Raw genomic sequence first — 1,153,433 nt, 5'->3', positions numbered from 1 at the left:
TTGAATAGGTGCTAGTTGTGTATTGGTTATCTGTCTCTGTGTGTCTACAAAATAAATCACTTGTGAGCTACTTGCATATTGATACTAGTTACCCATTTTAGAATTGAAATTATCTGTTTTCTTAAATGTATGCTAAATACAGTGCTAAAAATAATACACTACATTATTAAAATTATAATTAATGCTAAGTTTCATGATTTTAAATTGGTTTAGTATATTTTAGCCTGTCTGCTTAGTTCATAGTTTTGTTGTAGTGAGTTTACGAAACTGTAGAACAAAGTAGGCACTAAAAATTTGCATTGTTCTAAGAAATTTTAAATGAAGCCCTTTATAATGTCAGCCTATGACACGTTTATTATGACACAATTCCAAAATTTCCTGATTTTTTAATGTATGGATATATTGCTAACACATTTATCATAGCATTATTATTATGTTGCATGATTTTTCTTTTCAGAATTACAAAATGGTGCGTACCTACAAACGCAAAACTACTCGCCAAAGCTGGGGAAGTGAAAACATGTCAAGTGCCATTGAAGCTGTACAAAATGGCATGGCTGTAAAGACAGCGAGCAGGAGATATGGTGTCCCAAGAATGTTGCTTAAGCGCCGAATCACAGGTAAAAACATTGATGCAAAATCAAATAAATAATGGTTAGGTAGGTTTAGACAAGTTTTTAACGAAGAACAAGAACAAGAGTTGGTAAGTCACATACTTCAGATGGAAAACAGAATGTATGGTCTGACTACTCGTGATGTGCGCAAGTTAGCATTTCAGTTGGCAGAAAGGAATTGCATTGCACACCCTTTCAACCATGAAGAGGGCCTTGCAGGTTACTTGGTTTCTGACGTCATCATTAAAGGTTCCTGAATCTACATCTGCTGCAAGAGCACGTGCTTACAATCGGCCAGTTGTGGAGAAATTCTTTAAACTTCTTGGGGATGTGAACTCAGAAAAACCTTTTCCGCCACATAGAATTCTCAACGTTGATGAAACTTCTATTGGTACTGTTCCAAGTAGAAATTCTGCAGTATTGGCTAAGAAAGGGAGGTGTCAAGTTGGTAGGATTGTATCTGCTGAGAGAGGCGAGTCGTCTGCAGCTGTTATGTGTGTGTCTGCTAGCGGTGCTCATATTCCCCACATATCATATTCCCTCGCAAACGAATGAAGGCGGAGCTGACTGATTTAGCTCCTCCAGGTTCAGTATTTGCATGTAACAGCTCTGGGTGGATGAATTTGGACGTGTTTTATTCTTGGTTTGATCATTTTGTTCACCATACAAAACCAACCTGTGATGATCCCGTTTTTTGATTCTGGATGGCCATTTGAGTCACACAAAGAACATGGATGTCATAGAACTAGCGAGGAAATGTTATGTCACAATCATTTGCTTACCACCTCACTGTACACACAGGCTCCAACCCCTGGATGTTGCAGTAATGTTTCCACTGAGTGAGTACTACAATGTAGCCCTTCAGAAATGGCTGAACAATCATCCAGACCGAGTTGTCACCCTATACCAGATAAGTAAATTGTTCGGCGAGGCATTTTTGAGAGCATGTACTCCTGTCTATATTATAAACAGTTTTCAGAAGTGTGGAATTTACCCATTTGACCCTGATGTGATCCAAGACTGTGACTTTACACCTGCAGAAACAACAGATCAAACTGAACTTCAAACCTGTAATTCTATGTCTACTTTACCTGTTGCTCGCCCTGAGACCTTTTCTGCAGGTTGTTAACAAGATCACGACACTGCAAGTGCAAATACAGTAGCTGATGGGCTGCCTCATAATGTGGTTGATGTTCCTTCAAGTAGGCCTACTGTAGGGTTAAGTGAAGATTGTGCTTATGTGTCAAAAGTATCTTCTATTGTTGACAAAGGTCAGCCAGGTTTAAGTAGGTGTCAGAATCCTTCAGCATTTACAAATTCACCTCCAGGGGAAATCTGCCCAGTTCCCAAAATCAGCGGCCCAAGGTGTAACATCACAATAAGACGAAAACGCGGAGCTACAGCAATACTGACAAGCAGTCCCTAAAAAAATATGTTAGTGGAAGAAAAGAAGAAAAAAGAAGACGAACAAATCCGAATACTAAAAGAGGGCAGGCCTACTAGGTTCAGATCAAATCAGTTCTCAAGTATAATGAAAATATTTTTTTTTCTTGATGTTTATCCACATAATTACAAATGTTGTAATATTACTTCATGTGTTTGTTAATTTGTTTTGGTTGAAATTCACCTTTGTAAATGTAAATTAATTTAGGGATCATTTTGCCCCATATTCCGTGGCAAATGAGCTTTTGGCATACTAAGAATCAATCACTCTCAAAGATTTTAGTTTTCATGTCATAAATATTTTTAAAAATTGTAAGTGTTCATTGATTATGTCTTAATACACAAACAAATCCTCGCATTATTTCATGTAATGATATATTAGGAATAATGCTTCAACGCTTAAGGGGATCATATTGCCCTGGTCTCCCCTATATGAGCTGTAGGAGAACAATAAAAAAAAAGTTTAAATTTTTCCTACCTTAAACCCTATAAATGCTGTTGCCTGCCGATCCAAAGTCCTCTTCAGGAAGTGACGAAGAATACTTGTTTTGGATGATAGTGTTTGATTATTATTATTATTATTATTTGTATTAAGTATCAGTGTTTATATTAACTGTATCTTTTTCTTTTTTTTTGTTCCATGTACCTACTTTGTGACTGCAATAACATGTTCATCTATCCATCTATTATTCATAAGGCAAAAACCATATTGTACAGTGATTAAAAAAGGAATGCACGAGTGTGATTATCAATATTTGTTTTATTTTTTCTACAAATTTGTTCCTTTTTTTTATACATGTGTAAATTGTGTTTAGGTGATCAATTGTCATATATACACTATACTATACTATTTTAATTCTTTTTCATTAAGACTTTTTTTGTATAAAAAACATTTTAGTCATAAATAAAATTGGTTTGGCTTGGTAACATTTTTTACAAACAAAACAAACACTTTATTAATAATTTTGGCCGCTCAGATAGTTGAAATAACCCTAGTGCGCCGTCCATCCTGGACGATCTGTGCCGGCAGCCCTGGAGCTCCGCTGATCAACCACATGGGCGATGAAGGTGAGCACAACTTCTCCACATGGTTCCGGGACATCTGTCCAGACGGACAAGTGCACATTGTTCAACATCGGCGAGGAGACCGCAGTGTGTATAGTTTCAAGGATGGTTTACACCACCACGTCCGACCACGTGTTCGCTACCTCCGATGTGCCAAGACAGTACGTATTTACAATTTAAATGGGACCCCAAAGATTCGTACAGGTTAGTGAAACCAGTGTCTGTCTTTTGACTGCGAGGACCCTAATTGTGTTGTCAAACTGTGTTACCTGAGCGAGTTTCCCTATTGCGGGAAGCAGACTTTTCCACAGCAAATTATGTTAAAAAAACAGCATAGACTAAAGTAAAAAACAATGTAACCGAAAGTGTATTTATTATAAATGTTCCATTTAATTTGTATGTGTGTTCAAAAACTTTTACGTCAAATAAAAAGCAAACTATATTAATTTTTATGTCTATCCTTGAATAACTTGTACTGAGCCGCAGAGAATGGGGCAAACTTTAGTGAACATAAAAGATCCTAATGTATTATGTATGTGTATTGTTAAACCCTACCACTTCACTGACTGGAAGTTTTAAAAAAAATTTCTATGATATAATATTCGACTAAAAATATTTTATTCATAAATATTATAAGTTACTTAAAAAATCTCAACTTACTTATATAAGAAATGTTATAAAGTGGAAGAGTAAGGGCGCGCGTTGCCCAGCACACATCAGGACGACGCAGTCAGCCGGCCGCTGCCCCGGGCACTCGCTCCAACGACGGGAGGGAGGAAGATTGTCACATTCGCTCGCCTCTCTGCCTCTCTGCCTCTCTGCGGCGGGGCCTCACGGCAGACAAGCAGTGCATAGAGTTTTACAGAAAATAAAACTCCTTTCAATTAATAACACATAAATTTTTATTTACATAAGGGAAAGGTGGCTAAGAGTACGCATCATTTAAGAGTATGCAGTGCCATTACATCAAAATTGGCAACATGTGGCGAAAAACTAGTGTCGGCCAGCCATTGTGTTCTTAAATGTTGTTCCAGTCGTAGTTGGAAAGTGTAGTGCGTGATTTGTAGAGTGTACAGGTAAGAACATATTTTCTGCTTGTTTACTGTAATAGTTATACCTTATTAATAAGAAATGTTATAATGCTGGTAAGGTGGATGTGCATTGTTAAACATATAAAGGCATACATATATATAATAAACGTAGTTTAGAATATGGCTTCATGTTCCAAACTTATCTCGACTTGTCTCGACTGGTTACACATTGCAAACACTTGTAGGTTTTTAAATTCAAACTTGGCATCATCCGGCGACAATGCCTTGAATTAAATATGGCCGACAGTGGCGCCATCTGGTAGCGACTTTATGAATTAAAGATGGCGGCAACGGAGAACTTGGTGAATACAGGCTACCGACTTGTCTCGTCTTGTCCCCCCCGACTTGTCTCGACTGTCTAGACTTGTCTCGACTCGTTCCCGACTTGTCTCGACTCGTTCCCGACTTGTCTCGACTGACTACATAACCCTTTGCGCCATCCGGCAGTAACTTTAAGAATTAAATATGGCGACGGTGGTGCGCTCCGGCGGTAACTTTAAGAATTAAAGATGGCGACAGTGGTGCGCTCCGGCGGTAACTTTAAGAATTAAAGATGGCGGTGGTGGCACACTCTGGTAGCAACACTAGGAACTAAAGATGGCGGCGGTTGCACACTCTGGTAGCAACACTAGGAACTAAAGATGGCGGCTGTGGCACACTCTGGTAGCAACACTAGGAACTAAATATGGCGACGGTGGCGTCATCTGGTATCGATTATATGAACTAAAATTTGGCGACGGTGGCGCCATCTACCAGCCAACTTAAGAACCAAGATGGCGGCGCCTCTGACAACAATTTTTTGAATACGGCGCGCGATAATAGCGACATCTACCAGTCAACTTGAGAACCAAGATGGCGGCGCCTCTGGCAACTAATTTTTGAATTTGGCGCGTGATACTAGCGACATCTACCAGCCAACTTGAGAACCAAGATGGCGGCGCCTCTGGCAACTAATTTTTGAATTTAGCGCCATCTGGTAGTCTGTGCTGGAATTAAAGATGGCGGCTGTATAATAATTTTAATTTCATACGTGGCGCCTTATGTATGCATTAAGGAAGGCAAAAGATGGCGGCCTATGTTTACATCAAATTTCGAAAAGTTGAAGTTGGAAAAAAAATTCGAATCCAAGATGGCGGCCGTGACGAAAAGTGCGACGGTGACGTAACGATTCGAAGTTGGTGGAAATTTCTAGAAATACAAAATGGTGGATGGATTAGCATGGATTAACATGTGGATTAGCATAGATTGGCATATGGATTAGCATAGATTGGCATACAGATTAGCATAGATTGGTAAACGAATTAGCATAGATTGGCATACGGATTGGCATAGATTGACATGGATTAGCATAGATTGGCATGGGTTAGGTTAGGTTAGGTTAGCATAGATTAGCATATGGATTAGGTTAGGTTAGGTTAGGTTAGCATTTGGATTAGCATACAGATTAGATGACGTCATCAGGTTGGCAACATCGAGGGTCGCAAGGCTAAAGGTTAGGGTCGAATTTCAATGTCAGGGTCAAATTTCAAGGTCAAGGTCAAATTTCAAGGTCAAGGTCAAATTTCAAGGTCAATGTCATAGTTCAAGGTAAAGGTCAAAGTTAAAGGTCAATGTCAAGGTTCAAGGTCAATGTTCAAGTTCATAGTTAAAGGTCAAGGGTCGAATTTCAATGTCAGGATCAAAGTTCAAGGTCAAAGGTCAAGGACTCGGTTTAAGGTCAAGGTCAAAGTTCAGGGTTCAAGGTAGGTCAAAGTTCAGGGTTCAATGTCAAGGTCAAAGGTCAAGGTCGGATACTGGATCCTGCGCCTGTCCTTGAATCGGCTATATCCTACTACTGTAACGGGACATTTTTTCTTGCGTACATGGCTGATGAACGTAACGGGACACTTTTTCGTGTGTGCATGGTCGAAGGAAGTGACATAATCCCTGAATCCCCCTCCCTCCTCCGGTGTCCCAGAACGAACCAAATACATCTACTAATATGAACAAAATTTCCTATATAAATTGAAGAGAAAACACATTCTCGCTACTGAAAACACTTCTGCTTATAACGTAATTCATTAATGCAATATATTTAATTGTGAAAACAAACAAAACTAGTGTTAATTAAAATTAACTATATGCCAAAATATATGTATGGAATATATGTTTATGGCAGCAGATAAAAAAATACACACAAATTCTTAAAAAAAATCATAATTAATGTACCATGTACTCTGTTAAATCCTCTCTGTTTTAGTGCGAAACCGTAAATTATTATGTACATGTTTCGTCTGAAATAATTTTTTATACGACCAACTGCAACTGCAAGGGGTTGAAAAAACAAGGGTTGGCGAACAAAAAAAATCACAACTTCCTTCGAAGTCACAACATCGAATTCGTAAATACTGTATAATAATTTTATAATTTTTACCTAAAACTTTTGTGTGAAACATTTTTCGATCATATGAAGCATTGCTGCAAGCGGTTGAAAAGAAGGGGAAGAATTAAAAAAAAAATTCGTAACTCTCTCAGTAGATACACTATTACATCCATTCAATGAGTTTATAGAAGTTAAAAAAAAATATTTACAGAAGTAATAGTTACTTTGACATCTACCTATGCCTGTAGGCTGTGCCAAAATGAATTTTTTGTTCTTCAACCCCTGATATTTTCATCCTTTGCAATTATAGTTGGCTGTATAAAATATTAGTTTAGACCAAACAAAAAAAATCATATTTTCACTACAATTTATTAGACGCTCTAGCGGATGTGATATTCATCATATTATGGGAGTTATTGCGGTTTTTCTGTTTTTCGGAAAACCTTCCCCATTTCTACCCATTGGGTTGGATTTTACCCATTAACTATATTTTATGTATCATTTTAGAAGTTATTTGTAAAAAATTGTGGCTGTTATCGTGTTCATAAAAATTTGATGTGTGTGTGTGTATATATATATATATATATATATATATATATATATATATATATATATATATAAATTTTCCGGAAGTCGCACCGTGAGAACGGCTACAATAGGTAGCCTTTATTCGAAATCTATCTAATCAGGGCAGGCGGGTAATATCAATGATACAATGTCATACTAAGTAATATGGACAAATGTTAAATAATGACTTAAAAATATATATTTGAAATATTATTATACAATTTAAGGCAATGTTATATATATGTTTGTTTATTTTGAGAAAATAATTTATTATATTGTGAAACTTTGTGCGTTGAGTTTTTTGGAGACTCGTAAAAAGCACTTGGCAATAAGGCTTGACACTATGAATGTATTCAGAGCAGGAACTTGATGCTATAGTATTTCTATACTTCTAAATACAGTCCCAGTTATATGATTTATAATTTTACTCACGCTGTGAATGAGAGAAAAAAAATTAATTAAGTTAAATGTACTGCTCAAAAGCTACAAAAACAGTATAGAAAATTTCCCGCGATATGTACTAACATAAATAGCCAGATTGTTTAAGCATAACTGAAATCAAGATTCACCTGACCTTTACATTTTCTATCTGTAATACTTGGGTTTATAAGCTGCATTGCTAATGGGAACGGCTAAAGTAACTTAAATTAATGACCACAAAGAACTAAACCTGGCCGTTGTTCAAACCCGCAACTTCTTGCACCATTAGCTGGCAATCTACTGAGTATGCAATGATAGCTAGTTTCAGTACCTATGTTTAAAAAATTGCGTTTATTAAATGTAAAACTGAACATACATAACTACCACAAAAAACAAAGTAAAATACCAATTAAAAATTAGAATTGAACACTTTTTAAAATCCGTATGGGAAAATAGGTTTCCACCTTTAAGTTTGAAGCAACATATTGCAATACTCAATTTGCAAAAATATGCGCTTAATTTTACATTTTCAAATTAAATTCGCAATGGGGCTGACATTAACTTTAATATATTTCCAATTCTAAATTTCGACACAACTCTATTCAATAGAAATGTATTTATTACTTCGAATATGTAACTATATTGTTTCATGTTAAAGTAATTGTTATTCTATTCCGATTAAACTCAGATTATTAATATCTTTATATATATTTCTTGTGTGCGTGTGTATGTCACTGAACTCCTCCTAGACGGCTGGACCGATTTTGATGAAATTTTTTGTGTGAGTTCACGGGGATTCGAGGATGGTTTAGATTCACAATTTGGTCCACTGGAAAATGTTTACTTAATTAATTTTTTATTTATAAATTGTTGTTGATCTTTAAATGGTTTAGGGTTACAGTATATAGGCCTATGTGTGTGTTGTGTATTTATTTATGTGTTGTTGTTAATCTTTGGATGGATTTTATGAATTGTTGTTATTACATTAATAATTAAAATAGAATTGGTTATTGAGATTATTATATTATTATTTATTGAAATAACATTTTAAAGTGTAATTAAAAATATAGGTGCAAATTTGTGAGGTGCAGTATTGAAGTGAGTATTTTACATGATTTTCGTGATTTTAATCATGTATACACGTGAATTCAATACCAATCAACTTAACCTCCAAATTTAAATTGTCAGTTCTCATTTTATTCTACATATTAAAATGTAATAAAAAATATACATTGTGCAAAATATGTAAGGTGCAGTATCAAAGTGAGTATTTAACACGATTTTTCATTACTTTTAATTATGTATAGACGTGCATTCAATAACAATCAACTTAACCTACAATTTTAAATTGTTAGTTCTCATTTTATTCTATGCAACTTATGACGTATTGATGTCTCTTTGAAAATAAAAATATAAGTTTGTAAAATAAATGATAACATTATAACATTTATAGTATCTTATAGTAATTATAGTAATTTCAGTTTGACCCGGCAGATGACGCTGCGATTAGATTCAGGGAAATTTCCTGTAAATTTTCCAATTTAAAACATTTGAACAGAACAACGTCGGTTGGGTCCGCTATATATGTAGAAAGATATAAATAGAAAGATAGAGAGAGTTATAGAGATATACATAGAGAGATAGAGAATTAGAGAGATAAAGAGAGATGCTTAGTATACGTTTAAAAAATTACATTATTAATAAATTAAAAAAAATTGATTGAGGCATTGCAACGCATGCCGGGCATTATCTAGTATATATATATTTGCTTGCCCCTCTTCCTCATTATCATTGTTACTTGCTTTTCTTCTTTTCCTCCATATCTCGTTCGCAGCTTTCGCGTGTTTATTTCGTTTCCGTGGACGAGAAGCCCGAGGTTTGCCCGGAATTTTTTTGCCCATCAATATTAGCATTTTAAAAAAACTCGATGAGCAAGTTTAATACATAAAGCTAAAATAGTATTTATTTCCACAAAGTTCACTTCACTTTACGTCTTCCAGCTGATGCTCACTCTGCCAGTTGAATCTTGGAAAGTGTGTTTGTTTGTGTGACTAATCTTCAAGGTCAAAGACCAGCCTACTGCTGCCCGAGGGGGGCAGACAGTTCCGCGCGCCATGGGTGTCAGCGGGTGGCCGGGTGCGTGCAACACAGGCTCAACTACTGTACAGTCCAAGAGAAGAGTGTTGAAGACAACTGACTTATAACAAATGCAGTGTTGCAAAACGGGATGTTTTTTGGGAGCTACAAATTACTAAGAAATTCGAAACAGAATTTATTTCACAGATTAAGTTTCAAACTATCGATTAACAAAATCTGAAAATTTTCCGATGAGAGATAAATGGTGATTTTTACCAAAATATTTGCGCTTATTTAAGCATCACTTATGACTACAACACACATTCGGCAACTTGCTTTATCGCTTTCATAATATGTTATTTTGTTGTGCAGATGGTACGGATCACATCAAATACAATTTAGTAGGGAAAAATGGATAGTCAATTAAAAAAAACGGTACACAAAAACCCTAAATTATCAACTTAGAAGTGAAATATATTGAAAATTATAGTTCTTAAACAAAAAACGACTACAGTTTTGAAGTATCCATGCACAACTCTTTTACATAGAAAAATAAAAAAAATCTGTGAAATATGGCCTTAAAGTGTGTGATCCATGGAGGAAGAATGGCATGTTCTACTGTTCTATGATTCTATGAATCGTTGATAAAGTGTTTGTTTACGTTTTATACTTGTTAACGATTCTTGAAAGTGATATTAAAGAACTCCTGTGCTAACACAGTAAGTATTATGTAAAAATTCTTCCTGATAACTGTAAAAGAATGGTCGTATTGAAAGGTAGGATACGTTTTTAATGTTAAAGTGAAATATTTTTACATTGTTTACACTGGTGTTTTGAATGGGAATTTAAAATCATACGTTGAACTGAAAGATACGTTATTCTGAGTACGTTGTAATGGAATTTCACTGTATATAAAATATTATGAGATTGTTATGATAATTCTTGATGTTCTTTTGTACACAGTAAGTACCTGAGTAGTGTTTTAATTTTCATCGTGTGTCTGTTTTCATTTAGATTGGTAAACACCATAATGTATTTTTTTTTTTTTTAGATTGTCTGTGGTGATCTGAACAATCTGAATCAGTCGACTGCGAGCAGAATCGTGAAGGTAAGATAAACTTAAGAAATTGCATTCAGTGAATACTTGTGAATATGTTGCCCAGTTGCACATCATAATGTGACATATCACGCTGGATGGCATTCAACAAATTGGCTTTGCTGTATCACAGTTGAGCAATAAATTATCGCTAGCAGTGAGTGACACATTAGGGTTACTCACTTGAGTTTTGTCCTTTCACCATATGTACAAAAATATTGACAAAGGAATAAAATATGCGTAAGTTTTTAAATAAACTTATGCTTCATTATTTAATTCACTCATACGAGAATGACTGTGCAAAACAGTTGTACTGTATTTGGTTTTAAATATAAAGGATTAACCTCATCTATTTGCGTGCTTTTTTTTGGTTCAATTGTGGTTAGGTATGGTTAAAGTCACACTATTGCAGTGATTGGTAATTGAAATAGACAAGTGGTTTTTGTACCAAAGACTTGTTGAGAGCTTAATATAGCTGCATTATAAGTACAACATGTTTGTGTGAATAACTTTTTGTATGAGGTTAGTAACATGGAAAATAAGGTCAGTAGTTGGTTAGGCTAGGTTAGCTGTATTCATAATACAGTATAATCGGGAGAATGTGTCGTTAGGTTAACCGTATTAAATATACTAATACCGACTGTTCACATAATTTTACAGTAATTCATGTATGTCTGTAGAAGAAAACTACAAAAAAACACAAATGATTAAAAACACAAATTATGCAAAAAATTGCTGTTGTCAGGATTTAACGCCACACAATACTCCACAACAGGAATATGGACAACAAACAAAGGGGAGAAAAAAACAAAGAAAAATGGACTAGCAGAATGAAAAAACCCCCACAAATGATGACAGCACAAAAATACCAAACCCCAAAAAAAAAATTCAGCACAACCGTTGAAACGAGACAAAAACACAGCAAAACGAAAAGACGAAACAAACAAAATAGTTTTCCAAAAAATAGAAACAAAAAAGAAACGAAATAACCCCCACAAATGATGACAGCACAAAAATATTGAACCCAAAAGAATTCAAGCACTACAGTCAAAATGAGACAAAAACACGACCAAACGAAAAGACGAAACAAAACACAACAGTTTTCTAAAACAGAAACAAGCGACGTTTCGGGAACTGATATCTGCTCCCGTCCTCAGGCAGGGGCGCACATGGTACGGAAACACAGGTGCGACTATTTTTTTGGGGTTCGGTATTTTTGTGCTGTGATCATTTGTGGGGGTTTTTTCGTTCTGCTAGTCCATTTTTTTTTGTTTGTTGACCATATTTCTGTTATGTAATATTATGTGGTGTATATATCCTGACAACAGGAATTTTTTGCTTAATTTGTGTTTTTTTTTTGTAGTTTTCTTCTACAGACATACATGTGCTAAGCAATGGCGTAGGGGAGACCGGGGCACGTTGGTACAGCTGGTGCTGAGCGGAAACGCGCATGCGCACATGTGTCTCCTTGGAAGGGGAGACTCATCCCGTGGAGCCTTCAGTCCGAGCGTACGCTTGGTGGTATGGGTGTAACGGTATAAAAGTTATTCAAGAAAGTTGTTTTTTAAAGTGAAAAGTAAATTTTATGGTTGTTGTTTGAAGTTACATAACGTGCACGGATAAACACTTTTATTTCTGTCTTGATTCATATGTCTTTCAGCCTCTAAAAGGTAAGTTGATTCCATTATTGATAATTGTTTAGTGGGTCCTCTCTTTCCATGTACCGGTGTTGAAATGAAATGGCGTCGTATGGGGCAAGTTGATACATTTGAAAAAGGGCAAATTGATACGGTGTATCAACTTGCCCCGCTTGTTTTTTTTTCGAAATAAATTATAGTATTTGTAACGTTTCCGTAATGTCACAACACTTGACGTTTCCGATTAAGCTTACTAGATCTTTTTGTTTCGAAAAGATATAAATAACAGCTGTTATACTTTAAAAATAAAGATGCTTTTGTTTAATTGTGTAAACAAATAAATAGCGACAGTTTTGTGTACAGCAGATAAAGCTCATAGCTATTGTTCTAGCCTAAGAAAATATTAGTACTTTACATGCCATCTGTAGAGTAAAGATAAAACTACGCACATGTATGAGGAAACGCATAAGATGGCTCACTCAACACAGTGTCTGCAATTATATCAACATTTTTTGGCTACTTAGTGTATGATTACGTATCTTTAGGTATTGCTTTTAATATATAGCCATGCCTACTCTTTTTTAAAAAAAAAACATCACGTACAGATTTGCATCTGTATACATATATAGTTTAGCTGGTGAACTGAGGAGGATCAGCTGACTTTGCAAAGATAAGGTTTTTTTTTTTTACTTGCATAACATTATCTATTTTCAAGCAGTGTTTGTTATTGTCTGTTTACAGAATATGGTTTGGAGGTATGTCAAGAAACACCACGAGCTTCGTTTGAAAGGGCTTATGCAGACATTGAAACAGGGATGACATCACTAAGAGGAGCTTCAAAAAAATATGGAATTGATAAAATGACCCTGTCGAGATATTGCAAGAAAAAAGGACAGCAACCTGACGTTGAAGTGGGGTATGCAAAACACAGGCAGGTGTTAAGTAAAGATTTAGAACTACAGCTGAAAGAATATATTCTTCACTGCTCAAAAATATATTATGAGTTGACTCCTAGAGATGTGCGAGTATTGGCTTATGACTTAGCTTTGGCTAACAACGTCGCAATTCCTGAGACTTGGACTGCATCGAAACTTGCATCAGCAGAATGGTTCACCGGGTATATGAAGAGGCATCCTATACTTTCAATCAGATATCCTGAATCAACAAGTTTGAGCCGCGCCACTAGCTTCAACAAGCACAATGTTGGAATGTTTTTCACAAACTTAAAGGTTGTATTAGATAAATACTCTCCCCTAAGGACGTATGGAATTCTGATGAAACCGGTATCCAGACTGTGCAGCGACCATCGAAAATTGTTGCAGAGAAAGGTATGCGCCAAGTGGGAAAGGCGACATCGGCTGAAAGGGGAACCACGGTTACCATGACAGTTGCTGTAAATGCTGTTGGTAATTCAGTTCCGCCACTATTTATATTCCCCCGGGTCCATTTTAAAGACTATTTCATCAAAGGCGGACCTCCTGGTTGTGTGGGTACGGCATATCCGTCTGGCTGGATGACCGGACCTTCATTTTTACTTTTCATCAAGCACTTCCATAGCCATGTCAAGTCGACCAAAGAGCAGCCTTGTCTACTTATACTAGACAATCATGAATCTCATTTGTTTTTACCTGTCTTGAAATTCTGCAAAGACAATGGCATAATTCTTTTGTCTTTCCCACCTCATACATCTCACCATCTTCAGCCACTAGACAAGTAAGTTTTTGGACCATTTAAGAGATATTTTTTTTCTGGAGTTGACAACTGGATGACTAGCAACCCTGGGAAAACGTTAACAATATACGACATTCCTTCCATTGTCACACGTGCTCTATCCCATGCATTAACTCAAACAAATATATTATCAGGGTTTCAAAGCACTGGTATCATGCCTTACAATCCAGATATTTTTACAGATGCAGACGTTTTGCCATCGTCGGTGACAGATCGTCCTTTGAGAGAATAAAGACCTACAGAAGTTGGGAACAACACATCTATTCCTCCTGAATCTCCATCTACCTCAACGAGGCCTGCATTAAGTGAAAAAAATGCTGAAAATGCGCCGTCCTCAAGCAGTGTTTACCAAGAAATGCCTCGTACAGTGGTCAGTCCCGAGGTAGTATGTCCATATCCCAGAGCTGGTGAACGAAAACAGACTAGGCCTACAAACAGAAGACAAATGACATCATCAATTCTTACAGACACTACAGTGAAAGAGAGACTGGAAAATGAAGCACGGATAAAAGAAATAAAACTGCGAGAAAAAGAAATAAGAGCATCAGTGAGAAAAGAAAGCCTGATGAGAAAGCAAAATAAAAACCTTCATGACGAAAAAACAGGAAAAAGTTTAAAAAGGTCTAAAAAGGAATCCAAAGAAAACCAGAAAAATATTCTGAGGCGCCGGGACGAGGAAGATGATAGTTCATCAAATACAGAATCAGAAGATGATGAAGATGCCCTATATTTAATTTGCTTCAAACTATATTCATCATCCAAACAAGGCGAGGAATGGATTCAGTGCATTTCCTGCAAAAAATGGGCTCACCTTAAATGTGGAAAGGACATTATTGAATACACATGCATTCATTGCCAATCGGACACTTGTGTTTTGTCCGAAGACAGTGAAAGTGATTGAGTTAAATTAGTTAAATGACAGTGAAGTGATTAAATGTTTTGATAAATATTTTATTATCATTAATTATTTCTTAGTCAATATGTTTTTTCGAAAGCAACAAAAAATATGGTGAATAATTCGCAGCGCATTGCCAACATGTACAATTTGTATTATTTATAAAAATTCAGAACAGTAATTTTTCATTTATAGTTATGTGAACAATCATGAATCATCATTTGAATAGTTTGGCTGTGGTTGTATCAATATGCCCCAATGATAGTATCAACTTACCCCAGTGTGGGTCAAATTGAGACACTACGCATTTGCTAACTAAATGAATTTTTATTAAGTTTGTTATCATATTTATTAACTTGTAATATGCTAAATGTGTAAAGGAACAACTGCTTGTACATTGATATTTTTTTCTAATTTTCGTGTTCACAAAAAAAAATTATAAAAATTAAAAACAAAAAAATGTATCAACTTACCCCGGTCTCCCCTATGTCCAAAAACTTACATCAAGTCATGCACTCCCATTGCACAAATCTTTCAAAGATAACAGTCATTGATAGTTTAATTTGAACATTATTTTTGTGGAAATTGTTTTTCCACACATGGTTTTTGTAAATGTCTTCCAACTGATAAACTGTTTCAGGTTGTTAGTGGACCAAATATGGAGATCCTGGACATAGTTACAAGATGGCCTGGTAGTACCCATGACTCTCGTATATTCAATAACAGTAGAGTCATGGTTCGCTGGGAGATAATGGATATCCTCAGTTGGAATGTTTGTACACTCCATCATTGGCACCTGTAACTCCTGCAGATATCCAGTACAACACTGCACACAAGAAAACGAGTAACCTGGTGGAACGATTGTTTGGTGTTTGGAAGCGGAGATTCGCATGCCTCGGGCATCGGCTGCGAACAAAGCTTCCAACATCAAGCACAGTAATTCTTGCTTGTGCTGTGCTGCACAACGTGGCAGTGCGACGTGGAGAACCTGTGCCACCTCCAGGTGATGAGAAGCATCTGCCTGAAGTGCCTGTGGCAACAACCGCGGAGCCGCAATCCGAAGACGGTTTATAGAGCGTCATTTCAATTAGCATTATTAAACAAATAAGAATTATATTTCTTGTAGTTCTTTAAATACTTAATTACCTTCTCTGCATAAACTTTTAATTAAATTCAGTTTTGTGATTCCGTAAAGTGTAGGGGTGGGCAAAGCTTCAAAAGTTCGAATTCGAGTCGAATATTTGTTATATGAGCATTCGTACTCGAAAAAATGAAATTATTCGAAGTTCGAAACATATAAAAAAACATTTCAATAGTTTTTAAGCTCGGCACTATCACTAAATATGACTGAACATACAAAATATTTTGGCCTAGTGAGAATTTTTCGTCGAATTTAGTGGTCGCCGCCACTAAATTATTCTGTGTATACGAATTATTTAGACTAGTCAAGATTTCTCGTCGAATCTAGTGGTCGCGAACACTAAATTGTTCTCTGCATACGGCCCTTAGTACGACTACTTATCAAAAAAGTGTAATTTTATCCTTAACACTTATCTACATTAATTTACAGATTTTTTCCTTAACATTTCAATGGATCTTCCAAGGCTTAAGTAGTGACACATGCCAATTTACACCATTAACCGTATAAACATTATGGCCTATAGTAGATTCTAATGCAAAAGGTCCATCATACCAGTGAAAAAACTTATGAATTTTTTGTTCATACAGTGAAGACAATTTATGGGATGCTATAAGTACTTCGTCCCCCACTTTAAAAACACTAGGTTTAACTCCTTTATCGAACCTACTTTTCCTTTCCTCTGCCTTTGACAACAGTCTTTTCCCTCCCTTTTCAAATTTGTCTTTTAACCCTACAGTACCACTGTCTGGATAATCGATTAGTTCTTGTAGTTTAGAAGTAGGTAAAATTTGTTGCATCAACTCTATTGGTGAAAAACATTGTTTATAAAACATTGTTTATAATCACTTCCACTTCACTCACAAGGTTAGCCCATTGGCTATGGTTTGCACTGCAATACAATCGAAATAATCTCCCTAGTTCCCTCATCACTCTTTTCACTGGATTAGCAGCTGGATGGTACACTGCTGTATGGCCTAGTTCAATACCATGGATACCAGTTAATGTTTTTCATACCACTCCCCGAAACTGAGGCCCATTATCTGAAATAATATTTTGTGGTACACCTATTTACTTTACATACACATCCAGAATTTTCTCTGTTACCACTTTAGCTGTTGCTCGTTTGATCGGGTATAATTTAAGAAATTTTGTGAACACAGCAAGAACAACAACAAGGTATTTTACATTTTACTCCACTCCTTCCCTGTGGCAGTGGACCAAACAAATCGACACATACTACCTCTAAGGGCTTGGTTGCCAACACATGTTGCATGACTCCTTTGCACTTATATACATTACTATTGTCTGTGCACATGGCAAACACTGTATGACTACCTTAGCCACAGTTCGGTACATGTCTCGAAATATACAAAACCCTTTTACATACTGTACAGGTTTTCTTACACCAAAATGTCCACACTCTGCATGCATAAGTTTACAAATTTCAGTACTTAAATTATTTGGTATACATAAAACCCATCGTGACAACTTATTATTTCCATTCTTAAAAAAATGGCCTTAATAATATCTCTACAATGAGTAGATTCCAATTCTTTAATTACAATTTGTAATCTTCATTAACTTCATCCTTAAATTCCCCTGAAAATTCCTTCAGTCCTTTATTTACTTCCTGCATTTGTTTACAAATTTTCCGAATCTGAAATTCCTGTGCCTGAGTGGCCTCCATGTCAGCAATTCCCCTTGACAGTGCATCAGCTACTACCTGAGTTTTCCCTGGAACATGTTGTATGTCTAAAGAGTATTCCTGTAATGCTAAAATCCACCTGGTGATTCTACCATGTAACAATTTACATGAATTTATATGGTACAAAGCCTTGTGATCTGTCTACTGTTTCCCTGCCATAAATGTAAGTGCGAAATTTAGAACATGAAAACACAATACTAAGCAATTCCTTTTCTGTGGTGGTGTAGTTTATTTCTGTGGTGTTGAGTGCCCTGCTTGCAAAACTGATGGGTACCTGCTGCTCCTCCTCATTCGCTTGAAATAACATAGCCCCTACAGTGTGTGGTGTAACAACACTTCCTTCTCTAACTCTTGCTTGAGTCTTTCTACTGCTTCCTCCTGTTCAGGTCCTAACTCCCAACTCTGCCCCTTCTGCATATGCTTTCTCAACGGCCCACAGATCCCACTGAAATTTTGTATATAAATCAGAAAAAAATTGAAAAAGCCAATGAAACGTTGTAACTGTTTACGGTTTTTAGGGGAGGGATATTCCCTTACTGATTTCAGTTTCTCAGGGTCAATATGAATGCCCTCTGCATTAACTACATTACCCAAAAATGTTATCTCTTCTTTTAAGAATTCAGATTTTTGCAAATTAGCAGTCATTTCCCCTTCTTGTAGCTTTCTCAAAACGCTTTCTACATTTTGGCAGTGTTCCTCAAAACTTGCAGTAGCAATCATGATGTCATCTACATAAATCGTTACCATATTAAAAATTTCAGGTCCTAAAACTGCCTCGAGCCCCCGAATGAAATGACTGACCAAAACATTTAATTCAAACGGTAGCCTTTTAAAACAATAGGTTTTTCCTTGATAGGGAAATGCAGTACAAAGCCTAGATTCAAGTGCTAAAGGAATTTGCCAGTATGATACAACCAAATCGATTTTTGAAAAATATGCACAACCCTCAAATTTTTGTTCTGGTGCTTCTCTGTCTGGGATTATAATTTGATTTACTTTCCTAGCATCCAAACACAATCTCACCCCCCCCCCCCCCCATTTTTCTTTTTGACCACTACCATAGGATTCAAGTATTCGGAACTGCGTCGCTCGATAATGTCTGTATCAATCATATTTTGAATTTCTTGCTCCACAGCAGGTGTCAAATGATAAGCTACCGGATACGGTTTTTGAACAAACGGTTGGTGCTCTTTTAAATTTAATTTACATTCATACTTATTATTTAATCCTGGAAAATTTGTAAAAGCTTTGTTTTCTAAATGTAAAATTCCCCTTAATCTTTCCTGTTGCTCTACAGTAACACTCTGCAACGTTATCCGATCTATATAGTTTTTGTAATGTATTGTTTTTCTAACAAATTACATTTCAGCTCTGATTCTTTTAATTTTTCCCCTTGTATTATCCTTAAACTAAATGATTTTGCCTTTATTTCTGTTTCAAAATTAATTAGGGTTCCTGCCACATGTATCCACTGCATAGAATAGTCTATTATAACATAATTTCCTTGCAGGCAGTCTGCCCCCAAAACAATATCAATACTGAGCCCTTTAACAATTAGGAACACTACCCACATTGCTACCTCTCCAAATTTTACCTCCAATAGTACCTGTTTTTTGACATTTTTATTCCTAATACCGGTGGCTCCAATTATGGTTACATTTGAAACTGGAAACACTGCTGCTGATTTCGAAATTTCATTACCTAGTGACATACAAAAAAAAATTCTTCTGACATGGCAGTCACTTCACTACCTGAATCAACTAACATATTTGCTTCCTTACTGGCAAAGACAATTTTACCTTTAATGTATGGGCATATACCTATTTTACCTTGAACAATGTTTGTAGGTCCCTCTGTTTCTGTTAATAGCTCTTCCAATTCATATGTTATGCTAGGTTCATTTACCTGTATCGTGTGACATTGTGATTCAAACCCTAGCCTACACCCCTAGGATGGATTTGGGGCTCTATCCTCCCCGCTTACCCGCTTACCCGTTTAAGTTACGGTTTTCTTGCCTTCTCGGTCCATTCCCTTGTCTGTCCTCACCTTGCCTTGGCCCTTGCTGACGCGGCTCCGGTCTCCACCTGCGCAGCTGATGGTTCCCCAGCCGTTCCTGTACTTGCAGTGGTCTTACCTCCTGCTGTTGATCCTCAGGATGGTGACCTCTATCTCTGGGTGGTCCTCGCTGGTCCCGATGGTCTGGATCTCTGCCCCTCAGTCCTTCTACCCTTTCATTTCTCCTGTCCAACGTTTCCAGCAAATCGATGACCTCGTCCACAGTTCTTGCCCTGGCCCCTAGAATGCAGTTCTGTACTTGCTGGTAAAAATAGTGAACAATATGCAAGATAAAATGTTCATCGGTTACAGGGTTGTTGAAAAATCATGTACACCAATGAGTTCATTATGATCCCTACCCAAACTGTTTTGAATCTGATTGAGATTATCCTGTACCATAGATATTTTTTCCCTATTTTCCTGAATCTCGTTTCCCTGAATTGCAATATTTTCCTTCAAAATGCTCATTTCTTCAACACATGTTCCCATCGCGGCTTGCATTTCTGCAATATATTTGCACATTCATCTACTTTGTTTGTACATTTTAAAGTCACCAATTTCGTTTTCAACCCTGTCAATTTCCTGTCGCAAATGTGTAGTTATTTCGCTCCTAACCTTCGCAATCTCTTGTGAATTTACTCAATTTTGTGAGTTGCCTGATCTATTTTGTTGTTGGTTTCTTTTGACCCTGAGCCATGTGAGTTCCCGTTGTCCCTGTTCAATTTTCTGTGCCATGTCCCGCATCATTGCTCTCATCATATTCAATATCAACTGATAATTTGAAACTGACCCCCAAATAACCTCAACTTGGCTGCTAATTGTAAGGGATTCCATGATCTGACCTGGTTCGGAAGTTTACAGGTTTTTCCTGCCGACATGAAAAATCTTGCTCTATTATTTCAACATCAAGGTTGGGATCTGAATTATTTGAATTTTCAGGATTTTCTAAAAATCCTACGAAATCGGTAGTTTCACTTCTTGGTGGGGAATCACCGTTTCTATCTCACTCGCACTCATAGGTCTCATATACACCTGTCTCTTTCTAATACATCCCACACCAAGTCCATTGTTCTAGAACATTACTTAACAGACGTTCTGAATAAAAACGTAACATATCACTAGAGTACCATATTAAAATCAAAATAAGTATCGTAGAAAACATTCATACACAGTGTTAGACAAATATAATTAGTAAGGTAAAGGCACCAGTAGCTGACATGTATCCAGTAGCTGTCATTTAATTATAATAATGTATTTATTAAGGTCTGAAGCAAACATTAGAGAATTTTCTAATGATCTTCCGAAAGGGATTTTTGTGAAAGAAGATTGTCAGACCTGATACATTCCAGTATTACCTGTTTTGGCAGGAAAAAATTACCTATGTGAGAGGGTGTAATTTTTTGTGTTGTTATCACCGATCCCAGTGCAGCATTGTTGAGGTAAGCAGTATTTAAAAGTATCATAGATTTATTATGGTTTTAATAAAAACAATGAAATTTGTACATTATACAATTTTGATGTAAACTTAAATGTTGTGTATATTGCAAGTACTTTGATTCCTGAATATATAATTAATGGAACTTCAGAAGTTGACTTTTCTGACTGAAACAATTCAAACTGAAATAGCACCTGATCATGATTATATATTCTGTTCTGGTACGCTCAGTAAAGTCACTGAAAATGTCGTTTATTACATTGCTGGTTTTGTAATGAGAAAACTAAGTTTAAAACTGAAGTGTGAGCAGTGTGTTACTGCCATGGGGGTGCAACTTATATAGAGGGACGAGGACCTGCTTTTAGTTTTCAGAACATTGCCGTAGCTACAATACAGCAGCACAGGCGAGAGTAGCTTTGTTTACTTTTTTTTTTTCACAAAGTGGCAATTGTATGATTTTAATAGCGGCTAATGTTAGGAAATCGATAATGTTATTCACGTAGAACTTGCATTTTAAGATGTCTATCCCATCTCCTCAATATTTATGGGGAGCAAAGTGTGTGGCGAGAGGCTGTTGCTCAGTTCCGTCGAAAAGAAGGTTTTTTTTGTTTTCCACAAGGCAACACGAAACCTGCAAAAAGTAGGTACCAAGTATGGGTAGATTTCGCTCAGAATCCTGCGGTTTGCAGTTATGGAAAAAGAAACCTTTTCTTGTGCGAGCTGCATTTTGCTAACGACCAGTTTAGGGATACTGACAGGTATATGCTGATGTATGGAGCATTACCAACTATTAAGGTGAAAGAATGTCCGGTACCTGTTGATTCTCAAGTGGTAACTTCTGTGATGGAAGTCGTTAGCAGTGACAGTTTTTGTAAAGTTTCTTCCGAACATTATCTTGCAGAAAAACATACCAGTATTAAGCCTGGGACACACATGTCCACCCCGAGTCGTCTCCGCACCACGGCCGAGTGGCGGTGACGGAGATGGGAGGCCACACTGTTCCGAGTGCTGGCCGTGCAGATGGGTCAGTATTCGTTTTGCATTCAAGACGTTAGTCATGTTGAGAAGTTTTACAAATAGTGAGTTAGGAATGGTGGCATTGGAGGAAGAAGATATTCATTGGAGACGAAATCGTCGCCGAAGAAGAATGTGGGTCCACAATGCGTGGAAAAAAAAGGGGCGTTGAAGGGGAATTTGTCTCGCTGCTTCCTCATCTGAAGTGTGATGACACATTCAACCAACTGGAACTGGAACTGCAGGAGAAACTGAGGAAACAAGACACATTTTGGAGACAATAATGCCTAGAGAACGTTTGGCGGTATGTTGCATATCCGTACTTGGATTTAAATGCTAATTTTAATAGTGGTTTGTTCCTAATGGCGTATCAAATGTATTCGAGATTCCAACAAGCTTATTTTGGTCGGCAAGCTTCTGCTACACTCGACCCGGAAAAATATAAGTCCATGGCACCTCTTCTCGTTTTTGATGTTTCGGCACAAGACGATCGCATTAACTCAAATATAATCGACTGTAGGATTGAAATTACAGCCTCTGAAAATATGCCAAAAGACACAAAAGCGTACGCTCTCATAATCCATGACCGCTTAGCAACTTTCAATTCTAGGGACAAAATGGTTAAGATATTAATGTAATCATGACAGTCGTGTCTTAGCCTTCGAGCTAACATGTACTGTAACATTCAAGCCTTCCGGTCCCAGTTTGGTACTGTAGTGAAAGAACTTAACGTAACTTACAACGATGGAAAATCAATTACTTATGTATTCAGGCCTCCATTTGCATGGAATGACTTGGACAAAAAATCAAAGTCTACAAACAAATGGTTAACGAATAATTTACATGGCCTCAGGTGGGATGATGGTAATATTTCACATAAAGAAATTGAAAAGTTTGTTAATGAGATATTACATGGTGATGTGTATGTGTTGGGAATCGAACAAAAACGTCTGTTAAATAAGTACTGTAAACCGGAAATTAATGTAATAGATATTCAGAAGGAGTATGACTGTCCCTCGCTTACGCAACTTCGAAAAGAATACTATGGTCCAGTCGAAACAAGCTCGCGGATGAATACATGGCTTATGTGGAAATGGGGGCAAAAAAAGTCCCCGAAGCTATATAAGGAAGCGAATTCAGCGTAGATGAGTCAGTATCAGAATGACGTGTAACGTGCAAGGATTAAACTCGCAAAATGGGTTCGTTGTTAAAGAACTTGCATTTACTGGTAAAGGTTGAGTAACAATAGTAAAAACATTCAAACCACCATACGACTGGAATTACCTACAGCAGCGATGTAAGAAAACCAACATTCGACTAGCCTGCACTCAACATGGGCTTCGATGGCATCAAGGCGAACTTCCATTCCACAAGATCGGCAGTACCATTAAAGAACTACTGACTGGAACAATCTATGTCGCCGACTGTCAGCAGAAGTTGTGGTTGCAGAAAATTTGCAGAGGTACTGTAAATAGTGTTAATATTGTCGACCTACAAAGCGAGTTTTGCTGCCCGCCAATTGCATACCTTGTTGTGAAGTATGCGGATAAATTACATGAATGCCAGCGACGTAAAAGGAGGTTGCAGTGTGCAGAGTGTAACTCGAAAGCTTTGGACGAATGGTTGGCTGATAAGCCGAGCTGGGCTGTCTCCAGTGATGACGACGACGAGGACGATACCAGTTCCTGCAGTTCCATGGGTGTGTCGGACTAATCTGATGCAAAAAATGAGTCATGAAAAAACAATGTGTGCTATTTTAGCATTTGGAAAGTGTGGTGTGCTCACTGAACTTGATAAGACAGAAGAACTACCCTTCTTACCTAAAGAATTTTTGCTGGTGTATGCAGGCAATCAAATAAAGTGGGTATTCGAATACTTACCTGCCAACCTGAAAAATGATCCGGACATAGTGGATTGTCTGCCGTGCACCGAGTGTTACGCGAATTTCGGACAAAATGAAGACATGCCTTCAACACCACACAGTCGTAGCTGGTGCAAGAAACTTCACGGACATGATTAAATAATGTGTGTTAACGAATAATGTCTCAGTCTGTAAAATGTTACGCTACAGCGAGGACGCAAAATATGTTACTTTATTAAAGGGATGTAAAACTGTTACTTATAGTTCGGACGGATATGTTGTGTTCTCCGAACAGTGTAAAGATGGCTGTCATGTTGGTTATTTACATGGAGAGAAATCAGTAATAAAAATATTTGAAACTAAAACGTGTGATTCTTCAAAATGTCCTGTTTTTAATATTAATACTTTAGATAATGTACCTAATACAGAAACAAGTTCTACAGAAATTAATTGTGATTGTAACTGTCATCACCACTATCATGGTTTCTGTGAATGCATTCACCGACTGTTTGCATATATTTTTAAACGCTGAGTCATACAGACAGGTTTTAACCGGTTATATGTTAAACTGATCAGTAGTATATGAAAAAACTGATCAGTACGAGTTTGGAAGCCTCAGCATGCAGACGTTTCATCCTGCTAATCCGTACGTCAGTGTGAAACAAGCTTTATCCCAGGTAAGCTATTCTTACTGGAATGGCGGTGATTTAAAAAGCTATACGGAAACATGTGACGGACTATTTCATACTATAGTTTCCGATGACTTGACTTCATACGAACATTGTCAAAATATTGTTAGCTGTCAAATTTACGGACAGTGCCCTGTGTTTTACATGAGGGAAAAAACTGTACTACCGAGTTCTATCGATCAAGTAATTGAGTTCGCCAAGAATCACGAAAGACTACCTCTTCATTCGCCTGAATGTGCTACTATACAATTATACAATCCTGCAAAAAACTGTATTACTACGAGTGAAATTGGTATTCAAACCATGAAAGAACAAATTTCCAACGTGCGAAAAGTGTACCAGAAAGAAAAAACATCCTCGCAAGCCTGCTAAAAACAATTTGAAAACTACAAGTACTTTCTTCGAACCAGCGATCTTGCATACTGTGGATGTTCAACTGATTGTACGTAATGAAATGCAAAAGATTTTAAAAAGTATGTCGGAGATAATAAATGTATAATAAATTTTAATTGTTTTAGTTTTGTAATGTGTTCTTACTTTTAATAAATGTATTAAACTTACCTGATTTATTTTTTATTTATTTCCTTACATATCTATAATGAGTATTTAGCTGTATGTTCCTCGAACGCAGCTTGACTTCTCGAAGTCACAGACCTTTTGTAACAAGTGCGTCATGACTGCAGCTCGAGTGCTTGGACTGTTGACGAGCTGTTTATGGCAGGCTTAGACATTCCTGAGCACCTCATGGCGCCACAAAGTCGCGGACTAATGGACCTGTTACGACATGCATGGTCAAGTATATTGTTCGGACCTCCCTCAGCACTGCGAGACGACATTCCTGAGTGATGAGTCACGATGCAGGCAGTGCCTCGCGACCTAATCTCTAATCACCTAGATCATTAGTGGTTTTACCCGACTCGCGAGTGGTAGGGCATCTGCTCCACACCTCTCATAGACATGCCACGACCTGCGTATGAGTCATGCTGGGTTTTTCCGAAGACAATGGTACTTCCATGTACTACATTCCTATTGGTAGGTTCGGTAGAAATACTCTGTTCCTATTGGTTACATTAAAAAAGGAGTTCCGAGGCTATAAAAGGCCGGGATTAGCTGTCTGAGCTTCAGTGTGTTTTTAGAGTTTGAGTGAGCTAGTTCGTGTGTGAGTTTCGCTGCTACCACGATTCCTACCGCCAACGCTACATCATCTTCTACAGCTCCACTTCGTCGTTTTCTGAGGTATGCTACATGTTTCGCTAATATTTTTATGTTTCTCAGCTTTTTTTGTAGCTAGCTAGTTTTTTCTCTGTACACTTATGTGCGGGTAACCAGGAATTGTTTAGCTTAAACTTTCAACAGTACTTTTAATATTCTAGCATTTTTAGGATTGTACATGAAGGAGTAGCTTTGAGGTTATCTTTGTAACTTTTTATTTAGTAACATTGCTAACAGTTTAGGTTAGTAAGCTTGAGGAATAGAGTTTTGAGGTTATGTTTGCAACTTTTTTTATTTAGTTACATTGCTATCAGTTTAGGTTAGAAAGCTTGAGGGCTAGAGTTTTGAGGTTATGTTTGCAACTTTTTTATTTAGTAACATTGCTAGCAGTTTAGGTTAGAAAGCTTGAGGCTAGAGTTTTGAGGTTATGTTTGTTTTCATGTAACATCTAGCTACATTGTTTTCTTTATTCTTTTGTTATAGTTCTCCGTACGTCGAGCTTCCTTCGCGTGTTCCGTACGTTGAGACCAGTCTACCGATTGTCGAGATGTCGTCTACCGTTCAGAAATGCCGTTTCTGCTCTGCCTCCTTCACGGCAGCTAAGAATTGCTACCGGCACAAGCGACAGTGTGCTGACAACCAGCATCGCGACTTCCAGCAGTGCCACCTGTGCGGGAAGACGGTCGCACGCAGCGACAAGATGCAGCAGCACCTTGCATCATGTACTGGAGCTGTCGCCACGACATCAGGCATGCGGTGTAGCTTCTGCTACAAGGCCTTCGCCCGTGCAGATTTTGCTAGGCGACATGAGAAGTCGGCTTGTGGCCTCAACCCTAACCGCATAGTGCATTCCTGCGAGAACTGCGCTAAGGAGTTCGCCAGGGCTGACACTCTTCGCAACCACATTAAGGTATGCAAGGGGTCTGCTCCACCTCCGACAAAGAAGCAGAGGATGGCAGCAGTTAAGCCTGCAGTTATGCCCAAGCCTTCAACCAGCCGAACAAAGGTGGTGACCGGCATGGGTTTGGCCAATACCCATGGCTTCATCACCGCCGAAGTAGGTTTCAAGGGTAACTTGAAGACGTACGTGGCAGAAAACACGTCAAGTTCTGCCAAGGATATATGCGGATATCTCAACTCCATCAAGAACAAAATAATAAGCCAGCTCATAGAGGAGATTGAAGAGAATGGGCCGCTGAAGTTTAACATAATGCTGGAGTGCGACTACGAAAAACCTATGGATGTCAGCGAAGACAAGAGAGCATTCAAAACCATGAATGTCCCCCTCTACGCAGTTCACGAGGTGGAGGAAGCGGTAACTGAATCCATCTCTAAGATCTGCAAGGAGGAGGAAGACTACATGGGTAAGGGGTCCGGATGGACTTTGTCGGCTGTTAAGCGACTACAGTTGAGAATCAACAAGCTTGATCCACTCCGTGCCAGCTCCTACATCGAACTGCCTACCACCATCGAGTCAAAACATGCAGTGATAAATCCGCAGAACCTCGAAGATCATATGTGCTTTAAGTGGTCGATTCTTGTGAAGTACGTTGAAGGCGAGCACCCAGAACGTGTCAACCAGCGCTACCGTGACCTGGAGGGGAAGTTCAACTTCAACAACATTGAGTTCCCTACTCCAATCAAGCAAATACCTCTGTTTGAAAAACATAATCCTGGAGTCTCCATCAACATTTATAGTATCGTCGAGAATCTGAATGTTGTTCCTGCACGAGTCGCTCCCGAAGAGAAAGAACATCATTTTGATCTGCTGCTCTTGGTCAATGACAATTCGTCCCATTTCACCTACATCACTAATTTTTCTGCCCTGGTTCGGTCCCAGCTTACTACACACGAGCAACGAATTCATGTTTGCAAAAGATGCTTCAAGCATTATGATGATCGGGATAGGGTTAGTGGGCTCACTGGTCTTCAGTGTTTGGAAAAACACAGTGAGCTCTGCAAACAGCATGCTGCTGTTCGAATGGAAATGCCACAGCTTGATGAAAATGGCCAGCCACCTGTTCTGCAGTTTAAAAACTTCCATCACAGTGATAAGATGCCTATTGTTGTATATTGCGACTTTGAAGCTATTCTGGAGAAAATCCATACGTGTCACCCGAATCCTGATGAAGCATACACACTGCAGTATCAAAAGCATAAAGCATACAGCTACTGCATTTATGTGAAAGCTGATAAAACCATCATTCCTGTACACCTCACTTCAGCACTTCCATCAAGGCCTGAAGTGTATCGTGGTTGTGAGGCAGAAGATAAGTTTATTTCTCGCATTGTGGAGATTGGACATGATGTACAGAAAATTTTTTCTACGTCTGTTCCTATGACTCCGCTCACACATGCACAGAACACTGCTTTTCTGCAAGCAAGTGTGTGTTGCTACTGTGGAGGAAAGTTCGGAGGGGTCGCAAAGAAAGTCCGTGATCATAATCACTTCACCGGCGAATTTATTGGACCTGCATGTAATGACTGCAACCTTCTCAGGCGCAGACCAAAAAAGTTGATTGTGTTCTTCCACAACCTGGCGTATGACCAGAACTTCATTATCAGGAAGTTGGGGTACGACACTAAAGACATCTTCATAATTCCGAATTCGGAAGAGAAGCTGATAACTTTTTCCAAGAAGTTATGCGATAAGTTCAGCATTCAGTTTGTAGATACGTTCCGCTTTATGAGTCGGGGTCTTGCTTCGCTCGCTGAGTTCTTGCCTGCATACAAGTTTGTCAGTACTGCAGAGTTTTTCGCTCCTGATGAGCTGGAATTGGTTACCCGCAAAGGAGTATTCCCATACGATTTTGTAGATTCTTTTGTTCGACTAGACGATACTTGTCTTCCACCTATCGATGATTTCTACAATAGTCTGACTGATTCAGGGATTTCAGAGATGGAGTATGCTCATGCAGGGAAAGTCTGGGACAAGTTTCAGTGTGCTACTTTGGGGGAGTACGCTGACTTGTACCTGAAGACAGATGTCCTGATCCTGGCGGATGTGTTCGAGAATTTCCGTTCAATATGTTTGGAGACGTACAGTCTAGATCCCTCGCACTACATTTCTTGTCCAGGATTCGCTTTCGACGCGATGCTTCGTACCACAGGTGTAAAACTCGATCTTCTTACCGATTATGATATGTACATGTTTGTGGAAGCAGGTATTCGCGGTGGTGTAGCACAAAGCATCAAACGTCATTGTGTGGCTAATAACACCTACGTGCCTGAGACATATGATGCATCCAAGCCATCCACCTATCTGGAGTACATTGATGCCAATAATTTGTATGGGTGGGCAATGTCTCTGCCGCTCCCCATTCGTCATTTCAAATGGTCGGATACGTCCATTGATGTTATGTCTATTCCGGAAAATTCACCTACTGGGTACATTATCGAGTGTGACGTGGAGTACCCTCACGAGCTCCACGAAAGTCACAAAGACCTTCCGTTTCTCCCCGTGAATCAATGTCCGCCTGGCTCAAAGAAATCGAAACTCATGACAACGCTGGAAAATAAGGAACATTACATTGTACACTACAGAAACCTCCAGCAAGCAGTATCGCATGGGCTGAGAGTGACTAAGATACACAGAGTCCTTCAGTTTGAGCAGTCGGCATGGTTGGAGCCATATATTCAGCTCAACACCAACAAGCGTAAAGCAGCAGCCAACGAGTTCGAGAAGGAGTTCTTTAAGTTGGCTGTGAACTCTACGTTCGGGAAACTTATGGAGAACAAGAGGCGGAGGCTCAAAATGGAGCTGGTGTGCTCCGAGAAGAGATTTAAGAAACTGGTGTGTCGCCCATCCTTCAAGGACCGCACGATGTACGAACCGAATTTAACGCTTGTTCACCTGAACCATGAGACCATCATTTTTGACAAACCGATCTATGCCGGACTAGCAGTACTCGACCTTTCCAAAACACTCATGTACGACTTCCACTACAATACTATGAAACCTCGATACAATGATAATATTCATCTAGCATACATGGACACTGATAGTTTTGTCTACGAGATCCATACACAGAACTTCTACCATGACCTCAAAGCCGACCCTATACTGATGGGGAAGTTCGACACCAGCTGCTACCCGCCCGACCACCCTTGCTTCTCCCCAGTCAACAAAAAGGTTGTTGGCAAATTCAAGGACGAGTGTGGGGGCGAAGTAATGAGCGAGTTTGTCAGTCTGCGGGCCAAACTCTATGCCTACAAGTGCGGTGGCATGGTCGAGAAAAAGGCCAAGGGCATCCAGCGTTGTGTGGTCAAAAACCGCATCACATTCGGTGACTACCTGGATGCCCTGCAAGACCACCGTACTAGGAGGGCAGGCGTTAGGGCCATACGCTCAAGGCAGCATGTGTTGTACAGTGAATACAGTAATAAGCTGGCCATAACATGGGAGGACGATAAGCGTCGAATATGTGAAGACGGTATCCGCACGGTCCCCCACGGGTATGTCGGTGATGACATGTAAATATTTTTCTGCGAATAGTTTGGGTGTTGCTGTTTCAATTTGTTGTATAGTTTCAGTTTTTTTGTTGTATAGTTTCAATTTTTTGTATAGTCTCAATTTTTGTTGTATAGTTTTCGTTTTTTGTTTTATAGTTTCCGTTTTTTGTTTTATAGTTTCCGTTTTTTGTTTTATAGTTTCCATTTTCGTTGTATAGTTTCCATTTTTGCTATATGGTTTCATTTTTTGTTGTATAGATTCGTTTGATGTGTATGTATTTTTCTTTAATCCAGAATTTGTTTTTGTAGCGTTCGAGGTTATTTAAATAAATATGATAATACCTACATACTGCTTATTATTTTAAATATAGAACCTTTATTCAAGTTAATTAAAATTTAAAAAATGTGAAATTGTACGCAAACATTAAAATATCTGCTTCCATGCAGCTTTTAAACACGAGTACGCAAACATGGACTTGGTTTGAAAAGTGAAATGATATTATACTCAGACATTAAAAATATCTGCTTCCATGCAGCTTTTAAACACGAGTATGCAAACATGGTCTTGGTTTTGAAAAGTGAAATTGAACGCAGACATTAAAAGCTGCATGGAAGCAGATATTTTTAAACACGAGTACACAAACATGTACTTGGTTTGAAAAGTGAAATGATATTATACTCAGACATTAAAAATATCTGCTTCCATGCAGCTTTTAAACACGAGTATGCAAACATAGACTTGGTTTGAAAAGTGAAATGATATTAAACGCAGACATTAAAAATATCTGCTTCCATGCAGCTTTTAAACACGAGTACGCAAACATGGGAAGAGAATATTACTTGTGAGTTAGGACTCTGAAAAATTTCTGGCCCCCGCTAAGATGGAGTAATAAATGTTTTTTTAAAATTATCATTACTTTAACTATCACATCCACAACGATAGTATTGATAACATACATTTTATTTAAAACCTATAAGTGATAAGGCTTTAAGAAAAAATAATGGTTACAACAACGAAATGACTATGGATTTTTGTGGATTTTGTGGATTTTTGTCTATAAGGATCATAATAATGCTGGTAGAGAATTGTAACTCGACCTTACATACACTAACATACTTTAGAAACCTAAACCCGATGACGACACCCATCAGATGAAATCAAGATGGCAGTCTCCACTAAATAAGATGGCTGCCTCCAGCAGACAACGATGGTACTATATATTTTTTTCCTGATTTTCTAAGTTAATAATTATAATTTTCCAAGATGGTGGATGTAACGAAAAATTGTAACAGGAATGAGTGGGGTGTTCGATGACGATGTCATTGAAACAGAGGAGTGGGGTACTCGTTGTATAGGTTTTTTAATTAAAATTTTATTAAATAATATATTTTTAAATTTAATTTAAAATTTTGACTATTTAATTTGTTATAAATTTTAATTTTTTTCCATTAAAATAGGATTATAAAGATTTCCAAGATGGCGGACGAAACTCAAAATGGTGGAATGTTCTAGAAAACAAAATGGCGGATAAAAACAAAATGGCCGCTGGGGTCAAAGGTCAAGGTCAAATCCAAGATGGCCGCCGGAAGTGGCGTAATCCCAGATGGCCGCCGGAAGTGACGTAATCCAAGATGGCCGCCGGAAGTGACGTAATCCAAGATGGCTGCCGTGGCTCCCCGGCTCCCCCTCCTGCCTCCGGTGTCCCAGGACCTACCAAATACACTTACTATCAAACCTTTTTAGATTTTGTGTCTTAAAAAAGCAAATTAAAATAGGTCTCATCAGATCCAATAAGATTGTTATTGTGTTCCTTTTGGTTTATAAAGTGGTGTTATATCAGTTGGAACAGTTTCCCAGTGTGTTAATCTGTTTGATGTTTGGTATTTCTGGATATTTCCGGTGTATAAAATTTAGCAAGTCCCTATAATAGGACATGCAATCACAATATTGTAAAACACAGGTCATGTTTTTGTTATTGTATAAAACTGTAGTGTGAATATCAGTAATAGTGTGGTAAAATGCAATGTATATGTTTCTACATGTTTAATCACTTCTGTACATTCTTGTTGTAACACATTTAGGAGAGTAATTTAACAAACCAGTGTTTTGTTTTGCACTGCTTATGTTATATGTATTTGCTTTAGAGAAAAATTAATACACTCACAAGTTTGAAAGAACTGTTATTAGATGAGTTCCATGAGTCAGTTACCAATGTTAATAGGAAAGACTAAGTGATACACAATGCAAAAAAAAGTGTCTTCTATAAATATAATGATAAAGACTAATGATAATTGTATTTACTATTATCTTATGATTTAATTGAAACAGTACCATTGTGATGAGTAAGTAGCTATGTGTAAAAGGTGCACTTTAATTAGCACATTCTTTTCAATACAGTAAATGCAGAAACCAGGCGATATGAAACACTGAAGTGTTTTCTTCTGCATTTTTTTTTGTTTGTTTTCTATTGAAGTAATTTCATTGCTGCAGATAGAGTGTGTACATATATTTGCAAGGTGCTTGAAAGATAAGCCTTCTGTTGACAAAGGATTTCCTTGAAATAAATGAAACCTGGTGTGACCATCATAACTAGTGACTGATACTTGCATAAAAATTATTTTGTTACAAATGCAATTATCTTTAAAAAAAATTCAGTTCAGTGCTGCTGAGAAAATGTAAGTGCTGTACATTTTTTCATGAAGCTAAGACTAAAATTTTCACTTAACCAAAAACTGCAAAAATACATCACATACAGGACAGCAATAAGAATTATATGAGAGGTAATAACTATAAAAAATTAACGTCTTATTGAAATAAGGGGACGAGTTAAAATACAAGAGGTTGGTAGTGTAAATAGGGAAGGGTTCAGGGCAGAGAGTGAACGTGGGGAATGCTGCGTCGATGAGGGTAAGGTTTCCTCGGGGGTGCCGCAGGGAAGTGTGTTCGATCCTATATTGTTCACATACCTGCCAACGTTTTAGTTTGGTCATCAAGAAAACTTTTAAATTGGAAAAAAGTATCGTAAATCAAATGCAGCAATTTTTTACATGCTTTATGTGCAATTATTTTCTATTTTTTTATTCCATTTGGTTTCTGCTAATTTACTGATGACATGAAGGGCATATCGATGGCCTAGAATGAAAACCTCATACAGTCAATATTGTAAATGTACTGGGAAACCAAACCTATCCAGAATATGCCAATTTGCACAGCATGCATATGATAAGCAAAATTATCTAGTACAAAACAAAAGCAATAGTATTTACTAAACAAGATTACTTAAAGACATACCTTGCTTTATCACTTGTTACATATTTCAGTCATCTCCTGATTATCATCCTTGATGCAATTTTAAGACTTTGAATGTGCAGCAGTTGCCTTCTTTGCTTTACCTAATAAATCTGAGGTAAACCTTTGTTCATAACAAACAAAATTCCTTGATTTCAACACAGAAATAGACTGCAAAGTTTCAGATGACATGGAGGATCTAAATTGGGTTCTGTTTTTTTTTACCATACTGAAAAGGCGCTCACATTCTGAATTACTGTGGGGGATTGACAGAATTGATAGCATTATCTTTCACAGTCTGTTATACTTCAGGAAGCCATCTACTCCACGAACTCTTGATAATTCAGCCCACTTGAAATCAACAGTGCCTGCTTTCGTCACTTCCAACCCCGTGTGTGCAGTACTGATGAAAAAGCTATCAATCTTATTTTCTTCCTCAGAAAGCACGTTTTTCCTATGCTTAGGACACCGGCACACTGTGCAAAACACAAAAGTTTCTCCTTTTTACGATTTCAGAATACACGGGAATTCGTTGTTATACGCAGCACGGTAAGTCTGAATATATTTCTTGTTGGCTAGCTTACTCATGGTTCCCATCACGTAAATACAAACGAAAAAAAAAACTGTTGTGCAGCACTACATTGGAACTACGAACAATAGTCAACCATTTTGGACATAATATAAGGGACAAGGAACAGACCAAGGAGGTAGGGCTGACGTCTAAATTGTGGTCCATTCCTCCGTTTAAGGAAGCACTTTTTCGTTGCGGTAAGTGGAAAACGACCGTAGACCGTCCAGTCCAAACCATATACAAATAACTATCTCTTGTTTGGTTTTCATTCCGCCTTCCGTCGGTGCGTCGGTAACATGACCGGTACAGTAAAAGTTAGCAGGTATACATGGCCGTACAGTGAACGGTAATAAACCATCACGCAAAAATAAATCCGTAAGATATTAAAGACGTCCGTAAAACCGTAAAATAGTATTAAAATCCGTTAAAAGTTGGCAGGTATGTGTTCACCATAATGTTAAAATTACAAATGTTTGGAGGTAACCAGCAGGACAAGGTTGTTTTATGATGATTGTGTGCTTCATTCAGTGGTTGGAGGGAAGAGAAAGTTGCAGGAAGATATTGAGTGGATAAGGTTTTGGACAGTTGTAAAAGGATGAAGGTAATTTTTTTTGAAAAACTGAAGCGGTACAGTTTTTGAGGAAAAGGTTAAATAGTATGAGGGAGAGGAGAAAATAAGTGAAACATGAGAGTAAAAGTTAGGAGTGGATATGCTGCAGCAGAGTGCAATAGATGGAGTAGGAGGGTTTCTTTTTTATCGTCCTTTGTCCGTTACTCTACCGAATTCGCGCATTTTTTTACCATTTTGCCTCGGGTCGTCATCGATAGCAGACCTGCACTGATCCACGGTTTCCCGCGCGAATATTCTCCGTCGCTGTAGCAGCTGCATCTCCCGAAGGCGTCTTCTTCCTTGAGCCGCTCCTGATGTGAGGGACGTGGGAGGGCTCACTTACGGTAAGTATTAATCACACAGGGATGCAACAGGTGCATGTACATGTGAATCAACAATATGACGTTCTACAGGACACGTCATGGCAGTGGATAGGCGTCCACCTGCGGTGATGACAGCATCCTCGACTACGGCTCTCCCCTAGTTGGCAGCGGACGAGGCGTCGGGACGGCGCCCATCTTCAAAGCGGCCAACAATCCTGGCCTGGTTCACCACGCGTCGGCGACGCAGTACCAGACAGCACGACTCCTGGCTCCGCGGCTGGCTGCGTCTGCATTTGTCGCCAGTAGTATACGAATGTATGTTCTGAAACTGGCTTCTGGCTGTGGATTGTGATTGTCCGCCATCTTAAATTGTGACATCATGGCGGCCATATTGGATGACCTTGACCTTGACCCCGGCGGCCATTTTGGATACGCCATCTTGGACGAGCGTAACGGGACACGGCGTAACGGGACATAACGTAATGGGACAAGTAGATCACAGCGGCCATCTTTGATCCGCCATTTTGGATGACGTCATTTTGTTTTCTAGAAAATTCCGGCATTGTGTTGTCCGCCATATTGGATGATGACGTCACTGTTGCAATTATCGTTATGGTCGCCATCTTGAAATTTAGACGCCATCTTGGAAATCCGCAATTTTTATGTTAGAAAATCGGGATGAATTCCAAAATTCATCAAAAAATTAACTTATTCGAATTCTGATTGATTATATCGATCACCGTCCTCGGTTCGAACCCGGTGAGTGCAAAAAAAACTAAAAATGGCGACAGGCTCCTTCCTCAATGGTGGATGCAGGCAGACTGACTCCTACCACTTTTTTTCAGAGCATATATATCGTCAGCTGGTATGACGACATGTCCGCCATCTTGTCTTCGTCCGCTGGAGATCACCATCTTGTTTTCGTCCGCTAGAGTGTGCTGATACCATGTTAGTATAATTATCTGGTCACCACACCTTTGACCTTGAACTTTGACCTTGACATTGAAATTTGACCTTGACCTTGACCTTGAAAATTGACCTTGATCTTTGACTTTGACCTTGATGTCCATCATGGATCCGACATTTTTTGTTCAGTACATGCTACCAGGAGCTACCACCTGCTAGTGGTCATTGCCACCATCATGTTTTCGTCTGCTGGAGGACACCATATTGTGTGTACTTGTCTTACCATCATGCTAGTTCTATTCTAACATGCTACAGTGCAGTAATCATTTATTATTACTGAAGTGACCACCGTATTGAAATTTGGCCGCCATCTTGAAATCATGTAATTATTTAGCTAGAAATGCGGGAAAAATTCCAATAGTCTCCGAAAAAATCAATTATTAATTTGCAAATTGAATCGATGGATCCCTGTCCATGGTTAGATTCTTTACCAGTGATAGTGTTAACTAATTATAAAATAAATTTTAGATTCTGTTTTCTATTACCTTTCGCGGAGTTTATTAATCATTCACTCTACGAAAAACAACTCATGTCAATGTACCTGACCATCGAATTAATACAGTGCCGATTAGCCTATTATGAAAGTCTAATTTTTCAATAATCTGAATAACATATAAACCGTTCATTTACAAAGCTACATATATAGATCAATTGTCTTCAGTCCATGAGACCGAGTCATGTCATTATCAGACGTATAGGCTAGTCATTTCAGGACCACATGACCTTCGTCGTTAGCTAATTATATTCAATTAATCCATCGTGACATTTTTTATACATACTAAAGGAACAAGTGACCTTGAAAAATATTTTAGTAACACCAAGAGATGATAAACTAGTAAATATTCAGTTACTACATTTTGTACTACGCGCAATCAACAAAAAGGAAGCACCAACAACGAAAAGACAACACCACCAACGAAAAGGCAGCTCCGCCAACGAAAAGGCAGCACATTTGGAAGCACCGACAACGAAAAGGCAGCACATTTGGAAGCACCGACAACGAAAAGGCAGCACCGCCAACGAAAATACAGCACATTTGGAAGCACCGACAACGAAAAGACAGCAGCGATAACGAAAATACAGAACATTTGGAAGCACCGACAACGAAAAGACAGCAGCGATAACGAAAATACAGAACATTTGAAAGCACCGACAACGAAAAGGCACCACATTTGGAAGCACCGACAACGAAAAGTCAGCACCGCCAACGAAAAGGCAGCTCATTTGGAAGCACCGCCAACGAAAAGGCAGTTCATTTGGAAGCACCGCCATCGAAAAGGCAGCACATTTGGAAGCACCGTCAACGAAAAGGTACGTACCGCAAGACCGGGTCATGTCAATATAAGACATATAGACCATAAACTCAGTACACACAGGAAAAAGGAATGTACACGCAGGAAAATGGAATGTACACGCAGGAAAATGGAATTTACACGCAGTAAAACGGAACGTACACGCAGGAAAACGGAACATACATGCAGGAAAACGGAATGATCACAGGCTCCAATATTCATTGGCTCCAATATTCATTGGCTCCAATATTCATTGGCTCCAATATTCATTTACTCCAATATTCATTGGCTCCATCAGTCATTGGCTCCAACAGTCTTTTGGCACCAACAGTCTTTTGGCACCAACAGTCTTTTGGTTCCAAAAGTCTTTTGGCTCTAAATATATTTGCCTAGAATTCTTCGAGTCCAAGAGACTATGAGGCCACATGGCTACGAGTCTAAAATGATCTAGCTGATTACGAGCTATACACGGCTTGCGAGGCTAGAGCTACGAAGCTTCTAGTTCACAAGTTTACGTGACTGCGAGGATACAGGACTACAAGTCTGCATGAGTACTTGACTAAGAAGCTACTCGTCTAAAAGGCTCCAGTTGCCGTATGTCTTCGACGGAATTTTCTCTTTTGTTCCAACTGCTTCATCAGCATTATGCTATAAGATTACAAGGCTACTTGCTTACGTAGCTTCAAGTCTACGAGGCTCCATTACATCATGTCTACGCGACTACGAGCCATGAGGTTACGAGACTACGTGACTACGAATCTTCAAGTTGACGAGACTGCCCAATATTATGATGGTTTTCTCCGTGTGCTCCTGATTATTCTTGTCAATATTTTGATGGTTTTTCCCGTGTTCTTGCAATCATTCCTGTGGTTTCTTCAAGTGTTTCTGACTATTCTGAGAAACGGCTCTCTGCATGGATTTTTTTTGTCTAATGAGACATGTCATTTTATTTGGAGTTACATTTAATTCGATAATTTCTGCTACTAAATCAAAACTTGCAATATTTTTATCAGGTGGAATTAACAAATATAATTACTCAGTCAAATTAATATTACGCCATGAGACATCTGTGGAGCACCAACATGCAAGACGAACTTCCTTTTCCTTGGAGTCTAGCGAAGCCATCCTTCTTTTGCGATCGTTAGTGAGCATCCCGCATCCCGCATAAAAGAACTAAATATTATTTACCTGCAAGCAACATGTGGCGACATCTGTTGTTGAAAAGCAGAACTACATGCATAAAGTACTTTTGCATGAGATATATTAATTCTCGCTGATGAAATATGAAAAAATTTCTATTTAAGTATTGGATCTAATTTAAAACACTCGATTGGTATCTGGCATTAGTCTCAGTAACTAATATGAATTCCGATTTGGGATCTGACGCTGTATCGAAAGAACATAGGTGTAAGTATTGCAGTAAAGAGTTTATCTTGAGAAAGAACAAAAGACAACACGAGAAGAATGACTGTGTTAAAAATCCACTGCGCAATATGATAAGTTGTGTTCGATGTAGCAAGTCGTTTACGCAAAGAGAGAGCCTAAAAAGACATGGCAGAACTTGTAGCACCAAGCCTGCGTACAAGCTAGAGGACAACGATGAATCTACTAGCCTAAGGAAGAGTGATCTGCATTACGACAATATTTTTCTTGGCTCTTCCGATCTCGACAAAGAACTTAAATTGAAGGAGGTTGATGATTTACGGAAGAATGAAAACAATGGAAGAATCCTTAACGTGAAAAGTGAGAATATATTCCAGCCGAATTCAAGTAGATCTTTCCTACTTTGTAAAAATGATGGACTCCTAAAAAGGAAGCATGAAGACGATGAAGACACTTCAACATCATCAACATCGAATTATTACGGTAAATTGGGTGAAGACGATTCCTTCTACGGAGATTGTTACAGTGACTCTGAGGCTGTTGACAAAGACATAGACTATGATGAAGCACCTAAAGCTGCCAAGATCGAAGAATGTGGCGGTGTCCTGAGACCGAAACGGTGGAAACGACGTGATATATTAAATAAATCTGATCAAGCTTGTGATGATCACCGTCTCAAACATGAAAGTTACCCTGAGGTTAGTGGTAAAACGGAAGACACCAGAGATCATAATATTTATTATAAAGGTGCAAGGAAGATGGTGGTAGAAGAGAATGATTACACATCATGGAAAGATCCAAACATATTGGTTGACCGGCTAAGACTTCTACATGGTTCGCTTTGTGCAGGAAACTATTCGTGCATCAAAGAAATATCCTTCATACTCAAGGAACTGAGGAATGCTGGCTACATACAATAATGGCTTGTTTTACTTGCATTTGTATAATGTAAAGCAATAAAATAAATAATTTTAATTATAAGAATTTAATGTTTTTATTTCTTGTATTCTGATTTCTAACTAAGACTTAGATCTCGTAACTTGTGCTTCCTTTTTGCCTTTTTTTGTTGTTGATGGAGCTTCCAAATGTGCTGCCTTTTCGTAGTCGGTGCTTCCAAATGTGCTGCCTTTTCGTAGTCGGTGCTTCCAAATGTGCTGCCTTTTCGTAGTCGGTGCTTCCAAATGTGCTGCCTTTTCGTAGTCGGTGCTTCCAAATGTGCTGCCTTTTCGTAGTCGGTGCTTCCAAATGTGCTGCCTTTTCGTAGTCGGTGCTTCCAAATGTGCTGCCTTTTCGTAGTCGGTGCTTCCAAATGTGCTGCCTTTTCGTAGTCGGTGCTTCCAAATGTGCTGCCTTTTCGTAGTCGGTGCTTCCAAATGTGCTGCCTTTTCGTAGTCGGTGCTTCCAAATGTGCTGCCTTTTCGTAGTCGGTGCTTCCAAATGTGCTGCCTTTTCGTAGTCGGTGCTTCCAAATGTGCTGCCTTTTCGTAGTCGGTGCTTCCAAATGTGCTGCCTTTTCGTAGTCGGTGCTTCCAAATGTGCTGCCTTTTCGTAGTCGGTGCTTCCAAATGTGCTGCCTTTTCGTAGTCGGTGCTTCCAAATGTGCTGCCTTTTCGTAGTCGGTGCTTCCAAATGTGCTGCCTTTTCGTAGTCGGTGCTTCCAAATGTGCTGCCTTTTCGTTGTCGGTGCTTCCAAATGTGCTGCCTTTTCGTTGTCGGTGCTTCCAAATGTGCTGCCTTTTCGTTGTCGGTGCTTCCAAATGTGCTGCCTTTTCGTTGTCGGTGCTTCCAAATGTGCTGCCTTTTCGTTGTCGGTGCTTCCAAATGTGCTGCCTTTTCGTTGTCGGTGCTTCCAAATGTGCTGCCTTTTCGTTGTCGGTGCTTCCAAATGTGCTGCCTTTTCGTTGTCGGTGCTTCCAAATGTGCTGCCTTTTCGTTGTCGGTGCTTCCAAATGTGCTGCCTTTTCGTTGTCGGTGCTTCCAAATGTGCTGCCTTTTCGTTGTCGGTGCTTCCAAATGTGCTGCCTTTTCGTTGTCGGTGCTTCCAAATGTGCTGCCTTTTCGTTGTCGGTGCTTCCAAATGTGCTGCCTTTTCGTAGTCGGTGCTTCCAAATGTGCTGCCTTTTCGTAGTCGGTGCTTCCAAATGTGCTGCCTTTTCGTAGTCGGTGCTTCCAAATGTGCTGCCTTTTCGTAGTCGGTGCTTCCAAATGTGCTGCCTTTTCGTAGTCGGTGCTTCCAAATGTGCTGCCTTTTCGTAGTCGGTGCTTCCAAATGTGCTGCCTTTTCGTTGTCGGTGCTGCCAAATGTGCTGCCTTTTCGTAGTCGGTGCTTCCAAATGTGCTGCCTTTTCGTTGTCGGTGCTGTCAAATGTGCTGCCTTTTCTTAGTCGGTGCTTCCAAATGTGCTGCCTTTTCGTTGTCGGTGCTGCCAAATGTGCTGCCTTTTCGTTGCCGGTGCTGCCAAATGTGCTGCCTTTTCGTAGTCGGTGCTTCCAAATGTGCTGCCTTTTCGTTGTCGGTGCTGCCAAATGTGCTGCCTTTTCGTAGTCGGTGCTGCCAAATGTGCTGCCTTTTCGTAGTCGGTGCTTCCAAATGTGCTGCCTTTTCGTTGTCGGTGCTGTCAAATGTGCTGCCTTTTCGTTGTCGGTGCTGTCAAATGTGCTGCCTTTTCGTAGTCGGTGCTTCCAAAAGTGCTGCCAAATGTGCTGCCTTTTCGTAGTCGGTGCTTCCAAATGTGCTGCCTTTTCGTTGCCGGTGCTGCCTAATGTGCTGCCTTTTCGTTGCCGGTGCTGCCAAATGTGCTGCCTTTTCGTAGTCGGTGCTTCCAAATGTGCTGCCATTTCGTTGTCGGTGCTTCCAAATGTGCTGCCTTTTCGTTGTCGGGGCTTTAAATGTGCTGCCTTTTCGTAGTCGGTGCTTCCAAATGTGCTGCCTTTTCGTAGTCAGTGCTTCCAAATGTGCTGCCTTTTCGTTGTCGGTGCTGTCAAATGTGCTGCCTTTTCGTAGTCGGTGCTTCCAAATGTGCTGCCTTTTCGTTGTCGGTGCTGTCAAATGTGCTGCCTTTTCGTAGTCGGTGCTTCCAAATGTGCTGCCTTTTCGTTGCCGGTGCTGCCTAATGTGCTGCCTTTTCGTTGCCGGTGCTGCCAAATGTGCTGCCTTTTCGTAGTCGGTGCTTCCAAATGTGCTGCCATTTCGTTGTCGGTGCTTCCAAATGTGCTGCCTTTTCGTTGTCGGGGCTTTAAATGTGCTGCCTTTTCGTAGTCGGTGCTGTCAAATGTGCTGCCTTTTCGTAGTCGGTGCTTCCAAAAGTGCTGCCAAATGTGCTGCCTTTTCGTAGTCGGTGCTTCCAAATGTGCTGCCTTTTCGTTGCCGGTGCTGCCTAATGTGCTGCCTTTTCGTTGCCGGTGCTGCCAAATGTGCTGCCTTTTCGTAGTCGGTGCTTCCAAATGTGCTGCCATTTCGTTGTCGGTGCTTCCAAATGTGCTGCCTTTTCGTTGTCGGGGCTTTAAATGTGCTGCCTTTTCGTAGTCGGTGCTTCCAAATGTGCTGCCTTTTCGTAGTCAGTGCTTCCAAATGTGCTGCCTTTTCGTTGTCGGTGCTGCCAAATGTGCTGCCTTTTCGTAGTCGGTGCTTCCTATTGTTTTTCCATTTTTGAAGGTGCTTCCAAATGTGCTTCCTTTTTTGTTGATGGTGCTTCTATTTTTTTAATGTTGTTTTGACTATAGTATTTTAGTAAATTGTTCTTGATTTAACTATCGTATTATTCAAACCGGTTAATGTATATAAACGAGTCCTAGACAGCAGGACGCTCAGTTTGTTACTGCCGTCGATGGTGTACGGATCACCTAGTTTGTTTCTTCTGGTGCATAAGTCGTGTAATTGCCTGTTCTTGAGACTTCGATGGCATCTTTACCGACTTTAACGTCGTACTCGATGGAGGATGTACCATCGACTACGGGAACCATGACGTCGGCGCCGACGATGTTGGAGCAGATCCCGTTGGCAACGCCTCTGACAACACTGGAGGAGACTTCGATATGTGCTGTTCCACCATCAGCTGAAGTTTCTTCAGCATTGAATACTTCAATTAATGAAGAGTGTACTTCGCATCAGTGCAAATACTGTGGTGCATCATTTACTATCACATCAAATGCTCGCAGACATGAAAGAAGCGTTTGTTCTAATAATGTTCAAAGAATACAATTTCAGTGCAATAAGTGCAATAAACTAATTTCACGTCACGATAGCTTACATCGTCATTATAAAAAATGCTCCGAGACGTATAATGAACATGGTTATTGATTTGACTCATGTGTTGTACCGGCTAATGAGACTATATAAGTGCTATGAACTTCAGTCCGTCTCTGGCTGTGGTGATGAACGGATACGATAGACATTTAAAGTCATGTAAAAGGCTTAGTCCGTACAATAAGAAGACTGTTTGAATCGAGGAATCCAAAAGGCTTTGGTAATCTGTCAGTGTTTTTTTGTACTTGTAGTAGTGTATTGAATTTATGTAATAAATTTTTTTTAAAAGAACTTGTGGTGTTTTTATTTTCTCAAACCTAACACTTTTTTAGTATTTTTTTAAAATTAAAGTTGTTTTGTATCGGCCAGGGATCGAACCAAGGACCTTAGTCGATCCAATCAATCATTATATGGATTACAAATTTATTTAATGAATTTTGGATTTTTTCCCGCTTTTCTAGCTACATTATTATATGATTTCAAGATGGCGGCCGAATTTCAAGATGGCGGGGGGCACCTCCATAATAAATGATTACTGCACTGTAGCGGGTTAGAATAAAATTATCCAGATGGAAATGTACTCTATAATACAAGTACACACACACAATATGGCGTACTCCAGCAGGTGGTAGCTCCTGGTAGCATGTACTGAACATAAAATGTCGGATACATGATGGTCGACAAGGACAAGGTCAAATTTCAAGGTCAAGGTCAAATTTCAAGGTCAAGGTCAAAATTCAAGGTCAAATTTCAAGGTATAATTTCAAGGTCAAGGTCAAAGGTGTGGTGACCAGATAATTATACTAACATGGTATCAGCACACTCTAGCGGACGAAAACAAGATGGTGATCTCGAGCGGACGAAGACAAGATGGCGGACATGTCGTCATACCAGCTGACGATATATATGCTCTGAAAAAAAGTGGTAGGAGTCAGTCTGCCTGCATCCACATTTGAGGAAGGAGCCTGTCGCCATTTTTAGTTTTTTTTGCACTCACCGGGTTCGAACCGAGGACGGTGATCGATATAATCAATCAGAATTCGAATAAGTTAACTTTTTGATGAATTTTGGAATTCATCCCGATTTTCTAACATAAAAATTGCGGATTTCCAAGATGGCGTCTAAATTTCAAGATGGCGACCATAACGATAATTGCAACGGTGACGTCATCATCCAATATGGCGGACAACACAATGCCGGAATTTTCTAGAAAACAAAATGACATCATCCAAAATGGCGGATCCAAGATGGCCGCCGTGATCTACTTGTCCCATTACATTATGTCGCGTTACGGTGTGTCCCGTTACGCTCGTCCAAGATGGCGGATACAAAATGGCCGCCTGGGTCAAGGTCATCCAAGATGGCCGCCGTGACTACACAATCCAAGATGGCGGACAATCACAATCCACAGCCAGAAGCCAGTTTCAGAACATACATTCGTATACTACTGTCGCCCTACCTCACGACTACGTGCGAGGCGGCGTCGGGATCACCACTTCCCGGTTCCCGTCACTGATAGGTACACAACCGTTGCGAACCGTACTGCGTCTAGTTTAACTCGGTGCAACCTTCGCACCTGATTTAAATTATAGGCATCCGGGTTTTAGTTACAAACTTATTCACTATATGCGTACTTGTACTCTTGCAAATACAAGTGTCTGCAGGCAATTAAACTTGTGTTCTTGCTGTAGTTTAATGGAGTGTCAACAAATTAACTACCTAACTCTAATCAATAAGAAAATAAAATTATTAACTTATTAAACACAAACAAATCAGATAATTATTAATTAACATTGTTTAAATTACAATTTACAATTACTCTGTATTTAATTTGCATAACAATATATGGTCATTAACAACAACAAAAACAAATATTAATATTTTACGACTAACATGTCACATTGTTAGTTTAAATTTTGTCATAATGCATCACAGTGTATTGAATTGTTTATGTTTTCATTTCAATTAACATTTCAGAATATTTACATATCATATAATCAACATGTCATTTTATATATACATCTTTCTTTTATTAGCAGACAAAACTGTAGAAAGAGTTGCTTGTATATTTTCTTACAACTTCTTTTATTTTCATTCGGCTGCGATTTACTGAATCGTACAGCTGTTGAGTCTTATCTTCTCTTCTCATCTTTTATTTTTTTGTGTGGCCTAACCCGCAGCAGGCTCGCTGGTTTGACTAACGCACTCATGTTTCATTTCAACCTTGTTACTTTTATCAGCAACTGGAGTCTTGTCAGCGCTCGAGGCTCCTGGCTTCGGCGTGAATTAAATTCTATTCAATCAGCTGTTCCAAACATGCTTTTTTCAGGATAGCTTTTTAGTGTTTGAAATCATATGTTCAATATTTTTTTTTCTTTCTAAGTAGAATTTTCTCAATTTTAACCCTCTATAATTACAGTTTATTGAAATTGCTTGTGAACACTTGCTTGCCGGAGTGCATTCATTTCTCGTGACAAAGGGCTTAGATACTGTGTTTTTCAGGTCCACAGTCTTCGCTACTCTTCACATTCGTTGACGAATACAATAAAAACAATTATACAAGTGAGTGATCAGTGCAGTGGAATTACACAATTTTCTGTATATGGCCATTTTACTTAATAAATCTTTGAAAATGTCGTTTGCAAATGTCGTTTTCTCATTTCTTAAAATATCAGTGTTTTGGACACCCAATGTCAAAATAAATAAAATTTATTGAGTTAAATTCATAAAAATCTGATTTGATTTGTATGCGAAATGAATGCATACTTTTCTAAATTGGATCCTGGGAAGAATGCAATCCTACAGATAATTCTCATCCCTAATCAATCCCAGAAATGGCAATGCAATATTAAATTTTATCATCAATATTTCTTCTGTTCTTTAAGTATTATTTCAACAAATCAAATATTTATTTTCAATAAAATAAAAATTTGTTTATTTCTTCATGATACTAGTGAAGTGCTTCGCAATTGGATTAACCAGCAACATCAATAATTCAAGGTAACCTTTACAATTTTGCTTGTAGTTGCAAAAGTGATATGTGCCTACACATGTATACACAGCAGGATGGGTTCATACCACATAGGTTCATCGACAACAATAAGCTCAACTTTTCTTCTCGTTACTCAGTACTAGGTATCCACAGCTTCATACAAATAGGCGAGTCTAATTTCCATATTTAGGTATTAGTGATATTGAGTTCACACTCATACGAAGAATTATGCAAGCCAACTGATACATAAATAACATTATAAACATAATACACTAATAGCTTTTCAGGCTACAATATCTTCTGTATAGGTGGCAAACTAGAAAACCAAATTGACCCAACAGAAATCTTTAGCGAGGTGGAAAAAAATCTAATGCTTAGCCGTTTGGAAGAGGATGAAAATTTGTCACTGGCCATCCAATATATTATTCATGAAACTTCAAAAACAGGGAAAAATATCTTACTACTATACTCCAGATACGTCATGGCAAGAAAACTTATCACAGCAGGCCTACCAACCGACACATCAAAACTTACAGAAATTATCAATGAATCAGGAAATGTACGTGGATTAAATCCCATAAATTGGAAAGAAGAAGAATGTCATTTGACCAAACGTTTTGGCAAAATCACACTCAAGTGTAACAAAATGAAGCAAACCTGGCAACAAGAAATTATAAGAATCTAGAACCTAATTTTCCCCTTCGTTTTTGGCACAAGTATGCACCTTGTGGATAGTGACAAAGACTGTCATTAGTTAGAGTAGGGTGTGTAGAGTAGCAATATGAGTGATAAAAAAAACCCAGAAAATCCGAGTCCCTTTGCACGGGGATCAAAAACAGTCCGGACACCTCCCAAAACAAGAAAACAAAGCCGAATCATGGTACCAGTCCCCAGCCGTCCAAACCCCAGAAAATACTCAAACAGAAGGAAGAAAGAAGAGGAGAAGAAGAAAAAGGAAGAAGAGGAGAAAAAAAAGAAAGAAGATGACAAAATGGGATTTCAGGAAGAACCTAAAAGGAAAAGACAATAAGAGGAAGACACAGAAGAATAATTAATTGAAGTAAGAGACAAAAGAGTTAGGTGGATCAGAATCATTCGAACAAAGTTCATCAGGATTTGCTGAGTCTATATCACGAACTTGTCAATATAAGAACCAAATTAAAACAATTGAGAAATCCCTTAAATAATCCAGAGCAACTTTAACAATTAGAGATACAATTTTCGATGTCTTAGATGGTTTACAGGAGATAATTACAGAACAAGAACTTTAAATTATTAATCTCCAAACGCAATTAGAAGAAAAACAAAAATTTCAAAAATTAGGAGCAGCAAAACAACTCACATATGCAAAGGTCACAATGCCAAAAGTACAACAGGAAAAACAAGAATCGATTAAAATTGTCATCGAACCAAAAGAAAAACCAACAGATGGTAGTTCAGAAGTCACGAAAAACATAATTACCTCAAGTATCAACCCATCGGAAGCAAAGATTCAGATCAATAAGATTATCAAAATTAATAACCAAGCAATTATTTTGGAACTGCCTACAAAAGAGCAAGCTGAAAAGATCCAAAAATTAGTAGAAGAAATGACATGTAGAAACATAGTAAAGAAAAATCCAAAAATAATAATATATGAAGTCCCAATAACAGTAAAACAAGATGAAGTAATTAAGAAAATATATGACCAAAATATGACCAGCTATACCACTTTTGATGAATATGTAAAATCACGTAAAATTTGTTTTGAAACTAAACCCAGAGGCTCAACGAAAAATATAATTTTAGAAACAGATCGAAATCTTTTTAATTACTTAAGTAACGGTAGAATTTACATCGGTTATCAATCACACAAAACAAAGGAATTTATAATTGTAATGCAGTGCCTTAAATGTTTCAGATATGGACATACAGATAAAAGATGTAGAGAAAATGTACCCTCGTGTTCTAGATATGCAAAATCCGGTCATACAGAACAGCACTGTAAGGAAAACTTTTTAAAATGTCTAAATTGCGTAAGAGCTAAAAAAACAGAACGGGAATGTAAACATAATTCGAGAGATAAAACCTGCCCTATGTTCATTTTGGCAAGAACAAGGGTCAAAAATACAAAAATAATATTAATTATATTGTTAAATAAAACCTATAAGTTTCTTCAGGCTAACCTCCAAAACTCAAGAGCAGCTACCATAGATATAAATACTAAAGTTATAAACGAGAACTTTGACGTTGCATTTCTACAAGAACCATATCTATACTATAATAAATTCATTAACTTACATTAAGACTGACACACTTAAATGATGAAAAAAAAACTCTAGCGGCAATTCTTACACATAAAGATATAGAAATATTACAAATGAAACATATAAAATTAAAAGGTATAACCTCTATAATAGCAAACCTTAATGGAAAATAAACTGTCTTAATATCTATATATTTACCCCCATTCCAGGACTTTGACAAATTCAAAATATCTCAAAGGAACATAAAGGAAAACCTTATATTCTTGCTGGTGAATTTAATGCAAAATCTTTTTGTTGGCACTCCAAAATTACCGACGAAAGAGGAGAGAATATCCTAACATTTATAGAAGATAATAGATTAACAATATTAAATAAGGAAGGCAATATCTACACATATGATAGCATACATAGACAAGATAACATTGACCTGACTTTAGCATCTGAATATTTTGAAAATCAGATATATAACTGGAATGTTTCAGAAGGTATAAGTGACCACAATATAATAACCTGGATAATAAATAAAAACACACGAAATATAACTAAAGAAGAGAAAAGACTTCATAGATTAGTTAAAAATTGGGATCAAGTAAAACAACAAATTAAATTCTACCTTAATGAATATAAACGTCAAAATTTAGAGGAAAATATAACACAAATCCAAAATCACATAATAAATACATGTAGCCAAAAAAATTAAATATATTAACATAGAACCTAATAAAAAAATTTGGTGGTCGACTATGGAATTAGAACAGGAAAAGTTAATAGTAAAATTTAAAAACCGACAATATAGTCGATGTTGTAAATGCCAAGCGAAAAAAAAATATAAAGAAGAATATAAGAAACTTAGGAAAGATTTTAAAATAAACCAAACCCAACACACAAATAATACTTGGACAAAATTTATAGTAGAAGAATCTAATAAATCAATTTGAAATGTACCAGACAAAACAACTGGAGGAAAAATTAGACGAATGGAACCCATAAATAGTATTTTAATAAATAATAAATATACACTATCTATAGAAGAAACCTATAAAGAATTAATAAATTATTTATTACCATTAGAAGAAGGTACTATACAAACATACATACATCCAACAAACTTAAATCCAAACAATAACAAAACAGAAAATCCGATAACCATAACTGAAATAAGAAATGCAATATACTCATTTAAAAATAAAAAAAGCACCAGGAAATGACAAAATCACTCTAGAAGTAATCAAAAAGCTATTGCCCGAATTAAAAAAAAAACTAGAATTTATATATAATTAATTTCTAAATGAAGGAATTTTTCCTGCACCATGGAAAACAGCAGAACTTATATTACTTTATAAGGGAAACAATGCAAATTAATCTAAACCAAATTCTTACAGACCTATATGTTTATTACCAGTCTTAGGAAAAATTCTTGAAAAAATAATACTTAATAGAATATTCCCAGTAATAAATGAACATTTACATGATAACCAATATCGATTTCGAGAAAAAAGATCAACTGAACAAGCAATTAACAAGTTACTAAACCTAATAAAAGAAATTCCTGATAAAAATATAATAATAATCTTTACAGATATAAGTAATGATTTTTCTAAAATAAACTAGAATAAAATAAAAGAAGTATTAAATAAACTATCATTATCACTAACACTTATGAAAATTCTGTGGAATTACTTAGAAAATAGTAAAATAGAATTTAAATATGGTACAATAAAGATAAAACGAGAAATTAATTGTGGAAGTCCCCGAGGTTCGGTTTTAGCCCCCACATTTTGGAACTTAATAATAAATAATTACTTAACAAACTTTATTGAAATCCATAACATAAATACAATAGCCTTTGCCGACGATATTGCATTAATAATTCCAGGTAAAATAGATTAGAAATAGAACATAAATCTCAAAATATACTTAAATTAACCAAACAATGGATGGAAAATCAAAACCTTAAAATATGAACAGACAAAACTTTAGCACTACAACTAAAAGGAGATCTATAAAAAGACCACCATTGATAAAATATGATAAAAATAAATAAAATTTGTGAAAGAATTTACTTATTTAGGAATAATCATAGACAACAAACTTAACTTTTTACCACATATAAAATATATAACCAATAAAACAAAACAAGTATTCTCCCGTTTAAGACAAAAAATATGGAATATTATAGAATATATTAATAAAAATCAAAAAATTATATACCAATCACTTTTCCTAAACATAAAACAATATTCAGCCTCTTCATTTGAAAATAGATTATTTATTTATTATTTTATTATTTATAAATTGTGACATGCACACCAACACTCTGAAGAGAGATTACAGGGGTGTGCACGATACAAAAAAACACACACAATACACAAGAGAGACCACATACAAAGGACACAAAACAAAACAAACAAAAAAATAATAATAAACAAAAAAAATATTATAAATTCAAATACAGAAAATTAGTGGATTAAGAATACACAGTTGATTTAATTGGCTGCAAGTGCAACTAAAATAATTTACTAATTGGCTAAGCTTGTTACTATTGGGTCTAAACTATTATAATTGCTTATTAATCTAAAAATAACATCTTTATTTCTCTTGATTGTACACAAAGTAGACGTAAGTCGACTATGATACTGGGGGACTCTTAAACCAGTATTATCCAAGATGTATTTGCAATTGATTTTAGAAGAATAACAATTGGAAATAAAAAGATGGTCAAGGAGGGCACGCCGATCAAAAAGTGATGTTAATTTAGGAGGGGGAAATGATTTTTGAGTAATAAGTTTAATACATTTGTTTTGAATATTTTCAATTTTATCAATATCAGATGAATTAATGTTGTTCCATATTACTGAACAATATTCTAGTTTTGACCTAATAAGTGCTAAGAAAAGAGAAATAATGGAATCTGAATTTGAGGCATGGTAAAAAATATATTTAACTAGCTGCCCGACCCGGCTTCGCACGGTTATACCAATTGAAAAAAATTAAGCCACACCTCCCATTTACGGTAATGGTAAATAAAAAAAATTCAGTGAAAATGTATTTCAATGCTGTATAATGTACCGGAGAGAAAATGAATAGCACCGATGGTTTCCCGACTCGTGCACGCAAGGTACAACTGATGTACCCGTACTTCGCTACGGCAGTCTACAGGCAGATCACTCTTGCGCCGCTCATTCTACATGCCCCTCCTTGTGGGTACGCCACTGCCGCGCGATGCCCGTTGCCATGGAGATGCAGAAGGCATGAACAATGCAAAATCCTGTTCTCATGCACACAAAGTACCCACTGTTGCCTTGTTTTAAACACCCATGGGATCTAATTTCGGAAAATGTCATCCTGTGTAACATAAGGAACATTACTGTGAATATACAAATCTGTAAAATATATATACTTGAAAAAAAGGGCAATTTTTGATATTTAAAGTACCCGCAAAATTTCAACGGTGATCAGGACTGCACTAACAATGAAATAGTCGTTGCCATAGAGACAAATGAAGCATCAACAAAGCAACAGCCGTTGCCATGGTGATTTCCTACCAAAAACTGGAAATTTTGATATATTACGCCCCCCAAACTCCCCTTGGGATCGGATTTCCACAGAATCCGTTCTTAGTGAGCGTCTACATCACAAAATGAGTAACTATGCTAAATTTCAAGTCAATCGGGTGTATAGTTTTAGAGATCTCGTGATGAGTTGAATTTTTCCTGAATTTTCTTTGCTATAAACCTCACGGAGCCCGAGACCTTTCCAACGACTGCAAAACCGTGGAAATCGGTTCGTGCGTTCTGGAGTTATAGCGTCAGGAAGGAAAACCCGACTTATTTTTATATAGTAGATTAGGGCAAGTGTTCTTCGAGAACTAGAAATTAAAAAATCTACATGTTGATTAAAAAAAAAAATTTAGAATCAAGAATAATTCCAAGATCTTTTAAAGCAGTCATTATGAAATTAAATTCTCTAATTTGTACTCATAGTTTATAGGAAAATATTTCCTGGTAAAGGAAATTATTTTTGTTTTATCATGATTAAGACGGACAAGATTTGATTTGCACCAAAGATTAACTGCCTTGATGTCGGATTGCAATAAAATGCAATCATTGACTGAGATAATTTTTCTACAGATTTTAAGATCATCTGCAAACAGAACACCAGTAGAGTGGGACAAGAAATGTGTGATATCATCGATATATAGATTAAAAAGTAAAGGAGATAAAGTACCGCCCTGAGGAACACCAGAACAAGCATTGTGAAGAGTTGAAGTACAGTTGTTAATAGAGACAAAGAAACTTCTGTTACTGAGGTAACTCGAAAACCAATTAACAAAGTTGTCAGATAAACGAATATTTGATAGTTTAACAAGTAGAAGTGGAAGACTAACAGAATCGAAAGCTTTGGCTAGATCAAAGTAACAGGCATCAACCTGGCCCCTGTTAGTGACTTCATAGTAGATAAGATTGAGGACGGTAATTAAATTTGTAGCAGTAGACATTCCAATTCTAAAGGATGGTGCTCTCTTCCGCGCCTGTGTGGGGGGTAGGGGGCTGGGTGGCGCTCTTCTCCGCGCCTGCGGCGGGGGGTAGGGGGCTGGGTGGCGCTCTTCTCCGCGCCTGCGGCGGGGGGTAGGGGGCTGGGTGGCGCTCTTTTCCGCGCCTGCGGCGGGGGGTAGGGGGCTGGGTGGCGCTCTTCTCCGCGCCTGCGGCGGGGGGTAGGGGGCTGGGTGGCGCTCTTCTCCGCGCCTGCGGCGGGGGGTAGGGGGCTGGGTGGCGCTCTTCTCCGCGCCTGCGGCGGGGGGTAGGGGGCTGGGTGGCGCTCTTCGCCACGCCTGCGGCGGGGGGTAGGGGGCTGGGTGGCGCTCTTCTCCGCGCCTGTGACGGGGGGTAGGGGGCTGGGTGGCGCTCTTCTCCGCGCCTGCGGCGGGGGGTAGGGGGCTGGGTGGCGCTCTTCTCCGCGCCTGCGGCGGGGGGTAGGGGGCTGGGTGGCGCTCTTCTCCGCGCCTGCGGCGGGGGGTAGGGGGCTGGGTGGCGCTCTTTTCCGCGCCTGCGGCGGGGGGTAGGGGGCTGGGTGGCGCTCTTCTCCGCGCCTGTGGCGGGGGGTAGGGGGCTGGGTGGCGCTCTTCTCCGTGCCTGTAACGGGGGGTAGGGGGCTGGGTGGCGCTCTTCTCCGCGCCTGTGGCGGGGTGTTGGGGGATGGGTGGCGCTCTTCTCCGCGCCTGTGGCGGGGGGTAGGGGGCTGGGTGGCGCTCTTCTCCGCGCCTGTGGCGGGGGGTAGGGGGCTGGGTGGCGCTCTTCTCCGCGCCTGTGGCGGGGGGTAGGGGGCTGGGTGGCGCTCTTCTCCGTGCCTGTAACGGGTGGTAGGGGGCTGGGTGGCGCTCTTCTCCGTGCCTGTAACGGGGGGTAGGGGGCTGGGTGGCGCGCTCTTCCGCGCCTGTGGCGGGGGTAGGGGGCGTGGTGGCGCGCTCTTCTGCGCCTGTGGCAGGGGGTTGGGACTGGGTGGCGCACGTCTCTGCCCCTGTGGCGGGGGGATGGGGGCGGGGTGGCGCACGTCTCTGCGCCTGTGGCGGGGGGTTGGGGGCTGGGTGGCGCACGTCTCCACGCCTGGGGGGCACACGGATGCTGGATAAGGCACGGTATCCGGCCCGCCGCTGAATTGTTGCCTTTCGCCCCTCCCCTGGGTGGGGGGATTTGTCGCTGCTTAACCGCCCTCGGGCGCTCCTCTGCCGTGACCTGACTTGTCCCTGGTCCATTTCGAAAGGATGATCCCAGTAGTATGTAGGCTCCTCCATTCCTGGTTTCCGTGGGTGCGTGGAGGGTGTAGCTGGATTTCCGCTCCCCTGCCCGCATGCTCGGGGCCTGGAATGGAGAGACACACTCTAGAAGCAAACTCAAGCTGTCCTGCCTCAATTTGTGAGGGAACGACTAGCTCAAGTAGCACATAGTTATTCGAGAGTCCAGGCTAACGACCGTCTTCCGTTCTTGTTAGACCTCTTCTTGGGAGCTAACAAGAACGGACCTCCGACCAGGATTTCCATAGCCCGGAACCAAAACAAATTTAAAATAACTCAATAAACAACCTTCTTCCTTTTTCTTTTTTTTTCTTAAATGCAGTGGTTTCAATTTCAGCAAAATTTTAGTTAGGTATCTCTTTTAAAAAATAAATATATTTTATTTTTCAAACTACCACGGTGGGGGAGGCCTCGCATCTTGGGCAGGGTAGCTCAGTGAGTGGGTAGGGCTCTCGAAAAGGAGAGCGCACAGGGGAGGCCCCTCTAGCGTCCGATTTGAGCGGAACTGTAGGGATTGGGGTGCGATGTCTGGTTCACTGTGGGATCTTAACTGTAAAATTAATGTAAAGTAAACTAAAATCCCGGAGGGCCTTCTGGCTAAGAGGGTACTAGGTCATTTCTTTTCTTTTCTTTTCTTGTCCGTTTTTTGTGTGAGTTCCCGTTGTCCCTGTTAAATTTTCTGTGCCATGTCCCGCATCATTGCTCTCATCATATTCAATATCAACTGATCATTTGAAACTGACCCAAAATAACCTCAACTTGGCTGCTAATTCTAAGGGATTCCATGATCTGACCTGGTTCGGCAGTTTACAGGTTTTTCCTGCCGACATGAAAAATCTTGCTCTATTATTTCAACATCAAGGTTGGGATCTGAATTATTTGAATTTTCAGGATTTTCTAAAAATCCTACGAAATCGGTAGTTTCACTTCTATTGGTACTCATGTTTGTACAAATAACCAACAACTCTGGTATCAAACCTACTACACATACAAAACAGTACAACAATTTTCCAAACCTAATTACACAACTCTGTACACCACACTGCTCCTTTCACTTGCTATTTCCGGCAATCCATCCCACGTTGTCCCTCGAAGCTTGGTCCTGAAGTCCCGCGATAAGACAGGCCTGAAGTCCCACGGTGCCTTGGGTCGCTCTGTCCCTCGATGTACTGCTTTCCGCTGTCTCTGGAACTCTTCACTCGCTGAAGCAGCCCATCGACTCTCGCCTCGGAGAGAGCCGCATTCGCCGCTCAGCTACGCCGACAGTTCTGGGAGATCATTGTCATTTTCCGCCGAAAATGTCCGTCTTGCTCTCAGGGTCGTGTAAACGTCCGTGCCAGCCACACGTTGGGCCGCCAAATATAACGGTTCGTTATATAAAAGATAAATCCCTATATAACTTTTACAAGAAAGTTCACGATTTATCCACTTCCGATAACAAATATAACGGAGGTGCAGATCTTGAAGAAGTCTCTGAAATGGATACAAGTACATCAGAAAAACAGCCTACGCTACTTGAAACAAATTTTCCATGCCACATCTCGCTAAGTACGACAAATGAGACTGAAAAAAAAGAGGAGAGTGGTAAAACATGCTCCCATCTACCTTCAAGAGGTCTCTGTTGGCCAGCAGAATCCAAAGAAAAAAAAAAGAAAAAGAGAAAAGATCCCTTATGTTGTCTCCTCTACTGCTTACACGGAATATTATGAAAACAAACTCACTAAAAAAAAAATGAAGAAGAACAACCAAACAAAAGAGAAAACACAAAAAAAGAAGAAATAAAGGAATGTGAAAAAGAAAACCACAAGAAGAAGCATTATATTTCTTCAAGTTCATCAGATCATTCTGAAGATGAAATTTCTTTTTACAGTGATGATGAAAGTGATGACATTGAAGAGAACATGAGGGAGAAAGAAGAGTTACAAAAAGAACTGAAGAAGTGTGCAGAAGACACTGAAGGCCATGGCAATAAAGAAAAGCAAAAACCAATGACATTGCGAAAACACACCAGCTCTTCACAGTGTCAAGTTTTGTAATAGTGAATTATGAAAGGGAAACTTTCCTGGCCAAGTTTTAAAAATCAAAGGTGGCCAATACTACGTTAAGGCAATGAGTATGAGTGGGTAAAACTGGAAATGGCCTGCTTCTGAAGATAAGTGTTGGTATAAACAAGAAGATGTGTTAACTCGAATAAATATGCCACAAAAAGTGAATGATCGTGGGACTTTCCGAGTGCCTGAAATAGAATCTCTGAGAGATATGGACTTGCAGTGAAAATATTCTTGAATGTCTGACGTGGACTCTTTGATAAATATGAACATGCAGTAATGCAATAAGTTACTTAATGCTTCAGCAAGAATTTTATTTGTAGTTTTTTTCATAATCTTTAACTTACATAAATTGAAGTTTTCATAAAACTTTATTGTTGTACTCAACCTCTTAACTTAAATATATATATTATATATATATATTATATATATAAGATGTATATATTTTTACCTAAATTTAAAAACCCGAATATATTCGGGCAGTTGTGCAAAGTTCTAAGAAATACTTAAAATCCCGAACATTTACGTTCGCTGATGTGAATTCGCTTTCTTTCCTGTAGATAGCTGCCTAGAACACACAGTTAACGGCAGTTACATATTTAGCTGATAGATATCACTCTATATATACCACCTGTGCTTGGTGTATCGCTGACGTACTGCGAGCAATCGATTTTACTTTAGTTACGTAATTTCTTCTTAGATAGAGCTGTAGTATATTTTAGACACGGGAGATGTAGGCTACTGTGTACTTCAAACAATCATTCCTTCATTAGTTTTTGTTACTTTATTTTTCCATAGATAGCATTTTAGATATATATATTTTTTATATGTAAGCAAGTAACTGGCGGGAAATAATTTGAAATTAGATGTGGTGAAACATTCCGTATAGTTCTTGTGTGCAAATATTAGTTTCTATGAACTGTACTAAAATATGGCGAGTGATGAAGAGTATAATTTAGAGTTTAGTGAATCTGATACTGAAACTGATAGTGACCAGGAATCATTATCGGTTGAAGATGACGATTCAAGCTCTTCTGAAGATGGCATTAGAAGTGCACGTCAGTGGGTGGAAATTGATCCTAATACATTACCTCCAAATCCATCACGGTTTCCATTTACAGGTAATGCTGGCATTCATTTTGAGCATGATCCTGAACAAGACATAACTCAGTATATACATTATTTTATGGATGACGAACTAGTAGATATTATTGTTACAGAGACAAACAGGTATGCTAGGGAAAAAAATATTAGCCAATGGAAAAAAACAACAAGTGATGAAATACACATGTTTTTGCCATTGTGTTGCTCCAGAGCATTGTGAAAAAACCTACCTACCAAATGTACTGGACAAAAAATCGAATTCTTGCAACGCCAATTTTTCGCCAAGTCCTTAGTTACACAAGGTTTTTGTTGTTGCAGAAATGTCTTCATTTTACAGACAACAATACTTATGATCCGGAAAACCACCCACAACCAAAACTCAATAAAATTTGGCCAGTTTTAGAACACTTGAACAAGATTTTACCATAGACGAAAGTTTGATGCTTTACAAAAGCAGATTGGGGTGGATACAATACTTACCTTTGAAGAGAGCGAGATTTGTAATAAAAAGCTTCATGATTTGCTAGTCACTGAGTGGTTACCTTTGGTCTCTTATAATCTACACAGGGAAAGGAACATCTTTTGATGAAAGCTATAAAGACATGCCCCAGTCAACACAAATTGTAATGACATTGATGAAGCCACTTTTTAACCATGGCTACTGCCTAACAATAGACAACTATTACACCTCTCCACAATTGGCTGATCTGCTCGTTTCAAAACGGACTGACGTTTATGGCACAGTACGGCCATCGAGGAAAGATATGCCATCTTCGTTTCGCAACAAGAAACTGAAGAGAGGAGAGGTTTCTTCTTATCAGAGGGGAAAAATAACGGCGATAAAATGGAAAGATAAAAAAGATGTATGTATGCATGCTCACTTCCATTCACACTGCCCAGATGATGACTACACACAAGAGAAATAACGAGAAAATAAAACCTGTGGCAGTGGTTGCATACAACAAAACAATGGGAGGAGTGGATAAAATTGATCAGCATCTAGCAGACAACCCTGTGACACGTAAAAGAGGGAAGAAGTATTACAAGAAAATTTTTTTTCACCTTCTGGAACTAGCTTTGTGGAACGCATTTGTTCTGTATAAAATGACAGGAGGCCAAAAAAGCGCTCTTGATTTCCGGCTCGATATTATCGATACGATGTTCAAAAAATACAGGAATGATGACAACTCTCCCAAAGCAGTGGGTCGTCCATCTTCAATCACTAGCCCCTTGCGATTGACTGGCAGGCATTTCCCCTCCATTCTACCACCAACCCCGAAGAAACAACACTCCACGAAACTTTGCGGCATCTGCAGTCGTGTACTTGACTGCAAAGGGAAAAATGCAAGAAGGGAGTCCAGGTACTACTGCGAAGACTGTGACGTTGCCTTGTGCATAGTTCCCTGCTTCAAAGCATATCATACAGCGACAAACATTTGAAAACATTCAGAAGTTGTCAGTATGTTTTAGTGAAATGAAAAACACTTGGAATAATTTGTTTTGGTTTTGGGTATGATTATATTATTTTGTGCTATTTCCATGAGACAGTGATTTTATGAGTACAGTATTGATGTATTATGTGTGTTTCTGCGGCATGATCAATTTTGAATTGACATGGACATGAACATTATAGGTTGCTTATGAGTTACCAGTTTTTTATACGCTTCCATGTCCAAACTCATTTTAGGAAAGTAATTTTCAAAAACTAATGGTCTAATTGTATGTCTGCATTTCTAGTAACCATAAACAGAAAATATATTTGAAATATTTTAGAAATACTGGATCTAATATATCAATGCAACATGTGAAACTTAAGTCTCATCTGCATTTTTTTCTTTAGTTTTGTAAGTTATAAACAGTGTTAGCAAAGTAAATTTTTACTTTTTGTTCTAATTTGCTTGACAGGTGGGTATCTATTTTTTTTAACATCAGAAATGTGACTTTCCAATAGGCAAAAAAAATATATATATTTTAACAAAAGTATGTATTCAATATGTTATCGAAAAAAAACATATCTTTAATATGTCTTATTAGCATGTCACTATTTTATATTTTAATATATTTAGTAAGTTATATGTAAAATTAGTTATGTAAATTTTCTCTTTCTTGAGTCAATTTGATTTACAAAAAAAAAATTACATAAATAATGTCATAGAAAATAAAAAATTGTACCTAAACGAGTATACCCGGGCTTTTAAAATATGTCTATTTAAAATGTGCATAGCTGAAGTTCTTAAATGTCAACTATAGGTATCACTTTTTCTCCAGTGAAATTGTTTCATTACATGTTACTTATTTAAGCAATAAAAAATATTATTATTTTTTGACACAATATTTGTAATTTAATGATTAAGCTAAGGGGTTAATATCAATTATTCAGTTAGCATTATTTCAATTTTGTTGATTCTTTTTACTTTTAAACTTGACTGTAGCAGAAAATGCAATTTATGTCAGGTACTGGTTCATGTAATGTCAGCTTCATAGAGTAAATAAAGTACTAGTACAGAGAGGACACTCAATGCTATTGCAGTTCAACGTTTTTTTTATTCAGAAATGCCCTAGTTGCTATACAAAAATGCAAACTTGACAAACATTAATACGAAGTTGCAATGGCTTAAAACCGAGATAAAGTACCTTCTGGAATAAGACTTACATTTCAAATAATAAGTATATTTTAATTTAAATACAAAATTGATTCTAGAAAGTACAATTTGCTGTTAATTGCTGTTAACACTAATTTGTATAGTAGGGAAATTTGCAGCTTCAACTGAATTTTGGCGAGCTTGTGAATTGTTTTGTGCATGCATTAATATTTATAAATATTGATTTTATTTTTTTTCCTTATAAAAAAGGCAAATCATTTAACTAAATATCGGTAAACGTAACACATAATGATTTAGGAGAGCAATATTTTTATAATAATAAGTAAATTTCTTACCTTCGGGACGGTGTTTGCCTTAACCCCATTTCGGTTAAAAATGTTTTTGTTTATGTAGCATAACATTTGTCAAAATGCATAACATGTAACATATTTTCGGATTATAATAAATTGCTGCCCTTTTTTAATGTCCATCTTACTTGTCTCAGCGTTCACACAAGTAATCGTAGTACAACATATAGATCCCTTAACCAACATAAAATACATTCAGATAGGCAAAACATAGCTGTTGGTGTTCCTCTTTGTTCTGTACTAGGACCTTTGCTTTTTCTTATATATGTTAACGATTTGCCTAAAAATGTTAAGAGTGGGAAAATTGTATTATATGCTGACGACACTAATATATCTAAACATGGAGATAAATCTTTAAGTATAATTGCAAATATCAAAATTTTAACTAGGGACATCATAGATTGTTTATGTGTATATGATTGTATATAAAAATATATTCATAATGATTAATATTCTTGACGAGTCCTATACTACATTTACAATAAAATTGCTTATTTTTGTAGTCGACAATAAAACTACTATACTACTAATTTATGTTCTAGCAGAATCATGTTGATTGAGGTTAAGGTTAGGATTGTCGTAGGTACCTACCGAATTGCATTACAAATCGCAAACAAAACTAATGCATAAAAAAACGTGCAGAAGTATTTAATCATTATCACAGTCAATGTGTATTTCTGGCAAATTTAACAGCCAAAGATGTACAATTTTTCCACAAAAACTGAAATGAAGCTGTTACCAATGGCATCTAATTCTTTATGGATTAGGTGAAAGTACAAATCTTTCTCCTATCTTCACTTCTTGAAGACAGGTGTGTAGCAATTGTTAAGGGGAAAAAAACCTTAGTTTCAACATAAAAATTAAAAGACACTTCATTTTATCACAACCCTCACCTCGGTAATTGTTCCGTATCACATATCCAAGTTTATCCCTTGATTCTGTTGGCATGATCATGTATGATTTATCCGGAGGCACATGATGCTTGCTGTTTTAATTCAGTACTTGGAAAGATCTGGACATAACAATGATATTACAATACAAACCATGTTACAAAGTAAAAGAAAGTTTTTTCAGGATTTTTTAAAATCTAAATATATAATCATAATTCATTGTTACATCCAAAAAAAATTATATTCAGGATCTGTCGATATACTAAATAAAACAGCAAGCATCATTACCACAGGATCAATGTATTCAGGATCATGCCATTAGTATCAAGGGATAGACTTGGATACGCAATACAAAATTTATACCCACACCTCCCTCTCGACCTAAAAATAAAATATATACAAAACATTTAGAATAAATAAAGTACATAAGCAGCAAGTTTGAGCAGAATTTGAGACTCATTGACATTTAGAACAGCACCTAAGTATTAATGTCTTGTGTGCTTGTCCTCATGTGCGACTACACACTACCTGAAAAGAGGAAATTCTGTAGGGCATGAAAACAAAATGCTCATCACTATTTAAATTATACAAAACTTTTATTTTGTTTCGTTTTAATAATTTACACATACCTAGTTTCGTCAAGCGGAAACTTAAAGTAAAGTAAATTATTATCTCTTCTCTTGTTGTAGCAGTAGTTAACACAACACGTAGCCGAATCAGGCATGTTTCATAACAGTGATTTATAAAGTAGTTCATGAAATCATTGATAATATTTAACGAGATTACTATTTCAACAAGATTGAAACAAAATTTACTTAGAAATTTTTTACTAAACCTAATATTGCTTAATTCAACGCCAACGCCATTAATTATTGTGTTGATGGATAAACAAGTGGTTCAACATGCCAACGAAAACTTGTTTATTTTCTTTTAAGTAAATATATTACGAGGGTTATTTTTTTTCAACCTCCGATCGGCTGTAATAAAAAAACGGGAATGAATTGGGAGATTATTTTTATGTCAAAAGAAACGTACATCTTTACTCTATTTCTCCACATAATCACTGTGCAGATTGAGGCATTTGTCGTACCGATGCACCAGCTTTCCAATACCCTCTGCATAAAATGATGCCTCCTGCCTATTCAGCCACGTTTTAACACACAACACTCATTCGGCGATGGATTTCTGCTGCAGTGTGCCCTTCTGCCTGTAAGAAACGGATGACTCCACGCAGCTCGCATTTCGCCGTACAGTTTATCGTTGCAGCCATGATGACATTCCCATAACCAAGCTTCAACTGAGGTGTGAGTTGGCCGCTCCACATGGTTGGTGGAAGGGGCTAAACACTAGAGACATGTCGATTCGTGTACGAGCGATTAGGGTATCGATTTATGGGCATGCCATGGAGAAATGAAACTGTAATCACACTGCAGGGCACTGTTAAAACGTGGCTGAATAGGCAGGAGGCATCATTTTATGCAGAGGGTATTGGAAAGCTGGTGCATCGGTACGACAAATGCCTCAATCTGCACGGTCATTATGTGGAGAAATAAAGATGTACGTTTCTTTTGACATAAAAATAATTACCCAATTCATTCCCGTTTTTTTATTACAGCCGATCGGAGGTTGAAAAAAAAATAACCCTCGTATTTTCATTTCAACAATACCAATTTATGCCAGAAATTTGATAAAATGTTAAAACAAATGTAATATATATTTAATCAACGTGGTATTTTGATTATAATTTTCGTGCTCAGATGTTAGATTAAAATGTATAGCAACTAGAAAAATGCGATTGCCATGCCCTATGAAGTGTCTCCCCCCCCCCCCCCCCCAGTCAGCTCCTGGTATGTTTCAAACCCAAGAAAAAATATTTTTTGTTATTTTTCTAAACACTACAAAATAATATTTCACTGTTCAATAGCTTAAGTATACCTCTAACACAACTGAAGAATTGTTTCATTTCTTACTTTAGAGAAAGAATAAATTTCATGATGAAATATGTGTGTAAAGTAGTTTTAATGTGTCAGCTACTGGTGCCTTTACCTTAAACAAAGTTTAAAAGCTTTCTTGAAAACCCTAAATAAGTGATTATCAGACAATTATATAACACGTTAATGAAAGTTAAAAACAGCAATCCTAATATAAATTACTTGACAAAATTAAACTTATCTAGAAAAAAAAACTAAAAAAGTAGGCCAAAACAAGCAAAAATCCAGTACAAGGACGTATTTTTGACAATTACATAAAAAATAGTAATGTTTTAAAATGTCTGTTAAAATACAAAGTACATTCTTAAAACACACAGCAAGTGCAACTATCATCCCTAAAATACATAAAAACTGTAAAATATTCTTAGCGAGACTTTTTAAGAAATGTAAACACCCACTAACCATCGTTTACAAAACATATTAATAATGATAAATACACATTAACGTCTGACTATACTATCTCAAAATGTAAACACAGCTTAAAACATAGACTTATTAAGAAATATTTACATGCATGAAAAAAGTTTAAAAGAAAAATATTTAGCTAGGAGGGCAGGGGTCTTGCAATTTAAGAGTTTAGCAGTAATACCATATATGCAATTGTTAATTAGTATAAACTACACCTAATAGCCAATTGTTTTATTTTTCAGCCTATGTTTTATGTTGCACAGTTGGTGGGTGCCTCAAATTTTGTTCGCTTGGCGAAGACTTTTGGTTACCATTCTTACAAGATTGGTAGCTAATAATGAATTATTACGTTATATTTCCACTAAATGTTGTAATTTTTTGCTGATTTACAAAGGCTCAGACTTAAGAGATATTTGATGTTTCTCTTACCTTGATTTAAAACGAATTGTTTGAGTGGGAATTAAAATGGATTTATATTGTGGCATGTGTATGTGCAATGCTTAACTTTTTCATTTCTTCAACTTACAACATTTATTATTTGGTGCAAAGTTAATTTTCAAACGATATTCTATAAATAACAATTATTGCAGATGAAAAAATATTACTTATTGTTACAAAGAAACACATATTGCAATGAATATATAGTTACTACAAGTATAAAAGAATTATAGTCTTTCTGAACACACACAAAATAATTACTTAATGTAAAACAATAGCCTGGAATCTTGTTTAACAGGTAAAAATGTGCATTGTTGCATTTTATGTGAAATAGAGCTAAATGTTTTGTATCTTTGTTATTTTGACAACAGGCCTAAGGAACAAAATAGGAAGCTGTGTGGGCAGGCGATACTTAACCATGTAAAGTGGTTAAGCCAAACTGGCCATCTTCACGACAAGATCATTCTGTTAGTGGCGATAAATGATCTGTTGGTAAGTTTGCCCACTGTATTTGATGATCAAATCTGTCATTGATTTGCACATACATTATTATAGCTACAATTTCATTGTCCTTTACAAGAGCGCTAACTTGGTGCACAAACAAGAAAGCTTAACATTCATTCTTGTATGTTTTTGTAATATCATTCATAACATACATTGTTTAATGTAATGAATTTATGTTACTCATATTGACATTATTATTAAATAGAACTTTGATGTAGATTGAATTACATTTTGCTCATGTAAGGATTTCAAAACTAACTCTAGTTAACAAAATAAAAAATTTTGTTTTTGCAATTCTTCTTTCAGATGGGGACACCCCAATTAAAACTCAGGACAGTTCTGAGGAGGCTCCTTCGATTTCTGACGATAAGAAGTAGGAGTGTGCTTATTTGCACGGTTCCCCCCCTTTCCGCGACTGTGGAAGTGCCCAGAGAAAAGGGAAAAAATATTAGATATTAATGAATTCATTAGGAGAGATGTCGTTGCCATCAATGAACAGATCTGCTACGACACATCACAAATGAATTGTGAGTAGTTATTTATTTACTTATTGATTTAGTAGATATCGTTAAACACTGTGTGCCATCGGGTATAACAGCTGACTCATGTAAGCATCAGGCCAATTCCATCCATGTAGAACATGTCTCTAATGGGGAATATATCAATTTTCATTTTTAATACATTCTTTACCAACCTTGTATTTGTAATGAATTTGACAAATTCAAAGAAGGTCAATTTTTTTTTCATAAACAAGTGCTTAACGCTAATTTTTTTATTTCAATTTTTCTTTCTTCAATAATAAAATGTAACAAAAAAAATCGTGCTTATTTATTTTCATTATTTTTAAGAGCTGTACACAATAACTGTATGTAAGTTTGGCACGAGGAAAAATTGTAACAATTAAACCTTCAGTGAATATTATTGCTAGAGAAAAGATTATATGGTTTTATTTTGAACCTGATTTCGTAATTTAAAACCACAAATTTCGTCGTTATTTCGTCTTTTAAAAAAATATGGGTTTATTAAGCTATTCATGGTACTTACACAATATATTTAAGGATTGTGACATAAAAAATAGCAGTTGGGCCTTGTTGTTTAGAATCACATGTAATCAACATTTCAATGTTCTGGTTAAACATTTTCTCTTAAAAAGTACCATGCATTCTCAGGAACCGTCAAAAAATCTGATATTTTGGCACCAAAACAAAAATAATTGGGGAAAAATGGTAAAACTCACAATAGAAGCATATAAAAAGCCATTATTTAACACGCAGCATATATTTTGTGTGGGTTTATAATAATTGTACTAATGTTCGTATAAGAGAAAAAAAAATCGGACATTCTGCTTAAAAATACGGCAGCAGTAGTTGTGCAACGTAAGTGGGAGCACAGGAATCCGTCTAGACAGGCTGGCGGCAGCACAGGCGGCGGATGCAAGACGTCATACGGCTTACCTCTCCTTCCCTTGCGACTTCAAGGTTCATCCCTCCCAGGAATACAAACCATCGTGTCTCTCTCCCCCTCCTCTCTCAACGTCCTTTCACATGTGAAACTGTCAACAACCTCCCTCCCCTTCTCCAAACTGCGTGCAACGAAAGCCATGTTTGTATAGTTCATTTCTGGTAAAATGAAAATTTTTTAAGGGCCTCCGCGACAGCCATTTACCGTTAATTGTTTTGATACAATTTGTTTGTTAGTTACACAACATTATTTCTGCTGGAAAATCACTGAAACTTCAAAATTTCTTTAATGGAAAAATTTAGCAGGGCCGTAAAAGTATTCATTTTTACCGCAAATGAACTATACTCGCCCTTCCTGCCGGACAACATTCTCGGCGCGTGACGCATGGCAACTACAGTCGTGTGCCGCGCACAGCCACGAAAAAAACCTACGTGATTTCCAAACCACACCGGGATCGTCTGTGTTCCTGATATCGTGACGGCCCTGTCATGAGTATCAGGTTCTGGGGGCGGTTCCACCACTCGTGTTGTTCCTTAAACAGTCCTTAAGGTAGGGTGAAAGGTCCCTATTTGCAAAACATTTTAAATAAAGAGGTTAAGGGTGAACGTTTCCACAAGAACATGTTTATTTCCGCAGTTTCAACTAACATTTTATTCAGCACATATATAATACTCTACTTTCTGTGTCTTTATAATTACAATTTATAACATTCTATTTATCACACATAAATTACACATAATTACTGAACCATAGTCGTGCCTATCAGGGATACTGTCGTTAATAAATAAACCGTGCTGTCGGCCATTTCCTATAGCTTATTCTTGACCTCATTTGTCTCTTAGTTGTTTGTGCAGTTACCAACTGTTGCAGACTAATTTCTCCCAAGTTACGTGACGGTTTTAAATTAATTTATTACTCTTTATTCATAATGTCTACCGAGTGATTGTTAAACTGCGTATTCTTAGTTTTTGAAATGAGAGAGAGAGATATCGAATATTACCAGCTACATGGGCATAAGGCCGTTGTGCTGCTGTCTAGTGTTGAACCATCGTCGCATCGTGACTGATCACTCACCAATCGTCGTCTCGGCGGCGGAGTAGCGTGGCTTCCAACTGACTCTGTTTAAGAAGCCCGTCATGACCCTGTTCGCGTCTGTTAATAACAAAACAGTTCCGCTTCGGCGCCGCTTCTGACGTCATTACACACTCCACCTCCTTCCCTGTGCCTATGACCGAGTTTCGCTGCGCTGTGACCAAGGTCACGCCAGCTGAGCGCGCGGCAATCCCCCTGTTTGTTTCCGCGGCTGTGTTATGCTATCGTTAGCAAACATTCCCCCCAACTCCCGCTTCACCTGTCCTTCAATATTTCCTGCTGCGTTTATCATTTCCTCATCGTGTCCCGCTGTTCCTGATCGTCTGGCTAGCTATTAAAAAACAAAAAAGCTTTCCCTGGTTTCCAACAGTATTTTCGGCCGTTACATTATAAAGCTGAAGAGTTTGTTTGTTTTAACGCGCTAATCTCAGGAACCACTGGTCCGATTTGAAAAATTCTTTCAGTGTTGGATAGTACATTTATCGAGGAAGGCTATAGGCTATATTATATTATCAATAACAGTAGGGATCCTTACTAAAAGTCCAATTTAGAATCAAATGCGTTGGAGGGGGTTAGACGTACACGTACGAAGTGTGTGTTGACAATGCCGCAGGCGCTAGAAGTTTATTTCCTATTGCCTATTAACATTTTTGCCACGCACTAGATGCCTTATCATTCTTAATTTTCCCATACAAGTAAAAAAAACACCTGTGTGTTATTAACAACGAAGCAATCAGTACCCTCATAAGAGTTCAATTAGTATTTAAATACTTTTTATCACTTTATATCACAAACCTAAACTATTGTTTTTTTCCTCTCTCTGTGTTTAATTTGTTTTATTGCCCTTTTTTTCAAGTATATATATTTTACAGACTTGAAACTTCACAGTAATGTTACTTATGTTACGCAGGATGACATTTTCCGAAAATTAGATCCCACCAAAAACATTCTGTAAAAAAATTAGCCAAGTCTCGATGGAGCTGCTTGTTTATCTCTACAAAGTAATGAAATCTAGACAAAGTCATGCCAAGTCTAAGGTTCCTTACTGCGATTTCTTTATTATTATGGTTAATGTTGTGTGACTTGGCCGTTGAACATTCTTTATACGTTAGTGGGTACAAGTCAATTTTGTTTACACGTAATGTTATATCTGTTTGTTAAGCGAGATAATAGCCCATACTGGTATTGGTAATTGGACGATAGTGTCTCATTTTAGGCTGTTGTTGATTGTGCAACACATGCATTCAGCACTGGCAATGCTGACTTCTGCTCTCTTCTTTTTGGAGCGTCAAATCGACCACCGATCTAACATAAAATAGACGTACAGACGGACTTCTATCAATGATTAGAAGTCTGTATGTACTGGAAATAATTTTTTATACTGTTTGTTTCAGGCTCGCCTACACATAAGTATTATTGAAATACGCAGCTTTATCAAGTCTACAATTGACTGGTTACTGATCAACGTTTTCCAAGTGGCAATTTTCCATCATCAATGGGTAGCGGTTCTGGTGACAGATTGGTGCAATTGTGTCATGGGGCACCTGGTTTTGTACCCTTGTGTACCCTTCAACGGCCAAGTCACACAACATTAACTATAATAATAAAGAAATCGCAGTAAGGAACCTTAGACTTGGCACGACTTTGTCTAGATTTCATTACTTTTTTAGAGATAAACAAGCAGCTCCATTGAGACTTGGCTAATTTTTTTACAGAAATTTTTTGGTGGGATTTACCTTATTTTTGTAGAAACGTGGGCATATTTATTTATTTTATTAGATTTTCTTATTTGATAAAGTTTTTTTAAGAGATTTTTTTTATTATTACAAATCTTTCTTTTCTTTTTTTCCCGTTCTGATTCTTGTACAGTAGCAACAGTTTTTCGTATTGCCCTTTCACGTTCATTATTTATTCTTTTAGACGGTTTAATTTCTGAAAGATCGGCGCAGTATTTACGCCTAGTGGCCGCTTAAGTAACTACCAGTAAAATGTAAACTATTTTTTTTGGCCAGCATCGCCAAAGGAACCTCTTAGTATACCCTTCTCATACACTTCAAAAGTGAAGGGAAATATTTTTCCAGCAGCCATAAGCTCAGAAGCTGAGCCGTAGGTAGTGGGTTTCATCATATCGCTCGTGTAGGATTGCGCGCTCGTGTATACGTCACCATCAGCATCACACGTGTACACTTGCATTTCGTCCCAATGTTCAGCAACGTATGCAACTATAGCAGATATGATACTGCAAGTTGAGTCAGTTCTACCATACACCAAGAAAGATATTGAATGGAAGAGACAAGACCCGTCTTTGGGCATACCAACTACTTGGTAGCCACTAAGTTCATCGTCGTATTTTAATATTATCGAAATTTTTTACGATATTATCTTGCGAAATCAAACACACAAATAAACTCACCTGAGCATCAGCGTAATGCTATTAGGGATTTGTGTGAAAAATTTCCCAAAGTTCTCACTTCTGATTTAGGACTTACAAAACTTCTCGAGTATGAAATAAAACTCCATGAGAATGGATACGTTAGAAGTCACCCTTATCGTCTAGCACCTCCCCAGACGAATCTTCTAAGAAAAGAGATACAACAATTATTAGATAAAGGAGTAATTGAACAGTCTACATCTCAGTATGCAAGCCCTGAGTTTTTAGTACCAAAACCCAAAGGTAAACAACGCATGGTAGTTGATTTCCGCCGTGTGAACCAAAAGATTGAAATAGAATCAGTTCCATTACCAGATTTGCATTCAGCCTTTCACTGGTTTTCAAAGGCCAAATTCTTTACTACTATCGATTTAAACTCAGCTTACCACCTTACAAATACCTTTAAAACATGAATCTACACCAATTACAAGTTTCTGTGTACCATGGAATCTCTATCAATTCACTCTAGTGCCCTTTGGTCTTGCAACAGGTGCACAAGTTCTCACACGTTTATTAGACCAAATTTTCCACGATGTCAAATTTAAGTTTGTGTACAATTATTTAGATGATCTTGTCATATACTCTGAGAATTTTGATGACCATCTCCAACACATAAAGGAAGTTTTGTCTCGCCTTGAAAAGGCTGGTCTGATGGTTAATCCGGAAAAGGTTAAGTTTGTGGTACAGGAAATCACATTTTTAGGACATAACATTTCTTCACGTGGAATATCCATTGATCCCGAACGAACGAAAGCTATCAGAGAGTTCCCTCCACCACGAGATGTAAAAGGTGTTGCCTGATTTATTGGTATGATAGAATTATTTGGCAAATTATTCCTAATCTGGCTCAAAAAGCAGTTCCACTTAATAAATTATGCGAGAAAAACACTAAGTTTGAATGGGGTCATGAGCAACAAAAGGCTTTTGAATCATTAAAGCACTATATAATCAGTCCTCGGGTTCTTCGTATGGCTGATTTTTCTAAACCTTTAATTTTACAAACAGATGCATCTGGTTCAGCCATAGGAGCAGTTTTGGCATAAGAATTTGATGGTGTTAGACAGCCGATAGCCTTCGTGTCTGGAACTCTCACTCAACAGGAACAGAAATCATCGATTTATGACTTAGAATGTTTGGCAGTGGTTTTCGGTATTTACAAATTAAGGCCCTATCTAGAACATGTTGAATTTTTACTAAAAACTGATAATCAGGCATTATCATGGCTTCTTGCACATCCCCGGCAGTTAGGAAAAATTGGTCGTTGGGTAATGAGGATTTCATCTCTAAAATTTAAGGTGCAACATATACGAGGATCTCAAAATGTTGTTGCTGATGCTCTTTCACGTATGTTTGATAAGATCCAACCTAAACCCTCATTAGATAAAAACAGATGTAATGTTCTTCTAACAAAAATAATTACAAAAGAAAGAGCAATTATGTAAAATTTTAATATATGTAATGTTCTTCTAACAAAAATAATTACAAAAGAAAGAGCAATTATGTAAAATTTTAATATGTATGATTTTTTTTAAAAAAAAAAGCATGTATCAAAATGTTTCGTTAAATACCTTGTGTGATAGCAGGGCCCTTGCTAAAGAAATATTATATATGAGTCGTATAGTTCCAAAACCTGCCTTCTCCCCAAAAATCACAAAATGAGTTGGTGGTACTGGCACCTTCTGTTTTTGAATTCGCATCCTTTGATGTTGTCATATTATACCAAAAAAAATCTATTCCTATTTTAAACACCATAGCAAATCTAAGTTTTTTTTCCAAAAACTGCCTTCTCCTTTCTAAATTAGTTCCAATACATGCTTACTTCAATTTATTCCAAATGCTGCATTAACCTCATTTTTAGAAGTCTGCCATATCTATTTCTGTTCCAAAACATGCCTATTTAAAGATTATTATTATGAAACTACCAATGGTTCAGAACAATTGTATTTTTAATAATTTTTCTTTTCTAGGCTGTACATTCTGGCTGTATTCGAATTTATCACATTCATTTGTTGCAGAAAAGAAATAGTGTGTTCCTGTGCTCCTGAGTTATATCTGAAAGAAGTTTGTGCTGTGATGTAGATTAAATAGTGTTTTTCTTCATAAATCTCACATAATGGACACACATTCTGAACTAGATGTTTCTGTCATCAAAACTACAGAACGGGGGAGGAAGAGAACAAGAGATCCTGATCATCCCTGATGGTTTTCTCTGAGTGCTTCTATTTTATTTTTATTAAATGGAATTTTAAAAAAATCATTATTCAGTCAAATAATAATATATACCCTGAGAAATCTGAGAAACACTAACTGGGAGAACAAACTACCTTCTCCTTGGAGTCTAGCTATGTCATCCCTCTATTGCGATCGTTAGTGAGAATCCTGCATCCCGCATGAAAGAAAGAAATATTATTTACCTGCAAGCAATACGTGGTGTCATCAGCAGAACTACTTACAACAAGTACCTTTGCATGAGATAACTTAACTCTCGCTTAAGAAATATTTAAAAAAATTATATTTAAGTAATGGTTCCAATTGGAAAACTGTCTGTTTGTATCTAACATTTAGTCACAGTAACTAATATGAATCCTGATTCGGTGTCTGTCGCTGTATCGAAAGGACACAGGTGTAAGTTTTGCAGCAAAGAATTTATCTTGAGAAACAATGGAAGACAACACCAGAAGAATGACTGTGTTAAAAATCCACTACGCAATATGATAAGTTGCGTTCGATGTAACAAGTCGTTTACGCGGGGAGAGAGCTTAAAAAGACAAGACAGAAATTGTAACGTTAAGCCTGCGTACAAGCCAGAGTACAACGATGGATCTACTAGACTAAGGAATAGTGATCTGCATTACGACAATAATTTTCCTTGTCTTGAGAGAGATTATGTTCGTGGCTCTTCCGATCTCGACGAAAACCTTAAATTGAAGGTCGATGATGATTTATGGAAGAATGAAGACAATGGAAGAATCCTTAACGTGAAAAGTGAGAATACATTCCAGCCGAATTCAAGTAGATCTTTCTTACTTTGTAAAAATGATGATGGACTCCTAAAAAGGAAGCATGAAGACGATAATGGCACTTCGACATCATCGATATCGAATTCATATGGTAATCTGGGTGAAGAGGATGCCTTCTACAGTGATTGTTACAGTGACTCTGAGGCTGTTGACAAAAGCATAGACTGTGATGAAGCACCTAAAGCTGACAAGATCGAAGAATGTAACGGTGTCCTGAGACCGAAACGATGGAAACGACGTGTTATAATAATAAAATCTGATAACGCTTATTATGATCACTGGGACGATTGTGATATTAAAAGTATTTATAATAAACAAGCAAGTGAGATGGTAGTAGAAGAGATTGGTTACACATCGTGGAAAGATCCAAACTTATTGGTTGACCGGCTAAGACTTCTACATGGCTCACTTTGTGCAGGAAACTATTCGTGCATAAAAGAAATATCCTTCATACTCGAAGAACTGAGGAAAGCTGGCTACATACAATAATGGCTTATTTTACTTCTATTTGTATAATCTTAAGAAATAAATTAAATATTAAAAGTAAAAATTAAATGTTTTTATTTCTTGCATTCTGATTTCTAACTAAGACTTAGTTCTCGTAACTTGTGTTACCAAATGTGCTGCCTATTTGATGGTGCTTCCAAAATGTGCTTCCTTTTTGTTGATGGTGCTTCCAAATGTGCTGCCTTTATTGATTGTGCTTCCCAAATGTGCTGCCTTTTTGATGGTGCTTCCAAAATGTGCTTCCTTTTTGTTGATGGTGCTTCCAAATGTGCTGCCTTTTTGATGGTGCTTCCAAAATGTGCTTCCTTTTTTGATGGTGCTTCCAAATGTGCTGCCTTTACGTTGATGGTGCTTCCAAAATGTGCTTCCTTTTTGTTGATGGTGCTTCCAAATGTGCTGCCTTTTTGTTGATGGTGCTTCCAAATGTGCTGCCTTTTTTGATTGTGCTTCCAAAATGTACTGCCTTTACGTTGATGGTGCTTCCAAAATGTGCTTCCTTTTTGTTGATGGTGTTTACAAATGTGCTGACTTTTTTGATTGTGCTGCCTTTTCGTTGATGGTGCTTCCGTTTTGTTGATTGCGCGTAGTAAAATATGTAGTGACTGAATATTTACTAGTTAAAAACCTCTTGGTGTTACTAAAATATTTTTCAAGGTCGCTTGGTCCTTTAGTATGTATAAAAATTTCATGATGGTCTAAATGACTGTAATTATCTAAAGACGAAGAAGGTCCTGCGGTCCTGAAATGACTAGCCTATACTTCTGATATTGTCATGACTCGGTCTCATGGTCCACAGAAAAAATTGGCCTGTATGTGTGGCTTTGTACATGAACGATTTATAGGTTATTTAGATTATCGAATAATTAGACTTTCATGTAAGGCATAGCGGTACTGTATTTAATTCGTTGGTCAGGTATATTGTCTTGAGTTGTTTTTCGTAGAGTGAATGATTAATAAATTCCACGAAAGGTAATGGAAAATAAAATATATTTAATATTTAGTTACACCAGTCACTGGTCAAGCAGTGCGTTCATTACTTCTGGAACTATTAAGCAAAGTATAATGTTATTTATATCAATTTTCTCTTTATTATGTATTTCAGAGTATATTGTACTCTATGTAACTTGGATGTCCAGGTCCGATCTCAAGACACAATGCTAGCATGCTTAGGGCTTGGATGGTTGATCACCGTGTTGGAATGTTGGAGGTCGCCAGCAAGGCGGGGGACAACAACGGAAGCAACGGTACATGTGACTGGACTGGAGGGTGGTCCTAGCGGAACAAATTGAGGACAACACCCTAGACACAGCAGTCAACACATAGTCGTGTGGGTATAGTGCTGCTGCTACAAATTCAAGCAAATCCCGTTCGATCCGTCTGCAAAGTACGCGGAAGTAACGCCGGATTCCGCCGTGTGCACGTCACCCAGGATGGTTACTTCCAACTAGAGGTCTGCAACTTCGGTCATCACTGGACCAGTGATTGTGACGAGGAGGCTCCGGACATAATCGAGACATCCTGCAAAAAGGTAGATTGTGTCGTCTATTATCTAAGACCTGACAGTACATTACCGGCTTAGTCTCGTCTCGACCACCATGACGAAATGTGTAAACCTCCAAGGCTTCTCTAGTCAGTATGGATTTATTATCAAGGAACTTAGCATTGCAGATGAAGAAGGAAATGTAATAACACACTATGTGTGGTAATTATTTTTAGCCGAAGTGATAATTTAATAAAACACGTAAAAATTAACTTTAAGGTTTTTTTCTAATGTGTCAACAAATCAATGATAGGATAGATTTGTATGTAGAACTAGAAGTATACCACATCTCTTGAAGAACACTACATGGTATATATTGAAAGACTCTTGGGCTCAAGAAACTATACTATAGGTGGAAAGGATGATGTGGTTCCTAAGATTAAATGAAAAGAACTTTGTTGATTTTTTTTTCTGTATACTACGATGATTTAATTGTGTTTGGGATGATGGGATGAAGGATTAAATAATAAAACTGGACACACAGGCTTTTAAAGAAAACGAGAATGTAACTAACCATGTCTACAAAACAATAGAGAATAATGTGAAGCTCACAAGATCATAGATTGTGGTAAATCTCTGACAACTGAAATGCGGAAACGACATCATAAAATGAGTGATATTGTAGCACCTCATGATAATATTGATGACAGCTACGATGATGATGATGATGATAACTTTGCGTCTGTGATAGTGACACGGATGCGTGGATTTTAAGACTAATAATAACAAATATGTAAAGAAGATGGAAGCCGTAGCACATGAGACCAATTGTTCATCGAGAGACAATCCAAATGATTGAAGAATAGGTTAAAACTTCTACTTGGTTCGCGAAATGCTGAAATTTATACGTCCTCAATGAAACATGAACTAAGAAATGCGAGGTTTATATAATAAAACCTACTTTTTTTGATCTGATGTGTATTAATGGGAATAAATATACAATTTAATATGAGTTTTATTAAATATCTTTCTTACATATGTACTTTCAAGCTCTTGGCGTCTACAGTGTGCATAAAGTATATAAAATATTTACGTACCTGGTTCTTCGTTTACCATGTATATTTTGCATTTTAAAATATGAATTTATTAAAGAAAAATGACTGATTTGTTGTGTGTTAGAAACCATAAGTCCGTATATAACTGGTGTGATTTATAATACTGTGAAATTTTGAGGATAGTATGACCAATAGGATGTTAATATGATGATGTGACATTGGCTTGCTATTTCGCTTGAATGAAATTTAAATGTTAACTTTGTGATGAAATCTGCAGGTGCGTGCATTGCATGTCCATTTCATATGTCGAATTTGCTTCCAAATATGCTGCCTTTTTCGTTGAGTGGGCTTCTATTTTTAAAGTAGTTTTGACTCGAGTATTATTGTTGATGGTTCTTGATTTGACTAGCGTATTATTCCATCCTGTGCATGTATATAAGCGAGTCCTTGACAGCAGGATGCTCAGTTTGTTACTGACGTTATCGGTGTAAGGATCACCTAGTTTGTTTCTTCTGGTGCATAAGTCGCGTAATTACCTGTTCTTGTGAAATCGATGGCATCTTTACCGACTTTAATGTCGAACTTGATGGAGGATGTACCATCGTCTATAGAAACTCTAACGTCAGCGCCGACGATGTTAGAGCAGATCCCGACGGCAACGCCTCTGACAACACTGGAGGAGACTTCAACAGTCGTGGTACCACCAGCAGAAGAGAATTTAATGCCGGTGGTGCTGGCTTCACAGGAAAACACGACGAACTTCGTTTCAGCCTCGATGGAGACTTCAATGGCTGGTGATTCAACAACTAACGGACATCGGTGTTGTTACTGTGACAAGATTTTCACAAACAACAGCAATGCTCGACGACACGAAAAGAGAGAATGTGTCAAGAACCTTTATCGTAAAATGATTGTTTGTGAGAAATGCCATAAGCAGTTTGCCAGAAAAGATAATATGAAAACGCACATGAAGACATGCAAAGGTCCTGCTGTTCGGCAGAAAGTAAAGGTTTCTATTCAACAACGATGCATTGATGTTCATAAGAGTATGCCTGGAGATGGCGCAACTGCGGCAACGTCAGTATCTGGATCGGGTCTGAAAGGCTTGTCTTCATCAGCAAGGTATCCTTGCAGCTACTGCGATATGTCGTTCACTTTTTCTCATGTAGCACGAAGACATGAGAGGAGTAAATGCAAGAAGAATCCATCTCGCATAAAGTTCCGCTCTGATGAGTGTCATGAATGGTTTACACGTATTGATAGTTTGCGACGGCATGTGAAAAAATGCAACGGTAAAGTCCGTGTGTCTACTGAAGAACTACCTGTAGAAATTTCGACTCCTCGCTTTAGATTGGAGACTCGTAAGCGTACAAGCAAGAAAACCAATGTGCAGCAACCGATTGCTATAACGTCTGGACATGAAAATAAACCTAATACTGTGCTCGGTGCATTACAAGTGAATGATAATGGGTTATACTTGGCGCAGTCTGCATTTCGTGGAACGTTGAAAGACTACTATTATCTAAATACATTCGGTGAGTTGAAGGACATTTGCACTTTTCTTGATGATATCAGAGAGGACATAATCAATCAGCTTACTGATGATGTAGCAACAAACGGTCCATCAAAATATAACTTGTGGTTGGACTGTATATATGGAAAGCCGTATCCATTCGAAGACGAAGTGAGGAAGTGTGCATTCAAGACATCGGCTGCAGTAATTTACAATTCTGACGATGTGAAGCAAACTGTTAAAAACGGTATCCAGAAACTCTGTCAAGAAGAGGAGGACTATGTCTGTAAAGGTTCTGGTTGGACTCTATCTAGTATAAACCGATTGGAGCTGAGAATTAGTCATTTCACACCGATGCGGAACTAAGTGATTGATTATAAATTTGCTAGCTTTCGTAAGTGATCGATCCTGTAGTAGAATAGAAATTATGTAATAAATATTATGTTTGTAAAAGAACTTGCGGTGTTTAATTCCTGGAACCTGCCACTATTATGTTGAATTGTTGTTATATTTAATTTTTTTTGCATCATCCTAAATCGAACCAAGGACCTTAGTCGATCTAATTAATCAGTATATTGATTGTATTTTATTAACTTAATTTTGAACTTTTTCACGAGTTATAGCTAAATAATTACGAATTTCCAAGACGGCGGACATGATGGTTTATAGGATTTAAAGTCTCTTTAAGAATGTTGAACATGGTTTATTGAAATTATTATTTTTTTACATAAAATTAAACTATATTGAATCGATCAAGTATCGAACCAGGGACAGCAACTGACCGAATCAATATGTAAATTGATGAGTGGTTTATTTAATGAATTTTGGAATTTTTCCCGAATTTCTAGCTAAATAATTACACAATTCCAAGATGGCGGCCAAATGACAAGATGGCGGGTGACACATCAATAATAAATGATTACTGCACTCTAGCGGGTGAGAATTCAACTAACATGGCGTCAGCGCACTCTAGCAGACGATAACAAGATGATGGCTTCCAGCAGACGAAGACAAGATGGCGGACATGACATCATACTAGTTGACCTTGTTATTGGTGGTGGTAGGTTAGTCTGTAGGTGACTTCCGTGGAGGAAGGATCGGTCGCCAATTTTTTTTTGGCCCTCACCGGGTTCGAACCGAGGACTCCGAGCTCCGTGTCGTAAATGTATGTTTTTTTTAAATATTTTTAATTAAAATTTTATTAATTGAATTTTAAATTTTTTTTTATTAAAATCGGATAATAAATTTAAAGATGGCGACCGTAACGGAAATTGCAACGGTGACGTCATCATCCATGATGACGTCAGAGGCTTATCTGAGGCTGTAGACATGGATGCTTAAGCCTACATATGGACATTTCTAGCTGCTGGTATTTTTAAGGAATAAAACGGGAAATTTTCCCTCGAAACAGAAATTTTTCTCTCGAAACGGGAATTTTTCCCTCGAAAACGGGAATTTTTGAGTCATTTTGAGTCATTTTTAAGGAATTTTAGGGAATTTTTGAGTCCAAGATGGTCGCCGATGATGTCATCCAAGATTCCCGCCGGATCCTGCGCCTGTCCCAGAAACGGCTATATCCTACTACTGTAACGGGACATTTTTTCGTGCGTACATGGCTGATGAACGTAACGGGACAATTTTTCGTGTGTGCATGGTCGAAGGAAGTGACATAATCCAACATGGCTGATGAAGCGAAGCCTTAAGGTAGCTGCCGCGGATCCCCGATCCCCAGCCCCCAGCCCCTGTCCTCATATGAACTATACTTATCTACTAGTAACTTTTTTAATATTGATTACGATGTACTAGAAGAGGAGGATAGAAACAGAAGGTAACCGACAATGCTGCACAAGACATAGAATATCTTAGTCAGTGTGTGAAAGAGAGAAAAAAAGTTTGTACTTCAAATGAAAAAAAAATTAAAGTGATAAGTGTAGTCCCGCATAGTTGGACAATCAGGAAAACAGTAGAGGAACTGGGTGTAAGTGAATACCTAGTAAAAAAACCAGAACACTTTTTGAGAAACATGGCATCATCCCTGAAGTAAATTTGCAAAAAATAGAAAGGAAAACTAGTCAAGAAATTAAATACCTCGTTGTGAAGTTCTATGAAAGTGAAGATGTAAGTAGGATGTGTCCTGGGATGAAAGAAACCAAATCAGTACATATTGAAAATGGAATGAAAGAATTAAAGCAGAAAAGAATGATACTTTGTAGTTTAAAAGAGCTGTACCAACAATTCAAACAGGAGCACCCATTGGCAAAAGTAGGTTTTTATAGCTTCTGTGCCCTTAGGCCTCAGTGGTGTATTCTAGCTGGTGCTAGTGGATCACACACAGTATGTGTTTGCTGCATACATCAGAATGTGAAACAGCTCTAGGCCTTTCCGATTGTAAATCTCTGCTTTCTACAATAGTGCGCAACATCAATGAAGAAAATTGCATGATTGGTCAGTGCTCACAATGTCCTGGTGTTGATGCACTGGACTTCAATGAACTGTGCCATGAAAGTATAGATGATGATGAAAATACAATATTTTATCGACAGTGGGTTGCTACTGATCGATGTAAGTTGGTCACCATTTTGGAACCATTCTCTGAATTCAAAGAAAATTTTACTATGAAGTTAACTGATTTAAATGTCATCATTTTATTGCCAAGAATCAATCACAGTTTCTCAAGGACACAAAACGGAATTTGCCAGAAAATGAATGTGTTGTCATTGCGGATTTCTCTGAAAATTACACATTCGTGTTGCAAGATGAAATTCAAAGTTACCGCTGGGCCAATGTCCAAGCCACTGTCCACACAGTTTATTTCAAGAAGGAATCAGGAGAAGACACATGCCACAGGAGCCTATGTGTAATAAGTGATTGCATGGAGCAAACAACCACTGCTGTCTATGCATTTCAGAAGCAACTGGTACTCTTTATAAAATCATTTATTTCTAAGCTGAAGAAGATCTTGTACTTTTCTGATGGATGTGCAGGTCACTATAAAAATAGAAAAAACTTTTCTAACCTCTGTAAACATTACTATGATTTTGGTGTGCATGTGGAATGGCATTTTTTTGCCACCAGCCATGGAAAAGGCCCAAGTGACGGGATAGGCGGAACAGTAAAGAGGCTTGTAACAAAGGCGAGTCTACAACGGCCAACTGAGGGCCACATAAACACACACAAAACAATGTTTGATTTTTGTGTTCAGAATATTAAAGGCATAGACATTGTACTGGTTACTGCAGAAGATGTACAAAAAGAGCATGAAACTCGTTAAAAACACCGCTTTGAAGAAGCAAAAACATTTGATGGAACTAGAGATCATCATTGCTACATCCCATTGGATAGATCAACTCTTCGCGTCAGTAAGATTTCTGCATCTGTTTTTTCGAAACACATTGAATTCAAGACTGACATAACTTCACAATTATCGAGTTTCAAGGACATAAACGAAAATGGATATGTTGAATGCGTGTATGACAAAAAGTGGTTTATCGGAAAAGTTACTAATGTGTCCGAAGCAAATGATGATGCGAAAGTAATGTTCTTCAAACCTGCTGGACCCACAACATTCAGCAAGACAAACCATGATGTTGTTTGGGTGAAGAGTGCTAATATCATTGACATTGTCACCACTAGTCTTCACCATGGCCACAGGGAGAACATACAACATTTCTCAAGAGAAAAGTACAGAACTTTGTCATAAGTTAAACTCGTTTTTTAAAATACAGTGAAAGCTGCGGAAAGTTCGTAGGCTGCGGCATGTTGTCAACACATTTGTTTCTGCTAAACTGCAAACAGACTTGGCCTTAACAATGTTTATATCGTGTGACAATTAATGTAAGGTAAACTATTTTACAAAACTCTCTCATTTTATCATTTTAGTGTTTTAAAGACAGAGTTAAAATATTTATTAGTAAGATATTGCTTTCACAAATAGTCATATTTACAGTTAAATTTTCCATTTAATGCAACAATTCAGGCCACATTTCTGTACAAATTTGGGAGCTTGTAGCTAAGTAATATCAAAATGAAACTTGCAGATTGTGTTAAGTACCAGTAGGGGTATGCCATCCCAAAGTGTGTAATTTATGGCAGGTTAACAGTTATTTGACCTTGAAATTCCGATATATTTTTTTTAATGTTGCAACTTTAACATAAAAAAAGCAAGAAAAGCTTACAATCCAGTCTTTGCTTCTCCATGGATGTGACCCCTATTAGTCATAGTTCTTGAAGAAAAATTGCCAGTCAGCGGTTCATAGCCCTTCACCATCGGTATGATCTTGAATTTGGTCATTTTGCTCATTTTAAATGCTTGTTTACATGTATATACCTTAAACGATACCTTAGAATACCTTCTTTCAACCAGTCAAAACCAGAATGTTCTAATTGTAATAAACACATACAGCATTAATTTTTCGAAACCCTAAAATACACACATTTTCATACGTTTTCGTGTAGAAAAATTAGCCTAATTTTAATATAGCTGCCAATAAAAAATTTTAAAAATTTGTTTTGTACTGTTCAATAGTTGGTACATCTATGGTATAAATATAAAAATTAAATAAAATAGCCGTGCCACCCCACTTAGGTGATTTCACATGGAATGACCCTTTTATCAATTGCATTATCAACTGAACTTATGAAGTACGAGATAACAGTTATTGTTTTATTTATTTTTTTATAACTACATTGATGGCCGCTATATATTGAAATATTTTTTTGAAAATAATGGTAAAGTCTTCAAAATATTTTTGCCACCATAGGTAATAAAATTTAAGGTATTTTTTTTGGGTTATCCTTTTAAAGAATTTTTTTTATATTTACCATTTTTAGACAAACTGACACCAATACTTTCTATAAATGACAGTGTTTAACCCGGAAAAGGGGGGGGGGGCTGATATCGCCACAGCGCGATAAAAAATATAAAAACAACTTGGTAAATATTAATTTAACTTAGTGATAAAACATTTAATATTAAAAATTTTCTTGTGTTCAAATTATCTTCGCCTTAGCGTACGGCTTAAAGCCATGTTGTTTTCATTAATAATTAATAAATAAAATTTATTTTTAATAACGATACCACGTTTGTCTTTGTTTCACCCCGTATCTCGGTGATACAGTTTATAATTCCAACTGAACTAGCATGATATAGCACAAAATTATTTGGGACCAATATCGCATTAAGCTACTCTGTGAAATATTCAGGATGCACTTAAAGGGCTGAAGTAATGACACTACCACGCACTTTCATTGTATTACGAAACACTTTCTCAAGTGAAATCTGACACGGCTAGTTTGATTATTGTTAAGCTCGCGGCCGGATGGAACTTCCACAGTAAAACCACAGAGGGAACAATTGCGAGATGAACACGGGGCCACACTTTAGTTTGGGCGCTCGTTAAGGGTGTGCGTTAGCTGTTGAGGGCGGCTACTGATGAGGTGCTTAGAACCACCAGGAGACACGTCAATCTCAGCTGATACGTATAGACATTTGGATAAACACATATTTTATGTAATTGAAGTTAATATAAAGTGAGATATGTATGTAATGCTTGCCAAATCTATGATTGTCAAATGCAAATCCTAATTTATTGAAGTTTAAGAATGTATCTGTAAGTAGCATCATTTTGCATACTCAAAATATCTCCATAATATTATCATCTTATTTTTGTCTGGATTATTTGAACCTAATTAATATACAATGACATGCTCGCTTGTGAAACCAAGCAAACTATATTTATAATTGTTTTAATGTGAAGGGAAAAAAAATATTAGTTATATTAATATTAACAACACTAATATAAAAATATCTTGCATACCATACAAAAATTGTTCTAGCACAAGTTTGAAATATTGCAGTGCTTAATGTGTTGTATTGTCTTCTGTGATTCACTGTACCTAACATACACAGATATAAGCACTGAAATTTGTGTGAACGGCTGTTGTTTTCAAAATGACCATGCAATTATAAAATTATAATGAATTACATTACATCACATAACGTACATTGCATGCTTCCACTGACACTAGACATACAGCCGGTGAACAAAATAAAAGATGTTCTAAACCTGTAATATTTACAATGACAATATGAAATTGGAAGCCATGTTTTTTTTAGCCAAACATCATAAACATCATTTAATTATGATAGAGAATGAAGGTGATGATATAAGATATCATGAGGCGATTAAACGGAATTAAATGCTAACAAAATTAAATAGTTGACAGTTGGCTGGGATGTTGTAAACAATGGGAATAATTAAAGAGTTCAAATTCAAAAGGAATTGAGTGAAAACCCCAGATCTTCACGATATTTATATCAAAATATCCTATGCGCCATGCCTAGTGCCTAGCCATATTTTAAATAACTATTGCCAAACCTTAATTGCTATTGTATTTCATTTAGAAGATCAGGCATGGTTTATATGTTATATTGATGGATTAATCATGACCATTTGAGCTTTAGCACTTAGTCCCTCTTAAATTTAAAAGGATACGAAAAATTTATGTTATGTTGTTTATATTAAACAAAGTTAAAGTGTAGCAAAAAAAGTGCAAACAACTCAACCTGATTTAAAACATCCTTAAATCCTAAAGCGTCCCCCTTTTTTTTTTTACTTATATAAAACATTGAAGTTATATATGTATATGTGTGTGTGTTCATTTTTCTGCACTACTAAAAGAAATACATTTTGTAGCAATCAAGTTTCTGCATGTACTTTTCAGCTGCAGTGACATGGGTGAATAACATGATAAGTTTAACATACTTAATGAACATATACTGTGAAATAAGTTTTAAAAGTATTTTTAAAATTCATCTAATTATTAAGTTATAAAATTGTAAGCTTAATATCTGGAATGTTATATGAATTAATTATAAAGTTATATAAAACATAATTATGATGTAAACATTGGAATATTTTTGAGAAAAATGTGGTGTTTTGAGTAAGGAACACGTAAAGTTAGTCATTTTATCATAGAAATAGGGTAATAGTTTTGCTCAATACAGGGTGTCCACAAATGATTGGAGCAATTTCATGATGTTGCTGTGGGTGCATTTGTCAACATATCGCGATGAAACTTGGTGGTCATCTGTAGAAACTCAACAAGTTTTATTCTGTGTTGCAGATTCCCGCCTTCCTCGGCACATAGAACAGCATTAGAGAGATGGAGGCAAACGACAATAAAGCATACGCCGTCCTTGAATTTCATGCAAGTCGTTCAGTCAAAACAGTTCAACGACGATTCAGGACGAAGTTCAATGCAGAACCACTGTCTGCGAATTCCATACGGCGATGGTACGAACACTTCAAAGCTACAGGATGTCTTTGTAAGGGAAAGTCAACGGGTCGTCCACCAGTGGCTGATCAAACAGTTGAGCGTGTGCAGGCTAGTTTTCTGCATAGCCCTAAAAAGTCTACGCGGAAAGCTAGCAGAGAATTGGATATTCCACGATCAACTGTATGGAAGATCCTAAGGAAACGTTTGAAGCAGACGCCATACCGCATGCAGTTGCTGCAAGCGCTAAAACCTGCGGACAAAGCCATCCGGCTTCAGTGGTGCACTCGATTGCAAGAACTGATGGAGGAGCAGGATGACTTTTGCGATCGACTTGTGTTTAGTGATGAAGCATCATTTTCCCTTAGTGGCACAGTGAACAGACACAATGTGCGTATCTGGGGAACAGAGAATCCCCATGCCATCATTGAGCATATTTGGGACGCCCCAAAACTCATTTTCTGCGCCATCTCCAGATCGAATATTTATGGGCTCTTCTTCTTCTGTGAAAAAAACAATAACAGGACACATTTCTCTGGGCATGTTAGAACAGTGGCTCATGCCTCAACTTGAGACAGACAGTGACGACTTTATCTACCAATTGGATGGAGCTCCACCCCACTTCCATCGCAATGTCCGCGAATTTCTGAATCACAGATTGCCAAACAGATGGATAGGCCGTGGTGAGATTGATTATCAATTCCTTGCATGGCCTCCGCACTCCCCAGATCTAACCCCGTGTGATATTTTTGTGTGGGGCTGTGTGAAAGATCTGGTGTTTGTGCCTACTTTACCGGTTGATTTAGCGGATATGAGAGCTCGCATCAGGAATGCTTTTGATCGCATTGACACGGACATGCTTCATTATGTTTGGGAAGAGCTTGATTTTAGGGTTGATGTGTGCAGGATCGCAAAGGGTCAACATATTGAACACTTGTAAAGTCCCAATAAAACTTGTTGAGTTTGTGCACATGATCACCAAGTTTCATCCCGATGTATTGATAAATGCATCCACAGCAACCTCATGAAATCCTTCCAACAGCAAGAAAGCTTTCCGTGTGGAAATTCCTGTTCTCTCGGGTGACCGCAGCCAGTCCCGCTAGAACAATAGCCAGAACAATAGCCAGAACAGCCAGAACAGTGACCTACTTCCAACTCAGCGGGATTCTCGTGACGGCACGGGGTCTAGCAAAAACTTGCCACCTGTGGACAATGACGGCTTTACAGTGATGCAACATAGGCGCAAGGCTAACGGGAACACCGTCGGTAAACAAGATCACGACCGGAAGAAAACGCCGTCACAAGTGGGGATAAGGAATGTGTCTACACTTAAAACTGTATCTAAACCAACATTCAGAAGAACAAAAGCATTATTTGTTACAAGGTTTGATCCATCTGTGAATGAACAGGAAATTACCGATTACATTCCCAATGAACTGAATCTATCCCAAGTGAAGGTAACCAAACTAAGAACAAAATTTAATTCCTATGCATCCCTTAATATTTCTGTTTTGGAGGAAGACTTTTTAAGGATCAATAATATCATTTTTTGGCCAAGTGGGTGCTTAATTAGCCCTTTATACGGGAAGTTGCACCCAGATCAAATAATTAACGTCTCTGAATCAGCGAATCCGACTGAAGTCAGTAAATCCAGCCCACAACCCTTAATTGCGTTTGTGCCTGCATCCACATCTACCTTATCTACATCAGCTTCTAATTCATACCGGGTGTCTGGAGGAACACCTCTACCTTAATATTTCTCCTGCATTCAGTTTCTAAGGAGTGTGTCATTTTTGTATCAAAATGTCAGAGGACTAAGAACCAAATGAACAGTCTTTTCTGACAACCTTCTTACTTCTGATTATAATATAATTTGTTAAACTGAAATCTGGTTCCACGAAACGAGTATAAATTCACATTATTTCTCGGACAAATATATTATGTATATTTAGAAAGGAAAGAGATTCTCTACTGACATTGAAAAAACGTGGTGGTAGTGTTCTAATAGCGGTAAATAAACTTAAATTTGCTTCAGTTGAGCTAATTAATAGGGTAAAACCGGGTGTGATGGCGCACCGGGGGAGACGGCGCAGTGGCTGTAGTTGGCACGGTGCCCGCTAGATCGCAGCTCTAGGTACCTTGGATTGTTCTTGCGTAACGCAGTTGTAATGTGCGCTTGTTTAAGCTGCGGCAGACTGTTCGATTTCGTTGAAATCTAAGGATTTTCTTAGTGAGTACTTAGTTTTAGCGTTGAATTTTCGTGTCATGTGAGATTAAAATCATAATTGATGAAATGGTTTTAATATTTGTTCTTAAACGCAACAACGTATATGTTCATTTATACCTCAGTGGATAGTTATGTACGTTTTCAGACATATTGGTTTCCTGGTTCTCTAAGTGCCTCACTGCGCCATCTCACCTTGAGTTTTGGTACAGATGGCTCACTCAGTTTGCGGGTGAGATGGTGCATATTGTATTAAACCATGAAAATTTTCTTTTTGTTTATTTGAGCACGCATGCTTTGTTGTTTGACGAGTTGACCATTCATCGTAAAATTGGCTTAAATATTATACATATATTCGTATATTGTATGTAAAAAAACTCATAAAAATATATTCGAATGTTTAATTGTTACATGTTTAGCATGAAAAATTCTTGTAAATAAATTTTCTCAGATAAAAAAGTGGCATAAAGTTGTGATAGTCAACATTTAAGAAAGTGTATATTAAAACCAAAGTTTTCGTGTTCACGCCATTCTTTAGTTAAAATTTTAGAGAGTAGTGTGCACATTCATGTGCTGTAGTTTTTAACAAAATGGCATATTTGTTCTTTCAGGAATGAAATGGGCAGAATATACATAAGAAAAGTTGGAACACATTCTAGAGGGCAGTGGTCAGAAGAAAATCTCTGCGAAGCAGTGGCTCGTATCAAGGCTGGAGACATTAGAATAAGAGAAGCGGCGAGGTACTACAACATCCCAGAGAGCACTTTACGTCGAAGAAAAAGTTCTGGTAACGTAAAAAAACTTTCTCTCGGTCCACAAGCTAGTTTGGGAGCTGAAAATGAAAGGCGTTTGGTATCACACATTAAACGACTTGCCTCATTGGGTTTTGGACCTACCCAACGTACAGTCCGTCAGTTAGCATTTAACTTTGCTGAAAGGCTTAACGTTAACCACCGTTTCAACAAGGTAAAAGCAGAAGCTGGTTATGATTGGTTCCAATCATTTATGGAGCGAAACCCAGACATCAGTTTAAGGCAATCACAGGGCTTGTCTGTAGCACGGGCGCACGGGTTGTGCCGGGAGGAAGTTGACGAGTATTTTGCATTGTTGGAGGAAATAACGATAACGCACAGTTTATTTGACAAGCCAGGTAACATCTTCAACGTAGATGAATCAGGCATTCAACTGATCAATAAACCGGGCAAAGTTTTGGCTGCTAAAGGTTCAAAAGATGTTTTTAGTCTGACGTCTGGTGAGAAGGGGGAGACTATCACAGTGGTTGCTTGCGTTAATGCAGAAGGTAGGTTTTTGCCGCCTACAATCATTGTCAAAGGGGTTTACAAGAAGAGAGAATTTAGTGATGGGCTTCCTCCAGGTTCAGAGGTTTATATGAATTCAAAAAAAGCCTATATGAATTCGGAGTTGTTCTTGAAATGGTTCAGAGAAATGTTTTGTTCCAAGAAACCTCCTGGCACTAATTTGTTGATTTTGGATGGGCATGCCTCACACTGTAATTCAGTAGAACTGTTAGAGCTGGCTGATGAAAATAATGTAGTGTTGCTATGTCTGCCAAGTCATACTACACATGCCTTGCAGCCACTTGACAGGTCTTTTTTTGGCCCACTTAAAAAATATTATAACCGAGAAACACAGGCTGCTATGAAGTCAAAAGGTAAAGAGGGTCTCACCAAATCAAGAGTAGGCCATTTACTAGGAACAGCATGGAAAAAAGCAGCATCGGTAGAAAATGCAGTTAGTGGATTTAAGGCATGTGGCATATATCCATTTAACCCAAATGCAATACCAGACTACATGTTTTCCATTTCAGATGCTGCTCAAAATGTAGAGCTTCCCAAGACAAATCTGCCTGATTCCCTTCCTACGACTTCGACTCAATTAACATCAGACAATGTTGCGCCAGCTCAGCCAGGCCCCTCTTCTCTTCCATGTGTCTCATGCCCTCTTTCAAAATGTGACAAAGCTTTAAGTAACCACTCTACACCCACTAAAATTTTGAATGATATCAGTCCATTACCCCAGATGGTAAAGCCAAAACAAATTAGAAGAAAACAATCTGCTGTGGAGCTCACCGCTCGGAAAAACATTGAAAAGAAGAAGAAGGCAACAAGACAGAAAATGAAGAATGAAACTGTGGATCAAAAAAGAAAAAAATCAGTGAACCGTAAGAGTATTCCTAAACCAAGAGACAATGTTCCTACCTACAGCGACGAATCAAGCGAAGTTGATGATCCTGTTTCAGATGATACAAATCGTTGTGCGGAGTGTTGGGAAAACTATTTTGTTACTCAAAAAAATGTAGACTGGATCAAATGCTGTAAGTGCGGGAATTGGTTGCATGAAACATGCTCAGTTTACAAAAATTTGTGCAACGATTGTGGAAGGGCTTCGGCAAGGAAGACAAATCTCAAGAAACAGAAGTAGATAGATAAGAATTCTGTGCTTCAATTTCAAAAGAAGTGATAACTTCAAAACGAACTGATCACTTATTTTTTTGAATTCAATATCTTTAATTTTACATAAATGAATGCCTGAGAATAAGTTTAAAGGTATATAAGGAATATATTCTTTCAAAATTATTAGCATAGGTCTACTTAACTACCACTACAAATTATAGGAAACTTGACTTGCATGTTATGTCATTTTAAAGTGGATAATTTTTGCAGCATTAATAATGTTAGTAAGTGTTGTTAAGGGATGTGTTTTAAATAGTACTTTGTCTACATAAAATTATTTGGATACTTTTGTTACTACTTTTAATGTCTGCGCCATCTGTCCCGCACTGCGTCAACTGTCCCATACTCCTGCGCCATCTCACCTTGATGTTCAAGGAGAGATGGCGCAAAGCAACACTTAGAAAAATGGGGCCATTTTTATAAAAAAAAATATATTTTATTAGTATCGAGGTTTTGAAGCAAAAATTAAGAGTTAGAGTTAATATATATCCATTAACATACAGTGTATTATCAAAAATAAAATTTCTATAGCATTTACTACGAAATGTGCGCCAACTAACCCTGTTTTACCCTACACTTGATTATCCTGGTGTGGAAGCCTTATGGATTAGAATTAAAAGTAATTCTTCTAAACAAGTTATTATTCGTACTATCTACTTACCGCCTAACACATCGTTAACTACGTATTTATCGTATTTTGAAGACAAACTGTCGTCCCTTCAAAATGAAATTCTGATCTTTGGTGACTTCAACATTCCTGGTATCGATTGGTCCAATTATAACTTACAAGTGAACACTAATCGTAAGGCACAGAGTCTTCTCAATTTCGCTTCTAGCCTCTGCCTTATCCAATACAACGACACTCAGCCTCCCCATAATCTTTTAGATTTAATTTTTTCTAACTCATCAATCTGTTAAGTGTCTCAAGCAACTTATCCACTCGTGAAAGAAGACTTCTATCATTCAGCATTATTTATAAAATTAATTATAGACTCTTTACCATATGTCTAATTCTTCAACTAATTTCAAAAGTTATAAAAATGGGGACTATCTTGGTCTCTTTAAATCCATAAAAAAATTTGATTGGTCTTTATTCTATAAATCTACAGATGTTAATTTTTTAGTGGATCAACTCTCTAACTGCATATGTAACAGTATGAATGAATTTATTCCTATTATTTCTAAAAAAAAAAAAAAGCTACTAAAAGCTAAAAATCAAATAAATTACGGAAAAGAAACATGACCTACTATTCCCAATTTTCATTCTACAGGAAGCAAGTTAAATATCTAATTAAACGTGACATAATCAATTGGACCCGACATATTAATAAACCTAAAAAGTTCTAGCGCTATGTAAAAATAATGAAAAATGGTTAACGTGAAGAGTTGTTGAGTCTTCTGACCCTGTTTTGATATCTAATACCTTTGCTGAATATCTACTAATCACAATCATAATGTTAATGTATCAACGCCAAATCATGATACCATTTTGGTCCCCGTATATCTGAAAGTCTTGTGCTTTGGGGTATTAAATCCCTAATATCTTCTATGTCATGTGGTCCTGATGGAATACCTAACTTTGTTCTTAAAGGCTGTTCATACATATTAACACCACTTCTTAAACATTTATTTAATGTAGGTTTGAAAAGTCAAACGTTTCCCACCAAATGGAAAATAGCAAGGGTAATTCCCATTCTCAAAAGTGGTTCTAAACTAAAGGTATCTAACTACCATCCTATTTCTATCCTTAATGGTTTGTTTAAAATATTTGAAAAAATTATCTTTAAATTTCTAAATTTCCCAATTAAAAACTGACTGTCTCCTTCATAACTTGGTTTTAGAACTGGTATGACCACAGCAACCAACCTTGTGACCTTTCTAAATCCTATCTACTATGATGTAACGAATAGGGGTCAGATAGATGCCTGCTACTTTGACCTTGCGAAAGCATTCGACACTGTTAACCATGATATTTTACTCAGTAAACTTGCTAAATTTGGTTTATGTGGCAATTTTGTAACCTGGTTTTCCGACTACCTTCATAATAGATGCTTTTTTGTTTCCATCAACAACAGTTATTCTTCATATTTTAAAGTTCCATCTGGGGTCCCGCAGGGTGGCACTCTCTCTCCATTACTTTTCAATATTTTCATTGATGATATTACATTTGTACCTAAACATTCGAGTGGTGTATTGTTTGCCGATGATTTTAAAATTTCTAGAAGGATTAACTCTATCAATGACTGCTCGTTACTTGAAATTGATATACATGAAATTAATAATTGGTGCTTATTAAATTTAGTAACTCTTAACACAAGTAGAACAAATATTATTTCCTTCATAAGGAAATATCATCCTGTAAAATATGATTATGTTCTTAACAATAAAATAATCCCAATCACTTCTTCTATAAAAGATTTAGGTATACTATTTGACTCAAAATTATATTTTCACTTGCATGTAAATTACTTAGTTACTGTCATGGGAGCAAGTGGGAACTGCAATGTGCGGAGGTTGGCAAGGACCGGAAGTGGGGAAGTGGTTGTTGTTGTTGTGATGCGGTATGGCAGAGAATGGTGAGAAAGAGAGAATAAAGGAATCTTACAATCATAATGAAGCTGTTATTATAAAATACTATAACATGGCGCAGTCGGTAAATTAACATCATCATGGACACGTTGGTGAAGCCTATCAAGAAGCTTCGACGTGACGGGGATGTTGCCAGCAACTGGCTACAATGGAAGAAGAAATTCAATACTACCACGAGGCAATCGGCGGGGAGAATCTTTCGGCAAACAGACAAATAGCTCTTTTGATCAATTCCATGGGCTATGATGCTGACGATATTTATGAAAGTTTTCAATTTGTCGACGGTGAAGTATGTGATTTACTGAAGTTCGATACTTATTTTCTACCTAGACGTAACCTCACGTTTGAGCGTCATGTTTTCTTTACGTGCTCGCAACAAGAAGGCCAGTCATTTGATGGTTATGTTGCGGAGTTGCGGAAGAAATCTGCAACTTGTGAGTTTGGCACAATGCAAGATGATCTCATAAAGGACCGTATTGTGTGCGGCATTCGGGATAACAATTTGCGTCAGCGTCTACTGAAAGAACACAACCTCACACTGGTTCAAGCAATTGATGCGGGCAGAACTACAGAAGTGACAACGAAGCGCCTTGCGAAGTTTCAAGATGAGCCAGCAGCAGTACAAGAAGTCACGCTTCATCGGAAAACGTCATATACACTCCAGCGTGGTAAGAAGGATGATTCAGCACGTCAAAATGCTAACAACGATCAGTGGCGATTTCAGTGCGACCGGTGTGGTAAAAAACATGAGCGTCGGGCATGTCCAGCTTATGGTGTAAAGTGTGATTCATGCGGCGGCAATAATCACTTTGCTAGGATGTGCCGCTCGAAGAAAAAGGTGAGGTAAATGCTTCGTGTAAGTTCTGCATCATCCTCATCATCATCGGAAGACGATATGATTGTTGCTGAGGTTAAGTGTACAAAACCGGTATCCTCTACATCTTCAACACGTCAGTCAGTGGATTTGTGTGTTGAGTCTGTATCCCATGCCAGATCTGAATCGGAATGGACAGCAAAGGTGGAGGTAACGAATAACCATTTCATTAACTTTAAGTTGGACACTGGTGCCCAGACCAATTTAATTCCGCAGGACATGTTCGAACGGTTGAGAATTAGTCATAAACATTTGCTTTCCTCAAATGTGAGATTGGTTAACTATCTAGGAGATAAGATACCTTTTCATGGCAGGTGTTATCTGAAGTGTACCTATAATGGTAGGGTTAGGGTGTTGGAATTTTATGTGGTTGAAAAAAAAAAACATACATCTCCCATTCTAGGATTATCAGCATGTGTTATGTTAGACTTGGTACGGAAAGTTGATTCTGTTGAAGCAAAAGCTAAGGATGCAGGGCTCACAGACCTAGTTGCTAACTATCCTCAGTGTTTTCGAGGCATAGGAGTACTACCTGGAGCTTACAAGATGGTGCTAAAAAGTGATGCAACACCTGTCATCCATGCACCTCGTAAAGTTCCAGTAGCACTGAGAGAACCCCTAAAGAAAGAATTGGATAGATTAGTCAAGGAAAATATTGTTTCTAAAGTCGATGGGCCCACAGAATGGGTCAATTCTCTTGTTATTGTGCACAAACGTGACAATAGTATTCGAATTTGTTTGGACCCACAGGATTTGAATAAGGTTTTGATGAGGGAACATTTCCCTTTACCGACGCTGGAGCAGGTTACATCCCAGATGGCAGGCGCAAGGTTTTTTAGTGTTCTGGATGCCTCACAGGGATTTTGGCAAGTGCAGCTGAGTCAGGACAGCACAGACTACTGCACTTTTAATACACCATGGGGCAGGTACAAATTTTTGCGCATGCCTTATGGTATATGTTCTGCTCCAGAGGTCTTTCATCGCAGGTTTGGGGAAGTCTTTGAAGGGCTGCCTGGGGTACTCACATATGTTGACGATATTATATGTTGGGGCAGTACGGAACAGGAGCACCATCAGAGACTTACTGCACTGATGGAAAGAGCATCCAAATGTGGGGTAAAGTTCAACAGTAATAAATGTAAAATAGGGGTAAAACAGGTTCATTACATGGGACATGTGCTTACAGAGAAAGGTATTCTGATCATAACAAAATATCAGCTGTTAAAAACATTGATATCCCATCCTGCAGTAAAGATGTGGAACGATTTCTAGGAATGGTAACCTACCTTTCAAAATTTGTTCCCAATCTTTCCGAAGTCACAGCTCCTCTCAGGGTTCTGTTAAAAAAGGACGTGCAGTGGCATTGGGAACAGGAACAGGTTGTCGCTTTTGAAAAACTCAAAGAGCTGTTGTGCAACAGTCCTGTTTTAGCATATTATGATGTTAGTAAGCCAGTTATATTGTCAGTTGATGCATCTCAAAGTGGGTTGGGTGCAGTTTTACTTCAGGAGGGTCATCCCATTGCATATGCATCTAAGTCTCTTACTGTCACTGAAAGACGATATGCTCAAATAGAAAAAGAAATGTTTGCAATAGTTTTCGGAGCAGAGCATTTCCATCACTATATTTATAACAGGCAGGTCACTGTTGAAACAGATCATAAGCCACTGGCAACCATTTTTAAGAAACATTTGGTAGACTGTCCTGCTAGGTTACAAAGAATGCGACTTCGATTGCAACGGTATACCTTAAATGTTGAGTACAAACCAGGTTTACAGATGTTCATACCAGATACCTTATCTCGTGCATGTCAAACTTGTCCAAGCTCGACAGTACGCACAGACTTTGAGCAAGATGTAGAGTTACAAGTTTGCTCTGTGGTTGTGTCTACCAAGATAACAGATGCCAAGTTGTTAGAAATACAGGAGCATACTGGTAAAGACGCTGAACTTCAGACTTTGTCTCGCATCATATCTGAGGGCTGGCCTAGTAGGTATCATCAGGTGCCCCCAGACCTGAAAAAGTTCTGGACGTACAAAGAAGATCTCAGCTGTGCTTATGGTCTTGTTTTAAAAGGCAATGCTATCGTTATTCCAAAGTGTATGAGACAAGAGCTCCTTCATTGTATTCATGCAGCTCATCAAGGTACAGAGAAATGCATACAGCGGGCACGGGGTACTGTTTTCTGGCCGGGTATGACATCCGAGATTGTCCATCTCGTGACCAATTGTGATGTGTGCAATAAATACCAAAAATCTAAGCGGAAGCAGCCACTTCTTCCTCACCCAGTGCCTGATCATCCATGGCAAAAAGTAGGAATTGATGTCTTTTTTTTACATGATAAGCCATATTTGCTGGTAGTGGATTACTATTCCAAATGGGTCGAGCTGAAAAAACTTCGGAGACAAACCAGTAGCTGTATTATCAAATATTTGAAAACCCTGTTTGCGAGATTTGGTATTCCAGCAGTGGTCATGTCCGATGGTGGCAGTAATTTCACCTCTGGAGAATTTCAAACGTTTGCTAGGGACTGGAACTTCCAACATGTCACTTCTAGTCCCCATTACCCACAATCTAATGGCATGTCAGAGCGCTACATCCAAACTATGAAAAAAACCCTTAAGAAGGCCACAGAGGTTAAGAAGGATTTCGAGTTGGTTCTTCTAGAGATTCGTAACACTCCAACTGCAAGTGGGTTTTCTCCAGCTCAGTTGCTGATGGGGAGGCGGCTTAGGTCAATCATTCCGGTTGTACCAGCTCTCTTGAACCCCTTGCTACCTGATCACACTGCTGTTCGTAAGGCTTTAATTGATAATCAGACACAACAGAAACATTACTATGATAGACAGGCAAGTAGCCAAGAAGACAAACCAATGTCAGGTGCTGTTAGAGTACAAACATCCAAAGGGTGGGTACAGGGTGCCACAATTATCAGACCAGCTGATCGTCCAAGATCATACGTGGTCAAAATGCCCACTGGTAAAATTGTGGAGCGGTCAGCAAATGTGCTGCGCCCCGATAGGTCCAATGGTCAGCAAGGTGTGTTAAATGACGATTCAGATATAGGATATCTTGAGGAAAAAAAGTCACAGGTTACTAACACCACTAGCCATGATAACAATGACTCTAGCGTGACTGAGAATTTGTTCACAGATGGTTTTCGAGGTTTTACCAAACAGGAGTGTCAGGGGAATGTGAGGGTTAACAATGCGGCTACAATAGAAAAGGGAGACAGCTTAGGGAGCAACATGCTTACCAGTGAGAATGAACCCATACTAAAAACAAGATATGGCAGATCCATTAGACCATCCAAGTGGTATAGCAGTGCTGATTTTGTGCAATGTTAATTGGTAATTCTGTTTTGTTTTGATAATGAAACAGTTACTGTTGTATAAATACTTGACTATGCAAAATGACAGAAATTATAACTTGTATTTTAATTAAATGATATTGTTTGGACATTGTCAACAAGTGATGCAGTGTATTTTATTGTTAATGAAAAAAGGAGATGTCATGGGAGCAAGTGGGAACTGCAATGTGCGGAGGTTGGCAAGGACCGGAAGTGGGGAAGTGGTTTTTTGTTGTTGTGATGCGGTATGGCAGAGAATGGTGAGAAAGAGAGAATAAAGGAATCTTACAATCATAATGAAGCTGTTATTATAAAATACTATAACAGTTACTAGTTCAAATGGAACATTAGCATTAAGAAAATATATTTCTTTCTAAGCTACAAACAGTGACTCTCTTCTTTGTCTTTATTTATCACTTGTTAGATCTAAGTTAGAATATTGTTCAGTTATTTGGAATTCAATTAATGCTTCCAATAGCAATAAATTAGAATCTATTCAGAATAAATTTTAATTAAACTTAAAAACTTCTCTCAGCTTACTATAGATTCCTTTCTGAACGCTGTACCTATCTGGATTATGTATTTATTAAGAACTGTTACTGTTCAAAATTGAATTGTAAGTTCATTCTTGATAATACTGGCATTAGAATTCCCCAATATAACAGCCGTTTAACATCTACCCTATGTACATACCATAAAGAGAATGATATAATTTTTTGACTCATTTGTAATTTCAATAAAATTGATCATCTCAATCTGTAAAAGTGTAGCTATATAATGTATTTTTTTATATGTTTTACATAAGCCTGCAATTAGTACTTTCATTATAATGTCTATGTTTTGTATTTATTTTTATGCATTTTATATTTTGATGTTTATTTTTAATAGCTATATTTTAAACTTTATTTGTTTGTTTGTATTGTTTGTATTGTTTATATGTTGTCCTTGTATATATGTGTTGTGCCCACCGCTAAAGCCCTCAGCTGTTGGTGGGCATGTTACAATATAAATAAATAAATAATCAGCAACGGTCTTAAAAAAACTGATGCCAACACAAATGTTTTATATCAAATAAACTATTTTCATTCAAAACAAACCCAGTAATAGAACACAACACACTACATCACATTAAAAGCTACAACTAAGAATAAAGAAGGTCGGTAAAATGAAATTAAAAATTAATCAACTAAAACATTTAGATAGTAAAGCAAATGTAATAAACAGAAATGACACCACAACATAATTTGCATGGACCTTTACAGAAATTAGATGATTATCGGTGTTGCCAAAAGAATATACAGAAATACGGAAAGCGTCGTTCGATAAAGAAGCTTAAGATATTGCTGAGTTTAGGTGTGATGTTTATTTGATATGTAGTTTGATTCCTATTTACCTATATCTATATTTTGTTGTGTATTGCATCAAGGTTATTGTTTCTTATTTGTTAGGGGCTGAAAAAACAATTTTATAATAATTTATCTCTAACCGAACGCCCGCCCGGACAGAGTCGCAGGCACAGCTAGCATAAATTTTGTTACGAGTTCGTGGGGAAACTGGGTTCGTGAAGGATAGCCAAATTAATTATTTTATAGTTATCTTTATTTACTACTATTTACAGAACTGATTAAATATCCACACTTGATATCTGTCCACAAGTCACTAATTGCTCTTCAAGTCTGCAGTTCACCTCTTCACTGGAGCAAGGCTCAACAGCGATTCGCACCTGTCCACTCGCACAGGGGTCCCGCCGCGCACAGGGGTCCCGTCACTCTCTTCGCACATTCTTCGTCACTGGAACGCCTCTTCAAAATATTTCACTTTAAAGCTTAATAAATATGCAACAACTTTTGTACAAGTGATAATTACATCGGACCAATTATTTTTATGTGAATCCGGTTTTACAGCATTCTCTGAGATAAAAAACTTATGTTATTACTTAATCAATTAATGTCTTACCTTTAATATAAACACTTGGGCATTTTTGAATAATAATGTGTGTAATACCATTTCTAGATTACTGCGATGCATTTATGGAGAATATACGTACGTTAAATAATGCATTTATGGAAAGCATTTGATGGACTGCTGTAAGTCGCTGTCATGTAGGACCTAACTGCATGTTTTCGGTTATACGCACAAGATCTACAGAAGTGCAAAAATTCAGCATTGACAAATTTTTCACAAGTTCAAACCTTTGTTTCCCGTGCAGGTGTCGGCTCTCTAGCTCAGATGAGTGCAAGATTATTGTATTGTCATGAGTGCAAACAGTTTATAGATTTTTTTTAGGACAATGCCGAGTTTTAGTGCATTCAGATGTAGTAATTCTTCTGGGAACCCAGGAAATAGAAGTAAAGGTATATTTTTCCATGTGTTTCCGGACTGTTCAAAATTTCCTAAAGTGTTTTCGAAATGGGTATCATTTTGTAAACGAAAAAATTTTACGCCCGGACGTGGTGAATGTTTATGTTCCCAACATTGTCTACACACAGATTTCTATGAAACCCAGTTAATGAAATTGAAATTAATGCAAGATGAAAAGTTGATTGGTCCTAAAAAAGTCCGGCGCGATACCTTCAGTGAGGAAATTAAACTTGCTGAATAGTGAAAGAGTAGACGCAGAATCCCCATGTACTAGTACAAGTAATACGCCTGCAGTGCGATACGAATGAAAAAAGCAGAAAATGTTAGTACAGGAAATGCTGTCATCGGAGAATCAACCTCAAACTAAACGCGAAGCTACGGTAACCTCTAGAACAGAACTTCCTGAAGTTTCGCACAACAATAAAAATAATATAAAAATACAGCGTGAATTAGGGTGTGAGTGTTTTAGGCAATATCCTGCTGTGTTTGGTGGCATGCAGCTTGACTTGACTGTAACAGATAAATGTGATTTGAATAAAAGTTTTCTCGAACCAGATGAGTCTGAAGCAGAATCTGAGTGAGAACGGTGACACAGACGAAGGGGAAATGTACAAGCCATTCTGTTCTCAAGCAGAAAAAAGCCACAAAGATTTTTCATTGTTGCGTGGACGCGGTTACTGGTCTTTTTTAAAAGTGTAGTGACTGAAGGAATGAAATACGAAACATATCTTATTACTGCAAGGGCGCTATGGTTTCTATAAAAAATGTGTGCGCTTGTGGAAAGATATTTTCATGGCATTCTCAACCTGTTATTGGTAAAAGACCAGAGGGGAATGTGGAAATTGCTTCATCACTTTATTTGTCAGGAATTTTATTCAAATCTTTAAAATCTTTTTGTAGTTGTATGGGTATTGCCATATTTTCAAGAACAACATATGATAAGATTATCAACGAAATAATTAATTCGGTTTCAAACTCCGTCTGGAAAAACGAGAGAGACACAAACATTAAAAAAGAATGAAAATGTTTGGCTAGCAGGTGACAAACAGTATGACTCTCCCGGGTTTTGCACAAAATATGTAGTATACTCTCTAATGAATTTGCATAAAGGGGTTATCGTAGATTTTCAGCTTTTGCAAAAAGGTATGGTGAAGAAAAAAATGCTCGTGAAAAATTAATGTCAAAAATAATTGAGTAGGAAAAATGCAAAATAAAAACTGTTTTTGAGTGACAGGCATGTTAGAGTTTGCCATTACATGAGAACACAACATCCTACCATCGAGCATGAATTTGATGTATGACACATGTCAAAAACATTAATGAAAAAATAAAAAAAATTGAACAACAGTACCCCGAAATTCATGCTTGGAAAGCAAGTATAAACAATCATCTCTGGTGGGCGGCTCAGTCATGTGGCAGAGACAGCGAACACTTGATTGAAAATTTTCTCTCTCTTCTATACCATATAAATAATCAGCACGAATGGTAAGAAGGTGTAAAAAAATGTTGTGAGCATGAACTTATCAGTGAGAATGGAAACTCAAAGAAACTGTGGCTTAGTGGTTCATCTGAAATTATTATGCTCTAAAGAAAATTGTATTAGATAAATTATTCTTAAAGGGCCTAAAGCATGTAAAGCATTATGTACACACTGGTAATTTGGAAAATTACCATAACGCTCGTTTGAAATATGCATCAAAAAGAGTTCACTTCTATTTCTGCAGTTTATATCGGCGGGCAATTTTAGCTATATTGGACTACAACTGGAATGCAAATAAACAGAAAGTGGGATGTAGAAACTAGTATTCAAAGGCATCTGGTGACTGGGTTCTAAAAAATAAGTGTGCAGTCCACTGACGGGTGGAAAGAAGAAATAATGAAGCAAATATTAGGACGTTTGAGATTATAACTTACCAGAAGAGGAGCCTGGAGACGCAGTAGACCTATCGGTGCCGGAAAACATCGCTCCAGTACCTCGTCCTTCTATTGACGCCTTGAAGAATAAACGCTTCTCCCGCTTTCATCATGCTTTTCAGTAAACAGGTACGTTTTATTGGAATTGCTAATATACTAATTTAATTTACACCTTATGTATTTGTATCAAATAATCAAACTATGTAACATTCAACAGAATATAACAGGCCGGTTACATAAAATAAATTTATGATTTGATATATATAAAGAATGGCGAATGCTGAAAAATTATTTCATGGCTGATAAAAGGTAGCCCTAATTAGGCCATCTATCACTGTTGTTATGTTTAAAACCTGCGTATATTCCATTACGTTCAGGAAAAGTTAATCTGATTCTGTTAACAACACACGAAGGAATTACCACTCTGTTGTAGCATTGAATATATAAAATGTATAGAAGTCGCGAGCCCAGGTTAAATTTTCTGGCCGGTTTAGCAGAAGAATTGTGTTAGTAGGAAGCTCCGTCGCAGCGATCGCTTCAATCGCTGGGTATCGACAGCGCACGCCCCTAGCGGTCTTAGGGCGTACTACGTTAACCAGCCAGTCATGCCACCTCCCTTCACCCTCCCATGTACGGGAAGCTGGTATCAGCACCGCTCGGCGACCTTGACGATAAGTATTCCTTACCACTGCCTTTGAGAGCCACGAAACCCCGGGAGAAGACAGTTACTGAGATCACTGTATGGAGGGATTGTGTACCCTAGTAACGTGAAAATTAGCTCCTAATAACTTTGTACCAGGCCTGCAGTCAGTGTTGAGTTTAAAATATGATTTAATTTAAAAGTTAAATACCTACTTATTTTAACTTTATTTCGCATTGATAATTTTATAATTTCAGACATGCTGAAGGGTAATAAATGTGTGTACACGGGTTGTCAGAATACGAGGATCATTTCACGATGCACATCAATGTTCCGTTTTCCAGTTAAAAACAATGACAGGGAAGTTGTTAATTATAACTTGCCAATTTTGTTTTACATTATTTATCAGTCAGATGCTGTGTAAAAAAGGTTTACGCGAGTATGCGAGAAAAGTCCTAATTATTTAATATGAATTAGCAAATAATTATTTTCTTTTATATTTAAAATATCCACGTTTTAATTACTTTAAAAACTAACTAGATTACAACCACATATTTTTAATTTCATCATTTTGACAGAAACCGAGTGAACACTAGTTAATTTTCAATGTAAATTCTAATAAACGCAAAGTTTTAGCCAAGTATTACCCACGTCGTCTGTTTCACATAAAATGCATTTGTTTGGCAAGTGTTTCAACAAATATTTTAAGATCGATTGCAAAATGTGCTTAAGAAATAACTAAACAATTAATTATTTGTGAGTAGATTGACTGCAACTGCATTAATATTTTTTTTTGTTTATTACTTTTCAATATTAAGATGTTAGTAGCTTAATGATCGCTGTCAAAAAACGTAATGTGATAAATTTTGCGTTTATTTACCAGAGAACATACTTTGTAATTGGATTAGTGTAAGAGAAACATACTTTCAAACTTTAGTTTTATACAAAAAAAAAGGTAAAAATTGGTCCACACAACCACCTCAGTACTTTTTTTAAGTAGATAAAGCTGTTCAAAATGCATGGAATTCTACCATTATCACCTAAGTTATTAACAATTTGAATTCCAAAATATTTTATTATGTATCCAGAAAAAAAAAATTACCTAGAAGACACTTATATTGAGATTCTAAAAATTAGGTACTCATTTAAACACGAGGTGTTATAGACTTCTAGCCCAGTCAAAGTATTTTATGTGCTCAAATTAAATCCGATGTTTATGATTTTTTGTTTCAATTGTTCAGTGGTCTGCACGGAATGTCACATCAACAGTCATGATAAATAGGAAATGATAATGTAATTGACACATTTTGGGCAAATAGATGAATCAGTACCACTTGTCGGCTATATGACTGTGTAGTAATAATTCACCATTAAGAACAAATACAGCGTTCTCCAAGTCCAAATTCTCCCTTGTCACCTAAAACATGTACAGGGTTGCTTTCTTGGTTTTGCGTATCCCAACTTCGTCAAAGAGAGCTAAATGAAATTGAGCCAACTCATATTGGATATACATGATCATGTCATACTATTTTTCTTCACTTATCGTTATCCTCTGGAAAACTAACAAATAATAAATAATTGAGCTATTACAATTGAAAGTAATAGTGTAGCTAATATTCGCCAGAGGGAGAGCTTGATCTTTTCGTGAGAATGTTTGATCAGGGTGGCCACAGAAATGTAGAAATGAAATTCCCTGACCTTTCCAGGTTTTCCCTGACTGTGCAAAAAAAATTCCCTGACAATTTTTTTTAATTTGTTCAACCGTGATTGCGATTTTATAAATATATTTTAAAACGAGAAATATGGGATCTCTGTTGTTAGCAGTTTTGTTAAGATTCTTTGGCATAACAATTTCAACAGTAATAAAAACAATAAAAAATTAATAAGACCATGCAGTATCTAAAAGTATTAAACATTTTAAAAGTAAAAATTGTTACAGCCAAGCGATGCAAATATTTAGGCCTGACAAAGAAGCACAGAGATCACGGTGAAACTTTAGGTTGACACTGGGACCATCCATAGAGATTTGCAGAATTTTGCACAAATCTATTTCTGACAGTGTCTCAGTGAATGCTTTCAGCAGATCTTCAGCTGTGGCATAGTTAAAAAATGCTGAGTTGAAGTACCTAGTTGAAACCTGGCAGCTCTGTTCTCTCCAAAATCTCACCACTATATCCATTTGTCCAAGTTCGGAAGTCTTATTTAGTGATTCATCAAACCCCACAACTATTTCAGTACACTGGAATATGTCTTTCACTAATTCATTATGGAAATAAGGAGCTATGCAAAGTAATATAATGTACCCAATTTTTGTTCTTTGCAGTTTCAGTTTTTTGGCAACTGATGAGTCTGGGAACATCATTTGCATCACAGTCACATCACTTGCTGCACAACGCAAAGACTTATGTGATAAAACTGTTTGCATGCACCACAAAACTTCAGCCTTAGTCACCTCCTCATTTAAAACAAACGTGTTTATCCCAGACAGTGGCATTTTGCAAAGAGCTGTAGATTTCACAACTGACTGTTCACAATTTTTCTCAGGTTGCATTTTACTGACAACCCCCGACTGGTCACCAAGAACAGTACCATCAGAAACAACAGTAGTAGTATACAACATGGAGGATGACTGTGAATCAGAATTACCACTGGCACTAGTAGAAGGCTTTGGCTTATAAGAAAAGTACATACCCAAGTTACAACTGCTACGTTTGGAATATTCTTCTGCTTGCCTGTGTTTTTCACCATTCATGTGACTTGTGAGTGCACGTTTTCCCATGTTGCTGAGGGAGAATATTTTCTGACACAGCGAACAACGAGCATGATTACTTCCGGTTTTAGGTCGTTCCAACCACAAACAAAATCTCTCATCTAGAAGCCAATCATCTTTGAAATTTGAAGTCTTTCTTGGAAATACCATGTTTTAGGGTCTCAAATTATTCGCAACTTACCATGAAACTGTTAACAAACTTTCCTTAAATTGTCATTTCTAAACTATGAAAATTTCGTCACACTTTAAATACTTAAACACGAAATTTTACGCAATATTTCACGTGTAAAAAAACAAATCGAACGTCTGTCACGTCTGTATAAAAATAGGTTAGCTAACTCTCTGAACAGCTAGCCAGCCATGTTAGACGTTTCATAATCCCCATTTACGATTCCGAAGAAGTAGCTCACTGCAGTAATAATCACTTCAAACACTACGTCTAACGAACATTACCCCTACAACTCCATCGTAATAATTTCCGCAACACCAGCAATAGGTACTTTACAAGTGTACACAAAGGCAAATAAGCCAATATGGCGATCCCAGCCGAAACCGAAAGAAATAATGTTTAAATTAACCCAACCACCTGCTTTTCATTTCCTTTTGATTTTCATTGCAATGTTTTAACACGTCAATTATTAAACCTTTTATTTTAGAAAAATCCCTACGAAATAAAATGCATAATATAAGCGAAAATAAGAACTGAAAATATGCTGCCAAACAAGTAGCAATTTGATTTTGTAGATTTCTTAGAACGTGCTCAAAAACAAGTACATTTGTTGGCAAAACCGAGAGCAGAAAAAACATACACACCAAATTATCATGGTACTGGTGTGCGACATTTAGCATGTAAAAAGATATATACGATAGTTATTCATGTTGCACGCAAGCCATTGTTTTCGTACTGTTGAACGAGAACAGCATGTAAGAACTGGTTTACCGGTACGCATTACATTTGTTGGCAACACCGAGAGCATAAAAACCATACACACCAAATTATTATGGTACTGGTGTGCGACATTTAGCATGTAAAAAGAGATATACGATAGTTATTCATGTTGCACGCAAGCCATTGTTTTCGTACTGTCGAACGAGAACAGCACGTAAGAACTGGTTTACGGTACAGATTCTAACATAACATGGCATATTCGAAGTTAATAATGCACGGTAGAAGAGAAAATTTTCCCTGACCAATCAGGCAATTCCCTGACTTTTCCCGATTTTCCCTGACCATTTCTAAAATCCCTGACTTTTCCCGGTTTTCCCGGTCTGTGGCCACCCTGTTGATTAGAATTTTTCCCACATTATTCTGTATTGATTGCTTGCCAATTACTAAAGCATTGAAAAAGGTAACTGTGGCATCCCCTACTAGTCCAGTTGCTATAGACATGATTTGTTGTGATCCAGGAAATGGTAGGTGATAATTTAGCTAAGCAGAGATCTTATATTAATCTGTGGCATCCCTACTTCTTCGAGATTGTCAGAAATCAAGTTGTTGAAATATATAAAATGAATACAGCATAACTCTTAAATGATGGGCAGATACAGTTGCAGTCATCCCCAAGGTCCACTCGCTCAAGAAATTATCAGTGAATCCTCGTCCTGGTGTGAGGCTCACAACAATTTTCATGTTACGCATTTAAGTCTGTTCGGTGGCCTGTCTGACCAAACGCTATCAGTTTTTTTCTTTGAGAAGTAACCCTGATATGCAAAAATGTTGAATTCTGGGGTCATCCTGGACTCTAGCTTAAACATTTCTTGTAGAGTCAAGTGACAGAATTTGGCATACGAGAGGCACTGTTCACAAATATATTGGTCTCGTGCTATAGGAAAAAGGTTTGAGATAAAATAAAAATAAAAACTAATTTTTAAGTGAGACTATCTCAAACAATATTGGAGATACGAAAAAAGTGAAAAGAATTTTTTATAGGATTTTTAATGATATTTCATTTTTTATTAAAAACGTTTTCTTTTAAGGTTAATCATTTACGAGATATTTCTTTAAAAATAAAAAACAAATGCCTTATTTTATAATTTTTTCTAGTTTCTGACTCTACCTTACTTCCTATTCATCAGGACTTTTAATTTTAATTCCCCTGGACACTATTAAATATGTGTAAAGTGTAACAAAAATGTCGGATTTAATTCGACTACGAGCGAAATTTTAGCATATTTAGACTGGGCTATTCCTTCAATAGAACTATTCATAGTTTGAAAGCTTTCAACAAACGTTTCTGACAAATAATCTCAGTCCTGACATATGGCAGTTGATTATTCCTCTGCTTTTTAAACAATCATATTTTTACATATTTCACAGATGATGAAACAAACACGTACATTTTCTAACAAGTCATTGATTTATAAACCTCCCTCTATACGTGTTAGTGATTGCACGTGTGTAAGTCGTTTGCTAAAGCTCGACAATGAAATATTTTGCATTAGTTAATGTTTTAAAAAATAGTACTTAATAGTGAAATTATTTTGCTCAACGCATAAAACGTATACGTAACGTATAACTAAGGACAATAACATAATAGTTTTGTTAAATGTCATTAGATGGCATTGTGCATGTTTCATATCGTTAAGAATGTACGGAAGTAAAAGTTACAAAATTTTTATACGCAATGGAAGTTTTATATATTGATATTTAGAATGAAATAATTCTTTGAAATATATTTAGTACCATGTTTTCTTATTGTTTTTTAAGTTGTTAAGTGATATTGAAATTTATTGTGCATATACAAATACCTAATATAAGGTAAATACAGCTGTGGTACATGGGAACTTGCACGATTACAATTTCGCTCAAAATTACTGGCCTCATTAAGCCACAGTCTATTTCACTTAAGGTGGCTTTAAATTACATTTATTGTGACGGCTTAAGTCTTTGGCCGCTGAATATTTTACTGTAAAATAAACAAAAATTATAAATACATTATTAGCTAGTCTTGCACTACATGAATATGTGTTAGTTTTGTTTATTGCTTCTCAAATTTCGTTGTACGATCTGTAAAAAATGTCACCTACTATGATAGGATGATTATGTGACTTATTTTAAATTGAAAGTTTTTGTTCATGTAAATAAACTCTTCAAACAACTCAAAAATACAGAGAAATGTTTTTCGCAAAAGTTTTATACACAAACTTAACTCAAAGTTAATGGGCCCTTATTATTTGGAAATTATAAAGATGATAAACTAGTACGTATAATCAATTGTTTGTGGTATTTAAATTTTACTTCCACCTATTTTTAATTTTTTTTTTATGTGACTTGTAATGCAATTTGATGCACTGTGTTGTATAATTCTCATGAAAGAGAATTTACAAACCAACCTTACTTCTGAAAAGTATAGGTAGTAAATATTTTTAAAATTTTCTATAAACTTTTTTTAGACCTAGACATGGTAATAAAAAATTAATTTATCACTGCAAAATAATATTCACTGCACGTATGCAAACATAAATAATATGTATGTACATGTTTACTGTTTAGTTATTTCTTTAATATACAATTTTTCTCCCCGATAAAAACGAGTTTCTTGTGTTATAGCTTACTAAAGTTTTTATGAATGTATGACTAAGTTCGTGTACACTGATCAACTGATTATATAACAGTGTCCAGTACTTTATAATTTCCGCTTTGCATACATTTGGTGAATAAAAGATTTATTTTATATCCAATTGGACCTATTTTTATATAAATAGAACAATTATTACAGCATCTGGAATCAAACACCAATGAATTACTGATTTATGTGGCTTTTTTTTAATAATTGTGTAATATTTAAAGGATTTTTTTTTTTGCTCTCGGTTCTTTAAACAAAATACATCTGTGTTAAATATATTTACGCATCTTTTTGACGAGCATAACCTCCCGCCTTGTCAATGCGCTGGCCCTCCACACATACGGAAACAAAATACAAAAGAGAGAGAGAGAGAGAGAGAGAGAGAGAGATAATACGCACGCGACCTTGAGACAAGCGATAGTATAGCGCTCTAGCGTGGGAGATACTAACCACGAGTGCCTTCTTTTCGAAAGCAGAGTGTCTGGCGGGGGAGCTTCCAACTACCTCAGTTTGGATTCCAAAACTGGCAGAATAAATCGTATCCCCTCACGACTTCTATACGTTATATATATTCAATGGTTGTAGTGTCTTATAGCTGTCCATGAGTTTATCCACAAGGTGAATTGTTTGTTTGCAGTATATCTCCACGTCCTATTTGTAGGATTTTATGCTTTTAAATGTCGCTTTTTTACGTGACTATTTGTTTTTATGCTTAAATTATGGTGAGTTATGGTTAACACTTCCCTATCTAGTACTAAATTATTAAATGAAGGGTTTTCTGATACACAGTGATACACTGTGGTTTTCTATTTCACAACACACACTCTCTTCATCTGTGTTCATTACAACACATTTAGCACACGAGCACCATGAATGATTGTGTGCCCTACCCACGGTATTTACTTCATTGGTGTTGCTTTCATCTTGACACTCGAGATCAGGCCAGTCTTCTCGCTGCGGCTCAAACTGAAATAGTAAATGCATACATGTAACAAAAGAACAGGAAGGTGAACGCGCGTGACTGCGAGCCACTGTCCTATAGTCCCCGAGCTCGGGCAGCCGGCTATGAGCGAGATGACGTCACAGCGCGCTTCATATTTATCTTCCTCGCGGCATAGCTCTGGTTTGCCGCTACGTATTCACGCCAGGTTTGTTGCATTCGTTTTGTAACTTTTTCCGCTTTCTTTTACAACAAAAACCTGAAAATCGAGATTTGTGTTGTGTGCCCCTTTAAACATTTGCACAAAGCCGAATGTTGCACCATTGTCTAGTTTATTTTTTATTGATGTTTTTATTGACAAGTCTGATCAAAATACACACAGTTACCAAATGGAGGGCTCGTGGTAAAAAATGGTGCCATATCGCCTAATTCTGAAGGTTGTGTGGTGTAACCAAGTTTTAGGTGATTTTCGAGCCCTATTTAAAATAGTGTGTTTATTCCTCTGGTTAAAATATTACAATATTTGATATTTAGACTTTTCAATGCATTAACAATAAGAAGCAACTTTACTTAATGGCTAGTAATAATTATATTTTGACAAAAAAAACATAATCTGCGATAAAGTAACATGTATTCTAAAAATTAATATATAATAAACATATATGTATATAATTTATCGTATAGAAAGCATGGTTTTAAATCCTTGGATTTGAATACTTTATTTTGTTTTGATCAGCAATGAAATAAAACCAAAATATTTTGCAAATATTTCTATTAAATTTTTATTAACTATCGTCACTTCAAAGTGAATTGATAGATTATTGTAAAATCTGCTTTACAACTGAACCAGTGAACTAGTAATCGCTTCTTTAGAGAAGAATTTATAAAGGTAGGTTTTATATTATATCGATTTAAAATAATTTCATATGGATTTCAACTAATAAACATTTAAAATTAAGTTCATAATTTGAAAGGTTGCATTGTTTTCATTTTAAACATTTTTAGTCTTACTATAAACATACCGATAAACTGAAATAATTACAATTTATAGCATGCACAAAGTAGCCAGACAGAACCCGCCCAATGACATCTATAAATATAATCACCATCAAAACGCACCTAATATAATTACTGAATTGATTAGATGCGTACTACATCGCGCACATCATTTCATTATAATCGCAAAACAATACCAGTGGGGACGTTGCCTGAACTGTGGACGTATAAAACTAATGTAACAGTTGTTTACCACAACAAACAAATAATATTGATTTTTAATAATCCAAAACTAGCTTCATGTTAGGAAGATTATGTCATGGCACACAACATGCGTAGGTATATAATTAAAGAAATATAATTATCATTGTTGCTGCCTGCCTATCAAACTATTGCAGAGCTTCGTAGGAAATTATGTAATTAAAAAAGAAAAATTAAACTATATATTTTTTAAGGTGTCCAACTTCAACATAAAAATATAAGTAATTTATGGCCTTTGTGCAATGATTTGTGTTATTTACATAGTTATTTTTATGACAATGTAAAAAGGCTCAGAAATTATTTGGTAATAATAGAAAATAAAATTTAAAAAAAAATCAAGCATACAATGGTTTTTACATCACCAAATAAAAAAAAAGAAGTGCGTTTTTATATTAACTGTTATGCCACAATATGAACATTTAATTAGTTCGCTATGTATGGAAATCAGAAGAATATAAATTCATTAATTTTGTTGAAAATAGACTGAAACATCTCCCAAAACTCAATGCTTATGATTTTATATTTTTTTCCACTGGTTTATGCTGACTGCTATGTTATTACATTCACACTATGAAAGGTTTTGAATGTTCAGGGGGAAAAATACTACATTTTAATTTGTAGTTTTTAGTAATTACTTTGTACATAAATTGAAAACATGGATACACTCAAATTACCGAGAGCAGAGGCTGTACCGGTACTTATGGTTTTTGAATATAAGATTCTTTTTACAATCAGGAAATTAGATATCTCAAACTTATTTCACAGAGATATAAAACCAAAGTTCTCTTTCATCACGCCTTGTGACTTACAAATACTTTGAAACAATGATGTATAAGGCATATCGTACAAAAAATTCATACAAATGCTTGTGACGAAATTGTGTTGGTTTTTGCTGGAAATAAAAATATTACTTTGCAAAGCCACTCATATAAATACCCGATGGTGTTAAACTTAAGTTTTATCGCAACTGAAACTTTATAAACAGCAATTTCGAAAGACATTTACATTCTGCATGTGCAAGAGCAAGTGGAATCTGAATAAATACAAGGCGATTGTGAGACAGTAGTTATATTTATCAATATTTAGTAACTTCGATTTGATATTTGACTCTTGAAGCACATTAGACTAATCACAGACCTTAAAAACACTTTGCCATGTATTAATTTTTTTTTACCGTTGTATTAAAGTTTTTGATGTGGTAACAACTGAACTATTGGCTGCTGTGTATATAAGAAATATGAACTAAAAATCTTGTGCAGTAGAAATTATTATTTTCTTCACAATGACGAGTTAAATTTGCCACTATGTACGTACGGCTTAGCAAGCATCAAGCTAGGCCAGAATCCTCCACGTGACGTCAGTAGCGCACGAGGGTGGAGGGGGAAAAACGAGCGCAATCGGGGAAGAGGCCCGCCTGGTTTTAGTGTTACTTGCGCGCCCAGGGAGGAAAGCTGTTCTTCAGAAGGCAGCGTTACTTGCGCGCCCAGGGAGGAAAGCTGTTCTTCATAAGGCAGCGTTACTTGCGCGCCCAGGGAGGAAAGCTGTTCTTCATAAGGCAGCGTTACTTGCGCGCCCAGGGAGGAAAGCTGTTCTTCATAAGGCAGCGTTACTTGCGCGCCCAGGGAGGAAAGCTGTTCTTCAGAAGGCAGCGTTACTTGCGCGCCCAGGGAGGAAAGCTGTTCTTCAGAAGGCAGCGTTACTTGCGCGCCCAGGGAGGAAAGCTGTTCTTCAGAAGGCAGCGTTTCTTGCGCGCCCAGGGAGGAAAGCTGTTCTTCAGAAGGCAGCGTTACTTGCGCGCCCAGGGAGGAAAGCTGTTCTTCAGAAGGCAGCGTTACTTGCGCGCCCAGGGAGGAAAGCTGTTCTTCAGAAGGCAGCGTTACTTGCGCGCCCAGGGAGGAAAGCTGTTCTTCAGAAGGCAGCGTTACTTGCGCGCCCAGGGAGGAAAGCTGTTCTTCAGAAGGCAGCGTTACTTGCGCGCCCAGGGAGGAAAGCTGTTCTTCAGAAGGCAGCGTTACTTGCGCGCCCAGGGAGGAAAGCTGTTCTTCAGAAGGCAGCGTTACTTGCGCGCCCAGGGAGGAAAGCTGTTCTTCAGAAGGCAGCGTTACTTGCGCGCCCAGGGAGTAAAGCTGTTCTTCAGAAGGCAGCGTTACTTGCGCGCCCAGGGAGGAAAGCTGTTCTTCATAAGGCAGCGTTACTTGCGCGCCCAGGGAGGAAAGCTGTTCTTCTGAAGGCAGCGTTACTTGCGCGCCCAGGGAGGAAAGCTGTTCTTCAGAAGGCAGCGTTACTTGCGCGCCCAGGGAGGAAAGCTGTTCTTCAGAAGGCAGCGTTACTTGCGCGCCCAGGGAGGAAAGCTGTTCTTCAGAAGGCAGCGTTACTTGCGCGCCCAGGGAGGAAAGCTGTTCTTCATAAGGCAGCGTTACTTGCGCGCCCAGGGAGGAAAGCTGTTCTTCAGAAGGCAGCGTTACTTGCGCGCCCAGGGAGGAAAGCTGTTCTTCATAAGGCAGCGTTACTTGCGCGCCCAGGGAGGAAAGCTGTTCTTCAGAAGGCAGCGTTACTTGCGCGCCCAGGGAGGAAAGCTGTTCTTCAGAAGGCAGCGTTACTTGCGCGCCCAGGGAGGAAAGCTGTTCTTCAGAAGGCAGCGTTACTTGCGCGCCCAGGGAGGAAAGCTGTTCTTCAGAAGGCAGCGTTACTTGCGCGCCCAGGGAGGAAAGCTGTTCTTCAGAAGGCAGCGTTACTTGCGCGCCCAGGGAGGAAAGCTGTTCTTCATAAGGCAGCGTTACTTGCGCGCCCAGGGAGGAAAGCTGTTCTTCAGAAGGCAGCGTTACTTGCGCGCCCAGGGAGGAAAGCTGTTCTTCAGAAGGCAGCGTTACTTGCGCGCCCAGGGAGGAAAGCTGTTCTTCAGAAGGCAGCGTTACTTGCGCGCCCAGGGAGGAAAGCTGTTCTTCAGAAGGCAGCGTTACTTGCGCGCCCAGGGAGGAAAGCTGTTCTTCAGAAGGCAGCGTTACTTGCGCGCCCAGGGAGGAAAGCTGTTCTTCAGAAGGCAGCGTTACTTGCGCGCCCAGGGAGGAAAGCTGTTCTTCATAAGGCAGCGTTACTTGCGCGCCCAGGGAGGAAAGCTGTTCTTCATAAGGCAGCGTTACTTGCGCGCCCAGGGAGGAAAGCTGTTCTTCAGAAGGCAGCGTTACTTGCGCGCCCAGGGAGGAAAGCTGTTCTTCAGAAGGCAGCGTTACTTGCGCGCCCAGGGAGGAAAGCTGTTCTTCAGAAGGCAGCGCTACTTGCGCGCCCAGGGAGGAAAGCTGTTCTTCAGAAGGCAGCGTTACTTGCGCGCCCAGGGAGGAAAGCTGTTCTTCAGAAGGCAGCGTTACTTGCGCGCCCAGGGAGGAAAGCTGTTCTTCAGAAGGCAGCGTTACTTGCGCGCCCAGGGAGGAAAGCTGTTCTTCATAAGGCAGCGTTACTTGCGCGCCCAGGGAGGAAAGCTGTTCTTCATAAGGCAGCGTTACTTGCGCGCCCAGGGAGGAAAGCTGTTCTTCAGAAGGCAGCGTTACTTGCGCGCCCAGGGAGGAAAGCTGTTCTTCAGAAGGCAGCGTTACTTGCGCGCCCAGGGAGGAAAGCTGTTCTTCAGAAGGCAGCGTTACTTGCGCGCCCAGGGAGGAAAGCTGTTCTTCAGAAGGCAGCGTTACTTGCGCGCCCAGGGAGGAAAGCTGTTCTTCAAAAGGCAGCGTTACTTGCGCGCCCAGGGAGGAAAGCTGTTCTTCAGAAGGCAGCTGCATGGAGACGGTCAAAGGATGATGTATATTTGTTTCAGGTATTTTAAATTGTATTAGAAAGTTTTCTATTGTCCTTTTTTAATAGGTGACGTCTCTTTAAGGCTATACAAATGTTTAATAATTAAAGTTAACGAGTTAGTACTTTTGCAGTCTCATGGGTGAATGTAACAGCTTCAAACCTTTCAAAGCTCCTTACATGTTCGTAATTTAGCACTTTAAGAATTATACATTAACGGCATTTGCTGTAGAAGCCAGGCAGCAATTTGTTCGTATTGTATTTAGTACGAAATAACGTGTACAGCCGAGTTTAAACATGGGTATTGACCTTCAGACTTATCGTTCTAGAATAGGCTGTAATTTTCATTCAGGTTTCAGCAGGGAAGTTGTATATCACAGTGATGTTGGCAATGTTCACGACTTCAACTTAAGAAGAGGTTGCTATTGCATTGGTATTTTAATAGAAATTGCTTTGTTGGCATCTGGGATCCAGTCAAACCCAGGTCCTGATAACATCATAACTGTTCATGATTAGGCTAAATTTTTGTCTGGACAGCATGTAATAATAAGCCTGTGTTTGCTTTGGCTGCAGCACATTTTTCGAAGAAACCATTAGGTAAATCAAGAAAGTTGTATAAGATTCTGTACATGAGATGGAAACGTAATACGAGAACTGTTCGGGATATATATTTGTGGCTATCTGCAAGGGAGATAACGAGCCACATAATGATAATATTTCTATGTTAGTGTTAACACTTTTTCGATATGCAAGTAGTGTCACAGAGATTGACGAGTACAGGACTGACAAGAATTCAGGCTGGTACATAGTTTGCAAAACAGTGGGGTTGAAACCATCTGAATGTAATGTACTGAAATTGTATAGGAATTAGAGAAGGAATGCAAAGGCAATAAAAGATAAAGTGTTAGCATTTTTTATGAGGAACATTATTTTTCGTAGCAAAAACCTGACAGAGCATAACAATGACATGGTAGACTCATTAGAAGCAATTTCTTTCACCCAACCTTCTGAAAGATTGTAGTTCTCCTGGTTAATTCATGATCATATTGGTGAAAATGTTGGGGAGACATCAAAATTGACAAATCAACAGATCATTGCGGAAGTAAAAGCGACATGGGCACATTCTTGCGAGGAACCATTAGGCAACAATGATCACATGATGCCTACAGAAAGGCAAAAGCGTAAACATAAAGTACATTACAGTATTTTCGTTGGGGAAGCAGTAAATGATGACGCGGTTTTCCCGAAACTCATGGGCAATGATTATCCGTCAAGCACAGACATCGAAAAATTGCATGCCATATTGCGAAACATATTGTTAGACAAATTGCATATAAGGTGTGTTTTCAAGTTCTATGGATTACAAAAAAAAAAGGACTTGCCATTGTTTGTGGACTACATTCAGTGTAAAGACACAGGATGTGACAGATCTTTCAGAGTTGATCTCGTGTGTTACGATTCTTCGTATCCAATTGTTACTGTAAAAACATGGCCAGTAAAAGAAGGGCACGACCAGCACAATCAGCGTAGAACAAGTCAGGTTCGAGGTTGGCAACGCGAAACATGGAGGAGAGAATTAGAGTATAAGCCACCAAATACAATAAGATATGAGAAAATTCGAGAAATGGATGCAGTCCTAATGAAAGAGGGAAATCTGCAGGAAGTGAAAATTGTAAGCGTAGTTCAGAAGATTAGTTCGGAGTCTCTTGCTATAAATGACATGGATAGTGACAACATCGTAGATTTAGTGAAGAGGCACTTCAGTGAGGTTAACACAAAGGAACAGTACTTGCGTACTGTGTCCTCTCCGTTGGGTAAACTGCAGCTCTCTATTTTGCTTAAGTTTAAGAATGCTGTTAACTCAATGCATATCGATGCTACCCGCTCTTTGATACGATCTCCACCAGGAAATGCCCGCATATTTTACTATGCTTGTGTGGTAACAGTCAACTTATATGTAGTACCAGTTTTTGAGTTTGTATCTTCACAACAAGGTGCAGGAAAATTTTCTTGCCACATGATTCAATACAGTTTGTTCAGAAAAAAATGGAAATGGCCTCTGCTTCCTAGAATTGTAATAGATTTCAGTTTTGCGCTAATGAAAAGCGTTTTGATTGCATTCAACACAATGACTGTTGTAGCATATCTGACTTGGTGGTACAAACTTTGTTGTGAGAAATGTAACGCCCAATGTCACTATTAATTTATAACACTCCACATTTGCTGCAGTCATTTCATCAATCGTTTGGCTTACAACTTGAAAAAAGGTGACATTAAAGGAAGGTTACGATCATTCGTAATGGAAAGTGTATGTGTAATGATGGCTTCTCAGAATCTTGACACAATGATGTTTGTTTTACTATCTCGGAAGAGTACACCCAAAGTTCAGAGTGCGAAACAATATCTCAGTGCCACAGGAATGGAAAATGTATGTGAGATTATTTCAAAAGTGGATGAATTGCAATACTCGGAAGACTGCAACGATCTTGGTGATCAAGGCGCAAAAGTATATTCATACAGTCTTTTCTACAAAATTTTCCATTCCAAATATGATGAAATTGTTTCCGTTTGTCTTTCCGTGTGTGTCGCAGGACGAGATTCAGAGTGCACACTGGAGCTACATTCAAGTAACCATATTTACATGTGTTGCATGGTTAAGTGATGGATCAAAAAAGTGCTATGCAATTGTAAGTGATGATTTAACCCACGACAAATTTTGCGTATGGGTGTTCCTCAAAGCAATTCTAAATGACTTGACGACAAAATACTCTATTGAAGAAGTTATATTTTTTTTCTGATGGTGCTGCCAGCCAGTTTAAAAATAAGTATACATTGTCAAACCTGTGCTTTTTGGTAGAAGATTATGGAGTGGATGGAGAGTGGTGCTTTTTTGCAACCTCTCATGGGAAAGGGGCTGTAGATGGTGTTGGGGGTACAGTGAAAAGGATGGTGTGGGAGAGAGCAAAAACAAGGAAAGCTCTTGTTTCATCTGCAGAAGAATTTTACACAACTTGTTCTGGTGTTGTACAAGGTATTGAGATTATGTTTATTCCCAGGGCTGAGATTGACCATAACAGAATTTTCTTAGAAGAGCGATGGAAAAACATCTCTCCAATTCCAAAAGTCCGTTCAAGTCATTACTTCCGTGCTTCTTTTTTATACCCGGGATATATTGTAAGCGGTAGAACCAAGACTTCTCAACTACAGATGAATAAAGTATTTTGATGGGAATGCCAGTGATTCTGAATTTGAAGTTTCTGATGATAACAACATATTGAAGCCAAGGAACATAATTCCATACTACCGTAAAGTGTACACTGATTCGGAGACAGATGAAGAGTGTGTTGTGCAGAAACTTACCAAGAACAATGTCAAAGGAGGGCAGTACCTACTCACTGAGCAAGTAGGGCAGAGTAAACAGCAGAAAAAACATAAATATGTGGTGGTGAGCCAGGGAGGAGTAGAAGATGATGGCAGCATTGAGATTTCCTACATGGAGCAGGTTGTACGCGTTGGATGCCAGGACATTCTTTTTAAAACTGATACAAGGAAGAAATGTGTTGTTAACTTTTCAGAAGTGATAGGTTTACTGCCAGAACCTGAATTAAAACAGCTTGGAGATAGGATTTTTTTACAAATTTGAAAAGATAATTCCTGGGATTATGTAGAATCTTCTTTTATTAACTTAAAAAAATATTTATGATACTGAAATGACTGGTAATGTTATAATTTTTGCTGTTTTGTTCATTAAGGAGTAACTTTTAAACCAAATTGTTATGTTCAGTAAGGTGGTATTGTAAATTATATTTTGTGTCAGGTCATGTCCCGTTCATAACAGGTCACTCACTAACAAACATTTTATCTTTTGCTTAAAACTTAATATTTTGTCAGTATATAGCACACTTTTAACTTCTCATTATCTAGTTAATAAATAGTAAATTAACTGGATAAAAACCACTTAATTATTTTCAAAAAATATTAAGTATTCATTTTTGATTCAAAGGCCAATAATAACTTTAAAATAGACAATTAATAGCATTATATATGCTGATATTACTTAATTCCATTATGTTCTGTTTATTAAGATAATTATTTAAGCCAGAGTACTAAATTAAAAGTACTAAATTAAATTCAGACTTTTGTCCCATCCGTAACGTCCCGTCCGTAACCTGTCACTTTCTCAAAAACATTTTATTGACGGTTATAAAAACTAAATTCTGATTTCAGGAGGTTATGCATGTTTGAACTAACTACTACTATACCATGTATTGTAATAACTGGATGTAAATCACTTCATAATTCACAGAAAATATTCGGTGAAAAACTCACCTTTGCCATCCTGTCCAAACTGTGTCCCGTCCGTAACAATACCAAAAAGATGTATAATTCAAGAATCAAAATTAATAATTATCTCGTACATCAACAATTGGTTGTTGTATAATACGTACTAAGGGTGAGTAACTGCAGATATTGATAAAATAGTTAAATAATATATTTGAGACAGTGTGCAACATTATTATTAAGGTCTAACTGTCCCGTCCGTAACAATGGAATGACCCACTACGTTATCCATTACATTAACCTCAAACAAGCAATTTCCCATGGTCTCCGCCTAACTCATGTTCATAGAGTCCTACATTTTCGTCAGTCAGCATGGTTGCAGCCATACATAGCATTGAACACTGGAAAACGACAAGTCGCACAGAACGACTTTGAGAAAGACTTTTTCAAACTAGCTAATAATGCTACTTTTGGGAAATTGATGGAGGCGAAACGTAGGAGGCAAGCAATGGAACTAGTGTGTTGTGAAGAGCACCTCCGCAAGCTTGTGGCTCGCCCCACCTTCAAGGACTACACAGTCTATGATCATAGTCTGGCACTGGTGCACCTTCGACACGAGAAAATAATGTTCGACAAGCCAATATATGTTGGATTTGCCGTTCTTGACCTCTCCAAGACTTTGATGTACCACTTCCATTATGATGTGATGAAACCCAGGTATAATGATAGGCTTGAGCTAGCCTACATGGATACAGACAGCTTTATTTATCAGATTGATACTCATGATTTCTACTCTGATTTGCAGTCTGACCATGCACTGTTAGACCACTTTGACATGAGTGGTTACCCTACCAACCATGTCCTGCACTCTGCAACCAATTCTAAAGTAATCGGGAAATTCAAAGATGAGTGCTGTGGTCGACCCATGACAGAATTTATCGGCTTGAGGGCTAAGCTGTACGCCCTAAAGTGCAGTGACATTGTAACCAAGAAGGCCAAAGGTGTGCAAAGGTCTGTGATTAACAACCGAATCACTTTTGAGGACTACCTGCGTACACTACACCAGGAGTCTACATTGCGCGTAAAAGTGCGATCTATACGCTCCTACCACCATGATATCTATTCCGAGTGCACCAACAAACTAGCACTTACTTGGACAGATAACAAAAGAGTTATCCAGGATGATGGTATACATACACTACCCCATGGCTACGTTGGGTAATGGAGGCTTACCACATGTATTTATACATTTTTTATTTAGGCCTTCTCTTCCCCGACCTCTTTGCTGTCATCTTTTGTTGTTGTAATTAATGCTTGGAAGTATGTTTCAGCGATGGTTATTTTTCCCTCAATGTTTGCACATATTTACCCTCCCCTTGTGTTCTTATGGGAATTGTTTTCATTTTTCAGCTTCATGGGGGGGGGGGGGGGTAAAACAGCCAGGCACTGCACTTGGGATAATGTAATCGGATGGATGGTTTGTTTGTTACAAACAAATGAAAAGCCATTCCCTTGCATTACTCTTCTGGTTCCATGCTTGCCCGGTGCCAAGTCCGGGTAAAATAGTGGAGGCATAATTTCTAAGTAGTGTCGAGATGTAGTGTAGTGGTTCCAAACTGACTACAATTGCTCCAATTGCTCCAACTGTCTGCCGCTACGAGAAGAAGAGAGAGTCTCTACACAACACCAATATTTTATAAATACTCTATCATATTTAATAAACATACATTATTAATTAATAATAATATGGCTACAGGTTCCAAACTTATCCCGACTTGTCTAGACTGACTACATAACACTTGGTGCCATCCGGCAGTAACTTTAAGAATTAAAGATGGCGACGGTAGCAACACTAGGAACTAAAGATGGCGACGGTGGCGTCATCTGGAATCGATTATATTAACTAAAATATGGCGACGGTGGCGCCATCTACCAACCAACTTGAGAACCAAGATGGCGGCGCCTCTGGCAACTAATTTTGAATTTGGCGCGCGATACTAGCGACATCTACCAGCTAACTTGAGAACCAAGATGGCGGCACCTCTGGCAACTAATTTTGAATTTGGCGCGCGATACTAGCGACATCTACCAGCCAACTTGAGAACCAAGATGGCGGCGCCTCTGGCAACTAATTTTTTGAATTTAGCGCCATCTGGTAGTCTGTGCTGGAATTAAAGATGGCGGCTGTATAATAATTTTAATTTCAAATGTGGCGCCTTAGGTATGCATTAAGGAAGGCAAAAAACACCCTCCCCCATTTATCATAAACTTGCCGTCAGTACGTAGCATATATAGATTATTTATTCCACCATATTCCAATTGGTCTCGTGGTCTAGTGGTCAAGGCGTCCGCCTCGTAACCACGACATCCTGGACGTTTTCACGTCCCATGGATCGAATCCTAGCCTCGGCACTGAAAATATTTTAGTTAAAATAAAATAATCCCTGCTGCTATCTGGTGGCGACCAACAGAACTATATGACGTCACAAGATGGCTGCCACCAGCAGACGAAAACAAGATGGCGGCCACCAGCAGACGAAACAAGATGGCGGCCACCAGCAGACGAAACAAGATGGCGGCCACCAGCAGACGAAACAAGATGGCGGCCACCAGCAGACGAAACAAGATGGCGGCCACCAGCAGACGAAACAAGATGGCGGCTGATGATTACATTGAATTTCAAAGTTCGAAAGAAAAAATTCGAATCCAAGATAGCGTCCGTGACAAAAAGTGCAACGGTGACGTCACGATTCGAAGTTGGTGGAAATTTCTAGAAATACTAAATTGCGGATGGATTAGCATGGATTAGCATGGATTAACATATGGATTAGCATAGATTGGCATATGGATTAGCATAGATTGGCATAGATTGGCATACGAATTGGCATAGATTGGCATACGAATTGGCATAGATTGGCATAGATTAGCATTGATTGGCATAGATTAGCATGGATTAGCATACGGATTAGATGACGTCATCCAAGATGGCCGCCGGATCCTCGATCCTCCGCCTGGCCTTGAACCCCCTATTTCCAACAACTCGTAGGATCATTTTTTTTATAATAAGCATTTGTAATATCTAGTAAATGTCCGTATTGTTTTAAGGCAGACTCGGAGTACGTGTGCGGCACACGGCGGAACAATAATTCGAATAAGCCGAGAGCAGGCTGTATCAATTATTCGTTGACGCGAATTAAATTACTATCGTGAAAAAATACTTCCGTATCCCCTAAGAACCAATAGTTGTTGCGTTTATAGAGACCGTAGGTCCCATTACCCGAGCGAAGGTTGTAGCTCCGTAAGTAAGACTGTAATTCACCCAATGAATCATTCATAACATTGCGACGTATACTAGTGTCAGAATCATAACCATCACTCATTACCAGTTCTGGCTTCACCTCCGAAGACTCTTGTTTCGGAACAATATGATGTTGCGGGATAGACTGCACGAACGACTGTCCAAGCTTATCCAAACGCGAATTAACAGACTTGAACATTTCCTGATTAATCGCATCCTTCTCCATTCGCGCTCGCTTAGCCAAAATATATTTGGCACGTATGTTCGGTATGACATGATCTAAAGTGTTTGCCTCGGCAGACATGACTAAGATAACCATACAGCATAAAGCCTTTTTATATACAAAATGTCTAGAGCTATATATTTTTTAGAGTCGGTCTCTGAGGTGTGGGTCGCTTAGCAACAGTCTTCGCAGTCGATGCAGAAACCAATCCATCAACACCAATCTTAACAACACCAATAGTACGAGCCAATTGAGACACACGTTGCGAAATGTCAGCGCCACTAGCGGTAAGTTTCAATACCAATTCCGCCAAGATACTGTTTACCTTTTCTATAATCGTATTCTCAAATAGATCGAGTTTATTCTCCAACAAATTAACATACATATCACCCAACTTTGTTGTCAGTACCGACAGACGAAAACTGATTTGATCCACAGACCTCTGCTCCTTCACCTCTATATTACGTAAAAGCTCGATAATACCAACCTGCACATTCCGTACATTGACTAACGATGAATTGAACTCCGTAAACCGACGCAACAGCTCCTCAGTCACTGTGCGAGTGATTACACTCGCGACCGAGTCGATATAATGTTTACTCGCGCCATCCCCAGCATCCTTAAGCATACCCGCACGCTTTAAAAGTTTTCCGCCCTAATCGCAATTCCCATCAAGATCGCGAGATATACACGAGTCAAGCTGACGTTTCAGAGGACCACCTCCAAACTTGGATACGCTGTAGGACATCATTCAATGACTCCCTACAATAAAATGATCAAAACCACAGCGATACCTGCCATTAAGTAAAGGATAATCCTTTACGATAACAAGAAAAACATGTTCATTTATCCAACACAAGAAACACATATCCTTAAATGTGCGAAACTCCATATCACTGTTTACATGATCATCGTAGGCATGTCGCAAATTAAGCATATCCATGCGGAAAAGCACGATAACATTCGCATTATCACGAAGCAAATGTTAAGGTATTCTGCCATAAGTTTGACCTAGGTAAAAACAATCAACATGTGTGTGTCGACCCATAGAAAAATACTACTGTATGATTCCTTGTTTCTCACACATTATATCGTCAAACACAAACACTGAATTGGCCCTGGCCTCGCTAGGAGGTATCACATCAGCATTTTCCGTACACGGGAAAAATCCCAAACCTTCTACCGCTCTAAGAACCGTAGCCAACCGTTTATACTTTGGTTGTTGCAGCGATTTTGAATATAGATAAACATTCTCGAACCGAAGACAGTTCGGTTCCTCGAGTAAACTAAGTAGGACACACGCTTTTCCGCATTCGGACGGACCAACAATCAAACATCTTATTGTCGAAGGTAATAAAGAACCATGCCGCGACTCGCGAGCACTGGCTTCATCAGACTGTGTAATCCGCACAGGCAGCGACATGCGCTGTGGCACTACTTCCATTACGCAACTAAACAGAAAACTATAAAAACAGCATACTTATACCAACTCGAATCAGTATAGTGTTATGCGTTGTACACGAAAGAAGGTACAAAGAGGTGGAGGAATAATAAACTCTGTTATTAACAAGCTGCCAGTAGAAGTACATCTGCCAGGATATAATTTCTGCGGTCCGGGAACGAAACTCGCCAAGAGGCTAGCACACGGAGATGTAGCAGTCAATTCCCTTGACGAGGCGTGTCGTCTCCACGATATTAGCTATTCTAAAAGTAATAACCTAAGTGACAGACATATAGCCGACAGTATATTAGCGAACCAAGCCGCACAAATAGCAAAGAACCCCGCAGCGAAATTCGGTGAAAAGATTGCAGTGTGAGGAGTCAATAAGATAATGAGAGTAAAACGTAAGATTGGCGACGGTGTCTCAACAAAGAAAAACCGTGCGAAAAAAGGCGGGGTATTACCTTTCATTTTCCCAGCGCTGGCAGCACTAGGCAGTTTGATTGGCGGAGCGGCGGGTATAGCCAAGACCGTGAACAACGCACAGCACAATAGTAAATTGCGGGCGCTTGCAAAAAACGGTTCGGGCCTATCCCTGCGGCCCTACCCAAAGTCAGGGGGAGGGGTCAAGCGGAAAAGAAGAGGGGCGGGAAAACGAAATGAGGATACTGAGTAACCTGCCAAAGCGAGCTCTTACCCCCACAGACTTAAAGACAGAAATTAGGAAATTAAAAATCCCACATTTTAGAAATGTGTTTATGAAGGATAAATTACTCACAAAACCATATCACAACGAGAGCGGTATTGTTAATTTAGATACGAGTAAGGGGCCCGGAACGCATTGGGTAGCTTATGCCAAGACCGGTCGTACGGCTCGGTATTACGATAGTTTTGGAGACCTGCCGCCCCCTTTAGAAATGCAGCGATACCTGAGAGGCTGCAAAATAACATATAATTACGCTAGACAGCAAAAGTTAAACTCATTCAACTGCGGTCACTTATGCATAAAGTTTCTCATCTCGGTATATAAGAGAAACTGCTTCGAAAAAAACATGTCCATCACGCTAATACTAAGTGGAAACACATCGGAACTGTGTTCAACACACTTCCCACCGATCGACGTGACGGGTTATGGCAGCTCGCTCTCGTGGATTTTACCGTATACAATTCCATCCCGGACGTGGACGAAAACAAACGGACGTTTAGGTACAAGCTGAAGAACGAAGAGATGGTGCAAGAGGTTAAATTACCTATAGGTTCCTACGAAGTCTTAGACATTGAAACGTATATTAAACAACACCTACCCACAGACTTAATGTTTTCGTTGAAAGGTAATCCAAACACTCTACAATGTGTATTGCACAGCAATGCACAAATCGACTGCACCGGCGACTGTTCCCTAGCCCCGATGCTTGGATTCGAACCGAAAGTCTACGAGGCGAATAAAATTCACGAGTCGACCCAGTCCGTAAACGTGATGCCGGTAAATGTGATTAGAATCACTGCGAAAATTATTGCCCACAGCTTCCTTAATGGAAAACCAAACAGCACGATACACGAATTTTCCTCGAACGTTCCTCCAGGATATAAGCTCAGTGATACGCCTCAAACACTCATTTACAGTCCGGTTACCGTGCAACAAATACGAGAGTTGGTTATTAGAGTGGTAGACCAGAACGGTAAATTAATCAACTTTAGAAACGAGGTGATTACACTACAAGATACTTTGGTTTGCATAAAGGGGCGGGGGTGAGCAAGCATAGTGCCAGTACAAAAGCAAACATCAAGTGGTCGCCGGACGGCGATTACAGTTTACCACTTACAGCGCAAGGCGAGTTTGAAATATGTGTCCCGTTGAACCAGTTGCTAGGCTTTGCAGAAGACTACAAACAAATATTAATAAATTGTAAACAAACGCTCATTATAATAACCGCAAACAGCTATATTAATGCTATAATGGACACAAGCGATCAGCCACAGCAAGTGACATTAAGTTTGCAATCTATCGACTGGCTTGTTCCGCATGTAACGGTAAGCCCCGCCCAACGCACACGGCTGTTGAAAATGATTGAAAAAGGCCGCGACATAGATATGGCTTTCAGATCGTGGGGAGTAGAAGTTTACCCGAGTTTACCACCATCACAGAGCGTCAGTTGGGCTGTAAAATCTAGCTTCTCCAGTGAACGCCCTTGTTATATAATAGTGGCATTTCAAACCGGTAGGCATAATGTTCTAGCCGCAAACAAATCTAAATTCGATCATTGTAATTTACAAAATATTAAGGTCTATCTTAATTCCGAGGCGTATCCATATTCGGACCTAGCAATAAACTTAACGAATGGTTACTACCTACTTGCATATAATATGTACTCGGACTTTCAAGCGAGCTACTATGGTAGACTAAATACGCCTCTACTTGACCCAGGGGGATTTAAAGATAAGGCCCCTCTCTTTGTATTTGATGTGTCACGTCAAAACTAAAACTAACCTCAACCATCATAGATTGTAAAATAGACATTACCGCAGCAAACAATATACCGCTGCTAACACAGGCATACGCAATTATTCTACACGATAGATTAGTATCGTACAGCCCGAGGGATCAAATTATTAAAATAATGAGCTAAACGTGATGTATGTTCAGTCGTGTCTCAGCTGCCATGGCGAAGTGTGTTAACCTCCAAGGCTTCTTCTCACAGCACGGGTTTAGTTAGCATTGCAGACTCTGAAGGGAACGTGATTACGCGCTCGTTTCAACCACCATTTGCGTGGGAACATTTAATTAGAAAGCATCAACAAATACGTGGCTCACCAACAACTTCCACAATCTGAAATGGGAAGACGGAATATTTCCCTACACAAGTCTGCCAAACATATTGGCGGCGCACCTGAGTGGAACTATAATGGTCGCCGGGGCCGAACAGAAACGTTGGCTAGCTAAACACTGTCGCAAACATGTTCGCATAGTGGACGTTCAAAGTGAGTATGGCTGCCCATCATTAAAGATATTAGATAAATCGTACAGCAACAACCGCAGAGCCACACGACCGGTATCGTCGCGACACAATGCAGCGCTGCTCAGAGCATGGATGATTTCAAACATTGCCGGGAGCAATGAGAAAGCGGAAATGTCAGAGGAGGAGGTCGAGACGCTGGTATAAATACCATCATGTGTGTCTAGGATATCTAGTAGACCTGCAACGGCTCAGGCATACACCATGGAGTTCAACCCGGCCACTCATTACGTCGATGTAACGGTTGGGTACCGGCGGGTCAACTTCACACATAGTGATGGACGTGAGTAAATGGAGGTATGTACAGAGCTAGGCCATTGGGCTAGCGGCCAACTTATAGACGGAAACCCGGACTATTTCGACATACCCTGCACCAACCAAGATTGCCCTGTCAGGCTACTACGCCCCGACAGCTAGCTACCATGCTCGCTAGAGGAGCTAAGTAGCGCTGCAGCGGCAGAGCATATCGTCATCACCAGGCAGGGTCATGGATCCATTTCCTACGAGTTATGCAGACCCAATAATATAGTGACACGGTGGGGTTAGGAGTGTGACAGCTTCCACCACCTCACTTATTTTGAAGAGGGTAACCATTCATGGTTGGAAGACTGCCACTCGAGCGTGTGCGAGGTATGCATAAACGAGCCCATCAACGATAGTGATATGGAGGAGGAGGAGAAGGAGGTGGAGATGCGGATTCGACGTCACGGCTAGACTTCAAGACTGCAGCAAGCAGTGAGATGTATGTATAAATATAGCTCGGTGGTCCAGAGTAAACAACATCTCAATGCCTTCGTATCTAAATACCCAAGTAACAGGTCGTGCACCGAAACGTTGCCGTTCAGAGTGCTGGGATTGCATAATACATTTAATTATTCATTTGGTAAATATTGTTTTAAATAGACACGCAGGTCCGTGCGTGAGCGGTCGTGCGGAAACAGTGACGGTGTAAAGATGGCTAGCTTTAATCCCCGGAACATGTATCCAGATGTAAATCCAGGCGTAGGCAGTGTAGAGTACAGCGAGTGGAGTCAGGGCGCGTTGAGACATATTACGGAAGAATGTGACTCTACCGTGCACTCGAAACATATACACAACCTAAGACCGGAAGACTTCCCCTTGTAAGTGATTCCTTACCCCGGCTTCGGCGAGTGCTGCGTTAGTATGCTACGCAACGATACAACTCTACCCGCAACAAGTGAAGAGGTCTACGCACACGCCTTCGAGACGCAGCCGCCATTGCCCACCTGCAGCCAGACTTCACCGCCGCTGCCGCCGCCGCCGGTAGAGCCGAGACGCCCTTCCTTCCGCAGAGCGTGGGGCCTTGAGGGCGACCTGGGTCCAGCGGTGAGCAATGACCACTACCAAGCATTGGACGAAAGAGTGTTAGACATTGCCAGAACCGCACTGCGCAAATTACTTACAGACCTTATAAAGAAAATATAATTTATTTTATACGTAAAAATTAATTACAATGTAATATCATTTAAACGTAAAAATTAATTACAATGTAATATCATTTAAACGTAAAACTTAATTACAATGTAATATCATTTAAACGTAAAACTTAATTACAATGTAATATCATTTAAACGTAAAACTTAATTTCAATGTAATATCATTTATACGTAAAAATTTATTATACGTAGTTAAATGTAAAAATTGTTTATACGCATTATTGATTTCAGTATAATGTAACTTTTATACGTAAAAATTGTTTTCAGTGCAACTTTTATTTTATTAATTTCAATGTAATGTAACTTTTATTTTATACGTACATTGTTTATACGTAAATTGATTTCAATGTAATGTATCATCATTTATACGTAACTTGATTTCAGTGCAACTTTTATTTTCAATGTAATATCTTTATACGTTAATTGATTTCAGTGTAATGTAACTTTTAATTTCAGTGTAATATCATTTATACGTAAAATTGTTTTCACGTTTTGTAATATCTTATACGTAAATATTGTTTATATGTAAAAAATCATTTGTACGTAAAAATTGTAACTTTTATTGTATACATAAAAATTGTTTGTATGTAAAATTAATGTCAATGTAACTTTTATACGTAAATTGTTTTCAATGTAATACGTTTAAAAAAAATACTTGGTTTGTAACTCTATTCCAACAGGTGTGGGCTAATAAAAACAGAAAAAATGTCTCCATGTATTTTTCTTTCTACTTGACCCTGACAACCACATAAATATTTTCTAAAATGTGTTCACACTTGATCTTGCAAACCACATAAATATTTTCTAAAATGTGTTCACACTAAATTTTGTCTTAAGACGGAAAACGTCCGTGTGACGTACATGTTTACCGATGTGTGGTGAAAATGTGTCCAAACCGGACTGACCTAGCTGGGCATGCATAAATACCGCCGGCGGGAGGTGAATGCTTGCATTTGATGTCCACGCATGCTACGTGAGGTAATCTCATCCGCTTGATTATACTTTTGTTAATTGTATTACACATTTTCTATTAATCACGTCTCTACGACTCTACGCGGTCCCCTCCCCGACTGCTGGCTGGGCGGGCTCCCCTCCTCGACTGCGGGGCGGGGAAAGGCTTGTTGCCATGACAACACAGCGCGGAGCGGAGGGGAGTGCGCTCAGTCGCGTTTACGGCGTTCAGAGTGCTGCGATTGCATAATACATTTAATTATTCATTTGGTAAATATTGTTTTAAATAGACACGCAGGTCCGTGCGTGAACAGTCGTGCGGAAACAGAGTAACATGTTCACGTAGCTTGCGCTCAGTCACGCTTACAATGTTACATCTACAAATAGCTTGGGCTTCACTCAGTATAGACAAGACCATTTCCTTTAATATTTACGAATGATGTTTATTTTATGTTTCCAGAACGTTATTTGTACCGCTGAACGTAACTTCCCGTCTATCCCCTCCTCGCCATGTCGACTCCCCCGAGGCGAAGCGACCCCGTCCCAGTGAGGCTTCCACGTCGGACACTCGCGACAGCATGCGGGCGTCCGGGGTGGAGCCGCATGAAGCTGGCGACTTGCCTCCCCTGCAGAGTGTTATCTTGGACTCCGCTTTTGCTAACCGAATAGTGGACTTTCGGACCGGTAATGATGTTGAGTCTATTGATCCCGATTTGAACCGGTTTCTACACAGATGTAGGGTTCCCTTTCTGGTCTTAACTTCCGTCTTGGTACGCCCCTTTTAAGTCTACATTTCACTCTCGGCTTCACTTGTTAAGGAATCTGTGGAGGGAGACAAGAGTGAGACATTTCATTTTACAACCCACTCAGCCGCGTTATTGCTCTCTGATGAGGTAGGGGAAATTTATGATTCAGTATTCATTCCGGAAATCAATAGGAATGTTAGCGATTTCGCTGCTCGTGGCAGTGGGTGGGCTCTACAGCAATTGATTAACATGGATGTACATGTTTCAAGCTATAGGGCTTTCACTGTTGGCGCGCCGCACACGAAATTACCGACGTTTTTGTCCAATAGGAAAGCTTGTGTCAATATTGAATGTCCCGAGCAGCATTGCTTTCTGTACGCCGTTATGGCAGGTGTGATGCCGGCAGAAGCCCATGTTAACCGAGCCAGGTCGTATACGGATCCACTTGTGGCTTTCAATACGTCTGGTTTGAGTTTCCCGTATACTCTCCATCAGATTAAGACATTCGAGAGGAACAATAATATTTCCGTTAACGTTTATGCTTGCATAGACAGTAAGGGGAATATAGTTAATGAATGTTTTAGTGGCAAATATGAATTCTCTATCCAGCCTCTTCACGTATCCTCTGAGCGAAGAGTGATGCAAGTAAATATTTAAGCGATTCGTTCTAGTGGCGCGGCAGAGCACCTACACTTTGTAACAATTAAGAGTCTGTCCAGATTATTAAATTTACAACTGTCAAGGTCTAATCGAAAGAAATGGATTTGCGAGCGCTGTCTTCAATACTTTACAAGTGAAGACAGGTTAACTTCACACACTGTTCTCTGCAGCCAGCATCAAACAGTGTGTTCCTGTTTCCCTACAGAGGAGAACAAATATTTACAGTTTACAAATATTGCAAAACAGGATCGCCTCGGCTTTATTGCGTACTGTGACACCGAGTCATACCTTAAGCCGATATCCACCAGTTTACCTGGTGATGAGACATCTAATACTACACGGGTAAACGAACATGTACCATACGCATGCAGCATTGTGTTAGTGTGTGGATACAATAGCTCTTTGACCAGGTATGTGCAATTCGAGGGTGATAATTGTATTGCTGAAATGGTCGCAGAATTAGTTTCAATGACAAAGTGGGTATGTGATATTTATTCAAAGACGAATCATATTAAGAAGCCGACTCCAGCCGTCTCTGTAAGGCTTGCGAGTCAAACACATTGCCATATCTGTACGAAGGTATTGGCTGGGCAGAAGGTGCTCGATCACTGCCATTTGACTGGTGAAATATACGTGGTTATGCCCATTCGAAATGCAACCTGTGTTTTAGGATGCAAAAGAAACAGCTTGTCATGGTTTTCCATAATTTGCAAAATCTTGATGCCCACTTTTTAATGAATTGCACAGCCGGACGGCTCCTTTGTTGTGGAGAATCCCGGCGAGGTCAAAGTATTAGGCGTAACTCTAGAGAGTTAAAAATGTATTACTAAATACATACATGTCTCAGGTAATGCGCAAGGAGGCGTGCGCGCTGTGCGTCTTCGATTTATTGATTCACTTAACTTTTTAAATTCATCTCTGGAAACTCTCGCTGGCAATCTCATGCCGGATCAGTTGAAACTCACCCGTTCAATGTTTCCGGATGTCGCACAGTTTCAGTTAGCTACGCGTAAGTGTGTGTTTTCCTATAACTTTGTTAAGTCTAGTGAACGTTTGCAGACTGCCTCGCTACCACCAAAGGAAGTGTTCCATAACGTAATGAGTGGCACGGACGTGAGTGATCTGGACTATACTCACACTCAAAAGGCTTGGGACGTCTTCCATTGTGCCACATTGAAAGAGTACGCACTTAGTTACCTTACGGTGGATACTTGTATGCTGGCCGATATATTCGAATCTTTTCGTTTCGTTTGCCTACAGCATTATTCATTAGATCCCGCACATTACATTACCGCTCCCTCGCTCGCATGGGATGCACTTTTAATTAAAACCGGTGTGCGTCTTGAACTTGTGACCGAACCGGACATATACCTCTTCCTAGAGTCTGCCGTTCGTGGAGGTATTACAAATGTAAGTCGACGTCACGCGAAAGCTAACAATGTGTACATGTCCAATCACGACCCGAGCCTTCCGTCTTCGTACATCTGTTATTTCGATGTTAACGCACTGTATGCTCACACAATGTTAGATAAGCTTCCTGTGGGTAATTTCCGATGGGTTCCCAGGGATGAGTATACGAGTTGGGATTTCAACACCATTGACATCGATGGTGATACATCATTTTTCGCGGAAGTAGATTTGACCTTTCCCGATGATTGTCACGATCGCCTATCAGATCTGCCTCTGGCCCCTGTGAATGGCGTATGAGTAAATTACTGCTAACTCTCGCGCCGCGTACTAAATATGTTGTCCATGCTAAATCACTGCGGCACTACGTTCAGCATGGGGCGGTCATCGGCCAGGTTCACCGCGTGCGCAGGCGGCCTGGATGAGGGACTATATCGCCTTTAATGCTGAGCGTCGTGCCCAGGCTGCGAACCCCTTCGAGAAATCGTTTTTTAAATTACTGTCGAACTCGGTTTACGGGAAGAGCTTGGAAAATACGCGAAAGCATACGGATATACGCATCGCTTCACGATACGATTCCATTTATGGGGCGGCTGAGCTGATTGGTCGTCCGACATTCAAGGCTCGGCGAATCATCGATGAGGGTTTAGTCCTCATAGAGATGCAAAAAGGGACGATTACCTTTGATAGACCATTGTACACAGGTGTCGCCATTTTAGATTTATCAAAATTAGTTCTCTATAATTTTCACTATAATTACATGCAAAAGAAATTCCCTCCACAGTCTCTGCATCTCTTGTACACGGATACGGATTCTTTAATTTACCACGTTGTGTGTGACAACATTTACGATTCGATTCGCCCCGATTTAGCTTCCCGTTTTGACACTTCCAATTATGCGCCAGGTAATGAGCAATGCTTCCCCTTGGTTAATAAGGGTGTAACGGGGGTGATGAAGGATGAGGCCGCTGGCAATATCATCACGGAGTTTGTTGGTCTTCGCCCGAAGCTTTACGCGTTTAAGATGGAGGACGGTTCTTCGACGCGTAAGGCCAAGGGAATCAAGGCCAGCGCACTGTGTTCACTCCTGTTTCCTCAATACCTGGATTGCTTGCTTCAAAATTGACGGGTTCTCGCAACCCAACATCATTTCCGATCGCGAGGCCACACTGTGTTTACGGAGCGTGTGACCAAGGTAGCATTGTCTTCAAGAGATGATAAGCGTTGGCTTTCTGAAGACGGTGTCAGCACTCTACCTTGGGGACATAAGAACCTACGCCTTTCCCCGGACAACGATTAGCCCTTTCCCTTGTTACGTTCAGCTATGCTGTCGTCCCCGAGTGAGGGGTGGCCTAGCGCTCCGATCCTCCCACCCCCTCGAACCACGCACCATTACACGTGGAGAATAACCTATTGGTATGTCACTGTACACAAGTAATTTAATTTTCTCTTTTTACAAAGGCTAATTTATTTTTCTTTTACACACGTAATTTATTTTACATATGTTTCTTTAAAAAGAAATGTTAGCATTATTTATATAATTGTTTACGTGTTTAAATTATCTTTTAAAGCTAGAATGATTTTAACGTAATTTATACACGTTTATATATTTGTTTTAATTTAAAGTTAGAATGGTCTTAACGTAATTTATACACGAGTTATTTATTTTAAACATGAAATTTATTTTCTACACGTTTATATATAATTTATTTTCTACACATGTTTATATAATTTAATTTTACACATGTGAACATAATTTAATTTTCTCTTTTAAAAATAAAGAAAATTGTTATCTCTTTTACAAAGGCTAATGTAATTTATTTTACACAAGTATTTTATTTTACACATGTAATTTATTTTACATATGTTTCTTTAAAAAGAAATGTTAACATAATTTATACATATGTTTACGTGTTTTTTTATTTAAAGCTACAATGATCTTAATGTAATTTATACAAACGTTAATGATTTTTTTTAAATTTAAAGCTAGAATGTTCTTAACATAATTTATACACACGTAATTTATTTTACACACGTAACTTATTTTACCCATATTTATTTTCTCTTTACAAATCTTAACGTAATTGTTTTACACACTTGGGTTATGCTGTAGCTACTGCGTATGTATTGTTCTGCAGATCTCCCCAACACAAGATGGCTGTATCCACACGTGATGATTTGTCAACCCACATACCGAGAGAGATAGCCAAGCTGTTTTTTATGGAGGAGGTGTTGGAGGGTGAACCACATCCACCGCGGGAGCTTCGGGAACATGAGCCTGAAGTTGGTCGCAGCGATGGCTCGACGACGCGTTTTCTGCGGCCGAGGGAGTTGAAGAGTTGAAGAGTTGACAGGGCCTTCGGGGACGTGTTCCTGGGGTCGTCCGCCACACATGATTTATACCCCAAAATTAAATAAAACCAACATTCTTTTTTTTACCTGTGTGTTGTCTACATTATTTCTTTTTCCACCTCTGTATGTTCCTTGTGCTTGCTTCTTTCCTGTACGCAGCGATGGCCTGACCTTGTTTCTCTGTGGTAAACACTTTCACTGTCACCCAGCAGGTAAACACATTCCTGGTCGCCGGCGCACGAGCGAGGCTTCCAGCACGGCGTTTGTACTCGACGTAAAATAATAGTCACTATGCTTAATACTTAACTATCTTTACAATATTATAAATTTTAACTATGCTTAATACTTAACACATTGTTTGCACAATATTATCAATTTTTACTATGCTTATTACTATTTGAACGTGATCTACCACAATAGAGGTCCTACATTTTTTTAACTATGCTTATTACTTGGTGTGTTGCACAAGTACTGCCGCTAAAGACATTATTATGCCTATAATATGATGTGGGGATTATAATTGCGCAGTTTATGAGTGACGCTCCAGCGGGCAACATCTCACTCTCTGTGTGCGAGGTTTTGAGGTTATGTTTATTTAGTCATAGCTAGTATGGTGGTGTTTGTTTTAAACATACTCTGGGGGCTTATATTATAAGCATAGCGGTTGGAAATTAAACATGGCGGTTTGCTTTTCGAAATTTAAAGACATGGCGGTTGGACAATAAACAAAGGGACTTAATCATAGGTTTTTTTTTTTTTTTCAAAATTAGACATGGCAGTACCCATACAACACACATGGTTTCAGAAACGTTGCTACAACGTCGCATAGTTGCATTTTGGTTGCAGGTACTTCTGCAACGTTGTGGCAACGTTCTAAATGTTACAAATGTTTCATCCTAGCAGCAACGTTGTGGAAACGTTTCAGCAACTTCCCTTTTATAACGTTCAATTTGGCTGTTACTTTAATATCTAGCGTTAGAAAAATCCACACTGAAAACACTTTTAGTGGTACTATACACCTTTTTAAATATTACAGAATGACAATAAAATAGCTTTGAATAATTTCAGTAAACGTAAATTTTTCATATAAAATTACTTTTGGTGCTGCCAGTATAAAAAGCTGGAACACAAAATGGGAATTGTGGGTATGCAACGTTGTGAAAACGTTTTGGCAACGTCGGAATGTAAAAGAGAATTTTATCTTTGTGTTTTTCCACGTGTTTGAATGGTGTATTGTCCAACTAGCATAGGTATTGTCTGTTATAATACAAGTTTAGCTTTTGTGCTAAGGTATTTATGTTTTATGTATTTTTCTTTTTACTTTGCATTTCTCTATCTACTTCTTGTGTTTTTAGTACGAAAGTTATGTAGTGTATATAGTGTGTTCGGTAAATTGCGCTGTATTACTTTTGTTAGGTTAGAAATTTACTGTCGGAACAGTTTGTTTTGTAATGCGATTAATAATTTCTTAAGATTTTATTCTGTAAAGAGTTTGTTACTTCACGAATAATACGAAATATATTCACGGTTTCGTTAATACAAACCATTTATAGCAGGGTTATCATAAACAAGCTATTGGCGTGGAAAGCAAAACTGCTACAACTTCGTTTTAAAAGTAAAATATGATGACATTATCCTTTGTATTGGACCTTTGTTTTAATTATGTTTTGTCTTCGAGTACTATTCTCCAAAATTATTATTTTTTCTTTGAGTCTACATAAAATTTGTTTATGTAATATATTCAAACTTTTAAATATGGCTTATTGAAAATTACAATATTTCTATTGTAACTTGAAGTCAAAGCTAACTTCACTTTCGTTGTAGGTAAATATGCAGCACGGGGGCTTCTCCGAAAAAAAAAATTAAAAACATGATTTTACCGTTTTTCGCAACTACGGACGTTCCTTTATTTATTATGCAAATGGTGTAAACATGCCTTCAATAGTTTTCAAAAAATCGGCGTTTATAGTTACCGTTGTATACCTTATGTGCTAATGCAGGCAGCGCCATTATTTTTTAACACGTTCGCGACTGTGCCCGTTTCTTCGAAATATTTTCAGTCAAATATTCAAATTAATAATAATAATTTGTACTCTTGCAATTGGGCTTCCACCCGGTGGCAAGGATAATTTCTTCTCAACTTTCACTTCTCAACTCCCTGAGCCTCCTCCTGAAGTCCCTCCCTCCCTCCCTTCCCCTTTATTGCTCTCTCCTCAAGCTCATTCCAATCCCGTGCTGTTCTCACCAAAAATGCCTGTTTTCCCCTTTCTGTGTGTCTCCACTCCCTATGTACAGTGCGTGACTGATGGGAAGATCCCTAGACACGGTTGTGGTGGATATGGGGGGAACTGTAATCTTACCCGCAAAGAAGGCGGGTGGGCGTCAGTTATCGCTTGTCGCCTGAGCAGTGTATAGCTCTGCGCGCAAACATCGTATCTTGTTTAAAGTGGAGGTGCAACGCGTGGTTCGCTCGTATTTTTACTAAATGTACCTATATATTTGTAAACGCAAGAAATTATAGGTTATTTTATTCGCAATTATTATACTTCTACTATTTACGTAACAATAGCCCAGGTCGCTCTGCAGGGTTACTCCCAGGTACTTGTACTCCTCTGCTACCTTCAACTCCTGCCCCTTCCATGAATACTCTCTCTTCTCCACTATCCTCCTCCTCGTGAATCTGATCAACTTTGATTTTTTTACGTTAATCTCCATGCCATTTTCCCTTGACCAAATTGGTCGATTAGGTTAGCTTAGCAACATAAAAATTAATTTAAAACCACTCAAACGGTTTGTTGGGTTAGTATAGCTTCATTGAAAATACTGTACAATATTTGTATTGTCTGATTCGAATTCACCATTCAACATGTAGCTATGCCGACGCAACCAACCGTTCACGCGTTTTTGTAGTATTTTTATTGTAGCTTTACTAACCCAATCAACCAATTACATGGTTTTACAGAATTTTTGATGTTGCTATATTAACCAAACAACATTTTAATTACTTAATTATGTAGGGCTGTAGGAGGCGGGTACAATTTCGAAGCCGTGAGCAGAAAACGTAGCCTTCCGCCATTCCATGCTCGTTTGCCTTATAGTGCAAATTTTAAAATTATAAAAACCATACTAGTAATGTATCATTAAACAATTACCTAATGATAATAACAAGCAACAAAAATTAATGAAATCTTTAGCCTTATAATATCAAAAATTCTTTATTTAACAAAATTACATTATGAAAAAGTAGTTTTGTGGACTTTTCCGCCAAAACAAAAAAACATACACATAATGAACATGGCGGATTGCATGATCTTACAGGCTTTATAACGTCATTAGAAATTTGATTTCTCAATAACTATTGAATGTAAATACCATTTGCAATGTAGGTAAACGGACGTCTCTAAAGTCAAAAAAAAGTATAGGCGTATTTTTAAAACTTTTTTAACACCCACACAGTCCCGCACGTCTAACAAACATCATGGCATATTGCATTATCACATACGCTATTTAACGTAATTTGAAAATTCAATTTCTCAAAAACTATTGGAGGTATATCAACACCATTTGCAAGGTAGGTAAAGAGACGTCTCTAAAGCCCAAAAAAGGTATAGGCGTATTTTTAAAAAAAAAATTTTGGAGAAGCCCCCGTGCTGCATATTTATCCTGTTTTAGTATAGGCCCCCTAATTACTTTTTGTTTAGGTTTGAAACCCATATTCTTTTGAGGTTATGTATATCGTACCTGGGATTCGATGCGATTATATTTTTGTAAATAATTTTTATTGTGTGCTGTTTGCATATTCAAGCAAAATGTAGTCTTTACTATTTGATATAATTACCAAAGTGTTATCCACATTTATCATACCTTGTACCCTTTAATGTATAATCTTACACAGTTTCCAGAGCTAGCAAGTGTACAAACCAAACCTGCCTAACTTGTGTTTTTGTTTTAATCACTAGTGTTGAAGATACCATTGGAATCAAATGAATTTGTAGACAAGATTTAACGACAATGTATGGTGCTGGCAAAAGAAAGCGGAAATCAATAGCATGCATTTCAAAAAGACATTTCAACCGATTAATTTACAATGCTACAGAGAATGAAACAGAACATGCAGTGTATGTACATCATAATGACATCAGTACATTACCTCAAGAAAATGATAGTGGTAATTGTATTTCTCACGAAATATTGAACTCCCGCATTGCTCATAGTTCAGATTTTCTCCAAACAACAAGTAGGGCTACATACAATAATGATGCAGACAGTTCAGTGATACATGGCACGGAACAAGAACAAACATCACAATCACGAATTACAAACAATGATGATAAATTTTGTGATGGCAGGAGTACAGACGTTGTATTCAGCAGTGATTCAGATAATAACGTTGAGGAAGTAGTATGTCGACCATGTAATTTGGACAGTGTCCCTGTTGATTTAAATTTGAGAAAACATGTGGCATTATGGGCAACTGAGTACAATATTCCTCAAAATGCTGTCTCTTCTCTATTAAAAATAATTAAACCACATTTACCTATACATGAAATACCTAAAGATGCTCGTACCTTGTTGAACACGCCTCGAAGTATCTTCATTCATGACATGCCACCTGGGAAGTACTGTCACTTTGGGCTGGAAAAAGCTTGCAGGGAAATAATTTGTGATTTGAAGAAGTACAACATTGATAATACATATTTGCAGCTACTGGTAAACATAGATGGTTTACCATTGTCTAAATCATCCTCTAGTTGCATTTGGCCAATATTATGCTCTTTACCTGCATTGAACAAAGTATGTGTTGTGGGTGTGTATCATGGTTATGAAAAACCGAGAAGTGCCAATGATTTTCTACAAAAATTTGTTACTGAGGCTTCACATTTAGTTCACAATGGTATTATTGTAGAAAACGAAACAACAGCAGTAAAAATTCATGCATTGATCTGTGATGCACCAGCTAAAGCATTTGTATTGTACATTAAAGGTCATAGTGGATATAACAGCTGTGTTAAGTGTACTGTTCAAGGGCAGTACAAAGAAAGAAGAGTTTGTTTTCCTGGGATAAATTTTAACAAAAGGTGCGATGAAGATTTCGTCAGCAACACTGATGAAGATTTTCATATGGGTGCAACAATATTGACACAGATTCCACATTTTGGTCCTGTTTCCAGTGTTCCTTTTGATTACATGCACCTAGTATGTTTAGGTGTAATGAAAAAAATGTTAATATTGTGGATGAAAGGTTCTTTGTCAGTACGTTTATCTTCAAAAATGGTTTCTGAAGTTTCAAAAGCACTTTTAGAAATAAAGGGCAGCATTCCCAATGATTTCAGCAGGTCACCAAGATCACTAGCAGAAATTAATAACTGGAAGGCCACAGAGTTCCGCCAGTTTCTTTTATATACTGGTCCTGTTGTTATGAAAGAATACCTAACCAAGGATGTATATACACATTTTCTTACCCTGCATGTTGCAGTATCACTTCTCATAAGTCCTCGAGTTTCAGAATGTAGTGTACAGTATGCTAGCAAGTTACTGAAACATTTTGTGCAGTCTTTTGGGATCTTGTATGGAAATGAAAACATATCCCATAATGTTCATGGACTTCTGCATCTGAGTGAGGATGTTCTGAAGTATGGCCCACTAGATTTGTTTAGTGCTTTTCGGTTTGAAAGTTATATGCAAACATTAAAAAAATTGATCCGTAAAAATGAGAAACCATTAGAGCAATTATCTCGAAGATACATAGAACAGAACATAAGTCTATCATCTTCACCAGTAGAGAAGATATGTGAATTTTATCATCCACACACAGATGGTCCTGTACCACCTGATTTGCAGCCAAAGGAGCAATACAGATGTTACAAGAATAATTTATTTAGTATTGATATTATTAGTAGTGAAAAAAATAATTGCTGTTTCCTGTATAATGGAACAACAGTGTCAGTACAAAACATTATATATTGTCAAAGAGATGGGTATTTCATTGTGGGCTATGAAAATTTGTCTCAGAGAAGCCTTTATGTTAAGCCATGTGATTTAAATTTGTTAGGTATTAACATTGTCAACAAAATGCATGTGCTCAAATCATGGCCAGTAGACATGATTTGTTGCAAAATGTGGAATATATACTACAAAGGTAAACATATTGTATTACCTTTAATACATTCTCGGAAAAACTAGTCTTCTGCTCATTTTGCATGGTATCAAACATGAACTTTAAATATTTCAAATCTGTGTAATGAGTTGTACATAATTTGATATTGTGAAAAATTCATACGAATCATTGATAAGACAAAGAATATTCTTGTGGCTATTTGCCATTAAGTGTTTACTGTTTGGAGGCATTGCCTGTTATACAAATTTCTACATGCGGTCCCCAGTAAGGGCCTGTAACAAACTATTTAGGTAGTTATAGCTCAACAGGTACGCAAAGTGAGAACCCTACATAGAATTGCAGACTTAATGTACAAGAGGTGTAAAATGTCTTCAGCAGAATGCAACTGGGGACCCACACATGTTTCACATATAGCCTGTGTACGCAGAGACAGGACATTCTCAGGGATGAAGTGGACCTTCTGACCTTAAATTCCTCTGCAGTCTACTGGATTGAGAACCTGGATATATTACTGTGACACATATTTGCGTGTGCTGTATATTATCTAAACATATATATATATACTTTTTTTAATGCAGTATTGTATTGTGACTGTCAGTCATAAGTATCTGAATTGCCATATAATATATAAATGATGTGTGTGCGTAAAAGTGTGGTGTATTGAATCAGTTTCTCAAAAATATGAGATGAATAAATTTCACGTAGTGCAATTTGAAGATGGGCTGCAAGTAGTGCCTGGAATTTGGCTGCAAGAAGGAGAATTATGCTATTGGCCAGATACTGAATCTCAGACAAAACTGATGAAGGCCATTTGCAATGCAGAACCACCATCACCTGAATGGTTATCTCTAAACATTCTGAGAATATTTGGAGAATCAGGTAAGATTTTTTGTAAGGTATAAGGCTTGATGTACTAACTGTTGTGTCTGTGCATTATAGTATGTTTAAGTACTGCAGCAAAAAATATTTTCCAAGTGTTAATATTTTCAGATACCTACGAGAATGCAGTTCACAAATTAAAATTGTGTGAACGGTTTTCTGATGTTGAAAGTGGACCAGACAGCTTGAATAAAAGGAAAAAAAGGCAAATGAGAGCAAAAAGAGTTCCAGAGACAGAAGACTCTGAAACAGAATTGGAGGAAGAAACTAGTCAGTCACTGCTGCCACCGTTGCCCAAATGCCCGAACTCATTCAGACCACAATGTGCATCAACACAAAAAGAGTGGATGAGCACTAAGTTTAGAAGTAATGAGCCTACTATGAAACAAACTTCTGGGGTAAATAATTCTGTTGGTAGCGCTTCGCCCATGGAGGTCACTGTACAGCGTAAAGAAGCTGGAGTGTCAACAGGTAAATGGTTATTTTCTAATTTTGTATAGCCTAGTTTTTTCAAGTTCATTTGAGAACTTCTGACAGCCCTACTCCTATTATTCTTTTGCCTGTTATATACAAAAATTTAGTCTTGTTTACATTTGATTTGGACCCAAAATATTCCATAATTATCTGCATATATAAACATAAAAAGCAGCAAAGAATGTTTGTGTACACTTATATTTAAGTACCAGTATTTCAAGTTTCTATTATAATTCTAGATGCTTAGGATATGATATAGTTAAGGTAAACAAGGCGATACTATATAATTCATATGATTCTTCACGTAATAAAAACACTGAAGTGTATTCATGTGATCTATGCAATACATTTTGAAAACTCTCATTAAAATATTGATTAAGTGGTAATTGCCAACACCAAATCAGAAGAGTGTAATTTTTCTGTAGTAGCATTTTGGTTACTTGCGTATAAACAACTCTGCAAGTTGAGTAGAATGTTCAATGCATTTATATGTAGAAATTTTTTACTACTTTTTTCCTACTTTGCTGTATTTACATTGGTCACTATTTGATAACAACAGAAAGGTTGTACGAACTGGGTATTTGTTTCAACTGTTGATTTAAAGATTGTGAAAAGTAGCCTGAATTAACTATAGACTATTACTTTCTTGATGACAAATTATGTTCTTCCTGAAAACGAAGTTTGTTTTGATGTTTCCAGAATTTGAGAAGTTGGTACTCAAAAAGCTGAACATAATAACATATAAACTTGAGTCATTGGAAGAAAAACTTAGAAATCTGGAAAGCGCTAAACTGACTACAGTTTGTGAACAACCATCAGAGCGGATTCCAAGCAATATGTTTCCGCTAGCATCATTGACAGCTGTAGAAGAACTTGAGTTGCTGCTGCAAAACCCTTCTTATTTTGATTCAGTGGTAAAGTATAATTTGAATCATACCACTATAATCTTTCTAATTATATACTTGTTTGCATAACAAAACTAAATAATAAAACTTCTGTTCTAGGTATTCTACTTGAAAACTATAGGTGGAGTAAATATCACAGATGTAACATTTTCAGTAATGAAAAAGATTTTATCTAATGAAGTCGCTATGGAATACAGCTATTTCGGTTTCAAAGGGAAGAAAACATTTAAAAACCTAAAATTATCTGAAGTGGTTATAAGTAAGTACACATTAAATTTTATTTTTGTCAGTTATATTGGTTCTTTAATAAGCTTATTTTGATACATACTCGAAATTGTCATGTCTATTAATGTGCTGTTACTTCAGAAAACACAGAATATCAATAACTAGCTGTTTCCCATAACTTTTTCAGCATTGAGTTTTTTTATTTACAAACAATTCTAAATGAAAAGGATTTTAAGTATAATATTGTGACAAGGGCTACTCACAGCTAGATTCCTATTAACCTCCCCCCCCCCCCCCCCCCCAAATTCCATGCTTAACTATATCTAAGAGAGCTTCCGTCAGGTAGTACTGTCCCAGAGTCTGATTGTAAATAGCTTACAATCCACTGTGGCTGATCACCTCTAATCTCTTCCGAGTGACAATAGTAAGCAAGGGTTTTGATAATGGGGGGCGTAGGTGCAAGCTTCATTTCGAGATTCAAAATGGCGAATAACATCTCAGAAAGAATCGAAGTTAACAGAGATAAGTTTTTTCAGTTGTCTGTCATACTTTTCAGATAAACTTAAAAAAAAAATGCCCTCTCTGAATGCACAAATGATACAATCATCAACACTAACACTGATTGGTACAGTTACTATTTAGTCAACAGTATATTACAGAAAATGTTTCCTATTTTTTTCTATCTGTTTTAAATAAAGAGTTGCTGAAGGCTAGTGTTTAATTTTTGTTCTGTGTTGAAAAAAATACAAAGTATGTATTTTAAATGTGTCTTGAAATATTTATGTAATTATGAACCAGCTTTATCAGGCTTCACATTAAATGCTTAATGCTTCATATTTAGTAACCGACTGACCAGAACTGTCAGTCTAATTCTAAAACTTACTTCAAAGTAGAAGATAAATGCAACATTTATAACATTATAGATCTTCACACGTAGGTGTTAGAGTGGGAAAGGGGGAAAGATGTGGGTGGGTAGTGGAAAGAGGTGGAAAGTTGGGTGGGTAGTGGAAATAGGTATAGAGGTAGGTGGGTAGTGGAAAGGGGGAAGGAGTTTGTTGGATAGGGGGACAGGGATAAAGAGGTGTGTGGGTGTGTTAGGGGACAATTAGGAAAATAGGTGGATGGGTGGGCAGGCAAATAAGTGGAAAATGGGCATTGCAGCGCATGCCGGGTACATCTAGTGAAATAATAAAGGTTAGTAAAAAATCATAAGTACTTATTATGTATTTTCACTTTTCAGGTTTCTTGAAATAGCATGTTAATTACATTTGACGTAATATTAATTTTATCACACCTTCGGTGTTAGGTAGCCAAGTTTTGTGTTGTGATCCAACTATGTAGCCCTCAACAGATATTTTGCTTGGGAGGCCAAACACCTGCTGTTTCATTTGTTTTGTGTATGTTTATTCTATAACAAAGTAACTATAAATAGTTCATGTTTTTGTATTGAAAATAAATTTTGGTAGTTTGTGATACAGAACTAATAGATATCCACATGTTGAGATATCCACATACATAGTTTCTTACAATTTTGGTATTATTTACTGAATCCTTAACAAGTTACTGTGTTAATGTGACACAAGTTTATTTACGTAAACTTTTTCTTAGGTGTTGTACGCTGTCATGTTCGTGATGCTACTGAGAAAGCAGTAGGCGACAAGAGTCGCTGCATGGCTGAAGCATGCAAGGACAAGATTGTCAAGGAGCATTCAGTATGTGAAATATTGATTATTATATTTACTGTTCCAGTGTTTGTGCAACAATTGATTTTATGTAGTCATCAATATACTACTCTCCTCTAAGGACAAAAAAGTATAAAGTGTAAAAAAAGATGTAATACAGAGCTGATTTTGCCACCTAAGGAAGTTAGTGTAAAATGCACAATGTGTAACATGGGGGTTGTACTATAAATACCTAACTGTATATCCTTGAAATTCTTGCGTGAATGTGTTAAGTAGGAGTGAGTTGTAAAATTTTATTTTCAGTGAAACAAAAAGTTAACTATTTATTTGGAAGACACCTATTTACTTATGTATATGAGATTGAATTGTGAGAATAGATACCAGTACTCAAGTGTTGCTTAATTCAAAGTTGTTGGTTCTTTGTCAGTGGGAAGAGGAAAATGGGCCTTGAATTCACATGATTGTTAATATTTTATTATGATGTTTCACCTCTCGTCCCTTTAATAAGAAATTTTAGAACTAGTGTGCTCTAGCCTAAGGCTAAAAAATGTAAGAACTAATTACTTACCATTTTCGAGATAGGAATTTTTCGGTGTTTTTAAGAGGCAATATGTCGTTTCAAATATAAAAGTCAGCACTTTTGAGACACAAAGATCCGTGTTCACAAAATGGTCATTACAAACTGCACTCAACTTTTAGTATCATGTTTGGTGGGAATGTAAAATATTATTAGAAAATAATGTAAATTTGGCGTGTAACAGTTTTCTGCTATGCAGTTATACTCTATATACTACACGATGAAAAAGTAATGCGAAGCAAACACTGCACATGCACAACGAAAACATAATTGCATTTATTTTTATCTCTATCTGGAGAGATAAAAATAAATTTTAGTTTTATATTTTATCTGTGCAGAACAGAGAAAATGTGAGACTAAAAATGTCCTACTGTGTATTGATTGATCCTGTATGTTATCACAATGGAAGAAAGGCATTGGCTGTAAAACATCACCTGCTGTTGGTTATCACTGCTACTATATGCTACCCTGCACCCATTGCAAGCACCGTGAACGTATAATCTGTGCTTAGCTTGCTATGCCTATGCTCCTATCTGCTACTATAGTAATATAGGCATAGCAAGCTAAGCACAGATTAGACGTTCACGGTGCTTGGAATGGGTGTAGGGTAGCATGTGTTAATTTTGTGATCTGCAGTGCCAAAACGCCCGGTGCACGTGGACTTATTCACCCTACGTGCTTTATTCATTTTCATCCTTAAGATTTTACTTCTGTGCTCAGTCAATTCACACATTTAAATACTCTTAGTTTGTTTGCTTACCAAATGAATAGAGAGAGGGCTGAAATGCCATTTTGTCTTTACTCACGTAAATTGTAATATTATGGATTACTCTTGTTAGTAAAATTATATCAAAAATACAATTATGGGAAATATAAATGATTTTGTATGTTTCAATATTTTCTCATGCTAAAATTTAAAAAATCCGACCTCCAAAAATTCCTATCCATATGTATTATTAATGCACTAAGTCAATAGGAAACTCAGTAAACATGTAGAAATAATTTTAGACTAAATTAATTTGAAGCGGGTGTATCTTCAGAGTTCGTACATGCGCCTTCCTTCCACCCCTCTCCTCACGTCATTATACTCCTCTCCTACCCCCTCCCTCTCGCCATTAATTTTTTACAGGTGAATTCTTATGTGTCTGGTGTGCGGTGCGCCATTTCCCCTCCGCGCTTGCGCAATCGTGTTAGGCTCTATTATTTAAGGGCTCGCAGAGCTCATTGGAGCCTCTTCTTTTCAACTGAGTTTTAGTAGAAACAACAAGTATTGTTGTTGCCGTTCTGTCAGATTTAATCACGTCATTGCTGTTGGTCGTCATAATGTTTTGTAAATTTGTATCTGTTAAATTTTCGTTCGGGCATGTCTGACAGAACTTTACTTAAATTCACTTTGGGAAATAAACGTGCTGGTGTAGCGGGGTTGAGAACTCATGTCTAAAGGATCATAACCTTTAATAATTTTGAATTTATGCTAGCCAGCTTATAACCTTCTGCAACGACGACCACGGTGAATAATACGCGTGTACGGCCATGCAATCTCTAGTCCGCCGCGTCGAATGAAGTACTGTCAGGTTTGGTAGAGTAATAAACCATCGTGTAACTTGTACTTTGTCTCGGTTTGTATGTCAATGCTTGAATTTTTGAGAGTCATTGTTTGTAACTGAATTTGTTGGGCTTGCGCGCTTTGTAGGGTGCGCAGTTTTTTGGGGCGTTTAGTCCTTTTACCTTGATCGTGGTGAATTGCTTTGAACTAGACCAGGGATTGCATGTGTCATAACGATTTTTTTGTTGTATATTTGGCGTAGGTAAATTGATCATTGTTGTGTTACGTATCTAATCAGTTTATTGTTAATCGCTTGTTCGAATACGTATAGAGTTTACTAAACTATATATGGTTTTGCTATTTTGGTTATATTTATTTGTTTTTCTCTCATACCACGTAAGGGTTTCCTCCACAGTGTAGCTACTCATTTCCTATCCAGCTAGGAACTTCGCATTAACGTGAGGTGTTATACACCAAGTTTGTAGTCTCTTGCGAATTCCGTATCCCAAGGGGCTGCAAATAAACTGCGCTACTATGCTTGCGTAGCTTCTGTGCTGTGTTGTTCCCTGTTACAGTATCACTACCATCATGGCTGCTCCGTCCGTGGGCTGGGTGTATAAATGTTCTAAGAGCGAGCTGCTGCAGCACTTTGAGGACAACGGCCTTGTCTACGAGCCTTCCGAGACCGTGGCGGACTTGCGCGCCAGGCTCGTAAAGTTCGTCCGGACGTCATGGGACGCGGCGAGTGCGGACTCTCCTCTGCCCGCTCCCGTTAGCGTGAGCTCGTCGTTTAATTTGAAACTTTTTTTTTCAACTTTGAAATCTCTGCCTTCCTTGGACGATGCCGAGCCCAAGGCGGCTTTGACATTTCTGTTAGAAGCACATAGGATCAATGAGCTTAATCTTGTTTCTGAAACTGACTTTCTAAAGGCTCTGCTTAGTAAGTGCGGAAGCCACTATCAGGAATTGTTAACGAACGCGATTCGCAATAGGTCTACCTTTTCAGATTTTAAGTCACAAGTTCTACGTCTAGCATGTCCTCCACGGGTCCTTGACACCTGTAAAAGAGATTTAGTTTACAGGTTTCAGTTTCCTAACGAGTCAGTTGTAACATTTATAAACTCGGTTTTGTCTTACGTTGAAGTGTTAGAATTGACTCTGCTTGAGGCTGAAGTGGTAGACATTATATTAGGAAACATCTCACCTCTGTGCCTTCAGCACTCAGCTGAAATTCGCTTGAAGGTTTTTTCTATGCCAAGGTGGCCACCTATCAAGGACGCATGGTAATAACTCAATACCATGGGACGTAATTTAGCCGGCACCAGGGCCTTGCGGGCATGGCCAGATTTGCCAGTAAAGAAAATTACGCCATTTTCCTTAACGTACGGAACATTTACATTAGCCGCCAAGTCGTTTTTGACTCCTTCACAAAAGGGATCCTGTGCCTGGCAATCACGTATACTGAAATAAGATTCAGGGAACACTTTAACGACATTAACGTGAACAGGCTCAGGCTCAAGCGTGGCCCGAGTTAAAGGCCGACGTAAGAAATTTTATCCGCTCCTGTCACGACTGTCAGGTGTCAAAGCCCCCTCAGAACACCAGAGTGGGGCTGTATGGTGCAGACGCCCCCGTCGCCCCCTGGCATGTAGTACATATGGACATTTTCGGCCCCCTCACCCGGTCCCGCAAGGGTAATAATTGTATTTTGGTTCTCCTAGACATATTCACTAAATTTGTCATTTTGATACCTTTAAAGAACATGAAGGCCACCACGATAGTCAAATCACTGAGGGATTGTGTTTGGAAACTGTTCGGCGCTCCCGCCATGTTAGTGACCGATAATGCTAAATATTTTCAGTCCACGGTCTATAAAAACATGTGTCTGGAATGGGCTGTGAAACCGATTTTCAGCAGTGCTTACTATTCTAAGGGTAACCAATCTGAACGCCTAAATAAGGTCCTTAAGGCCACTCTCATTTCCTTTTACCGTGATGATCAAACGTTGTGGGACACAGATTTAGATTTTATTAACGTTGGATTAAATTCTGCTCATCACTCGGCCTCTGGATTTCCGCCCTCGATTCCTTTCTTAGGTAGGGAAATTACCCACCCGCTTCTTAATCAGTGGGGCCTCCCTTCTTGTGAGACCGTACTCGACAGCGCCTCCCTAGACGCCGTTCTCGATACTGTGTCGTGTAACTTGCGTAAGGCCCGCGAGGCTGTGGCAGCTACGTTTAATAAGACGCGCACTGAGCATGGTTTTAGTGTAGGTAACAAGGTTTTATGCCGGAGCTTTGTTCTCCCCTCCCGCATTGATAACCTTAATGTAAAATTGTTACCGCCGTATTATGGCCCCTTTGAGATCATAAGATTTCTGGGTCCTAATACGGCGTTGCTCAGATGTTCTTCGAATAAGAAGAAATACAAAAAATGCCACGTTAGTCATTTGAAATTGTACTGCTCTGCATAGCATCCTTTAGTATAGTTTATGTGGTGGCTGTAAATTTTCTTTTTACCTTTAGAAACTGGTACGTTGAAGCACTGTTGTCTTTCGTCATAGTAACATGATTTAGTTTGAAAGTTTGTTATTGTATATTTAAATTAATATTTGTATATATTCAGCTGTCTAACGTTTTTATATTCTAAAATTGGTTTGTTTGTTTCTGCCTATGATGTAATTTAATGTTATTATTACCTTTTTCCCCACTTTTGTATAGCCTTATCCAAAAAAAAAAAAAAAAAAATATACTGCCTGGGTTCGGTTGTTTCCTCGTTGTTTTTCGTGTGTTTTAGCCATACTGCATTGACACCGGCATCCCTTCCCTCCTTGCCCGTCCTCTGGCGTGCGTGCGAGCTTCAGTGCGAGTCAAGCCGTCGTCGCCTACAGCTTAAATTCACTTTGGGAAATAAACGTGCTGGTGTAGCGGGGTTGAGAACTCATGTCTAAAGGATCATAACCTTTAATAATTTTGAATTTATTTGACGTCAGGTGGAGGGGGGTTGTTGACGTCAGGTGGAGGGGGGTTGTTGACGTCACGTGGAGGGGGGTTGTTGACGTCACGTGGAGGGGGGTTGTTGACGTCACGTGGAGGGGGGTTGTTGACGTCACGTGGAGGGGGGTTGTTGACGTCACGTGGAGGGGGTCCGCAGGGGGGTTGTTGACGTCACGTGGAGGGGGTCCGCAGGGGGGTTGTTGACGTCACGTGGAGGGGGTCCGCAGGGGGGTTGTTGACGTCACGTGGAGGGGGTCCGCAGGGGGGTTGTTGACGTCACGTGGAGGGGGTCCGCAGGGGGGTTGTTGACGTCACGTGGAGGGGGTCCGCAGGGGGGTTGTTGACGTCACGTGGAGGGGGTCCGCAGGGGGGTTGTTGACGTCACGTGGAGGGGGTCCGCAGGGGGGTTGTTGACGTCACGTGGAGGGGGTCCGCAGGGGGGTTGTTGACGTCACGTGGAGGGGGTCCGCAGGGGGGTTGTTGACGTCACGTGGAGGGGGTCCGCAGGGGGGTTGTTGACGTCACGTGGAGGGGATCCGCAGGGGGGTTGTTGACGTCACGTGGAGGGGGTCCGCAGGGGGGTTGTTGACGTCACGTGGAGGGGGTCCGCAGGGGGGTTGTTGACGTCACGTGGAGGGGGTCCGCAGGGGGGTTGTTGACGTCACGTGGAGGGGGTCCGCAGGGGGGTTGTTGACGTCACGTGGAGGGGGTCCGCAGGGGGGTTGTTGACGTCACGTGGAGGGGGTCCGCAGGGGGGTTGTTGACGTCACGTGGAGGGGGTCCGCAGGGGGGTTGTTGACGTCACGTGGAGGGGGTCCGCAGGGGGGTTGTTGACGTCACGTGGAGGGGGTCCGCAGGGGGGTTGTTGACGTCACGTGGAGGGGGTCCGCAGGGGGGTTGTTGACGTCACGTGGAGGGGGTCCGCAGGGGGGGTTGTTGACGTCACGTGGAGGGGGTCCGCAGGGGGGTTGTTGACGTCACGTGGAGGGGGTCCGCAGGGGGGTTGTTGACGTCACGTGGAGGGGGTCCGCAGGGGGGTTGTTGACGTCACGTGGAGGGGGTCCGCAGGGGGGTTGTTGACGTCACGTGGAGGGGGTCCGCAGGGGGGTTGTTGACGTCACGTGGAGGGGGTCCGCAGGGGGGTTGTTGACGTCACGTGGAGGGGGTCCGCAGGGGGGTTGTTGACGTCACGTGGAGGGGGTCCGCAGGGGGGTTGTTGACGTCACGTGGAGGGGTGTGTGTATGTTTGTAAATGAGGAAGGCAGGTAGCGCTCGTGACGCGCGCGCCGGAATTATTTTTACAAGTATAAAAATGTGAGGGAGGACGACGGTTGGATTCGAACCTTCGTTTCTGGAACGTTAGTCCGTCACGCTAACCACAGGACCACGAGACCATGTTGGAGAAAATAATTTCAGATGTTGTATATACGCTTATAAATTATTTTTTAAAGAAAAGGTATATTTTTATAGTGCTAAGCGGGAAATTTAAAAAAAATATATAGTGTCGGCTGCTAGTTGGCCGCCATGTTTATTTTTTTTATAGTGGTAAGCGGTAAATTTAAACGATGCGTGTCGGCTGCTAGTCGACCATCATGTATATTTTTATGGATTCAAGCATTCTTCAAGTAGACCAGCCAATTCAATTTGAAAATGATATCACGAAAACGGTAATACATAGCTACCGCCCATTCATTTCGGATCCTTATGATTTAAATTCCGAGGTACGTATCGCAATCCAGAATTCTGATATTTATTGTCTGCCTTGCAAAAGTCTCTTAAGAATCCGCGGAAAATTCGTCAAACCGGATGGCCAGGCCGCTAGATACGCAAAAATTGTCAGAAATGGAATTTTACACATGTTTAACAGAAATGCGTACGAGGTAAATAATTTACAGATAGATGAATGTCGCGACGTTGGATTAGTGACTACGATTAAAAACTATCTATCGCTAACGCCCAGTGAAAAAGCCGTTTCCAAGATGGCCGGCTTAGGCTTGTCTGAAGACTATAGTGTACCCATTAATGCAAACTGCGAGTTTGAAATATGCATGCCTTTGAGTCATCTCATGGGATTTTTCGAAGATTATAAGCACGTTTTAGTTAACGTTCGACAAGAATTAGTGTTACTGGTTTCAAACTCTCAGAACAACGCGGTGTTAGACACGGCAGCGCAACCGTTGCCTGTGAAACTAACACTCACGAGCATCGATTGGCTAATGCCTCATGTAACCGTTTCTACCGCACAGAGGATTCGTTTGCTTAAAATGGTTGAAAAAGGAAAAAACATAGACATTGCTTTCCGATCCTGGAGCCTCGAAACATATCCGGCCCTGCCGTAATCTCAATCGGTACATTGGTCCGTGAAAACATCATTTAATACGGAAAAGCCTAGATATATAATAGTCACATTTCAAACGGGTAGGCAAAACAACGTCGCCGGTGATAAATCAAAGTTTGATCATGTTGACATTAAGAATGTGAAAGTTTTTTTGATTCGGAATCCTATCCGTACACAAACCTGGATAGTAATTTTCCTAATGATGTATAACATGTACACGGAATTTCAAGACTTATATTACGGTCGTCAATCATCACCACTTCTCGACCCGGAGAAATTTAAAGATATGGCTCCTCTCTTTGTGTTTGATGTGTCTAAACAGAACGATAAGATGATTGGAGGAGTCGTGGATTGTAGAATAGAAATTACCACAACGAGAAATATTCCCGTCGGCACTCAAGCATTCACACTAATTCTGCACGATCAATTGGTTTCGTATAACCCGAGAGACAAATCTATTAAAATTCTAATGTAATGTAAGTGATAACGCAGTCTTCCCTGGGACGTCATGCTGCATGCCAACCTCCTGGGATGCTATTCTCAGCATGGTTTCGTCTTAAAAGAGATAAGCCTGGCTAATGACGAAGGGGAGATAATTACGAGAACATTTCAGCTGCCATACTCGTGGAAATACCTCCACAGAAATTACCAGAGAACAAATTCTTGGTTAACTAGACATTTCCACGGCATCCATTGGGATGACGGCCTGTTTCCATATACTTCGTTGCAAAACATCCTGTCAGGACATATCAGCGGAACCGTAATGGTGGCAGGCGTAGAGCAAAAAAAGGTGGCTTGCAAAGTTGTGTAAAAAATATGTTAATATTCAAAATGCTCAGACCGAGCTCGGATGTCCGTCACTGAAAGAATTGAATAAAATGTATACCCAAGATAATAGCTGTGCACGGCCCGTTACGTCACGACATAACGCCACGCTGCTTAGGGCTTGGGCATTGGAGCATTGCCAAGCGACGCCAGACCCTGGTTGCTCCCCCGATGCTATAAATGGAACGCGTCGCTCGTAGGGAGGGGGAGCCTGGTGGGTTGCCACCCTCTGTGCTATAAATGGAACGCGTCGTTCGTAGGGGAGCCTAGTCACTCTCCAAGCCACTCTTCGTGCTGATGCAGTTCAATCCGGCAACTTTGTATCGGGATGTGTCGCTCGGCTACGGTCGGGTGATATTCGAGACGGCGGACGGTCGGCAATGGTTGCACGTGTGCACAACGTTGGGACACCTGGTTCGCGACGACGCACACGACGATCTGATAGAGCTGCCTTGCACTCAGCAAAACTGCAGCGTAAGCTTCCTACGGCCGGACACACACCTCCCATGATCTCCGGAAGCTCTGCTCGTCGAGGCCGCAGATGAGGTGGTGCAGGTGTGGCCCGGCCAGGAGGAAGGTTTTGTTGAGTGCGAGCTGCATCGTCCCAACGGCACGGTGGTTGCCTGAAGTGAATTGTGTGTTTCGTTCACACATTCAACATTCCTCGAGGGGGGCAACCACTCGTGGAGTATGCCGTGCAACCCGGACATGTGCGACCTCCAAACAGCGGTCGGCTCCGACGAGGAGGAGGAGGACGCCGACCTGTGGTCCCGCCAGCCCGCCACCCGCCCGTCTTCGCCAGTAACAGCTCCGGTGAGTGACGTCCGCCATGTTTCCACTCGTCTGGGGTCGAGACCCCATCAAGACCAAGAGGGAAAAGTCTAGACACATCCGCGGGCTGTATCCCGCAGGCTTAAGACTAGCTTCCGGTGAACATCTGGACGTTCCCATGCCGCTGTTCGAGGATGTTCATTATTTAGATACGAACCCAGAACAATTTTCAGATGATGGTTTTAGTGATAATCAAAGTGACTGAAACTTCTATGACATTCCTATTTCTTTGGCTTTGCGCCGATGGCGAGAAAAAGCGAAGAAACACAGAATAACAGATCCTAGGTTAACTGACACTTTACCGCAGATAATGTACGACTGTCAAGAAACTAGATATCTTTACGTGCATTCTAGCCTGCACTGTGTTGAATACCGTGTTAGATATTACGACATTGAGAAAGATTGTGAACGACTGCCTGTATACTTTGAATCGTGTCGCGATAATATCCATTATCGCATGTGTTGGGATAAATCATTCCCATATACTACCATGTGACTGTTAACATAGTTTCACTGTGAAGATAAGAACTGTTACGTGCACTTATGCCATCCGCTGGCTAAACATCCAACATCCGTTGATGAACTCAGGACCTCTAGAGTTAAAAATGATGAAACTTTCATAGAGCGATGTACCGGAACCTATCATTGTCGGAAGAAAACGTACAATGTTTTGTTGGGAGACGAGACGACTTGAACACACCGTGTGTAGGACACCTATGTCCTATTTACCGTGCAAAAGTAATAAAAAAGTCAAACTTTTCAGTGTCTAAATCATTACCTCTTGCGCCATATGTCGGATTCAAGCTATCGACGAAACGTAAACTTTTCTAAAAATAAAAAAAAACCATGAACTGTTGTGAGTCAGCGTGTTGTAACACCCTCTGTGAATACATTGCAAGTTTATTTATGGAAGTCATACGTATAATTGCTAAAAGACAATCAGAGTCTCAGCTCAGTGTGGAGTGAGCCTCGGTTGAGTAAACATGTCGTTTAATCCGGGTAACCATTATGAAATCCTGTCTCGTGGTTTATCTATGGTGGAGTACTCAATCTGGAATAATGGCATCCTGAAGAACTATGTAGAGAGTGGTGACGGTCACTTTCACACTGTTCAGATTATAAACCCGGACACTAACGATCTACCACTGGAAGTTAATCAGTGTAATTCGTACGGACGTTGTGCAGTTAATTACATGCGAAAAGACACGCCATTGCCTTGCACTGCATTCACCCGATTGTGCATCAGCAATCATCGAGCCTGCGAAACCAGCGTGCAAGAAATGTCAGCGAAGAGTGCCCGCAACGTATGCACCGCGCAAGACTCGAGCCCGAGACCTCAGCCATCTGGGACCCGACAGTCAAGATGGTGATCACAACGTTCAGCAGAAGCAGCACGAAAGAGACCTAAGCAATGCCAAAATAGCCCAACGTACTGTACTAATAGAAATGTATAACAAACTGTAAGTTTCATGACTTGTGTTTTATTCATGTAATACGTCGTTTTGTGAAAAAAAGTCTTCATGTAATTTTTTTTGTTGTAATTTAAAACACACATAAGTGTGGTCTAATATGAAAAGTAATCTACGTAATTATGTAATTTTGGACTCTGATTAAAGAGTCATAATTTTTTTTTAATTTAATACGTCGTTTTTGTGAAAAAACGTCTTAATGTAATTTTTTTGGTTGTAATTTAAAACACACTTAAGTGTGGTCTAATATGAAAAGTAATCTAAGTAATAATGTAATTTTGGACTCTGATTAAAGATTCATAATTTTTTTTGTGTGTAATTTATTTATTGTATGAGGAGTGGTTTGAAGAGTGACTTTTGAATAAAAACTGTAAATATTATTACTTGTTAGATTATTTGAATACTAGCCTGTTCTGGGGTGACTTCCGTCTGGGGTGAGATCCGTCTAGATGGAAGGGTGGTAAGTTGTAAAAAAAATAACCAGACGCAACGCGCTGCGGCATGAGCGCTCCCGGAGTAAAAAAAAAATTTAAAAATACGCTGGCAGCCGTTTTGAAACATTCATGTGATATATAAATGGCACAGACTGTGAGGGAACACAGTCTCTGATCAGTCGCCGCACTGCTGCTGCCTCACTGCTACCTCGACGAGCAGAGCTGCGCCTCCAGTTTTTTCCAGCAAAGGTAAGATAGATAGATTGTTAGGATGATATTATTATAATTTTGAATGGAAATATTCTTTTTTTCATTTAACATGAAAATAATATTAAACTTAAACTTTCTTCACCTTTTACTACCACACAATGTTTTCGCATTTACCATCTATAATTTATTATCGTTTCCTATTCATTAATACGTAAATGTATTTTTAGAAAATATTTCCATCTAGAGATATTCTCTAAAAAAAATTTTTTTTTTCATATCTTGAAAACGGATGGGAGATAACGTGTACAATCTAACATTGTTTTTTGAAACAAATAAAAAAATTAATTTTAAAATATTATGGCAAACCCATACTCCATAAATACGTCTACTAAATTTTATTCTTTTCTTTTTGTTTTAGCTTTGTGCTCACTGTTGAACGTAATTTTCCAGTCTCTCTTTTTTTCTCTTCTCTCTCTTCTCTCTTACTATGTCTTCCCGTTCTTCTTCCCCCGAGGCAAAGCGACTCCGTCTTAATGAAGCTGAGCCTTCTATCTCTGCCTCTCGCGATCGTGGGCGGGGGTCAGGGGATAAGTTGGCACAGGGTCCCGACGTCTTGCCTCGCCTGGAGGGTGTTACCTTGAACACTGCATTTGCTAACAAGAAAGTGGACTTTCGAATTGGAAATGATATTGACAATGTCAATCCGGACTTGGACCGGTTTCTACAGAGATGTAGGGTTCCCTTTCTGGACTTAACTAACAAATTAATTCACCCCTTTAAAGTTTACGTTTCACTCTCGGCTTCATTTGTTAAGGAATCTGCGGAGGGAAACGAGAGTGAAACTTTTCATTTCAGAACTCATGCAACTGCGATACTGCACTCTGATGAGGTACAGGAAAAGTTTAGAGGATTCTAGAAAACACAGAGACATTCGCATCGCTTCGTGTTACGATTCTCTTTATGGGGCAGTCGAGCTGATTGGTTGTCCGACATTCAAGGCTCGGCAAATCGTCGATGAAAATTTAGTTCTCATATAGTGTCAGAAAGGTTTGGTAACCTTCGATAAACCTTTGTACATGGGTGTCACCATTTTAGATTTGTCAAAATTGGTTTTCCACGACTTTCATTATAACTATATGCAAAAAAAATTCCCTCCCCAGTCTCTGCATCTCTTGTACTCGGACACTGATTCGTTGATTTACCACGTTCAGTGTGATAACATTTATGATTCCATTCGACCCGACTTAGCTTCACGTTTCGACACATCAAATTATGCGCCAGGTAATGATCAACGCTTCCCCTTAGTCAACAAGGGTGTAACAGGGGTGATGAAAGATGAGGCCGCTGGCAAGATCATTACGGAATACGTGGGTCTTCGCCCGAAACTCTACGCATACAAGATGGAGTATGGTTCTTGTATGCATAAAGCGAAAGGAGTTAAGGCCAACGTAATCCAATCACTTCTGTTCCCTCAATACCGGGATTGCTTGCTTAAAAATTCCCGGATTATAGGCAGTCAATACCATTTCCGTTCGCGAGGCCACGCCGTGTTTACGGAGCGAGTGAACAAGGTAGCACTGTCTTCAGGAGACGATAAGCGTTGGCTTTCTGAAGACGGTGTCAGAACATTACCTTGGGGGCATAATAATCTGTGTCCTTCTAAAACTCGTGCCTCGCCCGATCCCTCCTAATAATTGTACATATTTCCATTTTTTTTCCTCTGATTACGTTCACCAGTGAGACGAACACTGCTGACGTAACCTCCGAGTAGTAGTTGCAGGAACACAACAGCGCTCACCACTCCTCCCCTGCTTGGAGGGGCTTCAAGTGTATATATATATGTGTGTGTGTGGGGGGGTTGAAGGCAAACAAAAGCGCTTCTCTCGCCTCCCCACACACAAAAGAAAAAAAATATCCCGAGAGGGGTGTGTCCACCGCGCCGCGCCATGTCATGCCAACTGATCCTTTCCATTATGTATGTGGAGAGAAAAACCGTCGCTATGTTAAAGAAAATGTGTAGAGACGTTTGAAAAATATTCCCCTGTTACCATAATAGTCTGCATATTCATTCTATCCTGATTTAATGTAAAAAATATTCCCCCGTTACCATGATAGCTTGCATATACATTCTATCCTGATTTAATGTAAAAATATTCCCCCGTTACCGTGATAGCTTGCATATACATTCTATCGTGATTTAACGTAAAAAAATACTATCGTGTTTCAAGTTGCCTCTCGAATTATATACATTCTATCCTGATTTAAAGTAAAACAAATACTAGCTTGTTTCAAGTTGCCTCTTGAATTATATACATTCTTTCCTGATTTAAAGTAAAAAAAATACTAGCTTGTTTCAAGTTGCCTCTCGAATTATATACATTCTATCCTGATTTAAAGTAAAAAAATACTAGCTTGTTTCAAGTTGCCTCTCGAATTATATACATTCTATTCTTATTTAAAGTAAAAAAAAAATATTCCCCTGTTTCTTTTTTTAATATACATAAATCGTCCTCTTGATAGGATGCCTGAAATTTGTGTGATGTTCTACAGGTCTCCCCACCCAGCATGGAGAGGATCCCGTCAGCATTGGCGGCCTCTTTCTTCGAGGAAGAGGAGGGGGCGGGTATTCCACCCGGCATTGCGGTGGCCTTCTTCGCCGAAGACCTTCAGTAAGGGCCGTCGTCTCCCCCTCCTTCACCGCCGGCCAAGACTTCGCTGCTGCTGTTGATGGCCGGCCCCTCTAGGACATGTCCCTGGGGTCGGCCGCTAACAGCCGACGAAAAAAGAGGGTACCGGCTACTTGCTACATAGCAGCAGCAGGTGCCGGCTACTTGCTACATAGCAGCAGCAGGTGCCGGCTACTTGCTACATAGCAGCAGCAGCTGCCGGCTACTTGCTACATAGCAGCAGCAAGTGCCGGCTCTGCCTAGCGGCAAAGTCATGTAACACACCCGGTACACGTAATATTTTTTAAGTGTTGGGGAAATATATATTTTAACTTGGGAAGAAATTACATTTGTATACAGCTCTCTTTGACTGCATCCCCCCTCTGCGAGCGCTTCCCTATGCGGGAGGCAGTCTGGGTTATTATTAAATCAGGAGGGGTGGCTGGAGTCGCGAGGGAGTACGCTCCGTCGCGACACGTCTGCGATGCTCTCTCGCGGATATAGTACTTGGAAAAAAATATATTAAAAATTTTTAATATTATGACTATAAGACTATCTATAAATGCACAATACATTCTTTTAAATGACAAGTGTGTGTGACATAATAAGAATACTTTTTAATAAAATTGGTGATATATTATAAATAATTTTACTTTTTTTTTAAGTAATTGCCACTGTATATTTAACTACCCCAATACACACTACAAGCGAACAATATGTCTTTAACACATAAAAAAAAAGGTGTTTGAATTCGCCGAAATACGTAAAAAAAATTTTTTATTAACATGCTATAAGCATAAGTAATGCCTATAGCTTTTTTTATTATAGACAGATGACAGACATGCTACACAACAAATTAAGCATATTATGACTATACTGGTCTAGTACTATAAGAAAACATGGCTACACTCCAGTGTGTGTGTGTTTTGAATTTGGCATCTAGTACTACTACTATAGTCATAGAGTAGTGGCTGCCGAAATAATACTTTTATTTTAAAATAAATTCAAACTTGAGAAAAGAACAAACAATGACTATAATGGGGAACAAAAAAAGATGGCTGCCTGGTATGCTGTGCTACAAGATGGCGACTTACAGCAATTGATTGTCATGCATATAACACCTCCTGCCACGCGGCGTTACGCCCACCTCCTGCCACGCGGCGCCACGCCCACCTCCTGCCACGCGGCGCCACGCCCACCTCCTGCCACGCGGCGCCACGCCCACCTCCTGCCACGCGGCGCCACGCCCACCTCCTGCCACGCGGCGCCACGCCCACCTCCTGCCACGCGGCGCCACGCCCACCTCCTGCCACGCGGCGCCACGCCCACCTCCTGCCACGCGGCGCCACGCCCACCTCCTGCCACGCGGCGCCACGCCCACCTCCTGCCACGCGGCGCCACGCCCACCTCCTGCCACGCGGCGCCACGCCCACCTGTTTGATTGTTGACACGGTCCCAGGACCGGCACCCTCTCCCTACTACTAGTATTCTTCATTTACTATATTTTAGCAATTCAGAAACATTTTTTTGGTGTGTATGTCATAATGCTATCTTTAGGTTTCCTGGAATGATTCCAATTTCAGGTTTTTTATTCTATAGCTGTACTGATACCAATCGGCAGATACATATTTTTTGCCGATATTCTGTTATGCTTCTTAATCTACTGCCACAGCATAAATATCCACAGAAAGTCGGCCTGTCAGAAATTATCTTGCAGAACATATTCCACCCTCATTGTGTCAGAATGTCTTTCAGCCGAATATTCTTAAGGGAAAGTCGAATGGAGCCAAGATATTTATTGGCTTGTGTTTGAGACTGGAAAAATGAAAATATTGTCAAAGCTAGAGCAATATAATAATTTAGTACACAAAAAGGAATCCATATTAATATTTCCCAAATTAATGTTTCTGGGGCGGCAACAAGCCGGGTGCCACCTAGGTATGAATAACTTTTTTTGATAGATGTTACATTTATAAAAATTTGTGTGACATGTTGGAATTTGATGTAGAATGTTAATGTTGAAATAAACTGTGAATTGCTATGTTCCAGGGCCCTCACAAGGTGGAAGGAAGAGGAGGACCATCCACGCTCACAGTCTTACGTCCGACACGCAGGGTGAGCCTAGTTAATAGACGAAGCAATGTACCTGGCGTTGAAGGGGGGAGGGCATGTTTTTAAAGATATAAGGGCTTTTCCAACCCTTCAACTTGGAAATTAAGTGTAGTGGCCGCATCTGTTGTCGAGTATTTGAACTTCATTCAGAACGATTATTTGGGTTGCATTTCGAAAGGCGCTGCGAGCAATTGCAGCATGTGTAGCAATGGCGCGAAATTTAAAATTCCAATTTCAATAAAGTCTTAAATTACATTTGTTACTATAATAAAGTTATTAAATTTTGTGTATTTATACAGCAGTAGCTAACTTATATTTTTGAGTTAAAGCGACATAATTTTAGTTATTCAAATTAGTTCTGAAAACATTTTAAAATTTAAGTTTTTAAATTACGCGCCTTTACTACTTATGCTACAGCTGCAGAACCTATTGTTATGGCGGACGATAATGTCGAGAACATTCTAGAAAGTGTGAGAAAGAAAATATTCTCAAACTTTCTCGAATATCCTAGAGCCTAGCTCTCTGAATATATAAGAGCCCGGTGTCGCCCGCCAGAGTTAGTTCGATTTGAACAGCGAAACAAGCGATTTCGAAACGAAAAGGAAAGAAGTTATCTGTGAGCCTTTATTTTTAAGTATCACGTGTGAGTATTTTTAATAGTGTGTTTAATTAATTCTTAATTTTGAAGCAAAGAAGAAAAAAGTTGTCTGTGAGCCTTTATTGTGAAATATCAAATGTGAGTATTTTTAATAGTGTGTTTAATTAATTCTAATGGTTTTTTTTCTTTTCTTTTAATTGTAATTTCCTTAACCTTCAAGCAGTCGCACGACGTTGAATCAATGCCTTCTATATACTTTTGGCAGTAAACAAAATATCGCACAACCGCTTGAAGGTTAAATAAATTTTCTTTGTCTCAACGTACCCCACGTTTACGTAACAATATATTTGTCTATAAAATGTTTATTTAATTTATATTTTACAGAATACAATGCCTAGACGTAAAAGAGGAGGAAATCTTCCCAGTTCTGCAGCGAAACGGCGGAAACAAAAAGAATATCGAAGAAATGAAACTGAAGAAGAGCACGAAGCACGTTTACAAAATCAACAAACCAGAATGAGCACCCTGAGAAGCAGAAAAAGCGAAGAAAGAAAATAAAAGTATTTTAAAAGATAATCTAATAAAGGAAGCATTCCACTACGAACCGACGAAAAAATATTACAATCATAAACATGTTGTAATCGTAAAAATGAATAACATTTGCCAATTTTACCACGCGAAAAAATTCAGTAAAGAAACACCAGGTCTCTGTTGCATGAATGGAAAAATTCGATTACCACCACTGGAAGCACCTCCGCAGGAATTTCTACATTACATGACCGGGGAAACACTTTCTTCAAAATATAAGATAATACAACTCCTGCTTTCAAATGACTTCTTTCGGTGTTACTTTGATTAACACTAATAGAAATGAATTTGAATATGTATTTTCAATTCAAGGGCAAATTTATCACAAAATAGGATCGTTACTACCAATGCCTAACGAAGACTATAAATTTCTGCAAGTATATTTCATCGGAAATGAAGAACAAGAAATTGATCAACGATGTACAAATTTTAATGGATTGAGACGCAAAATAATCCAAGATGTACAGAGGATCTTACACAAATACAATCAACTGATTTACATATTCAAAACAACATTAGACCGCATGATTTCTGATGACTATAAAATTGTAGTTCGAGCCGATAAAAGACCACGTGGAGAACACGAACGTAGATTTAATGCACCTCAGATAGATGAAGTCGCCATCGTAATTGTGGACAATGAAAATACAAGCAGTGACATAATTGTACAACGAAGAAGAAAAGGACTACAACGCATTGCAGACACACACCGTTCATATGATGCTCTTCAATATCCGTTAATATTTCTGCACGGAGAGGACAGATATCATTTCAATATAAAACAAATTCATCCTGAAACAGGTAAGGAAACAAACCAAAAAGTCACTTCCAAGGAGTTCTATGCTTACCGCTTAATGATCAGAGACAATGAAATATACAATCACATACTCAACACTCACTCGCCGTTTATTCCAACAATTTCTGGTAAGATATTTACGCAAAAATAGAAGCAGAACGAATGCTTTACATAAGACTGAATCAGAAGAAACTACGCACAGAATACATCCACCTTCGAGACGCGATCATAAATGACGGCAATATTGACGATATTGGAACAATGGTAATCTTACCCTCATCATACATAGGAAGTCCAAGACATATGCACGAATATACTCAAGATGCCATGACCTACGTAAGAAAATATGGACGACCTGATCTCTTCATAACATTTACATGCAACTCATCATGGCCAGACATCAAAGAACAACTAAAATATGGACAAACCTCCATGGATCAACACCATATAATAGCCTGAGTTTTTCGACAAAAACAAATAATATTTATTGAAGTCATCACAAAATACCACATCTTTGGAACCGTTAGATGCTGGATGTATACAATCGAGTGGCAAAAACGAAGATTACCCCACTCTCACAATCTCATATGGCTACACGATAAAATTTATACCACGGATATCGACAAAATCATCCAAGCTGAATTTCCCAATCCACAAAAATATCCGGAACTATACAACATAGTAGTGAAAAACATGATTCATGGACCATGTGAACCATTAAACTTCAATGCGCCATGCATGAGTGATGGAAAATGTACAAAAAATATTCAAAACCATACTTGGATGATACAAAAACTGAAGATGACGGCTATCCCAAATATGGAAGACGATCACCAAAAAACGGTGGCTTCACAGCAAAAATTTGAATACAAGGCAGAGACCAACTGGAAAAAGATAATCAATGGGTAGTACCATATAACCCACTACTTTCCAAAATGTTCCAAGCACACATAAACATTGAATACTGCAATTCAGTAAAATCCATTAAATATATATGTAAGTATGTAAACAAAGGTAGTGATATGGCAGTATTTCAAATAGTCCAAAATAGCGAACAAAATAACAGAAATGATGAGATTCTCGTGTACCAAATGGGAAGATATATCAACAGTAACGAAGCAGCGTGGAAGATTTTTAGTTTTCGCATACACGATCGCGAACCAGCTGTGCAACATCTAGCAGTACATTTGGAGAATGGACAGAGAGTTTACTTCACAAAAGACTCGGCTAGAAAAATTGCAAGCGAACCACCTCAGAACACAACATTAACAGCTTTTTTCCAACTGTGCCAAACGGATCCATTCGCAAATACATTACTGTATGTCGACGTCCCTATTTATTATACGTGGGACAAAACAAGGAAAATTTTTCAACGACGAAAACAAGGAATGCCAGAGGAGGGTCATCCAGAAATCATGAAAACTAACGCAATAGGTCGAGTATACACTGTACATCCAAACAATGCCGAATGTTTCTATCTCCGGATGTTGTTACACAAAATACGGGACCAACAAGTTTTACAGATCTCAGGACCATTGACGGCTACCTATGCCAGACATACAGAGAAGCATGTCAACGCTTAGGATTATTGGAAAACGATAACCACTGGGAATTAACACTACAAGAAGCCACACTCACAGCTTCAGCTGAACAAATTCGAGTTATTCGCCATAATTCTAACAACATGTAACCCATCAAACCCAAAACAGCTATAGGACTCTTTCAAAAGGAGTATGAGTGATGATATATTGTACCAAATACGACAAACTAATCCAGAACTGACTATAGAATTCAATGACGACATCTTCAGTGAAACACTCATTCGCTTAGAAGATAAATGTTTAGCAATAAATAACCAGGCCTTAGTAGAACTTGGAATGCCAGCACCACAAAGAAATGCTTTCAGTGTGCTAAACTACGAAATTACAAAGGAAAAAAGCTACAATGTCAATGAACTACTTGAATACATTGCTCACAACAAACCACTCCTCAATGACAATCAAAAAAAAGTTTACAAAATTATAATGAACCGGATAAATAACAACACTGGTGGAATTATTTACTTGGACACACCAGGAGGCACGGGTAAAACGTTTCTAATAAATCTAATACTGGCGAAAATACATGCTAAAAAACACATCGCACTGGCACTAACATCATCCGGCATTGCAGCCACACTTATGGAAGGAGGACGAACTGCCCATTCTGCCTTAAACTACCATTGAATATAGCCGAACAACAATTCCCGGTATGTAAAATCTCAGGAAAATCTGGACGGGGTCAACTTCTAAAACAAGCTAAAATTATCTTCTGGGATGAATGCACCATGGCCCATAAAAAATCACTAGAAGCCATGGACAGAACATTACAATAATTGCAAAAAAAACTCTCAAATAATGGGAGGAGCTCTACTCATACTCTTAGGAGATTTGACAAACACTTCCAGTTATTCCCAAGTCAACACCAGCAGACGAGATCAATGCATGCTTAAAAAAGTCACATCTCTGGCCACAAGTACAAATACTGCAATTAACCAAAAACATGAGAATTGAATTATCAAAAGATGAAACAACAGCACATTTTACTAAAATACTTTTACAAATAGACAAAGGTATATATCCTACTGACCAAACGACCGGCCTCATTGAACTCAATAGTGATTTCTGTAACATAGCCACTACTGAAAACGAACTAATCGACAAAATTTATCCAAATATTATTCAGAACTATACCAACGTAGAGTGGTTATTTAAAAAGCATTTTTGGCCACTAAAAATAATATTGTTGACGATATCAATTTTAATATTCTAAAGAAAATACCTGGTGATGAGAAAATATATAAATCGATTGACACGATGGTATCCATTGAAGAAAGTGTCAACTTCCCTACTGAATTTATAAACTCTTTACAAGTACCAGGAATGCCATTACACTGCCTTCGTCTGAAAATTGGATCTCCAATCATACTACTCAGAAATCTCAACTCCCCAAAACTATGATATGGAACGAGGATGATCGTAAAACAGCTATCGAATAATATCATTGAAGCTGAACTTATTTCTGGAAAGAACAAAGGACACACAGTATTTATACCTAGAATACCACTGATCTCTTCTGAATTGCCATTTCAATTTAAAAGATTGCAGTTTCCAATTAAATTAGCCTTTAGTTTTACAATTAACAAAGCGCAAGGGCAAACTTTATAATATTGTGGCATCAACCTCAAAGAATCCTGCTTCTCTCACGGTCAGCTCTCTCTCTTTCTCACACACACACACAGGACAATAAAATGAAAAATGTTGTTTATAAACAAGTAGTGTAAATAATGAGAAAATGTTTTCAATAAATTTTTTTACTTTTTACATCATAATTTATTTTTTTATTTCAACTACCACGTAATCTCATATCAACTCCCGAGCGAAGCCGGGTGTCATAGCTAGTTTTAAATAAATAAAATATGTTTACATTTATATACGAATATATTAAAAAATATGTAATACTATATAACATATTCATATTATATAATTTATACATTCATTCATATATATTTTTACTAGTTTTGTGAATAAAAAAACAATTTTTGTTTACATGAACAATAAATAACGTGTTCCATAGAGTTAAAGCCCTTGAAAACGGAAATTAAAAAATGCACAGTTAAGTAGCGGAAACACGAAATATACCCCTAAACTTCAAAACGGTCTAACTTTTCAATAATTGTAGATAATTTAGTAAATTCTACATATTATTGAAGGGAATTTAATGTTCTACAACTTATTTTCAGACGAATTTCCTGTAACATTGAATGGAAAATAACTGTGTGGGAAACTTTGACGAAAAACGTGAGGCACTACAAAATTTTCAGAATATTTTGCATTTTCGCCTGCTCATTGCTCCGAAACGGTAACACACAGAGATAAACATGATATACCATTATGTAGGTAATTTAATAAGCTTTAAGTTGGATAACTATAATATTTTCTGTGCGACTCACCGTTTGAGATATCCGCAAAAAACTGAAAAAAAGGACCTTTAACCCCCCCCTGGCGGCACCGGAAATCGGTGGGACTTTATTAGGTGTTGTTCACGTTACCTCCCTCTACACATTGCTGAAACTTTTGGAACTACATGATTTAATGCAGGAAAAAAAACTAATTTGACTGGGCTACTAGATGAAGCTGCTTGTAAAGTACTCTTAACCGATTTTCCTTTGGCTTTCAAAAATATTCAGGCTCATCAGGAAGAGGATGAAGAGCTCCAGAAAATGGTTACGGGTTTAAGATCTGGCATTTCCCAGGGTCCATATTTTTTATCTAAAGGTATCTTGTATTCAAGAATTCGAAATAACCAGAAATGTATTGTGCTAACTAAAATTCTGAAACCAGTTGTATTAGAATATTTTCATTCCTCACCTATTGGTGGACATCTTGGCATTTATAGAACTATTGAGGCTATAAGGAAACATTCTGTGTGGAAAGGTATGCAGAGTGAAATTTCAGAACTAGATAATAAATGTTACCTGTGTGCTTTTAGCAAACCTGCTCAAAATACCAATTTGGGTTTAATGGCATCTGAGGTCACTGAACGGCCGATGCAGAAATTATTCATAGATTTTGTTGGCCCTTTGCCAAGGAGTAAGCAAGGGCATAATATGTTGTTAGTTTGTGTTGACGCCTTTTCCAAATTTGTTTGGCTTATTCCACTTAGAAAAACTGATGCACCTTCCACTATCAAAGCTCTTCAAGCTCAGATTTGTCAAAATTTTGGTATTCCATCTACTATAGTTTCAGACAACGGATCTCAGTTTACTTCCAAATTATTTAAGAATATGTGTTTCACCCACGGCATACTCCACATTACCTTGTCTCCATACTATCCTCCGCCTTCGCATGCGGAAAGATTCAATCGTAATCTCCGTTCAGCATTAATTGCTTTCCATGCAAAAGACCAGTCTAGTTGGGACAAGAATTTAGTTTGACTACAAATGGCTTTCAGTTATGCCTGCCATGAATCCCATAAATCTACACCATTTAATTTAATGTTTACTTTTTCACCTGTTACACTCCAAAGACCGCCGGACTAGCTCAGATATTTTACGTTTTGGTCTTCGAAAGGTAACTCACAAGGTACACTTGCATATTCGGATGCTGAAAAAGTGAGGTAATGTTTCACTCAGGAAAATAGTTACAGGCGATTGTTGAATTTCAATTATGTCTCTCGTACACAAAATGTTTTTCACTGATTATTTATTTATACCTTACTAATTCACGAGACATTTGCCGCCATCTTGCGACCACACCATTTACAAATTGAAAGCAGTATTCTCCTTTCTTACAACAAACAAGCTTCATTAATTTGGTTCACATGCTGACTGGCAGAAAATTGAATTAATAAAACAGTTCGAAATCAAGTCCCGCAGTTGCACTCAACTTTCGGTACAATGCCGAAGGACAATGTCCTCAGAAACAGTGACAAACCTTGGTAAGTCCTGTTTTGGGTGATTACCGACGACTGTAGTCACCAAATTCTAATTGTGTCCGAAAAAAAACGAAAATAAGGTTGATTGTAAACCGGTGACGCCCGGACCACAGCCGCGAAATTTACTCGTTAAAACTTCATAGTTAAGTTGTGAGCCACCTACTAAACTAACCACCTCCTCAGTCGCTGTTCAGTAGATGACTAAAGAACCAAAACAATACACTGGTCTCAGGAGAGACCAAGGATTGCACCATGACGTAACTTTCGGCCAATCACAGCACAGTATCAAACACTCCCTCCAACACCAGCCAATCACAGAACAAATTACAACACATGAAAAAACCCTGTACACACATAACTCGGGGCTTCCCTTGATCTGTCTCTTTTCAATTTCCCATCAAAATCGGGGACTCCCAGAATATTTTCTCACGCTAGTTGCTCTGTCTCTCTCTTACACAGGATGCATCATTATCGTTTTATCGCCTCGGCGTCACTGTGTTGACGCACGTCTTTCTTTCTCACTCTAACTGACACGCAACTGGCTCACATGATTTCATCATCCCATGGACAAAATTACAAAAGAAAAATATGTTACAGTGTATTTGCGCATATAAACAAAATATTTAAAGCTTAAAAAAAAAACATTTTAAAACACATAAAAACGTAATTATTTAGGTAGAATTCTGTAAATTTACAGTTACATGGCTGTTTCATAACAAAGCAAATAGGCTTAAACAATACACAAATATTAGAAACTGTAATTAAATGAGAGTACATTAATAAAACATAAGGAAATATAAATATTAACATGGAAAACAATTATAAACGGTAAAATATTATCATGAAAGTTATTTCAAAAGATTCATTGTAAGTTCCAATGATTTACTACATGTACCACAGTTAGGTTATGCCTGAAAATTATTTAAACAACTTATATATAGTATTACTGTTAAAACATATTATTCATAAAAACTTAAAGAAAAATTGGGGAAGGCAATGTCCTGCAATGCTACACACCGAATAACCCTTTGTCAAATCTTTGGTGTCTAAATGATTTGTTACCACAGGATCCACAAGGAGTTAAGGAAGTTTGGGCAGCTGCCCTCAAGAATCTGAAGAGGTCTCATGATAAAAGTCTTATTAAGTATAACAAGAATCGTATTGCAAATCCCTTTCGGCCAGGTGATCTGGTTTTGTGCAAAGCACACCTACCAGCAAAGCAGTTGATAAGAGAATGGCTAAATTGTCTTTTCGTTGGTCAAGTCCATACCAGATCCAGCGCTTTCTTACGCCTGTTACAGCTAGCTTAGTAAACCCTGACACGTGAGTTTATGTGACGAGAGCTCACATTTTCCATTTGAAAAAGTATTATTCCCAGCCTTCAGTTTAAGTGTGTATTGTCTAGGAACTGCAGCCAAACTTTGTGTCCTATTGTTGGCATGTTTTGTTATTTTGGTCTTTGACTCAGTTGATCGTGGACTGATCACCCACGTGTCCTAGTCTTGGAGTCCCTCGTAACTTTTGTACTCGAGTCATTAATAAATAAATTAAAAACCATGATACTAGTTTTTTTAAGTTTTGTTACAACAATTTTTTATTTATTTTTTTTAATGTTATTTCATGGGAACAAGTTTGGGTGTATAATGTAGTATGTTCTTGAATTTAAATGTCTGGGTAAATTAATTCTTTTTTTATTTCTGGGTTATTATTTTCCAGTTGTTTTTGTGGGATCTCGGGTCAACATGTATTCGACCAGATTTTTTTTTTCTGGTTATGTGTTTTAGTGTATTTTTTCAGTCTGCTCCGGGATTTTGGCATCTTCGCCATGTTCGGGGCGGGGAGTCTTCTTTCGTGTCTCTTCTATTTGGTTCTCAGCAATGTTACGGCAAACCCTCTCAACTCTGGTATTATATTTGAAAAGGAAGACCCACTGTTGTTCTTGGACAATTCCTATTCCGTCGTGTTGAATTTTGACTTGATACAATTGGAAAATCAAAGTAATCAATTGGAGGTGGCATCAAATGACATTATTAAAGTGAACAATGTGCACCGTATGGGAAACGATTCATGGAATGAAAACTTTGCTTTTGTGATCCACCAACTTGAAGATAATTTTAATGCATATAAATCGGAGACCAGTGCAATGACTTCTTTGTTGCTTCAAAAACATTCTCGCACTAAACGCTGTTTGCTTGATTTTGGTGGGAAAATTTTGAAAACAGTGTTTGGATAAACAATGACGACTTAATTAGTTTGGAAAATCGTCTCAAGGAAGTATCACTTAAGTCAGGATGAAATTTCGGCCAGTGTTTTGAATCATAGGATTGTTGTGCAACATTTAGAAGAAAGAGTGATTAATAACACGAGACTTGTGATTAATAACACGAGACTTGTGAGAAATCTAGCAGATGATAGCCACAAAGCATTTTTTAAGCTTTTTAATAATTCAATTTACGAGATTTGGGACAAAATTATGTTAGTGAATAGACGAGTTGACTTGAATACTCTTTTATTTAGAATTAGCGAAGCCCTATATCCACTGCACGAGTTGAACTTTCTGATCTGAGGCAAGCCATTGAAAGTAGTGTACATGGCAAATTAAGCTCAGTTTTGTTGCAAACAAAGGTTTTTATCAACATTCTAGAAAAGGTTCAACATTTAATTTCTTTACCCTTACACATGTTTTCTCCAGTCTCTTTTGATAATCTATATATGTTTAATGGTCTTAGTTCGGTCCAAGCAGTAATTTTTAATTGTTCATTGAATGTTGTTATTAACATACCTCTTGCCAATAAGGACAGCAGTTTTGAGTCATACCGTGTTTTTGCTTTTCCATTTTTCTTTCACAAACTTAACCATTACCTGTTTCTAAAGGTTCACGATATCCTGTTAGTCCTGACAGAATACGTTTTGCTACTGTTAAATTTAATGTTCTGTCTGATTGTAAGAAACATGGCATAACCTTATGTCCCTCTGTTTTTCCTTTTTTGATTCCCATGTCAATAACTACTACCAACTCTTTCACTATTTACCATACCAATAATCGGTAGTGGTTTTATCAGTAACGCCTCACATTGTGATATTGTAAGCCCTTTTTTTAAAACTTTTGGTTCTGTTAGTTCATCCTTAACTTTCAATTTAACCTTGCCTACTATACATATTCCTAAAGTAGATTTTAATGTAAGTTGACATTCGCACCATTCACTAATTTAACTTTAAATAACTCCATCGTTAAATATATCAGTAATCTTTTAATATCACAACCCAGTGGCGCGCCTTTTCATGATGTGATTAAGCTTCTAAGACCTTACCAGCAAGTTGAATCCAGTTCCTACCTTAACATTGTTGCTGTATCCTTATCCTCTCTTGTTGGCTTTGCCATTTTTATTTTCAGCCTTACTCTTTGGTTCAAGTTACGGTCTCAAATGACCACCCCTCGTAACTCTTCCTCTGCTATACCTGCAGGTACTATCTTGATTCCCTTAGCATCATCCTCCACCGTGAGTAATTGTTTCTTGTGTGATCGTTTTAATGTTTGGGTGTTACCATTTCCATGGGCATTTTAGTTTTAGTTTGTGCAGTATTGCCATCTGCCAGCTGTGGTGTGCTTTGAGGGGGGGAGTGTGAGCATGCGCCCATTGTTGCTTGTATATGTTTTGTTTAATTTTAAATGCAAACAGGGAGGCTACTTTTTTACTATATTGCTTTACAAAACCTAATTGTTCTTACCTTTTAGATTATTTAAAGTATAACGAAATTAAGATTACATTGAAGTATCAATATGTAAGGAATTATTTTTTGTATAAAAATCTTTATTTTTTATATATTTATGTCTTCGTTAAGCTTTGTGTATTTAAAATAAATACATATGGACTCAAAAAGACTTAAACACTATAAATTTATTTTTCCTTTCTTTTGTTTATTAAATATTGTGATTAAGATTTATTTATTGAGCTATCACACTTAAGTTCAGGAAAGTGTAACCAATGTTAAGATTCTCATCTCTACGTATTGTCTTATCTATGGTCATCTTCCTCTTGGAAAAGACAAGGTAGTACTTTTTTTTCTACCTTTTTCAGCCATGATGTAACCTACTAAATTTTGTGCTCTACAAGTATCTTTCGACATCAATGTCGAAAGAAGTGTGTTTATTACCGCTTTAAAGCGACCTCTCGCTGCCCCCATGCCTGAGGCGTGATCCATAAGCTTGGCCCATAACATCTGGGCATCCCAGGGCTTGCCCCGTGGTTCTACGGCGATAGGAGCCGCCAACGAAAATCCCAGGAAAGTTTTCCACAACTAATCCTTCTAAGCACGCAGCATGGGTAGTTAACCTGTTTCGGCCACCTGTACCTCCATACAATTTTATCGAACTACCCCATTTTGGCATTTAAATCAAAATTTAATTAAAGTATAACTTTTTTTAATACTTACTGTATTTTTGCTGAATTTCCTTTAATAATTCAAAATGTAATATGTTGTAAATAATTTTTTTTTTGCAAGAGGCCCCCTTTTTGTGTTGACTGTAAGAATACTCAACGAATATTTTTATTTTCTTGTTATAATAAATATGTTCTGTTATGGCTGACCCGAAATCAGTGTGTATTTTATGTTACAGTTTCCTAGTCTTTTATTTATTTTCTTTTTAATATAAATACTTAATAGGTTATCAACTTTTGTTCTGTAGTTTTCCCAGTCAGCATATTTCTACTGTACTCTTTATTTATTTCAATACGACAATATGCAGAGTCATTGAACCTAAGGTCGCAGAGTCTTCCGTCGTGTTTTTTCTTGGTGAGGTTTAGTAAACCGAACCAAGACTAAACATAACAGCAGAGTGTAAATGATAAGGTGACGTGTTTGTGCAGTAGTATTAAAAAGTAACACAGAGTGCTAAGGTGAGTTTGGTATGTATCATATCTCTGAGTTTGGCCATGTTTATATTTTGTTACACAATAAAACAAAGCAGTAGGGCAGTAAATGCAGTTAATATTGTAGTCAACCAACAATCAAAAGTATCTTATTGGGTTTAAAAAGTTGTGAATTGAGAAATATTTTGTAAAATATCAGGAATTTTGATTGTGATCTCAGAAGAATCCTATCATTCATAGTCAGTCGACTTGTTAGATATAAATTCTTCCTTAATTATTTTGATTAACAGTTACATAATTCTGTCAAAAGTGGAGCAATGTTCCATTGGGAGTTTTTGTAATGAATTGTGTCACAAAAGTTGTTATGGACAAGTTTCCCAAACCATCAAAGATGTTCATGGTTATGATGTAGAAAAACAAAGATTGATCAAGTCAAGGGTGTGCCGTAGTATTTCAACAATTTGTGAGTACCATGAAAAAAAGTTCCTATACAAATACCATCATATTTTTGGCAAATCTTGTAGTGACCAATTTCAAAAACATTAGAAATAAGTTACGAAAGGTTTGAGAGAAATACAGATCAAACACATTGACATGCCTAAAAATGTTTCTGTTGACCTTACTCCATGCAAATCTCTTTGCTGCAATTATTATTCAAAAATATTTGTTTTGAAGGAAACAAAGATGTGGATGCAGAGTTCTCACAGGATGATTTCAATGACCCTGCAAAAATATTAGACCAGGTAGATTCTGCATGTTCCGCCTTAGGCTTATCTCCTGTTTCAAAAATACGCAAGTTAAGTAGTGATAAAAGGGAACATGCTATGACATCTAAAATACATAAAGTATCAAAAACATTAAGAAAGAGCCTTGAAACCTGTTTTGATCAATCGATTATGGATGATGCATGAATGGAGAAGCACATACAAGTAGAATATCAAGATTTAATTGGTAAATTGAAAAAATTAAAATAATTAGTTTACTTCCCCCTTTTTGGTCGAGAAAAAAAATCACAACTGAGTTCAATGTATCTGAACGATTAGTAAGACTTACCAAGGAACTTGTTAAAGAGCAGGTTATCTTACCAGACATAACCAAAAGAAAAGGTTTAGGAATCAGTGAAGACATAATTCATAAAGTCATTGACTTTTACAAAGATGATGACAATAGTCGACTTTGTGCTGGCAAAAAGGAATGCATAAAAGTCATAATAAATTGCCAAAAAGTTGAAAAACAAAAAAGATTGGTGTTAACAAACTTAAATGAATTGTTTGTGGCTTTCAAACAGACCCACCCTGAATGCAAAATTGGAAGGTCAATATTTTCTGAATTGCTGCCTAGATGGTGCATAATCGCTGGGGCATCTGGGACCCATTCTGTATGGAAAAATTTGGATTAAAAAAATGTGTAGCATGGGAAATTAATTTAATTGTACTTCAAACATATATGACTGGAAAAACTCCGTGATTAACTTCAATACTCAAACCGAGTATATAAAAAGGTCATCATTAGGGCTGGGCGATTCCACAGATTTCATTTCGATTCCGATTCGAATTACTGTAAAAAAATTGAAATTTCAATTTCGATTTGATTCCTTAGTTCTAGAACAAATGCATAAGGTACAAAAGTGTAAAAAAGTTAATAACAATGTAGGCAAAAATGGATCATTGGATCATTGGATCATTAGCATATTTTTATTGCCTAGAAAATGCAGTTTGCAATGTCTGCTGGACAATTTTATGTTTGGGTACAGAATTAGGCCCATCAGAATGATAGTGGTGTCACATTTACACTGTTTAGAGATAATGAAGGTTTTGCATAAGCTTCTATTTCTAAATCTAGTGGTACCCTAATGATGTTTACAAGTAAAACTAGTGTTTAAAACAGGTTGAAATTTCATCATAAGTAGTTGGTAAAAGGTAATAACTAACAAGAAAATTTTTATAATAATTAATACATACATACACCACTGTCATTTTGAACTTTCTATTGGAATAAAGGTAAATAATGACTTACTTCAGTATTTGCTATGTAATTATTATGACACTGTACACCAGTTTTTCAAAAAGATGTAAAAATTTCATTATAAACAGCTGTTATAACATTATAATAAAGAAGAACATAGGTCAATGCACATACACTACTGTCATTCTGAACTTTTTTTAAAAGGCATTGACTTTAATGACTTAACTCCACATTTACCTATATCATTAATATGAAATACGGACAATGACAATGTATGAGACATTGCAAATTAATGATTTATAGACTACATAATTTTATTTTAGTATTAACAGTTTCCTCTTGTTTAATTATACTGGGGTAGTCTTTTTACACCAAAAGGTATCTCCTATTCAAAATCTGGCATATTTCTTTCTGCTTCTAGTACTTTTAAGTTCAGGAAGAAGGCATGGTACACTGGTGGTATGAACTGTAAAAGATCAATCATGTCCTTTCTTTTCATCTTAGTGATGACCCTTGGCTCATGGTAAAGTTTAACTTTTGGAATACAGCATAAGTTGCGTATCAATCTTCCTTTTTGTATGGGTCTGATGTCCAAAACTGAGAAGTCTACAAAGTACTGAAGATGCTCTTTATAAAATATCTTGAAGGGGGAACTTCTTTCATATCTGAGCCACTGGAAGTTAAGCCAGTTAACATCTTTATTATCTTCATTTCTTTTTCTTCTAGTGATGTATTTTTCCAGTAGTTGAATTGAGTAAAATTCATCAGCTTGCATTTTGCAAACTATGAATTTCTTATTCCGCCGACAACTTGCCATTATGTCGTACCAGTTTTCAGCAACAATAATAGTTTTACCTTTGCCTGCAAGTTCCACAGATGCAAAATCTGAATCATTAGGTAAAAAAGAATGGCCAGAAGTCAAATATTTCTGATCAATTCTTTCTACCTGTGAGTCAGTTCTCTGAAAAAACTGCATCAAAGACAGTGCCAATTTTATATTTCTGTTCTGTCCGGTACAAGTGTCGCTGTAAATAATAACATTCTTCTTATCATGAGCATTTAATTCAAGGTGTTTAACTATACATGAAGACACTTCTTGTGCACCTCTGGATGCTATTGTTTCGTCCCACACATAGAAATAACCAGTATCTGCTGCAATATCATGCACACCTAAGTTGTAGCAGTACAAGTTTCATTTGTAATATGCATCAGATACCGTCAGAACTGGAAAGGGCAAGACTTTCTGCATGTCAATGGAACAGACATAAGATGCTGCATTATCTTTTGAAGCTTCTTTGTCATCCAACATAGATTTTCGTGCCTTTTCTGCTCTACGAAGATGAAGAGTGTGATCTGTTTCAATGTGTCTCTTGTCTTCATCACTCAAATCTGGGTTGCTGATTTTTATATTGTATATGTCACATTTCTTGCATGTGTCTTTTCTGGGTGGATGGAAACCAAAGTTGTATTGAGTATTAAACACAAATCTGTAATAAGATTCTTTGACGGGTATTCTATGCTCTTTTTCACAAAATTCAACATAGAGTGTGTACATTTTTCGTATATCCAATAACTCACTTAGGTATGTTTTTGGCCCCTGGCTGTGATGACCGCGTATCATGACTTTCAGTATGAGGGAAAGATTCAATGTGTTTCCGAACAAAGACAATGTCTTCTTTTGGTATTTTTCGAGATGGACATCCAGCTGCTCCTCTCAAGTCTTCTCCTGCTTCATGGCCCTGCTGCACCTGCAACAATGCTCTTGTTATCTGTCCATCAGAAATTGAAAAGTGTCCAAAAAGTATTTCTTACACACTTGTAGGGTTAACCCATCCCGTGCCTTTAAATATAATTTATTGGACCCAGTACGAGCAACAGAATTATCTGTACGAGGTCGTCTTTGCTTCACTGAACACCTTTGGATAAGGCCACACAAAAAGGTATTCTGTTGTTTGAAGTCTGCCATAGAATAGAAATTGTCGAACAAGTTTTTTCTTTAAAGTAGACTTCATTTTTCATCACACTTACATCTACACACACAACTTATTTTTAAATATCTTCGCTGGAACATGATTTCCTTTCTTGTTAGTGTAGCTCTTTCCTGAGTTACGTAATTTTTTTGCAGTGTTCCCTTTATGCTTTTTGGGAACTCTTAACCTTTTTCTGGATTTCGTTTTTCCCTCAGGATTTTCTGATTCCTGAACAAGTCCAACTTCACCAGATTCTATATCAACAATATTGTCACAATAAGGCCTATCAGCATTTTTACCTTTGTCAACATAACCAGCTTCTTCAAAATAACCTCTATCAACCACATCAAAATTCCCATCTTTACAACCTGCTTCAACATTACCAGTTTCTTCAACAAAAGACACTTCTTCAACAAAAACTGATTCTTCAACATTGCCCACTTCTTGAACAATAGCTGCTTGTTCAGCATTACTCACTTCTTCAACAGATCCTTGAACAAAATCATTATCAGCAGCCCTAGGTTTTTCTACATCAGGTCTCATACGTTTGTGGACGTTATGAATTTCAGGAAGTTTTTTACAGTAGGTGTGTTCTTTGTTAATGTACTAGATATCATTAACTCCTCTTCGGAAGCTTCATTGAAACTAATTTCAAACTCTTCTTCTGAGGTCTCGCTGCTGAAGACAGTTCAGATTCACTCTTCATTGCGTGTTAAAATGTGTTTCCTTGTTATTTTATCAGTCAGTTACTATTTCTATGAAAATAAAACTTACCAAGCACAATATGACAATAATAACACATTTATATCAATAGAAAACCATTCATACATTAACCAAAACGAACTGTAAATAACACTGCCACTGTCAACAATGACTTACACCACTTTCAATACAAACATAACACCAGTTTCTCTTAGAATGATGATAAAGCGCTGCTCCCTGTGGCTATTCTTTGCATTATTGACTTACTTCACTGTCATTCTACATACAATAGAAGTTTACCAATTTATCTATGGTGTAAAGTCACTTCTTAACAAAAATTGACTTACACCACTATCATTCTCATCGACTCAGATGAAGATGGAAGTACCACAGATTTCATTTGAGATTGCAATTTTAAAAGTTCTGAATATACGTCTGTGTGTTTTCCATGCTGTTTGTGCTCCCGTGAACTTGTTTAAGTTTGTTGCCGCATGTTTTGCACTTTGAATGAGTTTCGGACACTTTTTCGTAAAATTTCCAAACTGCACTTTGAGGTTTAGATACACCTTTCACGTTTTCACTCATTTCTGCAATCAAAACAAAGATTGTTTTCACGCTAGAAACTTAAAACGGTATTGTACGTGTTAAAAGAAAAAAAATGGGTCATTTCTCATTGCTACAGAACTATCACACTTGCATTTTCCATTAATGTCGCCGTCGATATGCGTGATACTGCAGTCGAGGAATATATGTAAAGACAAAGAACACAATTACCACATATGTAGCAATCAAACTTACGTCCTTTAAATACATAAACAAAATACACAGTACCGGATCCCCGAAACAAAAAAAAAAGTGGTTATCACAGATACAGTGCAACGACTACTGTTGTATGCACAGCTTTGATGTCGGACGTTTTATATGTCCAAGCCATGGTACTAAAGTCTGCCACCATTAGCGCTTAAGTTGCAGGCACTCAATTCGGAAGCCATTTTGTGGGAAGTGTTGCATGCACGTCGTTATAGTATCTATGAAGCTAATGTACTTAGAGCTTATTTATTTACTGCTTTCGGTGATCGAGGTTATAATCACATCCCAGAAATGAAAACGTATTTTATGATTGGTTCGAGGACTTTCCAATTGCATAATTAATGTGTATGTCGGCCGTTTGTAGTAAAGTTTTGAACAAAATGAGTGTTGTTATTTACAGGATGAGAGGTAAAAATTGCATTATGTATCATGATTGCTTGGCAGTACCAAAGTTCGTAGTACATAGGAAGAACGTCGCTAAATGGAATATTCGTTGAGGTTTTACGTACATACATAGTTATATTCCACACCTTTATGTGCAAAATAAACTGAATGTTGGGAAATTGTCATCATGCAAATGACCTAGCCAAAATTCAAATTTTTCTAATCTTTATTTAAACGAAAGATACGATTTCAATTATTTATGGAATTGAATCGAAACTGTAATTTTCGATTAATCGCCCAGCCATAGTTATCATTGAATAAAATATTTGAAACAATTAATTTTAACGGTTTTGTAAACGATTGCAACCGTTCATCAAAAATAAGGTAGTCGTTGGCATTCCTGCTAACTATATTCGTTTGGAAATGGCGTCGTGTTTCGTGTTTACGTTTACCGTCTGGCTTTTGAAACAAGTTGGTTTAATGTAGGATGATTTTGGTTTGGTTTTTTTCTTGAATTGAACCTTTTAAAAATACATTGCGGTTATGTTAGTAAGAATGTATAAATACTTTGGAAATTACATTAGAAGCTGGTGAAAACCGAAGCCCTTGGAACCACCACGAGAAATAAAACACAGCCATGTAAATACTGTATTGGTCCGAATATAAGGCGCCCATTTTTACATAAACGAGAAATGAGAAAATTGGAAGTCGCCTTATTTTCGCACCCAAGACGTCAGTACCACAAACATATTTGTTCCAAGCTGAAAGCTATAGTAGAAACTTTGTTAAACAAAATGTTCACGATTTCACGATTTTTTATATTAACTAAAACTTCATTACCTCACACGGTGAAAACGATAAATCCACCCAATATTGCAGTACTTCACAATTGTTTAAAGTTGAAAATTAAAATATTTGTTCTTGAGTAAAAATGTGAATGTTGAAGCATCTCAAAATGGCAACCTTTTATAACACAATTCATATTTGTACTTTGTGGACAATCACGTGTTAACATTTACGTTAATTTAATTTCAGATTTTTAACGGAAATATTTTTACTAAAATATCACAGCTATTTTCAGAACGATTGTTTACGTTTACAAACAGAAAATGTTAAGAACATTTTGTATGTAATGTTTGGAAATTCATGGCTGCCAACTGTCTTTCCACAATATTTCTTTGTTGTAAAACGAACATTGCCGAACACGCACGAAGACGCCATATTTACAGGAATTTGGTACGTTGCTTCAAAAGCTATTTTAATAATTTCACAGTAATCCACTCTTTATTTATGTAAAAACTTTTTAAACAACATAATTATCATAGATTATTCTTTAAAATTCATAGGACAGAGACTCTCTGTCAGAGAGTAATATGGACAAATATACGCGGTCACGTAACCGAAGTTATTCATGGCCGTATACTTCACCATGGCAGCTAGCCACGTGTTTTGTTTGGGCAAGCTGCATTCTTTGTTTGCTTTGTTATGTTTAACACACTACTAAATAGTAATAAGTAGCTTAAATTAAACAGAAAGTTAAATGCGGTATACATAAATGCAAAAAGGATTTATCAACACAAAATGTATGTGTAATGAATTTTCACATTAATTTCTACCAAAATTATTTTTACATTTGTTTGGCCTCCTGAAACTGCAGGTCGCCTTATTCGGGCCAATACTGTATTCACAATTTTAAATTTTGCTATTTGACTTACGAATGTGAATAGTTCGTCAAGTTACTATTCGCAACTACAGTAGAACCCCTGTCATACACTTTTCAACGGATGGCACAAAAATGGTGTATGATGCGGGAAAGTGTATGAAAAGGGAATGGCAATAATAATTTTTTTTTTTCAATCTAGCATACCAGCACAATGTCAGATTAAACTTAAATAAATAATGTGTAGATAATGGCATTATATGAAAGATATGAATTCATAATTATATATACATGTAATAAAACTACCAGAAATGTAAAATACAGTCCATAATCAAGTAAAGCTGACATGAGAAACAGTGGCCTTACAAAATGTTTTGAAGTCCTTTCTTGGAGATCAGGAAAAGTCACCAAGCCTAAATAGAAATTAAAAAAATTAGGCTATTGTAAAAAGAAAATCAGAAATTTATGCTTGTTTGTTTCGTTTTACAAACAACTTTATGCAACAGAACAATTTTCAATAATATTTTTAACTTGAGAAACGTAAAATACAAAACAATCCGAACGTAAGAAAACAATAACAAACGGGTATATTGAGTTCAAAGATTAATGAATGCACAAAATATGAGATCCGTGCCATGGTAAAGCGCGTGCACCATGTTCATAATCATTGCTAGTTTGCGCCACTAGTCTCGCTTGGTGCTGGCCATAGATGCTACTAGCGAGGTGCACAGTCTTCCTGATACTATCAATATCTATGGTGCGATAAAGTTATTTTCTTACGTTTGCAAATGTAAACAATGAACATTTTTTTAAAATAAAAGCATTAAAACGTAGTTTATCAGGAGGAATATAACAAAAAATTTTGTGAATTTTGGGCTTTTCCGCTTTGTAAAAACGTATGAAACGGGAAATTAATGATTTTATAAGTCTATGTTCCGGGAAAGTAAACCATTGTAAATATAGTACTTTCGGCGGGACCAAAATTAATCGGCGTATGACACGGGAAAATGTATGAAACGGGAACGTATCATCGAGGTTCTACTGTATTCGTGTTTACGAATATTCGCACATCCCTAGTGATAATATACAGTACAAACAGTGGGTCATGACAGACAGAGCAGAAATGATTACTGTTGTGAAGTCCTGTGATAAATATTTTGAATGTCTAGCAGAAAATGTGGACAAACTTAAAGTTCATCATTACATTTCTAAGGTTCAAGGAATAGTACTGAAGAAAAAGAAAGAAGCTCTTACTAGTTCAGAATGCATTGTTCTTTCAGACTTTTCTGAAAACTACACCATCATTCAGGATGAAATCCAAGGATATCATTGGGTAAATGATCAAGCTACAGTACATCCTTTTGTTGCATACTTGAGAGAGGGAGACAAACTTAAAAGCCTTAGCATTTGTGTTTTGAGCGACTGCTTAGATCACAATACAGAAGTAGTTCATGCTTTTCAATCTAAATTAATAAACCACTTAAACCTGACATTGAGACAACTATTTACTTCTCTGATGGTAGCAGCAACCAGTACAAAAAAAAATTTGCTAACATATGTAATCATGAAAAAGATTTTGGTGGTGTTAAAGGAGAGCGGCCTTTTTTCGCATCATGTCATGGTAAAAATGCATGTGATGGAGTAGGGGGAACAACAAAACGTGAGGTCACCAAGACAAGTTTGCAACGAACTGTACAAGACCATATCCTGAATGTAGAGCAAATGTTTTCATTTTGTACTGAACATATCAAAGGTATTAAATATTTTCATGTAAAAAAAGAAGAAATACAACAATATACTGAAAAGCTGCGAGAAAGATATCTGCAGTGTGAAATAATTGTTGGGACACGGAGGTTTCACAATCCAGGCTGTGTCTGAGAACAAGATTAGGTGCTACCTCACTTCAGAATCACAGGAGTACGAAGATCACCAAACTAGCAAGATGTCATCACTTACTCTGCACAGTTGCCAGCATTTATGAAGGACAGTGGTGGATTGGGGAAATAGTAGCTACAAGCATAGAAAATCATGATGTTTATGTCCATTTTTATCACCCAGCAGGCCCTAGAACTTCATTTAAGAAATCATCAAATGACAAAGTGTGGGTGGCATTTGCAAATGTACTTAGAAAAATCTCTGCTATTGAACTTACAACCGTAACAGGTCGATCACACACAATAGCAGATAAATTGTCAGAAGTAATAAGCAGACTTTACAATTCTTATAAAAAAATAAGATTCAACTCTGAGTTACAAGACTGACCTAAAACTTTGTCATTTTTGTAGTCAGTGCAAGTTACTTTAGTATTTCACTTTATACTACAGATATTCACAAAAAAGACATTGTGGTTAACATGCTGATCTACTATCCCACGAGTTGTTAGTTGTGTTGATATACAACATATCAAGTAAGTAAAGTTGGTAAAATGTTATTTTGGTTGATCAGAGAGAATGGTTTTTTAACAATCTGAAAGCAAAAAGTTCGTAGAAAAATATTAACCTATGTTAATTATATAAGTAAGGATATCTTACTATAGAAATTTGTGATTTTGTTTGCTGAAATACAGCCTTTTTCACTAGATTTTTAAAATTCTTCAACTATGTTCAGACTCAAATATCAAAGTTGAAATTTATACTGCAGTTTACTATCATATAGGGGCACTTGCTGTATAAAAATTACATTTTTATCACTTGTCCTACAAGAAATATTAAAATTGCAAAATTTTAAAAATTTCAATTTTTAAACAATTTTATAAATTAAGTGAGGCAAATATCAATGTTCAAAATTTTCACACATATAGTTTAGTATCATGACTACTTGAAATAAAAAAATCATTCATCGAATATAATTCCTTCCATGAAAAAATTTAGTTTAAAAAATGTTTTTTGTGCGCTCAAGACACTAAACTTTAGGAGTTAAATTCACAAGTTAGATGAAATATTATGCTGTCTATGAACAGATAAAACTAAAGAGTGGAATATAAGGTAAACATTGGTTTTTGTTTGAAATGCTTATGTCAAACCACTGTTGAAAAATTACATTTCTCGCAAACGTCTGCAATTGCCAAGACTGCTACTTTTTACATTAACAAAATAGCCACCATTCGCAATAGGTTCAATTAAAAAATTTATCATCACTTGTTTCCAACTACTTGAATGTATGGGAAACAGTATAAATTGAAATTTTTTTGAAGTAGTCAAGTTACTGATAAATTTATTTTTGGAACATTTCATATGGATTGACCCTAATAGATAAAAAAAACAAAAGTGTGTAATATCAGAGTATACCTTGTAATGTACTGTAATGTATCTTGTAAGGATTGTAATGTCAGACTATACCTCCATAAGAGTGTGTAAAGAGAGACGCAGCACTGCGGAGGACAAGGGTCAAACCCCCTCACGAGGCAGGGGAAGGACCAGTGGAACTTGGTGGCAGTTGTTGCACACGAACCCTGGGAAGCGTTGCACACGGCCCTCAAGTAAGGACAAGGGGCACTCCTGTGTCGCCTATATGAGAGAGCTCCGCGGCTAGTTGCGGGAGTTCTCCCGGCAGGGCCGGGAGCAGTAGCCACTAGGGGAATCGTGGTAAGACATACCATGGCTAATAAGCACCTCTTGGAGCATCGTGGTAAGACAGCTCATTAATGGTGCTCTCCGGAAATCGCGGGGACTTAGGGGAATCGCTGTAACGCATCCCAGGCAGTGTGCGACATCTGTACAAGTTCGTGTCAATACGTACCGTGTATTTAAGTGAAGTTGTATAAGAATTGGTTAAAAAAAAGGACAACCTCACTACCAGTATAAATTGTCGTATTGTGTTATTGCACTTAATTATCACACCCCCACACTACCTTCAAACAAGGTGGAACTCTAAGAATATTTCCAGCCGCTCGGGATAGTACATTATTTTGGTGTCAGATGTGGGGTGTGGTAAATACGACAGGATAACGGGTAGAAGCGTGAGTAGATCGTGCAGCATCAGAAGTAATCATACGGAAGCTTAGCAGGCGTCAGAGCGTGAAGAGAACGGGACCAGTACTACGCGGAGACCACACGCAAGTTACGGCGCGAGACAAGATAGAAGAGGTCAGCCGAGGTCAGCCTACTCTTGACCGGGCGTCACCGCCAGCAACTACCAACAGGGCCAGCGCTACCTGAAGGAGCCAGCAGAAGCAACGCATCAAGGCAACACAGCAGCACGGAACTACCACTGCATCACCAACCAAGAATCAAGATGATAAGGTTAGTAGAGCAGTAGGCTCGCTAAGGGATAGCTCATGCTAATTTCGTGAACCCCAGTTGTATAAGGTCAATCATAGGGTGTTGTACCTAATCTCGGTCTCCCCATACAAAGGCACGCCATGATGGATAGTAACGAATCTAGTGAGGCTGGGGACCACTTGAGTTAACCTAGGGGAAACCAAAGACTCCGACAGTCTGGGCAATAAGAGGGTTGGCATGAAAACACACGAGGAGCGTGGTCAGGGAAACAACCGCACATGTTTTACGTGTGGACTCCCGGGACACTATGCCAGATATTGTCGGAACAGATCCAATGCCAACGGCAATGGTAGGTTCCAACGCCCATTCGGGCAAGGTGGGCATCGAGACCAAGGAGACACACTGAACCATCCCCGATATCCCAACAAAGATGCCAACACTGCCTACCAGGGCAAACATTACACTCCTTCCCACAAAAACATAATTAACGGATCGGGAAACGACACCGGGGGCAGGTAGAGCAGCAATACAGTGCCCCCCGACAATGCCGACTAACCAGCTGCAAAACCTTTCAAGATAAGACTACGATAAGGCCACCTAAAACAAAGACGAGTATCGTTTTCTTATTCATAGAAGAAATTGGTAGGAGGGTAGAATGTTTGTTATACACCGGTTCAGACATAACCCTAGTACGAGAGAGCCTCGTGAGTAGCGAAATAATAGGTCTGAAAAACAAGGATAGGGCAACGAAACTGAGTGGGTTAGCCACCGGGCTAATAACCACAGAAGGGACACTGGTCATTAACATTAAAGTACGACAAAAGAACATAAGACAGGACTGTCACTTGTTGAGACGGTGTCCTCATGAATGCATCCTAGGAAAAGACTTTCTGTCCGCCACGAGAACACTTATCGATTACGGTAAGGATGGAGCATGGATCATGGGGCAGTTTGTTCAGTTTGATGTACAGAGGGAAGCCACTAACCTCTCCTTGCCTGCGAGGTGTGAAAAAATTGTACAGATAAACACGACGAATGATGGCGTCGGTTTTATCTCCAGACCAGCACTAGCTAATGGAATCTTTATAGGGGAATGTCTAACGGAAAGTAAGATGGGGAAGAGTATTTGTACAATTATAAATACTAATGAATACGACACCCAGGTCGAGGTGCCACCCCTTACTATAGAAAATTTATCACGAGAGCAAAAGGTACTTGAGGTGACGAAGGGAAGCACAGATAGAAATCAAGCTCTCACTAACATATTAAGGTTAGATCATCTCCATAATACTGAAAAGGAAGGGTTACTGAAATTATGTAGGGAATATAATGATATATTCCACCTACCAGGGGACAAACTAACATTTACCAATGTCACAGAACATAGAATCCCCACAGTAGAAAATTGTGTACCTGTGGCGGTCAGACCTTATCGTATACCAGAAATACACAAAGAAGAGGTAAACCGACAGGTGGAACAGATGCTCGAAGACGATATAATCGTCCCTAATAGAAATCCATGGAATGCTCCCATATTAGTTGTTCCCAAAAAGGCAGACTCAAAGGGTAACCCATTGTGGCGTGTTTGCTTGGATTTGCGCAAGCTTAACTCCTTATCGATAGGGGATTCACACCCCCTTCCTTCCATCGCGGAGATATTAGATAGTCTAGGACAGTCAAAATACTTTTCCACATTGGACTTGTATAGCGGATATTTACAGGTAAAGATAGCCGAAGAAGACTGTCCTAAAACTGCCTTCAGCACACCTAACGGTCACTATGAAATGAAGCAAATGATGTTCGGATTAAAGGGAGCTCCAGCCACATTCGCACGATTAATGAACACAGTATTAGCTGGACTGATAGGTATTAAGTGTCTAGTCTATTTAGATGACGTCATCTACGGACAGTCGGTGGAGATTCACAACTAGAGATGCCAACCCCCAGGTGAGACAATCAGTAATCACAATTTTTTTTACACATGCGTAAATCAGGCGGGACAAAAATTTATGAACACTGAACATTATGAACCTACTGATAGTGAGTATAATCCAATGTTAAAGATAAATCTCATATTGGATGTTACACTATATAAAAACATTTTTTGATAGTTTATACATGATAGTTTTTTCAGTAAACAAAGGTAGGTAGCTTACCCCATATTACTGTCCTTCATCAGACAGGGACAACTTTGTGGCACGTTTTGCTGCAGCCAACTCTTCTTTGCTAAACTTGTTTTGGTGACATATGGTGTTGTGAGTAAATGACTTCACTTTCTGCACAAGCAGTGCATTTAGTGTTTCTGTAGATAAATTGGGTCTAAATACAGTTTGGTTCTTTCGTACTATGCTGAAAATTCTTTCAGATGGTGCATTGCTATGAGGAACTAAAAGAATAGTTAACATTAATTTGCTGAGTTCTCCAAATTTGTACAGCCCACTTTCATCTTGCAATCTGGAAATGTTGTGCCATGCTACATCGATACTAGAGCAGCAAGAACTTCTTCACCAAAATCAGAGAACTGGTAAGCAGCAAATTCAGTTTCCAATAGGCCAATATTAACAGGCAAGTTTTTGAACAAAGTAACCATGTACTGAACAGAAGAAAATGAAACTTTTCTTCTCAAACGAACATCCAATACCTCAGCATGCTTCAGAAACTCATTGTAAATGGGCATTTTCTTGAGAATGTAGTCACAGCCTGCTTTGTAAAATTCCCTAACATTGGAATAAAACTGACTTATCTGTAAAGCTGTAAGATTTTTCCCTTGGATGTAGGCTCTAGTGCTAGCACCAATCACTAGGTCAGGATCATCTTTCTGATTTTTTCTTCTTTGAAAGTCAACATCAAAAATAGATGCATTATCAGTACTATCTTTGAGTGCTGTAGGCTTAACAAATCTTACTAGTAAATCTGTGTAAAGAGCAACAAGTTTCCTCTGTAGAGCATGTATTTGGGGAGCTTCTTGTAGAAGAAAAACATTGGTAGAAACAAAAAGTGGAAGAGTGTTACTGAAAAAGAGACAGTACAGTTTACATAAAGGATTTTCAATCTGAGACTTTATGTCGAGAAACTGTGAATTGGAAACATCAGCATTGTCACCAGAGAAGAAATGTTCCAAAGCTTCAAATTGTTCGATCATCCTGTTAACAGAATCCAACAGAGACAACCATCGAGTGCTCACATGTTTCAAAATTTTGTGGGGTTTGGTGCCACAAACAGCTTGACACAACTTTAGACAGTTCTTACGTTTCGAGCTCTTTTGAAGAAAATAATACAACTGTATCAAAAGCTGTTCAACATTTAAATCCCTGAATTGACTAGAGGCTTTTTGTGCAGCTATATGAAGAAGATGACAAGAACATCCTTGCAGAAGTACAGAAGGTTGAACTTCTCTAATGAAAGCTATAACTCCTTTTAAATTGCCCACCATTGTGTTTGCATTATCACATGCGAAGGAGACACAATTTTTCCAAGGTATAGACTTCTGAGTCAGTTCCTTATTCAATATATCGAAGATTCCTTTCCCTGTACTATCAGTGGATTCCAGCAAAGACAATAGCGAGGTGCATATTCGGCCTTGACAACTATTATAGTATGACACAACAACTGGATACAATTTTACAGAGCTCATATTGTAATCTGAACTACCGTCTGTTGCCAAACCAAACGGCCCATTTTGTAACTGCTGTACAATATGCTTTGTTGTGGAATCAGCCATGCATTTAACTAGAGCAGTAGCTTTAGTCCTTCCACATGCAAATTTTTTTGCAATGGCAGAATCGGGAAACATTGCTCGAAACAAAGAATTCGCATGGTCCGCGCATGCAATTGGAATGTTGTGTTCTATCAGAAATGACGAGAATAAAAGCTCGGCATTTGTAACGGAAGTGTCGTCTTTGTTTGCAAAATATGATGTTACCGGCTTCGATGTACATTTTATTTTCATGTTGTCCTGATGCTTAGTAGAATTCACGTGCCGCCTACAGTCGTCTCTACCTCCATGAGCAACTGAAAAGTCGCAATCGCACACAGAACACCACACGTGATTTTCAGACCGTTTGGACACACGCAAACATGGCCACTCTTCAGTGTAGCTTTGTCTATATTTCTGAAGAACTTTTTGCCGCTTTGAAAACATGGTGAGAACATTTATCACAAAAAATGTTGACTAACACATACTATTATACACACACTATACGGTCGCAACACGTAACACATTAAAATTACAAAAAATTAACAGCACAACACGCCGAGACGCAAGTTCTCACAACTGAATGGCGCACACGCTGAAGTCGATTCGATATATCGCCATGTGACAGCCACAGCCAAGTCAGAGTCGATAACATATATCGACTGTCTCGTCTCTTCTTTTAAGGCATTTTCCGTAGAAATTTTGTCACGTCCGTAACCCCGTAATTATGGTTAAAATCAGTAATAATTACGGAATATCCATAACAGTTGGCATATCTACACAACACACGACTAAGAGATGTCTTCGATCGCTTATGAGAACACAACCTCAAACTACAACCCACTAAATGTGAGTGCTTGAGGACAGAAGTAGCGTATTTAGGACACATTATCAGCGATACAGGCATCCGACCCGACCCTGAAAAAGTGGAAAAGGTTAGAAACTATCCAAGGCCCTCCTCAGCCAAAGAAGTTAAAATGTTTTGTGGACTAGCCTCTTACTACAGACGGTTCATTGCAATCTTCAGTAAAGTGGCAAAGCCGCTGTATATGTTGGTAAAAAAGGAGACACCCTTTGACTGGGGGGATGAACAGGAACGAGCGTTCAAACAACTTAAGAATTACTCACGTCGGAACCTATCCTCCAATATCCCGACTTTAGCAAACCATTCGTTCTAACCACTGACGCAAGTCAGGTGGCCGTAGGAGCCATCCTCTCACAAGGTGAGATTGGTAAAGACAAACCAATGGCATTCGCCAGTAGGACTCTCAACAAGGCGGAGGTTAACTACAACAGAACGCGAAATGTTGGCCATAGTTTGGGCCATAAAATACTTCAGGCCATACTTACTAGGGAGGCAATTTAAGGTGGTAACCGACCACAAACCCCTTCAGTATGTTTTCAATGTAACTGATCCGAGTACACGCCTTATGAAATGGAGGCTAAAACTCGCAGAGTACACTTTCGACATAGTTTACAGAGCAGGAAAGACAATAACCCATGCAGATGCACTTAGTAGAGCATACCACATTGAAGCTGAAAGCACGAATGCAGTGACGCGGTAGAAGTCCTGCCTGCATTAATAGAACAAATAATTAAAGAACAACAGGACACTGCAGTAGGCGGACACCAAGGAATGAACCGTACACACAAGATAAAACAATACGTCACATGGCAAGGGATGAAAAAGGATATAGAATCATACGTTCGCAAGTGTGATTCGTGCCAACGTAACAAAATCGCAAGACCACACACACGGGTACCCTTAGAGATCACGGATACACCCTTGACCGTGTGGGAAAAATGTAGCATGGATGTTGTTGGTCCCTTGACAAAGACAGAAAAGGGAAACAAATATATACTGACGTTCCAAGATGCATTGTCAAAGTACACAGTGGCAGTACTAATGGCGAACCAACTAACAGAGACGGTCGCGGCAGCATTCGTAAATGAAATAATATTCAAGTTTGGTATACCCCAAGTATTGCTAGCGGAACAGGGTAGCAACTTTTGTAGTGAAATGTTTTTACAGGTATGCAAACTCCTAAAAATTAAAAAAATTAAGACTAGTGCGTACCACCCACAAAGCAATGGGGCGATAGAAAGATGGCATAGGTCAATGGCGGAATTTCTACGCCACTACGTAGCTTGCAACAGGTCAATGGCGGAATTTCTACGCCACTACGTAGCTTGCAACCAAAGTGACTGGGACGTTTGGGTAAACAATGCAACCTTTGTGCACAACACCACACCGCACGAAGCAACAGGGTTAACTCCACACGAATTAATGTTTGGGAGGTTACCTAACATTCTGGGAATCCTACAGAAAGATCCCGAGGGTATCCAGTACTGTTATGATGATTATTTGAAAGACTTAAAGTATAAGCTACAGGAAACCTACAAAAATGCTAGGCAACATTTGTTGGCATCCAAAGAAAGCAATAATAAGGTCAAATATGACAAAAGGGTACACCAGCATGTTTTTGAAAAGGGTGATAAAGTGCTATTGTATGATGAGACACTGAGACGAGGCAGATCAAAGAAACTGTGTAGCCAGTATATAGGACCTTATACAGTGGTCGATGTAAATGGGGTTAACGTGACTATCCTAGTAAAAGGAAAGAAATCCGTTAAAGTTCACGCTAACCGATTAAAACCCTACTTTTGATGTTCCATAGTGTTAATTCTCGTTATCGCGAGTGCCAGTGCAAGCGGGCCCGCAGGACATTTAGACATTCAAGTGTCACCCATCCTTGACTCCCCTGGACTGTACTATGATTATCAGGGAGAGGGACAATTATATAACATTGAGTTGCGGTTAGTGACATTTGTAAACATATGCCAAATAGATGTAAATTTTGAGAATGTAAAAAGATATGTATTTATGGTAAACAATCTGTGTAAGAGGGAAGAATATACGCATAACAACAAAACATTGTGTAACCTTAGTATGAGTAGGATTAGGACGACAATTGAATCCCTCACTAAAGCAAGGACAATTATTGCAGAGATGACGGAAAGTAAGGCTAGACGTAAAAGAAGCATATTCCCATTTAACATCATTGGTCAGTTAAGTCGCGTACTATTTGGAATGTTAGATGAGGAGGATGCTGAGTTTTATAGCCAAAAGATCTCTAAATTAGAGGAAGAACAGTTAGACTTCCTAAAACTAGGCAAGGAACAGATGTTGGTTGTCAAGTCTACTATACACTCTGTAAATCAAACTATGAGAAATATGTACAGCAATCAAAAATCCCTCCAACAAGGACTAGAAAAGCTAGTGGCAGAAACTAACAACAACACAAGACAGGTATCATCTGCCATCAATAAACAGGCATTAAAAATCAAGGTAAATGAACACATAAATGCCTTAACATTAGAACTAGAGTCTCTTAGGTTTCAATATGAAGTCTTGATAGACGCGGTAGTTAATGCAGGAAACGGAATCCTAAACCCCCACATTTCACCCCACAACAAATTGCTAAGTACTTTAAATCATTTAAGACAGATCACGCGCAAGGGCTCGAGTTACCAGCCCCGGAAGAAGTAAACCTCGATAGTGTTTTACTCAAGGTGGTTAATTTGGAAGTAGAAACAATATACTATGTTACATCATTAAACTTCCATTAGTTGAACATTTTGTGTTTAAGATTTATAAAGCTGTGCCTTTACCAATACAGAGCAAAAATTCTAAGGACTTGTATATATTCATTAACCCAAGTAAAGATTATATAATGCTAAACAATATTATGTCAAACTAAATGAGAACGAGTTAGACAAATGTCGGGAACTCACACCCAAGTTTATAATTTGTAAGCAACGTTTTCCTTTAATCAATCTGTATACCCCTAAAGAGTGTGAGATTAGATTAATGTTCCCAATAAGTGCAATTCCTGAGGATTGCACAACACATGTTGTAAAAATAATAAATACAGTGTGGATACAACTAAAAGATAATGAGTGGCTCTATGTAGCCCCAAAGGAAGAGAAGATAACCATTGCATGTGAAAACACTGAACCTTACGATGCTGTACTAAAAGGGACGGGAAAGTTGAAGTTCTTTGAGAAATGTAAGGGTATGGTACTAATGTAGTTATTGTGTCACAAGCTCGAATAAGCCATAATGTAACATCTAAAGACATTATTCCAACTTTACCCTTAGATATGGATTGTTGTGAATCCATAGAAGCTATGTCATTAGACGAAATTAAAATAAACACACCCTTTAAAACCATAACACACCAGCTAGATGACCTAAAGATAGCTAGTCATAAGGTTAAAAAGGTGGAAGAACATTTAAAAAATGAAGAATGGAAAATTAAACAGAACACCAGATTGTCAAATTTAACCTGGAGTTCGTATGCAACTTTTATTGTATTCCTTATTGTAATAATTATATTTGTGTGTTGTAAATGTGGATGTGTTAAACATATCAAAGGATGTATAATCAAGAGTAGCAATACTAGTGACTGTTGTAAGGCATTGCGTTTCAAACCTGTAATTGTAAACACATATAGTGCTAGTAATATAGCACAACCTAGAGACAGAAGAATATCAACTACTAGTGCACCCAGTGAGCCAGCCCATGAACTGACCATGCTAGACGTTGCATCTACTAAGACCTATCGATGAAATGACGTAATGGACAGCCCTGTAAAACTGAAAGCAAATTATTGTTACTAATTTGTTTCTTTTTATAGGGGGGGAGGTGTAATATCAGGGTATACCTTGTAATGTACTGTAATGTATCTTGTAAGGATTGTAATGTCAGACTATACCTCCATAAGAGTGTGTAAAGAGAGACGCAGCACTGCGGAGGACAAGGGTCAAACCCCCTCACGAGGCAGGGGAAGGACCAGTGGAACTTGGTGGCAGTTGTTGCACACGAACCCATGGGAAGCGTTGCACACGGCCCTCAAGTAAGGATAAGGGGCACTCCTGTGTCGCCTATATGAGAGAGCTCCGCGGCTAGTTGCGGGAGTTCTCCCGGCAGGGCCGGGAGCAGTAGCCACTAGGGGAATCGTGGTAAGACATACCATGGCTAATAAGCACCTCTTGGAGCATCGTGGTAAGACAGCTCATTAATGGTGCTCTCCGGAAATCGCGGGGACTTAGGGGAATCGCTGTAACGCATCCCAGGCAGTGTGCGACGCTCGGGATAGTACAAGTGTCTACTACATGAAATTACAGTATATCCCTATTCACCAAGGGAATATCTGTTTGGGTGAAGCAAAACAATGGGAATACTTACTCTCCTTGAAAAGAAAGAACTATTGCTAATGCCATACAGTGTTAATAATGTTCACTCGTGTCTCATTGTAGCTAACTTACAAACGTGTGTACTGCACCACTTGGACCCATTACATGGGAATGGAGAGACACAAATATTGCATATATTTTTGAATTTCTTAAGATGTAGAAATAAATTGTCAAAAACGAAAAGTAATGTCAGAGGATGGAAGGCTGAAAAAATTTTTACAGATATTCCAGTTCAAACAGATTTGGTTAGTTGTGGGGTGTATGTGATATTTTATGCATCTGTATTTTTACAACAAAATAACTTTTCTTTTGATTTCAATACTGACTATTTCCATAAAATATTAAAAAATGCACTTTTAGAAGTCATAACCAGTATGGAATTTGTGCCTTGTTTGCGGAAAAGGAAGTGATGGAAAAAATATTTGATGGGTTATGTTCGAGGTATGCTGTAGGTGGATTTATAATGGAAACTGTTAAAATAAACCTGGAAAATCTTTTGATGAAATAAAAAAATCAAATTATAAATTTGTGTGCAAACTATGCCAAATAAGGAAACCATTCTGAACACCAAATAGAACTGGTAAAATTAAGTTCACTGTACAAACTTTACTATAATAACAATAAACTCCATGGTTAGGGAGGTGAATTGTAGCTTATAGTTTTTTAATAACCTTCAGTTCATTTGAGGAATGTAATTATGATAAAAACAAACTCCATGGTTAGGAAGGTGTATCGTAAGTTACTAGGGTCTTGGCACATTCAGTAGTAAATGTAACTAAAATAAAAACAAACTCCATGGTTAGGAAGGTGTATCGTAAGTTACTAGGGTCTTGGCACATTCAGTAGTAAATGTAACTAAAATAAAAACAAACTCCATGGTTAGGGAGGTGTATCGTAAGTTACTAGGGTCTTGGCACATTCAGTAGTGAATGTAACTAAAATAAAAACAAACTCCATGGTTAGGGAGGTGAATTGTGCCTTACAGTCTTTTAATAACCTTCAGTTCATTTGAGGAATGTAATTACGACAAAAACAAACTCCATGGTTAGGGAGGTGTATCGTAAGTTACTAGGGTCTTGGCACATTCAGTAGTAAATGTAACTACAAAAAAAACAAACTCCATGGTTAAGGATGTGTATTGTAGCTTATAGTTTTTAAGAACCTTGTGTTCATTTGAGGAATGTAATTACGATGAAAACAAACTCCATGGTTAGGGAGGTGTATCGTAAGTTACTAGGGTCTTGGCACATTCAGTAGTAAATGTAACTAAAATAAAAACAAACTCCATGGTCAGGGAGGTGTATGTCTATGTATTTAGTAGAGTTTTGTAATGCAAGAATAGTTGTGTAATATAGGTTGAAAGCACAATTTCTAAAATATGGCGTTGCCCGGGCTGAACACAGGGTGTAGTTAGTAAATGTCTTCTTAATTTGAAGGTCAATTTTTAAAATAAATTATATCACTTTCAGATCCCGACAGACGTTCTGCCAGTTTATAGTTATTTACCTGGTCTGTATGTAATTTAGACTTTATAAAGCAATATAGAAAAAAGCTGAAAAATAAGAGATTACTAATATTGAAAAGATTCCATTATCTAGCTAATGCTCAGCCTGCATTGTAATGCCTCATTCAGTTTTGTTTTGTAATATGTTTGAAATAGTTCCACATATACAAAATGATCTATCCATCTCTCTATATATATTTATCTTTATCTACATCTATATACATCTATGTATCTCTCTATCTCTATTTATCTCTTTATATCTACATATATACTTCCCACTATCTCTATATCTTCTATATATGTCTCTATATAGCTCTATACATATATAGGTATATCTCTTTATCTAACCCATTTCATTCTCTATACCTCACTCTATCTCAACTTATCTCTCCAACTCTATCTCACTATATATATATATATATATATATATATATATATATATCACTCTATCTCTGTCTCTCTTTTATATTTAAATTAATTGTGTCATGCGTGCGCACTTTACAACAACAGACGAAGTGCCGCTATTTAAAATGAAATAAACACATTTTTTGACACGATTCGTGCTCCAACTATTGCAAAATAGTTATACAGTCTCAGTAACCTTCATGGGCATGCACATAACAAATCACCAAAATTCCATCGCAATCGGATGAATGGTATAGGATCGCATACAGCACAAACAAACAATAATTAAAGACTCAACAATGGTGCGTTTAAAATTAACTGCAACTCTATCTATTGACGAAGATAAGAACAAAACTGTTATTAGCACCTTTATTTTGCTAGCCGCTGCGAGCTCCACTAAGCGGACTGGTCTCACCAAGGAGAAAAATATTAATTTGCCAGACCTTACTATGTGTATGATCGTGTGTCAGACATAGAGAAATGACACTCACTCACTATTTGTATGTCTATGACCTTTGATTTTTTCTGTTATAAAATGAAATTATTACTTCTTCACTCCATTAGGGATGGAATTTCATATTAATATGGAGTCTATGTGTTAATCCAAGTTATAAGCTAGCTGTAGGCCAAATTTCATTCAAATCCATTCAGTATTTTTTACGTGAAAGAGTAACAAACATCCATCCATACTTACAAACTTTCGCATTTATAATATTAGTAGGATTTATTATTTTTTTGGATTCAGATAGTGATGCTATGTTGTATGGTCTGCAAATTTGTTTCATTTAGAAATGGTTGGCTTTTGTTTTAGATTTTTTGTTTTGAATGTAATCTTTATTACAGTCTCTTGTAATTTGTTTTTGTTTTTAATTGTTACGGTTTTTTTTGTGTGTTAATATATTTCTTATTATTGCGTATATAGGGTGATCATGTTTTGGTTCTAGGTGTTGTTTTAAATAGATTTTTTGAAATCTAATTAATTTAGCAGAATGCATTTTTTTATTCTCTTTGTATAAATAGAAGAAAATTTAGGTTCAAATAATCATTTTGACAAAATATTTATCTGTTTGTATTTAACATAATGATATTTATTATAGTAGAATGACTATAATACAAATTAAATTTCTGTTAAATAAGTTGAAGTGAATACATACATTGAGGGCTGCGCGCACGTTCCCGGTGATTTTATGATGTTAAGCATGGGCGCCACCACGTGTAAGGGCACGTGGACCCGGCGGAGTCTCTCTCTCAGGGCGTGACGTAGCCCAGGTGGGGACGAGTTACCAGCCCTGTCTACCCTACCTATCCAGACCTGGCCCGCTCTAGGCGTAGGGCACGCCACACTCCTAGGCTAAGTAGGCTCACTCACCACGTGGTTAAATAAAATACTCAGTTTATATTTATACCCAGATTTAATTTCACTAACACGTTCCCTCCACGCACGTTACACTTTACACGATTAAAAAGCCTGAGGCACGAATCGACTTAGGTGAAGGCATGGTCCACACACGTGGCCATGCTACAAAGTATGCTTATTACACGATGGTTAAAAAACTCGACTGAGACAATTAATTATTAATGCAGCCCGCTGACCGAGAGCGGCCCCGAGGATAACGAACGAAAGAGATTTAGAGAGAATTAACGATACAGAATTACTTGGTCAGTGGTTCACAACGGTTGAGGTCCCCGGGGTGCTGGCGCGTCTGCTCTCGGTCAGTGATGAAGATGGACTGGGGCGAGAGCTCTGCTCGTCTCGACCAACATGGCGCCTCCGCGCCAACACAATTACCGTTATTACATCCTATGATTCCGTGCCCCGGCGAAAGTTAAATAAATTACAGATTAACATTAAAAAATATATAAAAATTACTGGCAATTTAAAGTTCGTTAATATTTACTTAGTTAATGATAATTTATATAAACATTCCTACTCTCGTCCAAGTCCGTGCCTATTCGGGTCCGCCCGGGCAACGTCTGTGGTTCTTTCAAGTAACATATTTAAATTAAAGAATACACAAGTAAACTGCACAACACTGGGGCAAAGATGAATGAAAACAAACAAAAAGGTTTACAAATAATATTAAAACGTAGCAATTTTAGGGGTCGCCGCACTGCTTCTAAGCGCCCTCTTGTGGTAGTTCGTGGCGCGCAATTCAAACACACGACTACGTACATGGCGGTACAAATGCCAGGGAAGGGGAGGGGAATGTTGAGGAAACGGAGACTGACTAGGCTCATGGGGCGTAGCCCCGGCTGACGTCAACGTATACGTATGATGCGACAGACTGGGCTGGCTCGTCTTATCACTACAAAATAATGTGTGGGTGTTCGGCACATAGATGTGGTTGTGTGGGAGGTACAGGTAGATAACAAGTCTCCTTCACTCAACACCTACCGCTTTCACTGTTAGTCGCGTCCCTTGACTACATAATGTACTGTATTGTTTTGTTCTCTGTGTGTTCTAAAACCTTTTGTTTGTTTACCCGATTGTTTTGTGTCTGTGTTTACTAGTACTTAACATATTTTGTGACACATAAATATTTTTTATTTTTTGCATGTGATTTCGTCAAGTTCTCAGAAAAAGTACACTTTCCCAAACAAACTTTTTTTTATATATTTTTGGAAATATGACATTTTGATAATCCGGACAGCGTCCGGTCTCAATTAATCCGGATTATCGACGCTCTACCGTATTATGATCTGAAATTAGTTTTTTTTTAAATGTTATTTATTTTTTTGTATTTTTTAATCACTTCTCTGATTACAAAAAATATTCTTTAATTATATAATTCAAATAACTATTCCATTTAAACTTGTGAATGTGCATCTTTAAAAGAACCTGTTATTAATGTTTATATCTGAAGGGTTCATATTTTTAGCTTATAATAAAAAATTTTAATAGGTTCATTTTAATGTTAAATGTAGTTTTACTTTGGCAATAAATAGAGGGAACGTTTTTGTAGAAATTTTTTATGGAATTGAAGTATTAGTATATCTGTATGTACTTGCTCTTAAATGTAAGACCAAAATATCACCACTGGGATAACCCATATCAACACCACCATACACACTGTTAACATCACCATGATTTTCTTGTTAAGTACCTGAAATCAAAATCCATATTAAGTTACATGCGAACTATATCTCAGCCATTGCTTTTTAATCCTGAATACTTAAAACTTTAGTACTATTTATTTGAAGAACTGAATTTTAGTTCTTTAATGTTATATAGCTATACCTAGACAAGGAATATTGTGACTGCTGAATGAATTTATAATGTGTTATATATTTTATTGCATTGGATTGTTTTATTAATGGTATTAGGAATTAACTGCTAGTTCATCGTAAAATAAATTGGTGGTGATTTGGTTAAATAATTAATGTGAAAGTAATTCATGTTATGTACTAAATTTTAAGTTTCATTTTAGATGAATGAAATGGTTAATGCTTGTATGTTTCTTATTGTGCTATATAATGTAACTTTTTTTTTTGCAGCCCAATGTCTTGCCCATCCTTTTGTGCATCCTGTGCCTCCTATCCCCTCCTGGTGGAATATCTCAGCACCTACCCGTGGTTCCACTGAGCAGGAAAGTGAAAATAATTATTGGAGTAATTTTTTTCATTTAACTGGCAAATTCTGAGCTAAAAAACTGTTTCGACTCCAAAAAAAAATAATTAGGTACTCCGGCTTAACTACCATTATTATGGCACTACAGAAAACTGACGTAAAATAAAAAATCTAATAAAACCAGGGTGTGTTTTATTATTCCCCCCTGAGGCACCCACCTAGCTGGAAGCGCACCCTTGGCCATGTAGTCTAGGCTGAAACTAGTTCACAGCTATGGTCGCACCGCGGGGTTCCCAGCCAACAATCCCCCCTCCCCTCACAAGAAGTCACAACCCTTCATAGGTTGTTTCTTAACCTCCCACTATACTTCTCAACCTGCAGTCCAGGTCATTCATGTCACTAGGGAACTAATGGACCAATGGAACAAAATGGAAAGCGTTAAGTAAGAAAACCACATACCTGACTTTTAATGTTTGGGCTAGTGTTGCAAATTAAAAAAAAAAAAACCAAGTTTTTTCTTTTCCTTCAAAAATGCATGGGGTTTTTTTTACAAAAAAACTTTGACCCTAGGTTTTTTTTTCACTTTTCAGGTTTTCTTTTTTTTTTAAATAAGTTCCTTTCTTCCTCTCTATTAGTCAACAAGACATTAATTAAATATTTAAACATAAGTTTATGTGTGATATAAAGTTTAGACTAAGTAAGCACATGTTTGTTTTATTTAAAAAAAAATAACAATAAAAGATAAAAGTGTAATTCTTGAGAAAAACACTACTTAATGCATTGTTTGGTATAGTTTCACAGCACAAAGTCCGCAACACAAGACATAAAAGTCCTCTCCATGTCCGAAACACACATTAAATTACAGTAACTTTATTTTTGTTACTGATGAGCCTGTGAATTGCAAATTATCAGGTTATGACTGTAGCCTAGAAGTGAGGTTAAGTGCTGTTAAACATGTAGTTGGCAGTTAAAAAAAAAAAAATTTATTATTAAGTTGTAGCGGTTGGGTGCGCTGCCATTTTCAAACTCCGCGCGTCCCAGTGTGCGTTTGCTTGCTCCTCATCTCCCCTCCTCGGGTTGGCGCATGCGCGCTGTGCCGCATCTAATCTATTTAAACGGCGGTCAAAGTGTAATTCGGTCTTGTCTTGTTAAATTTGTTGGCTGGTCTCTCGGTAGCTCGAGTAGCTGCATTGTCTTTGTAATCCAGCATGTAGTCAGTTAGGCTTAATTTGTACGACGTGCGAGAGCGACCTCGGGGGGGAACATGTAAGTGTTGTTTGGCTTTGCGAGTGAGGCGGTGGCCCTTGCCCTAATGTAAGCTTATGTAAATTCTTGTCTGTTTTGTTTAAATTCCCTTTCAGTCGACACCTAGAAAATTATGTTTGGATTTAATTGAATAATTTAACTTCACTTTCAAAATTTTCTTTGTAACTGTTCTCCCGAGACGTCGACGTACGTAAAACGCCACATTACTTATTTTAGAATGTAACTTAACTTGTGCGCATTATGTATTAGGTTTTCCCTACAAAACGAATTTGTTGTAATCTTGCTGTTTTCTACGCGTCTACCTTGTGGTCCTTAATGGGACCGTTCACTGTTTCGCCAGCTTAACTTGTAACTTGTTCTTTATATTTTGTGGCCTTGATAATGGCTCGTTCACTTGAAATATTTGTTGTGTTCATTGTCAATTTAAATGGATTCTGAATATGAAACGTCATTGTTAACCTAATTGGTTTTCCTGTCTCACTGTTATTGTCCAAGCGTTCATCAGTATTATTCTTTTTTTTGGCCTAATTAAATGCCAACTTAATAATCTGATATTATGTTATTATGTCAATAATACCATTCCTCAATCCTTGCCATGTTGGCCTCCCTCCTCACCTCTAAGCAATTAAGCTTTCAAAATTATAATTAACTATGGTTTGTTCAACAAACATTCGTTTTTACAGTTATTGCTTACTTTAACTGTAGCTCATACTTTGCAGTTAATCTTTATTGTGTCTATGAAAAAACCCATTTTTGGGTTTCTTGTGAAATAAAACATGCTTTGAAAAAAAGAACATATATTAACAACACTAGTTTGGGCACACGTTATGATTATTGTAATTATTTTCTGAAATTTGGCCTCTCATTTCACTAAGAACATATTAAGTCACCAGTATTGAGTACATTATTTTATTAAATTTCAATTTATATTGGTTACTTACCTACCAACAGCCAGTAGGGATGGCAGTTGGCATTGTACTCAACAGACACGTGACAAACACTACAAGAATGATCATCAGTGAAGAGGACACCTGTTGTGTGGTTTAAACTTGGAAAATGATCAATAAATATGTTGAAGAGTAAAGGTGACAATTACCTCCCTGAAGCACATCTGAAGTAGCTTTAATTAGGAGGAAAATTTGTTGTTAATGAAAGGTAATGGTATTTAGTAAATGTTGACTGGCTAAATGTACATGAGGATTTGTTTTAAATATCACAAACAATTGAAAAATACTCAACAAAAACTTTGGATGGAAATACAACATCAATAGAAACATTAATATTCAAGGAACATCTTTATAAGTTAATTCTTTCATCATTAATATTAAATGGAAGCTTATGTTTTAAGTATGATTCCAAGAAATTTTTTTATCCATTATAAATTTAACTTCTGTGTAATAAGAATATACATGTATATAATCCAATATGATATTTCTTTTGCAAAGTCTTTTCCTCTCTATTTACCTTCTGTGTAATAAGCAGAGACATATATTATCAAATATGTTATTTCTTTTGCAAAGTATGTAGCTATGATTGTTAACATGATTTTATTAGCTTTATATGTGTCATGTTAAGAAATATTGTAATTTGATTTCAAACTACGTATACTTTCCATATTGATATAAAATTATTAAAGCATATGCAATCCAGAAGACTACAATAATTTGGTTCCCTTGATATGAAGATCTGAAAACAACAAACTACTTACGAAATATATAAACATAATAACTTGACTTTAACCTACTTTACATTCCAGGATAGATGAGAAAATTTGCAAATATATATGTAACAAAGACAATGCAAACAATAATATAGAGGGAAATTGTGTAAGTGTGGATAGTGTAACACTTACCTAATAGTATAACATTTAACTAATCTCTTCCATTACACTTGGTGACAAGGGTCTAGAAGGCAGAGAAATAACACTTAGTCACAAGCCGTATTACTTGATACACTTGTGAACCATATAGCAAGCTGTTAACCAGCTGTACACAGGTTGAGCAGACAAAAGCAATACAGTGCTGTTGGTTTAATACCTTGAAGCGTCAGGATCGCCGCTTCATTCGAAATCCACGCGTCAGTGCGGGCGTTGGCACGTCGTACCCTCCTTCCTTCCCCCTCCCAGTGTGTGCTTGCTTGCTCCTCGCCTCCCCTCCTGCGGTCGGCGCATGCGCGCTGTGCCGCACCTATGCCTTATAAACGGCTGTAAAGCCTTAATTCGGTCTTCTTTGTCTTGTCTCGTCTAACTTGTCTGGTCTTGTCTTAGTCTCTTTCGAGAGCTCGAGTAGCTTTGTAATCCAGCATGTAGTCAGTTAGGCTTAAATTTGTACGACGTGGGCGAGCGACCTCGGGGGAAAGGAAATGTAAGTTTGGAGTGAGGCGGTGGCCCTTGCCATAATATAAGCTTTTGTAAATTCTTGTCTGGTTTGTTTAAATTCCCTTTCGATAGCCACCTAGAAAATTATGTTTGGATTTAATTGAATAATTTAACTTCACTTTGTTTGTAACAGTTCTCCCCTGAGACGTCGACGTACGTAAAACGTAACATAATTGATCTGTTTTAAAATGTAACTTACGTCTGCAACGCATGTAACGTGCATTATATAGTAGGTTTTCCCTACATATCGACTTTGTTGTAATTTTCCTGTTTTCAATGTGTCTACCTTGTGACGACCCCTTTTGATGGTTCGTAATGGGACCGTGCAATGTTTCGCCGGCGTAACTTGTAAAACTAGACTGTTCTCTATTTTTTGTGGCCTTGATAATGGCTCGTTCACTTGAAATTTTGCTGTGTGTATAATCACTTTAATTGATTTTGAATATATTGTGGACCATATTGGTTGTTGTTAATTAATTAATCAATTTGTTTTTTTTTGGCCTAATTAAAATATGTAATTAATGTTGAATACTGTTGTGTAACAAATACCATTCCTCAATCCTTGCCATGCTATAACCTCCCACCCGCCTCTATGCTTATAGGCATTACAACTGCGCGAATCTGCTGAGGATTGAGAAGTATAACGTGTATTTGTTCTTTTTTTGCATGAACCATGGGGACTCCGGCAACCGGGTGGATATACCGTTTGCGGAGAGACGACCTAATCCAGGTCCTAACCGAGGAAGCTGTTCTGTTCGAGGAGGACGCAACTGTGGCTACCCTTCGTGGGTTGCTCGTTCAACACGTGCGAGGCGCCTGGGAATTATCAGAAGAGGTACCGCCTCGGCAAGTCCCCACCCCCGCTAATCCTGCTTTGTCTAATTCTAAATTTAATGAAAAGGTGTTCTTTGCTAATTTAAAACTTCTCCCTCGTCTTGACTGTTGTGAACCGCGTGCGGTTCTGGATTTTTTGATTGCGGCTGCTCGCTTAGCTGGGTTAAAACTAGTCTGTGAGGCGGAGCTTCTGAAAGCTCTGTTAAGCCTCTGTAGCGCGGCGTTTTTGCGCAGTTCAAGACGTCTGTGTTACAGTTCGCCTGTCCGCCACGTGTTTTGGAAACGTGTAAACGTGAGCTAGTATTCAGGTTTCAGAAGTCTGATGAGCCCTTATTACAGTTTATTAATTCCGTTGCGGCCTATGCCGAGGTGCTGGAGTTGAATCTCCCTGAGGTTGAATTAACTCAAGCTATAGTAGGCAACGTGTCACCCGCTCATTTTAGGATTAGATTTTCTGGGGAAAACGCGATGTTTGTTAGACGTCGCTAATCAGGAACTAGTATTCGGTTTTCATCCTTCAAAGAAAAGTAAACTCATTCATCAGGACTCCACTCCTATCGTCATGTCGTACGCCGACAATTCCGACATCATCAATAGGGACGCGGTTATAGCTGACGTCATGAATATGTATTCTGACGTAATTACCAGCCGGATAGGCAGGTGTGATGTCATGCCCTATAAATTCTATCTTAAGGACACGACTCCCGTCAGGGCAAAGGGACATAAAATTTCACCGCCTAAATTGCAAAAATTGAAAAATATCATCGATCGTCTCTTAGATGCAGGAGTTATTGCTCCCTCTGTTTCCGATTTTAGTTCACCGTCCTTTATAGTTCCTAAGAAGGAGGCTGGTGAATTTAGGCCGGTTCATAACTATAAGGAACTTAATGACAAGATTAAGGAGGACGGCTACGAGTTGCCAACCGTAGAGAGCGCCCTCCAGCATCTAGGGAACAGCGCCATATTTTACGTTATTTATTTAAATGCTAGCTTCCACCTGTGTCTCTTGCATCCTGACTATCGCAAATACACTGCATTTTCTACCCCTTGGGGGCAATTTCAATTCAATCGAATGCCTATGGGTGTGTCTTTTGGTAGCCAGGCGATGAGCCGAGTACTAGATCACATTCTAGGTGACTTGAAATATATATCAGTCTTTAATTACATTGACAATATTATCGTCTACAGTGCTAATATGGAGCAGCACAAACAACATTTGTTTCAGGTGTTTGACCACCTCAGAGCCGCTAATTTAACGGTAAATCCCGATAAGATTCACTTGGGAAAAGATTACGTGAAATTTTTAGGTTACATCATTTCTAAAGGTAAATTGATCATGGATCCCGATAAAGTTTCCCCTATTGTAAATTTCCCTCCTCCTAGGAACATCCGAGGAGTTAAAAGATTTCTTGGCATGACGGGATATTACGCTCGTTTCATTCCCGATTACGCTGCGGTCTGTAGTCCGCTTAATAAGCTGCGTAAAAAGAATGTTGTTTTCGAGTGGGGCGACGCTCAACGGAAAGCCTTTGACAGCCTTAAGGCTTTCGTGTCTTCTCCCCCTGTCTTAGTTCTACCTGATTTTCAACGCAGGTTCGCACTCCAGGTAGGTGCGTCAAGCATTGCGGTAGGTGCCGTCCTTGGGCATATTGAAAACGATAGGTTACGCCCTATCGCCTATGCCAGTAGAACACTCACTGACGGGGAACCATGTCTGGGTACATACGAGAAGGAAGCCTTAGCGTGTTTGTTTGGCGTTGAGAAGTTCGCATCTTATCTTGATTGTCACGAATTTGATTTATTCACGGACAATCAGGCGCTCAGCTAGCTCTTTAACCATCCGAACCAGCTCGGTAAGCTCGGGCGATGGGTGTTGAGGTTGTCTCGCTTTAAATTTAAATTACATCACATTAAGAGTAGTGATAATGTAGTGGCTGATGCGCTTTCGCGAATGTTCTCCCCGGATGAGTTTGACACACGTGTTTCGTCTGCGGCTGAAACAAAGCCGATTTGTGCCGCTGTTTGTAAAGTTTTTCCCCGAATCATTTCTTAGCATTCAGCTATGTCAGCAAGAGGATCCGTTGTGTATTCAAATCCGTAAGGATTTGAGTGCTGGTAAAGCCGTGCCTTACATTGAGTACCAGGGTGTAGTGTATTATACCGGGACATCCGGTAGGCAAAAGAAGGCTGTTGTTGCCGCCTCCCTTCGCCCTATGGTGTTGAAATACTTTCAGACTCCTTGTTGGGTGCGCACTTGGGCATCGACAAAACTTTTCGTCGAATCAGCGCGCACTTAGCCTGGCCAGAATTGCAAGCTGATGTTCAAAAACACGTGCGATCTTGTCGAGATTGTCAAGTCTCGAAGCCCTCACAGTGTGCCAAAGTCGGCTTGTATTGTGCTGATGCTCCTGTTGCCCCCTGGCATGTGCTTCACATTGACATTTATGGTCCTCTAACACGTTCAAAAAAGGGTAATAATTGTATTTTGGTCATTTTGGACATTTTTTTCTAAATTTGTGTTACTCATTCCTTTAAAAAATATGAAAGCCGTTAGTATTGTCAGAGCCTTACGAGACCAGGTATGGAAATTTTTTGGTGCTCCTGCCGTGATAACGTACACTATTTCCGTTCTGTACAGTTTAAAGACATGTGTTTTCAATGGGCCATTAAGCCCATTTACAGCAGTCCTTACTGTCCCCAGGGCAATCAATCTGAGCGCGTAAACAAAGTGCTTAAGGGTATTCTTACAGCTTTCTACAGGGATGATCAGTCGCTATGGGATGGTGATTTGGATTTTATTAATGTGGGGCTTAACTCTGCAGTGCATTCCGCCACCCGATTCCCGCCTTCGATCCCATTCCTAGGTAGAGAGTTGACCCACCCTCTCCTTAACCTGTGGGGACTGCCGCCACTGGAAACTACCTCTGATGACGAGTCACTGGAGGCTGTGCTCGATAGTGTGGCGTGTAACCTCACGAAGGCCCGCCAAGCTGTGGCTAATTTGTATAACGCTTCACGGAGACCTCATGGTTTTGTAATATGAGACCTTGTGTTGGTTAAGATTTTTTTGCTGCCTAAGTTGGCTGATAACATAAATTCTAAATTAATTCCTCCGTACATTGGTCCGTACATAATTAATAGATTCTTAGGTTACAACACTGTTTTGTTGCATAGTGCTGCAGGCTCTAAGAAATTCAAAAAGGCCCATGTTGGGCATTTAAAGAAATTTAATGTGTAGCCTTGATGGTCTGCAGTTGTTTTGGCGTTCGCGTCTGGCCTTGTGTTTTTTTTTGTTTTCAGCTTGTTTGGTTATCGTTTCCCCCTCCCCCCTATCCTCGTCAAGGATGCCACGCCCACAAGAGGATTCGCGCCGCTGTGGACCTGACGCTCCTCTGCCTGCTCGCACCGCCGTGGTTGCTGATGCCCGCCCGTTCGCCGCTGCGTCTACAAGGCCACCCGCCTCTTCTGCCGCCTGAGCCATCTGGAACCCCGTGTACGCATGTTGCTGTGCGGCCCTTCGCAGCCTCTCAGGGCAGGGGCCCGTCCTGAGGAGCCTTCTTCGAGTCGCCACGGTACGCCCGAGGCTGTGCTGGCTGAGTGAGCGGCCGTCTACTCTGCGACTCTGGCGTGCTGGCGTGCGACCCTCATCCCGCTCGTCTAGAGCCGCGATACAGGCCTGAACGAGTCGCAAAGGAAGTCCTCGCCCCTGTGAGCATGCAACACGCTCGACAGGGGTGCGAGGTGAAGAGCCGAGTCAGCCAGGCACCCATTTGCACGCAGTGTTGGGGACGCCTAATGTTTGCTGTGCCCGGAGGCGCGTCGGCTGTCGAACTTTGGTGCTCGAATCTACATTGAACATTAACTTTCCTGGGACGTCCCGCAAAATTCAAGATTAATCTTCAGCCCTAAAGATGCCTATGTAATGCTGAAGAGACCAATGTAATAAACACATTGAACATACCAATGTAATAATGATGAAGATACCAATGTATTGGACTTTGAAAACATTCATTCAAGAAACTTTGGCCTATGTAATTGGCGTATTTAATCACGTGTATTTAGGATTGTATGTGTATGTGTTTGGAAATTATTTTTGGACTGGCAGTCAGACCTTTTCGTGGACACTTCAAGTTTTTTTCTTTTTGCAACCTATATAACTTTGAAATTGACATTGACTTTGTTGCTGACGAGGGCGGCGGGCTCGGTTGTTCCAGGGCAGGGGAGTTGAAGCGTCAGGATCGCCGCTTCATTCGAAATCCGCGCGTCAGTGCGGGCGTTGGCACGTCGTACCCTCCTTCCTTCCCCCTCCCAGTGTGTGCTTGCTTGCTCCTCGCCTCCCCTCCTGCGGTCGGCGCATGCGCGCTGTGCCGCACCTATGCCTTATAAACGGCTGTAAAGCCTTAATTCGGTCTTGTTTATCTTGTCTCGTCTAACTTGTCTGGTCTTGTCTTAGTCTCTTTCGAGAGCTCGAGTAGCTTTGTAATCCAGCATGTAGTCAGTTAGGCTTAAATTTGTACGACGTGGGCGAGCGACCTCGGGGGAAAGAAAATGTAAGTTTGGAGTGAGGCGGTGGCCCTTGCCATAATATAAGCTTTTGTAAATTCTTGTCTGGTTTGTTTAAATTCCCTTTCGATAGCCACCTAGAAAATTATGTTTGGATTTAATTGAATAATTTAACTTCACTTTGTTTGTAACAGTTCTCCCCTGAGACGTCGACGTACGTAAAACGTAACATAATTGATCTGTTTTAAAATGTAACTTACATCTGCAACGCATGTAACGTGCATTATATAGTAGGTTTTCCCTACATATCGACTTTGTTGTAATTTTCCTGTTTTCAATGTGTCTACCTTGTGACGACCCCTTTTGATGGTTCGTAATGGGACCGTGCAATGTTTCGCCGGCGTAACTTGTAAAACTAGACTGTTCTCTATTTTTTGTGGCCTTGATAATGGCTCGTTCACTTGAAATTTTGCTGTGTGTATAATCACTTTAATTGATTTTGAATATATTGTGGACCATATTGGTTGTTGTTAATTAATTAATCAATTTGTTTTTTTTGGCCTAATTAAAATATGTAATTAATGTTGAATACTGTTGTGTAACAAATACCATTCCTCAATCCTTGCCATGCTATGGCCTCCCACCCCACCTCTATGCTTATAGGCATTACACCCTATAGGACCATGTTTAGATAATAGCAGAAATAAAAAAAAATTAGTTATGTTCAATAATTATTTAACATTCTATTAACATTAAAAATACCAATGAACAACCTCAATTGTGAGTGGCATTAAATGTTTATTAATCCGATGCCTCATGCCTAATGCCTATTCCATTGTTCAAGAATTTAGATTATATAGATACTCTCATGTGAAAACCTCGTAACTCTACTTATTTTCGATTTTTATTTTATTGTTTCATTCTAACCAAAAAAAATTAACTCGTCGACTACGAAAACCTAGCATGTCCATGAGTGTTTATACAAATGATAAAAACAAAAACCTGAAATCTCGGAACTCCACTATTAGCTAGTAGCCAGCGAAAATCACGTTAATCCACAATGTGGAAAACCTCACAACTCCACTGTATGATAACACTACAAAGAAAACCTCGTAAGTCCACCGAAGTATTATAATTTTGCGTGTTTATAGCTCGTTCTGATGAGAACATTACAATTTTGTACATGCATTGCAGTCTACCTCTCAAAATCTATGGTTGTTTTTGAGAGCATCTTACTTGTTTATTAATAATATGATAGTTGATGTTTACCAAGCTATTTGTTTGTGTAGTTGATTAACTGAAAGCTGACATAGTAATTAATTATCGTTAACAGTGACTGTGTCTTACAAGAAAATTAACTTGTTTATATTTTGTAAACATTTATAAATAAGTAGGTTAACTTACTATATTTTCTGAAATAATATTTGGGCTGTTAAATGGTCAATCCATTTTGATCTCAACCCATGACATGCGACACTCTTGGGAAGTAGTTTTGTCATTTTTGTAATAATTATCCATCATAAAATAAAATAACTTATAATAATAAATATCACTGAAAATATAGATAAACTACATAAAGAATATAAATACAAAGTACTTTAAAAGCATTAAATATTCCTTTTTGTTAAGAAAATCTAGAAAAGTCATTCAATCTATTAAAAATTATTTTGGTTGCTGTTTTAGGATGTCACGTGCTAAGAGAATCCTTGAAATGGCTCTATAAGCAGACATTCTTGTAGAATTTCCACCTAATGTGGCAATTCCAACTAATGGCATTGTTTCCAGTAAGCCATCTGCAATGAATTCAGTGATGTGCCCAAGAGAGAGTACTACATTAAATGACTGATTCATACAGTGCTGAAGACTTTGATCGTACCTCGAGATAGTGAAGTGTACCACATTGAAACACTTTTACCAGTCAGTGATGTTATAATTGATGTCATAGAAGAAATAAAGCAAGACAGTGTGTTACCAATGGATATCATAGAAGACTGCCATTCAAATCACGAAGATGACCATATTATCAATGTGCTTCTGAAAAATGGACAGGAAGGAACAAAAACTCATTCAAGCCAAAAACAGATGGGTGAAAGTGAAGTTCAACAAGTTGAAACATGTTTGAAGGTCAGCAATGTACAGTTCTCTGATGTTAACAATAAATTAAACAAAATATGCTTGATATGGAATGCACTCGTGACAAATGAGCAAGAAGAAACAAAAACTGTCTCTGAATCAGATAGCTCCACTGACACACGTCATATTAGAAAAAGACGAAAACGTAGACACGTAGATACAAGTAAGTGGTCTTGTCATAGCAACAAATATAAGAAGGAAAAAGGAAAGAAATATTATGGAAGGAAGAAAGTTGATGGCCACTGGAAGTACTATGTTCCTAAGCCAGAAAAACAAATTAAGGAAAGGTGTCATTGCAAGTACTGGGAAGAAGGAAGTAAACAATCTTTACTTGAATGTCACAAATTTACTGAAGAGAACTGAAAACAGCTTTTTACAAACTTTTGGGAACTGGATTCTGGTGAAAAGAAGATGTACATAAATATGCTTATGACTTTAGGTCGTTTAGTAGTATCTGGAGGCAGATAAGATATAAACAAATCAAGACGAGCAGTTTCTTATCACTACTATTTAATGAGAGAAGACCACAGACTGCGTGTGTGCAAGATAATGTTTCTAAACACTTTGGGCATTGGCGAATGGTCAGCCATGTCCTGGAAAAAGAAACAAACACAAAATGAAGACGATGAAACGATGAAACCAGTGTTGATGAGGTCGAAGGAGAAAAAGCAGTTCTATACCTGAAGCAAACTATGTGAATGTTATTTAAGGAGAAGAATGAAAACCTAAAATAATTTCTGCACTAATTGCCAAAGATGGAGTCACATTATTGTAGGTCTAGGACATCAAGACTCTACCTAGAACCTGTGTGGAATTCCAAGACACATGTCTACAATGTTTATTGCAAGGACTGGTGTAAGGGAAGAACATTGAACCAGTGTCCTTGACTCAATTTTTAAATATTTATGAAGATATGAATTTAGGAATCTTTTCACCAAAAAAAGACCAGTGCAGCATCTGTGCTGCAAAAGAAACCGGTAACTTGGATGAAGAAATGTACATGAAACACCAATCAATGAAAGTTGAAGCGCGAGAAGAAAAGGAAAGAGAGAAGACCAGCTTTGTCAACAAAGTCTTTACGGTAGACTTACAGTCAGTTCTGCTGTGCCCTAAGTCCAATGTATCGACATTGTACTATTAGAAAAAACTCGTCGTTCACAATTTCACAATATTCAATATTAAAACCAAGACAGGATATTGTTTCTTATGGAACGAAACGGAAGGAAATAAATTTGCAAACATTTTGACAAACTTCATTCAAACGGAAACAAATGTTCAAGAAAATGAAGTAATCATAATTTATAGTGATGGATGCTGCAGCCAAAACCAAAATACTTGCCTGGCAAATGCTCTTCTAAAATTAGCCATTGAAAAAAATGTAACAATCATTCAAAAGTATTTGGAACGCAGACATACACAGATGGAAGCAGATGCCATGCATGCTGCTATAGAGAGAAATTTTAAGAAGAAAACCATATCTGTACCAGCTGATTATGTGGATGTCTGTGTTAATGCTAGACAAAAACCACAGCCCTACAGCATTAAATATTTAACACTCGTATTTCAGGAACCATGCCAACCTAAAATATGTAAATTCTATTAGGCCAGGGAAAAAAGCGGGTGATCCTACCCCGTGCAAGACAATCTTGCTGTTCGATACAAGCCTAATGGAACAATTGAGTTCAAGCCCAGGGCCAAGTCGCCCCCCCCCCCCCCCCCCCCGCCCTTCGGGGTAAGATACCACAGGCTCATGCCTTTCTCACACCGAGGGGGAGGGTTCAAGAGCAAGCCCCAACCAGGGACAGGTGGCGGTGCGCCACTTTCAGTATACCCTCGAGCAATCCCAGTGGAGAGCGACACTAGTCCCAGCCCCGTGGGTGTACGAGAAGGCCCGAGACCACGCCGCTACAGCGCACTGACAGTGTCGCAGGACCCCGCCAGCCCACGACCTTCTTTCCAGCACCAATCCGGACCAACCCAACCCCAGCCCCTCTCCCTAGCAGGGACAGCCGCATTAATAACCCCCAAACATATATTCAAGCAAGGGAGGACCACTTGCAGGGCATTCCCCAGTGGGCATACCCCCCAGCACTGATTCGCCCTTTTCCGCAGACTCCCCCTAGAAACTGGAACTAGACAGGACCAACCCCCTACCATGTTCCATCGACAACTAACCACACCCAACCAAAAGGCATCAGCAAGGGTCCAGAAGCCAAGCCCCTAAACACAAGCAGAAAGTCCAGTAAAGATCGGACGCAGGGAGGGGATCCGCTCCAGCAGGACACAACCTCATTCCGCGACCTAGGTGTAGTATTCCAGAATAACGTAGCCCGGCTTGTTTTTTAATTATTTGCCCTTAAACTTGGCCTGATGTCTAGTAGAGAAGACTGTTTCTGCCAAGTTTAGGGTTCTGTAATTAAAAAACGATCTTGTCACCCAGAATCTGATAAGGGGTATTACTCTCACATATACATTCTTTAATGTGTAGTATTCCAGAATAAGGTAGCCCGGCTTGTTTTTTTAATTATTCGCCTTAAACTTGGCCTTGTGTATAGAAGTGCATAAATTTTTAAAATGACTTATGCTGTTGATGCTCAAGGTTTTTCGGTGATTTTCTCGTGTGTACCATAATCATGTACAGATTTTGATTTTTACAGCCGTGAGTGAAAAATTGTCAAGTTCAAGTTAAGAGGACTGTGCAGCGAACAGAAACCTTTATCTTATGGAATCTAAAGATATATTTTGTTCTCCAGGTGCGTTTTAAGTTAAAAATTAAATAAGTAGTTATCTTATGTTGTATCAAATAGAATCAACATAGGTAAGTCCTTATCGCACTGAGCCCTGTGTTATTTTCTTTCGTTTTAATCGCGCGGTACCATAATTATGGCATGCGTTTGAAAACGAATCTGATTCGAATCTTAACTTCACCTCAGTGTGATAAAACAATCAGAGAATAAAAATAATTCAGATTGATAGTTCCAACATGAGAAAATTGGCCCTGGAAAATAAGCAGTGATAAAAGAGCCGAGAGATGTCAACGCAAAATCAAACATTGTAGCACTTGGTTATTAGTGGACTCGGCTGTACTGGAATATTCTACGAGACGAAAAAACGTTAAGAAAAGTTGCAGAAGACACCGATGCTAGAACACCGCTGAGACAAACTCCACTTCTCTCTGAAAGGTCTAAATCCTAGAAGATGGAGGCGGATGATACCGCGAGTCTAAAACCCTCCGTAGGTTTGCGAGGCCATTTACGTTGCGTTTAGTTGTGATATGATAGCTCTCAACCACCACAAATAACCATGATGATGGTATAGAACATAGAAACACAAAAGATTTCGTAGACAGGAGAGAAATTGGCGAGAGAAGACCGATACAAACCGGACAAAACAACGAAGTGAGAGCGAAAAGCACACGCTTTATGAAACGATACATCTTCAGGAATCAACAACGATCGTGTAGGCTATCCACCCTTATGTCTTTTTTTGAAGATTTAAGTCCACTAGCGACGACTACGTATTAGGCTAATATCAAAACAAAAGTTTCCTTGCTTCAGAACAAGTTAACGTTTCCGGAAAAGGCTGCGAAGAAAGCTTGTCAGCGAACAGTCTTTGACAGAATAGGCGACAATTTTAACGGTTGCAATAATTACAATCGACAATATCCATAGAGGCAGATTTATATCGATTACAAAACGTGGCCACACAAAAAGAAGAAAAATTTAAAATTAAACCGCTGAGAGAGGTATTAAAGTTCAAATTTACCAATGGTTTTGCAATTAAACTATTAAAATAATAATTTATAATATTGTATAAATGAGTCTAAAACAACGAATAAATAAATAAAAAAATTTAACATTCATTAGAATGTTGACATAGCAAATTTTGGTGATAGTTTCCACATTTCAAAGTAAAGTAAACCAAAAAACTGTTTATATATTGAATAAGAAGATATAAGTGGTGTTTGTTGTTATTAGAAAGAAAGATAGTTGTCGTTTTTACTATTACTATGATTCATAAACTCTCCTACACTCTGTTAAAAGGCTCTTAGTGTAATAAGGTTTAAATAATAAATAGTTCTCTTTGGCTATTTATTGCTCTGTCGAATATATATTCTTTGATTTTTTTTTTTAAATTGATATCTGGGCGCCACCCTTATGTACAACTTAATTTCCTTACTGTAACAAGGCGAATGTAGTGTGGTACATAAGAGAAAGATTAAATATTCTCACACTTTAAATCTTCAAAGGGCATGAGACTAAACAACAGACAAATTGAATTCATAGGGAAAACATACATATGCACTGTAAAATAACCACAGGGTAACATATGGTTAACACAAATATTCTTTAATCAAATAAAATATAATTAATTTATGGTTGGACCAGTGGTATACCATTCATATTTTCCGAAATTACTGGAGTTATGTTGCACACATAATGAAATCATAACAAAAGTTCATACAGTTCAAATTAATTATGCCTGTTGAATCTCAATTTATAATCGGAAATTAGCGTGAGAAAAATAATGTTTATTTATTATGTTCGTGATTAAAGTTAATTTTGATATACCGCGGCTGAACTCAATAGATAATTGCGGTAAAGCATCGTGAGAGCTCTGTCTCAGTTCACCTCTGGGTTTAAGAACTAAATCAAGTGTAAAACAAGATACGTAATTGATTTTAATAAAATGTTTGTGTCAATAGGTTCTTTAACGTGCTCATCAATAAAAGTCAATGTTTATAAGTCCATTGGCAATATTACGATGCTTGTAAGTAGAAATACAGTTAAATTAGGATAGCATCAGGAGTCGGTATTTTACTCACGGTAAATCACTCCTAAATACACGTCATATGGGACGTGCCCTAATTAAACAACATGTAATATATGTTTATACGACGTTTTTAAACATCCTAGTAGTATGATGATCTACCCAGCTAGTAAATTCTGTTGATTTTTGAGGGGATTTAAACCCGGGCTATGTAGCCATCATCGTCGTTGTTCCAAGACTCTTACCGTTAATTTAGTAATGACGCTTATCTTAAGTAACATGGCCTCTGATTGGCCGAGACACTAAGATTGTTGACTTAATTATCACATCAAAATCAAACACAGACAATTAACAATACAAATTAATACGCTAAAATGCCTTAAATTTAAAATATGATTTTTCAACAATGAAAGTTTTGTTATGCAAATTATGTATAAAAAGTTCAATTTGCCATTTAAGTCAATTGCTCCCTAGAGGGGTCTTGCTAATTGAGCTTTGAAGTCACTTAGACTACACCATAGAGTATGGTAGTTGCAGATACGTCCAAACACACAACAATAGAACAAAACATAAAATGTCAACAAATAATAATAATTAAAAATGTTATTTAAATAAAACAAAACACTTTCTGTGCGTGGGACAGTCATGTTTCAGCACAGAATTGCCGCCCTTGATAAGCATAGTGTGTTGCAGTTTTAAAAATTTCAAACAAGACACTGTGTGCTTTTCAGTTGGAAACTCGCTGCTTGAGTTAAATAAAAAAGTTAGTTGCCAGGCAATGACTCGCGCGACGCCACAATACGACGAAAGAAAGAGGGAGAAGGAAAAAACTTTGGCGCGAGAAAGGACACCTGCCCCGCACCCCTTCTCCTGATTCGTGGACTATTCCCTCAGTATGCGGCACTCCGTCACAGAGTTCAGACGTGCGCTGGTCGTCGGTGCATTTTCGCGGGAAAACTTGCAATCTTGTTGAAGTTCTCGGCATCGTCAGTCCTGGAACTAAGTTGGATGCAGTGGCACTCGGAGGACAATACTCACAGTAAGTATTCGTCGCAAACACAAGGGAAATGTGAGGAAATGTACATGTTGCATAACAATGGGACTTTATATAGGTCATCACTGTAGCAGTGGATCGGCCTCCATCCATGGTGCTGGCAGCATCCTGTGGAAGGCGAACCTGGGACCATATCACCGGGTGGTGATTCTACTGCCCTTGGACAGCTCTGCCGACCAAATCAGCGCGGAACGTCGGCTGACGTCACAGGCGCGCGGCGATGACGGACCAGCAGACGGGGTCACCGCCACCTGCTCCCGCCGAGGTAGTTGTCTCGGAGCGACGGAACCTGCCGCCCTGGTCCTGGCCCGGTGCGTGACGCGGCGGAGCACCGCGGCACCAGCACATCGTTTGTAGCACACGTCATTGTTAGTTACCCTTCCGAAGGAATTCGCGTCTCTGTTCGCTCCTATTGTCGAGTGTAATCACTGCACTCACTTAACTTAAACCTCTCGTTCGTAAATCAAAGTTTATCAATTATAACATGTGTGATCATGCACTTGCAAGCACGAGTGTCTGCAGGCCTATCAACTTCTATTCTTAAAGCATGCATACCACTAGCCAACCAAATATACTTAGAATATTTATGCTTATAGGTAACAATAACAGATAAAATTATTTAAATAACTCTCGGTTCGTAACCTATTAACAAGAATAATATATTAGCTTAATCAACAATAAGCTCATTAAACATGAATAACATATTTCTCGAAATGTTTAAATTCAAGTTATTACAACTTTGCATAAATTAATTGGTAGATTAATACATTTCTCATATTGTTAGGATGTGATTTTCCAATGTCCATTTACATGCAGTCTAAGCATAATGCTGCCTATATGCTTCACAATTCACCTAACATATCAACATCATGTATAACTTACATCTACATTTCATCAACAATTCACAAAAATTTACAAATCACAATATCATATCATAACATTTACATTACATTTATATACAGTGTTATAGGCTGTTATGATAGCCTGATTTAAATAAGATTTTAAATGCATTCTTTAAACAAAAAATGTTTTTAGCTAAACTTAGTGTTTTTAGCTAGGGGACAAGGCTGTGTGAAAGAAATCACACTATATGTTTCTTTTCTTGTTTAACTTTCATCCGCCTCTTTTATTACAGCAGCAGGCGAATTCTCTTGTCTTTTCTCTTTTTTTTTTTTTTTTTATCTTTTTCTCAGTCGTCTCGGCGAGTGAGTAACTCGAACACTTTTATCTGACTGGTGGTCTCCGATTTCACTCTGGCGACTATCGGAGCAGATCAGCTGTTCGGTGCTCTTTCATTCCACTTTCATTTTCATCGTGTTTTAACGACCCGCAGCGGGCTTCGCTGGGTCGGAAATTCACGTTCATTTTTCACGAATATATTCCTTATAGGAATTGAGCCTTGTAATGTGTCTGAGGCTCCTAGCCTCGGTGTAGATAGCAACATGCTATCTTATCAATTGTAAACAAAACATGTGTTCTTCAGGATAGCTTGCAACAGTTCCTGCTGAGTAGTAAATTTTAAATTTTCTCTTTTCTCAGAGCTGAATTAGTATTTTTTTTTTTTAAATAATTATATTTTCTTGAAAATTTTTCTCTTTTGCTGGGAGAATTGTGTAGCTTGAAGTTTGTTTATATTGAGGCCTGTGGACACTCACTGCAAGAGCGTGTCATCTTGCGACATAGGATTCTACACAGTGTTTTTCAGGTCAACCTATATCAAGATTCTTCCTCAAGGAAAAAAAAAGTATAATAAACAAACTTCGAAAAATCGAGTGCTTCATATAGTGGAAATTTATAAATTTTCTGTGTAGGGCCCTTTCACAATAAAACTTCTTATAGATGTCTTCTGCAAATTTCTTGTTATCATTTCATAGCAGATCAGCATACCCCTTTTTTTCTTTAATAACAAATATAGGAATAAAACCTAATTAAATTCAACACTACTAACAGATTGGATTTGTATGCGAAATAGATGCATACTTTTGTAATCAGTATCCCCAAGTGATACCAACCTAAAACATCAGAAAAAGGATTACTCCTTCAAATTTCATTAGTTTTCTCATGTCAAACAAAAATATATATATATCTCTTTCATTTTAAATTGTGGTGATCTCTGCAAGAAAAAGTGTCTCAGTGCAACGAAATATCAACTGGAATAACCCATAACAAGGTAACCTAGAATAATTTTGCTTGTAGTTGCAAAGTGTTTTGTGCTTGTAGAACTGCTTTGCATGCCAGTGTTTACACATGTGTACACAGCTAGGTGAAATCACATCACACTTGTATCTTGTCGAACACAGTTACACTCATGTCTTCTTGCTAGATAATTACATAGCTCTTCACAGTAAATAAGGGGAGTCTAGTGCTTCCCAATATGTGTTAGTGTTAGTGGGTCAGTACCCAAATCGAAGAATACATTAGCCGTAAAATACTCAAATACCTCATAAATAATTTATACCCATAATAGCTTCACTGGCTACGCAATATCCCAGTGCGGGTGGCATGTCACTTCACCTCGTCACAGGACACTGGCGGGAATTACACTTCCGCTCTTACGCAAGGGTATACTCAACGGCTATATTACACCTCTCCTGGCTTACCATAAACATAACAACATAACACATCATAAACACAGGGATTACATGGCTCTTGTGCTAGCCATCACATACAGACTGCTCTCAGCTGTTACTCCAGCTTACTCGTTCACATGACAATGAGGTAAACATTAACTAGTGCATCGACAAATATTTATTTTGCAGTGGTAGGATTCTTATATCCCCTCAGCTGTGCAATGCTGTAACGGCCTATTGACTGGCCTGTTGATGGCTCGGCTAAAGCATAGCAATTTTCATGAATGGTTCCAGTTATAACAAATGGACCATCAAACAATAAAAACAATTTCTTGGTAACATTTTCCCAAGCTCTGCTCACTGGATTAGTTTTCCTGAGCACTAGGTCACCAATTTTGAAGGTTGATAATTTTGATGCCGGGTGCCTCCTCTTGCGGACTGCAGCTTCAGCTGTAAGCTTCTTGCTTATAAACTCCTCCACCTCTTCACCGGTGGGTAAATCTTTCTCCTCTTGTCCTTGACTTAGTCGGGGCAGGTAGATAGGGTTGATCGCCTCGGACCTATCCAGACTCATGGCTTCGTGTGGGGTGACTCCTATTGAACTGTGTACCATATGATTTATTACACATTCTACATATGGTAGTTTATCCCTCCAGGATTGCTGTGATTTGTGACACAATATACGTAGTAGGCCTCCAATAGTTTTCATCAATCTCTCGACGGGATTGCTTTGAGGGTGGCGTACAGAAATGGTAGTGGGGATAACGCCTAGCTTGCGTACGCCCTGTTGCCACACTTCACTAGTAAACTGTGTACCCTTATCTGAAAGTACCATCTTTGGCATCCCAATTTCATCAGTAAATAATTTTAATTTACCCATGACTGCTTTTGCAGTGGGATTTACAATAGCATACAGCCTTGTGAATTTTGAGAATATGTCTTGAATCACAAATATATATTTCGCCCCTCCTTTGGACTGGGGTAGTGGGCCAAATAAATCCACTGACAATAACTCTAGTGGTGCCTTGGGGAGAATAGGCTGTATCTCTCCATGCAGGTGTTCTTTAGGTGACTTTGACTTTTGACAAAGATCATATGCTCTTGTGACCTGTATGATGAATCGAGGCATATTGGGCCAATATACTTGCCTCCTTAAAGCTGCAGTCAGATTCTTGCTCCCAGCATGTCCAAGTGCAACATGCACTTCCCATGTGACTTGCTGTCTCATGCTGACTGGAATCACTGGCTTCCATGCATCTTCATACAGATATTTCTTTCTTGAGTGGGCAAATAATATTCCTTCAGGGGATTTACAAAAATATTGGTGGATCTTGTGTTCCGCCGGGTGACTTGTCAGCTGTTTGACAGTGTCTTGGCAGAATTTGTCCTCTTGCTGCTTGGCTTGCAGGTCCTGAAGTAGTTCTTGGAGCTTTGGGTTGGATTGCAAAACATTTGCTGCTGTCAGTGCTACCTGGAATTCCTTCTGGTGGGCTGGGCTGGTGTTGTCTTGAATTTCTTCAAGGCGGCTCAGATAATCAGCTGTTGTGTTGGATGACCCCTTTATATGCTGAATCTGTACATCGTACTCTTGCAGCAATAAAAACCATCTTGTAAGTCTGCTCCCAAACAGATTCCCAGCCTTCAGACAAGTTAAGGCCTGGTGATCAGTTAGCAGCTTAATGGTTTCACCTATTAGTATGTCACGGTACTTCTGTAGGGCCCACACTATAGCTAATGCTTCACGTTCAGTTACAGTGTAGTTCCTTTCAGCTGGACTTAATGTTCTGCTGGCCATGGCCACTGTTTTTTCCACTCCTTGGTGTTCCTGTACAAGTTTGCATCCTAGTGCAGTATTAGATGCATCCGTGTACAGCAAAAATTCTTTTCCCTGAACAGAATGGTATATCACATGCTCTTCCAGGAATAGGTTTTTCAAACTTCTGAAGGCTTGGTCATGCTCTTCAGTCCACTTCCATACATGATCCTTCTTAAGGAGCTGGAAAAATGGTACTGCACACTGGGCTACCTTATTAGAATAATTTCGTTAGAAACCAACTATGCCTAAGAAGGCTCTTAGTTGTCTCACATTCCTGGGTGTGGGGAAATCTTGAATAATCTGGAGTTTCTCTGGAGCTGTTTTAATTCCTTCGGGAGTAAGGATATGCCCTAAGAATGGCAGTTCTTCTCTACAAAATTTTGACTTGCGTATTTTCACTGTCATACCTGCATCTTGTAATTAATGTAACACAGTAGCAATGTGTTGCAGGTGTTCCTCAAAAGTGACAGATGTTATCAAAATATAATCCACATATGCTCTGGCAAATCCTTTGCACTCAGACCCTAGAGTAGTGTCAAGACACCTGGTGAAATCTGCTACAGCATTGCAGAGTCCAAACGGCATCACAGAAAAAACGTACTGTTGATTGTGGAATAGGAAAGCTGTGTATTTACATGAATCAGGCTCAAGTGGAATCTGCCAGTAACCAGATGACAGATCCATGGTGGTTAAATATTTGACACCTTGGTACAGCCTCAGAATTTCTGCTGTCTGTACCGGGCTCTCCCTGTCCTTGATGGTTATCTTGTTTAACTCTCTTGCGTCAAGACAGAGTCTCACTGTCCCATCTTTCTTTCCAACATAAACAATAGGGTTGGCATAAGGGCTAGCCTCCCTTCTCACAACATTCCAGTCTATCATGAGCTGTAAATATGCAGTGGCCTCTTGTACGTATTTAGCTGGAACAGGGTAGGACTTCCGATGAAAAGGTACATTCTCCTGTGTCTTGATTTGTGCCTGATAGAATTTGTTTCTCCCTGGTTTATCCGAAAACACACGCTGGAAATTCCTCAGCACATTGAATAGTTGTTGCAGCTGAATGTGTGTGACAGTTCTGGAATCTGAACTGACTGTCTGATGTCCTCAATGGTAGCTTGCAGCTGTTCGTTGGCTTGGTTGTTACACACTTGCTTGCACATAGGTGTGTTAGTCAAAATGCCTATGAAATTGTTTCGGACATGCCATTTGTCCGTTAATGACACCGGTGTAGGACTGTCACTAGGTTGTATGGTGCTTTTTCTGAAATCTATTACTATGCCGAACTGTGACAGAAAATCAGTTCCAATGATTAGTGGTTTTGCTAATCCCTTTACCACTAGTGCTGTCAACTCCTTGGGTTTTCCAAGTCCATAGACTGTTATGAGCACTTGCCTGTTCACAATAGGACTGGCTGTTGAAGTAACCCCAATAATTTTGATGGCAGGTACTGAAATATTTGGTACCTTCATGCCAATGCGTTCTAGGAAACATACCAGCTCCTCACTTATACAGGTCACCTCTGCTCCACTGTCAATAAGTGAAGCCACTTCTTGCCCATATATATTTAGGTTGATTTGTGGGCAGACCGTGTGGAATTGCGGTGCTACGCCCTCGTCGGTCTCTTTGTACAAGAAATCCCTTTCATTATCTCTCAGCATTATGGTACACATAAACTTGCGGTAGCTTATACAGCTATAAATACACGTCACATTATTCACCCCTGAGTCTGGAGGTCGGGTTTCGGTGCGGGGCGATCCTACAGAAACCCTTTCTAGTTTAACGTGCCCTTTGACACTCGCGCATCCTGCGAGTCTGGCACATTTCTGTTGTTATTGTACCATGTACTGGTACCTGCTGCTTCCTGTACTGCGGACTTAAACTCTGCCGCAACAGGGTTTTCTAGTAGATAGCGTGGACGTGCTCCATGCTGATTGGTCGTTCCAGGTTGTTGGCTCTGGCGAAATGTCCTGTTGGGCGATGCCGGTTGCTCAGACGGGTGGCTGTAGTGGGCCTTGCCTCCACCGCTGTCTGTCGTCTTGGGGCTTCGGTAGTATGGCAGGTGGGAATCTTCGCGTTGGTCGTGGTACTGCCTCTCCTTCATCCTACGATGCTGGTTGTAGTGATACTCTCTCTCGTCATCAGATGAGGCACGACGACCGTAGTTGCGGGACTCCCTGGGTGGCCGTTGCTCCGGCGAGTAGGACCGCCTTCTCTCTTCATCATAACGGGCACTCTTCCTGGCTCGTTCTGCCCCCTCTTCACCACTGTGGTATCCCCTGTTGCTGGGCCACCAGGTACGCTTCCTGTTGTAGGGCGCCCCTCTGTATCGGTTGTGGTAGGGCCCGCCGTTACCACGAGGTGCTTCTCCCCTTGCTTGCCAGCTCATGTAGTTGACTGCGGCCTGGCGTTCTGGTTTCTGTTTCCCCTCACGTCCTTGCCAGTAAGGGTTGACCTGGTGCTGCTTCTGGTGAGGTGGTGCTCGGTCTGCCTCCTCTGTCCTGGGTGCCACTCGATCCAGTTTCTCGAGCTTATCGTAGTTGAGCAGCCGGTCACGGAACTCAGTGACATCACGGTAGTGTAGGCCAGACAACTGCTTCTGGTATTTCAGCGGCAGCTGTGTTAACATGGCTGCCACAAACTCCTCATCGGTCATAGGGAGGTCCAAATACCTGGTCTTGTCGCAAGGTTAGTAGAAGGGGAGGTTGCCTCAGACGGGCGCGCATCTTTCTGCGCAGGCAGCGAAGTGACATCACGTGCAGTCCACCGCCTCGACCTTGCTCCCGTCCCGTCCCCCAGTCAAGACGCGCGCGCTTTCACAAATTTATCTTTCCGTCCCGAAAAAAACTGGACACACTGTCATAGAGGCGATCTCATGACACGCGTACTTCTAGTTTCATCTTTATGTGCACGACGAATTCAGCTACTTTATGTGTACCTCGCCCTCGCGTGTGTGTTTAGAGTTTTATTTCCTAGCCTGATAAACGTCAACTTGTGCAGTGTTCGGCGTTTGAACGAATATTTTTTTAACATTAATGCAGCTTCAATACTAGTTTGCTGTGTGGTAAAATGCCCGGGACTGGGTGTGCTGTAGCTGTTTGTAAAAATCGTCGTGAAAAAACAAAAAACGTCATATAACACAGATTTCCAAGAAAATAATAACCTGAAGAGAAAAAATATAAAAGATTCTAAAGAATCAAAAAAATGTTTCCAAGTGCTGTCGTCGTTGTTTACGAAAAATCAAATAGGGTTGCTTCTTGGAATAAGGAAATATGTGAGGTGGAATAATGAATAAATATCTTTGGCGTTTACATTAAGGTACCTAAGAAAACGTTGCTATCTTTTTCTGAAGAAAAAATGAATATCCCTTTGCCAGGTATATCCACGCTTCAAAGGTGGGCATCATCATTGGAAATGCGCGAGGGCCTACTTCAGCACATGTTTCAGTATCTTGAAGTTGCCGGATCAAAACTGATTGATAAAGAACGCATAGCAGTCCTGCAATTTGGCGAAGTTAAAGTAAAGATCACTCAGGAATACGATGTGAAAAAAGATGAAGTTGTCGGACCTTTTTCATACATGCAAGTTGTAATGGCTCGAGGCTTTTTTTCTAAATGGAAGCAGCCACTTTACATAAATTTTGACACAAAAATGACGAAAGATATTCTTCTGTCAATTATTAATAAGCTTCGTGGTGCAGGATACGTGGTGAAAGCCATAGTAAGTGATCTTGGGGGAGGAAATGTAGGCCTATGGAAGGAAATGGGAATTAGTACAGACAAGACATTTTTTAACCACCCTACTGCAGAAACCGAGAAATTTTATGTGTTTGCTGATCCGCCACATCTTGTGACTCAGATCTCAAAATATGCCACAAACTAACAAAGACACATATATCGGTGGCAAAAACGCAGCGGCAGAATGTAAGGAAAGCAAGTGAATTACTGTCACGAACCACTGCTATCGCTTTGAAAACTAAAATGCCCGGAATGGACAAGAATGTTGCACAAGCAACTGCAGACTTTATTCTCCTGTGTGACCAACGGTTTGACACCATGAACTGTTATACACCCCGTAATATTGGCGAACCATCCCGAAAAGCATACTGCCAAGAATTAACTGCTCAAGACGAAATTTTAAACAAAATGATTGAAACAATAAGTAAATTGCGTTGCTGCGAGAAAAAAACTATGCAACTTTTCCAGAAAGGTGTCATTGTGTCTACGAAATCATTACAGCTTCTTTACAGATATCTAAAACTGACTCATGGTATTAGTTACACATTGACCCATCGTCTTAATCAAGACATTATTGAAAATTTGTTCTCGCAGATTCGCACCCGTGGAGGATTAAACGATCATCCCTCGCCTTTAGACGCACTATACCGCCTGAGGATGATAATTTTAGGAAAAAACCAAGGTGTGCTACGGACGAACACAAATACGACTGCTGATTCAGATGACACGGAATTTGTGGTGCTTAAACTTAGCAGTCTTTTTGATTCAGTAAGTGACACTGAAAAATTAAAAACAAATTTTCTTAAAGAAGAAGGCAAGTCTGTTGGAAACGTTACTGCGGATGATATCATTACAACACAAACAGAATTTAAATTTTCTACCGATTTAGAAGAAAATGCTTTTGAATACCTTTGTGGTTGGGTGGAAAAAAAACTCAAATCAGAGTTCTCATACTTAGAAAGTAGCAATGAGGCGAATACTCTAATACCAACTGCATCATCGTGGGTCAAACATCTGTCTTATGGGGGATTGTGTATACCGTCTGAACTATGGTTACGTCAAGCAAAGCAGCTTGAGTGTGAATTCCAAAATTATCATTGTAAAGAACTTCTAAAAGGCCCAGGCGTCGTGACGAAATTGGTGGATAAGATTGCTCCTTCCTTAAATAATATTCCAAGAAAATTATCAGAGCCTTTGTTCTTCAAAGAACATTCATAAGGATGAAGTGTATTTCAGAAGGATCCCGAAAATCTACCAAGATAATATTCTGGTGCCATATCAGACGACGGGAGGAAAAAAATTAAAAAATACCAAAAAATTGTTACATGAAGTATTTAGGCATTTAAGACCTGCATTAAGGGGCCCGCCTCGTCAGGGGTGTATGTGTGTTAGTGAGGCGGGATGATAAGCGCGACGCTCCATGGTATTTCTAGCGCGGTATCGCCTCTAAGCGCAAGGCTGTGAACTGGCACGCAGTCTTCTCGTCGTCACAGGATAACTGTGAAATTTTTGCGGTAACCGTATTTTTATATTACGGAGAAATGAAGATAAAGGTGTAATGCAAGTCCCTTAAGTTCTTTCAAGAATCTGTACCACTTGTTTTACACTTAAAAATTACTCTGAAAACATGCGTTTCAGCCATTTTAACTCTTCTAGAAATACAGTTTGAAAACATGATCCAAAATTAAAAGTACTTTTCGGGCCTCAGCAAACTCTTAAATGCTTTTCGTAAACATACCCCACTCGGATATCTTGAGTAGTTTTGAAATCGCATTGTTTTTCCTGAAGCTCTGCACACCGTGTATGTGACTAGGTAGGCGGGCCCCTTAAATAGCTGACTTCTAAAGTGACATTCGGAATATTTTATTAGGTCTAGTTTTGATCAAGAAGACCGAATTTTTATTTATATGGTGCAGTATCAACTAAACAATTTTTTTTAAGTTACACGTGTGTTAAAGCAATCTCTCAAAAACTTAATGCTAAATAAATTTTTTTTAAATTTTAATTTTTTTATTTTCCAAGAGTAAAGAAATAATCCAACATCGGAAACTACGGACGATCAATGAGCTAACAAAATATGCAACGGTTGCAATGTTTGGTGAGTACCGAGATATCTTATTGTTTCCACACATGCTTGTTTTTTTGTGTATTTCTTGCAAGGTACTCACAATCATCAGTGATGTGAAATGGTTTTTTATGTACATAATAATTTTTGTGCTTATCATATTAATGGAATCAGTTTTCCGCGTGTTAACTTACTTTATTACGTTTTTTTGGGGGGGGAGGGGGGTAATATTTATAATAATGGCAGCCATATCAGTATTAGACCGAGTATAAATTAATGGAACAATTATGGAAGGGTCGTTGTAATAGTGTTAACAAGGTGTTCGATCTATGAGTTTATTTTAAGATGCGACACTTGCTGCTGTGACCGGACACGGCAGACAGATAACGGGCAGGCAGCTGCGGGACTGCTAGTGACGTCACCCACCCTCGGCCGGCTGGCTACACAGCGCTTACGGGACCGAGGCAACCTCCCTCTACTAACCTTGGTCTTGTACATGGTGGACAAATGTGCCTCCAGAGATGTGCCCTTCCTTGGGTCGTATTTCTCTGTGTGGAGTTGTGCCCTCAGATTACTCTGGATCCTGATGTTCCAGAATTGCAGTCTGAACAGCTCCCTGAACTGGGTGAAACTGTGGGTGTTGGTGCTGGTCAGCTCCCACCAATAGAATGCTTGACCCTTTAACGCGTTTTCCGACATTTCAGAATCTCTCCGTCGGTGAGGTTAAACATGGCCACATATTCCTCGAATTTTCTGAGGAACCTCATAGGACTCTCATTTGCTCTGCCTGCGAAAGTAGGCATGGCCTCGGCCCACGGCTTTGCTGGATGGTGCATAAGAGCTACCGGGTCCAGATGGTGCTCTGTTATTGTGGTAGTTGCTCTAGGCTCAACTGTTGCCCTAGTCTCTACAGACTGCCTGGGTAGTGACCTTGCAGTGTGGGTGTCATAACTGCACTCAGGTGTGGTGTCCAGTGGTCTACCTGTACTTGTAGGTGGCACTTCAGGTGCCTCTCGCTGTGTACTACCAGTTGTGTCAGGTGTACTACTCTGACTTACAGTCAGATTCTGCAGGCAATCTCGTAGGTTAGAGGTCGCCACCTCTATGTCATCCAGCCTGACCTCGAGTCGTCGAGTCTGCCCATGCAGCTCGTCCCTCATGCTGACCTGACTGCGCTGACAAAACTCCCTCAGACCATGTTGTTCTAGGGTCACATTCTCGCGAATGGCTAGTAGTTGTGTTTCTAACTCCCCTACTCGCTCAACTGTCTGAGTCACCTTCTCCACTACCTGATTAATCTTCCTCTGTTGTTGTACTAGCTTCTCCTCTAGGCTATGTTCCAAACTTAGTAAACTAGAGCAAAGGATGTCTAGCTTTGCATCCATCTGTTCCGCCTGCCTGGAGAATTGTTCGGATTGACTGGTCAGTTGAGACCTAATCCTGTTCTCAGATTGCTCGGTTTGTATTGCGAGTTGGGACATTATCCTATTCTCAGATTGCTCTGTTTGCTTTGAGAGTTGTTCAGTGTGTTCTGCCTGCCTGTACAGTTGTTGGAACATCTGCTGTAGCATCTGTGTCAGGTCAGGACTTGATGTGGACGTTCCTAGTGTAGTGGTGGTCATGTCATGTTCTCGTGTTATCTCTCCTGTGGGAAGAGGTGACACTGGCCGCCCTAACCTCTCACTATGCTGCGTGTGTGAGTGTGTAGGTACATCCATTACTCTTGTTTCTGGTGAACTACAGTCCTCCATGGTAGTCGATGTGTCACTGTCAGAGCTGTGAGTCGTGGGACACTCTTCACACATACTGTTGACCCTACTTCTTAGATTGTATGTCTGCTGAGCCATTGTGTAAGACCTATAACAAGACTACAATTAACAATTACAACAAATATCCTGCGCACTTGAAAGTTCAATTAAATACTTGCATGTAAACAAACCTATCAGATTTGACACAAACAAATCGACCCTACTAGTTGGGTTGCTACTCTGAATAAGAAGAATGAATATGGTGTTTGTTGTTATTAGAGAGAAAGATAGTTGTCGTTTTTACTATTACTATGATTCATAAACTCTCCTACACTCTGTTAAAAGGCTCTTAGTGTAATAAGGTTTAAATAATAAATAGTTCTCTTTGGCTATTTATTGCTCTGTCGAATATATATTCTTTGATTTTTTTTTTTAAATTGATATCTGGGCGCCACCCTTATGTACAACTTAATTTCCTTACTGTAACAAGGCGAATGTAGTGTGGTACATAAGAGAAAGATTAAATATTCTCACACTTTAAATCTTCAAAGGGCATGAGACTAAACAACAGACAAATTGAATTCATAGGGAAAACATACATATGCACTGTAAAATAACAACAGGGTAACATATGGTTAACACAAATATTCTTTAATCAAATAAAATATAATTAATTTATGGTTGGACCAGTGGTATACCATTCATATTTTCCGAAATTACTGGAGTTATGTTGCACACATAATGAAATCAAAACAAAAGTTCATACAGTTCAAATTAATTATGCCTGTTGAATCTCAATTTATAATCGGAAATTAGCGTGAGAAAAATAATGTTTATTTATTATGTTCGTGATTAAAGTTAATTTTGATATACCGCGGCTGAACTCAATAGATAATTGCGGTAAAGTATCGTGAGAGCTCTGTCTCAGTTCACCTCTGGGTGTAAGAACTAAATCAAGTGTAAAACAAGATACGTAATTGATTTTAATAAAATGTTTGTGTCAATAGGTTCTTTAATGTGCTCATCAATAAAAGTCAATGTTTATAAGTCCGTTGGCAATATTACGATGCTTGTAAGTAGAAAAACAGTTCAATTAGGATAGCATCAGGAGTCGGTATTTTACTCACGGTAAATCACTCCTAAATACACGTCATATGGGACGTGCCCTAATTAAACAACATGTAATATATGTTTATACGACGTTTTTAAACATCCTAGTAGTATGATGATCTACCCAGCTAGTAAATTCTGTTGATTTTTGAGGGGATTTAAACCCGGGCTATGTAGCCATCATCGTCGTTGTTCCAAGACTCTTACCGTTAATTTAGTAATGACGCTTATCTTAAGTAACATGGCCTCTGATTGGCCGAGACACTAAGATTGTTGACTTAATTATCACATCAAAATCAAACACAGACAATTAACAATACAAATTAATACGCTAAAATGCCTTAAATTTAAAATATGATTTTTCAACAATGAAAGTTTTGTTATGCAAATTATGTATAAAAAGTTCAATTTGCCGTTTAAGTCAATTGCTCCCTAGAGGGGTCTTGCTAATTGAGTTTTGAAGTCACTTAGACTACACCATAGAGTATGGTAGTTGCAGATACGTCCAAACACACAACAATAGAACAAAAAAAAGGGCAACAAATAATAATAATAATTAAAAATGTTATTTAAATAAAACAAAACACTTTCAGTGCGTGGGACAGTCATGTTTCAGCACAATATGAATTTTCAAAAATTGTTTAAAAAAATTCAAAATAACATATTAACACTTAAAAATTAAAATTATCTATTCCATAAAAAATGAACTTACTTTATGGTATCAAATGTAATAATTAGATAGGCCTACAAAATGTTTTAGGTTTAGTAAATATAAATTAGCTCCACAATATTGCAAGATTATTATATTAGATATTTCCAGTCAATTTCTCTGAAATATAGAAAAAAAATATTAGAACTAAATGCAGAATAATAAAAAATTATTGGGTTTAATAATTTCTAAAAAAACAAATGCAATTCTATGGCTGGTAATCATAATCATGTCTTGAGCAATATCTTGTGACTATCCGGGCAAAAACATCTTGTTTTTCAAGACGGGCGATTTCAAAATCCAATTTGCATAGTCCATGAACAAGATTATATTCATGAAGACTGTGTATGCTCAAGCATTAGGTTTATTAATGTACATACTACTTAACGAAGCAATTACTTAAGACAGCCGGAAAGACACAATCACAAGCGAACCTTGCCGACCGGACTCGTTCGTTTACAATTCTGCTACTTATCACACAGAGCACTGAAATCCCAGGATTAGAGACTATTTAGAGTAGCAAGATTTTATGAGTATATATAACTATATAGGTACATTCGAGGTGTGTATGAACATTCAGATGAGGGTCTTTTTTTATTTTTTTAATACTCTTGAATCACACGTTGAAAAATATGTGTTTTGTGACCATAAAAATGCATACATATTCTAGTAGTACATCTTAACATGTGAGACTTGAACTGAATGTTAGTACGATCTTGCTATACTTTTGTCGTCCATCTACAAGTTGAACATTAAGAAATAATATATCAAAGGATTTAATAATATACTATTTTCAAAATAACATGATACAATAGGTTAATCTGTTTGTTAAAAGATTTTTTGTTATTATTGCTAATACGACATAAGAAACAGTTTAACCAATTACATATTATTTATGTTGCTAACCTAAACATTTAAATAATTTTCACTATAATTGTCATGTAGCTAACCTAACTTAATAAATAATTAACTTGGTATTACCATTTTTTTTTTAAGTATAACTACCCTAAAATAATATCAACAGAACTGTTAATAGTTCTTTTAATATAACATGCCTTTACAAAATGATCAAAAATCATTTCAGGCATGGAAAAACTGCTTTGTGTATTTTTTTTTTTTTTGGTGGAAAAGTAACTCTGCCTCAGCTTTAGGATAAGGTACTGTGAATATTAGATCAACAAAAATATAATATTTAGCTAAACAGCAAAATATATTTTATCATTAAGTAAGAAAACATATTGTCGCGGTTCGGGTTTCGAGAGGGTCGCTACGGTGTTGATTGGTAATAGATGTCACCACATGGCAGGGCACGTGTTCGGTGGACCCAGCTAACATCCATCTCAGGGCGTGACGTCGCCGTGTGAGGCAAGACTGGATGCTCGGTTAGCTCCTGTAGTACATTCAGAAATGACCCGCTCTCAGAGTCCGCACGCTTATGGTATAACAAGTAAAAGTGGGCTCTCCAGGCGTCCCAAACGCCTGCTCACGAGGTATAGGTCGCCGCGTGTTCGGTGCAAAAAAATACAAGGAGACTATTAGAATTAAGACATTTAATATGTGTGCGTACTCCCATACACAGTCTAATGAGGTGCGTCTCCAAGGTCCCAGGCACCTAATCGGAACGCAGGAATAAGGGCCACGCACATGGCCTGCACAAGCAATTACTTAGGACATGAAAAGTCTCGTTAAGAGTTGAAAAATGATTACGTTATGAACCCCCCTTTGTGCTTGTGCCATTGGGTAGTACCTTTATTTATAGTCCTGGAAGCCGCTTATAGCCACACAAATGTTCGTTGAAAAATCCAGAGGGCACAAGGGAGAAACGGAATGTCCAAATGGTGTTCCTCAAGTAAACCTTAGAGAACACTGTGGATCGTTAATATTAATAAAAAATTAACAACTAGATAAAAAAAATACAACATGGGTGATTGTGCTATATTCCCTTGTTTATTTGTTAAAGTTAGAATTTTAAAAGAACTATTTCTGTAGTTGGTATTTTCTGAATTTCGAACATATTATAACTTTACAATGTCAATACATAATAATATTAGACAGATTCAATTTACTAATTCAGGGGCCCCTCTAGAAAAAAAACATAGACAGAGGTTAATAATAATTTTTTGCGTAGTCTTTTGTCTTATAATAAAACCTTCGTAAAATCAGTTCTGTTATTTTAACAATATTAAAAGTTCACCGAAGACTGGCCATGACGAGGGAGTCGGGAGAAATAAGAATGTACTGTACCACATCATGATCTGGACTTATTGCCGAAAATGTCGTTGAGATGCAAATAGCTTCCCGGTCACCGGAGAAGGCTGGCGATTTTCAGGGGCTCCGCGAAGTTGGAGCCGAACTCCAAGAGGTTGGGAGGGTGGTACTCCGGAGATTTGGAACCCGGAACTTTGGAACTTGGGACTTTGCACCCTCATTCTGCTGAGGGTGAATTCCGAAGAAAACGGTCCACGGGATGGCACTCGCGGACGCGGGTCGCGTAAGCGAACATAACTAGATTACTACGGTGATGTAAACAATAATAAAAAACCAAACAGCTTACTAGAAAAAAGAGACGGGACTACTCCCGAAACTCTGGTAATCACATGCCTAGACTTTGTTGGAGCTCTCCGACAGCAAAAGAAGAAAAACCGACGAATTGGCGGGAGCCAAGTCTCTAAGACGACCGTTCGCGACGAGAGCTCAAGAAAAACTCTCCTCAATTCCCTAAGTGGCACGAGGTAACATCGGCTAGCCCAGGGAAGCTGGGACTCGAGGGGAAGGGAAAATTAGCTGATTGGCCGAAGACGCCTTGGTGGGGGTCGCTCGAAGGGGCTAAAAGAAATTATAAAAAAAAGGGGGGGGGGGGTAAGTTCTGTTGGTCGGGCGGTGCTGCTCTCTAGGTAGGTGACACGAGAGACTAAGGGTTAGCCGACAGCTCCGGGACGAGTGGGAAGCCTACTTACAGGCGTTCGGGGGTAATTTAGTTCAAAACAGTGCCACTAGATGGCACGGGTGAGTCGTTTGGCACTAGCAAATGGCCCCGGGGCGGGGGCGGGGGCGTGTCCAGGAGAATGCCCGTTCAGAGTCCTCGGGCTGCTTCTGAGAAAACATGAAGGGGGGGGGGGATGGGGAAACTGCACTGTCTGTGAGAAACGACGGCCGTTCGCGACGAGACGTTATGCTAACGTCGGGTGGGACATGAGCCGCGCATGACAAAAGGTGCTCATGTCATGCTGCTACTCGGATCTGAGCGCGCCGTGAGAGATTGTCGATGGCAGCAGTTCCTGTCACGAGAGGGGATCGAAATGACAGACGGGAGGCGTGTGGCTAGGCGAGGAAAATTTGAATCGCCCTGCTGAGTTTAGCAGGCGTCGGCGAGAATTCTGGGGGGGGGGGGGGGGACTTAGGCTTGGGAACTTGGCAGGGCCACTGCTATAACAAACTTTAGGTGAGAGTGTACACTGAGGGGGGAAAAATTAAATTGAGTCGCAAATTTAATACGTAAAATTCAGATTAAAAAAAATTGAAAATTTTTGAAAATAGGGCCGAAGATCTAAATTAGCGGCACAGTTAAACAGTTCCCCAACCGAAGCAGGCCCCGGGGATACATGAAAGAGATTTCAAAGAATTAAGCAGAAAACGGAATTAATACTCAGCGAACAAAGAGTGAAGTCCCTGGGTGCGGAAGGCAGCGTCTTACCTCCGTCATTGGCGGCATGTAACTGGCCGAACGCCGGGCTCCCTCAAAGCAACATGGCACCTTCCCGCCTTGCCAGTTTACCATTACGCCTTTCCGATTAAGTGTCTTGTAATCTTATATAAAGAAAAACAAAAACACTCCTAAAATTAATACCTGTTCTCCCACGGCTCTATTACTATTTAACCTAAAGTTATTAATTAATTAAATTATATATATATGTCAACTTCGTTCGTGTTCGGGTCCGCTCGGGCCCCCCCGGCAACGTCTTTAACCCTTTATAATTTTGTGGTTGCCTCAGCAACCACATAATACTGCTCTGAAAACACCTCCACTTTTTGAGATTAAATTTTTAAGAGGCATTGTGGTTACCTCAGATGACCACATCTAGAATCATTATTTTCTTTCTTGGAAAGTGCAATAGAGTGAATACTCTAGCTGAAAGAGTTTTGTGTTGGCTACTCTGGTAAAAAATTGTGGCTATTAAAATACTAGCACTGATATAAATACAAAAATTCTTCTTTGTGGTTAGCTGGGATGACCACAATGCCCTATTCGCACCACTGTTTTGTTTGCACATTGTACTTTCGTATCACATCAGACGCTCGTTTTTGAGTACTTAATAATTAGGTTACATACCACTCGGTAAGTCGAGGCCGACCACGGAACTGAAAGAAAAGGTTTACGGATAAATAACTATTGAAAACTACATATCGGTGAAAAATAAAAAATGCTGGTCCCGTGTCGCGCGGAGGCTGCCCGCCTCTGTGAGCTCTGGAAGGATACTGCCGCTATCACCGCGCGCGACCCCCCTCCCCGCCAGCCCTCCCGCGGAAATGTGTGATTTTCGCGGGAAACTGAACCAGCCAGGTTCGGGACAAGGCGCACGGTGAATCATAATTTTGGAGAAAATAAAGTGTTAAATAATTAAAATAATGTTTAATAATATCCTGTGGAAAAAATATATAAACATTTGTTGTAGTTCGGCGGAGAGAAATGCCACACCCGGCCGGATCCTTCCGCCGACGTAGCACTTGTTAACTGGCGTTCACCCCGTTGCACTTTCTACACTCCGGTGCGCGCCCGAGCGTGTTCGGTGCACAAGCCTTCGTGAGACGTTGATGAGAAGTAGCCATCTATGTGACATAGAGGAGCATTGGTGGTCGGCGTCAAATGTCCCCCCCCCTTCTCTGAGACCGCTATGTGCATCAACGCCTCACTAAACACACTGTTAAGGAGATGCCAGTACACTGACCTGGTACACCCGGGGCAGCTGTCCATGGGGCGGCGTTGGGTACCTGTGGATCAGCGTCAGCGGCGGCCGAGGAGGGCGGCGGCGGCGTCGCGGTGCCCTCAGTGGCAGGCGGCGGCGCGCCCATGGTGGCGCGCGTGGCGGGCGGTGGCAGCGTGGCGCCTTTAGCGACACGTGTGGCAGGCGGCAGCAGCGCACCCTCAGCGGCAGGCGGTGGTGTGGCGCCTTCAGTGTCACGTATGACGTGCGTAGGTGGTGCGCCCACAGTGGCGTGCGTAGTGGTGGGGCACCCTCGGTGATGTGCACGGTGGGCGGAGTGGCAAGCCCTCAGTGACGTGCTTGGCGGGCGGAAGTGGTAAAACGGGGTGAATTGCAACAGGAGTGTGAATTGCAACAAAACATCGGAGTGTAATAATATCCTTCATGACGAAAAAACATATATCTTATGTGGTTTCTCGAATTCATTTTCATAATATACATAAAACAGGGTACCTAAAAAAATAATTTCCAATATGGCACCCGAATATTCCTTGGCGTGGCATTAACAGAATAAATAAGTAAAAATATATTACTTTTCAAAGAGGAAATAACTTTATCTAGAAAAATATTTTCCTCGTGTTAAGTTTTATATTCAATGGTAAAAAATTATTCTTAGTGGTATCTTGTCATGATATTTAACTTAGGGAAACAACGTTGGAGGCTATTTAAATAGTTGAGAATTTTTTTCTGTAAAGTTAATCAAGCTGTCTAAAAGTGGGGTGAATTGCAACAGCTGTTTGTTGTGTGTGTTTGGCTAGAGGTTATGTCACAGGGTATACAATGTTAGTAATTTGATGTGTATTGACATCATAACAATAGTAAATCAGTGTAACTCGTTTCTCTAGTGTAATTATTGTTAAAATGCCGCGCGTTTATATTCGTGATTCATGCAGCAGACAATATAGAAAACATTCACAGGAAGTGTTGCAATGTGCAATGAGTGACATTGAAAAAGGCCTAGTATGCAGTGTCAGGAAAGCTGCTTTGAAATACAACCTTGACCATACAGTGCTTTCGCGATTCATAAAAAAGAAGAAAAAAGGTGAGACAATACGACAGATTGGAGGACAACAGGTTTTACCTCCTGAAGTGGAGACCCTTATTGTCGACAGGTTAGTACAGGTGAGCGAGTGGGGTTATCCAATGGATGGCTATGATTTACGAATGATAGTAAAACATTATTTAGACAAAAGTGGTCGTCGTGTGAGCAAGTTTGCAAACAACATGCCTGGGAAAGAATTTGCTAGGTTATTTTTGAAACGACATAAGGGTAGACTTTCAGAGCGCATGTGTCAGAACATAAAACGCAGCAGGGCAGGCGTTTCCTATGATGAATTGAAGCTGTATTTTTCCCATCTTGATATATCACTATGTGATGTTCCACCATCCCACATCATAAATTATGATGAATCTAACCTACAAGATGACCCTGGTAGAAAGAAAATCATCGCAAAACGAGGAATTAAATATCCAGAACGTGTTGTCAATCACAGCAAATCTGCAACATCTGTCATGTTTGCAGCAGCAGGTAATGGTGATGGCCTACCACCCTATGTTGTTTACAAGGCACAACATTTATATGAGTCTTGGACAGTAGGTGGACCAAAAGGAGCACGTTACAACAGAACCATCTCTGGCTGGTTTGATGCCTCTTGCTTTGAGGATTGGGTGTCGGAAATTGCAATAAAATATTGTAACAAATTAGGACCTGGGAAAAAAGTCCTAATAGGGGACAATTTGTCATCACATCTCTCTCTTGACACCATTCAGAAATGTACCGAACATGATATTTCATTTGTCTTTCTTCCAGCCAATTCAACTCACTTGACACAACCTTTAGATGTGGCATGTTTTAGACCACTGAAGATGGCTTGGCGTACAATACTAACAGAATGGAAAAAAGGTCCAGGTAGGAAGGAATCATCAGTTCCAAAAACCACTTTTCCACATCTGTTGAAAACACTGATGTCCAAGATCGAACCTAACCAGAAGAAGAATGTAGTATCAGGCTTCAGGAAATGTGGAATTATTCCGATAGATGCTGAGGCAGTTCTTTCTCGTTTGCCTAACCACAGTCTACATTCTAGAGAAACCAATGGTGCTGTTGTTGATGACGTTGTAGTAAACATATTGCAGTCAATGCGGTACAATGACCTACCAAAACAACGTCAACAAAGGAAAAAAGTTCAAGTCGTGCCAGGTCGAAGTGTCAAAGGAATGGATTTTTGTGGTGATTCGGAAGAAACTGATGATCCCGAGGAGTGTGTTGTGCGTGATATATCAGAACCAATCACTGATAGAATAGAAGAGTTGATATCGGAGTCACCATCCACATCCCTAGAGACATTGGCACAACCTCACGTGATGCGAAATGGCAAGACATTTAAAAATGTTTCTAGTGTACAGATTGATTGTGTGAAAGAAGGAGACTGGTTGCTAGTACAATTTCTTAGCCAGTTTTATATTGGTGTGGTGCAAAAATCACCAGAACAAAAAGATGGCATGTTTCAGGGGAGTTTTTTGAGAGAGAAAAAAGTTCATTCTAAAGATCTCATTGGTGGTGGTCTTTTTGTGTACCCTCTAGTCTTAGATATTTGTGCATTTTCTTTTTCTCAAATTATAGGCAGAGTGAAACCTCCTTCTGTCTTAAGAAGAGGAGTGTTGAAATTTTCAACATCATCAGAAAAGTGGAATCAATAAGATGTGGCTTGAAATCTGTGTTAATTTAGATCACAAAATTTGCAGCTATATATAAATGTAAACAAGTGCAATGCGCATTTATTTTGAAATAATATGTTAACTTGTGTAAATTAGGCCCTAATGTTTTGCTTTTTTTTTTAATTCTCTTAAGTTTTAATGATGGTAATGACTTGAAAATAATTTAATAAAAATCTATTCATGAATGTACTGTTGCATTTCACCCTTCCAGATGTCTTACTAGCAACATTCATAACAAAAACACTGTTGTTGCAATTCACCCCATTCGGGAGGTGAATTGCAACAGCAAAAAATTTATTAATTTATAATACTAATGATTTTAATTGCCGCATATACATTATAGATTTAGAAACTACCACCCAAGATAAGACTATAAAAATATATATGTTGGCAACATCATTATATACCAATGAACTTTGAGATTACAAAGTTTAAAATTGTTGCTATTCACCCCGTTTTACTATTAGTACTGTGGATAGATTATTTATGTTATGCACTGCGATTACTATTGAAATTTATTTTATTATGTGTTTTCACTGGATTATATTAGTTAGTTCTAAACACCCGAATGTAATTAGTAAAATGAAGAGGCTAGTTATTTACTCGATACTATGAGCTTGCAATCGATTAGTATTTAAAGTTTACAGGATTTAGATTATTTGTATAGTGAGGTGTCGTTGATACGCGTTTTAAGGTAAATTTTGCCAGGTTGGTGTTACCTGAGCAGCGGTACGACTGTGTAGTGTACTCGTGTTATATAGTTTGTGCAGGCTGAAATAGTCTTGAGTATATTATTATATAAGTAGCCTCGGAATTAGAATGTGAATTTTGGTGTAAAGAACAAAATAATATGTTTATATTTTGAGATATTGAGAGATTATTTAAGTATGATATTATTTAGTAAGCAGTCATAAATATTTCGTTTTTCCTAGTACGTGATTTCTAGCCTATCGCAGATAATGTACGAGTTAACGGAAGGTCAACATGTTGGTTGTTTGTTAAAGATGGGTAGCCAGTGTGACATTCGAGTCCCACGTTGATGACGTAGTTATTAATGTTTTCTTAAATTCTTGATGAATTATAATTTTGATTTGAATAATATGGAAGTTAATACTGATTCATTAGTTGTAGAGATATAACTTGTTTAGGAATTTCGAAGTTTGTGTAAATATGTGTCGATTATGATTTAATTTGATCACCCCCTAGTTGGCGTTTCCCGCCGTGGATTCTTCGGTCCTGCGAGTCTGCCATAAAGCAGCCCTGGTAGGGCAGACGTCATGCCTGTGGTACCCTTCCATCCGGCAGTACTTGCAGCGCGGTTCCCTGTCTCGTTGGCCTTCCGATCTTGCGCTTCTGCGCTCGTCATGCTGGGTCCGCTGGTTGCCCTGGTTCTGACCGCTCGGTGATGGGTTGCCGTGCTCCTGTGCTCCTTCTGTTTGCCTGAGTGGGCCCTGTGACTGTGCCGGCACTACATAGGAGACTACTGCAAGCGCGTCCTCAGGTGTCGTCAGTTCCGCGGTGTACGTCCCACGTCGCTGCGCCGGGGAGCTCCTTGGTCGGCGCAGGCTGCGCAGATCATGATCCACCTCTTTTGCCAGTTGTACGAAGTTATCTAACCCCCATCCGGTGGCGTTCCGCAGGAACGGCCGTAGCTCGGGGACCATTAACTCCACAACTACACCCAAAGCTGCGCCGATGTGGCCCCCTGGGACCAGACGCCTGTGCAACCGGACTTTGTTGCGTATAAACATCTCCATGTCCTCATCGGCGGCCTGGGGATGGCCGAATAGTGTGCGCTGGCACTGCTCGCGTGTATGTGCGCCATCGAAGCGCCCATCGAATCGGACCACGAAGTCGTCCCACTCCATCTCAAATTCACCAATCATTCCCCACCAGTCGAATGCGCTCCCCCGCAACTGCTCGCTGACTTGTTCAGTCCACTCATTGAGCAGCACTGCGAACCGGGTCATACAATCTGGCAAGTCCATGTGAACTTGCCGGGATCCTCGTGCGCTTGTCCTGCGAACTCCGGCAATGTCATGGTTCCGGTATTACTTGTGATGCTCATCGCCTGTACCTGCAGGGGTCTCGTTGCTATGTTCTCGCACGCAGAACATATGAACAGACCGTCTCTGAAGTTAAGAAATACCCCTGCTTCTGTACATCTGCTGTGTTTCATTGCACCTCTATGGTGACAATATGCAACTTCGTCCGGTTGCCTGTGGCATTTTTTCGTGCTGCATTTATGTGCTCCCGTTCTGCCCCTCCCTTCTTCTGGTTCAGTCTTTATGCCCGTGCCAAATGTGTATATCGCGCACGCGCCCACGTTGTTGACCGGTGTACGCGGTCGGGAGGACTTGTCGTACAGATCTCCCATGTCAATAAATTCGTCCGTGTTGGCTTGCATCGCGATCGCGGGTCGTGGCTGTCCGGCCCGTGTGCCGGGTTGAAGTGGTGATACGACACGATGACCCCGCGCACTTGTTCCCTGGCATTCACATGGCCGCTCGGTGTGGCTGACTAATTTGCTTCGGCTAATGTCGGCTCGGCTCGTGAGGTGGCGCTCGGCCGAAGCTGCTATTGGTCGCGCTTGTGTTAAGAAGTTGGTGGGGGGGGGGGTTTCGGTGCGCGCTTGGCTGCTTGGAGTGCATTGCTGGAGGGGTGGGGGTGGTTTGAACTGGTTTAGTTGGCGCGTCCCGTTACCCCGCGCTAGCCCTTCCAATGATGCGCGCCCAAAGTCCTATTTTTCTTTGCGAGTTGACGTCGTCCGACCGAAGGCCACCCTAAAGCCCGACCTGCAACAGCCAGTATTAAACCCCGCTAAAGGAACGCGCCCCTAGCCATGGCCCACCCGAGTCAGGCGAGCCACCAGAAACCAAGGTAGAACCCAGCCCCCTAAAAAACAGACCGACATTACAGCCGACCACGGTGTAAAAACAAACACAGAATATTAAACAATATTATGCATACATTCAAAGTTGATTAACGAAAGGGCGACGTAGGAGTGCCCGGGCACTCACGTGTGTAAATACGACGATATGTGTGTGAGTGTCCCCCTGGCGGCCTTCTGCCTGAATTAGTCAATTAACCCATGTGACAGAATTATTAAACCCTTGTGTTTCGTTATTACCCCCACCAGAGCAGTCCGGCAAGAGACGAACAGTCGCTGGTGTGACGTAAAATTTAAATGAAATAATTCTTAAACATACTAACTTCAATTTGTAGAAGGGACGAGTGACCTTAATCCAGCCTTAATATTTAATGTAAGAATTTAACACCCTTAAATTCTCTTATTAACACGTCACAATAGAAACTATCGTAATGAGGTCAAACCTGGCGCGAGGGACACCGAGCCTCGGCCGGCCGCCAACACATGACGCCAGTACAGCGCGACTCGTGGACCGGGGCGGACGCATGTCCCACGGAGAGACATCATCCATTGTCTGCATTGAACTCACTTCTGGTAATTATTGTCACTTCTTCGAAAACCCTTTTTGATTATCTCTCCGTGCGTACCCAGTACAATTTTCGGTCCAGGACTTAATCCGGCCGCATAACATTTAAAAACCCCTGCACCAAACTTGGTCTGCGGGGTAGTTTCAGCATACGGCACGGGCCGCCTCCCGAAGAACAGAACTTTAATTAAAACCAGTCGCTCCGGCAGTGACCCCAACCCGTAAGGGAACGTTGAGCAAATTTAGCTGCGGTCCGCGCTCCACTTCAGTGGACGCGAACACCGCCTCGAGACGTTGTTATACGGGATTGGCCGCCTCCAATCGCCTTCACCCCTCTTTTGAGCAACCAGGCTCAGAAATGCCTAGTGCCACGCTAATATGTTATAATTATTAACTTTGTGCGACGCCTTGAATCTAAAACGTTTTCTTTTGTGAACTTGTGCGACGCGTCTCTGCGTAAAATTTTTTATGAACTTGTGCCACGTCTTATTACGTAACTTTCAAACTGTCCTTGTGTAATTGTGTAATTTCTGTATTGTGTGACATCACCTGTTGTACGACGTAGCATGTAACCAACGGCGCTACACCTAAACCACAGTCGCAAGAATAAATGACGCACGTCATTTGTTGCATCACTTCAGCGTATGATTACTTATCCCTATGACTCCCAACCACCGCCGAGTAGGAAATTCCTTAAACCCACGCAACATCGCCGACGGTCCTAGTGGGCCACGCAGGGCAGTCGACCCCACGACCCACCTATCGACTAGGAGCTGAGCTAGTCTGGCGCCCACCTGGACACATTACATTCACAACAGCCACTCCCGCTAGGAGCCGCACCGGGACTCGAGCCCGAGACCCCGGACGACAGCATTTGGCGCCTGCTGCGTGGGGCGAAGATAGAAAAAATCAAGATTTCTCCACACAAAATTACAAGAACTCTCACGATAACACGAAAAATTTGAGCCATTATTAAGTCGTATTTTTTTTCTCCAGCCACACCACGCCACAGAATGGACACAGGACAGCCATTTTGCACAGGCAAAAGTAATTAGGGCCAGACAGGCCGGCGCTAGGAAGCAAGCGGACAAAGGGGCTTCAACACCCCCCCACCCTGCTCGACACTCCAGCGCCACCCGCGACGCAGAAGCCTACGTCACAGCACGACCCCCTTCTCCACAGCGGCCATCATCGGCCTCTGCTTTGTGCGAGTGTCCGGGCGCCCTCGCCCGTTGCCTCGCACGCTCATCCGTACCCCCTCCCCAACGCGGACAGTTTTCGACCTCCGCTTTGTACGGCTGTCCGGGCGCTCTCGGCCGTCGCTGCGCACAATGATCTGCGCATCATCTCCGCCGCTGCCATTCTCGGCCTCCGTTTTGTGCGGCTGTCCGGGCACCTGCCCAGTCGGCGAGCGCGACCCCGCGCGCAGACCTGCCCCGCGCACACAGAGCCACGAGCGAGAAGCACGGACCAACACCGCTAAACACGCACCATAACTGGAGCAACATGCAAACCCGGAACTCCGACGTTGTGTGTGCCCAGTGCTTACTGCCTAGGGGAACGGATCTACTGACGGGGTCGAGACCATGGTACATGACCTGTCAATGCATCCCCCACAGTAACGACCCACACGACCACTCATGGGTACAGCTGTGGGACGGACAGTTCCCGGGGAAGAACCACACACAACCCGTAAAGACGGAAACAGAAACTAGCACCACCGTGGTGTGCACTCGCCCGACCACCTGCACGACGTGCACACACGCCACACAAGGGGAACGCCATGCGCAACAGCCAACACCACTCGCCGACCCAAACCTCGTTACATACAACCGCCCCCAAGGTTATCAGGGCAAGTTTACACTACCTGAATTCGTTGGCCTCACACATAAGGACCCACGAAGTTTTGTGGAAAACTGTGAAGTGTGATTGACTCGGGCAGGTATACCCGTAGACGAGTGGTCGGGACAGGCCAGCGGACAGCTGCGAGGCACAGCACACAAATGGTGGGACATATGGGAACGGTTCGGCATGCCGTGGACAGAGTTCGCCGGTGCACTAACCCGCACCTTGGACACCGAACAGGCATTGGTCGACTGCACCTCGCAGTTCTATGTCCAGCGACAGAAAGAAGGCGAAACAACCGAACAATTCGTAGCACGAAACTACGTCTCTTCGTCCGCGTCAATCCGCACGCTCGACCCACGACAGCGCTACCCACCATTACGGCGTTACTCCACACCGGCCTCCAGCCATTCATGCGTTGTTGTCGCCCAGAGTCGGTAGAGGAATACGTGCAACAGGCAGCAGCCATCGAGCAGAACCTACGCGATCTCTGGCAATGGGGCACACCGGGCACGAGTTGGGGACGCCTCAGTCAGACATCACAACAGGGGGGAGCTGATACCCAGCCACCGACCCGATGACGAGCTATCGAGAACGCACCCCAAACCAACGCAACACCCACCAGGGCGGCATCACAGGACGTCCTGGGGCTACCACTGTGCCAGCGAGGTTGCCCAGATGGTACAATCCACTGGCACAAAGACTGCCCATTACCACCTCCTCGCGCGAGTAAACTGCCGGGAAACACCAGCCCGGGGCAGAACATTAGAACCACCGCTCCCGGTTACCACGGGAGGGGAAAAACCACCCCAACTGTACCAGCTGACCCGCCCGCGTGACAGCCTCCTGCGCATCCCCGTGGAGGTCGACGGGCTAGCCGCGGCTGCTCTAGTCGACACGGGGGCGAGTCACGTATTTGTAGCCCCCCACCTGGTACCGCCCGAGAAACTTCAACCGCAACAGACGGAATTACAACTAGCCACAATCACCCGGCCAGGCCTGACCGTAGGGCGAGCAACACTACAGGTTAGCATAAGGGGCTATATCACCACCGTGACCGCCCTCGTAGTCAAGGACCTCCGCGAGGAGATAGTCCTGGGGCAGCCCTGGCTAGCAGAGCAGGATGCCGTAATCGAGACCAAGGCCACTCGGGTACACATCGGCACGCAAGAGAGGCTAGTAGTATATGCAGTTGGGTCACTACCCGCAAGGGCTAATCAAGCCGTAACACTGCACAAGATACGTCACGACGTCCCACTCGAGTACCGCGCCGCCGTAGACCGGGTACTAGCAGAGCGACAGGAGATATTCACGGTGTCTGACCCACTCAGACGAACTACGGTCACCGAGCACCACATACCGACCACCCACAACAAACCGGTGTACGAGCCCCCCAGAGGATACGGTTTCCGGGAGCAACGTGCCATCAGGGAACAGGTCGCAGAGATGCTCCGGGATGGTGTTATTGAACCGTCGAATAGTCGCTACAACGCCTGCATTGTACTCACGCCGAAGAAGAACGGGTCACTGCCGTTCTGCGTGGACTTCCGGCCACTGAACACAATCACGGTTAGCGCCCCGCCACCCCAGATAAGCGTAGAGAACGCGGTAGCAGGACTAGGGCGAGCAACAGTGTTCAGTACCCTCGACCTTAAATCAGGGTACTGGCAGGTTCCCATATGGACCGAGGACCGCGAGAAGACCGCGTTCACCATCCCCGACGGCCGCAAATTCCAATTTCGAACGATGCCATTCAGGCTGAAGTGCGCCCCCGCGACGTTCCAGGGGATGATGACGTGCGTACTAAAGGGCTATGTCGATTGCTTCGCACTGGCTTACCTTGACGACGTAATCGTATTCTTGGAGACCTGGAAGGAACACATCCAGCACCTTACATTAGTCCTAGAATGCCTCGCTACCCACCACTTGACCGTCGCGCACCACAACTGCCACATCGGTACACAGGAGGTCGAGTTCCTGGGGGATGTCGTGAGCGCCGCGGGTAACCGGCCACAAGCGGGCCACCTCACGAAAATCGCCGAAGCCGAGGTACCACGAACGCAGAATCAGCTACAACGCTTCATCGGCCTGATCAACTGTCTCCGGTGCTACGTCCCTAACTTCTCGAGGACAATAGCCCCCTTGACGGACCTCCTGTCACCCCAGTCAAGGTACAGATTGAACGACCATGCCCAGCGCACATTCGAAAAGGTTAAACTTTCCTTCACACAGTGCCACACGCTCACGCGGGTAAACCCGGAACGTCGCCTCTACCTACAGACAGACGCAAGTACCCTCGGAGTGGGCGCGGTACTATACCACGTAGGCCCAGACAGCGAGCGTGAGGTCACAGACTACGCTAGTGCAAAGCTCGGTTCGGCAGAGCGCCGATATCATAGTAACGAGCAGGAGTGCCTAGCCGTAGTCTGGGCCATGAAAAAGTACCGGCCGCACCTCAAGGGAAAAATTTCACACTTAGGATGGATAACCGATGCCTGACGTGGCTGCACACAATGCAGGGCAGGAAGGGCAAGCTGATTCGGTGGGCCTTGTTTCTCCAATCATTTGATTTTGAGGTAGAGCATGTCCCCGGCACCGAAAATCAGCTGCCCGACCTGTTATCACGAGAACCCGACCAGAACACCGAACTGCGGGACGACGACGACTGGGACGCCATGTTACCTCCAGTCACGCCGAACCCACTCGAACACGGCGACACGACGTGTGGCCGTCTCACGGCCGAAGCCAATGTCGAGGAGGGACCACCCAACACACCTGCCGACTTAGATCGACGCGTATGCCAGGCCCAGGAGACATCACCCGACGCCGTTAGCCGGCATCGACAGATCCCCGCGGCTGAGCACGGTACCTGGCGCGTGCAGGACGGCGTAGTAATGACACGGACCCCAGGCAACCACGGCGACTGGCGGACCTACGTCCTTACAGAGGCGCAAGAGGCCACGTTACGATTCTATCACGACCACGACCTCGCCGGGCACCCCAGAACGGACCAGACCAACCGCGAAGTGGGCCGACACTACCACTGGCCAGGCCTGACCCACGACGTCCGTGAATACGTACGCGAGTGCGAGGTCTGTCAGAGACAGAAGGCACATCGACGGGACGGGGAGGAGTAACAACGGCCTAGGGAGCCCACCACCGCCTTCCAGACCATCGCGCTGGACGTGATCGGGCCCTACCCCCGCATGCCCCGCAGGAAACGCTTCCTGCTTGTCGTGACAGACTTGTTCACGCGCTGGACCGAAGCGTACCCGTGCAGCAACATCAGGGCCGCCACTCTGCTTCACATCCTGACCAACGAGTTTCTGTCACATTGGGGCTACACCCATTCCATCCTAACAGACAACGGCAGTCAGTTCCTGGGCCGTCAGTGGAAGACCTGGTGCGCCGACCACGAGGTCGAACACCACACGACGCCGGCCTACCACCCGAGGGCAAACCCCACCGAACGACGAAACCAGGAACTGAAGGCGCAACTGCGCATACGACTGGGGGCGGACCACACTCAGTGGGATATCCACGTACCAGACGCCCTGTTCTGCGTCCAGAGACGCACCAACACCGCCACAGGCCGCACACCGGCAGAGATGGTGCAGGGGCACAACCTGCCACTGCCGGGGGAATGGACCACACACGGACCACCCCACCCAGCTGAAGACGCATCCGACCGCGATCAGCGACGCACCGTCGAACACGGCGAGGCTCGGCAATGTCAGAGACTATATGCCCAGGAGATAACACCCACGACTGAACAACCCCCGCCCGCGGTGCGGGTAAGCGACCAGGTGTTTATCCGCGTGCACCCCCTCTCCAACGCGCCCCTCAACTATTGCGCTGGACTCGCCCCAAGGTGGAGCGGTCCCCACTTCGTACGCTGACGGCTCGGGAGGACCACTTTCCTAATACGAACCAGCGAAAGACGGGACAGAAAGTTGCACTGCGACGATCTGCGGCTGGCCCACCTACCCGGGGAGAACCCCCCCGACGAGGAAGCAGCACTCACACCTGACACCGAGGGAGCACCTGAGGGGTACACGCCCCCCGAGACCACCCCGACACCAAGGCAAACGGGTCAGAGCCGACCACAGACGCTTGTGTACGGAGACACGACAGCCACACCGGCATCAGAGGTAGCCGACGAGCCCAGCGGGACACCTACCCTCGAAGACGAGCACCAAGGACCCCTCATCGAGTGGCCCCCCGACAATGACGAACCCACGATTACCCCGAGACTGCCAGAGGATGGCATCGGGGCACTTTCGATCACCGATCTCTCAGACCCTCTCGGCACCCCGACAGAAGGCGGAGATGCTGATACCATCCCTGTGGTGACAGACCCAGACGACGAGGCCACCGACCTGGGGCCGCCTGGCATCCCAGAGCGAGAGAGATGCCTGTACCACTCTACGCCGCGCCCAGCCCCGGACGATCTACGGCCAGACGCCACCGCGTCTCCCCACGGGCCCCTGGGCCCAGGGGACGCCCCAGGGAACCTCCCCCAGCAGACCCGCCGACCACCCAGTTACCTGGACGACTACGTACGGGAGAAGGCACCACAGGCCCCCACCAACGTCCCACCACCCGGACATTCGACGCGGGACCACCCAGGTCCAGAGCGCAGGCCCTACCAGCTGCCGGACCAACCCGGACATTCGACGCGGGACGACCCAGGTCCAGAGCGCAGGCCCTATCAGCTGCCGGACCAGCCCGGACATTCGACGCGGGACGACCCAGGTCCAGAGCGCAGGCCCTACCAGCTGCCGGACCAAGCCCGACGAACCGACACCCGGCTGTTCGACGTGGGACGACCTGGGGCCAGTACGCAGGCCCTACCAGCTGCGGCCGCCGCGAGTACCACCTGGCTGGAGCTGCTGCCGAAGCTAGGGGCGCCCCAACGTGGCGGGGTCACTAGCGGCGCAAGGTCGGGCTTCTCGAGGGAGGGGGGGGGGGGCATTTGACGTCGTCCGACCGAAGGCCACCCTAACGCCCGACCTGCAACAACCAGTATTAAACCCCGCTAACGGAACGCGCCCCTAGCCATGGCCCACCCGAGTCAGGCGAGCCACCAGAAACCCAGGTAGAACCCGGCCCCCTTAAAAAACAGACCGACATTACAGCCGACCACGGTGTAAAAACAAACACAGAATATTAAACAATATTATGCATACATTCAAAGTTGATTAACGAAAGTGCGACGTAGGAGTGCCTGGGCACTCACGTGTGTAAATACGTTGATATGTGTGTGAGTGTCCCCCTGGCGGCCTTCTGCCTGAATTAGTCAATTAACCCATGTGACAGAATTATTAAACCCTTGTGTTTCGTTATTACCCCCACCAGAGCAGTCCGGCAAGAGACGAACAGTCGCTGGTGTGACGTAAAATTTAAAAGAAATAATTCTTAAACATACTAACTTCAATTTGTAGAAGGGACGAGTGACCTTAATCCAGCCTTAATATTTAATGTAAGAATTTAACACCCTTAAATTCTCTTATTAACACGTCACATTAGAAACTAACGTAATGAGGTCAAACCTGGCGCGAGGGACACCGAGCCTCGGCCGGCCTCCATGACATGACGCCAGTACAGCGCGACTCGTGGACCGGGGCGGACACACGTCCCATGGAGAGACATCATCCATTGTCTGCATTGAACTCACTTCTGGTAATTATAGTCACTTCTTCGAAACCCCTTTTGCATATCTCTCCATGCGTACCCGTTCCAATTTTCGGTCCAGGGCTTAAACCGGCCACATAACTTTTAAAACCCCCTGCACCACACTTGGTCTGCGGGGTAGTTTCAGCATACGGCACGGGCCGCCTCCCGAAGAACAGAACTTTAATTAAAACCAGTCGCTCCGGCGCTGACCCCAACCCGTAAGGGAACTTTGAGCGAATTTAGCTGCGGTCCGCGTTCCACTACAGAGGACGCGTACACCGCCTCGAGACGTTGTTATAAGGGGATTGGCCACCTCCAATCGCCCTCACCCCTCTTTTGAGCAACCAGGCTCAGAAACGCCTAGAGCCACGCTAATACATAATAATTAGTAACTTTGTGCGACGCCTTGAATCTAAAACGTTTTCTTTTGTGAACTTGTCGCCGCGTAACATTTTTTATGAACTTGTGCCACGTCTTATTACGTAACTTTCAAACTGTCCTTGTGTAATTGTGTAGTTTCTGTATTGTGTGACATCACCTGTTGTACGATGTAGCGTGTAACCAACGGCATTACACCTAAACCACAGTCGCAAGAATAAATGACGCACGTCATTTGTTGCATCACTTCAGCGTATGATTACTTAACCCTACGACTCCCAACCACCGCCGAGTAGGAAATTCCTTAAACCCACGCAACATCGCCGACAGTCCTAGTGGGCCACGCAGGGCAGTCGTCCCCACGACCCACCTATCGACTAGGAGCAGAGCTAGTCTGGCGCCCACCCGGACACATTACATTCACAACAGCCACTCCCGCTAGGAGCCGCACCGGGACTCGAGCCCGAGACCCCGGACGACGGCATTGTTATGCCATTCTCGCCCACGTTTTCCTGCAGGTTTGCTTTGTGCGTCTCCCACGGCTGAATTTTTGCTAGATTTTTCCCGTTTCTGATGTCGTTAATTTTGGAAGATTAGTCCGAACTTTGGTCACCCCACTTTGAGCGCCTTTTTACACCGGGCCGGCTGCCTCCCCATCAAAGCTATCAAGTTTTTACGGAATAGGTCTCGGGGTTTGGGTTCAGCCAAGTGGCGGGAGGCAGGGACGTGTCCGTAGAGGTGATTCTTGGGCTGTTTAGGCCACCCAAGACACCTTACACTACAAATGATACACTCCGCCACGTGAAGTGTGGTTTTTATTACATATCAACCTTTACATGGTGCTATCCATCCCCTGGCCACGACTGTTCGGGGCTAGTGAGCTCTGTGCATGTATGGCTGTTCGGTGATGACCCTGTTTATAATGGTGAGAGGGGGAGTTTGAAGAGAACAGTAGCTGCTTTGATGGCGCTAGGCTCGCGACAGCTGCTAAGACCTGCGCGGTGATGCCCTGCCAGTGGTGTTGTAACTCACGCTCTAGATGAGCAGTGGCGTAGCGTGGGTGGGGCGGAGGGGGCGGGTCGCCGGTGAAGTGGGCTGAGATCTGATCTATGATTCATTCATTACATGTGTCAGACACACTATAATGTTACATTTTTATCTACAATTTTGCGCACCAACTATTTTTTAATATTTATTTAAAAGAAAAACTGCAAAATCACTGACAGAGCTCTTTATAACGTTTGTTTGTTTACATACGAACGGCAACATCGCATCACGCCGCGCCGCCCGGCGCGCGCGAGCCGAGTTGAGCGGCACTCCTTATTATGTTAATTACTCATACAAAATATTTTGTTTCACGCGTCGGCCCGTGTCGATGCCTCTCTTTCGCACTCATTGAATTCAGTACTACGCATTGTACTGTAAAGTTTGACCTTAACCCAGGGCAAACCAAACAACTTCCGCAAACCGGGACACAGTAAAACTCCTATATTGCCCCGTACCGCGAGCGCAGGTAAACCCAAAAAAATATTAAAACCCAAACTAATAGCAGGCTTAAAAAATACTAATAAGGTTGCGAACAGTGAGAGGAGGCAGCAAGTTAAAAAGACGCCAAATATATGTGACAACATTTAATATATATATATATATATATATATATATATCATAAAATCGTTTCATCACAAATCGGCGCATCCATCATAAAATACATACCCTATTACTACTTATAAAAAATAGCTATATAATAATACTAAAAAAATACTTTAACAATTCCCCCAAAAAATTATAATTTGATCATATACTTCGGAGCTCCGAAAATTAAATATAATTACCAAAAATGCATCAAAAATATATAAGAACATATTAATACAAATACAAATACAAATATATATACGCACCGGGCGTATCACCGCTGTAAATACCAATTAACATAGGCGAAATCTAGCAAAAAAATTGACACACCTTAACATGCAAATAAATATACCAAATATTTAGCAAATTACAAATTATGGGTTTACAAGCCCTTCTCAGTTAGGTCATTTTCTAACGGTCGACGTCTTTTTTCTTCTAGGTCTGGCAGGGATTAGGTGAAACACGCTGAACGTAAAATTCCAGTTTCAGTTTTATTAGTCCGTTAATTTAAATCCCAAAAATCCACAAATTATAGTTTCGCACCAGGGGTCAAAGGGGTCAACGGGCTGGCACTAACTGAAAATGAGCTGGACATCTTATATGGCTCAGCTCCCACATTTCTAGCAGTCGGCGATATTAATGCCAAGCATAAAGACGAGTCTAACAAAAATTATCAAGTACATGCTCCCTCAGAGCCCACTCATTATAGCGGAGTACTAAGGCACAACCCCGATATTTTAGATATTGCATTAAATAAGAGAGTTCAAACGGGATTCGAACTCAGAGTTTTTCACGAAATGTCGTCTGACCACTTTCCAGTACATCTACTATTCGATGACGTGGACACTGACATCAGTCCTCCGAGAAAAATTAAAGACTACAAGAAAGCTGACTGGAGAGGCTTTCAGACGTATTTAGTCGATAATTTGCCTGCAGCCGATGCTGCCAACTTCGAAACGAAAGATAACATCGAATCAGCAGTCACTGAACTTACAGTTAAAATTCAAACTGCAATTAACTCGTGCATCCCAGAAAAGGTGGTTAGATTTAAGCAAGATGTACTGCCGGTGTATATTAGGGATTTAATTTCTCAGAAAAATAGATTAAGGCGCGAATATACTCGACGTAGGCAGCGCGACATTAAAGCGAGAATTAATGAATTACAGAAAATAATTTCCGATGAAATAACTCTTTGGAGGAGCAGCCAATGGGAGACGAAAGTCTCTCAGCTACAGGTGCAAGATGGTAGCACCTGGAGTATGACAAAGCGATTCCTTCATAAGATAGATAAAATACCTCCACTACAAACTCGCACTGTGTTCGCTTTTACACCGACAGACAATGCACAAACCTTCGCGAATACCCTTGAATTAGCCTTTCAACCTAATATCGAACCCTGTGACCCGCAATTTAATGCCGGAATATACAGAGACCTTACAATTAAACTTAATCAGCCTTTAACTTCAAAACCTTACTTAACTCAATCTCAGGAAGTTAAACAGGCTATCAGGCGTATGAAACCACGTAAGGGACCGGGAAACGATGGCATTCAGGCAGTAGTCCTTAAGAAACTGCCCGACGAAATTTTGGAATACCTAGCTCAATTAATAAATGGAATACTTAAACTACAGTATTTTCCATTGCAGTGGAAAGAAGCGAATGTGATAGTTTTTCATAAATCCGGAAAAGATAAGACACTGCCCCAAAATTATAGGCCCATTAGTCTGCTGAGTACATTGTCAAAAGCAGCCGAATGAATAATTCTGCAGCGACTAAATGCTCACATTAAAGAAAATAATGTACTGCCGGACGAACAATTTGGTTTTCGCAGCGCGCATTCAACAACGCATCAACTGGTCCGTTTGACAGAACAAATAATAACTGCGTTCAATCAGAATAGCTATAATCTCGCAGCGTTTTTGGACATAGAAAAAGCCTTTGATAGAGTACTTCATGAAGGCTTAATTTATAAATGATATAAAACTGGCTTCCCCGATTGTTATATTAAATTACTGGCCTCGTATTTAGAAAATCGATCGTTTAGAGTCACGACAGAAGGAGCACAGTCCGATTTAAAAATAATTAAAGCAGGAGTCCCACAAGGCAGCATTTTGGGGCCGGTTTTATTCAATATTTATATCCATGATATGCCTAAGCCCGCACACCGATCAGTTCAGTTTGGCTTCTACACGGACGATACGGTATTGTTTAGCAGATCTAGTATTCTAGAACTCGCAGCAGACAGATTGCAAACCACGTTAAATTCAATAGAACAGTGGTGCACAAAATGGCGAATTAAGGTAAACCCTACTAAATCAGAAGCTATAGTTATTACGCGTAAACATCTCCCGCCACTCGAAGATAGACCACGACTAACACTTTTCAATGAGCAAATTCCTAACAAAAATGTTGTTGAATATTTAGGCGTGCACATGGATAGGAAACTACTATGGCGCGATCACATAGAGGCGAAAGGAAAAACAGCTTTCACTAGGCTCATGGCCCTCTACCCCGTCATGAGCAGACGTTTAGGTAGCTCTGTTAAAAACGGAATAATAATTTATAACGCACTAATAAAACCAATAATCACGTATGCAGCGCCGGTGTGGGCAACAGCAGCGGAATCTCACTTAATCAAGCTACAGAGAATTTAGAATAAGAGTATTCGTATTGCGACAGATGCGCCTGTGTATTGCCCCGTAATGGCTATGCACAGAGAGCTCAAACTCGAACTTTTAAAACATTATTATTTCCGAACTGCGCAAAAATTCTATGATAAATGTGCCATAAGCAGAAACCCATATATTTCAACACTGGGCGAACAAGATCCAGAGTTGCATGGAAAATATAAAATGCCAAATTCAATCTTGGCTCACAGACCTCCGTAGTGTGCTGTGGCTGGCTGAGCGATCGGCCGATCAGTCTCCCGCGAGTTGAAACTTAAATTATAGACATTAATGAATAATTTGCTTATTCAAAATGGTCCGAAGCACGCAGGTGTAGGTTCGGCTCCCGGGAGTTCACTGCCTGTTGTGTTAGGGCTGACTCCCTATGTCCGATGGGCATGGCCCGCCTGGCAGGCTTCACCTCCAGTGCCGGTTGTGTTTCTGAAAGACATGGGATTTTGAATTACAAGCTTGCAACAAATGCCAGAATGCGAATAGGTCTTGACTTAATTCACCTGTAACTTTATACACCGACAGTTCCTCTATATTTAAGTAGTAGTATAGTAGTAGATATTAGAGATGTGTAAATTAGTAATAAGTCCTAGATACTAAGTAATATTCATCAAAAAATATATTTCTAAAATAATAATAAAAAATCTAAAAATAAAAATAAAAATAAATTAAAAATAAAATAAAAATATTATTAGTTCTTATTTTAGTTTTATCTTAAGCACTGCACGTCCATCCCTGAGTTGGGTGTTTGCATATTTCGTAACGAAATGCCTAGTTTGTAAGTCATTTATCTTTTTCTGTTTTAGTTTCTTAGTTTTTTTAGGTGCTGACTGGCGGCGGAGTGAGTGGTCAGTGCAACCACTCACCACCAGGGGCACTTGCATCCCTGGTCACTAAATCCAGTACTGGACAACTAGAAGAGCGGACTACGAGTCCAAGTGCCCAACCCCCGCATGGTAGATTCTTTTCTACTCTGTCCAACACTTCATCCAGACCATCCTCTGTCTCCTGTAAACTCCTACACGTAATGCATGCCAATTTGCATCCCGCATGAATGTGCCCAGGGTTTTCCCTGTGTCTATGCAGGTTTTACCTGGGCCCAACCTATCTCTAGTTATAGTCTAGATTTAAGAGTGAGGGGAGTTAGTCATGGCGCCAATCGCTGCCATGGCTGGCCAATCCCCTCCTAGCACATGATGCATGCGACCCTCTCCTTGCATGGCTAATCCCAGCATGACTAGGCGTATAGGCTTCGGCCTGAGACGCACCTAGGTCCCTCCCTAACCCGGACCCCTCCAAAATACACTTAGTTTTAGTTAGGTTAGGAAAAAAAAAATCAATCAGGAAATAGCGTTGCTGCCGTCTAATCTTGTGCTGTTTCAACTCAGCTTAGACTGCAACGCATCTTTGTGTACGTGATGCTTGAACAGCATCGTACAAAATCGGTGATATATCCTTTAATTGATTTATGGTCCATGTTTATGTATCAACAAACGGTATGTACTCAACATGGTGTACTGTGCATGTAAATGTTTACTTTGGAAGGGTTTATGTAATTTCTTGATATTCCAAATTCCATTTCCACACATTGATATTGCTTCTTTCCATATTATTTAATATTTATTTGTCATGGATTAACTTAAATTTCTCTGTTGAATGCTATGTTTGATCAATTTAGTGTCAATTTTCAGTTTATTTCTGTACTAACTACAAGCCTATTAGAGTACCCTAGAAAGAAAGAGATTCTGCATTTGTTTTACTTACACTAAGCTTAGAATTGCATTGTTTGAATTTATTATATGTTATACATATACTAACCTACTCACTTACTCACTAACTGAAACTGGCTAATCTCTACCGATGGAAATCGGAATATAAAATTTTATACTAGTGTAATCTTGAAAAGTTACGTAAATAAGTGTTTATGTGTTAAAATATTGGTGACCGACTCTGATGCTTGAAGTAGTATTCATATGTTTGTAATGAAACCTGGCCAGAGAGTAGTGTTATAAATATAGGTTTGACAAAGTTAATATTTAGATTTCATGATAGATTTGGCTGGACAGGTCAGTGATATATAGGTTGCGAAGGTTAGATGGCGCCCTAGAATTCGGAAGTAATTTATTATCCTGTACTCAAATTCTAATATTCAGAGTACATTTAAGTGTTGCGTTAATCCAACGAAATATATCTTAGATGTATTTGATTCTATAGACTTTGACTTTTCAACTTTGGTACAAATAAAGTTATGGAAATCGTCACCATCGTTGTGGGGTTTTAAGTTTAATAATGTGGTGAATAAATTGTAAGTTTGAACATTATTATTTCATGTTAGTTTACTAATTTTGTTTTTACTTTCGCACTTAAGCAAGTATAAAAACAATATTTTATGCGTCTTCGAAATGTGTTGACGCCCTCCCCGCTACCTCCTATGATTTTTACGTGATTTTTGCTTGGGTTCGAGATCTCAGGGAGGGTTCGGCCTTGTGGCTAGAGGTAGAGGTTAACGCAGTAGGGCCCCCCGAGCTGTTATGGCCACTCGGGACGCCTGAAGGACAACACAAAGTTTCTGGAAGATATTTGATGAATTTATTACGGCACAGCCCTATACATGGTGCTGCCCGTTCTGGCCGTAACGGTTTTCCCGACGCGACTAGTCACACGCGCAGCTCTCTTCCTCAGTGGCGGCTCACGATTTTAATGTGCGTGAGGGGCGGACTTGTACTCGTGATGCGGCGGTTACAAAAATACACTCTAACATGACAAACAACATCTTGACGAACAAAACACTTCACTATTACCTAACGCTTAATAAACTGGGCTAGTGGCACGTAGGCCCGTGTCTCCGGCGACTCTACGTGATACCTAGATGTGTCCCAGGGACTGATTCGTTAGTACGTTCGGTGGCACCTGTTGCCTTCTGGCTGCCCCGTGCGGGCCAAAACTAGTTAGCCGGTAAGCTAAGTTGGGGCGTGAAGCGCCGACGTAACGTCTCGTAGACTCCCCACAGTACTCACGTATTATGTAGAACACTCATCTTGGAGCACTGATTTAATTAAGTGAAATACCTCATGGTAGATTGAGGCCGGCCGCGGAACTGTACGTAAACGATTAAGAAAATATTATACTATTGAAACTACATGTCGGTGAAAGCAAGAGTTGATGGTTCCGCGTTGCGCTCAGGCTGCCGGCCTGTCGGAGCTCCTGAAGGACACTGCCTGTGTCGCCGCGCGCGACCCTCTCCCCCGCCAGCCCTCCCGCGGAAACGTGTGAATTTTGCGGGAAACTGAACCGGCCAGATTCGGGACAAAACGTACAGTGAAACATGATTTTGAAAGGACTGAAATATTAATTGATGAAAAATTATGTTTAATAAAAACCTGTGGATAAATATACATAAATTAATTTGTTGTAGTGCGGCGGAGGGATATGCCACACCCGGCCGGATCCTTCCGCCGGCGTAGCACTCGTTGCCTGGTGTTCGCCTCGTCGCACGAACTACACTTTGCTGCGCGCACGAGCGCGTTCGGTGCACACGCCTTTGCGAGACGTTGATGAGGCATAGCGGTCTATGCGACATAGAGGAGCATTGGCGGTCGGCGTCAGTGTAAAGGTGTAGGTTAAAAGATAAGTATATTGTGGAATGTATTTTTTTGTCTTGTGTGGGCTTATTATGCTCAAACATTTCCGTGCCATATTTATATGTGCGCTGTTTTAAGTCTGAATTTTAATTTATGTGATGCATTAACAGGATATTCGTGATTTAATAAATTTTCTAAAGCATCTAACAAGTTTTCTACTTATTGTAGTTATGCCCCTATATGGTCGTTGACTGTAGAACATGAATGCTAATGTATGGGTTAGTCCCTTTAATGTTATCTTTAGTTAAAAATCACACAAATATAGGCTGATAGGTTCCTAAATATTTTGGTTTTAATAGTATTTGCTTAAACCAATTTATTCAGTTTCACCTTCGGGCTTTTATAATATACTTAATTAAATATATTTCATAAGCTATATGTAGTTAAGGGTAATTTATGTTTATTTACTGTGCACAACACATAAATTAATTATGTTGTATTTATTTTAATATAAATATTGAAGTGTTTAATTTGAAATAATTTACAATTCTGCTGGTTAAGCAATAATTTTTATTATTTTCTGCACTCTGTAGTACTTAAATTGTATGTTGTAGGCCTACGTACAACTATTAATGGAAATTTAATAAAGCCTGCTATTATATCTGGCTTGTCATAAATGTAATTTATTGTAATTGAATCCACTAGGCCTACACGTATAATTAGACAGCGTTGTTTCATTAATTGGCATTTTGTTTAACAAAGTTATTTCTGCAATCCGGCCTTCATGTTATTTGTGGGCTGGAATTACAGCGCAAAATAATTGAAATAAATTTTATCCTTTCCCGCAGAGAAGGTACAAGTCTTTGAGTTGTGTTGTACCTTTGAATATATATACTGTATAGAAGTCGCCAGCCCAGGTTAAAATTTCTAACATGGTTTTGAGGTAGTTCGATAATTCACCGCCGCAATCGCCACCATCTCTAGGGCATCGACTTGTGGTGGTCCCTAGCGGACAAGTGTCGAACTCTTCAAACACCCCTTCCCCCTCCTGTTGAACGACCTTGAGCTGCAGTGAATGATAGATGGGGGGTGCGGGGAATGACAGCGGGCGACAGTGCTGCGCTCTAACGTGTAAATAACAACTAAGACGATACAGGGCGTTACGGAAGCGCACTGTAGCGGTGAAGTTCCCAAGCTGCTCATCATACGCTTCTGAAAAACATATAGTAAATCCTATCCACTCGCGACTTCTATACAGTATATATATTCAAAGGTTGTACTAAGCATAAGCATCATTGGTATTTCTATTTAAAATAGTTTTTCTTATGCTAAATTATAGTAGTAACAAATTATGTTTAATTTGGAGAGTTTGACAAAACCTAATTCCATCCATTATATGACAATATTGGAAACACATTTAATGATGATTTATTAGATTACATGTGTATAGTTATGTAGTGGTAGCAATTTAAATAATGAAAATAAACATAAAATGTGCACTACAAAGGGTAATATTGAGAATTTGCTCAAAAAATTACTAGAAATTTTAGAGTATTCTTGCACAAAAACATGGGCTGAATTGTAAATGATGTAACATCACAGGCACAGTCACACAGACATTTATTAGGAAATAATTAGGATTTTAATGATAAATTTAAGTTTTCTTTTAAAACTTTTCTTAAAATGTGTTATTATACAATGTCATGGTGGGCCTCTTTGCATTAACCAAACACCATTAAATTGATTATTAGGAATGTAAATAGCATGTTAAGAAATTCCCAGTGAAGAAGTATTCCTGCTTAATAAGTTTGAAAAAAAAAATGCATTGGTTGCAATACCAATTTGTCCCTTTTAAGATGCTTTCAGTTTTTCAATTTATCATTGGCTTCAGAAACTTTTTAATTTTCTGTTTGCATGCTAATTTAAAAATAAATAATGTAACAACTCAGTGTCTACATGTTTAAATATCTCACATGTCATAATTGACCTGAAACAAGTTAAAAATGATTGTTTTTTTTTTTTTCAGAAAAATCTCAAGAACACCTGCATAGAGAGTCAGTTAAAAATTTCGTGTATTTTATATATATATATATATAGTTTTTTTAAATTAAAGTCTACTTCTCAGACTATGTTGTTATTTGTTATTGAAAATACCCCTTTGCATCTTTGCCTCTATTGCTAAGTATTCAAATGGAAAGAACCTGGTTTGACCTGGTGTGGCTTTCTCATTATGGTTATACATGGTTCTTAACTTACTTCAGGTGCATTCTTTGCTGGTTTCATAACATAGATCATAGAAGTTACAATCCAAAACCCTATTGTCTGTTTGAATACGTTTCTCTATCTCTAATAACTTTATTGTTGACGAGTTAGGCCAAACTAGCTACCTTCTATTTTGTACAAAGTATAACTCGCCATTCATATTATTTTAAAATTTTGTACTACATATTACAAAATTATTTATATTATTTGTTTACAATAAATTTGTGATCTCATTTGAATCTAGTTTGTGTGGAAGTACTGTTGTGTTAATATTATTTTTTTGCTTTTACTTTGAAAAATTTGGATTTTAGAGCCCCTATACACTATTGCCATGTTGTATTTGTTGTTTTATCCTTATTTAGTCAATTTTGAAGTATTAAAATACAAATATAAAACATAGCACAATCCATGAACAATAATATCTATAGAAAAAATTAAGGAAACCAGATTTTTTATGGTCTGTCACTATTGTATCGTCAGCAAGTCACTGGCATGGCTAAGAATTAAGAGTGATTAGATTGACGAGAGTGTAAGTGATTGTGCGAGACTGCCGACGACTACCACATCCTCATCCCGTATGGTGAGTCGCAGCCGCCAACCACCAAGTTGGACTGCAACCTGCTGTCCGTGGGCCGGAACACTGCAGTGGAGTGGTGTTGCCCTCCGCCTAGCAGCCCAGCACACCTCTTAGGCGCTGTCTGGGAACAGTGCGATGCCGAGCAGAGTGGTTCGTGCGACGGCACGATGCCGCCATCCACCGCTGGCGTCCCCTCTGCTAGCCGTAGGTGGTGGTCAGCTGAAAACCGCCATCTGGTGATCCACGGGAATGCAGCCCTCCAGTCTCGCCGCCGTCCGGTCGGTGATGCGCCGAGTCCTGCACAGCACCCCTATTGTTGTAGAGTGCAGCCCATTCCAGTCCGTGCTACATTGTTTCCCTTTCGTCGTTCAACTCACCTGAGTGCCAGTGATTTGCACTTATGTCCCATCCTCTTGTTGCTGAAACGACCAGAACTTCTAGAACGTCTAGACCTTCCAACTATAATGGAAGAAAAATATGCAGGAAAACGCGGAAGACCCGAATGCAGGTCTAGTGCTACGAACAATCTCACCGCGAGTGATAAAAAAACATAACAAGAGTCTAGCGACAGCAATGCTACCTGCCTGCAACTGGCAGCAAATGCCGCACCGCTCACGCTCGTTCCGGGGCCGGCTGCAAATGCCGACGCTTGTTCCGGGGCCGCCGACGGCGTGCTCGGACGTTCAGCGAGCGCAATGTTAATGCAGGATCTGACGCTTTACTAAAGTATTTTCTATTTAGTTTACTAAGCTTCGTCAAAAACCGACCAGTGTGGTGAAAAAACGTTATAAAGCATATTGTTTTCTAAAGTTTTATTTTAATAAATAGAATAATATTTAAAACATTACTTTAAAAGAAAGTTGAAACTTTAAACTATACTGAGAATGACTTACACAATTATGTAATTTTATTTGCACCAATTAACACAGACTTTACACCCTAACAAAAAACAAATTATTTACAAAAACTTTAACTCTATTTTGTCACTTATAAGCACAAAATAAATCAAAAATAATTGTAAGGTCAGGGGGGGTAATAAGGCCCAGCAGGTAATAAGGCCCGAGAGCTGATATCGATAGTAGCGATGAGATATTTAGGTTGCAACGCAAAGCAGTATGTACCTACCCTGGGCTACCATCTAGCGGTGTATACGAGAACCCGGTGGATTTAGTTACGCGTGAAGCACGCACGAAGCAAGGTGAGCAAGGTAAGAACATTGATGTTTTTATAAATTTGTATTAGAATCGTGATATGCTATTTCATTGTAAGTTATGTATTACATTTTTGTGAATTAGTGCAATGTGTTGGGTATTGAATTAACAATAAACTAGATATGATTGTTGTTATAATTTACATAAAGGAAGCGACGGTATAACCGCAAACCAAAATGTCTACGTTACAGGAAATATGGCCCTCATGAAAGAATAAGTGGGCCTTATTTCCTGCAAGGACCAAACACCGTTATTTTTATTTTATTTGTATGAAATCACTGCTGAACTATGGTGCAAGTATGTACTATATATTGTCAGTAGTCAGTCAGGAGTTTATACAATCAGAGAAAGAGGTTTGTTGGTATTTTTACATGTTAATTTATTTTTAAGTAGGTAGATATAATGGTAGCCATGGACTTCTTATGAACTCTGTGTTGAAAGTGAAACACCCGGCACCATATTAGGTGTATGTTGATTGAAAAGTAATAGTTTAAATTATTTGTTTCTAGCTTATAACTTTGAGCTTACCTACCTGAGTTAAATTAACCTTACTTTAATACATAAGAAAACAGTCACCATTACTGGATGATTTTAATCCATTGTTGACATAAGAAATGCGTTTTTATTTTTGTTTCAGATTGTCACAATGGGTAAGAAATGCCGAGGCCTAAGAGGCAACTGGACACGTAGCATGATGGAGGAAGCTTTACAGTTACTTAGGAAAGGAAAATCTCAAAGGTATGTTGAAAATCACTGCGGTATACCTCGCAGAACTTTAAGAAATCATTTAAAGTCTGGGAGCTGTGAAAGAAAATTGGGTTGCCATAAGATTCTCACTGCAGACCAAGAGAAGGATCTGGAAGAGAGGATTGTTCGTTTTGCTGATATAGGATTTCCTTTAACGCCCTTAATCATGCGTAGGTGTGTTTTCAAATTCGTAGAAACACACAGAATCAAACATCCATTTAAAAAAGAAGACAAGTTAGCTGGTAGAGAATGGTTTCGTGGCTTCTTGAAACGCCATCCACGTCTGTGCAGAAGAAAGGCCCAGTCACTGAACCCCGCAAGAGCTCAGAAATTGAACCCATTCATTGTTGATGACTACTTCACTAAACTGGGTGCTGTCATTAACCAACTTAACCTGAACGGACGCCCTCAGAACATATTTAATATGGACGAAAAAGGGATTCGCTTGACATTGCACCACCAACAGAATGTTCTTGCACGCAAGGGAGCCAAACGTGTTCATCTTGTCTCTCATGAACATGCTGAGAATGTGACAGCTGTTGCATGTGTTAGTGCCATGGGAGCTGTGATTCCTCCCATGATATTGTTTAAAGGAAAGAGGTACAGAAAGACTTTCAAACATGGCCTTCCTCCAGGATCAAAAGTGGTTATGACACCTAAGGGGTCAATGACAAGTGAAGTTTTTGTGCAATGGCTGGAACACTTTGCAAAATTCAAACCTGCGGGTGATACTTTACTTGTCATGGATGGAGCAAAACCTCATTTGGACATATCTATTGTAGAGAAAGCTGAAGAACATTCCATAACTCTGCTTTGTTTGCCGAGTAACACTACACACGAATTACAGCCACTAGACAAAGCAGTCTTCCGACCTTTCGAGCATTATTGGGATGCTGAACTGCTATACTGGTGGGACCGAGACCCAGAAGATCCTGACAGGAAATTAACGAAGGATACTTTCTCTGAAGTATTCACTCCTGTGTGGAGCAAATCCATGACTTTGAGCAACATAGCTAATGGCTTTCGTGCGACAGGAATTTATCCATTCGATTATAAAGTGATTCCAGAAGAAGCCTTCGCCCCCAGTACTGTCACATTCAACGAAGAAAAAGAATCTGATGATGATACGCCTCTCTCTGTAAGGTTGGCAAAACTACATGATAAACGCAGACATGAAATGACAAAATCACCATTTCAAGAACTTTTACCAACACCACACAAGAAAGCCAAGAAATCAAGTGGAGTTCCTCGCAAAAAGGCTGTGAACTATAAAGCTCAAAGACTATCAAGGAATTTGTTCGCAGCTGTCCCAGACAACGATGCATGCACAAACCAGTTGGAAGGGGTTACACCACTACATCAACCTGCAACATCTTCGTTAGCTCCAGGAAGATCTACTGCTCGTTCAAAAGCAACTACTCCATTATTACAAGCTGGTACTGCAACTGTACAATCTTCAACATCTGACACCACGACACAAAGTTGGTACTGCACTGCTTGCGGAGAAGACTACCAGGCTGACATGCGGGCTTGCAACAAGTGTGGGGTTTGGGTCCATGAGATATGTGTCGGTCTTACAAAAGACGACAAGGAAGATTTTTTTTGCTGTTAATTTTGTAATTGCTCAGTCAAATTTTTGTTTCACTTATTAGAGAAATGTTTCATTTGGTCCTTACCTTTAGTTTTAACTTTAATAAGGTTACAAACTACATGTATCGCATTTTACAAGACAAAAATGTTCTATTTTTGGTCAATAAAGTATGTATGTAATATGTAGGTATATAAAAAAGTTATTTTAATTACATGTATTAAACTTGTTGATTTTATGTACCTTTCATGTAGTGGGCCTTATTACATGTCAGTGCAGGAAATAAAGCCCATTTGCAGCGATGTCTTCACCTTCATTTCATGTCAACTGTACCTCTCGCTGAAATTAATCTTAATTCCATTTAAGTGCAGTACTTTACAAATGTGAACTTTCATTTATAAGATTTTTTTATAACTTCATTACTTTACGTACAGGTGCTGTTTATTTCGAAAGTGGGCCTTATTACCCCCCCTGACCTTAATATTAATGAAATATAAAGATAAAAATTTGAATTATTATATATATAATATTAGCTATACATGTAAATGCCACCCACTAAACACGTGGCTTCAATCATTAACAAAATATTATTCAACTATGTGCACCAAAATGAAGCTTACTGATGGTTATCCTAAACAAATGGATAGTTATAATTTGAGATATTTCGTCCTTAAAACAATAAGTATAATACTGAATAAGATTAATTCACTGTAAATGCTTAACAGAGTGTATAAATAATATGACAAATACTAACATACCACTGAACATTGTACAATTATTTAACTAAGTAATATAAGTTAAGTTTGACACTTCAAATGAAATATAAATGTTAGTTGTGAAGTAATGATATTGCGATGTCTTGAATTTCTGTTTCATTTGGTTTCACGATTCCAGCGCGATGACTCACTTTTCTTCGTTTTGTAGAAAACAGTCTTCTCTGTGGCAATATATTTCGTTTGAGTTGCTCTCTTCCCGGAACGGCCTGCTGACTGTTTGAAAGGCATCCATTCTGCGAACGAACTGCAGCTAAAGTTGCTTTAATGGCTGCAGTGTGCCGTCTGATTACCTCAACCTCGCTTTGAGTGGAGATGCCTTTAATTATCTCGTGCATATCTTTTTCAAGTTTGAATTGTTCACAACTTATATTAAAGAAAGTACTGCATTTTGTTTTGTTGAGTTCAGCAACTATATCTTCCTTTTCAGTAAATTCTAGTTCATTTTCTAAATGAATACATAAATTGCCATCGCTAGTGGAAGCACTGGCTTGAACATTTTCGGATGCAGTTGTTTCATGTTTTTTTTTCTTTTGACAAATCAGGTGGATATGCTTGCACATGTTCCATTTGATAGTGGAATCCACACACGTGCAAGTATATTTATGGATGCATGTGGCACATTCGGTACATACTAGTTTGCAAGGGCAGTCCAATCTGTTTTCTTTTACGTGATACAATTCTTTTACCTCAGATGTGGATGAAACTTTCCAGCCATTGTCCTCTTCGATAATCAAGTCCATGTTAAGAAGTAGACTCGCTCTATGCCTACTTCTTATATTTACAAGTTTACTGGTCACTTTGCCTTTAGTTAGAACAATTTGCCTGTCAAATAGCTTATCCCTAAGAAAGTTCATAATAGCAAAAATTGCTTTATCCAAACGTCGTCCAGACTTTCCTTGCAAATATATGTATTTTAAAGTTCTATGCATACGTTCTATATGCATGTTTGTATTGATGCCACTATTCAGCCTGAAACAATATGCCCATGACTGAATATTTTTTACGTAGTTCTCACTGAAATATGCCCCAAAATCAGCTGTGTCTGAATCTCTATTCAGTCGGTTTATTACAGCAGGGAGCATCATTTCAAATGCAGCAGGGTCCCTTTCTTGCAACAATGTTCGCAAGAGTTTGTAGACTTCGGCCTGTTTCTCTCTACCGTTAACTTTTGACAAATTTTTCCGCCAGGCTCTGTCCACGTGCCAAGAGCAGTAAAGTCTCACAGTTGGTGGCTCCATTGTTAAAACCCATGCATTGAAGAATGAGTCAGCCATGTCAGACATAAAAACTTTGGGGCATATTATTCCAGCTTCTTTTTTTATGTACTCAAAAAAAATTGATAGTACATGTTGATCAGATCTATTCGATATCAGAAATGCGCAAGGAAAACCCTGCCTCATGTCATCTAAAACGAGTAATGTAATCAGTTCGAACCCGTAATTGTTAAGACCATGGGTACCATCGATACAAATGCAGTCACTGCCATATTTTTTCAATAAGTCACACTGAGCATTGTTCATAATAATTAAGACAAAATCATCATTTTTTAACTCGGGATGCAGTTCAGTGACTGTATTTTGAGGCTTGTAAAACAAAACACATGGCTTATCACTTGCCCTTACCTCGTTAACCCACGCCTCCACGCTAGTCCCATCATCTCTGTGTCTCACAGAATCTGCACATAGGTTATAACACTGCTCGATATTATATAGGTCTTTTCTGGTTAGAAGGTGAATTCTTTCTAGTTTTGAATCAGATACTGAATCGCGTATCTTGTCTAGAATGGCATGGAATGGAATCTTATTGGCAAGGTCTGTTGCTAAATCACATCTTTCCGAATCGGAGAGATTGAGATGGCCTATGTCATTTTGATGACCTACATGTGTTGAAATGTAACTAATTTTACACATTCCACCTTCAGATTCTATTACTCGTATGCTTGCAGGACATGTCCCATTGATTTTATTACTGCCCTGAGTTTTAATGTGCCTCTGACCTGTACTTTTACACATGTAATAGCCCGAACGATGACATACAAAATAATGCCTAGTAGAATTGTCAGCACAATGTATTGAACCACGTTCTTTCACATACCTGGAAAATGTCTCTTTTTCAACATTTTGCTTCCATTTCACAAAATCTTCGAAAGAGGAAAACTCGAGATCTTGGGACTTGACACCAGCACTGTGTTCCGACTCCAGATGATCCAGAAATGACGTTTTCGTATTAGGTCTGAACTCACACAATGAGCACTTGAAACGGTTTGTGGTTTCCGCACTGTGAAATTTCCGTTCATGGTATCTTAAATTTCGAAAAAGATTATATTGCCTATCGCAACTTTTGCACTTGAATTCCAAATTTTTTTTCCGGTTAGAAACTACGTCATCAATTTTACCGGGTTTTTTCGTCAGTTCGTGTGGCTGAAGATTTGTGTGATATTTCCGTTCATGGAAGCTTAGATTTCGGAAATGACTAAATTTTTTATCGCAATTGTTGCACTTAAATTCACAATTATTTTTCTTGTTCTCTGAAAAAGATACGTCGTCAACTTTCCCGGGATGTTTCGTCCGCACGTGTTGGCGAAGACTTTTCTTATATTCATACCCTTGTCCGCATTCTTCGCATACAAATTGATTACAGTTACTCATAGCTTAACATTCACTAAGCACGCACACTAAACAGTCTGTGTGGTTTTTTTATACTGGAGAGAAAAAACGCGCGCGTAAAAATAAAAAAAACATCCACACTAAACAGTCTGTGTGGTTTTTTTTTATACTGGAGAGAAAAAACGCGCGCGTAAAAATAAAAAACATCCACGGGAGTAGTATGTAAATGTATGTCCTAGATCTGGGTTCTGGGTGTGGAGCCGAGAGCCGGCTCCGCCATCTTGGATTGTGACGTCACGGCGGCCATCTTGGACAGGTGTGACTTTGACCTTTGACCTTGACCTTGACCCCGGCGGCCATTTTGGATCCGCCATCTTGGATCCGCCATTTTGGATGACGTCATTGTGTTCTCGAAAATTCCGGCATTGTGTTATCCGCCATATTGGATGATGACGTCACCGTTGCAATTTCCGTTACGGTCGCCATCTTTAACTTTTTTATTTATTATCCGATTTTAATGAAATTTTTTTTAAAAATTATAAAAAAATTCATTTAATAAAATTTTAATAAAATACTTATAAAAAACAAACATTAACGACACGGAGTTCGGAGTCCTCGGTTCGAACCCGGTGAGGGCAAAAAAAATAAAAATGGCGACCGATCCTTCCTCAATGGCGACTGCAGGCAGACTGACTCCCACCACTTTTTTTAAAGCATATATATCGTCACCTAGTATGACGTCATGTCCGCCATCTTGTCTTCGTTGCTGGAGACCACCATCTTGTTTTCGGCCGCTAGAGTGCGCTGACACCATGTTAGTTGAATTCGTGTCCGCTAGAGTGCAGTAATCATTTATTAATACTAAGGTGCCCGCCATATTGTCATTTGGGCACCATTTTGAAAATCCGTAATTATTTAGCTAGAAATTCGGGAAAAGTTCCAAAATTCATTAAATAAATCACTCATTAACTTACATATTGATTCGATGGATTCCTGTCCTCGGTTCGATACCCGATCGATGCAATAATGTTTAATTTTATGTAAAAAATAATTTCAATAAACCATGTTCAAAATTCATTAAATAAATTTGTAATCTATATACTGATTGATTAGATCGACTAAGGTCCTTGGTTCGATCCCAGGATGATACAAAACAACTTTAATTTTAAAAAAGTACCACTAAAGTGTAAGGTTTGAGAAAATAAAAACACCACAAGTTCTATTAAAAAAATTTTTATTACATACATACTACACTACTACAGGTACAAAAAAATACACAGACAAATTACTAAAGCCTTGTGGATTTCTCGACGTCTGCATCTGCCACCCACGAATTAAAGCGAGGTGGAAAGCCCCACCACTTGACGTAGGACAGTCCATTTCTTCGTTTTATAATCTTCTCCACCAAGTACATATCGGGATACAACGTAGGCTGAATCTCTTCGGCATAGAAGCCGCCATGGATAGGTTTGTGGTCCAAATCTTCGAGGTAGTAGGTCCTAGGCTCTGATTCACGAACATGTGTCACACGGAAAAGTTCGGGACTCCAGTTCGCAGTGAAACCTTTCTCGAAGATACCTTTCTGCTTGGAGATTCGCACAATGTCGCCGACGTTAGCTTTATGCTTTCGTGGATCTTTCTTCTTCGTGTTGGAAAACACTGTTTGAAGCAGGCGATTGTCCTTTACGTCCTTTGGCTTCATTTTCGTGGTAGAATGCACAGTGGAATTATACTCGCTTATTAGTTTCAGCAAGATGTCAAGCCACTTGTAATTTCCGTTAGCCGTGAACTGTCGCTACATCTTGGAACGCAAAGTTCTGTTAAACCTTTCGACAACGGAGGCTTTGACGTTACTAAATGTATAGTAGTGTTTGATGCCATACTTCTTCATCAAAGCCTTGAAGGTCGCATTGTAGAATTCTTTCCCGAGGTCCGTTTGCAGGTGCGACGGTACACGTCCATCACGCAAAATATTGTTCATGGCCTTGGCTACGTCAGTTGCAGTCTTTGATTTGACAGGTCTAGCCCAAGCGAACTTGCTATAAACATCGATGACTGTCAACATGTACTTGAAACCTTTATTCAATCGGGAATACGATATCATCTCAACAAGGTCCGCCTGGAATAAATCGTCAATTCCACGAACTATGACTTTGCGACGAAGGTATTTCCGTCTAGCAGGAGCATGAAGTTCGCGAGCTATTCCGGTTCGACTCATTGTATGTAGCCGGCTTCCCTCAGTTCTTCAAGTATGGAGACTATTTCGTTGATGTGCGAATAGTTTCCTACGCTAAGCGAAGCATGTAGAATTCTAAGGCGATCAACTAATTCATTAGGGTCGTCCCAATATACATAGTCAACTATCTGACCACTTTCTAGCTTTTGTAAACCTTCGCCATGTATTGTTAGTTCACTGAAGAGATTAGCGAGAATGTCGATATTTTCATGATCTACGTCTTTATATACACCACTATCTGGATCGTTATCGCGAAAATGTGCATTGGTTAGCTCTAGCAGTTTTTTGTACTCTTGTAAGTCGTTGTGAGAATATCCTTTAGGCTCCCTGCGAAACAGCAATTCGTACAGACCCGGAGTCCCGCGTGTTTTGAACGCTTCTACGCGCACGATATTTCCTGGTAGAAAGTCTATTTCTTTAGCACCGAGGAACCACTTATTATGTTTTCTGTACACTCCGTAGGTCGTGTCATTATTCCGGCTCGTAAACGATATCAGGTATGGTCGGACCATTGCATTAACTTGATGTCCCTTTTTCGGTATTTTCTTCTTGTGCATGGACTCTGTACTTGTTAAGTCCTCTTCTTCTCGATCCGGTTCATACTTTCTCTTCTTTACAGTCGGCATTTCATCTTCAACTTCTGCCTTCACAATGATGGCTGGTTCTTCCTTGTTTTTAAGTTCGTTGAGACGACTAGTGATTGGTTTAAATATCTCCTCATTTTCCATCTCACGTGCAAGTCTGGTTCGTCTAGCAAGTAGATATTTTTCACGAACAGACTGTATAGCTCGATGAAGGTCACCGGCCAGGTTCGACATTGTACTGGCTGAAAACTTATTGCAAGACCTCCTTTTATACTTTTTTTTATTCGTTCGCAGAAACTTCTTTCTTGTGTTTGGCCAAATCTGAATTTGTTGACAAGTGAGATAGTGATGCTTTCAGACTACTTTCAAAAGTCCTCAAATCGTCACGTCTTTGTGCATTCGATACTTCGATCATGTCGCGAATGCGGGAATCCGAGGCTTCCACACGCTGGTCGATGGCAACGAGATACTCAAGTAATTCCTTTTTCACACTGTCTACTTTTTGAGCCAGTAGCGAAATGTATTTGCGGATAACGTCGTCATGAGACTTGAGAGCAGTACGTAAGTCTCGACTGCTACGACCGAATTTCGAAATGCTATGACTCATGTTTGGCGATAAACTGATCGAAACCTCGTCTGTACCTGCCCTTATATAGAGGCCAGTCCTTTACGATGACTAGAAATCCGTGTTCTTCTTTCCAACACAAGGAGCACATGTCTTTGAATTCCTGGAATGTCATGTCGGTGTTTACGTGATCGTCGTAAGCGTGGCGTAAATTAAGTTCGTCCATGCGGAACAAAACTATGACGTTTGCGTTGTCTCGTAGGAGATGTTTTGGAATACGACTGTACGTCTGACACAGGTAAACGCAGTCTACCTTGGCGTGTCTGCCCATGGAAAAGTACTCTTGTATTATGCCTTGTTTCTCGCACATTACATCGTCGAAAACAAACACGGAATTGGCTTTTGCTTCGCTTGGAGGTACAACATCGGTATTATCGCTAAACGGAAAATACTCCAGACCATCCACCGAGCGTAGAACAGCATCCAAGCGCCGGTACTTTGGCTGTTGCAACGACTTGGAATACAAGTAAACGTTCTCGAACCGAAGACCATTTGGTTCCTCCAGTAAACTCAGTAAAACACACGTCTTGCCACAGTTTGACGGACCCGCCATTATGCATTGTACGGCAGAAGGCAACAGTAAGCCATGTCGTGATTCACGTGCACTAAATACATCGTCTTGCGTAATGCGCACGGGCAAACACACGTCTTGCTTGACGACCTGCATTGTACTAAAGTAATTGTATAAAAGAAGCGTATTTATACTTTCTGGTCAGTTGTGCGTAATGACTCGAAGAGGTAAGAACAAAAAACACATCGGCGCGGGACTCGTAAACTCGCTTATAAACAAACTACCATTCCAGCTACACATTCCCGGCTACAGATTTTGCGGCCCCGGCACGAAACTAGCGAAAAGATTAGCTCGCGGTGACGTGGGCATTAATTCTCTCGACGAAAAGTGCAAGCAGCACGATATCGCATATTCATTAAGCAAGGATCTGGAATCTAGGCACAGAGCAGATCAGATACTGGCACAGGAAGCCGAAGATATAAGCAAATCGCCTGACGCGGGACTAGGAGAGAAAATCGCAGCGTGGGGCGTATCTAAAATCATGAAGGCAAAGACGAAATTAGGAATGGGTGCTCGTCGAGCCAGCTCCATCAAGTCAAAGACTAACTCACGCAAGACCAAACGCAAGATCGGTGCAGGCGTGCAAAAAGCCAAGCAAAAATTACAGACTCTCGACAAGAAGATTATAGGAGGATTTCTTCCTCTGCTTTTGCCTGCATTGGGTGCTCTCGGCGGCCTCATCGGTGCAACGAGCGGTATAGTGCGGGCAGTCAACACTTCGAAGAATGAGCGCAAGCAGTTAAAAGAAGCACAGCGACACAACGCCAACATGGAAGCCATTGCCATCGGTAAAAAAAAAAACGGTGCAGGACTGTACTTACAACCTCACAAGACAGGACGAGGCATGAGAAAGAAACGTGTAAAGAGAAAATCCTAAGTTCCCTGCCGAAACGACCGCTCACCAACGTAGATTTAATAAAGTACGCACGCAAACTGCAAATACCAAATTTCCGCGGTGTGTTTATGCGAGACACTCTGCCCAGCAAGCCAAAGACACGCGAGCGCGCCATAATTAATTTAGACTCGTCGTCGGGTCGAGGCACGCACTGGGTGGCCTATGTAAAGTCTGGAAACATGGCCGAGTACTACGACAGTTTCGGTAATTTACGGCCTCCGCCAGAACTGCGACAGTACCTGGGCCGGTCCACTACATTGTTTTACAATTACGAAACGGAACAGAGGCCTAATCAAACAAACTGCGTACACTTGTGTCTTCGCTTTTTAACAAACAAAAATTAGCTGACAAATAAAAAAAATTGCTACTTAAAGGTTGTACATTGATGATAATTTATTAGTCATGTCGATAACACTTACCTTGACAGGTCACGCATCTGAGCTGCGGGCGGTTCATTTCCCGCCTCTGGATTTAGACGGAGAATGGTGTATCGGACTCGTAGATTTTCAAACGTATAATGCCATACCTAATATCGACGAAGAAAATTGCAAGATCTGCTTCCTGAAAAGTGATGGGACCGCTCATGAAATACGGCTACCTGTTGGCTCTTACGAAATTGACGACATTGCAAATTACATCAGGGATATGTTACCACAGGATGTAGACTTTCAACTGCGTGGAAATCCAAACACTCAAAAAAGCATTCTAACATGCAGTGAAAATGTCGACTTTACGAAACCTGGCACCATAGGTACGATGCTCGGATTCGAATCAAAGGTTTATGATACGGGAAGAACGTACGAATCTACACGCGCAGTAAACATTTTGCCTGTGAATGTCATAAGAATAAACTGTAATTTGGCAAGTGGAACGTATCTCAACGGAAGACTAAGCAACATGCTGCACGAGTTTTCGCCGATGGTCCCGCCAGGATATAAACTGGTCGAAGTACCGCAAAGTATCATTTACGTTCCAGTCGTCGTGAAGTGCGCACACGAAGTCGTCGTCCGAATCGTTGACCAGCGAGGACGATTGGTGAATTTTCAAGACGAAGAAATTACATTACGTCTGCACTTGAAGCGATTAAAGTTCGTAACACCGAATAGTTATAAAAGAAATCGTATTGGCATGAACAAGAACAGTTCTCTACCAGACATCGGTGCATTAACACCTGACAACATAAAGTATCTTCTCAGTATTGGACAAGTGCCGAATAAATATGGAAGACGAAATCCTCAACGTGGAAGATCCGGTCATTTTTGATGACAGCATTACGAAAATGGAATTGCACGAGTACCAGCCTTTCCTGCTCGGACCGTACGCACTACCATCGGAAGTACGCATTGCAGTACAGCACCAAGATATTTGTACTTTACCTTCGCAGTCATTTCTACGTATAAGAGGCACGCTTACAAAAGCGGATGGTACACATCCGACAACGACATCAATATCCTGCAATGGTATTCTACACCTAATCGAGCGCATTACTTATGTACTCAATGGCGTCGAGGTAGACCAGACGAGAGATGTAGGCATAACATCTGCTATGAAAAATTACCTTTCGCTCACACCAAATGAACTGTCTGCTGCAAAGATGGCCGGTTGGGCTCTCGAGGATGAATATAAGCTTCCGGTTTATGCCGAAGGGAAGTTCGAAGTTTGTGTTCCTCTGTCCATGCTTCTTGGATTAGCTGAGGACTACAAGCATATAATCATTAATTCGAAACAAGAGCTCGTACTGCTTCTAGCCAACACGCACATTAATGCAATTGTCGCCGCTGCAGAAAACCCTCAAGATGTCTCGCTAACACTACAGTCTATCGAGTGGATGCTGCCCCACATCCAAGTGAGCACCGTTGAACGAGTCAAGATGTTGAAGAACATAGAAAATGGCAAGAACTTCGATGTGCCATTCCGATCCTGGAGCCTGGAAACTTATCCTGGCTTGCCTCATAGTCAGCGTATCAATTGGATAGTAAAGTCCAGCTTCGCTACGGAAAAACCAAGATACATCATCGTCGGGCTTCAGACCGGAAGACAGCTCAATGCAGGAGTAAGTCGCTCCGTATTCGATAACTGTCAAATACGCAATGTAAAAATATTTTTAAACAGCGAAAGTTATCCGTACGTTGACATGAACATGGATTTTGAAAGTGGAAGATTCCTTCTAGCATATCAAATGTATGCCAAGTTTCAGCAAGCTTACTATGGGCGGAGACAGTCACCGATACTGAGTCCCGACAGTTTCAAGAACAAGGCACCGTTAATGGTGTTTGACGTTTCCAAACAGGATGATCGAATAAATTCAAACATCATCGACTGTAGGATCGAGATAACGACTAGCGGAAATATTCCACCAAACACCTATGATTTTTGTCTGATACTTCACGATCGGCTTGCTTCGTACAATTGTCGAGACAAACTTGTGAAAATTCTGACATAAATACTGTTTCGTTTTCGATGATAATTTAGTTACGACCGAGCATTGCTAGCGACAAGATGTACTGCAACCTGCAAGGTTTCCAGAGTCAAAATGGATTCGTGCTCAAGGAAATTAGCGTCACCTCCGGAGACAAGACTCGAACCCGCAGCTTCCGACCTCCGTATCCGTGGAAACTACTAGACGAAAAAAGTAAACGGTCGAACGAATGGCTATGTAAATATTATCACGGACTAGAGTGGGACGAAGGAAAAATTTCGTACCACCAAGTGAAAAACACACTTCAAGATTTACTAGTTCAAAACGAAATAATCTACGTTGCCGGACCTGAACAGAAGAAATGGCTGAGCAAGTTGTGTGACGACGGAGCAGCTGAAATCGTAGATATACAGACCGACTACGGCTGTCCTTCCCTGCGCAAGCTTAGTGCAATATACGACATGCAGCCATGTGACAAGTTTGAACGTGTCTGTGCCTGCACAAACTCGCAGCTAATGCAGAAATGGCACACACAATGTTAGTAGGAGCCTGCATATATAAATGACGTACATACGTACGCGCCTTCAGTTGACGTTCGACCTGCAAGAAGATGTTTACGTTTCATCCTGCTAACGTGTACGTGAGCGCAAGACCTAGCTTCAGCAGTGTCGAGTACAGCTACTGGGATTCCGGGTATCTACGTACATATACAGAAACCTGTGATGGAGGTGCTCAGCATTGGCGGTTTGCGCACTTTTCTGTGTCCTACGAACCGACTCAGCAGCTGGTAGCTTGTTGCGAACCTGGAAACTGTGCCGTCTATCACATGAGACCACACACAATCCTTCCTGCTAGCATCGCTGAGGTAGTCGCCTCGTCTGCATGTGCAACACCAAACATGAGCGTGTTGCAACCTGTTGCGACCTGTGATGCTTCTACGCAGACGCCCAAACGGTGTGTGTCTCGTCGTCGCAGTTCAGGCAGTGAATCTGTCCCAACTAGCACTGAGCCAAAGCCAAGGCATAGACGTGGTCACAGACGTCATCGACCATGTCTTGTTGGAGTTGTCAACGTCGCAGAAGATGACCAGCTGGAATCCAGTGTTCCTGATCCTGTGGCCTGCGAACCAGTTGGAACCGGAGTCAACGAACCAGTTGGAACCGGAGTCAACGAACCAGTTGGGACCGGAGTCGACATGTCAGTTCGTGCGGCATTAAAGACTTTGCTTGTGAAAATGCTTGATTCCTTAACCTAATATGTATTTGTGTAATTTTTATAAATAAATGTGTAAAACTTGAACTCGTATGCTTTTTATTTCTACAATTTTTAGGTACCTAATAGGAAAAAAAAATAATTTTAAATACAGACATTATTTTGACTCATGAGGTATACCAGTAGACCACGGGTATATAAGCGAGGTTCAGACGACTGGACCCGCAGTTAACCTCTGGTCGCGGTGCAGTACGGACGTGCTCTCTCCATTAAGTTTCGTGAGATTTAGTTATGTCGACCGGAATAGAATGTTTACCGACAGCAGCGGGGACCTCGATGGTAGCAACGATGATGGAGTCGGAGATCCCGATACCGACTGCAGAGGAGACCACGGCGGCGGTGGAGATCCCGATACCTGCTGCAGAGGAGACAACGATACGTGCTGTTCCATCATCAGCTGAAGTTTCACCATCTGCATTCCAGACTTCAATTCATGAAGAGCATACATCGCATCAATGCAAATATTGTGACGCATCATTTACTAGAACTTCAAATGCGCGCAGACATGAAAGAAGCAGCTGTAAGAATAATGCTCAAAGAATACTGTTTCAGTGCAAAAAGTGCAATAAAATAATTTCACGTCTCGACAGCTTACATCGTCATTATAAAAAATGCTCCGAGACGTATAATGAACATGGTTATTGATTTGACTCATGTGTTGTACCGGCTAATGAGACTATATAAGTGAGACCCCAGGTGATATGGACTTCAGTCCGTCTCTGGCTGCGGTGATGAACGGCTCGGATAGTTAGACTTGTATAACATAATGGACCAGTATCTATCTATTCTTGAGAACTCGATGGCATCATTACCAGTATCAACACCAACCTGGATCGAAGGTCTACCATCATCAGTGCAGAGCCCGATGACAACGATGTCTACAGCTACACCTGCTCTCTCAGCACAGCGGGAGATTTCGACGCGTGCAACATCTTCTGCAGAGCAGACCTCAACGGCTTCAGAAGTTAACATGTCAGCAGTGTTACAATGGTTGTCAACAGTTCCAGTGGCATTGATGAAGGAAGGTGCATCCAACGGTGTTCCATCATCCGGCTGCACGTACTGCGAGAAGATCAAAAACTTGAAATTACGTGATTATGTAATACACAATTGTAGTAATAACTCTGAACGCATTACATATCAGTGCAACAGATGTTTAAGCAAGTTTGTACAATATGGAAGATTAAAACGGCACCTCAGGAATTGTGATAGACTGGCTGTACATTCATCGGAATCAAGCTGTATATTTTGTAACAAAACATTAGCAAATATTCAAAGTGCACAACGACACGAAATATATCACTGTCCTTTTAATGAAGTCGATAATTCTGCTTTGTGTGCAAATTGTGGTGTACCAATATGTCGACCTGATAAACTGAATAGACATTTAAAGTCATGTAAAGGACTTAGTCCGTATAGTAAGAAGACTGTTTCAATCGAGAAATCCACAAGGCTTTAGTAATTTGTCTGTGTATTTTTTTTGTACCTGTAGTAGTGTAGTATGTATGTAATAAAATTTTTTTTAATAGAACTTGTGGTGTTTTTATTTTCTCAAACCTTACACTTTAGTGGTACTTTTTTAAAATTAAAGTTGTTTTGTATCATCCTGGGATCGAACCAAGGACCTTAGTCGATCTAATCAATCAGTATATAGATTACAAATTTATTTAATGAATTTTGAACATGGTTTATTGAAATTATTTTTTACATAAAATTAAACATTATTGCATCGATCGGGTATCGAACCGAGGACAGGAATCCATCGAATCAATATGTAAGTTAATGAGTGATTTATTTAATGAATTTTGGAACTTTTCCCGAATTTCTAGCTAAATAATTACGGATTTTCAAAATGGTGCCCAAATGACAATATGGCGGGCACCTTAGTATTAATAAATGATTACTGCACTCTAGCGGATACGAATTCAACTAACATGGTGTCAGCGCACTCTAGCGGCCGAAAACAAGATGGTGGTCTCCAGCAACGAAGACAAGATGGCGGACATGACGTCATACTAGGTGACGATATATATGCTTTAAAAAAATTGGTGGGAGTCAGTCTGCCTGCAGTCGCCATTGAGGAAGGATCGGTCGCCATTTTTATTTTTTTTGCCCTCACCGGGTTCGAACCGAGGACTCCGAACTCCGTGTCGTTAATGTTTGTTTTTTATAAGTATTTTATTAAAATTTTATTAAATGAATTTTTTTATAATTTTAAAAAAAATTCATTAAAATCGGATAATAAATAAAAAAGTTAAAGATGGCGACCGTAACGGAAATTGCAACGGTGACGTCATCATCCAATATGGTGGATAACACAATGCCGGAATTTTCGAGAACACAATGACGTCATCCAAAATGGCGGATCCAAGATGGCGGATCCAAAATGGCCGCCGGGGTCAAGGTCAAAGGTCAAAGTCACAACCATCCAAGATGGCCGCCGTGACGTCACAATCCAAGATGGCGGAGCCAGCTCTCGGCTCTACACCCAGAACCCAGATCTAGGACATACATTTACATACTACTCAGGGGGTAGGCGCTCCCGATCGGCCAACTTCGCAAAGGATCGGCATTTGCTGCCAGTTGCAGGCGGGTAGCATTGCTGTCGCTAGACTCTTATAAAAACATACAGTCTGGCCTTTGAATATATATACTGTATAGAAGTCGCCAGCCCAGGTTAAAATTTCTAATACGGTTTTGAGGTAGTTGGTTAATTCACCGCCGCAATCGCCACCATCTCTAGGGCATCGACTCGTGGTGCTCCCTAGCGGACAAGTGTCGAACTCTTGAAACACCCCTTCCCCCTCCTGTTGAACGACGTTGAGCTGCAGTGAATGATGGATTAGGGGTGCGGGGAATGACAGCGGGCGACAGCGCTGCGCTCTAACGTGCAAATAACAACTAAGACGATACAGGGCGTTACGACAGCGCACTGCAGCAGTGAAGTTCCCAAGCTGCTCATCATACGCTTCTGAAACACGTAGAGTAAATCCTATCCACTCGCGACTTCTATACAGTATATATATTCAAAGGTCTGGCGAAGGCTGGCGCGCTTTCTTACCGCCAGTAAAAAAAAAAAAAAAAAGGAGGCAACGATTCTAATTGTAGCAACGCGCAAAGAACTTTTATTGTTCAGTGGCTTGTGAAAACGCGGACACGTGATGCACAGTGGCGCGGTTTTCAAAACCAACTGGGAACGGCTATTCTGTGCCGCAACATAGGCCCAGATTGTTTGTTTATATTTACATTTGCAAACATTTAATTTATTATTGTGAATCATTACAAAACAGTATCGAGTGTCAATGTTATTTGATTATAGACAGAACATCTATTAATGTGAATGCTTTCTATGACTCTGTGGACTGAGTCGTTTGCAACAATACATTAAAAAACTTATTTTTTTATTACAACATTTAATAACACGTATTTTTCCTTGGTTAAGTTTTATTTTGAAAAACATTTAATATTTCAGTTATTGTTGTAATTGTGTGTAATTATTTTGGACTTAAAGCTTAAATCTTACGATTAGTACGGGCCAATAGGAATGCGCCATATGCAGTGGCGTAGGAACCGGGGGGGGGGGGGGAGACAGGGGGGACGTGTCCCCCTGAACTTTTTGGGTGGAGGGGACTGTCCCCCCCCAACTTTCTAGACCGTGATATTTTTATTTTATAATATTATTCCGCATTACTGTTATGCTATTTGATTAAATCAATAATCATCTAAGCAATTTTAAACGAATATGGTACCTTCTATCAAAGGTTCATGTGCAACAAATATGTCCAGCATCGAAATTATAACATTCAAAAACAAATAGTAAAGTGACTTTACTTTAAACTGTCAAAACGTACCGATGTTATTTGAAATAGAGTATACCTGCAGGACTACGCCCCTTCCACTTTGCAACCAGACCTAATGTCTGCTGTCATTAGGCAGCTTAGCTCCCTCCCTCCTCGTGTATCATACACCTATACATATCGTCTGTGAGTGTACTTGCACATTCCTTGAATAACCTTAAGTATTTCGCAATTTTGTTGTGTTGTGTGTAAGGAGTAGTGTTGTAGAAACATGTGTTAAGCAGTAGACCAGAGAGTTGTAGATGTAGAGTCAAACTACTTACGTGTGCATTAGTATTTCATTTTATCGACAATGAAAAGACAAAAAACTGTTTTACTTATCATATTAGTTAGTGGAATGATGGAAACAGTTACTCTGATAGAAGACTCAATCACCAAATGAGATCTGAAGTGAAATTTCAAAGGTATTTACTGAGGTAAACAGTTTTACTACAGAGCACAACTTGAAAGAGTTGCAGTTACCAAGACAAAGGAAACCACCGAAATGTTTCACTGGGCCAGCAGATGTTTTTGAAGCAACAACCGTTGATCAATATTTCCGCAGAGAGTTCTTCATGATGGTCGATTCTGCTGTTAGTGGGCTGCATTGCAGATTCAACCAAGAAGGCATAAAGAAAATGGAGCAGCTGGAAGACTGTTTGCTCAAGGGAGAAATTTGTGACGAGCTAGCAAGTTATCCAAAAGTGAATTCTCAGTTAGGTAGCCTACTGAATACTGAAGTTGAACTATTTTTGAAGAAGCATAAGCCAAAATATGTTAAGGATGTATCAAAAATACTATTGAACTCTATGCTAGGCGTTAGGCAGCTGTTTTCAAATAAGGAAGTGGTTTTGAGATTGCTGCTTGTTGTACCCAGCTCTTCTTGTTCAGCTGAAAGAAGTTTCAGCTCTCTACGAAGGCTTAAAACTTATCTCAGGTAGGTATGTTTGATTTTTAGTAAAACCTCAAAAAAATTATTTGGCTTTAATAAATATTGTTTTTGTACTTTAATGTGTCGGAAAGTAATTACCATTAAATTTAATTTTTCAGATCAACTACATATGACACAGGCAAGACAACCATGTAGCTGTACTACATGCTCATCAACATGAGCTGGACGTACTTGATTTAAACGTCATCGCGTCTCAATTTATAGGTAAGAATGAGAGACGGGGACATATATTTGGTAAACGATAACGAGCTACAGGCAGTCGGGCACTAGTACAGCAGAAAGACTTTAATACAAAACAAATGTGCAATGTTATTTAAGGTATCGAATAGTGACGTGTGCTGGAGATTTTAAATGTGTACGGCAAATGAGTCAAAATAGTCGTGACATAATATGTAGCCTATTATGTGGACAAGAAGGCAAAGTTTATGAATTATAATAATTTTTTTAATGTTTCCAAGTGAAAATGTTTTTTTTAAATTTAGATTGAAAATATTGTAAATTAATTAGTTATAGAAAATAATTTATAAAAATATAATTATAAATGTAAAATAATAATATTTAATTCCATTCGAGTAAAAGAAAAAGAGAGCTTGTGCCCTCCCTGCCTTCTGCCCAACTTTATTTGTAAATTCTTCACTCATCAAATTTTATCTTAAGGAAACAATAATTTTAACATCGATGTATCCAATGGTTGGATACAAAATATGCTTAAAAAGCGCTATTATGCACTTTTAAAATCAAAATTTTCCTGTGGAGGTTCCCCGAACCCTGTCTTAGTAGGAGGGGAATGGGTTTACATGACATCAAAATCATTATTTGTCCCACCCCCCCCAACTTTAAGAACACAGCTACGCCAATGGCCATATGGACGTTTTTGAACGGGCTGGCAACGATCGTAAGAATGTTGGGGACTTTTTGAAGACCGAAGGACGCTCGAAGTTAAAGCCAATATAGTTTGTTAAATAAATATAACAATTGAAATTAAATAGGATTGTGTGTATTTATGACACAGGTAGATGTGCAAAGCTACGTGTGTAGAAAATGTTTTTGGGAAACATGTAAAATTTTATTTAATTGTGGATAGAAATTGCGATTGACGCCGATACCGTAAGTCACGCCATTGTGGCGCTTGTTAATTTCCTTAATTGCCACCGCTACCCAAAAAACACATCTGATTTTTATGACCCTATAGACAAATGAACTTTCATTGCCTAAAGAACTTAATAGAAATTCGTGACATAATTTTTATAAACATTAATTTTTTTTAATATATTACAAACTTCATTATCTCGTCTAACCCCAGGTGTCTTGTTTTTAAAGTTATCTGCTCACCCTGAACTAGCTAGCCGGCGCATTATAAATAGACTAACCAGTTAAAATAAAACTTTCAAGTGGTGAAAATAATTGGTGACTTAAAATCTATCAGGACAAACGAACTTTTGGTTTATGTGTGTGCCCTACATACCTCCGGAAAATACGAATTTAAGGATGATCTGTTAAGCTAATCTACCACTGCCACAGTTTTTATTCTGAAACCCAAACTGCCCGATTTTTGTACTAAAGTTGAATTTATTTATGTGGGATATTTGTCTAACAGTGAGGGATAAAGTTATTGAAATTATTTTCAGTTTTCCAAACATAACTACACAGTGTGTTTTTATTTGTCTACTGCCATTATTGTCCCATGTTTTTATGTGGTTTAAAATTGTCACCAATAACTCATTTGAAAGCAATAATAACATTATATAGTCCAATAATAATGTAAAACTAGATTGTGTATGTGTGGCTTAGTATTTTAATGCACCTTTTGTACAACTACTAAAGGCCTCAATGCTTGTGGCGCCAGATTAATATTTGCAGCTACTAGCTTAACTGTTTTTGCTATTTATTACACTTGGCTTGTGTTGACATATATATGTGTGTGTGTGTGTGTGTGTGTGCACATATGCTTGTGTGTAGCGATACAGTTGATAATAGGTACCTATATTATAATATTACAAAACACAATGCCAATTTTAATCATATATATATGTGTGTGTGTGTGTGTGTTCTGCAGTGCCAACAATTATTAAAATTTTGAAAGCAATGATATTTTTCCTTTTGGTAAAAACCTGAGATAATTCTGACTTTCATTAATAAATGATTAAAATTTCCATTGTGTTTTCCATATATATATATATTGTGTAGGTGATGATGCCTGTCTTGGGCGCCACTTATGTGTAGTAGTATAGTATAGTGTACACACACTACTATGTACAGCCCCAAGTTGTGTCGTCTTTTTTCTGTATAGTAGAAGCAGTAGTGTTAGTCTTGTATGTAATTGGGCGCCGTTGCTATACAGACTCTATGCCTTTTCTATGGGTTTTATGTGGTTGTATATCAAGATAAATAGAGAAAATAAAATAAGAGTTAAATAGAATTATCAGAGGTGATGTATCTTGCAACTGTGACACAACACTGTTTAATAAATAAGAAACATAACATGAACAAGTACACTGAACAATCTTAAATTTACACAAAAACAAAACACAAGACAATAACAATTCCAATTGCAAGACAATGTGGGTATAAATTTTATTAATAATCGGGATGTGGTAGTGCAGGTTGGTAGTGATAGAATTATGAATTAATATGGTTTATTGTGGCTTTCCTGGTTACGTAAAACTGCTTAAAAATTCTGGATATAGGTTGGCACAGATGTGTAAACAATACAAGAGTTCATTAATTTCCAATATCGTTTATAAAAAGTTTGTTGACGAGAAACAACTCTAGGTGGCAAATATTTCAAATTATTAAAATTACCGTCGCTCAGTTGCGGTAAAAATGTATGTAAAATAATTGTTAGCTCAGTTTTTTTCAAATATGTATAATGCTTATGCCTCGGCTATGACTCAGGGTTAGCAGAAGTTCTGACCTCAGACCTCTGAGTGGAATCAAACTATAATCACCGTCGAAATATCAAATTAATTTACTAGAATGTCAGAAAAATGTTTAAAATGTTAAAAAGATATAATAATGGCTTTAGAATCGTTACAAGGTTCACGAGGGCGTTTCAATAAAAAACCGTGTTAAGGATGCTAAAATGCTAAAAATGGCTAACTTTAGCTTATAGCATAGGCCTGAAATATAAGTTGCAAATAACTTTTCTCGTCGTAGCAGGATCCCGTTGTAAACACTCACACTCGTGGTTGCAACAATAAATATTGTTTTAAAGACACTGATATTACTGTATTTTACAATCTTAAATAAAATTAAATGATTTGGCTGAGGCCGGCGTCGGGATAGTCCCTGACGAAGAAACGCCTTTTCAAACTTCCTTTCACATCACTAATTACACGGTTGCACTTCCGCCCACGGCGGCAAGGGCGCCCATATGATAATTTGTAGGGGGGGGCCAGACTTAGGGGTATGAAGTATTTTTAATCTTTTGGAAGACTTAACTGCGGCTTGTTACTAGCCATAAAATAGTTCCAGTTCTGACCCTGTTAAAATTTTTTGTCCTGTTACTAAAATACTAGACCACAGTACTCATTCGCCATAAAAAAAAATCTTTATTGGCTACTTTATTAATTAAATATTAACTATTTTATTGAAACAAATGAATTTTTAGCATTAAAAATGCAGGAATACAGTCCTTAAACTTTTACAGCGTCTCGGGTACACGGATATCAAGAATACAGTCCTTCAACTAATTGCTCTCTTTACCCCTAAATAAATGTCGCGTACAAATTAAATTAAAATAATTATAAAGTTGAAAACGTGTTGGTCAAAAGATTCAACTTTGGGAGAGAAACGATTTAAATATGTTATCACAGTCAGAAAACAGTTGTTTTTAAATGTAACACCTGAAATACGCTTATAATTATAGTCAAAAATTGTTTCACAATCAAATGAATATTACTATGTTTCGATATGAATCATAATTGCTTATCATTTAGAATTAGCACAGATGGATTCAGTAGTCGAGGACTATAAGTTTATTAAGTGATAGTAAAGCGCAGAAAAAATTAGTTTATTATTAAACTAGACAATTTAACCAAACAGTATTTATTTAGAGGTTAAGGAATTAAGTGACACCAAAACCAATGAAAATAATCGAAAATTTCTAAATGCTGACATAACTCATAATCAGCTTTACACAGAAGAGTTTAGTTCAGCGCAATTAATCCACACAAAACAACTGGACAATATGTCGACGCGTATTTTAAGAATATAAGAAGATCCACATCGCAGTATAATTTTTTTTCGTGTCGTGTGGTGCGGGCCCATAGGCTACAGCCTAGATAGCCTGCGCGTAAATACGGCCCTGATAAACCCTTAAATAACATGTTCAGTACTTAACTTCAGAATTAAGAGTACATTAGAACCTCGATTTTACGGAGCCCGGACTCAACGAAGCCGGGTTTTTACGAATACATTTTTCAGGAACCAACTAAAATTCGGAAATTTTGACACCAAAATATATTTAATAAAAATTAAAAAAACACTATGAAAACATATAAAAATATTAATTTTTTATGCACAGCGTATTCATATTTTAAAGCTAATACAACAGCCATTTACCGTTAGTGAATATTGTATAAGTTATTGCGGCATCAAACTCAAAATCGAAAAGAAAAAATGGACTAGTTACACTTTATTTGTCGCAAAGTTTGAAATTTCTTCGATTGAAAAATTATGTCAAGGCCGTAAAAATATATATTTTACCGCAAATGAACTATACTCAACATTACTTACTCATTCCAACATTTCCAGCTCGTGAGCATAGCAACTGAGCTTGAAACCTTGTGAAGCGTGAGAGAAAGAAACGATATTGAGTAGCTACTTCCTCTCCTTTCCGCTAATATTCAACAACCCATGCCATTAGGCATTATCTTGACATGTGTCGCATTCATTACCTTCGCTGCATCGGTTTCCCAGTAAAAAACGCTCAAAAATGGTATAACTGACAGCAAGTAGACGTGACGAGCGAATTTTCAACTAAGTTTTTTTTAACTTACTATACAAACAAATAATTCCCTGTGGCTATCACAAATTCAAGGGCTTCTCGCACTAAAATGTACTGTGTTTTTAATGAATGTCTGTCGTTACAGAGCAGCGTTTTTCTTCACCAAATAAGCCTATGATTAGAGACAGTAAAAATTCGCGGATTCCTTTCAAGACAGGCTGGAATCCAAACTCATTTAGCTTAATGCTGCGTCAGTGATTGGACCGCAATTTACCTGAAGGACTCTAGGCCAATGGCAAAGACTCAACTAAAGAAGTATCGAATCATAAGAATCGCAATAAACAGGTGTCCCGAGTCGGTAGCCAATGACCAGGTGATAGTTGCCCGAGTACATAGAGAATCGTGGAGTCTATCCGAGTGGTCATTGAAACCGCGAATTTTTTCAGTCCCTACCTATGATCACTTTTATGAAACAGTACAGGTGTACACTGAACTGTGTGCTTGATCTCCTCGATTATGTTACTAAAAGTGCGTTCATTCATATTCTTCAAGCCTATCTGTTAAAGATTAACTGATAAATATGATAAGGTGAAGTCCATAAAAATGCAAGGCAGGGAATTCTTCCAGCTCATCAACCTAACCCTGGAAAGTCTCGTCTGTTTTCAGTTGTCTCTGGCAAGGAGTGAACAAGTTTGCAAACTCAAATATAAATTTATTTTAGTAGCACGCGTCTTACGAAAAGGAAAGATATCCAAGAAAGGCATGTCGGACAACCTACTGTCACCACACAAAAGTTAACATGATGCAATGCGTGGTGCAACTGTGTTTAGTCGCTGTGATGTCACTATGCAATGAGGCAAGTTGTGGAATGTTAAAAAAAAATAAGGGGAACGCAAGGGAGGGCAGAGGGCAGATGGCAGTCTTGTTTTTACTATTTAATATTATATATATTCCGTTCAATAAATTATAACATGTATCTTCACGGGGTGGGGTGTTTAAAATTTTATGAAGATAACGATTTTACGAATGCAATCCAAGCGACCGTGAGCGTACGTAAAATCGAGATTCTAGTGTAAATTGCTTACGAGTCTACTGAAGGTAGCGGAATCCTTATCCCTTTAAACACTTTTGAAGGGAAAAAGTGGTTTTCCTCAAATTCAAAATTCCAACATAAATTTTACGTTGTAGACTTTTCTGGACAATAATTCTTATTTGAGTAACTTTAAAGGTGTTAGCTTACCTTAAAAATTGTGAATAATCTGAACGGATGTGACGAATGAGGAAATCTAAGAAACACTACATAATAACACTTTCACTGATTTATTTACACTTAAGTTATTTATACTGACTGAATACACTAAACTAAATCTAGACCAGATGCATAAAACTGTAGACCTAAAGACTATTGAAAAATCTCTGTTTTGAGATGTTATTTGTGAACATACACATTATGACGAAAAAGTAGCAAAACATTTCGCCGTCTACAAGCACGTGTCAACTGTCGCGTCGTCTAAACTCTGACTGTTCTAAATCTGTTGTGTTGTGTTATCGCGTGAGCTTGGGTAGCATTACGAAGGGGAATGACTCGCCACGGGCGTTGCGCTTGAACAGCGTTTTCTCCCTGTACACAACACCTTATATCGCAGCGGCAGAAACTAATGCTTGAACTAACATAAAAAATGAAGCAGACATGTAAAAAACGATATACAATAATATCTTCGTGTTGAACCACTTCTACATAATACCGAATTTAAATAATTTTCTTTAAAGTAAAGCACCTGACTACACTATTTTTTTTCCTTCCCTGAAAGCTAGGGGGGGGCCACGGCCCCCCCCTGCCCCCGGGTATGGGCGCCCTTGCACGGCGGTATGCAGTAATCAAATATAGCCGCGGCTGTAATCACTGCAGCCAAAAACAGGTAAATAATGAAGGTGATTAACAATCACAGAAAACAGTGTGAAAATATTATACATAAAATATCTGTGGCGAGAAAATATTATAAATAACAGGAGTGAAATTACATCAATCACAGAAATATGAAATCAGGTTAGGTTTGATGGTATTATGTTCAGTCCAATGTTTATATATGCTATGCTGTAGCATGACAGTTCCGTAGTTCGATGGTCAAGTAGTTCATTCAGGATGTAACTTATATAAAAGTATTATTTATTTATTTATTTATTTATTATGGCCTTCTATACAACCCAAGCAGATGGGAAGAAGTTGTCAATTTGCAGAACCACATTTCACATACATATATCATTAGAGAACCGCAATAAAATACTACATAAGTATTACATATGAAAACAAATACATATTTAAACAAATTCAAACAGATAGAAGTTGTCAGTTTAAAAGCACAATATATATAACAAACATCATTAAAAAACAACAATGAAACATATATATATATATATATATATATATATATATATATATATATATATATATGTTACACATATGATCATAGACAAATAAACAATTTATAAAAACACATTACATATAGCAAACATCACTAAAATACAACAATACAGAAATACATATTTACATGATACAAAAATAAAATAAAATACTATTTATCAAAGAATTCTTCTAATGAGTAGTAAGCTCAATAACATAATAGCATTACCCTACCAAAAATTTACAACAGAAACCAATAAAATACAACAGGAATTTCAGTGTATCCTGTTGTATGACAGATAAGATTTCAGTGTATTTTATTGGATCCTGTTGGTTTTTGTTGTAAACACACTGACTTCATTGGGTTTCAGTGCATTTTGTTGGGGAAAATTTACACACCAAAAAAAATACATCATTGTATTCTAGTGGGTTCTGTTGTCAAAGCCCACTGAATTCATTGGTTTCTGTTGTGAAAGATATTGGATCAGAAAGTGTTGGGTTTTGTTGTTTTCTGTTGCAAAGAGTTCTGTTGGTTTCTGTTGTATTCCAGTGTTTTTCATTGTATTCTGTTGGGTCTTGTTGTTTTCTGTTGCAAAGAGTTCTGTTGGTTTCTGTTGTATTCCAGTGTTTTTCATTGTATTCTGTTGGGTCTTGTTGTTTTCTGTTGCAAAGAGTTCTGTTGGTTTTGGTTGTATTCCAGTGTTTTTCATTGTAATCTGTTGGGTCTTGTTGTTTTCTGTTGCAAAGAGTTCTGTTGGTTTCTGTTGTATTCCAGTGTTTCTCATTGTAATCTGTTGGGTTTTGTTGTTTTCTGTTGTAAAGATTTCTGTTGGTTTCTGTTGTATTTCAGTGTTTTTCATTGCATTCTGTTGTTTTCTAGTGTTTTTCATTGTATTCTGTTGGGTTGTGTTGTTTTCTGTTGCAAAGAGTTCTGTTGGTTTCTGTTGTATTCCAGTGTTGTTCATTGTATTATGTTGGGTTTTGTTGTTTTCTGTTGCGAAGTGATGTTGTATTCTAGTGTTTTTCACCCATACAGCACAGAATGTTTCAGTTATATTTCAGTTACGTTGCAATGTTTCAAATACATTTCACAATCCAGCTTTCATAAACATGTCAGACATGTTTCTTTGCAACATTTCATATATATGTGTTTTGAAACATGTATGTAATATAACAGTATTTCGAAAATGGAACATATTTCTAGTGATGTAACTGGTACATAGCTGAAATCTAATCTATACAGTGCACTGTGCATTTGTTTCCTGTTGATGAGTTGTTGTCCGCAATGTTCATGTGGTTACGTACCTATGTTTGTAGTGATTTTTGATCTGTAGGTATGATTATGTTCTTTATACATTAATCGTATTAAGCATAGCATTACTAAACGTTGTATAGTAAGTATTTTACATATTACTATATAGAACCTAGACTGTGTGTTAGAAATATCCACTATACTTTTGTTATTGCGTACATAGGATAGGTATTTAAATATTTTCACTCATTGCTGTGAAATAAACCAAGGGTGTCTACCGGTCACGGAAGTCACGCAAAAGTTACGGAATTGAACACATGGTCACGGATGTCACGGATAAGTCACGAAAGTGGCCGTATGGGTCACGTTTTATTTTTTCGTAATATAAATAATAATTTCCAGTCTTCAACTACGGGTGCTTGTATTGTATTTTTTTTCTTTTATCATACTTAAAGCTTAGTTTTATATTAAAATTAGTCATTCTTTTTTTAACTTTTCAGCGAAAACTAACCTACTTTATGCAAACAAATACCGTAATCAAAGAATGTAAACATCAAATATGTTTCGTCATGCAAGTGTCTCGCTTTACGCGGCATGATGGGTAGTGTTGTATCGTTTTGTTGACAATATGGCGCCACGAGCGTGTGTTATACGAGGAGTAATGCTCGTTGGTTTTACGTGATGGCTATGCAGTTAATCGGTAACTTTTTAATGCTTGCAGTAAAAGGATATACGATGTAATGTATTGGTTAATTTAAGTTTTCTGCGTAAAAGATTACCGATAAAAAGTATCAAGTGTTTTTGTAAGATTTAGAAGTATTTTCTGGACGCGTGTTTACAAAAACTGTGTTTTCAACGGTTTTATATTGTTTTTTTACTAACAATGTGAAGTTTTAATAGTTAAAAAAGCTGTGTTAGACGTATTCAGCACACCTATAGCACGCACGCCTTAGCAAGACGGAAGGAAGACCTAATTGATAATTGATAATATTTATTGTCATTAGACACACGGTGCAATAGACATTGTCATTGAAAATAAATAATAATATATACACATTTTTAAGTTTAAAGAAAAACATCTTAACAATAATATAACTTTACACAACCTTAAGGTCATTAAAATTTAAATTGTTCCATTCGTCTAGTGAGTATAAAGGATTGGATATGAGCTATTGTTCTAATATTTGGGTAAATATGTAGTGTACGGATTAGCGCCAAAAAAAATCGTACAAATCTGAAATAACTTTCATTATATGCTCTTTTACGTCCTCTTTTCATAACCGCCTGCGGAGATAAGAAATTCCAATTACTTTTGGAGATATCGCCGTTCTTATTTTGCAATACAAGATCTATGTAATCATTTGACCGCGACAATTTTATAGTTACATGATAAATACTTCAAAATAAACGGAAATTAAAAATAATATCAATTAATTTTACTTGTATAGTTTTAAGTATTTATAATGTAATTGACCTGACCTAACAAAACGGGACAAAGGTAGATTAGGTCAGGTCAGCTACAGTATAAATACTTTGAAACTGAACGGACATTAAAAATAATAAAAATTAATTTTAATGGTTGTTTAGTTTTAAAGTATTTATAATGTAGCTGACCTGACCTAACAAACCGGGAAAAAGGATGAACAGTAGGAACTCACGTAATTTTCTTTTTACGTGATGTAGTCGTTCAACTACGTCGCGAAAAAAAAAAATCATACTTGTAAACAAGCAACAATGGTGAACGCAAACGCGGGAAGCCTACGATTCACTCATCCTTCTGGACATACCCGAATACTCACGTTGGCAAGCCTTCTTTCAACAGACGAGAGGCAAACGCCCGATCGTGCATCTTCGGTTTTTTTTTTTGTTTATTGTAAATAAATATGCAACTAATGAAAACTAATGGTCAATTAGGTTATGTTAGCTACATTATAAATACTTCAAAACATTGTGGATAGTTGATTTGGTTAGGATAGCTACATTAAAAATACTGTGAAATCATGAAAACGGTTTCCTAGCGCTGGATAGCTACATATTAAAAAGTTATTTGCTAAGCAACCATAAAATGATTTTACAGTTTTTTTAATGTAGCTATACTTACCTAATATAACCAACCATCCACAATTTTTTAAAGTATTTTTAATTACTTCTTGCTAATTTTAAGAAAAGAAGGCTTGCCAACGTGAGTATTCGGGTATGTCCAGAAGGATGTGTGAATCGTAGGCTTCCCGCTGAAACGCCGCATCAGTGCACAACATGAAAATTAAAAAATTCCATATCTCCTAAAGTATTTGGAATTTCTGATCTCCGCAGGGTTTAATGAAAAGAGGAAGTTAAAAAGCACAGAATAAAGGTATTTTCGGATTTTTAAATTTTTTTTTTAAAATTGCCAAAAAATGAATATTAAAAAATTCGATATCTCCAAAAGTAATTGGAATTTTTTATCTCCGCAGGCGGTTCTGAAAAGAGGACGTAAGATAGCATATAATGAAAGTTATTTCATATTTGTACGATTTTTTTTGGCGCTAATCCGTACAATACATATTTACCGTTCATTTGAATATTGGCCTATCACAAACTAACACGTGACAACATTATCCAAAAAAAAAAAATGATACTTGTAAACAAAAAAACAATGGTGATAGCCGTGTGAATGTGCAGGTATAGTGATTAAAATTTAAAAATTCGATATCTCTAAAAGTAATTGGAATTTCTTATCGCCGCAGGCTGTAATGAAAAGAGGACATAAAAGAGTATAAAATAAAAGTTATTTCAGATTTTTATAAAAAAATTTTTACAATAATTAAAATTTAAAAATTTTATATCTCCAAAGTAATTGAAATTTCTTATCTCCGCAGGCGGTTATGAAAAGAGGACGTAAAAGAGCATATAATGAAAGTTATTTCAGATTTGTACGATTTTTTTTGGCGCTAATCCGTACACTACATATTTACCTTTTTAAAACTCATATATGATTTACATAGTCGTTTATAACTGACATCAATTAAATATCTATTTCTGGTAAGAAGGAAACATAACGAACAGGATGAGGTGTTAAATGCAAGAAAAAGAGCTGCACATGAAATAAAATTACTCGAAATGAAAAAGGAAAAAATTGCTTGAAGAGAAAAAAGGAGAATTATTAGAAACAGAGAATGAATTGAAAAAACTCCAGAAAAGTGTATAAACTGTTTTTAGTGTCGATAAATAGTCGAATATAGAATATTTAGGTTAGATGATAGTGCATAACTTTGAAAATTTTTTGTGTACTTTGTTTCAAAAGAGTCTAATGCATAATAATATTATATATTAAAATTTTTGGTCATAAAATTTTTTTGAAAGGTCCCAAAAAGTCCCCATAAAGTCACTGATTTTTGCTTTTGGGACTGGTAGACACCCTGATACTACTTGATGATCCCTAAAGTTTAATCCGTATTACTTTTTTGTCCAATATATCCCGGTTATCATTCGCTTTTATGGAAATGAATTAATATTATCCTAAAACACATTCTCCCCCCTCTCCCGAAACAGTACTATCGTCTTGATCTTTATAATCTTGAAATCGGTATGTAACAAACCTATTATTCTAAGAAATACTATTTAAATATGTTGTTTTTAGTTCTGTTTAGCTGCTCTTATACAGAAATTTGTAATAAATACTTTTGCATAATGCAAAGGTTAGATTGTAAACAATATGTTTGTTCCAGTAAAATTTTTTTTTTTTCAGATATTTTCCCAACTATATTGTCATGTCCACCATTTTGGCCTCGGCTGGTATGATAGCACAAGCCCCAAGTGCGCCACCCCTCCTACACAATCTATGGGCAGGAAATTTAGTTCGCCACCCGCCCCTAGATGGCAGACAAAGGGGAATGTAAATTAAGGTAACTTTGTCTACCTGCCCAGCCTAATTCAGGGCAAATATGTAAATATATAGTGTTGTGACAAGATACCTGTTAATGATACAAGTGAATGTAAAGAGTATTGTAATTCGAATATGTATGCACAGGAAGGGTACAGATGTGCCCTCCCTACTGAATATGTACATACATTGTATATTTACCCTGGCTGAGCTAAGCCAGGCAGAAAGCTCTTCCCAGTAATTCTGGGTAAATAAAAGTGGAAAGAATACTTTAGTAGTATTATTTAGGCAGCGACCTCCCTGGAGGACTGCTCCTACCCCCACCCCCTCTGGTAGGTAGCGATCTCTCTGCAGGACCGCTCCTACCCCCTCCCTCCACCGGTAGGCAGCGACCTCTCTGCAGGACCGCTCCTACCTCTCCCTTCTATTGGGCAGCGACCCCTGCTCGGGGACCGCTCCCGCTCCTCCCTGTGCCCCTCCCAGAAGCCCGGGACAAGTCAATATTTATACTTGGTTCGTAATAATTTAATGCATGTTTCAGAGTGGGTTTTATTAATATGTATCTTTAGCCTAAGTAAAAACATATATCTTCTTGACAAAATTAGTTTTTATCCATTTGTCATTCGCAACACTGGACTATGTGCAATTCCATGTAGTTTTCTTGTGTCTATACACTTGTAATTTAACCCTTATGCACAGTTTGTAGGTATTAATGTTTGCAGGTTTGGGTCCTAACATTTAATGAGCATTTCTTTTCCCTTAGTGTTACAATTAATGCTTTGCGTGGCAACATCAGGTATTTTATGGTATGATGATAATTTTTTAATTTGTGTTGGCTTTCTGGTCAGCACATGGAGTTCTTGTAGTTCGCAACATGAAATTTTAAAAGTCACGAGTTTTTAATAAGCACTATAAAAAATAGTATGACTAGTTCAAAAAATAAACATCTCCATGAGCCAACATCAGTTTTTAATGCAGTTTATAGTCGTCGAAGTCGCAAGACATGGATTTTAACCACGTTCTACGACTAGCTTCTTCCAACTGTACAAACAATCTTAAAACTGTTGTTACGACTGTCATTGTAGAACTGGCTTTTACAGATTTTGTGCATAACCTTGAAAATACATAACTTCTTGTGAACTAATTAATGTTGTTAGAGACTTAGTATAATTATTTTTATAGCAGGTTTTTCTTAATTTACATAATATATTTTATTTATCCATAAAAAAAACAAGTATTTAAAACCAAGTATTAAAAGCTTTCTTGTATTTAATGTTAATATTAGAGAATTAGAAGGAGTCTACTTAAAATTAATTTATCTGAAAACAATAATGCACAAAATCTATTGCTTTGCTAAAAAGTTACGACTTACCTATAGAAGACATTCATTTCAAGTATGTTTTATTATAACAGATATATATATATATATATATATATATATATATATATATATATATATATATATATATATATATATACTATATATAAAATCTGTGTGTGTAAAATGTAAAATATGATTCATTAAAGGGGATAGAGAACTTAAGGCTTTATACAACAAAATCATTACAGATTTTAAGCAAGTATACATTATAAACAAGTTACATATTTAAATAAATTGATTTAATTTATTACACTCGGTTACATTTCGTGATTATTGTCTGCATTTGGCAATGATGTTGCCACCTACCACCCACCCATCACCACTTAAAAGTATTAATGCTAAGGCAGGTAGTGGTTTGTTGGAGATTTATTTTTTCAGATGGTCTTTTGGTTCTTTTAAGCCTTCTTCTTTAGGTGACCTTTTACTAATTAATGTTTGCAAATGAAATGGTGTGTTTTGTCTAGAGTTTATTTACTATTTTCATGTTAAAAATAGTGCTTTCACGCTGTTGGTGATATCTGTGTGAAATGTCAGTTTTATTTGTTTTAGGAAAGTGATTGTGACAGATAAAAGGGAGTGAAGAGATTATGCAGTGGATGTCTTCAGGAAATGCGTATGGAACTCACATTGGAGCTCTCTTAATGCTGTGCAAAATTTGAAATTTGTTGAAATCAAACTGAAAATTGTAGTCATTGGTATTAGGTTCCGACAAAATTTTAATTTTCGAAGCTTCAAATGTAAAGAGATTAGGTATTTTTTTCTGAACTGATCTGCAATTAATGCTTGTATTTAGTTGACATTAACTACATACCAGCAATAAAATTTGAACTATTTTAAAGTGAACAAAATCAAGCAAAAATACTACTGTTAATAATGGTTAACAATAAGTCAATAACCAATTAAAATGATTCCACTCCTAATATGTATACAACAGAAAAACTGGTCACTCTAGATGGTGCAGACATTTTACTTCTCACTAAAGGAGGTGTTTAATTGAATTTATCTATCTTTTGGCTTTGGAACTCTTGCCTACATACTTTTCTTTTAATTTATGTATTATAAATGTTTATCACACTATTTATGTACTGTAATTAGTCTCGTGAGCATTTTAAATTCACTACTGTGTATAATTTTATTTTCATGTGTAGTATAAAATGCAATTTAAATAACCTTATTCAATATATCAAATATGACAAATTGAATATTTTGAATACAAATTGAATTTTTCAAGGCCGCTAGGCTACTAATTCCATAACATAGAAGAAAAGTGGTTGCAAGTACTCACAGGATAGCTCTTGTAGGTAGAAACACATACGAGGACGGCACATTTTCACCCGGCTGCGCGATTCACGACATTTCGATGGTTTTAACCATCTTCTTCAGGTGAAGGTAGAAATTGCACGTCGTGCTATCCTGTGATTACGTGCAGTCACCTGTCTTCTATGTGATGGAGGAAGTGAATATTTTAAGTTGTGTACTACTCACAATTATATGAAATTATTCAAACTTAGATTTTAATTTACAAATATTTTCAATGTTTATACTAAGAAGTTCATAAAAGTAGTCAAGCTTCAAGTGGTCTGATTTAGAAATAACTGCCTGCAAGACCCCTCAAGCATTTATTTCAATAATTCTAAATATGTAATTTTAATTCATTATAATAATTTGTTGCAAATAACTGAAATCATTCATTACAAATACACTTAGTCAGATGATGAATTTTTTTTAAAAACTATTTTTGTTAGAAGTTTGTGGTTATTTTAACACATTCGATGAAAGATAGTGTTAAAAAATGTAATACCTACCATCCATTTGTTATAATTGTATGATAGCATTCATTTTTGCTTAGCATACCACTGTTCTTTCTACTAAACTATGTTAATTTAATTACAAGGAGAAAAATATTTAGTTTACAAAGTTTCCTTGGTCATAACAGAAGTTATTCACTAAATACATGATTTTAAGTATAGTGAAGCTCACCTAAGAAATTTTTGTAAGTACTGGCCAATTTCACTTAACTAACTAAAAACTTCATAATATGTCTTGTTTTATTAATAGAGAGTAATTAAATTTTTGGAACCTAATTAATCAGGAAAACTTCTTAAAAGGTTTGCTGTGCTTTAGTAAAGTTATAATGTTCATGAAATTTGCCAATTTCATATTGTAGGCAGATGTTAAACTGCAACTACATATGTATTTACTTAAGCAGATGTTGCTTTAAAATTTAATTAAGATTACTAATTGTGATAATGATAATTGCACACTTTATGATACTAGTAGTAAAATTAGCATAAAAAAGATACAGATATTTGTTTATTTTAATTGTAAATCAATGTAGTTCATGCGCAGTAATTTAACAGATTTCGGTGTTCCGACAATTACAGAATGTGTTTCATCTGTGCATGTTACATTCAGTTAAAATATTATAAAATACAGCATGTAAGTATTCAGATGAAGTCTCCATTAAGTTTTATTGCTTTAATGGAATAGCTATAAATTACCTGTAATTTTGACAGATATTAACCTAATCTTTTAAACTACTGGTATATTGGAAAACTTTGCAACAGCAATGTTTGTATTAAATCTTATACAATCAAAGCAGTATTGACAAATAATTGTGAAATACATATTTTATGTTAACAGTTGCACATGCAATGTCTAAAAACATCATATGCATTTGTTTTTCAAAATATTTTATATTATTATGTTTTTATTTTTTTGTTATAATTATTTGTATAATGCTGTTATTGTAAGAATAAAAATATATATAAAATTGGTTTCTGAATTTTTCTTTCTTAGTTCAGGGAAAATGAGTGTATATATGAAGTGGCAGCTAATATATTTTTGCAATTTTGCTGTGAAAGTCCGCTCAGTCAGTGTGAATATACTTTTGGTGTGCTGTGTAAATTTAAAATGAGTAGGCCTTGTACAAAATATTGGTATGGGTTAATATATTTTATTTATTTAATGTGGATGACATGAATTATGTCATCCAATTGACAATGCATTTGACTTTGCATTGACGCTACTGCATATTCCTGTCATTTTTTTGTTTGATACAGTTAGACCGAGATTGTTAATGGTTCTCTACGGGAGGGAAGGGGAGAGAGAGGAAAAAGCGGTGTTAGAAGGAATATCTGTTCATCTAGGTGTCCGGATAATTTATAGCTAGTAATGGTATATGCTTATCTCTGATGTTACTAGCCAAATTCATAAAAAATAATCTTATCAGCATACATTTACACAAAAAAATTATGTGTAGGTGTTGGTATAGTTTACTTAATGTCACGTATTGTCTAACTGTTAACATTGGAGTTTATAAAACATTTTAAATTTAATGGATGTAATATTTGATGTGTTTTTTCAGTACCTATTTAATGCTCAAGAATTGTGATAAATTTTATTATGGCCCAAAATATTTCAGAAATACCTATAAACTGAAATGTTTTGATGTATTGCAGTGCTATGCTACACAAATAATATACTGATATGTAATATTGAAATATAGTTCTTACATGTTTCTGAGTAATTGCATTTGTATACTACAAATATGTTATTTTATTCTGTCATAAACGTGACTGTAAAATATTACAAGGATAATGCAGTGTTATATCTCATACAGATATCTTGGATATGTTTAGGAGATATTGCAGTGCTATATTTTAAACACACATCTTGTATATATATCGGAGCTGTCGCATTATCATATTTCAGACATGTATATTAGATATGTATCTGGGGTATTTCTGGGGAATGTTTCTGAAATGTAACACTGTTATATCTCTGTCTGCAGACATTTCTACGTATCTGAAACAACCTGAAATATCGACAAAAAGGTAACGATGTTTCAAGAGTTACATTTCTGAAATGTATTTGAAACTTTTTGTGCTGTATGGGCATTGCATCCTGTTGGTTTTTTTTATTTTTCTTGCTGTTTTTAGTAATTTTTGTATAATTTTTTTTTTCCTTGTACGTAACCTGTTTCATGGCGGATGTCTTCGGGGGTAATGCTGATCACAGTGATCACATTTACCACCATAGATCGCCATTACCCACATAATTTTTGGGATTTAAGAAAAGTGTTTCTGTTTTTCTTTTACATATTTTATTTACCGAGTTTGATTAATGTAAAATTACCAATGGATAACAACATTTTTCTAAATACATTATTATATTTAACACATTTTTATGGCTCACTTTCTTTGTACAGGCTGGGACAAACTGGAAGGTTACGAATGTGACATTTGTTTGCTACAAAAGTGAATGAAGAAATTGGCAAGAAATATGATTTCTTTTAATATATATTTTAGGGTTATAGATAAGATTTATTAAACATTAAGGCTTGCGTTAACCTACTACAATAATTGACTATAGCAAACGGGCTTGGATACACCACAAGGTTAAAATGTGATTTTTTTTGCAACAAAAGTGAACGAGGAAACTGTGGAAAATTCTGTGTTTTAATTTTTGATGTATATTTTTGAGTCAGTTATTAAAATTGATTATTAATGAATAATTGTTATTTCAATTTACACTGGAATACAACAGAAACCAACAAAACTATTTGCAACAGAAAACAACAAAACCCAACAGATTACCATGAAAGACACTGGAATACAACCAAAACCAACAGAACTCTTCGCAACAGAAAACAACAAGACCCAATTTAATACAGTGAATAACACTGGAATACAACAATAACCAACAGAACTTTCAGCAACATAAAGCAACAAAACCCAACAGAATACAAGGAGAATAACTAAAATACATCAGAATCAAACAGAAGTCTTTGCAACAGAAAACAACAGAATCAAATGAAAAACACTCAAATACAAGAATCCATCAGAACTCTTTGCAACAGAAAACAACACAACCCAACAGAATACAATGAAAAACACTGGAATACAACCAAAACCAACAGAACTCTTTGCAACAGAAAACAACACAACCCAACAGAATACAATGAAAAACACTGGAATACAACAGAAACCAACAGAACTTTTTGCAACAGAAATCAACAAGACCTAACAGAACACAATGAAAAACACTGGAATACAACAGAAACCAACAGAACTCTTTGCAACAGAAAACAACAAGTCCCAACAGAATACAATGAAAAACACTGGAATACAACCAAAACCAACAGAACTCTTTGCAACAGAAAACAACAAAACCCAACAGAATACAATGAAAAACACTGGAATACAACAGAAACCAACAGAACTCTTTGCAACAGAAAACAACAAGACCCAACAGAATACAATGAAAAACACTGGAATACAACAGAAACAAACAGAACTCTTTGCAAAAGAAAACAACAAGACCCAACAGAATACAATGAAAAACACTGGAATACAACAGAAACCAACAGAACTCTTTGCAACAGAAAACAACAAGACCCAACAGAATACAATGAAAAACACTGGAATACAACAGAACTCTTTGCAACAGAAAACAACAAGACCCAACAGATTACAATGAAAAACACTGGAATACAACCAAAAACAACAGAACTCTTTGCAACAGAAAACAACAAGACCCAACAGAATACAATGAAAAACACTGGAATACAACAGAAACCAACAGAACTCTTTGCAACAGAAAACAACACAACCCAACAGAACACAATGAAAAACACTGGAATACAACAGAAACCAACAGAATTCTTTGCAACAGAAAACAACAAGACCCAACAGAATACAATGAAAAACACTGGAATACAACCAAAACCAACAGAACTCTTTGCAACAGAAAACAACAAGACCCACCAGAATACAATGAAAAACACTGGAATACAACAGAAACCAACAGAACTCTTTGCAACAGAAAACAACAAGACCCAACAGAATACAATGAAAAACACTGGAATACAACAGAAACCAACATAATTCTTTGCAACAGAAAACAACAAGACCCAACAGAATACAATGAAAAACACTGGAATACAACAGAAACCAACAGAACTCTTTGCAACAGAAAACAACACAACCCAACAGAACACAATGAAAAACACTGGAATACAACAGAAACCAACAGAATTCTTTGCAACAGAAAACAACAAGACCCAACAGAATACTATGAAAAACACTGGAATACAACAGAAACCAACAGAACTCTTTGCAACAGAAAACAACAAGACCCAACAGAATACAATGAAAAACACTGGAATACAACACAAACCAACAGAACTCTATGCAACAGAAAACAACAAGACCCAACAGATTACAATGAAAAACACTAGAATACAACCAAAACCAACAGAACTCTTTGCAACATAAACCAACTAAACCCAACAGAATACAATTAAAAACACTGGAATACAACAGAAACCAACAGAACTCTTTACAACAGAAAACAACAAGACCCAACTGTAATACCCCTAGTGTCTTAAAGAATAATTAAATAATAAGGTTAAAAGATTTGGAAGCTTTGATTACTGAGGCCCTTAATTAATAACTAGAAAAGTCAACAACAGAGGCGACACTAGAAGTAAACAAAGAAAATTTAGGGACTCCCTACAAATACTTGGGAGTAAAAGGATCGTTATTATATATTAAATAAATAAAAACAACTGTTACGTCTATAGACTTCCTTATTTTATTAATCATTGTTCTTTTTTTTTTGATAGATTAAATTTTCCTTAGTAAAGACTGTTTTTCATTGATAAGTGATCTTATTTACATAACTCACAATTACACTTATTATATGATATTCCTTAACGTTATTTACGATAGGGCCGGCCCTCAATGTATAACAAAAATTAAAATATTTAAAAACAAGAATGAAATTAACATTAGTAACTTTAAAGATTGTACATATAGTCCTTCCAAAACATAATATAAATTTCTTCTCCTCGAACTGCCTTTTACTGTCCGCTGTCTTAACTGGGTTACACTAATCTTGGGTTCGTGAATAAAAAGATAGATTTATGCGGGTATCACCCGGGGCTGTAGGTAGACGGTGATCAAGGTAGTAGGCCTAATGATGTTGGATTCTGCGCAGGAACCGACTCCAGAGGTTCTGGCAGAGGATTTTGGTTGCCCCAAACTTGGAACCCTGTCTGAAACAAAAGTCCAAATTCCAAAGAATTAGACCTGTTTCCAGACAGTATGCTTAAATGGCGCAAAAGGCCAATAGAAGGAAAATAAAAGGGGGGGATGACGTCAAGACTTACCAAAACAGGGTGTTGGTCCTGGCGCTCAGGAGAGGGCGTCTCGTCTCCGCAAACTCGAACCACGATTCGCGGTAGCCACGGAAGTCATCATGATTAAATAAAAAAAAAATAATTTATATAAAAATACTAAGTTTCTCTACTTTCAACTAAACTACTGACTGGTTAATAATTTTAGCTAGGGACTCCATCCCTTTAGTCTGAGAAGACTACATAATATACGATGTCGATGATTCGCAGAAGATCGCAGATACAAACGGTACCAGTCAGTCAGGAGGCGCGCACCGAAGTAAGTTCAGAGCGCGATATCACCTGAATATCATAAGCGCGGGGTCTCTAGAGAATGGGAGGAGGGGTAGGCTCTGAGCCGAAAATTACCGAGTCCACCCGAAGGTGTCCGGCACAAAAAAATTAGATCTTACTGGAGTGACTGCGCGACTGAGGCGCTATCTTTTGGTGGCGAGAGGAAGTACTAATAAATCGACTAGTGACCGACGAGAGTGTCAAGCTAGGGGGTTAATGGAGTAACCAGTGGTGCCACCTAGCGGCCTGAGACATAAGGAGGGGAGAGGTTGTCGTTACCTCCGCGCGAGCGCGGTAGTGTCGGCGCTGCCGATGCCTCACCCGTGGCATTAGTTACCACAGCCGTCGCTAGGTGTCGTTAAGGTGCAGAATCGTAACTGCGGCTGTGAAGCCTGAGATGGCCTTGAATTCGGTTAACGCACTCGAGCGGTCGTCGCTCCTAGCCACTTCTGAGAAGAGAGGGTGGGTGAGCAGGCGGGGGTGGCTTCAAAAAACGCATGGTCTGTGGGACACAAGGCCCACGGGATCCTCCTGTCGTGTCTTGCTGCTAGTGAACCTTATACCGATTCGTGACAGAGTTAGCAGGGCTCAGCACTGCTTCACAAGCTGCTCTTAGCAAAAGGTGACCCGCGAAGAAATAACGTTACCGGCTCCGACGTGCCTGGAGGCGGGAGAAATGTTAGCCAGAATGCTAGCCTAGCATGAGGCTGGGAAAGAAAATCAGCTCGCCTCTGAGAACAGAGGCTGAGGGCCTGGCCGTAAAGAAAATAAGATGAGAGAAAAAAAATATTTCCAAAAATATTTAAGATTACAAAAATTTTTAAATAAAACGTGCCTAAATACTTAATACACGGCACATACTCCCCCGCGTTAAAGCGGAGCTTAGGGGAAAGCAAAAACAAGAACCCAAAAACTTCATTAGGACGAGTTACCAGGTTCGCCTGTATCCTACTACTTACACGCTAAAACACAAAAAAATATTAAACACTCTTATGAACTAATGTGCACATTCTTAATGACTAACATGATTAAATTCATTATCTTAATTAAAATTATTAACTTAAGTGGCCACTTAAACTAACACCTTATATTAAGTTTTCTTACAAACTAGTACCATGGATTTTTATTGTTACCTAATGTTACTACCTAGGTTTTGTATTCTTCAGTTAAACTCCTTATTGAGTCTTAAATATATATAACTGTATGGCATGCCAAGGCTTAGAGAAAGTAATCGCTCCTATTTTAAATTCGGATGCGCTTTCTTAAGGTGGGAGATGTGCGCTCGTGTCACATACTCTCCGGAACTGGGGTCGGCTAGACTCACAGTCACTGGGGTTAGAAACCGTTGGATCTGTAATGGTCCAGTCCAGCGATACGATAACTTGGCCGATCGCTTATCGATGGCCTTACTCTGCGGGTGTGCTTTGCACATTACCGTGTCACCTACCCTGTAGGGGTTAGGGGAGCGGTACTTATTGTACCTTCTCTGACTTGTTTGGTGAGCTAAATTTAAATTCCTACGCGCTTTTCTCCAAATCTCCGTGATGTCCTTGGGATCATCCGGCAGTAGGTCTTCGAGAGACCAAAGATTGGAAAGGGGTGTGTTGGGCTTATAAGTAAACATAATCTCAAATGGGGTGGATTTGTGTCCTTCATGTCGGGCATAATTAAATGCCATCTGTAACCACACCAAATTACTGTCCCATTTTTCCTGCGCATTCGCGTGGAACGCTATGAGCGCCGAACGAAGATTTCTATTAAATCTCTCCGCGTGCGAGGGTTTAGGGTAGTATGGCGATGTCGTCACATGCTGTATACCATGCGAGAAACACATGTTCTTGAAAGTTCTGGATGTAAACTGTGTTCCGTTGTCGGATACAATTATGTTCGGTAATCCTGAAGTTTTAAAAATATGATTTTGTAATGCACGCACAGTGGTGTCAGCTGTAGCCTTACGGAGTGGAATAAGCCAAACAAATTTCGAAAAGGCATCTATGGCCACAAGAAACATAGAGTGTCCGGATTTGGATCGAGGAAATGGCCCTACAAAATCAATAAAAAGTTTTTGCATAGGTCTTTCGGCTACTTCTGAGGCAAGAAAACCGTACTGTGTATTTTGTGCAGGTTTACTTAATGCACATAGCTTACATAACTTAACTCGCTGTGTAATGTCCCGGTGCATTCCTACCCAAATAAAATGGCGTCGGATACCTTGAATGGTTTTATAAATACCTAAATGGGCACCGAGAGGTGAACTATGGTAATATGTGAAAATCATATCACGCAGATTTTGTGGAAGAACAATTTTAAAGTGCCTTGACTGTTGTGTACGTTTTTGTAGGAGACCTTTAGCTAACTTATAAAATTTCGGAGCTGTACCCGCTTTAACTTGTTCAATTATTTTTGCCAAATATGGGTCGGCTTGTTGATGTGTTTGTATGTCCTGAAAAGCTAAGGGGAAATCGGTTAGGAGTGCCTGACACGAAATCTGAGGTTCCTCCTGAGATATTGTTTCGGAGGGGTTCTCGAACATTCGAGAAAGTGTGTCAGCCACAATGTTTTGAGTACCGCGAATATGTTGAATATTAAATTTGAGAGAAGAAATTTTGGTGATCCACCTTCCAAGTTTTCCTAATTGTTTAGGGTGAGCTAACAGCCAAGCGAGCGCCTGATTATCAGTTTCCAATAGAAATTCCCTATGTTCCAGAAACTGTCGGAATTTATCAATACCAAAAACTACTGCTAAACATTCCAATTCATACACTGAAGATGCTTTCCTTTCCTGAAAAGTTAATGTACGTGAGGCGAAGGCAATGGGTTGCCTGGCGCCATCTATTTCCTGAGACAATACCGCCCCTATAGCAACACTTGAGGCGTCTGTTTGTAAAATAAAGGGTTTACTAAAATCTGCCATGCGCAGAACAGGTGGATTCGCTATGGCTTCTTTCAAGAAATTAAATGCCTTGTCTTGTTTAGACCCCAAATATATTGTGTATTTTTCTTACGTAATGCATTCAAAGGTGCCGCATGCTCGGCGAAATTTGGTATGTATTTGGCATAAAAATTAGCCATGCCAATAAAACGAGCTATGCCCTTTGTGTCTTTAGGTGGTTTGAATTCCCTGATCGCCTGTGTTCGTTCTGGATCAATTGTAACACCTTTGTGTGATACCAAATGTCCAAGAAAAGATATTTCGGAAGCAGCAAATTTTACCTTTTTTGTATTTACAGTGAGGCCTGCCTTGCGCAGTCTTTCAAGGACAAGAGTCAGATGCTGGATGTGTTCCTCAAAACTTTCTGAATAAATTACAAGATCATCCAAATAATTGTAAACAAATTTAAATTTAAAATCTCCTACTACTTGTTCAAGAAGTCGTGTGAGTACTTGAGCACCTGTGGCCAAGCCAAAAGGTACCACATTATACTGGTAAAGATTCCAAGGTACGCAAAATGCGGTAATAGGTTTTGAGTCTTGCGTGAGTGGGATCTGATGGTACGCCGAATTGAGATCGAACACACTGAAATACCTGGCCTTACTAAACCAATGAAAGGCCGAGTTCAAATCTGGGAGGGGTGTTTGCGGTATTTTAATCTGTTTGTTCAGTTTTCGATAATCAGTGACGAAACGTTGTTCCGTGCCCTTGGGTACTAGAAATGCAGGTGAACTGAAAGGAGAATTAGAAGGTTCTATTACCTTATTATCTAACATTTTCTGTACGTGTTTTCTCATAATTTCCATTTTAGGACCTAAAAGTTGATAAGGATGACTTCTGACTGGCGTGGTATCAGTCAATTCAATTTGATATTCAATTAGGTTAGTTAGACCTAATTTCTTAGTTAGCACATCTGAAAATTCATTACACAAACTCGAATAGCAACTTGTTTACTGGGCTCGAGATGATCCAGGGACAAAGAATTTCTCTCGTCAGTGTTGGTAGACACACTAGTAATTTGTCCTGACCTTTTATTTTCAGGTTCCACGAATGATATGACAAGATTTTTATTAAATTTAAATACAAAACTTCCTGCTTGTAGATCAATCAAAATACCTGTTTTAGCGATGAAGTCTGAGCCTAGAATAAGCTGCGTGGCTAAGTTTTCTGCCACAAGAAAAGGGAAATTCCAAGTGAATAATTCTATCCTGATTTTCACTATAGCCACTTTGGATATACTAATTGGCTCGTCCGCTGCAGTAAAACAGCGCACATCCGTGACTTCTGTTTTCAGAACCTGCTTGTTCTTCTGTAATTCCCTAAACAAATCGCCTGAAATAAAACTACGAGTAGCTCCTGTATCAATCAGACCAATAATTTGATTTTTGCCAAACATTGCTTTAGTGTATGGTATTACAGTTCGGACGTGACCGAAAATGTTGTGACACTTACGTTTTCCTTGGTTAGTCAGGCTAACACATGTTTTGCAAATTCTTGTGAATTTCTCAGAATTTTCTTTATGATTAATTTGCTGTGTTATAATCTTCTGTTTGTGTTTTCTGTCTTTTTCTGTGTATTTCTTTCGTTTATTTTTCTTGTGTTTTTGTTTTCCTGCGTTATGCCTTTTTTGATTTTTGTTTTGTTGTTGTGATTCGTTAGTATCCCCATTATGCACTGAAAAATTCCTCTCGGATGAAGTTTTAGGTGGACCAGGTAGAAATTTGCCTGGCCACCGCCTTACGCGTTTTTTGCCTTGTTGAAATTTGGTTTGAAATTTTTGTGTTTACATTGCTCAATGTAATGTCCTGTTTGCTTGCAATAATTACAGAAAGGTGTTTGTTGTTGTATGTTCTTGTTTGAACCATACTTATTATTTCTGTAGTAGTTTGTTTTCTGTTGTGGGTGGCTATTTTGTTGTTTCGTGTATGGAAAACTATTTGCAGTTTCTGCCTGAGAATCATGCTTATCCACGGACTTCGCTGACCTGTTTCTCTGAGTGTCTGCATATTCGTAACTCATGGCCTGTATACAGAGTTGATCTAGTTCTACAAAACTCCGTGGCCTAGCCTGGAAAACAGCGCGTGAGCGCTCTGCCTGATTTAGTCCGTCTACTATGCAACTAACTATTTCGCTCTCTGATACGCCCAATCTGAGAACCGCCGCGGCTTCTCTGATTGATGCTACATAGTGCGGCAAGGCTTCATTACTTCGCTGTAGCCTGTTGTACCATTCCAAACGGTAATTTGTCAAAAGTCTGGCAGGTATAAAAAAATTCAAAATTTCTTCGTGGTATTTGTCAAAAGAGTAACTATTTTCTATATCTTGACTCGTTCTTTCACTCAGTGGTGGTTGGGTGTAGGGAAAAACTATCTCCAACAACTGTTTGTCAGGAATGCCCCCTTTCTGTCTGATTTTAAGTAAGTGCCTTATGAATTCGATTAATTTATCTGGGTCAAGACCACTTGTTTCGGGAAAACCAACAAGTAATCTCTCGACTGGATGGGCAATTTTCCCATAACAGCTATACTCAGCCGCCCTTGGCATAACTGGTAATGTTGTTTCTGGTTGATTCTGCGTTGATGGCGGAGGTGGGGGTGAAGGATGTGCAATTTGCGCGGTGGGGATGGTAGGGATTGGAGTTCCTTGCCCGGATGTCAATAAAGAATGAAACTGGGAATATGGATTAAAATATGGCTGGTTTGTGGCGAATGGGAAAAACAAATTTTGTTGTGTTAAAGGATGTGGATTTGCAGGCAAGTTACCGGAAAATGTGACACTGGTGATGGGAGCTGTAGAAGCATGTATGCCTGAGGGAATTTGAATGGTGGCTGCTGGGATGGGAGGGGTTGAAACCGTGATGAGTGATTGAGATGTTGATGAAATGAAATGGGCGGAACCTGCCTTGTTTGACACAAAGATACTTGTGTGTCGGGTTGCCTTATTTCCTGAGGAAATTCCAGACTTTCGCTCTCTACATTTCCTAGTGTTTCCATTCCTAGGTTTTCTGCCTGGGCATTGTTGGCCCGGAGGTCCTGTTGCGTTTCTAATTGGGCTGCCCTAGCTTTCAATTTAATTTGGAAGGCGTTTGTTTGTTGCAGACAACGATCTAGCTCTGTTCGATAAACACCATTGAGCACATCTGCGGAAAGTACCACAAGATTTTCCAGTCGTCTGGTGACATGCTCTAATCGCATAATGTGTCGCTTTACATTGGGAAAATTCTCTTCCACATCTGAATAACTTACGAAAGCAGCTATGTCGTAAAATTTGGAGCAAGCTATATTGAATTCCTCGAGTATTTCTAAATTTAGATTATGTACTGAGGTAGGTAACTTATCACGTACTGCGGCTCGAAGCCTTTTTCGCAGCTCTTGCGCATTTCCAGTAGTTGGTAAATTACGCAACTGCAACTCGTAACTTAATTCATCTACTAGTAATAGCTCCGGAGTGATCATCCTGTCCGGATTCATAGTATTACACAGAACAAAACAATACCCTCTTAAAATTATCTCTTAAACTTTAAACTTAGGTATATACTTAAATCTAGCTTATTATTAAAACAATTGCTTTTTTGCGTGGGAAGTATGTGCCTTCATAATTTATTATTATTACTACTACGCGCGTCGGGAAATGAACAGTGTACTCGGGGGTAACAAGCTGTCAGGTTAGGTTGCACAACAGGGTACCTACAAGGAACGTCACGTCAGCCGGCAGGACTGACCTTGGCGCGCAGCAAGGTTAGTAGAGGGAGGTTGCCTCGGTCCCGTAAGCGCTGTGTAGCCAGCCGGCCGAGGGTGGGTGACGTCACTAGCAGTCCCGCAGCTGCCTGCCCGTTATCTGTCTGCCGCGTCCGGCCACAGCAGCAAGTGTCGCGTCTTAAAATAAACTCATAGATCGAACACGTTGTTAACACTATTACAACGACCCTTCCATAATTGTTCCATTATATTTATACTCGGTCTAATACTGATATGGCTGCCATTATTATAAATATTATCCCCCCCCCCCCAAAAAAAAAAACGCAATAAAGTAAGTTAACACGCGAAAAACAGATTCCATTATTATGATAAGCACAAAAATTATTATGTACATAGAAAACCATTCCACATCACTGATGATTGTGAGTACCTTGCAAGAAATACACAAAAAAAAAAAACAAGCATATGTGGAAACAATAAAATATCTCGGTACTCACCAAACATTGCAACCGTTGCATATTTGGTTAGCTCATTGATCGTCCGTAGTTTCCGATGTCGGATTATTTCTTTACTCTTGGAAAATAAAAAATTAAAATAAAAAAAATCATTTAGCATTAAGTTTTTGAGAGATTGCTTTAACACACGTGTAACTTAAAAAAATTGTTTAGTTGATAATGCACCATATAAATAAAAATTCGGTCATCCTGATCAAAACTAGACCTAATAAAATATTCCGAATGTCACTTTAGAAGTCAGCTATTTAATGCAGCATACAAATTCAGGTCTTAAATGCCTAAGTACTTCATGTAACAATTCTTTTGTATTTTTTAATTTTTTTCCTCCCGTCGTCTGACATGGCACTAGAAGTTCTCTTGGTAGATTTTCGGGATTCTTCTGAAAGACACTTCATTCTTATGAATGTTCTTTGAAGAACAAAGGCTCTGATAATTTTCTTTGGAATATTATTTAAGGAAGGAGCAATCTTATCCACCAATTTCGTCACGACGCCTGGGCCTTTTAGAAGTTCTTTACCATGATAATTTTGGAATTCACACTCAAGCTGCTTTGCTTGACGTAACCATAGTTCAGACGGTATACACAATCCCCCATAAGACAGATGATTGACCCACGATGATTCAGTTGGTATTAGAGTATTCGCCTCATTGCTACTTTCTAAGTAGGAGAACTCTGATTTGAGTTTTTTTGCCACCCAACCACAAAGGTATTCAAAAGCATTTTCTTCTAAATCGGTAGAAAATTTAAATTCTGTTTGTGTTGTAATGATATCATCCGCAGTTACGTTTCCTTCAGACTTGCCTTCTTCTTTAAGAAAATTTGTTTTTGATTTTTCAGTTTCACTTACTGAATCAAAAAGACCGCTAAGTTTAAGCACTTTGCTTGCCACAAATTCCGTGTCATCTGAAGCAGCGGTCGTATTTGTGTTCGTCCGTAGCACACCTTGGTTTTTTCCTAAAATTATCATCCTCAGGCGGTATAGTGCATCTAAAGGCGTGGGATGATCGTTTAATCCTCCACGGGTGCGAATCTGCGAAAACAAATTTTCAATAATGTCTTGATTAATACGATGGGTCAATATGTAACTAATACTATGTGTCAGTTTTAGATCTCTGTAAAGAAGCTGTAATGATTTCGTAGACACAATGACACCTTTCTGGAAAAGTTGCATAGTTTTTTTCCCGCAGCAACGCAATTTACTTATTGTTTCAATCATTTTGTTTAAAATTTCGTCTTGAGCAGTTAATTCTTGGCCGTATGCTTTTCGGGATGGTTCGCCAATATTACGGGGTATATAACAGTTCATGGTGTCAAACCATTGGTCACACAGGAGAATAAAGTCTGCAGTTGCTTGTGCCACATTCTTGTCCATTCCGGACATTTTAGTTTTCAAAGCGATAGCAGTGGTTCGTGACAATAATTCACTTGCTTTCCTTACATTCTGCCGCTGCGTTTTTTCCACCGATATATGTGTCTTTGTTAGTTTGTGGCATATTTTGAGATCTGAGGATTCTTCTGCATTTATAAGGGCTTCGACTGGTCCTTTATTAATGTGTATGTTACCAGGTAAATTGAACCCTGTATCCAAAAACCAATTCCTGATGAGTTTCAAAAGATGTGGCGGATCAGCAAACACATAAATTTTCTCGGTTTCTGCACTAGGGTGGTTAAAAAATGTCTTGTCTGTACTTATTCCCATTTCCTTCCATAGGCCTACATTTCCTCCCCCAAGATCACTTACTATGGCTTTCACCACGTATCCTGCACCACGAAGCTTATCAATAATTGACAGAAGAATATCTTTCGTCATTTTTGTGTCAAAATTTATGTAAAGTGGCTGCTTCCATTTAGAAAACAAGCCTCTAGCCATTACAACTTGCATGTATGAAAAAGGTCCGACAACTTCATCTTTTTTCACATCGTATTCCAGAGTTCTCTTTACTTTAACTTCGTCAAATTGCAGGACTGCTATGCGTTCTTTATCAATCAGTTTTGATCCGGCAACTTCAAGATACTGAAACATGTGCTGAAGTAGGCCCTCACGCATTTCCAAAGATGATGCCCACCTCTGAAGCGTGGATATACCTGGCAAAGGGATATTCATTTTTTTCTTCAGAAAAAGATAGCAACGTTTACTTAGGTACCTTAATGTGAACGCCAAAGATATTTCTTCATTAGTCCACCTCACATGTTTCCTTATTCCAAGAAGCAACCCTATTTGATTTTTCGTAAACAATGACGACAGCACTTGGAAACATTTTTTTGATTCTTTAGAATCTTTTACATTCTTTCTCTTCAGGTTATTATTTTCTTTCTTTAATTTTTTAATATTTTTGGCGTCTGAGAGAAGTTTATTTTCTAATAGTAATATTTTATGTTTCAGAATTTCATTTTCTTTTTTTAGATTTTCTTCTTTATTTTCTACCTTATTTCTAGCACTGAGGCTGCTAGATTCAATTACACTTATTTCTTGCGGTTCTTTTATCAGCTCTGTTGCAATTTTTTTGTTTTGTCTTGAATTGTACCGAGAATTACGTTCTACAGAATTTGTATCCTCCCGGTGAATATGATCCTTAGACAACAATTTTACAGATGGTACAGCAGATTTCTTCAAAACTTTCTTCGGTTCAGTTTTTAACAGTTCAGCCTGTAGATCTCTTTCATAGTCCTCGACCATAAAATGATCTGAACAAACATAAGACGTATCAGGATTGAATTTATCTTGTCGTTTGCAGCGTTGCACCCATTGGCTTTTGAACACAATTTCTTTTGGAAATCTGTGGTATATGACGTTTTTTGATTTTTCACGACGATTTTTACAAACAGCTACAGCACACCCAGTCCCGGGAATTTTACCACACAGCAAACTAGTATTGAAGCTGCATTAATGTTATAAAATATTCGTTCAAACGCCGAACACTGCACAAGTTGACGTTTATCAGGCTAGGAAATAAAACTCTAAACACACACGCGAGGTACACATAAAGTAGCTGAATTCGTCGTGCACATGAAGATGAAACTAGAAGTACGCGTGTCATGAGATCGCCTCTATGACAGTGCGTCCAGTTTTGTCGGGACGGAAAGATAAATTTGTGAAAGCGCGCGCGTCTTGACTGGGGGACGGGATGGGAGCAAGGTCGAGGCGGTGGACTGCACGTGACGTCACTTCGCTGCCTGCGCAGAAAGATGCGCGCGCGTCTGAGGCAACCTCCCCTTCTACTAACCTTGGGCGCGCAGCGCCTTTAACTAGGGGTGTGGGGGGGAGGGAGTATCTTGTCCAGCGGACACGTCTCTGTTGATAAGCCACGCGCGCGGGCTGAGTCGCGTGGGTGGGGAGCCAGCTGCCTCTCGGCTCGCGCCCAGATGTAAACACACAAAACTTATGATAATTTTAAAATTCAAGGGTCAATTTAGCTACTACGTGTATCAGCGGACAGTTCACAAATTACTTACTACAAAAAGATTCTAAGTGACAAAAAAAATATAAAAAAAAAATTTTTTTTTTCAATTTTTTTTTTTTTAATTTTAATTTTAGGTATGACCTTTCAAATTAGGTATGCCTATAGACGTAACCATGCTCTGCTACCATTTTGTAATACCCCTAGTGTCTTAAAGAATAATTAAATAATAAGGTTAAAAGATTTGGAAGCTTTGATTACTGAGGCCCTTAATTAATAACTAGAAAAGTCAACAACAGAGGCGACACTAGAAGTAAACAAAGAAAATTTAGGGACTCCCTACAAATACTTGGGAGTAAAAGGATCGTTATTATATATTAAATAAATAAAAACAACTGTTACGTCTATAGACTTCCTTATTTTATTAATCATTGTTCTTTTTTATTTTGATAGATTAAATTTTCCTTAGTAAAGACTGTTTTTCATTGATAAGTGATCTTATTTACATAACTCACAATTACACTTATTATATGATATTCCTTAACGTTATTTACGATAGGGCCGGCCCTCAATGTATAACAAAAATTAAAATATTTAAAAACAAGAATGAAATTAACATTAGTAACTTTAAAGATTGTACATATAGTCCTTCCAAAACATAATATAAATTTCTTCTCCTCGAACTGCCTTTTACTGTCCGCTGTCTTAACTGGGTTACACTAATCTTGGGTTCGTGAATAAAAAGATAGATTTATGCGGGTATCACCCGGGGCTGTAGGTAGACGGTGATCAAGGTAGTAGGCCTAATGATGTTGGATTCTGCGCAGGAACCGACTCCAGAGGTTCTGGCAGAGGATTTTGGTTGCCCCAAACTTGGAACCCTGTCTGAAACAAAAGTCCAAATTCCAAAGAATTAGACCTGTTTCCAGACAGTATGCTTAAATGGCGCAAAAGGCCAATAGAAGGAAAATAAAAGGGGGGGATGACGTCAAGACTTACCAAAACAGGGTGTTGGTCCTGGCGCTCAGGAGAGGGCGTCTCGTCTCCGCAAACTCGAACCACGATTCGCGGTAGCCACGGAAGTCATCATGATTAAATAAAAAAAAAATAATTTATATAAAAATACTAAGTTTCTCTACTTTCAACTAAACTACTGACTGGTTAATAATTTTAGCTAGGGACTCCATCCCTTTAGTCTGAGAAGACTACATAATATACGATGTCGATGATTCGCAGAAGATCGCAGATACAAACGGTACCAGTCAGTCAGGAGGCGCGCACCGAAGTAAGTTCAGAGCGCGATATCACCTGAATATCATAAGCGCGGGGTCTCTAGAGAATGGGAGGGGGGGTAGGCTCTGAGCCGAAAATTACCGAGTCCACCCGAAGGTGTCCGGCACAAAAAAATTAGATCTTACTGGAGTGACTGCGCGACTGAGGCGCTATCTTTTGGTGGCGAGAGGAAGTACTAATAAATCGACTAGTGACCGACGAGAGTGTCAAGCTAGGGGGTTAATGGAGTAACCAGTGGTGCCACCTAGCGGCCTGAGACATAAGGAGGGGAGAGGTTGTCGTTACCTCCGCGCGAGCGCGGTAGTGTCGGCGCTGCCGACGCCTCACCCGTGGCATTAGTTACCACAGCCGTCGCTAGGTGTCGTTAAGGTGCAGAATCGTAACTGCGGCTGTGAAGCCTGAGATGGCCTTGAATTCGGTTAACGCACTCGAGCGGTCGTCGCTCCTAGCCACTTCTGAGAAGAGAGGGTGGGTGAGCAGGCGGGGGTGGCTTCAAAAAACGCATGGTCTGTGGGACACAAGGCCCACGGGATCCTCCTGTCGTGTCTTGCTGCTAGTGAACCTTATACCGATTCGTGACAGAGTTAGAAGGGCTCAGCACTGCTTCACAAGCTGCTCTTAGCAAAAGGTGACCCGCGAAGAAATAACGTTACCGGCTCCGACGTGCCTGGAGGCGGGAGAAATGTTAGCCAGAATGCTAGCCTAGCATGAGGCTGGGAAAGAAAATCAGCTCGCCTCTGAGAACAGAGGCTGAGGGCCTGGCCGTAAAGAAAATAAGATGAGAGAAAAAAAATATTTCCAAAAATATTTAAGATTACAAAATTTTTTTAATAAAACGTGCCTAAATACTTAATACACGGCACACAACATAATACAATAAAACCCACAGAAAACAACAGAATCCATTAGAATGTTTTGCAACAAAAACCAATAGAAACACTGAAATACACTAAGATTTACAACAGAAACCAACAGAAAGTGGCCAATTCCCGCATTAAATACAACAGAAAATCCTGTTGTATCCTAATGTATTTGGGGCGACTGAATTGCGCCCCATTGGAAAGGGCGCCTTTCAGGTTTTTTCGAGCACACACACAATTATTTAAATCCTGATAGGCTGCCTTTCCAGAGTTGGCTGTTCGCTTTGCTTTAAGAGAAAGAAAACCCTGAATTGTGCCCCATCGGAAAGGCCGCCTTTCAGGTTTTTTCCTTGTACGCATACAGTCCGTAAAAACCTGATGGGCTGCCTTTCCAGAGTTGGCTGTTCGCCTTGTTTCAAGCGAAAGAAAACCATGAATTGTGCCCCATCGGAAAGGCCGCCTTTCAGGTTTTTTCCTTGTACGCATACAGTTCGTAAAATCCTGATGGGCTGCCTTTCCAGAGTTGGCTGTTCGCCTTGTTTTAAGCGAAAGAAAACCCTGAATTGTGCCCCATCGGAAAGGCTCCCTTTCAGAAATTTTTAGTTTTCGTTAGATCGTTGTGGGCACTGAATTTCGCCCCATCGGAAAGGCCGCCTTTCAGGTTTTTTCCTTGTACGCATACAGTTTGTATAATCCTGATGGGCTGCCTTTCCAGAGTTGGCTGTTCGCTCTGTTTTAAGCGAAAGAAAACCCTGAATTTCGCCCCATCGGAAAGGCCGCCTTTCAGGTTTTTCCTTGTACGCATACAGTTCGTAAAATCCTGATGGGCTGCCTTTCCAGAGTTGGCTGTTCGCTCTGTTTTAAGCGAAAGAAAACCCTGAATTTCGCCCCATCGGAAAGGCCGCCTTTCAGGTTTTTCCTTGTACGCATACAGTTCGTAAAATCCTGATGGGCTGCCTTTCCAGAGTTGGCTGTTCGCTCTGTTTTAAGCGAAAGAAAACCCTGAATTGTGCCCCATCGGAAAGGCTGCCTTTCAGGTTTTTTCTTTGAACGCATACAGTTCGTAAAATTCTGATGGGCTGCCTTTCCAGAGTTGGCTGTTCGCTCTGTTTTAAGCGAAAGAAAACCCTGAATTTCGCCCCATCGGAAAGGCCGCCTTTCAGGTTTTTCCTTGTACGCATACAGTTCGTAAAATCCTGATGGGCTGCCTTTCCAGAGTTGGCTGTTCGCTCTGTTTTAAGCGAAATAAAACCCTGAATTGTGCCCCATCGGAAAGGCCGCCTTTCAGGTTTTTTTCTTGTACGCAATCAGCTCGTAAACTCCTGATGGGCTACTCAGACAGTTTATACTCTTTATTTTATTCCAAGACAATTTTGAATTGTCCCCTATTGTTGAATGATCGGCGCAGATAAAACCCTTTTACGCTCAAAATGCAATCAATGTATGTCTATACAAATTAATATTCAACTTATGGTGTACGACAAAACGAACAATTTTAGTTTCCTTGTAATATTTTATTTAAACATTATAGTTATCTGCTGACTGATGTCTACCATCAGAAACAAAATCGATGCTTATACAATCGCCCAAGAGATCATAAAGCTATACGTGAAGGAAATGCAACGTAAATAAAATTATAATACAACTTATTGCTAGGTACTATTTCAGAATAAGACCACGGGGCGTGAGGACATCCAGTGGGCATTACAGTGACTTGTACGGCCGTTGATGTACACACAGGCACAAGACAGCTTTGTTTTTGACATTCGGTGAGGGATAGTAGAGAGCTTTTATAAAGATTGCCGTGACAACTTGTCTATGTTCTTGCGGGTTTGTGGAAGTAGTGTTGCATTTAGTGGGATTTAAACTGTGTAACGCAGAAGGCCTACTGACCATAGTTCTAATCTACGTTTTTTGCACCCATGAATGTGAAGCCATGTAAAGTTAATGTAATAGAAAAAAGTTTAAAATAATCAAAATTAAAAAGTCTATGTGAAAGCGTCTGAGTGCCTGATTATGGCCAGTAATTATAACATACAAAATGAAGTGTACTCACCGATAAACTAAGCTCTAAGCTCTCTTTTTATGTGTATTATATATATATATATATATATATATATATATATATATATATATATATATATATACACACACACACAAACACACACACACTCCACGGTACCAGGTTTTCGTAAAAGCTGCTGCGTGGACTACTGTAGCTGCTCCCATAACACCTTATATCATAGAAATCGTCAGACCAAGAGCAGATTTCGCAGTGGGTTTGACGATATAGCATGCTTTATTTTCTCTAGGAGGTGAACAGGGTTGAAAAATGTTTACACCATTTTATTTTTAACTCCCTAACCTGTGCAGATATGGTACTGCTATTTGGTTCAATAAAATTGCTAAATTAAAGTACCTATATAATGGTATAGGATTTAGGAAATTATAAAAATAAGGGAGTGAAAAGGGGCGCAAACTGTCTTTGCAATTTCCTTAAAATCTCCCTCTAAATCCCCATAACTTGGGCAGAAATCGCTATGCTTTTTGGTTTCAAACATTGTTGATTTAAATACCCAAAAAAAAAAAGTATTTTCAGGATTTTTCGAAGTTAAAAATTTAGGGGTAGAAAAGTGGTGAAAACTGTTTTCGCCATATACTTAATAGCTCCCTAATTTGAACAAATATACAAATATATTTATACTATTTGGTTTCAAATCACTGCTTACTTAAATACCTACAAACTAATTATTTATTTTTTAGACATTTGGAAATGTAGGGACTGAAATTGGGGTAAACCTGTTTTCGCAATAAACTGGACATATATCTTTATCCTCTCTGGTATAAATCTCAACTGGACATGTATCGTTTTTCCCTTAGTATATTAAACTCAGAGTAAAACATAGACTAAACAATTTTAATGCGGGTAAAGTCGCGTCAGAACAGCGTCAGGACCATTATAATAATGGCGAAAGTTTATATTTTTGTTATTCAATCACGCCTGAACAGGTTTGTATAATATTTGGCATAGAGAAACATTATGTCCAGGAATAGAACATACGCTATTTTTATCCCGAAAAATGGGTTTCTAAGGGAACTAATCAGACATGATCTTTGTTAAGGCTCTACTATACTTTTTGCTAGGTGATATGATATTGTGACCATACATAGGCCTACATAAATAATTTATGCAAAGTTCGTTTGCCTTCCGTTACATAAATGTACGTATATGTTCATCGTTTCTTATGGCCGTAGCAGGTAGTGTTAACATTTTTACAAGCTTTTATTTAACTTGCAATGTTTGTATGTATGTATGTTTGTGTGTGTTCGACACTAATCTTGGAAGCAGAATTAGAACCACTTCCCTATGTCCGATTAAGCTCAAATTTGGTGCACATATGTATCTTCGGTGACAATACAACAATATGGTACCATGAAGTTCTGATAATGAAGCCGGAAGATGGCCATAGTAATTTCTGAACTAAATAAGATAAACCCATCCAGTTTGGGCTCGATAGAATCGTTTTGAGGAGTATGTTTTTAAACCTCAAATCTACACTGAAATAAAACTTAGTTTGTAAAAACAAATTTGAAATATAGCAAATGAATTAGGCGCAATGATTAGGTTTATACTATCTCAACAATAAGCCAAATTGTTTTATTAATAACAAAAAAAAACTAAACATCTATATTATAGTGTTTACATAGAGAAATAATATACACCAAATTTTAGAGTACCACAGGGCAAAAAACACAAAATCTGCTTTCTGTAAAAAAGTTGAAGGTCAAGATGCGAAAGTGGAAGACGTTCATCTACCTTAAGAACTTCAGAGGCTCAGCGGCATATTGGCGTACTGCATTAAACGAACTGTTGGCACAAATTCGGTGTCTAGGACCGCAGACTTACTTTTTGACATTCAGTTGCAATGACATCAATTGGCTAGATATGTTAAAAGCTCTCCTCATCGTCGTTGGACAACCTATGGAATATCCGGATGATTTAGATATGGTAACAACACAGCGGTTAATTGAACAGTATCCCGTAATTGTTCGCAGACATTTCATGTATCGCCACAACGCCCTTATGAAATTTATGTTAAGCAAACATACAATTTTAAATGGTCGTATTAAATATTTCTGGCGGAGAATCGAATTTCATAACCGCGGAAGCCCCCATATTCACAAGGTAGTTTGGGTGTTCACATTATTCAACCTAAATCTGTGCAATTCCCGATAAATTTTTGTCACGGCACTGCAGAACGAAATTATGAATTATATTACGCTAGGCTTGCGCAGTACACAAAATGCAAGGTAGAACTGTCGACCACGCCGTCGTGTACCTACTAAGGTTCAAAGCTCTTCGCAGCTGGTCAAGCCATATGTGGCCCTAAGTAGAGTAAATTCGTAAGAAGGTCTACTTATTGATGAATTAGACTGCACCAAAATTTACTGACAAACAAACAGTCAATATCGACGCTCTAAATGAAATGAACAGCTTAAGAAACATTTCGATATTTACAATGATAAATAAAAATTATGAAATAAATTAACTCTAAAAAAATAAAAGAAACTTTTATTTAAATGCTCTAAAAACAAGAAAATAAATTAAATTGATTCAAAATCATCTTTTTATAACATTACACAACACCACTATTTTTATGAAACTAGCGACGGGTCGCCCCCAGAAGACCGTAGCGACACTAGACTGTACGCTACCTACCTGGCCAATGGTAGTGGGGGGGCGGGTCATGCGGGTGGGGGAAGGCTTTCCTCACGCCAGTTAGCCAGTCATTTAGCTGTTCCTTCAACACGCCTGCGTTCACAGTCCTGACAGAACAACCACGCAAGTCAAAGTTTATGTTTTTAATGAAATTATTGATAGTTTATTATAATTTTTAATTAACTGTTGAAACGCATTTGTTTAGTCACTTAAGCTAATAGTTTAATTAAAGGTTACGGTAAGTGATGGTTTTTTAATATATCGAAATGCGATATAATTTTTATAGCTTAATAGCCCATGAATTTTAGTGTTCTACCTGAAAAAAAATAATGCAGTTTAGAAATTTGGCACAGATGTTCCTTTGGGTGTTAAAAATTGATCCTAAAAAGTCCCCATCTCTCAGATGCTGGCTTCATACATTTTTAAGGCAATAAGGGCGTAAGTGCCGAAATATGCATATCACGACTGTTGCGTGAAAAAAACTCATTCTAATATATCAGAATTTGGTCAAAATTTTAAAGTTAAGGGCCCTTAGTCCTTAATCATTCGTTTTTATTACTTTATACATGGCAAAAATTATCTTATAACCTAATTTATACTCAACTAATGGAAGTAAAATATATCACTGCTCTATACAATCACCAGTTACATCAAATTCACCACTGATAGGCAAAAATATACCTATATAAAAAAAATTCCGTTATTTTATTAGCTTTAAATCGGTTGGTCAAACATGTATATGCGATAATAATTGACTGACGTATTAAGGATTACAATGAACTACTGTACAACAATGGGTTTTTGAGCAATTTAGGTCAATATTGGCTATAGCATATTACCTGAAAAAAAATAATGTAGTCTTGAAATTTGGCACAGATGCTCCTTTGGGTATTAAAAATTGATCCTAAAAAGTCCCCATCTCTCAGATGCCGACTTCATACTTTTTTAAGGCAATAAGGGTGTAAGTGCCGAAATATGCATGTCACGACTGTTGCGCGAAAAATTTTCATTCAGTTGTATCGTAACTTGTATAAGATGTGAAGTAAAAGGCACTTAGTTATTTAACATCCATTATTGTTGCATAGTACACAGCAAAAATAAGAAACCTGATCTAAAATCAATTAATGGAACTACAAAATAAAAAAATAACCAGTCCATTAAAGTCCTCTTCATCAGAACGATCATTGATAAACAACATTAGTGCATGTTGCCCCACGACATTTGGTGCACATAATACCACACTGCAATCCACACTTCATCCGCACACACTCGCATTTGTGGCTGCATTCACTTTTACAGTTACATGATATCAAATTCAGGAGCTGTTCTGGTGCTGTAGGAAGGGATGTTGTTATAGGAACAAGTGTGCCACTCACACTTTTCCATCCCCACTCAACAGGATCTAATGAATGGCCTAGCCACTCTTGCACCTGTAGGTAAACCCGAAGAGAATGCTGTTCACATGCGGCACTGGTTGGTGGAAGAGAGGCTAGCTGGAAAGAAGCACTAACAGGCATCTTTGCTATCTTGCAGGTATACATATATACTCTCATTTCATCCAAAGTGGAATACTTATCATGTCCCTGATACATTGCAATTGCAAACTTTCCTCCAGCTGCAATAACTATCTTCTTGTCCGCATGTGGACATGTAAAAACATGTACTGTTCTCCGAATGGAAACATCGTTCTTGATGATGTTCCATGCTTGCTTCTTTCCCTTACCGAAGAAAGCACTGGTTGTATCTGATCCGGTCATAGCAAAGATCTTAAAAAGGTGTGAGGTAACCAATGAGAGCATTAGTGTAGACTGAAAAGTAGTTATCGATGGAGGATACCTCTTGCATGTACTTGTGTGGCCAAGACCTACTACATTTGGTCAAATATGTGAGGTTTATGTTACATTCGTCCAAAAACATTTTTCTGTGACAGCAACTGTAGTGTTTGATGGTTATGACAAGTTAACCACTAAAGAGGAAGAGCGAAGGCGGCGTTCTGCAGGGAGGTCTTCCACCGATATTTCAATAGCTGCTAACAATGTTGTTACATCGACGCAAATGGACTTTCTGAGGAATGGCCATAACAAAAATGGGCTCATCAAATTATTAGTAACTTATTTTCTAACTTCAGGTCATCACGCAATTCAGTGCTCAGGAGATGCTGATACCACTATAGCAGCTATTGCTCTTCAGTATTCAACAAGCTGTTGTGTAAAAGTAATAGCTACTGATACAGACATCCTTGCGATGTTGACTGCGAGGTTAGAAGATGCACACATTGAAATTGTCCATCCACCCTCAAGCAAGACAACAGGAAAGATTTACAGTATATCAGCTATTCAGCAGGACATTGGTGAAATGAAAAACTATGTTTTGTTTTGTCATGTTATGTCAAGTTACGATACAACTGAATTAATATTTTTCGCACAGCAGTCGTGATATGCAGATTTCGACACTTACGCCCTCATTTCCTTAAAAAAGTATGAAGCCGGCATCTGAGAGATGGGGACTTTTTAGGATCAATTTTTAACACCCAAAGGAACGTCTGTGCCAAATTTAAAACCTGCATTATTTTTATTTCTGGTAAAATGCTATAGTCAATATTAACCTAAATTGCTCAAAAACCCATTGTTGTGCAGTAGTTCCTTGTAATCCCTAATATGTCAGTCAATTATTATCGCATAGGGTAGAGTGGGGGAATTCCGATCACTTAAGCAAGATTGTCCATATTATGACAATTTGTTACGGAATGGAGGTGTAAAACAGAATATATATTCTCCTATATTATGACTTGACTTGTGGGTATTAGAAATAAAGAAATTGTTATTGGTTTGGGAAAAAAAATTTTTTAATAAGTCATATTTTTGGTCGGAATTACCCCGACGTTTGGGTAATTCCGATCATTTATATTCACCAATATATTTAAATTATTTTGGACATATGACTGCCACTTAACTAATACTTAAAGCACAAATAAATGCATAGCACACTACAAGCAAATGAATTAAAATATTTTGTGTGAAAAAAAAATTGTTCAGACAAAATAAAAATTATGTAAATTATAGCTGATAAAATCAACTCTTAAGTGATTGGTATTTATGACTTCCAATAGTCACAAATATAATTGTCTGGTGTATCAAAACCAGTGCACTCTGCATGAGCCCACTCTGAACACGAAGTGCACCTATACCAAAGTTCATTGTCATGTCCTTCATCTCCACAAAGAATGCAAAAGTCTTTGGCATTGCTTATTGTTGGTTCTATGTCATCACAAGGATCAGCAACTGCATCATCTTCTGAGGAACTAACTGGAAGTATCTTTTTATGACTGTTTCTTTTTTGGCCGGGAATCTGGGCCTAATTCTCCATGAAGTCCTTTCTTCTTTCTTATTCGAACTTTTTTTTTTTGCAACAGCCCTTTTTGCCCTAGCATCTTCAAGACATTTATTTTGCGGAGTTGAAGTTAGGATCTGAGAATGCAATTTTTTCTTCTAGGCCTTGTCTTTGAATCTATTGCGACCCGAGAAATTATTTTTGGCACTGGAGCCACATCCTGGAAAGAACACGAAGGACCAGCACAACTGGAATGTGTAAAATCCATATTGGGCGAGACGATTCTGTTCCCAGTAGTTGAACTTGAAATAAAAGGAGAAGTGACAGTGGTAACATTTTCAATTCCTCCTTCTATGATAGACCTATCCACTCTTGCAGGTTACTGGGAAAGAATTCCTCTTCAGAAAAAATATCTGGATCTAGAGGGAAAATTTCAGTTTTCCGAAAACCATTGACTGCCTTCTCAATTGTTGCTACCTTCATAAACGCAATGTTAAAGAGTCCTGAAAGTTCATCTGGACTGAGTTTTTCGTGGGGATGATTTACCATCCATCTTCTGCATGCTTCGTGGTAGGCCTTCTTCAGCGGTGCATAGAAAGCAACATCCAAAGGCTGCATTCAATGGGATGTTTGTGGAGGCAGAGACAGCATGATTATTCCATTGTGATGACAAAATTCATATGACTCGTGAGATATGTGGCTGGAATGGTTGTCCAGAACAAGCAATACTGGATTGTTAGGATCTGGTTTACAAAAGGCACTGAAATGTTTTAGCCATGCTAAAAATAGTTCCTCGTTTATCCAGCCTGACTTCGAACACTGATACAAAGAACCTGGGGGACCATCTGTGATTTCGGCACTTACGCCCTTATTGCCTTAAAAAAGTATGAAGCCGGCATCTGAGAGATGGGGACTTTTTAGGATCAATTTTTAACACCCAAAGGAACGTCTGTGCCAAATTTCAAACTTTTTTTTTTTTTCAGGTTTGCTCGATTTTTCCCCTAAAATGCCTGGGCTATAAGTTTTAAACATTATAATATGGGTGGTAAATAAACCTACACATGTGTAGATCTCATTTACTATTCACTGTTATTTAGAATGCGTTTCTATATTAACTTGCGGTAAATTATACTATCTTGTTTTTACTTGTAAAATTAACTCTGTTTATTTTTGCACCTTACATAATATATCTTTGAAACTTGTAACTTAAGTTACTTTGCCCATACGTTTATTTCAATCAGTTTTCGTGTATTTAATAAAATGTAGAAGTAACTTTTAAATACATCTTTCATTGTGTGAAAAACGCTAGGCGTTAGTTATTCGCGCGACAATTTTTCACCCAGTGTAGGCCGACTTGTTTACTTGGAAAGGAGGGCTCCCTCCCCGGCAGACTTCTCTCTCCTGCCCTGGGGGTGCCGCACAGCTAGTACGACTTTCATGCTCCATATTATGTCTGTTGTACTTTTTAACAGATTAAAGCGGCTTAGCCCACCCATTCACGTTAGTTTATACAGTTTACATTTATTTTTGATAAATGTTTCGTTGGGTGTATGGTTACACGATTTGTTGATTAAGTTCTGTAAAGTTACAATTACGCCTAACAAAAGCTGTATGTAAAAATTTGTTAGAGACTTGACAATGACTGTTATTGTTGTTATTATTATTAGGTACGTATATAGTCTTAATAACATCTTCAAATTATTATTGTTATGATTATGTATATCGTCATAATAACAGCTTCATATTCTAATGTTAAATGCATAATTATTTAAAAAAAAAATCTTTTTGTAACAAACATTCTACAGGCGTAGGTAGTTTCGAAGTAACTATTCTTCTGGAAATATTTTTGAAACTTCTATAAAATCCTAGAGCATTTTAAGAACTTAATGTAGCTGACATAAATACCTATCTGTTCGCCAATCTTCAAAAAGGATTGGTGTAACATATTCTCATATTACATGAAGCGAAAATATTTTGAATGTTTTTAACTTAATGTCTTAAAGATATTCATAATATGTCTACTAAGGTAGTCATTAAATTATTTTTGATTTTCAAACACGGTTTTTTATATCTTACACTAATGTCATATAATTTTTTTTCGGACAAAGGTTTAAGATAATCTTAAGATTGTTATTAATAAATTCCAACGAAATTGATACTAAAAAATTTACTTTCTTTTTAAATTTCGAACCCTGTTTTTATGTTAATAGTTAGTTTCATCAAATATTATTTAAACCAATTGTTTTAGATAAAACTTAGGAATTTTTACAATAAATTATATTTAATTTGATAGTAAAAGTATTTAAAAAAAGTAATGTATTTTTGTTTTTCTACCCTTGTTATTTCCAGCCCTTGAAGTATTGGTTTGTATTATCAAAAATTGTTTCAAACTAAAGTTTTAAGTAAGTTTTAAGTTAAAGTTTTAATTAACAAACAATTTGAACGGATTTGAAAGTGCACCACTAAGGGAGTTATGAATTTTTTTTATTCTGCCCCTTATTTTTTTAACCCCTTGTAGCAATAGTACTTCCAATCAATTTTATTGTTTCAGACAAAGGTTTTTGATAAACATTATAAGGTTTACCAACAACTTGAAGAATGTTATATTGTAACTAATGAGAGTTATGAGTTTTTTTAATTCTACCCCTTATTTTTTCAACCCCTTGCAGTAATGGATGTTCCGATCGAAAATTGTTTAGACAAAAGTTTTAGATAAAAATTATATGATTGATACACAATTCGTACGAATTCTATGTTGTACCTACGAAGGAAGTTATGATTTTTGCCACCAACCCTTGTTTTTTCAACCCCTTGAAGTTGTGGTTGGTCGTATGAAAATTTATTTCAGATGAATGATGTACTGAATACTTTAAGGTTTCACGATAAAGGGATTTATGAGTGTACATGGTACATTATGATTTTTTTTTAATTCAACACCTTTATTTTTTCCACCCCCTGCAACAATGGTTCGACATATAAAAAATAATTTCAGACAAAAGTTTTAGATAAAAATTATAAAATTTACTAACAATTATAACGATTTTGATGGTGTACTTACTGAGGGAGTTATGAAATATATATATTTCTTAATTTTTATCGTTATTTTATTTACTACATTACTGCAATGGTTCGTCTAATCAAAAATTGTTCCAGACAAAAGTTTATATAGAAATTATAAGAAAAATACATAATTAGTACAAATTTGATGCCTTACCTACGAACACAGTTATGATTTTTTTTGTCCGCCAACCCTTGTTTTTTCAACCCCTTGGAGATACCGTCGGTCGTATCAAAAACATATTCAGAGAAAATATTTTGGCATTACTCCTAAGAATTTTAATAAATTCAAAGGATGTGATATTTTCCATATTGCGTGATTTAGAACGATTTTTCTGTTTTTGAAAAAACCTTCCCCATTTCTACCCCTTTCTTCGGATATTGCTCATTAACGAACTCGATCGAGATTTTCCACATTTAGATTTTCTATATTAGTTTGGAATTGATTTGAGAAAAATTAGGACAGTTATCGCGTCCACAAGAAAGTGATATATATATACACATATGTATACATATACAAGCTTTTGAGTTGACGATGGTTTTGGGGTCTATGGACCATGAAACGAAAAACTATGTAAAAAAAATTCTGGAAGTCGCACCTTCGTAACGGCTACAATAGGTAGTAACTATTTCTTTGAAATCTACCTAAAATACGTAGGTATTAAAATTCTTCTATGCTAATGCACAAAGCTGTTTCGAATTGCTGGCTCCCTTGAGTCACGCGAGACAATTCATATGCTCCTGGGGTTCTCCTGAAACAGTAAAATCTGCAGCTGTGTACATCAATTTAATTTTACCAAAAGAAATGCATTTACCAGTGGTGATTGTACTTTGTTTCTAATTTTATTTTTGGTCAATGTTACTGCAGAAAATATTCTTTCAGTTGCTGCGTATGAATGAGGCAAGCATAGCATGGCTTTAATGAACACTGTTATAGAAGGGAACATTTGGTCTCCTACAGCATTTTTCATTCCAAAAACTGTATTCCAAAAATCCATTATATTTCTTCTCTACTGTAACTTATAGGTAGCTATATTGTGTGTAGGTGTTGACACTGCATTAATAATTCAATTATTAAATTAATTTGATTGTTAGGTAAAAATTACTTTACTTAAAAAACACAATAAACATTTATTCAACACAACACAGTACACTATAATGACACAAGGATTTCCAACAATAAAATATTAGAATTTTTCTTCCTAAATTTATATATTAAAATTATTATTTATATGAATATAATATCACGGATGAGTCAGAAGTATATGATGTACACCCAGGACAATACGTTGAGCACTATTAGATAGAACTCCATTCAACAATACAATATATGAAAACAAACAGGAAATCGATTAGGAAATATTCACAACATAAAATTAGTGTTATAAATTAAATTAATCATATATCATTTCCAGAGGTAAATACAATTTTTGGGTTATGTCAAGTGGCTTTAACTTGGTTTGTTCAAATTTCTATTACAGATGTTGTTGACAGCTTTTAAACATGAATGCATGTAGTTAATTGGCATTTAGACTGAGCATAAATAATAACAATCAAACGAAATAGTATGGTAATAAAATAAATAAATAGTACTTAAAATAAAATCTGTGTGGGTCATTGTTACCGCACACCATAAATTCGTCGTCTTTCTTCAGTGCTTCAACAGTCTTTAATAAACGCCATTCCCTATCCAGGTTATCGAAATATTTTTCTTCAATAACATTAAGAAAACATTTGGCAAGTGGCATTATACTGTGATTGTCATCTGATTTATACTTTTCTGGACTCAGCAAGGCTAAACCTTTTAGAACAGAGTCATTAAAATTTATTTGTTTTAAAACTTGGCTCCAAAATACAACATAGAAGGCCAAACAATTAACTTTCAATAGTGTTAACCTACATCACTTGGTCTAACTATGCTCTTATCTAATCCCATCAAAAAGAGCTTCCACTCTCGCTCCTAGATAAACTTTGCTTATGTCTAAAACTGGCCGTTGTCAGCTGTATTTTCTTTTTCAATTGGATTATTTGAAACATATTGATGTTTCATGTAAGATTTCATTGTCAGTTTCATTTTTTCTCCCACCGATGAAACCAGAACATGAAAACGATATTAGTACATTGATAATCTAAATTTAAATTAATTATTACTGTCGACAGAATAAAAGCCAGGAACAAAAAATATGACTTAATTAATGCCGATTGACCGAATTAAGTTCCTGACCTGACTCGTCGTCGTCAACTGAAAAATTAGATTCCCTTCCACTCCTGTGTGTGTTTGAATAACACTTAATAAGAAAACAATTTAGTGTAAACATAATATTATATTCAAGGCAAAAAACTCGAAAAAGTACTAGCTGGGGACACCCTGATTGTGTCTGAGAGTTGGCGTACTTATGTTGTTCTTCTCCTGGTCACGTTCCCTTTCCCCTCTAGCTACCGGCCAATGGCAGCGAGGGGGCGGGGCTAGCAGTGATTCTGACACACTTTTCTCTGATACGGTCTAATGACCATACGGTCAAGCGGTGTCGCCCCACTAGCGACCTTCCCCTACCCTGCTTCGGGTACTGTTGTGTATAGCCTTTTGTAACAAAAAAATAATTAACTGATAATAAATACCACATTAAAATCAGTTGCATTTTTCAGAAGAAGTAAGCGGAAATAAAAACAAACGCGTACAGCGACACTGATTTATAGATATTATATAGAGATAAAAGCTTCCTTGAGTAGATACACAAGAATAAATGGTAAATACACCTACACTACATAATTAAATCACTACACCCGTGCGAAGCAGGGCAGGATAGCTAGTAATTCCACAAAAAACGTTTCAGTAACAGTAAGTAGTAGGTTACTGACGAACAGTAGGTAGTAGGTTACTGAGAGTAACAGTAGGTAAGAAGCAACTTCTGCTGCTGCCCTGAAGATGGAGGCTGCAACGCACTCCGAAACGTCAGAAAGAACTTCCATTGTGACGCGGCTAGAACCCAGAAGACAAGAACATTTATTAAAATGTTTCTAGTTGATTTGATTACTTAATGTATTTAAGTAAATTCTTGCTTATTGCCATAATGTTCCTGATTTGTTATGAAGTCGCTTGAAGTCTCGATTATCAGTGACTCCGACATCTTATCATGTTTATCATCGGCCAAACATAATTACATTTGCAAGAGGAATTACCTCACAAAATGTGCCAGCCAATTTCAAACTTACCATACATAGTTTATCAAATACAGACACAAATGCAGACTTATTAGTACCTATAAATAAACACATGATCTTTATACACGCATTCATTTTTCAATTATTGTTTTTATACATTCTAGATAAGTACTGGTTGAAATACACTCAGCCGAGTTAACACTGATATTGCAATTATCTTTTATTTAAATGTAAATACGAATAATGTTAAAGGAATATATCGCACATATCTATCGAATATTGGATTATTTCATATATACAATTTTGAGACTGAATCTCTCCCCACACAGTGCTGAAATAGCAAGTTAGAACACATCAAACGTATACTTAGTGCAAAATGAAACCTTTCTTACACAGCAGAAACACTTTCCCAAAATGTACATGTTAATAATTTATGCAAAACTTGATACAACGATTTTATCTTTAGTGAAATTCTATCACATGCAATGTAGTAAGCACATAACTAATAAGTTACACTATCGCACTGAAAATGTATGTATGTAGTTAAGAACTGAACAATGCATAAAATGACATACCCAAAAACAATACAGCTATATCATGCGTTTGTACTAAAGAATCAAATCCAAACGTCTTGTAAAGTTCAGGTGAGTGTAACATGTGGTATATTTATAATGACTTACATGAGACGATTTCATTATGAATAGTGATAAATCATATTCAAAAACACAAATTTCTTCTTGTCTTCTTTGATTCGGGTTCATCATTGTTGGCAATAGCTTGTACACTTTTATTTCTTCTGGAATTTGATGGTTTCTTGACACTAAGTTTGTGTTGTCTTGCAGCAAATTCGTTCATAGCCTTCCTTTGTAATATAGTCAGTATCTCGTATGGGCAAACACCGCGGTCGTCGCGGGTCTACAAGTTCTGGCAGCATACAGTTTAAGTAAAACTTTGTCAATTGCTGATCCATTTGATCCTTCCAGAACAGATAATCTCTGTCAATACGTGTGGTTTTAATTCCATTTGGAGTCCAGAGCCCGAAGATGCAGTAATTACGCCTTGTCACATGAAGTTGCCCTTGAACTTGGTAGAAAAAATGGTGATTCTTATTAATGTCTGTAACAGTTTTTTTTGTCTCGAGATATGTTCCAAAATGTGCATTTCCTTTTAAGAATTAACTCGTCAGGACTTAGAACTTCTGGCTTTACTCCAGAAGATGGACATATTACTTCCACGATACGATCTCTTTCAATCAGTCCATCTGGGCTGGCCCCTAGAAATTGTATTTCTTCATCAACAAACAGTCCACATGCCTTTACTTGTACATCACAAGTCTCTTCCAGCTTTTTCACTACCTCTTTTTCGTGATCTCTAACCCATATCATAGCATCTGTATCGAAATCCTCATACAACAATGTAGCCACCAATTTTTGGCATGAAGTATGTGGTTTACGCCTACAAATAGTGCCAAAATTAGAAGCTGTCAACAATTTTCTCCTAGTTTATTTCCACAGGCCGCACTCCCTTTGTAAAAGGGTACCATTCTGCAGTTTTTAACGCTCTTCAAATGTAGAGGGTAAGGATTTAAAAAATCCTTCCTTAGCTAGGTTGTAACCTTCGTAAGTCATGTCTGGTTTTTGAGATTGGGGACTTTCAAAGGGAAACCTTGAGGATTTAGAGCTGTAGGTGGTAATCTTGCGCACATACTGGGTTATTAACATTTTGAGATTACAAGTGAATATAATGTCATATGTTGAGCGGACATAGGACTGAATTGTATATTTAGTTGTGAAGCCCTTTCATAGCAAACATTATATAATAGCTATATTCAAGTTAAAATCTCTTAAATATTGTCGTGACCGAGCGGCTGGTTCCTTATAGGTGAGGCTATGTGGGGCAGCGGAGCGATAAAAAGCAATAACTTAATACTGCAGACAGGACAACTCTTATTATTATTCTTCATTCTTGGCTCGTTACAAGTATTAAACTCTACAAAGCTTTTACCTCCACTTCTTGATACATAGAAATTACAAGTACAAACTTAAGACTCTACAAGTCTGTTCCTTCTGACAAAGCTCTCAGTCCCCATCCTAGGACCTCCTCCTAGGGAGTCTCCCGACACACTCTCCTTCTGTCCGCTTCCTTCTGCCGGGGCAGAGCGCACTCTCTCCCCACCCTTTCTCGTGATTCGTCGTTTTCATTTACACACTCGTTTCATGTTCAGTCCAAGGATTCAGTCATTGTTTAACCTTGTGATGCGTAGTTTCCTCTGCAGGAAACAGTCTGTTTGAACCACCACACATAGCTAACATTTGGTTAGCCAACTGACGTAGAAGGCTTGTAAACCTTCGACAGGCATACTCATCGTTCGATACACAAGACATGAAACACTCTATTGAAACATTACTCATTATTCACCTTATACTTATAATACAATTTAATACCAGAATTATAGTTATAGTATTTTTATATTTCTAATACTAACCCAAAATAACTAAAATAACTAGGTACTTACGACACCTCCCTGGCGGGGGAAAAAGAAACAATTAAAGAAAATACAATTGTTTCTTTACACCTCTCTTAGTTTGAAATGGGACTTAGCCGTCAACGACTAGTCTGAGTTCTCCGTAAACTGTTTCCTCTCAAATCGATCCTTTCCTCTATCTGGCTTTCGTTAACGGAATGGACCAGCTCATTGCTTTCCCTAGGTCTGTATGTGTTTACAATTGTTGGTTTAAAACATTTGGTTTTACAATTACAGCAATCACCGTCCTTACACCTCTTGTAGCAATTACCGACAATAGTTTTACAACATCCACATTTTATACAACAATATATACATAAAATACAACTTAATGATATGATAATGATATAGGACATTACAGATACTCGTGAAATCACGTTTGTGTGTTTTATTTTCCATTCCTCTTCATTTATCATATGTTCTACTTCCTCTATTTTGTGACCGGCAATCTTCAAATCGTCTAACCGAGTTATTGTAGGTTTCAAATGTAACTTTGTTTTTAATTTCTCAAGTGTTACTTTATAGTTTGTTTCATCACAACAATCTATGTCAAGATTTATTTTGGGAATAACATCTTTTGTGCTAGTGTTAGTAGTTAACTCCAGTTGGGAGGATATAAAGATGTTGGTACCGTAACCTTTACATGCACTTATAAACTTAAGTTTGCCAGTGTTTTCCACTGTTGCGTCAAAAGGTCCAGTTTGATCGCAAACTATAGTAATTTTTTCTTTATCTGGCGCAATATATAACCATTCATTGTGCTCTAGCTGAATCCAAAGGGTCTGCTTTAGCTCTACTATTTTCTTAACACAATTGCTAGGTATAGGACCTGTAGTATACAATAATTTGGCTGCACAATCTTCCCGTGCATAAGTATTTATCAATGGAAAGGTTTGTCTACACACTCTAAGAGTTTTAGTTATTACTTTACACTTACTTAATTCATACTTGCTTATTTTTGCGTAGTACTGTTTTGAGTGTTCCATCATAATATAATCCGTTTCCGGATCTATGAAAACATATTTGTTTGTGGCAGTTTTCATTTTTACAGGCAATGGAATGATTCTATATATATCAAAAATTAAATGATCAGTTACTGGTAGTCTAATTACATAACATAAAATGTTCCTTACTCAACTTAAGAAAGTCTAATTGTTCGCTCTCAAGTTTCGTAATTTTATTATTATAAAATTCTGCATCTTCTTCGTCTAGCGTACCAAAAATCACTTTACTCAATTGCCCTATTAGGTTAAATGGAAAGAAACTTCTTTTTACTCTAGGACTAACATGGTCTTTGGTTATACCTCCTATAATTTCTATGGTGCGCGCAGTGGCGTCTAACCTGTTTGATAATTTTGTTATAGTATTAGAACATAGAGTTTTACCCTTATACACCGGAATTTCCTTATTACATAATTCATTTACAACACTTACATATCGTCTTATCGTATTATAATTATTTTCAGGCTGACTTAAATTTAAATAGGAGATTAATCTCCATTCAGTATTATACAATCGTCCATTGCCGTTATGTTCGTAGTACAGTCCCGAAGTTTCTTCAATTTTAGTGATTTGAATGTCTAGTCTTGATGACACTCCACTCACATGTTCAGGGTTCAGCAACAGGGTAAAAATGAGTTGACTGTAACATACCAATTAAAAGTACGGCTTTAACCTATTTGCATGTACCTTTACAAGCTTCTTACGTTTGGTAAGGATGGTTATATTTACTCCTTCTACTTTTACAACATTATAGGGGCCTACATATTGGCTGGACAGTTTCTTGGACCTACCTCTTCTGACAGTCTCGTCATACAGAAGGACTTGATCACCAATATGAAAAATGTGCTGGTTCACATGTTGATCATAATTCCTTTTATTTATTTCTTTAGAGATGATTAAATGTTTTTTTGCTAATTTGAAAGTCTCTTGCAATTTTGTTTTTAAGGTTTTGACATAATCCTCATAATTATAATTCTTTTCTATAAAGTCCTTCTGTAGGATGCCAGGAATATTAGGTAACGTACCAAATAATAATTCATGGGGTGTAAATCCCGTGGACCTATGAGGCGTAGTGTTATGGACAAAAGTGGCATAATTTATCCATTCGTCCCAATCGAGTTGGTTGGTGGCGATGAAGTGTCTTAAAAATTCAGTGAGGGAACGGTGCCATCTCTCTAGACTCCCATTAGATTGAGGGTGATAGGCAGTTGTTTTGATTTTGGCAATTTTTAACAATTTACACACCTTCTTAAACAGATCACTTGTAAAATTGCTTCCTTGATCTGAGATTATCACTTGTGGTATACCAAATCTTAGTATTATTTCGTTCACAAAAGCTCGCGCCACCGATTCGGCTGTTTGGTCGAAAAGGGGTATGGCTACCGTATACTTGGATAATAGATCTTGAAACGTTAGTAAATATTTATGATTATTGGCAGTCTCAACTAGTGGTCCCACAATGTCGAGAGCACATTTTTCCCATACTACATTAGGCGTGTCCGTAATTTCAAGCGGCATTTTTATGTAAGGTCGCGTTAATTTATTCCTTTGGCAAGAGTTGCACCTTCTAATATAGGTTTCTATGTCTGTTTTCATCCCGTTCCACTTATAATATTGTTTTATTCGGTCGTATGTTCGGGCGATCCCTTGATGGCCTCCTATCGGTGTGTTGTGAAATTCCTTAATAATTTCCCGTTTCCTTTCCGTGGATAATTCACCCTCTCGCTTCTCAGTGTTATCCTCTACAGAGTGAGATTCGTCTGTTGTCAATTCCTCCATTTCTTTTACTTCGCAAAGCCTACTCAGCGCATCGGCATGCATGATAGTTTTACCGGCTCTGTGTTTAATCTCATATGAATATTCTTCCAATTTTAACCGCCATCTTAACAACCTGGAACTAGGGTCTTTTACGTTAAAAACATATTGTAGAGGTTTATGGTCGGTTATCACCATGAAATGGCGACCTAATAGATAGGGCCTGAAATATTTTACAGCCCACACTATCGCTAACATTTCGCGCTCAGTCGTCGAGTAATTGACCTCCGCCTTATTCAACGTACGGCTGGCATAGGCGACGGGCTTGTCCTTACCTACTTCTCCTTGGGACAAAATGGCTCCTATAGCTAGTTTGCTAGCGTCTGTCGTCACGATAAACGGTTTATTAAAATCCGGATACTGTAAAATTGGTTCTGAGGTCAGGATTTCTTTTAGGGTGTTAAATGCAGTTTCCTGTTCGTCTCCCCAGATAAAGGGAACGTCACTTTTTACAAGGTTGTAGAGGGGTTTTGCAATTTTGCTGAAGTTCGGTATAAATCTTCGGTAATACGAGGCTAATCCGCAAAACATTTTGATGTCTTTAGCGTTCTTTGGTCTAGGGTATCCCTGTACTTTGATCACTTTCTCCGGATCTGGTTTCACGCCATCGTCGCTAATCATGTGTCCTAAAAACGTTACCTCCATGCGTAAAAACTCGCATTTATCAGGTTGTAGCTTAAGGTTATGCTCTCTCATTCTAGTGAAAACCTCTCTTAACCGGTTGTTATGTATCTCTACTGATTGGCCATGTACTATGATATCATCTAAGTAAACAAGACATTTAATTCCATTTAGTCCTGACAAAACAGTGTTCATTAATCTCGTAAAGGTCGCAGGAGCTCCCTTTAACCCAAACATCATTCTGCACATCTCATAGTGACCCGTCGGGGTACTAAATGCGGTTTTGGGTTGATCTTCCTGTTTCATCCTTACCTGCAAATAACCACTAGCCAAATCTAGGGTCGAGAAATATTTTGCTTGTCCTAATTGATCTAATATTTCTGTAATATTCGGCATCTGATACACCGAGTCCACTGACACAAGATTCAGTTTTCTAAAATCTACAACGACCCTCCATTTCTGTTGATTGGAAGCGTCTCGTTTTTTTGGAATCACTAATATAGGCGCATTCCAAGGGCTCAGACTGGGTTTGATAATACCCTGTTCTAACATCTGTGTCTCTTGTTTTTTAATTTCCTCCTTGTGAATTTCCGGAATACGATATGGTTTTACATTAATGGGCCTCGTCTCAGCACCTGTAGGGATACTATGTTCAATGGTCGGAGTACATGTGAGTGTATCACCGGGCAAGTGAAAAATGTCTACAAACTCTTTGCATAATTTTAGCAATTGCTTTTTTTCTGTGTCGTGTAGATGTTCTACCCTTAACATCGATGCCAATTTCTCTTTCCTTTCCCTATCGGAATTTTGAATACTCAACAATTTCGCTGTAGAGGGTATTTCCTCTAATTCAACGATGGGCATATCTACTTCTACTTCGTGTTCGTTAGTATTTAATATAGAACATAAACATTTGCCATTTATCACTTCCGTCAATCCATCTCCTAGATAAACTCCCTTTTCCATTTCTCGTTTTTCTACTAGTCCTAATCCTTCGTTGCTAGCATTTAATTGCACTATTTTTTCGCACCTAGCTGGTACATGAATTCTCATATTTTTGACAGCATGATCTTCTTCACAAAAGGGTATTTGCTCCTTGTTGATTATCAGTCTATTATATTCGAAATCAACAACAGATTTAGTAAAACTTAGAAAATCTTTGCCCAAAATACATGCATGAGGACAGGATTCTATAATGTGACATTTATATCTTACTGTGGAAGGTATTATAGGCATTACATCGGTGGCTAAACCGCGAATCTTAGTTTTCTCCTTTTTATCACTGGCCGATAGGATACTCTTATTTAGATTATTCTCTCTGATTAGTGTTATGTCGGACCCTGTGTCTATAAGGCAGTCTACTGCTTCACGTATTTCGTCTAGCTTTAAAGAAACTATACTATTCTTTGTACAGATAGCATCGTCGTTACTTTGTTCATACTCTATTCTAGATTTTCTATTGCAGCTGTCTGTATTTGGCTCCTTAGGGTGCATATACCGCTGCTCGTAATGCCCCCCTTTTAGTTTCCCGTGTTTTCCCCATGTTTCCATAATCGCGATTCGGTATAGGAAGGTCCATCCTCTCGCCCTCCTTTGTTAATATATCCTAATTCCTTGTGATTTCTTTGGTCATACTTGTACTGATTTGGATAATCATTTCCTTTGGCAAAATTGGTATTGTTGTATTTTCCGTATTTGTTAAAGCAGTTTCGGGCATAATGTCCCGGTTTACCGCACTCAAAGCATGTGGAGTTTCCCCTGTTTCTCTCCTCTTTGTGGGGCTGAAAAGTCTTTCTGTCATCTCTTTGTTTACGTCGACAATTCGCGTCTGTGTGTCCTGTAGTGTTAGAATTTTTACAAAATAGCTCTCCTACGTGTACATATTTTTTCCATCCTTTATTTTTATCGGGTTTTCGTAAGAAACATTTTTCTAGTGTGTGTCCGCCTTTTCCGCAATTCGAGCAACTGGGCCTTCTTGTTACCGTATCTCCTACTTTTAACATTGGGGGTCTAATTCTCTCCTTAAGAGACAAAAGATTCGACTCCTCCTCTAGTGCCGATTCTACAGCTAACCCTAGAGTCTCAATTTGAGCGCCCTTGCTCCGAATAACTGTTTGAATTCTTTCATCAGATAACCCTTGTACGAAGCAGGCTCTAGCCAAATGTTGTATTAAGGCCATTGCCCCGTTTTCTTGCGGGCGGGTGCATACCTTTAAGGCCGCCTCCTTAAGTTCAGTTACCATTGTATCGACTCGGCTACCCCAGTTTACAACAGGCTCATGTGATCCCTGTCGAGCATTAAATAACCGACAAGCGTAGAAATCTAAAGTTCTGCGAACCGCATAATTCTCCTCTAAAATTTCTTTTACCTCTTCCCAAGTATCAGTATTTTCGCGGACTAAAATTTTGGCTTTCGCGTCCCCAACTATTTTTGATTTTACAAACTTTAACAGCACTCTATGACGTTCTGGGTTCACTAGTTCAAAAGCCGTGTCAACATTATCGCAAAATTCTTTGAGTTTGTTTTTTGTACCATCAAATGGTTCATTTATCAACTTTAACGCCTCTGTTACGGAAATAAAAACTTCCCCAGTTTCACTTTCCTCGTTACTGTCAGCCATAATTGTGGAGTAAACGTAACCCTCCTATTTATACCAAACTGTAGGTATCATGCTTAACATATTAGCCGTACTGACCTTATTATAATAAATTTCGTGAGGGTACCCATGGCCCTTAGCTCTTCACACGTAGCTCCGGTTGGTCGTCTCTCGCGCTGCCGTCTGCAGCTGTCGCATCTTCCTTACTGCGGGGCTATCTTCGGCTGGCGGCGTCGGCTGTTCCTATCTGCTATGTCAACATCCTCTTGGACTCTTGGAGTATGACGAATGGGGCTTCACGTCGTCTTCGTTGTTGATGTTGTTTGGATACGTTGTTGCCTTTTCCTCGCTGATTATCAGTAGTCCAGTCGCTGCCTCGCGGAAGTTGATATCTTCTTCAAACACTCTGACTCGCCGTCGCTCCTGGGATGCGGTGCTCTGATACCAGTGACGGACGATTTTCCTTTCTCTCTTATTCTCTCGTAGATTTGTATTCGACTGTCCTTACGCAGTATTCACTCACAGCAACCCCAACATCTGACACCATAATGTCGTGACCGAGCGGCTGGTTCCTTATAGGTGAGGCTATGTGGGGCAGCGGAGCGATAAAAAGCAATAACTTAATACTGCAGACAGGACAACTCTTATTATTATTCTTCATTCTTGGCTCGTTACAAGTATTAAACTCTACAAAGCTTTTACCTCCACTTCTTGATACATAGAAATTACAAGTACAAACTTAAGACTCTACAAGTCTGTTCCTTCTGACAAAGCTCTCAGTCCCCATCCTAGGACCTCCTCCTAGGGAGTCTCCCGACACACTCTCCTTCTGTCCGCTTCCTTCTGCCGGGGCAGAGCGCACTCTCTCCCCACCCTTTCTCGTGATTCGTCGTTTTCATTTACACACTCGTTTCATGTTCAGTCCAAGGATTCAGTCATTGTTTAACCTTGTGATGCGTAGTTTCCTCTGCAGGAAACAGTCTGTTTGAACCACCACACATAGCTAACATTTGGTTAGCCAACTGACGTAGAAGGCTTGTAAACCTTCGACAGGCATACTCATCGTTCGATACACAAGACATGAAACACTCTATTGAAACATTACTCATTATTCACCTTATACTTATAATACAATTTAATACCAGAATTATAGTTATAGTATTTTTATATTTCTAATACTAACCCAAAATAACTAAAATAACTAGGTACTTACGACAATATGCTTTTATGGTATTAAAATGACATTAATTTGTGTAGCATAGGGTAGTAACATGTTATTATTATTGGTGATTGTAAGATATGGATGGACGCTGTGATAGTGTGAGTATGCGGAATTCCCCCGACCTCATATAAATATTTACTACACCTTCACGGTTGTACTGAAATAAGCTAAATGAGTATAGTTTCAGGTACATTGCGTATATATTACATTTATTTATAAGTTCTTTATTTATATTTAGCTCTCCGACTATTCCACGTTTTCCTTGTTTTTCTCGATGATGGACACAATGATTCAGCCACCTTGAAATAATTTTTTCTGTGTTTTGTTTTCAGGATGAATTCCTGAATAACTTTTCATTGAAAACCAAATTTTTTAACAGCCATTTGCTCTGATTTTTGTAATGACTCCCAACATAGATATTGGTGGAAATTGTGTCTCATATTGTACATGTACACATGAGCATGTGTGTGTTCCCTATCTCTCTCTAAAGCTATCAAGTGTACATAATGGGAGTGCGTCGTTTGCCCTACAGGCGTTTGCCCTAAACGCATTTTCAAAGCATATTCTCGCAGTCCTCATTCCAAACAGGCGTTTGCCCTAAAAGCGTTTGCCCTAAAGGCGTTTGTCCTAAAGTCGTTTGCCCTACAGGTGTTTGCCCTACAGGCGTTTGCCCTACAGGCGTTTGCCCTAAAGGCGTTTGCACAAAATGTTTGATAATCACATTCGGACCAAGCTCCGGCATTTGCCCTAAAGGCGTTTGCCCTAAAATAAGTTTTTCGACAGTCGTTTGCCCTACAGGCGTTTGCCCTACAGGCGTTTGCCCTAAAAGTTTGCGAATTTTCAATAATCCGAAAATAAATGCTTGCCGGCGTTTGCCCTACAGTCGTTTGCCCTAAAGGCATTTACCCTAATGTCGTTTGCCCTACAGGAGTTTGTCCTACGAACCTTTTCGAAGATAGATGTCCTTACGTGGGTCGCCCCTGTTGACAAATGTTGGAACCATTCTCCAAATGAGTACAAAGTACAAAATTTACAAATTAAATGGCAGCACATACGGTTTGCTTTCCCAACGTTGAAGTCTAAGAATGCAGCTGTTAATTAAACCTTACAACAGATGGTGCGCCAATCTCAGTGACTGGATTGTATTTTTTAAATCATTTTTTTAACAGAGAGGTTGATGATGTAATATTTTCCCATGTGTGTGTGTGTGTGTGTGGGGGGGGGGTTGTTAACTAGCGAACGAATTAACTTAATTTAATATTGCTGCTATATATAAAAATAAGCGTTAACAAAAGGAGCTCACAAAATTGTTTTACCCTTGCCTTCTGGAATTTTCACTTAAAGTCATCCTAAAAACGATGACCCTAAAATAATTTAAGGCAGAGGATTATGCATATGCATTTATAAAAACATTTTTAGTGTTTAAAAGTTACTGTTAAAATAGCCTCCGAGACCTTCATGCCTATTTTCAATTTTTATATAACATGTGCCTAACTGAATCTGTCGTTTTATTAATATGTTTGTAGAATGCGGTGAAAATACTTCCATCGAGAGAGTGCATATTCTGCTAATTCGCCCAGATCATCTATAGCTTAACCCCTAATAAGTTTTATGGGAACAAGTGAAGTAGGTATAATAAAAGACTGATTTAATGTGTGACAGCCAATGAAATGTACAACTTTTCAAAATGCATTTAATCATATCATCCATATTGCCACAATATTTGAATGAATGTCATAGGTATGAGTGTAAACTAGGAACGATTTTGATATGTCGTGGAATGTACAATAATGAATTACGTAAAAGTATAATACACAAAGAAAGATCATTAAATATAACTCTGTTTCATATGCTAATGAATCAGCATATTCGCAAAAAAAAAAAAAGTGCAATTTTAGTTAACATATTTTCAAAACAATTAAACAAACAGAATTTACTGGAAAATATGTTATTCATAACTTAGTAGGAGCAAGTGACGTCTATTCACCATCACCTATGTTTAATAAATAAATACGTTATTTGTTATTTTTGTTTTGTCTCATTGCTATGTACATGCTGTGCTGAAAGACTATTACTTCTAGATTTCAATGACAGTTTTTCTTGAGCGCGCGGTGTATCCCATGTCTACGTGTCGTCTTTGAAATCGTACAAATGACTTGTAGTTTTTATTAGTTTAGTTTCATATTTTGACATGGTTAAAGAATCAAAACAAAACATCAATTTGTATACAACCACAGTACACATAACATGGTAATTGTATGGTTTCTCAGCCGTATTTATAGTTATATGCGATTACGTAATGGAAAAGGTGTTTTCGTGTATGCTGCTGAAAGAATTCACTCCTTAAAATTTTATTTATGTGCTATGTGATAAATGCCCCATTGTGATACTTATGTAGGCCCTACCCAGCAGCCTAGTATCGTGAGCTGGGGCGGTTTAGCATTGAGCTTGAAACCATTGTCAACAAATCCCACTCGCAGAACGCAGTTTTTATTTCGTTCTTATTCATGGACACTATTACTAAAATTATTTATTACCGCGAATTGTAATTTTTTTATAAGTATACATAAAGGTTTTTAATTTTTTAATAAGACATTTTTTTGTGACAGATATCTCAAAGAAAACAAAACCAGTAATTCGGTAGAATTCTATACGAGCCTCGTTGCCAAATTTAATGGAGGCAAAATAATAAATTACCTACACATAGACACAGCGTAAATGTTACATGGCAGGACAAGATTCAAGAAAGGTTTAGCTTGGGAGAAGAGTCCTTTAAAAAAAATGTCAGGTAGGAGCCCTGGTTCAATACACAAGAAAGTCATTCGTAAAAAGATTCGACACTGCACAACTCGGCGTAAACTGGCTTACCAAGAAGATAGTCGGATGAAACTAAAACGGCGTGAACTCCAATCGACTAAACCAAATGTTAACTATGGATCCTCATCAGGGCAAGCTACGGATGTACAAGGGTGTGATCTTCCTGAAAATGAACTATTAAGTAAGTGTGAACATTACATCGCGTCACTGCAAGTCACTTTGGAAGAAGGAAGGAATATTGTGTAACAAACAAATATGCATACAATCCCGCAAGGAAAGTCGTTCTGTGTGCGGTGGACTAAAGTCACATTATTATTATTGAGAAATACCATTACATATCTTCATTATTTTATTTTGGGAATATAAGTGGAATCCACTATGGGAATATGGGAAATATTAAGGATAAATTCAGGGTTTTCTTTCGCTTAAAACAGAGCGAACAGCCAACTCTAGAAAGGCAGCCCATCAGGATATTACGAACTGTATGCGTACAAAGAAAAACCTGAAAGGCGGCCTTTCCGATGGGGCACAATTCAGGGTTTTCTTTCGCTTAAAAGAAAGCGAACAGCCAACTCTGGAAAGGCAGCCCATCAGGATTTTACGAACTGTATGCGTACAAAGAAAAAACCTGAAAGGCGGCCTTTCCGATGGGGCACAATTCAGGGTTTTCTTTCGCTTAAAACAGAGTGAACAGCCAACTCTGGAAAGGCAGCCCATCAGGATTTTACGAACTGTATGCGTACAAGGAAAAACCTGAAAGGCGGCCTTTCCGATGGGGCGAAATTCAGGGTTTTCTTTCGCTTAAAACAGAGCGAACAGCCAACTCTGGAAAGGCAGCCCATCAGGATTTTACGAACTGTATGCGTACAAGGAGAAACCTGAAAGGCGGCCTTTCCGATGGGGCGAAATTCAGGGTTTTCTTTCGCTTAAAACAGAGCGAACAGCCAACTCTGGAAAGGCAGCCCATCAGGATTTTACGAACTGTATGCGTACAAAGAAAAAACCTGAAAGGCGGCCTTTCCGATGGGGCACAATTCAGGGTTTTCTTTCGCTTAAAACAGAGCGAACAGCCAACTCTGGAAAGGCAGCCCATCAGGATTTTACGAACTGTATGCGTACAAGGAAAAACCTGAAAGGCGGCCTTTCCGATGGGGCGAAATTCAGGGTTTTCTTTCGCTTAAAACAGAGCGAACAGCCAACTCTGGAAAGGCAGCCCATCAGGATTTTACGAACTGTATGCTTACAAGGAAAAACCTGAAAGGCGGCCTTTCCGATGGGGCGAAATTCAGGATTTTCTTTCGCTTAAAACAGAGCGAACAGCCAACTCTGGAAAGGCAGCCCATCAGGATTATACAAACTGTATGCGTACAAGGAAAAAACCTGAAAGGCGGCCTTTCCGATGGGGCGAAATTCAGTGCCCACAACGATCTAACGAAAACTAAAAATTTCTGAAAGGGAGCCTTTCAGATGGGGCACAATTCAGGGTTTTCTTTCGCTTAAAACAAGGCGAACAGCCAACTCTGGAAAGGCAGCCCATCAGGATTTTACGGACTGTATGCGTACAAGGAAAAAACCTGAAAGGCGGCCTTTCCGATGGGGCACAATTCAGGGTTTTCTTTCGCTTGAAACAAGGCGAACAGCCAACTCTGGAAAGGCAGCCCATCAGGATTTTACGGACTGTATGCGTACAAGGAAAAAACCTGAAAGGCGGCCTTTCCGATGGGGCACAATTCAGGGTTTTCTTTCGCTTAAAGCAAAGCGAACAGCCAACTCTGGAAAGGCAGCCTATCAGGATTTAAATAATTGTGTGTGTGCTCGAAAAAACCTGAAAGGCGCCCTTTCCAATGGGGCGCAATTCAGCGTCCCCAATGTATTTCAGTTGGTTTCTGTTGTAAAGTTCTGTTGTATTTTCTGTTGTTTTCTGTTGTAAATTTTTGGTAGGGTAGTAATAATAAATGATGACATAAATAATAATAATACACTTAATCGATAGTTTATATGTCCTTACGCGGTACAATGTCTGGAGTGACGATGCGCACATTTACTTAGCAATCAAATGTCTCTTTTGTTCGGGTCCAATATCGTATACACAGATTCAGTTTAGAATTATGATTTACATATGTTTTTACCTCGGCTAGATCAAAATAGTTTAAGTCGGTAGAGTTTTGATGCTCTCTCTCCCAGACCACTGGGTAATTAAAGTTGTGTGTTATACGAGTGTCAAATTAAATTCACGTAATTAATATTACAATATTTAAGTTTCTCAATGTCTTTCTTGAAGTTAGGCCACACAATAAATTCGTTATGGGCGTGATACGTGTTTCGTATTAACGAAATGGAGTAAAAAACACAGTCATATATTACCCACGTATTTATGCAATCCTAGAATCTTTATCCTTTTGGATAAAGCCCTATTAATATACAATGACACTTAAACAATCCGTTTCTTTCATCCTTTTGTGCAGATGCCTATTTCTAAATTGCTATTCTTCAAGATAGTTTTGAACGAAGTCAGATACGTGTCGATTCATTGATAAACCATTATATTCACTTTTAAAACCTTCTTAATTTAAGTAGTTTAATAATGCGTGCCACATTTAAAATACAGCTCCTGATTGGCCGAGAAATAAAGATAGTTACAAATCTTTTAAATGAAATACATCAATTCCGCGCACAACAATAGCGCGGAATACAAAATCCTACGTTACATTTAAAATAAAGACATTTAGTTATAAAATTTTACATTAATAAACAAGGGGTCCAATTAGCAATTTACCGTTACATGTTCAATTGTTCCTATAGGGGTCCTTGCAATTGCTAGTTCTCAAACGTTTGTTTCAGTTATAGAGCTTCAATTACATAGATATACATTGACGCCGCCGTCGGTGCTCCCTCTGAGAGCACAGGCCGCTATGTGTCCTCAACACCTGAGCCAGTGCTAATGCGACGAACACGCCCGCGCGTGTGTCATAGTGCAGCGCCCCGAACGGCGTGACGTCAGTCACGGCCATCTAAATGCTCAAAGCGCCCGGCCGGGTGTGGCAATGCGCAACAGGTATTCAGTGCACATGTAAATTATTTAACAAACAGAAACTAAAACTTTTAATAAGCATAAAAATTGTCTTTAATTAATTAATGGTTGTGTCAAATATTTCCACTCACAAAACTGGCCGGCATCGCCTTCCCGCGCTCCGTCGTTTTTCCCGCGGGTTTTCCTCCCCTCCCTGGCCCGGTTGCCAGGGAGAGTCGTGAGTCGCCATCCAGCACTCGCCAGGGCCGGCAGCTCCACGCACAGGGAGCCTCAAATTTTCGCGCCAGTTTCCACGCTTAGCATCAATAGGTAATTATCTTCGAATCCTCTTTCTACAGCTCCCCGGTCGGCTCTACCGGCCGTACGACATATCGTGCGGTCCTTAGATGAAGTGTGCAACCCGACCACGGGTTTTTCAGCGTAATACGTAATTCTGTGTTTTTAGGCGGCCCGCCGAGGCGCTTGCGCCTCACGCTATAAAACCTCCCCACGGAGAATTAGAACTGTGCCCACGCAGGGCGGCATTGTGCCAAATGCGTAACTGAACTTACGAACGCATCAACCCCTGGGACATGCAACGGACGTGCACGAGAGACCACGTTGGGTCCTGTCGCGCCCGTTCCCAGTTTAAACGTGGCCCACGCCACTGCGAGAACCAGTCTCGCATCACGTGATCATTAGACGTCTGGAGACCGTTCCCACCTCGAGTCCGGGATGTACTCATAATTATTCAGTGTTAATTGCCGTGTTCAGATTAGTGTGTGTCGTCATCATCATGTCCATGTATAAGTCAGTATTAATTGTTAACCCGCATAGACAGTAACAGATGCACGTAGTACGTGTATCACGAAATATCACGTGTTATGCACCAGACTTGCCGCGCCACGAATAGTCATCACCGTAGCTCAGGTTAGCCTGCACTCCTCGGTGGAGTAGTCCTTGTAACACCGTGAGACGTAATCAGTGACGCCATTCGAGGGCCGTGTAGGCGGAGTGAAAGTTGACGACGATACGGCCAGTCACGTGACAGTGCATTGTGTAACGTTCTGTAACGTGTGCTACCGGAATAAAACAATCAAAGTTACGTGTTTATTTCACTAATACAGCGTCCTGGGAGGCCATAACAGCCCGGGGGTCCCTTTGTCGACGTGTCCCTGCCTGCAGCCACGAGGCCAGGAACCCCGCCCTTGAGACCAAAATTTCCTTTATATCATTTTAATTAACGTAATTTCAGAACAGGCAGTGGGGATGGCATCAACATTAAAAAATCCAAAGAGTTTTCAAATGATAAAAATATATACAGCACGAAGAAATATAAATTAAAATAAATTATTAAATTAATCTGGGCTAGAAATGTACCCAGTTGCAGTACACTTAAATCGATTATTTATTATAAATGTAAATACAATTTGCATTGTACTTCCACTTTAGAATGCATATTATAACCTTCAAAACCTCATATATATTATATGATTTGTTTAATGTAAGTGTGCAGTTCTCTTTCCATGATAATTGATTGTATTAGGCGATGAAAAACAAAATTAAGTTAAAATTAATTACTATTATTATCTACTATTCGATTGTCAGCATTAATAGTGTACAAACAATGCAGAACATATAACTTACAATGTTAAACTTTCCATTTAAGCCACTTTTGCGCTTTTTTGGAGAAATAGCAACTTATACCATACAATAAATGCATTAGTATAATAATTACATAATTTAATAAATTCTGGGAAATGTACTCAAAATCACCCAGAGTGCATTACCGACAAACGAAAAAACCACAAAACTTCATAAATATCACAGATATCTGAAGATAAGAGGGTGAAGTGAAATGATATGAGACACAACGAAAAATTACGTATCACATAACGTTGGTACCCTTAACGGCTTGTGAGGTGAACGAAGTGGAAGTGATACATAACACATTTTAATCCGAAATTTTGAAGTGCATGAAATGAGATGAGATGCAACACAACAATAGGTGCATGACATGAGACGAGACATAACACATAATACATGTCACATATTACAGCATAGCCTTGACGGATTTTTAGGTTCAATTATGTGAGACATGTAGTAACCATTTTAAGCTCTAAAGTATGAGGTACATGAAATGAGGTGAAACATAACCTATAATATGGAACATTAAGAGAACATGACATGAATGCAGTGAGGATGACACAAAAACATATAACACATAACATTAACCATAAGAGTTATGTCTAAGCACAGTTTAAATATTGGATTCGTATTAAAGTTCCTGATACAATAAAATTAACAAATCCTGATGGGGGTGCTGTATAAATTAAACCTAATGCAGAAAAATAATTTTTTATAAATATTATTTATTTCCACTACAGTTAGTATTCTTGAACTTTCACATGGAGAAACTAACTTTATGTCATACATATAGAATGTAGAACTAAGATAAGTTTATTCAAAACGACACTGCCAAAGGAGAACTATCACCAATCTCGTCAACATCTGAGCCGTCTGACATTTCTTCTTCATCACTGCTGATGTCGCCAGTATTAATAACGAACTGGTCCATAGCAATTTCCATTATGAAATCTTTCTTCCAGTAGTATTCTTCGATGTCGATAACATGCTTCACATAACCTGCCAAATCATCTGTTGTTACCTTCTCTACTGCCTCTGTGGTCAGATTTTGGAGTGCTTGTAATGAGAGTTCTCCAGTGGTGTGTTCACAAATGTATTTTTTTATTTTCGCCCATGCAAGTTCTATTGCATTTAAATCGCACATGTAGGGTGGCAAACGAAGAACTTGATGCCCATGATGCTGCAATAGTTTGTCTACAGCATATTTTTTTTCTATGGGTTTATGTTTTAGCAACAGCTCGATGAGCACATATTTGCGGGATGTAATGTCGCACTCAACACCTTTCCGTTTCAACCAAGCTACGATTTCACCTTTTGTAGCATACTGTGATGGACACTTGTCTTCTTGCTTCGAATGGTACGGAGCATTGTCCATTACAATTACTGAAGAAGGAGGCAAGTTCAGCATTACTCTTTCCCTCAGCCACTTTTCAAAATTTTCCGAATTCATTTGGCCATGGTAATCACCAGTGGAAGTTCCAGCCTCAAACAATAAAATACCGTTTTCTAGGAAACCATTTTCTGACCCAATGTGCACAACTATGAGTCTGTTGGATGCACTACTCCATTTCAAAATACCTTTGACATCCCCTTCTTTTTGCCAACATTTGTCTACAGTTAAATTGGTATCTATCCATGATTCATCCAAATAAAAAATTTCCTTGCCCTCGCACCTTAACTTCCGAACTTCCGTCAAGTAAGTACTTGGAACGCCACATGACAATGTCACTTCTTTCAATAAGGACGTCACGTTTGTTTTTGCATTTTTTCCATACAAACCCCATATTGTGTAGCACTCTTCTGAGCGACCTATCGCTCCACTGCCATTCGATCTTCTCTCTCAATGCAGGAATAAGTTTCCTTATTGTTGGAACACTCTTTTTTGTAACATAAAATTCTTCGATTGTATCGCGTATCACACACTTTTCGAAATCATCAATCAGTATCTTTCCTGTTTTTCTTTCCCTGCGAAAGAACAATAATGTTTTAAGTTAACGATACTGAGAGTACTAATTAAGGGTACATTAAAACAGGCCTGTCAATAGTAAAAGACGGGTAGAGGAATAAGTAGGTACATTATCTTAGGTATTACCACAGTACGTCACTGCTAAAAATATTATAAAAATATAAGTTGCGTGTGTTTCCGTAATCAGTACACCTGTTACGCGTAACAACATTTTCTGGTGAAAATTTACATTTAGAAAAGGGTACATATGTTGAAGATAATTTTATTCACAGGTTTATTCCCTTGCCTTGCATTTGCATCTAGGCAAACCTTAACATGAAATATATTTAGCCTAGTAGGTACTGAATAATATATAATACACTTTGTTGTAATTGTCAAAATAACCACCGCGCCTCTGATATCTGCTTCGAAACACAAATTCAAGATATTGTTGAATTCTTCATCAAAGAGCGGCATAGCGTACAATGAGAAAAATAAATTGTATGATGAAAAAAAAATTTATTTCACTTAAAGAAATAATAAGTTAAAAAGACAGACAAAACCTATTATTGGTGTAACCAAGTAAAATGTATAAACGTGTATGTTTGTGTTACCTACTTTACACGTGTTTGTTAACAAAACAATGTTTATTACATGACGCCATCCCCGCTGCCTGTTCTGAAGTTACGTTAATTAAAATGATATAAAGGAAATTTTGGTCTCAAGGGCGGGGTTCCTGGCCTCGTGGCTGCAGGCAGGGACGCATCGACAAAGGGCCCCCCAGGCTGTTATGACCTCCCAGGACGCCGTATTAGTGAAATAAACACGAAACTTTGATTGTTTTATTCCGGTAGCACACATTACAGAACGTTACACAAGGCACTGGCACGTGACTGACCGTATCGTCGTCAACCTTCACTCCGCCTACACAGCCCTCGAATGGCGGCACTGATTACGTCTCACAGTGTTCCGAGGACTACTCCACCGAGGGGTGCAGGCTAACCTGAGCTAGGGTGAAGACGGTTCGTGGCATGGCAAGTATGGTGCCTAACACGTGATACTCCGTGATACACATACTACGTGAATCTGTTACTGTCTATGCGGGTTAACAATTAATACTGTTTTATACATGGACATGATGATGACACACACTAATCTGAACACGGCAATTAACACTAAATAATTATGAGTACGTCCCGGACTCGAGGTGGGGACGGTCTCCAGACGTCTAATGATCACGTGATGCGAGACTGGTTCTAACAGTGGTGTGGGCCACGTTTAAACTGGGAACAGGTGCGATAGAACCCAACGTGGTCTCTCGTTCACGTCCGTTGCATGTCCCAGGGGTTGATGTGTTCGTAAGTTCAGTTACGCATTTGGCACAATGCCGCCCTGCGTGGGCAAAGTTATAATTCTCCATGGGGAGGTTTTATAGCGTGAGGCGCAGGAGCCTCGGCGGGCCGCCTAAAAACACAGAATTACGTATTACGCTGAAAAACCCGTGATCGGGTTGCACACTTCATCTAAGGACCGCACGATATGTCGTACGGCCGGTTAGAGCTGACCGGGGAGCTGTAGAAAGAGGATTCGAAGATAATTACCTATTGATGCTAAGCGTGGAAACTGGCGCGAAAATTTGAGGCTCCCTGTGCGTGGAGCTGCCGGCCCTGGCGAGTGCTGGATGGCGACTCACGACTCTCCCTGGCAACCGGGCCAGGGAGGGTAGGAAAACCCGCGGGAAAAACGACGGAGCGCGGGAAGGCGATGCCGGCCAGTTTTGTGAGCGGAAATATTTGACACAACCATTAATTAATTAAAGACAATTTTTATGCTTATTAAAATTTTTAGTTTCTGTTTGTTAAATAATTTACATGTGCACTGAATACCTGTTGCGCATTGCCCACCTGGGCGGGCACTTTTAGCATTTAGATAGCTGTAACTGACGTCACGCCTGTCGGGGCGCTGCACTAAGACACACGCGCGGGCGTGTTCGTCGCACTAGCACTGGCTCAGGTGTTGAGGACACATAGCGGCCAGTGCTCTCAGAGGAAGCACCGATGGCGGCGTCATTCATACATAATAATTAGTCGGGTTTGTAAAAAGTACATAATGAAAGTAAATTTCCGTTTATTTACAAAATCTAAAATATGCCTCACATTCCTGTCGGGGCCGCGGTTGTCTACAAGTCGTCAGTTTGACGTCGGCCTACCGAAGGCCACCCTAAAGCCCGACCTGCAACCGCAAGTATACGTTTCCGCTAACGAAACGCACCCCTAGCCACCGCCCACCCGAGTCAGGCGAGCCACCTGCAGACAAGGTAGAACCCGGTCCCATACTAAAAAGACCGACATTACAGTCGACCACTTTGATAAAACACACACAGAATATAAACAACACCTGTGAAAATGTGTCGATACGTGTGTGAGTGTTCCCCTGACAGCCTTCTGCCTAGTTTAGTTAAGTATTTCATGTGACATAATTATTAACCCCTTGTGTATCGTCATTACCCCCCACCGGAGCAGTCCGGAAAGAGACGAACAGTCTCTGGTGTGACTTATAGTTTAAAAAACATAATTCGTAAACATACTAACTCTAAATTGTAGAAGGGATGAGTAATGTTAATTTAGCCTTAATAATTAATGTAGGAATTTAGCACCCTTAAAATCTCTTGTTAACTTGTTAAATTGGAAACTAACGTAATGAGGTCAACCCTGGCGCGAGGGACACCGAGCCTCGGCCGGACGCCATGATACAACGGCAGTATAGCGCGACTCGCGGACCGGGGCGGACGCACGTCCCACGGAGAGACATCATCCATTGTCTGCATTGAACTCACTTCTGGTAATTATGGTCACTTCCTCGAAACCTCTTTTTATTAATCTCTCCGTGCGTACCCGGTCCAAATTTTCGGTCCAGGACTTAATCCGGCCGTGTAAATTTTAAAACTCCCTGCACCACACTTGGTCCGCGGGGTAGTTTTCAGTATACAGCACGGGCCGCCTCCCGAATCACAGAACTTGAATTAAAGCCAGTCTGACAACATCCCGTAAGGGAACTAGGACGAATTTAGCTGTGGTCCGCGCTCCACTACAGTGGATACGAACACCGCCTCGAGACCTAGATATACGGGATTGGCCGCCTCCAATCGTCCTCACCCCCTTTTGTGTAACCATGCTCAGAACCGCCTAGTGCCACGCTAATACGTAACATTTTAGTAATTTTGTGCGACGCCTTGAACCTGGAACATTCTTGAGTACACTTGTGCAACGCGCCACCACGTAACATTTTGTAAACTTGTGCCACGCCTTCAATACGTAATTTTCAGAATAAATTTGTGTAATTGTGTTACTTATGTATTGTGTGACGTCACCCTCTGTACGACGTGGTGTGTAATCCACGGTATTACACCAAGCCCACAGTCGAATGAATAAACGACTCACGTCATTTATCGCATTAATTAAGCACCTAATCAATTAACCATACAACTCCCAACCACCACCAAGTAGGGAATCCTTCATATCCCACACAACACCGCCGACGGTCCTAGTGGGCCACGCAGGGTCAACAGACCCCACGACCCACCTATCGACTAGAAATAGAGCTAGTCTGGCGCCCACCCGGAAACACTACATCGACAACAGTCATTCCCGCTAGGAGCCACACCGGGACTCGAGCTTGAGACCCCGGACGACAGCATTTGGCGCCCGCTGCGTGGGGCGAAGACAGGAAAAATCAAGATTTGTTCACACAAAATTATAATGAACTCTCACGAAAACACGAAAATTTTTATCCATTATCAAGTCAGATTTTTTCCCCCGGCCACACCAAGCCACAACACAGACACGGGTTGGCCATTTTGCGAAGGCAAAGGGAATTAAGGCCAGACAGGCCGGCGCTACGAAGCAAGCGGACAAAGGGGCTCCAACATCATCCCCCCCCCCCCGGCTCGACACCCCAGCGCCAAACGAGACGCAGAAGCCTACGTCACAGCTCAACCCCTCCTCCACAGCGGCCATCCTCGGCCTCCGCTTTGTGCGAATGTCCAGACGCCCTCGCCCGTTGCCTCGCATGCCCATCCGCACCCCCTCCTCCGCCGCGGACAGTTTCGACCTCCGCTTTGTGCGGCGGGCGCTCTCGGCCGTGGCTGCGCACAACGACCTGCGCATCACCTCCGCTGCGACCAGTATCGGCTTCCGCTTTGTGCAGCTATCCGGGCACCTTCCCAGCCGGCAAGCGCGACCCCGCGTGCGGACTAACCCCGTGCCTCGTGTGCATAACACCGCGAGCGAATCAACTAATTGGCACGGCAAGACACGCACCGTAACCGGAACACCATGCAAACCCGGAACACCCACATCTAGTGCACCCAGTGCCTATGGCCTAAGGGAACGGATCTACTAACGGGGTCGAGACCATAGCACATGACCTGTCAGTGCACCACCCACGGTAACGACCCACACGACCACTCATGGGTACAACCGTGGGACGGACAGTTCCCGGGAAAATCACGCACAACCCTTAAAGACGGAAACGGAAACTAGCACCACCATATTGAGCACTCACCCGACCACATGCACGATGTGCACAAACACCACACAAGGAGAACGCCACGCACAACAGCAAATGCCAAGTGCTGACCCAAATCTCGTGATGTACAACCGCCCCCAGGGTTACCAGGGCAAGTTCTCGCTACCCGAATTCGGTGGCCTCACACATGAGGACCCACAGAGTTTAGTGGAGAACTGCGAAGTGCGATTAACCCGGGCAGGTATACCTGTAGACGAGTGGTCGGGACAGGTTAGCGGGCAGCTGCGAGGCGCAGCCCACCAATGGTGGGTTCTGTGGGGAGTTTCGGCATGCCGTGGGGAGAATTCGCCGGCGTACTAACTCGCCGCATCGACACCGACCAGGCATTAGTCGACTGCACTGCGCAATTCTATGGCGAGCTGCAGAAAGACGGCGAAATGGCCGAACAGTTCGTGGCACAAAAACTACGTCTCTTCGCGCGCATCAACCCACACGCTCGACCCACGACAGCGCTACCTACCCTGACGGCTTTACTCCACACCAGCCTCCAGCCATTCATGCGTTGTTGTCGCCCGGAGTCGGTAGAAGAATACGTGCAGCAGGCAGCCGCAATCGAGCAGAACCTGCGCGATCTCTGGCAACGGGGCACACCGGGCACGAGTTGGGGACGCCTCAGTCAGACACCACAACAGAGGGCAGCTGATACCCAGCCATCGACCCGACGACGAGCTATCGAGAACACGCCCAAAACCGACGCAACACCCACCAGGTCGGCACCACAGGATGTCCGGGGGCTACCACTGTGCCAGCGAGGTTGTTCCAATGGTACACGCCACTGGCACAAAGACTGCCCATTGCCACCTCGTCGCACGAATAAACTGCCGGGAAACACCAGCCCGGGGCAGAACATTAGAACCACCACTCCCGGTTACCACGGGAGGGGAAAAACCACCCCAACTGTACCAGCTGACCCGTGCCCGGGACAGTCTCCTGTGCAACCCCGTGGAGGTCGAGGGGTGAGCCGCGGCTGCTCTAGTCTACACGGGGGCGAGTCACGTATTCGTAGTCCCCCACCTGGTACCGCCCGAGAAACTTCAACCGCAACAGACGGAATTACAACTAGCCACAATCACCCGGCCAGGCCTGACCGTAGGGCGAGCAACACTACAGGTCAGCATAACGGGCTATCTCACCACCGTGACCGCCCTCGTGGTGAAGGACCTCCGCGAGGAGATAGTCTTGGGGCAGCCCTGGCTGGCTGTGCAGGATGCCGTAATCGAGACCAAGGCCACCCGGGTACACATCGGCACGCAAGAGAGGCTAGTAGTATATGCAGTCGGGTCACTACACTCAAGGGCTAATCAAGCCGTAACAGTCCACAAGATACGTCACGACGTCCCACTCGAGTACCGTGCCGCCATAGACCGGGTACTAGCAGAGCGACAAGAGATATTCACGGTGTAGTACCCACTCAGACGAACTACGGTCACCGAGCACCACATACCGACCACCCACAACAAACCGGTGTACGAGCCCCCCAGAGGGTATGATTTCCGGGATAACGCGCCATCAGGGAACAGGTCGCAGAGATGCTCCGGGATGGTGTTATCGAACTGTCGAACAGTCGCTACAGCGCCTGCATTGTACTCGTGCCGAAGAAGGACGGGTCACTATGGTTCTGCGTGGACTTCCGGCCATTGAACACAATCACAGTTAGCGCCCCGCCACCCCAGATCAGCGTAGAGAACGCGGTAGCAGGACTAGGGCGAGCAACAGTGTTCAGTACCCTTGACCTTAAATCAGGGTACTGGCATGTCCCCATACGGACCGAGGACCACGAGAAGACCGCGTTCACCATCCCCGACGGCCGCAAATTCCAATTTCGAACGATGCCATTCGGGCTGAAGTGTGCCCCTGCGATGTTCTAGGGGATGATGACGCGCGTACTAGAGGGCTATGTCGATCGCTTCGCGCTGGCTTACCTCGACGACGTAATTATATTCTCGGAGACCTGGGAGGAACACATCCAGCACCTTACATTAGTCCTAGAATGCCTCTCCACCCACCACTTGACTGTGGCACACCACAAGTGCCACCTCGGGACACAGGAGGTCGAGTTCCTGGGACATGTTGTGAGCACCGCGGGTAACCGTCCGCAAGCGGGCCACCTCAAAAAGATCGCCGAAGCCGAGGTACCACGAATGCGGAAACAGCTCCAACGCTTCGTCGGCCTGATCAACTGGCTCCGGTGCTACGTCCTTGACTTCTCAATGACAATAGCCCCCCTGACGGACCTCCTGTCACCCCAGTCACGGTACAGATGGAACGACCATTCCCAACGCGCATTCGAAGAGGTTAAACTCGCCTACACACAGTGCCACACGCTCACACGGGTGAACCCAGAACGTCGCCTCTACCTACAGACGGACGCAAGTACCGTCGGAGTGGGCGCGGTGCTATACCACGTAGGCCCGGGCGGGCGAGAGTGAGGTCACAGACTACGCTAGTGCAAAGCTCAGCTCGGCAGAGCACAGATATCATAGTAACGAAAAGGAGTGCCTAACCGTAGTCTGGGCTATCAAGAAGTACCGGCCACACCTCGAGGGGAAAATCTTCACACTTAGGACGGATAACCGATGCCTGACGTGGCTGCACACAAGGCAGGGCAGGAAGGGCAAGATGATTCGGTGGGCCTTGTTTCTCCAATCATTTGATTTTGAGGTGGAGCATGTCCCCGGCACCGATAATCAGCTGCCCGACCTGTTATCACGAGAACCCAACCAGAACACCGAACTGCGGGACGACGACGACTGGGACGCCATGTTACCACCAGTCACACCGAACCCACCCGAACACGGCGACTCGACGTGTGGCCGCCTCACGGCCGAAGCCAACGACGAGGATGGACAGCCAAACACTGCTGCCGACTTGTACCGACGCATATGCCAAGCCCAAGAGACGTCACCCGACCCCGACCACTGGCGTCGGCAGATCCCCGCGGCTAAGCATGGTACCTGGCGCGTGCAGGACGGCGTGGTGATAACGCGGACCCCGGGCAACCACGGCGACTGGCGAACCTACGTCCCCACAGAGGCGCGAGAGGCCACGTTACAATTTCATCACGACCACGACCTCGCCGGGCACCCCAAGACGGGCCAGACCTGCCGCGAAGTGGGTCGCCACTACCACTAGCCAGGCCTGACCCATGACACCCGGGAATATGTACGAGAGTGCGAGGTCTGTCAGAGACGGAAGGCATGTCGATGGGACGGGGAGGAACAACAACGGGCTAGGGAGCCCACCACCGCCTACCAGACCATCACGCTGGACGTGATGGGCCCCTACCCCCGCACGCCCCACGAGAAAAGCTTCCTGCTAGTCATGACTAACTTGTTCACACTGTGGACCGAAGCATACCCGTGCAGTAACGTCAGGGTTACCACCCTCCTTCACATCCTGGCCAACTAGTTCCTGTCACGTTGGGGCTACACCCAGTCCATCTTAACGGACAACGCCAGTAAGTTCCTGGGCCGCCAGTGGAAGACCTGGTGCGCCGACCACAAGGTCGAGCACCACACGACGCCAGCCTACCACCCGAGGGCAAATCCCACCGAACGGCAAAACCAGGAACTGAAGGCGCAACTGCGCCTACGACTGGGGGCGGACCACACCCAATGGGACATCCACGTACCAGACGCCCTGTTCTGCGTCCGGAGACGCACCAACGCCGCCACAGGCCGCACACCGGCAGAGATGGTGCAGGAGCACAACCTGCTTCTGCCGGGGGAATGGACCGCACACGGACCACCCCACCCGGCCGAAGACGCAGCCGACCGCGATCAGCGACGCACCGTCGAACACGGCGAAGCTCGGCAACTTCAGAGACGATACGCCCAGGAGATAACACCCACGACTGAGCAACCCCCACCCGCGGTGCGGGTAGGTGATCAGGTGTTTATACGCGTGCACCCCCTCTCCAACGCACCCCGCAACTACTGCGCTGGACTCGCCCCAAGGTGGAGCGGTCCCCACCCCGTACGCCGATGGCTGGGTAGGACCACTTTCCTAGTATTAACCAGCGGAAGACGGGACAGGAAGGTGCACCGCGACGATCTGCGGCTGGCCCACCTACCCAGGGAGAACTTCCCCGACGAGGAAGCAACATTCACACCTGTCACCGAGGGAGCACCTGAGATAGACACGCCCCCCAAGACCACCCCGGTACGAAGACGAACTGGACAGAGCCGACCACATACGCCCGTGTACGAAGACACGACGGCCACACCGGCATCGGAGGTAGCCTGCGAGCCCCAAGGACCTCCATTAGAGTGGCCCCCCGACACAGAAACGAACCCACGACAACACAGGGACCGCCAGAGGACAGCGTCGGGGCACTCTCAATCACCAAGCTCTCTGACCGCCCCCCCCTTCTCGGCGCCCCGACAGAAGACTGCGATGCCGAGACCAGTTCTGTGGTGACAGAACCAGATGACGAGAATACCGACCCGGGGCCGCCCGGCATCCAGGAGCGAGAGAGGCGTCCGTACCAATCTTCGCCGCGCCCGGCCCTGGACGATCTACGGCCAAATGTGCCCACATCCCACCATGGGTCCCCGGGCCCAGGAGATGCCCCAGGGAACCTCCCCCAGAGGGCCCGCCGAAACTCCAGGTACCTGTACGACTACGTCCAGGAGAAGGCGCCGCGGGCTCCCACCAATGTCCCACCACCCGGACATTCGACGCGGGACGACCTAGAACCAGAGCGCAGGCCCTACCGGCTGCCGGACCACCCCGACGAGCTGACACCCGGCTGTTCGACGTGGGACGACCTGGGACCAGTACGCAGAGCCTACCAGCTGCAGCCACCGCCAACACCACCCGAATGGAGCTGCTGCCTGAGCTAGGGGTGCCCCCACGTGGCGGGACCATAAGCGGCGCAATGTCGGGCTTCTGGAGGGGGGTGGGGGCGTTTGACGTCGGCCGACCGAAGGCCACCCCAAAGCCCGACCTGCAACCGCCAGTATATGTTCCCGCTAACGAAACTACCCATAGCCACGGCCCACCCGAGTCAGGCGAGCCACCAGCAGACAAGGTAGAACCCGGCCCCATAATAAACAGACCGACATTACAGTCGACCACTTTGATAAAACACACACAGAATATAAACAACATTACATATAAGTTAAACGTTCGCTTAATGAAAGTGCGACGTAGGAGTGCCCGGGCACTCACGTGTGAAAATGTGTCGATACGTGTGTGAGTGTTCCCCTGGCAGCCTTCTGCCTAGATCAGATGAGTATTTCATGTGACATAATTATTAACCCCTTGTGTTTTGTTATTACCCCCCGCCGAAGCAGTCCAGAAAGAGACAAACAGTCTCTGGTGTGACGTATAGTTTAAAAAACATAATTCGTAAACATACTAACTCTAAATTGTAGAAGGGATAAGTAATGTTAATTTAGCCTTAATAATTAATGTAGGAATTTAGCACCCTTAAAATCTCTTGTTAACTTGTTAAATTGGAAACTAACGTAATGAGGTCAACCCTGGCGCGAGGGACACCGAGCCTCGGCCGGACGCCATGATACAACGGCAGTACAGCGCGACTCGCGGACCGGGGCGGACACACGTCCCACGGAGAGACATCATCCATTGTCTGCATTGAACTCACTTCTGGTAATTATGGTCACTTCCTCGAAACCTCTTTTTATTAATCTCTCCGTGCGTACCCGGTCCAAATTTTCGGTACAGGACTTAATCCGGCCGTGTAAATTTTAAAACCCCCTGCACCACACTTGGTCTGCAGGGTAGTTTTCAGTATACAGCACGGGCTGCCTCCCGAATCACAGAACTTGAATTAAAGCCAGTCTGACAACATCCCGTAAGGGAACTAGGATGAATTTAGCTGCGGTCCGCGCTCCACTACAGTGGATACGAACACCGCCTCGAGACATAGATATACGGGATTGGCCGCCGCCAATCGTCCTCACCCCCCTTTCGTGTAACCATGCTCAGAACTGCCTAGTGCCACGCTAATACGTAACATTTTAGTAATTTTGTGCGACGCCTTGAACCTGGAACATTCTTGAGTAAACGTGTGCAACGCGCCACCACGGAAAATTTTTAAACTTGTGCCACGCCTTCAGTACGTAACTTTTCAGAATAACTTTGTGTAATTGTGTAACTTATGTATTGTGTGACGTCACCCTCTGTACGACGTGTTGTGTAATCCACGGTATTACACCAAGCCCACAGTCGCATGAATAAACGACACACGTCATTTGCCGCATTAATTCAGCGCCTAATCAATTTACCATACAACTCCCAACCACCACCAAGTAGGGAATCCCTCATATCCCACGCAACACCGCTGACGGTCCTAGTGGGCCATGCAGGGTCAACCGACCCCACGACCCACCTATCGACTAGAAATAGAGCTAGTCTGGCGCCCACCCGGAAACACTATTTCGACAACAGCCTTTCCCGCTAGGAGCCGCACCTGGACTCGAGCTTGAGACCCCGGACGACGGCATGTTTCGCATCTGGGAATCGTGCCCAGCGATGTCGCTGGTCGACGGGCTTTCTCTAGGTTCTCCTGTTTTCCCCGTTCTGTTATTTCGTCAACGCTTCATACTTATAATCTCTCCACATTAGGCTATCAAGACCTTACTTATTAATAGCCGCCCATCGCACACGCACCCTAACTGCCCAAATATTTTACTCCACTTTACACTACGGAACAGTAACGTAGTAAAGATATATTTCTATTGTTTATTAAATACTTAAAATACCTGTTTTTTCCTGGCGTTGTCTGTGGGTCATGTGGTTGTTCTTTGCTGACTTTACGAATCCTGACTATGGACCGTTAACTCACACCCGTGTACAACGCTGCTCTTGCTGTCGGTCTCTGTAAAGGCTAAAGCAGACATTTATTGATTACTTCTTCATCACAACACTGCATCACGGTTATTATTATTTCCCACTCTCAGCTATGTATAACTTTACCGCGCCTCTGCGAGCTGCCACCTTCACCTTCCATTTTCGGGTAAACACTGAAGGGCGATGTTTTCCTAACAGCCACTACACGGCTCTCGGCTACGTGGCGCCTGCTTAAACCCCTCTTCTTTCTCTGGTCACGCTGTCCCCGCACAGTGCACTGAGACACGCCAAGATAACTGCTGGCCATAGTATCGTCGTCTGGGAACGTATGACTGCGACACAAGAAATATCAATATAAATTGAGACTGTGTCAGTCATTCAGCGTACAGTTTTGTTGGTAAAAGTATATACACAAGATCTCACGGCCAGCTTAAAATTGTGGATGGTACAAATTATAAAGAAAGCCTTGGGCTAACGCTGGAATAATAAGTAATGTGTGGACAATCCTTAGTTTGATCCCTATGAATTAAAATTTATAATAAAAATCTGGCTTCGGTGGTCCATGTTAGTTAGTGTTTTTTTAAGTGATTATTTTTCAAACTTAAATATTTTCTGGTTTATTGCTGAGTAGAAACTTCACTTTTGTATGCTAATTGTAAAATAATTTTTTTTCGATTGAGCATGACGGAAAAAAAAAATTTAATTCAAGCAATTTTCGCGCAGGCTATTTCAGTCATTCTGCGCACATTTTTGTTGGTAAAACGTATATACAGAAGATCTCACGGCCCAGCTTAAAATTGTGGATAGTACAAATTGTAATGAAAGCCTTCGGCTAACGCTGGAATAGTAAGTAATGTATGGACAATCCTTAGTTTGTTCCCTATGAATAAAAATTTATTATAAAAATCTGGCTCCTGTGGTCCATGTTTAATTAGTGTTTTTTTAAGTACTTACTTTTAAAAAATAAATAATTTCTGGTTTATTGCTGAGTAGAACTTTCAAATTTGTATACTTATTGTAACACATTTCTTTTTCAATTGAGAATGAACAAAATTATTCAATTCAAGTATATTTCGCGCAGGCTACTTTAGTCATTCGGCGCACTTTTTTGATGGTAAAAGTATATACAGATGATCTCACTGCCCAGCTTAAAATTGTGGATGGTACAAATTATAAAGAAAGCCTTGGGCTAACGCTGGAATAATAAGTAATGTATGGACAATCCTTAGTTTATCCCTATGAATTAAAATTTATAATAAAAATCTGGCTGCGGTGATCCATGTTAGTTAGTGTTTTTTTAAGTGATTATTTTTCAAACTTAAATATTTTCTGGTTTATTGCTGAGTAGAACCTTCACATTTGTATGCTTTGACGTCGACCCAGAGGCCACCCTAGCTCCTACAGGCCGTTATGGCGCATCACCGCCTTCTTCTGTGCGCGGGCGTGTGCGGGAGCCAGTGGTGCCACCTTCAATAAATCAGTGTCCCTCCGACGTAGTTTTTTATGTATATTTTCCTTTCTTTCAGCAGGACATAATTTTTATTGTAAAAACTATAATATCATCCATCATGTATAATTTAAATTAGAAGGGTAAATAACATGTATTTTAATATGCACGGGGTGAACAAGTCGCGGGTTCCCGTCCACGAGGACGTCAGGTGCTGCATGAGACGCGCGCGGGGAGGGGGTCGGCGCGAGCAGAGGAGGGAGTCGCGTCTGGAGAACCGCGGTGGAGAGACGTGTCGGCCGCGAGCTCTCGCCAAGACGAGTGAAACGGGTGAGCATAGAGGCCTCCGGGCTTAACGTCAGTGACGCGGGGAATAGATCGGCAACAGTCTTCGAGTCGTGTCAGGCAGTTCGAAACTATGGAGATTAGTATGTCAACTATTGCCAAGGGGTCGCCTTATTGTAGATACTTTAGTTTTCTTTTTATTAGCGTTTCATAATTTTTTACTTTCCTCTCGTATGTATGTATATATATATCTTTATTCGCTTGTATAGTCATGCATTGCCTAGGATAAAATAGTATCATTGTGTCATGGACGAGACCTCGCCATTTTAATGGGACATTTCAGAAACTGTGTCCACAGGTAGTGCTTGCCTGAATTCGCTATAGGACAGGAAATCAAAGCCCTGCCGGTTTGGGACAAACGCCATCGGTTAGCGCCGCGACGCCGGCGCCTACTACTTCCCATAGGTGGCCGTGTAAGGGGAAATTCTCGTGTAGTCAGGCCTCACCTAAGAACGGTCGTAGGCGGGAACTGCGATAGCCCCGTGCCAGTGCAAATAATGGCCAATAAAAAGAGTGAGTGCCACGAAACCCTATGTAGTTTCATTTTTAGCAGGCTAGATCCTCTTAACTGCCACGTGGCCCGAAACCCACCCCCAACTGAGCTAGCCCAAGAACCTACCCAACCAATAAGGGGATCAGCCCGCTCGACGACAAGTGGCGCCCAACTAGGTGGCAACGCATTTTCAAACTTTAAAATTTTCAAAACTTTCAAATTTTTCAAAATTTCTAAATTTTTCAAAACTTTCAAACTTTCGAAATTTTGTCTCAAAGGGCGTAATTTGGCAAAGTGCGGGTTGCCAAGAACACGGACAAAGTGGGCGGAAAGGACATCACGGACATTATACGGACTGGAGTAGCGTGCGACGTAGCGCGAGTTACGTCACGCGAACGGCGTGTGAGCTGCCTGGCGCGGCGGAGCGGCGGAAGCAGGCGGAAGGAGCGGCGCGGGAAAGAGATAAGGAGATGCATCCACGCCGGGATCAGGTTCACGCGGGAGAGAGATAAGGCGGCGCGACCCACGCCGGTCTCGAATTCGCGAGGTATCGCGCTGCGGCTTATCGCGCGCCGAGAGGCGAGTTCGCCGACCGAGCCGAGAAGGATCAGATAACCAAGTGAAGCCGTGTGACGACCAGAAAAATGGAGGGATCGGATGAGACAAAGGCAAGGGTGATGGACACGTGTGTGGGGTGTGGACTTCCGTTCAGGGGGAGACACGGACAGGACCTTTCGTGCGAATGCCCATGGGGACTAGCGGACGTGAAGAGTAGCGGGGAGAGTAATGACAGACAACCGGGGAGTCATTTACCGGGTCACCGCGACGAGGGCGTTAGAGAGCCCATAGGTCATGGTCATCCGAGTACAGTGATGCGAGTGGTCGAGGTGGCTAGCCCATTACCGGAGTTTGCGGGAGAACCGCACGAAGATCTAAGTGCGTTTGTAGCCGCGTGTGTGGACAGGCTTAGGGGAGTGCCACGAAGGGACTGGGTGACGAGAGTGTGTGGCCAGTTACGGGGCCGGGCGGCGAAATGGTGGACGGACACGGAGGGACTATCTATCCGAGTGGGGAGAATTCGAGCGAGCACTAGAGAGGCGGTTCAACGGACCACTGGCTCGAGCCGAGTGTCAGCGACAACTTTACAGTGTACCACAGGCCACAGGGGAGAGCGCCGAATCATTTATCTATAGGAAGGTGCGGTTGCACCGGCGAGTGGGGCCAGAGAGAACAGTGAGCGAGGTCATGCCCGTAATATGCGAACAGTTGTTGCCGTCGCTACGCCCTTTTCTGCGACGGGCCGTGGACCTAGAGGTATCCGAGTTCGTGGAGCTGGCCCGGGAGACTGAAATGGACTTGGCAGCAAGTAGGAGGGAACTCTGGGCAAGAGAGTCACGACGGGAGCCGAGGATGACACCAGTGATGTCACAAGAGACTGTGGCACCCGAGGACGCAACGACATTGGTCCGATACAGGGGCGAGGCCACACCACAAGGGCAGAGGACGACAGGGGGACCCACGTGGGAGACCAAAACACGGTCAGAGGAGCAGAGTACGAATCAGCGGACGAGTGACAACCGTCCACCCAGGTGTCAGTATTGCCGCAGCCCGGAGTATCACTGGCACGTGAAGTGCCCAACCAAGGCGGAGTTGTGGAGGAAGATGGAAAGGGAAGGACGCCATCCGGGAAACGGACAATAGGGGGCAGGGACAGAGTCGGCCACTGCCTCCTAGATACAAACCCGGACAACATGACAGAAAAGACCTCACCGAGCCCGAGGACGAGTCAGCCCAACGACGCCCGCCATGACACCAGCCACATGAATGAGAGGAACACAGGGACGTCGCCTGCCAAAAGTGACAGCCCCACTGGGCAGCTCGGAAGAGACACGAGGGATCACAGGAACCGCAGCATGGACGCCACAGCAGACGGGGGAGCCAGTAGCAGTCCAACAGCAGGGGACAGGTCACCACCAGAGGAGCAGGGGGCTCCTCCAGCACAGCTGGGACAGCTGGGCGTGGACCAGGCGGTGCTGCTCCGGGTGCCAGTGCTCCTGAACGGCCGTCCCGTCCACGCGTTGGTGGACATTGCGGCGACCCACTCCTTTGTCGCCGCCCACCTGGTGCCGGACGAGGACTTGGAGCCACACGAGGACGAGGTGCAACTGGCAACAGAGGGGACAAGCGCGTCCACGTCTGGACAAGCACAGGTAACCATCGGTGTTCGTGACTTATTCAGTCGGACTAGCGCCCTGGTGATGTGTGGACTGCGGGAGGAGTTGATCCTGGGCCTGCCTTGGCTGGTCCAGGAGGACGCTGCCATTAACATCAAGGACAGTAAGTTGCACGTGGGCCGTCAGGGGCGCCGAACGCTGTACGGCGTGGGCCGGGCGGGCCCTGTTCCTCCCTCACCACAGGTACAACTGGCAGACCTTACTCACGACGTGCCACCAAATTACACAGGGTTGTTCGAGGGCGTGTTGTCACAGCAGCCGTTAGTGTTCGCGGCCACAGACATGCTGCGGCGGACAACGGTGACGGAACATGCCATCTCTACAAAGCCACACAGTCCCATATACGTAAAGCCGCGTGAGTTTGGACTCAAAGACCGTCAGGTAGTGCAGGAACAGATAACCGAAATGCTCCGGAACGGAGTAATAGAAACTAGTGAATCTCCGTACAATAGCCAAATCGTCATGGCTAAGAAGAAGGACGGGACCTTGAGGTTCTGTGTGAACTTTAAACCCGTGAACTCTGTCACCATACCCGCCCCACCACCACTGATAAACATTGCAGAAGCGTTGGCAGGCTTGGGGGACACCCATATATTTACGTCACTCGATCTAAGGTCCGGGTATTGGCAAGTCCCCGTCAGGCAGGAAGACCGTCCTAAGACCGCGTTCACGGCCCCGGACGGGCGCAGGTTTCAGTTCCGAGCCATGCCGTTCGAGCTGATGGACGCCCCCTCGACGTTCCAGGCCATGATGGTCCGCGTCCTGGATGGGTTCGTGGGCGACTTCGTCACGGCCTATCTGGACGACGTGATCATCTGGTCACGGACGTGGGAGGACCATGCGCATCACCTGGCATTGGTCCTCGAGCGGCTGGCCAGACACGGGCTGACCTGCGCCCCGCACAAGTGCCATATCGGGACAACGGAGATCAGATTCCTGGGACATGTCGTCAGTGAGAAGGGGTGCCGCCCTCTCCCGGAGCACCTGGACCTGATCGCGTCCAAGGTGGCTCCACGGACGAGGAAACAGCTGCAAAGACTCATGGGGCTCCTGAACTGGCTGCGGTCCTTCATACCGGACTTCGCAGCGGTGACGGCCCCCATGACGGACTTGCTATCCCCTAAAACAAAATACAGGTGGACCACGGAGGCTGACCGCGCCCTGGCTGCTGTCAAGCGCTTGTTCAAGGACAGTCACACCCTCGCACGGCTGGTGCCGGGCGAACCCCTGTACCTACAAACGGACGCGAGTCAAGTAGGTATGGGGGCCGTGTTGTACCAGGTCGGACCCAATGGCGAGCGACGCGTGATGGAGTATTCCAGCGCCAAATTCGGGCCGGCCGCCCGGAACTACGATGTGAATGAACAGGAGTGCTTGGCAGTGGTGTGGGCTGTCTAGCGGTACCAACACCATCTGGAAGGGCGGGAGTTTACTTTTAAGACGGACAATCAGTGCTTAAAATGGTTGAACTCGATGCAAGGGAGGAAGAGTAAATTTACCCGGTGGGCTGTGACCCTCCAAAACTTTGCATTCACAGTGGAACACATGCCAGGGAGGACTAACCAACTTGCCGATGAACTGTCACGACATCCTAACCCAGAGAACATCTTTGAGGACGAGGGCACGTGGGACGATCTACTTCCTCCGTCAGGGCGGGCACCCGTCACGGGAGACCATGTGGGGCCCGCGGCATTGTACGTGGTAACACAGGAGGAACCAGTCACTGAACCCGAGGCAGTGGACACTCTCTCCCAGCTGATTAGCGCCGTGCAGCGGGTTCAGCGGGGGGGGGGGGGGGGGACGTCTCGAAGGCCGCCGTGGAGGCGTGCGGGAACCAGGTGGTACCGGACCAGCGCTGCGTGGACGAGGTCCTGCAGACGCGGGTGCCGGGGGGTGGGGACGCTTGGCGGACTCACGCCCCGAAGGGGGCCCGCGCTGCCATACTGGGTTATTTCCATGACCACCAGCTAGCAGGCCACCCCGGGGCCGAACAAACCGCGGAGGCAATCAGGGTCTCCTTCCACTGGCCCGGCATGGGACACGATGTCCGGGAATACGTCCGACGCTGACACACTTGCCAGCAGCGCAAGGCCCGGAGGACAGACGGCGAGGAGCAACAGCGACCTCGCTGCCCGCAGCACCCATTCCACACACTAGCTCTAGATATCATGGGGCCCTATCCCCGCAGCAGCAAAGGCAAGCACTTCCTTGTAGTATTAACAGACCTGTTCACCAGATGGGTCGAGGCCTATCCGGTCTCCAACGTCCGGTCGGGAACGTTGATAGCGCTGATCGACGGAGAGGTAGCCCCTCATTTCGGGTACCGAGCGGTGCTCCTATCGGACAACGGATGTCAGTTCACGGGAGCCCGCTGGAAACAGGCCTGCAGAAGGTGGGGGGTGAGCCACCACACGACGCCGACGTATCACCCGAGGGCCAACCCAACCGAGAGACGGAACCAAGAGATAAAGGCTCAGCTCCGTCTCCGGTTGGGAGAGGACCATTCAAAATGGGATACCCATTTGCCGAACCTCTTATACTGTCTGAGGCGTCGTACGAGTGCCGCCACGGGCTACTCGCCGGCGGAGCTGGTCATGGGGCGGAACCTGGCGCTGCCAGGAGAATGCCAGGTAGAGGCGGCAGCCACAGAAGCCGGGTGGGGCGAATGTCTTAATACCGAGCTGACCAGAATGCAGGAGAGGGCTAGGCGGAGACAGGAGGCATATCTACAGCAGACGACACCACAGTCCACTAGACCTCCCCCTACTCTGAACCCCGGGGACCAAGTGTACGTCCGACAGCATCCTCTTTCGTCAAGGGCAAAGAACTTTTGTGCAGGTCTAGCCCCGAAATGGGCGGGCCCCAGGACCGTTCTGCGACGGGCGGGGGCCACATCGTACTTAATACGTACACCAAGCGGGAGGCCCGCAAAAATTCACAGAGACCAACTGCGCCTAGCCGCGGGAGAGGGACAAGCTCCAAGGGACACGGACAGGGGAGAGGGACCTGCCTCTACACCAGTCACCGACGCAAACCAAGCCAGCCGTGACATGGACGGAAGGTGGGACGAGGACATGGCGGGACAGAAAGAACGAGGAGACGTGACAGAGACGCGACCGGCAGCCGACACAGGGACAGCCATGAAAGGAACGGAGACAGGAGGGACAGAAGAGAGCGTAATGGAACCAGCCAGGACATTTGGGGAACCAGACGAAACGACCGCCGACACAAATGTGATCCAGTTCATCACAGAACCGGACACGGACGGGGAGCACGAGGAGGGGGAAGACCCAGACACCCCTCTCTGGCCCCTCAATATGAGTCTGGCGGACTCGTCGTTCATTATGACTGTCACCGAACCAGACTCAGAGACAGAACGGGGGGACACAGAGGGGAGGGAGGAAAAACTGATGGGGGTCCTGACAGGTGAACCAGGATCTTCGGGGTGGTCTGCCATTCCAACCACGAAGATGGGGGGAAAGGGCAGGACATTAGGCCCCAACCGTTCACTCAGCCCCTCACTTTCCAGAAGCGAATCTGGGGAAAACTCCCGACCTAGAAGGATACGGCGGGTACCCACCTAATTACGGGAATTTCAGTGCAATAACCTACCAAAGGCAAGCCACCACACGAACACAGGATCCCGACTCAGTGTCATGAGTTTACTGCCACCCTTCGCGAGACACCCGCACACGATACACACCAGAGGCCAAGACACTTCCTACTCTCCTGTTTCCACGATCAACGAGTGCAACGGCAGATGCGACTAAGAGACGTTGACGCGCATAATGGCCTTGTGGGAGGGGGGGGGCATTTGACGTCGACCCAGAGGCCACCCTAGCTCCTACAGGCCGTTATGGCGCATCACCGCCTTCTTCTGTGCGCGGGCGTGTGCGGGAGCCAGTGGTGCCACCTTCAATAAATCAGTGTCCCTCCGACGTAGTTTTTTATGTATATTTTCTTTTCTTTCAGCAGGACATAATTTTTATTGTAAAAACTATAATATCATCTATCATGTATAATTTAAATTAGAAGGGTAAATAACATGTATTTTAATATGCACGGGGTGAACAAGTCGCGGGTTCCCGTCCACGAGGACGTCAGGTGCTGCTCGAGACGCGCGCGGGGAGGGGGTCGGCGCGAGCAGAGGAGGGAGTCGCGTCTGGAGAACCGCGGTGGAGAGACGTGTCGGCCGTGAGCTCTCGCCAAGACGAGTGAAACGGGTGAGCATAGAGGCCTCCGGGCTTAACGTCAGTGACGCGGGGAATAGATCGGCAACAGTCTTCGAGTCGTGTCAGGCAGTTCGAAACTATGGAGATTAGTATGTCAACTATTGCCAAGGGGTCGCCTTATTTTAGATAGTTTAGTTTTCTTTTTATTAGCGTTTCATAATTTTTTCCTTTCCTCTCGTATGTATGTATATATATATCTTTATTCGCTTGTATAGTCATGCATTGCCTAGGATAAAATAGTACCATTGTGTCATGGATGAGACCTCGCCATTTTAATGGGACATTTCAGAAACTGTGTCCACAGGTAGTGCTTTCTGAATTCGCTATAGGACAGGAAATCAAAGCCCTGCCGGTTTGGGACAAACGCCATCGGTTAGTGCCGCGATGCCGGCGCCTACTACTTCCCATAGGCGGCCGTGTAAGGGGAAATTCTCGTGTAGTCAGGCCTCACCTAAGAACGGTCGTAAGCGGGAACTGCGATAGCCCCGTGCCAGTGCAAATAATGGCCAATAAAAAGAGTGAGTGCCACGAAACCCTATGTAGTTTCATTTTTAGCAGGCTAGATCCTCTTAACTGCCACGTGGCCCGAAACCCACCCCCAACTGAGCTAGCCCAAGAACCTACCCAACCAATAAGGGGATCAGCCCGCTCGACGACAGCTTATTGTAAAATAATTTTTTTTCGATTGAGCATGACGGAAAAAAAATTCAATTTAAACACTTTTCGCGCAGGCTTCTTCAGTCATTCCGCGCACATTTTTGTTGGTATATACAGAAGATATCAGGGCCCAGCTTAAAATTGTGGATGGTACAAATTGTAAAGAAAGCCTTCGGCTAACGCTGGTTTAGTAAGTAATGTGTGGAGAATCCTTAGTTTGATCCCTATGAATTAAAATTTATAATAAAAATCTGGTTGCAGTGGTCCATGTTTAATTAGTCTTACTTTTAAAACATAAATAATTTTGGTTTATTGCTGAGTAGAACTTTCTATTTTGTATACTTATTGTAACACATTTCTTTTTCGATTGAGAATGAACAAAATTATTCATTTCAAGCATATTTCGCGCAGGCTCCTTCAGTCATTCGGCGCACTTTTTTGATGGTAAAAGTATATACAGAAGATCTCACGGCCCAGCTTAAAATTGTGGATGGTACAAATTGTAAATAAAACAATAAGTTAACCCTGGAATTAAATTTTAATGGAATTATGTTTTAATTTCGGACAATCCTTGGTTTGATCCCTATGAATTAATAAATACTTATTGGTTTATTGAGGTTAATATTTAGTTAGTAATTTTTTTAATGTACGTTTTTTAAAACAAAATTATTTTTTGGTTAAACAATTTTTTGAAATTTTTTTTTTTACTTATTTAAGTTATTATTATTTATTTCTGACTTTTTTAATTTAAAAAGTGTGTCTATTATCTTGGGTTGATGTTTTTAAATAGGGTTTTTAAGTGTAAAACCATCATGGTTTCCTACACTATGTATTTTGTTGTTTTTGGTCACCTTATATACATACGGAACTTGACCAAGGTCAACACTGGCCCTTCTTTTATATTTGTTTTGATTGTGTGTTCCTGTAATAACAATGAGGTGTTTTTTATATTATAATTTTGATTTTTGACAACTTGGCTCTACGTTTCTGTAAAGCTTAAAATCATTTAGAGAACATTATTATGACTTGTCATAGTGTAAATATTTGTTCTTTTAATTTTACATTTATTGTGTAGGCGGCTTATTTGCAATTTAATTGTAATTTTACTGGCGTTACAAACTGTACTAAAATAAATAAATATTCTTTTTGCTTGTCCTTGTTAGCTCTAGCTTTAACTTGAACAATTATTTGATAAGATAAGTACCTCCGTGCTTTATGTAACACATATGAACAATGCAGTTTCGGCGCGCGGGACGTAGACAATAGTCTAGCATAATCATTGTCAATCTCCCAGCAAGGGCAGTGTTCATTAAAACACTAGCACCGTCGGCGATCGTATTCTGAATGGGTACGCCTAGCGTCTCGGTTGGAGTTATTTATTTCAGTGAGCTTCCTTGTTAGCAGTTGTTTCGGTTTCAGACAGGCACCACACACTACGGAGTGTGCCATTGATGTGGCAACTGCGGGTTCATAGCGTAACGGTCATTGGTAAGCTTTTTTGGTTTTCATTTTACACACAATTTTAATGGTATTTTTTTTTATTGTGTATCCAGGTTATATCAAGTTTTATTTTTAAAATTTTCAAAATAAAATATTTTAGTTATTGTACAGTTTTGCATCACGAACACATTAACTTCTTACTTTACTTTAATATTTTACTTTAAAACACAATTTAATATTTTATATGGAACAGTTGTGCCCGGGGACAATATGCCTTATTGTGTATCCAGTTTACATCAAAGGTATAGAATGTATTATACAAAATAGAAAATATTATGGTAGGCTAATTGTACAGTTTCAAATCACAAACAAACATTTTGCTTACTTTATTTTATATTTTAATTTTTAACGCTACCTAAAATACTATTGGAAATGTTACACAGCACAGTTGCTCTTGAGACCAAAATTCCTCAAAAGTTTTACACATATTTTATAAATAATTTATATTTTGGTAATTATACAGCTTTCCATCACAAAACATCCAATTCCTTTCTTAATTTAATTATTTTATGTTAAAATACAACTGGATACGCTACAAGCAACAATAGTTTAAGATTGTTTTCCATTCCTAAAATAATGACAATTTACTATAGCTGAGGTTCATTTAGGCCGGCCATACACGTTACGGTATACTGGAGAGATATACCAGCGCAGGTGACCTCTCCGGTACCTGTGCAGGTATACCTCACCGAGAGCTCACACACGTTACGGTAAACCGAAGAGGTTCTTCACTACAGTAAACCGGAGAGGTGAAGGATTTCTACAGTAGAGAAATGGCGAGTGAACAAGATGACATGATTGCTTTGGTGGGTTTGTTAGTGGTTATGAACAGTAAAAAAAGACGAAAACGCAGTACGTGGTGTAAAAACTGGTTTCAAAAGAGAAGTGAGTATACTCATACAAAGTTATTGAAAGAACTGTGTTCAGATCCTTCGGATTATCGTAACTATTTGCGGATGAGTGAAGAAGTTTACAACAAATTGCTATCACTTGTAACGCCCCTAATTCAAAAGAAAAACACGGCGATGAGAATATCTATCTCACCACATAAGAGACTTACAGCCACTTTAAGGTTCTTAGCAACGGGTCGTTCTTATGAATGCATGAAGTACTCAACAATCATATCACCTCAAGCTCTTGGCAAAATAATTCCTGAGACAAGTGAGGCCATCAACACTGTGCTGAAAAAAGGGTATCTTGAGGTATGTACAGTATAAAGACTTACATGTAATGACCTTTATTTTATTACTAATCATCAAATATCACTGAATTCACTCAAGTAGTTAGCCAAGGAGTGAGGTTCCTCTTGAGTTCCGGGTACTGCAACTCTGACTTGTTGGGAATTGAGGTCGAACAAACTTGCATTTGAAGGACTTGTATTCCTATTAGAGCCTGAACTTGTATAGTCTAATAAGTTGTCCGAGTTAGTTGGGGTATTGAGCATTCCCATTTCTGCTTCAAAAATAATATTGTTTATTCTTTTCTTAACGATGTAACCAGTACAACTGTTTACAGTTATATATTATTATTTTTATTATGATTGTAATATTAATTGTATATTCCATGAGCGAATATTATGTATTTAATTGTTTTGTTTGTAAAGAGGACAACCAAGGCATAACAAATATGACACATCTTATCTTATTATAATAGACGACACACTTTCAACTTCAGGGTCTTCTAAGAATTATATTCCTTGGAAACTTTATTCATTTGGTCTTAGTTCGATTCTTTTACACTCCAACATCCACGTTTTTATTTCACTATGCAGCTTATTCTGTTTGCTGATATCGATAGTTCCTTGGTTGCTAGGGACTGCCAGTAAATAGATATAAGGAGGAAGAAGGGAGACGCCATCGCCATCTTGCGGAAAGAAGACGTTTCTCGGGCTGGGGCGAACCAAAGCCTTGGTTGCCGCCCGAGAAATAGAAGATTTCGCGTCATCCGCGAACGTGTCCTGCTTAGAATTCTCCTCTCTACGAGTTGAGAGAATTGTATCTGGATTAAATAAATCCTAGATTGGGAGTATCGGCGACTTCGAGTGCCAACTTCCGCGTCGGTCCCGTTTTCGTCTCGTAGTGGTTCCAGACATCTGAGGGCAGCGCCAGCTGAGATTCGACCACGAAGATTGGTGAGACCAATCCAGAATTAGACCAGACTTTCCAGGACGAGAGGGATGTCGAGTCTTCAGCTGATACCCGGCGACCTCAGCCCTTCTGTAGTTCGTTAATTACAGAATTACAGCATCCAGAGTTCCAGTGTAGCAGCAGACCACCTGGAGGTCCTGTGAAGAGAGCCTCAAGCCTCCGACAACGTATAGCTAGACCCGGCAGGATATTCAACGTGTTCTAGTGACGTCATTTGCATCTAATTTCCGACACCTAGATTTGACACCTTGGTTGTTTCTCAATTAATCTCATTTTAAACATAACTTCATACCAATATTTAGGAACCATTAAAATCATATGTTTTTCAATTATTATTATTTCATTTATATGCACATTTCCACTATTCACGTAACACCAATAAATTTCCTTTTTATAATTACTCTCCATACAGTAACCCAGGGCAGTGACGTGCTAGCTGGACTATCAGTCTGGGCAGACCATCCAGCAGTAGCGGTCCTGGTATTTGCTGCAACGAGGGTAGGCGCCAAGAACCCCATGAGAACACATCAATACAATAGCAAGGAGGTTTATTACAGTGGCTACCACAAGCTAGGAGTAGCAGCATAAACCGAGAGTTGTTTCAACGATCAGATGCTGACGTTTTTCTAAACCTCTAATCCTCATTGCGAAAGATTTTCCCATGTCATAGCGGTCATCTTGAGGTGGAGGTTTCTTAAAGTGATCTCACTGAAACCAAAACTTCGGTATTCAGTTTCTCAGATTTCCGTTTTTGTGCTATATCCGGACGCAGAGGGGCTTGACGTTTTTCTGTTTGCGGTCGGGTTCCATGATCGGGAGACATTGTGGTTTGCTCAGACGATTCTTCATTGCGAGGGGACTGTTGGACAGTATCTTCAGTTCCCTCCTGAAAGGGAAAAAGTATTATTAGATCTTGATATCAATAAATAGGTATTTGAATTTGTATCAATAGTGAATTTGAATATTACAATATGAAAATTAACAAGATATACTGTTATCTCATGAATAAATTACTGCGCCCCTCTTCCAATCAGGTATTTTTTAAAAGGTAATTAAATGTAGAACATAAATTGTACTAAAACAGAAAATTGAATTTTTTAAACCTAAATGTGGCCGACCACATATATCATATATTTGCTTTTGTTTCAGTTTCCTCATTCTACTGAGAAATGGAGTGACATTTCTAAGTCCTTTGAAGATCGGTGGAATTTTCCTCACTGTTTGGGTGCCATGGATGGCAAGCATATTGACATAGTTCCGCCAGTAAATTCAGGATCATTTTATTTCAATTACAAGGGCAGACACAGTATGGTACTTCTTTCAATAGTAGACGCTAGCTATCAATTCCTCCTAGTGGACTTTGGAACAAATGGGCGCAATTATGATGGCGGCGTTCTTCCGAATACTACATTTTATGAAAAGTTGGAGAACGATGAGCTAACCCTACCAGAGCCGAGTAATGTTACGGAAAATTTCCAAAAAGTGCCTTATGTTTTTGTAGCAGATGACGCCTTTCCTCTCACAACAAACATTTTGAAGCCTTTTCGTCAAGCACAGCTAGATTCAGCTGACAAAGAAATGTACAACTACCGCGTTTCAAGAGCAAGACACGTTGTTGAAAATAGCTTTGGAATACTTGCAGCCAGATTCCGGATCTTCCACTCTCAAATCAATTTGGAACCAGAAAACATAACAACAGTAGTGAAGGCAACTTGTGCATTGAATAATTTTTTGATCGCACGACAACCAACCTCTTACGCCCCTCCAAGTAGTACGTATCAAGAAAATTGTGACGGCACTATTTCTAACCCAGGTTTGGAATCCTCAGAATCAAACACATGATCCCGTTGCAACGTCTTAACCAAGGGCACATAGGTAATGCTAATGCTGCTAAAGAGCTAAGAAATGAGTACACTTCCTACTTCGTGAATGAAGGCAAAGTTTCATGGCAACACACACGGGTGTATAGAAACAAACAGTAGACTGAACTCTTGTGTGGTGTATACACTCGTATTGTGTTTGAAAATCATTTGGTTCTAAACAATTTATTTTCCTTATTAAAAGAGAAGTGTAGTATTGCAAAATGTGTTAATAAATGTTTTCCAATTCTATCAAACTGTGTTGTAATTTATGTGTACTTACTTCATCAATCTCGCTTCCATCTTCATCGTCCAAGTTTGACGAAGAAGTACTGGGCACATCGGTATCTCCTAGGAAGTCGAACAGATCGAGGTACCTACCACAACTTTGGTGAATACACATCGTCCATACCCGCTCCAGATTTCATTGACATATCACGTTTTTTCTTTTCCTTGCGCACATTGCTTCTATAATTGTTTATTTTTTTTACTATTAAACTCTTATTCCCATTAGGCTCAATTTCCTTTAATTTCTTAACAAGTCTGTCATAAGCGGCCTCTCTCACATCACGGTCATGGTATTCCTTGCTCTTAATTTGCCACAAACAGGGTTCTGATCTGTAAATTTCAATGAATTCCTCTAGAATTCGGTTCCCTTTTGGGACAGCAATGATGACGGAAACACTGCAAAACAATTAAGTGTAAACAATAGATGAACAGGCTTGAAGACCAGTGGCGCGCGAATGCAGAGAATAGACAATGGAGTAAGCACAACACGAACACGGAACACAGCAATGCGAAGCTCTCTAGTCGGAGTATTCGTCACAACTGACTCAAGACTGTGCAGGTATACCGGACGGCCCACACACACGCTCAGGTGCTCAGGCGAGCACACCTGTGCAGGTAAAAAGAATTGAAATTTGATTCTTCTCCGGTCGCCTGCGCAGGTCGTTTTACCTGTGCAGGTTTGCCTGAAGTGGCTCGCACACACGCTCCGGTATACCTGTACAGGTCACCTGCTCAGGTATACCTCTCCGGTATACCGTAACGTGTATGGCCGGCCTTAGAAAAAAAGTTGATATTATTAAGTAAGTACAACTAGGCCCAAAAAAACTGAACTGAACTTAGCTCTATCCTGCGGCTCTATACCGGCAGCACGGGGCTGAGTGCTTGGGACAACAACAGCCCAAGTCATTCCACGCAAATAAGGCAATTAGGTACCATCAGAGTTATAATTTTTTTCCAAGAGAATGAGCAGTCATAACGTTGAAGCAGTTAAAAGGTGACCGAAATACATCTGTTTACTATAAATAAAAATTAAATTTACTGTGTAAACCAACGTAGGGTTGTCCCAAGGACTCTGAAAGCCACCAAAGTGTTTTGTTTTGTTGCATATTTCACAAATGAAGGTGACCCAGAAATCTCCACGAGACGTGCAGACAAAAATGATATATAGGGTTGTTCCTTATAGGTGTCCTTAATAAATATAAAAAATAAATTTGGAAGGAATTACAACGTACCCGAGGCCTTGGAGAATCTCTTATGGGGGTTACCTCTGGAAATTAATATTTTTTTGTTAGAAGGATTATAGAGGAAAGGCCCTATGTACCTGCCGTGGTGTTACATTTAGGCCAAAATGTCGAAAAAAAAATAAAGTTTTGTGTTAAATACCTTCTAAACCACACTTTGGACACCCTAAGAGGCCCTGGCACTTGGTTTGACTCCACTGGAAATCCAACCTGTTGTCTTGGAGGGAGGTAAATGATCTCACCCTAGACCACCATGGGCCCATTATATTACAAGTTGTATAATGGGTATGGGGGTAAGGACTTCCATGTTTGTATAATTTTTATCACACAATGCAGATGGTGAGGGCTAAACTGTTTTTCAAACGAAATAGGTACCTATAGAATAAGAAGCGTCGTCTCTGAAAGTGAAGGCAGTTCAGGGTCGCTGCAGTGTGCTCGAATCAGGACCTGCAGGAAGGCTGGTACACCAGTACTTTCTGTTTCCAAGCTCCACTCTTCTCTTTTATCTGGCACTTAGCTGCTTCTTCATTCACAATTTACTTATTCCATCAATAGCAAGGACATTAGTGATGAAAACAACAGAACATCTAAAGAAAATTAGAACAGGAATGAGTTGTGGCTTTTGGTGAATAGCCATTGCGACATTTCCCTGGAATAATTTGAGGAAACATCAGTAATCAAACTCTGTCCTCCCCAATGCATGTACACATGTTTACCAGTGTGGTTACTTGCTCAGTACCTACTTCACTTGTCTGTCCTCTTGTATTGCTTTTTCTTTAAACTTAAAATATTGTTAAGCTTCTGCTTTAATAATCTTGACTCTAATCTTATCTTTTATAGATATGCCACCTTATTCATAATTTGAGTTCTTAGTGCTCTCAACATACCTGTAATGTCCAAGTATTAACTATATAATATGTGGCATGGGAAACACCTGTTTGATTCTCAATGGCATCTTATTTCCCAGTGTCTGTGCCACATATTGGATATGGGTGATAATAATGAGTGGGTTTTGCATAGTGTTTAGGTTCATGCCTATCTTATTTCCTTGTCACTGTTCTCTAAGGTGCCATTTCATTACTGTGTTTCGAGCTGCATTACATTTCCCTGGTCAAAATGTTTGTGTTGGGGGTAAGTCTGTTGCAGTGAGTGTGGCAGCTCCGGACTCAGAATGGCAGATTCAGAAAGGGGTTGTTGTCAGGCTTCACTGTGGTCCTTGCTCGCTCGTGAGTTATGTGACTAGTGTAATTAAACATAGGAAATTAAAATAAAAGGTTAAGCTCTATTGCATACTATGTGCTTTCAAATCATTGTTTTAACTCCCTTGGTTCTGCCGAGGATCATTTTAATAAGCATTTACATGGACTTATCACACTTTGATAAAAATAATGATGCTCACAGCTTCCACTCTCCTCCAAAGTTTTAATTTCTTTGTGATATAAATGAAAATTTTGGAGCATTATTTGTATATAATAACAAAAATGTACATTGTATATTAAAAACACTACCACAACACAATTGCCACAAACATTTGAATAAAAACCTACCAAAACTATGTTTTAGTTTATTTAGCTTGTCTTGTAAGATGAGTGCCAAAAATCGCAGAAACCTCAGGATTGCACTGTATCATAAAAATAGTAAATCAGCATAGATAAGCTGTCATCAAGTATTATGCATACAGAATCACACTGAAGGAATTAAATCTGAGCCACAGAAAGACACAGAAGCAAAAGAGTGAGACGACAAATGGATTAACAATCAAGAATCGTATTCCTATGGGAAAAATAGTTTGGGCAGCACATCTTGTCACAAAGGCTGCTTATTTTTTTTTCTTCCTTTCACTGTTTTTTCTCATACATTTTTAACCAGATGTCCACCATGCAATTTTGTGTTAACATTGTTTTGCTGAACAGCTTTCACTAGGCAGTTTCTCACAGTTTCAAAACCTGTTCTTTTTTCGGTCCTCATCTGTAACCTTGACAATCATGCTGACTTGCATTTCTCAAAGACTTCCCGTTCTTTCTCATAATGCTAGATGATGTAACAACCAGTTCCTGTGCCTAGTCAGTATTATTTGTGTTGACTATGTGGCAGTTGTCATAGCTTCTTTTAGTCAAAGCATCACCAGATTTTTATTAGCTGTCTCTCTTCTAGAATTGTGTACCACAGTCGTGAGTCAAAATTTTTTTTGGTATACTATTAATGTAGTTGTGATTCCGTACATTTTCGTACAGATTTTGAAGCACATTAATGGTGTCCTCTTGACCTGCAAATAATTATTTGATTATTATATTATTCAAATTTTGCTGCAGTTTTCACTCTCTGACTTAGGTCACTACAGGCTGTGGACTGTCTGTGCTGTAATCTCATATATACTTTTCGAATGTATACTAATAAAGTTTTTAACATTTGCTTGGTGTTACGGCTGTATTTCTCTAAGCATGCCCGGTAGCTTAACCAGCACGTTTCATAGTTACTCTTCAAGGTAATCTTCCAGTGTGTTTTACTTTGTGACTGTAAGGAGTATAAATAATAAATTACTAATATGCGTTAAGAATTCTTGTATTTAAGAATGGGTGTCACAGAATCTATATATGAAAGTTTAGATAATATAACCAAACCGACACTAATATGTTAATTCCTTAAACAAACTTAAATCATTAACTATATGTGTTTGTTAGTGAGATTCTTAACAACCCAGTGTTTTGCTAAAACCGGTGAACATCGAAAATATGTTATATTTTAATAGGGTAATTTTCCTAAAGTATATATGAAGTAGACACATCACTCGGGAGGGACATCACACGGTTCTCAGTCGGTAGAAGCTCGGAGTTCTTCTTCAGGACCACTAGGTAGTTCCCTCGTGGACTGCAGCTAGGAGGCGTGTGCTGGAATGGACTACTAGACTACGGCTGGCTATAGTTGTTCTGGAACTAGGCCTCCACCAATCCAGTCGGCTTCTGAAAAGTTGAAGTAATAGGAACGGCCTCACCAAATAGAAGACAGATTAATCATCGGTCTAGACGTTCGCTTGTGGACAATCCATGTTGTAGGTCGCTTCAGCAGGAACAATTCCTCAAGACATCACATGGGCGGGTTGAAATAGATGAAATTTTAATAAATAGAATATCTATCGTCCATGTAGAATGCCGAAATATGTAAGAACACACAAACTAGCACCAGGCCTTAGCTCATTTCACCATGGTCGACTATTACATTCTTTTCCCACCGTACACGGCCATCTTTTCCTCAATCTCCTTGTTGTAGCAACCCAAGGCGAAAAACAAAGAAGACTCGTTAACACAGCAAAGACAGCGAAGTGGATTTGGTTATTTTGTCTATGACATAATGCTTGGTTCATGAACTGTTCATGAACTGTAATAAAACTGAATACTATCCCAAGAAAATGTGTAGATGACCAAATAGAAAGAAGCCTAGGAGTTTGGATTAAATCAAAAAGTGTATCCTAGGTTGTTAGAACTCACTTACATTTAAATTTCAATTAAATAATATGTACATAAACATGAATAATAATAATATGACACAAATAATAAGTGTAAATACTCTGAGTAGTTACAGTGCTTCTGTCATCTTCTGTAGGTGCCAGTGTAGACATGGCTGATGAGGCAGGGCTTTACCCTCGCATCTCCTGTAGGAACACAACACATCAAGTGGTATACTTCACCACAGTCACTATTAGGAACAAGTGCTGTTTGCATTCAGGCGTTGTATGTTTGCTGCTGAAACGTTGCATGCAATGTATGCCGAAATTATACATTGTAGGCAAATGCAATAATGGAAGGCTTAAATTTTGTATACCATATTGTTTTGATTAAAGGGCAAGGGTATTTATTAAAAATCTCATAATAGATGGAAGAACTTTGTAGAATAAAACAGTATTCTCAGAATGAATTGAAGCTAAAGTAGTTTTAAATATTCATCATAGCAAACTTATTCCTAAAACTGTTTTCAGGGGTAAAGGTTACCCTTAGAAATTGAGTTAGGCTGTAAGTGGTTTATATGTGTACCTCAGAACCAAACAGGTGAGTATAAAAACTGCTTTTTCAATGTTACTGTGTTTTCCATCAACCTTCTTGTGCATGTGGCTGGCGAGAAGAAATTTATGATTAAATTTTTCTAACAGCCACAGGTATATAACATAGTAACTGGACTTAACATAAGTCTGGATCTACTAAGCTGGGACTTCGGCTTTTACAACTATCTCATAATATTTCTGAAAATTTTTCGAGTTACATGATGTGTGATGTGGTTCAGTAGTAAACAAAATTTTAAGACAAAATCTGAAATAAAACAAAAAAATGGCATATTTGACTCTTAGCTACAGATATAAACTTCATAAATTCCCATAAGTATTCACTTCTCACAGTACCGTATTTCAGGTTATAAATCTGTGTAGTTGTTTAGTTGGTACAGTTTCATTAATATAAACATGATTGTATTTGTAAGGTTGTGTAGTGGTTGTACCTCTATAGTCTAAAAACAGATATATAGCAGGCCTTTAAATATAATACAGTTTACTACACACCAATCAAACATTATGTATTAAATTATTTTACTATATGTGATTTCTTAGCTCAAAATTTTCTTTTGCAGACTTGAAGAGTATAGAAGATTCTTCATCATGGGAGAGAGTTTCATGGAGTTATTCTGTGGGTCACCATTTCTGGTAAGCACAATCTTATAATTTTCTAGCTTTACTGAGACTTTTTGACTGAATTTTTGTGCTATTTGTTGATAAATAGTCGAATTCAGACACTGATAACAATAGGGGCAAAATGCTCTTCCCTCGAAAAATAACTGAGAAAATATATATTAGCTCAATATAGCTCAAAACGTCTTGATTGTATGTAATTTTAGTTTTACAAGGGGGCAAGGCCTTTTGTAAATAACTTCATGCAGGAGTAATGTAGTGAAATGCACCACTTAGAGATAACATATCATGAGAGAGGTTTTGAATGCACGGCAGGACCTGCCAGTTTCTCTAATAGTTGCATTATGTATCATTAGTAAAGATTGGTGTGAATCACTAGCGCCTGATTTTGGTGGACATGTCTGCTAGGCTGCTTGTGCTGATAGATTGTCAGCTATCGCTGGACGACTGTTATCATGGAGCGTGGTTGCCTGTGGCTCCAGCTGGGTTTGTAAAAGCCATGTCAACAGCTCCTGGCATAGTATGTCAGACTAGTGTATTTGAGTTTCCATCCATTTTCAAATCCTGGGTGAGCCGTGGGTGTGTGTGCCTTTAATGGAAGTATAGTTTTGTTATATTTATGTTAGCAACTCCAAGCAATCATCTGTACAAGCAGGGGTGGTAATATGATTATATTTTACAAAATAAAATGGTTATTAAACCTTTTCGCAAACCAGTGGCACAAATGTAACTTAGAGGTGTAACAGCTGAGATGCCACACTCACATTAAAAGAGTCTTGTGTTCATTCCTAGTTTCACTCAGGACTCAATTCATGATCTCTTAAGTCAATATCCAAGTGGTTCGGAGAACACTATATGTTATCATGGATGTTATCCAACCTTAATCCTCTGAGCTTAACCGTGCAGTTTAAACTTGCAGCCTGTGCAGTGGCGTAGCCAGGATTTGTGTATGGGGGGGGGGGGTGGTGGTTAAGAAGCATGGTCCCCCCCCCCCCCCCCTAAAATAAAGTGGGGGGGTCCGGAAAAATTGGGATTTTAAGGTGTAAAATAGTGCTATTTTAGCAGTTTTCGGTACTTAACTTTAAATATTGTAATGGTAAAAATATTATTAATTTTTTAATAAAAAAAATTGTTTGAGTGATGAAGTAAGAAATTAATTAAATATATTTTTATCAATCCAAGTGCCTTGTTTACGTCCACTCAAAATCATAAATCATGCTCGTAGCTCGACAATACAAAAAAAAAAAAGGAATAAAGAGGTTTGCGTTTTGGCAGAACTGATCTATTCTTGGAAACAATTAGCTTTAGCATGAAGAATTACATGACACCATGTCGTTGTCTTAATTCTATACACACAGCGATCCTTACACTTTTGGAAGCCCAGTCAACACCTGCTTATAATTACCGCGCTGGTTAAATACAGTAGGTGTAAGATATTTGAAAGCTTGGGACCCGTCACGGCGTAACAACCTTATAGCTTCTGCTCACGACAGGGGTAGGGAAAGGGAAGGAGAATCGGTAGGTCTCGCTTACTCTTCCCCTCCAGTGCAGTGGCCGGTGATAGCAGTAAGACACCCGGGCTTTTAGATAACCTGCTTTCAGTTAAGAAAAAATAATTGTGGCTAGGGGGGGGGGGGGGGTTAGAACCCCTAAAACCCCCACCTGGCTACGCCCCTGAGCCTGTGCAAACTAACCAAAATCTGAGTAAATTCTAGCTATAGCCTGTGAAAAGTAGCTTTTCTTAAACTTAACACAGTGGTTTATTAAGGCATCTACTGTTGAAACATAACAGTATTTTACATGCCATGAAGTTTAATGGTTTAATGCTTTAATGGTTGTCTCCCATTGGAGAAGGTACTCTCAAGGACTTGCAGAGCTCATAATTGAAGTAAAATGGATTATTCAACTTAGAAATTGCTATATAATTGTTATATAATGGCTAAATTGTCATTGGATTGATAAAACAATTTTCAGCTTAATGTTAGTAATGAATTAAGGGACTCTTAATAAGCATATATTTATTATTTGAATAGCTGAAGCATTTGCATGTTGTGTATAGTAACTGCTTATCTTCAATGATGTAACTTTTTTTTTTCTGAATCAGAGGCTTGCACTAGTTGGTTTTAGTTGCTGCATTGTGCCAATAATAGTATGTAAAAAAAGTTGAGTGCAATCTCACATTTACTCACTACATACCTATCTATAAATGAAAATTTACATTGCTTGTTATTTTCTTAGATGTGGTGGTAGAGTGATAAAAATAGTAGTTACAGTCTAATGGTTCCTTACATAGGAACACATCTAATAGCATCGTAGGTGCTGGTGGTGGGTTGGTTACCGTGCGAGAGCAGGGATATGAACGAGCCAACACACCGCTGCAGTGCGGAGCTGGCACACTTGAGGGCAGACGGGCTCAGCGTCCAAGCACAGGAGTAATAGAATATTAAATCACTAGGTAACTATTTTAATCAGAGGAGGATTAAATAAAATAGTATGGATAATGGAGTGTTGTAATTGTATTGTAGTTATCTACTATCCACTCCCTGAAATGGTATAACCCTAAATGTTTCTAGCGTGTCTATCTATTTTATGTGTATCTATTGGAATAGACTTTGGACTATTATGTAGTTTAGGTATGTTGTTAGTATGAGAAATGTTGTAAGGAGTATATAAATGTTATGGTTTCATGTTACATTCATTAACTGTGGGGATATTTCTTATTACTGACTTTATAAGATTCAGTATTAAACCTCCAAAGATCAGAAACAACTCTATGGCTTTCACTATTTTTTATTTTCTTTAACAACGTAAAACACATAAACATTACAACAACAAACATGTTATTTTAATGCACTGTTATATTGAATAAAATTATGAGTATTAAAAATAATATTATATATTCTTGTTACCACATTAATAAAATCAAGGAAATATTGATTTCCTAGCTAAGAAATTATGCTGATGCTCTGTATTTCAAAAGTTCAAATATTGGTTAAAATTGTTCATGAATCTATTTAAACAACATCAGGTGCTTGATATCAGTTATTAATTCTCTGGGTTCAAACAAATAGAATTATGAAAATTTAATGCTCAGTCTGTTATAGGTAGTCTTTTGAGTCCCAGTACATTACCTTTGGATTTAGCTTCTAAACTGTTGCAGACTAAATTTCTAATAAAAACTTGCTGATTCATCAATCTAAGTTCAGGCAGTCAAAAATAGTTATAAAATTTCAATTGGTGAACTGTTAACTCACCCAGAAGATACTAAAATGGCTGTGACCATTTACATAATCAGCCACTGATTTTTATATAATTGAATGTCTTTGGAGTTACCTTCTGACGTACAAACTTTATATCAGAAATACTATTAGGCTCTTTTGACTTTAAGTCTAAACAGTCTTCAACTCAGATATATGCCTAATATATCTTTTAAGCCATAAAATAGGCCAAGTCAAATTATATATATCCTTACACCATAATGGGAGAAGAGCCTTCTTTTTAATCTCCACCTCCTGGTTAACTATCACATAATGTTAAAACAATTCCAGCCAGTAACGTGAGCATCTGTACCTAGGTATATAATGGTACAATAATACCTGTATTTTTAGGTAGATTTCAAAGAAATACTACCGATTGTAGCCGTAACCATGGTGTACTTTCGGAAAAAATTATATAGTTTTTCAGTTCATGGTTCATAGACTACCAAAACCATAGTCAACTCAAAAGTTTGTGCATGTATGTATGTATGTGTGTGTGTGTGTGTGTGTGTGTATATATATACATACATACATATATACATACATGCACAGTAAACTCTCGATTATCCGGGCCTGGATTATCCGGTTTTCGGGTTATCCGTGCTTGATTTTTTTATGAAGTTGTAAAAAAAATGACTGGGTGTAGCTACGCCGCGACTGCGCTGCGCTTTTTTTTTTTTTTTTTTTCCTGCTGTGTCTGACCCTTCAGACCCTCGTTCCCCGCCACATTCACCGTCAATTTGTCACACTTTAAACCAAAAAGGAATGCCTTGACTGCTGATTCCGGCTCAACTCCCCCCCCCCCCCCCCTTTTACATTTTCTTTTCAAGCGTTATTTTCACAGCGCCCCGCCACGCTAAAAAAAAAAGGTCCCTCTACCTCTTTTACCTTCCCACACTCCTGACGGCTGGAAGAGGCATTTTTCACGCAGTTATTTACATTAGTTTGTTCTCCCAGGCACATATGTTTTTGTAATCATGTCTGGTAAAAGGAAATGTAAAGTGCTGACAATAGCAGAGAAGATAGAAGAGTTGTGGACAGGTTAAAGAAAGGAGAAACTGCCGCAAAATTAGCACAGGAATGTGAAATTGGAATCCAAACCATGCGAGACATTAATAAAAGTGAAGAAAAACTTTTGCAGTTTGCTAGTAGATCAGACAGTGTGGCAGGGCCTTCTAAACGTAAAAGCATGAAAACATCTACCGGCAGATGTTGACAATGCTTTGTTTGTTTGGTTTAGGTCGTAAAAGGGTGGAGGGAGATGCTGAGTTGGGACTGACGCCGCTCTCCCTCCCGTAGCAATAAAGGGGACAGGAGAAGGATGGCGGCAACACAGTGCCAGTGTTGTTTACGGTCTAATAAGCTGGGACACGGTACACAAAGCCTTTGCTTGTACTCATAGAATTCTACTGAAGATACACTCTTTTGCCAGTAAATACACCATTTTTAAGTGGTGAAACGGATTATCCCGGTTTTTTTATGGGCATTCAATTATCTGGGCATCGGAAGGTCCCAATTAACACGGATAATCGAGAGTTTACTGTATATATAAAAATCACAATTTTCAGGACACAATAACCGTCTCCATTTTTCACAGATCACTTCCAATCTTATAACTTTCAATCTAGTAGTGGAAAATCTCGGTTGAGTTTGTTAATGGGCAATATTCGACCAAAGGGGTAGAAATGGGTAAGGTTTTCCGAAAAACAGAAAAATCGCTTTAACTCCCATAATGTGGAAAATATTACATCTGGTTGAATGTATTATTATAACTTGTAGGAGTAAAATCAAAATCTTTTGTCTGAATAAGTTTTTCATACAATCAATCATAACTGCAAGGGATTGTAAAAACAAAGATTGGAGGACAAAAAAAAAGATAACTCCCTTCATAGGCACAACATCGAATTTGTACAAATTTTGTATTAATCATATAATTTTTATCTAAAAATTTTGTCTGAAACAATTTTTGTTTAGAAGAACCATTGCTGCAAGGAGTTGAAAAAATAAAAGTTAGAATTAAAAAAAAAATTGGTTGTCTGTAAAGTCGGTTTACGGACGATAGTTAAACGTGACAACGTCATAACAAAACATTGATGAAATGATTGATCCAGAAGAAAATGAAATATCATATTCGGCCTGAGACAGCCTTAATAGGTTTTTGCAACCAAACAATTTAGGCATTAAAAATATTATATTCTTTGAGGAAGAATTTTTTTTTAATTTTTCTATCTCTTGTATGATAAAATCAACCTCTGCATACTAATGAAATCTACAATTAAATTGATGAATTTACTTTTATTTGCATTCATTAATTCAAATATATTTATTACTTTTGTAGTGTCGCGCGCGCTATATTTATTTTTACAAGTACAAACATGAAGGTATCGCAGCGGCCGGGATTCAATCCGTATGGTAGTCAGCGATGCTAACCGCACGGCCATGAGGCCATATTGAAAACAATTGTTTCATATGTTATATATATTTTTATAAAAATTTTGTTTTGTGTTGTGGAAGTTTTAAAAACGTATGCAGTCCGCCATGTTTATTTCTTATAGTGGTAGGCGGGAAATTAAAAATATATTGTCGGCTGCTAGTCGGCCGCCATGTTTATACTAACTTCAAGATTGTTGAGAATGTTTTACGCTTTTTCGCAATTACACATTTAACGACGAAGTTTGTTCGTCGTGAAATTAAACGTAGAATTTAATAAAAAATGTATTTGAATATTCAACATTACTTTTAAATAACCGTACCGATTATGCTGAAAATCGGTGGACGATCGTTATAGTACATAATATTAATAATTCAAACAACGAAAATATGATTGAAAAGTCAAATCAATGGTTGTTCCAATCGAGTGGAAGAGAAGCAATGAAAACCAGAGATTAAAATCCGTCGAGAATATTTTTGTTTTTATGTCTTCCAGTGCTCAAAATGATATGCAATTGTGGCCCCGGCCACGAAATTTTATTTATAATTCATTAATAATAACGCCCTTCGCAATAAACAAAGGAAAAAATGTATTAAGGAGTGCCTGGTTCCTGCGATAGCGTATAGATATCGCGATTAATTCTGTTCGCGTTTTTCGCCGTAGATGACAGCCTGGTAGGGGAATAATATTATTTTGTTTTTATAACATGATTTTATAACAAATACGCATCCCAAATCCACCAAACTTATTTATAATGTGTTACAATATTTTTTAAAACATTGTGTAAAAGATCCCGGGTGTAATTTGAATTATTATGTGTAACTGTAAAACACCATTGCTCGTTAAAAACGTATTTGAATATTCAACATTACTTTTAAATAACCGTACCGATTGTGCTGAAAATTGGTGGATGATCGTTAAATTACATAATATTAATCATTCTGACGCCTGCCCGCCCTTCCTATATTAAATATCACGTTACTTTACGTTATAATTAAACCCAAAACGAGTTTTAATAAGTTCAGAAGCAATTCAGGGAAAAATGTTTCGGCAGTAGGCCTACTCACGTAATATGCGGCGATGAATCTGTGCAACGTCGTAGGTTATAAACAAAGCGACGAACAATAGAATAATTCATTAAAGCAACCAACCATCTTCGCCCTTTATTTTGCACGTCGTTATAACCACACATATTAATGCACTTCAGAATATAATAGTAAATATGGACGAGTTATGTAAACAATGTATATTTTTCTCTTGCCACAGCTAAACATGTACATTGTGACGCCATCTTGTGAACTGCGATCTACCAACTGTATTTATATTTTATAATAGTATAAATTTAACTAAGTAAGTGTGAAAGCAAGTTTAAATACTTTTTAATACATAGGATTGAATATATATGTATTTACATATAATTATTTATGCCACGTTTATCTTTTCTTTTTAATTATTAATATATAGTTTATACTTCCACCACCAGGGTAAGGAATTTTCTGCGAGTTTCATGCGCGCGCATCTCATCCCTTCCAAAGAGGAGTTAGTTCGCCCCTCCCTTCTTTTTCTTCGTTCCCGCGCATTTCTCCCTATATAAAGGCGAGGTCATCCACCTGAAGCCAGTTGATCGGCCCGACGGCCAGTGAGGCTGGAATCCGCCCACTGGCCATAGGGCGATCATAGGGGGAGCAGCAGAACGACTGGCTATCCGTTTTCTGCTGCTTGCACCCCTCCATCGCGAGTTAGGCCATCCGAGGACCTATCTCGGCCTAGGGAATTTGTCTCCCTTCCCCCCGCCTTTCTGGACGATTGGGTGTACCGTGTTTCAATCCAGTGTATGTTGTGAAAGCCGACGCAGGCGACCAATTGAACTGTTTGGACAATTCAGGTCAATAAAAGTTCCGTGTAAAATACCGACATTATTTTCAATGAATAGTTTAGTCCCATCCCTCACCTCACTAGCTATTCGCCTTCACCAGCCAACTGCGAATCCTGCCGCAAGACCTGCAGCTTGGACCTTCTCCACCCGATACCTGGCTCTCACCCAAGAGAGACATCGGTGCAAGAGGAGTCAAGAACAATTCAAACAACGAAAATATGATTGAAAAGTCAAATCGATGGTTGTTCCAATCGAGTGGAAGAGAGATGCCACTCATGCGTACAATGAGCATAACAGGACACATCCGTAGTGGGACATCCGTAGTGGGACAATGTGCGTTACGGGACACTTATTTGTGCATGCAGCCGGCGTTTATCGATTTATTAGACGTTGCCACGTCAAAAACATAACTCTTAGTATGTACACTGACAAATCCGTTCAAATTGTTTGTAAATGTTATAATTTTTATCTAAAACTTTTGTTTAAAACAATTTTGATAAGACAAACCAATAAAAAATCATAACAAAAAAATCATAACTCCCGTCATAGGCACAACATCAAATTTGTTCGGATATTTTGTAAATCTTATAATTTTTGTCTAAAACTTTTGTCTGAAATTATTTTTGACTAAACGAACTGAAGAGGGGGCCGGAACAACGTTGTAACCCACAAATTCTAAATTTTACAGGATTGAAAAAAACCTTTATTGAGCAAAATATGTTTGTAAATAATACATTAATGACTATAAAAAGTGTTTACGAATAACCTTAATATATTTAAATATCATAATAATTGGAAGCTATTATAATAGTGTCAGTACAAGCATTTTATATTTTAGTTCCCTGGAACAACGTTGTTTATTAGTTACAACGTTGTTCTTCTAAAATATGTTTGTTATATTGTGTATAAAATTACATTATTGAATAAAGCCATTATTATTATTATTATTATTATTATTATTATTATTATTATTATTATACTTTTCTACACTGCTGGACATTTATATTAATTTAAATATGTCCTGCACAACTATAATTACAGAACACATTGTTATAGTAAGAACATGTCATAAAAATTTAAAATAGTTGTGCGAAATTGTTTAAAATGTTACTGCTTCACTTCAGTAAGTACATATAATGTCTTATCATAGACAAAAAATTTGTTTGCCTTACTCCACTTTGCACATGTCCAAATTTTTATCAATGACTAAAAATATTGTTATTTTGTACTTTTATCAAACCATATAAAATAATACACTATATTCAGTCACACAACAGCAGCAGCAGTTATTGCATTATTGCACATTAAGATCCTTATAAAACTGACGAGCTTCAGCAGGAAGATATTTGCAGATATCCATCAAATCAGCTTTCTTCTCTTTTTTTATCCCAAGTTGTTGAATATACATAGACTTCAAGTCACTTGTTTTCACAGAAACAGCTGCATGTTTTGAACCCTTTCCTTTTTGAACTTTCTTAAAACAGTGACTATGCCATGGTTGAAGAACATTATGACTCTTTCTGACATGAATGGATGTAGTGTCATCAGCAGATGACCGAATGTTATCTTAAGGTTTGGGTCCCTCCACATTGTCTTCGTGAATGGCTGAAAGTTCTTGAAGTCTTCTTGGGACATACACATTGTAGTGAATGGATTGTTTGGCCTAGCAGAAGCAAACACATGGCCCCAATCAAAAGGCACAAATACCTTAGACATTTTCTTCTTCTTCTCAATGAGAGCAAATAGCCTGTCGCAGGGAAGGAAATAGTGGCCGCTTGTTAGAAACTTTTGATCAACTTGTGTGAAGTAGCTTGATGCAATCAATGAGGTCAGACCAGACTACTAATATTCGCTCTTCACCTTCCCTGAGGGGCGTAACATTTCCTTCAATGTATCGCAAGAAGCATGATGCTATTTCTGTGGATCCACGATTACCAATAGCGTTATTGTGGCGTTATTTCCAGCATCTTGTATGCAGTAGTTGTAACTAGATAGCTGTCTTTGATAAAACATGCATGAATGGTGAAGAGTAGGACAGAACAATACTTGCTGTAGATCGGTGCAAAGAACTATAAGATTAGGTGAACATTTTGCTGCTTCTGTATCTTTCTGGAGTTGCCTATAACCTAAAGCAGCTTTCATGTGGTGTATAGTTGTTTCATTGAGTATTCTGTGTTTGTCTTCTTCATTCTCTGCTGCAAACAACTTAATGTAATATGCATCAGAAGTGCTGCATGTATCAGATCTGGGCAGTCTAAATCGAAGTTTAAATTCAGAATAGAATATGTCTGAATAGGTACGTCTGGAAACTGAACTATTGGGATATTGTTCTTGGAAAAGATTATGCATTATTGTGAGGTTCGGATCTTCTGGGAGATATTCTTGTGATGTAGAACTTCTACAGTAATGACTTTCCTGACATGGAAATGATCTGATGTGGTTTCTAATTAGTTTTTTTTTATCATTCTGTATTTTGTGTCCTGTTGTGATGTGTCCCTCTTTTGTCAGTTATGTCATCTCCATTTTTGATTTGGTCGATCAAAACTTGCAATCTCCTTGGAGTTACTTTATAAGTGTCGACTACAGTTTTCTGGCATTCACCTACTCTGCCATTCTCTGAAGGTAGCCAACAGAATACTGAGCACTTGCGCCGAGATGCACCAGGATGAACAGTAGGACGGACAGGATTATGGATTTCAATACACTGGTTTGATAGAAGATGTGACTGCCCGTCATAATCCAGGGATCAAAATTTGTGGAACAGTTTTTTTTTATGTCCTGTTGGTAAACTGGAAGCAAAACAGCCTCCCTTGCATTTGCAAACAGTCTCCTGCAAACAAAAACAATGTCTACATTAACATTTTATTTAACAAAACTGCCACACATCTCATATTAAAAGTAATGCTAGAAATTACTGTGGTTTTAATCAAACCATCTACATAACAATGAAAAGATTTTAGAGCAAAATTTGAAAACATGTTAGCATAAAACTTAGTTACATGACACAGATGTACCTGTAAAAACCTTTACAATGCCAACATATTTTGTGAACGAAGGTGTTGCTCAAAATTGTAATTGACTATACCTTATGAACAATACTGCTGCAATAAACATTGACAATTTTTTAAAACAGTCACAAACTGTTTTTTCAAGAGTAAGTACTATTCTTAACCTTATTTTAACATAGTTGGTAATCTAAAGTCGATTTATATCCTTAAACACTAGCAAAAAATAATAACACACATTATAGACATATTAAAATGAAAAACACACTGCTATAACCTTATTACACTCTGCTTACTACAACAATGGCAATTGTAAGAAGGAAACTGAAGCAAGCTTAACGAGTAAAAAATGTAACTGCATGTTAAATAATAGTGGTGTGAAAGCAGGCGCGGCTCCAGAGGGGGGGCTCAGGGGGCGCAAACCCCCCCCCCCCCCCCCCGAGACATTATTTTTGTTTAAGAGTGTTTACTTTTATTCCCTTTCATTATAACTTTCTCAATATATTAAAACAAACCAATCTAGAAGTTGGTCTTGGAAATTTGAATTACCCTAGTAAATATAGGGTACCACTTCACTGTCAGCGTGTAGGCTAGCAAGTCTAGTAGGTAGCAGGTAGCAGGAAGTCTCAACCCACGCGGTCGCAGAGGGCACAAAGAGCCCCTGAAATGTGACAGAAAGCTGAAAATGCAGTGGAATTTTGGTCTGGAGTGGGAAGGCATTAACTACAATGGAGGGGGGGGGGGGGTCCATAAATGGCCTGAAGCTGACAGTTTTATTGCACCCGCACGGGAAGGGCCAAACCTTCGTGAAGGGGAAGTAGGGGCACTCGCTACAGTGGCACACTTTGTTCAGTTGTTGCCAGAACTTCTCAGTACTCAGTATTGTCCAAGCTGTGCCTTGCTGTGCTGCGGACCGTGACAAACTATCTAGTTTTTTTACAGAACTGGTGTGCTTGTGGTCGATCAAGAACTAACAACAATGAATTTCTCTCACTTAATCATTTGATATTTTCTACGAAATGGTGAGTACTTATTTATATATCTGCTATAAAACATTGCTGTGTTAAATTTCAGGACTATGTTTGGTGGCATCTTGTAAATGTTAAAAATCAAATATTGCCAGCAACAGCATTTGGCTTCAGTGTTAAGAGTTCAAGGATTTTGAGTGTGATCAAATGACATGCCTCTTACCCTAAATATTTAAATTTGGTTGCCACAAGGTTAAACACGTATTTTCTCAAGTTTGAAAGGTTCACATTGCCGTAAGCCAACGAGTTTTCTCGAGTTACTCCTATTTTATCACTTCTCCATCCAATCGTACTTGGTTGCCGTAATCGTTAAAGTTCACACTTATGTGGTGATGGTCATGGGATCGATTCCAACCCCCGAAATGTGTCAATTTATGAGTAAAATTTTGGCAGCCAAGTCGTGAAGACTCTCTGCATAGCTGTGCGACGTAAGTCTCTTCATTCTCATCGCTTCACACCTCATTCTTGCTTCGTGTTTTGACAATTTGACAAGTACTTTTAAATTGACTCTCATAAGACAACTTTGTCCTTTACTGCGAAGTAACGCTATACAGTTGTAAGTATTATAATCCAAAGTCAACATGAGGTGGTTAGTGTATTTTATTGTAAGCGAATTACACATGAACACAAGTAAAAAAAAATTATTTTATTATTATTATTCGCACCATGGTAACGGCTACAAGAGGTAGTCTGTCTTCGAAATCTACCTAAAATCGTGTTATCTATTAAAGTTTACTGTTATATTTTCGTAGAATTCACTGTTTCAAACGGAAACTCTTTTTCCAGTTTGTAATACCGTTGAAAACAAAATTTATATTTGCAATTATTATGAGGTGAATATAAAGCGCAAAACAAGGTCATAAATAATAAATAAAAATATAGGTTTAAAAAAGAGTTTTTGAAACACTGAATGATTTTTTTGCTTTTTTCCCCCCACATATTAAATTCAAATTTTGCTAAATATATTCTATAAAGACTGAGAATTGTTTGAGATAAGCTCAGAAGCTGCCTTTTTTCCTTCTTTTTACATGCAAGTCTGACGAAAATGTACAACCAAAACAAGCAAGACGACAAAGATAATTTCGAGAAAATAATTTAATGGCATGATATGGATTTTAAATATTTGGTAAAAAAAATTAAAAACTCAAATAATCAAATGTAAGACGATTCACAGTTTCCTGACATTTGTGTCATTTGTATGTATGCTGAGGGACTCACAAATATTTTCCTAATTTAAGATAAGTTTTCCCACCGTGGTGTGAAAATGTTGTTTTAATATCTGACTTGATAAATTTTGGAAAAGGAAAAATTCTATTTATTAGTAGCTACCAAATTACTTGAATTGTAAAGCTTTTCTTTAGTGAAATATATAATCAATAAAATATTAGATGAAAGTAACAATTTAGACTACTTTTATTGTGTGTGGTTATAAAGCCGGCACATACGAGAAGATCAGGAAAGAGATTGTGTTTTTTGCCATTTTAATTTCTCAAGCATTAATAACTGTGGTCTACTTAATGTAAATAAGTCCTAGTTTTAGTAGCTGTAATTTATCGTAATTTTTTTCAAAGCCAAACCTAAATGACCAATGATTACCAGGTCTTTAGAACTATAAATAGTGATAAGAAAATAATAACGTCCAAACTGTATCGACCATGAAAGTCGTCTTTCAAATTTTATTATAAATGAGTTGTTTTATTCCTCTTGAAACTGGAAGGATCGTGACATTAATTAGCCCCTTCCCTCTCTGAGCAATTGCATTTTTATATATTTGAAAATTATATTTTCCGACTCAGACATTTGTTATTTATTGCTCTTAAAAATTGGTCATACTTATATCCATCATCACTTTTTAGGAAAACACTATTGTTATTTCTTTTCTTAAGAATTAATTATATAATTTACTTATAAAAGGTAGCAAATATTTAATGACAGATCGTAAATTAAACCACAAAAATGAAGTAGGTGGATACCCCTTAATAAACCAAAATAACTGATTACATCGTTTGTTTATAAATACTTTTAGTGACAGTCCGGCCAACTGCCGAGTTGCGACTGTGGCGCGAAGACTGTCTGCTCGAGAACATTTTAACGCACAGCACGAACATCAACTTACAGAATAAATCGAATCGTCAAAGGCATTATGTTATGCATGGTCGGGCACAAGGCACAAACGTAAAACTTAGCGCCGCTCTTAGAGTAGTAACAATAGGACCCCTTGGACGATAAAACACGTGAAAATAGCCAGATTGTCACCCCTCAAAGCTCCCCTTAGAGAAAAATAAGAGTAATATATTAATTAAGAAACTACAAAAATTGGTGTATCTATTTCGAGTTCACAACTGCCATAAAACCTCAATTTTAGAAAATTTATATATTTTTTGAAAACTTATGTAGCGTGTTCGGTTTATGCAGGGCACAAATTTAATGTACGTTAGGGTATGCCAAAACAAGCAGTTTTTGTTAAGTAACGTAGTAGGTTTAAACATTCGGCTTTGGGCGAAGAGCACAGTTTTGACTGTTAGTGAATACGGTGTTGCGCTTACATATTCGGGTAACAGTAATAACATGGCGAACTTTCATTCACAGAGGTGGCTGATAATGCTAATGGGCTAGAGGTATGTAGAGGCGAAAAAAAAATATTGCAGCGCATTTACAAAGAGCGTTTTCACAAAAGAAGTATTCCGAATAGGAATACGGCTTCATTAGCGACTGTCCACACCACGAAGAGTGACCGCTGATTGCTAGTACACATGTCTAACTAACTCTAAACGTCTGCACTCCGCTTGTCGTGTGCTTCCCGCAGAGCGTGTGACGTCACTGCGCTGCGTCTGCGCTCCCTCTCAGCCAATGATGTAGATGTAGTGCCCATATTCGTATGAAAATCAAGTTTGCATTCTACTATTCGCGCTTAAAAAATTGTAAAGTTGCATTTCCTTTTTTATTCTTCTTTGAAAATTTACTTGTATTTCCATTCCCTGCTACCCATTAAATTTCTGTCCCGCAATAATTAGCAAATGTTCTGTATTTAACATGTTTTAACTTTCTTTTGAAAGCATAAAATATTTAAATTAATTTATACATTTTTTTCACAGGCAAAAGTACCAAAAAGGCCTAAGCTTGGCTCATTGGGCTTTACCAAAAATATTGAGTCATATTTTTCAAGAGCCTCATCTTCAACGAGTCAACAACCACAAGAATTATCAACACAAGCAGCAGCTAATTCAGGAAGTGAGCAAAGAGATGCCATGGATGCTCAAGAGCAACAAGGAGCCATTGCACGATTCAGTGGGTCTTCAGTGGATTGTGCTGAAGCTGTTGACTGCAATGTAGGTGCGAGTGAATCAGGTTCAGTAAATTATAATTCAGTTAATCATCCTTCCCACCAAAATGATGTAGGGCTACACATAGGGGTAGGAACCCTTATAAGTGACTACACAAAATGCCAGTTGCTGGAAAATCATTGGACTCCACCTTGCGACTACTCATTTCCTTTTTCTGTTAAAAAAGAGAAATGTAGAGAATATAAGAGGTATTTGTCCAAAAAACATATTGATATGTTTCATTGGGTGGTTTTCTCACATGCAAAGAAAGGACTATTTTGTGTGTACTGTTCTCTCTTCTCTGCCCATGCTGCTGGTCACAATAACGGTATGAAACTAGGGAAGTTGGTGACGGAGCCACTTACCAAATTTTCAAAGCTGACTGGAAAAGATGGTGATTTGGAAGTTCATGATAAAACTGAATATCATAACCAGAATGTCATTGCGGGTAAACGATTCCTACAATCCTACCATAATCCTGAGTTTGAAGTCATTAACCTGATTAATTCTCAACGTCTTCAACAAGTAAATGAAAATCGAGTTAGATTGCGACCTATTATTGAAACCATAATCTTTTGTGGTCGCCAGAATATACCCCTACGAGGGCACAGAGATGATGGTGTCCTACTGGATGATTGTACACCAGCAAACAATGAGGGTAATTTCAGGGAATTATTAAGATTCAAAGTAGCATCAGGTGACAAAGAGTTGGAGAACCATCTCTCTTGTGCATCATCTAGAGCAACTTACATTGGGAAAAATACTCAGAATGAGCTGATAGAATGTTGTGGTGATGAAATTCAATCAATTATTTTAGGCAGAATAAAAAAAGCTGGGTTCTATGCAATTATATTTGATGAAACTACAGATGTAGCACACATTGAGCAACTAAGTCTTAGTGTCAGGTATTTTTATGAAATGACTATCATTGAAGACTTTATAATGTTTATTGATGCCTATAAAGCAATAGATGGAAATTGTCAACACATAGGAGAAAACAAAGAAATTGGTTCTGATTGTGAAAGTGAGGTTATACTTGAACCACGTCTAACAGGCAAATCTATAGGAAAACTTGTCGTACAGATGCTATCAGATAGCGATCTAGATCCACGTCTTTGTGTTGGTATTTCTACAGACAGTTGCAGTGTAATGGTTTCTGAAAGTTCAGGTGCAGTTACAGAAATAATGGGAGTTACGAAAAATGCCACCAGATGTTCGTGTCAAAACCATTGTCTAAACAACTCAATTTCCCAATCATCCAAAGTGTCATCAATTCGCAATACTGTTTCCATAATAAAAACATGCATTTCTTTCTTCAACCAATCTGCCAAAAGACACAAGGTTTTAAGGAAATTTTCGTCCTCAAATATTGCCAGCTTATGTGAGACCAGGTGGGTTGAAAGACACACTTCGTTACTCCAGTTTCGCGAGCATTTACCTAGTATTGTGAAGGCACTCTCTGCTATAACATCATGGCAAGACTCGAAATCGGCCTCAAAAGCATTAACTCTACTTAATTCCTTACTAACCAGTGAATTTATCCTAGCAATGCTCTCTCTCCTGGATGTTTTGAAGATTACACTTCCATTGAGTACCCTCCTTCAAGCAGAATCACTTGATATGCACGAAGCTTCAAATGCTGTTAGGGATACTTTATCTGTTCTCAAGACTAGGAGAGAAAACAGTGACAATACTTTTCATGTAGTGTTTTCTGAAGCAAAAACCTTGGCTTCAAAACTCGATGTAGAAATAAGAAAACCTCGGACAACTGCAAAACAGATACATAGAGAGAACTATGATACTGATGATGCAGAATGTTACTACAGAGCCATTTATAATTCCATGTTGGATTTTATACTCATCGATATGAAGTCCCGTTTTTCAGAAGACTGTTTGAAATCATTTGACATTCGTTTGCTGGTACCACATATTCTTCTCAATAGAAGTAAAGATGTTGATTTCAGAGAGCGACTAAAAGCTATTGCTTCTCGTTTTTCTTTTATTCAGGATAATCAAGAAAGTGTTTTGTTTGCGAAGCTTGAAGGTGAAGTCTGTGTATGGGAGGCCAAGTGGTTTCGTGAGCTTAAGGCATCAGACGAAGTAGAAGTACCGAAAACTGCAATGGAAGCTATTTTGAAGTGTGAAGAGGAAATGTTTCCTACAATATTTAAGCTACTAAAAATTTTAGTGACATTACCAATTAGTGTAGCTACTGCAGAAAGGTCGTTCTCAACACTCCGAAGGTCAAAAACATGGCTGAGATCAAGAATTCTAGAAGAAAGACTTAATGGACTATGCCTTCTTCATATACACAGAGACATTTCGATAAATATTGATAATATTATTGAAAGATTTGCCAAGAAAGGTAAAAGAAGATTAGATTTTGTCGTCTAATGTAAATGAATTACTTATTCAGTTTCCTTGTTGTTTCAATGTTATCACATAGGTAGATATTTGTAAATATTTATTTGTTTGTGTCCTTTTTATATTCTTTATTTTAGAGTATGTCATATCACCAACATTTACATTCATGTGCCCTGTGTTACATTTACTTGTTTGAAAATGTGTATAAAAGTATGTTAAGTTCAATATTTGAGACTATAAATTTGTAAATATTTAATGGCCAACTGGTGGTATGTTAAAAATAATTTTTTACAACTTCATTTGTATTGCTACGATAGCCCCCACCGAAAAGCCTTCCTGGAGCCGCCCCTGTGTGAAAGTATGCACAAATATGGGGAATTACATACTCACTAATAATAATAATAATAATTATTACATGGTTTTGTGAAGTTACAACCTTGTTCCACGTACCTCAAAACGACCATTTAATGCAGGAACAACCACATTTCGTGCTGATATATTCTTTTCCAGCATCTCTAGCCTTTTTTCTTGCAACACATTTCCATTCTGAAATGTTTCTGCGCCGCTTTTTGCCTCTATTCATGTGATTTGACATAGCTACAGACAACCTCATGTCAGCATATGCCGCCATGGTGAAAATGATACAACGTTGTTCTAGGATAGCCAATATTCACAACACCACAATCCTGTGTTATTTGTAGACTGAGGTGAAATCTCTTTTTCACAGCATAAACTACGTCAAATACAACACTGTTCCATACATAACAGACATTCTGGAAAAATGTAAGTTACAACGTTTTTCCGGCCCGCTCTTCAACTATTGCTGCAAGGGATTAAAAAAATGAGTTAGAATTTTAAATAAATTTTGATCTACAAGTAGGAAGTTTTGGTGTTCCACAAGGTTGTATTTTATTGCCTTTATTATTTAATATTGTTATTGATATTGTAAAGGTATTAAAACACTCTCAAGGTCTACTGTTTGGTGATGACTTAAACATTTATATAAATCTGATTTTTAGGATCTGTGTTTTACTCCAAAATGATTTTAATGTGATTGTTGTTTGGTATAAATTAAATCTAGGTAATCTCAACTATGGGAAAACTATTTTAACCTTTACTAGAAAATTTCATCCTATTAATTAGATTATTAAACTATATTGGTCAAAGATTTTGGCCTGACATTTGATTCCAAATACATAACTTTTCAATTATAACAATGAATCCATTACAACCAATGCTAATAGAATACTTGCATGTATTAAATTTTTTTTATTATTTTGCCTTTAATATAGATTCAAATATATGTCTTTATATGCCCTTGGTGAGGTCCAAATTAAAATTTATTCCATTATCTGGAACAATCTAAACAATCTATCAGTGTCAAAATGGATATAATAAAACAAAATTAATTGGTACTATTGTGACGGAAGCCCCTCGTACTCCGTCAAGATCTGCAAAATGTAACTCGAAATAAAAATAATAAAATAACATCTTAAAATTTCAACATCATTGAAATTGGGGGGGGGGGGGTGGTAGCAGTAGAGCTGGTACTACAGGGATGTCTAACCTCCTTGGGACAGGGGGGTGTAGTGTGTTGACTGAAAGAAAAGTATTATTCATCCCACATCGTTTCAGGTTTATTTCCGGTAAACTGTGGCCAACACATAAATAAATAAATAATGTCAAACTACTCTTTTCACAATAAATAAATAAATAAATAAATACTCCTTTGAAATAAATAAACAATAATTTATCCTCTTACCATTAGTATTAACTTTTAAAATGAAATGAGTAATGTTTACAAACACCTCGACCAATCCTTAGGCTAAATTAACAAAAGAAATTTAACATTACTGGATTTCAAACTGCCTGCACTCCTGGAAAGAATCAAAAAGTTAAGCCATCCTAACACAATTTGTAATACGCCTGCATGCTTTACACTAGGTGAAGGAGAGTCACGAGTTCGCCATTACTTACAACACCTTCTCCGGACGGCAGCACGCAGCTACCCCCCAGGGAGGGGCTCCGACAGACCCCAAACACCTCACCGAGAAGAATCACACCGGGCGCACCCAGGGTGGTCCATTTATTAATTCCCCCTCACTTCGTCATCACGTCGAGAACACTCCATGCGAAAACAAAAATCCCGGCCGCTATTTCACAACACAACCGCCATGCCGCCAACCGACGCTATCCCCAATCCACCGGTCATGCCAGACTTGCATTTCTTCCACTAGGTTGCGACACAAACACCAGCGCGTCATGCGTGCGCCTGCGCGAGAACAACAACGCAGCGAAAACAACCAGGGCGGCCAACGCTCCCGGAGATTCCAGGCCACGATGTCGCAACCGCCTGCGGGCGGCGATTCACGCCACCGTCCCAGAAAAACAGAGAGCGTTAGCAATCTACCACGCCGGGAAGACAAAATACAACACCCGAGTGTCGCAAGCAAGCGTCAGGCACTCAAGCGGGCTCACAAAGCACCACTGCGCAAAACCAAGTTCAATAAACTCTTCACGTAAAATTTTACAGTGTGACACTATAAATAAAAAATTTTCAAATTACTATGTAGTCTATACTAGGCTCTTTTGGAACTAGAAGAAACATTTTAGATGTAAAGTTCGTAGGTAACTACTTCAAACATCAATTAAATTGCAATTATTCTATTAAAAATGCTGGTATCAAAGTTCTTGCATTTAATAAATGTTATCAGCCTTTATTGTATACAAGCTTTTACCAGCTGCTTTGCTCACGTTGATGTTCTTAAATAAGTATCAAATATCATTGCAATAAAATAAAATAATATGGTAATTGGTTTTTTATTGTGTGACTGGGATAATCAATATTTTTAATAATTCTGACATACAATTTAGCTTAAAAAACTGAAAACATGCTTTATTGAAATATGTTTCACTATTACAAAATATAAATAATTTTAAATACTAACATTTTAAAAAGTTCAAATTATTAACATATAATAAATTAATATTTCTTTAAAAGAGCTTAAATCAGAGTATTATTCTAGGATGCTCCTGTATACTATGCTATATGTTTTTTCTGTCTGGTGCAAATATGTGTAGATTTCGGGCATTGGACACACGCGAACAGGCTACATATAGTTGGCCATGGGAAAAGCGTGGCTTTTCCAAATGCACCCCTGCTACCTGCAATGTTTGCCCTTGCGCTTTGTTGACATTAACAGCAAAACTAAGCCTGACGGGAAACAAAACTCTTTTGAATTGGAACGTTAGATCAGTGGGGATAATTGTAATTCGAGGTATGATAAAACTCTCCCCTTTACCGACACCTGTTAAAATAGTGGCACCAAGTATATTCTGCCCCAATTGTATGATCTGATGCCTTGTTCAATTACATAGTCGGGAGCATCTAGATTTTGCATAAGCATAACTTGTACATTTAGTTTCATTTGAAGTTTATATGAGGGTACACCTGAAAGTTCGAGTGAATTAAAAAAATCCACAGGATATGAAGTGCTTTGTTCTGTATCCATGATTGTATATATTTATTGACAAATACTTCTTCATTTCCCATTGCACCTCTTTTAAAATATAAGTGTTGATTTTATTAACAATATAATTTTTTGGCTCCAATATTGCACTTGCGCATAACCACTGATCCAGGGCCGCAACTAGAGTCTCTGGCACCCGGGAATGAATGGATTCATGCCCCCCCCCTCCCCTCTTTTTTGTACATACCACACCAATAAAGCGGGGGGTCCGGGGGCACTCCCACGGAAAAATGGTGCTATTTAAGCATTTTCCATACCTACATGTAACAGTTTCTATGCTACTGTAACTTCCATGCATGAACCCACTATGTCCATAAAGTAGTCTGTATAATCACTAGACTTGTTCATTAAATTATCGTCATAAATGTTTTTTAAAGATTCAAATTCAACTTGCGAGACCTTTTCGCAGCAAATATTTTGATGATATCATCATAGCAAATAGAGGATGCTTTTCCTCACAGCCAGTGGTACCACCCTCTCTGACAACATTGTACTGTATTCGTATAGAGGACGCATTAAAACTTTCTAACTTCTCCCTTTACAATTTTTTATGTTAATGATCCACTTAACATTTTTCTCAGAGTATTTTAAAATAAATATTTTGAGAAGTTATATTGTAAATCAGATTAGACATTCCTGGCATGCAAGTTAAAATACTTTTTACTAGTTACCAGTTGTAGTAGGAATTACAATGCAAGCGATTTCGGCGCCCCCACAGCTTTGCGCCCGGGGCGTATGCCCCGCTTGCACCCCCCCCCCCCCCCCCCACTCTAGTTGCGGCCCTGCACTGATCACTATTCAAATTTTGTTGCAAGTCCAGGAAAATTTGAGTAATAAGAGCCATATAATTTTCTACTAAATTACAAAATTCTCTTGAAACTAAAATACAACCTTCAGTATCAATTTTCAAACAACCATCACCGAAGAAAATAAACAGACACCTAACCTCAAAAATTAAAAAAGTTTAAGTATTGCTTGGCGGTGACAGAGAAATAAAATTGAATAGTGAATTGACCGCCGGTATTACAGTATTAGATTGGCAAATTATTTCATTTACATTATTGAAACGCCAGATGGCGTTAAATTTCATTAAAATTACTCAAACTCTCAGTCGGACAATCATACATACCAATATCAATTTTTTTTGCCCTTCAAAAAAAATTGTTTTTTTTTTATTTAAAAAAAGAGTCCTATGGCCTTTACTATACCCTTGAAAATATTCGCACAAAATTTTATGAGGATCAGTTGAGTAGTTTCCGCATGAAAGTGTAACAAACAAACAAACTCATATTCACATTTATAATATTAGTAAGGATTATTAGTAAAAATAACTATATGTTATAGAGATTGGAAATCATTTTAACAAACTTGAAAGTATTTTTCCATTATTAAAAAATAGGTCAATGTTCATTTATTACATACTTATAATAATTATTAAAAATTAAACTAAATATACTAACCCTAAATATCAACATAAAAAATTATATTTGAATATAAAATTAAATGAATAATACAGGGAAAAAATATTTATCAATTTATTTATTTTTTATATTCATAATTTAAAAGTTCTTTTTCCCCCTTTTAACCTCTATGGTGTCTATTTGTAATTCTATGTTTACTGTTCAGTAATTATCCTTCATAGAAATTAAGTGTTGTAAAATTATGTGTGTAGTATCATACTGTATTTCATTTTTTCCTGTTTTGTTCTTGTTTATGTTATTTATGTATGGTGTCTACCACGTTGGCTCACTGCTGTAGGTAGACTTGTTACGACTGATAAATAAATAAAAATAAATTATACTTCAATAGTATACAATGATTATTTTAACATATTTAATTAAAATTATTAATATCATTACATTGGTTGTAATTGAAATTACAAAAATCTCCAGCTTTTTATTTCCTCTTTTTGTTCGGTAGTAATAAGTAGTCCAGTTAATCAGTTTATATTAAATGTTTATAGATATTTTGGGTTCATTTGCTCTTATTAGAGTGAAAACTAGAGAGTGAAATTTTTAAGGAGAACGTTTTTAGAAATATACAGCATTAGTTTTGTGAGCATGTGAGCATTGCGTGATAGACACATGTTGGTGGATTTGATTGAAGGTTTTCACTAGAGTTTGTGTGACTGTATCTTATCTTTGTTTGAAGAATGATGCTGCAGCCATAGTACATGCTTCTGTTAGCTTTGTCTATCATTGTCTGCTAAATCTGATAAATAACACATTATCATTTTTTACTACTTACTGTGCATGCATGCGATAACATAAGTGCGTGGGATTCTTTGAGATAAGACACAGTATTTCCGAACATGATGCTTATTAATTTAGCACTGATTCAATATAACGTAGTGTAGGTATTAAAGATTTTTTGAATAATAATTGGGTTTATAACATTTTTTAAAATTCAAATTCAAGGTCTGCATTAGTTTATTTTAAAAATAAACGTAAGGAGGCTGTTGCAGGAAGCTTGCAGCTTTGGCTTATTTATTTTTAAAAAAAAGTTTTTATTTAGCATTTTTTATTTTTGACGTAAATAAATGTAAGGAGGCTGTTGCAGAGAGCTTGTAGAAAACAACTGTCGTTTGTGCCGCAAGCTGCGATAAAAAGTTATGAAATCAAAACTTAAGCATTTTACTAATAAGTGGTAGTCCTGGAGCAGTAGAAAGTGGTCACATTCATGTTCTGAGACCTCAGAAGCCAAACATTGCTCTTCACATTTAATTTCCTTGTTACAACTCTAAAAATTGGTTTTTACATCTGTCAGCCACATATTGAAAAAAAGTGGCTAAGAGAAAACTTGTGTGTGATGAAATCACAGAATGATTCACCTCTGTGCAGACAGGAATGCCTGTCGGTACTTTGGCAGAGCTAGAGTAGTCATTACCACTGAACTGAGCAGGAAGTCCTTGCTGCTGGTTGAATTAATAAATGTACATGGATTGTTCTCTCATTGAGAAACATGGAACATTTAGGTGTGTCTGCATAGTTTCCTTAAAACAGCCAAAACCATATTGTAAGGAAATATGAAGTCGATAGTACCCAACAGAGGATCAGAATGGCCTTTTTTGTATTCATAAATCTTTCAGACAGTTTTCCAATCATTATAGTGCATTCCAGCTAAACTAAACCTTTTTTTTGGATTCTTGCTAACTTTTTTAATCAAGAACATTTTAAAATTGGAAAATAAGTGTCATATATTATCATTTTAGGAAAACTATTTTTAAGTTAAATTTTCTACAGTTGTAGAAAGGACTGTCAGATGTTAGAACAAATTTTAACTGGATTGTAAAATACATAAATGAATTTCTATTAGGTAATTTATTTGAGTGAGCTTTTTATATTGACTGCAAAGTCATTAGAAATGGAAAAAAAAATAACCACAAAGTCAGGAACATTGGAAAAGAAATCTGCCTTTGCCTTTAGTAAGGAACTGCATCATAATTGGCATTGAGTGATACAGTTAACCATGGAAAACTGAAATCAGGATGACCGAACTTCCAGAACTTTCAGGGTCTTCCTGAACTGAAGTTTAGTGTTTTACTTTTACCACTACTCTTTCTAACTATCTAGTTATATTGGTGACATACTTACTTTCAAATTGTGGAAAATATTTTTTTGTTTAGCCAGTAATGTTTGAAATTAGGTATTTGCTGATAAAGATAACTAATGTTAATTGCTCTGTGATATCATCTTTAGAGGAGGTGATTTTACTAATTCAAATGAAATAAGCCTGCGATGATTTTTTCATGTTTTGCTGCCGCTGTGTATTAGTGATGGTTTACTTTTCTATTTTTACGTTTGTGTTAATATAAAGTGTGCAGTTAAACCTTAAAAAGCTTTTAGGATTAAATTCAACATTGTTGGCACAACTTGTAATTGTACTTTCAATAAATAATTTAGTGTCAAAATTAATATTTCTTTAATTGTAGAAATATTTGGAAATATTTTACTTCCATAAGACCAACACACAAAACTATGAGAAAAAAATTTAAACACAGTATTTTCATTCACTCTTTGTCCACAACAGGCAGTACCATATATTGTTGGCTTACTATCAAAAGTTTCTAAGCCTAATACACAAGTTTTTACAGAAGAGGCAAAAATAATTTGGGAAATAGGTAATGTAAAAAAACAGATATGCTTAACAAATAAAAATGTCAAAATAAAGTATTATTTAATTATAAAGAAAGAAAAAAATCATTGTGTAAATGATTTATTAAATTTTTAAAACATAGAGGGTATTCAATAATTAAATGAAGAAAAAGTAAGAAATAAGAGTTTCTGCTACCATCTAAAGACAAAGATGACTTAAAATAAAAGAAAACCAGAACCAATCACACATTTCTGCTGATATAGATGGTTATATATCTTTTAATGTTCCAAAAGTAATTATGTATCTCCGTAGGGTGGCTTGGGGTAATTTGGGTACAAAAATCACACAATTTTAAGTTTAGACCCTCTAAAATTGTTTACAGTGATAAAATATTCTTGTCAGTTTTTAATATGTTAGCAATGTGATCTTCTAGAATTAATTAATTGGGCTTTCAAATTTTGTTGAGCCATTCTTGATATCCTAATAATTTTAAGTATATCTGTACCCAATTTACCCCATGGATGGGGGAATTTGGGTATAATGCTTATTCTATTAGCTAATAAAGCATTTAAGGTATTTTATTCTCAAATAACCACAACAGCTAGTTAATTTATGAAATTAAGACAATGTTTAGGTTAAACAGGTTTACAAAACATTAATTTTAAATGTTGATTAAAAAAATAGCATTTGCAAGTTTACATATTAAAGAAACACTGCACAACCAAAGGCTTACTTGTTTACCTATTTTGTAAATTTAAAATATCTCCCATTGAAATCAGGGACTGAAAACACTTCAGATATTTGTGATACATCAACACACTCAATATCATCAACCTCTGGAAAAATGTAACGGTGACCATCCCCTTTGCATTGAATTAAAAACTTGACATTATATTGTTTTTTATTGTGTGCATCTTGTGATTCACCTATTACTTGGCCCCTGTACTCCTTCACTGTCTTGCCACATTCACTTTGATAGTTAACAGAGACCCACGATCCTGTAATTATTTCAGAACTTGAACTAGTTGTTGCAATAGGTCCACGACTTCCTTCTTCACTTTCATCACTTTCAAAAACAAGTTTTTCAACCACTTTGCTAAGCCTACCGTTTCCTTCTTCTTTCTTGCATTTAGTCAATACGCCTAGTTCTTTCGCAGCTTTACGTCGAGGCCTACTGTTTTTTCAATTTTTTATTTTCATTTCTTAACTCTTCTTCTTCTTTTAGTCTTTCTTGGACTTCTTCAGATGTAAGCACTTCTCCAACACTGTTTTGTACTCTTCGTCGTTTCCGCTTTGAATTTGCCAAGGCTGCCTTCACCTCTGCTGACTGTTCAGGTGATAATGTTTGAATGATTGCTTCTCTTAATTTCTTCATTGGCGATGGATAGGGTTCATTAGTAGGACTATGCATAGTCCTTGATGATGATCCCAGTAAGTTGTTTGCTTCGGAGTTGCTACTTGATGGGCCTGGCAAATTTAAGTCATCATTTAGGTTGTTAGGCCTGTTTGATGAGGCATTTTCAGGCACAGGCATCTCCACCGATTCTACAGATACAATTTTATTTACAAGGGCATCTTTATTAACTGGGTAGAGTCCAGAACCCTTAAAGCCACCAATCACATGTTCAGCTTTGAAAGAAACTGCCATGAGTTTCTTTAGAAGACTGGGAAATATAGTTTTATCTATATTTTTCAAGCGGGACTCACGGTACCAGATTCGCAGGATGTCTCTCCAAGCGTTCTTCATGGGAGCAAACACACCTACATCTAATGGCTGAAGGGCATGAGATGTATTTGGAGGAAGGCAGAGAAGAATAATGTTGTGTTCTCTGGCTGTACATGTAACATTGTAGGTCAAATGACTGCCATGACCATCAAAGATGACCAGTATTGGCTTTTCAATGTGTTTTACTTTATTAACAAATGCATTGAGCCACTTTTCAAATATGTAGTCTTGCATCCAACCAGATTCTGTTACACCATATAGCGCACCAGTGGGTCCATTTTGAACCCAAGTACTTTGCAAGGCTCCAGTCCCCTTGAAAATGACACAAGGTGGATAACGTTCACCATCCGCACTTGCCACAAACAGAACACTGTACTGAAGTTTTCCCGCACCTCCTGAACGAGAATAGGCCACTCTAGCACTCTTTGGTACAAAAACTTTACCTTTTGTAGGATCAGTTGCGAGACCTGTCTCATCAAGGTTAAAAATCCGTTCTGGGTGTCCATTGAGATTATTATCGTCAAGAACCTGCTGATAAAGTGTAAAAAACTCTCCGACAACAAACTGAGAAAGACCTTCTGCTCGTGATTTTGTTAAAAGCTCAGGTTTTCGCCTAACAAGACTATCTTTCTACCTTTTTTCAAATGCAACAATGAAATCATATCCTGGCATGTCGTCTTTGAAAGGTGTCTTTCTGTCAACAGATTTCACGTAACTGTTCACCATGTATTTTAAATCTTGTCTGTCCAGGGGATATCCACATTTTGCCGTGTACACTAAAGCACTAACAATGTATTGCTCTTCTTCTTTCGATAGGACTGAACCCCTGCCAGCACCCTGATGAGAAGGTGGACATTCATGCCACCGCCTCAGTGTTTCATATGGAATGTTGAATTTTTTTGCTGAATTTCTTTGGCATTTTCAAGATCACTGGACCGATATGTAGGTGTTCGTTTCTTAACATACGTACGAGGCATGATCTGAAACAAAAATAGAAATATTGTCAGATATGCCCTAGTTGATCTATAAACAATAAGTATACCCGAATTACCCATGTTTATAAATGGTAATTTGCAAAAAGAACTATTGATGCCATAGAATGTGCACTAAACATGTAGGCTATAATGTATACATACTAGTATTCTATCAGTTAAGTTTTATTTGATCATTTCTGAGTTATACTCAAATTACCCCACTATAACCAAATTACCCCGTCCCACCCTACCCAAATTACCCCATGTTTATAAATGGTAATTTGCAAAAAAACTATTCTTGTCAAATTATCTAATTTAATAGAAAGTTCACTAAACATATATAATGTATACATACCTGAATTTTATCAATGTATCATAACTGGTTTCTGAATAATTTTGCACTGATGTGATGAGTAGGCCTACCTAACTTCAGACACTTGTAAACAAAAACAAATCAAAATTTCTTTCAGAAAGTACCACCGTGACCAACACAACCTTCTCACATTTTGCCATAGATAGGGCTACACATGAAACAAATAACATGTATTTTATTCATGTCAGTAAAAAGACTGTGTTAAGTTTATTTAATAATTTATGAGTTATACTCAAATTACCCCACTATAACCAAATTACCCTGACCCACCCTATAGCAAAGTGTCATCAAACAAATGAAAATCTGCAGGAATCACATGTTTTAGCTGCTGGAGAAGATCATGTTTACTTTTTAATAGGCCTGGGTACTTTGAATAGTTGCTTCATTTTAACATTCTCTTGAACCTTCCACTCATATCGAAATCTTAGCTTATAGCAAATTGTCCTATCAGTTTGATACTGATTGCACAGAGATTGTTTACTTTGGGATCACCTGTTTGGAAACCTGGATGAATCGAAGAATAGTATTTAAATTGGAAGAAGTCTTTAAAAAAATTGTGACACATATTTTACTTTATATGGGTTAGGTTTTATTCGTACCACCTTACTTAGTTTATGTTCATTTGTCGAATGCATACTATCACACTCCATTTGAGTGTGCCCTGAGACTGAGTACTTTTAGGTGATGATTGTATTCTTTTTATTTGACAGATGCAAGAGTGAATTGGAGAGATAAAAACATTTCTGCCCTGGTATGAACAGCTATCACTATAGAGAATGATTTGTTTCTCAGCATCCAATTATATTTCTTCATCAATAAAGTGGTACAATATTGAAGCTAATTTATTAGCAGTAACATCATCTTCTGCTTTGTGCCACAAAAAGCAGGAACCATCTTTTGTGTTGCAATTGAATTATGCACGACCAACTTTCTCTTGTAATATATGGCAGAAGTTGTCAGCATGGGGAAGGTAATGATGAAAACATGTTTTGCCGTAACTTTATCTTCATGTTTCTCCTTCTGAGCCCCATTTTTTCATGTAATATGTTCATTATATTTATCTTCTGTAACATTACGTGCCTTGAAGCTAACACAAAGATCACATTGATCCTTTTTGGGGATGAAGAGACTCAAATTATCAGTGAATTCTTAATGAAACATTTTTATGAATATGCTGCAATATTTATTTTTTGTACTGTATTACAAATATTCCTTATACAGTAGAACCTCTGTAAGTCGAACTCGAACGAAGACGTCTAAAAATTCGAGTTATATAGAGTTTAGGACTTATGGAGGATTTTGACTTAAGCAGATTTTGATTCGACATAAAGATGTGGAGATTCATTCTTAAAAATTTTGAGTTAGAGAGGTAAATTAATAAAAATTCAAGTTGCAGAGGTGACAAACATATTTTAATTTATTATAATCAACATAATTTCAAGACATCCTTAAAATAAAAAAAATATGACATTAAAAAAAGTCAGTAATTTTTTCTTTTTCTTTAGATGATTCTGTTTTCTCTATTGTCTAAGGTATAAAGAGCAGAAAATTCTTGTTCTTCAGAATGATTTAGAGTATGTTTCTGCTTTTTCTTGTAACAGTGGTTCACTAACACTGATATTTTGGCTCCGACATTGCTCAAACCATTTAAGTAAGCACTCCTTCAAGCCCGGAAATTCTGCAGTTCATCGTCTTTTGCAGGTCAAACTTTGACAGTTTTGTATTTTTCTCATGATGTCTGATTCATTTTTTATTATTACTCATTGGCAGGCCAAATTGTTCAGCAAAATCGTTCTTCTTTTGACAGCTCTTCACAGCTTCGAGCACTTCCAATTTTTCAGCAAGACTCAAAGTTTTCAGTTTACGTTTCACAGCACCCATGTTTTAACAATTTTATTTGTAAACTGTTGTACAAATTGATGTGTAGCAGTTGTAACAGTCGACAACAAATGACTTGCTTCGCTAAAGTTCAAATGAAATCAAAAATAATAAAATTAAACACTTGACACCAAGCAAGCAAACTTGTGAGTCATAAATTTGTGGTAATCCTATTTATTGTATACATACTCCTAAATTTATTTCTAAGAAACAATGGTGTACTTTCATTGTCGACAAATTCTTAAAGTCGGTAACTTATTTTTCTTTGAACTATAGAGGTAATAAGTTTCAAATAATTGAGTTGTAATGGTTGTAAAATAAAACTTTGCTATGTTCGAGATACAGATGTCCAATTTAATTTTTCGAGTTATGGAGGGAAAATATGTACCAAAATGGCTTGGAGGGACTCACTGATTATTTCGACTAATAGAGGGTTGAGATTTTGAGCAACGGATGTTTTGGTCTTTGAATGGAAGGGAACACAACAATTTTTCGAGTTTGGGAGGTTTTTGCCTTAATCAAGGTTCGACTTAAAGAGGTTCTACTGTATAAAGATTGTTGAGAAGTCCATATAGGTTCCAAATACAGTTTGGTAGAAGATGCCATGCAACAGTGTGAGTCCATCTTTGGTAAATTATTTTAAAAAATCTTTCAAGCAACGCTTCTCATCATTCAATCTTGAACTTTTTTTTCTTGTCTCTTCTTCGTCAGTAGATGGCTCATCTCTACTCAAAGATCTTGCCCAGTTCTGTAAACACCAACTACCAAGGCATAATGTATTGGTGAACATAGTCTTGCATACTCCCACATGGATTCTACTTTTTCTCAATTAATAAATGAAAGTATTTGATCTGTGTGAGATTTCATTCAACTGATTTTTTTTTAATCTTTAGCAGGAACAGTGTCTACAAGGCTTTCTCTGTGACCAATTCATATTACACCAGAAATCATTATAAATAATTTGTCTGTCTTCTGTATCTTCTACATTTAATTTTTGTATCTCTTGCATTTTGTTTGCAATTAAAAGTACCTTTCATTTTAAGAGTTTTCCTGGCTTGGTTTGCAACCCATTTTCCATTTTCATCTTGACTCATTCCTTTGTAAGCGTAGCCCTTTTCTCCCTTTCTTTTTATTCTCGTCCCTATTCTAGTTGCTTTTTTCAGGTTTGCATTTTCTGTTTTTTATGGGATGTTTCTTTTTTTCTACGCTCAAAATATAATTTTTTTCTGAATTTCCATTTACTGGGTCATCATTTGGCTCATAGGTCTTATTGTTAAGGTTTTCATCTTCTTCAAAGGAATTATTTGGCACAACACGTGGCACATTAATATCATCATTTTTGTTACCAACTTCACCCATTTGTTATGCATCTGTATGACTTACATTCACAGAAACGTCAGACGTAAATCTTGAGCTTCATTAGACACCCTACAAAATTCTTTTTTCTATTAATTTTCATCGGTATGCAGTTTTATAACACCAGTGGGTGTAATAAGAGCTGGTAAGTTAGTGTCATTAACTGAACTGCAGTTTCCATTCTCCTCTAAAATAACACAAAGGGCTTCATTTATTACTTTCCTAAATCAGTCATAACTTGTTCAGAATTATTCTACTCCAAAATGTGATTCAAACATTTCATTTCCTCGTGTTTCTCCAAATTATTGTTTTTGGCTAAGAAAGCAATATTATACTGTCCTATTGACATATATTTTGCCTAAAAAAGAAAAGAAAAATGATACGTCCATTTAAAAGAAAGTCTATATCTAATACTGTACCTTAAATCATGTTATGTAATCAACTGATCATCACAAGGAAACTAACATATAACTATTTTTGTCATTAGTTCAATTAAAAATGTTATAAAAATGTAATAGCTATTGTAAAACTTCTATACACTACATAAAATACACTTATATCTACCTCATTTACTGTGAAATTGTCATTTTCCATATCTAATATAAACACTCACTACAATTCATGAAGAACACAAACATTGGAGTACAATGTGCATGTTTTAAGGTTAACAGACATAGAAGGTTTTGATTTCTTAATACAAAAGATCAAAGACATAGGAGGTTTCATTTAGGTCTGATAGATGGCCTTGTATTCATAATTTGACTTTGGAGGTTTTACAGGCCTTTGTGTCAGTAATTTATGAACCATGGTTATCTAAAACATCAAAGTCTCAAAATTCAGACTTTGAGAAGAGGTTTTGATAGTAAGCCGACGATATGTAACTCTAGGAATTAATTGGAGCGAAACCAATACTAACCACAGTATATAGATTATCACATTACTGTAATTTAGAGCTACTTTGATATGGACATTCTTAGACAGTTATCTTGTATGGTAGCCAATAAAACAGCCCATACACAACCCCACATCACATTTAGCACACTGAGTTCGAGCAATGTTTTACAGTTGTGCCCAGCACACTTTTATTGCTTGAGATCTCGTATTTTCTCAATAAGGTGGTTTAGTCTGTCAAAATGAAGATTGTTAGCTGCTGATCACAAAGATATTTTTTTCGATCTTTTAGTAGGTGTTGAATATCTCAAGTAGAACTGTACTATTTCTCTGTGAATATTTATTTGAGATATATTTCTTCTGTGGTGAATTGTGACCTCCTAGAGCCACGAAAAAAATGCCCTGTACCATTTTCTATTGTAGATTTTTATCCTGTACTGGTTGACATTTTGATCCATGCAATCAGTACCACCCATACATTTATTGAAATCTGTGAGGTGAATTGGGCATCGCACCTATGTAACCATGATTGCTGAGAATACATTCGTAACTGGATGGATACCTCGTACGTTTGATGCTGCACAAACAATAGTAAGAGCATGCCACAATAGGAAACTACCATCTTTATATATGGCAGAGCATGTAGCACCTCTTTCTTTTTCTCCATTTATTTCTTCTTTGGGAGGGTGTTGTTTGATGGGATGCAATTCTCAATTCCTTCTCATGGTATTGCGTATTGGTAATCAGTTTATTATATACACCATCACTTTTCTTTCAGTACATTCTTTTTGATGGCAACTGAGAATGAAATTAGCTTTAAAACATATTAACTTCGCCAGCTGAGAAATTTGGGTAAGGATAATTTGTATACAGTGCATACGTGTTTGTTTCTATCACAATGAATTCAATTAGTTTATTAGCAATAAAAAGCTTGAAATCCTGGACAGCGCTGTGTGTTTCTTGAATTGGAAAATCTTTTGTAAAAAATATTTTGACAACTGTTTCTAAGTCACCATCTAACCATTCTGCTTTTTTTTTTTGTGAGCTGTGTGTATGGCTTTGTTGTAATCTTGGCTCTGATGAAGATGGTGTTGGCAGTGGTCATGATAGGTGCTAGGTGTCTATGCTACGTACTTCAGTATCAGCCAGCAATTGTTTTTCACTGAGGTTATCAGGGGTTCTGCCTTCATCCTCACCAACAAAATGCTAATCTGTCACAATATTTGTGTCTGGAGGAGCCATGAACATATCTTCTATGCTATCGTTTCCATCTATAAACAGTATATTGAGAACTTTCTTTACTCTAAATCTTGGTGCATTGAAATTAACAACTTCTCTAAAAGTAAAATAGCAGAAAATTACAGTGTTTTTTATAACAAGAATTCAATTGTCACAATCCTACTAATAGAATAAACGCGAAAGTTTGTAAGTTTGGATGGATGGATGTTTGTTACTCTTTCACGTAAAAACTACTGAATGGATTTGAATGAAATTTGGCCTACAGCTAGCTTATAACCTGGATTAACACATATACCCTATATTAATATGAAATTCCATCCCTAAGGGAGTGAAAAAGTGATAATTTCATTTTATAACAGAAAAAATCATAGGTCATAGACATACAAATAGTGAGTGAGTGTCATTTCTCTATGTCTGCCACACGATCATACACATAGTAAGGTCTGGCAAATTAATATTTTTCTCCTTGGTGAGACCAGTCCGCTTAGTGGAGCTCGCAGCAGCTAGCAAAATAAAGGCACTAATAACAGTTTTGTTCTTAACTTCGTCAATAGATAGAGTTGCCTTGAATTTTAAACGCACCATCGTTTGATGCGTTTGTCATGTCTTTAATTTTCGTTTGTTTGTGCCGTATGCGTTCCTATACCATTCCTCCGATTGCGATGAAATTTTGGTGATTTGTTATGCTCATGCCCATGAAAGTTACTGAGATGGCATAACTATTTTATTTATTAATTTATTTTTTTATTTATTTGATATGTTACATGCCACACCAACAGCACAAGGCTCCAATGGTGGGCAAAACATGTAAGACAAGTAAAAAAACAAATACAGTAACTGAACAAAAATAAGAACAAAACAATAAATTATAAGAACAACAAATAGTAGGACAAAAACAAAGACAAGACAACATAACATACAAATATCCATATGAGTGCTTAACTTCTAAAAATTATTAAAAATAACAAAAATGTTTCATGAGAGTAATAAATGTATAAGTACAGAACATATAATATTATGTAGATAAATACAGTTAGTATCCTTAGATTAATATATCTGGTATTAAATAATTTAGGTAATAACATTAGAGTATAAAGATAATTAATCTTTGGATGCCGAAAAAATAATTTTTTTAACAAGTTTTTTCTCTCTGGTAGGTTGTAAGTGATTAACATACATATTAAAATTGTTAACAAGTCTATATATAATATCATTTGTATTTAAAAGTGTGAACAAAAAAGGTGGGTTACGGCTATTAAAAGAAGGAATTTTAATGCCAGTAACATCAAATACATGAGGACATATAAGATTACCATAATAACAATTGAAGACAAAAATGGCATCTAAGATCTTTCTTCTAGTTGATAATGAACCAAGGAGGGAATTTAAATCTATGTTATTGATGGTATTTAATTTTTTGTTAATATAGTCAGATACTTTAGATTGAATCCTGTCAAGCTTTTCAATATCAGTGTTATTGATGCTATTCCATATAATAGAACCATATTCAAGTTTTGATCTTATTAGAGCTGTATAGAGGGAGAGAATAGTGTCAATATTGGAGGTGTTGAAGGTGATAAATTTAATTAGACCAAGTATTTTGTTAGATACCGAGATAATGTTTTCAACGTGAAGATGAAAAAATAGTTTTTGATCCAGTAAAATTCTTAGGTCTTTGACATGTTGAGATTTTTTAATAGGTGAGTTATCAAGTTTGTATTCATATTGCAACGGTTAGGTTTTTCTAGAGAAGGTAATGATAGCAGTTTTTTCCATGTTTAGATTGACCAAATTATTTGTGCACCAATTTGCAATTTCTGTAATATCACATTGTAGTAGATAGCTGTCATGATATGAAGAGATTTTTCTATATATCTTTAAGTCATCGGCAAAAAGAGTGCCAACTGAGTTCTTTAATCCAGATATTATATCATCAATGTAGATATTGAAAAGTAAAGGAGATAGTGTGCCACCTTGCGGGATGCCAGAAGGAGTTGGGTGGAGATCTGAACTTATATTCTGTACTGAAACATAAAAGTTTCTGTTATTTAAATAGCTTGTTAACCATGATAAATATTTATCACTTAGCCCAATTTTGGAACATTTGCTTAGTAGTATTTGATGATTAACAGTGTCGAAAGCTTTAGCTAAATCAAAGTAACAAACATCTACTTGACCACGTGTAATGACTTCTGAATAAATAGGATTAAGAAAGGAGACTAAGTTTGTCATGGTTGTTTTACCTGTTCTGAACCCATGCTGTGATTCAGACAATCTATTATTTACGTTAAACGCTAAGTGTTTAAATATTATTTTGTCAAAAATTTTGGCAAATCCATTTAACAGGGATATAGGCCTATAATTTGAAACAATAGAAGTTTTGCCCTTTTTGTGTACAGGAATAACCTTGGCAATTTTCCATTTATCAGGGTGGATGCTATTTAGAATACTGAAATTATATATATATATATATGCTGTAAGAGAGGAGCAAGGATTAAGGAGCAACCTTTGATAATAAAATTTGTTATGTTATCAGGTCCTGTGGACAATGTAGATTTTATGGTTTTTATACTCCATAGGACTAAACTAATCGAGATATTAGACATTGGAATATTGTATGAACAACAAGGAGATATGTTTCGGTTATTTGTGTTATTTGTAGTAACATAGACACTTGAAAAATATTCAGCAAAAGAATTCGCAATTAAATAATTATTATCCGTAATTAAGTTATTAATTTTAATTGAGGGATGCTGACTATAACCCTTTCTCATTATTTTAACATAATTCCAAAATTTTTAGGGTTTTGCTTAATTTTATTGTTAATATTACAAAGCCAGTTTGTTTTATCCCTACACATAAGTGATTTAGTTTCCTTGCGGTAATCTGAGAATAATAAATATTAAAAAGGATTCAGATTTTGTTTATATAATTTATGATAGTGCAATTTCTTCTTAAGAGATTTTATTAGTTGGTTGGAATACCATAGTTGGAGCACGAATCGTGTCAAAAAATGTGTTTATTTCATTTTATGTAGCAGCACTTCGTCTGTTTTTGTTGTATAAGTGCGCATGCATGACACAATTTATTTAAATATAAAAGAGAGACAGAGATAGAGTGATATATATATATATATATATATATATATATATATATATATATATATATAGTGAGATAGATACGGAGAGATAAGTTGAGATAGAGCGAAGTATAGAGAATGAAATGGGTTAGATAAAGAGATATACCTATAGATGTATAGAGCTATATATAGACATATATATAAGTTATAGAGATAGTGGGAAGTATATATGTAGATATAAAGAGATAAATAGAGATAGAGAGATACATAGATGTATATAGATGTAGATAGAGATAAATATATAGAGAGAGATGGATAGATGATTTGTATATGTGGAACTACTTCAAACATATTACAAAACAAAACTGAATGAGGCATTGCAATGCAGGCCGAGCATTAGCTAGATAATGGAATCTTTTCAATATTAGTAATCTCTTATTTTTCATCTTTTTTCTATATTGCTTTATAAAGTCTAAATTACATGCAGACCAGGTAAATAACTTTTAATTGGCAGAATGTCTGTCGGGATCTGAAAGTGATATAGATTAATTTTCACACTTGACATTCAAATCGTTGCGGCCCGGTGTTCAGAGCAGACGGACGTGTGCGCGCTCGCTCGGCGGCTCTATGTTCGTTCAGACGTGATTTGTGCCGGTAGTGATTTCTTTTCATCATTAATTCTTCGATTATCGAACAACCTGATTTCCAGGGGTTTCCATTGCCATTGAATGAAGATCGCGCATTGATTTTAAGTCAAGAAATCAACATGTTTAGATCTCCTAAGAAGACGGGACAAAAGGATTCTGAACTAAAATCAATGGGAAGCCTTGAAATACTCTCGAAAGGACTTCATTGTGAACTTCAAACAACCACCTGCAATATGGATGATTTATGTACTATTGTTAAATCACTTTGTATTAAAGTAGATGAGCTCAGAAGTGAAAACCAAGTACTGAAGACCCTACTGATGGATTCGCGTGCTGAAACAGCTGAGATCAAAAATGAGCTTTCTCAGATTAATCAAAAATTGACTCCTAAAAATGATATGGAAAAATCATATAGTCGAGCACTCATAAATTCTTCCAACAGCAAGAAAGCTGCCCGTGTGGAAATCCCGGTTCTTTCGGGTGACCGGAGCCAGTCCAGCCAGAACAATGGCCTGAACAGTGACCTACTTTCAACTCAGCGGGATTCTCGTAACGGCACGGGGTCTAGTAAAAACATGCCACCTGTGGACAACGACGGCTTTACAGTGATGCAACATAGGCGCAAGGCTATCGGGAACACCGTCAGTAAACAAGATCACGACCGGAAGAAAACGCCGTCACAAGTGGGGATAAGGAATGTGTCTACACTTAAAACTGTATCTAAACCAACATTCAGAAGAACAAAAGCATTATTTGTTACAAGGTTTGATCCATCTGTGAATGAACAGGAAATTACCGATTACATTTCCAATGAACTTAATCTATCCCAAGTGAAGGTAACCAAACTAAGAACAAAATTTAATTCCTATGCATCCTTTTATATTTCTGTATTGGAGGAAGACTTTTTAAGGATCAATAACATTGTTTTTTGGCCAAGTGGGTGCTTAATTAGCCCTTTATACGGGAAGTTGCACCCAGATCAAATAATTAACGTCTCTGAATCAGCGAATCCGACTGAAGTCAGTAAATCCAGCCCGCAGCCCTTAATTGCGTTTGTGCCTGCATCCACATCTACCTCATCTACATCTGCTTCTAATTCATCCCGGGTGTCTGGAGGAACACCTCTACCTTAATATTTCTTCTGCATTCAGTTTCTAAGGAATGTGTCGTTTTTTATCAAAATGTCAGAGGACTAAGAACCAAATCAACAGTCTTTTCTGACAACCTTCTTACTTCTGATTATAATATAATTTGTTTAACTGAAACCTGGTTCCACGAAACGAGTATAAATTCACATTATTTCTCAGACAAATATCTTATATTTAGAAAGGATAGAGATTCACTACTGACATTGAAAAAACATGGTGGTGGTGTGCTAATAGCGGTAAATAAACTTAAATTTGCTTCAGTTGAGAGTTGATTATCCTGGTGTGGAAGCCGTATGGATTAAAATTAAAAGTAATTCATCTAAACAAGTTATTATTGGTACTATCTACTTACCGCCTAACACATAGTTAACTACGTATTTATCGTATTTTGAATATCTTGAAGACAAACTTTCGTCCCTTCAAGATGAAATACTGATTCTTGGTGACTTCAATGTTCCTGGTATAGACTGGTCCAATTATAACTTACAAGTGAACACTAATTGTAAGGCACAGAGTCTTCTCAATTTCGCTTCTAGCCTCTGCCTTATCCAATACAACAACACTCAGCCTCCGCCTAATCTTTAAGATTTAATTTTTTCTAACTCATCAATCTGTGAAGTGTCTCAAGCAACTGATCCACTCGTAAAGGAAGACTTCTATCATCCAGCATTATTTATAAAATTAATTTTTGACTCTTTACCATATAAGTCTAATTCTTTGATTAATTTCAAAAATTATAAAAATGGTGATTATCTTGGTCTCTTTAGTTCCATAAAAAATTTTGATTGGTCTTTATTCTATAAATCTAATGATGTTAATTTTTTAGTGGATCAACTCTCTAACTGCATATGTAACAGTATGAATGAATTTATTCCTGTTATTTCTAAAAAATCTACTAAATACCCTTGCTGGTTCTCTAGTGAATTAATATTTAATCTAAAAGCTAAAAAACACTTCCATAAATTACAGAAAAGAAACATGATCTACTATTCCCAATTTTCATTCTACAGGAAGCAAGTTAAATATCTAATCAAACGTGATAAAATCAATTGGACTCGACATATTAATAACAAAGTAAGGTCTTACCCAAAAAAGTTCTGGCGCTATGTAAAAATAATGAGAAATGGTTACCGTGAAGAGTATTCTCTCAAGGTTAATGATGTTGTGTCTTCTGACCCTGTTTTGCTATCTAATACCTTTGCTGAATATTTTTCTAATGTATATTCATCTACTAATCACAATCATAATTTTAATGTATCAACGTCAAACCATGATACCATTTTGGTCCCCGTTATTTCTGAAAGTCTTGTGCTTTGGGGTATTAAATCCCTAAAATCTTCTATGTCATGCGGTCCTGATGGAATACCTAACTTTGTTCTTAAAGGCTGTTCATACATATTAACACCACTTCTTAAACATCTATTTAACGTAAGTTTGAAAAGTCAAACGTTCCCCACCAAATGGAAAATAGCAAGGGTAATTCCCATTCTCAAAAGCGGTTCTAAATTAAAGGTATCTAACTACCGTCCTATTTCCATCCTTAATGATTTGTCTAAAATATTTGAAAAAATTATCTTTAAATTCTTAAATTTCCCAATTAAAAACAGACTATCTCCTTCACAACATGGTTTTAGAACTGGTATGACCACAGCAACCAACCTTGTGTCCTTTCTGAATCCTATTTATTATGAGGTAACGAATAGGGGTCAGGTAGATGCCTGCTACTTTGACCTTGCGAAAGCATTCAACACTGTTAATCATGATATTTTACTCAGTAAACTTGCTAATTTTGGTTTATGTGGCAATTTTGTAACCTGGTTTTCCGACTACCTTCATAATAGATGCTTTTTTGTTTCCATCAACAACAGTTATTCTTCATATTTTAAAGTTCCATCTGGGGTCCCGCAGGGTGGCACTCTCTCTCCATTACTTTTCAATATTTTCATTGATGATATTACATTTGTACCTAAACATTCGAGTGGTGTATTGTTTGCCGATGATTTTAAAATTTCCAGAAGTATTAACTCTATCAATGACTGCTTGGTACTTGAATTTGATATACATGAAATTAATAAATGGTGCTTATTAAATTTAGTAACTCTTAACACAAGTAAAACAAAAATTATCTCCTTCACAAGGAAATATCATCCTGTAAAATATGATTATGTTCTTAACAATAAAATAATCCCAATCACTTCTTCTATAAAAGATTTAGGTATACTACTTGACTCAAAATTATATTTTCACTTGCATGTAAATTACTTAGTTACTAGTTCAAATAGAACATTAGCATTAATCAAATATATTACGTTCTATGCTACAAACAGTGACTCTCTTCTTTGTCTTTATTTATCACTTGTTAGATCTAAGTTAGAATATTGTTCAGTTATTTGGAATTCAATTAATCCTTCCGATAGCAATAAATTAGAATCCATTCAGAATAAATTTGATAAAATAATTAAACTTAAAAACTTCTCTCAGATTAATATGGATTCTCTTTCTGAACGCCGTATCTATCTGGATTATGTATTTATTAAAAACTGTTACTGTTCAAAATTAAATTGTAAGTCCATTCTTGATAATACTGGCATTAGAATTCCCCAATTTAACAGCCGTTTAACTTCTACCTTATGTACATACCATAAAAAGAATGATATAATTTTTGGACTTATTTCTAATTTCAATAAAATTGATCATCTTAATCTGTGAAAGTGTAGCTAGGTAATACTGTAATGTCTATGTTTTGTATTTCTTTTTATGCATTTTATATTTTGATGTTTATTTTTAATAGTTATACTTATTTTAACTTTACTTGTTTGTTTGTATTTTGTTTGTATTGTTTATATGATGTCCTTGTATATATGTGTCGTGCTCACCGCTAAAGCCCTCGGCTGTTGGTGGGCATGTTACAATATTAAATAAATAAATAAATAAAATAAATTAAGAAGACAATGTAACCATTCCAACTGTTTACAGTTATGTTGTTAATATTTTGATTACTATTATAAATTAATTGTGTATTTTGTGAGCCAATTGAATATATTTAAATATTTTATTGTAAATAGGACAACCATAGTTTGCCATACAGACCACACTTAATTGCCAGATACAACACATTTTAACCTCAGAATCTTCTAAGTATTATTCTTTGGAATTTTTATTCATTTGCCTTAGTTCAGTACATTTACATGCTGATATTCATTTCTTTATTTCACTATGCAGTTAACTTTTTTTTTTGCTGATGGCCCAATAGCTCTTAGGTTGCTAGGGACAAAAAAGTAAATAGTTGGAAGGAAAAAGAGGAGAGAGGCCATCGCCATATTGCAGCGGGAAGACATTTCTCGGGCTGGGACGAACCAAAGCCTTGGTTGCCGCCCGAGAAATCGAAGAATCGTGTCATCCGCGGTCGTATGTTAAACAGTATTCTCCAGACCACTGTTTGGGAGAATAGTTTGAGACGACACAAGTCTTAGATAGGGAGTATCTGCGATTTAGTGCCAACTTCCGCATCGGTCCCGTCCGTCCTCGTAGTGGTTCCTGACGACTGATGCAGCACCACCTACGATCTGTCACTACACTTGTTGAGACCAATCCTAATTGAATAGAGTTTTTAGGACGAGAGGGAAGCTGATCTTCTACCAGACCTCTGGCTGTACCAGAACTCCAGTAGTTCGCCACTTTCAGCTAGCCCTTCCAGCGTTCCAGTGTCGCGGTAGACCACCTGGTGGTCCAGAGAAGAGAGAAGCAAGCCTCCGACAGCTTGTAGCTAGACTTGGCATGGTAGTTGATGTGTTCCTGTGACCCCGTTAACATTTCTTTCCAAACATACAGGTTTGGCAAATAAACTAACATTCAATTTAATGTCTTTGGTTGATCCTCTGGCTCTAATCAACGTGAATTTCATATTCACAGTAATTTCACATCAAACAGTAAGACCATGTTAAAACATTTTTCCAGATATTTTTATTTTTATTTTATTCATGCTATTTTTAATTACTTTTAAAACAATTCTGGTTATAGTTAACGTAATTGTTCACACTTCACACTTCATATAACACTACCAACTTTCTTTTGAATGATTACTATCTCAGCTGGAACACATTGCAGTGACTTGTTAGCTGGACTAACGGCCTGGATAATTACACCAGCAGCAGTGTTCCTGATCGCTACTGGAGAGAGAGGAAGCAACAAAAACCCTGAGAATATACATATTTTATGATAATAATTATTGGCAGTGTAGACTTTCACGGTGACATCAATACCGTAAAACCCCGCCACAACCCCGAAAGTCCACAACAATACTAACTACATCTGATTTCGAAAAAGGTCCCCTTCACCCTGTGTTCAGCCCGGGCAACGCCGGGTATTGCAGCTAATAATACATAAAAATGTTCCATTCACAAAAATATTTTATAACTCTCATTATTGCTTAGTGTAACCTTTAAGCAATTTGCCATTTTGGCTATATCTGAGGTCTGTTCTAACGAAATAAATTACTATAGTAATATTATTCACACAATTAGTGACTCAATTTGAAATAACTACAGACTCTTGAGCCAAATCCATTAAAATAATTAATATTTTCATTTTCTCCTCATCAATGATATCAATTAAATTCTATTAGAAAAACATCTGAACAAATGTGTTGTTCACTGCTTCACTCAATCAACTAACACCAACAACTCTAACTTTAGTCTCTTCAGATGTTATCACAAGGTTGCCAAAATGTATAAAAGACCAGGTAATCTCAGGGAATTTAAAATGGTAAAGGAATTAGGGGAATGTCAAGAAACATTTAGAAATTTCTAGAAGTTTTCTTAACCCTGCTACTGTGTTCGGGTCCGTTTAGACCCAAAACAAATTTAATTCCTTTAGAAAATTAAAATAATTGTGGGATCACACTGTAGCTCAGTGACTTTGCTTATTTTGTTGTATTTTATTGATGTCATTTGTATTACAAATGTTTTGAAAAAATTAGGTCAGGAATAAAATATTTTGGACCCTATTGTAAAAAAATATAAAAAAAGCAATATTCAGAAAAATCATCAATACTAATTTTGCCTAAGAAGCGAAAGAATTGTTCAATGCAACCATCAAGAATTTGTTTTTCAAGCTACTCTGATTTTCGTAAATGTTAGTACTTTCTACTGTGTTTGGGTCCATTTGTAACCAAAAATTATTATTCCCCTCCTCCAAAACGAATGATGATATCCAATAGTAGCTGAGAAACATTGTTTATTAGCTGTTTTCTGTTATATATGTGTATTACATTTTTTGTTATTTGAAATGAAATTTTTTTTTTATAAATACTGTGTTCAGGTCCTTTCAGACCCTTCTTATAAAAAATTTGAAAAAAGCAGAAGCACTATCATCAATGCTATTTTTGATAAAGAGGAAAAGAGTAAATTTTATCAATGTGTGTATTCAAAAATATATCCTATTTATTTTTTCAAATTACCCTAATTTTTCAATGTTATTATGTCTTATACAAAAATTTATAAAATAACGATGAAGGTATGAAATATCCGAGGCAGCCCTAAAGTTCCTGTAAGCGGAACTGAGTACTTGTTGGGACTATCCTGCATTGAAATTCACAGGCATTCTCCTTTCGAAGGGACTTCCCTACTCTTTGAGAAATGTTCTTCCTTTCAGTGATAATTCCCTTTCGAGAGGGACATTTACGAGGCTTCCCTTTTCGGTGTGGTTCTATAGTAAGGCCATCCCCTTTCGGTGGGGTTTCCCCTTTCGTTGGCGGATTCCCCTTTCGTTGGGGTTTCCCCTTTCGTTGGCGGATTCCCCTTCTCTGGGGCATTCCCTTCCGATGGGGCATCCTGTTTCTTTGTTAGTCTGTTGGTGGGAGGACGAGTGGTGGCAAGTGTTCTGTGCTGTTTACGTATTCTCAGTGACACTCATACAGGATTTTCGTTCATTTGAAGCTTCAAATAAAATAAAATGGATTGTGTCGCTAGTTCATCAGAGGCTTCAGATAAAGAAACTTTGTCTGAAACAGATGATCATATTTCTGGAATTTCCGAATCATCTTCAGAAGATGAAGACGACGAAACTACCAACGCTTCTGCATTGTTATCCAAGGATAAGTCTATACAGTACGAAGTGATCCTCCATTGAAACAAGGAAGACGAGCTTTAAAAGATGTGCTAAATCTTACACCAGGACCTACCAGGTATTCTACTTCACGAATTGATGATGAACTTTCTACTTTTCAATTATTTTTTACAAAAGACCTGGAAAAAGTCATCCTTGTGAATTATAATATTGAGGGAACCCGTGTGTATGGGGATAAGTGGAAAACAATTGACTTTGTTGAACTCAGAGCTTACATTGGTTTACTTTTACTAGCTGGTGTTTTCAAGTCCTGTAATGAATCAACAGAAAGCTTATGGGATTCTCAAAAGGGTAGAACAGTTTTTAGAGCAACCATGAGTCTTGAAAGATTTTTCCAAATATCACGTGTACTGAGATTTGACGATCGTGAAACTTGTTCCTGCCGTAAGAAAAATGACAAGTTTGCAGCAATTCGTTCCTTGTGGGATATGTGGGTGTAGATATTGCCAAAACTTTATAACCCCAGCACATTTGTCACGGTAGATGAACAGTTGGTTTCCTTTAGAGGGAAGTGTCCTTTTTGTCAATATATGCCCAGTAAGCCAGCTAAATATGGTCTCAAATTTTGGGTTCTCTGTGACAACGATAATAGTTACGTATGGAATATTCAGCCATACACTGGAAAGCTTCCAAATCACCATCCTGAAAAAAAAATCAAGGTCTTAGAGTTGTCATGGATTTGTCATTTGGTTTGAAAGGACATGTGATAACTTTTTCACATCATATTTACTTGGTCAAACATTACTAAAAAGGAATATAACTATGATAGGAACCATAAGGAAGAATAAACCTTCAATTCCTCCTGAATTACTTCAGATGAAGAACAAAGCAGTCTATTCATCATCCTTTGCATTTACAAATTATACCATGGTTGTGTCACACATTCCTAAAAAAAATTAATGTGTTGTACTTCAAAGCACAAACCACTTAGAAAAGAAAGTTTATTCAGAATCTAAAAAACCACAAGCAATCCTAGATTATTATTCTACCAAGGGTTCTGTAGATACATTAGATAAAATTATATCATGTTATACTTGCAAGAGTAAAACAAACAGATGGCCAGTTGTAGTGTTCACAAATGTTCTTGACATTTCTTCAGTAAATGCATATATTCTATTCACAAAGGTAAACCAAGATTGGAAAAAGGACTCGTTGAGGAAGCGACGACTATTCGTTGAAACTCTTGGCATGTCTCTTGTATGCGAACACATTCGTGAACGAGAGGTGCTCCCAAGACAAAAATCGGCAACAGAAACAGTGAAGAGTCATCAAAGAGAAACAGAGGAGGAGAGACCAAGTTCAAGTAAAGAAGCTCATGAAGGATCTGCAAGCAGAAAAAGGGCCCGATGTCATTTGTGTCTGCAGTCAGATAATAAATACCAAAATAAATGTGCGAGATGTGGCAAATACACTTGTAAATCCCATTTGCATTTTTTATGTGCCAAATGTAACTGCTAAATTTGACTATGTAATTCTAAATCACAAAAATTTATTGTGAATTTACACTTATTTACCAATACATTTTGTAGTGTTTATATGAGGCCTAGTAGTAAAGATGAAAGTTATTTACACATGGAACACTAGTTTAGTAAATTTTTTGATTACACTCGGAACTGCAAAACAGATACATTTTGAGAATTACTAGAAAGTGTCATAAAAGATTTCAAAAGTCTATAACATTATTTTTACACTGAGATGAATCATTTGCCTTTTTTTGTATTATTGTGTTATTTATAGTAGTATTGTATTATTTTCTTTTGTGTTATTGCCTGTTATACGTAATCTTTATATCACTAAATGGCATTTCTGTATTATGATTGTACTTGACATTGTTATAAAGTTAACTTGAATTTGCATGTCACTTATGTCATTATTTCACAAAAATAAAATAAAGTATTTCAGTGAAAGTTGTTCCACAATATACAGTACACTCTAAATCTGAATTAGTGAATATTGTCGCGGTTCGAAATTTTGCAGGGTTGTTGAAATCAAATTTAGGGACTTTACTGACGGGACTCTGGGCTGGCTGCTCTGTTCACTCGTCAGCGCAAGTGGCGTGACCATGTAATTGGGGCACGGGGCCGGCGCGGCGCGCTGCGGGCTTGCAGATTTTTGTTTTTGTTTGTTCGGCCGCGCGCTGGCGCAGCCACGGGCCGCAGTTCCTGGGGCGCACTGTCGTAACAAGCCGCGCGGTGTGGCTAGGCACGTCGGGTAGAGGGGGGTAGCCTTCCCAAATGTCCAAGTTAGTTGTTTAGTAAATTTGGCTTCAATAACGAGCATTTGTTATTGCTAGGCGTGGCGGTGCGTGCGAATTTAAGCGCAAGTGAGTGGTAGCTCGGGGCTCACTCAGGCGAAGGCTATGGCCGTCGTCTGTGGCAACGAGTTGCTTAGTTTAAGTTTGTTCGGAATGTAGGAATTTAGGCCCACTCTGGTGGAGGCTAGGTATCTCGTTAGTCATAGTTTTTGAAATGTAATGTTCGTTCGGGTTTTCAAGGGCAGGAGAGGCCCCTACGTTAGTTTTTTTGAAGTAATCGATCAAGAAAGGCTTATTGGAAAATGTGAGTTTTGAATTATCTTTGTCTTAATTTTAATTATAAATTATGGTGTAATGTATTCGGAAGGATTAGGGTAAAGCTTAGTGAAGTTCTCTCTCTGTTGTAAGGTCGTTCAGTAGTTAAGGAAGTAATGAAGAGATTGTTGTTGTAAATTTTAATCCCGCTTTGTAAATGTTCGTTAAGACTGATTTTGATTATTTGACTTTAACAATAAAAATCATTTTAATTTAGTATTATGTTATTTTGCAAAATCTCCTTAGGTCAGGGGGTGATGAACCTATTCCCTTCGATCCTAGGTACATTAAAGGATTTTATTAAGTTAATAGGAATTGTGATTAATGCCTTTCGTAGATTTTTTTTTGCCAAGCGAGTGTTTTTGTGTTAAGAGTTACAATTCTTTTTCCCCCCCTGAAGGTGAGACGTGACAATATTCTCGGATTGTTCAGCGATTCATGGAGCAGTCTAAAATAATTGGATCAGTGAAAGTAACTACTGTGAAATCATTGAATAATATTTCACTAGTGAATTTTTGAAAATTACTGGAAATAATGTGAATATTAAGTAATTTACTTTGGAAATCTGTGAATATTCACAAATTTCTTGTGGTTATTTTCACTGATTCAATTAGTTTAAACTACTCCATGAATCACTGAACCATCTGTGAATATTCACTAATACAAATTTAGAGTGCAAATAATATTTTACTGGTTAATTAACAGAAATTATTTATCTTGGGTCTAATTGGACCCGAACAGTGTGTGTTAATGTGAACAAAGTAGCAGGGTTAAAAGTATGCACCATTCCCTTCCAACATAAGTTTTTTATGAAGTAGTTGTTGTGTATGGAAGGATAAGATATTATTTATTAGGGAAATGTTTGTTTATCGGAATAAACTAATATTAAAACTATAAATATTGTGGTTTTATCACAAGAAGCCACTGAAAATGGACTGTGTGCTTGCAGCCTGCTGAAAATTTTACAAATTTATAAACTTAATTTTGTTGAAAGTGCGGTTATAATCTCCTACTGCAATATCATTTTTCAGCTAGATATCAGTTAGTGAATAAATTAAATCTGTAATAAGAAAATTTGTTACATTTGCATATTTTCACTGCGATATAAATTAAACGCTGTGCCGAAACCCCGGCACAAAAGGGATTATCCTTATGTATTTACGTATTGTTATATTAACATTTTGATGATATTTTAATTATTCTAAATATTGATATTCTGTATGCAAAATAATAACATCCATCTACAGCTATGAGACTCTATGGCATTTCACAGACAGTTGAATGTTGCATTCCCTAGACCCCTCTGAGGGCAATTGTTTTTGAAACTATCTCTGAACTATGTTTATTGTGAATTTTACTATACTAAAAACTATTTATTTTTAACAATTGTTTATAATGCACAATTGTTAAGTTTTCTTTAGTATGTAAATTGTGTTTTTTGTGAACCAAGACTTTAACGTTTGGATCAGCTGAGCCAGTCTCAGCCCAGCTTTAAGAACTGATCATAGTTTTGAAAAATTTTAAAATAATTATTTTTCTATGTTTAATAGTTGGAATGGAAATGTTTTATTGAGACCTGATTGAAAAAAAAAACAAGAATTTATAATTATTATAGCATCTGTTCAATTATAATGGTTAGGGAGTGACTTTTTTATTTTATTTAGCCTAGGAATGGTTAAGAATTTGTGAAATAGTGATCATAATTAAATAATAAGTTGATCCAACCGCATTAAGTTCTAGCGCTTCTACAAACTCCATTATAGAAAAACCATTATGTGACACCTAGTCATTCTTGTAAACTGAAACTTGTAGCATTGCAGGACAGTGCCTTCCCTGATTTTTCTTGTAGTGTTTATGAATAATATGTTTTAACAGTAATACAGTATAAGTTCTTTAAATAATGTTCAGGCATAACCTAACTGTGGTACATGTGGTAAATCAATGAAACTTACAATGAATCTTTTCAAATAACTTGGATGATAATATTTTACCGTTTATAATTGTTTTCCATGTTAATATTTATGTTTGCTTATGTTTTATTAATGTACTCTCTCAATTAATTACCGTTTCTAATATTTGTGTATTGTTTAAGCCTATTTGCTTTATTATGAAACAGCCATGTAACTGTAATTTTACTGAATTCTACCTAAATAATTACGTTTTTATGTGTTTTAAAATATTTTTTTAAGCTTTAAATATTTTGTTTATATGCGCAAATCCACTATAACATATTTTTCTTTTGTAATTTTGTCCATGGGATGATGAAATCATGTGAGCCAGTTGCGTGGCAGTTAGAGTGAGAAAGAAAGTCGTGCGTCGACACAGTGACGCCGAGGCGATAAAACGATAATGATGCATCCTGTGTAAGAGAGAGACAGAGCAACTAGCGTGAGAAAATATTCTGGTAGTCCCCGATTTTGATGTGAAGTTGAAAAGAGACAGATCAAGGGAAGCCCCGAGTTATGTGTGTACAGGGTTTTTTCATGTATTGTAATTTGTTCTGTGATTGGCTGGTATTGGAGGGAGTGTTTGATACTGTGCTGTGATTGGCCGAAAGTTACGTCATGGTGCAATTCTTGGTCTCTCCTGAGACCAGTGTGTCGTTTTGGTTCTTCAGTCATCTACTGAACAGCGACTGAGGAGGTGGTTAGTTGAGTAGGTGGTTCACAACTTAATTATGAAGATGTAACGAGTAAATTTCGCGGCTGTGGTCCGGGCGTCATCGATTTATAATCAACCTTACTTTCGTTTTTTGGACACAATTAGAATTTAGTGACTGCAGTCGTCGGTAATCGCCCAAAACAGGACTTACTAAAATTCGTCACTGTTTCCGGGGACATTGTCCTTTGGAATTGTACTGAAAGTTGAGTGCAACTGCGGAAGTTAACTTCGAACTGTTTTAATATTCAATTTTCGGCCAGTCAGCGTGTGAACCAAATTAATGAAGCTTGTTTGTTGTGAGAAAGGAAAATACTGCTTTCAACTTGTAAATGGTGTGGTCGCAAGATGGTGGCAAATGTCTCGTGGATTCGTAAGGTATAAATAAACAATCAGTGAAAAATCATTTTGTGTACGAGAGACATCATTAAAATTCAACATCGCACATAACTAATATTCTGAGGGAAACATAAACTCACTCTTTCAGCATCCGAATATGCAAGTGTACCTTGTGAGTTACCCTTCGAAGACCAAAACGTAAAATATCTGAGCTAGTCCGGCGGTCTTTGGAGTGTAACAAACTTCTTTGTTAGTGAATGTTGCCCAACCTATCCTCCTGTAGCTTATGTTTACCTGTGAATACAGAAGACTTATTTAATGATAAAACTGAGTAAAACATACAGTTTTGGTAACCTAAACTATCTGTAATAACCTATTGAATTTTGAATCTTGAATCTTGTTATAATTACTTATTATTTTTGTAAGAGCAAGCAATGTATTTTATTTAAAGCCAACTGTTTTGTGTATTCATATGAAATTGAAGACAGATATAATATGTGGAAATAAAGTGTAATGTTTCTATCGAATTGATATATTCTTAAAGTAATATAAAAACCTGATTTTGAACATTTTTCTTTGCAGTCATAATGTTTTACAACCCATTGATTGATTTGTGCTACATAAGATAGTTTGAAAGGAGAATTTTCAGTAACAAAGCACATTGTTGTGAAAACAATTTAATTTGTAATTCAGCTGCTAGCATATGTAAAACATATTCTTCCCTAACCATATCCACCATAGCAAGTATAAACAGAGAGGCCTCTAAAGGTAAGGGTTTGTATGTGTACATGCAAAATGCTGTCTTTACTAAACATATTTTTTTACTCAAAAGGTTTTTTTGGTTTTGAGCTGTTTAAAACAAGTCCAAAATGTCAAAATATATTTTAACAAGCACAGTGAAAAGCAGGCACTCAATAAAGGCATATATTACCACTGCCAAATGATTTCAGAATTTAATTTATTTAGTTGATAACTACGAAATATATTTTACTATCTCATAGTCGCTATCAGACTGTCTGGTGCTTTGGCCTAATAATAGCAGCTATTCAGATGACAAATACCAAATTATACAGCAGCACAAACACAATGCTTTCTAATAAATCTAACAACCTTTGATTTTGCTGTATGCGGGGATAATAATAATAAGTAATACACAATTATTTTACTAATAAATGAAAATATAAATAACAGCCATAATTTCTTTAAAATATAATAAGGCAATCAATTATAAAAAATTAAGAATATAGTGGATATGAATTATTTTTAAGATGAAACTCTTCTTTTTTAATGGAGGTATCTCTGTAAAATGATTGTGTTAGTGACTCGTTTTTAACTGTTGGAGACTGTTTGCTTAGGGAGGAACTAAAGAACACTTTGAATATTGTCATGTGTGCAAATGCAGATCAGTCTGCCCTCCACTCTGCTCCCTTCATCTTCTGAACTAAATGTTAAGCTTGGCTCCAGTGCCTCAACTTATTTGTAAAATGAACGCATACATATGCATGCTACCAGATGACACAATTAACATTTGACTTACTATCTCATAAGCCTCTCACTTGGCCAGCTGGGCATCTGTGCTGGTCTGGTAAAGAGAGCGAGTAAAGAGACGCTTTGACCATCACATTGAGTTGGGCGCTGCATATCTCTTTGTTGTTGCAGCCGATTATACAGGGTGTTCACATTTTGGAAAGTCAGGTACATGAAGGAAAATTCAGGAAAGCTGTAATTTGTCAGGGAAAGTCCGGGGAATTCTCCAGTGGTAGTAAATTTGAGGGAAAAGACTGTAAAATAATTTTTTTATATGGTGTTTTAAAGTGTAGTAATACACACTATAAAATGATGTATGTAAAGTTCTTCTGAATGTAAAAAGAAATAAAGTAAGTAAAAAGAATGAGCTAAACCAGCTCTGGGAATGGTGGAAGTTGGACTTTCTGTATTTCTTTCAGAAAAGCAAAATAGGTAAATTATTCAAAAATAAAATTAGTCAGGGAAATTTGGCTTTACATTTGTGTGAACACCACGTTATCATTTCTGGGAGATTTTGAGTTCATTAAAGGTTATGATAATGTAATCCAGAGATTTGAATCGGAGCCCAGCTCGGCTGGGTACCTCAATCTCCAACATATGAAGTATTTGGGCCTGATGCGTGTTATGTGCTGGTCTAGGCCTCAGACCTTGGTGGTCATTGTTGGTCAAGCAGGCTCGAGTTGCCTGACGTGCATCGGGCCATACAAGTCATCTGCTTGAACAGCTTTCGATTTATCCAACAGCTCATAAGCTTTTCTCAGAGCTATTTTACTCATTTATGTAGCATACAATAATTATTTTAGAAAGAATTTTTAATATTTGGATTTGAAAATTATATGCATAAAATGCATTAAAATCCTTTTCTAAAGCTTTGTGTACTACTTTATTATTCTTAGTATATTTATAAGGTTTCATTTAAAAAAATAATTGTAGAAATTTTAATCTTCTTAAGATAACAAATTTAAGCCCTCACATAAAAAAAGCTTTATAGTTCAGACTTGATTCTAACTAATAAATATTGGAAAAATTACTATTTTTATATTTAATATCTAGGTAAGAAAATAAGTGTTTCTATAGTTTGAATAAAGTTTTATTGAATTCTCATTCTCTGTTCCACAGTTTTTTGAACAGGGTATTCCTCACAGTGTGAAACTGGGCACAACGCTTGCGATTTGGACAGACTGCATGTTGCCACGGGTGCCCGCTAGGTTACAGTGCGTACGCTTGTAATGGGAGCCTCGTGCAATAGTGACAGCCATTAGCGGTGACGAACGGGTGTCCTGAGATCGGGCCTGTGTGAATCGGTCATGAATTGTATCTTAGGTGTGGTTTTGTATAAATGGACAAATGAAACATTTAAAATTTTTATGAAAATGAAGTGTTTGTCTTATCGGTTGTGACTAGTGGTTCCCTACTTGTGGCACCATGCAGTTTAAAGGTATCGGGATGTGACTAGAGGTTTTCGGAAGTCTTTAGACATTGTCATTGCAAACGGAGCATGCTAGCCTGCGCTAGACTTGGCTTGTGCATGTCTCTCTGACCTGCATCCCAAGGCAAGGCACCCACAGCATGTCTGCAAGCGTTGACTTCATGCTGAGCCTTGCCCAACTTTGTGACCGGGGCCTTAGGCTTGCTGTCACACCTCTATGTATTGTGACTTTCTGAAGACAAGCACCATTCATTATTCATGACTTTAGTTTTCTTGAGGTAATGGAAGCAAATTCCTCAACTGTTTTGATACAGCTGAAATGGTTTTTATTTTCATAAACCAAGCATGGTGTGCGCTGTGTTGTGAGGTACTGCTTGTTTCCGTGCAGGACGACAACCTGACGTGGTACACGGAGGATCCGGATGTGACACCGTGCTTCCAGAAGACTGTGTTGGCATGGCTGCCCTGCGTCGTCCTGGGGGCCCTGACGCCAGTTGAGGCATACTACTTCCTGTGCAAGTGCAAGGGCTTCATCCCCTGCAACTGGCTCAACATGACCAAGCTGGTGCGTGTTGGCAGTAAACAGAATTACATAGCAAACTGCTCTTAGAGACATCATTTATAAATAATTCTTTATAACTGGTGTTTCACAATCAGGACGTATAAGTATAATAGAGAAGTTAATATCAATGCCTGGAAGATTGCAACACCAGTTATTTACATTTACTCATTCAGATTAAAAATCATAATTTAGGATGGGTTTATCCTGAACTTTAATAGAGATTAGAAAAAAAATAGGCCTACGATATGCTTGCCATTTCGGTAAGGAATTAATTTTAAACCAGTCTTACTAAACATTATGCTTTATATTGATCTTCAAGCAATTACGAAGCTGACTACTATCAAATTCTAACACATTAATTTAACAAAAAAAACAGGCTTACATAAAGCATGCCTTACTTAAATCATTAATAAGACTATATATTAATGTTCACTATCAGAGTATAACATTAATAGACTAAGGGTGTGGTTAAGCAGAACACAGAATTACTTCAGGTGACCAGGTTTAAGTAAACATGTTTACAAACACGAAAGTGTACGGTTACACGGCAGTTGGTATAAGGTGTGTTCAGCTCCAAAACTGAATGAAAATCGAATGAATGTGTTGTGGATCCTGTTTATTGTACATCCTTTAGAGAATTACCATCAGCAACAATTTTAAAACAATAAAATATTTACCTATTTTGGTTGCAGTCGGCAAAATATTACACAAACTTGTGCCAGGGACATTCTCCATCTTGTGTTTTTTTCAAAGGATTGTTTATACTCTCAATACTCATCAGGCAATCAGAGGCTTATGTAGAAGAGATGTCATTTTGAACTACTTTGTCAAAAGTAGTTGAGAGTCCCGTGTAACCGTGCTCTAGTCCTCAACCAGCAAAAGGATTCATAAAAATATTTACTGACCTTTAATAATTTAAAGGCAATGTGTCAAAATAACAAACTTTAAATTTAACAATATTGTTGTTATTTAACCACCATCCTTGATACTTCCCATGTAGATTCTAATGGAGCAGTGCACCAACTTAAATTAATCTTTGACTAAAACACTTGCTATTAAAACTCTACTAAGAACACACCAATTTTTTGCCGATAATCGTTAAGCATTTAGCCTTTCTTCCTGCCACACTATGTATCTTGAGTCTTTGCTTACATATAAACACAGTTCATAGTGAGTGAAAAGTTTTCATGTCGCTGGCTCCTGTGCATATGGGAGTTAAAATTTCACTCTCCAGCCAGGTATGATTCGTCACCTGTCACGCTTCCACTGTGAGTCCACAGCTCTCTGCTAGAAAGCATTGGTTTCACTTGACTCACCTTCATGACCAACACTCAGTTATTGTTGTGCCTGAACGTAAATAGATTCCCAAAGAAGAGTTTACATAAATTTTTTTTTATAATTAACAAATAAAGTAGAATCTCACTAATCCGGCACTACTAAAAACCAGAGGGTACCAGATTATTGGAATGTTCGGATTACTGGATTATATAGAAAAATTCATAATAAATAAAATAAAGCATTTCATAAAGAGAATGTAATGTATTTGTATTCATGTTCTATACTTTTTTTATAACTGTAACATATCTCACAACTAACTACATAATTACATAGTTTTAAAATTATCCTTGATTAAGGTCTATTTTTGTGCAACTTGTAGTCCTTTTTTAAAAACCTTTTCTCGCATGTTTCGAAGAATTATAATATCTTTAGCAGATACGCCGTTTTCTTCAGCCCATGTTATGTAGGTATTGAAACAATTAAATGCTGTATCTGGTTTTACTTTTACAGTTGTAGTAGTTGGTGGCTTCAATATTTCTACAAGGCTTTATTCTTCTTGTACTGCTTCACATATTTCTTCATCTGTCTTAATTTGCTCTGTTTCTTCGGTCCCTTCAAACCAAGAATTTAAATCTTCTTCACTTGTCTCGAATCCTCTTTCTGATAAATTTTGCAACCAATCAGCAATAAGTAGATTATCTTCTGTATCCCATTCTTCTGTTTCCTGTGATACAGCATTCAATGTAGGCCATAGATTTTTCCATGATGATTGGATTAAGTTAAGTGAAACAGAGTTCCCTGCATGAGCGAGAGAGAATGCAACATCGTTCAAATTAAATTCTTTAAGACTCTGTGTTATGTCACTGTCCTGAGAAATAATATGGATGAGCAATTTATTTTTATACAAGGACTTTACTTTGTGTATAACATTTGGATCCATTGGCTGCAATAAAGGCGTGCAGTTTGGTGGTAGAAAGATGGTTTGGATATTCCCATCCCTTGATCTAAGTTCTTGTTCTTTTGGGTAACCCTGTAGCATTGTCCAAGTACGAGTAAAGAGCTCTGGGATTGTTAGCTTTACCAATCACCAACAAATCCAATTTGTGTGTTCCAGTAGCATTTGAACACGGCATAAATGTGATTCTATCTTTACTCACTTTACGACCTGGTGCGCTCGCTTCTTTAGAGGATACAAATGTTTTATTGGGCAACAGTCTCCAGAACAGACCACTCTTGTTTGCATTATAGATTTGGTCAGGAAGAAGACCCAGTTCCTCTACTGGTATTATTTTTAATTAAATATTTTATTTACATTGTGTTTAATTGGGGAGAATATGGTTTACGTAATCCCCAGGTGGTAAAATTTCAAAATATGTTGCACCTAGTAATACAGATATACAAGCTGGCCATAAAAGAATGTCCCAGTTTTCAATTTTATATTATAACAGTTTAATTTAAACTACTTACAACAAATCTTATATCAAATTAAAGGTAAACTAACCTAGTTTTTCTTACAAATGTTCAATATGTGCATCTTTATTTATATGGCACACATCCAAAGGAAAACCAATTCTTCCTACACTTTAGTTAAGTCCGGAGTAGGTAATGGAAGCAATAGCCTCTTCAATTCTGTGTCTCAAATCTGGCAAATTATTAGATAGTGGCAGAACTTTTACAAAGCCCCAAAGGAAAAAATAGCATGGCGTTATGTCAGGTGAACGTAGAGGCCAGCAAAAAAGAGCTCTTGTCATCTCATCTCTTCACATTCAAACATTTGAAGTGCAAAGTTACAATGTACACCATAGTCATCTGGCTTTAAAGCATATAGCAACTGTAACTGGTATAGACAAATGTGTAAACATGTTCTTAAAACCTTCCACGTGCTCAGGAGTTGCCATTTTGCATAGGTGGAGCTGCAAGCGAGAAAACACAAGATGTGCTTATCTAAAACTTTTGTTACTCTTTAGTTAGGACCTGAAACCAACACTCTTCAATGCTTACAGTTGATACTATTAAAATTTATAACTGGGACATACTGTATTGATGCTAATCAAAAAGAGAATTAAAAAAAAAATACAATGTAATTTGTATAAAGCATAAGATTAATTTTATTTGCAATAAAATTAATACTAGCTATAAATTTGATGGATTATAATGTGAATGAAAATAGATTTTAATAAATATAGGTTTTATTTTTAGGTAGGAATCTGATTATTAACATTCTCCAGCAATTCCGCTTATTTTTTAGAAGAAACTATTTTAAGCTTTTAGTTCCTCATGCTTTGAAGTCTGTAAACTTTCTATTTTACTATCATGGATGTACCAAAATAAATATTATCAGTGAAGACAATTGTTTTTGTCATAAACAAAATTTTTTTATATATTACATTTTTAAGTAGTGCAGTGCAGCATAAATATGTAATTTTGAGTTTCTTAATACAGAAAAAAATTGTATATTCTAAAGATATTAATAAACACTGTAAATTTAACCCTGTATCTGGCTAGATAAGTGTGCTCTTTAAATGATTCATGCAATGGAGAATTTTGATTTTATTCAGTTATTTTGGACATATGCCATTGCAATTTTGCACTGTTTGTCATGGAAAAATTTCAAAAATAAAAAAAAAATAGATAAAAAATTCTCAGAAAACAAGACAGAATCAGGTGATGTCGGACAAATGGAACCAATGATGAAACTAACAACACAACGACGACAGCACAGACAACAAATGTTCAACCTCTAAATATCAGACAGCACAAAAATTCCGTTGAAGGAACTTAGTCATGAAAAATAATATAAAAACACAAACAAACAGTAGGCTAACAACAATGAGACAGATTAAATGCAGGCAGACAACAAACCTGGCCAATGCAGCAAACTTATAAACACAACAATGAAGATAAACCAATACGTAGGACAACACAATGACCATAGCACTGATGAACGCAGAAGGTTTCCAATGAAAACAGTTGTGACGTTACGGGAACTGACATCTGTTCCTGTCATCAGGTACAAGCAGACTGATATTGGACACTGGAAAACTATAGGTTTATATATGTTCAATACTTTGTTGGCTGATAATATTGCTATTCCTTAAGTTTCCTTTTAATTGGGTGGTCTTCCTGTGTGAGTGGTGCAGCATTTTCCCAGATGGATATTGTCCCAGGCAAGATTGGAAAGTCTAGATTTTTGAGTTTCACCCTTCTTTATGTTATTATTGTGCTCCTTAATGCATGTTGAAAGGGATGTGCCAGTTTCTTCTATCACATTCGCAGGGGATCTCCTGCACACACACATGCACACACGCACACATGCACAATCGCAAGCACGCACGCTCGCACGCACGCACACTCTCGCACACAAGATCCCCTGTTAATTAGGTTGCATGTACATAGGAGAATCTGGGAGGCCCCTTTCAACATGCATTAAGGAGCACATAAATAACATAAAGAAGGGTGATACTCAACAATCTAGACTTGCCAAACATGCCTGGGACAATAGCCATTGGATACTCTGGGAAAATGCTGCACCAGTCATACAGGAAGAACACCCAATTAAAAGGAAACTTAAGGAATCAGCATTTATTTTCAGCAATAGCATTATTATCAGTTAACAAAGTATTGAATTAAAAAATAAATAGATTTCCCAAAACGTCGCAACTGTTGTCACTGGAAACCTTCTATGTTCGTCAGTACTATTGTAGTTGTGTGGTCCATTGTCCAGGTTTGTTGTCTGCCTGCATTTAATCTGTCTCATTGTTGCTAGCCCACTGTGTTCGTCTGTGTTGTTATATTATTATACATGACTAAGTTCCTTCAACGGAATTCTTGTGCTGTCAGACATTTAGAGGTTGAACATTTGTTGTCTGTGCTGTCGTCGTTGTGTTGTTAGTTTAATCATTGGTTTCATTTGTCCGACATCACCTGATTCTGTCTTGTTTTCTGTTAATTTTTTATCTTTTTATTTTTTATTTGTATTTTTTTCAGAATTTTTCCATGACAAACAGTAGTAAACTGCAATAGCATATGTAAAAAAAACTGTATTAAATTTGATATGTGTGGTTCCTTTTTGCAGTAGCTTACATGTAAAAACATGAAATATATGTGTGCTATTTAGATGAATTTTAATTAACTAAAGCAGGGTTTCTGTTTGATTTCAATTATTTTTTACAGGTTATCTGTGGATTGTTATTTGTTCTGAATATCACTGACTTGATATTCACCATTTATCAAGCTTCTCAAGACTTTGAAGTCTTTCTTGTGGATTACTGGACACCTGTCATAAAGGCAGCAACATTTGTAAGCATTTTTAAAAGTGCCCATTTTAAACACTATCAAAATATATGTGTTTATGTTCCCCCATCGAACTTTTGAGGGTTATAGTCAATTCCAGGTACCAGCAGCACTTAATCTAGAGTACATATATAGAGTGTCATTGGTTGTGTTGTACGCATGAGTTGCATATAAGCAGGCACAACTACCACATGTTGTCGCTGGGTCTTGCAGTCAGCTAGGTTACTGTGCTGTTAGAAAGTGGCACGGAGGAAATGTCCCTGCATTAGTGGCACCTGTCGCTACTGATCAGTCTATCCCTTCCTGCTGACTGACTCACTTGCTGTTCCTTCAAAACTAAGAATCGTACTAGCACTGTGCAAAGCGATGTATACCATGTATGGTGGAAAAAGTAAGTTTTTAGGTGTAACGGGCTAAGAAAGAAACTGCAAGCGTGTGGAAACATGAGTAACGTTTGTTAAGTTTCAATATTTTGGATAGGATCTTTTGTAATAATAACTACCTCACATGTGGTGTTGGTCGTAGAAATAACAGACCAAAATTGATTGTAAGTCGATCCTTAAGTTACGAGATATTGAGAAAACTCAAATTTAGTTTTCTTCTCACTACATGTCAGGATCACTATTACCTTCAGCATTACCCTCACTATTTTCATGATTTTTTTTAACACGTTTCATCTTTTGCAATTCATTTGTTTGCATTTTGAACGGTATGATTGCGTACATCAAACTTTAATAAAAGTATAAACAAAAACTTATTTTCAATACCGTCAGAGTTCATCACAATACAAGATGGGGGCACACAAAAAAAAACTCAACATAACCACAAACTTTTAGTACATACAAGTCCACCAAAATCAAACAAACTTTCTGAGTATGTAGATTAATCAAGTAGAAGTGGACACAGCTTGACCTATCCCTGGTACTCTAGAAGCATCATCACTGCCTGGGTGCAGGATGCTGATGTGCCCAACTGTCACTGGAGCGGGGCAGTTTTACCTTAGCAATGAGCCAATATAATAATGTGCAGGTGTGAGATCATTTGGATCTGACAAGAGTGATGATACATAATTCAAAACTGATTCTGTTTGGGTGAAAATGATTATTAATTCCTCAAGTGTAGGGATATGTTGACCAATAACCCTCTTGAAATAGTACTTAGCTGACTAATGAGAGCTTTCCACAGACGTTCAAAATGTGGTGTAGATGGAGGATTGAAGCCATTGAATATTTTTGTTGGCCAATTTTTCAGCAACAGTGAGCAATTTGGGGGGAGTCATTAGATAATTCTGCAGCTCTGAGAATTGTTACTAGCACAAACAAACGTTATGCCATAATCCTCATGTACATCCTTACACACTACTCTTCTAAATGTAATACTAAATAAAGCATTTCAAAATGCATTTGTTGAGAGAACAGATAAAATAAAATTCTAGATGAATGACCTTAGTTATCAGATAAACAAACACAAATAGGCTTTCAATACTTTGGCAATACTTTGATGGGAAATGGACCTTGAAAATCAATACCTATAGTTAGAAAAGGTCTTGCTGCTTGAATTCTTTTGGCTGGAAGAGTCTCCATTATGAGTTGGGTAAGAGTTGTCTTGAAGTGGAAACATCGTAGGCACTTGAGCAGTCTGGCCTTAACTGTACTCTTACCAGACACAATTTAGAACTCACAGTGGATATTAGCAAAAGTAGAAGCGGTTCTAGCATGGTGATGTGGTAAAAGTTAATAACTCAGTAATATGACTCATTTTAGGAAACAATATAGGATGTTTTACCACATACTCAACATCAAAGTGCTGTAATCATCCTCAGACACAAAATACTATCAGGGTCAAGAAATGAACATAGTCTTCTTATGCCAAGTGAACACTCTTTTTCCTAGTGAAGAAGTTCAGTGTCTGCCTCAGATGAGTCCTGCTGAACTTGCTTCACATAAAGCCTATGTGCACATTCAAGTTCTGCAAAGCTCAAAGGACCAGTCTTCTGCTCCACTCTTGAGATTGGGACCATATCTTAATAAATAAGCCATGATTCTTTTAAAATTCAACCGTGATGAATGTTTCTGAATATATTCACGTATGTTGAGGCAAGGATGTTGACCTATGAGAGAAACTATTTTCACCTTCATTTCATACTCCTTCCTTGTGAGCTGGGGCAGCCGTGCAGGATCTGGCACCTCAACATGTGACTGATAAGTTCTTCAGGGATGGATGAATGCACAATCAGTAGGATTATCACATGATGGAACATGCCACCAATGTATTTGTACTTTGCGGTCTTGAATGTATGACACATGGTTAGCCACAGATGTTTTGAGGTAATGTGGAGCAATTCGTATCTATGCTGGTGCAACAGTGGAGTCACGCCAAGTTGTAAAGCATTTGACTGTGATATGTTTAGACAGAATACGTTCTGCAGTCTCAAAAAGTTTGAGAGTTAAATATGTTCCAAGTAGCTCGACAAGAGGGCATTACCATTTTCAGATTGAGATTTAGCTAATTGAAATTTAGCAAGCAATAAATAATTTAATGAGTGTCTAAGCATCGCAGGTACACAAATGCTGAATATCCATAGCTAAAAGCATGACTAAAATCATGAATTTGGTAGGTTTTTCCACCCACCGCAGATATGATGCATGGAACATAGATATGACTAAGTGCAGGAAGTTGAGAAGTGAAATTTTGCCAAGCTCCCCAATCAAGTCCTAGTTTCCAGTTCTCTGTGGAAACAGCTTGGCTTTGAAACACAACCTGTTATCAAATCCAAAGGAGCATAATTTGTGCAATTTCTGACAAAATACCTCATTTTGACATGCTCCTGGAAGCTTGGTGAATGTGATATAAGACTGCACCAGTTGTTGAATCCCACTCAATGCCTGGCACCTCATCTACTTCCTTGCTACAAAATATTCTGGTTAGATTTGGTTTTCCATTTGTTGATGTTGGTTTTCTTATTATGTTTTGCTTGGGGTCATTCCTGGCTGATCCATGCTTTTGTGAGAGATTTTTATGTACAAAAATCTTGGATTATGCGGATTAATATGGCATTAGTTGGCACATGTAAATATTTTATTCATTTTCTAAATAGTAATCTTATTTGAAATATCAAAGACATACTTTGAACTTACAATAAAACCCTGTTAAGACTTTTTCAAGGGACTGGATGCAAAAACTTCTTACAGGGAAAACTTTTTAAAAGGGATATATATGTATATGTATATGTGTGTGTGTGTGTGTGTGTGTGTATATATATATATATACACACACACACACACACACACTTCAAAAGTTGCTAAATAATAACAAATTTTACTCAAATGATGTACTGTATTAACTCATAAATGACACCTATTATTTTCACCGTGGTGCAAAACTATACAAGTACAGTAAAACTCACTCACAACATTCCTGCATAATGAGTTTTCCCATTTATTAAGTTCACAAAATTATTCCTTTGAACAATTCCATATATCCCCATGTTACTTTTTCCCAATCATAACGTGTACGTTAATAGATGCTTCCCATAAATAACATTGCATTTGTGGAAAGAAATAAAATAATAATATTTATCTATAAACTTTTAAAATGTATTTATCGTTAACTAAAAAAAAAATGTGTATTTCCAAAGATTGAAATAATTTGAACTGCACCTGACTGTTAAAACCTTTGTCACACCCACCCGCTGTTAAAAGTATTTTTCGACCAATCATCTGCTTGCATTTGTATAGACTGAGAGACTGTTCCATCTCCATGCCATTTTCCCATAACATCTGTCGAATGATTAACACACTCGAAACTAGATACGTTCGTTTTATGTAAAATAAAATATGTAGGTACACGTTATTTCATGTTCGGACAAGTTACAATTACAACGTTGTAATAAAGTGTAAATAAACTGCTTCCGTGGTTTAGTGCTTGCCTGGTTGTATTCCGATTTCTGACGTGCTGTGAAAAATGATAAATATTGGAAATAGTGAAAATTCCCATGAGTTCCCCCGACATCTTTATTTATTTATTATACCGTCGAAACCTGTGCCACACGTGTGTATATTTTGACAAATCTGCTGAACGTTATTTGTGGGAAACATCTATTAACTTAAACGTTATGAATGGGAAAAAGTAACATAGGGATATATGGAATTGATCAAGGGAATAATTTTGTGAACTTAATAAATGGGAAAACTTATTATGCGGGAACGGCTTAAGTGAGTTTTACTGTATTTCAATAACAAATTTTTACCTTCAGTCAAACTTGACAACATTGTTTTACCTATGCTTTGAAATTAATTAATCTAACACTCAAACCAAATTAAATATTAAATCAAGAGTTAAATAAATTTTTAAATTGAGTCCAAAAGAGAAAAATTCTAATTTTAAGACAATGCAGTGAAACATAATACATTAACTGAAGAAGATGTTCTCGGTGTGTTAAAAAGGTTTGGCATTGCATATTTGTAAGTCAGTTGAAGGTGATGTGTGCGATGGCAGCTGCTGTGTGCCGTGCTGATACACTACAGTTGAAGGTGATATGGTGATATGGTGATATGGTGATGTGTGCGATGGCAGCTGCTGTGTGCCGTGCTGATACACTACAACAGGAGGAGCGGGCTGCGTACGTCGGGCCCACAGTTTGTGTTCTGGCTGTTGTCTGCGCTGCTGGGGGCCGTGCAGTTCCGATACCAGATCAGGAGGGCCCAGTTAGAGGTGAGTTCTATTCTCTCGTGATGTGAAATTATGCTAACAATGGTTTTTGAATGGATTAAAGCAAAAATCAATTTTTGTTAAGAATACAATCCCTTTTTTTTGCACATGAATTATTTGAACTTACTTTGCAGGAAAACATTCTAACTGGTGTTTTATTAAATTGGTTTTACTAATAATTGGTAAAGAATGCTATCATTAGCTTAGTGTTTGACCTTTTCGGTTCTGTTAATATTAGAGGTCGGCGGGTACCCGTCTTTCCGGGTATTTTTCGGGTAGTTAAATTACCCATGGCTCGGGTTTGGCACTTTTATACCCGAAAATTTTCGGGTCGGACGTCTAATAAAGAAAAAAAAATTAAATCTTGGTTAACAACATTCGGCCACGTTTAGGTCACTTTTATGAGGCCCGAGTAAACTAAAATTAATACATTAATTTTCAAATACTTTTCAATCATATAAATATGTCTACATGTAGGCCTGCAGTATTTTTTTACGTCTGGTTTATTATTTTGGTAGGCCCATGAACTTTTCTTTTTTGACAGGGTTTATTTTCCAATAACCTATTATGGCTATTAACTGTTATATAATCTGAAATTGTAGCTACATTCAAAAATGTATTGTGGCTACGGGAAAATTTCAAACCACGTCTTCTTTAATATAAAGATGTCGGGGGAACTCATGGGAATTTTCACTATTTCCAATATTTATCATTTTTCACAGCACGTCAGAAATCGGAATACAACCAGGCAAGCGCTAAACCACGGAAGCAGTTTATTTAACACTTTATTACAACGTTGTAATTGTAACTTGTCCGAACATGAAATAACGTGTACCTACATATTTTATTTTACATAAAACGTAACTAGAGGTAAGCGATCAAAAAAGTAAACAGTGATCGCCATGACGCCATATTTGCCAACTTTAAAACTTCCTACGTTCCAACTCGTGTCTTATCTCAATAATTTGACATCGCTCATGAATATAAGAATATTAATACTAATGCTGATTTGAACACGTTTTTAAATTTTAAAATAACGTTTTAACCTTTTAACTACTATAACAGACTTTTCCAAGTACGTGAAATATTTATTAATAATTAACTTACTAAAACAAAACTGATAAGTTGTAAACAAGAATGTTCTCCACGAATGGAAGTCTTTCTTGTTTCTTCCCTTCAATGTTTTAACGTGATCGGTAACATTGTTAAACGTAAGTGTACTGTTAATCAACTTACAGTAACTTACTGTGGTCTTATAGAATATTTCTTTGTGAGAAAAATAATTTAAATGTACATTTTTTTGTGAAGAACGTGTGAAATATTTTCAAGAAATTGGTTGATTATTTTGATTCTTGGATACCAGGCTTAGTCCCATTGTCGTTACGTCTATATTATCATTATTGTCTGAACATTTTAAAATTTTATGCTCATTGTTATCATGTTAAAAACTAAAGGTAGTGATGAAAATGAAAATGAGCCTAAGAAAAAAATTCAAAATACATTAGGGCAGTTCTTGCATACCACAAAATCAACTGAAAATGTGGTAAGTCCTTCAAGCAGTGTCACCAGCACATGTGCACCTGCTACTTCTTTTTGTACATCTGTTTGGCAACATTTCGTGAAAACCGATCCTAAAAATGCCAAATGCAAATACTGTTCACAAGTGATGAAAGTTGATTACGGTAACACTTGGAGTTTGCAAAGACACTTGAAGAAACACCCACTTCAACATGCAGAGTTTTCTAAAGCACAGGAAAATTACATACAAATGAAAACTAAAAGGAAAATTGACTGTACTCAACCGAAAATGATCCAGAAAAAATTAACTGACACACAAAATGTTTGGGCACATGATCATCCCAAAGCTGTGGCTTTAACCAATCCTTAGGAAAGTGGATGGCACAAAGCTTACATCCCTACACATTGTGTGAAGGAGAAGGCTTGAAGGAGACACTGAAATTGGCAGAACCGCAATATGTTGTTCCATCTGCCTCAGTCTTTACTAGATCTGTCATTCCATATATAGTGAAAGAAATTAGAGATGGAATGAAGTCTACTTTTGAAAAGGAAATTAACCAAATTACATCACTTTCGTTTACCACTGACATGTTTACATCTAGGGCTACAAATTCTTATCTTGGAGTCACATGTCATTTCATCAAAAATGATTTCACTCTTGCCAACATGTGCCTTGGTAATTATTCATTTAAGGAATCTCGTTCTGGGGAGAATATAGAAATCAAACTGCAAGAAATATTTCACGAGTGGGAGCTGAATGATGTCTGTATGTGTATACCTTTGTACATGGTTACAGACAATGCACGTAACATTAAAGTTGCTATTGACATGGCTGGCAACATTACTCACTTGAAATGCTTTGCAGATTACTTGCAACTTATACTCAAGGATGCAAAGAAAACCCTTCCTGGCTACAGTACAATGCTGGCCAAGGCTAGGCACATAGTGGGACATTTTAAGCACAGTGCTGTCTGTACAACTACTAAAGGCCTCAATGCTTGTGACACCAGATTAATATGTGCAGCTGCTAGCCTAACTGTTGTTGCTATTTATTATACTTGTCTTGTATTGACACACAGATTTATATATACATATGCACATATGCTTGTGTGCAGGGATACAGTTGATAACAGGTATATTATAATATTACAAAAAACACAATGGTAATTTTAATCATTTATTAATGAAAGTCAGAATTATCTCAGGTTTTTAGCAAAAGGAAAAAAAAATATTATTGCTTTCAAAATTTTAATACTAATTGTTGGCACTGCAGAACACATATATAAATTTGGAAAAATGTCTGGAGTGACGATGCGCACATTTACTTAGCAATCAAATGTCTCTTTTGTTCGGGTCCAATATCGTATACACAGATTCAGTTTAGAATTATGATTTACATATGTTTTTACCTTGGCTAGATCAAAATAGTTTAAGTCGGTAGAGTTTTGATGCTCTCTCTCCCAGACCACTGGGTAAATAAAGTTGTGTGTTATACGAGTGTCAAATTAAATTCACGTAATTAATATTACAATATTTAAGTTTCTCAATGTCGTTCTTGAAGTTAGGTCACAAAATAAATTTGCTATGGGCATGATACGTGTTTCGTATTAACAAGATGGAGTAACAAACACAGTCATATATTACTCACGTATTTATGCACTCCTAGAATCTTTATCCTTTTGGATAAAGCCCTATTAATATACAATGACACTTAAACAATCCGTTTCTTTCATCCTTTTGTGCGAATGCCTGTTTCTAAATAGCAATTCTTCAAGATAGTTTTCGACGAAGTCATATACGTGTCCATTCATTGATAGGCCATTACATTCCCTCTTTTAAAACCTTCTTAATTTAAGTAGTTTAACAATGCGTGCCACATTTAAAATATGGCTCCTGATTGGCCGAGAACTAATGATAGTTACAAATCTTTTAAATGAAATACATCAATTCCGCGCGCAACAATAGCGCGGAACACAAAATCCTACATTACATTTAAAATAAAGACATTTAGTTATAAAATTTTACTTTAATAAACAAGGTGTCAAATCAATTTACCGTTACAAGTTCAATTGTTCTTAGAGGGGTCCTTGCAATTGCTAGTTCTCAAACGTTTGTTTCAGTCATAGAGCTTCAATTACATAGATATACATTAACAAATCCAAAGAGTTTTCAAATGATAAAAATATATGCAGGACGAAGAAATATAAATGAAAATAGTGTCGTGTCGTGTTGGTGTGCATTAGAGGCATGTAAGTGTGCTGAAATGTCAAGTGACCTAGTTAAACTCGGGTGTGGCGTGTACTGTAGAGCTGTGCGAGCCGCTCCGACGAGACCCCTGGAACACAGGACATGCGTGGGTGGTTAGCCCACCTGTGCAAGTCACGGGTGTCTCAGGCCGTATCATCGTGTAGTCGTGTTGGTGAACGGTAAATAAATTCACATGGGTTAGTACACTGCTGGTTGCCTTATGGACCAAACTGTTGCCTTCCGAAACAGTTTCGGTCAAAAGTAGGCTAAGCCAGTTGCTGCGTAGAGAGCCCAGAGGGCTGTTGTCACCTTATTCCTAGAACAAAAGGAGCCATGTCATTTGTTATCCTTGTACAGGTCGCAAATTGTAATTCAGGCCAAAAGCCTTCGTACATTATTTTTTATTTTAATATATTTTAATTATTTTTTTATTTTATATATGTTTTTTTATTTTATTAATTTTTTTTAATTTATTGTTTTTATTATTTTTATATATATTTATTATTATTATCTATTTCCTTAACCTAACTGTACAACCCCCCAGAGCCCTGCCCTGACAGGCATGCATGCCTCTCGGCCTGGATCCCCAGTGGGGTTTGGGGCAGAACCCCCTGCCAGTTGTCCTGCATGGCCCTGCCCTGACAGGGTGGGAGACGTGTGGTTGTACGCTCCACACGCAAGTTAGCGCGGCGGGACTGCCAACCAGTTTTGTTTGGAGGGGGTCGCGCTGTGATTGGCCGGCAAGCTACGAGGCCAATCGCGTGTCAAGACGGTGTTTACTCGTTGTTGATGAAGTGTTCGTGGCCCCGGGGAAGGGAATATTTAGATTGAAAAAAAATTCATGGCTTTACTGAAATTTTTAGAAGTTGAGACTTGTAATTCAAAATCCCATGTCTTTCCGAAACGTAACCGGCGCTGCAGGTGAAGCCAGACAGGCGGGCCACGCCCTTCAGCCCTAACACAACAGGCAGAGAACCCGAGGGGGCCGATCATACACCTGTGTGTTTCGGACCATTTTGAATTTCTTAAACAGGGTGGTAGAGTTGATGGAAAATGTTTAAAGAGCTCGATGTCGCTTCCTTTTTAGTTTTTAATTTAATCTAGGTTTTTTGTGTTTTCATTGCTCGGACGGGTCATAAATCGCTATTGAATTTATTAAGATGTTTTCATGTTGCGGTAGATCAAGGTAAAATTTGTTATTACTCTTTGTGATTATTTCTTTAATGTACGGAATTTTGAGTGCATTGTGGTATAGCTTCATTGCTGGTGTGTCGGGTGTAGTTTATGATAGCTCTTAAGAAGTTATTTTGCATTACCTGGAGTCGTTTGATATAGCACTGGGCAGCGTAGCCCCACACCTTAACATCCATAGAGAAGCTGCGGGCGTACGATTTGGGTGTAAAGTTGGAGCTTTTTCCGGCGTGGTAAATTTTGAGCTTTAAGCATCGGGTATAGATTCCTTAAATTTCCTGTTGCTATATTGGTTGATTTGTTAATTTGTTTATTGCAGAGCAGAGATCTGTCTAGTATTAGACCCAGGTGTTTGGCCTCGTTGACATTGGGAATAGTCTGTTGAAAGATTTGCAGTTCCCTGTCGGCTCTGCCTCTGCGTTTTGTTATTATTAGTGTTGATGATTTGGTTGCGTTTATTTTGATTCGACAGCGAGTGTAGTAATGTTCCAGAGCTGTTAAATGTCGCTGAACACATATCATGGCATATTTTAAATTACCAGATTGCTTAATAATTGCTACGTCGTCCGCGTACATTTGCACATAGGCGTTTTCGTGCGGGATGTCAGCTGTGTATATATTATAAAAGAAGGGGGAGAGTGGAGAGCCCTGAGGTACCCCAGCAGTTAGGTCTCGTGTGGTCGATTTAGCCCCGTCCAGAGCAACATAGAATTTGCGATGCCATAAATAGTGGGCTACCAGGTAAATGTATGTATCGGGAAAATTAAAAGTTATGATTTTTTGTAATAAACCTGGGATCCACACCTTGTTGAAAGCTTTTTCCGCATTTAGCATGGTCATTACTGTGTATGATTTGGAATAATTATTAAACCAGTCAGTGGCGTCTTCAATTATTTTTATTAGAGGGTGAATTGTGGAATGGCCTTTTCTAAATCCAAACTGGATGTCAGGAATTATGTTGTTTTTCTCTGCATGTTTTTTTAAACGTGATAGAAGTGCTTTTTCAAAAATTTTACTCGTGCTATTTAAAAGACTAATAGGGCGTCTGTTTTCTGAGAGTCCAGGGTTCTTCCCTGGTTTGGGTATAGTTATTATTTTTGCGAGTTTCCAGTATTCTTCGGGGGAATTTATTTGTGGGGGCTGATTTAATGTGTTTATTAACTCCTCTTTAAAGCCATCCCAGTCAGTAATTTTCAAGTTATTATGAAAAATCTGTATATTGTGGATGACATTGAATTTTAGTTGTGTTAGTATTGGCAGATGACCGGAGTTTAGTTCATCTAAGGTTTCCATATTTATTTGAGTGTTTGGAATGTTCGTTAATGGTATATCTAAAATGTCTGGAGCCCCCTGGTTTGGATAGCATGTCGGAGAGTCTGGGGCAAATATTACATAATTTGTTGCGGATGCATGATCGTGTAGAACCCTACCGTTTGCATTTGTTTGAGTGCATCCCCAGTCCGTGTGTTTGCTGTTAATGTCCCCTGCAATGAAAAAGTGTTCCTCGACCTCCATAAGTTTATCTAAGTCTTGACTTATGAGTGGGGCTTGTGGTGGCTTATATACACTGCAGACATACAGACATGTGAATTATTGTTACGGATATTTATGCTGGTAGCCTCTATGTATTGTAAATCATTTACAGTAATCGGATGATATTGAATTCCATGTTTAATCAAAATAGCTGTACCACCTCCGTGGTTGGGTCGGTCGGTTCTATAAATTGTGTAGCCACATACAGTCAAATTTCTCTGAAACGACCCCTCACGGTTCCCAGGAATAGGGTCGTAATAGAGGTCGTAATAGATGTTTCCCGAAATTTTCAGTTGATTTCTACTTCCCCCCCCCCCCCCCGACCACCCGCTACTCGCTAAGAAACCAGCCGTACAATGGCAGGATGCTGTCACTCACAATGCTAGACGGCTTTGCTTTTAACCCACTTCAACCTTCATGACAAGTCCGTCACCCTACAGACCACCTCTAAAGAAAATATGTCAAAAGACAGTTTATTTTTACTGGTTAGTTTACATGTACATTTTCTGCTTGCCGTAGAATAAACTATAACTCCGATGTCACGAGCCCCGGATTTAACGAAGCAGTGATTTTACGAATACATTCTCGGGAACCATCAAAAAGTTGGACATTTTGACCAAAATGTGAAAATCAGAAAAAATAAAAAAAATAAAAAACGAAATAAAAGATCATTAAAATCTGTTAATTTTAACACACAACTTATTTTTGTGTCGGCTTTAATACTTCCAATAATGTTCATGTAAGAATAACAAAAAAATAATGGGACATTTCCTTTAAAAATATGGCAGCGGTAGGTTCTGCAACGCGAGTGGGCGCACACGAAGCTCGCCCGGCTGGCTGGCGGCAGCGGCTTCATGACGCATAAGCTCACCCCTCCCACCCCTCGTTCACATTCTTCAAGACTAGCTCATCCCTCCCAGACACACAAACCATTTACAGTAGAATCCCGCCGATGCGACCCCCTCTGATGCGTCTATTCCGTTTATACGACCGTTTTTTGAGAAACCGTGAAAAATTTAAGCAGATAAATTTGAAAATTTGAGTAAAATCGTAAAATCGGCTGAAAAACAAGTCTGTTACACTTTGTTGGGCGCTATGTGTTCACGTTTATCTTGGCGGGAGCTGTACTGTAAGCTGGCAGGCATACAAAAGACAGCTAAAAATAGATACCACCCCTCTAGGCTATCCACGCGGCAGTGTCTAGCTGAGCTCGGCGCGTCCACTATCGCACGAAAAGCCATCTCAGCTGTCATGTTATCTTACCCGCCCGGCGGCTTTACGTCATACGTGACGTGATGCTTACCTCTTCCATCCCCTGCTAATTATTCAAGGCTCATCCCTCCCAGAGCCACAAACATTGTAAAAACAACCCCCCCCCCCCCTCCTTTACCAACTATCATAACAACACATTCCCACCCTGATTTCAACCTTCTGCGTGAGAAACTGTCAGCATCCTCCTCCCCTCCCACACCGCGTGCGACAAAAGCCAGGTTGTATAGTCCATTCTCGGTAAAATAAATATTTTTATGGGCTTATACGACTGTCCTTCGCTGTTAATGAATACTTTATAAGTTTAAGTTATTATGATACAATTTGTTTATTAGTCACACAGCAGTTTCTGCTGAAAAATCACTAATACCTCAAATTTTATTCAATAGAAAAATTTAGCAGGGCCGTAAATATATTTATTTTACTGCATAGTTAATTTCCATCTGAATTCCAACCTTTTTTTTTTTTCTACACTGCGAAGGAACAAGGAATAAATAATTGCTTGAGCTGTCAAAATAAACATCGCTGACGGCAGGGCGGGAGCGCATCCTGTCAGTCTGTCGCTGATTATATACTCCAAACATATCGCAGAATTTCAGGATAGCATTGTTCTTATATATTTTGTTTATAGCCGAATGTTTTCTTCCTGATCCACACAAGTTCCTTCGCCACGTTTTGAACGAAAACAAATAACCAGCCGGCTAGCATAGCTGAACTTGCGTGACATGGAATCCATTTAGCGCGAGTATTTGGATATTTTTTATTGGGGGGGGGGGGGGGGGGTAAAATTGGCCCGAATTCTCTATTGCGACCATTCCTTTTATAAGTTCGTTTTTCCGGCAACCGTGAGGGGTCGCATCAGCGGGATTCTACTGTAGTATCCTCCCTTATAACACCCCAACTTCGCTCTCCTTTGAAAAACCTTCAGTGAGAAAATGCTCATTTCATCCTCCCTTTTCCCGTTAAATTGGGCTATTATGAGGGAGGGGTAAGATCGTTGTAAATATTTTCGGACCCCTCCCTCCCCACCAAAACACGCCCAAAAAAAAAAGTATGTCAAAATATGTCACTTTTCACACCAAGTTCGAGTTCAGTCATCTCTGGCAAGGAATTTACAAGCTTTCAAACTTAAATATGAATGTATTTTAATAGCAAGGGTCCTATGAAAAGGAATATACCGAATAAAATCAAGCTGCTGTCACCAAACAAAGCATAAAACGGCCAAATGCGTGGTCGCTTCGTTATTGCTCGCGCGAGAGGCGAGACGTGGAAAGTTAGAAGAAAGATAAATGCGGGGGAGACAGACGGCAGCCAGTGTGTTTCCTGCGTGGGGAATAAGTGGCGTAGCCTTTTTTTTTTTTTTTTTGCTGGGAGAAGCGACCTTTTTCTATCAACCCACGGGAAAAGATAATTGCTTGAGCTGTCAAAATAAACATCGCTGCGGCAGTTAAAACAAGTCGAGGCGGGCGTGCATCCAGTCGGTCGCTGTGTATATCTACTCGAAAAACATAACATCTCAATTCATAACAAGATTCCTTATAACCTACACATATTGCCGGATGTTTTCAGCCTGATCCATGCAAGTTCTTTAGCCACATTTTGAATGAAAACAACTGCCAGGCCAGTGTTGTGCCGTGTTTTGAGGACACACAAAGCTTTTATCAATTTGCTGACAGTTTTAATATATTTTTACTCTCGTTAAAATAAAGCAGATAACGTGATTGTTAACAAGTACAAGCAGCATCCGAGATCGGCCGCAGCGCACGGTACGGGGAGAGGGTGAGCAAGGGCGAGCGAGCGGCCAACTATAAACACGTTGCCACAAAAACCTTTATCTGCACCCTGCCGGCAAAGGGACGTGGAATGGGTGTTGTCAAGCGCTGACAGCGGTCAACAGGAAGTGGTATCTAATTTTAGATATGCGCTGCCTACCGGAGTACAGCACAAGAGAAACGTAGTAACACGCTGCTCTCCACAAAAAACTTATTTTCTGTCCGATTTTCTTTGGATTTTCGGCAATTTTTGCACGGTTCCTTGAAATCGGGTTGTAATAGAGAGGTGGTCGCAATAAATGGGGTAGTAAAAAAAAGGTTTTACTGTATGTAAGATTTTACGTGTGGTTTGAAGAATTTTTCGGAAATGAAAGCGACATCAATCCCGTATACAAAAAGGCACTGCTCTAATTCGTACATTTTATGCTGAAGGCCTTGTGCATTAAAAATTAAAATCTGTAGTGACTTCCCCAGGTTTTGCGCCATTTAAGGTGTAGCGAGTTCTGCTATAGCGCTCATGAGAATGAATTGTCTTTCCAGTTGATCTGGTTCGTTTCTTATGCGATTAAAAAAGGGCCTGAGTTTCGCAAGGAGTTTTGAGAAATTACATAAATGGAGAATTCCTGCGAGCTTGGAGATCCCTTTGAATCTGTTTCTGTCAATCCTGTTTTGCACCGGGGTGTGTGTGCTGGGTTGAGAGACTTGAGTGGAGCCAGTTACAGCTTCTGAGGTCTGAGCGAGCTCTGTTGTTGTTTGTGGGCGCAGCTGGGGCTTGTTTACCACAGGTGCACGGTGCTGCACGTGTGCCTGGCGGGCGCGGGGGGTGGCACCTGATGTGTGATCGACCGTGTCTGGGGTTGCTGTTTGATTCGCCTATTTGCGACGATCTTCTGATATACCGGGCATTGTTTCCATGCTGCGGTATGTCCTCCGGTTTTACAGTTTATGCAAAATTTGGTTGCTTCGTCTGTCTGTGTGCATTGTGCCAGTGGTGGGTTACTGCAGTGTGCCTGAGTGTGGTCGAACTCCCCACAGCGTTTGCATTGTGCGATGTCCTCTGGGCGGGCCTTATATTTTTGAATGGTGACGGAAGTGTAGTAGATCGTTTTTACATTTAAAATACTGTCGTCTTTGGAAGGCGCGATGGTCATGCAAAATGTCCTCGTACGGATTAGCTTAAGTGTTCCTGTGTGGTCCGGTCGCATGATGTTAAAGTTTCTCACATCTAACACCTGGAAGCCTTTTTCCGAAAGCTCAGATTTTATGTCTTTCTCCAAGACTTTGGTGTATAAGCCCTTGATGACCACTTTTTTGTCTCGCTCGTCCGGATGCGCAAAAGTGTGATGATGGATGTTGTGCTCCTTCAGGTAGTTTAGCGCCAGTGCGTATCCCGCCCTGTTTTCGAAACTGAGTCGTAGTTCCCTCCTACTAAGTCAGGGTGGCCAATTGAGCCACCGTAAACCTAAGTGACTTACCCTGTACCAGGATCTAGTGTGGTAAACTACTTACAACCGATAACATTTCTTACATGTTTAAATAAGAACTAAAACTTACAGATAACTTATTGACTAAGTGGCACCACTTAAAACTAGACTTCTTAATATAACACTTCTTAACTTAAATATCTTATTAACTAGTACCATGATTTTTTTTTTTTACTTATAATTAGGACCTAGGAATTTTTCTTGAAATATCAACACTGTGTGTTGAGTATGGCATGCCGGAATATTAGCGCTGTTCCTTGTGTAAGGAAAGTAGTGAAGAGTGCCCCTACTTCATGTCAGGGTGCACCTTCTTCACTTGGGAGATGTGGACGCGCGCGCGAAATTCGCCAGAACTCGGGTCGGCTAGAGCGACGGTTACTGGCGTGAGGAATCGTTGTATCTGCCATGGGCCATTCCAACAATACGAAAGCTTGGCTGATCGCTTGTCGATAGCCTTGCTTAAGGTGTGTGCCTTGCACAGCACCAAATCACCTAGTCTGTAGGGATTGGGAGAACGTTTTCTGTTATATTTCTGTCTACTTGCCTCATGGGCTAAGTGCAGGTTTCTACGAGCTCTACCCCAGACTTCCTTAATGTTCCTCGGGTCATCTGGTAGTAACTCTTTCAAAGACCATTGATTAGAGAGTGGGGTGTTGGGCTGGTAGGTAAACATGAATTCAAACGGTTTTGTTTTGTGACCTTCATGTCTGGCCGAATTGAAAGCCAATTGGTGACACAAAAGAAACAAAAACTTGGTTGTTAAATTTGAAGTGAAATTTTCGTGCTTTAAAATCAATTATCATGCCTATTTTAACAATGAAATCTGAACCAATAACTAAATCTGTGGCTAAATCATCTGCTACTAAGAATGGGAAAGTCCAAGAAAACAAGTAGATTTTTACTTTAACAAGGCAATGCGATTTACTTTCAAAGGCTGTCCAGCAGCTGTAAAACACTGTATTTCTATTGGCTCTACCTTTTGAGTCAAACGGTCCTGTTGTAATTTCCTGAACAGCTGGCCTGACACGAATGATCGCATGGATCCAGTATCAATTAGACCTGGGACTTCTTGTTTTCCAATTGTTGTGTTTGCGTAGGGCAAAACTGTGGGTAGATTGGCGAAAATGTTATGAAATGTTCGTTTGTCAGTCGTGCGAGGACAGTTACATTTCTTACACCTGGGCGTAACAGTGTTGCTATGATCAGTTTGTTTTCTTTTGTTATTTCTGACTTTCTTGTTTGTTTTGTGTTTTTGTTTTCTTTGTTTATTTTTCCACCGATTTGGGGAAGCTGTGTTTTGTTGTGATTTGTTGCTGTCAGATTTATTATTTATGTTTGTGTGGAATCAAATATTTCTTACAGTTGTTTGGTGTACTGGCTCAGAAAGAATTCTTTCTGGCCAGCGATTTACATGTTTTTTGAATTTTTAGAATAGTGAAAATTAGGCCGATAGTTTGTTGCACGACACTGTTCGATGTAGTGCCCAGACTTTTTACAGTATCTACAAACCGGTATGCTCTCATCTTTGTACTGGGGCTTAGAAAAGTGTTCAGAGTTGTGCCTTTGTTGAAATTGTTTATTAGAAAATTGCTGTTTATTTTCTGTTCCTGTCCGTGCGTTGTTGTGGCCGTAGGAATTAGCTTCTTGATTTCGCTGGTGGTGAGCGTATTCTACGTTTGTGTTGGAGATACACAGGCGGTCAAGCTCGGCAAAGTTTTGCGGTCGAGACTAGAAAACTGCCCGCGATATTTCCTGCGGATTAAGTCCATCAAGGATGTTTGAAACTATCTCGTTCTCAGACACTCGCAATCGAAGAATTTGTGCAGCTAGTTTGATGTCTGCAATGAAATTTGGTAAGGCTTCACTTCTTTGTTATAGCCTGTTGTACCATTCCAGTCTGATGTTGGTCATCAAACGGGCTGGAATAAAAATATTTAGTACGTCTTTGTGAAATTGGTCAAATGAATAATTTTGCTCAATGGCGAGCGTAACTCGCTCGCTCAAGGGTGGTTGTGTGAAGGGGAAAATGATTTCCAGCAGTTCCCTATCTGTAATATTAGCCTTTTGTTTGATTTTGAATAAATGCTTGAGGAACTCGATTAGGCTCCTGGGCTCCAATCCTGTGGTTTCCTTGAAATTGGCTAAGAGCCTCTCCACGGGATGTGGAATCTTAGCATAGAAATTGCCTCCAGCTGCTTGATTGGAGGTAGAAAATACAGGTACCGGGTTCGGTGCTGGGGTAGAGGATGGAGGTGGGGCTGGTTGAGGTTGAGGTTGATATACCTGCGGGGCCAAGGGCAGGTATGTGGTGGCGGGGCTGATGTATGGAAGTTGCGACTCTACTCGGCCACCGGGTGGCACAGATGCTGCATGTGGCAGCGTAGCTACCAGGGCAGAAGGAAAGGCTATAAGTGGCGAAGCTGACCTTCCAATGGCCGAGGAGGTGGGGTGGGCTTCCGGGGAGGTCTGAAGGGATGAAAAAGCGGACCTGAATTCATGATAGGGGTTGAAAATGGTGGGTGAAGTGGAGAGTAGGTATATGGGTTGGGGCCTGTGGAAAGGGTGAGCTGTGAACGATTGAATGGGATGAGTATAGGTGACATTGGTGCTCAGGTGAATACCAGTCGCCATGACAGTCGCGGAGGGAAACTGCAAGTTAATGGATGTAGGGGTGGTGACAGGGAATGCCTGACGGCGTGGTGTTACGAGGGTGATGGAGGGGGAGAGGTGAAAGGAGGGGGGGTAGGGATTGAGCTACCTCCGGTTTGCATTTGTTTTGGAGGTGGCTGTACTTGAGTGTCAGTTACTCCTCCTGCCACTGCCTCTACAGGTTCAAGTAATCCTTGATCTATTGCGGCTAGTTTGCTCCGCAATTGGAAGGTTAGACCAGGGATCTGTTGCCTACATTTGTCGATCTCCTTTTGGTAGATCCCATTTAATTTATTTGCGGCTACTATCTTGAGGTTGGTAAACCTGGTGGCGATATGGCTCAAGCGAGTTTGCACGCGTAGGATGTTGCTCGTATTTGTTTCGTCTGCTACTGAATTAGTATAGCTATAGAGATCTTGAAATTTGTTACAAACACAATTAAATTCATTCAATGGGTCCACGTGCGCGAGATTAGCTATTTGTGGCTGAATCTCTTCTGCGCACGCCGCTTTGAGTCGCTTCTGAAGCGTGGCCACGTTGCCGAGGTCTGATAAGACTCGAAACTGTAGTTCATACATAAGCTCGTCACGGAGGAGATACTCCGGCGTGAGCATTGTGTTCATATTGTCGTTGGACCTTGGTCTAATCTTACAAAGACAAAAAAATACACTAAATTTTGACGTTGGTTGGTCAAAAAAAATACCAACAAAGAACTTAAAACTATTGTTTAAAAAGTACCTTAAATTCTATACATAAGACACTCTTAACTTAACTTAGTTTAATAATATCATCGTCACTCCAGCAGGTCAGAAGTATGTGCCCAAAATAACGAAAAATCTTTGTTTAGAATACACTAACTTTATACCTAGGATGGGTCAAACACATGCGTCCTAGCCAGTAATGAAAACTAATTATTACTGCTTGGCTTGGGGAACGAACGACGTTCATCAAGTTGCGTGCCCAGCAGGCCGCTGTGGCAGGACAGATGTCGTGTGAAGGTCGCCCAGGGCGGTGAACTGAACTCGACGCGACTACGCGCGCCGTGAATGATAAGGGCGGAGGGGGGGAGGGTAAGGGTGTTGTTTGCACCGGGGGAGCACGTCCTAGAGATAATGACAAACAGCTGGGTGAAGAGGCCTGGAGCCCGCCTTGGGCCGCGTGGAGAAAAATATGCGTTGGTTGGTCAAAGGGAAAACATAATTTTAACTTAAATGAATTTAAGAATAAAGAAGGGGGTGCCAGTTTTAGGACTTACAATAAAATGTAATACAATCTGAATCTAAATAAACTCTAAAAACCTTTAATTATATATTTAATTAATTTTTTTTAAATTTATTTTTATTTATTTATGCTTATAAAATATGCATATAAACCAAACCACGTTAACTACTACCAACTTGCAACTTGAAGCAGAAAATTGCTCTATGCTACCAACTTGTAGCAAAGATCAAACCACGCTCTGCTACCATTTTTGTAACGTGCGGCTGCGCTCAATATGACATTTTCGTCTAAAGAAAAAATATAGATTGGCCGTGGAAGCGCCAGGCAGAAACAGTACTAAACAGTTTACCCATAGGGGCACAGCGCACGCACAATGATTTTTTATGATTAACCTCCTTAAAACTTGGTAAGGTTATGTGGATCGTGATCAAGGATAAGAAAATAGTAAGATCTGGTTTGGTTTATATAGGCATTTACTAAATCTTACTTAATGATTTTGTTGCTGTTATTTTTGACTTTACAAACATTATTCCACTGAAGATGACCCATGGTATTACAGCCGAAACAAAATACCAAGAAAATTGTTGACCTTATTTGCTATACTTAATACATTAAATCTTGTTAAACAATAAACCAAATGGGAGGCCCCGGGGCGAGATATTATAATAAGTAACAATGGTTATACTTGACTGAATCTAAGGTCATTTGGTCTCTTAACTTTACAGGCCATTGAATATTGAGCGCGCAGGCTCTTCATAAGACAAATTATAAAAAAATTACATTTACTCGTTAAATGAATAAAAGTGTCCTGAAACTGGTTGTTTAGAATTATAAATTATTTTGTGGTTTTTCCACTCAGGGAAAAAGATATTGAAAGCTGGAACTCTTGAGAAATTCTCCGATTGCAGGAGGCGATGAATTTCGGTGAAATAACTCATGAACTGCATATTCGGGAGTTGAATTTGGAGCGGAATTTCTCGTCCTAATCCTTGATCCCCACCTGTAACCAGTATTCCCATCAAATTAGGTTGGTTAACAGGCAGCTGATGTTGGGCGAAGTTAAGCCCAGAGGAACAGCAAAAGGAAAAGTGTTTGTAAGGCGACGAAACAACTTACCTAAGCTGCGGGGTGGAGTAGATCAGGTCGGTCCCTGGAGATGGCCAGGTGATACGCGACGCGGAAGTTCGCGGTCGCCATGAAGAATAATAATAATTTAAGACAAAAATCTATTTCAAAAACTAAACTATTTCGGGCAGCTAAAAAATTAAAAATTTAGTGCGTAGGCACATGGCCTTGTCGATAACCAACTACTTGCTTTAAAGAAAGCCGTTCACGACTTTTCAGAAGCGCGTTGTCTCGGGCTGCGAAGAGATATCCGCCCTTACCCCGTGCTGCCCGCCGAATCATCAAAAATGGCGCCGTCTCGCCTAATTAAAACTGTCTTTGGTCGCCTGTCCAGGGGAGGGGCTTCGGAAAACCCGAAGGGAACCCGAATGGTTTGGATTGGAGGTGCAGCATTCTAGCGCGTCCTGGCGAGTGCGCACAGAACTACAAGCCCTAAACGACCTCTCGACTTGGATGCAAGTCGATCCTTAAGGCCTGGCTTGGATAGGAGGAGACTATGCTGTCCTCTGGCGGAGAGGCGAGGGATCATGCCTGGTAGTTGGCGAAACTCCCGCGAGATGTTGTGTGTGGTCCATCTGGGGCGCGAGGGGCTGTGGCCTTTATTCTGGGCATTGGCGCAGCTGTGGGTTATGACCTGCGTGGACCAGAAGAAACAGGGGGGGGGGGGGGAAGGGCCTACGACCGGTGACTGACCCGGCCTGGGAACAGGATGGTCTGACACGACGCTACGTGTTGTTGGGCTGATGAACGGAACACCGTTTCGTAAGGGGGACAGCTAGCTTCAGCACAGCTCCGAGAAGAGGAGTTAGCATCTTTGGGAGCAGAGAACAGCTTTTATAGTCACGCTACCGTCTAGGGTGAACAGCTCGACGCGTGACGCCTAGCAGGGTCCAGACGAGACGATCGCTGGCCCAGCATGTCGCCAGCAAACCTCAGCCTTAATCACTGGGAATGGCATTGGGAGCACTGAACTGCTAAACAAACTAACCTGTCGGTACACTCGACTGAACAAATCTCGATGAGGGAAAATAAAAACCAGTGGGACATCATATGGAAGATAAAGTAAAAAAATGTTTAAAATTTTGTAAAATTAAGTAAATCGTACATTTGTGCCTGAAATTAGCACTGAAACGGTACAGTGTCTGACTTTGTTTGTCTCAGAGGGTCGAAACTGTTTGTGGTAAGTATGGCCGTCGTGCCTGCTACTTGCTTTGTTTTGAGCGCCGGTTTGTCTCTGACGTAACCCTTACTGTCCCCGAATGAGTTACGACGCTTTTCCCTGTCATCCACGGCGTTCAGGACAGGCCTCTTTCCCTTTGGTCCCTCACTTGTGTGTGTGTCCTTGTCTCGCTCGCGTTTGTTGTTTGCACTCTGTGCCTCTATGGCTGTCTCCCCTCCCTGCTCATGGATGTGGTTTTGATTTTCCGCCATTATTCCTGTCGCAATTCGTGGGCTATCCGACCGCCAGGTCGCCTATTACCCAAAACAGTGATGGCTGACCAACACTTTTCTGACAAAGTGCGGCTAGGCCTTACAGAGGCTGTCCTCTCTGCACCACTGCTCGGTGAGAACTGTGACTGAGAAGGGGCTGGAAAAATGAGGGTTATGATCAGAAAATGGACTACATCTTGCTCAGCCAATGGCAGACAAGCTGACTCCCCATTGGCTGTGCACCATGGAGTTAAAGTGGATTGGTTATTGTAGGTTGAGTATTGGCTATTGTTTTGTGGATCCCTTTGATTAAGAGAGAAACATCCCTGCAGCACAAAACAATAGCCAATACTCAACCTACAATGTGCTCAGACTGTTTGCTTAATCAGACAACACTGCGACACAGTGTGCCGCAAACTGTATTGTCATCATAGCTTCTGCGGGCCTCGTGGTCCGGATGCCAGAACCAGGCATCGAACCAAGGGCCCGCGAAGAGTTCCAGGCTGCAGAGTGCCGCCCACTACCTCTTGTTGTGAAATAGAGTTTATGTGTGGATGTCTGTCGAAAGGATGATACTGGGTTACTTATAAGGCGGTGTTAAAATTTGTTTCTCTAGCGGGATCGCGTTAGGGACTCGAACCCATATGCTGCTGTGGGCATTGTGATGAATAAAGATAGAAGTCACTTCTTTTCCTTGGGCTATCTGCAACCGATGTGGGCGGTTGCTTGTGGACATGAGTGAGATGACACACTGCGCAGGAACACGGCCCCTGGGAGCTCTCCCCGCAAGAGGTCGTCACTCGAGCCTCCGCCCGCTCCAGGAGACTGCTAGCCATGTGTTTGCACAGCCAGTGCTCGGGCTCGCTGCTTTCGCGCACAGCTACGCGGTCGGGTTTCTCGATACGAGAGAGAGCCGGCACCACTGTCCCACCTCCCCCTGCACTCGTTGCGGTCAATGCCAGAGTCGTGGGTTCGCGCACCGGTGACCCCAACTGTTCCTGTCTCGCCTTGAACTACCGGCTTGGAGCCCCCGAGAGAACTCGCGGCTGTCGCACTGCGGGCGCGCGCGGGCGCCAGTACAGCCGCGGCGTGTTGAGCGCCGCGCCTGCCTGCCCCACGCGCATTTGGAGGCGCCTTTAACGACTGCGTCCTCTTTGGTTTGCCTTTGTCGACCTACTGTGGTCGCACACAGTTGACCCGCAGCGCGGAGAACCCCGGGCAGCGCGGAGAACCCCGGAGTGGAGTGGCTGTGGAGCGAGCTGTGGGTCGGTGGTGTTCCCTCTCTTTCAGGCGTGAGTGCGGGATCGGTCCCGGAGTCTGTGGTGCGTAGCTCGACTCCCGCGCGAGGTCCCCACGGCCAGCAGCTGCGGGCAGCCAGCGCACGAGTCCTGCCAGCCCCCGTGGAGCGCTCAGGGTGCTGCGAGACGTGGGCCTCCTCCGGGTCGTAGCTCCCCAGTTCGCGAATTAGAGCATTTCTGTGCGCTCTGGCAGTGTTGTAGAATTTGATATTCCTGGTGAGGATCAACTGTGAGATGAGATGCATGTTTGTGAGTCTGTGAAGTGTGCGAATGCGTGTGAAACGGTCCATGCCAGTGATGAGATGTAGGGCCTGGTTTTGTGCGACCTGGAGTCGTTTGGTGGTGCGGCTGGCTGCATAACCCCACACCTCGGTGGCATAAAGCATTGCAGGCAGGACAACTGCTTTGTAGATCCGTACTTTAAGCCTGTCTGGCAGCACTCGGCCCCTCAGTAGTGGGTAGAGTGCTCCTACTCTCTTCTTGCACTCCGCCACTCTGCTGGCCGCATGGTGCTGCCAGGTCAGGCGGGAATCTAGGTTTAGGCCCAGGTATTTAGCCGTGGGGGCTAGGGGACTGGGTGTGTCAAATAGCTCCAGAGGTAGTGGCGGTTCCAGCCTGCGACGAGTGAAGATGATGGCTTGAGAGTTCTCGGCGTTGGCCTTAATTCGCCATCTCTCAAGCCACCACTCGAAGAGCCCTTGGTAGTCCTGCAGGTGCTGTTGGACCTGGTCGATGTCCGGGCCGGTGCCCACAGCGCAGTGTCGTCAGCGAAGAGCTGGACTCGCACGTCCGGCGCTGTGGGGATGTCGGCGACGTACAAGCTGTAAAGGAAGGGGCTTAGCCGCGCCCCTTGCGGCACTCCACTGGAGATTGGCCGTGGCCTGGACAGCTTGCCTTCCACCTTGACTCGGAAAGTCCTGCCGGCCAGAAAGCCGGACACGAGGAGAATGTAACGGGGCGGGAATTGAAGTGAAATGAACTTGTAAATGAGCCCCTCATGCCAGACTTTGTCAAATGCCTTTTCAACATCCAGGAACACTGCCATCATATGTTCCCGGGCATTGAAGGCACCTGTGGCCGACTCGACGATCCGTGCCAGAGGGTGTGTCGTGGAGTGGGCCTCCCGGAAGCCATATTGAAAGTCTGGGAGTACCCCCAGGGCGGTGGCATTCTCTAGCAGCCTACTCAAAATTACCTTTTCGGCCAGCTTGCTGAGCGAGCTCAGCAAGCTGATGGGGCGGCGATTTTGTGGGAAGATTGGATTCTTGCCTGGTTTAGGTAGTGTAATGACGTGGGCCTCCTTCCAGGCACGTGGGAATACCCCAGTGCGCAGTACCGCGTTCAAAACCCGAACCAAGAACTCCACCGCACAGGACGGCAGTTTCTTTAGCATCAGGTTGGAAACTCGGTCCGCCCCCGGGGCTCTCTGCGCCGGAAGATCCCGCATTACACGCCTAACTTCGGCGGCCGTGACATGCTCTTGGGGTTCGAGATCAGGCGCAACTGTAGTGCGGAGATATTGGCGCACAGTGTGCTCCACCTCATCCGTGAAGTCGTCATCCTGGGGGTCCTCATTCGGCTCGAACTGCCGCTCGAGTGATTCAGCAATAGCTTCTGCCTTTGCTTCGGCCGTGTCTGCCATTCCGTGCATGCCATAGATTGCAGGTATGGCACGCCGTGCCTTAGCGCCACGCAGTGTGCTCGCCAGCTTCCACAATCGGGCGTCAGTCCGCTCCGCCTCCTGAATATGGTGCTCCCACTGGCTGATTTTGAGTCGCTGTGCTATGTGCCTCAGCTGTGCCTTGAGTCTGTTGTAGGCCGTCTTGGCTGCAGGCGCGCGAGTGCGCTGGTACTCCCGCCGTGCCGCATTCTTCACCACAATGTGGTAGTCCAGGTCGGGGTACTGAGTGCGCTGGACCTCGCGCCTGGTGAGGCGCGTCGTCGCGTCTCGTGCTGCTGTGTGAAGTGTGTTTGTGAAGCACTCCACAGCCGCCTCTACGTCGTCTGGGGTCTCGAGGCCGATGTCCGGGAACCGTATGTCCTCTAGAGTGTAAGTGTATTCTGTCCAGTTTGTCATTGAGTATTTTATTTTGGCCCTTGGCTGCACATCAGCTCTAAGCTGCATCTCGCACAGCACAGGGTTGTGGTCCGAGTCTAGTTCGTCTAGTGACGTCAGAGTGAAGTGGTGTCTAGTGTCATTCGTCAGAACCACATCCAGTACGTCCCCCGGCCCCCCCGAGTATGGGAAGTGCGTCGGGAGTTCCGGGGCCCGAACCAAGTAGTTTTTTCCAGCTGCATAGGTCGCCAGTCGCCTGCCGACTGGAGAGATAATGCTTGAGTGCCAATCAATGTGTTTTGCATTTAAGTCACCTGCCATAAAAAAGTGAGGGCAGTGACTTGCGACCATGTCAAGGTCGTCTTCGTAGAATCGTTCATTGGGGGACCTATATGCCGTGGCCACTAAAAAATCCCCTGCCTGTGTAGGTAACACAACCGCGAGGCTTTTTAGTGTTTGTAAGTTTGTAAATGTGACGGGATAATGTTATAGTCCACGCTTTATGAGCACAGCTGTACCTCGGCCTGAGTCATCTCTGTAAATTATGTAGTCAGGAACGCTCAGGCGCTGCGTGGATGATAGAACAGTTTCGTTAATAAGTGCAATTGAAATTCCATATGTTATTAGCACTTGTTTGAACTCATGCATTTGTGGTCGCAGTCCATTTGAGTTCCAGTATAGTATGTTGAATGTCTCGTCAGTCCCGTTAGTCATGTCTGTCATGGAGTTAGATCAAGTACTCGGACATGGCCTGCAGGAATGCTATCTTGCGCTGCGTCGGGTCTGTAACCGAGTGCATGGCAATCAGGTGTGGTTGAAAGATATGCAGCATCCTCGGGAGGTCCATCTCTCGCAGAAACGCAAACAGCTCTCCCAGGGATGCTGTGGCCGGGTTTTGAGGCGGCTGTGGGTTTTCAGCAAATAACCAATCCGCTTTAACTCCATGGTGCACAGCCAATGGGGAGTCAGCTTGTCTGCCATTGGCTGAGCAAGATGTAGTCCATTTTCTGATAAATACCCTCATTTTTCCAGCCCCTTCTCAATCGCACCTGTGTTTTGGTACCATGTGCGTCTCTGCCTGAGGACAGGAGCAGATAGCAGTCCCCAAAACGTTGCTTGTTTATGTTTTAGAAAACTGTTGTGTTTGTTTCGTCTTTTCGTTTGGTCGTGTTTTTGTCTCGTTTTGACTGTTGCGCTGAATTTTTTTGGGTTCAATATTTTTGTGCTGTCATCAATTGTGGGTTTATTTTCGTTTCTCTTTTGTTTTTTTGTTTTTGGAAAACTATTGTGTTTGTTTCGTCTTTTCGTTTTGCTGTGTTTTTGTCTCGTTTCAACTGTTGTGCTGAATTTTTTGGGTTCGGTATTTTTGTGCTGTCATCATTTGTGGTTTTTTTTTCGTTCTGTTAGTCCATTTTTCTTTGTTTTTCTTTGTTTGTTGACCATATTCCTGTTGTGGAGTATTGTGTTGCATTAAATCCTGACAACAGCAATTTTTTGCTTAATTTGTGTTTTTTGTCATTTTTTTTTTGTAGTTTTCTTCTACAGACATACATGTGCTAAGCAATGGCGTATGTCCAAAAGCCTACATCAAGTCAGTGTCTAGACAGTTGTTCTGTATCTGGGTTAGCTTTTGCTCGGTGTTCGTTTCGAGTATTGCTACCTGGCTGGACACAGCTGCTACACTGTCGGTAACCTCTGTACCATGTATTAGGGATTTAGGCAAGTTTTATTTAAAATTTTGTAATCTTAAATATTTTTGGAAATATATTTTTTTTTCTCTCATCTTATTTTCTTTACGGCCAGGCCCTCAGCCTCTGTTCTCAGAGGCGAGCTGATTTTCTTTCCCAGCCTCATGCTAGGCTAGCATTCTGGCTAATATTTCTCCCGCCTCCAGGCACGTCGAGGGCCGGTAACTTTATTTCTTCGCGTGACCACTTTTGCCTAGAGCAGCTTGTGAAGCAGTGTTGAGCCCTGCTAACTCTGTCACGAATCGGTATAAGGTTCACTAGCAGCAAGACACGACAGGAGGATCCCGTGGGCCTTGCGTCCCACAGACCATGCGTTTTTTGAAGCCATCCCCCTCCTGCTCACCCACCCTTTCTTCTCAGAAGTGTGGCTAGGAGCAACGACCGCTCGGGTACGTTAACCGAAGTCAAGGCCATCTCAGGCTTGACAGCCGCAGTTACGATTCTGGACTTTAACGACACCTAGCGACGACTGTGGTCACTAACGCCACTTGTGGGCGTCGGCAGCGCCGACACCAGCGCTCGCGCGGAGGTAACGACAACCTCTCTCCCTCTTATGTCTCAGGCCGCTAGGTGGCACCACTGGTTACTCCATTACCCCCCTATCTTGACACTCTCGACGGTCACTAGTCGATTTATTAGTACTTCTTCTCGCCACCAAAAGATAGCGCCTCAGTCGCGCAGTCACTCCAGTAAGATCTAATTTTTTTTATGCCGGACACCTTCGGGTGGACTCGGTAATTTTCGGCCCAGAGCCTACCCCCCTCCCATTCTCTAGAGACCCCGCGCTTATGATATTCTGGTGATATCCCGCTCTGAACTTACTTCGGTGCGCGCCTCCTGACTGACTGGTACCGTTAATAACTGCGATCTTCGGCGAATCATCGGCATCGCATCGTATATTATGTAGTCTTCTCAGACTAGAGGGATGAAGTCCCTATCTAAAATTAATATTAACCAGTCAGTAGTTTAGTTGAAAGTAGAGAACCTTAGTTTTTTTTAAAATTATATATATACATATTTTTTAACTCATGATGACTTCCGTGTCTACCGCGCATCGTGGTTCGGGTTTTCGGAGACGAGACGCCCTCTCCTGAGCGCCAGGACCAACACTCTGTTTTGGGTTCCAAGTTTGGGGCAGCCAAAATCCTCTGCCAGGACCCACTGGAGTTGGTTCCTGAGCAGAATCCACCATCTTTAAACCTACTACCTCGATCACCGTCTACCTACAGCCCCGGGTGATACCCGCATAATTCTATTATTCTATTCACGAACTCAAAAAAAAAAATAGTGTAACCCAGTTAAGACAGCGGACAGTAAAAGCAAGTAGAGGAGAAGAAATTTATATTTTGTTTTGCAAGGACTATATGTACAACCCTTAAAGTTACCAATGTTGATTTTATTAATGTTCTTAAGTATTGTTATTTTTGATAAACATTCAGGGCCGGCCCGATAGTAAATAAGTCAAAGAATATAATATAATAAGAGTAATTGTGAGGAATTTAAGTTAGATCACTTATCAATGAAAAACAGATGTTACTAAGGAAAATTTAATCTATAAAAAAAAGAAAGAACAATGTTTAATAAAATAAGGAAGTCTATAGACGTAACAGTTGTTTTTATTTATTTAATATATAATAACGATCCTTTTCCTCCCAAGTGTTTGTAGGGAGTCTCTAAATTTTCTTTGTTTACTCCTAGTGTCGCCTCTGTTGTTGACTTTGATAGCTATTAATTGAGGGCCCCAGTATTCAGAGTTTCCAAATCTTTTTTTCTAATTACTTAATTATTCTTTAAGACACTTGGGGTATTACACCTCCTGCAGCTCTAATTTGAGGTTATTTTCTAAGCTTAGGATACTCTGCTGTATTCCTGTAGTGATGTTATTTTGCTGTGCAGTATTAGCATCTAAGTTGACGTTAAAATCTGCATTCAATTCCGCAGTGTTAGAATTTAATATGTTCAATTGTGCAGTGTTAGAATCTAACCTGGCTTTAATTTCTGCGCTCAACTTTGTGGTGTCAGCACTCATAGCATCTAGTCTAGACACCAGGCACTGGAACATAGTGGCTACATCCATATTGCCACTGGTTGTAGGCACTAAACCTGTATTATCTAACTGTTCTGTGGGCTGACTAGTTTAGTCATCCTCTGTGTTTTGTGCTACAGAGATGAGAGATATTTATTTAAACTTACAAATAATTTAATGGTACAGTTTCATCTTTAATAATTGTTTGCTGCCATTTATAGTACATATTACTATTTATCAGTTTAGCAAGAAAAAATTGAAAGCAAACAAAACTACACAATCAAAATTTTTTTTTCAGTTGAAATGGAAGTGAAAAAGTACTTGGAAGAACCTGTTGTACAACACAAGTCTGACCCATTGGTGTGGTGGAGGGAAACTGAGAGCCGTTTTCCAAGCATCGCCAAAACAGCAAAACATTATTTGGGAATACCTGCCACAGAAGTATCCAGTGAGCATGTGTTCTCAAGTGCTAGCAATGTTGTGACACACAGGCGGGAACGGCTGTGAGCAGAACATGTAGAAGAATTGTTTTTTTTTTTTTGCATCAACATCTAAAATTAGGCTAAGTAAAAACTGTTTGATAGGTTGGATTTTATGTGAATTGCATACAATTTTTTTTTATGTTGAGCAATGCTTATAAGTCACCAGTTCTTGTAAATATGCAACTTAATCATTTGTAATTTGATGTAATGTTTTAACTTATATTTATTAATTTTTTTAAAGTGTATTTAAGATACAGTAAAAACATTTTGCAATAAAAATTCACAGTTTCATCAGGTATGTTATAAAGACAATACCCGACCCGACCCGGCTTAAAAATCCACTACCCGAAGACCTCTAGTTAATATGTAATAATATCACTTAAATTTTATTTCATTATAGTAATACATAAATGTCATTGCTAAATATAGATGGTGTTGGAGGTCATGTTGTAGTGGATGCTTGATCTGTGCAGGATCCACCGGACCCGTACTTCCCTGTGGTGACCTACATCCTCTGCTACGTGCTAGTGCTGGCCATGCTAGTTATGTACTTCATTCCGGATTCTCCCCCCATCAAGTCACCTTTCCCACCCGTCCAAGTAAGTGGCTGCTAACTTGCTATGTACCAGTCTGTGCCTTCTGGGTTCTGAATTACGTAAGGCTAATACTATATTTATCTGAATAGAAGCAGAAGCCTACATTTTAATGTCCCTCCTTTGAAAAACAATAAATAAATTATTCTCTCTCATCCAATACGAATTACTGTCACCCACTTTCAAGATAATTTTTTTTGCATCCTTCACAGCCATACCGTTTTCTCACAGGCCCCATATTGGCATGCTGCTGAAAATTTGTTAGTTTTGGCACAATTTACAACTTTGAGTTAATGATTACTATCAATAAGTTTCTTTCTTGTGTTGGAACCTTAGATGCTGATGTAGCACGTTTTTTTGGCACTATCGCCCATAGCAAGTAGGTTATTGAAAATATTTAAATTAAATAAAAATAATTCTGGTAGTGTTCATCATAGAATAGAGGTTAATGGTTCACATCAATTGTGAAAGAGGCCTTGATTATCACTCTGCTCATGCTGTAATTCCTTTCATCTTCAGTCTGTTCAGTGAATGTAATGTCGGTTGTGCTATTGGTGATGTAAAATCTGTAATCGCAGCACCGTACTCACTAACTGTCAGAACTGTTCTGATCACCAAAAGATAAATGTGCAAATGGACCACAACCCTTGCTAATTATCATCTTTGTTGTTTTTTTAATGCAAGGTCTAAGGTCAACATTTCTTTTCTTAAAACCATGGAACCAATTTTTGCCAGTTTGTTGCATCTTTTGACTCCATGTATACTAAGTACCATTCTTTTCTTCATACTTAAATGCAGCTGAAAGCAGTTGACATGTAGTGAAGCCAAATCCTCTTCCGCTGAGACTTTAATTTGACAGTTAAATATTTTTTTTTCTGGTGGGGAAACTTTGGGATGTTCAGGCGAAACAATATGAGAAAAATTAATTTCCCCATGAAAAGTTTCAGATTTATTTTATTCTTATAAACTCTACCCTCCAAAAGTTGAAAATGGAATGCTGAAGTAAATAGCTGCAATCCAAAGAATAATTTCCTTGCCAAACACTTTCCGAGTTGCTATTGCTCGGTTTTCTATAGACCATTTTTTGTTTTTATCATATTATCACACGCCTTCAGTACGGAAAATAAATCAACAGATAATTTTACCTGAGTGTAATAGCCATATTTACACTGAGCGTTAAAGCCCCGTGAACACTGAGCAGAATGTCAACTGAAATGAAAATTCTTATAAAACTAAATATTGTAAAGGAATACATTTTTCATTCTATTAATATTACTTAATATAATTTGGAAAAAATTATATTATGTACTTGGATAGTACTTGAATTTATAGCATAGTCACCTTACGGAAGAAATGCTTGCCCGTTTGTGCTGGCAAAAATTTCTTGTCCCTTTTCCACATTTGACTGCTGTTTCCAAAACTATTAATTTGCCCTCTCAAGTGGAGACTTTATTGTCCAAAAAGTCCAGACTTAAGAGAAGTAGGTGCTAAAAAGTTTTCCGTTTCATGTTGACTCTCTTAGAATGAGCGCAATAGCACCGTGAGCTGGATTGTACAGCTCTACCCTGTTTCTTACGTACTCAAATTCCATGTTAAACACATGGAGATAGATAATTCTGTAGCAATAAAACTGAGCAGTAATTGAGATAACAGAAAAAGTTCAAAACCTTATTGGCATTATGTTCCATGACTGTAAAGGTGAAGTGAAAATAGATATGTTTTATTTGAATATGTTGCGTAGGAAAAAAGTTTCATATCTTAGCAAAAATTTGTTGTGGTTAATGATCAATAATACTATTAAGTATGAATTTAATGACTTTTCTGTGTGTGATACGTGGGATGTTGAGAATTTTAGTATAATGAGGTGTATGTAATGTTGACCCAAGTTGACATGTTTCATCAGTTAAATATAATTGGGTTGCAAAGAGCTTTCATGGTGGCGTGGTGGTGACGCGCAGAAGCCGTGTCCGTGGCTGGCAGCTTCCTTCCCGGCCAGGCTGTTCTTCAGCTGGCTGGACGGCTTCGTGTGGAAGGGCTACCGCACCCCTCTCAAGGACCAGGACATGTGGGACCTCATCCCAGAAAACACTGCCAATCATGTGGTCACCGAGTTCCAGAAGCACTGGCAGCGCTCTCTCTCAGTGCATGCAGAGTGAGTGTGCGCATGTTCTCCTACAAACTATTCTTCAATTTTTAGAAACCAAAATCAAACTAATTTTATTTATAAACAATTCAAACATTACACATTCAAAAATTTCATTAATATAGTCCAGATGTTTATTTTGTATGCTTTATGAACTAAGATTATTTCAAAAATTATATTCAGGGCTGTTTATAAAATTTTTTAAACTAGCACAAAAAAAGTTTTATAATCTGTATGCAGATGCTGTCTAAACACTTGTAATTTAGAATTTTTTCTATACTTTATTTCATTCTTTGCTTGTGAATAAAACATGATTAAAAACTACAGCATAACATACAGCTGTTAACAGTTTCCCAAGTGGCTTCTTTGTAGTTAAAAAATACAACTCCCATCATTTTAATAAGTCGTTAGGTTAGGGTTTAGGGATGGGTGAATTCCACATTTCTTGGATTCTGGTTCAAATTCCACTATTTCCCTCGATTCCAGGTTTGATTCCGATTATAATTACCAATCTTACTTTCTATCTGAATGAAAGTATGGAAATTCAAGCAGAAAGTTAACCTAAAGCATAAAAATTAAGTTAAATGTACGTACATTTTCTGAAAATTTACATTTGAAAAGCTTGCCAGTATTGTGAAGTATATAATTAAAACTGATCAAAATCAGTGATTTTGTTTTCTTGTGAAATTCCAATCACCTGCCATGATTTTCAACAGACCTGATTGTTGTGTTTCAATTAATTTATGTCTATAAATGTTTTTCTTGAAAATAAAATATGTACTTACTGGTCGTAATATATTTTCTGTTTATCGTGATTCAAATTCAAAATAGATTTAATAATAATGCAAGCTATTGTGGTAAAAGCAAATGAAACATTAAAAATGTAAAAACAGTGCATTACGTACAAAAATTTGTTTGCACACGGGAAGCAACATCTTATGCACAAAAATTACTCTTTGGCATTCAATTTAATAACTTTATATTCATATCAATCAAATTTTAACTAACTTATTTTAAGCAAAAAATATTTATGTAAAAATATCAAAAATTTAACTTGTAATTAGCTTTAGTATATAAAAGACTGAAAAAAAATAAAACTAAAATTTTTGTGTATAACATGGTTGGTCAGCCAGAGTTAATTTATTTGCTTCAACATGGCGTCATGAAGGACGATGGAAGTGAAATATATTATATATTGAGTGGAGAGAAAAGTTATGTTAATGTTGTATTTATGAAATAAAGCTGTTATATTGAAATGAGTTTACAAAGTTTTCCCTGCAAGTACATAAATCTAACTTTGTATGATACAGTTTTTGGGATAAACATGGTGATTGCATTTGTGATCTTAACCATAAAAAAATTTACTGTGTTTCTAGTTAATAAGTGCTAGTCCAGTTGCGTAAACAGTTAGCTTATTGGCCAGAAAATATTTAATTGTGGCAAGAATCAATTTATGTTAATCTATTTTACATTCAAATTATTGACAGTTCTTAAAACCTACTATTCTAAATATGATAAGATTCCTTATATAGAACAAGTCCTCCTTTAAAAGTCAACGTTTCCGAATCCAGTTAGAATCTGTGGGATCGAAGAAACAAAGAATCAAAATGCCATCCCTTGTTAGGTTATCTACATAAGAAATACATTGAAATAATCCAAATAGTTTGTTAGGTTAGATACATTTAAAATACTTAATTTTGTGTGGACGGTTGTTTAGGTTACGTTAGGTTATGCTAGTTTACCCTGTTTTATCGCATAATTGTCGCACCTATATTTGAGGGCGTCCAAATTTTGATAAAAAAAATCTCTCACGTAAACGTTGCATGATGTTTTTGGTCCCACTATTAGATTCCGAACGCTTTGTGTAGGTATCTTTTCCATATAAAAGGATATGTTTTAAAGTTTAAATCTAATACAATAAACTCTCTCCAGTCTTGGGTTCTTGGAGACCACAGATTTGTGAATACTCCGGATTTTTCAGAGGTAAAAACATTTTTAATTTTTTTTACTGTTAAAAAACATGTTTTTTCTCTTCCCTCATGTAGGTAAATGACACGTTAGCAGTTATCTAATGGAATTACATAAAACAGAATACATTGCTAAAAAAGATTCAAAATTACTTTAAAAAAAAATAATGCCACGTCTCTCTTCGACACTGTGTACTGAAGCATCTCCCACTGCACTGTTTACAGCCAGCCGGCCACACGGACGGCAGACACGCGGCGCGGCGCCGACCGGCTGGCTGTAAACAGTGATGTAATCTTTTGTTTACGACTACGTCTCAACATAATGGACACGAGTGCCAACACATACAGAGAAAAAAACACATACATAAACTGACGTGGATAAATACGTAAACAACTGTCATTACACTTATCTTGCCATTAACTGGGCTTTTCATTCTTATGACAAAAATTATTACACATATTAAAATCAAACTCGCCACTTTACAATACGTCTGTATCACATATAAACACAATTTACAAGAGCGTGCACACACAAAATCACTTTTAATTTCCGTATTTAGAAGATTGAAAGTTAGTGTCACGACTGCTTTACACATCAGTTTAATCACTGTCTTCGGAGTCATAAACAGTGTTGGTGGCAGTGCCCGATGCTGACGGCTGGGGCTGGGATGACAGCTCAGTTGTTTCTTGTCTGGAAAAATGGGTCCTGATGTCCGACTGCTTGATTGATTGTATTCGTTTATGTAAAAACGTAGAATGCAATATGTGGCACTGCATTATTTTGGAGACAGAATAACAGTCCCTTTTGTTTTCCGCAAACGCAGCAGCGTCACTCCAGGCAACTTCAGTAGCATCATCACCATCATCATCGCTTTCACTCTCTGGGATGGCAGTGTTACGATTTTGAGAGCTTGAAATAATTTATTCATCAGTTAAAGTTAGAGTAACAGGAACATCCTTGTCAACATCTAGCCATTCATTTACTTCTACAGACGAAAGTTTGTTGACAGGGTTCTCAACATCGGCACATTCAACCATTTGCATAATTTCACAGTACACATCCTGTATTTCCTCGCCTGGTTGCCTGCCAAATCCCTTGAAATCTTTATCTTCTGATTCATCATCTTCCTTCTGAGGCCATATCTTTCGCCATGCTTTGTGTAGACTTTCACATTTCACTGAGTTCCAGGCACATGAGACATTAAATATGGCATTTTTGATATTGTACTTTTTTTGAAACTCAGCAATACTCCCGTCATAACTCGTCAGTTGCCGCATAAAATCACGTCTGTATAACATCTTTACATTCTGGATAACTCCTTGGTCCATTGGTTGAATAAGACTTGTCATGTTTGGTGGCAGGTATACAACAGATATGTTACCTTTAATGAGTTGATTTGCTGCAGGGTGGGCACGACAATTATCCAATAGCAAAACAACTTTGCTGTTGTCGGGTTTATTTATAGCCTGTAAGTGTGCTTTGACGCTCGGCACAAAAACATTCATAAACCACCACAAAAAAATCTCAGAATCCATCCAAGCATTGCTTTGTGACTTGTAGTGGACTGGAAGGGGAACATGGGGCGTGTCCTTGAAGCACCGTGGTTTGGCATATTTCCCTATAACTGTCAGTTTCACTCTGTGCGTCCCCGCAGCATTAGCACACACCAGTACAGTTATGTGTTCTTTATTTTGTTTGAAGCCACGAGCAGCTGTTTCATTCCCACCAGTTAGAGTTGTATGTGGAAGGCATTTCCACAATAAGCCAGTCTCGTCGGCATTATAGACTTGGTCTGCAGAGAGTTAATTTTCTTTTATCAGCTTTGCTAAGCAAGTGCGAAATCTGTCAGCAGCTTCAGTGTCGGCTGATTTCTGTTCACCTGACACATCAAGTTTTCTTATTCAATGCCGTTCTTTGAAACGGGTTAGCCAACCATCAGAGAATGTGCAAGCTTCTGTCAACTCCATCATTCCTTCCCTTTTTCGATTAGCATCGGCCCAGATATTGCCGCACCTTCTGACCTCTTTAATGAAAACCACTTAAATAATGCAGAGTCCAATTCCTGTAGTTTGGGCGTGTGAAGAGTTTTGCGTTTCAAACAGTTCTTTTCCGACTCACTCTCTGCTACAAAAGCTTTGAGTTTTTCCTTTTGTTTTTTTATGTCATACACGGTTGACTCGCCAATACCATACTCAAGCGCGATTGCTGCAACACGTACACCACAATTCAACTTGTCACATATTTCAAGCTTTTGTTTTAATGTCAGTGTTACGTATTTTCTTTTCACCTTCATAATTCTCCACACACAGTAAAACCTTTAAATATGTACAATCAACTGTTGTGCACGTCTACTCCGAGCTACCGCAAACGCTCCAATAAGCAGTTGCTCTCTATCGTGAGACATTTATCTTCCCCCTATCTAAATATCCTACACTCTCAGCGCATCTTTTATTTTGTTCGTGTCAGATGTCACGCGTTTTGACAGGCGGAAAAAAATAACAGAGATGCGAGTGCGTGTATCGTAGTTATACGACGCGGCACACACATTTTTTTACCGTGGGAACACAGCGCATCACAACACTGCAGAACGCTTATAAAAAAAACATTTATTTTTCGGTTACAAAACACCACAGATTTCTGAGTACCACGGATTCTCGGGGTCCGGATTTGCGAGAGTTTACTTTATTTGTTCAGACATTACCACTTATTTAATTAACGGAAATACAAAGTTGTCTGATGTTTAAATTTTCTTTTAAAGATGTTTTTAAATGTTATAACCTTTATCTGTTTATCTGCGTCGCCGCCGTGTACCACTTATAAAAATGTAGCCAGCACTAGTTGGCATCATTCATGTTAGGTTATGTTGCTTCCCGTATAGAGCGCGCACATGTAGCTGAATATCGATACTGATATCTCGCAGATTGCATGCACCGTGCACTCTCTGTCGAGAGCAGAGTTATTTACATTTGTTGGCACGCACTCTGTTGCACGAAGAAAAGTGGACTGAAATAATTAGCGGATGCAACATTTGTAAACAACTATAGTTCGATTGAAAACGATTCGCGATAGTAACCAATGTCCACTCACCACCATGTTGATTATCAGACTGTCCTCTTCCTGTGCGCAGGTGCACCAACCTACTTCCTGGCCACTCCAGAGTGACCAACCACAATGCCCTGCATGGCGGGAAGTTTAAAATGTTCAAAGTCTATACACTACACTAAACATGCTCAAACTATATACACAACAAGTCGGAACATCCCGGCCACCTTGAAGTAACGATGTTACTTCAATACATCGCATGGCAGGGGGCAGAGCTTCACTGCCGGGCGTTTAGCTGTCCCTTTACTGGTACGCACGGTGGCCACGCGGGGAACCCCATCTGCACCAGGGTGAAGCTCAATGATGCGACCAATTTGCCACTGTAGTGGGGGCAGACGGTCATCTGGTCTGGTATAAGGCAAGATCCTGAGACCTACCATTTTACCCGCTGCTGTAGAGTGAGGAGGGAGTCTCTACTCCAACGACGTCAGAAGTTTTCATGAATTTGTTGAACCAACAACCAACGCTGGGCAGGTGGCAGGGGCGTATCTGGAAGCATGGCTCAGGGGCCGCTACCAACGGTGCAAATGTCAAAAAATGTCCAGGAGTCAAGGCACTGAGGTCACGGGGGTCAGAGCTCACAGGGCAAAGTGGCCTCGAATTCAATACTGCCTCCACTTGAACTAGAACAGTATAGAGTTCTTCAAAGGTTAACACATGATCACCAATGACCCTTCTCAACTGGGCCTTTGCCGACTTAACCCCAGCTTCCCAGAGACCACCAAAGTGGGGGGCAGCAGGCGGAATGAAGTACCAGGATATACCATATGATGAGAAAGTGTCTGTCACAGCAGCTTGATGATCTGAAGAGCCTAGCAGCTGCTGCAACTCTGTCAGATGGTTGCTTGCCCCCACAAAATTTGTTCCACGATCACTAAATACCGTATATACTCGTGTATAGCGCGCCCTTTTTTCCCCTCAAGTAAAGGAAAAAAATAAGGATGCGCGCTATACACGGGAAAAAAAAAAAGAGGGGGGAGGCGGGGAGGAGGAGTGGAAGTCGTTAACTGCCGGGTGACGGGTGACGTTTCTGGCCAGCCCCCACACATACGCACAAGCAACAAGGCCTCTCTTTCACACACACACACACGCACGCACACAACCTGGTCTCTCGCACACACACGCTCACAGCACACACACACGTGCAAGCTCGCAGGTCTCTTGTTTATTTTTAGACCTCCCCCTCTACAGAAAGCCAGCGCAGCTAGTAAAATAAAAGAGAGAGTGAGAGAGAAAGAGAGAGAATGTTGTCGCCATTCCCCCTCCCACTTCCTTCGCTTCCTCGTCGCAGCTGCTACCGGTGAGTCATCTAGTCTCCGCGTCACGTTCCTGCCTGCCTCCCTCCCGCCCACGTACCAGTTGTGACGATACAGCGCTTCATTATCTTCCGTCTACACAGCAGAGTTTAAGTATTTTCCTGACGCATCACCACACATCAATTTAAATTATCATTTGTTTCATACGTAATTACTTAACAGGTACCACAAAATGTTAGTAAAATTTATTTATGGGAAAAATTTTTTTTCTTTGGAATTTGTTGCAAAAATCGTGGTGCGCGCTATACACGAGGGCGCCCTATACACGAGTAAATACGGTATATCGGAAACCCTACCTCTCCGACCGATAAAACGCTTATAGGCAGCCAAAAAGGCACTAGTTGATAGGTCTGACACTAGCTCCAAGTGTACGGCCTTTGTAGCACCACACACAAACAAACATAAATAGGCCTTCTGACGAGGTGCTTTCCGCAGACAACTGGACTTAATAACAAAAGGCCCTGCATAATCAACTCCTGTTCTAAGAAACGGCTTGACTTGTTGAACTCCCATAGCAGGGAGGTTGCCCATCGCTGGTTGACAGGACACTGGCTTGGCCCGAAAACATCGGATACAATGCCGCACGCAGTGAGAGATGGCCTGCTTGTCACCTAGGATCCAATATTGCTCTCTAAGGATTCCCTGCAGAGCCTGCAGTCCAGGGTGGCCATTTTGGTTATGGCAGTGCCAAATGATCAGCTCTGTCAAGAAGTGTTTTTTCGGAAGTAAGAAGGGATGTTTCTGACAAAACGGCAAACTAGAATGATGTAATCTACCCCCTACTCTCAACAACCCGGACCGGTCCAGGAAGGGGGCAAGTTTTCGAAGCTGTGGTGATAGGCGTTGACCCTTCTGCAGGGCAGATAAGTCCTTATCGAACACAACAGAATGGACATGACGAATACACAATTGTAGAGCCTTATCCAACTCTGCAGTCGTCAGATTCCCAATGATACGAGATGCCAGTGAAACTCTAATGTTATGACTGAAACTAAGAACGTAGGCAAGTACCCGCAGAAGTTTGGTTAAACGACTGAATCGTGAGATAAGGGCAGCTAGGTCTTCGGTACAAGAAACAACCATAAGGGCATGAAGCCTGTGCTCTTGCAACACAACTGGCTCAAGGGTCTCATTGGTTGTCAGACCAGATGGCCACAACTCTTCTGGCTCTCGCAACCATTGTGGGCCAGACCACCACAATGGATGTGTGATTAACTGAGCGGGCAGCAAACCCCAGGAGGCACAATCTGCATGGTTTTTCTCGGACTTAACATGCTTCCAAATTGTTGCAGCGGTAAGGTTCTGTATCTCGCTAACCCGGTTAGCGACGAAATTCTTAAGCTGATGGGGCGATGTGTGCAACCATGCAATTACTACCTGAGAGTCCGTCCAGGCCACTACTGATGACGGGTTGACCTCTGCATACAATTTGGTAACATGGTGCAGCAGACGGGCCAGTAACAGTGCCACGCACAGCTCAAGACGAGGCAGAGACACAACTTTCACTGGCGCCACCTTTGATTTCGCAGCGATGAGATGTGTAGTAACTTCTAATCCTGGTCCACTGACACGTAAGTATAATACCGCAGCATAGCCAACCTCAGAACTGTCACAAAAGCCATGAAATTGGTATGAGCAACCTTGGGGTCCCTTAACGAGTCTCGGAATGGCGAGGGATGACAATACAGGAAGTTCACGATTGAACTGATTCCAAGAGTGTACAATATCCAATGATGGTACATCATCCCAGTCCAGCTGCTTCAACCAAAGTGTTTGGATCAGATGTTTTGAAAACATGAGCAGCGGAGTAAGCCATCCAAGTGGGTCAAAGATTCGGGCGACAGCCGACAGGATGTTTCGTTTGGTCGCAGTATTGGTGCAACGTTGTGTCTTATACGAAAAGGTATCAGCGGTTGGATTCCATTACACCCCAAGAACCTTCACAGCATACCCGTTTCCATTGTCCAACGACAGAGATTGCGACATCTCTACGTCTTCAGGAGGCAGCCAATCTATAAGCGCCGGATGATTGCTGACAAATTTCCGCAACTGAGAACCTCTGCTGGCCAATAAGTCTATCACCTCCCGTTGAAGCGTTAGCGCCGACTCAAGGGAGTGGGAGCCAGTGACCACATCGTCAACATACACATCAGTTGTCAAAACCTTTGATGCCAATGGATACTTCTCTTTCTCGTCATCAGCCAACTGTTGTAAGGTACGAAGTGCCAAGAAGGGAGCCGGAGCAACTCCATAGGTAACTGTTTTCAAGCAAAAATCTTGAATGGGATCCTTATCCGAGAAACGCCACACAATTCGTTGGATATCCGAGCAGTCTGAATGCATTTGTATTTGGCGATATATCTGCTTGATGTCCGCAGTGAAGACAATGGTATGTAGTCTGAAGGATAGCATGCCATTTATAATCTCCTTTTGGAGTTTAGGACCTATCAGCAAGGCATCGTTCAATCAGGTCCCCAACGAATCCTTCGCCGATGCGTCAAAAACTACTCGGAGCTTTGTTGTCGAACTATCTGGTTTGACCACACAGTGATGCGGGAGATAGTACGTTTGTGATGATGTGCCCGCAGGTTACTTGATAGCCTCCAAATAATCTTGCATGAAAACACATAGAGTTGATGTAATTTTGGGTCCTTCTGAAGGCGAGTCTCCACACGAAGCAAACGGTTAACTGCCTGTGGCCTACTGATCCCAAACGTTTGTGTTTCAAGGACACAGTGTACCTACCTGCCTGGTTTTTAACAATAACCACCATATTGTAAATTTATTCAGGGATTATGCATAAACTATGAAACACAGAATAGAGTTCGTTGAAAAGAATGGAATTATTTACAATATTTAGAAATTGAACATTTGAACAAATTTTAAAACCAATGAGCTAAACAGTATCAAACACCCTTAACATAATTTAGCTTGAAACATGCACTGCAGTAGTGTAAGTGGTTGATTCTCTGTTGACAACAGCTCAGCTGGTCCTCAAGCCATGTTCAACCACAACTCTGGCAGTATCGACTTTGCTGGTGGGAAGGCCAAGAAGAAACAGCCATCGTTCCTCCCGGCCCTCTGCAAGATGTTTGGGCTGGTGTTTCTGGCTGGCTCCGCAGTTCGTGTGGTGGCAGATTTCCTGCCTTTCATCAATCCACAGTTGTTGAGGTACTATTAACTACCTATATTTTCCTGGTAATTTAATTGCATAACTTCCCTCTTTGTTTTTGAAATTAATTAAAAATAGAATATGTGTTTTAAGAATGGGAAATTGCCTAATTCTGACACCTAATTGATTTCTTGGGGGGGGGGGGGGGGGGGAGAGAGAACAGATTCCAGACACCAAAATCTAGCAAAAGGCAAAACTTTTTAGATCCATTAATCACATATTATTGTGTTAATTATACATTTTTTTTTACATAAAATTTTAGATAAAATATAAATGAATTAAAAGTGTGTAATAAGTACAAGTGTACAGTTTAACTAAATTCCATTTCCACCACCAATTGATTTCATTTTATATGATTTTGAATTAGTATACAGTCTTGGAATGTTGTGATTTGTATTCTATAAATTTTTAGATCATCAGCAAAACCTACATTTTGGTTCAAAACTTGTGAAATATTAGTACCTATATCTATTACTCTGATGCAAGTTAAGTGAATAGCATCATTTAATTATAAGAGCCAATAAATATTTATGTTACCAACATTAAATTTAATTAACAACAAATGTCTGTAGAAGCATGTTAACCTTTCTGTTTTGGGATAAAAAAAAGGGCAGCATTTTATTTTTAATTGAATTTCATGTCTAATTATATTACTCTCAATGACACAAAAAATTCATTATTATGTATTTTACTAGGAGTATTTTTTTTTGTAATTATTATCCTGGAATATTGATTTTCAAAAGAAAATCATATAATTTAGTTTGGCTTACATATTATTTAAAATAAATTATGAGTACTCTAGGCTTACATTAGAGGGAATGTTCAGAACTTTATACCTTGAAACATAGCCGGTTCCTGAACTCCTAGCTTTAATTATTATTTTTTGCTGTAAGTTGAGATAACTAGGTTTATTTATGTAATCATGTTAAAAAATCTGATAAAAGTTTAAGCTCATAATATCCTAGTTTAATCACATGTAAACTTTTTAAATAGTTTTTATAAGACATTTTAAGTAATTTTGACAATTTTTAAGTTCCTGTGATTCATTTTTATTGTGTGCAGAATTAGTTTTTTTTTCTTATTCTATATGAATTTTGTTTTAGTTCAGTAATTTTCACATTTGGAAGCATGTGCAATCTATGGTATTGTTTCTAGTACTTTGAACTGATTGTTCAGTTAAAGAAAGAAAGAAAGCAGGTGCGCAATTGCGGAACTATGAACGAGTGGACAATAAGGATAACAGAGATTTTCTGGCTTTTTTTATATGAATCACTATTGTATTGCTGGGGAAAATGCTGCAGTTGGTAGAGCAGTGTTGCAGTTATTTAAAGAATACGGATTTGAATTTTCTCTGGAAGTTATTTTCCCAGCCAATCAGGAGAGATTATTCAATCATGTAAACTTTTACTTCATAAACTTATTGTTAGTTCTATATTGTTACAAGTTTTGTGAGTTGCTAATTTGAAAGAACTTGTTTGTCATTGGTTGACGAGACCATGAGACCATGAGACTGCAAGGTAACTTGAAGTGTTTCATTGTCTCAAAAGTTTCCACTCGGTTGTTGATGAGAGAGGTTGCGCCATTCGGTGGCTCAAATAATCACGTTGTATAGTTTCTGAGCAAGTTTAACATCTATGGTAAAGGCTGTGCCAGTTTTTTAACCTTTCATTCTAAAACTGTTTTAAATTAGAATTTTTGACCGTAAACATTGGCGATAGCCCATGATGTGAACTTTTGCATCATCCTAACTACATGTTTCTTTGGTGAAACATAAACACGTAGCGACCAGGGATTTTATTTTTGGTAATTTTTACAGAACTAGTATTTTGTCATCTAAAAATTCATATCTGGTATTTAGAGAGGAAAATTTTCATTGCAGTATCTGTCTTTAAATATTCTTACAATTTAAAGTAGGGAGAAAACTAGGTTCGTAAGGGATAGCCCATTTAAGTTTTATTTCAGTTTTATTATTTACTAATATTTACATTAATAATAAATAACTGTACTTCAAAATGTCTGATCACATATCCATAGCTGCCAACTCTAATGATTTTGGCATGAGGCTCACTATTTGTAGGCATATGTCACGCCCTCACGATTGAACATCCATTCCTCACAATTTTTCGTATTTTTTTATACCTTGTATGTTTTCGTGTCAATAGGTTGTAACTGTATTGATACAATCTTATCGCACTAGATTGGTCGGAGATATATCGCTTGTGACCTTGATTTGATATAGAATAACTTCGACCTGTTGCTTTTGATCGTTAATGGCGGCGTGGTTGTTTCTAGACGTGTTGTTGGTTATGTAGTGGATTAGCGTATATATTCTTTGTTTATGTGTTTATTATGTCGCAGCAGTGCGGCGTGAAGAAACACTACAAAACAACTTTCAACAAGTTATATGCAGAAAAGTTTCCGCACATCATATTGTCTCATAAAGGTGAAACTATGTGTATTGTGTTGCCTGCCGTTGTGATTTTTCACTCGCGCATGCTGGCAGAAATGACGTGTTTAAACACTGCCAAACAAAAAAAAAACATGTTGATAGCGTAAAGTGCATTGATTAAAAAAAGAAGCTGAATTATGTTTCTGATATGTCTGAGAACCGTAAAATTAGTGCAGAATGTTTATTTACGTCTTTTATTGTGGAACACAATTTGCCAATAACTTGTGCTGATCACCTGGGCTCGTTGTTCAGGAAAATGTTCTCGGACAGCGAAATTGCAAAAAAATACAGCTGCGCAAGAACAAACATCAACTATTGTAACGCCCCTCGTTTGGAAACTGCTGGGTAAAATATTAAGAAAATTCAAGTTAATTACCAGAGGGGACACGAGGCGGTGAACAAGACAAAATTTACACTCCCTGCACACTAGTAACTTGGGAGTTCGTGGATCGTTATGCAGAAGAAGGAAAATGATATATAAATACACTATATAAATAATTTGGTCTATAGGTTTTCCTGGTTTATTATTAATAGGTATATCACCCGGGTCTTCCCAGGATGACGTCGGACCGAGAGGAAAACTCTTCTAAAGGGGGAAATCAGCTGGAGGTCCCGAAGATCATGCGGGGAGCAGTTTCTCTCCCCCGAAACTTTGACCCTGTCAAACAGGGTGTGAAATCAGGGCTCGCGAGGTGTCTCACGCCGACATCAGGATGGCGCGTACCGAGAATTCGCGGATCGCAGAAAAAACAAAAATTTTTAGGAAGGTAAAAAAAATAATCAAATTTAACTAAACATGACTTCTTCTAAATACTACATCTAACTGGCTACTGTACCACTGGGATCACATCCCTAAAGCAAGCTGACTACATTCTTGTGCACACGAATTCGCCGTTGCCGCGAAAAGCCTCTTAGCACAGAGGATGCCGAGAAGACGTGGTCAGTAGCCGAGGTCGGAGAACTAAGTGCCGGCGATGGCGGTCAAAGCTTCTAATTAAATCGGGCGCTCAGACCTAAGAAAAAAGGGGGGGAAGGTTCGGCTCAGGGCCGAAAACATGCGGAGGTGCCCGAGGCGGGCGTGACAACAACACGACATGCGCGCTCTCTACCGGCGGTAACAGGAAGCTACAAAGAATCGACTTCTACAGGCCGCGAGAAGGAAGCATAGGGCTTAAGTGCGCCGCGGCACTGCTCTCTAGCGGCGTAAAGGGGAACTAACTGAGGCGGTGAGCTGACTTGCCACCAGGTGTCATGAGGGTGAGCTCTGCACGCTGGCGACCAGGCCCGCGGTTACTTTTTTTGCCGCTAGATGTCGTGGACGTCTCTGTCGGACCAGGGGGAAGGTCCTTGAAGTCGGCCATGGTCTTGGCTAAGTTCACGTCAGGTCACTGCTCCCGACTTGATTTCTCAAAACTAATGTGAGGTGGAGAGAGAGGAAGGGGGGGACAGATACGCCACTAGCTTGAGAACGTCGGTCCACTGGAGACTGCTTCGTGACGAGACTTGCTATTCTCAGCAGCCCTCTAAGAAGAAGCAGCTCGCAGGCCAGAAGCTGCTCTATGCGATTTTGGTCATGAAGAGAAATAATATTACAAACTCGGAACGTGACTGCAGGCGAGAGAAATATCAACCTGGCTGCCCACGTCCACATTAGACAGCAAAATATCAGATAGGCCCCTGAGAAAGGGGGCTTCGGTCCACAGACACAAAGTTTAAATACGTGGCGTACACCGGCCTAACAAAAAGTAAATCCCCCCTTAACAACCAGATATAATAAAAAAAAAAGAATTCCCAAAAATTTTTAAAATTTTAGAAAAATTAAAAAAAGGTGACGAAATGCCTAATTTCCGGCACACTATAATTGCAGAAATGGAAGAGGAAACTCATGCAACTAATGTTGAGACCTTGAAAAGTGAATTTTTTTCAGTGGCAACGGATGGAAGCAATCAGGGTGATGCAAAGCTGTATCGTATCGTGGTTACTTTCTACAACAAAGTGACGTATTGACACACGCAGAAGTGGCAGACATGAACTCTATTCGTACTGCTTTTTTCTGCAGTCTAAGGTTCTTTGTTGAAAAGTTTCCCAGCATTGTGGTGAAGAATGAAGACTAAGATATGGATTCAGAAGCAGACTTATTGGAAACAGAGTTTTGCTCTTTTCAGGTGCAAGAGATTCCAGAAGAGGTGGCAAAACAGAGCAGAATGGATACGAATTGGTCATTGGTTGGACATATAAAAAATCCAGACAATACTTTAAAATGTGGCTGACATTCTAGGGCAATGCTTGCCGTTCTCTGTATCCCACACAGCAATGCAGAGCGTGAAATGATTTTTGTCACAATTAAGAAAACAAGAACCCAATTCAGAGCATCAATGTGTGATGCAACTGTACAAAAACTGGTCAAACTGAAATCATTACAGGGAGAACTTCGTTATGAACAGAATTTTGATACAAATTTTTTAAAGATGGCTAAATCTTCAATATGCATGTCATTGAAGAAGTGAAAATTATCTGCATTCAGTTTGTAGGCCATGCATGTGCTAAAAACTAACCCAACCTCAATTTCCAATTTCATTATCAAAATTAGTTTGAAGTTACATTATTTTTTGTAGATAAGGAGGTTTCCTCTAACAAACTACAAATGTAACCGAGTTAAAATAACATTATTTTGTGTGCAGAGCTACGTGTGAACTGTGAAGGTTTCCATTTATGATCTTCTAATGTAGGTAAGTTGTTTGCATTTGTTCCTATTGATTGTTGGAAACAGTTTTAAGTGATTGAAGTGAAATATGCATTTATACACATCAGTTCCTATAATATTGCATGTTCTTAGGTATATTTAAGCGTTTTCACGAAACCACAGCAAAAATACACAAATTAAATATCCTCCATTATTGGATTTCTCAGGGTTGGCAGCTATGCATATCACCAGTACTCAAAAATGTGTATTCTCAAGTCACTCAATGTCTGTCAAGTTCCGCAGATCGCAATCCTCACTGGAGCTAGGCTTAACAGTAGTTCGCCTTTTACCTCGCACCTGTCCATACGTCACTCAGTCACCGCACTCTCGCAATCCAGATGAACTCCACATCGCGCCACTCTCTTCGCCAATGTCACACTTCCCTTCGTTTGTGGAACTCTCGGAACACCGGAACTGTCATGGGACTCTCTTGGAACTTAGAACTCTTGTGGCTCTTGTAGCGGGACCCGTGGAACTCAGTCACCAAACTCGGCGCTCACGTGGCACTCTGCGGAACTGTCACCGCACTCTCGCAGTACTCGTCCCGGGACTCCTCATGGAACTGTCGTGGAGGCCTGCGTCGCTGCTTAAGTACTTGGGGCGCCCTTCTCGAACGACGAGAGCGGCTGTGACCAGTCACATCATCCCGGGCCAACCCGACGCCCGAAATATTGAGAAAAGCTGTGTTTGTTCACGCCACTCCGCGCGCGGCTTGCGAAATTCCCAAGGCCCTACAGCAATAGATTACAGCGTCGAGGTAGGACGATGTGCGGAGAGCGGAGGGGGGAGGGAGGGTAGTGACAACCCTTGTAACCCGGCCAGGCGCGTGTGACATGCCTTACGTCAGTGGACTGCACGTGACACGGTGCGTGACGCCAGTGGTTGTACAGGGCCGCCAGCCAGCTCCGAACCTGGTGCGTGTCACGGTCCTCGCGTTTGTAACATTGACCCCTCATTAAACCTGTTCGTTACAAACAGGTAACACATCTCCTCCTGGGTGTCCCCATGCTACTCGAAGTTTAGGCCGCCTGCCTTTCCTTTATTGCTATCTGTACAGCCTCACCAGATATCCCTCTCTCGCAGCAGATGTAGCCTCTCTCGTTACCTCGTGACACTTCTGCGTCGCAGACTGTTGCCTTGGATGGGCCCGATACTCTTTAGAGTATTGCTCATTACCCTCCAACGGTTTGCTTGTTTCTTTCCTTTTCCTCTCTATTCCTTCTCTCGCGGCTACTTGTTCATACAGAATTTTCTCCTGATTAATTTTCTTCTCTTCTTGGTTCCTCAATTCTTCTTAGTTCTTCTGAATCTTTTATGGATTGTATTTAGTTTCTCCTTGTACCATCTTCATGACTCCTTGTATTTTCATTGTCTCTTCTTGGTATTTCTTCATCTCTTCTTTACATTTCCCCATCTCTTCTTGACTCATGTTCATCACTTCTCGGCTTTCTTCAGCCCTTCTTGGCATTTATCCCTCTCACTTTGGTCTGTCTTCATTTTTTCTTGTTCAATCTTCATTACTTTGTAACCCTTCTTCATCTCTTCTGTTCTTCTTCCATAGGCTGTTCTTATCTTGGCTGTTCTTCTCTTCTTGGCTTATCTTCACTTCATCAGTTTTGAGCATTATGGCATTCTCAAACTCCTCTTGTGAATTTTTCATTTCAGGGTAAGTATGCCAGATTTCACTCATTTTATGTTCAGTGTTGGTTGCTTACCCTGGCTCCGCCTTTCAGTGGGCGAGTATGTGCCGGAAATTTGGCATTTCGACACATTTTTTTTTTTTTAATTTTATATAATTTTAAATTATTTTCGGAAATTTTATTTTTCTTTATAATTTGGTTACTTTGGGTGATTTACTCTTTGTTAGGCTGGTGTACTCTCTTAAGTTTAACTTTGTGCCAGTAGACAGAAGCACCTTTCCCAGAGACCTATAGGATATTTTGCAGATCTAAGACTTTGTTGGCAGCCCGTTTGAAATATCCCTCGCTTACAGGCACGTCCCAGGCCTGTAACGTTACTTCACTTCATGACTAAAACTGCATACAGCAGCTCTGGACGAGCTGCTACCATTTCTCAGAGGCGAGCTGACCGTAGCCTTTACCGTAACAAATACATATTAGGTTCTCTCCTCGAAAAGCACGTCATGGACGCGCGTTCCCAGCGTCATTGCGTTTTATGCCCCCCACTTACTCCATTCCCCCCTTTCAGTTCTGAGAATTCACCTCCGGAGCATTGCCCTGCCGTTAACTCCGCCAAGTGTTGGCCGGCGTCAAGGACGACTTGCATAAAAAAATGTAAATGCAAAGATGGACCACCCCACGACATCTAGCGGCAAATTCGCTAACCTCCCAGCCAACTTCCCCTGTAGGCCGCCAGAGAGCTGCACCTGACTGCCCCATTATTCCCTCGTTAGAGCAGACGCCTTGAGCGAGTCGATTCTTTTTTATTTCCGACACCCCTCAACAGGTAGCGCTAAGGTCGGCCAGTGCTACCAACTTCGAGACATCAGTCAGAGTTTTTTTAAGACGCCCACTCGGGGAACTTCGGAACCTTTCGGTCCGGACTCCCAGTCCCCCCCCCTCCAGTTTTGATAGAACATTTACTTTTAATTAAGAGACGCGGTTCTTCGTGAGACACTTCGCGTCACGACTGCAGACGGACCATTTGCGATTATCGGCGAGTCGACGAGACACTGCAAGACTTCCATCCGGCCGCAACCGACTATGTAGTCGCTTAAATAAGGGATGCTATCCCTGTAATCTTCTTCAAGTAGTTTAGTCCGTCTGCTTAGTGCAAAGAGCAATAGTTATTTTTCTTTTAAATCATTTTTTTTTTAAATGGTAGAAACTTCCGCGCACAGCAGCGTATTCGCGGACTCCAGTTCCTGTCTGGCGACGCATCGGTAAATAGAAGCCGACTTCCCTGTCTGGTGAGTTACGATCCGCGACATCCCCCAACCTCCCCTTAATAGCGGGCATTTTCTGCCCAGTTTATACTGTCTGTGTACAAGTTCTGATCAGTTTTGATTTGGACTGTTCGCAGACAGGGTCCGAGAGCCGGACGCCGAATTGGCATTTTCATCTCCCTTCCTCAGCAGCACACAGGCCCCCTGGCATCATGTTCCCGCGTGATCTCCGGGAAACGAAGCCCCGACCCCCGGTGCTACTGTATCTTTAAACTTTTTTTGAACTTTCCTAAATTACGCCGTCAGACAAATTTAATCATACAAACATAATTTCTGGACTTTAAGTACATACCTATACTGGGATAGTTTAAATATATTTGTATTTTTGTATTGGTTTAGGTATTTTCAGTAAATGAAACTTTTTATACAGGGTTCCCACAGACCTGGAAAGTCAGGGAAAGTCATTGAAAGTCAGTGAAAATAAAATTGGTCAGGGAAAGTCAGGGAAATATGTTTTGGAACCCGGTGAGTCAGGGAAAATTGTGCTGAGATAGCAGAAAGTCAGTGAATATGTCCTGGGTATGACGTTAAACTGCCCGTCCACAGCTTTCACTTCTTTTATGCTGTGGAGGTTTCTTTCTTTGTTCAGCTTTTAGTTTTTCTATTCTCTTTCTTCTTTTTTTTATCTTGGAATATAATTTATAATTAATGGCATTCTTAATGGGCAGCAATTTTGTGTATGTGTGTTGTGTTTAATAACTTTTTTTCCAGGTTGACTGAAGATAATGTGTAAAAACTTTATCTTATTTACTTCAGGGTTACTAATTGTTTCTTTTCCATTTTTTTCAGTATCCAGTGAGCTTTTATAAATAGTGTAACATGACCTCAAAAAGAACAGTCTTTTTTTAATGAACTATGGCTTGACTCTAAGCAGAGTCCTGAGTTTGTGGGATGGTTATGTAAAGGTCCAGATATTTTTCATGCTTACTGCAGAGCTTGTAAGAAGTCCTTTGAATTGGGTAACATGGGTCGTCAAGCTGTGATCTCACATGCTAAAGGAAAGAAGCACACGAACTTAACAAAATGTGTGAATTCCCAGACATCAGTGAAGACCTTTTTTTGTAGTCGTGAAGTGAATATATCATCCTCCTCAAATGTAGCGAACACAGATACAAGTGTTGGAAGTAAAACTACAGACATTTCAGAAGAGTGTACTAAGTTGGACAGTAGTGACCCTCAGTCTTCTATATTTGAAATTAAAACTGTATCCATACCTGCTTGTTCGGTGTCAGTAGACTCGTTCTGCTTGAAAGATGATGTTTTAAGAGCCGAGGTTTTATGGGCTTTGAAAGTTGTGAATACCCAAAATATGTCATTGCATTCAACCGCAGATTTAGGTGAAATATTTCGTTCAATGTTCCCAGACAGTGGGATTGCCTCAAAATTCTCAATGGGTGAAACTAAATGTTCTTATGTTATTAATCATGGACTTGCACCATATTTTGATCAGCTGTTGAAGGAACGTTTAAGTGAATGCAAAGATTATGTTGTTTCCTTTGATGAATCTATAAATAAAATAGTTCAGAGAGGACAAATGGACTTGTTCGTAAGATATTTTGATGTCAATCGAAATAAGGTTTGTACACAGTACTATAATAGTGTATTCCTAGGACATGCCTCAGCAGAAAACCTTCTCCACAGTTTTACATCTGGCATTCAACCTATGTCACTAAACAAAATCTTGAGTATTTCAATGGATGGGCCCAACGTAAACTTGAGTTTCCTTAAGAAACTTGATGAGAAGATAAGAGAAGAATCGGAACCAGATGGCAAGATTCTTGTGAACACTGGTGTTTGTGGTCTCCATGTTGTAAATGGTGCAATAAGAACAGGACTGAATTCTGTTGTTTGGGATGTCCCTACTTTTCTGCGCGATATATATTTTATCTTTAATGAATCACCTGCGAGGCGTGCAGATTTCACTTCTGTCACTGGAAGAAAAGAGTTTCCTCGAAAGTACTGTACTACTAGGTGGTTGGAGAATGTTCCATGTTTAGAAAGAGCTTTACTTCTGTTTGATGATGTTAAGAAACTTATCGAAAACACAAAGGCTGTAAAAACCAAGACATTACTCAATGTTAGAGACCAATCTAAAGACAAGTTCATGAAGTGTAAACTTTCTTTTTTCAAGTCATTATCAAATGACTGTGAACCTTTCCTGAAGAAATATCAAACAGAAAGTCCACTCGCTCCATACTTGTCCTCAGACTTGAAAAACTTGATTGAAACTTTGATGCAACGATTTGTCAAGTCAAACAAGATGCCTGCTACAGTCAAGAAACTTCTTGCTGTTGATTTACACTGTGCGGAGAATTTACGTGAACTCAAAAACATTGATCTGGGATTTCAGACTAAGAAACTTCTTAGAGAGGTGGTTTCAACTGATCGCGAAGTTCTTGAATTCAAGAAAGATTGCCAAAAAATACTAACAAGAATGACAGAGAAGATACTTGAACGGAGTCCCTTAAAATATCCAGTAGTTCAGGGGTTGTCCTCATTGGACCCAAAAATTATTCATAAACAGCCAGAGCAAGGAAAAATTAGATTTGATATCCTCTTAGATGTTCTGTATTCACATAATAGAATAACGGAAACTGTTGCACAAAGAGCAAAGACTCAGTACTCTGGCATTTGTGATGAAGCACAGTGTGGTCTTCAGAAAAAGTTTTGTGAATTCCTAGAAGAAAATAATGTAGAGTCTTCTCAGTGCTTAGATGAATTTTATTCTTCAATTTTACTTGAATACCAAGAACTGTGGGAAGTTGTGAAATTGTGCCTTATATTTTCACATGGCAATGCAACAGTTGAGAGTGGTTTTTCGATCAACAAAAGCTTGTTGGTTGAAAATCTACAGGAAGAAAGTCTCATAGCTCAAAGAAAAGTTTATGATGGCATAAAATATTACGAGACCATAAACAAGGTCCCGCTAACACAAAAGATGTTGTCTTATGTCAAAAATTCTCGAAGACGGTATAGTGAGCATCTAGACAATGCAAAGCGAAACAAGAAAGAAGAAGGTGGAACCATACAAAAGCGGCAACTCCAAAATGAAATAAAGAAACTAGAAGAAAGAAGAAAGATTTTAAGGTTAGAAAAACAGCATGAAGAAGAAACCATTTCAGCACAGATTAATTTGTTACACAAAAAGATACTGGACTGAAGCAGCATATGATGGTTAACCATTGGCAAATGCAATATTTTTGTTTTTAATTCAAATAGGTTTTTGTTCTGGGAAAGATTTGTAAATTGTATCACTTGGTAATATTATACTTGTCATATGTTTATTTAAATTTTATGGTACTGTTATCATGATAATGTTATTTTTTAGTTTGTATTCTCGTTCAATAATCTCAATTTTTAAAATGCTTATACCAACATTTCTAATTTTTTTGAGTTCAAAAATTTATAATAATATATATATATATATATATATATATATATATATATATATATATATATATATATATATATATATATATTGTTAAACAGGAGCGTGATGGGCAGCTATGGGGATGGTGGAGACTGTAAAAAAGAGTACATTAGATAAAGTGTTGGTATAAGCATGTTAATTATGGTCAGGGAATTTTGTAAGAAGTGGTCAGTGAAAGTCAGGGAAAGTCAGGGAAATTGACTTTCATATTTCTGTGGGAACCCTGTTATAATTGAATTTAGGGTCGACAAATTTTTTTTTTTCTCTGAATATACCTGAGATCTGTTTAAGTACTTAATTGATATTGTATGATTATATTTTTTTAATATCTGTTATAAATTTTCTTTTAATAAATTTGACGTAATTATATTCAGACGGAATCACACCTTGTTTCTGTTCATTTCTAATAACATTGTGAAACCTTAAAGATCCCCAGCACAGCGTGCTCTGTTGTACGGAATATAGTGTGATTTTTACATGATTAAAAAAAAAAGCAATCGTGGGACATTCTGCGGCCCAACGTGTGGCTGACACGGACTTCTACCTGCCCTGAATTTGCTAAATTTTCAAAGAACAATTTTTTTTTTTTGTTTTTCAAAATAATACGTCAAGAATTTCTAAGTTCGTACCTATCCATCAAAAATCAGCTGTGCTGTTTACCGCCGGACTATTTCAACTATTGCTTTGTCTAAGCGTCGTGAATACCACGAGAGACCAAAGATGCGTGACCCAGGGGTATCCAGTACGCAGAACTTCGATATCGTTGCATCGCAGTGTAATAGGTGGGGGCCTATTGGGGATTGAAGGGAGACCAGAGCCTGGCTAGGACTGCGGATTACGTGATTGGAGCAGTTGGGTAATCAAGGTAAAAGGTTTCAGGTACACAGACATTTTATTCAAATTCAATATTAATTCATAATTAATATTACGTTAATATTCAGATACAGTTACGTTTAACGCAAGAACAAATTCAATATTAATACATAATAAATATTACGTTAACATTTCTGACAAAACGAGTTAGTTGACAATTATAATTTGCATGGGTAAGCCGGCTACACAGTGATCCAATCAACGATCGTCAAAAAGGGACATAATTTCCTTGTCTGAAGTTATATTACAAAAAAAGTAACATTTACAAAACTACTGCAAAGTGCAGGTACACGAAAGAAAGAAGTTACATTATTCTTTAAAAAGCAGTACCAAACAAATACGTGCGACGACGTCTCAGGGGGAGACAGGTAGAAACAGAAAAACGGAAGCGAAGGTTTAGTTAAATTTACATTTAAAGCAGAAATCCAAACAATTTTTGATGGTGGCGGCCGAAAAGGAATTTAGACAGAACAAATTTAAACAATACTGATTCTACATTAGGGTGAGGGCCACCGCCTCACTGACGACTCGATTCAACTTACATTTCTCCCCTGAGGTCGCACACGCACGAAGACTAAGTCGAAGCTCTCGGACTACATGCTAGTGAAATTAACAACTGGTCAGCTACTGCTGACAACCAAGCCTCACAAAGGCTACCAGTAGAAGAAGGCCCTCATCATGTCTGCAGCAGATTTTATAAACTCGCGCCGCAGTGCGCGCATGCGCATATTGAAAGGGTGGGGGGAATGAGTACAAATTGAACAAACACTAGGAGGGGGAGAAAAGGAGGGAGAAGGATGAGGGGAGCGAAGTGCCGGAGGCCCGCGATGACGTGCGCATTTCAAATCGCTACAGCAGGACTTAGATCGTCACATAACGTAACTTCCAGATTGTCGCATCGCAGGACTACGTGAGACAGAGCCACAGAACACAAGTCAATTAAGGTCGTAATTTGAAACTTTTTTTTTTGTAACACTGGTTAGGTAGAAAGTGTTTTCTTTTTTTTTCTTCTTTTCTTTTCAGTGAAGTGTAAAACCAACTATATTTAAACACTGAATTAATGAACCAGGATTTTCCAGGTCCCCAGGAAATGTCTGGTAACATGGAACATCCTGCAGGCCATATTAAAAGTGAGGTTTTGGGGGGGTCAGAACAGATAATGCAAATTTTAATTGCCATACAACAACAAATTGCACAGGGGCAACTTGAAATCCGACGGGAATTGGTAAAAGTGAGAACTGAAATTAAAAATATGCAGGCTAATGTAAACAATCACACTTCTGCATGTGCGTCAAGGGTTGAGAGCTGTGAATCACAAGTGGAAAGGGAGCAAACTAATTTAGAAACTTGTGGAAGAGAAGTAACAATGTTAAAAGAAAATGTTCAATTTATTGGGCATGATGTACATGAACACGGAAACATTGGGAATAAATGTAAAAGTTCCTAGACGAGGTAAACAGTAAACAGGGAATGTTTGGACAATGTGGAGACAAAATTAAGTAAAGTAAGGGGTAATGGACATGTGATCAGGAGTTTGTGTCAACAGATGACAGAAGTAAAGACTGAGATGAAAGCCTTCTCGGAAAAACTTAAGGGTGAGTTTGCCGAGGATGTAATCACGGAATTGAGTTCTGCAGATTGCAGAGAAGTGATAAAAGGACATATTTTTCTAAACCTAAACAGTAGAGATGTACGAACCTGCAAATTTTTAAGTCGAGTCGAGTCGAATTTTACAATAATTAGTTCGAGTCGATTCGATTCAAGTTTGTAGATCATAAATTCAAGTCGAGTCGATTCGAGTCTGAATTTTTATATTAATCTTTGACACTTAAGTCGAGCTTCAATATTTGCACTTTACTGCTAAGAGTCCTTAGATGGTTGTCTTGTTATATCATGGCCCACTTAATCAAATATATTTAAAATACAAGTAATAATACAAATAATTCAATTAGAATAAATTCTTAACTGATATAATACAATTCAATAATTGAGGTATTCTGTAGAGCATCATACTACTAGTTACATTACTAATCACAGTAAATTAACTCATTTTAAAAATTGAAAAATATGTTAATAGTTATACAAAAACTGTTTCAATAGTGCAGTTAACTATTTACATGGTAAATGAAATCAATTTCAAATAAGCAACAAATGAAACTGTAAAAAATTAAAATATTGTACAGTAATCATTTTGATTATTTTATACCACCTATAAAAGAGAATATTAAAGACTGTCGTATCAGCCTACAAAACATAATGTAAATATATTCCTAGCAGTACATATTTAAAAATATTTTTATGGAAAGCGTATAACTATAAGGAGTAATATTTTAAGGTCACAGTCACAAATATTTAAAATACAATCTACCATGTTATCTAAAGAAATAAAATAAAAAATCACATCGTGAAGAAAAACCAGTTTTTCTACAAGGCTGGAGAACAAGTTTTGGCGTCGTGTGGAAATAGTGAGTCCCGCTTTAGAGAACAACCTTTCACTAGCTACTGAAGTAGCTGGAATGCCTAAATAGTTCATTTCTAGCTCAGCTAGATGGGGGTAATTTCTGCACGATTTCCACCATTCAAGTGAATCTTCATCTTGACCAATTACTGCACCATCAAGAAAATCATGAACCTAAAAGAAAAAAAATATGGTGTAACTATAAAATCAGTAGGCCTACAGAAATAATACAAATACAGTAAAACCACATTCCCTTGAATTAAACTTCCTCCTTAAATACATAAAAATATGGAACCACCTTTTTTTTCCCTCATTAAGCCACAAAATTTTGTTTTTGCATATTGCCATCTAGTTCTACTATAGCTTAAACATTTATTTTTTCCTACCTCTTTCTTCACTGAAATATCATCTTCTGCAGGCTGTGTTTGCTTTGATTTCAAATCAAAGATACCCCAGAGAGAGTTGTTTGCTGAAGTTGATGATGCACATTTTTCTTCCATAACTTGTTCTTTCCTAGAACATTTGTTACCAACTTGTAAAGAACTTTTCTTCTTTCTTATTTCTTCAGTCAACAAATGTTTTGCAAGAACAATTTCGTGATTTTCTATTGTGATACTTTTGAATATGGATCCAATGCAGTACTTAGCAGATGTGTATGAGAGTCACTTGAAATCTAGCAGTCAATGAATTTTTCAATGCTCGTGCCAATGTAATGCCACTTCCTTGTACTCCAGTTTTTGAGGTTTCATAATTCTTCAAAAATCCTTCAATGCTATTAATAACTGGACGAACCATTGAAAGAGTTGGTACACTTTCTTTGCACAGTTCTTTCGTAGCTAAGAAGAGAGGTTGCAAAATTTTCACGTACGCTGCAATCAAGTTCCATTCATTTGCTGTCAAACTTTCCTTGCCACAGTTAGGCAAATGTGCAGACACTGCTTCTTTTTGTTCATGTAGGCGTTCAAGCATAAGATATGTACTGTTCCATCTTGTGTCTATCATCTGAATCAAAGCATGCTCTGGTAAACTTTTTTTTTTTGAATTGATTCTAGCCTCTCTCTTGATTTTTAGCTATGCTTATAATGGCCTACTATGGACCTGCATGTTTTCAAAATGCTGTCCAGTCCAACTTCTGCAACAGCATCACTAATAGCTAGCTGTAAATTGTGAGGAACACAATTCAAATGAACTACAGGCTTCCCAGTTAGAGCACTGCTCAAATTTCTGGCATTGTCACTCACTACGTAGATGGGAATCTGAGTTGAAGACAGACTAATACCCCAGTTGGATGTCAAATGGCACAACTTCTGATATATAGCTGGGCCTGTATGTTGACCAGGAAAGTGGGAGCATTCTAATGTGCTGTTCTGCATTGCAAAGTCACGAGTAAGAAAGTGAGATGTCACAGAAATGTACCCTTCCTGCTTTTGTGAAGTCCACAAATCTATTGTAAGAGACACTGATTTCACTGTTTCGAGATCATGGCTCAATGCTTGTTCCATAATCCTGCGAGTGTCACTGTACAATTTTGGTACTACAGACCTTGAAAAATGGTTCCTGCTTGGGATATGGTATCGAGGCTCAAGGGTTTCAATTAATTCTCTGAAGCCACGATCTTCTACAACAGATAATGGTTGATAATCAAGCGCAATCATGCAACCAATTTTATTTGTGATACTTTGCGATTTTGGACTGTCAGATGAAAGCATTACTTTTGAATTCATTGCTTGTGTAATAGGGGATGAAACAGGCCGCTTCAATAAATTCATAACCTCTTTTTTAGCTTCACACATTTCCTCATACTTGCGTTTCAAGTGTAAATGTGAATCCAAGTGTCTGATCAGGCTTGTGGTAGATGATGATGGTGTCTTCAAATGTTTTTTGCAACATTTGCATATTGAATAATGTTCACATTTATCAAAAAATTCCCAAATTTTTGATTTTCCTGTATTTGTACTAGGACTGATAGTGCTTTCATGAACCTCCTGTACTTTAGTTTCCTCTGTTTCTGTTTTTAAATATCCTAAGATACCTTTCGAAGATGAATTTTTGCCTGACATTGTGAGTGTTTGCTCAGTAAAAGTACGCCTTAATTAATACTAACGTGGTGGGGGAAAAAAATCACTGTTGTTCTGCAACAAAATTTTAATCGCCGAAATATAGGAGATTATGTACCGTTTACGACAAAGGAACACGACTTTGTGCACAAACAATTTGGTGGTTCCAATGATTATTTTGGACCGAACGAGTTAGCTGCGGCCTGCAGCATTCACGAGTCAATAAAAAACAATGAATATAATTTAGGCTTGTAGGCGCGAAGGTTAGGTTAAGTTTCACACAATCATTAGAACATTTTTGAAAACTTTCACTTTTGGGAAGTGTAAGGCCGTGCTACAATTGGCACAACATTACAATAAACGTTCCCATAACAAATATAATACATTTAAAAATGATTACTACAACCCTAACGCTGTTACATTGCCGGCCAATCGCAAGCTGGCACTTCCAACCAATCCATGCTTTTGTATTTGTATTTAATAGTTACACTTTACAAAAAATACTTTATACTTCATAATTAATTTTAACTTGCCACTTAACTTGGATAGCAAACAATTATACAAAATGCAATCTCGCTGAACGTAATAGTGTAAACAAACACGGGAAAAAAAATTCATGTTCGCCAACCTACACTTCCTAAAATTAGTGGAGCCATTAGACAAATTTTTTTTTTTAAATGCCATTTCGTGATTGGTGGCGTATCAGTTGAAAACATGCGCTCTGTAACACAAATATAACGCTACCGTTAATTTATTATTGTAACGTTGCGCCGATTGTAGCACGGATTTACTAAAAAAAGTTTTATTTGTGCCGATATTATGATTATAAAATTTAATTCGTGTTTTGTTTATTAAAAATGTGTTCATCTTCTTTGCTATGTGGTCACACCTGTTAAGTTGGCAATATGTAAAACTAAAATATAAATAATATAGCCGATTGTCATTATTGTTTGTAAGTACGTGTTTCGGTCTTACGTACGTAATTTTTAGTGTCGGCCGATGTCACGTAAGGAGATATTAAGAATTGTAATTCAATTTTATTATATTTTATCATTGAGTTTTACCCGAATTTCCTTTCGAGTTTCGCCCCGTCGAGTAAAATAAACTCGAATGCCGAGCCGAGTCGAGCTGATGCTACTCGCTCGACTCGACTCGAATTTTCGAGTCTCGGCCCATCACTACTAAACAATAATGTGCCAAAATGTGGGTTGTGTGTACCTAAATGTTTACGAACTGAAATTTGCACACTAATGTATGTGGAATCGGGACACTATGAAGTGAGAAAAACTGCAAAATGTTCAGAGATTTTGTGTATACCGAACTGTTGCCAAGATTGTAAACAGTTTTTTGTCATGTGCATAGACAGAAGTAATGAGTGAGAAACGTACAGGGGTGATGCAACCTCTGGAAACAGTGTTTGTTGACGTGTTTGGTCCACTGCCTAGATGGAGGGGTGGAGTCAAATATAGTTGTGTGTTTGATGTTTTTTTTTTTTTTTTTACATTTTTTGCCATTTTATATACATGTTTACATTTTTGCAATTTTTTATAATGTTTACAGATTTTTTTTACACTTTAAATTAAGTATATTTTAATAATGTTTTGTATTTTATAGGGTTTTTGTATTTTGGATGAAAATTTGTTATAATATAATATAGGAATGTATAAATAAGATTTATGACAGCAATTTTTTACAAGATTCTTAAAGAGAAGGAAGATAAATACATAAAAGTCAATGTTAATGTTTTTCTGTTGTTTTTAAATAACAATGCTAATAATATATTTATAAATTCTCTTGAGTAGACTGGTACTAAATTTTATTTTAAGAAATGCTTTTCATTGTGATGATTTCATTGCACTTGGGTAATGTTTTGGTTTTTTAATGTTGTGTCATGGGAAGGTGATAACTGAAATTTATTATGAGTTATGTTTTCGGAAAAATGATAGATCTTGAAAAGGTTTAAGGTTTTTAATTAAAGTGCCACAAATGTATAATGGTAAATGTTTATTTTAATTAAATGACAGGGTGTCAGCATCCTATATTAAAGATATGAAATTGACATCGTCCGGGGCCGAGCCTCCGAGCCCGATACGCCAGTACCCTCCCACCTTGCCCTCCAGCCACGGCATTCAAACCTCCCGCCGCGTGTGTAGTGTGCGGATAGAGCGTCACGGACCTCGAAAAGATGGCGCGAGAGGCTTTTGTTGAGGCTATCCGGCGGCCATGTTTTTCCCGGCAGTTCTTCTTAGCCATTGCCGTGAGAGGCAGCTGAACTCTACGTAAACCGGACGTTCCGCGGAGTGTTTATTTGAGTTACCTTGTAGAGGTGAATTTGTAACTAAACGTGTGGACAATCTGTGCGCGCGCGCCCGTGACAGTCAGCTCAGTGCTACCACGTGCGTGTTGTCTGAGTGCTGGATCACGTGTTTGCCTCCTCGACGTCTGGCGTGTGGGACGCCCTAAGAACCCACCCATCTAATCATCAGAGCGTGCCCGGCGCTGAGATCCGGCCAGGTTCAGGTGTCGCCGAGAACTGCAGCAAGGGGGTCGAGTCACGCCCTCACACGGGCGACGTCACGCCCTGAGGCGAGAGTCTCCGCCGGGTCCGTGCCCCTTGACACGGTGGCGCCCAATAAACTCATACGTCTCATTTACAACACCCCCGACCATGTCAAAATGTAACGCTATGCGTTAATGAAAACTAGTCGTCGAGTTTTGAAGCTACAGAATCAGTTGTGAATTCACGATGGCCAGCAAATGTTTTTTGTGTAGTGTGGTTTGTGAGGCAGCTGGGAGCCCAAAGATAAATAAATTACGAAAACTGCTTGTTTATGAAATAGTTTAACAATCTGCTCAAACATTTTTATTTCTGCCTACTTACGGCATATTACTCATGACTATTTCTCACGTTGCACAGGAAAGAAATATTTTTGGTTTATATGTTTTAAAAAATAAATAACACATATTAAAAATGAATTTTACAACCATCAACGCACAATTTTCTGTTAACAGTTAAAATATTTCCTTGTTCAACCATACATTTACAAAGATCGCCATTCTGTGACAGTCTTCTGTTAACAGAATAACCAACATTAAAACATTCATGACATGAAAATATTTTAGCGGTGCCGGATGTGTAGACCAGTTGACATGCCACCATTTATCATAGATCGCGCGTGCTGACACAAAGGAATCGAATCACTGAATCCTAACATTCTGTCAGTATCGAAGTACTGTTTACTGTTTATGCTTTTGCCTTTTACAAAACTTAATTAAAGTTGATCATCGTTGTGTGGTTTAACTTCGTGAAGTTAATAAATTTATCATATTTACGTATTTTTTCCTTTCTTAGGGGAACAGATATTGTTGAAAAAAACGAAGAAATATATGTTACTTATTGGTTTTAATTTAAATAACCCTACTGGCTAGGCCATGCTGCATACGTCATATGTGCAAATGTAGGTTAATTAATAAATTATACTTCTGTGCGCAGCATGCATCGCACTATCTCGGTGACTCCAGTGAGGCAGCTGACTTCACTGTGGGTAACATTTGACATCTTTAAACAGTGGTGAAGTGATTAAATAAGTAATGGATGAAAATTGGGGCAAGTTTAAAGGCCGCAGTCATCTTTGGAAATTTTATGACAAAATATCAGAAAGCCATTCCAAATGTAAAACTTGTGGAAGTAAACTCAAACAGGTGTATGGTAGCACTTCTAGCATGGCAAAGCACTTAACATTACACAAGAGTGTACATGCAGAGTACTTACAACTATTGAAAGAATTAACTCATGCACCTTCCACATCAAGTAACAAAGTACAACTCACTCTGTCAGCTTCGTTTAGTAGCCAAGAAAACTATGGTAGAGACCATCCCAAAGCTATTGTCATAGCCAATGCCATTGGAAAAATGATTTCTGTGGATTTACAGCCATACAGTATGGTTCAAGATAAAGGCTTCAAAGACTTGATGGCGCTAGTTGAACCCAAGTACTCCCTACCAGACCGAACAACATTCTCTAGGCGTGTAGTGCCATTGCTGTACAATGGTCTGTTGGAAAAAATGCACACGAAAATAAATAATGACTTCAAAGAAGGCGTCAATTCGGTGGCATTTACAACAGATATGTGGACGTCACGCAGTAATGACAGCTGTTTATCATTAACATGTCATTAACATTTCATTCCTGTTCATCACATGCTGGGGAATGTTCTTTTCACGGGAGAACATAATGGGGAAGCAATTGCCAATACTCTGCTTAGACTAATGTAAAGTGGGAAATTCCAAACACTATACCTATTTACATAGTTTCCGATTCTGCTAGAAACATGAAATCTGCAGCTGCTAAAACCAGTTGGCATTCATTTAGCTGTTTAGGGCACCCTTTGCAGCTAGCCATAATGATGCCAAAAAGAAAACTCCTGGGATTGAGGCACTGTGCAAAAAAAGTCATGCTATAGTGGGGCACTACAAACATAGCTCCCAAGCTCGTCAGCGTCTTCATGAATTACAAAAACAGATGGGAAAACCAGAACATGAATTGATCCAGGATTTAGACACCTGATGGAACAGTGAGTTTGCTATGTTGAAACGACTTGTTGAACAAAAAGAGCCCATTGCTGCAGAATTAGCTTCTTCTGATGGTGTTGACAATTTAACTGCCAATGAATGGAAACTCGCAGAAGGGGCAGTCAGAATTTTAGAGCCAATAAATGAAGCAACTAAAGAATTTAGTAGACAATTTCCCACAATTTCTCTAGTTATACCAGTTATTGATGGAATAAAAAACTTGTTAGATACATTTGTGTGCAAAGCAGAACCAGGCGAAGGCATAATTTTCGGACAAAATTTGTTGAAGGCTGTATTCTCAAGATTTCCTGATTACAAATCAAATGATGAATATGTTACTGCAATGCTTGTTGATCCTAGATTTAAATCAGTACTTTTGAAGGATCATGAGAAAAAGAAAGGTGTAAGTATTTTGAAAACATTAATTTCCAAAGACTGTGTTGATGGCAGCCATTCTAAAGCACAAAGAGTTGAAAGCCAAGCTGAAACCTCAGGGTCTAATTTAATTGTTTGGAGTTGCTTTGAAAAACAGTCTGTATAGTTGGATGCATCATGTTCAAATACTCGGAAAGATATGGTGGAAAAAGACATCCTTTTGTACTTAAATGAACCCATTCAGAAACGTACTACTAATCCATATCAGTGGTGGCAAGAAAACCAAGTTTGCCACTGATATATTTCTGATGCTGCGAGAACACTATTGTGCATTCCTGCAACATCTGTTCCAAGTGAACGCCTGTTTTCCTCGGCAGGAAATATCGTAACAGCACGGAGAGAGAATCTGTCTCCTGAAAGTGTAGAACAGTTATCCTTCTTACATTAGAACCTGTAGGCCTAATCGTGAAATAATGTAGTGTTCAAAGCATTTCTAATCAGGACCCAGCTATCACCTGAAAAGTGCTTATTCATTAGCAATTACTTAAAGCGTTAAAGCTGCATTGTGTTGTATAGTGTAAATATTATCATCCTTCAGTTATGTACCTGGTATAGCATAGGGCAGGTCTCAGGTCCCCAACATTGTTAAAATGAACTTATTAGTTACATAGGTACTATTCCAGAATTGTCTTTCGTATTCATTTAAGTTAAATAATTACTTAAAGCTGCATTGTGTTGTATAGTGTAAATATTATCATCCTTCAGTTATGTACCTGGTATAGCATAGGGCAGGTCTCAGGTCCCCAACATTGTTAAAATGAACTTATTAGTTACATAGGTACTATTCCAGAATTGTCTTTCGTATTCATTTAAGTTAAATAATTACTTAAAGCTGCATTGTGTTGTATAGTATAAATATTATCATCCTTCAGTTATGTACCTGGTATAGCATAGGGCAGGTCTCAGGTCCCCAACATTGTTAAAATGAACTTATTAGTTACATAGGTACTATTCCAGAATTGTCTTTCGTATTCATTTAAGTTAAATACATATGGTTCAAAATAAATGCAATTTTTTTTTAGTCATTCCTACCAGACTAATGCCTATGTAGATAAAGTTACCCAAAGAATCAAAATCGGAATCAAATTTCAACTCTTGTGGTGAGAATATAATCAAATCGAACTGAGAATCATGAAATCGCACAACCCTATTATATGTTGCTGCTGAAAGGGGAGATTTTGTTTGAAACCTAAGGTAGGTCATGTGTTCATGTTATTTGTTTTTGAAGAAGAGAAGCATACAATTGTATCTTAATGAAGTGTTTGTCATGCCATGACTGTTGAATTGTGTCAACTTGTTGTTTGTTGAAAATTATTTTAGAGATTGTTTTTAAATTTATTTGAGCATGTTGAGTAATATCATGACAGTTTAAATTAGAATTTGTGAGTTTTTAGAGACTTTTTCCTAAGTGGCAGGAAAGATAAATTTTGGGTGTCAACCACTTTAGTAAGAATTGTTATTTAACACGTTGACTGCCATGGAGGACACTGGTGTCCCCAGGGCCATAGCGGACACGGCGTCCTCTCGGCTCTGCTGTACAGAACCTGCCTCCGGCGCCATATGGCCGCTCCAGCATCAGAGTTGGCCTTGTGATGTGTCCGCTGCGGCCGTATACTCTTACCATGTTCGTTCCGCCGTGAACATACGTACATACGTACATACGTGCATACGTGCACACGCGCACACGCGCACACGCGCACACGCGCACACGCGCACACGCGCACACGCACACACACACATGCACACACACACACATGCACACACACACACACACACACACACACACATGCACACATGCATACACACATGCACACATGCACACATGCATACATGCATGCATACATGCATACATGCATGCATACATGCATACATGCATGCATACATGCATACATGCATGCATACATGCATACATACATACAACATGCATACATACATACAACATGCATACATACAACATGCATACATACAACTTGCATACATACAACATGCATACATACAACATGCATACATACAACATGCATACATACATGCATACATACATAAGGCTAAAATATATTTTACCACTGTTCAAACTGTCTAAAATTGAGTATCCTTATAAAAATTCAATAACATTATAAAATACCCCAGTACTATTACAGACAAATATTTAATATATAAAATGCTTTGTGCTTTACTTTGATATATAAGGCATATTTTACTATAATGTATTACACAAATAACTTTAAATAGCAACATAAATATTTTAGACTTGTGTAGTAAAAGAATTTCAAGGGTTGATGTTGTTTGTTTTGCTGGCATCTCATGTTTGTTTTGAAATTCCAGTACTGCACTGGGTGTGATAATTTGTTTTACTAATGCTTTCCGGAAACTCGTGATCGTAGTTCTCTTCCCTGTAACTTGACAATAAATAATGTGCACATTCACGACAACTGTTCCCAGCAATAATTCAATAACAACTTTGCAATACCATTTTAGTGGTCTGCGAAGTGGGGTGCTGTATCTAGACATTTGGTCTGACAAGTCGATTGCCGCCTTGCCTTTATTGTAATCCAATATCGCTTTTGGTTTGTTCACGATCACGTTCGTGCGGCTGACTATGACCATTTCAACCCCGTGGCACCTACTCAAAACAAGAATATCTCTTTTGTCAGTCCATTTCAATACTGTAATGCCTCTGTCATTTTGTTGAGCAACCATGTCACCTTTTTAAAGTTTCTTGCTGATAACTTGTGAAACGAGTCTCTCTCTTCTCCCACTGGTACAGTAAGGTGAAGAGGGAGGGTCTCTAAGAAAAAAAAAAAACACTAAGTTCACAAAAAAATTTATGTATTTACAAACTGACATTGTCCGGGACTGCGGCCCCTTTTAAGTCCGATATGCCACCGCCAAAACACCACCCACCCTCCATTCAAACCTCCCGCCTACCCGTGCGTACGTGTGCGTGCGTGTGTGTTCGCCCGGCAAGAGGGCGCTGTCGAGCCAGTGCGCCGCACCCCTATTACATAATTAAATATAATTGTGTTGTTTGTTTTTATGCTCCCTAAGTGCAACGTGACGGCAGAACGGCCGGGAGGGTTTTATGTACTTTAAATTAAAATAAGGTAACAAAATATAATAGCGTTTCCAGACATTCCCGAGGAAACCCGAAGCCAGACAGTAGGTATATATAGTTCATCCTGGCGCACCGGTGGGTGGTGGGGGATCCGGGGATCCGCGGCAGCTACCTTAAGGCTTCGCTTCATCAGCCATGTTGGATTATGTCACTTCCGCCGGCCATGCACTCACGAAAAAGTGTCCCGTTACGTTCATCAGCCATGTACGAACGAAAAAATGTCCCGTTACGTTCATCAGCCATGTACGCACGAAAAAATGTCCCGTTACGACGGACAGACCAGCTCGCCAGGACGTCTCGCTATGAAAAGTATTAGGCGGTAATAAACAGCCAGGAGGTAACGAATATAAGCCTACTTCTACACGTGTTATGAACGCCGGATACATACGGCCAGGCAACCGTGTGTTTTGGCGCGCTCTACTTCCACGACGCGCAACGGCACCGGCAAGTTTTTATTACTACCTCCTCTCAAGTTCTGATCTCCTAATACTTCACAGCAGAGAAGCGCTGTTGGTCGGAGCCCGTAGGTACTTCCTTCGCACGCCTAACCTAACCTAACCTAACCTAAACTAACCTCACCTAACCTAATCCATATGCTAATCTATGCTAACCTAACCTAACCTAACCTAAACTAAACTAAACTAACCTCACCTAACCTAATCCATATGCTAATCTATGCTAACCTAACCTAACCTAACCTAAACTAAACTTAACTAACCTCACCTAACCTAATCCATATGCTAATCTATGCTAACCTAACCTAACCTAACCTAACCTAACCTAACCTAAACTAACCTAACCTAACCTAAACTAACCTAACCTAACCTAACCTAAACTAACCTAACCTAACCTAAACTAACCTAACCTAACCTAACCTAATCCATATGCTAATCTATGCTAACCTAACCTAACCTAACCTAATCCATATGCTAATCTATGCTAACCTAACCTAACCTAACCTAAACTAAACTAAACTAAAATAAACTAAACTAAACTAAACTAAACTAAACTAAACTAAACTAAACTAAACTAAACTAAACTAAACTAAACTAAACTAAACTAAACTAAACTTAACCTAACCTAACCTAACCTAACCTAACCTAATCCATATGCTAATCTATGCTAACCTAACCTAAACTAAACTAAACTAAACTAAACTAACCTAACCTAATCCATATGCTAATCTATGCAAACCTAACCTAACCTAACCTAAACTAAACTAACCTAACCTAACCTAACCTAATCCATATGCTAATCTATGCAAACCTAACCTAACCTAAACTAAACTAAACTAAACTAAACTAACCTAACCTAATCCATATGCTAATCTATGCTAACCTAACCTAATCCATATGCTAATCTATGCTAACCTAACCTAATCCATGCCAATCTATGCTAATCCATGTCAATCTATGCCAATCCGTATGCCAATCTATGCTAATTCGTATACCAATCTATGCTAACCTGTATGCCAATCTATGCTAATCCGTATGTCAATCTATGCTAATCCATATGTTAATCCATGCTAATCCATTTTCCATTTTGTATTTCTAGTAATTTCCACCAACTTCGAATCATGTCGTCACCATTGCAATTTTCGTTACGGTCGCCATCTTGAAAATCCGCAATTTTTATGTTAGAAAATCGGGAAAAATTTTAAAAATCATTAAAAAAAATTAAATAATCGAATTAAATAAAAATCTTAAAAACCACTGTTGCAGTTATTGTTACGGTCGACATCTTGGATTATATAAATGTTGCATATTTCGTTACACCCGCCATCTTGGTTGAGTACCATATCATTCTTACACTTTTCGTTAAGACCGCCATATTGGGTCCTATTAATGTTACAATTATCGTTATGGTCGCCATCTTTAAATTTAGACACCATCTTGAAAATCTTTATTTATTATACGATTTTAATGAAAAAAAAAGTTCAAAATTCATCAAAAAATTAACTTAATAGAATTCTGTTTATATCGATTCCCGTCCTTGATTCGAAACCGGCGAGGGCAAAAAATATAAAATCAACAGATCCTTCCTCCACAGAAGCCACCTTCAGACTGACCTACCTCCACCAATAACAAGGTATTTACCATCAGCTGGTATGATGTCACCACACCTTTGACCTTGACCTTGACCTTTGACCTTGACCTTGAAATTTAACCTTAACCTTGAAATTTGACCTCGACATTGATCTTTGACTTTGTCCTTGATGTCCATCACGGATCCGTCATTTTATGTTCAGTACATGCTAGCGGTCATTGCCACCATCATGTTTTCGTCTGCTGGAGGTCACCATATTGTGTGTACTTGTCTTACCATCATGCAAATTCTATTCTAACATGCTACAGTGCAGTAATAATTTATTATTGCTGAGGTGTCCACCATCTTGAAATTTGACCGCCATGTTGAAATCATGTAATTATTTGGTTAGAAATGCGGGAAAAATTCCAATAGTCTCCGAAAAAATAAATTATTAATTTACAAATTGAATCGATGGATCCATGTCCACGGTTAGATTCTTGACCAGTGACAGTTGTAACTAATTATTAAATAAATTTTAAATTCTTTTTTCCGTTACCTTTCGCGGAGTTTATTAATCATAAGTCAATATACCTAACCAAAGAATTAATACAGTGACGATAAGCCTATCATGAAAGTCTAATTTTTGAATAATCTGAATAACCTATAAGCCGTTCATGTACAAAACCGCACATAAAGAACAATTGTCTTCAGTCCATGAGACCGAGTCATGTCATTATCAGACGTATAGGCTAGTCATTTCAGGACCACATGACCTTCGTCGTTAGCTAATTATATTCAATTAATCCATCGTGACATTTTTATACATTCTAAAGGAGCAAGTAACCTTGAAAAATATTTTAGTAACACCAAGAGGTGATAAACTAGTAAATATTCAATCACTACATTTTGTACTACGCGCAATCAACAAAAAGGAAGCACCATCAACGAAAAGACAGCACCACCAACGAAAAGGCAGCACCGACTACGAAAAGGCAGCACATTTGGAAGCACCGACTACGAAAAGGCAGCACATTTGGCAGCACCGACAACGAAAAGGCAGCACATTTGGAAGCACCGACAACGAAAAGGCAGCACATTTGGAAGCACCATCATCGAAAAGGCAGCACATTTGGAAGCTCCATCAACAAAAAAAGGCAAAAAGGAAGCACAAGTTACGAGATCTAAGTCTTAGTTAGAAATCAGAATACAAGAAATAAAAACATTAAATTCTTATAATTTAAATTATTAATTTTATTGCTTTACATTATACAAATGCAAGTAAAACAAGCCATTATTGTATGTAGCCAGCATTCCTCAGTTCCTTGAGTATGAAGGATATTTCTTTGATGCACGAATAGTTTCCTGCACAAAGCGAACCATGTAAAAGTCTTAGCCGGTCAACCAATATGTTTGGATCTTTCCATGATGTGTAATCAATCTCTTCTACCACCATCTTCCTTGCACCTTTATAAATATTACGATCTCTGGTGTCTTCCGTTTTACCACCAACCTCAGGGTAACTTTCATGTTTGAGACGGTGATCATCACATGCTTGATCAGATTTATTTAATATATCACGTCGTTTCCACCGTTTCGGTCTCAGGACACCGCCACATTCTTCGATCTTGGCAGCTTTAGGTGTTTCATCATAGTCTATGTCTTTGTCAACAGCCTCAGAGTCACTGTAACATCACACGGAAAAGTTCAGAACTCCAATTCGCTGTGAAACCTTTCTCAAAGACACCTTTCTGCTTGGAGATTATCACAATGTCACCAACATTAGCTTTATGCTTGCGTGTATCTTTCTTATTCGTGTTGGTGAATACAGTCCCAAGCAGACGATCATCCTTTACATCTGTCGATGGTACATCCTCCATCGAGTACGACGTTAAAGTCGGTAAAGATGCCATCGAAGTCTCAAGAACAGGCAGTTACGCGACTTATGCACCAGAAGAAACAAACTAGGTGATCCGTACACCGTCGACGGCAGTAACAAATTGGGCGTCCTGCTGTCTAGGACTCGTTTTTATACATTAACCGGTTTGAATAATACGCTAGTCAAATCAAGAACAATTTACTAAAATACTAGAGTCAAAAAAACATTAAAAAAATAGAAGTACCATCAACAAAAAAGGCAGCAAATTTGGAAGCACCGACTACGAAAAGGCAGCACATTTGGAAGCACCGACAACGAAAAGGCAGCACATTTGGCAGCACCGACAACGAAAAGGCAGCACATTTGGAAGCACCGACTACGAAAAGGCAGCACATTTGGAAGCACAGACTACGAAAAGGCAGCACATTTGGAAGCACCGACTAAGAAAAGGCAGCACATTCGGCAGCACCGACAACGAAAAGGCAGCACATTTGGCAGCACCGACAACGAAAAGGCAGCACATTCGGCAGCACCGACAACGAAAAGGCAGCACATTTGGCAGCACCGACAACGAAAAGGCAGCACATTTGGAAGCACCGACTACGAAAAGGCAGCACATTTGGAAGCACCGAATACGAAAAGGCAGCACATTTGACAGCACCGACAACGAAAAGGCAGCACATTTGGCAGCACCGACAACGAAAAGGCAGCACATTTGGAAGCACCGACTACGAAAAGGCAGCACATTTGGCAGCACCGACAACGAAAAGGCAGCACATTTGGAAGCACCGACAACGAAAAGGCAGCACATTTGGAAGCACCATCATCGAAAAGGCAGCACATTTGGAAGCTCCATCAACAAAAAAAGGCAAAAAGGAAGCACAAGTTACGAGATCTAAGTCTTAGTTAGAAATCAGAATACAAGAAATAAAAACATTAAATTCTTATAATTTAAATTATTTATTTTATTGCTTTACATTATACAAATGCAAGTAAAACAAGCCATTATTGTATGTAGCCAGCATTCCTCAGTTCCTTGAGTATGAAGGATATTTCTTTGATGCACGAATAGTTTCCTGCACAAAGCGAACCATGTAAAAGTCTTAGCCGGTCAACCAATATGTTTGGATCTTTCCATGATGTGTAATCAATCTCTTCTACCACCATCTTCCTTGCACCTTTATAAATATTACGATCTCTGGTGTCTTCCGTTTTACCACCAACCTCAGGGTAACTTTCATGTTTGAGACGGTGATCATCACAAGCTTGATCAGATTTATTTAATATATCACGTCGTTTCCACCGTTTCGGTCTCAGGACACCGCCACATTCTTCGATCTTGGCAGCTTTAGGTGTTTCATCATAGTCTATGTCTTTGTCAACAGCCTCAGAGTCACTGTAACAATCACCGTAGAAGGAATCGTCTTCACCCAATTTACCGTAATAATTCGATGTTGATGATGTTGAAGTGTCTTCTTCGTCTTTATGCTTCCTTTTTAGGAGTCCATCATTTTTACAAAGTAGGAAAGATCTACTTGAATTCGGCTGGAATATATTCTCACTTTTCACGTTAAGGATTCTTTCATTGTCTTCATTCTTCCGTAAATCATCAACCTCCTTCAATTTAAGTTCTTTGTCGAGATCGGAAGAGCCAAGAAAATTATTGTCGTAATGCAGATCACTCTTCCTTAGGATGGTAGATTCATCGTTGTCCTCTAGCTTGTACGCAGGCTTGGCGCTACAAGTTCTGCCATGTCTTTTTAGGCTCTCTCCCCGCGTAAACGACTTGCTACATCGAACACAACTTATCATATTACGCAGTGGATTTTTAACACAGTCATTCTTCTCGTGTTGTCTTTTATTCTTTCTCAAGATAAACTCTTTACCGCAAAACTTACACCTATGTTCTTTCGATACAGCGTCAGATCCCAAATCAGAATTCATATTAGTTACTGAGACTAATGCCAGATACCAATTGAGTGTTTTAAATTAGATGCAATACTTAAATAGAAATTTTTTCATATTTCATCAGCGAGAATTAATATATCTCATGAAAAAGTACTTTATGCATGTAGTTCTGCTTTTCAACAACAGATGTCGCCACATGTGCTGCCTTTTCGATGATGGTGCTTCCAAATGTGCTGCCTTTTCGTTGTCGGTGCTTCCAAATGTGCTGCCTTTTCGTTGTCGGTGCTGCCAAATGTGCTGCCTTTTCGTAGTCGGTGCTTCCAAATGTGCTGCCTTTTCTTAGTCGGTGCTGCCTTTTCGTTGGTGGTGCTGTCTTTTCGTTGATGGTGCTTCCTTTTTGTTGATTGCGCGTAGTACAAAATGTAGTGATTGAATATTTACTAGTTTATCACCTCTTGGTGTTACTAAAATATTTTTCAAGGTTACTTGCTCCTTTAGAATGTATAAAAATGTCACGATGGATTAATTGAATATAATTAGCTAACGACGAAGGTCATGTGGTCCTGAAATGACTAGCCTATACGTCTGATAATGACATGACTCGGTCTCATGGACTGAAGACAATTGTTCTTTATGTGCGGTTTTGTACATGAACGGCTTATAGGTTATTCAGATTATTCAAAAATTAGACTTTCATGACAGGCTTATCGTCACTGTATTAATTCTTTGGTTAGGTATATTGACTTATGATTAATAAACTCCGCGAAAGGTAACGGAAAAAAGAATTTAAAATTTATTTAATAATTAGTTACAACTGTCACTGGTCAAGAATCTAACCGTGGACATGGATCCATCGATTCAATTTGTAAATTAATAAATTATTTTTTCGGAGACTATTGGAATTTTTCCCGCATTTCTAACCAAATAATTACATGATTTCAACATGGCGGTCAAATTTCAAGATGGTGGACACCTCAGCAATAATAAATTATTACTACACTGTAGCATGTTAGAATAGAATTTGCATGATGGTAAGACAAGTACACACAATATGGTGACCTCCAGCAGACGAAAACATGATGGTGGCAATGACCGCTAGCATGTACTGAACATAAAATGACGGATCCGTGATGGACATCAAGGTCAAAGTCAAAGATCAATGTCGAGGTCAAATTTCAAGGTTAAGGTTAAATTTCAAGGTCAAGGTCAGAGGTCAAGGTCAAGGTCAAGGTCAAAGGTGTGGTGACATCATACCAGCTGATGGTAAATACCTTGTTATTGGTGGAGGTAGGTCAGTCTGAAGGTGGCTTCTGTGGAGGAAGGATCTGTTGATTTTATATTTTTTGCCCTCGCCGGTTTCGAATCAAGGACGGGAATCGATATAAACAGAATTCTATTAAGTTAATTTTTTGATGAATTTTGAACTTTTTTTTTCATTAAAATCGTATAATAAATAAAGATTTTCAAGATGGTGTCTAAATTTAAAGATGGCGACCATAACGATAATTGTAACATTAATAGGACCCAATATGGCGGTCTTAACGAAAAGTGTAAGAATGATATGGTACTCAACCAAGATGGCGGGTGTAATGAAATATGCAACATTTATATAATCCAAGATGTCGACCGTAATAATAACTGCAACAGTGGTTTTTAAGATTTTTATTTAATTCGATTATTTAATTTTTTTAATGATTTTTAAAATTTTTCCCGATTTTCTAACATAAAAATTGCGGATTTTCAAGATGGCGACCGTAACGAAAATTGCAATGGTGACGACATGATTCGAAGTTGGTGGAAATTACTAGAAATACAAAATGGCAAATGGATTAGCATGGATTAACATATGGATTAGCATAGATTGACATACGGATTAGCATAGATTGGCATACAGGTTAGCATAGATTGGTATACGAATTAGCATAGATTGGCATACGGATTGGCATAGATTGACATGGATTAGCATAGATTGGCATGGATTAGGTTAGGTTAGCATAGATTAGCATATGGATTAGGTTAGGTTAGCATAGATTAGCATATGGATTAGGTTAGGTTAGTTTAGTTTAGTTTAGGTTAGGTTAGGTTTGCATAGATTAGCATATGGATTAGGTTAGGTTAGGTTAGGTTAGTTTAGTTTAGGTTAGGTTAGGTTAGGTTTGCATAGATTAGCATATGGATTAGGTTAGGTTAGTTTAGTTTAGTTTAGTTTAGTTTAGGTTAGGTTAGGTTAGCATAGATTAGCATATGGATTAGGTTAGGTTAAGTTTAGTTTAGTTTAGTTTAGTTTAGTTTAGTTTAGTTTAGTTTAGTTTAGTTTAGTTTATTTTAGTTTAGTTTAGTTTAGGTTAGGTTAGGTTAGGTTAGCATAGATTAGCATATGGGTTAGGTTAGGTTAGCATAGATTAGCATATGGATTAGGTTAGGTTAGTTTAGGTTAGGTTAGTTTAGGTTAGGTTAGGTTAGGTTAGGTTAGTTTAGGTTAGGTTAGTTTAGGTTAGGTTAGGTTAGGTTAGGTTAGGTTAGCATAGATTAGCATATGGATTAGGTTAGGTGAGGTTAGTTTAGTTTAGTTTAGGTTAGGTTAGGTTAGGTTAGCATAGATTAGCATATGGATTAGGTTAGGTGAGGTTAGTTTAGTTTAGTTTAGGTTAGGTTAGGTTAGGTTAGCATAGATTAGCATATGGATTAGGTTAGGTGAGGTTAGTTTAGGTTAGGTTAGGTTAGGTTAGGCGTGCGAAGGAAGTACCTACGGGCTCCGACCAACAGCGCTTCTCTGCTGTGAAGTATTAGGAGATCAGAACTTGAGAGGAGGTAGTAATAAAAACTTGCCGGTGCCGTTGGGCGTCGTGGAAGTAGAGCGCGCCAAAACACACGGTTGCCTGGCCGTATGTATCCGGCGTTCATAACACGTGTAGAAGTAGGCTTATATTCGTTACCTCCTGGCTGTTTATTACCGCCTAATACTTTTCATAGCGAGACGTCCTGGCGAGCTGGTCTGTCCGTCGTAACGGGAAATTTTTCGTGCGTACATGGCTGATGAACGTAACGGGACATTTTTTCGTTCGTACATGGCTGATGAACGTAACGGGACACTTTTTCGTGAGTGCATGGCCGGCGGAAGTGACATAATCCAACATGGCTGATGAAGCGAAGCCTTAAGGTAGCTGCCGCGGATCCCCGGATCCCCCACCACCCACCGGTGCGCCAGGATGAACTATATATACCTACTCCAGACAATAATTAAATGTTCTCCTTAATAATTGTAATTTGTACAATCCTTTCTCTTTATTCAAAAAATGTCACATAATTTTTAAATCATTCTTGTCATGTTAATTTAGTTTCCCGTGGCACGAATTCACAAATATCTTTAACGGCAATTGTTTCGGCGGGAGGACGCCATGTTAGTCGAGCCTAGTCCGCCGCCATCAACGACCGAGAGTAGACGCGCCAGCACTCCGGGGACCTCACCGCTTGTTTTCACTGCCAAGTAATTCTGTTTCAATTTAATTGTTTCTAAATCGTTTTCTTTTCATCCTCGGAGCTCCTCTCGGTCGGGGGACTGCATAATTAATTGTATTACGACCAGTTACGGTCTTTTCTTCTATTTACTACGTAATTTGAGATGTCACCACGTGGTGGGTCTTAGCCCCTAAACCGATTCGTGCCGCGGGCGTTTTAAACAGTTTCAACCATGTACGTGTGTAAGTTGCAGTAACCGAATAAATCAGGTGTGTAAATCCCACGATTTATTTTGTTATTTAAATCTGTTCGACCACGTGGAGTGTGATGGCGTGTGGGACGCCTGAGAGCCCACTGCGTAGGTAATAGCGTGCCCGACGCTGAGAGCGGGCAGGGATTCGTGCTAGGTGTATTCAGGGGGAAATTAAAATCACGCCTTACATGGGCGACGTCAAGACCCTGGGAAAGAGTCTCACATCGGTCCGTGCACGTGGCACGGTGGCGCCCATAAAACCCGAGTACGCAGTAAAATTCAGTCATTAAATATCAGAGACTACGGCCCCCGTATCAAAACATATAAATATATATCAAAGGCGGAATTAATTAATTAATTAATTCCCTAAATCTGTTTTGATTATACATTTTCAGTAAAGAAACAATAACCACAATAATTCTTCAAAAGTCACGCCGCACTTATTTTTCATTTTTTTTTTTTTTTTTTAAATTGTGCAGTAATCAGGCCGTTATCTAATATAAACTAAAATCGATTCCAACATGGCCCACCGATGATTTCTGCCCCTCCTCAAAATAACGGCAAATTCCAGGAAAATGGCTGCTTGCGGCGCGGAGAAATAGTATAATCCCATCTCAGGAATTTCAGCTATCGGAGGAACAGAACAATTCCACCACAGGAATTTGCTGGCATCGGAGAAACGGGACAATTCCACCACAGGAATTTGCTGCCATCGGAGAAACGCTATACTATTTGCGCACCGCGAATCCACATCCTCTGATGTGCGTCGTACAACTCTAGTCAATCCCCATTTCCCTTGTCGAGCCCAACACTCTTCCTAGACGTGACCCGTTAAAGTCTCGTCTCCAACACTCCCCGAAAACAAATTAATAAAACCTCCGCTGTTTCTTCGAGCTTGTCCCACCTCGTCCCACTCCACCTCATCAATCCGCCTCCAAAAACAATATTCTCGCCTCCTATGTTTCATCCAGCTCAACACCGCGACAACAAAAGAACAATGCAACCGCCAACCTCACAAACCAAAATTTCCCACGTCACACTCACAGAAATAAAAATGGGGTGCTGCCAGCACACAGCTAGCAGCGACGCCTTACGGTTAAAAGGTCACTACATCACCCGGACTAAGAATAGAAACAAACAGGTGACGGCCAAACCCGTCACACTTGTTTTGGGTTATTTTTTCTATTTGATCTAAGGGTTCCCAACAAATTAGTGGGCTTACCCAGAAGTTTTTCAGCTAAATCTATATTCGTGTAGTAATTGTCAGTGACGAATTCAGTAGAGCATCACACAACTTAAGCACAACACTTGTTGGAACAGAGTTACCTGCATCTTGTTGCTTCCGCGAGTAAACATTTAAGTTCGACGTGTAACCTTTCCCAAAGCACGCTTTGAAAATCTTTACCCCATACTTGTGTGTTTTCTGTGGACAGTAGTGTTTCAGTTTCAGCCTTCCTTTGTAGGGCACAATGGTCTCGTTGACACACACTGTTTCACCCTGGAGTACATACCATCTGAAATTTTGCAGCAAGATGATCCACAACAATGCAAAGTTTGTACAGTCTGTCATTTTCTGGCTGGAATTCGTTGTTACTAAAATGCCACATTCTCAGGAGTTCAAACCGGTTCCTAGACATTGTTGAAGGAATTGCACTTATTTTGAAAAAAGGATCACTGGTCCAATAATCACTTATTAATGGTACCTTGACAATGCCCATGCAGACCTGCCAACTCTCACGATTTTGGTGTGATGCTCACGATTTTAAGGTCCCTCATGCCAAAATAGTGTTTCCTCATGATTTTTTGGGGCCTAATGATTTTGTTTGTAAAAGTTACAAAACAAGTTTTACGAACGCTTACAGTAACGAGTTTCCATCAATACTCGAGTCACGTAAAGGAAACAATTTTGCGTTTTGTAGCGTGTGCCGTGCTGATTTTTCTATCTCGCATAGTGGAAGAGGAGACATTGTGAAACATGTCGCTACAAAAAAAACACAACTAACACGTGAAGTGTATTGCTTCCAATAAAAAAATTAATTTTGCTGTGAACAGTGATAATAGTGTTACACGAGCAGAATGTTATTTTACATCTTTTTTAGTTGCGGCCCTGCATGATCACTACACGACAGCGCTAAATTATGTTCAACTAAATAAAATCTGCAACCTATAATTTGTTGAAATAAATTTTGAAGCAGAGACCATGTTACATATGTACAGGTATGTCACTTAAATTTAAAGATTCTCATTTGTTGTTTTTTTATATCTAATCTGTATTTATGGGCCTGAAAATTTTTATCGAGGACCTCATGATTTTTTAAATTTGAATGTTGGCAGGTCTGCCCATGTATGCTAATATACCTAAAAACTGCACAATTTAATGTTTGTTCATCGGCACCCAAGTGTTGATTCTGCTGTTGGCTGGTACATCTGGATGATTTAGTTTTTGGCTCGCATAAAGATTTGTCTGTTCCATAAAAATATCTAGCAAATCGTCCCCATTAAACAGTTTATAACAATCAAACTCAGTAACATCAATAAGCTGGGCTAAAAGTTCCGGATTCAACCCCGATTCACCCCGGAAAAAGAAAGATCGTTTATTCCCTTCAGTAATGTGCCAAGCATTATTATCTGCAACATTTTGACGCAGTCTATTTAAATCATTTTCACGACGTTCACCCGTTGTGACCGCACTGTCTGGAACCTGTGGAGCCGCAGCAATGTCATGCTGTACTGGTAACTGTTCTGTGTCAGACGCAGCTGATGCAGCTGCAACGTCTTGCTGTGTGGGCAACTTTTCTGGAGATTCTGCCCTTATTGGTTCAAATAATGGCTTCTTGGCTCAGTGTTGAAGAGATGAAAGCTTTCCAAAATTTTTGTCATATCATTGCATCATACATCAGCAATCTCTGTGTGGAACGTTCTCGAACATGAATGAAACCATGCAAGTAGTTGTGCAAATTGTTAACAAAATACGGGCCCATCCTCTCCAAAGACGACTCTTCAAAGATTTGCTGGATGAATTACAACTGCAGTATGGAGAGCTACTTCTGCATTGTGAGGTGCGTTGGCTGAGTAAGGGCAAAGTTCTTCAACGATTCATTCAACTGCTACCTGCCATTACAGCATTTTTGAAAGAACAGGAACACTCCATGGCAAATCTTCTTGAGGATGCAAGGTGGCTTCATAATTTAGCTTTCTTAGTTGATCTCACAGAAAAACTCAATGATTTGAACATTAAACTTCAAGGGAAAGATATGGAAATGGTTGAAATGATATCTGAAGTAGATTCTTTCATTGAAAAACTTAAATTTTGGGAGAAAAGCCTAAGAGGAGGTGATTTAAGGCACTTTCCTACCCTGAAAGCTCAAGTAGAAGCATTGGAGACCCCTTATGAAAGAGAAGAACATGTAAAACTTTTGTCTCTTTTGAAAAATGATTTTGACTCCAGATTTTCAGAATTCAAAAAGATTTCTCTGATATCCCAGTTTGTCTCTTTTCCATGGGCAAACCTGAATCTTGAGGATTGTACTTCCTCAATGGAGACGACGTTCAACATTGATAGAACAGCTACAGAACTCGAAATTATTACATTGAAAAATGACTTGCGTGTGAAAAGTGTTGCAGAGCCAAAGACCTGTTGGCAAGTCATTCCTCAAGAGAAGTATCCAGTGCTCACTGATGTTGCACTTCGAGTGAGAGCCTTGTTTGCTTCAATGTACCTATGCGAGTCTTCATTTTCCAATATGAACTTCATCAAAAATAAGTACAGGAGTAGGATAACTGATGAACGTTTGGAATCATGCATTCGTCTCAGTGTAACCAGCTATTCACCAAACATCAAAGCTATTGTTAAGGAAAGTTCCTGCCAAGTTTCCCACTATGTGGAAATATTTTTCAATGTTATTGTAATTTTTAGTGTTTCGTCTATAACTAACAGACCTCATTTAATTCAGTTATTTCTACAATTATTTCTTTGTGCACTGTAACCATAAAAAGTAGGGTATTTTAAAACTACCAGGAAAAACCAAATAGAGAGACTATTTTGTAAATGTGTGAAAGTAAACTTGTTTATGTATAATCGATAAAACAGAACAGTAGATCATTTCAACATGTGGCGACTTAACAGTAGATCACCTACATTTCCAGGTTGCCTACCCCTGCTCTATCTATTTGTCTTCCTATAGCATTTTTCTCCCTGTCTGTTTTAACATTCATAATTGCCTTTATGCATCAAACGCCTGGCATGAATAATAATTAATAAATTAATTTTAAAGCTCTTGTGGTATAAAGCAACTACTAACTTAAGCTCTACTAGTGTACTGTTTATACACTGGACTAAGAATGAAAATTATTACTATTTCAGCCAACTGATAGCCTTCGTGGGTAGCGATGAGCCAATGTGGCATGGATTCGTCTACGCTGGCTTAATGCTGGTGGCATCCATCTTACAGACGCTGGTGAACTCTCACTTCCAGTTCCACATGTTCGTCATAGGCCTTAAGGCTCGCACCGCAATCATCTCCATCATATACCAGAAGGTAACAACCAGCTTGTACGTGCCAGAATAAATCATGTATCTGGTGTGCTGAGCCATTCTCTATGTCTGCCAAGCAAAACATGTGGTGTTGCTGTCTCTACTCTAAACTTGTAATAGACTAGAAAACAGCTTAAAGTCTACCACAAATAAACAATGTGTATGCTCAGATAGTTTGTATCACCATTGTTTGCCCAAACACTTCACTACTCTGGTTACTGACACCATGTTATTGGAACTGCAGACACATTCCACATGCCAGTTGTGACAAATTTAAACAGTTCCAGGTAAAAGATGTGGCACATTACCGATTAGGTCAGGTCAAACATTCCGCATACTGACTCTGCAGCTCTTCCAAATTCTCTGCTGGAATAAGTGGCCATCGGTTGAGTTGGTTTAGAGCCAACTGTTCAAGGTCATCGTCATGTAATGAAAATGAGCTGGAGTCAACACCTCATACTCTTGTTGAACAGCCATATGGTGCACAAAGGGCATTCAACACCACTGACACCTGTGCCAGCAGTGTTGTCAGCTCTTCGTAATTGAACTCTTGTGTGCCTTGATGGCAGCTCCCAACAGACCACAAGGAGGATTAATTTTCAATTCTAATTCTTTTGTTTCCTTGGAACAGAGATTGGTATACTTCATTGTGGTAGTGTGTATTCCTCCCAAATTTTTGCCATTGTCAGAGGACATGTGTGCTGGGATTCCTTGCAAGGACACTTAAATGTGTCAAGGCTTCCAAAATGCTGCAGCTGAAAGGTCTGACACTGACTTTCAAGAGTTGACTATTATTAAAGCAAAGCTATTGAATACAGCAAATAAAAAGGCTATTAAATAGTTTTGGTAATAATGATTAAAGATATAACCAAATTAAAAAAAATAATTGTTTAAAGACCATTAATAGTCCATATTTAAATATATGTTTTTTTTTTTTAAAAGCTTCTCACTTCAAACATCACAAATTTTTTTTCCCCCTTGAAATATGTTTTATTCCTTTTTTGAAAACGTGTTTAGCTATTTACTCACTGTACATACATGCATAAATTCCTGAATATAAATTACCATTATGTTCAAATGCACCTAGGTTATCAATAATATTAATTATTTAATTCCTATATCAATAAACTTGTATAATTTAATTTATAAATTAACAATAATATGTATAGGTCTGAACAGAGTATGTAAACTACATACAAATATTGACACATATATAACTATTTATAAAATGTGCCTTGTATTAGTGATTGTTTACAGCAATTATTTTAATAATAAATTTTTTTTTTATACAATTTGACAAAACATATTTCAGTAAATCATTTTGTTTTGTACGAAATATTGATGCCTTTGTTTGTAGATTTTACCTGCATTTTTTCTGTCATTGCTATTTTTTGCTTAAACCTATGTTAATAGTGCATAATAGATAATCTTTTTCCTTGAAGACTTGTGATGTATTTTTTGGTTCATTTCCTGTAGAAATATATATATTTTTTCTCTCTACATATTCGAAGAAGTAGTTGTAATTACACATAGTTTTGCATAACCTTCACGGTTATATGTTACTGTTAATCAGTATTTATGTACGAAACTTGAAATTTTGATTCTTGTTCTATTGTTACAAAAAAAAATTTCTCCTTGTTTCTGTAAAGCCTGTGTGTGTGTGATGATGCAGTGACTGTTTCATTATATACATTAAATGAAATAATGTAAAATTTTATAGGTATTTTTGCTTTATAATTTTAATTGTTTGATTTTGTACCATTTCTGTTCATTGAAGCTTTGTAGTAGAATGCTCTCCAACATTTGTGAATGGTAGTTTTGTTTGGTGTAGGCACTGCGCATGTCGAGTGGGGCCCGCAAGGAGTCCACAGTTGGAGAGATAGTAAACTTGATGGCTGTTGATGCCAACAGGATCATTGAAGTGACAATGCACCTCAACATGTGTCTCACTGCCCCTCTGGTCATAGGGATGTCTCTCTACTTCCTCTGGCAGATTCTTGGTGGGTTACTCTCTCATTACGTTTTGCATACAGTTTTTTAAAGTTACTCTCATCTGTATGTAATTTTGAAAGAAAAACATTTAAAGTTTCTAGTTGTGTTATAAAATATGATAATTTTGAATACTATACAGACTTTTTTATAAGTCGGACTGAGGTTGTAGCCATGTATCTATGCCATCTTCAGTAACAGGTTAAATAATTATTGTCGTTAGGTACAGAAATTCTGACACAAATAGGTAGTTAAAATGTTACACATTGCATAGTCAAATATGTATTCAGTTTCATTGTTTGTTAAGCACTGTGGTAAAAATTTTATTTTGTGGATGTAATGAACATTTTAGTTTACTCATCTTGCTATGATTTCCGTTTTCGGCCGGACCTATGCCGTATTTACCCGTAAATTGTAAATTTTTTTTGTAAAAGGTGTGTTGAAAAATCAACATGAGGCTTATTCAAAACTTGACCACGTCGCACTGCAACGCTGCAAAATGCACAGGTTTCTTCAAGCTCCAAGTTTGGTTGACCTGCTACTGCTTAAAGGAACAACGGACATCTTGCATGTTGACTGTGCTTTGTGATTTGGTTTTTCAGTAAAAAGACGTTACAATGATGGCTGAAGGTTTATGGTAGCGATCATCTACGCCTGCTGAAAATAAAAATAAAAAAAAACCTTTCAAATGATTTAATAAAGCTCAGGATTTGAAAATTCATGACTTAGATTGAAAAAAAGTCGCATAAATTTGTGTACCTGATTGGAGGGGAGAAATTGGTTTTGAGTAGTGATGTAATTGCAATAAAAAGTTTATTTAAAACGTAAAAATTGTTGTGTGTGCTTCCTCAGCAATTTTCAATATATTTTGTTCACAAACTTTCTAACATGGCATTAATTTCGGTCATCCGTGACCAAGATGATTATGGCGCTTCACTAATGTAAACAAAACAGCTTCGATCTGTAGGCATTTCTTTGTTTTGTTCGCAGTCTGTCACGTTAAACATGTTATTCGAAGTTAACTATAAATAAAATTTTATTACCCGGTATATTTAGATACATGTATTTACGGCAAAGAATTGTACCGAGAATATTTATACATTTTGTAATACCTGTGAAGTAAAATTAAAGAATTCTGCAAAAAACATAACCGCAGAGGTTAACACCAATTAACAAGAATGTATGCTAACTGTGCTGAAGTTAGCTCCATCCGCTGGATCTATTTACCACCCAGTTCATAATTGTACAGAGAGCTTGGGACAACAGCCTATGCAATTCCATGTAACTAAGGAAAATTCTGTTGCATTTTATTTTTTTTACATTCAAATGTGCATTGGTGCCGATAAACCTGAGAACCTTCCTACAGGTGTATAAAATTCACAAGTCACCCACTGTACAGTTAACATCAGTCTCTCTGAGAGCCTTCAATGTGTGGTTTTCAAGGTATCAGTCACAAACATTAATTTTTACCCACCCAATTTGGCTATTGGTGATGATAGAGCTAGTACATAAGAACCTTCCTACAGGTGTCTACTACCAATAAAAAATTTAATCACAGAGACAAACACTGTGCAGGTTGCACCGGGCCATCAGACTCTCCAATGTGTGGTTTTCATGGCAACTTCAAACGTGATTCATCATTTTCAATAAATACTTAATTCATTAATAAATATTTAAAATAAATGCAAGGCTTTTAACCAACAGCAAATATTTGTGGTAATGGAATCCCCACAAATGGCCGAATTTTAAAAGAGAAAGCTGAAAAAACAGTGCATAACCTAAGTATGTCATGTTTATTATATTTTGTTTTTATTTAGCAACTGATCTGTACTGTTTCCCTTTTAAGAAGTTTTATATCATCCAGTCCCTTGAAAAATGAACAGGGTTTTACATTATTAATATACACAAATGCTTCTGAATAAAATTGTATTTTAGTTATGTACAATAAACTAATATTCTGCATGCCATTTTAGATTAAAACTACAAATAAATTCAATTGCTTACTTTCCTTAAAAAAAATTGGCAATGCAATATGGCTACATAGAAAACATTAAGTTGCAGGTTTAAGTCGTATTAATTTACAAATCAACTGGAGGAATTGGTTTGAACTTACATTTTGAAGTTATCTTGGTTGAATTACAAAACATGCTGGTCACCAGATGGTTCGAGGTAATATTCGGAGGAACACCACTTCAAAAGTACTAATATAAAATGAGTTAAGTTAGGTACTGAAAGTTTTATTTTTTCTTCCTAATTGTGAAATGATATAGATTTTTTTTACAATTTTGATAACTGTAAAACAATTAGTAGGACTGAAATGGTATTTTGTAAAGATATTTTGCAAATTAACAATGTTTTAAATTATTTTAGCTGAAAAAATCATTTAGTAAGAAAAAGCTCATCATTTATTTTAGAAATTAGCAAGTAATAGTATTTAAATTTTAAATTAGCAAAAAATTATATCTTTAGCAAGATGCTATTTTTTCTGGTCCTGGCAATGGATAATTATTATTGTATACATTCGGTCTATATGTACAAAAATTATTTATTTCTGCTCATGGCACATGTTCTACAATGAAGTTGTGTTCAATATCAAAACTGCTATGGGTTTATTCTAGAAGAAGTTTAGTTCCAAACACAGGGTTTGTGGATAGGCTGGTTTGTGTGACAGTTGTGGTGTTAACGCACAGCAACATGTGTGCAGCTTCAACCTAGCAGAGCACTCCTGCTAACTACCTGAAGTGGACTTGAAGTATTTAAACTACTCACTTTTTCTGTTGTTGGGTTTTTTAGTTAATCATTCTTGTAAAATTAAAGTATTTTATAGTTTAACACACATTTTCAATTTGATACCAAATTGATTTTGAAATGATTTTGATAATGTGTTGAGTTTCACTGTGGGACTGTTGCATATTTGGGCCATGCTGACTGCCGGGCCAAGGATGAGGCTCTGAGGGAGCCACGTTTGTGCAGGCCCGTCGGTTCTCGCGGGACTGGTGTTCATGGTGATCCTCGTACCGGTGAACAGCTACATCGCCAGGAAGGTAAAATCCCTGCAGATCCGCCAGATGAAGAGCAAAGATGTGCGGCTGCGCATGATGAATGAGATCTTGAACGGCATTCGCGTGCTGAAGCTGTACGCCTGGGAGCCGTCGTACGAGCAGGAGATCTACAAGATACGAGACAAGGAGGTGAAGGTACTGAAGGAGGCGGCCTACTTCAACGCAGCCACTTCCTTCATCTGGTCCTGCGCACCGTTCCTGGTGAGTGCTACCCCAGCCTTGTCTTTCAGTCGCAAACCAACCATTTCAGTTTACGTAGGTAACGCTTTACTTGTTTGGTTAGTCAACATCAGCCCCGTTAATTTCCGTAGTGTAGTGGTTATGACATTGATAAATCCTCGAACCTCCCTTGGACTAAGCCTTATTGAGATAAGCTGCTTTTTTTTTCTCCCTTTGCTTTTTCTGAATTGGTTACCTGTATTCTAAGGCAGTGGGCAGTTTTTCTAACTAAGACATTGTAGACATTGGTTCAGCTGAAACTCTGGGCTAGACATAATTAGTGCTCAGCCCGCCTCCACGTCATTCTGGAACCCCTTGGTCACCTAGTAAATCAGTGGTAGGATCGTGGCCTATCTTGTCAGGTTAGTATCCGAGCTGTGTTGCCGCTCACAGTGTCCACCCTGTGAGAGGATGGGAATCCCATGGGAGCAACCACTACCACCACGAGTGCAACACCTATACGACCATTGGGCGCACATGGATCATCCTTTGGTACGCCCAGTTTTCAGGGGCATTTGCGGGCAGTTCCCCACCTGTTAAGGTTGCCCCGTGCATACTCGACACTCTAGGATTGCTTCGCTAGCCTCAGGTTAAGAGTGCTAAATGGGTCAGCCTGCCTCAGGTTCTCCAACGACTAGAAGCTTACAGCCATATTATCGGCCCGGCTAGATTAAACACTCCCCACAGGCAGCTCATTCCCACCCTGTGGCTGCAGATGTAGGGGACCACTGCTATGGTTGTTCCCAGAGAATGTCCCCATCCTAGACCTCTCCACCGACCCATTTTATTGGGTTTACAGACCCCATTGTGAGTGCTCGGTTAGAGCATTGGTGCCTGGAAACTCATGCCCCTTGATCTACCCCAAGAAGTAGATCTTTTAGAGTTTCTGTCAAATCATCAGTCCCGCAGGTGGGATCCCGCGCACTCACATAGCATTTTGGCCCATGTCCAAAGACAGAACTGCATGGCATGTCCCCGGGCATGTGTGCCCGGATTCCCGATTCGGGGACTTGGAGCTATTCTACCTGGTTCGGGGAAGAGACACGGGAGACATGCCCCGGTTCCGCTTAGTGGGCTACGCTGCGTAGACGTAGACCTGAATGGCCCGGGATCTCAGGAGTCTGAATCCCCTGGAGAGATTGAAATCGCATCTGCTGTTGCTCACAGATTACGATACCTCTTCTAAATCCACTGGGGAGGTTTTATGGCTGAAATGCACCTCGGCAGAGCCCTTTTCAATAAACACCACCGGTGCCTGAGTAGGCAAAGGGTTGTCATAAGTGCCTTATTATAAATGCATCATACACCCTTCCTGCAAATCTGTTGGATTCTGTCATGTGATAACTAGAGCTGCGAGTCAGGTCCACTACCAGTACTGAAGGGGTCAGCAGGAAGATCTCTTGAGAGTAAGATTATGTTGTTTGGACCACAGATGGACTGAGGCTTAACAATCCAAGTGGAGTTGAGCGAGTTGCTTCTCCTCGGCTTGACTGAAACCAAAGTTCTTTGTCCTTTTTTGTTTGTTGTTGTGTTCCCAACATTTTAGCAGCTGCGTACTACTTGACATTTTTAGAAATGTTGGTGTACCACTAGACACTAGGCCTACTTAATCTTTTAGTTTTTGATATTAATGTATAAGCTAAGGTTATTTTGGAAATTTAGGAAAAAAATAAATGTCTATGCAAAATGGCAGATTTATTTATGATACATAACAAATTGAATGACGTTACATAAAAACAATTTTAGACAATTATTTTAAAATGACTCCAAAAATCAAGATTCATAAAAAACAGCTATTTTATAGTGGGAAACTTGTTGCTGTTTGTCCATTATCAAACTTTCAGTATCATGGTCAATGGAACTTAACAGCATTTGATCATGTACCACCTGCAACGTTGCCATGTACCATCTGCAACATTACCATGTACCACTAGTAGTACGTGTACCACCTCCAATGTTGCCACGTACCACTAGTGGTACACGTACCACCGATTGTTAAACCCTGATCTAGATGATACTTAAAAATAAGAATGCTGGCTGGCTAACTTCAAAAACTAAAGTATATATTTTTAAACTGGAGATCATTAAATAAAATGCATAATTAATTCATCTCAAATGATTTAAATTAATTAATAACATATAGTTTTATATATATATATATATATAGGATAAGTTTTATTTTGACCAACCAACTTAGGCTGCATGTTCCTCACGACAAAATAAGATGTAAACACACATATAAAGACCTATGGTCTAAAGGTCTTCCCAAGGCTGGTGTACGTCTTTGAATACAATTTTTATTGTAAATAATAGTGAAAGTATTTAATATGAAATGCTAAGCATCTTGGATTGTGTTTAATTTAACAAAATTCTATAACCACCCAAATTTTGTTCCTATAGTAAAATGATTTTCATTAAATGAATGGGGGTACACCTATATTTTCCCTCATATTTTTGTGACGTGTTTCTAGCCCCAATAATTTCAATGAAATCATTTTACGGCAGCAACAAAATTTGCGATGTTTGTAGAAATTTGTTCTATCAAAAATAATCCAGATGCTTAGTGTTCTATCTTAAATACTTTCTTTGTTATTTACAATTAAAATTATTTTAACAACTCCAACTTCAAATTACGGCTTTGGAAAGCACTTTAGACCATAAGCCATATGGACTTTTGAACCTATTTTTTTTGTAATGAACTTGCATAGCTGAAGTGTTGATCAAATTCAGACTCAGCACTCTTTATAGTAAAATAAGAAATTAGGCACAGGCACACAAAAAGTGTGTATAAAAAAAATTGTATAAGTGTATTTAAGAAGGGCACATTTGGCATTGTAGAGTACTTGGAAGAGGGTTTCTTGGTGCGATTCCGGCTGTGTACCTTCATTCTTGCTGGCATCTGTTGCAGGTTTCGCTCGTGACATTCGCAACGTACGTGCTAGTGGATGAGCACAACATCTTAGATGCACAGAAAGCATTTGTGTCACTCTCTTTGTTCAACATCATGCGCATGCCTCTCATGATGATACCCATGGTCATGAACTCACTGATTCAGGTGGGTTGCAATGTTTTTGGCTGCACGAGTAATCACACAGAACAATGTTGTTTACTACAGAATTTGTTGAATATTTTGATAAATAAGCAGTTTCATTTAAGTATTCAAAAATTGATATTAATTTTTTAATTGTTAAAAACTACAAATACCACTAATGTCTGGTTTTGTAAAAAAAAAAAAAACACATTAGCTGAAGCATTTTTTAATTAAATACAGTGGAACCCCGATTATCCGTGTTAATGAAGGGGACAAGTGAGTCGGATAATTGAAAATCGCGGTTAGCCGAGTCATGCTTGCCGCAAAGGTCATTAGCCCACAGACAGCCATCTGTGGACATTCGGAGATTACATATAAATAAACACATGCTTTGCGTGTGTTTGCGTTGTTGACATAGAAGCGGGCTGCGTAGTGCTGGGCAGCAGTGGTTTTTAAGTCTTTCGTGTGCAGAGACGTGGGCATGTGAGTCGTTTTTGCACCGAGGTGTGTGGCTAGCCGCCCGCCAGTCCGAGGGCCCAAGACAGCTGATAGCTGCCAAGGTCACGCATTCTTTTCATCGCTTGTAAGCGTCGCTGCCACACTTCGCTTGTTGCTCTGTTGTCAGTAACACCATCGGGCTGGTTATTGTTTTGCAGAACGACTGCCTTTAAAATTCTTTTCGAGATAAGATTTTTCATACCAGTGCATGGTTTTGAAACTATGTCTCTGTCTTGTATAATTCACGGTGTTTTTATCCCTTTTATTTATATGAATTTTAAATGTTAGATTTTTTTATTTTTAGCTTGCTGAACGTGGACTTAGTGCAAAAACAGCCTATTATGACATAGGGTTGCAGATGGGTCGGAAATCTTATAACGACCACCTCTCTATAACGACACTAATCTCGGGAACCACGAGGGGTTGTTATATCTATTCTCCGTTCACTCTTAGCTGATTTTGAAATAAACAAACACCGTCGTATCACTGCGCCACGCCAGCAAGTGATAGGCTGAATTTATCTTGCGTGTCAAGCACTAGTTGCAGCACACACGCTTCAATACAGTCGGTGCTAATAAAATAACGGAGAAGTAATATAACAGGAAAATGGTGCCGTTACCGTTACCGTTCAGGACACATAAGCAAACAATGTTTATTTTTTGAATAATCGATAAAATAGCACCGTAACGTAAGACAACAATATGATAGTGTTACGATTTGGTACTCACCTAATCACTATCTGGCAGTGGTGCTATCCCTTCCAGACTTGAATCAGACCTACCACCACTATCTTTGTCACTACTGTCGTCACTGTCACCGAGAGGAATGATTTACTGGCCCCTACAGCGTGACACATTCACAGTGAGGAGTTGAAGTGGAGCGGTTTGCAGTTTCAAACAAAGGAATTCGGTACAAACATTTACAAAAGTTATCTTAAGAACATTATAAAACTAGATGTTTAGAACTTTGAACACATTTGAAGCATTTTAAGGAAAATATGTTAAGTCTTCTACAGTTTTTTAAAGAAATCTGTTACTTTTTGCTGTCGCCACTTGTTTATTTTTCGTTTGATGTTTAATCTTACTTTACTTAATGTAAGAATATCCATAAACTGTAAAAGTGTTTCTGTTGACTCTAACGCAGTTTGCAGATTCACACATTTTGCTGGGGTCAAATCTTCCCTGTCGCCCTCATCACTTGAACTGACATCGGCGGCCGCGCATGTGTTCCAACTGACAATGTCGTCATCACTTTTAATTTCATACCCAGGAAGCAAGATGTCATTTTGTAGCCATTCCTCTATGTTTTCTTCATCAACATGAGCAAATTGCTCATTGTTTTTTTATAGTCGAATGAAGCGACTCAGCTTAGTTTTCCGTCTCAATGTCTTCTTTTTCAAAGCTTTGGAAGTTATCAGCTGAACCTTCACTGTTACAATACAACTTCCTCCAAGATCTGACTATGTTTACTTTCGAGCCCATTCCCCACGCCTTAACAACAAGATAAATTGCTTCCTTTAAGTTCATGTTTTTCCAAAACTGAACCATTGCCTTATCTTCCTCCAGCAGTAAGTTTAAGAGTTCTCAACGGTAATGCCTCTTTAATGTTAAAATTACACCTTGATCCATTGGCTGAATGAGCGCAGTCACATTTGGAGGCAAATAGGATACAAAAATTTTTCCATCTGCTGATTTCAACTCGTTTTCATTTGGATGAGATGGTGCATTATCTAAGAAAAGCACTGCTTTGACCGGCAAACCTCTTGACTCAAAAATTCAGAAACATGTGGTACAAATTTGGAATGGAACCACAGTTAAAAAATTTTTTCTCGAGTCATCCAAGCAGATTTATTGTGATAGTAATCAGCTGGAAAATATTTCATTTCTGTGCCCTTAAATGATCGTGGCGGTTTTGCTTTCCCGACACACACTAATTTTAGTTTATCTTCTCCACTAGCATTACCACAACACATGATTGTTATTCTCTCTTTACTCGATTTGTGGCCAGGCACAGACTTTTCTGCTGATCCTGCAAGTGTTTTACTTGGTAGGCACTTCCAGTACAAACCAGTCTCGTCTCCATTATACACTTGGTCTGGAACTAAGTTGTGTCTGTCAATAATCCGCTGGAACTCCTTTTAAATGCGCTTGCCCCTTTGGTATCGCCGCTAAGTTTTTCACCTTCCAAGGACAACTCTCTTATTCCATGACGATCTTTAAATCTTGCCAAGCAACCTCGCAATGCACTAAATTCTTCTGTCAGGCCTAGTTTTTTTTTTTTTTTAAATTTGCGCCTGCTGTGATAAAATTACGCCACTTAGTGGTACACCCTCCGACCTTTTCTGTTGAAACCATTCAAATAAACAAGCGTCCAAGCTGCTAAATGTGGATTCTTTCATCGTCTTGCGTTTATTTAATCCACTTGAAATGTCAGCCTGTGAAGCTTTAAAACATCTCACATGTAATACTTAGGTTAAAGGATAAAATAAAATTATGAAACCCTTCATCCTCAGCTACTAAAGCCGGCTGTGTCAGTACAGACAATCTGCACTAAAGCTTTGTCAGCGTCTTCAAAACTGGAATGTGTTCATTCTTATTAACAAATTTTTCTGAAAAGGTTTTCAAACTTTACTATTTATGTGTTAAGGGATTGGATTCTCTGAATGCTGTACACTGGTTGAAGGCTGGCTTGAATTGTTAATTTAATTCAAATAATTCTGAACCATTTGTGCCCAGAGGTTTATGAATTCACTAGACTTTTGCCGCCACGACTCACTTCCTTTGAAAGTGTGTCACACCCCAGACCACTCGGCTAGCATCACAACAAAAAGTACATGTAAAATTTACAGACATGCTGCACATAACCTCTAGCCTTTTTAGTAAAAAAAAAGTAGACTTAGGTACCAGAGGATGAATATTTAAAGATAATTCATAGTCAAGTCCCGTGGATATATACTAATTCATGGTACCAGGTTGAAGGACTATGTTCTCAGAACAATGGTGCAATCACTCAAACATTGCTATGGGCTAATACCTTTGAACTGTGGTCAAAATTTCTAGTTCTAAGTTCTGGAAGATGAAAAACGGTTGATAATAACAGGAAGTGCCTGGACCACAGCAGCTATATTCTCTGTACTCACATACTCACTTGTCCTACATGTGAGCCTTGTGCTGTTGGTGTGGCATGTTACAAATCAAATAAATAAAAAATAATAAATAATGATGTTACCCGACGCGACCTGCTCGGTATCTCGTCCAGACAAAGACTAATGAAAGAGGCTATGCAGCCGCATCTGCCCAATGACAACGGTGTATAATACAGGATGGTTTTACCATGTGATTAGCAGGTATGTAATGTATTGTAAACATAGGACAAATGGCGGGACCAGCAAAAAATGGTTTCATTGACGGAAAATGCTATTTGCGGGAATGTTATTGCCGGGTTCCACTGTAAACAAAACAGTACTTAAAAAATACCTATGTTAAATCACATTGAAACATACATTTACAACCAAACATGTAAAAACTAGGCCTAGGGGCTCATCCACTGTAAAGTAAGCAAATCATCAGAATAACTAGAAAAGCATGAAATCAAAACTATTATAATTATAAAGCATTTAGTATATACAGTTAACTTTCTTAGAAGAAATAAAAATATGTTATATACATGATATCTGCAAACCTAACTAATGTACTGAACGTGATGGGACAACAAACTAAATTGATCATTAAACCATTTAACCAGGAAGGAAGGCATTAGTCTGGGTTGTTACAAGCAATGAAGATATACCGTGTTTTATCGCATAATCGTCGCACATTTTATACTAAAATCAAGTTTGAAAAGTAGGTGTGCGATATTTACGTGAAAAAAGCATTTTTTGTTGGGTAAATTTATTCACTAACCCAAAACCTATTCTATGAAAGTATGTTCATTTAAAAAGTAGAGTGTACAAAAGCACACCAAACAATTTAAATTAAGAAGTCATGCAACAAAAACATTTTGTTGAACTTTAAATAGAAGAACCAAAACAGTAACATGAACGTGAGTTGGATCACATAACTATCGTCGTACACACCACGAGCAAGCGTGGGCTATCAAATGTAGTTAGCTCGACACTAGCCAGAGTGTGTGCGTTGCATGCAATCTATGAGCTATTATTATTGATATTCGACTACGTGCGCGCGCTCTATACTGGAATCAACATAACCATATATGAATGATGCCAACTAGCACTGGCTACATTTTTGTAAGCGGTACACAGCGGTGACAAAGACGAAAAGATAAAGGTTATAATGTGTTTGAAAACATCTTTAAAAGATGCAGACAACAAACAACTTTGTATTTCTGTTAATTAAATAAGTAAGTGGTAAGATCCAAATGAATACATTTCAACTTTAAAGTACATTGTTTTATATGGGAAAACTTTATACACAAAGCTCTTGCAATCTAAAAACATCATGCAACGTTTATGCGAGAATTATTTTTCTCCAAATGTTGACGTCCTAAAATAACGGTGTTACGATTATGCGCGTGCGACGATTATGCGATAAAACACGGTACTTCTTTAGTTTTGTAACTCTCCTTCACGATAAAAAGCAACCAAATATCACAGTGCGATTTAGTTTTTTTGTAGATTTATTTTCAAAATATAGCTTACACATGTACAAACTCTGTCTCACAAACTGTTTGAAAATGGTATATATACATCAACAAATATGTAAACATAACTTATTTTTGTAAATAACCTTTCACTACCTTCCGATTTTTGTCACCAATTAGCATGGAAATTTTTATTTCTTCACTGGTTAGTTACGTTATAGCTAGAGACATGATTGTATGGTGAATTGCAACAATACCGAAATAACACCGAAAAGCATGTCAAAAAAAGATAACACCAAAATGCAAGTTAATACACCATATAGCTCTGAAATGCAACTAGCCCAAAAAACAAACAAATGCCAACATCCAAAAAAAATATTCCCTCCATTGCCAAATTATTCAATACACTCCCCATAGTACCGTATTCACTCGCGTAATGTCCGCCCTCGCATAATGTCCGCACCCTTTATTTATATATCCTTAAAAGAAAAAATTAAAAATTCGCATAATGTCCGCACCAGTCGTCTACGGCGGGCAACACAACTTTGGCCACCCCTAAAGGACGCAGTATGAATGGAAAGTTGACGGCTCTGTAAACAAAGCCGTGGCCTTGAGCTGTCCTTTCTCTACTGTCCTGAAAGGGTGGGGAAATTCGTTGAACTGAACAAAGCACGGTAACGGTAAACACAGCTGACCAACACGCACGCAAGTTCAAGGCATGAGTTTCGCGTCGAGTTTTTTAGTGTAGAGTACAGAATGGGTAAATATAAATCCTTCACTGCGCAGTTTAAATTAAGATGTGGAACTGGTGAGTCACTGCGCTGTTGCCAGCTCGCTGGTTCCCTACGCGCCGCACGTAAGGATATGGTACGGCTAAAATATTGCAGCCGTGCCGTTAATAGCCGTTCTAATCCCTCACATATTAATCACTTTAATAAGGCACACGTAACCACACTTATTTCAGTGTAGCGCGTAATTTTTTTTAATGTTCCGGCGGGTGCGAGACAGTTACCGGTGGCAATTACAGCAAAGTAAACATGGTCTAAGCCGGGTTGTTTGCAAGCGATCCCGCAGCAATATTCTTTTAAAATACCTAGCTAGTGAAATCCACATTTATTTTAGATACGTTTTGTGCCTTTTTAGTAATAATTAATACACAAAATTTTGTATTTTTGTATTTTTCCTCGCATAATGTCCGCACCCCATTTTTTTGGCCAAAAATGTGGTCAAATTACTGCGGACATTACGCGAGTGATTACGGTATGTAATAAAAAGTTACACTAATTTGAGCATTGGGTTAGGGTGGGAAGTGGGTGCATTGGTAGTTTTTTTTTGCAAATATGTTGAAAACTATACGGTTTGGCACAAACATTATTACACAAAAATAATCTACATTAAATTCCAAACAACAATGATCCTGTACATAATCACACTAAATTGAATGGTTCCGGAGATATAGAGGCTGTAAAAGTGCCAATTTTTTCAACTTTTTTAGATTTGTGGGACAATTTTAAATGTCACTATGTAAACTGAAGTAACTCTTAAGTTCTCATTTTAAGGACCAGTTTAGTACAAGCATGGCCGCTGGTACAAGGCCACTACACCATTTAGAGAAGGGGGAGGGCCCTTCAACCCCCTGGCATCTTCCCTCCCTCCCATCCTCCACAATTCGCGAGTACAACTGGTCTCCCTCAATCGCTGTGGAAGACCCTTTGGGTGTGTTTGTGAATGTGATTCTTCGTGAACTTTTTCATTGTTCGTGTTTAGATAACTGTGTGAATTTTTTTATGTATGACCAATTATATTAACTATTATAAATTATATGTGATGTCATTTGATAATGTGTAAATTATGGTGGAGTGTGTGTTGATACCTTGTAGGGACAAGGGTGGTGAACTCATTCCTCTGACCAAAAAGGCGGTAGAAAAAATAATATAGTGCAGTGAAATTTGTAAGGATGGAGTGAAAGAAAAGTTCATGCAAACTTATATATTACGTCCAAAGCTACCTAAACATGAAGCAGCTCCTCCAGCAAAGATACCTCGTCAGTCCTTTGATTTTAAAATCTTATGTTTTTTCTGTGGCTGCAAGTGTGTTGATGTATCTAAGTGTAGGAACCCAGCCAAGAAAAGTGGAGTTTAGTACAGAAACTTGGAAGTTATTGAAAGTATTCGAACTGGAGCAAATAATAGACATGACAAGTGAGGTAAGTGTGAGGCTCTCTCAGGTCATAGACCTCATCAGTTCTGATGGGAGATACCACTGGTACTGCTACACAGAGATTCTGGAAACCTGGAGCAGCAACAACTAAAGGTGGGTCAAGCACTGATGCCAACAAAGAACACGCTTTTGAATTGTCTGTGATTACTTGGAGGAAAATGATGAATGTCAGTACGCTGTTCAAGAATTGCAAACTATGTTGATTCAACTTAATCCCGGAACTGAGCCATACACTGACATACTGTGTTTTATCGCATAATCTTCACACATTTTATACTAAAATCAAGTTTTAAAAGAAGGGGTGCAACATTTATTGCGGAAAAAAAGTTTTTTGTTATGTAAAGTTATTCATAAAATCAAAACCCATTAATGGAAAGTACGTTTATTTAAAAATGGAGTATACAAGATCATACAATTTAAATTAATAAGTCATGCAACAAAAACCTTTCTTTAAATAGAAAAACAAAATGTGAATGCAAGCCTGAACTAACGCATAACTATTGTCGTAGTACACACCACCAAGGAGTGCGGGCGATCAAATGTAGTTAACTCGGCACTCGACAGAGAGCGCGCGTTGCATGCAATTGGCGAGATATCAATATTCAACTATGTGTGTGCGCTCTATACGGGAAGCAACATTACCAAACATGAATGATGCCAACTAGCGCTGGCTACATTTTTATAAGCGGTACACCGCGGTGAATCATACAAACAGATAATGGTTATAACTTTTAAAAAGTCCTTAAAATAAAATTTACATATCAGACAACTTCGTATTTCCATTACTTAAATAAGTAAGAGGTAATTTCCGAATAAATATTATATTTCTACTTTAAAATACATCGTTTTATACAGAAAAAAATACCCACACAAAGTGCTAGGAATCTAATATCAGGACCAAAAACATCATGCAATGTTTACAGGAGAGGTTTTTTTATCCTAATTTAGACACGCTAAAATATCGGTGCGATGATCATGCGCGTGCGACGATTATGCGATAAGAGGATACATTTGGAAAGAAAACGGATCCAGTGCTATGTTAACAGTTTGCATTTTGCAGTATTACTAGGAAACTTCATAAATTTTATCAGACAACTGGTATAAAGATCGGAACTTGAAAAATGAAGCTCAAGAGGAACTAAGAGTAATCAAAACTGCGGCTACTATTATTCGCCGTGAGATCAAGTCCTAAAGTTACGACTGTTCGCAATTTTCCAACAGTTGGTGAAATTACTACAGGAGGAGCTGAACTAGTACCTGAAGTGCTTAAGGTCCTTATATCTGAAATCATCCAGCCTACTTCTAAAAGATAAAGGATGAAGCAACTTATTGACAGTAAAACTACTATAATATGTCACGGTAGAATAAGTTTTGTTCATCCAAGATCATTTTTGTCCCCCGTCTAATTTGGGAAGGGTGTGTCATTGCACAGAAAGTTTGGTTCAAGGGTCTTGATTGATCTCCTGTGCAATGTTGGTGTTAAGAAAGTTTTGAAATATGAAAGATGGGTCACGTCCCAAGAGAACACAAGAATTGAGAAATGATATGTGCAATTCATTTTTGATAATGCAGACTACAATGTGCACACACTGGATGGCCATAACACGTTTCATTTCATGGGTAGAATTGCTTGTGTGACAGCTAAATCTGCTCTTCAGGCCAAGGAAAATGTTCCTTGAATGAATGTTACTGTTCTATATCTATTTGCTATGCAAACAAACAGTGCTCCAAGTACGTCGGGCTATTCCAAAATAGTTGCTATAAACATGGCTTCCTTGCAACTAAAACCACTGTCATCTGAACATTACCGAACACTGAATTTGTTTTGGTTGAGTGGTACCTGGTTGGAAGGCGCAGAATAATGTAAACCTGGTTGGAGTGGCTGCATGGAAATACTGTATGCAACCAAAGAGTACCAAACATGCGCTGTGGTCCCTCTCCCATTCATAAACTTGGCTCTGTCAAAGCCATCATCAGTATACATGGCTTTTCTTCAAGCTGCTGAAAAAAGGTGCCAGCAATGACAAAGCATTATGATGGTGACATTTGATCAGTCTTTGTATGCTAAAGTTTGTAAAACGGTAGCTGCAGCACCTGATGACAGTCCTTTAAAGTCTCTTCATTTGACTTGGAGGTTTCCACCTGTTAATGTTGTTTTTTTTAGCTATTGAATTCATCATGGCAGGAAGTGGCTTGGAAGAGTTGTACAGCACAGTCTATGCCAAAATCAGTGTTCAACAAATGATGAACGGAAAGCTTACTCTAGGGTCATTCGTGCTCTCTTCCTAGTTGAAGAGGCACTTATTACTGTATTTTTGAAGACAAGTGAAGCTTACATTAATGTTGATAAAGACAAGCTGAACATTTATCTTTTAAGTGTGGTAATGCACCTGCTGAATGTATTATGCAGTCAGCTGCAGTGAATAACTTAGTGGAAAGTTTGGAAAAGCAACTTCAACACTGTAAAGATTCAGGACGATCACAGAAACTGTGTATTCAGTTCATAGGAATGGTTGAGCTAGTTGGAGTGTTTATTAGAGCAGAGAGGAGCGGGGACTTGCTCCTCCCCCTTCACTGTGCCCACCAACTGCGCCCTATTGTCCATGCATCTGGTCACCTCAACTACGCTAAATCTGTGCATGTTTAGCTACACCTCAATGAACCCTGGAGAACACGACTTGTTAGTTAATTGTGGTTATTTTACCATCCAACGCACTGAGAAGTTTTGATCTGGAGCGTGGAGTGACATGACCATTAAGCAGGTTTTGATACTATACTTGACTATAATTGGTGGCTTGACTGGAGGCAGAGGAATCACAGTGACAACTATTGCAACTTGGATTAACTCCATGCCAGCCTGTTCTCGCATAGTCAAAGCAATGGAAGAATTGGCGAGAGTGCGCAGCATCTCTTCAGAGCAGCATGTAGAGCCATGAGAGGAAAGGCAGAAAAAAAAATTCTAAAGATTTGCAAACTTTCTTTTCTTGGCTTGAGGAGCACAACCCATTTTCAAAACCCCCTGAACTCTCTTCCTTATCAACTGGGTTTACAGCAGATAAAACCGTCAATTGTGATAAAAGCATTTGAAATTGGAGTACTAGCCTTGAAATGCATCGAGGGAAAAACATTCAGTGAGATACATTTGAAGAGAAAGTTAGCTGTGAAGTCTCACTAAGTCAATGACAATCAACAACAACACTGTTTGTGTGAACCCTAACACTCTTTTACATCAGATGGTGTGCATAATGAGTGATGAGAGGCTGGCAGAAATATTCCAATTTGAATTATGTGCTTATCCTCCATCCCTCTTGGACGAATCTGGTCTAATGAGGAAGGGAAGCAAATCTTCATTGTCTTCAGTTTTGGTGCCAGAAGCAAATGAATCATCTATTACCTCAGATTCAGAGGAAGTGCCCTACATCATTGATGGAGGTCACCTCCTTCATCGTGTGGTTTGGCGACACCCAGCTATCTACAGGAAGATCTGTGAGCAATACACCAGTTATATCATTATTCATTATGGACAAGGTACTGTTGTTTTTGATGGATATGAGAAAGGAAGCACGAAAGATGAACACTTGCACAGATCACAGACAACCACTCACTTTGAAGTGAAAGTAGAAGACTCATTTAATGCAAATCTCTGTCAAAGTGAATTTCTAGCTAATGCTAAGAAAAAATTTGGACTAATTTCTCTCCTCACTGTGCACTTTCAAAGAGCTGGTTCCACAGTACATCAAGTACGGGTGATGCTGACTTAATGATAGTTCTTACAGCGATTGATGAAGCCGAGAAAGGACTTGGAGCTTTTGTAGTTGGCGACGACACAGACTTATTAGTCTGATGACTGTCCACGCACCCCCGATAACAAACCTAAAATGGTGTTACTAAAGAAAGGCAACCAACAGGAAAAAGTGTACTCCATTTGTTATATCCAGCGAGGTATTGAGGAGATGAAAGATGTTTCTTCGCAGTATACATTTTCGCAGGATGTGACACCGTTTTTTTAGCAATCTACAAGAAAATTTCAGGCCAACAAGGCTCTTCGCACGAAGCTTTTTGTCTTCAACGACCCCAAAGCTCAGCCGAGTGCAGTGACTGATGCTGGGAAGTATTTCCTTTTTGCCATGATTGGAGCAAAGAACTCTGAAGCATTTAGATTCTCTTCGCTATGAGTGTTACTTGCAGGCAATTACAAAACAGCCTGTACATTCTTTGTTCAAATTGAGTGCACTTTTCCCCCACTTCAGCAGCTTTCAGGCAGCATTCATTCAGAGTTTACCACCAGGTGCAGCAGTGGCTCAATGAGAAGAAGAATCCGCTTGAGTGGGGGTGGAAGAAGATTGTGGAACACCTGAGACAGCATGCAACAGCGAGTCTTACTGCTCCACAAGAACTACTTTTCCTCATCTTGTGCGCATGCAAAGACAAATGCGTACATAACTGTGAGTGCAGGAAGGGTGGTTTAAATTGTTCAAGTATGTGCTGCAACTAAGGCTTGAGATGTGTTAACAGAGACATGCTCATCGTTGATGAGGAGGGTGAGGTGTTTGGAGAGGACTGAATCCTGATTCATGTTTTACATTCATTTAAAATTGCATTTAACATGACTACATTGTTTTTCTATATAATTTTTTTGTACATTTAATGATTTTTTTGCTAAGTAGGGATACAATATACAACCGCATTACATGAATACATATAATTCATACTGATAATGTTGATTTATTTCAGTTTACATAGTGATAATACTGATAATTTCATTTTTTCCAACAAATCTAAAAAAGTTTAAAAATTGGGCACTTTTACCCCCTCCATATCTCCGGAACCATTCAATTTAGCGTGATAAAGTACATAATTATTTTTGTTTGTAATTTAATGTAGATTATTTTTTCAAAAAATAATTTTTGCGCTAAACTGCATAGTTTTTGAGATATTTACGAAATACCGTTAAAAAAAATACCATTTTGTCCACTTCCCACTCCTGTCCTGCACAAACCAGACGCTAAACGTACTGTAACTTTTTATTACGTACTACGGGAAGTGGATAAAACAATTTGGCATTGGAGGAAAAATTTTTTTTTTGGATGTCGAGGTTTAGATCTAATTGCACCGTACTGTAATGAAAATGTACCATTGAAAAAAACCTTCATTCAAATCATAAAAAGTTATGGTTTAATGTTTGAAATTCAAGGATTATTTTTATTGCCAGACAGAAAATTGTAGCAAAGTGCATAGATCAGAAAAATGAATCTAATTGGTTTTATTGTGCATCTCTAATTGAATCATTTTTAAACTACAAATCTCTCTCATTTATTTTTATTGTTGTGATTGTACCTGTTTTAGACTACTATTACAAATTATTTTATCATAAAATTCAGCATATTAATTTTACCACAATTTTGGTAGAGTAAGTATTACAAAAAATATTTTATAAAACCGAAATCCTCTGTTTCAAAAACGAAATTGGACTAAAAATAAAACCATAAAATCTTGTCTGTAGTTGTAGCATTTTTTCACCAGTAAAAATGTTGGTACTGTTGATTTGTAGCTATGTGGTTTAAATGATTTGTAATCATATCTAATCACACAGTAGTGACATATCCATTAGGTTAAGCCAAAGTGTGCTGTCTTGCTCTTTTCGTGTTCTTTTTCTGTTTCTTGTCACACAAGCAAAATAGCCAACAGAATGATAAAACCAGTAATCGCTGATCAACAACACCTGGCTTATTTCAAAACCTAGGTTCTAGCCTTCGAAACATTCATAGCAAATTGCATATATCTACCATAAAAAAAATTATAATTCTTATTACTTTCTTACATTATCGACTCCTAAAATTATTAATTTCATTTGTTTTTATTTTTCAGGCCCATGTAGCTTTCAAGAGAATCAACAGATATCTGAGGGCTGAGGAGCTAGATTTGTGTGCTGTAACCCATGACAACGAAAGTGAGTAGCCTGGAAAATTTTTACTCTTTTCTAATTTTTTTAAGAGTGAAAAGTAAGTTGTGTCCTGTCTGAGGATTGTTTATGAGTTCTACATAACACTTTAATTTGTTAATAATTAACAATTATGGTTCAATCCTTCAATATGTTACAAACATAAAATTTAGAGGATTGTATCTAAGTATTGCAAAAGTATTTTAACTATGTATAAAACACTGAAACAATTAAAAATAATGTTAGCAACCTTTTGTGAGTATATATTGAATTAGCTAGGCTTATGGGCTGTAGCCATATCAATAATAAAGGTTTTGCTCTACATTGCAGTTGCTATCTGCAGAGTTTGTGTAGACCCCCTTGACTTGACTCTGCAGGTTGTGCTTGCTGATCGACTGCAGTCCATGAACATTCCTGGTTGCTAACCAGGGATGAGCTGTAGGCTGATGTGAATCCTTGGTTTGATGTCAATGGCTACAACCCACAATTCTAGCTAATTGTGAAACATATTGACTTGATTGTGCAGTGCAGTGAACTTGGAGAAGCTTTAGCATGTATGGAAGGGAGAATACAGCAAGGCCATTTGTGTTGGGTCTCCCAGGGTGTAACCCATGACAGTCATGGATCCTGATGGACAGTGGCAAATACAGCCTTTCGGGGTGTTGCTGTGAGCATTGCATTGTGCTCGTCTTACGGAGGCCTTCTGTTTGTTGCTGAGTCGCATCATAGTGGCAGATCTATCCCTTGAAGCCCAGTGGTACTCCACTGTTCACACTGTTTTATTGGCTGCTTAATGGCATGGAGGCAGTTGAGGAAGGGACAAGGCAATAATTTAAGATGTTTCCTTAGGCACTTTGTCCACAAAAATTAAAACATTCTTATTAATTCGGGTTTTGCAATTTCATGGTCAACATCATTTCAACAAATTTCCTGGAGACAAGGATTTTTTTTTCTTCAGAAGTAACTTAATACTAACAATATGAAATAACTAATATTATTTTGCTTTTAATATTTGACATTGCATACCTTGTGAGTTTGTCATATACCAACGTTCACTGTTGAGGTTAAGTCATTTGTGCAATACATACACCCTTTTTTGATGTTTTGACAGGACTTCATAATCAAAAATATGAACAATAAAAAATGTTTTAGACATGCAACAAATATTCAAAGTTATTTTCACTATTGTCTTGCTAAACAGTAGTGAAAAAATTACGTAAATGATTCAAACAACAGTATATTTGTGACAGTTCAAACTTAAGAACAAACTTTTATTTGTATTTGTTTGGTCACGCGTACCAGTAGCGGGAAATAATAAATAAATGTCAACGACCATGGACTACAACAACATAAATCATGGATGGCCATTAAAAGAAGTGTTCGCTATATTTTCAACAGCATATAAATTGATAGTGACGATTGATTTAACACCATTAGACACAGTAGCAACTTACTTGCTGTATTTATCTATGACTAGAGCCAAGATTTTATGATGTTACGAAAGTAGTATATAATGGTATGTTCAAGCGCTGGAGTCGGAGTGAGGTGCAAGGTGACAATTTCCAACATCTTGGATTATGATGTCACGGCAGCCATCTTGAATTAATAGGTCACCGTTGCACATTTTGTTATGGCCGCCATATTGGATTATGATGTCATGGCAGCCATTTTGGATGAACTTGACCTTTGAAATTTGACCATTGTTTTCAAAATTTTTCAAATATGACTCAAAATTACTAAATATTTCCAAATTTGTGGGGAAAATTGTAGTGTTTGTTGAAAATTTCGTAATTCTCCCCCCCCCCCCCCCCCCCCCCTTTTAAATTCAAAATTTTGATACTCGGAATGCCTCAAAATACTTTTGCCTTTGAAAAATTCATATTCTTAAATCAGCTTAAGACTTCTAAAGGCAAGTCACTCTAAGCTGCCGAGGTCACGACCTTGACCGTAAACACAAATCTTAAAATTTTTGACCAAAAAGTTCAGAAAAAAAATTGCTTATGTCACACCCACGGATTCTAGAAAAATTGAACATTTCATTATTCCCGCCATCGTGAAAGTATGTATTTTTTATGCTAGAACATCGGGCAAAATTTTAAAATTAATAAAAAAATGTAATTAATAAAATTATATTTTAAAAATTGGTCACCATATTGAAATGCCTTATTTTTTCTAGGAATTTGGGAAAATATTTAAAATGAATAAAAAATTATTTATATTCATTTTAATAAAAAACTTACTTGCATCATGGAGTCCTCGGTACGAATCCGACAAGTTCATTCAATTAAAATGGCGACAGATCCTTCCTCCAGGGAAGCCACCGTCAGGCTGACCTCCTACCACTAATGCCGAGACAGATATTACGCCAGCCAGCATGATGTCATGAGGGTCCACTATCTTGTCGTTGTCTGGTGGAGGTCGCCGTCTCATTTTTGTCTGCTAGAAGACACTGTCGCCATATTAGTTTAATTCTTATCTGCTAGAATGCAGGAATGGTGTCCGCCATCTTGACATTTGGGTGCTATCTTGAAATTCTCTTAAGTATTAATTTAGAAATTCGGAAAACAATTCCAGAATTCTTAAAAAAATTTACTTCTTTAAATATTGATTGATTCAATTGATATCCATCCTTGGTCCGATCCTTGACTGATTCTGAAAAGTTATTTTAGGTAAAAATCTATTATTTAATAAATCTTGTTCAAAATCCTAAAACCGGCTGAAGTTCCTCATCTACCAGTCTCCAGTAATCCAATATTGCCACCATCTTGAAATTTTTGTATTTATTGAACCAGAATTTTGGAAAATATTCCAAAACATATCAAAAAATGTTATTAAAATAATGATTGATTTTATTGATATCCGTCCTCTGTTCAATTCTCGGCCAGTGATAAGAGTAACTAAAGCCTAAAATAAAATAAAAATCTGTTTTCTATTACATTTCATGGAGTTTATTAATCATTCTCTCTATGAAAAACGGCTCTATACAGGATACCTCTTCGACAAAATAAATACTTTGTCGCTGTGCCTGCCAATGAAGTCTAATTTTTCAATAAATGGAATATCTTCCAACCAGGTCTTGTACAATGTTAAGCGTATAGGTAGGGCCACCCGAAAGTGGTAAATGAAAATAAGTAATTTCGTCATTACAAATAGGTAAAAGCGGTATAAAATTTTATAAAAAAAACTGAATAGCTGTGTAAAAAATCGGTAATAAAAATTACCGGCAAAACAGGTTTATTTTTGTAAATTATTTTCTCCCTGTATTTCTTACACAAATATGTATGTATATACTTTATTAACATAAGAATAGAATAATAAATAAAAGCAATTTAGTGTAGAATGTATTTTGTATTTATTTTAAAATCACTTTAGTGCACATGGATTGCAGTAAATAAATAAATTATATATTGCAAAACAAATTCAAATTAATGATACAATTAAGAACTTCCATTGAAATATATAGAAAGCATAATTTCAATGTTTTAGTTTTTTAAACCAGTACGCAGATCAGAAAATATCTGCCCATACGGCGAAAATACTCTTTCACTGTCCACATTTTGAAACTCATATCCACAGCACTGCTAAATTTTGACACAAAGTTGCTGTGTTTACTTTGCAATCCTTGCTAAATCTGGCAGAAGTCAGCAGTGAGCCCTTCTTTCAAAACATGGGATACTTGCATCTGAAGTGCAAGATAACTTTCTAGAAATTCCTTCTTTGTAACAGAGTTGATAAGGGGAAGATGGTTAGCAGTTTTGAACAGCTTCTCATCAACATTATTGCTCACAATGTTTCGAGCAGCAAACAGTTTCCCAACAGTGCTAAAGAACTCTTAAGCAGTGTCTTTTTCCCTGAGATTTTGTAGCTTTGCTAGACAGGTGTAGGGTGTTTTGAAAGGGCAGCAGATGTTTTGTCTCCAAAAATTCCCCTGCTAACCAATAAGAAGTTATTCTCTAAGTCATACAACTTTTATAGAGTTTATGACTTAAAGAGTAACTACAACCTTCAAGCTCCAGGATGTTTTTTATGAGTTTCTTGCCATGGTCCACAAGAAATTCAGTAGAGCACAGAATTATTGCAAGCTGGCAGTCACTCAAGTTCTTAAAATAGTCCTTCAAAACACCACTATCGTCTCCATTAGATCATTAATGTATTCTGCAATATATTCAACGGGATGGAACCAGGAACACCTGGTCAAAACTGGTGCTGGGAATATTTTGACATCTTTTTCTTGTTCTGGGTACTTTTGTTTCAGATGTGTGACGTATCTGTGCTTTTGTTTAATTCAATTCAAAAATAAATGTTTGACATTACTAACAAATATTTTTATCTCTGACAGAAAGAGGCTCCACAAACTTGTGATGAGATTTAGTTTGTGCGCCCAGCATTGGACATGAAACATTTTCTCATAAAATACAACCTTTATAGTGTCTACACACTTGGTCATATATCGTGCAGTCACTCACCACAGCAACTATATTGTCAAATTTTATGTTGAGTTGTACAATTGACAAAATTGTTGGGAGCATTCTGTGCCGTTTGCACTGCCCAGTTCTTTTACACCACCCACAAAATGTTTGGTCACTGGTACTTGCGAGAACACGAATAAAAATAATGAAAACAACGTATCCATTCTTGTTTGTAATTTTGTCAAATAGAATAGCAACTTTCTGGTTTTCTGCAGCTTTATTCACCATGTCAGAAGTGGCCTCACCTGTAATTATAAAAGGAATAAATTTAATGTTGCAACATTTATTTTTCTATAAAAAATAATTTTAATGATATGAACAGTTTGGACTAAGGCAAATATTTTAATATTTGTGTCTTACCACAGTTAAACACTTGATGTATAGCTAGGCATACTTACCAGGTACATATTTTTGAAGCTAAGCATGGACAGAGTCATTATCTGCCTTTTCCAGTTGTTTGTTGGTATCTAACAATATGTTCGTGAAGTCCACAATAAGTTATTGTTTGTTTTCCTTATTGCTCTGCCCGCAATCAATTGGACTAATAATGCTCAACTGCTTCGGGGTTGAATAAGTTTTCAAATGGGCTTCTTTTTTCAATTTTTTGGGAGACTCCCTGAACATGCTTCTTGCAAGTATCTTTCCACATTCATTCCACATGACTATTACAATACTTGCACATCATTATTTTACTACCATCATCAAAAATAAAAATCCATTACTTTTAAACTCTTTCACATGTTCATGTAATGTTAGAAATTTAGGCATTTTGAACTAATAATTATTGAAATTAAAACATACTTTCATGTGTGTGGAACAATGTATTGGACTTATTACGACAAATAATGTGATGTGTTCGTTGTAAACACTAAAAATTCTCGCAATGGCGCCATTTTGGAACGGTGGTGATATTGCCTTCTTGAAAACATTCGGCTGTTTTGGATGATAACCTTCTATTAACAGGATATTGAAACCCCACCACAACCTATTTCGAAGTTTACCGAAGTGAAATTTTAGGTTGGTTCAGTGTAATAAATAACAGTTCTTTGTTTTTTCCGGGTTGTTCGGGAAGGTTACCATAATTAAAATTAAAGATGGGTTGGATTATGTTTGCATTTTTTATAATAATCTATGACCGTAATACATATATATGTCCATGCATATGGTGTTTCTTTTCTCGAGCTATCGGAAAATTTGGAATACCTCGGAACTGTTCATGTGTTGCTCTTCCTTGTGAGCTGTAGGTTTCTTATATCCTGAGTGAAAGGTCTTTGAGCCTATGGTCTAGTTTGCAACATAAACAAAGAAGATAGCACGTGACTTTGTTAATAAAATATATCACCGCAATCATGTCTTATGAATGGTTCCATTAAATTTTTTTGAGTGCATTATATTTACGAAACAGTTATCAGAGCTTAGAAAAATGTCTCAATTGGAAACGTTTTACTAACATATCTATGGGGGGAAAATAACCTTTTGGATTATAAACATCATCACGTACCGCAAGAATTTATGGCAGAAAGTTCAGTATCCTTATTTAAATAAGTAGGTACTGTTGCCATTTTTTGCAGTGTTTACAGTGATAAAACAAATTTATTATCATAGCAAGATGTTTCATGTAGGCATTGTCGGTTGTTCTAACACAGTATTTATTGCATATTATTAGTTAATTGAGATTAAATTCATTGCATTTTGGTGTTTTTAACTTCCATTTCAGTGTTTGGCGGTGTAGTAACTTAATTTCACTGTTATTTCGGTTTTATCGTTATCCACCATATAATCTTGCCTCTATCTATGACACAATAGGCGTTGCGGCTCAAATACAAAATAAAAAATCAAAATAATGGTTTTGGATTCCAAATTAAATTAGCAGAAATTGTGTTTATAATATTGCTAAACTAAAATACATTTTACCTGACTGCTGTTAATGACAAGAACGAGTAATTGTCTAGGGTTTAAATGTGTAAATATGTGTTCATTTAATCACTAAATTCGGAATACAGCATTTAAAAAAATATTTAATGTTTTTCATGAAATTGATTTCATTTCACTGTGTAGTATGTTCTGAAAAATATGGTGAATAGAAATGGAAATGAAAAGTTGGTTGGTTAGGTTAAGTTAAGCTAGCTGCATAAATAAAAACACAATTTTTTATTTCATAATTAAAATATTTTAACATTTTACTTATAATTATTGTAGCGAACTTAACTTTACCAACCTTTCACTTTAGTATTATTTGTCTAATTTTCCAGAAGTCACTCCCCTACACATTTAATTTTGCTTTCCTTATGCATTTGTTATATGATGTGGCAAAAAAAAATTTTAGTGGGATTCTATTTCTCATTCTTACTATTCAAATTCTATATTCATAATCAAGAATAATTTGGTTTTTGTATTTATATTTATTTCGAACTAATAAACTGATATTCACACAGACCTATTAATTTATTATCTTAGCTGCGAGCAATAAACTTCCTTACTTCGTCCAATTAACCATCTAGTATAAAGGCCTGCAAAAATGAAATTAATACTTGAGGGAAATTTAAGACATGTCTGATTCAACTTTTACACAAACATATACACCAATTCCAGGTATGTAAGAATAGGCATCATGTTGATGCTGGTACTGTCAGTCGGGTCATTCAATGTCAAATCAACACACTTTTAATAAAATTTTTACCTCACCATCTCAGATTTTGATGAAATTTTCCACAGATGTTACCTCCATACAGACTAACAAAAATATAAAATTTTAAAATGATATATCCATCCGTTTTGAAAATATTGCTTTGTAAATTTTCGAAAAAACACTCAAAAACACACGACAGGCATATTTTAAAATTACCATAACTGTTCTCCAAATTAAGTTAGAAAGGTTAGACATGTGTCATTTTGCAGCATTTGGTATGGCCTTTCATGTGATATGTAACACATTAATGTCTAGAAAAAAAATAATTTTTAAAATTTAAATTTAAAATTTTGGAAAAAGCACATTTTTAATTTTTTTCAAAAAATTCTATAAAATTTTTTGTACAAATATTAAATTGTCTACAAAGTTTCAAAGTGGAGAGTTAGTGGGTTCATAGTAAAATTAATTGGTAACCATTATTTATACTTTACTTTACCCAATTATGATATTTAACCATTTTTATAATTATAATAAGTTATATTGAAAGTATAAACACATAAAATTGATTAAAATTCACTAATAACACAATTGTAATTAATTCTAGTGCTACACTTTGCTTGTCTCTGATACAGGATTTCAAAGATTAGTTCAGACAAGCATCCAGCTACTGGGGATTCCCCTCAATTTGTTTTGGGATTTCCCTAGCTTTGGGATTCCCCGTACTTTGGGATTCTCCTTGCATTGCCTTGGGATTCCCTTAGCTCTGTGATACCCTTGCTTTTCCCTGGGATTCCCCCCTAGCTCTTTCAGAGTACTACTGTACAGTAGTGGTTTCAGCTAGTTTATGCTAGGAGTCTGTATTTTTCTGATGTAGTATCAAAGTTGTTAGTACAAGTATCAGTGCTACGCCTCTATAAAAAGTTACCATTTGATTTATATTGGATTTTATGCATTCTGAATTGAGAATGTTGATATTTATTTTTAAAAAGGTAATGTGTTCCCTATGAAAAGGTGGGCAGTTTACGGTAAGAAATGGCCCTCAGTGAATCATTTTTGAAGTTACAGTGTTTTAATCCATTTAAAAAAAGCAATCACAACATTAAGGAAAAAAGAAAATTAAGGAAGGTTACTACTAGTTGGATGTGCAGTTTGTTTTCTGGATTGCCAAAGGGAGCAAAAATTTGTGATAGCTGTAGAATATAAATTACAACATTACAAACTGCTGCTGCTTCTTCTTCTACTCACCAGGATAACGAATCAAGTTCAGATTCTGATAAAGATCCCAGTTTTTCTGCATCCTCAGAGGTGATTGGTTCATTAAATATTTCACCACAAGGGCTAGGAGAATCTCCTATTAATAGGAAAAAATTCAAATCAAAAAGTTATGCAACCAGAAAAATTAAAACAATTGACTCCACAATCAAAAGGAAACTTTTTGAGTTGCCAGATAATTTCTCTGAGGATGATGGTGAAGATTTAGAGGAATCAGTTTTGCAAAACCTCAAAGCCAATTTCTTGAGTTCTACTAGTAGGAGCAAGAAGTTAATGATATTAACCTGTTTACCATCAAATTGGGGAGTTAGAAAAATAACGCGAGAGTTTGATGCGCCAAACTACATGGTAAGACAATCAAAAAAACTCTTGGCTGAAAAAGGAATGTTAGAAAGTCCTAACCCCAAACCAGGCAAACACCTCTCAGAAGATGTAGTTGAAGCTGTCCATTTATTTTATGAAAATGATGAAGTCAGTAGAGCGATGCCTGGTGTTAAAGACTGCATAACAGTCACTGAACCTAATAAAAATAAATTAAAAATATCAAAAAGACTTATTTTGTGCAATCTGAAAGAGGGATATACTTTATTCAAGGAGAAATTTCCAAATACTAAAATAGGTTTTTCAAAATTTGAGGAGCTTCGTCCAAAGCATTGTATTTTAGTGGGTTCTAGTGGGACACATGCAGTGTGTGTATGTACAATCCATAAAAATGTCAAATTGATGATTGAAAATGCAAGATTATGTGATTTAACAAATGGAGAGTTCAAAACCTACAAACATTGCCTACCAAAAATGGTATGAAATCCACCAACAATAGATTGCAATATTGGACATTGTACATATTGTCCTGGTACTGCAGCAATACGGACCGTCCTTGAGAAGTCATTTGAAGAGCACCTGATACGAAAGATCACATTTCAGCAGTGGATTTCAGTTGACCGTTGCAATTTAGAGACACTGCAGAAATCATCAGCAGATATCATAGATTTACTCTTTGACAAGCTGTCACTCTTAGTCCGCCACGACTTTATTGCAAAAAAACAGACCTCCTTCATGAATCACTTAAAGGAAAATTTAAAAGAATCAGAATTTGCCATCACACTCGACTTTTCAGAAAACTACAGTATGGTTGTACAAGATGAAGCCCAGACTTACCACTGGACTAAGGGACATGCCACAGTTCACCCGTTTGTGATATATTATAAAGGAGAAAAAAGAATTGAACATTTGAACTATGTTGTAATTTCTGACTGCCTAGAGCACAATACAGTTGCTGTTTACACATTTCAAAGAAATTTGGTTGCCTTTTTGATTACAAAATTTAAAAACGTTCCTCATAAGTTCTTTTACTTTTCAGATGGGTCTGCTGCCTAATATAAAAATAAGAAAAATTTCATCAATTTGTATTTTCACAAGCAAGACTTCAACATATCAGCTGAATGGCATTTTTCAGCCACAGCTGATGGTAAAGGGCCTTGCGATGGAGTTGGAGGTACGGTTAAGAGATTAGCAGCTAAAGCTAGCTTGCAACGGCCCTACGAAAACCAGATCTTGACCCCTTTCCAGCTTTATGAATGGGCAGTAGAAAATATTTCTGGTATTAATTTCACTTTCACTACACAAGAGTATTACATAGAGTCAGAAATATTTTTAAAAGATTGTGTCTATCAGGCAATTACCATCCAAGGAACTCAGCAATATCATGCTTTTATACCTGTTGACTCAAGCACATCAAAAATTACTGTGAAAATATTTTCTGGAGCTACACATTCATCACTTGTAACTGCTACAAGATCACTTGACAAACCGCAAATAGGAGACGTAAATGGCTATACTGCAGTTGTATATGACAGGAACTGGTGGCTAGCTTATGTTATGGAGAAAAACGAAGAAATTGATGAAGTGAAAGTAACATTTCTCCACCCTGCTGGACCATCTTTTCTTATAAAGGGAAACCAGATGTATTATGGATTCCTCTCACAGATGTGTTTTTACAGTAAATCCTGTGACACCAACTGGAAGAATTTATGTGCTATCTGAAAATGACACTTCAAAAACCAATGAGGAATTTTTCAAGTACTGTAATTGAAAATTGCAATCAAACATGTGAGTGCTAATTTCCTTTTTTCAATTTATTTCCCGTTTTAAATTATTGTGCAGGGGAATCTTGCATATATTGTACTTCAGGATAAAGTATTTCTCATCTTAAATTAAATTCCCTGTAAAATTTAATTAAAAAATTGTTTATTTTAAGATACTTTCAGTGTACAGAATATAATTATCTGATTTTTTTTGGTGTATTTTACAGCAAGATTTTACTGTATTCTGTTATGTTTTCCTTTGCTGCCAACATTTAACTTGAGGTTTGACAAAAAGGGCCTTTGTTTTCAATTAATTTTACTATGAACCCATTAACTCTCCACTTTGAAACTTTGTAGACAATTTAATATTTGTACAAAAAAATTTATAGAATTTTTTTTGAAAAAAATTAAAAAAAGCACTTTTTTCTAAAATTTTACATTTAAATTTTAAAAATGATTGTGTTGATTTTACATGGAATGACCCAGTCCTTTCTTAATGTACCAAAGGGTTACGTACAAGAGAGGTTATAATTGATGAGTTATTGAATTTTTCAAATCTAATTTTTGTTTTTTATTTTGAGTTTTAAATGTTATGAAACTTAAACATTGAATTTGAAATGAGTTGGCTGTGGTATTCTGGTTTCCTTACTCAATTAATTTGAGCTCTGGAAACTTATGTTAAGTTGTTATTACAAACCAGAGCTAATATTAGTATTTTTTTTTGTTTAAAATTTATTAAAATTGAGATATAAATAATATAATATTCTTGAAAATGAATATGAAATTTAAATGGTAAGGTTGGGAAATTTTTTTGACATCAAATTACATTTCAAATTTTTGGTACTTTATTGCAGTGATTGCAAACTGCTTAATGTTGGCTTGTTTTCAACTAGTCCAATATTTCCAGATTGTGGATTGACCTGCCATATGAACTTCAGCCAGTCTGCTGTTTACTGTAGACATGTTGACATAGTGTGGCCAGTTATTTCGGGTCCACTAATGTATGGATTTATAGAGGGTACTTAACACATATATACTGTGAAAACTGTCTCTTAATTTTAATGTCCATAGTTACAAGCAACAGCTTCAGCACATTTAGAATACAAACAAATATTTGTTATTTGACAGTGTAAGTATTCAAAATTTAATACAAATAAATAGTTATTTATTATGGTATTGGAAATTTTAAATATTCACATGGATCTAGTTGTTATACTGCTCATTTATCCTCTAGCAGGCCACATTTATGGATAGTATTGTTTTATATGCATTTAATTATCTACATATTATGTGATCTAGTATTTTTATTTGTTGGATTTCACATATATGATATGTGTTTACAAGTATGCGTCTACATATTGTAACATGCCGGACCTCCCAGTTAGAATAGATCCAACAGTTACATTACATGAAATACGTGCAAAATTATGAAGCATTCCGAACACTAGACGACAACAGTCGTGTGTTATTGATGTCAATGATTCAGATGCAAATTACAATGATCTATCTTGATTAAAAGATTGTTGAAATAATTGTTTGAATTTATTCTCTTCGAAGCAGTTGTACATTTTACAATTTCTGTTTATAGCTACCCCTGCCAGTTAGGTACTATCCACCCATGCAGGAGGTAGCCATTCCATAAGATCTTGGGTTGCATAAATTGGCCAATCAGGCCAGACTTTACTCTATATAATGTCTAGGTCTTTCCCTCTTTTGTCTCCTTTTTTCTGTAACTGATAAAATTTTAATGAGAACATGTTTAGTCCCACATTCCCATGTTTCAGGGGTGAATACCCATTCTGTCTTATTCTTACCACAAATATCAGATAAGAAATTACATAACACATTAGAACGATGCTCACAACTAAAAACTGAAAAAAAAAAAAAAAAAAAATGTAAAAAATTTTCTGAATACAAATTCATATCCAGCCAACAGGCTGAAAAAGAGTAGTTTATGCTTTAGTGGCTTTACAAGAATAAAATAAGCAGATTCTCAAAAATACTTACTCATTATAAATGCTATGCACAATTATTAAAATGGGTCATCATAACCTTGAATATGATTAAACATACAATCAGCTGGTATTTATAGAATTATTATAAAATCATTGTTTATTTATTTATTTATAAATTGTGACATGCACACTAACACTCTGAGAAGAGATTACAGAGGTGTGCACTGTACAAAAAAACAAACACAATACACAAGAGACACCTCAGACAAAGGACACAAAACAAAAAAATTAAAAACAAAAAAAAATTAATAAATTAAAAAAAGCAGAAAATTAGTGAATTTTGATTAATAGTAAATTTAGAATGCCAACAAATATACACAGTTAATTGAGTTGACTTCAAGTGCTACTAAAATAATTTACTAATTGGCTAAGCTTGTTACTATTGGGTCTAAACTATTATAATTGCTTATTAATCTAAAAATAACATCTTTATTTCTCTTGATTGTACACAAAGTAGACGTAAGTCGACTATGATACTGGGGGACTCTTAAACCAGTATTATCTAAGATGTATTTGCAATTGATTTTAGAAGAATAACAATTGGAAATAAAAAGATGGTCAAGGAGGGCACGCCGATCAAAAAGTGATGTTAATTTAGGAGGGGGAAATGATTTTTGAGTAATAAGTTTAATACATTTGTTTTGAATATTTTCAATTTTATCAATATCAGATGAATTAATGTTGTTCCATATTACTGAACAATATTCTAGTTTTGATAATGGAATCTGAATTAGTGGCATGGTAAAAAATATATTTAGTTAGGGCAAGTGTTCTTCGAGAACTAGAAATTAAAAAATCTACATGTTGATGAAAAAATAATTTAGAATCAAGAAAAATTCCAAGATCTTTTAAAGCAGTAGTTTTTGGAATTAAATTATCTAATTTGTACTCATAGTTTATAGGAAAAGATTTCCTATTAAAGGAAATTATTTTTGTTTTATCATGATTAAGACGGACAAGATTTGATTTGCACCAAAGATTAACTGCCTTGATGTCGGATTGCAATAAAATGCAATCATTGACTGAGATGATTTTTCTAAAATTTTAAGATCATCTGCAAACAGAACACAAGTAGAGTGGGACAAGACATGTGTGATATCATCGATATATAGATTAAAAAGTAAAGGAGATAAAGTACCGCCCTGAGGAACACCAGAACAGGCATTGCGAAGAGTTGAATTACTGTTGTAAATAGAGACAAAGAAACTTCTGTTACTGAGGTAACTAGAAAACCAATTAACAAAGTTGTCAGATAAACGAATATTTGATAGTTTAACAAGTAGAAGTGGATAACTAACAGAATCAAAAGCTTTGGCTAGATCAAAGTAACAGGCATCAACCTCACCCCCTGTTAGAGACTTCATAGTAGATAGGATTGAGGAAGGTAATTAAGTTTGTAGCAGTAGACATTCCAATTCTAAAGCCATGTTAATTTACAGAAAGTCTATTTTTTAAATGAAAGTTGATAATTTTGAATATAATTTTTTCGAAGATTTTAGAAAAGCCATTTAATAGAGATATAGGTCGATAGTTTGAGACCTTTAATTTCGAACCACTTTTGTGAATCGGGATAACTTTGGCAATTTTCCATTCATCAGGAAATACTTGAGTGTTTAAACTCATGTTAAATAAAAGTGAGTTAAAAGAGGAACTAAAAGATGAGAACAGCCTTTCAATATGAAATTTGGTATCCCGTCCGGACCCATTGACATTGATGTTTTTAAAGTCTTAATGCCCCAAAGTGTTATACTTTCAGATATTATAGGTAAACAGAAATTGTGTCATGTGATAAAGATGAACAGGAAACATTGTTTGTGTGAGTAGCTGGCACATAAACACTAGAAAAATATTCCGCAAGCGTATTATAAAGTATTTTAGGATCATTGGAAACACTACCATTAACTTCAAGAGATAGATGATCATAATATCCATGTTCCATTATTTTTACAAAATGCCAGAATTTCTTCAGGTTATTCTTGATATTATTATTAATTAATCTTAACCAATTGATTTTATCACATTTGATTAATTGCTTGGACTGTTTACGAAAAAATGAGAATTTAGAGAAATACAATGAATTACTGTTTCTTTTATAAAGTTTGTGAAAATGCTTCTTGGACTTCATAGCTTGAATTAGATCTTTTGAAAACCAGGTTGGGTAGGAGGAAACCTTTCTTGTAAGAGTAGGAATGAAGGCGTTCATATAGGTGCATTTACCTGGTGATGTGCAGGAGTGTGCAGGAGTGTGCAGGAGTGTGCAGGAGTGTGCAGGAGTGTGCAGGAGTGTGCAGGAGGGTGCAGGAGTGTGCAGGAGGGTGCAGGAGTGCGCAGGAGTGCGCAGGAGTGCGCAGGAGTGTGCAGGAGTGTGCAGCAGTGTGCATTAGTGTGCATGAGTGTGCAGGAGGGTGCAGGAGTGAGCAGGAGTGCGCAGGAGTGCGCAGGAGGGCGCAGGAGTGCGCAGGAGTGCGCAGGAGTGTGCAGGAGTGTGCAGGAGGGTGCAGGAGTGTGCAGGAGGGTGCAGGAGGGTGCAGGAGTGCGCAGGAGTGCGCATGAGTGTGCATGAGTGTGCAGGAGGGTGCAGGAGTGCGCAGGAGTGTGCAGGAGTGCGCAGGAGGGCGCAGGAGTGCGCAGGAGTGCGCAGGAGTGTGCAGGAGGGTGCAGGAGTGTGCAGGAGTGTGCAGGAGGGTGCAGGAGGGTGCAGGAGTGCTCATGAGTGCGCATGAGTGTGCAGGAGGGTGCAGGAGTGCGCAGGAGTGCGCAGGAGGGCGCAGGAGTGCGCAGGAGTGCGCAGGAGGGTGCAGGAGTGTGCAGGAGGGTGCAGGAGTGCGCAGGAGGGTGCAGGAGTGTACAGGAGAGTGCAGGAGTGTGCATGAGTGTGCATGAGTGTGCAGGAGGGTGCAGGAGTGCGCAGGAGTGTGCAGGAGTGCGCAGGAGGGCGCAGGAGTGCGCAGGAGTGCGCAGGAGTGCGCAGGAGTGTGCAGGAGGGTGCAGGAGTGTGCAGGAGGGTGCAGGAGTGCGCAGGAGTGCGCATGAGTGTGCATGAGTGTGCAGGAGGGTGCAGGAGTGCGCAGGAGTGCGCAGGAGGGTGCAGGAGTGCGCAGGAGTGCGCAGGAGTGCGCAGGAGGGCGCAGAGGTGCGCAGGAGTGCGCAGGAGTGTGCAGGAGTGTGCAGGAGGGTGCAGGAGTGTGCAGGAGTGTGCAGGAGGGTGCAGGAGTGTGCAGGAGTGCGCAGGAGGGTGCAGGAGTGCGCAGGAGGGCGCAGGAGTGCGCAGGAGTGCGCAGGAGTGCGCAGGAGTGTGCAGGAGGGTGCAGGAGGGTGCAGGAGTGCGCAGGAGTGCGCATGTGTGTGCAGGAGTGTGCAGGAGTGTGCAGGAGTGTGCAGGAGTGTGCAGGAGTGTGCATGAGTGTGCATGAGTGTGCATGAGTGTGCAGGAGTGCGCAGGAGTGCGCAGGAGGGCGCAGGAGGGCGCAGGAGTGCGCAGGAGTGCGCAGGAGGGTGCAGGAGGGTGCAGGAGGGTGCAGGAGTGCGCAGGAGTGCGCATGAGTGTGCAGGAGTGCGCAGGAGTGCGCAGGAGGGCGCAGGAGGGTTCAGGAGTGCGCAGGAGTGCGCAGGAGTGCGCAGGAGTGCGCAGGAGTGTGCAGGAGTGTGCAGGAGTGCGCAGGAGTGCGCAGGAGTGCGCAGGAGTGTGCAGGAGTGTGCAGGAGTGTGCAGGAGGGTGCAGGAGTGTGCAGGAGTGCGCAGGAGTGCGCAGGAGTGCGCAGGAGTCCGCAGGAGTGCGCAGGAGTGTGCAGGAGGGTGCAGGAGTGTGCAGGAGGGTGCAGGAGGGTGCAGGAGTGTGCAGGAGGGTGCAGGAGTGTGCAGGAGTGCGCAGGAGTGCGCAAGAGTGCGCAGGAGTGTGCAGGAGTGTGCAGGAGTGCGCATGAGTGTGCAGGAGTGCGCATGAGTGTGCAGGAGGGTGCAGGAGTGTGCAGGAGTGCGCAGGAGTGCGCAGGAGGGTGCAGGAGTGTGCAGGAGGGTGCAGGAGGGTGCAGGAGTGTGCAGGAGTGTGCAGGAGTGCGCAGGAGTGCGCAGGAGTGTGCAGGAGGGTGCAGGAGTGTGCAGGAGGGTGCAGGAGGGTGCAGGAGGGTGCAGGAGTGCGCAGGAGTGTGCATGAGTGTGCAGGAGGGTGCAGGAGTGTGCAGGAGGGTGCAGGAGTGTGCAGGAGTGTGCAAGAGTGGGCAGGAGTGTGCAGGAGGGGTTCGGTTTGCAGAGAGCCCGCTGATCGTGGAGAAGGGAGTGTTTGCGTGGGGGCGGGACGAGGCTCCCGTGCTGACGGACATCAGCATGAGGGTGAACGAGGCTGAGCTGGTGGCGGTGGTGGGGACGGTGGGCGCGGGCAAGAGCTCTCTCATCTCCGCGCTGCTCGGCGAGATGGACCGGCTGAGCGGCCGAGTCAACACTCGGGTGAGCTGCCCTGCACCTGTTACAAGCAGTACCTCCCATAGTCCCAACTAGGCATATTTGTTCCCTCTGGCACAGTGTATTCTGGGGTCTGCAGACCTGTGCAAGTATCTAAATTTTCGAATATGAATACAAATAATAAACAATTCCTATTTGATTTGACTTCGAATACTAACACTTCGAAATAAGGAATATTCATTTGCTTAAGAATACTTGATGTAGCATACCTCATGAGTTTTTCATATACCAGTGTTCACTGCGGAGATAAAGTCATTTGTGCAATATGAATACCTTTTTTTTGATGTTTAATGGGACTTTGTAAAAAAAACATGAATAATAAGCAAAATTTTGAACATGCAACAAGTATTCAGTTTTACTGTTCTGCTAAACAGTCATGGAAAAAATTGAATGAACAATTCAAAACACAGCATATTTGTCATTTCAAATGTGAAAACATAATACATATTATTTGTATTCATTTTGTCAAACGCATTAGAAGTGGGAAGAAAAAAAAAATGTCAACAACTACGGACTACAACACCGCAAAACGTGGACACTCCATTGTGGTGGCCATTGAAAGAAGTGAACGTAATGACTATGGTTTTAATGGCGTGTAAATCAATAGTTACAATCTATATAACACCATACGACACAGTAATAGCTTACTTGCTGTATGTATCTTTGATAAAATAGACGTTGTGACTCAAAATATATTTTAAAAATGTATATAATGGTTTAAGATTCCAGATGAAATTAGATTAATTGTGTTTATATGCCTTGAATTATTTATAGTTAGTAATGGAATGCTTGATAAAAATATTATTTTGTTTTAATAAAAATTATAATTTATAATATTGAGGAACTAATATACAATATACCTGTTTGCTGTTAACAAGGAAAACTGGTGAAAAAATTGAGTATAAATATATAAATATAATCTCATTCAGTCACTACTTTGGTAATACAGTATTTTTAACAAAGATTCACATTTTTTGTAAAATAAATTGGAATGGATTTCACAGTATTTTGGGGTTCACAAAAATTCCCTGGATCAATATGTAGAGTCGCAGGTTGCTGAAAATAAGGCATATAGGTAATGAATTTAAAGGTTGCTTGGTTGTTTGTGTTAAGGTAGGTTAGGATAAGTTAGGTTAACTTAATAATTTAAAAAATAATTCATAATTTAAATATTTTAACAAACATTTTCCATGTAATTATTGTAGCTGACTAACTTAACCAACTTTTCACTTTTAGTAATATTTGTGTACACCTATCCCTCGCTTAGCACGACTAATTCGTTCCTAAAAATGCTTGTGTTATTCGAAATCACATATTCTGAAGCATTAGTTTCCATAAATAGCAAAGCTAATTTATATAATGTGTTTCAAAATTGTGTAGGAAAATATACTTTACGTAATATAAATGTGTGGAATAACACTCAACTATAAAAGTGTCACACCATTAATCTTTATATGCCTTCCATCGAACTTTGTATGATAGATATGACACCGTGTAACGGGAGTAACGTGGTTATGTACTTTATCGTCAGTCAGCTGGCTGACTTGCCCGCCCGGGCGTGACCTTCAACTCATGTCGCGTACCTTTCCAAACCATCCTTTACTGACGGTGAAACCAATATTACTGTCCAGATAATTACATTTTATTTTTCAACAATTAAAGTGCTTATTCACGTATCATCACCTGGTTCACACCAATCCTGTCAGGCCAATGATTATTTTTTTCATTGCAACATTCATTTAACAACTTTTCCATGTGAATCATTTGTTAATTTCTGTTCCGGTATCTAATGTCAAATATATTCCCGCTAGTGCAAACAACAGCATCAGACTTATATAAACTTTTTATAACAGTCCTTATTTCGTACAATTGCGCGCACAGTTAACTTGCTTAAAACTAAAGTGCGACCAATATAAGCGTGGCCTTCATGACAATCTGCGTGCCGTAATACTTCTAGTTTAGTCTCAAATACTTGAACATGATGCATTATGAGTGATCAAGCACGTGCAGTTACCGGCAGCTGAATGGGCAGACGTATCTTTTGTTTGAGTGAATTCCCTGCCACAGGCTAGACTGAGTTCACGGCCCGGTCTGTGGCCAGGCGACAACGGTACGGCATGGCGGCATACGTGCAAATGTTAAAAAAATTTGGTCCTTTACACTCCATAGCCGCAGTTTAATTTGCCATAGCTGATGTTTGTACAACAGCTGATAGCATAGACTCTTCCCCTCTTGTTTGGCTAACTATATCCCACGCACATCTGTGTTTACAGAAGCTGAAACAGACATTGTGGCGTCGTGCCCGACCTTTTTTTTTGCCTGCGGAGGATTAGTGTTAACTGAAATTTACAGACGTGCTATTCAAGACTGGGGCAGTAAAATTAACATCGTGCTAAATGAATCCGGCAATCTGAAGATGTGCTAAGTAAGGGAGAGGTGTAATTTTTTAGAAGTTTTTATATGATGTGAAAAAAAAAATTTTTATTTGGATTCTAAATAAATCTTATTTTTATTATTCAAATTTTATATTTTTATACGCGAATAATTTTGTATTTGTATTCAATTCGAACCAAAAAAATATATTTACACAGGCCTAGTATTATTGCAAGTGCAGTAGATTGCGGGGTATCAGTGACATGTAAGTGTTTATTCTATACCAAGGGCTTGGTGTAACAGTGGTGTAGGCCCTACGGTTGCCAAATGTCACCATACTACTTGTTTGCAGGTGAGGTGCCCTTGTATCTAGTGGCTTTGGTTGAGCTGTAGCTGAAAGATAATCACCTACTTCATAGTGTCGTTAGACTGACGAAGTGGCGTAAGCGCCAAATGTGCAAAAATTGAGATATTAAGCCTGGGTGTCTGCTATGTGTTGATATATGACCTGACGAAGTGGCATATCTCCATCTCCTTTCTATTACTGTGGGGGGCATTCTGGTTTTTAGCGTAAGCGCCATATTTCCACGATTCTTGGACACACCAAGGGGCGTAAGTGCCAGCAACTGTATTTACGCCACTTTGTCTGTCCTCATTTGTCACTATTCTTAAATACACCAAGTGGCGTAAGTGCCAGGAATGGTATTTACACCACTTTGTCAGTCCAAATTTGTCTTATTGGTGAATACATTACTATGCTAAATTATTTACCGAATAGTTAATGTTTAATTAAGAGTGTATTGTATGTGACACTTTTCATTTTGTGAGTGGTTTGTGTCAGTATAATTACTTATAATTAATGGCGAAGGAGATTCTGTGCACAGTGCAATTTCAACTGTTCTGTCTCACTCCTGTGATGTTTTCATGCCTTGCCAGCTACCACCAATAATAACTCTTGCATGCCGAGCTTCTCCATATTAAGTTCAAGAAATGCAGTCTAACGAGTTCTTAGATTATAAAAAATTCTCTGAAGTCATTAGAATCAAGACTATAAAGTTCTTTGACTCTGGACAACCAGTCAAATGGAAAGAAATCCGTGAAGTGTTTGTGACAAAAGAAGATGTGAACTGCATATACATCAAAAATAGTCACACTGATGCTACCTACGAGAGGCTGTCTCTCAAACGTCAAGCTTTGGACTGCATGAAACATGGTGTTTCCAAACTGAATTCTAGTCCTCCACCTTTGGCCTACGTAAAATACAAGGACTTGGTCACACTTTGTGTTGGCCCCAACCCAGTGATTCGTAATCCTGTTTGTCAGCAGTTCTACAAAGGATTATCACACCTTGGACAGCACCCAAATATTGCAAAAAAAAAAAAAAATCAGTTCGGTGCTGCAAAAGTGGTGACAAAAACTAGTGCTACAGTTATGTGTTAAATATTACATTTCACATATAGTATACACATTGCTAAACTATGTTGATTTGTATTCTTCTGCATAAAAATCGTTAATTCAAAGAAAATACATATTGACGTAACTGCCAAAATGGATATACCTTAACCTTCAGGACCGTCGAACTGGCTTATCTCCATTTAGGCCAATTTACAAAAAAATGGCGGCAGCTATAAAACTTTTAATCATATTTTCGGAAGGAGCACCAATTATACTATTTTAATGAGTCATTACTTTGCGCACAGCTCTATAAAATATTGCTCCAGTTCAGTGAGTTTGGTGCCAATTTTCTTTAAAGTGCTCTCCTGAAAAATTGTTTTTATGGCGCTTACGACACTACGTCAGTCTAACGACGATAGTTCATGTGTTCAAACCCAAACCAAAGTGTTAGTTGTAAAGTGTTTTGAAATTCCAGGAACCCTCTCTACAATGCCTGTGCTATTCATTTAACCTTCCCCTTATGGTTTTAGGTAATAACCATACCATAAAGCTGCCAAAATCGGCTTTCTTGTTCTCCTAGCAAATACATGTTGTATGCAAAATAAACTCACATCAGATCTCAGAGTCCACACTTTTGCCGTATGACACTGTGGCAAGAAGGCATGCTACTTTTGCAATCATCATCCTGTGCAATTATTAGAGGTGTAAAAGTAAGGAAAAAAAGCGTACCAGTATGTATTCGTTACTATAATTAGTACTCGTTACTATTGTATCGTTACGTTACTCGTTACTTCTGATACCGCATAACATGCTATGTTATGTAGCAGCAACGAATCGAGTTGTATTGCGTACGCGTACAGTATGACGTCGTGTAAATAATAATAAATAGAATATAAACAATTTACAATATTTAATAATTAACAGTTTTTGTTAACCAAGAAACAATTAAATCTCATTAGAGTGGATTTTTTCTTTTATCTCTTTTAAGATAAGAACAAAAAAAAGTGAAATTACGCGATAATAAAAAACAAAACATACATATTTCTAATTTGTAAAAAATACGTTCTTACTTTGTTTCTGTTCCAATCTCAAACTTTGTCTACATACACACAATACCTTTAATAAACAGTAAAAAACTTTGACGATGAATTTCCAAACTATACTTTACTTAATAAACAAACATTGTTCTTTGTAACGTAAATTCGTCGGATATGTGCGTGCATGCGTAAAACATACGAAAAATGTGAGTAACGATATGCAACCGTGTGTAACGTTTCATTACTCGTTACTAGATGGCACACCCGTTACTCAGTACCGAATACATAAAGTTTGCTACAGCTCTAGCAATTATTCACTACAATCATCAGGCACGTATGTAAATGTGATCAGACTTTGAACAGTTTTTAAGTGTGAACGAATTTTATTCAGGCATTAAGTTGGAAGTTTGTAAGCATATAGGCATTTTTTTTTGTGCTTTACTTTAGGTGAATGATAGGCTTCTGCGAATCTAGGATTTTTGTCTCGAATCAAATCACGAATTGAATCTTTAAAGAATCCCGAACCTCGAATCTTTTTCGAATCTTTTTCTTTGAATTTTAGTTGACAGTACTAAATACTAATTTTGTACATAAATATGTTACCCAATAAACCTTTTATTTATCATTTTTCAGCAATTGCAATGTCATTTCAGATTAACTAATACTTATATTATGTTGCATAAAATACAAAACTATTGTTATATGCATGTTTGTAATATTAATAGTAGACCTACGTGCATAGTCTGTAACTACTTTAAAATAATACCAACACTTTTATAACAATACTAGCTGCCCGACCCGGCTTTGCATGGCTACACAAATGGAAAAAAATTAAGCCACATCTCCCATTTACAGTAATGGTAAATAATAAAAATTCAGTTAAAATGCTGTATAATGTACCGGAGAGAAAATGAATAGCACGGATGGTTTCCCGACTCGTGCACGCAACTGTGCGGACCCTTCTGATGTTGCTCTTATTGACACTTGGATTGCCACTAAGATATGTGGGGTAACTTCTTATTGCTCTTGTGTACTTGGGTTGCCACTAATCTCTGTGCTGACCCTTCTTATTGTTTCCAAGCAAATGGCCCCACTTCTGTGGAGACAGAGTTTAAGTACGTTGGGCTTTATTTTTACTGTGTAAAAATATCTTGCTTGTGTGATATACAGTTGGCATGTGCTTGTAATAGCTAAGCCACAGTTAGGTATTGACTTAACAAAAATATACATAAATATACACTAGGGCAGATGATAGAATAAATAACATAAAAATACAACACACACAATATTCAAATATGTACTTATTTATTTAAAATGAAAATATTTCAAAATTTACCCTTATTATTATTAATTACTTATACTCAAATTCCCTAACTGTTCTTTGGCATCGCATCCCACATAATATTTCCAACTATCAGGAGTTACGATGTGCACATTTAATTAACAAGCAAATGTCTTTGATTTGGGTTCGATGATATTACACAGTTTGATTTTCATAGAATTAGGGATCTTAGATTGTTTTTACCTCGGCTAGTTAGGTTCAAATTAGGTCGGTAGAGCTCAGAGTCTCTCGCTCGTCAGACCTCTGAGTTACGTTAGAAGTGTGTAAAATAAAATAATTTGTATCAAAATAGTCAATTTTCTCGTAGACAATGTTAAGTAGCTTCAAATTTCAATGTTTATAATTAGTTTTGGCCGCGATGTGACGATTTACGGGAGGTACGTGACGATTCTTGTAGAATTGAGGAGACAGATTTTTGCACTTTTATTACTCACGTAATTTCACTCCTAGGACCTTTATCTTTGTAGATAAAGCCTACATAAGTATCTATACACCCTAAAGATACATAATTGTCATCCTTAATTCAGGATGCCTACTGCTATCCAGCTATTTAGTAGTATTTAAAATTGCCGACATCACGAAGCTCTGCTATCTTAAGCTGGCCATTACATTCTCAATTAACCTTCTTAAATTAAGCCAGTTAACAATACTAGACTTAATTTTAAATGGTGGGCCGTGATTGGCTGAAAACCAAAATCAGTTACATTAATTACTGAGTAACTTGTGAAATTCGCGCGCAACAATAGCGCGGAATACAAAATTTCACGTAAAATTTAAATACATAAATATTAAAATAATAATTTCCATTACAAAATAACGGCGTCAACTTTACCGTTTACCGTTTTAATGTTCAATTCTCCTTAGAGGGGTTTCGGTAATTGTTCAATTTCAAACGTCCAATTCAGTCCATAGAGTAACATTCTCATAGAAATACATTTAAAATAATTAACGTTTTGAAAATAAATTACATATTAGACATAGAATAAATATTACATAAAATATAAATAAAAACAACTTAATCTGTCAAAACATTAAATGTTGAAGTACACAACGTACAACTGATGTACCCGTACTTCGCTACGGCAGTCTACAGGCAGATCACTCTTGCGCCGCTCATTATACATGCCCCTCCTTGTGGGTACGCCACTGCCGCGCGATGCCCATTGCCATGGAGACGCAGAAGGCATGAACAATGTAAAATCCTGTTCTCATGCAGACAAAGTACCCACTGTTGCCTGGTTTTAACCACCCATGGGATCTAATTTTCGGTAAATGTCATCCTGCGTAACATAACTAACATCACTGTGAAGTTTCAAGTCTGTAAAATATATATACTTGAAAAAAGGGCAATAAAAAAACAAATTAAACACAGAGAGAGGAAAAAAAACAATAGTTTAGGTTTTTGATTTAAAGTGATAAAAAGTATTTAAATACTAATTGAACTCTTATGAGGGTACTGATTGCTTCGTTGTTAATATCACACGGGTGTTTTTTACTTGTATGGGAAAATTAAGAATGATTAGGCATCTAGTGCGTGGCAACAAGGTTAATAGGCAATAGGTAGAGTCCCGATTTTATGGTGTTATTTTTTGATCAATTTCGTTTTAAAAATATGAGATTTCGGTTTTATCGGTTTTATTTTTAGTAAAAGTTAAAAACCATAGTTTATTAACAAAACTAAATAAAACCAGCATTTTATAACTTACAAGAAACAGCAATATACAACAATACTCAATACAAAAACAGCAACTCAAAAAGATGTATTTTTTCTGTGCTTATCACTATCCATTTACATTTACTGAAATGTAAGCATTGTCAGACTTTCAGCATTTTCTGGTTTAAGATGCTGCCTACGATCACTAACAACTAATGAATACTTTGAAAATGAACGTTCGCAATCAACATTAGATGTAGGGAACCAGACTGCCTTCAGTCCTGCATTGGAAAAGTCACTATAGTCACCTTTCAAGGAACACAAAATTTTGGTTATATCAACACATTTGTTTTCTGGGTTTGAAAGCTCCTCTTCAATTATTTTCTTGAACACTTGATACCCTTCCATAAACACATCAGTGGGAAGTTGAGACATCTTAGGCAAGTTTTGGATGTGCTGACTAAAGTCTGAAGTGTGTATATTCATCCTGCTTATGTTTCGTGGATTGAAGAGTCCATCAATTGCTTCAAATGTTTTCCTTGAGGGGTCATTTAGAACAAGTTCAGACAGTTTGTTTTCACATTTCTGGGCTGTCAGCTTTAGATGCAGTGTCAGCTTTGCTTGCTCAACAGTGGATAAATTACTTATCCTTTCATTTACAGAGGATGAGAAAATACCCTTGCTCAGGAGATCAAACTTATTTTGAAGGTTATTAATTTTGGAAGCTAGCATATGAGCTGTAGGGTAGGATGAGCCTTCAAGGTAGACAATCAGTTCAGTCAGATGTGCACAGTTGTCTGCCACAAACATTGCCTGAACTTGAACGATAGCTAAATCTTCTGCAGACATTTTATTTAGAAATTTTATTCCACTGTTGTGCTCACTGAACTTTTCAAAGAATTCGACAATGTCTTTGAAATGTACATTCAAATACACAGCTGCTTCAAACCATGTATTCCACCTGGTTACAACAGGTTGTGGAAACAACTTTTGTTTTGTAGGATCGGCAGGGTATTTTGTTTTGAGAAATTCTAGATATTGATGCTTTCGCTTTCTGGTATTTAAGAAAGCATTTTTCACCTTTACTACAGTCGTGTTGAGCTCTTCAAGATGTGTTTGCCACATAACCCCTACCAGATGAATCTTGTGAGCCCAGCACTGCACATGTTTGAAATTGTCACCAAATAATCCTTCAAGAGTCTTGGCACATTTGGTCATGTACCTGGCAGAGTCAGTTACAAATGCTGATACAAGAGCGTAATCCACTTCATACATTTGAAGTGTGTCAACAATAGCACGAGCACATGAAGAGGAATCAGCACAGTCTAATACAACAGATGCAGCAAGGAAAACAGCCTGTGTTGTGGATGGCTATAGTGTTTTGAAGACAACGTTGAAAACACAGCGACCACCCCTGTCAGTAGTTTCGTCACTTAAAACTGCAATTGGTTTGTTGGTGATTGCTGCCTTAATATCTTGACGTTTCTGTTCTGCAATTGTGGGTATATACTTTTTGCGCAGCCAGTCGGCTGTAGGCAAGTCACCACCACCTTTTACATATTCACCAAACCATTCACGAAGTTTGGGATGGTCCAGCTTCTCAACTGGAAAGTTTGCTGAAAGAAATGCATACGTAGTTTTTGCTACAAACTCTTCTTTTTCATTCTTAAATTTCTTCCCAATCTCCACTGATTCTGCTATTGATATCTGTCGTTTCGAACTAGAATTCAGACTCGCTTTTGCCTTCTTGTGTTTCTCGCTTGCCACGTGTTTTACAAGAGTATCACGGCGCTCATGTTCTAGTCTACAGTTACAGTGCCTACACATTCAATTACCGTCACAGAAATAAAACCTGTCACTTTTAAATTCTACTGCTCTGTCACTAGGTGATACTTTCGGCCTCGGCATCGCACATACCCTGAATTCTTTAGTTATTTCACGAAACTGCCTTTGTTGTATTTAAAATAACATAATGTTTTTTTTTTTCCTTTTCATAGATTAACATCTTTGCATAATGTGTGAAAACTCTATGGCTAGAGTACTGTTGCAGTGTCGCAAAGTATACTAGTATACCATTCTTATTGGAACATGCTCCGAGATTTTGTCCGCCTAATCTATGTTTCACGTCTTTGCATTGTATATATCTATGGACTCTATGAAGTGAAGAATCAAAACAAAGCACGGACATTGTACATATAACCTGTATTTCATTTTATAGTGGTCTAGAATGGAATTCAAAACATGCCGAGTTGATTCCTGCCATAATGATGCTACGGAAACGAGAAGTTTATGTTAAATAAATAATAATAGCTACTGAATGTTGCCTATTTTCGTGTTTTGTCATGTGTTGACGTGTTTTTCGGTGTTTTGTCGCAAATTAATGTATTTTTCGATGTTATTTCGTTTTATCGCGATTCACCATATAATCGGGACTCTAGCAATAGGATATAAACTTCTAGCGCCTGCTGCATTGTCAACACACACTTCGTACGTGTACTGCATGTTGTATCTAACCCCCTCCAACGCATTTGATTCTAAATTGGACTTTTAGTAAGGATACCTATTGTTATTGATAATATAATATAGCCTATAGCCTTCCTTGATAAATGTACTATCCAACCCTGAAAGAATTTTTCAAATCGGACCAGTGGTTCCTGAGATTAGCGCGTTCAAACAAACAAACAAACAAACTCTTCAGCTTTATAATATTAGTATAGATGTAAAAATAATAATACCAATAAAAAATACACAAACTTTGTAGTTTCTTCCAATTTTGCTAAAACTTACAGCTATAAATACACTCAAAACAAAGACAAATAAAAATTAAGTACACTTTCTTAAATGCTTCATAATATATTACAGTAAAACCTTTTTGTTGCGACCCCATTTATTGCGACTACCTCTCTTTTACAACCCATTTCGAGGAACCGTGAAAAAATTGCCGTAAATCCAAATAAAATCGGACAGAAAATAAGTGTCTTGTGGTGAGTAGCGTGTTACTTCCTTTCTCTTGCCGAGTGCTGTACTGCCGTAGGCAGCGCATATCTAAAAATAGATACCACTTCCTGTCGACCGCTGTCAACGCTTGACAACCCCCATTCCACGTCCCTTTGCCGGCAGGGTGCAGATAAAGGTTTTTGTGGCAACGTGTTTACGTTTAGCTTTTTGCGAGTGTCTAGTGTGGTACGCAGTTAAGGCAAAGCTACCTGCTGGATTTCTCTTGGTTTTGATTACTATCAGTTCACAATACACAGCGACCGACTGGATGCATGCCTGCCTCGACTCATTTTAACTGCCGCAGAGATGTTTATTTTGACAGCTCAAGCAATTATCTTTTCCCGTGGGTTGATGAAAAAGGTCGCTTCACCCAGCATAAAAAAAAAAAAGGCTACGCCACTTATTCCCCACGCAGGAAACACTGGCTGCCGTCTGTCTCCCCCGCATTTATCTTTCTTCTAACATTCCACGTCTCACTCGCGCGAGCAATAACGCAGCGACCACACATTTGGCAGTATTATGCTTTGTTTGGTGACAGCAGTTTGATTTTATTCGGTATATTTCTTTTCATAGGACCCTTTCTATTAAAATACATTCATATTTAAGTTTGAAAGCTTGTAATTTCCTTGCCAGAGATTACTGAACTCGAACTTGGTGTGAAAAGTGACATATTTTGACCTCTCCCTCACCGCTTTAGTACCCCATTCATAATAGTCCAATTTTACGGGAGAAGGGAGGGTGAAATGAGCATTTTCTCACTGAAGGTTTTTCAAAGGAAGCGAAGTTGGGGTGTTATAAGGGAGGACACTAGATGGTTTGTGTGTCTGGGAGGGACGAGTTAGCCTTGAAGAATGTTCCCGGGGGGAGGGAGGGGTGAGCTTATGCGTCATGAAGCCGCTGCCGCCAGCCAGACGGGCGAGCTTCGTGTGCGCCCACTCGCGTTGCCGACCTACAGCTGCCATATTTTTACAGGAAATGTCCCATTATTTTTTTGTTATTCTTACATGAACATTATTGGAAGTATTAAAACCGACACAAAAATATGCTGTGTGTTAAAATTAATAGATTTTAATGATCTTTCATTTTTTATTTTTTTTTTTTTAATTATTTTCTGATTTTCACATTTTGGTCAAAATGTCCAATTTTTTGACGGTTCCCGAGAATGTATTCGTAAAATCACTGCTTCGTTAAATCCGGTGTTTGTGACATCGGGGTTCTAGTGTATTTAACTACGGCAAGCAGAAAACGTACATGTAAACTAACCAGTAAAAATAAACTGTCTTTTGACATATTTTCTTTAGAGGTGGCCTGTAGGGCGACGGACTTGTCATGAAGTGGGTTTAAAGCAAAGCCGTATAGCATTGTGAGTGACAGCATCCTGCCATTGTACGGCTGGTTTCTTAGCGAATAGTGGTTTGGGAAAAGGGGGGGGGGGGGGTTGAAATAAACTGAAAATTTAGGAAAACATCTATTACGACCCCCCTTCTATTTCGACCCTATTCCTGGGAACCGTGAGGGGTCGTTTCAGAGAGGTTTGACTGTATGCAGTTTTACAATCAGCGATAGCTAGTTACTTTCTGACTGTAAAGCAAAGAAGACTAAAACCACAGGTCAATTATCAAAGCATACTAATAAATCCTTAATTTCATACATTTTTAGTGCACTGAAACTTGACATAGTAAAAAAAAAAAATGCATTTCTAAAAAAATAAGCACGTCCTAAAATATTTGGCTTTCTAGACATAAAATGTAGAATACTAAAACAAATAATATCAGTAGAAGCAGCTTCATTAATTTAAAGCACAGTATATGAAGTAAAGTTTTATTCTTCAGTGACACTAATTTCAATATTCAGTTCTGCTATCACTGGAGTTGGAGTGAAACTGTAACAGGTGTAATAATTTATTCTTAAAATTATCATGAAGGAATGTCAGCTGCTCTACGTGGTCTGGACACAGAAGTTCCCTTCTTTCTGTCACAATATATTGCCAGATGCAGAAAACATTCTTTCGCTTGCAACTTGTGTCGCTGGAATGGGCAAATATCTAGTAGCAACTTCGGAAATTTTTGGGTACTGATGTTTGTTTTGCCTCTACCACTCATATGGGTTAATACTTCTTGCTACACGGGGTGATGTCAAGTAAGTAGTGATATCTGCTTCTTCCTGCCGAAGTGATGGTGTTTCTTGCATAGGTATATATCATCTAGCGCTGCCCACAATGATGAAGAGGAAATGAATGATTTTTCACGTTCTTCAGGTGTGAATTCAGGTGGATGATAAAGATTGCATTCTTGTTTGAGGAGGAAGTGTGCATTCACCTTCTCTTCGTGACTAAAGAGAGCATCCTTGAACCTTGGGTCAACAATTGTACAGATGACATTGACACTATCCTTTTTGTACAGAGGAAATCTTGATTTCAAATTTCAAACATTTCATCAAACATATGGCAAAAGGAACCCTTGGTTGAAAAGAGTTTTTTAAAACAAATGACACAAGTGTTGCATCTAGACAGTGTAGTGTTGGAATTATCATGCTTGCCGAGGGGTAAAAATTACCACAAGCATTTTCAGTGGCTTCAGAAGATGGTTTTAGCACACCAACCACACTTTCAACAAGTTTCCATTCAGTATTTGAAATACAATCAATGTCAGCTACTACAGCTTCTTTAAGCAGAATCAGCCTCTCCAGCATTGCTAACTCTGAAGACCAGCGTGTGTCAACATGCTTGATTAGCTTTAGAGGTGGGACGATTCCACACTTTCGATACTCGATTCTGTATTGTTTTGTCATTTCGATACTTTCGATATTTTCGATACACCAGGGAAAAATATTTTCCCATTAAGTAACAATTATTACAAATAATATAAATTAGTTTTAAACCATATAAATTCCCTCTTTGTTACATAATTACAAACTGCAATCAACTTTAAAGACTTGAGTATAAAATTCAATATAAAAAAATAGAAGCAAAATACAAACTATCTTCAAGAGAGTTAGCCCTGTATTTTCCAGTACATTTTTTTTTACCGCGAACAAATGTAAATAAAGATAGCTCTCTCTTAAATAAAATTTCCGCAAACAATGATAGTTTGTACTGGTGGCGCCAATTTACGTCACTGTACGACCGCGGCATTTGAAAACATTCATAATATCGATACAAATCTCTGGTACTTACCATACACGAGAGATGAGACACGTACTTACTGTATGATGTTGACTGTTATTACTAGGCGTGTTATTGTTACTATTGCGACGGATTGCGAGTGGAGTCAATTAATGTGAATTTTAAGTGCTCGATATTTCTAAAAAAAATTTTTTTAAATTTCCTGTGAATTCAATGTCAGAAGTGTTACGTACGAAAAACGTAACTTTTTGAACACAAAACAAAAACAACTTAACCTTACTTTACTGTTTGTTTACAATTGGCAAGTTGCAGTAATGACTTATATATTTATAATTTATTCTGATGTAAGCCTATTGGTTATCATAATTACGGCTAATAAGCTGTTCTAGTACAGTAGAACCCCTGTCATACACTTTTCAACGGAGGGCACAAAAATGGTGTATGATGCGGGAAAGTGTATGAAACGGGAATGGCATTAATAAAATTTTTTTTTAACCTAGCATACCAGCACAATGTCAGATTTAAACTTAAATACATAATGTGTAATTAATTGCATTATATTAATGAAAGATATGAATTCATCATTATATATACATATAATAAAACCACCAGAAATGTAAAATACAGTCCATAATCAAGTAAAGCTGACATGAGAAACAGTGGCCTTACAAAATGTTATGAAGTCCTTTCTTGGGGGTGGGCGGGGGGGGGGGGGGGGGGAAGTCACCAAGCATAAACTAGAAATAAAAAAGTTAGGCTATTGTAAAAAGAAAATCAGAAATTTTTACTTGTTTGTTTCATTTTGCAAACAACTTTATGCAACAGAACAATTTTCAATAAAATTTTAACTTGAGAAACGTAAAATACAAAACAATCCAAACATAAAAAAACCAATAAAAACGGGTATATTCAGTTCAAAGATTAATGAATGCACATAATATGAGATCCGTACCTTGGTAAAGTGCGTGCACCATTTTCATAATCATTGCTAGTTTGCGCCACTAGTCTCGCTTGGTGCTGGCTATAGATGCTACTAGCGAAGTGCACAGTCTTCCTGATACTATCCATATCTATTGTGCGATAGTTATTTTCTTACGTTGGCAAAGGTAAACAATGAACATTTTTCAAAATAAAAGCTTTAAAACATAGTTTATCAGGAGGAATATAACAAAAAAATTTGTGAATTTTAGGACCATTCCCGCTTCGTAAAAAATTATGAAATGGGAAATTAATGATTTTATAAGTGTATGTTCCGGGAAAGTAAACCATTGTAAATATAGTACTTTCGGCGGGACCAAAATTAATCGGCGTATGACACGGGAAAATGTATGAAACGGGAACGTATCATTTCAGACGTCTAACGGATACTGACTTTACAAAAATATTGACTCTTGATCGCTGCAAATGTTTACTGCAATGATACATTTTCAAATATGATTGTTTTGTTGATGATGATAGCTTTATACTCGTGTCCGAGCACGGTTACCCCAGGGTAACTTAGCGGTGGGGAAACTGTGGTGTATACTGAGAACAAGACAGACATAATTACAGTAGGTACTTATATCAGTGTTTACAAAATGATTTCAATATTCATAAAATAATTTTGACAGCTGATGACAACTTTAAAATTAAAATTTTTACTAATATAAAACCATTGTTAAATAAACTTATTTTTACATTTCATACATTATTTATTTGTCATTTAATAAAAAAATAAACTAAAAAGTGGTTTTTATGACTTTCTTAGAATGCCCTGTACATGCAGTGTTAAGTAATTATCTCAAAAATAATAAGTGTGGAGCACATTTTTTGTTAACTTCACTCATATTTTTTGTTTGCATTTTTCTATTATTATTTCCAAAATTTGTGTGTGTATGTTAAAAAAAATTCTTAACTACTATGTACTTAACATTTGACATTGTCGACTGTAGATACTTTTCATGTTACCCTATATGCTATATTTTTTTATCAGATGTCTTTAGCTCTTGTGAATGCACACGTCTAAAACTTAAAAAAAAAATTAAAATTTGTATATTTATTTATATATTCACTAAAATAAACATATTTCATAAATAATATTTCTTAAACATTTCATAAATAATATTTCTTAAACTAGCTATAAAAAAAATCCTTTCAAAAATTATAATTTTTCGATTATAGTGTATGTTAAGTGAAGAATAAAAACACAACTGTTATATACGCCATTTTACCCAATTATGTAAATTATTGTTTTATTTACTCATTTGATGTATAATAACCCAAAAAAGGATAATAATCTAGGCATTCACAACACTGATCATTATAAAAAATAATTACCATAACATACAAAGAAGATTGCCTGCTGTAGCGGTAGCTAAGGACGCGAACAATCTGTGACCTGTCTTCTTTGAATTCGACATGGTAGTGGACAAACTAAAAGAGCGACCTAGTTCGCCAAGGAGATGCGAACTATAAGGAGCGCTCCCGGTCGCGAACTATTATGCGCAAGTATAGTTTTACTGTATTGGACATGGATACAGGACATATTGCAATGGAAGACCAAAGTACCTCTGAGCCTGAATCGGTACAGAGCGGCAGTATCCAGCCAGAGATGACTCAAACACAAAATAAAAATTGAACAAGGTTTTGTGGAAACACAATGAAGTTGTGGATAAAAAAACAGCAATGTGCAAACATTGCAAAAAGAACATCAAAACTCCAACAAGTAATTATCTACTTTACCGAAAATCTTGGTTATTTAATTTTTTTGTTAACTTGAAGTGTGCAGCAACATAATATTTTGACGTTTTCGGTGCATATTGAATAAAATTTAAAACAAAGTATTAATGTTGTAATGAGTAATTGCAGTTATCATTGTTAGTTAATTTCGCTTAACTATAATATCAATATTTATACTGGATGTTAAAATCTGTAAATTGTTTACATTTAAACTTAAATGTTAATGTGGTTTCAAAGTATATTGGTATTTTATTTTTATGTAAAATTCATGCAAATATGCAATACAATGAATTATTGAATGTCTGACCTGCCCGTCTAGGTACAACAACGTGTCTTATTCTTCACATTCAAAGATGCCATGTAACTGAATATACTGAAGCTGAAAAAAACTTCTCAGTCAAGTGTCAAACTTCAGCAGGGAAAATATTCTCATGAGGCAAAAAATCAGAAAACACTCACATCTATGTTTTCGAAAACAACTCCTATGGATCCAAGTAGCAATAAAGCCAAGAAGGTAACAAATCTTATTGCTCGCATGCTTGTTTCATCATTCCTGCCTTAGGTACCGTTTTGTGGAAGAACAGGGATTTAGGGATTTGATATATAATTTAAAACCAAACTATGTAGTTCCATCGAGAACAACCTTCTCGAGAAATGTTGTGCCTACTATGAATGCAAACGAAAAAGAAAAAAATCAAATGTGTCCTTGAAAAAGATATTGCCCAAGTTGGTTCCATTAGTTTGACAATTGGACGTCACGAGCAACAGACAAGTAATGCTTCACTGACATGTCACTATGCAGTTGACTTTAATTATAAAACATTTACTTTGGGAATTGTTGCAATTGAAGGCTCACACACATCTGCTAATTTGAGGAAACTCCTGTCAGATATGACTGCCACCTGGAACATTCCTGGACCTGAAGAACACAATACTGTGAAAATATTCATGATAACTGACAATGCACGAAATCTACCATCTGCAATTAAGAATACAAAGTGGATACATAGACCATGTTTTGCTCACTCTCTCCAGCTGGCAATAAAAGATGGTATAGATCAGTCAGAAAATGTCAAAAAGGTACTAGCTAAAGGTCGCAGTATTGTTGCACACTATTCTAGGAGTTCTGTTGTCATTGCCCGACTTAAAGCTGATCTGAATGCCAAAAATGTGCCATACTTGAAGTTAATCAAGCATGTTGACACATGTTGGTCTTCAGAGTTAGCAATGCTGGAGAGGCTGATTCTGCTTAAAGAAGCTGTAGTAGCTGACATTGATTGTATTTCAAATACTGAATGGAAACTTGTTGAAAGTGTGGTTGGTGTGCTAAAACCATCTTCTGAAGCCACTGAAAATGCTTGTGGTAATTTTTACCCCTCGGCAAGCATGATAATTCCAACACTACACTGTCTAGATGCAACACTTGTGTCATTTGTTTTAAAAAACTCTTTTCAACCAAGGGTTCCTTTTGCCATATGTTTGATGAAATGTTTGAAATTTGAAATCAAGATTTCCTCTGTACAAAAAGGATAGTGTCAATGTCATCTGTACAATTGTTGACCCAAGGTTCAAGGATGCTCTCTTTAGTCACGAAGAGAAGGTGAATGCACACTTCCTCCTCAAACAAGAATGCAATCTTTATCATCCACCAGAATTCACACCTGAAGAACGTGAAAAATCATACATTTCCTCTTCATCATTGTGGGCAGCGCTAGATGATATATACCTATGCAAGAAACACCATCACTTCGGCAGGAAGAAGCAGATATCACTACTTACTTGACATCACCCCGTGTAGCAAGAAGTATTAACCCATATGAGTGGTAGAGGCAAAACAAACATCAGTACCCAAAAATTTCCGAAGTTGCTACTAGATATTTGCCCATTCCAGCGACACAAGTTGCAAGCGAAAGAATGTTTTCTGCATCTGGCAATATATTGTGACAGAAAGAAGGGAACTTCTGTGTCCAGACCACGTAGAGCAGCTGACATTCCTTCATGATAATTTTAAGAATAAATTATTACACCTGTTCCAGTTTCACTCCAACTCCAGTGATAGCAGAACTGAATATTGAAATTAGTGTCACTGAAGAATAAAACTTTACTTCATATACTGTGCTTTAAATTAATGAAGCTGCTTCTACTGATATTATTTGTTTTAGTATTCTACATTTTATGTCTAGAAAGCCAAATATTTTAGGACGTGCTTATTTTTTTAGAAATGCATTTTTTTTTTACAATGTCAAGTTTCAGTGCACTAAAAATGTATGAAATTAAGGATTTATTAGTATGCTTTGATAATTGACCTGTGGTTTTAGTCTTCTTTGCTTTACAGTCAGAAAGTAACTAGCTATCGCTGATTGTAAAACTGCATAATATATTTTGAAGCATGTAAGAGAGTGTACTTATTTTTATTTGTCTTTGGTTTGAGTGTATTTATATCTGTAACTTTTACCATATTTGGAAGAAACTACGAAGTTTGTGTATTTTTTATTGGTATTATTATAGAGTTTGCCAACACATTAGCATGCTACAGTTCAAATGTTGTGTTTTTTGCTTCATTTAAGACTGCTTTTGAAAATGTTAATTTTCTTTCCGATTTTCTCTTATAAGAAGATGATATGCTAAAAAAAAAGAAGCCCTATTTGATTACAGTTGTTTGTTTATGTATTTATATAAACTGGTCCCAAAGAGTATGCAAGGTGCTCCAAAGAGTGCGTGCGCACTCTTAGGGAATGAACACAAGATATGTGAAAGACTCGACAGATAGCAGCTCATACCGCAAAGGCTAAAAATCATGGCTGTTACATAGTATACAGATATTGATTGCATCTCTGTTTACCTACTTGCTAGAGCGTAAGTTGCACGATTAGAATATTACAAGAAAACAACAAAAAATTATTTCTCACCTTTCAAATCTAAAAATATTCTTGCGTAGCTGCAAGTTTCACGCCGTTCGTTTGTCACACAGTAATGAACCAATTGAGGTTATTAACTTTTTTTTTCAATGTTGCCAACTGTAAGAAAATGGCACTGAATACTCTTACGGGATGTGCACTCTTAGATGCCTTTCCCCTATATGGTGAATTTCGATGAAACCAAAATAACATCAAAAGCAAGTTGAAACACTGCTTAGCACCAAAATGCAAGTTTATACACCATACAGCACAACAATGCAAGTTATATCATGGAATTACGTAGCATTTAAGCAAAACATTATTCTGATCATAATTAAAGAAAACTTTTAATGTTTGAAATACAATAAATGTTGTTATTTCTGGTCAAAAAATGTTTTGAAGTGCATGAATCAGAAATATTAATTTAATATCTGTTATTGTGCATCTCTTATTGAATCAATTTTAAACCATAAATGCTCTCTAAGTTATTTTTAGTGCTCTTAATGTACCGGTTTGAGACCAATATATTAAAATTATTTTACCATGAAAATGCAGCATATAAATTGTACCCCAAATTTGGTGGCGTAAGCATAAAGAAACAGCTTGTTACCAAAAATAAACACACGGTAAATTTCTATTTTAAAAATGAAATTAGAATAAAAATGTTCTCCCTGTGTTGTCAGGGCTCGATGGCGTACGTCCCACAGCAGGCCTGGATACAGAACGCCTCCCTGAAGGACAACATCATGTTCGGCCGCGCGCCAGACAACCAGCGCTACCAGCAAGTGGTGGAGGCATGTGCTCTGCTGCCCGACTTCAAGGTGCTGCCTGGCGGGGATGAGACTGAGATAGGAGAGAAGGTGAGTAGCTACTGTTCAGTCACTAGATAGAGTAGTTCCTTGTCAGTGCGACAGATATGTGTGTCGGTCATAAACTAAAAAAGTAACCTTATGTTAAAGGATTAGGCAGGCCCATTATTAAAATTAACCTACTATAACAGTGACATTGAAGGTTGTAAGAGATAATTGTACTGCAGTGAAAGCTTGGGCAATGAAAGCAGTCTTAACCTGTGACATCACTGGAGGTAGTTTGTAGGCACAGGGTATATGGAATTCCTCCACACTCAACAGATGATTCTAGTTTTTGAGTTACTGGTTCTGGTACAATTCCTGGAATGTAATTGATATTTGCAATTGATAAACGATTGTCACAGACATGACATTCTCTCCTATGGTGGTTTTACACAACTTTTGGCAGTGATGGTAATGAATAATGATTTAGTGACCATAAATGCAAAAATCTTGTAAAATTAAATTAAATGTTATTTTTTCTCAAATTGTAACGGTTCGTTACTTACAAAAATAAAAAGATTTAATGCGTCGACTGTAGTTTTTGTTTTATTCTTTCAAATTAGAATGCACAGACTAATCCAAACACTTTCAATGTTTCATTCACTCGTTTCATCCGTACGTTCGCCTGTCGAGAATGCTCACAGCTAGGGCGATGAAGATTAACGAAAAATAACGTAGATTAAGTCCTTCAGTAATGTTTTACTGCAAGTACACGGAATTAGTGCGACCTCAAACAGGGCCGCACCGAGCGAAAAATGAATTTCGCCACGAGCCAAAACGCCGACGAAGGTGATCAAAATTTCTAAATACTGTCCGAACGAAATACAAAGAAAATTAGGTTAATTTAATACTCGGCATGGCTCTGACCACCAACGTTAAATTATCCATTAGCAAATTACTTCATAATTTGGCGAGAAGCCACGGAACGCGACCTACTGGTGCAGCAGTCGGCAGACAACTGGTGAAGTCCTGCCACACTCTCCTCCACGCAGGGAGTAGACGTCACATGACCTCACCGACCAATCACACGCACACTTCTTTCACGCTTACAGATACAAGCCAATCATAGAACAAGTTACAATACATGAAAAAGCCTTGTACATACAGAACTCTGGGCTTCCCCTGATCTATCTCTTTTCAATTTCACATCGAAATTGGGGACTCTTATTCTCGTTCTCTCTCCCACACCGTGAGAGAGCAGTTATCACTCAGTTCCCACGCAGGGGGGAAATTACCGTCTTTATCTCGGTTGGCGGGGAAGCACTGTTTCTTTCTCACTTTCACTTACAGGCCTCTTATGCCTCTCTTTCTATCCATCACCCCTGCCCAGACACAGTACCATGTTCTAGAATCATCCAACACGTTAATGAACATTATAAACAGCAATTATAATACAAATTACTTTACCAAATTAAAATCATTTCGAAATAACCTGAAAAAGTAGGCCTAAACAGGCAAAAATCTAGAACAGTGGCTTCTTTGTGAGTAATTACATAAAAATTACTAATGATAGAAAATGTCTGTTAAAATACAAGGTACATTCTTAAAACACATAGCAAGTGAAAATAACATATATTAATAGCCATAACGTCTGATTATACTGTCTCATAACATACACACCACTCTAAAAACATTGACTTATTTATATTTACCTATACAAAAAGAAGTTTAAAAGAAAATTATTTAATTAGGAGGGCTGGGTTCTGCAATGCTACATAACCCCCCCAACTTTTCAATTAAATTAACACTACATTTTATTGAAAAGTTACAAAAGTGAAAACCTGACTTGTACAAAATATATTCAAAACATCCTTAGACATAAATGCATCCTGTCATTACACTCTTGTTTATAAAAGAAATTCAAAAAACAATTATTTTTATAATTTACAATGATTAATACAAATTTTCTGTTAAATTTAAAATTGATATTTCAGTTTTGGTACAGTCAACAATCCTCATCCCTAATGTTCTCTTGGTTTTATTAATACAAAATACAAGTAGTTTCAAAATTAATCTTTCCACAAATTTCAATTAGTGTACCCTGGTTTACGAAGAATCTTCCTATCACATATCTCAACTCTGGTTGGAACAGCTGTGGACACCTCTACACAAACTGCGACAACTCCAACAAACTTATATCTCGAAGACACAACCAGTGGCGAGGCGTGAGGTTTACATGAGGGGAAGCAATAACTCCGTTCACACCAAAACATGATTTGGTTGGGGGGGGGGGGGGGGGGTCTGGGGGCCCTCCGCCGGGAAAATATGGATTTCAAGGTACAAAATGGTGCTATTTAAGTAGTTTTCTTAACTGAACATTGACTATTCCACAGGTAGAAAAATTGACATTTTTTTTAAATACATTATTTTTGAAAAATAATGATTGACTTCCATTATTCTGATAGTAAAATACCTACTCTACATTACTTATATACTAAGTGGGAGTGGAGTATCATCGTACGCCCACAAATCCCCCACGCACTGCCAGCCAACAGCCCGCGGGAGAGATGCGCGCGCCCCGAGAGACGACCGCCGACTGAAACGCGACATCGCCACCTGCCCTGCCGAACTGTGGCGGACATAGCCGAAGCAGTCGGCGGAAAAATTCCACAGTCTGCTTCGGCCATGTTCGCTCCAGTTCGGCAAGAAAGCGTTACCTTCGTAGCTTCTACCGCGTATTTTTCCAGCCAATCCCCTCCCTGAACCTTTGTACCATGCCACCCCCCCTCCCGAAAGGAAACTACTGCGGCAGCCTTCCTGCTGAAAGCGGTCCTGCCAGCACTTCTAAACCTAGCAACGCTTCTAAAACAGCATGTTTTTGTGTCAACGAGTTCTTTTTTTATAGCGCACAGCGCACAGTATTGGGTCCCAAGAAGATAGTGTAAAAAATACATACACCTAACTGCACGAGCCAAAGTAAAATACTATTCTGAATAAAATATTTATTTAAAAAATACAATGTCTGGAAACTGCCTGGGCAAGCACTGCTTGCCTTGCTTGCTCTGACGAGACGCCACTGGACACAACTATCTCAGCTGCACTAGCTGGAACAAGAATTGCAGGCATTACGTCCCTCTGACCACCTGAAAACAATCTCGACGACAAAACAATCTTGACGACTAACCTACTTCAGCTGTGGAGCACCTCGACACTAGCTGGCAAATTTAACCCCAATTGACGATGAACAACAACAATCGCCTTCTCAAGACGACAACTGCACGACGACGGATAACTCCTTTATTACCAGGACCCCACTACTTTCATTTATGAATCAACCAATTCCTCCACCCCTCATACTTGCACCAACAAACTTTAACAACACTGCTAACTCAGACTGCTGACCAAACTTCCGACGCTATCTTCCTACCTCTGATGCTGTTATTATTATTATTATTACTGTTATTATTATGATTATTATGAAGATTTTTCTAATAGAATTACTGAAGATCTCATGAATAATATATATATATATATAAAGAAACAATATGACGAATAGAATGACAAATACATTTTTAAACTTCCTTCCACTCTCAACAGTGAATCCCCCATCTCCCTCATACAGCAAGTTGCTGACCAGTCTTCAAAAAGACGCAACCAAACCTTCATTTCATTTGGCCATCCTGGTCCCAGGGCCTACTATACGGTACGGTTAAGGGGTGAAATACTCCACAGAAACAATATCACCAGACTCATTTATTCTATGAAGAGAACGGGCTTGGAAATCTCAGCGGAAAGAATACTCCATCCAGTAATATTTTTGGAACTCTCAGCGGAGCCGTATCATCTTCTCCCTCATGACATAACATGCCCAGAAATCTCAGCAGGGCTGTGTCATAAACCTCATAACAAACACGTCTAGAAATCTTAGCAGGGAACCCATGGCTTTACCGGCAGACAAACATGCCCCGAAACCTCAGCAGGGTTTCCATTTGTCATTCCAGGCAGATGAATTTGTGTTGTCGAACCTAGAGAACGACATGTAGGTCCAACAGACCGAGAGTCCCCTCTTCCCTATCATTCCTAGCTCCTGAGCTAGCCGAAAGGTAAGGGACGCCCAAATACCACCCTTTTAGCTGCTAGTCAGCTCGGCTAACCTACTTCACACCACAATACAAGTATCACTTTACAATGGTAGCGATAACTGAATGGTACCGATATTACAGTAAAGTTTCAAACTGTATATTAAAACATATTTCTTAATTTACACCTTTACATACAAACATTTCAACCTTATTTATTCTTTACACAACATTTTACTTTATATTCCATGGTCTTAGCAATGACACATGCCAATTCGTATGATTCACTCTGTACACATTATGGCCTACAATGGCCTCAACTTGATATGGTCCATCATATAATTTGAAAAACTTATGAATCTTATTATCAATCAGCGAAGACAACTTATGTGAAGCAATCAAAACTTCATCACCCTCCTTAAAACTAATTTGATTAACATTTTTATCAAATTTCTTTTTTCTCACACTAGCTTTATACATTAGTTTTTCCCTAGCATTTTCTAACTTGTCTTTTAACTGCATTTCCTCATTTTTAGGAAAATTAATTGCCTTTTGCAATCTCGTGGTAGGCAAAACCTGTAACATCAATTCAACAGGTGTGTACCCTGTACTCTCGTGCCAACAATTATTTATCAGTTTTTCCACTTGACTTACAACAATTGCCCAATGGCCATGGTTTTCATTACAGTACACTGTAAACAACCATCCCAACTCCCTCATCACCCTCTTTGCAGGGTTAGCAGCTGGATGGTATACCGCAGTGTATCCTAACTCAATACCCAAAATACTAGACAATGTTTTCCACTGCTCACTCCGAAATCGTGGTCCATTATCAGAAATTATTTTTTCTGGAAGGCCTACCTCTTTTACATACATGTCCATTACCTTCTCAGTAACCACTTGGGCAGTAGCCCTTTTAATAGGATACAATTTTACATACTTGGAAAAAACATCTACTACAACCAAAATATACTTAACACCACCTCTTCCTTTAGGTAAAGGTCCAAATAAATCAACACACACCACTTCTAATGGCTTGCTTGCCAAAATATTACCCATCAAACCTTGACATTTTTGATTCATTACCTTAGTTTGTGCACATAACAAACATGATTTGATGCACTTAGACACTGTCCTATACATATCCCTAAAAATACAAAACTCTTGAATATATTTAACAGTTTTTGTTACACCAAAATGACCACATTCATTATGCATTAGAGCACATATTTAATTTCTTAAATTATTCGGAACACAGAGTACCCACTTAGGAATACTATTACTTACATTTTGAAACAAATGACCATCTTTGATTACAAATTTTTCCTTGATTACATTTCTACAATCTGAAGATTCTAATTCTTGTATTACCTTACTTAACCGGGAATTCTTGTTTACCTCTTCAGCCAATTTCTTAGAAAATTCCTCTATACCCTCCTCTATTTCTTTTATCTGTTTACTTAAACTGCGAATTTGAAACTCTTTTACTCTTGCTGATTGTGAATCTGTTACTACTCTGGATAAGGCATCTGCAACTACTTGTTCTTTACCTGGTATATGTTGAATGTTCAAATTATACTCCTGCAAGGCTAGGATCCATCTGGTAATACGCCCATGTAAAAGTTTACAAGAGCTCATGTGGCATAAGGCCTTATGATCTGTAAGCACTGTGATTTCCCTTCCATAAATATATGTGCGAAATTTTGAAACAGAAAATACTATACTAAGTAGTTATTTTTCTGTGGTCGTGTAATTTACTTCAGCTGCATTTAAAGCCCTGCTGGCAAAACTAATTGGAATCTGTTCCCCCTCCTGATTTATCTGAAAAAGCATGGCACCTACTGCTTCATTAGATGCATCACATGAAATGTAAAATTTTTCATCTAATTTAGGATGATATAACAAAATCTCCCTTTCCAATTCCTGTTTAAGCCTTTCCAATGCCTGATCCTGAGCTTCACCACTCCCAGCACTGACCTTTCTGAAGAAGTTTCCTTAATGGTCCACAAATATGACTGAAACCTGGGATGTATTTACGAAAAAAATTGAAAAAACCTACGAGTCTCTCTAATTGTTTGCGGTTCTCTGGTGTGGGATAGTTCCTTACGGAATCCAGCTTATCAGGGTCAATATGAATTCCTTTGGCATTTACAACATTTCCTAAAAAGGTAATTTCATCTTTCAAGAACTCCGATTTCTGCAAGTTAGCTGTCATGCCCCCTTCCTGTAGTTTTTCAAGGACTAATTGTATTACATGGCTGTGTTCTTCAAAAGTTTTTGTAGCAATTAGGATATCGTCCACATAAATGGTTACTAATTCCAGTACTTCCGGCCCTAAAACTTCTTCCTATCCCCGAATAAAATGACTCACAGAAACATTTAAACCAAATGGCAGTCTTTTGAAACAATATGTTTTCCCTTGATATAAAAATGCTGTACTAGCTCTAGAATCTTCAACTAATGGTATCTGCCAATATGATGCAACTAAATCAATTTTTGAAAAATATTTACAACCCTCAAACTTTTGCAGCAATTCTTCCATAGGTGCTGGTAATTCCCTATCTGGTATTATTATTTCGTTTAATTTTCGAGCATCCAAACATAACCTAACCCCTCCATTTTTCTTTTTTACCACTACCATGGGATTTGAATATTCCGAGCTACGCCTTTCAATAATATCCATACTAATCATATTTTGAATTTCATTTTCTACTGCGGGTCTTAAATTGTAAGCGACTGGGTACTGTCTCTGCACAAAAGGTTTATGCTCCCTTACTTTTAGTTCACATCTGTATTTATTATTTAAACCTGGGAAATTAGCAAATGCTTTATGTTGTTTCTGTAAAATCTGCCTTAATTCTGCCTGTTGCTGATTCGTACCCCCTTGAAGCAAAATTTGTTCAACCTCAGTTTCTGTAATATATGCTTTTTCTAAAAAATTACATTCCAATTCTAGTTCATTTGCACCCATTTCTCCCTTTAACATTTGTAACTGAAATGACTGTGTTTTCCCATCTACCTCAAAAGCAATTTTAGTCCCCATCAAACTTATACATACATTGTTGTGAATAATCAATAACAGTTTCATTTCCTTGTAGCCAATCAGCTCCCAAAATTATTTTAACACTTAGCCCTTTTATGACAAGGAATACAATCCACATGCTAATATCACCTAATTTTACTTCTAAAAGGACGTGTTTTTTCACATTTTTGTTTCTAACCCCGGTAGCCCCTACTATAGTGACATTAGATACTGTTAACACTGCTAAAGATTTAGTGATTTTAATTCCTTATGAGTTAAAAAATTCTTCCGACATCGCAGTTACTTCACTGCCAGTGTCAATCAACATTTTTACTATGGTTTTTACATCACTAATTTCCCCCAACACATAAGGACATGTACCCATTTTTCCTTGAACAATTTGATTACCTGATTCTTCAATATCATGTAATAAGTCATCCCTATCATGTGAGGTAGTTTTATTATTACAATTTTGCAAAACCTGGCATTGTGATACTGCCCCTCTTGCATTTGCTTGTGGGGGGTCTGAGGCTCGATCCTCCCACTCTATTGGTTTAAATTTCTATTGTCTCGTCGTTCCTCTTGTGGTGGTTGTCGCTGCCCTTCTGGTGCCCTCCCTTCTTGCTGTTGCTCTCGCCTCCACCTGGGTACCCTTTCATTTCCTTGTTCTGGGCGAGGAGGTTGTTGCTGTTAACCTGGCTGCTGGACCCTCTCCCGGGGTGGTCCCTGCGGCCTGCCCTGGTACTTACCTTGTTCTGGGCGAGGAGGTTGTTGCTGGTAACCTGGCTGGTGGACCCTCTCCCGGGGTGGTCCCTGCGGCCTGCCCTGGTACTTACCTCGTTCTGGGCGAGGAGGTTGTTGCTGGTAACCTGGCTGGTGGACCCTCTCCCGGGGTGGTCCCTGCGGCCTGCCCTGGTACTTACCTTGTTCTGGGCGAGGAGGTTGTTGATGGTAACCTGGCTGGTGGGCCCTCTCCCAGGGTGGTCCCTGCGGCCTGCCCTGGTACTTACCTTGTTCTGGGCGAGGAGGTTGTTGCTGGTAACCTGGCTGGTGGGCCCTCTCCCGGGGTGGTCCCTGCGGCCTGCCCTGGTACTTACCTTGTTCTGGGCGAGGAGGTTGTTGCTGGTAACCTGGCTGCTGGACCCTCTCCCGGGGTGGTCCCTGCGGCCTGCCCTGGTACTTACCTTGTTCTGGGCGAGGAGGTTGTTGCTGGTAACCTGGCTGCTGGACCCTCTCCCGGGGTGGTCCCTGCGGCCTGCCCTGGTACTTACCTTGTTCTGGGCGAGGAGGTTGTTGCTGGTAACCTGGCTGGTGGACCCTCTCCCGGGGTGGTCCCTGCGGCCTGCCCTGGTACTTACCTTGTTCTGGGCGAGGAGGTTGTTGATGGTAACCTGGCTGGTGGGCCCTCTCCCGGGGTGGTCCCTGCGGCCTGCCCTGGTACTTACCTTGTTCTGGGCGAGGAGGTTGTTGCTGGTAACCTGGCTGGTGGACCCTCTCCCGGGGTGGTCCCTGCGGCCTGCCCTGGTACTTACCTTGTTCTGGGCGAGGAGGTTGTTGCTGGTAACCTGGCTGCTGGACCCTCTCCCGGGGTGGTCCCTGCGGCCTGCCCTGGTACTTACCTTGTTCTGGGCGAGGAGGTTGTTGATGATAACCTGGCTGGTGGGCCCTCTCCCGGGGTGGTCCCTGCGGCCTGCCCTGGTACTTACCTTGTTCTGGGCGAGGAGGTTGTTGATGGTAACCTGGCTGGTGGACCCTCTCCCGGGGTGGTCCCTGCGGCCTGCCCTGGTACTTACCTTGTTCTGGGCGAGGAGGTTGTTGCTGGTAACCTGGCTGCTGGACCCTCTCCCGGGGTGGTCCCTGCGGCCTGCCCTGGTACTTACCTTGTTCTGGGCGAGGAGGTTGTTGATGGTAACCTGGCTGGTGGGCCCTCTCCCGGGGTGGTCCCTGCGGCCTGCCCTGGTACTTACCTTGTTCTGGGCGAGGAGGTTGTTGCTGGTAACCTGGCTGGTGGACCCTCTCCCGGGGTGGTCCCTGCGGCCTGCCCTGGTACTTACCTTGTTCTGGGCGAGGAGGTTGTTGCTGGTAACCTGGCTGCTGAACCCTCTCCCGGGGTGGTCCCTGCGGCCTGCCCTGGTACTTACCTTGTTCTGGGCGAGGAGGTTGTTGATGGTAACCTGGCTGGTGGGCCCTCTCTCGGGGTGGTCCCTGCGGCCTGCCCTGGTAGTTACCTTGTTCTGGGCGAGGAGGTTGTTGATGATAACCTGGCTGGTGGGCCCTCTCCCGGGGTGGTCCCTGCGGCCTGCCCTGGTACTTACCTTGTTCTGGGCGAGGAGGTTGTTGCTGGTAACCTGGCTGCTGAACCCTCTCCCGGGGTGGTCCCTGCGGCCTGCCCTGGTACTTACCTTGTTCTGGGCGAGGAGGTTGTTGATGGTAACCTGGCTGCTGGACCCTCTCTCGGGGTGGTCCCTGCGGCCTGCCCTGGTAGTTACCTTGTTCTGGGCGAGGAGGTTGTTGATGGTAACCTGGCTGGTGGACCCTCTCCCGGGGTGGTCCCTGCGGCCTGCCCTGGTACTTACCTTGTTCTGGGCGAGGAGGTTGTTGCTGGTAACCTGGCTGGTGGGCCCTCTCTCGGGGTGGTCCCTGCGGCCTGCCCTGGTACTTACCTTGTTCTGGGCGAGGAGGTTGTTGCTGGTAACCTGGCTGGTGGGCCCTCTCTCGGGGTGGTCCCTGCGGCCTGCCCTGGTACTTACCTTGTTCTGGGCGAGGAGGTTGTTGCTGGTAACCTGGCTGGTGGATCCTCTCTCGGGGTGGTCCCTGCGGCCTGCCCTGGTACTTACCTTGTTCTGGGCGAGGAGGTTGTTGCTGGTAACCTGGCTGGTGGGCCCTCTCTCGGGGTGGTCCCTGCGGCCTGCCCTGGTACTTACCTTGTTCTGGGCGAGGAGGTTGTTGCTGGTAACCTGGCTGGTGGATCCTCTCTCGGGGTGGTCCCTGCGGCCTGCCCTGGTACTTACCTTGTTCTGGGCGAGGAGGTTGTTGCTGGTAACCTGGCTGGTGGATCCTCTCTCGGGGTGGTCCCTGCGGCCTGCCCTGGTACTTACCTTGTTCGGGGCGAGGAGGTTGTTGCTGGTAACCTGGCTGGTGGGCCCTCTCTCAGGGTGGTCCCTGCGGCCTGCCCTGGTACTTACCTTGTTCTGGGCGAGGAGGTTGTTGATGGTAACCTGGCTGGTGGGCCCTCTCTCGGGGTGGTCCCTGCGGCCTGCCCTGGTACTTACCTTGTTCTGGGCGAGGAGGTTGTTGCTGGTAACCTGGCTGCTGAACCCTCTCCCGGGGTGGTCCCTGCGGCCTGCCCTGGTACTTACCTTGTTCTGGGCGAGGAGGTTGTTGATGGTAACCTGGCTGGTGGGCCCTCTCTCGGGGTGGTCCCTGCGGCCTGCCCTGGTACTTACCTTGTTCTGGGCGAGGAGGTTGTTGCTGGTAACCTGGCTGCTGAACCCTCTCCCGGGGTGGTCCCTGCGGCCTGCCCTGGTACTTACCTTGTTCTGGGCGAGGAGGTTGTTGATGGTAACCTGGCTGGTGGGCCCTCTCTCGGGGTGGTCCCTGCGGCCTGCCCTGGTACTTACCTTGTTCTGGGCGAGGAGGTTGTTGATGGTAACCTGGCTGGTGGGCCCTCTCCCGGGGTGGTCCCTGCGGCCTGCCCTGGTAGTTACCTTGTTCTGGGCGAGGAGGTTGTTGATGATAACCTGGCTGGTGGGCCCTCTCCCGGGGTGGTCCCTGCGGCCTGCCCTGGTACTTACCTTGTTCTGGGCGAGGAGGTTGTTGCTGGTAACCTGGCTGGTGGGCCCTCTCTCGGGGTGGTCCCTGCGGCCTGCCCTGGTACTTACCTTGTTCTGGGCGAGGAGGTTGTTGCTGGTAACCTGGCTGCTGAACCCTCTCCCGGGGTGGTCCCTGCGGCCTGCCCTGGTACTTACCTTGTTCTGGGCGAGGAGGTTGTTGATGGTAACCTGGCTGGTGGGCCCTCTCGGGGTGGTCCCTGCGGCCTGCCCTGGTACTTACCTTGTTCTGGGCGAGGAGGTTGTTGATGGTAACCTGGCTGGTGGGCCCTCTCCCGGGGTGGTCCCTGCGGCCTGCCCTGGTACTTACCTTGTTCTGGGCGAGGAGGTTGTTGCTGGTAACCTGGCTGCTGGACCCTCTCCCGGGGTGGTCCCTGCGGCCTGCCCTGGTACTTACCTTGTTCTGGGCGAGGAGGTTGTTGATGATAACCTGGCTGGTGGGCCCTCTCCCGGGGTGGTCCCTGCGGCCTGCCCTGGTACTTACCTTGTTCTGGGCGAGGAGGTTGTTGATGGTAACCTGGCTGGTGGACCCTCTCCCGGGGTGGTCCCTGCGGCCTGCCCTGGTACTTACCTTGTTCTGGGCGAGGAGGTTGTTGCTGGTAACCTGGCTGCTGGACCCTCTCCCGGGGTGGTCCCTGCGGCCTGCCCTGGTACTTACCTTGTTCTGGGCGAGGAGGTTGTTGCTGGTAACCTGGCTGGTGGGCCCTCTCTCGGGGTGGTCCCTGCGGCCTGCCCTGGTACTTACCTTGTTCTGGGCGAGGAGGTTGTTGATGGTAACCTGGCTGGTGGACCCTCTCCCGGGGTGGTCCCTGCGGCCTGCCCTGGTACTTACCTTGTTCTGGGCGAGGAGGTTGTTGATGGTAACCTGGCTGGTGGACCCTCTCCCGGGGTGGTCCCTGCGGCCTGCCCTGGTACTTACCTTGTTCTGGGCGAGGAGGTTGTTGCAGTAACCTGGCTGCTGGACCCTCTCCCGGGGTGGTCCCTGCGGCCTGCCCTGGTACTTACCTTGTTCTGGGCGAGGAGGTTGTTGATGGTAACCTGGCTGGTGGGCCCTCTCCCGGGGTGGTCCCTGCGGCCTGCCCTGGTACTTACCTTGTTCTGGGCGAGGAGGTTGTTGCTGGTAACCTGGCTGGTGGACCCTCTCCCGGGGTGGTCCCTGCGGCCTGCCCTGGTACTTACCTTGTTCTGGGCGAGGAGGTTGTTGCTGGTAACCTGGCTGCTGAACCCTCTCCCGGGGTGGTCCCTGCGGCCTGCCCTGGTACTTACCTTGTTCTGGGCGAGGAGGTTGTTGATGGTAACCTGGCTGGTGGGCCCTCTCTCGGGGTGGTCCCTGCGGCCTGCCCTGGTAGTTACCTTGTTCTGGGCGAGGAGGTTGTTGATGATAACCTGGCTGGTGGGCCCTCTCCCGGGGTGGTCCCTGCGGCCTGCCCTGGTACTTACCTTGTTCTGGGCGAGGAGGTTGTTGCTGGTAACCTGGCTGGTGGGCCCTCTCTCGGGGTGGTCCCTGCGGCCTGCCCTGGTACTTACCTTGTTCTGGGCGAGGAGGTTGTTGCTGGTAACCTGGCTGGTGGGCCCTCTCTCGGGGTGGTCCCTGCGGCCTGCCCTGGTACTTACCTTGTTCTGGGCGAGGAGGTTGTTGATGGTAACCTGGCTGGTGGGCCCTCTCTCGGGGTGGTCCCTGCGGCCTGCCCTGGTACTTACCTTGTTCTGGGCGAGGAGGTTGTTGCTGGTAACCTGGCTGCTGAACCCTCTCCCGGGGTGGTCCCTGCGGCCTGCCCTGGTACTTACCTTGTTCTGGGCGAGGAGGTTGTTGATGGTAACCTGGCTGGTGGGCCCTCTCTCGGGGTGGTCCCTGCGGCCTGCCCTGGTACTTACCTTGTTCTGGGCGAGGAGGTTGTTGATGGTAACCTGGCTGGTGGGCCCTCTCCCGGGGTGGTCCCTGCGGCCTGCCCTGGTAGTTACCTTGTTCTGGGCGAGGAGGTTGTTGATGATAACCTGGCTGGTGGGCCCTCTCCCGGGGTGGTCCCTGCGGCCTGCCCTGGTACTTACCTTGTTCTGGGCGAGGAGGTTGTTGCTGGTAACCTGGCTGGTGGGCCCTCTCTCGGGGTGGTCCCTGCGGCCTGCCCTGGTACTTACCTTGTTCTGGGCGAGGAGGTTGTTGCTGGTAACCTGGCTGCTGAACCCTCTCCCGGGGTGGTCCCTGCGGCCTGCCCTGGTACTTACCTTGTTCTGGGCGAGGAGGTTGTTGATGGTAACCTGGCTGGTGGGCCCTCTCGGGGTGGTCCCTGCGGCCTGCCCTGGTACTTACCTTGTTCTGGGCGAGGAGGTTGTTGATGGTAACCTGGCTGGTGGGCCCTCTCCCGGGGTGGTCCCTGCGCCTTCCCTGGTACTTACCTTGTTCTGGGCGAGGAGGTTGTTGCTGGTAACCTGGCTGCTGGACCCTCTCCCGGGGTGGTCCCTGCGGCCTGCCCTGGTACTTACCTTGTTCTGGGCGAGGAGGTTGTTGATGGTAACCTGGCTGGTGGGCCCTCTCCCGGGGTGGTCCCTGCGGCCTGCCCTGGTACTTACCTTGTTCTGGGCGAGGAGGTTGTTGCTGGTAACCTGGCTGGTGGACCCTCTCCCGGGGTGGTCCCTGCGGCCTGCCCTGGTACTTACCTTGTTCTGGGCGAGGAGGTTGTTGCTGGTAACCTGGCTGCTGGACCCTCTCCCGGGGTGGTCCCTGCGGCCTGCCCTGGTACTTACCTTGTTCTGGGCGAGGAGGTTGTTGCTGGTAACCTGGCTGCTGGACCCTCTCCCGGGGTGGTCCCTGCGGCCTGCCCTGGTACTTACCTTGTTCTGGGCGAGGAGGTTGTTGATGGTAACCTGGCTGGTGGGCCCTCTCCCGGGGTGGTCCCTGCGGCCTGCCCTGGTACTTACCTTGTTCTGGGCGAGGAGGTTGTTGCTGGTAACCTGGCTGGTGGACCCTCTCCCGGGGTGGTCCCTGCGGCCTGCCCTGGTACTTACCTTGTTCTGGGCGAGGAGGTTGTTGCTGGTAACCTGGCTGCTGGACCCTCTCCCGGGGTGGTCCCTGCGGCCTGCCCTGGTACTTACCTTGTTCTGGGCGAGGAGGTTGTTGATGGTAACCTGGCTGGTGGGCCCTCTCCCGGGGTGGTCCCTGCGGCCTGCCCTGGTACTTACCTTGTTCTGGGCGAGGAGGTTGTTGCTGGTAACCTGGCTGCTGGACCCTCTCCCGGGGTGGTCCCTGCGGCCTGCCCTGGTACTTACCTTGTTCTGGGCGAGGAGGTTGTTGATGGTAACCTGGCTGGTGGGCCCTCTCCCGGGGTGGTCCCTGCGGCCTGCCCTGGTACTTACGTTGTTCTGGGCGAGGAGGTTGTTGCTGGTAACCTGGCTGGTGGGCCTTCTCCCAGGGTGGTCCCTGCGGCCTGCCCTGGTACTTACCTTGTTCTGGGTGAGGAGGTTGTTGCTGGTGGGCCCTCTCCCGGGGTGGTTCCTGCGGCCTGCCCTGGTACTTACCTTGTTCTGGGTGAGGAGGTTGTTGCTGGTGGGCCCTCTCCAGGGGGGGTTCCTGCGGCTTGCCCTGGTACTTACCTTGTTCTGGGTGAGGAGGTTGTTGCTGGTGGGCCGTCTCCCGGGGTGGTTCCTGCGGCCTGCCCTGGTACTTACCTTGTTCTGGGTGAGGAGGTTGTTGCTGGTGGGCCCTCTCCCGGGGTGGTTCCTGCGGCCTGCCCTGGTACTTACCTTGTTCTGGGTGAGGAGGTTGTTGCTGGTGGGCCCTCTCCCAGGGTGGTTCCTGCGGCCTCCCCTGGTACTTATCTTGTTCTGGGTGAGGAGGTTGTTGCTGGTGGGCCCTCTCCCGGGGTGGTTCCTGCGGCCTGCCCTGGTACTTACCTTGTTCTGGGTGAGGAGGTTGTTGCTGTTGGCCTTTCTCCCGGGGTGGTCCCTGCGGCCTGCCCTGGTACTTACCTTGTTCTGGGCGAGGAGGTTGTTGCTGGTGGGCCCTCTCCCGGGGTGGTTCCTGCGGCCTGCCCTGGTACTTACCTTGTTCTGGGCGAGGAGGTTGTTGCTGGTGGGCCCTCTCCCGGGGTGGTTCCTGCGGCCTCCCCTGGTACTTACCTTGTCCTGGGTGAGGAGGTTGTTGCTGGTGGGCCCTCTCCCGGGGTGGTTCCTGCGGCCTGCCCTGTTACTTACCTTGTTCTGGGTGAGGAGGTTGTTGCTGGTGGACCCTCTCCCGAGGTGGTCCCTGCAGCCTGCCCTGGTACTTACCTTGTTCTGGGCGAGGAGGTTGTTGCTGGTAACCTGGCTGGTGGACCCTCTTTGGGGGTGGTCCCTGCGGCCTGCCCTGGTACTTACCTTGTTCTGGGCGAGGAGGTTGTTGCTGGTAACCTGGCTGGTGGGCCCTCTCCCGGGGTGGTCCCTGCGGCCTGCCCTGGTACTTACCTTGTTCTGGGCGAGGAGGTTGTTGCTGGTAACCTGGCTGGTGGACCCTCTCCCGGGGTGGTCCCTGCGGCCTGTCCTGGTACTTACCTTGTACTGGGCGAGGAGGTTGTTGCTGGTAACCTGGCTGCTGGACCCTCTCCCGGGGTGGTCCCTGCGGCCTGCCCTGGTACTTACCTTGTTCTGGGCGAGGAGGTTGTTGCTGGTAACCTGGCTGGTGGACCCTCTCCCGGGGTGGTCCCTGCGGCCTGCCCCGGTACTTACCTTGTTCTGGGCGAGGAGGTTGTTGCTGGTAACCTGGCTGGTGGACCCTCTCCCGGGGTGGTCCCTGCGGCCTGCCCTGGTACTTACCTTGTTCTGGGCGAGGAGGTTGTTGATGGTAACCTGGCTGGTGGGCCCTCTCCCAGGGTGGTCCCTGCGGCCTGCCCTGGTACTTACCTTGTTCTGGGCGAGGAGGTTGTTGCTGGTAACCTGGCTGCTGGACCCTCTCCTGGGGTGGTCCCTGCGGCCTGCCCTGGTACTTACCTTGTTCTGGGCGAGGAGGTTGTTGCTGGTGGGCCCTCTCCCGGGGTGGTTCCTGCGGCCTGCCCTGGTACTTACCTTGTTCTGGGCGAGGAGGTTGTTGCTGGTGGGCCCTCTCCCGGGGTGGTCCCTGCGGCCTGCCCTGGTACTTACCTTGTTCTGGGCGAGGAGGTTGTTGCTGGTGGGCCCTCTCCGGGGGTGGTTCCTGCGGCCTGCCCTGGTACTTACCTTGTTCTGGGCGAGGAGGTTGTTGCTGGTGGGCCCTCTCCCGGGGTGGTCCCTGCGGCCTGCCCTGGTACTTACCTTGTTCTGGGCGAGGAGGTTGTTGCTGGTGGGCCCTCTCCCGGGGTGGTCCCTGCGGCCTGCCCTGGTACTTACCTTGTTCTGGGCGAGGAGGTTGTTGCTGGTGGGCCCTCTCCGGGGGTGGTTCCTGCGGCCTGCCCTGGTACTTACCTTGTACTGGGCGAGGAGGTTGTTGCTGGTAACCTGGCTGCTGGACCCTCTCCCGGGGTGGTCCCTGCGGCCTGCCCTGGTACTTACCTTGTTCTGGGCGATGAGGTTGTTGCTGGTAACCTGGCTGCTGGACCCTCTCCAGGGGTGGTCCCTGCGGCCTGCCCTGGTACTTACCTTGTTCTGGGCGAGGAGGTTGTTGCTGGTGGGCCCTCTCCCGGGGTGGTCCCTGCGGCCTGCCCTGGTACTTACCTTGTTCTGGGCGAGGAGGTTGTTGCTGGTGGGCCCTCTCCGGGGGTGGTTCCTGCGGCCTGCCCTGGTACTTACCTTGTACTGGGCGAGGAGGTTGTTGCTGGTAACCTGGCTGCTGGACCCTCTCCCGGGGTATTCCCTGCGGCCTGCCCTGGTACTTACCTTGTTCTGGGCGAGGAGGTTGTTGCTGGTGGGCCCTCTCCCGGGGTGGTCCCTGCGGCCTGCCCTGGTACTTACCTTGTTCTGGGCGAGGAGGTTGTTGCTGGTGGGCCATCTCCGGGGGTGGTTCCTGCGGCCTGCCCTGGTACTTACCTTGTACTGGGCGAGGAGGTTGTTGCTGGTAACCTGGCTGCTGGACCCTCTCCCGGGGTGGTCTCTGCGGCCTGCCCTGGTAGTTACCTTGTTCTGGGCGAGGAGGTTGTTGATGATAACCTGGCTGGTGGGCCCTCTCCCGGGGTGGTCCCTGCGGCCTGCCCTGGTACTTACCTTGTTCTGGGCGAGGAGGTTGTTGCTGGTAACCTGGCTGGTGGGCCCTCTCTCGGGGTGGTCCCTGCGGCCTGCCCTGGTACTTACCTTGTTCTGGGCGAGGAGGTTGTTGCTGGTAACCTGGCTGCTGAACCCTCTCCCGGGGTGGTCCCTGCGGCCTGCCCTGGTACTTACCTTGTTCTGGGCGAGGAGGTTGTTGATGGTAACCTGGCTGGTGGGCCCTCTCGGGGTGGTCCCTGCCGCCTGCCCTGGTACTTACCTTGTTCTGGGCGAGGAGGTTGTTGATGGTAACCTGGCTGGTGGGCCCTCTCCCGGGGTGGTCCCTGCGGCCTGCCCTGGTACTTACCTTGTTCTGGGCGAGGAGGTTGTTGCTGGTAACCTGGCTGCTGGACCCTCTCCCGGGGTGGTCCCTGCGGCCTGCCCTGGTACTTACCTTGTTCTGGGCGAGGAGGTTGTTGATGGTAACCTGGCTGGTGGGCCCTCTCCCGGGGTGGTCCCTGCGGCCTGCCCTGGTACTTACCTTGTTCTGGGCGAGGAGGTTGTTGCTGGTAACCTGGCTGGTGGACCCTCTCCCGGGGTGGTCCCTGCGGCCTGCCCTGGTACTTACCTTGTTCTGGGCGAGGAGGTTGTTGCTGGTAACCTGGCTGCTGGACCCTCTCCCGGGGTGGTCCCTGCGGCCTGCCCTGGTACTTACCTTGTTCTGGGCGAGGAGGTTGTTGATGGTAACCTGCTGGTGGGCCCTCTCCCGGGGTGGTCCCTGCGGCCTGCCCTGGTACTTACCTTGTTCTGGGCGAGGAGGTTGTTGCTGGTAACCTGGCTGCTGGACCCTCTCCCGGGGTGGTCCCTGCGGCCTGCCCTGGTACTTACCTTGTTCTGGGCGAGGAGGTTGTTGATGGTAACCTGGCTGGTGGGCCCTCTCCCGGGGTGGTCCCTGCGGCCTGCCCTGGTACTTACCTTGTTCTGGGCGAGGAGGTTGTTGCTGGTAACCTGGCTGGTGGGCCTTCTCCCAGGGTGGTCCCTGCGGCCTGCCCTGGTACTTACCTTGTTCTGGGTGAGGAGGTTGTTGCTGGTGGGCCCTCTCCCGGGGTGGTTCCTGCGGCCTGCCCTGGTACTTACCTTGTTCTGGGTGAGGAGGTTGTTGCTGGTGGGCCCTCTCCAGGGGGGGTTCCTGCGGCCTGCCCTGGTACTTACCTTGTTCTGGGTGAGGAGGTTGTTGCTGGTGGGCCCTCTCCCGGGGTGGTTCCTGCGGTTTGCCCTGGTACTTACCTTGTTCTGGGTGAGGAGGTTGTTGCTGGTGGGCCCTCTCCCGGGGTGGTTCCTGCGGCCTGCCCTGGTACTTACCTTGTTCTGGGTGAGGAGGTTGTTGCTGGTGGGCCCTCTCCCAGGGTGGTTCCTGCGGCCTCCCCTGGTACTTATCTTGTTCTGGGTGAGGAGGTTGTTGCTGGTGGGCCCTCTCCCGGGGTGGTTCCTGCGGCCTGCCCTGGTACTTACCTTGTTCTGGGTGAGGAGGTTGTTGCTGGTGGGCCCTCTCCCGGGGTGGTCCCTGCGGCCTGCCCTGGTACTTACCTTGTTCTGGGCGAGGAGGTTGTTGCTGGTGGGCCCTCTCCCGGGGTGGTTCCTGCGGCCTGCCCTGGTACTTACCTTGTTCTGGGCGAGGAGGTTGTTGCTGGTGGGCCCTCTCCCGGGGTGGTTCCTGCGGCCTTCCCTGGTACTTACCTTGTCCTGGGTGAGGAGGTTGTTGCTGGTGGGCCCTCTCCCGGGGTGGTTCCTGCGGCCTGCCCTGTTACTTACCTTGTTCTGGGTGAGGAGGTTGTTGCTGGTGGACCCTCTCCCGAGGTGGTCCCTGCGGCCTGCCCTGGTACTTACCTTGTTCTGGGCGAGGAGGTTGTTGCTGGTAACCTGGCTGGTGGACCCTCTTTGGGGGTGGTCCCTGCGGCCTGCCCTGGTACTTACCTTGTTCTGGGCGAGGAGGTTGTTGCTGGTGGGCCCTCTACCGGGGTGGTCCCTGCGGCCTGCCCTGGTACTTACCTTGTTGTTGGGCGAGGAGGTTGTTGCTTGTAACCTGGCTGGTGGGCCCTCTCCCGGGGTGGTCCCTGCGGCCTGCCCTGGTACTTACCTTGTACTGGGCGAGGAGATTGTTGCTGGTAACCTGGCTGGTGGGCCCTCTCCCGGGGTGGTCCCTGCGGCCTGCCCTGGTACTTACCTTGTTCTGGGCGAGGAGGTTGTTGCTGGTAACCTAGCTGGTGGACCCTCTCCCGGGGTGGTCCCTGCGGCCTGTCCTGGTACTTACCTTGTACTGGGCGAGGAGGTTGTTGCTGGTAACCTGGCTGCTGGACCCTCTCCCGGGGTGGTCCCTGCGGCCTGCCCTGGTACTTACCTTGTTCTGGGCGAGGAGGTTGTTGCTGGTAACCTGGCTGGTGGACCCTCTCCCGGGGTGGTCCCTGCGGCCTGCCCTGGTACTTACCTTGTTCTGGGCGAGGAGGTTGTTGCTGGTAACCTGGCTGGTGGACCCTCTCCCGGGGTGGTCCCTGCGGCCTGCCCTGGTACTTACCTTGTTCTGGGCGAGGAGGTTGTTGATGGTAACCTGGCTGGTGGGCCCTCTCCCAGGGTGGTCCCTGCGGCCTGCCCTGGTACTTACCTTGTTCTGGGCGAGGAGGTTGTTGCTGGTAACCTGGCTGCTGGACCCTCTCCTGGGGTGGTCCCTGCGGCCTGCCCTGGTACTTACCTTGTTCTGGGCGAGGAGGTTGTTGCTGGTGGGCCCTCTCCCGGGGTGGTTCCTGCGGCCTGCCCTGGTACTTACCTTGTTCTGGGCGAGGAGGTTGTTGCTGGTGGGCCCTCTCCCGGGGTGGTCCCTGCGGCCTGCCCTGGTACTTACCTTGTTCTGGGCGAGGAGGTTGTTGCTGGTGGGCCCTCTCCGGGGGTGGTTCCTGCGGCCTGCCCTGGTACTTACCTTCTTCTGGGCGAGGAGGTTGTTGCTGGTGGGCCCTCTCCCGGGGTGGTCCCTGCGGCCTGCCCTGGTACTTACCTTGTTCTGGGCGAGGAGGTTGTTGCTGGTGGGCCCTCTCCCGGGGTGGTCCCTGCGGCCTGCCCTGGTACTTACCTTGTTCTGGGCGAGGAGGTTGTTGCTGGTGGGCCCTCTCCGGGGGTGGTTCCTGCGGCCTGCCCTGGTACTTACCTTGTACTGGGCGAGGAGGTTGTTGCTGGTAACCTGGCTGCTGGACCCTCTCCCGGGGTGGTCCCTGCGGCCTGCCCTGGTACTTACCTTGTTCTGGGCGATGAGGTTGTTGCTGGTAACCTGGCTGCTGGACCCTCTCCTGGGGTGGTCCCTGCGGCCTGCCCTGGTACTTACCTTGTTCTGGGCGAGGAGGTTGTTGCTGGTGGGCCCTCTCCCGGGGTGGTCCCTGCGGCCTGCCCTGGTACTTACCTTGTTCTGGGCGAGGAGGTTGTTGCTGGTGGGCCCTCTCCGGGGGTGGTTCCTGCGGCCTGCCCTGGTACTTACCTTGTACTGGGCGAGGAGGTTGTTGCTGGTAACCTGGCTGCTGGACCCTCTCCCGGGGTGGTCCCTGCGGCCTGCCCTGGTACTTACCTTGTTCTGGGCGAGGAGGTTGTTGCTGGTGGGCCCTCTCCCGGGGTGGTCCCTGCGGCCTGCCCTGGTACTTACCTTGTTCTGGGCGAGGAGGTTGTTGCTGGTGGGCCCTCTCCGGGGGTGGTTCCTGCGGCCTGCCCTGGTACTTACCTTGTACTGGGCGAGGAGGTTGTTGCTGGTAACCTGGCTGCTGGACCCTCTCCCGGGGTGGTCTCTGCGGCCTGCCCTGGTACTTACCTTATTCTGGGCGAGGAGGTTGTTGCTGGTGGGCCCTCTCCCGGGGTGGTTCCTGCGGCCTGCTCTGGTACTTACCTTGTTCTGGGCGAGGAAGTTGTTGCTGGTGGGCCCTCTCCCGGGGTGGTCCCTGCGGCCTGTCCTGGTACTTACCTTGTACTGGGCGAGGAGGTTGTTGCTGGTAACCTGGCTGCTGGACCCTCTCCCGGGGTGGTCCCTGCGGCCTGCCCTGGTACTTACCTTCATCTGGGCGAGGAGGTTGTTGCTGGTGGGCCCTCTCCCGGGGTGGTTCCTGCGGCCTGCCCTGGTACTTACCTTGTTTTGGGCGAGGAGGTTTTTGTTGGTAACCTGGCTGGTGGACCCTCTCCCGGGGTGGTCCCTGCAGCCTGCCCTGGTACTTACCTTGTTCTGGGCGAGGAGGTTGTTGCTGGTAACTTGGCTGGTGGACCCTCTCCCGGGGTGGTCCCTGCGGCCTGCCCTGGTACTTACCTAGTTCTGGGCGAGGAGGTTGTTGCTGGTAACCTGGCTGATGGACCCTCTCCCGGGGTGGTCCCTGCGGCCTGCCCTGGTACTTACCTTGTTCTGGGCGAGGAGGTTGTTGCTGGTAACCTGGCTGGTGGGCCCTCTCCCGGGGTGGTCCCTGCGGCCTGCCCTGGTACTTACCTTGTACTGGGCGAGGAGGTTGTTGCTGGTAACCTGGCTGGTGGGCCCTCTCCCGGGGTTGTCCCTGCGGCCTGCCCTGGTACTTACCTTGTACTGGGCGAGGAGGTTGTTGCTGGTAACCTGGCTGGTGGGCCCTCTCCCGGGGTGGTCCCTGCGGCCTGCCCTGGTACTTACCTTGTTCTGGGCGATGAGGTTGTTGCTGGTAACCTGGCTGGTGGACCCTCTCCCGGGGTGATCCCTGCGGCTTGCCCTGGTACTTACCTTGTACTGGGCGAGGAGGTTGTTGCTGGTAACCTGGCTGCTGGACCCTCTCCCGGGGTGGTCCCTGCGGCCTGCCCTGGTACTTACCTTGTTCTGGGCGATGAGGTTGTTGCTGGTAACCTGGCTGGTGGACCCTCTCCCGGGGTGATCCCTGCGGCCTGCCCTGGTACTTACCTTGTACTGGGCGAGGAGGTTGTTGCTGGTAACCTGGCTGGTGGGCCCTCTCCCGGGGTGGTCCCTGCGGCCTGCCCTGGTACTTACCTTGTTCTGGGCGAGGAGGTTGTTGCTGGTAATCTGGCTGGTGGACCCTCTCCCGGGGTGTTCCCTGCGGCCTGCCCTGGTACTTACCTTGTTCTGGGCGAGGAAGTTGTTGCTGGTGGGCCCTCTCCCGGGGTGGTTCCTGCGGCCTGCCCTGGTACTTACCTTGTTCTGGGCGAGGAGGTTGTTGCTGTTAACCTGGCTGGTGGGCCCTTTCCCGGGGTGGTCCCTGCGGCCTGCCCTGGTACTTACCTTGTTCTGGGCGAGGAAGTTGTTGCTGGTGGGCCCTCTCCCAGGGTGGTTCCTGCGGCCTGCCCTGGTACTTACCTTGTTCTGGGCGAGGAGGTTGTTGCTGGTAACCTGGCTGGTGGACCCTCTCCCGGGGTGGTCCCTGCGGCCTGCCCTGGTACTTACCTTGTTCTGGGCGATGAAGTTGTTGCTGGTGGGCCCTCTCCCGGGGTGGTCCCTGCGGCCTGCCCTGGTACTTACCTTGTACTGGGCGAGGAGGTTGTTGCTGGTAACCTGGCTGGTGGGCCCTCTCCCGGGGTGGTCCCTGCGGCCTGCCCTGGTACTTACCTTGTTCTGGGCGAGGAGGTTGTTGCTGGTAACCTGGCTGCTGGACCCTCTCCCGGGGTGGTCCCTGCGGCCTGCCCTGGTACTTACCTTGTTCTGGGCGAGGAGGTTGTTGATGGTAACCTGGCTGGTGGGCCCTCTTCCGGGGTGGTCCCTGTGGCCTGCCCTGGTACTTACCTTGTTCTGGGCGAGGAGGTTGTTGCTGGTAACCTGGCTGGTGGACCATCTCCCGGGGTGGTCCTTGCGGCCTGCCCTGGTACTTACCTTGTTCTGGGCGAGGAGGTTGTTGCTGCTAACCTGGCTGCTGAACCCTCTCCCGGGGTGGTCCCAGCGGCCTGCCCTGGTACTTACCTTGTTCTGGGCGAGGAGGTTGTTGATGGTAACCTGGCTGGTGGGCCCTCTCCCGGGGTGGTCCCTGCGGCCTGCCCTGGTACTTACCTTGTTCTGGGCGAGGAGGTTGTTGATGGTAACCTGGCTGGTGGGCCCTCTCCCGGGGTGGTCCCTGCGGCCTGCCCTGGTACTTACCTTGTTCTGGGCGAGGAGGTTGTTGCTGGTAACCTGGCTGCTGGACCCTCTCCCGGGGTGGTCCCTGCGGCCTGCCCTGGTACTTACCTTGTTCTGGGCGAGGAGGTTGTTGATGGTAACCTGGCTGGTGAGCCCTCTCCCGGGGTGGTCCCTGCGGCCTGCCCTGGTACTTACCTTGTTCTGGGCGAGGAGGTTGTTGCTGGTAACCTGGCTGGTGGACCCTCTCCCGGGGTGGTCCCTGTGGCCTGCCCTGGTACTTACCTTGTTCTGGGCGAGGAGGTTGTTGCTGGTAACCTGGCTGCTGGACCCTCTCCCGGGGTGGTCCCTGCGGCCTGCCCTGGTACTTACCTTGTTCTGGGCGAGGAGGTTGTTGATGGTAACCTGGCTGGTGGGCCCTCTCCCGGGGTGGTCCCTGCGGCCTGCGCTGGTACTTACCTTGTTCTGGGCGAGGAGGTTGTTGCTGGTAACCTGGCTGCTGGACCCTCTCCCGGGGTGGTCCCTGCGGCCTGCCCTCGTACTTACCTTGTTCTGGGCGAGGAGGTTGTTGATGGTAACCTGGCTGGTGGGCCCTCTCCCGGGGTGGTCCCTGCGGCCTGCCCTGGTACTTACCTTGTTCTGGGCGAGGAGGTTGTTGCTGGTAACCTGGCTGGTGGGCCTTCTCCCGGGGTGGTCCCTGCGGCCTGCCCTGGTACTTACCTTGTTCTGGGCGAGGAGGTTGTTGCTGGTAACCTGGCTGGTGGGCCTTCTCCCGGGGTGGTCCCTGCGGCCTGCCCTGGTACTTACCTTGTTCTGGGTGAGGAGGTTGTTGCTGGTGGGCCCTCTCCCGGGGTGGTTCCTGCGGCCTGCCCTGGTACTTACCTTGTTCTGGGTGAGGAGGTTGTTGCTGGTGGGCCCTCTCCCGGGGTGGTTCCTGCGGCCTGCCCTGGTACTTACCTTGTTCTGGGTGAGGAGGTTGTTGCTGGTGGGCCCTCTCGCAGGGTGGTTCCTGCGGCCTCCCCTGGTACTTATCTTGTTCTGGGTGAGGAGGTTGTTGCTGGTGGGCCCTCTCCCGGGGTGGTTCCTGCGGCCTGCCCTGGTACTTACCTTGTTCTGGGTGAGGAGGTTGTTGCTGGTGGGCCCTCTCCCGGGGTGGTCCCTGCGGCCTGCCCTGGTACTTACCTTGTTCTGGGCGAGGAGGTTGTTGCTGGTGGGCCCTCTCCCGGGGTATTCCCTGCGGCCTGCCCTGGTACTTACCTTGTTCTGGGCGAGGAGGTTGTTGCTGGTGGGCCCTCTTCCGGGGTGGTCCCTGCGGCCTGCCCTGGTACTTACCTTGTTCTGAGCGAGGAGGTTGTTGCTGGTGGGCCCTCTCCCGGGGTGGTTCCTGCGACCTCCCCTGGTACTTACCTTGTTCTGGGTGAGGAGGTTGTTGCTGGTGGGCCCTCTCCCGGGGTGGTTCCTGCGGCCTGCCCTGGTACTTACCTTGTTCTGGGTGAGGAGGTTGTTGCTGGTGGACCCTCTCCCGAGGTGGTCCCTGCGGCCTGCCCTGGTACTTACCTTGTTCTGGGCGAGGAGGTTGTTGCTGGTAACCTGGCTGGTGGACCCTCTCCCGGGGTGGTCCCTGCGGCCTGCCCTGGTACTTACCTTGTTCTGGGCGAGGAGGTTGTTGCTGGTGGGCCCTCTCCCGGGTTGGTCCCTGCGGCCTGCCCTGGTACTTACCTTGTTCTGGGCGAGGAGGTTGTTGCTTGTAACCTGGCTGGTGGGCCCTCTCACGGGGTGGTCCCTGCGGCCTGCCCTGGTACTTACCTTGTACTGGGCGAGGAGGTTGTTGCTGGTAACCTGGCTGGTGGGCCCTCTCCCGGGGTGGTCCCTGCGGCCTGCACTGGTACTTACCTTGTTCTGGGCGAGGAGGTTGTTGCTGGTAACCTGGCTGGTGGACCCTCTCCAGGGGTGGTCCCTGCGGCCTGTCCTGGTACTTACCTTGTACTGGGCGAGGAGGTTGTTGCTAGTAACCTGGCTGCTGGACCCTCTCCCGGGGTGGTCCCTGCGGCCTGCCCTGGTACTTACCTTGTTCTGGGCGAGGAGGTTGTTGCTGGTAACCTGGCTGGTGGACCCTCTCCCGGGGTGGTCCCTGCGGCCTGCCCTGGTACTTACCTTGTTCTGGGCGAGGAGGTTGTTGCTGGTAACCTGGCTGGTGGACCCTCTCCCGGGGTGGTCCCTGCGGCCTGCCCTGGTACTTACCTTGTACTGGGCGAGGAGGTTGTTGCTGGTGGACCCTCTCCCGGGGTGGTCCCTGCGGCCTGCCCTGGTACTTACCTTGTACTGGGCGAGGAGGTTGTTGCTGGTGGGCCCTCTCCCGGGGTGGTTCCTGCGGCCTGCCCTGGTACTTACCTTGTACTGGGCGAGGAGGTTGTTGCTGGTAACCTGGCTGGTGGGCCCTCTCCCGGGGTGGTCCCTGCGGCCTGCACTGGTACTTACCTTGTTCTGGGCGAGGAGGTTGTTGCTGGTAACCTGGCTGGTGGACCCTCTCCAGGGGTGGTCCCTGCGGCCTGTCCTGGTACTTACCTTGTACTGGGCGAGGAGGTTGTTGCTAGTAACCTGGCTGCTGGACCCTCTCCCGGGGTGGTCCCTGCGGCCTGCCCTGGTACTTACCTTGTACTGGGCGAGGAGGTTGTTGCTGGTGGGCCCTCTCCCGGGGTGGTTCCTGCGGCCTGCCCTGGTACTTACCTTGTACTGGGCGAGGAGGTTGTTGCTGGTAACCTGGCTGCTGAACCCTCTCCCGGGGCGGTCCCTGCGGCCTGCCCTGGTACTTACCTTGTACTGGGCGAGGAGGTTGTTGCTGGTAACCTGGCTGCTGGACCCTCTCCCGGGGATGTCCCTGCGGCCTGCCCTGGTACTTAGCTTGTACTGGGCGAGGAGGTTGTTGCTGGTAACCTGGCTGGTGGGCCCTCTCCTGGGGTGGTCCCTGCGGCCTGCCCTGGTACTTACCTTGTACTGGGCGAGGAGGTTGTTGCTGGTAACCTGGCTGGTGGGCCCTCTCCCGGGGTTGTCCCTGCGGCCTGCCCTGGTACTTACCTATTACTGGGCGAGGAGGTTGTTGCTGGTAACCTAGCTGGTGGGCCCTCTCCCGGGGTGGTCCCTGCGGCCTGCCCTGGTACTTACCTTGTACTGGGCGAGGAGGTTGTTGCTGGTAACCTGGCTGCTGGACCCTCTCCCGGGGTGGTCCCTGCGGCCTGCCCTGGTACTTACCTTGTTCTGGGCGATGAGGTTGTTGCTGGTAACCTGGCTGGTGGACCCTCTCCCGGGGTGGTCCCTGCGGCCTGCCCTGGTACTTACCTTGTACTGGGCGAGGAGGTTGTTGCTGGTAACCTGGCTGGTGGGCCCTCTCCCGGGGTGGTCCCTGCGGCCTGCCCTGGTACTTACCTTGTTCTGGGCGAGGAGGTTGTTGCTGGTAATCTGGCTGGTGGACCCTCTCCCGGGGTGTTCCCTGCGGCCTGCCCTGGTACTTACCTTGTTCTGGGCGAGGAATTTGTTGCTGGTGGGCCCTCTCCCGGGGTGGTTCCTGCGGCCTGCCCTGGTACTTACCTTGTTCTGGGCGAGGAGGTTGTTGCTGTTAACCTGGCTGGTGGGCCCTCTCCCGGGGTGGTCCCTGCGGCCTGCCCTGGTACTTACCTTGTTCTGGGCGAGGAAGTTGTTGCTGGTGGGCCGTCTCCCGGGGTGGTTCCTGCGGCCTGCCCTGGTACTTACCTTGTTCTGGGCGAGGAGGTTGTTGCTGGTAACCTGGCTGGTGGACCCTCTCCCGGGGTGGTCCCTGCGGCCTGCCCTGGTACTTACCTTGTTCTGGGCGAGGAAGTTGTTGCTGGTGGGCCCACTCCCGGGGTGGTCCCTGCGGCCTGCCCTGGTACTTACCTTGTACTGGGCGAGGAGGTTGTTGCTGGTAACCTGGCTGGTGGGCCCTCTCCCGGGGTGGTCCCTGCGGCCTGCCCTGGTACTTACCTTGTTCTGGGCGAGGAAGTTGTTGCTGGTGGGCCCTCTCCCGGGGTGGTCCCTGCGGCCTGCCCTGGTACTTACCTTGTACTGGGCGAGGAGGTTGTTGCTGGTAACCTGGCTGGTGGGCCCTCTCCCGGGGTGGTCCCTGCGGCCTGCCCTGGTACTTACCTTGTTCTGGGCGAGGAAGTTGTTGCTGGTGGGCCCTCTCCCGGGGTGGTCCCTGCGGCCTGCCCTGGTACTTACCTTGTACTGGGCGAGGAGGTTGTTGCTGGTAACCTGGCTGGTGGGCCCTCTCCCGGGGTGGTCCCTGCGGCCTGCCCTGGTACTTACCTTGTTCTGGGCGAGGAAGTTGTTGCTGGTGGGCCCTCTCCCGGGGTGGTTCCTGCGGCCTGCCCTGGTACTTACCTTGTTCTGGGCGAGGAAGTTGTTGCTGGTGGGCCCTCTCCCGGGGTGGTCCCTGCGGCCTGCCCTGGTACTTACCTTGTTCTGGGCGAGGAAGTTGTTGCTGGTGGGCCCTTTCCCGGGGTGGTTCCTGCGGCCTGCCCTGGTACTTACCTTGTTCTGGTTGAGGAGGTAGTTGCTGTTAACCTGGCTGGTGGGCCCTCTCCCGGGGTGGTCCCTGCGGCCTGCCCTGGTACTTACCTTGTTCTGGGCGAGGAGGATGTTGCTGGTGGGCCCTCTCCCGGGGGTGTCCCTGCGGCCTGCCCATGTACTTACCTTGTTCTGGGCGAGGAGGTTGTTGCTGGTAACCTGGCTGGTGGACCCTCTCCCGGGGTGCTCCCTGCGGCCTGCCCTGGTACTTACCTTGTTCTGGGCGACGAGGTTGTTGCTGGTGGGCCCTCTCCTGGGGTGGTCCCTGCGGCCTGCCCTGGTACTTACCTTGTTCTGGGCGAAGAGGTTGTTGCTGGTAACCTGGCTGGTGGGCCCTCTCCCGGGGTGGTCCCTGCGGCCTGCCCTGGTACTTACCTTGTTCTGGACGAGGATGTTGTTGCTGGTAAGCTGGCTGGTGGACCCTCTCCCGGGGTGGTCCCAGCGGCCTGCCCTGGTACTTACCTTGTTTTGTCGAGGAGGTTGTTGCTGGTAACCTGGCTGGTGGGCCCTCTCCCGGGGTGGTCCCTGTGGCCTGCCCTGGTACTTACCTTGTTTGGGCGAGGAGGTTGTTGCTGGTAACCTGGCTGGTGTACCCTCTCCCTGGGTGGTCCCTGCGGCCTGCCCTGGTACTTACCTTCATCTGGGCGAGGAGGTTGTTGCTGGTGGGCCCTCTCCCGGGGTGGTTCCTGCGGCCTGCCCTGGTACTTACCTTGTTTTGGGCGAGGAGGTTTTTTTGGTAACCTGGCTGGTGGACCCTCTCCCGGGGTGGTCCCTGCGGCCTGCCCTGGTACTTACCTTGTTCTGGGCGAGGAGGTTGTTGCTGGTAACCTTGCTAGTGGGCCCTCTCCCGGGGTGGTCCCTGCGGCCTGCCCTGGTACTTACCTTGTTCTGGGCGAGGAGGTTGTTGCTGGTAACCTGGCTGGTGGACCCTCTCCCGGGGTGGTCCCTGCGGCCTGCCCTGGTACTTACCTTGTTCTGGGCGAGGAGGTTGTTGCTGGTAACCTGGCTGGTGGGCCCTCTACCGGGGTGGTCCCTGTGGCCTGCCCTGGTACTTACCTTGTTCTGGGCGAGGAGGATGTTGCTGGTGGGCCCTCTCCCGGGGTGGTCCCTGTGGCCTGCCCTGGTACTTACCTTGTTCTGGGCGAGGAGGTTGTTGCTGGTAACCTTGCTGGTGGGCCCTCTCCCGGGGTGGTCCCTGCGGCCTGCCCTGGTACTTACCTTCATTTGGGCGAGGAGGTTGTTGCTGGTGGGCCCTCTCCCGGGGTGGTTCCTGCGGCCTGCCCTGGTACTTACATTCATCTGGGCGAGGAGGTTGTTGCTGGTGGGCCCTCTCCCGGGGTGGTTCCTGCGGCCTGCCCTGGTACTTACCTTCATCTGGGCGAGGAGGTTGTTGCTGGTAACCTTGATGGTGGGCCCTCTCCCGGGGTGGTCCCTGCGGCCTGCCCTGGTACTTACCTTCATCTGGGCGAGGAGGTTGTTGCTGGTGGGCCCTCTCCCGGGGTGGTCCCTGCGGCCTGCCCTGGTACTTACCTTGTTCTGGACGAGGATGTTGTTGCTGGTAACCTGGCTGGTGGACCCTCTCCCGGGGTGGTCCCAGCGGCCTGCCCTGGTACTTACCTTGTTTTGTCGAGGAGGTTGTTTCTGGTAACCTGGCTGGTGGGCCCTCTCCCGGGGTGGTCCCTGTGGCCTGCCCTGGTACTTACCTTGTTCTGAGCGAGGAGGTTGTTGCTGGTAACCTGGCTGGTGTACCCTCTCCCTGGGTGGTCCCTGCGGCCTGCCCTGGTACTTACCTTCATCTGGGCGAGGAGGTTGTTGCTGGTGGGCCCTCTCCCGGGGTGGTTCCTGCGGCCTGCCCTGGTACTTACCTTGTTTTGGGCGAGGAGGTTTTTTTGGTACCTGGCTGGTGGACCCTCTCCCGGCGTGGTCCCTGCGGCCTGCCCTGGTACTTACCTTGTTCTGGGCGAGGAGGTTGTTGCTGGTAACCTTGCTGGTGGGCCCTCTCCCGGGGTGGTACCTGCGGCCTGCCCTGGTACTTACCTTGTTCTGGGCGAGGAGGTTGTTGCTGGTAACCTGGCTGGTGGACCCTCTCCCGGGGTGGTCCCTGCGGCCTGCCCTGGTACTTACCTTGTTCTGGGCGAGGAGGTTGTTGCTGGTAACCTGGCTGGTGGGCCCTCTACCGGGGTGGTCCCTGTGGCCTGCCCTGGTACTTACCTTGTTCTGGGCGTGGAGGATGTTGCTGGTGGGCCCTCTCCCGGGGTGGTCCCTGTGGCCTGCCCTGGTACTTACCTTGTTCTGGGCGAGGAGGTTGTTGCTGGTAACCTTGCTGGTGGGCCCTCTCCCGGGGTGGTCCCTGCGGCCTGCCCTGGTACTTACCTTCATTTGGGCGAGGAGGTTGTTGCTGGTGGGCCCTCTCCCGGGGTGGTTCCTGCGGCCTGCCCTGGTACTTACATTCATCTGGGCGAGGAGGTTGTTGCTGGTGGGCCCTCTCCCGGGGTGGTTCCTGCGGCCTGCCCTGGTACTTACCTTCATCTGGGCGAGGAGGTTGTTGCTGGTAACCTTGATGGTGGGCCCTCTCCCGGGGTGGTCCCTGCGGCCTGCCCTGGTACTTACCTTCATCTGGGCGAGGAGGTTGTTGCTGGTGGGCCCTCTCCCGGGGTGGTCCCTGCGGCCTGCCCTGGTACTTACCTTGTTCTGGGCGAGGAGGTTGTTGCTGGTGGGCCCTCTCCCGGGGTGGTTCCTGCGGCCTGCCCTGGTACTTACCTTGTTCTGGGCGAGGAGGTTGTTGCTGGTTACCTTGCTGGTGGGCCCTCTCCCGGGGTGGTCCCTGCGGCCTGCCCTGGTACTTACCTTCATCTGGGCGAGGAGGTTGTGCTGGTGGGCCCTCTCCCGGGGTGGTCCCTGCGGCCTGCCCTGGTACTTACCTTCATCTGGGCGAGGAGGTTGTTGCTGGTGGGCCCTCTGCCGGGGTGGTCCCTGTGGCCTGCCCTGGTACTTACCTTGTTCTGGGCGAGGATGTTGTTGCTGGTAACCTTGCTGGTGGGCCCTCTCCCGGGGTGGTCCCTGCGGCCTGCCCTGGTACTTACCTTCATCTGGGCGAGGAGGTTGTTGCTGGTGGGCCCTCTCCCGGGGTGGTTCCTGCGGCCTGCCCTGGTACTTACCTTGTTTTGGGCGAGGAGGTTTTTGTTGGTAACCTGGCTGGTGGACCCTCTCCCGGGGTGGTCCCTGCAGCCTGCCCTGGTACTTACCTTGTTCTGGGCGAGGAGGTTGTTGCTGGTAACCTGGCTGGTGGACCCTCTCCCGGGGTGGTCCCTGCGGCCTGCCCTGGTACTTACCTAGTTCTGGGCGAGGAGGTTGTTGCTGGTAACCTGGCTGGTGGACCCTCTCCCTAGGTGGTTCCTGCGGCCTGCCCTGGTACTTACCTTCATCTGGGCGAGGAGGTTGTTGCTGGTAACCTTGATGGTGGGCCCTCTCCCGGGGTGGTCCCTGCGGCCTGCCCTGGTACTTACCTTCATCTGGGCGAGGAGGTTGTTGCTGGTGGGCCCTCTCCCGGGGTGGTCCCTGCGGCCTGCCCTGGTACTTACCTTGTTCTGGACGAGGATGTTGTTGCTGGTAACCTGGCTGGTGGACCCTCTCCCGGGGTGGTCCCAGCGGCCTGCCCTGGTACTTACCTTGTTTTGTCGAGGAGGTTGTTGCTGGTAACCTGGCTGGTGGGCCCTCTCCCGGGGTGGTCCCTGTGGCCTGCCCTGGTACTTACCTAGTTCTGGGCGAGGAGGTTGTTGCTGGTAACCTGGCTGGTGGACCCTCTCCCGGGGAGGTCCCTGCGGCCTGCCCTGGTACGTACCTTGTTCTGGGCGAGGAGGTTGTTGCTGGTAACCTGGCTGGTGGACCCTCTCCCTGGGTGGTCCCTGCGGCTAGCCCTGGTACTTACCTTGTTCTGTGCGAGGAGGTTGTTGCTGGTGGGCCCTCTCCCGGGGTGGTTCCTGCGGCCTGCCCTGGTACTTACCTTGTTCTGGGTGAGGAGGTTGTTGCTGGTAATCTGGCTGGTGGACCCTCTCCCGGGGTGGTCCCAGCGGCCTGACCTGGTACTTACCTTGTTCTGGGCGAGGAGTTTGTTGCTGGTAACCTGGCTGGTGGGCCCTCTCCCAGGGTGGTCCCTGCGGCCTGCCCTGGTACTTACCTTGTTCTGGGCGAGGAGGTTGTTGCTGGTGGGCCCTCTCTCGGGGTGGTCCCAGCGGCGTGACCTGGTACTTACCTTGTTCTGGGCGAGGAGGTTGTTGCTGGTAACCTGGCTGGTGGGCCCTCTCCCGGGGTGGTTCCTGCGGCCTGCCCTGGTACTTACCTTGTTCTGGGCGAGGAGGTTGTTGCTGGTGGGCCCTCTCCCGGGGTGGACCCTGCGGCCTGCCCTGGTACTTACCTTGTTCTGGGTGAGGAGGTAATTGCTGGTAACCTGGCTGGTGGACCCTCTCCTGGGGTGGTCCCAGCGGCCTGACCTGGTACTTACCTTGTTCTGGGCGAGGAGGTTGTTGCTGGTAACCTGGCTGGTGGGCCCTCTCCCGGGGTGGTCCCTGCGGCCTGCCCTGGTACTTACCTTGTTCTGGGCGAGGAGGTTGTTGCTGGTGGGCCCTCTCCCGGGGTGGTCCCTGCGGCCTGCCCTGGTACTTACCTTGTTCTGGGCGAGGAGGTTGTTGCTGGTGGGCCCTCTCCCGGGGTGGTCCCTGCGGCCTGCCCTGGTACTTACCTTGTTCTGGGCGAGGAGGTTGTTGCTGGTGGGCCCTCTCCCGGGGTGGTTCCTGCGACCTCCCCTGGTACTTACCTTGTTCTGGGTGAGGAGGTTGTTGCTGGTGGGCCCTCTCCCGAGGTGGTTCCTGCGGCCTGCCCTGGTACTTACCTTGTTCTGGGTGAGGAGGTTGTTGCTGGTGGACCCTCTCCCGAGGTGGTCCCTGCGGCCTGCCCTGGTACTTACCTTGTTCTGGGCGAGGAGGTTGTTGCTGGTAACCTGGCTGGTGGACCCTCTCCCGGGGTGGTCCCTGCGGCCTGCCCTGGTACTTACCTTGTTCTGGGCGAGGAGGTTGTTGCTGGTGGGCCCTCTCCCGGGGTGGTCCCTGCGGCCTGCCCTGGTACTTACCTTGTTCTGGGCGAGGAGGTTGTTGCTTGTAACCTGGCTGGTGGGCCCTCTCCCGGGGTGGTCCCTGCGGCCTGCCCTGGTACTTACCTTGTACTGGGCGAGGAGGTTGTTGCTGGTAACCTGGCTGGTGGGCCCTCTCCCGGGGTGGTCCCTGCGGCCTGCACTGGTACTTACCTTGTTCTGGGCGAGGAGGTTGTTGCTGGTAACCTGGCTGGTGGACCCTCTCCTGGGGTGGTCCCTGCGGCCTGTCCTGGTACTTACCTTGTACTGGGCGAGGAGGTTGTTGCTAGTAACCTGGCTGCTGGACCCTCTCCCGGGGTGGTCCCTGCGGCCTGCCCTGGTACTTACCTTGTTCTGGGCGAGGAGGTTGTTGCTGGTAACCTGGCTGGTGCACTCTCTTCCGGGATGGTCCCTGCGGCCTGCCCTGGTACTTACCTTGTTCTGGGCGAGGAGGTTGTTGCTGGTAACCTGGCTGGTGGACCCTCTCCCGGGGTGGTCCCTGCGGCCTGCCCTGGTACTTACCTTGTACTGGGCGAGGAGGTTGTTGCTGGTGGGCCCTCTCCCGGGGTGGTTCCTGCGGCCTGCCCTGGTACTTACCTTGTTCTGGGCGAGGAAGTTGTTGCTGGTGGGCCCTCTCCCGGGGTGGTCCCTGCGGCCTGTCCTGGTACTTACCTTGTACTGGGCGAGGAGGTTGTTGCTGGTAACCTGGCTGCTGGACCCTCTCCCGGGGTGGTCCCTGCGGCCTGCCCTGGTACTTACCTTGTACTGGGCGAGGAGGTTGTTGCTGGTAACCTGGCTGCTTGACCCTCTCCCGGGGATGTCCCTGCGGCCTGCCCTGGTACTTACCTTGTACTGGGCGAGGAGGTTGTTGCTGGTAACCTGGCTGCTGGACCCTCTCCCGGGGTGGTCCCTGCGGCCTGCCCTGGTACCTACCTTGTTCTGGGCGAGGAGGTTGTTGCTGGTAACCTGGCTGGTGGACCCTCTCCCGGGGTGGTCCCTGCGGCCTGTCCTGGTACTTACCTTGTACTGGGCGAGGAGGTTGTTGCTGGTAACCTGGCTGCTGGATACTCTCCCGGGGTGGTCCCTGCGGCCTGCCCTGGTACTTACCTTGTTCTGGGCGAGGAGGTTGTTGCTGGTAACCTGGCTGGTGGACCCTCTCCCGGGGTGGTCCCTGCGGCCTGCCCTGGTACTTACCTTGTTCTGGGCGAGGAGGTTGTTGCTGGTAACCTGGCTGGTGGGCCCTCTCCCGGGGTGGTCCCTGCGGCCTGCCCTGGTACTTACCTTGTACTGGGCGAGGAGGTTGTTGCTGGTAACCTGGCTGGTGGGCCCTCTCCCGGGGTTGTCCCTGCGGCCTGCCCTGGTACTTACCTTGTTCTGGGCGAGGAGGTTGTTGCTGGTAACCTGGCTGGTGGACCCTCTCCCGGGGTGGTTCCTGCGGCCTGCCCTGGTACTTACCTTGTTCTGGTTGAGGAGGTTGTTGCTGTTAACCTGGCTGGTGGGCCCTCTCCCGGGGTGGTCCCTGCGGCCTGCCCTGGTACTTACCTTGTTCTGGGCGAGGAGGATGTTGCTGGTGGGCCCTCTCCCGGGGTGGTCCCTGCGGCCTGCCCATGTACTTACCTTGTTCTGGGCGAGGAGGTTGTTGCTGGTAACCTGGCTGGTGGACCCTCTCCCGGGGTGCTCCCTGCGGCCTGCCCTGGTACTTACCTTGTTCTGGGCGACGAGGTTGTTGCTGGTGGGCCCTCTCCTGGGGTGGTCCCTGCGGCCTGCCCTGGTACTTACCTTGTTCTGGGCGAAGAGGTTGTTGCTGGTAACCTGGCTGGTGGGCCCTCTCCCGGGGTGGTCCCTGCGGCCTGCCCTGGTACTTACCTTGTTCTGGACGAGGATGTTGTTGCTGGTAACCTGGCTGGTGGACCCTCTCCCGGGGTGGTCCCAGCGGCCTGCACTGGTACTTACCTTGTTTTGTCGAGGAGGTTGTTGCTGGTAACCTGGCTGGTGGGCCCTCTCCCGGGGTGGTCCCTGTGGCCTGCCCTGGTACTTACCTTGTTCTGGGCGAGGAGGTTGTTGCTGGTAACCTGGCTGGTGTACCCTCTCCCTGGGTGGTCCCTGTGGCCTGCCCTGGTACTTACCTTCATCTGGGCGAGGAGGTTGTTGCTGGTGGGCCCTCTCCCAAGGTGGTTCCTGCGGCCTGCCCTGGTACTTACCTTGTTTTGGGCGAGGAGGTTTTTTTGGTAACCTGGCTGATGGACCCTCTCCCGGGGTGGTCCCTGCGGCCTGCCCTGGTACTTACCTTGTTCTGGGCGAGGAGGTTGTTGCTGGTAACCTTGCTGGTGGGCCCTCTCCCGGGGTGGTCCCTGCGGCCTGCCCTGGTACTTACCTTGTTCTGGGCGAGGAGGTTGTTGCTGGTAACCTGGCTGGTGGACCCTCTCCCGGGGTGGTCCCTGCGGCCTGCCCTGGTACTTAACTTGTTCTGGGCGAGGAGGTTGTTGCTGGTAACCTGGCTGGTGGGCCCTCTACCGGGGTGGTCCCTGTGGCCTGCCCTGGTACTTACCTTGTTCTGGGCGAGGAGGATGTTGCTGGTGGGCCCTCTCCCGGGGTGGTCCCTGTGGCCTGCCCTGGTACTTACCTTGTTCTGGGCGAGGAGGTTGTTGCTGGTAACCTTGCTGGTGGGCCCTGTCCCGGGGTGGTCCCTGCGGCCTGCCCTGGTACTTACCTTCATTTGGGCGAGGAGGTTGTTGCTGGTGGGCCCTCTCCCGGGGTGGTTCCTGCGGCCTGCCCTGATACTTACATTCATCTGGGCGAGGAGGTTGTTGCTGGTGGGCCCTCTCCCGGGGTGGTTCCTGCGGCCTGCCCTGGTACTTACCTTCATCTGGGCGAGGAGGTTGTTGCTGGTAACCTTGATGGTGGGCCCTCTCCCGGGGTGGTCCCTGCGGCCTGCCCTGGTACTTACCTTCATCTGGGCGAGGAGGTTGTTGCTGGTGGGCCCTCTCCCGGGGTGGTCCCTGCGGCCTGCCCTGGTACTTACCTTGTTCTGGACGAGGATGTTGTTGCTGGTAACCTGGCTGGTGGACCCTCTCCCGGGGTGGTCCCAGCGGCCTGCCCTGGTACTTACCTTGTTTTGTCGAGGAGGTTGTTGCTGGTAACCTGGCTGGTGGGCCCTCTCCCGGGGTGGTCCCTGTGGCCTGCCCTGGTACTTACCTTGTTCTGGGCGAGGAGGTTGTTGCTGGTAACCTGGCTGGTGTACCCTCTCCCTGGGTGGTCCCTGCGGCCTGCCCTGGTACTTACCTTCATCTGGGCGAGGAGGTTGTTGCTGGTGGGCCCTCTCCCGGGGTGGTTCCTGCGGCCTGCCCTGGTACTTACCTTGTTTTGGGCGAGGAGGTTTTTTTGGTAACCTGGCTGGTGGACCCTCTCCCGGGGTGGTCCCTGCGGCCTGCCTTGGTACTTACCTTGTTCTGGGCGAGGAGGTTGTTGCTGCTAACCTTGCTGGTGGGCCCTCTCCCGGGGTGGTCCCTGCGGCCTGCCCTGGTACTTACCTTGTTCTGGGCGAGGAGGTTGTTGCTGGTAACCTGGCTGGTGGACCCTCTCCCGGGGTGGTCCCTGCGGCCTGCCCTGGTACTTACCTTGTTCTGGGCGAGGAGGTTGTTGCTGGTAACCTGGCTGGTGGGCCCTCTACCGGGGTGGTCCCTGTGGCCTGCCCTGGTACTTACCTTGTTCTGGGCGAGGAGGATGTTGCTGGTGGGCCCTCTCCCGGGGTGGTCCCTGTGGCCTGCCCTGGTACTTACCTTGTTCTGGGCGAGGAGGTTGTTGCTGGTAACCTTGCTGGTGGGCCCTCTCCCGGGGTGGTCCCTGCGGCCTGCCCTGGTACTTACCTTCATTTGGGCGAGGAGGTTGTTGCTGGTGGGCCCTCTCCCGGGGTGGTTCCTGCGGCCTGCCCTGGTACTTACATTCATCTGGGCGAGGAGGTTGTTGCTGGTGGGCCCTCTCCCGGGGTGGTTCCTGCGGCCTGCCCTGGTACTTACCTTCATCTGGGCGAGGAGGTTGTTGCTGGTAACCTTGATGGTGGGCCCTCTCCCGGGGTGGTCCCTGCGGCCTGCCCTGGTACTTACCTTCATCTGGGCGAGGAGGTTGTTGCTGGTGGGCCCTCTCCCGGGGTGGTCCCTGCGGCCTGCCCTGGTACTTACCTTGTTCTGGGCGAGGAGGTTGTTGCTGGTGGGCCCTCTCCCGGGGTGGTTCCTGCGGCCTGCCCTGGTACTTACCTTGTTCTGGGCGAGGAGGTTGTTGCTGGTAACCTTGCTGGTGGGCCCTCTCCCGGGGTGGTCCCTGCGGCCTGCCCTGGTACTTACCTTTATCTGGGCGAGGAGGTTGTGCTGGTGGGCCCTCTCCCGGGGTGGTCCCTGCGGCCTGCCCTGGTACTTACCTTCATCTGGGCGAGGAGGTTGTTGCTGGTGGGCCCTCTCCCGGGGTGGTCCCTGTGCCCTGCCCTGGTACTTACCTTGTTCTGGGCGAGGATGTTGTTGCTGGTAACCTTGCTGGTGGGCCCTCTCCCGGGGTGGTCCCTGCGGCCTGCCCTGGTACTTACCTTCATCTGGGCGAGGAGGTTGTTGCTGGTGGGCCCTCTCCCGGGGTGGTTCCTGCGGCCTGCCCTGGTACTTACCTTGTTTTGGGCGAGGAGGTTTTTGTTGGTAACCTGGCTGGTGGACCCTCTCCCGGGGTGGTCCCTGCAGCCTGCCCTGGTACTTACCTTGTTCTGGGCGAGGAGGTTGTTGCTGGTAACCTGGCTGGTGGACCCTCTCCCGGGGTGGTCCCTGCGGCCTGCCCTGGTACTTACCTAGTTCTGGGCGAGGAGGTTGTTGCTGGTAACCTGGCTGGTGGACCCTCTCCCTAGGTGGTTCCTGCGGCCTTCCCTGGTATTTACCTAGTTCTGGGCGAGGAGGTTGTTGCTGGTAACCTGGCTGGTGGACCCTCTCCCGGGGAGGTCCCTGCGGCCTGCCCTGGTACGTACCTTGTTCTGGGCGAGGAGGTTGTTGCTGGTAACCTGGCTGGTGGACCCTCTCCCGGGGTGGTCCCTGCGGCCTGCCCTGGTACTTACCTTGTTCTGTGCGAGGAGGTTGTTGCTGGTGGGCCCTCTCCCGGGGTGGTTCCTGCGGCCTGCCCTGGTACTTACCTTGTTTTGGGCGAGGAGGTTGTTGCTGGTGGGCCCTCTCCCGGGGTGGACCCTGCGGCCTGCCCTGGTACTTACCTTGTTCTGGGCGAGGAGGTTGTTGCTGGTAACCTGGCTGGTGGGCCCTCTCCCGGGGTGGTCCCTGCGGCCTGCCCTGGTACCTACCTTGTTCTGGGCGAGGAGGTTGTTGCTGGTAACCTGGCTGGTGGACCCTCTCCCGGGGTGGTCCCTGCGGCCTGTCCTGGTACTTACCTTGTACTGGGCGAGGAGGTTGTTGCTGGTAACCTGGCTGCTGGATACTCTCCCGGGGTGGTCCCTGCGGCCTGCCCTGGTACTTACCTTGTTCTGGGCGAGGAGGTTGTTGCTGGTAACCTGGCTGGTGGACCCTCTCCCGGGGTGGTCCCTGCGGCCTGCCCTGGTACTTACCTTGTTCTGGGCGAGGAGGTTGTTGCTGGTAACCTGGCTGGTGGGCCCTCTCCCGGGGTGGTCCCTGCGGCCTGCCCTGGTACTTACCTTGTACTGGGCGAGGAGGTTGTTGCTGGTAACCTGGCTGGTGGGCCCTCTCCAAGGGTTGTCCCTGCGGCCTGCCCTGGTACTTACCTTGTTCTGGGCGAGGAGGTTGTTGCTGGTAACCTGGCTGGTGGACCCTCTCCCGGGGTGGTTCCTGCGGCCTGCCCTGGTACTTACCTTGTTCTGGTTGAGGAGGTTGTTGCTGTTAACCTGGCTGGTGGGCCCTCTCCCGGGGTGGTCCCTGCGGCCTGCCCTGGTACTTACCTTGTTCTGGGCGAGGAGGATGTTGCTGGTGGGCCCTCTCCCGGGGTGGTCCCTGCGGCCTGCCCATGTACTTACCTTGTTCTGGGCGAGGAGGTTGTTGCTGGTAACCTGGCTGGTGGACCCTCTCCCGGGGTGCTCCCTGCGGCCTGCCCTGGTACTTACCTTGTTCTGGGCGACGAGGTTGTTGCTGGTGGGCCCTCTCCTGGGGTGGTCCCTGCGGCCTGCCCTGGTACTTACCTTGTTCTGGGCGAAGAGGTTGTTGCTGGTAACCTGGCTGGTGGGCCCTCTCCCGGGGTGGTCCCTGCGGCCTGCCCTGGTACTTACCTTGTTCTGGACGAGGATGTTGTTGCTGGTAACCTGGCTGGTGGACCCTCTCCCGGGGTGGTCCCAGCGGCCTGCCCTGGTACTTACCTTGTTTTGTCGAGGAGGTTGTTGCTGGTAACCTGGCTGGTGGGCCCTCTCCCGGGGTGGTCCCTGTGGCCTGCCCTGGTACTTACCTTGTTCTGGGCGAGGAGGTTGTTGCTGGTAACCTGGCTGGTGTACCCTCTCCCTGGGTGGTCCCTGTGGCCTGCCCTGGTACTTACCTTCATCTGGGCGAGGAGGTTGTTGCTGGTGGGCCCTCTCCCAAGGTGGTTCCTGCGGCCTGCCCTGGTACTTACCTTGTTTTGGGCGAGGAGGTTTTTTTGGTAACCTGGCTGATGGACCCTCTCCCGGGGTGGTCCCTGCGGCCTGCCCTGGTACTTACCTTGTTCTGGGCGAGGAGGTTGTTGCTGGTAACCTTGCTGGTGGGCCCTCTCCCGGGGTGGTCCCTGCGGCCTGCCCTGGTACTTACCTTGTTCTGGGCGAGGAGGTTGTTGCTGGTAACCTGGCTGGTGGACCCTCTCCCGGGGTGGTCCCTGCGGCCTGCCCTGGTACTTAACTTGTTCTGGGCGAGGAGGTTGTTGCTGGTAACCTGGCTGGTGGGCCCTCTACCGGGGTGGTCCCTGTGGCCTGCCCTGGTACTTACCTTGTTCTGGGCGAGGAGGATGTTGCTGGTGGGCCCTCTCCCGGGGTGGTCCCTGTGGCCTGCCCTGGTACTTACCTTGTTCGGGGCGAGGAGGTTGTTGCTGGTAACCTTGCTGGTGGGCCCTGTCCCGGGGTGGTCCCTGCGGCCTGCCCTGGTACTTACCTTCATTTGGGCGAGGAGGTTGTTGCTGGTGGGCCCTCTCCCGGGGTGGTTCCTGCGGCCTGCCCTGATACTTACATTCATCTGGGCGAGGAGGTTGTTGCTGGTGGGCCCTCTCCCGGGGTGGTTCCTGCGGCCTGCCCTGGTACTTACCTTCATCTGGGCGAGGAGGTTGTTGCTGGTAACCTTGATGGTGGGCCCTCTCCCGGGGTGGTCCCTGCGGCCTGCCCTGGTACTTACCTTCATCTGGGCGAGGAGGTTGTTGCTGGTGGGCCCTCTCCCGGGGTGGTCCCTGCGGCCTGCCCTGGTACTTACCTTGTTCTGGACGAGGATGTTGTTGCTGGTAACCTGGCTGGTGGACCCTCTCCCGGGGTGGTCCCAGCGGCCTGCCCTGGTACTTACCTTGTTTTGTCGAGGAGGTTGTTGCTGGTAACCTGGCTGGTGGGCCCTCTCCCGGGGTGGTCCCTGTGGCCTGCCCTGGTACTTACCTTGTTCTGGGCGAGGAGGTTGTTGCTGGTAACCTGGCTGGTGTACCCTCTCCCTGGGTGGTCCCTGCGGCCTGCCCTGGTACTTACCTTCATCTGGGCGAGGAGGTTGTTGCTGGTGGGCCCTCTCCCGGGGTGGTTCCTGCGGCCTGCCCTGGTACTTACCTTGTTTTGGGCGAGGAGGTTTTTTTGGTAACCTGGCTGGTGGACCCTCTCCCGGGGTGGTCCCTGCGGCCTGCCTTGGTACTTACCTTGTTCTGGGCGAGGAGGTTGTTGCTGCTAACCTTGCTGGTGGGCCCTCTCCCGGGGTGGTCCCTGCGGCCTGCCCTGGTACTTACCTTGTTCTGGGCGAGGAGGTTGTTGCTGGTAACCTGGCTGGTGGACCCTCTCCCGGGGTGGTCCCTGCGGCCTGCCCTGGTACTTACCTTGTTCTGGGCGAGGAGGTTGTTGCTGGTAACCTGGCTGGTGGGCCCTCTACCGGGGTGGTCCCTGTGGCCTGCCCTGGTACTTACCTTGTTCTGGGCGAGGAGGATGTTGCTGGTGGGCCCTCTCCCGGGGTGGTCCCTGTGGCCTGCCCTGGTACTTACCTTGTTCTGGGCGAGGAGGTTGTTGCTGGTAACCTTGCTGGTGGGCCCTCTCCCGGGGTGGTCCCTGCGGCCTGCCCTGGTACTTACCTTCATTTGGGCGAGGAGGTTGTTGCTGGTGGGCCCTCTCCCGGGGTGGTTCCTGCGGCCTGCCCTGGTACTTACATTCATCTGGGCGAGGAGGTTGTTGCTGGTGGGCCCTCTCCCGGGGTGGTTCCTGCGGCCTGCCCTGGTACTTACCTTCATCTGGGCGAGGAGGTTGTTGCTGGTAACCTTGATGGTGGGCCCTCTCCCGGGGTGGACCCTGCGGCCTGCCCTGGTACTTACCTTCATCTGGGCGAGGAGGTTGTTGCTGGTGGGCCCTCTCCCGGGGTGGTCCCTGCGGCCTGCCCTGGTACTTACCTTGTTCTGGGCGAGGAGGTTGTTGCTGGTGGGCCCTCTCCCGGGGTGGTTCCTGCGGCCTGCCCTGGTACTTACCTTGTTCTGGGCGAGGAGGTTGTTGCTGGTAACCTTGCTGGTGGGCCCTCTCCCGGGGTGGTCCCTGCGGCCTGCCCTGGTACTTACCTTTATCTGGGCGAGGAGTTTGTGCTGGTGGGCCCTCTCCCGGGGTGGTCCCTGCGGCCTGCCCTGGTACTTACCTTCATCTGGGCGAGGAGGTTGTTGCTGGTGGGCCCTCTCCCGGGGTGGTCCCTGTGGCCTGCCCTGGTACTTACCTTGTTCTGGGCGAGGATGTTGTTGCTGGTAACCTTGCTGGTGGGCCCTCTCCCGGGGTGGTCCCTGCGGCCTGCCCTGGTACTTACCTTCATCTGGGCGAGGAGGTTGTTGCTGGTGGACCCTCTCCCGGGGTGGTCCCTGCAGCCTGCCCTGGTACTTACCTTGTTCTGGGCGAGGAGGTTGTTGCTGGTAACCTGGCTGGTGGACCCTCTCCCGGGGTGGTCCCTGCGGCCTGCCCTGGTACTTACCTAGTTCTGGGCGAGGAGGTTGTTGCTGGTAACCTGGCTGGTGGACCCTCTCCCTAGGTGGTTCCTGCGGCCTGCCCTGGTATTTACCTAGTTCTGGGCGAGGAGGTTGTTGCTGGTAACCTGGCTGGTGGACCCTCTCCCGGGGAGGTCCCTGCGGCCTGCCCTGGTACGTACCTTGTTCTGGGCGAGGAGGTTGTTGCTGGTAACCTGGCTGGTGGACCCTCTCCCGGGGTGGTCCCTGCGGCCTGCCCTGGTACTTACCTTGTTCTGTGCGAGGAGGTTGTTGCTGGTGGGCCCTCTCCCGGGGTGGTTCCTGCGGCCTGCCCTGGTACTTACCTTGTTTTGGGCGAGGAGGTTGTTGCTGGTGGGCCCTCTCCCGGGGTGGACCCTGCGGCCTGCCCTGGTACTTACCTTGTTCTGGGCGAAAAGGTTGTTGCTGGTGGGCCCTCTCCCGGGGTGGACCCTGCGGCCTGCCCTGGTACTTACCTTGTTCTGGGTGAGGAGGTTGTTGCTGGTAATCTGGCTGGTGGACCCTCTCCCGTGGTGGTCCCAGCGGCCTGACCTGGTACTTACCTTGTTCTGGGCGAGGAGTTTGTTGCTGGTAACCTGGCTGGTGGGCCCTCTCCCAGGGTGGTCCCTGCGGCCTGCCCTGGTACTTACCTTGTTCTGGGCGAGGAGGTTGTTGCTGGTGGGCCCTCTCTCGGGGTGGTCCCAGCGGCGTGACCTGGTACTTACCTTGTTCTGGGCGAGGAGGTTGTTGCTGGTAACCTGGCTGGTGGGCCCTCTCCCGGGGTGGTCCCTGCGGCCTGCCCTGGTACTTACCTTGTTCTGGGCGAGGTGGTTGTTGCTGGTGGGCCCTCTCCCGGGGTGGACCCTGCGGCCTGCCCTGGTACTTACCTTGTTCTGGGTGAGGAGGTAATTGCTGGTAACCTGGCTGGTGGACCCTCTCCTGGGGTGGTCCCAGCGGCCTGACCTGGTACTTACCTTGTTCTGGGCGAGGAGGTTGTTGCTGGTAACCTGGCTGGTGGGCCCTCTCCCGGGGTGGTCCCTGCGGCCTGCCCTGGTACTTACCTTGTTCTGGGCGAGGAGGTTGTTGCTGGTGGGCCCTCTCCCGGGGTGGTCCCTGCGGCCTGCCCTGGTACTTACCTTGTTCTGGGCGAGGAGGTTGTTGCTGGTGGGCCCTCTCCCGGGGTGGTTCCTGCAACCTCCCCTGGTAATTACCTTGTTCTGGGTGAGGAGGTTGTTGCTGGTGGGCCCTCTCCCGGGGTGGTTCCTGCGGCCTGCCCTGGTACTTACCTTGTTCTGGGTGAGGAGGTTGTTGCTGGTGGACCCTCTCCCGAGGTGGTCCCTGCGGCCTGCCCTGGTTCTTACCTTGTTCTGGGCGAGGAGGTTGTTGCTGGTAACCTGGCTGGTGGACCCTCTCCCGGGGTGGTCCCTGCGGCCTGCCCTGGTACTTACCTTGTTCTGGGCGAGGAGGTTGTTGCTGGTGGGCCCTCTCCCGGGGTGGTCCCTGCGGCCTGCCCTGGTACTTACCTTGTTCTGGGCGAGGAGGTTGTTGCTTGTAACCTGGCTGGTGGGCCCTCTCCCGGGGTGGTCCCTGCGGCATGCCCTGGTACTTACCTTGTACTGGGCGAGGAGGTTGTTGCTGGTAACCTGGCTGGTGGGCCCTCTCCCGGGGTGGTACCTGCGGCCTGCACTGGTACTTACCTTGTTCTGGGCGAGGAGGTTGTTGCTGGTAACCTGGCTGGTGGACCCTCTCCTGGGGTGGTCCCTGCGGCCTGTCCTGGTACTTACCTTGTACTGGGCGAGGAGGTTGTTGCTAGTAACCTGGCTGCTGGACCCTCTCCCGGGGTGGTCCCTGCGGCCTGCCCTGGTACTTACCTTGTTCTGGGCGAGGAGGTTGTTGCTGGTAACCTGGCTGGTGGACCCTCTCCCGGGGTGGTCCCTGCGGCCTGCCCTGGTACTTACCTTGTTCTGGGCGAGGAGGTTGTTGCTGGTAACCTGGCTGGTGGACCCTCTCCCGGGGTGGTCCCTGCGGCCTGCCCTGGTACTTACCTTGTACTGGGCGAGGAGGTTGTTGCTGGTGGGCCCTCTCCCGGGGTGGTTCCTGCGGCCTGCCCTGGTACTTACCTTGTTCTGGGCGAGGAAGTTGTTGCTGGTGGGCCCTCTCCCGGGGTGGTCCCTGCGGCCTGTCCTGGTACTTACCTTGTATTGGGTGAGGAGGTTGTTGCTGGTAACCTGGCTGCTGGACCCTCTCCCGGGGTGGTCCCTGCGGCCTGCCCTGGTACTTACCTTGTACTGGGCGAGGAGGTTGTTGCTGGTAACCTGGCTGCTTGACCCTCTCCCGGGGATGTCCCTGCGGCCTGCCCTGGTACTTACCTTGTACTGGGCGAGGAGGTTGTTGCTGGTAACCTGGCTGCTGGACCCTCTCCCGGGGTGGTCCCTGCGGCCTGCCCTGGTACCTACCTTGTTCTGGGCGAGGAGGTTGTTGCTGGTAACCTGGCTGGTGGACCCTCTCCCGGGGTGGTCCCTGCGGCCTGTCCTGGTACTTACCTTGTACTGGGCGAGGAGGTTGTTGCTGGTAACCTGGCTGCTGGACCCTCTCCCGGGGTGGTCCCTGCGGCCTGCCCTGGTACTTACCTTGTTCTGGGCGAGGAGGTTGTTGCTGGTAACCTGGCTGGTGGACCCTCTCCCGGGGTGGTCCCTGCGGCCTGCCCTGGTACTTACCTTGTTCTGGGCGAGGAGGTTGTTGCTGGTAACCTGGCTGGTGGGCCCTCTCCCGGGGTGGTCCCTGCGGCCTGCCCTGGTACTTACCTTGTACTGGGCGAGGAGGTTGTTGCTGGTAACCTGGCTGGTGGGCCCTCTCCCGGGGTTGTCCCTGCGGCCTGCCCTGGTACTTACACTGTACTGGGCGAGGAGGTTGTTGCTGGTAACCTAGCTGGTGGGCCCTCTCCCGGGGTGGTCCCTGCGGCCTGCCCTGGTACTTACCTTGTACTGGGCGAGGAGGTTGTTGCTGGTAACCTGGCTGCTGGACCCTCTCCCGGGGTGGTCCCTGCGGCCTGCCCTGGTACTTACCTTGTTCTGGGCGATGAGGTTGTTGCTGGTAACCTGGCTGGTGGACCCTCTCCCGGGGTGGTCCCTGCGGCCTGCCCTGGTACTTACCTTGTACTGGGCGAGGAGGTTGTTGCTGGTAACCTGGCTGGTGGGCCCTCTACCGGGGTGGTCCCTGCGGCCTGCCCAGGTACTTACCTTGTTCTGGGCGAGGAGGTTGTTGCTGGTAATCTGGCTGGTGGACCCTCTCCCGGGGTGTTCCCTGCGGCCTGCCCTGGTACTTACCTTGTTCTGGGCGAGGAATTTGTTGCTGGTGGGCCCTCTCCCGGGGTGGTTCATGCGGCCTGCCCTGGTACTTACCTTGTTCTGGGCGAGGAGGTTGTTGCTGTTAACCTGGCTGGTGGGCCCTCTCCCGGGGTGGTCCCTGCGGCCTGCCCTGGTACTTACCTTGTTCTGGGCGAGGAAGTTGTTGCTGGTGGGCCCTCTCCCGGGGTGGTTCCTGCGGCCTGCCCTGGTACTTACCTTGTTCTGGGCGAGGAGGTTGTTGCTGGTAACCTGGCTGGTGGACCCTCTCCCGGGGTGGTCCCTGCGGCCTGCCCTGGTACTTACCTTGTTCTGGGCGAGGAAGTTGTTGCTGGTGGGCCCTCTCCCGGGGTGGTCCCTGCGGCCTGCCCTGGTACTTACCTTGTACTGGGCGAGGAGGTTGTTGCTGGTAACCTGGCTGGTGGGCCCTCTCCCGGGGTGGTCCCTGCGGCCTGCCCTGGTACTTACCTTGTTCTGGGCGAGGAAGTTGTTGCTGGTGGGCCCTCTCCCGGGGTGGTCCCTGCGGCCTGCCCTGGTACTTACCTTGTACTGGGCGAGGAGGTTGTTGCTGGTAACCTGGCTGGTGGGCCCTCTCCCGGGGTGGTCCCTGCGGCCTGCCCTGGTACTTACCTTGTTCTGGGCGAGGAAGTTGTTGCTGGTGGGCCCTCTCCCGGGGTGGTCCCTGCGGCCTGCCCTGGTACTTACCTTGTACTGGGCGAGGAGGTTGTTGCTGGGTACCTGGCTGGTGGGCCCTCTCCCGGGGTGGTCCCTGCGGCCTGCCCTGGTACTTACCTTGTTCTGGGCGAGGAAGTTGTTGCTGGTGGGCCCTCTCCCGGGGTGGTTCCTGCGGCCTGCCCTGGTACTTACCTTGTTCTGGGCGAGGAAGTTGTTGCTGGTGGGCCCTCTCCCGGGGTGGTCCCTGCGGCCTGCCCTGGTACTTACCTTGTTCTGGGCGAGGAAGTTGTTGCTGGTGGGCCCTCTCCCGGGGTGGTCCCTGCGGCCTGCCCTGGTACTTACCTTGTTCTGGGCGAGGAGGTTGTTGCTGGTAACCTGGCTGGTGGACCCTCTCCCGGGGTGGTTCCTGCGGCCTGCCCTGGTACTTACCTTGTTCTGGTTGAGGAGGTTGTTGCTGTTAACCTGGCTGGTGGGCCCTCTCCCGGGGTGGTCCCTGCGGCCTGCCCTGGTACTTACCTTGTTCTGGGCGAGGAGGATGTTGCTGGTGGGCCCTCTCCCGGGGTGGTCCCTGCGGCCTGCCCATGTACTTACCTTGTTCTGGGCGAGGAGGTTGTTGCTGGTAACCTGGCTGGTGGACCCTCTCCCGGGGTGGTCCCTGCGGCCTGCCCTGGTACTTACCTTGTTCTGGGCGACGAGGTTGTTGCTGGTGGGCCCTCTCCTGGGGTGGTCCCTGCGGCCTGCCCTGGTACTTACCTTGTTCTGGGCGAAGAGGTTGTTGCTGGTAACCTGGCTGGTGGGCCCTCTCCCGGGGTGGTCCCTGCGGCCTGCCCTGGTACTTACCTTGTTCTGGACGAGGATGTTGTTGCTGGTAACCTGGCTGGTGGACCCTCTCCCGGGGTGGTCCCAGCGGCCTGCCCTGGTACTTACCTTGTTTTGTCGAGGAGGTTGTTGCTGGTAACCTGGCTGGTGGGCCCTCTCCCGGGGTGGTCCCTGTGGCCTGCCCTGGTACTTACCTTGTTCTGGGCGAGGAGGTTGTTGCTGTTAACCTGGCTCGTGGGCCCTTTCCCGGGGTGGTCCCTGCGGCCTGCCCTGGTACTTACCTTGTTCTGGGCGAGGAAGTTGTTGCTGGTGGGCCCTCTCCCGGGGTGGTTCCTGCGGCCTGCCCTGGTACTTACCTTGTTCTGGGCGAGGAGGTTGTTGGTGGTAACCTGGCTGGTGGACCCTCTCCCGGGGTGGTCCCTGCGGCCTGCCCTGGTACTTACCTTGTTCTGGGCGAGGAAGTTGTTGCTGGTGGGCCCTCTCCCGGGGTGGTCCCTGCGGCCTGCCCTGGTACTTACCTTCATCTGGGCGAGGAGGTTGTTGCTGGTGGGCCCTCTCCCGGGGTGGTCCCTGCGGCCTGCCCTGGTACTTACCTTGTTCTGGACGAGGATGTTGTTGCTGGTAACCTGGCTGGTGGACCCTCTCCCGGGGTGGTCCCAGCGGCCTGCCCTGGTACTTACCTTGTTTTGTCGAGGAGGTTGTTGCTGGTAACCTGGCTGGTGGGCCCTCTCCCGGGGTGGTCCCTGTGGCCTGCCCTGGTACTTACCTAGTTCTGGGCGAGGAGGTTGTTGCTGGTAACCTGGCTGGTGGACCCTCTCCCGGGGAGGTCCCTGCGGCCTGCCCTGGTACGTACCTTGTTCTGGGCGAGGAGGTTGTTGCTGGTAACCTGGCTGGTGGACCCTCTCCCTGGGTGGTCCCTGCGGCTAGCCCTGGTACTTACCTTGTTCTGTGCGAGGAGGTTGTTGCTGGTGGGCCCTCTCCCGGGGTGGTTCCTGCGGCCTGCCCTGGTACTTACCTTGTTCTGGGTGAGGAGGTTGTTGCTGGTAATCTGGCTGGTGGACCCTCTCCCGGGGTGGTCCCAGCGGCCTGACCTGGTACTTACCTTGTTCTGGGCGAGGAGTTTGTTGCTGGTAACCTGGCTGGTGGGCCCTCTCCCAGGGTGGTCCCTGCGGCCTGCCCTGGTACTTACCTTGTTCTGGGCGAGGAGGTTGTTGCTGGTGGGCCCTCTCTCGGGGTGGTCCCAGCGGCGTGACCTGGTACTTACCTTGTTCTGGGCGAGGAGGTTGTTGCTGGTAACCTGGCTGGTGGGCCCTCTCCCGGGGTGGTTCCTGCGGCCTGCCCTGGTACTTACCTTGTTCTGGGCGAGGAGGTTGTTGCTGGTGGGCCCTCTCCCGGGGTGGACCCTGCGGCCTGCCCTGGTACTTACCTTGTTCTGGGTGAGGAGGTAATTGCTGGTAACCTGGCTGGTGGACCCTCTCCTGGGGTGGTCCCAGCGGCCTGACCTGGTACTTACCTTGTTCTGGGCGAGGAGGTTGTTGCTGGTAACCTGGCTGGTGGGCCCTCTCCCGGGGTGGTCCCTGCGGCCTGCCCTGGTACTTACCTTGTTCTGGGCGAGGAGGTTGTTGCTGGTGGGCCCTCTCCCGGGGTGGTCCCTGCGGCCTGCCCTGGTACTTACCTTGTTCTGGGCGAGGAGGTTGTTGCTGGTGGGCCCTCTCCCGGGGTGGTCCCTGCGGCCTGCCCTGGTACTTACCTTGTTCTGGGCGAGGAGGTTGTTGCTGGTGGGCCCTCTCCCGGGGTGGTTCCTGCGACCTCCCCTGGTACTTACCTTGTTCTGGGTGAGGAGGTTGTTGCTGGTGGACCCTCTCCCGAGGTGGTTCCTGCGGCCTGCCCTGGTACTTACCTTGTTCTGGGTGAGGAGGTTGTTGCTGGTGGACCCTCTCCCGAGGTGGTCCCTGCGGCCTGCCCTGGTACTTACCTTGTTCTGGGCGAGGAGGTTGTTGCTGGTAACCTGGCTGGTGGACCCTCTCCCGGGGTGGTCCCTGCGGCCTGCCCTGGTACTTACCTTGTTCTGGGCGAGGAGGTTGTTGCTGGTGGGCCCTCTCCCGGGGTGGTCCCTGCGGCCTGCCCTGGTACTTACCTTGTTCTGGGCGAGGAGGTTGTTGCTTGTAACCTGGCTGGTGGGCCCTCTCCCGGGGTGGTCCCTGCGGCCTGCCCTGGTACTTACCTTGTACTGGGCGAGGAGGTTGTTGCTGGTAACCTGGCTGGTGGGCCCTCTCCCGGGGTGGTCCCTGCGGCCTGCACTGGTACTTACCTTGTTCTGGGCGAGGAGGTTGTTGCTGGTAACCTGGCTGGTGGACCCTCTCCTGGGGTGGTCCCTGCGGCCTGTCCTGGTACTTACCTTGTACTGGGCGAGGAGGTTGTTGCTAGTAACCTGGCTGCTGGACCCTCTCCCGGGGTGGTCCCTGCGGCCTGCCCTGGTACTTACCTTGTTCTGGGCGAGGAGGTTGTTGCTGGTAACCTGGCTGGTGCACTCTCTTCCGGGGTGGTCCCTGCGGCCTGCCCTGGTACTTACCTTGTTCTGGGCGAGGAGGTTGTTGCTGGTAACCTGGCTGGTGGACCCTCTCCCGGGGTGGTCCCTGCGGCCTGCCCTGGTACTTACCTTGTACTGGGCGAGGAGGTTGTTGCTGGTGGGCCCTCTCCCGGGGTGGTTCCTGCGGCCTGCCCTGGTACTTACCTTGTTCTGGGCGAGGAAGTTGTTGCTGGTGGGCCCTCTCCCGGGGTGGTCCCTGCGGCCTGTCCTGGTACTTACCTTGTACTGGGCGAGGAGGTTGTTGCTGGTAACCTGGCTGCTGGACCCTCTCCCGGGGTGGTCCCTGCGGCCTGCCCTGGTACTTACCTTGTACTGGGCGAGGAGGTTGTTGCTGGTAACCTGGCTGCTTGACCCTCTCCCGGGGATGTCCCTGCGGCCTGCCCTGGTACTTACCTTGTACTGGGCGAGGAGGTTGTTGCTGGTAACCTGGCTGCTGGACCCTCTCCCGGGGTGGTCCCTGCGGCCTGCCCTGGTACCTACCTTGTTCTGGGCGAGGAGGTTGTTGCTGGTAACCTGGCTGGTGGACCCTCTCCCGGGGTGGTCCCTGCGGCCTGTCCTGGTACTTACCTTGTACTGGGCGAGGAGGTTGTTGCTGGTAACCTGGCTGCTGGATACTCTCCCGGGGTGGTCCCTGCGGCCTGCCCTGGTACTTACCTTGTTCTGGGCGAGGAGGTTGTTGCTGGTAACCTGGCTGGTGGACCCTCTCCCGGGGTGGTCCCTGCGGCCTGCCCTGGTACTTACCTTGTTCTGGGCGAGGAGGTTGTTGCTGGTAACCTGGCTGGTGGGCCCTCTCCCGGGGTGGTCCCTGCGGCCTGCCCTGGTACTTACCTTGTACTGGGCGAGGAGGTTGTTGCTGGTAACCTGGCTGGTGGGCCCTCTCCCGGGGTTGTCCCTGCGGCCTGCCCTGGTACTTACCTTGTTCTGGGCGAGGAGGTTGTTGCTGGTAACCTGGCTGGTGGACCCTCTCCCGGGGTGGTTCTTGCGGCCTGCCCTGGTACTTACCTTGTTCTGGTTGAGGAGGTTGTTGCTGTTAACCTGGCTGGTGGGCCCTCTCCCGGGGTGGTCCCTGCGGCCTGCCCTGGTACTTACCTTGTTCTGGGCGAGGAGGATGTTGCTGGTGGGCCCTCTCCCGGGGTGGTCCCTGCGGCCTGCCCATGTACTTACCTTGTTCTGGGCGAGGAGGTTGTTGCTGGTAACCTGGCTGGTGGACCCTCTCCCGGGGTGCTCCCTGCGGCCTGCCCTGGTACTTACCTTGTTCTGGGCGACGAGGTTGTTGCTGGTGGGCCCTCTCCTGGGGTGGTCCCTGCGGCCTGCCCTGGTACTTACCTTGTTCTGGGCGAAGAGGTTGTTGCTGGTAACCTGGCTGGTGGGCCCTCTCCCGGGGTGGTCCCTGCGGCCTGCCCTGGTACTTACCTTGTTCTGGACGAGGATGTTGTTGCTGGTAACCTGGCTGGTGGACCCTCTCCCGGGGTGGTCCCAGCGGCCTGCACTGGTACTTACCTTGTTTTGTCGAGGAGGTTGTTGCTGGTAACCTGGCTGGTGGGCCCTCTCCCGGGGTGGTCCCTGTGGCCTGCCCTGGTTCTTACCTTGTTCTGGGCGAGGAGGTTGTTGCTGGTAACCTGGCTGGTGTACCCTCTCCCTGGGTGGTCCCTGTGGCCTGCCCTGGTACTTACCTTCATCTGGGCGAGGAGGTTGTTGCTGGTGGGCCCTCTCCCAAGGTGGTTCCTGCGGCCTGCCCTGGTACTTACCTTGTTTTGGGCGAGGAGGTTTTTTTGGTAACCTGGCTGATGGACCCTCTCCCGGGGTGGTCCCTGCGGCCTGCCCTGGTACTTACCTTGTTCTGGGCGAGGAGGTTGTTGCTGGTAACCTTGCTGGTGGGCCCTCTCCCGGGGTGGTCCCTGCGGCCTGCCCTGGTACTTACCTTGTTCTGGGCGAGGAGGTTGTTGCTGGTAACCTGGCTGGTGGACCCTCTCCCGGGGTGGTCCCTGCGGCCTGCCCTGGTACTTAACTTGTTCTGGGCGAGGAGGTTGTTGCTGGTAACCTGGCTGGTGGGCCCTCTACCGGGGTGGTCCCTGTGGCCTGCCCTGGTACTTACCTTGTTCTGGGCGAGGAGGATGTTGCTGGTGGGCCCTCTCCCGGGGTGGTCCCTGTGGCCTGCCCTGGTACTTACCTTGTTCTGGGCGAGGAGGTTGTTGCTGGTAACCTTGCTGGTGGGCCCTGTCCCGGGGTGGTCCCTGCGGCCTGCCCTGGTACTTACCTTCATTTGGGCGAGGAGGTTGTTGCTGGTGGGCCCTCTCCCGGGGTGGTTCCTGCGGCCTGCCCTGATACTTACATTCATCTGGGCGAGGAGGTTGTTGCTGGTGGGCCCTCTCCCGGGGTGGTTCCTGCGGCCTGCCCTGGTACTTACCTTCATCTGGGCGAGGAGGTTGTTGCTGGTAACCTTGATGGTGGGCCCTCTCCCGTGGTGGTTCTGCGGCCTGCCCTGGTACTTACCTTCATCTGGGCGAGGAGGTTGTTGCTGGTGGGCCCTCTCCCGGGGTGGTCCCTGCGGCCTGCCCTGGTACTTACCTTGTTCTGGACGAGGATGTTGTTGCTGGTAACCTGGCTGGTGGACCCTCTCCCGGGGTGGTCCCAGCGGCCTGCCCTGGTACTTACCTTGTTTTGTCGAGGAGGTTGTTGCTGGTAACCTGGCTGGTGGGCCCTCTCCCGGGGTGGTCCCTGTGGCCTGCCCTGGTACTTACCTTGTTCTGGGCGAGGAGGTTGTTGCTGGTAACCTGGCTGGTGTACCCTCTCCCTGGGTGGTCCCTGCGGCCTGCCCTGGTACTTACCTTCATCTGGGCGAGGAGGTTGTTGCTGGTGGGCCCTCTCCCGGGGTGGTTCCTGCGGCCTGCCCTGGTACTTACCTTGTTTTGGGCGAGGAGGTTTTTTTGGTAACCTGGCTGGTGGACCCTCTCCCGGGGTGGTCCCTGCGGCCTGCCTTGGTACTTACCTTGTTCTGGGCGAGGAGGTTGTTGCTGCTAACCTTGCTGGTGGGCCCTCTCCCGGGGTGGTCCCTGCGGCCTGCCCTGGTACTTACCTTGTTCTGGGCGAGGAGGTTGTTGCTGGTAACCTGGCTGGTGGACCCTCTCCCGGGGTGGTCCCTGCGGCCTGCCCTGGTACTTACCTTGTTCTGGGCGAGGAGGTTGTTGCTGGTAACCTGGCTGGTGGGCCCTCTACCGGGGTGGTCCCTGTGGCCTGCCCTGGTACTTACCTTGTTCTGGGCGAGGAGGATGTTGCTGGTGGGCCCTCTCCCGGGGTGGTCCCTGTGGCCTGCCCTGGTACTTACCTTGTTCTGGGCGAGGAGGTTGTTGCTGGTAACCTTGCTGGTGGGCCCTCTCCCGGGGTGGTCCCTGCGGCCTGCCCTGGTACTTACCTTCATTTGGGCGAGGAGGTTGTTGCTGGTGGGCCCTCTCCCGGGGTGGTTCCTGCGGCCTGCCCTGGTACTTACATTCATCTGGGCGAGGAGGTTGTTGCTGGTGGGCCCTCTCCCGGGGTGGTTCCTGCGGCCTGCCCTGGTACTTACCTTCATCTGGGCGAGGAGGTTGTTGCTGGTAACCTTGATGGTGGGCCCTCTCCCGGGGTGGTCCCTGCGGCCTGCCCTGGTACTTACCTTCATCTGGGCGAGGAGGTTGTTGCTGGTGGGCCCTCTCCCGGGGTGGTCCCTGCGGCCTGCCCTGGTACTTACCTTGTTCTGGGCGAGGAGGTTGTTGCTGGTGGGCCCTCTCCCGGGGTGGTTCCTGCGGCCTGCCCTGGTACTTACCTTGTTCTGGGCGAGGAGGTTGTTGCTGGTAACCTTGCTGGTGGGCCCTCTCCCGGGGTGGTCCCTGCGGCCTGCCCTGGTACTTACCTTTATCTGGGCGAGGAGGTTGTGCTGGTGGGCCCTCTCCCGGGGTGGTCCCTGCGGCCTGCCCTGGTACTTACCTTCATCTGGGCGAGGAGGTTGTTGCTGGTGGGCCCTCTCCCGGGGTGGTCCCTGTGCCCTGCCCTGGTACTTACCTTGTTCTGGGCGAGGATGTTGTTGCTGGTAACCTTGCTGGTGGGCCCTCTCCCGGGGTGGTCCCTGCGGCCTGCCCTGGTACTTACCTTCATCTGGGCGAGGAGGTTGTTGCTGGTGGGCCCTCTCCCGGGGTGGTTCCTGCGGCCTGCCCTGGTACTTACCTTGTTTTGGGCGAGGAGGTTTTTGTTGGTAACCTGGCTGGTGGACCCTCTCCCGGGGTGGTCCCTGCAGCCTGCCCTGGTACTTACCTTGTTCTGGGCGAGGAGGTTGTTGCTGGTAACCTGGCTGGTGGACCCTCTCCCGGGGTGGTCCCTGCGGCCTGCCCTGGTACTTACCTAGTTCTGGGCGAGGAGGTTGTTGCTGGTAACCTGGCTGGTGGACCCTCTCCCTAGGTGGTTCCTGCGGCCTTCCCTGGTATTTACCTAGTTCTGGGCGAGGAGGTTGTTGCTGGTAACCTGGCTGGTGGACCCTCTCCCGGGGAGGTCCCTGCGGCCTGCCCTGGTACGTACCTTGTTCTGGGCGAGGAGGTTGTTGCTGGTAACCTGGCTGGTGGACCCTCTCCCGGGGTGGTCCCTGCGGCCTGCCCTGGTACTTACCTTGTTCTGTGCGAGGAGGTTGTTGCTGGTGGGCCCTCTCCCGGGGTGGTTCCTGCGGCCTGCCCTGGTACTTACCTTGTTTTGGGCGAGGAGGTTGTTGCTGGTGGGCCCTCTCCCGGGGTGGACCCTGCGGCCTGCCCTGGTACTTACCTTGTTCTGGGCGAGGAGGTTGTTGCTGGTAACCTGGCTGGTGGGCCCTCTCCCGGGGTGGTCCCTGCGGCCTGCCCTGGTACCTACCTTGTTCTGGGCGAGGAGGTTGTTGCTGGTAACCTGGCTGGTGGACCCTCTCCCGGGGTGGTCCCTGCGGCCTGTCCTGGTACTTACCTTGTACTGGGCGAGGAGGTTGTTGCTGGTAACCTGGCTGCTGGATACTCTCCCGGGGTGGTCCCTGCGGCCTGCCCTGGTACTTACCTTGTTCTGGGCGAGGAGGTTGTTGCTGGTAACCTGGCTGGTGGACCCTCTCCCGGGGTGGTCCCTGCGGCCTGCCCTGGTACTTACCTTGTTCTGGGCGAGGAGGTTGTTGCTGGTAACCTGGCTGGTGGGCCCTCTCCCGGGGTGGTCCCTGCGGCCTGCCCTGGTACTTACCTTGTACTGGGCGAGGAGGTTGTTGCTGGTAACCTGGCTGGTGGGCCCTCTCCCGGGGTTGTCCCTGCGGCCTGCCCTGGTACTTACCTTGTTCTGGGCGAGGAGGTTGTTGCTGGTAACCTGGCTGGTGGACCCTCTCCCGGGGTGGTTCCTGCGGCCTGCCCTGGTACTTACCTTGTTCTGGTTGAGGAGGTTGTTGCTGTTAACCTGGCTGGTGGGCCCTCTCCCGGGGTGGTCCCTGCGGCCTGCCCTGGTACTTACCTTGTTCTGGGCGAGGAGGATGTTGCTGGTGGGCCCTCTCCCGGGGTGGTCCCTGCGGCCTGCCCATGTACTTACCTTGTTCTGGGCGAGGAGGTTGTTGCTGGTAACCTGGCTGGTGGACCCTCTCCCGGGGTGCTCCCTGCGGCCTGCCCTGGTACTTACCTTGTTCTGGGCGACGAGGTTGTTGCTGGTGGGCCCTCTCCTGGGGTGGTCCCTGCGGCCTGCCCTGGTACTTACCTTGTTCTGGGCGAAGAGGTTGTTGCTGGTAACCTGGCTGGTGGGCCCTCTCCCGGGGTGGTCCCTGCGGCCTGCCCTGGTACTTACCTTGTTCTGGACGAGGATGTTGTTGCTGGTAACCTGGCTGGTGGACCCTCTCCCGGGGTGGTCCCAGCGGCCTGCCCTGGTACTTACCTTGTTTTGTCGAGGAGGTTGTTGCTGGTAACCTGGCTGGTGGGCCCTCTCCCGGGGTGGTCCCTGTGGCCTGCCCTGGTACTTACCTTGTTCTGGGCGAGGAGGTTGTTGCTGGTAACCTGGCTGGTGTACCCTCTCCCTGGGTGGTCCCTGTGGCCTGCCCTGGTACTTACCTTCATCTGGGCGAGGAGGTTGTTGCTGGTGGGCCCTCTCCCAAGGTGGTTCCTGCGGCCTGCCCTGGTACTTACCTTGTTTTGGGCGAGGAGGTTTTTTTGGTAACCTGGCTGATGGACCCTCTCCCGGGGTGGTCCCTGCGGCCTGCCCTGGTACTTACCTTGTTCTGGGCGAGGAGGTTGTTGCTGGTAACCTTGCTGGTGGGCCCTCTCCCGGGGTGGTCCCTGCGGCCTGCCCTGGTACTTACCTTGTTCTGGGCGAGGAGGTTGTTGCTGGTAACCTGGCTGGTGGACCCTCTCCCGGGGTGGTCCCTGCGGCCTGCCCTGGTACTTAACTTGTTCTGGGCGAGGAGGTTGTTGCTGGTAACCTGGCTGGTGGGCCCTCTACCGGGGTGGTCCCTGTGGCCTGCCCTGGTACTTACCTTGTTCTGGGCGAGGAGGATGTTGCTGGTGGGCCCTCTCCCGGGGTGGTCCCTGTGGCCTGCCCTGGTACTTACCTTGTTCTGGGCGAGGAGGTTGTTGCTGGTAACCTTGCTGGTGGGCCCTGTCCCGGGGTGGTCCCTGCGGCCTGCCCTGGTACTTACCTTCATTTGGGCGAGGAGGTTGTTGCTGGTGGGCCCTCTCCCGGGGTGGTTCCTGCGGCCTGCCCTGATACTTACATTCATCTGGGCGAGGAGGTTGTTGCTGGTAGGCCCTCTCCCGGGGTGGTTCCTGCGGCCTGCCCTGGTACTTACCTTCATCTGGGCGAGGAGGTTGTTGCTGGTAACCTTGATGGTGGGCCCTCTCCCGGGGTGGTCCCTGCGGCCTGCCCTGGTACTTACCTTCATCTGGGCGAGGAGGTTGTTGCTGGTGGGCCCTCTCCCGGGGTGGTCCCTGCGGCCTGCCCTGGTACTTACCTTGTTCTGGACGAGGATGTTGTTGCTGGTAACCTGGCTGGTGGACCCTCTCCCGGGGTGGTCCCAGCGGCCTGCCCTGGTACTTACCTTGTTTTGTCGAGGAGGTTGTTGCTGGTAACCTGGCTGGTGGGCCCTCTCCCGGGGTGGTCCCTGTGGCCTGCCCTGGTACTTACCTTGTTCTGGGCGAGGAGGTTGTTGCTGGTAACCTGGCTGGTGTACCCTCTCCCTGGGTGGTCCCTGCGGCCTGCCCTGGTACTTACCTTCATCTGGGCGAGGAGGTTGTTGCTGGTGGGCCCTCTCCCGGGGTGGTTCCTGCGGCCTGCCCTGGTACTTACCTTGTTTTGGGCGAGGAGGTTTTTTTGGTAACCTGGCTGGTGGACCCTCTCCCGGGGTGGTCCCTGCGGCCTGCCTTGGTACTTACCTTGTTCTGGGCGAGGAGGTTGTTGCTGCTAACCTTGCTGGTGGGCCCTCTCCCGGGGTGGTCCCTGCGGCCTGCCCTGGTACTTACCTTGTTCTGGGCGAGGAGGTTGTTGCTGGTAACCTGGCTGGTGGACCCTCTCCCGGGGTGGTCCCTGCGGCCTGCCCTGGTACTTACCTTGTTCTGGGCGAGGAGGTTGTTGCTGGTAACCTGGCTGGTGGGCCCTCTACCGGGGTGGTCCCTGTGGCCTGCCCTGGTACTTACCTTGTTCTGGGCGAGGAGGATGTTGCTGGTGGGCCCTCTCCCGGGGTGGTCCCTGTGGCCTGCCCTGGTACTTACCTTGTTCTGGGCGAGGAGGTTGTTGCTGGTAACCTTGCTGGTGGGCCCTCTCCCGGGGTGGTCCCTGCGGCCTGCCCTGGTACTTACCTTCATTTGGGCGAGGAGGTTGTTGCTGGTGGGCCCTCTCCCGGGGTGGTTCCTGCGGCCTGCCCTGGTACTTACATTCATCTGGGCGAGGAGGTTGTTGCTGGTGGGCCCTCTCCCGGGGTGGTTCCTGCGGCCTGCCCTGGTACTTACCTTCATCTGGGCGAGGAGGTTGTTGCTGGTAACCTTGATGGTGGGCCCTCTCCCGGGGTGGACCCTGCGGCCTGCCCTGGTACTTACCTTCATCTGGGCGAGGAGGTTGTTGCTGGTGGGCCCTCTCCCGGGGTGGTCCCTGCGGCCTGCCCTGGTACTTACCTTGTTCTGGGCGAGGAGGTTGTTGCTGGTGGGCCCTCTCCCGGGGTGGTTCCTGCGGCCTGCCCTGGTACTTACCTTGTTCTGGGCGAGGAGGTTGTTGCTGGTAACCTTGCTGGTGGGCCCTCTCCCGGGGTGGTCCCTGCGGCCTGCCCTGGTACTTACCTTTATCTGGGCGAGGAGTTTGTGCTGGTGGGCCCTCTCCCTAGGTGGTTCCTGCGGCCTGCCCTGGTATTTACCTAGTTCTGGGCGAGGAGGTTGTTGCTGGTAACCTGGCTGGTGGACCCTCTCCCGGGGAGGTCCCTGCGGCCTGCCCTGGTACGTACCTTGTTCTGGGCGAGGAGGTTGTTGCTGGTAACCTGGCTGGTGGACCCTCTCCCGGGGTGGTCCCTGCGGCCTGCCCTGGTACTTACCTTGTTCTGTGCGAGGAGGTTGTTGCTGGTGGGCCCTCTCCCGGGGTGGTTCCTGCGGCCTGCCCTGGTACTTACCTTGTTTTGGGCGAGGAGGTTGTTGCTGGTGGGCCCTCTCCCGGGGTGGACCCTGCGGCCTGCCCTGGTACTTACCTTGTTCTGGGCGAAAAGGTTGTTGCTGGTGGGCCCTCTCCCGGGGTGGACCCTGCGGCCTGCCCTGGTACTTACCTTGTTCTGGGTGAGGAGGTTGTTGCTGGTAATCTGGCTGGTGGACCCTCTCCCGTGGTGGTCCCAGCGGCCTGACCTGGTACTTACCTTGTTCTGGGCGAGGAGTTTGTTGCTGGTAACCTGGCTGGTGGGCCCTCTCCCAGGGTGGTCCCTGCGGCCTGCCCTGGTACTTACCTTGTTCTGGGCGAGGAGGTTGTTGCTGGTGGGCCCTCTCTCGGGGTGGTCCCAGCGGCGTGACCTGGTACTTACCTTGTTCTGGGCGAGGAGGTTGTTGCTGGTAACCTGGCTGGTGGGCCCTCTCCCGGGGTGGTCCCTGCGGCCTGCCCTGGTACTTACCTTGTTCTGGGCGAGGTGGTTGTTGCTGGTGGGCCCTCTCCCGGGGTGGACCCTGCGGCCTGCCCTGGTACTTACCTTGTTCTGGGTGAGGAGGTAATTGCTGGTAACCTGGCTGGTGGACCCTCTCCTGGGGTGGTCCCAGCGGCCTGACCTGGTACTTACCTTGTTCTGGGCGAGGAGGTTGTTGCTGGTAACCTGGCTGGTGGGCCCTCTCCCGGGGTGGTCCCTGCGGCCTGCCCTGGTACTTACCTTGTTCTGGGCGAGGAGGTTGTTGCTGGTGGGCCCTCTCCCGGGGTGGTCCCTGCGGCCTGCCCTGGTACTTACCTTGTTCTGGGCGAGGAGGTTGTTGCTGGTGGGCCCTCTCCCGGGGTGGTTCCTGCAACCTCCCCTGGTACTTACCTTGTTCTGGGTGAGGAGGTTGTTGCTGGTGGGCCCTCTCCCGGGGTGGTTCCTGCGGCCTGCCCTGGTACTTACCTTGTTCTGGGTGAGGAGGTTGTTGCTGGTGGACCCTCTCCCGAGGTGGTCCCTGCGGCCTGCCCTGGTTCTTACCTTGTTCTGGGCGAGGAGGTTGTTGCTGGTAACCTGGCTGGTGGACCCTCTCCCGGGGTGGTCCCTGCGGCCTGCCCTGGTACTTACCTTGTTCTGGGCGAGGAGGTTGTTGCTGGTGGGCCCTCTCCCGGGGTGGTCCCTGCGGCCTGCCCTGGTACTTACCTTGTTCTGGGCGAGGAGGTTGTTGCTTGTAACCTGGCTGGTGGGCCCTCTCCCGGGGTGGTCCCTGCGGCATGCCCTGGTACTTACCTTGTACTGGGCGAGGAGGTTGTTGCTGGTAACCTGGCTGGTGGGCCCTCTCCCGGGGTGGTACCTGCGGCCTGCACTGGTACTTACCTTGTTCTGGGCGAGGAGGTTGTTGCTGGTAACCTGGCTGGTGGACCCTCTCCTGGGGTGGTCCCTGCGGCCTGTCCTGGTACTTACCTTGTACTGGGCGAGGAGGTTGTTGCTAGTAACCTGGCTGCTGGACCCTCTCCCGGGGTGGTCCCTGCGGCCTGCCCTGGTACTTACCTTGTTCTGGGCGAGGAGGTTGTTGCTGGTAACCTGGCTGGTGGACCCTCTCCCGGGGTGGTCCCTGCGGCCTGCCCTGGTACTTACCTTGTTCTGGGCGAGGAGGTTGTTGCTGGTAACCTGGCTGGTGGACCCTCTCCCGGGGTGGTCCCTGCGGCCTGCCCTGGTACTTACCTTGTACTGGGCGAGGAGGTTGTTGCTGGTGGGCCCTCTCCCGGGGTGGTTCCTGCGGCCTGCCCTGGTACTTACCTTGTTCTGGGCGAGGAAGTTGTTGCTGGTGGGCCCTCTCCCGGGGTGGTCCCTGCGGCCTGTCCTGGTACTTACCTTGTATTGGGCGAGGAGGTTGTTGCTGGTAACCTGGCTGCTGGACCCTCTCCCGGGGTGGTCCCTGCGGCCTGCCCTGGTACTTACCTTGTACTGGGCGAGGAGGTTGTTGCTGGTAACCTGGCTGCTTGACCCTCTCCCGGGGATGTCCCTGCGGCCTGCCCTGGTACTTACCTTGTACTGGGCGAGGAGGTTGTTGCTGGTAACCTGGCTGCTGGACCCTCTCCCGGGGTGGTCCCTGCGGCCTGCCCTGGTACCTACCTTGTTCTGGGCGAGGAGGTTGTTGCTGGTAACCTGGCTGGTGGACCCTCTCCCGGGGTGGTCCCTGCGGCCTGTCCTGGTACTTACCTTGTACTGGGCGAGGAGGTTGTTGCTGGTAACCTGGCTGCTGGACCCTCTCCCGGGGTGGTCCCTGCGGCCTGCCCTGGTACTTACCTTGTTCTGGGCGAGGAGGTTGTTGCTGGTAACCTGGCTGGTGGACCCTCTCCCGGGGTGGTCCCTGCGGCCTGCCCTGGTACTTACCTTGTTCTGGGCGAGGAGGTTGTTGCTGGTAACCTGGCTGGTGGGCCCTCTCCCGGGGTGGTCCCTGCGGCCTGCCCTGGTACTTACCTTGTACTGGGCGAGGAGGTTGTTGCTGGTAACCTGGCTGGTGGGCCCTCTCCCGGGGTTGTCCCTGCGGCCTGCCCTGGTACTTACATTGTACTGGGCGAGGAGGTTGTTGCTGGTAACCTAGCTGGTGGGCCCTCTCCCGGGGTGGTCCCTGCGGCCTGCCCTGGTACTTACCTTGTACTGGGCGAGGAGGTTGTTGCTGGTAACCTGGCTGCTGGACCCTCTCCCGGGGTGGTCCCTGCGGCCTGCCCTGGTACTTACCTTGTTCTGGGCGATGAGGTTGTTGCTGGTAACCTGGCTGGTGGACCCTCTCCCGGGGTGGTCCCTGCGGCCTGCCCTGGTACTTACCTTGTACTGGGCGAGGAGGTTGTTGCTGGTAACCTGGCTGGTGGGCCCTCTCCCGGGGTGGTCCCTGCGGCCTGCCCTGGTACTTACCTTGTTCTGGGCGAGGAGGTTGTTGCTGGTAATCTGGCTGGTGGACCCTCTCCCGGGGTGTTCCCTGCGGCCTGCCCTGGTACTTACCTTGTTCTGGGCGAGGAATTTGTTGCTGGTGGGCCCTCTCCCGGGGTGGTTCATGCGGCCTGCCCTGGTACTTACCTTGTTCTGGGCGAGGAGGTTGTTGCTGTTAACCTGGCTGGTGGGCCCTCTCCCGGGGTGGTCCCTGCGGCCTGCCCTGGTACTTACCTTGTTCTGGGCGAGGAAGTTGTTGCTGGTGGGCCCTCTCCCGGGGTGGTTCCTGCGGCCTGCCCTGGTACTTACCTTGTTCTGGGCGAGGAGGTTGTTGCTGGTAACCTGGCTGGTGGACCCTCTCCCGGGGTGGTCCCTGCGGCCTGCCCTGGTACTTACCTTGTTCTGGGCGAGGAAGTTGTTGCTGGTGGGCCCTCTCCCGGGGTGGTCCCTGCGGCCTGCCCTGGTACTTACCTCGTACTGGGCGAGGAGGTTGTTGCTGGTAACCTGGCTGGTGGGCCCTCTCCCGGGGTGGTCCCTGCGGCCTGCCCTGGTACTTACCTTGTTCTGGGCGAGGAAGTTGTTGCTGGTGGGCCCTCTCCCGGGGTGGTCCCTGCGGCCTGCCCTGGTACTTACCTTGTACTGGGCGAGGAGGTTGTTGCTGGTAACCTGGCTGGTGGGCCCTCTCCCGGGGTGGTCCCTGCGGCCTGCCCTGGTACTTACCTTGTTCTGGGCGAGGAAGTTGTTGCTGGTGGGCCCTCTCCCGGGGTGGTCCCTGCGGCCTGCCCTGGTACTTACCTTGTACTGGGCGAGGAGGTTGTTGCTGGGTACCTGGCTGGTGGGCCCTCTCCCGGGGTGGTCCCTGCGGCCTGCCCTGGTACTTACCTTGTTCTGGGCGAGGAAGTTGTTGCTGGTGGGCCCTCTCCCGGGGTGGTTCCTGCGGCCTGCCCTGGTACTTACCTTGTTCTGGGCGAGGAAGTTGTTGCTGGTGGGCCCTCTCCCGGGGTGGTCCCTGCGGCCTGCCCTGGTACTTACCTTGTTCTGGGCGAGGAAGTTGTTGCTGGTGGGCCCTCTCCCGGGGTGGTCCCTGCGGCCTGCCCTGGTACTTACCTTGTTCTGGGCGAGGAGGTTGTTGCTGGTAACCTGGCTGGTGGACCCTCTCCCGGGGTGGTTCCTGCGGCCTGCCCTGGTACTTACCTTGTTCTGGTTGAGGAGGTTGTTGCTGTTAACCTGGCTGGTGGGCCCTCTCCCGGGGTGGTCCCTGCGGCCTGCCCTGGTACTTACCTTGTTCTGGGCGAGGAGGATGTTGCTGGTGGGCCCTCTCCCGGGGTGGTCCCTGCGGCCTGCCCATGTACTTACCTTGTTCTGGGCGAGGAGGTTGTTGCTGGTAACCTGGCTGGTGGACCCTCTCCCGGGGTGGTCCCTGCGGCCTGCCCTGGTACTTACCTTGTTCTGGGCGACGAGGTTGTTGCTGGTGGGCCCTCTCCTGGGGTGGTCCCTGCGGCCTGCCCTGGTACTTACCTTGTTCTGGGCGAAGAGGTTGTTGCTGGTAACCTGGCTGGTGGGCCCTCTCCCGGGGTGGTCCCTGCGGCCTGCCCTGGTACTTACCTTGTTCTGGACGAGGATGTTGTTGCTGGTAACCTGGCTGGTGGACCCTCTCCCGGGGTGGTCCCAGCGGCCTGCCCTGGTACTTACCTTGTTTTGTCGAGGAGGTTGTTGCTGGTAACCTGGCTGGTGGGCCCTCTCCCGGGGTGGTCCCTGTGGCCTGCCCTGGTACTTACCTTGTTCTGGGCGAGGAGGTTGTTGCTGTTAACCTGGCTGGTGGGCCCTTTCCCGGGGTGGTCCCTGCGGCCTGCCCTGGTACTTACCTTGTTCTGGGCGAGGAAGTTGTTGCTGGTGGGCCCTCTCCCGGGGTGGTTCCTGCGGCCTGCCCTGGTACTTACCTTGTTCTGGGCGAGGAGGTTGTTGGTGGTAACCTGGCTGGTGGACCCTCTCCCGGGGTGGTCCCTGCGGCCTGCCCTGGTACTTACCTTGTTCTGGGCGAGGAAGTTGTTGCTGGTGGGCCCTCTCCCGGGGTGGTCCCTGCGGCCTGCCCTGGTACTTACCTTGTACTGGGCGAGGAGGTTGTTGCTGGTAACCTGGCTGGTGGGCCCTCTCCCGGGGTGGTCCCTGCGGCCTGCCCTGGTACTTACCTTGTTCTGGGCGAGGAGGTTGTTGCTGGTAACCTGGCTGCTGGACCCTCTCCCGGGGTGGTCCCTGCGGCCTGCCCTGGTACTTACCTTGTTCTGGGCGAGGAGGTTGTTGATGGTAACCTGGCTGGTGGGCCCTCTTCCGGGGTGGTCCCTGTGGCCTGCCCTGGTACTTACCTTGTTCTGGGCGAGGAGGTTGTTGCTGGTAACCTGGCTGGTGGACCCTCTCCCGGGGTGGTCCCTGCGGCCTGCCCTGGTACTTACCTTGTTCTGGGCGAGGAGGTTGTTGCTGCTAACCTGGCTGCTGAACCCTCTCCCGGGGTGGTCCCAGCGGCCTGCCCTGGTACTTACCTTGTTCTGGGCGAGGAGGTTGTTGATGGTAACCTGGCTGGTGGGCCCTCTCCCGGGGTGGTCCCTGCGGCCTGCCTTGGTACTTACCTTGTTCTGGGCGAGGAGGTTGTTGCTGGTTACCTTGCTGGTGGGCCCTCTCCCGGGGTGGTCCCTGCGGCCTGCCCTGGTACTTACCTTCATCTGGGCGAGGAGGTTGTGCTGGTGGGCCCTCTCCCGGGGTGGTCCCTGCGGCCTGCCCTGGTACTTACCTTCATCTGGGCGAGGAGGTTGTTGCTGGTGGGCCCTCTCCCGGGGTGGTCCCTGTGGCCTGCCCTGGTACTTACCTTGTTCTGGGCGAGGATGTTGTTGCTGGTAACCTTGCTGGTGGGCCCTCTCCCGGGGTGGTCCCTGCGGCCTGCCCTGGTACTTACCTTCATCTGGGCGAGGAGGTTGTTGCTGGTGGGCCCTCTCCCGGGGTGGTTCCTGCGGCCTGCCCTGGTACTTACCTTGTTTTGGGCGAGGAGGTTTTTGTTGGTAACCTGGCTGGTGGACCCTCTCCCGGGGTGGTCCCTGCAGCCTGCCCTGGTACTTACCTTGTTCTGGGCGAGAAGGTTGTTGCTGGTAACCTGGCTGGTGGACCCTCTCCCGGGGTGGTCCCTGCGGCCTGCCCTGGTACTTACCTAGTTCTGGGCGAGGAGGTTGTTGCTGGTAACCTGGCTGGTGGACCCTCTCCCTAGGTGGTTCCTGCGGCCTGCCCTGGTACTTACCTTCATCTGGGCGAGGAGGTTGTTGCTGGTAACCTTGATGGTGGGCCCTCTCCCGGGGTGGTCCCTGCGGCCTGCCCTGGTACTTACCTTCATCTGGGCGAGGAGGTTGTTGCTGGTGGGCCCTCTCCCGGGGTGGTCCCTGCGGCCTGCCCTGGTACTTACCTTGTTCTGGACGAGGATGTTGTTGCTGGTAACCTGGCTGGTGGACCCTCTCCCGGGGTGGTCCCAGCGGCCTGCCCTGGTACTTACCTTGTTTTGTCGAGGAGGTTGTTGCTGGTAACCTGGCTGGTGGGCCCTCTCCCGGGGTGGTCCCTGTGGCCTGCCCTGGTACTTACCTAGTTCTGGGCGAGGAGGTTGTTGCTGGTAACCTGGCTGGTGGACCCTCTCCCGGGGAGGTCCCTGCGGCCTGCCCTGGTACGTACCTTGTTCTGGGCGAGGAGGTTGTTGCTGGTAACCTGGCTGGTGGACCCTCTCCCTGGGTGGTCCCTGCGGCTAGCCCTGGTACTTACCTTGTTCTGTGCGAGGAGGTTGTTGCTGGTGGGCCCTCTCCCGGGGTGGTTCCTGCGGCCTGCCCTGGTACTTACCTTGTTCTGGGTGAGGAGGTTGTTGCTGGTAATCTGGCTGGTGGACCCTCTCCCGGGGTGGTCCCAGCGGCCTGACCTGGTACTTACCTTGTTCTGGGCGAGGAGTTTGTTGCTGGTAACCTGGCTGGTGGGCCCTCTCCCAGGGTGGTCCCTGCGGCCTGCCCTGGTACTTACCTTGTTCTGGGCGAGGAGGTTGTTGCTGGTGGGCCCTCTCTCGGGGTGGTCCCAGCGGCGTGACCTGGTACTTACCTTGTTCTGGGCGAGGAGGTTGTTGCTGGTAACCTGGCTGGTGGGCCCTCTCCCGGGGTGGTTCCTGCGGCCTGCCCTGGTACTTACCTTGTTCTGGGCGAGGAGGTTGTTGCTGGTGGGCCCTCTCCCGGGGTGGACCCTGCGGCCTGCCCTGGTACTTACCTTGTTCTGGGTGAGGAGGTAATTGCTGGTAACCTGGCTGGTGGACCCTCTCCTGGGGTGGTCCCAGCGGCCTGACCTGGTACTTACCTTGTTCTGGGCGAGGAGGTTGTTGCTGGTAACCTGGCTGGTGGGCCCTCTCCCGGGGTGGTCCCTGCGGCCTGCCCTGGTACTTACCTTGTTCTGGGCGAGGAGGTTGTTGCTGGTGGGCCCTCTCCCGGGGTGGTCCCTGCGGCCTGCCCTGGTACTTACCTTGTTCTGGGCGAGGAGGTTGTTGCTGGTGGGCCCTCTCCCGGGGTGGTCCCTGCGGCCTGCCCTGGTACTTACCTTGTTCTGGGCGAGGAGGTTGTTGCTGGTGGGCCCTCTCCCGGGGTGGTTCCTGCGACCTCCCCTGGTACTTACCTTGTTCTGGGTGAGGAGGTTGTTGCTGGTGGGCCCTCTCCCGAGGTGGTTCCTGCGGCCTGCCCTGGTACTTACCTTGTTCTGGGTGAGGAGGTTGTTGCTGGTGGACCCTCTCCCGAGGTGGTCCCTGCGGCCTGCCCTGGTACTTACCTTGTTCTGGGCGAGGAGGTTGTTGCTGGTAACCTGGCTGGTGGACCCTCTCCCGGGGTGGTCCCTGCGGCCTGCCCTGGTACTTACCTTGTTCTGGGCGAGGAGGTTGTTGCTGGTGGGCCCTCTCCCGGGGTGGTCCCTGCGGCCTGCCCTGGTACTTACCTTGTTCTGGGCGAGGAGGTTGTTGCTTGTAACCTGGCTGGTGGGCCCTCTCCCGGGGTGGTCCCTGCGGCCTGCCCTGGTACTTACCTTGTACTGGGCGAGGAGGTTGTTGCTGGTAACCTGGCTGGTGGGCCCTCTCCCGGGGTGGTCCCTGCGGCCTGCACTGGTACTTACCTTGTTCTGGGCGAGGAGGTTGTTGCTGGTAACCTGGCTGGTGAACCCTCTCCTGGGGTGGTCCCTGCGGCCTGTCCTGGTACTTACCTTGTACTGGGCGAGGAGGTTGTTGCTAGTAACCTGGCTGCTGGACCCTCTCCCGGGGTGGTCCCTGCGGCCTGCCCTGGTACTTACCTTGTTCTGGGCGAGGAGGTTGTTGCTGGTAACCTGGCTGGTGCACTCTCTTCCGGGGTGGTCCCTGCGGCCTGCCCTGGTACTTACCTTGTTCTGGGCGAGGAGGTTGTTGCTGGTAACCTGGCTGGTGGACCCTCTCCCGGGGTGGTCCCTGCGGCCTGCCCTGGTACTTACCTTGTACTGGGCGAGGAGGTTGTTGCTGGTGGGCCCTCTCCCGGGGTGGTTCCTGCGGCCTGCCCTGGTACTTACCTTGTTCTGGGCGAGGAAGTTGTTGCTGGTGGGCCCTCTCCCGGGGTGGTCCCTGCGGCCTGTCCTGGTACTTACCTTGTACTGGGCGAGGAGGTTGTTGCTGGTAACCTGGCTGCTGGACCCTCTCCCGGGGTGGTCCCTGCGGCCTGCCCTGGTACTTACCTTGTACTGGGCGAGGAGGTTGTTGCTGGTAACCTGGCTGCTTGACCCTCTCCCGGGGATGTCCCTGCGGCCTGCCCTGGTACTTACCTTGTACTGGGCGAGGAGGTTGTTGCTGGTAACCTGGCTGCTGGACCCTCTCCCGGGGTGGTCCCTGCGGCCTGCCCTGGTACCTACCTTGTTCTGGGCGAGGAGGTTGTTGCTGGTAACCTGGCTGGTGGACCCTCTCCCGGGGTGGTCCCTGCGGCCTGTCCTGGTACTTACCTTGTACTGGGCGAGGAGGTTGTTGCTGGTAACCTGGCTGCTGGATACTCTCCCGGGGTGGTCCCTGCGGCCTGCCCTGGTACTTACCTTGTTCTGGGCGAGGAGGTTGTTGCTGGTAACCTGGCTGGTGGACCCTCTCCCGGGGTGGTCCCTGCGGCCTGCCCTGGTACTTACCTTGTTCTGGGCGAGGAGGTTGTTGCTGGTAACCTGGCTGGTGGGCCCTCTCCCGGGGTGGTCCCTGCGGCCTGCCCTGGTACTTACCTTGTACTGGGCGAGGAGGTTGTTGCTGGTAACCTGGCTGGTGGGCCCTCTCCCGGGGTTGTCCCTGCGGCCTGCCCTGGTACTTACCTTGTTCTGGGCGAGGAGGTTGTTGCTGGTAACCTGGCTGGTGGACCCTCTCCCGGGGTGGTTCCTGCGGCCTGCCCTGGTACTTACCTTGTTCTGGTTGAGGAGGTTGTTGCTGTTAACCTGGCTGGTGGGCCCTCTCCCGGGGTGGTCCCTGCGGCCTGCCCTGGTACTTACCTTGTTCTGGGCGAGGAGGATGTTGCTGGTGGGCCCTCTCCCGGGGTGGTCCCTGCGGCCTGCCCATGTACTTACCTTGTTCTGGGCGAGGAGGTTGTTGCTGGTAACCTGGCTGGTGGACCCTCTCCCGGGGTGCTCCCTGCGGCCTGCCCTGGTACTTACCTTGTTCTGGGCGACGAGGTTGTTGCTGGTGGGCCCTCTCCTGGGGTGGTCCCTGCGGCCTGCCCTGGTACTTACCTTGTTCTGGGCGAAGAGGTTGTTGCTGGTAACCTGGCTGGTGGGCCCTCTCCCGGGGTGGTCCCTGCGGCCTGCCCTGGTACTTACCTTGTTCTGGACGAGGATGTTGTTGCTGGTAACCTGGCTGGTGGACCCTCTCCCGGGGTGGTCCCAGCGGCCTGCACTGGTACTTACCTTGTTTTGTCGAGGAGGTTGATGCTGGTAACCTGGCTGGTGGGCCCTCTCCCGGGGTGGTCCCTGTGGCCTGCCCTGGTACTTACCTTGTTCTGGGCGAGGAGGTTGTTGCTGGTAACCTGGCTGGTGTACCCTCTCCCTGGGTGGTCCCTGTGGCCTGCCCTGGTACTTACCTTCATCTGGGCGAGGAGGTTGTTGCTGGTGGGCCCTCTCCCAAGGTGGTTCCTGCGGCCTGCCCTGGTACTTACCTTGTTTTGGGCGAGGAGGTTTTTTTGGTAACCTGGCTGATGGACCCTCTCCCGGGGTGGTCCCTGCGGCCTGCCCTGGTACTTACCTTGTTCTGGGCGAGGAGGTTGTTGCTGGTAACCTTGCTGGTGGGCCCTCTCCCGGGGTGGTCCCTGCGGCCTGCCCTGGTACTTACCTTGTTCTGGGCGAGGAGGTTGTTGCTGGTAACCTGGCTGGTGGACCCTCTCCCGGGGTGGTCCCTGCGGCCTGCCCTGGTACTTAACTTGTTCTGGGCGAGGAGGTTGTTGCTGGTAACCTGGCTGGTGGGCCCTCTACCGGGGTGGTCCCTGTGGCCTGCCCTGGTACTTACCTTGTTCTGGGCGAGGAGGATGTTGCTGGTGGGCCCTCTCCCGGGGTGGTCCCTGTGGCCTGCCCTGGTACTTACCTTGTTCTGGGCGAGGAGGTTGTTGCTGGTAACCTTGCTGGTGGGCCCTGTCCCGGGGTGGTCCCTGCGGCCTGCCCTGGTACTTACCTTCATTTGGGCGAGGAGGTTGTTGCTGGTGGGCCCTCTCCCGGGGTGGTTCCTGCGGCCTGCCCTGATACTTACATTCATCTGGGCGAGGAGGTTGTTGCTGGTGGGCCCTCTCCCGGGGTGGTTCCTGCGGCCTGCCCTGGTACTTACCTTCATCTGGGCGAGGAGGTTGTTGCTGGTAACCTTGATGGTGGGCCCTCTCCCGGGGTGGTCCCTGCGGCCTGCCCTGGTACTTACCTTCATCTGGGCGAGGAGGTTGTTGCTGGTGGGCCCTCTCCCGGGGTGGTCCCTGCGGCCTGCCCTGGTACTTACCTTGTTCTGGACGAGGATGTTGTTGCTGGTAACCTGGCTGGTGGACCCTCTCCCGGGGTGGTCCCAGCGGCCTGCCCTGGTACTTACCTTGTTTTGTCGAGGAGGTTGTTGCTGGTAACCTGGCTGGTGGGCCCTCTCCCGGGGTGGTCCCTGTGGCCTGCCCTGGTACTTACCTTGTTCTGGGCGAGGAGGTTGTTGCTGGTAACCTGGCTGGTGTACCCTCTCCCTGGGTGGTCCCTGCGGCCTGCCCTGGTACTTACCTTCATCTGGGCGAGGAGGTTGTTGCTGGTGGGCCCTCTCCCGGGGTGGTTCCTGCGGCCTGCCCTGGTACTTACCTTGTTTTGGGCGAGGAGGTTTTTTTGGTAACCTGGCTGGTGGACCCTCTCCCGGGGTGGTCCCTGCGGCCTGCCTTGGTACTTACCTTGTTCTGGGCGAGGAGGTTGTTGCTGCTAACCTTGCTGGTGGGCCCTCTCCCGGGGTGGTCCCTGCGGCCTGCCCTGGTACTTACCTTGTTCTGGGCGAGGAGGTTGTTGCTGGTAACCTGGCTGGTGGACCCTCTCCCGGGGTGGTCCCTGCGGCCTGCCCTGGTACTTACCTTGTTCTGGGCGAGGAGGTTGTTGCTGGTAACCTGGCTGGTGGGCCCTCTACCGGGGTGGTCCCTGTGGCCTGCCCTGGTACTTACCTTGTTCTGGGCGAGGAGGATGTTGCTGGTGGGCCCTCTCCCGGGGTGGTCCCTGTGGCCTGCCCTGGTACTTACCTTGTTCTGGGCGAGGAGGTTGTTGCTGGTAACCTTGCTGGTGGGCCCTCTCCCGGGGTGGTCCCTGCGGCCTGCCCTGGTACTTACCTTCATTTGGGCGAGGAGGTTGTTGCTGGTGGGCCCTCTCCCGGGGTGGTTCCTGCGGCCTGCCCTGGTACTTACATTCATCTGGGCGAGGAGGTTGTTGCTGGTGGGCCCTCTCCCGGGGTGGTTCCTGCGGCCTGCCCTGGTACTTACCTTCATCTGGGCGAGGAGGTTGTTGCTGGTAACCTTGATGGTGGGCCCTCTCCCGGGGTGGTCCCTGCGGCCTGCCCTGGTACTTACCTTCATCTGGGCGAGGAGGTTGTTGCTGGTGGGCCCTCTCCCGGGGTGGTCCCTGCGGCCTGCCCTGGTACTTACCTTGTTCTGGGCGAGGAGGTTGTTGCTGGTGGGCCCTCTCCCGGGGTGGTTCCTGCGGCCTGCTTTGGTACTTACCTTGTTCTGGGCGAGGAGGTTGTTGCTGGTAACCTTGCTGGTGGGCCCTCTCCCGGGGTGGTCCCTGCGGCCTGCCCTGGTACTTACCTTTATCTGGGCGAGGAGGTTGTGCTGGTGGGCCCTCTCCCGGGGTGGTCCCTGCGGCCTGCCCTGGTACTTACCTTCATCTGGGCGAGGAGGTTGTTGCTGGTGGGCCCTCTCCCGGGGTGGTCCCTGTGCCCTGCCCTGGTACTTACCTTGTTCTGGGCGAGGATGTTGTTGCTGGTAACCTTGCTGGTGGGCCCTCTCCCGGGGTGGTCCCTGCGGCCTGCCCTGGTACTTACCTTCATCTGGGCGAGGAGGTTGTTGCTGGTGGGCCCTCTCCCGGGGTGGTTCCTGCGGCCTGCCCTGGTACTTACCTTGTTTTGGGCGAGGAGGTTTTTGTTGGTAACCTGGCTGGTGGACCCTCTCCCGGGGTGGTCCCTGCAGCCTGCCCTGGTACTTACCTTGTTCTGGGCGAGGAGGTTGTTGCTGGTAACCTGGCTGGTGGACCCTCTCCCGGGGTGGTCCCTGCGGCCTGCCCTGGTACTTACCTAGTTCTGGGCGAGGAGGTTGTTGCTGGTAACCTGGCTGGTGGACCCTCTCCCTAGGTGGTTCCTGCGGCCTTCCCTGGTATTTACCTAGTTCTGGGCGAGGAGGTTGTTGCTGGTAACCTGGCTGGTGGACCCTCTCCCGGGGAGGTCCCTGCGGCCTGCCCTGGTACGTACCTTGTTCTGGGCGAGGAGGTTGTTGCTGGTAACCTGGCTGGTGGACCCTCTCCCGGGGTGGTCCCTGCGGCCTGCCCTGGTACTTACCTTGTTCTGTGCGAGGAGGTTGTTGCTGGTGGGCCCTCTCCCGGTGTGGTTCCTGCGGCCTGCCCTGGTACTTACCTTGTTTTGGGCGAGGAGGTTGTTGCTGGTGGGCCCTCTCCCGGGGTGGACCCTGCGGCCTGCCCTGGTACTTACCTTGTTCTGGGCGAGGAGGTTGTTGCTGGTAACCTGGCTGGTGGGCCCTCTCCCGGGGTGGTCCCTGCGGCCTGCCCTGGTACCTACCTTGTTCTGGGCGAGGAGGTTGTTGCTGGTAACCTGGCTGGTGGACCCTCTCCCGGGGTGGTCCCTGCGGCCTGTCCTGGTACTTACCTTGTACTGGGCGAGGAGGTTGTTGCTGGTAACCTGGCTGCTGGATACTCTCCCGGGGTGGTCCCTGCGGCCTGCCCTGGTACTTACCTTGTTCTGGGCGAGGAGGTTGTTGCTGGTAACCTGGCTGGTGGACCCTCTCCCGGGGTGGTCCCTGCGGCCTGCCCTGGTACTTACCTTGTTCTGGGCGAGGAGGTTGTTGCTGGTAACCTGGCTGGTGGGCCCTCTCCCGGGGTGGTCCCTGCGGCCTGCCCTGGTACTTACCTTGTACTGGGCGAGGAGGTTGTTGCTGGTAACCTGGCTGGTGGGCCCTCTCCCGGGGTTGTCCCTGCGGCCTGCCCTGGTACTTACCTTGTTCTGGGCGAGGAGGTTGTTGCTGGTAACCTGGCTGGTGAACCCTCTCCCGGGGTGGTTCCTGCGGCCTGCCCTGGTACTTACCTTGTTCTGGTTGAGGAGGTTGTTGCTGTTAACCTGGCTGGTGGGCCCTCTCCCGGGGTGGTCCCTGCGGCCTGCCCTGGTACTTACCTTGTTCTGGGCGAGGAGGATGTTGCTGGTGGGCCCTCTCCCGGGGTGGTCCCTGCGGCCTGCCCATGTACTTACCTTGTTCTGGGCGAGGAGGTTGTTGCTGGTAACCTGGCTGGTGGACCCTCTCCCGGGGTGCTCCCTGCGGCCTGCCCTGGTACTTACCTTGTTCTGGGCGACGAGGTTGTTGCTGGTGGGCCCTCTCCTGGGGTGGTCCCTGCGGCCTGCCCTGGTACTTACCTTGTTCTGGGCGAAGAGGTTGTTGCTGGTAACCTGGCTGGTGGGCCCTCTCCCGGGGTGGTCCCTGCGGCCTGCCCTGGTACTTACCTTGTTCTGGACGAGGATGTTGTTGCTGGTAACCTGGCTGGTGGACCCTCTCCCGGGGTGGTCCCAGCGGCCTGCCCTGGTACTTACCTTGTTTTGTCGAGGAGGTTGTTGCTGGTAACCTGGCTGGTGGGCCCTCTCCCGGGGTGGTCCCTGTGGCCTGCCCTGGTACTTACCTTGTTCTGGGCGAGGAGGTTGTTGCTGGTAACCTGGCTGGTGTACCCTCTCCCTGGGTGGTCCCTGTGGCCTGCCCTGGTACTTACCTTCATCTGGGCGAGGAGGTTGTTGCTGGTGGGCCCTCTCCCAAGGTGGTTCCTGCGGCCTGCCCTGGTACTTACCTTGTTTTGGGCGAGGAGGTTTTTTTGGTAACCTGGCTGATGGACCCTCTCCCGGGGTGGTCCCTGCGGCCTGCCCTGGTACTTACCTTGTTCTGGGCGAGGAGGTTGTTGCTGGTAACCTTGCTGGTGGGCCCTCTCCCGGGGTGGTCCCTGCGGCCTGCCCTGGTACTTACCTTGTTCTGGGCGAGGAGGTTGTTGCTGGTAACCTGGCTGGTGGACCCTCTCCCGGGGTGGTCCCTGCGGCCTGCCCTGGTACTTAACTTGTTCTGGGCGAGGAGGTTGTTGCTGGTAACCTGGCTGGTGGGCCCTCTACCGGGGTGGTCCCTGTGGCCTGCCCTGGTACTTACCTTGTTCTGGGCGAGGAGGATGTTGCTGGTGGGCCCTCTCCCGGGGTGGTCCCTGTGGCCTGCCCTGGTACTTACCTTGTTCTGGGCGAGGAGGTTGTTGCTGGTAACCTTGCTGGTGGGCCCTGTCCCGGGGTGGTCCCTGCGGCCTGCCCTGGTACTTACCTTCATTTGGGCGAGGAGGTTGTTGCTGGTGGGCCCTCTCCCGGGGTGGTTCCTGCGGCCTGCCCTGATACTTACATTCATCTGGGCGAGGAGGTTGTTGCTGGTGGGCCCTCTCCCGGGGTGGTTCCTGCGGCCTGCCCTGGTACTTACCTTCATCTGGGCGAGGAGGTTGTTGCTGGTAACCTTGATGGTGGGCCCTCTCCCGGGGTGGTCCCTGCGGCCTGCCCTGGTACTTACCTTCATCTGGGCGAGGAGGTTGTTGCTGGTGGGCCCTCTCCCGGGGTGGTCCCTGCGGCCTGCCCTGGTACTTACCTTGTTCTGGACGAGGATGTTGTTGCTGGTAACCTGGCTGGTGGACCCTCTCCCGGGGTGGTCCCAGCGGCCTGCCCTGGTACTTACCTTGTTTTGTCGAGGAGGTTGTTGCTGGTAACCTGGCTGGTGGGCCCTCTCCCGGGGTGGTCCCTGTGGCCTGCCCTGGTACTTACCTTGTTCTGGGCGAGGAGGTTGTTGCTGGTAACCTGGCTGGTGTACCCTCTCCCTGGGTGGTCCCTGCGGCCTGCCCTGGTACTTACCTTCATCTGGGCGAGGAGGTTGTTGCTGGTGGGCCCTCTCCCGGGGTGGTTCCTGCGGCCTGCCCTGGTACTTACCTTGTTTTGGGCGAGGAGGTTTTTTTGGTAACCTGGCTGGTGGACCCTCTCCCGGGGTGGTCCCTGCGGCCTGCCTTGGTACTTACCTTGTTCTGGGCGAGGAGGTTGTTGCTGCTAACCTTGCTGGTGGGCCCTCTCCCGGGGTGGTCCCTGCGGCCTGCCCTGGTACTTACCTTGTTCTGGGCGAGGAGGTTGTTGCTGGTAACCTGGCTGGTGGACCCTCTCCCGGGGTGGTCCCTGCGGCCTGCCCTGGTACTTACCTTGTTCTGGGCGAGGAGGTTGTTGCTGGTAACCTGGCTGGTGGGCCCTCTACCGGGGTGGTCCCTGTGGCCTGCCCTGGTACTTACCTTGTTCTGGGCGAGGAGGATGTTGCTGGTGGGCCCTCTCCCGGGGTGGTCCCTGTGGCCTGCCCTGGTACTTACCTTGTTCTGGGCGAGGAGGTTGTTGCTGGTAACCTTGCTGGTGGGCCCTCTCCCGGGGTGGTCCCTGCGGCCTGCCCTGGTACTTACCTTCATTTGGGCGAGGAGGTTGTTGCTGGTGGGCCCTCTCCCGGGGTGGTTCCTGCGGCCTGCCCTGGTACTTACATTCATCTGGGCGAGGAGGTTGTTGCTGGTGGGCCCTCTCCCGGGGTGGTTCCTGCGGCCTGCCCTGGTACTTACCTTCATCTGGGCGAGGAGGTTGTTGCTGGTAACCTTGATGGTGGGCCCTCTCCCGGGGTGGACCCTGCGGCCTGCCCTGGTACTTACCTTCATCTGGGCGAAGAGGTTGTTGCTGGTGGGCCCTCTCCCGGGGTGGTCCCTGCGGCCTGCCCTGGTACTTACCTTGTTCTGGGCGAGGAGGTTGTTGCTGGTGGGCCCTCTCCCGGGGTGGTTCCTGCGGCCTGCCCTGGTACTTACCTTGTTCTGGGCGAGGAGGTTGTTGCTGGTAACCTTGCTGGTGGGCCCTCTCCCGGGGTGGTCCCTGCGGCCTGCCCTGGTACTTACCTTTATCTGGGCGAGGAGTTTGTGCTGGTGGGCCCTCTCCCGGGGTGGTCCCTGCGGCCTGCCCTGGTACTTACCTTCATCTGGGCGAGGAGGTTGTTGCTGGTGGGCCCTCTCCCGGGGTGGTCCCTGTGGCCTGCCCTGGTACTTACCTTGTTCTGGGCGAGGATGTTGTTGCTGGTAACCTTGCTGGTGGGCCCTCTCCCGGGGTGGTCCCTGCGGCCTGCCCTGGTACTTACCTTCATCTGGGCGAGGAGGTTGTTGCTGGTGGGCCCTCTCCCGGGGTGGTTCCTGCGGCCTGCCCTGGTACTTACCTTGTTTTGGGCGAGGAGGTTTTTGTTGGTAACCTGGCTGGTGGACCCTCTCCCGGGGTGGTCCCTGCAGCCTGCCCTGGTACTTACCTTGTTCTGGGCGAGGAGGTTGTTGCTGGTAACCTGGCTGGTGGACCCTCTCCCGGGGTGGTCCCTGCGGCCTGCCCTGGTACTTACCTAGTTCTGGGCGAGGAGGTTGTTGCTGGTAACCTGGCTGGTGGACCCTCTCCCTAGGTGGTTCCTGCGGCCTGCCCTGGTATTTACCTAGTTCTGGGCGAGGAGGTTGTTGCTGGTAACCTGGCTGGTGGACCCTCTCCCGGGGAGGTCCCTGCGGCCTGCCCTGGTACGTACCTTGTTCTGGGCGAGGAGGTTGTTGCTGGTAACCTGGCTGGTGGACCCTCTCCCGGGGTGGTCCCTGCGGCCTGCCCTGGTACTTACCTTGTTCTGTGCGAGGAGGTTGTTGCTGGTGGGCCCTCTCCCGGGGTGGTTCCTGCGGCCTGCCCTGGTACTTACCTTGTTTTGGGCGAGGAGGTTGTTGCTGGTGGGCCCTCTCCCGGGGTGGACCCTGCGGCCTGCCCTGGTACTTACCTTGTTCTGGGCGAAAAGGTTGTTGCTGGTGGGCCCTCTCCCGGGGTGGACCCTGCGGCCTGCCCTGGTACTTACCTTGTTCTGGGTGAGGAGGTTGTTGCTGGTAATCTGGCTGGTGGACCCTCTCCCGTGGTGGTCCCAGCGGCCTGACCTGGTACTTACCTTGTTCTGGGCGAGGAGTTTGTTGCTGGTAACCTGGCTGGTGGGCCCTCTCCCAGGGTGGTCCCTGCGGCCTGCCCTGGTACTTACCTTGTTCTGGGCGAGGAGGTTGTTGCTGGTGGGCCCTCTCTCGGGGTGGTCCCAGCGGCGTGACCTGGTACTTACCTTGTTCTGGGCGAGGAGGTTGTTGCTGGTAACCTGGCTGGTGGGCCCTCTCCCGGGGTGGTCCCTGCGGCCTGCCCTGGTACTTACCTTGTTCTGGGCGAGGTGGTTGTTGCTGGTGGGCCCTCTCCCGGGGTGGACCCTGCGGCCTGCCCTGGTACTTACCTTGTTCTGGGTGAGGAGGTAATTGCTGGTAACCTGGCTGGTGGACCCTCTCCTGGGGTGGTCCCAGCGGCCTGACCTGGTACTTACCTTGTTCTGGGCGAGGAGGTTGTTGCTGGTAACCTGGCTGGTGGGCCCTCTCCCGGGGTGGTCCCTGCGGCCTGCCCTGGTACTTACCTTGTTCTGGGCGAGGAGGTTGTTGCTGGTGGGCCCTCTCCCGGGGTGGTCCCTGCGGCCTGCCCTGGTACTTACCTTGTTCTGGGCGAGGAGGTTGTTGCTGGTGGGCCCTCTCCCGGGGTGGTTCCTGCAACCTCCCCTGGTACTTACCTTGTTCTGGGTGAGGAGGTTGTTGCTGGTGGGCCCTCTCCCGGGGTGGTTCCTGCGGCCTGCCCTGGTACTTACCTTGTTCTGGGTGAGGAGGTTGTTGCTGGTGGACCCTCTCCCGAGGTGGTCCCTGCGGCCTGCCCTGGTTCTTACCTTGTTCTGGGCGAGGAGGTTGTTGCTGGTAACCTGGCTGGTGGACCCTCTCCCGGGGTGGTCCCTGCGGCCTGCCCTGGTACTTACCTTGTTCTGGGCGAGGAGGTTGTTGCTGGTGGGCCCTCTCCCGGGGTGGTCCCTGCGGCCTGCCCTGGTACTTACCTTGTTCTGGGCGAGGAGGTTGTTGCTTGTAACCTGGCTGGTGGGCCCTCTCCCGGGGTGGTCCCTGCGGCATGCCCTGGTACTTACCTTGTACTGGGCGAGGAGGTTGTTGCTGGTAACCTGGCTGGTGGGCCCTCTCCCGGGGTGGTACCTGCGGCCTGCACTGGTACTTACCTTGTTCTGGGCGAGGAGGTTGTTGCTGGTAACCTGGCTGGTGGACCCTCTCCTGGGGTGGTCCCTGCGGCCTGTCCTGGTACTTACCTTGTACTGGGCGAGGAGGTTGTTGCTAGTAACCTGGCTGCTGGACCCTCTCCCGGGGTGGTCCCTGCGGCCTGCCCTGGTACTTACCTTGTTCTGGGCGAGGAGGTTGTTGCTGGTAACCTGGCTGGTGGACCCTCTCCCGGGGTGGTCCCTGCGGCCTGCCCTGGTACTTACCTTGTTCTGGGCGAGGAGGTTGTTGCTGGTAACCTGGCTGGTGGACCCTCTCCCGGGGTGGTCCCTGCGGCCTGCCCTGGTACTTACCTTGTACTGGGCGAGGAGGTTGTTGCTGGTGGGCCCTCTCCCGGGGTGGTTCCTGCGGCCTGCCCTGGTACTTACCTTGTTCTGGGCGAGGAAGTTGTTGCTGGTGGGCCCTCTCCCGGGGTGGTCCCTGCGGCCTGTCCTGGTACTTACCTTGTATTGGGCGAGGAGGTTGTTGCTGGTAACCTGGCTGCTGGACCCTCTCCCGGGGTGGTCCCTGCGGCCTGCCCTGGTACTTACCTTGTACTGGGCGAGGAGGTTGTTGCTGGTAACCTGGCTGCTTGACCCTCTCCCGGGGATGTCCCTGCGGCCTGCCCTGGTACTTACCTTGTACTGGGCGAGGAGGTTGTTGCTGGTAACCTGGCTGCTGGACCCTCTCCCGGGGTGGTCCCTGCGGCCTGCCCTGGTACCTACCTTGTTCTGGGCGAGGAGGTTGTTGCTGGTAACCTGGCTGGTGGACCCTCTCCCGGGGTGGTCCCTGCGGCCTGTCCTGGTACTTACCTTGTACTGGGCGAGGAGGTTGTTGCTGGTAACCTGGCTGCTGGACCCTCTCCCGGGGTGGTCCCTGCGGCCTGCCCTGGTACTTACCTTGTTCTGGGCGAGGAGGTTGTTGCTGGTAACCTGGCTGGTGGACCCTCTCCCGGGGTGGTCCCTGCGGCCTGCCCTGGTACTTACCTTGTTCTGGGCGAGGAGGTTGTTGCTGGTAACCTGGCTGGTGGGCCCTCTCCCGGGGTGGTCCCTGCGGCCTGCCCTGGTACTTACCTTGTACTGGGCGAGGAGGTTGTTGCTGGTAACCTGGCTGGTGGGCCCTCTCCCGGGGTTGTCCCTGCGGCCTGCCCTGGTACTTACATTGTACTGGGCGAGGAGGTTGTTGCTGGTAACCTAGCTGGTGGGCCCTCTCCCGGGGTGGTCCCTGCGGCCTGCCCTGGTACTTACCTTGTACTGGGCGAGGAGGTTGTTGCTGGTAACCTGGCTGCTGGACCCTCTCCCGGGGTGGTCCCTGCGGCCTGCCCTGGTACTTACCTTGTTCTGGGCGATGAGGTTGTTGCTGGTAACCTGGCTGGTGGACCCTCTCCCGGGGTGGTCCCTGCGGCCTGCCCTGGTACTTACCTTGTACTGGGCGAGGAGGTTGTTGCTGGTAACCTGGCTGGTGGGCCCTCTCCCGGGGTGGTCCCTGCGGCCTGCCCTGGTACTTACCTTGTTCTGGGCGAGGAGGTTGTTGCTGGTAATCTGGCTGGTGGACCCTCTCCCGGGGTGTTCCCTGCGGCCTGCCCTGGTACTTACCTTGTTCTGGGCGAGGAATTTGTTGCTGGTGGGCCCTCTCCCGGGGTGGTTCATGCGGCCTGCCCTGGTACTTACCTTGTTCTGGGCGAGGAGGTTGTTGCTGTTAACCTGGCTGGTGGGCCCTCTCCCGGGGTGGTCCCTGCGGCCTGCCCTGGTACTTACCTTGTTCTGGGCGAGGAAGTTGTTGCTGGTGGGCCCTCTCCCGGGGTGGTTCCTGCGGCCTGCCCTGGTACTTACCTTGTTCTGGGCGAGGAGGTTGTTGCTGGTAACCTGGCTGGTGGACCCTCTCCCGGGGTGGTCCCTGCGGCCTGCCCTGGTACTTACCTTGTTCTGGGCGAGGAAGTTGTTGCTGGTGGGCCCTCTCCCGGGGTGGTCCCTGCGGCCTGCCCTGGTACTTACCTTGTACTGGGCGAGGAGGTTGTTGCTGGTAACCTGGCTGGTGGGCTCTCTCCCGGGGTGGTCCCTGCGGCCTGCCCTGGTACTTACCTTGTTCTGGGCGAGGAAGTTGTTGTTGGTGGGCCCTCTCCCGGGGTGGTCCCTGCGGCCTGCCCTGGTACTTACCTTGTACTGGGCGAGGAGGTTGTTGCTGGTAACCTGGCTGGTGGGCCCTCTCCCGGGGTGGTCCCTGCGGCCTGCCCTGGTACTTACCTTGTTCTGGGCGAGGAAGTTGTTTCTGGTGGGCCCTCTCCCGGGGTGGTCCCTGCGGCCTGCCCTGGTACTTACCTTGTTCTGGGCGAGGAAGTTGTTGCTGGTGGGCCCTCTCCCGGGGTGGTTCCTGCGGCCTGCCCTGGTACTTACCTTGTTCTGGGCGAGGAAGTTGTTGCTGGTGGGCCCTCTCCCGGGGTGGTCCCTGCGGCCTGCCCTGGTACTTACCTTGTTCTGGGCGAGGAAGTTGTTGCTGGTGGGCCCTCTCCCGGGGTGGTCCCTGCGGCCTGCCCTGGTACTTACCTTGTTCTGGGCGAGGAGGTTGTTGCTGGTAACCTGGCTGGTGGACCCTCTCCCGGGGTGGTTCCTGCGGCCTGCCCTGGTACTTACCTTGTTCTGGTTGAGGAGGTTGTTGCTGTTAACCTGGCTGGTGGGCCCTCTCCCGGGGTGGTCCCTGCGGCCTGCCCTGGTACTTACCTTGTTCTGGGCGAGGAGGATGTTGCTGGTGGGCCCTCTCCCGGGGTGGTCCCTGCGGCCTGCCCATGTACTTACCTTGTTCTGGGCGAGGAGGTTGTTGCTGGTAACCTGGCTGGTGGACCCTCTCCCGGGGTGGTCCCTGCGGCCTGCCCTGGTACTTACCTTGTTCTGGGCGACGAGGTTGTTGCTGGTGGGCCCTCTCCTGGGGTGGTCCCTGCGGCCTGCCCTGGTACTTACCTTGTTCTGGGCGAAGAGGTTGTTGCTGGTAACCTGGCTGGTGGGCCCTCTCCCGGGGTGGTCCCTGCGGCCTGCCCTGGTACTTACCTTGTTCTGGACGAGGATGTTGTTGCTGGTAACCTGGCTGGTGGACCCTCTCCCGGGGTGGTCCCAGCGGCCTGCCCTGGTACTTACCTTGTTTTGTCGAGGAGGTTGTTGCTGGTAACCTGGCTGGTGGGCCCTCTCCCGGGGTGGTCCCTGTGGCCTGCCCTGGTACTTACCTTGTTCTGGGCGAGGAGGTTGTTGCTGTTAACCTGGCTGGTGGGCCCTTTCCCGGGGTGGTCCCTGCGGCCTGCCCTGGTACTTACCTTGTTCTGGGCGAGGAAGTTGTTGCTGGTGGGCCCTCTCCCGGGGTGGTTCCTGCGGCCTGCCCTGGTACTTACCTTGTTCTGGGCGAGGAGGTTGTTGGTGGTAACCTGGCTGGTGGACCCTCTCCCGGGGTGGTCCCTGCGGCCTGCCCTGGTACTTACCTTGTACTGGGCGAGGAGGTTGTTGCTGGTAACCTGGCTGGTGGGCCCTCTCCCGGGGTGGTCCCTGCGGCCTGCCCTGGTACTTACCTTGTTCTGGGCGAGGAGGTTGTTGCTGGTAACCTGGCTGCTGGACCCTCTCCCGGGGTGGTCCCTGCGGCCTGCCCTGGTACTTACCTTGTTCTGGGCGAGGAGGTTGTTGATGGTAACCTGGCTGGTGGGCCCTCTTCCGGGGTGGTCCCTGTGGCCTGCCCTGGTACTTACCTTGTTCTGGGCGAGGAGGTTGTTGCTGGTAACCTGGCTGGTGGACCCTCTCCCGGGGTGGTCCCTGCGGCCTGCCCTGGTACTTACCTTGTTCTGGGCGAGGAGGTTGTTGCTGCTAACCTGGCTGCTGAACCCTCTCCCGGGGTGGTCCCAGCGGCCTGCCCTGGTACTTACCTTGTTCTGGGCGAGGAGGTTGTTGATGGTAACCTGGCTGGTGGGCCCTCTCCCGGGGTGGTCCCTGCGGCCTGCCTTGGTACTTACCTTGTTCTGGGCGAGGAGGTTGTTGATGGTAACCTGGCTGGTGGGCCCTCTCCCGGGGTGGTCCCTGCGGCCTGCCCTGGTACTTACCTTGTTCTGGGCGAGGAGGTTGTTGCTGGTAACCTGGCTGCTGGACCCTCTCCCGGGGTGGTCCCTGCGGCCTGCCCTGGTACTTACCTTGTTCTGGGCGAGGAGGTTGTTGATGGTAACCTGGCTGGTGAGCCCTCTCCCGGGGTGGTCCCTGCGGCCTGCCCTGGTACTTTGGTAACCTGGCTGGTGAGCTCTCTCCCGGGGTGGTCCCTGCGGCCTGCCCTGGTACTTACCTTGTTCTGGGCGAGGAGGTTGTTGCTGGTAACCTGGCTGGTGGACCCTCTCCCGGGGTGGTCCCTGTGGCCTGCCCTGGTACTTACCTTGTTCTTGGCGAGGAGGTTGTTGCTGGTAACCTGGCTGCTGGACCCTCTCCCGGGGTGGTCCCTGCGGCCTGCCCTGGTACTTACCTTGTTCTGGGCGAGGAGGTTGTTGATGGTAACCTGGCTGGTGGGCCCTCTCCCGGGGTGGTCCCTGCGGCCTGCGCTGGTACTTACCTTGTTCTGGGCGAGGAGGTTGTTGCTGGTAACCTGGCTGCTGGACCCTCTCCCGGGGTGGTCCCTGCGGCCTGCCCTCGTACTTACCTTGTTCTGGGCGAGGAGGTTGTTGATGGTAACCTGGCTGGTGGGCCCTCTCCCGGGGTGGTCCCTGCGGCCTGCCCTGGTACTTACCTTGTTCTGGGCGAGGAGGTTGTTGCTGGTAACCTGGCTGGTGGGCCTTCTCCCGGGGTGGTCCCTGCGGCCTGCCCTGGTACTTACCTTGTTCTGGGCGAGGAGGTTGTTGCTGGTAACCTGGCTGGTGGGCCTTCTCCCGGGGTGGTCCCTGCGGCCTGCCCTGGTACTTACCTTGTTCTGGGTGAGGAGGTTGTTGCTGGTGGGCCCTCTCCCGGGGTGGTTCCTGCGGCCTGCCCTGGTACTTACCTTGTTCTGGGTGAGGAGGTTGTTGCTGGTGGGCCCTCTCCCGGGGTGGTTCCTGCGGCCTGCCCTGGTACTTACCTTGTTCTGGGTGAGGAGGTTGTTGCTGGTGGGCCCTCTCGCAGGGTGGTTCCTGCGGCCTCCCCTGGTACTTATCTTGTTCTGGGTGAGGAGGTTGTTGCTGGTGGGCCCTCTCCCGGGGTGGTTCCTGCGGCCTGCCCTGGTACTTACCTTGTTCTGGGTGAGGAGGTTGTTGCTGGTGGGCCCTCTCCCGGGGTGGTCCCTGCGGCCTGCCCTGGTACTTACCTTGTTCTGGGCGAGGAGGTTGTTGCTGGTGGGCCCTCTCCCGGGGTATTCCCTGCGGCCTGCCCTGGTACTTACCTTGTTCTGGGCGAGGAGGTTGTTGCTGGTGGGCCCTCTCCCGGGGTGGTCCCTGCGGCCTGCCCTGGTACTTACCTTGTTCTGAGCGAGGAGGTTGTTGCTGGTGGGCCCTCTCCCGGGGTGGTTCCTGCGACCTCCCCTGGTACTTACCTTGTTCTGGGTGAGGAGGTTGTTGCTGGTGGGCCCTCTCCCGGGGTGGTTCCTGCGGCCTGCCCTGGTACTTACCTTGTTCTGGGTGAGGAGGTTGTTGCTGGTGGACCCTCTCTTGAGGTGGTCCCTGCGGCCTGCCCTGGTACTTACCTTGTTCTGGGCGAGGAGGTTGTTGCTGGTAACCTGGCTGGTGGACCCTCTCCCGGGGTGGTCCCTGCGGCCTGCCCTGGTACTTACCTTGTTCTGGGCGAGGAGGTTGTTGCTTGTAACCTGGCTGGTGGGCCCTCTCCCGGGGTGGTCCCTGCGGCCTGCCCTGGTACTTACCTTGTACTGGGCGAGGAGGTTGTTGCTGGTAACCTGGCTGGTGGGCCCTCTCCCGGGGTGGTCCCTGCGGCCTGCACTGGTGCTTACCTTGTTCTGGGCGAGGAGGTTGTTGCTGGTAACCTGGCTGGTGGACCCTCTCCTGGGGTGGTCCCTGCGGCCTGTCCTGGTACTTACCTTGTACTGGGCGAGGAGGTTGTTGCTAGTAACCTGGCTGCTGGACCCTCTCCCGGGGTGGTCCCTGCGGCCTGCCCTGGTACTTACCTTGTTCTGGGCGAGGAGGTTGTTGCTGGTAACCTGGCTGGTGGACCCTCTCCCGGGGTGGTCCCTGCGGCCTGCCCTGGTACTTACCTTGTTCTGGGCGAGGAGGTTGTTGCTGGTAACCTGGCTGGTGGACCCTCTCCCGGGGTGGTCCCTGCGGCCTGCCCTGGTACTTACCTTGTACTGGGCGAGGAGGTTGTTGCTGGTGGGCCCTCTCCCGGGGTGGTTCCTGCGGCCTGCCCTGGTACTTACCTTGTTCTGGGCGAGGAAGTTGTTGCTGGTGGGCCCTCTCCCGGGGTGGTCCCTGCGGCCTGTCCTGGTACTTACCTTGTACTGGGCGAGGAGGTTGTTGCTGGTAACCTGGCTGGTGAACCCTCTCCCGGGGCGGTCCCTGCGGCCTGCCCTGGTACTTACCTTGTACTGGGCGAGGAGGTTGTTGCTGGTAACCTGGCTGCTGGACCCTCTCCCGGGGATGTCCCTGCGGCCTGCCCTGGTACTTACCTTGTACTGGGCGAGGAGGTTGTTGCTGGTAACCTGGCTGCTGGACCCTCTCCCGGGGTGGTCCCTGCGGCCTGCCCTGGTACCTACCTTGTTCTGGGCGAGGAGGTTGTTGCTGGTAACCTGGCTGGTGGACCCTCTCCCGGGGTGGTCCCTGCGACCTGTCCTGGTACTTACCTTGTACTGGGCGAGGAGGTTGTTGCTGGTAACCTGGCTGCTGGACCCTCTCCCGGGGTGGTCCCTGCGGCCTGCCCTGGTACTTACCTTGTTCTGGGCGAGGAGGTTGTTGCTGGTAACCTGGCTGGTGGACCCTCTCCCGGGGTGGTCCCTGCGGCCTGCCCTGGTACTTACCTTGTTCTGGGCGAGGAGGTTGTTGCTGGTAACCTGGCTGGTGGGCCCTCTCCTGGGGTGGTCCCTGCGGCCTGCCCTGGTACTTACCTTGTACTGGGCGAGGAGGTTGTTGCTGGTAACCTGGCTGGTGGGCCCTCACCCGGGGTTGTCCCTGCGGCCTGCCCTGGTACTTACCTTGTACTGGGCGAGGAGGTTGTTGCTGGTAACCTAGCTGGTGGGCCCTCTCCCGGGGTGGTCCCTGCGGCCTGCCCTGGTACTTACCTTGTACTGGGCGAGGAGGTTGTTGCTGGTAACCTGGCTGCTGGACCCTCTCCCGGGGTGGTCCCTGCGGCCTGCCCTGGTACTTACCTTGTTCTGGGCGATGAGGTTGTTGCTGGTAACCTGGCTGGTGGACCCTCTCCCGGGGTGGTCCCTGCGGCCTGCCCTGGTACTTACCTTGTACTGGGCGAGGAGGTTGTTGCTGGTAACCTGGCTGGTGGGCCCTCTCCCGGGGTGGTCCCTGCGGCCTGCCCTGGTACTTACCTTGTTCTGGGCGAGGAGGTTGTTGCTGGTAATCTGGCTGGTGGACCCTCTCCCGGGGTGTTCCCTGCGGCCTGCCCTGGTACTTACCTTGTTCTGGGCGAGGAATTTGTTGCTGGTGGGCCCTCTCCCGGGGTGGTTCCTGCGGCCTGCCCTGGTACTTACCTTGTTCTGGGCGAGGAGGTTGTTGCTGTTAACCTGGCTGGTGGGCCCTCTCCCGGGGTGGTCCCTGCGGCCTGCCCTGGTACTTACCTTGTTCTGGGCGAGGAAGTTGTTGCTGGTGGGCCGTCTCCCGGGGTGGTTCCTGCGGCCTGCCCTGGTACTTACCTTGTTCTGGGCGAGGAGGTTGTTGCTGGTAACCTGGCTGGTGGACCCTCTCCCGGGGTGGTCCCTGCGGCCTGCCCTGGTACTTACCTTGTTCTGGGCGAGGAAGTTGTTGCTGGTGGGCCCACTCCCGGGGTGGTCCCTGCGGCCTGCCCTGGTACTTACCTTGTACTGGGCGAGGAGGTTGTTGCTGGTAACCTGGCTGGTGGGCCCTCTCCCGGGGTGGTCCCTGCGGCCTGCCCTGGTACTTACCTTGTTCTGGGCGAGGAAGTTGTTGCTGGTGGGCCCTCTCCCGGGGTGGTCCCTGCGGCCTGCCCTGGTACTTACCTTGTACTGGGCGAGGAGGTTGTTGCTGGTAACCTGGCTGGTGGGCCCTCTCCCGGGGTGGTCCCTGCGGCCTGCCCTGGTACTTACCTTGTTCTGGGCGAGGAAGTTGTTGCTGGTGGGCCCTCTCCCGGGGTGGTCCCTGCGGCCTGCCCTGGTACTTACCTTGTACTGGGCGAGGAGGTTGTTGCTGGTAACCTGGCTGGTGGGCCCTCTCCCGGGGTGGTCCCTGCGGCCTGCCCTGGTACTTACCTTGTTCTGGGCGAGGAAGTTGTTGCTGGTGGGCCCTCTCCCGGGGTGGTTCCTGCGGCCTGCCCTGGTACTTACCTTGTTCTGGGCGAGGAAGTTGTTGCTGGTGGGCCCTCTCCCGGGGTGGTCCCTGCGGCCTGCCCTGGTACTTACCTTGTTCTGGGCGAGGAAGTTGTTGCTGGTGGGCCCTCTCCCGGGGTGGTCCCTGCGGCCTGCCCTGGTACTTACCTTGTTCTGGGCGAGGAGGTTGTTGCTGGTAACCTGGCTGGTGGACCCTCTCCCGGGGTGGTTCCTGCGGCCTGCCCTGGTACTTACCTTGTTCTGGTTGAGGAGGTAGTTGCTGTTAACCTGGCTGGTGGGCCCTCTCCCGGGGTGGTCCCTGCGGCCTGCCCTGGTACTTACCTTGTTCTGGGCGAGGAGGATGTTGCTGGTGGGCCCTCTCCCGGGGTGGTCCCTGCGGCCTACCCATGTACTTACCTTGTTCTGGGCGAGGAGGTTGTTGCTGGTAACCTGGCTGGTGGACCCTCTCCCGGGGTGCTCCCTGCGGCCTGCCCTGGTACTTACCTTGTTCTGGGCGACGAGGTTGTTGCTGGTGGGCCCTCTCCTGGGGTGGTCCCTGCGGCCTGCCCTGGTACTTACCTTGTTCTGGGCGAAGAGGTTGTTGCTGGTAACCTGGCTGGTGGGCCCTCTCCCGGGGTGGTCCCTGCGGCCTGCCCTGGTACTTACCTTGTTCTGGACGAGGATGTTGTTGCTGGTAACCTGGCTGGTGGACCCTCTCCCGGGGTGGTCCCAGCGGCCTGCCCTGGTACTTACCTTGTTTTGTCGAGGAGGTTGTTTCTGGTAACCTGGCTGGTGGGCCCTCTCCCGGGGTGGTCCCTGTGGCCTGCCCTGGTACTTACCTTGTTCTGGGCGAGGAGGTTGTTGCTGGTAACCTGGCTGGTGTACCCTCTCCCTGGGTGGTCCCTGCGGCCTGCCCTGGTACTTACCTTCATCTGGGCGAGGAGGTTGTTGCTGGTGGGCCCTCTCCCGGGGTGGTTCCTGCGGCCTGCCCTGGTACTTACCTTGTTTTGGGCGAGGAGGTTTTTTTGGTAACCTGGCTGGTGGACCCTCTCCCGGGGTGGTCCCTGCGGCCTGCCCTGGTACTTACCTTGTTCTGGGCGAGGAGGTTGTTGCTGGTAACCTTGCTGGTGGGCCCTCTCCCGGGGTGGTCCCTGCGGCCTGCCCTGGTACTTACCTTGTTCTGGGCGAGGAGGTTGTTGCTGGTAACCTGGCTGGTGGACCCTCTCCCGGGGTGGTCCCTGCGGCCTGCCCTGGTACTTAACTTGTTCTGGGCGAGGAGGTTGTTGCTGGTAACCTGGCTGGTGGGCCCTCTACCGGGGTGGTCCCTGTGGCCTGCTCTGGTACTTACCTTGTTCTGGGCGAGGAGGATGTTGCTGGTGGGCCCTCTCCCGGGGTGGTCCCTGTGGCCTGCCCTGGTACTTACCTTGTTCTGGGCGAGGAGGTTGTTGCTGGTAACCTTGCTGGTGGGCCCTCTCCCGGGGTGGTCCCTGCGGCCTGCCCTGGTACTTACCTTCATTTGGGCGAGGAGGTTGTTGCTGGTGGGCCCTCTCCCGGGGTGGTTCCTGCGGCCTGCCCTGGTACTTACATTCATCTGGGCGAGGAGGTTGTTGCTGGTGGGCCCTCTCCCGGGGTGGTTCCTGCGGCCTGCCCTGGTACTTACCTTCATCTGGGCGAGGAGGTTGTTGCTGGTAACCTTGATGGTGGGCCCTCTCCCGGGGTGGTCCCTGCGGCCTGCCCTGGTACTTACCTTCATCTGGGCGAGGAGGTTGTTGCTGGTGGGCCCTCTCCCGGGGTGGTCCCTGCGGCCTGCCCTGGTACTTACCTTGTTCTGGGCGAGGAGGTTGTTGCTGGTGGGCCCTCTCCCGGGGTGGTTCCTGCGGCCTGCCCTGGTACTTACCTTGTTCTGGGCGAGGAGGTTGTTGCTGGTTACCTTGCTGGTGGGCCCTCTCCCGGGGTGGTCCCTGCGGCCTGCCCTGGTACTTACCTTCATCTGGGCGAGGAGGTTGTGCTGGTGGGCCCTCTCCCGGGGTGGTCCCTGCGGCCTGCCCTGGTACTTACCTTCATCTGGGCGAGGAGGTTGTTGCTGGTGGGCCCTCTCCCGGGGTGGTCCCTGTGGCCTGCCCTGGTACTTACCTTGTTCTGGGCGAGGATGTTGTTGCTGGTAACCTTGCTGGTGGGCCCTCTCCCGGGGTGGTCCCTGCGGCCTGCCCTGGTACTTACCTTCATCTGGGCGAGGAGGTTGTTGCTGGTGGGCCCTCTCCCGGGGTGGTTCCTGCGGCCTGCCCTGGTACTTACCTTGTTTTGGGCGAGGAGGTTTTTGTTGGTAACCTGGCTGGTGGACCCTCTCCCGGGGTGGTCCCTGCAGCCTGCCCTGGTACTTACCTTGTTCTGGGCGAGGAGGTTGTTGCTGGTAACCTGGCTGGTGGACCCTCTCCCGGGGTGGTCCCTGCGGCCTGCCCTGGTACTTACCTAGTTCTGGGCGAGGAGGTTGTTGCTGGTAACCTGGCTGGTGGACCCTCTCCCTAGGTGGTTCCTGCGGCCTGCCCTGGTATTTACCTAGTTCTGGGCGAGGAGGTTGTTGCTGGTAACCTGGCTGGTGGACCCTCTCCCGGGGAGGTCCCTGCGGCCTGCCCTGGTACGTACCTTGTTCTGGGCGAGGAGGTTGTTGCTGGTAACCTGGCTGGTGGACCCTCTCCCTGGGTGGTCCCTGCGGCTAGCCCTGGTACTTACCTTGTTCTGTGCGAGGAGGTTGTTGCTGGTGGGCCCTCTCCCGGGGTGGTTCCTGCGGCCTGCCCTGGTACTTACCTTGTTCTGGGTGAGGAGGTTGTTGCTGGTAATCTGGCTGGTGGACCCTCTCCCGGGGTGGTCCCAGCGGCCTGACCTGGTACTTACCTTGTTCTGGGCGAGGAGTTTGTTGCTGGTAACCTGGCTGGTGGGCCCTCTCCCAGGGTGGTCCCTGCGGCCTGCCCTGGTACTTACCTTGTTCTGGGCGAGGAGGTTGTTGCTGGTGGGCCCTCTCTCGGGGTGGTCCCAGCGGCGTGACCTGGTACTTACCTTGTTCTGGGCGAGGAGGTTGTTGCTGGTAACCTGGCTGGTGGGCCCTCTCCCGGGGTGGTTCCTGCGGCCTGCCCTGGTACTTACCTTGTTCTGGGCGAGGAGGTTGTTGCTGGTGGGCCCTCTCCCGGGGTGGACCCTGCGGCCTGCCCTGGTACTTACCTTGTTCTGGGTGAGGAGGTAATTGCTGGTAACCTGGCTGGTGGACCCTCTCCTGGGGTGGTCCCAGCGGCCTGACCTGGTACTTACCTTGTTCTGGGCGAGGAGGTTGTTGCTGGTAACCTGGCTGGTGGGCCCTCTCCCGGGGTGGTCCCTGCGGCCTGCCCTGGTACTTACCTTGTTCTGGGCGAGGAGGTTGTTGCTGGTGGGCCCTCTCCCGGGGTGGTCCCTGCGGCCTGCCCTGGTACTTACCTTGTTCTGGGCGAGGAGGTTGTTGCTGGTGGGCCCTCTCCCGGGGTGGTCCCTGCGGCCTGCCCTGGTACTTACCTTGTTCTGGGCGAGGAGGTTGTTGCTGGTGGGCCCTCTCCCGGGGTGGTTCCTGCGACCTCCCCTGGTACTTACCTTGTTCTGGGTGAGGAGGTTGTTGCTGGTGGGCCCTCTCCCGGGGTGGTTCCTGCGGCCTGCCCTGGTACTTACCTTGTTCTGGGTGAGGAGGTTGTTGCTGGTGGACCCTCTCCCGAGGTGGTCCCTGCGGCCTGCCCTGGTACTTACCTTGTTCTGGGCGAGGAGGTTGTTGCTGGTAACCTGGCTGGTGGACCCTCTCCCGGGGTGGTCCCTGCGGCCTGCCCTGGTACTTACCTTGTTCTGGGCGAGGAGGTTGTTGCTGGTGGGCCCTCTCCCGGGGTGGTCCCTGCGGCCTGCCCTGGTACTTACCTTGTTCTGGGCGAGGAGGTTGTTGCTTGTAACCTGGCTGGTGGGCCCTCTCCCGGGGTGGTCCCTGCGGCCTGCCCTGGTACTTACCTTGTACTGGGCGAGGAGGTTGTTGCTGGTAACCTGGCTGGTGGGCCCTCTCCCGGGGTGGTCCCTGCGGCCTGCACTGGTACTTACCTTGTTCTGGGCGAGGAGGTTGTTGCTGGTAACCTGGCTGGTGGACCCTCTCCTGGGGTGGTCCCTGCGGCCTGTCCTGGTACTTACCTTGTACTGGGCGAGGAGGTTGTTGCTAGTAACCTGGCTGCTGGACCCTCTCCCGGGGTGGTCCCTGCGGCCTGCCCTGGTACTTACCTTGTTCTGGGCGAGGAGGTTGTTGCTGGTAACCTGGCTGGTGGACCCTCTCCCGGGGTGGTCCCTGCGGCCTGCCCTGGTACTTACCTTGTTCTGGGCGAGGAGGTTGTTGCTGGTAACCTGGCTGGTGGACCCTCTCCCGGGGTGGTCCCCGCGGCCTGCCCTGGTACTTACCTTGTACTGGGCGAGGAGGTTGTTGCTGGTGGGCCCTCTCCCGGGGTGGTTCCTGCGGCCTGCCCTGGTACTTACCTTGTTCTGGGCGAGGAAGTTGTTGCTGGTGGGCCCTCTCCCGGGGTGGTCCCTGCGGCCTGTCCTGGTACTTACCTTGTACTGGGCGAGGAGGTTGTTGCTGGTAACCTGGCTGCTGGACCCTCTCCCGGGGTGGTCCCTGCGGCCTGCCCTGGTACTTACCTTGTACTGGGCGAGGAGGTTGTTGCTGGTGACCTGGCTGCTTGACCCTCTCCCGGGGATGTCCCTGCGGCCTGCCCTGGTACTTACCTTGTACTGGGCGAGGAGGTTGTTGCTGGTAACCTGGCTGCTGGACCCTCTCCCGGGGTGGTCCCTGCGGCCTGCCCTGGTACCTACCTTGTTCTGGGCGAGGAGGTTGTTGCTGGTAACCTGGCTGGTGGACCCTCTCCCGGGGTGGTCCCTGCGGCCTGTCCTGGTACTTACCTTGTACTGGGCGAGGAGGTTGTTGCTGGTAACCTGGCTGCTGGATACTCTCCCGGGGTGGTCCCTGCGGCCTGCCCTGGTACTTACCTTGTTCTGGGCGAGGAGGTTGTTGCTGGTAACCTGGCTGGTGGACCCTCTCCCGGGGTGGTCCCTGCGGCCTGCCCTGGTACTTACCTTGTTCTGGGCGAGGAGGTTGTTGCTGGTAACCTGGCTGGTGGGCCCTCTCCCGGGGTGGTCCCTGCGGCCTGCCCTGGTACTTACCTTGTACTGGGCGAGGAGGTTGTTGCTGGTAACCTGGCTGGTGGGCCCTCTCCCGGGGTTGTCCCTGCGGCCTGCCCTGGTACTTACCTTTTTCTGGGCGAGGAGGTTGTTGCTGGTAACCTGGCTGGTGGACCCTCTCCCGGGGTGGTTCCTGCGGCCTGCCCTGGTACTTACCTTGTTCTGGTTGAGGAGGTTGTTGCTGTTAACCTGGCTGGTGGGCCCTCTCCCGGGGTGGTCCCTGCGGCCTGCCCTGGTACTTACCTTGTTCTGGGCGAGGAGGATGTTGCTGGTGGGCCCTCTCCCGGGGTGGTCCCTGCGGCCTGCCCATGTACTTACCTTGTTCTGGGCGAGGAGGTTGTTGCTGGTAACCTGGCTGGTGGACCCTCTCCCGGGGTGGTCCCTGCGGCCTGCCCTGGTACTTACCTTGTTCTGGGCGAGGAGGTTGTTGCTGGTAACCTGGCTGGTGGGCCCTCTACCAGGGTGGTCCCTGTGGCCTGCCCTGGTACTTACCTTGTTCTGGGCGAGGAGGATGTTGCTGGTGGGCCCTCTCCCGGGGTGGTCCCTGTGGCCTGCCCTGGTACTTACCTTGTTCTGGGCGAGGAGGTTGTTGCTGGTAACCTTGCTGGTGGGCCCTCTCCCGGGGTGGTCCCTGCGGCCTGCCCTGGTACTTACCTTCATTTGGGCGAGGAGGTTGTTGCTGGTGGGCCCTCTCCCGGGGTGGTTCCTGCGGCCTGCCCTGGTACTTACATTCATCTGGGCGAGGAGGTTGTTGCTGGTGGGCCCTCTCCCGGGGTGGTTCCTGCGGCCTGCCCTGGTACTTACCTTCATCTGGGCGAGGAGGTTGTTGCTGGTAACCTTGATGGTGGGCCCTCTCCCGGGGTGGTCCCTGCGGCCTGCCCTGGTACTTACCTTCATCTGGGCGAGGAGGTTGTTGCTGGTGGGCCCTCTCCCGGGGTGGTCCCTGCGGCCTGCCCTGGTACTTACCTTGTTCTGGGCGAGGAGGTTGTTGCTGGTGGGCCCTCTCCCGGGGTGGTTCCTGCGGCCTGCCCTGGTACTTACCTTGTTCTGGGCGAGGAGGTTGTTGCTGGTAACCTTGCTGGTGGGCCCTCTCCCGGGGTGGTCCCTGCGGCCTGCCCTGGTACTTACCTTTATCTGGGCGAGGAGGTTGTGCTGGTGGGCCCTCTCCCGGGGTGGTCCCTGCGGCCTGCCCTGGTACTTACCTTCATCTGGGCGAGGAGGTTGTTGCTGGTGGGCCCTCTCCCGGGGTGGTCCCTGTGGCCTGCCCTGGTACTTACCTTGTTCTGGGCGAGGATGTTGTTGCTGGTAACCTTGCTGGTGGGCCCTCTCCCGGGGTGGTCCCTGCGGCCTGCCCTGGTACTTACCTTCATCTGGGCGAGGAGGTTGTTGCTGGTGGGCCCTCTCCCGGGGTGGTTCCTGCGGCCTGCCCTGGTACTTACCTTGTTTTGGGCGAGGAGGTTTTTGTTGGTAACCTGGCTGGTGGACCCCACCCGGGGTGGTCCCTGCAGCCTGCCCTGGTACTTACCTTGTTCTGGGCGAGGAGGTTGTTGCTGGTAACCTGGCTGGTGGACCCTCTCCCGGGGTGGTCCCTGCGGCCTGCCCTGGTACTTACCTAGTTCTGGGCGAGGAGGTTGTTGCTGGTAACCTGGCTGGTGGACCCTCTCCCTAGGTGGTTCCTGCGGCCTGCCCTGGTATTTACCTAGTTCTGGGCGAGGAGGTTGTTGCTGGTAACCTGGCTGGTGGACCCTCTCCCGGGGAGGTCCCTGCGGCCTGCCCTGGTACGTACCTTGTTCTGGGCGAGGAGGTTGTTGCTGGTAACCTGGCTGGTGGACCCTCTCCCGGGGTGGTCCCTGCGGCCTGCCCTGGTACTTACCTTGTTCTGTGCGAGGAGGTTCTTGCTGGTGGGCTCTCTCCCGGGGTGGTTCCTGCGGCCTGCCCTGGTACTTACCTTGTTTTGGGCGAGGAGGTTGTTGCTGGTGGGCCCTCTCCCGGGGTGGACCCTGCGGCCTGCCCTGGTACTTACCTTGTTCTGGGCGAAAAGGTTGTTGCTGGTGGGCCCTCTCCCGGGGTGGACCCTGCGGCCTGCCCTGGTACTTACCTTGTTCTGGGTGAGGAGGTTGTTGCTGGTAATCTGGCTGGTGGACCCTCTCCCGTGGTGGTCCCAGCGGCCTGACCTGGTACTTACCTTGTTCTGGGCGAGGAGTTTGTTGCTGGTAACCTGGCTGGTGGGCCCTCTCCCAGGGTGGTCCCTGCGGCCTGCCCTGGTACTTACCTTGTTCTGGGCGAGAAGGTTGTTGCTGGTGGGCCCTCTCTCGGGGTGGTCCCAGCGGCGTGACCTGGTACTTACCTTGTTCTGGGCGAGGAGGTTGTTGCTGGTAACCTGGCTGGTGGGCCCTCTCCCGGGGTGGTCCCTGCGGCCTGCCCTGGTACTTACCTTGTTCTGGGCGAGGAGGTTGTTGCTGGTGGGCCCTCTCCCGGGGTGGACCCTGCGGCCTGCCCTGGTACTTACCTTGTTCTGGGTTAGGAGGTAATTGCTGGTAACCTGGCTGGTGGACCCTCTCCTGGGGTGGTCCCAGCGGCCTGACCTGGTACTTACCTTGTTCTGGGCGAGGAGGTTGTTGCTGGTAACCTGGCTGGTGGGCCCTCTCCCGGGGTGGTCCCTGCGGCCTGCCCTGGTACTTACCTTGTTCTGGGCGAGGAGGTTGTTGCTGGTGGGCCCTCTCCCGGGGTGGTCCCTGCGGCCTGCCCTGGTACTTACCTTGTTCTGGGCGAGGAGGTTGTTGCTGGTGGGCCCTCTCCCGGGGTGGTTCCTGCGACCTCCCCTGGTTCTTACCTTGTTCTGGGTGAGGAGGTTGTTGCTGGTGGGCCCTCTCCCGGGGTGGTTCCTGCGGCCTGCCCTGGTACTTACCTTGTTCTGGGTGAGGAGGTTGTTGCTGGTGGACCCTCTCCCGAGGTGGTCCCTGCGGCCTGCCCTGGTACTTACCTTGTTCTGGGCGAGGAGGTTGTTGCTGGTAACCTGGCTGGTGGACCCTCTCCCGGGGTGGTCCCTGCGGCCTGCCCTGGTACTTACCTTGTTCTGGGCGAGGAGGTTGTTGCTGGTGGGCCCTCTCCCGGGGTGGTCCCTGCGGCCTGCCCTGGTACTTACCTTGTTCTGGGCGAGGAGGTTGTTGCTTGTAACCTGGCTGGTGGGCCCTCTCCCGGGGTGGTCCCTGCGGCATGCCCTGGTACTTACCTTGTACTGGGCGAGGAGGTGGTTGCTGGTAACCTGGCTGGTGGGCCCTCTCCCGGGGTGGTACCTGCGGCCTGCACTGGTACTTACCTTGTTCTGGGCGAGGAGGTTGTTGCTGGTAACCTGGCTGGTGGACCCTCTCCTGGGGTGGTCCCTGCGGCCTGTCCTGGTACTTACCTTGTACTGGGCGAGGAGGTTGTTGCTAGTAACCTGGCTGCTGGACCCTCTCCCGGGGTGGTCCCTGCGGCCTGCCCTGGTACTTACCTTGTTCTGGGCGAGGAGGTTGTTGCTGGTAACCTGGCTGGTGGACCCTCTCCCGGGGTGGTCCCTGCGGCCTGCCCTGGTACTTACCTTGTTCTGGGCGAGGAGGTTGTTGCTGGTAACCTGGCTGGTGGACCCTCTCCCGGGGTGGTCCCTGCGGCCTGCCCTGGTACTTACCTTGTACTGGGCGAGGAGGTTGTTGCTGGTGGGCCCTCTCCCGGGGTGGTTCCTGCGGCCTGCCCTGGTACTTACCTTGTTCTGGGCGAGGAAGTTGTTGCTGGTGGGCCCTCTCCCGGGGTGGTCCCTGCGGCCTGTCCTGGTACTTACCTTGTATTGGGCGAGGAGGTTGTTGCTGGTAACCTGGCTGCTGGACCCTCTCCCGGGGTGGTCCCTGCGGCCTGCCCTGGTACTTACCTTGTACTGGGCGAGGAGGTTGTTGCTGGTAACCTGGCTGCTTGACCCTCTCCCGGGGATGTCCCTGCGGCCTGCCCTGGTACTTACCTTGTACTGGGCGAGGAGGTTGTTGCTGGTAACCTGGCTGCTGGACCCTCTCCCGGGGTGGTCCCTGCGGCCTGCCCTGGTACCTACCTTGTTCTGGGCGAGGAGGTTGTTGCTGGTAACCTGGCTGGTGGACCCTCTCCCGGGGTGGTCCCTGCGGCCTGTCCTGGTACTTACCTTGTACTGGGCGAGGAGGTTGTTGCTGGTAACCTGGCTGCTGGACCCTCTCCCGGGGTGGTCCCTGCGGCCAGCCCTGGTACTTACCTTGTTCAGGGCGAGGAGGTTGTTGCTGGTAACCTGGCTGGTGGACCCTCTCCCGGGGTGGTCCCTGCGGCCTGCCCTGGTACTTACATTGTTCTGGGCGAGGAGGTTGTTGCTGGTAACCTGGCTGGTGGGCCCTCTCCCGGGGTGGTCCCTGCGGCCTGCCCTGGTACTTACCTTGTACTGGGCGAGGAGGTTGTTGCTGGTAACCTGGCTGGTGGGCCCTCTCCCGGGGTTGTCCCTGCGGCCTGCCCTGGTACTTACATTGTACTGGGCGAGGAGGTTGTTGCTGGTAACCTAGCTGGTGGGCCCTCTCCCGGGGTGGTCCCTGCGGCCTGCCCTGGTACTTACCTTGTACTGGGCGAGGAGGTTGTTGCTGGTAACCTGGCTGCTGGACCCTCTCCCGGGGTGGTCCCTGCGGCCTGCCCTGGTACTTACTTTGTTCTGGGCGATGAGGTTGTTGCTGGTAACCTGGCTGGTGGACCCTCTCCCGGGGTGGTCCCTGCGGCCTGCCCTTGTACTTACCTTGTACTGGGCGAGGAGGTTGTTGCTGGTAACCTGGCTGGTGGGCCCTCTCCCGGGGTGGTCCCTGCGGCCTGCCCTGGTACTTACCTTGTTCTGGGCGAGGAGGTTGTTGCTGGTAATCTGGCTGGTGGACCCTCTCCCGGGGTGTTCCCTGCGGCCTGCCCTGGTACTTACCTTGTTCTGGGCGAGGAATTTGTTGCTGGTGGGCCCTCTCCCGGGGTGGTTCCTGCGGCCTGCCCTGGTACTTACCTTGTTCTGGGCGAGGAGGTTGTTGCTGTTAACCTGGCTGGTGGGCCCTCTCCCGGGGTGGTCCCTGCGGCCTGCCCTGGTACTTACCTTGTTCTGGGCGAGGAAGTTGTTGCTGGTGGGCCCTCTCCCGGGGTGGTTTCTGCGGCCTGCCCTGGTACTTACCTTGTTCTGGGCGAGGAGGTTGTTGCTGGTAACCTGGCTGGTGGACCCTCTCCCGGGGTGGTCCCTGCGGCCTGCCCTGGTACTTACCTTGTTCTGGGCGAGGAAGTTGTTGCTGGTGGGCCCTCTCCCGGGGTGGTCCCTGCGGCCTGCCCTGGTACTTACCTTGTACTGGGCGAGGAGGTTGTTGCTGGTAACCTGGCTGGTGGGCCCTCTCCCGGGGTGGTCCCTGCGGCCTGCCCTGGTACTTACCTTGTTCTGGGCGAGGAAGTTGTTGCTGGTGGGCCCTCTCCCGGGGTGGTCCCTGCGGCCTGCCCTGGTACTTACCTTGTACTGGGCGAGGAGGTTGTTGCTGGTAACCTGGCTGGTGGGCCCTCTCCCGGGGTGGTCCCTGCGGCCTGCCCTGGTACTTACCTTGTTCTGGGCGAGGAAGTTGTTGCTGGTGGGCCCTCTCCCGGGGTGGTCCCTGCGGCCTGCCCTGGTACTTACCTTGTACTGGGCGAGGAGGTTGTTGCTGGTAACCTGGCTGGTGGGCCCTCTCCCGGGGTGGTCCCTGCGGCCTGCCCTGGTACTTACCTTGTTCTGGGCGAGGAAGTTGTTGCTGGTGGGCCCTCTCCCGGGGTGGTCCCTGCGGCCTGCCCTGGTACTTACCTTGTTCTGGGCGAGGAAGTTGTTGTTGGTGGGCCCTCTCCCGGGGTGGTCCCTGCGGCCTGCCCTGGTACTTACCTTGTTCTGGGCGAGGAGGTTGTTGCTGGTAACCTGGCTGGTGGACCCTCTCCCGGGGTGGTTCCTGCGGCCTGCCCTGGTACTTACCTTGTTCTGGTTGAGGAGGTAGTTGCTGTTAACCTGGCTGGTGGGCCCTCTCCCGGGGTGGTCCCTGCGGCCTGCCCTGGTACTTACCTTGTTCTGGGCGAGGAGGATGTTGCTGGTGGGCCCTCTCCCGGGGTGGTCCCTGCGGCCTGCCCATGTACTTACCTTGTTCTGGGCGAGGAGGTTGTTGCTGGTAACCTGGCTGGTGGACCCTCTCCCGGGGTGCTCCCTGCGGCCTGCCCTGGTACTTACCTTGTTCTGGGCGACGAGGTTGTTGCTGGTGGGCCCTCTCCTGGGGTGGTCCCTGCGGCCTGCCCTGGTACTTACCTTGTTCTGGGCGAAGAGGTTGTTGCTGGTAACCTGGCTGGTGGGCCCTCTCCCGGGGTGGTCCCTGCGGCCTGCCCTGGTACTTACCTTGTTCTGGACGAGGATGTTGTTGCTGGTAACCTGGCTGGTGGACCCTCTCCCGGGGTGGTCCCAGCGGCCTGCCCTGGTACTTATCTTGTTTTGTCGAGGAGGTTGTTTCTGGTAACCTGGCTGGTGGGCCCTCTCCCGGGGTGGTCCCTGTGGCCTGCCCTGGTACTTACCTTGTTCTGGGCGAGGAGGTTGTTGCTGGTAACCTGGCTGGTGTACCCTCTCCCTGGGTGGTCCCTGCGGCCTGCCCTGGTACTTACCTTCATCTGGGCGAGGAGGTTGTTGCTGGTGGGCCCTCTCCCGGGGTGGTTCCTGCGGCCTGCCCTGGTACTTACCTTGTTTTGGGCGAGGAGGTTTTTTTGGTAACCTGGCTGGTGGACCCTCTCCCGGGGTGGTCCCTGCGGCCTGCCCTGGTACTTACCTTGTTCTGGGCGAGGAGGTTGTTGCTGGTAACCTTGCTGGTGGGCTTTCTCCCGGGGTGGTCCCTGCGGCCTGCCCTGGTACTTACCTTGTTCTGGGCGAGGAGGTTGTTGCTGGTAACCTGGCTGGTGGACCCTCTCCCGGGGTGGTCCCTGCGGCCTGCCCTGGTACTTAACTTGTTCTGGGCGAGGAGGTTGTTGCTGGTAACCTGGCTGGTGGGCCCTCTACCGGGGTGGTCCCTGTGGCCTGCTCTGGTACTTACCTTGTTCTGGGCGAGGAGGATGTTGCTGGTGGGCCCTCTCCCGGGGTGGTCCCTGTGGCCTGCCCTGGTACTTACCTTGTTCTGGGCGAGGAGGTTGTTGCTGGTAACCTTGCTGGTGGGCCCTCTCCCGGGGTGGTCCCTGCGGCCTGCCCTGGTACTTACCTTCATTTGGGCGAGGAGGTTGTTGCTGGTGGGCCCTCTCCCGGGGTGGTTCCTGCGGCCTGCCCTGGTACTTACATTCATCTGGGCGAGGAGGTTGTTGCTGGTGGGCCCTCTCCCGGGGTGGTTCCTGCGGCCTGCCCTGGTACTTACCTTCATCTGGGCGAGGAGGTTGTTGCTGGTAACCTTGATGGTGGGCCCTCTCCCGGGGTGGTCCCTGCGGCCTGCCCTGGTACTTACCTTCATCTGGGCGAGGAGGTTGTTGCTGGTGGGCCCTCTCCCGGGGTGGTCCCTGCGGCCTGCCCTGGTACTTACCTTGTTCTGGGCGAGGAGGTTGTTGCTGGTGGGCCCTCTCCCGGGGTGGTTCCTGCGGCCTGCCCTGGTACTTACCTTGTTCTGGGCGAGGAGGTTGTTGCTGGTAACCTTGCTGGTGGGCCCTCTCCCGGGGTGGTCCCTGCGGCCTGCCCTGGTACTTACCTTTATCTGGGCGAGGAGGTTGTGCTGGTGGGCCCTCTCCCGGGGTGGTCCCTGCGGCCTGCCCTGGTACTTACCTTCATCTGGGCGAGGAGGTTGTTGCTGGTGGGCCCTCTCCCGGGGTGGTCCCTGTGGCCTGCCCTGGTACTTACCTTGTTCTGGGCGAGGATGTTGTTGCTGGTAACCTTGCTGGTGGGCCCTCTCCCGGGGTGGTCCCTGCGGCCTGCCCTGGTACTTACCTTCATCTGGGCGAGGAGGTTGTTGCTGGTGGGCCCTCTCCCGGGGTGGTTCCTGCGGCCTGCCCTGGTACTTACCTTGTTTTGGGCGAGGAGGTTTTTGTTGGTAACCTGGCTGGTGGACCCCACCCGGGGTGGTCCCTGCAGCCTGCCCTGGTACTTACCTTGTTCTGGGCGAGGAGGTTGTTGCTGGTAACCTGGCTGGTGGACCCTCTCCCGGGGTGGTCCCTGCGGCCTGCCCTGGTACTTACCTAGTTCTGGGCGAGGAGGTTGTTGCTGGTAACCTGGCTGGTGGACCCTCTCCCTAGGTGGTTCCTGCGGCCTGCCCTGGTATTTACCTAGTTCTGGGCGAGGAGGTTGTTGCTGGTAACCTGGCTGGTGGACCCTCTCCCGGGGAGGTCCCTGCGGCCTGCCCTGGTACGTACCTTGTTCTGGGCGAGGAGGTTGTTGCTGGTAACCTGGCTGGTGGACCCTCTCCCGGGGTGGTCCCTGCGGCCTGCCCTGGTACTTACCTTGTTCTGTGCGAGGAGGTTCTTGCTGGTGGGCTCTCTCCCGGGGTGGTTCCTGCGGCCTGCCCTGGTACTTACCTTGTTTTGGGCGAGGAGGTTGTTGCTGGTGGGCCCTCTCCCGGGGTGGACCCTGCGGCCTGCCCTGGTACTTACCTTGTTCTGGGCGAAAAGGTTGTTGCTGGTGGGCCCTCTCCCGGGGTGGACCCTGCGGCCTGCCCTGGTACTTACCTTGTTCTGGGTGAGGAGGTTGTTGCTGGTAATCTGGCTGGTGGACCCTCTCCCGTGGTGGTCCCAGCGGCCTGACCTGGTACTTACCTTGTTCTGGGCGAGGAGTTTGTTGCTGGTAACCTGGCTGGTGGGCCCTCTCCCAGGGTGGTCCCTGCGGCCTGCCCTGGTACTTACCTTGTTCTGGGCGAGAAGGTTGTTGCTGGTGGGCCCTCTCTCGGGGTGGTCCCAGCGGCGTGACCTGGTACTTACCTTGTTCTGGGCGAGGAGGTTGTTGCTGGTAACCTGGCTGGTGGGCCCTCTCCCGGGGTGGTCCCTGCGGCCTGCCCTGGTACTTACCTTGTTCTGGGCGAGGAGGTTGTTGCTGGTGGGCCCTCTCCCGGGGTGGACCCTGCGGCCTGCCCTGGTACTTACCTTGTTCTGGGTTAGGAGGTAATTGCTGGTAACCTGGCTGGTGGACCCTCTCCTGGGGTGGTCCCAGCGGCCTGACCTGGTACTTACCTTGTTCTGGGCGAGGAGGTTGTTGCTGGTAACCTGGCTGGTGGGCCCTCTCCCGGGGTGGTCCCTGCGGCCTGCCCTGGTACTTACCTTGTTCTGGGCGAGGAGGTTGTTGCTGGTGGGCCCTCTCCCGGGGTGGTCCCTGCGGCCTGCCCTGGTACTTACCTTGTTCTGGGCGAGGAGGTTGTTGCTGGTGGGCCCTCTCCCGGGGTGGTTCCTGCGACCTCCCCTGGTACTTACCTTGTTCTGGGTGAGGAGGTTGTTGCTGGTGGGCCCTCTCCCGGGGTGGTTCCTGCGGCCTGCCCTGGTACTTACCTTGTTCTGGGTGAGGAGGTTGTTGCTGGTGGACCCTCTCCCGAGGTGGTCCCTGCGGCCTGCCCTGGTACTTACCTTGTTCTGGGCGAGGAGGTTGTTGCTGGTAACCTGGCTGGTGGACCCTCTCCCGGGGTGGTCCCTGCGGCCTGCCCTGGTACTTACCTTGTTCTGGGCGAGGAGGTTGTTGCTGGTGGGCCCTCTCCCGGGGTGGTCCCTGCGGCCTGCCCTGGTACTTACCTTGTTCTGGGCGAGGAGGTTGTTGCTTGTAACCTGGCTGGTGGGCCCTCTCCCGGGGTGGTCCCTGCGGCATGCCCTGGTACTTACCTTGTACTGGGCGAGGAGGTTGTTGCTGGTAACCTGGCTGGTGGGCCCTCTCCCGGGGTGGTACCTGCGGCCTGCACTGGTACTTACCTTGTTCTGGGCGAGGAGGTTGTTGCTGGTAACCTGGCTGGTGGACCCTCTCCTGGGGTGGTCCCTGCGGCCTGTCCTGGTACTTACCTTGTACTGGGCGAGGAGGTTGTTGCTAGTAACCTGGCTGCTGGACCCTCTCCCGGGGTGGTCCCTGCGGCCTGCCCTGGTACTTACCTTGTTCTGGGCGAGGAGGTTGTTGCTGGTAACCTGGCTGGTGGACCCTCTCCCGGGGTGGTCCCTGCGGCCTGCCCTGGTACTTACCTTGTTCTGGGCGAGGAGGTTGTTGCTGGTAACCTGGCTGGTGGACCCTCTCCCGGGGTGGTCCCTGCGGCCTGCCCTGGTACTTACCTTGTACTGGGCGAGGAGGTTGTTGCTGGTGGGCCCTCTCCCGGGGTGGTTCCTGCGGCCTGCCCTGGTACTTACCTTGTTCTGGGCGAGGAAGTTGTTGCTGGTGGGCCCTCTCCCGGGGTGGTCCCTGCGGCCTGTCCTGGTACTTACCTTGTATTGGGCGAGGAGGTTGTTGCTGGTAACCTGGCTGCTGGACCCTCTCCCGGGGTGGTCCCTGCGGCCTGCCCTGGTACTTACCTTGTACTGGGCGAGGAGGTTGTTGCTGGTAACCTGGCTGCTTGACCCTCTCCCGGGGATGTCCCTGCGGCCTGCCCTGGTACTTACCTTGTACTGGGCGAGGAGGTTGTTGCTGGTAACCTGGCTGCTGGACCCTCTCCCGGGGTGGTCCCTGCGGCCTGCCCTGGTACCTACCTTGTTCTGGGCGAGGAGGTTGTTGCTGGTAACCTGGCTGGTGGACCCTCTCCCGGGGTGGTCCCTGCGGCCTGTCCTGGTACTTACCTTGTACTGGGCGAGGAGGTTGTTGCTGGTAACCTGGCTGCTGGACCCTCTCCCGGGGTGGTCCCTGCGGCCTGCCCTGGTACTTACCTTGTTCTGGGCGAGGAGGTTGTTGCTGGTAACCTGGCTGGTGGACCCTCTCCCGGGGTGGTCCCTGCGGCCTGCCCTGGTACTTACATTGTTCTGGGCGAGGAGGTTGTTGCTGGTAACCTGGCTGGTGGGCCCTCTCCCGGGGTGGTCCCTGCGGCCTGCCCTGGTACTTACCTTGTACTGGGCGAGGAGGTTGTTGCTGGTAACCTGGCTGGTGGGCCCTCTCCCGGGGTTGTCCCTGCGGCCTGCCCTGGTACTTACATTGTACTGGGCGAGGAGGTTGTTGCTGGTAACCTAGCTGGTGGGCCCTCTCCCGGGGTGGTCCCTGCGGCCTGCCCTGGTACTTACCTTGTACTGGGCGAGGAGGTTGTTGCTGGTAACCTGGCTGCTGGACCCTCTCCCGGGGTGGTCCCTGCGGCCTGCCCTGGTACTTACTTTGTTCTGGGCGATGAGGTTGTTGCTGGTAACCTGGCTGGTGGACCCTCTCCCGGGGTGGTCCCTGCGGCCTGCCCTTGTACTTACCTTGTACTGGGCGAGGAGGTTGTTGCTGGTAACCTGGCTGGTGGGCCCTCTCCCGGGGTGGTCCCTGCGGCCTGCCCTGGTACTTACCTTGTTCTGGGCGAGGAGGTTGTTGCTGGTAATCTGGCTGGTGGACCCTCTCCCGGGGTGTTCCCTGCGGCCTGCCCTGGTACTTACCTTGTTCTGGGCGAGGAATTTGTTGCTGGTGGGCCCTCTCCCGGGGTGGTTCCTGCGGCCTGCCCTGGTACTTACCTTGTTCTGGGCGAGGAGGTTGTTGCTGTTAACCTGGCTGGTGGGCCCTCTCCCGGGGTGGTCCCTGCGGCCTGCCCTGGTACTTACCTTGTTCTGGGCGAGGAAGTTGTTGCTGGTGGGCCCTCTCCCGGGGTGGTTTCTGCGGCCTGCCCTGGTACTTACCTTGTTCTGGGCGAGGAGGTTGTTGCTGGTAACCTGGCTGGTGGACCCTCTCCCGGGGTGGTCCCTGCGGCCTGCCCTGGTACTTACCTTGTTCTGGGCGAGGAAGTTGTTGCTGGTGGGCCCTCTCCCGGGGTGGTCCCTGCGGCCTGCCCTGGTACTTACCTTGTACTGGGCGAGGAGGTTGTTGCTGGTAACCTGGCTGGTGGGCCCTCTCCCGGGGTGGTCCCTGCGGCCTGCCCTGGTACTTACCTTGTTCTGGGCGAGGAAGTTGTTGCTGGTGGGCCCTCTCCCGGGGTGGTCCCTGCGGCCTGCCCTGGTACTTACCTTGTACTGGGCGAGGAGGTTGTTGCTGGTAACCTGGCTGGTGGGCCCTCTCCCGGGGTGGTCCCTGCGGCCTGCCCTGGTACTTACCTTGTTCTGGGCGAGGAAGTTGTTGCTGGTGGGCCCTCTCCCGGGGTGGTCCCTGCGGCCTGCCCTGGTACTTACCTTGTACTGGGCGAGGAGGTTGTTGCTGGTAACCTGGCTGGTGGGCCCTCTCCCGGGGTGGTCCCTGCGGCCTGCCCTGGTACTTACCTTGTTCTGGGCGAGGAAGTTGTTGCTGGTGGGCCCTCTCCCGGGGTGGTCCCTGCGGCCTGCCCTGGTACTTACCTTGTTCTGGGCGAGGAAGTTGTTGTTGGTGGGCCCTCTCCCGGGGTGGTCCCTGCGGCCTGCCCTGGTACTTACCTTGTTCTGGGCGAGGAGGTTGTTGCTGGTAACCTGGCTGGTGGACCCTCTCCCGGGGTGGTTCCTGCGGCCTGCCCTGGTACTTACCTTGTTCTGGTTGAGGAGGTAGTTGCTGTTAACCTGGCTGGTGGGCCCTCTCCCGGGGTGGTCCCTGCGGCCTGCCCTGGTACTTACCTTGTTCTGGGCGAGGAGGATGTTGCTGGTGGGCCCTCTCCCGGGGTGGTCCCTGCGGCCTGCCCATGTACTTACCTTGTTCTGGGCGAGGAGGTTGTTGCTGGTAACCTGGCTGGTGGACCCTCTCCCGGGGTGCTCCCTGCGGCCTGCCCTGGTACTTACCTTGTTCTGGGCGACGAGGTTGTTGCTGGTGGGCCCTCTCCTGGGGTGGTCCCTGCGGCCTGCCCTGGTACTTACCTTGTTCTGGGCGAAGAGGTTGTTGCTGGTAACCTGGCTGGTGGGCCCTCTCCCGGGGTGGTCCCTGCGGCCTGCCCTGGTACTTACCTTGTTCTGGACGAGGATGTTGTTGCTGGTAACCTGGCTGGTGGACCCTCTCCCGGGGTGGTCCCAGCGGCCTGCCCTGGTACTTATCTTGTTTTGTCGAGGAGGTTGTTTCTGGTAACCTGGCTGGTGGGCCCTCTCCCGGGGTGGTCCCTGTGGCCTGCCCTGGTACTTACCTTGTTCTGGGCGAGGAGGTTGTTGCTGGTAACCTGGCTGGTGTACCCTCTCCCTGGGTGGTCCCTGCGGCCTGCCCTGGTACTTACCTTCATCTGGGCGAGGAGGTTGTTGCTGGTGGGCCCTCTCCCGGGGTGGTTCCTGCGGCCTGCCCTGGTACTTACCTTGTTTTGGGCGAGGAGGTTTTTTTGGTAACCTGGCTGGTGGACCCTCTCCCGGGGTGGTCCCTGCGGCCTGCCCTGGTACTTACCTTGTTCTGGGCGAGGAGGTTGTTGCTGGTAACCTTGCTGGTGGGCCCTCTCCCGGGGTGGTCCCTGCGGCCTGCCCTGGTACTTACCTTGTTCTGGGCGAGGAGGTTGTTGCTGGTAACCTGGCTGGTGGACCCTCTCCCGGGGTGGTCCCTGCGGCCTGCCCTGGTACTTAACTTGTTCTGGGCGAGGAGGTTGTTGCTGGTAACCTGGCTGGTGGGCCCTCTACCGGGGTGGTCCCTGTGGCCTGCTCTGGTACTTACCTTGTTCTGGGCGAGGAGGATGTTGCTGGTGGGCCCTCTCCCGGGGTGGTCCCTGTGGCCTGCCCTGGTACTTACCTTGTTCTGGGCGAGGAGGTTGTTGCTGGTAACCTTGCTGGTGGGCCCTCTCCCGGGGTGGTCCCTGCGGCCTGCCCTGGTACTTACCTTCATTTGGGCGAGGAGGTTGTTGCTGGTGGGCCCTCTCCCGGGGTGGTTCCTGCGGCCTGCCCTGGTACTTACATTCATCTGGGCGAGGAGGTTGTTGCTGGTGGGCCCTCTCCCGGGGTGGTTCCTGCGGCCTGCCCTGGTACTTACCTTCATCTGGGCGAGGAGGTTGTTGCTGGTAACCTTGATGGTGGGCCCTCTCCCGGGGTGGTCCCTGCGGCCTGCCCTGGTACTTACCTTCATCTGGGCGAGGAGGTTGTTGTTGGTGGGCCCTCTCCCGGGGTGGTCCCTGCGGCCTGCCCTGGTACTTACCTTGTTCTGGGCGAGGAGGTTGTTGCTGGTGGGCCCTCTCCCGGGGTGGTTCCTGCGGCCTGCCCTGGTACTTACCTTGTTCTGGGCGAGGAGGTTGTTGCTGGTTACCTTGCTGGTGGGCCCTCTCCCGGGGTGGTCCCTGCGGCCTGCCCTGGTACTTACCTTCATCTGGGCGAGGAGGTTGTGCTGGTGGGCCCTCTCCCGGGGTGGTCCCTGCGGCCTGCCCTGGTACTTACCTTCATCTGGGCGAGGAGGTTGTTGCTGGTGGGCCCTCTCCCGGGGTGGTCCCTGTGGCCTGCCCTGGTACTTACCTTGTTCTGGGCGAGGATGTTGTTGCTGGTAACCTTGCTGGTGGGCCCTCTCCCGGGGTGGTCCCTGCGGCCTGCCCTGGTACTTACCTTCATCTGGGCGAGGAGGTTGTTGCTGGTGGGCCCTCTCCCGGGGTGGTTCCTGCGGCCTGCCCTGGTACTTACCTTGTTTTGGGCGAGGAGGTTTTTGTTGGTAACCTGGCTGGTGGACCCTCTCCCGGGGTGGTCCCTGCAGCCTGCCCTGGTACTTACCTTGTTCTGGGCGAGGAGGTTGTTGCTGGTAACCTGGCTGGTGGACCCTCTCCCGGGGTGGTCCCTGCGGCCTGCCCTGGTACTTACCTAGTTCTGGGCGAGGAGGTTGTTGCTGGTAACCTGGCTGGTGGACCCTCTCCCTAGGTGGTTCCTGCGGCCTGCCCTGGTATTTACCTAGTTCTGGGCGAGGAGGTTGTTGCTGGTAACCTGGCTGGTGGACCCTCTCCCGGGGAGGTCCCTGCGGCCTGCCCTGGTACTTACCTTGTTCTGGGCGAGGAGGTTGTTGCTGGTAACCTGGCTGGTGGACCCTCTCCCTGGGTGGTCCCTGCGGCTAGCCCTGGTACTTACCTTGTTCTGTGCGAGGAGGTTGTTGCTGGTGGGCCCTCTCCCGGGGTGGTTCCTGCGGCCTGCCCTGGTACTTACCTTGTTCTGGGTGAGGAGGTTGTTGCTGGTAATCTGGCTGGTGGACCCTCTCCCGGGGTGGTCCCAGCGGCCTGCCCTGGTACTTACCTTGTTTTGTCGAGGAGGTTGTTGCTGGTAACCTGGCTGGTGGGCCCTCTCCCGGGGTGGTCCCTGTGGCCTGCCCTGGTACTTACCTTGTTCTGGGCGAGGAGGTTGTTGCTGGTAACCTGGCTGGTGGACCCTCTCCCTGGGTGGTCCCTGCGGCCTGCCCTGGTACTTACCTTCATCTGGGCGAGGAGGTTGTTGCTGGTGGGCCCTCTCCCGGGGTGGTTCCTGCGGCCTGCCCTGGTACTTACCTTGTTTTGGGCGAGGAGGTTTTTTTGGTAACCTGGCTGGTGGACCCTCTCCCGGGGTGGTCCCTGCGGCCTGCCCTGGTACTTACCTTGTTCTGGGCGAGGAGGTTGTTGCTGGTAACCTTGCTGGTGGGCCCTCTCCCGGGGTGGTCCCTGCGGCCTGCCCTGGTACTTACCTTGTTCTGGGCGAGGAGGTTGTTGCTGGTAACCTGGCTGGTGGACCCTCACCCGGGGTGGTCCCTGCGGCCTGCCCTGGTACTTACCTTGTTCTGGGCGAGGAGGTTGTTGCTGGTAACCTGGCTGGTGGGCCCTCTACCGGGGTGGTCCCTGTGGCCTGCCCAGTTACTTACCTTGTTCTGGGCGAGGAGGATGTTGCTGGTGGGCCCTCTCCCGGGGTGGTCCCTGTGGCCTGCCCTGGTACTTACCTTGTTCTGGGCGAGGAGGTTGTTGCTGGTAACCTTGCTGGTGGGCCCTCTCCCGGGGTGGTCCCTGCGGCCTGCCCTGGTACTTACCTTCATCTGGGCGAGGAGGTTGTTGCTGGTGGGCCCTTTTCCCGGGGTGGTTCCTGCGGCCTGCCCTGGTACTTACCTTCATCTGGGCGAGGAGGTTGTTGCTGGTGGGCCCTCTCCCGGGGTGGTTCCTGCGGCCTGCCCTGGTACTTACCTTCATCTGGGCGAGGAGGTTGTTGCTGGTAACCTTGATGGTGGGCCCTCTCCCGGGGTGGTCCCTGCGGCCTGCCCTGGTACTTACCTTCATCTGGGCGAGGAGGTTGTTGCTGGTGGGCCCTCTCCCGGGGTGGTCCCTGCGGCCTGCCCTGGTACTTACCTTGTTCTGGGCGAGGAGGTTGTTGCTGGTAACCTTGCTGGTGGGCCCTCTCCCAGGGTGGTCCCTGCGGCCTGCCCTGGTACTTACCTTCATCTGGGCGAGGAGGTTGTTGCTGGTGGGCCCTCTCCCGGGGTGGTTCCTGCGGCCTGCCCTGGTACTTACCTTGTTCTGGGCGAGGAGGTTGTTGCTGGTAACCTTGCTGGTGGGCCCTCTCCCGGGGTGGTCCCTGCGGCCTGCCCTGGTACTTACCTTCATCTGGGCGAGGAGGTTGTGCTGGTGGGCCCTCTCCCGGGGTGGTCCCTGCGGCCTGCCCTGGTACTTACCTTCATCTGGGCGAGGAGGTTGTTGCTGGTGGGCCCTCTCCCGGGGTGGTCCCTGTGGCCTGCCCTGGTACTTACCTTGTTCTGGGCGAGGATGTTGTTGCTGGTAACCTTGCTGGTGGGCCCTCTCCCGGGGTGGTCCCTGTGGCCTGCCCTGGTACTTACCTTCATCTGGGCGAGGAGGTTGTTGCTGGTGGGCCCTCTCCCGGGGTGGTTCCTGCGGCCTGCCCTGGTACTTACCTTGTTTTGGGCGAGGAGGTTTTTGTTACTAACCTGGCTGGTGGACCCTCTCCCGGGGTGGTCCCTGCAGCCTGCCCTGGTACTTACCTTGTTCTGGGCGAGGAGGTTGTTGCTGGTAACCTGGCTGGTGGACCCTCTCCCGGGGTGGTCCCTGCGGCCTGCCCTGGTACTTACCTAGTTCTGGGCGAGGAGGTTGTTGCTGGTAACCTGGCTGGTGGACCCTCTCCCTAGGTGGTTCCTGCGGCCTGCCCTGGTATTTACCTAGTTCTGGGCGAGGAGGTTGTTGCTGGTAACCTGGCTGGTGGACCCTCTCCCGGGGAGGTCCCTGCGGCCTGCCCTGGTACGTACCTTGTTCTGGGCGAGGAGGTTGTTGCTGGTAACCTGGCTGGTGGACCCTCTCCCGGGGTGGTCCCTGCGGCCTGCCCTGGTACTTACCTTGTTCTGTGCGAGGAGGTTGTTGCTGGTGGGCCCTCTCCCGGGGTGGTTCCTGCGGCCTGCCCTGGTACTTACCTTGTTTTGGGCGAGGAGGTTGTTGCTGGTGGGCCCTCTCCCGGGGTGGACCCTGCGGCCTGCCCTGGTACTTACCTTGTTCTGGGCGAAAAGGTTGTTGCTGGTGGGCCCTCTCCCGGGGTGGACCCTGCGGCCTGCCCTGGTACTTACCTTGTTCTGGGTGAGGAGGTTGTTGCTGGTAATCTGGCTGGTGGACCCTCTCCCGGGGTGGTCCCAGCGGCCTGACCTGGTACTTACCTTGTTCTGGGCGAGGAGTTTGTTGCTGGTAACCTGGCTGGTGGGCCCTCTCCCAGGGTGGTCCCTGCGGCCTGCCCTGGTACTTACCTTGTTCTGGGCGAGGAGGTTGTTGCGGGTGGGCCCTCTCTCGGGGTGGTCCCAGCGGCGTGACCTGGTTCTTACCTTGTTCTGGGCGAGGAGGTTGTTGCTGGTAACCTGGCTGGTGGGCCCTCTCCCGGGGTGGTTCCTGCGGCCTGCCCTGGTACTTACCTTGTTCTGGGCGAGGAGGTTGTTGCTGGTGGGCCCTCTCCCGGGGTGGACCCTGCGGCCTGCCCTGGTACTTACCTTGTTCTGGGTGAGGAGGTAATTGCTGGTAACCTGGCTGGTGGACCCTCTCCTGGGGTGGTCCCAGCAGCCTGACCTGGTACTTACCTTGTTCTGGGCGAGGAGGTTGTTGCTGGTAACCTGGCTGGTGGGCCCTCTCCCGGGGTGGTCCCTGCGGCCTGCCCTGGTACTTACCTTGTTCTGGGCGAGGAGGTTGTTGCTGGTGGGCCCTCTCCCGGTGTGGTCCCAGCGGCCTGACCTGGTACTTACCTTGTTCTGGGCGAGGAGGTTTTTGCTGGTAACCTGGCTGGTGGGCCCTCTCCCGGGGTGGTTCCTGCGGCCTGCCCTGGTACTTACCTTGTTCTGGGCGAGGAGGTTGTTGCTGGTAACCTGGCTGGTGGACCCTCTCCCGGGGTGGTCTCTGCGGCCTGTCCTGGTACTTACCTTGTTCTGGGCGAGGAGGTTGTTGCTGGTGGGCCCTCTCCCGGGGTGGTCCCTGCGGCCTGCCCTGGTACTTACCTTGTTCTGGGCGAGGATGTTGTTGCTGGTAACCTGGCTAGTGGATCCTCTCCCGGGGTGGTCCCGGCGGCCTGCCCTGGTACTTACTTTGTTCTGGGCGAGGAGGTTGTTGCTGGTAACCTGGCTGGTGGATCCTCTCCCGGGGTGGTCCCGGCGGCCTGCCCTGGTACTTACTTTGTTCTGGGCGAGGAGGTTGTTGCTGGTAACCTGGCTGGTGGATCCTCTCCCGGGGTGGTCCCTGCGGCCTGCCCTGGTACTTACCTTGTTCTGGGCGAGGAGGTTGTTGCTGGTAACCTGGCTGGTGGACCCTCTCCCGTGGTGGTCCCTGCGGCCTGCCCTGGTACTTACCTTGTTCTGGGCGAGGAGGTTTTTGCTGGTAACCTGGCTGGTGGACCCTCTCTCGGGGTGGTCCCTGCGGCCTGCCCTGGTACTTACCTTGTTCTGGGAGAGGAGGTTGTTGCTGGTGGGCCCTCTCCCGGGGTGGTCCCTGCGGCCTGCCCTGGTACTTACCTTGTTCTGGGCGAGGAGGTTGTTGCTTGTAACCTGGCTGGTGGGCCCTCTCCCGGGGTGGTCCCTGCGGCCTGCCCTGGTATTTACCTTGTTCTGGGTGAGGAGGTTGTTGCTGGTAACCTGGCTGGTGGATACTCTCCCGGGGTGGTTTCTGCAGCCTGCCCTGGTACTTACCTTGTTCTGGGCGAGGTGGTTGTTGCTTGTAACCTGGCTGGTGGGCCCTCTCCCGGGGTGGTCCCTGCGGCCTGCCCTGGTACTTACCTTGTTCTGGGCGAGGAGGTTGTTGCTGGTAACCTGGCTGGTGGACCCTCTCCCGGGGTGGTCCCTGCGGCCTGCCCTGGTACTTACCTTGTTCTGGGCGAGGAGGTTGTTGCTGGTAACCTGGCTGGTGGACCTTCTCCCGGGGTGGTCCCTGCGGCCTGCCCTGGTACTTACCTTGTTCTGGGCGAGGAGGTTGTTGCTGGTAACCTGGCTGGTGGGCCCTCTCCCGGGGTGGTCCCTGCGGCCTGCCCTGGTACTTACCTTGTTCTGGGCGAGGAGGTTGTTGCTGGTAACCTGGCTGGTGGACCCTCTCCCGGGGTGGTCCCTGCGGCCTGCCCTGGTACTTACCTTGTTCCGGGCGAGAAGGTTGTTGCTGGTAACCTGGCTGGTGGGCCCTCTCCCGAGGTGGTCCCTGCGGCCTGCCCTGGTACTTACCTTGTTCTGGGCGAGGAGGTTGTTGCTGGTGGGCCCTCTCCCGGGGTTGTTCCTTCGGCCTGCCCATGTACTTACCTTGTTCTGGGCGAGGAGGTTGTTGCTGGTAACCTGGCTGGTGGACCCTCCCCCGGGGTGCTCACTGCGGGCTGCCCTGGTACTTACCTTGTTCTGGGCGAGTAGGTTGTTGCTGGTAACCTGGCTGGTGGACCCTCTCCCTGGGTGGTCCCAGCTTCTGCCCTGGTACTTACCTTTTTCTGGGCGAGGATGTTGTTGCTGGTGGGCCCTCTCCCGGGGTGGTCCCTGCGGCCTGCCCTGGTACTTACCTTGTTCTGGGCGAAGAGGTTGTTGCTGTTAACCTGGCTGGTGGGCCCTCTCCCGGGGTGGTCCCTGCGGCCTGCCCTGGTACTTACCTTGTTCTGGACGAGGAGGTTGTTGCTGGCAACCTGGCTGGTGGACCCTCTCCCGGGGTGGTCTCTGCGGCCTGCCCTGGTACTTACCTTGTACTGGGCGAGGAGGTTGTTGCTGGTAACCTGGCTGGTGGGCCCTCTCCCGGGGTGGTCCCTGCGGCCTGCCCTGGTACTTACCTTGTTCTGGGCGAGGAGGTTGTTGCTGGTAACCTGGCTGGTGGACCCTCTCCCGGGGTGGTCCCTGCGGCCTGCCCTGGTACTTACCTTGTTCTGGGCGAGGAGGTTGTTGCTGGTAACCTGGCTGGTGGACCCTCTCCCGGGGTGGTCCCTGCGGCCTGCCCTGGTACTTACCTTGTTCCGGGCGAGGAGGTTGTTGCTGGTAACCTGGCTGGTGGGCCCTCTCCCGGGGTGGTCCTTGCGGCCTGCCCTTGTACTTACCTTGTTCTGGGCGAGGAGGTTGTTGCTGGTGGGCCCTCTCCCGGGGTGGTCCCTGCGGCTTGCCCATGTACTTACCTTGTTCTGGGCGAGGAGGTTGTTGCTGGTAACCTGGCTGGTGGACCCTCCCCCGGGGTGCTCCCTGCGGGCTGCCCTGGTACTTACCTTGTTCTGGGCGAGGAGGTTGTTGCTGGTAACCTGGCTGGTGGACCCTCTCCCTGGGTGGTCCCAGCTTCTGCCCTGGTACTTACCTTTTTCTGGGCGAGGAGGTTGTTGCTGGTAGGCCCTCTCCCGGGGTGGTCTCTGCGGCCTGCCCTGCTACTTACCTTGTTCTGGGCGAGGAGGTTGTTGCTGGTAACCTGGCTGGTGGACCTTCCCCCGGGGTGCTCCCTGCGGGCTGCCCTGGTACTTACCTTGTTCTGGGCGAGGAGGTTTGTTGCTGGTAACCTGGCTGGTGGACCCTCTTCCTGGGTGGTCCCAGCTTCTGCCCTGGTACTTACCTTTTTCTGGGCGAGGAGGTTGTTGCTGGTAGGCCCTCTCCCGGGGTGGTCCCTGCGGCCTGGCCTGGTACTTACCTTGTTCTGGGCGAAGAGGTTGTTGCTGGTAACCTGGCTGGTGGGCCCTCTCCCGGGGTGGTCCCTGCGGCCTGCCCTGGTACTTACCTTGTTCTGGGCGAGGAGGTTGTTGCTGGTGGGCCCTCTCCCGGGGTGGTTCCTGCGGCCTGCCCTGGTACTTACCTTGTTCTGGGTGAGGAGGTTGTTGCTGGTAATCTGGCTGGTGGACCCTCTCCCGGGGTGGTCCCAGCGGCCTGACCTGGTACTTACCTTGTTCTGGGCGAGGAGTTTGTTGCTGGTAACCTGGCTGGTGGGCCCTCTCCCAGGGTGGTCCCTGCGGCCTGCCCTGGTACTTACCTTGTTCTGGGCGAGGAGGTTGTTGCTGGTGGGCCCTCTCTCGGGGTGGTCCCAGCGGCGTGACCTGGTACTTACCTTGTTCTGGGCGAGGAGGTTGTTGCTGGTAACCTGGCTGGTGGGCCCTCTCCCGGGGTGGTTCCTGCGGCCTGCCCTGGTACTTACCTTGTTCTGGGCGAGGAGGTTGTTGCTGGTGGGCCCTCTCCCGGGGTGGACCCTGCGGCCTGCCCTGGTACTTACCTTGTTCTGGGTGAGGAGGTAATTGCTGGTAACCTGGCTGGTGGACCCTCTCCTGGGGTGGTCCCAGCGGCCTGACCTGGTACTTACCTTGTTCTGGGCGAGGAGGTTGTTGCTGGTAACCTGGCTGGTGGGCCCTCTCCCGGGGTGGTCCCTGCGGCCTGCCCTGGTACTTACCTTGTTCTGGGCGAGGAGGTTGTTGCTGGTGGGCCCTCTCCCGGGGTGGTCCCTGCGGCCTGCCCTGGTACTTACCTTGTTCTGGGCGAGGAGGTTGTTGCTGGTGGGCCCTCTCCCGGGGTGGTCCCTGCGGCCTGCCCTGGTACTTACCTTGTTCTGGGCGAGGAGGTTGTTGCTGGTGGGCCCTCTCCCGGGGTGGTTCCTGCGACCTCCCCTGGTACTTACCTTGTTCTGGGTGAGGAGGTTGTTGCTGGTGGGCCCTCTCCCGGGGTGGTTCCTGCGGCCTGCCCTGGTACTTACCTTGTTCTGGGTGAGGAGGTTGTTGCTGGTGGACCCTCTCCCGAGGTGGTCCCTGCGGCCTGCCCTGGTACTTACCTTGTTCTGGGCGAGGAGGTTGTTGCTGGTAACCTGGCTGGTGGACCCTCTCCCGGGGTGGTCCCTGCGGCCTGCCCTGGTACTTACCTTGTTCTGGGCGAGGAGGTTGTTGCTGGTGGGCCCTCTCCCGGGGTGGTCCCTGCGGCCTGCCCTGGTACTTACCTAGTTCTGGGCGAGGAGGTTGTTGCTTGTAACCTGGCTGGTGGGCCCTCTCCCGGGGTGGTCCCTGCGGCCTGCCCTGGTACTTACCTTGTACTGGGCGAGGAGGTTGTTGCTGGTAACCTGGCTGGTGGGCCCTCTCCCGGGGTGGTCCCTGCGGCCTGCACTGGTACTTACCTTGTTCTGGGCGAGGAGGTTGTTGCTGGTAACCTGGCTGGTGGACCCTCTCCTGGGGTGGTCCCTGCGGCCTGTCCTGGTACTTACCTTGTACTGGGCGAGGAGGTTGTTGCTAATAACCTGGCTGCTGGACCCTCTCCCGGGGTGGTCCCTGCGGCCTGCCCTGGTACTTACCTTGTTCTGGGCGAGGAGGTTGTTGCTGGTAACCTGGCTGGTGGACCCTCTCCCGGGGTGGTCCCTGCGGCCTGCCCTGGTACTTACCTTGTTCTGGGCGAGGAGGTTGTTGCTGGTAACCTGGCTGGTGGACCCTCTCCCGGGGTGGTCCCTGCGGCCTGCCCTGGTACTTACCTTGTACTGGGCGAGGAGGTTGTTGCTGGTGGGCCCTCTCCCGGGGTGGTTCCTGCGGCCTGCCCTGGTACTTACCTTGTTCTGGGCGAGGAAGTTGTTGCTGGTGGGCCCTCTCCCGGGGTGGTCCCTGCGGCCTGTCCTGGTACTTACCTTGTACTGGGCGAGGAGGTTGTTGCTGGTAACCTGGCTGCTGGACCCTCTCCCGGGGTGGTCCCTGCGGCCTGCCCTGGTACTTACCTTGTACTGGGCGAGGAGGTTGTTGCTGGTAACCTGGCTGCTTGACCCTCTCCCGGGGATGTCCCTGCGGCCTGCCCTGGTACTTACCTTGTACTGGGCGAGGAGGTTGTTGCTGGTAACCTGGCTGCTGGACCCTCTCCCGGGGTGGTCCCTGCGGCCTGCCCTGGTACCTACCTTGTTCTGGGCGAGGAGGTTGTTGCTGGTAACCTGGCTGGTGGACCCTCTCCCGGGGTGGTCCCTGCGGCCTGTCCTGGTACTTACCTTGTACTGGGCGAGGAGGTTGTTGCTGGTAACCTGGCTGCTGGATACTCTCCCGGGGTGGTCCCTGCGGCCTGCCCTGGTACTTACCTTGTTCTGGGCGAGGAGGTTGTTGCTGGTAACCTGGCTGGTGGACCCTCTCCCGGGGTGGTCCCTGCGGCCTGCCCTGGTACTTACCTTGTTCTGGGCGAGGAGGTTGTTGCTGGTAACCTGGCTGGTGGGCCCTCTCCCGGGGTGGTCCCTGCGGCCTGCCCTGGTACTTACCTTGTACTGGGCGAGGAGGTTGTTGCTGGTAACCTGGCTGGTGGGCCCTCTCCCGGGGTTGTCCCTGCGGCCTGCCCTGGTACTTACCTTTTTCTGGGCGAGGAGGTTGTTGCTGGTAACCTGGCTGGTGGACCCTCTCCCGGGGTGGTTCCTGCGGCCTGCCCTGGTACTTACCTTGTTCTGGTTGAGGAGGTTGTTGCTGTTAACCTGGCTGGTGGGCCCTCTCCCGGGGTGGTCCCTGCGGCCTGCCCTGGTACTTACCTTGTTCTGGGCGAGGAGGATGTTGCTGGTGGGCCCTCTCCCGGGGTGGTCCCTGCGGCCTGCCCATGTACTTACCTTGTTCTGGGCGAGGAGGTTGTTGCTGGTAACCTGGCTGGTGGACCCTCTCCCGGGGTGCTCCCTGCGGCCTGCCCTGGTACTTACCTTGTTCTGGGCGACGAGGTTGTTGCTGGTGGGCCCTCTCCTGGGGTGGTCCCTGCGGCCTGCCCTGGTACTTACTTTGTTCTGGGCGAAGAGGTTGTTGCTGGTAACCTGGCTGGTGGGCCCTCTCCCGGGGTGGTCCCTGCGGCCTGCCCTGGTACTTACCTTGTTCTGGACGAGGATGTTGTTGCTGGTAACCTGGCTGGTGGACCCTCTCCCGGGGTGGTCCCAGCGGCCTGCCCTGGTACTTACCTTGTTTTGTCGAGGAGGTTGTTGCTGGTAACCTGGCTGGTGGGCCCTCTCCCGGGGTGGTCCCTGTGGCCTGCCCTGGTACTTACCTTGTTCTGGGCGAGGAGGTTGTTGCTGGTAACCTGGCTGGTGTACCCTCTCCCTGGGTGGTCCCTGTGGCCTGCCCTGGTACTTACCTTCATCTGGGCGAGGAGGTTGTTGCTGGTGGGCCCTCTCCCAAGGTGGTTCCTGCGGCCTGCCCTGGTACTTACCTTGTTTTGGGCGAGGAGGTTTTTTTGGTAACCTGGCTGATGGACCCTCTCCCGGGGTGGTCCCTGCGGCCTGCCCTGGTACTTACCTTGTTCTGGGCGAGGAGGTTGTTGCTGGTAACCTTGCTGGTGGGCCCTCTCCCGGGGTGGTCCCTGCGGCCTGCCCTGGTACTTACCTTGTTCTGGGCGAGGAGGTTGTTGCTGGTAACCTGGCTGGTGGACCCTCTCCCGGGGTGGTCCCTGCGGCCTGCCCTGGTACTTAACTTGTTCTGGGCGAGGAGGTTGTTGCTGGTAACCTGGCTGGTGGGCCCTCTACCGGGGTGGTCCCTGTGGCCTGCCCTGGTACTTACCTTGTTCTGGGCGAGGAGGATGTTGCTGGTGGGCCCTCTCCCGGGGTGGTCCCTGTGGCCTGCCCTGGTACTTACCTTGTTCTGGGCGAGGAGGTTGTTGCTGGTAACCTTGCTGGTGGGCCCTGTCCCAGGGTGGTCCCTGCGGCCTGCCCTGGTACTTACCTTCATTTGGGCGAGGAGGTTGTTGCTGGTGGGCCCTCTCCCGGGGTGGTTCCTGCGGCCTGCCCTGATACTTACATTCATCTGGGCGAGGAGGTTGTTGCTGGTGGGCCCTCTCCCGGGGTGGTTCCTGCGGCCTGCCCTGGTACTTACCTTCATCTGGGCGAGGAGGTTGTTGCTGGTAACCTTGATGGTGGGCCCTCTCCCGGGGTGGTCCCTGCGGCCTGCCCTGGTACTTACCTTCATCTGGGCGAGGAGGTTGTTGCTGGTGGGCCCTCTCCCGGGGTGGTCCCTGCGGCCTGCCCTGGTACTTACCTTGTTCTGGACGAGGATGTTGTTGCTGGTAACCTGGCTGGTGGACCCTCTCCCGGGGTGGTCCCAGCGGCCTGCCCTGGTACTTACCTTGTTTTGTCGAGGAGGTTGTTGCTGGTAACCTGGCTGGTGGGCCCTCTCCCGGGGTGGTCCCTGTGGCCTGCCCTGGTACTTACCTTGTTCTGGGCGAGGAGGTTGTTGCTGGTAACCTGGCTGGTGTACCCTCTCCCTGGGTGGTCCCTGCGGCCTGCCCTGGTACTTACCTTCATCTGGGCGAGGAGGTTGTTGCTGGTGGGCCCTCTCCCGGGGTGGTTCCTGCGGCCTGCCCTGGTACTTACCTTGTTTTGGGCGAGGAGGTTTTTTTGGTAACCTGGCTGGTGGACCCTCTCCCGGGGTGGTCCCTGCGGCCTGCCTTGGTACTTACCTTGTTCTGGGCGAGGAGGTTGTTGCTGCTAACCTTGCTGGTGGGCCCTCTCCCGGGGTGGTCCCTGCGGCCTGCCCTGGTACTTACCTTGTTCTGGGCGAGGAGGTTGTTGCTGGTAACCTGGCTGGTGGACCCTCTCCCGGGGTGGTCCCTGCGGCCTGCCCTGGTACTTACCTTGTTCTGGGCGAGGAGGTTGTTGCTGGTAACCTGGATGGTGGGCCCTCTACCGGGGTGGTCCCTGTGGCCTGCCCTGGTACTTACCTTGTTCTGGGCGAGGAGGATGTTGCTGGTGGGCCCTCTCCCGGGGTGGTCCCTGTGGCCTGCCCTGGTACTTACCTTGTTCTGGGCGAGGAGGTTGTTGCTGGTAACCTTGCTGGTGGGCCCTCTCCCGGGGTGGTCCCTGCGGCCTGCCCTGGTACTTACCTTCATTTGGGCGAGGAGGTTGTTGCTGGTGGGCCCTCTCCCGGGGTGGTTCCTGCGGCCTGCCCTGGTACTTACATTCATCTGGGCGAGGAGGTTGTTGCTGGTGGGCCCTCTCCCGGGGTGGTTCCTGCGGCCTGCCCTGGTACTTACCTTCATCTGGGCGAGGAGGTTGTTGCTGGTAACCTTGATGGTGGGCCCTCTCCCGGGGTGGTCCCTGCGGCCTGCCCTGGTACTTACCTTCATCTGGGCGAGGAGGTTGTTGCTGGTGGGCCCTCTCCCGGGGTGGTCCCTGCGGCCTGCCCTGGTACTTACCTTGTTCTGGGCGAGGAGGTTGTTGCTGGTGGGCCCTCTCCCGGGGTGGTTCCTGCGGCCTGCCCTGGTACTTACCTTGTTCTGGGCGAGGAGGTTGTTGCTGGTAACCTTGCTGGTGGGCCCTCTCCCGGGGTGGTCCCTGCGGCCTGCCCTGGTACTTACCTTTATCTGGGCGAGGAGGTTGTGCTGGTGGGCCCTCTCCCGGGGTGGTCCCTGCGGCCTGCCCTGGTACTTACCTTCATCTGGGCGAGGAGGTTGTTGCTGGTGGGCCCTCTCCCGGGGTGGTCCCTGTGGCCTGCCCTGGTACTTACCTTGTTCTGGGCGAGGATGTTGTTGCTGGTAACCTTGCTGGTGGGCCCTCTACCGGGGTGGTCCCTGCGGCCTGCCCTGGTACTTACCTTCATCTGGGCGAGGAGGTTGTTGCTGGTGGGCCCTCTCCCGGGGTGGTTCCTGCGGCCTGCCCTGGTACTTACCTTGTTTTGGGCGAGGAGGTTTTTGTTGGTAACCTGGCTGGTGGACCCTCTCCCGGGGTGGTCCCTGCAGCCTGCCCTGGTACTTACCTTGTTCTGGGCGAGGAGGTTGTTGCTGGTAACCTGGCTGGTGGACCCTCTCCCGGGGTGGTCCCTGCGGCCTGCCCTGGTACTTACCTAGTTCTGGGCGAGGAGGTTGTTGCTGGTAACCTGGCTGGTGGACCCTCTCCCTAGGTGGTTCCTGCGGCCTGCCCTGGTATTTACCTAGTTCTGGGCGAGGAGGTTGTTGCTGGTAACCTGGCTGGTGGACCCTCTCCCGGGGAGGTCCCTGCGGCCTGCCCTGGTACGTACCTTGTTCTGGGCGAGGAGGTTGTTGCTGGTAACCTGGCTGGTGGACCCTCTCCCGGGGTGGTCCCTGCGGCCTGCCCTGGTACTTACCTTGTTCTGTGCGAGGAGGTTGTTGCTGGTGGGCTCTCTCCCGGGGTGGTTCCTGCGGCCTGCCCTGGTACTTACCTTGTTTTGGGCGAGGAGGTTGTTGCTGGTGGGCCCTCTCCCGGGGTGGACCCTGCGGCCTGCCCTGGTACTTACCTTGTTCTGGGCGAAAAGGTTGTTGCTGGTGGGCCCTCTCCCGGGGTGGACCCTGCGGCCTGCCCTGGTACTTACCTTGTTCTGGGTGAGGAGGTTGTTGCTGGTAATCTGGCTGGTGGACCCTCTCCCGTGGTGGTCCCAGCGGCCTGACCTGGTACTTACCTTGTTCTGGGCGAGGAGTTTGTTGCTGGTAACCTGGCTGGTGGGCCCTCTCCCAGGGTGGTCCCTGCGGCCTGCCCTGGTACTTACCTTGTTCTGGGCGAGAAGGTTGTTGCTGGTGGGCCCTCTCTCGGGGTGGTCCCAGCGGCGTGACCTGGTACTTACCTTGTTCTGGGCGAGGAGGTTGTTGCTGGTAACCTGGCTGGTGGGCCCTCTCCCGGGGTGGTCCCTGCGGCCTGCCCTGGTACTTACCTTGTTCTGGGCGAGGAGGTTGTTGCTGGTGGGCCCTCTCCCGGGGTGGACCCTGCGGCCTGCCCTGGTACTTACCTTGTTCTGGGTGAGGAGGTAATTGCTGGTAACCTGGCTGGTGGACCCTCTCCTGGGGTGGTCCCAGCGGCCTGACCTGGTACTTACCTTGTTCTGGGCGAGGAGGTTGTTGCTGGTAACCTGGCTGGTGGGCCCTCTCCCGGGGTGGTCCCTGCGGCCTGCCCTGGTACTTACCTTGTTCTGGGCGAGGAGGTTGTTGCTGGTGGGCCCTCTCCCGGGGTGGTCCCTGCGGCCTGCCCTGGTACTTACCTTGTTCTGGGCGAGGAGGTTGTTGCTGGTGGGCCCTCTCCCGGGGTGGTTCCTGCGACCTCCCCTGGTACTTACCTTGTTCTGGGTGAGGAGGTTGTTGCTGGTGGGCCCTCTCCCGGGGTGGTTCCTGCGGCCTGCCCTGGTACTTACCTTGTTCTGGGTGAGGAGGTTGTTGCTGGTGGACCCTCTCCCGAGGTGGTCCCTGCGGCCTGCCCTGGTACTTACCTTGTTCTGGGCGAGGAGGTTGTTGCTGGTAACCTGGCTGGTGGACCCTCTCCCGGGGTGGACCCTGCGGCCTGCCCTGGTACTTACCTTGTTCTGGGTGAGGAGGTTGTTGCTGGTAATCTGGCTGGTGGACCCTCTCCCGTGGTGGTCCCAGCGGCCTGACCTGGTACTTACCTTGTTCTGGGCGAGGAGTTTGTTGCTGGTAACCTGGCTGGTGGGCTCTCTCCCAGGGTGGTCCCTGCGGCCTGCCCTGGTACTTACCTTGTTCTGGGCGAGGAGGTTGTTGCTGGTAACCTGGCTGGTGGACCCTCTCCTGGGGTGGTCCCTGCGGCCTGTCCTGGTACTTACCTTGTACTGGGCGAGGAGGTTGTTGCTAGTAACCTGGCTGCTGGACCCTCTCCCGGGGTGGTCCCTGCGGCCTGCCCTGGTACTTACCTTGTTCTGGGCGAGGAGGTTGTTGCTGGTAACCTGGCTGGTGGACCCTCTCCCGGGGTGGTCCCTGCAGCCTGCCCTGGTACTTACCTTGTTCTGGGCGAGGAGGTTGTTGCTGGTAACCTGGCTGGTGGACCCTCTCCCGGGGTGGTCCCTGCGGCCTGCCCTGGTACTTACCTTGTACTGGGCGAGGAGGTTGTTGCTGGTGGGCCCTCTCCCGGGGTGGTTCCTGCGGCCTGCCCTGGTACTTACCTTGTTCTGGGCGAGGAAGTTGTTGCTGGTGGGCCCTCTCCCGGGGTGGTCCCTGCGGCCTGTCCTGGTACTTACCTTGTATTGGGCGAGGAGGTTGTTGCTGGTAACCTGGCTGCTGGACCCTCTCCCGGGGTGGTCCCTGCGGCCTGCCCTGGTACTTACCTTGTACTGGGCGAGGAGGTTGTTGCTGGTAACCTGGCTGCTTGACCCTCTCCCGGGGATGTCCCTGCGGCCTGCCCTGGTACTTACCTTGTACTGGGCGAGGAGGTTGTTGCTGGTAACCTGGCTGCTGGACCCTCTCCCGGGGTGGTCCCTGCGGCCTGCCCTGGTACCTACCTTGTTCTGGGCGGGGAGGTTGTTGCTGGTAACCTGGCTGGTGGACCCTCTCCCGGGGTGGTCCCTGCGGCCTGTCCTGGTACTTACCTTGTACTGGGCGAGGAGGTTGTTGCTGGTAACCTGGCTGCTGGACCCTCTCCCGGGGTGGTCCCTGCGGCCTGCCCTGGTACTTACCTTGTTCTGGGCGAGGAGGTTGTTGCTGGTAACCTGGCTGGTGGACCCTCTCCCGGGGTGGTCCCTGCGGCCTGCCCTGGTACTTACATTGTTCTGGGCGAGGAGGTTGTTGCTGGTAACCTGGCTGGTGGGCCCTCTCCCGGGGTGGTCCCTGCGGCCTGCCCTGGTACTTACCTTGTACTGGGCGAGGAGGTTGTTGCTGGTAACCTGGCTGGTGGGCCCTCTCCCGGGGTTGTCCCTGCGGCCTGCCCTGGTACTTACATTGTACTGGGCGAGGAGGTTGTTGCTGGTAACCTAGCTGGTGGGCCCTCTCCCGGGGTGGTCCCTGCGGCCTGCCCTGGTACTTACCTTGTACTGGGCGAGGAGGTTGTTGCTGGTAACCTGGCTGCTGGACCCTCTCCCGGGGTGGTCCCTGCGGCCTGCCCTGGTACTTACTTTGTTCTGGGCGATAAGGTTGTTGCTGGTAACCTGGCTGGTGGACCCTCTCCCGGGGTGGTCCCTGCGGCCTGCCCTTGTACTTACCTTGTACTGGGCGAGGAGGTTGTTGCTGGTAACCTGGCTGGTGGGACCTCTCCCGGGGTGGTCCCTGCGGCCTGCCCTGGTACTTACCTTGTTCTGGGCGAGGAGGTTGTTGCTGGTAATCTGGCTGGTGGACCCTCTCCCGGGGTGTTCCCTGCGGCCTGCCCTGGTACTTACCTTGTTCTGGGCGAGGAATTTGTTGCTGGTGGGCCCTCTCCCGGGGTGGTTCCTGCGGCCTGCCCTGGTACTTACCTTGTTCTGGGCGAGGAGGTTGTTGCTGTTAACCTGGCTGGTGGGCCCTCTCCCGGGGTGGTCCCTGCGGCCTGCCCTGGTACTTACCTTGTTCTGGGCGAGGAAGTTGTTGCTGGTGGGCCCTCTCCCGGGGTGGTTTCTGCGGCCTGCCCTGGTACTTACCTTGTTCTGGGCGAGGAGGTTGTTGCTGGTAACCTGGCTGGTGGACCCTCTCCCGGGGTGGTCCCTGCGGCCTGCCCTGGTACTTACCTTGTTCTGGGCGAGGAAGTTGTTGCTGGTGGGCCCTCTACCGGGGTGGTCCCTGCGGCCTGCCCTGGTACTTACCTTGTACTGGGCGAGGAGGTTGTTGCTGGTAACCTGGCTGGTGGGCCCTCTCCCGGGGTGGTCCCTGCGGCCTGCCCTGGTACTTACCTTGTTCTGGGCGAGGAAGTTGTTGCTGGTGGGCCCTCTCCCGGGGTGGTCCCTGCGGCCTGCCCTGGTACTTACCTTGTACTGGGCGAGGAGGTTGTTGCTGGTAACCTGGCTGGTGGGCCCTCTCCCGGGGTGGTCCCTGCGGCCTGCCCTGGTACTTACCTTGTTCTGGGCGAGGAAGTTGTTGCTGGTGGGCCCTCTCCCGGGGTGGTCCCTGCGGCCTGCCCTGGTACTTACCTTGTACTGGGCGAGGAGGTTGTTGCTGGGTACCTGGCTGGTGGGCCCTCTCCCGGGGTGGTCCCTGCGGCCTGCCCTGGTACTTACCTTGTTCTGGGCGAGGAAGTTGTTGCTGGTGGGCCCTCTCCCGGGGTGGTTCCTGCGGCCTGCCCTGGTACTTACCTTGTTCTGGGCGAGGAAGTTGTTGCTGGTGGGCCCTCTCCCGGGGTGGTCCCTGCGGCCTGCCCTGGTACTTACCTTGTTCTGGGCGAGGAAGTTGTTGCTGGTGGGCCCTCTCCCGGGGTGGTCCCTGCGGCCTGCCCTGGTACTTACCTTGTTCTGGGCGAGGAGGTTGTTGCTGGTAACCTGGCTGGTGGACCCTCTCCCGGGGTGGTTCTTGCGGCCTGCCCTGGTACTTACCTTGTTCTGGTTGAGGAGGTTGTTGCTGTTAACCTGGCTGGTGGGCCCTCTCCCGGGGTGGTCCCTGCGGCCTGCCCTGGTACTTACCTTGTTCTGGGCGAGGAGGATGTTGCTGGTGGGCCCTCTCCCGGGGTGGTCCCTGCGGCCTGCCCATGTACTTACCTTGTTCTGGGCGAGGAGGTTGTTGCTGGTAACCTGGCTGGTGGACCCTCTCCCGGGGTGGTCCCTGCGGCCTGCCCTGGTACTTACCTTGTTCTGGGCGACGAGGTTGTTGCTGGTGGGCCCTCTCCTGGGGTGGTCCCTGCGGCCTGCCCTGGTACTTACCTTGTTCTGGGCGAAGAGGTTGTTGCTGGTAACCTGGCTGGTGGGCCCTCTCCCGGGGTGGTCCCTGCGGCCTGCCCTGGTACTTACCTTGTTCTGGACGAGGATGTTGTTGCTGGTAACCTGGCTGGTGGACCCTCTCCCGGGGTGGTCCCAGCGGCCTGCCCTGGTACTTACCTTGTTTTGTCGAGGAGGTTGTTGCTGGTAACCTGGCTGGTGGGCCCTCTCCCGGGGTGGTCCCTGTGGCCTGCCCTGGTACTTACCTTGTTCTGGGCGAGGAGGTTGTTGCTGGTAACCTGGCTGGTGGACCCTCTCCCTGGGTGGTCCCTGCGGCCTGCCCTGGTACTTACCTTCATCTGGGCGAGGAGGTTGTTGCTGGTGGGCCCTCTCCCGGGGTGGTTCCTGCGGCCTGCCCTGGTACTTACCTTGTTTTGGGCGAGGAGGTTTTTTTGGTAACCTGGCTGGTGGACCCTCTCCCGGGGTGGTCCCTGCGGCCTGCCCTGGTACTTACCTTGTTCTGGGCGAGGAGGTTGTTGCTGGTAACCTTGCTGGTGGGCCCTCTCCCGGGGTGGTCCCTGCGGCCTGCCCTGGTACTTACCTTGTTCTGGGCGAGGAGGTTGTTGCTGGTAACCTGGCTGGTGGACCCTCACCCGGGGTGGTCCCTGCGGCCTGCCCTGGTACTTACCTTGTTCTGGGCGAGGAGGTTGTTGCTGGTAACCTGGCTGGTGGGCCCTCTACCGGGGTGGTCCCTGTGGCCTGCCCAGTTACTTACCTTGTTCTGGGCGAGGAGGATGTTGCTGGTGGGCCCTCTCCCGGGGTGGTCCCTGTGGCCTGCCCTGGTACTTACCTTGTTCTGGGCGAGGAGGTTGTTGCTGGTAACCTTGCTGGTGGGCCCTCTCCCGGGGTGGTCCCTGCGGCCTGCCCTGGTACTTACCTTCATCTGGGCGAGGAGGTTGTTGCTGGTGGGCCCTTTTCCCGGGGTGGTTCCTGCGGCCTGCCCTGGTACTTACCTTCATCTGGGCGAGGAGGTTGTTGCTGGTGGGCCCTCTCCCGGGATGGTTCCTGCGGCCTGCCCTGGTACTTACCTTCATCTGGGCGAGGAGGTTGTTGCTGGTAACCTTGATGGTGGGCCCTCTCCCGGGGTGGTCCCTGCGGCCTGCCCTGGTACTTACCTTCATCTGGGCGAGGAGGTTGTTGCTGGTGGGCCCTCTCCCGGGGTGGTCCCTGCGGCCTGCCCTGGTACTTACCTTGTTCTGGGCGAGGAGGTTGTTGCTGGTAACCTTGCTGGTGGGCCCTCTCCCAGGGTGGTCCCTGCGGCCTGCCCTGGTACTTACCTTCATCTGGGCGAGGAGGTTGTTGCTGGTGGGCCCTCTCCCGGGGTGGTTCCTGCGGCCTGCCCTGGTACTTACCTTGTTCTGGGCGAGGAGGTTGTTGCTGGTAACCTTGCTGGTGGGCCCTCTCCCGGGGTGGTCCCTGCGGCCTGCCCTGGTACTTACCTTCATCTGGGCGAGGAGGTTGTGCTGGTGGGCCCTCTCCCGGGGTGGTCCCTGCGGCCTGCCCTGGTACTTACCTTCATCTGGGCGAGGAGGTTGTTGCTGGTGGGCCCTCTCCCGGGGTGGTCCCTGTGGCCTGCCCTGGTACTTACCTTGTTCTGGGCGAGGATGTTGTTGCTGGTAACCTTGCTGGTGGGCCCTCTCCCGGGGTGGTCCCTGTGGCCTGCCCTGGTACTTACCTTCATCTGGGCGAGGAGGTTGTTGCTGGTGGGCCCTCTCCCGGGGTGGTTCCTGCGGCCTGCCCTGGTACTTACCTTGTTTTGGGCGAGGAGGTTTTTGTTACTAACCTGGCTGGTGGACCCTCTCCCGGGGTGGTCCCTGCAGCCTGCCCTGGTACTTACCTTGTTCTGGGCGAGGAGGTTGTTGCTGGTAACCTGGCTGGTGGACCCTCTCCCGGGGTGGTCCCTGCGGCCTGCCCTGGTACTTACCTAGTTCTGGGCGAGGAGGTTGTTGCTGGTAACCTGGCTGGTGGACCCTCTCCCTAGGTGGTTCCTGCGGCCTGCCCTGGTATTTACCTAGTTCTGGGCGAGGAGGTTGTTGCTGGTAACCTGGCTGGTGGACCCTCTCCCGGGGAGGTCCCTGCGGCCTGCCCTGGTACGTACCTTGTTCTGGGCGAGGAGGTTGTTGCTGGTAACCTGGCTGGTGGACCCTCTCCCGGGGTGGTCCCTGCGGCCTGCCCTGGTACTTACCTTGTTCTGTGCGAGGAGGTTGTTGCTGGTGGGCCCTCTCCCGGGGTGGTTCCTGCGGCCTGCCCTGGTACTTACCTTGTTTTGGGCGAGGAGGTTGTTGCTGGTGGGCCCTCTCCCGGGGTGGACCCTGCGGCCTGCCCTGGTACTTACCTTGTTCTGGGCGAAAAGGTTGTTGCTGGTGGGCCCTCTCCCGGGGTGGACCCTGCGGCCTGCCCTGGTACTTACCTTGTTCTGGGTGAGGAGGTTGTTGCTGGTAATCTGGCTGGTGGACCCTCTCCCGGGGTGGTCCCAGCGGCCTGACCTGGTACTTACCTTGTTCTGGGCGAGGAGTTTGTTGCTGGTAACCTGGCTGGTGGGCCCTCTCCCAGGGTGGTCCCTGCGGCCTGCCCTGGTACTTACCTTGTTCTGGGCGAGGAGGTTGTTGCGGGTGGGCCCTCTCTCGGGGTGGTCCCAGCGGCGTGACCTGGTTCTTACCTTGTTCTGGGCGAGGAGGTTGTTGCTGGTAACCTGGCTGGTGGGCCCTCTCCCGGGGTGGTTCCTGCGGCCTGCCCTGGTACTTACCTTGTTCTGGGCGAGGAGGTTGTTGCTGGTGGGCCCTCTCCCGGGGTGGACCCTGCGGCCTGCCCTGGTACTTACCTTGTTCTGGGTGAGGAGGTAATTGCTGGTAACCTGGCTGGTGGACCCTCTCCTGGGGTGGTCCCAGCAGCCTGACCTGGTACTTACCTTGTTCTGGGCGAGGAGGTTGTTGCTGGTAACCTGGCTGGTGGGCCCTCTCCCGGGGTGGTCCCTGCGGCCTGCCCTGGTACTTACCTTGTTCTGGGCGAGGAGGTTGTTGCTGGTGGGCCCTCTCCCGGTGTGGTCCCAGCGGCCTGACCTGGTACTTACCTTGTTCTGGGCGAGGAGGTTTTTGCTGGTAACCTGGCTGGTGGGCCCTCTCCCGGGGTGGTTCCTGCGGCCTGCCCTGGTACTTACCTTGTTCTGGGCGAGGAGGTTGTTGCTGGTAACCTGGCTGGTGGACCCTCTCCCGGGGTGGTCTCTGCGGCCTGTCCTGGTACTTACCTTGTTCTGGGCGAGGAGGTTGTTGCTGGTGGGCCCTCTCCCGGGGTGGTCCCTGCGGCCTGCCCTGGTACTTACCTTGTTCTGGGCGAGGATGTTGTTGCTGGTAACCTGGCTAGTGGATCCTCTCCCGGGGTGGTCCCGGCGGCCTGCCCTGGTACTTACTTTGTTCTGGGCGAGGAGGTTGTTGCTGGTAACCTGGCTGGTGGATCCTCTCCCGGGGTGGTCCCGGCGGCCTGCCCTGGTACTTACTTTGTTCTGGGCGAGGAGGTTGTTGCTGGTAACCTGGCTGGTGGATCCTCTCCCGGGGTGGTCCCTGCGGCCTGCCCTGGTACTTACCTTGTTCTGGGCGAGGAGGTTGTTGCTGGTAACCTGGCTGGTGGACCCTCTCCCGTGGTGGTCCCTGCGGCCTGCCCTGGTACTTACCTTGTTCTGGGCGAGGAGGTTTTTGCTGGTAACCTGGCTGGTGGACCCTCTCTCGGGGTGGTCCCTGCGGCCTGCCCTGGTACTTACCTTGTTCTGGGAGAGGAGGTTGTTGCTGGTGGGCCCTCTCCCGGGGTGGTCCCTGCGGCCTGCCCTGGTACTTACCTTGTTCTGGGCGAGGAGGTTGTTGCTTGTAACCTGGCTGGTGGGCCCTCTCCCGGGGTGGTCCCTGCGGCCTGCCCTGGTATTTACCTTGTTCTGGGTGAGGAGGTTGTTGCTGGTAACCTGGCTGGTGGATACTCTCCCGGGGTGGTTTCTGCAGCCTGCCCTGGTACTTACCTTGTTCTGGGCGAGGTGGTTGTTGCTTGTAACCTGGCTGGTGGGCCCTCTCCCGGGGTGGTCCCTGCGGCCTGCCCTGGTACTTACCTTGTTCTGGGCGAGGAGGTTGTTGCTGGTAACCTGGCTGGTGGACCCTCTCCCGGGGTGGTCCCTGCGGCCTGCCCTGGTACTTACCTTGTTCTGGGCGAGGAGGTTGTTGCTGGTAACCTGGCTGGTGGACCTTCTCCCGGGGTGGTCCCTGCGGCCTGCCCTGGTACTTACCTTGTTCTGGGCGAGGAGGTTGTTGCTGGTAACCTGGCTGGTGGGCCCTCTCCCGGGGTGGTCCCTGCGGCCTGCCCTGGTACTTACCTTGTTCTGGGCGAGGAGGTTGTTGCTGGTAACCTGGCTGGTGGACCCTCTCCCGGGGTGGTCCCTGCGGCCTGCCCTGGTACTTACCTTGTTCCGGGCGAGAAGGTTGTTGCTGGTAACCTGGCTGGTGGGCCCTCTCCCGAGGTGGTCCCTGCGGCCTGCCCTGGTACTTACCTTGTTCTGGGCGAGGAGGTTGTTGCTGGTGGGCCCTCTCCCGGGGTTGTTCCTTCGGCCTGCCCATGTACTTACCTTGTTCTGGGCGAGGAGGTTGTTGCTGGTAACCTGGCTGGTGGACCCTCCCCCGGGGTGCTCACTGCGGGCTGCCCTGGTACTTACCTTGTTCTGGGCGAGTAGGTTGTTGCTGGTAACCTGGCTGGTGGACCCTCTCCCTGGGTGGTCCCAGCTTCTGCCCTGGTACTTACCTTTTTCTGGGCGAGGATGTTGTTGCTGGTGGGCCCTCTCCCGGGGTGGTCCCTGCGGCCTGCCCTGGTACTTACCTTGTTCTGGGCGAAGAGGTTGTTGCTGTTAACCTGGCTGGTGGGCCCTCTCCCGGGGTGGTCCCTGCGGCCTGCCCTGGTACTTACCTTGTTCTGGACGAGGAGGTTGTTGCTGGCAACCTGGCTGGTGGACCCTCTCCCGGGGTGGTCTCTGCGGCCTGCCCTGGTACTTACCTTGTACTGGGCGAGGAGGTTGTTGCTGGTAACCTGGCTGGTGGGCCCTCTCCCGGGGTGGTCCCTGCGGCCTGCCCTGGTACTTACCTTGTTCTGGGCGAGGAGGTTGTTGCTGGTAACCTGGCTGGTGGACCCTCTCCCGGGGTGGTCCCTGCGGCCTGCCCTGGTACTTACCTTGTTCTGGGCGAGGAGGTTGTTGCTGGTAACCTGGCTGGTGGACCCTCTCCCTGGGTGGTCCCTGCGGCCTGCCCTGGTACTTACCTTGTTCCGGGCGAGGAGGTTGTTGCTGGTAACCTGGCTGGTGGGCCCTCTCCCGGGGTGGTCCTTGCGGCCTGCCCTTGTACTTACCTTGTTCTGGGCGAGGAGGTTGTTGCTGGTGGGCCCTCTCCCGGGGTGGTCCCTGCGGCTTGCCCATGTACTTACCTTGTTCTGGGCGAGGAGGTTGTTGCTGGTAACCTGGCTGGTGGACCCTCCCCCGGGGTGCTCCCTGCGGGCTGCCCTGGTACTTACCTTGTTCTGGGCGAGGAGGTTGTTGCTGGTAACCTGGCTGGTGGACCCTCTCCCTGGGTGGTCCCAGCTTCTGCCCTGGTACTTACCTTTTTCTGGGCGAGGAGGTTGTTGCTGGTAGGCCCTCTCCCGGGGTGGTCTCTGCGGCCTGCCCTGCTACTTACCTTGTTCTGGGCGAGGAGGTTGTTGCTGGTAACCTGGCTGGTGGACCTTCCCCCGGGGTGCTCCCTGCGGGCTGCCCTGGTACTTACCTTGTTCTGGGCGAGGAGGTTTGTTGCTGGTAACCTGGCTGGTGGACCCTCTTCCTGGGTGGTCCCAGCTTCTGCCCTGGTACTTACCTTTTTCTGGGCGAGGAGGTTGTTGCTGGTAGGCCCTCTCCCGGGGTGGTCCCTGCGGCCTGGCCTGGTACTTACCTTGTTCTGGGCGAAGAGGTTGTTGCTGGTAACCTGGCTGGTGGGCCCTCTCCCGGGGCGGTCCCTGCGGCCTGCCCTGGTACTTACCTTGTTCTGGGCGAGGAGGTTGTTGCTGGTGGGCCCTCTCCCGGGGTGGTCCCTGCGGCCTGCCCATGTACTTACCTTGTTCTGGGCGAGGAGGTTGTTGCTGGTAACCTAGCTGGTGGACCCTCCCCCGGGGTGCTCCCTGCGGGCTGCCCTGGTACTTACCTTGTTCTGGGCGAGTAGGTTGTTGCTGTTAACCTGGCTGCTGGACCCTCTCCCGGGGTGGTCCCTGCGGCCTGCCCTGGTACTTACCTTGTTCTGGGCGAGGAGGTTGTTGCTGGTAACCTGGCTGGTGGACCCTCTCCCGGGGTGGTCCCTGCGGCCTGCCCTGGTACTTACCTTGTTCTGGGCGAGGAGGTTGTTGCTGGTAACCTGGCTGGTGGACCCTCTCCCGGGGTGGTCCCTGCGGCCTGCCCTGGTACTTACCTTGTTCTGGGCGAGGAGGTTGTTGCTGGTAACCTGGCTGGTGGGCCCTCTCCCGGGGTGGTCCCTGCGGCCTGCCCTGGTACTTACCTTGTTCTGGGCGAGGAGGTTGTTGCTGGTAATCTGGCTGGTGGACCCTCTCCCGGGGTGGTCCCTGCGGCCTGCCCTGGTAGTTACCTTGTTCTGGGCGAGGAGGTTGTTGATGATAACCTGGCTGGTGGGCCCTCTCCCTGGGTGGTCCCTGCGGCCTGCCCTGGTACTTACCTTGTTCTGGGCGAGGAGGTTGTTGATGGTAACCTGGCTGGTGGACCCTCTCCCGGGGTGGTCCCTGCGGCCTGCCCTGGTACTTACCTTGTTCTGGGCGAGGAGGTTGTTGATGGTAACCTGGCTGGTGGGCCCTCTCCCGGGTGGTCCCTGCGGCCTGCCCTGGTACTTACCTTGTTCTGGGCGAGGAGGTTGTTGCTGGTAACCTGGCTGGTGGACCCTCTCCCGGGGTGGTCCCTGCGGCCTGCCCTGGTATTTACCTTGTTCTGGGCGAGGAGGTTGTTGCTGGTAACCTGGCTGCTGAACCCTCTCCCGGGGTGGTCCCTGCGGCCTGCCCTGGTACTTACCTTGTTCTGGGCGAGGAGGTTGTTGATGGTAACCTGGCTGGTGGGCCCTCTCCCGGGGTGGTCCCTGCGGCCTGCCCTGGTACTTACCTTGTTCTGGGCGAGGAGGTTGTTGATGGTAACCTGGCTGGTGGGCCCTCTCCCGGGGTGGTCCCTGCGGCCTGCCCTGGTACTTTCCTTGTTCTGGGCGAGGAGGTTGTTGCTGGTAACCTGGCTGCTGGACTTTCTCCCGGGGTGGTCCCTGCGGCCTGCCCTGGTACTTACCTTGTTCTGGGCGAGGAGGTTGTTGATGGTAACCTGGCTGGTGGGCCCTCTCCCGGGGTGGTCCCTGCGGCCTGCCCTGGTACTTACCTTGTTCTGGGCGAGGAGGTTGTTGGTGGTAACCTGGCTGGTGGACCCTCTCCCGGGGTGGTCCCTGCGGCCTGCCCTGGTACTTACCTTGTTCTGGGCGAGGAGGTTGTTGCTGGTAACCTGGCTGCTGGACCCTCTCCCGGGGTGGTCCCTGCGGCCTGCCCTGGTACTTACCTTGTTCTGGGCGAGGAGGTTGTTGATGGTAACCTGGCTGGTGGGCCCTCTCCCGGGGTGGTCCCTGCGGCCTGCCCTGGTACTTACCTTGTTCTGGGCGAGGAGGTTGTTGCTGGTAACCTGGCTGCTGGACCCTCTCCCGGGGTGGTCCCTGCGGCCTGCCCTGGTACTTACCTTGTTCTGGGCGAGGAGGTTGTTGATGGTAACCTGGCTGGTGGGCCCTCTCCCGCGGTGGTTCCTGCGGCCGCCCTGGTACTTACCTTGTTCTGGGCGAGGATGTTTTTGTTGGTAACCTGGCTGGTGGACCCTCTCCCGGGGTGGTCCCTGCGGCCTGCCCTGGTACTTACCTTGTTCTGGGCGAGGAGGTTGTTGCTGGTAACCTGGCTGGTGGACCCTCTCCCGGGGTGGTACCTGCGGCCTGCCCTGGTACTTACCTTGTTCTGGGTGAGGAGGTTGTTGCTGGTAACCTGGCTGGTGGACCCTCTCCCGGGGTGGTCCCTGCGGCCTGCCCTGGTACTTACCTTGTTCTGGGCGAGGAGGTTGTTGCTGGTGGGCCCTCTCCCGGGGTGGTTCCTGCGGCCTGCCCTGGTACTTACCTTGTTCTGGGCGAGGAGGTTGTTGCTGGTGGACCCTCTCCCGGGGTGGTCCCTGCGTCCTGCTCTGGTACTTACCTTGTTCTGGGCGAGGAGGTTGTTGCTGGTGGACCCTCTCCCGGGGTGGTCCCTGCGGCCTGCCCTGGTACTTACCTTGTTCTGGGCGAGGAGGTTGTTGCTGGTGGGCCCTCTCCCGGGGTGGTCCCTGCGGCCTGCCCTGGTACTTACCTTGTTCTGGGCGAGGAGGTTGTTGCTGGTGGACCCTCTCCCGGGGTGGTCCCTGCGGCCTGCCCTGGTACTTACCTTGTTCTGGGCGAGGAGGTTGTTGCTGGTGGACCCTCTCCCGGGGTGGTCCCTGCGGCCTGCCCTGGTACTTACCTTGTTCTGGGCGAGGAGGTTGTTGCTGGTGGACCCTCTCCCGGGGTGGTCCCTGCGGCCTGCCCTGGTACTTACCTTGTTCTGGGCGAGGAGGTTGTTGCTGGTGGGCCCTCTCCCGGGGTGGTCCCTGCTGCCTGCCCTGGTACTTACCTTGTTCTGGGCGAGGAGGTTGTTGCTGGTGGGCCCTCTCCTGGGGTGGTCCCTGCGGCCTGCCCTGGTACTTACCTTGTTCTGGGCGAGGAGGTTGTTGCTGGTGGGCCCTCTCCCGGGGTGGTCCCTGCGGCCTGCCCTGGTACTTACCTTGTTCTGGGCGAGGAGGTTGTTGCTGGTGGACCCTCTCCCGGGGTGGTCCCTGCGGCCTGCCCTGGTACTTACCTTGTTCTGGGCGAGGAGGTTGTTGCTGGTAACCTGGCTGGTGGACCCTCTCCCGGGGTGGTCCCTGCGGCCTGCCCTGGTACTTACCTTGTACTGGGCGAGGAGGTTGTTGCTGGTAACCTGGCTGCTGGACCCTCTCCCGGGGTGGTCCCTGCGGCCTGCCCTGGTACCTACCTTGTTCTGGGCGAGGAGGTTGTTGCTGGTAACCTGGCTGGTGGACCCTCTCCCGGGGTGGTCCCTGCGGCCTGCCCTGGTACTTACCTTGTACTGGGCGAGGAGGTTGTTGCTGGTAACCTGGCTGCTGGACCCTCTCCCGGGGTGGTCCCTGCGGCCTGCCCTGGTACCTACCTTGTTCTGGGCGAGGAGGTTGTTGCTGGTAACCTGGCTGGTGGACCCTCTCCCGGGGTGGTCCCTGCGGCCTGCCCTGGTACTTACCTTGTTCTGGGCGAGGAGGTTGTTGCTGGTAACCTGGCTGGTGGACCCTCTCCCGGGGTGGTCCCTGCGGCCTGCCCTGGTACTTACCTTGTTCTGGGCGAGGAGGTTGTTGCTGGTAACCTGGCTGGTGGACCCTCTCCCGGGGTGGTCCCTGCGGCCTGCCCTGGTACTTACCTTGTTCTGGGCGAGGAGGTTGTTGCTGGTAACCTGGCTGGTGGGCCCTCTCCCGGGGTGGTCCCTGCGGCCTGCCCTGGTACCTACCTTGTTCTGGGCGAGGAGGTTGTTGCTGGTAACCTGGCTGGTGGACCCTCTCCCGGGGTGGTCCCTGCGGCCTGCCCTGGTACTTACCTTGTTCTGGGCGAGGAGGTTGTTGCTGGTAACCTGGCTGGTGGACCCTCTCCCGGGGTGGTCCCTGCGGCCTGCCCTGGTATTTACCTTGTTCTGGGCGAGGAGGTTGTTGCTGGTAACCTGGCTGGTGGGCCCTCTCCCGGGGTGGTCCCTGCGGCCTGCCCTGGTACTTACCTTGTTCTGGGCGAGGAGGTTGTTGCTGGTAACCTGGCTGCTGGACCCTCTCCCGGGGTGGTCCCTGCGGCCTGCCCTGGTACCTACCTTGTTCTGGGCGAGGAGGTTGTTGCTGGTAACCTGGCTGGTGGGCCCTCTCCCGGGGTGGTCCCTGCGGCCTGCCCTGGTACCTACCTTGTTCTGGGCGAGGAGGTTGTTGCTGGTAACCTGGCTGGTGGACCCTCTCCCGGGGTGGTCCCTGCGGCCTGCCCTGGTACTTACCTTGTTCTGGGCGAGGAGGTTGTTGCTGGTAACCTGGCTGGTGGGCCCTCTCCCGGGGTGGTCCCTGCGGCCTGCCCTTGTACTTACCTTGTTCTGGGCGAGGAGGTTGTTGCTGGTAACCTGGCTGCTGGACCCTCTCCCGGGGTGGTCCCTGCGGCCTGCCCTGGTACCTACCTTGTTCTGGGCGAGGAGGTTGTTGCTGGTAACCTGGCTGGTGGGCCCTCTCCCGGGGTGGTCCCTGCGGCCTGCCCTGGTACTTACCTTGTTCTGGGCGAGGAGGTTGTTGCTGGTAACCTGGCTGCTGGACCCTCTCCCGGGGTGGTCCCTGCGGCCTGCCCTGGTACTTACCTTGTTCTGGGCGAGGAGGTTGTTGCTGGTAACCTGGCTGGTGGGCCCTCTCCCGGGGTGGTCCCTGCGGCCTGCCCTGGTACCTACCTTGTTCTGGGCGAGGAGGTTGTTGCTGGTAACCTGGCTGGTGGACCCTCTCCCGGGGTGGTCCCTGCGGCCTGCCCTGGTACTTACCTTGTTCTGGGCGAGGAGGTTGTTGCTGGTAACCTGGCTGGTGGACCCTCTCCCGGGGTGGTCCCTGCGGCCTGCCCTGGTACTTACCTTGTTCTGGGCGAGGAGGTTGTTGCTGGTAACCTGGCTGGTGGGCCCTCTCCCGGGGTGGTCCCTGCGGCCTGCCCTGGTACTTACCTTGTTCTGGGCGAGGAGGTTGTTGCTGGTAACCTGGCTGCTGGACCCTCTCCCGGGGTGGTCCCTGCGGCCTGCCCTGGTACCTACCTTGTTCTGGGCGAGGAGGTTGTTGCTGGTAACCTGGCTGGTGGACCCTCTCCCGGGGTGGTCCCTGCGGCCTGCCCTGGTACTTACCTTGTTCTGGGCGAGGAGGTTGTTGCTGGTAACCTGGCTGGTGGACCCTCTCCCGGGGTGGTCCCTGCGGCCTGCCCTGGTACTTACCTTGTTCTGGGCGAGGAGGTTGTTGCTGGTAACCTGGCTGGTGGACCCTCTCCCGGGGTGGTCCCTGCGGCCTGCCCTGGTACTTACCTTGTTCTGGGCGAGGAGGTTGTTGCTGGTAACCTGGCTGCTGGACCCTCTCCCGGGGTGGTCCCTGCGGCCTGCCCTGGTACTTACCTTGTTCTGGGCGAGGAGGTTGTTGCTGGTAACCTGGCTGGTGGACCCTCTCCCGGGGTGGTCCCTGCGGCCTGCCCTGGTACTTACCTTGTTCTGGGCGAGGAGGTTGTTGCTGGTAACCTGGCTGGTGGACCCTCTCCCGGGGTGGTCCCTGCGGCCTGCCCTGGTACTTATCTTGTTCTGGGCGAGGAGGTTGTTGCTGGTAACCTGGCTGGTGGACCCTCTCCCGGGGTGGTCCCTGCGGCCTGCCCTGGTACTTACCTTGTTCTGGGCGAGGAGGTTGTTGCTGGTGGGCCCTCTCCCGGGGTGGTCCCTGTGGCCTGCCCTGGTACTTACCTTGTTCTGGGCGAGGAGGTTGTTGCTGGTAACCTGGCTGGTGGACCCTCTCCCGGGGTGCTCCCTGCGGCCTGCCCTGGTACTTACCTTGTTCTGGGCGAGGAGGTTGTTGCTGGTAACCTGGCTGGTGGGCCCTCTCCCGGGGTGGTCCCTGCGGCCTGCCCTGGTACTTACCTTGTTCTGGGCGAGGAGGTTGTTGCTGGTAACCTGGCTGGTGGGCCCTCTCCCGGGGTGGTCCCTGCGGCCTGCCCTGGTACTTACCTTGTTCTGGGCGAGGAGGTTGTTGCTGGTAACCTGGCTGGTGGGCCCTCTCCCGGGGTGGTCCCTGCGGCCTGCCCTGGTACTTACCTTGTTCTGGGCGAGGAGGTTGTTGCTGGTAACCTGGCTGGTGGGCCCTCTCCCGGGGTGGTCCCTGCGGCCTGCCCTGGTACTTACCTTGTTCTGGGCGAGGAGGTTGTTGCTGGTAACCTGGCTGGTGGGCCCTCTCCCGGGGTGGTCCCTGCGGCCTGCCCTGGTACTTACCTTGTTCTGGGCGAGGAGGTTGTTGCTGGTAACCTGGCTGGTGGGCCCTCTCCCGGGGTGGTCCCTGCGGCCTGCCCTGGTACTTACCTTGTTCTGGGCGAGGAGGTTGTTGCTGGTAACCTGGCTGGTGGGCCCTCTCCCGGGGTGGTCCCTGCGGCCTGCCCTGGTACTTACCTTGTTCTGGGCGAGGAGGTTGTTGCAGTAACCTGGCTGGTGGGCCCTCTCCCGGGGTGGTCCCTGTGGCCTGCCCTGGTACTTACCTTGTTCTGGGCGAGGAGGTTGTTGCTGGTAACCTGGCTGGTGGGCCCTCTCCCGGGGTGGTCCCTGCGGCCTGCCCTGGTACTTACCTTGTACTGGGCGAGGAGGTTGTTGCTGGTAACCTGGCTGGTGGGCCCTCTCCCGGGGTGGTCCCTGCGGCCTGCCCTGGTACTTACCTTGTTCTGGGCGAGGAGGTTGTTGCTGGTAACCTGGCTGGTGGGCCCTCTCCCGGGGTGGTCCCTGCGGCCTGCCCTGGTACTTACCTTGTTCTGGGCGAGGAGGTTGTTGCTGGTAACCTGGCTGGTGGGCCCTCTCCCGGGGTGGTCCCTGCGGCCTGCCCTGGTACTTACCTTGTTCTGGGCGAGGAGGTTGTTGCTGGTAACCTGGCTGGTGGGCCCTGCGGCCTGGCCTGGTGCTCCGGAGCCCCTCCGAGTCTCGAGCAGCGCCACTACCTCCTCAACACTTTTGGATCTCAGTTCTAGGATGCAGTTTTTTCTCTTTCGGTTGAAATGATGTACCACATGAGAGATGAACCGCTCATCCGCTATAGGATTACTGAGGTATTTCGCCTGACTGTGTAATTTGTGCACATAATTATCCATGGGACCGTCCCTTCCCCGGTGTTTCCCTGAAAACAAATATTGCAAAAAATCATCCTGCACATAAATTACCCAATATTTTTCCAGGAAGGCTTGCCTAGCATCTGCAAAATTGTTCCACTCACTTTCCTTTTGCATTCCCCATTGCAATGCATCACCTGCCAATTTTGTTACAAATAATTCTATCTGCTGTTCATCAGATCCTTTAAGATATCGAAATACTTTGTCACATTTTGTAATAAATTTTATATGCATGGCCCCCCTGTTATCTCCATAAAATTTTGGAACAGTTTTCTCAAATGTGTTGATTTCATCAATGGTGAGGACTGAGCTACGAATGGTGCCATTATTATCACCTCGAATTCTAGCCAATTTTTCCTCAACTTTCTTTAGGCATTCCGGACCTACTTCATCTCGAAACTTCTCGAAATGGTTACCAATTCTCCTGTTTTCCAGTAAAACTTTTTCAATATTAACCTCAAACTTGCTTTTGACATCCTCAATTTCTCTTTCATTTAATAAAATACCCCGGGCATTCGCATTCGCTTTACCATGTACTTCAATAAGCTCATTGTGGTCCCTATCCATGCTAATTTGAACCGGACTGATATTTTCCTGTAATGCCGATATTTTTTCTACATGTTCTTGTATATTATGTTTGATTATTCCTACACTTTCCTTTACACTGCCCACCTCCCCATTACAGCTTTCTAGGCCAGTCTGTAAGTTATCAATTACCAACTCACATTTCTCGACCCTTTGTGTACAATTGTAAATTTTTTCGTTTACTTCCGTTTGTACTTTATTAAGTTTGGCCTCTGTTTTCACTAACTCCCTTGTACCTGGTTAAGGATTTCATCCTTAACCTGTGAAATTTCCTGTTTTAATTCCTGTTGTCCCTGTTAGAATTCCTGTTGTCCCTGTTCAATTTTCTGTGTCATTTCCTGTTGTCCCTGTTTCATTTCCTGTCTGTTTTGTTTCATTTCCTGACTGTTTTGTTCGGTTTTCTGTTGTCCCAGTTCAATTTTCTGGTTCATTGACAATAGTAATTGCATAATTTGGTCTGACCCCCCCATAACCTGAACTGGGTTATGAACAGTTGGATTTGTTCTCTGTTGACTACTTTCGGCAGGATGTTCCATGTTTTCAGTTACTTCCTGTTGACATGAAAAATCCTGTTCAATTAAACTTGTCTCAAAATTTGGATTTGACTGCTCAGAATTATCTACATTTTCCTGAAAACCCATAAAATCTGATTCGCTACTGTTGGTACTAGTGTTATCCATATTGACATACACAAATTACACAATTTTACACAAATACAAGATAAATTTTTAAAACCAATATAAATAACATAGTTTCTCTTAAATTTTCCACTTGCTATTATCGGCGACTCATCCCACGTTGTCCCGCGAAGTGACGATCTCGAAGTCCCGCGATGCGACAATCTCGATGTCCTGCGATGAGACAGGCCTGAAGTCCCACGACGCCTTGGGTCGCTCTGTCCCGCGATGTACTGCTTTCCGCCGTTTCTTTGGAACACTTTACTCACTGAAACAGCCCGTCGTCTCTTGCCGCATTCGCCACTCAGCTGCGCCGAAAGTTCTGGAAACACTTCACCGTTTTCTTCCAAACTGTTCAATATTAATCGTAAAAATTCGTTATTTCAGGTTATCGTAGTCACAAACTGTGTTAAGAATGTTTATATCTTCTCCTTCGCTGCCGAAAAGTCCGTCTTAATCTCAGGGTCGTGTCCAAATTCAAGCCGCGCGGCCGGGCGCCAATTGTAACGGTTCGTTACTTACAAAAATAAAAAGATTTAATGCGTCAACTATAGTTTTTGTTTTATTCTTTCAAATTAGAATGCACAGACTAATCCAAACACTTTCAATGTTTCATTCACTCGTTTCATCCGTACGTTCGCCTGTCGAGAATGCTCACAGCTAGGGCGATGAAGATTAACGAAAAATAACGTAGATTAAGTCCTTCAGTAATGTTTTACTGCAAGTACACGGAATTAGTGCGACCTCGAACAGGGCCGCACCCAGCGAAAAACGAATTTCGCCACGAGCCAAAACGCCCACGAAGGTGATCAAAATTTCTAAATACTGTCCGAATGAAATACAAAGAAAATTAGGTTAATTTAATACTCGGCATGGCTCTGACCACCAACGTTAAATTATCCATTAGCAAATTACTTCATAATTTGGCGAGAAGCCACGGAACGCGACCTACTGGTGCAGCAGTCGGCAGACAACTGGTGAAGTCCTGCCACACTCTCCTCCACGCAGGGAGTAGACGTCACATGACCTCACCGACCAATCACACGCACGCTTCTTTCACGCTTACAGATACAAGCCAATCATAGAACAAGTTACAATACATGAAAAAGCCTTGTACATACAGAACTCTGGGCTTCCCCTGATCTATCTCTTTTCAATTTCACATCGAAATTGGGGACTCTTATTCTCGTTCTCTCTCCCACACCGTGAGAGAGCAGTTATCACTCAGTTCCCACGCAGGGGGGAAATTACCGTCTTTATCTCGGTTGGCGGGGAAGCACTGTTTCTTTCTCACTTTGACTTACAGGCCTCTTATGCCTCTCTTTCTATCCATCACCCCAGCCCAGACACAGTACCATGTTCTAGAATCATCCAACACGTTAATGAACATTATAAACAGCAATTATAATACAAATTACTTTACCAAATTAAAATCATTTCGAAATAACCTGAAAAAGTAGGCCTAAACAGGCAAAAATCTAGAACAGTGGCTTCTTTGTGAATAATTACATAAAAATTACTAATGTTAGAAAATGTCTGTTAAAATACAAGGTACATTCTTAAAACACATAGCAAGTGAAAATAACATATATTAATAGCCATAACGTCTGATTATACTGTCTCCTAACATACACACCACTCTAAAAACATTGACTTATTTATATTTACCTATACAAAAAGAAGTTTAAAAGAAAATTATTTAATTAGGAGGGCAGGGTTCTGCAATGCTACAAAATATGTTTGTAAAATTGAGTGATGTCGTGCATTGATCTACAATTTTATTGGCCACAATAACTATGATTTGTTTTTAACTTTTTTGCTAGAGCTGTGCCAAATCAAATGTCAGAACTGATATTGATAATATTTAGTACCGTATTTACCCTGCGAATGGGTAACACCTTTAATTTTACTAGGCTGAAGTTGGATTTATTCCAGCTTTATTTTCCTTCCCCTCATTTCCCCCACCCAGAGATGTGGGCTGAGCCAAGCGGTACAGCACTGAAGATCCAAAATACATCACGTTATTGTGTACAGCACTACACATACAAAATGCAACACAGAAATAAAAGAAATTGTGCAATTGTACATTACTACACATACAAAATGCAACATTTTTTTGTAAAGCACTACCCATAAAAAGTGCAACAAGTGCTTGACTACCCATACAAAATGCAACAAACTGTACAACACTACACATATTAAATGCAACACGAAATGAAATGCAAGTACATTACAGAAAGTATATAAAGAGCAACACTGCGATTAAGTTCGCTCTATTATATTTGTTATGAAGTACAGCACTACCCAAACAAAATGCAACATGGAAGGAAAAACATAAATGTACAGCATAAACATTCCTGTACAGTACAGGTCAAACTATTATAGAGATATAATGGAGTACAGCACTACCCATACTAAATGCAACACAGGAAAAAATCACAGCACTACAAACATGAAATAAAATTCTAGTACAGCACTACACATATAAAGTGCAACAGTGGGCTGAAGTTAGCTATGTTCAAGATTTAACAAAGTACCGCACTACCCAAACAAAATGACTCAGCTGAATTTGGCTTTATCTCAGATTTATTTGGCTTGCCCTCATTTCTCCCACCACGCGACGTGGGAAGGTCTAAAAGTACAGTACTCAACATAAAATACAGGGTGTCTACCAACCGGGAAAAACGGGAAAAACGGGAATTGTACAGGAATTATACTGCCCGGGAAAAATACGGGGATTGTGCAGGAATTTATCCCGATGTCCGGGAACTTTTGACTTTTACCCGCCCGTCAACAACATTTATACATTAATATTAAAAACCGAAGATTTTACTGCAACACAATCGTGAATCGTGTGATTATTGATTCTCTACAATAATGCTGGTGCTTTATTGCAGAGTGCTGAATGCAGACGATGGGATCAACCAACACAAGTTGCCGCGTAATCGTAATAACCACTTGCCACTCGCCCAGTTTTCTTATGTCTAGTTAAAAGTTTTACAAGCAATAAAATTACATTAATATATCCGTGGAGCGTGTTTATACAGCCTTGTTTATGCTACTACTTCCATCTGGCGGGAAATGTCAGAAGCTTTCGAGGTCAGTTAATCTCATGCATGACAGGTTGCGCTAGTTGAAGTTGACAGCGCATTACGTTTCCAGAAAAAAAACTTTTTGATGTGACAACGTCTAATAAATCGATGAACGCCGGCTACACGCACGAAAGTGTCCCATTACACACATTGTTCCGTTACGCTGTGTCCCGTTACGCTCATTGGACGCTTGCGCTGCATCTATCGCTTCCACTCGACTGTTTATAAAGTGAAGTGAAAAGTTATTATTCCTTTATTATTAAAATAAAAATGATTCAATTTTATTCATAAAAGTATGCAATCATTTCATCAATGTTTTGTTATGACGTTGTCACGTTAAACTATCGTCCATAAACCGACTTTACAGACAACCAAATTTTAAACAGGATAAATGTGGAGTATGGTACAGTAAACATACATATTTCAAAGGCGGGAAAAACAATTATTTTGTTTAACATGCACTCTTATGTTAAAAATATTTTTGATTAGTGCTCCATTTTTCTTTGAATGGATTACCGTGTTACTTCGAGGGGCGCGTGTACTGTACTATGTTGGACAGGAACTTGGTTGGCAAAATTGGCATTTGGCAAGTGGCATATCGCGCGCAAGGTCATGCGAGTTTCATTTATTTATTTATTTTCATCCATTTGACCATACAGACATTTGTACAAATAGTATAGGCCACGTCAACAAATATAAGTTAATACACAAGCAGTTTAAGATAAATATACCAAAAATACAGACATGGGAAACAAAAATAATAAAAACAAAACTGGTACAGGTATATATACAGCCTCTAAAGATAAAAGTTAAAAATTTGACAGTTGCCATGTGGAAAAGTTTGGCTGCAGTGCAAAGTAACCTAGAATAAGCTAAATTTTATCAACATAAAGGTAGGCCTAACTTTTCTGTGACAAATTTTCTTGAAATCCAAGTTTTTGGTAAAAATATTTTTTGTGAATTTTTTTTTTGTACAATTTTTTTTAACATTGCTATTATCCTAATTAGTGATACTGTAAGCTGTAAATGTACATGAAATTTTTTATTAGTGTACGGGAATGTACGGAAATTGTACAGGAATTCTGTGACTCAACATGGGTAGACACCCTGAAATAGTGCATAAAATATAGCATTTATCAAATATATTACGTTCTATGCTACAAACAGTGACTCTCTTCTTTGTCTTTATTTATCACTTGTTAGATCTAAGTTAGAATATTGTTCAGTTATTTGGAATTCAATTAATGCTTCCGATAGCAATAAATTAGAATCAATTCAGAATAAATTTGATAAAATAATTAAACTTAAAAACTTCTCTCAGCTTATTATAGATTCTCTTTCTGAACGCCGTATCTATCTGGATTATGTATTTATTAAAAACTGTTACTGTTCAAAATTAAATTGTAAGTCCATTCTTGATAATACTGCCATTAGAATTCCCCAATTTAACAGTCGTTTAACATCTACCATATGTACATACCATAAAAAGTATGATAAAATTTTTCGACTCATTTCTAATTTCAATAAAATTGATCATCTTAATCTGTGAAAGTGTAGCTAGGTATACTATGTATTATTTTTTAATTTAATTTTTACATAAGCCTGCAATTAGTAATTTTATTATACTGTAATGTCTATGTTTTATATTTCTTTTTATGCATTTTATATTTCGATGTTTATTTTTAATAGTAATACTTATTTTAACTTTACTTGTTTGTTTGTATTTTGTTTGTATTGTTTATATGTTGTCCTTGTATATATGTGTCGTGCCCACCGCTTAAGCCCTCGGCTGTTGGGGGGCATGTTACAATATTAATAAATAAATAAATAAATAAATAATTAACACTGGACTGTTCCTTCGATAAAATAAGCAACAAACCCAGTACAGTACTCTCAAAAATATTTGTCACTACACTGAAATGTACAGTAAACACCATACAATATGCAACACTTTAAAATAAGCATGTACAGTACTCACCATAAAATAATGCAACACTTTGGTGAGCCAACCATAAAAAAGGAACATCAAAACAACAGTACTGTGCAAAAGATTATTTGTGAAATTACAATGTAAATTGCTCAACATGTTATATACCTTATCAAAAGTACAGACCTGATCAAAAAAGTACCATAAAAATTAAATGTACAGGCACGTCCATAAAATGCTGCATGACACCACACAATATCGGCAGAGACCATGCATAAACATTTCGCTATAACATAGTGCAACATTAATACCGGACTGTGCTATCCATAAAATAAAATAAAAATACTGTACAGCACTGTTCAAAATATGTGTCACTACTCTGAAACATACAGTACCCACCATACAATATGCAACATCAAAAGTACAGCAGTGTTAAAATTGTGTAGAATTAAAAATACAACTCTCATATAAAAAAGCATCTAAAGTTCAGCACAGCCCAAAAATGAGTCGTTATATAAAAATTTACAGCAAAATAATAACATAAGCAACATAAAGGGTATGCTACATCAAAAAAAAAAGTATAAATGAGTGGTTTTCATCCATACAGCACTTACCAAAGGCATCTGAACCAAAAAAATTACACCATTATGCAGTACTACAAACAATCAAACATTTTTAAGCTTTAACTAAAGTTTGCACCGAAAGAGCTGATATGTCTTTCTCTTGTGCGTATTGTGTGCTTCACCAAGAAATTACAAAATGCGTGGTACCTGCCATACAGCTCTATCAGAATCGTCTAAACCAAAATGATAACACAACTTTGGGACAGGAAACATTTTTTTTATTTTTTTTTTCACTTCTAATTAAACGTTGCACCGATAGAGCTGATATGTCTTTCTGTTGTGCGTATTGTCTTCTTCACCAAGAAATTACAAAATGCGTGGTACCTCTGTACAGCTCTATCAAAATCGTCTAAACCAAAATGATAACACAACATTGAGCCAGGAAACATTTGTTTTATTTTTTTCCCGTTATAAATCAAGGTTGCAACAATAGATCTGTTAGGCTTTTCTGTTGTGCACATGGTCTGCTACATAAAATAAAGTTATAATTTTGTGGTTCTCAACATACAGCACTTATCAAAGGCATCTGAACCAAAAATATTACACCATTATGCAGTACTACAACATTCAATTATGTTTTTAACTTTAACGAGAGTTTGCACCGATAGAGCTGATATGTCATTCTCTTATGCGTATTGTCTGCTTCACCAAGAAATTACAACAGAAAGACATATCAGTTCTATGGGTGCAAAGTTTAGTTAATACTTAAAAAAATATTTAAATTTTGTAGTACTGCATAATGGTGTTATATTATTGGTTTAGCTGCCTTTTGTATGAGTTGTACGCTGCAAACCACATATTTATAATTTTTTTGATATAGCAGACCCTGCGCACAACAGAAGAGCCTTACAGCTCTATTGTTGCAAGCGTTTAGTTATAACAGAAAAAAAAATCAAATGTTTCCTGGCTCAACATTGTGTTATCATTTTTTTTTAGACGATTTTGATAGAGCTGTACGTCAGGTACCACGCATATTGTAAATTCTTTGTGAAGCAGACAATACGCACAACTGAAGGACATATCAGCTCTATCGGTCCAACGTTTAATTAGAAATGAAAAAAAAAAAAAAAATGTTTCCTGTCCCAAAGTTGTGTTAATATTTTGGTTTAGATGATTTTGATAGAGCTGTACGGCAGACAATACGCAAAAGAGAAAGACATATCAGCTCTATCGGTGCAAACTATAGTTAAATATAAAAAAAAATTTTGGAATGTTGTACAGGGTGTCTACTGACCTGGAAAACCTGGAAAAATCAGTGAATATTGTAATCAGAGAAAAATCAGGGAATTTTTTAAAAAATCAGGGAATTTTTGTTTGGTAGGTTGAAGTTGGCATTACGTTTTTTGTTTATTGATCTGCTTGCATGACGTAGCATCAAGTGAATCGCGCCCAATTTTTTTATTTTTGAATGGAAAATAACAAACAGTTCCCACGTCCATTTTCTTTTATTTACCATCGGATTCGGAAGTGGCGTTAAATCATGTGATACAAACTGGTTCAAGCTGGTCTGTTATCCTGCTGACGTGATGTGCTGCAGCATGTGCTTCCCATGTTCTGATTATACCGACAGGTGCATCAATGGATGCCCTCAACGTAAACTGGGCATTTTTGTTAGCTTTGAAAATACATATCACAGACACTTTTGGTGAAGATTCGCCATCGTTGCTACAAAATTGGTAGCTGTGGGCTTCATACGGTCCATGGTGCTTTCAAAACTTGAATTTCTGCTATACAATTGGATGTTGTTAGTTTTTGAGGCACAGTTACTATTTGTTTATGCATGTACCTACCTGCAAGGAGGGCAGATTACATTAGAATAACTGGATCAGAGCTTTTTTCCAAGAAATTTTGTGCAATCAGATGGAATACTGCAGTTGCTGAGCGTGCCATGAAAACGTTACCCCACCTAAAGAAATTTGTTAGTGAAGTTTCTATTTCATCTGTGTCTTTCAGTGTAGTGAAAAGTGCTCTTGAAGAAAGTAAAATTGACATTCTTCTACTCTTTGGCATCAGAGTGGGAATTGTTTCTCACAATGTTCTAAAGTGAAGCACTCATGGCACCTTTTCTCTATGATTCACTGGTAGACATTTTATTAGCTTTGGCAGGAAAGTTTTTGAAACCAGAGGTACTGAAGAGCTTTAGGGAGAAACACAATGTATCTCGGTTGGATGTGGATAACCAGGAAAATCTATTGACTGCTAACAATATCAAGTTGGGTTATGCAGTACGCCATGCCATCAAGAAAGATAAATTACCAGTAAAGTCTGTCCTGTTACTGAAAAATGATGTTAGGACTTGTCTAAAGGTTATGGTAGAAAAACTTCAAGACAAAAGTCCCCTGAAGTACAAACTTACCAAGGGAATTTCCTGCTTATGTCCGTCTGTGGCTTTAAATTCGGGTGTGAGGAAACAGCGTGTGAAGTACAGTTTAGAATGTTGTCTTCAAAACAAGTGGCTATAAGGACAAGAAGCTGATAACATTGAGTGATCATATCAGTTGGTTTGTTCCTCGCAAGATTCTGAAGCACTGTTCTCGTCTTTTTCTCGAGAAGACTGGCGCCTTGATCACTTGTGGATGCTCATTCTTAAGGCACATACAGTAGCTGCCAAAACAGGCCTTCTAAAGTTTGTGAGGATGATGTTGGTACTTTCCCATGGAAATGCATCATTGGAAAGAGGATTTTCAGTAAATTCTAATTTGCTGACTGAAAACTTGCAGGAAGAAATACTGATCGCACAAAGACAGATGTACGACTTTGTTGAACGTTCTGGAGGTGTAGAGCATGTTGATATCACCAAGTCCATGTTACGGTATGTAAGAAATTCTAGTTGTAGGCGTAAGGAAGCCCTGCAAACAAAACAAAAAGAAAAGGAAGCTACAGACAAGAAGAAGGCAGAAAAAGAAGAGTTGACGAGGAGATCAAGGCATTGCAGTTGAAGAAGGCTCGAGTGTTGGATTTGGCTCATTCTGAAGCAAGTGCAATAGACGCAAAAGTTGAGTCACTGCGAAATTGATGGGAGCTTCCTTTTACTTATGTTTTTGCAAAATTAAGTTTTTAAAATATTTGTAGCAGCATGTTTTATTTGCCATCAATTGAGTCACTTTGGCCACGTCTGGAAGAAGGTATTTTTTTACTAATTTAAGTGAGTTGAAATACTTTGAAACCCGTCAATGTACTGTTATGCAGTTTTTTCAGTTTCGTGGAATGTCGTAATTGTGTTACAGAAAACATGGAAAAGTTCAGTTTTTGACCTGGAAAACCTGGAAAAATCAGAGAATTTCATTTACTAGATCTGGTAGACACCCTGGTTGTAGTATGTACTGCATAATGGTGTTATTTTTTTTATTCAGATGCCTTTGGTAAGTGCTGTACACTGAGAACCACAAAATTATATTTTTTTTTTATGTAGCAGACCATGCGCACAATAGAAGAGCCTAACAGCTCTATTGTTGCAACCTTGATTTATAACGGGAAAAAAATAAATCAAATGTTTCCCGGCTTAAAGTTGTGTTATCATTTTGGTTTAGACAATTTTTATAGAGTTGTACGGCAGGTACCACGAATTTTGTATTTTCTTGGAGAAGCACTCAATACGCACAAAAGAAAGACATATCAGCTTTATCGGTGCAACGTTTAATTAGAACTGGAAAAAAAATAAAACAAATGTTTCCTGTCCCAAAGTTGTATTATTATTTTGGTTTAGACGATTTTGATAGAGCTGTACGGCAGGTCAGGTACAAGACTTTTTGTAATTTCTTGGTGAAGCAGACAATACGCACAAGAGAAAGACAGATCAGCTCTATCGGTGCAATGTTTAGTTAATACTTTAAAAAATATTTTAATTTTGTAGTACTGCATAATGGTGTTATATTTTTGGTTTAGATGCCTTTTGTATGTGCTGTACGCTGCAAACCACATATTTATAATTTTTTTGATGTAGCAGACCCTGCGCAGAACAGAAAAGCGTAACAGCTCTATTGTTGCAGCGATTAGTTATAACAGAAAAAAAAAAATCATATGTTTCCTTACTTAACATTGTGTTATTTATTTTTATTTATTTATTTATTTGTATTTTGTTACATGCGCACCAACAGTCCAGGGACTTTAGCGGTGGGCACGACGTATACAAAATATACACAAATACATAAAGAAACAAGAAACAAAGGACAAGACATCCATACAAACAGTCAACACAAGGACAAATACAAATATAATACTTAAAATAATAATTAGTACAAAGTAGTAAGGTAGTAAGCAGCAAAACATAACATTTAATATAGTACAATAATGTAAAAGTGAAAGAGAAAAAATGCTAACTATAATTAGTATGAGGATATAAATTACATTAAATTCTTTAAAACATAGCTCTGTTCACAATTAATTTGACTTGGTGTTGTGTCTATTATAGTTTTTAACAAGTTTTTAAATAAATTCATTCTTGTTAGAAATAGTACATAAACTAGAAAAGTGGCGAGAGTTGAATTGGGGGATTCTCAATCTGGTGTTCTCAAGAATATAGCTACATTTAATTTTATAGTTATAAATATTATGAACAAAAAGATAGTCCAAATAGGCTCTACGGTCTGCTAAAGGAATAAGATTGGGATGCGGAAAACCTCTATGAATTATTAGTTGAGACAATTTGTTTTGTAAATTTTCTAGTTTCTCAATATCAGTCGACCCAATGTCATTCCAGATAGTTGAACAGTATTATAATTTACATCGAATTAATGCCAAGTAAAGAGAAATAATTTAATCGGAATTGGTAGCATAATGAGTGATATATTTTATAATAGCAAGTGTTCTTTTTGAAATGGAGTTTAAGTAGTTGATTTGTTTATGAAAAAATAATTTTGAATCTAGAAAGACACCAAGGTCTTTTACAATGAAAGTTTTTGAGATTTGGTTATTCAGAATGTAATTATAAACTATACTATAGGGTTATATTTCCTAGTAAAGTATATTACCTTAGTTTTATTATCGTTAAGATTGACCAAGTTTAGAAGACACCAATTATTTATTTCATTAATGTCCCTTTGTAGAAGAGCGCAATCATTGACTGTATATATTATTTTAGAGATTTTCAGATTGTCAGCAAATAGTACACCAGTTGAGTAATTAAGGACCATGGTAATGTCATTTATAAATATATTGAAGAGGAGAGGTGAGAGAGTGGCACCTTGTGGTACTCCAGAACTAGCATGGTGTAAAGAGGATTTATGGTTATTGACAGATACAAAAAAATATCTATTGTTGAGATAGCTAGAAAACCAGTTCAAGTATTTAGTACAAAAACCAAAGTCTGATATTTTTTTTTAAAAGTAGCGAATGATTTACTGTATCGAATGCTTTGGCTAGATCAAAATAACAGGCATATGCCTGACCTCTGTTAGTAACTATATTATGGATTGGGTCAAGAAAAGTAATTAGGTTAGTAGTGGTGGACATTCCAGATCTGAAACCGTGCTGACTGGCTGATAATTTATTTTGAAGTTGAAAATTTAAAACTTTGTGTATAATTTTTTCAAATATTTTTGTGAAACCATTAAGTAAAGATATTGGTCTATAGTTTGACACAATCAATTTAGAGCCATGTTTGTGTATCGGAATGACCTTTGCTATTTTCCATTTGTCAGGGAAAACTTGAGAATGCAAACTGGTGTTAAAGATATGATAAAGAAGAGGAACTAATAAGTACGAACAGCCTTTTAAGATAAAATTAGGGATGCCATTTGGGTCGGTGGATTTGGATGACTTGAGAGACTTGATGCCCCATAGAATAAGGGATTCAGAAATGTAGGACATAGGAATAGAATCCGAGGACATGTTTGAAGACATCACATTATTGGTTGAAGTCTTGTAGACACTGGAAAAATATTGTGCAAAAACATTAGATAAAACAGTTGGATCATCACAAATATCATCATTTATTTTTAAAGAATATTGTTCATAGTAACCATCTTTCATTAATTTAACATACTTCCAGAATTTCTTTGGATTGTTCTTGATGTTGTTATTAGTATAGCGGATCCAATTAATTTTATCACGTTTTATATAAGATTTTGCCATTTTGCGAAAATGTGAAAACTTTAAATAATAATAAGGATTGTTAGATCGTTTATAAAGTTTGTGAAAATGTTTTTATTTTATTTTAATGCTTGAATTAAGTCATTAGAAAACCAAAACGGATATTTGGGTAACTATTTAGAAATTAGTGGTATAAATGTGTTCATATTGTCAGTTATACAATTTGTTAAAACATCCACCTGATGATTAACATTGGTTGATTCATAGAAATGAGACCAGTCATAATTTTTTATGGAGTTATAAAGACCTAAAAAATTACAGTCCTTGTAATTTCTGTAGGGAGGGTTAACACTTCTTGAGCTAGAATAAATTTCAATGTTAATGTTTAGAACTGGATGATACAGATCTTCTTTGGTAAGTATTTCAGAGACTGTACACTGAGATAGATTTGTTAAGCATAAATTGAGAATATTTTTGCAAGGTTGGGTGTGATTATATTGGGTCAGACCCAATGTAGACACAAAATTGAGAAGGTAATTGGCTTTGGATTTGACATGTGAATGAGTAATGTTTGAAGAGTGCCGAGTGAGCCAATCAATACCTGGAACATTAAAATCACCAAGAATTAAAATATCTTCTTGAGTGGTGGATAGTTTTTCTTCCAAGTATTCAAGGTACTCGAGATATTTATTCGGCGAGATGTCCGGGGCTTGGTAGATAGTTCCGATGATAAAAGTTGTTGCAGGAGACATGTTTACCTTGATCCAGATAGCTTCAATACCGGGAAAGTCGTAAATGTAAACAGGTAGCACTGATAAAAATTTGGTTTTGTTAAAGGCTGAAAGTACACCACCCCCTCTATTTTTCAGTGTAAGTTGAGGATTTCTATCATTTCTAAAAACTATATACTGGTCTGAGAATTTTGGTTTAAACGATTTTGATAGAGCTGTACGGCAGGTACCACGCATTGTGTAATTTCTTAGTGAAGTAGACAATATGCACTAGAGAAAGACATAACAGCTCTATCGGTAAAACTTTAGTTAAAGCTTAAAAAATATTTAAATGTTGTGGTACTGCATAATGGTGTTATTTTTTTGGTTTAGATGCCTTTGGTAAGTTCTGTATGCTGAGAACCACTCATTTATACTTTTTTTTTTTTGATGTAGCATACCCTTTATGTTGCTTATGTTATTATTTTACTGTAAATTTTTATATAACGACTCATTATTGGCCTGTGCTGAAGTTTAGATGCTTTTTTTATATCAGAGTTGTAATTTTTATTCTACATTATTTTAGCACTGCTGTACCTTTGATGTTGCATATTGTATGGTGGGTACTGTACTTTTCAGTGTAGTGACACATATTTTGAACAGTGCTGTACTGCATTTTTTGTTTATTTTATGAATAGCACAGTCAAATAAATCTGAGATAAAGCTAACTTCAGCTGAGTCATTTTGTTTGGGTAGTGCTGTACTTTGTTAAATCTTGAACATAGCTAACTTCAGCCCAGTGTTGCACTTTATATGTGTAGTACTGTACTAGAATTTTCTTTCATGTTTGTAGTGCTGTACTTTTTTCCTGTGTTGTATTTATTATGGGTAGTGCTGTACTCCATTATATCTCTATAATAGTTTGACCTGTACTGTACAGGAATGTTTATGCTGTACATTCATGTTTTTCCTTCCATGTTGCATGTTGTTTGGGTAGTGCTGTACTTCATTACAAATAGAATAGAGCTAACTTAATCGCAGTATTGCACTTTATATGTTCTGTAATGTACTTGCAGTTCCTTTCGTGTTGCATTTCGAATGTGTAGTGTTGTACAGTTTGTTGCATTTTGTATGGGTAGTTAAGCACTTTTTGCACTTTTTATGTGTAGTGCTGTACAAAATGTGGCATTTTGTATGTGTGGTACTGTACTAACAACTTGTATTTCTGAAAAAATTTATACTTATATACCTCTTTCTATTAAAAAAAAAATCTAAATATCCCCTTTGGTTTTCCAACAAATTAATAAGTGCTCTTAAATCTAAAAAACATTTCCACAAGTATTACAAAAGAAATAATAATCTATTCTACTATGCAAAGTTCTCTCATTTTAGAAAATCTGTGAAATCTCTAATTAAACGCGACAAAATCCACTGGACTTAATCGACAAACAACAATATCAAGAAAAACCCTAAAAGTTTCTGGAGATATGTTAAATTAATGAAAGATGGTTATTATGAACAACTTTCTCTTAAAGTAAATGGGGATATATCAAATGATCCGAATGTGGAACGAATGTGTTTGCTCAGTATTTCTCTAGTGTATATGTAACCCCAAATTCTTCTCCCCAAATAACTACATCGGTCATGTCTGTTGAGACTATAGCTGTGCCTAAAATTTCTGAAAGTCTAATACTTTGGGCAATTAAGGACTTAAAATCAACTAAATCCACAGGTCCTGATGGCATTCCCAATTTTATTCTTAAAGGCTGTGCCCATCTTTTAGTACCTCTACTTTATCACATTTTTAACACCAGTCTGAAAACGAATATATTTCCCAATAATTGGAAAATAGCAAAAATGATTCCTATTCACAAAAATGGTTCAAAATTAGACGTCTCAAACTACAGGCCAATATAATTACTTAATGGGTTCTCCAAAATTTTTGAAAAAATTATAGCTAAATTTTTAAATTTTCAACTTAGTAATACTCTCACCAATAATCAACATGGTTTCAGGTCTGGTATGTCTACTACCACTAATCTTCTTACCTTTCTTAATCCTGTATATAATATAGTTACTAATAGGGGTCAGGCCGATGCCTGTTACTTCGACTTGGCCAAAGCCTTTGATACTGTAAACCATTCCTTACTTCTTATTAAATTATCCCATTTTGGTCTCTGTGGAAACTATATCAATTGGTTCTCAAGCTACCTATCCAACAGAAGTTTTTTTGTATCGATCAACAATCATAGATCTTCTCAGTATAATGCGTGTTCCGGTGTTCCCCAGGGAGGTACTCTTTCACCCCTTCTCTTCAATATATTTATTAATGACATTACACAAGTACTTTGCTACTCTACTGGAATTCTTTTTGCTGATGACCTAAAAATTTATAAAATTATTTATTCCTTAGAGGATTGTGAATTATTACAAGAAGATATTATTAAAGTTAATAATTGGTGTCTAAGAAACTTGGTCAAACTCAACAAAGATAAAACCAAGGTTATATCGTTCACTAGGAAATACCATCTGATTAAATATTCATACAAATTAGCGAATTCTATCATCTCTCAAGCCCACTACACAAAGGATCTCGGTATCATCCTTGATTCAAAACTATATTTCCATAAACATGTAGATTACATATATTCCTATGCACAAAGAACTCTAGCGCTTATAAAATTTATTACTTCTTATGCAACCAACTCAGACTCACTTATCTCTCTTTACATGGCACTTATAAGATCAAAATTAGAATATGGCTCTGTTATCTGGAATGGTATCAACTTAACAGATACTGAAAAAATCGAAAGTATTCAAAATAAAGTTATAGATTTAATTATTACAAGGAACCTCCCACGCCCCATTTGGACACCTCTGGTAGACCGTAGGGCCTATCTTGATGCTCTTTTTGTTCATAACATTCATAAATTCAGATGCCCTTATCTTCTTGAAAATACTGCCTTAAGAATTCCTCAATTCAATTCCCGCTTACGCTCTACTCTGTGTACTCTCATTACTAATAATGATATTATTTATAGACTTATAACAAATTACAATAATATATATTTGAATTCCAACAGTGTTTAGTTATATATATTCTGATTTATGTCTGTCATAGCTATATTATTTTTCCTTCAATATCTCTTAACATTTAATAATTTGATTTTACCTGTATTAATTATGTTTGTATTTGTTTTTTATTTTTGTTAATGACCTAGTTGTTATTGTTCTTATTTCTATATATCTCTGTTTGTCTTGTTTATGTATTTGTGTTTCTGTGTTGTTATAAGCTTTTTTTTTTTTTGTTTTCTGTATTTTGTATTTTAGTTGTTTTTTTTTTTTTTCGTGCCCACCATAAAAGTGTTTTAGCTGTCGGTGGGCATGTCACAAATACAAATAAAAAAAAATAAATAATAAAAAATAACGTGATGTATTTTGTATCTTCAGTGCTGTACCGCTTGGCTCAGCCCACATCTCTGGGTGGGGGAAATGAGGGGAAGGAAAATATAGCTGGAATAAATCCAACTTCAGCCTAGTTTATTTTGGACATTAAAATTTAACATTTTTACCAGTAAGGGTAGCCCTTAAATAAGACTGGTATATATGTGTCCTCATTAGAGTTCCATGGATGCAAGTGAAGTATTTGTGTTCTGTGTCTCAGCTAATTGACACATAAGAAATACAGCACTTACTTAAATTGACTTTATGTAATGGTACATTTCTTCTGTATTGGCAAACTTAAGGCATATCACCAAATCAATATCGGCAGATCGGCAAAATACTGTACTTCAGCATAGCTCTATTTTTACTGTGCATACATAGCATAACTATTTTTATTTCAGACTAGTTTCACATATGTTGCCATAAGTGCCAGCAGTTTCACTGTCACATACATTTGTGTAACTGTGTGAGCTGTATGTGATGTGTGATGTTCTGTAGGGCATCAACCTCAGCGGAGGTCAGAAGCAGCGAGTGTCTCTCGCCAGAGCCGTGTACAACAATTGTGACGTGTACCTGTTGGACGACCCTCTCAGCGCCGTCGACAGCCATGTCGGGAAACACATCTTCGAGAAGGTGATCGGACCAACAGGCATGCTGAAGAACAAGGTACCCGTATGTTACGTATGTCATTGAGCTTACTCACGTATGCTGTTTGTACATTTGGTTTCAAGAGGAGGTAAACCTTCATCTCTGTAGATATGGCAGAGATACTACTTCCAAAGAGCAGTATTCTTCAGCTTCAAGGGAACAGTGCAACCAAGACCATGATGTTTTCTGTCTGCTTTGTGTACCTAGTTAGACATATTGTTTAATTTTTTTTTTATTTAGGGGTTATACAAACTTACTAAAATAGTAATTTTTTTATAATTATAGTGGTTTTCCCATTCATTGTCACACAATGTATGTTTCTTAATTAATGTAATAGAGGCACGCAAAACTTCAGAAAATCAAAGTTGAATGTTCCCAAAATTTTCAAAAGCAAAATATAGTAAATTTAGCGTAGTTGTTCAGGGACATAATTGTTACCACAATTTTTGGCTAAATTTATTATACTGGGGAGAGAACCAGTCAAGTTATTAAGAATAGGTTGTAACTGTCAGCATAATGGTTGGGGTTAATATGTGTGTGTAAAACATCACACTATGCAGGTTCAAAGGCCATAGCCGACTAAGTAGGGGTGAACGGCCCCCACGCACATTCGTTCCAAATTTTGGACAAAAGTTGCGTCTGATGGGTTACAAATTCACCCCAAATTTCAACCTTGTAGCTGCACTAGGAACAAAAATAAAAATACCACTTGTATTTTTGGTGAAGGTTTTTTTTCTCAGGATCTACTAGACTGAATTTTATGAATAAAATATATGTTACTTTCAACCTGAAACACTGCTATATATCCCTGTCTTTAAGGATGTGCGAATCCTTGATTTTCTGTTCGGTTCAATTTGAATCCCTTGAAATATTTGAGATATGGATCCAATTCCTAATATTAAGCATAGAATAATTAAAAATAACTGATTCGTTTAAAAATAATGTGTGTTCTCTTTTTTCTAACTGTAATTACTGGCAATTATTACTTACACTGAGATTGAAATGTTTATTATTATTTAAACTTAATTAATAATAAACACTCTAAATTATGAAAACTAAAACATGAAGCAAGTTTCAAGTATTCCCTACTTGCCCTACCTAATTCAATTGGTTTTCACAATTGTCTGTTACATGAATGCTTAAAGACAGCTCATTTCTAGGCCTATATTGATATGTTTTGGTGCAGTTTGACGTACATAATTGAATGTATATATCATATTCACTTATGTAAGAACTTAGTTGTAGCGGAAACGTAAGCAAGCTAAAGCAGTATTTTTTTAAATAAAAATAATACAATATTCTATGATTACTGCAAATGACTTCAAATCAAGCAAAAGAAGTTGGGCTACTTTTATATATATATATATTATAACGAACGCCCTGAAAACAAAACAATAACAACAATAATCACAGAGGTGCCCAGACGTCGTATAAAAGAATTTTATTTATAACCTCCTAGCAACTCTAGTAGGCTATGTGGATCGGGGATGAATAATAATGAAATAACAAGACTGGTGGTTTGATTTATATAAGTGCCCTTTTACTAAAATAATTTACTTTTGTTTTTATCTTTTAATTACATTGGTATTAAAAGATATTGATTACAAAATGCCCCGGGGCAACAAAATACATATAAAAGTAACACCATAATACATCTTGAACTTAATACTGGTTTTAAGTTAGCTCGCAGGCTCAAAAGAAAGAAACAATTACATTGAAATTTAATTATATCCTGTGTCCTGGCACCGGAGGTTTCGGCAGATTAAAGTCCAGAAAAAATCATTTTGAGTAGAAACTTGGAGATAAACTCGGAGTTATAATTGGAGTGGAGCTTGCAGCTAATTTTGGAGCTAAACTTCGAAGCTGAACTTGGAGCTAATTTTGGACCTCAACTTGGGCCTCAACTTGGACCTCGCCTGCAACCAAAGTCCCAAATTACTTAGACTGGTTAACAGGCGGCTAAGCCTGGGCAAGACTATGCCCAGTGAAAGGCAAAAAAAAAAAAAGGGGGGGGGGGGTAGGGATGACGATCACTTACCCAAAACAGGGGTAGACTGCCTCCAGGAGCAGGGAAGGCAGCTCGCGGCATGGAAATTCTCGGTAATCATGATTAGAGAAAATGAAATAATTTAGATTAACAAAAAAATACTATTGCGGGCAGCAAAAATTAAAAATTAGAAAATTGAGGCCTCTATGCCTTTACGTTGGCGAATACATGACGTAGTGTCGAGTCTGGGACGAACAACGGAAATTAACTCTCGCAGATCGCGACGCGTGGTCCGCACAGACCAGTTGCTGCCCGCCGAATCTTCAAAAAATGGCGTCGGGGCGCCTAATTAAAGGAAGCAACTGCCCCCAGCCAAAGAAAGGGGGGGTGGTGATTGCCCGAAGGTGTCCGGAGATGCCCGAAGGGGCGAAGCAGACTGCATCATGTTCGCCACGCTCTCACGTGAGTCGTAGGCGAACTAAAATCGCAATCGCACTGCGACTGCTGCCAAGGTCGATTGTGACAAGCTGTCTCTTATGGGAGGGATCAGTAGTGCACTCTGGCGGGCAAGACGAGAACCTGCCTGGAGGGTCACCGAGACGTCCGCTAGAGTGCAGTGGGCGCGCTCGCGACCAGCGCTCAGAGCAAGGTTAGGGATTTTTCCTGCCGCTAGACTTCGCTGAGGGCTCTGTTTGACAAGTGGGAATGTCCTTGGGGAGACAATGTCCCCGCCTGGGTTCACTGGGGGTCGTTGCACCGGGTTGGAGTTCCCGTGAAGCCACCAGTGGGTGATGAGGGGAAAGGGGTTTAAATTTGCTAAATCGCCTGGGAAAGGCGTCATGTGGACCGTCCCGAGGCTTCGTCGCTGGCTGTAACCTAGTCCAGTACGTGACGGCAAAACCCTTACGTATGCTTGCCTCCGAGAAATGAAAGTTGCTAGCAGTGGGGTTGGGGTAGCGTTCACTAGCACGAAAGTCATTTTGTTACATGGAGAAAACGTGACGCGAACCGCGGATGAGATGCTGCGGTCACAAATCGTCAGCAAACCGTATCTAATTGAAGCCTGCAAACAAGCACAGGTGCACTGGGTGGTACAAGATTACGTCGGAGTGTACAGTAATGGAAACAAATTAAATTAATTTAAAAATGTAAATTTATTATTTGGTTTCCTTCTTTAAAAGTACAAATTAAATATAAATTTGTATATTTGTGCCTGAAAGTGGCACTGAAACGGCACATACTCCCCTGCTTGAATGCGGAGCAAGTAGGGAAAATAAAAAAACAAACTTACACTCCTTAGTAAAACTAGTACTAGGTTCGCCTGTATCCTACTACTTACAAACAAAATTTTACGGTCAATTCGAAGGTGTATTATAATTAATTAAATTACCCTTAACAGTGAATGATGTCATGAGGAAAGTTGATCTCAGATGTTGGGAATGGTGTCACGTCACAAAAACTCTAAACATGGGCGTTGTGAGGCGGGCAGAAAACACTGGGCCGGAACCGGATCTTGGTCCGTCAGGTGCCAGTAAAGAAAGGTGGGGATTTGTGTACCCCTGAAAATAATGAAAATGGTAATGTAAACCCCTGTATAATAGTCTTTCCATAAGAAGCCGAAGGCATTGGGACTCAGCCCTGCACAGTCAGGCTATGGAGAAGACGGTCGAATTTGCTGCTTGCTCGAAGGCGAAACAGAGCCTCTGTCCCAGAGTGACACAGGACCTAAGGGTGGAATTCCCTTGGTGGAATTTTAAATGATTGGGGCTGAAAACCCCAAAAGATCAACCATCCGTATGAATGAATGCATTTAAAAATATTAAATATTCGATAAATTTAGAGATTTCAGCACATACCACTCTGATGTTTATTATTATTAACTAATATTTATTATTTAAAAGTTTTCTCCAAACAAAACGATAAATTAACGTCTCTTCGCACTCAAATTTAAATTATTTAAAGCAATGTAAAATGCAATAAATCAACAATTATATCAAGAAGGGGATAAATTATAATGGAGCGGTTAGATCTTCCATGACTGCTGATAGGCTTCGCACTGCCTGATAGGCCGTCCAAAGATGAGTGGTGGGAATGTAACCCAAAGAACACTCGAAAATGGTCATGAGATATTTCACTCAGAGGACCCGGTCATGGCTCGTTGGCTCAGAGGACCCTTACTTTTGCTCCGCTCGGTGGCTAGCTTGACCTAGCTCCTATTTTAGAAAACACATAAAAGAAACCAGTCTGCCGTCTGGAAGTCACGTAGCTCTTACTTAAATATAGCATCTCATTGATAACGATGTAAAAGAAATACAACTTTGGGGTAGAATGCAAAAGAAAAAGGAAAAATGGCTAGATGTGACAGCTTCAGTGCTCAAACTCTATGTACGTCACTGTACATCACATTTACGTACAAGGAAAATAAAGAAATAAACATGTACAAGTATTAACGCAACATCAATACAAAAAATACTACAAACATTATTCTTGCTTACTTTACAAATTATGATTATTAAAAAAAGAACGTAATCAGAAATTAAATAGATAAAATCGTAGAACAAACTTCATGACGATTCAAAAATATATCAGAGAGGTATTTCTGAGTAAAAAAAATTAAAACTATTTGCGTCAAGTAGCTTGTTAAAGACTGAACTTACGTATATAAAAATTAAAAATTAAAATATCTTAAATTACCTAGCTTGTGCTAGCCTAGAAACGGGGTGCGTAAACATATCCAAATTAATTAAGTGGACCTCTCGTTGGGGATTGAAAGTATTTCACACTTCTCGGTGATTACCTTAAATATTAAAATGAGAGTAGTCACCTCGTAGCTGCTTAATTTCGGGGGAAAACATATCTTGATATGCTTGATTTTATTATTATTACTGAGCAAAAAAAGGATGCCTATTGCCCTACTACTTATAATAAAAGCAAAATTAATTCCATGTCCTTTGACTGTAACATTTCATGAGTCAAACACAAGGTTGATAATTAAATAGGGTCCATTTAAACTTGGTTTGAGTTATTTAAAATAAATCCTTAAAATAATTTAATAAATAAAAAAAATTAAATTCAAAGCTTAAATTTAAAGTACCTGTATACTTGCAACTATTTATGTAATTGCTATATTAATGAAATGAATTCATCCCGTTGATCTCAGATATTGGATATCGTGTAAGAACACAACATGGGCTCTATGAGGGAGGCCGAAAAGCACTGAGGCCGAAATAAGGGAAATGCGTCCTTGAGCACTCAGTGACTAATGGGGACTGTAACCCCTGTAAATGGGTATGGTAACCCGTAACTTACAAACTAAATTGGGAATATAACCCCTGTACATGGTTTTCTCTGTCCATAAGAAGTCGAAGGCATTGAGTCATAGCTCTGCACAATCTGACGATGGATCAGACAAAATATATGAATTTAATACTTGCTTAGAAAGCGAAGTACACCTCTGTCCCGGATACCTTCATTTATTAACTCACACAGGCTCAATATGTTCAAGCTCTGACGGTTGATCATACCATCAGGCTGAAGCAGAGAGACCCACGAGGGAATTTCACCCCTGAGTTAGTTCGGGTTCGAAACCCGAAAGATCAACGAATTTGGATGAAAAATTGATAATGTAAAGAAAATTTAGATTATAAGAAATTGATGGATATAATATTGTAGTTATTATATAATTTTAATTATTCCTAATTCTTGCACTCAAATTTAATAAAAAAAACTATAAGTAACATCGTAACATGATATATTATGATCCTAAAAAAAAAACTAATTTTAAATTAATTATAAGTTCGCTGTCGGATCTTCCATGGCGGGCACAAAAGTTCACACTGCCTAAGAGGGGGGTTGAACATAGGTCGTCCAAAAGGTGAGTGCTGAGAATGTAACCCAGGGACACTCGATGGTCATAGGATTTTTCACCTAGAGGACCAGGTCTTGGCTCATTGGCTCAGAGGACCTCTCGCGATTTAACGCCTGCATTTAGTGCTGCACTGTGACTAGCTTGACCTAGCTCGACTTTAGAAATACACGAAAATAAACCTTAATGCCACCTTGGAAGTCACAGTTGCAAAACACTGTAAAATAAAAATGAACATCAAACTACTAATTTTATGTAAAGAGTAAGAAAACAATCCAATTTAGTGTACCGTGATGCACGAGCTACTGTACTCAGTTTTAAATACGTAGTTGTACACCACCTGATAAAAGAAATTGATACTGATCCAAAAAAAATATAAAAGTTAATAAATTGTTTACTCAAAAATCATAATCACAAAAATATTATTTATCCTTTACTTAGCATTCTTAGATTAATTTGCAAATTGTTTATAGAAAACTCGACGTTAAAAAAGTATAGTACTCTATCTTACAATAAATTTTTCACTTCATGGCTAGCGTAAAAAGTATTTGGGACTCAACCCATGTATATAAACAATTTAATTCAGTAACATTTCCTTAAAGGTAGAGTGATTGCACCTCTCGTTGGGTGATCACAAAATAAATCTAAACAAAAGCTAGGCATGGTACGTCGAAGTATCTTCACGTTGTTTGTGAACGATGCAATTGGATTAGAGTACTAGTTAATATTACTTAAGAGCATATTCTTATTTTATATAGCTTAAAGAATGAACCCTTTTTTAGATTTATTTTATGTATTATTAAAATGCTTTATCGTTAATTTTAAGATACTAAGAAAATTGTAAACAATAGAAGTTTCTAAACATTAGCTGAAATAAAATATTTTATATTATCATATTATTTCTATTGTTAATATTATTTTAAGTTATATAAATATATAATGTTATAATTTACATTTCCCTAGATTAAGAAAATACTTTGCTGCTAGAATTAATGCAGTATAGATTATTTATAGTGCTTGTTTTGTGACATAAAAATTATATTATTAGGACATACGAAGCATGGGTAGTTAGTTTACAAAATACGTGGCCTGTGGGTGGAGTAGAGAAGAGTTCCGCGCGGTTGGCGGCCCTGTCGTGGTGAAGAGATAACATGTCGGCGCGCGCAAGACGCCGAGAGACAAAACAAAAAATACCACGATGTCCGAAAGGAATTCTATTATTTGTTTTTCACAAAGATTGCCTGGTTTGCAGGCGGATGTGTTATAAAAAAACACAGATAAAGGGAGGAATTTAGACAAACTCAGGGCACTGTCGGCTGTGTGGAACAAACTAGATTGCAACTCATTGTTTCGCTGCCGGACACGGGGGCAACAACATGACCTTGCCTGCTCCAGCCGGTGAGGCGTGAAGGGGAGGGGTGAAGACGATGACAGGGAGAATGACACGCGCGCCTGATAAGGCACGCTGCCTGAGGGACGTCGCCGCCCGGTGTCTCACCGCGCGCAAACACAGTCACAGCGGGACGTAAAATATGAGAAAATTTTAATTTAACTCACTTTGGGTGAATCAGGTTGGGTGCCAGTTTTAGGACTTACAATAATATGTCATACGATCTGACTCTAAATAAACTCTAAAAACCTTTTAAATATATATTTCATTATGTTTAAAATTTAAAATTTAAATTTAAAATTAAAAATTAAAATTATTATTTGGGTATGCATATAAACCAAACCACGTTAAATACTACCAACTTCCAACATGAAGCAGAAAATTGCTTTATGCTACCAACTTGTAGCAGAGATGAAACCACGCTAACTGCTACCATTTTTTATAACGAACGCTGGGCTGCAGGTAAACACTCAAAAGTGAATAATTAAATTAAGGCCTTGGAAGCGTCAGCCCTGAAAACAAAACAATAACAACAATAATCACAGAGGTGCCCAGACGTCGTATAAAATAATTTTATTTATAACCTCCTAGCAACTCTAGTAGGCTATGTGGATCGGGGATGAATAATAATGAAATAACAAGACTGGTGGTTTGATTTATATAAGTGCCCTTTTACTAAAATAATTTACTTTTGTTTTTATCTTTTAATTACATTGGTATTAAAAGATATTGATTACAAAATGGAGGGAGCCCCGGGGCAACAAAATACATATAAAAGTAACACCATAATACATCTTGAACTTAATACTGGTTTTAAGTTAGCTCGCAGGCTCAAAAGAAAGAAACAATTACATTGAAATTTAATTATATCCTGTGTCCTGGCACCGGAGGTTTCGGCAGATTAAAGTCCAGAAAAAATCATTTTGAGTAGAAACTTGGAGATAAACTCGGAGTTATACTTGGAGTGGAGCTTGCAGCTAATTTTGGAGCTAAACTTCGAAGCTGAACTTGGAGCTAATTTTGGACCTCAACTTGGGCCTCAACTTGGACCCCGCCTGCAACCAAAGTCCTAAATTACTTAGACTGGTTAACAGGCGGCTAAGCCTGGGCAAGACTATGCCCAGTGAAAGGCAAAAAAAAAAAGGGGGGGGGGTAGGGATGACGATCACTTACCCAAAACAGGGGTAGACTGCCTCCAGGAGCAGGGAAGGCAGCTCGCGGCATGGAAATTCTCGGTAATCATGATTAGAGAAAATTAAATAATTTAGATTAACAAAAAAATACTATTGCGGGCAGCAAAATTTAAAAATTAGAAAATTGAGGCCTCTATGCCTTTACGTTGGCGAATACATGACGTAGTGTCGAGTCTGGGACGAACAACGGAGATTAACTCTCGCAGATCGCGACGCGTGGTCCGCACAGACCAGTTGCTGCCCGCCGAATCTTCAAAAAATGGCGTCGGGGCGCCTAATTAAAGGAAGCAACTGCCCCCAGCCAAAGAAAGGGGGGGTGGTGATTGCCCGAAGGTGTCCGGAGATGCCCGAAGGGGCGAAGCAGACAGCATCATGTTCGCCACGCTCTCACGTGAGTCGTAGGCGAACTAAAATCGCAATCGCACTGCGACTGCTGCCAAGGTCGATTGTGACAAGCTGTCTCTTATGGGAGGGATCAGTAGTGCACTCTGGCGGGCAAGACGAGAACCTGCCTGGAGGGTCACCGAGACGTCCGCTAGAGTGCAGTGGGCGCGCTCGCGACCAGCGCTCAGAGCAAGGTTAGGGATTTTTCCTGCCGCTAGACTTCGCTGAGGGCTCTGTTTGACAAGTGGGAATGTCCTTGGGGAGACAATGTCCCCGCCTGGGTTCACTGGGGGTCGTTGCACCGGGTTGGAGTTCCCGTGAAGCCACCAGTGGGTGATGAGGGGAAAGGGGTTTAAATTTGCTAAATCGCCTGGGAAAGGCGTCATGTGGACCGTCCCGAGGCTTCGCCGCTGGCTGTAACCTAGTCCAGTACGTGACGGCAAAACCCTTACGTATGCTTGCCTCCGAGAAATGAAAGTTGCTAGCAGTGGGGTTGGGGTAGCGTTCACTAGCACGAAAGTCATTTTGTTACATGGAGAAAACGTGACGCGAACCGCGGCCGAGATGCTGCGGTCACAAATCGTCAGGAAACCGTATCTAATTGAAGCCTGCGAACAAGCACAGGTGCACTGGGTAGCACAAGATTACGTTTGAGTGTACAGTAATGGAAACAAAATTATATTAAATTAAAACTGCAAATTTATTATTTGGTTTCCTTCTTTAAAAGTACAAAATTAATTTAAATTCGTACATTTGTGCCTGAAAGTGGCACTGAAATGGCACTCTATATATATATATATATATATATATATATATATATATATATATATATATATATATATATATATATAAAATTTTACTTTCGATAATATGGTTCACAATAATAAAGATATAGGCTAGTACAACATGCCTACAACTATTTATAAGAACAAAAAAGAAGTAGTTGGTTGTTTTATTGAAGTTACCATATCAACCATTTTTCAAATGTTCTGGTTACATACATGCATACAAAATCCATTAAATTAGCTGAGAAAACTTACCTCCTACATAGTCCAAATAAATTAGGCAAAAATGAAGGCAAACCCGGACATTAAAAATAACAAACCGGGACTACTGGGAAAATGTCGAGGACATCTTCCGCTGCGTCCATACAAAAATCCCAAAAAATCCGGTTGGTGGTTTTCTGCCATTTTGAAAAAAACTGTCGCCATTTTTAATTTTCACATATATGTACTAAAAAAATTGTAGCTACTAAACGGTTTCACTTTTCGGGATGTTTTTTTTCCTACATACTTCCTATAAATTTATCTTTCCATAAATGTTACTATACACATAATTTCTTTACCTGATGTTTGCGTTTCGTTGTTTAAAGTATTGCCGTTAATCGTTGTTTTTTTTAAGCTGATAAACTTAAGAATTTACATCAAAACGGTAGATCGCATTTAAAAACGTTTCAAACAAAAGTTGTAGAGCATAGAAATACCTATCGAAAACAATTTTAATATATAACATACGCAAAGAATTAGCCTTTTAGAAAGTGTTTTCTGCGCGGTGGCGTTAGCTTACAAGGAAATTAAATACACAGCATATTGCAGCAGAATTTTTACCCTAAATTTGAAACATCAAAGTGTATTTCTTAATGCAATGTTATCCTAAGTCTCGTCAATAAAGTAGTATAAAATTATTATTGTCGAACTCTGCCCTCTCTTTTTTTAATAACCAATAATATTCTCGGAATTACATTTTTATGTTATGAGATATAAAACTATTGAACTGATTTATTTTTAATTTATTTCAAAATCTGTAATTTTTATTTATTTCCACTGTACCACAGAAAGTACAGTTTTAATGTCAATATAATTTGTCCAGTTCCATCTGTAAACCATATATTTTACTGGTCAGCATGTTTTCTGTTATTTACACAAATACACTGCAAGTCTTATTAATAAATAGTAAATACCATTAAGCATTAAAACAAAATGTAAATTCCATCTGTAAACCATATATTTTACTGGTCAGCATGTTTTCTGTTATTTACACAAATACACTGCAAGTCTTATTAATAAATAGTAAATACTATTAAGCATTAAAACAAAATGTAAATGAATGCTGTTGACATGTTAATTATGTGTAAATGCAAATGGTCACCAAACAATTTTATGAAAGTCACTTTGTACAACATATTGAAATTGTCCCAATTGTTTAAAAGTCATTGCATCCTTCAAGACTGACATATTTTGTTGTTTATATAAATGTTTTTTTGCATGTGTTTCCTCGGAATTAAATTTCATATAAATATTAAGGAATTAACAAACAATTATATACTGAATGGTAAACATGATTCCTTATCAGAATCGAAGATCTTGAAATTAAACATATGAAAACAAAGAAAATTCAGACACTCAATTTTCTCCTATCAAATTTGAATCAGCAGAAAGGAAATTATTAATTTAATATACTTCGCACATCAATGTCAGCAACTTCGTCTTCTTCACAAAATTCACAGTTGGTGCTTATAAAAGGACTATTGCTACAGCCATATCCAGAACATTGACCACACATACCAGAACATTCAAGTCCACTTCGTTTGCACTCACAGTTTTTTCCACATGTAATTTTGCAGTTGCACATTAAAAGTTTCATGAGGTTGTCTGGAGCAGGTTTTTGTAGTGTTGGAACTGGAAGGAGCGTATTGTTGTTAAGCATCCAGCCCCATTCTGTGGGCGAAAGATCCACATGTTTCCACTGCTGCACTTGTAAATAAACGCGTAGGGAATACTGGCGTGCTGCTGCCGTTGTGGGCGGGAGTTTTGCTAAGTTAAAGCTACCACTGACTTGCTGCTTGCCCACAGTCTTAAGGTAAAGGTGATGTCTTGCTTTTTTCGAGATCAGATTGTCCCTTAGCGCCATACATTGTTAGAATCCGGCATCTGCAACTGAATCTTTGGATGATGATGAACCATTAAAGACTTCAATTTGACTTTGAAGTAAATCATTATCAAAAAGCAGTTTGTAAGCATTATTTTTCCCTTTGTTGAAAGGAGCCGAAGTGGTATCGCACCCTGTAAATGCATGAAGGAACAACATGGATTTCTTCATGTTCCCTAAACTGGCTTGCAGCTTCTGACTGCTATATATGCGATCTGGTTTTGTTTTCGTACCAGGTATCAACATATGTGTATCAGCTGTTGCATGCGTGATCAATAAGACTAGCAGATCAGTATCTTCTCCAACAAGCACAGATGGACCTGACAATGCTAACTCTGTGGCTTTGGTAACAATAGCCGTATCTGCATCTCCATCTGCTTCGTAAACATTACACCCAGCTTTTTGGAGATGGTTTTTCATAAGTTTGATGAATCCATCTTTGTTAGTCTTGTTTGACAGAAAGTTTTGTTGTGAACACTGCACATGAATATTGTCTTCGACACTTACTTTTACTGAATTTACATTTTTTTGTCTGTGTAAATGCTCATCATCTTTTGTGCTGGGCCCTGCTTGATATCCGTCGAATACGATGTAACAGTGAACATAATGGTCCTCAACATATTTAACATACTGCTGACATATCTGCTTGAATGTTGCTGGACGAAGCCAAACAACTTTGTGCAGTAAATGGCCACCATCAATTGTATATACTGCATTATCTGGAAGAGACAACTGATTTGACGACAATTCATCAAGGACATGTACAAGAGACGACTTAGTGCCCTTACGAATAGATACATCATCAAACAGCGATGGTGGATGAGCAGCCAGTTCGTATGCTAAGAAGGATGCCAGCTCTTCATCACTTCTTACAAGGCACAGCATTCTGTGGAAAAGTTGGTTTGGGTTGATCACAATTTCTTCATTGTGTACTCTTACAGCTTTACTTGCATTGTCTAAACACTTCACCTTGTCTGTGCGTCGGTAGTGAACTTCAGAAAAACATTTGCCTACAGTGTTCTTAAGATTTGATTGGCCAACTTCCCAAGCTTTGTTACAGTTTAAAGATTTGTCTCCAATCACCCCACTGGAAAGAGAAGTTAGGTCATTTGAGAGTCTTTGAAAGGGATTGTGTTCATGAAGCTAATTTATGAAAGACTGAATGTCAGATCTATCTCTATCTTGTCTTGATAACCTGAGATTAGTGTGCTGTTCTGAGGATTCGATCCAAACTCCACCAATTTCTTCTACAGCATCCACAACATCGATGTATTAGGTGGTTCATGGATCCATTTTGCAAGAGTGGATGATGAAATTCCGCGGCCATGCGTGAGATCTCCAGTACTCTTCATTGATCGCATTAGTACCTGTTCAATGGTCATATCGGACCATATACCAGACCAGAATTTGCTTGATCTGCGAATAGTGAAAAATCCTTGTTTGGTGAACTTTGAAAATTGTCTGGATTCATTTTATCTTCAAGATGAATCATTTCTTGAAGGTATATATGAGCAGATTTGCCATAGTTGAAGTGGCCAGCAGAATGAAAGTATGGTAGCATCTGTTGAATAGCATAAAGATGCAGCTGCCATTCACCACAACTCTCAGCTCGGATAAACAAACACATAATGTTGACCATATTCATGTACTGAGTCCATAATTTGACAGTGTGCCCACCATTTGTTTCGACATTCTTCATTTCCTCCAATAGAAGTTCAGTTAGCTTCTGTAGAGACTGGCCTTCAAAAATATTTGAAGGTTTGAAGGTTTGTTGAACATTAAAGTGTAACACTGTCGCAAACATTAAAGAAAGGCGGTATCTCCGACAGTCTTCTCAAGGATGAGAGTAGTTAAAGCTTGTAGGTTCAATAAATGAGCACGAAGGGTACACGTCGTTTGTCCTAAAATCGTTTGTCCTAAAGCATTTATCCTAATTTCGTTTGTTCTAAAAATTAGGACAAACGACTTTAGGACAAACGACGTTAAGACAAACGAATTTTAGGACAAATGATGGAACAGCTTCAAAATATTTTTACTCTGAGTTTTAGGACAAACGACTTTAGGACAAACGACATTAGGACAAACGACTTTAGGACAAACAACTTTTAGGACAAACAACGGTTCCAGTATCGATAAATCCTTACTCTGAGTTTTAGGACAAACGACTTTAGAATAAACGACATTAGGACTAACGACTTTAGGACAAACAACATTAGGACAAATTACATTAGGACAAACGACTTTAGGACAAACGACTTTAGGACAAACGACTTTAGGACAAACGACTTTAGGACAAACGACTTTAGGACAAACGACTTTAGGACAAACGACTTATAGGACAAATGATTTTAGGACAAACGACATTATGAAATACCAAGTTTGGACAAATGACTTTAGGACAAAAAACGTTGAGTCAAACTATTTTATTTGAAAACCACAGAGCATGTGAGAACTTACAGTAAAAGAAAACGTTTGAAATAATAATGTTATATTATACTGGATAAATACTTTACATTCTATGTAAAAAAATTCAGCGTTTACGATCGTTACAATTTTTAGACATCTAGGAATGGACAACTACGGTTTAAACAATCTAAATCTCTTTTTTATTTCGCCATCTTGGATCCGCCATATTTAAATTGAGCGCCCCACTCATTATGATGAAATTTTCGTCATGACCGCCATACTGAATTTTTCTGTTCCACTGGCGGCCACCATCTTGGATGCCGTTGACTTTGTTTCTGTTGTTTGTTCCTAGATAGCGCCAGCATCGCTCTTGATTTTTTTTTTCTTCTGGAGGCCGCTATCTTGCATACCGTTGACTTTGTTTCTGCTGTTTGTTCATAGAGAGCGCCAGCGTCGCTCTTTATTTTATTTTTTTTGTTCTTCTGGAGGCCACCATCTTGAATACCATTGACTTTGTTTCTGCTGTTTGTTCATAGAGAGCACCAGCGTCAAGCTGATTTATCACATAAGGTCGATGTTCCATTACCTACCATAGCTATTATGGTCCTTATCGACATATTAAATTTAAATCTAAAAAAAATACATTGGAAGCGCTGTGATTCGAAACATTGCAGCTCTGATCTGTAGGTTGGAAAACATACGCCTTTAACCGCACGGCCATCGAGACATTTGCCAGATCGAGAATTAAATAAGGTACATATAAAAATAATATGCATATTTTAAAAAGAACCACCATCATGTATTAAGACATAACTGTTGCAATTATCGTTACGGTCACCATCTTGAATATCCGTAATTTTTATGTTAGAAAATCGGGAAAAAAATTAAAAGTCATAAAATAATAAATCAATCGAATTAAATAATAAAAATCTTAAAAAACACATTTGCACTTTACGTAACGGTCGCCATCTTGAAAAACCATAATTTTAATGCTAGAGAATTGAGAAAAAATTACTTATTAGAATACTGATTAATTAGTTAGATTCTGACCTTAGTTCGAAACTGATAAGAGAAAAAAAAAACCACATCCTTCCTCCACAGAAGCCACCTGCGGACTGATCTACCGCCACTAATATCAAGGTATATATATATATCGTCAGCTGGTATGAATACACGTCCGCCATCTTGTCTCCATCCGCTGGAGACCACCATCTTGTTTTCGTCTGCTAGAGTGTGCTGATACCATGTTAGTATAAGATTCTGTTCACCATAACTTTGTCCTCAACTGTTGGCATTGAACTTTGACCTTGACCTTTAAATTTGACTTTAACCTTGACGACCATCATGGATCCGCCATTTTTCGTTCAGTACATGCTACCAGGAGCTACCACCTGCTAGAGGTCATTGCCACCATCTTGTTTTCGTCTGCTGGAGGACACCATCTTGTGCGTGTACTCGTCTTATAGAGTACATTACCATCATACTTGTGTAAGTTTTACCCGCTAGAGTGCAGTAATCATTTATTATTTCTGAAGTTCCTGCCATCTCGAAATTTGGGTGCCATCTTGGAATCGTGTAATTATTTAGCTAGAAATTAGGGAAAAAATTCGAAAATTTATCAAAAAATTCACTCTTTAAATTAATGATTGATTATATCAATTCCTGTTCTTGGTTCGATCCTTGGATGATGCAAAAAAAATAATTTAATGGAAAAAATAATAATTATAATAAATTATTATCAAAGTCCTAAAAGAGACTTATAATCATCTATTATAATAATCCTTTAAACCATTACGACTGCCATTTTAGATATTTGTATTTATTGACTTATTAGTTCGGGAAAAATTCCAAAATTCACCGAAGAAATCACACATTATTTTACATATTGAATCGAAACTTGCTTCGATCTATGGATGAAGCTGAAAATAAATTTAATTTAAATACCAGAAAAGTGTTAGGTTAATAAAATAAAAGACAGCAAGTTCTTTTACAAACATAATATTTATTACATAATTTCTATCCTACTACAGGATCACTCGCGAAAGCCAGCAATCTTATAAACATTAGCCCTGCATAGATGTGACACGTCTAATTCTTAGCTCCAACAGCTCCAACTGCTCAAAATGCTCCAAATTCTCCAACAGCTCCAACAGCTCCAACAGCTCCAGAGGCTCCAAATGCTACAAAGGCTCCAAATGCTCCAACAGCTCCAACAGCTCTAAATGCTCCAAAGGCTCCAAATGCTCCAACAGCTCCAAACGCTCCAAAGTCTCAGACAGCTGCAAATGCTCCAATAGCTCCATCTGTTCCAAATGCTCCAAAGGATCCAAATGCTCCATATGCTCCAAATGCTTAAACTGATTTCAATTACTTTTTTTATCGAACTTGACATGATTACATGCATGTCTTTATTAGTATACATATGGAATGTCAGTGGTGACTTTTTTACACCTTTAAGTTATAAGTTTTATTTAGTAATGAGTATTCGAGAAATAAAAAAATAAAAAAACATTATGAAAAAAATATTAATTTTGCTTCAAGTTTATACACATGCATTTAATTGAAACCATTTTTTTATGAAGCCAGCTTCCCTCAGTTCTTTAAGTATGAAGGATATTTCTTTGATGCTCTAATAGTTTCCTGCACAAAGGGAACCATGTAGAAGTCTTATCCTGTCAACCAATATGTTAGGATCTTCCCATGAGGTATAATCAATCTCTTCTGCTACGTTCATATTCCTTGTATGTTTATAATAAATATTATTATCCCTGGTGTCTTCTGTTTCAACACCAACCACAATGTCACTTTCATCATCGAACCAGTGATTATCACAATTTGATTAGGATAATTCATTTTATTACGTCATTTCCATCGTTTTGGTCTCAAGCCACCATCACAGTCTTCGCTCTTGCATGATTTAGGTGCTTCAGAACAGTACTCATTCATGTCAGCATTACAAGCATGATCAGGATAATTTATTTTATTACGTCGTTTCCATCGTTTTGATCTCAAGCCACCATCACAGTCTTCGATCTTGACCGCTTTAGGTGTTTCAGCACAGTACTCAATCATGTCAGCCTTAGATATGTCAGCACAGTCATCGATCATGTCAGCCTCAGATGTGTCACCACAATCTTCAATCATGTCAGCTTCAGATGTTTCATCACAGTCTTCGGTCTTGTCAGCTTCAGGTGGTTCTCCATCATTCACATTTTCATGAAGACGACTAGATATTGATATAAATATCTTTTCATTTCTAATGAGGTTGCTACTTTCTTCGTTTGTTTTTAATTTTAAATTATTGTCTTGATCTATATCAGTATTTTTAGCATTAGCTTTTTTACATTCTTCATAATCATTATTGTCGTCTAATATTCTGCCTTCGTTCTTCTTCCACGATGTTGGAGCACAGTCTTCGTTATCTTTATTCATCTTAGTTGTACAGTTCTTGCAATGTCTAGCCAAGTAATATCTTCTACCATAGGATTTATGACACTGACTGCAATTAAATGGTTTTTGACAAGGACCCAATTTACACTCCTTCTCTCATGTCGTTTAGCATTCTTTCTCAAGGGAAACACCTTGCTGCACTATCTACAGTAATGTCGTTTTGATACAGCTACATGCAACGATCAGGGTACATGTTAGATTCTGCGACTAATTGCAGATGCAAACTAAGAATTTTAAATTTAAAACATTACTTAAATAGAATTTTTTAAATATTTCGTAAGCGAGAGTTAAATTACCTCATGCAAAAGTACTGGTTGTAAGTAAATATGCTTTTCAACAACAGATGACGCCATGTGTTGCTTGCAGGTAAATAATATTTATTTCTTTTATGCGGGATGCAGGATGCTCACTAACGATCGCAAAAGAAGGATGGCTTTGCTAGACTCCAAGGAGAAGGAAGTTTGTTCATCCAGTTAGTGTTTCTCAGATTTCTCAGGGCATATTATTATTTGACTGAATAATGATTTTTTTTTTTAATTCCACCTGATAAAAATATATCAAGTGGTGATTTAGTAGCAGAAATTCACTAATTAAATTTAACCTTGAATAAAATGACATGTCTCATTAAGAGTAAAACTCCTTCATGGAGAGATAGTTTCCTCAGAAATGACCAGAAGCACTTGGAGAAACCACAGGAATGATCGCAAGCACACGTGAAAAAACATTACAATATTGACAAGAATAATTAGGAGCACACGGAGAAAACCATCATAATATTGACATGGATAAATGGCAGCACACAGAGAATACCACCACACAATTTTTTTTGATTAATTACAAAAAAAAAAATTAATAAATTAAACAAAAATTTCCAAACATACAAAAACTGATTCTGCTAGCTTGTGAACTTCTCATTGTTGACCAAAGATAGAGTTCTAGTCCAAGCCAGAATCAGTTTTTGTATGTTTGGAAATTTTTGTTTAATTTATTAATTTTTTTTTTTGTAATTTATCAAAAAAAATTGTGTGGTGGTATTCTCTGTGTGCTGCCATTTATCCATGTCAATATTATGATGGTTTTCTCCGTGTGCTCCTAATTATTCTTGTCAATATTGTAATGTTTTTTTCCGTGTGCTTGCGATCATTCCTGTGGTTTCTCCAAGTGCTTCTGGTCATTTCTGAGAAAACTATCTCTCCATGAAGGAGTTTTACTCTTAATGAGACATGTCATTTTATTCAAGGTTAAATTTAATTAGTGAATTTCTGCTACTAAATCACCACTTGATATATTTTTATCAGGTGGAATTAAAAAAAAAAAATCATTATTCAGTCAAATAATAATATGCCCTGAGAAATCTGAGAAACACTAACTGGATGAACAAACTTCCTTCTCCTTGGAGTCTAGCAAAGCCATCCTTCTTTTGCGATCGTTAGTGAGCATCCTGCATCCCGCATAAAAGAAATAAATATTATTTACCTGCAAGCAACACATGGCGTCATCTGTTGTTGAAAAGCATATTTACTTACAACCAGTACTTTTGCATGAGGTAATTTAACTCTCGCTTACGAAATATTTAAAAAATTCTATTTAAGTAATGTTTTAAATTTAAAATTCTTAGTTTGCATCTGCAATTAGTCGCAGAATCTAACATGTACCCTGATCGTTGCATGTAGCTGTATCAAAATGACATCACTGTAGATAGTGCAGCAAGGTGTTTCCCTTGAGAAAGAATGCTAAACGACATGAGAGAAGGAGTGTAATTTGGGTCCTTGTCAAAAACCATTTAATTGCAGTCAGTGTCATAAATCCTATGGTAGAAGATATTACTTGGCTAGACATTGCAAGAACTGTACAACTAAGATGAATAAAGATAACGAAGACTGTGCTCCAACATCGTGGAAGAAGAACGAAGGCAGAATATTAGACGACAATAATGATTATGAAGAATGTAAAAAAGCTAATGCTAAAAATACTGATATAGATCAAGACAATAATTTAAAATTAAAAACAAACGAAGAAAGTAGCAACCTCATTAGAAATGAAAAGATATTTATATCAATATCTAGTCGTCTCCATGAAAATGTGAATGATGGAGAACCACCTGAAGCTGACAAGACCGAAGACTGTGATGAAACATCTGAAGCTGACATGATTGAAGATTGTGGTGACACATCTGAGGCTGACGTGATCGATGACTGTGCTGACATATCTAAGGCTGACATGATTGAGTACTGTGCTGAAACACCTAAAGCGGTCAAGATCGAAGACTGTGATGGTGGCTTGAGATCAAAACGATGGAAACGACGTAATAAAATAAATTATCCTAATCAAATTGTGATAATCACTGGTTCGATGACGAAAGTGACATTGTGGTTGGTGTTGAAACAGAAGACACCAGGGATACTAATATTTATTATAAACATACAAGGAAGATGAACGTAGCAGAAGAGATTGATTATACCTCATGGGAAGATCCTAACATTTTGTTTGATAGTATAAGACTTCTACATGGTTCCCTTTGTGCAGGAAACTATTAGAGCATCAAAGAAATATCCTTCATACTTAGAGAACTGAGGGAAGCTGGCTTCATAAAAAAATTGTTTTCAATTAAATGCATGTGTATAAACTTGAAGCAAAATTAATATATTTTTAAAAATTTTTTTTTTTATTTCTCTAATACTCATTTCTAAATAAAACTTATAACTTAAAGGTGTAAAAAAGTCACCACTGACATTCAATATGTATACTAATAAATTCATGCATGTAAGCATGTCAAATTCAATAAAAAAAAAGTAATTGAAATCAGTTGGAGCATTTGGATCCTTTAGAGCATTTGGAACAGATGGAGCTGTTGGAGCTGTTGGAGAATTTGGAGCTCTTGGAGCTGTTGGAGTATTTGGAGAATTTGGAGCATTTTGAGCAGTTGGAGCTGTTGGAGCTAAGAATTAGTCATGTCACATCTATGCAGGGCTAATGTTTATAAGATTGCTGGCTTTCGCAATTGATCCTGTAGTAGGATAGAAATTATGTAATAAATATTATGTTTGTAAAAGAACTTGCGGTGTTTTATTTTACGAACCTGACACTTTTCTGGTATTTAATTTAAATTTATTTTCTGCTTCGTCCATAGATCGAAGCAAGTTTCGATTCTATATGTAAAATAATGTGTGATTTCTTCGGTGAATTTTGGAATTTATCCCGAACTAATAAGTCAATAAATACAAATATCTAAAATGGCGGTCGTATTGGTTTAAAGGATGATGGTAATAGATGATTTTGAGTCTCTTTTAGGACTTTGATAATAATTTATTATAATAATTCTTTTTTCCATTAAATTATTTTTTTGCATCATCCAAGGATCTAACCAAGAACAGGAATTGATATAATCAATCATTACTTTAATGAGTGAATTTTTTGATGAATTTTGGAATTTTTTCCCGAATTTCTAGCTAAATAATTACACGATTCCAAGATGGCACCCAAATTTCAAGATGGCAGGAACTTCAGAAATAATAAATGATTACTGCACTCTAGCGGGTAAAACTTACACAAGTATGATGGTAATGTACTCTATAAGACGAGTACACGCACAAGATGGTGTCCTCCAGCAGACGAAAACAAGATGGTGGCAATGACCTCTAGCAGGTGGTAGCTCCTGGTAGCATGTACTGAACGAAAAATGGCGGATCCATGATGGTCGTCAAGGTTAAAGTCAAATTTAAAGGTCAAGATCAAATTTCAAGGTCAAGGTCAAAGTTCAATGCCAACAGTTGAGGACAAAGTTATGGTGAACAGAATATTATACTAACATGGTATCAGCACACTCTAGCAGACGAAAACAAGATGGTGGTCTCCAGCGGATGGAGACAAGATGGCGGACGTGTATTCATACCAGCTGACGATATATATATATATATATATACCTTGGTATTAGTGGCGGTAGATCAGTCCGCAGGTGGCTTCTGTGGAGGAAGGATGTGGTTTTTCTTTTTTTGCTCTTACCAGTTTCGCACCAAGGACAGAATCGAACTAATTAATCAGTATTCTAATAAGTAATTTTTTATCAAATCTGTAGCATTGAAATTATGGATTATCAAGATGGCGACCGTAACAAAAAGTGCAACGGTGTTTTTTAAGATTTTTATTATTTAATTCGATTGATTAATTTTTTAATGGCTTTTAATTTTTCCCCCGATTTTCTAACATAAAATTTACGGATATTCAAGATGGTGACCATAACTATAATTGCAACAGTTACGTCTTAATACATGATGGTGGTTATTTTCGAATATGCATATTATTTTTATATGTACCTTATTTAATTCTCGGTCAGGCAAATGTCTCGATGGCCGTGCGGTTAAAGGCGTATGTTTTCCAACCTACAGATCAGAGCTGCAATGTTTCGAATCACAGCGCTTCCAATGTATTTTTTTTTTAAATTTAAATTTAATATGTCGATAAGGACCATAATAGCTATGGTAGGTAATGGAACATCGACCTTATGTGATAAATTAGAGCGACGCTGGCGCTCTCTATGAACAAACAGCAGAAACAAAGTCAATGGTATCCAAGATGGTGGCCTCCAGAAGAACAAAAAAAAAAAAAAAGAGCGACGCTGGCGCTCTCTATGAACAAACAGCAGAAACAAAGTCAACGGTATGCAAGATAGCGGCCTCCAGAAGAAAAAAAAAAATCAAGAGCGATGCTGGCGCTATCTAGGAACAAACAACAGAAACAAAGTCAACGGCATCCAAGATGGTGGCCGCCAGTGGAACAGAAAAATTCAGTATGGCGGTCATGACAAAAATTTCATCATAATGAGTGGGGCGCTCAATTTAAATATGGCGGATCCAAGATGGCGAAATAAAAAACAGATTTAGATCGTTTAAACCGTAGTCGTCCATTCCTAGATGTCTAAAAATTGTAACGTGCGTAAACGCTGAATTTTTTTACATAGAATGTAAAGTATTTCCCCTGTATATAACATTATTTTTTCAAATGTTTTCTTTTACTGTAATTTTCTCACATGCTCTGTGGTTTTCAAATAAAATAGTTTGACTGAATGTTTTTTGTCCTAAAGTCATTTGCTAAAACTTGGTTTTTCATAATGTCGTTTGTCCTAAAATCATTTGTCCTAAAAGTCGTTTGTCCTAAAGTCGTTTGTCCTAAAGTCATTTGTCCTAATGTCGTTTGTCCTAAAGTCGTTTGTCCTAAAGTCGTTTGTCCTAATGTCGTTTATCCTAAAGTCGTTTGTCCTAATACTCAGAGTAAGGATTTATCGATACTGGAACCGTCGTTTGTCCTAAAAGTCGTTTGTCCTAAAGTCGTTTGTCCTAAAACTCAGAGTAAAAATTTTTTGAAGCTGTTCTGTCATTTGTCCTAAAATTCGTTTGTCTTAAAGTCGTTTGTCCTAAAGTCGTTTGTCCTAACATCGTTTGTCCTAAAGTCGTTTGTCCTAATTTTTAGGACAAACTAAATTAGGATAAATGCTTTAGGACAAACCATTTTAGAACAAACGCCGCACCCCACCACGAAACGCTTTTGAGTATGCTCGTCCACTTAGCATGTGCACTACACTATTCTTTGCATATACTATCTGCCATAGATTTTCTAATCCACTTCCACTCATTATATGACCCATAGAACCCATGTACGAGAGCAGAAGGTGAAATCCACCGAGACTTACGACTACACAATTCAATGGACTTTCTGGAGTGGACTTTCAATAGCTTTAGCAAAAAGTGGCTGGTCATATGTCACCATCACATTCGATTGACCACGTTTGATTCCTTCTTCTGCTGCTTGTAGTAGTGATGAATATATTGTAGAAAGATTCCCTGGATCCATATTAAAAAATGGCAATGGTAAAACAGCTGATATTTCAAATTCTTCATTTTGACAAACTCGTTCCATAAAGCCCGACCAGTTACAACGATGCAAAATATCTAGCCATGTTCCTGACATCTATAAATAATCAAGTTGCTGGGCAATCTCAGCACTTTTTGGTTTCAATTGAAGTTCCATAACATCTTGCACTATTATATTACTATAACCAGATCTGCTAGGCTGTTTGTAGAATGATATTTTACTTAATCCTAAAGAACTTGTGCTAGCTGCTGAAAGAACACTTTTTCTAGGTACTTTTTTTCTGTTTTAACAGCTGTTGCAGGCGTTACACACTTAATGCCACCCATTGCATGGAAAGTTTTATGACCATCAAGAGTCTGCACATTGTGATCGGTATTATCATACACAAACTGTATTTATGCATGGTCATCTACAGTGGCTTTTGCATTAGTAGCGACGGAGGACTCATACCTAACCACATCACTGTAAGATGGGCAAATACCGAGGTTTAACAACAGATCAACAAGATTTTTAGATCCAAATTTCCTGTGCAGGTAAATACCCAGACCTACTTGCAGAGGTGAAGTAAATGACCTAGGTCGAAGTGATAGGGATTACGATAACAGTTTATAAAGAAAAACGCTTTAGTGTTTCAAATTTAGGATAAAAATTCTGCTGCAATATGTTGTGTATTTACTTCCCTTGTAAGCTAATGCCACCGCGCAGAAAAACACTTTCTACAAGGCTAATTGTTTGCGTATGTTATATGTTAAAAGTGTTTTCAATAGGTTTTTTTATGCTCTACAACTTTTGTTTGAAATATTTTTGAATGCAATCTACCGTTTTGGTGTAAATGCTTAAGTTTTTTAGCCTATAGTAAAAACAACGATTAACGGCAATACTTTAAACAACGAAACGCAAACATCAGGCAAAGAAATTATGTGTATAGTAACATTTATGGAAAGATAAATTTATAGGAAGTATGTAGGGAAAAAAAAAACATCCCGAAAAGTGAAACCGTTTAGTTGCTACGATTTTTTTAGTACATATATGTGAAAATTCTAAATGGCGACAGTATTTTTCAAAATGGCGGAAAACCCGCAACCGTATTTTTTGGGATTTTTGTATGGACGCAGCGGAAGGTGTCCTCTACATTTTCCCAGTGGTCCCGGTTTGTTATTTTAAATGTCCACCTTTACGTCTAATTTTACTGGACTAACAGTGGAGTTCAATTCAAGCACACTAGAACTTTTTTTTAAACCCAAAGTAATCTGATTACCTATTATTCAATCAAAATAAACAAAACAAAGTCAAAAGTTTCTAAGAATTATGTAGGCCATGCAAAAAAGTTAGCATTTCCACTAGTTCTGATGCAAGATTCTATCTGCGAAATGTGACAATATTTCTAGCAGTAGAAAAAAGCCGCTCACTTGGCACAGAAGTAGCGGGAACTAAGAGCAATCTTCTTGCAGCAATTGCCACATAACTGAAAAGGCGCTGATTCGTTTTACACCACTCATATGGATCCAAATGCCTATTGATGACGGACTCGTTTAGATACTTTTCTATGTCACTATCCAGTCTATCCATATTGTTGTACCTAGACGAAAAGGCCTCATTTACAGCAGCTATTTGAGACACTTGATCAAATTTAATCCACACTGAGAAATTGGAAGCCAATGAAGTTTCGGGATTCCCATGTGGTTTACCCATAGTTGATTCTTGGTGCTTCCCTGCCCGACTTGGATTACTCCCTATCAAAAGTTTTAGTGAATGAAGGCCTTTTTTCTTTTCATGTTCCTGTAATAAAACAACTTTATAACGAGGATCGACAATCCTAGAAACAAGATATTCATTGCGTAACCTGTAGTTTGGTAAACGCGTCATTACTGCCTTCAATAAATTGTGTGCAAATATGATACCACTTCCGGCATCAACCCTACTGATGAAGCTTTCAAGCAGATTTTTGATACCATCAATAATAGGAATCACCATAGAAATGGTTGCATACTTCTCACCACTCAAGTCGTTTGTTGCTTCATGTATAGGTGATAATGATAATACATCAATTAGTCCTGTAATTTGTTTCCATTCATGGGAGGCCAAATTATCCATTGAACATGAAGATGCAAGTTCTGCAGCAACAGCTTCCTTTTGCTCTAGCAGACAGGACATCATAACAAATATACTATTCCAGCGTGTATCAACATCTTGTATAAGTTCGTGCTGTGGTTTTCCCTTTGCTTCTGCAGCTTATGTAGTCTTTGGCTTGCCTGAGAACTACGCTTGTACTGGCCCACTATACTGTGTGCCTTCTTACAAACTACTTCTATTTCTGGAGATTCCTTTTTGCTGTCATTTATAGCCAGTTGCAGTGTATGGCCTAAACAATTCAATGTTACCCATGAAGTTTTTGTCAATGCTAGTGTCATTTTTTCGGCATTGTCAGATACTACATACACAGGCATACATTGTGGAATTCCATATTTATTTGACATTTCCAACAAAGCATCAGAGTTAGTGCCACTGTGTTCTCCTGAGAAACGGAAGTTCCCTAACATGTATTGCACAAGTTCGAAGTTCTTTCTCAGGTAGTGACATGTCAGCGACAAATAACTGTCATTACTGCGTGATGTCCACATGCGAAAGATATTGAGTTCACACCATCTTTGAAATCATTTCGCATGTTGCTAGTAATTTTTGCAACTGTGTGTTCATAGAGTTCAGGAATAACGCTTCTTGAAAACGTGGTGCGACTTGAAACTGTGTACTGTGGTTCCAATACGTACATCATTTCTCGAAAACCCTATCATTTACCATGGTGAATGGCTGCGTATCTTAGGCAATCATTCTGCCGATACTGTTAGTAATAGCAACGGCACTGGGATTTTCACTCGAGTACTTAACAAATTTTTTATACATACCTGTGAGTGTTTGTTGTATGTACTTGTTTTTCCACTAGCAGTTGTTTCTTTGTATTCTGTTGACACAGAAGAAATTCAGAATACTCTTTTTTGTGCAGCATTAAATGATTCTTCATGCTTGAAATACTACCAGAGGTGCATTTAAGCTCACGTGCACACGTTCCACACTTTGACTTAAAAGTTAAAATCTGAAGTTTTAATGAAAAAATTCCAAAAAAAGTATAGGCCTACCTTACAGCAGGGTTTCCTAATCTTTTTCAGTCCGCGGCGCACATACATGTTTACTATTATGTCTCGGCGCCCACCTATTTGGCTCGTCGAAATAGATAGGTACAATGATACTAGTTAGGTAGATAAGCACAAAAATTAAAATATCCACATTATGAATCTGAACTTTATAATTATATTTATAAGAATATAAAATTAACACAAAAACATTCAAGAGAGACTTAAGAACAACAAAAATAAATACAATAGCTACCTAGCTAGTGAATGTGATGGGTGAGCTTGGTGATCTTCACACATTTTTTCAAAACATGGAATAAGGTTTGACACTGCTACTCGCATTTCTTGCTCCACATTGATCTTTGAGCGATATTTGCTCTTGATTACAGCTACAGCTGAAAATCCAGCTTCGCACAAATAAGATGTTGCAAAAGGAATGAAAATTCTTATAGCTTTTGAAGCTTAAGTGGGATATTCATTTTGAACCGATATCCAAAACTCCACCAAATCGGAACATGTGAATCTAGTTCTAAGGCTGCTGTCGCAATAGAGTTCAATGAGACTTTCTTCTTCTTCCGATGTAAATTCTGGCGGAGCTTGTGCATGGAATGGGTCTTGGATCCACGAATATTTATCGACATCGTCTTCGGCAAAGTATTTTGAAAACCATTCAATGAGCTTCGAAAGGTGTTCCGTGAAAAGGGTCATCAGGTCTTGTGAGACAACAAGCTCATTTGATGTCGCATATTCATACAACTGCGGGAAACAATCTTGACCGCGATTTTCATTCATTTTTTTAATCCAAAACTGCAGTTTTTTCTTAAACGCAGCGATCTTCTCCAGTAGTTTCAGAATGTGCATGTTGTTGCCTTGCAAAGACAGATTCAGTTTGTTAAGTTTTTCAGATATGTCGCACAAATATGCTAGTTTTAGCAAAAAATCTGGTTCAGCAAAGTATCTGGAGTTTGCATGATGCTCTTGTTGTAAAAAACTGTGAATTTCTTCATGTAATTCGAACACACAAATTAAGACATTTCCACGGGAAAGCCATCGTGAATTGCAGTAATATATCAGTGCCGTATGTTCAGCTCCCATATCTATGCATAGTTTTTTGAAAAGTCTGGCTTTTAGTGGTCTAGTTTTAATGAAGTTTACAGTACCAATGACATGTTATAATACTTGGTTTAATTCAGAACTCATCGACTTTGACACAAGCGCTTCTCTATGTATGATGCAATGGGTCCACACAGCATGCGAGGCTTTTTTGCAAATAAGCGCTTGTAATCCTCCGTACCTGCCAGACATTGATCGAGCACCATCTGTACATACACCAATACATTTTTCCCAGTTCAAACCATTTTCTGTAATAAACTTGTCAAGAATTTCAAACAAGTCATGAGCCTTTGCACTTTCGGTAATGTTTTTGCAGAATAAGAGTTCTTCGACAATAATATTGTCAGCCACAAAGCGTACGTAACAAATCAGATGTGCATCATTATTACTGTCAGTAGCCTCGTCAAGTTGCAGACCAAATTCCTTCCCTTTCATTTTTTCTATTAATTGGCAATTTAGATCCTCAGCTATGTCATGGATTCTTGGACTGATAGTGTTGTTAGATAAGGGTACCTTAGAAATTAATTTTCCCGCCGATTCTCCCACCCTAATATTCACCATGTCGAGAGCAGCTGGTAGAACAAGCTCTTCTGCAATAGTATGAGGTTTTTTTGCATTTCGCCACCCTGTATGCTACCTTGAAGGATGCTAACAGCGCGTTGTTAGGTACTGAGGCTTGTTGAGTAAACACATTTTGTGTTTTTTTTAAATTTTGTAATTTCCTATTAAAAAAATCACGCGATTTTTCAACCATAGCCGGGTGAATGGTTTCGAGATGTCGCTTTAACTTACTTGGAAGCATACTTTCGGTTGATAAAATTTTCAAACATAGCACACACTGCGGTCTTTCTTCATTGTTTACTTCTGTTGACGTAAAGCCAAAGTCCAAATAGCTATCATCGTATTTGCGATATTTCCATTTTTTTACTTCCCCACCACTGGTAGATGCATTATCAGTGTCCCTTGTACTACCAACTTGTTTATTTAATACAAATCTATCCATTTTGACAAAACAAAAGACTTATGACTAAAACAAAACGAAACGACACAATCAAAACAAAACTGTAGATGACGACGTCATCTCGTCTCGCTGCTCGCTTGTAACTAAACAAATGACCATTGCGGGCGGTTCGTGGCAGGGGAGGAGAGTACTACACGCCAGAGCAACTGTGGTCCTGTGGAGGGGAATCACGGGAGCGCCAGTGTCGCCGTGAGAGAGGGGTGATGAATGAGGAGGGGTTGGCAGTAGGGGGATACCGTTTGCTGCGGAAGCAAGGAGTATACACGTGCGTTCATTAGTGTACGCAACATGTAAGCAAGAGTATATGGATGAAAGGAAGACCATGTAGCACAGTCGTGCAGTACGTAAGAAATGTTGTGATAAACTGAAGGTATATTTGTATGAAACAGCGAAACAAGGTGTCTATGAAGATGTGAGAATGTGTACCAAACAGTCGTCACAGCATCACACTGTACCGTTTGCATTATAATAATTATTATATTTCACTCAGCACCAAACTGAATGTACATGTCGGTATACATTCGCCTATAATCAAAGAAATTTTTTTTGCGATAAATTGATGCAGCATATGCAAGAAACGTTTCAGAACAGTTTTTTGCTAAGTGCATGTAACAAACTCCCACTCAACCACTTAGTTCTTTAACTCCTGACATGTTACAATTGCTAATCACTTGCCTGCACTGGCTATAAATAGTTTTGTGATTTGTTGAACTGCCCGATGCCATTTGTCAATACATGTTATGTTACAGTCACGCACGCTTCAAAACCTTGCTCCGCTTTCAAAGGATCCGTGAAATACTTGAACACCAATACGCCCGTGTCCTCGCATTGTGTCGTGACTTGTGGTAACAGCTGTACTTGCCGTCCCACCCGCGACATGCATTCCGACCCTTGAGGATGACTAGGAGAAGGGAGGGGCGGAAGGGATGACGACGGAGGGAGGGGTCCGTCTGAACTTGGGTAGTTCAAATGTTTACCGGGACCACAGTTGTCTTGGGCTTGTAGTAGATAAGTATCGGCGAGTGCGCAGGTAAGCGAAGCACTAGGCAAGCGCTAGAAATTAAATTGTTTATTTTGTACCCGTGAACACTTAAGTTGAGGTTTTGGAGAATGGTAAAGAGAATCGCTTCACGGCGCCATTCTTAACTTTCTACGGCACACCAGGGCGCCGCGGCGCACACTTTGGGAACCCCTGCCTTATAGTAAGGAAAAACTCGCATCAATTTATTAGATGTATTGATATTTATTCATTATTCTATGATTAATTTTACTTATTCAAAACCAATATGTAAAGCTAGTTGGTATCACCAGCTAAATTATGCTATGGACAAAAGTATGAGGTTTTGGTTTTCTTTATTGAAAAAAAAAAAACATTCGAGATAACAAAATTTGAATTAAAGATGGATTAACATAACTATTGTACGAGGGATAAGTTATTGAGTACAAACAGCCTTAATTACCACTAAAATTGTAAAATTTATATCGCTATTGCTGTTTAATGGTTTAGTATGCGAAGTGGTGAGAAAATATTAATAAAATTTTCATAATATTAACGTTGGAAGACGGCCAGACGAATACAAAAACTTCGACCCAGTGAGAATTTGGAAGAAGCTGCTTTTGAGTGTGTAGAACTTCTTCTATTTATATTAATTTCAAGTTTGTATCTTTCCCTCGGTGTTGACAGTTAAAATTGGATAATTTTCTATTGGGGACAGTTTACAAAATTAGTGCATACCTAAATGAAGAGGCACTATCATACCGGTCAATTCTGAAGACATCGTTATAGACATTCTTGTGAACGAAGACGCTAAATTGTACGACGGCAAACTATCTTCAAGAGTAGCAGATCGTTGGGACCAACATGGTTTAATGACTTTGGACGTTGTTCTGGGCTGTACGTGATTTGCAGTAAAGGATGAACGATTTGGTTGACATTACCACCCAAAGTGTCATACATGTAAATAAATGGACCTCAAGGTATGGTGTTGGATTTTGTTTGTGTAATTATAGTATAATCAGATTAGTTTTATTTTGGTGTTTTGTGTTAATTGTGTGTTTAGCATTTACATTATATTTTTAGTACAGCTGAGCGTACTAGTACAATATGTACACATGTAAATTTGCTAGCACCATCTGACAGTTAATTTAGATCATAAGTTTTTTTTTTTGATTTTGCCCTAACGAAAAGCTCAGTGGTTCCCGTAATATTAATAAGATTCTCAATTTTACTTTTATTTTTCTGCCAGAGTTTTAGTCAGAGTGCACAAAGTTGACTATTAATCCTTGAATTAACTTTTGTTTGCTTCAAGTCAACTTACAATTTATTTAATGTAAATTCATACACGAGTGACACTGTTTACCAGATCTCTTAATATTCTTTGAATGCTAATGTTCTACTGATTGTGTTATTTAAAATATCGTCATAAAAATTCAATTTTGGATTAAATGTGCGCAAAAATTGAATACCTTAATGGTAAAGATTAGTGTCACTTTGGATAATTTTTGATAAAATCAGTGTTAATACATTAAATTTCTTTTATCATATGTTGTTATTCTTTTATGACTCAAAGGGAATCAGAGTCAGTAGATTTTGCATTTAAAGTTTTTTTTTTTTTTTTTTTACTTGGTGCCCAAAATATTTAACCATTTTATATGTTTTAACCCATTAATACAGACCTTTAAAATACTTGGGTTAATTTTCTGAGTGAGTGTTGGTCCTCCGAGAAGCTACATAAGCATATATGCCCGTAGGTGACCAACCCTTACTAAAGCTACGCCAACTACGATGTTTTCATTCAGACGTCACTGGCAGCACACATGCACCATCATTACTGTCGGAACTCTTTTTTTTTTCTAAACCGATATCTGAAAACTCGTTGACCATGAAATAACGTAAATTTCAATTCAAGACTCAGAGACAAAGACCATTATGGAGGTTATGTTGAATTTGAACGAATGCGGCGCCGGAAGGAAATCTCATCGACGAGCATATAAATCACAGTTGCAGGAAATATTTTGAGTTTCGGCAAACAAAACTCATTTTAAAAAGTGTACTGCAAGTTTTATATTAAAATAAATGGTAATGCTAATATGACAAAAAACAAAGTAAAATAAACATACGTGCTCAACAGTGACGCTTGTTGAATATGGAAAATATTCATCGCATAAATAATTAGGGGAAAAATATTTTGTGCAAATCTCAACTACCACACCGTTTCAGTATTGCCATACTTACGTTTACGAGGATTTAGTATCTTGTACGACATAAAATTGTTTTGTATGGTATAAAATTGCTTGTAGTACGATTTTATACAAAATTTAAGGGATATTATATGTTAGCTATAGATACGAGGTACGATAAATAGGATTTACAGGTTTGGCAACACTGTAGTTACATTTCGTTTTTCGTTGAACGTTTATGTTTGTAGCAATGTTTGTTTGTGTGTTTGTTTGTTTGTTGATGTTCCCAAGTATTGGCTTACACTTTGAGTTTAGTAATGCCGATTTTCCAACTCAATCGTAATAAACTGCACACCACAGGGAAATCTCAGTTTGTAAAAACTTTCAGCAAACAAATCCATTTTTCCCCCAATAAATAGCCAAGAAATTTTTTTTTGTAGGTATGTAATTGTTTTTAGTTTCTAGTTTTCTATACAACGATATTCGTAATTATAGTTTAAGCTCTCGAAATCTCAAATTATTTTTGTCACTAAGTTAATTATTTAATTTACGTTTATTTCTTTAATACATCATATTATAAATACTTACGTAATAGTAGCCTAATTTGATTTTTCAGTGCTAGTGTTTTTCAGCCGTATTAAATCTATATATATAAAAATGAACCCCTATTTCACCTGGTCATGCAATAACTTGAGAACAGCTTTACCAATTTCATTAATCTTTTTTTTTAATGTTTTCTTATAGTTGGTAGAAGGTTCTTACATTAAAAAAAATTAATAAAATTGCGCAGAAACTTAGAAAATTTAAGAAAACTTAACGACTACCTTTATTATAAACTCTTTGAATCTAACCTTAGCCCCAGCATTATATACTCTTTGCTCTTTGGAAGTCGTTCAAACAGCTCATTCAGCACTCAAATTGCCGTTGAACATGCAAGTTAATGAAACTCCAACTTGCAACCTTTCGAAGAATTCTGCGATGGCCAAAGTGTTGCAGCAAAGCAGATTAATCATTTGGGATTAATGCACGATGGCACACAAAAAATCTTTGGAGGCATTAGACAGCACAATGAAAGATTTACGAAATAACCAAAACTGGTTTGGTGGTGCGATGATTCTATTGGCAGGTGATTTTCGACAAACATTGCCAGTAATGCCTCGATCAACACCACCTTACGAACTTAATGCATGTTTGAAGTCGTCCATTTTATGGAAATACGTCAAGACACTAAAATTAAATATGAATATGCGAGTCGTATAGCAAAATGACGAATCTGGTGAAGTATTTACCAAACAATTGCTCGATATTGGTAATGGCAAAATTCCTGTTGACACATCGTCTGGATACATTAAATTCCCTGCAAATTTTTGTCACTTTACTGAATCAAAGACCAAACTCATTGAGATGGTTTTCCCAATATTTGCTGAAAATTACAAAAAATCATGTTTGGTTAATTGAACGTGTTATATTGGCTGCAAAAAAGTTGATGTCAACGAAATGAAATTTCAAATTCAAAGTAAAATAGCTGGAGAATTGATGACATACAAATTGGTTGATTCCGTTTCTAACCAAGATCATGTTGTCAACTATCCAACGGAATTTTAAAATACCCTGGAATTGCCCGGATTACCACCTCATAATCTGCAACTAAAAATCGGATCTGTAATCATAATGTTACGAAACATAAATCAGCCACGTCTTTGTAATGGCACTCGGCTTGCGGTGAAGAAATTAATGAACAACGTCATCGAAGCCACAATTTGAAAGGGAAGTATAAAGACGTAGACCTTTTGATTCCACGCATCCCTATGATTCCGAACGACATACCATTCGACTTTAAAAGGTTACAATTTCCAGTACTGCTTGCATTTGGAATGTCAAATAATAAATCGCAACAGCAGTCGTTATGTGTTTGTGGCATTAATCTTGAAAATCCATGTTTTTTACATGGCCAACTGTATGTCGCCTGTTTCCATGTCGGAAAACCATCTTCATTATTTATTTATGCGCCAGGAAATAAAAATAACAATGTTTTGTATCAACAAGCATTACAATAAACAATATGTTATAGAGACAATAAAAAATTACAAACATATACAATACCAAAATATATAACAGTAGAAATAATTATTGTTAGTATAGTATTCCAGTTTGAATTGAATGACAGGACAACGTCTGTCGGGTCAGCTAGTAATTTTATAAAATTTGTGAATTTTTGTAATACTGTTTGAATCCATGTACGTGCAACGATTCCGGGTGCTGGAAATTGTGGATTCGAACTGTACCCAAAAGAATCTGGTACTCGCACATCCCTACCTGTCTTGTACCTCTTCTGAAGGAAATAGAGTGCTGCTGTCGCAATGGGGGTTGACTATATGTTCGTAGAGACTTAGTGTTATGCCTAAGGCGCCACCACATGTATTACGGGCATGTGGACCTGGCTACTCTCTCCTCAGGGCCGTGACGTTGCCTGTGTGCAGCGAGGCCTGTTTCTCCCACCATAAATAAAATACACTGAATTTCACTGCCCGCAGGATAACTTGATGCTTGGGTGACGTCACGTACGTTCAGAAAGCTTGCAGGGGAAAGGGGAACAAGCTTGCTTAGTATACACAAACCAAAAACATGAGTTTAGACTATAAATTTGTAGCGGCGTGCTAATTGGAAGCCGCCCCACAACACAACTTACGGACGAATGGGTCCCCTTTTGGTAGGGGAGGATTTAAGAGGACGGGTGTGTGCGGGCAGTAAACACTGGAATCAGGAAAATAGAAATAGCGAAAATTACTTTATATTTTTACTATCAATAAGGCTGATGCAACCACATAGCAAGAGTAACAGTCGGAGAACCAACATAATGTTCCCTTTCCTCGATAGCATACATATGAGTTTACAATAATCTTTGCGATCAATTCACATAGGGCACAAGCAAATTTAAATATAAGTTTATCTCTGTTATCGATTAACAACGGGGACAAGCAAAATGAATGTCCTCATATAATATGAAAATCGCTACAAAATACAATAGGTGGATGTGATACCCAAAAACATATAATTAAAACAATCCACGCACGGGTCGTGCTACCCCCTCGGATCGCGGCCAAACGGTCAAACAACGCCACTCAGCGCCACTCGGTCCACTGAGATCCCAAACTAAATTAAAATAATAACAAACGACTCAGGTCTGACAAAAACGTCCGCGACCGTGAACAGATTCTCCGTGGCAGGCAGGGAGCATGGCGGAAGGCTGGACAGAGACTGCATGGTCAACTTGCCATGACTGCCCCACGGCCCAATCAAATAGGGGCGATCCGGAGTGCACGCCGCTTCTCAGGGTAAGGACAAGAATACAGCTTAAATTTAGATGGTGGCAGCCAAATAATCCATACTAATGAAAAGGTTTAACTTATAACCCGTGGCCACCAGGCGGACAGCACAATCAAGTCGAGTACACTACCGGTAACGAAGCAGCAGTTGCGACCGCCTCCGAGGAAGGTAGCTGGCGAACGACCCTGCGACAGCACCGAGCGCTGAGCACGGCACAGACCGCGTGGCGGCGCCATCATCGCTAAGCAATCGCGAGAGAGGGGGAAGAGACGTCACAGCAGACGGATTGAAAAAGGTGGCAAGGGAAGGGGAAAGGGGAAGCCAGGAATGAGCGCGCGCGGGGCGGTCGAAGAACTGAAGTAACGATCAGTCCACGTGAAATTAATAAATTCACCATTTACAAAAAAAACTGAGAAATTCCAATTTCTTCAATTTAAAAAAAGAGTAGTATACACAACCTAAAAACATTAACTTTTAGTCTATTATTGATTAATAACAACAAATTTACCAATTTACTCGCTCTCCTCAAGAATCCCAATTTCTTCCATTTCATCTTCAGTAGAGTTCGAATCTTCACTGCTACTGTCGACACTTCCAAGTGTAATAAATATTTTGTCAATTTCAATGTCAAAACGAACATCCCGACTGTAATACTCCTGCTCTACTTTTGCAACATGATTACAAAATGGAATCCAGTCTTCTTTTCCCATGCTATTAAATTGTTCTTCGCAAAGTCTTTTCACATCATCTATTTTGAAGGACACATTTTGTGATGCAACAATACCCTTAACTTTACCTCAAATACCTTCAATGGGATTCAAGTCGTGATGGTAGGGTGGAAGTCGGAGCGGTGTGTGACCAAAACTTTCAAGAATCTGATTGACGGAATACACTATGTATTGCGTCTTATTTATCTTAATAAGTTCATACAATGTTGTCTTCAGTAAATTAAATTGTGTTTTCTCGTAGCCATTTTTTCATGTCAGTTTTTGTTGACGAAGATGTTGGCGGTTTGTTTACACAGACATTGTGATAGAGTACATTATCCAATACCACGACGCTGTTTGTTGGAAAGTTTGGTACGAGTTTTTCCCTAATCCTCTTCTCCTAATTGGTCTGGGTCATTTGATGGTGGTAGTCACCAGTAGCTTGATGTGATTTCCACATAACGAGGGCATTTGGCACGAATCAATCTTTACTGCCAGCATGTATCATAATAAGGCGTTAACCTTTCGCACTGGCCGAAGGGCACCATTTAATGTTTCATCTGCCCAGCTTTTTTGTGGCACGTGCGAGGATAACACATACGATTCATCTACATAGATTATATTCCTGTTTTCATTTCTGAAACACATGCGCTGTATATAGTTAATTCTTTAATGCCTGATATCATGCTTTTCGATAAGAATGAGGCGATGAGATTTAGTTTTACGCCACTGATAGCCTAACTTTTTCAGAATTTTACGAAGGGTGCTATAGCAACCTTGAAATCCTATCTCCATCTTCAATTTCTCCCTAAGTTTTGACACTGTTGGCGCACATTTTTCTATGATATACAAGTTATAAATTATCCTTCAAACTACTCCATCGTCAAACCCATGCAGTTCGTATTTTGAAGACTTTTTTCTCTTTTTGTAAGGCATCTGAAACGATCCTTCACCAACTTCGTTAATGTGTTGACCTTCTTTCTTAATACATTGTACAGTAGCATAAGAAAACTCCCGTTGTTTGCACCGTTCGCAGTAGCACTTGTTCAAGAGGAATAGATAACAACATCACACCTTTCCGAGCTTCATTTTTCATCAAATTTAACACATTAAACACTACCTCTCGCGCCTGCGAATGAAGTTTTTCTGTTTAACCTTAGATAACGTAGGCGGCGTTTTTATATTCGACACGTGGGGAAAAAAACGTCGCGAGAGAACACGTTACAATTAATAACTAGTATTTTATAAATCCGAAAAAGGAACCACTACTGCAAACTTGTTGAGAGCGTATGTTTAATACGTATTCAGTTTTCTATTCTCTGCTTAGCTATAGAGATGAAACACATCACGGTAGGGTAAAACAGTCTCCTGCCTGAGGTAAGCCCTGGAGTTAAAAGAAAAATCTATTTATTTGAATTAAGTAGGCATACATATGTGGATCAGTGTAAGTTCCGAGTTGCAGACGACGGGTGCATGAAGCTCCTTACCTCCTTGCGACCGCGGCGACAGACTGCTCCTCCCAGCATGCCCTCAAGGCAGGCTCACAACTCACATCCGGCCAACGGACGTTACACATTTAAATAAAGTGTGCCACCGGGACAAGAAATGAGCACACATAAACCCTTAATTAAATTAGCCTACAGTCTGCAAACAATAACATTACATAACTGATTGGTTTAAACTAATTTAATATTTACACATAGTCTGCCTCGGGAATGTTCGTCCTCGCTCAGCATCGTTCGTGCCATGGAATATTATTTATGTTACAATTGAAAGAAAAGCCTGTCTTGAAGTAATTACTCCGCCATCTAGAACATAAAACACTGTAGGGAAGAAATAAGCTAGGATGGCATCGATAAGGGAGCGTAGCACTGATGTCACACCGGTGGGCGCTCTCTCTGTCGGGGGCGGTACTTTTCCGTATGGCACAATTCCGCCTCTCTTCTTCGAAAAAGACGGAAAAGTTCCATACTGGAAAAGTACCATACTTGAAATTGGCGGAATTGTGCCATATTTTTTTACACACTCCATGGAATGACTACAACGCCTCTTTTCTCAGAATAGTGTGTAGAATTCGTCTGTAGACAACACTGTCAACTCCAACAGTTTCTTAGGTTAACTCAAATGATGCCAGATAGCAGCACGTGTCCTTTTTAAAGTATGGCACTTTTCCAGTATGGTACTTTTCCGTCTGTTTCGAAGAGGCGAGGCGGAATTGTGCCATACGGAAAACTACCATATTTTACTACCAGATTCAATAACATTCGGGCCAGCGATAGATTGGCTATGATTTTTCATTATTTTTTTAAGGTTTTAAAAAATATATACAAATACTTACTAGGAATAATCTATAATACAACATCCCTACAGAATTCATACTAAAATTTAAATTTAATATATATATTGCATAAACTAAGAGAAAATGAATGAAATATCTACACCAGAATTTTTTATTTTTATTATACCTCTTCGGATATTATCTTATGACAATGAAAAATTCACTGAGGTGCAATACATGTAAATAAATATTCATTTGTATCAGATATATTTATTTTATATTATTGTACTGAAAATTTGTGTAAAACATCATGTTAGCTTTTATACTATATGTATCCATGGACTAGAAATTCTGTGATTACTCATAACCGGTATGTTTCAATATTTAAAATTTGAGTAACTTCTATGATTGACTAACGTTTTGAAAAAATTTGCTGGGAATATTGAATTAGCATGTTAATAAAAAGACTGACAGCAAAACACGTATTTTTTGACTTGGTCTGCAAAATCACTTAATATTTCAATATTATGTCAGATTTTTCTCGTAGAAATATATGTCAAGATTCTAAAAATGTGCATGTCATCCCTGAAGATGTATTTTACCATAATTTATAATATTTGAGAAATAATGCAACTGTATGTCCAGCAAGCTTCAGTTATGCTTTGTAGCATCCTCTTGCAATTGCACTGGTGAACGATACTATTAAAATTATTATCGTTGTTATTAGGTTGGTTGACTTTTTGTTCACATAAATTAAAACTCATAAGAATAGCTCACTTTTAAGATATAAGATTTGGCATACTAAATGTTTTCATATACATAATAATAACATTAATTTTCCTCTTTTTAATGGTTCTTTCAAAAGGGTAGATTGATTCAAGATGTAGCTTGGGACATACTACATTCCTGAATATATAGTTTGTCATAAGAAATCACAATAACAGACGATAAGGATAAAAATGCAATCACAAAGAAAACAACCATTAATCAGGGAATGTCAAAACACAGCTAAAACTTTGGAAGGAGTTAGTCAAAAATTTGTTACATCACGGACACAGTGAGTCAACAAGACGAGACAGAAGCAGCAAGGACAGTAAATTAAGACAAAAAAAAGATTTTGGTCAACACCATTACAAACAAATAACCCAACGATGATACTAAAAGGTAACATTGAAAAAACAACGACAACACAAAGACGCTAAGGTGAATCCAATGATGTAACACAACAGTATTCCTAACACAACAATAAATAGCACAGACAAATAAAGGGTTTCTAAAAACAACAGTTGCGACGTTTCGGGCGAGAGATTTTAGATTGTTCCCATCCTCAGGACAGATAGTTTTTTGTCACATACACTGTAATAGTGTATTCCCAAAACTTCACCTTCAATTAATTGTCATATTATTTAAAAGTTTGCGTTTGTCATTGGCAGTTTGATTTTTTTTTTAAATTACATTAGATATGAATAAATATTAATATTGAATTCTCTTAACAGGCCATTTCTTGTTTTGTTTTATGGATTGTTTTTGTTTACACTTCTATTAAAAATAGATACAGGTATTAATGCAGAGAAGGATACTCATAAGAGGAATCGGTGTATTTTCATGTTTTCCGTAACAGTACATCTCAAGGACAGAGATTTGTCACATTTGTTCTGAACAATTTGTTTCTCAATTTGTATTGTATTACACAAATAAACACCACAGGCATTATAAAAACACGTAAATGATCCTAAGATAATCTAAAATTCCATTATACGTATAGCACTACCTTTGTAGAAGATTTTCCGGAGGTAGGGGGTGGCTTGTTGCCCCCTCCTTCACAAATAATGGTTACTTCCATGGTGCACGATACGCACAAGAGATGTAAAGTAAAATTTTTGTGTAATTTTTTTACAACTAGTAGTTACATCGAAAATATTACACATTAAAATTACTTTGAAAACATCAAAAATAATACGTACTACGAAAAGTGTTCATTCAATCAGCTCATTACAGTATTTCGAAATCTACCCCATTCTGCATATTCTGCAACACAATTCCCAATAACTGCATTCATGCAGTTAAAAGCTAAATACACGACAAATTTATCATTATCTTCAATTGCAAACATGAATGGTTCTCAAGTATACATTTAAAAAACTGTAATAACGGTTGACAGGTTGGGCACGCTGTCAATATTTTTTTATACATTGATTATTAAGAAAACTTTTTTCCAACACACAATTACGTAGGAGGTACGCTGGTCGTGTGGTCAGAACACTTGCCTCCCACCAAGAAGACCGGGTTCCAAATCCCAGCGGGGTCGAACCCGCATTTCCACCAGTGGGAAAACGTTGCGGCCTTTGACGGGGTCTGTGGGATTTCTCGGGGTACTCCCGTTTACCCTACAAAACAATCCCGTCGATGCTTCATACCCCATACAATCCACCTCATGCACCGATATGTCTGTCCCTCAGGCGGGAAGCCGGCTCCTGTGAATATGTGCCGAAAATTAGGATTTTTGGCACAATCCTTAATTTTGAATTTAATTTTTTTTTTCGGTACTCATTTTTAGCGGCTCATATTTAAACACTCCCATTTAACCTTTTTCAGACCAGTCATCCCAATCTTTCCCTCTACTGGATCTGATTTTTGCCGATGCAATGCATGTCGTGCAGTGTACTCGTCTAACCCCGCTTCTAACGCTCATTTACTGGCTGATATTCTCCTCCTCCTCTCCGTGTCAAAGAGTGCTTTCCCCAGCAGACTATCAGATCAGGCAGTTCCTGAGAACCCTCCTTACGTGAGCGAGTTTCGGACACGAACACGAGTTGTCTTGCCCAAGCCCTCAGCACGTCCCCAGGCTCGGTAGAGCCTCTTTTCCGACTGAGGTTGCGAGTTTTCACCCCCCCCCCCCCCCTTACATAAAAGGCTTCACAGGGAACATTGGCCAGAGCAATGACCTGGGCCAATAACCCCGACGACTCAAGGCTAAGACACAGCCTTCCTAACGTATGGCCGCGCTACACCACTGACCCCTAGCGACTTCTGTTATAAGCTATGTCTGCGAGTCCTTTTGCCAGTCGCCAGAAATCGGTACCTGTCCCTCGATTAGCCCCATGTTGTAGCAGACAACTTGAGTGAGTCGATATTTACTCGTTTCGGACACCTCTCAGTAGGTTGTGCGGACATCGGCCAGTGCTACCAACTTCGAAATATCGAAGTCAGAGTTTTGTTTATTTACCACTCGGAAAACTACGGACTGAATCATATCATCGGCGAGACGCCCCGCAAGACTCCTGTCCGGCCGTAACTAAAGATGTAGTCAGCTCGGCAAGGGATGCTGTCCCTACAAGTCTTTTTAATTAGTTCTTATTCCATCTACACTCATCGTAGAAGTAGTTATGCTTCAGTAGTTATATTTAACATATATATATTTTTTTTAATTATGGAAACGTCCGTGACTTTGCGTTCTTCGGATCCTGGCGAGCTACGCTTCGAACACTAGAAGCCACCTCCCTGTCTGACAGGGTCCAAGGGTCCAATAGCCAGATCCGGACATAGCAGTTCCTCCTTCGAGTCCTCCAGCAATCAGGACGACTAGGGCGCCCTGAAGACATAAGATATCTGTTTCTACCAGCGAGCACCAAACCTCCGGTGCTAAAGTTTTTTTTTTTTTTTTTAACTTCCCTAACAACTTTTGCATCACGACGTAGACAACATCAAAGACCATAAATATTTATTTTGGGACTTTATAGCACTTATTGATCACTTTGGGATTGTTTTTTCTAATGTTTTATTTGTTTATTTTTGTTTACCGATGCTAAATGAAACCTAATATTTCGTTTAGGGCCGGCCCATAATTTCAGATATTTTACAAGCCATATTTTTAGTTATTTAATTTTAATGAGCTTTAATGTAAATTTAATAATTCAACGATTTAATAATTTAATATAATTATAATATATTTTAATCAGTCAGAGGTTATAAATTTCATGTTATAAGCATTACCAGTAAAATAAACATATATATATACTTATATCTAGACAAAATCACACCTTGTTTCTTTTTTTCCTTTTTGAAACTAAAAGAATCACCGTTACAGCAGAGTACGATAAAAGGTTAGCATTGATATGTAATTTAAACTTATTTTCCAACACTGCACAAACGTAACAAATGCCGGCCTTTTCCACATAGACCCTGCCTCAGGCGAGGAAACTGTATGCATATTTACATTTCTTAAACCAGTACGTAAAAATAATATTCTGGTATTTTTCACGGTACATGGCTGAAAACAGCCCCAACACGACCAAAACAGAACCACACCAGATTTCAGACCAAGAAAACTGACTGTGAATCCCGACAACCCATCATTTACATAAAGAAGGTTAAATAAAGTAGTAATATATATTTTGTTTAGTAAAATGATCCGCTGAGTTTCACTTTATCGTACTTTTTATGTAACTTAGTTTATTAACTAAAAACAAAACTTAATTGAACTGATACCTCAAGGATGACAATAGGTCGCGTCATTTTAAATATAATTTAAATCGTGCAATATTTAATTTATTATTTATGGGTTGTCAGGGACTTATGATTTTTGGTTACGTGACTAAGATCAATACAATGGATTGCATTTCAAATAGTGACCTGGATTTAACATTTGAAATAAAATCGCAAGCATTTGATTGCTGCTTAATTCTATAGCTTCTTAAGATAACAGCCATAATTTACCCATGTCTTTCGAGTTTTCGATCTATGTGATAAGCATTTCATTACTTAAGGCCATACAACGATTCATAGTAGCATTTTTATATTGAAATTCACACATTTATTTGAAAGTAATTGTTATCGTTTAACAGTTAATCAAATTTAAAGCAATAACAATAAAATTTAATTCCATGTGGGCCTTCGTGAATCTTCAACAGCAGCTCAGTCTAAGCTTGCAAGCTACGAAGAAACTATCCAAGGAGAAGTAAACGAATATCTGGCAGCACCCTTAATCCCAAAGAATGAAAATCCTTTCAGTTTCTGTTCAGAGAAGGGGCGCACTTGTTTCCTAAACATAGCTGTGGTAGCAAGAAAGTACTTGCCTATACCTGCCACACAAGTGTGCAGTGAGAGACTTATCTCAACAGCTGGCAACATTGTGACGTGTAGAAGAGAGAGTCTACTCCCCGAAAATGTAGAGCAGTTTGTGTTTCTCCACAAAAATTTTAATGAGCTAATATGTAGTTATGTGACAAGACTTTTTTTTAATACGAACTAATTATAGAATTGGAGAACCTTAAAATTTTAAATACTGTCATTTTTTTAATACTACATACATTGTATCCGTAAATATGTACCTGTTATCATATTGTAATGTGATGTGATATAATATGTTTTATGGGATTTCAATTCTCATTCCAATTATTCGAACTCAATATTCGTATTCGAGAATAATTTGGTATTCGTATTCGAATTCGATTCGAACTAAAAAATTGATATTCGCACAGGCTTATAAATAACCTCACTTATATGTACACACTCACACGAAAAAGTTTATAAGCACAATTGAATCACTAATATTCACAATAAATAAATGTTTTTAATTATACAAACTAGTATTCAATATTAATCACTGAAAGAATAAGATTTGAAAGCACATTTATAAGTTTTAGGTATTTGTATGCAGCTTTTTTTTTTTTTTTCTTTTTTCATTCTGTGAAAATTTTGTTGCATTGTGCATGTGGATCATAAAAATTCTCTCGCATCATGTTTCCATAATGTGCCTAAAGAAGTATAACTTCAATACACACAAAATAAATTAGAGACAGACAAATTTATTTGTACTACTTTTTAATAATTTTATTTTGTGCCAAATACTTATACATTTGAAAGATCAAAAGCATAATTCTGTCATAGTACTTGAGAATTAGCACAGCAACTTGTTTTCAAGCCTTTTTGAAAAGATGCTGAATTACAGGCAATATGTTAAGTGGGGTTTGAAAGTATTGTAGGCCAAGGTTCTGCAGCAAGTGTCCATACAAGGTATAAAATAAATTTCATGTTAAACCTATTCTAGTGACCATTTCATTAGCCTAAGAAATTTTTGTTAATGTCTTTGGATTTTATAAACATAAATAATAAATTATCATTACAACTTTGTCTAATGAAAGCGTCAACTGCAATGACAAAGCTATTATTTCACCAATGATAAACAGTCACACGTAAATAATGATGTGATTGACAATTTTTGTGTATGGTAATGTGATTCCAGTTATACTTGGTATAAAATGCATCTTTAAAAATAAATTAAAATTATTATTTTTCATATGACAAGCAATATCTTAAAATACTTCTAAAGTTTGTATGAAAATGGACAGAAATAAAAAGGGGACTGACTGAAGTGCATTCAGTAATTAATTTCAGTTATTTGCTATTTTGAAATGTGCAAGGGATGTGCAGGCATATAATTTGATCAGTCCTCCTATGTGCTTACTGCAAGCCGCAGCAAGCATGTTGTGCCTGCGAGATGAAGGATTGTCGGCGTGTGCAGACTCGCCTGCTCGTCACGCACGGCATCACGTACCTGCCGGAGGTGGACGACATCATAGTGCTGAAGGACGGGCAGATATCGGAGCGAGGCACCTACAAGCAGCTGGTGAACAAGAAGGGAGCGTTCGCTGAGTTCCTGGAGCTGCACTTGCAGGAGATAGTGGAGAACGACGCCACCTCGGAGGCAGGTCGGTGTGTGGCCGTCACTGCCACCATTCTTACTTTCATTACATAACTTTTCAAACCATTTGCCATTTTTAAGTGATTAATTTAGTTGATTAGCAGATCATGTTGATGACAAAAAGAAAAGTAAAATATTTTACTTTATGACTTTTGTAATAGTACACTTAATTTAATGCTAACTTCATTTAGGCTTAAGTGTGAAATTAATTTTTGTTATTTTTCCAGTAATAAAGGGTATTTCCAGCATAAGGGATGGTCAGCTTTGAATATTAAATTTTTTTTTATTTAATTTTAAATTTTAATTTTGATGTACGAGCATTGAAATCTTGTTCAAGTAAAGCTTGAACTAACTACATATGACAAAAAAAATACTCATTATCTTCTGTTTTTTCTTAGAATGTAATAAATAGTCCATGTTTAAAACAATCGGTGCAATTTTTTCTGTTTCTGTTTTGCAAGGCTGCAGTGAAACTAACTAGTGTGAAGAACCTGGCCTTCCACCCGCCCAACCTTTTTGATTTATATATAATAGTTAACTTTTATGTAGCCAGGATGCATTCTATTCAGACGAGCCGGGTGAAGTAAGTTGGCCTCTGTCAAAGGTATGTCAAGTGTCCATCCTCCCATATTTGTCTACAGAGGGATAGGTGCAAATGTGGATCCCTGCACTCTTATATTGTTTTAAATTGTCAACGTATTTAGGGTCATTATGCTTTCCCCTACGCACCAACAAGGATCTGCAGCATCATGTGTGAGTGATTTAAGGAGCATGTGATAGTGACATCATGGTGTTTGAATATATATATGTATAAAACAGATGGCAATCTGTTGTTACAATTTAAATAATCCACAATAAATAAGCTAGTAAGAACTTATGAGCATCTTCTACAATGCAACTGGAAGGACAAATATGAGCTAATACCTTATGTTTATGGTTTTTCTTTCGTCATTAAATTTAATATAATTTTAAATACTAAATATCACGGACTATTTAGGTACCATTGTGATCGCTGATTTATTTCTGATCTTTTATGTCTGATAACCATTTTCATTCATTTTATATTTAACAAGTTTTCTTTGTTCTAGTTAACCTCCCTTATTTTAATAATTATGTAATTGTGGAGATGGTGCCTTTTTGCTCTCATGTGAATGTATTGCCGGAAGTTCCATTGGTGGCCCACTTTCGTTCTAGAATGTTATGGGTAAAGAACACTGTTCCATGTTGCTGTCGGGTACAAATCCCTCCGCGGGACTATTTCTTCATCCGCACGTAACTTTAATCTTTGTGGCTTATCATATTGTTTAATCGTCATAGGTGAGCAGTCCAAAGTTGTTTAATATATCTAGATGTGTTTTACAACCAGTATGAGGAACTGTGTAATATTTAATTGTGATTGTGGGTGGAGCCAATGGTGTCCGCCATGTTGGATTAAAAGAGTGCTGTTCATGGAAAGGGCAGGAAGGAACTAGGTAGAGAGGCAGTTGTATTGTGTGAGGCGAGAGGAATGGCCGAGCGCCGCCGTGCTGGCCAGTGACCTGGGGCCTGTGAGCATGTGACAATAAATGAATAGAAACACCAGTAGTTCGGCTTAAGTTATTCGTCCGGCGGCTCAACTTCGGCCGGACCACAAAACCCGATGAGTCGGCGGTAAAGCCGGTACCATCACATTTCTGGCGCCCAACGTGGGGCTGGACGAAGTTAGTAGTCAGCACTAGATGCAGCAGCCGGACGAGGCTTTCCATCCAGGACGCCGTGGGCAACGAGGCAATGAAACGTGACTCGAAGGACGTATCATATAAGGAGCGAGCGCCGCAGCTGATAAGGACACAGTAGCTGATAAAGCCGCCATAGCTGATAAGGACACGCACGCCGCAGCTGATAAGGACACCGCAGCTGATAAGGACACCGCAGCTGATAAGGACACCGCAGCTGATAAAACCGTCGCAGCTGATAAAACCGTCGCAGCTGATAAAACCGTCGCAGCTGATAAGGACCGCCGTGGCAGAGGAGGGAGAAGATGATTCAACAACTTCCACAGGTTTTTCCAGCATCAGCAAAAGCATAAAGACCTTCCCATATTGAGTAACCTAAGGCAACTATTAATTGTATAATGTAATGGTATTTTTTTTTATTCTCTTCTTGTATTGTTTATTTATGTTCATGCAGAGACCCGTTTTCTGTATGTTAAGTGGCACGTTGCTCTGTAGGCCGGCAGTGAAAGGAAATAATTTTTCCTTTTTAATTTCTTCAGTATCATAAATTGTTTAAATTTTTATTGTTTTTTTTTTTTTGTTGGTTTTGCGATGTAATGCCCAGATATTTAAATTATAACTATACCTGGTGTATGGGCTGTAAAGTAGGGATTAAGCTGTATCAGAGCAATAGTACAGTTTTTTTTTGTTTTATATATATATATATATATATATATATATATATATTGCTTCCCTCGTCTTGGTACAGTGACCACTTGTTTTAACTGTTATTAATTTATTTGATACGGCATTAAAATGTCGGCGGAGGAGTATGTGTCCGAGGAGGGGAGTTCCCTTGGGCGTAGACTAAGTAATGAAAGTGAACCAGAAACCCCAGTGAAAGTAATGATGAGTGGGGGAATATTTTGTGATGATACACCGACGGGTGTGAGTACGATGTCAGGCGTTTCAGCAGGCATAGACTACAGTCTAATCGCGCAGTTGATTAACACGAGCATGCAGGAGGTGAATGCGAACTTACAAGCCATAGTGAGGAGAGAAATTAAGGAAGGTATGCAGAAACAGTTAGAAGAATTTCAGGCGGAGAGTAAATCAGAAAGGGAGAGGGACAGGGAGATGATGAGAGAGCAGATAGAACAGTTACGAGAAAGTTTAGCGGAAGTCGGGAGAGAAGTAGGAGAGGAGAGGGGGAAGAGAGAGAGTGAGGTAAATAAAGTAAGGAGTGAGTTTTTTGCAGAAGCAGATAAGATAAATGCTAGAGTGGAGGTGAATGTAGGGATTGCAGGGAAAATAGCTGCAGAGCAAACATTGCTACGTGATGACCTTGAAATCGTGCAGAGCAGTGTTGGTAGAGCAGGGGACATAATGGAGGGAGTAAAGGGAGAGGTTGCTAGAGTAATCAGCAGGGTGAATAGGCAGGAGGACAGTATGAGAGAGATAAATAAGGAAATAGAGTTGGAAAATAATAAAGTAGAGAGCAAGTTTGAAGAAGTAGGAGAGATGTTGGCAGAAATGAAAGGGGATATTGACGGTGTAGGCCAAAGAGTGAGTCAGCAGGATAGGGAAGTTGCTGCTCTCCGCAAGGAAGTACAGGGCGGAGGAGATCGTGAATCTCACGCCGGCGCACAAACTATACGGTTAGGCATGATGTACCGGGAGCACGACATCCCTAAGTTCAGGGGTAGCACAGGCGACCATCCTAAACGACATATCATGCGTTTGCGGGAGTTTTTCCAGACTTATTCCTGTGCCGAAGCAGAAAAGCTAGTAGTTGCACGCCGTTCTATTGGTGGTAACTGTGTAGATTGGTGGATTATTCACGAGGGAAGAGTTAACAGCTATGATGATTTTGAGCGGCAGTTTTTAAGTGAGTATTGGGGAAAACAAGTACAAAGGACTGACAGGGCAAAATTGTACCAAGGTACATGTGAGGTAGGAGGCTTAGAGAGTCACTTAGGAAAGGTGGTAGAGCGTGCACGATACTACGATGTACCATTGGAAGAGGAGGACATTGTAACACTAATCTATGAACAGGCGCCTAAGATTGTGCAGGGAATGCTGGTAGGCAAGTCAATAAGTACAATAGAAGAGTTACGTTGTGTTCTGAAGGAATATGACAGAATAGGGGACGTAACACACGCTTTCACAGAACCTGGTAGCAGCAACGGTAATGAGAGGGGCTATGAGCATGCTCGACAGTCACGTCAAAACAATGAGTCACAACAATACACGGGACCACCGTCACAGCAGCAGTATGGAGCACATAATGCGAGTGATACACATCAGTATCGGGGGCAGGCGTTTAGGCGTGGTTTTACTCAGGGAAATAGATACCACAGGGGTCATCAACAGTCAAGCCGCGGCTATCATAATCATGGTAATGGGGGGTGGAGTGCGTCCCATCAGAATGTAAGGAATGCAGACTTTGGGGGGTCTGAGCACATGACGGAGACTGCGCCACCGGAACATGTAGTACTGCCTGATCAGCAGGCACAGCAGACACAGGGAAACGTGAGCGGTCGTACGTAGACAATGGTCAGCGCAGTACGACCGAGAACCCAATCCGCATGACCGCAACCATATTTGAAGATGAGAGAGAGATCTTATTATCGGAACATGAGCCTGTCGTGGATTTTTGTGTCGTACCAGAGTTAGTTTGTCGGCTGGGTGATAAGGAGGTGGAAGTATTATTCGATTCTGGTTCAGAGATTACAGGGGTGTCTGAAAAGATTTAAAAACACGTGGTTTCAATTTTCCAACATTGCCAGTTCCGCAGCTTACTATTATCGGCGCTACGAAGGGTAAAAGCAAGAAGGTTAACTCGCAGGTTTTTCTTGAATTGAATTTCAATAATGTTGATTATGAGGCCGTTTGTCTGGTGATTCCAAGTTTAGCAAGGGATATAATTGTCGGCATAGATTTTATGCAGACGCATAATGTTATCGTGGATTTTGTTGGCAAGGGTATTCATCTTGGAGAAAATCGTGTCAGTATGGTAGTGAAATCTTCACGAGAACAGAGAGCGGTAGAGTCGCTGCGGTTGGATATCATGGGTGAAACGGATCTGTATGAGGCAGGCTACGAGCTAGCAGGGTTGATAAGCGGTACCGAGTATTCTGTGAATAGGTTGGCAGTAGCGAGTTGGGAAGAGAAGGTGAGTGAGGTGATTGACAGCTGTGAGACGGCAAAGGAAGCTGAGAGGGGAGCGCTTAAGAGTCTCATCCACGAGTTTCGTGATGTTTTTTCCGACGAGCCGGGCTTAACCACGAGTTACGTCGCGCGCATCCCTGTTTCTGACCGATCGCCATTTAAGTCAATGTCGTATCCCATTCCGTGGACTTGCAAAGAAGAAGTTGATAGGCAAATACTAGCGATGGAGGATAAACAGATAATAGAGAGGAGCAGTAGTTCATGGATAAACCCACTTGTGTGTGTGAGGAAGAGAGATGGGTCTGTGAGGGTTTGTCTCGACGCACGAGGCATAAACTTACGTATTTTACCAGACAGGGAGTCACCAACTGAACCGGACCTTTTATTCTCAGCTTTTCAAGGAGCTCAATGCATAAGCACGACAGATTTTTGCAAGGGATTTTGGCAAGTACCACTGCACCCAGATGATAGGCAATTCACAGCATTTTTGTATAGGGGGCGGACATATCAGTTTCGAGTTTTACCGTTTGGTTTGTCCAATAGTGTCGGCGAGTTTTGTAGGGCAGTTGAAGCGTCATTAGGCCCGGAAGTTAGTTCAATCGTCCATACTTACGTCGATGATTTGTTACTAGTTAGTGAGAGTTTTGAGCAGCATTTAGAGTCGTTGTATAAGTTATTTAGCAGATTACGTCAGGTTCATCTAACCTTGAAATTGAGCAAGTCATGTTTTTTAAGACGTCAGGTCAAGTTCCTTGGTTTTGTTCTGAGTGCACAGGGCGTTATGCCAGACGACGATAAAGTAGAAATTATAAAAAGATTTCCTGTTCCGCGCAACACTAGAGAACTTAGAAGTTTCCTGGGATTCTGTAATTTTTATCGGCGTTTTGCAGATAAGTTTTCTACAACTGTTTCACCATTGTTAGAGTTGTTAAAAAAGGATAAAGTTTGGTTATGGGACGACAGATGTCAGGCGAGTTTTGAAGCGGCTAAAAATTTGTTTTTAAACGAGTGCGTAGCCTACCATCCTGATTTCGGTAGCATTTTCTATTTAAGTACTGATGCATCTAGCTATGGGCTTGGGGTTAAATTATTCCAAATTGATGACTTGGGAGAAGAGAAGCTTTTAGCATTTATGAGTAGGTCGTTAACGGGAGCAGAACGGTCTTATACCGTAACAGAACGGGAGTGTTTAGCTGCAGTATGGGGCCTAAGCAAGTTCAGGGATATTTTGTTAGGTCACAGAGTCGTCATTTTATCGGATCATCACAGTTTATCCTTTTTGTTCTCGTGTAAACTCATGGGAAGTCGTCTAACTAGATGGTGTCTAGCGCTGCAGGAATTTGAATTAGAAATTAGATACATAGCAGGCAGGGACAATCGCGACGCTGATCTATTGAGCCGTACGGTCATCGAGAACGGCACTCTCATTTCGGAAGAGAAGCCTAGGTCTGGCCCGGTAATCGCAAAAATTAGTGTGGAACAAGATGCACATCTAGTTAAGAATTTTGGTAGTATTGCAAAAGAGCAGCGTGCAGATACTGTTTGGAGCAGTATTATTTGTGTGTTAGAAAATGTTGATAGGGACTTAGCCGATCCTGTGGTAACTAAAGTGGTTAGTTGGTATTGTTTGTGTAATGAAGTTTTATTTAGGAAGGTTAATTTAGAATCCATAAGTTGGCGTGTGTGTGTGCCTAAGATTTGGGTAAGAGCAATCATTGAGCATGTGCACAAGACCACAGGACATTTTGGGGAGAAGAAGACTTTCTGGTTGCTACAGAATAGCTATTATTGGAGTAATATGGCTCGTTCAGTGAGGCAGGTGGTGAGCTGCTGCGATGTTTGTCAGAAGTCTAAATTTCCAAATAGGAGCTGGGAAGGCCCGTGGAATGTCATTCTTCCCGCCGGCCCGCTTGACCTGTTGTCTGTGGATTTGTATGGCCCATTGCCAAGGTCACGAGGAGGTGTTAAGTATTTGTTTGTTGTTCTGGATGTCTACACAAAACATGTCATCTGCTATCCACTCAAGAAAGCAACAGGGCAAGCATGCCTTGACCGTCTGTTAGATGACCATTTCCCGTCATTTGGCAGACCTAAACGAATAATTAGTGATCATGGTACGCAGTTTACTGCTGACGTGTAGAGATGGGAATTGCTTTGGTTAGGTGTAGATTTAGTATATTCATCTATACGCCATCCCCAGGGAAATCCGGTGGAGAGATGCATGCGGGAAATAGGCCGCCTTCTTCGTACTTATTGTCATGAGAGACACAGTAGCTGGGCCGATGCAGTCCCACTTTTAAATAACTTTCTCAATTTGCATATTCACGCCACTACAGGTTTTGCTCCATCGGAGCTTATCAGCGACAGTGTTATGCGTGACAGCCTTGTTGCCAGTTTGGTTTTCCCACCCGAGGTCAACGTAACCAGAGAGGATAAGTTAAGGGCCGTTTCTGAGAAACTGCGACTGGAAGGAGAGAGACGGGGTAGATATCAGAGGAGCGTGTACCAAAACTTTCACGTTGGGGATAGAGTCCTGTTACGAGTGGCAGAGAGGAGCCAATTTCAAGCGAAGGAAACAAAGAAATTGATGCTTCTATATGACGGACCTTTCGTTATTTTAAGACAGGCAGGGCCTAACTCATGGGAGTTGGGGTATTTAATGCCGGCAGGCGGCATCAAAGGTGTATATAACTCGTACCTTCTGAAGCCTTATAAATCGAGGGAAAGAGTGATAGCTGGTACCCATGGCAACTGTATTTAGTGTTTCATGTTCGATTATGGTGTTTTGTTTTATATATATCATTTATGTGCATTTGGAATAAGTTGAAGTATCAAAGAGTAAGGGGAAAACTCTGCTTAATATGAGTTATGAAAGTTTTGTTGTCTGTTCTTTTTGTCATATTTACATTTTCTATGCATAATATTATTATTATTATTATTGTTAGAACCCGTCTAGCAGTTTTCCCTGGCTCCTAGTTGGTAGCACTACGCGGTGCTGTACCAAGACGTTTCTTTATTGTTTTTTTTCTTTTGTTAGTTTGCATCCTTGTACTATGTAATGTGACAATGGTCACCAGTATAAGGTATAATTGCTGTAACATGTACATAAATTGTTCCATTTCCCCTTTTTACTGTATTATTAGTGTGTTAAAGTTTTGCACAATGATCTCACTTGGGTCCTTGTAATAATGAAGAGAAATGGAGGATGCAATAGATGGTTGTAAGATGTGTTTTCATTGTTTAGGAAAGAATGGAAGAAATTCCATGAATAAGTGTTTTAGTGATAACTATGTTAATTAATATGTGGAGCAGGCAACTAGCCATGCAGGATACAGGTACCATTGGGGCCCTATGGTAAAATTTATTTGATGGGCATACTGTTGTTTTGAATAGCTTAAGATAATGTGTGCACACTTCATATATTTTGTGTTTAAAACTTTTACTATGTATAGAACAGTGAGGCTTAGCAAGTTTGTCTCCCTAGTGATGTAATCTAGTGAAGTATTGTGTTGGGTGTTCTATGTGTTACTGCTGGAGTGTAGAGAGCGTGCCGCTGGACTAATGCAGTTTCTTTTCAGTGAGCTTTCACTGACTTAAAAACAAAGGGTACTACCAACTATACTTCATGCGGCAGGCAGTTTTGGAAAATTAGAACGTCTGTAAACAGCTCCATCCCAAATATTACCCCGGTAAGGAGCGAATGGCACATTTGTTTGCCTGTGTAGTATGAATTATTTTCAAACCATTTAATATATTTTTTTTTTACTTAGTTGTCTCAATCTCAAAGCCTCCTAATGAAGGTCCTAAGCAAACATGCCACCAAATAGAATGCAAGTATGTATATTTTATTTTTGTGATAGCTAACTTTTGGGCACTTAAATTTGCCATCTTTGATATTTTATTAAAGAATATAAACTTGCGAGCTTTACTCTTAAAATTTATATTGGGGGGTTGTGAAGAACCTGGCCTTCCACCCGCCCAACCTTTTTGATTTATATATAATAGTTAACTTTTATGTAGCCAGGATGCATTCTATTCAGACGAGCCGGGTGAAGTAAGTTGGCCTCTGTCAAAGGTATGTCAAGTGTCCATCCTCCCATATTTGTCTACAGAGGGATAGGTGCAAATGTGGATCCCTGCACTCTTACATTGTTTTAAATTGTCAACGTATTTAGGGTCATTATGCTTTCCCCTACGCACCAACAAGGATCTGCAGCATCATGTGTGAGTGATTTAAGGAGCATGTGATAGTGACATCATGGTGTTTGAATATATATATGTATAAAACAGATGGCGATCTGTTGTTACAATTTAAATAATCCACAATAAATAAGCTAGTAAGAACTTATGAGCATCTTCTACAATGCAACTGGAAGGACAAAAATGAGCTAATACCTTATGTTTATGGTTTTTCTTTCTCTGTTTGGACTATTAATTAAAACCAAATGCTGTAATAATATTATTCTAAAATATGAATTTTCCCCTGGGTTACGGTAAAGGCCAATTTTATTATAATTTAACTACTTAGCAGACTGCTCACGGTAACCATAATTTGAATATTTGTAATCTTTATTTTTTTTTGTGTTTGATATTGTATTCCCTTAATTTGTGAACAAGAAACATAATTTTATATGCTTCAATGTCTGTCACTTAATAGTTTAATAATTATAGAAAAGGATGTTAACCTGGTGTAACATGTGTTTGGTCCTTTGAGGTAACCGTCAGTAACATGGAAAATGGTGCTGGTACAGTTAAATTTCAAATTCCTATTGTCATTAAATTTAATATAATTTTAAATACTAAATATCACGGACTATTTAGGTACCATTGTGATCGCTGATTTATTTCTGATCTTTTATGTCTGATAACCATTTTCATTCATTTTATATTTAACAAGTTTTCTTTGTTCTAGTTAACCTCCCTTATTTTAATAATTATGTAATTGTGGAGATGGTGCCTTTTTGCTCTCATGTGAATGTATTGCCGGAAGTTCCATTGGCGGCCCACTTTCGTTCTAGAATGTTATGGGTAAAGAACACTGTTCCATGTTGCTGTCGGGTACAAATCCCTTCATCCGCACGTAACTTTAATCTTTGTGGCTTATCATAATGTTTAATCGTCATAGGTGAGCAGTCCAAAGTTGTTTAATATATCTAGATGCAGGGCTCGATTTTAGCACCTGTCCGCCTGCCCGGGACAGGCAAAATCTCGTCCGGGCAGGCAAAATAAAAAAGGCAACTGTCCGGTGGACAGGTGCAACTTGTGACGCCGAGGTTATTCGCACGCACTAATGCAGCAGAGGTGATTAATAACATTTATGCGACCGCGACCGCAAATAAAACGTCTTTGACAATATCTATAAATAAACAATAATGGCTGAAAGTGAGTTTGATCCAGCACCAGCAATAAATCTCTGGTATCATAATGTTCAGAGAAAACGTCGACCCTTTCAGCCTCCTTATCGAAGATGTTCAAGACAGAATCAGCCAAGTAATTTGTGCAGTGACTCGTCTGAAAATGATGATTAAATAAGGATGTTAAGTGTGTGATAAAAATAGGTGCAAAATATAGCAAAAATCCTTTTTTGTCACTTTTTCAGCGACTTTGAAAATTTTTTTATTTGGGTAAAACAGCGGACAGGCAAATTGGATGGCGGACAGGCAAATTTTCGATTACACCTGTCCGTTGGGCAGGTTAAAATATTCCTTAAAATCTAGCCCTGTCTAGATGTGTTTTACAACCAGTATGAGGAACTGTGTAATATTTAATTGTGATTGTGGGTGGAGCCAATGGTGTCCGCCATGTTGGATTAAAAAAGTGCTGTTCATGAAAAGGGCAGGAAGGAACTAGGCGAGAGGAATGGCCGAGCGCCGCCGTGCTGGCCAGTGACCTGGGGCCTGTGAGCATGTTATAATAAATGAATAGAAACACCAGTAGTTCGGCTTAAGTTATTCGTCCGGCGGCTCATCTTCGGCCGGACCACAAAACCCGATGAGTCGGCGGTAAAGCCGGTACCATCACACTAGATTACTTGTTATGTTTTTAAAATTCCTTATATAGTTCATGTTTATGATCATGCTTATTGGTCCCATTAATAAATGTAAACTTGGTATTTATACTGTACATATCACCTCAACAAACTCATGAGGTATAATACGTGTACAGCAGCTTCTCTTAACTTCATAAACAATTTAATATTTTAAATTTTTTGGACTTAGTAATCAAAATCAATTAAAAATAATAAATGATTTGTTTTGGTTTTTGAAATTTTGATTATTTGTACTGGCCAAGGTTTTTTTTATCTTTGAAACCAAAATGAAAGTTTTGTTTGAAGTTAACAAAAGCTGTTCAAATCTTTGAATTCCACAGAATCTTCAGTATTCAAAAAATTCGGGAATCAAGGAAATGGATTCAGAATTTGAGGAAAAAGGTTCTGAGAACAATATTGGAGTTAAAATAGTAAATTCTAAAATTCAAAAGCAGCAAACTCTTAAGTTTATTAGGCATATTTATCTTTGTACTTATTCTAATACAGTTTTACAAAATATTCTACTTATTTATATATATATATATATAAAGTAAATTAAATGCTTATCATGTACTCATCTGGAAAACTTAGTTCATGGAATGAATATAGATGTATAGGTTGCCATATTTAGGGACCCAAAAAAATATGGTGAATTGCGTAATTTGTGGAAAAGACCAAAATCCTGTTGTTTATAAAGTTTTTCTCGAAATTTCTCAAAATAAAAAAAAACTTTGGCACGGAACACAGCTGTTGATGCAATTTGACAGATACCATTTCTGAAAACATCAGGCAGAAGGTCACAGATTTTTGACACAGGAAACAAAATTCAAATACGTACAAAGTATTTTGATATATCTTGAACATAGTTTTTTTTTTACTACAGCGCCCACCAATTTTATTTATGAATACCACAAATGTGATAAGTTGCGCTTTGTCCTATGTTTGTACATCTTGTATCTTCATAACTTTGGTTGTTTAGAGAAGGTGGGAAAAAGATGGCGTTGTTTGCAGGATAAGTTTCAACACATTTTATGTTTAGACCTAGTTTTACATATATTTCTTCCATTACTTAACATGACATAAAATTTCATTTTTCAAATGGAGGAAAACAGGTTTTTCCCGGTAAACATCCAAACAAAGTGAAAAAATAATATGTTACTATGTAGGGAGAACTGGGTTCTTAAGAGATAGCCAAATTAAGTTTTATTACAGTTTTATTAATTACCAATATTTACGTTACTAATTAATAATTGAACTTTAATGTCCGATCACCAATCACTAGCACATGAAAATGTTTATTTGCAAGTCACTCAATGTCTGTAAGTTCCACAGTTTGCACTCCTCACTGGAGCTAGGCTCAACAGTGGTTCACCCCTTAACTTGTGCCTGTCCACACACAGTCTCGCGCTACTCAGCTCCGTCGCTCCGCATCGCGCCACTCTCGAGGGGTTCTCTCACCCTCTTCGCTGATGTCACACTTTCCTTCACTCGCGGAACTCTTCGCACTCTCGGAACTCACTCGGAACTGTCGCAGGATTCACGCGGAGGCCGGTGTCGCTGCTAAAGTACCTGTGGTGCCCTTCTCGAACAGACGAGAGCGGCTGTGATTAGTCGCGTCATCCCGGGCAGACCCGACGCCCAAAAAGTCCAGAAAAGCGGTGTTTATTAATGCCACTCCGCGCGGCGGCCCACAGAATCCCCAAGGCCGCTCCGCGATAGATAACAGAGCCAAAGAAGGATGATGCGGAGGAAGGTGGGAGGGGTGATAGGTCAAGCCACGCAAATCCGCGCATGACATCAGTGGCTCTGTGAGACGCCCGGGCCAGATGTCCGCTGGAGGGCTTGCTGAGGTATGTGTCACGCGTCGCAGCCCTGCTTCCCAGTTCGTAACAATACAATACTAACCTCTCTTCTCATTTGTTTGCACTAACATTTTAGAAATCTTATATGTTATACTAAGAAATAATTGTTAATGATATGTGAAAACGTGTTACAATATGTTAAATGTATGTTTAGCCCCTACACTTGTTAATTTTCGGCTGATATTACTGAAGAAACGAGAGAGACTGCCATAACCTAAAAATCCACGAGTACCCTTTTCACTTTTCGTAGTAGTACTGCATTCTTTCAGATCACATTATTTCTTCGCAACATGTGCCAACCGTACATATAAAAATTTAACATGCTTTTTTTTTTCAATAATGTTCTTTAATTTTAATATGTCATAAATAAATACATTACCATCACTGTAAATATACATCTCGGTTGTTACGGTAACTATAGTGCAAATGTGGTAGCTATCGTGCTTCTGTAGTATTATGGTATCTACAAAGAATCTTTAGTTCTTTTTATGGTAATTATCGTAAGATAACAATTGGGTTTGTACTGTAGTTATGGTACATCATCCATATTTCTTCGTAAGCTATTGTTCATTTGTCTTATTACTTGGCTGGAGATTTAAGGTGATTTTTACTACTTCTATATACAATCGTTACTGTTTTTATGACGGTTTCTGTCCAAGAAATGGTTATTTCTGCAAAATCTTTATGGTTAAACGATCATATATTATAATTTATAATGACGGGACCACATATTTTGTACGATCAATGCGGACAAAACGATAATTCGAACATCGGTACAAGCGGACTTTTTTAACCTTAGTTGTATGGCAATTTTGCCGGGACCGTAGAAAGTATACGATAAACACGGACAATCGATACATGCGAGTTCGATAGATAGAGGTTTGACTGTATACTACAAAATCTAGAAATGTATACATTATGTAGGGTCTGCCCTGTTTATACCAAAAGATGGATTTGGTGTACGCTTCATTTAGATTCTACCTTATGTTTTAATGATTCAATAGTAAGTTGTTTTAATTTTTTGGCTTAATTTAAGAAAATTGTGGAGATGATCTTAGTTTCTGAAACCCAAAACTCTTTTAATTTTGTAAAAACAATCAGATATTCCGAAGAGAAGCTGTGTTTCATTGGGGAAAACCTTAAAAAAGTAGTTTATCATTTTATCAAAATGTGAAGTTAGTTATGAATACATATTAATGTGATATTGTAAATTAGGTACAGGTTAGCGACATTTAAAATACTGTAAAATCAAAAGAAATTACCAATTTAAAATTTATCTTAATCTCCGCAACAGACAAGTGCTACGAAGAAGTATTTGATAGTTGTTAAAATTATTATTTCTTGTACATTATTTATATTTGACTCTTGAAATCTAGATTCCGATTTTAGGGGTGGATTCGAGGCACTCTTTGAGATTCAGGTTGAAGGTTCAGATTAGAGAAAATTTGAATTCAACCAATCACTAGTATTAACTGTTTTAGAAACTTGTAACTGCACAGAAATTAAGAGACACTTCAAGTTCAGGTAGAGTATTTCAGCCAGGCAAACAGTGAACATTAGATGTGTGTTACATGGGTTTTGTTATTTATTTATGAAGCAGGGTATAGGTAAAATTTGTCTTAGAAAGAGTAATTGTACGGTAGCCATTTTAAGAAATAATTATTATAAAAGTGAATTAAACAAAATTATCACTATAACACTCCCAAAGGAATTATAAACTTTTTTTCTGTAGTAAAGGTGAATGTAAAAAAATAATAATGAATACTATAAGGTAAACCAACCAAAATACTTGGGGAATAAAATGAAAGTTGGTGGATTGTCACTCTGTAATTTGTTGTGTACATTTTCAACTTAAATTATGTGGTGGGAGAACATAGCATCTTATGTCAAAGTACAGTACTTGATTTGCAACCAATGCCTCTTAAATAATTTTAGCCTCAACAATCTTGTTTTCTACTGAACTACATTGTATTACAGGTTTGTAACAGTAAGGTTTCCCTAGAATTTATTTTAGCTTATAAATTATGTCTGAGTCAAGTATTTAAAACTGGACTTGACTTGAATTTTAAGTACTCGTTTGCCTCTACTTTTTACAGCACCGGAAGTGGAAAACTCATTATTCCATTTGAAAAGAGACATGGAGTCTTCTAGCCTTGCTGGCAACTGGTCTCTTTAACGTTAACTACGTAACATAAGGATGCTAATTATGAAAGCAAGCTGTGAACGTACGTATAGTGATGACACGCAGGATAATGTGTTGTCTTGCGCAGACTTTGAAGAGCTGAAGCAGCAGTTGGAGGGTGACCTTGGCACAGATGAGTTCCAGCGCAAGCTGAGCAGAGCGATATCGAAGGTCTCAGAGTCGCGCAGCTTGTCCGGGTCCATTGGAGACACCCAGTCGCTGAGACGGTTAGTTAAACATCTCTGCTTTCATTGGAATTTTGTCTGTGCTTTTTGGTTCTTTGAATTTCTTTATCATTGTATGCATTCCATTCATATGTTTAGGATGTGGTCTTTTTGTATGTATTACTGAGACTTTGGGTCAATAAGTTTTAGTTATCTTTTTGCAGGGGAATGAATCTTTGGAAATTATTGTGTTGTGTGATACAACCACGCAATGTATGCAATGTATGCATAGTATTGAGTTTTCAAATTATTACATTTTAATCATGTTGAATTCTTTTATGCCTTTGTAAAGAATTGAAACTTTTATGGCTTTGTATTTGTCTTCTCTGTGAAATATATTTTATGTAAAATTTTACTTTTGATTCTGCGACCTTCCAGCTTGCTTTAAAAAAATATATATATATTTTTTTATAGAATATGTTTTCCAAACCCAAAATTGACTTTTTTCCAATGAAGTATGTGTGCAACGTTTTCTTACATGAACATGACACTTTCTTATAATGAAATATTAGATTTTATTTACAAACTGACATGTCATTGGAGGAAAGCCATACCCCATGAATGCATATGTAAAATCTCCTTGTTGCCAAAACAAGCCTCTTTAGTAAAAAGGATAATTGGTTATTGTAATTTATGTCAATTATTACATGGTAGTTGCACATAGAGCAGGGCCGGCGCGTCCACACAGGCGAACTAGGCAACCGCCTGAGGCGCCAAGTAGCTGGGGGCGGAGCAGCACGCAGGGCCGGCGCATCCACACAGGCGAACTAGGCAACCGCCTGAGGCGCCAAGTAGCTGGGGGCGGAGCAGCACGCAGGGCCGGCGCATCCACACAGGCGAACTAGGCAACCGCCTGGGGCGCCAAGTAGCTGGGGGCGGAGCAGCACGCAGGGCCGGCGCATCCACACAGGCGAACTAGGCAACCGCCTGGGGCGCCAAGTAGCTAGGGGCGGAGCAGCACGCAGGGCCGGCGCATCCACACAGGCGAACTAGGCAACCGCCTGGGGCGCCAAGTAGCTGGGGGCGGAGCAGCACGCAGGGCCGGCGCATCCACACAGGCGAACTAGGCAACCGCCTGAGGCGCCAAGTAGCTGGGGGCGGAGCAGCACGCAGGGCCGGCGCATCCACACAGGCGAACTAGGCAACCGCCTGGGGTGCCAAGTAGCTGGGGGCGGAGCAGCACGCAGGGCCGGCGCATCCACACAGGCGAACTAGGCAACCGCCTGAGGCGCCAAGTAGCTGGGGGCGGAGCAGCACGCAGGGCCGGCGCATCCACACAGGCGAACTAGGCAACCGCCTGGGGCGCCAAGTAGCTGGGGGCGGAGCAGCACGCAGGGCCGGCGCATCCACACAGGCGAACTAGGCAACCGCCTGGGGCGCCAAGTAGCTGGGGGCGGAGCAGCACGCAGGGCCGGCGCATCCACACAGGCGAACTAGGCAACCGCCTGGGGTGCCAAGTAGCTGGGGGCGGAGCAGCACGCAGGGCCGGCGCATCCACACAGGCGAACTAGGCAACCGCCTGGGGTGCCAAGTAGCTGGGGGCGGAGCAGCACGCAGGGCCGGCGCATCCACACAGGCGAACTAGGCAACCGCCTGGGGTGCCAAGTAGCTGGGGGCGGAGCAGCACGCAGGGCCGGCGCATCCACACAGGCGAACTAGGCAACCGCCTGGGGTGCCAAGTAGCTGGGGGCGGAGCAGCACGCAGGGCCGGCGCATCCACACAGGCGAACTAGGCAACCGCCTGGGGCGCCAAGTAGCTGGGGGCGGAGCAGCACGCAGGGCCGGCGCATCCACACAGGCGAACTAGGCAACCGCCTGGGGCGCCAAGTAGCTGGGGGCGGAGCAGCACGCAGGGCCGGCGCATCCACACAGGCGAACTAGGCAACCGCCTGGGGTGCCAAGTAGCTGGGGGCGGAGCAGCACGCAGGGCCGGCGCATCCACACAGGCGAACTAGGCAACCGCCTGGGGTGCCAAGTAGCTGGGGGCGGAGCAGCACACAGGGTTTTTCGCCTAGGGCGCCAATTTCCCTTGCACCGGCCCTGCCATACAGCCATTATGGGTGTTGTGCTGTAGGCAGAGAATGCTAGGTCATGTCTCTAGGGTCATGGGAATTTCTTGAATAGCACCTGCCAAATTTCTTGAGTGAGGAAAGCAAAAATTCTTCAGTAAAATTACCAATATTCTTGAGTAAAATGCAAATTTCTTGAGTAGCAAATGTATACAAGATCAAAATAAATCGAAAAGGCTGTTTAAATTTGCTGCATAAAAGCTTACATATATCCAATTTTAAATAAATTTAAAAAAAATTAAAACCAATTTTTAAACCAGTGTTCATGCGCATTAAGGTAATTCACATTTTTAACAAGCAAATCAATAAAATAATGTAGCTTAAGCAGACATTTAAAATGAATACACACTTGTAAATACGTATACTTAAATGACAACTTCCAGAACCTCATACAAAGGCTTCATATGCATAGGAAGACAGAAGTTCAAGGTTGGTTAGACTTAGATTTGTTCTCCTATTTGTGAGAACACCAGAAAATTGTGAGAAGAAGCGCTCACAATCCACATTTGACACAGGCATCCATATAGCTCTTAAAGCACCTACCACAAAGGATCAGTGGTCATCTTGCATTGAATTTAGTGCTTCAAATACACTAAGATTGGTGTGTGTTCTCAATAGCTCTGCGAGTTCAGCATATGCATGTACACCCTGATCAAGTTCTATCTCTTTAAGTGATGGAACTTTTGAAAAAAGAACTTTAAGTTTGTTGCTAGTAACATCCTGAGTGAGTATATTTTGCTTGTGAAACAACTCTGCAACTGGTTGCAAGTACTTGCGAGCAGTATCCTCTGCCATTAACTTGTCCAGCTTCAGCGACATGTGTTGTGCTGTTTTTTTTAAACAATTCGCTGGTTTTTCTTTTGTGGAGACTCTTGAGCTTGTTGGAACTTTCCTTCACTTCATCACTGAAGACACCTTCACCAAAAATTTGCAGTCTCCTCCTCACAAACTGGAGTTTTGGATAGACTTCTGAAGCCATAGGCTTAGAATTAGTTTCCAAGCTTACCAAGAATGGTTTAATGAGGGAACTGACTGATTTCACAAAGAGTGATTGTACATGCAGCATTCCAAGTTCCTCTTCGCCAAGGGTCTGTGGATGAGATGAACCACCATTGAAATTGTTCTCCCTTGCTGTCTCTGACTGCAGAAAAGCAAACAAGATCTCCCAGTTATCAGAAAGCCATTCAACTGCTGTCAACCAGGAGTTCCATCTGGTTACAACAGGAACAGGGAAAAATCCAGCACTAGAGCCTTCCTGTTGCAAAAACTGCTGGAAAGCATAACGTTTCTTCATGGCATTTAAAAATATCTGCTTCACAGATATTACAACTTGGTTCAATTCTGAAAGACTGTTTTTCATGAGGACTCCAAGAAGATTCACTTTATGGGCCCAGCACTGCACTTGAACAACTGAATCAGGCAACAATATGGAAAGACCATCAAAACAAGATGTCATGTAAGAAGCTGCATCACTTACAAATGCCACCACCTGATCGTAGCCAACATCCATATCTTGCAAGGCATCAGAAATAGCTCTAGCACATGTCCTGCCATTTATAGCTTCTAATGAAGTTACAGCTGCAACATACTGTTGTTGAGAGTCACAAGGCTCAACTGTAGAGAGCAAAACAACATAACTTGTCTGTAGTTTCATCTGATATTATGGCAACACTCTTTTCTTTCAGTGCTGTAACCACTTTGTCCTTTCTAAATTTTGCTAAATGTGGCAGGTAATCTCAGCGTAAGGTATCACTGCTAGGCAGGTCTCCACCACCAACTATTTGTTTTTTCACCCACTGCCTGAATGCTGGATGATCTGCTTTCTCAAGTGGTATGTTTGCAGATACCATCATTTCCACTGTCGATGTGATGAAGTCCATTTTAGCAACCTAAAAGTAAAACATGGACTTAGTATTTTTATATATTTTTTTTTAACAGAAATATACAACTCTAGGCTTTAACAAAAGGACATGCAGGTTTATTTAAACTGTGCTTTAGCACTAAGTAGCAAAATTATGTAGCTGGCAGCTTTATCATAAACTCCCAATTATCCATTTTAATTGTGACCCGTCGATGCCCGGATAATTGAAATCCTGTAAAAAATTTAAAAAATAAAAAAAACAGGATAATTCGTTTCACTGTAAGAGCCACCCTCGAATTAGTGTCTCGGCTTAAAAAAATAGGGCACTGCCTCGCCATGTGGTCTTTCTCCGTCTGCTGGCGACACGGCAGTCACCCACTCCCACTGTTTCTTGTATTTATTTTTCCTACAACTCGGCGGCAAGGTAATCTTTACAGTTCCTTGTCGCTAGAGAAAAACGATATTGTTTGCATCATGAAAACCTGTCGTGTCCTTCGCGTAGGTTGCTCGTTCACGGTCATTTACAACAGTTGTTGGAAGAGAGAAAGTTAGCACTGCGCAAGATAAGATTGTGCTGACAATGCACACATAAATTCAGGCAAGGTTCCCCCCCACCCTTTTTCACAACCCGTGGCCATTCTTCCAGCCGAATGCCAGCCAGACATGTCACTCGCCAGGCGCCTGCCGTGTTGCTGGGCCGAGCGGAAAGTAACACGTGAAACAAACAAACAAACAGAAGAGGCAACGGAGGGGGGTGGGGGAGTAGAAGTAAGGGTATCCTCCTCGGGTTTAAAGAGTGACAAATGTGACATCTGAAAGGGAGGATGACACAAAGGTTAGACCAAACAGCTTTCTGACACAGAGACAGAGTGGTTAAAAATATTAAACGGCCAAGAAAATAAATATGTACGTTGGAGCGATGTCATTTTTTTTACAGCTTCAGAATAACTATTAATTAATCTAAATTCATGCACGGATAACCTAAAAACCGGATATTCCGGGGCCCAGATAACCGAGAGTTTACTGTAGCTACTTGTCTTTCTGAAGTGACGTACTTTTTTTATAAAACACTAAAAAATTAAAAGGATTTGTTAATGGTTCTGTGATATACATTTCCAATATTGGTGAAAGATACTGAATGCATGCCAGCATTATATCGTGTAACACTACCGTACCTTCGCTTCCTTGGCGCCTTCGACAGCTTCAAACATCGTTTTCTGCCGTTTTCCTTTCTTGACGGCTTCATTACTTCGTATGTGTTTCTTCACACCGTCGGAAGTTTCCCACGCCACTGTTTTATTGCAAAAACGGCATATCATAATATTTTGAGATTTAACCATTCCATCTTGGGAAAACTGTTTCACTCTTTCGTCAATGTTTATTTTGGGCGACATATCCGCATATATAAACGAACGTTTCGAATATGTGTCCACCCTACGACTATTCAAACCTGACTGGACCGAGTTGGCACTACGCCTGCTCTCCTTTTACACTGTCACACATTCACTGTTCATCTTCCGCCGCTGCCTTCCCCCCTTCCACACACCCGGCTATTGCAACCTGCTATTGTTGACGGATAAGTAGTAAACAACCGTCTCGCGCCTGCACAAGCTTTTTTTTTCTGTCATGGATCCGAAAAATTCGCACATAATCTTGAATACATACAGAAATTCGTGGGTACTACCGAATTTTAACAAATTCGCGAGTATATCTTGATTCAAAAACATACTAAATCATTTTTATAATGTGTTTAATATTTTTAACAACATTTTAAATGGTTTTAACAATTTTCGCGAATTCGCGAGTCGCGAATTTCCCGGGTTCCTAGACTCATGTCATGAAATGTGAGGGGAAAAGGATTGTTTTGCCTTCCCTCCTATTGCAAGGCTGCTTGCTAATGCACACCCTCTGCTCAGAACCTGTTCGCAAACGGCAGACCGGCGCCACCAGGCGGGGCCAGCCCTCGGCTTGTGTCAAAGTTCTGTGTAGCTTGACGTGTTCCAACACTAACAGAACTCTCCATTTCCATTGAACTGGAGTGACATTGAAACTTTGGTTTAATTGTGTCATGGTTTTGCAGTTTGTACTTTCTTATATATGTTTGACATTTTTACTTGTATGTGAATTAATAATTACTATGGTCATAGGTAAATTCAAGGAATAAGGGGCCCGCCTAGTCAGGGGTGCATCTGTGTTAGTAGGTGGGATGATAAGTGTGATGCTCACTGATGTTTTTAGCGCAGCGTATTCTTTAAGTGCAAGGCTTTGAACTGGCACACAGTCTTCTCGTCATGCATAGGACAGGTGTGAAATGGTGTAAAACTGAATATGAAGGTGTAATGCAATGTAATACAATTTAAAAACAAAATGCAGAAACAGAACTACTCATCTATCCTGAGTATATGCTTAAATGCTTTTCATAAACAGAGCCCACTCTGATATTGAGCAGGTTTTTAAATTGTGGAGTTTCTTCTGAAGCTCTGCACACCTTATGTGTGCCCTGATAGACAATGCCCTTAGCTGAATTACAACTCTTATTTATGTTGACATAATTATTTTTGTTAGTTGTCAAATACTTTAATGCTTAATAAAGCTAAGACTTATAACACAGTAACAAATTGTCAGTCATGTGGAGGAGTACGTATCTGCAGCAGAAGCATGATGTGTGACAGACGATTCTCTGTGGCGAGCACCAAGTCCGGCACGCTGTCTGCCAGTCGCAGTGGCAGTCGCAGTCACCTGAACAAAGTCCCGGCGCCGGGGGACAAGCCGGCTCCGGTCGTCGGCAGGAAGCTCATAGAGGCGGAGAAGGCTGAAGTGGGCAGTGTAAGTTCGTTGCCACTCTCACCTCAAATCTTCCTGCTCTACCACTTGCATTTCAGTCTCCATATTTGATTTTGTTCTTTTATGTTTCAAAAATTTTATCTTAATGGCCAGTTATCCCTATTCCATCTGCAATGCATGAGATATTTTGGTCATAGTTTAATATTATTTTTTAAATATAAATTTTATTATTTAAGTATTTTTTCTTAATAATATTGAAGTTTTTTTATAAATAAGGACAATTAGTTTTTTATTTATTTTCTGTTGTTTCAAAACGAAAATACTGTATTTTTTTTTAATTTCATTAATAAATGTGTTTGTTTTATATTTTTTTCAATGCAAATGAATTATTACTGTGAATGTTTTTATCATGTTTGATTGAATGTATGAAAGAATTTCTTCATATTTCCTAATAAAAAAAATTGATAGCTAGTCAGATAAAAAAATTTCTACAGAGTAGTCAGTTTTAACTGGATAGCTAGAATTTAAGTGATGATTTTTGTTAACAGATTTCTTAAACAAGTCAGTGAAATGTATTTATTAGATTGTAAACCCAGATTTCATATATTTTCATTTAAATCATAGAATGTGAATATATACCATATTAAGCTGTATAAGCCTCGCACCCCTTATATTTTGACCATAGCCAGAAATATTTGATGTTCAGAAGTTTGTGATCATATTTCAAGTTTCTATTAAATGTCTATTCAGTAGGGGTCTGCGAGCAGAGGATTTTCACCTCGAGTCGAGCTCCAGCGAGTTTGCTAAAATACTCGCGAGTATCGAGTCGAGTTTAAGTTAGTTTTTTTTTAAGTTTATTGTATATAAATTTACTGTGATGGAGTAATAAAATGTGAGAACTTTTGAGAAAAGTATGGAAATAAAAAAGAAACCATTATCATTGTTAGCCTACTAAATAGATAGGCCTACATATCTGTTAAATTGTATGGTCTATGGTTGTTCTTATAGTATTTGGTTTACATTGCTACAAAGACACAAACACTTTAGGCCTGTTTGGTAAGTCAGTCATGCAAATTAATTAGTTGTTCTGCATGCTCTGGGAGCAAGTTTTCTCTTCGACGGGAGATGGTATTTCCTGCTGAAGAGAAAAGTCTCTCACTTGCTACCTGAGTGGCATGTATTGCGAGGTAATGCCTAGCTACTAGAGGTCGGTGAGCCTAAGAATTTTACTTCGAACCAAACTCGAGCGAGCCTACTTGAAAGTTCTCGAGCTTTTATGGTACAGTTGCACTTTTTGGAAGTTATTTTTATCTTAAACTTAGTATAATTTTTGAATAGTGTTAAAATCAAGTGGGCTTATTAATTTTGGTAACTATTGACAGTGTGCATTTACATTTTGAACTGCTAGAAAGAAATTTAAAAAAATTTTGCCATTGAATCTTACCTGTTTACATTGGTTCATCACTTGCAAAAAAAACAACATATTATAAACGCTCAATTCCTTTGTAGATAAATAAATTGATTTTAATTAATGTAACAAATTATGTACATGAGTTATATTTCTGGAATACGTGCGAGTGAAGCCTAAATTTTATTTATTTTATGATTTAAATATCAGTAGAGAAAGTATTGATTGGTTATTCATGTCTTCTATGAATTTTATAAGTTTAAAATTTAAAATTTAGCACTGTCATCTTCTTCCTTTCTCCTACTAGGTTTTTTTTATATAAATTGCTTCGTCGTTGGTTGTCCAAATAAATTTTATTTTTTGTTAGAATGTTTGAATGGTTCTATGCTTTTTAAAAAAGATCTGCGAAGAGACTAGACGTATATTCGGGTTAAACGGTTATTTTCTCCCTAGAGCTGGGCCAATGCCGATCCCCGATCGTAATAATCGGCCAATTTTGTTAATTTTGCCGATCATAATGATCGGCAAAACGTAGTCGATTATTTGAGCCAATCATTGGTCTCCTACTGCAAACTTATAACATTGAATAATTACCTATACCTAACAAATTTCCATGTTTGTTTACGGTACTTTTCGGGAAGAAAGTTCAATTATTCATTGAAAAATTATAGGATTTAATAATTTAATACTAACCACACACGAAAAAAACATACAAATAAGAATAAAGTAAACAAATACAGTAAGTTTCATAAACATTGAACAGTACTTACCTAAGTATCAATTTCCACCTATATTTACAGTACTTTCGGTAAAATAATTTACCATTATACTATTTGCAAAGTTATTTCTTATCATTTACGAACCGAAAACTATGTATTTGTTTACCATTTACGGTTAAAATTACCGCAATGGCGAATGGCGACTGTTGTTTAAGTTGGTTATGTGACGCCAGAGATTAGAGTGACGCGCGTCGCGCAACGGAATTCGTACGGATTAATGGCGCTAGTAGTCTCATGGTTAGTGAACAACTACCTCTTCGGGAATTCATCTATTTAGTTTTTTCTCGCTAAATATGGCCTATTGAAAGTTTTGTTTAGCGAAATTAATATTCTTATCCTGATTAGCGGGAAATAGAGCTGATTTTTCTTTTGACAAAGAGTTTTGTTCCCCATCTAGTGGTATTTCGTATTCAAAAATTAACTTACAATCGGGAATTATTGAAAGTTTGTTGGCGGCACTGGGGGGAAGGGCAATAAAATTATCATCGCTGACGTCTACCGGCACACACGGATCACAGAATGACGGAGTTGTGATTAGGTGAAGATTTGGTAAGTAATAATATACACTACCATCACCTGTGGATTTTCGGGCCGGGTTTTCCTTTGGGATAACAACTAGTTAAGCCAGCAACAAATATCTAAGTTGGAAAATGTGTTCTATTTAGTAAAACTTTGAATTTTGATTATTTTAGTAATGCGAAAATCGGCATACATGTCTGTTTACAGTTTTCTGTTATTATACTGTTTCGTGTTTAAAAAATATTAGTCAGTCAGAGGTACCAAATTTCCTTTTGTTTGGCAGCAAAATAAAAAAAAAATTTCGTAGATGTATGCGCTGTTGAAAATAATTTTAAACATGATCACCTTTGTTAGAATCGTTGCTGCTGTGACGCTCTCTACATATTTGAACATAATTTATAACCCGATATTAGAAACGTCTCGTGATTGTGGTATTTGAACCCCGAAGTATTGAGAAAATCGAACACACCCTGGCGCAGATAATTTGGGATGGTATTGGTAATCCTGCAAGCCAAAGCTTTTTTTTTATAGTTTTAATGGCCCTTATTTTTATATTCGCTGTCATTCGCTAGCAATAACAGGAAACAAAATTCAGAGTGATGATTAAATACTCACGAGAATGTGCAATAATGTTTCACTAGTTCTTGTTTTAGAATTCATATGTGAATTGGTGTATTATTTTCATGTATTTGAGTCTTGGTGCTTGATTGTAATTTAAAATATTTTAGTTTTTGAAAACATAACCTCAAAATTTTGTATGTTTTTATATTTTTCATTTGTTACTCAATTCGATATTTGGAAGCAAATTTTTTTATATTCGATTCATATTCGTAATTTCCGAAGCTTTGCAGATGCCTAGTGGCTGGCCCCAGAGGGCGGACAGTCAAATACTTCCGACTCTTGGCAGAAGGGACGTGTTACCATCATGGTTGTAGCAATCTTTAAATGGATGATTCCTTGCTATACCACTCGTCACACTATATATCTAACAGTTCATATAGAGTATTGAAGTTGGCCCGCGATAATGGTCCTGTCTCAAAGATCATGAAAAACGCTGTCTCACCCGATGGCCGCGCCATACTTTTTTCAAGTCACTTCATGGCTATAATAGTTGTTAATCAATCCAACTGTCCATTTCGATGGCTCACAGCTAACTCTCTGATACACCTGTCAATTTTACTGGAAAGTTTTTGCAATATAGTGGTATGTTCATTACTCATGTTATAATGTGTACCACGTTTGAAGAAAATTCAGTCTAGTACAACAAACTCTACTTTTGAGCTGAATCAAGCTGAAGCTATTCGCTTGACTCTCTTGACTTTTGATCCATCTCTAATTTACATTCATACTTTTTATCACTGGATGACTTTGGGTAAGTGAATCCTTAAACCTTTAAGTGTTTTGAAAGCTTCTGGCCAGAGATGCTGCAAAATGCTGACTTGCATGATGGCGTAATATAAACATTGGCATGCCTCTATGACACACATTGGCATCTTAAATATTTATGTTTGGTATAAATAATTGTACTATTTTAATTAGGCTCAGGTAAATAGGCAATGAAGTAAGTAAATAGCTATTAACAGTGCTGCCAACCTCTGAACACACCCATCAGTAATCATAGTAATGCAAATAAAATATGCGTATATCAGGAGCGGCAAAATTTCATCCCCAAGTTAATTGCAAACATTCAAAATTGTCCACATACACTAATACATTCATAAAATTATAAAATACGTTTTCAGGTATAAACATGAAAAAATAAAAATTGAGTGTAATACACAATCACAAGGCTATGTTAAAACGGAAATCGGACACATCCATACCTTTCTACATATCACTGCGACTGGTAAGGAAGTTCCCAGTAGCATGTTTAGCTTCTTCGAGTTCCTTGTTGGTGAATTTTTTTTTGTAGCACACCTCACTGTACAATTTATTTTTCACTTTCTCTACCATCAGAGCGCCTACAGTAGAATTTGATAGAGACACTGTATATTCAGTTTGAATGCGGCGGACATTGCTGAATATTCCTTGTGTTTATGCGTTGCTGTGTGGGACTGTCAACAGGGCTAATATAATTTTAGGGAGAGTTTTGTACTTTAGTTGGCCACTTTAATTTTAATATTTGAGATTTTGTACCAGACAACATCCATTCTTTTTTCCTCTAGGATATCACTTGAGAAACTATCACATTGATACTCAACAAATTCTTGTTCCAGAATATCCAATTCTGAAACATTTATAAGTCTTGGAAATCTCTCGACAAAATATAGAACAGAGGAATAAGATGCAGTTTTTCTCAATGACATATCACACACTTCAACATGCTGCAGAAACTCATCATGTAAAGGAAATTTGTCCAAAATGTAACTACTTGATGAAACATAAAAGGCCCGCACAGAAGAATAAAATGTCTGGCTATCAGACTGGCTTGTTGAAGCTGTTAATTCTGCTCTACACTTGGCACCAATAACTAAATCGGTATCATCTTTCTGGAATTTCCTCTTCTTAAAGTTAACATCAGTGATTGATTTGGAGCCTAACAGCAAAGCTGATGGCTTAACAAATCTGACCAGTAAATCTCTAAGAAGACCTTGCAATTTACGTCTTTGGATGTGAATGCCAGGAAGGAGCCTGTTGTTGTAAAAAAACATTAACAGCATTGAAAACAGGAACAGTGTTTTCAAGAAACAGACAGTAGAGTTTGGTTAAAGGATTTTGCATCAGTGACTTGATGCTCTCAAACTGAGAAGTGGCAGCAGTAAGTTTACTGTCGGGTTCACAAAATAACAGTTTGAGAGGCCCCACTGTTCCAAAACTCTTATGACACTTTCTAGAAGTGAAAGCCACCTAGTGTTTACACACTTCAAAATTTTATGTGGTTTATTCCCACTGAGTTCGTGTTGCAATTTCTTACTGCTTACTGCTTTTGTCCAAAAAATATAACACCTGAACCAAAAACTTTTCGATGTTTATACTGAGCTGGGTAGAAGCTTTCTGTGCTGCCAAATGAATTAAATGGCAAGAATAGCGCTGAAGAATTAGGTAAGGGTGTTTGGCCTTGCAAAATGAGAATACCCCTTTGTTGGATCCTATCATAGTGTTTGCATTGTCTGCAGAAAAGGCAACACAGTTTTTCCAACTTATATCCAAGGAAGTTAATTCATTATCTATGACAGAAAAAATTCCTTCGCCTGTATTATCGGTGCCTTCAAGCAGCGACAACCGAAGAGTGCAAACTTTACCTAATTTGTCATTAAAAAATGAAACTACGACAAGGTACAATTTAACTGCATTCTGGTCAGTGCTACCCGCAGTAAAAAGAGGAAATGATGACATTTTCAACACAGAGGCAATTTCTTCCTTTGTTTGACTATACATATACTGGACTAATGCAGAAGTTTTAGTCCTTGCACAACCATATTTTTTTCTATTTCCGAGTCTGGGAACATAGCCCGGAACAGATGACCAGCATGGTCAGAAACTGCCAACGGAATATTGTGTTCCACAAGAAACGAAGTGAATAACAATTCAGCGTTTGTAGTTTCATTTACACAGCTCTTTACAAAAAAAGATGAAATTGATTTATGAACACTTTGTATTTTACCATAATCTTTATGCTTTTTACACTCCACGTGGCATCTGCAATCGTCTCGTCCCCCATGCGAGATAACAAAATCGCAGCTGCACACATTACAAAACACATGGTTCTCAGATATTTTCGACGCAATAAGGCATGGCCATTCTTTTGTATAACTACGACGAAACTTTTGCAAAACCTTCTTGCTAGCTAATGCACACAAATCCGACACAAGCTTCATATTTTGTTCTTCTACACAATGGCATACATCATACATGTACACACATACAAGTGTACGACACTTCGTTTTCCTGCAACAGTGGACAGTGCTGCCATGTCTTCCTCCCATATTCTATGACATTTACCGCAAAAAACAGAATTTAACGTGCTGCTTTTCGGGGTGGTGCCGAAATTTTTGACATACTGGTATGCGGTCATTGTTAAGATACCAAGTTAGCCTCACAGTATTTACTGCTCTTTATACCATATTTATCGCACTGTTGAGCTATGTGATTTATCGTACAGCAAGCAACGCATTGTATCGTAGATCATTCTTACGATTCCAAATAAAATTTAATTTCCCCTTTTCCGTAATAAACAATGACGTCTCCGTAATTCCGTAGTTAGAGGTTAAAATCCGTAATAATTACGGAAAATCCGTAATACTTGGCAGCACTATATTAAAGAAAGAGTAGGCTTTTGTTCTTTTGAGCCGTACTCACACGCAGAAGGCTTGCTCCTGTGTATGGGTCACATCTGTAATATTGAGCAAAAAAATAGCAACATTTTCACTGTAAGGGTTGCCCTTGAATATGAATGGCACCATAAATTTGTCTCCTGAAGAAGCTTATTGCTGCGTACCAAACACTGAACGGCATGGTTCTTTGTCTCTCCCAAGAGAGAAAAAAGGACATGTTGGCAGTTTCTCCTATGAAAAAATGAACGCTCTTTTCAGCAGTTTTGTTGTGGAATGTTGCAGTGTGGGAAATCTCACGTCAAAAACAATGTTTGGATCAGTTGCATCACAAATGATGATTGTGTACGCTGCCAGTTCATGGACATTTACAATGGATGGTGAGAGAGGGAAGGAGAACCTTAAACACTGCTGCATGGCTGCATGGCTGCATGGCTGCATGCTAGACAACCTCCCCGTTTCTTCCTTCGCCACCTCTTTATCAGTCTGTGGCTGGTTTATTTTTAGATTTTCCCCTCTTCCTGAGCCGGGTGGCAGACAGCCACATCACTTAACGGTACATTTCATGATGTTTCACGTGCACTGCTGAGCTATTTCAATTAAACAATTTATACTTAGTCATAACACATTTATTAAAAACCAGAAAAAGCTAGTTATTTACATACACACTCAACCTTACAGTGCAATGTTAATTTTTTTACTCAAAAAGAAAAAAAAAAGGTTGTTTTAAGGGTTACAGTTCTTGTTGTTAAACAAAAATCGCCATATAATGTGCAGTCCATTCACAGGTAGATATTAGGGCTGGACCCGTGCTGATCACCGATCACAATAATCGGCCGATTTTAACACATCGGCATCGCTACCGATCTGCAAATTATTTACCGATCACCAAACGCTGATCATTACATACTAAATCAAAATTAATACATACTGAATTAAGCTTAAAAATGCAAAGTTGTACATTTCAAATTTACTTACAAAATAACTAAATAAGGTAGGCCTACAATCACGTATCAACAAAAACACGATTTTACAGTATTAATTTGCATATGGGTGTTTTTAAAACATGCCAAACCATTATTTTAAGAGTTTTTAATAATTCACAATAAAAACTTTCATTTTTATGAAATAATTCTAATTTTAACTTACGTTTATTGCACTTACGAAACCACAGCCATAGAATATTGTGTTGACCACAAAATACAAAACAAAACATTCGCCTCCAGGTTAAACAACTTTAATATCCTCTAGGATGTGTTCCATTGCATATCAGTACGTGGGGGAACGAGCAGAAAAACTGTGATACATGCCAGTGATAGTTCAATATTGCAACACATTTTGGATCACTGCTGGTATTAATATATGCCGTAGTGTGTTTATCTATGGTCATAGTCCAATGACTTGTTGTCTATTTTAGTTTTTAGTGATTCTTTAAAAGTTTGTTGGTTACAATGGCACATAAAAGTAGTTTCATGTGGAAATATTTTAAACTGCCACATAAAGACAGTGTAAAAGCAACGTGTTTGTTTTGCGGTGCGGGTATATCTCGTGGTGGTACAAACAGCAGGGGATTTACAACCACATTTTTATCGAGGCATCTCCGTTCATTCCATTACAATAAAATTTTGCTAAGTGAATTTTCACCATGTCCCACGTTAACTTCAACCAGCATAAGTAGCTCACCAGAAGTAATTTCTGAGTCCACTACATGCACTCCAACTGTAACTGCGAAGCAAGAAACCATTGATTCCATGTTCCAAAAAAAATCAATGGCATATTAAATATCAACACATAATATACTGTTTATTTTCAAATCAATTCATCAAGAATTACCATATGTGTCACTGAATTTGTGTATTGAATATTGTGTTGCACTCTTAGTATTGCAGTAGTATTTAGTTATTTATTTGGAAAATCTTTTGTAGATACTATTATAAAGAACTTATTTTCAAGACCTGTGAAAAGTGTCGTATGGGTACTTTGGTTTGTGTGTGTGTGTGTGGGGGGGGGGGATAAGGTCTAGAAATAGTAGAAATCGGAAATACTTAGCTTACATTATATTATTGTTCATTTTTAAAAATTGTCTTCTGTCAGAAGTGTTAAATAAATGGTAACTTTTTCATTAATTTTTTTTTTAGATTTTTATTATTAACATCAAACAAGCTTAATTTGTCTGATCGGCAATGATCAGCGCCAATCATCGGCGCAAATGATCGGTATCGGAATGCTCGGCAAATTTAGTGATCGGCTCAGCCCTAGTAGATATAGTAATAAATTTGTTGCATTGTGTTTAATGTTACACAAGTGCAGTTGCCAGTCTGCACACACACAAATTAAAATTTGATGTAGAATAAAAAGAGCATTATTTCCAACATATGACCATGCTGCTTCATTGGTGTCATTACTTCAGAATTGTAAATTACAAAAAAAAAAGTTAGGGCAGGCATTAAGTTAACAGAGATTGTGCTTGGCAGTTAACATTCTACCAAGCTGTGGGGAGAAAATAACTATGATGAATGAAAATTAGTCTCAAGTGGTGAAAAATAATTAATAACTGTCCAAAATGTACATCAAAATATTTTTACAAAATACATTTGCTTACAAGTAACACTAAATAAATACACTAGAATGAAGTACCAGACAGCAACAAGATATTTGTGCAGTCAACCTGGCGTTGTCACATTAGTCCAGTATATCTCAGAAGATGTGTCCAATATGGAAATGATGACAAAGAAATCTTATCCTTTCCTTAGAAAAATATTTTTAAACAATTAAATGGTAATTCTTTAAATTTTCTTGTACACCTAAGTGAAAAAAAAAATCACCAAATAAAAATTATATAATTTAACTTCACCCTTGCTGCTAGTTGTTTGTCATATAAGTTTTTTTTTATAGCACAGAGCATATTGGTATTTAGTTCTAGTGTATTTGGTAGCACCAGTAACATAACCTTTACTTAGTTAGGTTTTACTTTTCAGACTTTCTGTTAACATTGATTAGGCTGAGTGTAAATAATTAGACTTAAAAACTTTTTCATAATTCATTAGATTTGTTTCTCAAAATTAAATCATTATTGCTTGTGAATTAGATATTACAATAATTAATATACGTTCATACTTGGAAGTATTCTAATTGAGTCTGATATCTCATAGCCATTATTTTTTTATTTAGTTTATATCGTAACTTAATCTTATGAAAACAAAATATTTGAATCAGCATTTTTTTAACTTGTTATATGAATTTTAATGTTTATCTATTTCTGTTGCTGATTAGTTTTAATAATTAACTATAGACTCTGTTTCAAAATTGCCTTGAAAACCTAATCAGTTTTTTCTAAGAAATGTAAAAATCTTTTAATGTGAGCATCTTAGTGTGATTTTCAACAAATTGTAACTGTTTATTTTCTAAATATTAGTTATTTTCTTTTGTGCCATTGTGTTTGTTTCCAGTGTGTATCTGACCCATGCTTCTAGCTAGCTGACATGGTGTGTCCACTTCCACTGATTTCTTAGGAACCAAAGAGCAACTAAGGCACCACCCCCTACTATTACAGTCTGAACATTTTTGTTGATGCATTAAACTGCATTCTGCCTTTAATATTCTTAACTTCTTAGTGAAAATTTTGATCAAGAATGTGCTGCTGAATATAATCACAGCTGAGCTCGTCAGAGTGAAGGATCCAGGAAGCTTTGCAAACAAGATGTTTATTTTCAAGCTGCTACAATTGGTGATGAAAGGAAAGAGAGAAAATATATTATCAATTGCAGTAACTTCAATATTTTTACTCAAAATTGTGAAAGGTAATTTTTTGGGGGCTGTGTTGCTTCATGTGTGTTTGGTATTGATACCATCATTTCCAGCATATGAGAAAAGGTTAGCTTTTCAGTCTTGAAATCATAAAATAAATTTTCACCCTCATATAAGACAACCACTTGATAGTGTGACTAGATAATTGGTGAGTGGTGGGGTTATGGACACACATTCTGGTGATGGTGGAGGGGTTAATCGATGCTGTCACTAGTTACAGTGCAGTCAGTGAGGTGCCGCCGGAGTGGTTCAGGCTGTCACATAATGGCCTTTCAACGAATTTGTTGAAGACACTTCAACCCTCGCACATAGAGTGGGCAGCCTGCAGCTTTCTTCCATGCCTTTGTGTTATTATATGTGTTGTGCTAGGCATTAGTGACAAGGATTAAGCAAGAAAGAAGAGGATTTGTAGTAAACATCACTCTCTCCTGTGGTTTCAGTTGAAAGATAGGACAGCACATTACCAGTAGACCAGTCATACTTGCAAGATGGGTTTTTTAATGTCTACAATGGTTAGATTTACTGAAAATTAAATCTGAAATTGGGTCCAGAGCCGAACCTTCCCCCTCTTTTTCCCTAGGGCCGACCGTCCGTTTTAATTAGGAGATTTGTCCGCCACTGCGAGACTTGGTACTCTGACTTCGGCTACTTACTACGTCTTCTCGGCGTCCTCTGTGCTAACAGGCTTATCGCGGCAACGACGAAAACGTGTGCATAAGATATGTAGTCAGCGGTCTTAAGGGATGTGATCCCAGCTAAAAATTCAGTAGCCAGTCAGTAGGAACATTTAGAACAAGTCATGTCTTAGTTAAAATTTTATTAATTTCTTTTATTTCACTTATCGATGATTTTGGTCGCGTCATCCGCGCTATTCTCGGTCCGCGCCATTTGAATGTTGGCGCGAGACATCTCCTGAGTCCTGGAGCTACACCCTGTTTGGGTCCAACAGTTGGGTGCCGAAATTACACCCATCATGTTGTGCAGGACCTCCAGCTGCTTTTCCCCCTAAGAAGAGTTTTCCTCCCGGCCCGACGTCATCCTTTGAAGACCCGGGTGATATTAAAAATATATTTCCCCCTTACATACAATGAACTAAGTGAATAAATTGCATACCAGCGACCAGTGACTTAAGAACTTAATCGACGAGAATATGTAAAATCAATGAGAATATTATCTTTGTAATCAACCAAAGGATCTTATACGGTGGAATATTTCAATTTTTTTTTTGGTTTCTGTGATGATGTGTAATTAATATAATATAACGTGTTATTAATAATATCGGGCCGGCCCTCCTACTTGTTACGTGTTAATATCTTTAATTGTAATACCAAAACAAAGAAAAAAAAGATTTAATTTACCATTCTAAATAAAACAGGGAACCTATAGACCAAGCTACTTATGTAGTGTATTTATTTATCATTTACCTTATTTTATTTAATGATCCACTAGCTCCCAAGTTGCTTGTGTGCAGGGAGTTCCAAATTGTCTTGTTCACCGCCTCGTGCCCCCTCTGGTCAATAAATTTATTTTTCTTAATATTTTGCCCAGCAGTTTCCAAGGTTTTTTTTTTTATTAAATTAAAATAATTTAATGTTGAGGCACGAGGGGTGTAACATTATAATTACTTATTTCTAATAATATTTCTGCTATAGTTATCTAACTAATTTAATATAATCACTGCATTTATATACTTTATATTCACTTTACATAGATGGCCATGTAGTGGAATACTAAACAAACATTACATAATTATTTAGAAGTGTTTTCCTCTCAAAACATCCACATTCTCGTGTGTGGAATGGTATGAGATATCTCAACAGCTGGCAGTTGCTGACGCGAGCTCGGGGCAATGTCCACGGTCAGAAACAACCCTCCCGCACAGCCTGGCCCGGCAGACCACACGTGCCATCCCCTCCCTTCTAGGCCTCGCCACCAACTTGGCGTGTGTGTTTCGTTCGGCAGCACAAGTCGGACACACAGAACACCAAAATATCCCATTTTCGTAAGCGAATATTTTGAAATTCAAAGCTGTGACCGATTTTTTTCTTCATACTATCATTTTGATCATAACAATGTTGTCTTTAATTGTATCTTTTCATATTTCACAAATTTTGGATAATTAACCGGGAATTCAGGCATAAAATTGCTTGTTTTGAACAATTAATTTTAGTATCTTACATAACGAAATTATAAAATGTAAAAACATAGAAACAGATAGACTTAATTTTACTTGTCGGATAAATAATTTAAGATCTGTTACTCTGGTAGTTTTATTAAAAAGTGCATAAAACAATGTACATGTTTTTCAAACTTCAAATGCAGGTAGATAGGAACCTTAAGGCATTGCTACCTCGGCTAGTCTCAGTGGCATGCAGCCAGCAGGTGTGGCCACACTTCCCGGGATGTCCGGGGTACCTGTTTGGGACGCGGCCAGGGGAACAGCGGGAGTTGTCTAGCTAGTAGATAATGGAATGGTCAAGTCCACAGAGGATGTGCGACGAAGCCACATATCCTAGTCGATGTGTAGCACAAGTTGGTCGCAAAGACTGTTGCACGTGTTCCAAACCTCTGTCCATAGTTCAACCATTCTTTTAAAACATTAAGTTGCACATACACCAATATTAGTTTCCTTTTCTTTGTTTTCTTGCCCTTGAACATGTGAGATTTAGAGCTTGGTTTACAAGTACCTATACAATTTAAGAAGAAATTAGGAAAATATGTATAGTAGATACTAGAGCTGTACTGATTCACAAATTATGCCGATATGCCAATAAATTTGTTGCCAATTCACCCATTCCAACCAATACAAGAGAAAATACATTTTTGTTTAAAAAAAAATTATAATTTTACTAAAATACCCAAAATAACTTACATAAAAAAACAATGTAATGCAAATGCACATGTATTTTAGTTTATAAAACGGAACATAATCTCTCTTTTTTTTTAATTTGCATTTTTAGCTTTCTTTCATTTGTTTGTTGACGACCCATTAGTTGCTTATTATGGAGGCCAGAAAATTTAATTAATCAATACTAATTATATAATATAAGATTATTTAATAATATGCAACTATAAAATATATTGATTCACAAAATACAAAGTTTAAAAAAATTAATGTAAAGTGGCAAAATTGCAATAATTATAATTCATGAACCGGAATTCCAATACCATCTTAACGCATGCAGTGGTAAAAATTTACTGTTCCAAACATTTATATGGAAATCCGTTTCATGTGGTCGCTTTGCACATGAAACAGTAAAAGTAATTTATGTTATTTTAGTTATTATTTTTTTTATTCAATTTTGAAAACTTTACATAAGTTAATTTTAAAATGTCTCCATCACGACTTAAGGCGATTGGTGCACGGTAAAAAACGGTCACAGGCCCGAAAACAATGAATTTTGTATCATATGATCATTAAAGAGTCTAGATGCCTATGTGGGTGACTGTTACTATGTAGGGAGGTCAGGAGTTTAGTTCCAGCTCGTCAGTGGCGAGATGGCCTTCAAACGGGAAGGGTGTTGCTGGCGGTCGCTCTGCGGCCTGCCATCTAGCGGTAACTAACAAAACATCGAAGATTGTATCTCGCTCTCCCTCTAACACACAGCCGATACGTTTCTATTGTGCCCGGAGGAGGGGAAGGTTTAGCAGGTTTCTCTTTCTAGCCCAGGAAAAGAAGGTTTTATGTCGGGAAAAATTAGAGACAAGCTGATATTTTCGCAAGTGTTAGGACCTAACTAGAGGTATATTTTCCCAAAAGTCCCCACCCCTCCCCTCTGTGCTTCCCCCCCTACCCACCCTTAAACATCCGATTTGCAAGAATTTGGTTTACCCTTCATATCTCCGTTGTTATTCATCGCGCTCAAATTTTCTTTATATCGTTTTATTCCTTATATTATTATCTACAATAAAGTTATGTATAGTTTTGTTCTAAGATTAGCAGTTAACTAGATATTAGCTGAGGAATGTCAAGTTTTACAATTTTATGTTAAGTTTGTTAAGAATATTTAAGTTTAAAATTTTAATTTGGGACAATTTCACGAAACACTTAAGATAAAAGTGTAGAATGATTCTTTAGCTTTCCAACGGTATTTATTTTTCATATTTTGGATGATGATAACATGTGTATAACACTAGATTATGTGAGGAAGGCGCTGCATTTTGTTCTACCCTTGGTGCGTGCTGCAATGGGTGGCCTCAAGAGGCTAAACAACAGGCTTACTATCAAGAGCGAGGGAGATGGCGTGTTGAGTCATAGAAATGTCCCTAACTACCCCCGACCATAAATTTCTTAAGACATGTTTACTGCCTTGAGTAACCCGTCTTCCAGAGACTAGTTCTTGGAGTGGATTTGAAGTGTGCGGTAAAGTTCTAGCGTGTATGTGCGTGATTTTCTAAAACTTACGCTTACTCTACGTCACATAATAACGTGAAGTACTAGAAAGTACGGTGTTAATTTTTTATAACTGAAGAAATTTTGCAACAGCTTCTCGCAAATCTAAGAAGGTAATAATATTTTCAATAGCAAAAGCTAAGTATTATTGTAATAATAAAAAACCACTTCTTCCCGTGGGCTGTTGCTATTCAGTGGTTATAGTGCTGTTCTCCTACCAAGACGATTTGGGTTTGGTTCCCAGATAGGACCACTCCTTTTTTTTTATTTGTAATACTGCATGTTCGGCTGTCGATTTTTTTCCCCTTCTTCGGAGCCTTGTGCTATCCCCCACCCTAGCACTCCAGCCCTGCTTCATTCGCATGTTAGCATCGATTGTAGATGCTTCACGTCTTACGATCCACCAGGACATCTTATAAAATATCTTTACACGGAAGACTATATGTCGTCTTTATTGCAGTTTTCTTACTTTTTAAATTTGTGTCACGTAAATGTGATTTCTATTGCAACACAAATATCAAACACCGTTAGGCCTATTGATGTGTGTGTCAATACACTGTTTTTTGAAGTTCAGGTAATTAATAGATCATATAACTTAAATATTTTTACATATTTGTGTGAGATTTATAGTAAAATCTTTTAAAAAATGTAATTATAAACTGATTCAATTCAACATCGTGACTATTTATCGTAATGTTTTTATGGTTCTTCAGAATACCAAACTTACATTTTAAGTAAATAAGTATACTATTAAAATGCGCATTTGTCAGTCTATGGTAACTTTATACTATTCGACAATTGCAAATCAACAACTTTCTAAGTGATGAGTAATTACCTCTTCGTATGTTTCAGGATTGAATCTACCTACCATGTTATAACAAGAATTCAACTAACCAAAATTGAAGTGGAACATTTAAGTTTACTTTGTATTCTATGCAGTAAAGATACGGAAGGAGATACTGTTGTTGTTACAAAAGGGTTGAAGACAATAACAGAAGCAAGCGTTCTACGAAAGGATGGGCTCCACGAGAACTTGAAAGGAAAATCAAGTGTTCGAGTACACAAATCGTGTAGGCAAAACTATATGAGACCATCACGTATTAAAGCTGCAACTAAATCATCACTAAGTCCTGCTGTATGTATTCCTTCAACATTATCGCCTGTTTTGCGAAGTGTAGGAAATAATTTTGACTACAAAAAAGATTGCATTTGTTTGTGGGGAAGAGGCAATTGTCTATTATAAGATTGCTTTGTATCGTAGGAAAAAAGTTTGTATGGTAGCAACATTAGAAATTAAAGATAGTTTGTTGCAGAGATGTGAATATCGGAGCGATGAATGGGGAGATCAAGTGAAAGCACGCATTTTAAATGTAAGTGACCTTGTAGCCCCAGAAGCACGACACCATAAAAACTGTCATGACACTTTTTCAAAGACAAACCCAAGTGAAGGATTTGTAGGCAGACCGATGACGGATAAAGAATCTTTTTTAATGTTGTGCAGTTACATTGAACAAAGCGATGAATACCAATATGTATTCAATTCAAGAGTTACAAGATATAATGGTATGCATTTCAGGGAAAAAAAGATACATATTCCGACAAACACCTGAAAAATCTTCTTATAGAACACTTTAAAGAACGTATTATGGTATATAATGTTTCAGGTAGAAAGAACATTGTGTGTTTGTCTGATATTGTCCATAAAATTATTAAGACCTGGTACAAAGAAAGAAATAGGAACCTAGAAACAGAAAAACTTAGGATTGTATGGGCTGCAGCTGACATCATTAAAGAAGATATTCATAAGAAGGCATATGATCATGAAACATATCCAGGTACCAATGACATTACATGTGGAGGAGAACATTTAATACCAAATACATTAGCAGCTTTCACACAAAGAGTTACGAAAAAGAAAAACGTTTCAGAGTTTGAAATGGTAGACAGAAAATGTGTAGTCATAAACCATGCTATTATATCAGCTGTAAGACCCAGATCATTTTTGTTACCACTTCACATTGGCTTAGATCTGAAACTACATTGTTTATATGGATCTAAGCATCTTATGAACATGCTATATTCTATGGGTATTTGTGCTTCCAATTACGAAGCTTCCGTGTACATTAATACTCTCATATATTCAGGATCACTAAATGTCAATGAAGATGCTTTCATACAGCATGATTTTGATAATGCTGATGTTAATGTTCAAACACTGGATGCCGTGAACACGTTTCATGCAATGGGCGGGGTCCAAACTATTACCCCAGATTCTAGTGCTGAAACTCAAGTAAAGGTTGCAAGGAAATCTTCTGGAACATTTAATCCAGAATGCATTAGGATACGATCTTACCCAAAGAAAAAATCCCACAACGGACTTAGTAGCATTACTGTGAAAGACTACAACGAATTAAAAGCTGAGCTGAAAAATTCAGACTTCTCAGTAGCAACCATGTTTCCTCTAAACGCTATTTGGCTTTCTGGAATGAATGTCCAACCAGGATGGAATGGTTTCATGAATCTCATTAACAGCAGAAGGGGAAAAAGTCACTCAACATAAGTCATGGCTCTTCCATTTATTAATTTGGATAAGTGTGTAAGAGAAGCTGGAGGCGAGAGAAACGTACGTAAGCCAATTACCACATCTAAACCTTTTGCACCAAACGATCTGTTGCACATAGTGTCATGTTCATGTAAATCTGCATGTGGGAACTATTGTGGATGTCGAAAGACAGGTTTACATTGCTTAGCTATGTGTGAACACTGCAATGGTCTTTCGTGTAACAATGCAACAGCCATAGATGAAGATGAAGATGCAATAATTGATGATGTATAATTATGTATGTAGGCGTTGAGTCGAAAACGTTATGAATAGATCTGTTTGTAAAATACATTGAAGTACTTTTGTTGTAAGTAGAAATGTTCTATACAAATTAAATAGCATGATGTGTAAATAATAGCAAAGTTTGGAAGTGAAAAATGCACATAAAGAAGTGAATAATTCAGTAAATGTCACAACAGCTTGAAGTGGGTGGGTGGGTGGTACGTGATGCTGTGGATGATACTGATTGCTCTTTATCACATACTGTGAATAAGCAGTCATGTATTTTAGTTCACAGTTGCCGGTTGTTGCCAGTCCGGGACACGGCGGGTCCATAGGTGGTGGATAATTGAACGATCCTATGTGGGTTAGGGTTGAAGCCCCCTCCGAACCAAAACTGGCAAAAATAATATAAAAATTAAACCAACTTTGTTTCTGTATCCTGAACTAAAATTGAATATATAATTTATTTAGAATAATTAGGAAGAATTACAAGTAACGTTTAAGGCCAGCTGAGCGAGCTTGAATAGGGTGCGGCAGATTGTTTTTAAGTCCGGGTTGCGAGAGGTGAGTTCTTGGTTTTCTTACGGCCCTCTACTTCATGTTATCGTCATCCAAACTATGAAAAATTAATACCGTTGGAAAGCTAAAGAATCATTCTACACTTTTTATCTTAAGTGTTTCGTGAAATTGTCCCAAATTAAAATTTTAAACTCAAATATTCTTAACAAACTTAACATAAAATTGTAAAAATTGACATTCATCAGCTAATATCTAGTTAACTGCTAATCTTAGAACAAAACTATACATAACTTTATTGTAGATAATAATATAAGGAATAAAACGATATAAAGAAAATTTGAGCGCGATAAATAACAACGGAGATATGAAGGGTAATCCAAATGCTTGCAAATGTATTGTTAAAGGGAGAGGGGGGGAAGCACAGAGGGGAGGGGTGGGGACTTTTGGGAAAATACACCTCTTTTTGGGTCCTAACACCTGCCAAAAGTTCAGCTTGTCTCTAATATTTCCCGACATTTATACATTTTTTCCTTTCATTTCCTGGGCTATTCACTCATCCTTCGCCATGGGGAGGCGGAATGGATTATTTTTTTGTTCGCAACTGCGCACGTCATGTGGCCACTCCCGCACATCTTCTCACTCAACTCGCTCGTTCTCTCACACTATTTCAATAAATCTTTTCAAATCTTTAACATCAATACTTTAAACCATTGCGCTTCCTACAGATTAATTATATTTCATGCACGTGCCCGAATTCAGCTGCAAAAAAATAAAACGGGTAGTCAATTTTTTTCTTCAAAAACCTTCCGAAACACTGTGTGTTAAAAAACATTCTGAAAGCCCATTTTTCTAGATAAATGGAAATTCTAAATCACCTATGCCACAAGGAAACATTGTGCTTTAATATTATGTAAAGAAAACACCTCTTAGTTTTATAGTTATGTAAAGGTGGTGTGATATGTTTTAGATGTTGCACCATCTTATCATCCATGTAGAAGAGTTACCCGAAAAGCTAACAAGACTATTGCCATGAAAATGGAAATATGGTTAAGGAATTTTTTTTCAAATGTTTGTAAACAGTAAACAACATATAAAAAATCTTATAACTGTAAAATTAAAATACAAACAACCCTATAGAAAATTTAATTTCAATATGAAAAAGTCTACAATAATGTTTACAAGAAATGAAATTGCAATATCAATACAAAAATATCGCAATTTTGTTACATTGTTAACATATATATTATTTTTAATAAAGGCAATAAAAATGACATACTCAATATTTGGAATACAATAAATACCTTAAGCCCTACATAATTGCTGCGATATTCACAATAAATGCTTTTCTTAAATATAGTAATTAAAAAACATTGTAAATAAATTATGAACATACGTATTATGGTGAAGGAAAGTGGACACTATCACACTGAAAAATCTTAGAGGGTAATTTTCCTCATCTTATTTCTTTCTTTGCGTTTTTGGTCTTGTTCATTAAAATATTTCATGTTCAAATACTTGATACGCATATACGTTCTTGTCCTGACAAAACAGTATATAACTTCTTCTGGATATTTATTTTCAGTAGTTACGCAAATAATTTTAGTCAGTGATTAAAAAATCCGCTCTTTTTTGCACAAATTTTTGCCATGAACATTATCAAAACAGATTTCAGCGATCTTTATTAATTCAAAAAAATTCATTAGTGGGACATTTTAAGTTACCCTTTGATTGTACATGTATCCAGCTATCGTCCTCCGAATTGAAATCCGTAGTGCCAAAGTCGGGATATTTATTTCTGAAACGGTGAGCAATATAGCCAGAAACATATTTCAGCCCTTCAAGAGAAATTTCGTCACTTGAAAGGGGCCTGGCCGCTAAATCTAACTATATTTCTTCCATGTCAGCAAGATCTATTTCATTTAAAGGTGATTTCTCTTGAAATGTCTTTGTAAAATGCATTTCCTTGCACAAAAGTAGTTCTGTACTTTCATTCTGATAAGCACTGCCCTGTTCCATTTCATTTGACGAAAAATCACTTACCAAACACATTTTGTCTGTCTTCTCATCCGTGTTTTTCCGTTCAGCAAAAACTGTTGCAGAATGTTTTCACAATATGTAGTTTATAATTCTGTATTTAAAGTCAATGGGCGACAGATGTCCCATACCTGTAATATACGGAAGAAAAAGAAAAACACTAACACATCTTGGTTCAGTTTAACTGTTAACAAATATTTAGGTTAACAGGTCTTATACATATTTTCGAGTGTTTTACTCACTGAGTTATACAGGACATTAATTAAATTGATCGCTGATATTTATACTTTTAAACAAAATTTTGGATTTATCATTTTATGTGAACTCTAATGCGTTAAAAAGTGTAAATCAACACTACACACAGGTAGTGATGTCTAGTGCACTGCCCTATGCACATTAGTTAACAAAAAAAATAAAATAAAATATTAATTACTGATAAACAATACCTAGATGTCGTGATACAAGTAACACATGCTTATCTGATATTTATCTCAATTAGAATACGAAAGAGGAAGACAAAATAATTAACTGATTTTAAGACTGATTTATTACTTACACACGAATAAACAAATACCACGTATCCCTCAATACAGTAATTCCTTTTGACCAAAATATCACTCCGATTTTTTTAACTATCGTTGCCAGGTACATGGGCACGACTTCGCAAATGTCAATGTTTCACGTAGAGTTCAAAAATGGATTTTCAGTTCGAGAAATTCGCTAACTCATAAATTAAATCAATTGTCCGATAAAACATAAGACCTATAGACTCAAGACCACTAAGATAGTTGTGCATTGTATGTTCATATGATCGTGCCATTAATAATACTGAGAGGCTAATTAATTTAGTAAATATAATATTTAATAGCGGCTGGTTTTAGTTTATCCCAGCAACATCAACAAAGTCATAATATCAATCGGCAATGTTAAAAAGTTGCAGGGCGTCAGTACAGCGTTAGTGATAGAGTAATAACAAAATGGCCATACCTAGACTAATGATATCTTCTGACGTTAATAACTTTAAAATCGCGTATTCCCGTTCGCAACTTAACATACCATCAGCAGTCTGATGATAACCTTTTTATACATACTATTATTACCGCACACGTAACATAACTTATGGTAGGCCCGCGTCAGGAACGTCCTGACGCGGAGCTGCACGCACCAAAAAGGCCAAAACCAAGCTTCTTTTTAGTAGCAACTTTTACAACAATAGGCTCGAGGCACTTTTTGAAAGTTCCGCCGAAACCTCGAGCAATTTCTGGCCGTGAAAAACGTAATTCCAAAAGCCGCAATTACTTAATAATTACATACAGAAAAGCCCAAACGTCTGTAACAATGTCAGAAATATAGTTCAAAACCCAAAATAAACTAAACATATAAATTTAAATAACGTAGCACAGAATAATAAAACTGTAAACAAACATTTGAAGTATTAAGGTTTCAGTGTTCTGTGCAATGTAATATTACAAAAGGACATTTGTAATTAGTGTGTCCGGCATTCTGGCATCGCTAGCTAACATTTTCAATTTTTTTTTATTTCATATAACGAGAATAGCCTAGTGTTCATTTGATGTTCTAAATAAATTTTAATAAATATAAAATCTATTTTTTTGGTTAAATTTAGATCTGTCATTCTAGTGTGCATATAGCATACCCTAACTAACTGGAATACACAACTGATGTTCTATGCTGTCAAAACATTTTAATCTGGAGGGTAAAAATTTATTCATATGTGTAAGCAACCACCAATAAGAATAATCACCCTGTCAGTATTCAACTTCAAGTCAAAACATAACCGCTAAAAATAATTTCACTGTACAAATTTTTCTGTACAAAGACAATTTCCTTGCTTGAGCGAAGATACTCTACTATGAAGCGCGACCTTGACAGACCCTTCGTTTCTTCGGCCTCCTCTCTCGTCCTCCCTCTACACCCCATTCTTCCCCCTCCCCTCCCGCAGGCAGGGCCAGCCGGCTGGAGCTCCGCCGGACCACCTGGTTCCGACAAGCGCCGCCCTCAGCGCCACGTCGCGGGGACATTCTTCCCGGTGGCGAGAGTTTTACACGCAGCACTAGAACTGCCACTCCAGAGGGCGTGTTTTGAGTTGGATTGTATCAAAAAAAAAAGGATATGAAAATATATACATAACTCAATAGTGTTCTGCCAATTATGTTTTCATTTTCATTTAAATTTATTCTTTAAATCGCTCCTGAAGTAGTCCAGCAATGATCAATGGAAATTGTCAATATTAAACTGTATTTTGACGATGAGAATTTTTTTTCTTACTTTTATAGGTGCAGAAACCTATTCGTACACTCGTTTCTTGAACTATACTTAAGTTTAACATAATTATGTGTTTTCTAAATAATTCTGGCTTGGAATAAAAATAAATGCATTTAAAATGACATAACTCAGTAAAAAAAGTTTATTAAAAAAGATTCTAGGTATATTATGTCTTAAAAAGAAGCATCAAAAATAAATATGTACAGTTAAATTAGTTTTGTCGTAATATTTTCCATGCACCAATCGCCTTAACGAACATTTCTTTGCAGTTCAAGCAGTTGGTATTTTCCGTTGTTTGTAGTGGTAGCCATACTCTAAATAAAGCAAGTTTTTGTTCTAACTTTACCGTGTTGGTGATATATTTATTTACAATGTATTAGGTTTAATAATGTTATTAAAACATAGGATGTTTAAGTTCGATATGTATGACTGGCACACGTAGCTAAGAAATGATGTGAGTTGTAAGTACCGTAAGTAGTACGAAAAGTGAAAAGGGTACTGATGGATTTTTAGGTTATGACAGGCACTTACATTTTTCAATACTATCGGCCAAAAATGATCAAGCATATCGTGAATCGGCAGAAACGCCAATTCAACTAAACATCGGCAGAATCGGCTTCTGCCGATTCATATCAGCACATCTCTAGTAGATACGAAAGCAGACAGAACAAGTTAATTGCGTTTGAAATGGTCACTAATCTGGTCTCTGAGTGATGCCTGAAGGGCTCTTACTGTAGTGCAGTTGAGGGTTGGAGTGACTGAAAGACGGCTGGAGTGGGGGTTGATCGTACAGTGTCCAGGCAGCCGGGGTAAGCAGGTATTGTCTGGGATCTGAACTGGTGGCTGATGCTGCACATAGCTCCAATACGTCTCTGCTAGCAGGCATGCTTAGAGCCCACTTCCCAGTAGCTGCTGAGACAGCACTACACGGCAAGTGTGTCTCGAGCCCCGGGCTCGTCGCTCCCACTACCATACTCCCAAATAGCTGTACGGCTAACACGAGAGCTACATGTCAGGGGTGGACGAGCCAATCTCGGTTACAACTGCGAGTATGTGTGGCATCTAAACATAAATGTTTATTTTTTGAGGCTAAAATGTGATCCTTGTTTACATGTTACATTATCTAAGTACATGAGTAAATTATTAACCCTATGTTTAATAATTTCTTCAAGAATGCATAAACAGATCCAGGTGGCACAAGTCATGTTACATTGGACTTTCTGGTTTCAATGCTTTAATAAATGACATACCTATGTATAAAACTACATTTAATGGATTTATTGTTTCTTGAGTATATTAGTGTGTAAACTGTCAGTTATTGCATGAATAACTTAGTGAACCGTAGCATGTGATGTTATATTAACCATATCATTCTTTTACTTTTTATTACTATGAAAATATGTAACTTGCAAACAATTATATAAAAAAAAAATTTTAAATACAGCCTACAATTATACTTTTCATGTACATTTATGTGGAAAGAGAGCATAATTAAAAGATATCAACTGATGCAGTTATAATTTACAATTTATCCCTTATCTGAGATGTTCTTTACATTTAATTTTTTTTAAGCATCTAACATTTTCTGGATTTTAAAATCTTTTAAATATCTAATACATCTTAAGGAATATCACATTTTGTACTTAAAATGTTTTTGTAAAATTTCTAGTGGTGGTTCGAATCCCATTTTTCTCGAATCCGAATCTCGAATCCGAATCCCAAACAGTACCTCGAATCCACCCCTCGAATCCGAATCCAGTTCTCAAGGGTTAATTATAAAATAATTTATAAGTTAAGAGAAAAAATTAAACATTATGCAGAATTATTCAACCCTTTAAATTTTTATTTAAAAAAACAAGGATTTGACACGGTCTGGATCAAGACGATTCTGTTTTTGGTCACATATGTTTCCTGCAGTGCTGAACAAACGTTCAGAGAACACTGTCGCAGGTGGTGAACACAAATATTTTTTGGACAGTTTATGTAGCCTGGGTGAACACGCAGACTGAGTTTTCCAGTATTCGAGAATGTTTATTTCTGGGTTAACTGTAGAATCACGTAAGAATCTGGTCACTTCATCAATTGCTGTAGAATCCGACTTGGTGGATTTAAGGCATTCAGGCATTATCTGTGAGTACAGTGATTCATGTATCCACGGAAATCGGAAAACGAAATTCAACATCCGACGGAACAATATTTTGTAGTTACCAACTTGACATTTGTTTAAAGTCCCAAATGAAGGTAAATGCATTCCTAAAATATTTAATGGAAACTAAAAGGCGCCATCTTGGCTTCAATGGTTTTAGGCCATAAGAAATATTGTTGTGCGTCTTTTAAAATTAAGCCTCACTAAAGCATAATGATTAATATGCCCGAAGTTAAAAGTGACGGGGTGTTTTGTCTGGTTTACCCATTAAAATTTTTTATATTAATATTAGTTATTTTTTATGTTGTTCAAAATGATTGGCTAACAAATTCATTGGTTGGCCATCATGGAATTCTCAGATAATACATATTTTAATGTTGGTAGTCTACACAAACCAAACTTGGTCCTAAAAAAATTCATAAATAGAACGTATCAGAATATTTAAAATTGAATTGCGATTAAAATAATAATTGTATAATGTATTAATTTTTGTCATTCATTATTTCATTGTTATTACTACATGTGCGACCGTAACTTGTGATGAAAGTCGGCATTATTGTTGTATTACTAAGTAACAGATCTCTCTGTAAAGTTATTTTAAAAAAAACAAGATTCATATTTAGTCTAGATCCTAAATGTGCTTTATTTTATTTTTTAGCATATTCTGAGAATACATATGTGATTTATGCCTTATTTAATGCCAATGTAGCGACAATGCATCCATGTTCATGAATATAAAGTAAGTTTCCCAAATCAGTACATGCTTCATAATTTTTTTTTATATAATAACGAATTAAAAGTACAATACAGTAGAACCTTGTTAATCCGTGATGCGCTAATTCGGGAATCGGATAATCCGGGACAATTTAAAAGAGAAGAAAAAAAAGAGAAGTAAAAATTGTCAGCGCTTAAAATTAACGTCATGCGGGCCGGCGGCCGGCAAACACTACAAGCCATCGCATGGGCCGCCAAACTCTGCAACGCTGTTTGTACCGAACCTTTGTGTCGTCCTCCTTTCAGCTGTCACATTTGACACTCTTTAAACTTGAGGGGGATGTCCTGACGTCTGCTTCCCGTCTCCCTTTGTTTGTTTCCACCCGCCAACGCACGGCAGGCGCCTGGCGAGTGACGTGTCTGGCTGGCATTCGGCTGTATGAGGGGGAGGGGGGAGGGTGCAAGGTCAGCACGATCTTATCTTTCTCTCTTCGGCTGTTGTAAATGACCGTGAACTAATGGCTAGACATTTTTAAGCCGAGACACTAATTCGAAGACGGCCGGCCCTTACCGTGAACGGCCTTTACCCAGCTGCACGCCGGTGTCTGAGAAGCTTGACAAGACCTTCCGGGCTTTTAATCGCTAGTCGGTGAAATTCGGTAATCCGTAATTATCTCACTCCTGACCACGTATTAACGAGGTTCTACTGTACCTCAATAGGATGTGTTCCAAGGAAAACGTTAACAGGCCAAGTAAATTGTAAGCATTTAAGTTTTTAAAGTACTACATTTACATCAATGTTTTTCCTCGAATCCCGAATCTTTTCCCTCGAATTTCGAATCTTTCGAATACTAGAGATTCGGTGGGATTCGAGGATTCGAGGATTCGACCGGCCCATCCCTAAAAATTTCCTTTTTGATGCATATTGTGTGTTTGCATCTGTAAAAACAAGGCAGAACAGAGCTACTGTGTGCTGTGATGTATAAGTAGGTGTGGTAATTGTCGATAGATACGTGCTCTAATCTTGGTAATGTGTGGCTTCCAGGTGAAATGGGATGTGTACAAGCATTATATGAAGTCAATAGGCTTCATCCTAATGCTGGCCACACTCATTTTCAACGCTGTCTTTCAAGGCTTCCAGGTGGGCTCAAACTTGTGGCTCACAGTGTGGTCGGAGAACAGCTACGGCACGATGAACGCGACCACCAACCTGACAGAGACGACGCCTCAGGACCTGTACCTCAGCGTGTACGGTGTGCTGGGGGTTGGTCAGGGTGAGTGCATGTTGTCATGCATCTGCATCAAGGGAGCAACGTTACAGCAAAGCTTTTTTTTATAAGGCAACACTAAAACTTTGCATAATGAAAAAAGTACACAAAGCAGATAAATTTTTGGCATGGTGCTGCCATAGTATTCTTATTTCTGAGTGCCCATTTTGAGTTAGTTACAATTCCTAAACCAGCTGATTCTATCTATTCCTATTCTAAGGTATAAGTATTATAATATTTTAACAGGGTAATCAAAGTCATTTCATCAATATCTTTAGATACCGTCAGATTAATATTGATTTTTAATTTTTATTAATAATTTTGTATTTTTGCCGATAGATATAGGTACTTGGCCAAATTAATTGATGTTTTTCCTTCATTCAATCAGAGTTTTGTACAATTTATGAAAAATACAATGATTTATTTAGAAATATTGTAATTTATCTTTATTTATAAGGTGATAGTTTCTGGAAGGAATGGAATTCAATGTTTATTATTTTGTGTGCATAGTAGTATTAATTTTTGTAGAATTTACCACTTCAAAATTACTTCTGCGAGAACTATTGTTTAATCATTATTTTTTTGTATCTTTTGTAGCATATACTGTAAGATTTATGGTATTTGGTTGTGGTTTCAATAAAATTAATTTTATGTTTACAATATAACTGGGAAAAGCATGCAGTATCTTGGGCAAGTTTGTCATTCTGATTTAAATATTGGACACTGTGGCATAAGAGATTTTTTAAAAAAAAAAAAAATCATGGCATAACTACAAAACACATTAGCTGGACAAAATTTGGTGAATAAAACATGAAAATAGAACTATTTTGTGAATTGGGTAAATGTGCCAATCCAGACCTCATTGGCCAGCTATGGCCTGAATTCCACATACATAAAAACACTTGAAGAATTTTTCGGGTGCCAAGGATAATTTCAAGTTAATAGAACATTAACATTACTTTTATAGGTTAAGTCTGTTTACTCCGAAGATGGTCTTTCAAAAAATAAAAGAATTGACTAATAAAGTTTGTTGATTTATTTTCTCATTATCAAACAATGAACACTGCTGCCATTTTACGACACAGTAGCTTTACACTCAGGTCAATCCATTTGAAATCAACCAGTGCTCTGAACCTTACCATTTCAGATTTCATGGAACAGTTGAAAAATACAAAATTTTAAATTTTTTGGGCTAGTAGTTTTTGATTAATAGCCATTCAAAAAAGTAAAAAATCATATTTTTGCAATATTTGGAAACAGTAAAAATTTTATTACTTCAAAACTATTAGGTCTAGAGAGCTCAAACTTGTTTTATTCTCTTCAGTATTTAATGGGATTTAACCTGATATATAACAAGGCTGTCATCCTTCAACTTCCAATTCTTTTTTTCAAAACAATTAAAAAAAATATTTTTGAAAATCTCAAAAACACCCCTTTTAATTTTTTTTTTTTAAATATATGTTTTTTGTATACTAATAGGCTACCTCTATACCAAGTTTCATAATGGACCAACAATGGACTTATCTAAAAAAAATATTGTCTTAATAGTGCTTAAGCCAAATTTGCTGATAAATGTCACCAAAGAGTGAGCATTTAATATTAGGTTTTTTAAATGCAAATAGAATCTAAGTTTTATTACTGAATAATCATAATGTATACATTTTGTACTGAAGCCAACAAAATGTTTTATTAATATACAAATTGTAGGTTTTGTCGTCCTGCCGATGTTGATGCATGGTCGGGTACTGTCTGAGGGCGCCAACTAACCTTTAACAGGGGTGGTTGCTGTGGGCTAGTTCACAGCACGAGACTCCTCTCGGTGGTGGTGACGTCGCCACGTGGCAGGCAGGAGTGGTCGGACCACACACACGACTAACTTGAAACGTGGTCGGTACGCCCACGACTGTCCGGTCCGCACACGAACGCCGAGAGTCGCACACGACTGCTCGCGTCGAGGGGTGCAGGTCCCGTTAGGGCTCGAGTCGATCTTCGCTCTCCCTGACAATCGACCTCCACTGTTCGAGACACTACCACCGACCACACACGCCGACCGGTGAGGCACCGACCTGTGCGAGCCACGGGAGCACCTGGGACGACGTCAGTAACAATAGCTATATAATTTATTTATTTTTTTGCAAATGTTGCTTTCACTGTGAAAAAGATTCCCAACATAACCTGTACATTTCTGTGGCTCTCTTGTTTATCCCAGTCAGTTGTTGAAGGACTGTGAACTTTATGGTTGTCTACATATTTGTAATGTGTTGAATGTAAATTATTTGAGTGCATACTTCTTTCAAAGTGTCAAGACTGTTATTTATTTAGAGTGAACTATTATTAGCATTTGTTATAAAGCTAAATATTTCTTTTTAATTCCTAAAAATGGCAAACAAACATCAAAAAAATAACTGGTATATTTATAATGTTATAAGTTGTAACCCATATAAGGAACAAAACCATCTGAAATTGGAGAAAAAATATCTCAGAAATGTGACAGACAGTATGTGTTCTTTAAATACAGACATTAAAATGGGTATGAATATATGTAACAATGTAGGAAAAAAGTGTATAGTGAACTTAAAATATCAGAACAGATGGATGGTAATGTAGCTGGTAAGAGTCAAAAGGATGACATTGATGATGAATCATTTTCTGACTCAGGAGCATCGATACATTACTTAAATAAATCACTGGAACTTATTGGTGAATCTCCCATAAAAAAGAAAAAAACTTGCTGTAGAAAATTACTCACAAAAAAAATATAAAAAATAGTGACAAGCTTGGAAAACAAATTCATTTCTTCTAAGAAAGAAAGTAAAGAAGGAAACAAATAAGAAAAATGTGAGTCTGAAATTATTGAACAATTGAAAAAAAAAAATTGCCCAAACAACTAAGCGAAGTGAAAAAATGACTGTTTTATCTGTGTTACCCGAAAGTTGGACATGTAAAAAAATTGAAGCAGTGTTTGGTGCCACTAATTATATGGCTCGCACTGTAAAAAAATTAGTATGTGAAACGGGAGTTCTTTCAACTCCGAACCCAAAGCCTGGCAAAACATTAAGTGAAGATACTGAACAGCTTGTTAAAGATTTTTATCAAGAGGATGACATAGGTAGAATTATGCCTGTTAAAAAAGATTGCATTACAATCAGGAACAAAGGATTGAAAATTCAAGTGCAAAAGCGTTTAGTATTAGCTAACTTAAATGAAATTTATCAAGCTTTTAAAGAAAAACATCAAACTCAACGAATTGGATTCTCAAAATTTTGTGAGTTAAGACCTAAAAATTGTATTTTAGCTGGTAAAAGTGCAACTCACACAGTATGTGTGTGTACTGTGCATCAAAATGTCAAATTGATGATAGCTGGTTCAGGGATAAACAATTTTTATTTAGATGGATCACCTCTTAAAACATATCACACTTTTCTAGCAAAAATGATGTGTAACCCTCCAGCCCCTCATTGTTACATGAATGAATGTATCAAGTGTCCAGGGACAACATACCTGAAAGAAGCGTTGGCTGAGATATTTAAAAAGAGGTAATTGATGAGGTAACATACAAGCAATGGGTGACAGTAGACAGATGTATGATAGAAACAGTCGTGAAAGAAATTGATGATTTCATAGAAGATTTTATAGAAAGTCTCTTAAAACTGAAAACCCATTCATTTATTACATTACAACAGAAAGATTGCTACTTAGAATGTAAGGAAAATCTGGCAGAAGGTGAGGTTATCGTTAACTGTGACTTTGCAGAAAATTATTCATTTGTATTGCAGGACAAAGTATCATATCACTGGACGAGCAGCCAAGCCACACTGCACCCATTTATTGTATATTATAAGTGGCAAGAAAAACTACGACATGCGGAGTATGCGTTCATTTCAGAGTGTTTGCAACACAATACAATAGCATTCTATGCTTTTCAAAGGAAAATTATACAAATACTGAAAGATACACTACCATTTTAACTAAGAAAAATCACTTACTTTTCTGATGGCAGTGCTGCGCAGTATAAAAATAGAGTTTTTTAAACTTGTGCCTACACAAGAATGATTTTCAAGTAGAAGCAGAATGGCAGTTCTTCGCTACATCACACGGCAAGAGTGCCCGCGATGGATTAGGTGGCACAGTTAAAAGACTAGCTTCCAAAGCTAGTTTACAAAGACCATACAATGACCAAATACTTACACCAAAGCAGCTTTTTGAGTTTGCCAATCACAATATTCCGACAATAGACTTTGAATACTGCACAGCTGATGATTACGATGCAGCTGAAATAAACTTTTTCCGAGATTCAACAATTCAAAAGCAATTGAAGGTACTCACAAACTGCATACGTTTATACCGATTTCTGAAAATCGTCTTCTCACAAAGTCATTCTCATCAAGTGCAAAAGGTGTGACAGAAATTGTAACTAAAGTCGATTACTTAACACCTACAGCTTTACAGAAAATTGACTCTGGATATGTTACAGTAGTCTACGACAAATCATGGTGGCTTGCTTGTATTCTTAAAAAAAATGGTGAAAATGAATTTACAGTTAGCTTTTTACATCCTAAGGGGCCATCTCCTTCATTTTTTTTACCCCAAACCATATGACATACTAACAGTACCCAGTAATTCTATTCTAGGAGTAGTTAATCCTGTGACAGCAACCGGAAGAGTGAACACGTTAAGTAAAACTGAAATTAGTGTGTCATCACATGCTTCAGAAAATTTTCTAAGAAATCAAGATTGAGTAAAAGTGTAAAACAAAATTAATTAAACTTACTATATTACTTTACTAATACAATTTGTGACATTTACTTTCTAGTAATTATGACAACTTAACAATTATTTGCAAAATAATTCAAATACTCTTTCATCCTGAAAATTGGTAAGTAAACAACATACTAGTGTATGTATATTTTAGATATGTATTAAAAGCTTTTATGCTTTTTTCTTCAGTTATGCATTGATTTTTAAGAAATATTGTAGTGGCTGATATTACAAACACATTAAAATTTTTAAATATTAAATCAATAAGCAACATTTTTCCTTATTAGTTCAATAAGTATACATTTGATTATTCAGTTATATAACTTTGATTTAATTCGTATTTAAAAAAATTAGTATTAAATTCTCACTCTTGGGCAACATTTATCAGTAAATGTTGGCTTTAGCACTATTAAGACTTAATTTTTTGACGTGACAACGTCTAATAAATCGATGAACGCTGGCTGCACGCACGAAAAAGTGTCCCGTAACATAAATTGTCCCACTACGGATGTCCCACTACGGATATGTCCTGTTATGCTCATTGTACGCATGCGTGGCATCTTTCTTCCACTCGATTGGAACAACCATCGATTTGACTTTTCAATCATATTTTCGTTGTTTGAATTATTAATATTATGTAATTTTATGATTGTCCACCGATTTTCAGCACAATCGGTACGGTTATTTAAAAGTAATGTTGAATATTCAAATACTTTTTGTACGAACAATGGTGTTTTACAGTTACACATAATAATTCAAATTACACCCGAGATCTTTTGCACAATGTTTTAAAAAATATTGTAACACATTATAAATAAGTTTGGTGTATTTGGGATGCGTATTTGTTATAAAATCGTGTTATAAAAACAGGCGGACAACATACGTTTTTAATACTTCCACAACACAAAACAAAATTTTTATAAATATATATATATATACATATACATACAGTACAACCCGGTTATAACATTCCCGTTTGTAACATTTTCCCGCCTATAACACCATAATTTCATGGTCCCGTCATTTCTCCATTTATCACAATGCTTTAATTTCCCGCCTGTAACAATATATTAAAATTTCTACATTCCCGCCTTTAACGTTCAAATTTGCTTTGTTAACTGCCACAATTTGTAGTATCCCTTCCTTCAAAGTCATAATTTAGAGCAAAACCATAGCTAGAAAATATACAGCACGCATATACAAACATCAGATGTTTACATTTGTGTAGTTCACCATAGACGTGGTACACACGCACTCCACAACTTGCACCGGATCCACTATCAATATGGCGTCCGGTTCGCGCTCGTTAGCCTATGACTTGTTCCGTTATACTTATGATGCACATTTTGTGCACTGATACATGGTCGGAAACAGTGCTACTGTATTCTATGTTGCTGGTTTTTGTTTTAAAGGTTTAACACCTTGAGATGGTTAAATGTTCTATGGATATATTCACGGCTTTTGTTTGTGGTTAACCTTTACTGTAATTTTTTTTTTTTACTTATTGTAGTCACTGTCGTATTTAATTAAAATACGCCGTATTGAAATTTTATTCAGGTTATTGTACGGCTATGATGGCCGATAAATATAAGCGAAAATCATATTCTGTAGCTGAAAAAATTTCGTTTATTAACCAAGTGGACAGGAACCCCAACAAAATGCGTGTTGCGATTGCAAAAAGAGTTGAATATTTCTGTTTCGACTCTGAACTGTATCATACAAAAAATTTTTTCTTTAGCATATTATTAGGTATTATCTATAAATAAAATTAACCAATTTTCCACTTCATTGCTGTACTTAGTGTATTACTCCTGTACTTTTTGTTGTTTTACCTATACTCTTTAATTTAATCAATCCACGTGTAATTTATACAAAGTGAAGATGTAATTTTATTATTTCCTGCTTATAACATTTTTTTAAGTTTGTCCTTTGGAGAATGTTATAACAAGGTTGTACTGTATAACATCTATAACAGTTGTTTCCGATATGGCCTCGTGGCCGTGCGGTTAGCATTGCTGACTACCAGTCCAAAGGTTGATGGATCGAGTCCCAGCCGCGGAGATACCTTCATGTTTGTACTTGTAAAAATTAATACGGCGCGTGCGACACTACAAAAGTAATAAATATATTTGAATTAATGAATGCAAATAAAAGTAAATTTATCAATTAAATTGTAGATTTCATTTCACTCCTTTGTATCCATACGAAATAGTGATAATTCAATAAAAATTATTCGATTTTATTCATAAAAGTATGCAGAGGTAGATTTTATCATGCAAAAGATTGAAAAATTAAAAACAAATTCTTCCTCAAAGAATATAATATTTTAAATGCCTAAATGGTTTGGTTGCAAAAACGTATTACGGCTCGGTCTCAGGCCGAATATGTTATTTCATTTTCTTCTGGATCAATCATTTCATCAATGTTTTGTTATGACGTCACGTTAAACTAGCGTCCGTAAACCGACTTTACAGACGACTAATTTTTTTTTGACGAGTACATTGTTTGTCCATTATGAAACTTGGTATAGAGGTAGCCTATTATTATACAAAAAAATATATATTTTTCGGAAAAAAAAATTAAAAGGGGTGTTTATGAGATTTTCAAAAATATTTTTTTAATTGGTTTGAAAAAAAAATTGAAGTTGAAGGATGACAGCCTTGTTATATATCAGGTTAAAGCCCATTAAATACTGAAGAGAATAAAACAAGCTTGAGCTGTCTAGACCTAATAGTTTTGAAGTTATATATTTTTTACTGTATCCAAATATTGCAAAAAAAAGTTTTTATTTTATTTTTTGAATGGCTATTACTCGAAAACTATTAGTCCAAAAAATTTAAAATTTTGTCACACGGAATGACCCACTCCAAAAACAACTAAAAACTTGTAGACAAACAAAACTTCTTTAAAAAAAACTGTTTATTACTTGGGCACATTATTTTACTCACCCTTCCTTAACGAAAATATCGTGATTGCTTGCAACACATGGTACAAAGGACTAACAAACTTTGTCTTCTCGGCACGGCCACTGATTCACTTGGGCCTTCCCTGCCGCCTGTGGTTAAAAATTCTAACTAAATTGTCCGAAATACTGTACCTCAGCACGACCCAGACCACAAGCATGAATATCTTCTCAACCATACATAGTAGCTCCTTACGCTCCTACTCTCGCAGACTAATGATGAGGTTACCGACCAATCACAACACAGCATTCACAACGACACAAAAGCATTTAAATTTCTTTCCCCTCACAATGAGGCTTTTCCTGCAAAAAACAAAACATGAAAAATTCCGAAGTCTTTTATAATTGGCCGATGAAACAGCGTGACAATTTTCACATCTTGCCTGGGAAAGAATATCTGCCGGTTTCCCCATTGTAAGAAAACATACAGAATGCACCAGAAAGCCTCTGCACACAAAAAGAAGTCTAAAAATTTGATGCCAACATGGCGCCAACTGTCCTTCCTTATACCAACGCCACACACAATGTTCAAGAAACATACTTATAGCTTTCAAATAAATTGAAACGTAAAATACTAGCATAAAAACCACATTTAAAATGAATAAGACATTGAAAAATGCATTTACACACATAATAACCTAGCGAACAAAGTGAGAACCAATGAAAAAAAATAATGTTTTCTTAATTAAATAATTAATGTAAAAATTATTTATAAGAATATTAAGAATGATGAACTAAATTATGAAAAACTAGTTATTAATGACAATGGACCATATCATCAGCTGATACTACTGCTATACTTAAAAACATGTCATAAAAACACTATGAAAATATGGGGGAGCAGGGGTCTGCAATACTACAATGTGGAGGATGCAGTCATAAGAAGTCAGTTTGTTGATGAATGTTGTTGGGCAACATAACCTACCACTGAGTGTAGCAGTGTAGCCAACTATGTAGAGCCTCTGTTCAGCAAAATGTTTCTTTTGTCACACATTGAAAAAAAAAGTATGGTTGTACTGTAGCATAGTAACATTTCTGTAAAACAATTTGAACGTGATTTTTCTTCTATTATGACATGTTTTCTAATCATTCTCTAAGGTTGCGACTTAAGTAGTAAACCATTTTGCAAGTAGATAGATTAGATTAATTACATTTAAAATACTTTAATTTATTGTGGATGGTTGGTTAGGCTAGCAACAATTGTAATTAATGGAGCTGATGTTTCCTAGCTGACCTTTAACACATTTTACATTATTTGAAATTTAGCTAATCTATCCTAACCAACCATCCACACATATTTAATAGCGTTTTTAAAATATATATAAAGCAGGGACCGGAAAGTTACTTTTAAAAAGTAACTCAGTTACAGTTACAAATACTCCATTGGATATGTAACCCTGTTACAACTACAAGTTACACTACTGAAAATCAACCAGTTATAGTTACAGTTCTGAGAAAAGTAACTGTAAGTTACTTTAACAGTTACTTTGTGAAAAACTAAAAATGTGATAGGTATGTAATATGGTTATAATTAAAAACTAATAAAACATATTGTGTTTAGTAAAGATATATGTTTATTTAAACATAAATTTTAAATTATGTCATAAATTACATTGAGTAATTAGTTTACACTACAAAATAATGAAATGCTCGTTCGTACGGATCATCTTTTTGTTCGCTGCACCACACAACAAGCACTTCACAATAAGGTTATTTTGATCACTCGACCGAACTTCAAAATATTTAGAGTATGAAGGCCACGGCAACGAAAGTTCTGGACTGCTATCTCGGCTTCTCGCTTCATTAGATTCTGTCATTGCTTTCGCGCATGTGCAAAGGTAGGTTAATTAATTAAACAGAACAGCAGTAAAACCCGCATGTCGCAAATATTAAATAAATGACAATCAAAATACGAGCGCAGGCTAGCCAACAGCAGTTTTACAAGTACAAGAAATAGCATCGCAAATAATATGACTGTCGGAATTTTGTTCTGGGATTGAAAAAATCAACAAATCGTTGTTCGTTCAATAAGAAATACATTAAAAAAATGTAACGCAAGAAGTAACGACAATTATCGTTACTTTAAGGTGGAAAAATGTAATTCAGTTACAGTTACAGTTACTGAAAACTTAATATATTGCATTGCCACGATCGTTACCATAAAAAGTAACTGTTACAAATAACGTCGTTACTAGTAGCGCGTTACTTCCAGTCCCTGATATAAAGTAACTAATCTAACAAATAGTTAAAATGGGAACTACTAGTAAATACTTGAAGCATCGCAACGGCTCCTTAAAAAATGATTGGAAAACAAGTAAATGAATGTATGAATTATTATTTTTTTTTAAAAAGTTACTCTGCTACTGAATTACCAACTTTAATTGTGGCAGAACATAAACCAAATCATGTGCTATTATTTTATTTATTTGTGAAATTCACACCAACAGTTGTGAAACTTCAGTGATGTACACGAAATAATTTAAAACAAATGTATTCTCACACTACAAAGCATATTGAGACCCACTTGCAGAATAACAAAATAACTTTTTTTGTCTGTCTACTGATGGTAGTTATGTTTAAGATTCAAAACTTTATCCTTGGTTTGTAACTTTTTTGATTAATATGTGGATAACAATTGACTTAATGCATTCTTTTGTTGCAAATCTGTGAGGTAATTCAACTGGCCTCAATATTGCTGACTTAAGGTTGGGAAAATTGAGGAGATTTTAAGTTTATGCAATATAAATAAGTTTTTTTCTTCCAGATAATGATGCAGTTATGTTTTGAACACGAAATTGGTTTGGCAGCTGTTATGAAAGAACTATTGTAATAAGATTTTATGCCTCTTGATAGATATGGCTGCAGAAAAAAGGTCAAATGACTCCATTAAAAATTAATGTTTTTATAGACATGTATTGTGTCACGGGTAGATGTGAAATATTTAGTATTTGTTAGTTTAAATCCTAGAGTAAAAAAATTTTGTGTTTCATTATTGCCAAAATTAAGCATTTGGATGTTTTACTAGGTTTGAAATTTTAAAAGTATGTAGCAAGAAACAAGTATGCGTATAACATACCTGACAACTTTTACGGATTGTCCGTAAAATTTATGGGTAGAGGCGTTGTTTTACGGTTTTGCGGAGCCTGGATTTTTTTTTTTACTAATTTTAAACCTTTTTAATAAATTTAGAAATTTGCTGAACGGGTAATTTTGAGTTTGTAAAGACGAGGTTTGTATGAGAGAGACAACAAACATGGACGTGGATGCCAAACAAAGAAGCATCTTTATATGGACATCATCATTCTCATTGGCTCTTTCCGACGAATCAAAAATTAAGTTACTTGTCCGTTTGGAAAACAAATGCCACTCAGCTCTAGTTTCCAAACATGGTGGAACGTAACAAGCAGTAATAAATTGCTTAGAAGTATTCCGAAAAGTTTTAATTGTTCTGTTCTTTTATATTTCCTATATACCTTACACCAATTCGAAAATGGACGAGTAATTAAATATATTTTACTAGTTTAGTGGTGTTTTCCATCTATTTATTTTATTTTATTTATTTTCATCCATCCATCTGACCATACAGACATTTGCACAAATGGTATAGAACACGTCAAGAAATACAAGAACAACAATAACTAAGAAGTCACACAACAATTTTAATAAATGTGCTCGAAAGCAAAGAGAAACATGTGTTCTGCAGCTCAGTAAGGAAAAAATTCATTACTGCATGTGATTACATGATTAATAAGTTTCTTTTAAGAGTGAAGTTTTATAACATGCAGATGTGGCACGATTGAAGAGAATTAAAAATGGACAATTTTCCTCTGTGCGTTACTTTGTGAAATTATTCCCCATCATCTTGCCTGTGAAAAAAGGGGAGGTAAATATGTAGAGTAACGGTATATGCGAAAACAAATGCTAAAAATCCGAAAATACTTTTATTGTATGCTCTTTCACTTCCTCTTTTCATAACAACCGGCGGAGATAAGAAATTCCCAATACTTTAGGAGATATCAAATTTTTTAATTTTGCAATACAAGACCTGTGCAACCATTGGAAAGTTGCCATTTTTGTTATTTTGCCGTGTGTTCGTGAATGCGTAATTAATAAAATGGTCGATTAGGTCAGGTCAGTTACATTATTAATACTTTCAAACTAAGCCGACATTAAAAATAATGTGAATTAATTTTAATGGCTGTTTAGTTTTAAAATATTTATAATGTAACTGACCTGACCAAACAAACCGGTGACAAAGGATGAACACTGAACAGTAGGAACTAAAATGGTCGATTAGGTCAGGTCAGTTACATTAAAAATACTTTCAAACTAAGCGGACATTAAAAATAATGTGAATTCATTTCAATGGTTGTTTATTTTAAAGTATTTATAATGTAACTGACCTGACCAAACAAACCGGGACAAAGAATGAACAGTAGGAACTCATGTAATTTTTTTTTTTTACTTATTACTTGCGCAACAAATCCAAATAACAAAAATAAAACATTAAAATTTGAAACGTTAAAAACTCACCTAAGTTAGAGGCGGGTACAATTTCTTTGCCATTAGTAGAAAATGATGTAGTCGTTCACCTACGTCGCGAAAAAAAAAAAAAATCATACTCGTAAACAAGAAACAATGGTGGCCGCATGAATGCAAGGTATTGTGATGAAAATTTAAAAATTTGATATCTCCTAAAGTATTTAGAATTTCTTATCTCCGCCGGGTTTAATGAAAAGAGGAAGTTAAAGAGCATAGAATAACAGTATTTTCGGAATTTTTAATTTTTTTTTAACAATTATCGCCGAACTATGAAAATTAAAAAATTCAATATCTCCTAAAGTATTTGGAATTACTTATCTCCACTGATTGTTTTGAAAAGAGGAAGTGAAAGAGCATATAATAAAAGTATTTTCGGATTTTTAGCATTTTTTTTTGCATATACCGCTACTCTACATATTTACAGTTTTTTGTGTAGTTGTTAACATTGTTGTGCTAATTTTTTTAAATATTATTACAGCAGCACTAGAAAATATATTTTTAGAGTAATTTTGCATAAGATTTTGTTGGATCGAATATAAGGTTATGGGAAAGTCGAGAAATTGATATTGGTTACCAGTACTTAGTAATAATTGCCGCATATGATTTACGCCAAACTTTATAAATTCTAAAAGTTTTACTGATGAGAGTTTAAAAAAGTTGGCAGGTATGGTATTAGTTTAACAAGGGTATGTCATTTGGGACTTAGGCTTGTGTATTTTTGTAACATATGCTCAGCGATTGAAAGTACTACTTAGTTTTCAATATATTTGCAACATCACATTCAGTAGAGTAGATTTAGGTTTGCATTTGGACCATTTGAGATGAGACTATCTATGTTTAGAAGGCAGGTTTGACTATTAATCCCCATAATACTTTTGGGCCACATGCATGTTTCTTGTGGATCCTGACAAGATAGCCCAGGTAAACAATTCCCACCCCAAAGCAGTCAAATGAGTTCAGATGTTCTCAGTTGCTGTGATGCGCTCCCACGTTATCATACATTTTGTCCTGATGATGTCAGCTCTGAGGGAAGCTATTAATGGCACTGGCAGGCTAACTGATTAGGTGCACTACTTTCTTACATCGCTAACACTGGAAAGTGAAGAGACTGCCTGAAGAAACTTGTCTAATGTTTCAAAACTGGAAAGTGTAAGTACAGGTGTATTAGTAAGCTTGTGTTGAATTCTGTGAATTTCTTCATTTTATGTCTTCATGCTTCAGATGTTAACATGTATTCTTCAGTCATGCTTGTGCAGCTCGCTTATTCTTTGAAAAAAGACAGAAAACTTTACAGACATAATAGTTATAACGGTTCGTTACATACAAAAATAAAAAGATGTTAAGCGCCGATCGTAGTTTTTGTTTTATTTTCCAAAGTAGAATGTTGCACAGACAAATCCAATCACTTTCAATATGTTACTCACTCATTCCATTCGTACATCCGCCTGTCGAGAATTGCTCGCAGCCCAGGCGATGAGAATTAACGGAAAAAAAAAACTTAATTTAAGTCCTTCAGTAAAATCTTACTGTAAGTACACGAAAATAGTGCGACCTAGAACAGGGCCGCACCTGGCGAAACCGAAATTCGCCACGAGCCAAACGCTGACGAAGGTGATCACAATTTCTAATTACTGTCCGAATGAAATAAAAAAAAATTAGGTTAACTAAATACTCGGCATGGCTCTGACCACCAACGTTAAATTATCTATCCCGCAATTTACTTCATTTTTGGCGAGAAGCCACCGAACGCGACCTACTGGTGCAGCGATCGACGGACAACTGTTGAAGTCATGCCACTGGTTTCTCCACGCAGGGAGAGCAGTTACATGACCTCACCTACCAATCACACGCACGCTTCATTCACACTACACATCACAAGCCAATAAGAACACACTACATACATTGAAAACAGTTTTCTACCCATAGAAACAGGGGATTCACTTTCTCCTTCTCTCTCCCACACCGTGAGACAGCAGTTATCACACAGTTCCCACGACCAGTGGGGAATCCCAGCTTTTATCTCTGTTGGCGGGGAATCACTGTTTCGTTCTCCTTCGCACTTACAGGCATCTTATGCCTCTCTCTTTCTACACATCACCTCAGACACAGTCCCGTGTTCTATAACTATTATGCAACACGTTAATGAAAATTAAGAACAGCAATCATAATACAAATTACTTTACAAAATTGAAATTATTTAGAAAAAACCTGAAAAAGTATGCCAAAACAGACAAAAATCTAGTATGGCGACTTATTTGTGAATAATTACATAAAAAATAGTAATGATTGAAAATGTCTGTTAAAATACCAAGTACATTCTTAAAACACGTAGCAAGTGAAATATCAAACCTTAAATACATAAAAACGGTAAAATATTCTTAGAGAGACTTTTTAAGAAATATTTACATGCATAAAAATAGTTTAAAAGAAAAATATTTAGCTAGGAGGGCAGGGTTCTTGCAACGTTACATAGTAAAAAACATTTTGGAAGAAGACTAGCAAAACATTCTGTATTTAATATTGTATGGGTATAATAGATATATTATTTGAGGTTGTCTTAAATTAATGGTTCAGTCATATTAGTTTTAATAGACTTAATACCCTATTCTTAAAAGGAAGAATCTATGTAGTAAAATAATTCACTTGATTATTTACTGTGTTTGTAAATAACATGGCAGTACACAATAATAGACTTGAATGCTGCTAAGTTGCATCAGGATTATAATGTGGTCGGGCATACCGGGATGGCAAATATCAAAATTCTCCATCCAAGCAGGAGTTGCGACACATGCAGCAAGTTTCCACTTGTGACCGTCCTTCGAAATAGGTTTTACGGAGGATGTAGCTGGATGGAAAGACGTGGCTGGCCCGAGGTGGGTGCTCGTGACAGCGACTCACTGTTGCAGTGGTCAGCACATGCATCGCCACGCTGGCCATCAGCATCGGGACCATCAACGCAGCGACGCTGCTCCACAACGGCATGCTCGCCAACATCCTGCGCCTGCCACAGTCGCTGTTCGACACCACTCCCGTCGGCCGCATCCTCACGCGCTTCTCCAGCGACGTCAACGTGCTGGACACCATGTTCCCCATGATCATCCGGGCCTCCATCCCCAACATCTACCGGGTGAGCCGTTTCTTCCCGGTGCTCGGTCACTTCAAAGATAAAACAAACATCATTCATGAGGTGTTTCAAGTAATCAAATACTTATTGTTTCGGCTACAAAAAAGCACTAAAAAGCCTGTATCCAGACTTACATCTTCAACAATTTATTGTTTATAACACTGAAAAATAATAATTTATTTGTATTGTTCTTTTCTCAATGATTTTATTGTATGCTTACAATGTATTGGCGTTATGTTTCAGTCTTTAAAGAGGCTATCAAAGAAAATTAAAAGGTTTAGTTTAGTTTTCAAGCTACAGCATACACACCTACCTATTGCAAATGTAATATGTATTACTGAATAATAATTATAAATAATATAGAGAACACTTAATAAAACTAAAATTGTAAAATTTACTATGTTAATATAGCAATTACCTCAAGAAATCTACATACACCCTCCTTTAAAACATAATAATAAAAAGAAAATATTACAATAATGGAAATGAATACAATGATGGTGAACTTTCAAAGAATTAAAATAATAAATTGTCCATCAAACTTATTGTCTATATCGAATTCAGTTTGATTCCACAGTCATGCCAAATACTGCCAAACTTCTGATGCCATTTCTTACACAATTTGCACTATTTTGCCAGAATAATTATACTTTACAAGTGTCAACAAGCATTTAGTTTGACCAGTCAATAGTAAAATACATCTACCAACCATACACCAGACACCACTTTGCTAACAACAAAAAAAAAAAAAAAAACACTTTAAAGATATTATCTTTTATCACGTGTCCGCGGGATATTCATCAACGCTATTAACACCACTAAAAACAAAGACGTGCCACTTTCAAAGCAAACCCGTTTGCCTAAAAGAGAAAGTTACTAGCCATTCTGTTAGATGGCTGCAAATGCAGTGAATTTACACTCCACAGCACTGCACAAAAAGCATAAAATTTTATAATGCCGAAAATCATTATGGAAATATTTTAAATAATCATCCATTCTATTAAGCAAATATACTATGGAATTTGCACTTTTAATTGTTCTTTATACACCAGTCACGCTTACTTACGTGTCAATGACTCAATTAGCTGCCTATTTTTAAAACCAGTGAAACAAATATGGCGTATTTCTGTTTACATCTCTCTGCTGAGACACGTTATAGAGTTACACATATTGATGAATTACATCTATGGAACCTTCAGCTGTTGTTTTTATTGAAAAACGTACTTTGTTTACAGATGTGACGATAATATTATATATTTTCACGTTTAATTTATTTTATAGTTAGAGATGAATATTATTCCACAGAAGTCCAAAAAAAATAATTCATATGTGAATTGGACCTGAGTTGAGCCATTTAATGCTGCAGTTATTTTGTAGTGAAGGACTATTTTCGTAAAGGGTTTTCCTATACTGCCGGTACCGGTACCGGTACCAACATTTTAGCTGCGGTTCTCGGTGCCGGTTAAAATGCTGAGAACCATAGGAACCGAGAACCGAAAACCGGTACCGACTCATCCCTACTTCTTTTATCCATGTGTGCATCCATCTGTCACTGGTGTAAACTTGACTTTTATAAGGACTGTTTGATTGTGCATTTTGTTTTATATATTTATTGTGTGGTGGATGGCAACTTGTTTAGCATGCTACTAATTTAAGTATATATTTTGGGTTGTTAATACTTTAGGAAATGAATTGCCAAATAACTGGGTAGGTGTAAGACTCAAGCCAGTGTACTACTTGTAGTGTGTGGGTTCTCCCGTTTAGCAAAAAATATTGTTTTTAATTAACTGTTAATTAAAAATTGGTAGTTCATGAAATTTGTGTTAGGTTTTCAAAAAGTAGCTGTACACAGTATTTTATTACTTTAATCATTAATAATCCTGAATTGTTACAGAATTGGCAAGGAGATAAGACTGTTTCTGTACATACCAGAGTAAACCACACCCTGCAAGAAGCTTTATCTTTGAATAAGCCTCTCACCCATAATATTTAGATTATAAAAAAAATATTATTTGTATAGAATAAGCCTTATAACAAACTTTTCAAACATAACTTATAGACAGATTTTAAAGTTTATATTAAATTTTTATTTGGGCCATACTATATATTATTGAAAGAAACAAAATTTAAGATTTTCTACTAAATAACCAGTACTGACGTCCGCCAGTTATTTTTTTTTTTCAGAGTTCTTATTTTTGCAACAAAAAATACTAATGAATACAGCAATATTTCCAGTAAAATACTTTATGCAATTAGATACCTCTTTAAGATATCGGGCAGTATACATTTTATTCATGGATAGCCTGCAGCTACATGTAGACCCTCTCCCTGCCGTGTGGATGAGTGTCTGGTGGTAGTTATTGTGGCTATTATACCTCAAGCTGTTAGAGTAGCATATCTAGTGGATATTATGACTTACCGGTTGTGTCTGATGCGTTTTCAGAATTTTTAGTTACACATTTAAATGTTTTACTTCGTAAAATTCTCAATCTATGCAGCACATAACCTTCAGCTTAAAATGCTTGGTATTACTGATAAAATTATTTCAAAAATTATTCATCAGAGTAAGTCGACAATTAAATTGTTTATTTACTCTGAGGTAATTCAATATTTGGTTTGGTTTTCCCCTCTCCCGTTCATAATAAATGTTGATAGTTTTTTTTTTTTATTTCACTCCAAAGCTTCATAGGATTTTGGTAAGATTTAATTTTACTTGAAATTTTTAAGCTTTTTACTCCTATAGATTTTATCTTCACAACTGAACTGTTACAGGCTCGGTTCAAGGTCACACTTTTGATCATGTTCCGCCGGAGAGCGCGAGTAGTCGTGTGTGGTCAAACATTTGTTATCGCAGACATATCATCTTCCCGGCAATCGCTTTCGTCTGTTGTGTGTAAGGGGAGAGACGATGCGGGGACGCTGAATTGCGCCCCATTGGAAAGGGCGCCTTTCAGATTTTTCCTTGTAAGCATACAGTTCGTAAAATCCTGATGGGCTGCCTTTCCAGAGTTGGCTGTTCGCTCTGTTTTAAGCGAAAGAAAACCCTGAATTGTGCCCCATCGGAAAGGCCGCCTTTCAGGTTTTTTCCTTGTACGCATACAGTCCGTAAAATCCTGATGGGCTGCCTTTCCAGAGTTGGCTGTTCGCCTTGTTTTAAGCGAAAGAAAACCCTGAATTGTGCCCCATCGGAAAGGCCGCCTTTCAGGTTTTTTCCTTGTACGCATACAGTCCATAAAATCCTGATGGGCTGCCTTTCCAGAGTTGGCTGTTCGCCTTGTTTTAAGCGAAAGAAAACCCTGAATTGTGCCCCATCGGAAAGGCTCCCTTTCAGAAATTTTTAGTTTTCGTTAGATCGTTGTGGGCACTGAATTTCGCCCCATCGGAAAGGCCGCCTTTCAGGTTTTTTCCTTGTACGCATACAGTTTGTATAATCCTGATGGGCTGCCTTTCCAGAGTTGGCTGTTCGCTCTGTTTTAAGCGAAAGAAAACCCTGAATTTCGCCCCATCGGAAAGGCCGCCTTTCAGGTTTTTCCTTGTAAGCATACAGTTCGTAAAATCCTGATGGGCTGCCTTTCCAGAGTTGGCTGTTCGCTCTGTTTTAAGCGAAAGAAAACCCTGAATTTCGCCCCATCGGAAAGGCCGCCTTTCAGGTTTTTCCTTGTACGCATACAGTTCGTAAAATCCTGATGGGCTGCCTTTCCAGAGTTGGCTGTTCGCTCTGTTTTAAGCGAAAGAAAACCCTGAATTTCGCCCCATCGGAAAGGCCGCCTTTCAGGTTTTTCCTTGTACGCATACAGTTCGTAAAATCCTGATGGGCTGCCTTTCCAGAGTTGGCTGTTCGCTCTGTTTTAAGCGAAAGAAAACCCTGAATTTCGCCCCATCGGAAAGGCCGCCTTTCAGGTTTTTCCTTGTACGCATACAGTTCGTAAAATCCTGATGGGCTGCCTTTCCAGAGTTGGCTGTTCGCTCTGTTTTAAGCGAAAGAAAACCCTGAATTGTGCCCCATCGGAAAGGCCGCCTTTCAGGTTTTTTCTTTGTACGCATACAGTTCGTAAAATCCTGATGGGCTGCCTTTCCAGAGTTGGCTGTTCGCTTTCTTTTAAGCGAAAGAAAACCCTGAATTGTGCCCCATCGGAAAGGCCGCCTTTCAGGTTTTTCTTTGTACGCATACAGTTCGTAATATCCTGATGGGCTGCCTTTCCAGAGTTGGCTTGTCGCTCTGTTTTAAGCGAAAGAAAACCCTGAATTTATCCTTAATATTTCCCATATTCCCATAGTGGATTCCACTTATATTCCCAAAATAAAATAATGAAGATATGTAATGGTATTTCTCAATAATAATAATGTGACTTTAGTCCACCGCACACAGAACGACTTTCCTTGCGGGATTGTATGCATATTTGTTTGTTACACAATATTCCTTCCTTCTTCCAAAGTGACTTGCAGTGACGCGATGTAATGTTCACACTTACTTAATAGTTCATTTTCAGGAAGAGTACACCCTTGTACATCCGTAGCTTGCCCTGATGAGGATCCATAGTTAACATTTGGTTTAGTCGATTGGAGTTCACGCCGTTTTAGTTTCATCCGACTATCTTCTTGGTAAGCCAGTTTACGCCGAGTTGTGCAGTGTCGAATCTTTTTACGAATGACTTTCTTGTGTATTGAACCAGGGCTCCTACCTGACATTTTTTTTAAAGGACTCTTCTCCCAAGCTAAACCTTTCTTGAATCTTGTCCTGCCATGTAACATTTACGCTGTGTCTATGTGTAGGTAATTTATTATTTTGCGTCCATTAAATTTGGCAACGAGGCTCGTATAGAATTCTACCGAATTACTGGTTTTGTTTTCTTTGAGATATCTGTCACAAAAAAATGTCTTATTAAAAAATTAAAAACCTTTATGTATACTTATAAAAAAATTACAATTCGCGGTAATAAATAATTTTAGTAATAGTGTCCATGAATAAGAACGAAATAAAAACTGCTTTCTGCGAGTGGGATTTGTTGACAATGGTTTCAAGCTCAATGCTAAACCGCCCCAGCTCACGATACTAGGCTGCTGGGTAGGGCCTACATAAGTATCACAATGGGGCATTTATCACATAGCACATAAATAAAATTTTAAGGAGTGAATTCTTTCAGCAGCATACACGAAAACACCTTTTCCATTACGTAATCGCATATAACTATAAATACGGCTGAGAAACCATACAATTACCATGTTATGTGTACTGAGGTTGTATACAAATTGATGTTTTGTTTTGATTCATTAACCATATCAAAATATGAAACTAAACTAATAAAAACTACAAGTCATTTGTACGATTTCAAAGACGACACGTAGACATGGGATACACCGCGCGCTCAAGAAAAACTGTCATTGAAATCTAGAAGTAATAGTCTTTCAGCACAGCATGTACATAGAAATGAGACAAAACAAAAATAACAAATAACGTATTTATTTATTAAACTTAGGTGATGGTGAATAGACGTCACTTTCTCCTACTAAGTTATGAAAAACATATTTTCCAGTAAATTCTGTTTGTTTAATTGTTTTGAAAATATGTTAACTAAAATTGCACTTTTTTTTTGCGAATATGCTGATTCATTAGCATATGAAACAGAGTTATATTTAATGATATTTCTTTGTGTATTATACTTTTACGTAATTCATTATTGTACATTCCACGACATATCAAAATCGTTCCTAGTTTACACTCATACCTATGACATTCATTCAAATATTGTGGCAATATGGATGATATGATTAAATGCATTTTGAAAAGTTGTACATTTCATTGGCTGTCACACATTAAATCAGTCTTTTATTATACCTACTTCACTTGTTCCCATAAAACTTATTAGAGGTTAAGCTATAGATGATCTGGGCGAATTAGCAAAATATGCACTCTCTCGATGGAAGTATTTTCACCGCATTCTACAAACATATTAATAAAACGACAGATTCAGTTAGGCACATGTTATATAAAAATTGAAAATAGGCATGAAGGTCTCGGAGGCTATTTTAACAGTAACTTTTAAACACTAAAAATGTTTTTATAAATGCATATGCATAATCCTCTGCCTTAAATTATTTTAGGGTCATCGTTTTTAGGATGACTTTAAGTGAAAATTCCAGAAGGCAAGGGTAATACAATTTTGTGAGCTCCTTTTGTTAACGCTTATTTTTATATATAGCAGCAATATTAAATTAAGTTAATTCGTTCGCTAGTTAACAACCCCCCCCCCCCCCCCCCAACACACACACACACACACACATGGGAAAATATTACATCATCAACCTCTCTGTTAAAAAAATGATTTAAAAAATACAATCCAGTCACTGAGATTGGCGCACCATCTGTTGTAAGGTTTAATTAACAGCTGCATTCTTAGACTTCAACGTTGGGAAAGCAAACCGTATGTGCTGCCATTTAATTTGTAAATTTTGTACTTTGTACTCATTTGGAGAATGGTTCCAACATTTGTCAACAGGGGCGACACACGTAAGGACATCTATCTTCGAAAAGGTTCGTAGGACAAACTCCTGTAGGGCAAACGACTTTAGGGCAAATGCCTTTAGGGCAAACGACTGTAGGGCAAACGCCGGCAAGCATTTATTTTCGGATTATTGAAAATTCGCAAACTTTTAGGGCAAACGCCTGTAGGGCAAACGCCTGTAGGGCAAACGACTGTCGAAAAACTTATTTTAGGGCAAACGCCTTTAGGGCAAATGCCGGAGCTTGGTCCGAATGTGATTATCAAACATTTTGTGCAAACGCCTTTAGGGCAAACGCCTGTAGGGCAAACGCCTGTAGGGCAAACGACTTTAGGACAAACGCCTTTAGGGCAAACGCTTTTAGGGCAAACGCCTGTTTGGAATGAGGACTGCGAGAATATGCTTTGAAAATGCGTTTAGGGCAAACGCCTGTAGGGCAAACGACGCACTCCCATTATGTACACTTGATAGCTTTAGAGAGAGATAGGGAACACACACATGCTCATGTGTACATGTACAATATGAGACACACTTTCCACCAATATCTATGTTGGGAGTCATTACAAAAATCAGAGCAAATGGCTGTTAAAAAATTTGGTTTTCAATGAAAAGTTATTCAGGAATTCTATCTGAAAACAAAACATAGAAAAAATTATTTCAAGGTGGCTGAATCATTGTGTCCATCATCGAAAAAAACATGGAAAACGTGGAATAGTCGGAGAGCTGAATATAAATAAAGAACTTATAAATCAATGTAATATATACGCAATGTACCTGAAACTATACTCATTTAGCTTATTTCAGTACAACCGTGAAGGTGTAGTAAATATTTATATGAGGTCGGGGGAATTCCGCATACTCACACTATCACAGCGTCCATCCATATCTTACAGTCACCAATAATAATAACATGTTACTACCCTATGCTACACAAATTAATGTCATTTTAATACCATAAAAGCATATTTAAGAGATTTTAACTTGAATATAGCTTTTATATAATGTTTGCTATGAAAGGGCTTCACAACTAAATATACAATTCAGTCCTATGTCCGCTCAACATATGACATTATATTCACTTGTAATCTCAAAATGTTAATAACCCAGTATGTGCGCAAGATTACCACCTACAGCTCTAAATCCTCAAGGTTTCCCTTTGAAAGTCCCCAATCTCAAAAACCAGACATGACTTACGAAGGTTACAACCTAGCTAAGGAAGGATTTTTTAAATCCTTACCCTCTACATTTGAAGAGCGTTAGAAACTGCAGAATGGTACCCTTTTACAAAGGGAGTGCGGCCTGTGGAAATAAACTAGGAGAAAATTGTTGACAGCTTCTAATTTTGGCACTATTTGTAGGCGTAAACCACATACTTCATGCCAAAAATTGGTGGCTACATTGTTGTATGAGGATTTCGATACAGATGCTATGATATGGGTTAGAGATCACGAAAAAGAGGTAGTGAAAAAGCTGGAAGAGACTTGTGATGTACAAGTAAAGGCATGTGGACTGTTTGTTGATGAAGAAATACAATTTCTAGGGGCCAGCCCAGATGGACTGATTGAAAGAGATTGTATCGTGGAAGTAAAATGTCCATCTTCTGGAGTAAAGCCAGAAGTTCTAAGTCCTGATGAGTTAATTCTTAAAAGGAAATGCACATTTTGGAACATATCTCGAGACAAAAAAAAACTGTTACAGACATTAATAAGAATCACTATTTTTTCTACCAAGTTCAAGGGCAACTTCATGTGACAAGGCGTAATTACTGCATCTTCGGGCTCTGGACTCCAAATGGAATTAAAACCACATGTATTGACAGAGATTATCTGTTCTGGAAGGATCAAATGGATCAGCAATTGACAAAGTTGTACTTAAACTGTATGTTGCCAGAACTTGTAGACCCGCGACGACCGCGGTCGTTGCCCATACGAGATCCTGACTATATTACAAAGGAAGGCTATGAACGAATTTGCTGCAAGACAACACAAACTTAGTGTCAAGAAACCATCAAATTCCAGAAGAAATAAAAGTGTACAAGCTATTGCCAACAATGATGAACCCGAATCAAAGAAGACAAGAAGAAATTTGTGTTTTTGAATATGATTTATCACTATTCATAATGAAATCGTCTCATGTAAGTCATTATAAATATACCACATGTTACACTCACCTGAACTTTACAAGACGTTTGCATTTGATTCTTTAGTACAAACGCATGATATAGCTGTATTGTTTTTGGGTATGTCATTTTATGCATTGTTCAGTTCTTAACTACATACATACATTTTCAGTGCGATAGTGTAACTTATTAGTTATGTGCTTACTACATTGCATGTGATAGAATTTCACTAAAGATAAAATCGTTGTATCAAGTTTTGCATAAATTATTAACATGTACATTTTGGGAAAGTGTTTCTGCTTGTAAGAAAGGTTTCATTTTGCACTAAGTATACGTTTTATGTGTTCTAACTTGCTATTTCAGCACTGTGTGGGGAGAGATTCAGTCTCAAAATTGTATATATGAAATACTTAATCCAATATTCGATAGATATGTGCGATATATTCCTTTAACATTATTCGTATTTACATTTAAATAAAAGATAATTGCAATATCAGTGTTAACTCGGCTGAGTGTATTTCAACCAGTACTTAATGTAAGAAGCCATTTTATCTATAATGTATAAAAACAAGAATTGAAAAATGAATGCTTGTATAAAGATCATGTGTTTATTTATAGGTACTAATAAGTCTGCATTTGTGTCTGTATTTGATAAACTATGTATGGTAAGTTTGAAATTGGCTGGCACATTTTGTGAGGTAATTCCTCTTGCAAATGTAATAATGTTTGGCCGATGATAAACATGATAAGATGTCGGTGTCACTGATAATCGAGACTTCAAGCGACTTCATAACAAATCAGGAACATTATGGCAATAAGCAAGAATTTACTTAAATACATTAAGTAATCAAATCAACTAGAAACATTTTAATAAATGTTCTTGTCTTCTGGGTTCTAGCGGCGTCACAATGGAAGTTATTTCTGACGTTTCGGAATGCGTTGCAGCCTCCATCTTCAGGGCAGCAGCAGAAGTTGCTTCTTACCTACTGTTACTCTCAGTAACCTACTACCTACTGTTCGTCAGTAACCTACTACTTACTGTTATTGAAACGTTTTTTGTGGAATTACTAGCTATCCTGCCCTGCTTCGCACGGGTGTAGTGATTTAATTATGTAGTGTAGGTGTATTTACCATTTATTCTTGTGTATCTACTCAAGGAAGCTTTTATCTCTATATAATATCTATAAAACAGTGTCACTGTACGCGTTTGTTTTTATTTCCGCTTACTTCTTCTGAAAAATGCAACTGATTTTAATGTGGTATTTATTATCAGTTAATTAATTTTTTGTTACAAAAGGCTATACACAACAGTACCCGAAGCAGGGTGGGGGAAGGTCGCTAGTGGGGCGACACCGCTTGACCGTATGGTCATTAGACCGTATCAGAGAAAAGTGTGTCAGAATCACTGCTAGCCCCGCCCCCTCGCTGCCATTGGCCGGTAGCTAGAGGGGAAAGGGAACGTGACCAGGAGAAGAACAACATAAGTACGCCAACTCTCAGACACAATCAGGGTGTCCCCAGCTAGTACTTTTTCGAGTTTTTTGCCTTGAATATAATATTATGTTTACACTAAATTGTTTTATTATTAAGTGTTATTCAAACACACACAGGAGTGGAAGGGAATCTAATTTTTCAGTTGACGACGACGAGTCAGGTCAGGAACTCAATTCGGTCGTTCGGCATTAATTAAGTCATATTTTTTGTTCCTGGCTTTTATTCTGTCGACAGTAATAATTAATTTAAATTTATATTATCAATGTACTAATATCGTTTTCATGTTCTGGTTTCATCGGTGGGAGAAAAAATGAAACTGACAATGAAATATTATATGTTTCAAATAATCCAATTGAAAAAGAAAATACAGCTGACAACGGCCAGTTTTAGACATAAGCAAAGTTTATCTAGGAGCGAGAGTGGAAGCTCTTTTTGATGGGATTAGATAAGAGCATAGTTAGACCAAGTGATGTAGGTTAACACTATTGAAAGTTAATTGTTTGGCCTTCTATGTTGTATTTTGGAGCCAAGTTTTAAAACAAATAAATTTTAATGACTCTGTTCTAAAAGGTTTAGCCTTGCTGAGTCCAGAAAAGTATAAATCAGATGACAATCACAGTATAATGCCACTTGCCAAATGTTTTCTTAATGTTATTGAAGAAAAATATTTCGATAACCTGGATAGGGAATGGCGTTTATTAAAGACTGTTGAAGCACTGAAGAAAGACGACGAATTTATGGTGTGCGGTAACAATGACCCACACAGATTTTATTTTAAGTACTATTTATTTATTTTCTTACCATACTATTTCGTTTGATTGTTATTATTTATGCTCAGTCTAAATGCCAATTAACTACATGCATTCATGTTTAAAAGCTGTCAACAACATCTGTAATAGAAATTTGAACAAACCAAGTTAAAGCCACTTGACATAACCCAAAAATTGTATTTACCTCTGGAAATGATATATGATTAATTTAATTTATAACACTAATTTTATGTTGTGAATATTTCCTAATCGATTTCCTGTTTGTTTTCATATATTGTATTGTTGACTGGAGTTCTATCTAATAGTGCTCAACGTATTGTCCTGGGTGTACATCATCTACTTCTGACTCATCCGTGATATTATATTCATATAAATAATAATTTTAATATATAAATTTAGGAAGAAAAATTCTAATATTTTATTGTTGGAAATCCTTGTGTCATTATAGTGTACTGTGTTGTGTTGAATAAATGTTTATTGTGTTTTTTAAGTAAAATAAGGATTTGTACATACATATAGTCCTACACTTTTTACCTAACAATCAAATTAAGTTAATAATTGAATTATTAATGCAGTGTCAACACCTACACACAATATAGCTACCTATAAGTTACAGTAGAGAAGAAATATAATGGATTTTTGGAATACAGTTTTTGGAATGAAAAATGCTATAGGAGACCAAATGTTCCCTTCTATAACAGTGTTCATTAAAGCCATGCTATGCTTGCCTCATTCATACGCAGCAACTGAAAGAATATTTTCTGCAGTAACATTGACCAAAAATAAAATTAGAAACAAAGTACAATCACCACTGGTAAATGCATTTCTTTTGGTAAAATTAAATTGATGTACACAGCTGCAGATTTTACTGTTTCAGGAGAACCCCAGGAGCATATGAATTGTCTCGCGTGACTCAAGGGAGCCAGCAATTCGAAACAGCTTTGTGCATTAGCATAGAAGAATTTTAATACCTACGTATTTTAGGTAGATTTCAAAGAAATAGTTACTACCTATTGTAGCCGTTACGAAGGTGCGACTTCCAGAATTTTTTTTACATAGTTTTTCGTTTCATGGTCCATAGACCCCAAAACCATCGTCAACTCAAAAGCTTGTATATGTATACATATGTGTATATATATATCACTTTCTTGTGGACGCGATAACTGTCCTAATTTTTCTCAAATCAATTCCAAACTAATATAGAAAATCTAAATGTGGAAAATCTCGATCGAGTTCGTTAATGAGCAATATCCGAAGAAAGGGGTAGAAATGGGGAAGGTTTTTTCAAAAACAGAAAAATCGTTCTAAATCACGCAATATGGAAAATATCACATCCTTTGAATTTATTAAAATTCTTAGGAGTAATGCCAAAATATTTTCTCTGAATATGTTTTTGATACGACCGACGGTATCTCCAAGGGGTTGAAAAAACAAGGGTTGGCGGACAAAAAAAATCATAACTGTGTTCGTAGGTAAGGCATCAAATTTGTACTAATTATGTATTTTTCTTATAATTTCTATATAAACTTTTGTCTGGAACAATTTTTGATTAGACGAACCATTGCAGTAATGTAGTAAATAAAATAACGATAAAAATTAAGAAATATATATATTTCATAACTCCCTCAGTAAGTACACCATCAAAATCGTTATAATTGTTAGTAAATTTTATAATTTTTATCTAAAACTTTTGTCTGAAATTATTTTTTATATGTCGAACCATTGTTGCAGGGGGTGGAAAAAATAAAGGTGTTGAATTAAAAAAAATCATAATGTACCATGTACACTCATAAATCCCTTTATCGTGAAACCTTAAAGTATTCAGTACATCATTCATCTTAAATAAATTTTTATACGACCAACCACAACTTCAAGGGGTTGAAAAAACAAGGGTTGGTGGCAAAAATCATAACTTCCTTCGTAGGTACAACATAGAATTCGTACGAATTGTGTATCAATCATATAATTTTTATCTAAAACTTTTGTCTAAAAAATTTTCGATCGGAACATCCATTACTGCAAGGGGTTGAAAAAATAAGGGGTAGAATTAAAAAAAACTCATAACTCTCATTAGTTACAATATAACATTCTTCAAGTTGTTGGTAAACCTTATAATTTTTATCAAAAACCTTTGTCTGAAACAATAAAATTGATTGGAAGTACTATTGCTACAAGGGGTTAAAAAAATAAGGGGCAGAATAAAAAAAATTCATAACTCCCTTAGTGGTGCACTTTCAAATCCGTTCAAATTGTTTGTTAATCATATAATGTTACTTAAAACTTTAGTTTGAAACAATTTTTGATAATACAAACCAATACTTCAAGGGCTGGAAATAACAAGGGTAGAAAAACAAAAATACATTACTTTTTTTTAAATACTTTTACTATCAAATTAAATATAATTTATTGTAAAAATTCCTAAGTTTTATCTAAAACAATTGGTTTAAATAATATTTGATGAAACTAACTATTAACATAAAAACAGGGTTCGAAATTTAAAAAGAAAGTAAATTTTTTAGTATCAATTTCGTTGGAATTTATTAATAACAATCTTAAGATTATCTTAAACCTTTGTCCGAAAAAAAATTATATGACATTAGTGTAAGATATAAAAAACAGTGTTTGAAAATCAAAAATAATTTAATGACTACCTTAGTAGACATATTATGAATATCTTTAAGACATTAAGTTAAAAACATTCAAAATATTTTCGCTTCATGTAATATGAGAATATGTTACACCAATCCTTTTTGAAGATTGGCGAACATATAGGTATTTATGTCAGCTACATTAAGTTCTTAAAATGCTCTAGGATTTTATAGAAGTTTCAAAAATATTTCCAGAAGAATAGTTACTTCGAAACTACCTACGCCTGTAGAATGTTTGTTACAAAAAGATTTTTTTTTTAAATAATTATGCATTTAACATTAGAATATGAAGCTGTTATTATGACGATATACATAATCATAACAATAATAATTTGAAGCTGTTATTAAGACTATATACGTACCTAATAATAACAACAATAACAGTCATTGTCAAGTCTCTATAACAAATTTTTACATTCAGCTTTTGTTAGGCGTAATTGTAACTTTACAGAACTTAATCAACAAATCGTGTAACCATGCACCCAACGAAACATTTATCAAAAATAAATGTAAACTGTATAAACTAACGTGAATGGGTGGGCTAAGCCGCTTTAATCTGTTAAAAAGTACAACAGACATAATATGGAGCATGAAAGTCGTACTAGCTGTGCGGCACCCCCAGGGCAGGAGAGAGAAGTCTGCCGGGGAGGGAGCCCTCCTTTCCAAGTAAACAAGTCGGCCTACACTGGGTGAAAAATTGTCGCGCGAATAACTAACGCCTAGCGTTTTTCACACAATGAAATATGTATTTAAAAGTTACTTCTACATTTTATTAAATACACGAAAACTGATTGAAATAAACGTATGGGTAAAGTAACTTAAGTTACAAGTTTCAAAGATATATTATGTAAAGTGCAAAAATAAACAGAGTTAATTTTACAAGTAAAAACAAGATAGTATAATTTACCGCAAGTTAATATAGAAACGCATTCTAAATAACAGTGAATAGTAAATGAGATCTACACATGTGTAGGTTTATTTACCACCCATATTATAATGTTTAAAACTTATAGCCCAGGCATTTTAGGGGAAAAATCGAGCAAACCTAAAAAAAAAAAAAAAAAAAAAAAGTTTGAAATTTGGCACAGACGTTCCTTTGGGTGTTAAAAATTGATCCTAAAAAGTCCCCATCTCTCAGATGCCGGCTTCATACTTTTTTAAGGCAATAAGGGCGTAAGTGCCGAAATCACAGATGGTCCCCCAGGTTCTTTGTATCAGTGTTCGAAGTCAGGCTGGATAAACGAGCAACTATTTTTAGCATGGCTAAAACATTTCAGTGCCTTTTGTAAACCAGATCCTAACAATCCAGTATTGCTTGTTCTGGACAACCATTCCAGCCACATATCTCACGAGTCATATGAATTTTGTCATCACAATGGAATAATCATGCTGTCTCTGCCTCCACAAACATCCCATTGAATGCAGCCTTTGGATGTTGCTTTCTATGCACCGCTGAAGAAGGCCTACCACGAAGCATGCAGAAGATGGATGGTAAATCATCCCCACGAAAAACTCAGTCCAGATGAACTTTCAGGACTCTTTAACATTGCGTTTATTAAGGTAGCAACAATTGAGAAGGCAGTCAATGGTTTTCGGAAAACTGAAATTTTCCCTCTAGATCCAGATATTTTTTCTGAAGAGGAATTCTTTCCCAGTAACCTGCAAGAGTGGATAGGTCTATCATAGAAGGAGGAATTGAAAATGTTACCACTGTCACTTCTCCTTTTATTTCAAGTTCAACTACTGGGAACAGAATTGTCTCGCCCAATATGGATTTTACACATTCCAGTTGTGCTGGTCCTTCGTGTTCTTTCCAGGATGTGGCTCCAGTGCCAAAAATAATTTCTCGGGTCGCAATAGAGTCAAAGACAAGGCCTAGAAGAAAAAATTGCATTCTCAGATCCTAACTTCAACTCCGCAAAATAAATGTCTTGAAGATGCTAGGGCAAAAAGGGCTGTTGCAAAAAAAAAAGTTCAAATAAGAAAGAAGAAAGGACTTCATGGAGAATTAGGCCCAGATTCCCGGCCAAAAAAGAAACAGTCATAAAAAGATACTTCCAGTTAGTTCCTCAGAAGATGATGCAGTTGCTGATCCTTGTGATGACATAGAACCAACAATAAGCAATGCCAAAGACTTTTGCATTCTTTGTGGAGATGAAGGACATGACAATGAACTTTGGTATAGGTGCACTTCGTGTTCAGAGTGGGCTCATGCAGAGTGCACTGGTTTTGATACACCAGACAATTATATTTGTGACTATTGGAAGTCATAAATACCAATCACTTAAGAGTTGATTTTATCAGCTATAATTTACATAATTTTTATTTTGTCTGAACAATTTTTTTTTCACACAAAATATTTTAATTCATTTGCTTGTAGTGTGCTATGCATTTATTTGTGCTTTAAGTATTAGTTAAGTGACAGCCATATGTCCAAAATAATTTAAATATATTGGTGAATATAAATGATCGGAATTACCCAAACGTCGGGGTAATTCCGACCAAACATATGACTTATTAAAAAAATTTTTTTCCCAAACCAATAACAATTTCTTTATTTTTAATACCCACAAGTCAAGTCATAATATAGGAGAATATATATTCTGTTTTACACCTCCATTCCGTAACAAATTGTCATAATATGGACAATCTTGCTTAAGTGATCGGAATTCCCCCACTCTACCCTATGCGATAATAATTGACTGACATATTAGGGATTACAAGGAACTACTGCACAACAATGGGTTTTTGAGCAATTTAGGTTAATATTGACTATAACATTTTACCAGAAATAAAAATAATGCAGGTTTTAAATTTGGCACAGACGTTCCTTTGGGTGTTAAAAATTGATCCTAAAAAGTCCCCATCTCTCAGATGCCGGCTTCATACTTTTTTAAGGAAATGAGGGCGTAAGTGTCGAAATCTGCATATCACGACTGCTGTGCGAAAAATATTAATTCAGTTGTATCGTAACTTGACATAACATGACAAAACAAAACATAGTTTTTCATTTCACCAATGTCCTGCTGAATAGCTGATATACTGTAAATCTTTCCTGTTGTCTTGCTTGAGGGTGGATGGACAATTTCAATGTGTGCATCTTCTAACCTCGCAGTCAACATCGCAAGGATGTCTGTATCAGTAGCTATTACTTTTACACAACAGCTTGTTGAATACTGAAGAGCAATAGCTGCTATAGTGGTATCAGCATCTCCTGAGCACTGAATTGCGTGATGACCTGAAGTTAGAAAATAAGTTACTAATAATTTGATGAGCCCATTTTTGTTATGGCCATTCCTCAGAAAGTCCATTTGCGTCGATGTAACAACATTGTTAGCAGCTATTGAAATATCGGTGGAAGACCTCCCTGCAGAACGCCGCCTTCGCTCTTCCTCTTTAGTGGTTAACTTGTCATAACCATCAAACACTACAGTTGCTGTCACAGAAAAATGTTTTTGGACGAATGTAACATAAACCTCACATATTTGACCAAATGTAGTAGGTCTTGGCCACACAAGTACATGCAAGAGGTATCCTCCATCGATAACTACTTTGCAGTCTACACTAATGCTCTCATTGGTTACCTCACACCTTTTTAAGATCTTTGCTATGACCGGATCAGATAGAACCAGTGCTTTCTTCGGTAAGGGAAAGAAGCAAGCATGGAACATCATCAAGAACGATGTTTCCATTCGGAGAACAGTACATGTTTTTACATGTCCACATGCGGACAAGAAGATAGTTATTGCAGCTGGAGAAAAGTTTGCAATTGCAATGTATCAGGGACATGATAAGTATTCCACTTTGGATGAAATGAGAGTAGGCCTATATATGTATACCTGCAAGATAGCAAAGATGCCTGTTAGTGCTTCTTTCCAGCTAGCCTCTCTTCCACCAACCAGTGCCGCATGTGAACAGCATTCTCTTCGGGTTTACCTACAGGTGCAAGAGTGGCTGGGCCATTCATTAGATCCTGTTGAGTGGGGATGGAAAAGTGTGAGTGGCACACTTGTTCCTATAACAACATCCCTTCCTACAGCTCCAGAACAGCTCCTGAATTTGATATCATGTAACTGTAAAAGTGAATGCAGCCACAAATGCGAGTGTGTGCGGATGAAGTGTGGATTGCAGTGTGGTATTATGTGCACCAAATGTCGTGGGGCAACATGCACTAATGTTGTTTATCAATGATCGTTCTGATGAAGAGGACTTTAATGGACTGGTTATTTTTTTATTTTGTAGTTCCATTAATTGATTTTAGATCAGGTTTCTTATTTTTGCTGTGTATTATGCAACAATAATGGATGTTAAATAACTAAGTGCCTTTTACTTCACATCTTATACAAGTTACGATACAACTGAATGAAAATTTTTCGCGCAACAGTCGTGACATGCATATTTCGGCACTTACACCCTTATTGCCTTAAAAAAGTATGAATTCGGTATCTGAGAGATGGGGACTTTTTAGGATCAATTTTTAATACCCAAAGGAGCATCTGTGCCAAATTTCAAGACTACATTTTTTTTTTTCAGGTAATATGCTATAGTCAATATTGACCTAAATTGCTCAAAAACCCATTGTTGTACAGTAGTTCATTGTAATCCTTAATACGTCAGTCAATTATTATCGCATATACATGTTTGACCAACCGATTTAAAGCTAATAAAATAACGGAAATTGTTTTATATAGGTATATTTTTGCCTATCAGTGGTGAATTTGATGTAACTGGTGATTGTATAGAGCAGTGATATATTTTACTTCCATTAGTTGAGTATAAATTAGGTTATAAGATAATTTTTGCCATGTATAAAGTAATAAAAACGAATGATTAAGGACTAAGGGCCCTTAACTTTAAAATTTTGACCAAATTTTGATATATTAGAATGAGTTTTTTTCACGCAACAGTCGTGATATGCATATTTCGGCACTTACGCCCTTATTGCCTTAAAAATGTATGAAGCCAGCATCTGAGAGATGGGGACTTTTTAGGATCAATTTTTAACACCCAAAGGAACATCTGTGCCAAATTTCTAAACTGCATTATTTTTTTTCAGGTAGAACACTAAAATTCATGGGCTATTAAGCTATAAAAATTATATCGCATTTCGATATATTAAAAAAACATCACTTACCGTAACCTTTAATTAAACTATTGGCTTAAGTGACTAAACAAATGCGTTTCAACAGTTAATTAAAAATTATAATAAACTATCAATAATTTCATTAAAAACATAAACTTTGACTTGCGTGGTTGTTCTGTCAGGACTGTGAACGCAGGCGTGTTGAAGGAACAGCTAAATGACTGGCTAACTGGCGTGAGGAAAGCCTTCCCCCACCCGCATGACCCGCCCCCCCACTACCATTGGCCAGGTAGGTAGCGTACGGTCTAGTGTCGCTACGGTTTCTGGGGGCGACCCGTCGCTAGTTTCATAAAAATAGTGGTGTTGTGTAATGTTATAAAAAGATGATTTTGAATCAATTTAATTTATTTTCTTGTTTTTAGAGCATTTAAATAAAAGTTTTTTTTATTTTTTTAGAATTAATTTATTTCATAATTTTTATTTATCATTGTAAATATCGAAATGTTTCTTAAGCTGTTCATTTCATTTAGAGCGTCGATATTGACTGTTTGTTTGTCAGTCAATTTTGGTGCAGTCTAATTCATCAATAAGTAGACCTTCTTACGAATTTACTCTACTTAGGGCCACATATGGCTTGACCAGCTGCGAAGAGCTTTGAACCTTAGTATAGGTACACGACGGCGTGGTCGACAGTGCTACCTTGCATTTTGTGTACTGCGCAAGCCTAGCGTAATATAATTCATAATTTCGTTCTGCAGTGCCGTGACAAAAATTTATCGGTAATTGCACAGATTTAGGTTTAATAATGTGAACACCCAAACTACCTTGTGAATATGGGGGCTTCCGCGGTTATGAAATTCGATTCTCCGCCAGAAATATTTAATACGACCATTTAAAATTGTATGTTTGCTTAACATAAATTTCATAAGGGCATTGTGGCGATACATGAAATGTCTGCGAACAATTACGGGATACTGTTCAATTAACCGCTGTGTTGTTACCATATCCAAATCATCCGGATATTCCATAGGTTGTCCAACGACGATGAGGAGAGCTTTTAACATATCTAGCCAATTGATGTCATTGCAACTGAATGTCAAAAAGTAAGTCTGCGGTCCTAGACACCGAATTTGTGCCAACAGTTCGTTTAATGCAGTACGCAAATATGCCGCTGAGCCTCTGAAGTTCTTAAGGTAGATGAACGTCTTCCACTTTCGCATCTTGACCTTCAACTTTTTTACAGAAAGCAGATTTTGTGTTTTTTGCCCTGTGGTACTCTAAAATTTGGTGTATATTATTTCTCTATGTAAACACTATAATATAGATGTTTAGTTTTTTTTGTTATTAATAAAACAATTTGGCTTATTGTTGAGATAGTATAAACCTAATCATTGCGCCTAATTCATTTGCTATATTTCAAATTTGTTTTTACAAACTAAGTTTTATTTCAGTGTAGATTTGAGGTTTAAAAAACATACTCCTCAAAACGATTCTATCGAGCCCAAACTCGATGGGTTTATCTTATTTAGTTCAGAAATTACTATGGCCATCTTCCGGCTTCATTATCAAAACTTCATGGTACCATATTGTTGTATTGTCACCGAAGATACATATGTGCACCAAATTTGAGCTTAATCAGACATAGGGAAGTGGTTCTAATTCTGCTTCCAAGATTAGTGTCGAACACACAGACATACATACATACAAACATTGCAAGTTAAATAAAAGCTTGTAAAAATGTTAACACTACCTGCTACGGCCATAAGAAACGATGAACATATACGTACATTTATGTAACGGAAGGCAAACGAACTTTGCATAAATTATTTATGTAGGCCTATGTATGGTCACAATATCATATCACCTAGCAAAAAGTATAGTAGAGCCTTAACAAGGATCATGTCTGATTAGTTCCCTTAGAAACCCATTTTTCGGGATAAAATAGCGTATGTTCTATTCCTGGACATAATGTTTCTCTATGCCAAATATTATACAAACCTGTTCAGGCGTGATTGAATAACAAAAATATAAACTTTCGCCATTATTATAATGGTCCTGACGCTGTCCTGACGCGACTTTACCCGCATTAAAATTGTTTAGTCTATGTTTTACTCTGAGTTTAATATACTAAGGGAAAAACGATACATGTCCAGTTGAGATTTATACCAGAGAGGATAAAGATATATGTCCAGTTTATTGCGAAAACAGGTTTACCCCAATTTCAGTCCCTACATTTCCAAATGTCTAAAAAATAAATAATTAGTTTGTAGGTATTTAAGTAAGCAGTGATTTAAAACCAAATAGTATAAATATATTTGTATATTTGTTCAGATTAGGGAGCTATTAAGTATATGGCGAAAACAGTTTTCACCACTTTTCTACCCCTTAAATTTTTAACTTCGAAAAATCCTGAAAATACTTTTTTTTTTAGGTATTTAAATCAACAATGTTTGAAACCAAAAAGCATAGCGATTTCTGCCCAAGTTATGGGGATTTAGAGGGAGATTTTAAGGAAATTGCAAAGACAGTTTGCGCCCCTTTTCACTCCCTTATTTTTATAATTTCCTAAATCCTATACCATTATATAGGTACTTTAATTTAGCAATTTTTTTGAACCAAATAGCAGTACCATATCTGCACAGGTTAGGGAGTTAAAAATAAAATGGTGTAAACATTTTTCAACCCTGTTCACCTCCTGGAGAAAATAAAGCATGCTATATCGTCACAAACCCGCTGCGAAATCTGTTCTTGGTCTGACGATTTCTATGATATAAGGTGTTATGGGAGCAGCTACAGTAGTCCACGCAGCAGCTTTTACGAAAACCTGGTACCGTGGAGTGTGTGTGTGTTTGTGTGTGTGTGTGTATATATATATATATATAATACACATAAAAAGAGAGCTTAGAGCTTAGTTTATCGGTGAGTACACTTCATTTTGTATGTTATAATTACTGGCCATAATCAGGCACTCAGACGCTTTCACATAGACTTATTCATTTTGATTATTTTAAACTTTTTTCTATTACATTAACTTTACATGGCTTCACATTCATGGGTGCAAAAAACCTAGATTAGAACTATGGTCAGTAGGCCTTCTGCGTTACACAGTTTAAATCCCACTAAATGCAACACTACTTCCACAAACCCGCAAGAACATAGACAAGTTGTCACGGCAATCTTTATAAAAGCTCTCTACTATCCCTCACCGAATGTCAAAAACAAAGCTGTCTTGTGCCTGTGTGTACATCTACGGCCGTACAAGTCACTGTAATGCCCACTGGATGTCCTCACGCCCCGTGGTCTTATTCTGTAATAGTACCTAGCAATAAGTTGTATTATAATTTTATTTACGTTGCATTTCCTTCACGTATAGCTTTATGCTCTCTTGGGCGATTGTATAAGCATCGATTTTGTTTCTGATGGTAGACATCAGTCAGCAGATAACTATAATGTTTAAATAAAATATTACAAGGAAACTAAAATTGTTCGTTTTGTCGTACACCATAAGTTGAATATTAATTTGTATAGACATACATTGATTGCATTTTGAGCGTAAAAGGGTTTTATCTGCGCCGATCATTCAACAATAGGGGACAATTCAAAATTGTCTTGGAATAAAATAAAGAGTATAAACTGTCTGAGTAGCCCATCAGGAGTTTACGAGCTGATTGCGTACAAGAAAAAAACCTGAAAGGCGGCCTTTCCGATGGGGCACAATTCAGGGTTTTCTTTCGCTTAAAACAGAGCGAACAGCCAACTCTGGAAAGGCAGCCCATCAGGATTTTACGAACTGTATGCGTACAAGGAAAAACCTGAAAGGCGGCCTTTCCGATGGGGCGAAATTCAGGGTTTTCTTTCGCTTAAAACAGAGCGAACAGCCAACTCTGGAAAGGCAGCCCATCAGGATTTTACGAACTGTATGCGTACAAGGAAAAACCTGAAAGGCGGCCTTTCCGATGGGGCGAAATTCAGGGTTTTCTTTCGCTTAAAACAGAGCGAACAGCCAACTCTGGAAAGGCAGCCCATCAGGATTTTACGAACTGTATGCGTACAAAGAAAAAACCTGAAAGGCGGCCTTTCCGATGGGGCGAAATTCAGGGTTTTCTTTCGCTTAAAACAGAGCGAACAGCCAACTCTGGAAAGGCAGCCCATCAGGATTTTACGAACTGTATGCGTACAAGGAAAAACCTGAAAGGCGGCCTTTCCGATGGGGCGAAATTCAGGGTTTTCTTTCGCTTAAAACAGAGCGAACAGCCAACTCTGGAAAGGCAGCCCATCAGGATTATACAAACTGTATGCGTACAAGGAAAAAACCTGAAAGGCGGCCTTTCCGATGGGGCGAAATTCAGTGCCCACAACGATCTAACGAAAACTAAAAATTTCTGAAAGGGAGCCTTTCCGATGGGGCACAATTCAGGGTTTTCTTTCGCTTAAAACAAGGCGAACAGCCAACTCTGGAAAGGCAGCCCATCAGGATTTTACGAACTGTATGCGTACAAGGAAAAAACCTGAAAGGCGGCCTTTCCGATGGGGCACAATTCAGGGTTTTCTTTCGCTTAAAACAAGGCGAACAGCCAACTCTGGAAAGGCAGCCCATCAGGATTTTACGGACTGTATGCGTACAAGGAAAAAACCTGAAAGGCGGCCTTTCCGATGGGGCACAATTCAGGGTTTTCTTTCGCTTAAAGCAAAGCGAACAGCCAACTCTGGAAAGGCAGCCTATCAGGATTTAAATAATTGTGTGTGTGCTCGAAAAAACCTGAAAGGCGCCCTTTCCAATGGGGCGCAATTCAGTCGCCCCGACGATGCCATGCGTTGTCCACATGTGACGCTCACACTCCCGGAGGAGTGGTGGGCTGTGGGCCGGCAGCTCTCAGAGGGCAGCCGACTGTGCTGGCGACTATCTGGCCAGTCAGGCTGTCTCAGGGCAAGACAGTCTGGTATGATTGAGGAAAAAGTTAATAACATCATTAAATACTCAATTATATTCAAATAAAGAAAGTAGTACTCAAGGAAAAAAATACAAATATAGTGATTCAAGAATTTAAACAGAATCTGTTTGTGAAATCACTACTGAGAGAATAGTCAATTTAAAATATTTTTATAAAGGATAAAATGTGTTTTTTTAATAGTTTCTATTTATTTTACACAGTTTTGTGATAACCTCAGACATAAACTATTTTTTAGTTTCCTAAAATTACGATAATATCTTGCAATAAATATTTGATACATTTAACAAACTCAGTGCCATTTATTTATAACAAGTGTTGCTGTAATTATATGCATTTTAAATTGTATTTTATTAGAATATCATTGGATTGAAAGAAATCTTTAATTTGTGAGACAAATTAAAATTTTTCAGTGCACTATAAACCAACCAGTAGTTTATAGTAATTAATAATTTTATTTAATTTCAAAATTTGTATGTATATATTTATTTGTGAAGTATTGCCACAACTTGTGTTTTAGGGAACTTTCTTCTTTTTCTTTCATTATACTTGATAGTAAATTTTAACAACGATATCTTTGGATTTTAAATACTTATTTGCCTATTTCTTCTATTCTTGCTTTTGAATTACAAGGTCGATGGAGGGTTTTTATTAGGAATGGTGAATTCAAACAGTGAGCATAAAAAAAGAAAATGATAAGCAGCAGACTTGACTGAGATTTCGAGATATACGCATCTAAAATTTATATAAAACTTATAATCCATCGCTGCCAATATTCATCAAGAACTACATAATCTTTATCAAAGATAGTCAAGAACTACATAGTCGTCATCGAAGATAGTCAAGAACTACATAGTCATCATCGAAGATAGTCAAGAACTACATAGTCGTCATCGAAGATGGTCAAGAACTACATAGTCATCATCGAAAATAGTCAAGAACTACATAGTCGTCATCGAAGATAGTCAAGAACTACATAGTCATCATCGAAGATAGTCAAGAACTACATAGTCGTCATCGAAGATGGTCAAGAACTACATAGTCATCATCGAAAATAGTCAAGAACTACATAGTCGTCATCGAAGATGGTCAAGAACTACATAGTCATCATCGAAAATAGTCAAGAACTACATAGTCGTCATCGAAGATGGTCAAGAACTACATAGTCATCATCGAAGATAGTCAAGAACTACATAGTTGTCATCGAAGATGGTCAAGAACTACATAGTTGTCATCGAAGATAGTCAAGAACTACATAGTCGTCATCGAAGATAGTCAAGAACTACATAGTCGTCATCGAAGATAGTCAAGAACTACATAGTCATCATCGAAGATGGTCAAGAACTACATAGTTGTCATCAAAGATAGTCAAGAACTACATAGTCATCATCGAAGATAGTCAAGAACTACATAGTCGTCATCGAGGATAGTAAAGAACTACATCATTATCAAGAATGTGAATAACTGTCCTTCGTCGTCATCAAGAATCACCGATTTGGAGACCCATCAACAACCAATAGATGTCCACATCAGAACCTGTTCAACAACAAGCCGTATACACTGAGGGCCGCTGTTCCTGTGGAGCCATCATCGTGAAGATCGAGAACTAGGACATCACTATGTCAGAACGAATGTAGTCACTGAGATGTGCAGTTCATGGTATATTTGAAATACCCTATCTTAAGGTTGTATTGTCCTTAACTTGCGGCATATTCTGAGGTAACTATGAACTACAAGAACTTGTTACATCTTTCCAACTCCACAAGTTTCTAATTAGTAGCAGTACATAACCCGACAGCAGTTTATCAATCTTATTTTTGATTCACCTACTTACACCCATATAACCTGAGATACTAACTGAAGAGTCCCGATTGAGCTAAAATAAGTTAAAACTTTGTTACTTTTGAATATAGCAAGATTTGTAATATCAAGTTCCAAGATATTATTTCAATATAAATATTATATTTTTATTTGAAGAGGTGTCCTATTACACAGGTTGTGCAATATTAATCTTTTAAATCATTCTACTGAATATAGTTATTCATGTAAAAATTCAAATTATAATGTTATAATGTTAAAACAATTTTTATTTCCAGTAATACAACTAGTAATATTACAACAGTGAATCGTTTGTGTTATTCTTTGAATTGGAGTGAAAATTAAGATTAATGATAAAGTATAATTTTTTGTTTATTAATAACACAGTGGATCACCTTAACGTAAAGTGTTACTGATTGTTATTGATTCACCACCAATAATCATAAACATTTACTCAGAGATCATATATGTTCTTTAAAGTTTCTCAAATTTGGTAGTAACCAAATTACTATCTTTGTTCGTCTGTCAATAACCGGGCTAGGCATATTGTCATCGGCGATCACAGCACTATATATATATCCAGGTTAAATTTTTTGCCACCAATAAAAAATTTATCTTTTTGAGGCCCATTGACTTGAGTTTTTGTTTAGGCTTAAATGCTTTGTTTAAAATCATACAGTAATAAATAATAAAATAAATTATTTTTCATTATTTTTTTCTGCAGTAAGTTTATTTTTATCTGATGGTTCTGGGTTAGAAGGGCCCAGAAATTTTATTCTCATTTCTTGCTTGACTTAATATTTTTCACCCAACTGGTATGTAGCCTGTGATTGTCTTGGGTTGCTTGTATTCTGAAGACTTTTCTTTCAACTGTTAGAGGTGAAAGTGTTTCCTTCATTGTTATAGACATACCTTCCTTTTTTTTACAAACATTCCGCAGGAAACTTGTCATTCGACTCGTGTTAACATAAAGACTAATTTTATTTAAAATAATTTCATGCAAACAAGTTAGTATTTATCAAAATAATTTTGGTATTGAAAAAAATAATGCTCGAAGAAACCTACTGTATTCTGTGACCTTGACATAGAGAACCTTTGGAAAATCACGAATGCCAGTCATTTAAAACAGCGACATTATCACTCTCATCAAAACAACACATAGAGGTTTTATTTAATTGCAATAATAGTTTTATATAAACATAACCACACACTGTTATGATTTATTTTCATTATCTTCCTTCATTTTCTTCCTTTATTAAGAAAATTTCTTTTATCTACCAAAAGAATGTGACTAAATTATATTCAAATAATCAGTGCTACAAAAGCCAAAGATTATTAATGACTTTGTTATGTTCATTTAAGTTCAACCTATATTTGATTCCCCAGGTGAACATGTTGAGATACAATTTAGACAGAAATAAAATATTTCTACAAAATGTGATATTGGTTTGTGATTATTTGAACTCTCAAAATTGAATTGTGTACTGTTTTTATAAAATATTCTCTATTATGCTAAGTACATCCAGTATTATCAGTTGAAAAAATATAAAATAATATTCTTAAGATGAATGTGTTATTAATTTATGTATGAAAACCTGAAATGATGATTCTACCACAATACACATTTACAACTTTATAGGATACACTATATATTTTCGGTATCAGTTGGTCACTAATAATAATTTCATCCTGAATTATTATTATGTTAATCACTTAATCAAATTTCAACAATTACTACTAGTTCAATAAAGAAGTTTTACATCAGAATTACGCTAACTAAAGCAAGAGGGGTAATCGGACTTCCAAATCTAAAGTCTATTGGTTGTCGTTAGGTGTTAATGAAAATCATATTGTTTACGTTTACATTGCAAGCAAAAATATCTCTAAAAAATAATGAGGCTAGTATCATTATAAAATACTTCAGAATGAACTATGTACAAAAAGTAAATGATTGGCCAAATCTATAATTACACATACAACAAAAGACTGTAGTTAATTTAAACTTTCCTTGAATTTGGAGAACACTGAGAGTTCTCTATTCATGGGATCTCGAATACTGTTCGGTGCAAGACTTCACAGCACAGTGATGTCAGGATAGTAGTCTGCTGTATCGCTGGTAACCAATCTGTAGGAAATAATGACACTTCTAAACTGGAAAATATTGTCACAGTTTGTGTTGACGAACACTTATCGTAGTCAGTGTCTTTTGAAACCACAAATATTCATTTATCATGGTTGCTACAGGACTAGAAAACCGGGAAAACCGGGAAATGTCAGGGAAATTAAAATGGTCAGGGAATTCCGGGAAATGTCAGGGAAAATTCTACGAATTCTGGAAATTTTAAAGTTGCTTATAATTCAAAGAAAGCTTTGTTTTGATGCGCTCGTACCGCTACCGAACGACTCTGCTAAATGGCTGCTGCTTAAGGCACACGGCAACTGCAACTTGTTTTTTACTTGGTCTACGATTGTCCGTTGCAATAGGCTGTTACAACCACCCACCATAACTTCTGGCCAATCCAGGCACTCGTTTGTTCACTAGCGAACCCGGCCTTCATTTGTTCGTGTTTTGATCCTTTTTAATTTGCCCTTGAGACTTTGTGTTTTGTTCCGATCCATGCAGTGAACTACAGAACGGGCATGGCGTCGTTTATCTTTTGAAGGCTATTTTCACGTGGAATAAGATGAGTACAAAGCTTATTACGTGAATTTAAAGGCGTTGTTTCAGGTGAAGTTAGTTTTTGATGCGATCATAAGAAAATAAAGTGCATTTTGATAAAGAAGCAATACCAATTCTCATTTTGAAAACTACCAAGCTGATATGAAAACACGTGGCTTTTGTGTGCGGTTATGTTTTTGCATTTTTTCTAACCATTTTTTAATGACTTTTTTTTTTTCAACAGTTATAATCCGTGAGTTCTGTTGCGTGACACTTACATTAAGTATAAAAAAATATGCATAATTGAACATGTTTTTCCCCAGAATCATTAGTTAACATTGTAAGAATGTAAGAGTATTATTGCATGTTGTAATGCTGCTATTGTAATTCTCTAAGTAGGCCCTTTATATTGCTAGGTGTGAATTTGTAATAGTTTTTGTATTTGTGTAGTAATATTTTTTTAAGAATTAATAAACAATTTTTTAACCTAACCTGAAAATATTAATATGTACTTTTTTTTTTTAGTTTAGAGATGTCGAAGAAAACTACTTTTAATGAGAATTGGCTCAAGGAGTCACAGTTTCAGCATATCAAACCCTCTGCTAAAAACATAAATTCTGTGTACTGCACTTTGGGCTACAAAAGTATTCAACTCAGCAATATGGGCCGAAGAGCTCTCACCTACCATGTCAAAGGAAAAAAACACATTCGCAATTCTGCCATCAAAATAACACAATAAAAAAACCTTATTTTACCTCATGTTGAAATTTTTATATTACATTTAATCATATGCACGTTAATATTTATGGTATGTACTTCATAAGAAAGTCAGGGAATTTTTCTCTTAAATTTCTGGAAAACAGGGAAAAGTCAGGGAATTCTAAGATTCTATTTCTGTAGCAACCATGTTTATGCCTGTGTTGGAGAATGACCATGGAGAAACTTCGCCGTGTATTAACTAAATTCTTAGTAAAATGTTTTATCATTTGAGACAAGAATGCTTTAGAAAAATTAAATTAAACCTTTCGCTATGTAATGATGGGTAAGATGTAAAATACTGCGTTAAAATATTCAATACCATGTTTCCCTTAAAAAAAACTTACTGTTGTGTACTTCTAAATTGCCGTAGTTAAATATTTATAGTTATAATTATTTCATCAATTTAAAATACTAAGACGGGTAGTGGAACAAGAATAACATAGTGGTAATGTGTTCTCACGTGGATTGTTATATTACTCCTCTCCTGCCACAGTTTTTTCACCACTATGCCAGATGACACCAAGAGCTTACAAATCGCAATCAAAACAGTCAGTTTTAATGAATGTTTCTCTGCTTCTTTAAAAGAAAATTAGGTTGTTTGAGGCTTTACTTAAAAAATTTTTAGTTCATAAACAATTGAGAAATTACTGTTGCAGATAAAAAGTTTTCATTAAAAGGCTTTAGAAAAAGTCTTATTCGATACTTTTTCAACTCTTAACACAGTCTTGTATTTTGTGTATACCTGCTTAACTTTCTATGTACTGTGCTTGGTTAATTAATTATTTGCATTGATTTTTGAGTCAAAGTACAGTAAGATGTAGAATAAAATTTAAATTACTTTTGGGTTTAAAATGCTCAGACATATTGGGGCGGAGACCCTCGGTCTCCGTCAATATCTGCAAAATGTCACTCAAAATAAAAATAATAAAATAACATCTTTAGATTTCAAAAAAAAATTGGTGGGGGGGGGGGGGGGTGGTAGCAGTAGAGCTGGTATAGGGATGTCTAACCTAACCTCCTTGGGACAGCGGGGTGTAGGGTGTTGACTGTAAAGAAAAAGTATTACATATTTATCCCACGTTGTTTCAGGTTTATTTCTGGTAAACTATGACCAACACATAAATAAATAAATAATGTAAAAAAATCAAACTACTCTGTTTACAATAAATAAATAAATACTCCTCTGAAATAAATAAACAATAATTTATCCTCTTCTTAGCATTATTATTAACTTTTAAAATGAAATGAGTAATGTTTACAAACACCTCGACCAATCCTTAGGCTAAATTAACAAAAGAAATTTAACATTACTGGATTTCAAACTGCCTGCACTCCTGGAAAGAATCAAAAAGTTAAGCCATCCTAACACAATTTGTAATACGCCTGCATGCTTTACACTAGGTGAAGGAGAGTCACGAGTTCGCCATTACTTACAACACCTTCTCCGGACGGCAGCACGCAGCTACCCCCCAGGGAGGGGCTCCGACAGACCCCAAACACCTCACCGAGAAGAACCACACCGGGCGCACCCAGGGTGGTCCATTTATTAATTCCCCCTCACTTCGTCATCACGTCGAGAACACTCCATGCGAAAACAAAAATCCCGGCCGCTATTTCACAACACAACCGCCATGCCGCCAACCGACGCTATCCCCTCTCCACCGGTCATGCCAAACTTGCATTTCTTCCACCAGGTTGCGACACAAACACCAGCGCGTCATGCGTGCGCCTGCGCGAGAACAACAACGCAGCGAAAACAACCAGGGCGGCCAACGCTCCCGGAGATTCCAGGCCACGATGTCGCAACCGCCCGCGGGCGGCGATTCACGCCACCGTCCCAGAAAAACAGAGAGCGTTAGCAATCTACCACGCCGGGAAGACAAAATACAACACCCGAGTGTCGCAAGCAAGCGTCAGGCACTCAAGCGGGCTCACAAAGCACCACTGCGCAAAACCAAGTTCAATAAACTCTTCACGTAAAATTTTACAGCATGACAATATTACAAAATTTTCATGAACGAATATGATCAGTAAAATAATATACTTATGTTCATCATTTTCTTAATAATGACAAACAGTGTGCGTTGTGAACATAATTAATAACATTTATTAACTCAATAGTCTGAAATAAAAAATGGAACTGTTCAGTTTACCTATCTGTGTACATGCTTAAAAAAATTTGTCCAATTTGTCTCGTGCATGTCGTTTGAATGTTCAGGATTTATAGTATAAATTCATAAATAGAGTTTAAAAATAGTTGTTACTCATTACTGTCCAAGCCAAAGGTCATGGTGAGTAACCCATCTAGTTGCTCACTCATTGGTCATCAGAAAAGCATGGATCATAGTATCTGAAAGTTTTAACAGCTCAGCTGTAAGCATACTGTTACCTAAATAGTGACTGGTTGTTGAGTCAAGGTCTCTGATTTCGCCCACCAAGAGGTTTGGCACAATCTCTTCTGTGGAGTCTATAACTTTTGTAGTGACTAAGTGAACAGTTCAGAAATGTAGTCGTATGTGAGTCTCTAGCCACTATTTTATAAACAACACAATTGTAGACTATATAACTCAACCCGTGAAGTTTATTCTATATTTCAGCTCATGAGCCATCTAAATGGTGTGAACTCATTTGCCAATCCCTGGCTACGCACTAACTTGCCCCACGCTAGCTGAATTGATAAATAAATTAACTTACAATGTTTTTTTTTACATAGGCATTATATCTACCATATAAAAAATATTTTTAAGGGACTGTTGAATTACCTCGCTTTCGTAAATTTAATTTGCATAGTAAATAAGAATTATTTTCTGTTGTGGTTCAAGCCAAATATAAAAATTTTTATAAAAAGAACATCATAATAACATTTCACATATTATAACTGCAGTGATTGGCATGAAAATAACATTACATTCTCTTGTAAATAGACATTTTAAATAACGTTTATTACAACGAATTAATATTCTATCTATTAGTTTCAATTTAAAACAGCCAATATTTTACCTTCATTAATTACAGTGCTGACTTTGATTCAAATTTTTTGATAGATTTTATTTTATATATTATTAATATCCTCACCTTGTGTCAGCGGACTTATTGGGGCTCAGCCTATAATCATATCCTAGGAACACCAATGCCTAAAGTTTGACTCATACCCTCAAATCCAGAGTTCGAAGTCTATCGGTTTTTGACAATTTAAATAGTTTCATCATATTGTTCTTTTTAGCATATTAGTTTAGTCATTTTGTTTTGAAATTGTTGCTTTTCAATGCTCCCGCTTGAGGCCTGCAAGTCCGAGGTGGGCGACCTACGAAACTATACAAAACATATTTTAAAAGGTGCCCACATTCATGGCATACCCCAAATTCTGACCCGAGTCTGTCCAGAGGCACTTGGCGCCTTTAGCTACGGTCACCTGAAGAAACTATGGATAATATGGCACACTGTGTTGTCATTTCATGTTGTACATTTTGATTAAATTGTCGGCAGTATTTTAAAAAGGCTTTCTGTATTCATAGACAGGAAAAATAATTATTCCCTAAAATAAGGACAGCATTTTTTGTTAAGCATACAAGTACCGCACTCTAGTCTATGAAGCCAATAAAACATTATATGAATGAAATAGACGTTTCTTTCCCACTATAAATATTTTGCCCTATGCCAGTTATCTAACTATTGAATTTAATTATGACTTTTTTACTTAATGAAAGCATACTCTCTCCGTAAAACCCATAAAAAAACACATTGGGGCGTTGTTGCCATGTGCGTTAGAAGTGAGGTTTAAATATATGTAAGTGACAGAGGAATAGAATGTATAAGAATCTGTGCAAGTATGCAAGTATACAAGTGAGCAAGTGTGCAAGTATACTAGTTCGCAAGTATTCAAGTAAGTGATTGTACTATAATACAAACATGTCATCGAGCACCCCACTCCTCAGCCCCATTCCCCTATCTTCCTTTGAGTGCCACACTCCTGATCGCTGCACTTTTTGTCACCCTCGGAGCATTACGTTGTTGTTACGTTGATTACGTTGTCGTGAGGGGGTTTTTTGAATCGGCCTACGTTTCTACCTCGGGCGCCACCACGTGGACCGGCTACCGACTCAGTCCCAGGGCCGTGACGTGACCCGTGTGGAGCTAGGCTCGACTTCCCCCCCACTATCTCTCAGCGGCGGGCACGCTGGGGTCACACCTCCGGCTCTGTGCTGGGAAACTCGTGGTCGAGAATTAAGTGCAACGAGTCAGGTGAATAGTTTTATTGGCGCAGACACGTACACTCAAGACGCACACAGAAAACAGCACCTAGTCCATCTTTCATGCTGACCAGGACACCGTGTGGACCAGCCTCGAAAGTGCAAGTTCGCAGAATAATACATAACGCTCCGGGGAGCTTTAATTAATTAAGTTACACAGTCTGCCGCCGGGATAGGCCTCAAAGTTTAATTAAAAAAGGTTTAAAAATAGTTACGACGACGGATGATAACGGATCAGTTGAGAGCAATAGTTGAAGGTGACGAGGTGCTGAGGTGCGTCCTACCCCGCACGGCGAATGGCGAATGGAAGAGACTGCCCCGGGCCCCGGGTGTCATGGCCGCAGGAAGTGCTGAATTTACTGTTAGTAGTTTAATGTAACATACAAACTTAAATATTTAACCCTTTAAATATTACAAGTTAATTTAAATTTAAGTATTACATATTACAGTTACTTAAGTATTAACTGCATTATTTAAAAAGATGAAGTCTCCACTGCTCCAGTTAGGGTGGGTGCCGAAAGAGTTAGCGCAGGGTGACCAAACACACGCACACACACTCTTGTTGGCGGGAGGTTTGAAACAGAGGGGGTCGGTGGGAGGAGAGGGGAGCGGCAGCGGCGTGAGGCACATCGGGCTTAGGGAGGGCGTAGTCATTGCCTTGACTTACTTTACTGGCTGGAAATAATTTCAAACATAAAATTTTTAAAAAAAACTGTTACATCAAAAAAATACATACCGTTCATTTTGACATTTAGATGCTAGTACAAGTTTCATTTGCTTCTTCGTGGACTTTCTTCAATGAGAAAGGTTTTTGGAAAACTTACCAATTTCTTCAATAAATAGCTGTAGAATGAAAACTAGAGAACTGATCCGAAGAATACATTTACATGCCGTGAGGAGTTTAAGGCCAGTCTACAATGCAATGTACTAAATTGTGTCCAATGGACACTGATCGCTTATTGTTTCACGTGTCCCTCTGACGTGATGGGTGGAGTAGGCGATGGTCTGAATTCCCCTGGTCAGAATACATTGGTTAACTTTAATTTTTTGTCTCAATCTGTGTCATTTAATAGCATAGAAGAAGAACACTAGTAATATATGCTGTTTCCGGTTCCTGTTTCTAAATGTTAAACAGGAAAAATCCGACAATGTGGTTGGAACAGGAAACCAAGAAGACCAATACAAAATTTTGATTAGTACTGTCCGTTTGCGACCAGCATTTTTCAAAGGCCAAAACCCATATTCATTTTTGGCAGTGTGATTAGAATTCATTTATTAGCTTTTTCTTTTGCCTTAGCGAATAACTAAATATTACTGAACTCCCACAACATTTTAAACTTTATATGATTGGTTAAAATAGCTGCATACTCAATTTTTACAATGCATGGAAACAAACAAAAACAATTGAATAACACTTATTTTGCTGCTGTATATTAACTGTGCTCTAGTAACTACTTTATATATCAGTATAATCAGACATCGCAGTTGTAGATAGAGCAGTTTTCCATGAGACAACGTGGGATCATTCACTTCAGGATGTAGACACGGGCTGCCCACAGGTTCGGATTGTTGTAGATGGGCCTTCACTGTTTCATAGTTCCTTGCGTACCAGTTGGTTGTTAAGAGGAGGATGAGGAACGGGCGAAGTAGCAACAAGGCAATTTGTTCCTGCTGCCTCCGCACGATTATCGCTCCTAGTCCCAGCTGCTGGGGCTTATCGTATATACCAGTGTGCGGTGCAGCCTATATATCAGGCGCTGCCAAAATATACATTTTAAATATTAATCTTTGCTTGTATATTTAAAGAAATACAATGCCGTCGCCCCGGACTTTTCTAAATATATGACCAATGTTGCTATTAAATGTTATAGGTGGTAGAACTTACTGCCTGAAAATTGTGACAAAATGTAAATAAATCATTGCATTATCAATCATAAAAAAATAATAAAGTTTATTCAGGAAGTGACCTTGTGTTTACAAAATATACAATTTGCCATTTAGCTAGCGTGGGCAGGAACCGAGCCCTTAAGCTTGACAACTTGATAGATGGTGTATATTAAATAATTTTCTTGTAATATGTATACATACATATATATATATGTGTGTGTGTGTGTATTAAGTGTAAATATTTTTTTATTGCTTGGGTTACTTTTGATGTATTTGTGTTTTCTCAAGTAAGGTTAAATATTTGAGATATGTTGCAGACAATCAAACAATCAGGATTTAAAAAAAAAACACAAAACATACTCAAGTTTTTGACCAAATAGTAGTCATCAGCAGTAGAGAAGTCACTAAGTAAGCTCCTTCAACCTGCAATTTGGTTTTGTGTTGTGTGAATGAATATAGGTACTCTTTCCAACTCCTAGTGAAGAACAAAATCTTTTTGTTGTGTTTTGTGTTTTCTTGTGTCCTGTCTCTCTTATTATTTGTTCTAGTGTTATCATAGGAACAAATATTCTCTACCTCATTTATGTTTTCTATTCTTCACAAACACATTTAAGTCATGCAAAGTTGTAGTATTTAGCTTATTTCGGCAGTAAATACTAATTACTAAATTGTTGTTTCAGGTTGCAGCAACATTTGTGGTCATCATCTACAGCACACCTATATTCATAGCCATCTTCATTCCTCTGTCAGTAGTCTACTACTTCATGCAGGTAATGTCACCATGTACCAGTCAACCTGTTTTAACTAACTACGATAACACTTTATCACTCCTTCCAATGGTGGAGATGAGAGAGTATCAGGTGCTGATAGCTGTGTCCTGCTGTTGCAGCGGGTGTATGTAGCGACTTCACGGCAGATGAAGAGACTCGAGTCTGTGACCAGGGCTCCTGTCTACTCACACTTTGGAGAAAGTATCACAGGTTGGTGTTACACTCACTGTCTCATCAGCAGATCTCGTCAGTAGAATGTCTCTACATGTATGAACCTGATTATGCATTTTTTTTTAAATTTAAAATACATTAATTTTGAATGTGTAATTCTTTAGCAAATAGTTGAGCTAATGCATTACTAATTGTGATAACTAGCCTATACTTAAATTTTTTCTGAGTGCATAGATTTGTATCTCAAGATTCACTAAAATATATACAGTAAACTGTCAACTATTCATGTTAATAGGGACCTGATGCCCGGATAATTGAAATTCTGTATAAAACCTGAATGGTCCGTTTTACCACTTAAAAACATTTATTCACCCACAGAAGAGTTCAGTCACATCTATATTTCAGGCATAAAATGCTAACATTTTAAGTGAAGGGTCGTATATGGGTTACACTCAGTAGATTACAAATGAGGTCTTTGTGTGCTATTTCAGCTTCTTGACACATAAACAATATGGCACTGTATTACAGTGTAGTTCTTCTCCGTCAGTTTTCTGCCCTTTAGTACTACGGTAGGGTGGCCTTTACTATTCTCCACTTTTACAACCTCTATCACTGCACTACTACAAGACCATTGAGATTTGGAGGGGGCTCTTTGCAAACACCAGGCCTAGCACACTTTTTACACCCGTGTGATGTATTTAATATTTTTACCCTTCAGGCAGGAATATTCTTTCTTGTCAATTCCTTGTCCTTCTATAAAACCAGCATGCAAATTACAGTCAGCGAGAAACTTGGGCCGGGCTGGAGGAATATAAAACTCATGCTTCAAAATACTAGTTCTTCAGAGTGTGCTTTTCACAGTCCTTACACAGAAAAGTTTCCATAAATTAAAGATTGATGCTGTAACATGTGCATGACTTGCAGAATGATGGCTGCAGTGTTCTTCATGAAATGTTGCAGTTAAAAGTGTAGAAAAATTATATTTTTAGGACCAAGTTGTGTCGTTGAAACTGTCTGATGGACACCTAATGATTCCCTTCATATACGTTGCTAGTTCTCTGGTATTTCAATGAACAAAGAGGGAAAGTTATCTCAGAAAAAAAAACGAGGACACAGAAACTCAGGCTAGTTTTTGTTTTTCTTTGTGTACCTTCTCCAGTCAAACACCTGTGTAGTAACCAGCCACGTTACTCTTTGCTCTCCAGGTGCAGGTCAGGCAAGTGAGTGGTAGACGTAGCATAACAGCACGTGAAACAAACAAGAAGCAGCAGTCTAGGCACCCCTCATGGGGATAGCTGAGGGGATGGGAAAGGGAGATCCGAACAGCTTCCTGGCACAGTGACAGGGTGGTTAAAAATATTGAAGGGCCAAGTGTAGATATGCACTGGAGCTAAACTAAATTTAAGCATGGATAACCCGAAAACCGGATGATCCAGGCCCGAATGTTTGAGAGTTCACTGTATTTTTTTAACAATCCAAGTTTTTAACCGATATAGATCTACGTATTTATGGTTATGATTATTAGTAGAGCACTAGACATTTTGTTCGACTATTAACAAAATAGGTGGAAATGTCATTATGTGGTTGTAATCAGCGATAGATTTTAAGGATTTAACTTGACTGTCCAACGGACAGGTATAATTGGACCCTTACCTGTCCGTAACTAATTCCACCTGTCCAGCTAACGTTAAAAAAATTACTGGCAATAAACTTGATACGTATATGCTTAAGAACATCACTGTACTCAAAACAAGTCAGTTTCAAACTATTTTAATATTAATACTAGAGTTTTAAATATTGTTTTAAGTGTTTTGCACTAAATCACTGGTTTAATGTGTCTGAAATACTATCAGATGAAATGTCATCAGATGCCTCTTCCTCATCTTGCTGCAGCCTAGCTACGCACTTTCTGTATGGGGGCTGAAATGGTCTGCGCTTTCTCTCACCACAATTAAACCAAAGTTCAATAGCCGGGGTAGGATCAAAATCACATACACTACTTGATTTCATCTGGATACGCATCAGTGATGATAATGTATCATCAATAAGTTTGTTGCGCCAGTCCGTTTTGGTAGACTTCATCAAAGAAAATCCTCTTTCACAATCTGCGGTGTGAGCAGGTAGAGACAACACAAGATCCACGAGTGAAAGAATATTAACAAATTTGTTCTTGTGTCTTGTGTTTATTTCCCTCCAACTGGCTTTGTGCACAGGAGTACAATCCTGGTAAACAACAATTATCAGAGCTGTCCATTCTGGCTCCACCATTTCACACTGAACATTATTGTTCACAAGGTATCTTGAAAAAAAATGTAACATCTTAATGATGGATGTGTCACCAAAGTGTTGTTCATTATTAGAAGGCCATGTTTTGAAATTGAAAATATTGGTTGCAACAAGTAATTCAGACATTTCAGTGTCTATCTGTGAGTCGAGATTCCAGACATCTAACAATGATATTTATAGCATCAGTCTTGTTTGAGGAATGTAAAACAATACCTTTCAGCTGTCTTCCGTCCGGTTGCATCGATTTTCTCCAAGAACTTAAATGAAAACCTTCACTGATACTCAGTTTCTGCAACATGCAAATAGTCTCTTGTATGGTTGAATTTGTCTCTGCTATTGTCAAACCTGAGACCTGGAAAGACTGTGATAAGTAACTCAATTCACAGAGTATGTCACAAAAGAAATGCAGGTACTGTACCAATTACAAACTTTGCAAAGATTCTTTAACTAATTTGCATGTTGAATTGGTGGATGCATCACATTTGGAGTCTTGCAGTAGATTTGTTGCAGTCAAGTAAAGAGCAGGAATTATTTTGATTACATTTGTGACACATGATTTCAAGTGTGGAATCCAACGAGTTCCTCCAACTCTTGTGGGCGCGTAAAACTTTATCTTAAGTGTTTCGCAGGAATTCTTTAGAAGACTGTGATGAACTGGGCTGTGATGGTAAAATGAATAAATATTTCTCAAGAATATGTCAATTTTAGAATGTAGTGGTAGTTGGACGAGTGCTGATTTTACAGCGAGCTCCAAACAGTGAGCCATGCAGTGAACAGCAACTAAATTTGGTTGCATATTTTCTTTCAATATCGCTTGTACACCATTCCGTAAACCTCTCATTACAGCTGCACCATCACTGGCAAAGCCTACCAAGTGTTTCTTCATGTTCACACTGTCATAACCACAATATTCATGTAAAATGGTCAAAATGCACTCAAATATCTGAGTAGCATTAGGCCTGTCGACATGCCTGACTGCTACAAGTCAGTATGGATCTCCCCTTCAAGTGCGTACCTCACATACACAATGACCTGCTGAAGCACAGCACTGTCGGTCGACTCGTCACACATCACAGAAAAATAATTTGCACTTTTCAAATTATTTTCTAATGATTTCAATTCAGTTTCAGCAATTACACTCATGAACTCTTTACACTTTTTGTCTGTAAGGTATGTATTGCCTACATCAAGGCCTTTCTGTTTATCAAGTGCACATTGCCACTTAAAGTCTGTAAACGGTCGTCCATGTTTCGCCAGTGCATGAGATGTACGGAAAAGCAACTGCATTGTTGCTAGTGCCTCTTTATTTATGCTCTGCAAAGCCTTTTCTGCCAGAGATGTACTTGGTGTGGACATTTGCACATTTTGTAATTCATGACACTGCCTGTGACAACTACTTGCTGCATGGGACGTCAAGTTTTATTTATGAAAACTTGAACATCCTTTTACCAATGCTGACTCGAATGCTAGTTTGGGATACACTTCACAGACTTTGCAGTACATTTTTCTCTGAGCATTATCATACCGAACCCATTGAAATTCTGTACACCAGTTCTGAATAAACTCACGTGCCCGCACTTTTTTATCATATTGATCATCGTATTCTTTCTTGTTGTCGTCCGTTTTCCGTTTTTTTTTCCGGGGGCTTTGAAGCGCCACTTACAAATTGCCACATTGCTGCACAAACAACTCTAATGTATAATATTAAAATATTGAGCGCCTTTGCGTCATAAACACCTGTCAAGATAGACAGGTTAATTGTTTAGGGTGCCAGTTCACACGTGAAACGAATGAGAACTAAGGAATGTGAAGAATTTGTGACGGGAGGAAGAGAGAGTGAGGGAGGAAGGGAGGGAGGGAAAACCGGTTATCACTGCCACATGGCCGCACACACGCACACGCACACACTGTTACGCCTCTGGCTGGTTTATTTTTAGATTTCCCCATCTCCCCCTACAACAGCCTTGCTAGCGCCGCGCCAGTGGAAGTCGTAGAAGAGAAAGGGAGGGGGAAAGAATGCTGAGTATAATAACTGCGCTGTAAAAAAACTCCCGGAAGGATAGCACCATATTTTATAACTCAATAAATCGGCATAAAATGTGCGACCCTTGACCCTTATGCGGGTAAATACTGTTCTCCTGACGGACTTGTGTGGACTACTGAATGTTACGTTGAAATTTAATAGTAACCTGTCCCTCCGGACAGGCACGTTTCGTTATATACCTGTCCCTCCGGACAGGCACGTTTCGTTATATACCTGTCCCTCCGGACAGGCACGTTTCGTTATATACCTGTCCCTCCGGACAGGCACGTTTCGTTATATACCTGTCCCTCCGGACAGGCACGTTTCGTTATATACCTGTCCCTCCGGACAGGCACTTTTCGTTATATACCTGTCCCTCCGGACAGGCACGTTTCGTTATACACCTGTCCGGACGGAAATTTGCCTGTCTCGGACAGGCGGACAGGCGTTAAAGTCGAACCCTGGTTGTAATATATTAATTTATTTATTTATGTAAACTAGCTTTTTTAGGCATTTGCAGTTAATGTTGGTGTTTCACTGATGAGTCACCCTCATGTTCATGCTATAGTTTATGTATAGGACACAAAAGAAAACTGACCTAGAAGGGCAGCTAAACCACAATGTAATAAAGTGGAAGGGCGGGAAGGCAAGGAGAATGGAAACTATGCTCAAAAACTCAGTAATGGAATTGAAAAAAATAATAGGAGAGCCATTCCTCCTCAATTCAGGCAGTTAGCAAAAAAATGTGTCAGGTCACCATCATGGATTTGCTTTAAAAAATTATAGTAGTTACAACCAGTAGAGACAAGAAGTACGCTAAAAGTATTATGCCCCAAAAATGTTTTTACCCATGTTATAGCCTTTTGAAGTTGGTTCAAAATCAAAAAATGTGGAAAACAGCACGTTTTTCAAATGAGCCGCATTTCAGAAATATTTAATGGATTCAATATTTTTGTTATTATTATTTGGTTGCTATTATATTTAACTAAAGAGTGGTATATTTCCAATGAGCTCCATGACAATAACTTTAAGAGGGGAAAACTTTAAAATATGACAAAATGTTTTAATTTTTTTTTTTTTTGGAATTTCAAAACTTTTTTTTACATGGAATAATCAATTTCATTAAAAGTAATTCTGGAAATGGACCTATTACAGTATTTTTACAGAAAAAAATTGTTTTTAGTTCTATGATGCACGGAATTACAGTCAAACCTATATCTATCGAACTCGCATGTATCGATTGTCCGTGTTTATCGTATACTTGCTATGGTCCCCGCAAAATTGCCATACAACTAAGGTTAAAAACGTCCGCTTGTACCGATGTTCGAATTATCGTTTTATCCACATTGATCGTACAAAATATGTGGTCCCGTCACTATAAATTATAATAGATGATCGTTTAACCATAAAGATTTTGCAGAAATAACCATTTCTTAGAAAGAAACTGTCATAAAAACAGTAATGATAGTATATAGAAATAGTAAAAATCACCTTACATCTGCAGCCATTTTATAATAGCAACGAGTGAACTGTCAACAAACAGTAGATGGCTAAAATTGGTGTCATATTTCCGTGAAATCGACTCGTCACGAAACGTTGCCACACTATCGACTTGTATTTATGTACGAAACTTTTTCATGTCTGCTAAAATGGTAACGTAAAAAACAAAACATTATACCGTACATATATAAAATCACTTCAAGAATAAACATGTCCCTTATTATGACTGAGCATTGAGACGTCTCGTTTATAAGGTACAAACCAATATGGCGTCCGCTGTGGCTTTAAAAATTTATTGATTCCTGTGCAGCATCGTGAACACATTTCTGTAGGCCGGTATTTCATTGTTTGGGCATGCTATCCTAATCTATCGCACATGTTATTTCCTGATTCTGATCGGTGTTTCCTTTACATGTGCGTGAATGTTGACTTAATAAAAAGTGCAAAAGTGAGGTTAACGTTTTAGAGCGATTAAAATGTCTCGGCATAGTAAATACAGTGAAACCTCGATTCTACGTACACTCACGATTCTCCGAAATTTGTCCTTACGACCGAGTTGTACGTACGAACCAGTGAGACCAAATTACGTCCATTTGTGGTTATCCCCACCCCCCCCCCTCACTTTTCCCAAACCTGCCGCAAGAAATGAATTGCTGTTTCCGTATTCTGCTGCCACGGGAAATGACCTGCCGAGTCTATATATTATGCTGATGTATTTTCAATCAAAATTATATCCTATTCGTGCAGAAACAACACTTGAGCTAATCAAACGTTAAAAAAAAACTCAACACTGAAGGCAGTGTCGTAAGCCTCGTGTTGTACATTTTTTTTATATGTTATATCAATAAAATATTAATTAACATACAATATATTTGCTCAAATAAAAAAATACAATGTGTACTTTAAGTGTAGATAAGATTAGCTAGTAGGCCTAAAAACATCGTGAAAAATGTAACGTTTATAGTTGGCAAAGAAAATTTTAAATCGCAAAATATACATATTTTATTACATGAAAAGTTGCTTTTATTTCTAAACATGTAATAATTTAAGCCGAGGCGTGTAAAAGTCCGAGTAATCATAGCAGGAGACAATCTAAAATGTACGAGGGAAAAACGTAAACTCACGAATGTATAAACGTAAGGGAAATGTCGGGAATATTAGACGTGGCTGCTTGTAAGTTCTGATACTGTATTTATGTCACAACTTAGCCGAAATACTGGTACGAGACATAATTTTACAAGATAAAATGAGTGGAGCCTTAGTAACTGTTTTATACGTATTTTATAATTTCGGAAGTACGGTATTGTACAGTTGACGCATATTTTTTAAACTAACCATTTATTTCTGGGGATCGTAAATAATTAATTATTGGTATCAAGACATCAAGATGAACGTAAACTTGAACATGTCACGGCAGCGAGAAAACTGGTGCGTATACCAATAAACTGGTATTAGAACTGGACTAAACTGGTACACGGGAGGTGGAGCTTATATTTTTTTCCGCTTAGCTCGCGTCTATTGGCTAGCTGCTGATGGAAGGTCACGAGTCTGGGCCATGGAGGTAATAGTCTATGGAGTGGAAGCAGGTGTACTTTTCAAGGGTAATCAATGAAGCCTGTACCCGAAATAAAATCTTCGGACTGCGCATGCGCACAACGATTGTTTACATGTACCGCCATATTGCTGGTGTCAAAAGAATAGCAGACAGCAATGTAATTTGTATGACGCTTTAGGAAATGTGCGTGCAAAAAATTTAAATATGAAACTATTCTTTTTATATTATTAGTAATAAAGAACCACGCAGGAGGGATAACATAGCTTTCACATTTAAACGGTATTATAAGTGCTTAATAAGGAATGATTTAATTACAGATTATGAGTGTACAAACTGCCAATACCACATTTAAGTATTTACGATACTGCATGTTTGTTTAATACAATGAGCAACTCTAATACTTGGTTTTTAACATTGTCTTGATATTGTTTTTTTACTGTGAATACCGTATTTACTTGTGTATAGCGCGCCCTCGTGTATAGCGCGCACCACGATTTTTGCAACAAATTCCAAAGAAAATAAATTAATTTTTTTTTCCCCATAAATAAATTTTACTAACATTTTGTGGTACCTGTTAAGTAATTACGTATGAAACAAATGATAATTTAAATTGATGTGTGGTGATGCGTCAGGAAAATACTTAAACTCTGCTGTGTAGACAGAAGATAATGAAGCGCTGTATCGTCACAACTGGTACGAGGGCGGGAGGGAGGCAGGCAGGAACGGGACTATGCCATCAAGTAACCTTGACAGTTGACAGGACTAAACACCACCACTCCCCATCACCGTTGTTAAGCTGGCGCGGAGGATGACTCACAGGTAGCTGCTAGAATGTGGAGAAGGAAGCAAAGGAAGTGGGCTGGGGACTGGTGACAACAACATTCTTTCTCTCTCTTTTTTTTTACTAGCTGCTGTGCTGGCTTTCAGTAGAGGGGGGAGGTCTAAAAATAAACAAGAGACCATGATGTGCGAGCTTGCGCGAGAGACCAAGTTGTGAGTCTGTGTGTGTGTGTGTGTGTGTGTGTGAAATAGATGCCTCGTTGCTTGTGTGTGTGTGTGTGTGTGTGTGGGGGGGGGGGGGGGGGCTGGCCAGAAACGTCACCCATCACCCGGCAGTTAACGACTACCACTCCTCCTCCCCGCTCCACCTACTTTTTTTTTTCCGTGTATAGCGCGCATCCTTGATTTTTTCCTTTACTTGACGGGAAAAAAGGGCACGCTATACACGGGTATATACTGTATTATTATTTATGTACTGCAACGACCATAGGTGTGCCCAGACATTTCCATTAGGGGGGGCCCTGCTAAATTTTTAAATCAGAAGCCGTATTTAGAATGTTAAATAGCCTAAATACATTCACTCATTGACTTGTTTATATTTTTGTGCAGTATCAACGAGATATGTTTACTAGTTAATATTTATATCCGTATAATTTTAGCAATCTTGAAAATATGTTGTTTTTTTTTTCCATAGACAATGTTTAAAGTGTTCTTACACATTTTCCCCCCTCGAATTTCCAATAGCTTGGTCCGGATCTACCTTGAAATGAACTTCCTTTTAGTGAATGCAAACACAGCAATTCAGACAACAGAACTTTAAAAAACCTCTTAAAATATTTTTTTTTGCTTGGCCATTTCAAGGGACCTCACGTTTTAAATAAACTAAGGCGGCCGTGTTTCCAGAACGATAAAATGTTTAAAAATATTGTTAATTAGCATGCTGCAACACTGAAACACAGTTTGAGTGTCACAGTGCCAGGAATATACGAATATTAACGAACGCATTAGAGAAAATGCCGATCTGAGTGATTACATTAGGGGGGGCCATGGCCCACCTGGCCCCCCCTGTAGGCACGCCTATGGCAACGACTGATGCGAAGTGTTATGAAATCGACACTATACTTTAGATTACAATTAACGAATGCTCAATTCAAACATGTTTTTGGATTCCACGAAATGCTATGCTGCAAACTGTAGTCGAATAAAACATTTTTTTTTTAAAAACAGTTACTGAGAAAATTGTACAAAGGTTGGAAAGTGTAGAGTAAATCACAGTGTGTGTTTCTGTTTACATGTAGATACTTCTCAAGATTCGTGCATTGTGAATAAAAAAAACATGCTGTTTTAATATTCCTTAAAATTTAATTTAAATCAACAGTTGAAAGTGCCTAGGGTGGGCCAACATGATTTTGTTCATAATTAACATTGTTCATGCGCACATTTTTTTTGCTAATCAACTTACCTAGTCCAAATGTTTAATTAATGAAGCCACTGAATTCAATTCAAATCTTTGTTTTCCAGGAGACTACAATTTTACACAAATATGGTACAAGTAGTATAGGATTCGTCAGCAAAGTTATATTTCACAATATAAGTTACCTATTTGATTATATATAAACACTTGACAAGTGACAATAAACAAAGGGTAAAATTCTTGGGTCGTGGCTTTTACTTAAATAAAATAATAAAATTCTGATAATACATTTTTTAAACACTAATGACGTTCCTCTACTTACCTTGAAAACGGCGTTTCGAAATATCTACTGGTTTCCGAGATATTGCAGTTAGATATTACAGGATCATGCCATCAGGACCAAGATATTAACACATTCGGGTCCATGCTCGAGCATAGTATTTTAATACAATGAACGGCGCTCAAGCCTCACTCGAGCGCACGTTTTCATGGACTAACATGTGCTTGCTCGAGCGATAAACGGGCTTGGATTGCCGGGCGTTCTTTCCACAGTCGTCGTAGTACTATCGGTTGCCGCTAGATGGCATCTGCTGTACTGTTTTACGTTTGAAGCTGCTTCGGGCGTGTTTCATCGTGCCAGGGGAATTACCGCGGTTTTGTTGCAGTAGAAATGGCAAAGAGATCGCGCGAGAGTGACGAATTTTTTGAACATGAAGAATTTTATGCTTCTTCTGGTTCAGAAGCTGATAACTGCAGTTCTGATTCTTTGTATGAACCATCTGAATATTCTGACACATCAGGTTTGTATGCAATTATTCAAAACCTGCCGAATGAGCTTGAAACTTGTTTTACCTATGTATAAAAATTATTATTTTTGTACATATCTTACCCAGGATGTTTTTTTATTACAGATGAAGATTTTGCAAAAATAAGGAAACAGAAGAGCAGTTTTACACGGAAAACGGGACTTTCACAAGCTCGTCCATCACAGACACCTGATACAGTTACTGATAGTGCTTCGTATTTTTTTCCCCTTGTGTATTGTAGATATTTTACATTAGCTCTTGGACCCTTACATGTAAATGTGAATGTCACATTATTATTTTTTAGATGAAGATGATGTTCCGCTAGTCCACATTGCGCAGCTGAGCAATGCGAATAGACAAGACCACTCGGATAAACCTAGCACAAGTAACGTTTCTGGTAAGTTACCCAGCTTTCATCAATATTACATTTTTGTGCCTTTGAATTTCTTTATAAGCTGGTAATCGTTTTTTTTCCACATTTACGTAAAAGTAAAAAAATTATGCAAACAATGTAAAAAACATACGATTTTCGTTTCAGATTCCAATACAAGAACACGATTACTAGCAAATGAAAAACCTGGAGTCAATCGCTGGGTATCAATGGACAACCAACCACAGCTGCCTGTTTTTGAGGAAGCATCTGGCATTCTTATCGACATTGATGAAACTTCCGATGAACTTACCCGTTTCTCTAATTTTTTTGGCACAGACGTCATAAAAAATATAAAGACTGAAACAAATCAATATGCAGGTACCATGATTGACAAAATGAAACGGGCAAAAAAATTGAAACCAAATTCAATGTGGCAGCGTTGGACTACGGTCAAGCTTCAAGAAATATATTACTTCTTTGCAGTGATCATTCACATGTGCTTGGTCAGGAAACCCAAGATAACAGATTATTGGTCAAATGACAACATAATGCACACTCCATTTCCTGGGCGTCTCCTTAGCAGAGACAGATTCCGGTCAATATTATTCATGTTACACATAAATGACAATGCTACTTACGTACCAAGAGGGCAAGAAAATCACGACCCTCTACATAAAGTCAGGCCGTTTTTCAATCATTTTGTCCGTCAATGTAAGGCCTGTCTTTATCCATCAGAAAACCTGACAATTGATGAAGGAATGTGTCCTTTTCGAGGACGTTTACACTTCCGCGTTTATATAAAAAATAAACCTCATAAGTATGGTATAAAGTTATATATTCTTTGTGACACCAATACAGGATATGTCCTAAACTGTGAGGTTTATACTGGTGGTGCTGGAAGTGTGGAAAACTCTATTGAGAGTCTTGTCCGGAGAGTGTGTCATGATTATTTTCATAAGGCGCACACAATTTACATGGACAGATTTTATTCAAGTCCTACATTATTCTATAAGTTATGGGATGAAAAAACCCTGGCTGTGGGTACGGTACAAAAAAACCGCAAAGGCTTGCCACCTGAACTGAAATGCAAAGAACTTGCAAGAGGTGAAGCAATTTTTCGCAGGTGCGGTCCTTTGTTGGCTGTAAAGTGGAAGGACACACATGATGTGTACTGCCTCTCCACAAAGCACAAAGCCACATGCAGTGAAGTCACTGTAAGAGGTAGAGGTGGCTTAGTTGCTAAAACCAAACCCGATGTTGTACTTGACTACAATATAAACAAAACTGGTGTTGATCATGTTGATCAATTACTCAGTTACTACCCCTTTCAAAGAAAATCAATGAAATGGTGGAAGAAAATTTTTTTCCACCTTTTTTTGATGTCAATCATAAATTCATTCATTTTGTTCAAAAGATCCAGGGCTGATGGCAACAAAACAAGTTTGGAAAACTTCATGAGAGCTCTCGGGAACCAGCTGGCTTCATATGGTGCTACCGATACAGACGTTCAATCATCATCATCCTCATCCACAGATTGATTGTCTGCTCGACATTTTCCGAAGAAAATTCCACCAACCGAAAAAAAACTCAACCCTACCAGATACTGTAAAGTATGTTCCGATGTAGGCAAAGCCAACAGTGGAAAACGGCTGAGGAAGGAAACTCGTTGGTGGTGCGAAGACTGTGGCTTTGCTCTGCGCGTGCCAGGGTGCTTCCAAAAGTTCCATACTGAATCAAAATTTTCATAAACATAACCAAATAAAAATTATTTACGTATTCATATATTGGTATTAATTTGGAAATGTGAAATAAATGTTAACTTAACTGGATTTAAATAAAAATTATAGCAATGAATACTATTAAGTGTGTAAGAGAAATTTTTTTATTTATGTAAAACATAGTTTATTATAAAAAATAAATTATCAGTAACTAAAAGAGATAAAATCATGTTTTAAAGTGTATTAAAAATTGTAAAATCTAAAGTTTTTTATCGTGTAAAAAGTATTTTTAGTACCATATATGTTATTTAAATTAAAAAAATGGAAAACCATAAAAAAAACCTAGTATTCAGTGATTTAAACCAGTCATAAGCAACAGACTCGAATGTGTTAACTTGGATACGTGATTATGGAACTTTTACTACATTATCAATTGGTAGACAAAACAATGACAATTTGTAGTCAACAGAATAAAATTCATGTAAAATATTTAGTTTAGGTGCATCTGCCTTGCATCATACGTGTGTGCTCTGTTTACTCGCCATATTTGAAGTAACGGCCGTTCTAAGCACATTAAATTTACATGTTCATGAATATAATATCTTACATATACATTTACTATTTACAATACTATTTACGTCGTCCACCAGCACTTAAAATTAGGTTAGGAAAATTGAAAAGCCATATTTAGCTCTCGCTGTATGAACGCACATTATACATTTACAAAAAGAAAATAACAGTTTCTTACGTGTGGAAAGTTAATCCACCACAGCTGCCGAATCTATTAGTGTAACCAAAAGCTGCACAAGCTTTCACCATCACGTGTATTCAGCGATAAATTAAAATGGTGCCATTCAAAACAATGTAAGCATTCACATTTTTGCCACCACTAGCTCTATCCTTGTCTTTTAACATCGTCTGCTAGGTGCTTCATGTTTGCTTCCACACTTCCACTCCATAGTCGATTACCTCCATGGTCTGGGCAGAGCGTTGAGTGTGTTATACTGTGCATGCGCAGCTCAGAGAACAGAGAGAGCCAGCCGGCGGCTACGCCGCACCGTAACAACAGCTGATCGAGTATAATGACCTTTCTCCGCGCACGGCGCGCGATTGACTGTAAATTCCCATCAATTTGCGGCCTTTTTTTTTTTAATTTTTTTTACTGTGGCACAATGCGTATGTGTAATGTAGCCCGTATTTGTTCTGAACGCTGCAGGATGCGACTGTATTTTAATTAACTTTAACGTATTTTTTACAATTTTTCATATTTTTAAACTTTTCTTTCTTTTGAAAATCTGTACGTACGACCGAGGTGTACGTACGAACCGGGGGCCGCGAGCGAGGTTTTACTGTAGTTGGGAACACTTGATGAACGAATTAGGATTATTGAAGAAATTAAAATTGAATTGTAGGTCTATTGTGCATAGGCTATGTTTTTTTTAAGTGTAAATTGAATTAAGTAAATGCTTCCATTTTTATTTTTTTTTTCAATTGATTAAACTTTAATGACAAGTAACTGATATATTTCTGATCTAAGAGTGATGTCCACATCTATTGAATGTCCGCATCTACTGAATTTTTTTGTTGGTCCCCTGAAAAACGATAGATAGAGTTTTTACTGTATTAACATTTAACTTTAAATTTTGCAAATTTTAACAAAATGCCATTTTCAATTGACAATTACTCAAAAATCCCATTTCTTAAAAATCTGAAAATTTATCAGTTTGTAGTTCTAACTATTGTTAATGGCATGCACTTTGTTGGATAGTGTTTTTTTGCCTGTAACCATTTCTAGAAGTCTTTGAAAATGTAATTTTATTACATTTTCTAAGATCTGCATGCTCAATCAACAAATATGTTTTGTTGGTCTCTAAATATGAAATGTAATTCGTAAATTGGGTAAACCTTGGGAATTACAAAAGGAGAGTCCTTGTATACAGTATGACGTTAACATAATATGTACATATATTATTAATACACACATATAATACATATGCTGCACTTTAACTCCCATGAAAACCTGAAGGTCAAAGTAAAATTGAAACCAACGTACCTATATCTTATTAATTAAATGTAGACTGCTTATCCTTCCTCAGCTATACGTAACGTATATTGACAAATTCCTAAAATATTTTTTGACTAATTAAAGACAGTAGATCTGCTGGATCAACTCAGCTTTGTCGAAAGTGTGGAGTCTTGCTGAGTGTCCTAGTGGAGTAGGATTGCTTACTGCTAACAAAACGTTTTGTAGTGGCACCGGACATGCATTCTTCTTCTTTCCATATTCTTGTGGCCACTGAAACCCTTTAGCTGGACCATGGGGATGCATAAGACACAGTGATGTTGTTTAACTCTTTAGATATACCAGTGATCTGTCCCATCCACCATTTCTGATCGTAAACACAAGAACGAACCGGCCTACTTGGAAATCATTTATTGAATAATGTATTTTAATCTGGTTGGATTGTACAACTATTTCTATTTTATCTTTGATTGTGCTTCCCATGTATATCTCATTTTAATCAGCCAGTAATGTTTTGATTGTATTCCAGCAACTGGTTTTACAGTAGCCCATTCTTTTTCCTTACATCACCTATACGTTTGAATTGTTTTACTTTCAAGAGCCAATAGAGTTATCTTTGGTACAAGATTACCTACTGCAGCAGCAAATGAAGCAGAATCTCTAATGGCATTAACACACACTGCCCGAAGATTGAACTTAGTTGCAAAGTGTTTACATAAACCGCCTATTGGATTGCATCACATGCACTTTTGCCATGCCCTGTAGCAGAAAAAAAATTTTTTTTTTTCCAGTTGTATCATCTATTAAGCACAGAGAATGTGAGCAGATACTACAACAGATACTACAACAAAACTTTTTATTTCTGCACCAAAGTATGCAACACGGGTAAACAGTGAAAGCTAATCAGTTTTCCAGTGGTAAGTTTGGATTTCATCAGGCAATACAAATGACTAGTTCTCAGCAAAATCAAAATGTAAAACAAGAGCATTATTTTGTTGGACAGAACTTTTTGCTTCAGCTATTCCTTCCCTTTGTATTTTCCTAATGTAACTGTGAGGAATAGCTTTCTTAACCCAATGCCTTACATGTTCCAGAAAATTATTTACAGATGCAGTTTTTTTATAAGGTCACCATGTTCCCAAATCACAAATGTAACTTCTTTCCCTTCACCCAAGTCAAAATTTTCAACAGTTAATGATTCTGTGCTAGGACAGTCACCACACTCCTCGAGCCAGCAATCTTCATTCCTCGTTTCGTCATACAAACACTTCAGTAGAAGATCTTCTTCATCAGTTTTGTTATTTGTTATATTTCGAAGAGTTACACAGATTAGTTGCAAGTTACTGCAGTAAATACAAGAACACACAGTCTGTTCTGGCTGAATTTTCACCCACCTTGGCTGTATGGCATAAAACTTTGAAAGACCAATTTTTATAGAAGGATTATCATTTTTGAATGCTTTATATGCCTCTTTGATTGACCTTGTCATGAATCTTTTAACAATTTTTTTTTCTCACGATTACCATCTTTAATGCAAATAACATCTTTTTTGTTTGGACTTTACCTTGAACAGTCTTTTCTATCTTCCATGTAATATGATAATGCTAGAGCTTGTACCTGTGTAGGTAAAGAATGTCAACTATAGGGAGCATAAATTCCCTTATTTTTTATAACTGTGCGAAATTTATCAATGAGGTACTTCGACACTGTAGATAATTTTTCCTTTAATTCTGTTTTACTAAATGTTTGTGGTACCAATGTTACTAGCTGCACTTTTCCATTGTAGTTACAAGTACGAAGAGACTACAATTGACACACACAGACTTACTTGAAACATGCACGTGATATATGTCTTGTAATTTATTCTCAGCTACAGTTTTTAACTCTGACTAATTTTATATTTCTTATACCTTGCATAACCTTCTGTCCTATCCAATCTCACCTCTGAAGGGGATTTCATTGGTGATACTCCTACATCTAATGTTTTTATGAGACTGCTATTTAAACACTTACAAGTTCATCCTCCGTAATAAAATTCTCTGATGTGGGTATTCTTTCTGTAGGTTCTTCAGCAAGTTCCAGAAATTTATTTTTATAAAAAGTAACACAGTTACTACACGAAATATAATTTCTATTTACTGAGATCTGAGATAGATACACCCACAAACCTTTGAATATCATCAGCTAAATCATTCACCTTACACATCCTAACGCATTCACTTTTGTACACACTTCTTTTGTGCCTTTTAATGTATTCCACACATTTAATTCTGTCGACTATGAAAGTCAGACATGATTTAGTTCATTAGATGAACATCACCCATCAACACACATAACACCACTGTAACAGCAAAAGTTTGGGAATTCCCTTTGTAGTCCTGTAGATGATTCCCCTTGTGGTCACCAGGGAACCTTGAAGCTACCAGGGATTCTCCTTACAGCTCCTTGGTATATTCAGATAGGGACTCCCCCTTCATATTTCCCAATATCAGAACCAATTACGAATTATATCTCATATTTAGAGACCAACAAAACATACAGTAAAACCCTGTTAAGACGTTTTTAAAGCGACTGGGTGCTAAAAACTTCTTAACTGGGAAAACTTCTTAAAAGGGAAATACATTTGCTTCATAAAAACCAATTTTAATAAAAAATGACATACTGTCAAACTCAATATTACACTTACCAATTATCGTCGGCATGCTGGAAAAACCATACAATTGTATCAGTAAATTGAATTATTTAAAATTAATTTTTTTATAATGCACAATAAAAAACAATTATCAAAACACCAAAAAAAAAAATCAACTAATATTTACCGTTTTGAAAAATACTGCATTAGATTTGTTTGTTTCAACACATTTTCGTTCTGACGCATCACAAAATTGTCCAGTTCCCATAAACTCTTCCTCACACTACCTGGAACATTTGATGTTCCATGAACAAATAACCTCTGCTTGTCCAGGTGGTCAAGGGCTTCGGAGTAAATTGGCGTCACCATCGCCAGTCTCATCCTCAGCTAAACCCTTGTGTTGTGCACGTAAATCTTCGATGGTAGAACCGCATGAGCAACTGAGACATAATCTTCAAAAGTGCATGATAAATGTAGGTGCTCTTGAAGAGTTTTCCAATTTGCACTGCATGTAGAAGCACGTGCAATTGGTTCACTGTCCTCGCATGCTTCTTTGGGGAAAATATCATTAACTTGTTGAGCACCAAAGTCTGCTTTTCTGAAGCAATTGCTAATGATGGGTGAATCAAGCATTTCACATGAAGGCGCAAGGAAATGCATGGTGTCCAGGATGTTGATTTAATAACCACTAGTTTTGGTAATTTTCATTCTTGTTATAAGTCGTAACACAAGGCTCTTACAAAAATGCTGTTTCAGAATAATTCCCTGATCCATCTGGATATTTCTAAGGTTGGATATTTCCTTGGGATGAGCAGGGCAGTGATCCATGAAAAGCAAATCTTCCAATTTTCGCACCCGATCTTTGCATCCAATATTCTCACATAGTCTTCAAAAATGCTGCCTGTCATCCATGCATACTTGTTGTTTGCATACTTGCACAGTACTGTCTTTATGTTGTTAAAACACTGTGGTTTTTTGGTTTCCCAATTACCACCAATGGTAACTTTTCAGTGCCATCCATGTTGGCACCCAATAAAACTGTCACTCGTTCCTTACTTTGTTTTCCTCCATGGAATGTTTCACCTTTTAAAACAAAGGTTTTGTCCAGAAGCATGTTGAAAAACAGACCACATTCATCGACGTTGAATACATTTTTTGTTTCAAAGTCCTTTATAATTGCAGGCAACTTTGTGTTTATCCAACTCTGGATAGTATCGTCTCACACACTCTCAGATTCCCCACTTACAGTTCTATTGACAATTCCTACTCTGTTCTTAAATATGTCGACCCAGCCATTCGAAACATAAAATTCAACGCCTAGGTTATGTGCTATTTGTACAGCTTTCTCTCTTAAAAAGTGCCCTTTGTTCTTTAAACAATGCCAAGAGTAAAATAACAACTTCGTATTTACCAGTCTTCATTTTTTTACACTTTGACCAAACATTAGTAGCCAAAAGTTGGTCTCGTTTCATCATGATTCCGTTCAAAGCAGACGGCAGCATCCCAAGTTATTTGGCCGTACTCACTCTTGGTATCAAAGGATTCATATAAACTGCTGATTTTATTTTCAGTTTTTCTTAAAATGATAATGCCTTGCATTTAATGGGTCCTCCACTACTTGTAGATGCCATTATGCACTGTTTATCACAACATTTAATATTTATTATGCTTGATAACCTTAAAATTGCACCTAAAAAGATTACAAAATTTGGTGGTAAATATGGCTTGCTGCGTATTATTCACATGTTATAACTCGAATGGGAAAAAAGGTGTGTAGATGGAATAGCCTTTCAGTCTATACAAATGCAAGCATATGATTGATCGAAAATAAAACTTGTAACAGCGTGTGGCGTGTAGCACAGGTTTCGACAGTCGTGCACGTTTCTCATTCGTCAGATATTCTGCCTTGAATAGGGGAAATGGCGTGCAGATGGAACAGCGTCACAATGCAAGCAGATGATTGGTCGAAAAATACACTTGTAACAGCGTGCGGCGTCTGCAAGGTTTCGACGGTCTTGTGCAAGTTCAAATTAGTTTGTTATCGTTCAGAAATAAGTTAATTTTTGAAAATTAAAAATAAATAGAGTTTAAAAGTTTAAAGATAATTTTTTTTCCCCACAAACATTTCACATTATATGCGGGAAACATCTATTAATGCAAACGTTATGGGAAAAATTAACATAGGGATATAAGGAAGTGATCAGGGGATTAATTTTGTGAACATAATTAGCGGGAAAACGTATTATGTGGGAATGTCTTAAACGAGTATTACTGTATTTGTTAATTTAGCATGCAGTCCTTAGAAAATGTAATAAATTTACATTTTCTAAAAATTCTAGAAATGGTTACAGGCAAAAACAAAGTGCATGCTGTTAACAAAGGTTAGGACAAAAAACGGACAAATTTTCAAATTTTTAAGAAATGGGGTTTTTGAGTAAATGTCAATCGAAAATGGCACTTTTGTCAAATTTTGCAAAATTTAAAGTTAAATGTTAATAATTCCGTACATCATAGAACTAAAAACAATTTCTTCTGTAAAACGACTGTAATAAGTCTAACTATTTCCAGAATTACTTTTTATGAAAATTGATTATTCCATGTAAACAAAGTTTTGAAAATCTAAAAAAAAAAAAATTAAAACATTTTGTCATATTTTTCAGTTTTCCCCTCTTATAGTTATTTTCATGGGGCTCATTGGAACTATACCACTCTTTAGTTCAATATAATAGCTACAAAATAAAATAAAAATACAATGGAGTATGTTAAATATTTCTGAAATGCCGCTCATTTGAAAAACGTGCATTTATCCACTTTTTTTGATTTTGAATCAACTTCAAAAGGCTATAACATGGGTAAAAAAAAATTTGGGGCCAAATCCTTTTAACACATTTCTTGTCTACACTGGTTGTAACTGCTCCAATATTTTAAAGCAAATCTGAGTTGGTGACCTGACACACTCCTGCCTGAATTGAAATGGAATGGCTCAGGAGCGCTTATCTTTACCAAATATTTTTTCTATGTTAGAAATCATTGCCTTGAATGATTTCTTTTTCCTAGTGGTAACCTTTTTTATCACATGTATATCACCATGCACTTATACGAACTAATGGGGTCAAGACCTGTTCAAATAACTATATTTTTTGATTGGCCAAATAATTCCTGTAGTAAGGGTGAATTGAAGTACATCCATTTAAGCACTAAGCTATCACATAACACAGCCTATAACACTTTTAAAAGTACAAATTCAGTTAACATGTTGATAATTGTTTATTTTCACACTAAATTCATTCAGTTTAGCTGGATTTTCGGATTAGCAAGGTTCTGATTACCAGGACTCCACTGTATTTTACAAGGGTTTTTATCAACACGGAACCCATTCCCTGTTTGAGTTTTCCTATGCAAATTAATTTTATTTTTCATTTAGACCAACTGTATTTTTTCAGGCGCTCCCATCATAAGAGCCTATGGTGTTCAGGAGAAGTTCATTAAGGATTCTGAGATGAAGGTGGACTACAACCAGATGTGTGTGTTCCCAAGTCATGCCTGCAGCAGGTAAGCTGAGTACAAGCAGTTGGGTTGAGGAAGCTTGAGTTTTCACGGCACTACCTTGCAGAACATCATAATCATAGTAGGAAGTAAGTTCAAGACAACTGCCACACTGCTAGCCTACACTAATCCTAGTGGCACTTACACAGTAGATAAGGCTGGAGTTCACACTCAGTTGAGTGACTGTCTGGTAAGGTGGTGAACCTTGACAACACAAGACTCTGGTATACAGAAGCAATGTAATGCACACAGTTTGAAGCATTAGGAGTGCTTCCCAGAAAACCTAGCAAATCAAGATATAGTCGTCTAAGTTCCCCATTTGTGAAGGAAAAAGAAAACAGATCTTTATCCACCAGGATTTTAACCTAATAGCTTTTATGAAAGAACAGTGATTTCATCATCTTTAGTTGACAAAAAAAAAGTTGTAAGAGAGAGACATGAAACCACATCTCACTCAATATGTCATAACCTCAGTAAATGAATAATCAACAGTTAATGATTGTATTTTACAGTTGGTTGGCCATTAGGCTTGAGACAATTGGCAGCCTTATTATATTCTTCTCATCATTATTTGCTGTGCTTGCTCGAGACACGATGAATGCTGGCTTCGTGGGACTGTCTGTTAGCTACGCCATGCAGGTCAGTCAGTCTTCATTGGTTCGTGGGCAGTGTACGCAGAGTTGAGGGGTGTGCAAATATTTATAAAGACAAATAATTGTAAATAGCAGTTAATAAACTATTCACATTTGGAGGTCAAATATCAAAATTTAAATTTTTGAATATTTACGGCTTGAATTTTTATCATGCTGGTTCTAAATGCATAGTTTTTTTTACCAAACTCTTAAATTTGCAATATCTATTATATCAATATAATTGTATTCACATATACTGTAATGCATGTTTAAGAAGTTTATTTTAAGAAATTAAAATAAACATCTTCATTAAATATACACGTTCCGTTAGTGGACGGTAGAAAATAAACATGACGCTACAGTAAAACTCGCTTAAGACATTCCCGCAAAATACGTTTATAAAATTTAAATAATTATTCCCTTGTTCACTTCCATACATCTCTATGTTAATTTTTCCCATTCAAAACGTTTGCCTTTATAAATGCTTCCCTCATATAACGTTAATCATTTCAGGAATAAAATAATATAATAAAGTTTATCTTTACAGTCTTAAACTTTATTTGTAATTAAACTTTTAGACAGTTGTTTCAAAACAATAACAAACATAAGCGCCAAAACCTTTGCCGCACGCAGCACACCGTTACGATATATTTTTGACCAATCATCAGCTTGCATTCGTATCTTTTGTGAGGCTGTTCCATCTGTACACCATTTCCCTCATTCAAGGGATAACTTCCACAAATACACAACAAAAACAAACCACTAGCGACTAGCCATTCATTGACTTTATTGCTTGTCATGTGACGCAACTGTTACAGCAATATGAGTAGCTAATTCAGTTTCATTGTTTTTTAAGCACTGTGGTAAAAATTTTATATGGTGGACGTAATGAATATATTTTTACATTTTTGGCCTGACTTGTACCGTATTTACCCGTAAATTGTGCACAATTTTTCGTAAAACGTGTGTTAAAATATCATGGTACAAAGTTTATTCAAAAAGTTTCTTAAACCTCATTAAAAAAAAACAGTTAAACATCCTTCACAACTAGTATTCTGTATGATAATACACCAAAGCAAAATATGACATCTGTTTAACTTCGAAATTTTTCGCATTCAATTTGAAAATGTTACGTATTGATCCTAAATTTTTCTACCTTTTAAATCCACTATTCACACACCTCCTGATAGAGTGCAAATTGTTTAGCATCAGTTAATGTATTGATTTCACTCTGAAATCAAGTAAACTAAGTGTAGTATCTTCCTGAAAGAATTTTATAAATACATATGTGCAGGGCTCGATTTTAGCGCCTGTCCGCCTGCCCGGGACAGGCAAAATCTCGTCCGGGCAGGCAAAATAAAAAAAGGCAACTGTCCGGTGGACAGGTGCAACTTGTGACGCCGAGGTTATTCACACGCACTAATGCAGCAGAGGTGATTAATAACATTTATGCGACCACGACCGCAAATAAAACGTCTTTGACAATATCTATAAATAAACAATAATGGCTGCTTTTTTGTGATGGATGACTCTGGCTATTGTATACCGCGGGAAAAAAAAGTAGGTTATGTACAAACCGTGATGAAATCTTCTGAATCATAATTCTTAAAATCTTACGTTCACGTCATGATTCACGTAACATAGTCGTATTCGTATGCTAGAGATGCAAAACATCTCACACCGATGATGTTTGTTTTTGTTGCCATGTTTTAATATTAATTTCGTTGCAGTGCAGCCAACAATTACGTAATTTACCGTTGCATACTTTCAAAATATAATTTTTTTAAATTTATTGTCTTTATAAATCACGACTTTACTAATTCCTTGCTCTACTTTAACATAGTTTGTTAACAGAAAAGCGTTTTCGCGTGGTTAACATTTCACGGCGTACTCCAGATGCAGCTGACAGTGGCCGCAGTGACTGCGACTGCTTGAAAATTCGCCTGTCAACTGTTGCATCAAAAAAAACATTACTTGTTTACAGAGGACACGGTAATCTTTTACAGTTTATCTTGTCACGGCGATTGTTTATTTAATTAACTGCGTTACACAATGTGGAAATTTATTACTGGTGCTTCAAAACCACCAGAAAAGAAAAACGGACGAGGACAAGTCAGAATATAATGTTAAATATGACAAAATCGCCCGGTCCCGTACCTTTTTAACGTCTTGGTGTTCCGAGTTTCTTTGGCTTCGTACGACACAGAAACAAAACAAATGTTTTGCAAAGTCTGCGAAACGCATTCAAAATCATCTGGATCAGTTTTTGTTACGGGCTGCTCAAGTCTGTAAAGACACTGAAGTCTATAAAGACAGACTGGCGAAACTGTCTAAATCATGATACACTGTCTGCCCTCATGCGTGTTCAAATACAGTCACCTTCTGAAAGTGAGCTTGATCCAGCACCAGCAATAAATCTCTGGTATCATAATGTTCAGAGAAAACGTCGACCCTTTCAGCCTCCTTATCGAAGATGTTCAAGAGAGAATCAGCAAAGTAATTCGTGCAGTGACTCAGACAGTGACTCGTCTGAAAATGATGATTAAATAAGGATGTTAAGTGTGTGGTAAAAATAGGTGCAAAATATAGCAAAAATCCTTTTTTCTCACTTTTTCAGCGACTTTAAAATTTTTTTATTTGGGTAAAACAGCGGACAGGCAAATTGGATGGCGGACAGGCAAATTTTCTATTACACCTGTCCGTTGGGCAGGTTAAAATATTCCTTAAAATCTAGCCCTGCATATGTGTAACGATTACTGATCAGTCTAAACACACAACTAGTTTTACTTACTGTTTGTGACATGAACAAGATGGTGCTCCACAATGTGGTACGAGATTATCTGAATGAGACGTTGCCACATCGCTGGATGGGCGGTGGGGCGGCCGCTGACCAAGTGCTACTCCCGTGGCCACCACGATCACCGGACTTGACACCTTGCGATTTTTTCTTGTGGGGATACATCAAGGATAGTGTTTATGTTCCACCTCTACCACAGAACCTTGATGAATTAAGTCACCGCATCGTAGCAGCTGCTCTTACCATAACTCCTGATATTCTGGGTCGGGTATGGGCATAATTGGACTATCGATTAGATGTGTGTCGTGTGGCGCAAGGTGAACACATGGAACATTTATAACTAGTGAAAAAAAATTTTGATAGTTTTTCTTTCACGTGGTATATAATTTGTTACATAATTCTTTTCACTCTACCGATTTTTTGAAATGTTTCACGGACTTTATAATTATTCTGTATTTGATGTTGAATTGAATACTGAAAAGAATACCTGTTTGTTATTGTCTAGACCATCAGTCTTCTTTACCTTTTCAGTAAACTATTTCTTGATCACAGAGGCGTACTCAGCCATTCCTGTTCAAGGTTATGTTTCGTGTTTCTCTGTCTTATTTGACGTTAGTTCTTAGATGAGGGATTAGCTTCTATGACCATTCCAGGGGCACTGATCATGGGTGTAAGTATCGAGTTTTTTGTTTGGAAATCGCATCTCAAATATTTAAGTGGCCTTGTAATCTCACATACGTAGTATGTTTTCTTGTTTGTTGAATTCTGTTTCGTTGCCTCGTTCTAATTATGTATCTCTTTCTTAGGTATTTGTATTAACATTTTACTCTCATAATCTTAGCTTAGCTCAGCTCATTGCGGCACCCATGGTCGGTACCCAGGTGGTACTTGTCGTCCCTGGTTTCATACACACTTATCATTACTGTTGGTGTATTTAATGATTCAGTGTACTGGGATTGTCTTCAATCTATTTAATAACATTCTGTTATTTGATCTCTATCGAGTGGTTTACTACACCTGCGTCATACGTATTTGCGCGCTTGCATATGTATTGTAACTATAATTATACATTAATGGAGACTTTCTCCCATGTAATTATTCTGCTCTTTATTTTGTGCAGTAAATCTGGTCTGGTTAACACTGTTCCTTGAAACAGGTAACAACGTGTTCCTTGCAGGACATCCCTATCGTAAAGGATCCTGACAATACTCATTGTCAGTTTGAGTTTAATTTTATATCTCCATCGCAGGCTGGAGATTCCCTTGATGGAGATTGCACATCATTGTATGCTTCAATATGAATAATAAACTATTCATATTCAAAAATTTGAATATTCGCACAGGCCTGGTCATAACTTAAATACTTAAATTAAATGTACTAAAATTATGAGTACTTTCCAGTTGCTTTAGCTGTGACCTGTTGGACTATTTTCAATGTTTTTGTTTATCTCTTGTCAGATAACAAATACACTAAACATGCTGGTGAGGATGGCATCTGATATTGAAACCAACATTGTAGCTGTGGAGAGGATCAAAGAGTATTCGGAGTACGAACAGGTAAGCTAGTGTACATTAGTGGCTGTATCCGAATACATAGGGATGCGTCCTTAGCACACACATCCCTACATCCCTTAGCAAATGCAGCCACAATGTAGAGGACGCATTTCTAATGGATGGATAGTATCCGAATACTTTTACTGCTAGCACCACCTGTTGACTGTCAGTCGTATTAATGTTTACGCAGCCATTTTGTGTAGGGATATCTACGAATATTCAGCAAAACGTAAATAATAAATACCTACCAATTAAAAAATAATGTAACGTGTATGTTATACATGTTAGCGATCCAATTAAAATACATTATATAAATTGTAAACTTTAAAAATACTTATGAGTTTTGAATTATACTATAAGTTTAAATTCGTATTTTTATGATATTTATTAACGTCTTCATTTGTCTCTGTTTAAGTTATCACTTTTGCTTATAATGTTCTAAACAAATCTTATGCTGAAAATCTGAAGTAATATTATACACAAACAAAATAAAACCCGATTCCGAAGCTAATGGATGTAGGGACGCGTTAGTGGATGCGAGTGTCGCATCCCTAGAAATCTCGAACTAGTGGATGCGTGAAGGGATGCATCGGCATCCCTTGTGAGAATTCGGATTCAACACAAAGATGGCCGCGTCCACTACGATGCACTTTTAGTGGATCCCTTAGCTAAGGGATCCATTAGGCCAGTATTCGGATACAGCCATTGTTTACATTTGCAAACGTAAGAAAATAACTTTATGGCACCATAGATATTGATAGTATCAGGAAGACTGTGCACTTCGCTAGTAGCATCTATGGCCAGCAACAAGCGAGACTAGTGGCGCAAACTAGCAATGATTATGAAAATGGTGCACGCGCTTTACCAAGCATGGATCTCATATTTTGTGAATTCATTAATCTTTGAACTAAATATACCAGTTCGTTATTGTTTTCTTACGATCGGATTGTTTTGTATTTTACGTTTCTCAAGTTAAAATTTTATTGAAAATTGTTCTGTTGCATAAAAAGAAAACAAGCAAAAATTCCTGATTTTCTTTTTACAATAGCCTAATTTTTTTAATTTCTAATTTAGGCTTGGTGACTTTTCATGCCCTCCAAGAAAGGACTTCATAACATTTTGTAAGGCCACTGTTTCTCATGTCAGCTTTACTTGATTATGGACTGTATTTTACATTTCTGGTGGTTTTATTATATGTATATATAATTATGAATTCATATATTTCATTAATATAATGCAGTTATTTACACATTATGTATTTAAGTTTAATCTGACATTGGTATGCTAGATTGAAAACAAAAAAATTTATTATTGCCATTCCCTTTTCATACACCATTTTTGTGCCCTCCGTTGAAAAGTGTATGACAGGGGTTCTACTGTATATATATTTTTTGGGTCATAAGAATATTGATTAAGAATAACTTTGATATGAAGGATAATAATTTTTTAATATGTAGATAAGTATAATGGTTCAGATCTGTTAAGAATTGTTATTAATTACTTTGGTTAAATTTCATGGAAAGCCTTAAAATACTTATTTTCTTGAGATACTTAATTATTAATTTGTGGGTTAACTCCAGTTCATAATAATTAATTTTGATATTTGATAATTAATTTCAGTAATTGTTTTGTTTAAAGCGGTGTGGACTACAATTTTTAAACAAAAATTTCTAATATGGTATGAATTTCAACTTTGATTACTAAATTTTGAACATTGTATTTAAATTTGTTGGGTAATTTTAAATTCTATTGGATATTGCTAGTATAATACTATTTCGAGAATAGTCTGGAAGGTAAAGAAGGAAGAGCGGACAGGCGCGACACTCTGGCGCCAGAAAGTTATGTTTCACCTTGTAAATGCGTGTTTGGGATTTACGAGTCACATGGACGCACAGCTGTAGCGACCGTCGGGAAGGTTCTCTAGAGGCTACCACTAGCCAGCCAATCAGGGCGAGCTCTGGCGTGGAGTGATGCGCCCGTCCAAATTTCCTTATATGGTCATGTTTCTGAATTCTGTACTCTGATTGGTCTGTTGGCCCACGGGGTTGCTTCCCTTGTCTTCACCTTTACAAGGGAAGGTAGTCTCGTCGACCAAGCCACTTGTCGCTCGATCGTCACCGAACGCGATTACGTCGTCGGAAACTCACACAATACTATGCTAAGTCACTAAGGGACAACTTTACGCCTAGGGGCTGGGGCCAGGCCGCAATTTTTCAACCTAAATTATTTATTTTCGGACAATTTAATTAGTAATTTAGGCTCTAGGCGTCGGCATCGGCCCGACTTCGCGTGATTCCAGTCCATGATCGACGGAACCTTGAGTTATGTAGTTAACCAAGGGACATTACTAAAATATTTTTTTTTGGCGAGTGACAAGACTCCTCGACCATCAACGGCAAGATGTATGGTGCTGTGGTATGTATTTGAACCTCATCCTATCAAAATTCAAAGACATCGTAAAAATTTGTATAAGAAAAAACAAAAAACTGTGCAAGTAACAAAGCCTTCGAACTAAATTCATTTGTAAAATGATGCCATGTAACGATGAGAAATTTTTTTTTTTTTAATTGGAAAAAAATAAAAAAAGGTAATTTAATAAACACTTTTATTTCCAAATTAAAATTATAAATAAAAAAAATAAAAAAAAAACATTGAACGAAACTATCGTAATGAAAAATTCCTAAAGAACATTGTTTGTCTTTTGTTACATTTCTCTGTGTGCTTAGCCGAGCCACACATAGAACGTAAAAATTTTACCTCCATTTCAGCTGTGCAAGCATCACTTTTATTTTTTATGTGTATACTATGGATTGTAAATTGAATTTTTTAGAATATTTAAAGGTTTTCATTATATGAACTGTGGTTTAATATGTGCCAAAAGAAGTATTTTTACCATTTATCTTTTTTTTTTTTTTTAGTGGTATGAATATGTGAATTTTTTTCTGAGAGCCTGGTTAATTAAATAAAATCACTTAATTTTTTTACTAAGCAATATTGCTACGATTTATAATGTGGGGAGAACTTGGTTCATAAAGGATAGCCCAATTATTTTTAATTACAGTTCTTATTAATTAATAATATTTACATAAATAGTTGTTCTTAAAAAGACCAAATTACCAATTACTCACACTTAAAAATGTTTATCGTCAAGTCACTCAATGTCTGCCAAGTTCCAACAGTCCTCACTCCTCACTGGGCCGAACTCCTCATGCAACTCTCGCCGCACTCCTCGCCGAACTCTGTCGCCAACTCTCGCCACGCCTGCGGCACCCGTCGCTGAATCCTCCTTGCACTCCGTCGCCGAACTCCGTCGCCGCACTCTCACCGGGATTCTAGCCACCCTAAGAACTGTCGCTGCACCCGCGGCACTCTTGCCTTTCTCAGTTGCGGGACCCTCGCCGCCCCAAGTACTCACGCACCCAAAAACTTTTGTGGAGTCCAGCATCCCAGCTTGAGTACCTAGGGGCGTCCTTCTCGAAAGGACGAGAGCGGCTGATGATGAGTCACGTCATCCCGGGCCGACCCGATGCCTGAACAGTCCAGTCGTGTTACTCCGCACGACAAGGCTGTTCAGCTATGGATAACGGCGCCGTGGCAGGACGATGCGCTGGCTGGGGAGGGGGGATAGCGATGACCCTTGTAATCCGGCCAGGCACGCGTGGTAGTAGTATGCGTTATCAGGGTGTCGACCAATCTGGAAAACAGGGAAATGTCAGGGAATTTTATCCTATCCTCATAAAAGTCTGGGAAAATCTCAAGGCACCTAATAATTATTTTACTAAAATGTACAATTGCTGCTTGCTTGCGCATCAGTATTTTCTGTTGACGTTTTTCTAGGACGTTTAACAAATTTATTTGCGTAGTACCGTACTTTCCGAAAGGGTGTGCTAGTGATCGTTTCGTTTTTTCTGTGCCAGAGGCAGTTTCTTGTTATGTTTTGGTAATGGATGCCAGCCGAATTTGTGTGTGTTACCCGTGATCGACCCATATGTTATTATTTTAAAGTATATTGAAGCACAGTGTGTTACATGAAAGTGAATAGCATTAGGCCTATTTACGAAGCAAGTTTATTTCGCAAACATGACCATAGAAGAGAACAAATTTTTTTGTAGGCTGTACTGGTACATTATGGTGTGATGGATGTTTACATGCATTGTTTGGTTTCGCTGTTTGTGCAATGGAGGTTCTTCAATTATAGGTAAGTTCTTATGATAAAATTATTTGTAATGTTTTATGTATGTGAGATCTGGCATGATACGACAGAGCTGGGAAAGAATATAAAAATACAGTCAAACCTCATTATTGCAAACCTGAAGAGACCATAATTTTAGCACTTTGTAATAACGAGGGTTTGTATTAACCAAACTATTAGGATATAATAACAAAAAAAATTGATTGAACTTTAAATACCTATATTTACAGCCATAAAGAAAATTATATACATTGTTGGTTGTATAAGCTGGCTTCACTACATGCATAACAATTTGTCAACACTAAAGAAAACAAACACAATGCAACACTTACAGAATAAATGATAATACAGTACAAACTTCAATAAACTTGCATTCATGACACATTTTCTATTCAAACATTTGGTTTAAAAAAAAGCATCAATTCTGGTTTGCACAATTTTTTTCTTATAAGCATTGTTTACCACATTACAAAGCTTATCAAAGGCCAGAAGTGTTTCAGTGCCAACATCATCAACATTTGAGAGAACATTTTCCAATGTGGCTAAAGCACTGTTGGCATCCTTTCTACTTGGTAAGGATGAACACACTTCATCATCTTCGTTGTCCTCGCCTTCAATTTCTCCAACACTTGCCTGCACAGCACAAGACTGAGCCTTGTCGAGACACATCAGCTCATCATTCACTAGTGCTGCACTTGTTGCCACATTGTCATCAACTTGCACAAACTCACTAAATGGTTCCTGAAATTGAAGATGATTCTCAAGTAGGTCCCATTCTTCCACACTGAAATCCTCTCTCTCTTCTTCCTGAGCCTGAACTTCACTGCCACCAATACCAGCTTTCCTGAAGCAATTCGAAATGGCGACAGGTGTAACTGCATCTCATGCCATTACAACATTTTTCATAGCATCCAAAACATTCCACTTCAAGTTTGCCTCATTTTTAACTCAATCTGACGAATCAAGTACGAAGTGAGACGAGTCCTGTAGTTTTTCTTAACGTTTTGGATAATACCCTGATCCAAAGGTTGCAGGAAACTCGTTGTGTTGGCTGGGAGGTACATCAATGTCATGTGGGACAGCTCAAGTCCTGCAGAAGAGTGAGCGGCACACCTGTCTAACAGCAGTAAAATTTTCCTGTTTTTACAAGCCATTCGTCTTTTGAGTTTGATTAACCATTTCTGGAAAATTGAGACGGTTACCCAAGCAGCTGAGTTGACTTCATAATCACATGGGAGGTTGCTGATATTCTTGAAACATCTTGGTTTTTGGAATTTTCCAACAACAAGGGGAGAAAGTTTAGTTTTGCCACTTTGGTTACAGCACAGCAAAACAGTTATACGTTCTTTGCTGTGTTTCCCTCCATGGCACTTTTCACCCTTTACAGCCAAAGTCTTGTTTGGTAACAAGTTATAGAAAACACCTGTCTCATCCATGTTGAAAATATCATCTTGATCGTACTGATCAAGTATTGGTTGAGCAGTCTGTATCCAATCTTTAACTTTGGTCGTATCTACTGCTGCCGACTCCCCACACATAGTTTTGCCAACAAGATTGTTGCGATCCTTAAACTATTGTAGCCAACAATTGCTGAACTTGAAGTCTTAAATTTCTAACCTCAATGCTAGGTAGTCTGCTGTCTTCTGAATCATAGGTCCAGAAATTGGCAAGTTTGCTGCACGCATTTCTTTAAACCACTGCAACAAGGTAGCTTCCATTTCTTGATGTTTTGGACCTCGCATTTGTTTTCTTGTTGATAATCTGCTTGAACTTGCAAAAGCCGATTCAATCTTTTTACGATTTTTTAGTATTGTCGACAACGATGATTGCGGGATGTTAAATTCTCTCGCAATTTCAGTTTTCGTTCTCTCTCCATTGTCTACTTCTTCGATAATTTTAACTTTAACTTGCAATGTAAGGTCGTTGTGTTTACGTTTCACAGTTATATTACAAAACAACTCACTCTCAAAATTGAGGTCAAGACACACGTGCATGAACAATGGAAAATATCAGAACTTTTTTCCATAGATTGTATAAACTTCTACGTATGTACACTTCCGACGAATAATATTAATAAGGTATAGAGTTCTTTTCGTTTTCTGTTTACAACGTGGCATCTTTTCTAGTTTAGTTACTAACATCGCCACTAGAGTTGAACTTTTAAACTTGTTTTTCAACCATTTTGCACTGTAGGATACATACATATATCTTTGGAGAAACGTTTGTTTACCTGACGGTTATAAAGACGTGATTTACTTTAGACTTCGGTGGTGAAATTCATATTAACCATTTACTTCTACACGTTAAAAGCTACTTGAGGGATCAAAACAACTTCGTAATTCATATTGTCACGTCTCACTTTAACGGGAGGGGGGGGGGGGGGGGGGTTCTCTTCTTAAAACTGTAGCTCAGATAAATTATAAAATCAAAACATTAACTAGCCGTAGAGCTTCTAGGCACTGGAATCATTTTAGTAGGCTCATTCTTATACAAGAATTGAAAAATCAGGATACTGAGAAAAATAAAATAACCCTAAAAACAATAGAACACATACATTTATTAAAAACAATAAATAAGGATGACAAATGAGGTAGAACCTTCCATGTCCTCTACAAACAATAAATACCAATAAATAAATAACTTAATTAATACATAAATACAGGGATTATGTTTCCATTATTATTTATTCTTATCATTTCTCCCAGGCCACTTAGTGATGCTAAACGTCATTAGTTAATTCCGCAACTTCATTATTAAAATCATCAAGAACATTCACTACCATGAAAAGGACTTTAAAAATTATTTAGTTTATGTATATATCGTCATCATAAACATGAAAAGAAAAGGATCCCAATACAAACAAATTACAGAGTTTATACTTGAAAATAAAAAGAAAACTTTAGTTCTGAACTCCTTACACGTTAGTGAAACAAAGTTTTTAAAAATAATTATTTAAGAGAGTAACTACTACACCAAACGAGAATTTTAAAGTTAACTACGAAGAAACATGAAGTTGCGGAAGGCTAGGACTCCGGCATCACGCGGACGCCATTTCAGTTTCCTCACCTAACCATTACCACGTCGACGCACGGCCGGGCAGCATAACAGCCTTCCACAGGATTTCAGCCCCGCGGAAACATTTTACGTCTTTTCTAAACGATTTGCTTGGCCGCAAAACCCCTACGGGGAAAAAATCCTGACGGGAAGTTTTCCTGTGTTTTCCAAACACGTAAAGTTATTACAACAAGCCGGCCGCGCACTGCCCACGCCGGGATGTCCACGTCAGAAAACTGTCCACCAGATTGTGACACTGGTCTGCACACTGCGAGTGCGCACAACCTCGCTCTCAGCTGGCTTCAAAAGAACGGTGAACAAGTCTGCACCGTGTTTCTCTATAACGGCAGCAACCAGCGCGTCAGCTGGCCTGGCTGAACCGCGGTCACGCCTGCGTCCCCAGACAAATACAGGCAAGACTTGCACTCTTCCAGCCCCGCGGAGACCCAAATTACAACATCTGAGCGTGAGGGAAACCAAGTCCTGAACTAGAGAAAACATTTAAAATTGTGTTTCCAACAAATAAAATAATTAAATAAATTAATGATAATTTTGAACCACGTCACATCATTAACCGTATTTCGTATTAAAAGTACTGAATAACATAGGAAAGCATACTTTATTTTTGGGACTGTGAAAGTACTTCGCATAAACTGGAATTTCGTACTAAGCAGATTCGTATTAATGATGTTTGACTTTAGTTGTGTACGCTCAATGCTTTTTTATTACGTTTTTGACCAAAGTATAAACGGCCATCTACTTCTTTTAGTTTGCTGTAAATGTTTGGGCGTTACTTTTTTTTTGAACCAGAGTTCCTTAGTTTTATACAGTTTCAATATAGAATAAATACTTTCCAAGCTCCATACAAATGTTTCAAAGGTGTTATTTTCAAACACAATAATATTACAATGTTAAATGTATACAATAAAATACATGCTTATGATTGGTTTGTGCACACGTCCCAGTGACATTTATTTTCAACTAATGCATTAACTTTTTTTTTATTGCAGTGACATTGAATTCACTATGGAGTATTAAGAAGGAAAGATGACTACCAGTAGTAAAAAGGCAGTTTTCGATGAAGACTGGCTGCGCCAGTTCACGTGAATTCGACGAATACTAAATCCTCATTCTGCGTTATGAATCATATGCAATAAAAGCTTTAGTTTCAGCAACATGGAAACGAGAGCTATCACAAGCCATCTGAACAGTGTTAAGCACAATAAACTTTTCTCCAGAAGTAAAACTTCAATGTCCCTAGAAGCAGTTTTACAGTTAAAGGTGGAAGAAGATCCTGTAGTCTATCAGAGTGAGTGTTTTTCCCGGTCTACATCTTCACCACATCGAGTAACTGTAGCGCAACCACTTACATCAGCTGCATCATCTTACTTACCTACACTGGTTGAAACAATGCAGCCAGTTGCACAGGAAAGTCTTGCCTTTACGTCTAGAGGACTAATGTTATACTTGTTGAATGATGATGTTACAAAAGCTGAAACTGTCTGGACTTTAGAGAGCATTGCTACACATTCATCGATGAGGGCTGCTGCTAAAAATGTTGGAATTTTTAGCTACATGTTCCCTTATAGCCAGATTGCGGCAAATATGAAGTTACAGCGTGACAAGCTTAGATATTTGACTACATATGGCTTAGCGCCTTATTTTAAAGACCTTTTACAAGGCACTGTTGATAGTTGTGAACACTTTGTTCAGAGCTTTGATGAATGGCTGAACAAAGTGGCACAGAAGCAAATGGACATCGTTTCTGGAATTCTGTTACAGAAGAAATGAGCACACGGTACCTCATGTCTGCTTTATTTGCCTGTACTACTGCTAGTGATTTACTAAAAGAGTTTAGAAATCTTTATATACCCTCAGTGAAAAAAAGATCTTTCAGTTGTCTATGGAGGGCCCAAATTTGAATTACAAGTTTTTGACTGATTTTAGTTTGGAACATAAGAAGGATGATCCTACTGCTTCTGTCATCATACAACTGGGCAGCTGTGGTCTTCATACAGATCACGGAGCTATTAAAAGTGGCATTGATGAGACACAGTGAGATATTGACAAGTTCCTTAGGAATGTATACTACCTGTTCAACATGTCTCCTGCCAGACGAGCCATCTGTACTCAGCATTCAGGGTCTGCAGATTTTCCATTGAAATTATGTTCTGTGCGTTGGCTTGCTAATGCAAATGTAGCACAGAAAGCAGTCAGTATTTTGCCACTTTGAATACTTTTGTGAAAGGCATAGAGGGTGAAGGGAAATCTCCAAAAATTGATAGTTTCAAAACTCTTTCTGCTGCTATTAAAGATCCCCTACTAGAAGCAAAGCTTGCATTCTTCATAACCCTGGCCAATCAGTTTGAATATTTTCTCTATGAATTTTATTCAGAACTACCTTTGGCCCTTTTTTGCACAGTGCTCTCACATCTGTTTTGAACAACATAAGACAAGGTTTGTAAAACAAGAGGTACTTAAAACAGCAAGTAGTCCTAAATCTATAGATGTAAAAAATACTAAGAATCTAAAATCATTAAAAAAAATTTATGTAGGGTTTTTATGTTGTGCTGCACTAAAGAAGTTACCAAAATCTGTGAAAGACCTTCAGATTATGGAGTTCCGTTTTGATTGTCGCAAAGCATAGGCAAAAATGGTGTCAAATTTGTTGGAACGTAGTCCTTTAGCTTATCCACTGACAAGAGCAATTACATGCTTTGATCCTTCTGTCACAGCTGATCCCAAACTTCTAGTACGGCGAATGACTTCTCTGCTTGACATTCTGACAGAAAATTGTTGGCTTCGATGATCGTGATGATGATCATGATTCTATCACATGTAAACTCCAACATTGAACGGGCTTTTTCTGTAAATTCTGAGTGTTTAATGACGAATCAGAAGGAGACCTCATTGATTGCACTGTGTATCGTCTATGATGCTGTCCTATCCTATGGTGAAGTGAAAGATGACTCTATCAACAGACTCCTTATTCATGCGGCCAGAAATTCTCGAGTGAAGTATGCAGAGGCGAAAGCTAACGAGTCTAGTAATGCTTGTTCCAAGGAAACATAAAGGAGGCAGAAATGTATGCTGAAGTTGCTGTGAAAGACTTGAAGAAGAAAAAAACTATATTGCTGGAAGATGCTTCAAAGAAAGCAAGTTGTTTGGAAGCTGAAATAGACACTGAGGAATAAGTAATTTTTTTGTGTAGTGCTGCGTTATTTCAGTGTGGTCATATGTTTGTGTGTGGATTAGTACAAATGTTGGGATTACATTTAAATGGTATTGTTTATCTATATGCATAATATTTTATTGCTTGAAATGCTTAAACGTATTGTGAAAGTTAAAACATTTGTATTGCATGGTAAGTACACTATTGTTTACTTTGCCTTTAATTCAAGTATTAATTCTTTGCAAACATGTTACAATGCACCGAATGTACTGTTCAGTTAAATATATAACGTTTTTTGTTTCCGTATAGGTACTGTTATGCAATCGCACATGCACAAACAAACACACTCCCATACCAAAACTAGGGAAACAAAATTTAAAAAAAAAAAACATTTTCCAATTTACAAGACAGGTCATGGAAAATCACAAATTTAGGTCTGGAAAACAGGGAAAAGTCAGGGAATTTTGTAGAGCTGGTTTTGTAGACACCCTGGTTACGTCAATGGCAGCCACGTGATATGCGCATGATGCCTGTAGCCTGGCAGGGCCGCGGTCTGGTCTCTCGCGTTACTAACAATATTTACTGTTTCAAACTATGTTATCCACAGGAATTAAAACTAGCTTATTTTGTTTTCATTAATCTATTACCTTAATTAGTATGTATAGAATTATCTAGTGAGTCAGAAATGCATTAATTTCATAACGATTTTTTCTGAAACTTTAATCAGATAAGATTTTTTTATCTAGTCTGAAGTCTCAGATTTATTGTTAAGTTCATCTTGATTTTCCTTTAACTACAAAAATCCTGTCACACTTGCTTTTATTTTAAATTTGAAAAACAATTATTTATTTTGTTTCATGTTCTCACACTTGCATTCTGGTGGCAGGAAAAAAATGTATAGGACTATTGACTACTACAAAAAACACAGGCACTATTTTGCTTTAAAAAAAAAAACTTTCATGAGGTAGGTGCAACAGCTCATAAATCGTTTGTCAAAACAAAATCAATATACCACGATGGTATATCAAAATTAATTAATACTGTATTAATTTATGGCAAAACAGACATTGCTTGTTTAAAACAAATTAGAGAGACATTTATGAAAGTGCAAATTTGAGAGAAAATTTGGTATAAATGTGTTTATAATATTTTGAAAACTAATGGGTTTGAAAATATTTTGAAGTTTACAAACAAATGTTGTCCTAAGTCATTTAATTTGCATGAATAATTAAAAAAAGCATACATGCACAAGTGCACATGCACAAGTGCACATGCACAGTCAATCACATGCAATTGCAGACACACATGCACATGCACACACATGTATGGGCACATGCATGAATACACATATATTCACAATCAGTTAGCACACTTTCTGAGTCTCTCTGTCCATTTTCAGTGTGTGTCTCTCTGTATGTCTTTCCGTGTGTGCTTTTCTCTCTCCTGTCTTTTTTGTGTTTGTCTCTCTCTGTCTCTATCAAACACGCATGCACCTGCAAATGCTCTCACACTGCACTCCCCCTTTCTTCCGTGTGTGTTTTTATTTGTTTTTATGGCATGTTTGTGTTATTGAACATGTGTTTCTTTTCTTGTTTTTGTATACACCAAGCCCTCATTTAGCATGTCTTCAGATTGCACGAATTCATTTAGGGCGATGTTAATTTTACTGCCCCAGTCTTGAATAGCATGTCTGTACATGTCAGTTAGCGCGAAATCTCCACAGGCAAAAAAAGTCAGGCATGACGCCACAATGTCTGTTTCAACTTCTGTAAACAACAGAAGTGCCGTGGGATACAGTTAGCCAAACAAGGTGGGAAGAGATGCGCGCGCAGGTCTGACTACGCTATCGGCTGTTGTACAAACATCAGCTATGGCAAGTTAAGTTGCAGTTATGGAGTGCAAAGGCCAAATGTTTTTACGTCCGTATGCTGCCGTGTCGTACCGTTGTCGCCTGGCCACAAACTGGACCATGAACTCAGTCTAGCCAGTGGCAGGGAATTTGCACAAACAAAAGCAACGTCGCCCATTCATCTGCCGGTAATTGTACATGCGTAATCACCTGCAGTTGGAATCATAGTGGCATCATGGCTTCCAAGTGAGAGCTTAATGCATCGTGTTCAAGTATTTGAGATTAAACTAGAAGTATTACAGCGTGCAGATTGTCATGAAGGCCACATTTATGTTGGTCACACTTTAGTTTTAAGCCAGTTAACTGTGCGCACAATCGTACAAATTAAGGACTCTATCAAAAGTTTATATAAGTCTGATGCTATTGGTTGTACTAGCTGGAATATATTTGACGTTAGATACCAGAACAGAAATGAACAGATAATTCACATGGAAAAGGTTGTTAAATGAATGTTGCTATGAAAAAAATAATCATTGGCTTGACAGGATTGGTGTAAACCAAGCGGTAAAACACGAATAAGCACTTCAATTATTGAAAAATTAAAATTATATAGGTTTTTCTGTCAGTAAAGGATGGTTTGGAAAGGTACGCGACATGAGTTGAAGGTCACACCCGGGCGGGCAAGTCAACCAGCCAACTGACGATAAAGTACATAACCACGTATATCCTGTTACGCAGTGACATATTTATCTTATGAATTGTTATTCTATGCATTTATATTACGTAAAGTATATTTTCCTAAAAAATTTTGGAACACATTAAATAAATTAGTATTGCTATTTATGGAAACTAATGCTTCATAATTCACAATTTTAAATAACACAAACATTTTTAGAAACACATTAGTCATGCTAAGTGGGGGATTAGTGTATAGAATTTTTAAAAAAAATTTTTCACATTATTATGCAAAATTTGTACATTAAATCCTTTTTCAGTATTTATTACTGGTAATTTTTGTACCTTTTTTTTTTGTGTTATGTATTTATTTTGATATTTTTTTAATCAGTTAAATGTTATTAGTTAATATAAGAATTTTAATGTCATTTTTTAGTATGGTTTGTATTCTGTACCAGAAATGCAATTATGTTTTCCATATGTTCATTCACCTTTTGAAACTTCATTTTTAAGCTACTTATTCTAGTACAGACCTAAAAATTAACAACACATTTTAGGATGTTTACATCGGCTAGTGTCTTGTTGTCATTTGGCGCATCACATAATTATATATAGCTCAAGAAAAGTATGTAGTCTAGTCTAACATATGTGACATAATAAACCTTATCTTCAGAAACTAAGGCTTTATTAAGCACAAAACATGACTTAGATATTTACATGAATTAATACATAGATTTGAATAAGAGGTAATATTGAAGGTTAAACAATGTTCATGCTAAGAGGTTAAAACCAATATCACCACATTCGCCCCCTCTTCATTTAAGGACATAGTACTTGAGATATTCAGAAGGTCTAGTGGTGCGGGAAGATCTCCGGAGTGGAGGTTGAGGTCTGGGAGGAGATCTGGGTGGAGTCCGAATTGGGTTCACTTGAGGTAGGTCTTGATCATTCATGTTCTTCGCAGGTGAATCTTCTGGAGTGAGGTTCAGCTGGGTGTCTTCAGATGCTTCAGTGTGTTGATTAGGATCATCAGCGAGGTTTGGAAAATTCACGTCTTCTAAGTTAGATTCATTGTTGACAATATCCCCTGCAGGAGCGAGATGCCTGAGGTTGACTGTTGTCTCCTTACCATCTGGAAGTTGAACCAGAGCATAGTCAGGGTTCGCCTCAAGCAGAGTTACTTCTTGCACCAGGGGATCATATTTACTCTGACGGACGTGATTCTTCATTAGAATTTTCCCTGGTGTAGTAAGCCACGAAGGAAGAGTAACTCCAGAACTGGCCCTTCTCTTATGGTAGAACATACGTTCGTGGGGTGTAGCGTTAGTAGCAGTACAGAGCAGTGTGCAGATGGAGTGCAACGCTTCAGGTAACACCTTCTCCCACTGCATTATCACGAGTCCCTTCGTTTTCAGCGCCAGCGATACAGTTCTCCATATTATCCCATTGTAACGTTCTACTTGGCCATTTCCACATGGATTGTATGGTGTAGTACGACTAGTAGCAACTCCATTGGAATGTAGGAATGATTGAAGTTCTCTGGATATAAAGGATGTGCCTCTGTCTGTGTGAATGTATGAAGGATATCCGAAGAGTGTAAAGATCTGATTTAGTGCTTGAATGACGGTTGTGGAGGATAGGTCGTTGCAAGGGATGGCAAAAGGGAACCTGGAGTACTCGTCGACTACCATTAACAGATATTTCCGAGGAGTGTTGGATGGTAATGGTCCCTTAAAATCAACGCTGAGCCGTTCGAAGGGTGCGGTGGCCTTGATGAGGGTGCTCCGCTTGTTGTGAAAGCGAGGTTTGATTTCGGAGCATGTTCTGCAGGAAGACGTGACTCGGCGTATCTCGTCGATGGAGTAGGGAAGGTTCTGATTCTTCACCCAGTGAGCCATCCGGGTGATCCCTGGGTGACACAAAGCCTTGTGGTAGTGGACAAGTCTGTCGAAGGTATGGAGCGAGCCGCAAGTCCTAGAGAGAGCGTCAGCCGCCACGTTCTCCTTCCCCGGTCTGTAGATGATGTCATAGTTGTAAGGAGCAAGTTCTAACCGCCATCTTGTAAATTTTTCGTTCTTGATTTTACCAGGATGCCGAATGTTAAACATGTAAGAAATAGACTTCTGGTCGGTTATAAGTTGAAACTTTCTTCCTATCAAGTAATGCCTCCACTTCCGAAGGGCTTCAATGATCGCATAAGCTTCCTTCTCGACAGCTGAATGGTGTTGTTCGCTCTTAGTGAGGGTTCTCGAGAAGAAGGCTACTGGTCTCTTGTTTTGAGTCATAGTGGCGGCGATGGCGACGTCAGAGGCATCTGTTTCGACGCAGAATGGGATGTCTGCCTCTACGTTAACGACGAAGGATTTAACTATGCAGTTCCGTAAATTGTTGAAGTCTTGGATTAGTTCAGGGGCCATAGGAAATACTTTACAGTTCACTAATCTACGTATTTTATCTGAAAATTTTGGAATCCATTTAGAATAATAAGCGAACATCCCTAGTGCTCGTTGCAAGGATGCTTTGTTCCTAGGGATATGGAAATCAATCAGTGGCTTAAGTCTGTCGGGATCTGGTTTGAGTATATTGTTTTCGATGAGATAACCGAGGAACTTAAGAGACTTAAAATTGAAATGGGATTTTTCTTGATTAATGGTTAAATTATATTTCTTGCAGACGTCTAAAAATTTTCGTAGATTGGAGTCGTGTTCAGATTGGTCTTTTCCGCTCACCGTCACATCGTCCAAGTAGATGTCAACTCCTTGTAGTCTTTCTTTGGTCTTGATCTCGTCCATCTTCCTCTGGAACGCAGACACTCCATTGGTGACGCCCATTGGTATACGTTTGAATTGCCAGAGTTTTCCTGCTGCCTCGAAGATCTATTGTGCTGTGGATATTATATTTAGCTACATCGGAAACTATTTTCTCTATGGAAGGGATTGGGTAAGTGTCTAACATCGTGTATCGGTTTATAGTCTGAGAATAGTCGACGACCATACGTTTTCTATGTGTTCCACTCACGACTAGTATCTGCGCCCTCCAGGGTGAGTTGCTTTCTTCAATGACACAGTCAGAGAGAAGTTTTTCTATGTGGGATTGAATGTATTTTTCGTCTTCGTTCGAGTGTCGTCTGGACTTGATCGCGATAGGTCTACAATTTGGTGTTAAGTGTTCGAAGAGGGTGGCCGGACCGACTTTGGCACATGCTAAGCTACTGATTTGCAGTTCAGGTTTATTACCACCAAAAACTATCGACAGAGTGGAATGCTGCTTAAAGATATTGTGCCCTAATATAACATCTGCGCAACAGTTGTTTAGAACGTTAAGCTTTGTTTTTCTGTATATATTGTCTGAGATTTGTAAATCTACGGAACAATAAGCTTTTATAGGCATGGCCAAAGAGGACGATGCCATAGCTACTTCAGATGACGTAGGATATTGTTTTAATTTATGTTTGGAGACAAAACCATCATTTATGTAACTCTCCGAACTCCCCGTGTCTATTAGCCCTTCAGCTGGAAAACCATTTACTTTCAGTTTGACAATGGTTTTGGAAAGGCTAGTTGGAGAAGCAGCTGATGTTTTGAAAGATGTTGGTTTGGTCTTACGATTACGATTAGATTGGTTAGTAGGGAAAACCAGAGACTTAGCAGGAAGGCAAGCAATAGTTGAGAAGTCATCTGTGTCTTGAGGAGAGTCAGGTAAGGCGGCAGTACGATCTTTGGGCTTAATTGACCTACAGACTTTTGCATAATGGCCTTTCTTACCACAGAGTTTGCACGTAGCTTCTCGCGCTGGACAGGATGAACGAGGATGACGAGGGAACCCACAGAAGAAACATTTCTGACTACTGCTGGCTGTGGTTACAGGAGAATTTGGTTGCTGAACCGGCTCAGTTGAGGCTAAAGGTGTCTGGCTAGGAATATAGGATTCAGAAATTATATGAGCTGATTCTAATGATCGTGCTTTTGCAAATGCTTCATCCAGGCAAAGAGTTGCGTTTTCTAACAAACGTTGTCGGATACTGTTCGATGAGAGACCTTTTATAAATGCATCTCTAATGTATTCGTCCCTATAAGCCGCTGCTTTAACATCTTTGAACTCGCAGTCAGAGCTAAGGAGACGCAAAGATTGTAAGAATTGATTTACATTTTCATCAGGTTGCTGGTGTCGGCTCATTAGTTTATGCCTTGAAAATATTTCATTCTTAGGTTTAATAAAGAGTGAATCTAGCTTTTCGATTGCAGACGCATAAGAAGTACATTCGCTAATAAGTTCGTATATACTGTGACTCACATGATTGTAGAGTAGTAACAGCTTATCAGTTTCAGAAGCCTTGATTGATGCTGTGAAGACTTCGAATGTTTTCTTCCAGTGATTCCATTGTGAGGAGCTTTTCCCAGTTGTGTGATCTGCTTCAAATCTCTCGGGCTTGAAATACTTGTCCATTGTTTGTATTAAATGTTTCTTGATAGAATGTGCTTAATAAATTGACATAATAAACCTTATCTTCAGAAACTAAGGCTTTATTAAGCACAAAACATGACTTAGATATTTACATGAATTACTACATAGATTTGAATAAGAGGTAATATTGAAGGTTAAACAATGTTCATGCAAAGAGGTTGCTAAGAGGTTGCTAAGAGGTTAAAAGGTTAAAACCAATATCACCACAATATGTAATTTTGTTCATCCTGTGAAATACATTTACAAGTTTTATAGGTTATTAACATTATTGTATTTGAGTATGATGATGATACCATAATACTTGTGTCTGAGCACAAAGATCCAAGGCATTTTCTGGATTAAAGTAATGCCACAATGTGCTAAACCAACTTCTTGTGACCAAATGAAAGCTAAGAAACTACACTCACAAACCAAACCAAATCATATCTAGTGTTTCATTTAGCAGTACATCTTCATAACATTGATAACTTAAAGGTGGTTATATGATGCTTTGGGAGATGTTCTTATTGTTGTTACTCTTTTAATGTTTTAATGATAACATTGTAATCATTTTGGCTCTGAAGAAAATTAATGGGTATGAACTATGTTTATGTGCACATTTTCATTTACAGTGCAAACAAATGTTTATGTTTCGTATAATAGGTTAACTTTACTCAATATCTCAAAATACATGTAATTGAGTTATCCCAAGGCACCAGTAGATCAAAGCAGTATATTTTACCAACTATTTATCAAAATTAAGGTCAACTATTAAATAAACTAGTAATGTAGAATCCAGGTTATCTGAATATATATATATATAATTTCCCATACATCAATGATTCCAAACAAAAAATCTTACCAGGTGTGACAATGAACTTTCATGTTTTAAATTTACATTATTTAAAACAAATATTCTTCTACATACTGAAACATGCGTTTAGCAATGTTACAGATTCTAGCATCCCAATTGTTATATTTAAAAGTGAATATGTGTGTGTGTGATCCCGTCGGTGGGGGTAGAAATCCCGGCAGCTCAGATGGGTGGTAGGTGGCCCGGGGGATCAAGCCTAGCGCAGGTGTGTCGCTGGCCCGGAGAGTACCGCAGTGGAACGAGATGACGAACCTGAGAAGTTCCTCGCCGTGTTGCGTCTGCGAGCACGCGTCTCCAGCCGCCCGCAGCAACACTCGCCACTCCTGCGATACTGGCGATACGACAATCCCGCTCCCCACACCTCTTTCCTTTCCTTCAATTCCCCCCTTTATCAACACTCTTCCACGCACGTGCAACAACGGTCTAAGCGACTGGGAGGAGCACTTGGGGCGACGTCAAAACATTAGGTGTACAATCTTTTAATATCATATGACTTCAGAAATCAAATAAAGTTAATATTGCTAAGGCTAATAAATAAATATGAACATTTATTCGAGATTTTTTTAACAAACAGGTTTCCTCTGAAATTATTTAAAGTTATAATTCATATACGAAAAGAATAGAAAGTTGCACAAAACTATAGAAAGTGAAGTTACGTTAATTTACAATAATAATAAAATATTTATAAGTTAAATTAAGTTGTAAATATCAAATATTAGCAGAGTAAGCCCTAAATTTAGATTCTAATATGTCCAATCTACACAATAAACACTTTATTTAACAAATAAGAACACACATACCATTGGAATAACATGCATAATGTATGCACAGATTGAAATATATCAGTCGTCGTCCTCTTTCGATTTTATCTTTCGTCAAGACAGTAGCAATGGAATTTGAACTCTCTTCTGCAGTCCAGAACAGTAATCATCAAAATATCTAAAAATTTTGGTTCACCAGAGGTCGCACTGGAACTAGGGAGTCATAACTGATGCTCAGAACTCTCTGCGATACTTTGTACGTTGTTAAAATTCTTGAATACATGAGGGTGCGATACTTTGTACGTTGTTAAAATTCTTGAATACATGAGGGTGTGTCTCTTGATTTGATAATTCACACCAAATTACAAATCAACTGTCACTTTTCAGTATTCCTTTTAAAAGTATTATTACGTTGCACCAATGTTAGCTATTTGCGATAGTTATAATCGCTGTTGAATCTTCTTTAAAGAAACAGTTCAATACAATTTTCTCACATACAGCACATGCTGATCTATTTCATTATTCAATACTATCATTAAGTAGCTGGTCTTGTAAATATTCTGGAGGTTTTTGTTTTTACAAAACTGAGTATATCAATGATAAATCAATTGCAGTTCTAAATGATGGCTTATTTACATATGAACTTCACAATGGTCAGTCAGATACTAAAAATGTTTTAAAAGAATAAATTTGCTTAGCCCTGCTATCAACAGTTTGTTATCCAAATATAAATTACTTGCTGAAATTATACGTATACAAACATAAAATTAAATTTCGCTAGCAGAGCGCAGCTGGGTATTGACTAAAACAATATTTTTGACATGAATTTCCTGTATGTCTTTAATTTTGGGTTGGGCGTCATGTCATCTGAGGATTCGACACCATTTAAAACTCATTAACTATGAAAGCTACAGAGTTGAAGTAAATATATCTTTGTAGAGCAGACTTTGCTTGTGGTCATTGTGTACAACTCACCCGGTTAACATTTGCAATGATGACCCAATCAGCATTGGTGGGGAGCATCAAATTGAAGTCCGTGAAAACTGCAACTCCGAAAGTAATACACCAATTTGCGTGATTTAAACTTTAATTTGCTTGCAAGTGAGAAGTGAGTAGTGTTAGTTCGGTGGAATAACTATAAAGTTACTAACTTTGATATTGGAGCCATTAATGGCAAAATGCCTTAGCAAAAACAAGTTATGTTGGAGCAAAGAAAGAAAACAAGCAAAATTGCCTGAGCAGAAGCAATTAAAAATGCAGAGAAGTGTCATAGGTATCAAATGAAGCAAAAAGTAGCCGAGAGAAATAAGCCCCCGAACGAGGCTCTAGTGAGCCTCAGCTGTCTACCTCGACAGAAGTGACCGGGAATGTGTAAATGCAGAAAATTGTTCAGTAATAGACGTGGATGTTCTTTCTGATGATTCTGATGATCATCAAATTCATGACCAAAAATAAAGCAACAATAATTTTGTTAAATTATTTTATTTGTTTCATACACATAATTTCTGTTCAGCACAATGGAAATTCATTAAACAAATCCCTGGCAGCTGTAGCCCAAAATTCAGCGTATTTTTTTTTTTTTAACTTAAATTATTAGTATTAGTATTATTATTATTATTATGTGACCCTAATTAAATTAACTGCAATTACAATAAACTTGGAAAGATTTCTCCACAACACTTGTTTATTGACATTTTGGTCTAAGATTTTGTTTTGTTAAATATTATCAAAATGAGGAAATAATGTGCAGGTATCAAAGTAGGTCACTTTTTTCATTGAAAGTCTCTTACTTTCTTTTTAAAAAATCCTTTTTGGTCACTAAATATTGATTGAAGTTACTTTTCTCAATTTTTGCCAGTCCCAAAATGCTGCATGTACTACATAAATGTAAAGCTAATTTAAAAAAAAATATTTTGTTTAGTCTATTATCTTCAATAAAAAGTTCATTTGGCAATAAATGTCAAGTGGAGACCATAACCATGTGTCTACTATTTAAATAACTGTTGTCATTTGTTATGTGTGATTTTTTTTGTAATTTTTTTGCTATTATAGAATAGTGAATGTGTTCTTTTGTGTAGTTATAAATCCAAATTTGCTTTTAAAGAGAATTTTATTATAATTATTGTAATGATACTCATGAAGATACTTGATACATGCTTGTGTTATTTAAATAATTGCTTGATTTCATGATATGCTATTCACTCGGTTATTATTTATGGCTAAGGTGAATTAGAGGCTTAAGAAGAGGAAATAAAATAGAGAAACTTGATAAAAGAAAGAGCATCTATATTTTAACTGATGAAGAGAAGGTTAAGTGTTTTAGATAAGAGGAAGAAGAAAGAAAAAGTGCTGCAAACAAATTATTTTAAGATGCAAGTGTAATATTAAAAAAAAAAAAAGGCAGTTGCTCAGAAGAACTTATGCTTGTTTTAATTTAGTAAATCGAAGAATCCTGAATATAACAAAAATTGTGATGTAACAATGAATTACAATAGCATTATTAAATCAAATAATAATCTGAAAATGAAATTTTTTTACTTCCTAACATTGTTTGTATTATAATATTTTTGTTATGTCCAGGATCTTTCAACGTACTAAATTAAAACAGCAAGCATCATATACCACAGGATCAATCATACCGAATCATGACATCAAGATCAAGGAACAAACTTGGATACATGATTCAGAATAATACCAATTACATTAAAATGACAACTGTATGGTAACTTAATACATACGTACTTGTGGTTTTTTGGAATTATTATCCTTTATTCATCCAAAATATTGAGAAATAATGTCAGTGTTGTTTAAGGAAACTGTGGAATTAATCTACTCAATTTTGAAATGTCATTAGATTAGAATGTTGCTATGACTGCTTAAAACAGACAATTTTTTTCAGACATAATTTCTTTCTACTAATAAAGGTTCAGCGGTTATTTTTTAAATGTAGTGTATTTATGACTAAAATTTTCTCTAGTGTTTTTAACTGAACTTTGATTATAATGCTGCAAAAATATTTGTGTAACAGCATTATAATTATCTCAGCAAAAATAATACAACATGAACTTATGTACAAAAAATAAGTTTAATAATAAGACTTTATTGTTACCATTTTGTTTCAGAGCTTGGTTATTCTTTTTATATACACGCACAATATATACACATACATATATATATATATAAATATCAATTTGTAGCGTTATTAGTTTTTTTTAGGAGAACTATTTGTTCATTATTTATGTTAACTTTTTTTATTTATTTTTTTAACCCTTTTGCAAATGGTTGTCACTTTTTAGTCACGTTTGTAAACTAAAAAGTTCCTTTTTACACTATTTTAGGGAAGGTAAATTACTTTGAGACCTGAATGTGATATTTGCTTACAACTAAAAGTTTGTAAAGAAATTATTACTTTAAGTGCTAAATACATGCTAAAATATTTCTTTAAAAGCTATAGTAACAAAAAAAATGAAAATTTATATATATATATATATATATATATATATATATATATATATATATATATATTAAATTCACAAACATTGAGGGGGTTTAATGTATTCAAGAGGCTTAACACCACTTGTTACATTCCTGGTTGGCCCGACACAACAACCCAAAATAGTAACAAATTACTTGAAAACCTGATTTTTGTATGCAAGAACTTTAATATTATTTTCAAATTACTTCTGTTAACCAAATTTAGTTATTTGGAAAAGTTTTTATTTTGAAAAATAAAAGTTTAAACTTCCTATGTTTATTTTTTTTCTTCAAAAAAAACTCAACATACATGTGGTCCCAATGACAGTTTAGTCTTTTGATCAAAATTTGTTAATTGAAAATTTTTTTTTTTTTCAAAGAAAGACAAAGTTACCAATAACACTTCCAGTTGATTAGCTTCATGCCGCTCGATATAAAAAAATGAAGTCCCATAGTTACGATTACTTAACTAGGTACGTTATCCCGCATAATTATCCTGTGGTTGGGGTGGGCAGGGGGGGGGGGAGAGTCTTTCTGGGCTGATGCCCGGAGTCAAATTTCTGATTAAATTCATTCTGAAATTACAACTAACAAACAAAACTGTTGAAACTCGGCCTAGCCTAGACCAGCAGGCATTACATTGTCTCTTAAGCAATTCTCATCAGAAATTCATGAGTTGCCGACGACACAGCCGCACACTGAGACAATCGAGCAACAACTCGCTTGCACCACACAGTTACCTTCCTTTACAGAGTTAGAAACAAAGGGAGACAACCCCGTGGTCAGCCTGGCCAATCACAACCCAGAACCAGATACTTAACCATATATGGAAGGTGTGTTACCGAAAATTGTTCTCTGCAAGTCTGGCAATTCACGTCACACCACATCATTGATAGTTCTGATTGGGTGGCTGAAAAGCGCCTAGCGAAGCTTCTCAGGTATTGCTGTACTGTCATGCACTGATAGGTTTTCCAGCGACATTTTTCTTAGATACACAACCAAAAAAAAATACTTCAGGGTGCCAAAGTGTACCATTGCTGTCTTTCTCTCATTCAAATCTTATGGAACTTTTAAGTTTATCCAAACCAAGTGATGCGTGTGTTAAGAGCCAAAAACAAACCTATAGAACAATAGAATAATTTATAAAATACGTATTACTATATATATGTAAAACATAACCAAAATTAAAAATGATTAATTACTTTTTATTTTAGCACAATCAAAATACTTTAATGCCTATGCAAAGAAAAGAAATGTGATAACAAATTAATTATGAACAATAAAATATTACGCAAATTAGTTAAAATATTTTTAGCAGAGAGCATGTCACACACTATACATCAGTTGAAAGTAAATTTATGGCTTAAGTATCAATGACCGAATGTAATTTTTTTTAGCATGGAAATGTATTCACTTCAGGGTTTGTGTGTTAACCATTTTGTATTTGTAAGTGAAACTTCAAATATGTGTGAAATAAATAACATCATAAATATTGGGTTTAGGTTTGATGTGTTCAAGGAATGAGCCCACCGTTTTTGCAGATAAACGTAGTGTATTGATAATCAGCATGAATCCAAAGAAAAGGGTATTCTCACATTTGGATGTGAGTCCAACATGATAAAAGACAGCTGTGTTTCATCTACTAGGGACTATCGAAGAGTGCTAACCCATGTTGTGAATAATGAAGCGCATGAACATGATTGGCTCAAATGAAAATGTTTTGACTGGCCATACCATTCAAGAAAGCATCTATTGAGTTTCTTTGTCAAAGCATTATTGTTTATATTGCTGTTTTTTTTCTTCTGCTCATGTACTTTGTCATAGTTTTACAACTATAGCAAAAACATAAAATGTGCTAAATAATTATATGTTCTTTAAATCCAAAATTCTTTATAATACTTTATTAATAAATTACAAATTACTCTATTCTTTACAGATCTAAAAGTAAATTATAATTTGTAAGACAATTAAAATGTTGCAGCAGACCTGAAAGTATTAGTTTCCCTTATTTTAAACCAAAATTTATAATATTGAAGTATCTTTATGAATTTACAGGGGAATGTCATTTTAAAGTATCTCACTTTATTTTATGAATTTTTCACTTTCAAGTATCCGTATGTATTTTTAGGACCAAAAAAGTTGTTTTAAATTTAATGTTTATTTTGTTTATGTTTGTTATATGTTATGTATAATAATTTTTTAAAATATTATTACTGTATGTTTTTCCAGGTACATTGTACAGAGATTTCACTTTATTAATTTTCTGTTAAAATGTAATAGTTTTGAATCAAAGAATATAAGTTTCAAGTAGTTATTATCAATCTACAATATAAGAAGCTTCACATAATAGCTAGGTATTTTTTTTATATTCCATTAGGAAGTGGTTCCTTAATTTTTGATTTAGGTTACTCTAAACAGAGAAAAGTGTAATAATCTTTGCATTGTGCATCATAATACTGATATTTCTTTTTTCTGATAGGAACCTGCATGGGAGAAACCAAATGAGCAGGTAACTTCGGATTGGCCAACCGGCGGCAAGGTGGAGTTCCGCAACTACCAGTTAAGGTACCGAGAGGGACTGCCGCTCGTACTGAAGGGGATAAACTTCACCATTCAGGGAGGGGAAAAGGTAAGTTAACCCACTTAACAATCATCATACATGGAACAAAAAAATATTTGATAGTATCATTTTGTTTGTTCTATGAATTAAATTGGCAAATTTCCTAGGTTGTTACTAGGGTTGTGCAGTTTTGGTTTTTATTGGCCGGTTCGGTTTTACATCAAGAACCTCTGTTTTCTGTTCTGGTTTAAATTCTTTTATAGCAAAAAAAATATTAGTGCTGCACTAATACTCATGTCCTATCATGGTAACATCTGGTAATGCCATTGCAATGCACTTGGAGTTTTCATGGCAGGGTGATTCTGCGATGGTTCATCATTGCCTCTCGCAATGTGCAGGTGAAGGGACATCACACAACCAGTCCTGGACCTGGGAAAGGAATTTTCTACAAGAGAAAAATCTGATACCCAGCTGTGACTCGAACTTGTGACCATTAAGGAGCTCTAACCACTTTGCTAACAGCTAACACTTACCTACTGCATCCGGACAAACGTAATAGCCAGATGACATTAAACTCTTTGAGTCACCATTCAAATACATATATGACACTCAAAAAGAGAGAGTGAGAGAGAGAGAGAGAAAGAGACAGAGAGATAAAGTGTGTGTATGTGTGTGTGTTGTTTTATAGTTGAGTCATGTACAAATTTGTTGATTTTCCAATGAAGGTTGTGCTGTCTTCTCTTACGATTATTTTTCCAGCACCTGTCTGTAATCCTAAGCCACAGTGAGTTCACCCGTTACATTTGCTTGTACCTTTGCTTCTGTTACCATAGAACCATTAAGGTTGTACATGTTGAGTCTTTTTTCATCATAACAATAGTGATAGGGCGCTGTACCAAAGATAGTAGTTTTATGGGAGGCTGCACTACACTACACCATGTGTATATAAGCATCAAAATGCCTAAACTCTTGTGTGATGGTGTGGGGGGTTTCTCCTAAAGCAGATAATGCAAGTGCAGTGATGACAGTACGATGACAGTAGTAGTGTGCTTGTTTGTGGTATTGGAATGCAACACGGTGAAGGATGTGGACGTGGTGGTAACGGCAGGTGGGAATCGTGGGCCGCACCGGAGCCGGCAAGTCCTCCCTCACGCTGGCGCTGTTCCGCATCATCGAGGCGGCCGGGGGAGCCATCCTGATAGACGATGTCGACATCGCGACGCTGGGGCTGCACACTTTGCGCTCGCGCATCACCATCATACCGCAGGACCCGGTGCTGTTCTCCGGGACTCTGCGCAAGAACCTGGACCCCTTCGAAAGGGTGTCTGACGACGCCCTGTGGGCCGCATTGGAGCACGCTCACCTCCGGGCGTTCGTGAAGGGGCTGCCGACGGGCTTGAGCCACGAGGTGTCCGAGGGCGGAGAGAACCTCAGGTGGGTGCAGCCACTGTGATGCAACAGCATTCACCTGGGTGGGGTTGTGCATCGCAGGGAGTGCATGTGGCCAGAACCTGACTGATGCAGCCTGCTTGAACCCAAATTCCCGAAAAGTATGGGGCAGGGGAAGTGGCAGAGAGCTAAAGTGTTTTCAAGGTATGAACATGGATATCATTTTATTCGTATAAAAAATTATTAACAAAGTTCAACAAGCGTGCCAGTAAACAGGCCAGTATCTTATAGCTAGGGGTATGCAAAATTCGCATTTGCGATAAAACAATTTTTTACGTGAATTTTGACATTTTAAAGCGAATAATCACGAGTTTGCAATAAAATCATTTTTACGTGAATTTTAACAGTTTAAAACGAATAAACCCGATATCCACATTATAGGATACTATTTTTACGCGAATCATAACGTTTGAAAACAAATAAACCCGATATCCATAACTATTTGACTAAACTATGCTAAAAATACGTACTTCTGACGAAATCCGTAACGTAGGCCTAACCTAGTGCAGAATTAGCAAATCAACACGGCCGCCATAATTCAACTAGAGTACGATGCAATGCTTCCTCTCACACGCGAACATGTGACGATGTTTTTAGTATTAATGTAAGAAAAACGGTGTAAACATGTACAGAGGCGAAATTGAATGTTTTGAATAACTTGAACGATGTACGCAAAGACGTGAGTATGGTTTGATACACTTGTACACAAAACATCAAACAAATACGCAGTAGCTACACTACACAACACGTTACTCGCTGAGCTCACACAGCAGTCACGCTCACGCACACTCGCACGAAGTCACAACAAAACAAAGCCGTGCCCGCGCGTGGTTGAATACGACAAACTTGTAAACACTTGCGTGGCGTGTGTGTTGTGCTCGAATACTTTGTGGCGTAGGCCTACATACTTATCCGAAGTAATAAATATTTTTAGCAAAAATGCATTAATTTACCGTAATTACTTTTGTTGACAAAAATGCTGAAACCTGTAGTGACTGCCAAACAATGGGCCGGAGAGTTTCCACAACACGATTTGTATGCAAGGGATGAAAAAAACCATTTTCTGTTGTTTTTGTAATGTGTCTGTGACATGGGACCGCAAAGACTCGTGTGCGAAGCATATTGGCAGTGAAAAACAAAAGAAACGGACAACAGAAAGTTCAATAACTTAGTGAGCGTAGCCTATTTACGGTGTTGTTTTTAATTGATATTCATCTATTTTAAGTTAACTTTCATTATAAATATTGTTTGCTGTGTTGATTAAGTGTTGTAATAATTTTGAAGCAGTAAGTTACAGTAAGCAGTTTGCCAATGGTTTGATGTGAACAATTCAGTGAGTACAGTAAGTATTTAAATAAGAATTGAGAAATGACTTCATACATCTCCAAATACTGTACATTCAATTTTAAGTATACCTCTTTAAATGTCATCTTTTTTAATATTAAGTACTTAGTATTTGCTGTGTATTGAGTGTTTAAACAATTTTCACAACACTTGAGATATGAAATTGGTATTACTGTTATCCATTTTGGTAGTCAAAATAACCTCCCTTTCAGAGAAAAATAACACAGATTTTCCAGAAAAATAACCTCAAATTCTGTGAACAAATAAACACGAAAAGTGCATACCCCTACTTATAGCTGATGACAAACGCTTTAACAAATGATTGAGTATAGACATATCAGGTACATATCAACGTAGTTAAAAATGAAAAGCCGGGACATAAACGCCGTGACAAAATACATTTACAAATACTAAATTTCCATGCTACGAGGGAATCAGTTTACGATAGTATATCCAATGAGCATTAAATGCTCAGCCAAATTTATCTATCACACAAGTGTTTTATCACTATCAAAATGTACAGGCACGTACACAGTACAAAGACACGTGTAGTGAAACCAAGACCTGACTGCACATATTAAGTGCAACAAGAATTGCAAGGCTATGCGGGCAATTCCCATCAATAATAAAAAAAAAAAAACAGGGTGAACAATAAGTTACATAGAATTATAGGGTCTACAAATGCCATAATACAGTCAAACCTCTCTGAAACGACCCCTCACGGTTCCCAGGAATAGGGTCGAAATAGAGGGGGGGTCGTAATAGATGTTTTCCGAAATTTTCAGTTCATTTGAACCCCCTCCCCCCCCTCCCCCCTCTTCCCAAACCGCTACTCGCTAAGAAACCAGCCGTACAATGGCAGGATGCTGTCACTCACAATGCTAGACGGCTTTGCTTTAAACCCACTTCAACCTTCATGACAAGTCCGTCGCCCTACAGGCCACCTCTAAAGAAAATATGTCAAAAGACAGTTTATTTTTACTGGTTAGTTTACATGTACGTTTTCTGCTTGCCATAGTTAAATACACTAGAACCCCGATGTCACAAACACCGGATTTAACGAAGCAGTGATTTTACGAATACATTCTCGGGAACCGTCAAAAAATTGGACATTTTGACCAAAATGTGAAAATCAGAAAAGAAAAAAAAAGAAATGAAAGATCATTAAAATCTATTAATTTTAACACACAGCATATTTTTGTGTCGGTTTTAATACTTCCAATAATGTTCATGTAAGAATAACAAAAAAATAATGGGACATTTCCTGTAAAAATATGGCAGCTGTAGGTCTGCAACGCGAGTGGGCGCACACGAAGCTCGCCCGTCTGGCTGGCGGCAGCGGCTTCATGACGCATAAGCTCACCCCTCCCTCCCCCCGGGAACATTCTTCAAGGCTAACTCGTCCCTCCCAGACACACAAACCATCTAGTGTCCTCCCTTATAACACCCCAACTTCGCTTCCTTTGAAAAACCTTCAGTGAGAAAATGCTCATTTCACCCTCCCTTCTCCCGTAAAATTGGACTATTATGAATGGGGTACTAAAGCGGTGAGGGAGAGGTCAAAATATGTCACTTTTCACACCAAGTTCGAGTTCAGTCATCTCTGGCAAGGAAATTACAAGCTTTCAAACTTAAATATAAATGTATTTTAATAGAAAGGGTCCTATGAAAAGAAATATACCGAATAAAATCAAACTGCTGTCACCAAACAAAGCATAAAACTGCCAAATGTGTGGTCGCTTCGTTATTGCTCGCGCGAGAGGCGAGACGTGGAAAGTTAGAAGAAAGATAAATGCGGGGGAGACAGACGGCAGCCAGTGTTTCCTGCGTGGGGAATAAGTGGCGTAGCCTTTTTTTTTTTTTTATGCTGGGTGAAGCGACCTTTTTCATCAACCCACGGGAAAAGATAATTGCTTGAGCTGTCAAAATAAACATCGCTGCGGCAGTTAAAATGAGTCGAGGCAGGCATGCATCCAGTCGGTCGCTGTGTATTGTGAACTGATAGTAATCAAAACCAAGAGAAATCCAGCAGGTAGCTTTGCCTTAACTGCGTACCACACTAGACACTCGCAAAAAGCTAAACGTAAACACGTTGCCACAAAAACCTTTATCTGCACCCTGCCGGCAAAGGGACGTGGAATGGGGGTTGTCAAGCGCTGACAGCGGTCGACAGGAAGTGGTTTCTATTTTTAGATATGCGCTGCCTACGGCTGTACAGCACTCGGCAAGAGAAACGCAGTAACACGCTACAGTAGAATCCCGCCGATGCGACCCCCTCTGATACGTCCATTCCGTTTATACGACCGTTTTTTGAGAAACCGTGAAAAATTTAAGCAGAGAAAGTCAAAAATTTGAGTAAAATCGGCTGAAAAACAAGTCTGTTACACTTTGTTGGGCGCTATGTGTTCACGTTTATCTTGGCGGGAGCTGTACTGTAAGCAGGCAGGCATACAAAAGACGGCTAAAATTAGATACCACCCCTCTAGGCTATCCACGCGGCAGTGTCTAGCCGAGCTCGGCGCGTCCATTATCGCACGAAAAGCCGTCTCAGCTGTCATGTTATCTTACCCGCCCGCACGAAAAACCACTGTGGTAGCTTCTGCGAGAGCATAAGAAACTCGTCCGGCCAGGCTGCATACGTGACGCGACGCTTACCTCTCCATCCCCTGCTAATTCTTCAAGGCTCATCCCTCCCAGAGCCACAAACCATGTAAAAACACCCCCCCCCCCCCCCATCACCACCCCCAACCCACTAACATTTCAACGCATTCCCTCCCACACCGTGTGCGACAAAAGCCTAGTTGTACAGTCCATTCTCGGTAAAATAAATATTTTTATGGGCTTATACGACTGTCCTTCGCCGTTAATAAATACTTTATAAGTTTAAGTTATTATGTTACAACTTGTTTATTAGTCACACAGCAGTTTCTGCTGAAAAATCACTAATATCTCGAATTTTATTGAATATAAAAATTTAGCAGGGCCGTAAATATGTTTATTTTACTGCATATTGTAGTTACTTTTCCGTCTGCATTCCAACGTGTTTTTTTCTTCTTTTTTTTACGCTGCGAAGGGCCGTGGAAAAGATAATTGCTTGAGCTGTTAAAATAAACATCGCTGACGACAAGGGCGGGAGCGCATCCTGTCGGTCTGTCGCTGTGATTATCTACTCCAAAAACATGTAACAGCATTTCAGGATAGCATTGTTCTTATTTAATTTCGTTTATAGCCGAATGTTTTCTACCTGATCCACACATGTTCCTTCGCCACGTTTTGAACGAAAATAATAACCAGCGGGCTAGCATAGCCGAACTCGCGTGACGCGAATTCTTTTAGCGTGAGTATTTTATGTTTGGATATATTTGGGGTGGGGTAAAAATTGGCCCGAATTCTCTATTGCGACCATTCCGTTTATAAGTCAGTTTTTCCGGAAACCGTGAGGGGTCGCATCAGCGGATTCTGCTGTACTCACCACAAGAAACTTATTTTCTGTCTGATTTTCTTCGGATTTTCGGCAATTTTTTCACGGTTCCTGGGAATCGGGTTGTAATAGAGAGGTGGTCGCAATAAATGGGGTCGCAACAAAAAGGTTTTACTGTAGTACAGTGATTACAAAAACTTCTGAGACTAGAAACATGACGTGTCATGACCTTACGAGGTGGTTCGGTGCAGTAGGCTGGTGGCATACATTCAGCCCAAACATGATATAGGCTTGCACAAAAGGACAAGTTAAAATTACAGGGCAATGAGACAAACAATAAAAATAAACAAGAATAATTACGTGGCAAGCAAAACAACCTATATCGGTGTGGCATGAAAGGAAGTTAACATTACAAGGAAGCAAATAAAATATCATCAAAGTGGCAATACAAACCACAGTTAAACGCAACTGGCAGCATGGCGTGACACAAAATTACAGCCCATATCAAGAGCCAAAAGCAGTTAAGGCCAAGATCCATAGTTTTGCAGGCACGAGGGAAATTATTTAGCCCACGAATAGCACTGTCGGTAAAAAAAATGTAAATTACAGCATTATAAAATCGTTTTGATTTTTGCAATTGTGGTAGAAAAATTTTTTCAAAAAATTATTTGTTACTAAATTGTAATTAAGAAATTTTTAAAACGAAGTATTTCATATTTATAAGAACTGTACACTGTCTTTATTTTACATACAAATCAAATTGAGTATCCTTTACAATTCCTGTAGGGCAAAACTGAAACTGAATTTAAATAATTTTAGTTTAAAACTTGTCATGTAACGGACGCGTGTAGCTCGTGAAATGGACGAATGATGTGTTAGTTCAGCTTTACGCCGCTAGACGTCAGGCACGATGAGTTTAGAGTTTGCCCGTAGGAAATAAAATTTATTTTAAACGTTCGACTTCAAAACTGGTTTCGGTGACAGTAAGTCGTTGTGTTTTGAAGATAGAAAAGCCAATTGATGAAAACTCTTCCATTTCCTTCGAACTATATTGAGCAATGAAACATCTATATCCTAATATTCCACAGATATGATTTAACGAAACTCTGTAGAACTTTAATTGTAAACCTTTTATTCTCTATCAGACAAGATTTATTTTGTGTATGACAATAGTAATATTGCGTGAATCAAACGTGACCTATTATATAATATACACTCTAAATATATTATACGTATTAAAACTAAGTAAATCTGAAAGAAGTGCTAGCAAAACTGTCATACCAACGTAGCAGTTGTGCGCTTACAAGCGTGCAGTGTTTACTTACACATTTGAATTATTTGGTTTCAAAACCGCATAAATGTATTTTCTTTATTTTACTTTTTACAGCAAAACGCGTCCTCTTTCGCCCCATGGTCCGCTGTGTATCAGGTCACGCAATATTTTGAATGTTATTGTAATTATTGTAATTTGTGATTTATGTGTAGTAAAGTATTTTTAATTTTTATAATTATTTTTTTTTATAGTTGGTTGGTTTTCTAATGGTATATACGTTCCTTTATTTCCTATAATAAACTCATATTTTACTACTGGAATCTTTCCATAATATCTTCAAATTGCAATAACTATTTCTCTGCATAAGTAAGGTAATAAATCAAATATATAAAATTAATGTCTGATAGCAATTATGTCTTGTTTTGCAATAATATTTGAACAAAGTGTTAAAATTATATGTATGAAAATTACCAAATACTATCAAATTTACAACAGCTAGAAGCACTGAAACAGCTTTTGCTGATTTTTTAAATAAAAGATACCGATACAGGCAATTGATGATGAATCAATAGGAATTTTATGTAAAGCATATAACATGATTTGACACGAATTATCAAAAAATAATGTTGAATAAAAACATTATTTTAACTGGGAATAGTTAAAAAACACACAAATTATTTCAGGTTTATCTTAATGACATAAAGCATATAGTACCAATTCTGCTCAGCCTGAATGATTAGGTCCACATTGTCAATTCTGATATCCAAACAACAAATATCGGGGTTGCCCAAGAAAGCTTTGTCCAATCATATTATTGAATACGTGAATGTTGCGGAAGAATCAGTAAAAATGTGTATCTCATTAGCTTTGCAGATGACGCCAACATAATTCCTTTTTAAAAAAAAAAAAAAAACTCAAATGTACGAAAGTTTGTTTTCAGAGAAACGTTTTAGATACTATTTAGAAGATTTTCGATAAATTATATCATATTTGGTAGTGAATGGTAGTTAAGAAATGTTCTATTCTTTAGCTACTTTTTTTTTTACAATCCCTTACAGTATTGGTTGGTTGTATAAAGTATTATTTCAGACTAAAGTTGTAGATACTATTTATTAAGTTTGCAGAAAATAAGAATATATTTTTTATTTTATGTGGTAAGAATGTTATAATTTTTGTTTGTTTTTCAATTCTAATTGTTTGAACTCCCTGCAACAATGTTTAGACTTATCAAAAATCGTTTTATAAACATTTTTTAGAACATATCTAAAGTTTACAAACAATTTGAACTGATTTGATGGCGTGCCTGCTAAGGAAGTTAAGAAATTTTTTTGTCCTCTGAGCCATTTTTATTATACCTTGCAGTTATTTTTACAAAAGGTTTTTGGTATAAATTAAACGAGATATATAATAACTCTTCATACGGATGCGGGGGTTATAGCAATTGTCCTATTTAAAAAAATAAACCTTCCGCATTTCTGCCCCATTGGTCAGATATTTTCCATTAACAAACTCAACCAAGATTTCTCATTTTTTTTCTATTCATAAATTTGGAAATATTTTGTGCAAAATTACGTAGTTGTCGTGTTCATAAAAATGTATGTATGTTATGTATATGCATATATAATGTTTTGAGATAATGATTTTGGGGACACTAAACTATGTAACGAAAAACTTTGTAGAAATTTTCCGGAAGTCACACAGTGGTAACTGCTACAATAGGAAGTCTTTCTCCGAAATCTACCTAACTATATAAAAAGAAAGATAACTTTCATTTCAATGATTTAAAGGCTAGCAAATTCATGCCAATACAATTGCATACGAACAGCAATTTTTATAGTCACTCTATTAGTTGCTGCATTAATTTTTAGAGTTATAAACAAATCCAACTTAAACAAAAAAAAATGAACACTAAGTATTTTAATGAATAAACCACCTCATTCACTACCGAAAACTATTTAAATCGTTAAGATTCATCCTGTTCCTTGTATTTTTATCTTTGTATCCATTTTATATATCGGAACAACATGAAAAAAAAACTTCATTATCGATCCAGAAACAACCAAAAAATAAACTTCCAGAGAACCACAAAAAAATACTGCCTTAGCAAGTGTTTCCGCAGTGGATTTAAACTTATAATAGCTTTCGTGTTTCATAAAATCAATTTTAAACTCTATTAAATTTAAATTAATTCTTATAGATAAATTGAAGTTTGTAAGGCCGTGTCCGTATTTGCCTGAAGTACATAATACTATACGTACTTGTCCCTGGAAGTGATATCACAAGGGCTGCATAACTGAAAGTGAAGTATATTCAAGTACGCAAGTCAAAAATAAATCTGTGTACTTCTCACGTACTTCCAGTTGAAAACGTCACCATTTTGAAAAACGATTTTAGGTTATATTTGATTTAAAAAATTTAAGAACACTTAAAAACATAAATAATTTTTGTTATAAATTAATAATTTATACACGTTTATTAATTTATACACGTTTACAAATAAGTTTAAACAATTACATACACATACACAGCCTTCTGTTGGTAACTACAAAACGTAGGTAAAATAATAAATTAAATTGCCATAAATTTGCGGGACAGTAATTAAGTGTTAAATGACTATTTTCGGCTAAAAAAAAATTTCTCAATAAAAATTGTGTGCAAAAATAAAATGTAAACATCCTTTTTGGCTAGATATTACCATGTGAAGAGGCCAAACATTAAACCTGTCCAGATTCGTCAAGGGCAAGTGAAGTACGCAAGGTTGCAAGCTCATAACTACATAACTTGAATTCAGATCGGCATAATTAAACATGTTAGTAGTAGTATTATAGTTTGGTTGCTCCGAGCCCTGGCTTCATGTTGTGGATTGAGGATGGGGTCAATGACCTATTGATCTGGCGTTTCGGCGGCAATGTTTGGTGTCAAAATTCCCAAAAAATTTCATATTTCGAGGGAAAAATTCCAGTTATGAGGGAAAATTTCTCGTTTTAGTTATCAAAACTGTCAACGGCTTTAAAATTCCCAAAAGTGACTTAAATTCCTAGCGTCAAGCCGTTCTAAGCCGTCAAGGTCATGACCTTGACAATTAGGATGACATCACCGCAATTTTGAATTATCTTGTAACTGTTGCAATCATCGTGTGTATAAAAATTAAACTAAATGGCGGTAGCGCACTCTAGCAAACGTAAACAAGATGACGATTGTGATGTCGTAATCCAAGATGGTGGGCGTGACGTCATACTAGCTGGCTATATAGATATATATATACACACACACACACACACACACACATACACTAATATTATGAAGCTGAAGAGTTTGTTTGTTTGTTTGTTTGTTTGTTTGTTTGAACGCGCTAATCTCAGGAACCACTGGTCCGATTTGAAAAATTCTTTCAGTGTTGGATAGTACATTTATCGAGGAAGGCTATAGGCTATATTATCAATAACATTAGGGATCCTTACTAAAAGTCCAATTTAGAATCAAATGCGTTGGAGATGCAACATGCAGTACACGTACGAAGTGTGTGTTGACAATGCCGCAGGCGCTAGAAGTTTATTTCCTATTGTCTATTAACATTGTTGCCACGCACTAGATGCCTTATCATTCTTAATTTTCCCATACAAGTAAAAAACACCCGTGTGATATTAACAACGAAGCAATCAGTACCCTCATAAGAGTTCAATTAGTATTTAAATACTTTTTATCACTTTGAATCGCAAACCTAAACTATTGTTTTTTTTTCCTCTCTCTGTGTTTAATTTGTTTTTTTTTCTTTTACTAGAATTATTTTTATTATTTTTAATTAATTTTCATTTTTTGGACCATCAATAATTTTCCTCTCCCGTTACAATTCTGACAAGGACTTGCACTATATATAATTTCAAAATTTCATCGCTTAGGGAGTTTAAAAGGGGTAAATTCTGTTTTATAATAACACATCATAGAAGGTAAGTCATAGGGTTTGTGTCATTTCTCTATGTCCGCCACACGGTCATATATGTCCTATCCTTCTCCTTGGCTAAACCCATTCAAGTGAATCTCGCGGCTGCTAGCGAACTAAAGGTGCTAATAACAGTTTATTTTAAAACTTCGTCATAGATGGCGTTTCCTTGAATTTGTAACGCGTTATGTGCGTCCGTTACGTCTTGCCTAGGGGTTACCTGCCTTCACATCAACGAAGCTGAAAATTGGTGTCCCGGTTTTGCTGATGCGTAGTTTTGATGCACCGAGATTGTGCAATCAATGGGACTATAAAATCAAAATTTCCAGTTTTTAAAGTGTATGTCATATAAATTTGAAACTCGGTAGTGACGTTCCTTGTATTATGATATGTTTAGCCCGGGCAACGCCGAGTACTTCAGCTAGTATGTGTGTGTGTGTGTGTGTGTGTTTTTATATATATATATACACACACACACACACACACACACACTTTAGCATTAGTGGTGGGAAGTCATTCGGATGGCGGCTTACATGGAGGAAGGATCGGTCGCCATTTTTTTTTTGCACTCACCGGGTTCGAACCGAGGACGCCGAGCTTCATTTTGTAAGTGCGTTTTTAAATAATACTTTATTACATTTTGATTAAATTTTTTATAAATTTTAAATCTTTTCTTATTAAAATCAGAAAATAAATACGGATTTTCAAGATGGTGGTAGTATCTCATAATCTAAGATGGCGAAGTGATATAATTTAAATTTTTATTTTTTATAAATTTTAAAAACATTAATGCATATTTTGAATAACAATTACTGTTTTTCAAGATGGCGGCCGTAACAAAAATTGCAAAGATCTATAATTCAAGATGGCGGGCGTAAATAAAAGTGCAACGATGGCGTTATACACATCCAATATGGCGGGCATAACGAAACATGCAACATTTATATAATCTAAGATGGTGGCCGTAACGATATGTGCAACGGTGTGTTTAAATATTTTTTATTTAAATTTTTTTAATTAACTTATTTAATAAATTTTAAAGTTTTTGCCAATTTTCTAGCATAAAAATTATTTATTTTCAAAATAGTAGGCGTACTGATAATTGCAACAGTTACGACATAATTCATAATGGCGGTGATTTCATCCTAATTGTCAAGGTCATGACCTCGGCAGTTTAGAAAGACTTGACGCTAAGGAATTTAAGCCGCTTTTAGGAATTTACAAGCATTTTTGACATTTTTCATGACTGAAACGGGAAATTTTTCCTCAAACGGGAATTTTTCCCTCGAATTAGGAATTTTTTTAAAAGGAATTTTAAGTATTTTTTGAGGAATTTTGACACTAAAAATGGCCGCCGTGACGTCAGAACAATCGGTCTCATACGTTTATGCCCTTATATATTCTTGATTAAAAAGTGAAAATGTATAATTTACAGGGCCCATAGCATAATTATGTGTACCAGTTGCCGAAAATGTAATGTAATGATACTTGTATATCTAAGAAAAATTATAATATTTCTCATTAATTTGCAATGTATGTGTAATTATTTTACTACAAAACTTGTCTAATACATTGCTATTTAATAAATAATTTGTCCTCTAATTGTTTTATTTTCATTTGTCCAAAGACATTTAATTATATACTAAGCTTACTAATTTTTACTGTTTCTCAATTGTTCTTTATTATGCCATTTTAAAATGTAAATTTGGCGTGGAGCAATTACAATTTCTAAAATGTGAGTATAAATTACTATAAAACTACATCCATGACTTATATTTATTGTACTAGTATTCCTCGCTCCTAATCACTTAGACTCTGGTTGATTTCCGCGTATTACATCAGTGGTCGTAATTTATGCACGCCTTTTTTCTACTTACCTTTTTTTTTTTTTTTTTTTTTTTTTTTTTTTTTTTTTTTTTTTTTTTTTTTTTACGGTTTGGGAAGGGGGGAAATACTAGTACTCTTCGCGTATCACTTTATCTAGCCACCTCTGAAATATTATTTTGTTACCTACGATGATTAGCCTACTCCCTACATATGTTCATTCAGACACTTCTGACTGGGTAGTGAAGGCGGTTTGTGGTAAAGGTCTGTGACCCTTTCAGAGTTAAATTTTAATTGTAGAAATATTAATTATTAATTACAGCATATGTTATTTCATGCTTGTCCGACCTGCAGTACATAAATACCTACAAGGAGAACTACCGGTGATGGTTGACGTCACCCGTAGGGATAGCATGAAGGTGCTCTCCATTTCGTCAGACGCGACCGCCAATATTTATGTTGCAGTAATAAATTACTACACGAGACCATATTTTGTAAATATTAATTACGTATTTTTAAAAGAAAATTTTTTGACGAATGCCAGGGTCATTGAGCAACTAATGACATAGATTTCAAACATCATACATGATAAATAAAAATGAAGGGGTCATCGAAAGCCACAAGCTGCAGGTCGGCTAAAAGCAAACCAAAAAATGCTTCAGCTCTATCCTCGTCTATACATACTTACATGCATAATACATTCAAACAACTAAAATTAGTGCAATAAGCTGCAATATTTTGTGGACATATATTCACCTACAAATATAAATTGATTGTATAAAAAGGTCATTTTTATATCGTCGTACAGAAAACTATAAATTTTAATCATATACCAAAAAATACCACTTTACCACAGAAAGTCACGAAATTAGATGTTTAATCATATATCTGTGGCAAAATATGTAAAGGAAGTAACCTGTAAAAGTGCAAACCCTTTTTCGTACAGTATATAACAATGTTTTTTTTTTACGGGAAGGAAAACTGCATTACTGGCCAACCTCACTGATTGTAGTGGTCAGCTGTGTACGAGAGTTCATTGAGTCATCTCAAGGATTAGCTTATTTAGTACAAGCATGTCAAACTAGTCGAATATGTTATAATAAATAACTAAAATCTCGATCTTGCGTAACTTGCAGAAGAGACCAAATCTGAGAGTTTCGCCACCAACCCACCGCGGTAAAATGAACAATATGTTTATTGTATAAGTGAAGTGTTCTATATATTTGTTTGCATATGTATGCATAAAATTAATATTTACTATAATTCTGCTGGGTTTGCCTACGGTTACCTACGGGTTTAGAACTGAAATGTACTGAAAATAGTAATATTTATCCTCTTACGCGCTATGAGGGTCGAGCGGTCGAAGAAGTCTGGGGAGAATTGACAGAGAAAACCGAGCGGAAATCTTACTGCTCTCCGAGGCAGGCAGTTGGCTGGCTTCCCCCACCCCCCTCAGGCTCGTTGAAGAACATGACACCCCGCTGGGCGATAAGGAATTATGAGAAAAGCACGTTCTTTCCTCCTACTCCTACACCACCACCCCCTCAGCCATCCATAGCTCATCCATACAGCTAGTGCTCTCTATCGAGAATTTTAGAACTACATGTGTTGTATTCTTTCTTTGCACATTCGGGAGAAACTCAGGATCTTAGCCTTAAGGCTAATGCAAAATTATGCAGTGGCAAAACAAAATGAAAACTAAAGGGCTTAGCAAACATGTTACAAGCTGATCACAGCCACATCATGCAACAAACTTACAGTTACTGTGTCCTACATGAAGTTAACGTCATCGCCGATACTGACCAGAGCTGTAGCGCCTCACCCAACTGCAACCAAACGACCCAGACAACAGACGGGGTGAGGCCAGGATCGACAAGCAGCACGGAGAGAAGGAGAGGGAGGGGGGAAACTAGCAGAGGGGAAGGAATTGCTGGACTATGCGACCAAAGCAAGAAGCACATGCTTCAGATGTAGTGCTGAAACACATGCAAGTATCAGCAGGGATTTTAATGATAAGCGCTGCCTCGGGACATCTGTCCTCATGAGTGGTGACCAGTACTGAGCAGTGAGCATGCTGCTACACCTGTCTGTTGTCACTTACATAAAGTCACTATATTTTCCCCATATGCTGCATTTAACCTCAACTGTTAAAGTAAACGTGAGTTGTAACTAAAATTTGTGACATTGTTAGCTTGTGGTATGTGAATTGGCTGAAAAGTGATGGTAAACGAGTAACAAAAATGTAGACACGTAGATGTAGTCACAGTGGAGCTAATGAATGAGTGCACACACCCATGCAATAGTGCCAGCAGGCCTTGGCCACAGTATGTTACATTGCACACTTAGGAACAGAGGTTTAAGGTGACAAGACCGCCACGAGCCACTTCAGAACCAACTCAGTGTTCATGAATGTGAGTCATGGCACTGTGTTTGGTTGGAACCCACAAACCTTGCCTCACACCTTGTTGCAGCGTGGGGCAGAGACAGCTCATCTGCCTGGCCAGGGCTCTGCTCAGGAAGACCAAGGTGCTGGTTCTGTAATGACTGACGGGAGCTAGATTGAGAGAGGGAGCATGGCTTGTTGCAGCGTGGGGCAGAGACAGCTCATCTGCCTGGCCAGGGCTCTGCTCAGGAAGACCAAGGTGCTGGTTCTGTAATGACTGACGGGAGCTAGATTGAGCGAGGGAGCATGGCTTGTTGCAGCGTGGGGCAGAGACAGCTCATCTGCCTGGCCAGGGCTCTGCTCAGGAAGACCAAGGTGCTGGTTCTGTAATGACTGACGGGAGCTAGATTGAGAGAGGGAGCATGGCTTGTTGCAGCGTGGGGCAGAGACAGCTCATCTGCCTGGCCAGGGCTCTGCTCAGGAAGACCAAGGTGCTGGTTCTGTAATGACTGACGGGAGCTAGATTGAGCGAGGGAGCATGGCTTGTTGCAGCGTGGGGCAGAGACAGCTCATCTGCCTGGCCAGGGCTCTGCTCAGGAAGACCAAGGTGCTGGTTCTGTAATGACTGACGGGAGCTAGATTGAGAGAGGGAGCATGGCTTGTTGCAGCGTGGGGCAGAGACAGCTCATCTGCCTGGCCAGGGCTCTGCTCAGGAAGACCAAGGTGCTGGTTCTGTAATGACTGACGGGAGCTAGATTGAGAGAGGGAGCATGGCTTGTTGCAGCGTGGGGCAGAGACAGCTCATCTGCCTGGCCAGGGCTCTGCTCAGGAAGACCAAGGTGCTGGTTCTGTAATGACTGACGGGAGCTAGATTGAGAGAGGGAGCATGGCTTGTTGCAGCATGGGGCAGAGACAGCTCATCTGCCTGGCCAGGGCTCTGCTCAGGAAGACCAAGGTGCTGGTTCTGTAATGACTGACGGGAGCTAGATTGAGAGAGGGAGCATGGCTTGTTGCAGCGTGGGGCAGAGACAGCTCATCTGCCTGGCCAGGGCTCTGCTCAGGAAGACCAAGGTGCTGGTTCTGTAATGACTGACGGGAGCTAGATTGAGCGAGGGAGCATGGCTTGTTGCAGCGTGGGGCAGAGACAGCTCATCTGCCTGGCCAGGGCTCTGCTCAGGAAGACCAAGGTGCTGGTTCTGGACGAGGCGACGGCGGCCGTCGACCTCGAGACGGACGACCTCATTCAGGTGCCTTGCCACTCCATTCATTCTCATGTCTGCTTCCATTCCACCGATTTTGCCAGCAATCGGAACCGTCGATTCTTCCGCCAAGTTTCGAGGAATCGTATCGTATTTAGTATGGTACTAAGCACTCTTAATAGTTTAGAAGAAAAAAAGTTTTTCCCTGAATGAAGCCGGCGATTCCTGCTAAAATTACAGTTTTTTCGGCCAGAATATTGTCACGATATTTACGTAACTCACCTTGCACTTTGATTTCAAAATTCGGTAAATTACGTAATAGTTATCTTATTTCACGTGTATATTGGTTGCAGTTTCAGCTTATACAATTACAGTATAAAAGTCGTTAGGATCAAATTAAATATTTGTTTTCCAAACTTTAGAATCATAACCGTGTTTTAACTTATTTTGTGTTGAATTACACAATACGTAAAGAAAAGAAAAGAAACAAATTATGAATACATCATCTCATCTAGCCGAGTCCGCCATACTTTAACGTTGTAAACAGCTAACAGAGCGTGCAACACAACAAAAGCAATACTATCTATTGTAATTTATTTTTTTTTTAAGTTTTAAAATGGTTATAATTGGGTTAAAACACATAATATATTACTGTATTTTTATTTAATATAATAATATATTTAACTAGTATGTCTGATTAATTAACTTTTTTTCGTTTACTTTGCCCATAGAAGGTACTGCATGAGATGAAACACGAAAGCCTCCATATTATTGAATACTTTATGTTGTAACCTCACTTTTGTTTCTATTAACATGCGTGGTTTTAATTACTATTTTTCGAGAGATCAGGTAGTTTATTTCTACGTACGTACGTACGTACACGTATTTCTGTGATAGTACAGTACACATATTTCTGTGATGTATATAACTCGTTTTTGCAGAAACACACGTGAAACAGTGTATTAGAAATAAAAAATCATGTCTGATGTGTGAAAACATTTTACAATCTACCCGTTCGATGACAAATTTGCAGTATGCAATTATTGTAACAGGAAAATATCTCGTGGGCCAACAAAGACCACAACCAACCTATTAAAACATTTTCGGACTCAACATAGGTATCTTGCTTTGGGGGACTCCAGTGAAATTCATAATGTACCATAAGATTCTATTTTTTATTTATACACTGTTTTAATATTTCAGTTTGTTTTGTTAATACACCTGAATTCTCATTTCTAGAAATTGTTGAAATTATAACCTTGTATTGCTTATGAATTAATTAGCATAATACAAGCAGCTGAGTTTTCATTAGAATTGCATTAAAAACTTTGTCTTGAAATAGAAGTTTGTTTGGAATTTTTCCTTTTTTAAGTTCTTTAATGATTAGGTACATGGCAATTTTTTTGGTGGAATTCGGAATCTGAACTGAACCTGGAATCAAAGCATTTTTGGAATCGGAATCGGAATCGAGAAAATATGGAATTGACCCATCTCTACTGGAAACCATGGCTAAACAAAATTTTACTTTTAAGTATGTTTTCCAATTTTCCAGTTAGGTTTCAAGTCACCTCAAAATACTAAAAATATTTGCCTTAATTTGTAAACTATATGCAGTTTCTGAAATTTTGTCATTGTAAAAGATATTTTAACTTAAATGATTAAGAAAATTTAATTCAAATGCCTTTTTTTTTTTTTTTGCAAAAAAAAAAACTCTTCTTTGTGTTGTACGTTTGTGTTATAAAATTAGGGTTCTAGAAAACCAACTTTGTTGGAAGTTTCTAAGAACTTGTTAGTCAGATCCTGAATATATACTGTTAAAAATAACTTTTTTAGTACAACAATGTATTTTTACATTATTTAATAATTTATTTTCAATATTTTTTCAGGCAACCATAAGGAAAGAGTTCAAAGACTGCACAGTGCTGACAATTGCCCACAGGCTTAACACAATTGTGGATTCAGACAGGTAAGAGTGCAAGACTGATTTTAGCGGGGTAAGTTTTCAGGGGGGGGTATATCAAACATGCCAAAATTCATTAATATTTTTTTTTTACCACACTTTTCTTTTGTAAATAGCCACACCCATGATTTCCAAAAACTTCAGGTGAATGTACTCTGTACTACTTTTGTAGTCTACCATGTATAGGTATATAATTTTTTAAATCGTGTTTCTTCTTGTAAAATAATAATTTTCTTATTTTAGGTCACATATATTCAGCTTTGTATGTACTTATGAATAGAGGCCCACTTTATAGTAAATAAAATTAGTGAATTTCCCATAAACAATTGTTTGATTTTGGCATAAAAAATATTTTAAGTTGCTAAAAAAAAAAGCACTTATAAAACATTCTTCATGTGTAAGTTGCTAGGCAAATGACATTATGCTATAAGGCATAATAATTAAATTACTAGAATAACTATCAATTTATCAGTTGATTATATGAGCTAATCAAATTTCATTAGTCAGCTTATCAGTTAAATTACTGTAGGACTACGTAACATTCAATGAATTCATTGCTAAACACAAGAGTGTATGTATGTATGTGTATATAAACAAAGCATAATTGTGTTTTTTTTTTTTTTTAATATATGCCTTATTTGTGCCCCAAAATTTTACCGCATTGATTAATGCATGTTTAAAGTTTTGTTATGGTGCCCGTGCTCTGGATTAACAAAGTAGCCTCTTGTTGGGACAGACAAAGAAGGTTGGCTAGAGAAACTAGACACAACAGTCGTAGATTCACCAGAGGAGAGCAGGAGCACGAACATGTAATTCAGGATACTCTCCCAAGCAAGGTAGGGTACAGGTGGATCGTAATAAATAATTACACAAAATATAAGCTACTGAATACGTGTTTAAATAAGAAAATCCATATCCCTTTTAGATATTAACAAAGTTGTATAACAATTATGTTTTTAACAACTATATAAAATAAGGGTGGGTGGAAGGGTTAAACTTAAATCACCTAATATTGTAACGGCGCACCTAGCCGGTGCCACCACCATATGTTACGGGGGAAAAAGAGAAAGATAAAAGTAAGAATCAAAAGTCGTAAATCGTAAAAGTTATGGGGGGAGAGAAAATCGTAGCTCTTTACACAAAAAAACAACTCGCTTGCTGGCTTCAACTACTCTTAACTTCATAAAATACTTTACTGTACCTAGGATCATAGGTTCGGCATCCCGTACAGGATGTCTGGAGAGAGTTGAACTCAGGAGTTTTTGCAAAATAACATAATACTAAATTAAAATGATTTTATTTTTAAAGTCAAATGATCAACATAATTTTTAAAGAATATTTAAATAGCGGGATTACAATTTACAACAACAATCTCTTCATTACTTCCTTAACTACTGAACGACCTTACAAGAGAGAAAGAGAGAACTTCACTAAACTCTTCCCTAATCCTTACGAGTACATCTTAACTTATAATTAAAATTAAGACAAAGATCAAGCAATACTCACATTTTCCAATAAGCCTTTCTTGATCGGTTACTTAAAAACTAACGTAGGGGCCTCTCCTGCCCTTAAAACCCGAACGAACATTACATTCTTAAAAACTCTGACTATAACGACTCGTGACCCCTGACGAGAGACCTAGCTCCCGCCAGAGTCAGCTTAAAGACGATTACATGACGAGCTAAACTTGCGAACTTAACGACTCGTTGCCACAGGTGAGTGCCATAGCCTCCGCCTGAGTGAGCCCCGAGCTACCACTCACTTGCGCTTAAATTCGCGCGCCCTGCCGCGCCTAGCATAACAAACGCTCGTTATTGAAGCCAAATTTACTAAACAACTAACTAGAACATCTGGGAAGGCTACCCCCCTCTACCCCGACGTGCAGGCCACACCGCGCGGCTTGTTACGACAGCGCGCCCCAGTAACTGCTGCCCGTGGCTGCGCCAGGCGCGGCCGAACAAACAAACAAAAATCTGCAAGCCTGCAGCGCGCCGCACCGGCCCCGTGCCCCAATTACATGGTCACGCCACTTGCGCTGACGAGTGAACAGAGCAGCCAGCCCAGAGTACCGTCAGTAAAGTCCCTAAATTTGATTTCAACAACCCTGAACAAATTTGAACCGCGACAATATTATAATAATATTGTATGAAATATTGTAGCACCATTCTTTAGCTTGTTTCGTAGATTAATTTTAGTAATGCTATGCGGAAGTCCATGCTCAATATTATGACCAAAGGATTACACAAGAATGTTCATTCTGACTTATCCGTCACTTGCTGGCGGCGAGATGCAGACCAATTGGGTCTTCGGAGCAGGGATAGGCCTTCAGGGAACCGGACATTCAGTGACTTCAGAAGTCAAGGGCCTGGATTCTGTCACTTGAAGGTGAAATCGCAAGGTGTCAAGTCCGGTGATCGTGGTGGCCACGGGAGTAGCACTTGGTCAGCGGCCGCCCCAACGCCCATCCAGCGATGTGGCAACGTCTCATTCAGATAATCTCGTACCACATTGTGGAGCACCATCTTGTTGGAAGATGAAGTCCCTGCTATCATCTTCAAGTTGTGGCATAAGCTACAATTGCAGCATGTCGAGGTAGGTGATAACATTGACAGTTCTCTCAGCGAAGAAGAAGGGGCCATAAACTGTCTTGTTTGACATGGCACAGAACACGTTAACTTTTGACGAATCTGGGACGTGTTCGAGAGTTGCATGTGGATTCTCGGTCCCCCATATGCGTTTGTTGTGTCGGTTGACTCTTCCTGAGAGATGAAAAGTGGCTTCGTCACTGAAGATTAATTTTCTTGCAAAGTCATCGTCTTCAAGACGGTTCTGCATGGCAATGCAGAACTGCAGTCGGAGCAGTTTGTCATCGTGGTTGATGGCTTGCAGAAGCTGCAATTTGTACGGCTTCACTCTTAATTGCTTACGAAGAATTTTCCACACTGTTGGCTGAGGGATGTTCAATTCTGCACTAGCCCGATATGTTGACTTCTTGGGACTTCGCACCATCAGGTCCCTTACACAATCCACTGTCTGTTGTGACACGCCTGGCCAACCCGATCGTTTTGCGTCGCACAAACAGCCGTCTTCCTCGAATTTCTTGTACCACTTCATTATGCTATTGTAAACTGGTGGTGTTTTGTTAAACTTGCCACGGAAAGCTCTTTGGACACTCACTACCGATTCGCTATGGGCGTATTCAAGCACACAAAAGGCTTTCTCTGCCTGGTTCGCAGCCATTTTCAGCAACTACATGCACTAGCGCCCCTGTCGGTTGTTTTTTAAAATAGCTTTTTGGTGCTACATTCAAAAAACTTTCAGAGTTGTTCTTTCACGCTGTATATAATTTGTTACGTTATTCTTTTCCATTTCACTGTACAGATTTTATGAAATGTTTCACGGACTTTATACCGTATTTACTCGTGTATAGCGCGCCCTCGTGTATAGCGCGCACCACGATTTTTGCAACAAATTCCAAAGAAAAACAAATTTGAAATTTTTTTTCCCATAAATAAATTTTACTAACATTTTGTGGTACCTGATTATTTAAATTGATGTGTGGTGATGCGTCAGGAAAATACTTAAACTCTGCTGTGTGGACGGAAGATAATGAAGCGCTGTATCGTCACAACTGGTACGTGGGAGGGAAGGAGGGAGGGAGGCGTGCCGCGCTACGTTGCTAAGCTGGCGCGGAGAACTAGATGACTCACCGGTCGCTGCTGGGGCGAGGAATGGAGGAAGCGAAGAAAGTGTGGAGGGGGGGGGGGGGGGCACTGGTGACAACATTCTCTCTCTCTCTTTTTTTACTAGCTTCTGAGCTGGCTTTCTGTAAAGAGGGGAGGTCTAAAAATAAACAAGAGACCATGATGTGCGAGCTTGCGCGCGCGCACGTGTGTGTGTGTGTGTGTGTGAGAGAGAGAGAGAGAGAGAGAGAGAGAGAGAGAGAGAGAGAGAGAGAGAGAGAGAGGCCTCGTTGCTTGTGCGTATGTGTGGGGGCTGGCCAGAAACGTCACCCGGCAGTTAACAACTTCCACTCCTCCCCGCCTCCCCCCACATTTTTTTTTTCCGTGTATAGCGCGCATCCTTATTTTTTTCCTTTACTTGAGGGGGAAAAAGGGCGCGCTATACACGAGTATATACGGTAATTATCCTGTATATATGGACCCTTTTTTTTACTCTTAATAGGACAGTCGTATAAATTTGAAAAGGATAAATTGCATCATATTGCTGTTAATATTCATGTTTCATGAGTCTGTACGATTACAATTTAAATCAAATAAACAGAAAATTAAGTTTTTCAGATCAAACTTAGTTTACTTTGACTTCGTTAACTGAAAAAAAATGTACAACTTTTGAGAAAATGACTCAACGAAAAATCTTATACTTACCATCCTGCAGTTTTATTAAAGAGACTGTTGAGAAACATATAACATTTATTCCACATTTTACATTTCAAAACACAAGAAGAGATGTTATTTGTAACATAGCAAATTACGAAAATAAAATATTTTAATGTCTGGAATTAGATTTTTACTCCTATAGCTGCAATCAAATTGCTGTTTGGCTCAAACATGAAAGTGATACATCATGATTTTTCATATCTTTAAGGGCGCGGTTCAAGTCGAAAAAATCGTCACTGTTCCGAAACATTATTTTGCAGTCGTGATGTCATTAGGGGTCTCAAAGCGATGTCCCCCACTACTCCGCGCGCTTATATTTAGACTAGGGCCGGTCCCAGCGCGGTTCAGTCGCGAGAGAGTCGTCGAGCGGGGAGGTTGTGTCTCTGCTCTGTTTGGCCTTGAAACTGAAGCATGCGAGATCTGGGAAACTTCCCTTCTCCCCTCACCCATGAGTGCCTAACGCCTCCGCGCAGCGTTGCCAGACTGCTTCCTCCCCTCCCAGGGGCGCGCGGCTGTCTGACCTCTTGGTCTGACCCGGGCGCTCGGCGGCCGGCTGAACGCGATCCGTATGGTGTGGCGAGGATGCAGCAGCGCTTGGTTAGGGGAGTGGGCGGGACAAGCATTATATGAAAGACACATTATCTTACACTACGATTATATTCTCACTATCCTTTTATGTTGATTTGCAAGTGACGGTAGACATTATGTATTTCATAGCCAAATATTCGTTGCGACGTCCATTATTTCCCTGCCGCTGTCACTGCTAGTAATTCTGTTGGTAAATAACCTTTACGAAGGTTGTTAAGTTACAATTACTTTAATTATCGTACAAAAATTTTACATATATTTGGCGGCACATTATATTTAGTGTCACGTCATTAAACAGTATAAAAATGAGTAGAAACTAATAAGCGAATTAAACAGCCTCATAAACATACCCTCTGATACAGTTAGCGGCTACATAAATATTCTATTAGACATGTTTTAACTTGAAATGCCTCTTGAGTCTTATGCAAGTACACATTCAATAGGTAGTATGCCACATATGAGAATTTCGCAAGAACAGTATGTCAAGATCCAATATACAGTATGTATATAAAATATATATATATACATACACACATATATATATAATATTTACACTATCATACATGATTCATGAAATGATCACTGTGAAAAGAAGGGTGATTTTGATGGGATAAAATTACTGTATAAAACATACTTAGTATTAATTATAGAAGAATATAAATTGAAACTGTTACCATTGTTAAAAAGTCTCCTTTTATGCCAACCCAATTCAAACATATCAAAGTTGCAATTTTTGCAAAGTAACATTTTGGTGGTGTGACAAAACTCTTCGCAGTACATGACATCACTAATTAATTATACAAAAACTTGAGTGTGACTACATACTAAAATATAAAACACTAGTAATACAGCAGTTATAATTAAAATTATTAGTAAAAAGAATGTAAGTTACAAGCATTGTATTACAATGTTAAGCAGTACAAAGATAATTAAAGAAATACAGTACATAGAGTTTGTTTAATAACTGTAAAATATTTAGATTTTTCTGGCTGTTATTAGCGTTTTTTTAATTTACATTTTATTTAAGTACAACGTTTTTCCCACATTGTCATCTTCAGTGGCAGTACGCAAATAATATATTTTATATTTAAACCACGTTAATAATATTCACAGGAATAGAGAAATTACAATGGATAAGCAAGATATAACATGATTCTATCATTTATTTTATTACATATCAAGAAATAAATTTTGAGAAATAACACATCTAGTTTTAGTTTCCTGATTATCCCAATCCCACACTGTTTAATGTAATTGGTTGGTCACATTAACTTTCATTGCAATACCGCAATATTTAAACATTCAATCCATTTAAAATCCAGAGTGCATTGTTGTGTAAATACTGTGCAGGAATTCAATACGTAATATGAGCTAAAATCGACATGAGAATGGAGGTGGCAATAATACAAGGCAGTAATTAATGTCCAGGCATAGACGCAAATCATAGGCCCCATGAAATTAGTAGTAGTTACCAAGTTACCCTATATTAATTTACAAATTTCGGAACAATAAATGCTAATAATTAGAAACATATGAATTAATCTACAAAAACAAACCACATCAAAAACTCACATTTGCAACAAAAAAAAATTGTTTTCTCTAAAAGTACCATAGCACGCATGCGGAACAGACATTGGAAAAATGTATACACAGCACTTCAAATTATTGTAATACGCAAATCATGTTTTGCAGGGGACCAACATTTGTAAGATGCAATGTCTTAGTAGGCATGGGCCAGCCAGTAACATGGAGACAGATGGTGTTACAATCTCACATGGAAGCATACAGAAGTCGGATATTCTCCTGAATAAGATCATCAGGGCCGGATAGAGGTCTGGAGGCCTCGGGGCAACAGAGGAGCGGAGGCCCCCTGGCCCCAAATTATTTTACAAATAAAATGAAACATTTTTTTCAGTCGAGTTTTCCAATAAATAATTTATTTTGAAATCAAGTAGATTTTCTTAGTATTTAAAAAAAAAAATCATACATAGTGTTTACTTGTCGGAATTTGAAAGATATTTTTTTTCCGAAGTCTCTATTGTGGGGGCCCTCCGTTTGTGGGGGCCCTCCGTTTGTGGGGGCCCTCCGTTTGTGGGGGCCCTCCGTTTGTGGGGGCCCCGGTTGCCCTCCCCTAAATCCGGCCCTTAAGATCATGCTACAGCTGGTGCTACTGACCCTCCAAATACATAGTAGTTGTCACTGGCCATGTTTGCGGACCCACATTATGGTTCCAAACGTTCTCGTTGAACGAACAGTCTAGATGCCTTGCGTGTTCACTGGACTTGGCTCGGAGGGTCACAGTCCTCGGCTACTATGACCTTACTCTGTGTATTGCAGCTATAAATTATTGTGGGATACGTATGTCCGAAGTGGTACATCCGCGCATGTATTTTGCATAAAACGCGAATGGGACACATGTTAGGCTACTGCGATACAGTGCGACAACCTTTGTTGTACGAATACTAGCGCCATTCGCTCATGCAGTATTTTTTGTTTGTTTTAAGAAATGAGTTTATTTTAACTGCTTGAAATAAAGGCTAATAATAAATTACAAAAAAACAAACGTTTCAGTGTTGCAGAAACAAATAACAATTAAGGTTAATTACTTTGGTGGCTTTTTTTACTGTAGGCAGATAGTGCATTTCATTTCATAGGCCGTAATTTTTAACTTTGAATTCCGAAAATATGAAAGGTAACATTAATTATCGGTATAAAAAGTAAAACGAAAAAGTTCTGCATGAAAAATGCTTTAAACACTGTTATATTTGAAATGGTCAAATGTCCATTATCTTGACAGTAATGAGTCAGTGTCAAAGGTATCACGGTCATTTATTACGACTGAAATAACAAGTATTTCACAAATATCAGCAGAATGCACAGTCTGCTACTAATCAAGTGTGTAATATCGTAAATGCTACAGGAAAACTGACAGAAATCCATTTATAAAAGTGGGGATTTCATGTTAAAAAAAGAGGTTTACATCCCCGACACTGAACGTCACGTTATGTCTCATCCGAAAATCGGACGTTTAGCAAGTGGTAGTTTAAGACTAATTTTAGAAACTGAAGCCAGTAGTATATTAATGTGATTACTTTCCTTTTAAGTCATGGAAAACATTTTATTACTAATTTTTATATTTTAAGCACAACATTTCCTGTAGAATTGCCTCAACGATAATCGTGAATCATTTAAAACAGTAGCTACTACTATAATAGCTGTGAAGGTGATACGGGTTTGATTCCGGGTCGGGTAAACAATTTTTTTTTTTCCAATTGTCCTAACAAAGTTGTTGGTCGGCTGGTTTTCGCAAGGACCACAATTTTTTTCTCCCTTTCGTTCAAGTATTCCATGTTTGCCCCCTTCATCACACATCTTAAATATAGCTGCTGGTCCCTTCCGACTTCCAATCAATAAATTACTATGTGTGTATATATATACACACACACTCAGTTATAAAAAGATTGACTGTTGCTGTTATCGTGAGGGGATAAATTGAAATGCCATGTACGTGCTACATGTGGTGAAGCACGGAAGTGTTTCTTAAAATTCAAACCAAACAATATAGAATTATGTATATATCATACTTATGTATAACAAAGGGTGAGATATCACGCGAGGCAGACATAAGATAGTGCGCACCGCCAAAGTGTAGGATGTCGCAGGAGAAAATGACTTTGGCGAGGGGAAGGAACAGGCGGGCCGAAACGACACAGAAACACGCACAACTGCAGCTCGTCGCAGCCGTAACAATATAATATTTCACTCAAAATTTTTTAAACAGTCAGTAACTTATCGCAGTTTCTTCGTATTTTGCAACTTTTAGGTGCTCAAATAAGCAAAAAATAAGTAAAATAAGCTTTTGTAGTCAAAGGATACATCAGTTTGCAAAATGTTTACATAAATTTGTGTATGGTAGGACAGTACATATTTTTTTTTTCAAAGTGTTCAGTTAGGAATTATTTGAATACTTTGCACCAGTTAAAACTAACTCCCTGTTATGGCCTTGACCCCTCTCCCTTCGGTAAATGATATTACCATACTATTACTTATTGAAAGCGTGATCCGCCACGAAGGCAGATATCAACCCGAGAGGTGTCGGGGAGAGAACCACTGCCCTCCAAGGTTCTCTACGTGACATGTTTCTGCGATGGTTTCGCTATTGCCTTCCGCAGTATGGCGTGAAGAACAAACACCACAACAGCTCTGCCCGAGCCGGGATCCGAGCCCGGGTCCTCGTGCACCGCAGGCCGGCGCCTAGCCCACACTGGCCGCTGCCATTTATACAGTTCTGCAACTATTATTAGTATGGTGAAGTTAGAATTCTGGATTAAATAAAATTTACAAACAAGAAAAAAAGGTCTCAATTATATCCTTCACTTGTTTTTTTTGTTTTTTTTTTATAGAAAATGTGTTGATCGCGAAAACAATAAACACTTTGAATATTTCGAGCAACTGCAATTAACTTACGTGAAAAACATAAAACAAACACTATGTTACCTAATTCTATGTTAGCGTAACAATAAGCATAACTAACAAAACTGTTTATAACAGTGATGCAAGCGGCGATTGCTCAACATCTTGAGTGTTTTCGTCATTTGATTTTTCAATTTTATTATTCCGAAAGTACAATTCTCTTGCGACAGCTTTCTTTGATTTCTTCAACCGGTGATAAGAGCTTTTCTCTTTGCCCATTCTCGTGAAAATGAACTAATTTTTACATTATTAATTAAATCAGAGACTAAATTTGCAAAGCTTGTTTAGTCTCCCTCACAAGTTAACTCCATTCAAAATACGTTATTTAAATATATATGTTATAATAATATCTGCAGAATTAAAATTGTGCTAAATATCACATTTACTGCAAAGCAATACGGCAACAGATCTCAAAAAACCCGTTCCTCTCTCTCTGCGAAGACACAAAATTGGACTTGGCAACACTGAGCGCGGCCTTCGCGGTTTGCTAGTCGTGGCGCATTCTTTCGGCGCGTTTCGAAGTACACCGGAACGCTGCCGCACGCGGTGCACAAGTATTACACATGCCATTCAAAATCTATACGGGCTACGTAAACCGCAAGTACCAATTCAAAATCTACGGAATTTCCTCTTTCAACGATGTTAAGTATAATGTGTTTAAAATGTGTTTTTCGATCAAAAAATGTAGTTTTCAAATGTTGATTAAATGCTACTACAGAGAAATAAATTATTTTAAAACTTTAATATAATATTCCATTCAAAGTTTAGGAGCTAATTCCGTACGAAAAAGTGATTATTCTTATAATATAATTTTTTTTATAGTTTAATTTGTTATTTTAAAAGTTTTCTTTGAAATTCTCATGTATTACAGCACATACGTTCCATTATAAATTATGGCAATTTTTTCACATTGAAAAAAATATTAACCATTGGAACTCCTATTATACTTTTAAAAATAACCTTTATTAATCCATATACATGAATACCTTTTCCAGTAATCATATTTTAACGCCAGAAATTACAGCTATAAATGGTGCCAAATTGAAAATTCTGTTCAACCGCGCCCTTAAACAGATACATTCAGAACAATAAAACCAAATTGACGAGCATGTGTGGTTTGAAAGTGATTCAATAATAGTTGGACTGTAAAACTAATTAAATTAATTTTTATGATCCATGCCCTTAAGTACAATTTTTGTCTTGGACATCTGGACATAATGACATTCCTTGAATTCCAAACATTAAAAGAAAACTTATTTTGTAAAATGAATTAAGTTTTGGTTTTACTTCCTGAATGCTTGAAAGTCCTCTGAAAGGGCATGGTGCTACTTCAAATAGTTTACGAGTAGTGTACTGTTTTAATGAGTTGAAAGGTTAGGTCAGGTACATTAAAAATTGTGTTTAATTGTGATAAACAGGTTGTTAGTTTGGAATGGTTACTTTAAAAATACTGCGGAATCATGTTAGTTTGTAACAATGATTGAAAGGTAGCTATTTTAACCTACTAGTTAAGGGGCCTGCCTCGTCAGGGGTGTATGTGTGTTAGTGAGGCAGGATGATAAGTGCGACGCTCGCTGGTGCTTCTAGCGCAGTATCGCCTCCAAGCGCAAGGCTCTGAACTGGCGCGCAGTCTTCTCGTCGTCACAGGACAACTGTGAAATTTTAGCGGTGACCGTAACATTTTATGGTTGAGAAATGAAGATAAAGGTTTAATGCAAGTTCCTTAAGTGCTTTCAAGAATCTGTACTGGTTGTTTTACGCCTAAAAATTACTCTGAAAACATGCGTTTTGGCCATTTTAACTCTTCTAGAAATACAGTTTAAAAACTTGATCCAAAATTAAAAGTACTTTTCGGGCCTCAGCGAACTCTTAAATGCTTTTCTTAAGCAGACCCCACTCGGATATCTCGAGTAGTTTTGAAATCGCGTTGTTTTTCCTGAAGCTGTGCGCACCGTCTGTGTGACCAGGTAGGCGGAGCCCTTAAGTTTAAAAGTTAGCTATTTTAACCCACTAGCTAAGTTTAAAGGATGGCTATTTTAACCTGACTGTCCATACTATTGTATGTATTAATTAGCTATACCAACTTAACCAACCATTCTTACCATTTGTAATGTAGCTAACCTAACCCAAATACCTACTTGTTAAAACAGTGAAACACTGGTAAACTACTTGATGTATCACAACTCTCTCTTGGAAAACATATTAAAAACCTGTCAAATATTTTTAAAAAAAATCTAGAAAAGACATTCTCCTTCAAAATTACCATTCATTGTAATTATAAGTTTAAAATCTTTTTAAATGAGAAAAACATTGTTAAAGTTATTATGACTAGTCCTTCAATATTAATTCACTATACTACACGACTTTTCCTTGGTTTCAAAGCTTTCACATCTACCAAGTTTTCCAGAACATAGTGTGAATAAAATACTCAAATTTAAAAGAAATAAATAGGTATGATGATAGTTGTATCATACTGTTTTACTTGAATCAAATGAATAACTTGTTATAGACATATATGAACTTTAATATAATGCTAATGGTACTTCAACATAACCACAAGGAACATAAAATAATTCTCTAAAATTTCTGTAATTACTCGAGCTGAGCTCATTTTTTAAGAACTTGATAAAACAATTATCAAGTGTGGACTTGACTTGATCAAATGTATTAACTTTGCTCAACTTACCCTAATTTTGTAGACTCACCCATTTAATTACAGAAATAAATAATTATGAAGTTTATAAAGAGTGTATCACTTTTATTTTGCTATGCACAAAGCAAAGAACATTTAATCTGCCAAACATCAACACTAAAAAAAATTGTACATGTGAGATATTGAAAAAAAATTTTTTTTATAAATTTGTTTGTAGTTTTAAATACCTATGACATACCCAGTTTTTTTATATATTACATTTGTTTCTGATGTGTTTTACAATGTCGTATGACTAGTTTCAGATATGTTTTGATACAAACATGGTTTACATTAATGTAAACACTATGGATAGGCATTTTTTTGTTGAGTATGTTAGAGGGCTGATTCTCTTTTGTATAAATTTTTGTAAAATTTCTATAGCAAATAGTGTACAAACTATAATATTTAAATAAATTTTTCTTAAAATTCTAAATAGTAAACTTATTTTTCAAAGTGTTGGAAATACAGATGTGGGATTATTTGGAAATTTTAGGGAGTTGTTCAGAAGGTTGTGAAGAATATATTCTCAAGGTTTTAGCTTGATTTTTTTAATGTGTGGATGAAACTTATTTCCCTGCAGAGAAAGCATGGAATGACTATACTTGCTATGTTGTGTGTTTCAGGGTGATTGTCCTTGATGATGGCCGAGTGATAGAGTACGACTCCCCTGATGCCTTGCTCCAGAACAAGGAGTCTGTGTTCCACGGCATGGCCAAGGATGCAGGCATCGTCTGATGAGTTCCAGTACTCTTGCGGCCATGACGGGATCTTCACTCCACACACACACATCTGCAGAATAACATTCCATAGTCACTCCCATGTTCAGTTACGTTTTTGGTTGTGGGTGACCACTGTAACCTGTTGCCAATCTTTGAGTTTGTTAACGGTCTGGGGGTATAAGTGTTTTATCGCATAATGTTCACAAATTTTATGCTAATATTTAGTTTGAAAAGTAGGGATGAGACTTTTATTCGAGAAAAGCATTCTTTGTTGAGTTTTTCATATAAACAAAACATGTTGCATGGAAAGTATAACTATTGTCGAAGTGCGAGATATAAATATTCCACTACGGACGCGCACTCTATAGCGGCATCAATGTAACCAAACATTAATGATGCTAACTAGCGCTGGCTATATTATTATATGTGCTACATAAAGTCTTTAGAAAATTTACACATCGGACAACTTTCCATGCATTTTAATTATATAAGCGGTAATATCCTAAAGAATAATGTATTTTAACTTTAAAATATCAGAAGTTTATGGACAATATCTTACGCAGGAAAAAATAAAATATCTTAAGGAGAAAATGGAGGCACTGAAATGTTAGACCATATTGGACTGAAAATCGCATTGTGCAGGTACCTCTTAAATGAGTTTTACTGTAATTGTGATTATTGTATTTTTCCATTATAATTACTATACTGCCTTACAGCAACTTTCAAAACAGATTGCTATAACACACTGCTTCGTCGTATGATCTTTGGCAAGGCCATGTGTACTACCTACACAGGGAGCACGAAATATAACAGCGGGACAAAAATGATCATGCAATTTTTATGCAAGGACGATTCTTTTTTCCAAAATTTTGTTGCCCTAAAATAACATTCCAATGATTATGCAAGTGTGACAATTATGCGATAAAACACTGTATTAAGTTCAGTGGTTCTCAAAGTTTGTGCCCTAAATGATTTCCGAGTGTACTTTGTGGTATTCCAGAGAAATGTGTGTCCTGATATAAAAATAAACATACTTACTCTATTATACCATTTTATCACAGATATATTATTCTTTTTGTTTAAACATTATTATTATGTGTTATTTGAATGATTCTACAAGTTTTGCTTGAACAGTGACATTATTATTATAACATATTTGATATTTCTCATAAATTTGATGAAGATGTGCCATCAATTATTGATAGGCTTTAAATGCACCTCGACTTCAAAAAAAGATTGAGAACCAACAATTTATTTAATTAACAATGTGGCTGGTGTTCATTAAATGTGATGTATTTTTATGAAAACAGAGTGAGCATGGTTTCATAGTTTGGTTTGCACAGTTAGGTAAGCTAAATATTTTGAGGTTAAACAAGTGGAATAGTACTTTTCTTTTCCTCATGTCTTCATGCCAGTACTTAATTTTGGAATTTTTTTTTATTAATTTGCAACATGAATATCCAGTGAACGCTCCAGTATAGCTGCTGTGTTCAGAGAGAACCTTGTATTTCTCTTCGAGATCTAAGCTGGTCTTTGTATGACATGTTGAATTAGAAGACAAACAGTTATGTACTAACTAATACATAGTTACTGTTGTAATTTTTTTTTTCATGAATTATGTGAGCATGGGTAAACATTAACAGGGTAAACTTGATTGATGGATATGTTATAAAAAAATTTGTTTTATATTTTGAAAAGATTAAATGGAAATATGATTATATTTATTTGTTTATTTTGATACATTTAATAATATTTTTTGTTTACTTTTTAGTACTTAAAACAGTATTTATAGTCCTGTAGCTACAGCTTGTAACACCTCATAGAATATTAAATAATGAAAAATAATGTGTGTTGTTACTTTGGGATTAATGAATCGGTGCTATTTCACTGTTTTGATGTTGAACACTTTTATTTGAAAGTATTTTTTAAAGTTGTAGGGTATTATTTTTTTAATTTTAGTAAACAGAGGACATTACTCTGTTAGTTGTTTGATGAAGGTGTTACAGATTTGACTACACGAGCAACTTTTATTTATGTAGAAAATAATTATATAATTTCTTGTTACTTATCAAAATAATATGAATTTATCAATTCCACATTTCTTGTATCACAATAATATCAGAAGAAAGTAAAGGTTAAATGTATTTCTGCTTTTAGTACATATTGTATTTTCAGTTTTTGTGTGGGTTCGTGGTGGCCATGTGTGCTTGAATCCTTGAAAAGCTGAAAATTTGCTTGAATTTTGGCTTTCATCCTGGATTTGTATTGTTTCATAAATTTATTTTGACCTGTATAGTGAATAAATACTATATTTAATTTGTGTTTTGGTCTTAGCCACATAACCGTAATACAGATATTAATATGTGTGATGAGCGTTTCTTTGGTTCAGTATCAATTAGGGCTGTGCGGGAAAGGATTTTTTTATTCGGGAAATTCTCGGGCTGGAAAATATTTTTCCCGCGGGAAACGGGAACGGGATCAGGGAAAAATTGATTGAAATATATGCTTCCTATCAATTTTGTATCCTATAAATATGTTTATTTTTTTAATATGTTTCAAAATAATTAAATATAAACTAAGCCTACATTTAAAATTAAACTGTAAATATATATATATGTGTATAAAATAAAACACTGTAGTCATATATCAACTCTTCAAAATAATATTTGGTTCTATGAAAGAACACTAATTCCTCCACATGTTGTGTGACCAAGGACTCTCTTCTTGTTGACACAACATTTCCAGCTGAAGAAAAAACTCTCACTTGCTGCTTCTGTAGCTGGTATTCCAAGATAGGTACTTCACTGCTATCTTGCAAAGGTTTGGCAACACTGTGAGATTTTTTTCCCACCATTTTAAGGGAACTTAAGTCTTTGCAAGTAAGGGCATACTCAAATATTTATGTATTTCACTTGGATATGCATTAACACTAAAAGAACTGGCTAAGCTGTCAAAATGTTTCCATAATCCACTCTGCGGCTTGACACTGGGTTCCATATTTTTAACTGCAAGTGTTTTACTGACAGTGACTTTTCTTCCTCTGGAATCATAACAGACTTGAAGCGAGGGTCCATAAGCATTGCAGTTCCTGCTTTTCGTACATTGGGAATCTGGCTTTAAGAGCAAACAGGAGAGCTTTAGAAAAACATCAGATCCTGCCTTGCTATTACTGTCAGAATGCTCATTCAGGCAAGCTTCCATTGAAAACAGGACTGGGATTACCATGGATGCTGTTGGTATCTTGTCACTGCACAGTTGGGTGGTTGCTTCATGAAGTGGTTGAAGAATTGCCACATAGTCTTCCACAAGTTGCCATTCACTGACAGTTAAACTATCAATGTTAAGTTTAAGTAAATGTTGGGAAAGTGCCGCTTTGTTTTTCAACAATCTTTCCAACATGAGGAATTCTGAGTTCCATCTTGTTGCACAGTCCTGGATAAGTTCCAAACATAAAGTCCAAACTCTTCTTGAATTTTGTGCAACTGTAAATTTGCTGAAGAACTATGCTTGTAATGACCAACTATTCCGCTTTCTTCAACATTAAGTTTATGCTCTCTGTATTTTTATTGGCATCACTTAAGGCTAGTTGGAGTGTATGGGCAAAACACTGCAAATGTGTGAACTTTGCTTTACAAAGCGATGAACCGAATTTGATGTTCCTGCCGTTGTCAGTTGCCATATAGAGAGGTACTTTAGTTTCTTCAAGTTTAAAAAGGTCCCACCTAGTCATCATTTAACTGCTAGAAGTAGATTGGTCTTCACTAGTGTAATTTTTTTTTATTCACGTTCAGGTTTTTCTTCCGTATTGAATTTTCTTTGCAATGTGGCATGCTGTTTTAGGTGCCTTATCAACCCAGATGTGCTACCGTAACTTGTTTTAATAATTTTTTGACACTGTTTGCATTTTGCGGTTTGGTTAGCATTTTTCTCATAAAACTTACACACGTCTTTTAACTCGGAAGTTATTTTTCCCGAATTTTCCATACGGGCAAAGAAAATATAAACAAATTACAGAATACCGCATTTAATTCCACTAAAGATAGCCGACAAGCACCATAAACTATTAGACAGTGTAACCAACTACCACAAACTACAAAACGCTGAAGTTTGTTTATCTTTAAACTTATACTTGCTAAAACAGGGTGGCGACCAACCGGGAAAACCGGGAAAAGTCAGGGAATTTTGCCAGCAGGGAAAAGTCATGGAAAAGTCAGGAAATTTTTAAAATAGTCAGGGAAAAAATTAAATCTTGTCTAAAGTTCCTGCTGCAGCATTTTACAGCTTAATATTATTCATAATCTTTGTTAATTTGTTAATTGTATGTAGCGAATTATTAACTGAAATTCTGAATACTATATTTTATACGAAGTTTGACATTTTAATGAAGCCATTTTTGATGTCGCGGGTCCATGAAAAACTCTGCTGTGTCTGCGTTGCTGATAACAGCTGGCTGGCGTGCGCGCGCATGCATTGTATTGCCACCATAGTCATGGTACGTGTACCAAATTGTTCTATGCTTACTAGTTTTATAGCTCATAGTACACCGAGATGACCGAAATAGTTTTATTTTTGTTTCTCGTATTATTGGCAACTGTGGTACAAGTACACGAACGTTTTGGGATGAAAACGTTAGTGCTTTTTTTTGTTGCCAGTCTTGTTGTGTAGTGCTTCTCTATGTTTTACTTTTCAGATGTACTATTTATTTTATTTTGCTGTCCTCTTTGTGTAAACGTTTTGAATAGTGGCGTGTACATGTTTTCAGTATTATTTATTAAGCTAGTCGGGCTTTGTTCTGAAGATAAAAAGGAGAGAATAGAAGTAGTAGACAAAGATGGGGGGAAAAAAATGTGCGCGGGATCAGATATGAACGTGTGGGCTTGGGAAGAATATTGCCGTTGCTGAAAGCTAAGAGTAAAGGTGATTAATGAGTTAAAGTGTTTATTCGGTTATATTCAAATTTTTAGCCCATTACTTTTATGGAGTAAAACATTTTTTTAATGAATTCCAATACAGGATAAGAAAAGTGAAAGGTAAATATTAAGAGTAGCTAATCATTAGACTTGCGCATAATAGTTCGCGACCGGGAGCGCTCCTATTAAAAACGTTTACACAAAGAGCAAAGAGGACAGCAAAATAAAATAAATAGTACATCTGAAAAGTAAAACGTAGAGAAGTACTACACGACTGGGAACAAAAAAAAAAGCACACACGTGCGAACTAGGTCGCTCTTTTAGTTCGTCCGCTCCCATCTCGAATTCAAAGAAGACAGGTCACAGATAGTTCGTTCGCTTTGCTATCGCTACTGCAGGCGATCTTCTTTGTATGTTATAGTAGTTATTTTTTTATAATGATCAGTGTTGTGAACGCCTAGACTATTATCCTTTTTTGGGTTATTATACATCAAATGAGTAAATAAATCAATAATTTACATAATTGGGTAAAATGGCGTATATAACAGTTGTTTTTAATCTTCACTTAACATATAATATAATCGAAAAATTTTAATTTATAAAAGGATTTATTTTATAGCTAATTAAAGAAATATTATTTATGAGATGTGTTTATTTTAGTGAATAAAATTCAGTTTTATAAATATACAAATTTTAATTTTTTTTTTAAGTTTTAGAAATAATCAACAAAAAATGCGTTATTATTTACAGGCAACAAAATTACGTACATTATTAAGAAAAAAGACCCATTACTCTTTTAATTTGTTACCTTACAATTAGACATAGAAAAACTAATAAAAACTCTTAAGTAAGATTGTTTGCTAATATTGCTTAAGAATGTGTATGATCATTAGTACCTATATATAATTCACTAAATATTAGCAAGTTCATTATCACTTAACATACACTATAATCGAAAAATTTTAATTTCTAAAAGCTATTATTGTTTGTCTGATTTTGTTTTGACATATATTTGTGTATTTTATCTGATAAGTTAGTTATAATATGTGAAAATAAGAAGGTTTTACGCTTAAAAAAATTGATGAGATTGTTAGGCATGGTCAGGGAATAAAAATGATTTTCCTGGAAAAGTCAGGGAATTTATTCTTTACAGTTTGGTAGCCACCCTGTAAAAAATTAACTGTCCGAAAGAAAATATTTAAACTTTTCTACGTTTCAAAGCTATTATGGTAACTTGTATTTAATTTTACAATATTATTATTTTTTATTTTGGCTTTTAAGTCTCCGAAAATATGACAAAAGAAATACGTGATCCGATCAACAGGAATCATTTACGATTTGTTTATGGCCTGTTGGCATTTAAAGGAAACTGATTTTCGGACATCTCGTGATACTTGATAAAGAAACATATTTTAGGTGTTTTAAATTGGCAGATTACTAATTATGACAAAATATTAGTAGCGTCTATATTTTAGCTAAGAAAATTAATGGCATGGAAAACTCTGGCATTATTTAATGCAAAACTGGCGTATTGCTGTCATGTTTGACAAGTTTCTCTCGACTTGAAAAAAAAAGTTTAAAGATTGCTAAAACAGAATTAAGGATTTGCTGTTTTTTTTCTTTCCAGCACTGTTAATGTTTATTTTGAAGGAAATGTGTATTATGTTCATTAGCTGATTGATTTGAGGTTATGTTATATCTAGTAAAGATAAACTTCAAATTCCCGAAAATTTCGGGAAATTTATTTTCCTTCCCGATGGGATAAAAGCCTCTATGTTCCCGAAATTTTTCCTGAATTTCGGGATCCCACACAGGCCTAGTATGAATACATATATTTGTATGCATATTGCTGTGTTCACAACTGTTTTAAGGTTAATTGTTTCTTTCAAAACATTTAGTGGCTGTTAGTATTATATTTTTTTTTTTATGTTTAAGTTGATTCTTTGAATCATTTTCATAGTTTTTCTTTCATTTACTGAACCTCAAAAACACAATATTGGTCTTTTTTATCCTTGAAATGTCCTTGAATTTTTAAATATTATATATGTGGCCACCCTGGTGTTGCTTAAAATATCTGTGACATATCTAAATTTATGTTAAAAGTGGCACAGTTATAATATTTTGTTATCTTTGTTTTATATTTTAACACTGCCACCAAAACACTGAAAAATTCTCAGTCATTTTCTAAAAACAAAAAAAAAAAAAAAAAAAAATTAAAAAGTATGTCTGGCAACATCAACAGATTATTTCTGTCCAGCTCTGTTTGTTTAAAAGGCTTGAAAGTTTAGCCACTTATGTATCATATATGAAGTGCAACTTAAAAAAAAATATTTATTAGTTAATTAGATGATACATACTATATTTAAATTTTATATCATAGCAGTTATATAAATTCAAAATTTTTGTATGTGTCAGTGATATTAACTTGTCAGTGATAGTAACTTAATAAATGGCAAATGCATATGGGTCATTTTCAAATCAAATGCAAGAAACAATAACGTAAACAAAATTTTATAAACATATAATAAAATGTTCAAATTTAGCAGAAAATACTAATAATAACTTTAAATTATGTAGCCCAAATACAATTTCCCGAGTTTAATTTTTTTTCCACCTACTTTATACTTAAGTAATTGAAGGTGAGGCGAAACAATTTGTCATGAGTGTTACTGGAAGCTATACAGTTTGTAATACTCACTATTAAGATATAACTGTCCACTTAAGGCAAAAACAATTCTGTAAAATTTAATATATTCTTTTAATGTTGGTTTTTCAAAAATATTTCAAGAATTTAGAAAAATAATAAGGATTTAATGTCATGAGTGTTACTTCATTGTTAATTGAACACTTATTTTTCAATTTATCCATTACAATATTCAGTCATAACACTTAATTCAATTTTTTCCAAGTAGTAAAATAATTGGTCTGTGTAGCCATATAATAATCTTTAAACACCTACAATTTCTATGAAGTTTTACTCAAATTTTCTCTATGGTAACACTCATGACCATAAGTAACACTCATTACAGTGGGCAACTCTCGTAACTAAAAAACAACACTCCTACTAGATACATGGAATAATACAAATAATAAATAAGAAAAAATATTCATAATTATAAAATTTAACATTTCTACACTTGCATTACAGGCATTTTTAATAGACTGTCATGAGGTACAATGGATTTAGGAACACTATTTTTTTCCATTTTTACTGTACCACATTAAAAATCAACCATTGTTCTGTTTTAACTTCTGACATTTAATTCACAAGGAAACTGATAAATAACATTCCTAAATCCCCCTACCAACATTTTAGGTTCGGGCAGAATTGCAATCACTTGCTTAAAATCAATTGGAGATTCGTCCTTTTCATTGGTGACAAATGTTCCCTTGTCGCCATGTTTGTTCAAAAACATAACAACAAAATCTCCGTCTTCTCCGGCTTTACAAACTTTCGTACATACAGCAGCGTAGTAATATTTAATCCCCTTTAGTTTCCCACCCAATATTTCCACCAATACAAAAGAACCCTCTTTAATGTTGTCCTTGCATGGGTCTTCTAGCATGCTAATGCCAGCTACTTCATCTTTGTTGTTTCTCTTCAGCCTTCTTTTGCAAGCGTCTTCACGTACATCCTCAAGGTCAGATTCTGAGGATGAGTAGATCTCATGATATCGGCTTTGTTTAGGTTTCTTGCCCTGCAAATCCGGATGTGTTGTGCTTCCAAAGGTGACAGATTATGCTTGAAAGAAACAGTTGCATAGCTCTCCTTGTGACCAATCATTTAACTTGCAGAAACATGATATGGTTCTGTAAAAAATGCTTCTTTGTTTCAATGTAGCAATTTGATGTTTTGTTCTCGTACCTTTGGTTGTAGCAAGTGACGTATCGGGCAGATTTCTGGTCATTTCTTGGCTGTCATCTTCAGTTACGTAAAATAGCATTATGCTGCTGTGTTCCTTCAGCAGTCTGTAAAAGGTCTGTGCATTTGGACTGTCACAACCATGTGCAACTGTGGTTACCTAGTCGCTTCAGAGCACCACCAACACCATCTGGTGCTCCCTTGCCGTGGAATGATTCCAAAAGTGACCAAGTACCATTCTTGAACCCTAACTGATACAGAACTGTAGAAAATAGGTAAAAGTTATTTTTCTGTTTATACTGGCTGGATGGGCCATCAGAAAAGAAATGCACAGTCGATACTTGGGGGTAATTTTTCCTTACATACATAAGAATAGGTTTCAGATGTGATTGGCTGATGGTCCGTGATCTTTAGAAGGTGAAACAGATGAAAAAGGTAACGGCTTTTCTCCCGATACGTATAAAATCCCTGTATGGAGTGAAACATGCTTCCGGCTTGCACCAAAGTGATAGCTTTGCACTTCCTCAGCCAACTTGCATGCAAAGTTCTCTGAAAAATCACCATGGATTACAACTTCTGTTCAGACAAGTTGTCTTTTATATCGTATAGGCAATGTTCTGAGCTCTTATGTTACAAACATGCCTTTTAAATAGTTTCATTTCTCTTTGAATTCTTCCACTAAGTCCTTCACAGTTCCAGTGATTAGAATCTTTGCAGAGACTTGCACTTGTGTGTCAATAGTTTCCTCACCTACTTTCTTTTCTCGTGTCTTTTTTTATGACCCATTTTTCCCACTTAGCAGATGCATCCAGGTCACAGTCTCCAATAGGTACTTCTATTTCTTTACATTGTGTACAAGAATTATACATGCATTTTGCTGACAACTTATTGCATACTGTAAGCTTGTACATACTGTGAGGATCTTTAACTGGAATCAAATTCATTTGTTTATGCTTAACTGTTTTAAGATCAATATTTATGGTTACATAAACAGGTATCTCTAGTAAGATCCGTCGGTTTGAGCACGTAGAATGGCCTATATCTTGTGAATGTAGAGTAGGAAACTGACTTGCCATGACAACGTACAAATTTCTTGTGAAGTGACTTCATCGACGATAAAGATGCTTTTGTTTTTTGGCTTTCTTCCTTGTGACTGTTTCTTTGGTACCAGCTGTTGCATAGCTGACATCATCACTCAAAAAGAAACTCTCTATTGAGAACCTTTTGGTGTTCTCTTTTACTTCTTGCTGTTTTGCAAGTGTTTGCGGAACTGACAGGCCCAATGTATGAGCAACAACTGACCTGAGTCTGTAACGCTGCATCAGCCGTAATGATACAGCCGAAGTAATGTCTCTCTTCACTAAGTTTGATTTTGAACTCACATATGTCTCTTTGAGAGACGATAGCAAACTGTTATGGAACCTTAATGTTTTGGCGACATTTTATTTCATTAAGAGGCTCTTTTTCTTGCCTGAAATTCTGAAATCATTGTGCAAGTCATTTAACATTTTGTTAGTTTTTTAGTTAGGTGTTAGTTCATTGTCAGGAGTGGTATTCAGTTTCATTTCTTCTTTGGTCTTCAACCTTTGCCATATATTTTTGATCTTTTCAGCTATTCTTTTCTCATTTTCAGCAATCACTTTTAAAACATGTATTTGTTCTTTTAGTTTTTTGTTTTCTCTTGCACATTTAGATCTAAAGCCTAATGTTACCTTTCGACCTCTCTTATGATTGCCATTAGAAGTTCTCTGTGGGACATCTCTGCCACCTTCTTCCGCTTCATGTTTCTGGAACATATAAACAACATAAATTTACTTTGCAGTGGGCACACTAAACAAAAAAACCCAATTATTATACGGTTGGTAGATAACATTAAGAGTTTTCATACAGAGACTGTTAAGGCTACATTTTACGAAAAATAAATGTTTAGCAAAAGAATTTGTGGTAGTGTTTAGTTGTTAGACCTACTTTAAACCTTCTAGGCATTGTTTAAATTCAATTGTGTACACTTTTAGGGTATGCCCTATTCTATCACCTACCTACTTGAACAAGAATGTGCAACAATTTGCATGTGCGAATGACCAACTTGAATGCAAGTGCTTGCATATCAACGAAAAACATTTTGGAATGGTTCTATTTTATTTCACCTTTTTATTAAAGTATGATTGCATAAAAAAAGAACAATCCTCCTTTATTTCTGTAGTGAGTTTTGTTTATAATGTGTAAATGAGTCACAGAAATTAATATTTAGAAATGAGCAGATACTAAAAAAAGCAAAACAATTGTGTACTATTAAATGATTGCAGCACAAATTACTCCACCACAAAAAGTTCTGTCAATATTAAAAAATTTTGAATTTCTTGCTCACCTTTTGGTGTACGTACTAATTAAAAAATGTGATCAATGTGATCAGGAGTATTTTTATATATACCTTACCTTTCTTTATGTTTATCTTTGTAGGCAGCATCGCGTAATGGATCCGATTTCCTCTTTTCCCTGTAGCGCCTTTGTTTTTCAGCAGCTGTCATTTTAGGCTTTTTAGCCTTGCCTAGAAAAAAATTTCCTGAATTACTTTCTCAAAAGAATAACCTATATAAGTTAGCCTACATATAAACAATAAAATATTTGAGGGTGTCAGGAGTGTTATGGTTATGTCACGAGTGTTACTTTTTTAAGGTAACACTCATGACAAGTAACACTACTGACCAGTTTTATGGATATTTCTTGGTAAAAAAAACTATTATGTTATAACAGTTGAGGTTATGGGGTTTCATACATACATTATTAATTAAACTGTTCATCACAATTGTTAATTACTACATTAACATTTTAGGTAGAAAATCTAGGTAACACTCCTGAAAATGAATTAAAATACTCACCTTTATAAATCAGTTTTATTTCTGTTTTTCATCAGAACAATATTAAATGGAGTAACAACAACTCAGCTATAAACAAAACACCACACTACTACAGCTACCAACTGTAAGCACCAAAACATTGCTTTATTTGTACAAAATAAGGTGTAACACTCCTGAAATAACACTCATGACACATTATAGAGACAAAGTAAATTTTGTTAACCAATAATAAGAAACTATAGAATGTTAGACTTTTTCATATGGAAATGGTTTTAGGTACTGTAACAGTTTAGAAAAACTGTGATAATATTTTAAGGTTGCTAAATGCCATATCAAATTGATGTTTAAAACCCAGTTTTGCAGATAGGACATGTTAAAAGGCAGGGACTTTTTTTCACTTTCATTAAATAAAATTTTGTAAATGAAGTATTTTTTTGTTTTAAGAAAAATAATAATCTATACAAAAACATCTTCTGTTACATATATACATTTTTTTAATGTGGCAAATAAGTATTTGAACAACAGGGACAGCAATGTTGCGCAAAATTTGATAATGACCCATGTACATTTATTTGGTGTTAAGTTATATGCAACTATGATAAATATTGTGCTGTATTATATTAAAAAATATATATATATTTTATTACATTTATATTGCTTGCCGTAAATTATTTACTTGGTTACAGACAACATTGGACAGGTACACTGTAGTTTTGCCTTCCGCAAAGTCAATCAAGCATGTTAACATTACCTTTTTACAGTACCTAAAGTTTCGGCCGGCAGTTTGTAGCCGACAGACGTGTGCGCACGCGCTCCTCATACATCGTACATATCTGCCAACTTGTACGGAAAATGATTCATATTACGATTGTACGGAAATTCGGAACATCTTGCGATTTTTGTCTGTTCAAAAATGCAGTATAATATTTTAGTGCCCATATTATAATGTACCGTTTGAGCAGCATTTGTTATTGTTTAACAACATGGCGTCCGCGATGATATGAGAATAATGGAGTCAGATAAAAATCATTCCGAAAAGAAAGTAATTTTTGTAAGTTTCGTTGGTACACAGCAGGCTGGATGGCAACTGATCTTGCTAATCTTTTGTGCGGAAGAGTCATGAAAGCAAATTTTGTGAGTTTGGTTGGTACACAGCAGGTTGGCTGGAGACGAGTGATGACGACTTAACCGTTTATGTAAGAGTGCGGTAAATATTTTATAATTTAGCGCTTGTACGAAACGTAAGATAATATGATTTCATAATGGCTACGAGTAGTAAAAAACAATATGGACAGGTGTTTAGGTCATCTTACTCAGAATTATTTCCTTTCATTACTAAGAGTGAAAAAGGCTCTAATTTTGCGTTTTGTAGTGTTTGTTGTTGCGACATTAATGTTTCTCATGGCGGCAAGCACGATATTTCCTATCACGTCAAAAGCTTGAAACATGCAAACAACGCGAAGCTTGCAAAAGAAAACAAAAATAAAAATCAGTAGTTTCTTTTCCGTGGACCGTAACAGTGACAGTGATGTGATTAGGGCGGAATGTTATTTTACAAGCTTTTTAGTGGATCATAACCTTCCATTCAGCGTCGCCGACCACGCCGGGCATTTGTTTCAAAAAATGTTCCCAGGGTCTGATATCGCAAAAATGTACAGCCGAGGGCGCACTAAAACTGCAGCAATAGTAAAAGAAATGGCTTCCAATACTAATACTTCAGTAGTAAAGTGCTTGCAAAGTGACCCATATACACTAGCTACTAATGGAAGCAATGACACAAGTAATAAGTTATATCCTCTCGTGGTAACTTATTACAACCCTGACTGCAGGTTAGTAACTAGTTGTGTTTTGGCCATACTTTCATTGGAAGGTGCTTCTACTGGTAAAAATATTGGGCAGTTATTGCTATCAGAACTTGAAAGTATGAATGTGTCAATTCATAATTGTATAGGTTTTGGCTGTGATAATGCAGCAGTTATGGTTAGTTAAAAATGGTGTTATTTCTGTATTAAAAGAAAAGCAGCCAAATTTAGTAGTCATAGGTTGTCTGTGCCACTTAATTTGGCTGCAGAAAAGGCTTTTGCAAGTATGCCAGTGAGGGTGGAAGAAATACTTGTAGACATTTATTACTTTTTGGAAAAAAGCTCCAAAAGAAAGGAAAGGCTGCGTGACTTTCAAGGTCTCCATGATAATGAAGTTTTAATAAATTACAGTAATTTTTAATTTAACTTTCGTATTTTGGGTAGAGAAGTGGTGTTATCAATGCAAAATAAACACGTGTTTTCCAGATCACTTATTTTAAACATCGCGCCTCATTTACACTATAGATTTGTTAGTTTGGAAATCTTACTGCTTGCACTCCTGACAAGTTGGTAGGTATGCATCGTAGGTTATCTTGATCTATTTTGGTATACCATCGTGTGTTGGTGTATCAAATATTAATTCTTCTATCTTAGATCAATCTGATTTCCGGGGTTTCCTGCCCCATAATGAACCTCTCTTTAAAGTCAGTGCAGGTCGTCCGCACGGAAATGTTTCGATCGCCGACCAAGAAATCAGGATCCAGTACTAGTGCGACTCATGAACAGCCCACGTTTGAGATTACCAAAATGGAAATTATGAAGCCTAATGCTCATAAACTTGAAGTTTCAATTAAAAAGTTTGAACTGCTTTGCAACAAGGTTGATAATCTTCAAAATGAAAGCGCGCTACTCAAGTGTTTGCTTATCGACTCGCGTTCTGAAACGGCCGAGATAAAACAAGAACTGATTTTAATCAGAGAAAGTTTGATAGTCAATAATAAAAGTGAGCTATCTTATAGCCATACATTAAAGACTTCTTTGAGCGGTAAAAAAACTGAACGCGCAGCAACACAGAGCTTCTCGGGTAACGGGAGTCCGTCCAGTGACCAACATCTGACGCAGCGTGAAAAAAGTGATGTCACCACCAATAACAAACAATGCTTCGACAGCGACGGTTTCATCACAGTGCAACATGGGCGCAAGTCTCAAAGATTCCAGTGAAACCAAACGTGAAAATGATAAAAAGAAAACTCCCATGAAAGTGGGAATACGTAATGTATCCACTCTCAAAATGCAAGAAACCTATGTTTAAAAGAACAAAAGCTCTCTTCGTAACTAGATTTGACCCAACCGTCCCAGATCAGGAAATTGTAGATTGCATATCAAATGAACTCAACCTGGCTCAAGTGAAAGTGACCAAAATGAAAACTAAATTTAATTCATATACTTCCTTTCATGTTCAGGTTTTGGAAGAAGACTTTAGCTGTATGAATGATATTGTATTCTGGCCAAGTGGCTGTTTGATACGCCTGTTCTACGGTAAACTGCACCCTGAGCAAATCCTAATCGCTGGCTTCCCACCCGAGGTGCTTAATACATCCACCTCCACTGCTACATCTGCTCCTACTTCTTCCTTAGCGCCTGGAGGGGCGTCTCACTAGTTCAGTGTGAAATTTAACTATAAGGAGTTTAATATATTTTACCAGAATGTAAGAGGCCTGAGAACAAAAGCAATTGAATTTTCTGAAAACATTTCGCGTAGTAATAATGATTTAGTATGTCTAACTGAAATGTGGTTCACCGATAAAAGTCTAAATTCTCATTATTTCAACAATAATTACCTTATTTACAGAACTGATAGGGACCCTGTAGTAGAGGTGGTGGTGTCCTGACCGCTGTTAATAAACATAAATTCATAAATGTAACATCTACGCATGAATATGACTACCCAGGAATAGAAGCTGTCTGGATAAATTTAAAAACACATTGAGGGCATACCGGTGTTGAGGTGGGGATATCGGTGGAGATTAATGGGCGCCACCACGTGAGTGGGCACGTGGACCCGGCTGAAAGACTCTAACTCAGGGCGTTACGTGGCCCGTGTGCGGCGAGATATTAGCCCTCCTGATGTTATACGCAGCTCCTGTCCCTAACTAAGCCCGCTCTCAGTGTCGGGCACGCTTCTAATTACCGCAGTGGGCTCTCAGGGCGTCCCACACGCCGCCGGCCAGGTTAAGGACCCACGTGGCCCACCCGAACACAAAACACGTAACTCAGTTAATTGGTTTTATTCTACTCACGGTACACGCCCTTACACGATCCTCCGTTGATACAGCTGTAAACGCCCGAGGCACGAATCAGATTAGGTGAGGAGGCGAACCACGCACGTGGCCGCCTCAAGCCGTTACCTTTGAATATATATACTGTATAGAAGTCGCCAGCCCAGGTTATAATTTCTAATACGGTTTTGAGGTAGTTGGTTAATTCACCGCCGCAATCGCCACCATCTCTAGGGCATCGACTTGTGGTGGTCCCTAGCGGACAAGTGTCTAACTCTTCAAACACCCCTTCCCCCTCCTGTTGAACGACGTTGAGCTGCAGTGAATGATGGATGAGGGGTGCGGGGAATGACAGCGGGCGACAGCGCTGTGCTCTAACGTGTAAATAACTACTAAGACGATACAGGGCGTTACGGCAGCGCACTGCAGCGGTGAAGTTCCCAAGCTGCTCATCAAACGCTTTTGAAAAACGTAGAGTAAATCCTATCCACTCGCGACTTCTATACAGTATATATATTCAAAGCCGTTACTTACTACACAGTTGAGAGAAAACTCCGGAGAGTAAATAATTATTAATTATGCAGTCTCTCCAACCGAGAGAGGCCCCGAGGATGAAAAGAAAACAATTTGGATAAATTAATTTACAGAACTACTACTCGGTGAAACAACGGTGATGTCCTCGGGGTGTCTGCAGAGACGTCCGCTCTCGGCCGGCTGTAGGAGACTGGGCTGAGCTCATGGCTTGCGGGAGGCAACATGGCGCCCTTCGCGCCAAACACAATTACCGTTACAACTTAGCTGTGGCGTGCCCCGGGTTACTATTAAAAAAATACATAAATCATTTTACAAAAATTAGTACATAACATCCATGCCCAGACCGTCTGTAATAATTACTTATGTGAATAAAAATGGTTTAAATGAAGTTGAATGCTAGTTCCTCCGCCGCCCGCTAGGGAGCGTCCTTGTTCGTGCTTGCACTTATTAAATAACAAAACATCATGAATTAGTTAAATAAAAGACACATACATAGTCGTCGTGACACTATTTAGGGGCGAAAAGAAAAAGGATTACAATATTTATTAATATATATTAGGGGTGCGGCGCACTGCAGCTAAGTGCCCTCTTGCCGGGCTAGCAACACACGCACACACGCATGCACAAGCGGGAGGTTTGAACAGATGGTGGCGTTTGGGGCGGTGGCATATCGGACTCAAAGGGGCCGCAGGCCCGGACGACGTCAACATGATAAACTTTTAACAATTGGGAATATTTACATTCCCCCTCAAACAACTCCTTCAGCTTACACTTCATACTTTGAAGCCCTTGAAGATAAGTTTGTGAATTCGGATGTCTCTTTAATAATAATTGGTGATTTAATGTTCCACGCATTGACTGATCTCAACTGCTTACCCAAAATATAGTTCAATCAAATATTAAGTTGAAAGCCAGATCATTAATCAACTTTGTATCAGCAAGAGGTTTAATTCAGCTTAATCATACTGAACCTTCGGCCCAACTCTTGGACCTATGTCTCACTAATATTGAATCATGTCTGGTTAGCAAAGCTCTGGAACCACTAGTTAAAGAAGATAGCTTTCATCCTGCATTAGAGATAACCTTCCAATTTGATGATATGTCAATAAACGATAATACATTGTCTTCATATAAAAACTATAAGATTGGTGACTGGGTCATTCCATACCAAATCAACCAAAAAAAAACTATTTTTGACACCCACCGTCTCAGATTTTGACGAAACTTAGCATGGTTGTTCAATTTATTGATATAAGTAACCATACCAATTTGTTTTGCTCTATCTCTAGTGGTTTAGATTTTACAGCCCCTTAAAGTTTATGGATTATTGGAATTTTAATCATCTGGCCGCCGTTAACTAGATGTGTTGTCCGATGGAAAAAAAATTCATATTTTATTAATTTACTACAAAGAACTGATATTGCTCATGGTTTGTGAAGGAGCAACAAGAGAATGTATGTTAAGGCATTGTGACAAATGTTCATCAGAAGATAACCTTGTCCATTTTTTACAGACAAAGTTTGAAGAATATGACAATGAAGACGTTATTGAGTTCAGTCAGTGGGTTTCCACAGATCGAACTGAAATGATAAGGTGTTCCAGCTGTGTTGTTGAATTTATAGAAACATTAGTTGAAAAACTAAACAAATCAATACCTCATTCTTACATTGCCAAATCACAAGCATCTACTTTTAAAATTTTAAAGGAAACAGCTCTTTCCAATGTAGCTGTAATTTCAATGGACTTCAGTGAAAATTATGCTTTCACGATACAAGAGGAAGCCCAAGGTTACCACTGGACCTCAGATCCATGCACTATTCATCCTGTAATCATTCACTGCAAGGATGCAACTGGCAAAAAGCTTGTTCTACCTTTTTGCATCATATCTGATGACCTCAAACATGATGTAAGTATGGTGTACGAAATCCAAAAAACTATGACTGCCTTTTTGAAAGAGACCACCCACACATTAAAGAGATTCATTACTTTAGTGATGGGTGTGCAGCACAATATAAAAATAAATACAACTTTGTAAACCTGTGTCTACATGAGAGAGATTTTTTACTGAGAGCTCAGTGGTCATTTTTTGCGACCAGCCATGGCAAAACGGAATGCGACGGAATAGGGGGTACTGTAAAATGCATAGCTCGGAGGGAAAGTCTTAAACGACCTCTGGAAAAACAAACAGTAGCTGAACTTTTGACTTCTGCAAGACCAGAATTGAAAATATCAGTTTCCATTTTATTACTAAAGAAGCAGTTAAATTGACTCGTCTTGCTATGGAAAGTCACTTCAAAGATGTTCAAACTCTTCCAGGGACAAGATCTTTTCACAACTTTCAGCCACAAAATGATTCACAAACAATTGAGGCTCAAAGAATTAGCAAGGATGAAAAAGCAGCTATTATTTTTTAATTTATTTAGCATTCAACAAAACTTATCTCGTGAAATTAGAAGATTTCTACCCTGGTTGTTTTATTGCTTGTGTTTATGACAGCTTCTGGTACTTTGGCATTGTGAATGAGATAAATGATGAACAAAAAGATGTCACGGTACAGTTTCTTCATCCCCGCGGACCATCACCATCCTTTTTTTGGCCCAAGAAAGAAGATACATGTGCTGTGCCCATTCCTCATATTATTGCTATGGTGGAACCGCCAAAAACAATGACTGGAAGAACCTATCAGTTTTCACAAGAATGTATGACAAATATCCAATCAAAATTTGACAATCTAGAAGAATTTTGAAGTACAATGACCTAACATTGTTACAACCGCAAGAACTGTAAGCCTTAATAACATAGGAGTATTGCATGTGTAAGTAAACACACTAATGTTTCATGTAGTGTAATTTAATAATTATATTTAAATTGAACTGCAATCTCATTACTGAGGTCAGTTCTGTTCGTATTTGTGAGTGTAAAGGGAACAGGCTGATGTCATGGCAGGAATGCAGGATTTGACAGCATGGGAAAGAGGAAGCAGCAAGTAAGATAATTTAATTTATAAAAAAGTGTGTGGGATACCAAAAGGAAAATATGTTATTTTATTCATCTGTATATAATTCAGAAACGCAGGCAGGCAAATAACTGCCAAAGCAGCTTTTTAACCAAAATTAAATAATTAACTCATTTTTGTGTTTTGAAGTGAAAAAAATTATCAAAGGAGTAAAAAAACCACGAATCTTACTGTTTAATGTGGTAGAACATATCTTTTAGAACAAAAACAAAACAGAGATTTCATGATTAACCTTTTTACTTTATGAGATTTGCCATTTTCCATAAAACTCTACATTTTGTTTCGATAGTAATAAAAATTACACTTTGAGATTTTTTTATGGTTCCAAATAAATACTTAGCAGTTTTGTTCATTTTTTATATTATTCCTGCTACATTGATCCAAACTTTAAAAAATTTTCAGACAAAATGGTTACTGAATAAAAACAATATGTTTTTTTTTTCCATCTGACAACACATCTAGTTAACGGCGGCCAGATGATTAAAATTCCAATAATCCATAAACTTTAAGAGGCTGTAAAATCTAAACCATTAGAGATAGAGCAAAACAAAGTGGTATGGTTACTTACATCAATGAATAGAACAACCATGCCAAGTTTCGTCAAAATCTGAGACGTTGGGTGTCATGGTGTGGTTGAACTGACATGGAATTACCCGACTACCTCTGCCTTTTTATTGCTCTTAGGGACAATGACTCGTCAATTTTATACAATTCTAAAAATATTAATACTATGGTTGACTACTTAACTTGTACAATGAATGATCTCATAGAATTATATGTGCCTACTACTATTAAAAAGGCTACGAAGTTACCCCTATGGTATTCTAACCAACTAATAAAATCTCTTAAGAAAAAATTTCACTATCATAAATTATATAAACGAAATCTGAATCCGTTTTACTATTCATTATTCTCAGATTACCGCAAGGAAACTAAATCACTTCTGTGTAGAGATAAAACAAACTGGCTTTGTAATATTAACAACAAAATTAAACAAAACCCTAAAAAAATTTGGAATTATGTTAAAATAATGAGAAACGGTTATAGTCAGCATCCCTCAATTAAAATTAATGACTCAATTGCGGATAATAATAATTTAATTTCGAATTGCTTTGCTGAATATTTTTCAAGTGTTTATGTAACTCCTAAAAACAAAAATAACCAATAGATTTCCACTTGTAGTTCATACAATATCCCCATAGAACAATAAGGGTTATAGAAGGTTAAGTCAATGGGTCGGGTTGGGAACAGAGCGATCGTAGCGCTTATGTGGCGGTGGGGCAAACTAAACGATATATATCGAATTTATTAGGATCGATTGTTATTTCAATTTATCTATATGATTTATATCGATATCTATTCATTCATGAGCTGGTAGCGATAGTCGACCTTTGTTTTTGTTTATATATTTTAATGAGCTGTTGATTCAAAATATTGTGTTCCTTACCCATATTACACATTGCTGTGCAATATTCTTATGGTGAAGGAAAACTTACAACGCCAAAAAATAATGTTTCGTACAAGAAACTATCATTAAGCTTGTTGTGACATCACATATACTGTAGTTCTATAAAATTACGAAGTTTAGATATTTGTTTAGATCTAGACTCGTAATATTTTTATTTCTTTAGATTGTAATTCATTAGTCACACTTTTATGTAATCAGGCGCAAGTCGCAGACATTGTAACGTAATTAATACTAATTTTTGAAAGGATAGATCATGTTTCATAGAGAGTAAATGTGTATATTAACCAGCTAACAGTACTTCGAGCGCCAGGAGGCGCTTGACACCAGGTCGACCAGAGTCTTCTCTTTGCCGCCACCCGGAGTAGCAAGCTCTCCGTACCTCGCCGCCTTCAACTGTTGGTAAATCTGATCTTGTAAAGATGAGTTCAGTAATAAATCTCACGTGTGTGAACCTTGAGTTTACCTTATTTCGACCATGTGTGTTCCTGTGAAGTCACATGGCATGTGGGACGCCTAGACCCCACTTAGGTAGCGAGTAGGGAACATACACGAGAGAACCAGCGTGCCTGCCATTGAGAGCAGGTGTTAGGTCCAGCTAGTTAGTTATTTCGGGTTGTGTCTCGTCGCACTTGGGCGACGTCACGCCTAGAGGAGGGAGTCTCGCCAGGTCCACGTGCCCACTAACCACATGATGGCGTCTAAGCACCAAAATCTCCATCTCTCTAAAACATGGGCGTAGCCTGGTTTCTAGCAGTTTTTTTTTTGTGGTGGTGGGGTGGGGGGGTTTAAAATAAAATGACAAAAAATGTGCTACATAAATATTCACGTGAAAAGAAAATGCACCTACACAAAATAGAATTAATCTTCTGTAATTGGATAATTGGCAGCGGGCAGCAGTGCAGCGAATTCAAAATATTGATTTAGCAATAGGTAATTACTGTGGAATAACAGGTGTTAATATTACAATGTAAAATTTTAAATATTTTGGGGGGTTGGGGGGGTTGGGAATTGAACCCCTAAAACCTACCCCTGGCTTAAGGCTATGGTCAAAGACACCATTTTAATTTATGGGTGCCTACCCTTTTCATTCTCCAAAAGCATACCATTAGGCTTCTATGTAGTTCAGAACCCAGAAGTCATTATAAACCACTGTTTGTTAAATTAGGCATTATGCCTGTGCCTTGTATTTTTATGTATCAATGTCTGCTTTATGTAAAGAAATATAACCACCTTTTTAATTTTCACAAAGACATATACTTACATGTACAGCACGAGAAATAATTTTAATATCAGAAATAAATATTGCCATTTTAGTACAACCCAAAAAAAGTTTTAAGAACACTGCAATTAAGTTGTACAATCACATCACTTTCTGAACTTACTAGAAATGTAAATTGTTTCCATATGTTTCCAGTTTTTGAAAGAAAGGTTACAAAAAATATTACATTCCTTAATAATAAAAAGTCGATAGACTTTTTTTAATCTGGTTTTTTAAAAAATGTGCAACTGAAATGTCTAAACCACTGACTCATATTAATAATTCTATTAGGGAAGGTATTTTCCTTGATAGGATGAAATTCACCAAACTGTTTCCCATACATAATAAAGGAACTTTTACATCTGCTGACAACTATAGGCCTATATGGTTACTTCCTATTTTTTCAAAAAATTATGAAAAAATCATACATGCCAAATTAATTAATTTTCTAGAAAATAATATTCTCAGACCTGAGCAGTTTGGCTTTTAAAAAGGTAAATCTACAACTTTGGCTATGTACCACTTTGTAAAAAATATCCTGAACAACTTGGATTCTGGCCTCTATGTATTTGGAGTCTTTGGTGACCTTTCTAAGGCTTTTTATTTAGTTAATCATGAGATACTTCTTAACTAATTATATTTTTAAAATATAAGATGGTACAAACTTTAATATCACTCATATTTACATAAAGCAAACAAAGTTTTTTAAAAATGTAATAATGATATAAATTATTGTGATTGGGTTTATATGAAAAAGGGTGTACCCCAGGGAAGTGTTTTGGGTCATCTGTTATTTATATTAAATGTTAATGATTTACCTAGCCAAATTACAAATGTAAATCTCATTACTAATTTAATTGTATCAACAAACACTTTACTTGAACTGACGACTGAAACTGAGCCAGAATTTAAAATCATGTGTGGTTGTATTTATGCTAATAACTTGAAAATAAATATTAAAAAATAAAAACAGGATGTATGTATTTTTGAAATATGATCAATTATGACATTAAACAAAACAATATTTTAGGGCACATTATAAATCGACAAACAAATCTGACAGATGCAATTAAATTTCCAGATGTAATAGTGGACAAAAGTCTTAAACGGAAAGAACATATTGAACAAACAGTAAAGAAATTAAGTAAATCATGTTATGCACTTAGAATTTTAAGCAGTACATTAGACAAGGAATCCTTACGTACTGCTTATTTTACTTACTAATATGACTTATGGAATTGAAGTGTGGGAAAACGTAGTTTCAGTGTGAACATTTTCAGATTACAAAAAAATGTCATTCAAATTATTTGTAATAAGAACACAAATTCCTCCTGCATACCATACTTTTGTGGACTAAATATTTTACTATATTACTCTGAATATGTTTATCATTTATTGTTATTTACTAAATAAAATGTGGAACACTTTAGAGAAACTCATTTTATTGACCATTATGAAACAAGAAATCAATATAAACTTAAATGTTATAAATCTACAATATTTGCAAAGTTTGGGAACTAAATCCATGTAAAGTTCAGCCAAGTGGAGCTGTTAATATTTCAAATTTAACCTCAATATTGCCTATAGTTTGAAGGATCTAAACATACCAAAGAAGACAAAGTTGAGGTTAGTTAGGAAGAAAAATTAAAACTGAAAATTTTGAGTAATACTGCATTGCTAATAGATCAAACTTTTAATAATTCATACATACTGGATTTGCACATGTCGTAGGCTACATACAATACAAACTGTATAAATAAAAATCACCCAATACACTAAAATATGTTTACTGAATTATCTATTTAAACCAATATGCTATAAAAAAAACTCATAATGTTATCAAACGGTTAGAGTGTAATATTAGTAAAGTAAATGAAGTTAGGTAAAATTATCATACTAATATAACAACAATCTGATTTAGTAGGTATACAAAGTTTTAATTTTTAATAATTCTTTACACATAACATTACATGTACAACAGATTTTAACGAATTTGGTAGTTATTTTAGGTCCTCGAACAGGGCTGTCCAATTACAATCAAGCCGAGGGCCGCATGAGAGACAGATTTTGGGTTGAGGGGCCGCACATATAATACACACTGTTGAATTTTGGCTGATGAAAATTAATATAAATGAGAACGATGATAATTAAGGTTTTACTCTCTGATTATGTGTTACATAAATAAAAGTGGCAATACAAACATTTTTAATTTTAAACATATATACAGTTACGTTAACGTACATGATAAGACTGTAGTCTGCCCCTGACGACGCGCCAGAACACAAGACTACACGCAGAGGGACTGTCCGAGTGCAGATATGCTACACCGCCAGCATTGCGCCCGGGTACCAGTGGTGATCATTGCACGAAGCTGGACTTTGTGGTAAGACTGTTGATCGCCATTCCCCATACTTTGTCGTGTCAAGAAGCTCCTGAGCCACGTGTTTAGAAACTGGTGAAGAAAAATAGTGAAGTTCAAATGTATGACTGAAGCATGTGTGATTGGGCGGAGACCACAATCCACGGTGTTTGAGCCTAAAATTGTTAAACACTCTTGGAATAGGCAAAATAACATTTCGGCCCCACTGTCAGGAAGTGTGTAAATATAACGTCTTGTGATAAATAATTGAGAATGAAACAGAAGGCATGGTGGAACATTGGCTGTAATACATTTGAACACCTCAGACATCCACAGAAAGTTTGTAACTCAAGACAGTGTGAACGTTGCGGAAGTACACAAACTCCTCGGTAACTTCTTAGTGAAAAGTAATAGACAGTGAATGTTACGTCTGCGTAAACGGGTCCATCACAGACACTAACACTTCATAATTCAAGACGGGGCGGACGCTGCCGAAGTTCACGACTCCTCCATAGTTGCTTGCGATAATGCAAGGGATGATGAAAATTACGTCTGTTTGAATTCACAAGTCTCCTAATGAACTTAGAAACAATCTACTCATGTTCCCCTAGTATACACAATATATTGTAACTTCCCAAATGTTTTTGGTAATGTGTATACGAATCAGTATTTTACGTCAAACTTTTATGAAAGTGTCTAGAATATGTTAAAGACATTCCAGTATTGATAATCTATAACTGAAGGCACTAGTTTTAAAGTTTTTAATACTTTGGTTTTAGTACAGGTAAGAATAACTATGCCATGGCTTTGTTAATGTCACTAAAGTAACCAAGAACATTTTTGCTTATATTCCAGCTAATAACATTTAAGTGTCTGGGGCTAATTAGGTTCGGATATTTTTTTTAGTGATTTTGTTAAGCCTTATTTTTGTACAGCGTACCTTATTGTAAGTGCTCCATTAGCTCTTATATTAATATTCATAAACAGAGGTGGCTTACTGCGCTGTGCGCAAAGAAATAAAGGGTATTGCGCTTTATGTTTTAAAGGCACTTGTAGTAAAAAGTGAATTTGTTTCAGAACAGACTTTGTTGAACGTCCATTTCTGCTGATTGTAAAATGAAGATTCATATAATCAACTGATGCTCCTCAGTATTTGTGTAACAATAAATACCATGTATTAGATGCATTCGTGCCACACTAAGTATTTCCCAGGTTTCTCCCCCTTGTTTCCCTTGCCCTGACAGTGGTCAGACAAGGGCTAACAACACATGCCTGGAAGATGTGTAGGATAGAGCATTGAGAGTTTCATTACGGCACCACATGTGGTGGAAAAGTTACATGAGATAGAGCTCAATACATTCCAAGTCGATTTTCTGGTCAGTTTAATAATGTTAATTTTTATAGTTTTTTGACATGCGGGCCGCACAAATAACGTTCGTGGGCTGCATGCGGCCCGCGGGCCACCTATTGGACAGCCCTATCCTAGTATATCAACAAAACATTAGTCTACAAATGCTGCAAAAAAAAAAACACACACACACATTTGCATTTTAGCATATGGGATAGGTACATACGTCTTGAAATAACACAAGCTATATATCCCGGAAAAATATAAACACCTACCTACACTTCCTGTTGAATAGCAACTAAACATTAGCTACAATAGCTGAGCAAACGTTTATGTAATTTCTATTTAGTGTATTGGATAGTTATACTTCCCAGAATGACACTATAGGATAATACTTATCCCAGGAAGAAATTAGTCATGCGACACTTGTAAAACATTACCCACCTTCTTAAAAGTTACCCCTTGAAGATGGCTTTTACCATGATCATAAAAAGTCACAGGGTCAAACACTGAAAGTTTCTGGGTTGCATTTACACACTGGATGCTTTCCAATGGCCAGCTGTACATTGTGTGTTCACATGTGTCCACGGCTCGAAATGAATACTGTTTGTTTTGGCACCCAATAATAGATGTAGACACATTGTTTATAGAGATGAGTTACAATGATCGTTGGCTCAAATCGCATGTTTATGGGCAGGTGTAGATTTTCAACGTACTGCATTCTTTTAGAATGTACCTTTTATTGTTTGAATTTATATGAAGTACTGTAGTACCTATAGTAATTATAGTGTTTTTTGTTGGTAATTGTTTTGTGATATTTTGATATTTTTTAAAAACTATGCTGTTATTCTAACTTCACGTGATAAATCTGGTTTTCGCATTACAAAATTGAAATCAACGTACTTAAAGAATTATGAGTTATTAAATAAAACACCAAAAATAATCAATATTACCACCACATAAAATATAAATATTGAATTGATATAAAAAATAAACTATAAAGCACTTTTATGCAGAAAATTAACAAAACTTTAAACAATAAGGGGGTGGTTCAACTTGTGACAGAAATATACACATATGCCAAATGTAACAAATAAAGCACTGCTAAATGTAATCATACATCACATGTAATGAAAAAGTGCAAACTGTGAGAGTAGAATGCATATTATACATACATATCTTAATGAAGCATTTATCCCAAAACAAATGCGTAGCACAGAAACTAAAAGGCATGCATATGACACATTAATAAAACTAACCAAGCTAGTTCACTCTATAAAAATATTATGGTAGTATCACAACACACAAAGGAGTAAGTAAAGAAAAATATAACTGTAATACATATTCACAAAACTATACACACAGAGTTGAACATGTTACAAAAAAAATATAGATCCATGTCTTTATGAAGATGCAGTGCCTACTTTCATTGCAAATGTTCATCCCAAAAGAATTGTGTAGCACAGAAAGTACAGTTTAAAGGCAAGTATATGTCACATTTACAAAACAAGTCTATTTCACCTTGTAAAAATATTATAGTAGTACCGCAACAGAAACAAGTACTTCATAATACAACTATACAACTTATTCACAAATCTATATTTGACAGTACTATATGACTACTGAAAACCTTATTGTGCACACATACCTAAGTCAATGAACCTGCACTTCCACTATGATCTGATGATGAATGGTTTGGGGAAGGGGTTCTCGAATGAGTTGTACTAGGTAGGATAATTCTGCAGTGATTTTCCATTGCCCTCTGCAGCATGAAAAGGGATAGCACAAAACACACTACTCAACGAAGGGAGGAATTTTTTTAATAATGAATCTAAAACAGAGAACTTTGGCAAACAATCAGGAACACTAACAACTCAGCCAAGAGGTTGGACTACTATGCTCTACAACATGAGAAATTCATCAACTAGCCTATTTTGTATTCTTTCGGTGCCTTTTGAAGTATTTCAGTGCTAGAACTTTTATTTCATCTGTAATAACTGACCGCAAGAACCGTTTTCCAGTAAGAATACTGTTAACAGATTTTGTCCAAGCATGAATCATCAGTCTGATAATTAATTTTACAGTTAGCATTTGGATATCATGATCAGTACATTGCAAATAAAAGAAGTCAACTTCTTGTAATATATTATTTTGAAGAATTGAACTTAAATTATATTCATGGCAGTGACAAGGCAATTTACTCTGTATAATAAAGAAAATATGCTTACACATGTTACTGTATGATGTGTTAGGAAGGCACAATGCTTTTGCAGAGTATCGTCTGGCAACAATAAACTCATGACCAGGCAATATGTGTTCTGATACTAAGTTCCTTTTGCATGTCTCACATGACTTTGTAACAGCGAATACTTTCTTTGCTAAGTAGCCACTTACATAAGTGGTGGTAGCTTCTTTGATGAGTGATTTTGATGGAATGAATTCCTTTGTGGTCACTGATGAAAGCATTTTCAGATCCAGGGGCGAAGCAAGAGGTTCAGCTTCTTCTGTGTGGAAACCTGATGTTTCTACTTCTGATTCTGAACTAACAGGATTCCCTTCCAAAACAAAACTTTTAAGTGTGTCTATAGCCCCATCTGTATCATCTTCTTCGCAGTTGGAATTAACAGAGTGTGATGATAAGAAATTTGTAATAATGAGTGACTTAAATGCAGACCGGAATGCTGTACTTGTTGGGTTTATGTTACGTGCACCATGACTTTTAATACAGCCAAAAAAATTCTCAAGTGGGTCTTGATTTGTATTTCTCAGGCAAACATATTTGAAACCAGCTGCAAGTAATCTCTCTGACAGCAACTTAATATTCTCCAAAGTCAGAATCCAATTTTTCAAGCTTGGTGGAATGCTTGTTGCTCCAGTTTTTTTACACTGAAACTTCATGGTTTTCAAAATTCTGAGAGCCTTATTCCAAAATTCAAAATGATTGGACTTCCTTGTTACAGCACATCTCAACATTTTTCCCTTCACTGGAACTCCAGTACTTCCATTTACACTATCAAATAGGTCCCAGCCTGACTAGAGTGGAGTATGCCTTCTCCCTTACCCTCCTCCCTGTTCCCTTTAGGTTCCTGCCGAACAGCCCCAACGCCCTCCTACCCGCTGAACCTGCTGTAACAGGTTATTCTGGAAGGTCACCCCCAAGTAATTGTACTCTTCAGCCTCCTTCTCTTCTGCCCCTTCCATTTACATACATCCCACATTACCCTCCTCTTCCTCGTAAACCTAACCACTATTGTCTTCCTAACATTTAGCGACATTCCATTTTCCTCAGTCCACCGTTCTAGTCTGTTCAAGTCTTCCTGTAAATGTACCCCTTCTCCCACCACCTCATACATTACACAATCATCCACAAACATCCTCATCCTGGCTTTCATCCCCTCCCTGATATCATTCATCACTATTATAAACAACAGAGGCCCTAGCACACTCCCTTGTGGAACCCCTGAAGTCACTTCCCCCTCTTCAGATCTTTCCTCCTCTGCCACTTGCCCCTTAGAAAGTTTCCTGTCCAATTTACCACCCTCTCGTCCTCTACAGACATCTCTACCTTCTCCCTCAGCTTCTTTTGTGGAACTCTGTCAAATGCTTTTTTGAAGTCTATGAATATACCATCCACCTGCTTCCCTCCACCAAATCCTCTAACAACCCTGTCATCTATGTTTCACTTAAGAAACCTCCCCTGAACCCATGCTGCCTATTGTCCACCCACCCTCGTTAATTCATTTCCCCTGCTACATACATACTTACCAGTTAACAGGTTTTTTTTATCAAAAATTGTCACAACATCCTCTTTCGTTTATGGAAAACAGCACGAAAAATTTGCTTAATTGCATATTTAATCCTTGTAAGTCACGACATACCTGATTCTATAATATTTCCAGTCTTAACTGTACTCCCTACCCTAATGTTACTGTTGAAGCTTCAAATGTTATTATGTACACATAAAAATAAAAATGAAATTTATCACATACTTACAATTGCCATTTTGAATATGATCAACATTAGGTGCTGAAGTACTAGCGCAGGTACCGCTTCTATCAAAACTGATACCTCCTTCTTTGGTGGAGTTTAGTGGTATCTGCCCTGGAATAGTACAAAAAACATTGTTTTTAAATGTTCAAACATAAATATGCTCAGAATTAGGCCTAATGTCAATGAATATTAAAATACACACTCACTTGACCACTGAGCAAGTTTCCTCATTATCGATGACACTCTCTGGCTGAACACTTGAGTGCAACATTTCACTTGCATTTTCTTGATTTTGTCTGGTATGACATGTTCATCACTCAATTTTGGACACATCTTTAAATACTCATCTCCATTTGCATAATCTATGTTATAGAACTGCAAAATATGTTCCCATTTTGCAATTTTTTTTTTACCATCATCTTCAAATACCAAGTTCTTTACCAATAAGTTGTTCCGCATTCCTTTCAAAAGGTGAGGGGGGTCAAAAATTGGAATTATTTCCTGGCCCTCAATCACAAACCCTGGAAACATCTTCTCCTTTCCTTGTCTCAGGTATTCCCGTTCAGTATCTTTAATTAAATAATTTATAGCTGCAACATTTGCAGTACCCTGGTCACATACTGTTGCCATAACATGAAGACCAGTATTAATCAACAACTTTGTAATACTTTTGATTAATCGCACTAAATCAACAGTTTTTGTGGCTCCTTGCACTAATGTGAATGCGATTGGCTGTTTCCATTTCCTGGACAATCCACGAACCATGAATACTAAGGCATGATCTGCAAAAACCGCCTTCCTTTGCCCTTTGCCCAAGTCTTCAAACCCATCGATGTAGTCTTTCGAATTATACAACAATCCTGGAGAAATGGCCATCTCATCGAATACTAACATGCAATATTTGTCCAGTTTATTCATTTTGGAGACTGTCCTTGCAAGCTGTTGAAACACTTTTGTGTTAATTCCTGTTTCAAAGGGAATTTTTTTCAGCAATGATTTCAGGGTCAATCCATATGAAGTGGTCCAAAAAAAAATTTATTGGAAGCTTCATCAATTTTAAAAAAATTGATATTTTGAGCCTTGTTAACATTATGTATTGACAATTTAAAACTGACACAGTTAATTTTTTATTCTCATTAGTTTGATTATGGCAGCCATTTTTTGTCATGGGGCGCGACAATTTTTACATTTACAAGGGTTCAGCTACATTGCTATATCTTGGCTCTGGTAGGCCATATCATGATGAAACAGAATCTGAGGGGTTAAGCACATTTTAAGCTACAATTCTGATGACAAACCATTTTTTTAAAATCAATCAATCTTGCCAACTTTAAAGGTTGAACTTGTGCCTTAGAATTGCAAAAATTTGCATTTTCATAAATTTTTTTAAGAGTGAAGGCAGTATCTGTTGGGCTTCAAAATATTTATGGATAACCAGTTTTTTCAGATTTTTGCTTACTTTACGGCTTAATATCTCTGGTGGGCAGTTATCTAAAAATCTTAAATTTACACAAAATTAAGTACTCCATGGTACATAACTCCTGTAAAAATTTAGACTTTGAGATTCAACTGGTTCGGAAGTTACAGCCTTGCCAAACTCATAATTTTTTTTATTTATTTGCATAAATAAAAGCAACCCTAGTAATTTTATATACGTTCTTAATTATTTTATATATATGCTGTAAGTGCTGTACTAAGTCATAAAAAGTATTACACTAAAGTTTGTTGCCAAAACACATGTATACTATGCACAAAAATATTAATTATAACAGTCATTCTATATCACATTTTTAAACAGACAAATGATTCACATTTTTAAACAGACAAATGATTTACGATTTTAATTTGTACCTTATTTCTTATGTTTGTTAAACAGCATTGAAATTTCTTCAGATAATGATGCTGAAATGTTGTGTGAACGTCCAGTTGCTGTGGATAGCTCTGATGGACTGAGCTTCCTCAACACATTCTTAAGCGGCACCCACACTCTGTCTGCACATGACATCTTAAATGATGTTCTAGGTCCAGCTGGGTTGTAAAATTTTACGTAAATATCATTGTTCACAAAATTAACTTCTTCAATGACTCCTAGCCACCACTGTTCGTCATACACACAGGCGATAATGTCATTGTTCCGAAGATTCATGGGGATGGACTTGGTTGAAACTGGAAGATCCTCATACTCTTCTGATTTGGACGTTGCATAGCATCTCATTATAATCTCGGTGAGAGGAACAAAGCGGTGAAATTTTCGTGTTCCAGGGAGCCGTTGGCAGTTGTCGAACCTAGGTTTCAACTCTTCTTGTCGAGCGGTAATTTCCTCTTCTTTAACATACCTTTAATAGTCTGTGTACAGTACATATACATATCTTCAGGGGAAAGAATGTGATCCTTGACTGTTCTTTGAAGACTTGCCTTTGTTACTTCCCTTTTTGTTGTTCCTCCAACACCATCACATGCATTTTTTCCATGTGATGTTGCGAAGAAATTCCACTCAGCACTAAGACCGAAATCATTCTTGTGGTGACAGACATTAATTAAATTTTTCTTATTTTTGTACTGACTTGATGATCCATCTGAGAAGTAAATTATATGTTGAACCGAAGGAACAGTGTCTTTTAAGTGTTTCATAAGATGAGATTGAAATGTATGCACTGTTGTTGTGTTATGGTCCAAATGATCACTGATTACACAAACACATTGGGTTAGAAGTTTATCGTTTTCTTTGTAATAATACACAAAAGGATGAACAGTTGCTTGGCGATTTACCCAGTGGTAGCTCTGAATCTCGTCTTGGATAACAAATGTAAAGTTTTCTGCGAAGTCTGCAAGAACAATGCACTCTGTTTCGTTAAGTTTCTCCTTCTTCTCTCTCAAATGCTGACTTTGAATCTTTGATATAAAATTATGAGTTTTAAGTGAATCAAGTTTTTCAATAAGGGACAGAAAGAATTCTTCTTTTGGCTGAATAACAGTTATCATTTCAGCTCTATCTGTTGTGGTCCATTGTTGAAAAATTATGTTGTCTGGGATGGCATCACTTTCTTCAAATTCATCAAACAGAGATACTAGGGCTTCACTTCCTGGACATTTAACACATTTGCCCATCATACACTCGTAACTACTCATATCACAAACGAGTATAGCAAGTAGGTCTTTGTAATCTTTCATAAGCTTTGCACCATCAACCATTAGCTTAACATTCTGATGATAAGTACAAACACAAACATTGTGTGTTCCCGATGATCCGGCTGTGACACACCACTTAGGTCTGAGTTCAATGAATTTTGATCTTCCAATTCTACAGTCTGGATGTTTAGATTTAAATTCCACAAACAATTCATTCAAATTGCAAAGCACCAGCCTCTTCTGCTTTTGACATTTCATGTTATTTATTTTTACCGATAAACAGTCTTTTTTTCCGGGACAAAGACGACTGTATTCATCACTTTCATAGAATTCACGGACTGTAGTAACCACCTCTGATTGAATGCCAAAACCCTTTTTCTTTCCCAACTCTGGTAGAATGCCCTGATCTTTCACTAGGTCTCTTGTCAGTTTTACCAAACGATCAGATACATTGAACTCTTGAGTTATTCTTAGTCGACTCCATGAATTTGGAAGTAAACTAATTATTTTCACTTTCATTTCTTTTCCTGCAACAGCACATTTATCCTTCAGTTTCTTGATTAATTCGTCAAACTCTTCTACAGACTCTTCACTTGCTTCTCTGTTTTCCATCACTTCATCAAAAGATTCCTCAAGATTTCTTTTCAAAACATTTGAAACTTTACTGATCTTGTCAGCTATTGCTTGTGGTCTTTTATCTAAACCCAATTTCCTTATTTTAGATGCTGGCGAAACCCCTAATTGAGTACATACATTGTCTACTTTTCCCAACTTTTCAATCTCTGTAATAAAGTCTGAATCACATGTGTCCCCTGTTCCATCATTTGCTGTCACAAATATTTTTTTGTAGCATGTAGGACACAAGGACTTACCAGGGACAAGCAGTAAATTGTAGTTTGTTTTTTTATACATGTGTTCAGGAAGTATTTCCCTAAGTCCTTTTGTGATTGCCTTTTTATGTATTTGTAAAGGATCACTGCAATACCGGCCAAATATATGGTGATATTTAATAAGATACTTAATCTCATGGTACTTATATACAGACTTAACATCACTAGAAACTCTGGTAAATATTAGCTGTTGCTGTTCTAAACTAAACACACAGATTTTCTTCAATTCCTGTTGCACTGAACCATAAACACATTTGTGGCATTGTTCATTTGTTAAATGTCCTACTGAACACTCTTTCTCCATACCGAAAAACAAAAAACCTTCATGGAAACACAAACCACCTTTCCTATACCAGAGCTGCTGGCAGACTAACAGGATGGAACAAATACCAGACCATACTAGAGCAAGTCCGTGCCTGTTAAGACCTGCACACTCCAAACAGTGGTAAACATCTCAGGCATATTTTTTAATGTTCTTAGTCGGAGAACTCTTTTCAATTGCATAGTAAATGCCAATTTTAGGGTATTAAGATTTTTAAAAATATAATTAGAATTTATTATAGTTTCATTGTTGCAAAAAAAATGCAATTTTACACAAGTTTGGCAAGGCTGTAACTACCGAACCAGTTGAATCTCAAAGTCTAAATTTTTACAGGAGTTATGTACCATGGAGTACTTAATTGTGTGTAAATTTAAGATTTTTAGATAACTGCCCACCAGAGATATTAAGCCGTAAAGTAAGCAAAAATCTGAAAAAACTGGTTTTTACAAAATTGTAAAAAAAAAAGTATTGAAGTCTCACACTCCAAATAATTTGTATTTACTCTACTATTACATAAGCACATCCATAAATATTTTGAAGCCCAACAGATACTGCCTTCACTCTTAAAAAAATTTATGAAAATGCAAATTTTTTGCAATTCTAAGGCACAAGTTCAACCTTTAAAGTTGGCAAGATTGAGTGATGTTAAAAAAATGGTTTGTCATCAGAATTGTAGCTTAAAATGTGCTTAACCCCTCAGATTTTGTTTCATCATGATATGGCCTACCAGAGCCAAGATATAGCAATGTAGCTGAACCCTTGTAAATGTAAAAATTGTCGCGCCCCATGACAAAAAAATGGCTGCCATAATCAAACTAGTGAGAATAAAAATTTAACTGTGTCAGTTTTAAACTGTCAATACATAATGTTAACAAGGCTCAAATTATGAATTTTTTTAAAAATAGTCGAGCAACCAGAGCTGGACCACTTGATATGGACTGACCCTTCAGTGAATTCCTGGAAGGTAACACAAATATCTTCGAAATAAGTTTGTAACCTTTCCCACTTTGCTTAAAAAGGGAGAGAGCCAGTAGCTTATCAGTGAGGCTGAACCTATAGCCATGTGGGTCTCTAGCATGGTTTCGGAACTGTGAGGTGATGAAAGCTTTTGTGGTTTCTTTCATTTGAGGGGCAAGTTTTTCAAACAATTTTGAGTGTGCAAATTTTTCAGCATCAGCTAACCTCCTTTTAAATGTCAGGCATTTTTTTGATATTTTTTCTGATTTTCTTTTAAGTTTCTTTACTGCATTATACATGTATTTGGCTTTTGGTGTGAGATTGAAGCTTCTGTTAACATTTACTTGGGCCAAACAATGTTTCCGTTTCTTCCCTAAAATAAAATAAACAATAAATTAACGACCCATATAAAATATTTGCACAAATTGTATAAGATACATTACTTAGCTAGGTAGTGTAAACTATACTGATAAAACTCAGAAAAACTATAATACCAGATACAAGTCATTCACAGCTAGAAATAAGTCTGTCTCCAAAAACAGATGGTTCATGTGGTGAATTTCTTTGAGTATCTGAAAAGAATTTAACTATTTCAATAGGTAACTTGCATTAAAATGAACACAATGACAACTCAAAATCCCTGACAGGATAATGGCACAAATGTAACAAAAAATTTAAGTAGGCCAGTAATGACTTTTACCTTCTGAAATTTTGTTAAAAGCACATTAAGTTACAGATGGTAGAGCCTGTACTTTTAATTTTACTTCTGAAGGCTCTACAAGCAGGCAGAACATTTAATAAAAATAAAGTTAATGAAAGAATGGTAATTGAAAACATATTTGGGTAAATATGTATTGTACGGATTAGCGCCAAAAAAAATCTTACAAATATGAAATAACTTTCATTATATGCTATCTTACGTCCTCTTTTCAGAACCGCCTGCGGAGATAAAAAATTCCAAATACATTTGGAGATATGGCCGTTCTTATTTTGCTATACCAGACGTGTGTATTAATTTGACCGTCGCCATTTTATATTTTGCCGTGTGCGCGTGAATGTCTAAATAACAGAAATTTTCCATTAGGTAAGGTTAGTTACATTATAAATACTTCAAAATAAACCAAAATTAAAAATTATATCAATTTATTTTACATGTTGTATAGTTTTAAGTATTTATAATGTAACTGACCTGACCTAACAAAATGGGACAAAGGTAGATTAGGTCAGGTCAGCTACATTATAAATACTTTGAAACTGAACAGACATTAAAAATAATAAAATTAATTTTATTGGTTGTTTAGTTTTAAAGTATTTATAATGTAGCTGACCTGACCTAACAAACCGGGAAAAAGGATGAACAGAATAAACTCACGTAAGTTTCTTTTTACATGATGTATTCGTTCACGTGAGAGTCCTAAGATCCACATAAAGTTCTGCCATTCCCGATTACACCCGAATATTCACCTTCGGCCAACCTCGGGATTTATTTATTTTTGCGCAGGAAAAATGAATTGAAATATTAAAAGTGGTCGGATAGGTTAGCTACATTAAAACACTTTAAAACCATTTGGATGGTTAGTTAGGTTAGTATAGCTACATTAAAATAAACACAGAAATATTAATAAATAAACCCGAGGTTGGCCGAAGGTGAATTGTTCGGGTGTAATCGGGAATGGAAGAACTTTATGTGCATCTTAGGTTTCTCCGTTTGGGAACATCGCAAAAAAAAAAAAAAAATGATACTTGTAAACAAGCAACCGTTATCGCCGCACGAGTTCACAGGATGAAAATTAAAAAATTCGATATCTCCAAAAGTATTTGGAATTTCTTATCTCAGCCGGGTTTAATGAAAAGAGGAAGTTTAAGAGCACAGAATAAAGGTATTTTCGGATTTTTAAATTTTTTTTTAAAAAAAATCGCCAAAAAATGAAGATTAAAAAATTCGATATCTCCTAAAGTAATTGGAATTTTTTATCTCCGCAGGCGGTTCTGAAGAGAGGACGTAAGATAGCATATAATGAAAGTTATTTCATATTTGTACGATTTTTTTTGGCGCTAATCCGTACAATACATATTTACCAATTAAACTTCTAACCATGAACAACCGGTACTGCAGCAGCTATTGGCTCCAATGTCTCCAACAATGCATGATCTCTAATAGGGGTGACAATATCTTCATTCTCTGATGCCCTATCTGTGCAGGTTTGATGTTTTAGCAAATTATACATGCTATTTTGAGGGCTTGGTTCTCCATGAAATCCTGGGGGGAAAATGTCACGTAAATTTTTAAAGAATTAATTTCCAAGATTTTTGTTTTAATTAGACTGCATATTCTGTAACCATAAATACCTACTATCTTGTGCATAATCCTTGCTGAATCACAAACAGAACAGGATCAGGTGCACAGTATCAAGACATCAGGATCATGTTACCAGTCTATATATGCTTGTTTTAATTTATGTAAATGATTGGAAATGCAATATAAATGAAAGTAAACAAATAACATGACAACCGCCGCATCTATTCTAAGGCTTTGCAATGTATAAAAATAGGGTAATTTCTCAGAAACTAATAGGAATTCCGTATGTCTGTTTCATAGAGGAAGGTCTATACTATTATTTAAGAATGTTTTCAAATTTTTAATTTTTTTCTTAGATGCGCCGCTAACCTCCATAAAATACCTTAATTTTTAGACCGGAGTCAAAATTATGCATTTGGACAGCAACAGCAACAGACGCACACATACATTGTAGCCATGACAATTTTCGCGTTTCAAAAGCATTTACCCAAACATAAAATAGACAAAATGTAGGCCAAAATACAACTACGAAGTCATAAAGGCAAAACGTAAGGCTATTTAATAATATTAAAAAAAAAGTGCATTTTTATACGTAATGTTAAAATTATTTAAAAGTCAAATATGATATATATTTCAAAAACTGGCATTATATTATAACAACTCCAGGACTCATACCAAGTATTGGCCGAACATCAGCCATGTACCAAATGAAAGCTGTAACATTTATTAACAAAATATAGTTTTCAGAATTTTTGTCTGGGCCGACAATTTTAATGCCGACGGACAGCAACAAGATCGCGCGCCCTGTTTTCCTTGCAGGCAATAGATTTACCCGCCCATTACAGGCCCTGAAAAAAACATTTTATTTCTCCGTTTAAAAATCAATATTTAAATCCAACTACAAGGTCCTAAACGCAAGATATGACGCTTTGTATTTAACTAAATAAATATTATTTATTAACAGTATTCTTTAAATTATTAAAGGTCAAAAAAGGTACATATTTCAAAAACTTGCATTTTATAAAAACGACTCCAGGACTCATACCAAGTATTGGCCGAACATCAGCCATGTACCAATTGAAAGCTGTAACATTTCTTAACAAAATATACTAATCATAATTTTTGTCTGGGCCGATACTTTTAATGCCGACGGACAGCAACAAGATCGCGCGCCCAGTTTTCCTTGCAGGCAATAGATTTACCCGCCCATTACAGGCCCTGAAAAAAACATTTTATTTCTCCGTTTAAAACTGAAATATAAAAATCCAACTACTTACAAGGTCCTAAACGCAAGATATGACGCTTTGTATTTAACTAAATAAATATTATTTATTAACAGTATTCTTTAAATTATTTAAGGTCAAAAAAGGTACATATTTCAAAAACTTGCATTTTATAAAAACGACTCCAGGACTCATACCAAGTATTGGCCGAACATCAGCCATGTACCAATTGAAATCTGTAACATTTCTTAACAAAATATACTAATCATAATTTTTGTCTGGGCCGATACTTTTATGCCGACGGACAGCAACAAGATCGCGCGCCCTGATTTCCTTGCAGGCAATAGCTTCACCCGCACATTACAGGACCTGAAAAAACTATTTTATTTCTCCGTTTAAAACTGAAATATAAAAATCTAACTACAAAAGTCCTAAACGCAAGATATGACGCTTTGTATTTAACAAAAAAAATAGTATTTATTAATAGTATTCTTAAAATTAAATAAGGTCAAAAAAGGTACATATTTCAAAAACTTGCATTTTATAAAAACGACTCCAGGACTCATACCAAGTATTGGCCGAATATCAGCCATGTACCAAATGAAAGCTGTAACATTTATTAACAAAATATACTTTTCAGAATTTTTGACTGGGCCGACACTTTTAATGCCGACGGACAGCAACAAGATCGCGCGCCCAGTTTTCCTTGCAGGCAATATATTTACCCGCCCATTACAGGCCCTGAAAAAACCATTTTATTTCTCCGTTTAAAACTGAAATATAAAAATCCAACTACAAGGTCCTAAACGCAAGATATGACGCTTTGTATTTAACAAAAAAAAAGTATTTATTAATAGTATTCTTTAAATTAAATAAGGTCAAAAAATGTACATATTTCAAACAATTGCATTATATTAAAACGACTCAAGGACTCATACCAAGTATTGGCCGAACATCAGCCATGTACCAAATGAAAGCTGTAACATTTCTTAACAAAATATACTTTTCAGAATTTTTGTCTGGGCCGATACTTTTAATGCCGACGGACAGCAACAAGATCGCGCGCCCAGTTTTCCTTGCAGGCAATAGATTTACCCGCCCAATACAGGCCCTGAAAAAACCATTTTATTTCTCCGTTTAGAATTAAAATATAAAAATTTAACTACAAAGTCCTAAACGCAAGATATGACGCTTTGTATTTAACTTAAATAATTGGTATGTATTTTAGTAGGGCTTGCCTTGAGACACGCCTAGGTCCTACCTTAAACTGGCCCCTTTCCCACACACTTTAGCTTAGTTTAACCTTTGAATATATATACTGTATAGAAGTCGCGAGTGGATAGGATTTACTCTACGTTTTTCAGAATCTTATGATGAGCAGCTTGGGAACTTCACCGCTGCAGTGCGCTGCCGTAACGCCCTGTATAGTCTTAGTTGTTATTTACACGTTAGAGCGCAGCGCTGTCGCCCGCTGTCATTCCCCGCACCCCTCATCCATCATTCACTGCAGCTCAACGTCGTTCAACAGGAGGGGGAAGGGGTGTTTGAAGAGTTCGAGACTTGTCCGCTAGGGACCACCACAAGTCGATGCCCTAGAGATGGTGGCGATTGCGGCGGTGAATTAACCAACTACCTCAAAACCGTATTAGAAATTTTAACCTGGGCTGGCGACTTCTATACAGTATATATATTCAAAGGTTTAACTTAGGTTAGGAAAACATTTCAATTGTTATTCGAGTCAGGCTGTTCATGGGGGTTTCTCCACGCTCCTGGCTGGCTTTAGACACGCGTAGAAAAGGGACGATAGTCGCAGTGTTGCCAGTTATACTCGATCCTAAAACCGGACGATTTGACGGCCGGCCTGGAAATAACTTCTTATATACTCCAGAGTTCACACATTTTTTAAGCACATTACCATGTTGATCGCAATAATTGGGGTTAATTGTTTCAAAATAAAACAATAATATACTATGTCATGCACTTTTTTAATACACAGTATTTGAATAAATTTTCCCTAACACATAAACCATACACGCTGACGTCATGATTTTCTCAAGGTAACCTAATTTGGTACGTCTCTGGAGTTATACTTAATTTATAACCCATTTGCAAGAAGTCAAATGTATCGGAAACACATTGTCGAATAAAATTAGTAAGTATTAATTATTATTACTGTGACATCTTAATTATGTTACTTAGATACAGTGTGCTATCTGTACAAGAGTAAAATTTAACATTAGAGGTATGACAATTCATAATATTGTAAGTTTAATTGTACTTTTTTAATAACTACCAAAATACATACAAATTATGCAGATTTTCCTAGTTATATCCACTAAGAACACGGATATTTAATCATATAATTCATTTATTATTTATAGGGAAGACATTGAAGCAAACATTTTCTTTCAATTACTATACATATATGTGTAAGTATGCATGTGTGTATATATAAAGTCCACATTCGGCATTATCAATATGTATGTAATTGGGAAATTCATACATAGGAAGAATTTTTATAACTTGCAGGGTTATGCGGGATTGTGTAAAAAAATATGTACCTAACAATGAAAGGTGAGTATGTTAACATTTTCTAAATGAGGCTCAAAGATAAAGTTACGACACATTTTAAATTTACCTTTTTTGATTCAGGACCGTAGCTTATCAACTGTTCTGGTTCAGAAACTATCTTAATTATTACAAAGTACATCAGAATCCAGTGACGACCGGTGTATGAGCTGCAGCAGGGGAGTCAGTTTGCAAGCGCACTGACATTCACGACAAGCTTGATTCACCAATGCCCACAATGTCACAGAGGAGCCAGCAATTATCAACCAGTCGCAGCCACGCAGTGCGACGCTGCGTCTACTGGAAACAATTCTGAAGAGTTGGAATCTGCTGCATTCATTCGCTAGTCACCACAATAACAATACATTAGAATAATGTTGTTTAAATACTATTGAGACCTTGCATGTGATGTAAACGGGCCAGCATCTCGTTACCTGTATTTAAGGGGCGAGAACATATTAATTAGTTCTGGAAAAAAAATTCCCAAGAATTATTAAAATAAATTACATGAAAGATGCTGTTAATTGTACTCCATACAAAGTACATGCTGCATTTCAACAAATGTGCTTGTATGGTTAACGTAACGTTATATCAATGAGTAAATAGAAAATTTTATTCGAAATTTAGTCATTAGCCAACCCCAAGTGTGAAAGATATTCAAGCAATTTTTTGCAATGTTGCAAATATGTTTTAAAATGGTGCAATTTATGGCTTACTTTTTCAATTTTTCTTTGTAATGCAACAAGAAACAACTTGCAACGTCACAAAAGGCTCGCTCAGGAAGGAGGGTGCAACCTCTCTTTGGAACGATCCTTGTGTTCAATGTCAAATGAGCTACTTGTCACTTGCAATTGTTATTTTCCTAGAGTTAACTAAGAGGTTTCTTATATTTCCATGTTGGTATACAATACAACACTTTATATTTGTTCGGTACATTCGTATAAGGGAAACTGTAATTACATAATCCAGAGAACATAACATCACTTGGAAACCACACGTACTAAGTGTAAGGTTCTATCATATAGTTAAACAAGTTTGGCTGGCAACAAACACAACAAATTATAATCGGCATTAAACGCAACATTCCCAGTCCATTGACCATAGTTCGAGAGCTTATAGAAGTTCTATATGAAACCAAATAAAAATAATTCTGTAATACTACTGTTATTATTCTCAAATGTATAGAAATATGATTGTTCCTTCTTGTAATGGTACAGAACACAAAGGTTTACAGAAATATTGTGTCACTTAACAAACATTTGTATTTTTACATATAGACCCCTTATTCGGTTCCAATTACAATTTATCTTAATCTGTTTTAGCACAATATTGAGCTTAAAATTTCTTATCCTAATTACACTTCTCAACTACCTATGCGGAAATCGGATCAAATTGTTTTCTAATAAAAAAAATCGAATAATTAGATACTTCAGCCTACATAACACCATACAGTTTCTGCGAGAATATTTATTACGTACTCATAACACTTAAGAAAATGTTACACAAATCATTGCTTGATATTCATTCGTTCTTCTGTTCTGTCAACTGTGAACATAACGGGTGAATCATCGTGAAGTTATATAGGTATCCGTTTGCGCACCTTTCTCTGTCACTGGCTAGCAATTTGTGACGTCACTCTGGAGATATTTTGCTAAAGTAGGCTATGTATACGGAAATATACGTTAATCTGTGTTTTACATTTTGTTAGAACGGCGGTTATCAACAAATGATGATTCTAATGGCAAATTTATTTCCATTCAAGTAAATCAAACAAGAAATTAGATACCTATAACTAATTTTATTGCCTCATTTATTACAAAATAAGTTTTTTTCTGTATTTTGTTTTGTCTTCGCCCAATTTAGGTTTCGAATGGACGAAAGCTACGATAGCATTTAATTTTGACAATCTTTTTTTATATAGCCTGGAGTGATTTTATAATTTATTTCAGTGAAATACATTCACAACACAAGTTTGGCTAAATAATGTTAAACGTTTGTAGCAGTGACACCAGTTAACTGTTGTTTGCCACAACCGTAATAAATTATTTTGTGCACTATATATTGTGTACTATATATTGTACTAACAAAATACTATGCAGGAAAATAATAACGTGGTAGTTTAGATACGGAAAAAAAATCATTTCGCTGGTTAGTACAACCTCATCCGAAAAAAAAAGCATTTATTTCAAAAATCAAGATTATATAATTAAAAATATGTCACTCTTGTAATATTAATATTGATTATTAAAAAATGTTGCATGGTTATTAATCGTTTCACAAAGCTTAAATATTTAAATTTTTCAAAAATTCGTACTTTTTATTCTGCAGTTTTAAATGCAAAATCTGCCACTCCTCTTCCCGGAACTTACCTAACACAATCTTTACTTCTCTACCTGCAGATTGTTATCCCTATTTCAAGTAATGCTAATTTTCTAGAGAAGGTTCTCCATTAAGAACATTTAATGGTTTTTTGAGTAACACCTATCCCGAAGAACGCCGTTAAGTATTTTTAATGTGGCTAACGTAACTTACCCAAACATTTACACCAATATACAGTATTTTAAATGAATATTGTATACAACCAATCATTCAAATAATTGAACAGTGTTCGAAATTAAATTACCTTATCCCTCCAGCCAATCACACGATTAAACAATGTTTTAAATTAAGCTAACAAAACTTAACCAACCATCCAAATGACTTAAAAGTATTTTAAAAGTAGCTAACGTAATACAAAATACAAAACCAATGGTAAAATACCGGTAATCTACCTCAATTATCTCAACAACTACTAGCAGAATCATCACACATATGCTTAATAACATACCGAAAGTTTACTGCTGTAGACCTTGTACGTATCACCGAAAACGTGCAGTTAAGTCCTAGATGGCAGCGACTTAGAGCAGTTCATTAAAATGATTCGCGTATACGCAGTTATTAACGTAGACTCTCCGTAAATGCATCCAAATAATCTAGAAACGCCATTTTACACATTTATGTTAAAACATTTTCAAAATGTTAATACTAAAGGTACGATATTAATCGATGAAGTAATAAGAAGTGTCTTTTATTCACAACAAAAGAATTAAAAACACGATTAACATAAAGATATATGGTCCGACGTAATAATCACTTTTACAAACGTTGTTGGATATTTTTTTAGCTTTAAAATGGTAAATTGGTTAATTCTCTGACTCAACTGACCGGGCCTCTGAAAGGTTCCGAGCGTCGTAGTGTGTATCCTACCGTGTGGGTACTTAAGTCGCTCGGGTCGGAACAAATTTAGGTCTTAGGAAACAAAGTTTTTTAACATATGGAAAATTACATTAAACCTGAAATTTTGTTCAGCAGCAGTATCAATATTTCTTAGTAACATATCAAAAGTTTACCGCTGCAAACCCTGTGCGTTGTACCAAAATCGTGCAGTTAAGGCCTAAGTTACAATTTCTTGCATTGACCCACAAAAATAAATTTTGTAAATGCAATTTCTATAGTATAATCTCATAATGAAGCCCAAAATGTTCTAGGAACTTAACTTCAATTGTTAAAAACAAACACATTTATAAAGATTAAATATATTTTCATTAAATAGGTAGTAGATTTCATTTCACTCCTTCTTTGTATCAATACAAAATAGTGATAATTCAATAAAATTGATTCAATTTTATTCATAAAAGTATGCAATCATTTCATCAATATTTTGTTATGACGTCACGTTAAACTATCTTCCATAAACCGACTTTACAGACAACCAATTTTTTTTTAATTTAAGAAAATAAAAATACAATTACATAAACATAAAAGGCCCCACGTAAAATTCATTTAAACCAACGAAGTTGCATATTTTTTAAGCTTTAACAAATGGTATATTGCTTAAGAGTGTGACTTCATTGATCTGCCCGCTGGCGCTGAAGCGTTCCGAGCGTCGTAATGTGTAGGCCTATTCTACTGCGGGAGGTGCTGAAGTCACTTGGGCTGCGGTGAATTTAGCTCTTACGAAACTAACACTTTTAATAAAAAAAACATAAACGCTGAATTTATTTAGTAGAGTTAGAATCAACGTTCTGTAGTAACATATCAACAGTTTATCGCCCCATACCTTGTGCATCACTCAGAAAACTAGCGGTTATGTCCTAAATCTTAGCTCCTTGTTGCGCTCTACAAATATGAATTCTACAAACGTTTTTATTATTGTATCTTCTCAGTTATCAAATAAAATTAGTTTTCAAAATCTTTTATACTTTTGAAAGTTAGAAGTGTATACATACACATATATATATATATATATTGCAAAATAAGAAAGTTGTATCAACAAAATTTTGCTAAATGTTTTTTTTACAAAATCGCAGGAATTAATATATATATATATATATAAACTACAGGAACTTGAAAGTCTTTTAAATTAAGTTTCTTGATATTTATTAGTTTTTAAATGGTATATATTTCGTTGTCTACAATAACCTATTGGGTCGCTAGAGCCGTTAGAGCGTCGCAATTTGTACTGCTCTAGGCTTCATGCTAAAGTCGTTTGTGTTGGAGTGTTTTAGTCACAGGCAACAAAGATATTAAAAATAAAGATAAAAATCGCTAGTAAATTCCTCCAATTAACTAATATAAGTAGATGCAAAAGTTTATTTGATTTTATTATAATACATCAGAATGAAAATATTTACCTAAGATAAAAACCACAAACCTTTATGGGCGCTATGAAAACTGTAAATGTTTTGTTTCTAATAGACCATGAAGCCTGGATAAAAAATAGATTACGTTACTGAAGTGATAGAATAAGACAATAACTATCATATATTTATTTGTTGATTAGTATTGGTATTAATTTTAAATTCTTTACTTAGTTTTTCTAATCTGGTTTTTCAGTCTTTACTAAAGCATTTTTTTTTTTTTTTTTTTAAGTTTACGAACTGAAAACATGCTCTCAAATATTGATATTGTGCCTCATCTGCAATGTTACGTCATGCGTCCGATGCCTAGAGTTATTACTTTAAAGTTCATTAGTGTTTCGATTTTCCCATTTCAAACAGATTTAGTCAAATAAAAAATAAAAGCTTAAATCGTTCTTTATGAGAAGGAAAGCTTTCCCAATTTTTTTTAGATATTTATATACATAATTGTTAAACTTGGTATTTTTGGGTGTTCCTGTTGACAAGTTCTAACAAATATGTTTATTGCAACTTTATGGAGCCATCATAACTTAAGAAAAAATATTAGATTATTATCTTAATTGCGATAATTTAACTGATTTTTTGTAAAATCGAATAAACGTAACATATCTGCAGCAATCCCTAAACTAAATCTTCGGAACTTTGAAACTTGGCCATGAAGGTCGCGTGCAACGCTCGTCGCGCCGGCTTGCTGCGACCGGAGCACCGCCGCAGGACGGCACACACGCCGACGCTTAGGCTATTCTAGCGATTCAACTAATTGCGCTAGACTATAATAGTTATACCGCCTTAAAGCTGAATAAGTAAGCAAAAACATCTATACAGAAGATTTTCACATTGGACCCTTGTTTTGTATGTAAATCATACTTTTATTTCAATGAATGTTTAAAAAAAAAAAAAAAACATAATCAATAACGTTATCGACTTTGTTTCATCTTTTTATTCAACATTGAATTTTTTTTAACGTGATCGTGTTGAATAGTGTTTCTGGATTATTTTTATGCTCTTACAGAGAGTCTACGTTATTAACTGCGTAAACGCGAATCATTTTAATGGACTGCTGTAAGACTCTAACTTCTAGGACTTAACTGCACGTTTTCGGTGATACGCATAAGGTTTTCAACGGTAAACTTAAGGTATGTTATTAAGCATAGTCAACTCTAACAATTGGCAGAAATTCAGCTTTGGACAAATTTTTCACAGATTTGTGATTCTTTTTGTATTTCCTAGACAAGGGCCTGGGCAGGGCGACACACCCCGCGCATGCCGTGAGTAAACACTACGGTTCCCGCATCAACTCCCCTTCGGTGAACTGCACGCCTTAGGTGATTCCCAAAGGACGCAGGGCACTCCCGGCCGACAGCACACGCGAGCGAAGCTAGCGAATGTACGCCCGACGACAAGAAGGCAGAGGCTATAGGGATGTAAGCTTCCCGGGTGTAGCCAAGTCGGGTGACTTTAAGTTTATAGATGAGTTGACACTTTTATAGCCTGAGCGTCTTAGCAGAAAAGAAACCTTTCTTTATACTTTGAAAGGTCGGGTCGTTGCGCTCGTCATAAACCCTTGGAGCAGCTCCACAACACGTCCGCTTCCGATGCCAGCGCAGATGGAAAATTTTCCACCCCTTGCAGTATTAGTAAGACGTATCAAAAACGTATATACAATAATTAAGTATGCAATAAATAATAAAATCTATAATAGTGGTTCAAATATAATGAAATAAATAAAAATATTAACATATTTGTCGGGTGAAGCTATTGCCTGCAAGGAAAACTGGGCGTGTGAACTTTTTGAGGTACGTTGGCATTAAAAGTGTCGGCCCAGACATAAATTCTGAACAGTATATTTTGTTAAGTAAGGTGACAGCTTTCATTTGGTATATGGCTGATGTTCGGCCAATACTTGGTATGAGTACTGGAGTCGTTTTAATATAATGCAAGTTTTTGAAATATGTACTTTGTTTTACCTTAATAAACTTTAAATAATGTTTTTAAAAATACAAATTTTTTAGTTTAAATAAAAAGCCTTACATCTTGTGTTTACGACCTGGTTGTTGGATTTTCATTTTTCACATTTTAACACAGAAGTAAAATGGTTTTTTTCAAGGCCTGTAATGGGCGGGTGAAGCTATTGCCGACAAGTAAAACTGGGCGCGCGATCTTGTTGCTGTCCGTCGGCATTAAAAGTGTCGGCCCAGACAAAAATTCTGAACAGTATATTTTGTTAAGTAAGGTGACAGCTTTCATTTGGTATATGGCTGATGTTCGGCCAATACTTGGTATGAGTACTGGAGTCGTTTTGATATAATGCAAGTTTTTGAAATATGTACCTTTTTTGACCTTAAATAATTTTAATAATACTATTAACAAATACTAAGTTTTTAAATTAAATACAAAGCGCCATATCTTGCGTTTAGGACCTTGTAGGTGGATTTTTATATATCAGTTATAAACAGAGAAATAAAATGGTTCTTTCAGGTCCTGTAATGGGCGGGTGAAGCTATTGCCTGCAAGTAAAACTGGGCGCGCGATCTTGTTGCTGTCCGTCGGCATTAAAAGTGTCGGCCCAGACAAAAATTCTGAACAGTATATTTTGTTAAGTAAGGTGACAGCTTTCATTTGGTATATGGCTGATGTTCGGCCAATACTTGGTATGAGTACTGGAATCGTTTTAATATAATGCAAGTTTTTGAAATATGTACTTTGTTTTACCTTAAATTATTTTAATAATACTATTAACAAATACTAAGTTTTTAAATTAAATACAATGCGCCATATCTTGCGTTTAGGACCTTGTAGGTGGATTTTTATATTTCAGTTTTAAACAGACAAATAAAATGGTTTTTTTCAGGTCCTGTAATGGGCGGGTGAAGCAATTGCCTGCAAGTAAAACTGGGCGCGCGATCTTGTTGCTGTCCGTCGGCATTAAAAGTGTCGGCCCAGACAAAAATTCTGAACAGTATATTTTGTTAAGTAAGGTGACAGCTTTCATTTGGTATATGGCTGATGTTCGGCCAATACTTGGTATGAGTACTGGAGTCGTTTTGATATAATGCAAGTTTTTGAAATATGTACCTTTTTTGACCTTAAATAATTTTAATAATACTATTAACAAATACTAAGTTTTTAAATTAATTACAAAGCGTAATTTCTTGCGTTTAGGACCTTGTAGGTGGATTTTATATATCCGTTTTAAACAGACAAATAAAATGGTTTTTTCAGGTCCTGTAATGGGCGGGTGAAGCTATTGCCTGCAAGTAAAACTGGGCGCGCGATCTTGTTGCTGTCCGTCGGCATTAAAAGTGTCGGCCCAGACAAAAATTCTGAACAGTATATTTTGTTAAGTAAGGTGACAGCTTTCATTTGGTATATGGCTGATGTTCGGCCAATACTTGGTATGAGTACTAGAGTCGTTTTAATATAATGAAAGATTTTGAAATATGTACCTTTTTTGACCTTAAATAATTTTAATAATACTATTAACAAATACTAAGTTTTTAAATTAAAAACAAAGCGCCATATCTTGCGTTTAGGACCTTGTAGGTGGATTTTTATATTTCAGTTTTAAACAGACAAATGAAATGGTTTTTTCAGGTCCTGTAATGGGCGGGTGAAGCTATTGCCTGCAAGTAAAACTGGGCGCGCGATCTTGTTGCTGTCCGTCGGCATTAAAAGTGTCGGCCCAGACAAAAATTCTGAACAGTATATTTTGTTAAGTAAGGTGACAGCTTTCATTTGGTATATGGCTGATGTTCGGCCAATACTTGGTATGAGTACTGGAGTCGTTTTAATATAATGCAAGTTTTTGAAATATGTACCTTTTTTGACCTTAAATAATTTTAATAATACTATTAACAAATACTAAGTTTTAAAATTAAATACAAAGCGCCATATATTGCGTTTAGGACCTTGAGGGTTGATTTTTATATTTCATTTTTAAACAGAGAAATAAAATGACTTTTTCTGGTCCTGTAATGGGCGGGTGAAGCTATTGCCTGCAAGTAAAACTGGGCGCGCGATCTTGTTGCTGTCTGTCGGCATTAAAAGTGTCGGCCCAGACAAAAATTCTGAACAGTATATTTTGTTAAGTAAGGTGACAGCTTTCATTTGGTATATGGCTGATGTTCGGCCAATACTTGGTATAAGTACTGGAGTCGTTTTGATATAATGCAAGTTTTTGAAATATGTACCTTTTTTGACCTTAAATAATTTTAATAATACTATTAACAAATACTAAGTTTTTAAATTAAATACAAAGCGTTATTTCTTGCGTTAAGGACCTTGTAGGTGGATTTATATATATCAGTTTTAAACAGAGAAATAAAAGCTTTTTCAGGTCCTGTAATGGGCGGGTGAAGCTATTGCCTGCAAGTAAAACTGGCCGCGCGATCTTGTTGCTGTCCGTCGGCATTAAAAGTGTCGGCCCAGATAAAAATTCTGAACAGTATATTTTGTTAAGTAAGGTGACAGCTTTCATTTGGTATATGGCTGATGTTCGGCCAATACTTGGTTTGAGTACTGGAATCGTTTTAATATAATGCAAATTTTTGAAATATGTACTTTGTTTTACCTTAAATAACTTTAAATAATGTTTTTAAAAATACAAATTTTTTTGTTTAAATAAAAACCTCACATCTTGTGTTTAGGACCTAATTGTTGGATTTTCATTTTTCACATTTTAACAGAGAAGTAAAATGGTTTTTTTCAAGGCCTGTAATGGGCGGGTGAAGCTATTGCCTGCAAGTAAAACTGGGCGCGCAATCTTGTTGCTGTCCGTCGGCATTAAAAGTGTCGGCCCAGACAAAAATTCTGAACAGTATATTTTGTTAAGTAAGGTGACAGCTTTCATTTGGTATATGGCTGATGTTCGGCCAATACTTGGTATGAGTACTGGAGTCGTTTTAATATAATGCAAGTTTTTGAAATATGTACCTTTTTTGACCTTAAATAATTTTAATAATACTAGTAACAAATACTAAGTTTTTAAATTAAATACAAAGCGTTATTTCTTGCGTTAAGGACCTTGTAGGTGGATTTATATATATATCAGTTTTAAACAGAGAAATAAAAGCTTTTTCAGGTCCTGTAATGGGCGGGTGAAGCTATTGCCTGCAAGTAAAACTGGGCGCGCGATCTTGTTGCTGTCCGTCGGCATTAAAAGTGTCGGCCCAGATAAAAATTCTGAACAGTATATTTTGTTAAGTAAGGTGACAGCTTTCATTTGGTATATGGCTGATGTTCGGCCAATACTTGGTATGAGTACTGGAGTCGTTTTGATATAATGCAAGTTTTTGAAATATGTACCTTTTTTGACCTTAAATAATTTTAATAATACTATTAACAAATACTAAGTTTTTAAATTAATTACAAAGCGTTATTTCTTGCGTTTAGGACCTTGTAGGTGGATTTTATATATCCGTTTTAAACAGACAAATAAAATGGTTTTTTCAGGTCCTGTAATGGGCGGGTGAAGCTATTGCCTGCAAGTAAAACTGGGCGCGCGATCTTGTTGCTGTCCGTCGGCATTAAAAGTGTCGGCCCAGACAAAAATTCTGAACAGTATATTTTGTTAAGTAAGGTGACAGCTTTCATTTGGTATATGGCTGATGTTCGGCCAATACTTGGTATGAGTACTAGAGTCGTTTTAATATAATGAAAGATTTTGAAATATGTACCTTTTTTGACCTTAAATAATTTTAATAATACTATTAACAAATACTAAGTTTTTAAATTAAAAACAAAGCGCCATATCTTGCGTTTAGGACCTTGTAGGTGGATTTTTATATTTCAGTTTTAAACAGACAAATGAAATGGTTTTTTCAGGTCCTGTAATGGACGGGTGAAGCTATTGCCTGCAAGTAAAACTGGGCGCGCGATCTTGTTGCTGTCCGTCGGCATTAAAAGTGTCGGCCCAGACAAAAATTCTGAACAGTATATTTTGTTAAGAAGGTGACAGCTTTCATTTGGTATATGGCTGATGTTCGGCCAATACTTGGTATGAGTACTGGAGTCGTTTTAATATAATGCAAGTTTTTGAAATATGTACCTTTTTTGACCTTAAATAATTTTAATAATACTATTAACAAATACTAAGTTTTAAAATTAAATACAAAGCGCCATATATTGCGTTTAGGACCTTGAGGGTTGATTTTTATATTTCATTTTTAAACAGAGAAATAAAATGACTTTTTCTGGTCCTGTAATGGGCGGGTGAAGCTATTGCCTGCAAGTAAAACTGGGCGCGCGATCTTGTTGCTGTCTGTCGGCATTAAAAGTGTCGGCCCAGACAAAAATTCTGAACAGTATATTTTGTTAAGTAAGGTGACAGCTTTCATTTGGTATATGGCTGATGTTCGGCCAATACTTGGTATAAGTACTGGAGTCGTTTTGATATAATGCAAGTTTTTGAAATATGTACCTTTTTTGACCTTAAATAATTTTAATAATACTATTAACAAATACTAAGTTTTTAAATTAAATACAAAGCGTTATTTCTTGCGTTAAGGACCTTGTAGGTGGATTTATATATATCAGTTTTAAACAGAGAAATAAAAGCTTTTTCAGGTCCTGTAATGGGCGGGTGAAGCTATTGCCTGCAAGTAAAACTGGGCGCGCGATCTTGTTGCTGTCCGTCGGCATTAAAAGTGTCGGCCCAGATAAAAATTCTGAACAGTATATTTTGTTAAGTAAGGTGACAGCTTTCATTTGGTATATGGCTGATGTTCGGCCAATACTTGGTTTGAGTACTGGAATCGTTTTAATATAATGCAAATTTTTGAAATATGTACTTTGTTTTACCTTAAATAACTTTAAATAATGTTTCTAAAAATACAAATTTTTTTGTTTAAATAAAAACCTCACATCTTGTGTTTAGGACCTAATTGTTGGATTTTCATTTTTCACATTTTAACAGAGAAGTAAAATGGTTTTTTTCAAGGCCTGTAATGGGCGGGTGAAGCTATTGCCTGCAAGTAAAACTGGGCGCGCAATCTTGTTGCTGTCCGTCGGCATTAAAAGTGTCGGCCCAGACAACAATTCTGAACAGAATATTTTGTTAAGTAAGGTGACAGCTTTCATTTGGTATATAGCTGATGTTCGGCCAATACTTGGTATGAGTCCTGGAGACGTTTATATATAAAGAAATTTGTAAAAAAATATGGTCTGTGTTTATCTTGATATTTCAACAATTTAAGTTTTTTATTAATTAAAACTTGTTTTTAAATATTATGGTACATATATGTTGTTATGTTGTATATTTCATACATTTTTCTGTCTTTTATATGCTTTTATCTTCGTTAAATTATGTTAAAAATGTGATGTTTTCAGTGTGTGTAGTAGAATTCCCTCCCATACAGTATGGCGCCATGTTTTGCTGTTGCTGTCCAGCGCATTTACTTGACCACGGTTTTTAGAGATTAACTAATTGAACTACGATACATGTCACACTTTCCTAACACTAAAAAAATATCCCTGATTAAAAAAATCCAAATTTGAATTATATCCAAGGGGTCCGAAATACCCTCTCACATCTCCATCCATAAATACGTATTTAATTGTATGCAATGCTGTAAGAACAAATAAATAAATGCAGGGCCCACTTTGTTACACAAAACAGAGGCATGTCGCACTCGTCTAACCAATCACATAGATTCACTTACCTTTTACATGTAGAGTTGGAAGGGCATATTAGTAGTATAGTTTGGCCGGAACTGGCACAGGCTTCAGGCTGTGGTGCCTGTGGTGCCGACCGCCATCTTGGATTGTGACGTCACGGCGGCCATCTTGGATGGTTGTGACCTTGACCTTTGACCTTGACCTCGGCGGCCATTTTGGATCCGCCATCTTGGATCCGCCATCTTGGATGACGTCATTGTGTTCTCGAAAATTCCGGCATTGTGTTTTCCGCCATATAGGATGATGACGTCACCGTTGCAATTTTCGTTACGGCCGCCATCTTTAACTTTTTTATTTATTATCCGATTTTAATGAATTTTTTTAAAAAATTATAAAAAAATTCAAATAATAAAATTTTAATAAAAAATATTTAAAAATTGTACTTTTACGACACGGAGTTCGGAGTCCTCGGTTCGAACCCGGCGAGGGCAAAAAAAAATAAAAATGGCGACCGATCCTTCCCCCTAGGTGGGTGCTGGCAGACTGACCCCCACCACTTTTACCAATGCATATACGAACTTACACCCCCCCCCCCCTCACCTCTCTCCACCCCCCCCCCTCACCTCCCTCCACCCCCCACCAGCTAAAAAAATTATTTTTTTCGCACACGACGATCCACCTCTCCCCCACCACCTCTTTTTTATTTTATTACTATTTTTTATCGTAATAACCACCCCCCTCCACCACTACTCTAGTTTTTTCCCCTCCCTCCCTCACTTTACCGTCATTCCCACCCCTACCCTCCTCCTCACCCCTAATTTGTTTTAAAGTATAAATACCGACCGCAGGACCCGGGAGCCTTCAGTTTTTTGCCTCAGTTCCTCCTCCGCTACCGAGTACTTACTTCGTGCCGCGGAGACGGATTTTTGTTTTTTCACGTAATAAATATAATCATGGTTTCGCTTGCTGAAATGCATGATTTCATCGGTGAAATAATCACAGGATATGAAGGGATGTCGTTCGATCAAATTCGCCAATCGTTAACTGCAACCATCATAAGTACCCTCGAAGCATTTCCCGGATGCGAGGAATTCATCCTGTATCTACACCACCGCATCCTGTGTACGGTGGAGGCGGTCATAGAGCTCCAGCAGCAGCAGCAGCAGCAGCAGCAGCAAGACGCACAAGACTCCGGCATCGAAGAGTGAGGCACCATCGTCGCGGCATCCTCGTAACAATTCCAGCAATATCAACATGTCGACGACGGGTGACAGCGTCGACGAGGGCCATCGTCGGAGCCCATCGATGTCGCCATCGTCCGACACGTTTTGGACATCTTTCGCAGAGGGGCCGTGGCAGCCGCACGTCCCAAACGAGGACGTCTCAGCCGTCGTGACGCGACAGCTGTCCCGGAGATCGTCAACGTGGTTCGCCCAGAGGACATCTTCTATCAGGTACCCAGACTTTGTCGACCACGCCGACGACGTCGACGACGTCGTCGACGACGATGACGAAGATGTCATCACGTGGTTCTGGGACCTCTGTCCGGACCCACGCCCTCACGAGACTGAAAAGTGTGCCTTGTTCGACAGCAGCCAAGAAAACTATTCTTTCGTACGATCAGGACAGCAGTGTGTTCAATATCAAATGTTTTATCACGGTTCCACTACCGACGTGTTCGCCACGAACATCACGTATTTTGAATCGTGTCGTGACGACATGCACTTTAGGCTTAAATGGGATTCCAAGGATCCCTTCGGTACCGTGAAACCTATAATTGCATATGACTGTACGAACCCAAATTGTGTAATCAAACTATGCAATCCGCAAGCGTATTTTCCGTGTTCGATTGATGAACTAAAGACATCGAAAATCGGTAATCGTAAATACCACTACAGTGAACAGTGCGGTGGACTAAAACATTGTAGGTACATGTACCACGATGATTTAGGTTATTGTTCAAAGTTTGAGACACCTTGCTGTCGTGAACTGTGTCCCGTGGCCAGATCAAAACTATTGTGTGACGCTAACTTTAACGCGGCAATGCATATTCATAGGCAATGCAAAATTCAACTGTCATATACTTTATAAATATTATTATTTTGAAGTTGTATATTTTATGCAGTGAATCTTTTTAATCAAAACGTGAACGAAGAAAAAAATTGACATGTTCTTACAATTATTTTGTTTTTAGCATCTTTGTAAAAAAAACTTTGTAATCAAGAAATATTTTTTTAAAAATGTATATCTACAAAACTAAATTAAAAATTCTTATAATGTTTTTGATGTTAAAGTATGTATAAAAAAAACTTGTTAAACAAATGAATATATAAAAAAAACCTACGTCTAAACGGCACGAAGAAGGTACTCGTAAGGGGGGGGGGGGAGGGGGAACTGGGGCAAAAACTAATGTGTGAGCGATGTATATATATGTATGTATGAAACGCAGAGAAAATAAAATGGAAAAAAAATATTTTTAATGTTTGTGTTTTATCATAATAATAAATCCTCCCAAGTCACTATACACACATGGTTTAAAAAACAAAAAATTATCTCTTCATGTTTATACTTGAAAAAAAATACACTTAAAAAAAATTATGCATCGTTATACTTGGAAAAAAAATAATTCTTTTCATCTTTATACTTGGGAAAAAAAATTCATTATGACTATATACTTGGAAAAAAATTATACATCTTTATACTTGTAAAAAAAATTATACATCTTTATACTTGTAAAAAAAAATTATACATCTTTATACTGGTAAAAAAAATTCTTTATGACTCTATACTTGGAATAAATATTAAAAGTTATTCTTTATAAAATAATTTTTGTAATATATTGTTAGCACGTGGCGACCAGCACACGTGTCCTTGAAGAGGACGTTAGGTCTCTGCCCCCAGCGCCGGTTCCCACGGTTCGGCGAGCCACATGGAGGGGGAAGATGCACCTGCCTGGTCCAGGGGAGAGGAGGGAAATTTTTGCAAACTAAGATCTTCACCACCTCCACCCCGCCTCCACCGCCGCGGCCAGGGGGGCGCCGGACCCCCACCACCGCCACAGGCGCTGTGGAGGGGGTAAAAGTCGCCTCACTGCACCGGCGACCGCGTAACGGAGCAGCCGCGCTTCTCGCACGCTCCCCGCATGGCGCATGTATACACGTACAGAAATTTAAAAAAAAATACAATTTATTACATACAAAGATTTATTTACACACAAAATATGTTGTACACACACACAAGTATTTAATTTTAAAAAAAATAATTACTGTTTTAAAATATCCTTTTCATCAATCCACGAGTCAAACTCTGGTCCATGATGCAACCATCGTATTAATGCCTTACCCTTCTTACGTCGTAACACTTTTTCAACGAGAAAAGTATCTGGAAATTTAGTTTTCATAATCTCTTCTCCATAAAACGCCCCTGTTATACGTTTTCCTTTCAGATCCTCGAGAAAATAAGTACGCGGATACGTATTTTTTATTCTACATACACGAAATAGTTCACCAGTCCAATTCCCCTTGTAAGGTCTGTGAAAAATTCCGCGATTTTTCGAAATCCGCCCAATGTCGCCGATATTCGCTTTTTTCTTTCGCGAATCTAGTATATTCGTCTTGGAGTACACAGTTCGAAGCAGTCGATTATCCTTTACGTCCTTCGGCTTCATTTTCGTTGTAGAATGCACAGTAGAATTGTATTCTCGTACTAGTTTAGGAAGTAAACTCAGCCACTTGTAATTACCGTTCGCTGTAAAATTCCTATACAGTTTATTCTTCATCGTACGAATCACACGTTCTGCCATTGATGCTTTGACACCGCTAAACGTAGAATAATGCGTAATGTCAAACTTTTTCATCAATGCCTTGAATGATGCATTGTAGAATTCTTTCCCGTCGTCCGTCTGCAGTAACGAAGGTCTTCGCTTATGTTTCAAAATATCCGCCATAGCACTCGTAACTTCCACAGCGGTTTTCCGTTTTAAGGGTCTAGCCCACAGGAACTTTGAATAAGTGTCTATGACTATGAGAATGTACCTGTAGCCCTTGTTCACACGCGAATACTCAATCATCTCGATCAGGTCAGACTGCCAATTGTCGTCCAATCCTTTGATTTTGATTTTTCGACGTGGATAATTACGTCTTGCGGGTTTATGCAACTCGCCCGCAATGGCAAACTTTGACATGATCACTATTCAATATATCCCGCTTCCCGTAATTCTTCAAGTATGGAAGTGATTTCGTTGGTGTGCGAATTATTTCCCACGCTCTGAGATGCCTGCAGCAGTCTAAGACGATCAACTATTTCATTGGGGTCATCATAATATACATAGTCCAATTGTCTACCAGTGTCGAGTTTATAAAGTCCGGCCCCCTCGATGTCCAAGAAAAGACTAGCTATCAAAGGATATTTCTCATGTTCGTAATCTTTGAATCGACCCGTTTTCGGGTCATTTTTTGCGTAAACGGCGTTGGAAGCATCTAGCAATCTTCTATATTTTCGCAAATCCACCTCTGAATATCGTCGCGGTTTTTTACGAAACAAGGGTTCGCATAATCCGCGAGTAAGTTTTATCACCTCTTTTCCACATTCAATATTATCGCCGGACACGAAATGTACTTCCTTCGAACCAAGGACCCATTTACTACCTCGTTTATGCACGCCATACGTCACGTCGCTGTTTCGAGGCACAGAGGAGGCCAGGTACTCGCTAGCGAGAGGACCGACTTCGAAACCCTTTTTATTTCGAGGTTTCTTCCTAAGAGTTCGACCGACACGAACTTCGTCTTCGCTAGTAGATACGTTGGTATCGTCTGTTAATTGTGGACTCCGCTTGCGTTTGCCCGTGGACGTAGTTGACGGCTCCTCTTTTACCTCGATTTTAGTCGGTTTCTCGTTTGCGACGCCCCCTCGCCTGGCTATGAAGCTATCCAGACGGGCACTCAAGGGCCTCAATTTTTCCTCTCTTCGAACCTCGTCGCTTAATCTGTGTTGCTTGGCGAGCAAGTACTTTGTTCGTATGGCCTCGATGACATCGTGCAGTTGCTTAGCCAAATCGGTGTTAACATCCATAATTATTTTTTTTTTCTTATTTCGAAGCACCTTTAGACACCAGACGTGAATTAAGTTTTGACAGAAGCGACTTTAGGTCGTCGCGTCTTTGTGCATTCGATACTTCGTTCATGTCGCGAATTCGAGAATCCGAAGCTTCCACGCGCTGGTCTATGGCTACGAGGTACACGATTATTTCGTCCTTTACTCGTTTTATTTCTTGGCCAAGTAGCGAAATGTATTTACGTATTTCAGCATCGTGTTTCACGGTGCATAGTTCGGTACGCGGAGCTCGACTGCTGCGTCCAAATTTCGAAATGCTATGATTCATGTTTGACGATAAACTGATCGAAACCCTGTCTGTACCTGCCCTTATATAGAGGCCAGTCTTTGACTATGACTAGGAATCCGTGTTCGTCTTTCCAACACAAGGAACACATGTCTTTAAATTCCTGAAACGACATGTCTGTGTTTACGTGATCGTCGTAAGCGTGACGTAAATTAAGTTCGTCCATGCGAAACCAAACTATAACATTCGCATTATCACGCAGCAAATGTTTGGGTATTCTACCGTACGTCTGACACAGGTATACGCAGTCTACCTTGGCGTGTCTACCCATGGAAAAGTACTCTTGTATTACGCCTTGTTTCTCACAAGCCACATCATCGAACACAAACACGGAATTAGGCTTTGCTTCGTCGGTAGACACCACATCGGTATTATCGCTAAACGGAAAATACTCCAGACCATCCACCGAGCGAAGAACAGCGGCCAAGCGCTTGTACTTTGGCTGTTGCAACGACTTGGAATACAAGTAAACGTTCTCGAACCGAAGACCGTTTGGCTCCTCCAGAAAACATAGTAAAACACACGTCTTGCCGCAGTTTGACGGTCCCGCTATGATGCAACGTACGGTGGACGGTAATAATATACCATGTCGTGATTCACGACCGATAGTTTCATCGTCCTGCGTAATGCACACTGGCAAACAAACATCCTGCTTGACTACCTCCACCGTACTGCCGTGAATTCTATAAGAGAAATCGTATTTATTGATTTTAGGTCAGTTGCATGTAATGTCTCGAAGAGGCAGTAACAAACAACACATTGGCGCGGGACTCGTAAACTCGCTGATAAACAACCTACCATTCGAGCTACACATTCCCGGCTACAGATTTTGCGGCCCCGGCACGAAACTAGCGAAAAGGTTAGCTCGCGGTGACGTGGGCATTAATTCTCTCGACGAAAAGTGCAAGCAGCACGATATCGCATATTCATTAAGCAAGGATCTGGAATCTAGGCACAGAGCAGATCAGATACTGGCACAGGAAGCCGAGGTAATAAGCAAATCGCCGGACGCGGGACTAGGAGAGAAAATCGCAGCGTGGGGCGTATCTAAAATCATGAAGGCAAAGACTAAATTAGGAATGGGTGCTCGTCGCCGGACCAGGTCTCGCAAGACCAAGAAGCGCAAGATACAAAGATCCAATAATAAAAAGGGAGGGTTTTTACCGCTGCTGGTGCCTGCTATAGGTGCACTAGGCGGGATCGCAGCAGCCGCGGCAAATATCGCTAGAGCATTCAACACTAGCAAGAACCAGAAAAATCAATTAAAGGAAGCACGTAGACATAATTCAAGCATGGAAGCCTTTGCCATCGGTAAAAAAAAAAAAACGGCGCAGGACTGTACCTACGACCTCACAAGGCAGGCCGAGGCATGAAAAAGAAACGTGTAAAGAGAAAATCCTAAGTTCCCTACCGAAACGACCGCTCACCAACGTAGATTTAATAAAGTACGCTCGAAAACTTAAAATACCAAACTTCCGTGGCGTGTTTATGCGAGACACTTTGCCCAGCAAGCCAAAGACACGTGAGTGTGCCATAATTAATTTAGACACGTCGGCGGGTCGCGGCACGCACTGGGTGGCCTATGTAAAGACGGGAAAAAAAGCAACTTACTACGACAGTTTCGGTAATCTACGCCCTCCGCCCGAACTTAGGCGGTACCTGGGCTGGACCACTACGATGTTTTACAATTACGAAACGGAACAGAGGCCTAACCAAACAAATTGTGGTCACCTGTGCTTGAGATTCCTAAGTATAAAATAAACGGACAGTAGCGAAAATCAATCAGTCATGTCCGTAACACTCATATTGACAGGTCGTAGCTCGCAGCTACGAGCCACATTATACCCGCCTCTGGATTTAGTCGGGGAATGGTGTATCGGACTCGTAGATTTTCAAACTTATAATGCCATACCTAATATCGACGAGGAAAACTGCAAAATGTGCCTCTTGAAAAGTGATGGAACAACAGCTCGGGAAGTTGCCATACCTACCAGCGCATACGAGTTGAGCGATATTACAAATTACATCAAGCAAGCCCTGTCTCCAAACACAATTTTCGAATTGCGAGATAATCCAAACACGCTACAGTGCGAACTTTACTGCAGTGAAAATGTCGACTTTACGAAACCTGGCACCATAGGTACCATGCTCGGATTCGAACCGAAAATATACGCAGCCAAGACCTTGCACATCTCCACGCGACCTGTAAATATCATGTCGACAAATGTAATACGCATAAACTGTAATTTGGCAAGTGGAACGTACCTCGAAGGAAAACTAAACAACATGGTACACGAGTTTTCGCCGACGGTTTCGCCCGGATATAAACTGGTCGAAGTACCGCAAAGTATCATTTACGCCCCTGTGCTCGCCAAAACAGTACACGAAGTGGTAGTGGACATTGTCGATCAAAACGATAAACTAGTAAATTTTAGAAACGAAGAAATTACACTACGTTTACACTTGAAGCGATGGGACTGATTTTCAAGACCTATAAATCAAATAAGCGACACGAACCCAGGACCAGTCTGTTGCGAGGCCGCGACGCGTTAACACCTCTTAACGTTAAGTATCTCCGCAGTTTAGGCTACAAAGTTCACAAGCATGGAAGATTATTTAAACGTGTCAGAAAAAGCTCAGTTTAGCGACGATGTAAATAAATTTGAATATCACTGCTACGCTCCCTACCTCCAAGGGCCGTACATGCCCGGTAGGGAAATACGCATCCCGGTACAGAAACAAGACGTATATACTCTACCCTGCCAGTCGTTTATTCGTATAAGAGGCACGCTGACAAAGGCGGACGGAACACATCCCACAACGGCGTATTTCGGACGAAACGGAATATTACATTTATTCGAACGAGTTATTTTCGAATTGAATAATATTGCGATCGATGAATCGTGGGACTTGGGCATTACCGCCACGATGAAAAATTACCTGTCTCTAACACCGAACGACCTGAGCGCGACCAAAATCGCAGGGTTTGGAATGGAACCCGATTTCAAAATTCCCATCTACGAATCTGGAAAATTCGAAGTTAGCATACCGCTTTCGATGCTTCTCGGCTTCGCGGAGGATTACAAGAAAATATTGATTCAAGCCCGCCAAGAACTCGTGTTAATTCTAGCGACATCGCACCTGAATGCCGTCGTGGGAGCACCCGGAAACGACCCCCAGCCGGTAGCAGTCACCGTCACGAGCACCGAGTGGTTTGTTCCGCACATAACCGTCAGCACGAAAGAAAGAGTCAGACTTTTAAGTTACGTGAAAAAGGACAAGACGGTCGAAATTGCGTTCAGGAGCTGGAATCTCGTAACGTGCCCCTTACTGACCCAGAATAGACGCAATCACTGGGTCGTCAAGACGTCGAGCAGTACGGAAAAACCTAGGTATATAATATTAGCTTTGCAGACAGACAGACAAATGAACTTGAAAGCCGACAGGTCGGTGTTTGACCACTGTTTTATGGAAAATGTAAAATTATTTTTAAACAGCGAAAGTTACCCGTACGTGGACATGAACATTGATTTTGAAAATGGCGGTATTTCATTACCGTATCACATGTACACGCAGTTCCAATCTTCGTACCACGGACGAGTATCGCACCCGATTCTGAGTCCAGACACCTATAAAACATTAGCTCCGCTAATCGTATTTGACGTGAGCAAACAAGACGAATCGATTCGCAGTTCTATGATTGATTGTCGATTGGAAATTTCCACGAAAGATGACGTACCACCGCTCACAACGGCGTACTGTCTAATCCTACACGACAGAGTAATTAATTACGACGCGTTTTCAGGCCTCGTGAAAATATTGAACTAGATATAAATACAACTGCATGTATCATCCCATCATCAGTCGGTTTCAGAATGTACTGCAACCTGCAAGGTTTCCAGAGCCAAAATGGATTCGTGCTCAAGGAAATTGCCGTCACTCACGACGGCCGGACTCGAACCCGCAGCTTCCGACCTCCGTATCCGTGGAAACTACTAGACGAAAAAAGTAAACGGTCGAACGAATGGCTATGTAAATACTATCACGGACTAGAGTGGGACGAAGAAAAAATTCCGTACCACCAAGTCAAAAACACACTTCAAGATTTACTACTGCAAAACGAAATAATCTACGTTGCCGGACCCGAACAGAAGAAATGGCTACGAGGACTGTGTGACGACGGAGCAGCTGAAATCGTAGATATACAGACCGACTACGGCTGTCCTTCCCTGCGCAAACTATGTTCAATGTACGAAGCCAAGCATCCAAACGACAAGTTTGAACGTGTCTGTGCCTGTTCAAACTCGCAGCTAATGCAGAAATGGCACGCGCAGCAGTGCGAATAACTTTTTTTTTAAATATTGGCAAACCCGATTTTTTTTGGTCAAATATTGGCACACCTGAATTTTATTTTTTTACAATAAATAGCTCGAAAACCATGCTCTATCAATCAGTTGACGTTCGGACACGATGACGACGTTTAACCCGGAAACCGAGTACCTGAGTGCTAAACCAGACTACAGCTGTATTGAATACAGTTTCCTGGATGAAGAAGAAAATTTACGCACATATACGGAAATATGTTACGGTGGAGTCTTACATTTCCTAATGGCTCATTCACCACGCAGTCATGAGCCATCACAACAACAAATAAACTGTTGTGGAGCGGAAAAGTGCGTCGTGTTTAACCTCAGACCAACAACCGTTCTTCCATGCACCAAGGAAGAAATTCTCGGTACAACTCTACACGCATCCGACTGCACGCCAGAAGACTGTAGCGGTATCGACCCCGGCACCCCGGGCTGCAGTGAGCAGACCAAACCCGTGTCTACGAGACGCAGCGACCTGTCCAAACTCGTCGCTTCGAAGCGCAGCGACCTGTCCAGACCTGATCTCAAGACTAGGACTCGACGTCGACCCTCTCCCAGACTCGAACCGACAACCCGTCGCCGCAGCATCAAGAAACGTGGATTGAGCGTCGATACGCCGCAGATCTACAGTGATAATGCTACGGACATTTACGAATTTGATTCTGTAAAAACCATTCGTACCGCCCTGTGTTCTGTACTCTCTGCCTTGCTAGATGTTTTGAAGTAATAAAAAAAATTAAAAAACTATTGTAATGACTTTTTATTTATTTCCCCTTCCGTTTAAAAAAATAATAAATTGATATTGAAAAGGTAATCGTAAAATTAAAAAAATATATATATATTACAGTCGGTTATGTAAATATGAAAGTGATGAAAATAACCTAATCTATAAAGTTTCATAATATATAAATTATCAATAAGTTGGTAATTATTTCCTTTGGAGCATGGCGATTCACGTGGTGAATCTTCCAGCCGCCAGGAGCTGAGTGAATCTGATTGGCTAGTGAATATCCCCACCGTGCCGTCGGCCCTAGGCGGGGATTGTCAGCCTCCCTCCTGATTCCCGCAACATTCGCTCCTCCCACTTTTCCCTCATCCCTTCCCCTGATTGCAAAAAAATCGTCCTGACCATGCTGCAGTTTTCGCAGGGCCTGATTGGCTGGGGCCTGTGACCAAGGGGGGAATTTACCTATAAATTGCCGTGTGAGACGTCGGGGGCTTCACTTTTGGTCTTGCCGCCGTCACCGCATGTTCCCGTTTGAGCTTCGTTGCGACTCTTTCCGCCTCTACAACTCCAGCAGCTTGGTAAGTACAACTTCTCCGTAAATTTTAACTTTGAAAATTTTGACGTTAATTTTAACTTTGAAATTTTTTCGTAAATTTTAACTTTGAAAATTTTGACGTAAATTTCAACTTTGAAATTTTTCCGAACGTTTTCAACTTTGAAATTTTTTCCGAACGTTTTCAACTTTGAAAATTATTCCGAACGTTTTCAACTTTGAAAATTTTTCGTAAATTTTAACTTTGAATTTTTTATTTTTATTTTAACATTACGGTTTCGCGTGTGTGTACGCCTTCGCTACGTCCTTCACTCAGTCAGCAAGCCTAACAGCTGGCCACTGGGTGAAGGCCGCTGCTGAGCCAGCTAGTACGTGACGTGGTGATAACACCCGAGCGAGCGCGCACGGCTGACGCGACGCCCGCCGGCTCCCCGGCCAGCCGGCCGGCAGAGAGAGAGTAGAAATAATAATAATAATAATAAAGAAGCAAGACGTACGCACGAGGAGTAGTAACCGTATGTTTTCCAAAAAAATAAGTTTCAGAAATTAATACAATTTCCGTCTCGTACTTTTTTTCGAGTGTATTTTTTCACGTCCAAGATTGGTACTGCCTAGATTACGTGTGCGAGTGGAATTGTTTTAGATGTTACGTCTGCGTTAGGTTCAGTATTAATATTTTACAGTCGTGATTATTACAATTTTTTTGTCTAGTCGAAATTATTAGAGCCATCAGTTGCAGTATATTACATCTTGAAATAATATTTTTGTTTCGCCTGGCATACATGTTAGTTATTATTCATGCATGAACGTCTTAGCTTGAAACAAGATGGAAGCCATGTACACCCGTGTCCTACCGACGGGGGGCAGCGCGCGCAGAGCGTGCCTTCCCCCCTCCCTGCTTCGCCCCTTCACCAGTGGTGCACGGAGCGCTGTTTCCGCCGCGCCGTGCAGCTTACGTCTGGCTAGTTACCGGGCACCGCCGCATGGGGCGCTCAAGTCGCCCTGCCTGCCCCCTCGCCTGGCCCAAAAAAAAAATAACAGATGCACGCGCACTTGTCATCATAATCAAATAGAAAAAATAAATTTGTTTCATAAAAAAATAGAATTTTTTTATACTTAATAAAATACAGAATATCTAATCACAACTAAATACAAAAATATATTTTCACATAAATAAAAAAAACGGGTAAATTACTATTGTAGTACATTTCGTGAAAAAAATATTGTATGTGTTGCAGGTATTCAGTGCTTCTCCTTGCGTCGAGCTACTCCCCAGTGTGATCCGCTTGGAGAACGCCTGTCTGCCCTCTGGAGTCCTGCACCGTTCCTCTTCGATTCCGGTCAGTACATAAAACATAAAATTTTGACGTCAGTGTCTTTGCGCTGTCTTGAAAAACAAAATTTCGAGTGCTAAGCCAGGTGGTCTCTTTTCTGTGTTACAGGTTCCTGTGTGCTGTGCGGCGTTCCAGCCCTCCTCGTTGTGCGTGCGTGCAGTACACACAGAGTCGTTCCTGTGTTCTTCAGGTAAGTTGAATTTAATTTTTTGCCATGCGTGTGTAGTTGTCTTTATGCAAGTGTATTTTGTTTGTGTGTAGGTGGTTTTGTGCGCGCATGTGTTTGCGTGTGTGTTTGCGCGCGCGTGTGTGTGTGTGAGTGTGTGTGTGTGTGTGTGTGTGTGTGCCCGTGTGCGTGTGTGTATATGTGTGTGCATTTATGCTTGAAATTGTGTGTGCACGTTGGTGTGTGTGTGTGTGTGCCCGTGTGCGTGTGTGTATGTGTGTGTGCATTTATGCTTGAAATTGTGTGTGCACGTTGGTGTGTATTTGTGTGTATGTGTGTATTCATTTGCTGTTCTTGTTGCTATAATTTTTCCGTTGGTGTTACAGACTACATCATGAAGAGGACTGCGTCCATGGCCGAGCCCTCGACCTCGGGAGCCGGCCAGCCCTCGACATCGGGGACCAGCAGCCCTGCAGCTGCGCCACAGGTATGTGCACCGTCATCAGGGAATGAGTGTGCCTACTGTGGCAAATTGTTTTCCGCTAGCCGTAGTGCTAGACGGCACGAGAAAGTGTGTGCAGCTAATCCCGACTGTACTACCACCAACCAATGCCATACTTGCGGCAAGATAGTTAGCCGCAAAGACAGCTTGACCCGCCATATGCGAACTTGTGGAGGCACCGTCGAGCACAGCTCAGGCACGAGATGCCAGTTTTGCGGGCAGGCATTTACATTTGCACATGATGCCAGACGACATGAAAAGAGCCAGAGCCAGTTCAATCCTGGTCGTAGTAGCTATAAATGCGTAAAGTGTCAGGACGAGTTTACTCGAAAAGATAATTTATTGACGCACAGCAAGACGTGCAATGGTCTGGCCGCGAAGAGACGGCGCGTAGACACGGCCTCTAGCCTGCAACAGCCCGGCCCCAGCACTCGTCCGCAATACGTGGCGAGTGTGCCCGACCAGGCTCGAGTAGACTTGGAGGCGCAAGCGCCTGACCAGGCTCAGGTAGACTTGGAGGCACGAGGTACCGGGTTTGTTGAGGTAGAGAGTGCGTTCCGCCGGAACATTAAGACCTTAGTGGCAGAAAATAATGGTGCAACAAAGGATATTTGCACTTACATGGCTCATATGAAGACTAACCTGATAAATCAGATATCACATGAAGTGCAGGAAAATGGTCCAGTAAAATTCAACATCTGGCTCGAGTGTGACTATATCAAGCCGGCCCCCTTTGATGAAGGCGTGGACAAAAGAGCGTTCAAAACAAAAAATATTCCTATTTACGAAGTGAGCGATATTGAAGAGGCCATTGATGAAAGTATATTGAAAATATGCAAGGAGGAGGAAGATTATGCCAGCAAGGGATCTGGATGGACCTTGTCTGTCGTGAAGCGACTCCAGCTCCGCTTCAACAAGCTAGTGCCTCTTAGAGTCTCTTCATACATTGATCTGCCTGTTGCCATCAAGAACAGGAAAGCAGTAACCAACCCCAAGAACCTCAGTGACAACATGTGTTTCAAGTGGGCCATACTGGCGCGGTACGTGGAGGGGGAGAATCCGCAACGTGTGGACAAGAGGTACCACGAGCTTGAAAACAAATTTGATTTTTCAGGGCTTGAGTTCCCCACCCCCCTCCACCAAATCAAGATCTTCGAGAGGAACAATCCCGACGTGTCCGTCAACGTCTACAACATTGACGAGGACAACAAGATCGCGCCAGTGCGTGTGGGGAAGGAAGAAAAACGTAATCATTTCGACCTCCTGCTGCTGACTAACGAAGAAAACAACTCGCACTTTTGTTACATAACAAATTTCTCAAGACTCGTCAGGTCCCAGATCACCGCCCACGATCATAAAATACATGTGTGTAAGAGGTGCTTCACCTATTACGATGAGAGACCTCATGTTTCAGGACTGTCAGGGCAGCAGTGTCTCGACGCGCACAGAAAGTTCTGCAACACCCACGCTCCCGTGCGCGTCGAGATGCCGAAGCCAGAAAAGAACGGCCAGCCCCCAGTCATGAAATTTAAAAACTATCATCATATGACAAAAATGCCAATCGTTGTTTATGCGGATTTTGAAGCCCTGCTAGTACCCATCCAGACATGCCAGCCGGACCCCCAGAAATCAGGCACTTATGCATATCAAAAACATGAAGCATATAGCTATTGTATACACGTTAAGACCGACAATGACGTCATCCCAGCAACGCTCACTTCCTCGCTGCCTCAAGAACCAATTCTATATAGGGGTCCCGATGCTGAGAAGAAGTTCGTGGAGGCGATTGTTGAAATTGGAAATAAGGTAAAAGACATTTACGAGACCAGCCTGCCCATGTCGACGCTGACGGCACAAGAGTACGTCAGCTTCGTCGCAGCCCAACAGTGCTGCTATTGTAATACGGTATTTACGGGCGATAATTATAAAGTCAAGGACCACGACCACTTCAGTGGAAAATACCTCGGCGCCGCCTGCAACAGCTGCAACCTTCTGCGCAGGCGGCCCAAGAAACTGGTGGTTTACTTCCACAATCTAGCCTACGATGAGAAGTTCATAATAAAACAGCTGGGCTTCGACAACAAGGAAATATTCATCATCCCCCACACGCAAGAGAAGATGGTAACATTTTCAAAGAAGCTGGGCGACAAATTTTCAGTGCAGTTTGTCGATAGTTTTAGATTCATGGCTCACAGTTTGGCGTCCCTTGCCTCGTACCTGCCAGCCGACCAATTCAAAGAGACCTCAAAGTATTTTACATCTGAAGAAATGTCCCTCGTCACGAGAAAAGGTGTTTTCCCCTACGATTATGTTTCCAGCTGGGAAACACTGGACGAGCCGCAACTGCCACCTAAAGAAAAATTCTACAATTTATTAAATGACAGCAACATAAGTGAAGAAGATTACCATCATGCAAAAGCGGTATGGGACAAGTTCGGCTGCGTGACCCTGGGCGACTACAGTGATGTGTATCTCAAGACCGACGTACTGCTGCTCGCCGATGTTTTTGAGAGCTTTCGTCAGCTGTGTCTGACAACGTATGGCCTTGACTGCAGCCACTACGTCAGCGCGCCAGGGTTCACGTTCGACGCCATGTTAAAGGAGACGCAGGTACGGCTGGAACTGATGACCGATTATGATATGTATATGTTCATAGAGGCTGGGATCAGGGGCGGGGTCGCTCAAGTGGTGAAGCGACATTGTAAGGCAAACAACACCTGCCTTCCCCGCACCTACGATCCCAGCCGGCCGTCGAATCATATAATGTATGTTGACGCCAACAATCTGTATGGGTGGGCCATGTCGTTGCCTCTTCCGACCAACGGCTTCAAGTGGGTGGGCGCTGATATCGACGTGATGTCGATACCTGACGAGGGGCAGACGGGCTACATCCTAGAAGTTGATGTGGAGTATCCGTCTGCCCTCCACGAGGAACATAAGGACCTACCGTTCCTGCCCGTCAGCCAGTGCCCGCCCGGCTCGCGTCAGACAAAACTGATGACGACGCTCGAGCACAAGGAACACTATATAGTTCACTACAGAAACTTGAAGCAAGCTCTCCAGCACGGACTGCGAATAAAAAAAATACATAGAGTCCTGGAATTCAATCAGCGTGCTTGGATGGAGCCATTTATTATGAAAAACACGTTGAAAAGACAAGCAGCTACAAACGACTTTGAAAAAGAATTCTTTAAGCTTGCCAACAATGCTTCTTTCGGTAAACTTTTAGAGAACAAATTTCTGAGGCAACGTATGGAACTTGTGTGCAGCGATAAGAGACTCAGAAAAGTGATTGCCAAGCCAGCATTCCAGGACCGAACCATCTTCAACGAAAATCTATCACTAGTAAAACTTCAACATGAGAAAATTTATCTTGACCGTCCTATATATGCGGGGTTCTCGGTTCTGGACTTGTCCAAAATGCTCATGTATAATTTCCACTATGATGTGATGAAACAGAAATATAAGGATGACATCACGCTGGCGTATATGGACACGGACAGCTTCATATATGACATCAAGACGCGCAATTTCTACCAGGACCTGGCCGACGACTCTGCGCTCATGGATATATTTGACACGAGCAGCTATCCCATTGGTCACCCCTGCTACTCGCCCACCAATAAGAAGGTGGTGGGCAAGTTCAAGGATGAGTGTAACGGGGTGGCGATGGAGGAGTTTGTCGGCCTAAGGGCAAAACTGTATACCTACAAGTACAATAATAATATCACAAAAAGAGCCAAAGGTATACAGAAGTGCGTTGTAAAAAATAAAATTACATTTGAAGATTTTCTCGAGGTCCTGGAAGAACACACAACAAAGCGCGCGCAAGTCCGGTCCATACGATCACATAATATGATATTATATACAGAATGCTCAAATAAAATATCACTATCATGGCACGACGATAAACGCATAATATGCGACGATGGCATAAATACTTTGCCATACGGTTATGAAAGGAAAGACTAAAATATAAAAAAATGTGAAATTGTATATACAAGAACATTTTTGTATAACTTGAAATTGGTGCCTATACTCGTACGTTTCGCGCAGTATTCTCTGTAGGGGTGAAGCACGGTGGGGACTTCGTGGGCCCCGAGCCGCTACGGTAGCCGAGAAGGCCCTTCAGGAATATGAACCGCAATGTACGAGTGTGGGACTAGTGTTTGCCACTTGGTAGCCACCCATGTCTCTGATGATTTGGTGTACATAGCCTTCACCGTTGGATTTTTCATCGTTGGTTTCCTGAGTCCGCTCGTTGTAATTATGTTGCACCCACACACTGTTTCGTGGTGCTCTTTTTTTGTTTATTTTTGTTTTGCACCTGGATTTTTTGGTTTTCTGGTGCTATTTTACCTTGTTTTGTTCATGCACCCACACTGTTTTGTGGTGCTATTTTCCCTTAAGTTTTTGCACCCACTCTGTTTCGTGGTGCAATTTGTTTTGATCATGCACCCACAATATTCGTGGTGCGTATTTGGTTGGTTGGTTGGGATGGAATTGGTGGTTTTTATGCACCTAAGTTGTTTTGTGGTGCTGCGCTCTCTTGGTTGGTTGGTTGGGATGGAAGTGGTGGTGTTTTGCATCCTCGTTGTTTTGTGGTGCTACGTTTTTTCTTGGTTGGTTGGTTGGGATGGCTGTGGTGGTTTTTATGCACCTACGTTGTTTTGTGGTGCTACGTTTTTTCTTGGTTGGTTGGTTGGGATGGCAGTGGTGGTGTTTTGCATCCTCGTTGTTTGTGATGCTGCATTTTTTCTTGGTTGGTTGGTTGGTTGGGTTGGAAGTGATGGTTTTATGCACCTACGTTGATTTGTGGTGCTGCATTTTCTTGGTTGGTTGGTTGGGTTGGAAGTGGTGGTGTTTTGCATCCTCGTTGTTTTGTGGTGCTACGTTTTTTCTTGGTTGGTTGGTTGGGATGGAAGTGGTGGTGTTTTGCATCCTCGTTGTTTTGTGATGCTACGTTTTTTCTTGGTTGGTTGGTTGGTTGGGATGGCAGTGGTGGTGTTTTGCATCCTCGTTGTTTGTGATGCTGCGCTCTCTTGGTTGGTTGGTTGGGTTGGAAGTGGTGGTTTTATGCACCTACGTTGATTTGTGGTGCTGCATTTTCTTGGTTGGTTGGTTGGGTTGGAAGTGGTGGTGTTTTGCATCCTCGTTGTTTTGTGGTGCAAGCATTTTCTTGGTTGGTTGGTTGGGATGGAAGTGGTGGTGTTTTGCACCTACGTTGATTTGTGGTGCTACGTTTTTTCTTGGTTGGTTGGTTGGGATGGAATTGGTGGTTTTTATGCACCTAAGTTGTTTTGTGGTGCTGCGCTCTCTTGGTTGGTTGGTTGGGATGGAAGTGGTGGTGTTTTGCATCCTCGTTGTTTTGTGGTGCTACGTTTTTTCTTGGTTGGTTGGTTGGGATGGCTGTGGTGGTTTTTATGCACCTACGTTGTTTTGTGGTGCTACGTTTTTTCTTGGTTGGTTGGTTGGGATGGCAGTGGTGGTGTTTTGCATCCTCGTTGTTTGTGATGCTGCATTTTTTCTTGGTTGGTTGGTTGGTTGGGTTGGAAGTGGTGGTTTTATGCACCTACGTTGATTTGTGGTGCTGCATTTTCTTGGTTGGTTGGTTGGGTTGGAAGTGGTGGTGTTTTGCATCCTCGTTGTTTTGTGGTGCTACGTTTTTTCTTGGTTGGTTGGTTGGGATGGAAGTGGTGGTGTTTTGCATCCTCGTTGTTTTGTGATGCTACGTTTTTTCTTGGTTGGTTGGTTGGTTGGGATGGCAGTGGTGGTGTTTTGCATCCTCGTTGTTTGTGATGCTGCGCTCTCTTGGTTGGTTGGTTGGGTTGGAAGTGGTGGTTTTATGCACCTACGTTGATTTGTGATGCTACGTTTTTTCTTGGTTGGTTGGTTGGGATGGTAGTGGTGGTTGGTTTTATCTGCACCTACGTTGTTTGTGGTGCTGCGCTCTCTTGGTTGGTTGGTTGGGTTGGAAGTGGTGGTGTTTTGCATCCTCGTTGTTTTGTGGTGCTACGTTTTTTCTTGGTTGGTTGGTTGGGATGGAAGTGGTGGTTTTTATGCACCCACGTTGTTTGTAATGCTACGCTCTCTTGGTTGGTTGGTTGGGTTGGAAGTGGTGGTTTTATGCACCTACGTTGATTTGTGGTGCTGCATTTTCTTGGTTGGTTGGTTGGTTGGGATGGAAGTGGTGGTGTTTTGCACCTACGTTGATTTGTGGTGCTGCATTTTCTTGGTTGGTTGGTTGGGTTGGAAGTGGTGGTGTTTTGCATCCTCGTTGTTTTGTGGTGCAATACGTATTTTTTTTACCGATGCGTTTTTTACACTGATGCGTTTTTTTACACCAATGCGTTTTACACTGATGCGTTTTTTACACCAATGCATTTTTTTACACAGATGCGTTTTTTTTATGCATCGATGGGCTCCTTACGCCGATGGTGTCAAGACGATGGGCTCCTAACATCGATGGTGTCCTAATGATGGGGTCACTACGGTGGGCTCCTATCATCGATGGGGTCATGACGTTGGGCTCCTTACATCGATGGTGTCATGTCGATGGTGTCAACGCTGGACTGTTACGCCGCTGGGTTCCGCAGTCGTTGGCATGCAAGATTTCGGCGTTGTGTGTCAACGCTGGACTGTTACGCCGCTGGGTTCCTCAGTCGATGGCATGCAAGATTTCGGCGTTGTGTGTCAACGCTGGACTGTTACGCCGCTGGGTTCCACAGTCGATGGCATGCAAGATTTCGGCGTTGATACATCGTTGTTACTGGTCAATTTCAGTGTTTGTATGTGTCATATGATAGTTTAAGCACGTGCTTTGTGTCAATGTATCATATGCTAGTTCTTTCTGGTAGGCTTGCATCGTTGTAATGGGCCACGGCTAAATAGAGATGTTGTTCATAAGTACTTGACTACATATGTGATGTATATTGCATATGGAGGCAAGGGGCTTGTGCGTGACCAGCCTGTTTAGCGGTGTTGGTCTCCAGCCCGTTCCAAACACAGAGAGCTGCGATGCAAGCTTTTTGTTTAAATGACTAATATTCTGTTTAAGTATTTAGCAGGTGCGTGGTTGCTGGGGATGGAGAGAGAGATTTGGCATGAGGAGAGAGAGCTGGTGAGATGGAGAGAGAGACGGCGGGACGAGAATGGTCTGCTGGGAAGAGAGAGAGACCTGCGATTCTACATACATGCATACATGTCAAATAAAATATGGATATATATTTAATTGTATATGTTAACGAAAATATATCTGTAAAATTTTTGAACTTTGGTTTTATTTCTATACTACTAATACCCTTGTTTTTTAAATTGCTGATTTTGTTATATAATTTATGCTTTAAATTACATTGCTGAAAATAATGTAAAATTATTATTATATTTTAATTTTTTTTCGAAAGAGTATAATAAATAGACTTTACAAAAAGAAATACAATGAAATAAAGGTGAAAAGAATAAAACAAATACATTGGTAATAATTTTTTTTTATTTACATAATTTCATCAGTCGATGACATTGGAAACATTTTCAATTACAAAAAGAAGTAAAAAAAATTAAACATCACTGTAGTAATAAGGATGCTCATAGTGCCACAGTTTCAGTAACTGGCTATTACAATGTGCACAGTGGAAACCATTATAGAATTTATCACACTTTTCAATTTGGTTTCCGTACATTTTTAACAGTGTTTTGAAGCCAGGACAGTTGCCTTGTTTACGTAGGTCAATTACATTGCCACTGCACAAATCACTCAAAATACGTTTCTGTTCATTACCAAGGACGTAAACAACGTCGTCTTCCGGCTCGACGAGATCACGTAGCACAGATGTAAGTTGTTCATAGTCCACATCACCTTCATTCCACGAGAGTCCGTTCACTTCATAGGTCAGACGTCGGTTCTCGCGTTGAGAGAATCTGTCTAGCTTAGTCCAGTCACACGGCGGTTTAAAGATGTATTCGTTAGTCTTGACTTCGTCACCGCCAATGACGGACGTCACGGACAGTTGCTTCACTACAGGCCCCTTTTGGGACGTAAGACACTGGACGTTGACAAGAAAGAGTGTCATATTGTCATTACTCACAGTTACGCATACGACGAGGCTGGAGTGACGTGGCTAAGATGCTGGCTCTGCAGAAATGCTGGAGTGGTACCTAGATGCCGACTGTGGCACGGCGCTCAGGATCTAGACTGCTGCTGCCGCCGCCGCGCATCTCGTCGCTTCTTGCACCATGACTTCATGTGCGGTGTGTCGGGGACGCTGGAGCTTCCTCTGTCACACTCGGTGCATGGTAGACAGTCTTGGATGTCTGGGTCTAGCTGCAGGTACACCGGCAGGAACTTGTAGACGTATCTTATCTCGTACGGGGCGTAGACCAGGAGAAACTCCTTTGGTAGGTAAGGTAACTCCGTCTCCTTATCCAGTGCCGCAAGCGTGCGCACTTTACCATATGCTAAGATGGCCGACAAGATCTTTGCTCCGCTCGCACAACAAGCATACATCGTCTTTCCTTCAGGATGGGAGCGACTGCAAAACTGACGGTTCCCGGGTCCTGCGGCCGGTATTTATACTTTAAAAGGTAGAATAGGGGTGAGAAGGAGGGTAGGGGTGGGAATGACGGTAAGGTGAGGGAGGGAGGAGAAAAAACTAGAGTAGTGGTGGAGGGTGGTTATTACGATGAAAAAATAATAATAAAATAAAAAAGGGGAGGGGTGGATCGTCATGTGCGAGAAAAATAATTTTTTTAGGGGGGGGAGGGGGGTGGTGAAGGGGGGGGGTGTAAAATCGTATATGCATTGGTAAAAGTGGTGGGGGTCAGTCTGCCAGCACCCACCATTGAGGAAGGAGCCGGTCGCCATTTTTATTTTTTTTTGACCTCGTCGGGTTCGAACCGAGGACTCCAAACTCCGTGTCGTTAATGTATGATTTTTATAAATATTTTATTAAAATTTTATTATTTGAATTTTTTTATAATTTTTAAAAAAAATTCATTAAAATCGGATAATAAATAAAAAAGTTAAAGATGGCGGCCATAACGAAAATTGCAACGGTGACGTCATCATCCTATATGGCGGAAAACACATCGCCGGAATTTTCTAGAACGCATGACGTCATCCAAAATGGCGGATCCAAGATGGCGGATCCAAAATGGCCGCCGGGGTCAAGGTCAAGGTCAAAGGTCAAGGTCACAACCATCCAAGATGGCCGCCGTGACGTCACAATCCAATATGGCGGTCGGCACCACAGGCACCACAGCCTGAAGCCTGTGCCAGCTCCGGCCAAAACATACTACTCATATTTCTTAAGTTTTTTCGTGCCAGGGCTCCTGCAAAAGTCGGTGAAATGCTTATCACAAACAAAATAATTTCTGTATATTGTCATATCATCCAAATTACAAAGTTTTTGATTTCCCACTCTCTGAACCTATATATTAAATTCATCTTCTTCGTATACAGGAAAACGATGTCTCACAGTGCCCGGCAAATAATAACAATCTGGTACGCAACATCTACGAGACATTTTAACTGTATAAAAATAAATCAATTTCAATTATTCAACACCCATATTATGTTTTTACTTGAAAAAAAGTAAACAAACGATTTAAGCTGTCTGTCTCTTTCTAACAACGAAACACTAGCGATGCAGTGGAGGTGGGGCGAACTAATACACTCTGTACTTGAATCCATCTATATAGTTGACATGGCATGAATATCCCTATTGTGACACGAACGTGTGCCTGTCTATGACTATTACAACTGCGTTAGACACAGCTAACACGTCACAGTTACTTATATTTGAGTAATTACAGATTATATTACGGTGTAGTGTATGTTAAAGCTAATGTATGTTAAATGGCTGTTAAAGTATGGTGGTTGGCTGTACTCGTGTACGATTAATAACAAAACTGATAACATTTAATAATTAAAGCAATATCAAATTATTAAATGTATATAATTGATATAATTTCCACACATAGATATGTACAACACTTGAACTGAAAGTTATTGATCTGAATAAGTTTGACTAGAAAGATTAGGTTCAGATTATCCTAACGTTGTACCAGCTTTTAAATAACCTATCAAATACAGATAGCCAGACATGAATGGATTCTGGTCCAGTTTCGATACTACACCGTCATTACTGAATTATCAATGTTTGCAACTACCGCAACTAGCTCAAATTGTGGTAGGGCAGGTTCTTCGGCCATTCAGGACTTCTGGGTAGATTGGTAGATGGTCGCAGGAACTTGTAGAAAGGAACGCTGCAATAGAGTTCTAATCCACTACGACTGCCGTAGGCTACGACTCGTTGGCTGGATCGGCGACACCAAAATGGTCCTGAAAAACGTGGTACAAGGAACGTTCTCACCACGAGATGGCAGGAATCAGATGTAGAAGTCGCGATGCTGGAAGCACTCGCGAAACGCCTCGTATGTCGTGTTAAGGCGTATACCCTGTATTCTGAGGTAGATGAACTCAGAATTCTCCTATCTGAATACTATGTTAGCACCGTAGTATCTAACTATCGTAGCGGACACTATCTTCTTGTTTCCTTTGCGGGCACCAGGTTTTTGGCGACACATCTCAAGGGAAACGTCTTCTCTCGAACATGGCGTCTTAGAATCCTCTCTATTCCTTTAGTAGTATATAATAGTATGTCCGAGATCAGGATGCAGGATGTGGAGCCGAGAGCCGATCCACATCTCTGACGTCACGTCCATCTCTGCCGTCACGGCGGCCATCTTGGATGAGCGTAACGGGACACAGCGTAACGGGACACAGCGTAACGGTACATAACGTAACGGGACAAGTAGATCACGGCGGCCATATTGGATCCACCATCTTTAAATCGAGCGCCCCACTCATTATGATGGAAATTTCGTCTCCGTCGCCATATTGACTTTTTTCTGTTCCACTGGAGGCCGCCATCTTGGATATCGTCGACTTTGTTTCTGCTGTATGTTCCTAGATAGCGCCAGCGGCGCTCATGTTTTTTTCTGTTCCGCCGCAGGCCGCCATCTTGGATACCGTCGACTTTGTTTCTGTCGTTTGTTCCTAGAGAGCGCCAGCGTCGCCCTGTCTCATCACATAAGGTCGATGTTCCATTACCTACCATAGCTATTATGAACCTTATCGACATTTTAAATTTAATTTTTTATGAAAAATATATTGGAAACGCTGTGATTCGAACCATCGCAGCTCTGATCTCTAGGTTGGAAAACATACTCCTTTAACCGCTCGGCCATCGAGACATTTACCAGATTAAAAATTAAATAAGGTATACATAAAAATTACATGCATATTTGGACTTGTAATTTTTTTTTTATTTAAAGTAATAATAGCACCACCTGTTCGAGACAGAAGCACTATCATGGATTATGAGGTCACCGTTGCAATTACCGTTATGGTCGCCATCTTTGAAATCCGTAATTTTAATGCTAGAGATTCGGGAAAAAGTTCAAAATTCATTAAATAAATTTGTAATCTATATACTGATTGATTAGATCGACTTAGGTCCTTGGTTCGATCCCTGGACGATACAAAACAACTTTAATATTTTTAAAAAATACTAAAAAAGTGTTAGGTTTGAGAAAATAAAAACACCACAAGTTCTTTTAAAATACTTTTATTACATACATACTACAAGTACAAAAAATACACAGACAAATTACTAAAGTCTTGTGGATTTCTCGATGTCTGCATCTGCCACCCACGAATTAAAGCGAGGTGGAAAGCCCCACCACTTGACGTAGGACAGTCCATTTCTTCGTTTTATAATCTTCTCCACCAAGTAAATATCGGGATACAACGTAGGCTGAATCTCTTCGGCATAGAAGCCGCCATGCATAGGTTTGCGGTCCAAATCTTCGAGGTAGTAGGTCCTAGGCTCTGATTCACGAACATGTGTCACACGGAAAAGTTCGGGACTCCAGTTCGCAGTAAAACCTTTCTCGAAGATACCTTTCTGCTTGGAGATTCGCACAATGTCACCGACGTTAGCTTTACGCTTTCGTGGATATTTCTTCTTCGTGTTGGAAAACACTGTTTGAAGCAAGCGATTGTCCGTTACGTCATTTGGCTTCATTTACGTGGTAGAATGCACCGTGGAATTATACTCGCTTATTAGTTTCGGCAAGATGTCAAGCCACTTGTAATTTCCGTTAGCCGTGAACTGCCGCCACATCTTGGAACGCAAAGTTCTGTTAAACCTTTCGACAACGGAGGCTTTGACGTTACTAAATGTAGAGTAGTGTTTGATGCCATACTTCTTCATCAAAGCCTTGAAGGATGCATTGTAGAATTCTTTCCCGAGGTCCGTTTGCAGGTGCGACGGTACACGTCCATCAAGCAAAATATTGTTCATGGCCTTGGCTACTTCAGTTGCAGTCTTTGATTTGACAGGTCTCGCCCAAGCGAACTTGCTATAAACATCGATGACTGTCAACATGTACTTGAAACCTTTATTCAATCGGGAATACGGTATCATCTCAACAAGGTCTGCCTGGAATAAATCGTCAATTCCACGAACTATGACTTTGCGACGAAGGTATTTCCGTCTAGCAGGAGCATGAAGTTCGCGAGCGATTCCGGTTCGACTCATTGTATGTAGCCGGCTTCCCTCAGTTCTTCAAGTATGGAGACTATTTCGTTGATGTGCGAATAGTTTCCTATGCTAAGCGAAGCATGTAGAATTCTAATGCGATCTACTAATTCATTAGGGTCTTCCCAATATACATAGTCAAATGTCTGACCACTTTCTAGCTTTTTTAAACCTTCGCCATGTATTGTTAGTTCACTGAAGAGATTAGCGAGAATGTCGATTTTTTCATGATCTACGTCTTTATATACACCACTATCTGGATCGTTATCGCGAAAATGTGCATTGGTTAGCTCTAGCAGTTTTTTGTACTCTTGTAAGACTTTGTGAGAATATCCTTTAGGCTCCCTGCGAAACAGCAATTCGTACAGACCCGGAGTCCCGCGCGTTTTGAACTCTGCTACGCGCACGATATTTCCTGGTAGAAAGTCTATTTCTTTAGCACCGAGGAACCACTTATTATGTTTTCTGTACACTCCGTAGGTCGTGTCATTATTCCGGCTCGTAAACGATATCAGGTATGGTCGGGCCATTGCATTAACTTGATGGCCCTTTTTCGGTATTTTTTTCTTGTGCATGGACTCTGTACTTGTTAAGTCCTCTTCTCGATCCGGTTCATACTTTCTCTTCTTTACAGTTGGCATTTCATCTTCAACTTCTGTCTTCACAATGATGGCTGGTTCTTCCTTGTTTTTAAGTTCGTCGAGACGACTAGTGATTGGTTTAAATATCTCCTCATTTTCCATCTCACGTGCAAGTCTGGTTCGTCTAGCAAGTAAATATTTTTCACGAACAGACTGCTCGATGAAGGTCACTGGCCAGGTCCGACATTGTACTGGCTGAAAACGTATTGCAAGACCTCCTTTTATACTTTTTATTCGTTCGCAGAAACTTCTTTCTTGTGTTTGGTCAAATCTGAATTTGTTGACAAGTGAGATAGTGATGTTTTCAGACTACTTTGAAAAGTCCTAAGATCGTCACGTCTTTGTGCATTCGATACTTCGATCATGTCGCGAATGCAAGAATCCGAGGCTTCCACACGCTGGTCGATGGCAACGACATACTCTAGTAGTTCCTTTTTCACACTGTCTACTTTTTGAGCCAGTAGCGAAATGTAGTTGCGGATAACGTCGTCATGAGACGTGAGAGCAGTACGTAAGTCTCGACTGCTACGACCGAATTTCGAAATGCTATGACTCATGTTTGGCAATAAACTGATCGAAACCTCGTCTGTACCTGCCCTTATATAGAGGCCAGTCTTTGACTATTACTAGGAATCCGTGTTCTTCTTTCCAACACAAGGAGCACATGTCTTTGAATTCCTGGAATGTCATGTCGGTGTTTACGTGATCGTCATAAGCGTGGCGTAAATTACGTTCGTCCATGCGAAACAAAACTATGACATTCGCGTTGTCTCGTAGGAGATGTTTTGGAATACGACCGTACATCTGACACAGGTAAACGCAGTCTACCTTGGCGTGTCTGCCCATGGAAAAGTACTCTTGTATTATGCCTTGTTTCTCGCACATTACATCGTCGAACACAAACACGGAATTCGGCTTTGCTTCGTTTGGAGGTACAACATCGGTATTATCGCTAAACGGAAAATACTCCAGACCATCCACAGATTGTAGAACAGTTGCTAGGCGCTGGTACTTTGGCTGTTGCAACGACTTGGAATACAAGTAAACGTTCTCGAACCGAAGACCGTTTGGCTCCTCCAGTAAACTCAGTAAAACACACGTCTTGCCACAGTTGGACGGACCCGCCATTATGCATCGTACGGCAGAAGGCAACAGTAAGCCATGTCGTGATTCACGCGCACTAAATACATCGTCTTGCGTAATGCGCACGGGCAAACACACGTCTTGCTTGACGACCTGCATTGTACTAAAGTAATTGTATAAAAGAAGCGTGTTTATACTTTCTGGTCAGTTGTGCGTAATGACTCGAAGAGGTAAGAACAAAAAACACATCGGTGCGGGACTCGTAAACTCGCTGATAAACAATCTACCATTCGAGCTACACATTCCCGGCTACAGATTCTGCGGCCCCGGGACTAAACTAGCGAAAAGGTTAGCTCGCGGTGACGTGGGAAATAATTCTCTGGACAAAAAGTGCAAGCAGCACGATATCGCATATTCATTAAGCAAGGATCTGGAATCTAGGCACCGTGCCGACGAGATATTGGCACAGGAAGCCGAAGATATAAGTAAATCGTCGAACGCGGGACTTGGAGAGAAAATCGCAGCGTGGGGCGTTTCCAAAATCATGAAGGCAAATACGAAATTAGGACTGGGCGCTCGTCGAGCCGGCTCCATCAAGTCAAAGACTAACTCGCGCAAGACCAAACGCAAGACTGGTGCAGGCGTGCAAAAAGCCAAGCAAAAATTACAGACTCTCGACAAGAAGATTATAGGAGGATTTCTTCCTTTGCTTTTGCCTGCATTGGGTGTTCTCGGCGGCCTCATCGGTGCAACGAGCGGTATAGTGCGGGCAGTCAACACTTCGAAGAATGAACGCAAGCAGTTAAAAGAAGCACAGCGACATAATGCCAGCATGGAAGCCATTGCCATCGGTAAAAAAAACGGCGCAGGACTGTACTTACGGCCGCACAAATCAGGCCGAGGCATGAAAAAGAAACGAATGAAAAAATCCTAAGTTCCCTACCGAAACGACCGCTCACCAATATAGATTTAATAAAGTACGCACGCAAACTTCAAATACCAAATTTCCGCGGCGTGTTTATGCGAGACACTTTGCTCAGAAAGCCAAAAATGCACGAACGTGCCATCATTAATTTAGACACGTCGGCGGGTCGCGGCACGCACTGGGTGGCCTATGTAAAGACTGGAAACATGGCCGAGTACTACGATAGTTTTGGAAATTTACGGCCTCCGCCCGAACTGCGACAGTACCTGGGTCGGACCACTACGTTGTTTTACAATTACGAAACGGAACAGAGGCCTAATCAAACAAACTGCGGACACTTGTGTCTTCGCTTTTTAACAAACAAAAATTAGCTGACCAATAAAAATTGCTACTTAAAGGTTGTGCAGTGACGATAATTTATTAGTCATGTCGATAACACTTACCTTGACACGTCACGCATCTGAGCTGCGGGCGGTTCATTTCCCGCCTCTGGATTTAGACGGAGAATGGTGTATCGGACTCGTAGATTTTCAAACTTATAATGCCATACCGAACATCGACGAGGAAAACTGCAAGATCTGCTTCCTGAAAAGCGATGGGACCGCTCATGAAATACGGTTACCTGTTGGCTCTTACGAAATAGATGACATTGCAAATTACATCAGGGATATGTTACCACAGGATGTAGACTTTCAACTGCGTGGAAATCCAAACACTCAAAAAAGCATTCTAACATGCAGTGAAAATGTCGACTTTACGAAACCTGGGACCATAGGTACGATGCTCGGATTCGAATCAAAGGTGTATGGTACAGGAAGAACGTACGAATCTACGCGCGCAGTAAACATTTTGCCTGTGAATGTCATAAGAATAAACTGTAATTTGGCAAGTGGAACGTATCTCAACGGAAGACTAAGCAACATGCTGCACGAGTTTTCGCCGATGGTCCCGCCAGGATATAAACTGGTAGAAGTACCGCAAAGTATCATTTGTTCCAGTCGTCGTGAAGTGCGCACACGAAGTCGTCGTCCGAATCGTTGACCAGCGAGGACGATTGGTGAATTTTCAAGACGAGGAAATTACATTAGTACGTCTGCACTTGAAGCGATGGGCATAAAGTTCGTAACACCGAACAATTATAAAAGAAATCGTATTGCCGTGAATAAGAACAGTTCTCTACCAGACATCGGTGCGTTAACACCCGACAACATAAAGTATCTCCTTAGTATTGGACAAGTGCCGAATAAATATGGAAGACGAAATCCTCAACGTGGAAGATCCGGTCATTTTTGATGACAGCATTACGAAAATGGAATTGCACGAGTACCAGCCTTTCCTGCTCGGACCGTACGCACTACCATCGGAAGTACGCATTGCTGTACAGCACCAAGATATTTGTACTTTACCTTCGCAGTCATTTCTACGTATAAGAGGCACACTTACAAAAGCGGATGGTACGCACCCGACAACGACATCAATATCCTGCAATGGTATTCTTCACCTAATCGAGCGCATTACTTATGTACTCAATGGTGTCGAGGTAGACCAGACGAGAGATGTAGGCATAACATCTGCTATGAAAAATTACCTTTCGCTCACGCCAAATGAACTGTCTGCTGCAAAGATGGCCGGTTGGGCTCTCGAGGATGAATTTAAGCTTCCGGTTTATGCCGAAGGGAAGTTCGAAGTTTGTGTTCCTCTGTCCATGCTTCTTGGATTCGCTGAGGACTACAAGCATATAATCATTAATTCGAAACAAGAGCTCGTACTGCTTCTAGCCAACACGCACATTAATGCAATTGTCGCCGCTGCAGAAAACCCTCAAGATGTCTCGCTAACACTACAGTCTATCGAGTGGATGCTGCCCCACATCCAAGTGAGCACCGTTGAACGAGTCAAGATGTTGAAGAACATAGAAAATGGCAAGAACTTCGATGTGCCATTCCGATCCTGGAGCCTGGAAACTTATCCTGGCTTGCCTCATAGTCAGCGTATCAATTGGATAGTAAAGTCCAGCTTCGCTACGGAAAAACCAAGATACATCATCGTCGGACTTCAGACCGGAAGACAGCTCAATGCAGGAGTAAGTCGCTCCGTATTCGATAACTGTCAAATACGTAATGTAAAAATATTTTTAAACAGCGAAAGTTATCCGTACGTTGACATGAACATGGATTTTGAAAGTGGAAGATTTCTTCTAGCATATCAAATGTATGCCAAGTTTCAGCAAGCTTACTACGGGCGGATACAGTCACCGATACTGAGTCCCGACAGTTTCAAGAACAAGGCACCGTTAATGGTGTTTGACGTTTCCAAACAGGATGATCGTATAAATTCAAACATCATCGACTGTAGGATCGAGATAACGACTAGCGGAAATATTCCGCCAAACACCTATGCTTTTTGTCTGATACTTCACGATCGGCTTGCATCGTACAATTGTCGAGACAAACTTGTGAAAATTCTGACATAAATACTGTTTCGTTTTCGATAATAATTTAGTTACGACCGAGCATTGCTAGCCACAAGATGTACTGCAACCTGCAAGGTTTCCAGAGCCAAAACGGATTCGTGCTCAAGGAAATTGGCGTCACTCACGACGGCTGGACTCGAACCCGCAGCTTCCGACCCCCGTATCCGTGGAAACTACTAGACGAAAAAAGCAAACGGTCGAACGAATGGTTATGTAAATATTATCACGGACTGGAGTGGGACGAAGGAAAAATTCCGTACCACCAAGTGAAAAACACACTTCAAGTCTTACTACTGCAAAACGAAATAATCTACGTTGCCGGACCTGAACAGAAGAAATGGCTACGAGAACTGTGTGACGTCGGAGCAGCTAAAATTGTGGATATACAGACCGACTACGGTTGTCCTTCCCTGCGCAAGCTTAGTGCAATATACGCCGTGCAGCTACGTGACAAGTTTGAACGTGTCTGTGCCTGTACAAACTCGCTGTTAATGCAGAAATGGCACACACAGTGTTAGTAGGAGCCTGCATATATAAATGTCGTACCTACGTACGTGCCTTCAGTTGACGTTCGACCTGCAAGAAGATGTTTACGTTTCATCCTGCTAACGTGTACGTGTGCGCAAGACCTAGCTTCAGCAGTGTCGAGTACAGCTACTGGGATTCCGGGTATCTACGTACATATACAGAAACCTGTGATGGAGGCGCTCAGCATTGGCGGTTTGCGCACTTTCCTGTGTTCTACGAACCGACCCAGCAGCTGGTAGATTGTTGCGAACCTGGAAACTGTGCCGTCTATCACATGAGACCACACACAATTCTTCCTGCCAGCATCGCTGAGGTAGTCGCCTCGTCTGCACGTGCAACACCAAACATGGACGTGTTGCAACCTGTTGCGACCTGTGATGCTTCTACGCAGACGTCCAAACGGTGTGCGTCTCGTCGTCGCAGTTCAGGCAGTGAATCTGTCCCAACTAGCACTGAGCCAAGGCCCAGGCGTATACGTGGTCACAGACGTCATCGACCATGTCTTGTCGGAGTTGTCGACATCGCAGAAGATGACCAGCTGGAAACCTGTGTTCCTGATCCCGTGGCCTGCGAACCAGTTGGAACCGGAGTCGACGAGTCAGTTCGTGCGGCATTAAAGACTTTGCTTGTGAAAATGCTTGATTCCTTAACCTAATGTGTATTTGTGTATGTTTTATAAATAAATGTGTAAAACTTGAACTTGTGTGTGTTTTTATTTCTATAATTTTTAGGTACCTAATAAAAAAATAATTTTAAATACAGACATTATTTTGACACATGTAGCATACCAGTAGACCGTGGGTATATAAGCGAGGTTCGGACGACTGGACCCGCAGTTCACCTCTGACCACGGTGCAGTACGGACGTGCTCTCTCCAGTAAGTTTCGTGAGATTTAGTTATGTCGACCGGAATAGAAAGTTTACCGTCAGCAGCGGGGACCTCGATGGCAGCAACGATGATGGCGTCGGAGATCCCGATACCGACTGCAGAGGAGGCAACGATACGTGCTGTTCCATCATCAGCTGAAGTTTCACCATCTGCATTCCAGACTTCATTTCATGAAGAGCGTACAGCGCATCAATGCAAATATTGTGGCGCATCTTTTACTAAACCTACGAATGCGCGCAGACATGAAAGAAGCAGCTGTCAGAATAATGCTCAAAGAATACAATTTCAGTGCAATAAGTGCAATAAACTAATTTCACGTCTCGACAGCTTACATCATCATTATAAAAAATGCTATCGAGAAAGTTAAGTGTGAGTATAATGAACATGGTTATTGTTTTGACTCATGTGTTGAACAAGCAAATGAGACTATATAAGTGAGACCCCAGGTGATATGTACTTCAGTCTGTCTCTGACTGCGGTGATGAACGGCTCGGATAGTTAGACTTGTATAACATAATAGACCGGTATCTAGATGTTCTTGAGAACTCGATGGCATCATTACCACTATCTACACCAACCTGGATTGAAGGTCTACTATCATCAGTGCAGAGCACGATGACAACGACGTCTACAGCTACACCTGCTCTCTCAGCACAGCAGGAGATTTCGACGCGTGCAACATATTCCGCAGAGCAGACCTCAACGGCTTCAGAAGTTAACATGTCAGCAGTGTTAAAATGGTTGTCAACAGTTCCAGTGTCATTGATGAAGGAAGGAGCATCCAGCTGTGTTCCATCACCCGACTGCACGTACTGTGAGAAGATCAAAAACTTGAAATTACGGGATTATGTAATACACAATTGTAGTAATAACTCTGAACGCATTAAATATCAGTGCAACAGGTGTTCAAGCAAGTTTGTACAATATGGAGGATTAAAACGGCACCTCAGGAATTGTGATAGACTGGCTGTACATTCATCGGAATCAAGCTGTATATTTTGTAACAAAACATTAGCAAATATTCAAAGTGCACAACGACACGAAATATATCACTGTCCTTTTAATGACGTCGATAATTCGTCTTTGTGTGAAAATTGTGGTGTACCAATATGTCGACCTGATAAACTGAATAGACATTTCAAGTCATGCAAAAGACTTGGTCCATACAACAAGAAGACTGTTTGAATCGAGAAATCCACAAGACTTTAGTAATTTGTCTGTGTATTTTTTTGTACTTGTAGTATGTATGTAATAAAAGTATTTTAAAAGAACTTGTGGTGTTTTTATTTTCTCAAACCTAACACTTTTTTAGTATTTTTTAAAAATATTAAAGTTGTTTTGTATCGTCCAGGGATCGAACCAAGGACCTAAGTCGATCTAATCAATCAGTATATAGATTACAAATTTATTTAATGAATTTTGAACTTTTTCCCGAATCTCTAGCATTAAAATTACGGATTTCAAAGATGGCGACCATAACGGTAATTGCAACGGTGACCTCATAATCCATGATGGTGCTTCTGTCTCGAACAGGTGGTGCTATTATTACTTTAAATTAAAAAAAATTACAAGTCCAAATATGCATGTAATTGTTATATATACCTTATTTAATTTTCAATCTGGTAAATGTCTCGATGGCCGTGCGGTTAAAGGCGTATGTTTTCCAACCTAGAGATCAGAGCTGCGATGGTTCGAATCACAGCGTTTCCAATATATTTTTCATAAAAAATTAAATTTAAAATGTCGATAAGGTTCATAATAGCTATGGTAGGTAATGGAACATCGACCTTATGTGATGAGACAGGGCGACGCTGGCGCTCTCTAGGAACAAACGACAGAAACAAAGTCGACGGTATCCAAGATGGCGGCCTGCGGCGGAACAGAAAAAAACATGAGCGCCGCTGGCGCTATCTAGGAACATACAGCAGAAACAAAGTCGACGATATCCAAGATGGCGGCCTCCAGTGGAACAGAAAAAAGTCAATATGGCGACGGAGACGAAATTTCCATCATAATGAGTGGGGCGCTCGATTTAAAGATGGTGGATCCAATATGGCCGCCGTGATCTACTTGTCCCGTTACATTATGTCCCGTTACACTGTGTCCCGTTACGCTGTGTCCCGTTACGCTCATCCAAGATGGCCGCCGTGACGGCAGAGATGGACGTGACGTCAGAGATGTGGATCGGCTCTCGGCTCCACATCCTGCATCCTGATCTCGGACATACTATTATATACTACTCCTTTCTTTTCAACCTCAACTTCCCCGGATTGTTGTAGCAACCAGCGAGCTCGCATCTAGCAGGAAGAAATACTCAGCAGTTGTAGTAAAATCCAATGTACGGTAATTAAACCTGTGTTTACCTCATGTAAAGCTTGCAGAAAAAGGACTAGGCGTCCAAAGAATCATTAAATGAAGACAATAAATTATTAAACTGCTGCAATTTCCAAAGACTAAAACATACTGGCTTGCCTTAGCTATCCCTATTAGTGTGATTGCTGGTACAACTTAAAATACAAATGCATATTTAACTATGATAATTAATTTACAATAAACATGAGATAATGAAATCAACCTGTAAACGCGTGACTGTTTACAGAGCCCCCCTAAAAGGTTGTTATGACTAATTAATCCTTAATTATCATAATGAGCTTTTAACTTAATAACAAATAACACTAACAAAATTGTATCTCTCTCATGCAATCACAGTGTTGTTGTTTAACAAAGTCTTTCCAAGTCCATCTGATACTCATAGTGCACGTGATAGAAATACTATAAATTAATATCACTCCAACAAAACATAATACAAATCACATACGTACATAAAACACTGAATTATGCCTGAAAATTATGCATGACGTTAAGATTTGACATATTATGTAGGTACAATAGAAGAAAGAAACTAACAAACATTTCATACACTCAATTACAATGATCAGTCGATTCTCTTATTCGAAACGTTCAATGTATTTTTGGACTGATTGAGATCTTGAGTTACAATAGTGAATATACATATACATTAACCTAAACAAGTATGAAGAAACATATTCGTGTTGAACGAAGTCGTTAGGGCTTCAAAAAAAAATTATCTTCTCGTGTTTGAGTTCATACCGCAATATATGAATCTACGATGGAGTGTAGTTTCACTTTCGAATCTTCGTTGTTCGGGTGTCTAATGTCACTCATCGCTGTACAGTTACTCGAAGAATCACTTCACCACTTAAAGTGTCATTCAGTTTCTCTTATTCAATGGTTACTGGCTAATCTGTATCCCTAATATACCTAATCACAGGTGGATACAACCTAACATTGAATCAAGTGTGCACCATTAATGAAAAATTGTTAAACAGCAATATGTGTGCTAGCAATGTGTGTTAATGAAGTAAGGTAATATACTTTAGACAACTTCTGATAAATGTGTATGTCAAGGGATTGTTGCGAATACCGATAGACTTAGAATTATACATATATGTTAGAACTTTATGTGCCAAGAAAAGAAAATCGAAGTAAGTATATAGGGATGGCGACGTTGAAGGACAACAGATGTTAGAGCATATGTGCTATCATGAGTCAACTGCAGATAGTGTAATACTGTATCAGCCTTAATCTCAAGGATTGTAACAATGACGTGCCTTGCTGAGTCAAACAACAGTTACTTCTTTCGACGTAAAACATCTCAGGACCTATACTTCCAAGTAGCTCGGATGATTTCTCTTCGTAGCTCCGGCGCTTCCAAGACGTAGACTAATAGCAGAAAATGGCGAAAAATTTAAATTTTTCAAAAAAAATTCCAAATTCATTTTAAAACATGTGGCATCGCTCAAGCTTGCGCATCGGCTAAGAATATTCATAACTCCATTCTAAAATGAAGCAAATCACACCACCACACAGCATGGTTGTGACAAAAAAACTATATATATATATATATTGTGACGGGGCTCCGTCAGACGTCCCGCGTACACCTATACACATAACAATAAATAACCTATAACATTTGGGGGGTGGTAGCTGTTGGTAAGCATGGTACTCGAGATCAAGTCTTCTCCCTATACAGGAAGTGTAGGGTATAATTTATGTACTGAAAAGAAACATGATTAGTTCATTCAAGCACAGATTTTATTCACTAGGATAATAAAAAAAATAATAATAATCAACCAAATATTTGATTAACAAATTAATAATAAAGCATTTTACAATGGGATGGGATTAACGAATAAATAAATACATTAAATACACATTAAAGTGACGTCAGCCGGCAAACAATTATCTCTACAACATGGCGGTTCTCTCGTCGTCACAGCTACGCGGAAGGATAGTATACTTCCCAGTTACCACTACCTGCATGCTTATAACCAGACGTCGATTTTTTTTCAAAACCAAATAATAAATAATAGAGGTGGAATACTACATTATTACTTAAAAGATTAAGACGAAGATCGTCCAAGAAATGATTGTGGCGAACGAGCCATGGCCAACCACTTACCCTTCTGACTTGAGGCGAAGCAAAGTTGTTTCAAACCGACGTGGACTCGGCTTCCAGAGAGGTCCCCAGGCAAAAAGCCTCGGCCCCTCCCTGGAAGGAGGTTTTAAACACAAAACTGGGCCAAGCCGAAAAAAAAAAAAAAAACACCAACACCGGGGAAACTTATCCACAAGGCAACTCGCGGTCCCCTCCCTTCCCACAAGGAAAAAAAAATGAAAAACAAATGAAGTCAGCTATTCCTTCTGCGCAGACGCGAGCGAGTTTCCCCCTCTCCCTCTTGCGCTGCTCGATTGTTAATTTTCCGTCTACGTTTCCAAACTCGGACGCAAGATGGCAACACTAATCAGGACAGAGTCCTCGAAACGCGTACTCAAAAGCCTCGCGCGACAAACAAGAGACTAGCGTAGCGCAGCGGGTTTTTCTGGAACGGCGTGTTGCAACCTCTCAGCAGGCCCTGGCCAGCTACCTGCGAGAATTAGCTAACCACGCAGCCTCGCAAAAGCCCGCGGTGCCTGTAAACTAATGTCGCAGCAACCTATATTCCCATACCCGCGTGTCGAAATCAACCGGCCGAGCCTGGAAACGTGCACGTACACCAACACGTAAACCTGACGAGAAACAAAATTACAATAAAATTTAAGAAAAAAAAGTAATGAAATTTTCAGACCGTGACATTACCCCGGTCTACAAGGGCTTGTGCCCCACAAGCCATAAAAATTCCTAACAATGAATAAGACCAAGGGGCAAAAATTTATAAGTTAAATGCCTACTCGACCAAGACAGCGCACGAAGGTTAGGTTTTACCACAACAATTACATTCAAAGTCTAAACTGAAAAAAGTTAAACCAATACAAAATACAAAATAGCCCAGGAAACAATTCTTTCCTGTAAGAATCGATGGTGGCTGGCACATCGTAAAACTACTCGTACGACATACAACTAGGAGAGGCATGAACCGTGGACAGATCAGCCCTAGTTGAAGCTGGAGAGAAGAGTCCTTGAAGTGTGATCTGCAGCTCACACCCAGGATCCAGCCTTCAGAGCAGTTCTGCCCTCAGCCTGCCTTCCTCGCAGCATGTCATCGGGGATGTCTCCCCAGTGAAACTGAACAAGTCAAATATAACTTAAATAGCATGGTAGTTTATCTCAGTGCTTGATTAAAACTAATGCTTCATGATTTAACCTAAATAATTGCAACTTATATAACATAACTTAAATTTAAAAAAAAATAATTTAAATGTACTTAATTGATAACATAGTAATTAAATAGGTAGTTTGCTTATCCTAACAACAACAACAAAAAAAAATATGCTCTTATTTTAATCTCGGACCTCCTAACACAGGCTGCTGTAAGAGAAAAAAAAAATTAACTTAAGTATTATAAAGTCTGAAAAACAACACATGTATTATTAACAGAAATCAAACGTAACTAATAAAACAATAGGTGCACTGGCCTTTCTTCTCTTTCCATCCTGAAATAAAGAAATGTTATTAATCTGAAAACAACACAAAATACCCTACAACAGACTTTTAATCGGCGCCTCACACCACTTGTGACGGGGCTCCGTCAGACGTCCCGCGTACACCTATACACATAACAATAAATAACCTATAACATTTGGGGGGTGGTAGCTGTTGGTAAGCATGGTACTCGAGATCAAGTCTTCTCCCTATACAGGAAGTGTAGGGTATAATTTATGTACTGAAAAGAAACATGATTAGTTCATTCAAGCACAGATTTTATTCACTAGGATAATAAAAAAAATAATAATAATCAACCAAATATTTGATTAACAAATTAATAATAAAGCATTTTACAATGGGATGGGATTAACGAATAAATAAATACATTAAATACACATTAAAGTGACGTCAGCCGGCAAACAATTATCTCTACAACATGGCGGTTCTCTCGTCGTCACAGCTACGCGGAAGGATAGTATACTTCCCAGTTACCACTACCTGCATGCTTATAACCAGACGTCGATTTTTTTTCAAAACCAAATAATAAATAATAGAGGTGGAATACTACATTATTACTTAAAAGATTAAGACGAAGATCGTCCAAGAAATGATTGTGGCGAACGAGCCATGGCCAACCACTTACCCTTCTGACTTGAGGCGAAGCAAAGTTGTTTCAAACCGACGTGGACTCGGCTTCCAGAGAGGTCCCCAGGCAAAAAGCCTCGGCCCCTCCCTGGAAGGAGGTTTTAAACACAAAACTGGGCCAAGCCGAAAAAAAGAAAAAAAAAACACCAACACCGGGGAAACTTATCCACAAGGCAACTCGCGGTCCCCTCCCTTCCCACAAGGAAAAAAAATGAAAAACAAATGAAGTCAGCTATTCCTTCTGCGCAGACGCGAGCGAGTTTCCCCCTCTCCCTCTTGCGCTGCTCGATTGTTAATTTTCCGTCTACGTTTCCAAACTCGGACGCAAGATGGCAACACTAATCAGGACAGAGTCCTCGAAACGCGTACTCAAAAGCCTCGCGCGACAAACAAGAGACTAGCGTAGCGCAGCGGGTTTTTCTGGAACGGCGTGTTGCAACCTCTCAGCAGGCCCTGGCCAGCTACCTGCGAGAATTAGCTAACCACGCAGCCTCGCAAAAGCCCGCGGTGCCTGTAAACTAATGTCGCAGCAACCTATATTCCCATACCCGCGTGTCGAAATCAACCGGCCGAGCCTGGAAACGTGCACGTACACCAACACGTAAACCTGACGAGAAACAAAATTACAATAAAATTTAAGAAAAAAAAGTAATGAAATTTTCAGACCGTGACAATATATATATATATATATCGACAGAACAATCACAATGTCTACACTGGCGCTCCAGCTCAGTGTACTCAAATCGTCGATACGTGCTCTGCGCACTTACATAATTCACAGGTATCACCTCCCGTGAACAATAAAATAGTTAGCCATAGGATGCGGAATCATTTAGCGTTGCGACATCATATTAATCTACTCTTCAAGGTACAGTACGACTCGTTAAAATTATGCCAAACAATGTTACTGATGTAAGTACTGTCTACTGGATGCACGGAATATTCAAATACTCAAAAATCATTTGCGTACTGACGTCCTTAGTTTTCGAGATGCTTATACAACCGCAGCTGCGTCAAATTGAATCGACCCACGATTCTCTCGCTGTCTTTCTCCCTGAGTTTATAGCAATTCTCGTTGAATTGCTCGCACACAACATATGGTCCTTCGTACAAGAGGAATAACTTCTTTGTTATGTTCTCCCATAACATACTGATAGGGTTGGTCCTTCGTAATACGAGGTCGCCTATATTTAATTTTGTAATTCTCTTCTTTCTTTGGTGTTTGAGACGTTTCTCCGCGGCTAAATGTAACCTAGCTCGAACTAATTCTTCTATCTGTGCTCTTGACTGGGCACTCAATTCTCTCGGTTCTTCGTCGTGTGTGTTTCGTCGTATAGTCGGTATCATGGATGGCCTCCGAACGTTGAGCCGTTAGGATTTCATGTGGGGAGATTGTATAGCACCATTACAAGTGGTGTCACTTTGTAGTAGGTAGACTTGTGATCTGTTAGTGGAGTTTTCTTTGTGTGGCTGTCGATCGCGTGGGCTATTCTGATAAGTCGACTTGTTACTTTGCTGACCTTCATAATATGCTGGCGCAGAGTCATCGTGATGATAGTCGGAATGCCTCGGAGACTGCCGCTCTTCCCTGTAGCGCGGCGACCAGGGTGGCCGTCTAGGCGGGGAGGAATGAGTACTTGCTTGTTTACCGCCGCCCCACTCTTTCCTAGGCGTGGAATTACCATCATGTTTTTCCCTTTCCGAATATTTTTGGTTACAGCTGTTACCCCAAGACTGGTTGTATTCACCTCCAGTGCCGGCCGCGTTTCGGAAGGCATGGGATTTTGAATTAACAAAGCTAGTTCCGTAAATCTATCATCACCTAATAAATATTTATTTTCCCTTCCCCGGGGTACGTAACATTTTAGACACACCACTACAACACGGGCGACAATCCACATACACGTCGTAGCACCTTGTCAAGGCAGAATCATGCAGGTGAACTGGTAGAGGGAGCTACCCCAGCCCTCGCTGGGGATCCGGGCCGAGAGGCATGCATGCCTGTCAGGGCAGGGCTCTGGGGCATGTACAGTAGCTTTAAGTCTAGATTAAAAAAAAATATATAGGCTAATAATAATAATAAACAAAAAAATAATAAAAAAATAAAAAAAAATAAAAAAAATAAAAAAAAAATAAAAAAAATAAAAAAACTGGACGAGGGCATCTCTGCTCGAACAATAATAGAATAGGACGACCTTCATTTATTAATTTCACTTTCTATTTTTCAGGTTTAGAAGACAACAGCCTGGGGGCTAGCTACAGCAATACTGGTTTAGCCTAACTTTGACCGAACTATATTGGAACGCAATAGTTCGGTCTTTCAGGCGGCCAGTGGTTTACTAATCTATGTAATTTCTTTTACCGTATCACCAACACGACCACACGATGATATGCCTGTGCAAGTGACGGCCTGAACTACCTGTTGTTACATGCAATAATGGGCTAACTACCCTAGCATGTTTCTGTGTTCCCAGGGGTTCGTAGGAGCGGCTTGCACAGCTTTACACTACACGCCACACCCGAATTTAACTAGGTCACTTGAAATTACAGCACACCGACAAGCCTCTATTGCACACCAACACGACACTACATCACGCCAGTTAGCCGATCTAGCTGGGGGGGAGCTTCACTCCCCCGCCGAACTTTTCTAGCATTACACAACCTACCAGCGCATACACAGGCCCGTGTGCCAAACCTATCCCACAAGACACGCGCCCCGCCCGTTGATCCAAGTGATTCTACAAAAGTGTGGGGTGCACCTGATTTACAATGCACTAAGCGAGTTATAGAAACATCGGTTTCTGGTCCCGCACACACTAACTGCCCCGGATGGCAATATGATGGATCGGCGGCGGCGTGGGTTGAGACATTCCTGCCCAAGCATTTGGAGCGAGCGGACCTGTCCCTCTGTTACCATGCCTCGACGAACAAGTTTCCAGGATCGCTACGAGAGCGGAATCAGCACCGACTTTAAGGGTCCAGTTTTCGCCGCGGAATTGTACGCACCAAGCGGACTCCCGGCAGACCTAGGCACGCAGCTCGCGCAGCAACCACAACTATGCAAGGCCCACTTCTCGCCCTACCTGGAGGACAGCAATAGGGCGAGAATCTACATGTGGTGCTCGAATCACATGTATTTGCTGCAGAGTTTTGTGCTGGAAGTGAACCCACCACTGCAAATCGAGGAGCAAGCTGTGCGCATTCGCTCAACACCCACTAAGTATGTCTCGTGGGACACCTACCAGGCGATGCTGGTGGTTGAGCTGGACACGGCACCACGCGACCAGTTCTCCCCCCTACGTATCATACCTCGAATGAAGAAGGACTGCGGGACGCAGTGCTCGCTAGCCCCGCCTGCCCCAGAACAGCGAAACATCAGCTGCCAGACGGACCCAGCTGCGCGGAGTCGGCACCAGTGGTGCCAGACGCCCGCCCCAGAAAAATGCCAGGAAACTGGCACTCAAGTAGCAAGTGCAACAGCTCAGAAGAGCACCACTGCAGCTCTTCACGTGGCACCAGAGTTCTTTCCGCTGCTGCCGCCGCCGGTAGCTTCTGCGGCTACACAGACCGCCCCCAAGGCGGCCTCAGCTGCGGGGAAATCGGCGCGGCAGCCTGCAAAGGAGCAGCCCAGACAGCCGCCACAAGAACACCGCGCGCCCTGGCACTTTGTCGTCCTCAGGGGCGGCAGAGGGGCTGGGGTTCCTGCAACAGAAATAGAAGCAGCCTTGCGCTCGGCCGACCACATGCCGACCAGGTGCTGGAGAATCTGCAGCAGAGCAACAGGGCGCCTCACCGGCCTCTACAGAGTGGCCTTCGCCACTGTTCAGGAGGCCACTCGCCTGCTAGAGGCCGGCCTCACCATCAGAGGCGCCCACTACGCAGCAGAGGCTGCACATACCAAGCCGCAGCTCCCCAGGGCCTGGGGCCAAGACGAGCTGCAACCAATCCCTCGCGGCGCAGTGCTGCAGTTGGCAGAAATGCTAGCTGCGGTGCTGAGCCGTCACAGGTACACCACGAGCCAGCCGTGGGCAGAGGGGACTCGTCCCCTCCGCCGGCCTAGCCCTTTCTCCCGTTAAAGGGAGGGGGACAGCAGCCCACGGTCTAGGAATCTCGCCACACAGACAACACACTTAGCTAACACAGTAAATTAGTCCAGCCTTTGCCCACACGCAATAAATAATTCAACACGTTTTAAATAACAAAATAATAATCAAAACAAACTGAGCAGCCAAGGCCAACTGCTCAGCTTAAATTAATATTCACCCCCCTTCCCCCCCTTTGAATTTAAATTTTAAACTTAAAGGGAGGGCTGGACAACACACGAGTTTAAAGTAGAGTCACCACACGAAATTAAAGTAGATTACACCAGGCCATTTGCAACAAAACACAGCTTCGCAGCTTATTTAGAAAGTCATTTACAAAAGTCAAAACTGAACTCACATAGGTCAAAACAGGAGGTTAGGGGTGGCAGGACGCCACCTGGTACTCCTAAAGGGTCGCGGAGTTCGATGCCAAGTTGCGGCATTCGGGCCCCGCGGCCCTCACTGGCGATGATGTTATCCCTTTATCAGTCAGACGAGAGTCTGCTGAGGGGGTGCTTCATTAAGCACTGATACTGAGCCATTGTAGGTTGAGTATTGGCTATTGTTTTGTGCTGCAGGGATGTTTCTCTCTTTATCAAAGGGATCCACATATTTTTTAATTCAATTTTCTGCTGGCTGAAAATATTTTTATTGCTAATAATGAAGGCTGATTCTTTGATTTTCCTTTTTATTTTATCAGATTCCTATATGAGTGGTGTGGAGTCTTCCCAGAGAATTTTGTGGCTATTTTCCCATGTATGTTCAGCAAGTCTGGATTTTAGGGTTTCACCCTTCTTGCAGTTGTTTTTGTGTTCTTTGATTCGGGTGGATAGAGCTCTGCCATTTTCACCTATGTACATGTGGCCACATTCACAGGGGATCTGATACACACAGTTGTGAGTTTGTAATTTTTCTGTGGCTGGTTTCACCTTGGTAACAATACTTTTAATAGTAGATTTAGAACGGAATGCTGTTTGAAGTCCATATTTGTTTCCCAGGCATCTTATTTTTTCTGAAAGCCCTTGAACATACGGAATAACTAGGGTTCCTGCAGGTTTCTCAGTTTCTGTGGATTTGAGTGTTTTGTTGGATTTCATGTGCTGTTTGATGGTGTTGACAGGGTAACCATTGACTATGAGTTCTTTTTTTATACGATTGTGTTCAACCGCAATAGATTTATCATTAGAACAAATAATCTCAGCACGGTTGGTTAGTGTGTGAATTATGCCAGTTTTTGTTGTTTTGGGATGGTTGGATGCAAAATTAAGGTATTGGCCTGTGTGCGTAGGTTTCCTGTATACTTTAGTTTCCAGGCTGTTGTTTTTTCTGCTGACTAGTACATCCAGGAAAGGAATGCTACCTTTGGTTTCTTTTCATATGTGAATTTTATTGATGGCCTCAGAGAGTTGAGGTGGTTCACAAATTCCTCCAAAGTTTCAGGTCCATGTTGCCAGACAGTGAAGGTGTCATCCACATAACGGAGCCAGATTTTAGGAGGGCTATTACTTTTGCTAAGTGCTTCCTGCTCAAAGTTTTCCATAAATATATTGGCCATAAATGGTGAAAGAGAAGAGCCCATTGCCATGCCATCGGTCTGTTTGTAGAAAATATCCTTGAACTGGAAATATGTTGTGGTGACACAGAGTGTAATCATTTCCATGATGGATGGGATTGGTATTATAGTTCTGTCCTTTAGGGTTGGATCAGCTTCCAATTTGGCCTTGACAATGCTGAGTGTTTCGGCTACTGGCACATTAGTGAAGAGGCTTTGGACATCAAAACTCACCAGGGTATCGTTGTTTTCTATTTTCAGTGTTTTGGCTATAGAAATAAAATGATTAGAATCTTTGACAAATGTATCTGTCTGTCCTGCTAGTGGCTCAACAATTTTCAGGAGATATTTTGATAGTTTCTGGCATGGGGAATTACAACAACTGATGATCGGGCGCAAAGGCATGTCGGGTTTATGAATCTTTGGAAGACCGTAAATGTGGGGTGCTTTACTGCTGTGTGGTGTCAGTTCTGATCTAGTTTTTTCTGGGATGTGATTCTGATTTTTTTTAGAGTTTGGTACACTTTTCTTTCAATGCTGGCTGTGGGATCTTTTACCAGTTATTATATTGATCTGTGGTTGTGTTGTTGTAATTCCCCATGCCAGAAACTATCAAAATATCTCCTGAAAATTGTTCAGCCACTAGCAGGACAGACAGATACATTTGTCAAAGATTCTAATCATTTTATTTCTATAGCCAAAACACTGAAAATAGAAAACAACGATACCCTGGTGAGTTTTGATGTCCAAAGCCTCTTCACTAATGTGCCAGTAGCCGAAACACTCAGCATTGTCAAGGCCAAATTGGAAGCTGATCCAACCCTAAAAGACAGAACTATAATACCAATCCCATCCATCATGGAAATGATTACCCTCTGTGTCACCACAACATATTTCCAGTTCAAGGATATTTTCTACAAACAGACCGATGGCATGGCAATGGGCTCTTCTCTTTCACCATTTATGGCCAATATATTTATGGAAAACTTTGAGGGATAACATCATCGCCAGTGAGGGCCGCGGGGCCCGAATGCCGCAACTTGGATTCGAACTCCGCGACCCTTTAGGAGTAGCAGGTGGCGTCCTGCCACCCCTAACCTCCTGTTTTAACCTATGTGAGTTCAGTTTTGACTTTTGTAAATGACTTTCTAAATAAGCTGCGAAGCTGTGTTTTGTTGCAAATGGCCTGATGTAATCTACTTTAATTTCGTGTGGTGACTCTACTTTAAACTCGTGTGTTGTCCAGCCCTCCCTTTAAGTTTAAAATTTAAATTCAAAGGGGGGGGGAAGGGGGTGAATATTAATATAAGCCGAGCAGTTGGCCTTGGCTGCTCAGTTTGTTTTGATTTTTATTTACTTGTTTGAAGAACTTGTTGATCTATATGTGCGTGTGGGCAAAGGCTGGACTGATTTACTGTGTTAGCTAGGGTGTTGTGTGTGTTTCGAGGTTCCTAGACCGTGGGCTGCTGACCCCCTCCCTTTAACGGGAAGAGGGGCTAGGCCGGCGGAGGGGACGAGTCCCCTCTGCCCATGGCTGGCTCGGTGTGTACCTAGCGCGGCTCAGAACCGCAGTTAACATCTCTGCCAACTGCAGCACCGCGCCGCGCGGAGTAGACTGCAGCTCGGTGGGGCCCCAGGCCCTGGGGAGCTGCTGTCTGGTGTGGGCTGGTTCAGCTGCACAGTGGGCGCCTCTGATGATGAGGCCGGCCTCCAGCAGGCGAGTGGCCTCCTGAACTGTGGCGAAGGCCACTCTGTAGAGGCCAGTGAGGCGCCCTGTTGCCCTGCTGCAGATTCTCCAGCACCTGGTCGGCTTGTGGCCGGCCGAGCGCAAGGCTGCGTCGATTTCTTCGGCAGGTGCCCCGGCTCCTCTGCCACCCCTGAGGACGACAAAGTGCCAGGGCGCGCGGCGATCTTGTGTGCGCTGACTGGGCTGCTCCTTTGCTGGCTGCCGCGCTGTTTTCTCCGTAGCCGAGGCCACCTTGGGGGCGGTCTGTGTGGCTGTAGAGGCTACCGGCAGTGGCAGCAGCGGAAAGAACTCTGGTGCCACGTGAAGAGCTGCAGTGGTGCTCTTCTGAGCTGTGACAACAGCTGCTTGGGTGCCAGATTCCCGACACTTGGCTGGGGCGGGCGTCTGGCTCCACTGGTGCCGACTCCGCACAGCTGGGACAGTCTGGCAGCTGCTGTGGCGCAGCTCTGGGGCAGGCTGCGGGGGCGCAGACTGCGTCGAGACGTCCCGTGTCTCTGGTGGTGCTGGTGCTGCTGGGGCGGGCTCTGGTGTTGTTCGCCCACTTTCGTTTGCCTCCTCTACCAGCAGCATCATTTCGTAGATAGCCCACGAGGTGTATTTTGCAGGCGATTCGCTGCACGATGCGCGCAAGCGAACAGCCTGCTCTTCTAGGTGCAGCTGAGGCTGCTGCTCTTGCGCGAAATCTTCCAGATCCCACATCTGCTGCGCGGACCACACGTAAATTGTGGCCCTGTTCCGGTCCTCCGGACATGGCCGCAAGTGCGCCCCGCACAACGATTGGTCCGCCTCGATTCGCTCGCCTAGGTCCGCAGGGAGTTCCCTCACAGAGTGCAACTCCGCTGCGAAAAACGGGGTCTTGACCTCAAGGGCGATTCCGCGCTCGTATCTTTCATTATAAGTGATGCGCCTAGGCATGGCTCTGGTGTATGCAGGACAGGTCCGCATCGTCCAGAGGCTCGGGCAGGAATCGACCACTCAACCCACCATAAAAAAGGCTCAGTATCAGTGCTGAATGAAGCACCCCCCCAGCAGACTCTCGTCTGACTGATAAAGGGATAACATCATCGCCAGTGAGGGCCGCGGGGCCCGAATGCCGCAACTTGGCATCGAACTCCGCGACCCTTTAGGAGTACCAGGTGGTGTCCTGCCACCCCTAACCTCCTGTTTTGACCTATGTGAGTTCAGTTTTGACTTTTGTAAATGACTTTCTAAATAAGCTGTGTTTTGATGCAAATGGCCTGGTGTAATCTACTTTAATTTCGTGTGGTGACTCTACTTTAAACTCGTGTGTTGTCCAGCCCTCCCTTTAAGTTTAAAATTTAAAGGGGGGGAGAAGGGGGGTGAATATTAATTTAAGTCGAGCAGTTGGCCTTGGCTGCTCAGTTTGTTTTGATTTTTATTTACTTGTTTGAAGAACTTGTTGATCTATTTATGTGCGTGTGGGCAAAGGCTGGACTGATTTACTGTGTTAGCTAGTGTGTTGTGTGTGTTTCGAGGTTCCTAAACCGTGGGCTGCTGACCCCCTCCCTTTAACGGGAAGAGAGGCTAGGCCGGTGGAGGGGTCGAGTCCCCTTGCCCACGGCTGGCTCGGTGTGTACCTAGCGCGGCTCAGCACCGCAGTTAACATTTCTGGCTTCTTCAGGTGTAGCAAAAGCCACTCGGTGAAGGCCGGTGGGGCGCCCTGTTGCCTTGCTGCGTATGCGCCAACACTTGGTCGGTTTGTGGCCGGCCTCGTGCAGTGCAGACTCCACTTCTTCGGTCGGTACCCCAGCCCCTCCGCCGCCCCGAAGGACGACAAAGTTCCAGGGCACTCTCTTCAGTTGCGGAGGCTGCTGGCGATGTTCTGCAGCAGGTTGTAGTCTTGGTTCTGCAGCAGGTTGTAGTCTTGGTTCCCGTGCCGCAGTGGCGGCCGCCTCCCTCTTCTTGGCTGGAGGGGCCGGCTTCACTGGGCGGTCTCGAGGCGTGTGCAGCTGTTGTTGTTCTGGTGCCGGTGCTGTGGTTACAGTGCTGGTACCTTTCTCTGCCGTAAAAATGGCGGTTTGGGTGCCAGAGTGTTTCCACTTGGCTGGGGCGGGCGTCTGACACGAGTTGTGTCGGAGCCCTGCTGGTTTGTCAGTATGTGTGCTGCAGTCCTGCAGCTCTGTAGTGAGCTCAGGCGTCTGGAATGAGCTGTCGTTGCTGTGGTTTTTCTTGTTGTTTTGCCTTGCTTGCTCCTCGCATTGCACCACCTCCCAGTAGAGGCCCCATGAGAGGTACTCCGGCGGGTGTGTTGCAACGCGGACGACCGCATGTGTTGTACGAATGCGGTACCTTGCGTCCCGCACTCTCTTGAGACGGTCCAGGCAGGCCGATTCACGCAGATACACCAACGCCTCTGTGGTGCCTGCTACGCTGCTAATCGGCACTACTTCTACTTCAGGCTGGTGCTCTTCATCGTCGAAATCCTTCACGTATCCAATGACCAGCTCGCTCAGCTTCCTCGGCTCGATGGCTGCATCCCACTTGATCGTGCAGCAGAAGACCGGGAAGCCGATGCCAGCGGGCATGAGTTCCTCGTAGATCGTCTCGTAGAAGTCGATAAATCGACCACTCTCTGATCGCATCGGCGACAAGTCATTGTCGTAGTCTGCCTCTAGGCTAGGTTCGCACTGCTCGGTGTGCTTGTGGCCGCGGTGGTTTCCCCTCCTCCTTCGATGCGGGTTTGGCATCTTGCTGCTAGTGAGGAGAGAGCTCGACCGACCAGGCTGACTGCTAGAGTGCGAATGTACTCAACCCACCATAACCAATCTGGCTCAGAAATCGTGCTTAATGAAGCACCCCATGCGACCTTGCGATCGGCTGACAGGGGTATCATCATCGCCATAGGCGGGCCCCGAAGCCGAGACCTCGGAACCCGCACACAGAGTACCAGGCGGCGGTATGCCGCCCACAACCTCCGGTTGTGAAGCTAAAGGATGTTCAGTTTTGAGGGGGCTAAATAAATTTGATGCTAAAGAGCTGTGAAGCAGCTGGAATAAAATTTTGAATATGACCCATAATTAGTTAATATATAATTAAGAAGTTTTCTATAAATTTACTTTAATTTCGTGGGGTGAATCCCAGCCCGGGGGGGGGGGGGGGTAGGGAAACTTTAGGTAAAAGTAGCCGAGCATTGGGCCTTAGTGCCCGGCCAGAGTGGTTATCTAGTTTAGGCTTGTAGCCTTTGTGAATTTATTTTAGGTTCTGGACCTGGTATTATGTTATTTTGAGGCTGGGAAACTAATTTACTGTGTAGTTAGTGTTAACAGGGCATGTGTGCTGGACCGCAAACAGCAGGCAACTGAGGAGGTCGCAAAAAGTGCGGTTTTTATAGGTTTCGGGCGCTCCCAAGTGCGCGACCAATCAGGAGCGAGGAGCCCTCTGGTTGGCCGCACGACTCGTGGCGAAGTAGCGCGGCTGAGGACCGTCTAGCGGTGAAATTTGGACTATAATTCTTAAGTTTTCAGTTAATTAAAAGGGGGTTTGATGCTAGATATTATATAAGTTTAATCTCGTATGGAACTAGCCTTTGATTGCTTCTAGGTGGGCATGGGGGGGGGGGAGTCGCGGTACTTGAATTTAATCTAGGTTTTTGTTGTTAGGTGCGGCTAGTGTTATGAGGCTACTGTGTGGCTAGTGTTGTATTCGCGATTGCGACTCCCAAAACCTTGGGCCACTGACCACCTCACTCTAACGGGAGGGATGGCTAGGCCGGCGGAGGGTACTCGGCCCCTCGACCCAAGGCTGGCTCGCAGAGTGAGTGTACCTAGGGCGGTGCAGCACTGCAGCCAGCACTTCTGCCAGCTCCAGTACTACACCGCGCGGGATGGGTGGCTGGTATTGGTGCTGCGGCGGTCCAGTTTGGTGCCTGGTGCGTGGGGGCCGTCGCAGTGGGTGGGCTGGTTCTGCTGTCAGGTGGGCGCCCCTGGTGTTGAGGCCGGCCTCCAGCAGACGAGTGGCCTCTTGAATGGTTGTGAAGGCCACTCTGTGGAGGCCGGTCGGGCGCCCTGTGGCTCGGCTGTGAACGCGCCAGACCATCGCAGGTGCGTGGCCGGCAGCGCGAAGGGCCTCGCTCACCTCTTCTGTCGGTATACCAGGCCCCTTTGTCCCCCGGAGGACGACAAAGTGCCACGGGACCTTCTTCTGAGGCGCGCGCTGGCCCCGCTGGTCTGCAACCGAGCGGTGTGGCGAGTCCCTCGCAGCTGGGACCGCCCCCTTATTCTTGGCAGGGGCGGCCTGTGTCGCCGCGCTGGTCTCCGCCGGTGGCAGCCGTGTCTCGGTGACAGGGGCATCTTGGGGGGCCGTGGCAGTCCCCTTACTAGCTGTTATAACAGCAGTTTGGGTCCCCACGGCCCGCCCCGCAGCAGAGATGTCCGTCTGGGAGCTGGCTTCGTGTCTTGGTTTCGGCTTGGTCTTCCCCTCAGTTTCCGACTCCGGCTCGTCCCAGTCGAGGCTCTCCTCAAGAGCGAGCACCATTTTATAAGTGCTCCACGCCATGTAGTGAGCCACCGGGGCTCCCCGCAGCCGGACCGCAGGGTCGAGAATCTTGATGTTGTCGTCAGCTACAGCTAGCACTTCTAGGAGCCTCAAATCGTCGCGGTGCCCCACATAGACCAGGGCATGGGCGCCTCTGGCTGAAGGGGCCCCGGCGAGGATGTTGGCTTGTCCTAGGTCCACCTCATCGCTGAGGAGACGTTCTCGAAGTTTTGCAAATGATTCTTGACCGCGCCACATTACCTCCGCGCAAAACCAGTAGGTTGCTGCTTGTGGAGGTATGTGGCACTCGTACTTGCGAGCCAGGCCGGCTCCTGGTGGCTTGGCGGGATGCGGGCGCTGCGTGTCCGCATCGGAGTTGTTTAGGGCCTCTGCTGTCGCATCGGCAATGTACTCTCTTGCTTTCTGCATTAATCTAGCGTGTCTTGTATCGGGAGCGAGGCGAATATACTTCCGTCACGCTCGAAGGCTAGGACAAGACTTGCATAACCAATCTGCTTTAACTACATGGTGCACAGCCAATGGGGAGACAGCTCGTCTGTCATTGGCTGAGCAAGATGTAGCCCTTTCTCTGATAAATACCCTCATTTTCCAGTCGCACCTGTGTTTCCGTACCATGTGCGTCTCTGCCTGAGGACGGGAGCAGATAGCAGTTCCCGAAACGTCGCTTGTTTCTGTTTTGGTAAAACTATTGTATTTTTTTTTCTTTTCGTTTTGTCGTGTTTTTGTCTCGTTTCAACTGTTGTGCTGAATTATTTTGGTTTAAATATTTTTGTGTTGTCATCATTTGTGTGTTTTTTTTTTGTTCACTTAGTACTTTTTTCTTTGTTTTTTCTTTGTTTGTTGACCATATTTCTGTTTCGGAATATTTTGTGGTGTTTATATTCTTGTTGACAACAGCAATTGTTTGCTTTGTCTTTCTTGTGTATTTTTATTTATTTTATTAGTTTTTCAACAGAAAAATTTCTTAGCAATGGCGTATGTCCAAAAACTTACATCAACCCTAATGACGTATCAGTATGGTTATGTGTATGTTGCTATAGTCTGGACATACAAAAAAAGTTTTGGGCAGGATCTCTGTTGACAGCAGTTGGAGGGCAAATTCCATATGAACTGTAGATTTCAGAGAAGTAAACTAAAACTGAATGTTTGGCTGCCAAGATTGGGCAGCAACTCTTGAAAAGGATGAATTACAATCTAGGGGAGAAGAGAGCATTTTTTTAGGTTCCCAGGATGGTTTGAAAGCTTATTGTTTCTGGAATTTGAAAATGAATATGATTATTTGTAGAGATATAATTTTCATGAAAATTAGTTTCCCTTTATTCACAGTATCCAATGTGCAAAACAGCTACATAAGGTGGATGTGATTCGGAAAGTTGAGGTAAAAAGATGGAACACTATTACTTGACGAAGATGCAGATTATGAATTTGATGTAAGAACTACAGATAACCTGAAAATACAAGAAGAACATGGAATGAAGGAAAACTGTGAGGTAAATAGAGATTATAATGTGGTGCAAAGTAACACAAGTGAATCAGAGCCAGATGACAAAATAACATTGAGATGTACAAATAGGAGGAGCATTTACAAAACTTGCTGGTTTTGCAACATTGCAAAAGGTGTAAAAAGTAAAGAACCAAGTAGTGTGAAGGCTACACTTGCAGGCCCAGATGCAGACAAATGGTTTGAGGATCTGTAATAAGAAATGGCGAACATAAAAGACAGTAACAGTTGGAAACTAGTAGAAAGGCTCAAAGAAAGGGATGTAATAGGTTCTAAGTGGGTTTTTAAAGAAGATGAAGATGAAAATCTAGAAAGGTAAAAAAATATACGTAGGTGGCACAGGAAAGGATTATGAATATTTTACAGTCCTGTGATAAAAAAGGAGTCTATAAGATTGCTAACGGTTGTGTTGAGATAAATTGGTAACAAGAAAACTTAAATGTAACAGGAGTTTATTTAAACAGCCCTACAAAGGAGGAAGTCTTCATGGAACAGCCCGATCAGTTTGAAGAAAAATCAAGAGTAGCCTGTGTGTGGAAGTTAGAGAAATGCTTGTATGGACTGCATCAGATAGGAAGGAAATTGAACTTTATTTGGATAAACACCTTAAGAAATATGTCCTCCATCAGTCTGAATACAACCCTGGTGTCTATTTTGACAAATAAGGTGACTGTGTTAGGAGTATATGTTGAAGACATACCTACCTGTTTGGGGGGAGAGAAACAAGATTGAGAAGCTGAAAGTGTTCTTGAAAGGGATAATAAACATCAAATCTCTTGGAAAAACATATATTTTATCAATGAGAATTAATAGACCTAGAGAAGATGTTATCAAAAAAGATAAGAAAAATGTTATCATACAAGTTTTATCAAGAATTTTAGATGGAAAATGCTGAGGCATTGTCTGGGTATTAAATCTTAATACTACATTGTAACACATGCTGTGCAAATATGTATCACCCTCTTTTTGTGACAATAGTAGTACTTGTTTTGTTTTTAGTTAGTTGTAAGCCAAGATGGCCGTGCGTAGGTATGTATTCTTTCACGGGATAGCTCGGTATTAAATCATGTGAAAATGCGACTCTGGCTGTTTTTAATATGTCAACCCGATTTACAGAACAACATAGGTTATGGGCCCAGCAGATTGTCAGAGTTTAAAACGCATTTTTCTCGGCGCGATAGTTAATCGGAGCGTAAAAGTGGCAGATGCAACACGGTGTTTACAAATGAGAAAGCGCGGGAATCTGTGAAAACGTTCGAAGACAACCTGTGTTAAAGTTAAAATCACCAATTATGGCCAGCAACAAAACAAGGGAAACCCAAATCAGCTGGTTGCCCAGCATCAAAAAACTGCAAGGAACTGAAAATTACAGTTCGTGGAAGTTCGGGATGGAAATGTACCTCACTGCAGAGGACTTTTGGCCGAGTGTAAATGGCGCCGAGGAAGATACAACCAAGATTTGCCTGATGATCGAAGAAAGCCTATATCTAATAGTAAAAAGCTGCAAAACAGCTAAACAAGTTTGGACCAAAGTATAAGATACCTACGAAGACAAAGGGCTGACAAGGAGGTTATCCTTACTAAGAAAACTATTCAGAATACAACTGAAGGTCTTCAGCTGTATGGAAGAATACCTGAACGAAATTCTGTCCCTGTCGCAGAAGCTATAAGCAATACATGCCGAGATCGATGATGAATTTATAGGATTCATCATGCTGAGTGGTTTAACGGAAGATTACGAACCAATGATAATGGCAATGGAGAGCACAGGAGTAAAAACTACTTCAGACTATATAAGATCAACACTCATCCAGAAAGTGACGAAACCACACTGCCCCGAGGAATCAGCATTGACATCAAAAGGTAGGAAAGATGATTCGGCAACTATTACGTGTTATAAGTGCAACAAGAGGGGACACAGAGCAGACGCATGCAAGAGCCACATTATTTGTTTCAACTGCCACAAAAAGGGCATAAATCAAATTAATGCTGTATGAGGAAGAACTCCCACTTTATAATGGCAAATGCAACAGAATACAGACCTACCACCCTAATCGCAGACTTATCATCAGTGACCACTGGCACCGGAGACTGGATAGTGGATTCGGGAGCTACATCCCACATGACGATGAACAAGCACTGGATAGAAGACATGAAGGAAAACACACAAGCAATAGTTGTAGCAAACAATAATAAAATAATGTGTGAAGGTGGTCAAACTCAAGAGTGAAGTCATCATATCTGATATTCTCTATGTACCTGAGTTATCAGCAAACCTGTTGTCTGTCAGCAAGATGACCAACAAGGGACTGAAGTTTTTTTTTGATAGAGAGGTTTGCAAGCTGTATGATGAATGCCAAATAAAGGGAAATGTAGTTACAACTGCTAAAAATGAAGGGTGTATTTACAAAGTGAAGTGCAACTCTTACATCAGGAGCACTTGCAGCCAAAGTGATGCCTTAAGTGCTCATGATGTAAATGGAAAAAATGCAACAGTAGGTCTGCCAAGAAATTTGTGGCACAGAAGGTTAGGGCATTTGAACAGAAAATCCATGAACAAACTAAGGAGCATGCCAACTAGGATGGAGTTCAGCGATGACATAGACAGTGATTGTATAGCTTGTGTAAAGGGAAAACAGTGTAGAAATTCCTATAGCAAACACGCAGGGATTAAATCCAAAGGGGTACTCCAATTAGTGAATTCTGATGTTTGTGGACCAATGAGCACGCCCACATGGGGTGGTGCCCTTTATGTGCTAACATTCACTGATGATTTCAGTCGGAAGACCTTCACTTACCTGCTTAGAAAAAAAAGTGAAGTTTTGGAAAAATATAAAGACTTCAAAAATCTGGTGGAGACACAAACGGGGGCAAAAATTAAAGCATTGAGGACAGATAACGGAGGAGAGTATGTAAACAAAAACCTTTATCGTTTTTTGAAGGACTATGGCATAATTCATGAAAGGACAACACCCTTCTCACCTGAGCAAAATGGAGTCAGTGAACGAGTGAACCGCACCCTGATAGAAAAAGCGAGAACCATGTTAGAAGACACTGGCCTGGAGAGAAAATATTGGGGCGAAGCAGTCAACACTGCAACCTACCTTAAAAACAGAAGTCCAACAAAAGCAGTAAAAGGGAAGACACCGGAAGAGGTATGGACTGGGAGACAAACAAACATATCACACCTGAAGAAATTTGGCTGCAAAGCAATGAAGCTCATCCCAAAGCAAAACAGGACCAAGTTGGACTCAAAAAGTGAAGAATGTATCCTTGTAGGGTACAGTGAAGAGTCAAGGGCCTAAAGGTTAATCAATCCTACAAATCCAAAAAGAGTGATAATCTCAAAATATGTGAAATTTTTCGAAGACAAGCAAGGCATGGAAATTCTAGAATGGGAAACCAAAGAAAAATAAATCGAACAAAACCCTGTTTTGTTCACAAAGGAGAGTACAGACGCTGAGGAAACAGATAGTATATTGGAAGATGAGCCCTTCCATGGCTTCAAAAATCTGCAAGAAAGAAGTGAAAATGAAAAGACTGTTACAGAGCAAAGTGAACCTGTGTTGTGAAAATCCCAACGAAAACAAAAAATATTTCCGGATCATGTAACCTACCTCACAAACTGCAATGACACCCATGAGACAACACTGATAGAAGCAATGAATGGGCCACACAAAACAGACTGGGAAGGAGCCATGAAAAGTGAAATGGACTCTCTAAAAAAAAATGATTCCTTTGAACTGGTCAAACCGCCTACAGGCGAAAAATTATTACAGACGAAATGGGTGTTGAAAGTAAAGTAACAAGATAACAAAAAGGTGTTCAAAGCAAGACTCATAGTGAAGGGATGTGCCCAGACCTTTGGGAGAGATTATGACGACACTTTCTCCCCGGTGGCAAAACATACCTCAATCAGGTATCTTTTCACTTTTGCAGCAAAGATGGGACTATCCATAGACCACATGGATGTCGTCACAGCCTACCTGTACGGAGAAATCGACAGGGACTGTTATGTACTACCTCCCGCTGAAGTGGTGCATAAAGGCAAAGAAGGAAAGGTATGGAAGTTAAAAAATCCATCTATGGTTTGAAACAAAGTGGCCGCTGCTGGAACCAAAAGCTGCATGAGGTCTTAGTACAATCAAACTTAGTGCAATCCAAAGCAGATCCATGCATTTACAAGACGGAGAAAAATGGAACCACCCTGATTGTTGCAGTTTACGTGGATGATCTCCTAATATTTTATAATGACCACAAATTAGCTGAACAACTTAAAGGACAGCTAAGGAAAAGCTTCGACATGAAAGACCTGGGAAAGGTAAAAAAATGCTTGGGAATGGAGATATCAAGAGATGAAGAAAATCGAAAACTATGGATTGCAGAGAAGAGCTATACTCAAGACATCCTGGAAAGATTCAACATGGAACACTCAAAACCAGCAAGCACACCATTGGACCTGGATTTGAACCTTACAGAACAGAGAAAAGCAGAAGATGAAGAGAAGTTGAAAACGATTCCCTACCAGGAGGCGATAGGGAGTATCTTGTACCCGTCACAGATGCCGTCGTCTGGGTTCTCGTGTTAGAGACCGGGCGTGGTTCCTAGCGGGAAAACTGGTTCTTAATGAAAATGTGTCCGGGAGGGTGCCAGGCTAGCTCTGTGCCTAACCAAAAGTTGGGTCGGTGGGTGCGAATGCCCCTGCATGGCCCGCTTGGACCGTCGGCGATGGTTGCAGTTGGAGGGGTCCCTGACTGCTAACACATCACAGGCCCTGTGCAGCATAACACACTGATTCCTGGCTGGGTTAGGGAGACTCACACAATAACACACTCGAATTCGGTTTTGTATTGTCGGTGACACGTCGCGCACGGAGTGTGCGGAGTGGACGTTTAATCGGTTCGAACAGTTACAATTACAATTACAATTTACACTTACACAACGTACATTGAATTACCCTACGAAATTACATTAAATTAACACTAAGTGCTCTGACGCACTGTCACTAATCTTAAACCCTCATGCCAGTCGAGCCTAAGGAAGAGGTCAATTGGAGGCGGCAAATCCCGAAAATTGCTAATGTGGCGGTACTCGGGTCCACCTGTGTGGACCACGGCTCGCAGTTAAATTAGGTGCAATGTCTATGCATCGTTGTTACCGGTGCCTGTGCACGCGACGTTTAACAGAAAGTCATTGGTAGCAGGAGTCGGTCCGTGCCGTATGTTGAACTGCCCCGCGTAATGCCTAGTGCGGGGAGTTTTATGGTTAAGCGGCTGGGTTAGGCCCTACACCATAAAAGGACTGGAGACCCACGAGGAGGTTATGCAAACGAAAAAGGATTTGATTTAATGACTTTAGTTACCAGTAGTGAATATCAGTGGAGACAAAGGGTGATGACTCCCCGTGGGATGCACGTCCGCCCCGGTTCGCGAGTCGCTCGGTACTGGCGTTCGCCCTTGGCGCGAGGGGAGGCCTCAGCGTTCTCTCGCGCCAAAGTTTCTAAAGTTCCGTTATTCTGAAATTATTGTAATAACAAAAAACTGAGAGTGGCTCTAAATTTGTAAATTAATTATTAATGATTAATCTAATTGGCAGATACTCTCTAAGAATTAGGTTTAACAATTTTACTCAAATTAAGTTTAAATAATAAGTCACACCAGAGACTGTTTGTCACTTGTTGACTGCTCCGGTGTCAAGTTATACGCAAAACACTTGGAGGTCATATTTACGTTACACAATACTCTAATTTAGGCTGAAGGCCGCAAGGGAGACACTCACAAATGTATTAATGTAATTTCACACGTGAGTGACCCGGGCACTCCTGTGTCGCACTTTCCTTGGGCGGGGTTTTTAATAAAAAGTGATGTTACCATTAAATTGTGTCTGATTTCTAATGAACAGGGGTCGAGGTGGCTGATTAATTAAGACATGGCCCTTGGTTCTACCTGGTCCTCAGCGGCTCGCCTGACTTGGGTGGGCCATGGCTAGGGGTGTGTTCCGTTAGCGGGGCCAGATACTGGCGGTTGCAGGTCGGGCTTTTGGTTGGCCTTCGGTCGGACGACGTCACAGATTTCCCACCCAGACTTAACCTATGCGGTAAGTCTGTTGAGTAGGTTTAATAACTCTTACACAGAGGTTCACTGGACTGCAGTCAAGAGACTCTTAAGATATATTAAAGGAACACTGGACTACAGATTAGAATATGATGGAAAGGGTAAAAGTGATCTGGTAGGGTATTGTGATGCTGATTGGGGAAATAAACTGAACAGTAGGTACTCAGTTTCAGGTTACTGTTTCAAACTTCAGAACTCTATTATTTCCTGGTGCAGCAAGAAACAGAAAACTGTAGCCTTATCAACCTGTGAAACAGAGTACATGAGTGTGTCATCATGGGCGTCGCAAGGATATATTTTATGGGGGGGGGACTTCAATTGATTTAGTTGTTGAGGAATATCCATCCCCTGGAAAAAAGTGGGGGGTCCAGGGGTCCTCCCCCGGGAAAATTTGGGGTTTGAAGGTGCAAAAAGGTGGTTTTTAGGCATTTTTCTTTCCTAAATATTCTAATTATAGTTGATTGCAATGTATAATTTATTTTTTATAAAAAATATTTTCAGAGAACAAATTTGTAAAAACACAGTTAACATATCTGTATTCGGTATCGGACCTGATTTTGATTTTACACGAAGATCGAATTAAAAAGTGCTCACATTACCACGATTGGACTAAATGCATCATGCGCAACATATGGGTTATATCACAGAAATCATATTTTTAATATAACTACAGAACTAAATATATTATTGGAGGGAACAAAATTGAAGACTTTTATTATTGGGGGGGACGTGTCCACCCCCCCCCCCTTCCCCCCGTCCCCCCCGGTTGCGATGCCCATGGTGTCGTTGTCCATCCAAGAAGCCTTATGGCTGAAGGCCCTAATAACAGAAATATATCCAAGTGTTGTGAAAAGCCCCATTCAAGTTCTATGTGACAACACGGCAGCTATTGAACTCGCAAAAAATAATATCGTAAACCAGAGGTCGAAACACATTGGTATAAAGCATCACATTATCAGGCAACATGTTAAGAATGGTAACATCTATGTCAATTACATACCCAGTGAAAAAAAATGTTTCTGATTTCCTGACAAAACCCCTACCTATATATAAACATGAAAAATGTCTTGATGGCACTGGCCTCATGAAAGTATAAATGAAATGTTGAACCTGAGGGAAGGGTATCGCAGATAAAATTAAGATTTAAGGGAGGGTGTTGGGTATTAAATCTTAATACTACATTGTAACACATGCTGTGCAAATATGTATCACCCTCTTGTTGTGACTAGAGTAGTACTTGTTTTGTTTTAGTTAGTTGTAAGCCAAGATGGCCGTGCGTATGTATTCTTTCACGGGATAGCTCGGTATTAAATCATGTGAAAATAAGACTCTGGCAGTTTTTAATACGTCAACCTGATTTACAGAACAACATTTTCAACCCCTTTAGAGACAAAACCATTTTGAGAGACTCAGACCCAAACTAACCAACCTTTTCTTGAGAATGTTCCAGGAAGCCTTTTGTATTTGGAAAATGGTGAGAGGTCAGATATTGTATATTCAGGCAATCCCAGTAATGCTACAGTTCAGCACTGGCAAGAAGTAAAACATATCTTCTACTCGCACAAAGGAACCGAGTATATTTGAATTGTTTACTAGAAGAAGTAAAAGACAAAGTTTATGTGGCTGCTGCTGATTGGGCAAACAGTGTAGCACACTGGAAATCCTACAGTGGTTTTGTAGTGATACTAGCAGGTGAAGCAGTGATCTGGCAGGCAAGAAAACAAAACAGCAGTACACTTTAAACTGTGGAAGTATAGTACATACATTGCCATAGCGAAACCTGTGAAATCATTGTGGATCAAGGGCTTGCTAGAGGAAATAGGTCGGAGAGACTTAACGAACCATGCGAGATCAAAGTGCACAATCAAGGTGCTATTTCTCTCACCAACAACATTACTTCCAAGCACTGTAAACAAAATGATGAGAGGTGCCATATATTTAGAGAGAAAATAAAGGAGTTAATAAGCTTTGAATGTGTCGAAACTAGTAGGAATGTAGCAAGTGTTCACCAAATCTTTGGTCTCATAAAAAAAACTGAAGAGAAATGTTTCTGGAAAATAATATTATGTGTTGATATTCAGGACATTTCTGTCTCCTTTTAAGTTTTCTATTCTGTTCTATGTGGTATGAATTTTTTGGTTTGTATTGTCTAAAAAATCCATACAGATTAGATTGTTGCCCAACAAGTTGAAGGGTTAAAAGTAAGTGTTGTGCATCAGCTGTTTTTTGTGTAATTATTCTAAGGTTGGCACAAGTTTTTTTTTTGTTTTTCATACCATGCTTCATGAAAGGTTTTTGAGTCTAGTTTTATTATGGTGGAGAAATACTTATGGAAATATAGTCTCACTTTATTTGAATGAATTAAATGTTGTAGCAAATGAAGTATCATTATTTGTAACAAAATGGACACAAACAAAAAGAGAATAAAAGGTGTAAACAAGCCTGTAATAAATTGAGAAGTGATATGGTTATAGTAAGCAACCTGTATTGCATGTAAATATATGCATGATGTTCTAGCCATTGTTATAATCATTGGGCAGACATTATTATGTAATATACATCACTGGAATGTAGTACACAGGTTAATGAACACTATCTATCTTCCTATTGTTTCAGGCAACAATGGTGCCAATATTACGTCAACGAAAAAAGTACCTGCGGTAGGCCTGAAGGAAGTCGCCAACAATGTTCTTCAAGATGCAAAAAGATGGGTATTTAAAAGTATACAGCAAAACTTACCAAGATACATTTGCAGTGGGAACTAAGATTGTCAGTGTATTAGATGTATTAGATGTATTAGATGTATTAGATGTATTAGATGACAAAAGGGAGCCGGTTCAGACTAACTATGAAGGAAAATGTGGAGAGGTACACCACAAAAATGCAATGAATTAGATGTTGAATGACATAAGACTATCATCCTAATACTTCAGTCATGCAGAAAAGCTACTATACTTTATTCAAAACGGAATACTCACACCTGAGATCTGGAAGGCCTCGCTCGGACACTTGTGGAAGATGTGATTTGCTGGCATCAAAATTGATACAAACAGAAAACATTTCCAATAACAACTCGACCTCTCCAGACCATTGCTATTATCAAAACTGACTTCAAAAACAAGTTCTCTCAAAGAACTACCTCAACACCACCAAGATACAGATATCACAATGAACACGTTACAAAATGGTAAGTGGCAGGCAAATAACTCGTACAATTCAATGGAACAATGACCAGACGAGACTGTTGTTGAGAAAAGATTTACACTTGATCTACTGAAAAACATGGACCTCAACACAGAATTTACAAAGAAAAAATTAATTGTTTAAGAAACATGACAGGGTATCTCCCAATAGAAGCAAGAGCTTATGAGTAGATGTGCAGGGAAAACCATGATGAATGAATAACTTGTGTTTAATTTGTGTGCCTAGTTGAATTCTGATTATTTTAATAAACAAATACTTGTTTCTTCAAATTTTTTTCTCTTCAAGTCTTGCATTTATTTGTGTACAACAAATAATTATATCAGACATATTGGACTAAATAAATTTGTATGTTACAATGGCACATTAAATCTTTCTTATAACTTGCAGGTTGTACGGGTACAGATTTTTATTGAATAATTTTATTTATTTAAATTCACTTTCATGTATGTATTGAACCAAAAGTTTTCTTCGTTTTTAATTACTCAGAGAAATCTATGTTGTTATTTATAATAGGAAAAAGTTAGCTAAATTTTGATTGTGAGATGAAATTTTGTTAACATATTTGCTGTTTGGAATGTTAGTAAAATTAACTAACATAAAAAATAAGGGTCTAGGACTTGGAGAAACACGACACATTTACGTATCCTATCAGTTAATCAAATTTTAATGCTATTAATAATCAGGAATATTTAATCAAGAAAACTGATTGAAGCTCAGAAGATAATCCAGTTTGAAAAACATAATTGTTATAGAAGAACGTGTAAAAGTTGCGTTAAAAGTGTTTGCTGGAACAATCACTTTAAGACGCCACAAACTATTATAATACCAAGTTACTGGTATCATATAAATTGAAATTTTTTTTCCAAGAATTCAAATTGTACCATGATTTAAAGTTCATGTGAATTAAATTCCTAAATCTGAACTATTCTATTAAAACCTTGAGATTCCAGTTCATGGAGAGAGTTACAAAAGGCCAAAAATCTACAAGAATTTTATATAAATCTTATTTGAATCTGTGTAGACATTTTATGTTAACTGATGTTTTGACACTAGTAATAGCTTCACCAATGAATTTACATGATTTTGAATACATTAATTCAGTTATATGATTAACTAGCTAACTGGAGGTAGTTTAGTAACCTTCTGTTACTATAAGAGATCCTCGTGTTTTCTGAGCTAGGCCTACATAGTTTGATGATATTAATTTTTGTGTTTTTGAGTGAATGAAGATTCTTATCTATAATACCATAATTCAAATTTGTCCTTAACTTAGTTGAAACTATAGTTGAATACACATATTTTCGCAGATGTGTTTACAGCAAAAAATAGGGGAAGGTGGGCGAATTCTGCGCAGCGGGTATTACTGCGCAGTGAGGTTTCTCGGAATTGACGTACACTGCGTCGGTCTATATAATGCTGCCACACGGCGGTGACACTGAGGACTTAGTGCGAGGAAGGAGACGCCATTGTGTGAGTTAGTTGGGTTACGACAACAGTGTGTAGGTTCAGATCGAAATTGTTGTTATTTTCGGCGAAGAATAAACAAAGGTATGGTACAATAGTTGTGTGTTTCTAGTAGTAAATTATATTTGCAACAATAGTTGACCATATATTCTTCCTGTTGAGCACTATAATAACATTAACTGATCACTTTAAATTTATATTATTGCGAGCCTTAAATATGTTTGTGCTTGGGGTAATTCTGCGCAAAGATGTAGTGTAATAATGCGCAAGTGCGCAGAATTTCCCTCAATGTTTTCAATTGATAAGGCTTAGTTTTATTTGTTTCAGGTAAATAGTGCGTGTTTTAGGTTCCCAATGCATTTAAATATTGCTTTCAATTAATGTAAATGTAATTTTTAGTGATTTAATGGCATGTCTTTCATACAACACGCTGATCCCATTCTGTTGATCCTGGACAATCACTCTAGCCACATTTCAGTTATAATCTAAAACTTCTGTAGGGAAAACGGCATCGTCCTTTTATCTCTGCCACCCCATACAACTCACAGACTTCAACCTCTTGATTTAACGTTCTTCAGTCCGCTAAAAGGTGCCTTCTACAGAGAGTGTTCTCATTTTTTGAAATCAAAAAGTAGGCTTACTTCCCAAAATGAAGCAGGCAGGAAAATAACCCAGTATGAACTCACCGAATTGTTTAACCAAGCATATTTAAAAGTTGCAACTATGAAAAAGGGGATTTCTAGATTTTCAGCAGCTGGGATTTCACCCATTAACCCTGATAAGCATTTGAACATGGAGTTTGAAGCCTGTGGTAAAGAAACTGAAATCGAAGTCGGCTAGGCTGAAGAGAACGAAGAGCAGAATAACACAAACAGAAGCGAAAGAACAAGGGATGCTGGACCTAGTCAGATACCTACAAAAGTGGCAGAAATTTCAGACATGTTATCTTACGAGAAAAGTGATGGTGTTCATGTAACTTTTATCTGTACACCTAGCCAGACAGGAAAAGAACGCAGGTCTACGGAAGGATATGTCCAACAAGTGAAGGTGGCAGACATTTCACCTTTGCCTGATCCCTCAAAGAATGCTGCATCCCTTAGCACAAATAAACCAAAAGAGCCTAAATCAAGAAAACAAAAGTTGAAGTCTTAACTGGAACACCTATGAAAGAAAAACTTGAAGAGATTGAGAAAAAAAGAGAAAAAAATAAAAGGAAGAAGGAAGCTAAAATCCAAACAAGTAGTAGGTCTAGGCCTAACAAAGCAGACCAGAAAAACACGAAGCTAACACGCAAAAGATGCAAGAGACAACTAACATTATCAGAGAGTGAGTGTGAGACAGAAATTAATCAACGAGAAGGATTTTTGTAATGACAGCAATAATGATAACATTAAGCCTTTGAATCTAGATGTGTGTTCAATTTGTGACGAATTTGGCCGCGATAATGAATTGTGGTACAGGTGTGTGAAGTGTGGTGGGTGGACACATGAAGAATGCAGTGGCTGGGATTCACCAACAGACTACAAATGCGATTTATGTATCAAAGAATAACAAAATGTGTGTCACCTTAGTTTTTATTTTTTTTTTAACATCAATGATAAGCTAACTCAAACTTATTAGTGATGTTTTTATGTCTTTTATTAAAAATACTAACCCAAATATTCAATTTCGGAGACTTTATTGTTATCATCAACTCGTGTGTTTCTTGTGTCTATTTGATTGTTTAATATTTGGTGGTAATTGAATTTATTTTCGTTTATTTGAATCATCCAATTTTAAAACATTACTATCAATATGTTAGTTAACTTTTGGTGTTTTAGTTTAAAATATTTAATTATGCACAAATATTTGGGGAATTTTTTTCAGATTTTATTGTTTAGGTCTATAATTAGTGATGCGCACAATTACCCAGTATACAGCGCAGAATTACCCGACTGGGTGTGGTAATACTGCGCAGTGCAGCATTTCATTTTAAAATTTATATGACTTTTGGTTATTATGTTAGCGCTTCGAATCATTACAATGAATGAAGATTATGATACAAACAAACACCCTTAAAAATACATTTCACCTGAATACATTATTTACGTATCTTAGATACATCCCAAGTTAAGTGCGCAGAATTCGCCCACCTTCCCCTACACACACTACAGTAGAACCCTGTTATAATGTTTTTCAAGGGAGCACAAGAAAAAAACATTATAAGCAGGAAAACGTTATAAGCAGGAAATCTCAATTTAGCACTTAACAATGTTCGAGCTTTGTACCAATGGACTCACCAAGCTATGTAAACAACTTTAGTGTTAAAACAAAAGATAGTATACTTGATACATAAATTTTCTGAAACAAGCCAACAATTTTTCAACTTCGTCTTGTTCCCTGGTTAAATTTTGTTTGTCTTTAAAGAAACACTGCCACATTTTTTGTAAAATTGTCTCACGATTCATGATGACAACATTAAGAGTGAGAACGTCTACTCCTTCGCCACCTGAAAATGTTTAATTTTGGTATTCCTACGTATGAATAAAAAAAAAATTATTTGTAAGCAATAGAAAAAAAAATTTAGTTATGCCTTCGCTCAATGGTTGGCAACTTAAATATCGTAGGACTATGTACGTGCATCTGAATACCCACTGTAATGGCAAGGAAGAGAAGAGTTGACTAAGGGTACCAACTGACACGTAACTATGAACATTGTGTACCTTCAGTATATTGCATAAAATTGTATTTTAACAAACTTCATGTATTGTATGGCAGTGATTGTAAACATAAACATACATAAAGGAAACTTTTTATCGTAAGTGTTGGAATAATTTGGTTTTAAAACATTTTTTCCCCATTTATTGAATGTTAGAAAGCAAACATTATAAGCAGGAAATTACACTATTTATGAACGTTATATGCAGGAAATAAATACATTGTCCTTATGGGGGAAATATTGGGACTTTAAAAATATGACATTATAAGCAGGAAAACATTATATGCAGGAACATTATAACAGGGTTCTACTGTATTACTGTTGCTGTGAGTAAACCATTTAAACTTCAAACAGGATTTATAGGACTTAATTTTGGTATTCAAATAACATATTGCTAGAGATCTATAAATACAAACATAATAAATTTGTTTTGAATTTTATATTTTCGTATGTGATAATATTTTGGTTGTTGCAGTCAAAGATAATTCTCCAGAAACTAAGAGAAAACCTATAATATTAACTTTACTAAGTTTGATAGTGATACCACAAGATTTAAACAGTTACAGAACTTTGAAGGTTTTAAAATTTTTAACAATTTTGATAGCCACAACTTCCTAGCAATTAGGTTTATGGCACTTAATAACTTTTTAATTTTAACTCCTTAATTCTCCAGCTAGCCACTAGGCGTGAATGAACTGTCTACGATCAGTGTTGGCAGGATTATTACAGTGGTGTTAGCAGTAGTAGCAACATCGCAGACACAGACAATAACTAATGTGGGCTTTTCAGCATCATTAACAAACTCTGCAATCATATTTTTGCAAACTCAAATGAAATAAATTGGAATTTAAAAAAAAAATTTTGCCATTGCAATAAGCTGACATATATACGGTAGGCTCATTATGATACTTACCTTTATAAATATATTTTCTCCTTAACATTTTTTTAAGTGTTATGTATTTTACTCGTGATTTATGCTGTATGTAAATGTATTTATTCCAGACACAATTTAAAAGTTTGTGATTGCAATATATTAGAGTCAACTTATTTTCAGGTACTTATGATACTTTAGAATTATTATTTTCTTCCAGGTTCATAAATTAATTCCCTAATTCTAAAACAGCCCACCAGACAAAAAAAAATTTTTTTTTTTAGTAGTTGGCTTGAAAATAGTGTATTTTTATCATGGAAACATTCAGGAAGTATATTTATACAGTACTTATAAGTGTAGAAAAACCAATGGTGTCACTGCATACATTTCTAAGGAGACTATTGTGGAAGAAATAACAATGAAAATTGGGTAGGTGTTTTACATCAAAATGTTTTATTCTCAATCCAAGAAAATCTAATTTGCACCTGATGCATATTTACATGGTTTATAGTTAACTCAATAACAGTCTGCATTTGACACAACTACACACCTGCATACGTCACATTCACACATTACCCAACAGATACATAAGTACCTACATTGTTTATAAAAATTAAGCACTGCTCTAGTCAAATACTTAAATAAATAAGTATTTTATCACTCACAAGACATTCCTACAGTTATAAAAAAGTAACAAAATTAAGAAAATGTGCTTTAAATGAACAGAAAGATCATCAAAGCTGTGGGTATAAAAAAAAATTATTGAGTAGTAGAGATTGTGTTATGTTATTTGTAGAAGTTGTAAATAGATGCAAACCTAAATTCTAAGTTTTCAAAAATATAATAATAATATAATATAATGGTGAACACAGCTATTATTGCATAATATGTTGTAACAGTTAATTTATTTGAATCATTTTAAGTATCAAATATTTCATAATTTTACTTTTTTTTATCAAAGGTAGGTATAGGGGAAGGTCGGGTAGTACCGGACGGCGAGTAGTATTGGACACCACACAGTTGCGCCATTCCGCAATAGGTGGCAACACCTGCTGGTCACGCGTCGTTAGTTTGAGTTGAAGGATGCTAGATGTCAGCATGTTGCGGCCGTTAGCAGTGTCACTCTGTAACAGCGGAGTATTTTGTTGTATGTGTGATAAGACTCTGTGTACGAAGTTAAGTTTAGATACATGTAAAATCAATGCAGGTAAGTAAAAATATTTTTAATTGTTTCTTGATATTCTTCAAACATCTGTGTGCAATATACAGTAGGCTTTATTTTACTTACAAATTGTTAACCTTGATGGTGCAATGTTTCTGATAACTTGTATGTCGGGTAGTATCGGACACATTACCGTCGGCTGGTATCGGACATGTTGCTATGGGCATTATTCTGTCGGCTAGAATCGGACAGTGAGATTAATATAAAGTTATTGTGGTCGTAGCATTGCATTGCAATATTTTTTAGACATTTGCATCTCATATTACTTCTTGTGCATTAGTTTAATTTATTAATTTTTGTATGCACTGCATTAGTTGCTTTTATTTTTAAATTATCATTTAGGCCCCAAGAGAATAAATCATAACAGGCTCATATAATCTTCCAACCTTAAAGGAAATAGGAATTGATGGAATGATATTATTAGTTTCGCACTTCAGTTATTGAAAACACCAAGGCGGGAGCAGTCAATTGGTCAGACCGTTCGCCATCTGCCATAATGATCTGGGATCAATCCCCGATGGATATCACCCCTTGGACTATCGCTTGTAGGAATCGCGTCAAACAATGTCGTTGGTAGGCTGGTTTTCTCAGCGATGCATGTTTATTTCTCAGGTAATATGGGGAAGATGCGAGGAAAGTGGGCAGAACGTGATATGAAGTCAGCAATTGAGGGTGTGAACAGTGGACATATGAGCAGCAGAGAAGCCAGTGAGCGGTTTTCTGTCCCAAAAAGTACATTAGGCGACAGAATTAAACTACTTGCCAGAGGAGAAGAAATGAAACTGAAACCATCCTTAGGTTTATTTCAAAATACGTTTAGCGAAGAGCAAGAAGGGCTTCTGTATGATCATCTCAATAGTCTAGACAGGCAACTAATGCCATTAACAAAAAATGAATTCTTAAAACTAGCATTTCAATTTGCAGAACATTTAAATTTACCACATTGTTTCAACCCAGAGAAAATAATGGCTGGAAAAGACTTTTACTATGATTATATCAAAAGGCACCCAGGATTGAGCTTGAGATATGATGAGTCTACCAGTTAGAATCGAGCTGCAGGTTCTACCAAGAAGCAGGTTGATGTGTTCTTTGACAAACTAGTAGAACTGATGGAGGCAAAATCATTTAAACCCTTGCAAATTTTCAATGCCGATGAGACCGGCGTATCAGTAGTGCACACAAATCATCTCAAGCTCATGACAGTGAAAGGGAAAAAACAGGTGGGAAAATTAACTTCAGGAAAAAGAGGACGAAATGTGACTGTTCTTCTTAGCATCAATGCATCAAGTGATCAGTTTATTCCTCCCTTGTTTGTGTTTCCACGGGTGAGGATTGATCAGGAACTCACTAAAGATGCCCCAGAAGGTAGTGTTTTCGATGGCCAGCCCAGTGGTTGGATAACTAAAGATGGTTTCCTGAAATGGATAAAAGCCTTCGGTGAGCGAGTCAACCCTACCGAAGAGCATCCAGTACTATTGATTGTTGATGGTCACGCCAGCCACAAAGACTTAAGACATCATTCTTTTTTCTCGCACACACAACATTCATATGCTCAGTCTTCCACCACACACTACACACAAGCTGCAGCCTCTCGACCGAACATTCATGAAGCCATTTAAAAATGCATACAATGAGGCATGTTCGTTGTGGATGAGAGCATATCCAAATTTAAGAATAACTTTGAAAGATGTTGCTGGGCTCGTGAGACAAGCTTTGACCAAAGTATGTAGAATGGAACTCGCCAAGTCTGCCTTTGCTTGCACAGGAATCTACCCATTAAATTGCAACATTTTCTGACTTCGATTTTCATACACAGTCGCTACAGACAGTTGTTTAGAATGCTAGTCTGACAATAGGCCTACAAAACTCACTTGAACAGCCACCAGGTGCCACAATGGAAAATTCAGTGCTACAGAGCCATCTTTCTCCATCCACATGTGAACTACCATCTTCAGCTTCAACAGGAAGTGCAGTGCTCCAAAAGGTCCTGTCATCATCAACATCCACATATGAACAGCCATATCCAGGTTCAACAGCGACTGCAGTGCTCCTAAAGGTCCAGTCATCATCATCATCAACATGTGAACTACCATCTTCAGCTTCATCAGGGAGTGCAGTGCTCCAAAACCTCTCATCATCATCAACATATGAACTGGCCTCATCATCTAATCTCCAAAACCCCCCTTCAACATTAACAATCTCGCCAGGTAGTGAAAGATTTCAAAACCAACCTTCTACATCCAAAGAAATTTTATCACCCATGGACATTTCAACATCCATGGAACTATCCATCTTAAAGAAACTATCACCGCTTCCAAGTGTAACCCTTGCCAAGTTGCATAAAAGGAAACGACGGACAGACCAAAGCCAAATTCTAACTTCAAGTCCTTACAAAACCATGCTTGAACAAAAACGTCAGAACCAAGCCACAGACAAAACAAAGAATTCATCAAAAGGTACTCAACAGGTTAAAAAAAGGGGGGAAAACAGCAAGTAGGCGCTGAATTTTAAATGTGAAAATGAGAAGACTTTCTGCATCATTTGTGGAGAAGACTTTAATGAAGACTGGATTCAGTGTAGTGAATGTAGGGGTGGGCACATGAAAACTGTGCTAGTCTTGAGGGAAATGTTCTTTTTTATATTTGTGATATCTGTGGTACGAATGGACAGCAATTGTTCAATTTTACTAGTAAAATATTTGTGTAAGAAATGACTGTCCGATATTACCTTCCATGTTTCAAAAGCTGAAATACTTTACTTCTACATGTATTCAATTTTCTTAATATTTATTTCAAAGTTTGGTTCTTGTACTCTAAGATATAATTAGATACAATATTAATAATTTTTAATAGAAACCCAATTTTTATTTTAATGCATAACTACTTTTGATATACTAAAGAAAGCTTAGGTGTCCGATACTACCCGACCTTCCCCTACACCTTTTTAATTCTGCTCCAGTAATGGAAATGAAGCAGACAAATCAGCATAACCACATAGCTGCTTCATTTTCTCCTTGATTTTTGAACTTTTCCTAAATAACTGGATTGGCAGTTGTCCCATGAAATGAATAAGGTTGCTAACAATGGGACGGAAACAAGCATGCATTTTATCTATCTATGCTTATTGTGCTGACTGCAGGGTATGAAAACCCATGTTTTCTTTAAATAATATATTTAAACAATAATTGCTTACACAGTTTTTTATAACTATTATTTCACTCAATATTAAATAAAGCACTATTAAAAATTTTCTTTGGTTAATTATATTTTATTTTATAAAAACACTGTTTTTACCTATTTGTAATGTGTAACTCTTATTCTGGAAACTTTTTATTTATTCAACCTGAGATAGTTTACCCTCACAACACATCCAACTATAACCTAAATAAAAAATATTAAATATGATAAAAACATGTCAAAACTCAATTTGTTTGCAAATTACATATATAAGTACCTGATAATGAAGTACACATCAAGCAAGTGATGAAATACTTCAGAACCTAACATTTTGCTTCCTCCAAGAACAAACAAAACTGATCGAAAGGTAAGTACTGATTTTACCACAAGATGTTTGCTGGAATACTCTCACAAAATGTACAAAATCCTACAATAACAACTTACATATTTTTTGTCTAAAGTTTTTAGTGATACAAATAAACGAGATACCTACACAGTTGGCAAAGGCAGGGAGGGGCGTAGGAACCGGGGGGGGGACAGGGGGGACTTGTCCCCCTGAACTTTTTGGGTGGAGGGGACTGTCCCCCCCAACTTTCTAGACAGTGATATTTTTATTTTATAATATTATTCCGTATTTCTGTTATGCTATTTGAATAAATCAATAATCTAAGCAATTTTAAGCAAATCGGGTACCATGTATCAAAGGTTCATGTGCAAGAAATATGTCCAGCATCGAAATTATAACATTCAAAAACAAACTTTACTTTAAAGGCAAAGTTTATGAATTACAAACAAATTTTTTTAATGTTTCCAAGTGTACATGTTTTTTTAAATTTAGATTGAAAATATCGTAAATGAATTAGCTGTAGAAAATAATTTATAAAAATATAATTATGATTGTAAAATAATACTATTTAATTCCATTCGAGTAAAAAAAAAGAGAGCTTGTGCCCTCCCTGCCTTCTGCCCAACTTTATTTGTAAATTCTTCTCTAATCAAATTTTATCTTAAGGAAACAATAATAATTTTAACATCAATGTATCCATTGGTTAGATACAAAAACTGCTTAAAAAGCGCTATTTTGCACTTTTAAAATCAAAATTTTCCAGGGGAATAGGTTTACATGACATCAAAATCATTATTTGTCCCCCCCAACTTTATGAACACAGCTACGCCAATGGGCAAAGGTACTGAAATATGGATCTATTTCCTGGTATGTTGAGTATGTTGCTATATTATGGTATGCTAGGTATGTTGAGGTTCTATGATTACAGTGTGGAAGGACAATGAAACCTCCACACTTCCTCGCAAATATCGAGGATACTTGCTTGAGATGAGAAAAATGGGATCAAGAACATTTATATTGTATCTATGAATATTTAAAAAAAAAACTATAATACAAAAATTCTACATGATAATCAAGTATAGAGCTAAACATTTAAGGAAAATCAAATTATTTTTAAATACTTATTCAAAAAGATGTCAATCCTCTAACAGTGGATGGCATTAGTAACTAAAGAGTCTCTAATATAACACTAGAGTGTGTAATTGTACAGTTACTGATCATGCAATTGATTCGTACAATCATCACCACATGTACCATTAAAAATTCATCATATACATAAACCACTGCATGGCCACACAATGGCTACAATGTTTTTAAGGACTATAGATATTTAAAAAATGGGTGTGTGTACTTATGTACGCGCGTGCGAAGTTTTTAATTGCATGCAAATAATTAGATACAATAAAATAATAAAAGGGCTGTAAAAGATAGTCAACACAGTCAATAAAGTCAGGTTTAAATTTGAAAAATTAAATAAATAAAATTTAGAGAATAATAAATATATATGACATAATTTGTACTAAATATTATAAGATTATTAATTTTAAATATTTATTATTGATTATTAAATATTTTAAAAGAAAATAAATAAATTTTATAATAAATTAAAAAAATTAATTTAAGTTTATTAATTTTTTTAATATTTATTATTTTCTTAATTTAAAATTCACTTTTCATTTTTATCAAAAAGTTTTCATTAAATTTGTTCATTTTTTCTATAAATATTTATTATTTATTCAATTTAATAATAATTATTAACAATTAATATTTTAATTTGATGTTCGATTTTAATTTATATAACAAATTTTTTATTAAATATTTTATTAAATTTATTTCTTTATTTTGTAAAAATTAAATAACCAATAATAAATATTTAACATTAACAATTTAATAATATTTAGTATTAATTATATTAAATAATATTATTTTAATTTAGGCCTATATCAATAAATAATACATACGGATAGTTAACCGAATAGTAAATAATATTAATCAAAATATTCAATTTAAATCACTACTGAATATAATTTATTGGCACATATATAATTTGCACATGTATGAAACTAAAACACGTGTTGTGAATGTAGAAACTAGAAACATGTGGATAAATATTATAAATATGAAAACAGATCAGAGGCGACAGCAGGCCAACAAGTGCGACTAATAGAGGTTTTATTTCTATTTTGTTGGCAGGTTTTTTTTTCGAGACTTAATGAGCGTTTTAGCGGGCAGCTTCAACCTGTTAATTTTGTGTTACAGTGATGCACGCGCATCTTAAAATTTCACTCTCATCATTTTCTTATAACGCGCCTAAAGAAGTAGAACTTCAAAAAAACAGAAAATTAAAAATTAATTCACCAATATACACATGTGAGAATGTTTTAGTAGAATTATAAAATTATTTAGTGAACTTTCCAGTAGGCCTGAAGAAATTTGAAATAAATATTTGAAAACTTTAAAAAAATTTACACTACAAATATAATATAATTGGAAATAAGTACTAACTAACAATATTTATTATATGAATACCATAATAATAGAACCACATGAAGGGGTTTTCAACATTACAGCTTTACATCAGCATACTTATGGACATAAAATGCAGTCATACAAAAGAAACTCATAAGTGATTTTGTTAATTAGTCTATTAGTATTTGGTCATTCTTTCAACAATGCAATAATGACCTTGTTCACTAGAGCCTATTTCTATCTCAAAATTACCAACAATTAATGAGCACACACTGGCCACTAAGATTAGGTAGCACTTCAATGTGACACTGCATATTTATCTTGAAAGATGTGCATGTAACTTTCTATTCTATACTAACCTCTCCATGGATTCTTGAGATTTTCAGTTCTTCACAACTAATCAAATTCACTGTAATTATCTAAGAGAGGGCACACCCAAATAAAAACAAAAAAAAAAGTTTTTTTTCTTGTGTAGCAGCTTTTCAGTAAATAAAATAATAAAATTCGGAAAATACCTTTTTCAAACACTTAAGACGTAGGTAGGCCTACCTCTATTTACCCTGAAAACAAAGTTTCTTAATTCCTACTGGTTTCTTAGAAATTAAAGTTAGTAGGCCCCTGCAGTGAAGCGGCTGTCGCCATGTTGTGTCTAATTGCATTGCAGATCCTGTGGTTTTCCATACATTAGAACTTGTTTATTTTGACGTGACAACGTCTAATAAATCGATGAACGCCGGCTGCACGCACGAAAAAGTGTCCCACTACGGATGTGTCCTATTTACTCATTGTACGCATGCGTGGCATCTCTCTTCCACTCGATTGGAACGACCATCGAATTGACTTTTCAATCATATTTTCGTCGTTTGAATTATTAATATTATGTAATTTAACGATTGTCCACCGATTTTCAGCACAATCGGTACAGTTATTTAAAAGTAATGTTGAATATTCAAATACATTTTGAACCAAAATGGTGTTTTACAGTTACACATAATAATTCAAATTACAACCAGGATCTTTTGCACAATGTTTTAAAAAATATTGTAACACATTATAAATAGGTTTGGTGTATTTGGGATGTGTATTTGTTATAAAATCGAGTTATAAAAATGAAATAATATTATTCCCTTACCGTGAACAAAATTTTTATAAATGTATATATAACATCTGAAACTATTTATAAATGAATATGGCCTCGTGGCTGAGCGATCAGCGGCGCTATCTTCTAAATGTAAGGTTGTCGGTTCGAATCCTGGCAGGTGCGAATTTTTTTTTTGTACTTGTAAAACTAAATACGGCGCACATAACATTTCAAAAGTAATAAATATATTTGAATAATAAATGCAAATAAAAGTAAATTTATTAATTAAATTGTACATTTAATTTCACTCCTTTGTATCCATACAAAATAGTGATAAGTCAATAAAAATGATTCAATTTTATTCATAAAAGTATGCAGAGGTAGATTTTATCATACAAAAGATAGAAAAATTAAAAAAAAAATTCTTCCTCAAAGAATATAATATTTTTAATGCGTAAATGGTTTGGTTGCAAAAACCTATTACGGCTCAGTCTCTGGCCAAATATGATATTGCCTTTTCTTCTGGATCAATCATTTCATTAATGTTTTGTTATGACGTTGTCACGTTATACTATCGTCCGTAAACCGACTTTACAGACAACCAATTTTTTTGATTTGGTTATTGTAACGCAATGCAACGTATATAAAATCCTTAAAAAAATTACGTGATTTCCTTTTTTACAACAAGCGTCAACCTGTGATAGGGATTATTTTTAGCAGTATGGAGGCGCGAAGCGCTGATTTGTTACATGCAGTAGCACATAACCTGACGTATAAATTGAATTGTCATTACATGCATTAGCATGTAACCTGACATATAAAAGGAATATTACACATGATACATAATTCCTTTTATAGGTACATCAGGTTATGAGCTATTGCACATCACATAAAGGCACTTCGTGCCACATACTACTGAAAAAAAATCCCTGTCCAGGGTTGATGCTGTTGTTTGGATGCACAATTTTTTAAAATTATTATTATTTCATTGCGTTACAATATTTAATTTATATTTAATTCATTACATTTTTTCTTATCATTCTGAAAAAACTAAAAAGCTAGAATTAAAGGTAATACCACAGATTCAAGTCTTTTGCATACAAGAAGAATAAAATCCCACTATGATATTTTTATATTCACTTCCTGACGTAATAAATTTTGATTCATTTTCTAAGAGGGTATTGTGATACTTCCAAATTTACTGCTTTAAGACTGTTTAGGTTAGGTTTACAAATCAAAAATTATGTGAAATGGAAAGAATGGTTGGTTGTGTTGAATCAGCTATATTAAAAATATTTTAAAACAATGTGGATGTTGGTTATGTTAGGTTAGCTAAATTAAAATAGTGTGGATGGTTGGTTAGGTAATGAAAGTGATTTAAAAAATATTGTAAAATAACTGAACTGTTGATTAATTTAAAATGTACCTAACTGAACCCAGCAAACCATCCTTAATATTTTATAGTAGTATTTATATTGCATCTAACCTAAGCAACCATTCGAACTATTTCATAGTACTCTTAATGTAACTAACTTTACCTAAGTAATCATTCAGGTGTTTATATAGTACTGGTATCTTTAATGCAAGTAACATCACTAACAATTTAACACTTTTTTAAATGTACCTAACATAACCTTACTACTTGTAAAAATGGTTAACAATTGACCAAACTACTTGATGTATCACAACAACCTCTCAAAGTATGATTCAATATTTTTTTTAATATAGCCTATCCCAATTTATAGCATTAACATAAACAACCATTAAAACTGTAAATAATATGTAAACGAGTTGATAAACTGTAATGCCATCTTACATAAAAACTATCAAATATATAGGATGTAAGAAAATTTTTGTAAATATATTTTTAAGCTATATTATAAACACACCCCTCTCCTAGACTATTTTAAAATTTACAATTTATGTTAAAAATAGGGTAATTGTTCTGTATCTCATATCCAAGTTTAATCCTTGATTTTGATGGCATGATCATGTAAATATTGATGTTGAAAGTTTCTGCAAATAAAAACAATGAATAGGTAATGATCGTAAGTTGAATACAAAATATATTTTCCTTTTTATTCAACATAACTTTATAATTTATTTTTATATAACAAGTTTTTGTTATCTGCAGGATCTTTCGATGTACTAAATTAAAACAGCAAGCATCATGTACCACAGTACCAAAACGTACAGAATCATGACATCAAAATCACGGGATGAACTTGGAATCATGATACGTAACTTTTTCCCAACCCGCAAGCCAAAAATAGTGAAAATTTAAAAATAATAAACCAAACCTTTGGCAAATTGCTGCCAGAACATCTGGCGTAACCCACTTTGTAAATGAGCCTTCACACTTTGGGCTTCTTAGCGCTCGGCTGTCGGGCATCATCGTCATCTTCTTCATCCGCAGAGTTGTGGAATATAGGCTCCGGCTGTGTCCTGGAGTATGCCGGAGATATCCAGTAGGGGTTTTCCGCAGCCTCTTTGGCATACTTCAGGATGGCTTCGCGGGGGTCCTGGTCATCTTCAACCCGCTTGCTCAGCCCCAGGTTTCGAATCACGTACGAACTAAGCGTCCCGCCTGAAGAGGCCACGCGGCCCCCTTGACCCGAGGAGATGGGCAGGTCCGGTCGGCGAGACTTGATGGGGTCCTGCCGGTCCCGCTCCAGCTGCTTGCGCACAGACTTGGGCTTCTCCTGACGGAACATGGGCAGCGCATGCGGGGTGAGGATCTGCTGGCCGGCTACCACCTCCACCTGCTTCACCTTTCTCCGCGTCTTCACCACGCACAGCTTGGCCCCACGCAGGCTGCGTGCGTTGTCATAGTACACCTTCACCATGCCGTTCCCGCAACCCACGAATATCTGGTTCAACTTCGGGTGCCATTGCGTTTTTATCACGTGAGAATCACAAACCGTGAATTCATCCACGACGTCAAAAGTTTTGGTATCGTAAAATATGATCCTGCCATCTGTTTCACCCTTCTTCACAGACACTCCTGTCAGCACCATTGAGTCATCCGGGCTGAACATGCAGTCAGTAGCAGTGTAACGAGAGAAAAGGTTATTAGCGACGAGAAGCGGCTGCTTGAACGCTCGCAGATCCCAAAGCTTGAGCGAGTCATCACAGCTTCGTGTCGCCATCAGGGACCCCACGTAGGAGAAGGCCAGGCAAGATGCGTCATTGCCACTGCTGTGTGCATTGCGCAACAGCATGGCCGTATTCACAAACATTTTGCGATGATCCCACATCTGTATCGAGCCATCCACGCAAGCACAAGCCACCAGGTTGCCATCCCTGCTGTAGCTGCATGCAGTCGGTTCAGTCTTTAAACCATTCTGGGCCCTGCACTTCATCAGGGCCTTGTGATGCATCGGCTTCTCCACGTCCCACAAACGGCACGTGCTATCCTGCGAACACGTGAGGAACTCGTTACGCGCTCTCGGGTGCCAGCAGCCACTGTTCAATGGTGCAACATGACCTTTTGTCCTCGCCATATCTGTGATGTACTGGTCACCTTTCACGCATTCTGCCACTTCAAAGCCATCACGATCCAGAACTTTGGCTTGTGCAGCCCCAGAAATTACCAATATAACATCACCAGTAGTAGAGTACTGAAGTGCTCTTACTGGATGATTCTCGCAGGGCTGCAGTGTGCGGAAACTTTGCAACGTGGCGTCCATGCCTGCAAAATCCCAAAACCTTACCTCATAGTCCACAGAACCAGTGGCTAGACGTGCACCAGCTGGGTCTGTTGCTACAGCAACCACTGCTTTGGAGCCATGTAGGAGTGATATCTCATGACTTGCTGGTATTCTATTGTGTAGCTTTTCATCGTCACTTGCATCACTATCTTCTGAATTACCAGCTGCAACTTCATCTTCAACTGATTCTCTCAAATTTTTCTGTTTCGGTTCCAATATTTGTTTAGGAACTGGTGGACCTATGATATCATCATCACTGCTATTATCCTCTGGATCACCAGAGTTTAAGTTATCAAGTGACAATGGCTGCAACTTTTGAACTGCTGATTCTACAGTCGCTTTGTTTTCTCTAGCGGTTTTTGCAGCTCTTTCTACCATTTCTTCAATGTTAAACTGTTTAGCTTTCTTACCGAATCCATCAAAACCCATGATACTTTCCATGTTAGCACTTTCTGAATCGGTTTCCGTAGGCTCATCTTCGCAGGCATTTTTTGTAGCAGACTTAGAGAGTTCTTTACCGAATGTCCCAAACCCTGTTGTGAAGTTCGTATCCTTAGAAGTAATCTCATCTATCCTAGGGTTCTGCGGGACACTTTCCAACTTTGCACATATTTTACCAAACGTTATTAACTTCTTCTGTTTGAACATTTCATAAAATATAATTAAACTATACTTTTATTGTGACAGTATAAAAAATAAAAACCTGTCAATTGTTAAAAACTAGTATTGGTAGGTTTCATGAAACCAAACAATATTTCCATACAACAGAAGCCATTGCACTAAAATACTAAGACATATATCGAAAACATTTTACCGAATAAGATTATGAGTTAGATTTGTTGAAATATAATTCAATAAAATTATTGTAGAAAACATTCGAGTATATATAAATAAATGTTAACATAGATTGGAATCAACGAGATTGGAATATCCTTAGACCATTGAAAGACTGCTTCTTGAACGTATTGTTGTGAAGGCAAGATGAGCGACAGCTGACTGTTGGTAACGAGTACACAGGTTATATGGTGTTATTGTGTATTAACGACGTTATTTTACCATTAAAATGGTTATTTCTTGTGTCGCGTATGGTTGTACGCAAATATTCAAAAATATTTCATTTCAAAGGTGAGTTAAGACTAGTTACATTTGTAAGCAGGGCCTTTGTTTTGGGAATTTTTTGGTGTGTTTCTGGATAATTTTGGCAGGTATTGTATTGTTAGTTATTTAAATTTATAGAAAGTATTAACTTCTTCTTAAAACTGCCATTATCATGGCAAAGAATAGTCATCGATGTTTTGTGACGGCATGTGCGAATAATGTTCATGTCAACCCAGATGTCTTCGTCTTCAGACTTCCAAGGGCTCCAGAAAAGTAAGCATGGTATCTTAACTTACATGCTTTTATGACTAGTGGATTCAACTAAAATGCGCATATAATATTATTTTTTTTTTAAATAATTTTTAAAGGTGAATTCATCAGTACGAAATTTCGTTGATCGTAGTAATTTGAGGAATTAATGATGACAAATTCAAGGTTCGCGTTATCTCGTGAGGGTGCTGTAGCGGCAGTGCGACGTCGCCCTAAATTTGTAATAATTATATTGTATACGTTTTTATTTTTCCCCCATTCATTTGTGTCGCCACTCACAAACGGGAGGGTTTTTTATTGTTTAGAATATAAGTTTTAGTATGTAAGTTAAAGACGTTGCCGGGCGGACCCGAGCGGACCCGAACACGAACAAAGTTGACATGTAAATATTATTTAATTAATATCTCTAGGTTAAATAGTAATAGAGCCGTGGGAGAACGTGTGTTAATTTTAGGAGTGTTTTTGTATTTTTTATATATGATTTCAAGATACTTCATCGGAAAGGCATAACAGTAAACTGGCAAGGCAGGATGGCGAAATGTTTCTTCGAGGGAGCCCGGTGCTCGGCCAGTTCCACGCCGCCAATGACCCAGGTAAGATGCTGCCTTCCGCACCCGGGGACTTCACTCTTTGTTCGCTGAGTATTAATTCCGTTTTCTGCTTAATTCTTTCAAATCTCTTTCACGTATCCCCGGGGCCTGCCTCGGTCGGGGAACTGTTTAACGTAATCATTTTTCAACTCTTAACGAGACTTTTCATGTTCTATGTAATCGCTTGTGCAGGCCATGTGTGTGTGCCTCATTCCTGCATTCCAATAGGTGCCTGGGATCTTGGAGAAGCAACTCATTAGACTGTGTATGGGAGTACGCGCACATATTAAACATCTTAATTATAATTGTCTCTTTGTATTTTTTTGCACCGATCACGTGGCGACCTATACCTCGTGAGCAGGCGTGTTGGACGCCTGGAGAGCCCATTATTACTTTTTATACCATAAACGTGCCCGACTCTGATAGCAGGTCAGGTCTCAGTGTACTACGGGAGTTAACTGAGGGTCCATTCTTGCCTCACACTGGCGACATAACACCCTGAGATGGATGTTAGCTGGGTCCACATTCCCTGCCACATGGTGGCACCTATTACCAATCAACACCCTAGCGACCCTGTCGAAACCCGAACCGCGACAATACCCTACCAAAAATTTACAACAGAAAACAACAGAAAATACAACAGAACCTTACAACAGAAACCAACTGAAATACAATAGGATACAACAGGATTTTCTGTTGTATTTAATGCGGGAATTGGCCGCTTTCTGTTGCAAATCTTAGTGTATTTCAGTGGTTTCTATTGGTATTTGTTGCAAAACATTCTAATGGTTTCTGTTGTTTTCTGTGGGTTTTATTGTATTATGTTGGGTCTTGTTTTTTTGTTGCAAAGAGTTCTGTTGGTTTCTGTTGCATTTCAGTGTTATTCAAAGTATTCTGTTGGGTTTTGTTGTTTTATGCTGCAAAGAGTTCTGTTGGTTTAGGTTGTATTCCAGTGTTTTTCATTGTATTCTGTTGGGTTGTGTTGTTTTCTGTTGCAAAGAGTTCTGATGGTTTATGTTGTATTCCAGTGATATTCATTGTATTCTGTTGATTTATGTTGTTTTCTATTATATTCTAGTGTTTTTCATTGTATTCTGTTGGTTTCTATGGCATTCCAGTGTTTTTCATTGTATTCTGTTTTTTTTTCCTAACCTAACTAAAACTAAGTGTATTTGGGAGGGGTCCGGGTTAGGGAGGGACCTAAGTGTATCTCAGGCTTGAGACCGGACCCCATCAGAGTCCCAACTCCCACAGCAAGCACAAATCCCTGTTACTTTTCACAAGGTAAATACTTGCCCAGATGGGGCCTAACCTGCATATTAAAAATTCAAAATCAAAACCAAAATCAAAACCTATGCTGAAAAATGTAAGGTGGCAAAAACATTGACCGAACACATCAAATATATTTTCCAAGTTTATTGTTAATCTTTATCTATCACAAATAGTACAAAAATAGTTAGATCTCATAAATATATCACAAATATTTATAATTGACTAGAGACATCTCATAAATAACATATTTTATAATTTACACACAATAAATATTCCTGACTTTAATACTTTCTTTGGTTTCAAAACTCTAGGCTAGAAGAGCCAACATATATTACAAGGTACATTTAAATGCTTAATGACTTTAAACCAAAAATAAACTTACTATTAATCAACTCGCAAGGAAAAGATCTTTGGAGAGCTAAAATCAATTAATTATTGAAAGCAATATGGCCGCCAACAACAAGCAAAATGCACAGGAGGTGCAACAAAATTGACCAAGTGCCAATCCACATTATGAACACCTAAGGCAACACTAAGTTTAAACAGGTGCATCATATTCGCACAAAACACAAGTCCAATGGTTGCTACTCAAAGATATTTTCATCATTATCAAAACTTTAAACTCTACTAGCCATATCATAACAAATAATTACAACACTCATACTTAGCTCTCCAAAACACCTTGCCTTCTGCCAATCTCTCTCTCTCTCTCTGCCTCATATTGATGTTGGTGATGGTCCTGCTGCTCCATGCTTAACTGGTCAAAATCCCGGGCTTATATACCCATTTTCGAATGTTCTAGAAAGATCTTCATACCAGTTCACATAATCGATAAACAACCAATTTCCGGGATTTATTCTTCTTCTTGCTAAATCCGGAGTTGGTAACACTGAATTCGATGTTGTGTAGGAATGAAGTCTCCACTTTGTCTATGGTATTTTGTTTGAAAGTGAACTGTCTTCTGCCGCACACAGCCGTAGCCTATCTATGAGTCGTGACGTCACAAGAGGTCAGTTTTTTTCCTACACGTCAACATGAGAGGTAAGCTTCTTCATGTCTTTAAATGTTTGGTGGTGGAAATTTAATTTAACGTCTCATGACCATACACGGTCACAGGCTGAAGCCTATACGCCTTAGTCATTCTGGGATTAGCCATGCAGGGAGAGGGTCACATGCATCGTGTGCTAGGAGAGGATTGGCCAGCCATGGCAGCGATTGGCGCCATGACTAACTCCCCTCACTCTTAACTCTAGACTAAACTACTAGATAAGTTGGGCCCAGGTAAAACCCTCATAGACACAGGGAAAACCCTGGGCACTTTCATGCGGGATGCCAAATTTCATGCATTAATTTCAGGCAAGTTAAATACGGGATAAAGAAGGATGGTTCAGGAAGAAGAGGTGGTCAGAGCAGAAAGAGTCTAGCATGCGGGATTTGGGCGCTTGGACTTAATGTCCGCATTGTTTGTTGTTCTGCAGTTCTGGATCTTCTGACCAGGGACTCAAGCGCCCCTGGTGGTGGCTGGCCACACCGGGCAACCCACTCCGCCTCCAGTTGCACCTAAATTAAAAGAAGAAAATTATAACACCTTACTTACTAAAGATACACAAACAGAGCATATTTCACTATGTGTACGCTCTGCTAGTGCGGAGCGTAGGCTACATTATTTAAGATATTTTAAAGCTAATAACTTAATATGAACTAAACTATTATATTTTTGGCATTTTATTTGATTTTTTGTTTTAGTTTTTATTATTTTTATTTTTTCTCTCTTAGCCTAATATATTATATTACTTTATTTAGTATCTTAATATCTATGCACTTAAATATAGTGGTAGAACTGCCAACATTTATAAAGTCACAGGCGAATGGGAACAGAGCACTCGTATTATTGCGTCGGTCTAATTAGCAAACCTCGTAAATCCCTGAAGACAAATTTTACAAGAGAAGCAAAAAACTGTATCATTTTTTTTTTGTACTAAATATGTGTTTAATTCATCACATAATAGTTAAAACACCCCCTGACGTTTGTCAATAAACTCTGTGTCAGTTTTTAATTATTAAACCTTTTTTTAATGGAGTTACGAGGTTTTACAATCATAAATTCAAACTAAATATGGAGATACGAGGTTTGATAAGATATAAATCTTCTTATTGGCATAAACTTAATATTGATATTAAAACAATTTTGAGATGAATAATTATAGCACCAAATTTATTCGTGTATTATAAAAAAGTATCTCTAACAATACAAGGGTTATTTCCGATATTGAACAGTAAGGACAGTATACAATACACAACAGCAATATTGTATAGTACATAAAATCAACATTGACTATGAATTCGTTTGAAAGAACATCAAGATAAAACTAGCTTTTAAATACTTATAAATGAGGCAATAAATATTGCTCCAACAAATTGGGAAAGAAAAAAAAATTACCCCTCAGTAAATCACTGCTTCAGTTTTGAAAAGGAAGGCTATCATAAAATAAGTGATAGTCTGATTCCATAGTTGTTTTCAGGGACTGCAAATGGTCGTATTTAGATTTATTTATCTTCAGCCTCTTAGTGTACAGTGCTGGCAAACTATCAAATGGCTTAGCAGTAATGTTTTTTTGCGAATAGGCAAGTTCTTCCACTCTTCTGTGAAACCCAACTTGTAGGAAATAACCCCATCTGGAGTGTACTTCAAGGCTCTGATGTCGGTAACACATGGATCCCCAGCTATTCTGCTTGGTCTGATAGAGCTATACACTTGAGCATGATCAAATCTTCATAAAAAAAACTGTGAGTCAAATAATGAACTTCATATGAACTTGGATTTCTCTGTGCTTCCCTGCAAGTTGCGATGTAGTCAGCTGGAACATTAATCTTCTTGTTTTTCAGCTTATTTTCTATCTTCGAGTGCATGTAGTCTGCCTCCATTTGTTTGTGTCCGACCTCCAGAAACTTTTGCTCTATCGTTACACACTTTGCCGTATTCCGGGGTCTCGGGCTCGAGTCCCGGTGCGGTTCCTAGCGGGAGTGGCTGTTGCAGATGTAATGAGTCCGGGTGGGCGCCAGACTAGCTCTGGTGCTAGTCGGTAGTTGGGTCGTGGGGTCGATTGCCCTGCGTGGCCCACTAGGACCGTCGGCGATGTTGCGTGGGTTTAAGGAATTCCCTACTCGGCGGTGGTTAGGGATAGCAGGTTTAAAGAAGCATACGCTGAACTGAGGTAATAAATGACGGACGTCATTTATTCAGGCGACGGTGGCTCTGGTGTAACATTGTTGGTTACACGCCACGTCGTACAACAGGTGACGTCACCAGATACAAAAACTACACAATTACACGCAACTAAGTCTGAAGTTACTTAATTAACGTGGCACAAGTTTACAAAAGGAATGTTACACGAGGTTGCGTTACACAAGTTTACGAATGTTACGTGGAGAGATGCGTCGCACAAGTTTACAAAAGGAATGTTACACGAGGTTGCGTTACACAAGTTTGTGAATATTACGTAGAGAGGTGCGTTGCACAAGTTTACAAAGGAATGTCGCACGAGGTTGCGTTACACAAGTTTATGAATATTACGTAGAGAGGTGCGTTGCACAAGTTTACAAAAGAAATGTTACAAAGTCACTAATTATTCCGTATTCTCGTGTCCCTAGGCGTTTCTGAGCCTGGCTGCTCAACGAGGGGTGAGGGTGATTGGCGGCGGCCAATCCCGTAAATCTGCGTATCGAGGCGGTGCTCGCGTCCACGGCAGTGGAGCGAACCGCAGCTAAATTCGCTCAAAAGTTCCCTTACGGGGAGTGTCAGTGCCGGAGCGACTGAGTTTTAACAAAAGTTCTGTCTCCTCGGGAGACGGCCCGTACCGGATAATGGACCTACCCCGCGGACCAAGTGTGGTGCGGGGGGGGGGGGTTGATATTTATGCGGCCGGATTAGGTCCTGGACCGAAAAACTGGACCGGGTACACACGGAGAGATTATTAAAAAGGGGTTTGAAGAATTACTATATTTACCAGAAGTGAACTCGGTGTGGACAAAGGATGATGTCTCTCCGTGGGACGTGCATCCGCCCCGGTCCACGAGTCGCGTTGTACTGGCGTCATGTCATGGCGTCCGGCCGAGGCTCGGTGGCCCTCGCGCCAGGGTTGACCTCATTACGTTAGTTTCTGATCTGATAAGTTAATAAGAGAATTTAATGATGTTAAATTCTTATATTAATTATAAAGGCTGAATCAAAGTCATTCGTCCCTTCTACGAATTGAAAGTTATTATATATAGAATTATTATGTTTGAATTTTTACGTCACACCAGCGACTGTTCGTCTCTTGTCAGATTGCTCTGGTGGGATTAATGACGCAACACAAGGTTTGAATAATTATGTCATAAGGTCTGATTGACTGATTCAGGCAGAAGGCCACCAGGGGAACACTCACACGCGTATTGCTTTAGTTACACACGTGAGTGCCCGGGCACTCCTACGTCGCACTTTCGTTGACCAACTTCAAATAAATACATAATATTGTTTAATAATTAGTGTTTGTTTTTTAACGTGGCTGGTTTTGATGACGATCTGCTTATTTTGGGGGGGTCGGGTTCTACCTTGGTTGCTGGTGGCTCGCCTGACTCGGGTGGGCCATGGCTAGGGGCGCGTTCCGTTAGCGGGGGTGAATACTGGCTGTTGCAGGTCGGGCTTTAGGGTGGCCTTCGGTCGGACGACGTCAACTTTGTCACCGATATCTGTAAGAGTGCATTGGCGAGAGTCATATTTCTGTTCTGATAGCAGCAACCATCACTATACAGTATCAATTTGTCGGCATCGTTCCTCAAATGTAGTTGCGACAAGATGAAGTTGCAAATTATTGTAGCAAACTCATTTGAACCAAGGCCCCTCTCAGTCTCGTTCCACAGATAACAGAAGCCATCTTTGGCTTTCAAATTGAAAACAGTAAAAGAAAACAATGGAAGTACCAATATCGTAAAGAATGTATAATGTTCTACAAGGGGTACTCATGAGATCCATGCCGAAATCATTCTTGGCTCTTGACATTCTGAAATGAAGAATGGATAGCTAAATCGTATAAAATAGTTTAGACATTACCTCCAAAAACATTTTATATTATGGCCTGTATTACAAAAGTTTGAATAGTATAATTTATTGTAATAAGTGTTTTGTATGCATAAATAACCGATGGACAATAGTTAAAGTGTGAGATAATAATAAAATGTACCTGCTCCATATGTACAAACAATATCGAAACAACTAAAATAATATTTTAAAAACAATTAATAGACAGTGCAACAATAACACTGTGTTTTTTTACTAACAAAATGGAGTTACGAGGTATGCTAATATGCAGGAAATCGACAGCTGGAGATAAGAGGTTTTCTGAAAATAGGATTGTAGACCTTAGGGATTGTTTATTGTTATGATTTTTTGAATGGTAATAGAACACATAACTGAGTATATAGTAGTACCAAAAACCAATTTTTGACAAAAAGTGGAGTTACGAGGTTTGCTAAATTGCTAATTTGTTTTAAATATTCAAAATTTTAACTAGCCATGCCCTGCAGCAGTGCTACCCATCGGAAAGCAGCATGCCACTCGTATCGGCATCCCCAGTTCGATCGGTGTTTATTTGCACTGACAATCCGGGCAAACACGTTGACGCCAACCATTAGTGCTCCTCGAATCCGCACAGACCGCTATGGCGCATCACCGCCTCGCCTCGAGCGTGTGCGACGTGAACGCACCTGGGTGCAGGGTGGTGCAACGCCTCGAACATAAGCTGCCCTGCCTAATCGACTGTCGCCCGCGCGAAAGTCGACCACGGGGGTACTGTTAGGTGACCTGATTACCTGGACTTTGAAATTAACATTCAGCACTCTTAAAAACAATATTAATTAAGTAATGGCTATGTTTAAATATTAATTGTAATTCTTGACTTTAGCGCGATCAGGCAAGTTATTTACGGGCAAAGCCCGGCCTGGCCTCTCCTCCTCCACCTCCTGGAACTGAACCCGTTAGGGCGTACCAAGAGCACTAACTTTTCTTCTTTGCTACACCCAGGTTACCTCGGTGAGGACCCCTGAGTGGCTTGGCCTCAGATGTACTTCACTCCTCTGAATGGTATATCATACCATTCGCCTTTACCTGAAAATAACTTGCCCATTCTGTTTTCACCGCCGTGCCAGCAGCCAGAATAAAGCTTTGTCAAGATGATTATATGTTCCTTGTCCTTTTTGAGTCCACTCATAAAAACACGGCGGCAATTAATAAAACATCCTTTCTTTCCTTAGTGAGGTCACTCACATGCCACTGTGACAGGTCGGTTGACCTGACCCTGACACAGTACCATGTAAGGGCACAGACCTCACTTCCTTCTGGTGTTTCTCTTCCACTCTTTCTGTGACTGTTCCTTTGCCTTTCCTTGTCCTTCTTGCTGTCTCCGCAGCCTCACTCCTCCTCCTGCTTTCTTGTTTCCAACCATAGCTTTCTGGTTCCGTCTTCTTTTAATACATAGTTAAAATCTTGGTCATTTTGTTAAAATACTGGATACATGGAATGTCTTCTTTTAAGATCTTTGTTGTCCACACATAAAATTTTCCTTCCAAGTCTCGAGCATAAAAACAAATGGTCCACAGATTAAGATTTCTTATTTTTCGTCCAATAGTAAAATATTTGTTCCTTTTTCTCCTCTTCCTCTTCTTCTTCTCTCTCTTTGGGTGGTTTCTGTCTTGTTTGGTTATCTTGTGGTAAGCTGGTCTGCGGTGTCCCTTCATTCTCTCTTTACCAGCCGGTAGCCTGTAAAGGGTTTTGTATGATCGAATACAAAACGTCCGAAGGTCCGTTTCGCTTGCTTTTTGAGATCTTGGAAATCCAGAGGTATGCCCAGTCGACCAAAGTTTACTTGCAAGAGTTCCTTGAGTTCCTCGACATCCAGGGGTAGGTTGTTTCTTGCCAAGAGATGTTTGTCTTGAAGTGGAAGGTTTGGGAAGTTTATCTCCCCCCCACCCTCCATACTTCTTACCACTTCAGCTATTGCAGCATTCTGGATGTCTCGTTCGTCAAGTCTTGCAAGTCTCATGTCGTATTCCCATTTGCTGTAGATCATGGTTGGGTCAATACCTCCGATTTTCTGTTCTTGAACTTTTATTGGTTCTTGCTTTGAAGTTTCTGGTTGTTCAACTTCGTTTTCTCCTTCTTTCTCCTCTTTAAGCTCGTCCTTCACCTCTATGTTATTTGTGGGACCTGGTTGGACTGTTACTGGCGCATTTACTTTTTTGATGTAATTATGCACTGCTCTTCTCTCTTGAGATCTTCTTTCTTTACCGGTTACTTTTTCAGTGTGACCTTCTCTGACAAAGCAGAGAGGTTTCCACTGAAAGGGCCATAGAGCAGGTGCGCATCTTTTATCAGCCATCTTGTTCTTCATATTGGCCTTCTTGTTCAAACCATGTGTCGAACTGTTCTAGTCTTTTGCCAAGCGCCAGCACATATCTTTTCCAGATTCCATAGCTTTCCTTGTTGCTTAGCATGTTCCTTATGTTCTGGAGGTCACAGTTGACAGCCTCCGCTTCTCCTGCTGCGATGTTTCTGAGGTCGTTAGCCTTTTCGCATTCTAGTAGTACGTGCATAGCGGTGTCAGGAACCAGGCAGGTTACGCACATTGGATTGGCAGCCAGGGCCATACTGTGTAACTTATCCTTGAAATTACCATGGCCAGATAGATATTGCGTTACATAGTGTTCTGGCTTGATCCATTTTTTCTGAAGTCTTTCCCTGATATTCGGGAATATCGTATATGTATGTCTGCCTTTGTCACTGTCGTCCCATCTTTGTTGCCATTGATCCAGCAGTAGTTCCTTAGATGTCTTCTTATCGGCAGGTGTTATCGCCTTTCTGGATGCTAGTAGTGCCAGTTCTCCTCTTTGCTTGACTACCAAGTCTATTGGCGGTATTCCAGCAATCACCTGTAGTGCCTCTGTCGACACAGTTCTGTATGCTTTGGTGATTGTGATCAAGGTACTTCTTTGTGCCGAGATCAATGGCCTTATCTTATGACAGTTTTCCAATTCCTGGTACCAGACAGCCGCTGCGTAGCACGTTACTCCCAGAAATACTCCCTCATATATGGTCTTTAGCGTGTCAAACTGCAACCCCCAGTTAGAAGGTGCGACCGTTCTTAGTTTCTGAAACAATGTGATAGCTTTTGTGCTAATTTTCTTTATGTGACCTTGAAACCGTCCGCGGACATCAATATGTACACCCAGGTATTTCAATTCTTTGACAGTTCTTATTGGTCTTCCCATATATCGTATTGCAGGTGGTCTGTTTGCACTGAGTGTTCCTTTGAGCATGATGGCTTCCATCTTATGTGGGGCTATTTGAAGTTTACATTTGCTTGTCCATTGGCCTATTTCCTGAAGTGCTATGTCAGCTTTTTCCTCTAGCATTCTTCGAGATGCTCCTGGTATTATGAGCAGCCCATCATCCGCATATCCGTATATAATACATCCTTCAGGAAGTGAGAGTCTTAATATATCGTCAAATAGCACATTCCAAAGTAAAGGGCCTAAGACAGACCCTTGGGGACATCCTTTTGTCAATTTCTTGACGTACGTATAGTACCCCATTGTGTTCTGGCATTCTCTATTATCGAAGAATGCATTGATAGCCATGTACAGGTTGGATGGACATTTTAGTTGTTTAAGCCTCCACATAATTTGTGGCCACCACGCATTATCAAACGCTCCAGCAATATCCAACGTGATTGCCATTGTGTATTGTTGTCCATTATTATTAACTTCTTTCATGATGTCCAGTATTGCAGTTTCCGTACTCTTTCCTCTCCGGAATCCATATTGTCTACAGTTTAGTCCTTGGACGGTTTCAAGATAGTCCGTTAGCCTTTGTGAGAGTAGTCTCTCATAGATTTTGCCCAGTATCGGTAGCATAGTTAATGGCCGGTAGGAGTTGAGAGCTCCAGGATCTTTTCCATTGCCCTTGTACAGTATTTTAAGTATACCCTTTTTCCAGATATCCGGAAATATGCCTTGATGTAAGCATTGATTATACAGTATTAGTAATTCATCCTTTATTCTACTGTACACTCTCCATATTATTTCGGTGGTCAGATTGTCATGACCTGGCACTTTCTTCGCTTTCAGGTTTTTGATGATCCAGTTCAGATTTTCTTTGGTAAATTCTGGTGTATTCTCTGTATTAGGGAGAATCTTCATTTCCTGACGTTTATATTGTTGTTCATTATTTTCTGTATCCATATTGTCGTCAGGTAACAATCCATGTATAATATACCTTAGGTTTTCAGCTACAGAGGTAGTCTGAATACCGTTTATTATGAGCCCTGGCATTTCAATAGGGTTCTTGATTTTGTTGGCACATAACTTATATACAAAACCCCATGGATTGTTGTTCCCTTCTACAGTTACCAGATTAATCCATGATTCACGCTTAGCTTTTTTAACCATATTTTTGTATTCTTTTTTTGTTAATCTGTACTGGTCAATCAAAGCCTCTCTTCGACATTGATTATGTTCTCTTTTGAATTCCTTGCACCTTTGTCTGGTGATCCTTCTTTGTCTCTCCAACTCCTCCGTCCACCATCCATGTCTATCTCGAATTTTGTTTTCTATGACATGTAAATTATTGTCACAAACTCTTTGAATAGCTTCTGTTAGAAGGGGTGCGTCTATTTGAGGATTTCCACTTTTGTATCTTCTATAATGGATCATTTCATTTACCAGTGCTTTGTCAAATTTTTCCCAATTGACATTTTGGCATCCATATCTCTTATTGTTGTCTGCATATATTACTTGCTCTTTTCCATTCTTTATCTGGTACATCACCAGTCTGTGATCACTGGTGATGTCTTCGGTTACTTCCCAGTTTTCCACGCTGTTCCTTAATTTCATGTTCGAGATTGTAACGTCAATAAATGTTTCTGCATCGCATGCTGGTGATACATAAGTTGCCATTGTACCTGGTACATTGTGTACCATCAAATTGTTTTCTACAATGTAATGCGATACTTTGACGCCTTTTTCATCAATGTAGGGCGAGCCCCACATACCTGATTTTGCATTCACATCTGCTCCTATGATGATTTTCTCTCCTCTTACCAATTGTAGAATTTTACCCCATTTCTCTAGATGGATTTCTGTTGCATCAGAAAACTGGAAGTAAGATGACACCATAAAAAGTTTGTTTGAGCCAAGTTCAATGCAGACACATACATGATGTTCGCAGCAGACTGAGGTCATTTTAAGCACTGGCAAATTTGGATTCCTGACCCAAATTGCTGCTTTCGGTTTTGGTCCATTATAGAACAGTTTACCTGGAATATCCAAGATCTTTTCTCTGATTGCATATGGTTCTTGGATAAGAACTATGTCCAGGTTCTTTTCTTGGGCAATTTTGCTGATCTCCACCGAGGCGACTGAAGAACCCTGAAGATTTATTTGACCAATTTTTAAGGGAATGCAACTATTCATAGTCGATTCTATCAAGTTCCCTTGATACAGCCTATTGGTATTCAGGACAATCAAAGGAATCGACTCTGTGATTATACTCTTTCTTGGCCCGTTTGCAGTTTGCACACTTTCCTTGGTCTTTTTCTTTACATTCGCTGAACTTATGTCCAGCTTCCCCACATGCAGAGCATGTCAGAAGTCCTCGACATTTGATGGCAGTATGTCCATAGCCTTGACACTTATAGCAGCGCGTGGCTACTATGTAATCCTTCACTCTGCATGAGGAGAAACCAATATAAATGTGTCCTTTTTCAATCATCATGTTCCTTATAATGGGAGTACATTCCATTACTAAATGTACCCTTTCCTTATTTTCCTTAGGGCCCTTTCTGAGTCGTACAATACAGTCCTTTTTGAAGGTTGCCAAAGATATGTCCTGTTCCCTCATATTCTGAGTGTGAATCACTTCACTTATGTCAGCCTTGTCCATATCTCTAGGCACATCATAAATGATGATTTTTGGCCCTCTATTTTTAGGTGTTTCGAACTTTATCCCCAGGGCTCTCAATCTCTCGGTGTTTCTCAGTTTGTCGATTGATCCGGCGTCTTCCGCCTCGATCATAATTCCACCTTTTGCTATTTTTCGCACCCCTCTAACATGAAGCTGATCCTTCACTGGATCCACATTATTCATGAACTTCCGTTTCGTTTCCTCACTTGTCTGTTTCTCGTCCTCCGGATATGCTATCAATAATTGTTTTTTCGGCCGTACCTTTGTCCATTTGTCCTCAGGCTTCTGCAGTTCTTTATCTTTCTGAAGCACAGAGGCGAAGGACGGCTTCAGAGGTATCACTTTATCTGATTTCTCTTTAACTTCGAGTTGGCCTCGAAGTTTTGCATTTTCCAGTAATGCACGATCGAGCAGACCTTTTAATTGAACTATCCTTGGCAGGATAAAGTTCGTGGCTGCCTTGTTGACCTTAGAAATGTCCACTGTAGTGTATTCGGTCAACTCTTTAACGAGTGACTCGGCTTTGTCCATCATCTGTATTTCCATGTCTTTATTCTGTATTTCCTCCATTGTTCTGCTTTGAGCTTCCAATGTACCTTCGGCTGTGCCTTCTCCTATAAAGGACCTCCGCCTCCCGGCGGGGGTATGCCCCTCTTAGCCGCTCAAGGACTTATGGCGGATTAGCAAAGCTCTTCAACCTTAGTAGGTCTTACCGACTAATGGCCTTGAGTCGTTGCCACCCTTCGGCCCGCGTTGAGGGGGGGGCACTGTCCGACCTTTTCGATGTGCGGCTCTCTACCTTCCGCTTCTCTATCGCTTGTCAGCTTATAGAGGGGGATCTCGAGGTGCGGCACAGTCCTCAGGGTAAATAGGAGATACCCCGAGAAAACCCGCGAAAAAAAAGCGCGATCAGGCAGCCTGCATGGCACGGGATTACTTTTGCACACGACACATTTTCGCGGGAGCGAGGCTGGGGAGTCGTGCGGACGTCACAGCCATCGCCAGTTAATCACCGCCCTCCAAGGAGACTAGTCGCGAGTCGCCCGCGGAGCCTCTCGACCTTTGCCCTTGTCATCTCTACCAGAATGGCGTGAGTTTTCAGCCCATCAGAAACGTGTCCTGTAGAGCGCGGCTCCCAGTAAGTGGGTCATGCACGACGCAGCGCATGTATAGCGTGCCTGACAATAAATCACTTTAAATTGAGCCTCCGCGTATTTGTTACAACGCCCGTAGCATAGCGTCCCTGGTGGCTAAAACAGCCGGGGGTAACTCTGACGGAACGACCCTTACTGCCTGCCGGCCATGTGGCGACGTCACGCCCTGAGTCAAGAGTCTCGGCTACGCACTAGCACGTAGCTATCATTGCTAGTTGGCGGCCAGTAGCAACTCCAAACCCTCAACATCACCTCGGCAGAAGGCAGAAGGCGTCAACGTATCGCAGGACACAACTTCTACCACTAATTTTAAATTATAAATTATATCGTCGCGACGCACCACAGGCCTACCATACCCGGCAACAAGCAGCATGCCACTCGTATCGGCATCCCCAGCTCGATCGGTGTTTACTTTCACTGAATGCGAGGGCAGAGGGCAGGTTCAATGCAGTACGACACTCTTTGTCGCTACGTTTGGTAGCCTAACTATTTATTTTTGTAATTAAGTATAAATTAACTTGAAGTTACATTGTAATTCGCGAGGAATATTTTCATTGGCCGGACGAGTCGGCCAACCACAGCGCAGCTACGGGGGCCTGTGAGCCAGGATTGAAACTGGCATTTTATATTTCCGATGCAAATCCGGATCTTTGTCGCCAAGGGAGGAAATAAACGAATTTTCACTTAATTTACATTTATCATAGAATTTCTGAGTAGTCCTAACATAATAATCCTTTATAAATCGAGTTTTAGCTCCCTATGCATGGCCCTGACAGGACAATACACAGGTGCTTCAGTCGCGATACGAATGCTCTTGTTCTGTATTCTCTGTAGCTTTTTCAGATGGGATTCTGCTGCTGTTGCTCACACTGGTGCCGCATAGGTAATAATGGGTTTAATTAGCGCGTTATATATGGTTAATCCATTTTTAACTGAGCTACCTTGTCGTCGACTCATCACTGGAGAGAGTGTCATTAATCTCGTGAATTCCGCCTTTCTTCTTGCTTCTATATGATTGCGCCATAGTAATTTACGATCCATATGTACGCCTAAATATTTTACTACGTTTTTGTGCGATATTTCTGCATTGAATAGGGTTAATTGCAGCCTATTTTCTAGTGGCGGGAGATGTTTCCGCGTAAAAACAATGGCTTCGGACTTTGTAGGATTAACTTTAATTCGCCATTTCGTGCACCAATTTTCTAGTGAGTTTAACGCAGTTTGAAGCCTTTCTGTTGCAATATTTAACTTGCGTGAGCTACTAAACAATACTGTAGGGGCAGCTACGCTAGGGATGGGGAATATTTACTGTCACGGCGACTGCAATGTCACGTGTCACGGTGGTGACTTTAGCTATAAGTAACAGGGCCAATGTCATGTCTCTTCGCGCTTGTGTCTGCGATCCGTGTCACGGGTCACGTGTCGCTACGAGTGTGTCACCACGGTGCGAGTCGCTGCGGCGTGAGTCGCAGGTCGTTAAGAGTAACGGCGCGGTTGGCATGTCACGGGTCACGGGTCACGTGTCGCTGCAGAGCGTGTCACTGGCGCAAGTCGCTGCGGGCGTGTCACTGCGGTGCGAGTCGCAGGTCCCTAAGAGTAACGGCGCCGTGAAATTAATGGTGACTTGCCGCAGCAGCGACACATGACACACGAGTACTTTCTCGGCGAGGTATGCGACACTGGTGTGTCCAGTTAATCTGTTAAAAATCATTTGTGAATCTGAACTAAATTGAAAAAAAAAAAAAAAGCCAAACTAACACTGTTAATTCGGTGAAGTAGGATATTGCCCAGTTTTCGTGTTATGAGTATTATTAAAAAATGTGTTGATTAATGTTATATTTTAATAAAAGTATTTTATTTAAAAATATTTTATTTGAAAATATTTATAAATAATATAGAAGATATTTATTTCATATGTAAAAATGCATAGTTAATAATTCCAATAAACTATGAACTAATTTGGTTTATCAATGATTACATGTTGTATGCCACATATATAAAAATATACAATTATTAGGAGATTATGTTGCACTATATTTATTAATAAAAAACTCCGGTTTTACATTTTAGCAACAAGGTCACTAACAGTGACAATGTCACGGTGACCTGACCCTGTGACTTTCATGTCACTGGTCACGGCGTGTCACAGGAACAAAATTTGTCACTGCTCCCATCACTAAGCTACGCCCCAGGCGTTTTGTGTGCTTACACTCTTACCCTATTATCTCTATACCACCTCTGGCCTGTGTACAAGTACACAGATTATACTAATGCGCGGAGCTCCTCTTCTCACGTCCGTCCTCTCTCGCATCGTCTTTTCCGGAAACGTTTACTTATTGTGAAGCAAGAAAACTTTTGTTTTGGTATTAGCCTAATACGTAGTCGTCGCTAGTGAACTTAAATCTTCAAAAAAGATGTTAAAGTGTGGCTAGCTTACAATATCGTTGTCGATTCCTGAAGATGTATAGTCAAATGCAGTGTGTGCTTTTCGCTATCACTTCGTTGTTTTGTCCGGATTGTATCGGTCTTCTCTCGCCAATTTCTCTCGTGTCTACAAAATCTTTTGTGTTTCTATGTTCTATACCATCATCATGGTTATTTGTGGTGTTTGAGAGTTATCATATCTATACTGATATAAAGCTGAAGAGTTTGTTTGTTTGAACGCGCTAATCTCAGGAACCACTGGTCCGATTTGAAAAATTCTTTCAGTGTTGGATAGTACATTTATCGAGGAAGGCTATAGGGATCCTTACTAAAAGTCCAATTGGACCACTTTTTGCAGAATGGAACCAACACACACAACATAAGAACTGAGATAATGATAGTCAAAGTGTATCTTCAGAAACAATTCAGAAGGATGTGTAGAATGTCAATATTCACTACTACAGCTCTTTTATTACTCCTGCAGCATCCCTCCAAATTTCAGTAAATAAAGTTTATTATTTAACACTTAAAATAGTTTTTTTGTTTATTGGTTCCTTTATGCAGAATAGAATAATATTGTTATTTAATTTGTTGGATGATCCAAGCTGCACTATTAGTGTTTCTGATTTTATAAATTAATAGTTTGTAATACACTTGATTAACAAAAATAAATACGACAGAAACTTTAAGTAAATACATTAGTAAACATTTTGTAGTTTTTTTAATACAAAATATATTTACATACAACTACTAATAAAATAAAAGTTTTTCCTTGATAAACCTGTTTTATAGTAACATTTTTTATTAAAATACTTACTACTAGATACTTCAAAACTATAAGTAGGTAGTTTGTTAGTAGTTTAAAACCCACAGCTATTTGCTACACTTCGTCAAAATGTGGTACTCCTTAGATGCCAGCGACATCATCTTTTACATGTACAGCTCCGAACAATGCTCTGTATAGAACTGTTTGTCATCACCAAGTATTACAATCATCACTGATTCTATTTAAAAATTTGGTTTTGTAGTCTGAAAAACAGTAACATCTGCTACACTATTCCACATCAAAATCTGGTGCTCCTGAGAAGCCATCAACATCATCTTCTACTTGTGCAGCTCCAAACAAGGCTTTGTAGAACTCTTTGGCATCACCAGGTATTAAATCCATTACCGATTCTATGTCACGAAGCTTTGGGATGGCTATTGGTTTACCATTTTCCCACAGAGGTATTAGTTTATCACGGAAACCGGTTAAAGGTCGGCCACTTTGACGTTTTTTGATATCAATTTCTGAATATTCACTTACAAAGTCTTTTTTCAGAAAAATAGAAAAAGGCTTGTTCTTCTCTAGCATTATTTCTCTGGTTTGTAACCAAGAAACCTTTTCTTTGTTCACATCTATCTTCCTATTGCTAACCATCTGTTCCAGCTGGGATGTTCCGATGAATTTTTTCATTTCAACCACTTCAAGAGGATTTCTTTTTCTGCATGTCTTCATTACTTCTTTGTAGTCCTCGGGAAGGTAAAGACGCTGCTGATGTTTGAGAGCAGTTTCAATATCAGAAAAGTCAGCATCGTTTGGTAAGAAACTGTGTCCTGATACAAGAAACCGTAAGTGAATTTTTGTCAACGAGGGATGAGATTCCAAAGCAGCTTTCAAAATGAGCGTCAATTTTATGTTTCGGTTTTGGCCACCACAGCTATCAGACCATAAAATAAGTGTCTTTGTGTCTTTCTCAATCTTATTTTCAATATGGTGGAGTAAACATGATCCAACTTCTTGTGCACCACGACCTGCCTGACCTTCAACCCAAACGTAGCACAAACCTTTGCTGTATTTTCCAGAATGAATGCCACAGTTATACAACCACAACTGTCTCTTGTAAAACATGACATTGGTAGGAATCCTGGGTAGTGGTAACGTTTTTTCCATGTCGAATGTCAAACATTCCATTGCAGGTTGGTCTTTTGCATCCTTCATGTTAGTCCTCATAAGTTTTTGAGCCTCTTCTGCAATATCAATGTGTTTGTCGTGATCCTGCTTTATTTTCAATGTCTCTTCTTCAGAATACGGAGTCTGCAATTTTGCTGCGTAGGTATCACACGAATTGCATGTGTCTTTTTTCAATGCTTTAAATCTCAGATTGAAGTCATTTAGAAAGATGCGCCTATAAGTGGAATAACTAACAGGCTCAGAAACTTCAGTTTTGTAGGCTCCATACATATCTTGTAAGGTCATGCCTGGGGGAAGAAATTTAGCACCAGTTTGTTCCCGTCTGTAATGAGATTTATATTTTGGTATTTTGGAAATCTGTCTCACTACTTCTTGTTTCTTGCCATCCAATATCTTGTTCTTCCCACCTTGTGTGTGGCCTCTTTTGTCAGTAATGGAAGAAGTCCTTAACTTTTTTAGTGCGGTATTAACTCTTTTAGTTGAAATTCCAAGAGTAATGACAAATATATCCCTACATACATTTTCACTGCCAAATCTGTAACGTCTTGAAAAACATCTCTTTGCTTCATTTTTTCCTTGGCTTCTTTTCTTTGTATTTTCAGACACATGAGCAGCAATGAAATTGGTTTGTGCATCATAAGAACCAAGCTCCCAGTATTTTATATACTGTTCTTTTCGCACTTCTACTGAAAGTCTCTCGTGACACATTTGTGAGCAATTGCATCGGTAATCTTTGAAAGATTTTACAACTTTTACACCTTTGTTGTTGTAATGTTCTTCATTTCTATTTCGTTTTGCTTTGTTTTCTTCTCTTGAAGTTTCATGCTTCCTCTTTCGCCCTCGCTTTGTCCGCGGATCACATCCTTTCTGCGGAGAGTCGGGTGGTTTAGGTGCGAAGTCTGAATCGGTATCAGCATTTTGGTGAACTAACATTTCCTCCTGGAACAAAAAATTTATTTATAAGAACTTAAGTTTCCAAGCACTTTTTGAGTTTGTTGCATGAATAAAATTGTATTTACACTAACCTCACTAATATTTTCTTCTCCCTGAAGAATATCATGGCTTGTAGATGCTACAATGTTTGCATTTTTTCTGGTTACTTCTAAACTAGTTTCATCAGCAGGCAAAAGTTGTACACTCTCGATGGGATCAGTATCCTAAAATAGTTAAATTGTTATTATTAAAATGTGTACTTATATTATTTTTAAACAAATAGGCCAAGAATAATATTAATAATAAATTTAAGGTACTAACGTGTATTTCAAAGCCAGTCCCATTTATCTCTGTAGTTAGGTTTCCAGCCAGGGATGTGTTTGTGAAGTTAGCAGTAATGAACTCTATTTCAACTCCTGGTACTGGCAACAGTACTGAATCAAAGTCATTTTGCCAGAGAGTTACTACTGGAAGTCCAGTACATTCAGGGTCCTGAAATAATAACATATAATTGAATTTAAAAATCTTTATTTCCAACCAATAACTTATATCAATATTAAATATAATATATGTTGCACACACCTGTACAATATTCTCTCTTCTATTTCCCTCTTCTTCTTGGAGTATTATATCAATGTTGCTTTCAGTTGTTGGATTGCTAACAGGATTATCCAACAACATTTTATTTCCAGGCCAAACATCACATGTTTTATTATCCTTGGAAGCATCCTAAAATAAAATAACACATTTATATCATGATAATTACTTACATCGACCAAATAACTAGATTATTATTTTTGTTATTAAAGTCTGCACTTACCTCAATACTCTGAACTTGCCTCAAACTCTCTCCTGCTTCACAATCACTATTGTTAGCTGGGTTTTGTAATATACAAAGCTCTACCAATTTTTTACCCCTGCTAAAAATGTCCATATTTTTTAGACACTAACCACATTAAGAATCTGTAATAGCTATTTGAAATCTATAACTAGCATTATTGTCTGTATCTGCACTCTGTAAACATCAATGTTTACTTTAAACAGATCATAGAACAATAGGTATACATTTCTACAAAAGGAACCAACTCACATGGTTCTGTTCTGCTGAAAAAAATTTCCATTATATGTTTTCTGCAAAGAAGAACCAAACAACATGGTTCCTTTTTGCAGAATGTAATACATCCCAAGTAACTTTCAGTCCTTCTTTAAAAATCACATAGATAGGTGCACAAAATAGTTAGAGGTTGGTTTCTTTCTGCAGAATGTAGAATGAGATATAATTTTTCAAGTAACGAGGTTGGCTCATTTTTCCCATTTTTGTGGGTTGGTTCCTTTCTGCAGAAAGTGGTCCAATTTAGAATCAAATACATTGGAGGGGGTTAGATACAACATGCAGTACATGTACGAAGTGTGTGTTGACAATGCCGCAGGCGCTTGAAGTTTATTTCCTATTGCCTATTAACATTGATGCCACACACTAGATGCCTTATCAGTCTTTATTTTCCCATACAAGTAAAAAACACCCGTGTGATATTAACAACGAAGCAATCAGTACCCTCATAAGAGTTCAATTAGTATTTAAATACTTTTTATCACTTTAAATCGCAAACCTAAACTTGTTTTTTTCCTCTCTCTGTGTTTAATTTGTTTTTTTTATTGCCCTTTTTTTCAAGTATTTAAGTATAGGTAAATATGTAGTGTACGGATTAGCGTCAAAATTTTTTTTAAAAATCTGAAATAAATTTCATTATATGCTCTTACGTCCTCTTTTCATTACAGCCTGCGGAGATAAGAAATTCCAAATACTTTAGGAGATATCGAATTTTTTAATTATATTTGGGCGAAATTTGTTAAAAAAAATTTTAAAATTCCGAAAATACTGTTATTCTGTGCTCTTTAACTTCCTCTTTTCATTAAACCTGGCGGAGCTAAGAAATTCCAAATACTTTAGGAGATATTGAATTTTTTAATTTTCATCCTGTGCACTTGTGCGGCGTTCATTGTTGCTTGTTTACAAGTATGATTTTTTTTTGCGACGTACGTGAACAGGGAAACATAAGATGCACATAAAGTTCTGCCATCCCCGATTACACCCGAACAATTCACCTTCGGCCAACCTCTGGTTTATTTACTAATATTTATATTTCTCTGTTTATTTTAATGTAGCTATACTTACCTAACTAACCATCCATAGTGTTTTAAAGTGTTTTAATGTAGCTAACCTAACCAACCACTTTTAATATTTGAATTCATTTTTCCTGCGCAAAAATAAAACGAATCCCGAAGTTGGCTAAAAGTGAATTGTTCGGGTGTAATCGGGAATGGCAGAACTTTATGTGCATCTTAGGTCTGCCACGTGAATGACTACATCATGTAAAAAGAAAATTACGTGAGTTCCTACTGTTCATCATTTGTCTCGGTTTGTTAGGTCAGGTCAGCTACAGTATAAATACTTTAAAACTATACAAGTAAAATTAATTGATATTATTTTTAATTTCCGTTTATTTTGAAGTATTTATAATGTAACTAACCTTACCTAATTTAAATTTATGTTATTTAGGCATTCACGCGCACACGGCAAAATATAAAATGGCGACTGTCGAATGATTTCATACGTCTTGTATTGCAAAATAAGAACGGCGATAATTCCAAAAGTAATTGGAATTTTTTATCTCTGCAGGCGGTTATGAAAAGAGGACGTAAAAGATCATATAATGAAAATTATTTCATATTTGTACGATTTTTTTGGCGCTAATCCGTACACTACATATTTACCTATATATATTTTACAGACTTGAAACTTCACAGTAATGTTCCTTATGTTACGCAGGATGACATTTTCCGAAAATTAGATCCCATGGGTGGTTAAAACCAGGCAACATGTCTGCATGAGAACATGATTTTGCATTGTTCATGCCTTCTGCGTCTCCATGGCAACGGGCATCGCGCGGCAGTGGCGTACCCGCAAGGAGGGGCATGTATAATGAGCGGCGCAAGAGTGATCTGCCTGTAGACTGCCGTAGCGAAGTACGGGTACATCAGTTGTACGTTGCGTGCACGAGTCGGGAAACCATCCGTGCTATTCATTTTCTCTCCGGTACATTATACAGCATTGTAATAAATTTTCACTGAATTTTTTTTTTTATTTGCCATTACTGTAAATGGGAGATATGGTTTAATTTTTTTCCATTAGTATAGCCGTGCGAAGCCAGGTCGGGCAGCTAGTCACAACTAACCGCAACGTAAATGGCCTCGCAAACCTACGGAAGGTTTTAGACTCGCCGTATCATCCGCCTCCATCTTCTAGGATTTAGGGCCGGTTTTACGACCCCCAGGTAAATCTAAAGGTTAGCTAGCCCTCAGGTTAGGCTAGTCTCCGGTTAACGAACGAGGGGTGTTGTATTATGACCCATACTTAGCCTGGAGTTGGCTAACCGGAACCTGATGAAGCGTGTGGTGTAATAATGGGTGTGTTGGAAATAAATAAACCAGAATTTGGTAACTTTTGTTGCGAGACAGTTTTTTTTTCTGGTAGAATAGCCAGCTGTGTGTTTGTATTGTGAATCGTAATGTTTACAGCTGCAGTGAAGAAATATGCCGCGAACTTTATCTTGCAACAGATATAATTAAATTAACCTAAAACTACTTCGACGTCAAACCTGCTTTGTACAGGGTTCATACACGTCCTGGAAAACCTGGAATTTCAAAAAACTGTTTCCAGTACTGGAAATGTCCTGGAATTTGCAAATAATTGTAAATTGTCCTGGAAATTTTATCGATATCCTTGAAATTTTATTGAGCACACTCTGTGTTGCAATAAAACACTTGATTAAATAACTTAAGTTTCCTTTAACTGAAGTAAATTCTCCGTCCGTGCAGCATGTATTGTAAACAAACATAAATTCATAGATAACATGTCGTGAAGTAGACGTTCATCTATAAACTAAAAAGGCGCAATACACGAACTTACACTTTAAAGCTGTTTTTTTTTTCATTTCGGTGTTTTCACCAATGTGATTTATTTTGTGGATTCCCAAAGAATTATCAAAATTATTATGAACATTATATATTAATACAGAGATACTAGTAAAAACATGTTTAAAGCCATTAAAATGAGGAAGTTATTATTTACTTATAGTCAGATCTGTACATAATTCTAACTTTTATATTAATTTGTCAGTAATACTTATAACGGTTCGTTATATACAAAATAAACAGATGTTCAATGCCGATTGTAATTTTGTTTTTATTTTTTCACACAGGATGCCCCGATGAATCCACACACTTCCAATGGTTCATTCACTCGTTCCACATGTATATCTGACTGTCGAAAATTGCTCGTATTTCGCATGATGAGAATTAACGGAAAAAATAGCGTCCTTCAGTAATGTTTTGCTGCAAATACATGAAGTCAGTGCGGCCTCAAACGTGGCTGCACCCAGCGAAACCGAATTTCGCCCCGAGCCAAATGCCGACGAAGGTGGCCGTAATTTCTAATTATGTCGGAACGAAATATAACAAATAATTAGGTTAATTTAAGAATAGGCCTGGCTCCGACCACCAACGTGAAATTATCCATTAGCAAATTACTTCATAATTTGGCGAGAAGCCACCGAATGCGACCTACTGGGGCAGCGATCGACAGACGACTGGTGAAATCCTGCCACACTCTTCTCCACGCAGGGAGTAGACGTCACATGACCTCACCGACCAATCACACGCACGTTTCATTCACGCTTACAGATACAAGCCAATCACAGAACAAGTTACAATACATGAAAAAACCTTGTACATACAGAACTCTGGGCTTCCCCTGATCTGTCTCTTTTCAATTTCACATCGAAATCGGGGATTCCCATTCTCGTTCTCTCTCCCACACCGTGAGACAGCAGTTATCACTCAGTTCCCACGCAGTGGGGGAATTCCCGTCTTTATCTCGGTTGGCGGGGAAGCACTGTTTCTTTCTCACTTTCACTTACAGGCCTCTTATGCCTCTCTTTCTATCCATCACCCCTGCCCAGACACAGTCCCGTGATATATAATTATATTGCAACACGTTTATTAAAATTAAGAACAATAATCATAATACAAATTACTTTACAAAATTAAACTTATTGAGAAAAACCTGAAAAAGTAGGCCTAAACAGGTAAAATTCTAGTACAGCGACTTCTTTGTGAATAATTACATAAAAAATAGTACTGATTGAAAATGTCTAATAAAATAATAAATACCTTCTTGAAAACATAGCAAGTGAAAATAACATATATTAGTATCCATAACTTCTGATTATACTGTTTCATAACTTATACATCACTCAAAAAACCTTGACTTATTAATATTTACATATACAAAAAGAAGTTTAAAAGAAAATTATTTATTTAGGAGGGCAGGGTTTTGCAATGTTACATAACCCCCCCAAATTTTCAATTAAATTGACACTACTTTTTATTGAAAAGTTACAAAAGTGAAAAACTAATCTGTACAAAAATAAATACAAAAACATCCTAGGAAATAAATGCATCCAGTTATTAAAACCCTTGTTTCTATAGAAATTACAAAATGTTGTTACTTAAAAATTGCAATAACATCAATTCTTTGTTAAAAAGCAAAAATTCGAAAACATATCTCTTACTACAAAGTGTCAACAACTCTCCACAAATGGTTATCTCCCTCTCATTAGTGCAAAATACAACTAACTTTGAAACTGGTTTCTCTATAAGCTTCAAGCAGAAACCCTCTGGTCAACGAAGAATCTTCAATAACAACAAAAAACTCTGAACAACTTACTTTCACAGCCGTGGAAACCTCAACACCAGCTGCAATAAACTTCAGGAATTACGTCTCCATGACTACCTCGACGACGACAAATACAAAAACTCCAACTCCAGGAATTATGTCTCCATGACCACCTTAACGATGATAAAAACTTCTCAACGACGACAAATAACCTCAAAACAAATCATCTCCTTTAAAACCCTTTAAAAACCACAGTTACCATTATTCTCTGCTGCTTCTGACAAACTCCTCAAATCCCATGAAACAACCACTTTAACCCACAAATCAACCAAAATCTCCACTCCTCGTATCTGCAATAACAAAACTTTGACAACACTATCACTTCAAAACTGTTGACACAAAATTTTCCTAAATTCCATCCAAAAAAACAACTTCTAAAATTTTAAGACTCTTCACAATACCACTATCTTCAACCTCTGGATAACACTTATTTCAAATTTATAACTAGACTGCTCAACCTTGATAACCCAGGAACTACAATTTCTAATATAGATTCATCAATTCCTAAGACACAGTAATTCACATAGTAAACTTTCCACAATAAATACATTTCCAAAAAACATTAAATTAAGTATGTGAAACTTTAAAAAACTTATTACATGACCTCATAGTCTTTACACCAAATACACACAAACTTAATTCTGCATCAACACACTGAATTTCCATTTGTTGACATAATTTACTTACATTTCCTAGTATCATTAACCATAAGATAAAAAATACACAAAAACATCATTATCACACAAAAAAAAATACACGCAGTTCCTCCAACTTCCTTCTCCATCATTCCTAACTCCTGAGCTAGCCGAAAGGTAAGGGGCGCTCAATTACAACGCTTTTAGCTGCTAGTCAGCTCGGCTAACCTATTTATAAAATTGACAACAAAATTTATACCAAGCTATATATAAATATGCATAGCACTTGTCATTATACACCAAACTTTAAGCTTTACATACCTTACTTAAATTTCCACAAAACAACAAGTTGACAATCCTATAGTCATGGCATGACAAATACCTCATTAAGATTCAGACGTATGTTTCTATTCTTCAAAAAAAAATTACATGAACTAATGTCCTTCCTCAGGTTTCAAATCATACCTCCCCTTTCAGCAACAGCACATAAAATTAACCTTGATGAGGGGTTGGAGCGACCAAGAAGAAGGGATGCACCCTTGCAAAAAAACATCGGACTCCATGCCGGAAACATGTTTAAAATTAACCTCCTGGCCCCCCAGCTGCCTCACAAACCACATTTCACAAAAAAAACTTCTGCTGATTATTTAGGGCAATACAAAAAATTCACCTAAACTCTGGCCATCATGAACACAACTGCTTCTACAACTTCAAAACTCGACGACTGTTATTCATTAACGTTTAGTATTACATTTCATACCTTTAATATAGGATGTTGTCACCCTGTCATTCAATCCAAAACAAACATTTATCATTACAAATGTATGGCACTTTAATTTAAAATATTAAACCTTTTCAAACTTTTATCATTTTCCGAAAACATAACTCATAATAAATTTTAGTTAACATATTCCCATGACACAGCATTAAACAAACCAAACATTACCCAAGTGCAATGAAATTCTCACCATGTAAAGCATTATTTATTCACATAATATTTAGTTATTGTCTACTCAAAAAGAATTTATACCATTATTATTATTGTTATTACTATTTCAAAACAGAAAATATTCACATCCACTTTGATGTATTTATCTTCCTTCTCTTTAAGAATCTTGTAAAAAATTGCTGTCATAAATCTTATTTGTGCATTCCTAGATTATACTATCACTATCTTCAAAAAAATACAAAAACTCTACAAAATACAAAACATTATTAAAAAGTATACAATTCAAAAAAAAAAAAAAAATCTGAAAAACAAAAAAAAAGGCAAAATTTGCAAAAAATTAAAAAAACATAAAAAACAGCAAAACTAGATTTGACTCCACCCCTCCATCTAGGCAGTGGGCCAAACAAGTCAACACACACTGTTTCCATAGGTTGCATCACCCCTGTCCATTTACCATAACTTTCTTCTGCCTTTGAACAGAACAAAAAACTGTTTACTATCTCGGCGATAGTTCTGTACACATGCTTCCACACCCAAAACCTCTGACCATGTTGCACAGCTTTTTCCACTTCATGTTCCACATGGATCAGTGAAATTTTTTTAGTTTGTACACTATTCGGCATACACAACACACATCTTGGTACATTACTGCTTACACTTGGAAAAAATCTCCCTTTTAACATTTCTCCGCAATCTGCAAAATTCAATTCCCTGATTACTTCCTCAGCAAATGCATCCTCAAGTGTATCTGAGAACGTTTGCATTTCAATTTCTACTTTTTTCATTTGTTTACACAAAATCCTGTTCACATGTACATTAACTCTCATTTTACAAAATGTTTTCTCTACATTATCCGAACATTCCCTGTTTACTTCATCATGAAATTTTTCAAATGTGTTTTCAATGTTTATGTTTTCATTTACATCATGCCCAATACCTTCAACATTTTCTTTTGACACTATTATTTCCCTTTCACATTTTCCTACATTTGCTTTATTTGCACATTCATCTACTTTGTTCGTACATGTGGCTATCTGTTCATTAATTTTAAAGTCATCAAATTTGTTCTCCACCCTGCCAAATTCCTGTCGCAACTGTGTACCTATTTCGCTCCTAAACTTTGCAATCTCTTGTGAATTTACCTCAATTTTGTTGTTGATTTCTTTTTGTCCCTGAATAAGTTCCCGATATCCCTGTTTCAATTTCTGATTCATTCCTTGCATCATTTCCATTAATTTCTGTAACATATCAGACCCCCCATAACCTCAACTGGGCTACTAATTGTCATAATGAAATATACAAATTACAAAAATTTTACCACAAATCTTATTCGAATGCTCACAACAAAAGAAAAACAATGTAAACCATCAATTTAGTTCCATTTTTTGACTTGCTATTTTCGGCGATTCATCCTGCGATGTCCCGCGAAGTGACGATCTCGATGTCTGGCAATGAGGTCCTGAAGTTCCATGGTGCCTTGGGTCGCTCTGTCCCGCGATGTACCGCTTTCCGCCGTTTCTCTGGAACACTTCACTCGCTGAAACCGTAGACTCTCGTCGCGGAGAAAAGCTGCCTTCGCCGCACAGCTGTGCCGATAGTTCTGGAAACCCGTCGCCGTTTTCTTCTAAACTGTTCAATATTAATCATAAAAATTTTTGTCCTTAAAGGTTATCGTAGTCACCAATTGTTTTAAGAATGTTTATATCTTCTCCTTTGCTGCCGAAAAGTCCGTCTTAATCTCAGGGTCGTGTCCAAATTCAAGCCGCGCGGCCGGGCGCCAAATATAACGGTTCATTATATACAAAATAAACAGATGTTCAACGCCGATTGTAATTTTGTTTTTATTTTTTCACACAGGATGCCCCGACGAATCCACACACTTCCAATGGTTCATTCACTCATTCCACATGTATATCTGACTGTTGAAAATTGCTCGTATTTCGCATGATGAGAATTAACGGAAAAAATAGCGTCCTTCAGTAATGATTTGCTGCAAATACATGAAGTCAGTGCGGCCTCAAACGTGGCCGCACCCAGCGAATCCGAATTTCGCCCCGAGCCAAATGCCGACGAAGGTGGCCTTAATTTCTAATTATGTCGGAACGAAATATAACAAATAATTAGGTTAATTTAAGAATAGGCCTGGCTCCGACCACCAACGTGAAACTATCCATTAGCAAATTACTTCATAATTTGGCGAGAAGCCACCGAATGCGACCTACTGGGGCAGCGATCGACAGACGACTGGTGAAATCCTGCCACACACTTCTCCACGCAGGGAGTAGACGTCACATGACCTCACCGACCAATCACACGCACGTTTCATTCACGCTTACAGATACAAGCCAATCACAGAACAAGTTACAATACATGAAAAAACCTTGTACATACAGAACTCTGGGCTTCCCCTGATCTGTCTCTTTTCAATTTCACATCGAAATCGGGGATTCCCATTCTCGTTCTCTCTCCCACACCGTGAGACAGCAGTTATCACTCAGTTCCCACGCAGTGGGGAAATTACCGTCTTTATCTCGGTTGGCGGGGAAGCACTGTTTCTTTCTCACTTTCACTTACAGGCCTCTTATGCCTCTCTTTCTATCCATCACCCCTGCCCAGACACAGTCCCGTGATATATAATTATATTGCAACACGTTTATTAAAATTAAGAACAATAATCATAATACGAATTACTTTACAAAATTAAACTTATTGAGAAAAACCTGAAAAAGTAGGCCTAAACAGGTAAAATTCTAGTACAGCGACTTCTTTGTGAATAATTACATAAAAAATAGTACTGATTGAAAATGTCTAATAAAATAATAAATACCTTCTTAAAAACATAGTAAGTGAAAATAACATATATTAGTATCCATAACTTCTGATTATACTGTTTCATAACTTATACATCACTCAAAAAACCTTGACTTATTATTATTTACATATACAAAAAGAAGTTTAAAAGAAAATTATTTATTTAGGAGGGCAGGGTTTTGCAATGTTACATACTCTTAGCATAAAAAATCAAATTTTCCTTCTTGTCACAAATCATAATAATATACTTACAGCTGCAAAGCTTTCAAGTTGATATTTTCCTTTGGGTGGAGGATGTTGTTGTTTCAGAACGGGCTATTGGTATTTGGCCACAAGTATCAGCATTTGTCGATTCTTACAAAGGTAAACCCAAATCTGCTCTGTGTACCAAATCTTTTCAGAATGTTGAAGTCTACTAAAGATCCACTGATGGTTGCCAAATTGTCTTTATTTTCCTTTATTGGAAGTCAGATACAACCATACCTCAAGTGCTACCAGACTGATTCTCCCATGATTCCTTTCCAAGCTTCTGACACAATAGAATTGTTATATGGACTAATGTCATTATTCATAAAGAAGGAAATTTTGGATAAGGCAAACAATGATGTAGATTTGTGTGCACTTGATCCTAATAGCAAGGATAACACAGTGTTTACGAAGAGTATCGAAACTGGTTTTGCAACAAGAAAACAACTGATTATGTGTGTTACACAGACAAGGATGTTTTAGTGTTCAAATCTGAATGTCTACAGTTATTGAAAGTACTAGCTGCCCGACCCGGCTTCGCACAGCTATACTAATGGAAAAAAATTAAGCCACATCTCCCATTTACAGTAATGGTAAATAAAAAAAATTCAGAGAAAATTTATTACAATGCTGTATAATGTACCGGAGAGAAAATGAATAGCACGGATGGTTTCCCGACTCGTGCACGCAACGTACAACTGATGTACCCGTACTTCGTTACGGCAGTACCCGTACTTCGCTACGGCAGTCTACAGGCAGATCACTCTTGCGCCGCTCATTATACATGCCCCTTCTTGTGGGTACGCCACTGCCGCGCGATGCCCGTTGCCATGGAGACGCAGAAGGCATGAACAATGCAAAATCCTGTTCTCATGCTGACAAAGTACCCACTGTTGCCTGGTTTTAACCACCCATGGGATCTAATTTTCGGTAAATGTCATCCAGCATAACATAACTAACATTACTGTGAAGTTTCAAGTCTGTAAAATATATATGCTTGAAAAAAAGGGCAATAAAAAACAAATTAAACACAGAGAGAGAAAAAAAAAATAGTTTAGGTTTGCGATTTAAAGTGATAAAAAGTATTTAAATACTAATTGAACTCTTATGAGGGTACTGATTGCTTCGTTGTTAATATCACACGGGTGTTTTTTACTTGTATGGGAAAATTAAGAATAAGGCATCTAGTGTGTGGCAACAATGTTAATAGACAATAGGAAATAAACTTCTATGCGCCAGCGGCATTGTCAACACACACTTCGTACATGTACTGCATGTTGTATCTAACCCCCTCCAATGCATTTGATTCTAAATTGGACTTTTAGTAAGGATCCCTAATGTTATTGATACTATAATATAGCCTATAGCCTTCCTCGATAACACTGAAATAATTTTTCAAATTGGACAAGTGGTTCCTGTGATTAGCGCGTTCAAACAAACAAACAAACAAACAAACAAACTCTTCAGCTTTATAATATTAGTATAGATTGGTTAAAATAATTCAAGATAAAAATCCATTGAAATATCCTGTAGTGAGATTTTCCTGGTGTCTTGACCCTAGAAATCGACTATGCAATGAAACTGAAACCACTGAAACATTTAAAAAGTTGCTTCAGCAGATTGAAAATAGAAAACTGATCAGTACAGGTGTGTGTGATGCAACTTTACTACAGTTCAAGTTGTTCCTCAGAGAAGTGTCACCAGATCCTTCACAGTTTACAAACTTTGATAGAAATACTCAAAGGTTAGATTCTTTTTTTGTAAATATTTCCTGGACAACAAACAGTATGCAGATTTGTGGAAAGTATTTAAACTTATTTTGACTCTGTCTCATGGCCAAGCATCTGTAGAACGTGGTTTCTCTGTCAACAGAGAAATGCTTGTGGAAAATTTAACAGAAAAAATCTTGTAACAATGAGGATTGTGTACGATGAATTTAAAGATAAAAAAGTAAGTTTTGTTATTTTCATTAAAGAACTGTTGGCAAATACTAGATCATCAAGAATGCGCTATCAGCACTTGTTGGATGAACAGAAGAAACAAACATCTAGAGAGGAAAGTAGTAGAATGAGGTCACACATGTTAAAAATTGTCCAAGAACTGAAGAAGAAGAAGCTGCAGATTGAGAAATCAATTGATTTAATGAATAAAGAGCTGATTCAATGGCGTTACTTGCTGAGACAAGAAATGATTTCACTCTTCATTCAAAGTCCAACACATACAGGAAAAAATCATGTGAATCGGCAGCCGAAGTCGCAAAGTTAAGTGAAGAGATTGAAAAACTGTCTAAAAACTGTTACAAAAGGTAATAATTGTTTTTTGTAGTTTAGAATCCTGGAAAAATATTGAAAAACAGAATTTTTATTATTATTAGTGTTTATCTTTGAATTAAGTGCTTGCCATTTTTCGATTACAACATAGTATCAAATAACAATTGTTATGTTTGAAAATCTGTGAAATGTCCTGGGAATGTCCTGGAATTGTCCTTGAAATTTTTTTTTCAATTTGTGTATGAACCCTGTTTGTATTAAACCATAAAATTACAATTTAAGATTCAAAACCGTGTGTTTTCAGCTTTACTCTTGTATTTAAACTCATGATTTTGTTAGGTTATATATTAATCCAAAACTAACAAAGTAATTCTATACAAACAAATAAATAGGGATAAGACATTTTTTGCTAGAGAACATTTATTTCTTTCATAAATTTATTTCATAATCAAATAATATAAACCCTGTTTCGGGAAAATACTTGTCGATTTTCCTTTCACTGGTGTAGGTTTATTTTTTGTACTACATAATAGTTTCGTATCACGTATCCAAATTAATCCGATCCTGATGGAATTAGTTTGTGGTATAGGATGCTTGTTGTTTTAATTTAGTAAGTCGAGAGATTCTAGTCATATTTACTGGTGAAATAATAATGATAGTAAAATGTATACGAAAGAAATACATTTTTACAAGACCTGACATAATTTGTTTGTATCATGATATGTTAGGTATTTTGTGTTATGTATAGGATTTCTCCACATTCTAAATTAAAATAGCAAGTATAATGTAAAACAAGACCAACATATAAAATGTAATGCCGATAGGATCAAGGGATAAACTTGGATACGGGAAACAATAATTCCAGTGTGGTAATGTGGGTAATCGGGTAACATTTATTTTCACATTCAATTGTATTCATTGAATTAGAACCACGTCTGAAGTCGTATGAAGTGCATTTCATTCCCGGCATATGTCCACTGTATTACGAATAAAAAGTCACAGATACAACTTCCATGAAAACACGCATTTTATAGGTACAGTAGAAACCCGATTATCCGCTACTCGATCATCCGATTCGCGGAGTAACCGCGATTTATGTCCATCAAGTCCAATTTTTTAGTTACATATAACCAATGATTCAAAATGTATGTAAATGTTAAAATACTTTGCAAAATGTATGTTGGTCAAAGTACTTTGACTCAGTTATGTTTATATACACAGAAAGTTTAAAAAAAATACTAGTACATACATACGTATGTACATAATATTTTTGTGTTCCATGTTACGTGAATAGATTATACACTGGTGCGCGATGCCACGTCCGCATGACCGGACTGTACACTCCCGCGCGCAGCACGGCGCCGTGCCACAGAGATTACCCGGCGCATGGAGACAGTCCATTCCATTAGTGTACTATGTTGAAGTGTGAAGGTGGTGATCATTTTATGTATTGTAACAGTGATCTGCATTCCGACGGATTATACGGTTGTTTTGTGCGGAAGTGTTGAGCGCAACATTTCATCATGTCATCAAATTAACACAAAAGAAAGCGAGTGGTACTGTCCATCGACAGCAAAACAAAAATTATAGAAAGATTTCAGAGTGGAGAAACGATTGCAAACTTGCGACTGAGTTTAATGTCGGTAACACAACAGTGCGCGACATCATAAAAAATCGCGAAAAAATCCTTCAGTTTGCTTCACAGGCTGACACTTCAAGTGGATTAAATAAACGTAAGACGATGAAAGAATCCACATTTAGCAGCTTGGACACTTGTTTGTTTGAATGGTTTCAACAGAAAAGGTCGGAGGGTGTACCATTAAGTGGCGTAATTTTATCACAGCAGACGTAAATTTTTTTAAAAAAACTAGGCTTGACAGAAGAACCATTTTCCTGTTATATTACTTCTCCGTTATTTTATGAGCACCGACTGTACTGAAGCGTGTGTGCTGCAACTAGTGCTTGGCACGCAAGATAAATTCAGCCTATCACTTGCTGACGCGGCGCAGTGATACGACGGTGTTTGTTTATTCAAAACTCAGCTAAGAGTGAAAGGAGAATAGATATAACGACCCCTCACAGTTCCCGAGATTAGGGTCGTTATAAGATTTCCGACCCATCTGCAACACTAAGTCATAATAGGCCGTTTTTGCACTAATTCCACGTTCAGCAAGCTAAAAATAAAAAATCTAACATTTAAAATTCATTTAAATAAAGGGTGATAAAAACACAGTGAATTATACGAGACAGAGACACCGTTTCAAAACCATCAAATCAAGTCTCAATGCACTGGTATGAAAAATCTTATCTCGAAAAGAATTTTGAAGGCAGTCGTTCTGTAAAACAATAACCAGCCCGATGGTGTTACTGACAACAGAGCAATGAGCTAAGTGTGGCAGCGTCGCTTATGGGCGATGAAAAGAATGAGTGACCTTGGCAGCTATCAGCTGTCTTGGGCCCTCGGACTGGCGGGCGGCTAGTCACACACCTCGGTGCAACAACGACTCGCGTGCCCACGTCTCCGCACACGAAAGACTTAAAAACCACTGCTGCCCAGCACTAAGCAGTCCGCTTCTATGTCAACAACGCACACACACACAAAGCATGTGTATATATGTAATCTCCGAATGTCCACAGATGGCTGAGGCAAGCATGACTCGGCTAACCACGATTTTCGATTATCCGACTCACTCGTCCCCTTCATTAACACGGATAATCGGGGTTCTACTGTAATAATAACCCTTGGTTTGCAATTTTAACCCTTTCCTGCCTGGTGGTACTTGTGAGTCCCACAATGTTTGAAGCCCCATAGAAATAGTGTGTGCATGTTTGAAACCACATGCTGACTGTCGGGACCTCTGGGTCCCTGTATAGCTCCGCTCTGCCAGTTGTCGAAGAAGTTCGATTGACAGCCAAGAGGTTGCAGCACTAAAACGGCAGCGCTGCACCAGTCTGGAGCGCCCTTTTTTTTGTTTGTTGAGCTGGACATATGATAAATGCCTGTCAGGACTTAAAAGTCCCATCATTAAAAAAAATATTAAATATAAATAAAAAAATTTGAAAAAAATTATGGCCTCCTTTTATGCCTACTTAAATCTAAAAATGAAATAAAAATTAAAAAATTCAATTTTTTTACATTTCTAGGCAGGAAAGGGTTAAAATGCACTAATTTACACATATTCTTAAGCAGGAACATTTAAGTTTATGAGTCATTCTCACGAAAGTGGCATATTTGGTTCATTGATTTTACTCAACTTAAAGTAGCTCCTAAAATTTAAAAAAAAAATTTAGTTGTGTACATGGTCATGGTAGACTCATTCCAATTAGTAGCCAAAATTGAACTTTATATTTATTATATATAAAAATTATTTCTTAATTTATAGCTCCATGGTAATGTATCAGTTATCCATGGTAATGTTCAATAAAATTTAATAAAAAAAAATACATATAGTAAATTTTATAAGTTATTAAATATGTAAGTAAATATAAATAAATATAAAGTGGACGGTATCGACAAAATGTTGAATAACTTATTTTCATGCCAGTGGTTTTGCAAAACTGTGTGGAGGTTTCTCAGACAGTCATTGAGATACCTTTTTGATGTTGTCTCGTTGCTTTTCAAGACAATCACATCTTTTTTCCCTGGACAAACCCTTGAATATTCATTATTTTCCATAAACTCTTGTATATTATTTTCTAAATTCAGAATATACACATTAACTGCATGGGAATTTCTTTCGTAAAAAAGAGAACTATTTCCCATTTTTTTTCAGTCTTGACAATCCTTTATATGACAAAAATTGTTGAGCTTCATTTAGACATCTATATTTTTTTCAAAATCCTCCCAGAAATGATTTTCGAAAAAACTTGCTTGTCCTTGTAAGCTTTCATTCTTCTGTAACTGTGAGCAAGTTCATTTTAAATTGCTGTTCCAAATAAAATTCTTCTTTTCACTTCATGGGATACTACCTGTTTCTTTACGATTTCCTTCACTTTACTCTTTGGAGTTAGCTCTTTTGTTTCTTTACGATTTCCTTCACTTTACTCTTTGGAGTTAGCTCTTTTGTTTTTTGAGATTTATCTACAGCTGTAGAATATCTTTTCTTATAACGTTCTACTCCTGTCTTCAATTTCTTAATTTCTTTCGCTGCGTTTGCCAGGCGGCGATATACCTTAGCCCTGTCCCATTTGATACTGCGATATCCAGCCTCCTTTCGTGAACTTCCTCCAGATGAAAGCTTATGATCACAATTTTCCTTAACAGGCACATTCTGAGATCGCGTGTTTACTCCACTAGTAGTACTAGGTTGAGAGTGTGGACTAATATAATTTGGCCTAGTTTCTTTACGTGGTTCTACACTTGCTGGAGGTGTAGCGAGTGATTTCAAGGCTTTTAGTTTATTACTACAGGTTTGATTGTTCATGTGGGCAATTTTTTCCTTTGGATTATTTTTTCATGTTCTGTCAAATCTCCTATCATTTTAATCTGGCCTGCTTTTTTTCTCTTTAAATACCTCTCTTTCTCTTTTTGCAAAGCTTCTTTGTATGCCTTTGGATCATTTTTTATTCTTTTTCATTTACACTCCTTTTTCAATCTTAATTTCTCTGCCTCTGTTATTTTGTTTTGATTTTTCTTTGCCATAGCTAAGTCCTATGGAAATAAAATGAAAACCGTAAGGAAGAAGAACAGTGTTTATCTAAATATCACAAGCCAAGTAGCACCTAAAGAACCTTCTGAATATTTAATATGCAAATAAATGTACAGTAAACCATATTGTGCCCTTGAAATCATTTGTATGCGAATAGTTTAGTTAGGTAATCTTATCTATGATAGAAAATAAATTCTGTACCTCAGAGCTAAAACCACGTAAGTCACATATGTAGATTTTTACAGGAGAGAGCCCAAATCAATCATGCAGGTTTAGTTTGCTATGTTACTTCTAAAAAAATAGTAGTATGATTATTGTGTGGGCAGATATTAAAACTCAAAACACATAACATTTTACTGATATTGTATTTTTACTAAGTTTTCAAAAAAGTTTACCATAAGTGGACTTACACTCATTTGACTCTGAACACATTTCAATATATGTGACTTACATTTATGTACACAACATTTTATAAATCAATAATTTTTATTAACCAGAGGTAGTATTCATCTATTTCGAATGTTAGGTTATAATAAAATGCTAAAAGTTAATTTTTAGCATATAAAAAACCATTTCACAAACAATCAAATTAATTATGCATCACTGGTCTTTCTAATATTGGTAATTCAAGCAAAAATCAAAAAGAACATCACGCAATAAGTACTCTTATGATGCATCATTCGTCATCTGGGAAGTCTCCAGTATTTTTTGTATCTCCATGCGGTAAATCACGAAAATAAGACCTGTACTCTTCAGGAATCCACTGTTGGAGTGTCACAAGATCCTTGTACTTCTGGGTGCTGATTTTTTTTCTTTCTGCTCTTAACAGTGGAAGCAATGCTGGGAGTGATAAAGGTCTCCGTTTTATTCTCCTCAAATCAGTTGATTTGAACTCCCCATTAAAATCAGTCTTGAAATAAAGGATACCTGGTTCACTTTTTCGCAGCTGTACCCAAACAACTGATGAGATGAGGAAGGGCTCACCCTCTGTGTCTATCTTTCTTGAGATGAATGGGGCTGAAGTATTGCCAATCAATGAAGTAAAATCTTTGAAATCCTTCAAAGTCATGCGCTTAACGTTGAACGACTTCTTTTTGCAGCTTGCAATAAAATTCACCCAATCATTACATGTGAATATAGTGTTCGTTGGCAGATGTTTTTTCGCTCTCTCTATGATACTGTGATCTCCATCTACTTCCATGTGTGTGTGGCCTCTAAGCAAAAACTTATGGTTTACTTCCTTAAGATTGAGCTGAAATACAACATCCACATGTACATGAGAATCATCGCCATGTTGCGATTCTGACCAGCACAGTTATCTGTCCATACGGTCAGATATTCTACCTCACTCTGTAGAAAAGTTTCATTCGCCCAGCTTACAAAACAAGATGCCATTTCATTACCTCCTCGTCCACCTGTCACCTGTGATTACGTTATTTAAAAATTGGGGGTCACTTTCACACATGTTCAAATTTTCATGGCACACTTCGACTCGCCGCAATTTCTGGTCGTCAGTGAGCACTTTTGGGACCATCTTCGCGCACACCTTCCGCATGTGCAAATGCTCCGTCACAGTCATGATCCACAGATTTTGGTAAATTTAACATCTGGGCAATTAAACGAATACTCAGTCGACGGTCTGAGTTCAAAACTTTGCGCACACGAGTCACATTGTCGGGGTTTGTCGAAGTCGAAGGTCTTCCAGCACGGTTTTCATCGGCGACCTCTTCCGGCCCTCCAAAAAGGCCTTGTGCCACCGAAACAGACCACTTCTTGCTAAAGCATCATCTGGGTAAGCCTGCTTGATCATATCAAACGTCTCTGTCGCAGATTTACCGAGTTCACACAGAATTTAATCGCGTACCTCTGCTCTAACGAACGCTGCATTTTCGGCTTGCACCACTCACAGAAACACGTCGCGCGGAAAAGCCTTTCCTGACTCTCCAGCCACTCGGAGACAACTGACCAGCCGCTAAGAGTTCCAAAAAAATAAAATAAATTGTTACATACATTTTTGTGTTGTTTATTCTGTGCAATAGACCTGAAAGTCTGATACACTCCTTTGAAGGTATGAATGTCCTACATAACGTCTTTTACTATGTATTTTATGAATACTTTTGGCTGCAGAAACACTTGCACTGCTCAGGGTTGTCTAGGCTGCTTAGAGGTGGACAATGAGTGTCTTACTAGGCCCGATTGCGAAAACAAAACCATTTTTAACAGATCTGGAAATGGCAGATTGACAGTTCTAGGGCACCATTATTAATAATTTTAGAAGTCAGATACTGGGAATAACCTTAAAGAATATTCCAACTTTCTGAAAGGTAGATTTTCATTTATTTCTGAATATTCTACATATTCTGCGTATATTCTACATATTCTACATTTTCTACACTATTTTCTACACATATGTAGAATAATAATATTCTACATGTCATTACCCAACCCTGGGCATAATGCAAGAAGAGCATAAAACAAAAAATTTTTTTTTTGAATAAATTGTGGGTTATCTGACCGTCATATTATGTATGATTTGTAAGAAGATGCTTAATTGACTCTGAAGTTAGTAATTTATAAAATAATTAAATGATAATCGCTAAGTTTAAGGAATCATAAAAATAAAAAATAATTGTACCAACAAAGGTATACTTAACCTTAAAAGAACAAATGGTTAATGTGCAGTTTAGCATATCAGCATCAATATTTCACAGGTATGTATTCTGTTTTAAGTGTAAACTATAAAAGTGGAACATTTTGGAGATTTATGAATCCTTCAGGAATATATAGATGAAATAATAAAAATTAATAAATAATTACTAAATCACCTTCAAAATGCCTTTTGCGAGTTCCAGACAGCACAAATGCCACGTTTGAGGGTCAGTAAAAAGTTAACGAAAATTTGTAACACGTAGTGACTATATGTACGTTAATCACCACAACTAGCACTATACTAGTACATATCAGCTTCAGGTTGACCGCCTCACAATTTGTAAATAACCGCCCCTGAAAATGCCTTTTCAGAGCTCCAGACAGCAACAAATGCCGGGTTTATGGGTCAGTAAAAAGTAAACTGAAATTTGTAACAAGTAGGGTCCCAGTGTTAGTAGTGGACACCATAAGTCTTTTTTTTTAAATAATTTGTAATATTGCATTTTTATTATAACACAGAAAGTAAACTATGACACAATATTATCATTAGTGTTAGCTTTTAGGTGATATATTTACATTAAATTATATAAAACAAATTCAAATATAAAAAAAATTACTATACACACAATGCAATAAACTCAGTAGTGGGCACATACATTCTAGTAGTGGACCCTTCATGAATTAGTAGTGGACACTAATTAAAAGAAACACAGTTTATTAGTCGGTTACATCACTGCAAGTCCAAAAGTGTAGATATAGCCTAGATGATGTAGTAAAATTTATTGTCTTATACTTTGCCCTCCACTATAGCCAACAACACATTACTCCGTATCAAGCATCACTGCTTAGTTGTCCACATCCATGACAATGAAACAGAACTTCTTCCTCCACCTCATCTTCATCCAAACCAAATGCATCTATGTAACTCTTGGGAATACACCGGAAATTATATGTTGCTCTACACTTGTCACATTCAATTCAAGTTTTCTTAATTTTTTTCTTCTTTTCTTCCAAAAAACTGTGGTCACATTTCTTGCATATCCAATCTTCTACAGAATGGCTAGTAGTCTTACATTTCTTACCAGGTTTTTTAGTTACTTTTTCAGTTTATGATTGAAGGAAATATTGTTTCCACTTATCAGAAGAAATGACTGCAGGGAACACCTGCTTTCGTCTCGTAGTAATTTTTTCTGGAGTTTTAGGCCAAAACAAGCACCTTTTAAAGGGGCTGCTTACTATACCTGGTTTTTTGGGAGGATAGCATGAACTAGGCTTAGGTGTCGTAACAGAGTTAGGACTAGATGCAAATGTTGAACTGGGCCTAGGTGTAGTAACAGAATTAGGAGTAGGTGCAAGTGTTGAGGTATCGGATGTTGATGGCAGAAGCATGGAAGGTATAGGAATTACACATTTGTTTTGAGGATCATCAGAAGATGTTTGCGAATCATGAGACGCTCGTTTTTGCAGACCATCAGAAGTTGAAACACAGGGGTTGGTGGACAGCAATGGTTGCGATGGTGCATTGTCAGAGTAACTTCTGACTTGTACAGTGTTCATATGTTTGAAAGATGTCCAAACGTAGAACAAATCCTTAGCAGATTCCGCACCATTCCATGGTTCACCCTCTGGTACAGCCTTGAAAGAGTTTAGAGTTGCAACATTTATTTTGGATTCAATAACTGTTAAAATATTATCCTCATTTCTCATTACTTCCCCTGTTGTTGCATCTAGAGGATTCTGAACTTCTCTACTCTTCACACATTTATCAAAGTCCACATTGTTTGGTGTAAATGGATAGAGACCTGTTGATCTGAATCCATTTCTTATTATCTCAGGTGTCGCCTTCTTTTTAAAAACTTCCTCTAGAATGGGGGTAAAGGTTTTTCTTGTCACATCTTTAGGATAATTGTGGTATTTCCATTCATGTACTGCTTCTTTCCAGCCATCCTTTAAAGGCTTAAAGACAGAGACATCAGCAGGCTGTAGGAGATGAGTGCTGTTTGGATGTAGTGCCACTAAAATGATACGGTTTTTGCTGCAGAATTCACTGATTTGAGGAGTTACGTGTGATTTGTGCCCATCAAAAAACACCACCACTGGTCTCTGAATGTTTCTTTTGTCAAGATAGGTGACGAAATGGTTTGAAACATATTCAAAAAACACTTCACTGTTTATCCATCCACTGTCAGACAACCCAATTGCCCAGTCATTTGGTACAGATTCCGCAACATCTCAAGGCATTCGTTTATAATGAAATATCACCATTGGTGGCACTGTTTCCCCACTTGCTGAAAAGCACCCCGTTACAGTTATTTGCTCCTTCTCATTATTCGGGACTTGATGGTAAAAGTCCCCTCTCATACGTGGTCCAAGAACCTTTCCTGTGTTTGGGCAAAGCATGAAACCAGATTCATCCACATTGAAAATACGTTCGGGATAGTCCAAAACATCTCTCACCTTATCCTCGGTTAGGGTTTGGTCAACATCATTGAACCATCTCAGAATGCCTTCTTTACTTACTGAAGCACGTGCTGTGGGAGGTATCGCGGCGGCGGATATTCGATCCGTCAACCTTTGGATTGGTAGTCAGCGATGCTAACCACCAGCCACGAGGCCAGTTGGAAATAATAATTTAAGATGTTGTATAGGCCTATATGCTTATAAAAAATTTTATTTGTGTTGTGGAAGTTTTAAAAACATATGTTGTCCGCCATGTTAATTTTTTTATAGTACTAGGCAGGAAATTTAAAATATATTGTCGGCTACTATGCGGCCGCCATGTTAATTTTTTTCGTCAACATTGATAAAAAAAAATAATTTTGGCTGCTAGGAAGTATCCAGAACAGCCAACTTTAAAAATAAAATAATTTTATATATGTCAGTCAATTGCTGTAAGCCTCCATCTTGTAGCACAGCATACCAGGCAGCCATCTTTTTTCCCATTATAGTCATTTTTTTTTTTCAAGTTTGAATATAAAATAACAATTTTTCGGCAGCCACTACTCTATGACTATAGTAGTAGGCGCCAAATTCAAAACACACACACTAGAGGGCAGCCATGTTTATTTTTTATAGTACTAGGTGCCAAATTCAAAACACACACACTAGAGGGCAGCCATGTTTATTTTTTATAGTACTAGGTGCCAAATTCAAAACACACACTATTTATAGTACTAGACCAGTAGTCATATTATGCTTAATTTGTTATGTGGCATGTCTGCCATTTTTGATAATGCTATAGTGAAAAAGCTATAGGCATTACCTATGCTTATAGCATTATTTATGTGTTAAAAAAATACTTTAGGTATATTTAGTACTAGTCGGTTAATTCAAACACACTTTTTTTTTTATGTGTTAAAGACATATGTTCTCTTGTAGTGATATATTTATATATTGTTTTTTTCCAGTTATTAAATATACAGTGGAAATTACTAAAAAAAAGTAATATTATTTATAATATATCACCCATTTTATTAGAAGTATTCTTATTACATCACACTCAGTTGTCATTATTCATAACTAAAAGAATTTTTTTAAAGGTATGTCTTGTGCATATATGGAGAGTATTCTCTCTTGTAGTCATTATATTAAATTTTTATATATTGCCAAGGCTGTATCACGCGAGAGCCTTACAGACACGTGGCGACGGCATTCCCCCTCCTGATGTAATAATAACCCAGACGGCCTCCCGCGTAGGGAGTGCCAGCGCTCGGCGCAGCGGATAGCAGAGAGCTCTTTAGTCTTTCAATTAATGTTATTTAGATTTACCTCAAGTTCAAATACATACTTTTTCCACACTTAAAATATAATATTACGTGTATCTCCCAAGTTAAAATACTTGTTTTCCACACTTAAAATATAATATTACGTGTATCTCCCAAGTTAAAATACTTGTTTTCCACACTTAAAACATTGCGTGTAAATGCATGATTTTAGTTAATTATAAAAATAGTATTTCAAATTAAAAATAAATTATTATGTTTAACAAATTTTTTTTTACTCCAGTTAAGTGACAGGAAGTTGTGTGTGTGTGTGTGTGTGTGTGTGTGTGTGTGTTACTAACAGAGTTACCTGTACCTGCCATTTGATTATTACCAGGCAAAAGTAACTTGTAAAAATAATTTCTTCTTTTGCGATAGTCTTGTTTACGTAACGTTTCTTTTAATAATAAAAAAAATAATGTGTGTATATTTTTCTCACATCTGTTTTAATATCTCTTACGAATAGCGCATTGCCACAAATTAGATTAAATATTAAGTGTGTTTTCCAGACAAAAGTAACATCCTACATGTTACAACAGTCAACGAGTTTTAAAAACTTTTAAACCAGACACGTCTCTCCCCCAATCACAGAAGGGGAGGCAGTCGACACCAGCCCGCCACCATGACCATGCACGTATTAATAATTACTTGTGCCTAGTAAATTACAAGCCACAAGTAACGTAAATAGCATATTGGATATTGAAATAATGTAGACGACACAAGACGTTTCATTAAAAAAAGTAATAATTTCAATGTTCTCTAATTTGAGTAGTGTTGCCACCACGGTGAGCTTGGTAGCAAGGACACACGTGGTGGGGAAGGCCCTCGATAGCCCAGGGTGAGAGGACGTCCCCCGGCTGTCACTGTTCTCTGCAGCCAGCATCAAGCAGTGCGGACATGCTTCCCTACAGAAGAGAACAAGTATTTGCAATTTACAAACATTGCAAAACAGGACCACCTCGGCTTTATTGCGTACTGTGACACTGAGTGTTACCTTAAGCCGTTCTCCACCTGTTTGCCCGGTGACGAGTCTTCTTGCACCACACGGGTAAACGAACACGTGCCTTATGCATGCAGCATTTTGTTAGTGTGTTGGTACAATAGCTCTTTGACCAAGTATGTGCAATTCTAAGGTTATAATTGTATTGCTGAAATGGTCGCAGAATTAGTTTCATGTAAAAGTGGGTTTGCGATATTTATTCAAAGACCATAGCTGTTAAGACCCCGACTCCGGCCGTCTCTGCAAGGCTTGCGAGTCAAACACATTGCCATATCTGTAAGAAGGTATTGGCTGGGCAGACGGTGCTCGATCACAGTCACCTATCTGGTGAAATACGTGGTTATGCCCATTCTAAATGCAACCTGGCTTTAAGGATGCAAAAGAATTATATCGTCGCGGTTTTTCATAATTTGCAAAATTACGATGCCCACTTTTTAATGAAACATTTAGTTTCACAGCGGATTGCACAGCCGGACGGTTCCTACGTTGTGGAGAACCCCGGCGAGGTTAAAGTCCTTGAGTTACAATGGAGAGCTACAAGTGTATTACCAAATACATACCCATTTCAAGTAATGCACAAGGAGGCATGCGCACTGTGTGTTTTAGGTTCATAGATTCACTTAACTTTTTAAATTCATCCCTGGAAACTCTCGCTGGCATATAAGCCATACAGCCTCCAGTGGTTACAGTTATGTTGTATCTGCAACTACATTGTCTATACATATTCCGGCCAGAATAAGTAATGGTTCCTCCCAAAAGCCCGAGAGGCCCATTAAATATCCTGCGCGAAACAAATATAAGTAATCTTTTTCCACTCGGTGTTCGTTCCATTATCATTTGCCAGTGCATTCATTGCCAGAGACATCGTATCCATTGCCATCATCCATTATAGCCATGCGGGAGTGTATGTATGCCATCATCCATGATCATTCTTTTGTCGTCCATCCAGGAAAGTGCCAGCTTGTTGGTTGTATCTGTGTATACTTCATGATGATGTGATCTAATATTATTAACATTGACTCTCATGATCTTCTGTTTCATCAGTACGTCCATGTAATCACTAAATGCTATTCTATTTATGACGAAGAATTTCTGTACTCCCTTCGCTCTCTCTGTTTCCTTTCCTGCGGACTTGTAGGCATACATTTTGGCTCTCAGCCCAACAAACTCTCATAATATTACCTCCACACTCATCTTTAAACTTCCCCACCACCTTTTTGTTAGTGATGAAGTAGCATGGATGAGTGGGAGGGTAGGCACTTGTATCGAATTCTGCCAGTAACTGAGGGTCTGAGGCCAGGCCCATGTAAAAGTCGGCTGTCTTTATCTCATAAATAAAGGAGTCGGTATCCATATATACCAATTCAATATTGTCTTTGTATTTATTCTTCATGATGTCATAATGAAATCTGTACATTAGGCTCTTGGACAAGTCGAGCACAGCAAAGCCAGCATGTATAGGTTTGTTAAATAGAATTTTTTTCTTTTTCCAGCTTCACCAGAGATAAATTTTCTGTATACACAGTTCTATCCTTGAATACTGGTTTTGATACCAGTTTCTTAATTTGTCTTTCCTTACACACCAGCTCCTTGCTCTGTCGTTTTCTCATATTTTCCATCAGTTTACAGAATGTGGCATTATTCATTAATTTATAAAAATCTTTTTCAACGTCTCTGTATTCATTTGAATGTACGGTTTTAACCAGGCTTCCTGCTTGAACCGAAGTACATGATGAATATTGGTCACTTTGAGTCCATGTTCCATTGCCTGCTTGTGATTTCTATAATGTATAATGTACTTCTTCTTGTCTTCCAACGACGTCATCAGTTTCGGTTGTCGGAGCCAGGAGCACACTCATTAATCGTTGGTAAAAATGACAAGTCTTTGTGGGCAGACTTGAGCAGGCCACAGATCCCTCGGAACCTGGCTCTCTACCAGGTGGGGCCAAACTAGCCTGCTCACAGTTTGCAGTTAACTTTTTTTCAGCTCACATCTATAGCATTTATATGACTGTAAGTAACAATTCAACTGAAAGCAAACTTAGACATCATTACCCTCCTTACATGGCTTTTTTACATGTGGGTTCACACTAGCCTGCCTATAACCTTTCCAACTATTTTTTTTTTACATATAGATGACTTGAGACTTTTGCTAAAACTCTAAAATATATAACCATCTTTTATAAAGCCATTTAATTAATATTTTTACCTGAGATAAAATTGTAATTGATATTCTTAGTATGTTGCAAAGGTTTAGGACACTAAGCCTGTCGGGGAATTCAACTTACAAAGTGCACATATAAATTAAAATTTATTTGTGCACACTTTGTTTTTTAACTCCCCCAGTGAAACCAGATGGTGTATCACTTTCTTCTGAATAATTGCAACTAGTAAACTCCAATGATTATTATGCTTAATATATGGTAATATCAGCCATTCTATAGTATGAAACTGTCCAAAAACATCTTCATAGCATTCCCGGTTCCAATTACTCGCTCTTTCTAAACAGAGAGTGCCTACATATATCGGTACAAAACTAACTTTGTCATAAAATTACCCCATTGATTTGTTGCAATAATCTCAAGTACACCGCAATTCCAGCATCTACTGCATTTTGAGACAATAACCTGTCAGTCATGTATGTGAAGTAGTCAGTGCATTTAAGTTTAATAGTAAACTTGCCAATCTCGAAATGACTCACTACAATATAATTCTCTGCGCTGTAATAATGTGTATTTAGAAATAATCCATTATGCATAGCTTTTTCGTGATGGTAACCACAATCACTATTCTCATGCCAATCTTTTATTTTTCCTGTTGTCTTCACCAGTTTGTTAATCTTGTCCCTCAGAGTTTCCCGAAATGCATCTGCATCAAACTGAACAGCAGTAGACAGATTTTGAACTAACCTTTGCATGAAAAATACAATGAATATACTGCAGTTATAACCATCATGTTGTATGGGATGGTTTGGAGGGTTAATGACTTTCCACCCATCCAAATCAATAAAGTCATTTGTGTAGATCTGACGTCCATGCATAATATCCATAAATTCCTTGAAAAGGTTTTGTCCTAAATTTTTGTTTTTGTAGCCAAAAGAATTAAGAAACTGGAATTCTTTGCACACAAGATTTGCTACTATTAGTGTCCAATGGTTTCCAGAAACATGTGCAGGTATGAACACTAACTTTTTACCTCCAAGTTTTACTGTATAAATGTAACTACTTTTGTCTTGATGTGATTTTGGATAATCTGTCAGTTGCTTAAATAAATTGCTGGGATAATAAAACGCATCAGATTTAGACTCGCTGAAAACTAAAGCAATACTAGCATCAATAGCTGCATCGGACTACCATTCTCTATCTTCAAGTGTATTGAAATCTGATTGATTTAAATATTTACTTCCATACATGACTACAGTGCTACTGTCAATGCTGGTTTGCTGTGGAAATGTTTTTTCCTTGGAATCTTGTTGCTTTCTGTGGTTTGCTCCTGAGATTTTAAAAATGACATGTTAAAATACGAATGTATTGGATCTGCCCTCCTTTTCCAAACTTCTCCACTGTTATGTCATCTGGGTCATCACTGTAGGACTGATTACTTTCAACCTTGGTTCTTTTTAAGTTTCACGTAGTAACTTTTTGTTTCTTTTTACATTTGTTTTACTTCCTTCAGAATGTCATTAAACATGGTTTTACAAATGTTTTGAATGCGCTCACAAAGATAGTCCAGGAATCGACCAAACTTATGTTGTCTATTGCGAGGGAAAATCGTATGTTTAACTTGGTTGAACCATTGCTCTACACTTACATTGCTGAACCTCGCCCTTCCCACAGTTGGCAAGATACTTCTCCACATTGGTGCAAACGGCTTGTATTGTTTAATGATAAACAAAGCAAACTGTGGGCAGTGAAACTCATTTTCTTTTTCATTATCAAGGTGGCTCAACCGCGGAACAATGTCATCATACCTCTTTTTGAATAACAAGTAAAAAGGGCTATCGTAAAACACTCTTTCACCAAACTCCCCAGATTGAAGACATTCTTCTAAAGCAGTATAACATTCCTTTTCACAATTTATGTTTGACAGGTGTGAACAGTTACTCAGGAATTGCATTGCTCTTCCCACTTCTGCTGTCACAGTCTTTGATACCAACAGTCATCATATTTTCAAACCTATAAATCACTGTTTCTAAATCAGGTGACGTCATTAGAACACACACAATTTCAATTATGAAAACTTTAAGTTTGCCTGTTATGTCACGTTTCTTTAAATTGAAGGCCATGCAGTTGACAAAATAACTGCAGCAGATGTGCAAATGCAATTCAAATGTGAAATTGTTTCACCACAACAAACTCGGAAACACATTTCCAATTTTTGTGCATGTAATGTCTCACTTGAAGAAGAAAACATGTCAGTGAAGCAGCATCTTGACAAGAAGAGATTATTTCGAAAATGGGAAGTATTGTATTGCATATGTTTATTACAGCAGCATAGTAATAAATTCGGCCAGTTTTATAAGGTGATCTGATCAAAGAACCAGTAGCAGCTATATACAAATTACTGATGGACTGTTTGAATTTACGAAGTACTTTCAGCTGCTGTTTGGAAAACATTAAGCATTCTAATGGCAAAGTGATGAAGTGCAAGTACTGATCCTTGTTATTCAATTTAGAAAAAATTTTTTTTAAAAGGTCAACAATGTCATCACGATTTATATCATTTTGAGACAGGGCCTCGGAGCTGATTTTGTGAACAACACTTATACTTTTCACGGCCTGTAGATTACCTCGCGCAGCAATGTCCAAATCCATTTCTCGCACTTTATTGTACCTAAAAGCTGTCGGATGGATGTTTAGCAAGGCATTTCTCCATTTTTCGCGCAACCAGCCTTGGACTTCGCTTGTTCTAAGTTCCGAGTGATTTTGACGATTGGAGTCAACTGGACTGGTTTTATCAGTTAATACAGGAAACGCACTGCAATTCCACTTTATACGATTTATCGCAGCTTGTTACAGTACATTTTACATAATCAAAAAATTTGGAAATGCCTTTAAATTTTTGAAATCCCTGAAATTTAAAAACACATGTTATTCCCAGCTTGTTTAAAAGTAGATCGCGTAAAATCTGGTGAATTTGACTAACATAAGGAAGTGTAGGAAGTGAATCGGCAGAAAGTTTGGGTAAAACAGAGTCGTCAACAACACATTGGGCCACAAACTGAGAATATGGCACCTTAGGCCTTCGTTTATTCACTGTTGCCAATGGTGAAATGTGTATCTTGTTACATACCAAATCCGGTTCAACTGGCTTGGAGATGGCGGATTCCAGTGGTATGTTTTGTACAGAAATGGGTTCACATTTATCTTTCAGAGTATAAACATCCAATAGAACAGGAACGTTTTCGGGTAAGGACGAAACTGCACTAGCATGGTTTTCATACTCATTTCCGACTACGGCATCATTGGTCACGACTGCAATACTACAAGAGATCATATCAGTAAGCATGTTTCTAATGTTTCCATTTGAAGACCATTTCCGATACAGTCGCACAATATTTTTCTTACATTTCTTCCAACCTATTTCTGTACAAACATCATACCAGGAAGGTAGTCTGCCACAGCCAAAGCAATCAACATTACTAACACGTTGTGCCAACGCCGAAGCAATGGCGAACTGAATGTCGCACTCAACATCATCACCAGTACCCTCACATTTTTCACAGTAAATATCACAAACTTTGCCGACATTTTTCTTCCATCGCATGTATGGTAATTTTTCCAACTTTTTGCCTTCGCTACCCCGCAACTTTCTACTTTCGTGGCCCCAGATGTAAATATTGAGTCACACTACCACCGTAAACGACAAAAGCGCTGCAGTCGGTAGTGCAATCGAGTACTAAAAAAACATAATTTACATCTGTTATTTCATTGTGTGTCCAAAAAATGTACACCTTACAATTGCTGTTCAGAATTAGGTTGGGTTCTCATAAATAACCACTTTAACTATCAACTGAAATTCCGTGATGTATACTATTTTTTTATTCTTGGAATAAATTAATTTAGAATCTGTTAAAAATCACGAAACATTATTTTATATGCATAATATGCTATTGACTGTTTCTATAAGTAAAATAATAAATTTGTAATCAAGGAATTACACCTAACTTTCGTAATATGTCAACAATTTCTTGCCGCATGATCATTATTAAATATATACAGTTCTGTGTACTCACCTAAATGGCACCCTACTCTTCTCTAATTAGTTGTTGTGCCATGCATCCATAATTGAAATAAAATATATTCATTTCACTCCCTCTCTCGCATGCACACAACTTTCTTACATGCTATTGTGAATAAGTACGTTAGGAAAAAATGGTGGTCGTGTCTTGTGTGCACGACCTACTAAGTATAAAAAGTATTATACTTTTTTCTACTCATATCGCTTGTAGAACTAGCGGCTAGTTGTGTAAAAAAGTGTTACTACCAATTTATGTTATTTTTTTCGGGAATTCAATCACCCCCTTCTTATTCATTATTTGTAAAGACATAGGCCTAATCATTACAATATTTCCCACATATTTCAATGATTTACTAACTAACCATTCCAAATATTTAAAAAAAATTAGTTGTCTGTAAAGTTGGTTTACGGACGATAGTTTGTGACGTCATAACAAAACATTGATGAAATGATTGCATACTTTTGGCTACTTTTGAAAAGCCAGCCTTAACCTATTTAATATAATAATAGATTTCCTTGCACGGCGGTTGGCCGAATCTTTCATTAATAACTATAAAAAATTATTATTTTTTCCATTTAATTATAAAGAATAGAGAATTTTTTATGAAACTTTTTATCTGTACCATTAATTATACGAATCAGCATAATTTTTTAGTCAATTGTAACACAACCTATTATTACTGCACTCGCCGACCGATGCTACTTTTTTTTGTAAACTTGCACCTCCGCACTTTGACCAATCCAGTTATTCAACAACACCTCCCTTGAGGCCAAGCAGAAGGCAGGGTACGTAAAGGAAAACCATAGAGTAAGGTCTTAGGAGTGACTATAATTCTCAATAAAAGGATACACAACATTACAACAAAAAAAAACGCACCATCCAAACGACATAAAGATAAAAGGCATCTCATTGACTCTTTCCAAAACTGTATTAAGACACACCGGGCTAATGTAATAAAAGATAAGGCTTTGGGGCCAGTGGTTTGGTTGGTTACAGACTCACCACACTCCCTGGCTTTTAGATTTCATCGGATGATTTTATCATCATCAGTAATCCTTTGGACCTTATAAAAACAGCTCGCAAAACCTTGATCCCAACCACCCCGAGAGCTCTCGGTGCCCAAGCAGCAACTACTTGACTCCCCAACAAATACAATAAAACTTACAATAATAGCTTACAAAAATATAATATACACATAAATAACAAGTTCAAAAACGGATATACGAAAAACTAGGCAGGAAATCTCGCATTGAACAGATTTAACACCTTAATTCATACATATTCTAAGCCATGAGCTCAATAATATAAACTTTAAACAACCTTTTAAAAGGAAAATCACAATATTCCAAATTCACTCATCAATGGAAAATTTCTATTACCCGGGCCTACTGGTGGTAAAATTAACACCAAGCAAACCTTTTTTGAAAGATGAACATTTGCAAATCGCCTCCAGGAAAATTAAATTACAATAAATTACAATAAATTAAATGCATATACTTGTGTGTCTCCTTAAAATACAGTTTCAGAACTAGGCCCTATGCTGAAAATGTTTAGTTCAGCTATCGTTACATCACAATCATTGGAATAAATAATTTTAAATTTATAAAATCAAAAAGCTCTTCTTTCCAAGAAAACACTTCAAGGCCGCGGGCATCTTAATTTGCGTCCACCAGCCTACTGTGTGATAGCGACGCCAATACCAAAAAAGGGTATGACACAAATAAAAAAAAAATAAAAAAAAATAACCTACTTACTTGAGACCAGAATGCACTATCTCAATCCTCAACTGCCCAAGACTTTTCGAACACGCGTATATGTCGCAGGGAACAAAATTGCATTCAAAGAAAAAAAAGGCAGATTTAATTATTTTAACGAACAAAATTTCAACAGGGAAATTTACCCAGCACCAAGAATAATTGAAGACAAACCAACACTTGAAGTTTCAGATGCCATCTACAGGATTCAGACGATTGCACTAATAATTTGCGCACCTCAAAGCACAAACACTTATTCTGCTACAGCTGGAACTGATCTGCCACTGCTGACCTCTCTTGCCCACTATTTCAGCACAGACGATCCATTCGACGATCAAGAAGACACAGCTCCAAATTACGAATAACCATCGATTCACTGCCAATCTTTGTAAGATTCAGGACGACTCAACAAAAAATATATTTATTCATACTAGAATTTGACAGCAATACTGAAGACTAATTGTTAAAAAACATTAAAGTTACAAAAATTAACTCGAGGTTGAAATTGTTCAAGTTGACTCTGCCTGCTCATCGACAACCTTCTCGTCGTTTCTAGGTAAGTCCAATGTTTCCCTAATACCTCATTCACAAAAATTGTAGGTTTCGCTCTAGATCAATATTCAAAATTTTCTTAATAATAAAATTTATTAATACTGCATCGTAATGAAGAAGCCCCGATGTTATTACATTATATACATCTGACCCTTCTTGCATTACTGGAAAATGCTGTTCCAAACAAGTTTTGTAACTGCTTGTCTAATACTCGATCGCCATCCCGCTACAACGATTTCTACCGGTCAACCGAGCCCACGACTGTCCGCGAGACTCCTCATCCGCCTGCCTGCGAACCATCTTCGTGTTTCAGAACTCAACACCATCGATCCTCTTCCCGATACGTCCGTCTCAAACTTCGTCGCGCCGTAGGCAATCTTTTTTACGTAGTTCGCAGAGCATATCTTTTACTTGAAGTCCACTCACAGTTCCCGACAGCTCACACCTGTTCCCTTTCATGCCGGTCAACCACCTGACTCCTCCTCCTCACGACTCAGTCCTCCCCCCTGTTGCAACTTCCCCTCTCCTCCGCGCCGTCCACTACGCAAGCGCGTAACACAGCTTCGACTCCCCCTCCCCGCCCCGGCGCTAGTTCCGCTACAACTCGACTCAGGCGCTGAGACCAACCTGCGCGGACAGCTGACAGCTCAGCAACTCGCCCACGTCACACAAACACAATTGCGCGCAGCGCAAAACAAAATGTGACAACCGCAAACGGGTGTCACATTTTAATAATAAAAGAATAAATACTTAAAATTATACTGGTGACAAGATTTTTAAAATGCAAGAATAATTAACCTTTATTGCCGCAATTGTTGTTGTAATAAACAATGAAAACCACATCAACTTTTCACTTCACTTTATAAACAGTCGACGAAACAGTTCACGTGTAGATGTAAGATGTGTGCTGCCGCTGTCTTTCTTTTCCTCAATGTAACTTTAAACTGCTCTTCCTCTTAGACAATATAGTATTAGTGATTAACATAAACTTTCAAGTCTTCTTATGGGTTGTCAATGCAATATGTTGAAATTATTTAGTTCTACATCTCAATTTTTAGTCCGAATGTTGTTCTATTTGTTTAAACTCTGTAGGTTTTGTGTCTTATAATAAAATGCAAGCACCTGTTCCATTAACCGTACCAGCATAGTTTCCGAGAGCCATTCTCCATCTATTCATAGGCTCTATAAATAAAACTGTCATCAGGATTTGTAGCTTTCCAATCCTCCAAAGTTTTTGCAAGGCTTCTTGGTCAATGGTTGTTTTATGCTTATCATAAATTGTTCTGTATATGTGACCATATATTACTGAGCACTGGGGAAGAAGCCACTGTTATTTTGGTCAGGGTAATTTTGACAATTACCAAATTGTTTCTCAATGTGCTGAGAGAGCAGCATTTTTACATCTCGTACAGATGTTATGCCACTGCCCACTATTCTTTTGATTTCATTCATGATGCTTCGGTCCAGTCTTTGACAAATTTCTGTTGAAGCAGTTGTGTGCGTGTGGCTTGTTTCTGTGCTGGCCTTGATGTAAAAACGCAAGTGACCTTCAGCTGGTGGTGTTTGTCTCAATGCTTCCCTGAGATTCTGTAAAGCCTGAAAAAATAATGTAAAGAAAAGTTTAGAATCCAGTGCAAATGTAAAGTATGCATGTAGGCAACTTGTACAAATATTATTACATAATTTATTTCCATTATAATTGAAATGACTGTACTATTAAAATACCCGTATTACTTACGTACTTGTGTTATTTATACCTTTTTGTTTATTTTTTATGTACTTCATTTTACTGAAAATACATGTTAGTGAATGCTCTTGTACAAAAATGTGTGTTAAAAATGTATGTGTGGATGTCAAATTATATAAATCATGTTTTTTTTTTTTTTACAAAATACACAGTATGTACTGGTTTGTGTCATACGAAACTAAGTAAATAAATAATCAAATTTTTTAGTATATTTAATTCAAATATTTTACATATATTCAAGGCTCATATTCTAATATACAGGGTGTCCACAAATGATTGGACCGATTTCATGAGGTTACTGTGGGTGCATTTATCAACATATCGGGATGAGACTTGGTAGTCATGTGCACAAACTCAACAAGTTTTATTGGAACTTTACAAGTGTTGGATATGTTGACCCTTTGCGATCCTGCACACATTAACCCTAAAATCAAGCTCTTCCCAAACATTATGAAGCATGTCCGTGTCAATGCGATCAAAAGCATTCCTGATGCTAGCTCTCATGTCCGCTAAATCAACCGGTAAAGGAGGCACAAACGCCAGATCTTTCACATAGCCCCACACAAAAAAATCACACGGGGTTAGATCTGGGGAGCGCGGAGGCCATGCAAGGAATTGTTGATCATCAATCCCACCACGGCCTATCCATCTGTTTGGCAATCTGTGATTCAGGAATTCGCGGACATTGCGATGGAAGTGGGGTGGAGCTCCATCCAATTGGTAGATAAAGTCGTCACTGTCTGTCTCAAGCTGAGGCATGAGCCACTGTTCTAACATGTCCAGAAAAATGTGTCCTGTTATTGTTTTTTCGCAGAAGAAGGGCCCATAAATCTTCAATCTGGAGATGGCGCAGAAAACGTTGAGTTTTGGGGCGTCCCGAATATGCTCAATGATGGCATGGGGATTCTCTGTTCCCCAGATACGCACATTGTGTCTGTTCACTGTGCCACTAAGGGAAAATGATGCTTCATCACTAAACACAAGTCGATCGCAAAATTCATCCTGCTCCTCCATCAGTTCTTGCAATCGAGTGCACCACTGAAGCCGGATGGCTTTCTCCGCAGGTTTTAGCGCTTGCAGCAACTGTATGCGGTATGGCGTCTGCTTCAGACGTTTCCTTAGGATCTTCCATACAGTTGATCGTGGAATATCCAATTCTCTGCTAGCTTTCTGCGTAGACTTTTTAGAGCTACGCAGAAAACTAGCCCGCACATGCTCAACTGTTTGATCAGCAACTGATGAACGACCCGTTGACTTTCCCTTACAAAGACATCCTGTAGCTTTGAAGTGTTCGTACCATCGCTGTATGGAATTCGCAGACGGTGGTTCTGCATTGAACTTCGTCCTGAATCATCGTTGAACTGTTTTGACTGAACGACTTGCATGAAATTCAAGGACGGCATATGCTGTCTTGTCGTTTGCCTCCATCTCTCTAATGCTGTTCTATTTGCCGAGGAAGGCGGGAATCTGCAATACAGAATAAAACTTGTTGAGTTTCTACAGATGACCACCAAGTTTCATCGCGACATGTTGACAAATGCACCCACAACAACATCATGAAATCGCTCCAATCATTTGTGGACACCCTGTATTACTAGTTTATTAAACTCCAAACACAGGAAAAAATATGTAAATAATTCTATTTAAAATATCAATCATGAGTTGTAATGTATCTTAATAGTAATTAGTTAGTTTGAATTGTTTAGTAGCAGGCAGTTGTAAAACACAATCATATTATGTTTTTGGGGGTATTGTTACTCACCATCTTGAATCTTACTGTTTAGGCCAGATTGGCAGTACAGATTTAATATTGTAACATCTTTTGATAGGAAAAATCACAGGATATGGCTGTGAATACTAACGAATGTCTTGCTTCATGGCCTAGTGTGACTATTACATCATTGGCATCAGCACTTGAGAGGCAATCAATTATTTTCTCCTAATGGTTTAATGCTGGAGCCTGTAAATACTAGACAAAAATGTAAGGAAAATGGTGCTAAATTTTTTGGGCCTCATTGTGTTAATAGTTTGTGTATTTCCAAAGATTAAGTAGATCATGAACTTGGTAATGACATGTTTTTAAGAGGCATTTAAATTCTTTAACTGTACATGCTTCCAGAAGAATAAAAACCAATTTTTTTGAAACTGTAAAACATATTGGATGTTACCATATGGTAATTGATGGGTTTTATAAGGGGTTTTATAAGGGTTTTATAAGGTTTTATAAGCCTTTTACTTCACCAATCATTCTGTCTATGCACCATTCTAATATCACTCCACAGTTGACTTAGGTATCATGAAACTGGATTACAAGGAAAAAAAGTATAGATCTTGACTTGTTTATAACTGTGTTCATACCTGTATGAACAATTTTACTACATTAAGTCCTCGGTTTACGTCGGGGTTACGTTCCTGAAAACCGCGACGTAAATAGAAACGACGCAAAATGAGCCATGTTTCATGCCACCGGCCGACCACGGCCCAAGGTTGGCCGGAAGCGCTGGCATACAGACGTGACAACGGGCAATTTTATCAGCAAATTACAACCCACAGCGTAGGAAACAAGTCCAACTAGTACTTCTCAGCTTTATAGAATGGTTATTTAACCTCTTAATGCCTGAATTATGAAAAATAAAGCCAAAAATTTTTTGTCATGATTTTCATTTTGTTTAGGTTATAAATAACACTCACATATAATATCAAACAAATTGAAGCATATTTAATACAAAATTCAGCTTTGTAACATATATGATACACCAGGCCACAATGTTATACTATCAGTCTTTTGGATTTCAATTGTTACACAGTCACAGTTATAAGAATAAGTCTTTACAGGAAGCTTATTTTATTCAAGAACTAAAATATTTTTGTATGGTAAACCATAAAATTTGTAAATGCATATTATTACACTAGATTATAAAATGCAAATATAGTCATAGCTCGAAACAAAGTAATAGTAATGCAACTTTACGATAAGCCTGCAATACTCATACAACACACTTGCAAACAAAAGCTCTTATAGTCAGTAACAAAATTATTTTACATGTTTTTATTTACACAGTTGTAGCTAACTAATAAACATAGCAATATAACTTTACAAGACACCTGTATCATATATGATACAGTAGGCAGTAAGAGGTTAACCAGCTGCTTTATTACCTTTATTGATTGAAATATAAAAACAGATATATAGTCGTTTGGAAGACATCTTATGAAGAAAAAATCATAAATTGCAGTAAGCTGATACTGTAGGCCTACTACAAATGCATTTAATCACGATAAAGTTAACAACGGCACGTTTAAAACTCTGGCCAACTCAATGATATCATAGCGACTGAAGTGTAGAGCTGTAGCAAACCGTATGTATTCGTTACTGAGTAACGGGTGCGGCATCTAGTAACGAGTAACGAAACCTTACACACGAATGCATTTCGTTACTCGCATCTTTCGTATGTTTTACGCATGCGCACGCTTATTCGTTAACAAGAACGATGTTTGTTTATTAAGAAAAGTATAATTTGGAAATTCGTCATCCAAGTTTTTTACTGTTTATTAAAGGTATTGTGTGTGTAGACAAAGTTTGAGATTGGAACAGAAACAACGTAAGAAAGTATTTTTTACAAATTATAAATATGAATGTTTTTGTTTTTTATTATCGCGTTTTTTCACGTTTTTTGTTCTTATCTTAAAAGAGATATAATAAAGCTGCTCTAATGAGATTTTATTGTTTCTTGGTTAACAAAAGCTGTTAATTATCAAATACTTTTAATTGTTTATATTAAATTTATTATTATTTACGCGACATCATACTGTACGCGTACGAAATACGACTCGATTCGTTGCTGTTACATAACATAGCATGTTATGCGGTATCAGAAGTAACGATACGAAAGTAACGAGTACTAATTGTTATAGTAACGAATACATACGGGTACACTTTTTTTAGTTACTTTTACACCTCTACTGAAGTGCCAAGGAGTTGGACGAAAAGGGGTAGGAGAAAATGCTGTGTCGTTGCGGGAAGTAGATAACACTTCTACGTGCGAGATACGTGGGTGGCCGAGCGGGCGGGCTGGTAGTATTGCATCACCGCGCGGAGAGCAGCGGAGAGCAGGAAGCGTCCCTCATGATGTATGATAAGATAAGGCGGTGAACGTGTAGCTTACGCTACATAGCATAAATTAACTACCGAAGGAAACAAAGAATTATAAACGAATTATATATGGTGTTTTGGTTAAAATAAAGATTTACGGTCATTGTAAACGACGTTATTGTGAATCGGCGACAACTTAAATTGAAACATGAGTACTCAAACATTAGCGACGTTAATCCGAAACGACGTAAATCGGTACGACGTAAATAGAGGACTTACTGTATTACTAGAAATTGGTCATCTACTAGAATGTCATGAATATAAAACTGTTCAGTCAAGTGCTCAAAACTTATATGTTGTAGACTATGCCATTTCACTTTCTGTTTAAAACTTACTTTGTAAACTACTACAAGTTCATATTGGTGATAAATTTATTAATTTAAACACATATGAGGAATAAAAAAAAATTTGTAACATGAAACATTTAGCTCAAAACTCACAAGATTTTTCTTTCTCCATGTTAAGCTGTGAAGTGTGATTTGAGATAAAACTCGAATACACTTGACTGTCACCCACGCAGGGCAACCTTATTTCTTGGTGTTGCAGACATGAAATCTTTTCTTTTACTGTTGGGATGATCCTCCTGAAAAACAAATCATAAATTTTCTATATATAAAAGAGTTTAATCAATAATATTAAAAAAGTCTACTTATTAATTTTTTATTTTGCCAATCTTTGTTAAAGGTTGTGTGTTAATGCAGGAGGAATAGGGGGACAGACACACCTTCATATCCTCAAAACATTTATCATTCCCAACACAAGGAAAGAATTTTAAAGCAAACAGTGGGCTTCTACACAAAATGAAATTCTGTGCATGATCGTAGTGTTAATTGGTATATTAGATGCATTTATATTTTCCAGGATTAATAAATAACTGTAGGTACATATATAGTTCATATGCTCTGTTGTTACCTAGTGTTGCTGTGCGTACTGTATGGGTGAATTTGTAGACTTTGAAACTTAGTGTAGTTGCAGCCTGGCTGTAAATCCCAGTTTTATGAACTTTGCTCCTTTATAATTAATTTTTTTATGAATAAAAAAAGTATATGTTTAGTTTTTTAATAAGCTAAAACAGGAAATCAAATATAAAATAAAAATTAAATTAGTATTTTTTTATTTTTATGTTAAAGGAACTCAGTTTCATATTTGTTTTCTTCTCCATGTTTATAATTTAAATTCAAAATTTGTTTGTTTTTAGTATCTTAATGATAGAGTTGTGTACATATATAGTTTAATATACTGTCACAAAAAATAGACAACGAAAATGAATTCTTCAAATATTATTTTTTTCCTCATTGTTAAAGCTGTTTTTTTTTATTATTTATTATTCATGCAATGGATATAAATTATACTTTGAAATTTTTTTTAAATACTGAAGAAAATTAATAATTAAAAATTATGAAACAATTATTTATTACAAACATGAGTGACTACATAAACCAAACATATGTTTCAATAATACATTATGTTTTGTAAGTAGAAATGAAAGTTTTTCCACAAATGTATCTTGAATATGCAGTTCAATGCCAGAAAGCAGGATTTCCAGGTAAATCTGAAACATGTACAAATGAAAATAAAAATTAGGATTGAATTGACACGCTTGAAAAGATGTATTAAACACAGGCATTTTTTTACAGTACAACAAAGGAAAGAATGAAGGCAAATAACTTGTATGATTGGAATTTAATCTTACATTCACTTTTCACCATAGACTTTCATTTATTAAAAAAAAAGTGTGTGTACATGAAAAAACATTGTGTGGTGACGAGGTCACGTACCAGAAATGTTTGTTTATATTGTGCAAACATAAATATTTTTGTTTGTTATTTATTAATCCTTTGATTATAATTTTGTTTTATTTTGAAACTATGAGCCATAAGCATTGAATGTTAATTTTTGATTTGATGTCAATAAACTGAATTTAATGCTAATATTTTATTTTTGATTTGATGTCAATAAGCTGAATTTAATGGTAATATTTACCGTTGTCAAACATAACCTAAATTCGTGTGTAATGTTAACATTCTGGTTTTGTGATTTTATATATTTATTTAATATTGCCGTGACGTTATATTTCTTTATTATTTGAAACTTGTTAAGGATTTCATCGATTGTTGACTGGAGGCTTGCAAGGCTTGCAAGGCTTGCCAGCTCCAGCCAATGAAAGAAGAGCCACTGATAAGAATGAAAAATAGAAGGAAGTTTGAAGTGTGTATTCGTAAGGGGCTAATCCCGATGATAGTTTTTCTTTTTCACTTAATTGGTGGTAAATTTCCTGTTTTTGCGTGAAAAACGAGTGATAAAGATACTTCTCGGCCTAATGCAGGTACGTAAGTAGTAGTAGCAATTTCCGTCAAGCACTTGATATGGAAAATTACATTTTAATATAGCCACCTATTCGGCCACAACGTAACTTTTGATTTTCGGCCTTTAATTGATATTGCAAGGCAAAGACACGTAATATAATTTGTTTCATGGCAAACCTTGTGAACTTTAATGTAACATTGATGGTTTTATTTAATTATCCAGCAAGTACGTAGTCAGACTCCCCAATGGGTCTTGGGAGGGGGAATCTCTGTTCTACTGAACAATTTGAGCTTATTTGAGCTTAGCTATCTAAGACTTTGAACTTTAACATTGTTTATTTATGTGAAGGGATTGATTTTAAATTCGCATTACAAATTTTATGATTTTGAATTTTAGTACACTCTTCGGTAAACGGACATTTCAGATTATATTAGTATTCACCGTAAATCCTGAGTTTTAATTAAGGCGAATTTCCCATTCATGTATTACCGGCTAATTATATATATATGATATCACAAAGTGTATTTTATGTACAATACTGATTTTGCATATCTGTGGTTACCATTAAAACCATTGCATCGTTTGATACAACTACATAATCCATACCTAGTTGTTCATTTAAGGCACCCAACAGTAACCTTGTATTTTGTTATCAATTAATGCAGGATATTTATATTTATTATTTTTATATTACACCTATATCCTTTTAAAGAGTTTTTATATTTTAGAGTCAGAGTAGCACATCTAAATAATTTCTTCTAAAACCTCTTCTAACTGTTCAACATGTTCGACAGATAGCAAAACAGTAAGTTAAGCAGTACTGAAATTCATGTAACTATTGGAAACAATGTTAATATTTTTACTGCTAATTCAAATACAATTTATTACAAAAATGCTTCACAGAGGACATAATGAAATATTTTAAGACTCGCGTGTAATGTTTCAAACCGCACAGCACATTAGAATAAAAAAATAAATCACATTTTCCTTCACACTTAACAATCGAGCAGAAGTGTCAACAAATTCCTTACATAATGCTGGAAAAATGAAATATCTTGTGTTTTATTAATTCGGCACTTGTGAGGAAGAAATTCATAAAAAAGATTAGCAACACGTCAAGGGAATTTGACTTATTTCCT

The 1,153,433-nt window shown here is 41.0% G+C and overlaps 7 protein-coding genes and 2 long non-coding RNA genes across 15 annotated transcripts; 3 read left to right on the top strand and 6 right to left on the bottom strand.

The window, feature by feature from the left end:
• Nucleotides 1-52,954: 52,954 nt before the first annotated feature.
• LOC134531380 (uncharacterized) lies at nucleotides 52,955-54,515 on the bottom strand. The gene is made up of 2 exons (XM_063367083.1): nucleotides 54,497-54,515; nucleotides 52,955-54,081 (listed from the first exon to the last, which is right to left on the bottom strand). The coding sequence occupies exons 1-2, from the start codon at nucleotides 54,513-54,515 to the stop codon at nucleotides 52,955-52,957; spliced, it is 1,146 nt and encodes a 381-aa protein (XP_063223153.1).
• A 50-nt stretch (nucleotides 54,516-54,565) lies between these two features.
• LOC134531498 (uncharacterized) lies at nucleotides 54,566-67,308 on the bottom strand. The gene is made up of 2 exons (XR_010075014.1): nucleotides 67,138-67,308; nucleotides 54,566-55,742 (listed from the first exon to the last, which is right to left on the bottom strand). It is a non-coding gene; the product is annotated as an uncharacterized LOC134531498 (long non-coding RNA).
• Nucleotides 67,309-134,160: 66,852 nt separating this feature from the next.
• LOC134531255 (uncharacterized) lies at nucleotides 134,161-148,160 on the top strand. 2 transcript variants are annotated; one of them, XR_010074978.1, is made up of 7 exons: nucleotides 134,161-134,297; nucleotides 139,831-140,004; nucleotides 140,116-140,475; nucleotides 141,178-141,392; nucleotides 141,483-141,642; nucleotides 143,217-143,320; nucleotides 145,989-148,160. XR_010074978.1 is itself a non-coding variant. In XM_063366948.1 (7 exons), the coding sequence occupies exons 2-7, from the start codon at nucleotides 139,812-139,814 to the stop codon at nucleotides 146,031-146,033; spliced, it is 1,077 nt and encodes a 358-aa protein (XP_063223018.1). In that variant the 5' UTR covers nucleotides 134,161-134,297; nucleotides 136,967-139,811; the 3' UTR covers nucleotides 146,034-148,160. The 2 variants fall into 2 exon arrangements, 1 of the variants encoding a protein (XP_063223018.1); XM_063366948.1 differs by having other exon boundaries at nucleotides 136,967-140,004.
• Nucleotides 148,161-324,782: 176,622 nt separating this feature from the next.
• On the bottom strand, nucleotides 324,783-336,916 carry LOC134531250 (uncharacterized). The gene is made up of 2 exons (XM_063366940.1): nucleotides 335,497-336,916; nucleotides 324,783-331,004 (listed from the first exon to the last, which is right to left on the bottom strand). Exon 2 carries the CDS (start codon nucleotides 330,403-330,405, stop codon nucleotides 329,443-329,445), a length of 963 nt encoding a protein of 320 aa, XP_063223010.1. The 5' UTR covers nucleotides 330,406-331,004; nucleotides 335,497-336,916; the 3' UTR covers nucleotides 324,783-329,442.
• Nucleotides 336,917-367,706: 30,790 nt separating this feature from the next.
• On the top strand, nucleotides 367,707-960,499 carry LOC134531251 (multidrug resistance-associated protein 1-like). Its single transcript, XM_063366941.1, has 31 exons — nucleotides 367,707-368,340; nucleotides 378,502-378,574; nucleotides 431,816-431,992; nucleotides 437,441-437,566; nucleotides 442,136-442,273; nucleotides 467,794-467,919; nucleotides 469,872-470,065; nucleotides 479,425-479,613; nucleotides 518,596-518,770; nucleotides 520,598-520,766; nucleotides 523,729-524,018; nucleotides 526,945-527,091; nucleotides 540,253-540,334; nucleotides 557,044-557,237; nucleotides 577,473-577,649; nucleotides 730,642-730,809; nucleotides 775,540-775,726; nucleotides 790,745-790,883; nucleotides 797,483-797,636; nucleotides 824,340-824,568; nucleotides 839,731-839,951; nucleotides 875,566-875,655; nucleotides 875,775-875,865; nucleotides 896,380-896,488; nucleotides 896,995-897,121; nucleotides 901,369-901,467; nucleotides 926,438-926,587; nucleotides 927,627-927,952; nucleotides 943,285-943,399; nucleotides 945,238-945,317; nucleotides 958,088-960,499. Exons 2-31 carry the CDS (start codon nucleotides 378,530-378,532, stop codon nucleotides 958,197-958,199), a joined length of 4,626 nt encoding a protein of 1,541 aa, XP_063223011.1. The 5' UTR covers nucleotides 367,707-368,340; nucleotides 378,502-378,529; the 3' UTR covers nucleotides 958,200-960,499.
• Nucleotides 839,853-994,832, bottom strand: LOC134531252 (uncharacterized). Of its 5 annotated transcripts, XM_063366944.1 has the most exons (5): nucleotides 994,538-994,832; nucleotides 988,074-993,538; nucleotides 987,871-987,978; nucleotides 941,528-941,595; nucleotides 904,518-905,158 (listed from the first exon to the last, which is right to left on the bottom strand). In XM_063366944.1, the coding sequence occupies exon 2, from the start codon at nucleotides 992,188-992,190 to the stop codon at nucleotides 990,160-990,162; it is 2,031 nt and encodes a 676-aa protein (XP_063223014.1). In that variant the 5' UTR covers nucleotides 992,191-993,538; nucleotides 994,538-994,832; the 3' UTR covers nucleotides 904,518-905,158; nucleotides 941,528-941,595; nucleotides 987,871-987,978; nucleotides 988,074-990,159. The 5 variants fall into 5 exon arrangements, 4 of the variants coding, with proteins under 4 accessions (XP_063223015.1, XP_063223014.1, XP_063223013.1 ...); XM_063366945.1 differs by lacking the exons at nucleotides 904,518-905,158; nucleotides 941,528-941,595 and adding an exon at nucleotides 839,853-839,980; XM_063366943.1 differs by lacking the exon at nucleotides 941,528-941,595.
• On the top strand, nucleotides 885,846-889,656 carry LOC134531254 (piggyBac transposable element-derived protein 4-like). The gene is made up of 2 exons (XM_063366946.1): nucleotides 885,846-886,587; nucleotides 886,729-889,656. Exons 1-2 carry the CDS (start codon nucleotides 886,473-886,475, stop codon nucleotides 888,099-888,101), a joined length of 1,488 nt encoding a protein of 495 aa, XP_063223016.1. The 5' UTR covers nucleotides 885,846-886,472; the 3' UTR covers nucleotides 888,102-889,656.
• An 83,676-nt stretch (nucleotides 994,833-1,078,508) lies between the features above and the next one.
• On the bottom strand, nucleotides 1,078,509-1,091,065 carry LOC134531249 (gastrulation defective protein 1 homolog). Of its 2 annotated transcripts, none has more exons than XR_010074976.1 (2): nucleotides 1,088,673-1,091,065; nucleotides 1,078,509-1,079,202 (listed from the first exon to the last, which is right to left on the bottom strand). XR_010074976.1 is itself a non-coding variant. In XM_063366939.1 (2 exons), the coding sequence occupies exon 1, from the start codon at nucleotides 1,090,728-1,090,730 to the stop codon at nucleotides 1,088,727-1,088,729; it is 2,004 nt and encodes a 667-aa protein (XP_063223009.1). In that variant the 5' UTR covers nucleotides 1,090,731-1,091,046; the 3' UTR covers nucleotides 1,078,509-1,079,202; nucleotides 1,088,712-1,088,726. The 2 variants fall into 2 exon arrangements, 1 of the variants encoding a protein (XP_063223009.1); XM_063366939.1 differs by having other exon boundaries at nucleotides 1,088,712-1,091,046.
• A 19,653-nt stretch (nucleotides 1,091,066-1,110,718) lies between these two features.
• On the bottom strand, nucleotides 1,110,719-1,111,345 carry LOC134531248 (uncharacterized). Its single transcript, XR_010074975.1, has 3 exons — nucleotides 1,111,095-1,111,345; nucleotides 1,110,866-1,110,997; nucleotides 1,110,719-1,110,779 (listed from the first exon to the last, which is right to left on the bottom strand). It is a non-coding gene; the product is annotated as an uncharacterized LOC134531248 (long non-coding RNA).
• Nucleotides 1,111,346-1,153,433: the final 42,088 nt, after the last annotated feature.

The sequence above is a fragment of the Bacillus rossius genome, chromosome 3, assembly GCF_032445375.1.
Source record: "Bacillus rossius redtenbacheri isolate Brsri chromosome 3, Brsri_v3, whole genome shotgun sequence".
Taxonomy (NCBI): Eukaryota; Metazoa; Arthropoda; class Insecta; order Phasmatodea; family Bacillidae; genus Bacillus; species Bacillus rossius.
Note: the sequence above shows the minus strand (reverse complement) of the source record. Positions and strands in the feature narration are given on the sequence as shown.

Coding starts and splice junctions, on each gene's coding strand:
- LOC134531255 (XM_063366948.1), top strand. CDS start 139,812: ATGAATAAATTTCACGTAGTGCAATTTGAAGATGGGCTGCAAGTAGTG. Junction 140,005..140,115: donor GAGAATATTTGGAGAATCAG/GTAAGATTTTTT, acceptor TAATATTTTCAG/ATACCTACGAGAATGCAGTT. Junction 140,476..141,177: donor AGAAGCTGGAGTGTCAACAG/GTAAATGGTTAT, acceptor TGATGTTTCCAG/AATTTGAGAAGTTGGTACTC.
- LOC134531250 (XM_063366940.1), bottom strand. CDS start 330,405: ATGAAAACTGCCACAAACAAATATGTTTTCATAGATCCGGAAACGGAT.
- LOC134531251 (XM_063366941.1), top strand. CDS start 378,530: ATGGGAGAGAGTTTCATGGAGTTATTCTGTGGGTCACCATTTCTG. Junction 524,019..526,944: donor GGTCCTGCGCACCGTTCCTG/GTGAGTGCTACC, acceptor CATCTGTTGCAG/GTTTCGCTCGTGACATTCGC. Junction 897,122..901,368: donor CTGTTAGCTACGCCATGCAG/GTCAGTCAGTCT, acceptor ATCTCTTGTCAG/ATAACAAATACACTAAACAT.
- LOC134531254 (XM_063366946.1), top strand. CDS start 886,473: ATGTCACATTATTATTTTTTAGATGAAGATGATGTTCCGCTAGTCCAC. Junction 886,588..886,728: donor TAGCACAAGTAACGTTTCTG/GTAAGTTACCCA, acceptor TTTTCGTTTCAG/ATTCCAATACAAGAACACGA.
- LOC134531252 (XM_063366945.1), bottom strand. CDS start 992,190: ATGGAGAAAGAGTGTTCAGTAGGACATTTAACAAATGAACAATGCCAC.
- LOC134531249 (XM_063366939.1), bottom strand. CDS start 1,090,730: ATGTTCAAACAGAAGAAGTTAATAACGTTTGGTAAAATATGTGCAAAG.